The sequence below is a fragment of the Stegodyphus dumicola genome, chromosome 1 (genome assembly GCF_044657685.1).
Source record: "Stegodyphus dumicola isolate Sdum_Otavi_A_Nest chromosome 1, ASM4465768v1".
NCBI lineage: Eukaryota > Metazoa > Arthropoda > Arachnida > Araneae > Eresidae > Stegodyphus > Stegodyphus dumicola.
Genome location: NC_140768.1, coordinates 18,908,712 through 19,832,620, shown reverse-complemented (window position 1 = coordinate 19,832,620; position 923,909 = coordinate 18,908,712). Strand labels below are relative to the sequence as shown.

General features: G+C 33.9%; 6 protein-coding genes, 1 long non-coding RNA gene, 2 other non-coding genes and 1 pseudogene across 39 annotated transcripts; 6 read left to right on the top strand and 4 right to left on the bottom strand.

Moving 5' to 3' along the window:
* The first annotated feature begins 8,815 nt into the window (after positions 1 to 8,815).
* veli (L27 and PDZ_signaling domain-containing protein veli) lies at positions 8,816 to 12,681 on the top strand. The gene has a single exon (XM_035354244.2). It carries the CDS (start codon positions 8,921 to 8,923, stop codon positions 9,512 to 9,514), a length of 594 nt encoding a protein of 197 aa, XP_035210135.1. The 5' UTR covers positions 8,816 to 8,920; the 3' UTR covers positions 9,515 to 12,681.
* A 13,539-nt stretch (positions 12,682 to 26,220) lies between these two features.
* Positions 26,221 to 154,703, top strand: beta-Spec (spectrin beta chain). Of its 8 annotated transcripts, none has more exons than XM_035354237.2 (50): positions 26,221 to 26,507; positions 44,728 to 44,873; positions 46,062 to 46,213; positions 51,744 to 51,917; positions 53,117 to 53,289; positions 54,197 to 54,312; positions 57,502 to 57,614; positions 62,722 to 62,909; positions 63,017 to 63,199; positions 63,337 to 63,594; positions 69,449 to 69,587; positions 69,742 to 69,898; positions 70,327 to 70,571; positions 70,658 to 70,858; positions 70,944 to 71,060; positions 76,640 to 76,717; positions 76,900 to 77,064; positions 78,425 to 78,627; positions 79,335 to 79,431; positions 82,800 to 82,928; positions 85,964 to 86,014; positions 87,879 to 87,944; positions 90,828 to 91,103; positions 92,793 to 92,960; positions 93,108 to 93,280; positions 93,451 to 93,541; positions 95,189 to 95,335; positions 103,220 to 103,492; positions 103,590 to 103,720; positions 105,691 to 105,877; positions 105,989 to 106,189; positions 106,283 to 106,491; positions 108,894 to 109,098; positions 117,277 to 117,540; positions 121,404 to 121,514; positions 121,652 to 121,896; positions 121,991 to 122,129; positions 124,281 to 124,365; positions 124,462 to 124,553; positions 126,180 to 126,284; positions 126,390 to 126,508; positions 129,621 to 129,694; positions 131,406 to 131,468; positions 140,361 to 140,414; positions 141,510 to 141,620; positions 142,921 to 143,026; positions 145,092 to 145,167; positions 145,255 to 145,358; positions 152,340 to 152,382; positions 153,628 to 154,703. In XM_035354237.2, exons 2-50 carry the CDS (start codon positions 44,744 to 44,746, stop codon positions 153,781 to 153,783), a joined length of 7,143 nt encoding a protein of 2,380 aa, XP_035210128.1. In that variant the 5' UTR covers positions 26,221 to 26,507; positions 44,728 to 44,743; the 3' UTR covers positions 153,784 to 154,703. The 8 variants fall into 8 exon arrangements, with proteins under 8 accessions (XP_035210128.1, XP_035210127.1, XP_035210130.1 ...); XM_035354236.2 differs by having other exon boundaries at positions 129,621 to 129,709; XM_035354239.2 differs by lacking the exon at positions 131,406 to 131,468.
* Positions 154,704 to 165,803: 11,100 nt separating this feature from the next.
* LOC118184547 (retinol dehydrogenase 12-like) lies at positions 165,804 to 201,218 on the top strand (annotated as a pseudogene). The gene is made up of 7 exons (XR_015040255.1): positions 165,804 to 166,213; positions 176,895 to 177,141; positions 181,084 to 181,322; positions 188,723 to 188,812; positions 193,914 to 194,099; positions 196,659 to 196,768; positions 200,929 to 201,218. The product of XR_015040255.1 is annotated as a retinol dehydrogenase 12-like (transcript).
* Positions 201,219 to 214,011: 12,793 nt separating this feature from the next.
* LOC146999053 (retinol dehydrogenase 12-like) lies at positions 214,012 to 259,112 on the top strand. The gene is made up of 7 exons (XM_085813259.1): positions 214,012 to 214,151; positions 227,063 to 227,306; positions 236,944 to 237,183; positions 246,134 to 246,223; positions 251,500 to 251,685; positions 258,642 to 258,751; positions 258,834 to 259,112. The coding sequence occupies exons 2-7, from the start codon at positions 227,108 to 227,110 to the stop codon at positions 259,026 to 259,028; spliced, it is 1,020 nt and encodes a 339-aa protein (XP_085669385.1). The 5' UTR covers positions 214,012 to 214,151; positions 227,063 to 227,107; the 3' UTR covers positions 259,029 to 259,112.
* Positions 259,113 to 259,938: 826 nt separating this feature from the next.
* Positions 259,939 to 283,570, bottom strand: LOC118184538 (dual specificity protein phosphatase 10-like). 3 transcript variants are annotated; one of them, XM_035354228.2, is made up of 4 exons: positions 283,241 to 283,570; positions 275,574 to 276,065; positions 262,965 to 263,288; positions 259,939 to 261,455 (listed from the first exon to the last, which is right to left on the bottom strand). In XM_035354228.2, the coding sequence occupies exons 2-4, from the start codon at positions 276,049 to 276,051 to the stop codon at positions 261,223 to 261,225; spliced, it is 1,035 nt and encodes a 344-aa protein (XP_035210119.1). In that variant the 5' UTR covers positions 276,052 to 276,065; positions 283,241 to 283,570; the 3' UTR covers positions 259,939 to 261,222. The 3 variants fall into 3 exon arrangements, with proteins under 3 accessions (XP_035210119.1, XP_035210117.1, XP_035210118.1); XM_035354226.2 differs by lacking the exon at positions 283,241 to 283,570 and adding an exon at positions 283,071 to 283,224; XM_035354227.2 differs by lacking the exon at positions 283,241 to 283,570 and adding an exon at positions 280,304 to 280,796.
* LOC146999052 (uncharacterized) lies at positions 276,507 to 344,831 on the top strand. 14 transcript variants are annotated; one of them, XR_015040272.1, is made up of 4 exons: positions 276,527 to 276,768; positions 321,799 to 321,878; positions 342,864 to 342,966; positions 344,565 to 344,831. It is a non-coding gene; the product is annotated as an uncharacterized LOC146999052 (long non-coding RNA). The 14 variants fall into 14 exon arrangements; XR_015040271.1 differs by lacking the exon at positions 276,527 to 276,768 and adding an exon at positions 280,812 to 280,950; XR_015040277.1 differs by lacking the exon at positions 276,527 to 276,768 and adding an exon at positions 283,607 to 283,664.
* Positions 326,193 to 805,223, bottom strand: Eph (Eph receptor tyrosine kinase). Of its 5 annotated transcripts, none has more exons than XM_035354222.2 (17): positions 805,047 to 805,223; positions 385,269 to 385,348; positions 379,013 to 379,673; positions 375,171 to 375,326; positions 372,032 to 372,334; positions 368,481 to 368,695; positions 361,983 to 362,064; positions 360,000 to 360,108; positions 357,389 to 357,465; positions 353,883 to 353,927; positions 352,001 to 352,144; positions 349,678 to 349,925; positions 348,986 to 349,084; positions 346,231 to 346,341; positions 345,066 to 345,260; positions 338,444 to 338,586; positions 326,193 to 331,382 (listed from the first exon to the last, which is right to left on the bottom strand). In XM_035354222.2, exons 1-17 carry the CDS (start codon positions 805,132 to 805,134, stop codon positions 331,115 to 331,117), a joined length of 3,024 nt encoding a protein of 1,007 aa, XP_035210113.2. In that variant the 5' UTR covers positions 805,135 to 805,223; the 3' UTR covers positions 326,193 to 331,114. The 5 variants fall into 5 exon arrangements, with proteins under 5 accessions (XP_035210113.2, XP_035210112.2, XP_035210111.2 ...); XM_035354221.2 differs by lacking the exon at positions 805,047 to 805,223 and adding an exon at positions 446,994 to 447,221 and having other exon boundaries at positions 357,398 to 357,465; XM_035354220.2 differs by lacking the exon at positions 805,047 to 805,223 and adding an exon at positions 446,994 to 447,220.
* TRNAS-CGA (transfer RNA serine (anticodon CGA)) lies at positions 670,496 to 670,568 on the bottom strand. Its single transcript has one exon. It is a non-coding gene; the product is annotated as a tRNA-Ser (tRNA).
* LOC118184539 (uncharacterized) lies at positions 702,635 to 917,824 on the top strand. 4 transcript variants are annotated; one of them, XM_035354232.2, is made up of 7 exons: positions 702,635 to 702,697; positions 748,649 to 748,732; positions 842,545 to 842,616; positions 897,222 to 897,557; positions 908,446 to 908,593; positions 914,476 to 914,598; positions 917,584 to 917,824. In XM_035354232.2, exons 4-7 carry the CDS (start codon positions 897,223 to 897,225, stop codon positions 917,758 to 917,760), a joined length of 783 nt encoding a protein of 260 aa, XP_035210123.2. In that variant the 5' UTR covers positions 702,635 to 702,697; positions 748,649 to 748,732; positions 842,545 to 842,616; position 897,222; the 3' UTR covers positions 917,761 to 917,824. The 4 variants fall into 4 exon arrangements, with proteins under 4 accessions (XP_035210123.2, XP_035210124.2, XP_035210125.2 ...); XM_035354233.2 differs by lacking the exons at positions 702,635 to 702,697; positions 748,649 to 748,732 and adding an exon at positions 810,073 to 810,195; XM_035354234.2 differs by lacking the exons at positions 702,635 to 702,697; positions 748,649 to 748,732; positions 842,545 to 842,616 and adding an exon at positions 882,587 to 882,720.
* LOC118184548 (U6 spliceosomal RNA) lies at positions 797,509 to 797,615 on the bottom strand. The gene has a single exon (XR_004757445.1). It is a non-coding gene; the product is annotated as a U6 spliceosomal RNA (small nuclear RNA).
* Positions 917,825 to 923,909: the final 6,085 nt, after the last annotated feature.

Genomic DNA, 923,909 nt, shown 5'->3' with positions numbered 1-923,909 from the left:
TTCCTATCCATTTTCCAACTTCATAAGATGCATCCCCCCCTTTTGGTGTAATCCTTCATTCATTTGATACTTTCACTGCTTTCGGGCAGCAGCAGCTTTGAACAATTTATTGACTGACAAATCTAAGTAAGAATTTTGTCAAGCCACTAGGAATTATTTCTAAATTCATAGACAGTTTCTGACATCTGATTTTCACTGAATCAAGTAAATGAAAACATATGGAATCCACCATCAACAATCTTTTTGATTGGAAAAAAGATTTCTTATGACACTATCAAACAACTTTCTGTAGCAATTCATGCATGTTTGTTTCACACATCCATCCATTCTGATTTGTATAAATAATTATGTCATTAGGAAAATCTCCTTTTAGAATAGTTTTTATTTCAAAAATAATCATTGGCTTTAGCTTCTCCCTCTTTGCAGCACAAGCCAACACACATGGAAATGGAGTTTTTTTCATGCCCTGTCATAAGCAGACACTGTTCTTGCAACAGTTTCATCAACAGTATCTGTATGCAGTAAAGTCAAAAGCTAATGATGTTTCATTCATATTTTATTATCTGTGATAAAAGTTTTTTTAATTTAATATTTTTAAAAAGTTTCTTTTTATCCTGCCAGTCCATTGGTAATTGGTGCCTGACTGTTGTTCTAATACACACAGAAATATTTTTTCTTTTCATAAATCTGCTACTCTACCAAGGCCTTCCTTTTAAATCATTTAAGTTCATTTATTGCATCATAAACTTGTGAATTTTTATAGTCAAAATTGCCATTCTCTTTCCTCATTATTCCTTTATCCACTTTGTAAGGTCATCCTCTAGATTCGGTCATCTTACAGTACAACTTCTTTTGGTTGATTTCTTTTCATAAATCTGCTACACTACCAAGGCCCTCTTTTGAAATCATTTATGTTCATTTATTGCATCATAAACTTTGTAAGTGAAGTTTTATAGTCAAAATTGCCATTCTCTTTCCTTATTATTCCTTTATCCACTTTGCAAGGTCATCCTCTAGATTCGGTCATCTTACAGTACCACTTCTTTTGGTTGATTTCTGTTGTGACATATTTTCAAGTTCTTTTTCAGTCCTCCAGTGTCAAATGCATCGCTCATCCACTTCAAATTCTTGTGCTGCTGCTCTATTTCCAGTTTGTTCAGCATGGGAAAGTGCACTAAGCAGTATATCTTCTATGCTGTTTAGGTGTCATTTTCAAAAGTTTTTTGCTTTCTTCTTACTTAAAAACTATCTAACTAGCACTTATACTGAAGCTGAGGGATTTGTAACTGGCAAAATACCAATAAAAATCGATTCGTGTTGAAGGGACGATAAAAGAAATGCATTGGAGTTCATTACTGCAACGCAGGTGGAGTCATGTCCGCATTTGAAAAGAACCGTAGTAGATTTACAATAGAAAAGAGGGGGAAGATGGTGGGTTCCAGACAATTCATCAAGGGACAAAGAATAAAGATTTAAACTGATGTGATTGCTGATTTGAGGAGGAAAGAATGTAAATATTCAAAGATCTTGCTTAGGATGAAAAAGCATGTAGATTTGTTTAAGGAAAAGAATATAAATATAATTAAGTTCACAGAAGGCAACCAGTATTCTGTGTGGGAGCAGCTTCAAGGTAATTCAAGTTATTTACTATGGCATCTTAGAAAATATTCTTTAAGTGCATGTAAGCACTGCTTGAGTTAAAATGCCACAAGCCCTGAAAATTTAAATTTTACACATGTAAACGCTGCACTTGGAAATTGGGGCATAATTTTTTTTGCCCTGCATCATGCAGTAAAATGAGGCAAACTGCATGATGGAAGTTAATAAATTCATAATTTAAATATATAATTATTTACCAAAAAAATTGGAAAGCTGCTTCTAAAAAGTAAAAAGCAGCATCCTCTAAATAATTATTATTACAAATTAAGGGAAACATATTGCTACTTATAGCAAGAAAAACTAATTTGTATTATAAGAATTCAAGTTACAAAGAAAAGGATAATTGGAGCTACTAGAATCATACTACAAGTGTCTGTTACATCTTTAGAATTTGTACTTTCATTGCGAAAATACAATTTTTTACCTTTTAATAAAAATAAGCAGAGTTAAGATATTCAACATCTCGCCTGATGTTGATATGTGTCAGTATTTCAAAATAAATGTGTAAATAAACAATTTCTAAACTGTTTAACAAACATATGCAATAATATCATTAGAATTTATAAATAGTTTTAATAAATTATAGATTACATAAAACAACAGTGTCTTTCTGGACGTACAACTTTTTGAAATACATCTTTTAAAGGTACCTGTTAATGTTCTTAGTAATCACCACATGAATTTTATCATCACAATTATCTGTTATTTTATTTGACAGACAGGCCATATGCAGGGAGGTAAACCATCTTCCTTCAGCAATGCAAAAGTGCCAGGTGCAATGTTATCTTTAGAAAATTGCCATTTAGCCCTTTGTTTTAGGCATATAATATAATCACAGTGCCATCTTTTCCATACTTGTTGAACAATTTTTTTTATTCTCTGCTAGTGTATTAACCTATCATCTGACTTGTGCAAGAAGGTTCTAGACTTGCATTTACTGTCTTGTCTTGATTGGAGTAACCCGTGACCTACTGCTCGAAAGATGGCTGGATAAGGCTTTTCTTTTGAAATACCTTGAAGTTAAACTGCAAAACTCCAGGTTCATGCGCACCTCCTAAGCTATGAGCAAAGATATGAATCGCAATTTTTTATGCATTGCTACTTAACACACATCTCAGAATGCATAGATCTTTCATTACGGAAAGCATTAAAACAGAGTTTGCCATTCAAGAGAACACCAGGAACTTTCAGTTTGAGGTAACCATAATGTTTGCATAAGTATTTTAGCTCTGTTAATGACTGGGCCAGCCAATCCCAGGGGGTCATAAATGCAAGCTATATCTGAAAATATGGCTCATTTGGTTTATGTTCTACTTGGTTCAATGGGCACTTTGAAGGAGAAAGAATTACTATATGTTTTCTGCTGCACTACTAAGGCTTTCACAATCTCTTTGTGGTAGAATAGTGGAAAGGATAATATCCTTACCCTCTTCATTTAACTCAAGCTTATTACCCTGAATGCATTTGTGCAATTTCATTCCACCATGTTTAAGCAACTGGATCAACTCTCTCTGAAGACTTCTGGCTAAAATCAAGTCTGAAGTCCTAACAGGACATCATCCATGTAGAAGTTGGTTAAAACTCTGGATGAGGCTTGAGGAAAGTTATTTCCCCCCCCCCTCTATTGAAAGCTGTCTGCTGAAGTGTCCACTGGGCACATGCTGTTCCATATGTAACTGTTTTAAGAGTGTAGGTATTTATCAGAAAGTCCATACATTTCTTCCAGAGAACTTTAAAGATTGACTTGGGACTTGTCAGTTTTAATATATCAAAACATTTTTTCTATGTCCTTACTAAAGGCATAAATATGTTTTCTAAACTTTAACTTGATAGAAAAGAAGTCTTCTATGAAATATTCCTGCAGAAGGTGGTCATTGAGGGACTGACCACTAGTACTTTTTGTTATAGTGTTGAAGATGTATACTGTTGAGTATACATCTTCTACTGTTGAGTACTGTTGAGTATCATCTATACTTGTCAGATCTGTAGATCCAGTGCTGAGGTAGATAGCGAACTAGCTTCCCTTTCAGTCTCAACCATATGATGGAAACTTTCATATTCTTGCATGAACTTTGTATATAATACTTTCATTGCTGGATTGGTTTCCAGATATCACCAAGGCTGATTTAAGCATTTTGATGCGAGCTCTATAGTACTGCTCCAAAGTTATGTTTTTGCAACATCAGGTTTAAGTGGCATTTGAACAATAAAGTGACCATTGGGGTTTTCAATGCCGAGTCCAAGACATTGAAAATATTTCTCACAATATCATCTCTTCATTTAGGGGTAGACTGTAACCTTCTACATTTTCTATCTCCCAAAATGGCTTAAGTGTTTGGTTTAATGTGTGCATATTCATAGATAAGTTACAATAATTAATAAATGAATAATTTTCTACTTAAATAGAAGTTTCAGTTGAGCTGCACAATAGATTATATTTTCTTGAAACAATTTGTTGTCTTCCATGTGAACCTTTCCACTTTTTATAAACTATAGAAAACAACTTCAAGTAATAAATCAGCTTTCTTAGGATTTGTAAAATTCAGGGTCTGCTAAAACGGTGTTCAGCATTTTTATTTCTGAAATGTTAATTTAGATGGAGTAATAGCAGTTATTTTTGATATGACCAAAAAATCTAAATTCCAAATATAAATGCCCTTTAAAGCGGACAGTGCACCTTTTATTTTTGATTTAACATTTAGAACTGAACCATTAATTCCTGAAATAGGAGCAAAAACATTTGTTTTTTTAATTCCAATAAATTACCACATTTAGCACTTACAAAATTACAGTGAGAGGCAACTGTCAAGGATTGCAATTACAGGTTGCAGATGTTGAAATAAATCTTGAATATGGATAATGACAGTACTCAACAGAACAGTTTTCTTTTCAATAACTATTATTAATGATTGAGTCAATAATATTCCCTTTCACCCTTTCAGTTTCTGATTCATTCAAAGTGGGTAAGGAATCTTTACTCAATTCTCTTTGTAATAAGGTATAATATCAAACAAGTGATCGTTGACCTACATTCAGATATTTTATAAGATAATAAGCAGAGTCTATGTTTCGTGATGACATTTAACCTCTCAGTATGATTGATATCATTGAAGTCAAACATCTGCATATGGTTTGCACTTTCTTGCACACAACACAAGATGATTTTGAAAGGTTATTCGAACTAACTGTGAAACGTTTTCACCGATGAGTAGAATCTGCTGAGGTAGCGAATTTGTTTGCATCCTTAAACGACATATTTCATGATGAGCTTTCTAAATCTGGCTTTGCTTTTTGAAAAAAGGTGCATCAAATTTTAGAACGTTATTTGACGTGAAACTCCTTTCAAATTGTTTTCTAGACTCGACCAAGTTTTTGAATGATAATATTTATTAATAATATATACGAAAGTTTATATCTATCAAAATTTAATGATTTCAATGCCAGCATACGTGATCTAGCATTTCTCGATCTAGCCTTTTTACGTGATCTAGCATTTCCCGAAGCTCTTTAGACAACTATTGAAGTTTGGGATTGTTTATAATATTGTGAATATGTGTATCTATGATTATTCTTTTGTTCTCGTTACGGTCTTCTAATGCTTTAAATATAATGGTCCATACGTGTCGTCAGAGGTTTGAATTGACTTTGCTTAGGATTGGGGTGCAGTGTATAAATGAAAACATTTTTGTGAATCTGTTAAATGAGGATTTTTAAATATTATATCATTAAATATAATTATGAAATTAATCCACTCCTCACACAAACCAGACAGTTCCTGTAGGGGACTTTGCAGAAGAGGGATATTTGGAGTTATCAAGTTTGTGGCACAGGCAGGAATCATCAACTTCAATTTTCGAACTTCTGTTCGAATACTAAGTAATGATGTTTAAAAGACTGATCTCATTTGTCTGATGACTTACTTGCAATTCTTCTAAAGAAACATCAGTTTCTTCTAATTCCTTATCTTTAGCTTTTTCGTAATATTTATTACACAGTGCATTCAAATTTGAAGCAGGGTTTTTAAAGAATCTAGTTTCGAGTGCAGTTCTATTATCGAATTCTTCAGCAGCATCCGAAACAGCTAATGTGAAGCCTTGTTTTGTAGCTTCTATCACTTTTTCTATAAGCTTAGTTTTAAGGGGGCTATCTGCATGTTTAAAATAATGACAACCGTTCTATGGTTTGAGGGAGGACCAGTTGTAACATATTAAGAGGAACACAGTGCTACTAATAGCAAAAAAAATAAATAAAACCTAATTTATTTTATAAGAATTCAAGCTGCAAAGCAGACGATAATTGAAGCTACTAGAATAATAATAATAAACACAGGTAACTATTACATATCCTGGAATCCACTTCGAACTATTAACTAATGATTCTATAAAAATGTATTACGATTTAAACATGAAGAAGACTGTCAAGTATAACTAAATGTTAGCTGAAGAATTAAGAATTCTTTATATTGTGCAAATGAATATTTTTTTTGGGGGGGTAAGCCACATCTTTTTGTGTAAGTCTGTTTGGTATACAACCAACTGGATTTCAAATTTGTAGGTGCCACCACAAATCTTCCAGTTACTTGATCTATAAGAAGATTGATATCAATTCCTGGTAGCCCTTAGTGTCCGGACGAGTTATATGCATTTGTATATTACAGCTGAACATTGCAAACAAAAGCAAGTGTCCATTTGATATCTCTAGAATATGGCATTTTTGAAGTGATCAGAGTTTGAAACGTAGTCTGCAGGTTTCTAGAAAATCACACATCATATTTAAAAAATGAAAGCTTGCTTGGCAAAATTCCAATAGAATTTTACAGTTCTTTGTGTGATATTTATAATAATCACGCATTAAATCGTAGGGAAGTCATCTGTTGAGTTACCTGCAGACTTGAAGAACGTGTCAGACATTAAAAATGACCGAAGGCTAGGAAGACTAACCACATCAACAGGAGAAAGAAATGCGATATTAATAATAAGCTAAACAGAAAGATCATCATCGAGTAACGTGCAAAGAAATATTTCAGACTATAACGATGTCATCAGCATATTGTATTTTGGAAAAAGATTTTCAGGAGGAAAAAAGCTTGCCCCCAAAGCTTTCCATATGATACGACATTGAAACAAGATTTGTTCATAAAGGTGAAAGATTTCTGTGTTGAAAAATCTGACAAAGTGAATTTTAGTGAATCGAGTGCAGAAGTCCATCCATCCCACGGTCTGGTAAAGTCTGAACATGTATACTTATAGATGAAATAAATAATAATATATGCCTATACTTATAGAGGAGACATTTAAAAAGAAGTAGAGCTGGAAAAAGTGGGACTCGTGCAATAGTTTCCAAAAGTTAAGCAACAAATTTTGAAATCGCGATAAATCGGCTAAAAGTATTTTGTAATTTGGATATGTTACAAAAAGCAAGCTACATCGAGTAGAATTATATAAAAGAGCGGCGCTGGCATCGCTTGAGATAAATACGATATAGCTTAAAACAGCTATTTAGGAGGGAATCGCTAGTGAACGAACTACGGTATATCAAACGATTTTGAGATAATCGAAGTCTGAAAATGATTTCGAAGGAACATTTTTCAGCAGAATAGTGTTATAGAGCCATAGGCCAACTAGAAGCAGGTCAACAATAGTCTCATGTTGCAAGACGTCTAAATGCAAGGTCGGTGTAGCTGCATAGACCTGCCAAATTTTTACAATTTAAGGAGGCATCTAGCAGCAGATTTTAGGATCTGCAAATTGCCTAGCGACGGCCCTGAATAAATGTCAACCGTTTCATGGCAAGCTAGTTGCGGAACTATTGGTTCAGCCAGCCAAGACTTAACTCTTCTGCGGATGACTGGTATTTACTATCTAGTACACGTCGCAACAGGACTGTAACTCCATATGAGCTTAGATATATGCTTATTTCTGCTAGAGAAAGGACAGTATTAGCCACAGCAGTACGCAGAAGCCTGCATGAAAGAGGTCCGTATGTCAGGCGACCGGCATTGTGCGTCCCGCTTATTTCCCGCCACCGGAGAAGGCCTTTGAATTAGGCACGTGACTATGTAAACTGGACTAAAAATTAGTGGAGGCCTGTTCCCTCACTTGACACAGTCTGTCATTGCTTTACAGAGTGAGTCTCGACGTGTTCACATATGAAAAGAAGCAAACACGCGATGTGTTCCGTCTAACATTTTCGGGGAGAGGATACCTATACAAGAGGTAGTGTTCTTGTATGGGGAGGAATATCTTTAAGGTGGGTGTTGTAGATCCTTATCTGCTGCCACATGGAGCTCTCAATACTCATAGGTACATAGACGACATACTGGATCCTACTGTTCTTCCGTATGCTGCCACAATTGGTAAACTTTCATTTTACAAGCAGATAACAGCCGTCTCTCACACTGCTCGCCTCGTATACCATTTTCTTGAAGATACTATCATCCTGTCCCGACCTTAATCCAATTCAGCATGTGTGGGATGCTGTCGTGTTGCTGACCTCCAATCTCCCTCCTCAAACCTAGATGGGCTTGAAATTCCTTTACGTGATCAGTGGGTTATTTCTGAACATGTAGCTTTTTGACAACATTATAAACAAAATGAGACATCGCCGTCGAACCTGTATTGTTGTTCGCAGAGTACTGAGAGTTTTAATTAATTTAATTTTTATGTCCTAATTTAGAAGATTCGTATGTTATTAGAAAAGATAAATATTTCCTGTTGCTTAAATTAGGAAATCAATATATTATTGCAAGTAATTTTGAAGAAAAATGCACAAAATCCGCCTGACTTACTTAGGATTAACATGGGAAGGTCATATGCAAATATGAATCAGAAGTTTTACCTCATCCATCATAGATACTACTCATGAGTCCACTAAACCTCAGTATATGAAAGATGTTTATTTCAGCGACTATTTCAAAGACAAAAAATAAAAATATACCTTACAAAGAATAACGAATCTTTCGAAACAGTGATTCGCAGTTATTGAGAAACAAAGTATTTTGCCTTACTTTTTCTTAATTTAGCACATACTTCATTTTAAAATACTGTAAATTAAAAAGGAGACAATTTTTACCTCATCAAAATCGTGCAGTTCCCTCTGCCTATTTCCAGAAATATTTGCAAATATTTAACTGTTTGTTTCCTGGGTAAAAAGACTAGAATGTTTGGTGCACTGTTGTTTCTGGTATTTTATCGTAGTGAATAAGTTTGTGTGTAATTAGTTTTCTTGGCATAGTAATCTCTTTAATTTTGCAATATATTTCATGGCTTCTGTTGCTGAACCTTTGACTCTCGAAAGAGATGTCAAACGAGCGATTGAATTATTGGAAAAGCTGCAAAAAAGTGGTGAATTGCCAAATCAAAAGTTAGCTGCTCTACAGAAAGTGCTGCAGAGTGATTTTTGTACAGCTGTGCGAGAAGTCTATGAACATGTTTATGAAACTGTTGATATATCCGGTAGTCCTGATATCAGAGCCAGTGCGACAGCTAAAGCAACAGTAGCTGCATTTGCTGCTAGTGAGGGCCACGCCCATCCTCGAGTTGTTGAGCTTCCAAAAACAGACGAAGGTTTGGGGTTCAATGTAATGGGGGGTCGCGAGCAGAATTCTCCAATTTACATTTCGAGAATTATTCCTGGCGGAGTTGCTGATCGGCATGGTGGTCTAAAACGGGGCGATCAGTTACTTTCTGTAAATGGTGTAAGCGTTGAAGGTGAAAATCATGAAAAAGCTGTAGAACTCTTAAAAGCAGCCCAAGGAACGGTAAAACTTGTTGTACGTTATACACCAAAAGTCTTGGAAGAAATGGAACTTCGCTTTGACAAGCAGAGAGCTCTTCGTCGTCGTCAAAACCACTAAAATCGTGATCCTTGAATGTATTTTTTAAGCTTTGTGGATAATATTGGTTATTTAGGTGTTATTGGGAAAATGCTTAAGTTATGTAACTCTTAGAGTTTTAAAATTAATATTTAAAGTATATTCATTTATGTTAAATAGAAAGTGTTTGAAGTGAACAATGATTAAGTTCTTGGTATTTGAGAATTTTCATTACACATTCCAGATTAGATGTATTATGTCTAACACTCTAAAGCAGCATGATTGATAAATGTCAAGTATTTAAGACTGATTTTGCATGTTTCAGTATGTTCTTTCAGAGTGTGTTTATTCAGTATGTAAAGTTGTTAAATAAACTAAATTGGAACAATATACTATTTTAAAATCTGTACTGATCAGTATGTGTTTTAAAACATGGAGATGGTAGAAAGTTTAGTTCTTTTAACCTATATTCTGAACAATTAGTATATGAAGTATTTTGGAAGGTTAATATTTCTTATTGATATATATATATATATTATGTATAATCTACGATTTGAAATTGCTTTGAGTAGTCACTCAATTTTGCCTGTTTGAATTAGTTCACATAATGGCTTAAATAATGAGATGGTAAATCATAGATCACTTTTCTTTTTCAGCATTAAACTGTAAAAGAATCACTTAATCGTTGTCATGTGTTATTTTTTAAATAAAGGTTAGCCGTAAATGTGAAATGTACATAAGCAAAGCAAATAATGTATAAAAGGATTTACATTAGACAGTCTCTCCAAAGAAACGCTGGTATTGTTCTGTTATCAAGACTGGATTCAGAAATGTGTGCATGTGTATGTATGCGTATATGTATACACAGTATGTACATATATGTATACATGCATGCATATATATATTTCTGGATCTGCTCCTGAGAACAGAACAATACCAAAACAATCAGAGCTTCCAACACTTAACTTAGAAATAATTCAGTATTAAGAATAGGGTGTAAGTGTACTGAGCTAAATGAAGATAACCACAATATATTAAATATTTCTATCTGAAAATTATCTGTTAGTAGTAGTTGGAAAAACTGATCACCCTAGGAAGAAGGAATTATGCATGCCAAAGAATTATTGCCTGATCATAAATATGTATTTCACTTAGCTTAAGATTACTTAAAAACTAAAGCTGATTTCCTATTGGGAGTAAGAAGAAAATAATTAAATGTAAAATTAAGGAGATGGAATGCAACCTTTATTGTGGATTTTGAATAAATATAATGGTATCGGTTTCATACAAACTTCTTCAGATTTTTCCCCCAAAATTAGAGGACTGAAAACCGCTTTTATATTAAAAGCAGTGGGCGGAGCAAAACAAGTACAGGCATTTTTTTTTTTTTTTTTTTTTTTTAATCTCCAAGCACTTTATTTAATAGCCACTGCTAGGGCCAGAAGTGGTGGCCATTTCATTATGGAAGCACCTAATAGGTAGACAGCATTGTCTCCAGTTAATCTGTAGATTATGGTAACTTGGCAATTTTTTGGTGACCAACCCTGCTACAGCAACCTGCTAGTTTCTGTTTGGATGCCATTTTGTTTTCACGAATTAAAGGCTTTTTTTTTTTTTTTTTTTTAACTCAACATTTTTTTTTCAACAATATGCTAGCCGAATTACGCTTATGCTAGAACTTTTATGGAACAAAAGTGCTTAATCATGACGAAGATTAGGTGTGAAATTGGGAGAAAGTGCAGAATCGCCCACTGCTTGCCGCGTTTTTAAGAATTGCACATACACGGTATCATCCATGTACACATCGACGTATTTTCACTTAAAAAACATCCCAGAATTGCACAAAAATGTCATTGCGCACACTCTTGACTTTATCCATGTGCACTGCTAAAGTCCTAGCTACTAACCTTTATCGCCTTACCAAAATGTCGCCAAACTACTTGTTACCATATTCCAAAGATTAGCCTTGTTTCCTATGACCGGACAGACAGTTACAAGCATACCTTCTCTGCAATTCGAACCTGAGCTCATCGTTACAGCAAGCAGGATCATTAACCACTATAACTGGATGGACGGCACAAGCATAGATATAGCACTGTTTACTGAGGAATTATTCGTAATTAAATGTGTTAGGGAGACCAACTAGTGTGTGAAATTTATTTTATACAGAAAAGGTAATTTTTGCAAATTTCAAAAATTAGAACTTAAATAAGAAATAAATTGCGACATTTTGTGTTTATATTTATTCCTTGTCAATCTCACTCTTATATATGTTCTATTTTTATTAATCAGATATTTGACTATTATTGTTTTGAGGTCTAATTTGCTAAGAATGTTAAGATTAATGTACTAAAATAAAATTCGTTAGCAAAAAATATTTTTAAACATATGTGTCACCTGGTAATAAGCATGTTCAAGATAAAGCAAAATATTCTTTAACATGCATTATCTTACTAGAATCTGTTCGTGACTCTTTGCCACAATATACCAGCAAATAAAACCAATCTGCCGTTTCCTACTAGTTTTCAACTCGGTTAATTTGTGTAATGTTTTAAAAATAAATTGTATTGCCTAAAATGTAATATAAAAGAAGTGGTACTAATAAGTAGTTAATAAATATATATTTATAGCAACAGTACTTAATTTATTAAAAAATCGAATGTATTATACTTGTACATTTATTCTTTATAGTAAGTAACAGATATTCATGGTTATGAATTGGTTGAAATTTTGAATATGGTAGATTTTTTTAATTTAATGATAAATTTTTAAGAATTACTATATCAATTTGTTTGTTTATACTTCTCCCTAATGTTTTAGAATATGCAAGCCCTGATTTTCATGATAATTTAACCATCAGATGTCTAAATTATCAGTTTTTGTCTATTTTCAATGCTTTTCCTATGACATTTCCAATATAAGGTCTATGTCTAGAATAAATTTTGATCTGCCATCTGCAGTTTGATTTTCTGGAATAGAGAATCCTAAAAATTATAGATGTGTGGATATTTTCTTGATTAGCTGTCATAGGTAATTTAAATATCACCATATTTCATTTTATAATGAAGTCACACATGTTAAGGCAGCTCTTGTGTACATTGCCTTTGTTATATATCTAGGTTTTGCTTATTGTATGCATATAAGGTTCCTGAATGGATAAAAAAATTACATGTTTGCATTGGTATAGAATAAAATTTGTATTAACTGAATTTTTATTCTTTTAATATGAAACTATTAAATTTTCTACATTATTAGAAAGATTTTTTTTTATATAATGTTAATGCATCATTATCTGTTTCTCAAAAAAATCGTTCAAAAAGGCATCTTTACAGATTTCAATTAATCATTAAGGAAAATAAGCACGTGTTTTGGGCATCAAGGGAAGGCCACCACTAAAAGGTTCTTAGAATGCCCAAGGGAAGGGGTGCCACAAAATTGTCTCATTGCTGATTTTACCATGGAAAGTATGATGCTGATAAAGAATGAGGGAAATAAATGCACATGGGGGCACCAAAATCTTTTAAATACATAGGGCCTCTAAAAATCTTAATCAGGCCCTGAATTTCTTCCCATGGACAGATGATCCTCATTGGCTTTGTCATAGCTCATTAAACAAATTAACGGATCAGTAATATTCAGATTGCTTTTCAAGGAATATTTCTAAGATTACCATGTAAAATTTAGATTTAAATGGCTATATCATATCATGACATTTTGTGAATGTTTTGTTTTCAGAAATTTTAATAATTACATATTAAATTAATTAATATGTGAAAATTGTATGAATTTTTTTAATAGCTAAGTTGTACTTAAAGTGATGATTCAGTGCTTTTATTGAATCTAGTTGTTTGATATGAGTCATCACAGGACTTTCTGTTTCGTCTCCAAGTCATAAGCCTAATTTGTTGCTTACTCACCAGATTTATTTCTCATATAGATCAAAATGAATAATGCGGAAATTCTTTGCAGAAAAGGAGAAATGAATCAAAAAATAAATGATATGCTGGATGATATGTCCATATTCAAAGAACTGATGCCTGAAATGGCCTAGAACAGAGATTCCCAACCTTTTTCTTGAATGGATCACTTTTAAAAGAATATATTTTTTTAGAACATTTTTCTCTATAATATACAGCATAGAACATAATCATTACAAATAACTGCATATAAATAACTTGAATATAACAAACAAGTAGAGTAAGAATTTGAACAAAAGGTTTGAAAAAAATGGTTTATTAAATTTATGTTTGTTATTTTTATATTTTCATTATTTTGAATTTCACAAATATGTGCACATTTAAAAAAATAAATAACAGATTCTAATTGCACAAAAATTTAATTTTAATTATTGTGATGGTTGCACTTGAGCTATTGATCTAGTGTCGTTTTTTTTAATTTGCCATAAAATTGCTTAACTTAATTCTTGATTCACCACATTCAGAAATATTCAACATGTCTCTTATTTTCCATAGTAAATTACTGACTTGATTAAAAGTTTGCTTTTACTATGTGGAGGAAAAGCCAATAAAATTCAGCAATTGACAATTCAATCAATTTTAAAGCAAAAAATAAAAAAATGCCATCATGTAAGAATAAAAAATGCCTGAGCTGAGCCGTGTGAAAGATTGGGTATATATATAATTACAAAACAATTTTTTTAAAAACAAAAATAAATATGCCTAGTATTTTCGCTCTTCAAGCTGCAGAAAATCGTCATTAAAGCCATAAAGTAAGAAATTTAGAACTAATGTTTCACGGAAATTTTGAAATTCATAATTAATAAATTTCAAATAATCTAATAAATGCAACGGTTTAATCCTAGTATCCGGTGCACAAGGGATTTGGCTACTTTTGTCGACTTTATGATGAGCAGTAAATGAGATATTTACGATGAGTAGTTAAAACGGGTCATTTTGGCGTTGGCCATAATTTTCAAAATCGCACCAAGGCTGCACCGTATACTAGGATTTTACCCCGAAAAGAAAAAAGAATAGAAAAGTAATTCAATCAACTTCAATGCTGCTGCATCAGTGGAAAGGTACATTAAAATCAATTGAAATCTCTCTTCTAAAAAAATACTTGCATTTCTGTATCCAGAATTAGCCGATGAACCATTTCAATGTATTTTAGTTATAATAGTTCAAAAATTCTGGCCCTTCCCCAAAGCAAGGGGAAAAAATTCAATTAGAACTTCTGCTTTAAATGAAAAGAATTCTATTTTGTTTAAAGAATTGAAACCAAAAGTGAATAATTAAAATACTTTAGTGAAAAAAAATTAATCAAAATTTTACCTTTAAACATATATCACTTAATCCAGAGTATTTTAAATTTTAGTTAAATTATAAAACTTAGGTGAAAAAACTTTTTAAAACTCACAAAAAGTAATTAAAAATCTCGAGTATTTTCATCAGACTTCTATGGAAGCAAGTAATATCGCGACTGTAGTGACTTACAGGTTTGCCATTTCGTCTTCATTGGCGAAACATAAAAACCTTGGCGAGAAAGTAATGGTTAAAATTTGGAACATAAGATGGAATTTCGAAACCAAAAGAACTTTTGAATAATTCAGTGAAATTTTTTAAAATTTTGATAAGCAAAAAGATTGCAATATTAATTAAGAGAAATTAAAGTAAATTTTTGAATCTTTGAAAAATGGGAATAAGGAACAAACATCATTCATTTTAAAACTAATTAAATTTAAAAAAACAATTATTCTTTAAAATATTAAACTTAAAAAAAATGCCTAAAAATTGGTCAAAAAGTTTTTATTATTGTACTGAATATTTGAGTAGAAAAATCCAATTTTAGATTTTTTAAATTGTAAATTACAATTACAGAAAAAGGAAGTAAATGAACTATTGTTAGAAAAGTAAAAAGTCTTCACGTCATGGGCTTATCGTGACGACTACTTTAAAAATATATAAGGCCCTTGTTTAGTAACAGAATAGTAATTAAAAGTAAAAATAAAAATTAATTTAAAAAAATAAAAATAAAAACCTATAAACCCTTTAAAACATCCTTCTTTATAATTCTCTTTTGAAGCTTTCATATAAAAAATTCATGCTTTTAAAAAGTATTATAGGGTGTAGAGTCTTCATATCTCTTTAAAAGATTATTAATGAATTTTAAAGGAATTTCATTATCTTTTAAAATTTTTGTGAGAATTAGAATTTCTTCTTTTTATGTTTCTATTTCAGTGAAAACATTTTTAATTCTGCTGATTTGGTTAATAATAGTATTTGCAATAATTTTTTTAGATATGTTGGAGTTCCAGTTTATAAGTTTATTAGTAGAAAAATATGTGTGTATTTACCTTTGGTGCGGCTGATTGCAACCAAAAAGGGAGGTGCACAATTACATGTTATAGCAGTCAGACAAAGTTTCAATGTTCTGAGGCTACTCGTTTTTGAGTTATGCGAGATACATACATAGGTACGTACAGACATTGCAAAAAATTCTTTTTTGTATCATTTTAAATCAGTTTTATAATTCATTTGGGGAAAAAGAGTTCTTCATTCTGTCATTGCGTACAGATGTCATTCAAAAACATCTTTGAATTTCATTCGATAGCGGTCAAAATGGATGTTGGCATTCCATCCATATATTGGGAAGCTGTCCATCCATTCACCCATCCATCCAGCCATACATACATGTGTGTTCAGCAATAATTCTTTAGATTCTTTTTTACGAAATATTTAGAATATTATTTCTGATACTTTTTTATTTTGTAGGTTAATTAATTTCGTTTATATTTTTGTTTGAACAGCTTTTTTACACTTGAACGTTATTACAAAATGCAGTAAATATCGAATAAAGGTTTTGTTTGATTGTTTATCTGTAAAAATAGTGTATAACTTTTAGCAGCTTCATATTTAAAGTTATGAATACCGTTTAACTAGGTTCCTGCGCCAGTTAGAAGAACACCATCCACCCTTGTGACCAATATACAGTATTTTAACTTGCGGTGACTTCTAGCAGCCGAATGGTCGCTAGAAGTCGCTGCCCTTTTGAAGTCCGGTCTGGGGTTCGAATCCCAGCGGATGGGCTGGCTGCATAGGCGTTTTTGTGGTTTTTCTTATGCATAATATGTATACTAGCGTGTTTTTCACAATGACATCCCTTCTTAGACCAGATAGCCCCGAGTGCTTTGCCGTAATCAATTAAACCTAAATTTGACTTCGCAATTTTATTGAAAAGCATGTATTAGAAGGAGCAGGCCTCGTTATGCGTTTTTCTAAGTAGGCTTTGATCTAGGCCATTTAAGAACTGAAATTAAACAAAAGACAATTTAGAACCTAGCATGTTGATATGGTTACTATCCTTCTTTAATTTGAGATACAAAAATCTGGGCCTAATTTGAAATGTCATTCAATGTTAAGCAAACATATAACTAAGATTTTTATGCAGGTAACTAGCCAAATTATTTATAATATTTTAAACTTTGGTTACTATTTGTAAATAAAACAAGTTACATTTAGTTAAAAACCTGTTCATAAAATATGCAGTTTCAGTTTCGGCTGCATCATTTACATTTGATTCTACAGCTATATTAATTCTCGGAAGTGAATATACGAAGATGGTTCTTTGGGCCAGTGGTCTCCAATTTGATCACGTATCCCTAAGACAAAAATATTTATAAGTTGTACCCCATATAATACAATCAGGGCCGGCCCCAGAGCCAGTGCAACAGGTGCGGTTGTACTACGCGGAAACAGTTTTAGAATTTAGAAAAGTAATGAAAAGCAACATTTAGGGATGAAACCATTTTTAGAATTTAGTCTAGGTAAACTAGGCAGTAGAATTTAGAGACAGCAAATTGTTTTGAATTTGGGCAGTGCAAAATCACAGAATATAGGATTCACAGATATTGCACCAGTCGGCAAAAATGCCTAGCACCAGCCCTGAATACATTGTAATGTAATAATAATATAATATAATATTCGTTGCAAAATGCCCAGCCGGGGTGAGATAGTTTTTCCGCAAAGTGGGGTTAGGATTGTCAGGAAGAGGCAGGGTTGTCACATTTGTCACGAAATCACCCATTTGGCGACGAAATTGGCGATATGCCATAGACGGAGCGAGAACATTCTAGAACCCATTCTCAGCGGTTTTCTCGGGAACATTCTCGAAGGTAGATTAAAGCTATATATACCCTGCCTGTTCTGGGAGTGATTAGAATATCGAGGGTAGTAGTAATATCTTGCTTTCAGTACAGTAGTTTGTCCTGAGTTCGGATATTAGCTTGAGAGCGACCGACCGAGTCGGGAGCTGTACTTTAGTGCTATGCCTTGAAGCTGTCTTTATCGTTATATCCTGAAGGCTGTGTTGCTGATTGTTTCAGCGTGTTTAGCGTAGTTTTTCGACGACTGTAAACGTGTCTTTGGAACTGTCCTGTGTAATACTGGCGAATGAATTGTGTTTTGATTCTTCAAATGTTATCATCAATTACTCCAAATCCACGAACCCGTAGAACGCAACAATATAATGTAATATAATATGGTATGGTATAATATGCATGAGTACAATTAGAATGTTGAACCATCTGTGGTTGAACTCCCCAGACACTAGTGAAACCACACACAGCGACCAATGACAGAACTTCGCACTCACGTGATACACGATCATGCAATATCATCATCACGTGAAACTACTTCTTTGGCGTACCCCACTTTGGAAACCAATACTCTCAACAACCATCAGTATTCTAAAGATGAGGTAAAAGCAAGATGATAGGTGACGAGGAAACATTTCGAATTGAAACGGATCATTGAGTTTTGAATCCATGGGAAAAGAATTCAACTTTTGGAATATATTTTACGTAATGAATATTGAACTGATTTTGGCGAAAGATCGGTCAATGAATGTTTATTTTTATGTTTGTAAATTTATTAACTAATGGGACGCTATCAAGGGATTAATTCATTCCCAAAGCAATAACTGAATTATAAACTGAATTCACATAACACAATATAGCAACAACTGTATTCCTGCCACCAGTTGTAATAGGGGAAAAATATTTTTAAACTAATTCATAATTATCCGAGGTCAATCATAGGATTTGAGATCATCAAATACTCGAGGAATTATATAAATTATGCATAGCTATGCAAAGATAAAGGAAAAAATACTAGTTAAAATTTTGTTAAGTTTTTCCCTCAATTGTATGTACGTTTATAAATGCAAATAAATAAGTATAAGAATGTAAGTATTGCTTGTTATGGTATAAGCAATTATTGCTTAGTATGATATCCTGTACGTGAACATTGCCTCCTAAGTAAGTATTGTTCAGTGTAGTATAGCTATAATATAACCGAATAAATAAAATATTGGTGAATAAAATAAAAATGTGCAATGTCAATACTTTTTTAATAAATGTTTTGCGGTGAAAATTATTAAATTAATTAAATGTATTCAAAATTGGATGGCTGTGGGTACCGCTGTTTTATCGCAATGCGAGAAGCATCCGTACATTTATGCAGATTCTTCATTATTTAATTTCTTTAAATATAATACAGGGCGATATTATTTGGTGGCAACAATTTGAAACGAACGCTTATCGTGAATCAAAGCAAAATGCCAAAACGAAATTAATAGTCCTTCTGGGCGAATTGTCCCTTTGGATTAAAGAGAGAGTTCTTTGTGGGCATCCGCTGTCAGAGCAAAACGCAAAACAGATTGTCATGATAAATAATTGACGAAAATGGAAGGAAGTTTTACGCTGGTGGAAGTGGGAGGAAGACGATTATGTTTTTGAAAGCTGGTGTGTGGGATGACAGTTCCTCTAATTGTGTATTCGGTGACTCGGTATTGAAGTAATAAGAGAAATGATTAAATGTGCACTTTTTCTTTTTTCAAAACATGCGGTAGACTGTTTCACTTTGAGTAAGTGAAATATGAAGAGGCGGAACTATTTAAATTTTTTCTGAACTTTTTAGAGCTCGGAATTTGTATACATTGAGACATTTCATTCAAGGCCTTATTTTACGCAGAAGCACCCATTTCACGTGTCGCTTTCACCGGGAACATCCAAACCTTTAACAACAATAAGTATCAACCTTTATTACACCTATTACCGCTTTTTCACATCTTGGCAGAATATTATTGCCTCACGTTTTATTTTATTATATTTATTTATTTTATTTAAGTTACATGTACCATGCATGTTCTACTGTATGTAAAAGTGAAAATTTAAAATTTCATTTTTGTATAGTGTAAAGGTGCATATAAACTTGAGGTTTGCTATAGTTAATAAAAAAATATTATTTATTTTGGAAGTCAGTGAGGTCTGACGTCATCTCAGTTGCCTCCAGCGCAGCGTGAAGAGAAGCGGAGAACATCGTTAGCTGTGGGCGAGGGCAAATATATTTTCTCGAGGCCTAAGCAGACGGCTTATGTGCCTGCAAGACGGATCCCGGCATGGTTGAGTCTTCGACTAATGTTAGAAGATTGTTTGGTTGGTTTATGTGATTACGGCAAAGCCTCAAGGGCTATCTGCCTAAGGGGAGGGATGCCTTCGTGGAGGATTTTCTAAGGGAAAACTCGCTCGAATACACGTTACACATGGGGAAAACCACGAAAACGCCCATGCAGCCAGCCCCTTCGCGGGATTCGAAGCTCAGACCGAACTACCAGTGTTCAGGAACTTTACCGCTCGGCCGCTGCTCGCTGGTGGGCATTGTTAAACGAATCGTAGCCTTCCATTTGTTTCATCATAATTTTAAGACTGTTAGTTCTGCGAGAATAATTCATTGTTATGTGAACTCTGTTTTAGACTAATAATCCGTGTGGTTTACCAGCTATTAAGTAAAAAATTTATTGAACTCTTTTCATTCCATCATAATAGATTAGTAAATAAATTAGATTAGTTTATACTTAGTTTTTAGTGCTCCATAACTCATATAACCCCACATTCGTATGTCATTAAAGTATGAAATTTTGTTATATTTAATAATTACACTTAAGGGTTATTAATAAATTATAATTAAAGATTGCATTGACTTAGTTTTGATTACATGATGCTAAAACTGACTTTTTTTAACACACTTCATATGTCTATTTTAGCTATTTTCCATAAAGTTTTGTTTGTTTGAATCTACCAGTTTGAAGTAGTACCAGTCTACCAGTTTAAAGTAGTGTCTTTAAGATCTGAAATTTCATCCTTCAAAAGGAGGCGAATTCATCATGTCCTAAACTATTTATTCAAAATTTTATGATTTTTTCCAATTCTAGATTTTTAAAAATATGAAATTAGAAACAGAAAAAAATTCTAAATTTTATTTTGGTTTGTTACCCTTTTTCAAAACGAGACACTGCTCCGTTATTTCGCCCTATAGAACGCGAGCGATATTGTATGTAGATTGCCTTTGTGGAAAGGAACTTAATTTGTTACTTCTACATTTAATCCATGCTTTCCAGACGGTTTAGTGGTTAGAAGCCGACGGCGAAACTAAAGGGCCCGGGTTTGAAACCCTGAGAAGGCATGTTTGTATTTGTCCGTCGCCTCATAGGTTTCAAAGATAGCCCATATATCGGGTGCTTTCATAGTAAAATGGCCACCGCCTCTGGCCTCAGTAGTGGTCAACGTCTGTGGACGGTTTGGGCCTGCCATTGGAAAGAGAATTATTCACATTTTTCATTACAAAATGTAGTCATTTTATAGTCTCCCGTTATTAGTCCGAAGGGGCTTTTCCCTGAAGGACTATTGTTTTCGTTTTGCGATTTTGCGTTGAAAACTTTAAAAGGCTGTATCACTTTTCAAATCGTTGCCACCTAATACTACCACCCTGTATTATATTTGAAGAAATTAAATAATGAAGAATCTGCATAAATGTATGCATGTTCCTCGAGTTGTGATAAAACAGCGGTACCTAGAGCCATCCAGTTTTTGATGACGTAATCCTACTGCGAATATGGACATCTGAAAGCCCAAATTTGAAATTTGGAATTTGTTTTATTATCAATTTCATATTTTGTAAAACTTTAACGAATCTTTGATTAACAATTTCAACGATTTGAAAGCGAGCAATGACAATACTCTACGGTGGGAAAAAAGCCTTTTTATCTCCAGCGCGCGGAACTGTGTATCGGAAATTCTAAAGATATGCTCATTTTAAAATTATTTTGTGACATTGCTGTTGAACTGAATTTTATGGCTTAGGTGCAAAGAACATGATATTTAATAAATAAAGGTAGCACGCAAAACGTTAAAAAAACGACCCTTTGGATGTAATTTAAAATCTGAAATCTTTCAGATTTATTTTATTTTTATTTATTTATTTACTCATTTATGTTTTGCGTTTTATTACAGCAGAGAGATTTTAGGGTCATCATTCTGCGGAGTATGTTAATGCTAACCAAAAGATGTCATACCTGTTTTTACATCCATTACTTTAATTAGATTAGAATATATATTAGTTTAGCACATATGTTGAATGATCTAAAATTCAGTTCGAAAACAAGTTTCTCTAATACTTGCGCAATGTGTTCGATGCTTCAGCTAAGGGCTACGCGAGATGAACTATCAGAGATCAGAGTCTAATTCTCCTTCCTACTAGAGAAGGAGAAAGTTGGTTGCCCTATTTTTTGGATCTAGCTGCTACTTAAGGATCCTCCGCAATATTCTGCCCCCTAAGTTCGAGGGTACGAAACAATGTCGCACATAATATGGTGTGGACGCGCACACGTCTTCCTGAGCATGTGAAAGTAGTGGAGTGCTGGGAGAAAGAGGAAGGTCAACTGAAGCAGGATGATCATTGGTCAGACGGATGTAAGGATTTGAAGCCTTGGAGAATGCAGACTTCAGCTCATTGATTCCTAGGATAGTTTTCTAGTCACCTACGAAAACAGTGAAATATTTGTTGCTGTGTGCACAGGCTGGGACCGTGGTATGGAAAAGTAAGAGGAGGTTTTTACCGCGTCGTTATGCACAAAAGCACTAGTGCAAGTACTCAGTGTAGAATGTAAGAACGAGTTTGATGTGTTATGGCATCATTTAGAAGTCAGAGACAGCGTTTTCAGCACGTTTCGGAAAGTCCAGAGCGGTGATGACGCGAACCTATGTTTCGCGTGCCACAGTCGGCATCCTCAGCTGCAAAAGCGCGAAATTTATTTTTGCGCTTTTGCAGCTGAGGAAGCTGGTTCGGTAAAACCATCGAAACTAGTCCTGTGAAAATTTGAAAATATAACGCTGATTTTTGTTGTTTGACTTCTGAATTAGCTATTAATTAATTTTATAATAATTAATTATTTAATTTAAAATTATTAATGAGTTTAATAGTTATTTTATTTATTTATTTAATCTTGTTCCTCTTTGCTGACGGTCTTCCATATGACCGAACTACCATGGTTCAGCGACTTTACCGCTCGGCCGCTGGTGGGCCCCAGATGAATTCGGAAACGGTCAAAATAGATACTTCCGTTGAAATATTATAGCCGAATTTTTTTCTCGATTACGATACTTTCTTTGCTTTGTACAAAGAAATAAAAAAGGAACTTTAAATTTCATCCCAAATCTTTGATTTCAAACAACTGTAGAGACATTGGGTTAATTGGAAAAACTAGAAAAATGAGAAATTAGCAACTGCCTTCGCCGGGGATCGAACCATGGACCTGTGGAATACCGGCCCAGCTTGCAGAACCACTACACCACGAAGGCATGCTAGGAAAGTGGGAAAAATACCTTATATAGAACTCCCTTTTTTAAAGAGCGACTGGGGTTTTTTAGAGGACTCACTCGCCAAATACTGGGTGTGGAGAATTCTCATCCAACACCCTTTTAGTTCAGGCGCCACTGTAGAGACATTAGGTATATTTTTGGAAGCAGGCAAGATGAAAAATTAGCAATCGCCTACCACGGACCTCTGGAATACCGGCCCAGCGTGCAGAACCACTACACCACGAAGGTACGCTAAGAAGGCGGGAGAAATACCTTATACAACTACTACTTAAACAATCAATTAACTCATTTTATGTTGCAGAATTCAAATATTTAACAGCGCTTGAGAGCATTTTTATAACGTCATTCATCACAATGTCATATGATGTCAATAATTTGATATCAGATAAAAAATTCGCTGTATACACTGGTGAAATAAATTAAGAGAATTTTCATATTTGATCTACGATCTCCAGAACTACTGGAAAAATTTTAATAAAATTTAACATAAGTTGATATAATACAAACAAAATATTCAACAGTTATAATAGACACACATGTTCGTGTGTAACACTCATGGGAGTCTGAAGGTCTGAAGCAGTGGTTGACGGCATTCACATTTCATGTCACCGTTCTTGGAGAGGTGGTAAAAACATCTGCCATCAACAAAGGCCCCCAAACCCAGACAGCAGAACGAAGTCAGTTATCAAACACTGTCAGACAGACAGGGCCACCAATCTGGCCTGCTAAAACGAAGTCATGGTATACAGATATTGGCTTTAGGCGCCCACTGGAAACTTCAAGCAGTTTAAAGGCTCGCCGAAATTCGCCAACACCACCGACAGGGTGTTTCGCCCTGGACAATCTTGAATATCTGACTATATAACTCAACCACAACCAAGGGAATGGATTAGAACGCCATATAGTTCCTACCAAGCTTAAAACAGCCGTCGCTAGCGATGACTCCAGTCCCGTGGAGACTGATTTTAAACACCCATGGCTGAGACTGCCTAGGTACAGATCCTAATCAGTAGCTTCCCAGGTTTTATCTGAGTCGACCCCCGGAGGGGAGTTCAAATAAGACAAGAATTTTCGTGTTCATCCAGGCAGCGAGATGAACTGCTTGTTTTGATGATTGACAGACCGCCTTTTTGGCTCGGCGCCGTCGTGCGCCGCACAACCTTGCACCTATTGTCGGCCATATACGAAGCTAACTGCATACTACTGTAAACTATGAAAAATGAATTTAAATACCAGTTAACGCTGTGGTATTCTCTGTTCAAATATATAAATGGAATATCAGAATTGTTATGGACATCGTCATTGATAATGATAGTCTGCGTGCGAAAGACTCTCACAAGTACTTGGGGTACTTACAATCATTGACTGTCGACTAAATTTCATTTGAAACAAAGGAACTAGAGATTACATATCTATTTATTATCCCATGGGAAGAAAGTACAAGCTACATACCAGAATCAAGCGAACTCTGAACCTTACGCTAATTCGCAATGTTTTTATTTGAAGTTGCTCTTTAGACAACTAGCTAACGCTCCCTGATACGTGGGAAATTCTCAGATACACTCCGAACTAAAGGTAAAATCATATTCTGAATACAACGAACAACTTTTTCAGGAAAATGAAGAAGACTGAAAATGGTCAAAAGAACACTATTCGCCATAATACGTAATAGTAATTTTCTATATATTTTGAATTACATCCTCATATACCGCACCATCACAATTCACTTCAGCACGAACAGAGGGCGGCACCATGAATATCATGATCTCACTCTGTGCATCATTTTACGTGACCTTTGTTATTCTTCCGACATTTCTCTTTTCGTGTACTCGGATGATTGTGTGACTGCACATAATTTTTTTAAATACCGTGAAAGGCTCTAGCGCACCGTTACGATGGACTGGTAAATACATCCTAATAGAGAAGCTAGTTGAAGAAAGAAGTTCCAAATTTCAGGCCTTGTAAGAGTTTTTGTTATAAAGCTATGGTATACAGATGTTGGCTTTAGTGTTAACATTTGTGGTACGTACTGAGGTTCTTTTTTCTTAGGTTTAAAAAGAAAAAACAAAACAAAAAACTTTATAATTATTTTCACCACTCTCATCGTGGAAATTTTCATGATTTCAATATGTTTTTATACTATATAAAGCACAGAACAGAATTATTTAATTTCCATCCGAAAGAATGAATCCATAAACAGTTGGCACAGTGGCGTAGCAAGGGGGGAACGCCGCTCGCAGAGGGGCGCCAAATAGTCTCCAAACAAGATTTTCATCATGTCACTGTTTTGGGAGGGGCGCCAAAAGGTATTTTGCCCCGGGCGCCAATTATGCTCGCTACTCCACTGGGTTCGCAGAAACAACTAAATAGCAAACATTGATTGTTTTACTCCAGGATCAACTATCATCAAATAAACACTGGGTTATATGTGCATTTTTGTAATATTTTTCACATTCAAGAATAAGATGAGCCAATTTTTCTCTCGAATATCCTCCGTGGAGACATCTCTTTCAAAGAAGATTTTCCTCGAATACAACAACACAACAGGAAGTTAATATTTTTCCGAATACTGTATCTTAACATTGATTTGGATATTCGGGTATCTTTCTCATTATATTACTATAAACGGAGTTAATTTGTAATATACTCTACTTTAACATGATCTCAGGGCATTTTCACTAGGTTTTCTTCAAATATCCAATCTGTTCCTCTATCGTTCAAATATAAATCAAAATATCTCCAGACCTTTTCTTAACCTTTGCCAAACTCTAACATTGTAATTTCAACTGAAAATTGACATCACACAAGGAAAAAAGATTATTCTGTTTTCTTGTCAGCATAGATTAGCGTCTTGTAATTTTCAGAATGTTGACCCTAAATTACAAAAATTTAAACTGCCGATTGATATAAACAGGCTTCTTTTAAAATATTACAGCATAATTTTTTAAAAATTATATATATATATTCGCACACTGCCATGTTTGCGTACAATACACGTATACATATTAATATTACATTATACGTCATCTCCACTAACTGTACTACAGAAGAAGGCTATAGGTTGAAATCTATTATAAGACGTGACGTCAGTTCTGCTCCAAAATTCTATGCTATAGACTGTGTAGTATATATTAAAAGGAGTAACAAAATTTGACTGAGCTGTTTGTTATTGAACGGCATAACATCTAATATTCGATGGTAATTTCTGAGAGCACTCCAAAAACTATTATTTCCTTCCGTAGGGTGGGGCATAAATATCCTTCCGCAACAGCGGTACGGTTGCACCGCAGTGTTCTGTGATTTGGTGTTGGTGTTGAGAGAGTGACTCTCGCTGAAGTTAATTTCTGTTTAGAGTTGCAGGTGAGACAATTGTTTTTTTTTTCAATGTCTTTTTGTTCTGTTATGTAATATTAAGTTACTGATTCCAAAAGTTTGTCATTTCTGCTGTTTTTCGTGTTAAGCCTAGAAATCAAACTTTCCTCTTCTCACAAAATTTAATGGGTGGGGTCAACACCGGGTTTTAACTCTTAACATCCGGCGAAATCTATATATAAATCTTTAAATGTGCAGTTGTTAAGCTTATGCTATCCATTTCCTTTATTTGAATGGATAATTAATTTAGCTTGTGTTAAAATCCTTAACAAATTCATTGCCAGCGTTATCAGTTTGCCTAGTGATGTTGAATTTTATGTGTGAAATTAATAACTTGAAACAAGAGTTTCTCATCTGTTTGTAATTTTTTACAATTGATTTATTGTATATATATTTAAAAACATTCTTATATGCATCGAATGAATTATTTAGTTCATTAAAGTCTCTTTGATATTGAAAGACTTATCTCCTAAAGCGAAATCAAACCTTTGTAAAACAAAACGTTAAATTGTTAGAACAAATGAGGTATTTAATTTCTGTGGCCACTAAACAAATAATATTGATTCTATTTTATTTCGAGGACGACCAGTTATTAACTGTTTTGCTGCTGGTGTCCTCAATATTCCCTGTTTAAGAACATTTTATTTATTAAGTTCTGACCTAAAAACTCTCGGTTTCAAAGAACTTCTCGGTATAGCAGGAAACTAGTCAACTATAATTGCCTGATTCATCGACGATCATTATTTATTGTGCTTTAAAATTTTGTGAAGAAACTTTAAAAAAAAAAGTACCTTTGTAAGCACTTATTAAGTATTGGTGGTTTGTTCTTAATTTATTGTTTACTTTTGTTAGTATATATAATAATCCACAGTTTTAATGTATATGAATAATAATTTTGAGACCTATTTTTCTACGTAGTTGAGAAATTTTTCATCAGTAGGGTACTTGGTACTTTCCATTATTTGGGTAGGGCTTGTTAAACTTAGATGTAGTGATAGATGTTATATCTTGAATAATATAAAATAGCATATACTAAAATACTGTAGCATAATGTTTTTTAGAGATTAAGAATCATTATAAAATCATAAAATTTTTTTTTTTTTTTGAGGGGAGGAGTTGGAATTACTGTCGTTTACAAACAAACATTAAATTAAATATTGAATTACTATATAAAATAATGTATATTGAGATTTTATTTAAATAATGAAGGAAATAATGAATTTCTGAGTGATTTAAAACAATTTCCGTAATGTTTTCATATTTGTATTGTACTATTACATTTTCATTTGAAATTCGTCTTATTTACTGTATTGGCCTTGATGTAAGGTGGAGTAATTTTTTTAGCATGATTTTTTAAAAACTATTTTCATTTTATATGAGCAACCTAACACTTGAAAATGCGTATAAATCATTTAACATATGTTCTATAACTTTAAAATTAAAGGAAAGCAAGTTTTCATAAATTAATTAGCACTGAGAATGATCACTTTGTTTGGAAACCCATTTATATGTGAATAGTTTATTTTCCCAATTATTTCTATTAAAAGAACTAAATTGAGAATCTAAACTTCAAGATATAGTTTCTAGTAATTTCTGTCCACGATTAGAATTTACATAAAAATATATGTATTTTATCCATATACATATAAATATTATCCATATACAAAGAAAAATTAATAAATAAAAGAGAGTAATATCTTGTCATTATTTATTCTCAAATTTTATCCCACTTAAAATTTTTGCAGTTTTTTATTTAATTTAAATGCAAGTTATTATGTGATTAATTCAGGGTACTTACATATTTATGCAACTGCCTTAGTAGAAGTCGTCAAATTTCCTGAAAGTGCCAAAGTCCGGCAACTATGAACATAAACCGTTGTCCAGCAACCATGTTCTTTACAGTCCTTCATTCAAACAATGCTTGTATTTTCATATGAATTCTATTTTGTTGTATTCCAAGTAGCAGTGCATTTTATGAAGAAATCTTGGTATCTTTTGCCTTAAACTTAATTTTAAAATATGAGCACTTTGCCAGCAATAGAAGAAACCACGGTAAAATTTGTGCAGGAATACAGTGTTTTGCTGGAAATTTTCTAAAGAGAGCAATGAAAATAGCTGCTATGGCTGAGGATTGCATGAAGACGAGTCTCCGCAATTCTGATTTTTTTTTTCCCAAGAGAAAATAGTTGTACACTTAGAGGAGAGAAGTGCAAAAAAATTGTAGAAAGATTTTATTGAATGAAGAATGAGTTTTATTTTTTAATGTGCCATGTAATCCTTATTTAATAATTGAGATTTGTATTTTAATTTGCTAAAGTATATTTTCTTTTCATGTGCTGATAATGTTTCTGACTTACGATAAATATTGTTAGTTGGGGAATTTTTGTTAATCTTTGGATTATGGTAACTGTTATGAATTAGTTCACAAAAAAAGGTAAGTGGACTGTAATATATCACTTGTTTATTTTACATAACACTTTGAAATAGAAGGAATGCCGTCCATGTGACGACACAGCTCACATCACTCCATGCACAGTAGCAATTAAATAAAACAAAAAAGAATAGAATACAAATCACATAAATTATGAGTTGAAAGTTCGTTACCATAGCAACCAGAATTGAATCATCAGGCGGCAACGCCATCTAATGTTGCAAAGACACACTAGTAATTCATTTGGTACGAAAAATACTAAACATAGCCCCCGGCCTTGAAGCCTTCTAAGGGTTCAAAAAGACAAATAGTTAAAGCATACATAATAACATTAACAAAAAAAAAATTAATTGAAAACATAACTAAAATTAAAGTTCAATAATATGAAAAAAGTCAATAGTTCATAGTTCATATTAGTCATGATTGGGGATAAGACACAATTTAGTAACAGCTCGTTTGAAATCACCAGCGGCTGTATGGATTGTAGCCACTCGAACTTTTTTATCACTACCTGGATGAATTAAGGCAATTCTTCCAATTTTCCATTGGTTTGGAGGCAGTTGTTTGTTTTTGATCAGAACTAAATCACCACATTTTAGATTTGGATACGCACGAAACCACTTAGCACATTGTTGAAGTGTTGTTAAATATTCTGCACACCATCGTTTCCAAAAATGTTGCACAGTCTGTTGAACTAGAGACCAACGTTTAAGTCGTGAAGATTCCACATCACTCAAGTCAGATTCCGGAATGGCAAGCAAAGGGGCTCCAATCAGAAAATGACCTGGAGTCAATGCACTAAAGTCGTTTGGATCACTAGACATCGCACAAAGAGGACGGGAATTCATACACGCTTCCACTTGTGTAAGCACTGTTAAAAATTCCTCGTAAGTTAGAAGTTTGGATCCTAATACTCGTTTAAGATGAAATTTCATGGATTTCACATTAGATTCCCACAAGCCACCGTAGTGAGGAGATGTCAGAGGTTTAAATAACCAAGTTATACTTTCTGAGGTAATGTAGTCACATAATTCACTGCTTTTCTCAATGCGAGCTGCATTTTTATAAATCTCCTTCAGTTCCTTACTAGCACCTTTGAAGTTAGTAGCACAGTCACTCGAAATTTTAGATGGTTTGCCTCGTCGGGCGATAAATCTTTTTAGAGCTGCTAAAAACGTTGAAGTTGATAAATCACTGACTATCTCCAAGTGTACAGCTTTTGTTGAGAAACACACAAAAATGGATATGTAACACTTGAAAGTTTTTGTTCTTCTCCCAACTTGGGACTTAAAGAATATGGACCAGCATAGTCAACACCGGTGACTGCAAAAGGTCTTGATGGTTGAACTCTGGGCGAGGGTAAATCACCCATTATCTGGGTCACAGTCTTGCCTCGATTTCTAATACAAGGAATACATCTGTGAATAATCTTTCTCACTACGCTTCTCACCGCAAGAATCCAAAACTGTATTCGTAAAGTGCTTATTAATAACTCTTGACTAGCATGCAAATAATTGACATGGTAATGAGTTACGATGAGATTAGTGACATGTCCTTCCTTTGGAAGCAAAATAGGATGTTTGCTATTTTCAGGAATGTTTGCATTTTTTAAGCGACCACCTACTCGAATGACGCCTTCTTCATCAAGGAAGGGAGTTAATTGTATTACTCGGCTGCTCACACCTTTTAATTGTCTCGATGTTTTTAAATAAGAGAGCTCTTGAGGAAAATATGATTCTTGGACATTTTTTATCACTGTTTTTGTAGCTAATCGAAGCTCATCGGTTGTCAGAAACCTCTCAAACGATTTTCGGAGAAGTTTCGACAGTTGTAAATAAATCTTAGGCATAATGCAACTATACGACGTAATTTTGTCCAAGATGAATACCGTTTAAAAATGTCATTTTCCTTTACCGCACAAGATACTGAAATGCAAATTTTTCTTTCTTCTCTATGAATTCCTTCATAATCTACATCAGAAAGATGTTCACTGTCAGGACATGGTTCGAAATCTTGTGAATATAACCAAGTAGGTCCAATGAACCATTGTTCACACTTCAGAAATTCTGCTGGAAACATTCCTCTTGTACCTGAATCAGCTGGGTTCCGCTTTCCATTGATATGGTTCCGCCTTACATTAGGAATTGTATTCTGTATTTTAGCAACGCGGTTTGCAACAAAGGGAACCCAACAGTATGGTTCTGCAGAAATCCAGGACAGTACAACAGTTGAATCTGTCCAGGCCAAAACTTTACGTATAGGAAACTCTAAATGTTCTAACACTGATTTAAGCAAATTCACTAACAAAACTGCGGCGCATAACTCTAATCGAGGTAATGATTGCACTTTCAGAGGAGCAACTCTTGTTTTTGATGTTAAGAGTGTTACTTTGATGTCCAAATTACGTGACACTGAACGCAAATAAATTGCTGCACAGTAGCCTTTCTCGGAGGCATCACAAAAAGCACAGATATCAATATAGTTCACATCAGGAAACAAAACAAATCTCGGTATTTTTAATTGTTGAATAAGATGTAAATCATTTCGGGAAAGTCTTCCATTTGTTAGCAATCTCATAACTAACAGGTTCATCCCACGATAAATGGAGTTTCCACATCTCTTGTATCAAGATTTTGACATAAATAATACAAGGAGCAAGCCAACCCAATGGGTCAAATATTTTCGCTAAATCAGAAAGGATATCTCTTTTAGAGTATTTAAGCTTTTCACCAGAAATGGATACGGAAAAGTTAAAGTAGTTTTCACGGGGGTTCCAGTTAATTCCTAAAACTTTGATTGAGCTATCGTCTTGAATTTTTATAGCCTCAGAATCATTTCTCAACTCCTGGGGTATATTCTCTAACACTGACAAGTCATTGGATGACCATTTACGCAGAAGAAATCCTCCACGTTCCAACATTTGCAAGAGTTGATTTACTAGATTTTTGCACTCTTCAGTGTTTTGAGCACCTACCAAGCAATCATCTACAAAAAAGTTTTGAAGTACAGCCTTCGAAGCTAAAGGATAGTTATTCTGCTCATTGTAGGCAAGTTGGTATAAAGCACGAGTAGCCAAATATGGAGCCGAGGCAGTGCCGTATGTGACAGTATTAAGTCGAAATTCTTGAATAGGATCACTTGGACGGTCCCGCCAAAATATCCTTTGAAAGTTTCTATCCTCTTCATTAACTAGAATTTGTCTAAACATTTTCATGATATCAGCTGTGACAACTACTGGGTAACATCTGAATTTGACCAAAACTGGAAACAGCTCTTGTTGTATTCTGGGACCTGTCATCAATATGTCGTTAAGAGACAGTCCTGATGAAGACTTACTAGTAGCATTAAATACCACACGTATTTTACTCGTAGAGCTAGATTCCTTAATTACTGCATGATGTGGCATGTAGTATGCCTGACTTGGGGACTCTAAACTACGGACTGGTTCCATGTGCCCGAGATCCAAGTATTCCTTCATGAAATGTTTATACATATCATATGTATCAGGAGATCTTAAGAGATTTCTCTCTAAAGATTTAAATCTTTGTAAAGCAAGATCTTTAGAATTATCCAACCTTGAAAGGTTATCTTTAAATGGAAGTTTCACTACATAACGACCATTTTGATCACGGAAGTGTGTTGTTTTAAAGAACTCTTCACATTTTTTATCTTCACTTGAAATACGTTTGACTTCCGGAATGGAGTCTAAAGACCAAAATCTTTCAACTAATTCATTTGTATTCAACTGAAGATTATTCACCGTAAAAGTGTTAGTTAGATTCGAATCATCAGTAATAGTGTTCCCGGAAATGATCCAACCCAACTGAGAACAAATTGCAAAGGGTAATGATTCTCCTCTCTTTATGATGTCTCCCTTAAGCATAGTAAAAAATACATTTACACCTAACAAAATATCTATTGGTTTTCTTTCATAGAACTTAGGATCAGCTAAGACTAGATCGTCAAAATGATTTGCAATTTTAGAAGGAAGCGACACGTTAGGCACATCTGAAGTTATCCTTGGAATCACGAATGCATATGTTCGAAATTTGGAATTTGACTCAAAGTGCGGGGTAAAGATTAATTCCACTTCTCCACTTGTTACAGTGTTGAACGAACCAAGGCACAATACTTCAATTTTTTTGTTAAATCTGCCTAACTTTAGTTTACTGACACACTCTTCACTTATAAAGCTGGCTTCACTGCCACAGTCTAGTAAAGCCCTGCAAGGGATGGCTTTACCATTGGAATCACTAACTTTAATGAGAGCAGTACACAGTAATACACGTTTTGATTCACCTTTAGAATAACTAAATTGTCCTGTACATGTTGTGGCATTTGTAACGACTTCATTCTTTGGTAAGAACACTTCGGCTTTGGGGGAGAGTGAGGACGTTTGTTTTGGTTTCTCATTTTCACTAGTTTTGATATTTCGATCAAAATGAAGAACAGTATGATGAGGTAACTTGCACGTCATACATTTATGTAAACTACGACAGTTTTTCACTAAATGAGGCTGAGAAGATAAACAATTAAAACAAAGTTTGTGTTTCTTAACAAATTCGATTCTTTTTTGGACACTTAAGTTTAAAAACTTAGCACATTTGTGAAGAGAATGATCTTCCTTGCACATTATACAACTGTTTTTACTCGACACTAAAGAAGTTAATTTGGAATTAGAAAATTTCCTAAAATCTTTAGATTGGTTTCTACTATTCTGCAGGGTTCTAGCGTGGTCTTTTAGAAACTCGAGTAAATTATCTAAAGTACCTAATTCATCTTTTTTCAAAGTTCTTTCCCACCAAAATTTTATGTTTTTATCTAATTTCTCAGTTATCAGAGAAACAAAAAGAACATCAGAAAGATCAGAAACTTCTAGCTTAAGAGTTTTCAAAGAGCGTATACATTCATTCACTACATCAACACAATGTAAAATAGCTTGAGCTGAATCAGAAACATTTGGCAAATTAAACATTTTACTGATTAATGCATTAGTTAATTCTCTTTTATTAGAACAACGTTCCTGTAAAAGTTGCAACGCTATATCATAATTAGCATCAGAAGTAGGAATAGACTCAATAATAGACAGAGCCTTTTTTTTACAAGAAGCTTTTAAATATTGAAACTTCTGACATTTAGAAATATTCGGATTGTTATCTACACTAGCCTTAAAAAGATCATAGAAACTAATCCACTCATCTATATTTTCCCCTGTAAAGGTAGAAAGTTCTAATTTTGGTAATCGAACGTCAGACGAATTTACTTTTGCTGCACTACTTGTTTCGATAACAGAGTCACTGGAAAGTTTCTGTAACTTTTTATTTATAGTTATCCATAATTCATCTAAAGTTTCTTGTATTGTTTGTTGTTCCGTAATGAATGTATCACAATCTTTTTCAGGACACAACAAAAATATTTCCTCATAAATAGAACGAAGCTCACTGTTAAAAGCATTTACTTTCGTTTCGAACAACTTTACCTCTAAAATTTCTGCTTGTTCTAAATTCGAATTTACCTTGCCTTTAAATGTTGTTATATTGCTTTTTAGAACCTTCTTTTTAGTTAAAACTGGTTTCAAATCAGCCATTATGAATAACAATAAATATTATACTAACAACTCTAGCAAAAGAAGATGAAATATTGGAACGTACTCACCCCAATGTTAAGGTTTCTACGCTACACCATGCCACGGGAATATTCCACAAATCGAATCGAAAGAACACTAAGTTTATTAATCCACAAATCGAAATTGATTTAACTTGCTAATATTTGAATAAATCACATCATATCCAAAGATCGCTAACTCTTCTCTCCGGTCGCTAGGACCAGAAATGTTATGAATTAGTTCACAAAAAAAGGTAAGTGGACTGTAATATATCACTTGTTTATTTTACATAACACTTTGAAATAGAAGGAATGCCGTCCATGTGACGACACAGCTCACATCACTCCATGTACAGTAGCAATTAAATAAAACAAAAAAGAATAGAATACAAATCACATAAATTATAAGTTGAAAGTTCGTTACCATAGCAACCAGAATTGAATCATCAGGCGGCAATGCCATCTAATGTTGCAAAGACACACTAGTAATTCATTTGGTACGAAAAATACTAAACAGTAACATTGTGATTTTTTGGCGACCAACCGTGCTACAGCAACCTGCTAGCTTTTTTTTTTTGACACCATTTTGCTTTCACGAAGTAAAGGCATGTTTTTTTTTTTTTTTAACTCGACATTTTTTTCCAACAATCTGCTAGCCAAATTACGCTTATGCTAGAACTTTTATGGAACAAAAGTGCTTAATCATGATGAAGATTAGGTATGAAATTGGGAGAAAGTGCAGAATCGCAAACTGCTTGGCACGTTTTTAAGAATTGCACATACACGGTATCCACGTACACGTCGACCTATTTTCACTTAAAAAAAAATCCCAGAATAACACAAAAGTGGCATTGCGCACACTCTTCACTTTATCCATGTACACTGCTAAAGTCCTAGCTAGTAACCTTTATCGCCTTACCAAAATATCGCCAAACTATCTGTTACCATATTCCAAAGATTAGCCAAAATTTTTCTTTAAAAAAAAGAGTGAGAAAACCACCAACTTACACCCGATAAGCAATTTTTACTCTTTCCATTGTAAAAAATTGCCAAATTGCACTAGGGTGGTTGTGTTAATATGCAAGTATCTATTCAGTATATAGGATTATTCAAAATAAACATCAATCTGAAAATTTCGTACTTAGCGATCAATATATGAATTGTAAAATGTAACCAACAGCTTGCAGATGCTAACTTAGATTTTGGACAGAAAATAAATATAAATTAGAATTTTTTTCTTTTGCATCATTATTTTTACTTTTTATGCATGATGTAATCAGTATTTAATTAATATTGTAGAAGCCAGCTATTATCGAATTGCGAAATCAAGAAGTAACTGATGTCTCTTTATTTAATAAGCAATCGAGACTTGAAACTCTATTTTTGTGTTATAAAATGGCTTTCATAGGTTTCTACTACAATACAAACTCTGTAATTCGGACTCGTCGGAATTTCGGCGAATCCGGATTAGGGTCTTTTCCGGATTATAGATCATCAATTAAAATCTGGTAAGATGGCATGCAGAAATTGTAATTAAAAATATGAAGCCGTGATTTATGAAATAAAGAGCAATTATCTAAAGGGTATAGCTAAAGGTTATCAAATTTTACAAAAAAAAAAAACTTAATATTTATTATTTATTTGTTTACTTTATTAAACATTTCTTTCAACGCGCGCATGCGTAAAGCATAAAAAAAAAAAAAAAAAAAAAAAAGGCTTTGAGGTCCATATTATAGATCATTCTTCATTCCAGATAATGGACATCCAGATTATGGACTTTGTATTGTATTAAGCCCTCTGATTTTACTAAAAGAATGCTTTAGAATGCTACGAGTACAATTTTTTGGCAGATGATTGTTTCAGTCTGTTACTGTTTTGTTGACCATGTTGTGTCCATTGCTACACATGTATTTTTATGGTAGTATCCCATTACTTTGAAAATAATCCACTGCTTACTTACTGTTCTCTAGAAGGCATGTCCTAAATTTTAAACATTTGTTTTTCAGAATGCAGCAAAAAATACAGCAAAAACAGTTAATTTGTATGCTTGTTCAATAATTTGAGTCAGTAATAAAATATATATATATATGTATGAACGTGTGTATATGTGTGTGTATACACGTGCACATATGTATGTGTATTTGTACATGCATATACGAACTTATGCATACATACATTTCTGAATCTGGTCCTGATAACGGAAGATTACCATTAAAACAACACATAGCTTATCCAGAATAAATCAGGGTTACAACAGAAGAAGGCTAAGATGTGAGTATATTGTGACATCATGCTTATCCATAACTGGTGCTGAATCGGATTATCCATAACTGGTGCGTATCCATAACTGTGTGGTGACAGTTTCAGTGTCAACTGGATAGTGCATAATTGCTAAAAAAAAAATCTGTCCATTAGCTCCTTTCAGATCATGCATTCAGTCCAAATGCAGTTGGAGTTCAAGACCACTGCTGTTTGCATTGTGCAGAATTTTTTTCTATTCAAATCCTAGGAGAGAGAAAGAGAGAATTTTTGGGAGTGTGATTGTGTATGTGATTTGTGTTGTGAACAGAAAAGTCGCAAACTATATAGTTTTGAGTACTTTGACTGTGTTTTTTGTTTTTGATATCAAGTGAAGTCTTAAGTCATTCCACAAATAGCAACCAGTGTACAAACACAAATTTTGCAAACACGATTAATAAAAAGCTGGAGATTAGCTTTTTTGTCAATTGTGGATATTTTTGAATAGAATAAAGTATCATATTTTCATATTTATCAGCACAAGTAAAACTGATGTACTTGCCGGACTGATAAACGTCTAAGATGTTGAATTCAGGGAACTCTGAATTTTTAGTAATTCTACAGCTCTTCTTTGCACTGTTTATCTACTTATTGTTTCTTAATTTAAAGAGGTAATATTTTTACAAAATCTTTGTCTATGAAAATCCTGTAGTAGAAGCTTATCCTCTTGTAATTTCGCTGCCTCCTCCTCATCTTTAACTAACTTTTGAGATGTCACAGCTGACACTTAAAGGCTGTTATAGAAACAAATTCTATATATAAAAATACAAAGTACAATTTCCGTGTTATAAAAACAGATTTCGTTTGGAATAAACTGTTAGTTTACAGTCAGCTTTAACATAAGAAGCAAAAATAAACATTGTACTTTTTTATTTAAAGGCAAGCGGCTGATGCTTATAATAACTGACGCTTATAAAGAGATATCTGGTGTTTATGGTATGGATTGCATAACAGAATGCATGTGTCAGAGTTAGCTTAAAAATTTTTTTTCTAGAAAGTTTTAAAGTTGACCAGCATTCTGGCCAATCTTCTCAAGTTGATGATGACAAATTAAAGCCATAATTGAATTAAATCATATAACTGTGTTAGAGATTGCAAAAAGGTTAAATGTATCAAGCACAATTAAAAATTGCATAAGGTGTCTTGGACTTATTAAGAAGCTCGATATCTGGGTTCTGCATAAATTGAAAGAAATTCGTTTTACACAACGAATGTAATGCAGTCACGGCCCGGTTTTTAAATGAATTATGACTAGTGATAAAAAATGGATTGTATACAATAACCTGTCCATTAGCTCCTTTCAGATCATGCATTCAGTCCAAATGCAGTTGGAGTTCAAGACCACTGCTGTTTGCATTGTGCAGAATTTTTTTCTATTCAAATCCTAGGAGAGAGAAAGAGAATTTTTGGGAGTGTGATTGTGTATGTGATTTGTGTTGTGAACAGAAAAGTCGCAAACTATATAGTTTTGAGTACTTTGACTGTGTTTTTTGTTTTTGATATTAAGTGAAGTCTTAAGTCATTCCACAAATAGCAACCAGTGTACAAACACAAATTTTGCAAACACGATTAATAAAAAGCTGGAGATTAGCTTTTTTGTCAATTGTGGATATTTTTGAATAGAATAAAGTATCATATTTTCATATTTATCAGCACAAGTAAAACTGATGTACTTGCCGGACTGATAAACGTCTAAGATGTTGAATTCAGGGAACTCTGAATTTTTAGTAATTCTACAGCTCTTCTTTGCACTGTTTATCTACTTATTGTTTCTTAATTTAAAGAGGTAATATTTTTACAAAATCTTTGTCTATGAAAATCCTGTAGTAGAAGCTTATCCTCTTGTAATTTCGCTGCCTCCTCCTCATCTTTAACTAACTTTTGAGATGTCACAGCTGACACTTAAAGGCTGTTATAGAAACAAATTCTATATATAAAAATACAAAGTACAATTTCCGTGTTATAGAAACAGATTTCGTTTGGAATAAACTGTTAGTTTACAGTCAGCTTTAACATAAGAAGCAAAAATAAACATTGTACTTTTTTATTTAAAGGCAAGCGGCTGATGCTTATAATAACTGACGCTTATAAAGAGATATCTGGTGTTTATGGTATGGATTGCATAACAGAATGCATGTGTCAGAGTTAGCTTAAAAATTTTTTTTCTAGAAAGTTTTAAAGTTGACCAGCATTCTGGCCAATCTTCTCAAGTTGATGATGACAAATTAAAGCCATAATTGAATTAAATCAAGTAGAGATTGCAAAAAGGTTAAATGTATCAAGCACAATTAAAAATTGCATAAGATGTCTTGGACTTATTAAGAAGCTCGATATCTGGGTTCTGCATAAATTGAAAGAAATTCGTTTTACACAACGAATGTAATGCAGTCACGGCCCGGTTTTTAAATGAATTATGACTAGTGATAAAAAATGGATTGTATACAATAACTTTAATAAAAAAAACATCATGATTAAAGCATGATAAATCATATAAATCACATCAAAACCTAAAATACACCAGAAAAAGGTCATGCTGTCAATTAGGTGGGATTACAAAGTTGTTTTGTATTTTGAGCTGTTTCCAAGCAACCAAAGGCTCAACTCGTGTGTTTACTGCCAGCAACTTATAAAATTGAAGGAAGCAATCAAAGAGAAAGGCCAGAATTGGCAAATCACAAAAGAATCATATTCCATCATGACAATTCAAAGCCTTGCTCATCTTAAGCAATATGTACAAAATTACTGGAGCTTGGTTGAGAAAGTGATATTACATCCCCATATAACCCCGACCTTGCACCATCAGATTATCATTTATTTCAAAGTTTACAAAACTTAAGTAGTAAAATTATCATTTATTTCAAAGTTTACAAAACTTCTTAAGTAGTAAAAATTTGAGTAATAATAAATGAAGACCTCAAATTGCTCTTGGTTGAATTTTTTTGCTGATAAAAATTGTATGAGCGTAGAATCATGTTACCAGAAAAATGGCAAAAGATGATGGAACAGAATAGAAGATATTTAGCTGATTATAGAGTTAATTTTTTTATATAGAAAGCCACATTTTTTTTTTAATATAGGAAAAAAAAAACTAGTTTTATTTCGCACTATAAAATCAAATTACTTTCTTCCCAACCCGATATTTACTTGTTAAAGCTTTCATGTTATGAGCCGTTGGTGACATTTGAAGTTTAAAATTGCAGACTGGGTAGTGAAATTTGTCAATTTTGGCAGCTGAGTTCTGTGCATTTTTAACAAGAAAGTATCGATATTAAATATGAAATCTGAAGTAGCCTGTGCCTTTTGTAACTCATTTTAATTAATTTGGCACAATATATATTTAATGATTCTTAAACATATGGTAAAAGGTAAATTCATACGTTTTAAATTTCACTTAATATTAATTATTAACTCCTTACCGGTGTAACCCGAATCTAGTTCAGGGACTTAATCATGCCAAACTGGGTATGCTGGAACTGATTTCAGGCTAGAGAAAAAATGGTGTTTCTATTCCGCGAAACCCGAAATGAGTTGTTTTCATTAATTAGATGCTTAATGTAATATAATTAATTAACTGTTTTGTCAATAAGATGTTGATGCTTGTTCTACATTTATTTGAAAGTTGGGCAGGATTATTGTAAAGTCGTGTATCAGAAGTGAAAAAGTAAATAAAAACAAATTTCATTTTTGACACGTTTTCCTGAAATATTATTCACAGGTAAGGGGTTAAAGTTTGAGTGATGTATATCTTTTGTATGTAACATTTTATAATTTATAAGAATAGTTCTCATCATGGAATTGCATAAACAAATTTTTCCTCTGAAAGAGGAAAATGATTGGAATTCTGTTTGTCTGTCCATCCATACTGAAGGTTACCTAACTTCATGTCTGTAGTTTAAAATTCTGGATAATCTAAAGGGTAATTGATTATCCTGGCTAGCATGTTATTTATGGCAATCCCCCCCCCCCAAGAAGAAACAAAACGGTATTTTAACTCTCCCGCTGCGAATCCTGCGATTTCTGCGGGCAGTGTAGAAGTAGCAGAATTTGCACAACCCGTGATTTCTGCAGGAATGCATTTTTTCTGTCTATTTAACTGTGCAACCTGTTCATAATTTCATTTTGCCTTTTCTTTGATGTTTAATTGTGCTTATTCGGATGTAATAAATAAATAAATAAAAGTTAAAAAATTGAAAGATAAATAAGTCTAATGAAATGTAAATCATTCTTTGAAGAAAAATTAATCTCAGGTTATCTCGGCCACTGTATTGGGATATGTGTACAGTGGTCTGCATTTCAATCTTGGAGTATCTCAGAAGGAAGATTTTAATAGGAGAAAATTGAAAAATGGAATATAGCTAGCATTTCATTTGAGTGAAGAATGTTGTGAATTGAAAAACAGAATTGATAATTTGTTTAAAGCTCTGAAATATTTGAGACATGAATAAGCTATCTGCATATAGACTGGAATTCAAACTATGAATTTTTTTAATAAACTGTCAACTTATGAAGTTTATTATTAAAAAAAAATATAATTTTCTTAGCTGACATGAAGACTAATGTATAGAGGTAAAATATAACCCTAAGCCATTTAATTAACCCTCTGAGTGCCATGGCCGGCTTTATGTGGTCTTGAGATATTTTGTCATTTGGTATATATTAGCTTATAATTTATGATATTTTGCCTTCTTACTTTCTTTAATAGTAAAAATGTCATCTTAACAAATGTAAGTTTATGAAAATAGAGCCTAAAGTATGTAAATATACAAATTTATTTAGTTAATAAAAGCCTTTTGAATACAGATCTTATGACAGATCCAGAAACCTGAGCCGCTCAGAGAAAAAACTGAATCATCAGATTTGTTTTCTTTTTTCCAATTCAAGTTACAACTAAACATATTGTAGTATTATTCAGGAAGATTTAAAGATACATCATTAATGCAACATATTATTTGTGGCTTTGTCTTTTTGATATCCTGATAGTCCAACTATTATTGTATGGTAAATCACTCAGAGAAATGACACAAAGTTTGAAATTGTTAAAAATTGTTGTATGTATGCCAAATTACTTATTGTTAAAAAGCATATTATAGTATGATTGCTGTTTTAATATAGAATATTTTAAAAAAAATGTCTGTTGAAACATGAACCGCAGTGAAGAAGCAAGTTAGCTGTGCTGTTAACTTGCAGTAGAATCTAGTTGAATTTGGTCTTATGTGAAGGTGGTTGTCTAAGAGATAATGACTAATGGTGATGAAGATCATTGTTGGAAAAAGTTCAATATATGAAAGGACATTAGTACTTGTCATTAGAATTTTTCGCTTCCTAAATTTTTTTTTTTTTTTTTTTTTTTTTAAATTTTGGAGAGATCAGTTTTACTGATATGCAATAAGTCATTTTTAATAAAATAAAGGGGGAATACAGTTATTGTAATTCTAGTGTTATCTAAATCGCTGCATAATAGCCTTAATAATATTAACTCATCAAAAGTGTGCTTTTAAGAGCTCTTTTGAGTTTCCTTAATATTCTAAAAAAGCATGCGTGTTTATATTGGTATTAATGCTTGTTAGTTCATCACTAAAATTATTTTCTGAGAAAATTTAATATTTATAATAACAAATTTCTGTATAAACATTTCAAGGAAATCAGATGTGTTAAAATTTAAATTTCATGATTGTAATTCTTATATCAGAGTTGATTTACCTTTTTATTTTATTTACATTATACGTTTTTATTATTCAGTATATGCAGGAACATTTCCCCCCCCTCCCCTAAAGCTTCTTGAGTAGGAAGCAGCTAAAGTTTTTTTTTTAATTTGAAATATGGGTTTAGCCTTGAAGGAAGCTTTATTTTATTCATTACCGCATCTTTTATATTTAATTTTGGAATGGCCCCTGGAAAGTAGAACAATTGCTATGAAAGTAGAGTACCCTAATTGTACTTCTTCCGCATTGAGAGCATTAATTTAATCATGACTCAGAGCAAGAATTAGATGTTAGTCTGGTCTTGAGAATGTCTGTAATATTTATTTTGTGGGTGTTTTCAGAGTTTTAATGTCAGTTCAAAGTGCTGATGTAATTTATGAGAGAAAAATATCCATTTGACAGAAAACAGTTGGCCATCAGTGTAAATAAATATATTTATGAAAGTTTTCAAACTGTTTGAAATTCGTAAATTGTATGTGTAAATTTTGTGTATATTAAAAAATTCGTTTCTTGTATATTGTGTTTTAACGTCTGTTTCTAGTATTTCTGCCACCTTTTATATTAAATAAGTAGTTTTTTTTATTTAAATAATCAAAACCATATGCTTCTGAAAAGGAAACTAATATGAAAATTAGTGTTTGTTTCATGTTGCTGATTGAGGTGATGTACGCAAAATTTGTATTTTAAAAGTTGTTGATTGTCAGTATGCAGCGGTAATTATCAAATTTGCTCAATTCAGAGAGAAATTATAATATTTTTGAATTATATATGAAATTATAATATTTTGGGAAGAGAGTAGGTCTGCTTGCATTTGGATTAAAGTAAATGTTAAAATATTGAAAATTTCACTATAGCATGTACTTTATGCAAAAAATGAAAAATTATTCTTCTCAATAGTATATCTGGTGTACAGATAAAAATTAAAAAGTAACAAAAGATTTAGCTATTATAGATATTGAATTTTATGTTCTGTATCTGTTTTTTTTTGGGGGGGGGGCGGTATAAAGCTATTAGAGAAATTACATGGAATTAGCTGGCAGCCTATGATTACACATTGCATCAAATTTTTTTTTTATATTGTCAAAAACTGATTCATCTATGGTGTCACGTATGGAGACGAGATCCATATGAAATCAAATTGCTAATCCTTGTGTGATGATGTTGATACCATTGTGATTATAGATGCTCATGTTCTGAAGTCGGTAGCTAAAGCAGTTGCTACTTAAATAGTAGTAAAATTTCACTTCTGCAAATGTTTTGTTGAATATCTAAATAGTCTTCTATATGTAACAGATTCTAAATTATCCAACCAATGTACTTATGATGGTTTGATAATTGATGTTATACAATTATTTATAGCTTTTTATTTACAGCAGTTTTGTGCTTTCAGTTGTTTCTTTGTTGGATAGGCTGCATTGAAATAGTAATTGCATACTTTCAGAGGAGCATGTTATCAATATACTGTTAATTATGTGCATAATCTAATTTGATCTATTCATCAGTACTCTGAAATTTGAGTTATGTAATGTAATTTTAAAGCTGTTGGATATGCCTTTTTTTGGCATTGCATTTTCAGTAGCTGGCAATCAGTTTTTTTTTTTTCTTTTTCTTTTTTTTCATTTCTATACTGTTTTAAATTAAAATTAATTTGTGAGCTTAAATTGATTTGTTTGAAAAATTAATTTGTTAGCTGTTTCCTTCTGACACATATTTTCTTAAAATTTGTAACCATGATAATCAGATGCTATTTAAGTAATAAAAGTGTGTTTAACAAATCTTTGTACTATGTAGTATATTCGATTTGATATTAGCTTTTATCACCTGAAGAGTAAAGTGTTTCATTTCATTACATTTTCAGAGTATTGCTGAATTGATCAAATAAAAGTGAGGTTTCAAAACTTAAAAATGTATTTCAGAGCTGTCCAATGTAAGAAATGCAATAAGTAAGAGGTAACTTGTAATTAGTAGTTATGAAAACAAATTTAATAATTATATTATGAATCTTACATCACTGTGTTGTCTGATATTTTGTTATATATTTAATTATATCTGACTTTTTAATTCCTTCTGTATATGTATTAAGTACTTATCATAGAGTAGTTTAAATATGTCAGATATTTAAATATTTGTTTTTGTTATGAAGAATATAATAAATCTTTTCTTTTAAATACAGGGGAGAGCAGTAAGTCATGACAACAGATATATCTGTTGCTGTCCGGTGGGACCAGGTAAATCAGCAGGAATTGGATGATTACGACTACGATGGTGGCAATAGCTCATCTAGATTGTTTGAAAGATCTAGAATAAAAGCCTTAGCAGGTACTAATGTAGAATAATAAATGGATTTTTATATTTTTGGCATACCTGAAATGTGTATTTCTGAGTAGTAACTGTGTCTTTTTGTATGGAAGTAATGCTTTTTGTTGAATAATAAATTGCTTAATATTTTGTGGTTTTCTAAGCTGTTCATTGCTGATATTTGTTCTTTTATTTTGCATGGAATTAAATAAAGCAGTTAATTTCAGTGAACAGTGAAAATGCAGTTGTATCTTCTGTAAAATATATGAGATTTGATTAGAATTTTCATTTTGAATGATCTGTAATAATGAAAGTACAGATTATTAAGAGTAGTGAATGACTCAATTACATATTTATTACAATTCCATAGGCATGAAAGCCATTCCATACCCATACCATTCACTAATAAAACAAAAAACTGTTTTAAGTTTTTCCAGTGAATGGTATATGTGATATTTTGTGTTTAACGAGTGTTAAAAAAAAGTATTTCTTTCTTCAGTAAAACTTCTCCTTTCTTCAGTTCTACTACCTCCGTAGTAGTAAAAATTCTGTCCATCTTAATATTTTCTGACTCAGACTCCTGCCTGGCATTCTCAAAATAAATAAATACACACAAGCTTTTATAGCAAACTAATAAAATAAGTATGAGACATAACAAGTTGATATAGTTATGTTATCAGCAGCCATGCTAACTAGATTTTTCACAACATATATAATATTTCACTTTCAGTTTAACAATTTGTCATTTCCAGTTTTCCATTCACTCTTGTTTATATCGAATAATTGCGATTCTATGAGAATTCATTTATGGCAGATTCTCTGGTATCAGATTAATTCAGATTGATCAATCTTCAGTCTTCGAAAGAGAATTTTAAAATCCAGTATGGTTGCCTAATTTCTGTTTGAAAAAGGCAAAAGTATTAAAAAAAACATTTTCTTAAGACGTGTTGTGTGAAAAAAATTCTCAAATGTGAAGTTAAGTTTTAACATTGAAGATTCATGGGTTATAAATCCACAAAATCACAAAGGCTGATAAATTTTAAGATCTGATAAATGTGCAGATCTAATAGTATTTCAATTTTTTTCTGTAATATTATTAATGAAAGCTGCTTAACATAATTAAGAATCATGTTTTGAAGACTTAAATTTTACATCCAAAAAATAAATAAATAAAATTGGATTAAATTTTGTTCTTGGTTTCTTTCCTAGATGAGAGAGAAGCAGTTCAGAAAAAGACTTTCTGCAAATGGGTTAATTCCCATCTTGTACGTGCCAATTGTAGAATTACAGACTTATACACAGATTTAAGAGATGGAAAAATGTTAATCAAGCTTCTAGAAATCCTGTCTGGTGAAAGACTAGTAAGTATTTCTTCTACTTGAGAATCTGTAATCACTTGAGCATCTGAAATCTAATGCTAGAATGACAGAAATTTGTTTGCACTTAGAATTGCAGCTGTAGTTATTTTGACCACCGTGTAAAAACTTACTTTACCATTTAAAAAAGTGCAAAAATTATTTTTAATGATACTTAAATGATCGACTAAGCAGAAAAATAAAATATTCAGTAATAAAATTTCTTTAAAAATAATGTTTGAAGTTTAAAAAAAAATTTTTTGATGATGTCTATTGTATGCATATACAGTACAAAGTTAAGGAATCCGGACATCTAATATCTGATGTTCCACATAGAGCAGATGTTATAAAAGAGTGGATATTTCCAGAATAATAGTTGTTTCTTCACATGTACATGTCGCCTCCCCCCATTTCCTAATTAAATGTGAGGACTGCTTTTACTTCAGAATTGGATGGAATTTTTTTTAAGTATCTTTTATCTGGTGTTGCAACAAATTCTGCAGAAGGGCGTGATTTACTGTTAATATAAATATGCCATCACATGATGTGGAGGAGCAGTTCTATAAAGCCTTAGTTGAATTGTTAAAGATATTCAGCAAGTTAAAATTCAGTGAATAAGAATGCTCTTGCCATATCAAGAAAGAAATGCTAATTTTGCTGCCTTAAATTTGCTACTTATATTACATTATGATAAATTTTAAGTTCTTTTTATTGTGCTAATTTTTAAATTAGAGTTTTGGAAAAGAATTTCATTTTAAAGGATGTAACTTTGATTACACTGGTCACTATTATTATTATCATAATCACCATGTTACTTGCATAATTTATTACTTTTTTTTGGTTACTTTCATCCCTCAGGCTAGTGATAAACATGCACTGAAAATAAAACGTACGAGAGTTGACTCGGGTGTAATTTGTTAGTTTTTTGATGAATTTAATTTTATGTTTATATGATACATTTTTACATTTGTCTTACATAAAAAGTAAAAGCTGATTTATAAATCAGTTTTTATACATATATTTTGAGGAAAGGAAACTGTATCGCTCGTCCTTCAACTTCATTTTCATTGAAATTGATATGAAAAAAAGTTTGAATTTTTATCAATAATATGTATTTTTTTTATATTTTCTTAGCATCTCTTTGAAGATTTATTCTGTTATTTACAGCATTTATTTTGTTTTCTAATTCCATATTAGTATATTTAAATATTGTTGATAAATATTTTGTGCATTTTATATATTTCTGCAGGAAATCAAAATCTGCTACATACTCTGATATATATTCTGAGTAAGTAATTATGCATTCACTGGCATGGAGTGTCTATAATGCCTTCACTTGCATTTTGAAGGCTGTTTTTTGATTGAGAGTTTATACTGAGTATTTAGATGACCTCCTTTATCCCTAAATAACCTAAATTTCCTATTTGAAGTGTTCAGTAGAGTGTGATTAATCTTTGAATAACTGACACTTTATTAACTTTATAAAGAAAATTTTTTGCGTTTTTGTAACAAAATATTACATTTAATTTGATACAGGAAACAAGGGAATTTTCTTACATTTATTGGTGGATTTTCCTCTCAGTTGCTTAAACATTTGTACTGTGTACAGTCAATAGATTTTGGGAAGCAGAGTCATGCAAAAATGTGCAGTGTTCTCACTGGGACTCGAATCTGGACCTCTTGAATACAGAATTCGTGTGCTTCCATTATGCCATGAAGGCATGCGAAAAGGAGGGAGAAAATATATCTTATATATTCCCTCAGGACTCCCTTTATATACTTAAAGGGTATCGGGATTAGGGGACTCGGTCACTAAATCCTGTTGGTGACAAATTATTGTCCACCACCTTTTAATTCAAGTACCTCTATAGAGTCATTAGGTTTTTTGAAGCAGGAGATATGAAAAATATGCAGTGCCCTTGTCTGGACTCGAACCTGAACCCCTCGAAATATGCGAGTGTGCTGCTGATACATCACAAAGGCATGTCGAAGGGAGGGAAAAAACACTTTATAGCTGTTAAAGGAACTTGCTTCTACTTAGTAGTATTGGATGTAAAACTCTTTCGGCCTAAGGTCGTGTATCGCCTTGGCCGAGGAGCGTACTACTTAAGAGATTACTCAAGGGCAGGAGAGATGATGCTGAAGAAGGCAGTAAAGAGGCCACTGCCTCAGAATAATAATTAAATATGAAATATATACATGATATATAAAAATGAAATGGCAAAACAAATGTATTAAAGCACATTCCTTGAAAATGATTAGCCTGGAATTTGAAGTGACCAAGTGGATGTTAAAATATTTTGACTTAAAGAAGGAAAAATTGTGTAAAATGTTAAAATTGCACAATGTGTTTAATGAAATAGATTTCTTTGTGTGTGATAAATTAATGGTTTAAGATGTAACATTGAATGAAAATTTAAGTTTATAATGCTGCAGTTCATGTTTATTGAGTACTGTATTTGACAGCGTATAAGACGCACTTTTTTTTCCTAAATTTGGTCTCAAAAAAGTTACCTGCGTCTTATACGTGAAGGACACAGGTTAACTTTCAATACTGAATGCTGTTTTTAGCCCGGATAAAGGTCTAGACACATATAACTTTTTCTACATCTGCCATAATTATTTTTCGAACGTGTGAAATATCTGTTGCCAAAAAGCGGCAAAGCTCGAAGCTGATGTCGAAGTTCGAACTGGTTCGATGGTCACATTATGTCTATGGAGCCTTTCCTTCTTTAGATAGACTTTCTTTGACTCAGCCGACATAAGTGTCGGTATTGGTGCTACTCTGTATAAACATGTCGGTATTGGCGCTTAAAACTATTTGTTTTAAAAAAGAAACAAGAGATTAAGCTATACAATTCAGTATAAACTAGGAGTGTTAAACTACGCCAAAGTGCATGGAAACAACAGCAGCAAGGCATTTCGGTCCACCACCTACCGAAAAAATGTTACATACTTGGCGACTGAAGGAAGATCGACTGAAGACTGCTAAAAAACAAAAACATAACCTTCGATGCCCAGCTCCATCTTAGCCTGAACTTGAAAATTCCGTAAAAATGTGGGTAATAGATAAGAGGAAATCTGGGATAAGTGTTTCAACCAAAATGATAATCAATGAGGCCAAAGGATTTGCAGAAAAACATGAGAATCAGAACTTTTCAGGATCTCAGGGCTGGTGCTACAGGTTCATGAAAAGACAAGGCTTATCAATGAGCACAAAAACAACTATTGCACAGAAAATGCCAGCAGATTATGATGAAAAAATACTAGTATTTCATAGGTTTGTTATAAATGTACGCAAGAAAACTTCTTTTGAGCTCGGTCAAATAGGAAATATGGAGGAAATTCCACTCGCATTTGATATACCATCCAACCATTATTCGAAGAAGGTGATACTAGCGATGACGGAAAGAGTAGTGTGATGATGATATTCTCATTTTCGATGATGATAAGTGAAAAGGATTTTTATGGTTTGAAAGTGATTAAAGTCTAATTTCATGATAGGCAACATTTTCCTTGAATCTGTGTTTTTTGTTGTTTCTACTTTATTTTGTATTATGTTTGATTGCTTGCCGTTCATTCATTTATGCATTATTGAAATTTACATATCATGTTCAAAATAGCTTGCCGTTTGTTAATTTTCCTTAATAAAAATATGTTTGGTAATTGCATTCAATGATTGTTTATTTGGCTTTTACGAAACGTAAGAACTAAAAGAAATCACCTTTTAAGTTATTGTGGACATTTTAAATAAGGGTGCGTCTTATATACCGTCAAATACGGTAGTTGCAAACCGTTAGTAGTTACATCCGAGTCTGTCATGGCTTTGTCACAAAAGAAAATGATAGTTTTGTGGGTTACCTTGTTGAAATCTGTTGTCAAGGTTCAACAGAAGCCGAATGTACCAGTTGCTGAAGGGCAGAATGACAAGCTAATTTTAGCTGTTGGAAATAAGCATCATAGCACAGGTACAACCTATAACCCTATATAAGTATCCTACCAATAACAGATATGATGGTAATCTATTAATCAGAATAATAAATTGTATCATAATTTGGTTTATAGTATATCTGAAAACTGGTTAATTTCGTATTTATAATAGATATTGCAATGTTTGTTAAATGTTAGTTTTAGTTTCCCATTGCTTGGAAGTAAAGTAAATTATAATATGTTTTAGAAATAATTATATTAAATTTGTATTTTGCATTTGTGTTTTAGAAAAAACGGGACATAGCAATAAGGAATATTTGAAAATTTTTGTGGAAGGATGCTTTGAATTCATGAAATCATGTTTCAGCAAGGAGAATGTATTTAATCATTAAATGCATGTCATATGATTGGATGTATACTTAAATGCATTAATTGATAATTTTATTAAAATGATTCCCTGATTTGAGAGTGAAATATGTTTTTTAGTATATTATCAAGGGAATTAAAATAACTGCGTCAGTTTCATTTACTGTAACAATTCTTCTATTGAATGAAGTCCTACATAGTTTACTAATTTCATATAGTTACATTTCTTTTTAATGTCTGTAATTAAGAACAGTGTAAAACAAATTTGGGTACTTCTGTTGAAATTGGGTGCTAGTGTCCAAACTCTGTAACCTATTTTGTGTTGTGCCATGAATAGCTTTGTCATGTCTAATGCACAATGCCAAGACTTGTGTGCAATCCAAAATTTGTGCAGTTCTTTAGTTGTTTTTAACCAGAAATAGATCGTTGTGTATATGAAACAATATATATTATATGATATTACCGTTATTGCAAGTTAATTTTTTCATGAAAGTTGACTAATCATAAGGGTTGCTGCCATCTAGTTAGATTTCTCGCCAGCGTTCATATTTGGCGCTGCAGGGCTGTGTTGACAGAAAAATATCCAAATTTGCTTTTAAGCATTTTAGTCAGCATAATTAACTGAAGTTAATAGCTTAACCAAGCTGTTACTGTAAGGTGCAATTGTTGTAATAATTTGCATTGCAATAATTTATAGAAGTGCAAAATTATTATTAAGCTATTTAAAAGCAAAATATTAAAAAATTACTATTATTGCATAATGTGCAGAAAATCTTCCTTAATTTAGTTTTTGGAGTTAAAAGTATTGGCATTTATTGAGAAATAATCGGATTTATTTTCCTTTTATGTAATTTTACTGTAAGATGTGTTTCAGTGAGGAAATGTTTAGCTTATTTTTTAAAAAGACTTTTACATAAGCATTTGCTTCAGAGCTAAAAATATCATGAAATTGATGAATGTTTTTAATAAAAAAGTTTGTATTTTTCAAAGCATGGTGATGATTGAAGCAGTTATTTGAAATATCTCGTTGAATTTCTTTTAGCAGATTTCATTAATAAGTTGTAACTTTACATTCTTCTTTCATAAATATTGCTTTTAATTTTTCTGAATTGATTTCATTTGAAGTCAAATTTTTGTTGTTTCTTAATTGTCTATTTAAGAGGTTTTGCATGACAAGTTTTTTTTTTTATTATTTCTTTATCATTTCGTAAGCATTGCTAATTAATGTATATATTTTCAGCCAAAACCAACAAAAGGAAAAATGAGAATTCACTGTTTAGAAAATGTTGATAAAGCTCTTCAGTTCCTTAAAGATCAAAGAGTTCATTTAGAAAATCTGGGTTCCCATGATATTGTGGATGGAAATCCTCGTCTTACTCTAGGACTTATATGGACTATCATTTTAAGATTTCAGGTAAGCTTTTAAATATTAAAATTATTAAAAATCTGATTAAACTTGCAAAAAATGTGTGGCAAAGTATTTTCTTGAGCAATGCAAGAAAATTGTGTAATTTTTTTATATAAACACTATCAGTTTTTGGAGTTGCTCAGTATCGGTTTTCATCGACTACGCAGCAACGAAATCTAGGTTATTTGATTTATAAGAGATGTTTCTAGCTTTCTAATTTGTTTCAGATAGTTTTAAACATTTTCTGAAACAAATATATATTACGTAATAATCTTAGAAAGTAGATATCCATTTTTCATTTGTTCTAAAAATTAAATATGAAGAGCCTTTTAAAAATCTTAGTCTTTTTGATCAAATGCATCATTACCTCTTTTAAATCAATTTTTTTCTAAGTGAAGCTGCTCTAGCTTGTGTACAAATTATTAGCTTTTACAATGGACACTGTTCTTGCACTGTTTGGGTAAAAAGTAAAAATGTATCCTAAACCAGATATAGTCTCGTTTATAGTCATACAGTGTTTGTAGCTTTGTTTCATCTTTAAATCATACGTCTTTATGAATGTAGTTTGCAAAGTTTAACATTTTTGGTACTTAATTGCAACTTGAGTTAAAGCATTTAGTTTCTTTTTTTGAGATTTTATTCAAAAATTTGTTGCTATGGACATTGCCTACTTGAATTCATGCTTGATTATATACTTAAGAGTTTCATTGCGATTTTGAAAGTATATCTATGAAGAAATGTTTTTGAGTATTTAAACTTGACTTCGCCCCCCCCCCAAAAAAAAATATGAAGGTGTAGTTTGTAAAAATTGAGTGAAAGTCAAAAATATGTTCGACATTACACTAGTTGAAATATAGTGCCCTTTTTTATGCAGATTCATTGTTTTAGTAAAATTTTAACTCCCTGTTATGTTAATTGGATATATATTTCAGATTGTTCACAAAAGAATATATTGCTACTTATCCTCTGCAGTCATGAAAAATTCCAAAACTACCCATTTGGGGATTCATGTAGTTTTAGATAGATTTTAGGAATTATATTTTTAGTATTCCTTTGTAAGTCTGTTTGGGTCTTCGTGGAAACAGGTTATGTCAAATATATGTGTGTTTTGGTAATTGCTTTTGTTGGCAAGTTTTCACAGTATTGAAATTTATTATGTTTCTTTCTTTATTTTGGAATATGTTATTCATTTCTTTATTTTGTAGATTCAAGATATCACCATTGAAGAAGTTGATAACCAAGAAACAAAGTCTGCGAAAGATGCATTGCTACTGTGGTGTCAAATGAAGACTGCTGGCTATCCAAATGTTAATATTCGAAATTTCACAACTAGCTGGAGAGATGGCTTAGCTTTTAATGCCATTATCCATAAGCACAGGTAAATGTTTTAATGCACAATTAAGTTTTAGTATTGTCGTATTTTGTACAGTGCACTCTCATTATCTGAGCTAATGCCAGGAAAGCAGGTTACAGATATCCAAACTATCAATTTTCATGCATATTATATGTGTTTATGTCTTAAAAAATCAGTCATTTTACTTTATCGGTTTTTCAGAACATTTCAACGTTTGTCAAATTTCGTTGCATATTTTTTGAAGTTCTTTTTTGTCATTCCATTATAATTGCTTTTGATCAATGAAGTCCAGCGGTGTTTCAGCAGACGTCATTGCTATCTTCGAACTAATGTAATTGTCAGTATCTTCTTTACTTGCATTTTACTTCGTCTCTTCTGTTCTTGAGACATTTGAAATGATATCTTCGTCATTCAAGCATTGAAAGCCTGGCCCAGCCAAATTGCGATTGAACCTTGATGATTTCCTAGCTATGGTATATGCACTATGTCATGAGGCAAATAAATTATGTTCTTCACAGTTAGATAAATCTCCAATTTCTATATTGGGAAGAATCTTTCTCCATGAACAAACCAGTTTTTGTTTTACTTTCGACTAAGCATCTGCTACCCTGTGTATGTTATCAAATTCCCTGTGTATGTTATGTGTTTTCCCTGTGTATGTTATCAAAGTCCATGCAGAACAAATTAAGTGAGGTAATCATTAAAAGTAAACCTAAAGATAAAATTCAGCAGTTTTTAGAGCATGCACAGATTTGTATGTTTTGGAACATATTCTTGTGTCAACGTGCGTAGTGCTGTGTTTCTGGACATTGTTGCATACTGATAATCCGTACATCGATAATTGAGAGTACACTATATTTAGTATTCTAGTACTTATTTCAATAAAAAGTTTTTGTATTGAATTATTTATATATTTATTTTCTTCTAACAGGCCTGACTTAATACAGTATGACAAATTATCAAAATCAAATGCTATTTACAACTTGAACAATGCCTTCAGTACTGCTGAGCAGAACCTTGGAATTACAAGGTTACTGGATGCTGAAGGTTTGTATTATGATTTAAAATCATTTTGGTAATGCTATCTTGTACATAATAATGCAGAAATATCTTGTGGTTGCATATGTCTCGGACATACTTGAATTTTTATATATGCTTAAATAATTTGTCACTTTGTTAAAAATATTATTTGGTTTGGGTTTTTATTTGAATTTAAGTTATTTCTGTTTGAGCTAAAATGTTTCTTAGTAATCAGATATAAATTGCATGCATAAATTAGACAAAATGCAGATTTTAGGAGTCTGAAATTTAGTGTGGTAGAAATTTGTTGGTGGTAATGGTGAGTGGTTGGTGATTGTGCAAATGAAAAGGGGGATTATCAGTCGTGTTTAAAAAGTTTATTATAGAATGATGAAAAAATTATGATTACAAACCTTTAGATAAAGCAGATTTTCTGTGAGAAATGCAAAGGAGAAGATAATAGCAAATGATGCCGCATAATTCAAAAATTGTTTTTATTCACAACAGTATGCACTTTAATTATATGTAATCAAATTTTTAAATATTGCTATGGAATTATTATTGAAATAAGTAAGGCCAAATCATCTATAAAAGTTAACTTGCTAAATCGTAAAAATTAAGCGTACAGCTATTAATCTTCTGTTTCCCATCGACTCCTATCGAAATATAAGATTAATATAAACATAAACTTTTATTTCCTCCTCGCTACCACTTTAAATTGTGTTCTTGGTTTTGAATGCTTATTTAATTTACCCAATATAACTATTCTCAATATTAAGGCTCCCAAAGAATGCAAGTAAATTGGTAAAAGCATTTTTTGTTAATTATATTGTTACGAAATGCCGCAAGTCAGGTTTAGGTTGTCATAAAATTGCGCGGAGTGGCAGGGTTGCTAGATATACCATAGATGGATACAACAAAATCTTACCGCTTTGACCCAGAATGCTCTCGAATTCAAGTCAAAAGTTATGTAAACTCTCCTTGTACTAGGAGGTCAGTCTAGCGTTGAGTTTCGAGAACGAAAAAACCGAGTTGGGAGCTGTACTGTAGTGCTTTGCTGTGAAGCTGTCTTCACCATTATAGCTTGAAGGCTGTGTTGCTGGTTGTTTCAGCATTGTCAGTTTTTTAACTGTAACATGTTCTGTAAACATGTAACAAACATGTTCTGTAAACATGTTTTGGGGAACTGTCCTAAGTAATATTGGCAAATAAATTGAGTTGTGATGCTTCATCAAATGTTGTTGTCAATCACTCCAAATTCACAAACACGCAGAACGCAACAATATTATAGGTTATTTCTCTTTCTGTGTCTTTTTTAACTGCTATTGGATTATTGTATGATTTGGTGTTAACCATTGGTGTTTTGCCCAGTTAATTGATAGTCAACCATATTGCCACCTAGAACAGTAGGTAGTTTATTTGTGCTTAATCCAGAATGTAGTACTAATAAATCATTGTCAGAATTAAGTTGCTCAATCTTAAGAATAAATCAAATATATAGCCATTAAACTTCCAGTTTACTTTCAATCCTGTTGAAATACAGTATAAATATAAACAAAAACAAATGGTATATGCACGCTAGCAGGAGGGAAAAGCATAAGCAGGGCCAGGAATAAATAGAAAGAGGATAACCTCATTTTCAGCCCTCAAGAGGTAGTGGGAGGAAGGAAAGATTTTTCTTTCTTATATAGTAGCACATCATAAATGAAACCTGAAGACTAACTTTTGTTTGGTGTGGAATGTAGCATTTGCTTTTCTTCTTTATGTGTAACAGAAGAAAGGAGAAAGAATTAAGTTCCAGTTTTACTTTTTCAATTAGCTCAGCAAATTATGATTTTCATTCAATTTTTGATTCCATGCAGCTTCATTCAATTTTTGATTTTTGATTCTGTTCAATCAGCCAGTACATATCAGGATTTGGTGTGCCTTAAAATATACATACAAAGTTATCTTTTTTACAATAAGTGCAGCAGTAAGACCATCCAAAAAATCTTCAAATATTTTAATACGATATTTCTTGTGTGCAAATTTTAATTTGCAAGAGGAAAGAACTGCAAATACTTTTAAAAATGCTTGGCATGATTTAGAGCCAGCTATCATATTTATGATGACGATAACTGTGAATTTGAAGGTTTTCAAGTACTATGAACTAAAAAGTGAATTTTTCTGATTAGTAGAGTGTGTGAAAAAATGCTAATTGAAGATGATATAACTATCTGCCATTGTGATGACAGTGCTGTAATCATCAATCAGATATTTGATGGTAAAATCTATAGTAGGTCGAAATGGCAGAAATTATCACCATTTTGGCTTTGGGTAACAGTTTAATAAGGTAATTATTTAACCACAGTCTTTATTTTATTAAAATATCTTTCATGAAAAATAGAATGGCTGTTTTAATCCCAAAATGTAAAATTATATTTAAAAAAGAAATTTTAATGAAAATGTAATTGTGTCAGAACAGAAGCCAAATGTAATTTTTGATGCCTAGTAAAAAGGAAACACTACACAAAAAGGGTGTAGTGTGGCTTCCACAGGGAGGGGGAAATCTAGTTAATGGAATATGTGAAGAATGATGTAACTGAATTCTTTAACTGTTGGGGCAGTGTCCCAATTAACAGTCAACAATTGGCAAAATCGATAGTACATTTTTTAATTCAGCAAATACAGAACCTTAGTGAAGAAAATGATAAATAGGTGATTGAAAATGAAAAGTAGAATATTTAGTACAAATTCTGAACTAGGCAGTTACAGGACTCGAACAGTGAAACTTTGTAACTGAACAAGAAATTATCAATCTCAATAAAATTAAAGGTAACACAATGAAATTGCTTCAACAGCTTAAGTTGAAAATAATGTTTAAATGAAATAAACGTTAGTAGTGAGCTCTTTTTTTTTGTGTGTGTGTGTGTGATTTTTGTGTTTCTTAAAATCATAAGTGCTTATATTACAAACACCCATTTCATATTTTTAATCTCAAAGTTCTACAGTTCATATTACTAGATTTAAATGAATGATATAAAATCTGAAAATTTCCAGAATTGTCTGGCATTATCAAAGTCCTGAAAATTCCAGATCAGACTTAATATTTTCTATTATTATGAAACAAATTTCTAAAATAAAACTACAAATTGTTTAATTTTGCAGTTGTGCTTCTGTTAAATTTACTGAATTTTTAATTTCATTGCTGATCTTTTTGATTTATGTAACTTTCAGATGTTTATGTTGAAAGCCCGGATGAAAAGTCTATAATAACCTATGTTGTCACATACTATCATTATTTCTCCAAGATGAAAGCAGAGACTGTTCAGGGTAGAAGAATTGGAAAGGTTTGTACTTTTGTATAAGTAGTAATGCAATTTTTAATTCTTTATTGAAGCATTTAAAAAACTGTTTATGCCTATGCAGTATATGTAACTTGCTATTGCATAATTTTTAAAACTTTTTATTGTTTCATAATATAATTTTCTTTACCTTTTTTTTTTTTTAAGTTTATGGGATTGTGAGTATTTAAATTTTGAAAGAAAATAAGCATTATATCATAAAGCAGCATATTTGAATAAAGTAATGGATGTTTGTTTATAATTTTAGAATTAACTACAGTAAAATTTGCTGTGGAGGAGTTTATAGTATTACTTGTGCAATCAGGAAAGAATATATATTTATGAAATTTATAGTTTTTAAATAAGTTTATTTAAGGTATTTTTGTGTGGAGAGGTATATAAGTATTGGAGAGGCTTGTTGCATAGATAGAATAGTGAAACTTGGAGACAAACATAACAGTAGGTTCACCTTGTTTTGTTATTGTATGAAGCAGTTCTTGAGATACATATTCTGATCCACATATCAACATGGGCTTTGTAAGTTTATATCTTCAGACAATGGATGATACAGAGATGTGAGCTGCAACATGTTAGTTGCAAACAAGCAAATGGGAAATATGCAACACATTCAGAAAAAAGCCTGGGAAAGTATCAAAAAAGTTTTGGTTTTGAAAAAACTTCAATTTTAATTAAAATATTATTCACTGATTGGCTAACATATGTGCATTGCAGCATTTGATTCAGATTAATTTAAGATTATATGATAGGTTAATTTGAAATGTTGCAATTTAGATTGATATATTATAAATAATTACTATTTTTAGGATAGAAAGGGAAGATACTGAAATTTAAATTAAGAAAATGCTGTTGCAAATTGTAACCAGAATTTTGCTCAACATATTTGCACTTCAAAGAGAAAATTGCTTAGTGACGAAGTCTTTTTGAGAGAAAAAGCAGTATCGCAGCAAAATAAGAGAAATATAATGTGGAAAATATAAGTCATGAAATTTTGGATTAAATTTTTAAATTATATAGAATGTAAATCTTGAGCCCTATATTTTTTAGAATAAATGAGAGAATAATGAAAATAAATGTATTTTTGAGAATAAGTTTCAGAGTCCCATTTTAAAGTAGTTTTTTAATTTTAAGAAGTCCTTGATTTTGGAAAGTCTACATGATCATGATTATTCTTGGAAGGTTTTCAAAATAGTTTTTGCAAAATATCACAAATATAAAAATTTAACCCCTTGGGTAAGGATTTATTTGAGAAAATATTTGCATGTGAAACTGATATAATTTTTGGTTGCGATTCATCAATAGTTACTTCACTATCAGGAGTATAAAGGTAACAAAATTTATTATTTAGGTAATCCACTATATTTCTAATCTTTCTTATTTTGTCATCTTTATTTTCCTTTTCATTATCCGTAAAATGTAGAAAGCTTGAAATATCAAAAAACCTATCGCGTGGCATAGTGCTGGCAAAAATTGGAGTACTTATTGAATATCTTTTTGACCGATACATATGCATTTTTGACTTCTTCATTTGCGACATCAAGATGCATAATAGAATATAGGCCTTTATTTTATCAGAACTTACAGGAAACCATCTTTTTTTTTTTTTTTTTTTTTGTTGTTGTTGTTACCCGACCTTCTTTTTCTATCACTTGTCTGACATATCTATTCGTCTCTTCTACTATAGTGTTCCAAAAATCTTCATTCAAGACTTGTTAGTTGCATTTCAAAACATCTAAAGGCGTAGGATTATCACCTAGTCTACACATGCTCAAAGGATTAATTCCAGATAAATTTTTTATATCGACTACATTTGCTTCTTCCCAAATCCATTCCTCTGTTACTGGTTCACGAGAAGATTCATTATCACTGCTCGATAGACGTCTTGTGTGTCTTCAAAAGCTTGTTTTTATATTGCAATTGTGTCATCATTTTCTGGTTCACTAGAAGATTCACTATCACTGCTGTCTTGTGCATCTTCGAAACCTTGATATTATATTACAATTGTCATCATTTTCTGGTTCAATATTGTCTTCATCACCTTTGCTTTGTATTTCATTGTAATTGTCAATTTCAGGATCACTAAACAATACTTTAGATTTCTCAAAGTCACTTTCGCTATCACTATCATAAAATATATTCCTTGTTTTTGACATAATGGGGCAGTGTATCGCAAATAATGTTTACCGAAATACTGTAATTGCCTCTTGTATTATGACTGATACAAGCTACAATGAAATGAACAGAATTGTGCCTAACCTCAAGTAACGTTTTAGACACGTCATCTGCTCCTAGGGAAAACAAGTGAAAGACGTCTCTCAGACGTCAAATGTACCCAAGAGTTTCATTTTGGGTTTGACGTCTTAGACACGTCATCCGCTCCTGGGGGGGGGAAGTGAATGACGTCAAATGAACAAAAGAGGTTAATACACCCATTACTTATTTTAAATAACAAATCTTAAAATTTTAGAACACTAATTTTCATATTTATAAAATACATTTTATCATAAATATAGTAACATTCTTAATGAAATTATGCTTTCATTTGTTATTACTTCATTTCTAACTTCCTTACTTTGCACAAAAGTGGAAGGCCCTATAGTACTTAAGAATAAACATTTCCATCTAATTGGGCATAGCTGCTTTAATTGACTATTTATTTATTGAATGAACAGTGGTTAAAGGGTGCTCACTTCCTTACCTAAGGTTACTTGCTTTTAAGATATGTACTAAAACCTACCATTATATATGAAAAAAAAAATTCAATATTAAAAAAAATTTCTCTCAATCATAAAATGAGAGCTTTTAATTCTTTTTATGTATGAAGAGGTAAAAGGAGTTTTTGTACAGCAGTAAGAATAGGCCCATCTTCTGAGCCAGTATTTCGTAAACATACTATGTACCTTACAGTTATTGATTAATTATAATATTCATTTACCATAATTCCAAAGTATTAATTTTATTTAAGTAAATTCTTAAAATTAAGTCAAAAAGGATTTAAAATAAATCAGAAATATAATTATTAATCACAGTAAAAATTTCAGTAACCTTCCTTAAATTAAATTAATTTAAAAACCTTAAATTTTGTTTATTAATTTATTAAACATGATTTTTTAAAACTCTAATTTGTAATACCATAGAATTTTAATCTATCATTCTTATAAAACAGTGTTTTAGTTTTAATATTCAGTATAGTTGGAAAGCAGCGTTATGTGTTCATATTTAAAAATAATAAATTATTACCTATTCTGTGTTCTACAAAACATTATTAGTTATACTGTGATCAAATTGTCTCTTTCGGCCCATGAAAATTTTTAGTTCACACTATGATACTAACATTAAAAAGCAATTAAAATATGTAATGAAATAACATTAAAAATACTCACAAAAATTTATAAATTCAAAACCATTCAAAGGAAATACTGAATTATGCTTTTATAATTTCTAGTAGTAATAAATGCCACATTTTATTTCACTGGATTTTTGAACTTGCAGATGAATAAACACAATTTTGTAGATAAAACTTTTCAGTTAAGTAAGGGTCATTCTCCATGAATGAATTTTCCACTGTTTCACGAGACAGGTGAAAATCATATTAATTTATAATAGATTGGAGAAGTTTATTGCATAGATAGAATGAGAGACGAACATAGCTGTAGGTTCAACACATTTTATTATTGGATAAAACATTAGAGACGCACATTCTGATTTAACATGGACGTCATCTGCACCTAACATTTTTTAAAGTTTACATCTTATGACAACAGATGATGTAAGTGATGATCACAGAGAAGTGAGCCAGGACATTTTGGTTTGAAGCAAGCAAGTGGGAAAGTGCAAAACATTCAGAAGAAAGGATGGAAAAGTATCAAAAGTTTTGATTGAAATATTATATTACTACAATTGAAATATTATTTACTGATTGGTTGAAGCATCTGCATTGCAGCATTTTGTAAGATTATGTGATACAGAATAATTTGAAATTAATTTCTATTAGATTGACACATTACAAATACAGTACAAAGTCCATAATCTGGACTCGTCAGCACTTCAGTAGGGATTTTTCCAGATTATAGATCATGAATTTAAATCTAGTAAGATGGCATGCAGAAATTATACAGTTAAAAATATGAAACCATAATTTATGAAATAAAGAGGAATTATGATGTAAAGAGCATCAAAATTTACAAAAAAAAAAAAAAAAAAAAAAAAAAAAAAAAAAAAAAAACTTAATATTTATTTTTGTACTTTATTAAACATATCTTTCAATGTAAGTTGTTTAAGTTGCTTCATTTTTTGTGCTAATATTTTCTCTTTAATTCTATAAACAGACATAATTTCTTGTTCAGTTACAAAGTTCCACTGTTCAAGTCCTGTAATTGCTGTGTTGAGAACACCGACTAATTTGTCAATCGAAATTTTTTCATTTTCAATAACCTCTCTGTCACTTTCTTCACTATTGGAAGTGCTATTTTCTGGATCTAGAACCATACTACAGATTTCGCTGTCCGTTAACCGATTAATGATTGGGGCATTGTCGTCGTAATGAAAAACTTCTGCTATATCATCTTCATTTATTACCGCTTCTCTAAATTTCTTTACAAAATCCATTAACTGGAAAATTTCACCTTTAGTTTGCAATGTCCGAAAACCTTCAAATTCGCAGCTATCATCTTCATCGTCCTCACGATGAAATATGGTAGCTGTTCATAAATTATGCCAAGCATTTTTTAACATATCTGAAAACACATCCTCCCAACGCGCATGTGTAAAACATACAAAACAAAAAGTTTGTGGTTTTGAGGTCCGGATTATAGATTATTCCGCATAATGGACGTCTGGATTACGGACTTTGTACTGTAGTTATTATTCTTGGATAGAAAGGCGACTATCTAAGTTGAACTGAAGAATAAAAGTGGCTATTGCAAATTAAAATTAGAAGTTTGCTTTGCATATCTATATATGTAAGATAAAAATATTTACTTCTTTTAGTGAAAGGGATTGCAAAAGTTATTTAAATATTTCCAATAACACTTTCAGTTTTTGCCACATAAATATTCAGCTCATAACTTTTATTACATTTTTTATGAAAATTTAGGTAGTTGGGTTAGCTATGGAGAATGATCATCTTGTTGAAGAATACGAAACTCTGACTTCTGATTTACTTCAATGGATTGAGCAAACAATTTTGGCATTATCTGACAGAAAATTTGCCAATTCTTTGACTGGTGTTCAGCAACAGTTATCAGCATTTAACAATTACAGAACTGCAGAAAAGCCTCCAAAGTAAGAATGGTGGTTTTGTTATTTAAATTTGTTACTTCTGTAAGTGTCATAGTTAAAGAAATGACATTTTAATGCATGTAATAATTAGTTTTCCCTTGTCTGACTAGATTCTGTGAAAAAGGCAACCTGGAGGTCCTCCTATTTACCTTGCAGAGCAAGATGCGTGCCAATAATCAAAAACCTTATTTTCCAAAAGAAGGTCAAATGATATCAGATATCAACAAAGCTTGGGAGCGCTTAGAAAAATCTGAACATGAAAGAGAACTGGCATTAAGAGAAGAACTAATTAGGTATTCATATACACTTTTAAATTCCTTTTTGATAAGTTAATAATAATAATATTTGATGGAGCATTTAATTGAAATAAAATCCAGTGACACTTTGAATTTTGTACAGTAGTATATTTCTTTCTTTTTTTTTTTTTAAGGCAGGAGAAATTGGAGCAGTTGGCTGCAAGATTTGATCGTAAAGCTGGCATGAGAGAAACATGGTTGAGTGAAAATCAGCGATTGGTGTCTCAAGATAATTTTGGATTTGACCTTGCATCAGTTGAAGCTGCTGCGAAGAAGCATGAAGCCATTGAAACAGATATCTATGCTTATGAAGAAAGAGTTCAAGCTGTTGTTGCTGTAGCTCAAGAACTAGAAACAGAAAATTACCATGATATTGACAGAATTAATGCCAGGTATGTTTGAAATAGAATTTACATAACCTACCTTAAAATGTTAATTTAAAGTAAATGTTTAACCCTTTGATGTGCAGGGTTTGCTCTCTGAAACCACTAATTTTCAAATTTTTTTCTCTTCTTTCCAAAATTTTTTAGTGAAAATCAATTTATTACTTATCTTTCACCTATAAATAACACAGAATGACTGCAAAATCTTACATGTTTTAGGTCTTAGTGCTTCAAATCGTTTGCCTTTTAAAATTAGTTTCCAAAGAGACAATTGACATTTTTGAGGTTTTCCTCTTATGTAACGTGCATACCAGCCAGTTCCCTTTAAAACATCTTTCATTCAAGCATCCCTCCCTTTCGGTGTAGTGCCTAATATTTTACTGAGAGTCTAAATTAATTTTCGGCATAAGTTTTTTTTTTTTTTTTTAATTTTTTTTTTTAAATTTAAAAATGAAATTGTCATCACTATGGTAAAGTAATAGCAAGAAATGCTATTTTAATAATGTTAATAAGAGCTAAATTTCTGCAGAGGGGACCTGCATAACAACATCAATATTTTGGCAAGATCATTTTCTGTTTATAACACTTAGTCTTTATTTGCATATATCAATAAAAGTGGGAATATTTGGATTACGACCAAGGCACAAAGAAAGCACATCTGCCCAAGGGAAGAAGGGGTTTCATGGAAGGCTTTTTAAGGGAAATTGGTTGGTACTCATTTTTACACATTCAGCCAGCTAGTTCACCAAATGAACCGAACCCAACTCTCAGTGTTCATTGAATTTTCTGCTCGACCTCTAATAGGTCTGTATAAATAAATAAATAAAGTTTATAAATTCACTTGAAATTTTACATTAGTATTAATTTTACCAATTTTTTGTGTCATTAAAAATGTTTTTTTTCCCTTTATATTCCCCTTTTTATTGTAATTTTTGTATTTAATAATGTTGTCTGAAACATGCAAAATGCAATGAAAATATAATCAATAAAATGTGTTTTTATGGTAAAGGAGAATATTTTTAAAAAAACACTCTAAAGGGGGAAAAAAGCTTTTATCAGAAAACTGCAAGAAAGAACAATGAACAATAATATAGTTGAAAGACGAAATACTTATGATAAAATGACCTGAAAAAATCAATAAATTATAAAAAGAAACAATAAGAATACTATTGAAAAAGGTAAATGAAACTAATATAACAAAAATACAATGTGATTTGTTTAATATATAAATATAAGCTGTTACACAATGCTTGGAAACAAATGAAAGAGAACTGCCGATTTATATGAGAAACAAATATTTAAACATCATTTTCGAATATATAAGGGCGAGTCAAATGAAAGTGAGCCTCAGCAAGAATGGTTCGGTCCATCATCTGCGGCGCATGCGCTTAGCACAGAGACAGCCTTCATTTACAAAAGTGGCGCGAAAGTGTGAAGTTAAAGTTCTTTAAGGCGCTCTTACACTGGGTTGAAGACAGTAGCGTGACATAATGGATGCTCCAAAAGAGGAACAGCGTGGTGTGGTCAGGTTTTTGACAGCTGAAGGTGTTTCCCAACATGAAATTAGTCGCCGTATGACTGCTGTGTATGGTGAACATTGCATCGCATTGGCCACTGTGAAGCATTGGAGCAAACGGTTCAGAGAAGGACGTGAAAGTTGCAAAGACGATCCAAGACCGGGCCAAAGCCACCTTGCAATCACCCCCGACACAATTGCACAGGTTGATGAGCTGATTAGACAAGAACGGAGGATAAGCATCGATGAACTGGCAGAGCGTGTGAACATCAGTCACGGTTCGGTTCACACCATAATTCATGATCATCTCGGTTATCGGCTTTTGTGTGCTCAGTGGATGCCCAAGATTTTGAACGACCGCCAGAAGACGGAGAGGTTCGGCGCTGCTTTGACTCATCTCATCCGGTATCACAATGAGGGTGACGACTTCTTGTCTGCAATTGTGACCGGAGACGAATCATGGTGCCACCACTACGAACCTGAAACACGCCGGCAAAGCTTACAGTGGAAACATTTGAATTCACCCCCCCCCCCCCCCGCGAAGAAAGCAAAGGCTGTCATTTCCTCGGGAAAGGTGCTATTGACTTTTTTTTTTTTTTTTTTTTTTTTTTTGATCGTCAGGGGCCATTACTGATTGAATTTGCTAAACGTGGAGAGACTATCAATAGTTTGCGATATTGTGCAACGCTGGATCGGCTGCGTGTCGCAATCAAGAACAAACGACCTGGAAGATTGACGAATGGTGTGATCTTGCTACACGACAATGCTCGTCCCCACGTCGCTGATGTGGTTAAGACACAACTGGCAAAGTTAAAGTAGGACACGCTGCAACATCCTCCATACAGCCCAGATTTGTCGCCATGCGACTTTCACATTTTCGGGAAACTGAAAATACATCTCAAGGGTACCAGATTCGTGTCGGACGCCGCCGTGAAGGAGTCGGTTACAGACTTTTTGAATTGACAGCCGAAGGAGTTTTATGAGACGGGGATCACGCGGCTCATTTGTCAATGGGATAAATGTCTCAGTGTTCGTGGAGACTACCTTTAAATAAAGTACTCTGTTTGTCATATATTCGCATTGGCTCACTTTCATTTGACTCGTCCTTGTAAATTAAAAATGTTAATTAGTACATTAATTCTAAACTAAATTCAGTTTGAAAACAAATAAAAACTTATTAGACTATGTACTGATTTTAGGCGTACGTAGGAGGTATATGCTGCTAAGGCCTATTTTTATTATGATGCAATGTCAAAAGTTAATATTCCAACATACAACAATATATAGCTATGAAATCTCACCATCATATGTTTGCCTAGTTTAGGGAAAAGAAGCAGCAGAAAAGGGAAGAAATTCCTTTATATTTATTCCCTTGTCTCTTATCTGAAAATTAACAAAGGCGACCTTAAGGGAAAGGTTTCAAAAGAGTGGTAGTTTCCCTTTACAATGGCAGCTAAAAGGGGGTGAAAATGCATTTGAATTTCCCGTCTTTTTAAGTGCAACTTTTCCAAACTGTTCAGTCTCTTAAAGGTTAAAAATAGAAATCGCGTAAAAGTTTTATTTAAATTGAAAATATTTTCTAAATATTTTGGGATGAAATGTGAATAAAATAAATATGGGAAATAAATTATCCTTACCAAAGCTAAAAAGACCAAGCCGCCTTCATTAACATAAAAAACCACAAATTTCATGTGCCAGATGAAAAGAAACTAAATAGCACAAGGGAGAAACCTCATAGAACAAGATACGTGTGCAAAATGTGCAATGTGGGCCTGTGCATGTACCAAAAAGACAAAACATGCTTTGAACAGCGTTAGAAGAAAATTTGTTCTTTAAAATAAAAATAATACTGAGTTTTTATCCATTTTTTTAAACGTCTTTTTCATGTAGGTACTTATTATTTCACTGCTATAGAAAAATTACGTAAATGTTTATTTTTAAATTTTTTCTGATGTTTTACTTTGTAAAAAGTTTACATTTAATGCAATTCTTACATACATTTTTTTTTTTTTTTTTTTAAATTTGCAAATTTCGGCATTTATTGGAAACACGCACGGAAAAAGGCAAGTTTTTCTTTCCTACTACCTCAGTAAGTTTTAAAATCCTAGATGCGCGCTGGTTTAACAGTGCGACCACCAACCACAGAACAATGGGCAAGAGTAGATTTTTTTAAAATTCGTATATTACTTATCTGTAGGCTCATAATATTCAATTTCTACAGTATTTAGTTAAAAAAATTATAAAAATAATATTGTGTGCATCAAAGGGTTAATATTAAAATTTGGGTTACATTATACATTTTCAAATGGGTTATATGCATTTTAAATTCATTTAATTATATTTTTCAGGCTAATACTGTAAACTGTATCTCTTTTTTTTTTTTTTTTTTTTTTTTGGTACCTGCATATAAGTGTAACCACCTTTGTATAGTTTCGCAATTTTTTATAGAAGAAAGTCTGATGACTATTAATTGCAAAAAATAATTTTTTACTGTATTAACATATTTTGAGTTTCAATTAGGTATATATCTCCCAAATCTATAAATTATCCTAAGTTTTTTTTTTTTTAATGATTCTGGGAGAAATTTTATGCCAATCACTTCAAGAATAGATTTGAAGCAGTTGTTCATTTTTCAATTTTATGGCAAAATAACTGTATTTCTGCGGAAATCTACTCGTTTTTTTCCCTGCAAACAAATTCCATAAATGCTTACTTTAAAACTGAGTCTGAATCAAGTATTAAGTATGGTTTCTTTATATAAATCATGAGAACTTTAAACACAACAAAAAGAACATATTTGAAAGTGGCAATGTTGCTTGTTAAAACTGAAATTTTTTCTGTATTTCCAAAGTTTGGCACATTTTGAAAATTAAGTGACTTTTACTAAAGCGGTTGCATAATATGCATGTACTGGATTTTAATACTTAACGTATAAAATTTGTTACTTAAAAGATGACCGTTTGAGTGTAATATTCCTATAATTTAAGTAAAATTATTAATGAAATTGAAAATTAATGCTGTGAATGAGTTAATGTAATTGCTATTTGTATTTATATTAAAGTAATATTTGGACATAAATATAATAAAACATGACATTAGCCGAATTATGGTTTCTGAATAGTCTATTAATAAGAGTTAATAAGAAAGGAGATGTTAATTTACTGTGAATTTATGAAAAGTATTCTAAATTGAAAGTCAGTGTGTAACTGAAAAGTTAAGAGTTTAGTAGAAATTGAAATTTAATTGAAAGTCTATGTAAAAAATTGTATTTAATAAAAATTATGCATAGTTTTTTAATACAACTAGCGGTTAAGTATAAATTTTAATAAGAATTGGTGTATTTAAAAGAAATTCTTCTAAGTTTCTAATTTTGAATGTTCAGTGTTTATGGGAAGAAAATCTTCTAGCTGCTCCTCTAGAAATGCATAACTGTAAAAACATAATTGATAAATTGATGTAGATAGCCTCTTAAAAATGTTAAAACATAATAACTAGATATGCAGCCACATTCTTTGATTTTTCAAATTGCTGTTTTCATGCTTCCTGAATCTTGAAAGAAAGATAAAAAAAGAACAATTTACACATAAAGTTTAAGTTTGTAGGTGTCTGTTTATTTACAGGCTTCATGTTATATTTATTACTTCAGGTTATCAAAATATTTTTGTCAGTGTTTTCTCAGTTATAATAAAAGCAGATTTAAAAAAATAACTTCCAATGCAAATTAACTTGATTAGTAGTATAAAAGACTAATTATAGATAAAATGTGGTCAGGATGCAAAGAATTATAAGAGAATGTTTCAGTAGAAAGATTCTTCATATTGCTGCTATGTTACCATTGTGCAAACAAATGCACATTTCATATGACAGTCAATATACTCATTACAGATTAATACATACTAGGGATCCAAGAGTGCCCTTCCCCCCCAAAAAAAAAGTTTCTTGCATTCATATACCTGTACCAAACTGAGTCAAAAGCTTGTGCATCATTTATAGAACTGCAATATGGTATACGACTTCAGCTGTTAAGCATACATATGCACTTGTTAACATATAAATGCAATCGAAATGATTATAAATTTGATGAATTGTTGAAATTTTATCACTGAAGAACAGGCAGTCCAAAGCTTGCTAAATTTTGTCAATTTGTTTTTAGAGATCGTGTATTATTAATAACAGAAATTTTTCTCTTTGAATATATAGAATCAGCTATGTTTTTCATACCAGTTCTGCATTCAGAGTTTGAAGTTCTTTTGTGTATAATCTATAACAAAAGTTATTTACACCCTCTCCATCTTACAGGTTGTAAAACTTCCCTTTAATAGGTTTTTTTTTTTTTTTTTTTTGCAGGAAAGATAATGTATTACGTCTGTGGAACTACTTATTAGAACTTCTTCGGGCTCGCCGATCTCGTCTTGAAAAGTCTATTGCTTTGCAACAAACATTCCAAGAGATGATATTTATTCTCGATTCTATGGAGGAAATAAAGGTCTGTAGTCAAAACTTTACTTCTCAAAAGAAATTAATTCCCTTTTTTTAAGCTAATAGATTATTATCATATGAAGCTGTAGATGCACAGTAATTGGATAATTTTTTTGGCATTTGAAACTTGAAATGCAAGTGTATTTTTATTTATTTTTTAGGCAAGGTTATTGTCTGAAGATTATGGCAAACACTTGATGGGTGTTGAAGATTTGCTACAGAAACATAGCTTAGTTGAAGCAGACATCAATGTTTTGGGTGAAAGAGTGAAAGCTGTTGTTCAGCATTCACAGAAATTCATTTCCGAACAAGAACATGGTAATTATAACTTTTCTATTTTCTCAGAAATGTTTATATACAGTCTACATTTATAACAAAAATTTGATTATAAGTTAAGTATGAAGATTGCTTTCAGAAAAATAATGGCTCCTGGTAATTTAAAAATATAATTCCATATTCAGAAATATGGTAAAAGAAATTTCCATGTTCTGACGTGATTTTAACTAGATTTTATGATTTTAATTTTGAAAATAATCAAGATTGCAAATATAATCGTCTATGAATTAGTGAGAGTCACTGTATTGTATCTTTGTAACTAACAAAGTATATTAAGTGAAGTAACTTGTTGTAGTATTAATTCTGTGTGAAGGAAGTATTATTTTTTAACTGTTCATTGTCAGTTAAATATTCTTTTAATTTTTCTCCTCATCAGAGTATTGAATTAGTATTTAAACTTGCAATTGTAGGTTATCGGCCATGTGATCCTAAGATAGTAACTGAAAGACTAAATCAATTGGAAGCAGCTTACTCTGAACTGGTTCACTTGGCTCTTGAAAGACGAAACAGACTTGACGAATCTCGAAAGTTATGGCAATTTTATTGGGATATGACTGAAGAAGAAACATGGATCAAAGAAAAAGAACAAATTTTGTCTTCCGAAGAAATCGGTCATGATTTGACAACTGTCCATCTTCTTATTAGTAAGAATAAGGTAAGAGGAAATTATATGAATATATATATAGGGAAGGAATAACTTTTAATCCTGCTATAAACGTAATTTTTTCATTTGTTGTGCAGGCAATGGAAGATGAAATTGCTTCTCATGAGCAACAGTTACAAGATGTTGTTCAAGTTGGGGAAGATCTTATTGCTGCAAATCATTTCGGTTCTGATCGTATCAGAGACAGAATAGGAGAAGTTAACACCATGTGGGAAAATCTGAAGCAATTGCAGTCACTTCGTAAACAGAGGCTTTATGATGCTGTTGATTATCATCAGGTGAAATATTTATTTTATAACAGTGTAACATTGCAATTGATTAAGATATTGTAATTATGATTTATTTCGTATTTTCTCCTTTCAGTTCTTTGCAGATGCTGATGATGTTGATACTTGGATGCTTGATGCTCTTAGATTGGTTTCGAGTGAGGATGTTGGTAGGGATGAAGCTAATGTCCAGTCTTTGCTCAAGAAGCATAAGGTGAATATTTCTTTGATTCTTATGCACCAGAAATTTATGCATAATATATATACCGTAATTTCCGGAAGAAAGGCCGCATCAGCATAAACGGCGCACTCGAGAAAAATGGCGGGAAAAAAATTAAAATTACACAGAAACGTCGCAATAGATTAAATTGCGCGTGACAGCGTCGTGGGCCGTATAGATGCAAAAACTCAACCTAAGTCCTGATATATGACATACCAGTTAAGAAAATGCATGAAATGAAACCATAACTCAAAAATAAATTAAAGGTAAGAAATGTATAGCTTCTGTGCCGTTTAGAGACATTTTCAAAAATTTTCCGCTCCCTAATTAAAAACTATCCAACAAGTACTTGTACCCAAATTGATGGGATCTTTATTTGGCAGAATGCCAAGAAAAATCCATTCATGCTGAAGGGGAAATAGGTCAGAGTTCGTTATTTCGAGGCAGGTGGAGTCGTGTCCGCCTTTGAAAAAAATTGCAGAAAAGGCAAGGGTGGGGAGAGGATAGGTCCTGGAAGATTCATCGAATGGCAGAGGAGAGAAACTATTCAAACTGATGAGAATGTTGATTTGAAAGGGGGAAGGATGTTATTGTTCTGAGATCTCGTTTAGGGTGAATAAGGCATGTAGGTCTGTTCAAGGGAAAGAATGTAAACAAAATAACGTTCGCAAAAAGCAACTGAGTGGTCTTTTGTGTGGGAACAGCACCAGTCTATGTACAATGACAAGGCCATCCAAACTATGTACAATGACCATCATAGGAAATGAAATTACTGTACTTAGATAAATATTAGATTAGACATAACGTTAACACGTTGTTGGGTGCTTTGCATCGGTGCATCATGGTGGGAGCAGGCGATTTTTTGAAAAAAACCTTGCGAATTTTGTCGTTATGTAAAATCATTATAAATTAAAAACTACTTTGAATTTTTTTGTGAAACTGATTTTCTCAACTTAGAATCGTTATTATGAAAGATAGGCACTTTTTGTATAAATAAATATAGAATATACAGTACAGAAGTACAAAAAAAGGGAAAATTTTTAATTTTCGTCGATATTATTCATTACCAAAATTTTTCAATAAACAGATAACTTAATGAAGTAAATAATGAGCACTAATAATGTTTTATAGTGTGATAACACTCAAAACATTTAACTCTGTGAAGAGGTACGCCGCAAAATTTACGCATAAAATAAGTTTCACTTCGCACACACTCGACATTGTCTCCATTGACAATGGATCTTTAGGTGCCCTTTTCCTGAAAGTGGATGGTCTTTGCTCTTGATTGTTATCTTAGGTTCGTACTGAATCAGTAACCCAATGCAAAGCTACTTCATATAAAAATTTCTTATATTTTTTGCTTTTTGTTGAGTTTTAGACAACAAAGGAGTTGAACAATGCACAATTTATCATGTACATTGTTACTCATTTTTATTGATTCCGTAGTATTGAATAGTAAGACAAATACTAATCTGCACATGGTCGACACCTTTCATAAAGTTGTTATAATCAATCAATGCTTTTGGTTTAAATATTTTTTGGCATGTTGTTCTGTCAGTATTGTGACTTTAATTTCTGCCGAATGTATAGACAAAATAAGGCCCACTTCTTTCTTTGATTGCCATATTTGAAGTAAAACATCCCCATATATGGCGAAAGTTTGTCTGTCCTTTTCTGAGATTTGTCTTTTTTACCTCTATTTTTTTCTCATGGTTCCACATTCCCCAATTTTTTTTTTTTTTTTTGTTTGCAAAAGGGCTTGAGTATTATCAATACTGTTATAATAATTATCTATATACAGATGGTGCCAGACATTTGTATATGGAGATACAACTGTCTGTATTGTCTCTATCAGCCGTGACCCCTGACCAGAATAAATTGCAAAATTACAGATGTATCCTATATCTCCCTCACATAACATTCTCACTAGTATGCTGTATTTTACGAGTTTTCCTGCATTATAAACTCTGAAAAATAACCGTCCTCTCCAAGGTATAATGCCTTCATCCAAGGATACTTACTGTTTAGGTTTATTCGCAAATATGTTTATAAATTTCAGTAGAAAATAATCAATTATGGGCCTGACTTTGGTCAATTGGTCGATTCATTGTCGATATTCTCGTTATTGTTGTAATGCCAAGCCTTCCATATTTGCCGAAATCTATCTCTAGACATTGTTTTTGTAAAGAATGGCGTTTCTGTGCAAGGATCTGTGTTCCAGTACTCGTCTATTCTATTTTTTCGAACTTGCCACCATGAAAATAATTAGTCCCCAAAATTTCTTCTTTCCCGATATCGTGATATCCTTCCATTTCACACATTTTTGAGATATTTTGAAATTATTTATATTTTGGTAATAATACCTATTCAATTCTTCTACAAAATATGTGAACAAGTCATCTCCAATAAACAAGTTCAACGCATCGGTTATGGATTCGGTAACAGTATCAACGTTTATCCCAGGGCGACCTAAAAACTTAATCTAAGATCAGTGGATTATCAGTCCATGATCATTTTTCTTCATGTTGGTCAGAACTTGATTCAGACTCAGATGGAATAGTTCAACAGATAAATCTTCGAGGTCGTGGAATAATGTCTTCAACGTCACTCTCCTCCTCACTCTGCCTATCAATATCACTATCACATAAATAATCTGACAAATTGTCTGCACAAATTTCCTGGTCGCTTTCATTGTCACTGTATCTCATTTCATCAGTACTTAAAGTACTTATGTTTAAAAAATAAGTATACCAATTCCACAGGATAAACAATGATTAAAAGAGTTTGATAACAAATTCGACTCGCGATAAATATAAAAAATACAAAATATCACTAAAAAACTTGCAATTTTTGGAACTAATGTAGGTTTGCAATGTGGAAAATACTATTCTTCCTAAGGAGACGTCTAAACACCAATAACTGCGCAAATTGCAAGCAATTGCAACCAAAAGCATTGATTGATTATAACAACCTAACCAAATTCGCTAAAAATAAAACAATTCAAAATTTGTAAACTTGCAGGTATAATGTGTTGTGATGAGCTCATTTATCGCTATTATTTATGACCTTACCGTTCCATACCAAATCTATTGTAGGAATGGTTATACCTGCATAGTACTGTGTATAAATAAGCGGCATAACAAACATACAGGTAGTAACTTACATTAGCTACGTTTTTCGCGTTCTACCACCAGTCCATAAAAAAACGTTTTACTTACGTGATCCGCCCTCTTTGCACAGTTGACGTAATTTTACATGTCCCAACTACAATCTGTTAATTAAGGCTTTTGCTTTACAGAAAGGTATATTTGTGGAATTAAAATTTTAAAGAGTTCATTTGCAGTTAATATTGAAATTATAAATTTTATATAATTCAGAATAAATAAGAGGTGACAGAAGTTTTATGCTTTTGAATAAAAGATACTTGAATCTTTTTTTTTTTTTTCTTGGTATTTACCATATGTATTCAACTCTTTGCTAGTAATTTTAACTCCTAGCCAAGGTAAAAAACTGGCAAAAATAACTTATTAAGAAACTAACTTAATCTAAGAAAAATGTACTTGATTTGTAGAAAATATTTGCTAACAGATGGAAGAGGCCCAAGTTTTAACTTCTGTTATTAAATTAGGAAGCATTTGTTCTCTTGTATTACTTTTTATTTTAAAACATTTTTTCCCAGTAAGATAAGAAATTACCCATTTTTAATGTCTTCTGTAGTCTTAAATAGATGCCATTCTATGTCAAAATGTTTGTTGCTATGTTTTTCAACATGATCTAGAAAATTCAAACCAAGTAGCTTTATAATTTAAAAGTCTGATTTTAATATTTGAGAATTGGAACTTAATGAAACTTTGTAACGTAAAATTAACACTGCTGAATGTTATCATTCAGATATTATTATCAAATAGTTGAATTCCCGCCCATTTGTATTAAACAAATTAAATTTTTGTATTCAAAGACCTTTAATTAACAAATTTTTGCATTTTCCTAAAAAAAATTCTATGAAAGTATTGTGTTTCTTATTGCGCTTATATTAAATTGGTAATAAGTTATGTTGCTGTTTTGATGGATTCTCTTCCTCATTGTTTAATGTTATCAAAATAGCTGTGAACAAATGTAGTCACATTAAGCTGTGTGTACTGTATGTACATATTTTGGAGTCTTTGATGATTGACAGCTGTTTTATCAATATATTTGTGGATTTCAAGGTTTTTGTCAGTATCAATCAACATGAAGTAAAATTTATTCAGCATGCTGAAAGTCATTGAAAACTAAAGTTAATTTTTTAATTAGCTTCTAGCTTCATTTTAAAAGTAGATCACTTAGTCTAAATGAGAATTCTTCTGCTAATGAAAAAGAAACCCTGTATTTTATAATATGTTGATTGAAAGTGATGTCATATGCGATCTCCCGCTTGCTGTTTGGAAATGAGTGAAGGGAGGAGTTGTCTTTGCATCATTCTGATGCAGAAAACATCATGAACCAAAGGAACCATGCTAAACGAATGGGAAGACCCTGTACGATAGCAAGTCGAACTGAAAAACTCAAAACACACTTCCATTGTTCATTGAGGAGAAACCGTAAAATTACTACCCGTAATCCAGCGGGAAGTGATACTTAGATTAATTATCATGGAGTTAGCCTTAGCCTTCTGAGTTACAGTTAGCCATAAACCACCAAAAAACTTTGCTAATCCTGGAGGCAGTACTAATACTCAAACAATTCATTGGTGCTGAAGGGATTTTGAAGCTAAAGATCCACAAAACATATGGAGTACCATACCGAAAAGGTTTTCATTTAATCTTGTGGAAGCATAGTGAATATCTGTTAATATAAGTGATTTATTTATTTTTTGTTTGCCATACTGCACAACATTTATAGTGTATATGGCTGAACAACTTATAAAAATGATCTTTTTAAGGGCCGTTCCTGCTTTTAGAAAATTGGAAGAAATATAAATTTAATGAAATTAAAAATTTACTAGATTAGTAATTAATGAAACCATTTTTCTTTTTGTATTAGTATTTATATTTATTTTCATATGTAAAAATATCATTTTAATGATTCCATTTAAGAAATAACTGAAAGCTTATAGAATTCATTCTCCATCATAACAAATAAAATTTCACCCTTGATTGAAATCTCTTGTGTTTAGTAAATATTTTACTGATAAACTACATTAATCCATAAAACTAAACTGTAATTAAAATTGAGTAGTTATAAACCTTTTGTTACAAAGTCCCAACTATATATTGTAATCTGCATCTACACAATCTTTCTTAAATGCAATGGCTATCTTCTTTACCTGTTTTAACAATATTGCAACAGGCATTAAACAAATTTATGAATCCAAATTAACAGCAAAAAATTTTTACTTAATGAAAAAAATTTGGGGTAATTGTTTAATCAGTTGAGTGAACTGAGAAATAGTGTATCATTCCATTCAGTTTCATTAATTAATACAGATTGAAATCATATTAAGTAGGACTTCCATGTTTACATGAATTAGTATTATGTGATGCTTCATGTTAATATAGAATCTTTTTATTTACTATAAACTATGTTTGTTTAAGGATGTCACTGATGAGCTGAAGAATTATGCCAATACTATTGATGCTCTTCATGCCCAAGCTGCAGGTCTGGGTGAGAAGGTATGTTAATTGGCTGTTTTTAAGGCTTTTTTTTTTTTTTTTTATGTGAAATACGACTTAAATATTTAGTTCTTAAAGTACAAATACTATATATATTTAAAAATTTGTGTGCCTGATATATTTAAGTATCATTTAATCCCTTTTATTAAATGTATTTATTATTGTATTAATTATATTTATAGGACCGAGAGGCACCAGAAGTACTGGAACGTTTGCAGAGCATAGATCGTCGTTACAAAGACCTTGTAGAATTGGCAAAATTACGTAAGCAGAGGCTGTTGGATGCGCTTTCTCTGTATAAACTCTTTAATGAAGCTGATGGTGTAGAACAATGGATTGAAGAAAAAGTAATAATTTAGCTCTTTAATATTGCCTAAGTGTTTTTTTTTTTTTTTTTTTTTTTTTTAAATACACTAGTGTGCAACACTTAAACAACAATTTTGGCTGTAATTCCTCAATAAATCAACTGAAAAACTTGAAATTCATACTACAAAGGTTGGCATTTCTTTTGATTAGTAGCAAAATTAATGCTTGTAACCTATACTTATAACCTGAATTCGTTAAAAGTGTCAGGCAAAACTTCACAAAGCCACATTTATTAATATTTAAAATGACAGGTTTCTCTTTCTTTCATTAAATATAAGAAATAGATTAATATATAAATAACTGCATATATTAGAGAAAATATTTCTTTATATTTTATTTAAGGAACTGGTGAAGTTTTTTCCCAGCTTTCAAAAAGTATCACCCATAGGAAAAAAATAAAAAAAAAAAAAAAAAAAAATTCTGTAATATATAAAAGCAAAGTCATCAATCATCCTGAAATGCTTTTGAAGCATGCTAAAAATGTTCTACAAGTATCTGCCCTAAATGCATTAATTTAAAAGGAGTTTCATATCTTTGAAACATAAGAATGCATTTGTAAGGGGAAATTATTGATTTTTTATAGGATGAGCTAATTGTAGATTGAATATCTATTACATCATAGAGAGAGCTTACTTTGAACATCAGTGAAATAAATAAAACTTCAAAGCTTTTCTCTTAAAAATAGTGTATTATAATACTTATAAAAAAGTAGTATTTTATTCATTTTGTGACATTTTTTATGGAGAGATTCAGAATCCTCTAAAGTATCTGTAGCCCATTATGTCTATTTTATAATGATAAAGAATCTGTTTTTAACCATGTATTTACTTATAGCTTATCTTTCCTAAAAACTAATGTTCATTTTATTTATGAGTCCTAAATTCTTTGTTTCCCTCTTTCTTTTTTAAGTGTTTGTTTGGAGAATTATCAATTTTTTATTATTTTGAGATGCTGTTAATAGGTTACAGTGATTTAAGGTCATTATTGAAAAATAATTGTTAAATATGGTTTGAAGTTAAGGTAATATATTTTTAAAGATAAGCTGCATTGTTTCTCTACCAACTTTCCTGTCTGTAGAAATAACTGTGAATTGGTAGATAACACTGTATTAATGTAATATTCTGTTCTGTGTTTCGTTCTACATATTTGAAGATACAATTTTCAAACATTAAGTGTTTGAATTGTTATTTAATTAAATGCATCAACCAGATCTATAAAACTATTATCTGTATTAAAAATTTTTCAGTTATTGGGACTAGTGTCACAATTTTCCTATATTTATAAAAAAAAAAAATATTTCAATCTAAATTACATATATTATTGAAACTTCTGCTCCTTCAGGAAAAAATGATCAAGAGCATGGTTATGAGCCGTGACATGGAAGATATTGAAGTTATGCGACACAGATTTGAAGGGTTTGAACAAGAAATGAATGCAAATGCGAATAGAATGGCTGTTGTTAATCAATTAGCTCGCCAACTGTTGCATGTGGAGCATCCAAACTCTGAAGAAATCTTGAATCGACAGAACCAATTGAATCAAAGGTAATGTGCATGTCACTAAGTTTTTCAGCATTAAGATTATAAGGCTAATGTAAATTGTTTTACTGTATTTAATATGTATGATACCCCTTAATAGAAAGGTGCTAGGTTTTCATACATGAGTAACTAGATTTGGGATTTTTCAGTGGGATATTCCTTTTAAATTTTTAAATTCCTCGCATGTTTTTGCCCTCTGTATTTCATTTTGCTAGAACTTTTATGTTTGAATAATCAGCACAACTGCCTTCCATATGTTGCAGTAGAAAATCTAGATGAGATGAACTTTCAGTCATTGAAAAGCAGTTTTGATGTTTGTTTCCGTTGCTTTCAGTTGTGAACTGAGGTCAGCATTGGCACTTACTGTGCAGTCTATGGCTGTGCTGTATTATTATTAGTAGCAGTTTACTATGACTTTAATTGCATTATCACCTTTATAAGCTGTTACGTACTGTTCTTTCATTTGTTCAGATAAGGTAATAGAATTAACTGGAAAAGCTTATCAGCAAATTTTAGATTGCCCAAGTTTGCTTTCATTATTAGTTTATTTTTCTTATATAGTTGAGCAGACTGATCTAGAGGATTAATTTTATGTAATTATTTTTCTTTTTGAATTATATATTATATTCTTTGTATTTTGAATCATAAAATATTTATAGATCAAAGAATCTGTATTTGTGCGAGATCATTCTAAGTTTGTTTTCTTCTCATAGATGGTCATCTCTTCGGGAAACTGCTGAACAAAAGAAAGAAGAAATTAATTCAGCTCATGGAGTTCAGACATTCCACATTGAATGTAAAGAAACTATCGTAAGTGAATTTTGGAAATTTTCTAGTATATGTACTGTATCTTTTTCACTTTTCACGTAACAAAATACATTTTAATTGTATATGTTATCTTTTTGTGGTCCTTGAAAATTAGAATTGTATATACCAATAATATAAATTTTTTATGTGAAACAATTGCAAATCTTATCATATTTAGTGATTTATGTGTTATGTCTTGTAGAAGTTGCCACGCTACTTGGAAAACCGGAAAAAGTCAGGGACTTTAAATATTTTAGTCAAAATTTGGAAACTTCAGGGAATTTCATACCGTGATTCCCCTCCCCCGAAAAAGCGAGTTTTGCTCCAACGTTGGAAGCGATCACTTTATTGGCGAATCGTGTATCTCGTGAGCGTCGTTTCAGGCAGCTGGCATAGAGCCAATTTTCACAGCTCCAATTAGATTGTCTTTTAGAAAGGCAAAGCAAGTTTCCAGTAACCTCGAGAATCGCATGCACATGTACAGTGCATGTTGAACTAAACAAAATGCTTATTCTCGTATAAAACAAGATTGGTGTAATCCTAGTATACCGTACCATGGAAGTTAGAATCAAAGAATATATATTGTTAAGAAGGAAAACTTCTCTGCAACAGGAGTGGCTTCGTTCGAATATCGGAGCTGCGCATGCGCGAAATATCTGTCGCGAAAGCTTGAATCTGGTGTCGAAGTTAGAAGTCACGTTATCAAGAGTTCATAAAATGAATATCATTTAAAATTTCTTTAAACTTCAAAACAAAAGAAAATATTTTTTCATGCAAGTAAATTGAATTAGCTATTTTGAGGGGAAAAACTATAAAAATCCGTGTTTAAATTATTGTAAAATATCAAAGAAGAAACGTTTTGTCAAAGAATATTTCTTCTTAACACGTGTTCCTCAATTTCCTGTACTCGTCGTTAAGAGGTAAATTCTGGCCGCCAGGTTCCGTCACCAAATTCCTTAATGAATTTTTCCTCCGCTTTCTAGCGGCATAATAGCATTACGTCTATGGAACCTTTCCTTCTTTACGCTCTTTGGTTAGAATAACCTCCATGTACGATACACACGGGATTTGGTGACGGACCTTAGCATATACTAGGATTTTATCGCAAAATCTTTTAAACCTTTTTTTTTTTTTTTTTTAATGTATGGTACACATGGGATTTGACGACGTTATGATTAGCAGTAAACGGGTCATTTTGGTGTTGGCGACAATTTTCAAAATCGTGCCAAGGCCTTAACCGTATACTAAGATTTTACCACAAAATCTCTTAAACCTCTTTTTTTTTTTTTTTTTTTTTTTTTTTTTCTTTTTACTAAATGCTTTATTTGTCATTTTGCAATAAAATGAATATAGTATTCAGTCATCTGGGCTAACCATTAAATATAACTATAATTGCTAAAATATCGTTGATTATTCTAATTCAATCTTTAAGTAATTATTTTTATGTTATTCATATCATTTAATGTTGCTTCTTCCCTCTAAATTTGTTTATTACTAATAAATAATACTTTCAAATTTTAGGAAATTTTCTCTGGCATAATCCTGAAATTAATTCTAGCAGTATGATGACATCACGAAATTTAATGTACATATTTTTTGCTTATGTATGCTGCTGATGAATTTATTTAAAAATGTCATTAAATATATTTCTTTCTTTAGTTTCGCTGCAAAATATCTGAAAAAAAAAAGGAAATTTTTTCATCCAGATTGGGCAGCTTCTAATCCCAATCTTCAGTGGCGAAAACAATTCCTATTATAGTTAAAATAGTAATGCTTTGGGAATTATATATATATATATAAGTCATATGTAATTGACAAATTTTTGTGTTTTCAAGTAATATCATAATTAATTTACCTCTGAGCACAGCCAACATGCATTACGCGGATAGACTGGAATTTTCTTAAAATACACTTGGAAAAGTTCATTCTTCTGTTTGAGTAGAAACCTAATTTTTTATAGTGATGGAAGTTGGCTTAAGTAAATCTTATTTGATAGTCTTGTACTAGATATACTTCCAGTGAATACATTAACTTGTGGAAAATCTCTTATCATCCCTTTAGTTCGAGAAAGTAAACTGTAACACAATTCACCGTTTTTATACTTGGCTACAAACCCTTATACTTGTGGCTCAGTTTCCCTCCTACTTGGCTACAAAATTACAAAAGAAAAATTATTTTTGTGCATATTATATTCTGTAAATGCAGGTTAAATATTGTTTTTATTTCAAAAGTTAGATTTTTTTTTTTTTTTTTAAATATTCTAAATGTACTCATGATAAAATTTTCACTGGAAATTGTGAGTTCAAATGTGTTATTTATATGTCTGCTGTTACGGAATAAGTCATTGAACATTTCTCTAGAAATCTAAAAAAATATCTAAAATCCAATGTGTCCAATAATTTTTGGCTATATTATATAGCTTACTATTGTAAATTTATTCTGTATTTTTTATTCAAAATTATTTTACTAAGTGCTTTACAGAACTGCCAGTCCTCTATAAAAACCATGAGATTTCTAAATTTCAGCACATCTTCTGGTCTCTTAGTAAATATGTGGTTTTTAATTTATCTGACATTAGATCATCTCTTTCAAATTCAGTTCTTGTAGAACTTTTGTTCATTAACTTTTGAAAGAAACGGGGGAAAAAAAAGGTCTGCGAAAAGAATTTTAATAAATTCTTAAAACAAGGTATTATATACAGTAACATTGATATCCATAAATGACTCAAATTCATTTTTCCCCCAAGTTAATTTTTAGCGTAATTTTCAGATTGATTTTCATTCAATCTAAAATATTTTAATCCATTATAGATATACATTTTTAGAGCATTTTTTGAAGACACCTAATGTTTAACATGTAGATATTTGAGTTTGAATCTGCTTTACATTTATAAATGGTACATTATTAAGTTTATCTTTGTCATTTTGAATTTATTATTAATTTTATTTTCATTGCATTAAGTGTTTTGTAATTAAAAGCTTTTTTTGCTATTGAATTTATCATCAATATAAAACCAGATTCAATGGGGGGGGAGTAATTAATCTAAATTTATAATAAATTAATATATTTTATTATAAAATCATGTAATTAGTTTAATGACCTAAATTATGCTATATAAATTGACTAAATCATCAAAATAGTCGTAATGGAGTTTTTTTGAAATAACACTGCTGCGTAGAGCAAAAATCACCTAATTTTTCATGTTTTAAGTTATGGCGGGCTATGGCTTCATAATTTTTGAGATCGTGTTTTATTTTTTTTATCCAAATGTAAATTCAGATTTCAGTAAATTTTTAATGCAGTGATTTATGAAAATATACCTTACTAAGTTCAATTCAGAGAACTTATTTTATATATTTTATTTAAAATAGACATGGATTGAAGAAAAGACTAGGCTTCTGCAAGCTACTGAAGAACTTGGCAATGATTTGACTGGCATCATGACACTACAGAGACGTTTAAGTGGTATGGAGCGAGATTTGGCAGCTATTCAAGCTAAGGTAAAATTGAGCCAATACAAATTCTATATGTTTAAATGAGGAACATAATTATTTTTGTAATATAATTAATATTATCCATTTCTGAAATTACTGATGGCTTCATGATGGAAAAATGCTGAATACCGATAAATTTATGCTCGGTTCTATATCTAGAAGAATAAGGTTCTGTATGCTGATATAAGTTTCTTTGTGTGCATTATAATTTTGAGTCGGTATCTGTTAATCTTTCTCAGAAAGTGCCCAAAGCAAACTGCTTTTATATGTCTTTCCTTAAACAATTTATCTAGAATGGCATGTCAGTTCTTTCTCATAAAGTAGAAAAGTAGATAATAGTCATAAAGTAGATTTTCACTGCCATATCAAATGGCTTGAGTTGTTTAGCAACAAATTGGTCAACAATTGTGTTATGTGAGTGTTTTTGTACTTGCATTTATTATAAAATGGTATCAGATTCAGATGCATGTAACTGGGACTAAATCTTTTAAATCTTATTATATTAATCTTATATCTTAATTATTAATACTATTTGCAGTGTAAATTTTAATCTTTTGCATGTGTGCATTTAAGCACTGAAGAACATGCTGTCGTTTTTAGCATTTTTTCGACTTTATGTAAAATGACATTGTGTTGCAACAATAGTTTACTATTTTATAAGAATTAGAAATATAAATTTTGAAAGATGGTGCAGAGGTAGCAGATACATACAGGAAAGTAAAACATTTTTTAGGCATAATGTACATGAATACTTTTGACACTATTGGCCTTTGAGCATTGGTTTTGGGAAGATGGCCATTAATGATTGCAATACAGTATAATTTATATTTCACAAGATATTAAGGCAGAACACCAAGCCAAGAAAGATGTATGGGAAGTTGTGTAACTGTTGAACTGCAATGTTATGCAAAACCGGAACATGCTTAACCCTTTGCACTCAAGCAGTGTCGCTACCGCACCTAGGAGGTTTGATACATCCACTTGATGTGCAATGTACTGGTGCTGAGGCATTTCCTGTTTATTTATGATGTTCAGTTAGTCTCACCACAGCATTCGTTTGAAATAGTCTTGGCAGTGAGTCTACCAGTTGAAGACTTTTCAAGCCCTAAAAATATAGATCAAGATCAGATCAACTCAAGTGGTAAAATTTTATTATTTGAATACGTTTGTTTGAGTATAAAATTGTCTTAAGTACCTGTAAAATACTTCCTTAATATGGCCAAAATCGTTTCGAGTTGCTGGTTCAGCCCGACCAGAAAAGGCCTCTTGTGCAAAGAGTTAATAAAAATAGAGTCTGAAATAAAATAAATGGATGAATAAATAAAAAAGTAGATATCAGCACAAATAAAACTGAAACTTCTCTGCTTTAGGTGATAGAAGCAAGTAAATATCAGATGTCAATTGAAATAATCTATTAACAGTAAGAAAGAAGTTGAGGGATATGGAAGTGAAGACTTGGAGAACAGGCTTCCAAATAATAATTTTTTTAAAATATTGTCCTCCCCCCAAAAAATATGAAATGAAGTAAAAATCTTTTATATTTTAGTCATAATAAATATTTCTGATGTATGTTTCGTTTGTTATTATACATGCCCAAATGGTATTCCATTTCTGCCCATACATGCTTTAAAATTTCATTACTGATGGTCTCAGAGCTGTCACAATGCAATCCCAGAACTTCTCATATGTTGCTGGCAGTGAAGACACACAAAAATTGTCTTTAGCTTATTGTAAAATAATAATAATAATAATAATAATAATAAATCACTGGGTATAAGGTTAAGAGATACTGATGACTGACTGAACAATGCTAATCTTTTTACCGTATCATTTCATGTAGGTAGCAATCTTGCAACATCAAGGTACAATGTGTCTGTCACAGTGTTCTCAATGATTGAGAAAAAACCCACTTGCTTTACAGCAAAATGGCACAAAGTATATTTGATTTTAGGGAAATCACTTTGTATTCAATGACATCATTAAGTTCCATGCTTTTCGTATTTGGGCATTGTGACGGTATACCATTTTGCACAACTTAAACATTTCATGACTCAGGCATCAGACTTCATCATCATGCAGTACTTTTTTTTAGCATGCAGTTATAAAATTCATATCATTTAATATCATCTGGCTGTTAATGTTGCAGCATTTGCAAGTGGTACAGTTTCATTTGTAAGCACCATTGCAGAATCTTCCAAATGGTTAGCTGTGAAATACCAAATTTGTTGTTAATGGCTATTTATTGATTTTTGTGAGCTACAATAGCTTGATGGATCTGTATCCTGATGCCTTTGAAAAGGACATTGCATGTTAGCAGTGGATAGACATAAAATGCTTTCTTCTGTAAACTAGACATTTTGAGAATGCAACTCAGTATGTCAAGAAAATTTGTATGCATGGAATTTTAGATATTTTTTCCCCTTTATGTTACAATCAAGAACATGTGCAAGCCATTACTTGGAAATTGTATTTTTTCGAAACCTGAGGAATCAATCATTCGTAATAGTGCATAAATTTCTCCGATATGTGAACTTGGTAATGATCTCTTTGCATGAACTGATAATATACTGGGCCAATAGTTTATCCAACTAACATAACTTATCTGAAATAATTAGAGCTATTTATTTTCTATTTAAAATTAGTAGTATGAATACAATTTTCAGTATAATATATACTATCCATAAGTTTGGAACTGAAGTTCTAAAATTCAGAGGTAAATAAATATTTTTGTTAACAATGGAATTCATATGGTTAAAGTGAACTGTTTTCACTATCAACTTAAACATATTTTGTTTAAATGATAAAAAAATAATTATTCCTGAAGATTTTATACATAAGATTAGTAAGCTACTTCTTATCAATAAAATTTATCATAACAGTAGCTATTTTTTCCATTAGCAAAGCGTTATAATTGGTTAATCATCAATTTATATTTTTTTTTAAATTACTTTATTTTTTTATATTCTCTGCATTTATTTGTAAGCAAGTTAAAATATATATAAGACTATGTGACTTCTAATTTTCTTCTTTTTTTATTATAGCTCGATTCTCTAGAAAAAGAAGCAGATAAGATACAAAATGAACATCCTGGGGTACTTTCCTTTAATATTTATAACTTATGGTTATCTTAAACTTGTAGTAATGTAAAATTAGGAAGAGGGGCAATTTCTTTGCTGGTATAAACCTGATGTACCAGTTTTTTATAATTAATTTTTAGAAGCATAGTATTGTTATAGATAAAGCATTTCTGATATTGAAGAATAGTATTCCTGACTTTGAAAAGTTTTAAAATTATAGAATAGCTTTATATTCAGTTTCATGTGGCCAGATATATTAACATAATATCTGCCACATTTTAACTTTTCTTGTATCATATCTTACTTGTTTACCATAAAATAGAAAAAAATTCTGGTTCTAAAAATGGAACAAATCAAATTTATTTTCATGATCTTACTTAGGAGAGGGTTTAAAATATATATTTGAAGTATTTTATGAGGTTTAGTTTAGAAGTATAGGTGTCCACTGTTTTACAAAAAACTTAAATCAATGCTTAAGGAAATTGGAAAGCGATAAAAAAACTATTATATAGAATTCTCGCTTCACCAACAAATCAAATGAGGAAACGCATAAAACTCCAAAAATGCTGCTGTCACTGCTAAATAAAATATCTGCCACTTTTTAACGTTTCTTGTGTCATAATGTTATTTGTTTCAGATATTTTTATTGTGATGTTTAAAGAATGGCAGCATTTTTATAAAAAAAATGCATTGTATTTTAATTAAATAGCAGTTCATAAAGAATTTTTTTTTCTCTCACAAAGACTAGTATAGAATTCCCGAAAGATTAGTATAGAATTTCCGATTCATTAACGAGTCAAATAAGCAAACACATAAAACTCTGAAAATTCTGCTGTCAATGCTAATGCTGCAAATAATAATAACTAAAGTAGACAACTTATGTCTCATATAAGTTTATTCATTTTATAATATTTTAAAACTAACATTAAAATATTTTGCAAAATGCAGATCATAAAATTATGTCAATAATAAGACTTAAAACATCCTTTGATTGCATAGTTAGAAAACTCGCAATTTTAAATATGTAAGAATAATATTTTACCTGTTTCCCAAAATAAGACTCTCAAGGTTTCCATTTTAAATTGCTTTACAAATCATTGCCATTCTCAGCTTTAAAACAAAGAATAATTAAACATTTTAATGTATTGTTGCATTTTCAAATACTGAGTGAGTGTTTTTGTGTATTAACAGTTCATATAAACTCTGTGAATAAACATGTCAGGAAAGCAAAAAAATAAATTAAATAAATTGAGGTTTTTTTTTTTTTTTTTTTACAACTACAAGCAGTGACAGTTTTTACAGGTGAAGATATCTGAAGTAAATTTAAATATCTTTTCAGTTGGCATCCCAAAGATAAATAGCATAACAAATATTAAAGAGTATGGCAGTACTTAACACTCTATAAACATAAACATCAGCTGAGTTAATCCACTGCACACCTCTTTGTCTTTTCTGATATAAGATGCATAACTTAATGTTCTTTCATATAATTACTAATTTTTTAATCTGCAATCTTTATTCAACTTGCTATCCCCATTTAAGAACATATATATAACTCCTTAACATATATAATAAATATTATATATAACTCCTTATTGTAATTTTTGTCACATGTTTAAAATTTTCCATATTGTTTTGAAGACTAGTATTCTTATATTTTCCTCCATCAATTTTTGAATGTGATTTTTCATTTGGAATATAAAATGAAAAGCATTATGTTAAATTTATCTTTTCCCTGTTTCCCCATTTTGTTTAATCATTATTGTTTCTGAGTGTGTGTGTATTCACATTTCCTGATAGTTAGGAAGCAGATTTTAATTTAAATATTTTCATCTTTTGCCCCCTCTCTTTAAAAACTGACATTTTCTTTTTTTTCCAGGAAGCTGAAGCTATACGTGAAAGAATAACTCAGATCAAGGCTGTATGGGAACAACTAACCCAGCTAGTGAGTGATAATTTTTCGTTTTTAATTATTATATGATTGAGTAAATTTCAGTTTATGGAGATAATCAAATTTGTTTTATGATCTCTTTATGAAGCTGTATTAGTTGAAAATTTCAGGACATTAATATTTGATGTATTTTAAGTCAATAAATTTAATTTGAAATTCATATGAATGATGTGGTAGATATAGTATCATATTAGTTTTTAAACAGAGATATTAGATTTAAATTTTAGGAAATTGTTATTTTACTATTTAATTCTGATTTTTAAAATTTATTTATTTATTTTTAAAAAATTTTATATGTTAACATTTTTAGTATCGAAAACTAAACCTTTCAATGCTTACTCTTTTACAAGATTTGTATAATTTAATCAGCTAAGTATGTGCATCTAGGAGTTGTACTTCCAATAATCTCAAAGATTTTTGAAGCTGTTAACTAATAAATTATAATTTTTATCATATTTCCCTATCAGCTGTGAAAATTGGTAGAAATATAAAACTTGCTTCAAACAGTCTGATGGAAGTTTGAAGGAGCAGATCATCTTTTAGTCAGTTAGTTACTCAGTGGATGTAATTTTTGTGCATAGTGTATAAAAAATTAAGTGAATTGAGTCTTATTCATTCTGATGGGAGTATGGAAGGAGTAGATCATTCTTTATTTACCGTAATTTCCGGAAGAAACGCCGCGGCGTTTACGTGTTTAAAATTTAATTTTCAGCGGGTGCGGCGTTTAGGTGCACTAAAAATAAAATATTTCCTATGATGGTCATTGTACATTGTTTGGAGGCCTTGTCATTGTGCATAGACCGGTGCTGTTCCCACACAAAAGACCACTCAGTTGCTTTTTGCGAACGTAATTTTGTTTACATTCTTTCCCTTGAACAGACCTACATGCCTTATTCACCCTAAAGGAGATCTCAGAACAATAACATCCTTCCCCCTTTCAAATCAACATTCTCATCAGTTTGAATAGTTTCTCTCCTCTGCCATTCGATGAATCTTCCAGGACCCATCCTCTCCCCACCCTTGCCTTTTCTGCAATTTTTTTCAAAGGCGGACACGACTCCACCTGCCTCGAAATAACGAACTCTGACGTATTTCCCCTTCAGCATGAATGGATTTTTCTTGGCATTCTGCCAAATAAAGATCCCATCAATTTGGGTACAAGTACTTGTTGGATAGTTTTTAATTAGGGAGCGGAAAATTTTTGAAAATGTCTCTAAACGGCACAGAAGCTATACATTTCTTACTTTTAATTTATTTTTGAGTTATGGCTTCATTTCATGCATTTTTCTTAACTGGTATGTCATATATCAGGACTTATGTTGAGTTTTTGCATCTATACGGCCCACGACGATGTCACGCACAATTTAATCTATTGCGACGTTTCTGTGTAATTTTAATTTTTTTCCCGCCATTTTTCTCGAGTGCGGCGTTTACGCTGATGCGGCCTTTCTTCCGGAAATTACGGTAGTTTGATAAGCAACAGATAAGCCGGCTTATCCAGGCTATGTAAAACCAAGGCAAAAGGGTTATGAATGTATTATGAAGTCATGCCTAACTATAATAGTACTAAATCACATTGTTTATTGACAGTTTTTGTATGTTGAAATAAGCTGACAGGAAGATTTGCCTAAATGTTGTAATTTTATCAACAACACTGAATGTAGGCTTTGCACTCAGCTAAAACTGCAGGAAAATTGTGACTTCAAAGTAACTATTCCAATATGCAAAAAGAGCAAAAGTTCAACTCTTATCTAAATGAATGATTTCCCTTAAAAACTCGCCATTCAAAGCTTTTCTGTAAAATCACTTTTTCGTGAGCATCAATTCTGGTAACATATTATTATTATTCGTAATACTTACAAAAAAATTGTCCTTCCTTAATGGTCTAGATGATTTTAGTTTCTGCCAAACTGGCTGTCTGTCAAAAGTGTTTGTGATCTATGTTGAACACTAATGTCAGTCAGTTAGAAGGCATCCTTGCTAAGGCAGATAATCTCTTTGTGTAAACCAATGATTCTCAGCCGGTGGTACGCAAGAGAAAAGTAGGTGGTACATAAAGAAACAAAGTATTTTAAACTATTAAATCTAAAAATCTTGTGAAGAAAAAGAACAATTGATAGAAATTTCCTGTGATCGATCTCTAAGGGAAGATTTAAAAAAATAACATACCTGTTAACTCTTGGTCGAACCAAAAAAGATAATTTAAAGGCACTTCAAATAAAGCTATTAAATTTGTATTGCCTTTTCGCTCAACCTATTTGTGTGAATAAGGATTTTCTTCCATGTTATATTTGAAAAATACAGAACAAAATAAAAAGTGGAGCTTAATTTACGGTTAAAGCTAAGTAAAATAAGACCAGACATAAAGAAATGTATCTTTTATAACAGGCCCTTATTTCATTAATAAATTTTAGAATCAACGTACTGTAACTTTAATTTTCATAACCAAAATGGTAACCAATTTTTAATCTAATATTTTTTTATGTGTGCATATTTTAATACAAATAGCTATTAGGTTGTGCAAATGACAATATATATATTTTTATATTTCCCGTGAGAAATTGAAAAATAATCATTGTAAATTGTAGTGGTGGTACTAAAGCTTTTCAATTTTTGTTTGGTTGGTACACATTAGTTAAAAGGTTGAGAACCGCTGGTTTAAACCATTTGACCAAATATGTCTGAATTATGCTGATGTCATGTTTAAGTTGAATTAAATATAGATTTTGTGATTATGATTTTGTATAATTATTATAATTTATCTTCATTATTTAAATGTGCATATGATAGGAAACAGAATTTAATATGTTTATATTAAGATTTGGCATATTCCTTATATGTGGATTGAAATTAATTAATTACATTTATCATTTCTAGCTTAAAGACAGAGATGCCAAACTTGAAGAAGCAGGCGATCTCCATCGTTTCTTGCGAGATTTGGATCACTTTCAAGCTTGGCTCACAAAAACACAGACTGATGTGGCCTCTGAAGATATACCATCTAGTTTGTCTGAGGCTGAAAAATTACTCAGTCAACATCAACAGATTAGAGATGAAATTGATAATTATACTGAAGATTACAACAGCATGATGGAATATGGTGAAAAGGTTACCCAGGATCAGACTGATGCCCAGTATATGTTCTTGAGAGAAGTAAGTTATTCTGCTATATGGTTTTCAAGTAATTCTGAAGCTTTTGCATTATTTATAGTTACTGTTGTATTTTAAATTTTGTGCAGTATTTTTCATTAACAGTAATGTCTGGCTTAATGCCCATGATTCATTCCCCCTTCCCCCCCCCCAAAAAAAACATGCCAAACAAAACAGTATTAAAGTGGTTTGTTTAACGCGTAGTAAATAAGGAGTCAGAAATGCATGTATAGGAAACTTAAGGTTTATCTAATTATATACATCTTATACTAAATTAGCTGCTGATGTATGTAATAAGAATTTTTGTGTGGGGGGGGGGTTAATGGAAATTTGTGGTTCTTTTGAAATCATGGATTTGGTAATGACTTTAGTGCAGAGGTCCTCAAGCAGGGAAATATTTTACAGATTCAAGGTGAAGAAGCAGTTAACATAACATCTTATTTATTTAATGATAGTTTATGAACATGAAATACAGCTTTTGTTCAAGTTTTGAATATATCAATATTTTCTATGATTTTTGCCTGATTTATAAAACAAATTTTAAAGTAATCTAAATTTAAATAAATTTATATATGTATCCTTCAAGTTTTGGAAAGGAGAAGTTATCTTTTAGCAATAAAGGGTTCACGAGGCTTAGTGAAATGTATGACAAATACGCTCACCTTTTGCTTTTTTCTCTGAATTCATGTTAATTGGAAATACAGTAGTGATGACTATTCAAACATTAGTCCTGTTTCATAGATGTAAAATATTCTGTTCTTTAAAAGAAAATCATTTAATGTTTCAAACCATTTAGTTCTTTTTAATAACCAAAGTATTGGATAACAGATAATAATACTGACAGCAGTGAGTTATTATAAATTGAGTTCCTCTTTTTATTTGATTATAATGATATCATAAAGAATCATTGTAAATTTAACAATTTGTTTTAAGGTTTGGAAGAAAAAATGTATACATTCAAATCAGTGTTAATCAGAATAGCAATTAACAAAATTTTGCGGTATTTATTTTTTAAGTATGTATTACCGGCTCTATATGAAAGCCAGTATTCTGTGGAATACATATGCATTTTATAGAATACAAAAAACTGACCATCAGTGTATGAAACGATTAGCATTTCATACATTTCCTAGACTTTCTATAGAATGCCAAATGACAAACCAGCAAATATGTAATACATCTCCGATTCGTTTAGATTCATATCATGCATTTGTATATAATCCATACATTGACACAATTAGCTGATTACTTACATTTCATACATTTTCTATAATAAGAAAGGCATAAATTTGATTTTATACAGATTTAATTTCTTTTATATATTTTGAATATTTTTTTTTTAATACCAACCTTTCATTGTTTTCCCCAAAACAACATTTTTATTTTTGAAGAATGCATGGGGTTTAAATAATAGCTTCATAATTACCTTTTTTCATGCTTTGCAGAAATAACATTTGCCATTCTATAGAATACCTAGATGTATTCTATAGACTTTGCCTAAATTAGCAGGCATTTTATATAATGCCTTGGTATTCTAAAGAGGTCCAGCATTTCATACATTTTTAGTAACGTATGTAATCACTCAAAGCTTCCATATGAAAGCTTGCTTTCAGCTTCTTAAATTTAAATGTCATGATTGTTTATTTATTTATTTATTTATTTATTTATTTATTTTTTTTATTATTATTTCAGAGACTGAAATCTTTACAAGACGGTTGGACTGAGCTTCATCAAATGTGGGAAAACAGACAGCAGTTACTCTCTCAAAGTCTGAACTTGCAGATGTTCATGCGAGATGCTAAGCAAGCTGAAGTGATTCTTAATCAACAAGAACACTACTTGTCCAAAGATGAAACTCCAGTTAGTATAAAGTTTTTGACATAATTGTTGCTATCATATTCAACTATAAAATGTCATTTTAAATTCAGTGTATGATAATATTATTAGAGGTACATTTCCTTTTTTGTTTTCAGGAAATTAAAATTTAAAACTAATTTAATTTTTCAGACTAATCTAGAACAAGCTGAGGATTTAATCAAGAGAACTGAAACTTATTTGGCAACAATGGAAGCTAACGATGAAAAAATCAATGCTGTTGTTTTATTTGCTCAACGATTATGTGATGAAGGTAACTTTGAAGCAGATAAAGTACACAAGAAGGCTGAAAACATTACAGAAAGGTATATTTTGAAATTTTATTATAGATATTTTTAAATGGTTGAAATTTTCTGTATTATTGCTATTTTTTTAAATATGAAGTAATATTGGCGTCAGTGTATTTTAGTAAAAGGAAATGTTTAATTGAAACTTTCTGATGCATTTCTGTAATCAACTGTTCATTTTCTTTTAGACGTAATGCTAATCATGCTCGGGCAGCTGAATTAATGGAAAAACTGAAAGATCAACTAATGCTTCATCATTTCCTTCAAGACTGTGAAGAGGTATTTTATGTGTTTATACTTAAAAATCATTAAACACTAAAAATTCATTAGTAACAGTGTTACTTGGAGATCATTGAATGTTAGTTCATCCCCCCCATTGGGATTTGTAAATGAATTTTCAATTTTTACCTTCCTTCAGACATATTAGCTCCTTTTTGTGCAAATTTTTCATGTTTCGTTCATAAAAATTGATTTTTAATGTTACCTTAACTATGAATATTAAGTTGCCACATTGATTGTATTCTAGTCGTGATGCAATTGATGTATGCCCTTAAAGAGGTTTGTCAGCCACATTATGTAAATTCACTGACTAGTTTAAAGTAAGGTAGATATGATTTCTCTAAATGTACTCCTGTAACAAGATTTTCTTGCAACAGATTAAAGCTTTTACGAAAGGAATTATTTAAATGGAGATATCTGGCTAAAATAAAAGACCATCAGAATTCAAAATTAGGATGGAATTTAAATTTTAAGTCTGGTATTGTTTCATTGTTATTAAATTCATGCTGTACCAAGATTTGTAGTCTCCCTTATTTTTTCTTGTGTTAGGTGAAATAATTCATTGCTGAAAGTAATTGGGCATTAATTAGTTAAGGCATAAATTGTAGAAGTGTTATTTGGTATGGCAATGCAAAATGTGTAATGGGCTAGTGGTATATTAATACAAGGGTGTATTCAAAAAAGAAAAAAAAAAGGTTAATAGACAGAAAAAGGAATTAAGAGGTATACTTGCCTATCATTTTTCTACATAATCACCAAATCTGTTCATATCACTGTCTAAAGAGAACCTCATTCCAGATAAATGTTCCTTCGATATTGGAAAAGATTATGCTAAAGCTGGGCTATATGAGAGTGACTCTAGACATCATACTTAAACGTTAGCAGCAATTCTTGAGTTTGGTGAGCAGTAAGGGACCAGGCATTGTCATGTAGAAGGATGGCACTATCGCTCAACATGCTAGGGTGCTTGCATCTGATGGCTCGTTACCTTGTCAGTGTGGCACAATATTGATCAGCAGTAATGTTGACCATGCGGCAGATACTCAATTAGGATAACGAATCACGGCTCACACCTCCAAGCGAGACCACTTTTCTAAACATCGTCATTTCAATAGCTCTGACGCATTTGTGAACTTTCGCTACCTACCTGCACAACAACCTGCTAGGCAATTAATGCCATCTGTGTACACTGTAGGGAAAACGTATTCCTTCCATAATAAATTATTTATCAAATTCTGATGCTTGCAATGAGTTTTCGTTTACTATTAATTTGATTGGGCAAGAGGTATCTGCATTAAAATGTTACGTAAGATAGAAAAATCTGGAACCTGTGAGAAGAGATGAATTTAGGGGCAGACCACCAAAATTAGAATGTTAATTTTGAGGTTGCCAATTATTTTTTTTGAAACTGCTATCATATTTTGTTATATCTTATATATATCATAAAGAGTTAGTAGAGTAAGTGTTAGTTTTAAAAGATGAAAATATTGATATTTTTTCTTAAAGAATTTGAAACAAATTTTCAAATGTTCTAATGCAGAATTTTCTAGAAGGTACAGCATCATTTCTTCAAAATTTAAGATATTGACATGTAGTTTAACTCTCACCATAGTTAAATATTTGATTCCCCCCCTTTTGTTTTCCTAGTTGAATGAATGGATTCAAGAAAAATCTATAATTGCACAAGATGAGACTTACCGTAGTGCAAAAACTATTCATAGCAAATGGATGCGTCATCAAGCCTTTGCTGCCGAAGTAGAATCTAATAAAAACAGGCTTTTCCAAGTGGAACAGGTAATTTTAACAAATTTGGATATTTTATGTTGAAATCTTTTGCTTCACAAAAGTAAATGTTATTAGAAATTCTATTTCAGTTTTGCAAATTTTGAAACTGTAGTTAGTGTAACTTAAAGAAATGTGTTCTCAAAAAGCTTCAACAATGAAAGTTGTCGCTTAAAATTAAATATTTTAAAATTACTCCTTGATTTTGTGTATTTTGTAGAGATTAATTTTACCTGATTGTGTTTTTCATCTGAGGTTTAAATTTTAACATACTTTGTCAAATGTGTAAACAAATGCATTGTATGTGTGTGTATATATATATATATATATATATATATATGTATGTATGTATGTATATGTAGTAGCACAAACTTTTTTGGTGACATAGACTCAGGGCTAAGTGATAAAAAAAAAAAGCTACAAATCAGTAGTACAGTCAAAAGTCTTTAATCCGGACCTCAAAGCTACAACCTTTCTGCGCATGCGTAAACGCATTGCGCATAATACCTTTACGCATGCGCATATGCGTAAACGACATTAAGTGTAAAGGACATTAAACGCGCATGCGTAAACGTTTTATGCATGCTCGTTTAATAAATAATGGAGGGTATAAGCTAAGTTAAAATTAATTATCTATTTCCGTTAATGTTGCAGACTGCATTATTCCTTAATCTTCGAATTGGATCCAGCTTTTTATTTTTTGCAGACTGTTAGAGCAATTTTATAAAAGTAAGCTTGAACTTTCAATTCTGGAGCTGCCAAAGGATCTACAAAGCAAAAGCATGTTTCGATGTACCACTTTCGATAGTGAAGAAAGTGACAGAGAGATTATTGGAAATGAAATAATTTTAATTGACAAATTATTCGGTATTCTCGACACAGCAATTATAGGACTTGAACAGCGGAACTTTGTAACTGAACAAAAGATTATGTCTGTTTATAGAATTAAAGAGAAAGTATTAGCACATAAAACGAAGCAACTTAAACAACTTACATTAAAAGAAATACTTAATAAAATAAACAAATATTAAGCTTCTTTTTTTTTTTTTTTTTTTAATTTGATACCTTTTAGATCATAATTGCTCTTTATTTCATAAATTACGGTTTCATATTTTTAATTTTATAATTTCTGCATGCCATCTTACCAGATTTAAACTGATGCATAGACTCCAACTACTACGGATTCTCCGTAGTTTCTACGGAAATTCATGAAAAACTACGAGCTATGAAAAGTATGGAAAAAACTACGGATTTTACAGAAACAAGAGCAGGAGAACCAGTACGCAAAACGGAACCAACTAATTCATCCGATGATTGGCTGAATACTCGTGTTATCATATATCACGTGTTGAGTGCGTTCCTAGTTTTGAAGAATTAGCCAATCGTAGATCAGTAACTCCAACCGTTAACGACTTATCAATAGTTCCACCCAATTGTCTGTTTCCCAGGTTCCTCGCTGATGCGTGTTTAGGCTGCATTCGGCTGCATTGTGTAGTTTACGGCGAGAGCTTAGCGTGTGTCTTGTGAACTGTGAATCAGGTGAAAGATTTTTAATCATAATGCTGCCTCGAACGAAGAAGCCAAAATTATCAAAGCAGAAGTTTAAAGATTCATATTCTTCAGAATTTCCATGCATTAAAGCGTCCGAAATTTCTGTGAATCACGCACACTGCAGTGTATGCAACAAAGACTTCTCAGTTGCTCATGGCGGAAAAGATGACTGTAAACGGCATGTGTTTTCTCAAAAGCATATAGAACTTGGCACCGTAAAATCTAAAGAAATAACAAATTTCTTAATAAAAGATGATGAAACAGATCCTATAAAAGCCGAATGCTATTTTGTTCGTTTTTTAATTGAACATAATCTACCGCTTTCTGTTTCGGATCATTCCAAAGAGCTTTTCAAAGCAATGTTTCCGGATTCTGCCATAGCAAAAAAATTTAGCTGCGGTCATACCGAAACTGCTGCTATTGTGAAAACGCTTGCAGAAAATACTGTTGCTGATATTATAAAATCAGTGTGCAGTACATCATTTTCTCTAAGTACTGATGGAAGTAATGATAACAATGATAACAAACTGTACCCATTGGTTATAACATACTACAGTAAAGAAAAGGGAGTGATAATTACTTCATTGATTTCTATTTTAGAATGCACGAATAATACAGGAGAAGGTATTTTTAATTGTATAAATGAAAACTTTAAAAACAAAGGTTTAGAATGGAAAAATTGCTTATCATTTTCTTCAGATAATGCTAGTAATATGATTGGAAAGTTTAAAGGTGTAGCATCATTTATCAAAATGCATCAACCAAGTATAATCACCTGAGGTTGTCCGTGCCACCTCTTGCATATAGCTGCAAAAAAAGCTACTGAAAAATTAATTGGCTCAGAAATTGAAATGTTGATAATAGATATATATTTTTACTTGGAGAAAAGTTCGAAACGGAAGCATAGCTTCAAAGTTGCTCAACAAATTTTGGGACAGAATGCAAAATCTCATAAAATTTTGAAATATTGCAGTACGAGATGGTTGTCTCTTTTAGAATCTATAACAAGGATTTTGGAACAGTGGGATGCTGTGATAAATTTTTTTGGAGATAAACCAGATAACAGTGAGAATGAAGGAAAGAGATTGCAAAACATTAAAAAAAATTTACAGTCACCGACCACCAAATTGTACTTGTTATTTTTGAAAAATACTTTGCCTTTGTTTATAACAGTAAATATTAATTTGCAACAACAAGCTCCTTATATGCATAAATTGAGAAGAGAACTTTTTGAACTTTTAATGAATTTATTTGTTAGATTCGTAAAACCATCAGTAATTTCTAAAGAAAATGAAGATGTTACTCTAACGTCTATTCCATTTCAGAAGTATAGTAAACAAAAAGAAAACAAAAATTTAGTGATTGGTGCGGAAACAAGATTATATTTAAAAAATGCCAAATTGAATGAAAGTGAAGTGAAATCATTTTTCAATTCTGTGCGAGCTTTTTTTGTAACTGCATGTTCATATATAATTGATAAATTTCCACTGAGTGATCCATTTCTAAAACATGCTGAAGTTGCTGACATCAACTTGAGAACTGAAGTCTCATTTTCATCTGTTCTTTACTTGATGAATACTTTTCCATCCATTATTGATGAAAAATGTCTTAATCAAGTAGAAATTGAATTTTCCATGTATCAAGTAGATGATTTGAAAGAAATTGTAGATTTGCGTATTGATATAGCATGGGGAGAAATTGCCAAATTAAAAAATATGAATGGGTGTATTAAATACAAAGTATTGCCTTCTGTAATGCTTGCTGTCTTAATAATACCTCATTCAAATGCAGCTTGCGAAAGAATTTTTTCTATTGTTAAAAAAAATCAGACGGAATTTCGACCAAATTTAGGTCTTAAAACTCTTGAAGCAGTTTTGATTGAAAAAATAAATATGCAGGCAAATGAAGAACTGTGTTATAAAAAAACATTCTCAAAATCAGAACTTAAGCTTGCTAAGCATGCTACATATAAATCTTTGCATTCATAAATTATGCGTATTATGTTTAATACTTATATGTATCATTCTTGGTTATTTAAATTTTATTTCCCTGTAGAAATCATATCCAGAATAAAGATATGATTTATAGCTTCTGATTTTTTTCTATGATTAGTAGTGATTTGAAGTACTTTTTATTAGTGAATGCTTGAGGAGTTAAAAGAAAATTTCTAATTAAATGTGCATATAATTTACAAGGTATATTTTTAATTATTCAATTTTAAATGTAATAAAATTGATTACAATTAATTATTAATTTAAAATTAATGAATGATTAATTACAACATACGCTACGCGCACATTTTCAAAGTTGTAAAAATGTCGTTCGCGCGTTGACTACTGACAAGGTTTGCTGAAGGTTGGAGTCTATACTGATGATCTGTAACCCAGAAAAACCGATAATGCGGAATCGCCGAAGTCTGGATGAGTCCGGATTAAAGACTTTTGATTGTATATGTAATTCATGTAGCCTGTTGCCACTTCATTTATACCAGCAGCTATATATATTTGTGAATAAAAAATGAATAAGTATTAAAACATTAGGTATTTGGAATAGTAACATTTTTTAAGACAGGGTTTGTACGGTCTAGATTTTTTGGAATCTATTTTTGGTCCTTAATTTTAAAAAAATCAGCAGAAGGTCCTTAATTTTAATTGTGAAATTTGTGTGTTTTTACAATTGCCATTTTGAGTGTGAATTAATGTTTTGGAGGAAAAAAAATTATTTTTTGCATTTCTCTGACATATATGGTTATCTTATGAATGGGTTCTTGGGTTGTTATTTGTTTCTATTTCTAATATAAATGATGGGATACTCGGTGTTTCTAAGCAACAAGTGAAACATGAGCATTTCAAAATTAATTTTTTCTAATAAAGAGCTATTAAACAGTTGTAAATTTGGCGACTTATGAATATTTTGGCAGTTTTAAGATCAGTTTCTATAGAAAATTTTTAATTCCGAGGTCTGAGAATTTTTTTGATTTTGCTACTACATCATAGCATTGATTAATTTCATTAAAATAATGATAATATATTGAAATTATATTTAAAAAATAAAAGAACGTTTTTATTTTTTGCTGTAATGTTATAAAGTTTCATTTTGGCAACTTATTATACAACATTTTGAATCTAAAAAGCAAAATTAGCTATGTAATTAATTAAAAATGTTTTCCTTTTAATTTTTTTTTCATAGTAAGAGTTTTTCCCGTGTAATTGGCTCAGAGTATTCAGAATTCTTAGAATATGCATCAGTTTTCTCTATAAAATGAATTTTACACTTTTCCCCTTCTTTCCCCCCAGAAAAAAATATTTCTGGCTTTTTGCTGTTACAGAATTGTTAGGGATACAGCTTAGAAAGTTTAGAAGGATTTGAAGGCAAGATTTATAGACCCATGATTTTAGAAGATTCGAGAAATATGTGAGAAAATGAAAAATGTCTTCATAGTATCAACACGTAATGTATGCATTTTACAGAAAGTTTGCGATGAATTTCTTACTTTTGGGAGAACGTCTGGAAGAATAATGAAAACATAATATTTGAATGTTTTACTTCTGATACTAGAATCTTAACATGTTTATCTTCCCTTTATTTTCTCTAGCTTTCACTAAACACAAGTACGGAAAATATCAAAAATGCTTTTAATCTTATCACATGGGGAGGCTTTATTATTCACAAATTGAAAACTTACAATTTAAAAGATTCATCTGATGTGTCTTAATGCATTTGTACACAGAGTTGGCACTAGGCATTTTCCCACCTGATGCGATTTCTGTGGAACCTAAATTCTTCTGCCTAGTGCCTTTCTAAATTCTGCTTCCAATGCCTGCTCTAAATTCTAAAAGTTTTGCCATTCACTAAATTCTAAAAATTCTGCCACGCCAGCACTTTAGCCGGCCTTTACCATATGTATTTCATATTTCTTCTGAATGTTCATATTACTAAAGAGATAAAATTAGCCACTCTTTCTACACATTCTAAATGCATTAATGCTTTTTAAAAATAACAGAAATTCTTAATTAAATCAAAAAATTCTAAAATAAAAAGAAACTGAAAAAACATTTTGAAGAAAGAAACTGAATACATAAAGAAAATTATTCTTCAAAGATATGGTCAGTTATTATTATGTAAATTACCCAATTGTTTATGATTTCAGCCTTTACTATAATTTCCCATTTCTATTTCTTCATATGATAGAGTTACTGAGCCAGGTTAAATTAAATCTTTGACCACTAGTCCAGATTTGACTGTTGTTTAATTATGTCACTGTGAGCTGTAATTAATTTTTTTAGCATCAGAACATGCCTTTATGTTCTAAGTTCTTTTTAAGTAAGAGGCTTATTTAAACCTTTGTCTGATATCGTAGTGACTTTCTGACATAGCGATAATTTGCTTCACGTCTTGCAGGGGTTTTGGACTATTTAACTTTTACCAGATCAAGTAAACCCTCATAAGTACATTGTGGAGAGGTTGACAAGTTAGTAGATAAAGCACGCAGAAACTAGCAAGAGCGTTGGTTTGCATATTCAGACAAATCTCTTAATTGTTAGAAAACATGCTTAAAGAGAAGGACATTGATATAAACTGATACGCAGTCGCATGGACCTCCGACCTAAGGTTCTACACCAATCAGAGTTATACGTCCATGCGATGGAAAAGAATCTACATCGACCGCCAGGGGCATTCACTGAATCAATGATAGTAATATTACAATGCTAAATTGACAGTGTCATCTATACAATAATTGTTACATAATCCATATGAAAATACATATACGATCAATTAATAATTACATTGTCATGGATAGGATCTATGTTGTGGAGAGTGGAACTTGTATATCAACCAGTTTTTAAACCTGTGTCTTCTTCAATACATCATAACTTCATATTCTTATCAGTTACACACCTAATGATGTGTGTCCGTATTATTTTTGCAGTTATCCACAGAGTAAGCAAGTCACATCAGTTCAGGCAATTGATAGTTCTATAGCCCAAAGTATATGATGTTGTGTAGGCTATTCTATGTTCACTTTTGTTAAATTCATCGTTCAAGTAAATACTACTTGTCCACTTTGATACATCATAACTTCGTGTCCTTAACAGTTAGCACACCTCATTATGTGCGTCCATAGCAATTTGCACACTGTGTCGCAATTATCCACAAGACAAACATGAAATTGCAATTGGGAATTTCATTGTAATATGTACACTATTTTAATAAACTAGCCAAAATGTTTGAGAAGGCTTCAAACTAAAATGACGGATAAATATTTTGTTGAGTGTTGTTGTTACAAAGCGTAAATGTTTTCTAGCTTTTAGTGTGTAATTATCCTAATATCGTTTAAGAATAAATGTTGAAGCTACGACACTAACTGCATCAACCAGAGCCTGACTAACTTTCAACACTTGCCAACCATGCCTACATCATGCCTTTCAGGTTTGTTTTAATCAGAAGATCTCTCTCTAGACAAGCAGCTGTGGTGACAACATTCTGTCTTTTGTTATGAATTATGCTGATTATGATCTTGCTTCTTGTTTTAACTTATGTCGTTTGACATAAAATCTACCTGCTATTTACCTCTAGATTAGCCAAGCATGTGACAAAATGAGATCCCCCCCCAAAAAAAAAATCAGTGTAAAGCTAACTGTTAGTAAAATGTAAATGTCACATATCTTCTTTCAAATATGTCCAACTATTATAAGTGTAAAATATTTAATGCTACTTGATAAATTGCATAAAGTTTATTTTATTCTCACACTTATTAATAATTATGTTAATTAATTCATGCTTAGCAATAATGCATACTATTTAGGGATCTATTTTATTTTTAGGATGGCATAAATAATATTTTTAATTGAATTTATTCAGTTCCCATTTGCTCATAGGTCTTTAATTTTTTTCATTAATGGTGCTTAAAAGTACTTAATTTCCGTGTGCAGAAATGTGTATGAACCCTGTAAGAACCTTGAAATGCTTTTCAAATTGAGTATTGATAAATTCTAACTTCTATGAAGTCTAAGCTGATTTCTTACTTTTAAAATTAGTCCGGTATACTTACCAAATGCAATGGCTCTGAGTAAAAGATTGTTTTAAAAATATTATAAAAGCAAACTAAATTCTTTTTAAACCAGTTACACAAAATCAGTATCTCTCCTTCATTTAATATATACATTCATATAGAAACAAAAGTGTAATGATAAGTTAGAAAAGTTACTGTACATTATTTATTAATTTTAAAACATTCTGGCTTTTACTGCTGTTAATGTAGATAATTTACAAACTTCTGCATTTTTTAAAATAAAACCAGCTGTTAGATATAAGATCCTCAAATAAGTTCACTTTTCCTAACAGGCTGGTAAAGATTTAATGGCTGAAAAGCCAGAATTAGCACCTGTAATTGAACCTAAGCTTCAAGAAATTGCTCGTCAGTTTGAAGAGCTGGAAAACACTACTTCTGAAAAGGGTGAAAAGTTGTTTGATGCCAACAGACAAGTTTTGTATGAGCAGACATGTGATGATATTGATGGCTGGATAACAGAGCTAGAAAACCAAGTCTTGACAGCTGAACCTGGACAAGATGTAATTAGCTTGACTGGAGTCAACCTCATCCTTCAGAAACAACAGGTATTTATATTTTTAAATGAAATGTAATTTAAAATAAAAATATGCATTTCAACTTTATTCCATAAGACTTTATTAATTATGAAACTGTTTCTCCCAGATGATTGAAACTCAAATGGCTGTTAAAGCTCAGCAAGTAACTGAACTTGGCAGTCAAGCTGATTACTTAAAGAAAATGGATCCTGAGAAAGAGCAAGAAATTGTTGTTAAAAAGTCTTATGTGGAAGAAAGGTATTTATTATTAATGTTTTATGAGATTTTTTGCATTTCCCTCAGTATTAAAGAGAATTTTCATCATAGTTTTTACTGTAAGCAATAAGTAAAATATCCATAATTATAGAACCTTTGTTGTTAAAACTGATTTAATCCCCTTATCTGTCTGTTTCAAGAAGTCATTAGATTTCAGAGTGTTGAGTGAGACACATAGTAATATGCATAATTTGGAGTGAAGAACAAAATTTTTAATTTCTTATGTTAGCCGTAATAAAATGGATGATGAACGTGCTTATGTAAGCTTCTAAAAACATGGAAAAAAGGTTCATGTAGATCATATCCATGTAGAATACTTTGATAGATGATCATACCAGTAGCTTCCATCAGAGCATTGGTACATAATAGGTACTAGCCGGTACAGCAACTTCACGCTCCAATTACTTGTAGCTGCTAATATCTTCTGCTGCTACCAAGTCGGCATTCTATAACCCCCAACACATAGTTGGGCTTACCCTAGAGATTAAATATGCTTTCTTTTCCTTTTCTGTGCCGTGCAGACTTGAAATAAGGGCATGCCAATTTCCAGGTGAGAGAAAGTAAAAATGAAATTGTTATTTTGTGCTTTCCTGAAACTTAAATTAATTCTTCAACATAGCACAAAAATGACTCTAAGTAGTTTTACGAATAAATCAATATTTAATGAGAAATTTTATTATTTTTTGATCATGTTAAACCAATTAATTTTTATCTAATAGGTCACTTTCATCTTTAGTTTTGGATGCATTTCTTATATGAAGATCTAAATTGCAGATGATATCAGTTCATTTTTGTTAGGAAAAAATAAGTTAGTCTTCATCAAACTGAATCCTAATTATTTATTATCTGCATAGAAATTTAAAATAATAAGCAGTCTAATAGGAAATGCAGCATTGAAAGTTTTTTTCTTTGAAATATTCTTATAAATGGCTAAAAAGTAGAACTAGATCAAAAATCAGAAAACTTCTTTGCATGAAAGTTATTAAAAGGAATGATTACTTTTAAGTTTTCGAAACGCATTTGTAACTGCCTGATCTTCTCATAAATGTTTTTGACCACCCAGTTTTTTTCCTTCTTGTGTATTGAGAAAAATAAAATTTATATTTTCCACGTAAGAATTTTAAATCTGAATATCCCTCCCATATCATATACTTGAAAATGGGATAAATATGATTAAAATATATATATAAGTGAGAGGGCCTTCCAAGTAACATTTTTTAGGGCATGGTAGTTCTGAATAAATAATTTAATAATTTGCACTGAAACCTCAGTTAATAAATTGTTCATTTTAAATTTAAAACTATAAATGTTTGTTGTATAAACACTTTCTAAGATTTAACAGAATGAGCTATCTGTATGTGAGTGCTTATGCCCATTTTTCTGATTATCTAACTTAAATTTGAAGATTCCTGTAGGAATCGTCCATGTTGAATCCTTTCCAGATCATTTTATTTTATCAAAATGTGCTACCCTCCTAAATGATGACTTTCCGGTTCTTTGTGAAGGAGGAGGTTTTTTTTTTTTTTTTCCCCTGTTTTGATTTTAAAATTTATCTCTCTCATAAATTTAACTGCTCTCAAGTTTTTTTCAAAAAGTATAGTTTTTAAGTGCTGTTTTAGAAGCAATTGCTTATTCATAAATCATTTAATAAGTCAAACTTTTTTGGTTCTTTTTTTGCCAATTTAGAAATGAAATGGGGCATTTCTTTGTCCTTTGCATACTAAGTTGCTTTATCCCTCAAAAATGTTTCCAGCCAAGGTAAAGACGCTAAAAGTTTTACATAAATTAATTCACACAACATGGTTGATCTCGAAATGTTTTTGAAATAAAGCATTTAGTTTCAGTTATGATTTTAGATTACTTTTAAAATCATTCTGATTTTTAATTTATATATGTATAGTCTGGACCTTGTGTAAAATTTAGTTGTAGGAGTAATTAATTTAAATTTTAAGGTTCCAGAGGCTCCAGGCCCCATTATTGGAGAGAAAAGCTTTGCTTCTGAAAAAGAAAGAAGCATATCAATTTAGAAGAGATGTTGAAGATGAGAAACTTTGGATTTCTGAAAAAATGCCTTTAACTACATCTACGGACTACGGGAATAGTCTCTTTAGTGTTCAGATGTTGAAGAAGAAAAACCAGGTACTTCTATCAAAATTTTCCGAACTGTTCGTTTGGTACAAAACGTAAATCTGTGCTTTATTAGATTTTTTTAAGTTCTGTTATGTTTCATTATGAAATTCATAATTTTAGTCTCTTCGAACTGAAACTGAAAATCATGAGCCAAGGATCATGAACATCTGTGAAAATGGCCAGAAACTTATTGGTGAAGATCATGAGGATTCTAAAGAGTTCCAGGCTTTAATTGATGATTTGTTAGAACGATGGGGTGATTTGAAGAGAGCTCTTGATGTCAGGGAAGAAAAATTACTGGAATCTGAAAAGGCCCAACAAGTAAATTATCTGTTTTCAATTTCTTGTTGTAGTAGAATTTGAATGGCCTTCTAATGTGTGTGTTTTCATTTTCCTTTATTTTCTGTTTTATAGTACTATTTTGATGCAAGTGAAGCAGAAGCATGGATGAGTGAGCAAGAGTTGTATATGATGGTTGAGGATAGAGGTAAAGATGAAATCAGCACACAGAATTTGAAAAAGAAACATGAAAGTCTTGAAAATGCTGTTGAAGATTATGCAGAGACTGTGAGACAACTTGGAGAAACTGCCAAACAGTTAGCTTCTGAAGGTCATCCTGAAAGGTATTGTGTATGAACTCATTTGTAGCACAAAATTATTGCACAAACAAAAAAAAAAATTATTGCACTTATTTATTATTAAAAATGTTGAAGCATGAAGAAATGTCAATTGTGTAGTAAAGCTTTACTGTCTTTAATACTTCTATTGGTATAATATGCTGTGTAAAATAGAAGAAAGGAATACATCAACATGTAACTTTAATGTAGGACTGTTATTTCTAAATTTTTTAAGTCATGTTACTTAAGAGTTTATTGTTGGCTGACATGCATTTGTTTGTTATAATGACAGATTTAAAATATTATGATTTTCCATGTAATAATTTAATCATCATTGTAGTCAGATATGTAATCTGAAAGTGTAATACAGTGCAAAGTCTGAAATCCGGACTTCAGCGATTTCGGATTTGGGATTTTTCTGGGTATTAGATAATCAGTCAGATGGCAATCTAGTAAGATGGCATGTAGAAATTATAAAATTAAAAATGTGAAATCGTGATTTATGAAATAATGAAGTATTTATGGTCTAAAGGGTATCGGAATTAAAAAAAAAAAAAAATTAAATTTTTTATTTGTTTACCTTATTAAACATTTCTTTCAATGTAAGTTGTTTAAGTTGCTTCGGTTTTTGTGCTAATACTTTCTCTTTAATTCTGTAGACTGACATAATCTCTTGTTCAGTTACATTCATAAAGTCCTGTAACTACTGTAAAATTTCGATTAACAATTCCTGTAACTACTGTTTGGACAACAGTAGTTACAGGAATTGTTAATTGAAATTTTTTCGTTTTCAGTAACTTCTCTGTCACTTTCTTCACTATCGGAAGCAGTACATCGAAATATGCTTTAGCTTTGTAGATTATTATCTGTTTAAATTAGAAAAATCTGTATTAAAATAATCTGTTTTATTACTTTCAAAATGGTGTAAGTATAGAATTGCAGTGTCATGAAGTTTGGCCACCCATGATATACTGAAAGAAAAAAGAATTTTTCTCTTTTCTAATACTCTTAAGTGGGAGATACAGTCAAAAGTCGTTAATTCAGACACCCATAATCTGGAATGATCTATAATACGGACCTCAAAGCTACAAACTTTCTGCGCATGCACGTTTACACATGAGCGTAAGACCTTTAGGGCTGCGTATATGCATGTGCGCAAGCGCATAATACATTTACGCATGCGCGTTTAATGTATAAAATTATATAATTATCTATTTCAGTTAATGTTGCAGATTGCGTTGTTCCTTAATATTTGAATTGGATCCGGCTGATTATTTTTTGCAGACTGTTAGAGCAATTTTATAAAAGTAAGCTTGAACTTTTGATTATGTCAAATAGAATTTTCGATGCTGGAGCTCCCAAAGTATCTACAAAGTGAAAGTATGTTTCGATGTCCATCAAACAAAAAGAATATGGATAAAGGCATGAAGAAAGTGACAGAGAGGTTAGTGAAAACGAAAAAATTTCGATTGACAAGTTGGTATTCTCGGACTTGAACAGCGGAACTTTGTAACTGAACTAGATATTATGCCTGTTTATATAGAATTAAAGAGAAAGTATTAGCACATAAAACAAAGCAACTTAAACAATTTACATTGAAAGAAATGTTTAATAAAGTAAACAAATAAATATTAAGCTTCTTCTTTTTTTTTTTTAATATTGATACTCTTTAGATCATAATTGTTCTTTATTTCATAAATAAATTTTATAATTTCTGCATGCTATCTTATCAGATTTAAACTGATGATCTATAATCCAGAAAAATCGATAATCTGGAATCGCCGAAGTCCCGACGAGTCCGTATTAACAACTTTTGACTGTATTAAAATGTAATATGAAACTCTAATAAGTTGGTTAATGCAAGATTAAATAATATTCTGTGAAGTATGTGCTGGTAATCTTGAAATTTCATAGGATTTATTATTCATGTAAAATCGAGCAGGTTTTAGCAAAAAGTAACTATAGATTTTCCTAATTAAAAACTTTAATTGGTTAGTAACTACAGAAATGAAACCATATTGCAGGAAATTGTCATTTCCAAGATAAATGCAAAATTCAAAAATTTCAGTTAAACGCATGTTATATTACTTACTACCTTTTGAGAAGTTATCTACTATGTGGAAGTAGTTAGCATTGCACACCAGCTTTATCTCATGCTGAATAAAGAATTGCATTTTAAACTGCTTTGGAACACATTAAAAGCATAAAATTTTTAGTGTTTTATTGTAATATTCATTTAAATTACTTGATTTAAGATACATGGTATATTAATTTTTCATATTTTCAAGAATGTGTACATCTGTATTAATTTTTAATGTCATATAATTTTCTCATATGTGTTATAATTTCAGAACGTTATGGTAACTATAATAAAAATATGATAATTTATATATAATGACATCTTTCAGTGACCAGATCATTGTGAGGCAATCCCAGGTAGATAAATTGTATGCAGGCTTGAAAGATTTGGCCCTTGAACGCAGAGCTAAGCTTGATGAAGGTTTGAAACTTTTCTCTCTAAACAGAGAAGTTGATGACATCATGCAATGGATTTCTGAGAGAGAAATGGTAGCTGGTTCACATGAATTAGGACAAGATTATGATCATGTTGTAGTAAGTTCGCATTGTGTTTCATTGTAACATTGATAATTGATAATGTATTTCATTTTTATAGAAATTTTCTAGTTTGTTTTAGTGTTATTTTTACAAGCTTGCCATTGATTTATCTACATGATAAATGCTTTAATTAATATTGTTGTGAATTAAAAATATTTTCACAATTTTTTCAAAATCTTAAATTCCTGTTGTATTTTATGACTAAAGTGAAGTAATAAATTTGATCTTATATAAATTTGTATAGCCAGTCAACTTTCAGGCATATTGTCTTTTGGTGAGATACGGCCTTCAACAGTTACTTAAATCTAATTTGTACTGAACTGTTATAGCAGTAATCTATGAATAAACTGCAGTAATCTATGAATAACATGCTTTTAGTTTGCTTATAGAAACTAAATTGACTTGTAGCTTGATGTAGTTAATCTTTATTAAAATAATTTAAAGTTTTTACCTCAGAAAAATTTGACTTCCTTTTTCAAATATATCAGCTGGGTCAAATCACTAGTAATATTCTATTTGAACAAACTGAGTAGTCTGCAACATTTCACAATAATTATTACATATTACTTATTTCCAGAGTTTGGCTAATAGAATAAAATTAGAATCACTAGGCTAGAAAATCTGTGAGGTTAAACTCTTAACAAAATGTTAAATTTCTTCACAACGATCTTATAACTAATATTAAGTTGAGATAAAAAAATATATACTTGTTTGTTAATCATTTTAAATAAACTTTGTATGCGTGTATTCTTTAATTATTCATTATATCATTAATTTTAACCTTCAGATCATATTTTTAATTTTTTTCTTTTAATAGTTGCATAAAGATATTTATATGCAGCATTTAAGTACTTTTGAATATTTTTAATGGTGAAGCAGCTGCCATACCAATTCGTGGGTTCAAAACCATGGGTAGGCTATGGGTTATGCAGTTTTCTCCCTGTGGGTATAGTTGTGGTCATCTCTCATTAAGTTATCTTACTACTGAGAAGGCAACATTCTCAGTGATATGCTACCTGATTGATGGGTTTGGACATTTCTGATGAATGTTTAGTAGCAAATATTAAATTTAAAAAATTTTAACAGCATCATGTCAAATTATTGTTAAACATTTTTGGCACAGTTACTTGGTTTTGATTGCTCTTTGGTGTCAAGTAATTAAAAAAATATAATAGTATTTGTCAACTGGAATGTGCAAAGTTCTTGGATTTAGGGGTTTTATTTCACTCACCTTTAATTGCACTTTTTAAAGGGAAGTACAGCATACTACTCCTGTGTTAATGTAACAGAGTTGCCAATAGCTTTAGGCAACAGATTTACGATTTTTGACTGTAATCTAATGTACAGCATATTTCTCCCGGATATCTTTTATTTCTTAAATTTCTCATGACTTTTATTAGTTCTATGTAATATTTCATTGTTTCTATGCCACAAATGCAGTTTCCAGTAAGTTAAATCACTTGCTTTGTCTTTTGATCACCCATTTTTCATAAAAAGAAAGTTTTATCAGCTACTGTTATGCATGGGGGAGAAGATAGGTCTGAAAATGTCATGATCCAATGGATTTCGAGCACAGCTGCAGATCTTCTGGTGCACATCAGGGCAGTTGAGCACAAAGCAAGAATGACACCAACCTCTGCATTTCTGGGAATGCTAAATCATTTGAATTTTACTTGCTTTTTGCTGTTGTCTAAGGTTATGTTATTTTTATCAGGTAATAATGCCTTACAAAGCCTTTGTGATTTATACTGATTGTCATTGCAATTTTTCAATTTCTTATAGTGGAAAGGTTTATGTAGTAAAACATATGCATGTAAGAAAAAAAAGGAATATGTAAAAGATTAAATTTCCCTTCTCTATTCTAAAAATAGCAACAACTATTTGCACTGTGTCATTTCGAGAAAAATCTATGTCATCTGACTCTTACATAATTCTGGTGATGTAAATTGAACTAAAATCAAGCAGCCAATAATAATTTTACAGCAATATTAACTATCCAAAATCTTTAATGTCAATGCAAAAATGTATCCAAATATTAGGTTTTTTATTATCCAGTGACTAGTTTTTCAGTATAGTTTACTTCGGGTTCCCATTTTGAAAGAAGATTCTACAGGCTTTAATGTAGAGCAGCTAATTATTAAAATTTTGAAGGAAGGTGTAGTTCCTCTGGGTATATTTTTCTTTTGTGCAGAAAATGTACCAATAATAGTACGCTTTTGAAGATTGGTGTTTCAGGTATCTTGAGAAAAGTAACCCCATATTTTCAGATTATGTGTGCCTGACCAGGGGCAGATTATGTGTCCAGACCAGGGGTCCAGACCCCTGGTCTGGACAACCCCTGGTCTGCTTTCTCTCAACAACTCCTCCGTCATGCACTGCTACAAGAGTGCGATCAGAGAGATAACTTTTGCACACCTGCAGTAGATTATCAGGGATCTGAGCGTCGTGAAGCGCTTCCAGGATTGCTGGCTACCACAGGGAATCGAATGCACTTTTCAGATCCAGACTGAGTACGGCTACATGGTTGTTAGAGTCATACGCGTCATAGATTCCCTTTTGTATGGCACTAAGAGCTTGGATAGTTGAGCGCTGCTCTCGAAAACCATACTGAGAGTCCGTGATCTCACCCTTAATCTCCAAGTAGTGCTTTATTCTCTGAACTAAAAGTTTCTCATAAATTTTCCCTATGGCAGGCAGGAGACAGATGGGCCGGAATGAGGCTGGATCGTTCGGGTCCTTTTCTTTCTTTTGGAAAAGAATAACTTGCCCTGTCTTAAAGAGGGCTTGGGAAAATAACGCAGTTGGAGCAATTTATTGTAAAAATTTTTAAGAAACGTTGGTTTTGCCTGATGCATCGCCTTGACAATGTTGTAGTCTAACGAATCGGGCTCTGGGGCTTTGTTTCTCGGTAGATTTCGCAAAACAGCGCAGACTTCAGGCTGCGTGAATGACACGTCATCTTCTGTTGTGGAGTGTAGAAGATAAGCTGGATGTTCTGGATTGGAAGCATCCAATATATTGTCGTCTTGAAAGACTGCATCAAGAATCTTGGTGAGTGTGGCCGCGATAGTGCTTTTGTGCTCCTCTGTCGGTTGCGGATTATTGGTGCCGTCTATGTAGACCTTGTGAATTGGAGGGGCAAAGACCTTATTCGTTGCGATTTTATGCAATACCCCATAGGGATTTTTATTGTTTGTGCAAAACGCCCTCCAGCTGTACAACTTGGCTTCTAGAATGGCCTTTTTATACTGGGCTTGTGCTTTTTTGTAGATAATACTTAGTTCTTCTCGGCGTTCTAATTTATGCTCCGACTTCATCTTTCTGCGAAGAGCTCGGGTCTTACTCCTTTGTATCCTGAGGCTTTTAGTCCACCAGTTGGCAATATAGTGTACCTTTGGAGATTTTATCTGGAAAGTAGCATCACAAATGGCCTGAAGCTCTTTAATTAGGATACTAGTGAAGTTATCAACATCATCTGTATTGTGACAGTGTTCTAAATCTTGTTCTGCACGTGTGAGTGTACTGCGGGCCTTTTGGCTGAAGAGCTTTAGCGTCCTTCGCTTGAGTTTGTACCTCTTGATTGAGAATTTTTTATTATGGTGTCCTATGCTGTACGTAATGTATTTATGGTCCGAGTTAGACGGGGTATCATCAACCATCCAGGAATGCAATTTTGATGCAAAGGCCGCTGTTGTTAAGGTTAAATCTGGCCAACCCTGTCCGTGAATTGTTTCATATGTGGGTTGACTGCCTGGAACATTATGCAGGACGAGATCATTACAGGCAATGAAGTCCTCTACCTGTCGCCCTCGAGCATCAGTATCTGAGTAACCCCACAGTTCCGAGTGGGCGTTGAAATCGCCCGCTAGTAGATGGTGTGCTTTTGGATACGCTTTCAGGATTTCTTGTTGCTGATCAAGTGAGGCTTGCACGTCTGCTATAGGAGGAATATAAACATTAGTAATTAGTAGGTTCAGTCCTATTGTTTCAATTGCTATAGCGATTATGTCTCTTGAACATCTGATTACATTGGGAGACAATCTTTGGCGGCAGCAAATGGTGGCGACTCTGGGTTCATCAGTAGTATTGACTACTGTCCATGAAAGTGGGAAGTTGATGATTCTATTGCCATGCTGATAAGGTTCCTGAATGAGTATGAAGTCAATTTCATGCTCCATTATGAATTGTGTGAGTTGGGCCGTTGCTGCTTGTGCTCTTTGCAAGTTTATTTGCACAAATTTGACACCAGCAATATCCGTGATCAGCTCATTCAGGTTCCCGTTGCTCAGTGCAGCAGGGTGGGAGTTTTGGAGTGTATCATAACTTGATTGAGGTAAAACGATTTCTTCATCAGGAATGGGTACTCGGCCTGGCCCATTAGTATGCCGTGATGTTACGGATGTAACTTGCAACTCGTTGGTATTCCGGACATTGCGGTGAGTAGGCAGGATGCCTGAAATCATATTTGGAGCCGTGTCTGTGATTTGAGTCACTGCAGTTGATGCAGATAGGGTGCTGTGAGTGACATTCTCGTACACTATGGTTGTCTCCGCAGAAGGAGCAGTAGCTACTTTTGCTTTTACAGACATCTTGGGTATGTCCCAGCTGTTGACATTTGAAACAGCGTCATATTCCGAGGTATTCTGAGATGGTGTGCACATTTCACCCCGTGAACACCTTTTTGACTCTAATGATGGCTGCAAAACTGGAAGGCTCACTTTCAAGGATCCACTTAAGTCTGTTAGACCTTCTCTCCTTGAGCTTAAAGAGTGCTCTAATCGCATTGTGTGAGACGTTTGCTGCGCTGCTGAGTTCAGCGATAATATCCTCTGGCGTGACTGACTCTGGTACGTTGTGAATGGCACATCATGGTTTTCTTCTCTGCCTTCTATGCAGTTGGCATGTTCCAGGTGTTTCTCGAGCCTGTTGACATCCTCTGTGGATTTGCAGAAGACCTCTAGCCCTCCTTTTTTGGTAGGCAATATTCTGGCAACTGTCACCTGAAGTTTCGAAATCGGAGCTTTCTCTTGAAGTTCCTTTTTCAAGTCTGCTTGAGAGATGTTGCCCTTCGGCTGTATAATTAAACTTGGCTTGCTAGACTCTCGTAATACGTCTGCAAAGGTTTTCGGTTGTATGTACTGAGGACAAGGAACGGGAAAAGCTGTTGAAGTGTCCAGGGCGCTCCAGTCGTCGGTGTTATTTGCCACGTGCACAGATGGTTCTGTAACCGTGTTCGTTCCAGCGTCAGCGAAAATCGATTGAACTGTGCAATCTGACCTGTAAAGTGCCAGACTCTTGAGTGCCTCAAGAGTAGACAGAAGTCGTACTCTCTCGTCCTGAGGAATAACAAATTTTCTACTTCTTTTCCGTTTTGCGATAGCAATGCATTCGTTAATCAAAGTTGTAATTTTGCTCTCGTAAGTTATTTCATATGAGTAAGTTGGAGGTGCCCGCGATGCTGACTCCGACACTACTGAGGAGGATGATGAGGCAGGGGCTAAATCCTTTGCATTTGCATTGGCCATTGGTACAAGATAACGAGAAATAAACTGTGGGGTAGGCACATAAAGGAGTCACAGAAGTACAAAACTGAGTATCAAGGGTCTCTGAGTACGATGCTATAGTGAGTGAAACCGCAGGGAAACAGAGAAATATACGGTCAACTTAATAATTGGCAACTTAATTTTAGTTAATAATAACTAAAATGAGATATTACTAAAGCAGTGCGCATAAGGAGCACGTGGAAAACACTACAGAATCAAGTGCGTAAGAAAGCGTTACATACAGAAATACTTTTGGCATTAAAATCTGAATGTGCTGAGAGTTATTTAAAAATGTAAAATGTATTAAAATGTAAAATGTAAAATAATGCTAATTTTTACACCATAACAGTTCTAGGCAATAGTAACAAAGATAATACTCCTAGCCACAAAATCACTGAACGGAAGCATATAAAACAATCGTGAGTGAAGGATATGAGGATAATAAAACAGTTATAAATAGCATATAAAACAATCGTAATTGAAGGAAATGTGGATAATATAACAGATATAATAAAAACAAGTGAAAGTTTTTGCATAACCTTAATACGAAACAGAATTTCAGAGATTAAGAATTATATAACACATTTGTGGGAGTTATTACAAATCATAAACACAGTGCACAATACAAAGGATTTACACACAGAGATATAAAACTAACAGTAATATTAATAGTTATTAATATTATAATAGGTACTCATAAAGCAACGGTAAAATAAAAAAAATAGTAATAATAATAAATAAATAACAATTAACAATTAGAAAAACATCCACGTAACAGTGGGATAGTGGGAATGATAAGTGCGTAGATAAAGTCGCTAGAATGTCAATCGTAAACAACAGAAACGTATCAAAAGGGACACTGGTGGCGAGCTACGCTCAAAACAGCATAGTACTAAACGTAAACAAACACACGTGCAGGGCGACTGTCAACCACAATCCACTAGACTAGATGCGCATGCGCTCTAGAAGGGTGACAAGAAGTCGTCAGACAACCGCGATAAGTGACCTGTCCTGCTGGTCCGACCCTGCGCCCCAACGACTAAAAATCAAGTCAGGTCTGTGGTGCTGGGGAAAGTGCAAGGTCACACAGAAGATATGTAATTAAAACAGATGACACTCAGCTACTAATTGTGCTATTAAGACAAGTGAGGTATCAAATTAAAGACAATTTTATGGCCTACCTTGCTGTCCAGGAAAGGTACCGATATTACAACTCAGGCCGAAGATGCAGGTGTATTAATCCAAAAATTAGCACTAAAACATCACAGAATTAACACACTGTAGTAAATTGCACAAACACCTCACATACACGGCAGTGGTATCGTTGAAAAGAGCAGGTCTTTCACTTTTCGATGGTACTTAGATTGAAGTTGGATGCCTATTAGATCCGGAGATATCGCTTTGGAAGTAAACACTGCAAATCCGCACTTCGCTCCAAAATCCGCATTCCACAATAGGGCTCGGAGGTCGCGAGACAAACAATGACTCCCCTTTTAATATGCTTGATATTAAGGCACTAACAGGCGGATTCTCATAAATTTTATATCAAAATGCACAGCTTGTGAGGAGCTAGCCAATGATATTATTTTCGCTGTGATGCAATTATTATATCCTAGGGAAAAAACAGTAAAAACGGGAGCTCGCAAAAACTCGTCGTCACCCTTTTCACCTCGAGGGGTTCCCTTTAATGGTAAATGTTGGCGAGAATGTGGAATGTTAAGATGGGAAATAAAGAAATAAAAATGCTAGTTTGTTACTAGGTACTGCGGGTGTGTGATTAATTGGCAGAATATAAATTTCCAGTTAAAAGTGAAGTAAATATATGTATTTAAGTTGCAAATGTTCCTATTCTAGCAACTGCATCTTTTTCCCTTTTTTTAATGTAAACTATTTTTGATTAGATTCCAGTTTTGTTTCATCAGGTTTCCCCAAAACAAAGAGGTTAATGTTGCAACAGATAAATGGCAATCACAGTTTTGCAATATACAATTAGAAAACTTGGATGAAGTTATAACATCAACAAGAATTGATACTGAATGGAGTCAGATCACAAAATTGGAAAGTACAGATAGAATTTTAAAGTATAGTGATATACTAATATTGGGCATTTAGCAAGCTTCCATGATAATGCCAAGTATAGGAGGATTTTTCAGTATTATTATTATAATAGACTAAATTTAGAGTCAATGTGAATAATGGTACATTAGTAAAGCTATTATTAGCAAAAACAAGCCTGTGAGACTATGGGTATAAGCAAAAGTATGTTTCTTAATAATGCAAAAACTGTTATTGTTGTTAAGTTATGTGAAAATTGATTAAATTATCATTTTTGTTTAAAAAAAAGTGTTTCAAGTAACGCCTTTAAATATAAGATATTTTTCAACTAATTGTATTGAAAACTTAGAGATTGTGCTTCCTGATATTTGATTTATTAGAATTTATTTATAAAAATTCTTTTTGTAAATTTTTACTGTTTAAATATTATTATTTGCTGAAAAAAAATTGTGTCCTACCCCTTTTTTAAATATCCAATTTTTGAGTTCAGAAGGTTGGCATATCTGATGTACTTTATGCATTATATGTATAATTTGTTAAAAAGCATATTTCTAATTTGATTTTTACACTTTTGTAGATGCTTCAAGAACGCTTCAAAGAATTTGCTCGTGATACAGAAGTAATAGGAACTGAAAGAGTGGCTGAAGTAAATGAGAGTGCTGATCAGTTAATTGCTAGTGGTCATTCTGATAGTGCTGTAATAGCAGAATGGAAAGATACATTGAATGAGGCCTGGGCTGATTTACTGGAGCTCATTGACACAAGAACTCAAATGCTTGCAGCTTCTTGGAAATTACATAGATTCTTCCATGATTGCAAAGATTTGTTAGGAAGAATATTAGTAAGTCTGAAATGTCAGTTACCTAATAATATGTAAAGTAATATAACTAATGTAATATATAAAGTTGTGAAGTTGAATTTTCAAATTCTTATCTAAAAATCTTGAATTACTGTATGCAGTTTCAGAATGTTTGCAAATTTAAAAGTTTCAATACTGAAAAGAAATGCATGTCATAATTACATTTTTTATTGTCATATCCAAATTTATTTTGCTCTTTGTCATTTGAAAGAAATCAGTGTGGACAAATTTTACTATAAAAAAGTTATTGGTATTTAACTGATTTGCCCTTGCACCATATATGCATCTCTTCCGGGACTCGTTTTATTTGTCTCCATTAGAAGAGTTTATGCACTCCAATAATGTTTTGTCATTGATTATTTATGTATTTATTATTTCACAATTTTTGAAGAAATGGCAAAAGCAGTCAATTGAAGTATGATCACTAATCTAATATCCCCTCCCCCTGATTTTGCAGAAATATATAAAGTTCTTGTGAAACAAAGTACAGGAAAAGTTTAGGGAAAGAAATTTCATGCTGTACCAATGCTAATAAATTATGATGTTCTACATATATGTATACACTAGTTTCCAAAAATTAAGGGGAAATCACAAAAATAATTATAAATGGTTCAAAAATAAGCCAATCCATATAAAATAAGTTGTCAAGTAATAGTTCCTGAGTAAAACTGCAGTATGCAAATTAGTGGCACTGCAGCTGGAATGCATCATCTGTTAGGAGCATAAATTTGCATGTTTGAGAGAGAGCCTATAAATTTTGCTGATAAGAAATCTGGGATAGCCAATTCATAGCAATGACCTCCAGGCCTCATTTGGCTGAAGAATCATGATGGAAAGCTATTAGAAGACTAAGAGGCAGGATAAAGTCAGAGACAGAGGTAGCCAGATGGCTAAATGTGAATCTCTCTGTGGTTCATATCTACTTAGTTCATAAAGTTCATACTTAGGCAACGAAGTGGTTCAGGCAAGGACGGTCAACCGCTACAACGATCACCAGTGACTGATATTTGTAATTATACACACAAAAGAAAGAACTGCATCACTGACTCAGCTCGGATCCTTTCTTGCTGCGGCGACCAGAAGGTTGGTGTCAACATCAGCTGTGCATAGGCTTCATGAAGGAGGTCTCTATGCGAGGCGACCAACCATTTGAGTGTTACTATGTCATGTCAAAGAAGGAATGTTTGAGGTTCATTGGAGGGCTGTTCTGTTTACAGATGAATCCAGGTTTAGCCTCCAAAATGTTAGTAGGCATTACTTGATTTGGAGAGAGCATGGAACTCATTATTTGCGAAAAAGATGCATACAAAGGAAACGGTGACCTTGTTTGGGGTGTTATCTCTTTGGATGGATGCAAAGACTCCCCCTATCTTTCCACGGGGTATCATAAATGTTCAGTCCTATAGAGATAACATCCTTGATGCTTATGTACGCCATTATGCCAGGGCAGTTTCCTGCTGCAGGGCGGCACAGCTCGATCATTGGAACTGAATCCTATCAAGCATGTCTGGTGAGATAAATAGCTGCTCTCAATCCTTCTCTTTAGACCCTTGCCATGCTTGCAGCTGCTTTGCAAAAGCAATGGCTCTCAGTTCATAATTGACAGCATCACACATCACTGTATGCACTGTGTTGCTTCTAGGGGATATTAAACTCCGTATTGGAAAGTAATTTTCCTATACAAAACCAGCATATCCAGTTTGTTCATTTTATACATGTGCTAATTTCTATAACATCGTAATTATCTGTTAATTTATTTTCATATGTTACTGCATACTGTGGTTGTTTCATTAAATTCTACATGCAACTTTTTGAGTAATCGTCATTTTTGCAATTTTTTCGTAATTAATGAAAGCCATTGTATTTACAATTATTATTGATGTAGCCATATAGTTATGAAAACAACAAATTAATTTTAAGTAATTAAATGTTTAGAAATTTCATCATAAAAGTTGCTCTAAATGCTTAAATTTGAGAACATTTAGACTGAGGCAAGAGTTGTTGTGAGAGCCTAGTAATAAGAAGAGTCTAATGAAATGAATACCCTTCCTGAAAGGTTTTCAGTCAGGACTGGAAATAAAGCTTACGGAATAAGGATTGTGTGTTTTGTATAATTTAAACAATCCTATTGAGTCCTGTTTTTTTGAAAAGGAGCACTTAATTGTGGTTAAATAAGTAAAGTATGTTCTATACTATTTTATCATTTTTATATTTAAATCAACCAAAGCACTAAAAATACATAAATAAATTAACAGTAAGCTCTTAATTGATCTTTGAATTTTAAAAAAAGGAACGTTATAAGTTTTATATTGTACATTTGCAGATATTTTTGAGGCATTAAGTTATATATTATTTCAAGTTATTCAGGTTTCTAATTAATGTGCAGTCATATTGCAGTAGTCTGTAGTTTCATTCATCCGTAACTTAGCACGACAGAAGAAGGGGGGGAAGGGAAAAAATTGCTGTAAATTCTGCAAGCTTCACAGTTCAAGTGAAGAGTCAACAATACTTAACATAAATGAAATGTAAGTAGATGAAATAACCCAGTATGGCCTTTTCATGCATCTGCCTCCTTTATTAGGTAATAAAATATGAGTAATTGAAATGGTCATTGTGGAACTAAAATGTATTTTCAGATTGCAGGAATTCCTTCAAAAGTTGATCCCTAATTTAATGGTTATAAATAATTAGGGTATATTAGTCGGGAATCAACTATCACTGCTTAGATCATTGCTTCTGTTGCATTTGTCTTTTTAAACTAGTTTTCTTTCTTATGTATAGTATTCGCCTTTTCTCTTTAGTGACATGTTATTGCAGCTGTCCTGCTCTCAAAAATTTTATTTACCATAATAAAAGCTTCAAAACTTAAAAGTAATGATGATGCTATGACTGCTTTGAAAATATTGGTGTACTGTTGGTGGTTAGTGCTTAAAAAATCTTTCTTCCTCCTCCTCTTTTTTTTTTAAGATATTGTGCATCATTGCATATTCATCTTTTGCAAATTAAATTAAACACTAGAATCCCTTACTATTCATTCTTATGAAAAAAAGCCTCATATCTGTATTCTTCGTTTGTAAATAGATTTATATTGTAACCATGCCTATGAGATTTAAATATTTTCATAGCATTAGAAGATTATTATTATTATGGAAAATTCAAAATGCTTGAATATTTCCTTAAACTAAGTAAATTTGACAGAAAAAAAAATTTCTTTAACAAGTTTCTATGGAAGCTGGCTGCCAGTCATTAATTTTGCAAAGATCCAGTGTTATTTACAGATAAACAAATAATTGAAAAACTGAGCTAATCATCGAGATAAGGATTGAATGTACGTCTCCATGTAATATTAATTACTCTTATTGTTTTTCAAAAGCAGCCAAATAATGTAGAATGCAAATCGTTATCTAGAAGACAGTTAGTTTCCTTTCTGCATCTACTGATCTCAGTCTCACACAAATCAGCTTATTTTGGAAATCCTGTAAACCTAGGTTATTTTTAAGTTTTCAAATGGTACATATATAGCAGCACATGTAGCATGAATGAAAGCTTACTAATGACCAAATACATGCTTTGTTTGGCAGTTTGAGGAGATTTTAATGTTTTTTCCCATGTTAGCATGAATATGATACAGGTTCCGTCTTCCGCATTTGCTTTGTCTTAATCATTTGACCATCTTTTTAAATTATATTTTATGGTATGCCATATGTTCATTCTGAATTCATTCTTGTAGATTCATCTTATGATTTTGGAACTATTTATTATATCTGATATGAATTTGTAACTTTTGTTGAATAAATTAAATGGCATTACTTTTTACCTCGTCATTTATGTAATTTTATTTATAGGAAAAACAAAATTCGATGTCTGATGAGTTAGGTAAAGATGGTGTCAGTGTGTCTAGTTTACAGAGAAAGCATGCCAACTTTGAAAATGATCTTCAGACATTGGGCACTGCTGTAAGTTTTAATCTGCTTGAATTTCTTTGTTATAAATGTAAAAATATAACAAAGTTTCAAAAGTATGTTTTTCCCCTTTTTTTCTTCTGTTAATCTCCAAATTAGTTCTTCTTTCAGTATATTTTCTTGTATTTTAGGTGCAGCAAATACAGGAAGAATCCCAGAATTTGCAGAGTGCTTATGCTGGTGATAAAGCAAGAGAAATCACTAACCGTGAAGGAGAAGTGGTAGGAGCATGGCAGAAGCTCCTATCAATGTGTGAAGCAAGACGTTTGAAACTGTCTGATACTAGTGACTTATTCAAATTTTTAAATATGGTGAGAGACTTGATGTTATGGATGGAAGACATAGTTCGTCAAATGAATACATCTGAAAAACCTAGGTTAATATTTCATTCTATTCATTTCCAATTTTTTGTTTGATAAAATGTTCATTTAATGTTATTTTGTTTAAACCTGGTGGTTATAATATTTTAGGGATGTATCTGGTGTTGAACTACTAATGAATAATCATCAGAGTTTAAAAGCAGAAATTGATGCAAGAGAAGATAATATTGCAGTTTGTATTAAGCTGGGAAAAGAGCTTTTGGCCAGAAACCATTATGCATCAAATGAGGTAAAGTTTATCTTTTCGTTCTCTTTGCCCCCTTCAGATGTAAAGGGTTCTCGGAAAAGAGGGGAATATGGGTGTTAAAAATTAAAATGCATGGTGCTGAGGGATTTTCTACAGAAGTTCTAACTAACGAAGGGCTCTCACTTTATTCTTTAAAAACAAAATATCAAATTTTAATGAAAGATTTTACTTAAATGAACTAGAAAACATTTTAAAATCATTAAAATGTGAACAAATTAAAAACACAAAATATTAAATATAATTTCTAAAGGATATTAACCATAAATGTTGGTATTGTAATTGTAATATTCTTTTAAAAGTTTCTAAATTTAGAAGTCAGCTTAAAAAAATTTGTTTTCAACAGATGAAAAATGGTTATATAAAGCTGAATAGCTCCTCCACATAGCAAAAACCACTTGTGACTTACATGCTGCATGTCATAGTCAAAACACACAGCCGATTTTTAATATTTTGATGCCTGTATCTTTATAAATTTAAATAATGCAAAGTACTACCTATAAAACGTCATTTAAAAGAGCCTGCAATTAACGCCATTATAAATGACAAGGTTAAAATATTTTTTCCTCTCTAAAATCATAACTGAAAACTGGAGTGAGGATTTGAAGATTTACCAAATTGCTCTCAAGATAGTACAGTAACTGCATTCTGACTTAGCGGTCCATTTGAACAGGATTGGAATTTTCAGTAGTCCTGAGTCTATGACTCTGGCTTCGTGGATGAACTTCTTTTATTGTCTTCCTTTAACAGAGGGTCTTTTTTGAGTTAAAATAACATGCTGAATAATGAGGGAGTTTGAGCAACAAGAATCACTGTAATCATAAATTTGCAGGACTAGGTTTCAAAGGTCTGTTGCGGCTCAACAAAATGTCACCGTGTGCATAAGATTTTAAAAACACCCTTCGGAGTTAAACTCAGGCTATTTATAATGCAAAACTATTCTTAAGTCGCTATTCCATTCTCGTTATCAGGTATTAAAACTGTCAGATGGTGCCATTTACTCTTTAAGACACTTTAGAACCTTTTAAGCAGAATTTGGGTGAGTTGTCTAGTTTTTCATGTTTATTTGAAAAATGGTGGAAAAAATTGGTCAAAGTGGATGATAATTTTTCGAAAGCTCAATTATGGAGAAAGATATAATTGATAACAAAGCAAGTATCAGCACTTATTAGAATCATTACATGGTGCCATGTTAGTTCTACGCTGTGCTAAAGTTTTATTCGAACTTGGTAAAATTTTGCATAATTCTTCTTAAACCAAAATTAAGAAGAAAATTTATATCTACTTGCCATTTGGGGGGGGGGAGGAAAAAAAAACCAGTTCCTAAATGAAGCCTCTTCACTCTTGGGCAACATCAACTACTTCAGCTAACTAAACCATTGAACTAAAAAGTTCTGATTAGCTTTTGCCCTTTCTGCTGAAGGTAGCTGTTTTAGACAGCTAGATAACTTTTGTTTGACAAGCTGAATAATAGGGGAAAACATTGAAATGGTATAATGCTATCTAATTAGTTTTAGTTGAGTTTTTTTTATCATCGATCTATTTATTTACTTAATTAAAGCAGATTTGAGTTAATTTTCTTTTCGCATTTCAAATTTTCTGTTCTTTCATTTTCTAGTAACTATATTAAAGTTCCTGAAAGTTCTAATATTTTCATAGTTTAAATATAATAGTTAGTTTAAATATTTAAGCCATTTTCTGTTAAATTTGTTAAAAATTGATGATTGAGTAACATGTCCTTTACATTCAACGAATGCATATTTAGCGCTATTTAAAACAGGTGAGGTCTATCCGACTGTTTTTTTAAGCAGTTGGATAGACTGTTCCTGGTTTTCCTGTGAGTCTTGAGTTACTCCTGTGAGTTTGTTTTGGGAAAAAGTGGTCATTAAATCAACTCTTATGAATAAAAAAAAAAAAGAGTAATATGAGATTTATAAAAGTTAGAATAAAAATTACACTTTCTTGTGAGCAAGTGGTGTATTAAAGCTATCTGATATGACAGAATATTCACTCATTAGAAAAACATGTTAAACCAGAATTTTTCTTTGAAATATCTCTTAATCGTCTAGTTTTCATACAGAATTTGAATATGCTAAATGTAAGTTATTCTAGCTCTAACATTTGTGTAATTTTTAGATCAAAGAAAGGCTTCTTTCTTTAACCAATCAGCAATCATCAATGATGAACAGATGGGATGAAAGATGGGAACATTTACAACTGAGTAAGTGGTGCTTGACAAAGAGGACTGTTTATTATTTTTTCCCTTGTGATTTTAAAATTTTGTGATTTATAAATTTATTTATTTATTTTTTTAAAGTTTTGGAAGTTTATCAGTTTGCCCGAGATGCAGCTGTAGCAGAAGCATGGCTTATCGCACAAGAACCATACTTGCTTAGCCAAGAACTTGGTGTAAGTACTTTTTATTAAATTTTTTTCTCCTTTAATTTATAATTTTTTTTTCCAATTTTTTCCTGCTGTTTAAATTAAGTATTTTTAAATGACCTGATAACAAAATTTAGTTGCAACTTAAATTCAGTTTTCATAATGAATATATTACTATCACACCCTCCCAATTTTCCTGTTGCTGTCAGAAACTGGCTGTGAAGAAGAATAAATAATTGATTTGAAACAATGAATTATTTTTTATCTTGTTAAAGTACTGGAAATCTTTGAAAAATAATCCTGACAGAATTATTTTAAAATTCTCTAATAGGTTTAATATTTATCTAGTAAAATAGCTGGTGAATAATAATAAATTATTCATTTGAAACAGTGAAGCTATTTTTTATTTTGTTAAAATACTGGAAATCTTTGAAAAATAATCCCAACAGAATTATTTTAAAATTCTGTAATGGGTTTAATATTTATCTAGTAAAATATGCTAATGATATGAGGCTAGGCAATTGCTTAGAAAAATCAAGGGGTACTGGAAAAGTTTTTTTTATCCTAATATTCATTTAATTCCATTTCTCAAAATTTTAAATTATTTTATTTTTCCTATCATGATAGCATGATTCAAGACAAAATGTTCAGGGAATTTGCATAAGGGAAAAAATAATTAAAATTTATTGTCTGTTTTTTAAACCATTAGCATAATTTAAAAATATTAAAAAATTTAAGAGTATTAAATTAATATAGCAAATTATTCATGTATGTATACTGTGCGTGTAAATTATATGCTTAGTTTTTAATAATTCTTTCACTTATTCAACAGTGAATACATAATATTATTGTAGGTTTTACTGTAATAATTTAGGTTGTAACTATCCATGTTTTATCAGTCGCGAAAAAAGTACTAAATTTGCAGTTACCTGAAAATTGAGCAAAATAACGCATCAAATTAAAAATCTTGCAATGTACTATAAAAATGTTAATTCTGTAAGTAATTTTCCTTCCATTTTAAAGCAAATTTTTTTTACATGTGAAAATAATACTGAAATATCAGCTCAAACTTTCTTAACTTTATGACATACATTTAGGAAATTCTTCATATGTATAATTTTGAAAATTATGTAACCTTAACTACTCAAACGTTCAAGAGAACTTGATTCAAAACAGCTAAAGAAAGCTAATCTGCGAATTTGCTACAATCAACAAATTTCAAATTAATATCACAGTTTTCTAAACAAACTCTTCAAACAACAACAAACTAACTAAAATCATCGAATTGAGAGGTTTTCCTCCTTTTTATAAGATTTTTAAACCGTGCGCGAGAATTTTCTGGAACTTTCTTGAAATCAAAAAGAGATATTTATTAAATGTTGAATGTACGTGCTCTTGTATTTTTAATTTTCTGGCTTAACTTTCCTTTAATATTCATCACGTTCTACACTGCATGGGGAATAAAACAATTTAATTTATAATTCAGCTAACATTAGCTGTTTAAATACCAAATCCGTAACACTATTAACATCATCTTTCAGAAGATGAATGTACATACAAAGGTGAGGAATGTTTTTGAATGAAAAACGTAATGCAGAAATGAACATTACTAATATCCCTGGCCCTAATGGTGTAATCTTAATATTTTTTTAGCATACCATTGATGATGTGGAGCAATTAATTAAAAAGCATGAAGCATTTGAAAAGTCAGCTGCAGCTCAAGAAGAAAGATTTGCTGCCTTGGAACGCATGACAACGGTATAGCACTTTTACACTTCTTTTTTAGTGACTACAGTCTGACGGGCTAGAAATCTTTAAACCTATCTTTCCAGGTTTATTAATCTTTGAATTTATTTTTTTCAGTTTGAATTAAAAGAATTTAGACGAAAAGAGGAAGAGGAAGCAGAGAGAAAACGACAGGAAGAGTTAACGAGGCTTGCAGCTCTAGAACCTCCTCCACAGGAGGCTCCTTCAACAGACAGGTTATTATAGATTTTTATCACATCTTCCCCTTTGTGTGTGGCTGTATGTATATGCCTTTTCAAGTTACATATATTCTCAAAGTATTAAAAGTTGTGTATTATTCCTACGAAGTAAAGATGGCTAGCTTATGATATTAATGTGATTCTTTTTACTGACTTTTAAGTTATAGTTTGAATTGAGCTATATGACGCAATGCAAGGACATTGACGCTTTAAAAGTCACATAATCTGATTAGGGGGTAACAAAATTTTTTAGCAACTGCCTCATCCTATGTACTAGACACATTCTGTTTCAGTATTTGGATGTTTGACTCATTTTTTATTTTACACACTTAAATGCAGCAAAAGTAAAGTATCCATATTTTATTGTGTTGTAATAATTGTGATTTCTTATGTCATGACTGATGTTCTGCAGTGTTCCATTTTAAAATTAAGATGGATATTTTGTTTTCCCCTTGATTTCATGGGGGGGGGTCAGTCTAAATGTTTTATTTGCATCTAAACAAAATATAATTTCCTTTATCATTAAATTGCAAGTGTATCAAGTCGTGAGAAGTAAAAAAAAAAAAATCATGTTGGTAAATTTAGTATGAAAAGTATACTTAAAAAAATACTTAAAAAATATATACTTAAAAAAATTTAGTATGAAAAGTATACTTACTATATAAAAATATTCCTTATATTATAAAAATTCCTGATTCATAAATTATTTGTTTATTAAGTAAATTCTTTTGATGTTAGTATGTATTATTATTTCAAGATTACTTTATTACCTTTTGAAAACTTTTGTTTAATGCATGCAAGTAAATGGGGAATTATTCACTAATGAGATATAGAATTGAAAACTGGCAATGATATCTTGATGCTAAATCTGAAATTAAGATGTAGTATTGAGTAATTTAACTGCTGATCATGAAGATTGAACATGCTAAGTAGTACTGTATGTTTAAATATAAGTTCTGTCGAACTACATAAGCCATTTCTGAAAAAAAGTTTTCCATTTTGCATGATTTATTCTCTGTATTTATGCAAAATAAACTTATTGCTTGTTAATCTGCTGTATTTGCTTCCTTCACATCACTCACCTATGAGATGTTTTTGAGGGAAGTATTTTAACTTTATTTTCATCGTGATAATGTATTTGATGCATACAAAAATTTGGGTCACATAAATGTTGATTACCCACCAGCATTTTAAGATGATGATGAATAGATTATTTTCACTTATCGAGTAACGTTTCAGTGAAGTAAGTTCTTTTAGCTGATACAATAGCAAACTACTAATCTGTGATTAACTAAACCCTTAGGATCTACTGTTACTAGCTATATGTATTCATTTTAATGGATAAGGCAAACTTAAGAGTTCTCTTACATTTTCTTAGGTTTAGCTGCTCTTGAAAAGTCTTCATGTATGGCAGTTTTATGCTTCTAAAACCTCACTAGAAATAGTTTATAAGGATTAATGAAGTAATTTATAAAACTGTGTAATCATCAGTCTGTCAGGATAAAAATTTTGTAGTCTGATTATTTCAGATTTTGAGCATTGAATTGGAGTACTGGCCAGCAAATAGGTAAATTTTGATCCCTGCCTCATATACTAATAATACAAAGAATACCCAACACTGGGATACAGAGCAGAATACATTTTCTTAAATTAACTCCTTTTAGCACCACATGGCGACTCTATTTTAAGGCGACTCTATTTAGCCACTTTGTAATTTTGGAGAAGAAATGGACAGGTACCCCCAACTGCTTCGATGGTGGCTCTTCATTGTGTTACAGAGGCAGCAAAAGTTCTCCTTAGGCAATGACTTTGGTCTTTTTATTCTTAGTTCTATTGTTTGTAACCTCTGTTTATAAGATTTTAGTTCTTTGTAACTTTTTGCTTAGCCATTGGGGAAGGGGGATTAACTCCTTTTGATCCTGGTAGGCATATAATTGTAATCATCTGAGTTTTGTTATGATTTTTCTTGAAATTTTTAAAGCTTTCCTTCTTTGGAAGCCTTTCTTTTGACTAAAATTAAGTGGCATATTTACTTTAAATCTAGAGTATTTCATATGGTGCGTGACATATAATCTAGGTGAATTAATACAAGAATGAAAATTCAGATTAAAAGGCATTTGCTAGAGTGACCAAGTGAGTAAAGCTACTACTGAATACTGGTAGTAGATTGATCCAGTTTCAAATCCCAATGATTGGAGTTGGGTGATATGGTTTCCTTCTTATATTTAACGTAAATATAAGGCAATTTCTCTAAAAACAAAACTTCTCTAAATGCATTGTTTGATTAACCCTTGGATGATTTGCTTTAATCAGTCAAACATAAAACTGAAGCTTTTTAGATGGGTAAGGAACCAAGGAAAATGTAAGTATTTATCTTTTTTGTGTGAAAATATCTCATTTAGAGGAAGATAGCCAGCTATGCTATACTCTTAATTTAAAATAGGCATTTAGGTTGAAACAAACCTTCCCTCATTTACCGAATTGGTAACACATATCATCCTCACTAGTTGCATGAAGTGCCTAGTCTAAAGTAACAGATTATACTCGTTGATGATGAGAAAAATCTGAGTTTTCTGTAACTATATGCAGATATGCTTATTTTCTGTAAAAAGTAAGTTTCTGCAAGACCATGGAGAAAAGATCTTTGGGATCTTCAAAGTGGTATACGATGTTCCCTTGTGTTAAATTGTAAGAAAATTCATATGGATTAGTGGCTTAGTGAATAGTTATTAATAGTTGGAAATTATTTTTGTTTTAAAAAAGTAAGAAATTTGATTCTTGATTTTCATTATGGCATTTTTAAATGTAAAATCAAAGAAACTGTTTTTTAAATGTTGAATCAAAAGAAGCACAAATTAGGTATCGTGCATCAGTAATGCTTTTTCCTTTAAATATGCATTGCCTAATTATTAAAATCGTTATCAACTAATTACTTGAGGATCTAAAAATACATAAAAATGTTTTCATATTTTGTATATAATTATGCATATCTTTTATATCCAGATATTAGTTTAAATTGTTTTGCATATGGTTATTTTTCTGAACAAGTTAAATGTGAGATATGTAAATATTTCTGAGTTATGTTTAGTACGGTATAATTTACTTACAGAGTCGATGGTGAGAAGTCACCTGAAAAAGAGGCACTATTGGCAGCTGAAGGTGAACCAGAAATCACTCAAGAAGGTAGAGTAACAGATGGTATGTTTTTCATTTTAAAGGGTTATTGAAATATTTAATACATAAATGATCTTATTCCATTTCAGAATTTCAAAATGCAAAGTTATTCTGCAGATTGCTCATTATATAAATTATGTTCTCATCAAATGGAAGGTTAAGTGGTAGGGAAAATAAGAGCACAAATATACGTTTAGATTTTTTTTTTTTTTTTTTTTTTTTGTCTACCAGGTGTTTGAAATATTTATCTTAAAAATATTAATCCTTAACTCTTTACTAAGTTATACTCTTAAATTCATTTGGAAATCTTTCTGAGTCATCCGTGCATCTGAAAAAGATTTTGTTCAATAAATTGAGTGAATAAGAACTTCTAAAAATGTTTATAAGTTTAAATTTCTTAAAGAAATTAATTTATTTCTTAAAAAATTTGGTCAGGCTGTTGACTCTTTCGGTGATAATGGGCACCTACGTCTCAGAGTTTATAATTTGCTTTGCTTCTCGGCATGTGTATCTTTGAGGGAGCTTAAATTTTTTATAATGCTGAAAAGTTGTTTTATTGCAGAAAATGAAGTTTAGTAGCTTATATATAGTTTTTTCCTGTGCTTCCACATTCTTACCTATTTCCCAGCCCTTCCACATAAATTCTTTCTTGAACTTATACTATCATACCAGAAGTAAAACAGGAGATAAAATGAATTTTCATATTTTTAGTCTGAAAGCTATGTAGTTTCTTTCCATAATTTGCAATTCCTATTTATAAATTTGGCCAGTTATTAATATAAAAAATTGCTTATAGAAAATTAACATGTCTAAAAGATAAAAGGATTGAATTTTATCAGCATTGAACAGCTGGAAGCAATTTTATTCCTGCTTGAAATAATAAATTCAGTACAGATTCCTAGTGTTTTAAATCATCATGATAAATAAAGGCTACAGTAAAATATATGGCAGAATCAAAATCTGTGTCAAAGCACTCAGATGTAATTTTTAGGGTTCAAAATGTTTCAGAAATCTTACTTTCTACCTATCCTTTTCATAAATACTGTGGTATAACTATGTTTTAAAAATTAAGCGTATGTTCATTGAATATGATTTTGAAACGAATGTTTAATGTTAAGTTAACAAATTTAATAAAGCAGTCAAAAGAAATCGGTAAAAAGGGTGCATATGTTCTTGCATTAATGAGATTTTTAAGAGGAATCATTTTAACCAACAGTTAATTCTTGGGCACATTTAAGCTGTAGCTCACAAAATTGATCCATATATAAATTGCTTTATATTATATTTATTTTTCGTTTTTAGAAGCAGAAATTACTTACGAAAAGTTAAATTTTTTTTATTAAAATAATTAAATACGTTGTCGAGTTGTTTCAGAAAATTGGTTATTAGGCTATGTCAAGATAATATTTTTTATTCTTCTTAATATTGTAACAATGTATTTAAAAATTACATTTGATCAATTTTATAATAATTTTTCCATGACCTTGATATGGGCTTTTATGGAGAAACTAATTTTTCTTATGACAAATTTCATATTTCAGCTTATGTTCTTACAGCATGTTTTATGCATGTTCTGTTATGTTACTGGCCAATAGTACATCTGTTTAAATTTTCTTTTATGATTTTTGGTTTATGGATAAATTTTTCTGCTGTACTCTTTATATCTGCTGCATGTGTTTTATATGCATGTCTGCATGTTCATGTCTTATTTCACACTCAGAGCCAAAGAGAAGTTCTCCTAGTGTAAAGAAGGAAGTTTCTACTGTGCCATCTAAAACAACAGGTAGTTTTCTTTTTATTGGAAAGAAAAATTATTCAGCTGAAACATTTGGTTTACATATTAGACTACTGCATAAAAATTTGACATTGCATTTTTAATATGGCATGTTGAAAACTTGACTGTATACAGTGCCTCCTTGCTGTGATGTTGGAGGTAAAGACATTATTAAATCTTTTTTTTTAATGAGGGGACCTGCTTTATATTTAAAGTAGAAGAGGGTAACCCAATGAAAAAAATAAATATTTACATAATATAAAGTAATTATATGCATTCTTTATTGGTGAAATTTTTATGCATTTTAATCATTAAATGATGCAATTAAAAAGAAATGAAACAAAAAAATAGATTTGCTGTATGCAGCATGCAAAAATAAATTCATACACATATAATGAATAGAATTTGGAACAATGACATAGAAAAGAAGCTGTATGCTTGTATATAAAGGTTGAGATAAAGTTATGACTGTTTGATACTATTCTTTATTATATTTTAGCGTCATTGATATAAACACATACATCTAAATTGAAGCAGTCTTTTATTTCCATAATTGCTAGTGCATGTTCATGTTCACAGTATTACTACTAGTGATAAGCAGCAGTTAGCGTATTAGTTTCATAGCAGCAAAAACAAGAAGAACTAAGATTCCTTTTGATGTTAGTTTTAAAATGGTAACTTACTTTATTTCGCAGCAGAAGGACATACTAGTGCTTACTATTTGTTAAGTTTGGTTTTTATTGCATAAAAAACTTCAGTTTTTTTATGTTATGTAAGTAAATGCATCAACAGCATTACATAATAATCTTATGTAATGCTGTTAATTTTAATTTTTGGATAACCTTAATTTGAATTTTTTGATGACACATTTCAGGAAACTTTAATATAAACATTTTACTATTAAGTTAGGAAGGAGCACCAAATTAAAAAGGAAATATGAGAAGCTGGTTATAGATTAAATAATTGTTCTTACATATACATATGTAAATCAAAAGCCTCCCAAATAGTTTGTGTTAATGCTTTGTTATAAATTTCTAATGGAATCCACATTTTGAGCTTCAATGCATCAGGATCCACTGCATTTTAGTTTGAATGTGCCTTTTTTTCTCCATCCCTATTCTTTGTCATACTTGTCCCTAATTTCATTGGCATATAAATTTCTTGGTACCCCATCAGAATAGCCCAAAACTAAGTAATTCAAACTATGTCTGAAGCAAATGTCCAAGCCTAAATCTAAAAGAGCACAACAGAACAGCTGAAATTTAAATTCTGAATATTAAACATATTTTAAGAAATATGTATACATTATATTAATAGATCAATATGCAAAACTTAATATTATGTGAAATGCGATGAAGAAAATCCATTTGGTCAGTATTTGCATAATTTTTCACTAATGCTTCCAGGCATTGATTAAGTTATACATATTTAGTTATGTTTGCATCAGGGTTGCAGCAGGGCGGGGTACACCGATTTCTGTCATGGCCTGCTCTTTTCCAGAAATGGTCAGTGAGTGTGTAAATGGTGGCAGTCAACAATTTGCTGGAATGCCCTATGCCAGGAGACCATCAATAGAGCGGCCATGCAATTGTTTAGACTTTCAACTTTTATGCTCTGTCGATGCATACTATCTATCACCAGCTCAGCATTTATTAGTGGTCTTGAAATCAAATTGCATGAGCACGCATGCAAGACCTGAAGGCTGGCAGGCCAGAATTTTTTTAACAAAATTTCAAATAACTGAGTAAATTTAACTTAATCTCACTTGCTAAATATTTATCAAAATATACTCGAACAAGAATAATATGTAAATATAAATTTACAAAGTTTGATGACTTATTTAGTAACTATAAATTGTTTAGAAAATTTGCATGAGATGTTATGCAAATTGTGAATGAGAATAAGAAGAATATTGGTATCGAGATATAACAAAGCAAAAAATCATATTGAAAATAGAAATAATAGAAGTAAACTTATAAATTTAAGATGAATTTGGATAATATAAAGAAGATTTGAATAATAATAACTGATTGAAAGTAAACTTAAGGTTTTAAAACGTGGGGAAAAACGCAGAAATGGGAACGATGCCTCTATATACTAATTTCACTGAGAGTGTTTGGAATGTATGTATTTGCTTTATGTGTTTGATTTTTTTAATAACCCCTCCTCTTTTTGGGGGGAGAGATTTTTTTTTTATGTTCGTTTTGTGTGATTGTATGATTTGAACTTATTACCAGGCATTTATTAAGTTTGTTAAATTCTGTTATGTAACTTTTGGGGGGGGGATTGGCCTGCCCCCACACGCCATATGGCAGGCTTTGTCTGTTAGGTGGGCTGGGGGCCAATACTTAGAACTAACTAACCTGAACAAAAATAACAATACAAAGGGAGAAATTCAAATTTATTGTCCTTATTTTCTATCTTAAAAAATTTCTTTTGGTTACATTTCATAATCCAGGTATACCATCAGCTAAATATTAAATTTCTGGACTGACATTTATTTGTCAATTTAGTACGTTGAATTAGCCACTAAGTAACTTGCTTTTAAAGCTTGAAGTAAGCAAATTATGTATGGAAAATAAACAAATTATGAAAACTCGCTAAATTTTCAAAGAAAACTTTCAAAAACAGCTTTTCAGCTAGTGATTTACTCAAGAAAAGTAAAAGTACCAATTCGTTAGGAAAAAGAAACAAACACACCATGATGTAAAAATTCTGCTAGCTGTCAGCTGGTCTGGTATGCAAGCATACAAAATCTGTAATTTTTTCATTTAACTGATGGCATAAATCTATTCATGCTGTTTCTTTTTCATTCAGTAGCAATCGTACATATAAACACAATCTCTGGTATTGCATTTGAATGTCTCTAATTTTGTTTATATTTTAAATTGCCATTCCGTGAGATGTGACAGTTTGATGCCTTTTTTTCCCCCTTAGTTTCATTTATGGGTCTGTCAGTGCACTGTTATATGTGTTACTTATGTACTTTTGGCTAAAATGTTTGCTAGCATGTTTTTATTTTCTTAATGAACACTATATTGCAGTCCACTGTATAAAGAATTTATGCTTTGTTGTAATCTCTAAGCACTGTATTAAAACAAATGCATTACTGGGCCACAGAAAATTGCTTCAGGACCTGTCAGTTTGTGACCACTGCCCTGTGCCACCCTTCTGCCAAATTGTCCTCAGACACATCTCTGACGACGTGCTCTTATGCATCCCATATATGTATTTCATATCTTGGTGATGCTCAGTGATTGTAGTCTTATTGCCTGTAATTGTACTCTTTTAGAATACCTGACATTAATGTATTGTATATCCACCCGAGATAATTATTTTATAATAGTACTTGACATGGACGATTATGACTTATTAATTGTAATAGTAACTATTTTCTCTTTTATAATATCTGAAAGTATTTGATTGATGTATAAAAGTTATAAATAGTCTCATGAATCATTAAACAATAATTATTTATTCTTGAAAGCGTTTTTGATATGAGTTATTCTGTAGGGGCTGTTTTGATGCTTTGTTCATGCAATGCGGGTGTTATTATACAACAACTCCAATTTAACTTTACTTCGCGACAAGCTAACCTGAGAACACATACAAGGCTAGAATGACCTTTTCACCCTGTTCTTCAAGTTATCCATACGCAGTAAACTGCCGGTGGATATTCAATTCCTCCAGTTTGCTACACATTTGGCGACTTCTTGCCAAATTCAGCATTTTTAAATAAAAATCTTTTTATGCAGTGAAGCTGCAGTTGAAATTGATAGTTCATCATAGTGTAAAATGTAGGGCATGTTATTCATTGTCTTATTTTTTGTGAAATATTTCACTATTATCTAAATGCGACAAATACTAAATTGATGATATTTGAAACTTGAAACCGGAAGAGCTAACAATGTATTCCTTGCAGATTTTGTCGAATTTTTTTCCCCAAGACTGTTTGCTTAGTTAAAAGTAAAATATGTAAATTTGGAAAATCTGGTAGTAAGTTATTTTCTGTTAATTTTTAAGAGTTTATGCAGCTTGTTGCTACCAAAACAGTGAACGAGGGGAAAGTTTTTAAATTTATTTTTAAAGACGTTAATTTGATTTTAATTTGCGATTGTTTAAAAACTCTGACAATATTTTATAGGAGATATTATGAAAATTATATCCTGTATTAATTGTCTCCTAAGACACACGTATTTCCAGTCAGTCTCAGAAAATCACCCTCCTACAGTATGTTTTATCCTAGCTTTCTGATTACTGTTTAAAATCAAAAATAAAATGAATAAAAAGACTGAAAATTGAGATCTTCAAATAGCAGTCTACTAAAGAGCTTACCATTAAAAATTTCAAGGTATTAGAAAAATATTAAAGCTTTAAAATTGTGAAACAAACATAAAAATTAAGAATCAAATGATCTTATACCAATTAATTAATCATATACCAATTAATTCCACTAATCAATTAAAATTATAACATTAGAAATGTCTTGTATTAGTTACAACAAAGTGCAAATATTCATAAGAACTAAAAATGTATAAAAAATTAAATTCTTAAGAAGTGCATTTATTGCTTTTAAGACATTTGCCGTATTAAACGACAGTTTGCTTGTATTTTAAAATTAAAATTCTTATCCATTGACAAATGAAACGTCTATGCGTGACGGGGCGTCTTTTGCTTTGCGCAAAGGAATATATTGCTTTTACATCTTTCAATTTATAAAAAGCAAAAAGCAGACTGATTCAGCTCGCTGAGAATCTGCGAATTATATGTGAATGACTGTTTAAGTTAACGTGTATGACTGTATAAGTTAGGCAAAAACCATACATTTCCTTTGAGGTGTAAAAACAACAAGCATATCATATGAAAAAAATCTGGTTATTCCTTTTCTTAGGTGGAATCATCTGCAAATCAAGTGCATTAATGATAAAGTTGCTTAAGCCGTGAAACACTGGTAGTATACAGTGAGTTGGTTGTAATGGCTTTTGTAAGCTTTGAACTGCATAGAAGTCCCTCGGTGTGTTGTATAAAAAAAGGTCCTTTAGTCCTTTACCCTTAGAAATTCCCCATGAAGCCATCCCTTCCTGTCAACAGAAACCTTGTTCCTTCTACCATAGTTAATTTAATTGATCAGTACTTCCATATTGGTTAGGTTAGGTGATTTGAATATAGCAAAGCACACTAGAGATATCTGACTAAGGGGTGAGATGCATTTCGTGGAGGACCTTTGTAAAAGAAACAAGTTCGTATTCACGTTACATATGAGAAAAGCACCAAAACTGTCCATGAATACAGCCCGTTCGCTTGCTCTCAAATGATTCAGCGATTTAAGCACTCGGCTATTCCTGCAACACTTCCATATTATATTTTCTAAGGGACTTGTTAGCTTGTATAACAGTTATAATGTTATTTATAACTGTTTATAGTTCTGCCCCCTTTTTTTTTCCTTGAAAACAGCTCTTGCATTTTAAATTTGTGGCAGAGGAGAGGGCTTTTTTTTTTATCTGAGGTATTCAAGATTTTAACAAGTAACAATATCGTTATCGTATTTATTAGGAAAAATGCCCTCTTAATTGACAAAAACATTCATTACAATAATCTTAGCGGTACTGTTAATTCAGGTTTATGAGGTTGAAAATTATACACGTATGTCGAAGATGAAGCGGATACCATAACAATTGCTTTTTTCTCCTCCCGGTCAGTGAGCGAATGAATGAATGCCCTAATTGCTTTTCTCGTCAAGAGTGGAGTGAGGTCGGGTTTGCTGGAATTTGCAGTTTTGCCAATAATGCCAAAAAAAAAGGGGGATGTCTTCCTGGTGGTCATTGAATGATTGACACGATTTAGAAAATTTATAAACAAAAAGCTGGACCTAACATAATCTATCGTTTCACACATTTTTTTCCTTCTGTTCTCTTTGTTCAACAGTATTCATATATCACATCATAAATTTTACAATATTACTTCTCGAAATGGTAGAACTATATTCTATGGCGGACGCATACACTTTCTACTATATCCAGTGTTCTCAACTTAGGTTAACCTAAAGTATAGATGTGGACTATACTAATTAATATATTTTATTCTAAAACCTTAATCACGTGTGCTATCTTTCAAGCGATGACTTACTACTAACAACAGCAATAAAAAACTGAGCGAGTGTTTACAGGTTTGCTGTAATGAACATCTGCGTCATAGAAGGCGCCAAGAAGAGAAAAAAATGATGCAATCTTAAAGCGAAATAGTCCTAATGACTGAACATGCTTCACAGAACTTTTTTGATGGTCTGACTTGTTTTGTTGTTAGGTGCAATAATGCAGTAAGTTGACAATATCTGCACAATATTTAAAACTGTAGCAAGATAAAGTACTGTTGTTAACTTGATGTAGAGGATAAAGCTGTAACTTAAATGAGATATCATTTCAGCTAGAGATTTGAATGTTGGATCGAATCATCATCATCTGTGACAAACTTAAAGCTTTATTCTTCTTTAATTATACAATTTTTATGCAATGTACAGAAAGGTATTTATGTAGCATCCTGTTTACCGTTGGCGGAATTTTCAGCAACTATCACTAATCATTACTACAGAATTCTAAAGGACAGAATCATCCATAATTGGCACAAAATCGCACTCATTGGTTGTTTGACAAGATAATCGGTGGAAAAGTCCCACAAATTCTGAGTGTAATGTAATTAAATAGGAAATAAATGCATTTGTTAGTTAAAAATTATTTAAAATTTTGTACCCTAGATTTAAATCAATGATGCACTCCTTTGCAAAAAAATCGAAACACCAAGAAGGACTTTTGCGATCATGATGAAATTTGGTATGCAAAATCATCTTGGTCGAACATGCAAATGAACGGGAGTTGCGATCGTAGCACACGTTTCTAGTGTGCAATTTGCAGAGTATATAACCAGTAAAAAAAGCTTTTTTTCTGCCATTGTAATTCTGTAAAGAAGCAACTAAAGATGCCATTATGATGCTATTGAAGACCTTACACACAACTAAATGTCTTCGAACGTGGTTACATTGTATGGCTGCATGAAGCTGGGTGGTCATACTGAGCAATAAGCCGCCACCTGCAGTGTACAGACACTGCTGTGCAAAGATGTTGGCAGTAATGGTTGTTACAAGGAAATTGCCGATGAAATGAAGGCTCTGAAAGGCCAAGGAGCACAAATGCGAGGCAAGATAGGATGATTGTTCGCCAGGCCCAAACCTCCCCAACGGTATCATCGTCGACTATTCAACACATACAGTCATGTGTATACTTCCCATGGTACCGTCCACCATCTCACACGGCTTGTCTGAAGCGGAGTTAGGATCACAGAGGCCTTTAAGATGCTTGCCTTTGACCCACAACATCAGAGTTGTCTGGAGTGCTGCCAATACCGACATCGTATAGTGTTTAGCGATTAATCTCACTTTACTCTTGAAGCAGATGACTTTCGTGTTCAGAGAGGACGGGGCCAGCAGTCCCAATCATCCTTTGTTTTACAAAGGTATACAGCCATAACCCCTGGTGTGGTGGTGTGTGGCACTATTTCTTATAACAGCAGGTCATCTTTAGTCATCCTCCATACATCTTTAACAGCTCAATGATATGTTGATACCATCCTGCAGACTGTTTCATTCCCCTTCATGGCACATCATCCTGGGTCCATTTTCGAACAAGATAATGTCAGGCCACATACCGCTTGCATATCTCTGGACTGTCCCCATGTGGTTGATACTTTTCCTTGGCCAGCAAGGTTATGTCTGGGTCGTAATAGGCCACCAGATTCAGGCACCACAAAATATCACAGATCTGGAGCAACAACTGATGAATGTGTCGCAGGATGACATTAGGAACCTCTACCACTCCTTGCCTTGAGGAAGTCAAACATGCATTGTCGCCAGGGGCGGTTCGACCAACTACTAATTTGAACACTCAATGGGTGATTGTGAGCCATGAACAGGTACTATGACCTTGATTTTTTAATCATTTTATTATCTGAGCTGGACACATATTCAATTTCATCAAAAAAAAAAAACACCCACTCCCTTCATGGTGCTTTGATTGTTTTGCAAAAGAGTGTATCTTATAATTCTGCAGTCAATAATCTGGCCTCATAGGTTGGCCATATTTTTGTGCAATTGTGTATATCTGTTTAGAGCAAGAATGGCATGTCTTTGTAAAAGTCTTGGATATTAATAGCCGTGTGAAGGAGGTGATGTAAAATCATTGAAAGGGTTTCTGTGAGTTGTTGATATGAAAAGAGGGATTTTTGAGACCTCTCAAATAAAAACTGTTCATTCTTTCTATTATAATTACTGTGTTGTAACTATCTCTGAGAATTAGAATGGTGTGACAATTGTATGCATTTGCCATCCAGTATGTACCGTAGATAATTTTTTTTTTTTTACTTATTGGCTCTTTGGAGAGGTTTGCAATAGGTATAGCTAAGCAATAGGTAGCTCAATAACTGTTTTGCCAAAGGTTTTACCAAGCGGATGAATTCAAGTACAGGCAGAGAAAATTCAATGTATTATATTGGTTGGTGCTTTGAGTAGATTGGTTATTTTGGAAGTAAGTTTTCTAGATACTTTGTCTTACTACCAAATTTTCAAGTCAAAAGAATAGATAGCTGAGAGAACTTCTACCTATTGAAACTTAAGCTGAATTTTTAATTAGATATCTGCTTTGTACCATGCTTTTGTCAGATACTGCAAGAAATTATGCTTTTATTATTTGCAAAAATTAAATTTAATAGGAAATATATGTTGATTTAGGTTTTTTAAATGACTAATAGTTTAATAAATAGGGTTTAAATACTATTAACACTTACTTGTAATTGTTCTTAATGTTTATTTAAGCACTAAATTTTACTTTATCCTTTTTATAATTTTTTCTTTAGCTGCTGCAGCATCACATAGTGGGCTTCCACAAGAATCTCAATCAGCACCCAGCAGTAAGTTGTTACATTTTGGCATTTAATTATGCTCTGTATCGTACTGTGGTATCTGGATTTTAATGCATTTGACAAATAAAGCAACTGCACTAGTTGTATCAAAGAACTTTTTAACCAGTTTTACAGTAATTAAATTATTCCAGATTTTCTACTTTTTGTCATAGATAAATTATTTTCCAGGAAATGTTAATCTTTGGGATATCAAATAGTGTTTATTAGCTCTTTTTAAGTATATATTTTGATTAAAATTCAAGTACCAATTACTTTAAGTTTATTACATTGCATATCTAATTATAAATGTTGAGCGACTCATTTATGATTTATCAAGGTACCACTGTAAAATTTATCATCTCTCGTTTAGCAGTACAGGCATACCTCTAGATATTTTGTGCATGTTTCAAGTTTGTCCCAGTTAACTGAATAATGAAATGAAACAAATTATATTTTGCTTTTCTAATGCATATAAAAGTTATATTTATGTGTATTGCAGTAGGAAAAGTAGTATGTGCACTTTCTTATTTGTGTTTTTGTTGGAGTAACACTTTTGATCATCTTCAAAAAATTTTCCAGTGCTTCTTCCATCTCAGATGTTTGAAGCAAAAGGCCTCGTTTTTAGCTTTCTTTCAGATTCCCATTTTAACTTTAACATTTAAAGATAATTGTACAATTGTGAATAATCCTCATTTCAGAATAAATTTTGGTTAAAGTTTAAAATACCTGAAAATCTGTGAAAGATTTATGAGGTAGGCAATTTTAACAGATTTAATAATCTTTTACAAAATTAAGTAATAAAAAAAATTCTTAGTCATTGAAATCAGAAGCCATTATACAGTTATTAATTGGCGTAATTTCAGTGCAGTGATAAAGTTCATAATATTAGGTGAATTGTAAGAGTATAACATAGAAGTAGAAACCAAGCAAATTAAAATGTCAAAATGCCAATTTGATACAGGATTGTCCCTATTCTCTATTTGTAAAAATGTGCAGTATCTGTGAAATTTAGTAAATTGAGGTATGCCTGTGTTTCAGTGTTAATGTTGTCAATCAATAAAGTATTTTATTTTAAATTAACTAATATATTTACGTACCCCTAAGCCCCTTCTCCTGAAAAGGACAAGAAAAAAAGGTCGCGGTCAAAATCTCCATTTAGTAGCTGGCGGAAAAAGAAGTCACCAGCAACAGATGATGAAGAAGGAGGCTTTTTTGGTAAATTGAATTCAGTTCTGGTGATAACAGGTGGTGGTTATGAAGTCTTTGCACTGAGAAAATATATTACTATGCTTTTCATTGGTGAAATGTTATTAACTCAGACAAATAAATTGGAGTGCTAATGATTTAAGATTTTTAAATGTGTCCACTTTGGCCCATATGCCCATACTGCCTCCTTTTTTAGCTTCAATAAAATTGCAAATCTGAAAGAGAAATAGTGTTCAGGAGAGAAATTTTAACTTGATAATCCCCCCCAAGCTTCCGTGATAGCCCAATTTAGAATCGGTGGTATTAATTTTTAGTTTTATTGCTGAAATGGGAGTAATAAAGGTTTACTTGTAAAATAGGGCTGTTACGTTGTTTAAAATGAAACCATTCAATGCAAAAGATTTAACAAAACTGTTTTATTTTTCTTTTTGCAACTAAGGAGCTGAGAAGTATATTTTATTTTATATTTTTTTTTTTTTTTTTTTTTTTTTTTTTTTTTTTTTTTTTTTTAAGAGATCATTAAGGTTGGGTTCCTCCCCCCCCTTTCATTTTAATGGTGAAAACCTTCTGATTCTGAGCTCAGTTTTGAAGTACTTTGATTTCTATGAACTACTTTTTCCAAAATATGTTACTTTAATTTTTGTTTAAGAAATTTTTACTAAAGAGTTTACATGTGAAGTTCTAAATTTTAAAAAGTTTTTTTACATACTAAAATAACAATGGCATGAAATTTTTATGTTAATATTTATACAATAAATTATTTTTGACCTGCTTGCACTAATTGTATTTTTGGAAGTAATGTAATAAATTTATTTCATTACTTTTATTCCATTTACTTCCTTTTTTTAAGGCCATTTTTAGGATAATTTGCTTAAGGTTTTAATTTGACGATGGTGTTGAAATGCTCTATCATATGGGATTTCTCCAGTTTTGTAACCATTTTAAAATAAAACCCTTTGGGACAATCTTTAAATAATTACCTCTATGAATGCAGTAACTATACTCTTAAGGAAGAGATCTAAGTTACAAAGAACAGAAATGGTTTTTATAGTGAACTTTTCCCCTTTGATTTGGTAAAATTTTACCTTTATGATCGTTAAATAATATGAACTCGTTATTTAGTTTTAAAATACCCACTCTTTTGACAATAATTTATTTTCTATGACTGAAATTAAAGAAAAATGGATTTATTGCTAAAGCTTGCTTTTAGAATAACAGATTGACCACTTTATATTAAACAATTTAATATTTATTAAAAAGTATTGTTTTTGTAGTAAATATTTAAATTTATTGCTATATTTTATTTTAGAAAAAGGCAGTCCAACAGCTACCTCCCCTGATGAGGAGGTTCAATGTGAAGGCTTGTTAGGACGTAAGCATGAGTGGGAGTCTACAACCAAGAAGGCTACTAGTCGGTATGTATTTTTAAAAAAACTTTGAAAGGTATTGCAGAATTAATACACTTAATTAAGAAAAAAAAAAATTAAGTGTACTTTAGATTTTCAGCTGAAAATCTTTGATATTTGCTATCATAGGTCTAGTATGCTCTTAATTTAATCTTTTCCCATTCTTATATTTATGTTATAATGCAACTGAGACATTTCCCCCCCTTTTTAAAATGTTCTTTTCAATAAAATATTATTGGAAAGATTTTATGGAATTACTTAATGCATCTGTAAATGTGTGCTCCTCCCATAGGATTAGTTTCTGTTTTGAAATTCTTCCATTAATCCATCAGTTAACCCTTTGCGGCACAAAAAATTTCCTTCTGTATGCACAGAAAAAATGAATGAAAAAGGATTTATAAATAACTATAGGTTACTCTGAACCTTCTTTATGTATAGTAGATGGCAGCTCAACACAAACCAGTCCATACATTTTAGCCATGTTTAGTTTTTTAAGACATTCATTTTTCAAAGAAATCTTCCAGATTTTTTTAAGGTATAAAGGAATTGTTTGAAAAGAAATTTGTTATTTTTTTGGTTGTATGCTAATTTTTTTATTCTATATTAGTTTTAAATTTTTACCTTGAAATCTTGCCTAAAATCAAACGGCGAACCTCAGGTATTCCCAAAACGGGCTCACCAAGACTTTAGGACAACTGGAGAGACTGTATTTGTTTCTCTGTATCTCGTCGGTCAGTTCATTGACTACAGAAAGGTGGGTCCTCATCTGTGTTTCATTTCTTGTTTCTCTCTCTCTCTCTTTTTTTTGGGGGGGGGGACGTTTGGTTTTCAACTAACAAATTGTTGGGGTAATTTTCTGAAGGTTAAGGGTAATTAATTATATCAGATAGCTGTTTGGTTTTTCACTAGAGCAGTTCTCTTTTGCTTTTTTGAGTTGTAGATGTTTATTTAATTTTATTATATATTTTCTAATTGTAGATATTGGTTGTGTTTTTTTTTTTTTTTTTTTTTTAATTTGTTTTTAATTATTTTCCAAACAGATCGGAGAGGGCTGGCCATTTCTGAAGCATTGAAAGTGCTATACGAATTGCTTTCAGATAGTGAATCTGATATGGATCCCAGTACATGTGCAAAACGTGCAATATTGGGTTGTGTTTTTTTAATAGTGGTGTCACTTTCTTTGAAAAGTACTACCATGAAACAAATAGACTAAAGTGTAAATATGAAATGTAAATATCATATACCGAAGTTATCCCCCCCCATTCATATGCATGTAATCATCATATAAGCAAAAAAGAGCTTTTTAAGGATGTGTGGAGAGTAACAGGTCTTCCTGTGGCGCACACCCTGGGGAATACTAAATCTGCTACGGTATTCAGAATCTAGTGTTTTTTAATCATAGGCAAAATCTCTTACTCTTTTACACACTTCCCAGCATTGCTTATTTCAGCACTCTTTTCGAAGCTCTGAATTAAAACAAGAAGTGTTATCTTCAAAAAATTTTACTTGTGTACTCCTCTACGCCTAATTAGACTCAGGATTAGTTTCTATTATGAAGTTTTCCCATTAATTCATTAATATTGTTTTCCAGAGTATGGTTAAAATTATGTTTTCTTTACAACTGTAACTGATTAAGCATTTTAATAGATTTTAAAAAAGTAGTGTATAAAATATATAGATTAATTCCTATAATTCTGAGATTTTGTGCCTTTTTTAAGTTATTTGAAGTACTAAGAATGGGACAGTGCTATTGTGCATAATGTGAAATAATTTTTCCATATTGAATTGTATTTTACTCATCATAAAATGCTTTTTTTTAAACTGGCCATAAAATAAATATCTTAATTTCTTGTATTATAATTAAATTGTGGAAGCTATTAATCTGCCCTCCTCTAAATAAAGGTTAAATGCTTAAGAAAAATCACCATTTTGTACTCTAATAAACATATATAATGTTAGTGAGCAGGGTAATTTTCCTATACAGCCCTCTTAGTTCGTGAAGTATTGTTATTTGACTTGTTTAATTTTTGAATGTGACAAACAATCTTAAAAATATTTTTTCTTTAACTTTCAGATCTTGGGATAAAATATATGTTGTACTTCAAGGCAATAAGCTGTTTGCATACAAAGATCAAAGGCATTACAAGCAGGTTTGTTAACCTGACTGATTTGAAAGCAGTATATGTTTAGAATATTTACTTCAACAAAATACTGAAAATGTTTTATTTTCTCGATAGGAGCCTGAGAACTATTATCGCAATGAATCACCCATTGAGCTTAGGGGTGGCACAGCACAAATTGCATCTGATTACACAAAGAAGAAACATGTTTTCCGTCTAAAGTAAGTTTTCAGTACTTTTCATTTTATATATTAAATTACATTTCTGATATTAAAAAGGTGGTCTTATTTCAAGACTTAAACTATATTTTTAACTTCCTTGCCTGCATCCGGAACATATTATTTTTATTATCTTGTATAATTTTTAGAGTAATAATGTAATATGTAATTTTTCCAGAGTTTATTATTTAAGCAGTGACACATTAAAGGCTGTAAACAGACTGCAACTGGACCTTAAACCATGACTGCACTTTTCGTCAGACAATTAAATATTTCTAATACTGTAGAAAATTTTGCTGATCGAGAAATAACAGAACTAGATATTTTGAAACCATTTATGATGTTTCAGATTTTCAAAATTTTCATGAAGAAGCAGTGGTGCTCTGCAAGTCCCAGATATGCTTAATAAAATTAATTTCTCGTAAGTTAAAAAAGCCAGCACATCGTCATGTTCCTCAGCAACTGTCTGACAATTCCTGCCTTCTGACAAGGAGTGTTATCTTGTTGGAAGCATCATTTTATAGTGGAAAAGGGGGGGAACTAATCAGAAGGTATGTTCAAATAGTTTGCAACTTTAATGTTGTACAATTATCACTGGTCTCAAGAGATACTCTTGGGAACATCTCCCAAAGCCGGCCTATTTATGTCGCACAGTGTTTGCATAAATCAACTGTTCATCTGGGAGATGACATACCCTGACTTTAGCCATAAACATGATGTAAATGAAAATGTGATTCATCTGATCATGTAACTCTATTCCATTGTAACATGATCCAATCATAATATTCGTGGACTCGCGACTGTTGTAACCATTGATTTGGAACCATTTCTTTCTGAAGGATGAGGAAGATCAGATGGAGGTAAAATACAATAATTGTAATATACTGAGAGACAGCAGAAGCAGAAATATTTTCCATATAAGGAATAGAATGAAGAATGGCAATGTCAATTGGAGGAAAGAAAGAAATTGCATAAACAGACTTGTAGCTAACGGTGCGATATCCACATACGACCTGCAGAAGTATCCGCCTTTGAACGTGTCGTAAATATGTATAATTTATCTTCTTGAGCAATATACCCCAGACTTTAGAGCCATACATAATGAAGGGTGCAATTCCTTGTTTATAGTTGAGCGAATGAACATTGTAATTAATACTGTATGTGTTGCGTGCAATACGACTTAAACCACGCTGTTATCTATCACATTTCTCTGATACATAAGTTAGTGTTGCTTCCAAGGAAACTTGCAGTCAAGAAAACCCCCAAGATATTTCATTTGCTTTACCACAGTTAAAGGGGTGCCATCGAGAGATAACTGAAATGCATCATAACAGATGTTTCGCTTTTCACTAATCATAACACTGGTTTTATCAGGATTAAAGTCTAATTTAAAACCTTTTGACCAGTTGGCCAGCAAAACAAGACATCATCCGCAAAGCCTATAGTATCACAATAGGCAAGATTTTCCAGTTTTGATAGGAGATCATTAATAATAATATTCTAAAACGTAGGTCCTGAAAAACTGAGCCTTGAGGGCAACCCCTTTCAAGGTGACGAATTGCAGAAGCCGAGCCCAATTGCAGTTTGGCTGCCCGATCATTTAAAAAATCAGCAGCAAGTGAAAAAATATTCATTGGAAGTTCCACTTTTTTGAGAAGATTGAGAACACAAGGCCACCACGCATAGTCGAGGGCGCCCTTCATATTCAAAAAGACCAAAATAGTGTGCAAGTTTTTCTTTTTTCCTCTCTGAACAATTTCATTCAAGCGTAAAGGAGCGTCTTCAGAACTTTTTTGAGGTGTAAAACCATACTGATTACCAGAAAGGTCTCCATGGCGGAGATACCAGCAAATTCTGTTAATAAAAAGTTTTTCCAAGCACTTACCTAAAACAGGAAGTATAAGCTTATACATCTAAGGTTATCTAGGTGAGGAATCCTAGACTCATTTCCTTTAGGAGTAAGAATTACTTGAGCATGTTTCCAAACACGTGGAAAAATGCCAACATTTAGGCAAACGTTAAAAAGTTTATGGAGAAATTGAGGAAACATTAAATGATTTGAAATAGAATCAGGACCAGGTGATTTATTTAGTTCCTGCATTAAAATAAGTGTATTAATTTCATCACAGGAAAACATAGGATCAACAAAAGAAGAATAAGCAGTACGCGCAGATTGACGATATTCCTTATGTAAATTATCATCATTTTCCTCCAGATTCGAGGGGAAAGATTTCTGAAGCACAGCAGTAATTGTCTCTTCTAAAGAGTGAGTTGTCTCTGCAGTGGGAAGACAAATACCAGTTATTTCAATTTTTTTTTTCCACGAAATCTCTTTTTAACTCCATACGTGTAAATCTTTTTCCATACATTTTGAACATCAATGGTCAAAAGAAATGTTTTCAAAGACTGAGATTTAGCGTCGGCAAGCTTTTGATTGTACACTTGAAGGGCATACCCACCTTGTCTCATGTCATCTATGTCATTCTGGTGAGCACATTCTCAAGGTGAGGGTAATCATAATGTTTAGGCTGAAAAGTGTAAATATAAATTTAAAATGTATGCTTTAGAAATGTATATATAAGATGGTCAGTGTATATTGTGGCTGTTGATAGTCGATATTCCTTCAAAATCTTACTTTTTTAATTTAATTTTTATTAAAGATTAATAATTTTATTTATTATTATTAAATTTAAATTAAAGATTAATAATTTAATTTATTAAAGAGCAAGTGTTGAAGAGAAATTTCAGAACTTGCTAGGGAAAATTATAATTTATGGTGTTCAAGAAGCAAATTAAAAAAAGAAAGAAAACGAAAATCCTAAAATGTTTAGGAAAATTTATGAAGTTTTTGTACACTTGAGAATCTAAAAATGAAGTTTTTGAAACAATCAATACTCTGTTAATCACGGTAACTGTGTTTTTAAATTAAGTGCTATGTGATATTGTGGTAGATACATGCCAAGTAAAGCTTAAAGTAGATCAAATTTAATTTACATTCCAATAAAAAATTGATATTACAAGCTTTTACTGAAACTGATGCCAAATAAGACTACATGTTATGTCTTAAAACATTGGGATTTTATTAAGCATGATAACTGTTAGCGGTTATATCTAGAAATTTTAGAAGAGATTAAGAGACTACTAATCAGTAAGGTCGAAAAACATTTTAAATTCTGAATCAGTCTTGACGTCTCTTATTCTTCTTCTTCTTTTTTTTTTTTTTTTTTTTTTTTTTTTTTTTTTTTGTAACGTTTAAGCATTTAATCGCTGAATAAACTATAATTAAGTTAGATAATAGAGGGTTCAAGAATATTTTAACCCTCCACCTGGACAAGCCGCATATATGTATCTTAGAATATTTTTTGTAATGCTCTTAAGTTTGTGTGTGTGTATAAAAAATATGTCTAAGAAATTGGTGTAAAGTACTAAAAGCATTTTGTTATTATAACTAAACAAATAAGCTCTTTCTCATGGCAGTTTTGAAAAGTTTGGAAAATTGGGTATCAGCTAGTTGGAAGGTTAAACGAGGCTATGAATTTTTTCCTGTTTTGTAATGCAATTTTTGTAGTAATTAAAATCAGCCCCATCTCCTACATTTTTAACCATTTGAGTCCTGGGGATATTGAAAAAACACTGTCAAAGAATCCCAAACAGTGCAACTGCGTGTACGGAAAGACCCAAGTAGCACAATAGCGCTTGTTTTATTTTATGTCGAGAAATATAAAGCGGTGCGATAGCACTTTGTTTATTTTACATCAATGAATCCCAATTGGAGCAATAGCGCTTCTTGTATTCGTTAGGTACCTCAATTCTCGTCTTTTTCTTATCGCTCCATCACGTTTATTGCAGTTTGCAAAGTGATTGGATGTATTCTTGCGTAAAGCTGTGTTCAGACGGCGGCATAAAGAACATAGAGGCATAGTCATAAGGGCATAAAATACAGGAGTTCCGTTAACCCCTTAACTGCCGCGGGCGTATATATACGCCTTGCTCAGCCGATGCGTTAACTGCCCCAGGCGTATATATACATCCTTCCAAACTGCTATCATTTGCTTTGCGCTGCTATACCTAAAATTATTCGCAAAGTTAACGCATCGGCTGCGCATCTGGGGCAGTTAACGCATCGGCTGAGCAAGGCGTATATATACGCCCGCAGCAGTTAAGGGGTTAACACCTGCAAGACGGGAGTCTAAGCTGTGGCCAACGAGAGAAGCTAAATTTTCGCATGCGTGGATGTGTTTCGCTCACTGTTTTGCAGCCCGATTGATTTTCCACGCTCGCTCTACTTGTTTTCGTTATTTTGTGTCATGGTTCAACAGAATGCTCTTTTATCTGCCCTTCTTATAAGCCAAGAGGCAACAGAAGAAGGTAAAAAAAGAAAAAAAAAAAGAAAAAGAACGAAATGGTCTAGAGATGTTTTTTTGGAAAGTGCTTGGTTGGCACATATTTCTGTGTGAAGCAGTATGGAATATTTTTGCATTGCACTGTAGTACTATAAACATGTGCATGCATATTTATATATAAAAAACCTTCTTCAATTTTTATATTTAATTTCTCTTAGGAGAAATACAATATTCTAAATATGCGTGATTAAAAATAAAATCTTGACTATAAGTGACAGATAGCCTGTATATAATATTTTCCCATTTTGCAGGTTTGAAAGCAGTTAAGCGAACCATACATTACTTTTTTTTTTAATTTTCAATCAAAAGGAATATGCTTCTGTGCTTAGCACTCCTTATTCACTGTCACTGTCAATCACTACAGTAGTTGGCTGCACTACCAGTATCAATTATCACTAGTGCTAGTATCCCACAACTGGTCACTATGACCAATAACGACAACCAAACATGTACAGTACTATGAAACGTTCAACCAAAAATATATTTTATGCTCAATCATTAAATACATTTTGCTGTTTAAATACATTTTGCTGTGTCGCCAGCTGTTTGTATGCATCTATTTCTAATCATTAGCATGTATAAGCCGCACCCCTGAATTTCATATGCTTTTCCTGAAAAAACAGGGATTACACTCAAGAGACTACAGTGCAAAATAAATAACAACTTTCAGTAATTTTTGTGGATAATTCTGCAAACTGGTATGTTTATATCACATAAGTAATTCAAATTAAACTCTGCTCTGCTTTGAGATGTCATAGATGTTAAGTTTCATCCACGTCTGGAGCCCACAAGCAGCGGAGTGGTAAAGTCGCTGAACACTAGTAGTTCACTTCGAAGTTCAAATCGCGCGAACGGGCTGGCTGCATGGGCGTTTTCGTGGTTTTTCCCCATGTGTAATGTGTATATGAGCCAGTTTTCCTTAGAATGTCCTCCACGAAGGCAGCCCTCCCTTTAGGCAGATAGCCCTAGTGTGCTTTGCCGTAATCTCAATAAACCAAACCAAAATCATCATCCACGTCTGTTGTCAGAAGTAAGTACTTTTAATGATTTTTCATTTGCTGACCGATTATATATAAACATTCATACCTTATCCAGGAATTTCTACCAGAGAAATAGCATGAATTTAATTATCAAAATTTCACTCAAACGGTAGTAATAATGAGTGGATAATAATAACAAATACTATTCATTAAATTATAGTGTATGTTATGAATTATGTGTGCTATTCAGTTTCATTAAAAGTAAATTCCTTTCATGGAAAACGTAATTAAAAAACAGAATAGAACATCAACAGGATACAAAACTGTCTAGACTGTTGACTGAAGGATATTTCACTACATTTTTTCCTTCTTGGAATTCATAAGAGCATTTTCTCGAAAGATTAATCTTTTATTACTTATACAAAGCTTACACTATTGAATTGACTATTGTGACTATTCTTAAATAAGTGAAAATAAACTTTTTTTAAAGTAATATTTTTGCTGGGGGGGTAAGCAAATTCTTGATATTGATTTCATGTTTTAGTAAAATTAATTCTTGATGTTTGTTTGGAAAGAAAATCACCATATTTCCAGCTTTTTCAATAAACTTATTCTTAAATGCAAAAATAATTAAACAGGAAGAAAATTATAGTAATAATTTATACAAAAATAATAAACAGAAAGAAAGTAATAATAATAATTTGCACAGAAAAAATAAAATTTTTGCAAGCATGCATTTTTTAAAGAATTTTCATAATAAAATGAAAAATAATGGATGGGATCAATCATCTACAGATTCGTACACAGTGTGCATGATCCTGAGCTTAACTTTCACTTTACGAGTTTCATCCGTATTTTTCAATTTATTGTGAAAACTCATTAAAAATGCATGTCATCATTGTAGATTTCTTGAGAGATCAACTCATTATTTTGTTCGGATATGATGTGCTCCATATATATATATATATATATAAAAAAAAAAAAAAAAATGTCGCTTTCGATGTGACAGCGAAATTGTTTAAAGAAAGCCGCTTCGTTTTAGCTCCGCTCTAATTGGTCGATGCTTATTCCAAACTCTGTGTAAAGTTGAAAACTTGGAACTTTGTGCCTGTGAACCTTAAACCAGATTATGTGACGTGGCACAGATTGGTTGCCTTGGCAATGCAGCTCTGCTTTAACCAGTTATGCCCCGTCTGAGCACAGCCTGTTTCTCATTTTGTCGACAATGTTCGAAATGTACTGGGTTTTTCTCGACATAAAATCTCAATAGCGCGATCATGTTGCTTGGGACTCAAATAGTTAAGTAATTTTCTGTTATGCTATGTAGTTTTACAACTGCATAATGGGAAAGTATTGCTTTTAATTTTTAATGTAACCAGAAATGTTTAAGAATATTTACAAAATTATAATTAAGGTTATAACTATTTGTAATTTTAATTTAAATTTTTATTGTGTAATTTTAATTACAATTTTTATTTATAATTTAAACAGCTCTGAAAATAATTATTTCATGTTGTTAAATTTGTTTTATGGTTTGAGCTTTGTAAAGCAAATCTATTAAAACTCGTTCTTCCTCTTATAATCTGCTTTTTCCATAATAGGTTAGCCAATGGTGCTGATTATTTGTTCCAAGCAAAAGATGATGTAAGTACTGTCTCATCATATTTAATAACAAATCTATAAATATTGGCCTTTTTGTATCGTATTATAACTGCTAATAGACATCTAAAACTAATGGTCATTTATTTGTATAATATGTTAAAATACTATACAAAATCTTGTATTCTTATAAGATAACATTTTTATAAGTTTCTTTCTAATATGCAAGTTCACTGGTTAATATTGCATAAGGTTATACTGTATTAGAGAATAATACTATCTGGTAAAAAAATTATTACTTATAAAATATTTAATATCAAGATCCTTTCTCTGAAGGAAAATGTATGCTGAAGTCTTGGAAGGGAGAATGCATGCCATTTCTTTATACTGATCATTAACACATTTTATTTTGAGTAAAAAATTCAGAATAATTTTTTAATTGAAATTAATTAAAATTTAATATTTTTAACTTTAGCAATCTTGACAGGTTTTTGAAAATGTTTAGCAAGTTAATAGCGATGTTCATCTAAAATATATTAAGAAAACTGGTGGGAATCCAGGCAGTAGGGCAGCAGTGGGCAGTGAACAATAATTGAATGATGTATACTACATCATGCAGGCATGCACTGTCCTGTTAAAACTTGGGAGCCTTGACACAAAGACAGTAAATAGGCTCCTATGTTTGTCAGCAATGCATATTAAATGTTGTGCAACCTGATACTAGGGTTCTTAATTTTGCTGTGTGACCCAACATTGCTGTGCATGGCATGTCTGTCTTCTCATTCAGTGGTGTGATAGGACTGCTGCAGCCATTGCTGTTCTCCGTCATTTCACCTGTCCTTTTAGGGGTGATCACTGAATTGGTAATTCCTCTAATCATGATGATTCAGTAGAAATCACTTTGGCTTGTTTTCATCCAGCATGATTAGTCTGTACAAGCCACAATTATTCTTTGTCAAACTCGGATTTGCTCAAATAATTGCTAACCTCATGCAAAAGAAAAGTTAGCAAACACCCAATTACAGTACTTTAAAACAGCATTCTCTTATCCCTTTTTTATAGTGCCGTGCACTGCAATGATGTCTGCATGTGGTCTGAATTTCAAACCTTCTGAATGCTGCCTCCGTGTTGTTGCATTTCGGATGGTCAGCAGTATTAAAATGTATAAGCAGTGTCTTTACTTACATTTGTGGAATTTTTAGAAAAATATTAGCCTTATTTATTGAACATATTTTAAGACTCCTTATTTTTCACGTTGTAATTGCTTTGTGAACAATGTCTTTTTTGTAGGATGAAATGAACCTTTGGCTTCAGAAATTACAAGCAGCTATCGGAAGTGAGGGATCATCTGGGCCATCTCGTTCACAGACTCTTCCTGCCAAAGGTGACAGTGAAAAGAAGGATGAACATAAAAAACGAGGATTTTTTACTCTCAAAAAGAAATAGCCTGCTGCTTTCTCACCGGTGTGATGGACCTCCCCATCGGCCAGAAGACGCTTGAACTACATTCCTTCTAACGACTTCTGCCAAACTGCTTCAATGCAGACAACTTCACCTTCTCTAGGCAGTCTAAATTCTCTGCTGATTTACCACCAGTTATGAGTAGCATGGAGAGAAGACCTGTTGTTAGACAAGACTTCTATTTACAGAGCAACAACTCTTCTCACTTCGTGTATGATAGTCTTCAAATGATTCTTACTTGACTGTCATTCCAATTGCTTATTGCATTTAATCTGTTCACCTCATGTTTGTTGTTGAATCATTACCATTGGAGTTTAGTTGTCTGCACACTGAAGTCATCAGTGCTGAGAAAGTGCTGCTGTAAATGTACATACTTGCAAAGTGAAGATGTGAATTTTTTTTTTTTTTTTTTTTTCCTTTTGAATAGCTTTCTCTCTCATATTCCTTAAGTACTGACACTGAAGTTATTAAGTTAAGAAATTATGAATAGTTAGTGATTTTTGTAGTTTATTCCTTTGATTGTTATTTCCAGTTATAATCTAAACTCGGTGTCCTCGTCTAAGTACCTTTTTTAATATGAATGTTTTAAATCTTGCGTCTTGTATTCCTTAATCATCAAGAGTTTGTAAGAATGTCAAGTTTGGTGGATAGCAAAATTATTTGCTTTTGATTCGCTGTTATTGCTTTTGTTCCCGTAATTTCTTAATGTTTTGCACCAATGTTTTGATGTATTTCATTTTTATTTTCTACCACATTTTTATCTTTATTCTTTTCCCAGTGTTAAGCATTATTTTTTATTTTAAACTATATATATATATAAAAGATAGAGATACTTTAATGCTTTGGCAGCTTACAGTATTTTATTGTATACATTCTTTGAAGAAATAAAAGTTGAATCAAATCTATTTACTTGTGTCAGTTTTCACAATCTGTTATGTAAAATTTTTAAATCTGTTAAAATATAACTTTTAAATCTGTTAAATATAACATAGTTTTTTCAAGTTTGTCAGTTGGAACAAGTTGATCATGATGTTACAATGTAAAACTAACATACAGGTGAATTCTTTAAATATACTTTCCATTAAAAGAATAATTGCTTTAATGGAGAGCATAGGTTTATTTTATTGCTTTAAGAATAGTTACCTTTTTCTTGGATTTTATAGAGCTTTAGCAGTGTTAGATTATAAAGTTGAAGGTTTGAATGAAACCATGATTGTGCATATTATGGTTGAAAAACTTAAAAAAATATACTAGAAGTTTGTGGGAAAGAGAACTGAAAGAAGATGAGCTAGATATTTTAAACTAGTTGTTAGCATTCTTACAAACTCAAGCGCTTACTGTGCAAAATTGTAAATTTAAGGAATCTGAAAGGCATTCTAATGTAAAATTGTTAATGGCGGTACTTCGGTAGGAAAAAAATCATAATATATGTTTTAATTGCTTATCTCCTAATCATCAGGTAAAATTATGTAAGAGGAACTCCTAAGTGTAAATCATGTCAAAAGACACAGTAATCTTTTGCATATTAAAAGACCAAATACTTGTCATGTAAAACAGTTAATCAAGGCACTAGAATGTCAAGCATTATTTCAGCTTTGTCGAGCCCATCTATTCTGAAGATATTAACTAATTCTTCAACTGTTACTTGTAAGGAGCCAGTTAACCATCTTTTTTCTTTAGTTAAGAAAGTTAAGATGAGTTAAGAAACAAAGATTTCCAGTTAAAGATAGCTGTAAGTAAAGAGGTGTTACTTTGTACAATAATAATGAATATTTTGGATTCTGTGGGAAAATATCAGTTATGTTGTGTACTGCTAGGTCCTGGTAGTTAGGCCAGTTTTATTACAGAAGACTAAGCAGCTCATCTTTATTTCCCTAGGGCAAAAATTACAGCTTCATGCCTTAGTTTGTTGGCCACACCTACCAATATCACTGTACTGTAAGACCTTTTCCCGCATATTGAAACGTAATCGAAATTTAACAACTCTGTGTTTGTTGTGCTCAGGATTACAGCACAGAATTTGTTGCACTCGTCAGTTGATCCTAAAATTCATCAGAATCGTAGAGGGAGGTTTGGTTCTCGCGGATCTTTACTTTCACAAAATGGGTCCCATTGATATATTGCTAAGAGTGGGTGTAACTTTGCAGCATTAAAAGGAAAAATGAACAACAAGTGGAAAGGTCTGCCATTACCAGTTTGCTCTGTATTTGGCTGGGTAATTTCAAGAACCTTTGACCTATCAGGATGCACTATTTTTTATGGTAAATAATATGCACTACTGATGAACTTATTAGAAAATCTGCCGATTCTAAAAACATATTTATCTAAGTAAGAAAAGGTAAGTGAATTACATTTTCAGAATATGCATTCAGGAAATACAGATGGCAGATTTATCGTTATTGCATGAGCAGTTAGGAGAATCAAAACAACAAGCAATGAAGAGATTCCACCTTTTATAAAGAACCTTTAGCATTTCCCATGATCGCGCAGCAATACTAATGTGGCTCAGGCATATGAAGAAAATTCTGAAGGAAGAGAGTCAAAAGGATGCAACAAAAGGCTTCTAACTGCCATAACATGTGGTCATTAAGGAGTTGAATGTGATGAAAAATTTGTGGATTGTTTATGAAGCATCAGGTCTTTTTTTTTTTTAGTGATGCATTAATGGTAAATCCAAGAGTCTAACAAGACCTATTTATTCCATGCTGTACTTGAAAAAATGTTTTGGCAAGTGCGTGAATTCCAGCGATGCAAATTGTCAAAGAATCCTTAAAACTATAAGAGAATCTAAAGATGGCCAACTGGAAGAGTACCAATTATATACAGTGACATACAGAAAATAATCAGCATCATTACTCTCTAATAGAGCTATTATGCTCATAGCTGTTGACGAGGAAGGACATTTTCAAAGAGCTTCAGAAATTGCATGAAGAGACTTGTATGTTAATGATCTTTACTGATGTGGCAACAGTAGAATCTGTGAGTCTGACAAAAGAAGTACTGGAAGAAGAAAGGGAAATGGTAAAAACAGCAAATGGAGTCTGTATCTGTCTGGAGTAATGAAACTGTAGCATCTTTAGCAGATATTCATTTTGGATAGGGAAGATGTGTACCATTTCTTGATGTTTGAGGTTTAGAAAAAAATTCCTAAGATCAGAGAAGCATGTGCATGTTAGTAGCATAATTCTCTACTTGTTACCATTCATCGAAAAATGTGGAATTCTGAGAGTAGGTGGCAAACTGTTAAATGTCCAGATTCCCGAGGAGCAGAAGCAGCCAATTTTTATTACTAAAAATTACCTGATTGGTGAAATGCTCGTCAGATGCTATCGTATGTATCCTGGCCCAATGCTTCTGCAAGCTGCATTAAGAGAGATGTGTTGGATTATATCTGTAAGAGATATAGTTAGAATGATTGTAGTTTAGCTTCTTTGAGAAATTTTTGGCACTGATTAGTAGATATGGCAGCGAAGGTGGCTATGTAATTGTGCAAATTGTATGCACTCAACAATGGTAGTCTGACTTGTTCCAACACCTTTTAAAAATCTTTTCTTCTTGTAATGTTGACATGATTTACACTCAGGAGTATTCTTGCATGATTTTACCCAGCAGTTAGGAGATAAGCAATTAAAACAAATGTTGCAATGCTTTATAAAATCATCCCTCCCTCCCTTTTTTTTGGGGGGGGGACACCAACATACTGTTAATCTTAGAGCAGATGATCAAGGTATGATCACAATGAACATTTTTTATTTATCTGCCATTAATAATTTCACATTAAAATGAGTTTTAGATTCTTTAAATTTTCAATTTTGCAAAGTGTATACCTGAGTTAGCAAAAAAGATAACAACTCGTTTAAAATACGTAGCTCATCTCCTTTTAGTTCTCTTTCTCACCAATTTCTAATAGATTCAGATACTTTTCTGTCATGCACCTGCCTAGCACTTTAGCAGCACTGTTATAATAATATATGTGTGTGTTTGTTTAAATATTCTTGTTTACACACAATCCCCAGAGAGTGCTATCGTTGAGTATCGGTATCTGTTTTTTTTTCCCTTTTACAGACACCGAAAAGCATGCAAGTCCATAACAGACAAGTATCTAGATTTGTCTTAATTTTTCATCAAGAATGTGGACAATCATGGCTTCACTTAAACTTTCCTAGTTTATAATCTAACATTACTGAAGATCGCACACATTCATTTGTTACATAAACTAAATTTAACATTTTCTGAAGATATTCATTAATAGTTGGCTGTTTTAATAGAAAGTGTATTCACCAAGGTGTCCTGTTCCCTGTCTGTCTTAAGTAACTTCCAAAGAAATTTCATAATTTGCATTAGAAATGATTATTGAATGTATAATTTTTTATGCATAGCTTTTGCTGCTAACTAAATATTTCAACTTTATAGCAGTAGAAATAGTTTTATTTTCACATACATTTAAAGTAACTAAGTCTTTAAATGTTAATCATTCTTCAGTATTTCCTGAGAAAGCATAGTTAATCGTATCTCTCCAGTATTAGAATTTAATTGGATAAAAGTTGACAATCGGGTGTCCCTAGGTATTTTTTGCGATATCATTGATGCCAGGAAGCAGTGTTTCCAAGATGGCTGTCACCAAAAACAAAAGTACTCGCCTCATTTGTTCTTGGCTGTGTGTCATCATCAGTATCATATGATTGGGGCACATACGATAACAAAGATTCGAAGACAGCATTTTAAAAACTCTCCACAAATTCAAGGGGAAAATTGCATGTGAAAGAAACAATAAGCATAAACATTGCTTTTACAAACAAGTCTGAAAAAAAGGTGCTGCTATCTAGTAGAAAACTGGTTAACTAATGAAATTCGGTAGATCCCTAGTTTGGACAATACCAAAGTACCAATAACAAGTAGTGTCGAGTAATGAAAAAGTGGGTATTGTAAAGATCTATGAAAGCAATAAACAGAGAAACTTCAAAAAAGATGATATGGTGCAAGATTCTGGACTTTTTATGTGCTCTAATTATATTGTTTGGAAAATGCATATAATTGCTCATCTTCGTATTTATAGGAATGCAGCAATTGGCCAGTTTGAGTTACTGTACTTCAAAATATGATAGCCCGCCGTTTTAAATAATAAATAGCATTCCTCTTTAGCCATACAAATAACAAAGTGCATCCCTGCATTTAATTAAATGCAAATTTCAAACAAAACAAGAGACAAATTAAAACTAGGGAAGGTTTACAAAATAATCCAAGCATTAAAGTAAAAATTTTTGAGAAATAAAAGATCAGCACTTCAAAAAAATATTCAATGTAAATTTTCACAAGTTAGTTAACTTATTTTACAACAATAACCAATTACAGGAACATAAAGAAGATTGAAAAATTACGATCGGTATTATGTAAAACTACTAAATAAATTCAAAACAAAATACAAAAAACAAAAAAAAGGTAAAGCCAGTGAAATTTATTCTAAATTTTTACATACAAGTCTGCCAAACAAATACACAATCGAAAAGAAATGATTAAAAATTTGATAAAATAAAAGAGAAAAATGATTCTACAGATTTTAACTGAATTAATTACCTAAAGATATGGCGAAGAAGAATATAAAGGAAATCGATACTTAAAAAATAAATACATAAATCAAACGGCTACAATACAGAAACAAAATTGAATAAGCGTATAATTTGCTGGTATAAAGAATATAAGCAAATGTTTCATAAAGCAATGAAAAAAAACTAATTGAAACAAAATGCAGTGGAATATATGTCAATAAGATTGTTAAATCGCCAAAATGACTCGTTTACTGCTCATCGTAAATAACCCGTTTACTTCTCATCATCATGTCGCCTAATCCCCTATGCACCAAATACTAGGATTAAACCATTAAATCTATTAACATTATATCGCAATCATGTCTTTACTATCAGTATGATTGTTATACAACCAGGGCCGTTCCTAGGCCACTGGCTGCCCGCGTACTAAGATCGCCGCCCTCGATTTTTTTTTTTTTTAGCTCAATGATTAATAAAATTTTTATTTCATACTCACTAAGTACTTACATATGACAAGCTGTATGAAAAGTACTGACATATGACAAGTACTTACAATGAATTTGTTGGCAACTACTCCGGTAAAAGAAAAAGGAGAAGAAAACAGTAATTGATTCGAGCGTTTTGGCAACAGAGAGAAACCTGACAATAACCTTTGAACTAGCATTTTTATTTAGAACTTGAACTCGATTTTTCGAATCGGCTGTAATCGAATATTGTTTAAATGATTATCCTTTTAAACTAAACATGTAAATACTATTATGTCAACATAAAACTAAGAAAAGCTAAGTCATGTCGATGATTATATCTAAGTGATGAATGATTCACAAAAGGAGACATTAGTGTTTTTTTTTTTTTTTTTTTTTTTTTTTTTTTTTTTTCTAGCAGCTATCCAGAATCATCAAAAGGGTTAAAAGTGTTGTAAGGAAATCATCAAAAGGGTAAGTCTTGAGATTAATTGAGTCCTTATATTAATAGATTTATCACAAACTGGAGTATATACATACTATTTTATTTAAAAGACACGCAATTATTTGAAACCTTCTGATATAATGGCCGTAATAACTTTAATGAATTTAAAATATTTAGGCGTTGCATCGCGAGAGTCTGGCCTCCACTTATTGTGGCCGCCCGCGTACTTTTACGGCCATGTATACGACGTCTGTGTAAAAAATAAAATAAAAAAATTTATACGCGAGTACAACTCATGCCCAGGCAAAGAACGTTTATGTACAGAAGGATAGCTTCCATAGGCGTAATTTAAATCAGTTTGACTACATTCGTTCTTTCATAAAACTTTTCGTGATAACTCGAATTTTCGTACATTTTGTTACAATCCATTAATTAACTTCCTTGAGCTGGATGGTTGCCGCAGTAAATTTAAGAGTACTTCCCTCCGTCCTAACGGAACCGCCTCATCTTTTGCGAAGCTTTCGTTCTGCCCTACCCCTAATCGAACAATAACTAATTGAAGCGGGTTTTTTTTTTTTTTTTTTTTTTTTTTTAAGAAGTCCAAAGGGCCAATTTTCCCCCAAAAAGACTATTAATTTCGTTTTGCCATTTTGCGTCGATTCATGATGAGCGTTGTTTCTTTCACTTTTCAACTTGTTGCCACCGAATGTTACCGCCCTGTATTATATTTAAAGAAATTAAATAATGAAGAATCTGCATGTTTCTCGCACTGTGATAAAACAATGGGACCTAGAACCATCAAAATTTGAATAACGTAATCTTCCATAGAATATGGGCATTTGGAAGCCCTAATTTGAATTTGAAATTTGTTTTATTATCGATTTCATATTTTGCTTCAACGAATTTTTGATTAACAAACTCAACGATTTCAAAGTGAGCAATGACAACACTGTATGAGATGGGGGACTAGCGCCCCTCCCTCTCTCGTACAGCGCGTAAGACATGTTGTATATTGGAAATTCTAGATATGCCCATTTTGAAATTATTTTGCGACATTGTTCTTGAACTGAATTTTATGGTTTGAGTACGTAGAACGTGATATTTAATAAATAAAAGTAACACACAAAACGTTAAAAAAACGCCCCCTTTGGACGTAATTTAAAATCCGAAACTTTTCAGATTTTTTTGTTATTTATTTTTAATTTCTGTAACTAATATTCACATATCATATTGTGTAAAGAGCAGTGTTAACTAGCAAGGGAATAGGATATTTTATTTTTATTATTTTTTTATTACGAAACAGAAAGCAGTCTCTTACTGATGAAACAATGTTTGCCATGTGCATCATTATCTACAAAATTGGATTGAACTGCTCATCTCAGCGCTTTTTTTTTTCAAAGCCGTTTTAAGAATATATACTACATATACAGCTTTGATGACTGTGCTACTAGGAGACAAGATTTTAGCTACAGTTGACATAGTTTCCAAAAATCTTGTGGCTATTTCATCAATGTTACAAACGGGAGACGAAAATTTTATGAAAAACAGAAAAGAAAGTTTAATCAGGAAACCTAGTTGTATCCAGGGGCGTACCTAGAGGGGGCATCTGTCCCCGGGCGCAAAATCCAAGGGGCGCCAAACTGATGTTACGACATTTTAGAATTAAATGTTTTCCATCCTTGGCAAGCATTAGGGGGCGCGAAATCTTCAGTTGTCCCTGGGCGCTGAAAACCCTAGCTACGACTGTGGTTATATGTGATATAAATACTATTTTATTGACCTTGATGTTCGCTTTTTTTTTTTTTAGCAAGACCAAAACAATACTGTTGCGTGAATACGGGTTCGTAATGGATTGAATGCACAAGTCGATAAAAAGTTAATAAAATTTTTTCTTATCCCAAGAAACAAAAAAAAAAAAAAAAAAAAAAAAGAAAAGAAAAAAAGAAAGAAAGAAATGCTGAAATTTCCTCAGAGATATTGGTACAATATCGGAATATCTCACAGTAGTTATGTTTTAAACTAATAAAACAATATATAATAGTTCAATAGAACTCAATTCAAAACACAGAGAAAGCGAATCCGATCTCACCGCGAATTGGTTATAATCAATAACAGCGCTAAGTAAACAACTGAAGTGAGATGTTTTAATACGGCTTTTATAAGCTTTTTAATCATGCACGAGAACATTCTGGTTTTTTCCTCGAATTTCTGGATAGCAAAAGATTACATTTACGAGATATCAATTTATTAAAATGTTGAATGCACGTGCCCCAGTATTTCAATTTTTCCGGGGTAGCTTTCTCTTAAAATAAGTCTCGTGCTGTATTGCACGAGAATATAAAACAATTTTAATTACAAATTCTACTAAAAATAGCTAAAATCTAAAAACTGTAACACTGCCCCCTTCCCAAGGACTGCACGTCCCGATCAGTACAATCCCTGAATACGAAGCCAAACTTACAACTAAGGCATAAATGCAATAATAACCATTTCGTTACAATAACCACATAAACAATAATTGCAATAAGTAACTTTAAATAAATCAAATGCTAGCAAATACTAAATACAAATTAAATCAAATGCACATTTAAAAACAAAAAGAGCTATAGTCTTATACTATTTACAATTATATACACTACGTACTATGGCCATAATAAGGAGCTAACCTTTCGTAATGAATGACTTTGGACTTAGAGTTCGATGACTTACGGATAGGAACCACAACGTTGTTCAGCTTGTTTAGGACTGTATACGAACCATCCCAAGGTGACTGCAGTTTCGGACAGATTCCTTTCTATCGAATCGTATTCCATAACCACACCTTGTCTCCTTCGTTGAATCGATGTTCAGTAGCTCTCGTGTCATATCGGGTCTTCATCTTCTCCGTCGTCAAGCTGACTCGCTCTTGCATTACTTGAAACCGGGCCGGAGATCTTGGACGAATTCTTCAGGCGATGAAGGTGCATCCGGAGGGCGACCAAACAAAAGATCACAAGGCAGACGAAGGTCACGACCGAAGAGCATCTGAGATGGAGAATAGCCAGTAGTCTATCGTTTCTCTTCGACCGTAATATGATTTCAGCAGCTTTCTGAGCAGGGTCTTTCAGACAAGACGTCGGCGTTTCCAGGTGAGGATCCCTTCTGATGATGTTCTCTAATGCTGTAGTTTGTTGTTTTTGAAGTCCAAGGAAAAATTGTATTTCCTGAAAAAACCCAGTCCGAGTATATAATCTCTGCTACATATGCCGTGTAATGGTAGGCGGCACTTTGAAACCTTATGTTCACGTTTAACTTCCCATCTATGGCGATTTTATCACCAGACTCAGTCTGGAGGGTAACACAGGATGGCGTTCAATTGAGTTTATCATTAAACTGATGAGCTAAATCTTTGCGAATGATGGTAACTTTAGCTCTTGTGTCGATGATCATATTGCAAGGAAGTCCCTCGATATGTCCATTGATGAATCGATTGGTTGATATGCCCATTGATGCTCCGTCAATATGTCCATTGTATGTGGCCTTCACCACGACATCTCCAACACCTTAGAACGAGTCCGTTCTCCTACTCTGTATCAAAGCGTCGACTTGTCTGGATAAATCATCTATACGAACCATCAATTGATCCACTGGCTCGTGGACTCGCACAACTCTGACTAGGTAGCGATCTCTACGAGTTGCTTGCTAGGCTGCCTCGAATTTCACGGCGTACAACAGAGCGCTTTTCATGTCCTTCACATCCGCCATTCGCAGTGCTTTCTGTATTTCAGGATCCCGGATGCCGTCGATGAATATTGCAGGGACAGGATTTCCCTTGCTTCTGTCGGGCACTCCGAAAAGGCGAAATGGGACAGGCTTTTAACATCCGTGGTGAGCTCCTGAAGTGTTTCTGCTGGCTTCTGTTGACGGGATTTTAATCGAAGCTTACTGTAGGCTTTCAAACATTTCTCCCCAATGCGCAGTTCCAACGATTCGGACAGAAGTCTAATCTTAGGTTTTTCTGGAAAAGTTTGAAAAATATTCGCAGTGTCTGCTCTCAGAGAAGCGGCAAGATGACAGGCCTTAGCTTGGGAATCCCATCCATTCGCTTCCGCCAGTATAGAAAATTGCGTCTTATACACTTGCCAAGAGGACTTCCCATGATATTTGGATAGCTTCAGAAAGGGGCGAGTAGGCATGGATAGAAATTTGAAAACCTTAGAATTGTTTCCTGCTGCCACTATAGTATCTTTAAGGTATCAACTTCTTTGGCGACGGCAGAAGAAACCCTATCATCAATCTGTTGTTGGAGGGCAGAAACACTTCTTGCTATTCGTTGCTTCACAGCAGAAACCTTTCTTCTATTCAATCTTTTACGGCCCACCAGCGGCCGAGCGGTAAAGTCCCTGAACACTGGTAGTTCGGTCCGAGGTTCGAATCCCGCGAACGGGCTGGCTGCATGGGTGTTTTCGTGGTTTTCCCCGTGTGTAACGTGTATACGAGCCAGTTTCCCTTAGAAAGTCCTCCACGAAGGCATCCCTCCCTTTAGGCAGATAGCCCTAGTGTGCTTTGCCATAATTAAATACACACCATCAATCCTTTACAGAAGAAACCCCTATAATCAATTTATTGTTCTACGGCCGAAACTCCCTCTTCTAATTTGTTCTTTGGCAGAAGAAACTTTTACTTCAATTTACCCAACTTTGTTCTTAACTGCGTCTATGCTGCCTTCCATAGCCTCAAATTTATTTTCTGTTATGCTGGTAATTCCTCTTTTCATTTATTCTTGTCCTAATTCAATCTTTTTTCCTCCAGCTGTCATCTCTTCTTTAACAGATTCTTGGCTCTCTTTCATCTCTACTTTTACTGAGTTGACTGCTCCTTCCATCTTTTCTTTGAATGCAGCAAATGCAGTCATCAACTGCCTCATTTGTTCTTCAATCGCTTTGTGATTGGCATTCAAAAATCCCACTTCTGACATCAAAAAGTGTTGCGTGCGTACGGGTTCGTAATGGATTGAATGCACAAGTGGATAAAAAATTAATAAAATTTATTCCTATCCCAAGAAATGAAACAAAATGCTTAAATTTCCTCAAAGATATTCGTACAATATCTCAGTATCTCACAGTAATTATATTTTAAACTACTAAAAGGTTTAATAGAACTTAATTCAAAACACAGAGAAAGCTATTCCGATCTCACCATGAATTCGCTACAATCAGTAACAGCACTAAGTAAACAACTGAACTGAGGTGTTTTAATCCGGCTTTATAAGCTTTTTAATCATTCGAGAACATTCTGGAATTTCTCAACTTTTCTGGCTATCAAAAGAGTACAATTACGAGATATCAATTTATTAAAATGTTAAATGCGCGTGCTCCTGTATTTTAATTTTTCCGGCGTAGCAATCTCTTCAAATAAGTCTCGTCACGGGAATATAAAACAATTTTAATTACAAATTCTTCTAAAAATAGCTAAATAAATACAAAAACTACAACAATACCAAGAAATAATAATTTTCTTAAAGATAATTGTTTTATCTTTTTGTGAATGGCAAATAACCTTTGTGTTTACATTTATCAACTCGATCACGGAATAGGAAAATGCAAGATATTCGCTGGTAGTGTTATCTAAAGCAAGCTATTGTGTGGGAATAAAATGTCATTGGATGGGCTATCATTCAGAAATCTTAACCCATTTAAATGCATCGAAATATTTTACCGCGAATTATATCTTTCAAGTTAAATATATGTTCGCTTTGCCATCACGAAATCGGATAGTAGTGAATAATAATAAGTAAAAATATTTGTTAGAAGTTATATCTGCTTTTCTAATAAATGCAGTTTCTTATCAAATTCAAATGATCTTTGATGTGATTTATTCCGAAAGAGATAACGCTTAGGATCCGAGAATTGAATTTTCATAATCAAATTTATATATGAAACTGGTTTTTACTGAATTTTCTATACAACAGCATTGAAAAGGTACCGAATTTTCTTGCTAACAGCCTTGAAAAGTTTTATAAAAAGAGTATTAAAAATTGTCTAGTAATAGGTATGTAGATATGATGTTATTCCGTAAGATAAGACATTATTTAAGTATTTTAAAGATTTTGCACATTTTAGCTAATAAGTCCGAAGTTTTAATAGTTTATAATTTACTCGTTTTATTTGAGTATGCACCAACTATGGAGATTGAGATTGAGATTATTTTTGCAGGGGCTGATTAATTTGTCTGTAGAATGTGAATACTGAGTAATAATATGAAAATTTTCCATAGTCAAAGCATTTAATTTTTAGGTACTTTTTGTTATCGGGACTGAACTCAGATATGTGTACGTGTATAATTTATTTACTAAAGAAATATTGATTATATTATCTCCTAATATAAATTTATTAGAATGTATCAGAATGAGGGAAGTAGGAAGTTTAAGGAGGCTGCTAACCTTCAGTACAGTAAAGATTTTGTAAAAAAACTTTTAAACTTAAAACTAAGCAGAGATAATATATTGGTGTAATGCCATTAAAAATATATATATTGCTAATAGCTGCTATTTAGCATATCAAGTATTGAATGAACTAAAATTCATTGAAATTGAAAACAAGTTTTTCGGTTAATCTTCGGATTATGGTAACTTGGCGAAATTTTGGCGACCAACCCTGCTAGTTTTTTTTTGGACGACATTTTGTTTTCACGAAGTAAAGGAATTTTTTTTTTTTTTTACTCAACATTTTTTTCCAACCATCTGCTAGCCGAATTACGCTTATGCTAGAACTTTTATGGAACAAAAGTGCTTAATCATGACGAATTTTAGGTGCGAAATTGGGAGAAAATAAATTGGGAGAATCGCGCACTGCTTGCTGCGTTTTTAAGAAATGCACATACACGGTATCATCCATGTACACGTCGACCTATTTTTCACTTAAAAAACATCCCAGAATTGCACAAAAATGGCATTGCGCACACTCTTGACTTTACCCATGTACACTGCTAAAATCCTAGCTAGTAACCTTTATCGCCTTATCAAAATGTTGCCAAACTACCTCTTACCATATTCCAAAGATTAGCCAGTTTTTCTAATACTTGTGCAATAGCTGCAAAGTAATATAATAATAATTTATTTACTAAAGAAATATTGATTATATTATCTCCTAACATAAATTTAGTAGAATGTATCAAAATGAGGGAACCCAGAAGTAGGAAGTTTAAGAAGGCTGCTAACCTTCAGTACAGTAAAGTTTTTGTAGAAAAACTTTTAAAATAAGAAGCGGAGATAATATATTGGTGTAATACATTAAATTAAGGGATAGTGGTGTGGTAGTGGCAGTTTAACAAATAAGTAGCCAATTCACTTCAAATTATTATTATAAAAAATTTTTTGTTTTGTTAGTCATTAATATGTTGATAAATAAGGTAAACTGAATAGACATATTCTGGAAATAGTTGATCCAAATTGTGTTAGGCTCTCATGCTACTGGTATATGAGATTTATATATATGGTTACTCGAAAAGTTTGCAGATTTTGTGTGATAAATACAAATGAGGTAGCACAAAAACATAAGAAAATTTCATGTAATAAAATAAACACCATTTACAACTTTTTCTATCTCTATGGCAGCTGGAAAATTCTTTTTGTCATTCAGTTTTACAATCTTCATATCAGTGAACTCCAGGTCATTTATAGAACTGTAAAATGACTGTAACTGATGACAATCCAAGGGGGCAAGGTCTGGAGAATATGGAGTATAATGTAAAACATCCCAGCCATGCTCAGTATGAATTTGGCATTCATCAAAATGTGGGGCTGGGCATTGTCATGATGGAAGGCAACGCTATGTTGATTCGTCATTTCTGGGCATTTCATTTCAGGATTTCTTTGCTTTAATTTCTGCTTTTAACACTATTTTTCTAAATTCATTTTCTAATTTTGTGACAAGAATTTCTTTGTAGTCTCACCAGAGCTTTTCTTTTTGGGGATGTTCTTCCCACTAAATATTACTAAAGAAAGTTCATTTTGGTTTACTCGACTTTTTTTTTTTTTTTTTTTTTGTAATATTATTGTACAGTAGCCACGTCTCATTTCAAGTAGGGCACACCAGTGGCTGAGCGGTAAAGCAGCTGAGCACTGGTAGCTTGGTCCGAGGTTCGAATCCTACAAATGGGCTGGTGTTTTCATGGTTCTCCCCATGTGTAATGTGTATGCGTGCGAGTTTCCCTTAGAAAGACCTCCATGAAGGCATCCCTCACCTTGAGTCTTTGTTGTAAACACAAAAACCAAACCAAAACCATTTTCAATAATGAGCCATTTCAAAAAAGGGTAAAAATTTACTCTACGATACCCCTTGGTGAATCATCGTTTCTTTTTTGACGCCAAGATTGGTGCCAGGAAGGATCGGCACCAATTTCAAGGTTGTGTGGATACTTCTACACAAAAACAAAATAAGAAGACTTACACAAACTGTGTCCATGTGCACATCAATCTATTTTAACTTTTAAAAAAAATCCGAGAATTGTACAAACTAGGCATTGCACACTGCCTTAACTTTGTCCATGTAGACATCAATCTGTTTTCACTTAAAAAAATAAGGAAGCTAAAACAAAGTTAAAACTGTCCATGTTAACCAGAAAACATTCACTGCTGTCTTAACACACAGAGATGAACTAATAACCAAAAATACACAAAGAAAGATGAATAAATAACCAAAAATACATATTTCCTAACATAAAAACGTTAAGGAACAAATCTTTCAACAAAAATTAACACACAGAGATAAATAAATAAATGAAATGTCAATTTTTTAACATACTTTTTTCATGTGCGTACCTTTATTCTTCCCACCACCATCTTCTCCATCCTCCACATAAGCAGTTCAGTTAAATTTTTCATCGTTTCGGCTCATTCATATCTATCAGCAATTAAACCATCATTATGCAAAAATCATTCAACCCATACAAAAACCTCAAATTCACAATTTCATTATAATCCAGTGTATCAGCATTCATCCTCTTAGTCACCTCAGACATACTCAAATGATAGTACTCACAGCAATATAATAGCAAGTTCAAAATACAAGACCACACCACACACGTGCAACCAAATACAGTAATTGAATGGTAAGAACCATAAAGCCGGATCCATACGAAAGGGTTACTACTTAAAAAAAAATAGCCAAAATCTAAAATTATCACAACACGTTTGGCGATATTTGCAGAAATAACCCCTTTTAATGACAAAAACTTTAAAAATAATTTCCCCAAGGCTAGTTTCACGAACATTATCAACATTACGGTTACCGAAAAACCTATTTCACGCAAAAGACTTCCAGATTTCATGAACAACTAACACAGTCAAAGTCTTTAATCCGGACTCGTCGGGACTTCGGCGATTCCGGATTATCGGTTTTTCCGGATTATAGATCATCAGTTTAAATCTGGTAAGATGGCATGCAGGAATTATACAATTAAAAATATGAAACCGTAATTTATGAAATAAAGAGCAATTATGATCTGAAGGGTATCAAAATTTACAAAAAAAAAAAAAAGCTTAATATTTATTTGTTTACTTTAGTAAACATTTCTTTCAACGTGCGCATGTGTAAAGCATACATTACGCATAGTCGAAATTAGAAAATTGCAACCAGTAAACTATTTGATGTGTATTCATGATATTTATAATGACAAGGAATTTGATTTAAATCATATCAAAGGAGTACATCGTGATGAAATACTACATTTAGTAAGGAATTATAAGCCGAATAAAATAAAAACATCTGCCCTGAAGATAAGGATAGTGCTGACAGATCAACTTCCAGTTCATTGCGCATTGCGACATTCCCCCCCCTTTCCCCCGCAGAGCTGCGTAAAATTGATAAACAGATTTTGGAACTGTTAGAGAAACAAAGGATATGCCTTTATCCATTTTGCAGCAATTCCACTTTTTGTTAGATGGACAACGAAACATGCTTTCGCTTTATAGATCCTTTGGCAGCTCCGGAATCGGAAATTCTTTTTGACATAATCGAAAGTTCAAGCTTTCTTTTATAAAATTGCTCTTAACAGTCTGCAAAAAATAATAAATCGGATCCAATTAGAAGATTAAAGAACAACGCAATCTGCAACATTAACTGAAATGGATAATTAGATAATTTTAGCTTAGCTTATACCGTCCGTTATACATCAAACTCGCATGCGTCAATGCATTATGCGTTCATGCATGCGCAGAAAGTTTGTAGCTGTGAGGTCTGCGTTATAGATCATTCCGGATTAAAGACTTTTGACAGTACCACTTGGCGATTTTTTTCAGACATAAACTGATGGGTACCGTACAGTAAAGATTAGCCCCAAAAAGTAGCTTCTATGTTACTTTTCAGCAAAGAATTATATGCTGAAACTCAAGCAAACGTATTCTGCTCTGTTAAAGTAAAGGATACATGTACATCTTAGGTGCTTATGTAGCTAGTCTTCTTCAAATGATCATGTATTGTACTTTTTGGAATGTATAGTTGGCCTGATAGTTCCTGAACTATATAATGTGGGTTTTCAGCAACAGCTTTTTTTAATGGATGTGTATTTGCCAAAGATGGTCGTTCAAAGCAAGCATCATCTTTCAGGCTGAGATTGCGAAGTGTAAACTTTTCAAACTAAATCATCAGAAACAGCTCTTTGTTCATATATGGCACAAATTTTATAACCAGGCTGCCTAACATTTTTTTTTCCCCTTTTTTAAAATAAAAGAGCATAAAATGATGAAAAGGAATTTTGGGGTTGTCCATTCTTAACCCTATGCCAAAACCATGCTAGAATTATTACTTTTATTACGGTTTCTTCTTATTATCAGTAACAAAATAATTAAAGGAAAATGCATTTCGATTTGAAAGAGCGTAGAACTTTCTGGACAGCTCAGTACTTATGATTTATTAGGCAGAGAGCAAAAGATACTTTACCGCTCGGCCGCTGTTGGGCGGGAAAGTTCTTGAAAGGGTCATTCTAAAATGGTTGCATGAATTTCTTGTTAACACAATATTATCAACAAATAATGTAATTTTTTTAAGTCAATTTCCTACTTAGGTCAACAGTATATAAGACACATCAAAAATTTATTGCTGTTAATGTGATTTTTACAGCGATGATACAGCAGAAGCATCGGCTTGTTTCTTAATTCATCTGGTAAATACGTCTTCGTTTCTGTCAAATAGCATTTTGCGACTTGATTGGGATAGCATCGTTTTGTACAGATTTCGCAAGCTCTATCACAAAATATGTTGATGGCTCTTTCGAATTAGCGATTTGTACATTTACTTTTATCGGTGCTTGTAAATGCTGAATACGTTGTCTTTCTTCTCGAGCTTCATGTTGTTCTTGAGTTTCATTTGCTATTGTCTGTGCGTGTCTACGGCGTAGATCTTGTAATCGTAATTTGTGTTTTTCTTGAGTTTCATATTTTATTGATAGTGCATGCCTTCGATGGTCAACTAATAAGCTAGTTTTGCGCTGCTCTTGAGGCACATCCTGTAATCTTTGATTTCGTTTATCTAAAGCATTGGCGCTTTTCTTTTGTTTCACTTGCAAGCTTTTCTTGGCACTTATTGTTTTCTTTTTCTAATCATCACTTGCGTTGTGTTGAAGTTTCTTTTCGCATTTTCCGTTTGTGAAGCAAGGGACATTTTAAAGGGTTATATTTTAAACATATTGTTACGACATGTACAGGCGCGGTAAGTTGGCTTCCCCGCAAAGTAGTTTTAGGGTTGCCATACAATGGCAAGTGAAGGCAGGGTTGCCACATTTGGCAAGAAATCGTTCATTTGGCGACAGAATTGGCGATATGCTATGGCCGGATAGAGAACCTTCTGGAACGAATTCTTAGTGGTTTAGCCCAGAATGTTCTGAAACACAAGCCAAAAGCTATATTCCCTGCTGGCCTGCAGTCAGTGTCTGTGCCTCGTCAAGTGCGAGATAGTTAGTCTCGAGTGCGAGTCCGTGCGGAGTCGATCGAGTTGACAGCCAGACAGCGAGTGCCGAGTGGGTTGTCGAGTATATCGAAAGCATCTCTTCGTGTATCGTCGAGAAAGTGTGTTGAGCTCCGGGAACGATTGAACCGAAGAGTCGGGAGCTGTGCTCTGTGTGTCGTCGAGTGCATCGCGAGTTGTAGCGTGGAAAGTCTCGAGAGTATGTGGAGTTCCGAAAATGACCGAGCAGAGTCAGGAGCTGTACTCTGGGGATTTGCAGTGAAGCTGTCTCTACCGGTTAGCCTGATAACCTGGAGGCTGTGTTGCTGATTGTTTCAGTCTGGTTTTTTGTAGTTCTTCGACGACTGTGTAAACATGTTTTTGGAGCTGTCCTGATGAATATTGGCTAAATAAAGTGTGTTTTGATACTTCATCAAGTCTCGTCGTTATTCACTCCAAATCTACAAACCCCGTACGAACGTGAAGGAAGAAAATAACGTAACAACTCGTGTCAGGAAATTAACGTAACAATATATTGTTATCACGTTAGCATAGAAATATGGGAAGAATTTTCGCTGCATAATGGGGCATTACATCTGCTTCATCCAACTATAAAATTACAGTTTTTTAATTCCATACACTTTAAAAATCTTTAGAATTATGTCTTACTGTTGCCACCTATTTTTGTTAAATATTACAATCCCATTTATCACAGTCATGTACTATTATTTATTAGTTGTTATAAAATTAATTTTTATAGCATGTGAGAATTCCTAATAAACATTCATTATTGTTAAGTCTTATAATGTATTAAAAAAAATAGCATTATCTTTAGTTTCGACGAACAGGAATAAATAAGGTACTTTTCCGTTTCGCCGGCACAAATCTCGCCAAGCAGACTTTATTGGCGACAACATACAGTATACACATAAAAAATATTTAAAAAATGTTAGTTCTAAGAATTCTTTTTTTGAAGGCATAAACATTTTAATATCGCTTAAAATTTTATAAAAAGCCAATAAATAAAGACAATAAATTTGTAAAAAGACATTAATTTAAGAATTTACTATGCTTTCATGGTTCAACATCCTGATTCGCCTGTTCATATCACGTGAACCCAAACGATCTTATCTCACGTAAACTACTCTACAAAAATCTAATGCTCTCAGTAATTATCTACATTAATTTCAAGTTAAATCTTAATTTGGAAAACAAATTTAAATGCAAGAAATATTTTAATTCGTACGAATAGCTTACACAGAAATTATGTAAAACTGCAGTGCTTTACTTCGTTAATGCATTCTCATTAGAATTGATGAATTTAACCCTTGACTTTACCTTTTCTATATTTTCAGCTTCGGGTAAGCGCTGTGATTGCATCCTGATTGACTTAATTACCGAAAATGGCCTTAGACATAAAACTAAACTAGTATCTGATAAAAATTCTATGTAATTATATGCTAGTATTGAAAGAAACAATCAATCTGATAAGACAAAGTGGCGACTTGTTTTGAAAATGAGGCGTAAAAGGTTACCAGCGAGAATATTCCGTTTGGCATCGGTTGTACCATTATTGGCGACTTCATCGCTTGCGCCGGCAAAACGGAAAAGTACCATAAATAAATAGGATTTGACTTTAATATGTATGGATGAATAAAAAGTATTTTATTAATGATTGAAAATTTGAACAAGATAGGTAGAGGGTGAGCTAATAGTAGAAATTTTTTTGTACAAACTTGTCATGCTCAAGCTACCATCCATCATGATTGAGTTTCTTAAATCCTATCTAAACTGTTGAACATTTCAAGTTGGTGTGGGGGACATTTTATCCAGCAGAAAAATTATACGCTCTCGTGTTCCATAAGAGTCAGTATTTCAACCTCTACTTTTTAATATATACATCAGTGATATGCTGAAATCTCTCAGCAGCAAGATTTGAAAATATGTCAGTGACACCTGACACAGTAGTCAATCAATCCAAATCGCGCAGTAAATCAATCAATCCAAATCATTCTATAGAAAATGTACAACTATGTCTAAATCTCATCTCATATTGATGTAATTTATGGAAATTTAAATTAAATGCAAGTAAATGTAGTATTATATAATTTATGTCGTTATTCACTCCAAATGGAAAACCACCATTTAACCTAAACTGCGAATTGGCAACCAAATTCTCCGATTTGTAAATTCTACAAAATATCTGGGTGTAATCCTAAATAACGAGCTAAATTTTAAAGACCAAGTTAATTATGCCTTAAGCAATGTGGTCTTCATGTCATTGTTTAGCCTCTAGGTTAGGTAACTGAAGCTAAACCTCAGAGTGGAAAGGACTGATTCGTCCATTTCTGTTTTATGCTGTACCGTATACATAACACTTATTCGTCCAATTCTCTTTTATGTACCAGTTTGGGCCACAACACTTAAATCTTACTGCAAGAAACTACATGTTTTTCAAAATAAATTTCTTAGCACATTCGTTCCAAATCAGAATATTCACCACAAGCTTGACATACTTTCTGTTCATGATAACATCCTTGCAAGTTCACATAATTTCTTTGAGAAAACTGCAACCTCTCCTTTTGCCCATATAACCAGCTTAAGGAAATATAATCCCACTGTTAAACATCCATTTAAACATTCTCACACTATTCACCATAATGCTATTTATTAATAGCTAAAGTGTACACATTTTGTCTGTATTACTTGTCACTGTGTTCTTATAGCATCTCTGTTTTTATTACAATATTTATTTCGAATATGTATTTTGCATGTTTTGGACTGTTCAACGCCAATCTTGTTATGTTCCTTAAAGACTTTGCCATCTTATGAAGATTACTGTATTGCAACTTCATTCTAGTTTCAGTTCTGCCTGCCGAGATTTTAACAGCACGAACAGTATTTGTCTCGCCGAATTGACAGCGGCGCTTCACGTTTATTTCTTTGCGCCCACCAAGGGCTTCAGCCATCCAATAACAAGTTAAAACCATTGTGGTTGTATGCCTGTGCTACCATCAGCTATCGGTAACGGTTCTCCTTGTTGGCAGTCAATAATAAACTGGTATATGAGTTATGTCAGAGAACATTAGCACTGGGATTAGGAAGAAATGAGAGGGAGATATATTTTCCTTCTCACATTTCCATATGTACACTATACATTACGGAGTTTCTTGTTGATACACAGTGTTCGCTGACAGGAGAAGTATTGCTTTGTTTAGATTAAATGCAGAATTGTAATAGCATTTCAAATTTGCTGTTTTGGTTTCCATCGGACGCGTTCGGGACTAAAAGTTCTGTGTTTTGGTTAAAACATTGAATAGTTCGAAACGGGTTAGGAATGTTTCAACCTGTGTCCATTAGGAAGTTAGAACTTATTGAACTACTTGTCAAACGTTGTTTGTGTATAGGTATTTCCAGTGGCTTTCGTGTCGTTAAGGTGTAGGTTAATCATAAACGCACCGTATAAGAAAAACAGTTTCATTGCATAAGAACAGTTACACTGTATATAATCCTTCAGCATGCAAAATAACAACATACATAGTACACACAAAATAAATTTTATTGTATCCAACAAATCTTTGAATTAATCAAACTTAGAATAAATATTAGTCAGTGAGAATGAACTTCAATACAGTCATGTTCGCTTAAATAAAGATGGTCGGAAAGTTTTTTACATATTTAAACGCTGTTTTTCACATCTTTAGTTTTCTATAAACCTATACAAATATTATATATTTAGAATCATATTAAGTTCAGCTATTTTGGGGGGTTCAAAATAAAAAAATTGAAAATTTCAACCATTTTATGTTGTTTGTGCCCATAGCAGGATCTAGAAGTTGTCATACACACATGAGTTTATGTTTTCAAAACAAAAAATGTTTACTTGGTCCCAGGGGTGTAGCTAGAGGGGGGCATATGTCCCCAGGTGCAGAATCCAAGGGGTGCCAAATTGATGTTACGACATTTTAGAATTAAATGTTTCCCATCCTTGGCAAGCAGTAGGGGACGCGAAATCTTCAGTTGTCCCTGGGCACTGAAAACCCTAGCTACGACTCTGCTTGGTCTTTTGCAGAAAGAGAAACCTCCATCTTGAGCCTTCAACGATTACTGATTCTAGTCGATCCGAAGTAAAGTTTTTAGTAGTGATGTTCTAACCAAAACTCACCTCACTTCCTTATATGCTGTATTATTCGAAACAAATATTTCAAAACATTGAATCTGTTAAGAGACCTGTTGAACATCTCCTGGGGCACGAATTCCCTAGCATTTACAAAGCACTTGTCTGCTCTGGGGTTTCGTTTGGTTTATTTAATTATGGCAAGCATGGTAGGGCTACCTGCCCAAGGGCAGGGCTGCTTTCGTGGAAGACTTCGAAATGAAACTGTCTGATATCCATGTTATATATGGGGGAAAATTACAAAAACGGTCATGCAGGCATCCCGTTCACCTAGAATCAAACCCAGATCAAACTACCAATGTTCAGCGACTTTATCGCTTGGCTGCTGGTATGTCTCCTCTAGAAATTTACTGACCAGCACGTTCTTCTGTCTGATTGGAACTTGATCCTATCCATTATCAAGCATTACGGATTTGCTTTCAAATAAAATTTGCATTTACACATAAAGAATGAACAATAAAAAAGTTTATTCTGTTAAAAATTGAAAGGTGACTGATTTTTGGAATCACTAATTCATTTATGGTCTTCTTTACTCTTTTTCAGCAATAGGAAATGATCTCTGGACGTAATATATGAAAATACAACAAAAGCATGGAGGCCTTGGGTATTTGCTTGACTACTGTGAAAGAGTTGCCGTACTTGATTATTACTTATTATCCTTATTCATTGATTGCAAGCTTCATCGCTTTCGCCCTTCTTTTGCGACTTTATTGCCGACTAACTCTGGGTATTTGCGACTGCAAGGAAAGTATGGAAGGCAAAACTGTTGTTATAACTGGAGCATCTGCTGGTGAGTATCCCTGTTGGCTATTTTCACCTAGTGACTAAGGCTAATTATAATCTTTATAGTGATAGACTAGTTGTCTGTCTGCAAATATTCATTATAATTCTTTTAAATACTGTCTTTATAAGTTTCATTGTTCGTTGCATAATTAACGTAACATTAACATAGCATGAGAAGATCAAAAAATTGAAATTAAGTTATTATTAACTTTGTTTCGTAAAACATTTAATATGCTGAAAGTGCTTTCATAGCAAATGATGCAACCGTCGGAAATAATAGCTCTGGTATATAATCTAAAATGATTAAACATCGAATTAAAATCTGTAGTCATACATACGGGAGTTGGACAAAGAAACTGAAACACTTGCATCTGAAGATCGATACTTTATTAACGTGACGTAGACTTTGGCCTCTTTTGGAGGCCAGTACTGTAGCGATTGCTCTTGATAATGATTGATGCAAATCTTGTACAATCAACTGAGGTACTTAAGCCTGTTACGTTGTAAAAGAGTGATTATTTCAGATCATGACTGTGGAGGAGGAAGGCGTTTCTAAACTCTGCCCTCTAGCATATCCAGACAGGTTCAATTATGTTGAGATCAAGGAATTGTGAAAAACATGAAAGATGCTGATGCTCATTTTCATTATGTTCTTGGAATGACACTGCTAATAGTTTTGCGGTGGGAATTGGTGTAGTGTCATCCTGATACACAACACCTGCATTGGGACATAATGCTTTTGAACAACTTGGTGGATGTGGTAGTCTAGGACACGATGACAGTCCTTATCACTGTTATATGTGACTATTAAGAAAATTCACGTTCTTCCAAAATATCCATGATACTGCGGCTCAAACTATCAACATTCTGCTTCCATTTTTCACTCAGCGCTAGATCATCCAGATCATATGCCTCTAAAGGAGTTGTTCATACATGAATTGTCTCAGAAATGCCAAAGATATTGATAGTGGATTCATCTTTTAACATTACACATTGTGCATCGTGTGCTTTGTAAGTTTTTCAAAAGCAAACAATTAATTTTAAGTATGAAACTTCAATTGAACAACTAGTTTGTTTAAACAAAAAAAGAGGAAAAAAGAAACAAGAGGAGGGGGGAGGGGAGAAGAAAAGAGAGAGACGGAATTCTGTAACATTGCAATAGATACAATTATGCCTTTAAAGGCTGTGACAAGCAGATTCGTAAAAAGTGAAAAACGCAAAGAAAGAATTTAAAATCTTTAAGAACAATTTTTAACATCAATTTATTAAAAGTTTATCTCTATTAACCTTAAGGAATTGCTTTAAAACTCCGGAAGCACTATTGTCGCATATTAATAAAACTGATACTGATGCCAATGGAATCAAAACTCTTGTCATTTAGGTATGTTAAAACGATTGAGTAAAATTTTAAATGAAATACAGTTAAAATTCATTATAAAAATCTCTGGTATAAGAAATTTTTTATTTTAAAGAAGAAAAAGAAAAATTTGTTTGAAGCATTGTTAAAATACAGGGTGATTTAATGTTTATAAGGAAAGAGGAAAAGGCGGATTTCGCAACTGAATTATACGAGTCATTACTGTCTCATTTCCATTCGGATAAATTTCAAAGCTTGTTTAACTGCAGTAAATGAGTTGGTTATGTTAAATATTTTATGTTCGGTTACGTACTAAAATAATATTGGAAAAGGAGTTCCACCACCTGTTCTGATTTTCCTAAGACAAATAATGTATTTTGGCTGTCCAATCTTACTAAGGACAATAAGATTTCAGAAAAACTATCTTACTGTAATTTAAAACATGCGCATAATTTTGAGCTTATCCCAAACCAGGTGTGCCAATATAGAGTGCGCCTGTTATAAACGTCTATTATGAGACACAAATTTTAAATCTACTTCAACTCTGTTGTGTAGAAAATTAATTTTATGTTGAAATTGGTCTTATATCTTGCATATACAAAGGCTGTTCGCACATTTTTTAGACGATTTTCATTGTAATTATAGAAATATTTTATGTTTTTGAATATTCTGTTTGATAACCCTTATTTTTCACTCACTATCTTTACACACCATAAAATCCAAGACCATAAAGCTTTTTTTTTTTTTTTTTTTTTGTATTATTAGAAGAGGTTTTTTTATCCCATTCCTCTCGAACAGCTTTCCAAAGTCTAAGGAGGTTCGATATTTGGAACCCATTTTTACTTACTTGAACGAAGTAAAAAGGAAGTATTGTAATCGTGAAAAGTTTCAGGTAGCATATTTCAACGAAAATATCCATTTTGACCGCTATCGAATACAATTTAACGATGTTTTTGCGCGACATCTGTATGTAAGGATAGAATAAAAGACTCTTTTTCCTCCAGGAAAACTATAAAACTGCTTTCAAATGAATTCTGAAGAGAATTTTTCATGGTTTTTGTAGGTATGTATGTATCTTGCATAACTCAAAAACGAGTAGCCTCAGAATTTTGAAATTTTGTATATAAGACTGATATAACATGTAGATGTGCACGTCGTATTTTGGTAGCAATCGGCCGCACCAAACGTATATAAATATTTTTTATATATATCCACTCTGTTACCCGGCTCAGTGATCTCAGTTTCTTTACTCTTATATGTTTATAAATTGTGAATTTTTTGTTTTAAAAAATGATTGAATTATACTGTTCTTATCTTCCGGTTAAGGTTTTTATGCCTTTAGGAAATCTGCAAGCAATATTTGTAGAATTGTCAACAATTTAAAAGCTGTTTAAGTGCGGTTAAGCCTAATTTTTAAATAACATGGCGGACAGATTTGTTTATATTTGAAGCAGCAGAATAGTAGATTTGTTGCCAATCTAGAGAGACTAAGCTTCGCAACATCAAAGATAATGCCTTCATTTATTATTGCAAATTAAATCATGCTTAATCCTTTCTCGAATTTTTCGAGGAAATAATAAGTGTTTAAGATTTACTGCAAAAATTTTAATATAGATATTTATGTATCTTAGCCTTTTCGCGAAGTGAGAACTGAATTAATGGAATGAGAAATACTGAATCGTCTGTGAAAAACTGTTTCTTTTTTTGTTTTGTTTGCTTAATTTCTTTTATACATCGTTCCTGATTTATTATAGTATTTGAATAGAACATGTAGCAATGATTAGATAATTCTTCAAATGATATAAAATTTGTGCATTCTGAGTTATAATATGAACGAAATATAACGCTGTTAAGTGAACCTAGCGCCAGAGTGTCGCTATGGCAAACAAATATAGCAAATTTTAAAGAGTGCATTTATTCTATTGTGGTTTATGAGCCATCGACGAAATAGATTTAATTCAATCCAATAAGTTTAAATGAATATATTTAATATTCCGTACGAGGAAGTCATGTGGTGTACACATCAGATCTTTTACACGTCCTAAAGCGCAAAAATACATTGGTGATACATCATTAGATTTAGCAGGGATATAAGTGATATACACTTTCTGGCACTATTTTTTCCCAGAAAATTAACAGTACACTTTGGCGTGTCGCTGCTTGCTTTGTCTTGATGCAGTTCTCCTGATTTATCACGCTGTGTGTAAAGAGAAGTTATTTCATATTTGAAAATTGGGCATAAAATGTGTTTTTAATAATATGTGAAGCTGATTTTTTAACATTTTTCTCTTTATTTTTCATTTGCCATTGTATTAAAAACCAGGAGCAATCATCATAAATCCCATAGAAAAACTTTATTTAGATTCCTTGAGCCATGTTTTAAGTTTTTTCTCCATTTTGATGATAATAAATTAATAAATGGTTCTCTTTCTATCGCAGTCTTTATTACATTGAATAAACTATCAAAATGTTTTTTAAAATATTATTTAATCTTGTGGAAGCTCAAAAATGCCATTCGCCTAAGGCGGCCTGTAACTCTTAGGGCTACCTTGTCTGTAAGAATTTAGAGTATGTTCTATTTCTTTATAAAAGGTATAGGAAAGGCTACTGCATTAGATATGGCTAAACGAGGGGCGCGTGTCCTGCTGGCGTGCCGAAATTTAGATAAAGCTGGAAAAGTGGCCGAAGAAATAAGATCTCAGACGAAGTATCCTAATGTGATTGTGAAGCATTTAAACCTGTGTTCCTTCAAATCTGTCAGAAAATGTGCTGAAGATATTCTGAAGACTGAAGACAGATTAGATGTCCTTATAACAACGCAGGCATTCTAGGTAATTACAACCATTTGCATTCATAATATTTGTCACATTAGTGCTGCAAACTAAAGTAGAATAATTTGAATTCGAATTTTGACATTTAAGAAATAAGGTTTACTTCAAACCGTAAGAATTTTCTTTGAGCACTTTTTTCTTTTTCCAAAGAAGATTTTTAGTTGTAAAACTAGTCCAGTACTTTTTAATTTGAAATTTAGTTAAATGTAAAAATAGGTTTGTTATTTAAATCATATGCTATTTTCAAATTAATGCATTAAAGCAACAAACAAAAAAAGGTTGTGTTTTGCTAAGCAAAAAGAAAGCTTTTTGTCTGATGTCAGATAACTGACTGGGTCAACTACGGCAGGTCTAAATATTGTTCTACACTGACTACCAATAAGTATTTGGACACCTGTGATAGAAAAGAAAAACTAACTTTATTCAAAATCAATAGTTGGTAGAGCCTCCACGAGAGGTAATTACAGCGTGGACCCTCCGGGGCATACTTTCCACAAGTCTTTGTATGACAGCTAGTGGTATTATCTTCCACTTGGCTTGGAGAAGACATAGAAGGTCCTTCCCCAATTTTGCACGGGTAGTGCACCCCTGAATTCAGCGATGCGACTCGTCCCAGAAGTTCTAGATAGTTTTCAGGTCTGGACTCTGGGCAGGCCAGTCCATTTGATGAACTCCATTGGCACCATACCAAGCCTTGGTTAACGTCGAAACATGACAACTGGCAATGTCGCCCATAAAATAACAGGAGTCCAACCCGTAAAACTGCCACAACGTAGGAAACACATTGTCATCCAAAATAGTGCAGTAGGCATTGGAGTTGAGCTTACCATGAATGGGGAGCAAGGGTCCCAGCTCATACCAGGAGAAACACCCCCAGACCATAATTCCACCTCCGCCAAACTTGACTGTTGGCACAATGCATTCTGGCAGGAGACGTTCTCCAGGTAGATGCCAGACCCAGACCCTGCCATCCGAACGGTAAAGGGTGAACCTTGATTCGTCGCTCCAAAGAACCCGTTTCCACTGATCTACGGTCCAATTTCGATGTGCTTTGCATCACATTAACCGAGCAGCGCGGCTGGACTTTGTGATTAAAGGCTTATGGGCAGCAGCATGACCATGAAAACCAAGCAGATGTGCTTCTTTACATATGGTATTCATTGAAACAATACTTCCGGATGCCTGTTGAAACTCCTCGCGGATGAGGGCCATCGGTTGGGTGCGGTTCTTCCGAATTTCTCTCGACAGCACTCGTTGTTCTCTATCTCCCAGTTTCGTTGGTCTGCCGACTCGGGGCACATTCCGACAATCACCGCTCACCTTCCACTTCTTAATCACGTAGGCCACTGTCGATTTTGGGTACTTCAGATCGCTAGATACGTCCCTTAAGGATCAGCCACATTTGTGATATTCGATAATTATACCTTTCTCGAAATCATAGAGCTCCGAACTGCGAGGCATCTTGCATGTGACTAAAGCCGATGCTGTTTCCTACACGATATATACCGGTGGAGTCCGTGACGTACCTTAGGACCGCAGATATCGTCATTTGCATAGGTGTCCAGATACTTATTGGTAGTCAGTGTATAAACATCGTCGATAACATCAAACTTGCAGATAAGAAAAGGTATAATTCTTATTCTCTGTACTTAAAACTGATAATCCCTGGTAAAAATTTTCGCCAGCAAACCAATTTAAAATTATCAGTTTGCCATGTAATATTGTTAAATTATAGGGAAAGTTCTGTTATTTATATTAAATACATCTAATTTTTTGTAAGATTTGTTAAAAATAATTTTAAAAATAAAAAAATAATTTGCCGTTCGTTAGTTTCTTTAAGTTTACTAAAAGAGCTTAGTAATTTCAGGGGAGGGAGTTTTATAATTTCAAATTATCGTAAAATACTTCTCGTAAATTCTAATGAAAATTTTGTATTAAACTTGAATTAGTAATCTCCAACGTTACCAGAGTATCGCTAATTTGTAAACAATGTTCTTCTTCTTCTTCTTCTTTTTTTTTTTTTTTAATGGAGCATGCGATTTTTTTGTAACCTTTTTTTTTTTTTTTTATTATTATTATTTGTGTGGGCCACAAATTATAAAATATGGTTTTAATGCCTCCACTTCAGAGTTATTGCCTCATTCATTAATAAGAATTTTTTAATAATGAACATCTTTAAAAGTTTTTCCCCCCCCCTCATGAAACAACATTGAATTAGGGCTAATTATCTATGCGTAAAGTTATTTTTTCCCCAAAAAATTTTTTTTAATGTACCGAACCTCAAAGGTTTAATGTCAGTTAATAATGGTTTCAGTTTCATAACGGTTTTGAATTTCAGATAAAAGCAGTGGGAAATGGAGTAAAAATTATGTACTTATCTCAGTTTTAAGAAGCTGAAAAGTGAGCATATCTCCTTTATTTACCCGAAACCCAAGAGGAAAATGTCCTGTAAAATTAAATAAAAAAATCACCTCTATTTTTTAAAGATATCGGTATAGATATATATATTGCACAAGAACCTGAATTGGCGCCATATTCGCTTAATGAAAATTTAAATGTAGAAACAATTTGTTACCAGTGTAGCCCTTGGGATATTCTCCTTGCGCTTGAATGCCCCGGTATGCTCCTTGAAATCTTTTAAGGGAACTATGTTTAGCATCATGTGCAAATAAGCCTGACTATTTGTACAAAATGGAAACGGCTGCTCTATATAAGAATTTCAGCCTTAAAAATACCAAAATGTGTCTGGGTGCCTAATCTGACGAGGAAACTTGCATTTCGCTTTCGCCTTCCATTGCTTCCATTCCATTCTTTCTTGATTGAACAACTAGTTTCATTCTTGCACGGGTGAGGTCTTTTGCGGCAGATGTGTTCCTTTTTAACCATACTACATAATACAATAACCTGAAATTATAAGACATGAAGTGGCATATTCTTGATACGCATTGATGAAAAATGTGTCAACATTGTCCTAGTTGTACATCTGGCTTTCTTTCGCTTCTTTGGTCTTGACTTATTTCATTCTGAAGTCTGTCACATCGTCCCATGATTAAAAATCGAACCTGTTTTCATAATTTGAGACAGCGATGCTATAGAGAACGTTTCAAACTGATTTAAGAAAGGTACTAAACAGATTTCAGTTTACATTCTTCTAGGTAGTATTCAAGTCATGATGCAAAACTTGGGATTTGCATATAAGTGCAGATGCGGATTGCTTTGAAGGGTTTGGGGTACGAGATTCAAATCAGATTCAATAAATAATTGACGTTTGCTTTCGATCAACGTATCCTAGTTTTGATATTCTTAATCTTTCTCCCTTTCGTGGGCCATCATGACAATGCCTATGATCGTAAACTGGGTTTCTGCTGGAATGGTTTAATGAAGTTGTTGTTGATAAGTTTGATGGAGTAAGCAAACTGCTGATTTGACTCGGTTAAACATTTTGAGAATAACAGGAGCAAGAGACACTTTACGACTTCTATTTGGGGCATTCAATAAGAATTTCTTTTGAATAAAAAGAAAGTTTTAAATAAAGGTATGCCTTTATTATTATTGTTGTTGATGATGATGGTGATGGTGGTGGTGGTTGTGGTTGTGATGATGATGATGATTAAGAAGAAGCAGAGCGAGAGGGTGGCGGATTTAGTCTTTATTTTGTTCTAGAAATCTGGATATTGAAATTATTGCTGAAACTTATTTTGATTCTGCAGAGTGAAAACTTCTCATTTTCTCTCTTGAAATACATTAAGCATTTTAAGCTGAACTCAGTTCCAAATAAAAGTTAAATCTGACAATATTACTTTTAAAATGATTGGATATCTTGACTAAAAAAAAATGGCAAAATATCCCAAAAAGCAAGGAAACCTGTTCCCGTCACAATATACAGACAATTAGTGGAGAACCGAGTCTGTGTGGTAGAAAATATAACTGTAAAGAGGGAAATCTAACTTTATGTGAATTTTATTTATACATTTGTTTATTTAGAGGAAATAGGTATTTATAAGTGAGTACTTTTAGTTAGTTTTATAGGTGAGCAATGTTAATGATAATGTCCTGGTATATTTCATTAAGTAGTACACTGACTACCAATAAGTATTTGGACACCTGTGATAGAAAAGAAAAACTAACTTTATTCAAAATCAATAGTTGGTAGAGCCTCCACGAGAGGTAATTACAGCGTGGACCCTCCGGGGCATACTTTCCACAAGTCTTTGTATGACAGCTAGTAGTATTATCTTCCACTCAGCTTGGAGAAGACATAGAAGGTCCTTCCCCAATTTTGCACGGGTAGTGCACCCCTGAATTCGGCGATGCGACTCGTCCCACAAGTTCTAGATAGTTTTCAGGTCTGGACTCTGGGCAGGCCAGTCCATTCGATGAACTCCATTGGCACCATACCAAGCCTTGGTTAACGTCGAAACATGACAACTGGCAATGTCGCCCATAAAGTAACAGGGGTCCAACCCGTAAAACTGCCACAACGTAGGAAGCACATTGTCATCCAAAATAGTGCAGTAGGCATTGGAGTTGAGCTTACCATGAATGGGGAGCAAGGGCCCAGCTCATACCAGGAGAAACACCCCTAGACCATAATTCCACCTCCGCCAAACTTGACTGTTGGCACAATGCATTCTGGCAGGAGACGTTCTCCAGGTAGACGCCAGACCCAGACCCTGCCATCCGAACGGTAAAGGGTGAACCTTGATTCGTTGCTCCAAAGAACCCTTTCCCACTGATCTGCGGTCCAATTTCGATGTGCTTTGCACCACATTAACCGAGCAGCGCGGTTGGACTTTGTGATCAAAGGCTTATGGGCAGCAGCATGACCATGAAAACCAAGCAGATGTGCTTCCTTACGGATGGTATTCATTGCAACAATACTCCCAGATGCCTGTTGAAGCTCCTCGCAGATGAGGGCCATCGGTTGGGGGAGGTTCTTCCGAATTTCTCTGGACAGCACTCGTCAGTCTCTATCTCCCAGTTTCGTTGGTCTGCCGACTCGGGGCACATTCCGACAATCACCGCTCACCTTCCACTTCTTAATCACATAGGCCACTGTCGATTTTGGGTACTTCAGATCGCTAGATATGTCCCTTAAGGATCGGCCACATTTGTGATACCCGATAATTATACCTTTCTCGAAATCATAGAGCTCCGAACTGCGAGGCATCTTGCATGCGACTAAAGCTGCTGCTGTTTCCTACATGATATATTCCAGTGAAGTCCGTGAGATACCTTAGGACTGCAGATATCGTCATTTGCATAGGTGTCCAAATACTTATTGGTAGTCAGTGTATATTGCGTGAATGACCAAACTTCAAACAGTAAGAGCCGCATGTTGGAATTCAGGGAAGTTTGAAAGCCACAACTAGATTTCCCACAAGCTACAAGTCCATATTTACATAATTTTAAAAATCCCGAAACTGGTTTCAAATAGAATAATTCGGATTCCAAATAATCATTCAATTTCAGTTTGCCTTCAGCATGTGATGATGCTTCGAAGACGACGCGAAATTTTGTGGTGTCTTTGCTTCCTTTGATTTCAGCTTGATGCTGTAAAAAGTACTGTTTCTCAGTTTTTAAATACTCCAATTCTTCCACAATAATTTTTTACAAATGGTGACAATGGAATCGTCTTAAATCCATGCTACAGAAACTCAAATCGTTTTTCTGCTAACTCAAATCTATCCCATAATTTTCCTGCGTACTTGTTCCACGGTAAGCAAACCGTACATCTGTTGTCCTGGAATTCTGGAAATTTAATACAGGTAGCATCGTCTTCGAGTCTGTGACTCTTATCAGATTTATTGGAAATTCCTGAAATTTCCAATTCTACATATTTTTCATCAATTCGTACGTCGAACCAACTCTTGTTTAGTTATTTTATTTTATGAAATTCTGTATGATATTAAATACTTCTGAGAGTGTTTTCCTTTCTGCTCACAGACCACCTCAGTTCAGTGCCAACCGCTGCTAATGATTTAGAAATTTGGCAGCCTCTTCCTGTAAAGCATCAAGAAGCATCCAACCATCTATTCATAAAGCATTAACAAGCAAATCTAACTTTTAAAGATTTTCTTCACAAAATTGTTTGATCGAATTAGTACAATATTTTTATTTTTTAATATTCTTGGGTAACATTATAAAGTTTCTTATCTAATAAGAAATTAATAAAATAATCGTTTTGATATTGGAGAGTTTAAGTTTACTGAAAACTTTTAAAAGAAATGAAATAAATTAATTGCTTTCTTTTGGACATTGACTATTTTTAGTTTATCATATTTCAAGCATATATTTTATTTGCATGAGAGCCGCGACACTCGCCCGCGACAACCGTGCTATGGCCACCTCTCGGTGTATGGTTACAGCTAAATTAAGAGTTTCAATGTTTCTTTACGTAAAGGTGTAGAGACATTAGGTATATTTTGGAAGCAGACAAGATGAAAAAGGAGCAATCGCCTTCCCCGGGAATCGAACCACGGACCTCTGGATACTGGCCCAGTGTGCAGAATCACTACACCACGATGGCACATTAAGAAGGCGGAAGAAATACCTTATATACTCCCCCTTTTAAAGGACGACTGTTTTTTTTTTAGAGGACCCAATTGCCAAATCCTGGGTGGGTAAAATCATCATCCAACACCCTTTTAGTTCGGGCGCCACTGTAAAGACATTAGGTATTTTTTAAAGGAGTGATGAAAAATTAGCAACGCCTTCGCCGGGAATCGAACCACGGATCTCTGGAATACTGGCCTAGCGTGCAGAACCACTACACCACAAAGGCACGCCAAGAACGCGGGAGAAATACTTTATATACTCCTCCTTTTAAAGGGCTACTGGGGTTTTTAGGGTACCCAATCGCCAAATCCTGGGTGCGGAGAATCATCATCCAACACCCTTTTAGTTCGGGTGCCACTATAGAGATATTATGTATTTTTTGGAAGCAGACAAGATGAAAAATGAGCAATCGCCTTCCCCGGGAATCGAGCCACAGACCTCTGGAAGGCGGGAGAAATACCTTATAAAGGAAAAGAAGCTTGAAATTTTCTTATCTTAGTGCTGATAAATTGCAAGTATCTTCCAAATATGTTTCAGGTAGTGGTCTTCAAAATTTAAATTCAAAATTATGTACAAAGTCTGCAGTATGGTAAAAAGGCTTTGGCTATTTACAAAATTGTATTTGAACATAAATTAGAATTACGAAAAAAATTCTTATTTTGTGCAGCATCTGCAGTATAAATAAATTCTGATAAAAACATGCTTGCTTAACTGAAGTAATAAAGAGCAGATATGTGCTAATTTGTAATAACTTTTCTGTTTTTAAGAAACTTTATTGAATTAAAATGGGAACTGTAAAAGATTAATTTTTAATAATTATTTTATTTATTTATTTATTAAAGGAGAAGGAAAAGAATTAACTGAAGATGGTTACGACAAAATCATGCAAGCCAATTACTTAGGCCACTTTCTCTTCACTTTGCTTTTAATAGGTAAACATGATACCCTTGAAAATTCAAGGGAATTTTTTTTTATCTTTTTATATGTATTATCTTTTTATGACAAAAATAATTTTTCAAAGAGTAATTATTATCTAAAATGCCGAAATTAAGAATTAACATAAAATGTGAATTTTACTGTTATGGTTAGCGAGCTATGTAACACAACTTGGTTAATGATTATTACTTTTTATATTAAAATGTTTAAATGCCTATGACCGATATCAAAAGCAGTGTAAGAAAGTTCCTAAACTAGTTTGTATATTTGTATTATATGTTAATGATAGATGAGAATGCTAAATTACTGGTCTTATAGCCAATAGTCCACATGTGGGATATTTCCATTAATGGGGATTTTAAGAATGTGAGTTGTTTTCTGAACAGTAGGCAAGACCTGAAAGTTAATCATAATATTGTTGCGTTTATGGATTCGTGGATTTGGTGTAACTGATGATCACACTTGGTAAAGAATCTAAACACAATTTTTTCGCCGGTAAACACTGTTAACACAAGACAGTTCGAAAGACCCGTTTACAGTCGTCGAAAAACTACGATAAATACACTATGAAACGATCAGTAACACAATTTTCAAACTATAACTGTGAAGACAGTTTCATGGCAAAGCACTAAAATACAGTTCCCGACTCGGTCTATAGCTCTCAAGCTAATCTTTGAACTCAAGGCACTAACTACTCCGCGTACAAGCTGGGTATATATAGCTTTAATCTACCTTCAAGAATATTCTTGAGAAAACTGCTAAGAATATGTTCTCGCTTTGTCTATGGCAACGATTCTCAGCCGGTGGTACATAAAGAAACAGATTTTTTTAACTATTAAATTCAAAAATCTCGTGAAGGAAAAGAACAATTGATAGAAATTTCTTGTGATCAAACTCTTAGCTGAAAATTTCAAAAATAATCACTTGTTAACTTTCGGCTGAACCGAGAAAAATAATTTAAAGGCATTTCTAATAAAGGTATTAAATTTTTATTGCCTTTTTGCATAACCTATTCATGCGAACAAGGATTTTCTTCCATGTTATATTTGAAAAGTAAATACAGAACAAAACTAACAGTGGATCCTAATTTGTGGCTAAAACTAAGTGAAGTAAGACCAGACATAAAGACATTGGTCTCTTTTAAACAGAGCCAAATTTCACACTAGATTTTAGAATTAATGTATTATGACTTATATTTTGCTAATTAAAATGGTAACCAATTTTTAATCTAATATTTTTTATGTGTGCATATTTAATACAAATATTCAATAGGTTGTGCAAATAGCGAAATATATATATATTTAATATTTCGATTGAGAAATAGAAAAATAATTATTGTAAAATGTAGTGGTGGTACTAAGGTTTTTCAGTTTGTGTTTAGATGGTACGCGCTAGTCAAAAGGTTGAGAACCGCTGGTCTATGGCATATTGCCGATTTTGGCACCAAATATCGACAAGTGGGTGATTTCGCGCCAAATGTGGCAACCCTGCCTTTTAATGCTACTTTATGGCAACCCTAACACCTAAAGCTATCTCACCGCCGCTGGGTATTTCGCAGAAATATTTATAACCTATGGAGTTACCGTAATTTCCGGAAGAAATGCCGCGCCGTTTACGTGTTTAAAACTTAAATTTTCAGCGGGTGAGGCATTTCTACCCATGCGGCGTTTAGGTGCACTAAAAATAAAATATTTCCTATGATGGTCATTGTACATAGTTTGGATGGCCTTGTCATTGTGCATAGACTGGTGCTGTTCCCACACAAAAGACCACTCAGTTGTTTTTTGCGAACGTTATTTTGTTTACATTCTTTCCCTTGAACGGACCTACATGCCTTATTCACCCTAAACGAGATCTCAGAACAATAACATTCTTCCCCTTTTCAAATCAACATTCTCATCAGTTTGAATAGTCTCTCTCCTCTGACATTCGATGAATCTTCCAGGACCCATCCTCTCCCCACCCCTGCCTTTTCTGCAATTTTTTTCAAAGGTGGACACGACTCCACCTGCCTCGAAATAACGAAATCTGACCTATTTCACCTTCAGCATGAATGGATTTTTCTTGGCATTCTGCCAAATACAAATCCATCAGTTTGGGTACAAGTACTTGTTGGATAGTTTTTAATTAGGGAGCGGAAAATTTTTGAAAATGTCTTTAAACGGCACAGAAGCTATACATTTCTTACCTTTAATTTATTTTTGAGTTATGGTTTCATTTCATGCATTTTTTTTAACTGGTATGTCATATATCAGGACTTAGGTTGAGTTTTTGCATCTATACGGCCCACGACGATGTCACGCGCAATTTAATCTATTGCGGCGTTTCTGTGTAATTTTAATTTTTTTTCCCGCCATTTTTCTCGAGTGCGGCGTTTACGCTGATGCGGCCTTTCTTCCGGAAATTACGGTATTAAAAATAAGTTTATGTCTAAATATATTTTTTTAAAATTTAATTAAAGGTTGCTTCTGATTGCTGTATTTGAAGTAAAATAAATCTTATGACTTTCTGGGGATTTATTAATTTCTCCTATTATTTGGAGATATTTTAAATTATGCCGCTGCGTCTACGACTTATAGTAGAATTACGGAAACTTTTCGTAAACTAAGATAATTAAATAAATCCCATTGAAATGATATCTTGAAAGATTTTTTTTTATTTATTAGTAATTTTACAAATGTTTCTTCACCTCTGTCAAGAGTTTTCTTTATACAGTGGTACCTCGATATACGAGTCCCCTAATATACAAGTGTTTTGAGATACAAGCCGCTGAGTGAGCGATATTTTGCTTTGAGATGAGAGTAAGATTTGAGATACGAGGAATCGCACACTACACCGCTGCACACAACCGCAACATGCACGCGCATGTTGGTGTCGTGTGCAGCGGCTAACAGTTTCTCTCACCTCAGACTAGACTTGTTTCTCTGGGAAAATCCATGGGTCTGGAGGTGGATGAGAGAGATGTGAACGAACCCGTTGAGGAACAGTCTCAGGAGCTGACAACTGAGGAGTTACACGATCTACATCCGCAGCAGCATACTGTGGTTCAACGAAAAATTAGTTCTGAAGAGGAGCCAGAGATGGAGGAGGTTATCCCTACAAGAGATATAAAGGAGATCTTGAGAATGTGGGAGAAAGTTGTAGGGTTCGGGGATAAAAATCACCCCAAAAAAGTTTTAACTGGTCTTGCATCGGAGTTGTTCAACGAAACTTGCCTAACTCATTTCCGCAATATCCTGAAAGGGAGGAAGAAACAAACCTCCTTGGAGAGTTTTTTTAAACAATCTGCAGGTGAAAATGAGCACAGCGTGACGAAAGAAGCGAAGACCAGTGACGAAAATTAAACGCTTCCGTAAGCACTTCACTTTTTCTTTTAATTCTGTTTTTATAGAATATGTATTTGTTATTTATAAATAAATGTTTCTTCTTGTAAATACATTTTTCTTATTCAAAAACACTTAACAAAAACAACTGAGGTGGTGTTTTGGGAGCTGGAACGGATTAATGGCATTTCAATAAATTTCAATGGGGAAAATTGCTTTGATACGAGCAATTTGACATACGAGCAAGGTTACAGAATGAATTAAACTCGTATGTCGAGGTACCACTTTATAAAGTATTGGAATAATGTGGCTCTTTATGAAATGAACTTAGAATGCCAAACATGTAGATGAATAGGCATCAGGATTTAAACTATCTGATGTGGACACCACATGACTTTCTTGTACGACGTTCTAAATTATGCACTTTTCTTTTAAACTTATTTCGTCGAATTTCATTAGGGATATAGTTCCCATTCAATCAATTCAATTCTGACTTCGCAACAAGGCAAAAATACATAAAAACTCAATATATTTTCATTAAAATTTGTAAAATACAGAAACACTTAAAACACCAAATACAGTTAAAAAAAGTACAATTAATATTAAAGTTTCTAGGCTAAACAAGCAATTCGGTCAACGGGATGGACGACAAAGTTTTTGGTGCACAAAATTAAAAGTAAACTTTTGACTTCATTGAGCAGAATGACACTGAATTTGGTGTACCAACTTAGTTCTCTACTATACTAAGAATTTCAAATGTAAAGAAATGACGGCTTCGTTAGGCTTAGTACCACTTTAGCAACTTTTAAATTGTTGATGATCTTTGCATGTAGAATAATTAAAGCTATAAAAACCTCAACCGAAAATTCAGAAATTTATGTGGAAATACAAGCATTCTTCCTGCAGAATTTATTGAATTTTGAGTACAGTGGAATTGCAAGGAAAAAAAAAAGCAAAAATTGTTCTCGAATGTCAAGAAAAAAAAAACTTTTTTTTTCAGAAAGGGCAAAAATAATGGTCGTTCTATTGAACTTCATTTTTATTCTTCTTTCTTCATTTTTGCCTTCATTTTTGGCTGATAATATATCTTCTGTTATCCTGTAGTACTGAATAAAACTCAGAATGTTCCTTTAAATAATGCACTATTCAGAGATGTAGAAGATGAAATTACCTTTTAAAGTACTGTATGATTACCACAGCATATGAAACATAATGAATGTTAAGTAAACATATTCGGAGTTTGAATGTGTTTACTTATTTCATAAACTTTGTTTAAAAATTCCATTTTAATATGCTTTGTACAATAACAGTAAATTCCAAATCATAAATTAGTTAATAATGCTAAGTTATATACTTAATTTATCTTTTTCTATTTTTCAATCATGACACGTATTTGTAGGATTTTAAGTCCCCTGAAATTTGTTTAAAATGCTCCATTTTTGCTTTCTTGTGCGGCGCAAAGCAAGTATTGTAAGCACGAAAAATTTCAGGTATCATTATTAAATAAAAATACCCATTTTGATTGCTCTCGAATTCATTTGAAGGATGTTTTTGCGTGACATCTGTACGTACGGAAAGAATAAAGGACTGTCTTTGCCGAAAAGAATTCTAAAATGGAATTAAAAGGATTAAGAAGAGATTTTTTTCGTGACATTGATATATTTTATGCAAATGTAGTTCTTTTTTCAATTATTACTTTTATTTGCTTGTTATTTTTTATTTCCTTTAAGTGGTGTTTTACCCTCTTAAAAGTTAATTTCTTTTTTATTTGAAGGTCTGTTAAAGAAAAGTGCCTTAAGTCGTATTATAAATGTATCATCTGATTCATATTCATATGCCAAGCTTGATCCAGATGACTTAAAGAACAGTAAGAAGCATTCAGATTTCACCGTCTATGCAAACTCTAAACTGGCCAATATTCTTTTCACTCAAGGACTTGCAATCAGGTTATCTGGAAAAGGTAATGCATCTTCCTTAGCTAAATCTATCAATAACATTAATATTTCTTTTTACAGTTAAAAGTCTTTAATATGGACGTCCATAATCCGGACCTCAAAGCTACAAATTTTCTGCGCATGTGTAAATGCATAATACGTTTATGCATGCGCATAATATGTTTACACATGCGCGTTTAATGTATAACAGTATAAGCTAAGTTAAAATTATCTAATTATTTATTTCAGTTAATGTTGCAGATTGCGTTGTTCCTTAATCTTCTAATTGGATCCGACTTATTATTTTTTGCAGACTGTTAGAGCAATTTTATAAAAGTAAGCTTGAACTTTCAATTATGTCAAAAAGAATTTCCGATTCTGGAGCTGCCAAAGGATCTACAAAGTGAAAGCATGTTTGGATGTCCATCAAACAAAAAATGGAATTGCTGCAAAAAATAGATAAATGCATATCCTTTGTTCCTCTAACCATTCTGAAATCTGTTTATCAATTTCACGCTGCTCTGCATTGGGGGAGGGGGTAAACATTGCGGCGTGCAATAAACTGAAAGTTGATCTGTCAGAACTATACTTATCTTCAGGGCAGATGTTTTTATTTTATTCGGCTTATAATTCCTTACTAACAGTAGCATTTCATCTCGATGTACTCCATCTTTCATATGATTTAAATCAAATTCCTCGTCATTATAAATATCACGAATACACATCAAATAGTTTTCTGGTTGCAATTTTATAATTTCGACTATACGTAATGTATGCTTTACGCATGCGCTCATTGAAAGAAATGTTTAATAAAGTAAACAAATAAATATTAAGCTTTTTCTTGTAAATTTTGATACCCTTTAGATCATAATTGCTCTTTATTTCATAAATTATGGTTTCATATTTTTAATTTTATAATTTCTGCATGCCATCTTACCAGATTTAAACTGATGATCTATAATCCGGAAAAAGCGATAATCCGGAATCGCCGAAGTCCTGACCAGTCCAGATTAAAGACTTTTGACTGTATCATGTTTGGCAATCACTGAGAAATTAAAATAAAGAAGCATCGTGAAATTATATTTTTTTTTAACAAATTAAAAATGGGCATTTGAATTTGCTACTAGAAACTATACAAACTCATTACATCAATTTTTAGCAAATAATGTACACTGCGCAAAAAAAGGGGGTGGCACAGTTCTATATCTCTCGTTCTATTGGGCCGATTGACGAAATTCAAGATTTATATATAGCATTAATCTAATATAGGTGTGGGTGTGTGATTATGACAAAGCCTCGAGGGCTATCTGCCTAAGGGGAGGGATGCCTTCGTGGAGGACTTTCTAAGGAAAACTGGCTCGTATACACGTTACACATGGGGAAAACCACGAAAACTCTCATGCAGACAGCCCGTTCGTGGGATTCGAACCTCGGACCGAACTACCAGTGTTCAGTGACTTTACGGCTCGGCCACTGGTGGGCCAATCTAACATAGGTATTCTGACACAAAATTGAAATTTTCTGAAATGACATACCATTTTGTTTTCATATTTCGGTTCTACGACTCGAATTATGTCTAAATATTAAATTTTGTAAAATTTGGGGCGAAATTTACGGAGAAATTAAAAAATTTATCTTGCTGTATTTTTTCAGTTTGCGCCACGAATAATTCACTTGCCGAACTTCTTAATTTATAGCAACCACTTTTCTTTTCCCTTTCTACATTGTGCATGAAGGGAAAAAGACACATCGTTCCTACTTTCAAATAATTTTACAAAGTGCCTAAACCACATTTGATGTTTTATAGTTTTCAACAAATATGCCAAATTTCAAAATGTGCCAGCATATAAATTCATGTATGTCTTCGAAAATTTTGAATAAAAAACTCTATTTTTTTTTTCAGGTAGGCTTAGTAGAAATACATCTATTTTAAAATGATGGTAAACATTTTATCGGTTATAATTCAAAATTGTTTTCGAAAAATTCACAAAAATTATTTTTAAATACAAATTTTAGAAATAAAGCTTAAAAAATGGCCGAAGTTTATTTGGAATGAACCTTAATTTCAAAATGTGGAGAAAGAATCAAATAAGTTTAATACAAAAAGAGAGATTAATAAATATATACCAAATTCAATTAGCATTGAGGAGCTAAACTTTTGAGAGCTAATTTTTTAAAAATTACTCGTGCGATTCTTACAAAACCTTTTGGCAGAATTTGAGTCGTAGAATCGAAATATGGAAAAATAGTGGCATGTCTTTTCAGAATAAGTCTGAATTTTTGTAAAAATACCTATAGTAGAACAATGCTAGACATAAGTCTAATATATGTCGTAAGTCGCGCTTTCGAGACATGAAAACACAATTTAAATTTTGTCAATCGGCCCAGTAGAACGGGAGATATAGAACTGCCCCCCCCCAGTGTGCAAAATTCATAACAATATGCAACTTTCATAGCTGAAACATAAGGATTTCGAATTAAAAAAACTCCGATGGTTTATTAATACTTTTATCTTAGATTGTTTCTTTTTGTGAATTTGTGCAATAAAAAGTATTTCTGCAATATTAATATATCATTGTGTTTAGGTGTTACAGCAAACAGTGCACATCCAGGTGCCGTGAAGACAAGTATTTTTGATGCTGCCAGTGGCTATTTAAGTATCTTGCCCAGGATATTATTTATCGTGGTTGGAAAGGTATATTTATCTTCATTTTATTTCTTAAAATGCAATGCACTTTCCAAACTTTAAAACTGGAAGCATAATAAATCGGAATTTGAAGGAACTGCTTTAGCTCTCTTCTCTCTTTTGTATACCTGTATTTCGTCTTATTGGTAAATTCATAGAGCTTCTAAAATTCATTGTTAAAGTGATCATTACTCTTATTATGTTTTTCTGAACTGCTGCAAAAGTGGATGTCATTTAACGTTTTAAAACAGTGATGACCAATATAATGAGTATGATTTTTATAGTTTGAAAGAGAGCTATGGTCAGTTTACTGATCATGTGTGCCCCTCCGCACTTTTTATAACCGAGACTGTTTATGGACCTTTAATTTTTTGTTTCTTTCAAACAGTCATTAGCTAGTATAGTGGTCAAGCATAGATGTTTGTAAGTGTATAGTATCTCTGCAGCAGGGGGCACTCAGAATACAGTAGAACTCCAATTATCTGAATCAACTGGGACCTGACCCCCATTCGGACAGTTGGACTTTCCCGAAGAAAGGTTCTACGTACACTTTAATTAATTACTGTCTGTACTGTATGTTGAAAATGGGAGAAAAAACTATTTTTAAAGAAAAAGAGATTTTAATTAAAATGAAAAGGCAAAACTTTTACGTACATGTTATATAGAGTATTGTACAGTTCTTAAAAGTGCTGAAAGTCATTGCTTGCTGAACATCTCGGTCAGAGTAAGCTGTTTGATTGTCTTCATCCGTTTTCTGGCAGCCAAGTCACGCATCCGATTAACAACGAGAAATTGCATGTGGTCACACTCGGGTTGACGCTCCATCCACTTCAGTGCAGTTTCAAGGCTGGCAAACGCTTCACTAGCTCATGGTCGTACATGTAAGCATTCTGTACCGCGCCACGCGCACAGAGAAACCTCTGTACTTGTGATTGGACATACTTTCAGATGACATCATTTTCTCTTTGTGTAATGATATTTAGGTGGGCTTCTTACGGTTTTGTTTTTGTTAAATAACGCCATGAGTGACAACGAAGTGTGAAAATTAGCGTTTATTTTCTTTGAAACGAAAAAATTTATCTGCAGCTTTCTGCTGATTGCTTCCTGTTTCATGGAATAGTAAAATTATAAAATCTCTCAAAGATGCTGTTAATATCAGAAGTGCTTAGATTAGCTATTAATATCTGAAGTGCTTAGATTTTATAAATAGCTGAATGAATTCAGTGCAAAAACCGAGGTACGGTGATCTTGATCCAACTGTAAAGGCATTGTGTGCTAGTAAGTGTATTATTATTATTACAATTTTGTTCTATTCCGTTTTTTTCACATTGCAGAAAATATTTCCTTTGTAAATATTACGTTATTTCCATATTAATGTCCATGTCATTCTAATATATCTGTGGCCTCAAATGAAAGAAAAAAGTGCATTCAGTACTTTAGTGGAATTTAATACACGTGTATAAGAAAAGAAAACTTCCTTCTCTGACAAATACTATTTTTATGCAAAGGTACAAAAGATATTACACATTAAAAATGGGCAATAATTATAAAGTAATATTACTCAATTTAAAATGCGTATCTCTATTTCCAAGTTCCAAATCTATATTAGTCTAACTTCAAAAATAAATTTTACTTTTTCAGATTGATTATAAATATTGTGTACTTGTGTAATGTTAGCTCCCAACGTCATTTTTGCTATTTCCGAAAACTGACTTGTCTCATGTTTTCCTAGATTGCATCAGCAGAGAATGGATATATAATGAACATGAAATAATTAATTAATAATCACAACACCTTTAATATGAAAGGTTTTAAATTAAGAATACATTTGTTAAAAACAGCATATCTGCACTTAATACACATTTACAAAGTTAGCAGAAGAAGAAATAGTACTTTTTCTCTCTAGGGGGAGAAAAATACCACTTTTTTAAAATTAAATTCACCACACTACAGTGTTATAAAAAATGTAATCTCTTGGGGGGGGAAGTACGTAATAATCTTTTCGGTACTGCTAATAAAATGTAAACAAATGGTATGTAGATGTACCCTCGAGCCCAAGCAAAGTTAAGGCGTTCCTAAGCGTAGAAGAAATGAAGTCATCGGAAGCCATATAGAATCACGAGGAGGGATTTTTCCCTTTGTGTGTGGCGCGGTATAGAATGCTTATATGCGTCCCGTGTCTGCTTCAACTTCGACATTAAGGTCATCTCCTTCCTTGATATTTCCCTGTCTCACACTTTCAGTAAGTTCATCATCATTTAGAATTTGAAGCCAAGGTCTGACAAATCACACACCATTCATTCTGCTGTGTCCTCAGCACTAACTTTGGAACATCCAGGAATTTTCAAAAGAATGCTTTAAAATTCATCAATTGACACGTCATCCTCATCTTCTCTTATCTCTTCCCTTCCTTTTCTTCAGCTTCTTTTTTCTTTTTCTCCTTTTTTTTTCTCTCTCTCTTATTCAGTTGATTCTGAAAAATTCTGAAAGCGATTCAGATAATCAGCGATTCGGATAGTCGGAACTCAGATAATTGGAGTTGTGCTGTACATGGTGAGCCGAATTTCTCCTCCAGAGATTAATGTTAGCAGAAGGGGTGACCCTCGCACCGCCTCCCAAATGTTTTTCAAAATTGGGTGGAACTGATTCCTGAATTTCCCATCTCTTTGTCAAGTAAATACACCCTTTTGGAGAAGATTCCAGTTGTAAATAAGCGTGATTATTGTAAACAGAAAGTGATTTTTCAAAAGGAGGGAGGTACTATTAGATTACAAGAACTGAATTGTTTTAAGGCCGAAAGGCACGTTAGTCTCAAATGGGATATTAGTCTCGAAATGGCATTTTGCATCAAAACACTTAAATGCGTTGTATCACTTTTCAAATCGTTGCCTCTAAATATTATCGCCCTATATTATGTTTAAAGCAATTAAATAATGAAGAATCTGCATGAATATATGTTTGTTTTTCACACTGTGAAAAATAACAGTATTTAGAACCATCAAAATTTGAATTTTGAATTTTGAAATTTTGAATAACATAGTCCTTCACCCGAATATTGGTACCCTGAATTTTAAGATTCGAATTTGTTTTATTAGCTGTTTTGTATTTTGTAAAACTTTAATGAATTTTTGATTTAAAAAACCCAACGATTTCAAAGCGAGCAGTGGCAACACTGTACAGAATAAAAAAATTTTATCTGCAGTAGGCGAGGCTGTCTGTTGGAAATTCCAAAGATATGCTGTTTTTAAATATTTTGTTATTATGCTGTTAAATCGGATTTTATGTAGTGTAAGCACCAAGAATGTGATATTTAATAAGTAAACACACAAACCATTAATAATAAAAAGACAATAAAATGAAAGTTTTGTAAAGCCATCTTAGTAAGAAAACTGAACATTGGTAAGATAAACTGGGGGGGGGGAAACAGAAAAATATATGCCAACATAATGTTGCATCGGGAATTCTATATGTATGCTGCTATGCTGCTTTTGAAATTTTTGCAAGTTTGCTGTTGAACTACTGTATATGCCGTACGTGCGAAGAAAAGTATGCTTAATAGTAAAGCAAAAAATATTTTACAAAAAAATTGGCTGGTTGGAATGAGTGTAACAGCAGAATTATAGACTATGAGCTCAGCAAGAGCGTAAAATACATTAACAAACTCTTTTGGTCGACCGTTAAAATCGGAAAGCTTTTAGATTTTTTTAAATTATTATTTTTTATTTCTTTTTATTTATTTATTTTTTATTTATCTTAAAGATATCCTGGCACTAGTTAGAAAAGCTTAAAGTAAAACTTAATATGACATAGTCCACATTAGATAACAGATTTGGCAACTAAAAAATATGATTTGGAAATGTTATACATCTTTTTTAAAAATAAAATAGTGGATAATAGCTGTATTTTGAGAAGAGGTTGGTATTGTGTTTCACTCTTCAGTCTGTGAATCTATAACAACAAATATAAATTGCCTTAAATCAACAAAAATTTCACTTATGCTTTTTTGCGCAAAGCAGATAGTATCTTCAAAAAAGACGATGTTGCTAGTAGCTGTTGTTTGGCAGATTCACTGGGATTTTTTGCCTTTGTTTGGTTTTGAAATTTACTTAGACGCATTGTGTTTCTCATTTAATTGAAATATGTTGAATTAAATTATAAATTCCTTTCAGTCACGCGAGGAAGGAGCCCAGACTTCTATCCATTTGGCTGTAGATCCTTGTTTGGAGAAAGTTTCTGGAAAGTACTTTAGGGACTGTAAAGATGTTAAACCTGATGCGAAAGCCATGAACAAAGAACTAGCAGTGCATCTTTTTGAAGTTACAGAAAAGATTGTTGGAACTTCGTTTCCTGAAACATGATTTTAAAATGCTATTGTATTTTTTGATAAAACATTGTTTTGTTTTTGTAATATTTGAGTTTAAACTTAATTAAATTTTTAAGGCAATATTGTAATTAATAATTATAAGTTTGAAGTTTCCTAACATAATGTGAAAGAGAAAGCTTAAACTAAAGCTTCTGTTCTTAACATGACTTTTTATAAAAGTAATGAGTTAAAAAAAAAAAGCAATAATTAAAACAGCCAAAGCTACGTTAACAAGATTTGACAAATATTTCATATTTTAAAGTTATATAAGTTAATGCAAATAAAATGAAGTAATGGAACTAAACTCTTTGGTGAAACTTTTAATCTTTTGACATATTGTTTAAGTTTTACTAACAGTTAGCTCGTCATGTACTCACTCAGTCTAGAGATTTATGCAGTTCTTAAGGGAAGCAGACTGGGTTAAAATAAGAAGTAACCTTAACTGTGATATGATTCATGGTAACAGCCGCTACTACTTGCCTAGTGAAAGGAGAGAGTCGTTGATCACGTAAGATGTAAATAGTACTTGACATCGGCACGCTTTGTAGAGGTGGTTATTTCTTCACCAAAGTGACGAACTCATATTACTCTTATATTGCCAAATTGTCAAAGAATTGAAATTAATAAATATTGGCAACCCACCATTGAGCAGCCATTCAAGAGATCTCGTACGATTTTTCATAATCCATTTTGCTAGTCTATTCAATGAATCCATTACTCCTAGTTTTTCAGTGCTGAAGTTAAAGAAATCCTAGCAAAGCATGAAAAGGACTTTGCATATACTACCACTTCGTACATATTCAGTAAATATGTTAATTTTTATTACTTTTGTATTGTTTTTATCTTTCATCTGTAAATTTATCATTCGGTTTGGTTGCAACACATATCCTCAACCGCCCCTACACTGTAACTTCCACATCAATAGTTCATCTTCTCTGAAATGCTTCAGTTGGCTCCACATAAAGTTGACTTCTTCCATTTTCTTCTTGCACCTTCTATGTTACTCACCAGCTCAAACCAGTCCCATTCCATCTCCGATTAACGGCAGCGTATCTTATTGCTTATTCTCCATACGCCGCCACTTGCCTAGGAGGAAATCCAAAGACAGACAAGTCCACAGTAGCTAACTGACTCCACCACGATTCACAGTGGTAAAGGTGGAAAGATAATTGTGCTTTGTCTGCCCAATCTAGTCAGTGTTACAACTTTGCGTAGCGTTGCTGAAGTTGTAACCCCCAGCTAAAATACATATACTGTAAAGTTCCAGAAAGCAGCTGAATCACTACATGTTATCAATTTGTGTTGCATTATTTTAAGTCTAGTTTTCACTAGCTGTGAGTAACAGAGTTTTACGTTAACTTTTATTTTTCTTGTTGGGGTAGCTTGTGTCCCTGTAAGAATTAAGAAAAGTCAATAACTCATCATACTTATAAGAGTGTATTCTAAGAGTGACAGTTAGTTACAAGTACTTAATTAAGCAGTAGACATAATTATTATAATCCTAAGTATAAAATATAATAATTTAGACTTCTTAAATATTTTCTAGTGTTGTTTAGAATACATGCATTCAAAGGCAATTCTTTATGGTCCTCTCTTTTTTTAATATCCATGTGTAGAATGTTTCATAAAAGTTGCAACAATTATTCAAAAATTGCTAAGACATACACCGAGACAAAAAACATTACTTGATGAAAAGCATCCATCACATAATCTCCCGATAGAAAAGTAATAATCCGGATCTGTGTCTTATTAAGCATTTTGAGACTCAGTGTGCAGATATATAATCCGTTTCTTTATACATTAATTTAATAGATTGATTAATATTAGAATAATAATGACATTAATAAAATGGAAAAAAATAAATTATTATATTAATGGTTGGCCCCTATTTTCTAGTAAAAAGATCCGTTTGTACTCTAAAATCTTGTCCATCTAGGAAATAATGCAGCTTCTGTTTAATATTATCATCTGCATCATTTGTCAAAAGTGGTACTGAGCATTCTTTTTCTGTGGTGCAGTGTCTTTTCATACATCTGCAAATTTCTTACACATAAAAATCTCCTTTGCTGGACAGCTGTATAAGCAAAACTCTCATACCATGATCCTACTGTCACATCTGTTTAGAGAATAAAAGAGCGAATTTAATCAGGTACATACAATACATGGTGGTTAGTTAGTTTCTCTTTCAATACAATGAAAGCATTCTCGCTTACTGTAGTGGAAAGAATGTCCCCTTTTATTGCCTCTACTCTTTTAACAGATCACTCAGTGGAGTGGCTAATACGAAATACATTAGAAATGTAATGCCTGTAGCAGCTTGCTAATCCCAGAAACTCTCTTGTGTCATTCTTAGTTATGGCGTTAGAAAATGTTAATATACAGCTTTAATCTTAATTTGTGACATTTTCCGATAGCAAATAAGCATTCTGTACCGCGCCACGCACATAGGAAACGATCACTCCTCGTGATTGGATATGGCTTCTGATGACATCATTTCCTCCGCTCTCCCTCCCTTTCTTAGTGGTTTGCTTGGGCTCGAGGGTACACCTCCATACCGTTTGCTTACATTTTGATAGCAGTACAAAAAAGATTATTATGTGCGTTGTATTTTTGTTGCTAGAAGATTAAAACACTGTGATAAATTTAATATAAAATATATAGTGATTTTTTTTTCCTAGAGAGAAAAAGTATTATTTCTTCTTGTGTTAAATTCTGTAAATGTGTATTAAGTGCAGAGATTTTTAATAAATGTATTTTTAATTTAAATCCCTTCATATTAAAGTTGTTATGACTATTAATTCGTTATTTCATGTTCATTATATATCCATTCTCTGCAGCTAACATAGTACACAGCAAATTCACAATATTTATAAATTAGTCTAAAAAAGTAAAATTTACTTTTGAATTTAGGCTAATATAGATTTAGAACAGAGAAATAAAGTTAGGTATTTTAAATTGAATAATATTACTTTAAGAATATTGCTCATTTTTAAATGTGTAACGTCTTTTGTAGTTTTGCATAAAGATAGTGTTTGTTAGAGAAGAAAATTTATTTTCTTATACACGTGTAATTCAGCGACAATACTTAATACACTTTTTTCTTTCATTTAAGGCAACAGAATATTATAAATGTAAAGACATGGCATTAACATGGAAATATCGTAACGTTTGCGAGTAAATATTTTCTGCAATGCGAAAGGAACAGAATACAACAAAATTGCAATAATTATAATATACTTAAGATGCTTCTAACATTAACAGCATCTTTGATAAATTTTATAATTTTATTATTCTATGAAGCAGGAAGCCATCTGTAGAAAGCTGCAGCTAATTGTTTTCGTTTCAAAGAAAACAAACGATAATTTTCACGCTTCCGTGTCACTAATGCGTGTCATTCAAGGAAAGCAAAATCCTAAGAATCCTGCTTAAAGTTCATTACGCTGAGAGAAAATGATGTCATTCGAAAGTATGTCCAATCACAATTATAGAGTTTTTCCCTATGCGCGTGGCGCGGTACAGAATGCTTATATGCTTTCCGATAGCCTTGACTTACCACATGGCCCAAGAACGAATAGACATTTAGAAAGTTTAATTGCCAATTTTATTCTAATTATCCACTGCAACAGTTTCCAAGAGCTTGAGATGATATTCTCACGTTTTTATAGCAAATAACAATATCGTCACACTGCAGAACGTAAGAGTCCTTGCATTCTTTTAATATTATCTCTTCCATCATTTTAGAGGAGAAATAGGTAGCATTGATTAAATCCAAACTTTATGATAATAGCGGTTAAGTGCCAAACTTTGTCACAAATGGTACACTCTGCACACACACATACAGACACACGCACAAAGCGAAACCATATAGTGATAGTGAAATAAATAAATCATGTTTACTTGTGATAGTCGAATAAATGTTTATATGTTAGTTTTTCGGCAAAAACAACTGTTAGAAGAGTTGAGGACATTGTGATCAACATCAAAAGTCAATTAAAAGACGAGACAAAAGCTTTCGTGTGGTTTTTGTTGGTTCTTGATGAATTCGACAGGCATTACTGATTCTCTCCAATTGCCGCTATTTATTCGAGGTGTGAATACTGAGTTTGAGGTGACTGAAAAATTAGCTTCATTGAATGGTTTGTATCGAATAACTAACTGCAGGTCTTCAGGAAGTCCCAGAAAACGTTAACATACAGAGGCTGTTTATACATTTTTAAAATGATTTCGATTAAAAAAAATTTTAAAAGCAAAGTTTTTGTAATTAACATTTTCGGAAACAGCTTATTAATTGAAGTAAGAGAAATCATCTGCTAATCTTTAAATTTATTCTTCGTTCAAAATGTTGCACGTAAACAAAGTGTGGATTGAAGGATAAGTTTTTGTGCTTTTTTAAGAGAAATATTCCTCTTTTATCATTCAAAAATGTTGTGAAATGTATCCTATTAAAAATTCTAAATGCAAAATATGTACCATTATTAACTGGAAATGAAAAAACCGTCAACACTGAAAGAAGACTCCAAATGAATACCCGAAAAAAGTGCGTACTGTTTCTATTTCTAAAGTTATAACGTTGGTAACAAGAGAAATTCAGCTAACGCAAAACTTTGTTGGAAAGACATGTTGCTTAGTACCGAACAATGTGTAAAACCTTGTATGAGATCTATACAGCAAGAGATAAATTGAAATACATTATGACCCTTAATGAAACATGGGGTGTATCTAAATGACTTAGGCGGAAAAAGGTCTATTTTATAATCTGAAACGAAGAGGAAAAATTGTACAAATTTGGTTCTATCAATGCAAAGAAAGTTTCGGTAAGGGGTTTATGACTGTTGTCTTGCAGTTAGAAGTTAAGAACATTGGGAGAAACATGTTAAAATCAACTCAATGTACTATCAAGAGAAAGTTTTACTTTTCATATTTAGAGGAGAAGTTCAATTTCTTTATCCCAACGACTTTCAAAGAATGATATTTTGTCAAGACAAAGCAACATGCCATATTTTGCAAAGTATCACTGCAGTCCTTGAAGGAAAGGAAGACTAATACTGGTGTTGCATATGTACGTTTTCAATGTATTCTTGCAAAATCACGTGATGTTTCACCTATGGACTATTGTGTCGTTGGTCTCTTGAAGAGAGCTCTTTTTGAGCGGAAACGTACCACGGTTGATGGACTTTGGAAAGCAGTGCAAGAAGAATGTAAATCAATACCCCTGGAAATGTTACGAAACGTCCTTCTATCATGGAAATCATAATGCAGACTTGTAATCAGATTGAACTTTTAAATTTTAAAGGCTATCAGATCGAACATTTAAAAAATACTCTTTACATTTTAAACATGAAACGACTCCTTAATCGTTCTAAAAATGTGTTAACACCGTCTGTAATAGTTTGCAATGGAATCAGTTAAAATGTATCAGAACTAAAATATGGTAATTCCTTGTATTTATTCATCAGCAGGCTCTTTGTGCGGAGCACCTCAATCTGTAATGTGTTATTGCACCTAATGCATCAGAGAATAATTTATTCGCTTTCGTGAACTTAATCATTATCAGTTTTGTAATTTTTGATTAGAGATCGAAACCAAATACCGTGCCTTTCCATATAACGTTTCGATGGATCAAAGGAAAAGTTTTGCTGAGATTTTTTTAACTCTGAGAAATAACAGAATGTTGGTGCTACTTTGGTAGACGGTTGCACGGATTTTTGGCGATTTACTTTGGCGCAGTTGTTGGCGCGGTTTTTACAATCGTCAGCCATCTTGAAAAACGCTGTTTTTACGTTATTTTGCGCATAGTAAAATATTCAAAACTTGAAAAAAAATAAATATCGTTAAAAACAATGGATTAATTTTTTGTTGAAAACGTTGTTTTTTAAGTTGGCCGGTAAATGTAAATAAATACATTTAAAATAAAAGGTTAAATTATTACTTTCATATAGCACAGAAATAGAATAAAAACATTGCGCCAACGTTTAATTGGATTAAAATATTACGTAAATTGAATATCGAAATAAAAACATCATACCAACGTTTAAAAGAATTAAAATATTACTTAAATACTTTAAAATAGGTAAATAAGAACGCTTCCTACACTAGAGCTAAAATGGCAGCAATTAGTTTATTGCCGGTAAAAAAGGAGAAATGTCTAATACTTTTTTTACCGTTACAGCGGTTATTTCTTCCACCGTGACCACAATACCATATACGGCCGTCCTCAGAATCGGCTCTTCTAACGATCTTCATCTGTGATCCACATTTCTCGCACTTCATTGAAGAAGCAATTAGCCAGGTTTCCTCCAAAAATTTAAAATAAGTTTCCTCTGACCCTTGTAGCAATTTATAAATAAATTTTTGATAAGGAAAGCCAGGTTGGCCAAAATAAGGTTTCAAAGGACAATTTTTTTTATTTCCGATACCAATAATTCTTGGTACTTACCAATAACAACTCTAATCGTTGAAAGGGACATATCCGTTTCCTATGAAATCTAAGGAATTCGAAGAGATGAATAATAAAATTTTAAAATGGCGCGGTAATGCACAAATATTCAGTAACCAATCAGGGAGCTGATTACATCACGCATAGAATTAAAATTATTTAAATAATCACTCATAATAAATCATTTTTAAAAAAATGCAAAATTAAATTGTATTTTAATATTTAACAGCCATAAATAATGTTTAAAACATTAGATTAAATTTATAGATATTAAAACCAATTACTTGTAAAGCAAGGTGACGTCATTGATTACATCATCCTCAACATAAATTATGGAAAATGTCATAATAAAATTTTTATTCCAAATAAAAATGTACAATTAAATTTATTTTTAATATTTAGAAGCCATAAATAATATTTAAAACACGAAATTTATGCATAACAAAACGCATTATTTTTTAAATAAAATGACAACAAAGTATCGGTTACCATAAATAACTTGTCCACGAATGGGTTTACCATAAGTCGTATCGCTCGTGGAGCCGCAATCATCAATAGCTGTATGCTAGAATTTCCCAATTGGACTATTTCCGGTTGTAACTTTCATTATAATCAATGTTTGTAGCGTAAGCTAGAAGAAATGGGTCTAGCAAAGGAACATAAAGAGAACGAAGATATAAGAAATGTCTGCAAATTGATTTCTGCATTAGCTTACTTGCCAATAGAACACATAGATGATGCTTAAAGCATTTTATGGAGAAACTCGTTTTAGCATTGGCAAACGTACCACATCCATTGATTATTTTGTCGAGCAGTGGATGGGCAATCCAAATATGTCTATTAAAATATACACTGACTACCAATAAGTATTTGGACACCTATGCAAATGACGATATCTGCGGTCCTAAGGTACGTCACAGATTCCGCCGGTATATATCGTGTAGGAAACAGCATCGGCTTTAGTGGCATGCAAGATGCCTCCCAGTTTGGAGCTCTCTGATTTCGAGAAAGGTATAATTATCGGGTATCACAAATATGGCCGATCCTTAAGGGACATATCTAGCGATCTGAAGTACCCAAAATCGACAGTGGCCTATGTGATTAAGAAGTGGAAGGTGAGCGGCGACTGTCGGAATGTGCCCCGAGTCGGCAGACCAACGAAACTAGATAGAGACCGACGAGTGCTGTCCAGAGAAATTCGGAAGACCCGTACCCAACCGATGGCCCTCATCCGCGAGGAGTTTCAACAGGCATCCAGGAATATTGTTTTAATGAATACCATCCGTAAGGAAGCACATCTGCTTGGTTTCCATGGTCGTGCTGCCCATAAGCCTTTGATCACAAAGTCCAACCGCGCTGCTCGGTTAATGTGGTGCAAAGCACATCGAAATTGGACCGTAGATCAGTGGAAAAGGGTTCTTTGGTGTGACGAATGAAGGTTCACCCTTTACCGTTCGGATGGCAGGGTCTGGGTCTGGCGTCTACCTGGAGAACGTCTCCTGCCAGAATGCATTGTGACAACAGTCAAGTTCGGCGGAGGTGGAATTATGGTCTGGGGGTGTTTCTCCTGGTATGGGCTGGGACCCTTGGTCCCCATTCATGGTAAGCTCAACTATGCCTACTGCACTATTTTGGATAACAATGTGCTTCCTGCGTTGTGGCAGTTTTACGGGTTGGACCCCTGTTACTTTCAGGACTACAATGCCAGTTGTCACGTTTCGACGTTAACCAAGGCTTGGTATGGTGCCAATGGAGTTCGTCGAATGGACTGGCCTGCCCAGAGTCCAGACCTGAACCCTATCGAGAACCTCTGGGACGAGTTGCATCGCCGAATTCAGGGGTGCACTACTTGTGCAAAATCGGTGAAGGAACTCCTATGTCTTCTCCAAGCCGAGTGGAAGAAAATATCACTAGCTGTCATACAAAGACTTCTGGAAAGTATGCCCCGGAGGGTCCACGCTGTAATTACCTCTCGTGGAGGCTCTACCAACTATTGATTTTGAATAAAGTTAGTTTTTCTTTTCTATCACGGGTGTCCAAATACTTATTGGTAGTCAGTGTACTCGTAGAATGCATATGGACAGCGCCATAGGACAAATAATTCTGCTGGAGGGTGGAATCCCAAATTAAATGCAACCTCTGGCAGAAACCAGCCTAATGTGCACTTATTAGTTAAAATACTGAAAGAAGAAACACAAAAATTGTCTTTTAATTTAAAAGCCAGAGAATTAGGCGACCGTAGAATAAAAAGGAAAAAAGCATATGTAAAATTGGATGAAAGAATTGAAAACATCCTAAAAGAATTCGAAACATTAAAGAATTTAGAAAAATGTCTAAAATCTTCAAGTTTTGTACTAAGGTTGGACTAAATCCAATGGTAAATGATATTTATGCCTTTATAATAAAGGTTAGTTAATATTTATTTACTTGTATTTATTTTTCTTTTATTTACTTGTATCTGTTTTGTATATTTTACTTCTAGTATTTATTTTTACTTACATTAATGAAACTAATTAATTTTATGACAACTGCACCTGTTCTAATATTTATTTGGCTCTAAAATACAGTTTTCTACAAAATCCCTAAAATTTGTTCGTAACCTTCATTATACTGACTATTAATTTTTAAATATTTCTCTAAAAGTTTTTATTTTTATTACATTTCGCTATGTTTAAAATGCATTCGCACTATAATATCATAATTTAAATATAAATAATTAAATTTGATTGGAAAAAATGTATTTATCCTTGTAATTCGATAATCGGAAACAGAAAATCAAAAACAGAAAACAAAACAAAACAGAAAACTTTTCAAAAACAGAAAACTTCGATAAAAATAAAATTGCCCCACTTCAAAGAGATTTTCCATTTAAAATACCGTTTTAAATTATATTTGTGATTTTTAAAAGTATTTACTTACTTATTTATCTGCACCTTTTATCTGTTCTAAGATGGAAAAAGATGTGTCCGCTCTAACCACGATGAATTTCGAAGTGTCCGCTCTGATCACGAAATCGTACGTGTCGTCTCTAACCACGTCCGCTGTAGCCACACCACCGTACAGATGTCACGAAAAAATTCCTTTTGAGTCCACTTTAGATCCATTTTACAATCCGTTTTGAAAAAAACAGTTTTTTATTGATTCCGTATATGCAGACCTGGGAGGGGGGTTAAAAAACATCCGAATAGATCGTGGCCTTCGAGGAACAGTTCTCGAAGGCCATGAATAGATTCGGGAACGGACAAAATGGAAATTTCTGTTGAAATATGATACCCGAAATTTTTCGTAGTTACAATACTTACTTTACTGCATACAACGGAATAAATAAAAAAGTATTTAATGCATTAATATTACATAATTAAATTGTAATAATTATGCATTGTAGTTTTTAGTAGAAAGAGTGATTTTTTTTTTTAATACGACGTCTTTCGATATATTTAAATGTATATGCCTAGTTTTTGTATTTTAGGATAACGATGAACTATTATGATTACTTCAAATCCGTTTTAAAATTAGTAAATTTTCTATGATTACTTATCCGTTTTAAAATTAATAAATTTCCTTTGTGTAATGCACAGAAGAGCTTCAATAATATACACAATGACTTGGTGTTCGTATTAAAAGCTGCTAATCATTAAACAGGATGTCATTTTTTTTAATTTGTAATTTCCTTCTTATCACAAATATATATCAAATTTAGCAATGAAAATGAAAATTTACTTAAATTTAGTAACAAAAATCATACATTCAAACATTCACATGTATCATGGTTTATTTCAGCTCGAGGTAGGTTTGATACTATCAAGGTAGCAGTTATTTCCCCTTCGCCATCTTCTATCCTGTTCTCCTGGACTTACTGTGCTGTGCTCATTCTACTTGAAGCTCCCTTTTATGGGATACGAAGTTCTGACAGCCGGAACATAGCACGAACTTTTCATGTTAATCTCGGCTTACAGCGGAAGTTGGAGTTACTTGATAATATTTAGTCCTTGATTAGATAATTAGGTACTATTCGGTTTCGAGGGCCGTAAAAAATCGCCAAACTATTGTTGATGCCAATGCTGCCAAAAATAATTGCGGCAACCCTAATAGTTGCGGCAAGAAAGGAGGTATATAATAGTAAATAACTATTTAAGATTGATGTTTTAATTTAGATGAAAGGTTAATTTCATATAATACTTTTTATTTTTATGATTTATATGAAAAAGGCTAAACATGACTGAATGGAAGCATAAGAGTAAATAACTATTTCAAATCATTATTATAATTTATATAAAAATTGCTAGACATAACTGAATGGATGCCTGCATCGCTATTTCGCTACCGACTTATCGCTAAAGCATAATTTCATCTCGCTGGTTGTCCAAACATAATTTTCTATAATGAATGATGTCTTTTCTTTGAAAATATTCTCGGTAAAGTGCAGAATCGCGCACTTATTTGTTTGCCGCTTTTTACAAGGGTAAAAACAATTGGATTTTTGTCAATTTTCTTTTACTTTTCAAGTGAAAATAGGTCGATGTGAACATAGATAAAGTCAAGGGTGTGCACAGTGCCATTTTTGTGCAATTTTAGTATTTTTATTTATTTTTTTTTAAGTGAAAATGGGTCGATGTGCACATGGATACCGAGTATGTGCCATTCTTAAAAACGCGTCAAGCAGTGGGTGATTCTGTACTTTACCCAAAATTCTATTGCCGAGTTTTCGTCATGGGCAATTCCCAAATTAATCCATAGGATATCAAAAAAGGATTTAAAATCAAAAAAGGATTTAAAAATTAAACTAGTATTTCAATGGCGTTTTAAGAAATACAGAACTATATAAACTTACGCAATCTGAAATCAGCGCGTACGCTAGATTTGGTGCGCTGTTAAATGGGCGCGTTTGCTAGATTTGGCGCTTTTGCGCGTACATTTTCGCTGCAGTTTTGTTACGGCCCTCGAAACCGAATAGTACCGATAATTAACTTGTTGCAATCGTTTGCGAGGTTGAGACCTTGCGAACCAAAGATGTGCATTTGAATGTTTTCCATCAAAGTCTGAGCTCGAATTAACACTCGAACGCCAAGTTTTCAGTTTTATCCGTTTTGTGCATTCTCTGCGAGTTTTTCACTAAACCGATTGCGCAACTTTTGTTTTCGTTCTTTCGCTTTCCAACACTGTTGGAATATTAGAATTCCGTTCAAGTTGGAATTCTAATATTCCTCTTTTCTGCTTCTCAGAGTGGAATGCGATCCTATGTTCTATGGTAATTATTGCTCATCTGGATGGGTACTATCACCCCTCTTAATTTGTAAAAACAATTTAGAATCATCCTATATATAGATATATATTTGGTGCTGCCAATTACAATTAAAAAGGGATTTGCACAACTAGATGTTATATACAAAATTTCAGTGTTCTATGGCTAATCATTTTTCAGTGATGCAAGATACGTACAAACGTCATGAAAGGATCCCTTTTGGATCCATTTTACAATCCGTTTCGGGGGGTGGGAGAAAAAAAAGTCCTTTATTATGTCCGTATGAAGAAAAGTCATGCAAACCCCCCCCCCAAAAAAAAATCCAAATGGATTCGGGAACGTTCCAAATGGATATTTCCTTTAATATATGATTCTCGAAATTTTTCGCGATTTTAATATTTCCTTTACTTCGTCTAAGGAAATAAAAGATCACAAAGAAATCTGATTGATCACCATTCTATTCAAAATGATATGAATGCAACTTTTTTTGTTGAGTAAATATTCTAGGTCTGGGTTATCCATTAAGAAAGAAAAATAATTTGATTTCCATACGTTATGCAAATAACTAATTTTTGAATTTAAATTTCCTGTCTTCATCAAAACCTCGTGTTCTCTTCGTGATATCAATACTTGCTTGATGATACAAGCATTTTCTTACATACGTTGGAAAGCTTAAGAAAAAAAGAAAACACAAATGAAAATTAATTAACATTGTTAATTAAAATTTAAGCTCCCAAACTGAAATTTTGGGAGTTAATATTCTGCCAAATTTGGCTGAATCATCGCCAGATTTGCTAATTTTGTACATCTAATTAACAATATGATAAGCTGCAAAATCTTTTCTGAGAAATTTATGTAATAAATAAGAGAAAAAGTATGGATTATGAAAAGTATGTGCATGCTAGAAAAATTACAATAAAATGGGGATTTGTAGGAACAAACCTTTAACTTTCCGCAGCTGTAACATAAGTCGCTGAATAAATACATTCCATGGACTTTAATAAAACTTGAGCTAATAGAAAGTTTTTAACCATCATATTCGAATACAACATGTTAATAAAAATTTACTGTTTTTATTTCGATTATCATTTGGTAGTTGCGGTATATTATTCCTCTTTATCTTTCTCAATCACATACATTTGCTCAGAACTTCTGATTTAAACTGTGTGTAGAATAGGAGTTGGTACAGTCCTTCTCTGTGATATTCTATCGCTAGCGATCAGATGATAATTTTCGATTGTCTGTCTTTTTTCGCGTTGTAATCTGCTATAAAAATAGCTCCGCTTTCAGGCGCCGCGGTCAGAGGAGGAAACAAGAGCGCGCTGCAGTCACGAGCTGCGTTTTTGATCAGGTAATTGCTTTCACATGTACTTCTTTTTATCATTATTTATATATCGTTAATGTGTTGGTGGAAGACCTTTTCGCGTTTCTAATATTTTAAACGATACCTGAGTTGCTTATATAGTAGGTTTGACTACTGATGTTCAAACTAAATTATAATATGGAACATGAAAAATTACAAACAAATAGCTAAGTTTACTGCTTTATATTTCAGATATCAAAATGAGTTGCTAGATTAGCATCATTCGAAAACCATGAATCACTTCTCGTTGCCATTCAGCGTAAAAGAAAAAATATAAATATTAATAATTACTTGTTGCCATTCAGCATAAAAGAAATATAAATATAAATATGAATAATTATTTGTTGCCATTCAGCATGAAAGAAATATAAATATTAACAAAACGTTATTTTTAGGAAATAATTAAACACATGCAAAAATATAAAATACTTGAAATTAAAAATAATTATTACTCATGCTATAACTGGGCCACTACAGTCTCCTTGGATTTCTAATCTGATCCTTATTAAAACTTTACACAGTAAATATTGATTAAATATTTACTGTGTAAAGTTTGCTGCTTTATACAGTCAATATTTACTGTGTAAAGTAATAAAAGTACTAATCAATATTACGCAGTAAATATTGATTAAATTAAAACTAAAGAGGCAAAAAAGTAGCAAGTAAAGAAAAAAAAATTACTGATGTAATTTCATTAAAAACTTCTTAAATATAATGGTTATGTAAATTGAAACTGGATTAAGTTAGAAAGAACTGCTTAAAAAAATCAAGTAACATAATGCACTGTGATAAAATACAAAAAGGAAAAAGCTATATTATTGTTTTCACACTTTTTATGCTATCAGTAGGAGGTCAAGTCATCTAACAATAATATTTATTTTTCTTGGCAAAATCTGTTATGTTTATCTGTTACCTTTTCCCTGGCAAAATCTGTCAAGTCCCATTTGTATAATTTTTCGGTTTAATTAGTCTATATCTATATATTATAACTAGAATTCATGATTCAACTGAAATTAATTTGTTGCTTAGAAATGGGTATTTGTGACAAGTCTTTGTGCACAATCTCACCCCTTCAAACAAAGTACAAATTTTTGAGATAAATTTTATTTATAATTCGCTAATTTTATAATAAAAATCAACATAATAAGTTTAAAATCGTCTGCGAAAATATTTAATATATAATAATAGTGGTTGCTTCCGAATCCAACAATCAATTTAGTTTAGTTTAGTCAGCATTTCATTCAGCAATGAATAAATTTCTATAAATATTCAATAGATTTTAAAGAAAAATTTATTAGGTCTAATTCTGTTCATTCTAATCTGCAAACTCAAAAGAATGTTCTTTTTTGCTATTGCTCTTCATTGTTTAAACTGATTGATATATGTATATTTTAAATTTTTTTTTCGTTGCCAGTACAACGAAGTATCTCTTGAGATAGAAGAAACTCCAAAGCAAAATTCTAGCTGTGAATTCTGGGAATCTGCTATTAACAAATGTTGCCCTTTTCTAATGTGGATTGATATAGGATCAAACTCTACACTTTTTAATTTTTTATCCCTTTTCTTTTCTGCTGTCTATCACTTAGAGTAAGATTAATTATTTACGGAAAAATTTCCGAGTCGTATCTGCCTTTAAAAAATGCTTTCCCGGAGAACTTTATCAAGAACAATGACTCACATTTACATTAACGAACCCATCAGCGGTCGAGCAGTTAAAGCCGCTGAACACGAGTAGTTCGATCTGGGTTCGAATCTCGGCGATGGGCTAGCTCTAAGAGTGTTTACGTGGTTTTCTTCATGTGTAAGGCGGATTCGAGCCAATTTCCCTTACAAAGTCCTCCACGGGACATCCCTGCCTTTCCTTGTAGTGCCTAATGGCGGAGCACGTAATAAAATAAAATAAAATAAAATAAATTACATTAATTACAATAGGAAAAAACCGTTAAATTTCATACAGCTTCTCCGTTCAGTCACTAAGCCGAATCCTTGGTGAATTATTAATATTCCCTATTGGTGAAGTGCTATCGTCACAACATTATCTTACCACAAACACAATGACATTTCTTCTTTATCAACCCAGATAAATGAATTCAGTTAAATATTAAGTACCTTATCCTTCATTTGTAATAGTTACATTATCATTTAAAAAAATATCAAATAACTTTTTCTTTCATCCAAAGGTTACATCATAGAATCACAACTATGAGCATGTTATTTAGGCAAGTGTGCAAAAATAGAAAACAGAAATTACGGTCAATTTATAACAAATCTACTATAACCAGGGCTTAATTTCTAAGATTAGAAGTGCCGGAGCCCTATGGAAGACCGTCAGCAAAGAGGAACAAGAGTAAATAAATAAATAAAATGACTATTAAGAGCATTAATAATTTTAAAATTAAATAGTTAATTATTATCAAATTAATTAATAGCTATTTAATTAATGTTTATAAATTGTTATTTAATCAATAATTATTATATAATTAATTAATTACAATTTAATTGATAATTATTAGATAATTATTGTTTATTGAAATAACTAAAGATTGAAGTAATTGAATAATTAAAATTAAATAAAATGTAAAGAGATAAATGGAAATTTAATACGCGATTTTTTATAATTATGAATTTAATAAAATTTTTAATTTATAATAATTTTATAATTATCATTTTTATATTTATAATATAACGCGATTTTATAATTTTATTGTTAAATTAAAACTTTCGAGATAAAATTTCTACCGAAATTGTTATTCAATTACATAAAAGAAGTGCTGCAGCCTTCTTATTCAGAGCTCGTTGCGTTAAGGCTAGAATTATGATTTATTACAAAAATTAAGATGCACCAGAGCCGAGATCCAGTGGGCTCCGCTCCAGTTTAAGCTCTGATCCAAAGGGGGGGGGGAGTTTTTTTTTATCATCGCAAACATTAAATATATTTAAAGTATAGCTGATAAAAATTCTAGGGCGAAACAGAATGAGGGGAATCTCGGTGAGAGAGAACGTTCTTTTTGACCGCGGCTCTCTGCTGATATAATAGTAGCCATCAAGCAGATGTGTGTCAGGGGTAAAATGAGTCCTGAATCTGACTCCTAAGGATGAATGTAAAGTTGCTGGTTACGCTTTCTTCCCCATTAGTGGATACTGTGGGAAGACAATGTATAGGACGCGCTGGAGCAGTTTATCTCAGTATTTTCACTCTTATTGTACTCGCTGTCACTTAACGTACATTTAAGAACACAAATTTTCCATCCTGCGAGGATAGCTAACTGTAAGCATCGATAACAATACACTAGATACGAAGACATGGCGAGAAAATTACGCTTTCCTAAATAACCCCCCCCCCCATATTTATTACTTTTCTTAAAGAGAAAGTCTTCCGCATGTGAGTGAGGAAACTTTACTTGAACGTCTCATGTTCTCATGAGTTCGTATTTCTAGGGAAATAGAGTATTGCAATGTCTGCTTATTGTTAAACTAAAACGTTAAGAATTTTAAATTTTTTTCCCTATAAATTGTGGCTCAATTTTATAAAAAGAAGTACCGGAGCTCATCTTATTTAGGGCTCCGGTGCGCTCCGGCTAAAATTGTAATTTATCCTAAAAATTGAGAAGCACCGGAGCCCGGCGCAATTTAAGCACTGACTATAACGTATTTACGGTTTAGCGAATTTAATTTAAAGTTCTGTGATTTTAACTTAAAAATAACCGTTAGTTTATTTTGTATACTTCTGACTAATGTTTTTTATGTTTTTTTTTTTTTTTTTTTTTTTTTTTTTAGTCCAAAGGGGCTTTGTCCCTGAAGGACTATTGTTTTCGTTTTGCGATTTTGCGTCGGACTCATAAACGTCGGTTCACTTTTCAAACTGTTGCCACAAAATGTTAGAGTCCTGCATTATATTTGAAGAAATTAAATAATGAAAAATCTGCGTAAATGATTGTCTATTTCTCGCATTGTGATAAAACAATGGTACATAGAGCCATCGAATTTTGAATGACGAAATCCTACTGCGAATATGGGCATCTGAAATCCCAAATTTGGAATTTGTTTTATTATAGATTTTATATTTTGTAAAACTTTAACGAATTTTTGATTTACAAACTCAATGCTTTAAAAGCGAGAAATGGCAACGTTATATAGAAAAAAAATACTTTTATCTCCAGCTCGCGAGACTGTGTATATCGGAAATTCTAAAGATATGCTTAATTTAACATTATTTTGCGATATTGCTCTTGAACTGAATTTTATGGTTTAAGTGCAAAGAACATGATATTTAATAAATAAAGGTAACACTCAAAACGTTAAAAAACGCCCCTTTGGACGTAATTTAAAATCTGAAACATTTCAGATTTTTTTTTTTTTTTTTTTTTTTTTTTTTTTTAAGTTTTCTAAGTTGAGCTGGTAGAAAATGGATACAGCACGGCTCTTTACAGAACCCAAATAATAATTTTTCTTCTGTTAATGTTTCCTCTCCGAAGTTTCTTCAAACAGGAAAATTAGTTATTTGTATTTTTTATGTTATTTTATTTATTTACATATTTTTGTAATGAGAAACATATTTGCATATTACCACTTTTTTTTTTTCGTTAAAGAGGAGCAGATTTGCATTGTATTACAAATCTTTCCCTCATTTTAAGGATTGTTTATATGGTCGCATTTACTTAACAATCTGGTTGAAAGGGACAAAGAAACCTCCTGAAACAAAATCGTTAAAATTTACAAAATTAAACATAAGCTTTCATAAAGTTGAGGAATTTGTAATGTTTAAAAGTTTTGTAGAGTTATTAGCCTAAAAGGCGTTAGCCCATAAGAACTATTAAATTTCCTTACGGTATTTTGTGTCGAAACCTTTAAATATTCGTTTCGCTTTTCGAATTATTGCCACCAAATACTATCGCCCTGTGTTATATTTAAAGAAATTAAATAGTGAAGTATCTGCATAAATGTATGTGTGTTTCTCGCATTGTGATAAAACAACGGTACCTAGAGCATCCAGTTTTGAATAACGTAATTCTCCACCGAATATATGTATCTGGATGCCCTGAGTTAGAATTTGGAATTTGTTTTATTATTGATTTTATATTTTGAAAAATTTTAACGAATTTTCGATTAACAGACTCAAGGATTTCAAAGCGAGCTATGGCAACGTTGTACAGAAAAAAAAAAAAAAAAAAAAAATCTTATCTCCTGTGCTCGAGACTGCATCGGAAATTCTAAAGATTTGCTCATTTTGGAGGTGGAAGTCGAGAACGAAGTTTGGACTCCAAATATGCCCATAAATGTTCAATAATATTCAAGTCCGGAGACTGAGGAGGCCAAGCGAGATGTTCAATCGCATCGTCTGCATGCTCTTCAAACCATTCTTGAACACACCTAGCAGTGTGGACGGAGGCGTTGTCGTTTTGAAAAAGCGGTCGCTCCCCAGGGAATACAATCTAGACAAAAAGATGAACATGATCACCTAGAATGCTTAGATAATGATTGGATGTGATCCTCCTATGCAGAATAACAAGTGGCCCAAGACCGCGCCAAGATATCGCACCCCATACCATAATGGCGCCACCTCCATGCTTCACAGTCGGCAAGAGGCAGTCAGGATGAAACTTCTTTGGGCGTTCTCCAGACATAAAACGCGATCGGTCCTCTGAAATAGGCTGAATGACGATTCATCTGACCATATTACCTGTTGCCTCTGCTGTGGGGACCAGCCTTTGTGATCTCTGTACAATTGGCGTCGCTTGAAAGCATTAGTTGCTCTCACCAAAGCTTTACGAATTGCCGCTCTGTCATAAATGTTCGTAGCATGAAGTTCCCTTTTGACAGTTTTTGTTGAAACGGGGTCCTGTAGATGACTATTCATTTAAGATGCTATCTCGGATAACGATTGCTTGTGCTTTCGGGCTACTATGTGCTTCAAGACCCGTCTATCCCTATCAGCCAGCTTTGACTTTCGGCCACTGTTGTGCTTTGAAGACGTCGTCTTACCCTCTTTCGTGTATGCTATCATAACGGCTGACACCCTACTCCTTGCACATCCCACAAGGTTTGCTATTTCCGTAACCCATGCTCCACTTAAACGCGCTCCAACTACCATTCATCTTTGGAACTCTGACAGGTCTGACATTTCAACGTCTCACAGACAGTTCGATCGAAGCATGCAACGCAGGTGACTGCTGTTGAGAGACTGATACCTTCCTCTTCACGCTCAACTAGGTGGCAGACTTTTGTTGCAAATGGCGTGGCTGTACTGCATGTGTGAAATACGTCGTATTTTTTCACAGGTGTTCGCATTATTTTGTCCTCCATCTATGTATATCTCCAGCTTACTGCAGTGTTTCTCCAACTTATTTAGTTGCAGTGTAGGTTACTGCATGGAACAGGAGCAGCTCCTGTCGACTGAACTGGTTGCCTGCGTAAGGTGTTCGTAATTTTTTTCATGTGTAACAAGAATACGAGACAGTTTCCAAGAAATCCCGCGCCACGCAGGTCTCTTGTCTGAAGTAACATCTCTGAGTGTTTTACCGTGTTAAATAAAGTTATCTGGTTTGCGAAAAGGTATGTGAATATGCTTCACCAGTCTTAAGAGAGTTATATTATAATTTCAGTGACCTCCTCCTTCCCCTAGGATGGGATTATATTTTTGTCAATCTACAAGTCTTTTGGTCCAACTTAAAAGCCTACTTTCTGGGCAACTTTTCTTCTCTGCTCTATAGACCTTCATTTTAAAAGCTAGAGGGTTTAGTTCTTCCACCATATTTGCACAGGAGCAGCGTACAGAACAAACCGTATTTAGCAAATTTTTTTTTACATCACAATAAAGTAATTTAATTAATTGTTCTGATGCATTGAACAAACTATGGTAATGTAATTTTTCTTTAAATAAATTTTCACTGGCATTTTCTGTTAAAGTTGCATACCTAGAATTATAAATAATTTATATACTCAGAATCATAAGTAATTGCCTTCTCAATGGCCGAGTGGAAAAGAGCGCTGAATACTAGTACTTCGGATTCAGGCAAACGGGCTGGGTGCATAGATGTTTTTCGTGATTGGTTTCTACATGAGTAACGTGAATGAGCCACTTCACTTAGAAAGACCTTCACCTTCATTCGTTCAAATAGGCTTCGTGTACTCTGTCATATTTAAATAACCTATCCATTTATGAGTGATAAAAACGGTAATTCCAAATGCTATCGATTTAATTAGAGCCTGGTCTTAAGGTAGCGTGAAAACCAGGTGATACTACGAAAGTTTCCAATTCTTCCTCATTACGAGAGGATAAGAGAGCATTCTCACAATGGACCTTCGTGTTGTGCATATTGTTGCGAGCGTACGGGTTCATAATAGATTGACGGCAGAACTCCGATAATAGGTTAATAAAATTAACTTTTCTCAAAAGAAATATTTCAGAACTCTGGAATTTTCCACAGAAATATTAGTACATAGGTTCATAGTAGCACGCAGTATAATCAGTAGTTACACTTCAAACTATTTAGAACGTTAAATACAACGCAGTGCATCTAAAGAGAAAGCTAATCCGATCTCGCAACAATAACAACAGCATAATAACAAAAACTAACTAAACAACTGAGAGAAGATGCTCTCTGTTCCGCCTTAAGTAGTTTTCAACCGGCCGCGATATATTTCTAGTACTTTCTGCTTCTCGAAATTACTGGAAAGCAATAAGAAGAGGATGGAATTACGGTTACAGCTAACGTAGCGGTCAATTACATTTATTTAATTTCAATACAAAGTACCGAGATACCCATTTACTCAATGTAAAGTGCACTTACCCCTGTATCCTTACTTTTCCTCCATATGCCTTAAAATTTGTCTCGTGCTACATTACACAGAAAAATACAACAATTTTAATTGTAACTCTACTAAACTTACCTATCTTAAATACAAAATTTGTAACAATATTCTCGACTGGCGAACTATCTAACCATCACACTGATCAAGGATTTATTTGGACAGCTTGTAAAAGATACCTTCAGACAACTTCTAAAGCGTTGCTCAGAGGCCAATTACTGCTGAGATAGATTAGGTTAGGTTATTTAATTACGACAAAGCCTCGAAGGCTATCTGCCTAAGGGGAGGGATGCCTTCGTAGAGGAGTTTCCCGGCTCGTATACACGTTACACATGGGGAAAACCACGAAAACACCCTTGCAGCTAGCCCGTTCGCGGGATTCGAACCTCGACCGAACTACCAGTGTTCAGCGACTTTACTGCTCGGCCGCTGGTGGGCCTGCTGAGATAGAATCACAAAAATATTGCGCAGTCACTTTAGGTAGCTTTAATGATGATGCCATCATGTGTCTGCATTTATGACGATGATTTGGAGTTAGCGGTTTGACGATAAACCTTCCTCAGCTAATCGACGAAATATTGTCAGCATGGATGAAAAGCTTCACCATCTCTCAAGGTATCCGACTGATTATTGCCAGCTCTAGCTTAAGCTATCACTACTGCCTGCAGCTGGATACATTGATTGCGTTGTGAGGCAAATATTAGCACTCTGGTCTCATTTCGATGGGTTATGTTATCTTCTAACTATTGTCCGTAAATTCGACTTACGTTTCTTAGTTTTTGGGATAAACCTTTCATAACTTAAACAATTTTTAAAGAACTTTCTTTTTAAGAATTACATAATTTTGAAATTTATTTTAAAATGCATATTATTTTAATATTTTTGTATTTAATACTGTTATTATTTTAATACTTCATAATATATTTTTGCGAAAACCCAGCTGCAGTAAGATAGCTTCCCCGCAAAGCGGGTTTAGGATGGCCAGAAAATGGCAAGGAAAGGCAAGGTTGCTAAATTTGGCGCGAAATCGCCCGTTTGGCGACGGAATCGGCGATGTGGTACAGATGGAGCGAGATCTTTCTAGAACGAATTCTTACCGGTCTTCCCAAGAATGTTCTCGAAGGCAGGTCAAAAGCTAAGCATTTTCCGCATAACAAATTTATGCATTTCTGAGAATTTGTCAACATTTAGCTTAACAGACTAACCTTTTCTCTTTTATGACACGTTCAGATGATATTATTTTTTGAATTCATCCTGAAATCTACGCGGGGCTAAAAAAATATGCCTGAAATTCTATTTTCTCTGTGAAGTAATACGTAAATTACTGGTATTGAGCAAATTTCAAGAATAATATACAAAGATTAATATATAGTTTGATTTTTGATAGATTTATTCAACCACAGTCTTCAGAATACCTAGGTTTTACCCTAAATAAAAAGATCTAGAAATGAATAGAATAGTAGACAAATGAAGAAATTATTTTTATCTGTTATATTATGTCAAAGTTATTTCCCTCGTAATAATAATCTTATTGCATAAAATTCCAATTTATGCGCAATTTCTCACTATATCGGCAATATATGCATATTTTTAACACTAGATTTACGGGACTCGCCATTTTCACGGATTTCGAACATCATGCGCAAAATTGCAAAAAGCATTATTTTTATAGTATTCTAATTTATGAGACGATAAGTACCCAAATTTATTTCCCCTTCAGTCTTTTAATTTCAGAATTCTATATGATGTATACCGATCTCTATTGGTAAGCGCCAAAATGGGGCGGGTAAGCTAATTTCATAGTTAATCGTAATAAACCATTTTTTTTTTTTTTTTATGAAATTATTTTTTCTGGTGACAAATGTAAAAGTAGCTAGAACTTAGATGTTAAATAAAAATCATAGTTTTCAACAGAAACATCTTTCGATAACTTCGAAACCAATATCAAATCGCCAAAGCAAGGGATACGTCACGTGGGATTATCTGTCAATCGTATTATTTGTATAAGTGTTAGGTTCAAGATTAAAAAACGATCTACAGTCGATGAGTTCCAGTCAGCGTGTCAAGACGTTTCAGAAAAAGTTTCAGTTAGTGCGAGTAGAGATGATCCTGAAGAAACTATTGCATTATTATTAACGATATCATTATAGAATTAGAAAAAAAAGTACTAGTTTTACTTTATTCTGAAGAATTACCCTTCTTTAGTCATTATGAGTAATTCAAGAAGAGATACTAAACTGCTAGAAAGAATAATTAGTATTAGCGAAGACTGCTCTGGTACAAGCTCTGGTAAGTCTGTTAACTCTGAAAGTAATTTCTACAGCGTTTTTTCTACATCGATAAAAACAACGGGTCGTTAGCGCAGAAGTAATATTAACTTTGTTTTGGCATTTCACTATAAACGGCGTTTCGCTTTTCAGATTGTTGCCGCCAAATATTATCGCCCTGTGTTAAAGAAATTAATTATGAATCTGCGTAAATGTATGTATGTTTCTCGTATTGTGATAAAAACAACGGTACCTAGAGCCATCCAATTTTGAATGACGTACGTCTCCACCCGAATATGGGCATGTGGATACCCAAATTTGAAATGTGTTTTATTATCTATTTCATATTTTATAAAATTTTAACTAGTTTTTGATTAACAAACTCAACGATTTCGAAGGGAGCATTGGCAACACTGTACTGGTAAGTGCAATCTCTCTTAACTGAAGGATAAAATCAAGTGTCTTTTTTTCGATGATTTTGCTATTGCTCATTTATCAGTTATTGTCAACAGGCAATCAACCCTTTAGATTATAACTTCTCGCTTTGTAAGTGGACAAATAAAATTTATTGAATTTTAATTTGTATTGATGGAAGTTGACTGAAGTTAAAACAATAACTCTCCGTCATTTAGAAATCAACTCTTAGGGAAGTACCATTAGGTAAACACATTTTTAAGAATACGTTAAGTATTAAAGTTATAAATTTTCAAAAAATTTTTCGAGAAAAGCGAAACTATTACTACCGTGCATTTTCTTGACCAACAAAATCAATTTAATTTTCATCTGCTTAAGCGCATTTTAGCTGATTGAATTCCACTAAAAACACTTCCCTTATATACAGTGTCTCAAAAAAGTGATGGGACACTTGTGCTTTACAAAAGGAAACTGCAATAAAATAAATTTAAAAAACATGTAAAATTTTTTGTGGGTGTGTTTCATACTTAAATTTAGTAACAATTATTACATAACATACATTTTCTCAAAATGTTAAAATATTAATTTAATAAAAATACAATTGTTTAGAACGGAGCAGAAAATGGCTCACTTAAGTGATGGGACACTTACTTTTCCATCAAATATTTATCAAAAAATTTTACTTTTTAAAAGGTTTTAATATTTTGTTGGATTTTCCTTTTACTTTTAAAACATCTTCTTGGGATGGATTCGACTAATTTTTTTGGGATTTCTGGAGTGATTTTACCTCATTCTTCTTGAAGCACCGATTTTAATTGTTGTTTTGAAGAAATGGTGTGTTTGCGAACTCTTGATTCCAATTCTTCCCAAATATTCTTTATGGGGTTTAATTGTGGAGATTGTGGGGGTGTTTTTATTATTTCAGGGCAGTTATACAGCAGCCAGAGTCTAACGTTCAAAGCACTGTGCTTGGGGTCATTGTCCTGGTAGAATTTAAAATCGTTAGGAAGGTTCAATTTTCGTGCTGAAGATTTCAAATTTTGATTTAAAATGTCAATATACTTGTACTGATCCATTATACTGTCAATAAAAAGAAGATTACTAACTCCAGAGGACGACATACACCCCCATACCATAACTCCTCCTCCACCATGTTTTACTGTTGGCACCAAGTTCTGTTTGCGAAATTTTTCCTTGGGTTTTCTCCACACCAAGATTCTACCGTCAGAACCAAATATATTAGATTTACTCTCATCAGCAAATATAACTTCATTCCAGTAATCAGAATTCTTATTTATGTTGGATTTTGCGAAAGCCAGTCTGAGTTTTCTATTCTTTTCACTTACGAAGAATTTTTTCCGGGCTGCTCTACCGTGATATCCAGTAGATCGAATTACTCTTCTAATAGTCTCAGAATTAACAATTACTCCATATAATGCTTGTAAATCAGCAGCAACTTTAGGAGCACTCATTCTTGGATTTTTTTTTTTTTTTTTTAATATTTCGAACGATAATTCGCTTTATTCCATTGGATAGCTTTGATGGTCGGCCAGGTCTTCTTTTATCCTGAATCATATGATTCTTTTTATATCGTTTAATGATATTGAAAACTGTTGAATGACTGAAGTTAACTGTTTCAGTAGTTTCTCTAATAGATTTTCCACGTTCAATATGCAAATTAATAACTAATTTTCGAATTCCAGGCAAAGTTTCTTTTCGTTTAGCATTCATTGCTGCACAGAGCTAAAAAACACAAAAATTCCAAAACAAACTGGAGAGAAATACTGCAGACGATTTTATAAATTATTGGCAATTGATTTTGAGTAAAAATAAATACTCCAAAAGATATTTTTATTGCTTACTTCAGACGATTTTTGTTGCATAGTACGTAGTGTCCCATCACTTATGTGAGCCATTTTCTGCTCCGTTCTAAACAATTGTATTTTTATTAAATTAATATTTTAATATTTTGAGAAAATGTATGTTATGTAATAATTGTTACTAAATTTAAGTATGAAACACACCTACAAAAAATTTTACATGTTTTTTAAATTTATTTTATTGCAGTTTCCTTTTGTAAAGCACAAGTGTCCCATCACTTTTTTGAGACACTGTATATATATTTACATTAAAATAGAAATAACGAAAATAAAAAGTATTGAAGAAGAGAGCCAGTAAAATTTTTTGTCTAACATCCATATAGCGTGATTTCGAAAAGGGAGTCATTTCGTCTTGAAGTATCTCTTGAACGCTGTTAGGAGGTGATTTATTTCCCTTATGAATTATACATTCACCGCTATAACATGAAATAAGGAAAAACAATGCTTTCTTACAGAGGGGAAGAATACGTCTAATTTTCGGAGTTGATGATTAATTTATAATTCATTGCTTTTCTCTCTTCCTTTTCAGGACTCACAGATGAACTCTGAGCATATAATCTGAAGACACAACAGCATGGAGGCTATGCACATTTGCTTGGCTACGGTTAGAGATTTATCTTATCTGATTATCACCTACTCCCCATACTCACTGGTTGCAGGTTTCGCCGCTTTCATTTTCCTTCTGCGATTTTATTGTTGGCTCACGCTAGGCATTTGTGATTGTAAAGAGAGTATGGAAGGAAAAACTGTTGTGATAACTGGAGCATCCTCAGGTGAGTATTTTTGTTAACTATCACTTTACAGAGCATATGCCCATGGACCTTATAAGAAACAGACCAACCCAAATGGCTTTTCTTCCTCTTCTGACGCATTCCCGGCTATCACCTCGATCACATCCGGAGAAGTAGGGTCGACTTGCAAAAACGTACAATGGTTGGCTATTGCAGTGTGTATAATTGTCAAGTAAGAGTTGGTTGTAGCGCCTCATTTCAAAAATTAGAATTTTTAGATATTTTTATTTTTGAAATTGAGATTGATTTTGAAAAATTTAGCATATTTATCAAGCATAATTAACGTTCCAAATAATTACAAAGGTGTTGTATACTTTCAGGTCTGGCTATTTTTTAGCGTTTCCTATGCTGTAAGGAAATTTGTAACTACTTCTTTTAGAAAATAGTATTTTAAATCTGAATAGAAAATTTCAAACAAAGAATTTTCTCTTATAATTTTCATTGGTGTAAATAAGAAAAAATACTAAAATACCTAAAAATGAATTTTTGAAAGTTTTTTATTAAAATTCTAAGTGGTGCTGCTTTATTAAGATTATAGATGAATATCATAGCTTTTTTATAAAAGAGTTTTATTTCAATTATATTTCACAATACATCATAGTGATAAATAAACCTTAATAATTTTATACATTTAATTCTAATGTCAAAATCGTAAACTGTAATAATTGATTGTGCTAACATTTTATAGTGATTATTTTTTTTAATTTAAATCTAGTTGTGCATAAGATTTTTTTATTTACTGTGAATTTAATTTATTAGTTGAAAGGGGCGGTAGCCCAGAAAGGCTGTTAGTTTCGAAACGGCATTTTGCGCTGTTTCATTATAAACCTCCGTTTCACTTTGCAAATTGTTGCCACCAAATATTATCACCTTGGATTATATTTAAAGAAAATTAATAATGAATAATCTGCATGAATATATGTATGTTTCTCGCACTGTGAAAAAATGGCCGTATCTAGAGCCATCAAATTTTGAATAACGTAATACTCTACCCGAACAGCCGAATTTCGAATTTGTTTTAATATATTTCATATTTTGTAAAACTTTAACGAATTTTTGATTAAGAAACTCAACGAATTCAAAGCGATAAAGATGCTGTTTTCAAATATTTTGTGATACTGCTGTTGAATTGAATTTTGTGTGGTTTTCGTGCGAAGAACGTGATATTCAATAAATAGCGGTAACACACAAATCGCTAAAAAAAAGTCCCTTTGAGCGTAACATAAAATCTGAGTGCTTCCAGATTTTATTTATTTATTTATTTATTTTCATTACACTGAGAAAAGCTTATGCTCCGAATTTTATGAATTATTAAAATAAATAATCATCTTATGATGTTAATAATTAATGATCATATGATCAAATAAATGATCGTCTTGTAATGTTATAGTAATTTTAAAAACCCAGCCTGAAAATCCTCGTAAAAATGTATTTCATCGAAAATATCCATTTTGACCGCTATCGAATGCAATTTAACGATGTTTATGCGTGACATCTGTATGTAAGGACAGAATAAAGAACTCTTTTCCCCAAACGAACTATAAAACTGTTTTAAAATGGATTCAGAAGAGATTTTTTTCGTGGCATCGGTACGTGAAATTCGAGGAAATACGTTTAAATGAAATGCAGCAAAAAATGCGCATAATTTAAAATTCCATACAAGGAAAGCATGTGGTGTACACATCAGGTTTTTAAAAAATTATTATTATAGCATAAGGAATGTAATGTTAATATAGTGCGAAAAGATTTCAGCAAAATAGCTATATATAAAAATAGAGGAAATGTAGTAATTTATCTATGCCGAATTGGACATTAAAATGCATTGCATAATTCATGTTATTATTTCTAAATTTCAAGAAAGAATAGTGTACGAATGAAAATTACGAGTATCAGTAACCTTCAAGTAACCTTCTGTATGGTTTAGAGTAGGGGTTTTCCACCTGTGGCCTGCTGAAGGCATTTTAGTGGCCTCACATTTGAATATGAAGAAACATTGAAGAATTTTAAGAAATTTTGATTTCAAGAAAAATTGCCTTGTTAACTTTTTGTCGGGGGGGGGGACTTTTTCTCTTATTCTTGATATTTAAAGCATTTTATTGATATGCCTGATATTATTTGAGATAAAAGTTTCTGAAAATGATCTCAATGATTTTAACCCTTTAACTGTCAAGTTATTTTGATGATTTGGGTACACAAATTGTCAAATTTTTTTATTGCAAAAACCAAATGTTTAATACAAAAGAAAATATACTTAAGTAGTTAAAAATTGATATTTTGACGTACATGGGTAAAATTTTTAAAGTTTTGTAGCCACTGCATATTTTCTTTGAGGCAGCTGTCACTCAACATGGCAGTTGCAAAGTTCGCTTCTAGTGGAGCATTATTTTCTAAAAATGAAAAAATTAACTATTTTCTAAAACATAAATAAATATAAGTGAATACCTATTAGTAGTTCAGTAATTCAGTCTTGTGTGGTACAACTGGAAACACTTTTCCAAGCACAAACCAACTCCACAATCACTACACCAGAATCGTGATTCCTTCCTTATCTTTTCCCCATTTTTATCCTTTTTCGAACAACACACTTTGCACTATCTTGTAGGCTCACGTTTCGCAGGAATAGGAGGAAAATGGGATATAAAATGTAGTTCAGTAAGACGGGCAGGGTTATCTATTGTAGGTGGTCTGCCAACATTCTTTTGTCCAGAAGTTGCATCATCATATTTATGTAAAAGCTCTTCTACAACTTGGATTCGAAATTCTAAAAATGCAATACGTTTCCCAACTACATTTTTATAGAGCAAATATGAGTTCCAGAGTACCTTGTCTAGTAAATGTAAAAGTATCGTTTTATAATATTTTATCTGACGTTTTCGGATTGTTGGATGAAAGGATATTTCCTGATCACAGCGATCTACACCACCCATAGTTAGACCGTAATTAGAAACAATCTTCGGCTTGAGTATATCTCCATTTTTTATTTTTGAGGCTGACCATGGAAGTATCATGAATACTGCTCATCAAACACACATCCTTCATCTTCGGTTGAAGAATCTAAATCATCTATATAACGTTTCAAAGAACTGGACGCTATTTTACAACAAAAAGATCCCATGCACCTTGAACCAAATAACCTCTAACCTTTGAAATCTTCAGTAAAGTGCTGTCATCTATTGAACTGAGCGCACATTAACTTTTCCCGAGATACAGTCGGGTTTGACAAAGAGATGAAGCCGAAATAAACGTCTCCCGATATATATTCGGGTGTAACAATACGATGCACTCAAAAAAAAAATTACCCCGAATAATACTCGGGCGTGACATTTTCGAACACTAGTGCTGTGCCCGAGATTATCTCTCGGGCATGACAGTTAAAAGGTTAACTACCGCTTACTGGGAAAAGATCTACTTGTTCATAATCTTTATTACTTTATGAAAGCTTTTGAGACAAAATTAATCCTGTCTGTAAGTCAGTTGCTAAATAAGAATTCCATCCTTTTTCGAACAACACACTTTGCACTGTTTGCACTTTTTTTCGAACAACACAAAATAGATGGAGTGTGTGAAGGACTCTACAACATGGAATTCAAATAATTATGTGCAATGCATTTCAAATTTGAAAGAAGAATTCAAAAGCAGATTTTCCGATTTCCGTGAAAATGAAATTTTTATCAGAATGTTATCCTCGCCATTTTCAGTAGACGATGGAAGTGTTCCACCTGAACTTCAATTAGAATTTATAGATTTACAGTGTGACTCTGCAGTAAAATGCAAGTTCTTGAAAATCCTACATTAATTGATTTTTATTCGAAGTCCGTGACCAAAGACAAGTATTCAGGTATTCGTAAACATGCACCCTTCCTGTCTTCTATCTTTGGTAGTACCTAAATACGTGAACAACTTTTTACGGATTGCAACAACGCAGATTAAACCGTATACTGAAGCTAATCAAGAATAAACAATGTCAAATTTTGCATTAAAAATAAAGTAACTACAATCTCCCGCCAGTAATGTAAGGTTTTATTTTTTTCCCCGTAAATGCATTTTGTAACATCGTTCTGTGCAATTATTTTTATACTTTTTCCCCATTGTTAAAAAAAAAAAAAAAAAAAAAAAAAAATGTTGCAAAAAGTTTAAATTCGATTTCCGTATGACGTTTTGGAACCAATTTATATATATACAAATCTGTAACACTAACTCTTCGCTTAGAATGAATTGTAGTCTTGCAAAACAAATCTCCCTTTTTTATATAAATTTTCTGACTATGCTGTTTTTTTTGACAGACATGTGGCCCGCGGATCTTTGTGAATTTATTGGTGTGGCTCTCGGACGTGAAAGGTTGAAGACCCCTAGTTTAGAGTATGATATATGTGTGTATGAAACAATTATAAGGTACCTTCTCCCTCCTTTCCCCATGCCTGTTGTGACTAATCTCACTTGCCTGACTTCATCAGAACAATTCCACGAATTCATCTTAGCAAAGAATACAAGAAAACGCTTGTCGTTGGCAAGAGCTTCGGCTCCATGTAGGTGACAGTACGATTTTGCCCAGTTCCACCCCAATTTTAAGGTAGAGCACTTCGGGAAAAAGGGTTCGAGGGTCTCCCATCCTCTTCTCCTACCACAAAACCACACGAGGGGACTTTCAGCTCGCCATATATTTAGAGTGCCCTCATGCCGCGAAGACACTACACATTTACAAACATCCATGCCTTCTCCGGCATTCGAACCCGGGCCCTTCGGTACGGTAGTCAGACCATTCCGTTCGGGCGACTTTGTGGCGTAAATGAAAGCACATTTGATGCGTATTCGGTCGGTCCGAAGTTCGAATCTCGGCGAGATCATTGGAGATTTCTTCAGTTTCCTGACGTAGAAAATTCTGAGTGACTTTAGAAGTGGCATTTTAAGATCAAAGAGGCTACTGACATTCAATTTAAAGAAAAAATTAATTTACAGAATTTTTAAACTTCTAATTCTGTTGAGAATTCTGCTTTAATTCTTCTTCCAATTAATTAATTAACTGAGCAAATTGGCTCTTAAAATAATTAGACCAACAACTTTAATTAATTAATTAATTAAACAGTTTCTGTTGTGTAGCCGAAATTTATAATAAGATTTAATTAATTTAATGACTCTACAACAGAAAGCATCGGTCGAATATGATCCCAGACCAAGTCACTATGCCCACTGAAATGCTGAAATCAATGTGATGGAATAAAAGAGTGACTGTCAGGGTCGGCGATAGGTTTCTGCGGCCGGCATAGTTTCTGAATTTAAAATTATGCCACCTTACGGAAATTCCTACGGAAATGGACGTCGGCGTTGTATCAGTGAAAAACATTCTGTATGGAAAGATCGAAATTTTGTGCCAAGTTTTTATTCTGAATATTCAAGGCAGAAATAAAGAAATACCACCGAGCTGAATAATATATAGACCTGCTCTCCATGATAAATGCCGATATATATATATATTTTAATTCGTAGCTAGAGTCAGGAGATGAAACATGGCTTCTTGAATGTGATTCAGAAACGAAACAAAAGAATTGGTGTAGAAGCACAACGGATCAATAACGACGCGGTAATTTCAGAAATCTGTCAGGAAGATTAATAAAGAATAAAGAACCATTACTGCTTATTAATTATATCCTAATATCATGATAACAGATGTTTGTTATGCGAGCCTGCCGAGTCAGTTTGAGCAACTCATAAGATAAAAACGCCGTGGCAAACTCGGAAAAAAAAAATGTTTTGCTTTTACATGGCAAGCGTACCAAGTTCAGAGCCTGCCGAGTCAGTTTGAGCAACTCATAAGATAAAAACGCCGTGGCAAACTCGGAAAAAAAAAATGTTTTGCTTTTACATGGCAAGCGTACCAAGTTCAGAACTCCAAAACTACTATTTAGCAGTACGAATTTTAACTTTTCCCCCATCTACCGTATACACTATGCCTGTCCATAAATGACTTCTTTTGGTTAAAAAAAAGCTGATGTACACCACATAATTTCCTTGTAGAGAATATTAAATTATACGCATTTTTTCCTGCATTTAAATTTAAACTTACTTCATCGAATTTCATCACAGATATGTTTCTCATTCAATGAATTCCGTTCTCACTTCGCGGCAAGGCAAAAATACCATAAAACCTCAAAATATCTTTATTAAAAATTGAAAGGTATAGAAAAACATAAAACACCAAATACAGTTAAAACAATTAAAACAACAATTTTTACAAATAAAATTACAGTTTCTAGGCCAAAGCACGGCCAGCAGGCAGGAAGGCAGATTTTTCGGTGCGCAAAACTAAAAGTTTTCTTTTGCTCCCACTCGGCAAAAAGACACTGAAGGTGCAGAAAGACTTAATTCACTATATAAACAAATATGTCTACAATAATAAAAAAAAAAGACTTAAAATAACATTTAAATTACACTGCACTTAAAATAACATTAAAATTTTTGATAATTCTGCAACTATTGCATGCAGATTAATTAAACAACATAATACAATCATTCTTTAAACAAAAAATGTGCAATTTACCAACATATAATCAACATTTCTTTAGTGAATAAATTATTATATATAATATATATATATACTTTTGGTGCGGCCGATTGCAGCCAGAAAGGAAGTTGCACAACTAAATGGTATAGCAGTCCTATATACAAAATTTCAACGTTTTACTACTCCCCATTCTTGAGTTATGCGAGATACATACATACGTACATACAGACGCCACAAAAAAACTCTTCTGAATACTTTTTTAATCATTTTTATAACTCGTTTGGGGCAAAAGAGTCCTTTATTCTGTCCTTACGTATAGATGTCACGCAAAAACAGCGTTAAATTGCATTCGATAGCGGTAAAAATGGATATTTTCGTTGAAATATGTTACGCGGAATTTTTCGTGATTACAATACTTCCTTTACTTCGTACAAGGAAGTAAAAATTATCTCAGAGGATTTCTTATTGTTTCAAAAACTAAAGCATCATTAGCATGATTCACATTACAACGACGGTGATAATTTGAAAGACTCCATTCAGAAAAGTTTGAAGGCTGTAACAAAACATTTTTTTATTTTCATTTATTTTATTTATTTATTTTCTTCTCTAAAATCTGCTGTTAAACGAATCGCGAAAGGTGTGTCGAAGTCAAAGAAACCTGCAAAGAAAATTGAGAAAGTAATTTTAGATACAAGTGCGTTAGATTTAAACCTTATTGAACACCTCCACTCTTCGTAAATGGAAAATTTCATACATCAAAGTAAGACAGCCTTTAATACATTAATGTATTTAATGATATTTTATTTATTGAAAATCATATTAAATTACAGAATTTTGTTTTCCCGAAATTTTTTTTAACACTATGAAATTTCCCGAAATTTTTTTTAACACTATTTTTAACACTATTTTGTAACACCATATATTTGAACATGGGAAAAATAGAGATGATTTATGGGGTACCGTATCAGTGATAACTTAAATTAAGATCCTGTACTGTAATTTGATTATATGTCTTGCATATAAATTGTATAAATTGTGGTTCGAGCCTTTTTTCCACAAATGATTGTGAAAGAGAAGAGCATGCAGTTTGCATTTTTTTTAATGCAATTTACATTATCCTTTGTTTAAATCATTATTCTCTTTGAAATGTATCTGACCCGTGGCAGAAACTTTCTTCAGTTGTATGATTGATATAAAATCCACAGTCTGAAATGATCCTCTTCTTGGTCAATGGGATATTTCGCTCCAGTCTAGTCATAGAAAGTTGTTTAAAGTGTATCGGAGGGTCCCCAGTCTTATAAACTATTTCAGCACTATTCATTTCCTTCTGTTATATTTATTAGTTTTCTCATTCTTTATTGACATTATAGGATAGCTGTATTTTTCCATATTTTTTTTTGCCCAAAGGGCGTTAGCCCAGAAAGGCTATTAATTTCATTTTGGCATTTTGCACTGATTCACTTTATCCTTTGATTCACTTTTCAAACTGTTGCCACCAAATATTATCGCCATGTATTATAGTTAAAGAAACTAAATAATGAAGAATCTGCCTGAATGCATGAATGTTTCATTGTGAAAAAACAACTGTACCTAGAGCCATCCAATTTTGAATATCCTAGTCCTCCAATCGAATATGGATACCTGGAAGTCCGAATTTGGAATTTTTTTATGGTCTATTTCATATTTGGTAAAGCTTTAATGAATTTTTGATTAGAAAACTCAAAGATTTAAAAGCTAGCAATGGCAACACTGTACGGAAAAAAAACATTTATATATCCAGCGCGCGCGAGAGACTGTGTATGAGAAATTCTAAAGTTATGTAGTTTGGCTGTTTTTGAATATTTTGTGATTGTCAAATCGCCGAACCCTTAGAACTATAAGATTTTTAGGGGAACACAGTCCCACCCTTAGAAAAATATATTTAAAAATAATATTTATCATAAATCAACAGGTAATAAGTATTTTATATAAGGACTATTAAGGAAAAGTACTTATTAAAATATTTTAACATAAAATTAATGTAATTTATTCATTAACTCATGATTGAAGTATCACCTACCCTCGCATATATTTAATAACTGGGATGTACTTGCATTTTAAAGGTCATTAAATGCAGATTTATATTTTTTACACTAGTCAGCTAGTGACTAGTGTAAAAAACAGATGTCTCACTAGCTGACTAGTGTAATAAACACTAGTCAGCTAGTGAGAGTGCTTTATAATTTTCTTTACAAATTCTTATTTTGACTCGTCGAACCCCGGGGTTCTGCGGAAGACATTTGAAGATCACTTCTGTAGAACACCTCATAGGGAAAAAAAAGAAAAAGAAACTAAACTCATATATTAACTCATGTTTGGAGACTTCAGAATAAGACATTTCATTTCTTGTATCCTTTCTTGCAAGAGACCTCATAGCAGGGAATTTGATTTGATCGGTTTGTTCCTGTATGGGCCCTGAAAGAAAGACATTTGATTTTATAGATCTATCCTTGTAGAGGATATCAAAAATAAAAGTAATTTTATATGAATCTACTTTTTTAAGGGACTTTAGAAAGCGATATTCGATCTTATGCATCCACTCTTTTAGGAGACCTCACAGCATTTATTTAATGGGTCCATTTTTATAGAGGACAATTAAACAAAACATTTTTTATTGTATGGAAATTATTAAATTATTTTAAAAAGACTGCGAAATGAATGGCCTGATTTGATGGGTATATTCTCTATATAGGACTTAAACGCTGTAAGTTAACTTTTTCCCTCCTTCTAGTATGCCTTCGTAGTGTAACTGTAGCACACTCGGCGCGTATTCGAGAGGTCCAGGTTCGAATCCCGGGGAGAATACTGTTCATTTTTCATGTTTCCTGCTTCAAAATAACATAATGACTCTACAGCCCAAGAAACTGGATTCGATAGACAATTCTGAAACAAAACATTTAATGTATCTACACTTAGAGGAATTCCCCTAGAAAATTTTAAAGATTGCTTGTCTCTATTCCATGTCTTACAAATGCTTCAGAGAAGGTTGGCTTAAAGTATTTCGGGAAATTTCATTTAATACGCTTTGAAATGTTTTATTTTTCTAAAGAATGAGAAATAAACTACATTACCTTCCAACAGGTATAGGAAGAGCTACTGCATTCGATTTAGCTAAACGTGGTGCTCGTGTTCTTTTGGCGTGTCGAGATTTGGAAAAGACCGAGAAAGTAGCCGAGGAAATAAGATCTCAGACAAAGAATCGCAATGTAATTGTGAAGCACTTAGATCTCTGTTCCTTCAAATCTATCAGAAAATGCGCTGAAGATATTCTAAAGACTGAAGAGAGATTAGATGTCCTTATCAATAACGCAGGCGTTACAGGTAACCTTTAAACATATCTATTGATAATATTTGATAATTTAATATGTTCGTTTCTTTATTGTGAGACCAAAACAAAATAATTTCATTTCGAGTAAATTCATTTAATAAAAAGTTATAAGAAGAAAAGGTCCCGCTTGAAATCCAACATCTCTTACAATCTTTCTCAAATATTTTTTTCGTTTGGAAATTTTCCTAGATTGTTTTCAAACTCAGTTTTGAAAACTTATATTGTAATTCAGTTGTGATTAAGGTGTTTAATATGGGTACCATATCTAAATGCTGTATTCAAATCAAACATTAAATCTGTTTTTATGTGTTAAATTGCTAGATGTCGTGCTCTGAAAGGGATAAAAAGCGCTTTTTGATGCAAAATTGCTGATTTAACTAGTATAGGAAATTTTGTAGCTAGAATATGTACTTATGCTGAGATTGGTAATATTTGCTTCAAAAACACGTCTGCGAAGTGTCATATAACTATATATATTTTTTATTATTACTGTTGTTAAAAACTAAGATGAAGAATATAAGATATTTTTATGAATCTTCAAAACTTATTATAATGATCTTTTATTTTAATATGTAATTTTCTGTCTATTAGCTGATATTTCTTTTTAAATTTACTAAATATATATATATATATATATAACAAGTGTTCCGCCCTGTTTCAAATTATGCATTTTTGTGCTATTAAATGAGCTGCAGTTTTAATAACATTCTTTACTAAGTATTTGTTTAAAATGTATTTTTTAAATTCTTTCTTATTCACAGTGATAACATGCTAATAATGACGACAAATGGCGAAATATGGCGAAACGTATTTTGTGAAATATTTTTGTTTTATTGGTTTTTTGTGACAGATTATAAAGTATAATTTTAAGATTTCCATTTTAACTTTATTACATAATTTGGTAGTATAATTTTTTAGTAGTTTGAATATTTCTGGAATCGAGCGTTATAGTGCGTCATGCAGGGAAATAAATAAGTTGGATTATTTGAAGTTAAAGAAATAAAATAAATATGATAAAAACTTGTAGAACAAAAATCTTTCAAAAACTATTCGTTATAAGTGCTTTAATTAACATGTAATAAATGACACAAAATAGGTAACAACAATAAATTATGTATCAGCACCAACAAATTGTAAATTGAATAAATTTCTGTATAGTTAGGTCATCCAAAAACGAAAAGCTATTTTCTAGCTAGTTAAATAAAATATTACAAACACATTTTTAAGTTATTAAATTTGTCAATTTGTGCAACATATAAATGGAAATCTGTCCCTACATCTTTCAATGAAATATGGAAGTAATTTTTCGTAATGTATTGTTCTAATATCAGAATAACAAAGGCAGCTATTAGTTCACTTAGTGTGAGCCCAAAACCAATCAATTCTAAAACAAAGGAAGTAAATATTTAGAATTGCAAATACACTGAATGCCACTTAATTTTACGGACTGCATTTATAGTGAATACTGTGGTTGTTTTTAATCAGTCGTTTCACCTGCCAGTATGGATAATTCTGATTCAGATGCCTTTCATCGCGAACAAATAGTGGAACAAATAATTAAATAGGACATCGAATTTCCGAAATCACCAGAGAACTAGGATTTTCAAGGTCAACAGATTCGAGAGTATACCGAAAATACACGGAATAGTGGGGAAAAACCTAGCGATCGAGGAAACTGCAAAGGACAAATATCCTTGAACAAGCATGGTGCGAGACAACTCAGCCGTATTGTATGCAGCTTTCGAAGCCAAACATTAGCTCAAACTACCACCCATATGAATCAGGGCACTAATTATAAACGGAACGTGTAACGCTTGCTTCACTGTATGGACTACAGAAGCCGTAGACCCACAAGAGTACCAATGATCAATGCACACCATCGGGCTGCATGTTTTGCTTGGGTAAGGAATACAAAGAATGTATTCTAGAGGACTGGAAACGAGTAGCATGGAGTGACGAGTCTCGATTCGAACTATTTAACATCGATGGGAGGATGAGAATATAGCGTCATATAGCGTCAGGCTCATGAAGCCAGGGATCCTGCATACCAGGTTGGAACTGTAAAAGGCTATGGCTGCTCATTCATGACCTGGAGTGTTTCCTCTGGGCAGTGTTTTGGAACTTTGCTACTTGTGACAATCTCTTTCAATGCGATTCCGTACGTAGAATTGCTAGAGGGTCACATATATTCATTTATGTTGTCCTATCATTCACACGGAAATGAAGTACTGCACCTCTCACAGGTTCTGCTTGGCTACTGCCTGGTTGATGAGAATTCCTCTGACATCTCTGTCATGATTTGGCCACCTAGAAGCCCTGACTTAAATTCTATTAAGTATCCATTAAAAAAATAATAACTCAGTTTATTCTATGTTGTTATCATATGTTTCATTCTCCTCAGAAAGATATGATAATACTCCCGATATATTTCAGACAACGGGAATTGAGAGAGCCTTTTACTAGACATCTGGTACGATACAAACCCGATGTAGACAGATGCTCGATGTTGCCCGTTTAATATTTGTCAAACTTCAATCTTTGAGATTGATTTAAGATTTTCTCAAGGTATATTGCGTTTTAAGATACAAAATGAGCAGTTCCGTTTCTACTCTTGCCTCTTGAATATTAAACAAGAAAGCAATAAAAAATAAAAACAATTTTAAAAAATCTGAAAGCTTTCAGATTTTATATTACACAGATTTACAATATTTATTTTATTTATATTAACGTTTTGTGTGTTACCTTTATTCGCTAAATATTATGGTCTTTGGGATGTATTGAGAAAAGTGTCAAAGCACATCACATAACACTAACGACTCTTGCTGAAATATGACACCTCTAGCCGATGTTTGGCAATCCATTCCCGTGGAATGCTTCCGCCTTCAATGATTCTATGCCTTGTTGTGTGGCAGTCGTTATCAAGACCAGAGGAAGCCCAACTCGTTATTGACTTGCTATCCCTAATTCAATGGCACTTCAGTGTAATTCTTTACCGTCTTGGAATCCAACGAATAATTTATTGAAGATTTCTGCATAATTATTGCTCGTCTGGGAAAAAAAAAAAAATGCACCAGCTTTGGTCTTTGATGTTCGGTGGAGGATGACATTATGCTGTTGGGCTAGTTTTCATGATTCGAATCCAGCCTCTAAATTCCAGTGGCAAGCATGCTTAGTTCTGCAGATTGTACAGGCACTTTATCAAATCTTTTCACCAACAATACGGTGAATGAAGTCCTTATTTCCAGCAATATGATATGATTCTAATATTTTAATTAGCATCTTTTCTTGCATCAAGATGTATTGCATATTTTCATACAATAAATAGATCTTTGTAGGGATAATTTTATGAAGAGCATCTGTTGAAGAAATTGATGGAATGTTTAAAGCCTAGATCTCTAACTTAATTGAATAAATTTGGATGCCAGATTAGACGCCAGCTTGGAACACAAAGAATGGAGTAACGTAATTTAAACTGTCTTCCACCAAATGGTTATTAGATGCTCACTCTTATTGATGTTTTTAATTAAATTAGCAAAATTCAATATTTTACCCCAGAGGGCATTAGCCCAGAAGAGCTACTAATTTCTTCCTAAGTAATTTAAACTAATTCATTTTGCGTTGAAAACTTTAAAACTCTGAATCACTTTTCAAATTGTTGCCTCCAAATATTACAGCCCTGTATTACATTTAAAGAAATTAAATAATGAAGATTCTGCAGAAATGCATGTATGTTTCTCGCATTGTGATAAAACAACGGGACCTAGAGCCATCAAATTTTAAATAACGTACGTCTCTCCCTGAATATGGGCATCTGGAAGCACAAATTTGAAATATGGAATTTGTTTTATTATCTATTTCATATTTTGTAAAGCATGTATGACTTTCTGATTAAGAAACTCAACGATTTCAAAGCGAGCAATGGCAACACTGTACGGGAAAAGAAAAAAAAAAATCTCAAGCGCGCGAGACTGTGTATCGAAAATTGTAAAGATATGCTGATTTTAAATTAGTTTGCGATATTGCTGTTGAATTGAATTTTATGGTTTAAGTGCGAAGATCATAATATTTTGTGAATAAAGGTAACACACAAAACGTTAATATAAATAAAATAAATATTGTAAATCTGTGTAATATAAAATCTGAAAGCTTTCGGATTTTTTTTAATTGTTTTTATTTTTTATTGATTTTTTGTTTAATATTCAAGAGGCAAGAGTAGAAACGGAACTGCTCATTTTGTATCTTAAAATGCAATATACCTTGAGAAAATCTTAAATCAGTCTCAAAGATTGAAGTTTGACAAATATTAAACTGGCAACATCGAGCATCTGTGACTGACCTGATATAAAATACCTTTCTAAGAATGGAAACTACGTCGGGTTTGTATCGTACCAGATGTCTATATACGTCTAGTATATAGAACGTCTAGTAAAAGGTTTTCTCAATTCCCGTTGTCTGAAATATATCGGGAGCATTATCATATGTTTCTGAGGAGAATGAAGCATATGATAACAACATAGAATAAACTGAATTATTATTATTTTTTTTTAACCGAGAGGAGTAGATGGCCATGTGTGCGTATACTTTTAATTAAATAATGAGCCATTATATTGTAAGGATCTTAAGTTTTACTAACGTTTATTTTATTTTAAAACTTTACTATTACTTCTTATTTTCCTCTTCCGGCTAGAATTAAATGTGTTTACTTGTTTATGCAAATTATACTTGCTAACGCCCAAGTATTTAAGTTGTGGTTTTTGCCAAGAGTTAGAGAGAGGGGGAGGAGCCTTGCCACTGTATTCCGCACGAGTTTTCAATCAGCTGCTGTCCGCCGTTAATGCCAGAGGTTTAGTCCTCTTGATATTTTAAAATGTATTGTAGTTCCGGCAGTTTACGTACTACATACGTAATAATTTAAAAGGCCAGTCTTAGCGTTAGGCATTTGTAAACTAATTCAAAGTTAGCTCCTTATTTAAAATTTTAGTTAGTAGTTTTATATTTTTACGTTCAGATCACAAGTGGTTGATATTTGTATCCCGAAGTGCGGGAGCACCTGTAATTTTATATAGAATAAAGGGTAAAATCAACCCTTCCTGCTTGTGTTGTCCATTCCACATATGTTTTGAACATAGCTTGAGTAAACTCCCTGTTCCCATTCAGGACACATCATGTTTCCTAAGCAAATTAAAAGACACACAAGTTCTGATAATATTAGTGAAATTTTTAATAAATTCTAATGAAAAAAAAAATCTGATGTGTACACCACATGACTTCCTTGTACGGAATATTAAATTATACGCATTTTTTCTTGCATTTCATTTACACTTATTGGATTGAATTAAATCTACTTCACCGACAGCGCATAAACCACAATAGAATAAATGCATTCTTTAAAATTCACTCTATTTGTTTACCATAGTGACCCTCTGGCGCTAGATTAATTTAACAGTATTATATTTCGTTCATACGTATTATAATTCAGAATGCACAAAATTTATATCATTTAAAGAATTACCTAATCGTTGCCACATGTTCTATTCAAATACTGTAATAAATCTAGAACGATGTATAAAAGAAATTAATCAAACAAAACAAAAAAGAAACAGCTTTTCACAGACGATTCAGTATTTCTCAGTCAATTAATTCAGTTCTCACTTCGCGAAAAGGCAAAAATACATAAAAACTCAAAATATCTATATTAAAAATTACGAAGTAAATCTTAAACACTTATTTCCTCGAAAAAATTCCAGAAACGATTAAGCATGATTTAATTGGCAATAATAAATGAAGTCGTTATCTTTGTTGTTGCGAAGCTAAGTTTCTCTAGATTGGCAACAAATCCACCAGTCTGCTGTTTCAAATGTAAACAAGCAATGGCCGCCATCAAAAAAATTATTAGGCTTAGCGGCACTTAAACAGCTTGGAAATTGTTGATAATTGTCAAAATTTTGCATTTTTAAAGGCATAAAATCCTTAACCTGAAGATAAGAACAACATAATTCAATCATTTTTAAAGCAAAAAATGTACAATTTACAAACATATAAGAGTAAAGAAACTGAGACCCCTGAGCCGGGTAACAAACTGGATATTTATATACATTTGGTGCGACTGATTGCAACCAAAATACGAGATGCACATCTACATGTTATAGCAGTCCTATACACAAAATTTCAACGTCCTGAGGCTACTCGTTTTTGAGTTATGCGAGATACATACGTATGTACGTACGTACATACGTTTGTACAGACACCACGAAAAATTCTCTTCAGAATTCATTTTAAAGCAGTTTTATAATTTTTTTGGAGGAAAAGAGTATTTTATTCTGTCCTTACGTACAGATATCATGCAAAAACATCGTTAAATTGCATTTGATAGCGGTCAAAATGGATATTTTCGTTGAAATATGCTGCCTGAAACTTTTCGCGACTACAATACTTCCTTTTTACTTCGTACAAGGAAGTAAAAAAAACTGAAAATGATTTATAAATTCATTTATGATGAAATTATTATTATTATTTCATTTCATGATGAAATGATAAAACAAACGCAATGATGTTCCTGATGCATTTCGAACAATTGTGTCAAAAATTTAAATTCGAATTAAAAAAAATAATGAATTATAATAAAATATCTTATCAAATATGCTGCATTTTAAACAAATTCATTTTATACCTTTTTGTTTTAGCCCAGGGTTTCTTAAACGTTTTCAGTCGCGACCCCTTTTTATCGCTGAGATTTTTTCGGGACCCCCAGGACCCTATAATATTTACTAAAACTTTGTGGGACCCCACATAAGTATTGCTCAAATCCGACACACGCGTGAGGAAAACCATCAATTTTTTCACTTGTACTGTAATATACTGCTGTAGTTTTAGGTCATTAACTTTGATAATTTCTAATTCTAAGACATAGAACAATGTGAACATTTTAAATAAGTAAAGGACAAAATGACAGCATCACATGCAAAGCAAGAAAAATGAACGTTTATATTATAAAAAGAATGCATCGAAACGTTTTCGTTTTTTTCTTTGTCTGTATTGTCTTATCTTTATCTATTTTCAGATACATTGTTTTAAAATATTTGGTAATTGTAAAATAACTATAATAAGTTAAAGAAATATCAAAACTGCTAAATTTTTTGGTGACCTCCAGTTTAAGAAACCCTGTTTTAGCCCAAAAGAGACGTTATTCCCGAATGGAATATTAGTCTTGAAACAGCATTTTGTGTTGAATCACTATAAACGGCGAATCACTTTTCCAATTTTGCGACCAAATATTAGCGCCCTGTATTATATTCAAAGAAATAAAATAATGAAGAATCTGCCTGAATGTGTGGATCTTTCTCGCATAGTGAAAAAACAACGCACATAGAGCCATCAAATTCTTAATAACGTAGTCCTGCACCCGAACTTGCACCTGGAAGCCCGAATTCTGAATTTTGAATTTGTTCTATTATCTGTTGCATATTTTGTAAAACTTTGATGTACGGTACGGGAAAAAAAATCTTTTTTAATTCCATCGCGCGAGACTGTCTATCGAAAATTCTAAAGATATGCTGTTTTTAAATATTTTGTGAGTTTGCTCTTGAACAGAATTTTTTGTGGCGTACGCGTCAAGACGTGATATTTAATAAATAAAATAAACGCACAAAGCGGTAATAATAAAAAAGACAAAAGAAAGTTATGTAAAGCCATATTAGTAAGAAAACTGAACATAGCTATGATGAACTGAGGAAAGACTGGAAAAAAAAAAAAAAATATGCTAACAGTTAACACATTGGGAAGTCTAAACATATATTGTTATGCTATTTCAAAATTTTTGTAATTTTGCTATTGAATTTTATATGGCGTATGGGCGAGATAATTATGCTTAATAATAAAGCTAAAAAGACAAAAAAAAAAAAAAAAAAAGGATTAGTAGGAATGTGTGTAACAGCAGACTGGTAGACTGCGAGCTCAACGAGAGCGTAAAAATCCTTAACAAACCCTTTTAGGCGACCTTTAAAATCTGAAACTTTTCAGAATTATTTTTTTTTAAACAACCAGCGTAATTTCAGGTATTTAAACTTCTTTGAATAAATCTTTGAAAAAATATAACACAAAGAAAAACATTGGCTACCACAAAATTGTTCAGCAATTAAACTGAAATTTTGTTCCTGTACAGAGCACGGATTATTTAGATTATGGCAAAACGTCCGAGAGCTATCTTCCTAAGAAAAGAAATGCCTTCGCGAAGGACATTTTAAAGTAAGTTTGTAGAGACATTAGGTATATTTTTTAGGAAGCAGGAAAGATGAAAAATTAGCAACGCCTTCGAGTGGGAATCGAACTGCTGACCTTTGAAGTACACGCCCAGCGTGCAGACCACCACACCACGAAGGCAGGCCGAGAAGGCTCGAGAAATACCTTATATACTCCCCCTTTTAAAGGGCGACTGTGGTTTTTAGGGGATCCAGTTGCCAAATCCTGGGTGTGGAGAGTCATCATCCATCACCCTTTTAGTTCGGGCGCCACTGTAGAGCTATTAGGTTAATTAGAAGTAGGAAAGATGAAAAATTAGCAACGCCTTCGCCGGAAAGCGGGCCACGGACATCTGGAATACACGCCCAGCGTGCAGACCACTACACCACGAAGGCGGAAGAAATACCTTATAAATTCACTTATTTTTGTGACACGGCAGAAATTCTTAAATAGCCAGCTCGTTCGACAGGATTCTAAATAACGTTGAGATACTAACATTCAGCCGTTTCACCGCTTGGGGGCATCATACAGAATAAGTGCTGAAAAATTAAAGCATCTGCTTTCTGAATAGCTGCAATCGTGGAATCAATAACTATTTTCTATTTTTTGAGGAAATTTTGACAAGTTAGAATGTAATCCATGAAATGTTATCTTTCCTAATGTTTATGATTTGTTTATTTATTCATTTATTTTCTTGTTACCCAGGGAGACCACCAGAATTAACTGAAGATGGTTGTGAAAAAGTTATGCAATCCAATTACTTTGGACATTTTCTTTTTACACTGCTTTTAATAGGTAAGCACGTTATTTGAATTCTTTTAAGCTAGAATAAATATTGCTATCCGTAGTGTATTGAAAACCGAAATTTTTCTGAATACTTGATCCTTTTATTACTCGTAGAAATACCTCAACTCAGGCAAAGGTTTTAAAAAATCAGTCCTACGAATTTTATTATATATCTATGATAATTTAGAAATGAAAGTTTAAATAACCATACTAAAAAGGAAACTTTAGTGGCTATGAAAATTAAAATTGTGATTTTTTTGTTATATAATCGCAGTTGTGGACTTCCAGGTATATCTTTACTTAAGCCTAATTTACAGAATTAATGAACTTAATGAATCAATACAAACATCAAGAAGGGTGCACAATAATTTCAAAAATGCATTTCATCTACCTACATAAATTTATTTGGCAATAAAAAATAATTTTAAAAAAAGGTTACGGATTATATGCTCATGGCGCAAAAGCTTACATTAGAAGAGGTAAATTATACGATTGAATCAGAAGGTAATCGACCCCGTTCGAAGGGCATGTTTTCAAAATATTTGTTATATTTCTGGGGTTTATGAGATTTTTTTTTTTATTATATGATGACAAAATACAGTCAAAAGTCGTTAATCCGGACTCGTCGGGACTTCGGCGATTCCGGATTATAGATCATCAGTTTAAATCTCGTAAGATGGCATGCAGAAATTCTAAAATTAAAAATATGAAACCGTAATTTATGAAATAAAGAACAATTATGATCTAAAGGGTATCAAAATTTACAGAAAAAAAGCTTAATATTTATTTTTTACTTTATTAAACATTTCTTTCAATGTAAGTTGTTTAAGTTGCTTCGTTTTATGTGATAATACTTTCTCTTTAATTCAATAAACAGACATAATTTCTTGTTCAGTTACAAAGTTCCGCTGTTCAAGTCCCGTTAATTGCTGTGCCGAGAATACCGACTAACTTGTCAATCGAAATTTTTTCGTTTTCACTAACCTCTCTGTCACATTCTTCATGTCTTTATCCATTTTTTGCAGCAATTCCACTTTTTGTTTGTTGGACATCGAAACATACTTTCGTTTTGTAGATCCTTTGGAAGTTCCAGCATCGGAAATTCTATTTGACATAATCGAAAGTTCAAGTTTACTTTTATAAAATTGCTCTTACAGTCTGCAAAAAATAATAAGCGGGATCCAGTTCGAAGATTAAGGAACAACGCAATAATTAACATTAACTGAAATAGATAATTAGATAATTTTAGCTTACACCGTCCGTTATACATTAAACGCACTTGCGCATACGCATATGCGCAGTAGCCAAGGTCTTGCGCGCATGCGTAAAACGCCTGTGCGCATGTGCCAACGCGGCGCATGCGTAGAAAGTTTTTAGCTTTGAGGTCCGGATTATAGATCATTTCGGATTATGGGTGTCCGAATTAACGACTTTTGACTGTAGTGCTGATAAAAACATATTTTTTATTTTATGGTATATATACTAACTATAAGCATACATTGAAGTACGATAATTGGAAAATGACTCAGTTGTAATGTATAGCTAAATATGTTAGTCAACACTCAAAAATTAAAAAAAAAGAAAAAAAAATATATACACTACGGAAGAAAAAAAAATGATATAATTTAAATTCTATAAAGCTAATTTTTTAGTTTTTACTCTACATCATGCATAATAATGTATAAACCTTTTGTGCAAAATTTCAAGTGATTCTGTAAGGAACTTTTGAAGTTATGGTTGCTGTGAATGTAAATGATAAAAAGCAATTAATCTAAAAATCGCACTTAGTTTTCAGATTAACATTACATAACATATATACTCAACTATTCTCGTTGTCTCACGAAAATGAGAAACTACATAATAAAAATACTTAGCCAGATTCTTCAAACATATTTATATGCTTAAAATTATTGTATTAAAAAATAATGTATAAAAGGGGGAAAACTGCCTCTTTAATTTGCCCTTTAAACTTTCGGTTTGGAAGACAGTAACTTCCGGTTTGTCGTCTGTCAGTAAAACTCAAGGAGGTTAGAATAAAAGGAGGGAGGGTTCGCAGTTTCCTCCACTATCGGGGAATGAAACTCCACCGAACAAGCGGCGTCCATGTTTGTGACTTCAAAACATTGCATTACGGCAGTGACATGTACGTGTTTCTAAGCTGTTCCTTGAATTTATTTTCCAGTAAAAATATGTTAAATTTATAATGAAATGCCTCGCTATTGTTGAATTTTTGTTTTAAAGTAATAAAGTGATATCCATAATTTACTATGTACAGCAAATTATTAAGAAATAGTTCGAAATCTAAATGCATGCGCATAACATTAAAGCCTTTAAAAAATGATGTTTCTGCACATTTCACGGATTTGCTTAGGTTAGAAAATAAATCTTAATAAAATAAAACAGATTTATGTGAATTCAATGATTTCAGTTTATGCGCATTTCATATTTATTAATCTCAAAGAAACTGCCTTTAATTAAGTTGAATTACAGAAATACACCTATATAAGTTTTTGGATACATCTTTCCACATGTTCAATTGTGTAAATATTTTACTTACTTTTATCACTATACTGCCCAGAAATTTGTAAGTTTATGCAAAAAAATTTTAACAACAGAACAGTATATCTTAACTTAAATTAATAATAATTAATATATAAAGAAAAGCATTGCTTTATTTAACTCCTTTACAATTAATAAAAATAGTAACAATTGATTTCTTACTTTTCATGAAAGTTATAAAACGAATTAACTAAAACGTTCAAATTATACAATTGAAATCCTACTATATAGCATTGTATCTTAAGGAACGAAGATACCAGCTATAAACCGAAACATTAAAATGTATTTAACATATTTTGATTATAGTTATATTACATAACCTATTTTGATTATTTAAGTTCTTTTTTTTTCACATCTGGAAAGAAAACGACATTACATTGTGATATTTTTTGACATAGTTGTCATATTACATAAAAAAAGAAAATCAATACTTACGTGTGAAAAATAATGCCCGGAATTTTTTTTGAGAATCTATTTGTGCATCCATATGCAACACAAGCTGACATGCTTCAAAAAGAAAAGAAAAAAATGTTGCAATGACAGACTTCCTTGCACAAGTCACGGTGATAACAGGAAGATGGCCACCAAGCTTCACCGTTTGAGTTGAACCTTCCCTCCTTCTATTCTAACCTCCTTGGTAAAACTAGTATATCTCCATTTCTAATCAATATATCAAGAAAAGAAAAATTGTTTTTGATAGCTAAGAATGCGGACTTTAATACCACATTTAATGACTCCTTTTAAAAATGTTTAAAAAAAGACAGTTTAAGGGTTATTATGAAGTTCTTATATAGGTTACAATTTTATCTTATGTAGGAACATTTAAACAAATCTTGTTTTGAATAACAATTATACAAACTGCACTCAGTTAAATACAAAAATAATATTTGAAATCATCTTTTTAGGGATAAGGAATTGGCGAAAAAAATCCCAAGCCCATCTTAACGTCAAAACAAAATGTTGCAGAGTGCAAATCAAAACACAGGCTAGATTTTGTTGCTATGTCCGAATGACAGCATAATTTCTTTTTGCAGGCATTTGCACACATGCCTTTGCAAGCATGTATTGCAAAGCCGCAAAGAAAAAAAGGAGCATAGGATATACACTTTCCCTAACACAAATTGGGCAATAAGTAAGTAAAAGCACACAGATAGGAATGCATCATCCAAGTTAAAGCAGTCTTAAGATCTTAAGCACAGAATGCTTTTTACATCTCCCATTGCCAGCCTTACCAAAAGGGAACTTAACGTGGTCAACCAGCGATGGTAGAGCTTAAAGATTAAAAAGAAACTTGTAAAAGTAATTGTAGAAAGAAAAAGATTAATAAGTATTAGAAATCGAAAGCGCTAAAAAGCCAGGTGAGAACAGCAAGGTGCACCTTCCCTCAATCGTTTTAATTGGTTAACACGTTGAGCGCAGCGCAGAATTTGCTGTCCTTTCCATTCAGCCGGCAGCGAGCTAAGCCGTATTTTTTTTTTTTTTTTTTAGAATGTTTCAATACATTTCATTAAAACTAAATTTGATCACATTTCATTGAGACTATATTTATTTTTTAACTTTAATGCTGTCGGTCCTGCGGACTGATGCCAGCCAAACGAAAATTCCAGTGCTGGTCCCCAGGGACCGACGCCGGCCACACGGAAAGTTCACTGCAAGTCCCCAGGGACCGGCGCTGCTTTCAACATGTTAAAAACGGGTGTCTGCTGTTTTAGAAAGTGAATTTTCGAAAAGGGGATGAAACACGAAATCAGGAGCGACAGCAGAGGGCGAGTGAGTACGGCAAAGAATATGTATTGTTAGACGTTCTTTGAGTACGGTTTCCAATACAAAATGATTTGACATTAAAGCAATATTGTGGCATAGGCGAGAATGAAGCCTTCTGTAACATGGCCTTTTTGTCTAAATATTTTGCGACGTCGGGTTTGTATCTTAAGTCATTGTAAATGTAAATATATTATTTAATATAAAAAAAATTATTTTAAAATTGAAAATATTCTGAAAATGTTTTGTAAGGTTTATGTTAATTTTATTAACAGTTAAATTTTAAGTTCCTTTCCTCTCAAATTCTTAACTTCAATTTACTACTTCCGGCCAGAACGTAGTTTTGGAATCACTCTGAATACTTAATGAGGAGGAGCGGTATTTAAACCGAGAAGTCTACTTTCTGAGTTAGAGAGTTTCTGATTTGCGCGCGTCTGCCTTTTGGCTACTCTTTCTCAAAGCTGTTATTACGCTCGGCCGTACTCAGGCCCTTGATAAGCTTCGTAGTCAAATAGAGTTAAGGGGCCAACTCGATTAAAATCTTGATAGCTTCGGCTATATCTCTTTAGTTAACCTTAGTTTTAGTTTATTTCTTAGTCTCTTAAGTTCAAGCCCAAGTGTCGGCTTTTATTCAACACTCCAAGACGGAGTTTTGTTAAATTTTATTGGAATAATAAACGGTTAGTTACACTTCCATCTTGTTGTTTCTTGTCACACGAACTTAAACAATTATTCGCTAACTAGTTCTTAAGATTCGTCACTTTCTACAGTAACTGAGAAATACACTAGTGAGAATCTTACATTTTTATTAGAAAAAAGAAATTTAGATTCTTTAAAAATGTATTTTTAAATATCCTCCCTTATCTATATCATTTCGTACATATTCACATTTTATGAAATACAGTATTTTTGATTTGATTTTATAGTTTTTTGCCTACCTAAAATTAATTCCTTTTCCTTTGTAGATCTGTTAAAGAAAAGTGCTCCAAGTCGCATTATAAATGTGTCATCTCTTGCACATGCATTCGCAAAACTTAATCTAGAAGACTTAAAGAATGAAAAGCGTCTTTTAGACATGAACGTTTATGCCAACTCAAAGCTAGCCAATATTCTCTTCTCTCAAGAACTCGCATCCAAATTACATGGAACAGGTAGTACACCTTTTTTTAGTTAAGGTCAGCCTTCTAAACTACAACTCTTACGAATTTCGTACGTATATAGATAAGTAAAATTTTGTGTGAAATAGTCGTATTTTTCTGCATAATGTAACATGAAAAGCTGAGACAAACGATGCTATGCCGGAAAAATAAGAATATAGGGGCAAGTCTATTTAACATTGAGTAAATGGCTATCTCGTTAATTTGGTGAGATACCATCAAACTGGCAACGGTTTGAAAGACTAATTTCTGTCGTCAAATCGCCATATTGGGGCTCCACCAAATTTGGGCTCAAAAATCGATCTTCTAAATTTGGCGATATTTGGGAGATCATTTGGCAACATTTGGGTCCGGTTCCTGTATAACTGTAATGGATATTGTATATGAATAACTGTAATTGATGCTCTGTGTAATTGTAACCGTATTCGGCCCTGATATGCCTTCCAATAATTTTGAGGGTTCTACTCTTATATGCACCCTAAGATCACCAAATGTGGCGATATGTGTTCTGCGCTGGTTTTTGGCGCAATTGCATGTTGTATGGCAACCCTTTTGACGTTTAAAATTCTTTTGCTGGAGTGATTTAATTGCTCGTTGGTTCATGTGTGCGTGTTTTGAATTGGCCTATGTTGCAATGAGAGACGTGGTTGCAAGGGGTCTGGGAGATTATTTTTAGTGGCTGTGCATGATAGACGTAAGGAAACGCTGATGCAATGTATTAAAGAGTGGATTGAGCCTTGTACAACTATTTTTTCGGATGGCTGGAAATCTTACAAGGATTTAGGAAAAGAAGGTTTTGAACATTTATTTGTGAACCATAGTATGAATTTTGCGGATAGCGAGTCTGGCTGTCATATAAATACCATAGAGAGTACGTGGCGGCATGTTAAAGCTACGTTCTGCTGTCCGAAAAAACAAATATTATGGTAAGTGCATTTTATTTTATTGTTTTTATTTTGTAGAATCTTATGTTCATTGTTTTTTTACTATGAATTTCTGTTGTTATAGTTTTTTTTAATTATTTGTGATTTATTTTAGTTTATTTTGTTGATTTGTGCGCAATGCCGAGATTGTGCAATTCGTAGATGTTTTTTTTTTTTTTTTTTTTTTTTTTTTTTTAAAGTTTAAACAGAATGTAAACGGGTATTCTTTGAAATTTATCGTAGTTATGTCAATTTATTAAAGCGAGGTGTGCGTATTTCGTAGATTCCTTCGCTGACTAGATTGTGCAATTGGTAAATTTTTTTTAAGTTAAAACATATTGCTGTGTACATGGCTTCTTGTCAAATATTTTTTGTTAGAAATTTTACGTTTTTGCTATCTAAATTTTTTGTTTTTGTTTCAGATTTTTAGCTTAAATTGTGTGTTCAAAACGTGGTTTTTGGAGACATTTTAGGCTTAAAGTTCGAAATGTAGACAAAAAATTTAGATAGTAATATGACACCATAGAGTTTGTCGTCGCATTTGGCGACCTGAGTGCGCATATAAGAGTAGTCATTTCGAGAAGCAGAAGGTGCTAGAAATATTTCGGCGGGCGGGTGAAAACTATATTAGAGAGAGCATCCGTTTTTCTAGTGGTGAGTAGTCAGTTCAGAGTGACTTCGAACTATTGAGAAGATTTAGATACGTTTTGCATTTCATTGTGTTTAACGTTTTTAACAGTTTGAAGTGTAACTACTGATTGTACTGTGTGATACTGTGAATACCTGTAGGAGTATTTCTGTGGAAAGTTCTAGAACTTTAAAGTGTTTCTGTTGATAAAATAAATTTTATCAACCTATCATCGGTCCTGTGTGCATTCAATATATTATGAACAGGTATGCAAGCAAAAGTACTTTTTAAGGGGTTTAAGAAATTAAAAATAAATATGAAAATGTTGTAAAAGAAATATGTGAAATTTTCCTGTTAAAAAAACATGCATCCTAAAAATATATTTGTAGAAAGCAACTGTGAACCGAGAAGTGGACATTATTATTGATTAGAATTACAAGCTTGTTGCTTAAATTTCAAAACTGGCAGCGATTACCCTGAAAACTGAACTAAATTGAGCAAGGAATTTTAATAAGATAAACTGCCTGACAAGAACTAGGGGAAGGAAAAAAACATATTTCGAGAATGTCTTTCACTTTGGATTCTTTCGTGTGCATATACTCTTAGATCGAACACATGGGGAAGAAGACCACAAAAACTCCCATGCAGCCAGCTCGTTCGCCTAGAAGCGAACCCAGGTCAGAGCTACAACATTCAGCAGTTAACCGCTCGGCCACTGGTGAGTATATGGTTATAAAATGAAGTCTGTGACTTAACAGTTACCCGCTATTGTGCAGTGGTTAAGGTAAATATATCGAGAGAAAAAGCTCGAACACAAACAGAGTTAGGACTTTCCTTCCATTCATAATAGCATCACTTAAAATAATAATAATAATAATAATAAAAGAAGAATCGTGTGTCAGATGGTTTATCTGATAACTGCCTTTTTTTCTATGTATTATTTTGCTAAATAATCCTAAGACTTCTTCTATGTTTTATATATCTATGAATATGAAAAATATGTATGCTTTCAATCGTACATTATATGTTGGGTAATCTTTTAAATTGTGCATATACACTGGTGTGCAAAAATTAAGGACAAAGTCGAAAATTAGCATATCAGCTGAACGAAGAGGCAGAGCGGACAGAAAGACCAATCAGGTGATTAAGTAAGGTGATGTACGGTAGCACATGCGCAGATATGCAGGTAGACGTAATGGGGTAGTGTCTGAGTAGTATAAAGCATGTTGTCAGTGTAAGATCAGTATTTCAGTGTAAGATCAGATCTACAGGTGTTATACTGTGGCAAAGAGATTGCACGCCGTATAGCAGTTAAAATCACACCGAGTTGCTGCCTCAGCGAGAAATGGCGAATAATCAATCTGTTAGATGACATCTGGATGCTTTTACCCGAGGTCGAAGTTGGAGGAAGGCCGCAGTGTGACAGGTGTGGCTGCAGAGTTCGGAATTGCTCACAGCATCGTTTCACGACTTTGGAGACAATTTCAAACTACAGGAACAGCTATCCGGGGGTTTAGTAGTGGTCGTCCACGAGAAATCACACCCGCAGATGACCGGTATATTGCCTTACAGACCAGAAGAAACAGGCGGCAGACAGCGGGAGAAATCGCTAGACACACGACACAGGCGACTGGACGACCGATATAGCATTTTACCGTGGCCAGAAGACTGCACTGTGGTGGTCTGTTTGCACGATGCCCTGTACAGTGTGTACCTCTAACACCTGCCCATCGGAGAAGGTGTTCTCTGTGGTGCCGGGAACACTGGAATTGGAGAGACAATGAATGGGGACGAGTACTCTTTACAGATGAGAGTAGATTCAGTCTGAGTAGCGATTCTCATCGCATACTCATCTGGAGAGAGCGGGGAAGCCGCAATCATCCCTCGAACATCATTGAAAGGGACAGGCATGGAGGTGGCGGTGTTCTCGTTTGGGGAGGCATCATGCTTGGTAGTCGTACAGACCTTCACATCTTCGATGCAGGTTCAGTCAACGGGACCCGTTATTGTAACGAGATTCTTCTTCCATATGTGCGTCTTTTTAGAGGCGCTATGGGTCCGCAGTTCCTTTTCATGGACAACAATGCACCATGTCGTCGCACAGTAGCTGCCGAACAGCTCTTAGAGAGTGAGGATATTGAACGTATGGATTGGCCGGTACGATCTCCGGATCTCAATCCCATCGAGCATGTATGGGATTTTCTAGGCAGACGCTTGGCAGCTCGTACCTTACCACCAGTAACGATTCCGGAGCTTCGATTGGCGCTGCAAGATGAATGGGCAGCAATGCCTCAATAACTCATTGACACCCTCATTCTCAGCATGGGCAGACACTGTGAAACCTGCCTAGCAGTCAGGGAAGATCATATCCCCTATTAAAGACCGGATGTTTCTTGCTGGACACCCATCACAGGGATGTTTCGGCCTTCAGTCGCATTGCGCTCCATGCTACTTTTTCAATAAAGCTTCTTTTTATCCCTCTGATTTCTCTTTTAGTAAGTGTTGCTGACATTACTCATGTCCTTACGTATTGGGGATCTTACGGTATTAAATTTGTTGATTTGGAAAGCTTTTGTACAAAGTTATATTGAAAAATCCGTCTCGTCCTTAATTTTTGCACACCAGTGTATTTTATCATTTAAAATGTATTAATTAAAACATAATAATACAGTAGACGAGGCTAACCAAAGTAATACTGGGGATGATGTGCACAGTTAATACAAAATCTCAGTTAATCTGAAGAAAAACTAAAAAACACGTGAATGAGGAATAATATTATGATAAGTAGAGAAATACTATTGAGAATTTACCTATAGTTTTAAATTAATCTCAAGAATAAGTTTACTAAGCTATATAAATCAAATCAATGTTCAAAGCAGAAACAGCACGCTATGAATATCATTAGAAAGGAAGGAACGTGGTAATAGTCTAAATAAGGATTAAAGAATAGCACTTACAAGAAAACTTGTTGCTGTGACTTATTTCATTTCACTAACAGCGGCATCCGGAATATGTATACAAATTTTATCATAATTTAAAGAAGAATTTCCTGAGTATACATATCCAAGGATCTCAAAACCCTCTTGTCCCTGTCAGCAAACTGCTCGAGAAGACTTTATATGACGCGTTTAAGCCAAACTGATCATTGTTTGTTCGTAACCAGAAAATGCAAAAATAAAAGACATTTTCACCATTTGCGAATTTCAGATCGGTGATATGCGTCCTGCCAAACTGCTTGCCAAAATGATTCGTCTTACTGCTGACTATCTTACTGAAACTGTTATGATCATTGTGGCTCAGCTGCTTTCCAATCCTCCTTCAAGCAATCCTTGCTACCAGAATGAGACTCTCTTCCAAGTAGCTCTCTTAGCCTCTGAGATGTATGATCCGGTACTCAACAAATCCAAAAATGGTGCAACAATATAGTACCACTGTTGAGAAATTACAGATACAGATCAAGGAGCTTTCTAAACAAACTGTGACTCTTGGAGCTAGATAGCACAACAGATCAACAGTAGATTTTCATCAAGAAGTATTCACCATGCTGGCTACCTTGATTTGCTGCTAACAATCTAAGTCAAACTATGTAATCTTTATTGTAGTTCAACTGCTTACCAAATCATACTTAGGCAATCCTTGCTGGCAATAGTTTTCTGTCCCATTTAGCTCATATGGCTGACAATATATAAGCATTGTTTAGTACTCAATAAATTCGTGTGATGCAACAAACTCCACTGTTGAGAAGCTACAAATTGAGATCAAGGAACAGTAAGAGTTTTGGATGCGGCTCGGTGTTGGATCTTACAATACGTAACTCCCAGTAATCAACTTTATTAACACAACTTATCCATAAGGACACAGAAGCAACTACAGGATGTTCGAACTTTATAGAACTGATGATAAAGGCAATGTATTGTGAGCTGGCGGCACTCGCAGCTGAACATGATATAAACCACAGAACTTTCTAAACAAATTTCGGTTCTTACAGATAGATGTCATTGATCATCAGGTAGATTCCCCGCGAGAAATTGTTCTCTCAGCCAGTAGCGTAGCAGTTTCAGACGATGTTACAAACAAAATGAACAAAACAATTTTTTTATTATTATTCAAATTTTTGCCTAACACCTGGTACTGTACTCACTCTTGTTTCAAGCACTTCGAGAAATTAGATTTGTGGTTCGTAATAACTAACCGCCAAAGACCATACAGACTTGAGCTGCATAATTCATTTCAAAGGGATATCACAGAAGCTTTTCCACTTTGAAACCAATAACAAGTCAGCGGGATGTTGTGCACTTGTTTGAATGTTTTATAATAATGAGTTTTTTTATTTTAAGATTTAGTATTATTTTAATATGTTATTTCGTCTTGCACGAGTATGAAGTGCTGTTATCTAAAAGGCCAGCAAGCAATCTGTTTTCCATTGGTTTGTTGAATTTTGTTGTGGAATTTTGGTGAGCATATTTTAGCATTTAATTTTACATCTGGCATTTGTTTCAAGTACTTTACATGGTACTATTATATACTGTTTTGTAGTTATAGGTGTGTAAATTTACTTTCCAGTAAATTCAGGTGAGCATATACGTATTGTGAATAATTTGATTGCCCAACAGATGATAGCACTTGTCAAGCTAATTTTTGTTTTGTAATTGCCATGTCTTATAAATTAGCATGCTTGGTCAGTTAGAACCGAAACTGTGCATTACAGTGAATTGCATGTTGTGTAAGTTTGTACTTGGAATGAAGTGCATATAAAATATACATCTTTGTAAATGGAATCTTTTAACTAACGTGACATGCACAGGATGTGTGCAAACTTGAATTAGCTCTTTCATTTAGCATGGCAGTGACTGTGTCAGATGTCCTCCAACAAACAAGAACACCCTCATCTCTGCACTGACAGAGGAGTGGAATCAGTTTCCTCAACGGCTGGTAGATAATATTTTGCACAGCTACGCACTCTACGGTGCTGACCCTTTCTTAAACGTGTCTGCTGTCGTTCGTACACATTTTTCTGTTTCTCCGTACACAGCATTAAAAGAAAACTTTTTTACTTTTGGATGTTTCAAAAACCTTTTGTATTCTCTTAAACTATAAATGTCCTTTACTCTAATATCCAAACAATATTTTATCGTGCTTAGCCTCCACTATCTCTTAATATCATGCTACATTGCAATTTCAGATCTATCCTTAGCAATTGTCCAGCAGTGTATATTATAATGTTTTCTCACTGGTTTCCTTAATATTAAAAAGTTCAAATTAAAAGATTTTATCTGTTAGTTTGAGATAATTTTCAGACTTTGTAAACGTACTAAAATTTTTTACTTAATTTTGCATGAATCATGAAAAGAATTAATTTCATAAAACATTTTAAAATATTTTGATTTCTCATTTTTTAGGTGTTACTGTAAACAGCTTGCATCCAGGTGCAGTAAAGACAAATATTTTGTCAGGTCCCACCACCTTCTTAATTTTGCTCTCTAAGATTTTATTCATCGTTGTTGGAAAGGTATGTTTACTTGTATTTTATTTTTTAATATTTGATTCAATTGCTATCTTTTGGATTTGAGATAAATACGATTTTCTTTCAGTCATGCGAGGAAGGAGCTCAAACTACCATACACTTGGCTGTAGATCCTCGTTTGGAAAAAGTTACTGGAAAATATTTTTCGGACTGCAAAGAAGTTAAACCAAGTGCAAAAGCCTTAGACAAAGAATTGGCAAAACATTTGTTTGAAATTACAGAAAAGATTGTTGGAGTTTCATTTCCTAAAACAAAATTTTAAAATGCTATTTTATATTTTGCTGCAAGATTCTTTTGTTTTTGAGATCTTTATGTTCAAGATACAATTAAATTTTGTTAAACGTAATGTTTTAGTTAATAATTAATAGTTAAATATACGATGTCATTACAGAATGCAAAAGATAACTCTATCTATGCAAATTTCATATTTTACTGTATTTTATGTTTTAAAATTTATAGATAATTAAAATGAGTTAATGGAGCTAAACACCTTCATGGATCTTGTAATCTCAACTAGAAAATATACTTTATTACACAATATTTAAAAATACGAACTCTAAACCTAAACCCTATTTATTACCTAACCTATTTATCTCCCCTAATTTCCACTGAATATTTCATAAAAGGCATAACAGTCTTTCAAAAAAAAAAAAAAAAGATTTAAAAAAATATGTTCTGTTTGCCAGACGAGGATCAAGCCCAGTTTGTTTTATCTCTGTTGCTGTCAAGAGATTTTTATAATATACATTTGTTTAAGATAAATTCTGCAGAAATTCAGTATCTTTCATGATTTTTCAAATGATCCATATGTGAGTACGTTGTGAATTTTAACTGAAAATCCAACTTAAAAGCAGATAAATTAGTAATACGAGTATTTCACTGATTACCAGAAAACAAAAACTCCCTATGACTGTAATTTGATGGGCATTTTTCTAAAACAATCCTCAATAATTCTAGGAATGTATATAACTCCTTCCTTAAAAAAAAAAAAAAAAAAAAAAAGTAATAGCACAAAGCAAATCTTGAATCTTTTAGTCACAAATATATTGATGGATATGTGAATGTTGATGTGGTTTATTTAATAAATCATGAAATTAAATTGTGATTACTATTCTTTTGTAAAATATGAGAGTTGTAGATAGAAATAAACAAAAGATTAAAGTTTTTTCTAATTCAAATTGATAAAAAGCAATTTATTATAAAATAAATATTCAGCATCATCTATTCTACATATGACAAAGGATGAAGGCTTGAGATATATATTTATATAAGGATATAGGCACCATACAATTTGATTCCAAGATGCTGTGGTCCCCTACATACACAGGCAGTTGACACAAGATGAGGCACTTTGGTTTTGACTAGATTTGTTAAGCATAATATTAGGTCACATGGCTGAACTTCCATGATGGCTAGAGGCTTTGATTGTGGTAAATTATCATATAGCATTGTTATATAGACAAAATACTGCAAGAATAACTGCCTAAATACAAAAATACAAATGCTTATTCATACATGAATACGAAAATAGGGTGAATTAGATCTGTGAACACACAAAGGCACCTTTTTGGTGGAGAACACTGACCAGATAAATACAAATGAGTTACAATGAAAATGAAAACAGTTGAAAGAGACCGTTACATCTAACAGACATATCAGCCATATCGCACAACATTAAGTGGGTAATACTTGTTATACATATACATAACACAATATACGAACCTAAACACGTTTTTAAAGAAACAGAACAAAAAAGATGTATTGAAAACAGAAAAGACACTATTGAAAAACGCATAACTATAACCTCAATATATTTTACTAACTCTTAATAATATCATTGAAATAATATGAGGTTTTTCTGAACATCCCACATCAATATACTGCAATCAAGAGCCATTTATACTCATTACATATGAAAATATAGGTAGCTACATGAATTTTTTTAAGTAAAAGACAATTTCCTTTATAATATTCATATGTAATTATAAAAATAACCACTCCATTCATACATTTTAATAATTATTTTCTACTCTACTTAATTAAACAGACTTATACTACTAAAAATAACAAACTGAACTCACAGTCCATTCATACTAGTGTAAAATGATACAATATAATTCACGGTGGCTAAAATACAGTGCTTTATAAAAACATTGCTTAAATAAAAGTAAGTCATATCAAAATTGCATATAAATGTATTCATAAAATGCAAATTTCAATCAACATCTGACCTATATCCTTCTATAACAGCCTAATTTAAAAACACTTGATACACATGAAGTCTATTTTCTTTATAAGTCTATTTTCTTCACAATGTTAACCTTTAAAATATATCTTGTTACTTGAATTACCAAGTGAAGGGTTTCATTCCTTATTCCCATCATGCTTAAGTTGTTTCCAAAAGAAGAGAATCCACAAGCAACTTTCATGAAGAATGAAGGCTACTGTGGGCAACATCAACTGATGCTGCAGTCTTGATTGTTCTGAAGAATCTGTTCCAGTTCTAGCAGCTGCCCCATAAAGTGGAGGTTGGGAGAGATAATGGGTCGCTTGCTCTTGACCATCTGATAGGCTTCCATTGAGGACATGCTCGTGTGGTACATAAGGTAACCAATAACAATTGTGGCAGAACGAGATACACCTGCTTGGCAGTGCACCAAGACGGCACTGTTCCGCTGACGGGCTTCATCTGCAATGCAAACATAAAATCATAAATTAAACGACTTCATAATATATAAAATGTTTATGAAAGAAAAAAAATATTAGTTTATGTTATATATATATATAAATCTACAATGAATAACTACTTAGTCTAAATAAAATGCTGGTTGCTTAGAAAATGTCTAACTGATAATCTACCTTCATCTACTCTGAATTCCTGATTATCGGTACGTCAACCAGTGAAACGTTTATAATCTTTAAAAGCTTATATTTGAATAATAATTTAAGAAATTTTGACCAAAAAAATCATGATTTTTGCCTTTCAATGGTAAGACTTTGAAGTTAAAATACTTGAACGATAATTATGTCTAACCAGGGGAGATATTTCTACTATAGTATAACAGAATTATCAACAACGAAAAGCAGATTTGGAATTTTTTAAAATCATTTTTTATGTTGAACTTATAAATTTTAGCGCAGATGTGCAAATAAAAGTCGCAGCATAAATACAAGAACACTGAAAGGAATTCAAATTCATCAGGTGAAGATGTTCTGAAGACAGTGACTCTAGAAAAGAAAGATGCAACAGCACGTTGGGGGGGGGGGGAACTGCAATGTTAAAGAGGAACAAGAATTAGCCACTGTGCCACACAAGAACGTATATACAAGCTGCTAGTTCAAATTTACCGATTCTATAGTTTTCGGCAATATTCATATATTGTCAAATACAATGTAAAGACGGCACTTTTCTGGGTAACTGAAAATTATACTTTACAATATACAAAACATTCTGGGATTATTCATGCTTCCTGGTTATCTGTACCACGCTTTAATTAGAAAGAATTAATGGAAGTTCACTGTGTGTACATTGCAGAATATCAGGTGTTACTGGGATGGAAGATGAAGCAGTGTGCATTTTTATCACAGCAGACCCTTAATAAAGCTCTTAAAGAAGAAATCACATGCACTATCTATCCATTCTGTTGGACTAACCCAAGCTACTTTTTCATTTACTTCTGCTGTTTTCGATGTCTGATATGCTCTATCAAGAATGTCTACCTTCTTACTTCAAAAGCATTCCAAAATAAAATCTTGGATTTTCAATTTCCTTTGTGAATGGAACAAAAAAATGTATATTTAATTGGACACCTTATATTTCATTTAACTGTACCCTACAAATGATCAGTTAACACAAATTATGTCATTGGAACACTTAACAATTTTATTAATTACAATAAGGATATAAATACATAAAAGTTATCAGTTAGCCAGAAATCAAATGAGTTAGATGTATTGCATACTATTACATTCGTTAGAAATATAATTTAAAAACAGATATAAGTTATTAAAAAGTACTAATAGTATTGTTTTGACCATTTTTATTTGTATAAAGATATTAATACTCCCTTATTTTTCTTTCTGTATCCTCATTGAATACAAAAATTGATTAAAACTTCCTTAATATTTTTAATTCTTCTAATTATTGCTCATGATTTTCTCTCGTATTTTTAATATTAATAAGAAAAAAGAATCTTACCGATAAATGCAAATGCCTTGTTGAAATACTGTTTTATATTTTGCTGATAGGAATCAATAGCTGGTAGTCTTAGGAAGGCAAAACCTTTGTCATCGCAATAACCAGGAACATGATTGGTAACATTGAGCACATAACCAATTCCGAGCTCTTTTAATCCACTCAGATCTTCTGCATCTCTCTCGTTGCCAACATACAGGAAAGGAAGGATGGCTGTTGCACGAGGGCTCTCTATAGCAAATGTAGAAGGCGGACATTCCTCTTCTTCAGGGGTTGGAGGAGAAGAGCAAGAGCTTTGCTGGTTTCTGGAGAATTCTTGCCAGCCACCTGTTATAGATAGGTAGATAATTTTTAATTAACTGTGACACTACTTATGTAAGACAGGTTAATACTGCATAATATTTTATTACTAAAATAAGCATGTAAACATATTTGCTATAAATTTCAATACATACAAAGCATAAAATACAATTTTATCCAAATCCTACGCCAATCACTCCCCTATAAAGACTTACAAATTTTGTAATAAAGTTTCAAAGAAATAAAATGTCAAACAACTTAAATCGATTAATTTTAATCAACTAATTATAAAACTCAGATCAATGAAAATAAAAGAAATAATTAAGTGGTAAATATACGCTGTGGAAAATATGTTAGCCAAATGCCAAATTTTGTCATTCAAGTTCTATTTTGTCTTTGAAGTTCTAATTAAAATTTATAAATGAATGCCATCAAAAGTTTTACGTCTAAGTGAATGCTGAATCAGCATAATTTTTTTTGTGAAATGACACATGAATTCAAACAAAAATGTCAAATATATGATTATCGCGGCAATTTTTATACACTGTAAATTTATAAGTCCTTCGATATTTATCATCCGGAGTTGTTTTAATGTTAAAATTTAGTGAACGTTTTCAAAGCACTACTTTAGTAATTTATTACTGAAAATCATCTGAAAGTTAACTGCCTAAGGAGGGATGCCTTCCAGAAGGAATTTCCGACAGAAAATGTCTTCCAATCGTTTACACACAGAGAAAATTTCTTATTAATTCTTAGAAGAGATTTTTGGAAAATTGAAAATCTATTTTAAAAAATGAAAGTGCCTTTGAAATACATAGGCTTTATGTATTAGTACCATGAAATCAGCAGAACTTTTTTTTATGTTTAAGCTCTTGTTTTAAAGTGAATTTTAAATTATTTGTCATTAAATATTTTTACTTTTTTATTGATGAAATATATTATATATGCCCTTACCAGATTTTCAGTTTTTCTAAGGAGAACTTGTTCAGTGGAAAATAGCCAAAAGGATGTAATATCTGTGAAAATCAGGCTATTCCAAAGACTAGCTATTATGATTATTTTGACTTTAATTTAGTTATTAGTCCAAAGGGATTTGAATCCCGAAGGACTATTAGTTTCGTTTTGGCATTTTGCGTCGGACTCATAAATGTCGGTTCACTTTTCAAACTGTTGCCACAAAATGTTAGAGTCCTGCATTATATTTGAAGAAATTAAATAATGAAAAATCTGCATAAATGTATGTATATTTCTCGTATTGTGATAAAACAACGGTACATAGAGTCATCGAATTTTGAATAACGTAATCCTCCAACGAATATGAGCATGTGGAAGACCCAATTTGAAATTTGAAATTTGTTTTATGACCGATTTCCTATTTTTTAAAACTTTGACGAATTTTTGATTAACAAACTCAAGGATTTCAAAGCGAGCAATGGCAACGTTGTGCAGAAAAAACATTTTTATCTCCAGCGCGTGAGTCTCTGTATCGGAAATTCTAAAGATATGCTCGTTTTAAAACTATTTTGCGATATTGCTGTTGCACTGGATCTTATGGTTTAAGTGCGAGGAACATGATATTTAATAAAGAAAGGTAACACACAAAATGTTAAAAAACGCCCCTTTGGACGTAATTTAAAATCTGAAACATTTCAGTTTTTTTTTTTTTTTTTTTTCCTTTTAATTTCAAAATTTGTATTAATTTTAAATTTTGTATTTATTTTCAAAAGTTTTACTCTTTAAAATTTCTAATAGGTTAAGTTGTTTCCTTCGTATAATAAGTAGTTTTATTTTATACTTACTTTCACGTAATGTCATTTGGTCACTAATGATTATTGTTAGTTTTGTTTTTTGGAAATGGCAACAAAGCAACTTACAGAATTATCAAAAATATGTGTGGATAGTAAGTAGCATTATTAAAAGAATGTTTGTTTTGTTACTTACATAAGTGCTGTATTTAATTAAGATCGAAACTTATTTTCAGCAATAATTAATACTTTAAAATATGTTTATTAGAGTAGGTAATGTACTACTATACGCTGGTAGTGTAATATAAGTTTATTTTGAAGCCTAAGCGAACAGAACTCAATTAGTTACATTATAAGTTTCTGCACGTTTTAAAAGCACCAGAAATCTATTTTTTCTTCATACCGATTCACTATATGGAAAATCTGCAATCATATCAAAAAAAAAAAAAAAAAAAAAAAAAAAGCACTTAGAAATTTTTTAATATCTTAATTACTGCTTGCATGTCACTACGCAAATATTTTGTATGCTTGCTTATATTTATTCTTATTTGTATTAAATAATATAAAGAAATAAGTAGAACTTTGTGTTAAATTAGGCCAAAAGCAAACCTCTCCCCCCCCAAAAAAAAAACGCATTAGCATATTTTGAACTATTTTAATAACCTCCAGTTAAGTTTTAAGAATAAGTCGGAATGTTTATTTCAGGCACGTGACAGCACATGAAGATGAAGTGGGTTCAAAATACAAACAATGATACACTTTTTCCTGAGAGTGAACGAACGGCTGAGAAGTGACATCACCGGGTGACGTCACGCATGTGTGTCACTCACCGTTGACGTTGATTTCCCATTCCCGCGCCTTGTGTCACTCTCTAAATCGAGAGCGGTCCCCTATCTTGGTACTGAGTTGGATTCATGTAACTTGGAAGAGATACCCTATTATACACAACTGAGGGAACAAATGAAATAACTGTTGAATGATTCACAAGCGCCAAGATTAAAGAACTCACGTTTCTTGCTGAATAAACATATGATGAAAACAGATTCCAGCTTCTTCCTAAGAACTTAATCCGTTCTAATTTCTTTCTTTCACACTTACAAAGTTCAAAGCTTAAAAAAAAAAAAAAAAAAAAAAAAAAAAAAATCAGACCGACCTGCACTGCTCCTTTAAAGTTTTTAAAGTTTCTGTTTAATTTCTTTAAATATAACTCAGGGTGATAATATTTGGTGGTAACAATTTGAAAAGTGAAACAGGCACTTATCCTGAACCGACGCAAAATACCGTTCTGTCTAATTTATGTATGCTGTTACAAATAGTAAATTTCGCTTGGTATTTTCCATGTTATATTTAACGTTTGCGTTTTAATTATTCGTTATGAAGAAAAACTTCTAACAAATCATCCCAGAATCAAAATTAAATCTTTGATCTGAATGTGTAAAAATCCTTCAAACTATCCTGCAAAAATAAAAATGATTAAATAAAATAAATGCTCCATATGGCCTCAGTTAGTAGCTTTTTTATTATTATTATTTTCAGCTGAATTACACCGATATTTTATTATTATAACTACGCGATTATTTATTTCAGTTTAATTTTTATTTCCGAGTAACAAAAATAGTTAAATCAAAATAAATTTTTACTACAGCCCATATAATTCCAATTTAATTTTATTAAGGAACATAGCCAACCTCAGTAGGGTAGTACTCCAGTTTCTTTTTTAATGCATGCATTAAATTAACAAAAAAAAGTACAGTTATAAATAATTTAAAATCGCGTAATTTATTTACAATATTCTAAATTATATTAACAGGATAAAAAGAAAATACTAAGATAAAGGAAAACATTAACATTTATCTCAAAAAGATGAAACGCGTTATCTCAATAAAAATAATTTAAGGCGACTTTTTTCTTTCAAAATTTAATTTATAGAATCAGATTTCATATATCAGCGAAATTTTATCAATTGTAGTTTCAATCAAAATATATACAAAGAAAAAAATCGTTCTCTCGTCAACATGTGTTAAGCATGAAATGCTTTTTCAGAAATATATTCTCTAACTCATGTCAAGAGATAAGTGATATTTTTTTTATCTTTTTATCTCAATTTAAATGAATCGTTATACGCTCTTCCATAATGTAACTTTGATAGATTTGATATGTTAAATGGAAATGATGCAAAAATTGCTTAAAGGCATCAGCTTTTTTAGAACATCATCTTTAACTGTATTTAAATTTTAAATGTATCACAGTTTAAAAGGTATCAATTAGCTATACAATCACAATTTTAAGTGTATCAATTAGCTATACAATTAAATTTTGCTATTTAATTGTATAGCTAATTTAGAAATCGTCTCTGGTTTCATGCTAAACGTTATTTATCTAGAATTCAAAGATCCAAAATTAACAATCCAAATTAATCCAAAATTAACTTAAACGATCCAAAATTAATGCAGGTCAGAGTACAAGCCAATGGGGGATATAAAAATTATAAAAACAAGTTTGCAATAAGCGACTAAACTAACAATTAAATAGTTTTAAATTGCTTACATAAATACTAAAATTCCACTTTATATTTCATCGGATAAAAGATATTTTAAGAATCGTTTCCGCCCAATCGGCCAAATTCCTACCACTAAGATAATTTTGTGGACTTCCCCCACAAAGGAAATTAATTTGACAATAGAAAACATTTTTTAATAAAATTTTTCTTCATTTGGGTACATACAAAAATTAAAGCATCACGTATCTTTACTAAAAGGTATCACGGAACGAAAGCTGTCTTAATATGAAGACTTCAGTAAAAAGCTTAATTTCTTAAATTAAAATCATGGCTCTGCGATAAACCATTTCAGAGATAATCAGCTATACAATATTTAAAAATATCCTATGTAAATACTGATGCGGAGTTGTAAATTATTCTTCCTGTAGTCTTAGCTTAAACCCTGTTATAACGTTATTTTGTTATACCGCGGTTTCAAATATTAGAGCAGTGTTGCGTAAAACCACATTTAAATAACGTATTTCCCCCATAATCCATCCAAAAAAAAAAAAAAATTGTTTTCCGCCCGTCAGAATACCTTTCTAAGAATAATAGCTTCTTGAAATGATCACATTTATTTCCGCTTGGGACGACTAAAAAGACCCCCCCCCCCGAAAAAAAAAACTGTTCGTCTGCGCGAAATTTATAATGAACTAATCAGTGTATGAATATAGTAAGTCGCAACAGTGAAGATTTTCGAAAAATATCAATATTTTTACATGGAATTTTTTTTTTAAATTCAATATAGACTTTCTTTTATTTTATATTGAAGCAAGTTTTTACGGGTTTTTTTTTTTTATTTGTGTACACTGCGCAAATGTATTTTCAATAATATGTGGATGATTCGGTTAATTCGGATTTTGTGTTAAAACGAGGCAGCTCTGTACATTTACTTCTTATATTAAAATACACATAAGAAAAGCTTCTAAGTTATACTAGTTTAGAGTACTAATCATACCTGACTAAAAATATAATAGTGAAGATATACCAAGAATAATGGACAAAGCCAAAAAGAAAGAGAAATTTAAATGCATCAAATTCTTGCATATATCATTATTTCTATGTTAGTATTTCCATTATTCCTCAGAGTTCTCTTATTTCCCACTACAGTGATTTTATGAGTATTCCACATTTAAATTTTTAGTCACATAAGAATCCTGTGAGAGCTAAAAAATGTTTTTTTATATTTTAGTGCACTTAAAAATGTTTATTCTTTTTACCCTTTTCAGAGCACGAACGGTGGAAAATAATGATAAAAAAAGGAAATCGCAACTTCTGAACATAAAAAAATTAATGGCAACCAAGCGTATGGTGTCATCGTCATCTACCTTTCGATCTGTGTGATGGTGTTGATAAAATTAAATTGAATTTCTCTTTGAAATATATCTTATATTTTTTCTCAGTCTTAACAAATATAACTGTTGTCAGCTCATCGAATGATTTCATAAAAATCGCACACAAAAAGGGATGAAAAAAAATGACACATTAAATTAGAAATTCGGAAGATTATTTTCTGATCTATCCGATGATAGAAAGACCGAAATTCTACATTATCAGCACAATCGTTAAGCAAGGACAAATGTGAAAAAAAAAGACGTAAAAGCTTGCTTCAATATAAAATAAAAGAAAGTCTATATTGAATTAAAAAAAAAAAAAGCTGAAGAAAATTGCATTGTCATTGCAAATGTATACGCAGTTTGTCAAACACTGCTTTAAAAATTTCACCCCAAAACAAAACAAAACCCTAAAAATTTTCCCGTTACTAGGAGTGAACTCTGTAAAATAGTTTTTACAGCAGCACAATACCAACTCCCAGGTTATCATGAAGAGCACTGCACATTTATCTCCAAAATAACGGCTACCTTTTATTCAAAAGCGCCGTAACGTTAGAAAACATCCGATATTTTCCTTTCGCACCGGGGGAATAGGGAAGGATAGCTTAGTACGTATCCCCGTTATCAAACGTAGAAAGGAAAGGGGGGAAACAGCCTATATTCCCCCCTGGAAATATATGACTGATCTAAGAGCGTGTCTATTAGTCAGCCATTACCGGTGAACTGATTTCGAACAAAGTGCCGACTCAGCGGCCATGACGTCATATTTTAATCGTCCTCTTTCCCTCCCCTTCTACACAGACATCGGTTTCTTACCTCCACCAAGCGATAACAAAAGGCCATGAAAAGCAAAATATCACACGATTGGTTGACGGTGTAAAAATTCATAGAAAATTGCAATATCGTCACCAGTTGCTTGGTAATTACACATTTTTATGCTTTTACTTTTGATTTGATTACTCAAATTTCCGAGTATGCCAACTCATCAGAATTCTGAATGAGATAAAGATCGCGCTAGCCTTTTATAAAGAACCTATTAATAAACTGGAAGATTCTCTGTAGATCCGTTAGAAAAATCAGCTCTCGAGAGATGCCTTTAAAATGCATTCCTTCTTTATTGATTCGACAGCACAACATGGGGCCTAGCCTTATCCAAGAGTCTTCTCCGGGCATCTCTGCTTTTGGCAACTGCTTGGCATCAGTTACGAAGAAGTTAGGTTAAGTTACATGAATATGGTAAATCGACAGCCCAACATGGACCCTAGCCTTATCCAAGAGTCTTCTCCGGGCATCTCTGCTTTTGACAACTGTTTGGCATCAGTTACGAAGAAGTTAGGTTAAGTTACATGAATATGGTAAAGGACACAAGGTAAAGGATGCCTTCATAGAGGGTTTCAAAAGGGAAATTGGCTTCTACTCCCGTTATAACCCGGAGTGGCAGCATGTGGTTATCCACAGAAACTAACCATGCCAGCTCATCTTCCGGTCTCGAATCCAGCAAATTTTTGCACCCTGGCCAAATGGGCAGCCAGCCCATTTTTCAGGTCGAAGTACCAGTTACATACGCGGCCACTGGTGGAGATAACTTGCAGTTAATACTTGTGATCACCATGTTATTTATAACAAATACAGATTTCGTTTTTTGACAATAAAGGATCAACTGAACTACGTATTTCTGAATTTTTTTCTGCATTTAAAAATCTAAACATCTTTTTTTTTATAGACAACAGTTTTTTTAATAAATTTGTATGCCTTTTTAAAAAAATAAGTTTCAGATAAGGCTTCAAATGAGTAAACATAACAGTCCTTACGATTAAACTTCAAAGTATCGCGAAAGGGTTGAAAAACAGCTAAAAACGATCCCTTTTAGCAATTCGCACGACCATTCTGTAACAGCAACCTTTTTTTAATAACATTTATTACCTGCAAACACACATTAAATGTCTGCTGACACTCAGATTAAGAAATTTAAGCCGTAAGGTATTTCTCCCTTTATCTTCATGCCTTCGTAGTGTAACGGTAGCGCACTCGGCGCACATTCGAAAGGTCCAGGTTCGAGTCCAGTGCTCATTTTTCATATCTCCTGCTTCAAAATAATCTAATGACTCAACAAGGTAAATAAAAATTTTTACATAATTACCAATTGGTTTTAAATAATTACCATATGCAAGATTTTCCCTTTGCAAAAATAGTGCGACCTTATGCAAGATTACCAATTTTATGCAAGATTTTCCCTTTGCAAAAATAGTGCGATCTTATGCAAGATTACCAATTTTATGCAAGATTTTGTAGGTTTTATGAATGGAACCAAAATAACACTGGCAAAAAAGGAATTTTCTGCAGTACCTATCCATAAACGACTTCAGCTCTTATATCATTTTCAATTCAGATGAGTGCTGAAAAGATCTGATCACTCAGCACAAGTCACGGTCATCCGTCCCGGCTACGGTTATGTACCACGAGGACCGTTAGTCACCGGCCACCTGCCCTGATTGACAGACAGTACGGTCCCGCGCGCGGGTCTTCTGACGTAATCTGGGGTGTCGTGATTCAGGGACCACTCATGCCATGAATCACACCCCCACCCCGGATATCCATGTCCGCGCCTCCACCACGCAGAACAAGCGATGATGCGACCTGGACAGATTACGCACTACCCCCCGCTTAATGAACTGAAACATGCTAATTGATTGGTCCGACCACTCACTGGAGCTCTCCCGTCATTCACGCAATAACGCTCAAGAATTTGGGAAATTAAAATACCATCCTTCGTATACTACACTTCTGTAGTTATCGAAAGTTAACTGCTTATGACAAATAAATTTTGTTTAATAACTATTTGAGATCTGAATTCTTCTACAGTACAAAAAGATTCAATTATCTGCGTCGCGGTTCCACGGCTTTTAAAAAGTCTATAAGGACTCATGAGTACAACCATAATTTAGTTGAGATTTAAAAACGCAGATTTAAAAATTGCATGGCTTTTCTAAACTATACGTTCTTCAACGATAACTGTACTTTGAAGGTTAAAGACCACTGGCATAGTTGCCAGACTTAATATCCGAAAAAAAGGGGAGATTTCCGGCCAAACACCGGGAGGATTTCACACTTCACAGATGCACAGTTCCAAGAGAACGCATAATTGATTTAAATACGTTTTTATAATGTTATGATTCTGGTTCCTGAATTATTTACAATGTGGCCTGTTTATATTTTTTTGAGTAGTTTTATTTTATTTTGCAATTTTCTTCAAATTATTATGCTGACAAAATCTTGAGCAAGGAAGAAAAGTTTTTACTTATCTTAACAAAATACTTTTAAACACGAAGAAAATAAAATTAATAAGTAATGCCAAATAATAAAATTAATTAGTTAACAACTAACTGCAAATTTAAAACACTATGGCACGTGCGGACGAATGCAGGGGAATTCTCTTCACTTTCATAAACGGTAATGTTATTATAATACCTTCACTTCACTTCACTTTGACTTAAGTATGTACGCGGCTTGGATGTAAGAAACCCGTTTTTGCACTCTTCTTCACTTAATACTTCGAATTGTCATATCGGCTACTACGTTCGTTCTGTAACTTGACGAATGAAAAAACAAAGCCACGCTGGTAGAGGCTGAATGACTGGCTAAAAGTTTTTTTTTTTTTAATGGCGGGCAATAGTCATTTGTAGGCTTTGGCTACTATTAAGGCCAGAAGCGGTGGTATTTATTATGGAGGCATTTAATGAGCAGCCAAGGTTACCTCCTATGAAGGGACAGATGCCTTCTCCGGGATTCGAGCCCAGGCCCTTCGGTATAGCAATCAGAGCCACTAAAGACTTTCCCATCTGGGCGGCAGGCTAAAGGCTAAGAACTGGAAGATTCGATGATCTATTAGGAAACCGAGACATGCGACTGAAAACCAGGACAGTAGACAACTGTACATTGGTTATAATTCTGCATTAACAATATGTTGGGTCCATTTTGGTCAAAAGCTCTTCTTTTCGAGGGATGGTAACTGAAGGTTTCGTACTTCTTTTCCCTTGTGATCTATCTAGTCACACAAAATGAATTCCACTGGAAACTTTTAAGCGTGTCTGCTCCGAATTGACATAAAAATCAATAAAATCGAAGTCCTACTATGAATTCGATTCCACGCCGGCCTTTGTTAATTTTTGTCATTCTTATATATTGTGATGTATCAACAGCGAATAATAATTATTTCCAAAATCAGAATTATCCGGACGAATCTGAAATGACCTAACTGTTATTAACACATTAATTTTGACAATCCACGCACGCAGATAGTGACAGTTTCAACAAAGATTCAAATGAGATACTTGTAGATTGCTTTATTTTATTAATAACAAACCAATACCAACTAAGGCGACGAAAGGATATTTTAAAGAACCATGAGATAATATGCAAACTGTTTATCGTTACTTTTTTTTTTTTTTTTTTTTTTTTTTTTGTCAAACTCTTAAAACAACAACAAACTAACTAAAATCACTGACTGACTGAACTGAGAGGTTTTCCTCCTTTTTATAAGATTTTTAAACCGCGCGCGAGAACTTTCTGGAACTTTCTCGAAATCAAAATGAGATATTTATTTATTTATTAAATGTTAAATGCACGTGCTCTTGTATTTTTAATTTTATGGCTTAGCGTTCCTTTAATATTCGTCACGCGCTGCACTGCGCGGAGAATAAAACAATTTAATTTATAATTCAACTGACATTAGCTATTTAAATACCAAATCCGTAAATCCTTCCATGATAAGCGTTAATATTAAAGTTCAAGTATTTATGAAAATTTCATAGAGATCAGATAAACACACGACACGGAAATTTACTTTTTAGGAAATGTCTTTCCTTCCCTTCCTTCCCTTTTTAGGAGTACAAAAATTTCTTTCTAGTAAATTCAGAAAACACTTTCGAAGCAGTTGACAATATTAAGAAAACAGGTTTAGGAGACAATAATTGAAATACCCAAACGTGATGAATCTGCAGAAATTATAAGCCATTTATTTTGTGTTACAATCAGTTAAGTTACGGGGAGGTATGTCCTCTCCTCAAGATCTTCAGGACTACACCAAAACATGATTAAAATCTGAATTCCAACAACTATAATAATTTATATTTAATAAACCTGAAAGACCGTGTTTCTGTTATTTTCAGACCATTCTTTACTGAAGGATTAGTATCTAATAAACTTCCATTAAATAATTACTGGCAAAGCGGGAAAAAAGTTGTACAAGTGCTATTCCCATTTATAGGCATGGAAAATCAACCAGAGTCATAAGATCCTTGCGGATTTCTCTTCCCATTGAAGGTTTATAAGTAATAGTCATAGTCATCCACCACAAAATTCAATCCGTTCGGCTTGTCACCTATCTTGGCAACAAGAGTACACCCCCGCCGAGACCTAGCTGCGGTCATGTTATAAGGAGGGAGTGCCCATTCTCACCCGGTCCGTTCGGGTTATTCACGCAGCTTACGATGAAGTCTCAGTGTCAAGGTAGGCGCTGGGAAAACGTGGGACATAACCTTGAACCGAAAGCAGTCAGAGACGTGTTGCCCCTCTTCTCGCTGCCCGACCTTGGTGGGAATTCCCTTCTTCCACATTCTTCGAAGATACTGACGCGGATGTGGTTTCTCCAAATGGACGCTTCGCGATTGGATTCGTTTGCATCTCATCAGGACAATCACCAACTCTGGACAGCATAGGGTTTTTTTCTTAATATGAGATTACCATTACGAATCTTCGCTAGCTGCTATCTGCATGAGAAACCAGTTGATATATGATACTCGCAAGCGTTAGATTCGTCTAAGATCAGGAATGCTTGAACAAAAGCTTGTGTGTCCAAGACGAATGTGAGGAAGTCATTTAGAGAAATCAGAACTCTGTAAAATGACTTCTCTTGAACTAAAAGGAGTTATTAACTGAAAACCAAAAAACTTTTCTAAAATAAATTTCCAACCATTTAACACTACTCCCTAATTTAAATTTAACAGTTAACATACAGGAACAATCTACATCTCTCGTCGAAAATTTGAATATACGCTAATCCGTTTTTAATTTTGAAAAACAGGTTGATCCTATTTGTATCAATCGTATATTTTTAGGTTGGTCTCTAGTTCTGAAATTTTAAGTGTTATATGAACCCTAGAACATAAGTTGGTTTTAGAGAAACAAAATGGAATACACGATTTACGATATTATTACTACGATTTTCTACAAAAATTCCAGGTTTGATTTTAAATAATAAAACTTTACTGTATGTCGGAGTTATACGAAACGTAAAGCAAGCATGAATACTGAAATGAAATTCTAAAGAGGGATCAGTTTATAGTTTCTTAAGGATAGAGAAAATAAATACCTAAGAATAATAATTACAATAATCAATTACTACCAACGGCCTTTTAATTGTAATTTTTAATATACAGCATTCAATATTATGCAGATATACCTCAATAATATGGTCTTTCAAAATATTATTTTGGATTAAAGAATTCGAAAGGGACATCTAAGCGTTCTTGAGAAGGAAAAACTGTGGAGAAATTTTCAGAAGAATTTATGTGAAACTTACATTGAATTTGAAATAAATGCTCAAACTTTACACAATCATTTCTAGAAAAACAACTTCTCTGTGAAACTACTATTATTCAGTAAATTTAATGAAAACCAAATTTAAAGTACTTACCTCGTAGCAAGACAGGACGGGCTCCCATCTCCCGGATTGAAGAGATGACAGGAGACAAAGGGTGATCTTCCGTTAGCTGCTCTGCCTCAGACGTCCCATCATCATACAGCACCACCTCAGAGCCCCTACAGGTTTCCAACCTTTCCTTGGCTGTCTGATCTGAGATCAAGTCGCATAAACCCAATCTTCCATGCTGTAGTCGTCTCCGGCTAATACGATCCGAACAGCGGACGGACACAGCACCAGCCACATGCCCCTTTCCAAAGGCAAAGGCTGGCCTGCAATCAAGAACAAGTGGTGAGCCCTGCTTCAAAGCAGAGTCCAGCTCCGAAGGGCTCACCAGCTTCACGTGATCTTTTACCTGACGTCTACGATTTGTGGAACGGGAAGGCAAATAAAGGATCTGAGGACGCCGTCGTCCATGATGCTCTGACAAGATAGGGTCTCCTGGAAGCTGAACATCCACGCCTCCAGACATCCTGGAGGTTGGGACTGAAAGAAAAGGAGGAACAGTTCACAAAAAGAATTCAGCAAAGAGAGATTAATTTAAAGATAAAATTCATGACCACTAAGTATACCCACACGTAATTAAAGAAGTATCATTATTAAAACTTCTAGTTACATCACATCGGTATAAATATCATTTTTCTTTACCATGCATTATGTCAAAATATTTCCTCCTACTTATTTATTATATATAGTATAGGAATTTGACATGAAAAAAACATTTAATCTTCTAGCAAAAATGTAATGCCCATGTAATGCAACATAGAAAATCTTTTGGTTTTAAAAATTTAACGTAAAGAAATAATTTTAATTTTAGTAAATATATTTGTTCAAGGAAAGTAGGCATAGGTAAAAGTTTAAGTAGTCGCCAAATTTTCAGAATCCGCCAAACTTTGGTAACCATGCCCAAATAACTTTTTAGTTTTAACAAGAAGCATAGCCATTTTCGTCTGCGTTTTATTACTTGTTGTGGGTGAAGTTGCAAAGATTTATATCAACAAATCGCGATATTTTTGTCCTGAACTCAATTTTATAATGCGCACTTGAAGTATCTGCCTTCAGTGGACTAAACTACAGTAAAATGTCTGCAGGAATACGGTATTTTGCCGCAAAATTGCTAAAAAGAACAATTACTTTGAATCTTATCTCGCGATTTCCACGAGGACAAGAAATGAAAATGGATATCTTCGTAAGTAGATTTACTGATTGATTTTCAGTATTAAAACGTAAAATATGTATATAGTAGTAAATAGTATAGTAGTATTATGTGTAAAATATGTATGTAGTAAAGTTTCAGTTATATGTCTTTTTTTTTTATTATTATTATTATTCTGTAAGAAGCGCCACACTGGCACGAAGATGGTTGTTGCGCAAATACATAAGAATAAAGTTCTATATAACAGTCATTCTTTGTTACTGCTAAGGGATAAAAATTTTAGGCAAGTTTTTAATACAGATGCCTTTTAATTAAACATTTCGTCGTTCTAGTTCTCTCTGGAAGTATGGACAATTTTGACATATTCTGGAAGATTTATTTTTAGCCAATGTTCTGCGAAATTCCTTTACAGATTTATTACATAATTATGTTACTTATCATGCAATATATTAAGTTTTCATTTATTAAAGTTTCAATAACAGTACATTAAACTGCAGCAAACCATGTATATTATAATATCTTGTCTGTCATGTATAGAATTATATATCATGTATAGAATTATTTATATTCTGTTAGGCATGTATATTATATTAGTTTTGCGGCGGATAAAAAATGAATGATAGAACGCGTATGATACAATCTAGTATTTTATATGATGTTAGTATCTTATCTGTCATGTATATTCTGTTGGTCATGCATATTATGTTAGTCTTGCGGTGGATAAAAAATGAACGATAGAATGTGTATGATACAACATATTTACATTTGGGAAAACACACTCAACTTTTAAACATGCACTTTTTTTTTTTTTTTTTTCCAAATGTCATCAACACGTTGAAGAGATATTATTGCTTTCATTTTGCAATAAAAATCTCATCGCTCATGAATAGATGTTGCTAATCAATAACATACTACAAGAATATGTTACTTAAAAAAGAGTAAATTTATAATTTTTAACAGAAATTTTAACCTAAAGTTTACTAGCTCCTACATGAAAATATTTCAATTTTAAATTTTGTTGAGACGGTAACGCAATTCTGTATTTTGAATCTTTTCTTTTTTTTTACCATATTGTGTTCCCCTCCCAACAATTCAGAACGGAGCTTTTTAAAATTGAAATTAGTTAAGAACTAAATTTTAATTTTACTTGGCAGCAGCGATTTAATTTTGAGTTAACAACAGTTCGTATTATTTAAGAAGAGATGAGAAATATTTGAAATATCAGTGTGGTTTTATGTTTTTTTAATGGTAAACTCTCCTTTTTATTCTAGCTTTTAAACTAAAACTTTCAGATTGCAAAATACTTTTTAAAGAACGAGAAGAAAGACCTATTTTATGGAAAACTAAAGAGGGGGGAGTGAGTTGTTCAAGAAAAAGTGGGGAGGAAGAAGGGGGCTCTGCAGTTGAATAATGAACGTACTCATGAATGAAGCCTGGTGCGCCCGTGAAACGGCTTCCCAACGGTTATCTTTGGGTTCGTTCTACCCTCAAAACAGAGGAAATGAAAAGGGGGGAGAGATTTCCGGTGGCCCACATGGGAACCATCTGCGCTTTCGTCTGATTCAACCTCGCGTAAAGTCTGCTAAGAAAGGGGTCGAAATCTTGATAAGTTTGCGCTCGCAAGTTATCTATCAGCTAACTTTAGACAAATCCGTTTCGCGCGGAGCTGTACAAATTTTATGCCTGCTTTTATTTACAGTTAAGTTTGACTTAACAGATTTTACTTCCGGCAGCAATACTTCAGATTGTTACTGTATTTATGGAAAACACAATTTTTTGTTTTAAAAAATTATCGCTCGGCAGCAGAACTTTTTTTACACTTTAATATGCGAATATCTCGTGCATCAGTGGAGGCCAAGTTCGGTACTTTTGAAGGCTTAGTTTCAGTTGCGTCATGAGCGTGCAGTACAACATTTTCTGTTTAGCAAATACTTAACAATATGTTGTGGAATAATAAATATCCACTTTTCTAAAATTCTTGTGGTTATAGATTCAAAAAATCTCTTGTATGATGATAATTCTCAGATCGTTAATTGCATGAAAATGCACAAAAATTCGGAATGTAGCGGTGGGCCAAAGAGAAAAAATTTCGCGGACAGCCCATCATTTAGTCATCTCTGTCATTTGCTAAGCTCTAAACAGACTTTTAGGTTTTGTCAAAACTACCAATAGAAATATTAGTAATTCTAGTAAATTTTAATTTATTAAATATTTCAGATGACTACAAAATACATGTTTTTGCAGAAGATTAATTAAATTCATAAATCTTATTAGAAAAAGAATTAAAAATATATAAACAAGTAAAATATTTGAAACTTAAAACTTCAGTATGCATTTCGGTTAGAACACATAATGTGTCAGTGCTGTAAGTCTGAAAGAAGATTAGTGAATTTAAATACATACATGGCAACATCTCTCAAAATTCCTTGAAAGTTTAAATATTTTCTCATTTTATCATATCTTGAATTTGTCTCGTCTACTCGTTTATAGAAATTTTGTCGGCAGGGTTTAAAAAAAAAAAAAAAAAAAAAACTTCACGAGATTTCGCGCCGCGAAAGTAACGGTTTTTCTGCGGATGAAATAAACCAGTATGCCAAATTAAATATAACGTTATTATTTATAGAAATAATAATAAACTATTTGATTAATGGCTGTATGAAAGTACAATTTTAATAAAGTTCACGCCTTTTGCAAAAGCAGAAACAGCACAGCAAAAGTTCTATCAACAAATAGATAAATTATTACTAAACGCACTTTAATGTTTCTTTATCCTTTTGAACCAATAATTTATGAGTTTTAAATATAGCAACTTTTTTAGAGACACCTGCAAAGAAAGCGAAATGAAGAAATTACGGTTTCCTGCCTTAAGGAACTAAAATTACACTGTATTATTAGCGCAGAAGTACAATATTTATATTCCTACGAAACGACGTTCAAATTCTTTGAAACCTTACTCACTGCTTCCGCTTTTTAAATCTCACATTTCCTCTTAAATACGAGCCACAGAAAAGTATCATGCAGGAGAAATTAAATAGAAATGTCACATTAAAATTTCAGCTAAAACGCTTTAAACTGATGTTCTTAAATTCTGAATCAGTTATCTTTTCGCAGCGCAACAAATATGATAGAACAAACTCGTTATTACGCGATGAATTTGAAGAAAAATTGAGATGCATTATATCATTTCGATATAATATTAGAAAATCGTGTATAAATTAATAAGTATTACAAACATTGCTTAAAAATCGCTTAGCTTGTAAATAACGTATACAGTTTTTAATTTTAAAGATAAAGAGCTTGTATACCGCATGGAAAAAATACTCTGATTGAGTAATGTAACCTGAAGAAAGGATGGCTACAGATGTTGCTAATGTAATAATCGAAAATAAAAATAGCTAACTTTTGCTCTAATACCTATGTAGAAATAGGGAAAGATTAGTTGTTGAAAAATCTGCTATTGATTGTGCATGCAAAGCTTATAAGCTGATCATTTTGCTCGTATTTTTAAATTTAAAAGACTGACTCGTAAGTATTTATAAATATAATAATACTGTATGCATTTACTCACATGAACTCATTTACAGTTCACTGCTTGACCATTCCTTTGCAAGACAGAGTAAAAAAAAAAGTGCGAGTAAGTTTTTGAAATCTTAAAAAAAAATTCTGGACTTCTTGTACTCCCTTTCACTCCTGTCTACGAATGGGCTTCTGAATGATGACAGCACTGAAATTAATTCATTTCGGTATCAAACACTTCTTGCAGAACCAGACCTCATTTGCACATGGTTATTTTGTAAACAACAATCATCCTTGTAAAGATATCTCCGGATTAATTATCCAACGGGAACTGCTTTTTCCCCGTATCACGGAATACAGCACGACCTCAAACATCACATTCGAGTGAATCGGCTCACTGGTCTACATTCAAACGAGATTTACCTGTTCCCTCCGCCGTCGAATTGCCAAGACCTCGTCGCGTTTGTATATTTGGAGGCTGCTGGCTCTTCGTGAGTCAGCGTGTGGAAGTATTTTGCCAAACGTCCTTGCCTAACTTCCAACTAACATACAGGCAAGGTCCTCTGCCTCCCGTTGGAATTAGAGACGAATAACGGGAGGCAGTTTGGTCACTCAGCAGATTGAATTGCGTGAACTGATGCTGACTCATTCTGACCTCAAAAACCGACAGGCAGGTGGAGATCACAGCGTCAAGCTCTGGTGAGAAAGCTTTTTTCCTCAAGAACATAAAACGAGGAATAACTGTTTCACCTGCCCCCTTCTATCGCTACTCTTGCGAAGGAATGCACCGTTTCGTTCCCGCCCAAACTTACGCACCAAATAGGTTATAACTGGAAAGTCTATAGATCTAATAAAAGCAAATACGTCTACACAAATTCCATCCATCATTAAAATACTTTACTCTAAAAATGTTTTTGATTGAATTCCCTTAAGCTACTGGCATTTTCACACGATTTTAAAATGTATGCCAATGATTTGTATCCTAATAAATATCTAGCAATCGGTAATATAAGCTTTCAAAATCCCCCCCCCAAAAAAATTTTAACTTTCATATGTGTAACTAAATCATTCAGTCTTTTAAATTTATTAAATCAATGCAAGCATAACATCTGCTTAGAATAGCACCTATTATTTTTAAAATACTCATTACTTATATTCCTGTTTTGTTCCTAGTAAAAAATATTTTATTAGGAATTCGCATTTCCCAGAGATATGCCACTAAATAGACTGAAGGTGCTAAGAAGGAGAAAAAAATAAATAAAAGCAATTTTATTTGTTAGGATAACTCCATTACTAATCTATCTGGGATTTTAAGATGTAAGATTACGATTTTTTGTGTTACTTAGTAATTTTATTATGCACATAAATTTTATTGGAGAAATCCCAAAATTTTTGCATTATTCTTGTTGAAGAACTTTTTTTCAAATTTAAATATAATTGAGTAAGATATATATATAGTTAGTTCTTTGTACGCAGTTTTTTCTGTTGTTAAAAATATGCAAATGCGAACCACATCAGTTAGTACTTTCTATTTATTTAGTTTGTTTTAAATCTTTCCGCATAACAAAGGATTTCCCCCCTCTAGATTTCCATCAATGGACATCAAGAGTTCCCTCTTCCTCCCTCCCGACTTTTTTTATGCGTATTTAAATTTCATTTTACAACGCAAAGTAGTTTAAATCATCACTTAGAACACGAAGTGGTTATAAATGGCAACTATTAATTCTATTAAATATAAAGGGATGAGAACTTTCATAAAATTATTTCGCACTCCTTAAAACAGGAACCGAAAATAAGTAGTCACTCAACGGCCGCTGGTGAACTCGCTTTAAATTACGATAAGGGGGGGGGGAATGTTGCTGAAATGGGAAATAACTATATTTCATTATACACACATTATCACCAGGACTTCAGCATAGGATCCTGTAATACAGCACATTATATTTCTCCACGGCATCGTTATTTCCCTCGATTGGGCAATTAGTTGTTTTTCATATGTATTAAGTCATTCAATAAGCAACAAGTTTACGCAGTGATTCACGCAACAATGGCGCAACTGGATCGTTTCGTTCAAGAACCGCAGGAAGTTATTTCGAAATACATAACCAAAAAAAGAGACAAAAATTTTATTAAAAACTTATTTTCCAAGATGTTAAACTACTCAGAGAAATATTACATTTTATTGCAGTAACGGCAATAATGTTATCCATCTACGAAACACATTAGAATTTTCAAAATTAGTATGGTCTGTTTAAATTCCAGTGGTAATTCAGTCAATTTGCGAATAAAAATAAATAAGTAAAAATTTTTATTTGTAAGCGTATACTTTGAAATTATTTTATCACCTGAAATGTTATGTATGTTAAAAGCATTAAAGACAAATAAATACCTATAAAATATAATTAACACTGTAAAATATTTCCAAAAATTCGACACAACTTTCCCATATATTTGAGATTTCATAAGATTTATTACAATAGATACAAAAATTTAAAAATTATAGAATTAAAACAATCTCACCTTAAATCTAAGTTACCGTATTATTATTATGTAAATTCATAAAAAATTAAATTCTGGCTCAATCTCTAATTTAATATTTTATTATGCTTAACATTTTATAAAATTATTTTTCAATGTAAAAAAAAAAAGCGATAATATGCTATATAACACAAGTTACATTTTTAATATCTTAGTTCTTCGTTTAATATAGCAAATTATTTAAACATAATTATATAAAATCAACTGCAATGTAACAAGGAATAAATTGCTAAACGCACAGAAAACTAAAAATTATGGATAAAGTAATAGTTGTATATTACTATTCAGGGATACCCAGTTAACATATTCCAGGAGGCGTTTATTCTTCCTCATTACGTCACCCAACTAAACTCGTACTATTACCTTTCCTCCATATGTAAACATTCAGAGCACAGCGCGACGTGGATGTTAGACATTTTAATACAATTGAAAACTTTTAAATGCATCTTACCCGTTAAATAAGTCTCTTATTCTCGTGTACGAAAAGTACTTTTCTTTGATTGCCCCTGCAGTTTCTTTTCCAACGATTACGCACACACAGCGAACAGATCGCTGAGCAAACTTCTGTATGACGGTTTATGTTTCTCCACCGGTGGCTTGCGTCAACAGCAGCGTGAGTCATCATCCACAGATGACGTCAGCGTTCCATGGAGCATGACGTCACGACCCATGCGGCATTCGGGACAAGTACGCGCGCTCAGCGCCTGATCGACTTTTTTTTCTCTTCTGTAGTTGGGCAAAATACTTAAAATAATGAACATAGTAACTATAAATAAAAAAAAATGCAGAGCTAAAGATACAAGTGAGAACTATACAACCGCTATCTTGTAATGAATTAGGTCAAAGAAGGCGAAAGTGTACTGATGATTCTGTAGGTACGACTCAGCTGTTAAATGGTTTGTTTATCAAAAGGAAAATAAGCGAAATTTTCCGCGTCGTTTTAATCCACATGTGTTTGGAACTGCGTTTCAGCAGGTCTAGTGTCGGATTTTGTTTTCCTACATTTTTATTGATACATTTCATATATATATTTAACATAACAGAGACTTTTTAAAAATATATTTAAAAGGGAAAAAATTCTGAAAGCTTTCAGATTTTATATTACGCCCTGTTTTTAACGTTTTGTGTGTTACCTTTATTTGTTAAATATCATGTTCTTCGCACTTAAACCATGAAATACAATTTAATAGCAATATCACGAAATATTTAAAAGAGCATATCTTTAGAATTTCCGATGCAGTCTCGCGCGCTGGAGATAAAAACTTTTTTTTTTTTCGTGCAGTGTTGCCATTGCTCGCTTTGAAATCGTTGAGTTTCTTAATCAAAAACTCATAAATGTTTTACAAAATTTCAAATTCCGGCTTCCAGACGCCCGTATTCGAGTGTTGACGTACGTTATTCAAAATTTGATAGCTCTTATGTACCGTTGTTTTATCACAATGCGAGAAACATGCATACATTTATGCAGATTTTTCATTATTTAATTTCTTTAAATATAATACTGGCCTCTACTATTTGATTTCAACAATTTAAAAAGTGATTCGTCGTCTATAGAGAATCAACGCAAAATGCCAAAGCGAAATTAATAGCCCTTCTGGGCAAATTGCCCCTTTGGGCTAATTATAAATTCCACATTTGAGCTTTCAGATGCCCGTATTCGAGTGGTGGACTACGTTATTCAAAAATATGATGTATTTAGGTACTGTTTTTTTTTTTTTTTTTTTTTTTTTTCATCATGCGAGAAACATACATACATTCATTCATGCAGTTTGTTCATTATTTCATTTCTTTAAATATAATGCAGGGCTCTAATATTTGGTTTCAACAGTTTGAAAAGTGAAATGCCGTTTATAGCGAACCACGAAAATACCGAAAGGAAATTAATAGCTCTTCTGGGCTAACGCCCTTTGGGCTCAAAAATTGCAGTATGATTCTACAATTCCAGTTTAATACCTGAGAGTTGCCTTAACTAGTATCATCGCAATGCGAAACGTACAGCTATACCACACGAACAATCGGAGACTGCATTATATTAATAAAAATATATGAATCTGATTTTTACTTCCTTGTACGAAGTAAAGGAAGTATTGTAATCGCGAAAAATTTCGGGAACCGCTTTTCCACAAAAATACCCATTCGAATTATTTGACTTATTTTTGAGGGATGACAGCTGTATGTACGGACAGAAGTAAGGACTTTTTTTTTTTTTTTTTTTTTTTCCCCTTTCAAAAACGTATTGTCAAATGTATTTAAAATGGATTCAGGATGGATTTTTTACGTTATGTCTGTACGTACATACGTATGTATCTCGCATAACTGAGAAACGAGCAGTCGTAGAACGCAGAAATTTTGTATGTGGGATTGCTATAACATGTAGTTATGCACCTCCCTTTTTCATTGCAATCGGCCGCATCAAATATGTATATATTACATGTTTGTATCTTATTACACGGTTCGGCGAGCTCAGTATTTTTTTCTTATATGTTGGTAAATTGCGCATTTTTTGCTTTAAAAGTGCTTTAAGTATGTTGTTCTTATGTTCCAATTAAGGTTTTTGTAGCTTTAATTAATCTGCAAGGAATAGTACTAGAATTATGAACAATTTAGAAGTGGCGCTAGGCCTAACGACGCCACAATTTGTTTACATTTGAAACTGTTAGTGAACAGTGAAATAACTCAATTGCTGCTCCAAATTCTGTATATTTTTGCCGAATCGGGCCAAAAGTTAACTTTCAATTTTGTGCACCGAAAATTTGGTCTTCCTGCCTGTTGGTCGAATTGCTTGTTTTGGTTTAGAAACTTTAATTACAAAAGTTTTTTTTATTGTTTTTAACTGTATTTGACGTTTTAGGTTTTTCTGTATTTTAGAATTTTTTATGAAGTGTCTTTAGTTTCATGTATTTTTGCCTTGTTAAATGAGAACTGAATTGATTGAATGAGAAATACATCTCTAATGAAATTCGAAGAATTAAGCTTAAATGATGTGCAGGAAAAAACATATAATAGGCCGTACAAGTAAGTCATGTGGTGTCTACATCAGATATTCTTTTATATATAATGGGAAATATTTTTTTTTTTTTTTTTTGTATTTATGTAGGGTATATAAGCAAAATAGAACTAGTAACGATTCCGGACTATGTAAACCAAACATTAACGAAACAAAACCCACAATAAAGAATAACACTTACTGTTTCCACCTAATAATATCAAATCTTTATATTAAAAAAAAAACTAGGAGAAATGTATTACAATCTATATATTCGTTGAAATTTGTTTTATTAGCATTGTCTTTCATTTTTAATGCAGACGAAAATTTCCAGGTGAAAAAATTAAAGAGAATAATATGTGGCATTAGAAACATCGTTTATTATTTTTACTGATGGTGCAAATATTAAAGGTAATAGTAATCAAATTAATTGCCATTAAAAGTATTAAAATATTTATGTGATTCTTAAATGGCGTGATTTTTTGCCCTAGATGATTTTGCCTACAGTAATGATTTAAAAGATCTTACATAGAGGATTTATTTGAGAAGTTTCCTATTATAATAGAAGATTATTTTCTTCGAAAAGTAAAAATGTCAATACCGTTTTGAGATGTAAAATCAGCGGAAGTTTGGACAAATCAGGATTTCACAGAATTCAAATTTCTGAAAATTTTTGAAGAAGGCAGAATAAAATGTTTCGTCGAACAATCATTTGGTAAGCGAAAATTTCGCTCGGAGCTTTCCTTTGTTTATCTGTTTTTCGCCGAAGTTCATCTCTCTATCGGCTTTCTTAATACAACTATTTCTATAATCATGGAAGAAACCTTGATGAAATATCAAAGAAACTGAACAAGTACTCTTTTTCTTACTCGAATAATAACATAAGCTGTTGGATGTGGAGAATGAATAATAAGTTGATTTGATTATCGCCAGTGCAAGAAAGAATGTGTGAAAGGACAAGCCACCTTGCATTTGTAGTGAAAAAAGATTTTACCGTGCAACTCCATCTCCATAGTCTTAAGTGCCTACTGTGTATAGACTAAAGCAAACAATTTCCTAGTTTGTTCCCTTTCGCTACTTCATCCGACCAGAGCAGCACTAGATCTCGAAGCACAATTTGAACTGAACCCTCTACAACGCAGCCTGGAATACGCAAGCAGTCTTTTTCATTGGCCACCTAATTTTACAGCAGATTTTTAAAGTTGCCAACTCTACCGATTTAGGTATGAGACACCAGGTTTCCGACCATACTCCCGTTAACCCGATTCATAACACATTTCTTCCAACATTCTCTTAATCTTAAAATTTCTCATGATTTTCATATAGCTTGGTTTTAATAGGTCATTACTTGTGGCAACAAGTTCTAGCATCCAGGGCTGTTCTTAGGCCATTGGCTGCCCGCATACTTTCCTAAGATTGCCGCCCCAAATTTAAAATAATGCTCAATGATTAATAAAATTTTTATTTCATGCCCACTTAAGTACTTACGATATACAGATTTTATAAAATGTACATATGACAAGTACTTACGATGAATTTAATGAATTTTAAATGTTTAGGCTTGGTATAGCGAGAGTCCGGCCGCCCGCGTACTTTTACGCACTGCACTTCCACTAGGAACGGCTCTGCTAGCCTCTGAAATTGACTGGTCCTTCGTCCACACCAACTTTAAAGGGAAACGCAGATTTGTCCGAAAACGTCGCTCTTCAGTTCTTGTATGAGCGCCACTGCCAATCATCTAGCATACATTAGCAAATGAGTATAAAGTATGCCACTTTTCTTTGCGTTATTTCCTTAGTAAATCATGTGATTTTCACATGCTCAAAGAGTGCAGTATTTTGTCTTAGTCGTGTCGGTAAATTAACTTTTCGTAGTTCATAAATAATTCTCCTTGTATTATTTCGCCAAGAGAATGTAATACATTTGCTATACGTGCCATTTTTATTATGATTTTTCGATCTATCTCGAACCTACTTTTTTAAGCATATGCATGCACGAAAACGCAGGATAACTTTTATTAACGAAAAGAGAATAAATGAAGAGGGGGAAAGTGTTGTGACAAAAAACTTTGCCATTGTTGTTAGTAGCAATTGCACAAAAATTTGATGAAAGTCCATTTTTCTGTTAAAAAGAAAAATGATGTTTTTTTATGAAAGCAATTTTGTTCTATTTTCATTTAAGAATTATCGACTGCACTTTCAGGTATCAATTAGATACTATTTAAAGATTTTCATCTTTTAAAAATTTCCCACTTCCCCGCCTTTTCATGCACACTTTTTCATTCAAATATTATTTATGTCATTGAAAAGCATTTTTAATTTCTGTAAAAAAAAGTCTTTCGATTTTTTTAGTTTGATAAACGGGTACTCTGGATCTTGAAATTCATCTTGATCTTCATAGGTCTCAAGTGCTCACAACATAAGTTTATCGGGTAGAGTAGACTTTAAGGTACCCCTTGTATTACGGCGAAGTTGTTGTTTCATTATGGTAACCTGAGTAGTTGAATGTTATGGAAACCCTATTGTGACGTAATCGGGTGCATGATTCTGGGAAATTTTGAATCATGGGATGTTTTGTAAACATTTTTGTGTTGTGTGTTGGTTTGATTCGCTAGAAGGTAGAATGGCCGAATGTAGTAATATTAATTTGAAGTTTCTTTACGATTTGGAGCGAAAGGGGAAAAGAGCTTTAATTGACTTGTGTGTAAATGAAGGTTTACTTAGTAGCCATTATAAGTGTCCTGTCTGTAGGAAGTATATGCGTCTAGTCGAACGTAAAAACCGTTTAGATGGATTTGAATGGGTTTGTAGGAAGAAAGGTTCAGATGGTCACTATGTGAAGCGTTCGTGAAAAAAAGTGATTTGAGTATGATTGATATTTTGATTTTTACGTGGCTCTGGGTGTACGAAGCGAACTCGAAAATCATGGTAAGTGAATATTTGCTTTTGGTAGTGCTTAAATGTATAACATGTTTTTCCTTTTTTATGTTATTTTATTGTTTGGTTTAAAATGTATTTATTGATATTATGTATTTTTGTTTGCCTATATTGTAGAATTGGGTGCTCCTTTGACTTTTTAAGTGAAAATATATCGATGTGTACATGGACAAAGTAAAGGGAGGGCGCAATGGAAGTTTGTGCAATTCCGGGATTTTTTTTTTTTTTTTTTTTTTAAGTGAAAATAGGTCAACGTGTACATGGATAAAGTTAAAAGAGTGCGCAGTGCCATTTTTGTGGAATTCGGGGATTTTTTTTAAACTGAAAATTGGTCGACGGGTACATGGATAAAGTTAAAAGAGTGCGCAATGCCATTTTTGTGCAATTCGGGGATTTTTTTAAAGTGACAATAAGTCGATGTGTACATGGATACCGAGTTTGTGCAATTGTTTATCTTGTTATTTTGGCTTTGTGTAGCCGCGATTTTTGCGAACCAATTATTTCTCTAGAATGATCATTTTCTGTTTTCTTCGGTCAAGACAATTCTTCGTAAAGTAGGGATATTAGAAGTCATAGGGTTTTTAGACTTACCTAGCTTGTCAATAAATCAGCAGTTCATTCTTCCTTAGTTCAGTAGGAAATACCATGACAATATTTTTATTGCATGTGCTCACTAGTCCAATTCTCCAACTGGCACTTTTAATAGCAAAACCAGGGCGCAATTAAGGTAATAATCTGCTTGTAGCTCCTCTCAGGCACCAACATCCACTTTTACATCCAATTTCGTCCACATTTTATGAGGAAGAAATGTTGTGAGGTTTATCTATGTAATTTAACTAATAGTTTACTTTAAGTTGCAAGCCTTTCCTATCACTCTCTTTTCACCCACGCTTTTGATGTGAGAATGTAAATGAGATAGCGAGCGTTTATTCAGATTGAGGTAGAATGAAGTGCTATTCAAGCAAGAATTTCAGAAGTTAGTGTAAAAGCGTGTGTGCCGTGATTATTAGCGATTTGATTTTGTGGCGTTGAGTGCTTCTAGCCATTTAGCTTGTCTCGCCGGTTTTTACAAGCCGGAGCCTTTCCTGTGCCTTAAATTATTCTGTGAGTCGTCAAGCTAATCTACCACATTTAATTTAGTGCAACGTCGCTTACTTTGAACTCGTACTTGTTCAACGTTGCGTACTTTGAACTCGTTGCGTAGTCTGGTACAACGTTTTGTTAAACCAGAAGTGCTTGTGTAAACCCAAGTCGGGCAATTGTTAATTTTGTGTTCGAATAAAAAAGCTATTTACACCATTCTTCGAACTGTCTTCAGTTTAAAACAAGAGGATTATTCCGCTGCAGTCTTTTTAGAGTTCACCATTGTATGATACCAAAGAAGGTGAGACTCTACAAGGCTATAATATTCTTGCGTTAAATTAAAAAATTATTATGATTTTAATTTTTACTATACTTTCCGTATTGCTTACTGGAATGCAAATTAGCGTTGAGAGTCTGAGGATTTTGAATCGTAGTGAGAGAGAGTTTCTGGCAATCGTGTCGGGCTATTAGAATTCCTCCCCAGCTGTAGTTAAAAATGATATTCCGGTTTTTGCATTCTCATGCTAGTCAAGACTTTAAACTTACGCACCGGTAAGATATGGAGCCAGCTTATGGTTTATTTGTTGAATGTGTAATTTTAAACTACATTACCCGAGTTTGAATTTGATTGACTGTTGTTGCTTAATTTACATCGCTTCAAATTACGGTTTGTCTGTAGCGCAAATCGCGTCTTTTTATGTTCAAAGCTCAGAATAAATGAAAAGGTTGTTTTAAAACCACCTTCAGTACTTTTTGAGTTTTTAAGAGATAGGGATAACTAGCTAACTTGTCTAATAAGCTCTACAGGAGTTGATCTTGTTCAATAGCAGCCTTACAGCATGATTATGAGGAATTACAGTATGATTTAGAGGCGTGTCCTAAACCTGGATAACTAGGTCCTGTCTGAGTCATCTATGCACCGCAATTTAAGTGGTAGCAGGATTTGCTAACGGGCATTTCGAACGTAAATGCCCATTTTGATGCTAATGATAATAGGCGATTCACTAAGGTAGAGTAATTTCATAAGATGCCTCTGTTTTAGTATGTATTTAATATATGCATTGGTATGGTCCTGAGAACTTTACAATGGAAATCTTTGCTGTGCAACAAACAGCCAATGAAACTGAAATTTTCTCATGGGTGTTAATATCTCTAATGTCTCTAGCTTTCCAGTACACATGTTATACGAGTTCTGTCTTGCCTGACGCGTTGTTCAGACAGAAAACGTCTTGTCAATTGTAGAGAGACTGTCACGACAATATTCCACTGTCCAGTACGACAGATTAACTGCAGCCTAGAATGGAAGCGTGTAAAATGAGTAACTGTCGTCCGAAGTGTGTTCGACTCCATGTTCAATAGTACAACAATTGCTATTGTTTCGACAAGCAGGTGGTCTAGTTACTAATTTCTGCATATTTTGTTCCTCAAAATCACTGGAAATTATAATTATGTCATATTTCTGTTATAATGTGTTTGCAAAATAAATATGATCTTGCTAATTGCTTCCTTTCATGGTGTAGCAGTTTTAAAGGCCAGCAACGTGCATTCATTTTACAGTATATCTAGACTTGCCAGAAGTCCGATTTGACCGGGACAGTCCCGGTTTTCAGACAAAATACCGGTGTTCCAGTTTACTTCTCGTCCCGATAAAAATTAAATTTTATTTTATAGATGACCAAAAATGTCTAAAAATAATTAACTGTGAAGTATTATTTAGGATAATTACTTTGTAAGTTATCTCTGTACTGTATGAAAGGTGAAAACTATAGAAGAGTGATGATCTACCAATAAATACGAGTAATATTGTCACCGTATTGTCTTGTCTCGCCAATCATGACCATGCGCGATGTGACAGGCTTTACGGGCGAGTCCAATATTGGGCACTAAGGGGTGCAGCTTTAGCGCCAGAAGGGATATCCCTGCACGCTACACCTAACGCTAATGCTGAACAGTTTTCTTGAGTCAATCTGACCGAAACAATTGCTGTTAATTGGGAAAACGCCGAAACTTCTGCTGAAATGATTAAAAGCAATCTTCTTGATGTACCCGATATGCAAATAACAATGATCAGCTGTTTGACGAAGTTGTGCTTGCTAAGGAGTATTTGCAGTCAAATTGGGAACAGTGGAAGCAAGAAGAGTCTACCAGAGATGTGATTATTTCAAGTGAAGAAAAATGGCTCAGGTTATTTGATTACTTCAAGGAGAATCACATAGCAGCTTGTTGAGTATGCCTTTTGCTTATTGACTTGTGAAGATTTTTACAACAAAATTAAAACCAAAAAAGACTTTCTAAAAAAAGTCCTAGCCATTGCAAAGTACCTGTAAATATTGTTCAAATTTTTATTCCTCATTTAAAGTATTTCTTCTTATTTAAGTAACTTATAAATGTTAGCATGTAAGAAATAAAATGTTTAAATTTATATGCTTGCGTCATTTATTTATTACCCATGGTTTAGGTTCCTTTTAAGTAACCATTTATTCATAACATTGAGAATAAACGACCCTCTAAAACACAATAAAAACCCGCCAAGGGTCTGTACCCTCGAATGCTCGCGACGCCGGGGGTCCATTCACGTGTCCCGGTTGACCATTTCTGAAATCTGGCAAGCCTAAGTATATCCAACGGCTAACTTTTACAAAGACGTCTAGCACTACTGCAAGATAGATTATGAGAGATTCCTAAGGTCTACCTTGCGTACATCGGTACAGAATTGTTTGCTTTTTACCCTAGTTGAATCTTTGAAATAACATTTATATCTCCGAAAATCCCTACATGTAATTGATATTGTCTTTTCCAGGACCTTGGTTGTGGAGGCGTTACATGATCGATTTATAAGGGCAGTTCGGGGGGGGGCCTATCAATGCTCGGCGAGGGATGATGTCTGACATGTAAATAGTTTATTCACAGTGGCGTGCCGTCAGTGGACTAGAAGACTAAGCTAGTCCCCTAACATTTTATGCATTAAACACTTTGAAACGTATTTTTACCTTCATTCAAAAACATTTAAAGGAACATCATTTAACTTCTTTTGAAATTGCGAGGCATTCGAGAATAGTTAGGGTTTTCGCGGCAGTGGGGAGAGTTTCAGTTTCGCCTGTTACATGCGAGGAAGGACTAGCTGGCTTTCATTTATTTCCCTAATTGCCTTGGATATGCTGTTAAAAACTGGTTATAGGTCAGTAGGTAATAAGAAATTTTAATTTTATCGTGATTCTTACAAGGGAAATTAATTTAACTTTTAGTGCTATGGTATTTTAGTTCGTCTTCGTTAAAGCGATCGTATGGTATGGATGCGAAGTAAAATGTAATGATGAAGTAATTCGAAGTTTAAATTACGGACAGGGAAGCGGTACAAAAAGGTAGTCCTCAAGAAATCATTAAGAAGTATGCCCAAGCAACCTCTAGTGCCTTTTTATGACAACCTGCTCATTAGCTGTTAGTGTTACCACTTTGTGATCTCGGTATTTTGTCTATAAAAGTTTTTTTGGATAATATGTTTTCAAAAGACACAAAAATGGTAACAAAAGTTAAATCTACTCCACCTGTTCTCATTTGAGCAAGTATGAAACATTACACTTACTTATTAAGTGGAATATTGTATAATTTTAAAATGATAAATGAAATACAAAATAAAAGTAATCTGTTTTGCTCCGTTTGTGGTATTTTTGAGATAAAATGTTTTTAATTATTTGTTTATTTTTATGACATCCATGAGATTAAAAAAAAATATTTATTTACTATGGTTAAAATTATGGTATGAAATATACGGTATTTCAAAGTTACATAGCGCGCCCGTCCAAGTTAATACCTGCTACACAAAGCATTGCCTTGTTGATAACCATAGCAAATGCAAGCCGGAGAATAAAAACTGCAATCACTTGAAATCGAAAGGCATATTTCAATCTCTGGGTGTCAATGGAATGCGAGGAATGAATACATCTTCAATTGCGGCATACCTTGTGATGATGTTGGTGTCTATTATGTTCGGCAATTCATTCTTCACATGAGCTTTGCTCCGTTTCACAGCTTTGGAGAGTCGATGTTACATAATAATGTGATAAAAGATTCTCTATATTTACAAATAATATGATAAGAGATATTACATAATAATATGATAAGAAATTCTTTAAGAGGACCATCCCCGCTGCCCGTGAGTTTGAGCTTGTGTGGCAGTATTCCTAGGGCTCAAGTGCATTTATAAATTCTATTTGGCAATGCACAGGTCGCTCTGTATCCGTTACTGAATCGATGGACGAAAGGTGACAAAATTGCCGAGAAGCATTTTCTGGATAAGCTTGTTATGTAATTATGAATTAATATCTATCCGTTGGTCGATTATTTGAAAAACTGATTTATGAGTTATTACCATATGTCTTTTTTCGGAAAATAAACATCCACTTTGTCCAATTTCGTCACGGTTTTTGAAATTTTGAAAATTTTTGAAATGGCACAGGACTGGATTAAATTCTTCTTTAAAGATTGTACACCATACTGAGTAAACGAACACGGCATCATCTAACGAGTTTAGTAAGAACTGAGAGCGGGAACGCAACAATGGGGGGGGGGACTAAGACTGGGGATTTATACGCAAGTTGGATGTCGTGAGTGCACCCTTCTAATATAAACGCCCCGCGTGTAGTCCCCGTGGAATGGTGTTCCGAAATCTTATGTAGACCGTCTCCTACCTTTTGTTTTGAATAAGTGTGACAATTTCATCAAGATCAGAATAAAGTGTCGATTCGTATGAAGACATACATCCAAACAAACAAACGGTTGCTCTTCATTATACATAAATGATTTTAATGAATCCCGCTAGTGTAATTTAATGCTTCGAACAAGTAAATAATGAATCTGTGTTTATCGCGTTTAAATCGCTTAGTCTGTTAATTAATAAAAGAATAATATAAAAGAAAAATTAAATACCTTACGCTTCCCAAAACGATAACACACTTAAAATATTTTAACTTTGACAGTGGCGACACATTTCTCTTAAATCCCTGAGTTTGCTTATCAAGCCAAATAAATATATTGCGTTTTCCGGAGTGGCAACACACTTCTTTTTTATATTTTGGAGTTTTCTGATTAAATTTGAAACATAAATACATTACGCTTTGTAGGATGGTTACACAAAGTTTCTAAATCGCTGGGTTTTTAAGCAAAAGTTTTTTAAATTAACGTAATATATATATATATATAATTTATTTCCTAAACAATATTGATTAATTGATTATATTATCTCCTAAAGAGTATGGACCCTGTAGGGTGATTTTTAAGAAACTTGTGGACAGTAACTTTCCTCTTTTTTGAAGATCAGTTGCACGAAATGTCATCAACATCTGAATAAAACTGTAGGCTCGTATGAAAGGACAAACGGACAGACATTCCTCTTTATTTATATAGATTTGTCTTCGAATTACATATCATTCAAAATACAAAATTAATAATATGCGAATTTTTCACACTTAAAATATAAATAAATATCAGTAAACCTTATAACGATGATCACCTCCTTAAAGAAAACTACTTCTGAAAGTGAATAGTACTTCTGCGAACATAAATAAACACTAGTACCGAATTTCGCCTCTCTGAGACAACCCTTACTTCTGCACGTACGCTGACGTTTTAGAAGTGCTTATTTATTGATTCATTTATTTTTTCATATCTAGTCCTCTTCCGTAAAAACCACAGAATACCACTCACTGCTTATTCATTATTTGGCGATACCCGTCAAAACTTCTCATGGAACTCTGAGGTTCCGGAAACAGTTAAGTTACAGCACTGTTAAGCACATTTTCTTTACTTTACAATATTAGGCATTTTCAAATAAAAATTCGCCCAAGACGGTGAATTATAGCCAAAAGCCGAAATAACGTAGCGGAAGTACAATAAGGCTAGCCTTTATCTTTTCACTGCAAAAACTCATTAGTCATTGTGCAGTTAGTTTCTAAACAATGAAATGCTGCAAGGTGACAGATGTTGAGCAATCTAGCTTATCTGTAAAGTTAGTGTAATGGAGATTTCACTTAAATAAACAAAGATGCACGATAAGGAGCTTTGTATCGCAACCATACGTCAGAAATTAAACTCATTTCGCAGGCTGAGGGAATTAAGTACTAGCGGTGCCCATTAGCAAAAAATTTATCTTCAACATATGTATAATTTATCGCCCCCCCCAAAAAAAAAAAAAATGTTACAAACTCTCTACTTGCCAAGGTACCAGACTTAGATCCTGATGTTTACAAATGATTCTGCAACGACGTCCGCATACGTTGAGATATAGAAACATAATTATTAGATATAATGCTGAATTAGCTCATTAACTGGATGTAATGTATATTAAATGCATTTTAATTACATTAATTAGATATGCTATTAATAAAATAGTATTGGTGTTGGTGTATTTAATTATGGCAAAGCACACTAGGGCTATCTGCCTAAGGGGAGGGATGCCTTCGTGGAAGACTTTCTAAGGGAAACTGGCTCGTATACACGTTACACATGGGGAAAACCACGAAAACACCCATGCAGCCAGCCCGTTCGCGAGATTCGAACCTCGGATCGAACTACCAGTGTTCAGCGACGTTACCGCTCGGCCGCTGGTGAACCCTATTAATAAAATAGAAATAATATTTAAATTATAAAAGAATAGTCTGGTGTAATGGCAGCATTTATCAAGTCATCTAAACCAGTGTTTCTTAAACTGTTTTCAGTCGCGACCCCTTTTCATCACTGAGATTTTTTCGCGACCCTCTGGACCCCATAATATTTACAAAACTTTTGTGGGGCCCCCATAAAAATTGCGCAAATCCGACACACGCGTGAGTGAAATTGTCAATTTTCACTTGTACTGTAATATACTATTGCAGTTTTAGGTCATTAACTTTAATTTCAAGACATACAAAAAGTAACAGACGAAATGACAGAGTCACGTGCAGAGCAAGGAAAATGAACTTTTCTATTATAAAAAGAATGCTTCGAAACGTTTTCGTGTTTTTCTTTGTCTGTATTGTCTTATCTTAATCTATTTTCAGATACATTGTGTAAAAATATTTGGTAATTATAAAACTATTATAATAAGTTAAAGAAATATCAAAAATGCTAAAATTTTTGCCAACCCCCTGCTGCTGGTCCCTCGACCCCCTTTGGGGTCGCGACCCACAGTTTAAAAAACGCTGATCTAAATGATAAATTGATTCCAGTTTGCAGGGGGCCCCGAAATCACTTAAACCAGCTCTATTCATGATTCTATGCAAATGTCTTCACGGAGTTTGAATAATAGTCATAGCTCATTGTTTTTCTATGAAATGGCAATGCTGACATACGTAACCTTTGGACGGCATGTCAAAACGGGCTTTGACGATCACTTGTCTGTTACTTGCCATCTTTGCAGTGACCACCACTGTAATATTGAACCATGGTAGCACAAAATTTAATCACACTGTTGCCGTAGTTTCATAGAGAAGTCTTTCCAAATGGCCACGACAAAAGTCAGTGGAAGAACCGAGTTGGACGTACTGTCTAGAAATCATGCGACGGCAATCTGGCATTGATAAAGATCTGATACCTTATGCTGTGAAAGATGCAGTTTCTCAGAATTAACTTAGTAGATCATCTCATCGAGGTGAAATCTTTTGAGTCTCATCCGCAAGCAGAAGTTACCAGAAGACGTCGGTTGGTTTCGGTGTTGTGTAATTAAGATAAGATGACCATTGGAGGAAAAGGCCTTGTGTTCAGCTTCCACCTGAAGCTTACCGCTTTTTTATTTGCAGCTTCTAACAAGCTAGAATTTTTTTACACGTGATACTTTATTTACTTGAACAGTGGTCTATATTTTAATCCAGAAGCTTCTTATGCATGCGAAAGGCTCTTTTTACTTCCTTGTACGAAGTAAAAAGGAAGTATTGTAATCGCGAAAAGTTTCAGGCAACATATTTCAACGAAAATATCCATTTTGACCGCTATTGAATGCTATTTAATGATGTTTTTGCTTGATATCTGTGCGTAAGGACAGAATAAAAGACACCTTTCCTCCAAAAAAATTATAAAACTGCTTGAAAATTAATTCTGAAGAGAATTTTTCGTGGCTTCTGTACGAACGTATGTACGTACGTGTGTATCTCGCATAACTCAAAAACGAGTAGCCTCAGAACGTTGAAATTTTGTATATAGGACTGCTATAACATGTAGATGTGCACCTCGTATTTTGGTTGCAATCGGCCGCACCAAACGTATATAAATATATTTATAAATATATCCACTCTGTTACCCGGCTCAGTGATCTCAGTTTCTTTACTCTTATATGTTTGTAAATTGTACATTTTTTGCTTTAAAAATGATTGAATTATGTTGTTTTTATCTTCCGGTTGAGTATTTTATGCCTTTAGTAAATCCGTATGCAATATTTTTAGAATTATCAACAATTTAAAAGCTGTTTAAGTGCGGTTAAGTTTTAAATAACATGGCGGACATATTTGTTTACATTTGAAACAGCAGAATTGTAGATTTGTTGCCAATCTAGAGAGACTAAGCTTCGCAACTAGAGAGACTTACAAAAGTAACACCTTCATTTATTATTGCGTATTAAATCATGCTTAATCCTTTCTGGAATTTTTTCGAGGAAATAAGTGTTTAAGATTTACTTCGTAATTTTTAATGCAGATATTTTGAGTTTTTATGTATTTTTGCCTTGTCGCGAAGTGAGAGCTGAATTAATTAAATGAGAAATACTAAATCGTCTGTGAAAAACTGTTTCTTTTCTGTTTTGTTTGCTTAATTTCTCTCATACATCGTTTTAGCTTTATTATAGTATTTGAATAGAACATGTGGCAACGATAATTCTTCAAATGATATAAATTTTTGCATTCAGAGTGTCGTGATAGTAAACAAATATAGTGAATTTTAAAGAGTGCATTTATTCTATTGTGGTTTATGCGCTGTCGACGAAGTAGATTTAATTCAATCCAATCAATTTAAATGAAATTCAAGAAAAAATGCGTATAGTTTAATATTCCGTACAAGAAAGTCATGTGGTGTACACATCAGATTTTTTGTTAATGTGGTCTCAAATCTTCATAAAATTTTAGTAATTTCTAGTACTTTATCGAAATAAATCTGCGTATCAGTAAAGTAGCGTAGTTCAAATCCGCACTGTTTGATAGTAAACTGTAATTATTTTTAAAATAATCAAAGTAATTTCTAAATGATATGTTAGGTTTTTCTGTAAGTTTGATACACAGCAATAGACTTCTTTTGAATATAAAAAACATTTATAACAAAATAAGAGAGAAAAATGTTATGTATTTTGATTGAGTCAAGACACATATTGGTGTTACCGGGAATGAGAGGGCGGATATGCTAGCTAAAGAGGCAGCCCTGGGAGAGGGTGATATTTATGACGATATTAATTCCAGAAGAATTACCTTGAGAAAAATGAAAGCAAGTATAATTGAGAAATGGGCTCGGGAAATGGAATGGTTCAAATAAAAATAAGGGTTACTTGAAAACTTTGACTATAAAAAGAAAAATGGATCTTTTTAATAATATAGATACTATTCAAGTTATCACGGATCATGGTAGATTCCCGGCCTATTTAAAACGTTTTAATCTCCAGGGCAATGACCAATGCTTGGCTTGTGGGAAGTACGGAAATGCAGCTCATTTTATGGAAGAATGTAAACTGACCGAGAGTGTGAGGATGAAATTTGGAAAAATAAATGAAGAGAATGTAATTGAAAAAAGAAAATTCTTGAAGAGCTATGCAACAGAAATTATGAAGATTGTGATTGAAAACAAGACTATCATAAGAATAGGACATTAAATATTTTAGTTTTTCTTTTGTTTACGAGTTTATGTGTTGGGTGAGTGAGTTATGTGTCGTCTTACTATTTTTTGTTTTCTAACCGATTATGCTTATGATTTTCCTTATTTTGTAATGTGTGAGTGTATTTTCAAAGATACACAATCTGTTTAATCTGTGTTTTAATCTTTTGTTTTTATCTTTTAACTGTATTTTTGTTTGTTTGCGTCGAGTGTGCTGCATTAACCATGAGGCCGATTATTATCGGCCAAGAGGGTTGCTGCATACTCGTAAACTAAACTAAACACAGACATAGGATATAACCTTCTTTTTATCATACAAAGTGCTAGATCGCAGAGTCTAGCCAGGCGACTTCTCGCGCAGGCATGAAAAGTAACACAACAGGTGAAGAATGTAGACAGCCCTTTTTTTATTTAACGCAAGTCTTTAACAGGAAGACACGGACTTTGTGTTCACAAAAACACCGATTTATTGCGATGACGACTTAAAGGTAAATTTAACAATAAATTCGAAAGATAAGAAGTATTGCTAGACTTCACAATTTAATTTAACCTAACGGGCTGACTCAGCAATCTACACCGGCGATAGATTAACTAAACGTCCAGAATGCGTATCCGCTACTAAGTTAAGAGCTAGAGGACAAAATCGCAATGTGCTCTATGCTAGCGAAATCACGCTCTGTCTAAACTCAGAGATCACGGCTACTAGCTTCAACTACATTGGGTTTTACTAGTCGATTTAGTTTATTGCCCTAAGGCAAATCACGACAATTTTATGAATTATGGTGCAATTACATCTTACTACCGGGGAGTAGCGCTGTTATTTTGGCAAAGTCATGAGTTTAAAGCTAAGTTCGTAAATTCACGAAGTTCTCATCAGCGCGTAAATTCAGCACTGCCGTTTTAAGTCTTCAGTTTGTAATTCATTTATGCACTATTTACACAGTCTTTCAGATATGCAGAATGTTGAAACTTGCGACTTCTTGGTCACTTGACGTCACAGTTTGCGTAAATGGAGAAATAATTTTGAAAATTGAATTTTAGAATTAAGTCACATGTTGCAGGCCAACGAATGGGAAATGAATGTAAGTAAGGTCACGTGGTGTGATTTAGCTAATGGCGAACGTTCACGCTCAATCTTTAGTAGTAAAATTTTTACAAATGAACATTGAATAATAATGATGATTAAGTAAATGAAGTAAACAATAGTTGATAAGTAAAGTCCTTAACCTACTTTACCAGGCAGCTCAAAGTCTATATCCTGCTTTGTCAGGAGAGATAAAAGTAGAACAGCAAAAAATTTCTATTTACATATGTACAGATTTACACCGACAGCGTGAGTTGTGGTGAATAGTTCTAGATCTTTTAATAGTGTTTTCAACTGTTGGATCATAGTTTACAATTTCTTAAATGACTCGATAAGGAGAATTTTGCATACTTTATAAGAAATTACGTGCTGTGATTAGAATTCGTCATGGATGCATTTCATCTTTAATTCTTCATGGATGTAGGAATTTTGAATAAACCATGGAGCATTTACCATGGCTTCAAGTATTTTGTTGTGCAGGACCCTGATCCTTAATCTTTCCGTTTTCAAACCTGTCGTCCAAGCCGAGACGACGTAGAGCATGATAGGGAGAATTAGAGTTAAATAAAGAGTTCTTGTCACCTGGATGCTTAATTTAGATTTTCTTCCTGTAATGCAATAAATAGTCATAAATGTAGCATCTGCCTTATTCACTGTAGGAGTAATATGTTCTTTGAAGGTCAGGTGTTGATCAATAGCAACCCCGAGATACTTGTAAGAATTTAAAACTGGTAGAATTTCATTTTCAATTTTGCCTTCAGTGTTGACCCTAACATATCTTTTGTATCTTCTATAAAGAACGATGAGCATTTGGAGGTACTGATTTTTATCCGCCAGAGTTGACACCATTTAGCAACCGTATTTACGTGAAGTTTATCAATGGCCACTTGAGGGTGCATAGATTTTGAGAGTACGACGGCATCATCTGCATATTTAAGTATTTTAGAATTTAGCTGGTTAGGTAAATCGTTAATGTACATATTGAAACGTTTTGGGCCTACAGTTGATCCCTGTGGTACACCACTGAAAATGTGACCTGTGGTACACCACTGTATTGTTTCTTTCTTTGATTAGGGATACCGAATGTTTGATTTCTTCATTATGAGAATGATCAAGCGAAGTGTTTGGTTTGAAATACTCAGCGAATTCATTTGCCATGGTATTTGTAATCGTCTTTTCTGAGTGAGCAGTGTGACCCAATTGATTTATAGGGGAAACTCTGTTGGTTCTCTCTTTTTTAATGGAGTTTGCAGTTTTTCAGATTCTGTCTAAACTATCCATTTCAACTGTTTAAATACTCTTTTTCACCCGCTTAATTTGTGTCCTAGCGAGAAAATGCGGAGGGAATAGAATTTAACTAATCATATTAATGCGTTTAATATCTCCTACTCATTACTCAAAAATTTTAAATAGTCAGTCAAAACGAAAAGGAAAATTTGAACTTTTATTTCAGTTTAAGACGATAATGAATTTTGCAGATGAAGGAAAAGAGACAAAAGTAGCTCAAGAACAAAAGAGAAACGAAGCTAAAATTCTCTGTAACATGAGACGAATTTCGTAAATTGCAGAATCGCTAAGTGAAGACTGAAGTCACCGAGTAATTTAAAACAGACTAAGTTTCAGTTTATAACTGACTAGGACTCCTTACAATATTAGATTTATGATGTAACCCTCAAAAGGCAATCTTAGCAGCTTCTTCAATACTTTTAGCTTCGCTGAATGACGCATTTTTCTGCTTAGTCAGTGGAAAGACATATATACACCTCTTGTCAAATCGTTATCAGTACCAAGAGAATAGTCAGAACGTAAGCGACATAAATGTAGAGGTGAATAAAGCGCGCAACTGGCAAGAAACATGCAATGGGTAAGTGTTTAAACATTTAGGATCAATGAGTAAAGTGTACATCGCATAAGAAAGATACACATAAAATGCAATATACCAAATATACAGTAGAGAACAAACAGTGATATATAAATGAAATACAATAATAACTACTGGATTGAGAGAACAGAATTTTCTTTACATTTATAGAAAACTGTACGACTCTTATGGTGCAGATACACACGATACAGGTATACATACATTGCAAAACAATATATACTAATAGAAGACATACATGGAATGGAAGAATGTAAATTACAAGGGCTATTTATAAATTTCACACTAGCTTTATATTCGAAGAGATGCTCTACGAATGACAGTATTTATGTATATTTGCAAATGAAAGCATTTTAGAATCAATATACAAAGCGCACTACATGAAAAGCAAGGTATGAAATTTACAAAACGTAACTGTGAGATGGTGATACAGTATAATAGAATTCATATTACTGTATTTAGGTCACTGGTGCTTTGCGTTTGGTCCAATATTAAAAATGATCGAAATATGTTTAAAAATTGATAAACTTTCATTCTCTTTTGACTGGGCATGAATACCTCAATTCTCATTTCTGGATTTTCTAGAGGCATTTCAATTCATAAAAATCTTTCTGTTCTAGTTAACGATCCTAATTCCAATCCAAATTTGCCTTCGGCTTTTAGAGAAATTATGTTTTAATTCTGGTTTCGCCAACAGATGGCGCAACTTGCTTATTCTTGTACAGGCTTTCTTATCTTATCTAATCATTATTTCCTATCTTGTTCATTTGCGGTTTTGCAGCTGAAGATGGTGGTTCGGTAAAACCATCGAAACTAGTCCTGTGAAAATTTTGTAAATATAACGCTGATTTTTGTTGTTTGACTTCTGAATTAGAAGAATGTAAGTCAAAATACAGTTTCTATTCATTTGATTTGATTGAGAGCTTTTACTTTTTACACATGGTAGAAATCACGGAAATCCAGATCGTTCACCTGATTGTTGTTCTTGGATACAACCAGATCGTTCACCTGATTGTTGTTCTTGGATACAACCAGATCGTTCACCTGATATAATGTCCTGTTCGATCTCTCACTAGTCAGCAGTCCTTACTTACATGGCCGCTGAATAGTGGGAGTAGCGGTCTTTACCACTCGGAGCTACATTAGGGCTTCAAACAAGAGCTATAATCGATCCGTATCGCTAGTGTTGCAACTCGGCCTCTGGTCGGGCTATATTATAATTTCAAACAAGATCGATACCCGATTCGTATCGTTTGTGTTCCAGCAAATGCAAGTATCAAACATGAGTTCCATTGCTTCTTTCTTAAAACGCGAGTCTGGTTGCTAAATAAAAGTGCTGTGAAAGTTAGGATCTGTGGCTGCCCTTTGGCAATTCCTATTGTGCCTCTGTGACCTAACCCATAGAGGCATGTGTGATCTAGTCCACAGGCATTCTAGATCAGGTCTTTTGGTCACTAAAATAATTAACAGAAAGTTTTGAATTGTCGTAACAGAAATTCTTACTATTGTGTCCTTGAACTGCCATCATGACCAGCGCAAGACTTTTTGCTTCCCGGTGCAAACTCCGCTAACTCAAAATTCTGCTGCACAATTATTTTCTAAGTTCTAACAATTTTGCGGCCTGGTGCGAAATGCTGTACATGCTCTTCCACCGGTCCTGGTTGCTGTAAACGGCGTTTCACTTTTCAAACTGTTGCCACCAAATATTATCACCCCGTATCATTTTTAAAGAAATCAAATAACGAAGAATCTGCATGAATGTATATGTATGTTTCTCGCATTGTAAAAAAATAACGGTACCTATAGCCATCAAATTTTGAATAACGTCGTCCTCCAACCAAAGACCGAATGTCGAATTTGTTTTATTATCTGTTTCATTTTCTGTAAAACTTTCATGAATTTTTGATTAACAAATTCAACCATCTGAATGTGAGCAATGGCAAAATTGTACAGAATAAAACATTTTTATCTCCAACTGTCTATCAGAAATTCGAAAGATAAACTTTTATAAGTATTTTGTGATTTTTCTGTTGAATGGAATTTTATGTGGCGTAAATGAGAAAAACGGGTTTTTTAATAAGTTAACATACAAAACATTAATCATAAAAAGTCAAAAAAGTTCTTGCAAGACATCTTACTAAGAAAACTGAACATTGATATGATAAACTGCGAAAAGACTGAAAAAAGTAGAAAAATGTAAGCCAACACTTAACACTGCATCGGGAATTCTAAACATATGCAGCTTTTAAATTTTTTGTAATTGCGCTGTTGAATCGTGGCGATTGTTAAAATCTGAAAACCTTTCAGATTTTTTTTTGGGGGGGGGGCGACTGATATGGAGATCGTGTAAAAAATTCGGGTAGAGGTACTTTAAGGTACGCCTTGTATTATGGCGAAATTGTTGTTTGATTTATCGCCAAGTTGTTGTTTCATTTATGGTAGCCTGAGTAGTTGAATGTTATTGAAACCCTATTGTGACGTAATCGGGTGCATGATTCTGGGAAAATTTGAATCATGGGATGTTTTGTAAGCGTTTTTGTGGTGTGTGTGTGTTTGATTCTTTAGACGGTAGAATGGCCGAATGTAGTAATATTAATTTGAAGTTTCTTTACGATTTGGAGCGAAAGGGAAAAAAGAGCTTTAATTGACTGGTGTGTAAATGAAGGTTTACTTAGTAGCCATTATAAATGTCCTGTATGTAGGAAGGATATGCGTTTAGTCGAACGTAAAAACTGTTTAGATGGATTTGAATGGGTTTGTAGGAAGAAAGGTTCAGATGGTCACTAAGCGAAGCGTTCGATCAGAAAGAGTACCTGGTTTGAAAAAAGTCATTTGAGTATGATTGATATTTTGATTTTTACGTGGCTCTGGGTGTACGAAGTAAACTCGAAAATCATGGTAAGTGAATATTTGCTTTTGGTAGTGCTTAACTGTATAACTTGTTTTTCCTTTTTTATGTTATTTTATTGTTTGGTTTAAAATGTATTTTATTGAGATTGTGTATTTTTTGTTTGCCTATATTGTAAAATTTGGTGCTCCTTTGACTTTTTAAGTGAAAATATATCGATGTGTACATGGACAAAGTAAAGGGAGTGCGCAATGCAAGTTTGTGCAATTCTCGGATTTTTTTTAAGTGAAAATAGGTCGACGTGTACATGGATAAAGTCAAAAGAGTGCACAATGCCATTTTTGTGCAATTCGGGGATTTTTTTTTTTTTTTTAAGTGAAAATAAGTCGATGTGTACGTGGATACCGAGTTTGTGCAATTGTTTGTCTTGTTATTTTGGCTTTGTGTAGCGGCGATTTTTGGCGCAAAAATCGCCGCTTCGCAAGCCAAAATAACGAGTCAAAAAATTGCACAAAATCGGTATCCATGTACCGCCAAAAATCGCCAAGTTTCGCCAAGGGGTACCCTAAACTATACTTTTACCAAAAATTCTGGCTAATTGCAATTTAATTTTTTTTTTAAATTTTGTTTTAATTTAAAATTTTTTTTCAAAACGGCTCCATGTGACTTAATTTTTTCCTGTTTCTTGTTATTTTTGCTTTATTTATAATGTACTACAAACACAACTTAGTATCAATTAGTGAATTGCATAAAATGTTAGTTTTTAATTAATATTTCTTTCACATATACCTAAATTTTAGACTAAATTTCCCACTTTAATACACCTTAATTGGACTTTTTTCCTCTTAATGAATTTGTATTCAAAAATGCATACTAAGTTTTGTTACATGTATAAATAGTAATCTAAGTCACAAATTACAATCATTTTGAACCTAAAATAAAGCGCATGCAGCATTTTGAAAATGTAATAATCGCGAAAATTTCATTATGAGAAAAATACATTTTAATATTTTTACGCTTACCTTTAATATTTACTTCTCAATATGTCCTATATAATTTTATTTAATATAAATTATTTAAAAATTTTTTTACGTATACATAAATAATTTTTGGTACTTTTCCGTTTCGCCGGCGCAAATCTCGCCAAGCAGACTTTATTGGCGACAACATACAGTATACACATAAAAAATATTAAAAAAATGTTAGTTTTAAGAATTCTTTTTTTGAAGGCATAAACATTTTAATATCGCTTAAAATTTTATAAAAAGCCAATAAATAAAGACAATAAATTTGTAAAAAAAACATTAATTTAAGAATTTACTATGCTTTCGTGGTTCACCATCCTGATTCGCCGGTTCATATCACGTGACCCCAAGCGATCTCATCTCACGTAAACTACTCTACAAAATTCTAATGCTCTCAGTAATTATCTACATTAATTTCAAGTTAAATCTTAATTTGGAACACAAGTTTATATGCAAGAAATATTTCAATTCGTACGAATAGCTTACTCAGAAATTATGTAAAACTGCAGTGCTTTACTTCGCTAATGCATTCTCATTAGAATTGAATTTAACCCTTGACTTTACCTTTTCTATATTTTCGGCTTCAGGTAAGCACTGTGATTGCATTCTAATTGACTTAATTACCGAAAATGGCCTTAGACATAAAGCTGAACTATTTGATAAAAATTCTATGCAATTATACGCCAGTATTGAAAAAAACAATCAATCTGATGAGAAAAAGCTGCGACTTGTTTTGAAAATGAGGCGTAAAAGGTTACCAGCGAGAATATTCCGTTTGGCATCGGTTGTACCATTATTGGCAACTTTATCGCTTGCGCCGGCAAAACGGAAAAGTACCTAATTTTTCTACTAATAAAATTTTAGGATGGTAAGAAAAACTTAATATTATTTTAGAATTTTTCTCGAACACTTTCAGTAAATTCAACTAAATACATTTTTTAAAACTAAGAATCACTTTAAAAACTTCCTGCGCCATATGTTTCCTCGTCCTTATTTACATTTTCATTATGTTTAGCTACTTTACACAGTTTTTTTTTTTTTTTTTTTTTTGCAATTCTTCTTTTCTTGTATCCAGAAGATATGATTGTGTACACTATTAATACCAGAACTCATTTATCTCAGAAAGTCCTCTCAAGTGGTTGATGGTAAGAAAAGAGGGGCGGGAGAACCTCGGCCCACCCCCCGGGTGTTCTCCCTCAAAATTGGGGTGGAAAGTTTAACAGTTAGCTAGGTTCAGCAATACCTCAATTACCTGTGGTACTACGGATGTGCTTCTACCTGTACCTGTATCCAGAAGAACACCTCTTTTTGCATTGGTGTATACGATGTGTATCTTGCCTTTGCCCAATAGATATTGAACATGAATTTATATCTTCCTGTTCCATACCTAAAGTATTTAAACACTCAAAATTGAAGTTACTAATTGCTGTGATAACAGCTATTTCGAGTCTGTTTTCAATACAAATGTTTCTCTGGGGCAGTTCTTTCAAATTCACACTATGTAAACTCTCTTTAGTGTTTTGTGTTTCTCCAGATATGCATCTTCCTAAAAGTTTATTACTGGCTAGTCTTTGATACACTGGCAGTATTTTGAATAAAACATCTACTGTTAATTTGGTTTTTATCATTGAATGAGATTTAAGTTTCTTATATTTGGCAATGCTACTTGGGGAGGGGGACATGATATGAAAGGTATTTATAATGTTTGGGTGAGTCATCCGTGGAAGAACAGTGAAACAAACTTGCATAAATTGCGGTCTTCATATCTTACACATTTATATCTTACTAATAGTAAAAAAAGTATTAGTCGCGGAAATTAAAATAACTACTCTCAAATGTTTGTTTACCTTATTGTTTGTCTACCTCAAATGTTGGTAATTGTCCCTTTTAATTTAAATTTAAATGTCCCTTTAAATGTCGCAAAAAAAGGTAAACAAGCGTATTCAAATGCTTATAACATCTTAAAAATTATTTTAAACACAAGCGGTTTTTTGTAGATGATAGAGTTAAAACCGTAGAATATTACCATATGAAATTTTTATTTCCAAATTTTTGGTTGATTTTTGCTAAAATCATCGGCCACTATCCCCTTAAATGAACTGAATACGAAATTTTGCCCTCCAGGTAGATCAAAAAGGGCTTGAAAGTAGATGACATCATGCATTTCGCTCTTATGCTGATAAGTAGGATTATTTTCGTACGTTCAAGAATGACAAATTATCAGTTTTTATTATTTTCCCCTCATTCTACGAAAGAAAAAAAGACATAAAAAGTAACAAAACATATTAAGTGACACAATTGTTAGAAAAATGAACCAAAATGTATAATTTTTTTTAATAACTATTACGATATTTTTTTATCATACTGTTAACAGTGAAAATTCTTGAAAGAAACCATAGTGAGATATTAACAGAATTTCAAGAATCTACAGAAATTATAGCATAGAAATGACATATATAAGAATGATTACGTTCAGCTCTCTTAAATACACTTTAGACCACTTTAATTTAAAAATCGTCATTGTTGGTAACCCTACGATTTTATTTTAAATTTTGTATGACTAAAAATATTGTAATAGCTAGAAAAAAAATTTTTTTTCATTTTTTAATAGTTACATTTAACTAAAATCGGGTAGCTTCAAAATTTTTTAACCTATATCTTTAGTTTATATTATTTTATAATGAATTTGCATAGATTTCATATTTATTTCGTGCCTTGATTGGGGGGGGGTAGATTTCCTCCAATCTGAAAATGTACGATTACCTGTACATTTGTTTACCTTAAAGAGAGCAACTTACAAGAAAAGTAAAATATACTTTTTAATGTTTATTAAAAAAGTAAAAATACTTTTGAATGCTATAAACTAAGCTTTCTACTATGAATTTTTAATTTAAACCATTTTAACCAGATAAACAAACGTTAATTCTACAATTAATGTTTTATCTGCTTTTAAAAATTAATGTTTTTGTGAGCAGATATATTTGCTGTTTTATAATTGTTTACCATATTAAAATAATATTAAATTATATTTAAATTCTATGCTTTAAAATTCATCGTGGCCGCTCTAAGGATTTGGCTGCCTTGCATGCATGAACGCCTAATAGAATCAGGCCGGTGTGTGGATAACTTAAGGTGTAGGAAAGGAGCCATTTTTACTTATCAGAGTAACAAGATTTGGTATGAAAAGAAAAGCAAGCAGTAGCATTTTTTAATGAATTGCAATGCAAAATTTAAATTAATTATGACAGAAATATTATCAGAAGAGCAATGGAAAGGAAGTGAAGAAAGTTGACTGTTTCATTTTTAAAACTTAACTCAATCGGATTCATAAATGATAAAGTATTTTATTTTAAACCATATTTCTTGTCATCAAAAAGTGCGAAGATGTCTTGCAAACTCTTCCTCCTTCTGGAGGTGCGGTGGATAAAATAAAATATTTTTTTAAATATGTCTTAAAAAGTGCGGGCAAATATTAGCAACAGAAGACTTTCTCATATTTTGATTTTCTAAATAATTTTCTAAAAAGTTTAGGAAAAAAAATGTTTTTGCTTTATAGAAATATCTAGGGAGAAACATTAACTCCTCTGTTTTACTGGATGAGAAAGGAAATTTACTGGATGAGAAAGTCGGTTCAAGATATTTAAATGCTGTTCCATTAAGCAGAATATAAGTAAATAATAATTTAATATAAAAAGAAATGTAATATAACTGCGGGGTAAAATATTCTTGACTTACTTATAAATTCAAATAAAAGTTTTAGGCTGTAGGCAGCAATTACGATAACGGAACAAATAATAAGAGATTCTATAGAATTAGCGCTTAGCATGCTGAAAGAAAATCCAAAGGTATTTTACACTCTTTGGGAATGTCATATTTTATTGCATAGGAACATTTATAACTGCCATACACTTTTTTCTTGTTTCGTTTATATATTTCGTTTATATATAAAGAGAGTGAGAAAAAAACATGAATTTTAATTGCTTTCAGTTTAATTTAAGTATATATATATGACATCTAAAGTTACAAGAAGCAGCCTATTCGCTTTCAATTTCCACATTCTTAAGGCTAAAGATCTGTCTGAAATAGTTTCATGTAGTACGACTGAACTGTAAGCTGAATCAATAAATGGAAGTGAATCAGTATATCAACAAATAAATGTGCTTAAATTCGTTATACTATTCTAGTTTTGCAACATCATATGGATTTTCGTAGAAAAGTTTTCAGTAAATTATTTCAATGTTTAAAAATAGACATTACGATAAGGCATATTAGAGAGTTCGAAGTTACATAGAATCTACTGGCATCAGAAAATGCTGCAAAACTGCAGAATATAAACTCTGAAATTTGTGTGAATTCCACTGAAAAGCACATAATTTTCCTATGAAACTTCTCATGAATAAATAAGAAACAAAAAAAAAAAAAAAAAAAATTTTTTTAATGTAATCCGAGATAAGGTTACAAAATGCGTACATCGAGGGGGGAATTATGTATGACACATTACATAACTATTCTGAATTCCTTGTACGAATTTAATTTGAAAAAATAATAAAATATTCACTTAAAATGCTTCTGAAACCAATTTCTACTGAGAGTTGCGTGAGTTCCTGGTAACTATCGAATAAAACTTATGCATAGAAAGAAAATATGCTACTTTTATTTTAATTTGTGGAATTTTTTCAACTGTATTAAGTAATACCATGAAGGTTCTTTTTCAAAGTTATAAAAAAATTATTTAAAATCGATGTATTTGTCTGTATTTACTGATGTTGCTCCCATTTGTATTAATTGAGCAAAAAATATTCAAAGCACAAATTTCTACTGTAGTCTTGAAACCGGCATTTTGCATCAAATCACTAAAAGCGTTGAATCACTTTTGAAATTATTGCCGCCAAATATTATCGCCCTGTATTATATTTGCAGAAATTAAATAGTGAAGAATCTGCATGAACGATATGTGTTTTTCGTATTGCGACAAAACAACGGTACCTAGAGCAATCCAGTTTTGAATAACGTAATCCTCCACCTGAATACGGGCACCTGGAAGCCCGAATTTTAAATTTCGAATTTGTTTTATTATCCATTTCATATTTTGTAAAATTTTAATGAATTTTTAGTCCAAAGGGATTTGAGTCCCAAAGGACTATTACTTTCGTTGTGGCATTTTGCGTCGGACTCCTATAAATGGCGGTTCACTTTTCAAACTGTTGCCACAAAATGTTCCTGTATTATATTTGAAGAAATTAAATAATGAAAAATCTGCATAAATGTATGTATATTTCTGGCATTGTGATAAAACAACGGTATCTAAAGCCATCCAATTTTGAATGACGTAATCCTACTTCGAATATGGGCATCTGGAATCCCAAATTTGAAATTTGGAATTTGTTTCATTATCGATTTCATATTTTGTAAAATTTTACCGAATTTTTGAGTAACAAACTCAACGATTTAAAAGCGATCAATGGCAACACTCTACGCAGGGGAAAAAAAAAAAAAAAATTTCCAGCGCTTCGAACTGTGTATCGGAAATTCTAAAGATATGCTCATTTTAAAATTATTTTGCGACATTTCTATTGGACTCAATTTTATGGTTTTAAGTGCAAAGAACATGATATTTAATAAATAAAGGTAACACACAAAACGTTAAAAAAAAAATGCCCCTTTGGACGTAATTTAAAATCTAAAACATTTCGGATTTTTTTTTATTAATAAACTCGACGATTTTAAAGCGAGCAGTGGCAGCACTATACGGAATAAAACATTTTTATTTCTAGGACGATTCGACCCTTATGTTATAATGCATTATCCTGTTGGTAAACGCCATCCCCGCCGCAAACACTGTTGTCATGAATAGGTGAACCTGGTCCGCAGGGGCGTAGCTAGAGGGGGCAAGGGAGGCATCTGTCCCCGGGCGCAGAATCCATGGGGCGCCAAACTGATGTTACGACATTTTAGAATTAAATGTTTTCCATCCTTGGCAAGCAGTAGGGGGCGCGAAATCTTCAGTTGTACCTGGGCGCTGAAAACCCTAGGTACGACTCTGCTGGTCCGCAACGATGTTCACGTATCGCACAGACGTCAGGGATTTTCTATGGGGATTATACGTCTTAATGTGCTCCATGAAAACATTGTCCACATCATAATATCCTCGCCACCGGCTTGTTTCCGTCCAACCGTGCATCCGAGAGCCAAGGTTTCGTTTGGAAATCGGCGTATTAGCACACGCCCGTCAATGTGATGGACCAGAAAAGGTGATTCGTCGGACGATGCAACTAACTTCCATTCTTCTAAGGTCCAATGCCGATGTTACTTGGCCCACTGCAGACCGCAGCTAGCGATGACGTGCCATCAGTGGAGGAACATGCTTCGCCCTCCGGCTGCGTAGGCCCATACGCAGCAATGTACGCTGCACAGTATGTTGAGAAACACTGTTTGGGTCGCCACTGTTGTAGCTGGTGGTGATTCGGCTGTTGTAGTTTTCTTCGGTCACGGCAAAAGAGTGCCTAGAAATCTTCGCTCTGGAATCAATGCGCCGTCGACGACACACTGCTGGCTAGCGACTTGTCGTTTCACCATCCATACACCACTTTCGATATGTGCTCACAACAATTGCACGTAAACAGCCCACTCAACGCGCCGTTTCTGATACTGATGTTCCTAGTCGCCGAGCCATAACGATTTGACCTTTATCAAAGTCTGATAAATCAGCTGCTTTTCTCATTATGTAGCTGATCGCGTTATGTTTGGAAAGAGTTAAAAGTTCCAATTTATTGCCGCGATTAGCACGCGCTGTGCATACCTTGTTCTGGCTGTCTTTCTTTATGCTGCTTCTATGAGTTCTACTGCTCCAGGTATTGAATGCTTCAAAGTCGGTTCGCAGGATAGATTAGTAGAGGAGAGGGGCGTGACCAGGGCCGGATTTACGTATAAGCTGCACAAGCTATAACTAGATATATATGGTCCCACTTTATTTCCCCAAAATTAACATATAGTATAAATAGTATTAAAATATATTATAACAGACTTATAAAGGGCCCCATATCTCAAATAGCTTAGGGCCTTCTCAAGTCTAAATCTGGCTCTGGGCATGACCAGCAATGTTGCCAGAATGTTTTCAACTAAAATATCAAAAACTGACTCAAAAATTCGCAAATGACGTCAGAGAGATCAGGTGATTTTTGTGACGTCATAGTGATGCATGTTCATATGACATCTGACTCGGACGTCATCACAAATTTACTGTCTACGACAGGGTTTCTTAAACTTTTTGGTGTCGTGACCCCCTAATATTTACGAAAATTATGTGGGACCCCCATAAGCATTGCGCAAATCCGACACATGCGTGAGTGAAACTATCAATTTCTTCACTTGTACTGTAATATACTATTGCGGTTTTAGGCCATCGACTTTTATTTTTACAGTAAAATAAACGTTTCTATTATTAAAAACAATGCGTCGAAACGTTTTCGTTTTTTTCTTTGTCTGTATTGTCTTATCGTTATCTATTTCGGATACATTATGTAAAAATATTTGGTTATTATAAAATTATTATAATAAGTTAAAGAAATATCAAAATTGCAAAATTTTTGGCGACTCCCCACTGCAAGTTCCGTGACCCCGGTCGGTATTTCTTAAACTCTGGTCTATGTGATACATTCCGATGACCTCAAAGATCACGTGTTTTCTGTATAGATAATGATAGCATACTGTGTAGGTTGCCTCAATGACATTGTTTGTTTACATTAGCTGTACTTATGTATAGCGCTAATGTAAACAATGTCATTCTTTCTCTTCTTCTCTCGCGGAATGTATCTCATTGGTTCGGTTAGTCGTTTTAATTACATATCTTAGCTTTAACGAAAATTTTAAAACTATATTGCTCATTTTCAATTGTCTAAATATCCATTCCTTTTGTAATTACTTCTCATTTAATTTAGATTTCTGTTTTTAAATTAATTTGTAAGGTATTCCGCACATTTAGATTGCTAGCGCTTTCGTACTAAACTTTTTGAGTTGGCAGTTAATTTTTTTTTTTAAATCCAGTGTTTTTTTTTTCTTTTTTTTTTTTTTTTTTTTTTCTTCTTAATTGTGAACATTTTAATTGAGGAATGCTTTTCAGTGAGTTTTACGTTTTGGGTGGTGGACTTAATTCAAATTCTGATTAAAAAAGCCTTGTTTGTTCTTTTATTGCTAAATTTGTTTCGGTTTTTATTTAGAAAAATTCAGTTCGTTTGATTTTTGAGTCATTTCTATTCGTTAGTTCTTAGCAGCATTATAATCAAGAGGACAAATTTTATTTATTTCTCTGTTCGGGTACCTAATATATTGTGTGCAAGCTGCAATTTCTTTTGTTCGATTCGTTATCACCATAGAACTGAAGGGGGGGGACTGTCTTAAAAACAAAATTTATAGAGCACTCATCAATCATGAATATTAGTATTAAGGTACATCATTCTGTGTTTTACAAAGCATTTTACGATATATTAAACAAATCTTTGAATTCGCAAAAGTAGCATTAGGATATCATGGACGTCGCAAAGATTTCGTAAATGCTAAAATTTTAGCAGCATAAGTTTGTCAAAAGTCGCAAATTTGCGAAAAGTCGCACGATCTGGCAACACTGATGACCAGTAGTCACGTGGATGCAGGAAGACAGGGTGAGCACTAAAGTACGGTACCACCCGTTTATTGTGGAACGGCTGCAGCCATAGTCATAAAAGTGGTGTCTAGGTATAGTAAGTTGCTATGCGGTACTAGATGAGACCGCTTATAGCTCCACCTGGTTAAAAACGACGGAGTTAGCGTTCCTGTCTCAACGGCAGAAGGTAAGAGGAAAACGTGAATTACAAAGTTATATAGCATCATCGATTTAGTATAGAAAAACACCTCATGGACATGAATGTTAAGAGCAGAACGTTTTAAACGCGCCTTTGTTTGCTCGCGACTTCCTACATTGTGACGTGACGAAACGATCTTAGAAAGTAAAAAGTAACTAGTTATCACAATATACCTTTATTTTCGATGTTCAAACTTGTTTCTGTCAGCTGAAATGCACATCTGGACCCTTGTTAGAACTTCACGTTGTAGGATGGTGGGTAGCATCTGTAATACGTTGTTGAAGGTCCTGCAGTGTTTGCGGAGAAGTCTCAAACACCTGTTGTTTGAGGTATCCCCACAGGGAAAAGTCCGTTGGAGTCAAGTTCGATGAATGTGGAGGTCTCTTTTCGAAACCACCACACCCGATTATTCGTTCTCCTAAAGAGGTTATCACATATGTCTACAGTCCCTGCTAGACGGGATTTTTCTGAGAAACGAGATTCTGGTAGCACTGGTTTAATCGGGAGGATTCCTAGAAAAAAGAGCCCCGCCTAGCTACGGAAACAAATTGCGGCTACGCGGGATTTTTTCAAACCTCACTGAAAATGCCTCGGCTGGACCTCAGTCCCGGGTAAAGACAACCAATCAGGCGAAACTTCTGCTTCTAAAGCCTCACGTGATCCCAATCTGAGCGATAATCGATTAGTGTTTGGCGTTCAAGTCTTTGTAGTAAGTGAAAATGGTAACCGAGCAACATGAGTTTCTTGGAATTGTGCGGGTTCTGAGAATTGTCCCTTTCGACGTCAACAGCCTCGTAGCCGAAACATAATATGATTGGTACTTAATTCCTGCATCAGGTACTGCTTCACTAGTGATGTCTTGTGCGCAGGCGCGAGGTCGTGTTGGAACCATCCATTCCGAAGCTGGAACAACAATAGGTTCTAAATAAAATCGTCTACTATGTCTTGCAGAAGTTTATAAATATAGTACGGCCGTTAACGTACCTTGGTAAAATATTGGGACGATTAGCCCGTTATTGTAAATTCCACACCAAACATTAATCGAAAACTGCATTTGATGTGGAACGTAGACAGAACATGATGGATTTTCCCTAGTGCCCAGTAATGGGTGTTCTGCCTGTACATTTCAATCCGCGAAAAACATGTCACATCCGTCTACAATATATCTACTAAGAATATTGTTTGGATACCTATCTGGTTCATGATGAAGTTGCACGATGAGAAACGTCTCTCGGCATCCCGGTCCATTAATAATGCCTGATGAAGTGTTGGCTGGTATGGATGAGCACCTAATTGATTCGTTTGGGATTTTCCAAACACGATATTTTGAGAGGCCACAGTTTTCACTTATCTCTCTTGTGCCTGCTGGTCGGATATATGAGGGCGTATCGTAACACATATTCCGGATATATTTTCCGCTGTACTTTAGCTGATCTGCCGTATCGAAGGCGGCTAGTCACGCAGCTTGTCTCCGTTAAATGTTTCACAACCTATAGGATGGTTTTACGAGAAGGATGCGGGCCTGCAGGAAAAAGTTGCCGATACAACCGTGCTGCCGATCGCGCCACCAGCTTACATTCACTGTAAAGTAGAATCATCTCACAATAATTATCTTTTGAATGGTCCATGATCATGAGCTTCAACATGCCACCCCGAGGAGATATTTCTGTTATAACGGTCTCAGGAAACAAGTGTGACGTTTCATACACTATTTGCATAATGCACAAATTTCTCACACCAAGCTCATTGCGTTGAATGGATGCGTTTTGCGACACGATTACGCATGATCTGCTTATTGTCTACTCTGTATGTAAAGTCAATCAGTATAAGGATGCACCCCTCGGATATAAACCGCAGCCCTCTCCGATTGTGAATTATAAGAGATACCACTGTGCCACAATGCGAGCTCATTTATCGTCCAACAGATAATCTTTTCTGCTTTCGTTCAAGTTTCGTGACGTCACAGTTTCGGAAATCACGAAGAAAAAGTTTGCATTTTCAGCGTTCGGTTTTTAGTATTCATATTCAATAAGGTTGTAAAGTAACTCACCCTTTTTGGCTAAAGTAAATGTCGAGGAACTGTTGAGTGACTTATCTCTGACTTCAATTAGTAAGTCATAGACTCAAGAAGGGTTAACTACCCTTTATTTCACTCAAAATAAGATGAACAGTTGGCCCCTTTCTCGGGCTTACAACAAAGCCTCCACTTGAGCTTAAACTCAGAATAAGAAATAAGAACTAACTAAAAGAGTTTTCCGAAGATAACATAATTATCTAACATAGTTGGCGCTTAATTTAAACTAGCCGGCGAATATCAAAAGGCCCGTAACATACGGCCGAGCGTACCAGCCTTCAAGAGAGATTTAGCCCGAAGACAGGCCCACCAGCGGCCGAGCGGTAAAGACGCTGAACACTGGTAGTTCGGTCTGAGGTTCGAATCCCGCGAACGGGCTGGCTGCATGGGCGTTTTCGTGGTTTTCCCCATGTGTAACGTGTATACGAGCCAGTTTCCCTTAGAAAGTCCTCCACGAAAGGCATCCCTCCCTTTAGGCAGATAGCCCTCGTGTGCTTTGCCATAATTAAATACACCACCTTAGCCCGAAGACAAACACGCGATACTCAGGATTCCTACCTCTCTCTCACGAACTATGTTCAACCTTCCTTGAATACTCCTAACTAATTTGCAATCGATTTTAAAAACTCATTCTTTTAGGGAGTTGTAAGTGGAAACAAGAATTAACAGGAAAGAACTTTAAAATTAAAATAACTGTTATAAAATTAGAATATACCTTACATTGTAACTTTTCGTACTAAATCGATGATACTCCATAACTCCCAAAGTTATTATTATTATTATTATTATTATTTTGTCATGCTTCCCTACTGCCGAAAACGAAACTTCCCGCGTATTCCTTCCTTAATAATAATATCTACCTATAAGCGTAGTAAGAACAAAAAGCCATTTATAAAGGTTTTTTATTATAGAAATGTGCTATTTCGGAGACGTAAGGTTTTTTTTTCCCTTCCAGCATGCTTTCGTGGTGTAACGGTAGCACCTCGGCGCGTATTTGAGAGGTCCAGGTTCGAGTCCCGGCGAGGACACTGCACATTTTTCACGTCTCTGCTTCAAAATACCTAAAAACTCTGCAATGACGCATAAACTAAAATGTGGTGGACGACAATTCGTCACCACGGGGATTTACCGATCAGGTCTCCTAATTACCATTCGCCCTTTAAAAGGGGGAGTGTATAAGATATTTTCTCCTTCCTTTCAGGATGCCTGTGTCATCATAAATGATTTTCAAAATACGATCGAATCTTTTACGATTCAGCATGCCTTGCCTTATGACTAACAAAATTTTCGCCTTCGGGCGCGGTGCTAATGCAGCCCTGATTTAAATTTATAAAATTAAAAGTGATCACCTACGGGTAAAAGAATGACTGGCAAATACTTTGTAGTAATAACCAGAAGCGAAAAAGATGATTCAGATTAAGGATGCGTTTGTGGTGTAACGGGAGCACACTCGGTGCGTAATCGACAGGTCCAGGTTCAAGTCCAGGAGAGGGCATTGCACATTTTTTACGTCTTCTGCTTCAAAATAACCTAATGACTCTACAGAGTAAGAGGAGAAAAACAGATATATGAATGAGACGGATATGCTTGCACATTTTTTACAAGATATTAATTTCCTGATTGAGTCGAAGAAAGTGCGCAACATAAAGCACTAGCAATACTGAATTTGCTTCTGTACTTCGTTTCTATTGCTATAACTGCTGAAAATGCTCCTTTGCACAAATAAGTGCTTGAAAACGGTAAGTACAGTTGCAATGCTTGCTCTGCTATGCTGGGATAAACGTCGAGATATTTTACCCAAAATAATGGCTTATCCAAAAACATAATTGGAAGCAGAATCATTTTTAATTTCCAAAGCTTGCTCTTGTAGTGTTTCTGGTAGCACATTTTTATCATACGAGTTAGGGAAGTGAAGCTTGAATTCACCAGCGAGGTGCTGCAAATGATTCCATATTCTATTCTTTGTATCAGTATCCTTAAAAATATATCCTTAAAGCTTTCTTCTTCCAGGATTACAAATAATTTGGGAAAACAGAAAAAATTGCAGACCAAAGTTTGACGTTTCCATTAATGCAATGTGATAGCATCACGATGAATCGCTTTATCACGAAGTTCAAATAGTCTTGCAAACATTTTTCCTCTTGACAGCCAGGGTACTTCCCGTATGAAATAACAGTGTTTTATGTTCTGTTCCCAAATCATCACAAAAGGTCGTAAAATGCAGAGTATTTAAAGCACTCTTCTTAACAAGATTGATAATTTTAATGCAGTGGCGTAGCTAGGGTGGGGCAAGGGGGGACTTCTGTCTCGGGGGGGGGCTGCATCCAAGGAGCGCTAAATTGATGCTACGAAATTTTTTGATGAAATGTTTCCCATTCTTGGCACACAGAAAGGGGCGCAAATTTTTCAGTTGTCCCCGAGCGCTGGAAACTCTAGCTACGCTCCTATTTTAATGCATAATTTTAAGACATGGTTGAGTTTGGAAATATCTTAGCTGCCAAGATTTGACGTTGTATAATAAAGTGAATAACACTGGAATTTTTTTCTCTGACCATCTGTACGAATCCTGAGCGAAATCGGAGCATTGTCGGGGCACCATCTGTGCATACGTTTATCAGCTTTTGTCATGACAGTTCATATTTGCAAAAAAATTCAGAATTGCTGTCATTACATGAATTGCTTCTGAAATTGTCATTAATTCTGTAGAAAACAACATCTCCTCTTTGTTTCATTTTGTACGAACCGAGCGAATGCTAACAGTTGACAACATTTTGCAACATCTGTACTCTCGTCCAAGTGTATTGTGAAAAAATCTGTTTCTTTCACGGCTTGAGTTAACTGATTTTTTATGTCTTCAGCCGTATCATTAATGCAATGTTTCATAGTGTTGTCAGAAAGCGATATTTCTGAAAGACTGTTTCTAAGAACAACATCAGCTGCTTTCAACAGGCAAGATTTGACAAGCGTTTCTCCGATAATATGACTTTTCTAGGCCTTTGCGATGAGTAGGGATAACTCATACGAACCTTCGAGCACTTTTTCTAGTGCTGAGCAAAGGATCCAGTGTTATCCAATTTCAGACGTTTCAAATTTGCACATTTTCTAGCAAAAAAATCCTTCGGCTTGTCTTTTAAAGAGCTATGCTTTGACGACAAATGTCGTTCCAGATGAGAAGGTCACATAATTCATTGCTCAATACTTCGTAACAAATAATGCATTGCAGTTGGTCGACACCTTTTTTTTTTTTTTTTTTTTTTTTTTTTTTGTATAACAACAAAACCGTATTATGGTATTTGCATGTATGTAATATAATCATTATGGTATTTCCGTTTTTTCATCGAACTGATGACGAGGGATAAAAACAATTCGACAGTTTATTTTCGCATTAAAAGTACGCGTATGCACATGTAAGTACTAGTGTATCCAGATCTCACGCAAAACTGTATGACAGAACTTTGAACTCTGGTTAAACGTGACCTTCGACACTGGCTCGATTACTATTGCACGCATGCGCAAAAACATATTAAGGGTGGATCTGCTTCAAGAGCTATTCGCCGGCCGGCATCCGTAAAAAAGTATAAAGGCTGGATGGATAGCCCTGTAAAGTATATTTTCTTTATTTATAGCAGTAAATTATGCCCTGTTAAGTATATTTATTGGAGTACATTTTGACTCTGCGGTCTGATGCAGTCACTCCTGATTTTGAAAAGCTTCCGTTCTTAACGTGCACATTCTTTGGTCCAATTAAGACATTAGCCCAGCGGGGTGACTTGAGTGGGATACGAACGGCGACTCCCGCTAACACATTTTCTTTTTGGTCTTTTTAGCTTTAATATTAAGCATCATTTTCTTCGCATGTATGTCATATACAATTCAACAGCAGAATTATGAAAATTTAAAAAGCAGCATAGCAATATACATTTAGAATTCCCGATGCAGCATGAAATGTTAGCATAAAACACACTTTTTTTTTTAGTCTCTTCTCAGTTTTCTTACTAAGATGGATTTACAAAACTTTTTTTTTGTCTTTTTATTATTAATGTTTTGTGTGTTTATTTATTAAGCCCTAGACGGTTAGGGAAATGAGCAGTTTTCATTTTCTTAATTCACGCAGTATTTACGAATAAACAGTAGTTGAAAGTAGCAGCTGTTTCCCCGGCCATTCTTCCGAAAATGTCACCCTTCTCTAGCGATGCTTCACGCATTTTAAAAATTTCTTAAAGTGGGACTCCTCTGTGAACGGTGCTTGCTACACCAGGGGGTCTGGGCTCTATCCCTTGTAGAATAAATTTGGTAGCTTCTAATGTTAATGGGAGATAACCATTCAATTAAGCATTTAGATAATTAGAATTATGATAATGCAGTTTTTTTATATTAATTAATTTCAAGATACTGTCTTGAATAAGTTATTCTAAATTATTAATTATCATTTTAGGTAATTACGGGAAAAACGACAAGCTGTAAGATGGATTGGCACAGAAGCAGTCGAGTTGGTGATGCTGGGATAAATACATGGTAAGTTTTAATGCAGATACTCATTAACCTGAATCCTTGTAAATAATATGTTACAAAATAATATATAACATATGAAATACATACAGTAAGCAAATTTTAAATAACATATATACAAACACAGGATGTAGAAGATATTTAGATACATGAAAATGATGGCACATGTAGACAGTTCGTACTTAACATCAGGGTTTTACATTATAGTGGTGTTCAGTTGGGCTAAGGCTCTATCCATATTATCCAAGTTATCGTAGTCATATGTACAAATTTTAATACTGGAGTTATCAATTGTATTCTGTCTTGCATGAAAATTTTTCGCAATTTTGTAATAATGGGTTCTAAGTAACTCTACACCAAGTTCCTCATGTATATGGTTATTTTGGATGTACCAGTCTGCAATGGTAATTTGCCTGAGTACAATGTTCTGGCAAGCTTGGAGTTTCTGCTTGTTAGTTTTTCTGGTATGAGACCAGACTGGACTTGCATAACATAATAATGGTCTGAGAATGGACTTGTAAATAAGTAACTTGTTGTCTATAGGGATATAATATATTAAGGGATAGAGTTGTGCTTTATGAACCCAGAACTTCTGGATAATGAAGTGATGTGTGGGGACCATGTAAGAGTATTATTGAGGATCACCCCAAGATATAGGACTTGCTTGGCCCATGGAGTACTTTGGTTGTAGAATTGCAGGTTGCTTCGTATTCTGGTCTGTCTTGTGAACAATACTGCCTTTGTTTTGTCTACATTAACTGCAATCTTCCATTTGGCTAGCCAAATTTCTAACGAATGTATGTATGGCGTTGGATGACTGGACCAATAAATGCACTTTGTGCTCGGATGGCTGTGTCATCTGCATGCATAGTACCGTACTTTCGCGCGTATAGTCCGCGGACTATCTGTGTTTAAAATGCGAATTTTTGAAGCTGCGGACTATCCACCAGTGCGGATAATACGCTGGTTGTTCACGGTTAAAATCGTTGAAATTTAAAAAACACGCTGTCGGGAACTGCCGATGATCAAATATAAAAAAAGCGCGAGATTCCAAGAAAACATTCGTATGTATCGTATCGATAGTAAACCATAGAGCATAGTGCAGAATGAATGAGTAGTAGCAAGTAGAAGCTCCTAAAATCCAGGCTGGCGCATCAAGCGATGCCGGGATATGAGCCAAAGAAAGTCTTGTATGAACACTCTCTTAGCGCAACCAGAGTCTTGTATCCCAGTGTCCTTCGCACTGCTTTAGCGCAACTGCCGGGAGGGGGAAAAGTAATTGATGCGTCAGCTCGGTTTTTAGGAGCCATAGTAGCAAGTACCTGGAGTACAAAAAAAAAAAAACGTGATTCGTTTACTCGGTGGTTTGGCAACACCGAGTGAGTGGGGTCGAAGGTCACATTTCATTACCACTTATGACGAGTATAGCACGTTCCATAGTATTTTGTCTTTCATCTTCGATAACGTTGATGAAACATCGCCGGGAAAAAGATGGAAATAGAGAAGCAGGCCGTTATTGGTTTAATCCTAGTATTCGGTGCACACGGGATTTGGCTACTTTTGGCGACTTTATGATGAGCAGTAAAAACGGGACATATACGATGAGTAGTTAACGGGTCATTTAAAAAAAAATATATAGTTTAACATAGTATATACTACATATATAGTATATATACTATGTATATACACACATAGTATATAGTGCATAGTATATATATAGACGTTCTTTGGATCATTTTTGGTGTTGGCGATAATTTTCAAAGTCGCGCCAAGGCTGCACCGTATACTAGGATTTTACCCCATTATTTTGAAGTGGATGAGAAAGCGGTGAGAAATTGGCGCAAACAAAGGATGTGTTTAAAAAGCATGGGAATATTGCCGTATTAAAAAAACGTAATTTCGGATGTATAGTCCGCGGACTATCTGACGATTTTTGAAATTTTTTTTATATAAAATCTTGCGTGCGGACTATACGTGCGAAATTACGGTAAGTGTTGAGTAATGTGTGGTATGAATGTTATTCACGTAAATATTAAAATAAGTAGGTCCAAGCAAAGACCCCTGCGAGGATAGGGTATAAAAAAAGTTCTTAAAGTAATTGTAGTACATAAATAACAGTTTTTACGTACTTTAAAATAATTAATAAATGATAATAATTATTAAATAGTAAATCATAAATGATTATAATCAATTATATAAATAATAATAGTTAATTATAAATGTAAAACATATATTAAATTGAAAGGACTAAATAAATACAACTAATGTAAAACTTTATGAAGCATTTAAATACAGTAATTACCTAAAAACAGCTCGAAGTACTCTAGTGGATCAGAAATATTTGTTACACAAGCTTTCATGCCCACATCACCAGTAAAACTAAATCAGCTAGAAGCGTGATAACTTGAATCTATTTTACACAACTGTCGAACACACGAAAAATCTTTCTCATCGCTTGAATCGTCTTCTGAGCTTGATATACTGGGAACAAAGTCTTCATCAGACTCCAAACTTGATAAGCTTTCTGTATCACAATAATTATCACTGTCATAATTATCTAACTTTCGCTTTTGAGGCATTTTACTTTACAACACCCTAAAAAATGTGCCAAAATACGTATAAAAAGAACAAGGTAAAAAAAAAAAAAATCCCTCTTCATTATGAAAAGAAATTCATGTAACCCGTACTGCCATCTGTAGACGGGAAAACTAATTAAATTTCGCGAGTAGGATTCCTTTGTAACATAATCAATGCAAAATAATTATGGCGAACCAGCTCAGTACGTCAGCGAGCACTGGGGGAAAATTTCACTATGTGACTAGTGCTCATTTCTAACCATTTTGGTTGAAATTTTGCTCCCGAGCAGAACTCGTTTGCGTGCATTATGAAGCACAATGCGATTGTGAGCTGAATTCGTTCATAACCATCATAGGGTTAAAATATAACGGTGTTGGCGCTTACCCCGCATAAAATTGAATTCAACAGCAAAATCACAAAGTATTTGAAAACATGCACTTCTTTAGAATTTCCGACAGAGAGTTTCGAGTATTGGAGATAAAAGTGTTTTATTCTGTACAGTGTTACAGTTCCTGGCTTTGAAATTGTCGAGTTTGTTAATAAAAATTTCATTAACAAAATTTGAAATAGGTAATAAAACAAATTCGAAAATCAGGCTTCCAGGTGCCCATGTTCAGTGCAGGACTATGATATTCAAAATTTGATGGTTATGGATACCACTGTTATTTCACAGTGTGAGAAACATATATTCATGCATATTCTTCATTATTTAATTTTTTTAAATATAATGCAGGGCAACAATCTGAAAAGTCATACAATGCATTTGAGTGTTTCGAAGCAAATTGCCATTCGGGACTAATGGTCTTTTTGGGCTGGGGGGGAAGAAAGGTTTCAGATTTTAAATTATGTCCAAAGAGGCGTTTTTTTAATGTTTTTGTGTTACCTATATTTATTAAATATCATGTTCTACATACTAAAACTATAAAATTCAGTTCAACAGCAATATCGCAAATTAATTTTAAAATGAGGATATCTTTAGAATTTCTGATATAGAGTCTCGCACGCTGGAGATAGAAAAAAATTTTTGTTGTTGTAGTATTGTCGTTTTCAAATCGTTTAGTACTTCATTAAAAATTCGTTGAAGTGTTACATACATTTATGCAGATTCTTCATTATTTATTTTCTTTAAATATAAGATAGGTGATAATATATGGTGGCAACGATAAAAATTTTTGTTGTTGTAGTATTGTCGTTTTCAAATCGTTTAGTACTTCATTAAAAATTCGTTGAAGTGTTACATACATTTATGCAGATTCTTCATTATTTATTTTCTTTAAATATAAGATAGGTGATAATATATGGTGGCAACGATTTGAAAAGTGATACAGTCCTTAAAGTTTTCAATGCAAAATGTCAAAAAGAAATTAATGTAAATGAAAATAAAACAAAATCAGGGTAAGGTGGTTGGCAACAAATTTGTCAGCATCCACAGAGACGACTACATACAATTTTGGAAAACGCCATTTTTCTCGTATTTTAAAAGTTTTGCTTGCATTCTACAAATATAACAAAACTTAAGAGTAATGCAACCTTTTAGTTTAGATATTGGAATAAGATTACTTCATAATATATTTTTGTGGAAATTCTAACAGAAAATATAAAATATTCTTGTTTCGATGAAGCTACTTCCCTACTTATAAGCCAAGTTCAGCTGTGTTATAAGCTTAAAGTATTTGTTATAATTTTCACTTTTTAACTGTTATGTGAATAATTAACAAAAAAGAAGAGACACAAATTCCATACTGTTTTTTAAAAATTAATTTATTATGCATTCAAAGACCTTGTATAACAAGTAGTTGGCTCCAGTCTGTGCTGAAATATACAAGCATAAACAAATGGTGTAGCTATCACTAACTCAGTGTGCAGTTTCTTGAACTATAACTGTATGAAATTCAGATGGCCAAAGAAAATGTTAACAGTGCAGCAATACAAGATTTCAGAAGCAGTGTTCAAGTGCAACGACTAGACAGCCCACTACGGAAATCAAGGTCATTGATATATTTGAGAAGCATGTCCTTTGCCTCTTGGTATTCTAGTGAAATCATTTTATTTTTTTTACAAAAGTTTGTACAGACCTATTATACAATAAACAACACCAGGAAGTGTCTACGGCCTTCCTGAAAATAAATAAGTTGCATTTTGTTCAATGACAAATGCACACATATAAACAAATTTACAATAACACACATACACATTTAAGCTTTTTTTGACAGACCATGCATTTTGTAGACTGTTTACTAAAAACTGCATGGATTTTTCACCTTTGCATAACTATAGCTTCAAGCAAGTAAATATAGTGTAAATTGCATCCGTATTCCAACAAGGTGCTTTTCTGTTGCAATGGCTACACTGGTGCAAAAAAGGAAGGTTGTTATTTTTAAAAACTAAAATTTCATAGCAGAATTTGAATTTAGCCATTCTCCCTGCAATCATTTCATTAAAATAAAAAGCAATTTACAAGATTTTAGGGAATATCTATGGCAAGCATTAATCCTAAAATGCCAGATAGCAATTGCAACTATATATAACTTCAATTATTAGTTTTTACAAAGGCATAAGATTTCTTTTTTGCTTTATCTTGCAAAACTTGCAGCATAAAAAATTAATTTCCAGCTTAAGCAGAAATTCATTAATTTATCCAAAAAATATGCATTATAAAAATAGGAAACATCATGATCCATTATACTTATGTAACATTACTTCATACAATCGTTATGGAAAATTTACTATAGATAAAGTTATTTTTTTTAAACACATGGACATTATAAAACTCAGTTTATCTATCAAAGTATTTATCAACAATTTATTGCTTCATTGAAATAGAAGAGTCACTCTCAAAATGTGAAAATGGCAAACTTCACTCTTATGCAAGATAAAAGCAATTATGAAATTAAATAAAAATTTTAAAAAATCAAGAAAATAAGGTTTCATATCACAAATTCACTGAGCTCATTTTAAACACACATGATTCTATTATGTTACATTGCTGACTTCGTTTTAAATCTCAGTACAACCACAGTATAGAAGTAAAAAGTTCTCTTTAAACAAATACTACATGCTTAGAATTCACTTTGGAAAGGGGAAGGGGGATTATTTTAACTAATTTTCAGATTGTATTCTTTTTATTAATAGCAGATATCTGGAATATAGAAAATACATAACTTTAAATACACATTTTTGTTTTTCTTTTAAAGATTATTCGTATTCACGTATACTGTTTTGTAAATAGGTATCAAAGATAAAATTTGCATGCATTACAAGTTGGGGGGAAAAAAAAAAAAAAAGAGGAGAGAGAGAGAGAAATTTTTTTTTAAAGGATAAAGAAATTGACCCCCCCCAAAAAAAATGAAAAAAATTAATTATTCTAAAATTATTCAAATTCTATTCTGGAGGAGGGAGGGAAACCCTGTATGTAGTAGATGTGTATTTAATACTTAATCATAAATATCTGAGAGTGAATGAGCTACTTGTTATTAGTTGTTCTGTGATTCAAGCTATCACTAAACATTGCACTTGTGGAATAGTTTTAAAAGGAAGCAATGAAAGCAAAAAGAATTAAATAAAGTCAAAAGACATAACTGTATGCCACTCCTAAAGCATTTTGATTTGCAATAAAAAGTGTATATTGCATGTACATAGTAACAAGTGCACAAAATTATGGCATTAGAATATATACAAAGTGGAATAATAAAGTGGCCACTGATTTATTTAAATATACATGTGAAAGTATTTCGTTTATGCAGTAAATATACATTTCAAAGTTTTCATAAGCAGTGCAAATATATATAGTGAAATTCCAGCATTTTCCAATACATATAATTTTCTATTATTTGCAGCAATAAGTTTAAAATATGGTGACTCTCTATATCTGAAAACAGTTATTCGATGCAGCAATATAAAGAGAGATATGTATTGAAATTACTCTAAGGGGTTAAAAATTTAATTATCCTTAACATAATTAATTATCCTAATACAGGTGACACATTTTAACAGTAAAGAAAGCAAATCTAAATATTATGATTCACAAAACTGCATTAATTTTGCCTGCTTATTTACCTATCCTGACTAGATGATAGATGAAGGAAGCTATTACTGTTTCAAGATTAATTCTTAAAAACTTACGGCATTAAGTACATAACACTTATCATTATTATTCATCAAAATTTAGTATTTCCTAAATGAAAAGAAAAAATATTATTTTACAAATTTAAAAACGTTTAGCATCAGTCACATAAAAACATGTCAACAAAAATCTATGGAACTACTTTTGAAAAACAAATCGATTAAAAACTTTAAATATTCAAACTATTTAAAATGATTTAAATGTACATTAACATGTCAGTTACTAAGAAAACTTTGAGATAGAGACGTCATGCTTCATTAATTAAAAAAATTAAAACAAGGCAGTGGAATTGGAGCGCATGCAACTTTTCATTAGTAATGCATAGTTAGACTGACAAATGTAAAACTGGTCACAAACTTTGGCACTAAAACTCTATATAAAACAATAATAATAAGAGTGTACAGTTTTTAGATTTAAATTGCCCCCCATCTGAAACATACATATATATACAAACAATTAATTACATGCAAATTTCTATTCAACAAAGGGAAAACAGTTGTGCAATACATAAATTTAAACACGGATGACAGAACATTGTCCCTCTCCTGCTTACATTTCATTCACGTATGTACGAAATATTGCATTTTTCATAGTAAAATTACCTAATTTAAAGTTTTACTGAATTTATATCACACAAAAACATGAAAGGAATCATGTAATGTGAACATGCAAACATCTAAAACAAAACAAAAAACAGATTAATATTACTAAAGTAAAATAACTTTACAATTCCCCTTTGCTTAAAGTTGCATAGCTTATATGTTCTCAAAAAAGTTTTGGATTGGCATTATCTTTTTATTACATAACATCATATATTTTTACAAAATAAGCAGAAAAAGCATATCAAATGCTTTATATTATGCATCAGCAAAAATGTTAACCTTTTATAATGTATAGCATTTGTAAAAAATATAAGTCATTCTTTTTTCTGTCTTTTTGCAATTTTATAGTGCAAAACACATCAACTATTATTGCTCCGATTCTTTCATTCAAATATCAACCATATTTACTCTAATAGGCATATGTTTATACATCTCATAATTTAAATATTTACTGGCTTCAGTATTAAAATTAGGCAGTTAAGTCTTTTTTTTGCTTTCAAATGCAATTTTTTTTTCAACTCAGTTAATTCAATTTTAGATTATATTAAGGGTTATAAATATAAAAATAGAAGTATAGGCCTCTGGATGATTTGCTATTGTTAGACATTATTTCACTTCCATTATTAAAGTAAAACCTTGCATAATTGATAAGGAACTACTTCTAGGTACTATATAATTCTAGTTCCAAATCTTCCCTTTCATACTTATTTGGTAATGTTAAAGTATGTTAACATGAATTCTACATCTTGCATCTTAGTGAGCTTTGTTCCATATACTTGATTGCATAGTAAATATATAAACAACAGCACCATTATTACTCAAATAACTTCTGATTGCTTTCATAGGAACAAAGCAATGAAATGAAAGCTTAATGATTTAAAATAAACTTAGCAGATTATGTAGGCAATAACGCAAATAAATGAACAACAATCACTTCTTTAAAAAAAAAAAAAAATACACTAATAACACTTCAATGCTGTAGTTCAACTTACTTAACTATATAACAGAATGCAAAAAATAATCATTACATATTTAGTATTGCCATTGCGAGTTACCTTACATTTGCAAATAAAGTGACACTATGACTATTAAAATTACATTTAAATCACTATCGGTGTATTTTGCCAGTACATAACATGAGCAACTTCTTTATTCTACCTTTTGCAAGTCACAAATATTGCTTCTAAGCACATGCATCACAGAAATATGCCCAGCTACTGAAATAAAAAGTATTTAACAAATCTTTACCATTTTTCTCGTTTTGAAACAAGGACGGGAGCAATGGGCTAAGACTCAAAATGTGACATAACTGAATATATTAATGTACCTACAGTCAAAATAACAAATGATAAGCACCATCTTTCCACAAACAGAATAAAGAAAAACATACATGACACACAAACACTCTGTTGCATATTTACATAATGTTGCAGATCACAGATGAATAAAGAAAGAGATGAGCAGCACAAGAACAAATATACAGCTGCAATTCAAAATTAAGTACACCAACAGTTTTTACTGGAAATGATATGCTGCTCTTTCCACCTCTTACAGTTCCTTCCTGGAATCTTGCCACTGGAAAATTGGGCAAATATTGTCACAATTTCATTTCCAAGATCTGATATGTTATATGTACAGAAGAAACCTTTTTCTTTTTGACTGGCCTGGTTGCCCAGGAGGAACAGATGCCATCAATGAGCAAAGAGGGCAAGCAAGCTACTGGGGCTCGCAGCACCATATCTCGAAAAAACGGTCTTCGCCCTTTGCCACTTCGGAGGCATATCACATCGTGCCAATGAGACTTCAAACCAGAAGTTTTTTTTTTTTTTTTTTTTTTGTTTGTTTTGTGTGGCAGCAATGGCACCTGTTAGAAAAAGAAGTCACGGTGCTAGACCCAACTATCTTATTTTACATGTCTGACCGAGTTCATTTGAGCTTTGCTATACTAAAAATCCTTCCGACATATTTGCATTCAATTGTGCTCTCATTGTTTGAATGCTGTTAATTATCTTCTTCTGATGGCCAACTAAAGTAACTCCTAGAGCAGTAAGATCTTTCAGAGTGATTCTGGTCACAGCATCCATCGTTGTGATACCAGCCTGCTGGAAATTTTCTTGATAACGTGCCATTTTGATCCCATCGAGCCACTCATCAACTGTTTTAAACTGAGTCATGTCTGGTGCATTTGGATCCAAAGGATTTTGATGTCTAGAAAATATAAAAAATATACAATAAAAACCAAGTATTACTAAATAACTATTATTCTCTTTTTATTGTACATTAGTGTACTGCTTCATTTTTATTTTCTTTATACAGTCAAAAGTCTTTAATCCGAAATGATCTATAATCCAGACCTCAAAGCTACAAACTTTCGGCGCATGCGTAAACGCAATTGCGCAAAGGTATTATGCGCATATACGTTTACATATGCGCGTTTAATGTATAACAGACGGTATAAGCTAAGCTAAAATTATCAAATTATCTATTTCAGTTAATGTTGCAGATTGCGTTGTTCCTTAATCTTCTGATTGGATCCGGCTTATTATTTTTTGCAGACTGTTAGAGCAATTTTATAAAACTAAGCTTGAACTTTCGATTATGTCAAATAGAATTTCCGATTCTGGAGCTGCCAAAGGATCTACAAAGCGAAAGCATGTTTCGATGTCCATTAAACAAAAAGTGGAATTGCCGTCGCGGTGGCGCAACGAACTGGAAGTTGATCTGTCAGCACTATCCTTATCTTCAAGGCAGATGTTTTTATTTTATTCGGCTTATAATTCCTTACTAAATGTAGTATTTCATCTCGATGTACTCCGTCTTTGATATGATTTAAATCAAATTCCTTGTCATTATAAATATCACGAATACACATCAAATAGTTTTCTGGTTGCAATTTTCTAATTTCGACAATGCGTAATGTATATGCTTTAGGCATGCGCGCGTTGAAAGAAATGTTTAATAAAGTAAACAAATAGAAATTAAACTTTTTTTTTTTGTAAATTTTGATACCCTTTAGATCATAATTGCTCTTTATTTCATAAATTACGGTTTCATATTTTTAATTTTATAATTTCTGCATGCCATCTTACCAGATTTAAACTGATGATATATAATCCGGATTCGCCGAAGTCCTGACGAGTCCGGATTAAAGACTTTTGACTGTATACTGAATATTATGCAAATTTCATGAAATTTTATTTATAAACTTAAAGGAGAGTGTTAAAAGAAATATTGGGTCATCCCAATAAATATTATCTGTTTTCTTTTCTTTTCTTTTTTTTTTTTTTTTTCTCCCAATGGCAGATTGTGAACAATTACAAATGTAACCCAGCCCATTAATCTATAAAATGCCGGATGTGGTGGTCTCTTTATTATGGAGGCACCTAATAGGTGGGCCACCATCGCCTTTCCTATGAAGGGACGGACAGTTACAACCATGCCTTCTTCGGGATTCGAACCCAGGCCCTTCGACATCGCAGTCAGCTTCCCCGACCGCTATACCGACTGTTGTGTGTTTTCTGATAAAGCGAAAAATCTAATTTTATGACAGATTATATCTGAGTAGCTCTTAATATGCCTTTTCTACCATCCATTCATTAGCATTTAAAGAGCTGAAGAAAACTTTTAAAACACAGCATATTCCAGATAATCTGTTGAATAAGAAAAGCATATTCCTCTAGCAAACAGTCTCATATGAAAAAAAAGGGGGGGAGGAGGTGAATCCTTTGCAAAACTATAAAAGGTGAAAAGATAGCCCTTTCCCCTAGAACACAAGCAACATTAAAAGGAAGAGAGAAAGAATATAACTCTATATGTATGTACGATGGGAATGATAGGAAGTATGTTTAGAGCTGTTTCTTGAAATATAAGGAGAACAATTACATGTTAAAATAAAAGACCTGCAGTAAGTAATAGAAAGGATGCATTTTTTCAGCATAACAATGCAAGAACTTGCATGACACAAGAAACATAATTAAAACTATGAATATTTGAAACAAGGTTTCCGTTGGTGAACCTGCAGAAGGATCATTACCGATGGTCAGATTCATCTGGCAAAAAAAGATTGGTTAAACTCGGAGGCTTCGCCTTCCTTCCCTGTGCTGCGCGCCACAGAGCGGCATGGAAGCACAGAAAAAACTTTGAATGCTTTTTTTGAAATCCCAAGTGGTGAGAAATAGTGTCTAACACATCTTATACTTCTGGTATGACACCATTAGTTCCTTTTGGAGCTTTCAAAATGATGTTAAAAGAAATTTTTTATTTTGAAATCTAGTAAAAACCAATGCTGCATATTATTGAATACTTTGCAAATGATATTACATTAAAGCATAATGAATTTTTGTTTTGTAATATTTTTAAATTTATACTAAAACCTAGCAATATTTAAAGGTGATCCAACAGTAACATACTTGCCAACCTTATGACACTAAAAATTCAGATTTAAAAAAATTGTTCACAATGTTAAAAAGACTTTTTAAGATAAAAATATAGTTTTTTAATAATGAATTAACTTTAAATAGTTACTAATACTTAAATGCAAGCAACACAAAAATACCTTACACATAAAAAGCATTTTTATTACTTGCATTGTTTAAGAAAACAAAACAACACAAAAAAGACATTTTAATCAGTTTTTGTACAAATGTTATAAACAGTGGCAGATTCGTACTTAGATAAACTTACAGTAATCGGAAAATGTTTCGTGTGTCGAGCAATTTTTTTTTTTTTTTTTTTTTTTTTTTTTTTTTTTTTTTTTTTTTAACTTTGAGAACTGTTAGTTGAATTGCTGAATGGTGCAGAAATTACTTCAAACCTATTTTTAACAATGGAAGTTGTAACTACATCTCCATTTACTTTAGGTATTTAAACTTTTAATACCGCCTTTTATTTTAACTTTCGAAGCATTTACTTCTTTAAAAAATGCAAGATGTGGGTTCCATTGATTGAGGATTCTAGATAAGCATTTCTTTAAAGACAGCCAGCATGTACACATGTTTCAAAATTTTTCTCATTTCAGTATTATGCAGCTGTTGGAACTGTTTCAATTTTTCCTTCCTTTTTTAGAACTCCTTTCAGGATAATAATAAATATCAACAATGTGTTCATCCACATTTATTGGTAAAGAAGCTGCCCCTTTTTCAGCTGCTAAATTTAAGATATGACAGGTGCACTTCATAATCTGCAAATCTGAATTTTCCTTTCTTATGCCTGCAACACCAGTCTTCAAGCCTACCATTACTGGTGCATTACCGGCATCAAGTGCTAAGCAATTATCCAGAGGGACTGCATTTTCTTTTAAAGTTTTAATAATTAGCTGTGCTATATTAAAGCCTGTCGAATGTACTTCTAAAGTGGGGACAGAAAGTAAACTGCACTCAATTTCTGAAGCGTGATCCGATGCATTCAGTGACAAGTTGTGCTCCAGTAAAAAGGCAACGAACAGACATTCAGCATTAATAACTATTTGGTCCTTTGTTTCCGAAGAAAAATTTAATTTTTCAATTTTTTCGAAACAACTCATGTTGTTCTTGTGTTTTTGTGTATGTACATGATTGAGAACATCCACCCGTCCACCATGCAAAATTGAAAAATCCCAACGGCAGACGGTACACATCGCAAATTTATTAAATTTCCTTGAGGAAATAATGGAAGGAAAGTCAACTGTGTACGATTTTTGAAACGTACAGGTGTATTTCACCTTTTTCGCAGATATAACAAAAGATGATAATTTCTAAAACTAATTCCCGAAGGCACGTGTACTCACACAACTCAGGACAAGATGAACGAAATAACACTAAAGGGCATCCAAATAACCGCTTTAAATCACTTTTTTCTGTTCATATAACGAAGTATTAAGCCAAGTTCCATAAAAATCGTGAGAAATTTTAAGAATAAGAAAAAGTCGGGAGAAATAGATTGTAATTCGGGTTGGCGGGAAAGAGGTCAAAAATCGGGAGTTTCCCGCCTAAATCGGGAGAGTTGGCAACTCTGCAGTAATATTAATAACCTACAAGGATATTCAAAGGTATTACAGTGAAGCACTGTTCATTTATAATTCTTTTATACATACATCATCATTTATACATAGTTTCATCTTGGTCTTGATTCATGTTTATTTTAATTCTAAAATATTTCTTTTATACCGGGTGATCAAAAAGTCAGTATAAATTTGAAAACTTAATAAATCACAGAATAATGTAGATAGAGAGGTAAAAATTGACACACATACTTAGAATGACATGGGGTTTTATTAGAAAAGCAATAATCTGATCAGAAAAGCAATAATTAGCATAACAAATTAAGACAAAGCAAAGATGATGTTCTTTACAGGAAATGCTCAATATGTTCAACATCATTCCTCAACAATAGCTGTAGTCGAGGAATAATGTTGTGAACAACATTGTAAAGCATGTCCAGAGTTATGTCGAGGCATTGGCGTCGGATGTTGTCTTTGACAACATCCCTAGATATGTCAGTCGATCACAATACACTTGCGACTTCAGGTAACCCCAAAGCCAATAATCGCACGGACTGAGGTCTGGGGACCTGGGAGGCCAAGCATGACAAAAGTGGCTGCTGAGCACACGATCATCACCAAACGACGAGCGCAAGAGATCTTTCAAGCGTCTAGCAATATGGGGTGGAGCGCCATCCTGCATAAAAACGTACGTTCCAGCAGGTGTTTATCAGCCAGGCTGGAGACGATGCGATTCTGTAACACATCGGCATACCCGTCACTCGTCACGGTAGCAGTTACAAAACCAGAATCACGCATTTCCTCGAAGAAAAAAGGCCCGATAACAGTAATCTGTCGGACATTTTTTTAACTTTTGTTTTTGGTTCTAATAAAACCCCAAGTCATTCTAAGTATGTGTGTCAATTTTTACCTCTCTATCTACATTATTCCGTGATTTATTAAGTTTTCAAATTTATACTGACTTTTTGATCACCCTGTACATTGTATAACTTCGGTTATGCGTCGCTTTTGCTTGACTTATTGTACTGGTTTTGCATTTTGCAGTTCCACCATTCAAGTACTTTCTCCAGAAATGGGTACAAGAGAAGGAAACAAGGAAGTTGAAAATCAGTTCATGAAGAGCAGATACTTGTAAGGAAAAACAAATATGTTTGTTTTTCTTTTGAACAGGACACTGCGTTAGGTGTGAACTAGGCAGAACTGATACAAAATGTCACAAAAGCAAAAGGCACTTTCACTAAAATTTAAATCATAAAAGAATCTGATTAAAATATTGGTTTGAGATGAAAGTTGAATTAGCAAAGAAACTGGATATGAAAGTTATCTGAGGTCAAAACCATTTTGCATTCAGTGTCTTGCATCCAATATTCCAGTGAATGGCCCCTCGGATGTTAATCGAGAAGTCAAAAAAAACAGCACTTTGACAAATATGAAGGAAGATAGCTTGCATTTTCAACTGGATGGTTACTTAAATTTAAACTGTGGCATGGAACCCCATGTCATATGAAAAATGGAGAACCAAAAAGCATTCCCGCTGAGTCTGTTGAAGAGTGGTTCAAGAATTTACGCATCAAAATAGATGGATATCAATTAGAAGACATTTCTCTAATGTTCGTGAAATTCCTCTTTTCTTTTAACTTATGCCTGTGAGAATCCTAGCTTTCAAAAGTGACCAGTGTAATGGAGCTAAGCAAAATAAAGAACATCTCAATGTTTTACTTTGTACAAATGCTGATGGTACGAAAAATATGCCTCATTTAGTTAGAGGAAAGTCACAAAAGCCAAGCTACTTCAAAGATGTAAAACTATGTCATTAAAATACAAAAAAGTTACGGAAGACAAAACTGCAAATTTTTACTTTTAATGGATCAGTGTACTGGCAGTCCTCAAATGACAAATTTCTTGCAAAATGTGAAAGTTGTTTTCTCCTGCCAAATTCCACTAGTGTAGTACAATCTTAGATCTGGGTGTCATAAAGAATTTTAAAATGTTCTACAGGCAAAAAAGGTTCATTCAAACAGCCCTCCAAAATATAACTAATACACAGAAAATTTAAATATTTTTGAGGCTATGAATATGATTTCACTTCTCTGGATTCAAGTAAAGACACAAACAATTAAAAATTGTTTCATTAAAGGTGTATTTTCAAACCCAAACTCAGGTGAGCAATTGGCAATGAAAATGATAAACTGTGATTATGAATGAAGAAGCCTCGAAACTACTGGCATTAGACATTACAACTGAAGTCTACATAAACTGTGATGCTATTGTAATGACGTTAGATTTATACACAATTGAGGGAACTAATTGAAAACATCTTACCAGTTGAACACTAAAATAGCAGGGATGAAGATGAAAATAAATAATCTCACCCTCTATTCAAAATGCTGTTTACTGCATGGACAACATGAGAAATTTGAAATGAAATTGATTCATAGCACTTCGCTTAAGATTCAGAACACACAGACATATCGAACAACAATTAAAGACTTTTTCTTTAAAAAAGTTAAAATCCGTTTTAAAATGTTCATTGAAAAAAAAAAAGGTTACATATTCAGGATGGTAATTCAAGAAAAGGTACTACTCCCCCCCCCCAAATTTACATAACTACAAACAGAAATTTGCATTCTTATGCTTTTAAAAATATTAAATTTTTATTAATATCATTTTTTAGCTATTATTTTAAATGTTAAAAATATTAATTAAATATTTATTTAAAATATTAATTTTAAATTTGTTTGAATATAGCTAATATTTTAAACAAATTGTGGTGTATCAGTAGTTAAGTAAGTATCAAAGTTGTGCACCTAAATAAATTTAAATTTTGTTTATACATCTTTCTCATTTATACAGTGTTGGTGAAATGGTCCCTTGAAAGATTTATACACAGTGCCCCATTGTACTTTTAAATGTTTCAGCAAATGGAGAATTATAAAAGCAAATAACATTACGTTTCTGCTGCATTATTATTGCTTTCTAAATTTCCTCGGTCTTTAAAACATTCATAAAATTCAATCTCAATTTTGCATTAGTCCATTTCAGTAGCTAATCTAACATGGACCTTTTTTCATTTGCAGAGAAAAACATCTTCACTTCCACTCTACTTTAAAAAGCTTTACATAATGAGTACAAAACGCCAGTTATTCACAAAATCAAATGGGTAGGGATGGAGGAAAAAATCAATTTCAAAAATGAGATGTGTACTCATAATTAATATCAAAATATTTTACATATGTTAAATCGTAACACTTTCCTCCAGAAAAGTGTTCAGGAGCTGAAGTGAAGGGTTTACCTGTTTTGGGCTATCTTTTTCAAGCTTTCAGGACATCTCATTAACTTATCTAAAGTTTTGACAATAATCGCAAATGTTGGTCTGTGAGCACGTTCTTTCTGCCAGCAATCCAGCATTAGTTGGTGTAAAGCTTCTGGACAATCCTGGAAAGAAACATATATTTTTGTTTTGCTTTCAGTTGTTACAAAGATTTTTTAGTTAAAAGTGATGAAAAGTTTAAAGGAACATAATTTAAAATGGCACATAAAAATTATTACAATTACCATGAAGGCCTATATTTATAGTTTCAGTTAGAGATCTACCATGGCACCCCCCAAAAAAAAATTAAATAGGGAAATAGCTTTATTAGATATTTTATATATCAAGCAAAATGGTTATTTATAAAGGTAGAAAAACAGCAATCCCAAATGTACTGTCATCAGTAAAAACCCAACCATGTGTATTTTTCAATGAACTATTGTTTTTTTAATAATTAGGCTTAAAAATTCAGAATCCTTTATATTCATACATACAAGAATGAGAAGGTACATTATAAAATACAGTGCAGTGACTTTACTATTAAATTATGAATTAATAAGTAAAGCTATTAATTATATTAATTCAGCTATTAATTCTAATTATCATTAATTCATGAATTAATAGAATAGCTCATATACTGCTGCTACATATTAATTTCTTCATAATACTTTAATATATATTACATAAATTTCACATTACATGAAGAATTTGCTCTTACCTGTTGTAGATTTTGGTGTGTATTATGATGGGTATGGAGTTACGTTGTAATTAGTATTATGTATATAGTAAGAATATTTTTAAAATATGCTTCCAAATAAAATAAATCCTCACTTATCAGTAATAATAAAAACATTTTGAACACAATATTAAGCATAAGTATTGGCTATGTGTAATTTAAAAATATATACAATTAATTTTGCATTGTAAAATTTAAGACTAAATTTAATTAACTTTAACTATCCCAAACATTCATCTTGAAAATTTAAGATTAGAGTGTAACATTTCAGAACACATTTTATCATTAAATAAACAAAATGTTTTTCGCTGCCAACTCATAAAACTATAAAATCACTATTGGAAGCCCATCCAACGGTACATTCAGCCCTTAGGTGAAATATAGATTTAATCCTTATCGGACACTGCTGATGGAGAGTTGATAGTGCTCAGGGTACAATGATCATATAAAGGATATAAAATTTATATGATACATACAAACAATGTTGTCATCAAAAGAAATGTAATATTCAATGAAAACAAAAAGGAAGCACTACCTAATCAAGTAAATGATTAGAATGAGGAAATACAATGGTCTTTTAATCCATTCATGACCAACATCCTGTAGGCCAGGCACAACGATTCCATTCTCGCCAGCCCAGCATTGCTTTGATGTAAACAGCACCAACCAGTCTCTTTGGCCTAGCATCACGTATGCATACTTTGAAAACTGAATAATTTATTTGAATTTTTAAATGGCAGTAGATGGGGCTAAATGGTAACAGTTTCCACATCGGTTGAATGATATGCCTGTAGTCCTTCATGTATGGGCATCGATTTCTGTTCTGGTTTTGACAGATTTATTGGTGTCAACAAACTGGGAATCACAGCTCTTTATATTAAAGGGAACCCAGCATTTTTGTTTATTTTGTTAGGATTTTTTTTTTTTTTTCTTTTTTCTTCTCATTAGTAGAATGTGGGGAAGTGCATCCAGCTCAAAGTGTTCATTTGTTATTTGCTTTTTTTTTTTGGTAAGAGAATATGGGAAAACACATCTAGCTGTCTATAGCAGGTGTAATGTGGCCGAACTTCTGCGATGAAATAAATCAGACCAATTTTTTTTTATATTTGTTTTAAAACTTAATTATAGACTTTCTTGGTTAATTAAAAAGTAACATTACAGCATTATTACAAAAGGAGAAAGACATCAGCTTTTGTGATGCGCCTTACTTGCTTGGCTTTTCTGAGAAAAAAAGCCATCCTTGCCCTGTGTGTCGATCCTCATTTTAAATTATTCCACATACTGCAGAATTTTTAAATCAAAATTTAATTTCCTCACATAATTATTGCTAATTATTGCTTAATTTACTTTTAAATTTTGTATTTGTAACTTTGTTTTCATGGCCATAGTTATAATTTTAGTATTTCACGTGTTTCATTTACTTCTATTAGTGTGATATTGTTTATATTACTGCATATAGAGAATTAGTATATTAAATACGTAACTTTAAAAATTGAGGTCATTATATTTAAATGCTGATTTTATATGGTTTGTAAAATTAGGCTTAACTGCTGAAAATGCATGGGCCAATGGTGACGTTCCATTTCAGGGGGTTTGGTCCCGTGACTGTGCTTCATTCCCTGTGTGCTGGTCCTCAAAGGGTTAAAGACATTTAATCAACAGAGTCATGTCCAGGTGCTACAACAGATGGAGGAATCGGAACAGAAAAAGTTCTCCTATTACTAAGAAGCAGAGTCTGTAAATTAAAGAAAGTATCTATGGACTAAAACAGGCAGCTCAAAATTGGAATTGCAAAATAATTGAAATCCTGTGCAAACGAGAATATATCCAAGGAAGGGCTGATCCATGTTCCTTCATATTTAAATGAGGAAAATACATAACTTGCTAACAAGATTAATAGTACCATTGAGAAATTCCATGGAGAATCAGAAAAGAAACTAAGCTATACACCCATGACTATGAAATACATGGAAGCAGTGGAAGCACTTTTATATTTAGGAAAAAATATTCAAGACCTGACATAGAAAATTCTGCTTGAATATTTAGCAGAAAACCAGAAAATCCAGCACACTGGACTGGGATGGTATATAATTAATGTTAAACGATATTTGAGAGCTACAATCAATTATATATTACATCTAAAATCAAATGGTGAACCAGTCGTCAAAGCTTACAGCAATGCTGATTGAGCAAGAGACAACTCTGACAGAACATCTACATCAGGATACATATTTCAAATAGAAAACAGTACAGTATCATGGGCAAGTAAGAAATAAAATTGTGTTGCCTTATCTTCAGCAGAATCTGAATACAATAACTCTAGCTTCAACTTTGCAGGAACTACAATGGATGAGACTACTAATGGAAGCCTCAGGTTTCATTCAACAGGAAGCTAACATTATATTCGAAGACAACATAACTTGTATAAATCTGTCCAGAAAAGAAAAAGGGAGCAGTTACACTAAATATATTGATGTAAAATATCACTGTGTGTGTATGATTTACACCACCAAAAGATCTTAAAATTACAACACTGCAACAACAAAATGATGCATGGAGACATGTTAAAAAACTTTTCCCTAGACCACAACTGAAATTTTAGTTCAAAAGAATTGGGCCCACAAGTGGCCGAGCGTTAAAGTCGCTGAACACTGGTAGTTCGGTCCGAGGTTCGAATCCCGCGAACGGGCTGGCTGCATGGGCGTTTTCGTAGATTTCCTCAAGTGTAACGTGTATACGAGCCAGTTTCCCTTAAAAAGTCCTCCACGAAGGCATTCCTCCTCTTAGGCAGATAACCCTTGAGGCTTTGCCATAATCACACACACACACACAAAAGAATTGGTCTCATTTTGGATGGCACAGTTCATCAAGTGACAGACTGCAGAATCACCACTGGAAGTGGAAGTGAGGAAGCTGCCCATCCGACATTACTTTCACTTTTTATGAAATATAGACTTGATCCTATTAAAAATCTCTCTTACATAACTTATTACATTTCACTGACAGACAGCTGATAGTGCTTGTACCGCCATGCAATATTTTCAGCTAATAATAAATACGTTTTTAATACATTCTGCTGATAGACAGTTGATAGTGCTTGTACCCCCATGCAATATTTTCAGCTAATAATAAATATGTTTTTAAATACAAATTGTGTTTCTCATGTTCACAGTTTGGATTATCCCTTAATGAGCTAAGAAACTTTGATTCTACTTTAATATTTGCTTAGAGCCAGTTAACCGCATTTAGATGACAATACATGAACTTATGTTCCCTTAGAAACTAAGTTATAAATAATAAACCGAAAACACAAAAAATTGACAGGATGCAATGCAGGCATGCAACTTCGAAAGGATGCCAAATTAAAAATATGATTTCGGGAGGCCTATTATTACCTTGTTTATTTAAATCTTTAATTATACATATATTAAGAAAGTTTAACATTTTCTACTAGTTACTTTAAAATGAACATTTTAAGTTATTGAGAAAATACAACATGATTTTGATGTCATATACATTAATGATTAATTATTTATTAAATTACTACCACTATATTAGATTAATTATATTAGTTATTAAATTAAGCATAAAATATTAAATTTTATTATATTATGTTTTGAACTATATATAATTTGATTTTGCAACTTCTTTAATACTGATGAATAGGGAAGGAAAACCTGGCAGTATGTTTGAGTTACACAAGTGTGCACACTAGATCCAAAAAAGACCTGGCTCATGTTTTTTGAAGAAAAAAATTCTAAATCTTCAGGTAAAGTGTTTTATCTATGCCAATAAGAAATTTTAAAATGCATGCACATTAAAATTTTTCATTTCTCTGCTTATGAATCTTGTGTTTACGATGACGTTTATCAAAATACTGATCATGAATCACATTTTTTAATTAGCACTACAGACACAGAGAAAAATGCAATAACAAATGTTGAGCACATTGAACAAAGTGTTGTAATAAGTTCCAAACACAATATTTTTCACATTTGGCATAGTGCATTTTAATTTGTCTGTTGCTGGGTATGTACTGCATCTCCCCCATTTTCGATATTTTTCTCCCAAGAAACAAATTTATGCCATTTTCATTCTTGTTTTCTGAATCAGTTATCATATGAACTAAAAATTCATTATCACTTCTATCCTCGTTTCCTTCAATAGATTCTTCACCAGCTGATAGATCATCTAATAATTTTTGCAACATTTCTTCCTTGTATGACAAATTATGCAACATGTTTGTCACTTTCTACACAATCACATAACAGCAATGTGAATAGGTGCGCTGGGTCTAAAAGGTCCTATTTTATTAAAATAAGAATCAAAACCCAGGTGAACAATTTTGGAAACAAAGACAGGTAATGCTGAACGCCCTGGACCTCAACAACTTATGGGTGAAATAGACCATGCTTTGTGAAAGGTTTGTTTAATCAGGCGGGTCCACTGGACTCAGCATGCATAATTTTTCTAATAAGCATAGTATAATTTTTCGAATAAAATAAAAATTTATTAGAAAAATTATGCTGGAATCATATGGGAAAATAATGCATAATTTAATTTTGCTAAGATATGACAAGATTGTTGCTTTAATTTTTCTTTAAAAAATTGCCATCAAAGTTTTCTTAATAATATTTCATTTTGACACTTCAAAATCAACAATTCTTTTTTAACTGTATCTGAAAGAGACGATCTAAATTCAAGATGACAAAAATTGATAAAAATTACAATTTCTCTTAGTTTTAACTAAATAGTTGGGAGCTCTGCTAAATCTTTACCATTAATTAAAATTAAATCTCAACTAAAATAATATCATTTCAGTTCTGAAAATTTTGGAGCTTATCCTGCATTCTATGTTTGAAAATGTAAAATGGTATAAATAAATATCAAAGCATCCAGAAATACACTATTATTTGAAAAAAAGCAAAACTTCACTTGAAACAAAATTATAAACAAAAAATATATAGACTCTATATATTACCACAAAAATTTGGTCATTTGGATCATAAGAATTAGGACAAGAAATTTTGAAATCTACATCATTATTATAGTGTTTGATTATTTTTTTAACACTTGCTGCAGAGTGTTTTTAAGAAATACAGATAAAATTATATTTTAATTAATTCCTTTGTTATGTCGACAAATAAAAACATCCTTTTGTAACATGACAGATAAAATGAAAGATCTCAGGTTTTGGTGATTAGCAAGAATTTCTGATTTTTATTTTGTAGTAACAAAAACTGCTACATGAAAAAATTGTATTTTTAAGATATTCATAAAATATATAAATACCCAAAGCAAATAGTAATTCAAATTTGGTTAAAAGTCATATGTGGATTAAAATATCACTCTATTCTTATATTTCAGATTTTTCCTCTTGCAACTTATGGGACTTCAAAGCCCCAAATCAAACATGTTTAAATATAAATGTCGACTCACGATCAAACTCCATGAGAGTTAAGTTTCTCTGTTATGGAATGGCAATGAGGGAGAGATTGTTGTTCGAAAAGATAGATGGTCGAATTCCATTGTAACATTATATTGTGGATGTTGCATCTTGTAAAATGAACCTACTACACACTGTGTTAAATACTATTAAAATGCTATAATATTAAAGATCTTTCATCTAATCTATTTTCTTAACAAACCACTCATTATTTTCACTTAAACTAAGAATGATGTTCATGACAATAAATGTTTCTGAAACTCATTTTAACATTCAATCAATTCATTTAATAATATGGTTTTATAAAACATTATTTTAACTCCTTCACACACTGGTCTTGAAAGAATAAAGCTGGAATAAAAGTGCAATGTTGAACATCAGTAATATGAAATAAAGAGATTTTATTTATTTATCTTTCTTACCATTGGAGCAGGAAGCCTATAACCTTTTTCTATACTTTTTATAACATCTTGATTTGACCAGTTCCAATATGGTCTTTCCCCATATGACATCACTTCCCAAAACACAATTCCAAAACTCCAGACATCACTTGCAGAAGTGAATTTGCGATATGCAATGGCTTCTGGGGCAGTCCACCTGACTGGTATTTTTCCACCCTGATATAACACAGTAATTTACATTAAGAACCAATCTTTAAAATATGTACTATATAAAGTTATACTTTTGTTAAGAATGCAATATTGAAAACTTAAATAAAAATGCACACCATTTCTTAAACTGAACTAAAGATAAAATGCATACCACATCAAATAAATGTATCTTTTCTTATAATAAAATTTATTAAAGGGGCCAACCCTCCCCACTTTTTTTCATGTAATTAGGTTGGATTTTACAAATAAAACAAACATAAACAGCATTAGCAGATGCAAAGATACAAATTTTTTTAACGTTACACATAAATTTGTGTAAGTGTTTATTGATCTGAAAAAAAAAAGTTATATAAAATTAGCTTTTATAATAATAATTTGAAGGTATGAAGTATATTCCTTTTTCTATTCCCCCCCCCCAAACACATGCAAAATATACTGCATCTAACAGAAAACATAATATGAAAACAGAACATCTATATTTTTTTCTTTCTCCCCCCTTTTTAAAGGGGAGAACTTTCTGCCTGTTTAAAATTTATTTATAGAAATAGATAATTTTAATAATTATCAAAACTTCTGATATAAATTTGCAGACTAATATATACAGTCTCCATAATATGAGTATTATGATGCTATCAGCTCTTTTATACTGACAGCTAAAGTATATATAGCTTAATTTTTCAGAAATCCAATTCTTAGCTTTCATAAGATGTTTAGATAAACACACCAAATTTAACTGATATTGATCCAAAGGGATATTTTGATAGAGTATAAATATATCAAAAAATGTCTCACAATTTTGCATGCTTTTTATTAAAACATTGAAGGTATCTACAGAGTAATTTCTGTAAGGTACTTTTATAACTATACATATTTACAAAATTTAAATTAATACTTATATAATTTCAAAGTATGGCTTTGTGCCTATGCATTTCAATTTCAGGAAATTAAAATTTTTGTATTAAAAAAAAGTTCATACCCTTGTTGTATATGCACCTTCTGTAGCACTTTCTATTTCCCTCGACAGACCAAAATCAGCTATTTTACAAATCAAGTTTCCATTCACAAGAACATTGCGTGCTGCAAGGTCCTGAAATAATAATGAAATGATAAGCATTTATTAATCAAATTCAAAACAAGGATAACAATAAAATAAGGATACTGAAATAAAATGATACTGTAATTTATTAGTTAATTTACTGTATTATTATGACATTTATTATAAGCATATGTAATTTATAATTATTATCATTTGAAATTATGATTTGTGTATATCAATCCATTATATATAAGAGAAAGACACATAAAAGAAAATCCCATATACAGTAGTTACAAAAAATCCATAATAATCACTTAATGTGCACTTCAAATAAACGAGAAGTGTAATAATGATTAATAATTACTATTAATAACTTTTTAGGAACTATACTTTTTTTAGGAAACTGTACCTACTATTATTATTATAATAATAGTAAGTTATTATTATTATAATGATAATAATAATTATTACAGTTTCCTAAAAAAAATTTCATGATTCTTCGTAGACAGAAAAAATACAAAAATCAAATGAAACATTCAAATGGAGTAACAATCATCCATCTTGAACCATCCAAACTTGGTTTATTTTCCATTTTTAAGCACAACTGCCAATCTTGAAATATGAGAAAAGCATCCAATAGTATTGAGTTTAGCACCATGCTATAGGCCTTGAAAAGAGGTGCGAATTATTCGTGTTGCAGTGCATATGCAAATCATGCATCAGTATGCCACTTAGAAACACCATTAAAGGAAAAAAAAAAGTACACTGCTTTAAGTACTGAAATTGTGCATTTCTCTGTTGTTCCTTTACATCTCAGCTTTAGTATGTCTTGCCCCCCCCCCAAAAAAAATAATAATAGCCATTCGAGAAAGTTTCTAAATTTGATAAGGAAAGAATTTGGGTTTAGAGAGACTGCAGATTATCCTCGCAAGAAATTGATGCTTGTGCTGAATGAAATCAAGCCACAATGACACAATTGTGGAATTGGTAGGTTCAGGAAAAGACTGGCTGAAAGAAAAAGATTACACTAGGTTTATCACACCCCTAACAAAGAGAACAAAGATGATATGTGAAAAACTATATGACTCACACATCAATATTAAGAATTCTAGTGTAAGCATTACAGTCTGTTGCACAGCATTTTAGCACACATTTGCCACCACACTCAGAAGCCTATTGTTCTCTCTTTCAAGGCTTATTAGCAGCTAAGTTTCAACAAAACCATGTGTGACCAGATGTAGCATGCAACATTCAACAATTCTTCATTGCCCACCATCCTGCACTGCTGCCTTGCCCTACTTTTTCTCCTGCTATGTTGCCTACTAAATCTATCTGGTTGACAAGTAGCAAATTAGTGGTTCAGTATACACCACTTGCAGCTTTGCCAGAAGAATTGTGGCAGCACGCTTGAACAGCTAAGATTCTACCCCAAGGACACATTTCAGTGTCAAGGCATGCTGCAGCAACTATCACCATCCATGGCAACTGCACAAAATACTAGTTTCTTCATATTCCACAATTTAAACAAGATTCATCTTAATCAATTAACTCTCTACCTTATATTATTTGTCCAGTAAATGTGAGTTAGAAATTTCTTGTTTCTCTTGGTTATATAGATAGTCAGTAGTGTATTTATTAATAAAATCTAAGATTTTAAATGTTCTCATCACTGATTTAGATTATGTCTATATTTCCAAGAAAATGCCTGAATGAAATTCAAATAGCTCTTTAAATGGAAACATAAAAATCATAAGAAGGTTGAACATCTGCAATTATAATATTTTTAACAAAATTACAGATCTTAGAAATGAATTGTTTTGTACATCTTAATGCAATATTTTATTTCTAAAGCATGGCCAACAACAGCATATAAATATTAAGATTTTTCGAAAAAATTATCTTTTTTCATTTAAATTGACTTTCGGTTTTTAAATCAACTTTTTTTTTGTGTAAGTTTATACAGCTTAAGACTCAAATAATCAGAGTATTAGCTTCTAATTAAGTCCAAAATCTAATTAATACCAAATTAAATATATACTCAAGTCTTTCTGGATCATTGACAAGTAACATGTTTATAAAATAGGCTGTAAAGAAATAAAGGCAAAAAAATCACCTACAACAAACCTATAGAACAATATAAAAATACCCTTGGGACCCTACTCTAGTTTTTAGTTGGATATAAAATACTAATAACTGACATTTTCCTTTAGAGTCTTAAAAAAAAAATAGGAGAATTGAAATTTTTTCAAGTTGTTTTCACTATATGTTATGCATCAGATCAAAATTTAAGAATATACTTTTAATGTTGTCTTAGCAATGAGTAATGTTTCATTAACACTTACTCCTAGCAACTCTTTTGATGCAACTTTGAATTTCCAGCATTTTATTGCAATTATTGCTTAGCTTTTTTACCTAATAAAAAAACCACTGAAGGGTAGTAGGCAAGATGGTAAATAATGCAACTTAATAAATTAGTATCTCCACACTTTTCTTAGAAAATTTTTTATATATTATCCATTTTTAGTCCTTCAAAAAAAACAATTTTGATCATTATCAGTTCCTTTTTTAAAAAACATCTGTTGCTTATAATAATAATTTAACTCAAAGATTTAAATCATCTAAATAAAATCATAAACATTATGCTGCAAATTCTATGACAAAAATTATATCAGAAAAGTAGTAGTAAATGACTTACCCTATGAACATAATTCATTTCTGCTAAATACTGCATTCCAGCTGCAATACCTCTCAACATTCCAACAAGTTGAATGACTTGAAACTTTCCATCATTGGCCTGTATAATGTAAATACATTGTACTTATTTGTAAAAGAAATGAAACATATATACATGAGAATTATTTTGAATATAAAAATTTAAATACTTCTTTCATTACATAAAAGATTTATTAGAACAATAAATTATACTTGCAAACATTTTCTACATAAGTGAAATATTTTCCTCAAAAAGTAAAAATTAGTTACAATATTATTTAAAAAAATAAATTAACCAGAATTACATGAGGTATTCAATTATATTAACTGCTTGTAACTGTGCCAAATATTTTAAAATTTATTTATCATGCTGTTTGCAGGGAATATTAGTGAAATTTATTCAACAATTCATTAACAGAAAGAATAGCAGAATAATGTGTTAAAATTCAATCCATTACAATGAAACTAATCTATTAATTCTGCAACCAAAAATGGACATTATCATTTACAAATCTGAATGTATCAATACACAAACTTAAAGAAACTATAATCTACATACACATAATTACCCTTTGTGATTATTAAAATAATTTTATTCCTACTTTACATTTAATATAGGTAAATATATTTTAGCAGCATTAACTTCATGCAAGTTACAATATTATATATACTCACTCTTAAAAATGTATCCAAGGATCCATTCTCCATAAATTCAGTAATGATCATAACAGGATTACTTTTTGTTACAACTCCTTGGAGATAAATAACGTTAGGATGATCAAATTGGCCCATAATACTCGCTTCTGTCAAGAAATCCATTCGTGCTTTGTCAGAAGAACTTGGTTTCAAGGTTTTGATGGCAACAGTAACTTCTGTTTGGCATGGAAGTTTCAAACGACCTTTGCAAACATCTCCAAATTCACCTATATAATTGTTTTTTTATGTGAATAATTATATAAGAAATATAGTTAGATATTACAGGAAAATGAAAACATTCATCACAATTTAGATTCAGAATTAGGATTATCTGACCTTATTTCTTCTCTGGGTCAGACATTTCAATGGAGATTAGAAAAAATAAAGAAAATGGTCAAAAGTTTTGACTAAATGATTATTTTTTAAGTAAGCTTTCATACTCTAAGTGAAAAACTGAAATGACAATAACAGGTGTAATAACAACTGCAACATTTTATGTTATTATTATAAAACAAAAGGTAAATGCCATGACAGTTTTGCAAATGAAGTCAATAAGACAAGAAGTTTAGTATAGATTCCATTATAATGAAATAGATAATAACCATTATACACCAGTGCTTAAATAATTAACATTAATTAAGTAAATTTTTTAGAGAATATAAAAATTACTTAAAAATACTATGTATGACATGCATTAAATTTATTAAACATATAAATTCCACGGTTTTATTTCCTACATAGCTGGCTTTTTAAGTTTTCAGCAAAACTGCATTTTAGTTATTTTAAAAATCTCCTCAAAATACTTCTGTTTCAAAATAGCTGTCATGAAGTACAGATTATAATTTTCATAGAGAAACATATTTTATTTATTAAAGAATAACTTAATGCAACCTTCTAGTGATGTTAATTTTAAAAAAAATGGCAGAGGAATATAAGCAGAGAAAAATATGGCCCTTCCTTGATAGGAACAATATTTACTTAATTCTCTTCTTAATTACTAATTAAAATTCTCTTTCAGACATCATTTGCATTGTATTTATTATACCAGATGTTTTTCCCGTTTAATGTAGCTTTTAATATGGAAAACTGGAAAGAGTCACGAAAAGCAAGACATAGATGAGTATGGGGACTAAGGGCTTCTGAAATACCTTTTTTTTTTTTGGCCAAAATGTTTTCATACTTAATTGCATGACATGCAGTGTTGTTATGGTATATAGTCCAATTTCTTAAGGTCCTCTTTTCTGGCATTTTTCATGAACAACATTCCAAAAGTATAAGAGAACATTTTTGCAAAACATTTTACTTACAATTTGACCCAAAGAACATCAAAATAATCAGCAGCAAAATTTTCATGTGGAAACACACTTGCTCTTTAGTTATGGAGGCAAGCATGCCTTCCACTGTGATGATAATTAAGTTTATTTTAAGATTACAAGTTTCTTCTCATAGTTGCATCCAGACTCATGACATAGAATGAGGTTTAAAAATATGGGAACTTTGGCTACAATTTTCCAAAGTTTCGAGCAAATGGTCAAACAGCTGTGGCTCTGGTCTTCAAGAAACCAACGAACAAGTACTGATCATAATGAACAAGTACTGATCATACATGCTTTTCATTCCTAAATTTTCCTGCAAAATCTGGTGACATGAGCCAATTGAAATGATTGTTTCTGCAACAATTCCTTGGAAAGTCAATCAGACCAAACCAAAGTATTGATTCCAGCTACGTTTCTCTTGTTCTAACTGATGGAAGAGAGGCTGAGATGAAAAGGATCCTTCAAACACTCTCGATTCATTTTTAAAGTTTGAATAGTATCTGAAAATTATCATGCAGCATGCTGCATTCTATTTTCAACATGTTTAAGTGCCTACGATTGATTTCTTCAGCCAAAAACAAAAACTAACACAAGTTTGTTATTCCTTTAAAATATGTTATTTTACATTACAATAAGTCTCCTAATATGACTTGAATACTATTGCACCTTCAGCAACAGTAACTGAGTCTAACTAAGTAAAACTGCAGTGGTTTCATGCAGAAAGTGCTATTTGCTCAAGAAATATGCCAGTATACACTATCATTTCTAAGATTTGGGTTCTTTTAGTATGAATTATATGTTTTAACTCTGCTTTTTAAATACTAATAAATTAAAAAAAAATTTTTTTTCACTTTTCAGATGTGATGAGATAAAAGAACTCATGATTTTTTAAAGGAAAGACTTATATAAAATATAAGTTTATTATAAGTTCTTAAATAAAAAAAATCTATTTATCTGAAATAAAGCTAAAAATTAAGTTTCAGTACCTCCTCCTATAATTGATTCAATTGTAATGTGAGATGCATCAATTTCTTTAGTAAACTCTCGTACTGCTTGATTAGGGTCTTCATACGTATGTGGATCAATATAGGCTCTTGAAGCTCCACATTGTGTAAACAAGGGAGTGGTCACTGAAAGAAAAAAAATCTTCTATCAAAAATATATGTTAAAAAAATCCAGTTTTTATGTAAAATGTTTTACAAAGCTAAGATTATAGAAACAACTTGACTATGAAAAGGAATAAATTATTAAAAATTATAATCCTCAATGTTTTTCAAAACGCATAACAGTGTATTTGCCTTTTTTTTTTTCTGCAGTTATAATCAAGTAAAAAGTACATGCCACTATTTTATTCAATTTTTGCCACCAAATTTTAGATGCCAACAGAGAAATTTTATTCATGCAAGTGTTTTTCCAGCAAGAAATTTTTTTGAATTGTACAATAAAATTGTTCATCTGAAAATGCAAATAGAATTGCTTAAATAAATATCCTGTAAACAAAAAAGCAATTCTTATTTGCTGTTTATTATCAATTTTATTTAATTTAAACAAATAGGTAATAAATTTATAATGTAATACAATTCCTAAATGCCATATGCAAATTTATAAAAGTGTGATAAATAAAATACATCATTGATAGTAAAATCCATTAATTATACAAAACATATGAAGTCAGAGCAGCCTAATATCTACTATTAAGTATTACTGAAACTCTATTCTAATAAATTAAGTTCAAAGATAAATATTTTTTGATTAAAACAAAAATATAAACAGATACATAAGAAAAGCAAGTTTTCTTTTTGTTTTGTTTTCTATTTTGCACTTACTCTATTTAATAAATAAGGTAGATTTTTCCTCTAAAACACAAAACTAATTTTCTAAAAACAAATTTCTTTTCACTTTATTTTCATGCAGTATGCAGGCTATGTTTATCAAATTTACATATCCTCTCTGTATGGGTTATCTATTTTCATGATGTAAATGATTAGCTAATTAAAAATGATATAATACTAATACAATAGTAGATTATATTTATCAAGTTTGCATATTCTTAGTGTTTATAAGCAAAGAAATTTACTGCCCAAAAGTTTCTACTGTTTATATGTTTTCATTACATTGTCAGTTAATAATTAATAATCACAAATTTAGGCTTCCCAAATGGTTTTAATGATAGAATGTTAGCTAATTTTTCTGCAAAATTTTGCATTCCCTTCCATAATATGGAAACAACATGCAGTTTATTCATTAATTTTTATCAATGCATTATGAAGTATTTATATTGATTAACTACTTTTTTTAATCTAAAATTAAAAAAAAATAATAAATAAATAAATAAATAATTTCTTCTGCAACAAAGAAAAAAAAGAGGGGGGGGGGCAATATTGCTTTCATTTAACTAAAATCTAGCAGAAAGGTTGTGAGTGAAATTATTTGCAAATTAATTGTAATTGATTTTTGATATATACTGCAAATGAAATAGGCACAAGTGCTCAAATTTCACCAAACATTTATAGATAGTCAATTTATGTCTAAGTCTAATGAGTCATATTTTTTCATTGCTTACTTAAAACTAACAGCAAAATTTAAACAATATCTCTATAAAATATATATATTCTAATACCTTCAAAATATTATTTCAATAAATATCATATATCCTTTAAGAATATTTAAACAAGTTATAAACTAGGTAAAACTTTTTAAGACACTTTTTTTAATCTGCTTCAATATATCAAGTAGTATTTATTACAGTTCATTTTTTTTTTCAATTCTATGCAATTTAATAAATTTTTAACATCCATAATTACACACACAGACAGGGAACATATGGAAAGCGCTGATATTATGAGAGACAGCAAAACAGCTACTTACACCATGCAGTGGGAACAATAGGTGGGTGAACAAGTGCTGGCACTACTGTTAGGGGAAAAGGCAGATATGTAAGTTGATAGTTCATACTACAAACAGAAAGAAATATATGCAGTCTGATGGGTAGCTTTAAAACATTCAAGCCCCATGAAACCACAAAAGAAAATTTAATCTCAGAAATGACTGACTCCTTTAGAATCACTTGCCTATAACATCCTGAACATTTATGAATTTTTGAAAAAAATAAACAAATAAATGAACAAAAACAAATAAAGCTTTAAATGGTTATGCATTAAAATTATGCTTATTCATTATGCAGCTGAAAAGTTATGCACATTTTTTTTTCAGCACATATGACATTAATTGTTAAAAACTGCCTAATTTGAGGCAAGCAAGTTTTTAATAATTTTTAAGTTTTAATACTGAAAAAACTGATGAGCAGTAGTATGTTCTAGGCATGTGACTGAAGTCAGTATATTAAAGCAAAGAAACTATGCGCTCAGAACAAATGAGTCAACATGCAGACATGGTTATGACAAAACATACAAGAGGTAAATAAGCAAATCTAAGCCAGCCATCAACCTCCACCACATACTAAGCACAGCCCAAACAATCAAGCCCAACAAAACAAAACACACACATAATACAGAAAAAATTAGTACTGAAAATGTGTTAAATCATTGCAAATATAGAATTGCCTTTTTTTTTTTTAAATATATATACAGATGATAGGTTGATGGCAGCTATAATTCTCATTTAATATATGAAAAATTATCATCTCACACTATCTGAAAAAAAGTTAAATGAATTTGAATAATACCTAATAATGATAAATTAAGCAATTTTAACCCCTTAACTGCCGCGGGCGTATATATACGCCTTGTTCAGCCGATGCGTTAACTGCCCCAGATGTGCAGCCGATGCGTTAACTTTGCGAATAATTTTAGGTGTAGCAGCGCAAAGCAAATGATAGCAGTTTGGAAGGACGTATATATACGCCTGGGGCAGTTAACGCATCGGCTGAGCAAGGCGTATATATACGCCCGCGGCAGTTAAGGGGTTAATTAAGAGAATAGCTTTACTGTAGATACAATGTTTTACTTAATTGTATGGGAAAATGTGGCAGAGTTAACTTAGAAATGTACTTTTAATTTCATTAATATATACATATAACTAAGTGATTAGACACAGCAATGTCATTTACAGCAGGTTTTATGAATTCAATTAGCTTTTATGATTCTTATTAATTGAACAATTTATCAAAAAATCAATATAAACTATGTAAATGACATAAAATACAAACATCTCAAAACTGCGAAACAGTAATGCTTTTCTAAATTAACTGATTTTTCTTGGAGTTTTTACATTAATAAAAATGAATACATTAAATTATCCAATTTTTTTCTGATAAAGCTAATTGTTTCCTGATACTACTTTACTTATTGATCTATAGTTTTTTAAATCTTAAAACCATTTTCTTAAAAATGAATATTTAAAAGCAAATTATTGTTCGTAAGAAGTTAATAATAAAATTGTAATCAAAACAAACAACTTCAAATAAATCCTGCAATATTGAAATATGATACAAAATAGAATATAAACGCCTATGCGGAATACTACTGAGATAACTACAATTGATGACAAAATATTTCACGTGCACTTTAAAACTGACCACATTTTCAAATGTAAATAAAATAATAAATTAAAAATGGAATTATATTAATATTAACAGCCTTGATATTTTCAAACCAGAAATGTTTGAAAATTTTCTTGAGCTGATAAATCTTCTAAAATCTAAATGTAATACCACTTTTCCTTAAAAAAATTCCTTTTATATTTGTCGATAAATACATTTTTGGAAAATTGTACGATATATTTTAGTAACCTTTTAGCAATATATATATTGTGATTTCAAATAAAAATACAACAGACATTATACGAAATAAGTGATATTTTAAAACAAAATATTGAAATAATACTTTACACTAATAGTTAATTATTCTTTGATAGAAGAATTTTCATTAATAGTTCAGCAACACTGGCTCATTCATTAGATAATATTCTGAATTTCACTATATGAATGCAATATAAAACTGTTTCATATGCATACATTATTGCACGTTTTCAGAATGATATAAAAGGATGCAGATGACAAAAACAGCAAAATCAATTGATAGATATTTTGAATGATATCAGTAGTATGTTCTAGGCAGCTTTTAAAAACATTAATCAATATATACAGGAATTTCAAGAAAAGTAATGTCAGCACATATTTGCCTAGTTCATCAATTCCATTTGCATGTCAACTATACTTGAGAAGCACAGCAAGTTAAAAATGTAGTATGAATATTTATTAAGCTATCCAGAAAATGCATTCAGATTTTCATTAAAATAAAATGCAGTATTCAATTAAAAAAAAGGATAATTTGATTTGATAACCATTTGTCATCTTCTATAGAATTTCATGATTCTTAAAAAGAAATTTTGGATTTTTTTCAGCAAAAAAACTTTTCCAAGTGAAATGGAACCCCTGTACTTATATTGTATATACCTAATACTTATATTGTCATGATAGAATACAATATTGTGATTTACCATTTCTTGCACTTGTGTTGCAAAGCATTTTTCAGTTTTGTTGGTTGTAGACAGCATGCATTTGGAATTAATCATTTCATTCTTTGGTAAAAATTCAAAATAAATAAATTTATTTACCATCCTACCAGTGATAACATGACCCATTTTGAGAATGTTTGAGCTGGCTTAACAGGCTCGAATCACAATCCTTCACATTCAGTATTACTGTAAATATTCTATTTTTCATTAGCAGTTATAAATGATTCAAAAAATCGTTCATTTTGTCTACATTTCAAACGCAAATCACTGGTTTTTCACAGATAACTGATTCTCAGCAAGTTCACTTCCAGTTATGTGATGATCCATTTTAATCAGTACTTTACCATCATTTGCAATTGATCTAACAGAACATTACGAAACCTGAACTGAAAAAATCCCCTAAATGAAATTTTGTAAAATAATTCTGGCATATGTTTTTTGTTGGTGCATCATTACCATTCCCAGAAAAAAATCCATTACCATTCCCAGAAAAAAATCACTTTAGTGCATTAAAAGTGCTCATGGCCTGCAATGGAAAAAATGAAAGTATTTTTCAGACAACCCATAAATACCTTTATTTCGATTCTGCTTTGAAAATGTGAAAACTTAGTGTTTTTCTTTTATGGTGATTAGGCCAGTACATATTTATTTTTTTTATTCAGAGTTTAAATATAACTTGTTTTATTTCTGTATAATTCAACAACAGCAGATTACAAAGAATTTATATTACCATTTTTCATTCCCCAAAACCACTGCTGCCGAATACGTTTTTTAATACTAGTGTATGATACTCTTGTTTTATTTTTTCTTTAAAATCATACTCTAAAATTAATTTTTTGAAAAGAAACACAGTTTAAAAAATAAAGAAAAATAATAATAATAAAAAAAATCCTTACATTTCTTACCTTCCCCATTACGGTATTCTAATGTATCACAATCACTTGGTTGTTTTTTATTGCATTCATCAGAGCTTCTAAAACAAAAATACATGGAACTGAGAACATTACAAAGATACAAAAATATAACAAAGGGAATATAAAATCAAAGCTGTAATCCTAAATTTACAGTGCAGAGATTTAAAACATCTTTACATTATATTTATTCATGTGCTATATTAACAGAAATGTAGTCAAGAAAAACATTTACTAGAAAAATAAGGAACAAAGTTCAAAGCGATTATTAACTTCAGTTTTTAAAACAAAATAAAACAACATAAAAATATGAAGAACATAAACCTGCCATGTCGTTAAAAAAATCTCCCAATTTACAATTTGTTTTGAAGATCGACTAAAGGTAAAAGCACACAATTCTAATGCAGTTAATAAGAAAAAAATCTGCTGCCCAACCGGAATAGCTGCCAACCATCATCACAATTATGAATTTAAAGATATAACCAACAGCATATGATGAAACAATAAATTAATGCCTTGAACAGTGATTGTAAGTTGATTCTGTAACATATGGTATGATTTCATGCACAATTACTGTAGAGACATAAATGCAAGACAGCCCCGCAATAAGATGACATTGCATTCTTGAAAAATTTTACCCAAAAGCCTGGTCATACTGTAATTTCACATGTATGGGCTTAACAGATACATGTTTAATAAAAATATCTACTTGAAGTAAAAATCTATAAATAACCTAAAAATATATCTTGCAGTAGAGGTAAGAACTTTAACTTTTTTGAAGAAACTATTATAAACATTTCTGCCAGAGCTGATGCTATCAACACAGCCTTACTAGGCAGCAAAAGTTTATAAGCACTGGGTAGCAGCAGAATTTAGGAATGACACAGATTTTTCTAAGTGCCAAAATACTTAGCACATGCCATAATTATGGGATAAGTATTGTAATGTGTGTTTTTAATTTTAGACTGTGTAAATTCAGACATATAATGACTTTTAAAAGTTGGTGTCAAAGGAAGAAAAATCAACATTCAATCTAATAGTAATGACAATATTGATTTCTTACAATAGAATAACATTTCACACACACACCACAATAAAAACAAAAAAAAAACAATTATCATTTCAAATGCATACAGCTTGACTACTTCTCTTATTTCAGCTGTAATGGAATTTTAATTTAATGGATTTGCTGTTTTCGCTGAATAATTTACATGAGATCATTCTACTAAATTCTGACAAGTGTACACTTTCAGATTTTATAATGCACAAAATTAATTTTAGTACTTTTAGGATCGCTCACAATAAGGCACAATAAGGCTTACTAGGCAGCAAAAGTTTATAAGCACTGGGTAGCAGCAGAATTTAGGAATGACACAGATTTTTCTAAGTGCCAAAATACTTAGCACATGCCATAATTATGGGATAAGTATTGTAATGTGTTTTAGTATTAAGTATTGTAATGATCATTCTACTAAATTCTGACAAGTGTACACTTTCAGATTTTATAATGCACAAAATTAATTTTAGTACTTTTAGGATCGCTCACAATAAGGAAAGGAATTCCTTCACAAATGAATTTTTCTACAGAAAACTGGACCACCTGTATTGTACCAAAATTTGTCTTACATATTGACTTATGACATTATTACATCCTTTATGATGTGGTATGAATTAGTTAAAACTATTTCTCCTTACATTTTATGAAATTCCCAAATATTAAATATCAGTTAGACTTTCATATCATCATCTATAATGTATGTGCATATGTATATTACATGTAATATTTTTCAAAGAAAAATACTTCACATGAAAAACATTACTTACAATATGATGTCTACAACATTCTTCCTTTCTAATATATATATATACTATACATATACACACACACTGAAAATGTACGACAGAAAAACTGAATTGCCTTTATTGATTCAGCTGAAAAATTGTCTCTCTAATTATTGATATAAAAATTAAACTTTTAAATTACCTGACTTAGAACAGAGCCATTTAAATATATATGTATAAAATATAATAAAAGCAAGCTAGCCCAAATCTTTATATTATAACGTTATCTGAATGGTATGCATATGGATAAAAGGGAAAATACACTAAACACATTATAACTATGTCCCCTTATATGGTTAACCTCATTTTTGAACATGACTTTAAACTTAACTGCATTCTGTACTGCTTGCTATCTATCACTAGAAAAATGAAAATCAAATCAAAACCACTTGAAAAACATACATATATGTATAAAACGAGAAAATTATGCTAATATCTAATGAAAAACTGAACACAATGAAATATCCTGACCTTCTAAATCTTTCATTAATTTTTTAGCTTTTAGTATTTTCATTTGTCTACTACTGTTAACTAATAATTAAAAAAATACATAAATTTTTCAGCCAGTTCATACACTAATGTTGAAACATTAATAAAACTTTTCAAAAATAGAACTACATTAATATGTTTATTACATTTTTCTCCACAAAAATAAATTGTTAAAATTTTTACACAGAGAAAAGACTATTGAAATTTAGATTTACCACAAATTATGAGTAATCTTATATTTTAAAAAATATGCTATGCAACTCACTTTCGTATGTATACGACTATTATCACAATTACAACAACAACTAGAACAAGAACAGTTACAGCAACTCCAACAATCATTGGCACTTGAACTTGGTCATCAGTGACAAGCTCTATAAAAGATAATAGGAAATAGTTAAAAAATTAATTTATAAAGCTAATATGAACATAAACATTTTTAAACAGTTTCACATAACTATAAAAGCATTAAACCATTTGAAAATTGTGAGCGAACATAAAACAAACCCTAAGAGAGAGAATTTATTTACAAAGATAAGTTCTGAGGTCTTGAATATGAGAAAGACATACTACAATAATTTTTAGTCAAATCAAATGATGAAGAAAGCATTGTTGATTCGCATATGGATTTCATATAAAATATGTGGATGACATAACATAAAAAAAAATGACAGTGTTTTATAATTTTACTTCAAAAATAACTCAAACTTGCCAAAAATCTATCAGGTGTATCAAAGAATTTGAGTGGATTAAAGTAAGTTTCATCACCATAATTTTATAAAATAAAATAAAATTACTTCAATTTCTAAATACATTTTCTCTTAAACTAATGTCTTGAATATACGTTTGCTTTATTATTAATTAGAAAAATAATGTGATTCAATTTCTATCTCTATATATGCATCACTTTTCTTTAGATTCCAGGTCAACACTTGATTTAATACTAAACATTTAAACAAACATATATAACAAATTGACAATTAATTACACAAAACTCACAATTGTGTGCCGTATGCAATTCAAATTCTTAAGCTTGTAAAATATTTATATTTCTACAATTATTATTAATATTAGAATACATAAATTCAAAATTTGTAATTGTTGTAAATACAGTCAAAAGTCGTTAATTCGGACACCCATAATCCGGAATGATCTATAATCCGGACCTCAAAGCTAAAAACTTTCTGCGCATGCGCATAGGCGTTTAAGCGTGTGCATAAGACCTTTATGACTGCTCATTTGCATGTGCACAAGCGCAGAATACGTTTTCGCTGCGCGTTTAATGTATAACGGACGGTATAAGCTAAAATTATCTAATTGTCTATTTCAGTTAATGTTGATGATTGCGTTGTTCCTTAATCTTCGAATTGGATCTGGCTTATTATTTTTTGCAGACTGTAAGAGCAATTTTATAAAAGTAAGCTTGAACTTTCGATTATGTCAAATAGAATTTCCGATGATGGAGCTCCCAAAGGATCTACGAAAATGAAAGTATGTTTCGATGTCCATCAAACAAAAAGTGGAATTGCTCCAAGAAATCGATAAAGGCATATCCTTTGTTTATCTAATCATTCCGAAATCTGTTTATCAATTTCACGCTGCTCTGGGGGGGGGATGTGGCGGTGCGCAATGAACTGGAAGTTGAACTATCAACACTATCGTTATCTTCAGGGCAGATGTTTTTATTTTATTCGCTTATAATTCCTTAATAAATGTAGTATTTTATCTCGATGTACTTCGTCTTTGATATGATTTAAATCAAATTCCTCGTCATTATAAATATCACGAATACAAATAAAATAGTTTTCTGGTTGCAATTTTCTAATTTCGGCTATGCATAATGTATGCTTTACGCATGCGCGCGTTGAAAGAAATGTTTAATAAAGTAAACAAATAAATATTAAGCTTTTTTTTTTTGTAAATTTTAATACCCTTTAGATCATAATTGCTCATTATTTTATAAATTACGGTTTCATATTTTTAATTTTATAATTTCTGCATGCCATCTTACCAGATTTAAACTGATGATCTATAATCCGGAAAAATCGATAATCCGGAATCACCAAAGTCCCGACGAGTCCGGATTAAAGACTTTTGACTGTAATAATTTGTAATAAAAAATTCAGATTTAATAATTTGTTGCTTATTTACTCAGCCTCCCCCAAAAAAAGTCACATGTAAAACCCATTTTCTTAAACAGCTATTTTCAATATATTATAACAGTATAAAAAAACCTTGAAATTTTTACCTCGAGTTGCTAGTTTTGCTCCTGTCATCTTGTATATTACTTTACTATAATCTCCCCAGCCATGCGTGGTTTTCGCACGAACCTGGAAGATGAATCAAAATTGCTCATATTTTATTTCTTATCATTACAACTGCAGCAATAGAGGTAGTAAGACAATTAATAGCAAAGCTAATAAAATGTTTAAAATTAGAACAAAGCAGAAACCTTAGTTTGTTCAGATTTTGAAGGTGATCAGACACAGGATCTTCTTCAAGAACAAAACACCAATGCTGCTTTTTTTGCTGACTTTTAAATTTTACAGTAATGTGTTTCTCATTCAATTAAAACATTATTTACAACTTGACCACAATGTGCACAATTACTTTAACACTAGCACAGCGGGAAAATCTTACCTACTGGAACGGTGGTAAGGGGTCATTTTAACCTTTCGATGAAAGTACTGAAATAACAACGGTAAAACAATTTTAAATCCCACACACTGGCACAAATATGTACTTATTTGTATTTCATAATTTATATGTCATATCACATGATAATTTATTGACTTTTTAAAATATTGTAATTGCTCGAGTACATGGCGATCAATTGAATCATACTACAATTACTCAAATAACTCATTAATATGATATAAGAATTGATTTCAAATAAATGGTTTCACAAATTAACACTAATGTTAAACTAAAATAAAACACAATTTATATAGTTATATTTTTTTATGTACTTACTTACTCGGAAGATGATTCACTCTCTAAATCCAGAAATGAGAAATGTTCTCTGATGTTTCAATTATATCATTATATGTGTAGCTGAATGGAATATGTAAAGCATTTCCTTTCAATTCTATTTAACCTCTTCGCGCCGACTGTCACGTATACGTGCCAGCAACGAACACACTTATCTACTGGCCGACACGCAGGCATGCCAGAGCATTGTTGCGTTTTCTACCGACTGTCACGTATTTGTGCCAGTACCTTGGAACGTTTTTCAAACTATAATTTCTGCCACAAGATGGCACTGTATGTCCATATGGTTTCAGATACATGTACATTAGACCTTCTACTCGAAATGAGAGAAGCATGACTCACATACACATGTTTTTGATTATATAAACAAACGGGGAACTAAATGTTTCCGAATGGCGTGATTTATGACGTCTCTTTAAATCGCACTTGTGGTAGTTGTTTATTGTAAGTAGAAGTTTTATATGCGTTCACATTCCCGGAAAAATCCTCCAAAACGGCAAATGAGTTATTACGAGTTCAAGGAATGTAATGTAGGACTGTGTGTAGATCCCCGTTTTAAAATTTTTCATACGAAAAGAGAATTTTAAGTAATATATTTAGTTTTCAGATGTATAATGTTAAAAGTCATAAAATATTGAGTAATTAAAATAAAATGTGTAAAATATGCATTTAAACAAGAAATAAGGTAATTAAAGTATATATATAAATATATCTATAAAGCAAAAGCCGTTTAAATACTCTATAGAGCATTATTAAACAATGCGTTGATACTTCGGAAATTTCATGGATTTAGGCTTAGTAGCAAAAAAAGCCCCCGGCCCTGGAGAGACGCTCGCGGAAGACACTGTCGGCCTCCGCGATAAGCGCGCGTTTTTGCTACCCGGCTCGAAGGGGTTAATGTGTAAAATATTAGAGATTACACATACGTATTAAGAATTAATGTAGTTGATACAAAAATAATTTTTAACAATTTTTCCAGTGCATTTTCCGCATACAACTTTGGAACACGATGCACAATATTCTTGAGATTTGTTTCCATTGCATCTCTGTACTTGACACTTTTTTCTCTTTATATCCATTTTCATTTCATCTGATTTTTTTTTGGGGGGAGGGGGAAGACTCAAGAAGGATTTTTTGGAGTTTTGAAGTTATGTACCACTCTTAACTCCTCTCCTAATTTCAGTAGTAAATCTCTTCTGTTAACAGTGTTTCCTGTTATACTTTTATAAATTATCCAGGCATTCAAAGCTGTGTGATCCAAAATATTAAAAAAGATATGTACAGGCCATCGTCTAGTAGCCGATTTAACTGAATATATTTGGCACATCTGATCACGAATATCCACACTATACTTTATTGCGTTGTAAAATGCTATTGAATCGGGCAGCTTCTTGAGACTGTCTTCAGTTTTTACAGTAGAATGTAATGAGCTCAGTAGAAAAAGGCTTTTGTTTCTTTTGCCTTGATAGATAAGTGTGATATTATCATGTTCCACTATTGTCGATGAATAATGATTACTACGCACGGTTTTCAAAGATATAGGAATTTCTCTTCTGTTCTTTTTTACTGTGCCGGCCATAGTTGTATTTTTTGATTTTAGCATTTCTGCTAATTTAATGCTAGTAAAATAGTTATCCATGGTAATAGTTCTCTCTTTGTTTAGATGTGGCTCCATTAATTTTATGACAATATTTTCAGACAAACGTAATTGAGGATTTGCTGTTTCATCTTTTCCTAGATAAGGAAATCCATTCAAGATGTATTTAGTATTAATGTCTACAGATAACCAAAATTTTATTCCAAATTTTTCAGGTTTATTAGGCATATATTGTGTAAATCTACAACTAGCTTTAGATGGGAACAATTGCTCATCAACTATAATATTTTGTCCTGGCTGGTAGCACATTTTGCAGTTTTCAATAAATTTGTTCCACATCTCTGATGCAAATCAAATTTATCAGTCTGTAATCGAGTAGATCTTTTTGTCTTTTCATCGAACCTTAAGAATCGTTTTATTTCTTTGAATCTATCTCTTGATATAGTTTCTTTGCAAAATGGTATTCCCCCACACTTCGGACCACAAAGAATATAAACCTGAGCCATTTGCTCCTATTACTCCTCGAACATACATTATAGTGACAAAAACATCTAACTCAGCCAGAGATAACTTCCAGTTTTTATTTCCAAGTTGCCAATGCGCTTTGGATTCTGTATATCTCTTTATATGCAGCAAGATATCATCATCAATAAAAAGCTTGAAAGCACTAGACACTTTGCCCTCAGAAACATGACTCTTTGCAAAAGATGTTGGTCCTGCTGGTTTCTTTTAGAACATTATGAGCAGGAACACGGCCCCAGACTTAATTTTTGGAATTGATTTCATTCCATATAGTGTTATCAGGCGCTGTAAACAGTTTTGCAAATACCCTAATCCGTTTTTGCCAATTTATTTCTGCTGAGTTCTTTTTTGTTTACTTCGCTGTCCTGGGATTCACTAAAAGTTTGTGTCTGGAATTCATCTTCAGTTTCTACAGAAAAATTATCAATTTCACCTCCGTCGACTCATTTTCAGATAGCCCCTGCAACAATTTTTTAATTTCTTCATCCGTAAGTCCTCTTTTCCACTTATTAGACATATTTTGTAAAAGTTTAAAAAAGAAGAAAAATATCAGACCATCAGAAAACGATACGAATATATTTTACCATATGATTCTCACAGTATAAAGGAAAGGTGATAATGAACTGACCCCAGATTTCATATATACTGAAGTACTAATTTGGGATTACCAAGAAAACATCTGTCCTACCTATATTCACCTGCAGTAAGTAAGCTGAACTAACAAATGGGAAAATACATCTGTAAAATAAACTATTTCTGAAAAGAAATGTAAGCATAAAATACCCTGCAGCTACCTTCCTTGCAGTATTTTCTTCAAACGAATAGATAATTGCAAACAAAGGAACAACAACTTTTGTAGACATTACAAAGTAGTGTGACCACTCAGGTTTTATCCCTCTGGGAGATAGTATGAATGCAATCGAAAAATCCTTATCAGTGAATTTTTTTCATGGGTTTATTTGACAATGCCTCGAGAAGAAAGAGGGATAAAAGTAAAAAGTCAAAATTACCCCCATTTGCCGTTCTAGGAATGCATGCCAATATTTCAAAAACTAACAAACCTAGAATGCTGAAATTTTTTTTTGCAAATATTTGTTATCTATTTAGGAAAAGTCAAAAAATTCCAAATGATTTCTCCCAATAAAACAAAAGTAATCAATGATCAAAAGTGTTCAGGCCATTCTAGTGTTAAATAATACATTACTAGCATAACAATAAAATATTCCATTACATAATTAACTGAGCATATTTTAAAATCTTTTACAGGTATAAAATTATAATTTTAAGTGAAATCAAAACGTTTTTAAAAGAATTTTCCTATGAAAGGTTTGTAGTTTGTTTTCTTATGTATGCATGCTTTTACAAAGTGGTATTATAAAATTACAGTTTCAGTCTCACTTCTTAGAAAGTAAATTTCAAAGGACTTAATTTTACCTGAAACCCACCAAAGCTGGGATCCAGTACTTTTAATTTTTACAGTGAAATTGTAATTTACCTGATGGCCTTTTACAGAGCTCCACACTTCTAATTTTAGAAATTAAGGTATGAAGTTCCCTATATGGGCAGCTTCTTGAATGAATGCACACAAAATACTGTTTAAATTGCTAGTTTTAATTAGATTCACAATTTGCCAAACAATTTTGTTGCTTATATGGTAATGGCAAAGCATGCAAAAGCTATCTAAGGTAGAGATGCTTTAAAATTTTTTGAGGTAAAGTGGTTTATATTTACATTACATACAAAGGAAACCTTGAAATTACTCGGGTGTTCAACTGTCAGGATAAAATCAGATAGTCTTAAAATTTTAAGCAGCTGGATACAGCTAACCCTAATTCATATAATATCACAGTGAACAAGTAGCTTACATTCAACTAAAACTAGAAATTTCTAAACACAGAATTATATGTGCTCAATTAAAGCATCTATTAAATAAAGGAATCTTGAGTACAATTCTATTAAGAGCATATGATATAATGTTTACTTCAACAAAATGTTGAAGTAAACATTTTAATTGGAATATTAGAAATGAGATGAACCTCAGGTATTTCGATTCTCTGATTAATTTGACATTCTTTTCAGAAATAATTTGACATATATTCTATATTTCAAACTAAGACATTTGCAAAATACAATAAAATTTATAAAACCAAGCTACCGAATAATATTTATGGATATCTAACATTTTATAGGTATTATTAGCAATGCAATGCTAATTAAAATTTTTTAAAGCAAATACACACTATTTATCAAAAATATGTTATACGTCAAACATCACATCATAAAAATGAAAATGATCACATACGAGGGCCATCCAGGAAGTAGATTACGTTTCCGTCTGTGTCCGCTAGGGGCGGGGCTAGCGCGGCCATCTTGGGGTCAGAGCGTTGCGCAGCTCAGTCTGCATCTAGCCGTGCTAGTGAGAGGTTCGTGCTGTGCTCCGTTCAGATACTGTGACGGTTTGAAATGTCTGCGTTAATTGAAAATCCCGCGAGCTGCGAGGTGCGCTCAGTAATAAGGTTTCTGACTGCAAAAAACTGTAAACCGATAGAAATCTATCGGCAGCTTCGTGAAGTGTATGGGGACAACATTATCACTGAAGGTGGAGTGCGTCAATGGGTCATAAGATTTCAAAATGGCCGAACCAATGTTCACGACGAAGATCAAAGTGGGAGACCCAGCATAGTGACCGCCGAACTTCTCGAAAAAGTCGATGCTAAAGTCCGTGAAAATCGAAATTTCACAATAACGGAACTTTCTTTGAGTTTTCCACAAATTTCGCGAAGTTTGTTGCACGAAATCATCAGCGAAAAGCTTGGTTACCACAAGTTTTGTGCAAGATGGAAGGCAAGAAGAGGTAACGAAGTGGTTGAAGGCACAGGCGGCCGAATTTTTCGACGAAGGAATTTCCAAGCTCGTACATCGCTACGATAAATGCCTTAATTTGTATGGTGACTATGTAGAAAAGTAGTATTTGAGTGTGGCTTTCATCTGTATATAATAAAATTTGTTTCCTATACTTTGTTTATTTTTTTATTCCAAAACGTAATCTACTTTCTGGATAGCCCTCGTACATTTTCTTGCATAGTCTCTTAGGTGTTTTTCAATTATTGTTTGTGCCAAAAATTTTCAACATTCAGATGTCAGATTATTATTGCCACAAACAGTCTTATAATTGCAAGTCAACCATATAAGATAGGCAGATAATGTCATGTTAGCATTTATTAAAGACATATTTCCCTGATGTAGTTATTTTAGTAATTCCAATTAAACTTCTCACTTTTGCTTTGCTCCTTGTTTCTTGTTTTAGTTTTTAGAAACACTTTTTTAAAAGACAAAATCTACAAAGGCTACCTGCTTCTGAAGTTATTCTTTATAGTAACCTTCCCCCCCCCCCATAATAGTACATATTAAACACAGGTAAAATCCAAAAATCTCAAGCAGCCAATTTCTGGCACGGTAATTAATAGCATATAAGTAACCAAGTAGATGTGTAATCTCATAAAAAAATCACAACTTATAAGAGCTATGCTTAATTATTACTGTCCCATAAAAAGGTACAAAAATGAAAATAAACTATTTGCAGTGAAAAGGGTCTGCTCTGCAAAAATTTCATTATTTTGATATGAAAGTCATTACCTGGAATCCATAAAGAGTTTCTTCCTTCAAATTTCGAATTACAGCTTCTAATTTTGTGGTTGTCAGAGTGGACCCATTTCTTTCATGACCCTTTGGAAAGTACCTCAACTCATAATTCTCGGTGTCAGAAAATGGATCATCTGGAGCATCCCATTCTAGTAACATTTCGGAACTTTTGAGAGGTTTTATTCGCACATTTGAAACAACAGAAGGAACTAAAATATAGAAATTAGATATCATGAGAAATGAAATTGTTGAAAGATATAATACTGCACATTTTTACTCATGCTCTCAGAATTTAAATGATATTGGAGATTAGTTTGCACCAATAATTAATCATTTATTTGTAATTCAATTTCATTTAAAATTTAATTAATTTTAAATTTGCTTTTTACAAATAGAGAATGTTTGCTAAATTTAAAATTTACATTATGCATCTAATTCATAAACACTATTTCTTATAAACTAGACTCTAAATCCCCTTTAGATCTACCCTCTTGAATATGTACATTCACAACACAAAGTGGCAATAAAAAATAAATAATAATTTCAAAAAAATAATGTAAGCACTTCCATTTTGGGGGGGGGAGTGCTTATATTAATGCAAAAAGATCATGTTTCAAGTACACTCACTAAGTTTTAGGAACTGCCTGTGTTATTACTTTTTCTGAAAAATGCTGTCTATTTAGCTGTCACTACAAAATTTAGACCAGTCAGAAACATGACTACAAATTACTGTTACAAGACTTTCGAAAACAACATCAACAAATTTATAGTTAAAGCAAGCTATCAACTGAATTTACCCATAGATACCTTCTTAAAATGGAAAGCTAAAATTCTTCAACGCATATCCACCGAAATCAGTCACCTCAAGTTTCAAAGTACACTGAATTGGTCGCAACTTACATCAGATATTAATAAATTAAAACAGCTTTTTACTATCACAAAAATAGATAAAGCAACTAATAACTTTAGCATTATGTGAAAACAATTCTACGCTGAAATTATTCATAAAGAACTTCTCAACGCAACTACTTATCAATTGGCCAACCTTACAGAAACATCTATAATAAACAGGATTAAAACTTTTCATAAGAAACTCAATATTACTTTCAATGCAAACTACAACAGATTTACTAATCTTTATGCGATTCCCAAATTCCATAAAACACCATTAAAATTCAGATTTATAGCTAATGGAACTAATAATTACAAGAAAAATGTAGACTATTATTTTTCAATTCAACTTAATAAAATCTGTAAATTTATTTTCAATGATTGTAACACTAATCATAACTATTGCTGGATCATTCATAATAACACTCCTGTTATTAATATTATTCAAACCAATAACATCAAAAACATTAACTGCTATGACTTTGAAAACTTATATACCTCACTTCCTCTAGAAGAAATCTATACCAGTCTACTTGATCTACCTAAACTCTTCCCTGATATGCTCAATATCATGACTCTTGACAAATGGAAAACCTACCTAAAATGCACACTTTTTCATAACTACATCAAGTTTCAAAATCAACTTTTTAAACAAGTCAGAGGATTGCCAATGGGCTTACATTCCAGCACCTCGATCTGTAATATCTTTTTATTTGTCAAAGAATTTAACTTCCAAAAAAATCTACAACCACAAGAGTTAAATTACTACAAACACACCTACAAATATATTGATGACCTTATTACAATTAATAATTTTGGTAAAATTGAACACTCCGAGATTTATCCGAATTGTCTTACACTTAATAAAACTAAAAATTCACAAAATAGCATAGACTTTCTAGATCTTCAAATCATTAACTACAAAAAAATTTTACTTTTTGACAAAACAAGAAACTTCAATTTTTTACTAACAAATTAATAAATTGGAACTCCTACATATCCAAAAAAGTAATTAACAAATACAACGAATTAAAATTATATGCACAGATACAATAGATTTACAACACGAAATTTTGCTCCTTATTAAAACTCTCAAAAATAATCTAATTCCCATTCAATTTATCAACCATTACCTTAAAAGAGCAGGCGTTAAATACTCACTCTAAATCATTTAACTGATAGGAATATAATAATTTGTTCCTAAACCTGAGAAGGCGGTATAAGTTGGATGACTGTCAGTTGAAGGATTTGTATATAGTGTAATTACTCAATTGTATATATTGTAAAAAGCTAACTGTCTTCAGACTTATACTGTTACTAAAAAAATGGGCCTATTTCATGACTTTAGTCTGTCTAATAGCTCTTGGACAGTCAAAATTCCTTTTTCCTTTCTTAAATTCTTAATCATAGCGACATGACAATTGGCCAGAAATTAATTAATTTCCATTCACTAGTATTTTCAAAAAAATCTTAACAGACAGTCTCACTCAAATAAGAACTCCACATAATACATCCCTCAAGAATTCCAAGTCCCACCCACTGCCATAAATTACTTCACCCAAGTCTTACCGACTGATATTATTCAAAGCCCCCACTGCCGCTAAGAATTTTCGGACACCCTACACTTATGAGTCAGACACGAAGAGAACACTTTGCCAACTCCCCCACTAGAAAAAATGTAAGTTACTTAATACCTTTCCTGGCCTTTATATCTTCATGTACATTCACTGTTCTTATTATATATTATTTTTTATGTTATTTTTATATTGTCGTTGATTTGTTTTTACAAAGTTTGCATTATTTATCTTATTTTGTAATCTTCTATGTTTATTTCAACTTTACTTTGAATTTCATTTCATAATGATAATTTCCAATGTTTAATTTTACAAATAATATAGAACTCAAATGCATAAACATGAAAGTGTCGGGGACGGTTACTCGGGTTCATTAGGATTTCTCTACAGTAATTGCTTTTTACTCCAAATTGAATTGACTAACATGCTTCATAAGAATAAGTTCTTTGAGTATCAGCATTGGTTCATAATCTCTTCTATTCATGGAAATATTTGGCCTGACTAGAATTGCCGGTTTGGCTTTAACTTATAACTCGAGTAAAGACGAAACACTTTCATATTTACGTATTTTTATCAATTATTGTTCAGTGAACGGGAGTTGGTTTGTTCCCCTTGAAAAGTCAACTAATTTCCGATCAATGACAATGATTACATGTTTTTAATTTTTCCTTTGAATTTTATTCTTCATGATGAATTAACTTCAGTCCCCATTAAAACATTATTAACATTTTGATTCACTCTTTTAAAATAATTCTACTTTAATTTAACTTAGGACATATTATAATCAATTAATCAATACTGTTTAGGAAATAAATTATATATATATATTGACTATGCTGCAATTTAGAATGATCTACGTAATCTAATCTCGTTATTATTTATATTATTTATGTATACTTTATTACAAACATAAAAATCAAAGTAAAATTTTTAAAACAAAATTAGATACATATAACTTTTTTTCAAATGGCTTATAAATAAAGATATAAAAACATGTAACTTTTTTAAAAGGCTTATAAATAAAGATATAAAAACATTTTTATTTTCAAAAGGCTTAAAAAAATAAAGATATAAAAATACCTGATGCTTCAGTGGTGATGGTAATTTCAGCAAACATACTCTTGGTGAAGCTTGATACCCCATTTTCAGCATAGACTTTAAAATTATAAGATGTTACAGGACTGAGACCTGTTACAGTCACCTTAGTGTCACTGAAACCTTGCTGAGATGGAATGTATGCAACAGTACTTCCACACTTATCACATACAACTCGGTAAAATGTATCATTACGACCTCCCAAGAACTTTGGTGGCAGCCAGGAAAGGAGCACGGAAGACTGATCCACAAAAGTTTCAGATAAATTCAGAGGCTGGGAAGGTGGTTCTGCAACAAAAAAATAACGTTACAACTGACAATTTAAAGTAAAACAACTGAATAAAATATAATTGTGAGAAAGAAGTTTAAGAGACTAAGAAAAATATGACAAAATTACAATTTTAAATTAAAATTACGATTTTTTAACTTAATTTCATCCTATCTGCAAGACATTTTTAGCATATTTTTCTAGTATATGTACTTAAACAGAGTTTAATGAAGTTGCACTGTGTATAGCATACATACAAGACACGCAGCACAATACTGAATACAAATATTAAAAATAAAAGATAAAAGTTTTCAGTAATAATGATAAGAAGACAATGAATAATGATGTAATCTGTAGAAGACTGTGAAAAAAGTTATCTTTATAATGCTCTAAAATTAATATTTGTTTGCTAATTTGTAACTGTATTGCAGAGGTGAAACAGAGGAATGAAAATCAAATTTGCATTTTTTGTATAATGGAAATTTACAATGCTAATGATTATAAAATATCATCTTTCATAATAACTGAAACTACAGGTATCCCTCCTATAACACAATAAATAGGTTCCTAGAAAACACTGTATTGTGTGAAACTACATTATACGAGACTAACAACCAATACAAAATAGAGGGATGAATTCTGAAACTTTTTAAAGAGAAATTTTTCAATTTATTAATTTTTATTAAAAATATAAACATGTGTAAAACAGAAAACATAAGTAAATAAAAAATTTCTATTCTCATTTAATTCAAGCTCATTTTATTAAATTTCTTTTTTATCACTGTTCAGCACAATGAGGCAAGAGTAGCTCTAAGAGTAGAGATATCGTCACTTTCTAAATCAATTTCTTCATTACAATTTTCTGCATCATCTGCACTCTTTAAAAATCTATTATTAAACTTGTCTGCTAGCTGGCCCTTTCAAGTTTGTAGAAAATCTTGTTGGTTGAGATAGATAAACTTCGAGCTCCCTTTTGAATTTTCAGCTTATTCTGGCACAAGGGTCTTCAGTCAAGAAAAATTCACCAAGGTAAGTCTTTCCTGCAACATTTTTAGAGTAAAAATTAAGAACTTCACAGTTTTCATCAGAGCAGTTGTCTTCAGAATTGATTTGATTATCCAGCTCCCTTTCGAAATTTTGGCTTAGTCTGGCACAGGTCTTCAGTCAAGAAAAATAATTCAAGATCTTTCACCAAGGTAAATCCTTCCTCTAACCTTTTAAACATTAATAATTAAATTAAGAACTTCACAATTTTCATCAGAGCTGTTGTCTTTGATAAAAAAACTTCTTGTGACATTACCACTAAATCCACTTTGCTGATTTCTTCTTCCACTAATAATTTTTTGATGTTTTCAATCCTTGTATCTAATATCTCCGTAATCTCATTTTCTGGGGTTCAAGCAAGTTTCTGCTGGCATTGGTCATATCTTCTTCCAACATGTATTTAAAAATGTTTTTTTTTTTAGTTCTTTTACCAAATGCAATACGATTTTAATACACTATTTAATCGAAAATGCCTTCCAAGCTTTCATTACACCAACTGATTTTGAATCAATTATGTCTAACTACAAAGAAAGAGCATTCAATGATAAAAACTCTGCTGTGACATTGGGATGGGTTAAATTCATTCAGTAACCAAAGCATTACCCAGAAGTATTAGCACCTTGAGGCTCTTATATTTTTGCTTTAAGTAAGTTTCAACCTCCTGCACAAAACAGTTGAAAAATCAAAATTTCCTGTCACCCAAACTTTTGAGTTTTCTTTTTAGTGGATTGGTAAGGTGTTTCCATTCACCTTACCAATTCTTTCGGGCATTTTTTCCCACTACAGCCCAGTCTCATAGGCATTAAAAACTTGATGTGGTGTAATCCTTGCTCTTCTATTACCTTTGAATTTTGGGGGGATGTACGTTTTGGTTGTTTCATGATCATGAGTTCTTATGTTATGAACTGCAAAACTTTTTTTTAAAAACGTTTGGGTTTACAGAAGATTCTCCGTGTTCTTTCAGATGTTTATGGTGAGTATATTTTCTCGAATGATATTAGCACCAAGTGGAATCCTTTTTATACAAAAATCTTCAATCCTAATGGCTGAGTACCTTTTTCCATTTTCTCAATAACATGTGTTCAGGAAAGAGTTGCATATATCGAAGATCATGTGGTCACTGCACCTCTATTTTCTTTTCCATTTTTTTGTAATGGTTCTCGCTGTTGCCTCATTTAAATTCAGACTTTTTGCAATGTGAAATGATTTTTCTCCTTTTTACAAATGATACAGAATTTGTGATTTCATTTCCACAGAAACAAATTTGCTTTTAAAAATTGTTTTCTTAATGGACTGAAAAATTGTATCAAAATAAATGGTTATTATATAATTTTAATTAAACTGATACATAACAATGCTGAAATCACAGAAAATACATTACAGATGAAAGTACTGTATCTGATACTTACAAATACATTTACTCTGTTAACTTCTCAATTTCATATGTCTTTTGTGATCTTAATATTTGTTATTATTTTGAAATTTTATTTGTATATTTCAAAATCATTGTTTAGAATCCCTTGTATTAGATTTTGCATTAAAAATTAATTTCAGGTTAGTAAAAAAAAAACTTGTTTGTTTTAGAATACAGCAAAGGATTTGATATGAAACTAATTTAAATTGAATTATCAGGGGGAGTAAGTAAATTATGTAATTTTTCTAAATATTAAAATAATAAGTTAAAATGAACTCAACAATTTTATACAATTAAATAACTTTGAAATTTAGAAAATTAATATAGTATCCTAAAAGGATTAATATACATTTTATCAATTATCTTTATCAACAGCAATAAAATAAATTGGATCGTACCTGTACAAGGCCAAGATTTTGGATCTTTTGGTGCTCTGTAGAAATTATTGTCACACTGGCAATCAACAGAACCACTAAATGATGCAGAACTATGTAATGGGCATGGCATACATAGTTCATCTCCAACTTTTTCTTTATACATACCAGGGGAACATACTGGAATATTAAACATTTTCATTACATATTTATAAAAAAGAATAAAAATAAAAACACCAAAAAAACCATATTAAAAAAATAGTGGTTAAGTGAGATGTATAAATAGTGAGATGTATAGATTTAAAATGCTCTAACATACAAATATTTTAACAGAAAGGCCTTTATGAAATTTTTCATTTCTCAAGTAACATCTTGTACACAATAAAACTGTGTTCTAATATTCCAAATAGTTTTGCCATTGTCCATTCATTATACAGGGTTGTAAATTAAATAGTGGCAACTTAACCTTGAAACTCGCAAAAGGGCGGCCACGTGCAAATAGGATATGGGAGCGGTGAGGTGGCGACGTCGATGTGTAGAATGTAAAAAACAGTCGATCTGCTTATAAGGGTAGTTGTTGTGTGGCATTAAAGTGAGGAGTTTCGTTTCCATCACTCTAAAGCATGTTTTCAAAAGGTGATCAGTGGTCGTGGCTTAAAATCGAGGTTGCCCATGGCAAAAATGCAACAGAATGCTATCGAGGATTAGTGGAAGCCTGTGGCACAAATGCTTTACCATATAGGACAGTAGCACGATGGGTTCAAGCATTTCGTTCGGGTCAGAATGAGACTGTGGATTTGCAACGCACAGGTCGGCCCTCCATTCCTCAAGATCAGATCAACATACTGAGCGGTCTCCTTACCATAGACTGGCGATGGACTGTCCGAGAATTATCCTTAGAGGTTGGTTCGAGTCATCAAATGGTGTGGCGCATAATGAAGAAATCTCTCAACATGAGGAAAATTGTTTCCCGCTGGTTCCACATCGACTAACCGAAGTACAGAAATGGCAACGGTATGCACTGGCTGGCACCCACTTGGAGAGATACTGCAATGAAGGAGATGCATTTCTGCAGCATATTGTCGCCATTGATGAGACATGGGCATGAGCCTATGAGCCTGAATTAAAGCATCAATCAAATGAATGGTGTCACCAAGGCTCGCCACGTCCACAGAAATTTCGACAGGAACCCAGTCGGGTGAATGTTATGCTGATTATGGCATACAACTGGGATGGTGTGATTCTTACACATGATGTACCTGAAGGACAAACTGTCAAAGCAGATTACTATTCCCGATTTCTACAGCACCATCTGCGTCCGGCTATGCGGCGCAAAAGTCCACGTTTATTGCACAACAATCTCCTTATCATATTGCATGACAACGCTTGTTGTCATATCGCAAACAATGTCCCTGTCCTTTTGCAACGGTGGCAGTGGGGAATCCGGTCACATATCCGCATTACAGTTGTTTGGTTTCATTCAACACGATTACTGATTTCCCTGAAAGATAATCCACACTCTCGGTAGGCCACTATCCTTCATCTGTCGAACTCGGATCCTTGATCAAACGATGATCGCTGTTTACTACGCGGCATAATTGATCGTTTTTTTGAAAAAAAACCACAAGAAAAACACAATTGCTAAACTTGAAATCGTCGAAGACTGCAAGCCTTAATAAATAGTGCTTTGAAGTGGCGCCACAGGCGCGTGATGTGCGTCTGTGCTGACATTCTAATCATTTGCATATCGCATCTCTGCTAATGCATGTTGTAAATTTCATGTTATTTGCATTCTTCCTTCAGCGTGTTCATTTACGGTGGCCAGCAGTGTATTTATATTAAATCAAAGCTGGTATTAAAATATCGGATTTTCTTTCCATTAGAGGATAGGTACATGCTATATAAGTTTTTAAACAGAGATATATGTGCCAGTATCACTGCTCATTACCCATTAAAAAAAAGGTTTTTCTTAACTCTTTTTTACAGTGTTCTTATTTTCTAAATCTGTAAACAACACAAATATGTGATGGACATCAAGAACAAGGGCCGTGAAAGAATTGTAGCTAAAATAACCAAAATACATCAGTATTAAAAGATATGGTACCAAATTAAAACACATTATTCCACTGGGATGAAAACAACAATATTAATTATTAAGTTATTAAGTTGAATTAATTAAAAAGTTTTATAATATTCTGAAGTCAATTAATTAAAATTTTTTATGTACATTATGTGCATGGAATTCAATACTAATAGAAACAGAATACAACCTTGCAATCAAGTTTTAAATGTTTATAAATCCACACTCTTAATAGAGGATTAAATCTTTCTTTACAAGCAATGAGATGAAATATTCTTGAGAAATAAAAATGTAATCAACAGAAACAAAACAAACAAACAAAAAAAAAGTTAATAAATCAGATTATCAAGAATCAACAGAGAACAAAACAAATTGTTCAGAAAAATTAATTTTTTTTTTTCACATAGAAATTAAAGATGAGTTAAATATTTTAAACTTGCTACTAAAACGGAAATACAAAAAATTAAGGAAAATATGTGAAAATTCTTGTTTTCTAATTGGTGAAAAATCCATACCATCATATATAAGTAATTTTAAAATAACAGCTTAGCCCCCAAATATCCAACATGATATAAATGAAGCAGAAATACCTAGTTTTAAAAACTGTGCTATTTCAGTAATTCTGAACACTAAAAGTAGCTACACGTTTAGATCTTTTAAAAATAATTATGAATATAGTTCAGTTCAATCATATCTGAGCATTAAGAAAAACTTTCGAATATTGCCATTCTCTCTACTAAACACAAATTAAGTAATCAAAAGTGTTTGAAAACACAGTGCAATAACTTCTATGTTAGTTACATTACAGTTTATATTATTTCAGTGAAATAATGTTATTAATCAAAAGGGAAATATTTAAACTTCAAAATTGTAATTTACTGTGTGCGTAATTTTCTGAATTATATAAAGCTATGATTAAATTTATTATGATATTATGTTTTGAAAAACACTGATTAAATTTAATTGTATGTGCATTTCCTCTCCAACCCCCTTTTTGTTGTCTTCAAATGGCTGGATACCTTACACTGTATATGGGGGCATGCATTTACCTCTTTGCTTCAGGTGAACACATATGTATGCACGACTATGAAATAATACATTCTTATATAAGCCATTTCTATGTTACCACTTTAACTGTTTCTTGAAATTCCATCAATGTCGCGACACAATTTTAACATCCAATACAGCTGGATACTGAAATTTTAAAATAATAGGTGTGAAATGATAAAAAAATTGAATGAAAAATCAATTTAAAATTGGTATATTATGTTAGAGATTATTAATAAACTACACGTAAAAGATTTTTCCAACTGTGTTTTGTGGTGTGAATTCTGAAATTATTAATTTTTTATTGTGCAAATAATCCACAAAAAAATCTTAATATTGCATAAAAAAAAACTTAATTTAATTTGAAAGAACTAGTTTAAGATGAACTTCTTCACCATTCAAATAATATGTGTGCCAGATTTCAAAGTTCTGAATATATATATATCAGTGTACCACAACAGTAGAAAACATCATAAGAGAAGACTAAGGACAAGTAGATGACAATGAGACAGCTAGACACACATATACACACACACACATGCAAACAAATTAGTTTTTATTACAGATAATCAAATTTTACTTCGGAATTTATTTTTAATTATATGATAATCCTGCTTCCTGAATAATTTTTTGCTAAATGAATATGAACTATTTGACAGAAAAAAAAAGGGAAGACCATAATACCTAATTAATTATGAATAAAAACATACTCATGAATTGAATAAAAAATATGACTTACATTGACATGACTGATCTACTGGTTCATAGCCAGGATTACATTTGCAGCCACCAGAAGGCAAAGTCCAGTTTCCATCACCTTTGCATAGAAGGCGGGGAGTATCCACAACAGCAGTGTTAGCCACACACTGCCCCTCTGCAGATACAATTGCAGGAAGTTCATGTCCTGTAGGAGTTTCAGGGAAGTATGCAAAATTGAGTGTCACTGATGGACAAGTAATGTAAAAGACCTTGATTGCTATAAGAGACAAGCAGGCACCTTGATCTCGAAATGCAAAATAGACACCTTTCTTGGTGATGGGAACACTTCTTACTTCAGTGTTTATAATCACCTCACTGGTTGAAGTGAAACGGCCTTCATCTGCAGCTATTCGATCGATGAGCTTATAAGAGTCAGGCTCCCATGGTGGTGGTTCTTTCGTAGCAGCATCAAACTCATAATATAGAAGAGAGAATGTTTCTTTGCATGATAGTGCCATGCCTGGGAACAGATTGCAGTCCCTCATGCTAAATTTCACTTCAATATACATTCGATTGGCCTCTCTTCGTTCGATGAAAGGTGTCCACAGCCAGTTATTCACACTGTTATAAGCTACATCACAAACTACATATGACCGCCAATTAATTCCTTGTTCAAAGTTTGTAAAGCTTTCTTCAACCCACTAGAAGGAAAAGGAAGGAGATTTTAATAAAAAATAACACAGAATATGTTGCATGAGCTTACATTGTTACATTACCAAAAACAAGAAGAAATAACAATAAAAGCAGCCATAGTAAGCCATGCCTAGTGGTTTTAATTTTTTCCTTAGTTTAATATATATAAACTTGCAGGCATGGGCAAATTCAATTATTTCCTTTTTATTTATGATTGACACATATTTTTCATTAAGCCAACATAAATTTAATGGGCATTATAATACCTTGTTCTTAAAAAATATTTTACATCTTCAGCCATAAACTTGTGAAATATATTTTTTGAAGGCAGTGGCAAACTGCAAAGAGAAAAGAGGGAAACAAAAATGATACATTTAAAAGAAAGAGTAGGAGAGAAGAGCCAAAACACGTTCAAAAAAAAAAAAAAAAAAAAAAAAGTTCTTTACGTTCTTAGAGTGATTGGCTGTAACATACCTGCATTGCAGGCATTAAACAGATTAATTTAGAATGAGGCAGTTTAGACTGACACATTACAAACAGTTACTAATTTTAGGACAGAACAGGGAAGTAACTAAATTAAAATGAAGGATAAAAGAGGCTATTGCCAATTAAAAATCAGAAGTTCACATATTTTTATTTTACATACATATATGCATATATAAATGAATAAATACAAATATGGTAGTTATAAAAGTGATAAACTATACAATACGGTAACTTGCTTCAATACTAAATGAGGAAATTTCTAATTAATATCCAGAAGTACAGTCTCTAATTTTTTAATGCAAAGAGTAAAATATACTTGCATAAAATTGTGGCTTGTTATTTATATCTTTTAATAAAAAATATTACTTTAGTCAGTGTCTGTATAAATACTACTAACAATAGTTTGAAAAGTACAAGAGTATTTTATTTTTTCTTGCAGAAATAACTAAGATAAAAGTTTGCAAATTCTTAAATCATTTCTCAGAGATCATAGTTGTTACATCAGTGGATGACAGAGAAGTTCCCTTGTGTTTACTGGATAATACAGACAGGATGATGATTAGTATTACCACTTGTTGCTCTTTCGAGAACTGGAACATGTTTTCAGATATGTGTGCTTTCACACCCATAGTGGTAGAGCACCTTAATATCTCACTGAGGAAACAAATTGTAAATCTTAGTTTATTAGTTTATTTACTGTTGCCACAGATGTATGTAAAGACTTTGAAATTGATTTTTACATCAGTAAATTTTCTCTGGTTTACCAGTGATCCAACTTTAGAAATATTAGAAACAGTACAGACCCTTTTTGGACATTCATTCAAAATCTTCTTTCCATGTAGAAGTAATGACTGGTGAGTTTTCCCTTTCTAACTAGCGATGCTGCTTATTTTGCACTTTTAATGCCATGCTTTTTACAATGTTTTTGAATTATGAAATAGTTATATTTCTCTTTGGAAAGCACAAAAACAGATCCTTCAATCGAAAGCTTGTTTACATGTGACGTTTTGAAAGAAAATAAATTTAAAAGTAGTAGACAATATTTCTCATTTCAAATTATAAGTTGTAACAAATTTTTATTCCAAAATATTTTTTAAAAAAATTCTTTGTGGAGATCATTCTAAAAATGTGTAACTCCCTTGTATAACATATTTTGTTCACTTTAATTGGTCAGAATTATGCACCATAATTACATTACACAACTTGATACAATTTTCTGACTCCCAAGATTACTGCTATAGATGCTTTCTACAGTAACTAAAATAACTACATTTTCTATAGACCTTGTACAGAAATATACATTATACTGCAGTCAGTATTTATTACTACTGATATATTTTAAATATGTAATATTGACTGATCTTTGGAATATGGTAACTGGTAGTTTGGCGACATTTTGGAGGCGATAAAGGTTACTACCTAGGACTTTGGTAATAATGTGAGAAGTACTCAGTTCCGATTATGCATTATTTCGTGTGAGGGAAATGAGAGATCATGAGATATGTCATGTGACATTAATGGACGAATTACAGTTCTTTAATCGGAAAAGGGGGGAAATCTGGAAAAAATCTGGAAATTTTGTATTTAGCATTATTCTGTGTTGTGTGAAACAGTGTTGGTTAATTTTTGGATCCCATGGCCCTATCTAAAGTGAATTCGAAATGGGTATTTAGTGGGATTGAAAGGGGTAGTAATAAGTGTTTTTTTAAAGTTGTGCGAGATAGAAGTAAAGATTGCTTATTAAGTTTTATTAAGTCTGTTTGGAGGATGAAGGTTTTCAACATCTTGCTGTGAACTATAAATATGATTTTAAAGATCCTGAAACAGGCGCACATACGATTGCTTTTTATTTAGCAGAGGAAATAAGAAAAGTATATCCGCCACGTAATCAAGATTCTGAAGAAGATTAGGTAAGTTAGTATTTTTAATTATTTGAGGATATTATTCTTATGCATTGTTCTAAATGTAAGGAGTAAATAAAGTAATATGGTATTATTGGAAAATTGTTATTAGCAATGATTTAGTTTAAAGTAATTAGGATTGTAAGCTAATAAGCTAATTTTTATTAATTTAATGTATGTGCTTATTTGTATTTTAAGTAGTGTTTTTGAATTTAATTATATTTTAATTAAATGATAGTTATTTTGTGAATTATATGTTTGTAAGAATTTGGTATACGTTTGAGTGGAAGTAAACGTGCATGGAAATAATTTAAATATTTGACACTAAGTATTTGTACCATTTGTAATGTTTGCGGTATGAATTCGTTGGTGACGTTTATAATATAATAGATAATTTAGAGGTAAAAGTTTTTGGATATTTTATTTATTTTATATGTGGAAATGTTCATCTTTGGAAAGGGTATATACTTTTTCGCGATGAGGTAATTTCATATATGTTCTTTTTACCGGATTTAAAGATTCACAAAATTTTCATGCATTTTCGTGATATTTTTCTAATTTATGAGAAAAAAGCAGTGTACATGGATATAGTCAAGAGTGTGCGCAATGCCATTTTTGTGCAATTCTGGGATGTGTTTTTAAGTAAAAATAAGTCGACGTGTACATGGTTTATGTGTATGTGCTATTCTGAAAAATGCGCAAGGAGTTTGCGATTGTGCACTTTTCCCCATTTTTGCAGTTAATATTTGTCATGATTACGCAGTTTTGTTACATAAAATTTTTAGCATAAGTGTAATTCGGCTAGTAGATTGTTGGAAAAAGTGTTCAGTAAATAAAAATAAAAGAAACATGTCTTTACTTCATGAAGACAAAATGGCGGCGAAAAAAAAATAGAGGGTTGCTGTAGCAGAATTTGTCGCCAAATTTTCGCCAAAAAATCGCCAAGTTACCATAATCCAAAGATCAACCGTAATATTATTAGCAAGTGTCTGAATACAGCATTACATACATACAACATCATAAAGTAAGTACACCAAAATATAATTCTTTATACGAGGGCTATCCAGAAAGTAGATTACGTTTTGGAATAAAAAAATAAACAAAGTATAGGAAACAAATTTTATTATATACAGATGAAAGCCACACTCAAATACTACTTTTCTACATAGTCACCATACAAATTAAGGCATTTATCGTAGCGATGTACGAGCTTGGAAATTCCTTCGTCGAAAAATTCGGCCGCCTGTGCCTTCAACCACTTCGTTACCTCTTCTTGCAGCTGTGCGTCGTCATCAAAATGCTGCATAGCCAGCCACTTCTTCATTGCTGGGAATAGGTGGAAGTCGCTCGGTGCCAGGTCGGGACTGTACGGCGGATGAGGAAACAACTCCCACTTAAAAGATTCAAGAACTTTACGAGTGACATTTGCCGTGTGGGGCCGGGCGTTGTCGTGAATCAACAAGATCTTAGAGCTCAACATTCCTCTGCGCTTGTTTTGAATTGCTCTTCTGAGTTTTTGGAGAGTTTGGCAATACCTTTGAGAGTTTATTGTAGTGCCTCTTTCCAGGAAGTCCACCAAAATTACACCTTTTCTGTCCCAAAAAACAGTCGCCATCATCTTCCTTGCTGACATTGTTTGCATGCATTTCTTGGGTTTTTGGGGAGAACTTGTGTGCCCCCACTGCATTGATTGCAATTTCGTTTCACAGTTCACATGTTTCACCCATGTTTCGTCACCAGTAACGATGCGATCGAGTAAAGAGTCACCATCCTTATGGTAAGCGTCCAAAAAGTTCAACGCTGCAGCCATTCGCTGATTTTTGTGGTCCTCTGTCAAGATTTTTGGAATCCATCTTGCACAAAACTTGTGGTAACCAAGCTTTTCGCTGATGATTTCGTGCAACAAACTTCGCGAAATTTGTGGAAAACTCAAAGAAAGTTCCGTTATTGTGAAATTTCGATTTTCACGGACTTTAGCATCGACTTTTTCGAGAAGTTCGGCGGTCACTATGCTGGGTCTCCCACTTCGATCTTCGTCGTGAACATTGGTTCGGCCATTTTGAAATCTTATGACCCACTGACGCACTCCACCTTCAGTGATAATGTTGTCCCCATACACTTCACGAAGCTGCCGATAGATTTCTATCGGTTTACAGTTTTTTGCAGTCAGAAACCTTATTACTGAGCGCACCTCGCAGCTCGCGGGATTTTCAATTAACGCAGACATTTCAAACCGTCACAGTATCTGAACAGAGCACAGCACGAACCTCTCACTAGCACGGCTAGATGCAGACTGAGCTGCGCAACGCTCTGACCCCAAGATGGCCGCGCTAGCCCCGCCCCTAGCGGACACAGACGGAAACATAATCTACTTCCTGGATGGCCCTCGTATATCTCTCAAACATATACAGTATTTAGTATGAAATATAGATGATTATTTCACACCATGATGCAATCTTAATATCTCCCTCTCTTTCCTGGTTTCAAGCAATACATATGAACTATTATGATTTAAATGTATCATATACACATAAAAACAGAAACTTAAATATTTGTTTCTCTTGTGCTTTGAAACTTATATTTTAATTCTATGTGCATCAAAACATATATTTTGGTTCTCTTATGTATTTTCAAATACATTCACTTTACACCTAAATTAGTTAGTTTTATTTTTTACAATTAGTTTATTCAACAAATTGGTACTTTTGGATTTCGCCAGCGCAAATCTCGCCAAGCAGACTTTTCGTACGAATAGCTTACTGAGAAATTATGTAAAACAGCAGTGCTTTACTTCGCTAGTGCATTCTCATTAAAATTGATGACTAATTGATTTAATTACCGCGTATGGCCTTACGGCATAAATTTGAACTATCTGATAAAATTTCTATGTAATTGTGTGCCAATATTGAAAGAAACAATCAATCTGATGAGAAATGGCTGCAACTTGTTTTGAAAATGAGGCATTAAATGTTACCATAGAGGATATTCTGTTTGGCATCAGTTGTACCATTATTGGCGAGATTATCGGCTGCGCCGGCAAAACGGAAAAGTACCAGCAAATTTAAATACTACAATCAGTGAATAGAAATATTCATTCAGATAAAGCTATGTGTAACAGAAAACAGTTAATGATAGTACATGTTTATTCTTGCATGCAAGCAAAAATAATATACGATTAATAAACCCTGCATAAAATTATTCTAAAATTCTACTTACTCCAGGGGTTCTTGACTGGGGGCCATATGGATACCTTGTCCATTCTAAGGAACTTTCAAGTGTTGTGTCGAGAAGAACCACTGAAAGGAAAATTTTATACATTATATTCCACTATAATACTTATTTTTAACAATTAAAAGCGAAATGCATGGTATCACATTTCTTCATTTATTTTAGTATATTCAAAACTAATAACAAAACAATTTAAAAAATTTCAATAACTTGTTTTTAGAAAGCAATTTTAAGTTAGCATACTAACAAATTTTACTCTCCAGTACTTAAAATTAATAATCCATTGTACATTATGAAGAGAACATTAGCTACTCTGCTATTATTGGGACCGGATTCAGAAATGTATGTATGTATGCATATCTGTAGGTGTGTATACATATATACATGCATAAATATGAACACACACATTCATACAATTTTCGAATCCAGTCCCAATAACAGAAAAGTATATATATATATATTAAAATAATTAAAAAAATGTGCAAACATATAAAAGATTTAATTTTCGAATATACATATATATATAAAGTTACATAAGATGACAAAAGGGTAATTTTTTTCCCTCTGTTCCAATATAGATGGGGGACGTCATGTGAAAGTTGTATTTGCACATAATTTATCAGTTCAAGTAAGGAATATCATCATTCCCCCAGGAATAGAACTTAAAAGACAAAACAAACTGAGAACATGCATCTGATTGTTGCCCCCCCCAAAAAAAAAATTAATGCACAAATCCACATTTCAGTTATTTGCCGATTTTATTAGTACTTAATTAACAGCGCACAGTAAAACATACAAAATAGCAAATCACAAACCAAATCTTTGTCCTAAGCGACTAACTAACGAGCAGCTGGTACGGAAAAAAAAAAAAAAAAAAAAAAAAAAAAAAGGCAACTCTTCAAGAAATTCATTACCGCAAATGAGCAGTCTTTTTCATTGAAATCGTCATGCAGTTAATGAAAGGGCTTTTCGATCTTATTTATTTTGAAGTAGTCGTGGAGTTTTAAGTGGAAATAATTTATCGTTGTTTGACGCCACACGCTTCTTCCCATCTAGACATCAAACAACGATGGCAGGGGGGAAGGGAGATGCAAGGTCTGGTACAGCAAATTCTATCCGCTAATAACCAACCCGTCGCTTCTTAAATGACACGTTTACGTGACATTCATGCGAGAGTTCCAGATGAGTAAAATGTTTAGGTTTTCATTTGGACTTCAAGAAGACATATAAAAGGAGTTGATACATGACATCAACTCCTTAGCTCTTCGAAATCAGTTACTATAGTTAAAAATAAGTCTCAAACAATTAAAAAAAAAAAAAAAAAGTTTTAAGATTTTAAATTACGTTCAAAGGAAATTTCTTTTTTTCTTTTTAAAGTTTTGTGTGTTACTTTTATTTATTAAATATCATGTTCTTTGCACTTAAACCATAAAGTTCAGCTCAATAGCAATGTCGCAAAATAATTTTAAAATGAGCAATCTTTAGAACTTCTGATACACAGTTCCGCGCGCTAGAGATAAAAATGTCCCCCCCCCCGGGTAGAGTGTTGCCATTTCTCACTTTGAAACCCTTGAGTTTGTTAATCAAAAATTCGTTAAAGTTTTACAAAATATGAAATCGATAACAAAACGAATTCCAAATTTAAAATTTGGTCTTCCACATGCCCATATTCGTAGGAGGATTACGTCATTCAAAATTCGATGGCTCTAGGTACCGTTGTTTTATCACACTGCGAGAAATATACATACATTTATGCAGATTTTTCATTATTCAATTTCTTCAAATATAATGCAGGACTATAACATTTGGTGGCAACAGTTTGAAAAGTGAAACGGACATTTATAGTGATTCAACGCAAAATCACTATAAATAAGATAAACAATTTCACACTAAGAATTCCGAAGTTCGGTCGTTTACTCGCCAATTGCTTTTAACTTACCAAGCCTCACGGACTGGAGGAAACGACGTTCGCCAAAGTCCTCATTTCCTTTTTTCTTGCTCAAAAGCAAGATTGCTTAAAAAAAAAAAAAAAAAAAAAAAAAAAAATTGCTACAACGCAAAATCGCGAAACGAAAACAATATTCCTTCAGGGACAAAGCCCCTTTGGACTAAAAAGAATGTTAGCTGCATCACATACTGTGTTCAAAATGGTGGCTATAGATATTGATACCTTAAAATACTGATCCTACGTGTCTCCAATCGTAACATTTCTTGGAATGGCAAATTAATGTAACCTGTTAAGAATCGTTTTATTATTTCAAATTATAATGTTTAACTTTTAGATTTTGGCATCGTCTTCTTAAGTTATGTTTGAACTGGGTTCTAAAGTTTATGAAATATTTAATGTACGTAAGACTAAGCCTGTTTCTTCCTAAACATACATATTGTAATAATTATGTTTTAGTTATCGGATTACGTTTTGTATATTAAATTTGTATTCAAATATAACCATTTTTATAAAGGTACAGAACTTCTTGAAATTGGTTTCTACATGTTGATTTAAATTCAACAAATTTAAACATATTTGAAGGAAAAAATACATTTCACTTTTATACGTGTTTAGTTTTTATGGTTTCAGTTTATTATGTGTTTTGTAAAATATAACTTTATATATTTTAAACCAGGATCTAGTCCCCCCTTCCCCGAAAAAAGATGATGCGATGAACACTATAAACTAAGGAATGTTTTCGAAAGCTGGGATAATAAAATAAACAAAATCTTCAAAAAGTCACCCCAAAATATTTTAATTTATTTTGCGTTTAAAGCAAAACGCAGCATAAATTTTCCCACTCAGAAGAGATTAAAGAAATATTATGCTATAGATAAAAGAATAAAACAGACAGCGCAGGATTTCAGAAACCGAAAAATTTCCATTCCAAAATGTTTAGAATTGTTAAACTGCATAATAAAATTTTAAAAACTTAACAATCAACTTCGATATTAAGCTATGTTAGGAAATTTTAGAAATGAATTTCAGTATAATATATGCTGCGAAAGTATTCCTTAACGTATTAAAATGACAGTGTAGTCAGTATTTTAGCTATTTTTTTTTTATTATTTTCCCAAATTCTTTTCTCTAAACACTTAAAAAACAGTTGATACTGAGCAAACTAGAGTTGAATTAAATTTGAAACTGTAGCATAAATATACTGATGTACAGAAATATTGAAATAACGTTTGTTTAATATTACAAGGTATTTCTCCCGCCTTCTTAGCATGCCTTCGTGGTGCAATGGTCAGCAGCTCGGCGCGTATTCGAGAGGTCCGTGGTTCGAGTTCCAGAGAGGGCATTGCTCATTTTTCATCTCTTCTGCTTTCAAAAAATACCTAATGTCTCTACAATGTTGTATGTTAATTTATAAGCATTTCCAAAAGCTAATAAACCTTTTATCGCATTTAATATTAATTATATTATAATATCGCTATTATTCAAAAAAATGTAGACCGATGTTATGCGGGATGAGATGGGAAATCATTAACATTTCGAGAGATTAAACCATTATAATTAAAAAAAAAAAAAAAAAAAAAAACTATTTTACATGTATCATCTTCTTTTCATAAAGTATCCAGTTTAATTTTTTAAAAAAGGCTCCTTAAATAGTTTTGTTTTTGAGATAAATAATTATGTTGTGACATGTTCCTAGTTCGTGACATGGCATGACAACCTAATTCATGATATGGCATGATTTATTAATTATAATAATAGCACAACATACCGAAATAACATTTGTTATCTGTAAACGGAATAAACACTATTAAGTACACTATTTTTTAAATTGCTCCATCTGCTAAAAGGGTTGTTCTATCATATATCTTGAAAAATAAATTAAAAATCTTATTTCGCACAGAATGGCAACATCTGAAAAAGTTGGACGGCTTTTTTAAATTAAACCAAAATCTGCTGCACTATAATATGATTCTTTTTCCATTACTTTTATTTTAATTTTAAAATGAGCATTACTTAAAATATCAGAGTTATAGGAAATCCTATATGAATCCCTATTAAATTAAATTATGTATTTGTCGTTCTTAAATGCAATAACATTTCGTTTGAAAGTTTTACATGTTTGTACTCAGTACATAACAGTCAGATGTTTTATTAAATAACGCATATAAGAGATACATCTATTTGAACTTTTTTTTTTTAAGCAAACTTTATGTGGACTTGTAATATTGAAATATCCTCCAAACTGGGCATTTTAATTTGGAAAACGATTAAATTATCATAATATTTTATAGCTTAAACAAAAACAAACAAACAAAAAATAACATTTTTAAGAGACAATTAAAAATTGCCTTAATTATTTATGTAGCACTGTTTTTATATATAATCATATAAAGACAAAATTAAAACACACGGTTTAAAAAAAATTATATTATTAAAAAGTATTGAATTTGTTTTATTTATAAAAGGCGAATGTAAAAACACAAACCGTGTTGTAATGAAATCAGAAGATATTTCCCGATTGGGGTGAACTGGGAATAAAATTAATACATTGTCTCTTCTAAGGATCAAATGGGTAACTATGTTAAAGGCTGAACTGGGAACAGGCTCAATCGGCATTAAGCCATTCTAGCAATGAGTTTAGAACTCAGAAAATAAAATACAAAACGACATAACAGGATATGCCTAACTAACAAACAGGAGGATAAACCTATGATTCATTGCTCCTAAGAATATACAGACAAAACAAAGGAAACATTCATCGCTGCCGCGACAATTTCATGTGCTGGAAAATATCTCTCAGAAGATTTCACACGGCCTCGTTCAAACCAAATAGACCGTTCATAACAGTCTTCCATCAACCACAGACATGGGGAAACTCAAATTTCCTTTTACATTCCGCTTCTCGGAATCTTATTCCTTTTAGATTTCGCTTGTAAGAGGTACACGATTAGAACAACCAAAGGTCCGCCATTTATATGCAATATTTCGGATCGTGTAAATAGTGTCAGATTTTGTAAAAAGATTTAATCGATATGAATTTTACCAACTGGAATCAAAACATTATATATATATATATATATATATACATGGGTTGGACAAAAATAAGGAAACACCTTTAAAAAAACATGTTTCTGTGCTTAATATGGTGTAGGAAGCCCGTTGGCATCCAAAACAGCCTGCAGTCTTCTCGAAATGGATAAATACAGTTCCTGTATGTTTGCCAAGGGTATATTATATCATTCTTCCTGCAAAACAGTGGAAAGTTCAGATAACGATGGTGGCGGTGGATAACGAGAACGCAGTTTCCGTTCCAATGTAGATCACAAAGGTTCGATAATATTCAGGTCTGGTGACTGTGGTGGCCAGGGGAGATGTGGCAACTCATCCTCGTGCTCAGAAAACCAGTCCTGGACAATGTGAGCTGTGTGAACAGGGGCTTTGTCGTCTTGGAAGACACCATCACCATCGGGGAACAAAGTTTGTACCATGGGATGAACTTGATCGGCCAAAATGTTCACATAAGTCTTGGCAGTCATGTGCCCTGACACAGTTATCATGGGGCTAGCAGAGAACCACGATATGGCTGCACAAACCATAACAGAACCCCCGCCATGTTTCACTCTTGGCAACAAGCAATCTGTATTATAGGCTTGAGATGGCGTTCTCCAGACGTAAACTCGGCCAGAAGTGGGAAACAATGTGAAAGAAGACTCGTCAGACCATATTACTCGCTTCCACTGCTCTATAGTCCAGGCTTTATGACTTAAACACCACATTTTCCTGTTGCAAGCATTAGCATCACTGATGAGTGGCTTCTCAATTGCAGCACGGCCAGCAATTCCCTGTTTATGAAGCTTCCTTCTAATTGTTTTGATACTCACAGGGTTCGGTAACACAACATTCATTTCAACAGTAACTTGTGCAGCTGTGGTCTTCTTATTTTTCGTCACAATTGCCCTTAATGATCATCTGTCACGATCACTCCGGACACACTTTCGTCCGCGCTGTGATTTAGCAGATGATGTTTTCCGCTTTTCAAATATGCGGAATAAATCTTCGATACAGTACCTCTTGAAACACTAAACACCTCGGCTACCTTGCTTACGGAAGCACCTACCATACGTCTCCAACAATTTGCCCACGTTCGAAGTCTGTTAACTCTGACATAATGCAATGACAACCTCACATAACAGTACTCCGACAACAACTGAACTGTTTAGCACATTTACGAAGTTGTATAGGTGGCGTCAGTAGTCAAAAACGCCAGCGCCACCTACATATTTCATTAAAATCAATCTTTCTTTTCAAACATGCATTTCACAAGGTGTTTCCATATTTTTGTCCATCCACTGTATGTTCTATAATAATGGATAATCGTGCAACACCATACGAATATCTTTCGCTGAATTTGTGGGATCCACAAGATGAATGGTTAAAGAAAATATTTTTAATGTTCTACTCCAAATTCGGCCAAACGGCTACAGAACAACAATGAAACAAATCTGCGGGTGCAATAAATACACATTTTGCCTAGAGACAAGACACGATTATTTGGATTCTTTAAATATCCACATGAGCTGCGGATCCATATGGTCTACGTGTTCGGAATTCTGTTGTTGCTACCGATCTCAGTTGCATGACAATCGTCAGCCCAAGCCCACAGTATTCATCCTGGAAAGGAGTCAAATGCACCTGTCGTTTGCATGCCCCTAGAGCCCCATATAGGTGACAGCAGGACTTTAGATCAGTTCCGCCCACAATTTTAAGCAAGAGCACCCTGGGGGAATGGATCCCGAGGGTCTCCCACCCGCTTTCTTCCCTACCACAAGCCCACGATAGTCAGCACAAGGCCAGACATTCATCATGGGAAGGAGTCAAATGCACTTTGGCGTGAGCCTTGAACCCCATATGTGTGACAGCACGATTTTAGTTCAGTCCCCCCCCAATTTTGAGGAAAAGTACCTTTTGGGGGGACGGGTCCGAGGATCCCCCTAATCTTTCCCTACCACCAACCTCTCGATAGGATTTTTGGCTCGATGCATTTTTAGAGTGCGCCCATGCCGCACAGATACTATACATTTATAAACATCCATGCCTTCTCCGGGATTCGAACACGGGCCTTCGGTACGGCAGTTAGAGCAACTAATTACTATCTCGATTGGGCAGCGTTTAGCATTCTATTGCTTTTAATTACAATTAGCACATTCATGAGAAAACTATTTTCCCGCTTAGCATTAAAATGATGTTATCTTCTGCTTCTTAGTTATTTTTTCCGCGACGGTACTCTGCTTACGACTCGAAATACAAATTCATAAAACGACACACGTATATGTACGAACAAAGACTACGGTTGTACAGGCTGGACAGAGCATTACGAGTTTATAAAACAGTTCAACTGCATGCGGAATCGTTTGTTTGCAGCAGTCGAAAATTGATTCATCCACTCATGCAGGGTTACCTAGATGTCGTTAAGATTCATTTTTTGTCAAACGTTTATAATTGACAATTCGTACAATTCTCAAAATGGCCCACAGAACTTCGCTCCCCCCTACATACGTCATACGACTGAAGTACACAGAAAGGAATTTCAACCACATTTCAACTAGTTTTAAGAGGGAGAGCTTTACATCGCCACAGATCAGTTTTTTGTTTCTTTTGTTACAACTTTTTCTTGGTCTTAGCAAGACCCACTTAGTTTGTTATCATCTTAATTTTCTTTTATTTTAATTACAGATTTTCATTACAGATTTCTAAAATATATAAAAAATTAAATTGTTAATCTTTAAGCTTGCAGGCCCAGCCCGAATGTTTTTTTGTATATTTAGGACTAATAGCTGACCGCTATTTATTTTCGTTTTTATTTTATTTTATTTTTAATTTTGATTTTAGTCTAGATTTAGGATGTTTCGGTATAGTTTAACATATTTTAACACCTTAATGTGTCATTTTGTGCGGACGCGTCGGGAAATTGGAAAGAGAATTGAGACTATTACAATTTCCAAGACACTTTGTCTAAATTTTTAAAAAAATTTTTGTAGCGAAAAAGTTTCAATTGTCTGTTTCGGCGAAACGCGTAATGGGGTTAGCTTGATTCGACGTTCAAATAAATTAAATTTCCCTTGAAAAGCCAGTTTGGAAGTCGAGTTGGGCTAATTTACCATTTTCCGCTTACTTTTTTATCCAATTCTGTTTTTTTGAATGTTTTACATGTTTAATGGTTTGATTTTCATATGTGTTAATTTTTTAAAACGTGTTGAACTTTTTGGAGCAGCAGCTCTTGGTGATTTTTAGGCGAGCTTACTACAATTTTTATATTTTACTTATTTTGCAGCATATTGCGCAAGATGTTTTCTAGACCAAAATTAGTTTTTCAAAATTGTAATTACTACCTTACTTTATATATATATATATATATATATGAAAGGTTTCAGATTTTAAATTACGTCCAAAGGGGCCTTTTTTAATATTTTGTGTGTTACCTTTATTTATTAAATATCATGTTCTTTGCACTTGAACCATAAAATTCAATTCAACAGCAATATCACAAAATAATTTTAAAATGAGAATATCTTTAGAATTTCCGACACAAAGTCTCGCGTGCTGGAGATAATTTCCCCCCCCCTCCCTGTACAACGTTGCCATTGCTTGCTTTGAAATCCTTGAGTATGATAATCAAAAAATTCGCTAAAGTTTTACAAAATATAAAATCGATAATAAAACAAATTCCAAATTTGGGCTTCCAGACGCCCATATTCGCAGGAGGATTACGTTATTCAAAATTGGATGACTCTAGGTACCATTGTTTTATGAAAATGCGAGAAACATACATACAATTATTCAGATTTTTCATTATTAATTTCTTTAAATATAATACAGGGCGATAATACTTGGTGGCAACAACTTGAAAAGTGAAACAACGCTTGTGGTGAATCAACGCAAAATGCCAAAACGAAATTAACAGTCCTTCTGGGAAAATTGGCCGTTTGGGCTAAAAATTTACTAAAACTACTCATTACAATTATGAATGATTGTCCAAAAATCTGAATTTTTTAATTTACTCGTAGATATTTGAAAAAGTGGCACTTGAAAATCGCTTCGGCGGCACGGCGTTGTCGACCCCACCCCCAAAAATTGATGAAACGCAATAAAGCCATTACATTGTTCAAACATTTCATAAAAGTAATAATGAGAATTATATAATTGATATGTATGATATGTAACGGAACAAAAATAGTAAGGATGGCAATTGTTGAATCTATTATCACAACACAAATCGGCAGGAAATCATATAACTATAACAACACAACGCTGGACGTCCTTAAGTAACATAAAGCAAGAAACTAATGAATAAAATAAAAGAATTCTAATGAAACTGACTTTCTCTAGTAATAAAATTTTCAAGAAACGTTTAATTCTGTTTTAGAATTTATTCAGATAATTTTGTTTAAATTAATATTGTACATCTCATGCTTTACAACATTTCCACATCAAGTAGTTTTTATTTTGCAAAGACACGAAATCCGCCTAGTGAAAACAATAAACACCTTTTTGAAATATTATTAATAAAATCGATACTAGTAAGATACAGATCGGTTTAAATCGTGTAGCCCAATCTGCATACTCCAGAAGTCATAGCATAAAAATGACACATTTAACAGTGATTACAATCATTTTTCCTTACATTTCTACTCAAGATTTTGATTTAAAATACGTAGCAAATCGATTTTATTTTAAATAATAAATGATCAAGAATTTTGCGATAATTACACAAATAACTTCTATACTTTAGTACATTTATCTAAAATAATGTAATACGATAAAATAAATAGTATGTATTTTTATTATATTTTAGCTTTCCATTTTTGCTCCTGGTATTTTGAAGGATATGTCCAATATTTTTAAAGAAAGAGATTTCTCTTTTGTCCCCCTTGCGAAAAAATATTCGGTCTTGCTAGAGAACAGAAAGAAAAGGAAGGCAGAATAAACCAAATTAATAATTAAGCAAACTCAATAAATCTTTAAATAATCAGAGTCTGAATGACTTTTATATGCTTTTTATTACAATCCTGTTCTTTGATGGAAAGAAAAAAAAAAAAAAAAAAAGCAAAGGAAGCCTTTTTACGAAGAAGTGTGATACGGTGGTGTAGCGAAAGATAAACGCAAAACATAATACTCCACACAAAAAAAGGTAGCCTCTCATCAAAAGAGTAACCGCTTCTTCATCTGCAACAGACCGAATTAAGGAGGTAGGAGCTTCCAGTTACAAGCACACGGTTCCCTGTTTATCTTCGTGCCTTCAATTAAAAACCGCACATTGAGGTGACGTTTCAGATGGTAAAAAAGGTCCAGCTTCCGGAGTCGTCTTAATAGCTTCATCATGAACCGTTACCACACTCATCATGCACACACACAGGAGCTTCTTTCACGCCCGAGAGCGTTTTTTGGCTCGCAGTGGGGACTCGCAAAAATAACTTTTCACGCTTTCCCCGCGACAGAAGGAGTGTCAGGTTCCAGAGTTCGTAAATGTTCCACAACGAATGAAACAACCATCCATCCTATTTCCCACCCACTCTCCGTCCCTGCTTGCCTCATTTATACCCTACGCACAGGTTTACCAGATGCATCTTTCTTGCAGAGGAGATCGCCAACTCTTTTTATCTGAAGACCAGCAGTTGGATTTTCACTCTCACAACTTCGGACTGGTTACAAATTAATGACATTAGAGTTTCATAGAAGTTCTGACGGAAGATTGTAGCTTGATGAAAAACTCACTTTCTACATAACATACTGAGTATTTACCGGTGATGGAATGTTACCCCAGATTAAGTTAGGAGATCAAATATGATATACATACCTCCCCTCCACCAATAAAGTCGATAATGCTGTCTTTAAGCTGCAGCTGCATGGAAGACGTTAGGAAAGTATCTTTCAGATGTTTCAAAACACAAAAGCGAAAAAAACCTTAATTCGGCATCATTCTCTTGTTACTGTACTGTTTGCTGGCAAGGAAAAAACACAGCAAAACTTATGCGAAATTAAATACATTCAAAAACGGGAAAAAAAAAAAAAAAAAAAAAAAAAAAGAAGACTAACACTTGAAACAAAAGCATAATTTTAGCTACATATGCAAGACTGCAGATTCGTTAAACTTTCCTTTTCAAAAAGAACGCGCATTAAAGATTTAAACACTGTTCCTCATCTATAATAGCTAAATACGAATATTAAAGTGTATATGGCTTGTTAACAGCCAACGCTATTCACGTCGAATGAAAACATCGAATGTATTCGGAATGCTTTAGAACAAAGCCCCGTCCTAAAGGAACCCGCCTCCTTATGTACTAAGTCGACCGCAATTCGTAGACAGAAATATGTTTAAAGAATTTTTTTAACCAATGGCGGACCCTTAGGAAACTTCGGCTTGACCATTACTAAGGCCAGAAATGGTGGTCGCTTTATTATGAAGGAACCTAATAGGCGGGCCACATTTGCCTCCTATGAAGGGATGGACAGCTGCAACCATGCCTTTTCCTGGATTCAAACCACACGCCCTTTGATATCGCAGTCTGCTTCCCTAACTACTATACAGTCTGGGCGGCAATCTGTTCATACCCGGCATAAAGGTGTGCGACCTTCATATAAAGCAACCTCCACAACGGTGCATCTGCATAAAGGTGCCTGAACTTTTATAAATGTTGCTGTTTCAAGTTAGAATTTGATGTTCATAAGGATACACGTACCTTTGTGTTCAGCATCCTTACGAAACTATTCCCTGTACTCACAATGCAATCAGCTTATTGCATTATCTAAACCCTATCTGAATTCCGACAGTTACAGTTTGGATTTAACATGGAACTCTGCTGACTACAATGAATTAGTCTAGCAAACTTACAGGCCACGAAGAACCATCTTTTATTTGGCACTACTTAACGTTTACACTTTCAAAGATCTCGCTTGGAAAGCTTAAATTTTTTTTTACAAAGGAAAAGATGCTTTTTTACATGCAGAAGATGGGACAGATCTATAAGTATAAATTTTAATCTTATTCGTGTTCTGTATGCTAAAAAATAAAAGTTCATTATGCTTTAATAACCTAAATACAAATATTCCTCATTTTTAAGCACGAATTTAAGCAGACACATTCGAAAAAAGAACAAGAGCCTTTTTCAATAAATATTACAATTCGATTTCGAGCGGATTTTTTACAGATTTAAAGAAGAACGACAAAACAAAAGCTGCTTGTTTTGACAATAAATTGCTATGCCCTGGGTAAGGTAGTACTCATTATTACTTCGTAATCATCTACGAAATAATAATGAATACTACCTTACCCATGAAGATACTTATTATTACTATCTCCACTGATTTTGCACATTAATGTGTGAAATGTTTGTATCAGCTTTCTAAAGCAAAATGAACACCTAAGTGGACATCTTGCTCCGAAGAGCCCATAAAAAAGAAAACTTAAACTTACAGGAGCTCTTTGTCCCAGAGATGAAATTGCTTTTTAAATTCTCCACCTTACGCTGAAAAACGCTTAGTATGAAGTTCGCGTCTAAGATCAATGTTCGTAAAAATAGATACTGCGGACACTTTTATCGAGCTTCCTGTAAATCAGTGGGTCCCCTAATACCCATTCGTCCTTTAAAACGAGGAGTATACATAAGGTATTCCTTCCTCCTTTCGGTATGCCTTCGTGGGGGTTAGCACACTCGGCGCGTATTTGAGAGGTTCAGGTTCGAGTCCCGGCGAGGACACTGCTCTTTTTTCATGTACTCTTGCTTCAAAAACACCTAATGTCTCTACATACTTTAATATAATGGGATTTTGTTGATTCGAGGCTTAGGTTAGATGTAGATGATCTTACAAATACATGAAACTTTATATCAGCATAATTAGCATTCCATATACGCTTAAAAAACAATACTTTAAAATACATTTAAGCCTGAAGGCGAATAAACAATTTTGTATCGTTAAATCCACTTCAAAACCAACTAAGTCTTGGCCCACGTGTAGTGATGGGCAACTTCGGTACTTTCTTGTACCCGGTACTAGAGTAACGGGTACAGACAAGTACCCGGTACAAAATACCCGTTACTCAAGTAACCGTTACTTTGAAAAGTACCGAAAACCAATTTCAACTACCGAGTACCGAAGTAACGAAATACCGAAGTAACGGTTTGCTGTACCGGAGTACCCTAGTAACGGTTTGCTGTACCGGAATACCCTAGTAACGGTTTGCTGTACCGGAATACCCTAGTAACGGTTTGCTGTACCGTAGTAACGATTTGGAGTACCAAAGTACCTAGTAACGATTTGGAGTACCGAAATACGCAGCTAAAGATTTTGCGCACTGAAGGAACTCTGCCACGTCACCACGTGTTTGATTTTATCTGTACGAAGTAGATTTTGAATATCAGAAAACATGTCAACTACGGAAGTGTCTGAGGAGCAGGCCATTCATGGACACAAGGAGCGCATATCACCATTTCGCAAATACAACCATATACTACTGTCCTCGTACCAAAACCGAAGTGAGCTGAACCCTAATCGATCCTCCAGTAACGAATACCGAAATACCGAGAAGAGACGCATATTTTCGTTACAAAGTAGCGAATACCGAAAAGCACCCGTTTCGGTACAGAAGTAACGAATACCGAAAAGTACCCGTTTCGGTACAGAAGTAACGAATACCGAAAAGTACCGATTTCGGTACTGAAGTAACGGGTACTTGGATGTACCGATTTTCAGTACCCGTTACAACTAAGTACCCGTTACAAAATACCCGGTTCGGTAGTACCGACTCATCACTACCCACGTGCCTCTGCAAACGTAATTTTAGGTTACGATCATTCAGAAGAATACTCTAATGGAAATTTCAATTTTAAGAAAGCATAAAAAATGAAGATCCAAAAGTAGGTGGGTCGATGGATAAAAGACGAGAAATTTGCACTGACGAGGTAGCACAGATGGCGGTTGACGAGGCGCGGGCGCAAGAATTTTCCCCAACCCAATATCGGATGGCGGGAGAAAGAGAAAAGGATAGCTTTTATGTTCCGAGCTGACGACGGCAAGGCAATGACTCGTCAAAATTATTTACGCGCAGCAAGTGTTATGGGGGGCTGTGAAGGGAAGAACTGCAAGCTTTTCTGAAAAGAAAGCCGCCTGCATGTGTGAAAGGGAAATACCACAGCCAGATACATCGACGTTGCTCAACTCTCCAAAGGAAAGGCATTTCCTCTAGAGGACTACTTTTACGAAGACAGAGAAGGCATACATAAGCTCCTTGATTCATTCTGCGAATAAACGAGTGTTTGTTTAAAATAACAGACGAAGAATGCATTCTAGTTCAAAATGGCATATATATATCAATAACACAAGCCTGAAAAGGCATACATATCAATAACAGAAGCTTGAAGCAAATATGCGCGTTAGAGAAAATGGCTGACAGAAATTTACTTATAAACGAAGGAAACATTCAAATGCCGGTATTTTCTTTACCGACGACGTTGCTTGTCTTGAAGCTGGTTACAAAGATGTGTAGGTCCAATAGCAAATGACCTCAAAAATGCCGAAATCTCCAAATGAAGAGAAACAAGTGAGTTAACTTGTTGTTGAAAAACCGAGAACTAACTACTTTTATTTTATGTGTTTATAAAATTACGTATAAGGCATAAGTAATTTTCCAAAGCTGTAAATAACTCGTTCTTTTCTTCGAATTTACATAATAGAATGCTGTATCAGTTGAGGCCTTGATTATTGCCAAGGTCCAACACGAGGTTCGAGCCACCCGCCTCAGCCTTTTTGATGGCTCTAAAAGCAACCTAATTACGTAATTTTACAAAAACAAAGAAAGTCGGCATTGGTGCTACTCATTTTGTAAATCATTGTCCTTTTAACATAAAGTTCAAGAAAGGAACTACACGAAAATCGTCTGGATAAAAAAAAGTCAAGAATGAGAGTAAGTGAGGAAGTCCAGGCTTATCCACATTGTGTTTTTTATACTTTTTTCATATGCTATTTTACCACGCTGTTCCATAAGGGCTATTCCGAAGTTTGGCTATACACAGAGTTCCGGTAAAAGAAGACAAAAATTACTCTCACTGCTGTTAGAAGGAAATATATGTCACAACTTTCTTACTGTGATGTCAGATTCTCACTAGTGTAATTCTCAGTTGCTGTAGAAAATGACGAATCTTAAGAACTAGTTAGCGAATAATCGCTTAAGATTGAGAAACAGGAAACAACAAGATGGAAGGGTAACTAACCCTTTATTATTCCAATAAGATTTAACAAAACTCCGTCTTAGAGTGTACAATCAAAGCCGACACTTGGGCTTGAACTTAAGAGACTAAAAATTAAACTAAAACTAAGATTAACTAAAGAAATATAGCCGAAGCTATCAAGATTCTAATTGAATTGGCCCCTTAACTCTATTTGATTACGAAGCTTATCAAGGGTCTGAGTACGGCCGAGCGTAATAACAGCTTTGAGAGAGAGCAGTCAAAAGGCAGACGCGCAAATCAGAAATTCTGATTCTCTCTCACTCTGCAAGTAACTTCGCGGTTTAAATACTGCTCCTTCTCATAAGTATTCAGAATGATTCCAAAACTACGTTCTCGCCGGAAGTAGTAAGTTGAAGTTAAGAATTTGACAGGAAAGGAACTTAAAATTTAACTGTTAATAAAATTAACATAATTCTTACAAAGTACAGATATTATATGTCAGTGCCAAATATAATTTTTGAATACCTAGAGGGATTTTTGGGGGATCCCAAGAAAGCTAAATCCTACACTGCCAATCAGGGAAGTTGCTCGTCGGTTCTTATATCAGGTTGGCATAAATTTGATTAATTAAAAAATTATATAAAATTCAGTACATATTCAGTACGCATTATCGCAACTAACCACCTGAGTAGAATTTGTCCAGTTTTCATAATGTGCCAAACTCTGACAACCATTAACTAAAACATTCTTCAGACAAGAATGATCCTAACAACCCTTCATTCAAACAACGTCGCCATTTTCGTATACGTTCTTTTTGTTGTATTCCAAGTTTCTCAACTATTTTTTCATATACGAATCGTGATATATTTGCCTTCAACTCAATTTTAAAATATCGCTTGTGGAATTTACCAACAATAGAAATAACTGAGGCAAAAGTTCTGCAGGAATACAGTATTTTGTCGCAAAATCGCTATAGAGAACAAACATGAGATGCATTTGGTAGGTAGCTAGTGTGGCAATGACGAATTTCTACAGTTCTCTGATATTTTTACAGCAAAAACTTATCTTTGTGTGCATGGGGACAGGAATAAGAATAAAAAAAATAGAGAAGGATTTCGCGAAACGTGTTTTATTATTTTAAGGTATCATATAATCCTTATTTAATAATTTAAATTTTTATAGGCAAATTTTTAAAGTGATCTGTTGATAATATTTACCGACAAACAAATATAATATCACGATAAATATCAATAGTTTGGGAATAAAAAAAATTACGAATATCGCCAATTCGATAAGTAGTTTTTACTTTTTCATCTATAAAAAACCGCCAATTTGCGCTAGTGGTGGTTACGTTAATACGCAAGTACCCAAAATTCTTCGATCAGTTTCTGTGACCCAGCGAGGTCTAGTTGTCTAGCAAAGAAGCTCTTGTGTGCCTTGATATAATTATGTTACCGTGAAAGACCGAAATTGGAGAATGTCGACTTTCACCGGAGAATGTCAACATTCACCAAATACGTCGGTGAAAGATCGAATATTGCATTACATTCTTGTACATTCGGACCCTCACCGGTATATGTCGACAATCACAGATATGGATCTGGTGTAGGTCGAAAAGAGAGGTCATAAAGTGCATAATAGTTTAAGTTGTTGCAATAAATAAGACTTGAATCACATAATTTAGTAAGCTTTTTATTACTATTATTTTATTTTGTCATTTAGAACGTATTGTATAATTAAGTAAGTTTTTAATTTCTATTATTTTCCTTTCTCATTTTGAATGTATTGTGTGTTTTAAGTTCTTATGTTCTTAAGTTCTTATTTTAAGTCTCAAGTGCGTTTTTTCGCGACTGAATGACGGAGAAGAAAATATAATACAGTTATATGTTCAACATTCACCATTAGTAAGTACATGGTGAATGTAGACATTGACCGGTGTAAGTCAGAAATAAGAGTATTTGGAAAATATTTCGGACATACACCAAGCGACTATGTGAATGTTGACATTCACCAGTGAAAGTCGATGTTCTCCAGATTTCAGTGTTTCACCGTAACGACTACACAAAAGAGAACTTCGAGAATCCACACTGAAGAGGTATAAAAAATTCGAGTATCAAAATAAAGTTGACTTACACTTCAAATTATACAATCGATAGTAATTTGGACTTAGCGAACATTTCGAATCATCGAAACTCAAGTTTTACAATAATTTAAAGCCAACTCATATTCCTTATCCGACTATTCATGATTCCTTATCCGACTAACTGGACAAAAAATAAATCAAGACAAGAAAATTCGGTTTTCTACAGGACACTTGAGTACGCGATAAAACAGTTTCATATAATTTTTAAATTAAACAAGTCCTACTTACAAAGCATCGGTAAACCCATGGATATTTTTAGCTATTTTTTTCCGACCACTCAAATTTATTATGAGTGGTCGGAAAAAAAAAAAAAAAAAAGCATTAAAGATTATCTCTAACTGGAATGAAATAACTATGTCAGTGCTTGCTTGTAGTCATTCTGCAAACATTTTCAGGTGAAAATGCTCTAATTTTTAATGCAAACATCAAGCGTTTTTGGTAGCAGAATAAGAAGGCAGATATCTAGTTGGTCTAAACATCATTTTTCCCCAAAAAAAGTTTTTTAAAAAAAAAAAAAAAAAGCACACATAATAAAAACTTCTTCAAACACTAATTTTTTATAGGACTTCTTGAAATACTACGATTTTTCTTTCGAGCTTTCTTCCCCCCCCCCGAAAAAAAAAAGAGAGAGAAAGAATTCGGTGCATCAGGAATTCCAACTCGAATTTTCTTAGAATCTAAAATATAAACATTAGCAGAAATTCGGTATATTTTTTTAGATCGTTGATTCTATTAAGGATAAATAAAAAGTTTCATTAAATACAAAATTTTATTTACTTATTTTTATTTTATTTATTTATTTATTTATTTATTATTTTTTTAATTTTTAATTTCTGATTTACCATTCACTTTAAAATTTTTATTCTTACTGAATTTAGTATTTCAGTATCGCTTAAAAAGCTGTTAAAAAAAATCTGAAAGCTTTCAGATTTTATATTACTCCCAAAGGAACTTTTTTTTTTTTTTTTTTTTTTTTTTTTTTAACGTTTTGTGTGTTACCTTTATTTATTAAATATCGTGTTCTTCGTACTTAAATCATAAAGTTCAGTTTAAGAGCAATATCGCAAAATATTTTTTAAATTAGCATACCTTCAGAATTTCCTACACACAGAGTCGCGCGCTGGAGATAAAAATGTTCTTTTTTTCATACACTGTTGCCATTGCTCACTTTGAAATCGATGAGTTTGTTAATCAAAAATTCGCCAGTGTTACAAAATATGAAATTCATCATTATTTAATTTCCTTAATATAATACAGGGCTCTAATATTTGGTGGCAACAATTTGAAAATGGACCGACATTTAAAGTTTTCAACGCGAAATGTAAAAATAGCCCAGAAGGGCTATTAAAAAACGAAATTAATAGCCCTTCTGGGCTACGTTAGGGCTAAAAAAAAAATTCTCGTGAAATATTTTCAAGCCACAGATAAAAGATTTCTTTTTTTTTACTGTTATACTTTTTAGAAATCCAGCATAACAAAAGTCGGCAAAAGTCTAAGCTGGTTATATGTCGGTCGTCCCCCTATTCCTCACCCATTTGCGGAAAAATAAGAACATAATTCACACATTAAAATAATATCAAACAGGTATTAAATGGCATCATCAAATTCCCAATGGATGTTGACAGAAAGACAACACACGTCATCCATCAGTCATTTCTTACACCAGACAACTCAGAAAAATATTTCGCGAATTGAAATTATTAAACAAAAACCAAATGGTTGGGAAGGGGACGGGGTGACTTTAGCTACCCGCCCAAGGACGGAGGCCAGCGGAACTCCATAAAGAAGGGGTGGGGAGAGTTCAATGGCGAAGCCGACAGAATATTAACCGGATCCAGAGGAATTCATCCTTCATGGTAACCGTGGCCCGTCCAAGCGACGGGCGGGCGATCCGTCTGCCGGAGTGGAAAAGAAGAGTTGCGTGTTTGCGTAACCTTTACACCGAGGGCGGGGCCCGGGCCGGGCGGCAGGACATGACGAACATGCAGAAACAGAGGGCCTCCCTCTATAATTAGGTAGGTGGCGCGACAAACTGCTGTGGTCCACAGTGGTTTCACTCGGTATTCTTCTGGTGCCAGTGCCAGGACATGCATACAACCGAAAAGAAGAAAGTCGAAAGGACCACATGAAGGGTATCTGGAATATTTTAACATTCGAGAGAATTAAGTTAACGATTCATTCAAGTTGCAAGTTAGCAGCAACTGTCAAAAGACATGAGCTAGAAGCTTAAAATTAAAATCTGCAATTCCAAAAAATTTTTTGAAGGATCAAGAATTCAGGAGGAAATGATTCATGGGCCGGCTTAGCCACCACAGCTCATGGCCTTTCGATTTTGACAAAAGCTCTTAATCTTGAAAAAATACTAGGAACTATCTTGAGCATGAATTACAGATGCTCATCAGACGATCTCGACCCCCCCCCTTCGTTATCAATTTCCATCAGAAGGGGGGGAAAAAATGAATAAAAAAAATGTTCTCTTATAAATGTACTGCCAAATAGAGTGATTATTCTTATAGCAAAGGTTCGAAACTGGGGTTACATATCTTTTAATAAAAATGTTAAAATTTAATCATATCTGTATCTTCAAATGTTAAGATTTATATTACAATATAAATTAATTAGCTCCATTTATAGACTTTCTGGGGCGTTACTAAGTTCGTTCTTAAAAATATAAGGTATTTCTCCCGCCATCTTAGCGCGTTTTCGTGGTGTAGCGGACTGTACGCTGGGCGCGTACTCCAGAGGGTCGTGGTTCGATTCTCGGCGAAGGCATTGCTCATTTTTCAAATCTCTTATTTCCGTACAATAACATGTCTCTACAATAATAATAATGTAAAATGGGACTTCAAATCATTAAAATCTTCAATCTTTTTCTTCAAATTTTTGTCGTAAGAATGCTAATTAATTTACAGGAAATTTATTCACAAGCCATGTTAAAACCACGGCCGCCAGTTTGAGACCACAGTCCTACGGCACTTGGAATATATTGCTGTTATTTTCAGGTAAAACAAAAGAAACGTTTTGGCAACAACTCGAAGTGCAACGGGCTGTAGGCCAAATGGTCTTTCGTATAATTGTTTGACAGGATTTAAATGATATAGGAACTTGCTTAAAAATATTAATTATTGCTACACGGGGGAAAGCTATTAATCCTTTATTGCTACTCTTTCGAACTACTTAACGTATTACTTATTAATTGAAGTGGACGATCTATCACATCGTGGTTCCATCTTCGAAGCAATATATTCGCCATTTTGTAAAATCGCCAAAGCAATTTTTTTTTATTCTCTGAAAAATACTTTTTTTTGGGGGGGAAGGGGCAAAACCGTGAAACATAAAACCAGTGCTTAACTAAACAGCTGCGGGGTACCGGACGATACCCGATTTGTCATAAAAAGCCGCCCGGGTGTCCGGGCCTGAATTCTCCTGTTTCTGTTAGGGCAAATTTCCTGTTCACATAGTATAAAACAGAGAACCTGTACAGTCATTAGGCTATTTTGAAGCAGGAGAGATGATAAAGGAGAAATGTCCTCACCGGTACTCTAACCCAAATCTTTTGAATACGCGCAGAGTTTGGAGAAAACATCTTATAAACCATGGATCATTTGGGAGTTATCATATAAAGGGAAAACTAGTTCTGCACTACAAACCAAGGAGACCTCCTTGCTACAAACACAGAGACTACCAACAAAGAACTAAAATTCAAATTCTTTGATTCGATGCTAACTGAGTGAAAACGTACCATCTACAGCTTTTTGAGGAAGAGAAGAAGAAAATCCAACGTTTTTCTTTCAATATGATAAAGTTAGCAGAAAAGTTGTCTGAAGTAGCTGTTCGTCTGAAATAGACACAGGTGGGATACCGCTTTTAAGACTGGCAGCAACATTAATTGGTTGCTTACGTAAAGTAATTAGCATTTCAGTTCATGACAGAACTATGTAAAACAATATGTAAAGCAAGAAATGTATAAGGAATAAGAAGAATACGTACAACAAAAAATGCGATGTTAAATTTTTATGGCAGTTTTACATTTCTATTCGCTTTTTCATATAAGCAAACGAATATACCTTGAGGCTGAAGAGAGATTCGAAAAGAATTCTTGACTTGAATTCCGAAACAGAAAAAACAGCCAAGAAACAGGGGGAAAAAAAAAATAACCTGAGAGGTTTTAGATTTTAAATTACGACTAAAGGCGCGTTTTTTTAAAAATTTTGTGCGTTACTTTTATTTATTAAATACCATGTTCTTCGCACTTAAACCATAAAATTCAGTTCAACAGAAATATCGCAAAATAATTTTAAATTGAGCATATCTTTAGAATTTACAATAAGCAGCATCACGCGCTGGAGATAAAAGCGTTTTTTTATTTAAAACATTGCCATTCTCCCTTTGAAATCGTTTAGTTTTTTATCAAAAATTCGTTGAAGTGTTACAAAATATGAAATCGATAATAAAACAAATTTCAAATTCAAATTAGGGATTCCACATGCCCATATTTTATGGAAATGACATGCCCATATTCTATGTACATTTTGATGGCTCTAGGTACCGTTGCTTTATCACAGTGCACGAAACATATATACATTTAGGAAGACTCTTCATTATTTAATGTCTTCAGATATAATACAGAACAATAACATTTGGTGGCAACGATTTGAAAAGTGACACAGCCTTTTAAAAGTTTCAACGCAAAATCGCTGAACGGAAACAATAGTCCTTCAGGACAAATTGCCGCTTTGGACTAAAAATAGTTTAGAAATCATTTTCCACAGATTTAACAAAACTGGTGGAGGAAATATGCACGAAATAACTCAGTGACATGCAAGAATTACTTAAAAAATTTATAAAATTAACAAAACTAGTTCAGCGTAGGGGGTAACAAACTAACAAATCCCCCGTAAAACATGAAATGAAAACGTGCAAGCTCTTAAAGCAGGAATGGTAAATTCCCTTTTTCGCAAAGAAAGAGAATGGACTGTCTGTGACTTTTGAGGCTACACGCTGGTTTTTGGAGATTCATCCATACCATAACGGCAATCGGAACACACCAGGGGGCGTCTCTGGGCATTCGTTAAGCAAGCCCCAACCGACAGAAAATCCGCAGGAAACTTGCGTGAAGGATATTCGTTGTCTGGCAGGAGTTCTCTTAAAACATGCACTCCCTGCAGACGAAATGTGTAAAGTGACTTAATGAAGACGCCCCATTTGGAATTCCTGGAGATTGCAGACAGTGCGGAGGATAATGAAAGTACACGCTTTTATTTTTTTTCCATGAATTTCTTTTCTGGCGAGGCTTAGTGCCGAACAAATCCGCTCCAAAAAACTGCCTTAACAATTTTGTTCTCATTTGTGCCTTAGAGGGGAAGATTCAGTAATTTGTTTCCAATTCAGCCAAATCCGGAAATATCTCCTCATTTCATTTGTAACACAGTCTGTATTGCTATGAATTTTGTACATACACGAATCATTTTGTGAGACTCCTGTATTTCTTTTGCATAATGCAACATAAAAATCTAAAGGAGCAAAGCTTTCAGGAAAAATAAGAATACAGGAGCGAGTCTTTTAACACTGAGTAAATGGCTTGGCGAGATATCGCCAAGTTGACAAAGGCTTCGGTGACTAATTTTTGTCGCCAAAGTCAAAAGTCAGCAGACTTTGCGACCATTTCGCGATATTTTGGTGCGGTCTCTCTATCACTGTAATAAGCATAATAATTGAGTAACTATAATTGATGATCTGTGTAGCTGTAACCGTAATTCGGCCCTCGTATGCAGTAATTTGCAGTAATTTTGAGAAGCAAAAAATACTAGAAATATCTCGGCAGCCGGGTGAAAACTATATGAGGTTGGAGAAAGCATCTGTTCTCAGTTATTGCGAGTTGTTAGTTCAGACAGACTTTGGAGTACTGAAAGCTTCGCCTTTGCTTGCGTCGTGTTTAATGTTCTTAGTAGTTTGAAGTGTAACTACTGATTGTACTACTTTGTTACTGTGAACACCTGTACGAGTATTTCTATGGAATGTTCTAGAACTCTTAAGCATTTCTTTTCATAAAATGAATTTTAATCAACCTATTCAATCTATTACGAACCCATATGCATTCAACAGTAATTTTACACCCCCTTCTGTAAACAATGAGAAAGTAAAGTCAGTATTTTCAACAGCATAATACTTTTAAGTTTTCTTATCATGATTTACCTTCTTGGAATACAATTATATATGAAAATAAATTCCATTCTATTCAGTATACGTTTTGTACGTCTATTCAGAATACTTTTTAAGACATAAACAGAACTTTTAGCAAACTAACAGGTTTCAAGATAATAAAAGTACGTTTTAAAAATATTAATACTCATGGTATAAATTTAGTAATAACAAATATCATTTCGATACATATTATGCCATTATTATAATTAATACATGATGTGCAGAATCACACATTGTTTTATATCCGGTACAAAATTCTTTTAAATAGCATAAAACTCAATGAGTTACGAAATGAGGCTTAAAATGACATTTACATATAAATTACTACTCCATTTTTCTAAGATGTCGCAAAAGACCACCTAGCGTAATCAGTGCAGTATAGTGTTACAAGCTAACAAAAGAAAGAAAAAAAGGAATAAACTACTACTAGAAATTGGACTTAAGGGTAAACGCGAAACATGTGATTGTGTCGAAGTCACCCTCCTTTGCGTTTGTTTTGGTTTGCTTATACAAGATGGTGAAAAACGAAAGATAATATATGGGAATGATCATCAAAAATTATTTCCGGTTCAGGGTAAATCGGGAATAAAATCGTCAAGGCTGTTTTGGGAAAACGATTATTTGGAACATTAATCTTTTCTTTAACACGTGGCTTACAAACTGTTGAGTCGTATATGAAAATATGTTGGAAGAGAATAGAATAAGCAGACACTAATTTCCAATTGTTGTATGGTTATAAATTATTGTTCAATAGCCCCATCAGTGGTAGGCAAGAAAATCATCCAAGGCTGTTTTCAGAAAAGGCTCATTTGAAACATCACACTTTTTTTTCAACCCAATGCTTACAAACTATTCGGTCACATATGCAAAGAATGATGGAAGAGAACAGAACAAACAGAAAAATTGATTTCCCCCCCTTTTTTTATGTATGGTTGTAAGGATCTTAAGTTTTACTAACGTTTATTTTATTTTAAATCTTTACTATCACTTCTTATTTTCTACTTCCGGCCAGAATTAAAAGCTTTAACTTATTTATGCAAATTTGTTGGCGAATGCCAAGTACTTAAGTTGTGGCTTTTTGCCAAGCTAGAGAGAGGAAGGAGTTAGTCGAAGCAGGCCGCTTGCCTTATCAGTTTTACTCGGTTGCTGGTTGCCTTCCAGGCCAGAGGTTTAATCCTCTTGATAATTTTAAACGTATTGTAGTGTTAACAGTTCTCTGTACTACATATGGCTTCCTGTTAATATACAGCCAATCTTCCACGTAGGCCCTTGTTTGTTATTCCAAAGTTAAGTTAGAGTTTAGTTAATATTTTTATATTCTTACGTTCAGACCACAAGTGGTTGGTCTCTGTATTCCGAAGTCCGGAAATTATTGTAAAGAGTGAAAAATAAAGGGTTTCGTATACCCTTCCTGTGTATCTTGTCTACTTCCCACATTTATTGAACATAGCTTTAGTAAGCTCCCTGTTCCGAATCAGATTCTTGAATGTTCCCAAAGAAAGTAAGGCGGAACACTGAACCTGATATGCTTACAAACTATTCGGTCACATATGCAAAGAATGATGGAAGAGAACAGAACAAACAGAAAAAATTATTCCCCCCTTTTTTTATGTATGGTTATAAATTATTGTCCAGCTGTCCCACCAGTGCCACATATGCAAAGAATCATGGAAAAGCAGAAATTGATCTCCAATTGTTGTATGGCCATAAATTATTGTCCAATTGTCCGACCAGTGCTAGGTAAGAATATCATCAAGGATGTTTTGGGAAAAGGTTCATTTGGAGCATTACACTTTTTTTTCATGGTTTAAGACGTGACTTACAAAGTATTTGACCGTATATGCAAAGAATGAGAGAAAAGATTTTAGAAAGGAGAAATTCAGGCCTTAAAAAAATCATCCACGAATGTAACTCACTCCTCAGCCAGAGAAACCTCGTGTGCAACCAACCAACCAAACAAACATTCCATGCCTCATTTAGCAGTAGGAATTGTCATGTTAATTATAATTTGTGGTAATTATTACAACACTGTGAATGCCTTTAGTGCATCGTTACGAATATTCGCTTTTTGTTCAAATTTGTATGTGAATATTCTTTTGCATAGAATTACGATTATCCCATTTGCGTATAATAATTGTTTTATATATTTGATTACGTTATACACTCGTTTATAAAATAAACGAATATAAAAAAGAAACATTATATACGTATAAATTTTGTTTGCCGTCTACGTTATACACATTTTAATTTTTATCCACTTAATGACGTATCAAAATTCTAAATATGATGCAAAGTAAATAATGAAAAGTAAAACAATACGCTATTAATAATTATTACAAAAATTAACACAAATTTTAATCAGACCACCCCTTTAATTCCCATCAGTAAGTATTAATTATAAACGTAAAACATGTTTAGTTTTGTTTTTGACACGAGGCGTAATACGAAATAATAAGAAATCGCTTATTGCTGGCTATGATTTTATCTCCAGGAAAAACAAATTAACACCGAAACAGAAAAAAGTTACTTAGACTGTAAAGTAAAATGAAACTTCTCATATGATTTAAAATGCCGCCCAGTAGGGAAAGTGGTTAGTGACTGACTGCCGCACCTAAGGGTCCGGGCTCGAATCCCGTAGAAAGGTTATCTTCAAATTATGGTAACTTGGCGATTTTCTGGCGAAAATTTGGCGACCAACCCTGCTACCGGAGCTTGCTATTTTTTTTTTTTTTGTTGTTGTTGTTTTGGACGCCATTTTGTTTTCACGAAGTAAAATTTTTTTTTTTTTTTTTTTTTTAAACTCAACATTTTTTTTCCAACAATCTGCTAGCCGAATTACGCTTATGCTAGAACTTTTATGGAACAAAAGTCCATAATCGTGACGAAGATTAGGTTTTAAGAATTGCACATACACGGTGTCCATGTACACGTCGACCTATTTTCATTTAAAAAAACATCCCAGAATTGCACAAAAATGGCATTGCGCACACTCTTGACTTTATCCATGTACATTGCTAAAGTCCTAGCTAGTAACCTTTATCGCCTTACCAAAATGTCGCCAAACTACCTGTTACCATATTCCAAAGATTAGCCCGTAGAAGTCCTGATTGTAAATCTCCGCAGTAGAATTTTTTTTTTTCCCCTTAAATTGCAATTTAAAATATCATTTTATGCATTTAGTTTTATATTTTTTATTTTAATTTATCAGCACTTTGAACATAGAGTTTCGAAGACCACACATGAGGGCCAACCAATGAAATATAATGCATGTAGAAGTATGCGCATATACACTGCAACAACAGATGCGCACTTGCGCTGCTGATTTCGATAATTTGCGTACAAAATCAAGTACGAAGGAGATGAAAATGTCGTTGCCCAGATTTCATAGCGGAATAGATTAAACAATTAAAAAGGCCGCATTCGTTCCACGAGTCGGCTTTTGTCCACCTCTGCACGGGCGAGATCTAATGGAGATACCATACGTTTGTATCCACACAGAGCTTCCCTACTGGGACATGCCGGATTATATGTCGTTGCTGTTTCCAATGCATGTCGTTAGTCAACAAAGACATATACATAGAGGGAGCTCCAATTCAGTCTACACAGCATCTAATTTTTAGCGTGTTACAACCAATAGAAGGAACAGTCTCATGCAGTACAATCCACAGCAGCCGAAATTTATATTTTGGTTACACAGAGTTTATGAACGTATGTTTATGACGATTACATCTATCGTCATGGATCTATCAAAATCAAGTACGAAAGAGATGAAAATGTAGTTGCTAGGATTTAAGATCTATTGCAGTGGAAACTGTTGGGATTCTCTATCCTCAAAATGAGTGGTTGCGTGTCTACACTGATGGCTCTATATTAGAGAGAACGCGCGGTGCTGGAAGCAGGTGTCCATAGCCAGCTTGAGCTTTTTAGTTTCTACTTCCCAATGGGTCCTCTTACTACAGCCTTTGATGCTAAAATCGAAGCCATTGCTGTGGCTACTCGATAACTGTCGATTCGTAGCCACTCTTTTGTAAAGGCAATCATACTGTCAGATTCCAAAAGTACGGTTCCAGCTCTTCTGAATAATCAAAATAGTTCCCAAAAAATCTTAGACTGTAGGCCTTTGCTTAAGGCAATGGGCACACAAAACCCCCCAAAAAGATCGTAGAACATTATCTTTTCAATGGCTTTAATAGATTGGTTCGAAAGATAAAAAGAGTGATATAATCTTATAAATGAGTTCATTGAGTTCACTATCTTTAAAAAAATAAATAAATAAATAAAATAATATAAACAGCTTCTAGAAATAAAGGAAGACCATCGACATATTTTTAAAAATTTTCCTATTAGACACAAAAATAGGTATTTTAGAAAATAGTGTGCAGTTTTCTCCCCTGCTTTGTACAGGAAAGCAAGCTATCACCAAAATTCCGATACGATCTATTTTCACTTAACCCTAAGGTTGGATAACTCCGCGCAACACCAGAAGATAATTGAAAATGTTCCTATTAGAAACCCGCTGGATGCAAGCAACAGAGTGGAATTTCAGACACAGAACGAACTCCACCCCCAAAAGTGATTTCTGAGAATGGCAAAACTTAACACAGGTTATGTAGGAGGCCAGTTGAAAGGTTAAAAACGAGCCCCATTCTGACCGAAAACTATTTTCGCAGAACACGCAGGGCGATTTTAATAAGGCGGGCATAAATAAAACGATGCGGCAGCAGATAGGGGAGGGTTTAGAACAAAATAAAACAAATAAATTTCTGAAAAAAAAAAAAAAAAAGAATAAAAACGAAAAGAACATGGCGGCGGTTCAGTGGCCTGCGGGTTATGTACGAAGCGCATCCCATTCAAACAGCGTGACGTCCCAGGATCAGGTTTGGCTTCTCCGACTGGTTTTTGCTGGGAGAGCGCCCCTTCAACAAGCATTTCGTTCCAAAGATTTCCTTCCCCCCTCCGATGATGCCCAGATCGGGCCGAAACCGTTCCACGATGCAATTATAGAGTGTGCCGAAGGGAAGGGAATGATGATTTTCTTTTCAGCAGATTAGTAATCTAAACCATCTTGACAGCAAAAGACAAAACGACCGACTATTAAGAAAACCATTGCCGTTAACCTTGACCCAGAGGAAAGAGTTCAGACATAGGTTGTGGGCCTTTCCTAAAATGCTAATGCGGCCAGGTTGCGTTGCGACAGCAAATGAAAGTAATGGAGTACGCGACATGAAAAGTATGTCATCATGCAAAACACGACGTTCGGTTTGGTTTTACGGCAGATAAAATTTTATTTCAATTCATTCCCTACAGGAAGAATACAATATAAAAAAATATGCTAGTTTTTATATGCTGTTCGTTAATAATTTTTAGCCAAAGCGGCGTTTAGAACCAAAGGCCTATTAGTTTCTAAACGCCATTTTGCATCGTTTCACTTTCTGCGTTTAAACATTTTCAAACTGTTGCCACCAAATATTATCGCCATGCATTATATTTAATGAAACTAAATAATGAAGAATCTGCATGAACGCATGAACGTTGCAAAGAATAGAAATCAATGCAAAGGGGTATTTAGTTTCTAAACGGCATTTTGCGTCGTTTCACTTTATGCGTTGATTCACTTTTCAAACTGTTGCTACCAAATATTATCGCCATGCATTATATTTAAGGAAACTGAATAATGAAAAATTTGCATGAATGTTTCTAGCACTGTGAAAAAACGACGTTACCTAGAGTCATCAAATTCTGAATTACATAATCCTCCACCCGAACATGGCAGCCCACCAGCGGCCGAGCGGTAAAGACGCTGAACACTGGTCGTTCGGTCTGAGGTTCGAATCCCGCGAACGGGCTGGCTGCATGGGAGTTTTCGTGGTTTTCCCCATGTGTAACGTGTATACGAGCCAGTTTCCCTTAGAAAGTCCTCCACGAAGGCATCCCTCCCTTTAGGCAGATAGCCCTCATGTGCTTTGCCATAATTGAATAATCCCAATCCCACCCAAACATGGCACTTCAAAGGCCGAATGTTGAATTTAGCATTTGTTTTATTATCTATTTCATATTTTGTAGAACTTTAACGAATTTTTGATTAACAAACTCAATGATTACAAAGTGAGCAATGGCAACACTGTACGGGGGGGGGAGTGATCTTCAGCACGCTAGACTATATATCGGAAAGTCTAAAGATACGCTGTTTTTAAATATTTTGTTTGACTTCTGTTGAATTGAATTTTATGTAGTTTAAACGCGAAGAGTCTGACATTTAATATATAAAGATAACACACAAAACGTTAAAAAAAAAAAAAGTCTTTTTGGGCGTAATATAAAATCTGAAATAGTAATTAAATCATAGATTGCTTTCCCTCTGCAATTTCAAATACATGTTTTTAAAAATGCAAGTCCTTGTCCTTGATATTAAATTAAAAAAAAAAAAAAAAAATCTGAAAGCTTTTAGACTTTATATTACACCCAAACGGTTATTTATTTTTTTTACGCTTTGTGTGTTACTTTTATTTATTAAATATCATATTCTTCGTACTTAAACCACATAAAATTCGATTCAACAGCAATATCACAAAATATTTAAAAACAGCGTATCTGTAAAATAGAGTCTCAGAGTCTTACGGGTTAGAGACAAATTTTTTTTCCCCCCCATACAGTGTTGAGTTTGTTAATCAAAAACTCATAAATGCTGTACAAAATATGAATTAGAAAATAAAACAAATTCGAAATTCAAAATTCGGGCGTTCAGGTGCCTATTTTCGGGTGGAGGATTGCGTTATTCAAAATCAGATGGCTCCAGGTACCGTCGTTTTTTCACAGTGCGAAAAACGTACACACAATCCATGCAGATTCTTCATTATCTAATTTCTTTAAATATAATACAGGGCGATAATATTTGGTGGCAACAATTTAGATAGTGATTCGCTGTTTATAGTGAAACGCCGCAAAATATCGTTTTGAGACTAATAGCCCTTCTGAGCTAAAAATAATAATAATAATAATAATAATATTTTTATATGAGTAAAACAAACCCCCCGTAATATATTTCTATTCAACTATCATTGAACTAAAACATTATTTCTTTATTAATATAAAATAACAGTCTCTAAATAAATAACAGAAACTAATGTTTTTAAGCATAATCACAGTTCTCCTACTGTATAATTTTTACAACAGTTCTGTGATTTAGAGGGCAACGGTTGTAGAAGTTGACTAATCTCCAAACCCATAAGCCCTGAGCTTAAGACTCCCTATTTTAAAGCGATTCAACATCATTTATAGTTCTTCATAACTCTGTTTTTTTTTCGAACAAAACGAAGTTCTGAAGACCTCTGAAAGAACAGATGACTCTGTTGCAGAGCTGCGGAGCTTGCAGAGTTGCAGAACAGATGACTCTGTTTCAGCGGCTGGGGACAACTAAAGATCTCGTGCCCCTCTTGTTGCCAAGAATGGAAAAACATTTCCTTCTTAACATTCCTAACATCAGTTTGGCGCCCTCTGGATGCTGCGATCGGGGACAGATGTTCCCCCTTTCCCCCCTCTAGCTACGCCCCTGCTCTGTTGCCCCAGGCTCTCTTAAACGGGACCTACTGACAATTCACTAAAAATCGGCCGGCTATGAAAGGAAGGTACAGTGTAACCTTCGGTAAAGCCAGATGGCAACACAAATTGGCAATATCCAATCTAAGAGCAGCAAGGAAAACAGACGAATTTATTCCCTGCTCACGTGATCTACATTCCTCGAAGACGGGAAGCGCGGGACGCTGTGAACGATTTGTCACAGAAGCCGCTGGGGTAACGAAAATCCCGATTCCAGGGGTTGCCTTAGAGACGGGCTCAAGCCCATTCGTTACGAATAAAAGCGGTCTTTGGCAAAGCCGACCCAACCCTATCTAGCGCAAAATGGGGAAGCGGGCTTTAATACGGAATTGACAAACGACGCGGCGGTCCTATCGACTGCCAATGGGCGCAATGGCGTGTGAAAGTGGAGGTGGCTTGGGCGAATACTCTTTTGAAGGTCGCATTCGAGAATTCTAAAAGGACGACGCGGAGAGTGGCGGTCGTTTTTATCCCTGCCCGGAAGGATAGTTGTGGCACTTCATTAGAAAAGCCGTGAAGCGGGAATGATTAAACGACCACCCTAAAAAGTTGGTAAGAGAAACTGGATTTAACCGAAAAGGAAACTTTTCTTTCCGGACTCGGGTGGGGTGGATGGAATTTATGTTTCCCGACAGTTAACGACGAGGTACAAAAACTAACTTTGATATCCCTATTTCTGAAAGAAAGGCCAAGCTTTGGTAAACTGGTATTTTAAGCTTCTTCATATGAGGGGGGGGGGAGACCTCGAATACCATTTGTGAAGGTTTTACTCACCACTTTTAGTATTTCTTTTTGAAAGATTATCTCAGATATTAATTGTAATAACTTCGATAGCCATCAACGCACAAAAATCCCAGCTTATAATCATAGGAAAAAGGCACTCTAGAAGTCCATTTGTAAACAAACTTAAAATCTTTAATGTCGAAGTTCCGCTTGTGAACAAAGCTACTTACCTTGGTGTTGTATTAAACAATAAATTCACATGGAAAGAACACATCCAAAAAGTAAGAGGCAAAAAAGTTGCGGCTATCAGAGATCTTATTCCATTAATCGGAAAAAATTCAAAACTTGACCTACGAAGAAAAAGACATATTTATACTGCCATTATTCGGCCTATCTTTTCTTACGCGTCTCCAGCCTGGGCGACTTATTCGAAAAATGAAATCAAGAAATTACAGATCACTCAAAACAAATTTTTAAGGCAAATCACGAATGCTCATTTTTATGTTTCCAATGAAACTCTACATAGAGATTTAAAAATAGAGAATATCGAGAATTTCCTCCATAATGCAAATCGGAAATTTTTTGATAAGGCGAGAAATTGCTCGTACATGAATTACTTTAAAGTTTTCGACTACACCGTGTTTCCTGAAGATATCAAAATCAGACCATTAGCGGCCTTCCTTACCAGGGACACTAATTTTCCTACTTAATCAGTCTTTCATGCAACATCATCTTTTTTGTATATATTGTACATAAATTTTCGTATTATAACTCGTATTCTTTTGTATTTTGTATTGTATATGCTCACTTATTGTATTTATCTTATGTAATAAAATTGTATTTTGCTAATATATCATGTTTTTTTGTAGCATACCTATCATGAACAACTTTTAACTCTGACACTCCACACATTGCTGCCTCTCCTGGTCTTGGGCTTTAAGTTCGATTCTCTGCTTGTGGTGTCCTGTGGCCACCCCCTCTTTATTTCATTTCCTATTGCCTCCTATCACTCGGTCCAGACACTTTTATGTCATGTGCCCTTTGGGCGTACTTGTCATGAGCCGGACACGTTGCATCAAATGCAATATTTCGGCATAATTTGTAATGAATGAATGAATGAATAACTTCGCCCTTTTAAGTTGCTTTTTGCAAATTAATTCAACCACTTATACTTTTGAAATTCACGTTTTTTTTGCTGCTTTAAGCAACACTACGATACTTAGCTTTCAATAGCAGCTAAGAAATTTGCCGCGTCCCTTAGTAACAAAAAGCATTCTTAATTTTTTCCGGGGGGGGGGGGGGCTAAGAATAGTATTTTAAGCATTCATAAACACGTTTTTTGCTGATTTGAACACATTTTAACTTTCAGAATAGGACAGCAATTTAAATTCCTAATAATTAATTTTGGTCTACTGCATATTTCTTTGCAAAATTTGAAGTGATTAATTTGTTAATCTACAGTTTTTTATTTTAAAATTTTTTTAACCTGAATGCAGTAAATCTGCTTTCACTTTTTTTAATACACAATATATATAAATATAAATTTTACAGTTTAATTTTTTTAGGCTTGAATTCGCATATTATTGACTTTTTGAGAATAGGGTGTAAAAAATTTTGCTTTTTTTTTTTTTTTTTATTTGTTGGTAGATGTTTATTTAGTTCTCTCAAATAATCAAGAAAAACGAAAGCATTTTCATAATTTTTTATTTATTTCAGTTTAATTTTTGAGATAATTATGACCTTATGAGTCTATCTCAAACATTAAATTATGAATAATTAAATTTGCAGTTTGTCATAAAATAAGGCCTACTCAAGCTGGTGTCTGACTTATAGCGTATTCTGCCGTTCGGCTATTTTGTTTCACTGATTTAAGTTTGCTATTTTACGGCCGTGCATATTAATTTGCCGGCTTACGTACGTCGGTGGTAGGCCTAAGAGCCAACTCGGTATTAATTACCTCTGTGCTGCTTCGGCTGATTAGTTTTAATTTCATATTTCTATTCTGAGTTTCAGCCAAAAGTACTGGCAAAGTTTGTAAGCACCACAAGCGCCATCTATGTCCTATTTTGAGTTGAATAAAAGGGTCTTTTCACCCTTAGTAAGCTTTGTCATTGATACGGTTTGAATTTAACGAACAGTCGCTTCAGAGTTCAAGTAAAGATCTAGCCAGCAAAGTAACTTTAATTTAACTAGAATATTAACAGTATATTAATAAAGTGTAAATGGAACTAAAACTCAACCAGCCAATACCAATTTTACAGCAATATTAACTGACCAATCAGAATGCTTTGAGAACCAAAACTAACTCAGTTTGACTTCAGATTTCAACTTGAACATTACGCACTTTCTTTCTACGCTTTTTCTTGCACTTTCTACACTGCTGTCTATCTGCTGCTGCTTTCTTGCTACAAAGTTATCAAAAATGTAAGCCTTTGGGAATAGGCACATTTGATGCGCTTACTTGTGTGTAGCCGCAACTTGTTGCTGAAAATAAAACTGAAGATTTAATCTGCATTCGCCTCCAGTTTCGTCATTATGAATCAACACTTCTACGCCATCAAAATTTCTGTTCCTGAATATATCACATATATGTTTTCAAGTTTTGGAAAGCAGGGGGCTGAATGATCTTCTATCGATGGTGAAACGTCTGAATGGGACAATACAGATTGAAAACCACTGCTATTCTTTACTTACCCATTAGGTCGTTAGTTTCAAAATGAAAGGGCGTTTTCAAGTCACAAAGTTGCCTTAACTCCAAAGACATACCTTAAATCAAGAAGCTTTTCAAAATTTATATTTATATAAGTCCCTTTTCCCACTTACCAAACACACAGACAAAACGGTAGAATAGTTCTTGCAGGCGCCCAAAAAGCAATGAAATAAAGCGAAACGTAACAAAAAGATAAATCAACCGTAATTCCACCACTCAAGTCCAAGGGAAAAACAGGACACGACGTCTGCTAACGACGTGAACGTTTCCTGGCGTGACGCTGAACCGGGCGTTTTAACCTGGGAAGCCAAGAGAGGTTCCCGCACAAGGACAGCTAGCCCAAGTGTTTTTAAAGGTCAGATGCGGTAACAACAAGAGGTTGCCATGACTTTCCCACCCACTCCACGCACGCGAGGGAGAAGGTCTGAGCCCACTTTATTGATTGGCGAGATTTTGTCAACCTTCGATGCTTATCGGCAACGAAAAAAAGAAAGAGGAAAAACGGCAGCATCACGTAATTCCTGCGCATGCACGCTGGAAGTCCCCTTCCACCATGGATCGATATTCTCAGTGAGGGTGGAGGTGAAGTTAATCGGAAGAATGAGAGTCCGACAGAGGCAGGTTCTTCCATTTTTCTAATCAACCCGTGGATGCGAATCACGTGCGAAGAGTTTATTGTTAACAGCGTCGAAAATTTTGAGACGCTGATGGATGATATTCCATTTACCATTAACAACCCTCCAGATATAACTTCATCTTGGAAGTTTGTGAAAGACGAGTATTATTTGCCATTCGCCATCGCTTTGATACCCACCGTTGTTTATCGGTATGTATGTACAAGTACCTAACAGGGTCACGTAAGGGGTCAATAAAGAAATGGCGCAAGGCTGCAAAGCCCATGGCGCAAAGTGAAAAGACGGTGAGACGATATGTGATAACTAAAAAACTGAGATGAGAATATGGTATCAGGGCGGGAGAAAAAAAAAAAAAAAAAAAAAAGATCTAGCTGTGAGAATTCAAAACGAAATTCAGACAAGAATAAAGTATAATTGCTGCTGAAAGGTTATGTAGTAAAACGACTATACGTTGCACAATACAAATGCAAAAACATGTTCTTCCTAAAAAGGTGTTCTCCTCGAACAAGTTTTATGGGTAAACATCCAGGCGCAATATATTACTTCTACGTTCGTAGAGATGTAATTCATTCGGACCAAAATATTAAAACCACTTATGTCTTAATTAAGAAGCTTAACCAAAATTTATTCTCTAAAATCGAATAGCTTGGTTAATCGTGCACTCCAAATCCGAACTCTCTGCAGATGATCCAGCAATTCCTAGTTCAGACAAAACGCTTTGATCCATGATCGGTGAGAATCAGCACATTCCCTCCCCTCAACTCTAATACAGGTATCTGCTACCAATGCACGCCGCAAATGCAGCACCTTAGAAATACTTAAAATTCCAATAGGAAAACTTAACCAACTTACAGTACTTCACCTTTTAACCTTACACTTGCAATCTCACTTAGTATTGCAAGGTTCTCACCTTACAATACTTCTTCACTGAAAAGACTTTCATGCATTATTATTATTATTAATCTATTCAACATCAAATTTACTTCAGTTTCTGTAGATTAATTTTTGCCAGAGATATTGCTTCAAAATTTGACAGACTGGAAGGAAAATGCTGAAACGTTGATAGCAACAGTCAGTCATTTACTGTAAGGTCCAATCACATTGTGTTTACGCGAAACTGTAGGTCGAAAGGGACAATTCTCAGAACCCGCACATTTCCAGGAAACCCACGTAGCTAGATTACCATTTTCCCTTGCTACAAAGACTTGAACGCCAAATAGTAATCGATTATCGCTCAGACGTGATCCTTCAGAAGTACAACTTTCGTCTGATTGGTTGACTCTACTCGGGACAGAGCTCTAGCCGAGACATTTTCGGTGAGGTTTGAAAAAATCCCGCGTAGACGCAACATCGTTTCCGTAGCTAGGCGGGACTTCGCTTCCAGCGAGGCTCTTTTTTCTAAGAATCCTCCCGTTTAAACAAATGCTACCAGAAATCTCGTTTCTCAGAAAAGTCCCGTCTAGCAGGGACTGTTGCCAGATGTGATAGCAGTTTATAACAGTCAATCAAAACATAATTTCATACTCTGAGCTGGTAAAAAGAAACAATAAGACTTTTTTTTTGGGGGGGGGGACTTACTGTTAGTTCACTGCATGTCTCAGCTAGTCCAGAAATAACTTCATTTTACATTAGTTGAAAAGGATGCCAATAGTATTTCGTTTACTGTAATAGTCTGTAGCAATATAATTTCATTTTAAACAATAAAATCAAATGATCTGAGAATAACATAAGTTCATCAACGAAGAAATACCCAAACATCTTACTGCAGAAAGAATAAAAAATCTTATCAGAAACTAATTGTTTCATATTTGGTAAAAATTCTCTGGGATTATTTTGTTGTTATTTTATTGGCGGGAAAAGAGTTGGACTTGCTATCATTCTTGCTGTTCGATGGTAGGGGAAAAAAAAAGTTAGTGCAGTTCGTACATATGAAGAAAATATATAAAAAGAAAGAAAATAAATATAAAGAAATATTAGATATATTTTTGCTTTATTTTAGTTTGCGTGTGTCTGGACATCACATTCGCAAATAAGACAATGTTGCTACATTAATCAATCAGTATAAACGGGCTCCCTATAATTTAAACATATTGTTGCGTTTCTGTACAGGTTCGTGGATTTGGAGTGACTGACGACAGCACTTGATGAAGAATGAAAACACAGTTTATTAGGCAGAATTATTCAGGTCAGCTCCAAAAACACGTTTACAGTCATCGAGAAAAAGCACGCTGAAACAATCAGCAACACAGCCTTCAGGCTATAACGATGAAGAAAGCTTCACAATAAAGCACCAGAGTACAAGCTCCCGACTCGGTTCGGTTGTTCTCGAAGCTCTACGTACTCTCGAGTCTCTCCACGCTACAGCTCGCGATGCACCCGACGACCAACTCGATAGACTGGACACTGACTATTAACTGACTGCTAAACCGCGTACAGGATTTATATAGCTTTTTAGGCTGCCTTCGAGAACATTCTGGTCCAAAGCGGTAAGAATTCGTTCTAGAAATTTTTGCGTTCATCTATGGTATATAGCCAATTTTGTCGCCAAATGGGCGATTTCTCGCCAAATATGGCAACCATGCATTCTCTTGTCATTTTCTGGAAACCCTAAACCCGCCTTGTGGGAAAGCTATCTTACCGAAGCTGGACATTTCGTAACAATATCAACAATTCATATCATTTGTTTGTTGACTGTGAGGGCAACTTAGCTGGTGTCTTACAAAAATCGGCGCCCCAGCAGTACTTTTTACTATATCATCACATTATTTTACGAAATTCTATAATTAGCAGTACATACTGAGAATCAATATTTCAGAAACCAAAAGACTGCAGGCACTTTTTCAAACTAACCCCCTGCAACATTAAACTCGAACATATCAGGCAAATACGATCAGCTAACAAAAGTTCCTTCATCAACTTGGTATGCGACATGCACAAACGCACTGTTTCACATAATCATATAATTATAACAGCGTTTTAAAAAGAAACAAAAAGCATTATCATTTGGAAAACGCTTGCTGTAATTTCAATACAAACGTATTCTTTCTTCTCAGTGACATAATATTTATAGCAACTCTACTTCAGCGCGAAGAAGAGCAACGTAACAACATTATTGGTCACTGGAATGTTATACAAAATAACTTTTATTTAATATTTAAAGTGATCCCACCACAGTGCGGTCAAAATTACCCACCAAATAAAGCACGAAGAGAAACAACAACCTTGACGGTTTACATAATAAAGTAATCCCACAAAGAGGTCTAAATTACCCACCAAATAAATAGTCCAAAAGAAGTTTACGATATAATAAAGACATATTTCAGACCCACAATTCCAGAATGAGGGGAGGGAAGGCTGGAGAAGGAAAAGGAACACCTGATCGTTACAGACTTTTCCGCGTCAGAAGACAGATTCGCTACGCAGCCCACAGCTGCCCCATCTGCTTCTCCTATCAGGATACACTTTACGATATGTCGTCTTAACTTGCCATGTAAAATTTGCTACTGTTCAACAAAAGACAGGCTACGTTTTTCTACCCCGGCGTATTGTATGCGATAAGCACAAACCCACCGTTTCGAACAAAAACGTCATTCCACACAATACAGCTATCCAAGTATGAAAGAGGTCTTCAGCGGGGCGATGCGAAAAATGATCCGTCCAGGATTTCGTGCGGTGGGCACAGTGGAAAGATCTAGTAAAAATGAGGGAAGTTATATTAAAAAAAAATTGGCATTCAGACGGAAAATTGCTTATGCGTCAGATGTTTGGCAAGAGGTTTCTCTTTCTAAAATATTTTGTTTTGATCTGCACCCCGGATTTCTATTGTATTGTTTCATTAAATCAATCGAATACGATATTTGTACACTGTACTAAGCTTATAATTCTGATTTTACTTACGAATTATCTTGGTGAGAAAAGAAATAATTAAAAATGATCCAAAATGTGTACCTATATGCATACTGACTTTCATCACATTTATCTCCAGAGGACATGTCTACCTTAGGTACAATACCCAAGTAACTCAAAATCCGTTACTTTGGTTATTAATTTTCATCTACATTTTTCTCTTATGATACGTACGCTTCAAACGCAAAGCAATGTACAGTAAGACCCCGCTTAACGCTGTTTCGTTTAGCGCTGTTTCGGTTTAGCGCTCTTTTATTTCAACCCGGGAATTCCACGAAATCGCTCGCAGCATACGGGGATTCCCCGAAATATTATGCAGCGATAGGTTTCAAATACATATCCGAAAGAGTGTACTTGTATTTCTTGTTTGGTGCGGTATTGTACAGACATATTTTGAACGGGTAAATGTGGAAGATGTCGAAGAAATAATTCAAGAAGCAGCGGCTAGTCTTTCTAATGATGAGCTCAAGGAATTAACTGAACAAGAAGAAAACAAAAATGTTGACAGCAGTGATTCAGAAAAAGAGCAAAAAGAACTTTCGATGGCGTTTGTAAAAAGGAGTTTGTCTACCATAACTGAAATAATGGATCAATTCATTGAAAATGATCCGAATTTTGACAGGAGCTCAAAAGTAAGGCGTGGTGTTAGAGATGCTCTATCCGTTTATGAAGAACTTTTAAGAGAACAACGCAAAAGAAAAAGGCAAACAACATTAGATGCTTTTGTCACAAAAAGGCAGAACACTGAAAACGCGGAAGGCTAACTAAATATGACTGACTTAGAATTTTATTTGTTTTTTTTTTAAGAATATTCATTTTGTTATTTATATTTTGTTTTTATTTTTGCAAGAAATAATAATGTGGTATTAATTTGGGCTTTAAGAAATAAATGTTTGGTTTTATTTTTATTAAAAAAACATACTTTTTAAATTTAATACCTAACCAATTTCTTAGCCATCTTCCCCTAACCCCAATATTTACATGTAAAGATAGCCTCGTTTAGCGCTGTTTCGCATTACGCTCTACTTTGATGAAACGTATCCCCCGCGTTAAGCGGGGTCTTACTGTATACATATTTATATCTAGAGTACATAATAGCGTTAGTGAATCTGTTGCAATGTTAGACTGACAGAACTCGCTTCATCTGATGACAGAACCCAATTACTTAAAAAAATTTAATTTAATTTGAGATCGCGCAAACTTCATATAAGAAAAGTTGATTCAAAGGGAAAAAAAAGTGCTACCTTATACACTCTTAACTGGGAATATTTTGCTTATAATCGATGTAAATTTTTGAGTTTTAAATACAAGTATGCATATTTACAGTAACAACAAAAGATGTACGAAAAAATAACTACATACGAATTCAGTTTTCTACTAAGCGTGAAAGAGCTGTATTGCTAAACTACGTCAAAGCACAAGATGGATGTCTGTCTTAGAAGAGGACAGGATTTAATATATCGTATTCAAATCAGATGTGTTTGTTCTCCATGTACTTTAATGCCATCCTTTTTCAAATTGCAAGCATACTATATTCCAAGGTTTGCTTTTATGTGACGTCACTGACTCCAAGTTTGCTAGAAAGTATCTGCACAACCCGTCGCTTATTAAACTTACTAATTAATAAACTTAATCTTTTATTAGATTTAGAGTTCCAAGAACTAAAATAAATACATGCTAATCAACAGAAAACCGCCTTTATTAAAACTTATCTCCGCCGCTTATAGAACTTAAGAGTGGCAAAAGACTGATTCTTCAGTACCACAATAACTGACTTAATACCTATTAAAGCCCAGCAGCGGCCGAGCGGTAAAAGCCGCTGAACACTGGTAGTTCGGTCAGCGCTTCCGAGCAGCGAGAATGAGCTTGCTGCATGGGCATTTTCATGGTTAAAGACCTCCACTGGGTATCCCTCCCTTTCCGCGCAGTGCCTAAGGGCGGAGGAGCACGTAATAAGTAAAAAATGCATATTAAAGCTTTTTGCAATTCACTCATAGTGTTTATTTTCGTAGTAGTGGCTCTTTCCGTAGATACCGCTTCAAACATTCACCCTTTAGACCAGGGTATTAAAAAAGCTTTCAAAAATAATTCCAAAAAAGACGCTCAGAAAAAGTGATGAATATGATTGAATATCGTGAAAATATTTCGAAGAAGATTAGTAAGTCGGTGTCTTAGATTAGTAAGTCGGCCACAGGTGTGGTGTGGTGTTTTTTAATTATGGCAAAGCACACTAGGGCTATCTAAGGGGAGGGATGCCTTTCGTGGAGGACTTTCTAAGGGAAACTGGCTCGTATACACGTTACACATGGGGAAAACCACGAAAACGCCCATGCAGCCAGCCCGTTCGCGGGATTCGAACCTCGGACCGAACTACCAGTGTTCAGCGACTTTACCGCTCGGCCGCTGGTGGGCAAGTCGGCCACAGGCTATGCATATTATAGTCAGTGCAAGGGGTTAATATCTTAAACACTATTTAAAATTTGCTTTCGAAAATGCGTATTTTACGTAGAAAAAGCCTCTGAGGAATTGCAAACTACAGTTAATGTTTCAGGCATCAGATGAGGTAAATTATAAAGATTAATTTTTAGAGAATGTGGCAACAGACAAAAACTATTGTTGAACAATATGAAGCAAACAAGAAATACAATACTTGTTGTAAGAGATGGAATTTAGAAAGAACGTAATTATAAAAATATTTCGCAAAAAATTAAAACATGATTTTCAAAACTGCGTAAATGGTTTAATTTTAGCATTAATTTTAAACTATTATTTTAGGATTAATTTTTGAATTAGTTGTTAGCTATTATTTTACTTGAAAAATTTAAAACTGGTATAACGATTTGCAATTTACAAATCGCCGCATATTAAACTCAGCCGCTTAATAATCTCATATGTTAGAAACGGAAATGATTTTGTTAAGCGGCAGGAACTGCCAACACCTTCTAGATCTTTCGAGACGGGTTTAGTACTGCACGCCCTTTGTGATCCCCCCCCCCTCAATTTCTGTTAAGTAAGTGACGTCAGCGCTGGGAAGAGCCTAATCTTGTTCGGCCATTGACCTTGGCTTTATGTATTCTATCTCACAACCAAAAAAAAAAAAAAAAAAAAAGAGAGAATTTTACTTTTGTGTTTTCTCTTAATAATGTAAACACTGAAAGTTCTTTTCGTTTATAAACATTCATTGGAGCAAGAAGAGGTATGCAAGTAAGGAGGAGTCACTGAAGGTTCTAGTACTCATACAAAACAGTTTTAAACTACGATTTACCTTGATTTTTATATTTACTTCTTAAAAGACGAAAATCTCAAAATAAATAAATAAAAATAAATTTAGATTTTCAGATTTTATATCATGCCCAAAAAGGTTTTTTTTAACGTTTTGTGTGCTACCTTCATTTATTAAATCTCATCTTCTTCGCACTCAAAACACATAAAATTCAATTCAACAGCAATATGACAAAATATTTAAAAACAACATATCTTTAGAATTGCCGATACACAGTCTCGCGCGCTGGAAATCCCCCCCGCATAGTGTTGCCACTGCTCGCTTTGAAATCGTCGAATTTGTTAATTAAAAACTGTTAAAACTGGTTAAAGTTTTAGAAAATTTGAAATAGACAATAAAACAAATTCGAAATTCATAATTCGAGCTTTCAAAAGCGCATTTTCGGTTGGAGGACAACGTTATTCATAATTTGATGGCTCTAGGTACCGCTGTTTCTTCACAATGCGAGAAACAATCATGCAGATTCTTCGTTATTTAGTTTCTTTACATAAAGCATACAATAATATTTGGTGGCAACAGTTTGAAAAGTGAATTGACGCAAAATACCGTTTTGAAATTAATAGCTGTTCTGGGCTAACGTCTTTTGGGCTAAAAGGGTACTTGGACAAATAGCGTCACCCCATTATATACATATTTTAATGCAAATGTTAGATGTTTTACTTTATACTAAAAGTTTTATAAGATTATATTAATACTGATGTTAAGACTTTCTTCCTGAACAAAAATTTCATCACGATATTTTAACACTGATATAATTGCTTCATAATAAAACACAGTTATAAAATTATTTTATAATTAATCTGAACCTTTTGTTTCATAAATAATAAAATACATGATATTGATATTTATTTTATTTGAAATGTCTTCTTTCATTTTCGCCTCTGTTAACCCTAGAAGAAAAATGCCTCTATAGAAGACTTTTTAGAAAATCTGCATCCAAGAATAACTTTGTTATCTGCCCATCTTCATAAATCATAAGACATAAAAGAGTCCGATGGCATCCTGGACTAATCATGGAAATAAAGAGTCCCGATAATATCACCATCCACACATATGCCTAGACTTTTGCACTGGTATAACAAAGCAATAATTAGCCTCAAATAGCTATATTCAGTCTTATATACTTAGTATTAATATTTATAAAAATATAATTTGTATATATCTTCTCAAAGAGTCTTCCATGAGAACGTCTTAGTCCTTATGTGCTTTCTCTTATTCAATCAAAATAAACAAACTGGAAATCGTATGGTGTACCTGTAGAGCTTTGACAAATTCAACTGTATGTGCATATGCAATGTCCATGCTTTTGTGGCAATATCAAAGCAATTACTAATCAAACACAGCTGTATTGTCTTTTATACCAATATTTACAGAAATACCATTTTAAAATACGAGTATGTGCTCTTAACATTACAATCTTCGGAAGACCTAATTTTAGTCTCCTAGCCAACACTGTTGTGTTGATAAATTTGTAGTGGAATAAAAATGTGCTGACGATAGAAGGATTAAAACAGGACTATTGAGGGTAGCAGGTTCTGATACCTTTAAACTGGGGGCAGTCTACATTGAAAAACACCGCAAACGAAGGATATACCTCATGTATTGTTATTATGGTATTACGGCAGACAAGCAACCGATAGCGGGGAATACCTCCATTCAACCTCGACCCCAGTGAATATACCACAAAGGTTCAAAAATAACAAATCAGAGATCCAGGTGAGTGAAGGGCCCTTTTCTTCCCCTCATCGAACAACAGCTGCTGTTGCCAGATGAAAAGGAATTTTGCAGAAAGAGAGGCGACAAGGGGGGGGGGAACCTTCCTTCGCATTCTTCTCGGATTAGAGATTGGGAGGTTTAAAACTAGAATTTGGATTAAGGAGCAGGGATTAGAGGACTGTATGAGAAGATGTATGTTTGAAAAATTGTTTACGTTCGTCTCTTCCATCTTTCGGTGAAAGAAAACTAAAAATGGCAAATCCGAAGTTCCCATGGTAGCCCTCTAGAGAAAATACTGAAAACAGCACATGAGTAAACATATCATGAGTAAACAACAGAACAAAATCTGCCCACATTACATTCCAAATAACAACATTTCGATAGTGCTTCCAGCATAGCAATACATCCAACAAGAATTTATAACGAAAAGAAGAATGGGCATAAATAAAATAGTTACATAAATACATCAATTGAACGAGAAATTTCGATGAAAACCATGTCTTTTAGTCTCTAATTGAGATGGGCCGTTTTATGTTTTCATTAGATATATACAATGAATCTATACCAAAGCTTGGGATCTGAATTCTTTCAATACGAGGTAAAGCTGCCAAAAGGTAACAAGTGGCAGTATTTATTAACTCCAAATAGCTTTCTTTAAAATATCATCTGCTTATGGAAGGATTTATAATAGAATACTCCATTGGATTTCTTATTGTTGTAAATATAAGTATAGGCTTTTGTATTTTACTCTCGTTAACAGATAGCAGTAGTGTTTTATTTATATGTTTAAACTGTGCCAGTATGTTTTGTTTATGTGTGATTGAGCTGCTTTTGATGTTAGAGAATAAATGTTGCATTGAAAACGCTCTCTGTTTATTATTACTTCTGGCCCAGTCTGATTTTACAAATTATTATACATTTTCTTACACATGTAGGCGGTATCTGCTATCACGATTCGATAACTGAACAGCGATTCGAAACACAATTTCTTTGCACTATCAAGCTACTGTCAAGCAGTTCATTCCAAAGAATTTTTTGCAAAAATACTTATACATAATTTTAGCAAAAATTCTCTTCACTTACCCGCGTCATTTTACGGGGCGTTCGGTCAAAAATTAGAGACCATTTTAAAGGTATTTATAGAAAATAATTCGACAGTGAAAGGGTTAAAAAGTACGTCTTTCGTTACATCTGTTTCTGCTAAAATTCTGCAATGTACAATGTACAGGGTATCCCACAAAGGACTCATTTTTTTAAATTAAATAACTTGAAAACAAAGATCGATAGTAGAAAGAAACAAAAGGTATGTTTATTGGGACAGCTGTAAAAATCTGATACAAAAGTTTCGAAACCTTCTTTTAAGGGCTACTGTTTTGAAAGAGTATGAAAAAAAAAGTTACGAGAAAAATGAAAGAGAGTTGAAAAATTGGTTTCACGAAAGCATCAATAAGCTATGAATGAGCTAAAAGATGGACAGCATTAGGAGAAATGATGCATATGGAAGACTAAACAACGATACCACTGTTTCTCAAAAATCTCTATAAAACTTTTGACAATCAATCAAATGGAAGTTTATAGATGAATTAAAGGTCAACATTAGATACTGAATAACAACATTTTTAGAAAATGTCCCTCCAAAATAAGCTTCCATCTGGGGAATTCCATAAAAATGAAAGCCTAAAATGGGGCCCTATGAATAATAAAATTAAATACAAGACTTAAAATAGAAAAGGGGAGACAAATTTTACTTGCTTGCAGATTTACAGTTTTACGAACTGTAATCATCTGACAAGGAAACGAAGAACGATTATTTTCATGTTTAACTTTGAGTTCCATAAGTTATTTGAATACAGATGATCCGCTCACCGCTGGGATTCTTTGAGCAATTCCGCGCCCCCCCCCCCGAAATTCCTCAAAGATAATGTGCACCGCCCACGCCGCTGATCACTAAAACTTCGGCAGTTAATTTTTGCAACACTGTACCCACGATTGTTGCGTAGTTAGAAAATACGTGACACGAATATAAACAGAACCATTATAATATGAAATTGATTATTACATTAATATATGTGAATTATCATAGATATCAGCATAGAATGTCTAACATGATAAACTATGATCTTTTGCCTATTATTAAGTATGATATATCTGTTTTGGAAGCACATTTCTGTATTTTTTAATATTAAATTTTAAGCAAATTATTTTTAAATGATAGTATAATAATTGCCATAATAGTTTTTTTTTTTTTTTTTTTTTCAGGAAAAAATATACATAATAATTTGCATTTTAAAAACGGAAGCAGGAACATAAGCTTATTTAGCCAAAACAATAAATTATAACAGATACCATAATTAGTATTACAAAGCTAATTTTCAGGCAATTTTTGCATAATATAAGATTTACTAAGCTATAAAAAAATAAACTTAATATGACCAATGGGATGTAAACTGGTCGTCCCCCTTTCCCCCGCGAAACGTTGAAGAGTTCATTCTACTATTTTCAGCAATCCAAGGTAAAATCGATCCACTTTACGTTGGATACCGAAATATTAATAAACCAGACTGCATGAGTATAAAGTAGTTGTAAGTTATGTACTAACACAAACTAATTAATAAATGTTTAATAGTTTCTTGCTGATTAGATTTTGCGCAAAGCCTACGTCTTCTTCTAGGCCCCTCAAGCGAATATCTTAAGCTTCCTTTACATGGTGGTTTAAAAATCATATGTGGTCTAACCCAAGCTTCGTTGCTAGGTTACCAGACATTGCTATGTCAGAAAGACTGGTTTAAGGATTTTGTTTAAATGTTCTAACTTTTCAACTTTATGCCACTTGGTATAACAGCCGACCGATCATAAAGAAGCAAACATCGATGGTTTCGCCGATTCAGCTAGACATTTAAATATGCGCAACTTCCCCTTTTCTGATTGGCTATTACTTAAACCCTGCTAAACAAGTCTGAATGGTCTTACTGACTTTTACGCCTTAAACGATAAAGCTTTATGACAACAAAACCATCGTCTGAATGAAGCTTTATTAAAGCTTTATTATTATTATTTTTATTTTAAGCAAACTCTTAGGCACTTCAATCAGAACTATGGAACAAAGAGGGTACATGTGAGTAAAAATTAACAATAGTAACGTAAATATGAAAATTAATAAGACACTGCGAAGCTGCCATGTTTAAGAATTCTAGACTACAGAAGGAATAATTTTAAGCCTTCATCATAACACGCATACAAGAGATCTACTTAGAAAACTTTGTGAGATTGACAGCTGTTCCTAAGCTTTTCATCGTTGTTTTAGTTATTACTGAAATAAAACCAAAGAAAAGCTATTTATATTTGCAATTAGTCTTTGCCTGACATGCAACACTTAAGTCTATCTTTAAAAAGTACTAACGGTTTTACGTTCATTTCTTCTTCGTTCGAGCTGTATCTTAATATTCAGTCTGGCATTTTTCGATGTTAGGTTTAAAATCATAGTTTAGATTGGTATTGGGATTAAAAAAATTCATTGTTTTGTTCAATTAAAAGCAGAATGAAAGAATATGTTTATCCGTCCTTCGATAGTAATACCATCTATGCGAAAATGGTATATACGTACTATTAATGTACCAACTTCACTCTGGAAAGGAACTCATATTTTTATCATTAGCTGACATTTAAAGATAAGTAAATAAATAAAAATAAAAAAAAATAATTAATAAATACTCCACGAAATTAAGTTACATTTTCTTTTTAAAGAAAACCCAATTCTAAATCGGATTATGATTAAGGTTTTTTAAACCAGCTCTAGGACGAAACGCCCGCCACAAGCAACGAAGTCATTTGTCAAGGGGACCAAAAACAAATGGGGAGGAGAAAAGGGGGGCCAGAAACTAGGATTAGCATTAGCGGCTGTTTTCTTGGAGGAACAATGGAATGGCATTCGCCCAAAAATGTTCTTTATGGCAGGCAGCAATACGTGTTTTCTGCCAGGCCTCCCTATGAACTGAACAGAAGAATTTTTTATGGAATTCAAAAGCGAAAGAGTTTTAACAAAAGATTTTTTTCTTTAAGTAAAATGCAGATATAATCGCGTTTCTTAAACACTTTCTCTGAAAAGCTTGATGGAAACTGGCTAAAAGTGCATGAATTTTCTCTGCTGAAAGTACTTATCCCCTGTTAGCTAGTGTAATATATACTAACTGATTATCAACTACTGAGTGAATATAATAAACCTAGTCAAATTAGCTATTTATCAATATGAATATGGAAAATATTCATCTTGAAATCATTCGTTATGAAAAATAATGAAATCATTCGTTTGGTTTTAAAATTAGTTTTTAAATATATATTTCTTGCGATTTTGAAAATCCCCAACTGTTCTTTATATGTTGTTAAATATAAAAACATATTCTGAAAATTCCTAATTAACTAAGGATCTTCTCTTACATATACTAGCCCAAATGGCGTTAGCCCACAAGGGTTATTAATTTCGTTTCGGCATTTTGAGCCGTTTCGCTATAAACGGCATTTGACTTTTCAAATCGTTGCCACCTGTATTATATTTAAAGAAATTAAATAATGAAGAATCTGCATAAATATACGTATCTTTCTCAGCCTGTGATAAAGCGACTGAACCTAGAACCGTCAAATTTTGAATAGCGTAATCGTGAACCCAAATATGGGCATATGGAAGCCCAAATTTGGAATTTTATTATCTATTTCATATTTTGCAAAGCATTTATGAGTTTTTGATTAAGAAACTCAACGATTTCAAAGCCAGCAATGGCAACACTGTACGGGGAGGGGGGGGGGACATTTTTATCTTCAGCGCGTGAGGCTGCGTATCGGAAATTCCAAAGATATGCTCTTTTTAAATTATTTTGCAATATTGCTGTTGAATTGAATTTTATGGTTTAAGTGCGAAGAACGTGATATTTCATAAATAAAGGTAACACAAAAGGTTTTAAAAAAAAAAAAACTTTAGGCGTAATATAAGATGTGAAAGATTTCAGATTGTTTTTTAAATTATTTATTTTTTTTTTATTTACTATTAAGGGAGGGACAAGCACTTCCATTATTAAAAACATGTATTTGTCTTGCAGAGGAAAAGCAATCCCGACGATATCGATTATTTGTTGGGTGACTAGAAAATCTTAATGAATGGCAGCAAAACCTCTGATCTGCATCATCCGAAAGAAATGTTGCGATACATTTGCTATCATACTGATCCTGATACTATTTAATCTGTGTATAACTCTAGAGTGGCAACATGGCTGCATCTCTGCATTGTAAACAAAGGGGAATATTTTGAAAAAATCCTACATAATTTTCTAATTAGACTACGTTATTTTTATTAAGGCGACTCGAAGGCTATATGCCTTCTTGGAGGGCGCTTTCCCCCCCCCCCAAGGGAACAGGTTTGTTTCCATGTTACACATGGGGGAAATCACAAAAACTCCCATGTTGCCAGCCCGTTCGCCGGGATTCGAGCCCCGATCAAACTACCAGCGTTCAGGAACTTTCGCACGGACGGTGGTGTGGGCTAGGTCATTCTGTACTTTTGCTGATTACTGTACTTCATTCCGCAACTTCCTTTCAGAAGATACATTTTCAGGGATACATCAACACCGTTAACTGAGAGATTACACAGTTCAGTTTGGCAGCAATCCATAAAAAATTCAGCATATGGATTATCGGATTTGTTACCTACGTTACTTCTTTTTTTTAACTTAACAGGAACTATCATACATCTACCCCCCTCCTCCAAAAAAGTTTCCAATTCATTAATTCTTCTTTTGCCTCATCATGACGTTGATGATTTTTTTTCCATACGGCGTTCAGGTCAAATTACCACATTAGTCAGAAAATAAGATAAGATAGCATCTTTTTACTTAAAACACACATCTAAAAACGGCTGCCTTGTATCTGCAGCCTAGGGTAAAAAAATATATTAAAAATATACAAAGCGCTTATTCCTTAAAATTAATATTAAAAGAAAATATGCTTAATTTCAATTCAAGGTGTAATACAAATATAACTTATCTTCCTGTTAGAACAACTTCAAACTGTCAAGATCCATATGCAGAGAAGGCTTATCTGCAAACCCCTTTCTTTTTCTAGGGGAAAGGGATACCTTGAAAGATGTGGCTTGTCTACATGAGGAGGGTCGCTTCATATTTCCGGCTAATACGAAGTGTATAAAATGTTTGAATCGATATACAGTGAAACCTCTCCAAACGCCCCTCTCCCTAACGGCGCACCCGCGGCCGAGCAGTAAAATCGCTGAACACTGGTAGTTCGGTCCCAGTCTCATGAACGGACTGGCTGCAGGGCGTTTTCGTGGTTTTCTCCATGTGTAGTATGTATACGGGCCAATGTCTCTTAGCAAAGTCCTACACGAAGGCATCCCTCTTCAAGTGCTTTGTCATAATCAAATAAACCAAATCTCTCTCTTAGATCACCACTTTTGAAAATTCACACTACTTCAAACAGCATAAACTTCGGTACTAAACCTTTCTAAAATGACCACTTACGCAGAAGTCCAAATCACTTGGAACCAAAGGTGGTCTTTTTCGAGAGGGCTCACTCTATATACAATATTTTCAAACGAAAATGTATACTTGTTAGAGGTTCATTACAGATCTTGCATTTGTTCGCTACAATCTAATATATTGCAATCCAAAATTACAATACCAAAAAGTGCTTGTCCGATTACTATTTTAAACATATTTTTCGGGACCCAACTAAAAATGGTTAAATCACGTTTTTGTTGAACTGGCAATACAGCTACTCCCGAAATAATTTTTAAATCAACACATCTGGAGATATTTCTCCATTACCCTATTCCTGAAGCACTTTACGTGGCATCCATATGCGTTTAAGAAGAAAATGGAATGCCACAGAGTCATGTTTAAAACAGCGATCTCCATCCTGAAGTCTTATTACGCCATTACCATGTCTGGTCTTAAATAAACAAACTAACTAAAACACGAGAGAAAGGTTCTCAAAATCTAAAAAAATTATCTAACAGGGCAATCGCCCGCGTTTAAAATTACACATAACTCGTGATTCCGCCGTCGCTGTGTGCGCTACGTGATCTCGTCTTCATCGGGGTCTTTTGTTTTATCGACATAACCCATCGCAAGGATGGGTTGGAATGCTTGCTTTTACCCGGGCAGAGACACGCGCTGGCATCGGTGTAATTGCGCCGTAATAAGACCGCCGTGAGAACCGACAAGCCCATCCGGTGAAGGATACACGTTGTCTAACTTTATGGCATCAAAGGAAAAAAAAAATTTAACGTGTGTACACAATGTTAATGGTTTTCGATACCGCAACGTAGGTGAACTTAGTTAGTTATCTGAATGGCGTAAAAATTATTTAAAAAAAAAAAAAAAAAAAAAAGAACTTTCAGATTTTAAATTACGCCCAAAGGGACTTTTTTTTAATGTTTTGCTTGTTACCTTTATTTGTTGAATATCCTGTTCTTCGCACTTGAACTATGAAATTCATTTCAACATTAATATCGCAAAATAATTTAAAAAGAGCATGTCTTTAGAATTTCCGATACATAGTCTGGCGTGCTGGAGATAAAAATGTTTTCCCTCCCCGTACAAGTGTTGCCACTGCTCGCTTTGAAATCGTTGAGTTTCTTAATTTAAAATTCGTTAACGTTTTACAAAATATGATATAGATAATAAAACAAATTCCAAATTTGGGCAATATAATACAGGGTGATAATATTTGGTGGCAACAATTTGAAATGTGACACGCCACAAAATACCAAAACAAAATTAATAGCCCTTCTGGGCAAACGCCCTTTAAGCTTTAAAATAAATAAATAAAACTGAGAGCTTTCAGATTTTATATTACGTCCAAAGAGTCCCCCCCCTTTTTTTTCATGTTTCGTGTGTTACTTTTACTTACTAAATATCATGTTCTTTGGATTTGAACTATAAAATTCAATTCAACAGCAACATCACAAAATATTTAGCTTTTCGGATATCCAGTCTATTATATTAAATTAGTTCACAATATTTTATCCAGAAAACTGGACAATGGGATTGACCACATATTGCAGCAAAGTCCAGCCTGAAAAGGTTTACCCATTTTCCATGATTCAACAAGATCGCAAGTTCGATATAGATTATTGCTCCGCAACCTTTTCTCACCTGCGACGCACAAAAAATCTTTCTGGAATTTCGTGGCACACCAAAAGCTAATGTATATATGTATTGATTTATACACAAAATTTACAATAAATTTTTGTTTTTAATTTGAAAAATATACAATTATAAAACCATAACATATTTATTTATATGCAATCATAATAATTATCAATGTGATACCTGCGCTTGCTTCAATGAACACAAAAGTTTTATATTCGGCTCAATATCTGACAACGCAACACGAAGTTCTTGGTCAAGATCTTTTAAGCATGACCGCTTATCATTTTTAATTAATAATAGAGTTGAAAAACTTTTAAAATAGACATTATTAAGGAAAAAAATTGTCATTGTGTATTAAATACATGATAAAAAATTGCAAAATGTCAAATACATGTATTTGATTGCGGCACATCTATATCCTACTCATGGCACACCGGTTGAGGAGCACTGATATAGATGCACTCAAAAAGCAGCTTATGTTAAGAAGTGAATTTCAGAACTTATAAGTACAGTAAGACCCCACTTAACGCTGTTTCGTTTAGCACTGTTTCGGTTTAGCGCTCTTTTATTTCAACCCGGGGATTCCACGAAATCGCTTGCAGCATACGGGGATTCCCCGAAATATTATGCAGCGATAGGTTTCAAATACATATCCGAACGAGTGTACTTGTATTTCTTGTTTGGTGCGGTATTGTACAGACATATTTTGAAGGGGTAAATGTGGAAGATGTCGAAGAAATAATTCAAGAAGCAGCGGCTAGTCTTTCTAATGATGAGCTCAAGGAATTAACTGAACAAGAAGAAAACAAAAATGTTGACAGCAGTGATTCAGAAGAAGAGCAAAAAGAACTTTCGATGGCGTTTGTAAAAAGGAGTTTGTCTACCATAACTGAAATAATGGATCAATTCATTGAAAATGATCCGAATTTTGACAGGAGCTCAAAAGTAAGGCGTGGTGTTAGAGATGCTCTATCCGTTTATGAAGAACTTTTAAGAGAACGCAAAAGAAAAAGGCAAACAACATTAGATGCTTTTGTCACAAAAAGGCAGAACACTGAAAACGCGGAAGGCTAACTAAATATGACTGACTGAGAATTTTATTTATTTATTTATTTATTTTTTTTAAGAATATTCGTTTTGTTATTTATATTTTGTTTTTATTTTTGCAAGAAATAATAATGTGGTATTAATTTGGGCTTTAAGAAATAAATGTTTGGTTTTATTTTTATTAAAAAAACATACTTTTTAAATTTAATACCTAACCAATTTCCTAGCCATCTTCCCCTAACCCCAATATTTACATGTAAAGATAGCCTCGTTTAGCGCTGTTTCGCATTACGCTCTACTTTGATGGAACGTATCCCCCGCGTTAAGCGGGGTCTTACTGTACTCTTAAACTTTTAGAAACCTTTAAGTACCTTTAGAAAAGGAGTTTAGTGGGTTACAATAGGATCCAGATCGTATATCGAAAAGTTTACCTTTTTATTACTAAAATTAAAACGGATACAAGAAATGTTGCGAATACCAAAAGAAAGCTCCCATTTTAAAAAGTAACAAAACCTCATAAAAACTTAAATTCCGTTAAATTCAAAGTTGTTTCGCACGATTTTCTGTTTCAAAAAAAAAAAAAATACCTCCCGGATGCTGAAAGAAGCTGCAGATACCAACTGATGAACTTGTGTTCCACCATTTCTAACCCCCCCCCCCAACTGTCTCGCTGTTACACTTGCTAGGGAAAAGGTCGTCACCGCTTTGTATCTAGGGCAGGGGTCTCGTCGCCAGGTGTTGATGCCTTCAGGGATCGATTAAACAAAAAACCAGCCTTTTCGTATACCGTCAAGGAATGACGTATCGAACAAAAGTATCAAACAATGAAGCTTAAAGACTAAAACTTAACACGCCAAGGCCAAAAATTTCTGTTTAATTTAGATGCTAATTCTGGCAAAACTGCGTTAGAGAAGCTGATGTTCACATTGTTATTAAGTATTTACTAACAACTACCTACTGTTCGGCGTGAATTTTACCTGAAACTCTATCAATTTCGAAGGCGAATAGTTACAGGTTTCGCTTCGTCAGGAGCAAAACAGATTCTGCAAAGAAGGGAGCAACCATGACGGTATTTAAATATCAAACACAATGGGTGCAGCAAAGTTCGCTAGTCAAAGAGATGAATGATTTTTAACCATTCCCTTTTCATGAAGTCTCAACAAATAGAATGTTAAGAACTATTATTTTGTCATTCACTTGTAGTTGAATTACTTATGTATTGGAACTATTTTGACTTTAGAGAATTTTAAATTACTGCACAAAATTAATGACATTATGGTTCCTCATAAGAATAATACCTAAAGTTGACTAAATGATACATACATTATATTTTACAGAATACTGACAACACACTTGTATAAAAAATAACGAAGTTAACAACCGAAAACGCACACTTATTTCGGCACACCAACCACAACACTGGTAGTTCGATTCAGTCTCAAACAGAATGTTAAAAACTATTGTTTTGCAACCCGGCGAACGGACTGGCTGCATGCGAACTTTTGTGATCTTCCCCAAGTGCAATGGAAGTAAGAGCCACTTGCTTTTAAAAAATTCGACGATTATCAGTTATTATCATTATTATTTCACTTAATATGTGCTCCGCCCTTTGGCACTACACAGAAAGGGAGGGATGCCCCGTGGAGATCTTTTAAAAGGAAGCTGGCTCGTATCCACGTCACACATGGAGAACACCACGTCACACCACGAGAACGCCCATGCAGCCAGCCCGTTCGCCGAACCCCGGACAGAACTACCAGTGTTCAGCGGCTTTTACCGCCTAGTGGCTTATCAGTTATTTCAGCTCCCATTTTCTTTTTATCGTTAAAACATTTCCAATGTCATTTTGATAACCCTTACTACTGTTACATTAAATATTCTTTCCCAAACTACATTATCTAAAAAAATCTTAAGCATCCAGTCACCAATTTATATTTTAAGCAACAAAGAGCTTTAAGAAAAGTTAGGTTATTTAATTACGGCAAAGCCTCGAGGGCTATCTGCCTAAGGGGAGGGATGCCTTCGTGGAGGACTTTCTAAGGGTAACTGGATAGTATACACGTTACACATGGAGAAAACCACGAAAACAACCATGCAGCCAGCCCGTTTGCGGGATTCGAACCTCGGACGGAACTACCAGTGTTCAGCGACTTGACCGCTCGGCCGCTGGTGGGCTCCCTTTAAGAAAAGTATCATTTCCGGTTGATCATTTGCAAACAAAATCCAATTTGTTGTTCCAATAAACAAAAAAATCTTTAATACGAAATTTTAGGTTATATTTTATTACGTTTAACTGGCATCTGTAAAAACTAATTTTACGCCAGCAATTTTTGTCAAACGTATATCTTTTCAATGCCATTTATGTTTTTTTAAATGCGCTGATCAATTTGCGCAGGAAACAGTGGATGTTGCTATTCGAAAATTAAGAAATGTTTTCACTGTAAGCATAACCGTAAAAATTCTACTGTTTTTAATTATCACCATCTCGAGAGCATACTTTCAAATAACAATATCTGAAATTTTATTTCGATTGGTTGAAGGGGCAGGCCGCTAAGGGTTTATATATCAGGGAAATTTTTTATGACTACCTTGTATATCCCTGCGATAATTAGGTATCAGTAAACAATGCTCGTCCATTTGCAACAATATGTTATAATTTATACATGCTATGCATATGTTATATGTTGATTGTTGGAAAACTATTATGGGTTCCGAAGTAAAGATCAACTTTACTTGTTGATTAGATATTGGGGATCAGTATCACCCAATATCTAATCAACACTTTATACGAATGCAAAAAGCTTAAAGACGAAAAAGAGATTTTTGGATTTCTTGGAATTTTGACGTGGACGAAAAAATCATAACACGCATATGTATTGACATGATTGTAAAAAATAGTAAAAACGCCTTGTGGAAATCACAATTCGAGAAACCTCGCTACTGAATTTTTTTTGGGACGGAAAACATCAGCTACCTTATCTACAGACTGGCGGAAGGTTAAAAAGAGTACTTGTTTCGCGCCAAATTCCGGTGGCAATCGATAGTTCAGACAATAAATTATCTTGCCTGAATATACGAACTTATATTAGCTTTTTGTTTTTCTCGTTCATTTTGTACAACCACGTGCAATGTCAAAAATGTAAATTCAACCCCCCTTTTTTTTTTGTACAGCGTACATACCTTTTCTAGTAAATTATGAATTTTATGAGTTACTTTGTTGTCGATTTTTAACTTATTCTGAACGAACTTCTTAGTGAAAAAAAAGTCGCCAAGAAAATGTGAGCCGGGATAACCGATAAGTATCAAAAATCTTCCACGAAGGCCCTCTCTCCCTTTTGGCAGACGCCCCTCGCGAGGTATGCCATAATGCTTGTATATTCTACACAATTATTTCAAAGAAAATGGCATTAGCTATAAATTCTTCTTCCAGAAACGCAACTGAAAATGAGTAAGCCAAAAAACACAAACTTCGTTTTTAGGAAACTGGTATCATGCTACATGTTCTTCCTATTCCTCATGAAAAGTGGTCCATAACAGATGTGTAATGTTTTGGAAGTTAACCAAAGTATTTGATGTTTGTTATCTGTAGAAGAAGTCTGAAAGCTGGTGGGTTTAGAACAAATAGAAAGAAAAATTCATTTGTTTATTACAAAATTTATACTGCTATACTAGGGTTTAAAAATTTGAAATAGTGCCAAAATCAACACTGTTATCACTGTAAATCAGCACTTGGTTTATGACTGTAAAAACTCCCAAATCAATGTTCTCAGCAGCTTTTGTTGGCCCTTTCTCGTTGGCAAAACCCCTAAAGCAATTCCGATTACTACATAGAAATTACAACTTCCTATCAAAATACATTACCAAGACCTCGATCAAGAAATATTACCAACATAGACTATACTGAATGACACAATGATGCCACCTTGATTTCGACAGCATAGAGGCAGCGTCCATGACGGCGGTATGACGATGCTTGTTACGAGTCCAAATGTAAGTTTTAAGCCAAGAGTGAAATTAATATTCTTACAAGTAGCCAATGTAGATTTAATATTCCACTACCACCCTAATTTTTCGAAGTTCCATGGACAAGAAATGTACTTCTAGATTCTAAAACGAGCTTATATGAATCATGAAATGTATAGTAACTTCAAATCAGCTTCCATAAAATTAAAAGAAATGGCGAAACTTCTTTTGACTCTCCGAAAAAGTATCACTTCGAAGTAACGTTCGGCTGCATTTCTTCTAAACTTCACCTACCATTCGTCAAAATTATCGTCAGGTGGATGCACGCGTACCACATCGAACAACCATTTGAAGTCATTAAGTGTAGCAGCAAAAAGAAAGAAAGAAAGAAAAGGATATTAAAGTTTCCTGCAAAATAATTTTGTTTCTTTCCTCTACCATTAGATGGCAGTGCTGTTCGTTCCCATTACCGTAAAACTGAGTACCCAGTTTCCTATTAATGACCATTAAAGAACCGGCCTTATATTATCATATTTTCCGTACGCTTAATTCAAGCGTGTAGGGAAGCACTGTTGGCGGGGGGGGGCAAGTATAACGAGGTCCGGAACTTGGAATTTTTACGGCTACTCGAAGATACGCCAGGGGTAATATAATCGGACGCTGTCTGTTCCTTCTTACCTTTTACCTCTAATTTTAAGAACACTGAGAGATAGTTGGGGTGGGGGATGAAAATTAGAGGAGACTTAAATTCTAAAAGAGAGCAGAATTTCCTTTATGAGAAGAGCTAATGTTCCAAATGATTGGCAGCTTTATTAATGACAGCATGAGATCCTTTAAAATTAAGTTTACTGCACACTAGGCTAGAAGTTTTATTCACAATGTGTTCCATCTTCGTAGCCTTTAAGGAGAATTTTTTCCCTCCTTCTTTTCCCCAAACACTAAAATCACGCCATTTTGCAAAAGAAATTTATTCTGGATTAAGCATTTTATACCATTAAAGGAGTTACCAGTATAACATATAAATATATACAATAAAATAAAATGCAATAAAAAGGGAGATCATTTCAATGGTTACCCTTCTCGAATGCCCGAAATTTCAAGTTTAAAAATAAATTAAGACCTTTTGCTGTGTAACCTTTACAAATCATATATAATGTTTTCTTTTGTACAAATTTATGTAGACTGTGAGTGGCAACAGCAGAAACAAAAATAGTTGTAGAATAATGTTTAAAAAAGATCATCTTTAAAAAGTGAATAGTAAATTGTTTTCTTAAAAAGACTATAGTTATGATATTTTATACAAGACTTGCTTTGGTTTTACATTATATTTTCCAACACTGCAATGTAAAATCTGAATAATAATGACAAATATACACAACTTCTAGTTTCTTAAAACACTTCTATGGATATAACGTCTGTTCCTAACAACATAATCATCAGTGAAATATTTTAATAACTTGATTTTAAAATACTGGATTCAAAATGCAGAGGTTACAACTCTGTATATTTTGCTGGGGTCTAAATTGTGTTTTTTTACACAATTCTGCACTATGAATGCATATATTTGCCAGGTTTAATTACTTATGCACAAAATTAGCAATGTATTATTCTTTATATTCATACTGAATATAAATTGAATTTTCAGAATTCCCAGTGTTTCTTAAAGATTGGTTTTCTTCAAATCTATTTTGACATTTAGATATTAATAACTAAGTTAGTATATAATTACAGCAAGCATACACATTTTCCTGCATGAGCATGAATTATGCAAATTTAAGCAAACATTGATTGGAAAAATTAATAAACACAATATATGAAACCGATAAATTAACAGATGTATTCAAATTAAGATTCTGCATAATTGTTTATTATTTTACACTTTCGTCTGGATATCTATCATATGGGGATTTCAGCAATATTTTGAAATTTCAGAAAATCCCAAAATAATAAATACTGCATTGCCAAATGTAGCTGTTTTCTTATTTCTTAAACTGACTACTTACAACATTTCAGAAGCTAACTGCGAAAAACAGATATGCAAAAGGGAAAATATACAAATAAAAAATTAATCTCCTTTTATTGAGATTAATTTTTTATTTGTATAATTTTGTATATTTTCCCTTTCACCATTTTTATTTTTCGATGTTATTCTACTATAAATACCCTCTTTATTTCTATTAGTTCTGATATTATGCTATAACTCTTATACATGGTTAAAATTATTATATTATAGAGGAATTGTTTTGCTTTTATTCCAATTTATTTATTAATTTCGATGCTTTAAGTTTATTCTACTTCAATTAAAAAAAAATTTTATTCGAATTTTTAGCCTATTTATATAAATTCATTTTAGTGCATTATCTTTATCAGTAACTAAAGTAACAGTATAAACTAAGCATATATATATTCACAATTTTTTTTTAACTGGTTTGACTTTTACGACCAAAGTATTTTTCTGTCATAAGCATCTTTCCTTCGCTTTTGTTGCCCTAAATTTTATTTTCTTATCTCTGTTGATACATTTACTGCTGCCTTATGCATGGTTATATCAGTACACTTTTCTTTATCTTCTTTAATTATTTTATAAACAAATCGATATGTTTATTAAATTATAATAATATCTATAGATAGTGATCAGATTTCAAGTACTGCTTTTTTATCCACGACTACTTCACTCAGCAAACTATTTTTACATAATAATGATATGTTTAAGAAGAGTTTAAACTCAATTCACAAATTTTTCATGGCCACAGCTGCATTATCTGTTTGTTCCTGCAGCAAATCAAATGTTATACTCTCTTCGATGTTTACATTGAAAACTTGTTATCAGTCTTCCTGCCAAACAAATAAGTAAAATGCTTAAGAAAACAAGAATTAGCAACAGAAATTGAAATTGCATAAATATGCAATAGTAAAACTCAACAGAAATTGAAATTGTATAAATACGCAGTTGTAAAACCTCGAAGGTCATTTTCGCATTCATAGCTGAAGATTATGTTTGAACTCTGAAACTAAATTACTACACATTTCATTACTTTATACTAATTTCAGAGGTGCCGTTGGTCTTGATTTTCACTTTTTTTTTTTTTTTTTGGTCTGTGTCACTTTCAGATAAAAGAATATTGCCACCAAATGTTATCGCCATATATTTTTTTTAAAAAAATAGTATAGCGAATATAAAAAATAATGTATGGCAAGACAAAAACAGGATGCTGCCACCAAATGTTATCCTGATGCATTATTTTTAAAGCCATAAATACAGCAAATCTAAAAAAAAAAAGTATAACACTTGGCATTCTTTCCGGAATTCTAAAGACATTTTTAAATATTTTGCAATTTTACTGGTGAATTTGATGTGCCATAAGTGTGATGAAGTAATGTTAAATAAATAAATAAATGCAAAAAAATAATAAAAAATAAAAAACTGTAAATCATCTTTTTTACGGTTTAGTTTATTACAGCAAAGCACTGGAGAGGTATCTGCCAGAAGCATGGATGTAGTCTACCCAGACAAAGTCTGTAACGTGATTCATTTTTAGGTCTGTCAAATTAATAGAACTTAAAAATAAATAAATAAACAATAATAAAAAAAAATTGCATCTTGGTGATTCCGTTAGGATGAAAAATGAATTACAACACAGTATTTGTGAAATTACATGGAGTAAATTTTCAAAGCACTCAGATGGTTTGTATGTTTACATTCTGCAGCATCTTATTAATATTTAATAAAGCAAACACTGAAAAATGACCTCTTACTAGATTTATAATGGATACAATTAATAATATATTACTGAATATAATTTTAGTTATAATACATACTTTGTTTTATTTAACACTTTAAGGAGCTGCTAAAATTAAAACATTAACATAGCTATTAATATTTTCTGTATTTAAAATATGCTTCTAGCAGTGAATGTATGTATTACATTCACAGTAATATTCCAGTTCAAAGGAATTCCAACAATCAGCATCATCATTCCAAGGATACAGTGCTAAATCCAACTTTGCAAAGAGCTTAAGTAACTAACTACGGTAAAATAGATACCCGATTCTTCTCTTTTACATTTCAAGTTGCAATCTTTCAAACTGCGATACCACTCTCCATTACACAGATGAAGAATAATGCTTTACAGTTAACATTACGTTACATTACATATACATAATATTATATGGAAACAAACCATGCTCATTACAAACTTAAAACTAGGGAAAATTCCACATTAGATTAACGGCGGTTTTATATAAGTAACTAAGCAGAATATTTTTGCTCGTTAAAGATGGTCGATTTCTAGCAAGTTTCCGTCGTGGGGGGAACCAAAGGCTTAATTTTTTCTTAACTTTAAAAATCATAATATTCTTCTCGCGTTTCGTAAGAATGCACAACTCAGTCAATATAGAACTTCCGATGAACCTATTTCCGCTGATAATTAACCAATGTAAACAAAATACATCCGACTTACCCTTATTTCCTTCGTATCGCGGCTCGCCATCGGTTAATCCAATAGAAATATCCGAAATAAGCACACAGTATACCCACAGATAAAAACCCCTCCACCGTTGATGACACATAATCGGGGAGAGTGGAACACGACAAGCCGATACACTCTGCAGCTGCGGCCACACCAACGTCCCGCAAGAGAACAACTCGCTAGCTACGACTGCACTTCTCCATCGCTACGGCTGTTGTGGCAGCAGATAGCTGTTCTTCCCTCCACCACGTGGGAAGGCCACCCACCTCGCATCGCTACCTCCCTCCCTCCCTTCGGCATAAGTCACTCATCGGTTTCTAAGACTGGGGATGCATTCGCCGTTGATTACTTTATGGTCGTCCCCCAAACGCTTTGGGCGACATACGCTCGGCACGGATGGACAGGCTATATATATGAGTCATGCCGCGTGTTACAACAATGCGTGGTTCGGTGCTTAATTCTATGCAGGCACAGAAGTCGACCAGGGATGATGTCGATTTAAATCCCCGTCGCAAAACAGGAAACGCCAGATCAGCCATTCCCCTTATCACTCCATTATCATCACCAAAGGCTGGGTCAATTTTGGGCAGAGGCAGCAAGCCGTCGTCAAAACTGAAAGAATAAAAAACCGGGACGAGAATTGCGGAGATTTCTAATTGTACAGGATCCAAACTAACAAGTTCAGCTCATTCCTTATATCGCCGACAGAAAAAAAAAAAAAAAAAAAAAAACACTTTTCCGAAGGAGGGGTTAAGATTTAAGACAAAAAAGTTACATTGATAAATTTTTAGCCCAGAAGGGCTATTAGTCTCTAAGCAGCATTTTACGTCGAATCACTTTTCAAATTGTTGTTACCAAATATTATCGCCCTATATTATATGTATTTAAAGAAATTAAAAGTAATCTTCGGATTATGGAACTTCGCGAAAATTTGGCGACCAACCCTGCTATAGCAACTTGCTAGTTTTTTTTTTTTTTTTTTTTTTTTTTTTACGCCATTTTGTTTTCACGAAGTAAAGGCATGTTCCCCCCCCCTCAACAATCTGCTAGCCAAATTACGCTTATGCTAGAACTTTTATGGAACAAAAGTGCTTAATCATGACGAAGATTAGGTGCGAAATTGGGAGAAAGTGCAGAATCGCCCACTGCTTGCCGCGTTTTTAAGAATTGCACATACACGGTATCCATGTACACGTCGACCTATTTTCACTTAAAAAAACATCCCAGAATTGCACCAAAATGGCCCTTTCGCACACTCTTGACTTTATCCATGTACACTGCTAAAGTCCTAGCTAGTAACCTTTATCGCCTTACCAAACTACCTGTTACCATATTCCAAAGATTAGCCAAATTAAATAATGAAGAATCTGCATGAATGTATGTATGTTACTCGCAATGTGAAAAAACAACAGTATTTACAGCCATCAAATTTTGAATAACATAGTTCTCCACCGGAACATGGGACCTAGAAGCCCGAATTTCGAATTTTTTATTATCTGATTCATATTTTGTAAAACTTTAACGAATTTTTGATTAACAAACTCAACGATTTCAAAGCCAGCAATGCGGCAACACTGAACGGAATAAAATATTTTTATCTCCAGCTCGCGAGACTGTCTATCGGAAATTCTGAAAATAAGATTTTAAATATTTTTAGGCCAAAGTGGCGTTAGCCCAAATTTTCTCGAAACGGCTCTCAAAATTGTGTATGTGTGTGTAATTGCGGGGAGGAAAAAAAAAAAAAAAACTGAAAGATTTCAGATTTTTTAAAATTTAACTGTTTAATATACGGGGTCATATATAAATTATAAATATACAATAGTGCATTACTACCAAAATAAATGCATGAATTTAAAAACACACTTTATAACTGATACCAGAAATAAACAACTGCCTGCTCAAAACGTGCATAATTCCAAGTACACCTAAATAAAACACACATTACACAAAACTGCATTTCTGAAAATTTTTGTATAGAATAAAGCTTAGAATAATTTTTCAGTTATCACAGAACCCCTGTATAAAAAAGATATTATGCTTACAGCTATAAAGGTGTAGCATATCGGCAGCCGGATCAATAGTTTCGCAATCATTAGCAGCAAATTACAATTTTACTTCAGAGAATATTTTTCTATGCATTAGTTTATTTCCGTCTAACATATCTCATTTTATACATACTTTTTTACATATGATAATAATTACGTATAATATACGACACGGGAAGAAAATGCACAGAGACTTGATATTAAATTTTAACCCTATGCCAGAAAACTAAGGTAAACCTGTTTTCTTCTGCTTCTGTGCGAAATTTCCAGTCGATTAAAAACCTGATTTCAAGACGAAATCTATTCGTACATAATATGAAAACAATCTCTTCCCCCACTTTCCCGCTCCATGTGAGAAATATTTATTCATGCCATATACACGATTGTTATAAGATCTGATAGGATGGTTAGTCGTTAATTTGTGATTACCTTCCATTCTGCAGTTTATTACTACACTAAACATGTACATATAGTTTAGGAAAAATCGTCACTTCGCTCACATTCTCTCGACTCCCGATTAAAATCGTGCGCCCTCTATTGGCGGCTTTTCCACAATGTCATCTATCGACTGTTTACACGATATGTTACCAAATTTTTCTGAAGTATAAACCATTGAAAAAGTACAAAATCTTGCATTTTGAATCGTTATACCCACTGGCCTCTCAGAGAGACTACTAGGTATACCATCCAATGTTACTACGTATATGCCATCCAATGATCCCTTTAAGGATTAAAAACATTAAGTCCTCATAATTGAGGCCCGAATTCAAGACCCTAGTTTCATATCCTACGGAGAAACCTTGCAGATACTATGCTTCTGCTTCTAAACAAAAATAACATCTACCGTCACTAAATTTTTACCATAAAAAAAAAAAAAAAAAAAAAAAAAAAAAATCTGAAATGTTTCAGATTTTAAATTACGTCCAAAGGGGCGTTTTTTAACATTTTGTGTGTTACCTTTCTTTATTAAATATCATGTTCCTCGCACTTAAACCATAAGATCCAGTGCAACAGCAATATCGCAAAATAGTTTTAAAACGAGCCTATCTTTAGAATTTCCGATACAGAGACTCACGCGCTGGAGATAAAAATGTTTTTTCTGCACAACGTTGCCATTGCTCGCTTTGAAATCCTTGAGTTTGTTAATCAAAAATTCGTCAAAGTTTTAAAAAATAGGAAATCGATCATAAAACAAATTTCAAATTTCAAATTGGGTCTTCCACATGCTCATATTCGTTGGAGGATTACGTTATTCAAAATTCGATGACTCTATGTACCGTTGTTTTATCACAATACGAGAAATATACATACATTTATGCAGATTTTTCATTATTTAATTTCTTCAAATATAATGCAGGACTCTAACATTTTGTGGCAACAGTTTGAAAAGTGAACCGACATTTATGAGTCCGACGCAAAATGCCAAAACGAAACTAATAGTCCTTCGGGATTCAAATCCCTTTGGACTAAAAAAAGAGGAAATATTTTAACTTTATACGCTCGATAGTAAAAACTTTATATAAAGAGAAAAGTATTATTTAAAATACATTACAATTTAAATAATAATAATAATTTCTTTTTTAAACAAAAAAAAAAAAAAAAATCTGAACGTTTTCAGATTTTATAATATGCCCAATAAGAGGTTTTCTTAACGTTTTTACCTTCTTATATTAAATACCATGTTCTTCGCACTTAAACTACATAAAATTCAATTCAACACAGCATTTAAAAACAGCAAAATAGCCATACCTTTAGGATTTCCGATATACAGTCTTCGCGTTGGAGATAAAAATGTTTTTTTCCGTGTTGTGTTGCCATTGTTCGCTTTGAAATCGTTAAGTTTGTTAATCGAAAATTCGTTAAAGTTTTACAAAATTTTAAATAGATAATAAAACAAATTCAAAATTCGGGCTTTCAAGTGCCCACTTTTGGTTGGAGGACTACGTTATTCAAATCTGATGGCTCTAGGTACCTTTGTTTTTTCACGATGCGATAAACATTCATGTATTCATGCAGATTCTTCATTATTCAGTTTCTTTATATAAAATGCATGGCGATAATATTTTGTGGCAACAGTTTGAATAGTGAACAAACGCAGAAAGTGAAATGCCGTTTTGAGACTAATAGCGATTTGGGGTCTAACGCTCTTCTGGGGTTTAAAAAAAAAAAAAAAAAAAAAAAAAAAAGATATTTTGACGATTTCAATCTATACGTTACCAGAGAATTTTATCATTTGCATTAATTACACTTTAAAATTAAGCAAATCAGGCATAGGCGTGTTTCTCTTCCATTTGATAATCACATTTCATTTTTAGTATAGACATCGACGTACGGAGGAAGTACTCAAAAATCTTGCAACAGATAAAACTAAGATATTAATAACATTAGTTGTAAATGTTAGTAAGAAGTACAACTTGTTACCAAATGACTCGCTTTGTTAGGCTGATAAGTAACTTCCGTAATATGAATGAAAAGTGAAGGATTTTACACCTCCTCGACTGGCAACAGTTTCCAAAAGCGAACATTATCTTTCAGACTGTAAAAATAATAACAATTTTAGCTTAATTTTTCAAATCAAATTTTTCAAGTGTTGGAATATAAAAAGATGCGTTAAAAAATTTAACACTGATTTCTTTAACTAAGAGGAATATTTACCGCACATTATATAACACACAAACGAATGGTTTCGTAACACATGTTATGCACATGAGTTAACAACTACAAGTATTATATACTAACTGACGATTGGCCAGTTAAGAAAACTCCCATCACAAATATAATATACCTAAAACGACACGATTTTCTCTGAATGTGAAAACAATAACACATTATTTTTTGCGGTTAGAAACTCCGGAGAGTTTTATTATGTTTGGCTTACTTCATTACATATTTGAAGGTAAGGCCTTTAAGGGGTCAGCTTTATACCTCATGATGATAATTAAGAGTCAATTAACTTCCATCCGATTCCATTCATGATTTGCTGAACTCCGCCACGTGAGTTGACACTATCGTTCAATTATACATCTCGATTCCTGACTCTTGACATCTGAAATCACTTCAACTCATCTGGCAAATAAGAAATTGCACAGAATATAGACGTACAGATCTGTCTAAGTATAATTCATTTCACGGGGTGGGGAATCCTAGTAACAGCTTGTTTCCTACAGATCTGGGAAAATGTAGGAGACATATGGAGGCATTTTGCTTGATAGCTATCCCATGCAAATTGTGGACTGATGATATTCGATTCCCACCCCGCCCCTTACACGTGTCCTCTTGAACTGAAGCACAAATGGAGTGAGGGTGGAGTCGGGGCTGGGGGGGACTGATAAATGCATCCCTTATTGCCCCTAATAACTCACGGCGGACAGAGTACGAGGCTAATTATGGGGCCATCTATCATGGACGAATGGTTGGACAGCATAAAGGGATAGGAAGCAGTCCACTTATGAAAGTGAACGCTCTGGGTTCGGAGGAATTCACGAAGCAAGACTCTTTCCTCTCTGCACATGACCTCCGCTTTGCAATTACTACAATAGCAAGCAAAAACGTGACAAGGGACATGAAATACAATGCGCCCAGAAAACAAATACCTTCACCAGTCTGTTTAGGTCCAACATGCATTCAATGAGTAATGGATAAAGAAGAACGCCCTTGCTATTTACGAATATTCCACAAATATACACGATCATAAATAAATTTTTACCAAAGAAGACACATCTTACTGAAGGATCTCATATCATTAAGTTGGCAGAAGTATTATCCTAGTCTTTTGTTTGATGCTACAACGCAGATAACTTAGATACGTAGCATTTTCTCTCGAATGGATTTATAGGCAGGTTTTTATCACAGAGTGGTTATTATACGTATACAAGTACAGATCCTTAGAAGTCACTCACCAGACAAAGCTGTATTATATTCTACAGGTGCAAAACCTTACAAATGACTCCAAAATACTTTACGGAGACTTACCTGAAAGAGAAATAAAAAATAAATTAGATATTAATGGCAGGGAAAAAATTATTATGAAATACTAAAATGTCAATAAGTACAGAAGCTAAAGTACTAACACAAGAGGAAATTTGTACCTAAAGAAGGAGAAATACACATTTCACTACACTGCCCTGCAAAAAAACGTATACTAAACGGATAACACTCAAGTCAGGGAAAAGGGGGGGGAGTCTAATCAAGATACCCATAGCACGAAACTAAAGAACAATATCCAACATTTCAATTCCTGTTTAGCAGAAAAAGGGGATTCCAATAACAGAAATGCTTAAAAAACTAAAAGCAATACAATTTTACTTTATTTATTTATCAGAGCCCAAAGGGGAAATTTGCCCAGAAGGGCTATTAATTTCGTTTTGGCATTTTGCTTTGGTTTACTATAAACGGCGTTTTATTTTTCAAATTCTTGCCACCAAATATTAGAACTGTGCATTGTATTTCAACAAATTAAATAATGAAGAATCTGCGTGAATGTATGTATGTTTCTCGCACTGTGAAAAAACAACGGTACCTAGAGACATCCAGTCTTGAATAACGTAGTCCTCCACTCGAATATGGGCATCTCTGGAAGCCCGAATTTTGAACTTGTTTCATTACCTATTTCATATTTCGTAAAACTTTAACGAATTTTTGATTAACTTGATTTTTTGATTCAAAGGTTTCAAAGCGAGCAACGGCAACACTGTACGAAAAAAAAAAAAAAAAAAAAAAAAATCTCCAGCGCGCGCGACTGTCATCTACTGAAAATTCTAAAGATATGCTCTTTTTAAATTATTTTGTGATACTGCTGTTGAATTGAATTTTTAAGTTTTAAGTACGAAGAACATGATATTTAATAAGTAAGGGTAGCACACAACACTCTTAAAAAAAAAAAAAAAAAAAAAAAAAAACTTTGGACGTAATATAAAATCTGAAGGCCTTTTCAGATTTTTAGTCCAAAGGGATTTCAGTCCCGAAGGACTATTGCTTTCGTTTTGGCATTTTGCGTCGGACTCATAAACGTCGGTTCACTTTTCAAACTGTTGCCACCAAATGTTAGAGTCCTGCATTATATTTGAAGAAATTAAATAATGAAAAATCTGCATAAATGATTGTCTATTTTTTGCATTGCCATAAAACAATGGTACATAGAGCCATCGAATTTTGAATGACGAAATCCTACTGCGAATATGGGCATCTGAAATCCCAAATTTGGAATTTGTTTTATTATAGATTTTATATTTTGTAAAACTTTAACGAATTTTTGATTTACAAACTCAATGCCTTAAAAGCGAGAAATGGCAATGTTATATAGAAAAAAAAAATACTTTTATCTCCAGCTCGCGAGACTGTGTATATCGGAAATTCTAAAGATATGCTTAATTTAACATTATTTTGCGATATTGCTCTTGAACTGAATTTTATGGTTTAAGTGCAAAGAACATGATATTTAATAAATAAAGGTAACACTCAAAACGTTAAAAAAACGCCCCTTTGGACGTAATTTAAAATCTGAAACATTTCAAATTTTTTTTTTTTTTTTTTTTAATATTTTAAAAGTCTGAATTCTCAAAAATAACGCAGTTATTATGAAAACATATTTATCCGTATAATTTGAGACTGACATTCCTTATTTTCATCTTTCGGATACTATGCAAATTTTGCAGAAAAAAAAAAAAATTTAACGAAAATTTGGTATGTGCAAGAGTAAAAATGAATTTATATTAAAGATTATATTATACATTTATGATGCTTAAAAGAACCATAAATCAAAACTTGTCATTAAAATAATTATTAATCCAAGTTTGCTATATCATTCACGGATTCAAAATCTCGCTATACGAATATTCAAGTCGTAGTTTTTAGATACTCTATTAGATTAAATTACGACAAATCTCATACCACCCGCTGCATAAGCGCAGGGATGCCTTCGTTTAAGACCTTTCAAGGAAACAGCCTCAATTTTACGTTACAGGAGGAAAAAACCATGAATACTCTCATGCTGCCAACTCATTCGCCGCGATCTGAATCCAAGTCGAGCTACCACTTGCTCATTGGTCGTACCGCTAGACAATTAGTGAGCTTTTAACCTTTATCAATCATTGGGGTGTAGAGACATTACGTATATTTTTGGAAGCAGGAAAGATGAAAAATGAGCAATCGCCTTCGCCTGGAATCGAACCACGGACCTCTGAAATACCGACTCAGCGTGCTGACCACTACACCACGAAGGCACGCTCGGAAAGTGGGAGAAAAATATTATATACTCCTCCTTTTAAAGGGTGACTGGGGTTTTTAGGGGACACAATCGCCAAATCCTGGGTGTGGAGAATCATCATCCATCACCCTTTTAGTTCGGGCGCCACTGTAGAGACATTAGGTATATTTTTTGGAAGCGGGAAAGATGAAAAAAGAGCAATCGCCTTCGCTGGGAATGGAACCACGGACCTCTGAAATACCGGCTTAGTGTGCTGACCACTACTTCACGAAGGCACACTAGGAAAGCGGGAGAAATACCTTATATACTCCCCCTTTTAAAGGGCGACTGGGGTTTTTAGGGAAACCAATCGCCAAGTCACGGGTGTGGAGAGTCATCATCCAACACCCTTTTAATTCGGGCGCCACTGTAGAGGCATTAGATATATTTTTGGAAGACGGAGAGATGAAATATTAGCAACTGCCTTCGCCGGGAATCGAACCACGGACCTCTGAAATACCGGCTCAGTGTGCTGACCACTACACCACGAAGGCATGCTAGGAAGGCGGGAGAAATACCTTATAGGAAATTGATGGATTTATACATATACACCATACCAATTAATGTAACCTATTAAAATCCCATTATTGACAGGTTAATTGTATAGGTGGATACAGAAAGAGTTATAGTTTGTTAAACAGTTTCAAATTCACAGTATTAATGATGGTATAATAGATGACTTATAAAGCTGCTATTTACTTTTTTCCCTTTCCTTCCTCTCTCCTTGATGTTATTTTAAAATTATTTAACTTCGTTACAGCTTCAATATAAAAATTGACATTAAAAAGTCTTTCGCTGGATTTTTCAATTTTTTTTTCATACATTTATATATTGTTTTAACTTTTTTTTTTTTTTTTTTTTTTTTTATGTTATGTTAAAGTGTTATTATCCGCGGAAATTGGAGAATATTGCCACTGCGCATTACCTACGGTCTTCAGTTTATTTCCTACGTGGGTGAACTTTTTGTTTCCCCCGGGTGGTGTCAGTTACTGTTTACAAACTTACATGTTTAACAAACTGCACTGTAGCTCTGATCGAATGGGAATTCAGCAATGTATCTTTGAGCTTGGTTTTAAATCCCAAAACAGACATAGATATTTATAAATGTATAACATCTTTGCGGCAAGAAGGTACTTATAATACCGTCCGGCCAAAGGTTCCATTGGGAAGTGGATAGTAGGAAAAGACGGGTCAATTACTTTTCCATCCATCTTCCGAGGCGTTTTCTGTCAAAATTAAATGGAACTGGGCAAAAACAAACTATCAACATAAAATTTTCAAGGATAAAGATATTTAGCACAAAATTTACATTTTAAACTTTTTATCGATATAAGACAGCAAAGTTAAGATCTACGGATCAGCTCCGATCAATACAATCATAGATATAACTTACTAAAGTAATTTTACCTACTTAAAAATTAAGGAAACGAAAATTAATTTATCGATGAAAATTAATTTATTCAAAAATGATCGCACCCTAGTTTTATAATTAAACAGCACTAATTATTTTAAAACATTATTTACAGCGCATTCTAATTATTTTAAAACATTATTTACAGCGCAACAGTTATTGAGCTGTATGAAAGAAACACTTGATAACGCTTGAACCATTGGCAAGATTTCAGTTAAAACTTGGCGGTTGGATGAAAGGCATGTTAGAAATTTGTTTGAGCATGCTCACTTGTATTGTTGCTGTTAATTTTTCGTTGAAAATACCAAAATATAACATTTTTGGGAGTACATTCATCGTCAAGGTTTACTATTCGAACAATACAGCCCGACTGAAGATCAAAGGAAATTTTCAACCGAGTACAACTTGGTAGACAACTGGTCCAAGTGTTATCACAATCAAAAATCCGATTAAAAATGTTCGAGAGAACTGGTAGTGTTTGTGATGACAGTGTGGCAATGGTGGTCGTCGAGCAAGTGTGATAACACCTGAAAATATTCTGAAAACACAGGCTGTGTTTCCAAACAGCCCAAGGATATCAATCACACAATCCTCATAACAGGTCGGAATCAACCGGAAGACTTGGTGACAAATTGTTGTTCAAGACCTTCAGCTCTCTTCGTACAAAATTCAAACTGATCAGCCACTGAGAGCCATTGTCACTGAAAAGCATCTGTGTTCCGCCAACACTATTGTCGATATGGCTGACAAACAAGAATTTCATGTGAATATCGTTTGGTTTAGCGGCGAAGCCCACTTTCACTTGGATAGGTACGTCAATAAGCAGAACTGCTGCATTTGGGGGACTGAAAACCACCATTTTGCCATCCAGAAGTCCATCCACACCAAACGGGTAACTGTATGGTGTGCAGTCGCAGAATAATCGGTGCGATATTCAATACAGACACAGTGAGTGCTGAACGTTATGTCAAAAATTTTAGAAAATGATGCCACACCTCTTATCCTAAGTGACCGAGATTTACAAAAAAAGTGGTTCATGAGGGATAGAGCAAGAACCCATCGGACCGAAAGTATGTTTGAAGTCCTGGAACAGCACTTTGAAGAACGCTTTCTGGCTTGGATGTACGCAGAGACCAATGGAATGGGAATCGCTTGGCCGCCATATTCTCCTGTTCTCACGTGACCAATTTTGGGGGGAGGGGGCAATATTAAATAAAATTTACGCAAATAACCCCGAAACTATCGCTGAGTTCAAAAAGCCATTCAGGAGGTCATCAAAAGAATAGCTGTCTCGACATTTCAGCGAGTTTTGCAGAATTTTGCTCTTCGTCTGAGGCACGTCATAGCCATTGCTGGGAAGCATATCGAACATGTCATAAACTAAATCCGAATATATGCAGTTACTTTTCAAATTTGAATAAAATTTTTGAATTCAGTAGTTTTTGAAAACATGATTTTTTTATTTCATATAACTCAATTATTGTCACCTTATACGAGCATCTTTAGTGAACAGATTGCTTATATAGGCTACCATTTTCCCGTCTTTCACATCAATGAATAAAATATTGTACATTTATAAGTTAAATATATATTACTACTCGTTTTATTGCTGATCATATCAAAGCTCTATAAACTTTTTTATATGAAACATACCCCTGCTACACCGAAAGCAAGGTAAAAAAATACTACGGATAATACAAAGTAAGTACTCGAAGAATTTTTTGTCTAGAAATTTAAGGGGGGAGGTATGAAACTAAACTGAAATTAATTTGAACTAGCTTTTATTCATTCATTTAATTTCAACACTTAACGTCACCTACAATTCTGACTTTCGATATCTGTAAATGTTAAATACGACGATAAATTCCACAATTTACTAATCTTGGAACATTTATGTCTCTACTTATGGAACTGATATGCGTTTAATATTTAGAAAAACTAACTCTAACCAAGAGAAAACTTATTGAGTTGCTTTCTTTACGTCATTCTTCAAAGACTCAATCAAAATCCTCAATCTGCAGTACGTATATTTATAAATAAGAACTCAACCTTACGCTTAGCGCTGAGTTCTTATTTTAGAATATACATTTACCTTAGTTAGTAGGTCATAATCTTAAAGCTACGAACTAATTCTAGCATGAAACCAGCTAAAATTATTAACAATAACTCCACATTTATAAAAATTAAAACAAAAACATGCCACGCTATCAGGACCACAAAAGCTTCCTTCACATGGTGGTTTTAAAATCAAAAGTGATCTAAGCCGAGCTTCGTTGTTAGGCAACCAGACCTTGCTACGTTAAAACTGGCTTAAGGATTTTGCCTAAATGTTCCAACTTTTCAACTTTATGCAACTTGGCATAAAATCCGGCCAATCACAGCGAAGCAAACGTCGGTCGATGGTTTCACTGAGTCAACTACATATTTACGCAAGTGCAACTCTCCCTTGCGTGATTGGCTACGGCTTTAACGCTTTTTAACATGTGTGAATGGACTTAATGACTTTTATGCTTTTAACTACTATGCTTTATGACGACAAAACCATCGTCTGAACGAAGCTTTAGGTCACAAAGTCACGGTCTACGGCATTACATTTCGGGGGACCTAAATTCCTTCTGCGAATACATGTGTAACATGTATACCAGCCAGTTACCCTTTATAAAGTTTTCCACGAAGACATCCCAATCTTAGGGAGATAAACCCTCGGGTTCTTTGCCATAGTTAAATAAAGCAAACCAAACCAAATATCCCGCGAATACTCGTAAGTCAAGCATACAAACACTGAAATTATGTGAAGATATCTCTGGAAGGACGCGGTTTCGGTCTTTGATTGCTTAAATTGGGCCCATAAAGTCGTGCTAGATCACACCCCGTCATAAAAAGGAATTCTACGACTCTTACTACATTAGCACCCAATTAAATGTGACTCATTTTAAGTGCACCACAGATTCCGAGTCTCCAGTAACAGAGATACAAAATGCTACCTGCATTAGAGTTCCTTTAAGTGGTCTTGCGTTAAGAATTTCAAAAACAATTTTAAACGAAAGCTTCACCTTATCAACAAAAGAAGCATTTCCAAAGATTAAGTCCCGATATATGGGAACTTAATGGATTTTAGGGGCAGCGAACACGGTTATCTTGGGGTGGGAGTGGAGATAAGACGTGTGGTTGGTTGGTCGACAGGCCTAAAACTGAATTGTTTTCGTTGAAAAGTGACTCCGGGGATAGGAATTTCTAAACAAAGCAAGTGCGGAGATACCACTATCGGACAATTAAGACAGACGGGAATAGATCAAGAGAGTAACAACGTGTCCTAACTCGCCTATTACTTATTTTCGAAAGTAAAACGTGAAAATAACATGGAATGCGCCACTGGCTTGTGATTCAATCAATTACTTTAGAAACATACTTGAGCTTTCAAGGCTTTTTCATGAATTTATTTGTTGTTCACATTCTTGCTGCTATATTCATTCCTATGTCCGAGGAGAGAAATTCAGTGGCCACGTTTTCATCTTTAAGACTATTATTTTATTGTTGTTAACTGAAATTTTTCAGATTTTAAATTACGACTAAAGGGGCGTTTTTTTAACGTTTTGAGTGTTACCTTTATTTATTAAATATCATGTTCTTTGCACTTAAACCACAAAATTCAGTTCAAGAGCAATATCGCAAAAAAATGTTAAATTAAGCATATCTTTAGAATTTCCGATATACACAGTCTCGCGAGCTGGAGATAAAAGTTTTTTTTTTTTTTTTTTTTTTAATATATATATATATATATATATATATAACGTTGCCATTTCTCGCTTTTCAAGCATTGAGTTTGTAAATCAAAAATTCGTTAAAGTTTTACAAAATAGGAAATCGATCATAAAACAAATTTCAAATTTGGTCTTCCACATGCTCATATTCGTTGGAGGATTACGTTATTCAAAATTCGATGACTCTATGTACCGTTATTTTATGACAATGTGAGAAATATACGTACATTTACGCAGATTTTCATTATTTAATTTCTTCAAATATAATGCAGGACTCTAACATTTTGTGGCAACAGTTTGAAAAGTGAACCGACGTTTATGAGTCCGACGCAAAATGCCAAAACGAAAGCAATAGTCCTTCGGGACTGAAATCCCTTTGGACTAAAGACTTGCATTTTATAAATTTCAGATGACAATCTAACACATCACAGGTGATTTCACCATTAAATAAATGAAAAAAATATATCCATTGTCCAAACCAATAAAAGTGCATTTTTATTGTTAAATTAAATTAGAACTCTAGGAGACTAGCCGCCCAGACGGTATAGTGGTTAGGGGATTCTACTGCGGTACCAAAGGCCCGAGTTCGAATCCCAAAGAAGGCATGGATATTTGTAAATGTACAGTATCCGTGCGGCAAGGGGGCATCACTCTAAATATGCGGCAAGTCGAAAGTCCTCTCGACAGCTTGATGGTAGGGAAAAACAGGTGGGAGACCCTCGGAACTTTCCCCCCCCCCGAGCTAATCTCTCCATCAAAATTGGGGGCAGAACTAGCGAAGTCGTATTGTACCCTGTACGGTGCTCAAGACTCTTGACAACGACAGGCTCAATCTTGCACGCTTTGCCTGGATGAATTTCGTAGGCTTGTTCTGATGTTACTTTCAGACAAGTGAGATAAGTCACAGCACAACACTAGGAAAATATAACGTAGCTGTCTGAGTAAAGTTAAATACTATATTGTATATATCACAATTTTTGTTGCAGAATGTTATCAACAAACAATATACTTTTTAAATGATTCACTCGTTACGCAAATTTGCAAATGCATATACGGATGATATATGAAACACTTTCAGGGCTCAGCAAATGGTAACAAGTTCTGATCTTTATTTGTTGCGCACAAAAACCGCTTTCGAGGTATTAAAAAGAAACTGCAAAGAAAAAGCCCCTAATAGCCATCATTCTGAGGAAGAGGAATCCTAATTAAATCAATTAACTGTTTTATAAAACGTTTTTTTAAATGAATAACCATGTATCCTATTTTGGACAACCATCCCCCCCCCCCCAAAAAAAAGTAGCATTTCCAAAACGGTGAAGGAACCAGGATCCAAACGATTCCTAATCAAAAGCGCCATTCATATGCACATGCGGAATGAAGATGGTAATTAAAAGGGCAGCAACACTTTTTATTACTTCCGATATTGCTAACTCTTTCGGTGCCCCCCTTTTTTTGTCTTACGCGCGGTTTTAGAAAGTTGCCGTAGGGCAATAATGTGGCAAGCATAAAAAAAAAAAAAAAAAAAAAAAAAAACCCATTACATATTTATTATGCTTTATTTATTCATATATAAATATTGTGCTTTTCAGTGCTTAAAAGCAACCCAGGAGAAGTTAAACATGTGAAAAATTATTTAATTTTAAAATCAATAATTAAAAGAAAAGAAAATCTGAAAGGTTTCAGATTTTAAATTACGTCTAAAAGAGCTTTTTTTTATATATATTTTTGTTAACTTTATTTATTAAACATCATGTTCTTCGCACTTAAACCATAAAATTCAGTTCAAGAGCAATGTGGGAAAATAATTTTAAACTGAGCATTCTTTAAAATTTCTGATACAGAGTCTCGCACGCTGGAGATAAAAATGTTTTTTCTGTACAACGTTGCCATTGCTCGCTTTGAAATCCTTGAGTTTTTTAATCAAAAATTCGTTAAAGTTTTACAAAATAGGAAATCGATAATAAAATACATTCCAAATTTCAAATTTGGTCTTCCACAAGCCCATATTCGTAGGAGGATTACGTCATTCAAAATTCGATGGCTCTATGTACCGTTGTTTTATCACAATGCGAGAAACATACATACATTGATGCAGATTCTTCATTATTTATTTTTTTCAAATATAATACAGGGCGATAATATTTAGTGGCAACAGTTTGAAAACGGAAACGGACATTCAGAGTGATTTACATCGACAAAACATTTCAGAAGTAACTAAGGTTGAAACGTAATCAAAGACAAATAAATTACGCACTTTATGAGACGTGAAATAATCAGATTTATAAAACTGTGGTTAGTGCACATACTGTTGTTCCTTCTATTGGCAGTATACTGTGGGCCCCACACAACGTCACTTTTCAGAACATGTCGTCATTTTTAAGGATTAAATTAAGGTCTAGGAGAAATTACGAAAATTAACACGAACGTCGGAAAGTAGATCCATGGATTTTAATTATCAAAAATATTTGTGTTTTAAAGAATGGAAACTAAAGATGTGTCTCAAGGCAGATAGAAAGAAGGTTTGGAAGAGGAGAACAAAAATTCTCAAAATGCTATCGAAAATATATACAGAGGTTGCTTAGAGCAGTGTTTTCAAACTGGAGGCCTTCGATTTATTACCAGAGTTATGTGGAATCCACTTTATTTAAGACAATCATTGTGTAGAATACGATTTCTTGCAAAATGTTGGTAAGAAGTCCAGATAAAACCATTTTAAAAATGTTTAATGTAATGCTTTATTCAGGAACGCATTTTCTAAATATCGAAGTTAAAGATCTTATGAATCGTTGCTTGACAACAACATCTATTTGTATCAGATGCAAATTTATCGGAATAAAAATAACACATACTCAAACTGTATAATAAACTATACACAAACCCACTTACTCGTGGTTATATTTAAGCTACTATAAATTTTTACTAATATTTAAAAATATTGAATAGTTGAATGAACTTATTGTTGTTTCACGAACAAGCCATAACTATCTGTCTCAAGCTAGAAAAAAGAGGAATGGCAAAATGACAACTATTGTGATAAATGTTGGTCAAACTTCCCTGAAAGAAAAGAACCAAATAGACCTGAGAACAACAATACCAGAGACTCTGCACGTTCCAATCAGATGTCATCGTCTTGAGTTAGTGATAAAAAAGGATCTTTCTTCTCCACGATAACGTCCGCCCACTCGCGGCCGGCCAGTTCGATTCGGGGACTCTTGCGAAATTTCCATTAGGAGATTCAGGATAGTTACGACTGGCGCCAATGTGAGTTTCTCTTCTTCCGATCTCTTTAAAGAATAACAGGTGGTCAGAGATTTTCCGAGCGATGAAGATGTCAAAATGCGCAGGACAGAAAATCTCAGTGTTCAAAGATTACACTTTACGAAATGGCAATGGAATAACTTATCCCACGCTTATAGAAATGTCGTCACGATGGCTGTGTGGCATAAAACACAGCTACTGCATGTTCTGTTTAATTGTATTTTCCTGCTAATGTAATAGTTCTTATAAACTTACTTCTTTGACACAATTTTGTAAAAGATTCACAGAAATGGATTCTGCACTGAAAAGAACATTTACATTTATACTTGATGAATTTCGCAAAGAACTATGAGTTTAAATGTTACGGGGGGGGGAGAAGATTTGAAAGAATTACTTTAAGTTGAGAGTTGAGTTGAGTTGAGTTGAGAGCAGAATCTGGACACCCGTGCGGCTTACTAAGACTATTCGGGTCTAGTCCAGGTTCCGCAACTATCCGGGGCAACACCTCATGGGGCTTATAAGGGCATACATTGGTCCTGTATACATGCTTATATAGTTCATAACATATGCTTATAGTTACATAGTTCATAATATATGCTTATATAGTTACATAGTTCATAGTACATGCTTATATACAAGTAGTTCATAATACATAGATCTTTCATAATACTTGCTTACATAGTTCATACATATACATGCTTACATAGTACATAGTGGCTTACATAGTTCATACTTGCTTACATAGTTCGTAATATATTGAGCCTGTTACATAATACATACATCGTTCGTAATAATTTTCATTGGTCATAGTACATACATGTTTCATAATATATACAGTGGGCCGTAATACATACATGTTTCATAATATATACAATAAAAATAAAAATAAATAAAATAATAAAAAAAAGATAGAAGAGAGAGAGAGAAGAGAGATTGACAGGAACTACTCCACACTGCACAAATCTGTTCCCAATTCCTCCAGTTTCTGCATTATCTTGCATATTTTGATGCTTATGCAAGATAGAAAACATCAAATAGCAAGATCAAAATATCAGCATCAAATATGCAAGATCAAAATATGCAAGAACTTTAAGTTGAGAGAAAAAAGTGCTCTGACGAACACACCACTTCAACACAAGATGTTGACAGCAGCAAAAATTAAATATACAGAAAAAAATTCTGTTAGCCTTTTATTTTTTCTTCCAGGCGAACGCCAGCAAAGAACCAAGAACAGTAAACCAAAGAAAGGCAAAATGTAAGAACGCCTATAATCAAGCACCTGGCGTACAATACGTAAATAATCACTCTACATTAAAGAAAGAGGCAACCTTTCCTTCATGAGGATTTGCTTCAGCAACTTTCGTTGATATTCACCACGTCTGCGACATGAGGATACAGAACAAATGTTTAGAACTAGACAGAAGAATATCCCAAGTGGGCGTGTCGCTCCCATTAAGCTTTATTTTCCATTATTCATTTACTTTTCATTTTTAAAGAGCGACATCCTTTACGCGAATGAGTATTATTAAACCCAAAGTCTATTGTAAAATCCTGGTATCCAAAGATTTACAATCCCGTCCGCCTTTTACAACAATAATGACACTAAGAACTTCCACCAGAGAAGGGTCCTCCGACACCACACACAAGAAAATTCTTCTACCCCTCATTCCAAAATGCGTGTGATGATGGAGGGATTTAAGAAGAAGGAAAGGTCAGACAGAATTCCGCGGCCAGTCAAAATCGGAGCAAAACTTTTCAAGAAACGTCCAGACAAAAGCAGATTTGAGAACGGAAAAGGGCAACGAAGAAGCGCGGAAAAAGGTTTTGATTGAAAACGTTCAAGAAAGATAAAAAAACATTCCGCACAATATTTTAGACAAAGAATTACTGGTCGGAGGGCCTTTCTACTTCTTTGAACTGAAAAAGAAGGCTCCCCGTTGAGTGGCTCAATCACTTTTCTTTTCAACAAGAACAATACATAAGGATTACGGAGTAATTTACAAATTTTAAGCTGAATATTTCGACCGCGACGTAAATCCATTTAGACATATTCAACAGAGAAACTTCTTCTTCTAAGTGCCCCTTTAACCTTGTAAAGGGTCTTCAGCCCCTAAGATTAAGAAGAAAATTGAAGCAGTTAGCTAGCATCTGTGCGGTCTACATGGGGGGGGGGGGGGGGGGAAATCTGCACGACTTCATCTTGAAAATCGAGCAAATATTTCTTCATGGTGGATGAAGATAGAGCACATCAGTGATATTTGCAATAGGTTTTATGCAATACTTTAAGATTATATGCTACTTTTTCTTTCTTCCTTCCTCTTTCTTTCCTCCCCCCCCATTTAAATCTAGATTTCTTTTTTGCCGTATCATTTTATAACATTTTTATCAATTCAAAGGGCTGGGCTTTTAATTTCAAAATGGCATTTTGCGTCGATTCACTTTTCAAAGTGTTCCCACCAAATATTACCGAGACGTATTATATTTAAAGAAACTAAATAAATGAAGAATATGCATGAATGTTTCTCGCACTGTGAAGAAACAGCGGTACCATCACATTTTTAAAAAACGTACTCCTCCAACCGACCATGGGCCCCTGGAAGCCCGAAATTTGAATTTCGAATTTGTTTTATTTATCTATTTAAAATTTCGTGAAACTTTAACGAATTTTTGATTAACCAACTAAAAGATTTCAAAAGCCAGCAATGGCAACACTGTACGGGAAAAAAACATTTTTATCTCCAGCGTGCGAGAATGTGTATCGGAAATTCTAAAGATATGCAATTTTTAAATATTTGACATTGCTGTTGAATTGAATTTTATGTGTTTTAAGTGCGAAGAACAGGATAGTTAATCAATAAAGATAACACACAAAACGTTAAATACGTTAATAAATATAAAATCTGAAAGCATTCAGATTTCTTTTTATTTAATTTTTTTTAATATTAAAGTTGAATGAGTTAAAGGAAAAAAAATTAAAGCTGCAATCTGAAAACTTCAAATTACTGTGTAACAGATAGACGAGTTTACCGTTACGAATTAAAATATAGAAAAATTTTTAAAAACTTATTATTAAAAAGAATCTGCTTTTGGTACGCTGCTTTCCATTTAATAACTGAAACAATACGAAAAGCTGCTATGAAAAGCATGCTAGTTTAAGAATTAGTTTCCCTAAAATTAAAAAATGTACAGAAGACTATTTTCTGGTTTCCCAACCTATTTTTTTAGTCCCAAGGGGCTTTGTCTTTGAAGGACTATTTTTGTTTTGTGATTTTGCGTTGATTCACTAAAAATGCCCGTTTTACTTTTCAAACTGTTGCCACCAAATGTTAGAGTCCTGCATTATATTTGAAGAAATTAAATAATGGAAAATCTGCATAAATGTATGTCTATTTCTCGCATTGTGATAAAACAACGGTACATAGAGCCATCGAATTTTGAATAACGTAATCCTTTTACGAATATGGGCATGTGGAAGACCCAATTTGAAATTTGGAATTAGTTTTATTATCGATTTCATATTTTGTAAAACTTTAACGAATTTTTGATTAACAAACTCAAGAATTTCAAAAGAGAACCATGGCAACACCGTACCGAAAAAACATTTTTTATCTTCAGCGCGTGAGCCTCTGTATTGGAAATTCTAAAGATATGCTCAATTTAAAACTATTTTGCGATGTTGCTCTTGAACTGCATTTTATGGCTTAAGCGCGAAGAACGTGATATTTAATAAATAAAGGTAACAAACAAAATGTTACGCAATGTTAAAAAAAAACGCCCCTTTGGACGTAATTTAAAAACTAAAACCTTTCAGATTTTTTTTATGTCTACATTTTCTTGTTTTATTTATTTCTATCATAACCATCAAATAAACATTATTCATTTATTTAATTATTATTTATTATAACGTAATCCTTTTGATTTTTTCTTTTCTTCTATTTCAACAACTTTACCAAAACACATCACGATCAGTATTCTTTAGTCTTAGCTTTTAACTTAAAAAATATTATAGTTTTCATATTTAGTCCTTTCTATTTCAAATCATGGCACGCTAGTGTTTACAAGCTTATGTAAACTATTACAATATTCTCAAAACTTTCGAATATTTTGATCTGCTGGCTCATTTTAACCGGTTGCTACCAACGTATATTTTGAAGTTCATATCCGTTACCGAAAACACTCCTTTAACAGCAATCACATGGTGTTAAAAAATAAGCGCAGATTCTGACAAATTCGCGTGCTAAGAAATTTCACAAACAGCTAACCAAAAAACAGAAATCTCGAATTCGCTCAACGTTTAAAATAAAAACGCCGACAGGGATTAAATCGTGACGTTCATCTTCAAACGTCTGAAGGTACCGCCCTATCCTCCATTCTTCCGAAACCAATTGGAGTTCTAGAAATAAACATCTGTAAATGACGAGACAACAGTTATAAGAAACTTCTGATATTCCAAAATTCTGTCTCCACCTCCTCTAAGAGCGAAAGGGAGCAGCGCAAAACACCTGTTCTGAGATGTTAGGGACGGGTATCATTGAAATGATTAATTAGGCAAAAATAAAAGAGAGAATTCCGTTGTTTCGTCTTCGAAATCTCGTGCCGAAACAGAAAATTACAGATGCGGGAGCAGCACACGGGGGAGGGGTGACAAAAAAAAAAAAGAGGGATTCTACAGCTTTTACAACAGATTCCTGGTTACAGGAACGGGAATGGGAGTGAGCGAGAGTGACATCATAGGGCGAGATAATAACCAGTTTCTGTTTTTCCTCCATACTCAAAACTACTACTCTAGATTTTTCTTCTCTTTTTCTTTTACCGAAGGGGCTGTTAACATCTCAATGTAAAAATGGTGCACCGTTTGCGATTCCAAAAAATATTTACTTTCATAAACAATGGGAGTCGGTGAACAGCCAGCAGGGAAAAAAAAAGGGAAAAAACTAAGTTGATGACTGATTACAAACTTTGGGAGTACATTTCCCGACGAGAAAGAACTACAAGGTCAGGTAATACTTGTTTCGATGAGGAATGAAACCGACTTAATAGCACAACGATTACCACAGGCTACTTTGAGCAAACAATTACTTACGGTTTCGCTATCAAATTACTCCCAATTTCTGAAAATCATTCTTGAACAGGGGTGAGCTTTTGCTTCTGTAAATAAATACGGTAGCTCTATTACCACAGAAAAATGCAGGCTAGCTATGTATCACACAGAGAAGGGAAAAAAAAAAAAAAAACACTAGTCGCTTGGCAGAGTACTCATCTATGTAATGATCATGGTTTCCAGATTAAATTTTTGATTTAAAAACCTAACATCCTAATAAAAAAGCTATGACAAAAGCAAAACAAATTTAGATGTACATTCCCTAGTATGATGTCAAAAGCTCTAGATCTGGTAATTACTGTCATCTCCTCTGAAATGAAGGGAATCATAAATCAAGTCATGTATATAGTTTATTTATTTATTTATTAGTCCAAAGGGACTTGAGTCCCGAAGGACTATTACTTTCGTTTTGGCATTTTGCGTCGGACGGATAAATGTCGGTTCACTTTTCAAACTGTTGCCACAAAATGTTAGAGTCCTGCATTATATTTGAAGAAATTAAATAATGAAAATCTGCGTAAATGTACGTATATTTCTCACATTGTCATAAAATAACGGTACATAGAGTCATCGAATTTTGAATAACGTAATCCTCCAACGAATATGAGCATGTGGAAGACCAAATTTGAAATATGAAATTTGTTTTATGATCGATTTCCTATTTTTTAAAACTTTGACGAATTTTTGATTAACAAACTCAAGGATTTCAAAGCGAGCAATGGCAACGTTGTGCAGAAAAAACATTTTTATCTCCAGCGCGTGAGTCTCTGTATCGGAAATTCTAAAGATAGGCTCGTTTTAAAACTATTTTGCGATATTGCTGTTGCACTGGATCTTATGGTTTAAGTGCGAGGAACATGATATTTAATAAAGAAAGGTAACACACAAAATGTTAAAAAACGCCCCTTTGGACGTAATTTAAAATCTGAAACATTTCAGATTTTTTTTTTTTTTTTAATAGTTTTTTAAGATATAACGGAATCCTTAAAACCAACACTACAGGAAAATAGTTGGACCTGAATTCTCCAATCACCACCAAGAAAGACCAGAATCTATACTATTAAAATATGTACGCGTCTGTCTGTTTATTTGTTAGTTTGTTTGTGGCATCATCTCCTCCAGAATATCCGGGAGTTGAGTTTCGAGGGAGGATTCTAAAAATTCGCGGATTCCAAAAACTCGCGGAAAGACATTTCAACCATTCTTATCTTCGTACGACTGTAATCAGCCAAGATATTAATTAAAAACTCTACAAAACTAATTAAAAACTAGTGAACTAAACTAAGTTTAATTCGGTTAACGAGAACTGAGAGATTTAAAAACGCAAAACAGCACATTTTCTTAAGAAAACAGAAGCTTCTGTCATAACGCTTTATTTTAGCATACCCAATACTTACCTCACTCCCTTAACGCCCAGAGAAAAAAAAAAAAAAAAAAAAAAAAAAAACAATACACGGAACAAAATGTGAATAACAAGCGAAGATTGAAAATTTCGAGTCAAAAGGTATTGTCTTCAGAAATAAAACATTACAAAATAAATGATGTGGAGAAAAAACGGAAATACTAGACACATAAATTTCACGGTTAAACAATGTGCAAACAACGCAAACCGCAAATTAGGGAGAATAATGGAGGGATTGTTTCCAGCTCATAACCCTCAACAATGAAAGACGCCGCAAAATAACTTTAACCGCAACATGTTGGAAACGATTCCTTAAAACGTTGCATAAGGCTTAGAATCCAGAATCCAATCTTGTTAACTACTAGGATTACACTCACCGTAACCGCCACAGTTTCACTTAAATAAAAATGCCTAAATTAGCCGAAGCTTGTTTTGTCCTCCCCCCTTTTTTTAAAGAAACCAAAAATATAAATTCAGTTTAATATTGCAAAGCTATATAATATTTAGAATTTTGGGTGCTTAGAGATAAAAAATTTTGTTGACACAAGAGCTTTCACTATACCCTTATACCAGTTATTCCCAAACTGAAATAGGTCCACTAGCGGCCGAGCGGTAAAGTCACTGAGCATTGGTAGTTTGGCTCAGGGTTCGAAAAGGGCTGCTGGCTGCATGGGCGTTTTCGTGACAAAATAACACTTTGTAGTACGTACAGGATTTGGCGTAGTCCACTATTAAAGACGAAGTACGCTTCAAACTGTTGCCATCAAATACTATAGCCTAGCCTTTATTATCCTTAAAGGTATTAAATAATGAAGCATCTGCAAATATGTATGTATCCTTGCATTGTGAAGTTAACGGTACCTACAGATATTGAATTTTGAATAGCATTGTCTTCCTCCCCAGCATGGGCACCTGGAATCCCAAATTGTGAACTTCGAATTTTATATTTCCTATTTTCTGAAACTTTTATAATTTTCTAATTAGTGAATTCAATGATTTGAAAACGAGCAGTGGCATCACTGGACGAAATAAAATATTTTTTATCGTGAGACTATCTTGTCTGTCGGAAATTCTAAAGGTACGTTGTTTTTAAATATTTTATGATTTCGCTCTTGAATAGAATTTTATGCTGCTGAAATGCGAAGAACGTGATATTTAATCAATAGAGTTGACACAAATCCGTTAATAATAAAAAGGCAAAACAGTGTTTTCCAGATATTTGACTGAAAAAAGTGAACATTGAAATAATGTATATTCTTTTTGAAGTACGGCGTATTTTTGCTTTGCCGCAAAGTGATAACTAAATTGATTCAATGAGAAATATATTGAAATGAAGTGCAGCAAGAAATGTGTATAATTTAATAAGCCGTACAAGTTAGCCAGCCATGTGGAGTCCACATCAGATATTTTTAATCTAAGAGCAAACTCATTTCAGTTCTATAATTTTAAAAGCTAACTATTAGCATCTTGTACTTTTATTATCAAACATTTCCAAGGAACATTTTAAAAATAATGTACGCAATTAGTTGATAATAATTTTAAATAAATAAAAAAAAAAAAAAAACAAAGAAGCAGTATAGCATTTGACGGTAACATGATCTTGCCATCACATACGACTAATTCGAAAGTCCTTTTCTGGACCTTTTGCCCGCGGTTATAAAATGACCAATCTCTCATTAACTGCCGTTTCTTTTAAATGGAAGAAATGTTTTACTGCTTATGAACTGCCTGTTCATTTTGATAATGGATAAACATGAAGATAACCTCTCTGCTATACAAAAGATACCTACCACCAACCAACCACATTATTACTTAGGAACTATTTTACCTTTCTAAACAAGAACCTCGCAAGAGATAATAACAAAGCACGACATATAAAGCAGCAATCCCAGAAAGACAGAGGGAGAATAAACAAATAAAGGAACAAAATACCCAATTCCACCTGCTAATTAAAATGTTGTTCGTGAGGCGTGTCTCTGTAAAACACAGAAAAGCTAAGAGAAAACAAATGGTGGAAAAAATCGTACTCGGTTGTTATTTTTTCCTCTCTCTCTCTCTCTACTTTTCTTGTTCAATCTTGAATGGAGACGAACAACGGTGTATTAATCTTTTCAAGCAGGTTTACCACCAGGGGCATTTGTGTCCTCATTAAAGCTCTTTAATTACGTAGACAGGGAAAAGTTTTGTGAAGAAAAGTTCATGCAAAACAAAGTTCGAGTGCCACAGGTAAAAAAAATAAAATTAACGTAGTGTCACTGCTTACATTTAAGCAGCGCTTTCAGATGCATAGTTAAGTTTCTTTATTTAATTTATTTACGCATATTTTGTTGCTGTTATTTTAATTGGGTAACAATCTGCAGGAAAAATTTATTCGTCGCACAATAACATTCAAACATTCAACAGTAAAACTTGGCATAGCAGACCGTTTATTCCCCAAATTAAGTTACAGATGAAAAGTTCGGAATTTTTTTTTTTTTTTTTTCTAATTCTTTGCCACTTAATTTAAGGGGAATATAACTATTGTGAGCTGAGAAAACCTCTTATACAATTCCTATCACATTTCCCAATTCGAAAGCGTTTCATTCAGTTCAGATTAAATTTTACTTCTTTGTACGAAGTAAAGGAAGAATTGTAACCGCGAAAAATTTCGGGTATCACATTTCAACGAAATTATCCATTTCGACCGGTAACGAATCCATTTGAATGATTTATTTCCGTGATATCTGTACGTACGGACAGAATAAATAATTCCTCTTTTAAAAAAAAAAAAAATCTAAAACGGATGGTAAAATGGACTCAGAAGAGAATTTTTTGTGACGTTTGTACGTATGCGTCTCGCGTAACTCATAAACGAGTGGACGTAGAACGTAGAGATTTTGCATATAGAACTGCTATAACATGTAATTGTGCACCTCCCTTTTTCGGTGCAATCGGCTGCACTCGATATTCTCACCTTGTTCTCAGTATTACTAATAGAAGCGTTTCCTAGATAATGATCCAACAAAAATTTGCCTTTGCTAGAATTTCATTTTTTTTTAATCATGTGGTTTTTTTCGTGCCGCTAGTGAAGCCTCACAGCATCACTATATTATAGTGTTCGGTACTGAAGACTACAAATGACAGACTATGCATCTTCTGCTTGTGTTATTAAAATACGCATCCTTTGTTGGATTTCTAAGGTCTTTTGTTGTCTCTGCCACTTCCATTTCAAACTGAGCCATCTTGCCGGATAAGAGCTAACAGACAACTAGTTTCAAGGGTCAGTTTCCAACACCAGCATTCCGAAATCTTCAAGCGTTGCTCATAGTATAAAGTCGCTGCAAATGTGGCATCCAATCCGAGTTGCCGACCAAAGACCGTAACTTGCAGAATTAAAACTGCTACAGCCGATACGGTGTTTCGGCAACTTTGGCTCAATCTGCCAGCAGTTTTACGCTGAAATGTGAGTACATCCTAACAATACACATTCCGACTGGCGAATGAAGACTCGAAGGTAGAAAAGAACACAAAAAATACAATAAATTAATTATAAAACATGAATTACAACAGAGAAATTCAGGTCACATAAGATACATAATTAACACGCGAATGATTTAAAATTTTCTAAATTTTTAAATTTAAAGAAAAAGCGAGTGAAAACAAAATTATGACCCCCTCATGTCCTACGGATGTGAAAATTCCATATATGATCCTACTCTACATTAATTCTTCGACTAAGTGAAAGGGGAAGGGTTGTCAGAAGTTTACACGCCTCTATGAAAAACCATTCATGGACAATACCGGACAATAACATCCACCTGCATCGGCGCTTTCCGTTTCCGGTTAGAAATCACATTTTCTCTTTTTCCTCCCTTAAAAAGGGAATTCCCGTTTCTGCGTGCACGTCAGTATTCCGTTTCCTGGGTGGGGCGTCGCGTGCTATACACAGAAGGGGGGAGTAGAAAAGAACAGCGTTCTCTGCGGCCAGACGATTACGACGTCGTCCTCACGCAGCTCAGCCGATTGCGTGTCTAGGCTCATTTGAGTCCAGTTACACAAGTCGCCGGTGTCAAACGAGAGCGTTTAGGCGGATCCCACGCCAAAACCGGAGGATTTTTGCTTCCCCTCTCAGCGACTATTGCTTTAAAACTAGCAGCATATTTAGAATTGCAGCGCCCAAGTTAATCAGCCGATTTCAGAGATGTGCAATAAGAGTAATTACCAACCCTCTTTAACACTTTTAACAGAAAGCGGCCAGATGTTTTCGGTTTGTTCAAATGTGGAGCATATTACGAAGAGGGAGGGGCACAATCTGAAAATTTTAAATTATTCTTTGATACACTGGAGAACAATTTACCATTAGAAAAATAATAAAATAAATCTTTGGTGTTGGAACAAAATAATAATAATAAAAAATTAATTTTATAAACACTAGCGCCAATTCATTTTTGAATGTAAAATGGTTAAGATAGAAAAATATCGAAATATTAAAGACTCCCGTTTTTCTTTGCTTGGCAAGTTAGGTCATAGTGAACTATGAAAAAGTGCCTCCAAAAAACTATTTGATAACACGGCAACATAACGCCAGATGCATTTTATTAGTAAATTTCAATAGGGTAAGGCTACCGCCTCGCTATATAAATTAGGTTTAATGAAAAACTCTATTATGGCAATAGACAAGTTTTGCATACATCAGAATCGGTTTCCAAAACTTAGTGACGTGAAAATAAAAGAGGGAATATTCGTCAGCCCCTAAATTAAGAGATCTTACAACACACACACACACACAAAATAAAATAAAATAAACTGAATGGTTTCATATCATGTTCTTTGCACTTAAACCATAAAATTCAGTTCAATAGCAATGTCGCAAAATAATTTTAAAAAATGAGCTTACCTTTAGAATTTTAGATACACAGTTACGCGTGCTAGAGATAAAAAGGTCCCCCCCCCCCGTAGAATGTTGCCATTGCTCGCTTTGAAATCGTTGAGTTTGTTACTCATAAATTCGTTAAAGTTTTACAAAATATGAAATCGATAATAAAACAAATTCCAAATTTCAAATTTGGTCTTCCACATGCCCACATTCGCAGGAGGATTACGTCATTCAAAATTTGATTGCTCTATGTACCGTTGTTTTATCACAATGCGAGAAATAAACATACATTTATGCAGATTTTTCATTATTTAATTTATTCAAATATAATGTAGGACTCTAACATTGGGTGGCAACCGTTTGAAAAGTGAAACGGACATTTATAGTGATTCAACGCAAAATCGCAAAACGTAAACAATAGTCCTTCAGGGATAAAGCTCCTTTGGACTTAGAAAAAAGAAGGAAGTTAAACAATTAAACAAACTTAATTAAGTTTATAAGGTATCTTCTTCCTCCTTTCCGCATGCTTTTGTGGTGTAACAAGAAGCATACTCGACGTATATTCAAGAGGTCCAGGGTTCGAGTTCCGGCGATGACATTGCATAATTTTCACTTCTCCTGCTTCCATGTAACTTACGTCTCTACAAGTTAAACTACCGGTTTGCAATGTCTTCGGGAAAAAAAGAGGCACACGTATTTCTGAATACTACAATTAGTTCACAAAATTATCCAGATTTACTGTAAACTCGGATGTAGACTGTTTCGGAAAAATAAATAAATAAATCACTTTCTTAAGAGATGGGAATGCATTCCATCACATGTGAACTAATATTTGTACTGTTATTTCATTAGAATATTCAGATAATACAGCAGAAATATTGAGACAACTTGGAGCTTGATAACACGATAGGCAACTAAAGCTAGTTTCTAATTACAAACAGAGTGACAAGTGAAATAAATAAACGATATGTGTTTTTTAGAATACTTCCTATATTAACCTGGTTATTTTAGCTCCGCATCGGTATAAATAGTACACATTATTAATTCTGGCATTATTTTATAATGTAAACCTACAATTCCATTTGTTATTACGTTTGATGAATGAGGCTTAAATACGTGCAACTCTGAGATTTAAAACATAGCATTGGGATAAAACGCCACGGAAAACGCCTATGAAAATACAAATCCTCCGAAAGAATACTACAATAAAACATATTTCATGTTAACAATATTGTTAATAGGGAAAATGACGACATGGAAAAGGAAAAAGACTTAAGAAAGTCGAAGAAACATAGACCCCACCCAAGAAACCCAGGAGCTCATAAATTCATAAAAAAGATTCTGAAAATATATCTGGAGCCTTTGCAGACTTCTTAAGGTCATAAATAAGACAGAGAATTATTGCACAGAAATAAACAACATTTTTTAGGACTACTCAGTAGTGGATTTTTATTAAAATTACCTGCTGGACAAATAAATGTTGGACATGCAAAACGCTCCAACTCCGTTTGACAAATTATTTAAACTTTTCAACAATTTCGAAGATATTTTCGACTCCCATGAAATGACCCTTACGACTCCTATGAAACTATTAATTAATTTTCTTTATACGTAGGTCGGTCATTCGCATACTTTTTGTAAATTGCTGTACTTCTGTTTGTTTGGTGTTTAATTTGCTTGTACCTTTCAAAGTAAGTTTTCGCTTATTCATTTCATGTTTTGCATTTTCGTATACTGTCATACTCTTCTGGAATCATTTATTAAGTAAATCGCCTTTAATCATCATTCTACATTTATTTTTCATGTCTGTTAACTAGCTTGACAAACAGCCTCTTTTTTTTAGTCCAAAGGGATTTGAATCCCGAAGGACTATTAGTTTCGTTTTGGCATTTTGCGTCGGACGGATAAATGTCGGTTCACTTTTCAAACTGTTGCCATAAAATGTTAGAGTCCTGCATTATATTTGAAGAAATTAAATAATGAAAATCTGCGTAAATGTATGTATATTTCTCACATTGTCATAAAAGAACGGTACATAGAGTCATCGAATTTTTAATAACGTAATCCTCCAACGAATATGAGCATGTGAAAGACCAAATTTGAAATTTGAAATTTGTTTTATGATCGATTTCCTATTTTTTAAAACTTTGACGAATTTTTGATTAACAAACTCAAGGATTTCAAAGCGAGCAATGGCAACGTTGTGCAGAAAAAACATTTTTATCTCCAGCGCGTGAGTCTCTGTATCGGAAATTCTAAAGATAGGCTCGTTTTAAAACTATTTTGCGATATTGCTGTTGCACTGGATCTTATGGTTTAAGTGCGAGGAACATGATATTTAATAAAGAAAGGTAATACACAAAATGTTGAAAAACGCCCCTTTGGACGTAATTTAAAATCTGAAACATTTTAGATTTTTTTTTTTTTTTTTTTTTTTTTTTTTTAAAAAGCATAAAGGGTGTTAGCCCAGAAGGGCTATTAATTTCGTTTTGGCATTTTGCGTTGATTCACTTTTCAGACTGTTGCCACAAAATATTTCAGCCATTTAAAGAAATTAAATAATGAAGAATTTACATACATGTATCTATGTTTCTCGCAATGTGATAAAACAACGGTACCTACAGCCATCAAACTATTATCGATTTCATATTTTGTCAGACATTAAAGAATTTTTGATTAAGAAACTCAACGGTTTCAAAGCAAGGAATGGCAACACTGTACGGAAAAAAAAGAACATTTTTATCTCCAGCGCGCGAGACTGTGTATCGGAAATTCTAAAGATATGCTTATTTTAAAATTATTTTGCGATATTGCTGTTGAACTGAACTTTATGATTTAAGTGCGAAGAACATGAGATTTAATAAAGGTAACACAAAAAACGTTAAAAAAAAAAAAAAAGCCCCTTTGGTCGTAATATAAAATCTGAAAGCTTTAATTTGTTTCCCTTTCTTTCTCGGGTTCCTTTTTTGGAGACTACTACAGCTCGTGACCCGAGATGGTTAATTTCCTCAAGTTTATCAAAGGACTTTCTCATTGCTACAAAGAGGATATTTCGTTGTGATACATTAAAGAACAGTCCTTTGACTGAGGTACCGAACTATGGACTCCGGTGTTGCAAAAGTTGGATGGACACATAATTATGCGAAGCGCTTTGTTTTGAAGTATTTAGAAATCTTGCTTTTAAGCAAGAAGAAAGGAGATGAGGACTTTGGTGAACGCCATTCCCTTCAGTCCGTGAGGCTTGGTAAGTTAGAAGCGAAAGAATCGTCTTTTGGAGCATTTGCAGAGGCTTTCTTTTCGCCTTGCTGTTGCTATCAACCTGGATAGACGTATACATAAAAACCGTTTAATCATGTGTTTTGGTTTTACTTTCCAACTCTTCTGCCGATGAGTGAATAAACGCTTATGGCCGCTTTTTGTGTTAAAATCTGGTAAGGACACAGATACAGCGGAAACAGAGAAAAGCCAGAGCAATGAGCAATCACTAGAGATGCAATATTCCTTGGGTATCGGACACAGAAAAAAGAAACAACGAACGCAATTCACGTAATGTTCAGAGAAAGTGTCGGCGGAAAAATGATTAACTCGGGCCTTGAAAAATGACCAAAGGTTCAAATGGGGGGAAAGGATTCTTCCTTTAAAAAACAAAGGCTGCGTTTATTTGCAGACAACTCTGAATGGGCGTGGCCGAGAGACTTAATTATTAGAAGGACCGCCTCTGGCAGCAAGTCGAGCATCTAAACTGGTTTGTCTGTTGAATTTTTGCGCAGCTGATTAGATACTTCCGACTGGAAGAAGTTGGTAGATACCTAAAGGCTCATTTTTCTGGTAAAATATGATGAAGAATAAGCGGCTTTGGTTTTTGATCTATGATGTCTCGCTCACTGATTACTTAGATACTTGCGAAATCAGATGTTCTTACTTTTGCACCTAGCTTACAATTCATTGGCATGGAAGGGGAGGACAGAGTGAAGGAAATATAATACCGGCATACCTCGGGATAATTGCAAGATCGGTTACAGTGTACTGCACTACAATTTCACAGTGAAACGTATTACCTAAAGCTGAACAAAATGTATGAAAGCTACATTTATGCTATACGATGGAACTCCTATTATTCTTGAATGCGCAATAGAAATTCCTTCCACCTTCGGATATGGGAAGTCGATAGTATTGATAAATTTTTAGCATACTGCATTATAATACACACACACACACACACAAAAAAAAAAAAAAAAAATAAATAAATAAATAAATAAATAAATAAATAAATAAAATAATAATAATAATAATAAAATAAAAAATAATAAAAATAAAATCAAGATTAAATTTGGAAAATTATTCATATTATTGGTTTTCACATTTTTTTATTGATTCTGTTTATTGGACTGTCTCAACGACCGTTGGGTAAAACATATGACTATTAAAACAGCAACGGATATTTCAATTTTCACTACGCATCGTCTGGTTTACGAAGCAACTTACACTTTCTTATTATTAATATGTTGAGTGCAGAAACATCTTTAATTTTCTTCAAATTTTCTTTTTCCATCAACAATAACGGCAATGATATTCCTCTGAATAACGGCCGTTCACAAAGAGCCCTAGATTTCTGCTGGTCTTGGTATTCAAGAATGAATCTTAGAAAAGTCATTTTACCTAAAATAACAGATATTCTACTCTTGTTTTCAGCTGATTATTTATTTCATTACTTGGTTAATTAATTAAGGCAAAGCAACGGATATTTGCTTAATAAATCAAACAATTAATTTTAGTTCTCCTACCCGCTTGTTGAAGAAACAGTACAATTTCAGCCACATGCTGGAAGATCGTAGCCAAAACGCTATAGTTTGCTGAGACTTCAGATTCGAATTCTAGAACTGGAAGAAGTTTCGTCTTCGCAATGGATTCTCGGACTTTTGGAGTCTTCTCAGCTACTAAGGGAGAGTTCACACGATGGAACGTTCATCACAACTGTCATAACCGTAATCCATAAAAGTCGTCAACAAGAGAATAGCGGTACTCAATCAAAGAAGGCAAATTTGCTCGTCCGTGAATATGACTGCAGGATTTCAACTTTCTTGCTTCACTATTCGACATCCTGGCGTAAAGTCGAAAATTTACAACAAAATCCTTATAACAGTTTCCATGATGCAGCAAGGTCTTGTCGCTTAAAAGCGAAGTCCCGCGCATGCCAGTTACGACTGTTAAATCAATTGTGGAAAACCAATTCTCTAAATAATAAGTATAGCTCTGCCAACATATGGGCTCTTATTTTTGCCGGACCCGTGAACAATGCTCGTACGTAGCACCAACTAGAAGACTTTGTCAATAGGATGCAAATGGCCCTTTATTATCATAGCAAAGCTATGCAGAGAACATATACAACACAAAATCCAGAATCATGAAACTCATAGTATTTACAGATGATGCAAGGCTTATGGATAAACAAAAATTTTAAATATGTTTTGAATTTGCCTATAGGAAATGATCTTTTCGAGGAAGACTTTATGAGACGCTAGCTCGGCGACATATCGTAGAGAAAGACGTTGCACATTACGTTTTTTCGCCTTTTTAAATTCAAATCAGCATTAATCACTTTGTTTGCGGTTGACGCTGAGCATGCTAATGATTTTCTTTTAACATTAAAGACAACTTTGCAACATTGAAACATTCCGCTTTTTTGTTGGATACCTACCGTAAGACCCCGCTTAACGCTGTTTCGGTTTAGCGCTCTTTTATTTCAACCCGGGGATTCCACGAAAGCGCTCGCAGCATACGGGGATTCCCCGAAATATTATGCAGCGATAGGTTTCAAATACATATCCGAAAGAGTGTACTTGTATTTCTTGTTTGGTGCGGTATTGTACAGACATATTTTGAAGGGGTAAATGTGGAAGATGTCGAAGAAATAATTCAAGAAGCAGCGGCTAGTCTTTCTAATGATGAGCTCAAGGAATTAACTGAACAAGAAGAAAACAAAAATGTCGACAGCAGTGATTCAGAAGAAGAGCAAAAAGAACTTTCGATGGCGTTTGTAAAAAGGAGTTTGTCTACCATAACTGAAATAATGGATCAATTCATTGAAAATGATCCGAATTTTGACAGGAGCTCAAAAGTAAGGCGTAGTTTTAGAGATGCTCTATCCGTTTATGAAGAACTTTTAAGAGAACAACGCAAAAGAAAAAGGCAAACAACATTAGATGCTTTTGTCACAAAAAGGCAGAACACTGAAAACGCGGAAGGCTAACTAAATATGACTGACTGAGAATTTATTTATTTTATTTTTTTTTTAAGAATATTCGTTTTGTTATTTATATTTTGTTTTTATTTTTGCAAGAAATAATAATGTGGTATTAATTTGGGCTTTAAGAAATAAATGTTTGGTTTTATTTTTATTAAAAAAACATACTTTTTAAATTTAATACCTAACCAATTTCCTAGCCATCTTCCCCTAACCCCAATATTTACATGTAAAGATAGCCTCGTTTAGCGCTGTTTCGCATTACGCTCTACTTTGATGGAACGTATCCCCCGCGTTAAGCGGGGTCTTACTGTATTTGGAACAATTTTTCTTCAGAAAGAACACAAACATAGCCTTCCATCCATTGTCTTTTTAAAAACGACATTTTGCATGAAAACAATACTGCCAAGTAGCAGACGATAATTTATACTTTCACAAACATAGTTGCAGTTAAAATTCCAAGGAGGGTTCCTCTTAGGAAGCCCTCGACAATGGCTTCCCTCTCCTTAGGCAGATAGCCTTTGAGGCTTTGCCAAGGCAAACAAAACCATAAACCAAAGTTTATTTTGAAGCAGAAGACGTAAAAAACGAGCAATCCTCTCGACGGGACTGGAACTTGGACCTCTCGAATACGCACCGTGCGCTACCGTTACACCACGAGGGTCTGCTGTTACACCACGAAAGCATGCTGGAAGGAGGGAAACAATACCTTACAACATTTAAAAAAAAAAAAAAAAAATACTATTTCGAAATATTTAATTACCTGGAAAAATCATGAATTCTAAGACATTACTGATTCTAAGATGCACCTTATTTTTAGCAACATTTATATAAGAAAAATAGTTCATTTAAGAAGCGAAGAAATATACGAAATCTCTGATTCAGAAAGAAAATACCTCATAGCAGTTCGCCACGCGATATATTGAGGTCATTTGTGTTTTAATGTTAAAAATGCATTTATTTCCAAAAAACGAAAATATAGGGGAAAAAAAATGATGATGAAAAAGTGTTTTCTAATTCACTGATTTAATAATCTGAATTAGAGTTTTAATTGAAATTCGGTTAAGAAAGTACTAGAAATGGATATTTTCTGAACCGTACGTCCTTAATAATAAAATCTACGAACAAAATTAAATAATAAATAAAAAATATATCTAGAATTCGTTCATTTGTAAACAGAAAATGGTTAGGATCAAGTGCTTAAAATAACTTAAATACATTCTTCTCATCGAAATAAAATAAACAAATACAGTCTGCCCCATAAATAAAACATTACCAACACGACATAATGATCGATTAAGCACTTTCCTTTTCACTGATTTATTTTTGCCACGTAAAAGAGGCCGAATGGCATCAGTAACAGGAGACATCCAATAAAGCCAACAAACAGTCCATCCAAGCCATTCCTAGTCAAAAAACGAGTTGGATGACAGTATTTATGGTCGAGATCGCATGCAATCTCTTCGAGGGTTGGATCGGATTCCGAGATTAGTTGATTTGCGAAACGAACTCCAGATGTTATCGGTTGAAGGTCAAAGTTCCCGAAAACAAACACATATGTCTCTACCTTAATCCCAGCCAAAAAAAAAATGTTTCACCACTGGAGTGGGTTCAATGACGAGGTCAATCGAGTTTACACATTTTTCTTTGGAATTAAATACAAATAGTAACACATTTTTATTTGCTTTTCTTATTTCTTGCATTATACTGCAGATGAAGACATTCTAGATGAGCGCTATCCAATGAAAATATTATATAATAATCTCTCACTTCTCAGACAAGAACGTCAGAACATCATCACAGGCAAAAGCGTTATAAAAACCGGCGAGATAATGATTTGGGTACCGTAATTCCCAAGTTCATAAAAGCTTTGGGAATTTGTTTCCCACTAACATAAATCAAAGAAAAACACTGAAAATGTTTGCACTTACTGTCAAGTCTTAGCTTATGTGTGGTTGCTTTGAAAACTTTCATAACATCACGGATTCTCCATGCTTTCATCCACATCTTCGCAGAAAACTTGGCCACTGAATCGAAACCTGCACTGAAATTTTAGCTTTCCACATTCACAAGTACTGAACGGGCCAATAGGTCGTCGTTACGAGAGCTAAAAACGAATGTGAAAAAGCTCAAGAAAGAAAGAGTACCATAAATGCTTCTTCTCTGTTAGCGCATGGAGAAAAACTGTTTTTCCCCAATATATAATTTCTTTCTTTGGTTACAGTTTGAGGGGGGGGGAGTGATGTAAACGGTTCCCTCTCAAGCGTCTTAATCTATTTTCAAAGAAAACTATTAGAAATAAAGTAAGCTAAATTACAACTGTAACTATATTATTTTGTAACACAGAATCCTTTGGGTCTGCGATGGTTAATATAATAACCATGCTGTAACTTAAAAAGATAGCTATGTTCAGTGTATTGGCCACATTTTTTTCCCAAGGTGACCCTAGAAGAGTCTCTTGTTTCGTCACAGAGTACATCCCCCCCCAGTCTTCTCAGTGCAGCTGGTTAAAAAAGTACATCTCTTTCGAAATGAATCCACTCATGAACTTAAAAGTTGCATATAGGGCAAACAGAAATAAATGATTGAAAGATAACAGAAGATAAGAAAATCAGTCCTTTTAAGCATATTAACATTCTCAGAGCCCCCCCCCCCAGGATCCAAAGGATAAAAGTGAACTTCCGCAGACGCGAAACTGAACTTCGAATGCAATTCGGCGCAAATGGAACACAATTTTTACAGCACAAAATTTCAAATGAATATAAAGCACCTGCTATTTTCATAGATTTGATTAAATGATATAAAATAAATAAATAAATAAAATAAAAACCACCTCTCTACCGCAATGCGAAATAGCCACGTTTTAGGTGTTCATTTGCTTGTGAGTCTATTAGCACCTTATTGGATATTATATCTAAAAAATGAAATTCATTCCTTCATTCAAAAAAAAAAAAAAAAAAAAGTGGGGGGGGGGGGGTTAGGGAAGACTGTTCATTGTTTAATACAGAAAGCACAGCCTGCTATTTCTAGACGTATGAGGATGGATACAACTTTCGATGAATTGGAAAACTTAAACAGTTCCGGATTTAAGATTTAAAATAATGTACATGCAGTATTTCGGCAATCCATGTAATAACTAAGCTTCGTTTTGTAGCTTAATAAATTTAATAAAATATTATATAAAAAAATTCATACACACGTTTTGATATTTTATTTGTAACACAGTACACACTGAACAGCACTTTACAGTTACAGCTGCATTTTAACATGAATAGTTTCTCTTAACATACAGGTTAAAATAAAATGACAAACGGTAACAAAAACACTTTTTCAAGTTCTTAAAAGTACCCTTTATAGTTCTTTTTTATTTATTTTGATTACTTGGACTAATTTTAAAGTAAAGCCAGTTTCAAAACATTTTCAAAGTAATTTAGCACTGAATTCAGAGCTTTTCGCATGTTTAAAATACCAGATTTTGTTGTTGCGACCAATATCGCTTGTTTGACATGAGAACAAACCCCCGAAATTCACAGGATTGCGCTTGTCGTTGGCTACAGCCTTGGGCAACATGCAGGTGACAGTATGATTTTGCCCAGTTCCATCCCAATTTTGAGAGACAGTACATAACTTGGAGTGTAGGTTCGAGGGTCTCCCTTCTCCCTCTGTCACCAATCCATGAAGGTTAGAATAACTTCTTCCTTACTTCTTACCTCGATGCACCAATCCACAAGAGAGGACTTTTGGCTCGCCATAAAGTACCCCATGATGCAAAAACACTATAAATTTAAAACTCAGGGATTCGAACCCGGGCCCCTCGGTACAGTCACAGTCACCACTATCCCATTTGGGCGGTCAGCTGTATTTTAAAAGTAAGGACAAAAATTATTGGTAAAAAGACGAACAGGATGACTCCCAAACTGTAGACACAAATGAAATTGAAATAATAAAAAGCCGATTATAGGTTACAATTATAATGTTTATGTGTTATGTGTGTTTATGTGTTACCATCTGTAAATAGATACCACGGAACATAGGAAGATTTCCAGTGTCCTTGTAACGATTTTCAGGTCTAACCTTTTATTTGCTTTAAATTTCAAATGAAATTCGAAATTGTCAGATTCCATTACAAAATGCCCATGAAGATGTTTTAAACAGATTATAATTTTATTTCTGAAGGTAGTACAAATGCATACAATAAAAGAGGCGTTTTTAATGTCCATTCTTTGCTTCACTTAACGAAACTGAATATCCGGTTCTAAAACGACTGAACATTGCTCTAAAAGTGCATTCACTTCTTAGTTGTTTTATGTTCATCAGAATCAAGATCTCTGGTACCGTATCTAATTGGATCCTGGTACTGTATGATGGATGGCTGAATAAAAAATGCCTTCAGTTCTAAACATGCCTGATTTAAATAAATTTAAACAAACACAGTAATAAAATAATGCTGTTTGTCTTCCCAAATACTTTATATAATTCTTGAATTTGGCGAATTCATTAACATTAATTATGGCGGTCGATTTATAGGACCACCACAAAATACTTTCCTAAAATAAAGCAGGGCTTAAAGAGGCCAGTTATCTCAGACGTGATCTGAAAAGGCAACTTTCCAGATTTCAGCTCCATTTTCTGACAGACGATTAACATTACTCAATTGGGAAATACAGTAGAACACAGATTATCAGAACTCCGACTATCTGAATCGCTTTCAGAATTTAAGAAATCAATTAAGACGGAAATGTAGTGTTGGACAATCAAACGATTTTAGACATTAAAAGGAGGAAACCTACACTTTTAAACTTTGCGTTACTGCTTGAAAACGAAGATTGGAGTTTCAACGCAGCTTCAAGAAAAACAATGCAGCAGCAAACAAAAATTTAGAAGATGTCTTTCTCAAGTGGTTTTTACAGCAAGTATGGGAACTTTACTATGGGAAACCCAATTTCGGGTCTGATCCTTTGTAAGAAAGCTAAGATCTTAACTCAGAAGCTTGATTATTCATATTCATCCTTTAAAGCAGCGGTTTTCAGCCTTTTTGACTAATGCGTACCAAGTAAACAAAAATTGAAAACCTTTAGTACCACCACTACAAAGTACTACTACCATCACCACTCTTGAACAAAGCTCAGATCGCATAAATTTACGAGTGTTAGAGAAAAAAACCTTCAATCAAGATGTTGGGGTTTTAATAGTTAAAAATACTTTGCTTCTTTGAGTACCACCGGTTGAGACCCTTGCTTTAAAGTAAAGAACGTCTGGCTAAGAAATTTAAGTGCAGATATGGTGTCCGTCAAACATCTTACTTTGACCGAGACTTTCAGCAAACAGTGACTTTCAGACTTGTAAATACTTGTAAATACTGTATAGTATGCTATATAACATGTATGCAAAAGTGTTGCCTTTTCATTTTAATTCATTAAAGCCGCTTTTTCTTTAAAAATAGTTCTTTTTTCTTCCCATTTTCAACATACCGTACATACAGTAATTATTTAAAGTTTACGCAGACCCTTTCTTCGGAAAAAAATCCGATTATCCGAATTTTTGATTATCCGAATTGGGTCCGGTCCCAATTGATTCGGATAATTGGAATTCTACTGTACTTCGGATGCTGTCCGTAATGTATTTGTGTTACCTCGGCAATGGCGAAATTTTTCACACAGTCGTACAATTTAAATCATCGACCTCCTTATAAAGTATCCATTTCTAAGTTTGGAAACAACACGTAACGGTCAGAGCAATTTGAAATGTTCGTGAGAACTCAATCCCAGAAAACACTGACACAGTAACGCTAACACGAAACGGTCTAGAAAGGAAGAAAATAACATGCAAATCGAATAACCCATAAGGAATTGATATGACAACTCTAGCCCAGAATTCGTAAACAACACAAAAATAGTTCACCAAATGGCGGTAAAACTGACGCTGATAATCGCGGACGATTGTTTCGACAGCGACATTTTCCCACGAAATTATTTCCCGAAAATCGAGGAAATAATATCGTTTTTTACTGACATAATAAAAAAGCGATACAAGGAAAAAACCCCGCTTCAGCAGATGGTAGGTAAATTGACCTTGTAGAAAATTGCCTTTGTTACGGCTCACTTGCGGAATATGACTGAACCTCACCTCCTCCCCTTAAATAATCTGGATCTTAGGTGAGCATATGCAAGGCTCGTACCTGCACATTCTCCGCGTGGCTATTTTGATGCTAATTGCGGTACCAGATGGGGAGCGAAAGAATACACTTTCCGATGCTACCGCAGGAGGAACCTACTGCGGGGGGGGGGGGGAAATAAGAATACCTACTTGCGGGCTGTTGCAGAAAACTCCCTTCTTGGGATACTTTAACAAAAAAGATGAAAAGAAAGACTTGATGGTACAGAAGATCTTTTGTACATAATATTACGCGAGCTAATCGTTTCGAACAAAAGACTACCAGTTTACATACAAAGCTTTCGGTTCTGGTACAGCAAAAATTTTATCGCAATGTTCTATCTATATAGCAGTGGTTCCCAAACTTACTATGCCCACAGAACCCCTTCCTATAGCAAAAACCTGACTATGAACCCTTAAGTGAAATAACTGTACACTGCATAATCGAAAAATTACAATTTTAAATTTGATGTCTTGAATGACAAATGGTGACGTAAAAATAAAATAGTGTAAATAAAACATTTTTTTATTTAAAGTAGTATTTATCGAAATTATAACTTTTGCTTTAAAATGCAAAATATTCCCCCCTCCCAAATGAGATTGGTTGATAAGAGATTACTTTCGTTCCGCTCTAAGTTTGTAAGTAACATTCGTAACTCTTCCTACGCACTAACTGCAAGTCGGATTTCTCTTATTTACTGCTTAGTTTAATTAATTCACCTTATATGCTCTAGCGCGAAGTGCTCCTAACCCCATCGGAGCCTCAGGGATAAATCACCATTCTAGCTGGAGCCCTAAATAAGACGGCCTCGCACTTTTTATTTTATTTAAACAATAATTTCAATAGAAATTTTATTTTTAATAATAAAATTATATTAAAAATCAATTCTACCTTCTGAATGCACGTCTCTCTTTCTTTGGGAAACAAACCCTTGAACGGAAGTTGAGATTTCTAAAAAAAAAAAGAAAAGCCTCATCCCCCACCTACACATCAGAAGCTTATTCTCCAGAGAAAGTACAATGACTTTACGACAGTGGGTAAATTCTTTCCGACACTAGTATCTTCCAGGGAAAAAAAAAGCACCTACAGACTTTTTGGAGCGATGTAACCAAAGACGGGGGATGAAAATTCTCACTTGTTACTTCGTTCGCAGCTAAACCTCACATTTTCTGAAAATTTCCTTCCCTGTCTTATTCCGCTTGACAGTTAGAATTAGATTGACAGGAGATTGTAGTCAGAAAATGTTGGAATCTTACCTTTTTGTTTTCATACCTATATAACATCCTTAAATTTTCCCTATATTTTATTACTGTTTATAGCATTCAATCTAATCTCATGACTGATGCTTTAACCATTTTAGCACTGTTCATTGATGCGCTGAGTCTTTATTTCTATCATCCCCCTCCCCATATTCAAAGATTAAATTCAACCGGATACCGGCTGAAACTATTTCTTAGTTTTTGTGCTCTAGCTGAAACCTCAAATAAGTCAAGATCCAGTACTTTGCTTTATTATTTATCGTTTATTTTTAATAACTTGGTATTTTCTCCCTCCTTTCTGCATGCCTTCGTGGCGTAATGGTTGGCGCACTCGGCGCGTGTTCGAGAGGTCCAGGTTCGAGTCCCGGCCACTGCATTGGTCATTTTTAAAGTCTCCTGCTTTAAAATAACATAACGACTCTACAATGGCGCCCGAACTAAAAGGTGGTGGATGATGATTCTTCACCACCAGAATTTGGCAATTGGATCCCCTAATCCCCAGTCGCCCTTTAAAAGGGGGAGTATATAAGGTACCAGAAGTGGGCGCACCCCGACTCAAGGTCGCAACAGGTCGCGCTAGAGCATATAAGGTATTTTCTCCCTCCTTTCTGCATACCCTCGTGGTGTAATGGTTAGCACACTAGGCGCGTATTCGAGAGGTCCAGGTTCGAGTCCCGGTCAGGGTATTGCACATTTTTCACGTGTCATGCTTTAGGCGGGCGGTGCCCGTACCTGAGGACGAATATCCGGAACCGACCGCTGGCGGAAGGAGACCCGGTGTTTGCTCCAAGGGTGCGGGTGCCGAGGGAGGGGGTTCGCCTCGTCTCCCTCAGTTCAGCATCGGCCTCCTCGCGGCTAGATATAGGCTGGCTGGTATAGGCTAACAACTTTCTGGACAACTAACTATGTGGTCCGACTGGGTGGAATTGCCGGAACCGACCATTTATGGGAGGATTCTTCCAGATCACTGGGTAGACTTGTGTCTACATAGCTTCGGCCTGCAGAGCAAATAATCAGTCTTCACATAGATTAGAACCATCGTTTACCGTATTTGACGGCATATAAGACGCACTTTTTTTCCTAAATTTTGTCTCAAAAATGTTACCTGCGTCTTATACGTTAAGGACACAGGTTAGCTTTCAAAACTGAATGCTATTTTTAGCCCGGATAAAGATCTAGACACACATAACTTTTTCTACATCTACATGTGTGTGGCCTTCTAAATAAGGGTGCGTCTTATATGCCGTCAAATACGGTATTCGGTGATTGGTTCTGGCTTGGTAGAGACCATATGGTATTGTCACGTCTGCCCCAAAACTGTGGGGACGTTACATCGTAGATACGTCGGTTGTTCGAGAAGGTTGGGCTCCTCTCGGTCGATGCTGAGGTTTGTTTCTTGCAAAAATTTCTACTTGTCTAGAATTGTCAGGATCAACCTCGTCTACACGGAGCTGGCCCTTTCGTCCTTGCCATAGTGCCGTGGATGTTGTCAGCTCCCACTCTATTTCGCAATGGGCTTTCGTCCCTCTGCACCGATCCGGGGGGAGGGGGTAGCGTCCCCTCGAGCGGCTTCTAGCGGTAGAGACGATTGACCGTGGATGGGCCGCATTTTTGCATATGACCTAGGATAGAGAGTCTCTATCAGTTGGTGTTCTGTCATGCTTTAAAATAACCTAATGACTCTACAATCGCTTTACACTTTATGCAATTTTAATTATTTAATTTTTTCCAAATTTACGATTTAATTATATTAGTCATTTTATTTATTTATTCTTATTCCTCTTTACTAATAGTCTTCCATACGGCTCCGGCACTTCTAATTTAAAAAATTAAGCCCTGATGAGGCGCATAATTACATTAAATCTACATTTCTCTCTTTAGATAGAAAGTTACAGGAAAGCGTTCAACAGCTTTACCACGTTGATATATGATGCACAATATAAAATTCGTATCTGTTTTTGTAAACAGAATTAGCGTATCCTTGTTCAAATATTGGTTTCCACTCCTCATGCATGGATAATTCGATAAACTTCTCCTCTATTAGTATGGATTCATCTGAGTTTGTGCGTCTGCTTGGAAGAGGTCCAATACCCAATCGGGAACAACCAAGTGAAGAATGTCTTCAAATCTTTGGCTGAGATCAGAATGTACATCAGCTAAGTGATGACAAAAAGCAAGCAAACCTTTGTCTTGTTTTTGCAAATTTGAAAGATTTGGAACTTGAGAGCATTCTCCTCTTCTCAGTTTTGCTTATACAGAAAGTTTTGGAATAAACGTAGATATTATACTTTTAGTTTCGATTAAATTTATTTAATCGACTTCTAGTTTCAAACTGACTTTGCTAAGTTTGGCAAATGAGTTAGTCATATAAGCTATGCCGTCTCTTGAATTAATTAAGCTGAGCGGTAAATAACTGTCTTCAATTTCCAGGAATTCCAACACCGAATGAAACAGCGCATAAAATCGATCCAAATGTGCACTTTTTTTAACGAACCCAACGAAGTCCCGTGTTAAGTAGTAAAGAATTATCAACTTCATCATTTTCTAAAAAAAGATGAACAAATAAGCCATTTAAGGCATTTGTTTTGATTTTATTAACTGTTCTAATAACATAATCTAGGGAACCATGTTGTTATTCACTAACATTTTTGGCGACTAAATATTGTCGATGAATGACACAATATACAGATAATACTTTCAGTATAGCTTGTTTACTCAAGAATAAAATTTTTATTAACAAAAGTCTTTTTAATTCATCAAGTATTATTTCACCTTTCGTGTCAGTTTCCGAAAATATTGTTACTATGGGCTTTTGTAAAATGTTCTTTAAGTTTCAACGATTACTCTAACAGTTTCTTTTTTACTTCCTCGTACGAAGTAAAGGAAGTATTGCAATCACGAAAAATTCCAGGTACCATATTTCAACGAAAATATCCATTTTGCCCGCTATCGAACGTAATTTAACGATGTTTTTGCGTGACATCTGTACGTATGGGCAGAATAAAGGACTCTTTTCCCCCCAAAAAAATTTTTAAACTGATTTAAAATGGATTCAGAAGAGATTTTTTTCGTGGCGTCTGTACGTACGTGTGTATGTATGTACGCATAACTCAAAAACGTGTAGCCTCAGAGCGTTGAAATTTTGTACATAGAACAGATACAGGATATAGTTGTGTACCTCCCTTTTTTGGTGGCAATCGGCCGTACCAAAAGTAAATAAATACATATACCCACTCTGTTACTCAGTTCCTTGAGCTCAGTTTTTTTTAAATTATTATTCTTATATGTTAGTAAATTGTGCATTTTTTTTGCTTTAAAAATGATTGAATTATGTTATTACTATCTTCCCGTTACGGTTTTTATGCCTTTAGTAACCTACAAGGAATATTTGTAGACTTATCAACAATTCAAAAATTTTTAAAGTGCTGCTAATCCTAAGGTTTTAACCATAGCAGCCATATTTATTTACATTTGAAACTTCTGAGTTATAAAATGAATGAGATGTAACTCTGTTAAGTGAACCTAGCGCGCCAGAGTGTCGCTATGGTAAACAAGTATAGTGAATTTTAAAGAGTGCATTTGTTCTATTCTGGTTTATGCGTTATCGACGAAGTAGACTTAATTCAATAAGTTTAAATGAAATACAGGAAAAAATGCGTATAATTTAATATTCCGAGCAAGGAAGTCGTGTGGTGTACACATCAGTTTTTTTTTTTTTTTTTTTTTTTTTTTTTTTTTTTTTGGACACGATAGTTTTTCGCTTTTAAAGGCATTTACTAAAACAAACAATAACGTACACCTACCCGTCAGTTTCCTGTAAAAGAACAGCCCCCAATTCCTTCATTACAGTTGTAGAGAAATATGTCATACAGCGATAGCAGCGCCCTCACCTGAAGTAGAAGTTAGTTAGATGTTAGATGGTAGACGGGAATGGCGCATTAAGCCATATCCTTTAGTAGAATTTAGAATAGTAGAATTTTTCATATGTTGATTAAGCAACTAAGTAACTTTACATATTGTAAAATAAATATTTAACTTAACCTTGTCGAATATTAGATCAATTATAGATATAGATATGATGTTCTTCATTTTGAAAGATTGATTTTAGATACGGTAGAAGTTTCGCCTTAGAATTAAAAGCACCCTTTCGCGACAACTGTGGCATAGAAAGTCCTTTACGAAAGCATCCCTTCCTCTCAGACAGATAGCTTTGATGTTCTTTGCCATGTTCCAATAACCTAAGCTAACGTAATATTCATTACTGGCGTCTGGGTCGAAGTCATGGAAATCATATCCAGGTTGGAGATACGTTAGCTTATCGTCAAATCGTCTTTTAGAGCTTTAAATACTTATCACTCATCATTTCATGAAAAGTTATGCCTTGCTTCTGTTAGACGATGTAAAACCAAACCTAAAATTCTAAAATTAAACCAAAACCTTAAACTGAATTTTGCATAATTTTAAAGCCAGCAGCTTTGCTTCCATCTCTTACAGTTATTTTTAATTTCTGATTCCTTTATTTTTTCCAGTGTTTCATGATTTTTTATCCACTTTTCGATCTGCTGTGAAAATCTGCAATATATTTTTCGATTCTATACTGCAGTACGTAGGTTAGAAGATCCAATAATAGTACAGGATTCGAATATTTTGCCTGGCGTAATAAACTAAATAGAGAGGGAGGGCATAATGAAAATTCGCTGAGGTGTAGCATTTCTAATCTGCTCATCATCAGATCTTTGTCATACCGGGTAATGTATGAGTCCAAGGACACATTACTCTAGCGGCACTACGCGCGAATGAGTGCACCGGCAAAATAAAATTACAGGCAGAACATGTTGCCTACAATTAAATAACGGTTAATCTCCAAAAAATAATGAAATTCTCAACTTAATCCGCAATTATCACCACGATTCCGACATCCAACGCTAAACCTGCGTGATTCCTTACCGGTCAAAACTTTGCGTCTTATTTCTAAAGGAATTTCTAGGAATGTCTCAGCAAATACCGTTTCCTACGACTTGTTTTATTATTGATTTAATATTTTGTAAAACTTTAACGAATTTTTGATTAACAAACTCAAGAATTTCAAAGCGAGCAATGGCAACGTTGTGCAGAAAATAACATTTTTATCTCCAGCGCGTGAGATTCTGTATCGGAAATTCTAAATATATCCTCCTTTAAAAATTATCTCGAACTGAATTTTATGGTTTAAATGCGAAGAACATGATATTTAATAAATAAAGGTAACACACAAAATGTTAAAAAAACGCCCCTTTGGACGTAATTTAAAATTTTTGTTTGTTTTGTTTTGTTTTATAATTTTATTTCACTTTTTCGTAGTTTCAAGTTACATCTATCCATTTGCCATTACTCTATTTTAATTTAATAAGCCTTTACATTTTATTTAATTTTAATATTAATTGTTAATTGTTTCAGTTTATTTTTATTTACTTTTTAAAAGCATTTCGGTGTGGTGGGGGTGAACTACAATATACTATTTCTACATCGCCTCAGTTTCTTAAGGAAAACATAATTTTAATTTAAAAGCAAAGCTGATTAATTTTAGTTTGAGAACAAAAAGAACTTACGTTGAAAGGTAACAGCGCTGAAAAATGATAATTTGCCAAGTGTCTTGAGTGATAAATGTTCTGATAACGCAACGCAACGTAAAATCTCTGTCTCAAGAGTTGCATATTTTATTTCCTAATCTCTAATAAAAATCTGAATATAAAACTATGCACATCTGCTATGAAAATTCTGTAGATTCTTTCACTTTGCACATGCTGATACTTGCAGAAGACGATACTTCGACACTTGTGAAAGATACGAAAGCACCAACCAGCAAGGTTCTCTACACATCAGTCACTGCAGACACATTTTTCAATGGATCACTTCAGAAAAAGATATCAAGGTAATACCATCAACGATAATGGGAAGCAGTTACAAATAAAAGCATGGGAACAAGAAAACGATGTCTACGCACCCAGATAGGTATTAGATAGATTGCCGCTCAACGAGAGACGGGAAGATAAAAGGCCGTTATTATAGGCACGGTCCAACGATACTTAACAAGATTTCTTCCTATTCAAGGCCATCGGCTAAACGAGCTGCTGCATTTAAAAAAGCGGGATTAGAAAGCTCTTGGGATCAACTCTTAACGGCGGATGGCCATTCTTTGGAGGCCAAGCCTGTCCACCTTTGCACGCTAAACGCATTGGAGCGTTGCCCCCGCAATTGTGCGCCACCTGTCATTTTGTGCCCTGATTAGAACATGCTTCGAAGCATTGGTTCATAATGCGGAGAAGATTTGTTTGTTTGCTGGTTGTGGCCACGTACAAAGAGACGCAATAAATAATGACAGGAAATAACAGAAGTATTTTCACTCTTCTTTTGAGGAAGCGGCACCCAAAATGGAATCTACAGAGCTCCAAATTTTATGCAAAGAGTTCGAAAATTCCGCTTTGATTAAACAAACGTTTTTAGCAAAGTTTCTGCAAAATTTTTGTCGTTACATCACCCTTCTATAGATTTATCATCCACACTATTGTAGTTGGCCACTGCGAAAAACATAAGATTTTTAATTGTATTTATTTATCTTCGGCGCGGCCAGTTCTCAGAATACTCTCATGCGGGAAAGCAAAATATCTTTAATTTATCTTTGAAATCTAATTAGTGCGTTGTAACTATTTAATAACTCAGTGACTTAAAAGCAATTCTTAACTGTCACAATCTTTATTTTTCTTATTTTATTTAGCTTTATTTTCCCTACTTAGTCCCCTCCCGGGGGTCGACGTAGAGTACTCTGCGCAGTACCGGCTAGGATCTGTACCTAGGCAGTCTCGGCCACGGGGGTATAATATTTCGAGCTTGGCGGTTCCCGAAGACCCATGGGGTAAGTTTATACTTGCCTTTCATGGGTTGGGTGGTGTATGTCCCTTCCACCAGGGTATTGGTAGCCAAATAGCAAACTGGACCACTGAGAGTCTGGCCACTGCTGTCCTTGGTATTCCACGCAAAGCCTAAGGAGAGGGGCATCCCCAGGCGGGTAGCATTTCAACGTCTGGTCAAAGCGCCAAGTTTATAAGCCCACCCCATCGTGGTCTCTGATCGCTGGGACGGTGGTCTTGGTTGACCAGTGTAGCGGTGGGCCAGTTTCACTGGTAGAGAAGCTGTTGTCCTGGTGATGTGGGCACTGGGACCTCAGTTGGAGTGTTCTACCATCTCTATAGTGGCTTAGCTGGTTTGCCCGCCCCGTGCCTGATATCGGGGTATCTCAGTTGGGCTATATCCAGATACCGTAGTGTTCTTAATTGAAAGAGGCGGGAATAAAATATAGTTAGTAGTTCCCTACTTAGCAAATGATTAAACACAAATTTCTTTTAAAACCTTCCATAATTTCATTCTTTTTTCTCCGCCCCCCTTTTTTTTGAGGTGTGGTGTGGTGAGGATAGCTCACCAGTAGTCAAGAGACTAAATCACTGAACACTGCTGCTCTTCTGGTTTTGAGTTCAGTTCACGGCTTTGAATTTTATGAGGTATCTTTGCTTCTCCTTATGTACACTGCGGGTGGGGGGAAGGGGGGAGTTTTATCTCCCGTTTTACTGGGCCTATTGACGAAATTTAACTTGCGTTTTTCATGTCTCGAAACCGCGACTTAGGATATATATTATATTTATACATAACATTGTTTTAATATAGTTATTTTGACATAAAATCGCACTTTTTCTGAAATGACATGCCTTTTTTTTTTCATATTTCGATTCTGCGTCTCAAATTATGCCTAAATATTAAATTTTGTAAAACTTGGTGCGAAACTTACGAAGAAATTCAAACATTTATCTTAGCGCATTTTTTCAGTTTGCGTCAAGAATAATTTACATGGCGAACTTCTTAATATATGGCAAAGTCACATCGTTCCTACTTTCAAATAGTTTTAACAAAGTGCCTAAATCCCATTTTATGCTTTATCGTTTACAACAAAAATGCCAAATTTCAAAACGCGCCAATATATAAATTCACGTATATCTTCGGAAATTTTGAATAAAAACTGTTATTTGTTACAAGTATGCTTAGAAATACGTCTGCTTTAAGATGACGGTAAAAATTTCATAGATTAGAATTCAAAGATTTTTTTTTTTTTAAATTTATAAAAATTATTTAAAAATACAAATTTTAAAAATAAATCACAAAAAATGGGTGAAATTTATTTGAAATGAGCCTAAATTTCGAACTGTGTAGGAAGGAATCAAATAAGTTTCATAAAAAAAAAAAAAAAAAAAAAAAAAAACAGATATTAACAAATACATACCAAACTGAATTAACATTGAGGAGCTAAAATTTTGAGAGCTAATTTTTTAAAAACTACTCGTGCGATTTTTACAAAACTTGGCACTTTGGCATAATTTGAGTCGTAGAATCGGAATATGGAAAAACATTGGCATGTCACTTCAGAAAAAGTCCGATTTTATGTCAAAAATACCTATATTAGAACAATGCTATGTATAAATCTAATACACATCTTAAGTCGCACTTTCGAAACATGAAAAACGCAAGTTGAATTTCGTCAATCGGCCCAGTAGAACGGAAGATATAGAATGGCCCCCCTCCCTTGATTAACAAACTCAACGATTTCAAAGCGAGCAATAGCAAAACCGTACGGGGGGGGATTATCTTCAGCGCGCGAGACTGTGTATCGGAAATTCTAAAGATAAGCTTCATTTTAAAATTATTTTGCGATATTGCTGTTAAACTGAATTTTATGTTTTAGGTGCGAAGAACATGATATTTAATAAATAAAGGCAACACCCAAAATGTAAAAAAAAGTCCCTTATATACATATATATATATTTTCTTTTTTAAAGTCTATTTTAATGCATTGCTATGTTAAAGTATGCGCCCTAAGAAAACTAGTCTTTATACATCACAGCACAAAAAATATTCAAAAACATTTCATTTAAAGGGGGAGGGGACGGGCAAACCCGATATTCTTGCCACAAGCTAAAAAGACAGGAAAAAATTTAACAAAATATTTGTTGCGAGTGTAGTTCTAAGTGCTACTATAATCTCTCTCGTTTCAAACAAGCACCCAGAAACTAACAAGTAAAGAGAAGTAAATACATAAACCATCTGGAATAAGATGTACTTCTTCGAAAAACCTCCCCACTTAAATGATTTACTCGGTGAAGAAAATCCATTATTATAGCAAAACTTTCAAGTGTATAACGAAGGGAAAATCAATCGATACAAATATGAAGTAGCAGCATAATTATTAATCAAATAGGTTCTATTACATTACATGATATTTTGCTCACCCATTTACGAATATTATTTTATCGGGTCTTGAAGTACTCTGCTTTCAGCAGCTTTTAAAGCTCTTGAATTTGGCAAATTTTTTACGATATGTCGAACACTAATTTTTAAAGCATTTATCAAAAGCACGTTTAAGATTGATTTTCATGAGTCCTGTAGATTTTTTTACGCGAAATTCATAGTTTTGTTTTAAAATTTTATAGTTTTCATCAATTTAAAATTTTTATGATCTTATTTTACAATCATACAAAGTTTTAAAACTGCACAATACTTTTTTAGATATGAGGGTATAAAGATAAAATACACATTATTATCGCAATGATATGAATATAAGACGATGCTTTGTTTTAAAATGACTTTCAGAAAGTCATAACCCTCTTGTATGCACAGCCCTAACATTTAAAAGCATATTAGGATTTAATAGATATACTTTAAAAGCTTATGAAGCTATACATTCCTACTTCTATGAATGTAAAATATAAGACTGACATGGAGCCACCAAAGCTCAGTGGTTAGAGCACTGGTCTTGTAAGACTGACATGCAAAAATACTAGTTACGTTTTATGAATTTTTAAATATTGTAGGAGGATTTGGATGCCCTCCCGACAGTCGTAACCCAGGGCTGCGTAAATCAAACTCACCTATTTGTTACATTGAAAAGAGATCAAACACAGTGGCGCCCATAGATTGAGATAAAAAAACATGGTTTTCATCAATAAATGCATAATATACATGCAGCAGATTTTCCCTCGCACTATTGGATTCGTATGAATATTGCAATACTGGATTCTTATGATGTACTTTAATATATACCCAGTTAATACCATTCAGTATAATGCATCAGAATAACTTCTTATATCCAAGTTACCACTGACTTCTAGAGTAAACAGTCTCTGTAAACTCAGAATCGCAATACATAAAACAATACTAATATCCTCATTCAGCGCAGCCAAAGTCTTGATAGGGTCTCTTTAACAACCACAGGTCACAAATACCCATCTTCCCAAGTAACTTTATAAATTCCGCTACAAATTTTAACATTCTATAGAGATTTTTGGCTAGGCTTATCGACAAAAGAATGCTCAAGAATTGAGTTACAAATGCTGATAGTCATACAACAGACGTTACAGCAACTCAGCTGGTGGTAAGTAAGTAAAACTGGAATCTATAATCTATTTGTCTACCTGCGAAACTAAATAATCAAAGAAAAATTTATGTCTATCTACGAGAAGAACAGCTCCTATGGTCGCTATAGCAACAGGGTTAGACTATTTCAAAAAGGGGCGAACCTTTCGTTTCTGTCAACTGTTGGCCGAGGGGAAAAAAGGCTTCAAGACATCCCTACGGAAAATGGATCAAGTCTCGTTTCTACGGCAACAGACAACTGCAGACTAACTGGAGAGAGCTTTTCTTATGATAGACAGAAACAACCCCGCCACAGTGTCTGTCGGGTGGCGGTCGCTATAGCTACAGGGCTAGTATATTTCAAATAGGGACGAGCCAAGAGTTGCTTTATTGTTATTTTCTAATCAAGCGACGCAGTCGCAGAGCAGGTACCTAGGCTACAGCCTTACCCTGTGTATAACATGTGAGGAGTGAGCATATCTTTTTCTGTAATAGCATAAACATGGCAATATTTGATGTGAAGCATACAGGTGCTCTAAAAAGAGCAGTGATGACGAGGAAAACGAAAAGATAGTACAAAGTTCATGATGTAGCAATTGCAGTTAATAGGCATAAGTAGTATTGGATAGCTGACTGAAGATTTGTCTTGCCGAATTCCGCATGTACATTTCAGATGCCACTAGGAGCGTAGTTCCTTCTAGAATTCGACCGCTGCTGTACTGATGTAGCTGCTGCAATCGCCATAGAGGCGGTAGAAGAGTCAGGTGACTTGGAGGTGCTAGAGCTGCTGTGATTGGAGGAGAGTAAGGTAAGTACAACATTAACTATCGGCAGGCAGGAGAAAGGGGGAGGGGCTAGGGAAGGGTTTTCAAGGCCATACATAATTTAGAGATAAGTTGAGCCAAAAAGAGGGGGAGGGGCTAAGGGGAAATACAATTTTTTGCACAGTTTAATTACGTATCAAGTCATTACTTCCAAAGAAATTAATTTAAAGGTAGTAATTAAGTATTAAAGCAGCAAATAATAAGATTTTAAGTTTTTGATGCATAGAATATACAATTCTTTAATTGAGAGCATGTAGTGACGCGCCAGGCCTTCTGGTGTTGTTAATATCATTGAAATCCTAGTTCACTTCAGGGATACTTTGGTTTTGAACACTGCTAATCTTTCTGTAGAATTTCTTAGCTATTTTAGCCATATACCATTGTAACTGAAAAATTCTAAATTCCTCGTGAATTCCAGAGTTTCTGATAAACCATCGGCATCTGGTAATTTGCCGTAAAGTTACGTTTTGCAGTATTTGTAATTTTTTAATATGTGTCTGACTGGCAAAACCCCAAACGAGACAGGCATAAGTAATTATGGAACGCAAAATGACTTTATACAAGAGTAATTTATTACCTATAGACAAAACTGAATTCCGAGAAATTAGGGGGTAGAGTTTAGCTTTAGCAACTCGGAATTTTTGAGTTAACTGTGTAATGTGGGGGAGCCATGTTAATCGTTTATCTAAGGTAATTCCTAGGTATTTAACAGTCCTGGCCCACGGGATATCAGTGTCATACATAGTGATTTTTTGAGTAATGACTCTCTTTCTGGTGAAGAGTATGGCTTCAGATTTGTCGACATTGATCAGAATTTTCCATTTTTGGAGCCAGTATTGTTATTTTGTTTTTGGTGACTGTTGGCTGAGGGGAAAAGAGTTATCATTCATCTTCAAGACACCCCTATGGAAAATGGATCAAGACTCGTTTCTACGGCGACAGACAGCTGTAGACTAACTGGCGAGAGGTTTTGTTATGATAGACAGACTGTAGTTAGCTGTCTTCAACCTCAGCCCACTTCTTTCTCACAGGAAATTTTGCAGAGATCCACAGGTCTTAGCTTTAGAAAACAGGTCTTAGCTTAATACAATATTGCTTGCAATGGTTGGAATGCTAATTATGAACAACCTTGTTAACACTGCACAGTGCTCATGTTACAACTCTTTAAAGATTCGACACCTTGAAAATTATGGCACTGATGGTACGTCCTCATCAAGTATTTAGTCTTAAAAGAATATCTGACGTATCTAACAAAAGTAGTTTACTGGTCTTGGTTTTACCATCAGCTGCACCAGCAAGAATCAAAGATATCAGCAAAGCTTACTCATCGACAAGATGTTATCATTAGGTTCAAATATAGTAATATTTTCATGTAAGGTTTCGTTGCAATCTGAAAAATAACTTCAGGGCTTCCTTCAGAGCTAGAAGTTTCGCAGACGTCGATCTGACAGAATAAAACGGGAATTTGGAAGACAGATGACCATTCACTCTTGTCCACAACAAAATCAAAACATATCTAGAACATCTTATCTCCTGCTTCTTCGAACGTTTAATGGAAGCCAGAAGAGACAGCGGAAAAAATTATATTAAAAAAAATTGAGGGGAGAAATTCGGTGGAGACTCCTTGACGAATCCAGAAACGGCAAGGAGGAGAAGGGGACATGGCTGCAAGGCTAGCGAATACTAGCAATTCAGTCATTCGACCAGACACACGAATCCGGTTCCAGCAGCGAAGCGAAGAAAGCAGGGGGAAACACATCAAAAGAAATGAGAGAGAAATGGTGAAAAAGGAAAGAAAGAAATCGGGTTGTCCAGCTGCGAAGATGTTATCAATGGAGACCCGCAAGAAAAGACAGCCTCCCCCCTTTTTTCAGAGACGGGATGCATGGGGAGCTTGAGATTATTCTTTCGGCTGCGCACTTTTTTACACGGGAAGGAACATTGTGGGTTCGCGACACACACCGGCGAATAGAAGGCGTGACGAGGAAAATAAAATCACAACCTGACAGACAATACCGCCTTCAAATAATCTGCAGACAAGTGTGATGCTAAACGTAGAATAAAGAAACCAAGTAACTGCTAAATACTTACGAGATCAGAGTTAAGATAATTAAGTCTAACGCTAGTTAAGTACAATGGAATTTTAATTACCTTCAGGCCTTCTTGAACTGCCTACTCTGGAGGTCTACTGTCAGCGGTCTTTTCGGTGTTGGTATTTTCTGTGCATTTGGCAATTCTGTTTAGTTTGTTCATCTAGTAATTGAAAGGCTTGCAGCAGGAAGGGTCCAGCTCCAGTTTGAAAGATTTTGTGTTCATGGGTCTCTTTTGTTAAAAAAATCGTTCTTTGCATTGGAGTAAAAAGCCACTGGAGTATCCGTAAAATGTTCATTTTTAATAGTACTTTTAATGAGGACAAACGTTTAAAATATAACTTAAAACATTTAAAAAAAAATTAATGTGGAGCTGGGCTCTTCTTGCTACAAATTCTTCAATTCTGTTTATCCTTTCCACAAAAGATACAGTTCTAACGTTATTAATTACGCGAAATAAAAAGAGAAAAGTTCAATTCGTTTTTTTCGAAACGACTTCATAGTGGTATCCCTTTAAAAAAGTTGTGGTCATCACTGTGACTACGGTTTTAGATTTTTTAGGCCCTCCCCCCTCCAATATATATCGAAGAAATATGTTCAAAAATCACCTTCTTTATTTAATTGGCGATTAATTTTTTTTGTGGAGACAAAGCTCTACATTTAAATACAAAAGGGAAATGCATATTTAATATGTCATCAGTGGTCAAGCGGATAAGACCACTGAATACTGGTAATTTGACCTGAGCTCAAATACAGACTGCCCAGGTGTAAGCTAAAAATAAGGCGATTTTCCTTAGAATGCCTTTCAGGAAAAAATCCATCTTTCAGATAAATAACCGTAACATACTTTACTATACACATTACATAAATTAAACAAACATATCAGATACGGCTAGTTTGTCAGCGTTGCTATTACGTTGTGAGGTATTTATTTCATCTGATCAGTTATTTTATGTTCATTATCTATCATTTTTCACTTTCCGTTTTCCTGCCAGAATGCTAATTTTAGTTTGCGCGTATTCAAATGAGGTAGAAAGAGATAGCATTTAAAGGGGTGTTTTAGATCGCTTAGACAAAGCGTGTTCGGCCCCCTGAAAGCCACGTTACTAGTTGAAATTCGACGATAGTAGTTTGTCTTCGGTGTTGCTATGTTTTGGTTATAGTACTTGTCACGCCGGTACAGGTTTCAGCCAACTTGCAAGTTAATCATCTCTGTGTAGCCTTTTGGCTATCTTAGGATTTAACTTAGTTTAATTTGCAATGCCTTATTTTTGAGTTACGCCATAAATGCTGGTTGGTTTAAGCATAAGAAGAGTCTTCTGTTCTGTCATTTGAGTTCTTAATAAAAGAATGTCTTGCACCGTTCTCTCGTTTCTGTTCGATGAGCAAGACACAACCACAATTCGTTTAGTTCTTCCAGAGTACGTGACTTAGTATGTGCCTCCCAAGAGACTGAGACTCTATAACGTAACACACACGTAAAGATTCACAAAAGATTTTGATTCACTGAAAAACAAATACCGTTCAGGCTATGGTATCAAGGTCTCCTCTAGCTATGGTATCAACAGAATGCTATGGAGAAGCCCGAACAAGATGAAAATTAGTTTGCTGGCTGATAATGATACTACGGTAGGGTACTAACTGCGCCAAATTTGATCGAAGATCCTCGTCCCCCTATTTTCTAATCTACGAACTGCGCGACGTTTCCTGTTCCCAATTTCTTTCCCAAGAAGTTTGGGTGCTACAAAAAGTCATTTATCGCCATAATGGGACATTCTATTGACACTGCAAGCCTTTATTTTCGTTTATCAATATTGCAAAAATTGAGCATGCAAAATAAATATTAATTTAAAGTCTGGCGTGTGCTAAAGTAAAAATAAATTTCTTTTACACTCATTTTAAAGTTTTATGATGCTTAAAGGAATGATGAGCCAGATTTTTTTATTCTCTGTAAGAATTAAAAACTTTCCAAGTTGTAGATTTTAATCGCTTTTTGAATAGTAAAAACGATAGATTAATGACATACACAAAACTGATACATAATCAACGTATCAAATATCGGATTTGTAGGTCACCTTAAATAAGTTTCTTGTCTAGATAAATATTAACAAATCTTCTTAGATAGCAGAATGGTTTTAGCTTTTAAATTTACCATTTTAGGTAAACAGTTCTAATTTAATTTAAAAAATTCTCTTTATTAAATCTAAAAATTGGATTCTCAAGTCGTTCTAAATTCACACTAATATTATTGCAATATATTCCCGTATTAAGCTTTCCATTTTTAATCATTGAAGTTATTTTAAGGTTATTTAACTTTGTTACAAATTCCATATTTTAATACTAGAAATGTTTAAATATTTATTCTGTTTACCACCTGATGTACTTTGGCATACATTTAATTTCTAATACACATTTAATTAATAAATTAATAATTATGAGCGTCAGCAGAATTTTCATGATTAACCCCCCCCCCAAAAAAAATCAAACTCCCTTATATTCATATCCTGGGATTTTCAGTTCCCTTTTAATCCATTCCTTTTTCACATATTGTTGCACTGTACTCAAGTTTTCATGTATGTAGAATTTATATACTTTGTATTGTATTTATGCCAATTTATATTTAAATGATAATTTTTACAAATTCTTGCATCACAACTCTAGTTAATAGAAGATGTTTCTAACACCTTGGCAAAGCTTAATCTTCAGCATGTAGCTTATTTTCCAACCTAGTTTCAGGCTGAATTATTTGTAAAATTAATTACTTGAAATTGAATGAAGTAAAAATACTTTTTAAATTTATTCTTTAAAAATATTGCAAAAATTTTCACCTTTACCTTAGCATATCTTTTTACAAATCACACTAATAAGAAAAAAGAAGGAAAGAAATTAACTCGGTTTCGATGATTGATACCTCGATGCAAATTATATGTAACATTTTTCCAAAAGCATAGAATTTATATGGATATCAATAAATTAAGGATTATTTCTCCATCTAATTTTCTTAACATGTTTATTCCAGAATTTTCTTTTCACACTATAGCGCTTAACTTTATGAGTTTTCTATAATCATTCAATTTCTCTAGCCATGGCAACTTTGCATACAAGTAGTTATATTTTTAACCACTGTATTTTAATTCCTGTTGACTATCAGTACATTATTCACTTGTTTCACAACTGCAACTTTTATTTTATACTCAAATCTACGTAAAATAGCATTAAAACTTCAGTTATGCGGAGCTCCTGATCGATTGCTTGTTTTAGATTGAATAAAATTAAGCTTTGTTACAGTTAATTAGCTTGTTATTAATTCAATTATACTTTTCTAATTAATTATATGTTCAGATATTTCCAAGTACATTACTCAAACTTTTGCATCCCAATTTTTAATTTTTGGTTAAAAAATAAACTTTTATTTATTGAGAGGCCTGATTGATTATATTAATTTGCAGTATTGTTTATCTACTTCCTTTTTTCTAGATAAATTTTAGAAAAAAACTTCTTAGCATAATAATTTACATTTATTTACAATTTATACGTCAATGTTCCAAATGCATAATAATGTTGTTATAATAGATTTCATGCTAAGCTTTTTTTAAATTTAACTAAATTTAATTTCTGCAAACATTTACATGATTACTTTAATTAACAAAAAATATTCTTAGCACACTTTGATATGGAATGCTTTATAATTATTTAATTTATGATATTATTATAATAAATGAAAGATGTTTGTAATGCTAATATGTATGTTTACCAATACCTTTTATTTTCTTTGTTAGCTCCCGCATTTATTACTGTTATTCAAGTAATTAGCCTGCTTGTTAGATATTTTTTACTTGTTCTTGTGATATGTAATTCTATTTATTTATTTTTATTTTCCTCTTGGCTGCAATTGGCTTCGAAAAGTTAAATTGTAACCCTGTAGGCAGCAGGGGGAAGAAATTTTGGTTGGCGCAGTTGGACTATAGCTCGACCCGAGAGGCGTAATGGCAGACCGCACATTGAGTTGAACATTGTTAAACGAATGTCGCATACTGCGCATGCCCAGAAAACAATTTGGCGTAATTACTATGTTCGCGCGATTTTGAAAAGAAGATAAATACGGTATATGGTAGATGTACCGCCATCTGTTTGTAAACAAATCTCGCGTTTAAATCTTCGTACAGTATAATGTAAATGTAAATTAATTACTGTGTTAAAATACTATTTTTTGCTGTACTGCTCAAACAACTAGAAAGCTGAAATTATTGCGAAGTAATGTGAAGCAGTGTTTGCATTCAAAATGTAAAATATAATACCTATGAAATTCTGCACATTCCTTTGGAACTGTACAAATTTTCGTTCAGAAAAAGACTGAAATTTAGGATATATTAGTTGAAAATTTATTCATTATACTTTTAAGCAATAAAAGCAATTCAGGATTTACCATACGTTCCATTCGTACATACATAAAGAAACACTGAGGAATATAACAAGTGCTTGCAAATAACACTGAAGAAATTTTACAATTCCTTAATGCTAGTTATTAAATTCTTTGAAATGAGAAAATAAAAGCGCGAATATACGCTAACAAACTAAGCGAGATACTCCAGTTTACAATTACTGAATTATAACATTTAAACAAATTACATTTAAATAACGAATTATTACGAACATATGTTAACAAATATTAAATGCACTGTTATTGGACAAATTACAATGAAATATATATTAGAAAAATAAGCAAGTGCAATCGGTATGGACGTTAAAATAACTAATAAGCAAAGTTCCACAACATTACAGTTGTAAACATCATTCGAACACACTCGACAGCCATGGTGATCATGAATAAGCTAGCGTAGGGTTGCTTAGTCGCCAATGATTCTCCCCGCGCCAAAGGTACACCATCAAGCATGCGCAGTAAGTGAAATTTGCTTAACATTGTTCAACTCAATGTGCGGTCTGCCATTACGCACCCGGAGAGGGGATTTTCATTAGCGCAGCTGGAGTACACCCGATACTACAACACATTCTTAAACAAACTTCTTAAAAACTTGTTTGAGAAGGTTTTGTCACTACTCAAGAGACTTTTGTTTATGTTCTGAGTAATTTTGTAATTTACGATATTCGTCTTGTGTTAAGGAGAATTTCAGCATTAATTTACCGTTTCTTTATGAATTAAATTTAGCTGATCTTCATTTTACAAAAAATACTATCACCAGAAGCTACAATAAATGATAAGAGTTTTCCTCTTCACCTGGCTGGTAATTTGAAATTCTGATGAACCCACATTATCTCTACCATTTTTTGGAAAACATTTACATAATTTTATTAGATTTTTCTACAGACATTTGTATATTATTACATCGAAGATTAACCATTCCAGTTACAATGGGAAACCATGAAGTGCATAAATAAATTAATTTCATGCCCAGAAATATTTTTTTATGCCTTGCATTCAAATCTATGAGAGCTCTAATACTTAAATTTAAAGCTGTAACTCAGAAAACATACCTGTTAAAATTTCGCATAGGAACTAAGATCTGCTATCGTTTCATAACATCGCGATCAACACGGAAGTGATATGAACACCTGACATTATTTGACATGCACGGACAAGATTTGTTGTCGAAAATGACTTTACCGCAGCAAAAGTTTTGCAAATCTTCTTTATTTCCTTGTAAATTTAGGCTGGATTTCATTAATATGCATTATCAAGTTATAAAGTTTGGTATGCTTCGCAATTATCAAATACTCTTGAGAGATATTACGCGAATCATCGCTAAGTCTAACAACTGAACCTTGAATAGGGTGCAAAAGACCCTCTATTAAAATTAAAGAAAAACAGAAGGCATACTTGGTGCTTACAACTCAACTAGCACTTATGTTGAGCTAACTTATCAGCAAATTTGAAGGTACAAATTTTAAAGCTAGTAGCCCAAATGCTACACAGATCAAATTAACGCGAAGTTGGCTCACAACCTAACCGGCGTGGATATTCAAATATCAGCAACTATACTGCAAGGCCAAAACTACACATCTTAACTGAGATAGTAGCAACAACTTAGTAACGTGGCATCGAGAAGCAGAACACGCTCTGTCTTACTACCTAAAAAACTCAGTTTAAACACATGTGAACTAATTTGTATTCTGGCGTGGAAACGGAAGGAAGAAGTGACAGTAAAGGTCTAAATCATAAAATAACTGGTTAATGTATATAAAATTATACTTAATATATATTATTATTTACCGGTAATTCCGATTAAGTAAAATACGAATTTTACAACATTTTGAAACTGCAAAAATTACTCTCAAGGGCTGTAGAAAATCATATGGTGAAATGTAATTTGTCATCTGGTTTCACACTATTATAATTGTACTGTGATAACTCTACAGCAGGAACTACACATTTGTTTTTCGTCAGCAGATATGGGAAGTATGCAACAGTCCATCTTATCAGCAAAGATTTACATTAAATGATAAGCTTCTTGAAAGATGAATAAATACTCAAAATTGTAGGAATTTCCAAATAAACAGATGCCCAGCTGAAAGGAAAAATAAAATGCATTTGCGATGACGGAGGAAAAAAAAAACGCTTCATGTTACAATAAAGAACAAAACCGAAAATATTCCATCTTCGTCATAAAAAGTGAAGATGGAATGGAAAAAAAGAGATGTTTATGACGCTTTCTGAAATTGAAGTCTCTCAAACCCTTTCCACTCTTCCACTCTCGGAACCAACCAAAGAAAGCATCTAAAGAATCGAATTTGTAACTGGACGGGTAGAGATGGAAGTGGAAATTGGAACATACCCGAAAAGGAATGCTTCATATCGCAATATGTCTAAGTGCAACTGACAAATTGAATTTTAAAAAATAAAGTGGAAAAGAAATACAGATATTGCTGCATTAAACACCTGGACATAGAAAAATTCTAAAGGCAGAGTTTGACGACTGTTACAGTTAAGACTACGATATCGTAGAAAGAAATTGAGCGTGGTTGTCATTGTTAAAGCGGGACAGGCTAAGAATACTATAGAAGAAGTTACTAAGCAGGAGTTTTGACAAGCAAACATTTTTAGTTTTAATCCGAAACAGAATTATTGGTTTTTAAAATATTTTTTGCATTTTCGCGTCTTCCGTTCAAAATAGTTAAGTCCGACAATGTAGCCGCTATCATAAACGAAATCCAAAAAACACAATTAAAAAGAATGTGCAGCTTTAATTCCATGATGAATTTATGCACATCAATTTATAACCCCTTTCCATGAAGTTTAACAACGACCTAACCTTTAAAAAGTACAAAATTCAACTAAACCTTTTTTTGTATTACGACTCTAGTAACCACAAAAGGCCCTGTTGGATGACATCTATTTCAGCATTATATTACGTACCTGAAATCTTTTAATCTGAATGAATAATTCTTTTTTAAATTTATCTTTTTTCTTCAGCTTTCGGTTAGATAACTAACATTTCTTTCGCAAAAAAGCAGGAAAGATGTCTTTTAAACGTTCAGTAATTAAGTATCAATTACATTGACTTTTTCACTGTTACTTCGGATAAGATAATGAATCTAGTTTTCGTGTTTTTCCTCGTGCGTAATATGAATAGGATCAGTTTTTGTCAGAAGCGTAGCTAGGGTTATCAGCGCTCGGGGACAACTGAAGATTTTGCATCCCTTTCGATGTGCCACGTATGGAAAACACTTCATTCTAAAATTCCGTACCATCAATTTGGCGCCTCATAGATGCTGCGCCCGGGGACAGATGTCTCCCTTGCCCCACCCTAGCTACGCTACTGGTTTTTGTTATAAAAGTTCTTGACAAAGATATAGAATCAATTTTTCTTATTGATTTATAAAATCAATAAGAAAAATAATTCAATTTAGATACAGAATCAATTATTCTTATTAAAGTTCTTTACAAAAACATCTCTCCTTGATAGCCTTAACTTGGCTGATGTAGAAAGTCCGTAATTAAAACAAAACTGATGCTCTCTCCAGTTTTATATAGTTTTCCCCGTCCGCCGATTTCAGTATCTTCGATTTCTTGGAAACGGCTGGAAGGCATACACAGTTACAGTTACATAGGGATCGAGGCAGTTGCTGTAACATAGGTATAGGATCCAAAATGTTGCTAAGTAGTCACCAAATTTGGTGACTTTTAGCGGTTTCTTGGGACATTTCGCGACCAAAATTTAGTCACCAAAACCATCGCCAACTTGGCGCTATTTCGCCAATTAATTCAATGTTAAATGGACTTACTGTAACCCTGTTCTAGTGACGTCACTTCACACTCTTAAGACCTTTCATGTTACATTAAACAACATATACTATAATTTGCAAATAATTTCAGTAAAATTATTTACCTATATATAAAATTCGTAACAGAACGTTTCATTAGAAACAAAACAATTAATTACTATATAAGGTATTTCTTCCCTGCATTCTGCATGCCTTCGTGATGTAATGGTAGCACACTCGGCGTTTATTCCAGAGATCCAGGTTCGAGTACTGGCGGAGGCATTGCTCAATTTTCACTTCTCCTGAATAAATATACCAAATAAAATTATAGTGGCTCCTGAGCTGAATTGATGATTCGTCACCAGCAGGATTTGGGGATTGGGTCCCCTAATCCCCAGTCGCTCTTTCGAATTAGAGTATATAAGGTATTTCCTCCCTCCTTTCTGCATGCCTTCGGGGTGTAACGGTTAGCACACTCGGCGCGTATTCGAGAGGTCTGTGGTTCGAGTCCTGGCGAAGGCACTGCTTATTTTTTATGTCTCTTCTTTTAAAATAACCTAATGACTCTACAATTATTTGCGATATTTGATGCAGACGGCACACAATTATTTAATTTTCATTAGCAATATGTCAGGGTGCATGAAATTTCAGTGGCATACCATAAAAAGAAGGGCACACCTATTTTCAAGCATGAGGCAAAACCCTTGTTACCGAGTATGATAAAAGCAAACACAGAATTCTTTCAATAAACATTTCACACGACAATTTTGGAATTCTATGAACTACACAGGACACCTGCATGGCACAAACACACACACATACCCCCCCAACCCCCCCCCCCAAAAATCAAGAACATCGAAAAAGTCATCTAAGTACGCCAAAATGGAACAACGAGGCCGAAAATTCACATTTCTGCGGAAACGGAAACTCTTCGCATGTACTGGAGGGAAGTATCGGCCAGAAAATGAAGTCGTAACGTAATGATCGAGGAATAGGAAACGTCAAATATTACATCCATTTCACGCGTGGACATCCTTTTCTAAGGAAATCGAAATTATCGCAAGTGGCCATAGAGAACACTGAACTAGTCATGCTCAACATCTTGCCCAGGACTTATGGCCAATCATAAATCATAGCAAGCATGTAAGGAAAGATCACGCGATGGCAAAAATACGGCCACACGCAATATTAAAAGACCTAATCATTTCAACCAGAACAGGATAACATCCCTTAATGAAGGGAGTTTATACGGATCACATCACGCCAAGATGCATGTTAAAACTTTTATTGTAAATAACAGATTTAAATGTGTTTAAAAGTAATCTTTTCCAACATTGCAGTAGAGTCAGCTCCCGATTAGCCCAGCCTTGTGTATAAACAAAAAAAAAAAAAAACGGTTAAATTTATTTATAGAAAGAACACAAAAATTACTGTCACGAGCTATCAATGTACGCAAATTTTCTAAGGAATATGGGGGAGAGGGGGGACGAAATAACACAAAATATTAGCCTAAAATGTAAAGCAGAATAAATAATATCTAAATTAAAAACGGCACTATCCTTAAAACTGAGAAAATTTTAAATAAAACCGAATAAATTATTTTTAAAAAATTAATTTGGAAAGAAGATTAAAAAGAAATTAAAGCCTGAATGACCTGTTACATCCACGTTGCGTTTCTGTTTAACAGCTAAGAATGCTGTTCAGAAAAAAGAGTTGAGTTGAGTGGTATGTAGTAGTATGACACAAGAAAATAATAAATAGCCAGAACTGAGTTGAGGTGCAAAGAGATTGTAAACGTATTGTAAAATTGAATAGAAATAAATTTCGTTTTAATAAATTACATAAAATTAAACCTTTAAAAATTAAATTGTGTGTGGAAAAGTTAAAAAAATTTCTTAAATTATAAGTTCACATCTCTTGCTTCCCCCCCCAAAAAAAACACTAATGACTCTACAATGGCGCCTGAAATAAGAATACGAATAAATAATAATAAAAAGTGATGGGCAATAATTCGTTAACACCAGGATTTGGTAATTGGGACCCCTAATTCCCAGTCGCTCTTTAAAATGGGGAGTATATTAGGTATTTTCACCCTCCTAACTAACATGCCTTTGCGGCATAACGGTAGCACACGCGGCGCATATTCGAAAGGTCCAGGTTCGAGTCTCTCGAATATGCACTGAAATACGCACTGAACATTTTCTGTGCAAGGGCACGTCTCACGCTTTAAAAAAAAAAAAAAAAAAAAAAAAAAAAAAAAAAAAAAAAAAACTTTCAGAGTTTACATTACTTCCAAAGAGCCATTTTTTTAACGTTTTGTATGTCACCTTTATTTATTAAATATCATGTTCTAAGAACTTAAACCATAAAATTCAATTCAACAGCAATATCGCAAAATAATTTTAAAATGAGCAGACCTTTAGAATTTCCGATGCACAGTCTCGCGCATTGGAGATAATTCCCCCCTTACCCCGTCCCCGTATAGTGCTGCCATTGCTGTCTTTGAAATCTTTCAGTTTTTTAATAAAAAATTCCTTAAAGTGTTACAAAATGTGCAACCGATAATAAAACAAATTCCGAATTTGGGCTTCCAGATGCCCATATTCTGCGAAGGATTACATTATTCAAAATTTGATGTCTCTAGGTACCGTTGTTTTATTACAATGCGAGAAACATACACACATTTATGCAGATTCTTCATTATTTAATTTCTTTAAATATAACACCGGGCGAAAATATTTGGTGGCAACAATGAAACGGGCATTTAAAGTTTTCCACGCAAAATGCCAAAACGAAACTAATAGCCCTTCTGGGCTAACGCCCTTTCGGCTAATAACAAACTTAATATGTATCTTTATAACACATTAGAATTTAATAAGAAAATCGATCTTAACCTTTAAATATCATTTGAAAAATATCCTTTAAATCACAAAAAGAGGGAAAATGACACTTTGAAACATGCTGAGAAAAGTGCAATATGGCTTCAAAACCACTGTTGTAAGAAATAAGCACATTAAAAGACAACATAAAAATTGCGATATCTCTGCGCTATTTCGCAAGCCACCAAGCACTGGCCCTCAAAAACTGCAGTCAAACATTCCACCGGGAAAGCCACTTTCCGCAAAGCTATCATTTCTCGCATTCGTTCTCGCATTGATTTGATTACCTTAACTTGCAGCTGTTTCTGCGCCACTAACAAGGGTCAAGTACGAAGCTACAAACAGGTTACAAAGGAAACCAGATAATGAGACAAAATATTTGCGAAGGTTCCAACAACGAAAAGGAAAAAGACTGCTAATCTAAATGGGCGTTCACGGTCACAGGGTTATTTAACCATTATCGGTAGGAATAGATAATACGAGTTACTGGAAGCCGTATTAAATACGCTTGCTCCTTTTCTGTTTTACCTACAAGAGACATAGTATTTTCGTATTAAAATTAACCGAAAATAGCAATCAGCGTGTTTATGGCGTTGTGAACAAACACAGTAGACTTGTCGACGCATAGTAAGTTTTAATATTGAAAATTCTACAACAAAACTCTTAATCAAAATACAAATTGAATTCATGATTTTAATTCATACACCCCCAGGAACCGAAGAACTCATTCTTAGCATTATCAAAAATCAATTTCTAAAGCTTTACTTTTCTTAACATACATGAAAGCTTTGCCCTGAACACTGTTTTGATAGCGCTGATATTTCCCACAAGATTTCTCATGCACACGCTATCGAAACAGCATTTTTGCATATTGAACATTAGGAAAATGCCGGATCTGCTGACATTTTGGATGCTTAAGCGGAAAATCGCTATTTCGGAGCAAATTAGAAAGCATTAAAAAAAAAAAAAAAAAATTATAACCATTATGTATATCACAAAATGAGTTGTTTTCGCAATCTTTTATCAATTTAAGGGGTGATGGAACCCCAAAATCTTCAAAAAAATTGTGATTTGGGAATTTTGCATTTTCAAATTCTCTACACTTTTATCTTTCTAAAAATACCATTCTTTAATCTCTATGAAAATTAGAACTGTAAAAAATCTAGTTTTAATTTTTCATCGACTTCTTTGATCAATGAGGATTTTTACATTAAAACGCGTTTTTCTCCAAATGTGATTTTTTTTATACTCGATGTACCTTTTCTCAGGAACTGCTGCTCACAGGTATCTAAAAGTTTTATGGCTTATTTATTAGGTTTCCTAATATTTACTGAAATGAGCATTTTGCGATAAATTAAGAAAAATATTTTTTTTTTTTTTTTTTTTTTTTTTTTTGTGTGTGTGTGTGTGTGTGAGAAAAGTGTTAAATTTTACTGTGCCTAACAAAATATTCTGTAAATTTCTCTAAAATTCAAAATTTTTCAAAAGCTTATTTCAATATAATCAGATAGGTATACTTTAATTACACAAAACATTTCAAGCGTGTATTTACAGAAGATTTTGAGAAAAGGTACATCGAAAATGGCCAATTTAACATTGTCGGTATAGGGGTTGCTAATACCCCTTAATTTTAGTTTCCAGATTTAAAATAAATAAATAAATAAAAATCTGAAAGCTTTCAGATTTTATATTACGCCCAAAGGGGCGTTTTTGTAACGTTTTGTGTGTTATCTTTACTTATCAAATACCATATTCTTCGCACTTAAACCATAAAATTCAGTTCAGCAATATCACAAAATATTTAAAAGTGCATATCTTTAGAATTTCCGATACACAGTCTCGCGCGCTGGAGATTTAAAAAAAAAAAAAAAAAAAATTTTGTTGCTTTCCCATACAGTGTTGCCAATGCTCGCTTTGAAATCATTGAGTTTGCTAATGAAAAAGTCTTTAATGTTTTACAAAATATGAAACAGATAATAAAACAAATTCCAAATTATGGCTTCCAGATGCCCATATTCGAATGAAAGACTATATAAGACCATAGAATGAAAGATTCGAATGAAAGACTATATAAGACCATATTCGAATGAAAGACTATATAAAGAAATTGGACGTCTCTAGGTAGCGTTGTTTTTTCACAATGCGAGAAACATACATACATTCCTGCAGATTATTCATTATTTAATTTCTTTAAATGTAATACAAGGCGATAATATTTGGTGGCAACAATTTGAAAATTTGAAACAACGCTTGCAGTGAATCAGAGCAAAATGCCAAAACGAAATTAATAGCCCCTTTGGACTAAAAAAAAAAAGCGAAGCAAACATTCGGAGAGAAAAGCTAAAAATAATATTAGTCATTGTATCTATATACATAATTCATGAAAAAAAAATCGATTTTATTTCCTTATGAATGCGGTAAGCGAACATCTATTACTACAACAAAAGTACACAATCTGAGCCCTTTTACCATCCATCAATCCCCGACGATTCGCAAATTACCTTTACACCAGATAAAACTATCAATGGATGAGATCTCAGGTGGTAAAGTTGTCCAAATGAGAACTCGGGAGGGGGGAGAAGATTATAGATTTCGTTCCCCTCTCTTTTTTTTTACTTCCTTGTACGAAGTAAAAAGGGAGTATTGTAATCGCGAAAAGTTTCAGGCAGCATATTTCAACGAAAATATCCATTTTGACCGTTATCGAATGCAATTTAAGGATGTTTTTGCGTGATATCTGTACGTAAGGACAGAATAAAATACTATTTTCCTTCAAAAAAATTATAAAACTGCTTTAAAATTAATCTGAAGAGAATTTTTCGTGGCGTCTGTACGAACGTATGTACATACGTGCGTATCTCGCATAACTCAAAAACGAGTAGCCTCAGAAGGTTGAAATTTTGTATATAGGGACTGCTATAACATGTAGATGTGCACCTCGTATTTTGGTTGCAATCGGCCGCACCAAACGTATATAAATATATTTATATATATATCCACTCTGTTACCCGGCTCAGTGATCTCAGTTTCTTTACACTTATATGTTTGTAAATTGTACATTTTTTGCTTTAAAAATGATTGAATTATGTTGTTTTTATCTTCCGGTTAAGGATTTTATGCCTTTAGTAAATCCGTGTGCAATATTTTTAGAATTATCAGCAATTTTAAAGTTGTTTAATGGCCGCTAAGCCTTTTTTAATGGCGGTCATTGATGTTTACATTTAAAACAGGAGACTAGTGGATTTGTTGCCAATCTAGAGAAACTTAGCTTCCCAACAACAAAGATAACGCCTTCATTTATTATTGCCAATTAAATCATGCTTAATTCTTTCTGGAATTTTTTCGAGGAAATAAATGTTTGAGATTTACTTCGTAATTTTTAATATAGATATTTTGAGTTTTTATGTATTTTTGCCTTCTCGCGAAGTGAGAACTGAATTAATTAAATGAGAAATACTCAATCCAATCGTCTGTGAAAAATTGTTTCTTTTTTGTTTTGTTTTCTTAATTTCTTTTATACATCATTCTACCTTTATTATAGTATTTGAATAGAACATGTGGCAACGATTAGGTATTTCTATTCTTTAAATGATATAAATTTTGTGCATTATGAGTTATAATATAAACGAAATATATACGTTAACTGTTATATAATTATTGGATTATATAACAGTTTACTTAATTTCCGTTATATAATTATTATATAAGTTAATTGTTATATAATTATTAATACTGTTAAGTGAATCTAGCACCAGAGTGTCGCTATGGTAAACAAATACTAGAGTGAATTTTAATAGAATGCATTTATTCTATTGTGGTTTATGCGCTGTCGGCGAAGTAGATTTAATTCAATCCAATAAGTTTAAATGAAATGCAAGAAAAAATGAGTATAATTTAATATTCCAATACAAGGAAGTCATGTGGTGTACACATCAGATTTTTTCAACTACTTAACAGGCGAACGTGGTGAGGCCCAATTTCAAATTTTGCTTGCATGTGTTGTCCCAGACGAAAAGAAAAAAAAAAAATCAAGATAAATTAATATTTAAAGTTTAATTTGAGCAATGCATTGCATAAAAATGACTATAAGTATATTTCTAAAATTTAAAATATTTAAAAAAAAATGAAATTTTTTAGAGATTAATCTGCGATTACAAATGCGATCGTAAGCAAAAATGCCTGTCCGTTTCAAGTTTTATGTTATTCAACCTCTTCGTTTTGTAACCTAATTAATGTTTTTACATAAAAAAGTTGAATTATTTCAAATATGGACTATTAGTCTGTTATATTCATGATAAAAATTAATTGCAGAAGTTTTTTTCGTTAAAACTGTCTTCCATCATGTCCAAGTTCGTTACCCTAAGATTATTTTTACCCACAATTACTTAGTAGATCTGCCTAAAGGTGGCAGTACAACTAGCCAAGCTAAGCTTGACTGCTTTGAATATGTACTGCACGCTTTAGGCAGTTTGCTAACTAATTGTGGGTAAAACAATCTAACCTTTATTACTCAAAATAGTTAACTAAACCCGTTTTCACGTAAGGATGCTTTAGCATAGAAGTACTGGCACTTCCCTCCCCCATGAAAATTACATTTCTCAGATTAGAAACTGAGTTCATAAAATGCCAGTACGTTGATGCCACGGCACTTTTATAAGGTTTTTGAGCTAATCAATATTGCCCAACCTCTTTAAAAGCATGCCAACGCCCTCAGGACAGAGCACACTCGTAAAGGCATCCCCAAAATGCAATGTCTTCTACCTCTTTGTAACCAAATTTACACTCGAGGATTTCCTTGGGTTATACAGACTACTATAAATTCCAATACATTAATGGTTAGCGATAATATAATCCTGAATAAAAAAGCCTTACATTTTCCCCAACCTCCTCAGACCATCTTCTCCTCAACTGAAATTTGTAGATATTCTTAAAAATGCATTCATACTGATGCTTTTATATGAAAATGTTGATGCTTTTAGACTGAGGTATCATTCTACAGGTACAGGTAGAAGCTAGGCCAGCACCTCCGTAGTACCACAGGTAATTGAAGTATTGCTGAACCTAGCTAACTGTTAAACTTTCCACCCCAATTTTGAGAGAGAACAACCCGGGGGGTGGTCCGAGGTTCTCCCGCCCCTCTTTTTTTTTTTACCATCAACCACTTGAGAGGACTTTCTGAGATAACTGAGTTCTGGTATTAATAGTGTACACAAATCATATTGAGAAAAGACTGTCCTTGAAAAGTTCAACAACTGATGCTTCCAAAAGCATAAATGTAAGAATAAATGTCCTTTCTAAGGCGGAAGTTGTAATAAGCAAGTCTTTGGAGCTCCCGTCCATCAGCATTGGGTAGATAAATGAAACTGTTGGAACATCATTCTTAAATGAAACTGTTGGAACATCATTCTTAAATGAAACTGTTGGAACATCATTCTTAAATGAAACTGTTGGTATCATTCTACAAAAGCATTTGCTTTTCTGATTTATGGAATGGTGGGCGAAATAAAACCATTTTATGCGAAATTTTTTCACTTGCATAACAATATCGGCACCGTTATGCAAAAAATCTGCGCTTGTAAAATACTAGACTACTATTAGGAATGAATTTTACAACGCTATCTGCAACTAGTCGAATTTAAGAGTTCGACACCATTAGGAAAGGATTCTGTACGGCTAAATCTGCAATTAATTAGCAATAAGATTTAGACTACCACTAGAAAAGGATTCCATGCGGCTATCTGCAACTAGTCGGAAATAAGAGACTACCACAAAGAATGGATTATATAAAGGCTGTCTGCAACTAGCCGCAATTAAGAGTTACACTACTACTAGGAAAGGATTCTGTAAGGCTACCTGCAACTAGTCGAAAATAAGAGTTAAGACACTGCTAGGAAAGTATTCTATAAGGCTAGATCTGCAATTACTCGATAATAAGATTTACACTATCACTAGGAAAGGATTCGATAAAATTCGATCTGGTATAGTCATCAATAAGTTTTAGAAATGGATTCCACTAGAAATGGATTCTACTATATAGCTATCTGCAACTAGTCGGAGGTAAGATTTAGACTACCACTAAAAAAGGATTCCATACGGCTATCTGCAACTAGTCGGAAATAAGAAACTACTACTAGGAATGGACTATATAAGGCTATCAGCAACCAGTCGAAATTGAGAGTTAGACTACTACTAAGAAAGGATTCTGCAAGGCTACCTGCAGTTAATCGAAAATGTTAAGACATTGCTAGGAAAGGATTCTATAAGGCTAGATCTGCAACAACTCGACAGTAAGATTTAAACTATCACTAAGAAAGGATTCTATCAGGTTAGATCTGCAATAGTCAGCAACAAGATTTAGACTACCACTAGAGAAGGATTGTATATGGTTATCTGCAACTAGTTGGAGATAAGATGTAGACTACCACTTGAAAAGGATTCTATATGATTATTTGCAGTTACTCGAAAATAAGAGTTACACTACAACTAGGAATGGATTCTATAAGGCTATCTGCAACTATTCCCAAAAGAGTAAGTCTGTCTATAATAAGTGGCACAAGACAACATGAAATTGTTGAAATTTATGATTACAAGTTGGCAACCTGGTTCAAAACGTGAATTCCCCATAATGAAAAAATTGGTTACACAACTGGAAGGGACCTTAAACACTCTACTGACATTCATCGTGACAGAATAACTATTCCTCCAATCATCCATAATTCAGTGCACAAAGTCATGTTTATAGCGAACAGTTAGAATTGTTTCCAACAGCTCTACGCGTAAAGACGAAAGCATGTAGTCGTAAAAGTTACTATTTTGGGGAAGGGAATATTATGTTAAGTCATTTCAATTTCAATTAACTATTTTTCTGAAATAAAGACAATTCTGGCGATTCTTCTAAAGCTACCTTGTGTTACTGAGATCATTAATAAAAGGAAGAAAAAAAATGAAGATTAAATCCTTACTTACCAAACAAAAAATCAGTTATTATCCACACGAATAAAACCTTCCAAAATGATCACAGATATTATACAGGAACTTACCTAAAAATGAAAACGAGAAATTAATGAGCAACATATAATAAATGAATAAATACACTGCTAACTGCAAAAGAAAGACGTCAAAAGTACAACAGACTAGCTGGACAAGAACCAGAGTAGTGGTTATAATGAGGAATCTCATTAACTCCATTATCGGCTCATTAAAAGCTCCCACTCCTCATCACAAATAAACAGATTGCAGATGATTCGCAGGGGGATCTGATCACGGGAACTGATTTATGAGATGCCATGAAGAAGGGGGGGGGAAATACTGTCGCCGTCTTCAGAACTCGCAAGCGTCCCCTAGTTCGCTCACGGGTCACGCTTGTCGAGTTTATCTGAGATCGAGTTTCTATGATCGGACAAAATATACGGCCAACGTTCGAGGTTTTTACGAGCGGCCATTGAGAGAACCAATAAATTGAGCAGATGTTCTCGACAGATTCCAAGATCACGCAAGCGAGATAAAAATAAAATGTCATGTCTAATAACGTTACACATCACGAAAATATTTGCGATCGTATATATCAGGAATGTTTCCCATATCGCAGGGATTTGCTCAGGGAAATTCGGGATTGTTCAGATTAACGAAACACAACGTAAAGCAACTATAACGCAAATAACCGAACTGCCCTGAGAATTAATTTCACGATTTTCCCCAGATTCTTACTTCCAGATTAAAGATGGAGATAAAAAACGAAAGCAGGGTAAATAAGAATGATAAAATTAAAATCCAAACTGCTTGCGAATAATGTTTAAGCGTATCACTTCCTTGTACGAAGTAAAAAGGAAGTATTGTAATCGCGAAAAGTTTCAGGCAGCATATTTCAACGAAAATATCCATTTTGACCGCTATCGAATGCAATTTAACGATGTTTTTGCGTGATATCTGTACGTAAGAACAGAATAAAAGACTCTTTTCCTCCAAAAAAATTATAAAACTGCTTTAAAATGAATTTTGAAGAGAATTTTTCGTGGCGTCTGTACGAAAGTATGTACGTACGTATCTCGCATAACTCAAAAACGAGTAGCCTCAGAACGTTGAAATTTTGTATATAGGACTGCTATGACATGTAGATGTGCACCTCGTATTTTGGTTGCAATCGGCCGCACCAAACGTATATAAATATATTTATATGTATATCCACTCTGTTACCCGGCTCAGTGATCTCAGTTTCTTTACTCTCATATGTTTGTAAATTGTACATTTTTTCCTTTAAAAATGACTGAATTATGTTGTTTTTATCTTCTGGTTAAGGTTTTTATGCCTTTAGTAAATCTGTATGCAATATTTTTAGAATTATCAGCAATTTTAAAGTTGTTTATTTGCCGCTAAGCCTGTTTTTAATGGCGGCCATTGATTGTTTACATTTGAAACAGCAGACTAGTGGATTTGTTGCCAATCTAGAGAAACTTAGCTTCGCAACAACAAAGATAATGCCTTCATTTATTATTTAAATCATGCTTAATCCTTTCTGGAATTTTTTCGAGGAAATAAGTGTTACAGATTTACTTTGTAATTTTTAATATAGATATTCTGAATTTTTATGTATTTTTGCCTTCTCGGGAAGTGAGAACTGAATGAATTGAATGAGAAATACTCAATAGTCTGTGAAAAACTGTTTCTTTTTTGTTTTGTTTCCTTAATTTCTTTTATACATTATTCTAGCTTTATTATAGTATTTGAATAGAACATGTGGCAACGATTAGATAATGCTATTCTTTAAATGATATAAATTTTGTGCATTATGAGTTATAATATGAACGAAATATATAAGTTAACTGTGAGTTAACTTAATTTCCGTTATATAATTATTATATAAGTTAACTGTTATATATATTATTAATACTGTGAAGTGAATCTAGCGCCAGAGTGTTGCTAAAGCGAATTTTAAAGAATGCATTTTTTCTATTGTGGTTTATGCGCTGTCGGCGAAGTAGATTTAATTCAATCCAAAAAGTTTAAATGAAACGGAAAAAAAAAAAAAAAAAAAAAAAAAAAAAAAAAAAAAAAAAAAAAAAAACGTATAATTTAATATTCCGTACAAGGAAGTCATGTGGTGTACACATCAGATTTTTTTTTTAATGATATTCCGGCGTATACTGAAGTTCAGATTTAAGATGAAACAGAAATGACGACGACGTTGACAGTTTAGTCTTTGAGGGGTCTGAAAGAGTTCAGATTTTAACGGTCGCCCAAAAGGATTTTTAAACTTTTTTTAATGCTATAGCTGAGCTCGCAGTCTACCAATCTGCTGTTGCACTCACTCCTGCTAAACCCATTTCTTTTTGTCTTTTTAGCTTTATTATTAAGCATCATTTTCTTCGTACTTACGCCGTATGCAATTCAGCAGCAAAATTATAAATATATTAAAAACAGCACGGTAGCGTAAAAAGTTTTTTATTTTTAGTTCAAGGGGCTTTGTGACTGAGGGACTATTGTTTTCGTTTTGCGATTTTGCGTCGAATCACTCTGAACGCCCGTTTCACTTTTCAAACTGTTGCCACCAAATATTATCGCCTTGTATTATATTTGAAGAAATTAAATAATGAAGAATCTGCATAAATGTATGTATGTTTCTCGCATTGTGATAAAACAACGGTACCTAGAGCCAGCCAATTTTCAATAACGTAATCTTCCTGCGAACATGTGTATCGGAAGACCAAATTTGAAATTTGAAATTTGTTTTTTATCGATTTCATATTTTGTAAACCTTTAGCGAATTTCTGATTAACAATATGAAGGATTTCAAAGAGAGCAATGGCAACGTTGTACATTTTTATCTCCAGCGCGTGAGACTGTGTAACGGAAATTCTAAAGATATGCTCATTTAAAAAATACTTTACGATATTGCTCATGAAGGCTCAGGTGCGAAGCACTTCAGCAGGCTTTTAGGCTAGGAAAGGCACATCCTGTGTGTAGCGTAGCGACATGTGGTAAAGCATATCTTTCCTGGCATAACGTTGAATAGTTCTTAGCTGAGAAATAACTCGTTATAAGCGATGAATGAGCCTTACGCATATACAAAACGTAGAGTCAGTCCTACCATAAGCTGGGGATGTCATGAAGCAATAATTGCTCTTGAACTGAATTTTATGGTTTAAGTGCGAAGAACATGATATTTCATAAATAAAGGTAACATAGAAAATCTTAAAAAAAAAAAACGCCCCTTTGGCCGTAATTTAAAATCTGAAACCTTTCAGATTTTCTTTTTAGAATTTATTATTTAATTATTTTCATTCTCCATATCAGATAAAATTTTTATTTATTTATTTTTAGGAGCGGCCACTTTTACCTCCTATGAAGGGATGGACTAAATAACAACCATGCCTTCGCCTGGATTCGAACCCGCCATCTATGGGCGGCTGATCCAAGCCTAAAACAATATCTGAGAGTCATTATCGCGTTAATTTGGAAAATTGCTTTTTGTACAAATTACCAAAATTCAATATAATTTGGATCACCTGCATTTGAAAAAAGTTCCTTGTACGAGGGCAATCCCACCAAAAAAAAGGTCTCCTATTTTTTGGGGACGTAGAGAAAGTTTTAATACGGTTGTTGGCAACACTGTTGTGAGTGGTGCCTTCTCCACTACCACATAAGCAGGCAGGCGCTTCGCTAGGATGCTCAGTCTTGGCTTGGCAGCCATTCGAAATGGAGCTCCCGATAAACGTTACCGCCAAGTGCGAAGTCGTGCGTGGATGTCAAAAACATTCGCAAGTGGTATAGAGAGTTTACAGGCGGTCATACTCAAATTCATGACGAAGAAAGGAGCGGGAGGCCGTCAATTGCCGACGAGACAATCACGAAAGTTGAGGAACTCGTGCGTAAAGATCGGAGGATCACTCTGGATGCTCTCTGCATTTTGGTTCCTGAGGTTTCCAGAAGCACCATCCACAGGATTTTAACGGAAAAGTTGCAATATCGGAAGGCGTGTGCAGGATGGGTGCCGCATATGCTGACAGAAGACCACAAACGGCAACGGGTTGACATTTGTCTGGACGGCGGTTCTGCTCCAATGATGAGATGAAAGATGTGGTTCAACGCTTCCTGAAGGGCATGGCGGCAAGCTGGTATGACATGGGCATTGTAAAACTGCCACAGCGTCTACAAAAATACATCGACCGAAATGGCGATTATGTTGAAAAATAAAGCATTCATCAATCTTTAAAGTGATGTAGCAATTATAGAAAATAAACGGTTCTTTGTATATCTAAAAATATAGGAGACCTTTTTTTTGGGGGATTGCCCTCGTAATTGCTTTTCAGTGTAGTATGCTGCTGTAGGTCAGTAATTTCAATTTGGACTTCAACTGAATAACTGTCTTGCAAAGGAATTGAATTATTATATTTGTTCTAATGTTTTTATGTGTGTATCTATCGACATAGTTGTTACAGACAGTATTATTATTTTTCTCAAATTTTTAATAATTTAAAAAATTAAATTTAAGTTTTGGATTGGCAATCCCTGCTTTAATAAATCACTTAGATAACTTTTGTAGATTTCTCTTTTACTTTGCAAACTATAATAAAAAAATGCGTTTATCATTTATGCTTGTATGATCTTATTAACAAGTACAGTAAGACCTCGCTTAACGCTGTTTCGGTTTAGCGCTCTTTTATTTCAACCCGGGGATTCCACGAAATCGCTCGCAGCATACGGGGATTCCCCGAAATATTATGCAGCGAGAGGTTTCAAATACATATCCGAACGAGTGTACTTGTATTTCTTGTTTGGTGCGGTATTGTACAGACATATTTTGAAGGGGTAAATGTGGAAGATGTCGAAGAAATAATTCAAGAAGCAGCGGCTAGTCTTTCTAATGATGAGCTCAAGGAATTAACTGAACAAGAAGAAAACAAAAATGTTGACAGCAGTGATTCAGAAGAAGAGCAAAAAGAACTTTCGATGGCGTTTGTAAAAAGGAGTTTGTCTACCATAACTGAAATAATGGATCAATTCATTGAAAATGATCCGAATTTTGACAGGAGCTCAAAAGTAAGGCGTGGTGTTAGAGATGCTCTATCCGTTTATGAAGAACTTTTAAGAGAACAACGCAAAAGAAAAAGGCAAACAACATTAGATGCTTTTGTCACAAAAAGGCAGAACACTGAAAACGCGGAAGGCTAACTAAATATGACTGACTGAGAATTTTTTTTTTTTATTATTTTTTTTAAAGAATATTCGTTTTGTTATTTATATTTTGTTTTTATTTTTGCGAGAAATAATAATGTGGTATTAATTTGGGCTTTAAGAAATAAATGTTTGGTTTTATTTTTATTAAAAAAAACATACTTTTTAAATTTAATACCTAACCAATTTCCTAGCCATCTTTCCCTAACCCCAATATTTACATGTAAAGATAGCCTCGTTTAGCGCTGTTTCGCATTACGCTCTACTTTGATGGAACGTATCCCCAGCATTAAGCGGGGTCTTACTGTATTCACTTAATCAGTGAAACGTTCAGGAAGAGGCACATTAATACATATCCACATTAAGCATACCCTATGACCTTCTAGTAACCTCATTGGTCACGGAAAGAAATTGATTTAAAAAGTATAACCTCTGAACAAATCATTACTAGCTCCCCTCCCCGTAAATTAATGGGCAATGAACTCGCGGGCTGGAAGTAATCCCGGTTCATTTCTATCCAGTAGTGCGTAAATTATTAAAACTCATTTTCGTTGAGGTTTCGCTCGTAAATCAATGAGAAAAGTCGGACGACAGTTTTGGGTCAGTCAGCTAGCTCAGCTGGAAAAGATAAATTCATTCTGTGGGGGAAAAAAATTTCATAAACTCCTCACCCACTTGATTCTTAGTGTGAGGGCGCGATTTGCGCATTCCATCACAAGGAATAAGGAAGGAACAGAAGAATGAATATTCCCTGTTCTAAACATTTAATTATTCATTCTACATCATTTTGAGGTTATCTTATTCAGTCGAAATGTGTTCAGTCGAAACGATCTTTTCATTTTTTATTCACCCGTAAAAAATATGTAAGAGAGGGAGTGGTCTAATATATGTTTCCGGGGAAATATACGAGCAAATATTTTAACAAAAATAAATTAAACAGAAATGCAATCAGCTTTCAAGAGCGGCTTTATCTTTACTGTCCCTTCTATATCTACTTGTACGTTCAAAACATCTATCTACCTACCTTGTCTCTCTCTATATACTGGGGTGACACAAAAAACGGGAACTTTTTAACAATACAATAAAACCAAGAGTTGTACAATCATTAGGTATTTTTTGGAAGCAGAAGTGAAAAATAAGCAACGCCTTCGCCGGGAATCGAACCGAGGACCTCTGGAATACGCGCCCAGTGTGCAGACCACCACACCACGAAGGCATGCTAGGAAGGCGGGAGAAATACCTTATATAGTCCCCCTTTTAAAGGAAGACTAATGTTTTTAGGAGACTCAATCGCCAAATCCTGGGCGTGGAGAATCATCATCCACCACCCTTTTAGTTCGGGCGTCACTGTAAAGTCATTAGGCAGTTTTTGGAAGCAAGAGAAGTGAAAAAATGAGCAACGCCTTTGCCGGGAATCGAACCACAGACCTCTGGAATACGCGCCCAGAGTGCAGATCACCACACCACGAAGGCATGCTAGGAAGGCGGGAGAAATACCTTATATAGTCCCCCTTTTAAAGGAAGACTAATGTTTTTAGGGGACTCAATCGCCAAATCCTGGGCGTGGAGAATCATCATCCACCACCCTTTTAGTTCGGGCGTCACTGTAAAGTCATTAGGTAGTTTTTTGAAGCAAGAGAAGTGAAAAAATGAGCAACGACTTTGCCGGGAATCGAACCACAGACCTCTGGAATACGCGCCCAGCGTGCACACCACCACACCACGAAGGCATGCCAGGAAGGCGGGAGAAACACCTTATAGCGTGACGGAAGAAAAAACATTTTATACATAGTAATTAAAACCTTAAAACTTCCCATTTAAGAAACATCAATGGATTTTAGCATTTTTTAAAAAATTACGTCCTATAGATGGCGTCTTTCTGTACGAATGCATTCTTGAAATCTGCTATTGAGATTCCTCATTAACTGTTCCAACATCTCAGCTGGGATTTCATCCTGAATTCTCTGTTTTAACTCATCCAGAGTTCTTGGTCGAGTCGTGCACATGTTACTCTTGAGATAGTAGCCTCACAAGAAAAAATCACAAATGGAAAAATCTGGCGATCTAAGGGACCAGAGAACGTTACCGAATCTTGAGATCACACGGTTATCGAACAATTCTCACACAGCTTCCGCTGACAGCCGTACAGTGTGTGATGTTGCTCCATCTTGTTGAAACCAAGTTTCTTGAACGTGTGGAAAATTGTCAGTTCAGGTGTAACGAAAGATTGTAACATCTCGACGTAACGATCCGCATTGACAATTACTGTGATCAGAGGCGTAGCTAGGGTTTTCAGCGCCCGGGGACAACTGAAGAATTTTCGCCCCTTTCTGTGTGCTAAGATTGGAAAACATTTCATTTTAAAATTTCGTAACATCAACTTTGCGCCCTCTGGATGCTGCGCCCGGAGAAAAAAGCCTCCCCCTTGCCCCACCCTAGCTACGCCACTGACTGTGATGCCCTGTTCATTAAAAAAAAAAATAAGGTCCGATGATCCCATATAATGAGACAGCACACCTTACTAGCATTCATTAGGATTTGTGTCCGTTTCACTGATCCATGGTTACTAAAATGGCGGTGTGTTTGCTTGCTCAAGGTCACTGTCCCGCACTGCTGCCACCACGCATTTAAAAAATTCCCGTTATTCTGTGTCACCCTGTACATACACAGAGGTTATTCGCATATTTTTACATGCTTTTCATTGTATTTGCAGGCCCACCAGCGGCCGAGCGGTAAAGACGCTGAACACTGGTAGTTCGGTCCGAGGTTCGAATCCCGCCAACGGGCTGGCTGCATGGGCGTTTTCGTGGTTTTCCCCATGTGTAACGTGTATACGAGCCAGTTTCCCTTAGAAAGTCCTCCACGAAAGGCATCCCTCCCTTTAGGCAGATAGCCCTCGTGTGCTTTGCCATAAATGAATAATCCATCCAATCCATCCATTGTATTCGCAGAAATATTTTACTTAACAATTTTGTGTTATAAATGTTTTAATTGATAACCCTTATTCTTCACTACCTTTCTAACACCGTCTTTCCAAGCCTTTTGTAGCATCCGAAGAGGTATTTTATCCTATTCCTCTTGAAACAGCTTTCCGAAGTCCAAGGAGGGTTGTAGGTGGACCTTTGGACAGTTCGCTTTTTAAAAGTCCAAAAGCGCAAAATCCATGGGGGGGGGGGATATGAGTGATGAGTACAACCTTGATACACGTTTCTTGCTCCATTTTTTCCAGGAAACTAACAGTGGATTTTGACGTGTGGTTGTTTGCTTTGTCTTGATGCAGTTCTACTGATTCTAAGGGTAAAACGAAGGTTTTTCATATTTATAGAAACTTAACATTTTTCTCCACTTTCTTTAATTTGCCGTTATAGGGAAAATCAGCAACGAACATAAAACCCTTTGAAAAACTTTCTTTACATTCTTTGAACCATATTTTAAGAATTTCCCCCTTCCTCTTTGAGATGATTTAAATTGCAATCATTTAAATACACCCAAGATTCATCTACTGTGATAACATTTTTCTATTTTTGTTTGGATAAATGTTTCTAACAATGAATTCTGCAGCGCGTTCTGCTATTGGTGATATGTCGTGGAGAAAGAAGACGCACATCATGTTTTTTCGCTTTTTTAAGATTCAAATCAGCATTAATCACTATTTTTACAGTTGACATTGAGTATTTTAAAAATTGTATAGTTCCTGACTTTGTAAAGGTTAAGTTATACTTGAACGTTTAGAATCTTAAGCGCAATGTGGCGTTAGCCCAAATGCTCTTGAAATGTGTACGTGTCTGTAAACGGGGGGGGGGGGAGAGGAAGCCTGTTTGGGCCTTAAATAAAATCCAAAAAGCTTTCAGATTTTCTTGTATTTTTTTTTTTTTTTTTTTTGTTTATTTATTTATTTTTACACATTTTGAGCCAAGCCGATGAATATTACAAGAATAATATTATAAACAAAATGACTCTTCTTTTACGTTCTTTTTTCGTTTTAAATGCTGATTTAATTTACATTTCCAAATGAACTTCTTCCCCAAATTAAATTAAACTGATTAAAATACAAATAAATTGTTAAGAGAACTTTTGAGTTAATTATATAATGGGTTAATGAATATTACAAGAGTAATATTATAAACAAAATTACTCTTCTTTTACGTTCTTTTTTTCGTTTTAAATGCTGATTTGATTTACATTTCCAATTTACAATTTCTTCTCCAATTTAAACTGATTAAAATACAAATAATTGTTAAAAGAACTCTCTTACAAATATTGTTAAGAGAACTTTTGAGTTAATTATATAATGGGTTATTTCTGCTTCTTGTATTTCGTTTAACCGCCGCCGGATTAATCGTGATTTTGGGTTACTCGAGGACAACGTTCTGGGTATTAGCCCACTCGAAAATACAGAAAGTACAAGAACAGATACACTCAACGAAAACAGAAACTAAGTTTACATTTAAAAGCATGAAGGCCGAATTAAGCAGCCAATGTTTCAAACAACGTAAGACAGCCAATAAATCATTTATACATACAGAGAGAGAAACAGAATTACTTCGTCGAGAAAATCTGCGTCAGAATTTGATCGAAGGTTATTCAAGACGAGAGGAAAAAAAATATTAAAATCTTTATAAAACATCCGCACTCGTATCTCGTTTTGGCGGCGAGGATAGCAGCAGCAAGGAGCGGAAGAAAAAATAAAATGGCACGTGGGGGTCAAACAACTAAAAGGGAAGGAAAGTTACGGAAGGGGGGGCAATGCTAAGTCCAGAATGAATATGCAGAAACATCACCGACGAATACAAAAAGGGGAAAGAGAATTGACTCGTCTTTGGCGAGTTGGCTTGTCACGCCTTTCTCCGGAGAAAATCTGAATATTAAAACGTGTTTCTAGTATAGGAGCCCCACTGACGTTTCTGCGCCCCCCTTCTCCGGGCATGAAGTGAAAGTGTGTGTGTCATGTTTTGAAATGGCGATGACAGGAGGCGAAATATTGCTGCCGCCAACCTTTCCATCCTTTCTCTCTCTTCTTTTTTCCCTCTCCCCCCACTTCAATTAATTTCGAGATAGAATGAAATGAATTATTCATTCCCACAGCGTGATTTATATCAGTTTGCTTGCGCTTTTGTTTGCTTCTTATAAAGTAAAGAGATAGCGTAAAGATGCGGATGGAACAGTATACCCATTAATAAGTCAAATAAGACGCCGTATACGTAGTGCGAAGTGAGATGGAGTATTTTATGGGAACTCTATTATTCACGTCAAATACTGATTATGATGTGAGTAGTCGAAGACTTGAAATTATTCTGGGGGAAAACACCTTAACTTCCAAGCTGCCCAGTTTTTTACTTCCTTGTACGAAGTAAAGGAAGTATTGTAATCGCGAAAAATTTCGGGTATAATATTTCAACGAAAATATCCGTTTCAACCGATCTCGAAACCATTGCAATGATGTTTTAGCGTGACATCTGTTCGTACGGATAGAAAAAAGGGTCGTTTTTGCCAAAAAGAATTGTAAAGGATTCAGCAGTTTTTTTTCCCCTTGACGTCTATACGTGCGTACGTACGTACGTATGTATGTATCTAACATAACTCAAGAATGAATAGCCGCCATAGAACGTTTAAATTTTGTGTATGGGACTGCTATAACATGTAGCTGAGCACCTCCCTCTTTCCTTGCAATCAGTATATATATATTTGAATTTACAAATATTCTCTCATTCATATAAAGCTGATTAAAATTTTAAATTATGAAAATTCAGTTGTATACAAATAAAATATTAATTACTGCTGCGAACTAATTTGCAAGAGCATTCAAATTCAGAAACATATGTAAGTGCAAATATCTAAAAAACACGAAAAAATATTTAATAATCCAAAAAATTAATCCTAAAAATTTTAAAGAAGAATTTTTTAAGACTAAATTAATTTGCATAAATATATTCCTACTTTTTTACCTGGACCGGTGAGCTTAGTTTTTGTATTCTTTTATGTTGTTAAATTGTCCATTTTTATGCTTTAAAAGTGATTGAATTATGCAGTTTTTATGTTCCGGTTAAGGTTTTTATGCCGTTAGTTAATCTGTATATAATTGTTGTAGATTTATAAACAATTTAAAACTTTAAGTTCCGAGTTAAGCCTAACGAACCGCCATTTGTTTACACTTGAAATTTAGTAGAACAGTGAATTAAGTTTGTCCCTGAACCTTCAATGTCTTTTTGCCGAATGGGACGAAAAGTAAACTTTTAGTTCCGTGCACCGAAGAATCTTGTTTTTGCGTAGAAACTCTTAATTTTAATCGTAAAAATTGTTATTTTTTCCCTCTTTTAACTGTAGTTGGTGTTTTATGTTTTTCTGTATTTTACAATTTTTAATGAAAATGCTTTGAGTTTACACGTATTTTTACTTCACTTCGCCGCAAAGTAAGAACTGAATTAATTGAGTTCGAAACACATCACTCTTCGAAGAAATAAGTTTAAATGAAATTCAGCAAAAAAATGTGTATAATTTAATAGACGAAGGTCATGTGGTGCGCACATTAGACTGGACTTTTTTTTAAAAAAAATTCCTCAAATTTGCCTGAATTCCAAACAAACAAGACTTTAAAAGCGCATTAACGGAAGCCTAGTGCTTTCCTCTGAGATAATGCCAAGAATTCGAGTAGAAAATTTTAAGCAACATACACACAGATTCAGATTGACTGATCAAAAATGACTGAATCTGGCGTATCGTTCAATCGAGGAACTGTCTTAATAAAATTTTAAAAGTGATATATATATATATAAAAACGCCTAATATTATATTTTTTATTATTTATTTATTTTTGTGCTTTGAGCCAAAATAAAATGCCTAAAAAACATTTAATTTTACAGTACTTTTTTCTCCCTTTTTTATTTTATTTACTTATTTTTTTACTTTTACACATTTTGAGCCAAGCCGATGAAAACCAGAGGGTTAAACTGAGGTTGAACTTATTACTTCAATTTGACAGTTGTCGAATAGCTTTGTGATGAAGCGCCAACTAAGATGATGAAAGATCCAAGGTTCTAATCTCGGCGTGTAGAACTTTTTTTATTTAGCGGGAAAATTTTTTCGTACAAAATATTTTTAATGGAATAACATGAAAAATTAAATTAAATCTCTACCCCCGTTTAATGTTTCTTTAACCCAGACGTGTGATGATATAAAACACAATTCAGAAAAAGGTATTTATATAATAAGCTTTTATTTAAAATGGATATGATAATTAATGCACTCAAAACAGACGCATTCTACGGGTTCGAGGATCTGGAGTGATTGATGAAAACACATGACGAAGAATCAAAACACAATTTATTCGTCAGCATTACACAAGGCAGTTCCAAAGAGCGTACAGTCGTCGAAAACTTTACAACAAACACGTTGAAACAATTAGCAACACAGCCTTCAGGCTATAACTTTGAAGACAGCTTCAGAGCAAAGCACTAAAGTACAGCTCCCGACTCGGTCGATCGCTCTCGGAACTCAAGACACTACTACTGAACTGAAGATGCTCTCCTGTGTGGCACAGCCACCCGCCAGACACTGTGATGGGAGCTGTTCTTCTCCTAGACAGACAGCATATATAGCCCCCGAGAACATTCTCAGGAAAACCGGTAAGAATTCGTTCTAGAGTGTTCTAGCTGCGTCTATGGCATATAGCCAAATTTTGTAGCCATCTGGACAATTTCGCGCCAAATCTGGCCTCTCTCTTGCCTTTTTTTGCCACTTTCTGGCAACCCTAATCCCGCTTTGAGAGGAAACTATCTTCCGGTAGCTGGGCATTTCGTAATAATATAGTTTAATGGGAATAATAAATTAAATAATTCCGTTTACAAAATTCATCTACAATTTTATATTGCGAATAAGACGCTCATGATATCATGGTATCTTAAGGCGCTCATGATAAAATTGAAAAAGATAATAACTTACAAATTTGACAGTGCAATTAAAATTCACAGAATTCGTTATTTAAACGCCTCACGTTTTTAATAATCGCGATATAAAATTGCAGATGAATTCTGTAAACAGAATTATTTAATCTATTATTCCCATTAAACTATATGATAAATTATTTTTCTCTTTTTAGTGCATTAATTATCATATCCATTTTAAATAACAGTTTACAGAATAAAAACCTTTTTTTAATTGCCTTTCATTTTTTGTTTTTTAGTCTCAATTACAAGTTATCAATGATACAATTTTCAGTCATTATGAAAGCACAAGCAATAAATTATAAGAAAATTACGAAATAGAGAAAAATATTAGAACATCATTCAGAGAAAGAAGAAATCAGTTTGAATATTTAGTTTCGGAAACTGGATGTAATAACAATGTTAGCATTACTCGAAGCTAAAATGCGAAAATGAATATCGCCAATTCGTCCCTAACTGCGCCAAGATAGAAAACTTCGTTATTAAATGCGCAAACATGGCAAACTCAAAAAGAATTTTTATTCCAGAAACACTTTTTTCCCCCGCATCTGCTTCAGAATGCAACGCATTTTAAAAATAAATGTTGAAAATTGCTCAATAAATATTTTTTATCATACATGTGGCGATCGGCCATTTATAGCATTTTGGAGTTATATGGCAACTTTTTTTTTGTAACTGATCTCTATTTCCGCTCAGTAGCAAACTCAGTTTTTAATGCCATTTATTTAACTTGATTAAAAAAATTAAATGCAATCGCATCCCTATTGAAACTGCCAAATTCCTTTTAAACCAAATTACTCGTATTTTGTAAAAGAAAGTGTTTGTTCCTAATGTTGGTTGGCTCAAATCCATCTAAAATGCATAAACATTCCGATAGTCTACAACAGAATAATAAATTAAGTACAATGAAGGCAAAATCTGGGAAACAACACTTTATTTCTTGAATAAAAACCTGGCAGATATAGACAAATAACAATGAGAGGACAAGTTAAAAAAAAAAAAAAAAATTCCCCCTCCTCCAATACGTTTCAAAGTAAAATTTTATCACTTTTGTTCCCTCTAATACCTCCCCTCCATCTTTGCCCCAAATCCTCTGTCTAAGACACGACTGTCTGTAACTATCGCTTGCATAAAATTAATGGCGTGTTTACTTTTATAGGCCGAGCAGTCCTCGCGCAATGATACTGATCAGAAGGGGCTAGGTTTTAATTCTATTTTATACTAGCCATCTTCTCATCCCAAATACCAAGCAAGAAAATCTTCGGCGTATAAATTCGAAGAGCACGCTTTTTTTTCTTTTTATTTCTGTCGTAAAAAGACGAAAAGTCGATATACGACTCGCTCGCAGAAGAGGAATAAATTATTTACTATCTACACATCTCGTCGCAAAGTTACGTTTTCGGATTGTGAAACATGAAAAAAGGACTATCTATTTCTTTTCTTTTCCGTCCTTCCCCCCCCTTTATTCCAAGTGCTCACAACGAGTAGGAATTCTATTTCAGGACTGTCACTGGAGGTTTTTTTATTTCACGATGAAACTCTCGCATTTATATTCATGTGACATTTATATCAGCTGATTTACATTTTTCGACGTCGATATCTTGATTTTTAGATTTGCAATAGTACCTTACGTATTTGAATACCGCAAATGAAAGATAATCCTTAAGCTAATAAAAATGAAACACAAACCGAAATTTTTCATTCGATGCAAAAAACAGATAAAACAGAATACGCAAAAAATCTGGACTCATTAGTGCTAGCAAAAGATAGGTTTAGGTCAGTAATATAGCGGTAAAGTCGCTAAACAATGGAGTTTGAATCCCGGGGAACGGACTGGCTGCATGTGCGCTTTCGTGGTTTTTCCCCATGTATAACGTGTTACGAGGCAGTTTCCCGTAGAAGGTCCTTCATGAAGGCATCCATCCCCTTAGGTAGATAGCCCTCGAGTGCTTTGCCATAACTAAATAAACTAAAACAAACCAAAGACCAGCAGTGTTCTCATTTCCGCTAACTCAGTATCCGCGATTTCAAATATTCGCTTTCATAGCAGATCAAACCCACCAGCGGCCGAGCGGTAAAGTCGCTGAACATTGGTAGTTCGGTCCGGTGTTGGAATTCTGACGAATGGTCTGCCCTTTTCGTAGTTTTCCCCACGTAAAACTCATGACGATATATAACCCATGAAGCTATGTATGTATAGAGCCAGTTCTTTTAGAAAGTACTCCACGAAAGCATCCCTTCGCTTACGCAGATAGTTCTCGAGTGTTTTGCCGTAATAAATAAACCAAACCGCAGCACCTCAAGCGTGACTACTTTTCGCCACTGATACAGGCTTCCAACCTAAGGTAATTGCGAGAATTGCCAAAACGGAATTAGTGCCTGGTCAATGGAAATATTCAACCTCTCCATCAGCGTGCTCCACGTGCCAGCGGCATTTAAATTCAAAATTCAACAGTTACAGAATCACAGCAATTTAAGGTATGCATGATCATCTGTGCCAATGACTACGAATACGTTCATTAATTGTATACATTAGATATAATAGCATAATAATAGACATATTGTATCCACACAAGATTCACATCAACTTCAACCATTTTTGCAAAGAGTATAATGTGAAGACGTAATAGAAATTAAAGGGATCTCTTTTTAAAACAATAACAAGATGATATAATAGTTTAAGTACAGGAAAAATAGTTTGCTCTATTTCTACATGACGAAAGGTACTGTGCTATTTACAGTTTATAGATCATTCATATTTAGTGTGCAAGATATGTACAAAGTATAACCAATACATTTTAAACAGTACTGGAATGAAATTGCAATAGAGATGCAATAAGTACAATACAGTATGGACATAACAGATTTTGGCAAAGATAGATCACAAATATAACAGTGATTTACAAATTGCCATCACAGTATATATTGATTTGCTTACTGGGGTAGTAAAATAAGAACTATATATGGTATTGTCAGAATCACCAAGGGATACAAAGCTATATATTATACTGTCAAGGTCATCAGAGAATACCAAACTCTCTTTAATTGAATGTTCACGAAAATTCCTGTATCCTGGAAGGATAATCGACCTCGAGGATATCCTCGGAGGAAAATCGGTCTCGCCGACTTGTGCGTGACCAAAAATTGAAATTGATAACCAATTACTTTAAAAAATCCCATAATGTACAAAAGAATTTAACATGTTAAAAGTAAAATCCTTCAAATAAAACCTTTCTTGTTATTATCAAATTAAAAAATAATAATAATAATAATAATGACCCCCCCCCCGAAAAAAAAAAAAAAAAAAAAGAGAAGAGGAATCCAGTCAATTTCAATGCCACGTCATCAGGAGGAGGAAACATTGAAACAATTAAAATCTTTCTTCCATAAAAAAATCCTTGCTTTTCTGTATACAGAATTAGCTTTCATTCTTGCTCTGGCAGCTATTACCAAAGAAGTTGCGAAGGGCACCTTTTTTAGCAGCTAAGGTTTGATTCGATTTGTTTGATTATGGTAAAGCACTCGAGGGCTACCTGTCTAAAGAAAGGGATGCCTTTATGGAGGACTTTCTACGGGAAACTGGCTGGTACACATGGGGAAAACCATGAAAACACCCATGCAGCCAGCCCGTTCGTTGCGATTAGAATTCCGGCCCGAACTACCAGTGTTTAGGGACTTTACAGCTCGGCCGCTGATGCGTACCTTTAGTAGCTAAGGCGGCATGCCGTGCGTTGATTTTTATTTCAGTCTGGCAAGTGCCAGGACAAGAATCCACAGCTAAAGAAGTACAAAAAATTATTCGAATGGCGGAAACCTTGTCACAGCTTTTTCTGGAAACTGGTTCCAATATTGAATCCCAAACCTTACACAGTTTGACAAATTACAAAGAATGCAATTTGTTGTTAAAAAGACGAGAAATGAGCATGTTTTAAAGTTATTTCTAATAAAGACATTTAACAATCGCGATTTATTTATTGGAAAACAAGGAAAACGTTTTTTGGGTGCAGAGGAAGTGACTAAAATCCAATTATCACCACTTTCAATATGTATTTCTTTTCTGGATTAGTCCAGTTTTAAATAGTTCAGGATATTGGTAGAACCGATTAACCGATATACGAGGTATTTCTAAAACGAAAAATGAAAAACGGCTCATGATAAGTTTAGAAGAAAATTTCAGTTGTTGAAACTGTATCGGATATGATGTGGGTAAAATGCATTTTGCACAGAAAAGAAACATTATACTAATTCTTTGTTTGTTTCTTTTTAAAAAGCGTATTATTATTATCATCATCACAGCGTATTATTATTATTTAAAAATTAAAATTTTTATCAATTGAGAGGATTTATTTGCACCTTTTTTCTAAACTTCCCTAGCACTTGGGGAATGACCCCTATCTTCCCTAACCTTTTTGAGAAATGTCTAGCCTTTAATTTGATTTTCATCAACCATTTTTCCCTTTTCCTCACTTTCGATGAGTTTCAAGAATTTTCCACCGTGAGTAAAAATCCTCTAGTAATAGCTTTCAATCATTTTTCACACGTGTAAATAAAATAAATCAGGTATGATTCAGTTAGTTACCTTTCAGGAAGTTTTCCAAACCAAAAATCTTCCCGGGAGCAATGCAGATGGGGAATGATCCCTATCTTCCCTAACCTTTTTGAAAAATGTCTACCTTTTCTTTGACTTTCCCTCACTTTCGAAGAGTTTCCAGAATTTTCCACGAGAGTAAAAATCCTGTAGTAGTAGCTTTCCATCGTTTTCACACGTGTAAATAAAATAAATCAATTCTAATTCAGTTACATTACAGGAAGTTTTCCAAAAAAAAAAAAAAAAAAAAAATCTTCCCGGAGGCAATGCGGAAATTAATACAAGAACAGCTAAATTCTGCAAGACTAAATCGGCTACATCATTGAACTCGACGAAAAGCATCAGTAAATCAAAGAAGGCTCGAAGCCTCATCAAACAAATCCTCCACCACAAATGAACGGTCAATCCCACTCGCATTTCGATCTCGTGCAAACAGGGAGGAAGATATCCGATATGTAGATAAAGGGGCACAACACACTACACCACCAACGAAGGCGGTGGCAGAATGCTCTAATAGAAACGTAACTAGAACCGACGAAAAGTGAGAGCAGCCAAAGAGTGGGAGATACAGGGGAAGAAATCCGGGACTTGGGATCGAAGATCTGCCGCTAATGATATGCCAGGACTCATGATTAATGGTCGAATCCCAGAGTGGTTCAGGATAGCCAGTCACGATCCTGGACTGTGGTTTTTATCGGCCACCTCATCTCCGACAGATAAAGGATTGACGAAAGGAGGCAAGGGGGGAGATTCTCTTTTAAGTGGGCGGGTTCGACATCCAGACGGTAGAGTTCTCCCCCTGACTCCCGCACGATTGCCTTTAATTTCGTTTAATACAGCCTGAGGTTCGTGACACTAGATGGCTTAGAAGACGTACAGAGCCTCTTACAAGTGGATACGGCACTCCTATTAAACTCATTACAGGAAAGACGCAGACAGAACATACGATATGAAATTAACAAAAAGGGTTGTAGACGTGAGGAGCAGAAGAACAGCTTACACGAGTTTTTCCGATTCTTTCCGAGCAATCATTTTCGGTGATGTTGGTTTAGAATTTTAGGTACACACTTGGGTTTACTATATAAAGTAACTACATAAAGTAATCGAGATCTGAGGTATGTCAAAAAATTTGAGTAATCTACGCAAATCTCACAGCTGCGATTCTTAATACATTTTTGTAATCAACTTCTTATAAAGGGACAATTTGCCCAGAAGGGCTATTAATTTCGTTTTGGCATTATGCGCTAATTCACTATAAACGGCGAATCACTTTTTAAACTGTTACCACCAAATATTAAAGCCCTGTATTATATTTAAAGAAATTAAGTAATAAATATATGTACGTTTCTCGCATTGTGATTGTAATGTCTGATACCTCTCTCCCCCTGGTATTCGAGGTAAATAGTTTGTACAACTCCCTCTGGCGATTGATTGCCGCAGGGAAGAGTCAGTTAGGGTTTGGACAGCGTCGGAGGTGACTGCACGGTTATCGCAGGGGTGCATTCGCCGTATGTCTTAATAGGACTACACGATAATATGCAGGCGTGTACTTTCCAATTAACTTTAATTAATGTTAATCTTATGTTAATATTTTGTAATCTACTTAATACCTCTTATATATAGAACATTATATTGTATATTCAAGGCTAAAATCCCCCAGATACTGAGCCATTTCTTAGTTTTTGAGTGAAATTGTAATTGCAAACAGAGCCGCAAATATATATATAATGTGTGAGAAGAAAGAAGTCCCATTATTGAATTAACACCACGGATGACAGCAAATTAAAGAACCTTTCAAAATCAATCATCACAGTGATAAAACAACGATATCTAAAGCCATCAAATTTTTAATAACGTACGTCTCCACTCGAATCTGGAAGCCCAAATTTGAAATTCGGAATTTATTTTATTACCTGTTTCATACTTTGTAAAACATTTATGAAGTTTTTATTAAGGAACTCAACGATTTCAAAGCGAGGAGTGACAACACTGTACGAGAGGGAAAAAAAAAAAAAAAAAATCTGAAATGTTTCAGATTTTAAATTACGTCCAAAGGGGCGTTTTTTAACATTTTGTGTGTTACCTTTCTTTATTAAATATCATGTTCCTCGCACTTAAACCATAAGATCCAGTGCAACAGCAATATCGCAAAATAGTTTTAAAACGAGCATATCTTTAGAATTTCCGATACAGAGACTCACGCGCTGGAGATAAAAATGTTTTTTCTGCACAACGTTGCCATTGCTCGCTTTGAAATCCTCGAGTTTGTTAATCAAAAATTCGTCAAAGTTTTAAAAAATAGGAAATCGATCATAAAACAAATTTCAAATTTCAAATATGGTCTTCCACATGCTCATATTCGTTGGAGGATTACGTTATTCAAAATTCGATGACTCTATGTACCGTTGTTTTATCACAATACGAGAAATATACATACATTTATGCAGATTTTTCATTATTTAATTTCTTCAAATATAATGCAGGACTCTAACATTTTGTGGCAACAGTTTGAAAAGTGAACCGACATTTATGAGTCCGACGCAAAATGGCAAAACGAAACTAATAGTCCTTCGGGATTCAAATCCCTTTGGACTAAAAATTATCTCCAGCGCACAAGACTGTGTATCGGAAATTCTAAAGATATCCTTGTGATATTGCTGTTGAATAGAATTTTATAGCTTAAGTGCGAAGAACATGATATTTAATTAATAAAGGTAATACACAAAACGTTAAAAAAACCCGCCGCTTTGGGCGTAATTATAAAATCTGAAAGTTCTCAGATTCCCCCCTTCCCTTCCTGAGACAAGTGCCGACTCGTCCTACACTAAAATTAGAAGTTCCAAAACCCTACGTAAAGCCGTCAGGAAAGATGAGGAAAAAAATAATAAATAAAATAATTTAATTGAAATTAAACTGCAATAAAATATACGCACATAAATAAAAATTTAATAAATTATTAAATTAATGATAAATAGTGTAATATAATACGCCGATTTATTTGCGGCTCCGTTTGCAATTACAATTTCACTCAAAAACTAAGAAATGGTTGAGCATCTGGGGGAATTTAGCCTTGAATATACAATATAATGTTCTATTTCAAGGGATGATGGATGCGAAAATCTTTCTTTTTTCAGCACACGCATACACACAGAGGGGGAGGGAACTGTTAATGCGTCACTAGTGAAAATAGAATGAGAGGGATACTATGAGGGTATGGAATGAATTTTACCGGAATAGTGCAGCTTCGAAAACAAAGAAAGAACAAACTGTTTTTGACTGCGATGTTGTGTCGATATAATTCTAGCTTGCAAGTAGAATGTGAGGGGGGAATTTCCCCCGAGCTCGGTCCGATAACAATGTGAGAACAAACGTAAGGTTCTATAGAAATGATCATTTTCATCCGCCATATTGGATTTCGTCATTCTTTACCGAGTTGCATTGTACATTATAGTGTAGGTGAAGTGGGAAGTCACTACAGTTGAACGTAAACGACCAGAGCAATCACTTTTAATACTTTCGGGAACACAAAATTTACATGCTTTTAAGTTAATTGTATATCCTGGAGAATAAGCCTTTTACATGTGGGCGAGGGCTTTTCTTTCCTTAAGAGTCTCAACCTCCTTCAAAGGGTTTTTTTTCCCCATGGAAAGCGAGGCATGCATTCAGAAGCTAGAATCGATTTTTTAAGGTTTATTTATTATCAAAATAAAACTTTTCTGCTGAAATTAAACTTCTGACTCTCTTATACTGCTATACTACATGAGATATGGCATCAGCAGGGTATTTTTTTAAATAAGAGAAGAAGAGTTTAAGAAATTAAACTTGATAAACCTTCGAAATATTCTATTTCATTAAAAGGTATGTCAAATTTGTGTTTTCCTATTTATATTTATAAATACATCTTTTAGTTCACACATACTTGGGAGCACACCTTTTACATTGAATATATTCTTTACATGTCAATCTAACTTCAATCGAAAGGACGCTTTAATTCTCCCCCCCCTTGCGTGTGTAGGAAATGCATTAGAGGCTCAATAACTTGATAAGCATATTAAAAAGACACCAAAAATGTTTACTTTAAGAACTTATTTACTCAAACGTTTATGTAAGCCAAATTTGATTAACCTGATTTGTGCTACGATAGCGTTAAGGTGAAGACAGTAAGTAGTGTAGATACAGTTTTGGAGTCTTAAGTTCAAATCCCGAACACTTTTTCTTCCCGCTCTGTTTGCAACTTTCTCTGCTTTGTGTGTCAACTTGATGTATATTTTTGTGTCTTAATAACTTATTTATATTACGATGTGTGTTAGACCTAATAATTCATTTATATATTTTTTTTTTATTTACATTAATTTTCCCAGTAAGAATTTATTAATTTTTTGAGACTCGCAGACAGCAGGACTTAAAGCATACTGCCTATTCATTTTGCTTTTATGTGAATGTATGTGCAATAACTTTGGGATATTTTATTTATATCGCAGAAACGGGATTTTTAAATCCTTGCAAAAACACCGATGAAAATTTATATGCACAGATGTTTGTTTTAAAAACACGAGGGAAAAAAAAGTTTCTTTATAATTTTTCCTATAACAAAGGTTACGAATTTAAAATTTATAAATTACAAATAATATTTTAGATGTTATGCATAAAACATAACTGCGCGCAATGCATTTTAAAAGAAAACGAAACTTCTAGTAAAATATTAGGCATTAAAACTCTAATAAATTTTTATAGGTAGCATTACAATTCCGGTTTCTTAAAAACTTAATTAAGGAGAAAACATTATGAGAATTTTCTGTTTCAGAAAAATATTAAATTAACCCCGCGGGAAGGCGCGTGGGGTGTATCATACCCCAACCCTACATAAAAGTGGAATATTCCTAACTTGAGAAAGGCCCACCAGCGGCCGAGCGGTAAAGACGCTGAACACTGGTAGTTCGGTCCGAGGTTCGAATCCCGCGAACGGACTGGCTGCATGGGCGTTTTCGTGGTTTTCCCCACGTGTAACGTGTATACGAGCCAGTTTCCCTTAGAAAGTCCTCCACGAAAGGCATCCCTTCCCTTAGGCAGATAGCCCTAGTGTGCTTTGCCATAATTAAATACACCACACCTAACTTGTGAAAGTGAAATTCTGTGCTGCTTTCAGTAGCTGAGTTTCTAGTTGTGCTTGACGTTCAGAACCACTTTTTCTTTGCCAGTGTGTTTCAGAAAAAGATTTATCGGTATTTTGTTGGAACTGGGGTATGACACACCCCACGCGCCTGTCCGTGTAGGTGTTTTTCTGACTGAATATTTAGTTCAGAAATTTATTTCTAGAGTGTAACAGTAAATATTTCTACTCGCAAGTGATTTTAAAGTACTTGACATTAAATTCTAAAAAAATTTCTAACTGCATTATGGTAAAAAAAAAAAAAAAAAATGAGTCCCTATGAACTGGAGATGCAACGCATGCGAGATTTATTAGAAATATTTGAAAGCGATGAAGATTGCATTTCGGAAACTGAAGATGAAACTAAGAATATTTTCTACAATGTTTTGGTTTCGAAAAAGATAAAACATTAATTCCTGATGTTCCTAAAAAAGGAAAAACTGTTCTTATGATTTCAATATTATATAACTATCATACTATAGATGATATTAGTGGAGAAAATAAAACGTCAGGAATTATATGTTTTAATAATATGACTAAAGGAACAGCGGATATGGGGGATGAAATGACAGCCAATTATTCAATTGCCAGAATAACAAGAAGGTGGCCAATGGTAATTTTCTTTCCTTCACTGAATGTTGCTGTAATAAATGCTTGAATTATATTACATTCAACTGCTAATCCACCAACAAGAAACAGAAGTCTGTTTTTGAAGGACTTAGCATTACAATTAATGAAAAAAGTATTGAACAAAGATCAGAGATTAATACTTTTCCAAGAAATTGACGTACTGCATGCAAAACAAAGGCAGAAGTTTCGACGAAGAATTAAAACGAATATATGAAATTCGAAACAACTAAGTATGAAAGATGTGTTAAATTTTTTGCACTCGCGCCATGGACGAACGTGAATGCAATGTTTAAAATGTGAAAACATTCTGTGCCAAGAACACATGAATGTATTTCGTTCAAAGTGTGAAGAAATAAAAAAAGCATGGTGTATTAGAGATGCAATGAAACTTAGAGGCATGATGTTTATTATTTTCATTTATCTTGATTTTAACTCTAAGATTATTTCGGAAATTAATTTTTTGAAACCCAATTATTATTCACTTATTTATAATACACGAGAACAAAAAAAAAAAAAAAAAAGTTTTCAAACTAAATAATACAATTTTTTTTATTGTATTTTAAATATTGGGATATGTGATACCCCACGCGCGCACTCTAGTAACTTTTCTTGGTGCGACTTCCGCCGGGTTAAAATCTCCTATCTCTAAATACAATTTAAACTTAGCAGACTCCAGAACTTACACAATCCCACTCCATCATTAATACAAATTATCAAAGCAGTAATTTTGTTACCGGTTATTAAATTTTAAAATAAATAATAATCATAATCATAATAAAGCGGAAGCGAGGCAAGATACCACGTGAGGACGGGGGGTGAAGCTTTGTCCAATAACTCAGCCGGCTGCTTTTGAAGTAGGGCATCGGCGACATTGCCGGAAAAACGTGTCTCATTCAAAGAGGGGTCGTCGGAAAGCTTTTGACAGGGACAAGACCAGCCACACACGAAGGATTTCATAATTGGAGAGGTACAAAAATAACTCTCATCCATCCAAAAGACGCGACGACACAAGGGTTCACATGAAAACTCATTCGGATAACCAGCTACGCCTTTTCATCTGGTATAGCAGGAGGGCGGGGGGGGGGGGGTAATAGAGTGAGTACACACATTAAAAAAAAAGTGTTAGGGGAGAATAAAGCTTGAATGCCATCCAAGCTCACGGTAGCAGGAGTGAATGACGTGAAACAGAGATCGGAATTAACGATATGATAAGAAATTCCTATGCAGATTCGCACTTAAATTACGCAGACGAAAACATAACACAAACTAACAAATTATCTTTTTGTTATATTCAAAGATAAACCGATGATTACTGCTAGTGATAAGCCACAATTCCATTTCACCTCCATGAAGCTGAAATATCCGAATTAGCAGACAAGTAAAATCAAGAAAAAGTACTGTAAAGTCAGAAAGGTTTTTAAAAGCAGGAGACATGAAATACGCGCGGTGGCCTCGAACCCTGGACCTCTCGAATACCTGTCGAGCATGCTTCCAACTACACCATGAAGGCATGCGGAAAGGAAAGAAAAAATATTAGCAAGCATATTTTGGAATTTTAAAAGTTCAGTTAAATGGCCCTCAAATTTTATGAATATGTATTTTTCTTCTCGTGTATAAAATTTGCTGCAATGTCCTCTGAAAAACTTGGCTTAAAATTGTTCGACTTAGAGAGGTCCATTCTTTCCTCGTTTTGAGGCAGGAAAATCAGAGCTTAAATTGCGCCAGAGCCCGGCTCCTGTACACCTCTTAGTTTTGGGTACATATTCTAGTTCTAGCCACACCCATCGGAGTAAGAAAAATAAGTAATAAGAAGTAATAAAGCAAAAAATCCCTTTTGAATTCATTTAAACCCACTTTACAATTTATTTTAGAAAAAAAAGAGTTCTTTTCTTTGTGCGTACGCACAGACGTCGTGCAAAAAAATCATATAAATGGATTCGGGAACGATCAAAATGGATATTCTCGTTGAAATATGATACTCGAAATTTTTCAGTTTGACATAAGAAGTGTTTATTATAACACTTCCTTTAGTTCGTACCAGGACGTAAAAATGCAGGTCATTCTTAAATTAAGAGGCAAATACGACGATTACTTTTTCATTTACCATTACTATTATTTATAAAGAAAGAAAAACATCTTTTATTATTGAATTATTTTTATTTATTATTGAATTATTTACCATTACTATTATTTATAAAGAAAGAAAAACATCTTTTATTATTGAATTATTTTTATTTATTATTGAATTATTTACCATTACTATTATTTATAAAGGAAAAAAAATCTTTTATTATTGAATTATTTTTATTTATTATTTTATAAAGAAAGAAAAACATCTTTTATTATTGAATTATTTTTATTTATTATTTTATAAAGAAAGAAAAACATCTTTTATTGAATTTCGGAACTGTGACTTTCTCCATATGATCCACTGCTGCACTGAAAAGCAACTTTTTCTTTTCTTTTAACTTTCTCCTATTCTTAGGGAACCGGTTACACTTCCAAATTGTTGACTACCGTATTAAATGCTTCAGCCTTCAAAGGAGAAAAATTCCTACTTTGCAAAACATATACTTAGGCACGAAACAAAACATGCAGTCCCTGTCACTCATATAATGAAAATAAAAGCCGAGAAAAATGTTGCTTCAATTATGCTATATATTTTCCTGAAGATTTATACCACAGGGAATAAATACATCTTTGCCATTGAGAGCAAGCGGATTCCTCATAAGGGTGGTCCACCTACATAACCCCCACAAAGGATGTGTAGATAAACGAACAAACAGATATACAACAGCCTTCATCAATAACTCAATTTTAAAAACGCCTTCCGCAAGACAAAATGAGTTTTTGCCGTGCGGGAAACACTTTCGCGTACACAATGAGATATCCCTGTCCACGCCAATAGAGGTCACAGTAATTATCTCTGTTCTCTCCCTCACCCCGTTTCTCTTTGTCTGTTATCTCAACTCCATCATCTTCCTTTTCCTGCTTGGAATGCTTTTCTGTTTTGATATGAGAATGTAGACAAATTAGTTTAGAGAATTAAATTAGCCAAATTATTAATAAGGCAAATGTTCAACCGTGACAACAAATTTCGGAAAGATTTAAGCATTCGATGTCTAAGGTGCTACACTTGAATTAAATTTCAAGAAATGATAAAATATCCAGGAATTCTTATAACGAACTAAGGCGCCGCTGGGTCTCCAATACATAGCCGTTGTTGTTGTTGTCTTGTCCATGGATTTCGTGGTAAAATGGTTGTCAGAGACTCAAGGAGGTTGGACTTCCACTTCTATACCAATTTCGAGGGAGAGCACTCCGCGAGGACGGGGGGTGCGAGCATATCCCATCCTTCCCCTCTACCGCCAAACCATACGAGAGCACTTACGACTCGCCATATATTTAGAGTGCCCCATGCTGTAAAGACACTAAGCATTTACACACATCCATGCCTACTTCGGGATTCGAACCGATACCGCAATTGTTCCCCTAACCATTACACTTTCTGGGCGGCCCACGAGACAAGTATTCACACAAATCGAGCTATCAGGACGACCAAATTCGTACCATTTTGATCTTCTCTGATCGCACATTTCATAGTCTTATAAATTCCTGAATACGATTACAACTCAGAAAAGCTAAATCCTCGACAAAGTCCGTATTATAAGTTTCACACATTCACATAACAGCTAAGAAGTTCCCAAAACCTAAAGATTTCCTTATTCCTAACGAAATATCTCCTTCTCTACTAATTAAACCAGCGGCAGCAGGCTCTGTCTGAGCTTAGGAGGTCTGGCTGAAAAACCATAACACAGCAATTTGCTGATGTATCTCATTCTGAGGATCTCATAAATGATCGGTATCAAATCCCAGTGGTCTATGAGGCGTTTTTGGCAATCGAAAATAATAAATATGTACATAAACCAAAGTCCAGCAAAAATTTAACATAAGCAACAGTTAATTGCACTAAATTAATGCGTTCTTTAAGCATAACTCTATAATAGTGACAATTCTACAACAACTGAATAAAATTGCATTCATGCAACCTGCTATTAATATTAAGTTCAGTGTATCATTCTTATACAGAGACAAGTTCAAACTGCCCACCAGCAGCTGAGCGGTAAAAACGGTGAAGTCGTTTTCGTGGTTTTTCCATGTGAAACGTGTATACGAGCCAGTTCGCTTAGAAAGTCTTCCACGAAGGTATCTCTCTCATCTTAGACAGATAGCCCTCGTGCGTTTTGCCACAATCAAATAAATCAAACCGTAAAGACGCGGTAAATTATTCGCGTATTTTTACAGAGTAATGTATATATCTTTGTCATTATTCTTTTTACTACACCAAAATCATTCAAATCACGATTAAACAACGTCACCCGTCGCCCAGACGGTATAGTGGTTACAGAAGCCTGCTGCGGTACCTAAGGGCCTCGGTACGAGTCCCGGAGAAATCATGGATGTTCGTAAATGTATAGTGTCTTTGCGGCATGGGGACACTCTATGGAGAGGCGAAAGTCCACTCGTGAGGTTTGGTGGGAGGGGAGAAGTGTGGAAGACCCTCGGACGACCCCTCCCGAGATGCTCTCTTTGAAATTGGGGTGGAAGTAGGAGACCAATAACAATTTAAAGTCAAACAACAACATTACTGATGAACACTTGTTCCATTCTGATTTATATCTTTTAATAAAAGGTGCCATGATGCAAAATCGATATAAACTTCTGTAAAAATTTTAATCGATTTTTGCATAATTTGGGATTAACAAATATCCAATAGATTTCCGTGGCAGATTACCGAACATTCTGTCTAGGGTTATTCATAAATGCTGTTTAAGCAAAGCACTCGAGAGTTATCGATCCTAGGAAGTACGCATTTATGACGTACTTTTAGAGAAGCTAGTTTGTATGTACGCTGTAGTTGAGATAGAACACGGAAATACCACAAATTCAGCTTTTTCAGCCCTGGATACCGAACTAGTAAGAATCTCCAACCATTGTTTATTGGTTTTACCCACCACTGAACCTATTTCATCGATAACTTCGGAAACTATGTTATTGTTACATATCTCACTTGTATGACAGTAACATCAGAACAAGCCCACGAAATTCATTGTGGCAAGGAATGCAAGATTGCGCCTGTCGTTGTCAAGAACCTTGAGCACCATACAGGTGACAATACGACTTTGCTCAGTTCTGCCCCCCCCAATTTTAATGGAGAGAACCCCGGGTGGGTGGGTCAGAGGGCCTCCCACCCCTTGTCTCTTATCACCAACCTCTAAAACGGAATTTCGGCACCCCGCATATTTAGTGTGTCCCCAAGCCGCAGAGACACTATACATTTACAAACATCCATGCTTTCTTCAGGATTCGAACCCGGCTGTCAGAGTTACTAACCACTATATGGCAGCAGCTATTTTGTACTTTCTATTTATTAACAAAGTATTAGAAATAAAAAAATCAAGTTTACGAAAAGGAAAAAAATACAGGCTGCTAGAACACGAGGACTAAAATTTAGCAAACTAAAACTGTCTTTGTAGGCGAAAGAAAATTTAAAAGTCAGTTATTAACATCTATAATACTGTCTCCCAAACTCAAAACGACTTTAATTGATTTAGTATAGCATCATTTTCGTGGTAATATACATTAACTATCACTTTTTTATAATTCTTTATTACATAATAATTTATTATATTTATACTTTAATGGCAATTTGCGAGACACATGATACAATCACATTTATAGAGCGGAAACTTTACAGACCTCTCTAACTAGCATCAGAATGATTTCTAATGAGAAATATTTGAAATTCTAATGAGGTACTTGGTGTTGTCGGCCGTTTTAGGAGATCGTTGCTTTAAAGCCACAGCAACAAATTTATGAGTAGTGAGCATGATTGCTGCTTGTTTCAAGAGTATATCATCTAAGACATCTACGATTATCTGCATTATTTAGGAATGCTCACAGAAAATATATGAGCATTTTTATCTACCAGTTTCAAGTAACTTAATTGTTCGTATACATGCATGAATTGATGAACGCCCTTGAGTCTGACACTGTTAACACGCAACACTTCCTGGCAATTTTACAACAATGTGCTATTTATACAAAGAATATAGGTAGTGAAAACAAAGATAATTCATGCCTTGATAAAGTATTTTATTGAAAAAAAAAAAAAAAATCTTTTGTGGACACCCCCATTGCTTCTTTGCATGGTCTATTAAATTAGACATTTTTCCTGCACTTCATTTACACTTATTTCCTCGAATCATTCTAGCTTAATTAACCGAACCCTCGAGGCAAGTTGAAAATGACATCAAAAATGGCAAATTTTGAAATTAAGTATTCCTGTCAATTTTGTTCATAAGGAAGACAAATTTCTTATATTTTTACTTTTCCAAAACGAATATCACACTTTCCCAAATATAAGTAAGTAAAGACCGCATTAACCGAAAGACCATTAACCGAAAGATTGGATTTACTGTTCAAAATTGTTATCATAGTAGAACTCCAAATATCCGGATCAATTGGGACAGGACCCTATTCGGATAATTGGATCTTTTCCGAAGAAAGGGCCTACGTTCACTTTAATTAATTACTATATGTTTGTTTTATATGTTGAAAATGGGACAAAAAACTGTTTTTAAAGAAAAAATGGGTTTAATTAATTAAAAAGCACTTTTAGGTACATGCTATATAACACTGGTGCTTACAAGTGCTGAAAGTCTTTGCTTGTTGAACATCTCGGTTAACGTAAGCCGTTTGTTTGACTGTCTTTATCCATTTTCGGGCAGCCAAGTTGCACACTCGCTTGACAATAAGAAGCTGCATATGGCCACAATCTTAATTTTTTTACTTAAATCTTGAAAGCGATTCGGAGTGTCGTAGTTCAGATAATTGGAGTTGTACTGTACTTTTTAATTTGACTATGAGGTATTTTCTCCCTCTTTCAGCATGTCTCCGTGGTGTAACGGTAGCATACTCGGCGCGTATTCGAGAGGTCCACGTTCGAGTTTCGGCGAGGGTACTGCTATTTCTCACGTCTCGCCGCATATATATATATATAATTGAAAAAGAAATTGTATGTGTGTGTATATATATATATATGTCATAATAAAAGCACAAGGAAAAGATGGAGCAGTGTAGATGCGTGATTAGATCCATATTGAAGAAGAATTTTGATTGCGTAGTATTTAAAGAACTTGGCAGTCGAGGCAGTTTTAATTCCATTTTTATTTCCAATTGATATTTGTGGCCACAATCACTTGGCACTCTAGTCGTTCCGGTAAAATCCTAGTATACGGTGCGGCCTAGGCGCAATTTTGAAAATTATCGCCAACACCCAAAAATGACTCAAAGAACGTCTATATATATATATATACACTAAAAAATTTTACGTATATACAATTTCAGTGTACTTTAAGTATATATATATATATATAGACTCAAAGAACGTCGATATATATACTTAAAGTACACTATATACTATCACTATATACATAGTATATACTATGTATAACTATATATATTCTTTGAATACCCGTTTCTACTTGTGGTATATGTTCCGTTTTTACTGCTTATCATAAAAGTCGCCAGAAGTAGTCAAATCCCGTGTGCACCGGATACTAGGATTAAACCGTCGTACCTTTCCACAGAAGATTTACATTTTTGATATTGTTGGGATAGAAAGCAAGCCAGCGAAATTACATCTTAGGACAGTAGAGAGCAAAAGCTGAAGTGCGTAGTTATGCAAGATGGAGGCACGCGAAGAGAAAAGTTTTGGTTTACAAGGACAGTTTCAGTTCCCAATGATTACGTCATCAAAGCTGCGCCGATCATAGAGTGATCTAGAAATGACGCAATGCAAAGAAGTTATTACGATTTTAGAATAGAGAGGAAGAATTAATGTTTATAGTTTAATCTATAATTTTGATTCATATATTTTTATCTTACATATATATATAACCTAACAACTCCACATGACACTGCCAAAACATGGATATTTTTTCCATTTATAATATTTCTGTAACTGAAAATACATAACTGCCAGCTGTTAACATACTAACAACGATTGCGAAAATAAAGGCCGGGAAGGATTTGGGGACGGGATCTTTGGTACAGCCGATTGCAATAAAAAAGGGAGGTGCATAAATAGATGTTATAGCAGTCTCATATACGAAATTTTACTGCTCTATGGTTATCGTTTTTTAGTTATACATACATATATACGAACGCATAAACGTCCGAAAAAACTCTTTTTGAATCCATTTAACAATCCGTTTTGGAGAAAATACTCCTTTATTCTGTCCTTACGTACAGATGTCATGTAAAAAAACTGACCAAATGAATACGGGAACGGTCAAAATGGATAATCCATTGAATTATGGTACCTGAAATTTTTCGTGATTACAGTTGTTGTCGTCTTGTCCATATTACATGGAACAATAGTTGCCAGAGCTTCTCCGAAGAGAGGTTGGACTTCTATTTTCCACCTCCCACCCCTCTCCCCTTCCACCAATCCACACCAGAGTACTTTCGGCTCGCCGCTTATTTAGAGTGCGGCCATGCCGCACCGACCTATACATTTACAAACATCCATGTCTTCTCCGGGATTTGAACCGGAACCCTTTGGTATCGTAGTACGCTCCCCTAACCACTATACCGTCTGGGCGACTCGTGATTATTTTCTTTAATTCGTACAAGGAAATTGTAAAGACCTTATTATATTCTAAGCAACCATTTTTCATTTGTGAAACTTTTCTTTTCCTTCTGATTTCAGTTTCATGCCAGAGGGTAAATTTTAATGACGTAGTATGCAAATCTAAGTGAGTTCGGAATCAATATTTATGCCGCAGTTTTAAGAGTAGTACAGTACAAAGTCTTTAATCCGGAATGATCTATAATCCGGACCTACAAACTTTCTGCGCATGCGTAGCGTTTACGCATAATAACTTTACGCATGCGCGTTTAATCCTGAACGGTATAATAACGGACGGTATAATAATTATCTATTTCAGTTAATGTTGCAAAATGCGTTGTTCCTTAATCTTCTAATTGGATCCGGCTTATTATTTTTTTGCAGACTGTTAGAGCAATTTTATAAAAAGTAAGCTTGAACTTTCGATTATGTCAAAAAGAGTTTCCGATTCTGGAGCTGCCAAAGGATCTACAAAGCGAAAGCATGTTTCGATGTCCATCAAACAAAAAGTGGAATTGCTGCAAAAAATGGATAAAGGTATGACGAAAGTGACAGAGAGGTTAGTGAAAACGAAAAAATTTCGATTGACAAGTTAGTCGGTATTCTCGGCACAGCAATTACAGGACTTGAACAGCGAACTTTGTAACTGAACAAGAAATTATGTCTGTTTATAGAATTAAAGAGAAAGTATTAGTACATAAAACGAAGCAACTTAAACAGCTTACATTGAAAGAAATGTTTAATAAAGTAAACAAATAAATATTAAGCTTTTTTTTTTTTTTTTTTTTTTTTTTTTTTTGTTTTTGCAAATTTTGATACCCTTTAGATCATAATTGCTCTTTATTTCATAAATTGCGGTTTCATATTTTTAATTTTATAATTTCTGCATCCCCTCTTACCAGATTTAAATTGATCTGTAATCCGGAAAAACCCCTAATCCGGAATCGCCGAAGTCCCGACGAGTCCGGATTAAAGACTTTGTACTTTAGTAGGGGAATTAGTTCCGAGTTTATGCTGCGTGTTTGACATAGTCTGTACGCGAATAGTTGGCCACCGTCTTCATATTAAACAGATATTCTAGGTTCGGCTTTGCTGTATGCAGCCGATTTAGCGGTTTAGGTAAATAAGGAGCCAGTCGTGTAGCCCATCTTAATTTATCGTGATTTTACATTTTAAATTTTTGTTCGAGTTACTTAGCAATAATTGGTGGTAAACTGTGAGCGCCGAGTGAGTGGAATCTTTGTTAGTTTAGCTCAAATAAAAAGGTTATTTAAACCTTCTTCTGCAGTAACTGTTCTTCAAAGACATAGCGATAATTCGCTACTCAGTCTACCTTTGGATAATCCCGAAGCAAACACGAAAGCTTTACTAAGTAAAAATACGCAACATTTAATAGAACGGATTAAATTCTCTAACAAAAAATAACTTGAGCAAAGCACGTCTCACAATGAGAATATCTCAGGTTAAGTGCAGCTTCTTGCACGGACTGACCTCACCAGTTAGACGTCTAAGCCACTTTCAGTTTCCACACTTTTGTTGAGGATGTTCACCTCAAAAAAGAAATGTTTCCCCATCTATCATTTCTCGCATCCGATGACGGGTCAGTGGTTACAACGTTGCTGGCCCGACCTACATATTAAGAAGAACCTATTATCGGCACTTAGTGAAACGAGTTTGCAGTCCTTAATGCCCAAGACCATTGTTCCTTCACCAACAAATGAGGAGAAAGGACGCAATAAATTGATTTCTCTCTCGGACCCTCATTTCACCTTTCATAAACCGAACAGCGATTTTGTTCCTAAAAAGCACTTTCCCCCTTCATTATGACAGTCGGTGTTTGACCACAAGAAATTATAAATAGATGGTTAATGGAAGGGAGGAAAAGGTCAGTTCCTTACTGAACCCAGAAGCTGACCGTTTTTGGAGGCATCCTTAAGGGTAGCATTATTTATCTTTATTGACATAGTAAATTTATTCTGGGTTTACATATGATGACAGAGGATACGGAAAACAGACATATAAATATTTTAATAAACTCATTTTAATATTAGGCGAATACACACACGAAAAATAGGCGTTTTTTTAACGTTTTGTGTGTTAACATTATTTATTAAATATCATGTTCTTCGTACTTAAACCATAACATTCAATTCAACAGCTATATCGCAAAATAATTTAAAAAGAGCATATCTTTAGAATTTCCGATACACAGTCCCACGCGTTTGAGTTCCCCCCCCCTCCCGTTCAGTGTTGCCATTGCTCGCTTTGAAATCGTTGAGATTCTTAATCAAATACTAATAAATGCTTTACAAAATATGAAACAGATAATAAAACAAATTCCAAATTTGGGGTTCCAGATGCCCATACTCGGGTGGAGACGTCCATTATTCAAAATTTGATGGCTGTAGGTACCGTTGTTTTATCACAGTGTGAGAAACATACATACATTCATTCATGCAGATTCCCAAAGGGCGTCAGTCCAGAAGGGCTGGTAATTTCCTTTTGGCATTTTGCGTTGAAAACTTTAAATGTCGGTTCACATTTCAAACTGTTGCCACAAAATATTACAGCCCTGTATTATACTTAAAAGAAATTAAATAATGAAGACTAGGCATAAATGTATGTCTGTTTCTCGCATTGTGATAAAACGACGGTACCCAGAGCCATCAGATTCTGAATAACGTACGTTTCCACCCGAATATGGGCATCTGGAAGCCCTAATTTGGAATTTGTTTTATTACCTATTTCATACTTTGAAAACATTAACTTATTTTTGATTAACAAACTCGGCAATTTAAAAGCGAGCAATGGCAACACTGTAAGGGGGGAAGAAATATTTTTATGTCCAGCGCGCGAGTCTGTATATCGGAAATTCTAAAGATATGCTTGCTCATTTTAAAATTATTTTGCGATATTGCTGTTGAACTGAATTTTATGGTTTAAGTGCGAAGAACATGATATTTAATATATAAAGGTAACATACACAACGTTAAAAAAAAACGCCCGTTTGGACGTAATTTAAAATCTGAAAGCTTTCAGATTATTTTAAAATTATTACAGGATTTTAGATTATTTTAAAATTATTTATATTTATTACAGGGCTCTAATATTTGGTGGCAGCAATTTGATAAGTGATTCAGACTTTTATAAAGTTTTCGACGCAAAATGCCAAAACGAAATAGCCTTTCTGGGTTAACGGCTTTTGGGCTAATAATCTGCTGAAATATGTTTTGATACCAGTTCTCTTTTTTGACTAGTAGATGGAAAGGAACAATTAGTTCCAGCCATCGTTTCAACGGCATGATTTGTGCGATCACAGCCGGCCATAATAACTTTAAATGACGAAGGTACCATGTCACTAAGATCATCAAATCAAAGAGAAGAATACAAGTTCTCTTACCTGACCGACATGATTTGTTCATAGTTACCGTATTAGCGATAAGAACCAGGCAATCTTATTGCTGACATGATTTATGCTTGTAACTGATAAGATTTATCGAGACTTTAATGAAGAACATATTATGACAATAATATGATCAAACAAGGAAAATAAGTACACATTTCAGTATTATTTTACTGATGTGATCTTTTCCTTTTAGCATTTAACTGGTAAGATTGTCATTAATTCCAGTAGTCGTCCGTATTACTGACACGATTTGTGTCTTACTGACATGATTTGTTCAGCCTTCAGTGATGGATATTGTCAGCATGATGATCAATTAGTGAGAAGAAGATGACTTTTATCTAGTGCACGTGATTTACTTACATGAAAAACCAAGTAATCGTAATGTTGACAGACTGTTGCGTTCTACGGGTTCCTGGATTTGAAGTGATTGATGACAACACTTGATGAAGAATCAAAACACAATATATTCCTCAGGACAGTTCCAAAGACGCATTACAGTGGTCGAAAAACTCTGGAAAACACAAAACTCTGGAAAACACGTGAAACAATCAGCTTCATAGCCTTCAGGGTATAACTGTGAAGACAGCTTCACAAAGCATTTAAGTCCAGCTTCCCAACTCGGTCGATCGCTCTCGAGCTGATCTCAAAACTCAACATACAACTAAAGATGCACTGCTACTCCACGTACAGGCAGGAAATTTATAGCTTTTGACCTGCCTTGGAGAATATTCTCTGAAAAACGGTAAGAATTCGTTCTAGAATGTTACAATGTTCTCGATCGGTCTATGGCATATCGTCAGTTTTGTCGCCAAATGGGAGATTTCATACCTAATCTGGTAACCCTGCCTCTCCTTGCCACTTCCTGGCAACCCTAGTCCCGCTTTTTAATCTTTTTCATCGATGAATTCTTAGTTTTACTACTTATTTAACCAAGATTTTTACTATTTCGTATCGTGTGTTTTAAAATCAAAGTTCGTGGTAACACCAAGTGCTTAAGCCGTTATCACATTAGCTGTTTGTTGCCGGGACAAAACGTTTGTAGCAACAGTTCTGAGAAACGGCCTTTGGCGAAATAGGGTTACCATCTTCACTTGGCAAACAGGCTGAAAGCCAAACAAGAATCAGTTATCGCTCAGATTGGCGAAAGTGACGTTTCCTTTCAAGTGACATTCGCTTCTTCGTGTTGTTTTGTATCGCTCACACGCTTTTCGTTTTAAACTTTATTGTTAATAATGGAAGATAATAGAAAGGTGATTGCTATCAAGTTAATCACTTTGATCAGCACTCTGGCACTTCATGTAACAGATAAACACACTTCTGGTTATAGCAATCAATTACATCAGTAATAGCCAAATTCTGTATACACTCTAAGAATAGTTTAAAAACATGTGCTGGATAAGTCTATTTATCACACATCGCTTATGTGTATTTTCTGTTGTCTGTATTTCAATGAAAATTTGATGGCTCACTGGAAAATTTGTGACCTGGTGAAAGCATTTTCTGACTAACTTTATGGCTCATAATTACTGTTCTGTCCATTCAAATGACAAAAATCTATATGGCTGATATTTACCTCCTCACAGCCAGCAGATACTATTCAGCAAAATGAAGATTAAATAAAGCATATGAATACATGAGCAATCAAAACATGTGCGAGTTGTTTACTATCCCATAGAACACTCGGTAATATACCTAAAACACATTAATTATACCAACTCTAGAAATTAGGTGTTCACATCATGAGTTTGTTTTATGGTTTGGTTTATTGAGATTACAGCAAAGCACATTAGGGCTATCTGCCTAAGGGAAGGGATGCCTTCGGGGAGGACTTTCTAAAGGAAACTGGCTCGTATACACGTTACACATGGGGAAAACCACGAAAGCGTCCATGCAGCCAGCCCGTTCGCGGGATTCGAACCTCGGACCGAACTACCAGTGTTCAGCGACTTTACCGCTCGGCCGCTGGTGGGCTCAGTTGGTTTTATGTGATTACCGCAAAGCCTCGAGGGATAACAACAGGAGGGATCCCTTTGTAGAAGATTTTTTAAAACTGGCTCGTATACCAGTTACAAATGGGGCAAACCAAGGAAACGTCATGTAGCCAGCCCGTTCGCGGCATTCTAACTGAGACAGAACTACCAGTGTTCAACGACGCTTCGGCCACTAGTAGGCCCGTGCACTTAATTGGAAAGTGCAATTCATTATGTAAACAGACATGAAGGTGATAATCAGTTGTGCGGTATTTTAAGTAATCAAATGTTATAAATGCACAGCTGTTACATTTCTTATTATTTATTAGTCATGTTTTTATTACGTAGATCATACGTATGATATAATTATGAATTAACCGAATAACAAAATGTGTACACTCTTTAGTACTCAAATACTCATCAATTATTTTTCAACTGATTATTACATACCCATAATAATTTGCAAAGAACTGATAACTATAGTTGCTGCCAATTACATAACCGTTATCTGAATTAAAAGTAACTTCAAATAAACTTCTTGGCAATGTTCATTTTTGTATTCATACATACATATATATATACACATCTAATAAGTCATATATTTATATACAGATAGAGAGATGCGATGTTTTAGAAGTTGTTAATATATATTTATTAGTATTAATGTAATGAATAAGATTTATATTAATGAATGTATATACAAATGTTTTTCATCATGCATAATAATAAATCCATAAATTTCCAATGTTTCAATATGTAGCATTTACAATAAAAGTATAGTTTCTAATGTATTTATAATCCAAAAAGTATTTCATTAATAACATGAAAATAATAGACAAATTTAATGAGCATTCTCATTATTACATAAGCTATGCTTTTCTTTTTTATGCATCTTTTATGCTGTTTAAAATGTGTCACTGATTATGCAGTTAACAATTTAAAAGATAAGTAATTAGGAGAAAAGCCGCGCATATACAAACGGATTTTAAAAAATTATTCAACTTAAATTTAAGAAATAAAATTCTATTATATAACTGTTATATACACGATCAGCACGAAATACGACAAATTTGGCGAACTTTTGGCTACAAACAATTTGTAAACAAATCCGAAATGCAAGAACGTCGTAAAATATTGTCAACTCTGAAATTTCCACGATTATATATTTAATGAATATATACACATTTAAAAAATGACTCAGGCAGTTGTATTACAACAAAACAGCAATAATTAAATCGGCCTCTATTTCCACCGTCCATCACTTCACAGTGAGAGCCATCGCCATATTGAAAGTTACCCGTGATCCTTCAGAAGCTGACCTTTCGTCTGATTGGTTGAACGTTCGAGGAACACGTCTCCAGCCGGAACATTTTGGGAAAAGTTTTAAAATGTTGCTCGTAGCCGGGACACGTTCCTCCTAGCTAGACGAAACATTTCTCGGAAGCCTGCCGCTTAAAGCCGTGCTACTAGAATTTCGTTTCTCGGAATTGTCCCGGGTAAGCGCGCGCGTTTATAGATGTGATAACAGCCTTACTCTCACTCATTAGCCCTAGTGAGCTACATGACCTCATTTTCGCCTTTTACAGTTTCCTATTCACTTAATCGCAAGTTTAGAAGATTTTCAAGTGTTTCAAAAGACATAGGACTCTTAAATTTACAGATATGTTGCTTTTACTATGTTCGAACTTTATTTATTTCCAAAAACTATTACAAAAAACTTCATTTTTCGAACTCTGACTACTCGACCAATCTAAATGCCGGACGCTGATCACGTATTTCCGCTCTTCTAGACTCACCCAGAAGCTTAGACTTTCATTTTGCCTCTCGCCGCCATTAATATAATCACCCATGCTATGCCATGATATGCAATTTAGCAAAACTTATTTTATGAGTTCTCTCATTTATTGATCTCGCCTTCGGGCGCGGTGTATTTTTAAATACACCTCTTAAATTTTTAACTTTATGGCCTATGGTATAATGATAATATACTGGTAAGAGCTCCTAGTAGCTAAAGCCAGCAGTAAAGATATGATCCAAGATCCAAGTAAATGGGCATTTGGTAACAATGCGATGTATTGGGGGCGGGTTTTTTTTTTTCCCATTAAATATCAACAGAAATTAAGAGATCCTGAAAGCAACGAATGACACTCTTACCACAGTATCTCCCCCCCTACGTCTTTTTGTTAAACGCTTATTATTTTGAATGTACAAATGACAGTAAATTGAATATAAAAGCTGGTATGCTTGTTATGAACTATGCTTATGCTTCGAAGTGTCATGGTTTTTGAGAGACGTAATTGAAGATATGCAAATCAATAATAATGGATTCAGCCTTTAATTTCTAAAATTAGAAGTGCCGGAGCCCTGTGAAAGGCCACCAGTAAACAGAAACAAAAACAAATAAATAAAATATCCAATGAAATATTAACTTAATTAATAATTAAAATAATTATAATTACAATTCAATAAAATGTAAAGCTATAAATAAAAATTTAGTAAATCATTCATATAAAAACAAAGAATAATTTTCTCAGCAAACCAATGAAAAATGGCAAAACGCTTAAAACACCATTAATGAGAATATAGAGAATGCTAAAAACAGTACGAGAATATGGAAGGCAATTTTAATGGGGTTATATAAGTACGAAAATAAAGAGCGATGATGCCACCTCTTGGCCACGGTCCCTTGCTGATATAATTCTAGCTATCAAGCAGAATGTGAAGGGAAAAAAAAAAAAAAATCACAAAATCTGAAATGTTTCAGATTTTAAATTACGTCCAAAGGGGCGTTTTTTTAACATTTTGTGTGTTACCTTTCTTTATTAAATATCATGTTCCCCGCACTTAAACCATAAGATCCAGTGCAACAGCAATATCGCAAAATAGTTTTAAAACGAGCATATCTTTAGAATTTCCGATACAGAGACTCACGCGCTGGAGATAAAAATGTTTTTTCTGCACAACGTTGCCATTGCTCGCTTTGAAATCCTTGAGTTTGTTAATCAAAAATTCGTCAAAGTTTTAAAAAATAGGAAATCGATCCTAAAACAAATTTCAAATTTCAAATTTGGTCTTCTACATGCTCATATTCGTTGGAGGATTACGTTATTCAAAATTCGATGACTCTATGTACCGTTGTTTTATCACAATACGAGAAATAGACAATCATTTATGCAGATTTTTCATTATTTAATTTCTTCAAATATAATGCAGGACTCTAACATTTTGTGGCAACAGTTTGAAAAGTGAACCGACGTTTATGAGTCCGACGCAAAATCGCAAAACGAAAACAATAGTCCTTCAGGGACAAAGCCCCTTTGGACTAAAAAAGATGAGAGCAGATCTGCATGCTGAGAATAAAGTTCTTAACAAGTGTCAGTTTTTGTGCCCGTGTTTAGTTATATAGTTCCAAAAGGTCTGCAGGTTTCTTTTGCATGGGATGTTTATCAGCAAATTTACGCTCTGTCGTAAATTCATTGCAGTTTTCGGATAATAAATCTTTAGTATTTGGGTAGGAGCTTTTCTTTCATTAAAAGTCTGACACTCCATTAAAAGGTTTATTTCCCAGGAAAACAAAGGTATGCATTCAGATGTCAGAATTGATACTTAAATAACATTTTGGAGACTGAAAGTATTTTCTGCTGAAACTGCGGTTCAATTACACAAAAGAAGTCCCGAAGCTTTCTTATTTAGGGCTCCGGTGCGCTCTGACTAAAATCAAAATTTATTTCAGAAACTCTTGTGCTCTGGTAATCTCCGGTGCAATCTGGGTGGATCCGTTTAACCTAACCTGACATCATTACACTATTTTCACGAGGTCATATTAAAGTATTTGTTTACTCATAATCCAAAACCTCAAGACGAACTCAAGGCGAATTTAAACTTGCAATCTATGAAATTTGCTGAATTGTAACTAAAAATTGTTTTTAAGCACTAAATTAAAGCCCCGTTCCACCAAACTTCGTTTAACTGAAACGGCTAAGAGAAGTTACAAAGGAACAGAGAATTCGAAAAAAGGAATCCCAAATTTTTTTAAATTAACTTTTTCTTTGACTCAAATTTAGAAGTATATGCATATTTTATCATGTAAATAACTGCTTTTAATATACTCTAGACTAAAACAGTAGACCACGAAATCTGTGTCTAGTATATGACCTCTGAGTGTAACTGATCTTTGATGAATGTATCAATTAAAATCTATGTCGCACTTAAGTCCTCTGAGAATGAGTAAATTACATATAATGGCAGTAGCAGAGGCTTTTAATTGTGTAATATATCTGAAGTGAAACTTTATGAGGAAAATATTTGGCGGAATACAACAGATGTTGGTAATCTTATATTAGAAAAGCGAAGAGAAAAATGTGTGTATGCCGTGGACACACTCAGCTGACTAATGTTTATTAATGCTTAGCAATGTTTTACTCGAAACACTGTGTGCACTAGTGATTACAGTGAATTGTTTATTAATTTGTAGAGTCATTAGGTTATTTCGGAGCAGGAGACGTGAAAAATGTGCAATGTCCTCGCCGGGACTCGAACCTGGACCTCTTGAACACACGCACGCCGAATGTGCTACTATTCCATCACGACGGCATGCTGGAAGGACAGAGAGAATACCTTATATACTCCCCCTCTTAAAAGGCCACTGGGGGTTAGGGGATCAAGTCAACAAATACTGGTGGCGACAAATTATTGTTCACCACCTTTTTTAGTTCGGGCGCCATTGAACAGACATTTCATTTTATGTCGGGAAACTGAATAATTCCGCAGTGCCCTCGCCGAGACTCGAACCCTGGACCTCTCGACAACGCGCCAAGTGTGCTACCATTCCACCACGAAATCAAGCTGGAAGGAGAAAAAAAATACTTTATAAATTTCATTTTTTACTTTGCCGCTCATTGTTGCATAAAGTTTGAGTTATGTATAATAAAACAATAAAATAATTTATTCATCTTTGTTTAATCTGTATTTAGTATTATTTATTTATTATTTAATTTCGTTTAATCATATGCCCAACCTCAAAACGTGTATGCAGCTTTAAAGTTGGATTTATTCTCTACTTTTTAATTCTATTCTTTTTTAGCCCCCTACAGGGATAGTGGTTAGCGATGTAATAATTGCCGTGCCAAAGAGAGGGGGGGAGGAAAAAAAAAAGAGGAAGAAGATACAGATTCATATAATAAACTTTATCTCAAGGAATTTATTATTATGAACTATTATAAATTGTGACTGTTAGCCTACTATTATTATACCTATTATAACTACTATAATTATATCTAATAGATATGATATAAATCAAAATTTCGATATACTATTTATACCGTTATTTTGAATATTAACTTTAAAAATAAACCGAAGTGTAGTGGAATTATACCTAGATTACTTATAGTAAACATTGGGTGTCCCACTACATTTCCACCTGAACCTGAACTTGCCGTGCCGAAGGGCCCGGGTTTGAATCCCGGAGAAGGCATGAATGTTTAATAATGCATAATGTCTCTGTAGCATGGGAACACTCTAAATATGCGGCGAGCAGAAAGTCCTCTCGAGAGGTTGGTCACCCTCTGACTTCGAACCCGTTTCCCCGGGATGCTCTGCTATAAAACTGGGGCGTGAGCAAAGTCTGCTGTCACATGCATCTTGATAAAGGCTATTTATTGCCAACGACAGCAATCTTGCATTCCTTACCACGATGGATTCCGTGAGCTTGTTCTGATGTCACTGTTAGACAAGTGAGATAAGTCACAGAACACACATGAATTTGGTGGAGGGAAAAAAATGGGCAAAGCGTGAAGATACTATGTGTTAACTTGTTGGATAAATTGTAGTTAAGCTACATATAAAAACAGTTTTGTTTTCTTGAAATCTAAACGTCCCTGTAGATCCTTTGTTGCGCCAGCCCTCCTTGGATAATGGATGGTATTGTTCCCTTTGAAAAAGACTGCTGCAAGCTTTGTTTGCAATTTAGAGCGCATTCATGCGTACATCTTCCAAAGATTCAGCGCCGCGCAATGATTTCACAAACACTCTGCGTTCCGCGACTGAGAATCTTGATGATTCCATGTAACTTGGTACAAGTACTACAGCAAACGCGCGATCACGAAAACAGAGTAACGCAAAGCAGTTCATCACCCAAAGACAAAAGTTTTGATTATTAATCTACCTTTCCCGTAACGTTATTTCGAAGCGAGACGTTTGAAGATAGATACACCATGCCAACAAAACTGAAAGGGGAGAGGATAAGCCAGGAATTTATAAGCCAGCGGCAGGAAGCGGAAAGTATAAAATAGTCCATTGGGCAGATATTTCCTCCCTTCGGCCGTTTCGCTTTTGGGGAAGCGATTCGTTTATGTTTGGAATGGATCATTAATTTCCAATGAAAAACCCCGGCCGCGCGCTTTCCACTCAAACAGCCAATAAGTCGCTTGGAGATCTATCGATCCATCGGGCACTCGCTTCATCTCTGAAGCGTGGCAAATAGGAACAGACTTTTGATCTCTCGGCTTCCCGTCATCCTCTATTTTAATTGCTTGCCTGAATCGTAGCATGCCAAGGCTTGGAGGTAATGCCAGGTACCCAGAAAATGTACTCATTTTAGTTATTAACATAAAAGAATGATGAATCTAGTGCTACGATTACTACAATGGGATACCCTTCCTTATACTTTTAACCCTTAACATACTAAGCGGGGTCCTCGAAAATACCCCAGAGAGTGATTTTCGATGATTCTGCCTAGCTTATAAAAACTTATTTATTCTTGATTTTTATAGAATCCACGATCCAGTTTTCCAGGATCCTTTTATGATAAATATTACATAATTAGACCTACAATACGTTTGTTCAAAAATATTTAACAAGGTAAAAACACACTTGGGAGTCCAGGAAGAACACCGCTTGGTTATACAACGTTACCTATTTGCATTGATTTATTTCTTGTTGAATTCATTGGCATTTATTGCATGCCATAAATATCTGCTGAAGTTGGGCAAGGAACTGATCAAATCCAACATTCTGCGGAGAGCAAGCAATCCAAATAGCCTTCATCTTCTAACTGACAGAGCTATAGAATTTGCGGGAGTTTTTGTTTCGCGTTGTTAAATCCAAAATATCGCCACTTGTAGGAAATATTGGTTGCAATCCACAGAAAAAAAGTATAACTACATCTTCAACAACTAAGTCTTTTTTTTTTTTAATTAAATTAAATAAGTGCAGAAGTCTCTAAATGGCGATAAATTACAACGAAATAATATCAGAGCAAGTGTTTTCTGGCTAATATTTCCTAGTATATTTTTATCAATTTGTTCAAAATACGTTATTTTATGTTCTACATAATCTTGGGGTTTAATTATTATTAAACTAGTAAGCTGATTGCAACTATCTAGTTTAAAATTGTTTTAAGCGTTAAATAGAATCAACAGATACGACTGCTATTTTCACGTGTAATTAATTATATTTGAAACATTAAGTAAATTCTTCGACGCGTTGGATTTTAATCTGAAAATTTTATACTGAAATTTAACTTTTTATTAATTAATCTGCATAGTTTTAAGTCAACGAGAGATATGAAAAAGCCAGACAGGACAGCCCCCTTTTTTAATTATAAGTTATTTCAGCATGCCTTCGTGGTGTAATGGTTAACACACTCGGCACGTATCCGAAAGGTCCAGGTTCCCGGCAGGAGCACATTTCTTATGTCTCCTGCTTCAAAAATCCTTATGACTCTACAGTGCCGCCCGAACTAAAAGGTGGTGGATGATGATTCTTCACCACCAGGATTTGGCGATTGGGTCCCCTAATTCCCAGCCGCTCTTTAAAAGCAGGAGTATATAAGGTATTTTCTCTCCAATTTCAGCATAGTCAAAGAGTGATACGAAAAGGACAGACTTTGGTTTTTTTTTTTTTTTTTTTTTTTTTTTTTTTTTAAATAATTATAAGGTATTTTCTTCCTCCTTTCAGCATGCCTTCGTGGTGTAATGGTTAACACACTCGGGCACGCATTCGAAAGGTCGAGGTACCCGGCACGGGCATTGCACATTTTTCATGTCTTCTGCTTCAAAAATTCTTAGGACTCTACAGTGGCGCGCAAACTCAAAAGTGGTGGGGGTGATGATTCTTCACCGAGGGAACTGCCCATTTTTCACATCTCTTGCTTTAAAAAAAAATCCTAATGACTTAAAAATTAAAAGCTTTTTACGTTGTTTGAAAAACAAAAAATGTTCAAATTATTATCCCGAAGGCCTATTGGACTCAAAAAGGCATTTTGCATCGTTTCACTTTCTGCGTTAGTTCATTTTACAAACTGTTGCTACTAAATATTATCGCCATGTATTATATTTAAAGAAACTAAATAATGAAAAATTTGCATGAATGCATAAATGTTCTCGCACTGCCAAAAAACAACGGTGCCTAGAGCCATCAAATTTTGAATAACGTAGTTCTCCAACTCAGCATGGAAGCCCGAATTTTGAATTTGTTTTATTATCTATTTCAAATTCTGTAAAACTTTAACGAATTTTTGATTAACAAACTCAACGATTTCAAAGCGAGCAATGGCAACACTATACGAAAAATTTTTTTTGTTTGTTTATCTCCAGCGCGCGAGACTGTGCATCGAAAATTCTAAAATTTTTAAATATTTTGTGATGTTTCTGTTGAACTGAATTTTATGCAAAGAACATGATATTTAATAAATAACGGTAACACACAAAACGTTTAATAATAATAATAATAATAATAATAATAATAATAATAATAAAAACCGCTCTTTTGGGCGTAATATAAAATCTGAAAGTTTTCAGATTTTCCTTTTCCTTTAAATATTTTAGTCAGAATTGTGATTGGGCAAAGGTCTACGTATGTATAAAAATTGGGAGAATATCTCGTTTTGAAGCTGCTTGATTATGCATTTTTGAAAGAACTCTCCCATAATTATCAAAACGTTGCGTGGCGATACTGACTATGATTGATTACAAAAAATGAGGGGGGTTAGAAAGGGGGAGATACTCTCTTCGACATAGGCATTTTTCAGGAAATTCCGTTTCCTGGGTTCGTGGCCAGAAAAATCTTTCTTCTGAATCTAATTGCAGCACAGAAATAACTCGCGTGCCACAAGAGGTAGTTTTTTATTCCCCTTCATACTGTTAAACCAGGGCTGAGGCGAATTTTAAAGTATAAACAGTTTCCTCTCCAGGCCACGCATATTCGTGCAATTTTCTTTGATTCTCTTTTTCTTTTTTACGGTTTTCTTTTACCTGCGGTCAACATATTTTGAAATAACGCATGCTAGTTATTGTTTCAAGAAGTTCAGAAGGCAAAAATTCAAGAGTCAACATTTTTCTATTCGAATGCCAATTGTTAAACGTTTAAAGAAAAGAAAATTTCGAAATGTAAAACAAATCCTTAATCGAAAAGGAAATTTGGCGTGAGCATACGAAATGGGAAAACAACTGAAGCTAAAAATGCTGAGTTCTACACGGAATGTATGCAGAACGTTAAAAAAGGAAAAGAAGATGGAACTATTTCCATTCGAAGTCACAAGTAATGAACTGAAATGAAACCATTTAAGTTGATATCAAAGTAAACAGTTCCAAGTTACTTTTCTACTTGAGTGATTGAACTGAATTAAAAGTTTTTTTGTAAGATTGAAGCATATCTTGCCTTATTTGTTTTAAAATGAAAGGATAAAATATTACATAGGGATTTTTAATGACCTCCCGATTCTCTTGAATATCTTCTTTTGGCAAAAGACCTAAAAAAGGCTCTAGTTTAAATAAATAAATAAATAAAATAACACATGCTTTCAGACTACTTGGGCCATGTGATATATTTTGATAAAAAGTGCACGAAACTTAAAATTTTCACACATGTCCTCTACCGTAGTTTCTCATCTCAATAAACATAATCTTTACCCCCTTTCTTAGAGGGAAGCATTTTGAAACCTTGCAAAAGAAATCCCGAAATTTTAGGCAAAATATATTATTGCGTTCTACTGGTTCGTGGATTTAGAGTGATTGATGACAAACAACACTTGATAAAGAATCGTCAGTATTACACAGGACAGTCGTCGCTGACTGCCGTGCCGAAGGGTCCGGTTTCGAATCCCGGAATCTCAGAACACAATTTAGAGCTCAATAAATTGGAAAGGCCCCCTCAACTCATTTAACAGCATCCACCAAGCACATGCTTGGTGCAGCAATACAATTAGCCAACGATCATAACGTACAGATTCTAGAACAGCATCCACCAAGCTGAATTATGTGCAATTAAAGCAGCAATACAATTAGCCAATCGTCATAATGCACAGACTGTAAATATGAAATCAGACAGCTAAGCTGTCGTATTCTCCAAATTAAGTCCAGATAATCCATCCGCCATAGAATTTGAAATCAATCAATCATCCAAAAGCTTACCAAACCCCAACATTTCCATCTCTTGGATCAAAAGGCCACAGTGATGATGTGGGTAACGACCAGGCAGACAAACTGGCCAAGAAAGCCGCCCAAAACGAAGAAGGAACGCCCTTATCAGTCAAAATCTCATCTTCGAAATGTTATTAATAAAACAATACACGATATCTGGCAGCAGAAATAGAGAAATGTCATCACAGGATGCAGAGTCTACACCATTTACGCAACAGTCAATTCCACTTCACTCAGTGTCCAATTCCACTTCACTCAGTAATAACAGGACAAGACCGTTTCCTGAATATTTCCTGAGAAGAGGAATAACAACAACAGATACATGGAGACGCCAATCATTAAGCATTCAGCAATCAACTAACACAAGACCGTCACCCACGCCATACGTCATCAATCATCCCAGCATTCAAACGTCTCCTAACTGCACAACGCAACTTAACGCAAACATAAGATTAAAAATAAATAAATAAAATAAAATTAGCTCATATGGAACAGAAATTTGTCAAACTTCTCTCGATACCATCCAGTAATGTGACATCTCCTAGCAAAGTAACAAGAATAGAACCTACGTACCTCAATAAACAATCGGGTTCAATTATGGGCTCAACGAAGAGTTACGAACTGATGAACTCAACCGATTAATGAACTTGAAAACTGATGAACAATAAACTAACAACCCGAGAGCTCTATAACAAGACTAACTAATACCGAGCAATTCAGATCACTGTACACCTCCAAACCACGACAGGGCATTTCTACAAAACAGAAACACCAATCCCTGTAATTACCAACTCCACTTAACGCGCTTCTGAAATCACCAAGACCAAATCCTAATGAGGAAATTGTATTCCATCATTTTGCATATAGTTATAATTTCAGGTACCTTATTTTAATTTACATGTATTTCAATTTTTTTAACTACATTCTGATTAATGTAAAATGTATTATCTTATGACTTATCTGTATTATATGTATAATAGGTAAATTCAATAAAATAATTGCTCAGTCTATTACTGCAACATTAACCCTGTGAAATGAACATAACTGCAAATGTATTTACAGCATACGCAATAGTTTCAATGTTACATCAAAAAGTTATGTTAATGCTTATACAAGACTGACCCATTAACGCCAATGGAGGTTTTTTCTGTAAACCAGTGTACTCAGAGCAATAATCAAATCTAACAGCCCTCCAACCCATAAAAATAACAGACGAGCGGAATGCGGTCTCATCCGATAAATCACCAGTTTAAGCATTCACTACAGCATGACTACAAGTTTCGCCCAATAAGGCGCTTGCGACACCCCTTGGAAGACCCCCTTCCTAGAGAAAAGACCCTTCAGGTCTCTTTTCTTTAGTGAGGGGACAATATCTGTAAAATCTCATTTTGAAGTTCTGGTATTCCCTCAGCTGCAGACCATGAAACTCGGATTCCAGTGGGCAGTATATAGCTCACGTGAGAGTTGTGCAGGCTGCAGCAGTTCTGTGTCGCCGAGATAAAAGTGCCAAATAACGGTGCTGATTTGCCGTTGTGGATTTTGCTCGACCTTGTCCAGGTCTTCTCAGTTTGGATCCAGTGTTCTGAAACTGTTTCCACAAACTGCAGACAACCACTGTGCGTTACACTGAGCTTCTGTAGGCATCTGCGCTTGTGATTGGCCTGCCTCCAATCTACCACAATTCTCTATCTCGTTCCATCATTCGTACATTCAATGACTATTCATTTTACTTCATACCTTAAACGTACCCTATTCTTCCAAGAAACACAGAGAATGTCATGAAGGAGAATCAGCTTATAAATCGCCGAAAACCCGTGCTGTTGGATCCGCTCCACAATCACAGTTCTGCATAGAAGCACGCGTTAAGCTCACGTACTTGAAGCTGAATATTTACATAATTTTTCGGCCGCACTATTAGCACACCTTTGGTTCAATACTTTTTTTTTGTAAAATTAGACACTATTTGCAAATTCTTTTGATTTTGCACACTGGTGTGTGTGTCTATATATATTACATTGATTCTATCAAGCGAACAATATATTTCAACATGAAATGAAAGTAGGCCCATTAACTATTTGCATCTAAGATTACTTATGAAGATCGGTATGTCTCGGCAAGTTTTAAATCTGTTATCCCACTTTTCAGCCTCATCAGAATCCAATTTTTAGGCAAGATGTTTTTCGTCTCACGCTCAACGTATTTAACACTGATTTGAACACTATAATGGAACTCCCGAAGCGAAAGCTCAAAAGCTACCTAAATAATTAGATTAAAACTAATTAATGAGTTGTCCACAAAAGAAATGAAATCGACCGAAATAGTTCCTTTCCGCATTTAACCAGCTCTTACCGAAGTAAAATAGTGCAGCAGCAAAGGAGAGTTCATCGAATTTTCATCTTTATTTTGAGAAAAACGAGGACTAAACGACATGAAATATGGCTCTGAGGAAAAATCGGCCAAGCAGCTACTCTATACCATCAAATAAAACTTTTTTTTGGGGGGGGGAGAGGGGGGTATTTTCTATCATTAATCAAGCAGGAACGCGAGTCTCTTGTTTCTGCCTATTTCTGGGATGACCGTAGACGACCATTTTCAAATGAAATTGGCCAGGCGCCAAAAGTGGATGGACTGCATGAAAGTTGTCATCCATCCTTGACCATTTTTTGCAAACTGCACACTTAGATTTTACTTCAAAAATAAATAAATTTTAAAAAAACAGCATTTTTCAATATGTTTTTTAGTTCTTAGCAGTGCATTATTGAACAACGACTCTATGTATTTAGCAGCACTTAAGGTATAGCAGCAATATTAAGCGATACATTTGGAGATAGCAGTATTAAGTGATAACATTTGGAGATCTGTCAGGAGAAAGGAATCAGGCGTATCATTTGTTCGTCGTTGTTAGAGCCTTGCCTCTTTTTATTCACTTTTTAAATCTTGAAAAAGAATGTAACATTGAAATTTCAGAAGTTTAACAAATTGTCACTCAAAATTGGGTTCCAGCAGCCAATGGGTTAAAGTTATTGAGCCGAAAGAATTACGTGACGACATATTCTTATAGAAAATTGTTCAGAACAGAGATAGGCAGAGCACGAATTTTCGACACTTTCTCCCTCCTTCCAGCATGCCTTCGTGGTGTAACGGTAGCACACTCGGCAAGTATTCGAGAGGTTCGAGTCCCGGCGAGGGAAGTGCACAATTTTCACGTCTCCTGCTTCAAAATAACGTAATCATTCTACAGTGACCCCAATGTGGTGGACAATAAATTCGTCATCTCCAGAATTTGGCAAATGGGAGTCATAATCCCCAGTCGCTCTTTAAAAAGGGTTGTATTGTTACGAAATGTACAGGCGCGGTAAGATGGCTTCCCCGCAAAGTAGTTTTAGGTTTGCCATAAAATGGCAAGGGAAGGCAGGGTTTCCACATTTGGCGAAAATTCGCTCATTTAGTGACATTTGGCGACAAAGTTGGCGCTATATCATGGATGGTTGGAGAACCTTCTGGAACGAATTCTTACCGGTCTAGCCCAGAATATTCTCGAACACAAGCCGAAAGCTATATAAACCCTGCTGGCCCGCAGTCAGCGAGTGAGTGTGCCTCGTCTAGACGGCGAGATAGTTAGTATCGAGTGTGTGTTTCATCGAGAGGGCGAATCAGTGTGCGTGCCTCGTCTAGCGAGTCATTGAGCGAGTGTCTCGAAGTCTAGCGCCGAGCTGGTCGTCGAGTGCATCGTCGAGTTTTGTTTGTCGAGAGCTATACTCTTGTGTATCGTCGAGTGCATTGCGTGGAGAGACTCGAGAGTACGTGGAGTTCCGAGAACGACCAAGCAGAATTGGGAGCTGTACTCGGGTGCTTTGCAGTGAAGCTGTCTCCACCGTTATTGCCTGACAGTGTGAAGGCTGTGTCGCTTGTAATGACCTCACGGATGAATAAGGCACCATAAGGAAAACAAAACAAACATTTATTAAAAATTAACGTTCAAAGAATAATGGTAAAAAAAAAATTAACGTTCACAGAATAATGGTTAACTCGGAGCACTACCTCGCTTCTACAACATAGTTAATCTACCACCTGCCTCCTCTGAGGCTAACATGCAACTGTCGTCTCTCTCACTTCCTGGGCTCTACCAGGCAGCTGATTGGCTCACCGAAGCCAGATACATGACATCGCTGATCGTGTCAGCGTGTTTATAACAGTTCGACGACTATAAAAGTGATATTGAAGCTATCTGATTAATACTGGTAAATAAAGTGTGTTTCGATACTTGATCAAGTGTCGTCGTTATTCGCTCCAAATCAACGAACCCCGCACGAACGTGAAGGAAGAAAATAACGTAACAACTGATGTCAGGAGAGGAAAACGTAACAATATATAAGGTATTTTTTCCCTCCCGCTAGCATGCCTTCGTCGTGTAACGGTAGCACACTCGGCGGGTATTCCGTAAGTCCAGGTTCGAGTTCTGGAGACCGCACTACTTACTTTTCACGCCTCCTGCTTCAAAATAACCCAATGACTGTACACTGCATCCAGTAAAACTTATGTTTCACAAGAATCATTAGTTTGACGTTAACATTTGAAGCAACACTGATATTTAAAAAAATCTGATGGGTACACCACATGACTTCCTTGTACGGAATATTAAATTATACGCATTTTTTCTTGCACTTTATTTAAACTTATTAGATTGAATTAAACCTACTTCGCCGACAGCGCATAAACCACAATAGAATAAATGCATTCTTTAAAATTCACTTTGTTTACCATAGCGACACTCTGGCGCTAGGTTGACTTAACAGTATTATATTTCGTTCATATTATAACTCAGAATGCACAAAATTTATATCATTTAAAGAATTATCTAATCGTTGCCACATGTTCTATTCAAGTACTATAATAAAGCTAGAACGATGTATAAAAGAAATTAAGCAAACAAAACAAAAAAGGAACAGTTTTTCACAGACGATTGAGTATTTCTCATTCAATTAATTCAGTTCTCACTTCGCGAGAAGGCAAAAATACATAACTCAAAATATCTATATTAAAAATTACGAAGTAAATCTCAAACGCTTATTTCCTCGGAAAAAATTCCAGAAAGAATTAAGCATGATTTAATTGGCAATAAAAAATGAATGCGTTATCTTTGTTGTTTCGAAGCTAAGTTTCTCTAGATTGGCAATAAATCCACTAGTCTCCTGTTTCAAATGTAAACATCAATGGCCGCCATTAAAAACAGGCTTATCGGCAATTAAACAACTTTAAAATTGCTGATAATTCTAAAAACATTGCACACAGATTTATTAAAGCAATAAAATCCTTAACCGGAACATAAAAACAGCATAATTCAATAATTTTTAAAGCAAAACATGTACAATTTACAAACATATAAGAGTAATGAAACTGAGATCACTAAGCCGGGTAATAAAGTAGATATATATATAAATATATTTATATACGTTTCGTGCGGCCGATTGCAACCAAAATACGAGGTGCACATCTACATGTTATAGCAGTCCTATATACAAAATTTCAACGTTCTGAGGCTACTCGTTTTTGAGTTATGCGAGATACGTACGTACGCACGTACGTACATACGTTTGTACAGACGCCACGAAAAATTCTCTTCAGAATCTATTTTAAAGCAGTTTATAATTTTTTTGAAGGAAAAGAGTATTTTATTCTGTCCTTACGTACAGATATCACGCAAAAAGCAGTTTATAATTTTTTTGAAGGAAAAGAGTCTTTTATTCTGTCCTTACGTACAGATACCACGCAAAAACATCGTTAAATTGCATTCGATAGCGGTCAAAATGGATATTTTCCTTGAAATATGCTTCCTGAAACTTTTCGCGATTACAATACTTCCTTTTTACTTCGTACAAGGAAGTAAAAATGCTGAAATTCTTTGGGAAACTCTCTTCTACGTGATTCATTAAGTACGTTCTGGACCTGGGAATTACTTTTAAAATAAGTTTCAGTGGTTAAAAATGCTGAAACTGCATGTTTATATCAGAGCTGAACTGGTAGATGCCTGTCTTATGATTTTAGAGGTCTCCCTAAGTTTGTTATTACTATTACAATAATTTTTAAGGCACTTATTTTAGTCCAATACAAATAATCATAATCTCGCCTGATATTAAAAATTAACATATTTCTTGCCTGTTAAAATTCTGTTAGAAAATTATCACCAACCAGTTAGGCAAACACTTACAAATGAGTTTTTAATCTTTAATGATTGACGACTAAAAAAAAACTTTACAGCAGAATAGGACAGCAATCTATATTTGATTCATCTTCAATAAGTTAAAAACCAGCTTTAAGTAAAATTACTGCAATACGAAAGGAAACTCTTAATGAACTTTAAATGAAACGGAATTCATGTGTAGAAAATATCTAATTGGGATGTGGTTGAAAATTTATATAACGGAGAAAAACATCTAATTCGAATTAGAGCCTGACTGAAAACTTTTCTACAGATTTCAATTTTGAACATTTGAAATCAGTTCAGAAAGCAAAGACAATTCCATATCTCTACATAAAAGAAAGAATTTGCGTGTCTTTCGTTCGTGCTGCGCGTAAGCTAATAGACCCAGGGCTAAGAACTTTGGTATATAAGTGCATCTAGACAAGAGCCAGCGTACCTCGAAGCGATTTTTTCAAAATTCAAATAAGATTTTTTTTTTAATTTTATCTTCTCGATTTTATCGCATCATTTTGAATAGTTTCATTCTTTTAGAAATGTGGTTTTGGCAACAGTGTTTCATTCAATTGAATACTGGACTGCTGAATGTTGAAAATCAATACTGTTGCCACTTGGAAAAATGATGGCGATAATTCTGTGCAGTTTTTAAATTTAATGTTTCTCTTAGATACTGGATGTTTGTCGAGAGAAGGCAGCGGGAAGTTGGTTAATTTATTTATTAGGATAATTAACATTTGTATTAAAGGATATTGCTTATTTCATTGTTATATGTAATACATTAAATTTTTTTTAATGAAATTGTTTTGCAGAGTAAAATTCTGCCGCAGTTTTTAAATTTAACGTTTGGTGTTTCCCTTCAGGCATTTTCCCGGTACATTTAAAAGCCATACAAAGGCTGGCCGCGTAACTGCTAGTGAAACATAAAAATTCCCCTTTTGAAAAAAATTTAGCAAAAAATTCAAAACTTTAAACCAATTCAAAATATTAGCATTACTCTGAAAATTATGACAAAAAGTTAACGTTTGAGAAACATAATCTTTTGCACCAACTTATACGCACAGCAAACTAAAAAATCAATTTCTGCCTTGCAGGATATACCACGTCTTTGGCCGACTTAGGTGGCTGCCATCATCCGTCATTCGTGGTGGACAAAACGGAATGACGCACCCCCTCCAATTCATTAGAATGATTAATACCGCTCAGAGAACAGGAAATTATCTCTCGCCTCCTTCCCAGCGACCTAGCCTATATGTTCTGATTAGTTGAATCAACCTAGGATTATTATTATTTGATATCACAAATCGATCATTCGGCTGAGATTACGTAAATCGATCGAAATTCACATTACTTTTCTAAAAGAAGTCGGAGTTCATTTATTCATTCAGTTCACCATACAATGACAAAATGGCGATATCGAAAAAATGTTTTAACAAATATCCAATCCTATAAAAGAAACTACATTTAAGCAATTATTTCGTTAAGTTCCTTGAATTTTGTAGCGTAGAAACATAACAAATGTGTTCTGCTTTTATGAACGATAAAAGCAAATATCATAATTTATTACATGCAGGTATTTTACGTGTAGGTTATTAAATGACGGAAAATCTTTGCTTACATCAATACTTCAAAATGAGTCCAGGGGAATGTCCGACGAGTAATTTACCTTACTACAGGCTACCTTTTGGCAAGGTCAAGCGATGTTTGTTCTATCTCGTAGGAAAATCGTTCTTTCAAGAAAAAATTACGGCACATCTTATTCTTTCAACATATCCAAGCACGTTCGTGCAATCAGCTTCTTCAACTTGTTGGAAAACTGCTTCTTCAGAAAACTGAAGCACGGAATACTTCTGTGACATATCCAGTAACAATGGCCTATCTTGTTAAATACTGTTCGTTCAAGAAGTTGAGATGCAGCATATTCCTGTAACCATTCAATTATGTTAGGCCAGTTACCATGGCTTATCTTGCAGAAAAATTATTCTTTCTAAAAGTTTAAATCACTGAATACTAGGAATCCGAGCCATGTTCAATCATAGGCGAAGGGACCTGGCTACATGGTCGGTTTTCATGGTTTCCCCATGTGTATCCTGAACACCAGCTAGTTTCTCTCAGTCCTCAATCAGTCGAAGACATTTCCCCTTAGGCAGACAGCTCTCGTGAGCTTTGTCACTTATATGCAGGTTGTGTATATTTTGAAAACGCTGTCCATTTTGCAACAGCAATCAACAGAGGTACGTCGACAGAAATCAGTTTTACTGAATACGCTAAATACATGTTGTTGAAAGTGTTCAGTAGCTATTTATTACGAATAATTCCGAAACTAGAATCAAAACTGAAGCTAAACAGTGATCGTGACACTGAAATTAACTGCTTTCAGAATGTCTTTGAATGTCATAGGCTTTAATGATGCCCTTGATTTCTTTTATCTATTATCTGTGGTTGAGACTAAACAGAGATTTATTTTCAAAGAGCAACATCATTATTTTTAAAGAAAATTCAAATAATGATTCTTCATTAGCAGGACTGGATTTAGATTTGACGAGATACTAAGCTATTTGAGATATGGGGCCCTTTATGAGGGATATGAGTCGATTTTTTTATATGGGATATGGTACAATTTTTGGGGGTGGTCCCAAGAAAGTGGGGCCTTAAGCTACAGCTTGTGTAGCTGATACATAAATCCGGCACTTCATTAGTAAGAGTAAAGGTGAGGGTTCATTGAGAAAAGGTCTTCTAAATTCCTCCACTGCTGAAAGGTAGAAAGAGAACTACCGAAGTTGTTTCTCATTATCCGTTATACAAAAGATTTCCTAATTTTCTTGAGAATTTAGAGTAACATAAAAGGGGAAAAAAGTAACTTCTACAACATTAAAACAATTGCATAAGAACAATATTATTTTTCTGCACTTTTTTATTCCTTTAAACCAGGCAATGTACAACTTTGACTGGATTGCTTCAGAATTTATTTATATATGCATTTACTAACACATGTGTATTAAGAGAATTCAAGCGTATAATTTTTTATTGAGCTAAGAATAACTGGAAGTGTTACAATGAATCTAGTACTTTTTCATCTCAATGTTTGCATTCCTTTGATTTTGAAATTGTAAGATTCAAGATATAGTATACTGTGAATGATCTGATTATGCTTATTAAAAGTTATATATGAATAAATTAAATATATTCGTCGTGAACAAGATAAATTTGAAAACAATTTGAAAAGTATTTCTTGTGCAGGCAATATGAGTAAACAGTTATTAATGTGAAATTTAACACGCTAAATGTGCAGGAATGCAAATTAGGAAAATTCACTTTGAATAAAACTTTGCATTGGCTATTATTATAGAACAACTTTTTCATATAGACTGAAATAAAAAATGCTAAGACTTCTACTATTTACATATAAAATTATGCTTATATTTGATCTAATTTCGCACAGAAAAATACGAGGCAAAGATTTTCAACCATCTTGCTTAACGTACGGCCATGTCACGTAAAATGATACATATATTACTGAACACTCATTGGTCCATTCTAAAAGCCCGTTTAAGGTTTTGATGCCTTTAGTTAATCTGCACGCAATAGTTGTAGAATTATCAACAATTTAAAAGTTGTTTAAGTCCGGCTAAGCCTATTCTTTTTACCTAGCAGCGGTATTTGTTTACATTTGAAACTTAGCAGAATTGTAAATTCAGTTTCTGCACCTTCAGTGACTTTTTGCCGAGTGGGACGAAAACTAAACTTTTAGTTTTGTGCACTGAAAAATAAGCCTTCTTGCTTGCTGGCCGATTTGCTTGTTTTTTTGCATAGAAACTGCAATTGTAATTGTAAAAATTGTTTTTTTAGTTGTTTTTACTGTATCTGGTGTTTTATGTCTTTCTACATCTTTCAATTTTTGATTAAGATATTTTGAGTTTTTACGTATTTTTGCCTTGCTGCGAAGTGAGAATTAATTAATAGAATGAGAAATATATCTCTAATTAAATTCGAGGAAATAAGTGTTTCGTATCAGCAAGTATTGTCGCTACTCTGTCTCGGACGGAGAAGAATGTTTACGAGTAGCGCATGCTCATTAGGTAAGCAGAGCTGAATCGTCTGTGAAAAACTGTTTATTTTGTATTTGTTTATTTTATTTATTTATTTATTTATTATTTTTTTTTCATACATCGTTTTAGATTTATTATAGTATTTGAATAGAACATGTGGCAACGATTCGATAATTCTTCAGATGATATAATATTTTTTGCATTCTGAGTTATAACACTGTTAAGTGAATCTAGCGCCAGGGTGTCTCTATGGTAAATAAATGTAGTGAATTTTAAAGAGTATAATTTTATTGTGGTTCATGCGATATCGACGAAATAGATTTAATTCAATTCAATAATTTAAATGTAATGCATGAAAAATGCGTATAATTTAATATTCCGTACAAGGAAGTCATGTGGTGTACACATCAGATTTTCTTTCTTTTAGATTCAGACAAACAATAGAGATTATTCGTAAACCTTTCAAGAACAAGTTAACAGACAGCTGAGACTTTCTGAAAAACACTTCCTTTAATAGCTTTATGTTTGCCATTTTTACTAATTTGACAAATCTGTCAATAATGAATAGGCTAATAAAGAGCAAAGGTATGCAAATTAAAAGAACAATTTCGCCCACAACTGGATATGCCAATTTCTCGATCGGCAAGCTTGTTGCTGAGGATGTGAGGCGCCGTTAATGTACCCTTTCTTTAATAGTCAAGGGACCTTGGTTGGTTGAGACGTTGACAGAAAACTGCCCTTGATTGATTGCGGTCGACCGTCAATAATCTTTCACTCAATTATTGATACATGAATGCTATTCGGGGGACGCACCCGTTTTGCCCTACATTTCACAGCTACTGCCCGACAGATTCCATACCTTCCCAGGGTCAGAAAGGATGAAAAATGAAATTCGGAGACTTTCCATGGAAAAATAACTTCAGGAAAAACAGGACAAACCAAATTTAGTCAAAGAAAAACACCAAGAAGCAGTTGCTGACTGTTGAATCAACGACAAGTCAGGTTCTTAATTAATAAACCATCAGAGTTCAATTAAAACCACAGTGTCAGTTCACATATAAAACCAACACATCACTGTTGAATTGTCCTTCACTGGAGAAAGTTAGGACAGCTGAATTTGATTAATTTACAAAGTTTATGGAATAACGATTAATCAAAACATTAATTAATGTGCATTCAGTTTATGCAAGACATGTATTACTCAAAGCAACGCTGCTGCTAAATAATAGGAGAAAAAGGTAACGGTTTAAACTTGCCATTATCTGTAACATTCTCTGAAAAATATAAATAGTAGTGAAGATAATGAAACACAAAATTCAGTTTTAATTCGAAATTAATGTCACAGGATACTCGCTTAATGCATTTCGACCTGTTCCAGAAGCAAACCGTTCCCTTTGCCTACGGAAACGCCTTAACCATATTTTTCATTAAAATAAATATAAAAAATTAGCTACATTATAAGCAAATTATACGTGTACATGACCGTGATTTATATAATTTATGTCACAAAGCTCTCTACGTAAACACATATAGCCTTTTTAAATGAAGTCATCAAAATTACTTGATTTTTGCATAAATTTTTTCTTCCTTTTTTGAAAATTATGTATACATAACATGAAATCCAATTTACCACATTTTATAAACAAATTATATATAAAAAACAGGATTTATATAAGTTGCCAAAAATCTGCCAGAAAAAAGATTTATAGCTTTTTAAAACAAAATAATAAAAATGAATTAACCTTTGTCTTATCTAAGTGACATCAACTATACGAATTATATGAACTACAGTTTTAGAGACATTAGGATTTTTTTGAAGCAGGAGGCATGAAGCAATGTGCAATACCCTAGCCGGGACTCCAACCTCGGACCTCTTGAATACGCGCCAAGTGTGCTGCCCATTACACTATGAAGGCATGCTAAGAAGATGCGAGAAATACCTTATATACCTTCCCCTTTTAAAGGGCGACTGTGACGAATCATCTGTGTAAATATTAATTGTCATCTCTCGCAATGATGCACAGGCATTACACTCAGTGCAACATTTCTGTCAACTTACAGGTGCATAAAATGTCTTATTTCTACTCATGTACGCATAGCGCAGTAGGATAATACATGATTATGTGTTATCATTACTTGTCATCTTTCGTATTAATGTGAAAATATCATTGTCAGTGTACCATTTCTATTAATGTATAAATGCATCATTTACCATGTTATAAATGTATATTAATGTATAAGTGTAAGTATAGCCTATTACTGTAAGTATAGCCACTTAGGATGATACACGATTACGTGTTACCATTATTCTTCATCTATCGTATAATGTATAAGTGCCAGTTTCAGTATTTCACTTCCATTAATGTATAAGTGTTTAAGTGTATCATTTGTACTAATATATATATGTATAGCCAAGTAAGGTAATACACGAATATGTGTAACCTTTAATTGTCATCGTTCACACTGATACACAATTTTCATTCTCAGTGTATCATTTCTGTCAACGTATAGGTGTGTATGTATCATTTTTATTGATGTGTGTATAGTCCAGTAGAATAATGTATGATTATGTGTTTTCATTTATCGCCATCATTTGTATGTGTTTATGCATATCATTTCTAGTAGTTTATGTATAGTCATATAGGATGACACACGATTACGTGTATTCATTAATTGTCAGCTTCTGCATTATTGCGCCAGTTGCGTCAGTGTTTCATTTCTTTTAATGTATAAGTGTTTATTGTTTGCCTATCTCATTAACCCCTTAGACCAATATATATATGTATCCAATGTACCTATACCACCAATGTACCTATGTATGAAACTTTGTATGTATATTATTGTAAACTATGTATATTATTAATTGTATACTGAAGCATATATATGCACACGCCCTTGTTTGGCCACGTCAATACCACATATTCTCCATTAATATATTTCCGATGCAGCCCTTTCAGGAAGTCGCCAGGGTTGTGTTGTTCTAAATAGGTGCGGGTACCGGACGACACCCGATTTGTCATATTAAGCCGTCCGGGCCCTGCATTCACCTGTCACATGTGACGAATCATCATTTACCACCTTTTAGTTCGGGGATTACTGTAGAGACTTTACGGATTTTTGATGCTCTAGAAGTGAAATATGTGCAATGCCTTCACCGGGACTCGAACCTCTTGAATACGCGCTGAGTGTGCTGACCATTACACCACGAAGGCATGCTAAGAAGGAAGGAGAAGTACCTTATGCAGTCATTCTAACTGCCGTTTTTACTACAGCCTGGAAAGAGGGAGGGGTTTTCATAAATTTCCTCTTGGATACAAAAGTCAGTTTTAAACCTATGGTACCTGTATATTACCTGGCAGTTTTTATAACTACAAATGCTTCCTTATTTGTTTTTTTTTTTTTTTTTTTTTCCCAGAGCTGTTCCCTCTTTTGAAAGCAGATAACTTTTAATCAATTATTTTCTGCACCAAAGTACAATGCCATACCCTTACCCACCCCCCGGAACACCTCGACATTCCTCCTCAAAATATCACAGAAGTTTTACACGTGCAAAGCAACACTTAATGAGTCAGGAAAACATCGTCTCCCCCCCCCCCATAGCAAGCAGAAACAAGCTGCAGCGATCGGATGATCGAACAAGGCAAAGAAAACATACACACAAAACCGCCCTTCCCATTCAGTTGCAAAGAACAAACCCACCCTCAGAACAAGTTACAGAAAACATCAAAGAGAAGATGTACCCAAAGCTAGGAGGGGGAGGAAGTAAGGCGGCTAGAAATATCGATGGCAGACGCCCAGACCCAAAAATCGATGATCTTCAGAGAATGGCCCCTGGGTAGACGATCGCTAATACGAGACAGCAAGGGAGGGTGGAAGGAACATCTCAGAACGATGTGGCTTTGTTTGTTCCATAACACAAAGAAAAAAAAAAAAAAAATTACGAAAACAAAACATGGAAAACTTTAAACCAGAACAAAGGAAAACATTTCTTTACTTTAGAATGGTGGGATCTCACAAGGGAAAGGAAGAGCACACTTCAAGTCGAAGCGAATGACAAATGTAGATAAAACCTTCCCAAGTGTCAGAGGTTTTTGTTAATCATACAGAACACTTTTTAAGCGCAAGTCGATTTCAGTTCATTAAGGAAGCTGATTTCACCATTTTTTTGCCTTTTGTCTGCCTGTGTCACCTAGATAGTTAGGTAGCCATGTCAAATTTCGATTATTAAGGAAATTATCATAAATTGAATCAAGTGTATATTCATTTTTATTTCAACGAATCCACAAATCATTTTATTTTGATGATTTTCTCTTTTTAAATTCAGGCCAATAGTTTCTGTCGATACCTCATTTTTGTTATAATAACAAAATGAGGCAAATTTTTCCTCCTATGCAACATGGACAAGCGATGTGCAATGAATCTCATGTGATGATCACCTCCTGATGGTGACTACCTCTGAAAGTGACCAGCGTCTTTGTGAAGATATATAAACATCGGTGATGAACATCACTTTCTTCAGATGCCCACTTTCACAAAAGATCAAAATCGTTTGAAACCATAGGTGGTCATATTAGAGTGGGTTCACTGTCTTTTTAAAATTTTAAAGATGATTCTGAAAAGAGGATGTAAGCCTGTTTTTCCTTACTTCACTCCAAAGCCTTTACAATCACAGTTCCAACATTTCAAATTCATTCTTCCATAAGCTATAAGGTGATAGGAGATATGCTATTAAAACTGCCAACAGAAAAATTAATCTTATTTGAAGCATCTACTTGTTAACATCACTTTAACAGATATGGCGTGTAATCTTTTAAAAATTATAAAAAAAAAGGCAAAGAAAGATATTGAATTCTAGAAATCATTGGAAGAAAAATGGTGATGGAAGATAATTCCATATTCTATAACAGGCTTCAGCAACCTATGACACACGGGTCACTGGGTGACCCATTTCATAATTATCAGTCACCCATTTGAGTTCGGAAAATAAAGTATAATATATAAAAATACATTAAAACATAGATATAAAACAAGCACTTGAAATATTTTCACATATGAAATTCATTTTAAGCAAGAACAGAAGCAGCTTAATTATTGAAAATTCAGATGTCCGATTTCGTCTTAAGACAACTAGATAACTATAAGCCGGCGTTGACTAAACTGACGTCACAAATTCAGCATCAGGGAAACCTTCGATATCTCGGGGGAGGGAATTATTCAATTATGTTTATTTTGTGATAATAATAATTTTAATTTTTACGTTTAAAGCGTATCGCAATTATTTTCTCAATAAAATTTATCTTATTATTCTCCGAGAAAGATTTTCTTTGCCCCGACGGTGGGCAGGTGTCCCCGCTGAAGGAATTATCTTTCCTATAAAGTTCCAGGCATTTGTTTGACCGAGGGGCAGGTAAAATGTTGTGTTTCAAACATTTCCAGAAGTCCAGAAAACACTTTGGAAGGTTTTTTGCAAGACGAGTGCTGAGAGGTGAAGAAAAGAATGCCGGACCAGTCATTGGCTCAGGGATGGAAGAATGATGAATGAGGTTAAGTACACTCATGTCCATAAATTAAGGATAATGCAAAATTGGGCAAAGGAAGAGTTAGAAGCAAAACAAATTTGACTCATTTGTAAAGCTTATTTATTAAACAAAAGGTAAAGAGCAAAAAACGATGCTATATATTTGATATTATTACAAAAATTTGCGAATTTTTCTCCCTGGAGCAAATTACAAAAAAAAAAAAAAAAAAACCTATTTACAAAAAAATAATATTACATGATTGGTATGATTGTTAAAACATTGTATGTCTCCCAGACGATGCAATACAGTCCGTACAACGCCTAGGCATGCCGAGTATCAAATTATCGATCTGATCTTGGGGGATATTACACCACTCAAAAAGAAGTGCTCTCCGAAGTTCCGGTAGACATGTAGGAGGAGGTTGACGGGCTGCAACTCGTCGGCCAAGCATGTCCCACACGTGCTCTACTGGATTCAAATCCGGTGAGAATTCTGGCCAGTCCATACGGGTGATATCCTCCGATCGAAGGCATTCGCTTACGATGTTTGCATGGTGAGGACGGGCGTTGTCATCCATAAACACAAATTGTGCGCCCATGGCGCCCCGAAACAAACGTACATGTTGTTCCAGAATGACGTCCCGATAGATTTGGCTTGTCATGGTTCCAATTTGAACATACAGGTCAGTTCTGGAACCCAGAATAATTCCACCCCAAACGAGCACTCCTGCACCACCGTAACGGTGTCGTTCAATGATGTTTTCTTGGTGGTAACGGGTACCTGGAGCTCTCCATATGAACGTCCGGCGAGAATCAGACTACAAGCTAAACCTGGACTCGTCGGAAAACATCACACAAGGCCACTGTTGCGTTGTCCACAATGCCTGCTCTCTACTCCAGGCTAAGGGCCCACCAACGGCCGAGCGGTAAAGTCGCTGAACACTGGTAGTTCGGTCCGAGGTTCGAATCCCGCGAACGGGCTGGCTGCATGGGCGTTTTCGTGGTTTTCCCCATGTGTAACGTGTATACGAGCCAGTTTCCCTTAGAAAGTCCTCCACGAAGGCATCCCTCCTCTTAGGCAGATAGCCCTCGAGGCTTTGCCATACTCACACACACACTACTCCAGGCTAACCGCAGGCGACGGTGAGTTGCAGTAAGTGGAACGCATCTGACAGGTCTACGAGCATACAGACCAATCTGCCCTAAGCGTCTGTACACGGTCTGCCTTGAAACTGTCGTACCAGTGGCTGAAGAGAGCTGACGAGAAGGTCTGAGGCTGTGCTCCGCCTGTTTCTTTTGGTAGTAACTGCCAAATACCGGTCCTCATTCGGCGTTGTAACTCTGGGGCGACCTGTGCTGTAACGTCTACTCACATTACCATCATCTTGGAATCGTTGCCAAAGCCTGGAGATGACACTCTGAGCAATTCCAAGTTCGTCTGATACTTCCAGTTGGGTAAGCCCACATTTCAGACGGCCGATAATTCTACCCCGTAAAAAATCATCCAAATGCGTCCTTTGTGTCATAACTATTCGGTTATTGCACTGAAATGCTTATAAAGCACCTGCGAACAATTTTACTTCTTTGCCTGTATTTCTTATATATCACTCTCTCACACTCTCGTCATTGTGACGTACCATCGGTGTCATCTGGTTATTTCCTGAAATTTGCATATGATTCTTGAAGATGTGTGCAGTGATTTTACAGGTAATATATTTATTTTAAAGTTCGATTTCCTCGTGACTCCGAATTATCCTTAATTTATGGACATGAGTGTAAAACAATTTCAGTGTCCACACGTACCGAGCTAGAGATGAATAGATACAACTTACATACTGTTAAATGGGCTTCCACAATGTGAACAATTAATGTGTTCTGTAGATAAATGCAATACAGGTGAAGATATGATTGAGTTGCATGAATATAAGCGTTTCATATTAGCAGAAAATACTTTAGCCAGTTTGTTTTGGGTAGAGGAGAATATTTACGAGTAGCGCATGCGCATTTTTCATACATCGTTTTAGATTTATTCTAGTATTTGAATAGAACATGTGGCAACGATTAGATAATTATTCTGATGATACAATGTTTTTTTGCATTCTGAGTTATAAAATGAATGAGATGTTAATGAACCTAACGCAAGAGTATCGCTATGGTAAATAAATATAGTTAATTTTAAAAAGCGCATTTATTCTATTGTGGTTTATGCGCTATCGACTAAGTACATTTAATTCGATTCAATAAGTTTAAATGAAATGCGGGAAAAAATGAGTATAATTTAATATTCCGTACAAGGAAAGCATCGTATTTCTACGAAAATATCCATTTTGACCACTATAGTACGCAATTTAACGATGATTTTGCGTGACATCTGTACGTAAGGATAAAATAAAAACTCTTTTTCCCACCAAAAATTATAAAATTGATTTTAAATGAATTCTGAAGATATTTTTTCGTGGCGTCTGTACGTACGTATGTATGTATCTCGCATAACTCAAAAACGAGTAGTCTAGCTGTGTAAACCGCTGAGTGTGACTACAAACTGATATAAGATAATAAAATAATACATTAACGAAGACAATAGGCAATTTACAGAATTATTGAAGGCTAAATTAGAGTGCATGACATCAATTAAAAGATAATTAATGTATATATATAAATATTCGCACACGTATTAAATTAAAAAATATATGTGGTCATGATATAACTTCCTTGTACGTCTTATTAAATTATACATATATTTTGTTCCACTTCATTAAATTTATTTCCTCGAATTTTATTACAGATATATTTCTCATTCAATCAAATCAAATCTCATTTCACTGCAAAGTAAAAATACATAAAGCTCAAAACACCTTAATTAAAAATTGTAATACACAGAAAAATCTGAAATACCAAATACAGTTAAAAACAATTAAAAAACAATTTTTACAATTAAAATTAGAGTTTCTAGAGACATTAGGTTAATTTTGAAAAAATTTTGAAGAGATGAAAAAAAAGCAACTGCCTTCGCCGGGAATCGAACCACGGACCTGAAGGCACGCTAGGGAAATGGGAGAAATAAGTTTATACGCAAAAACAAGCAATTCGGCCAATGGATACAAATACAAGATTTTTGGTGCACAAAACTGAAAGTTAACTGTTGGTCCTACTGGGCAAAAAAAGATTGAAGTTGGTGCACCAACTGACTTAATTCACTAAGAGTTTCAAATGCAAACGAATAGCAATATTTTTTTTTAAAATTGTTGATCATTCTACAACTATTTCATGCAGATTAATTAAAGACATAAAAACCTTAACCGGAACATAAGAACAACATAATTCAACCACTTTTAAAGCAAAAATGCACGATTTATCAACATTTAAAAATAAAAATACTGAGCTCAGCAAGCCCGGTAATACGATTGGGATATAATGCCATTCCAATGAAAATTGCAGGTGCACAATAAGATGTTATAGTAGTCCGATATATAACATTTCAACGCTCTACAGATACTCGTTCTTGAGTTACGCGAGATATATACGTACGTACAGACATGAAGAAAAAAATTTCTTCTGAACCCATTTTAAAACCATTTTACAATCCTTTTTTTTTGGGGGGGGGCAAGGTTTATTCTGTCCGTTCATACAGATGTCGCGCAAAAAAATCATTCAAATGGATCGGGAACGGTCAAAATGGATATTTTCGTTGAAACAGATACCCGGAAATTTTCGTGGTTACTATACTTCTTTCATACACGGAAGTAAAAATATCACATTTTACAGTTAAAAGCAATTAAAAAAAACAATTTTTACAACTGAAATTAGAGTTTCTACGCAAAAATAAGCAATTCGGCCAACGGACAAAAAGACTAATGGTTAACTAAAAAGACAACGGACAAAAGACTTGGTTCTACTGGACAAAAAGACACTGAAGTTGATGCACACCGACTTCATTCACTATTCTACTAAGAGTTTCAAATGCAAACAAATGGCGGTCACGTTTTTGGTATTTTTGACATAAAACAGTAGTTTATTAAAAAAAAAAAAAAAAAAAAAAAAAAAACAGAGAGAGAGAGAGAGAGAGAGAACACTAAAATTGTTATGCTTTAATATCAGAGAAAAATTTAAGTTTAACGAAAAATATTTGCACCCCCCCCAGGTAATGAGGGAAAAAAAAAAAAACATTCAGAGTATTCTAGGAACATATTTAATTCCTCGATAGTCACTGAACCTAATACTGGTAAGAAATATTTCTAAACAGGTTTATAAAATCACACTTTAGAGTGGCGTTTCTTTGAACTGCCTATTATTAATCACACGACCTACGACATGTTGAAAGAAAATTGAGATTAATCAATCAAAAACCTAAATAAGTTTAAAACTTATTAATAAAAAATGACTAACAAAATAATACTTGCTTTCATAATTATAAAAACAGAGAAAACTGGCAACATGATAAAAGGGTCAAGCGAATCAATCATTCTCTCCAAGACAAACTAAAAACATTAATTAAAATTCTAAGATGTTTGTATCGATTTCTGAAACATGAACCAATTACCGGATGCTTTTGAGAAAAGTTTGTCTCGCTACGCATTAAAAAATAAATAAATAGTAAATAAACCTGATATCTACATAAAGTACAAAACGGCTTTTGAATCACTTAAGGTACAGTCCATTCTTTTCGCCTGCCGACCTCATTTTAAATTCAATTTAAGGCAAATGCTTACTACATATTTGCCTTACCCCCCCCCGCCCGCCCATCATTCCTGCTAGTCCGGCAACAAAAGCAGGGATCAACCCAATCAAAGTAGATGAGTGCATTGCAGCGTTGAAAGTTGAAGTCTTAAAATGCTAAGGTCAATGTTTTGAAGGCAGCAAGCATTTCATTTGGACCTTGAGGAATGAGGTTAATAGCAGTGCATTTAATGGGCGTTAAACGAGTCCATTTGTCAACACAGAATTTATCTCCAAAGAATGCGTCATGCGTCTTCTCCTAGCCTTGCACATTATAATAGCTTAAACTGTTAAATTGCCTTATGCAGAGCTATTACAGGGTAAAACCTTCTAACTCACCTGTTCTGATACAAATTTGCAGCAAATGGTTTTATGGAAAGTGAAATGGTACTACTGCTTGCTTAAGCAACTAGTGTCAAAAGTAAGCACCATTTTAAATCGACGACCTTCGCCAAAGGTCTGAAAAGGAATCTCAGCTCTACCAGACTTTCACCATTTTTAATTTTGTCTTTCAATATCCACGGATCTAAATTCTTTTATTACTTTAAGTTCCATTTTCAGAAAATACGTTCCTTGGAGTGTACTAATTATTCTTGTAATGTCAGTGAAGATCAAACATAAGAAGGACCCTTTCCAGTAGGGACTTACGTGTTAGTTTTATCGAATCTAAAGTGTGATCTCAATTCAAACTCAATCATCAAAATAAATGGAACTCAGCGATTAAGTTCAATTATAAATCGCAGTTGAGGCAATATAGGGAAGCTGACTTACTAAGTCAGTTCAAATATTGGTCTATGCCGAAAACAGTGGTATTATTGCCCGAACCTCTCCGGTTCTCAAACAGGCATTTATGGCATTGGAACAACGTGCTGAAAGAATTAATTTACCGGTAAACGAAAATAAAACTTAATATTTACCTTGCTTAAAGTCTGACTTACAATTTAGTCACTTAGAAATTGACAATTATAAATTTGAAAAAGTTAATTTTTTTTTTTTTATTTAAGAACGGAGATAAATAATAAAAATGTGTTGGCCGCAGAAATATATAAAATAACCATTTCTGCAAATACATGTTTTTATGTCCTGAAGAGTTATTTAAAATCCAGCTTTCTCAAATTAAGAACTAAATTGCTTCTTCATAACTTATAAAATTCGAATTATAAAATTAGAATATTATTCAACACTTATAAAATCTGTCTTGACTTATGCATCAGAGACTTGGGCATTCATTGCCTTTACGCGATGATGAAGCTCTGGGAATTTTTGAGCGAAAGATCTTACGTTGCATTCTTGGTGGGGTCCAAGTGAATGGATTGTGGAGAAGAAGATCTAATTTAGAACTCTATAAAATTTACACACAACCTGATATTGTAAAATTCGTCAAATTAGAGAAACCTAAATGATCTGACCCTCTGGCTAGAATGAATGAAGATTGCTGCTACAAGAAACCCTTTTTGGCAAAGCCCGTGGGAAATAGAACTCGGGGCAGACCCCCGCTCAGATGGATTGATTGTGCCGAAAAAGATCTTCATATTTTAAAAGTTAAAAACTGGTAAACAGTTCCCAAAAGTAGAGATGCCTGGAGAAGGCCAGGGCCTACCCAGCGCTGTCCACTCATTGAAAAGGAAGAAGGGAAGCTGACAGTGTAAGCTTCCCTATGACGAAGACCAAAACTAAGATCTCCAATAACGAAGACCAAAACTAAGATCCCCAATAACGAAGACCAAACCGGTTGAATATCATATATGACCGAATGAATGTCTGTGTGATCAAAGCGCACAACGAGCTATTATGCGAAAGAAGAGGAAGCTTCATTTCCAAAGACTTTCGCAGATTTCATTATAAACAAAAGGGTGTATATTTTAAAGCAAAATCCTTAAGCACAAATAATTTCTCAATGGGTAGAAAGTACAAAACTACAAGAATTTAAAGGCATCCATTTAACCACCATCAAGGATTTGTGGTAAAGAAACTCTTTTAGGAAACGTAAGTCGTTATAGGTTGGTATCTCCAATACACCCCTTCTATCGGTTTTCGAAGAAAAGTCTCGGGTAAACGATTATGAAAAGACTGCCGCCCACAAAGTTTAAATCGGTCTTACAATTAGGAAGGAAACGGCGACGATGAGTTCGATAACAATCCCAATTAACGTTCGATATCTTTGCACTGAAAATGGCGTTTAAAGCTCCTGTCAGACAGCAAGCACCATTATGAGTCCTTCCCACTTCTCCTTTAGCTCCGCTGCACAGACCAAAGCGCTCAATAAGTTATCATTGATTAGCGTCAAGGAAGAAGCCATGATGCAGACACGGAAGCGAAACTCTCTTTTGGAAGTCATCTTCTCCTATTCTGTTATTTTTTTTTTTTGGGAGGGATTTTGGAAAATTAGCTGAGGACTCAAATCAGAAAACAAATACAAGCATCCCACAAGAATTGATTACGCAATAAATGAAGAGAGATGGGATGAAGTAACAATCCTCTCATGGGTTATGCACAACTGAGTTTAAAAAGATAAATCGGGAAGGTAACAATAAAAAATAAAAAGTGGAAGCTTTTAAAAAACAGGAGTGCATCATAGATGAATACAGCCGTTACGCAGTGCTTTCAAGGCAATTCATTTATTACCCGAATAATATGGATTGGGTGTTATATAGTCTTTATGACGTAGGTGTTGTATACCTTTGGATATCGGCACAATATCTGCAAGGATAATTAATGTATTTAGGTGTTTTAAAACGAAATCAAAGCATTTAAATATTATATTTTAATAACAATAAACCAAAGGCAGTCGTATGATAACCAAAAGACCACATACAGAGAAACACATAAAGCTCTTCATGGGTTCTACGCATTATGTATACGACTGACATCAGATAACATTTTAAGACAATAATGAAAGTCTCCTCCCTCTCCAAAGTAAAATGATCGGCAGATTAGGAAACTGCTTAAAAGGAAAATGTGATTCACTATTGTTTACATTGTAAGGTAAATTTTAATTTTGAAACCCTTTCCGTTCAATTTTTGTTTCCACTTACCACTCCATACCATATTTTTTTAGAATTGCGTTGAATGCAAATGAGTTAGAAGAAATATTTAAGGATGGTTCAGCTTACTTCGACAGGAAAGTGCTAGAAGTCCTTAGTAATGCGTGTTTGCCTTCTGGCTAAATCACTCTTAAAGCTGTTATGCTCGGCCGTATTATATGTCCGTATTTATATTCGTCGGCTAGTGTAATTTAAAGGCCAACTATGTTAGTTAAGCTTCGGGTCTAGCTTCAGCTAAATCTCGTTTAGTTAATTTTCGTTTCGTTTTTTTATTTCTTATTGAATTAAAGCCCGAGTACAAGCTTTCCTGTAAGCCCGAGAAGGGGCCAACTGTTATTCTTGTTTGAGTGAATAAAAGGGTATTTTAAACTCTCTCGAGACTACGTCTTAGTTGCTTTGAACTCAGCGATAAGTCGCTACATATTTCATCAGGTTCCTCGACGTTCTGTCATAGACAAAGGGCGAGGAACACTACAATGTCTTCAAAAACAGCTATTTAATAAATCTTTCTCTTCCCCTTTCTAAAAATTTTCTCTTCGTCATTTGAGTGCAGAAAACATTGATTAAAACTTTGATTCCTTCTCTCGATGTTTCAATTTCGGGACATACTCGAGTACGGATTAAAATTATTCGCATAATAATATACAAATAAGTAAGTGTTTTATGTACAATGAACATCATCCAAGACTGAAACTCTCTCTGTTTGTCTACAGTTAAATGCTAACTCGGAAATCAAAAAAAGTTGACTCTAGAACGAATCTAAACGAAGATATAAGATGGCTGGAGAAATAAAGATTTCTGCTCGGCTTTGAAGTCAAGCTACCGATTGAAGACGATAACTAAGTTGCACAACCAAAAATTCCGCAGAAACTGGATCTAGCTTCAAGTTGTTGAAAATTATTGTTGAATGTGATAGGCCAGCTCTTGCTTCCCGCCCTTTTTATGGGGATGCAGGATGGGGTGTTTTTATTCCACTTTAATGAGCAGTACGCAGAGGAATGAGGGAACTAGTACCGATGTTCTCTGCAAAGAATAATTACCTCGTTAGTTTTAAAACAAGTTTTGCGTTTGGTGACAGAAACACTGTTGTGTTGAGTAAAGGAAAAATTCGAAGTCTTTTACAAAAACTTTTAATCGCCGTATTCTATGTTAAAATTTCGCTCCTCGTAGTTTATGTGAAAACACGGGACACATTTTCCTTTCGGTAAATTAAATTATTGCTACATTTTAGTAGCCTAAAAAGTATTTTATAGTTACTTCTCCTACTACTGCAACATAATTAATGACTTATATTACGCTACCGCAGTATTTATTAATAATGCAAGCGTCCTGACAGACTGCCAATTTTTGCTGCTGTCAGCTTTACGGAAAAAGCTCTTCAATTTATCTTTCTACACAGCGTTCAAATTTAAGGACTATTGCTAAACTTCGGGGCCGAAGATTCAAATTATAAAAGCACATTGCACATAATGAGGTAAACTGTGTAATTTAAAAACAACACACGCACTTCTTAAACATTTTCATATTTAATTGGTTAATGATATACTACAATGTTCACTTCCTTGTACGAAATAAAGGAAGAATTGCAATCGCGATAAATTTCGGGGATCACTATTTCATGGAAAATAGATATTCTAACCGATCTCGAAATCATTTGAATGATTTTTTTTTTTTTTTTTTTTTTTTTTTTCCGCCTGACATCTGTATGTACAGACAGAATACAGGAATCTCTTTTCCAAAACGGTTTTAACTAAAATGGATTCATTTCCTAACGACATTACATGCGTACATATGTACTATCTCGCATAACTCAAAAACAAGTTGTTATAAAAGTTGAAATTTTGTATATGGGACTGTTAAAAACATGTAGTGGTGCAACTCCCTGTTTCGCTGCAATCAGTCGAAAGAAACATTTTGTGAGCTCATTTTTATTCTTATATGTTGGTAAATGGTTGAATTATGTTGTTCTTATGTTCCAATTAAAGTTTTTATGCCTTTAGTTAATCTGCATGTAATAGTTGTAGAATTATCAATTATTTAAAAGTGGCGCTAAGCCTAGCTAAGCCGCCATTTGTTTACATTTGAAACTCTTAGTAGGATAGTATATTAAGTCAGTTGGTGCATTATCTTCGGTAGCTTTCTTCCCAATGGGATTAAAAGTTAACTTTCAATTCTGGGCAAATTTCGGTCTTTCTGCCTGTTGGTTGAGTTGCTTGTTTTTGCGTAGAAATTCTAATTTTAATTACAAAAACCGTTTTTTTAACTGCATCCGGTGTTTTATGAATTTCTGTATTTTACAACTTTTAATGAAGATACATTGAGTTTTCATGTATTTTCGCCTTGCCGCGAAGTGAGAACTGAATTGATTGAATAAGAAATATATCTCTAATGAAATTCGAGGAACTAAGTTTAAAAGAAATGCAGCAAAAATTTTGCATAAGTTTAATTGGCTGTATAAAGGAAGTCATGTGGTGTCCACATTATTTTAAATTAAGCAACACGTAACTTTTGCAAACATTTATTCCGTAAATGTTACAGGTAAAAGATATTTCTGACGCCACGAAATAAAAATTTTGAGTGATAGTTTTTTATTCATTTAAATTTAAAACTAATAGACACTTAATTTTAAATTTCATTTTCATTTTAAAATGATTTTTCTAACAAGTATTAACTACAAGCAGTGAAAAATTACGTTAACAGATATTACTGCGCGCACAAAGTGGTTGAAGACAATAGCAATGGTATGCTAAGCATAAACTTTGTCCGACTGGAGTTTCCTTGATGAAAGGATCCGCATATTAATCACACGTCGAAACAGTGAACAGAAACAGTTTTAAAATTCTGGATGTACATACCTGGATGAACATCCTGAATAGCAGTGCTGGAATTGTAGTTACATTATCTACATCCTTGCTCAATGTATTTATAACAAATCACCCGATATACCGAATTTGTTATCATGAACGGATAATCTCTCGACTGAAGCCATCCATCCAGTAATAAAGAGTTTTAATACGCCTTGTTGGCGAAGCGATGAACCACAATGAATGATAAAAAGATCCGTGAGACTTCGAAAAAGGCGATACACCCGATACGGTAACAAGATTGCACAAAGGTAGTTTCCCGTAATCTCCGTTAAGGTCGAGTGTATTTGCAACTGGTTCAGATTTAATAGAAAGTTCATTTATATTGCACCGTTACGGATGAAGCTGAGTGTGGTTTGGACCCGGGCTCTAATTCCAGATAAAACATGAATATTTGTGGTTGCAGCGTACTTACAAAAGACGCACTTAAAATCCAACAATCCAGAAACAGGTGATTATGGATAAAGAATAGTCAGATTTCGTGGATTCATTCCATTCTTTGAAGTAATCTCGCTCATAATTTGGATGGAACTTAGGCGGATCCCCTAGCATTCTTGCCTTAACCCTCTCCGGCACGCTACCTTTTAAAGCTGGAAAGGTAGGCAGTCTTATTAGGCCTAGAGGAGTACACGAGTAAAATTTTGTGAAGATAGCACTTATCGTTTTAATTCTGTGGGTGTGATCAAAGTGGGCACATTGATTGGAATTGAACTTCGAAAAGAGTGCTGAAACGAGCATTGTTGGCAATGAACACTGACCGATGAGATGCGGAGAAACAAAGAAAATCTCAGTTGTCCTAGATGATCGGTAAGCCCGGACTGTGCACACCTAGGGTTCGTCGTTTGATTTTAGGCAAGATTTCAAGGTAAAAATTTAAAACTAATATAGAATAAGGAGATTAGCATACAGCCAAAAAATAACATAGAAATTTCTTTTCAAACAATTAATTTTATACCCTAAAATAGATCTGGAAGATTTCTTTTAAAAATGAGAGTCTTAAAAAACTAAACATGGCTAAAATATATGGAGTGGTTTGTGTGAGCTGCCATCTACTATAAATAAAAAAGGTTCAGAGTAACCTATAAATCCTTTTTCATTCAATTTTTCTGTGCGTACAGAAGGGAATTTTTAGGTGCGTCCAGACCGGACACACTGTGCCGCAAAGGGTTAATCGAATAAATTTAAGCATACATCTATTTATAATACCAGAAGAATTTTGAAACTGGGACTTTCTTCGTAGAAGGACGGTAAAAAAATTCAATTTCCTAACTTTTTTACTAAAATTTCTCATATGATGAAAAATTAGCATAAATCTAAAAACCGACCTCATTTTATTCACATCTTAAGCTTCTACGACCAAAGTATTAGTCACGCATTAAGACAAGAAAACATTCACCCGCGCAATTAAGACTTAAATTAAGATATTGTTACGAATTTCGTATGCATGTAAACAATTTTAGTGAAATTCTACGTGAAATTGCAGTTTTTTTGTTTTTTTTTTTAAATGAAACACGGAATATTTGAAAGAGACGATGCTCTGCTGGAAAAATACGACTACAGGGGCAAGTCTCACAAGGTATTTTCTCTCTCCTTCAAGCATGCCTTCGTGGTATAATGGTTGCACATTCGGCGCGTATGGATATGTCCAGGTTCGAGTACTGGAGAGAGCATTGTACATTTTCCAAATCTCCTGCTTTAAAAAAAAAATAAAATAAAAAACTCTACAGTGGCACCCGAACTAAAAGGTAGTGGACAACAATTCGTCACCATCAGCATTTGGCGATTGGGTTCCCTAATCCCCAGTCGAACTTTAAAAGGGGAAGTATATAAGGTCAGTTTGAAAGAGTCTAGCAAGCACCAGACCACGGAGTATATAAGGTATTTTCTCCTTCTTTCCAGCATGCCTTCGTGGTATAACGGTAGTTCACTCGGCGCGTATCGACATGTCCAGGTTCAAGTCCCGACGAGGGCACTGCACATTTTCACCCCTCCTCCTTAAAAAAAAAAAAAAAAAAAAAAAAAAAAAAAAAAAAAAAAAGTGGTGCAGTTTACCTAATGCTCTACTAAAATAAACTGATGCTCTACAGTCTACTTAACATTGAGGAAATGGCTGTCTCACTAAACTGACGAGATATCGTCAAGTTGGCAATGGTTTTGACAACTAATATTTGTCGCCAAATTTGGCGAGAAATATGCAAACTTGGAGATCATATGGCGACATTTTGGTCCGGCCCCTTTATAACTGTAATTGGTATTGTGACTGAATAAATGTAAATAATTCCTATTTGCAACTGTAACCACATCCGGCCCTCATATACCTTTCAGTAATTTCGAGGAGTGGAAGATACTAGAAATTTCTCGGCGGCCGGGAGAAAATTATATAAGAATGTATAAAGCAACAGTTTCTCGGTTATTTAGTTTAGCGTGAATTCGGAGTATTGAAAGATCTCCGTAGAAGCTTCGCCTTTTTAGATGCGCTTTGCACTGCGTTGTATTTAATGTTCTTAGCAGTTTGAAGTGTAACTACTGACTGTGCTATGTGATACTGAGAAGAGCTGTAGGAGTGTTTTTGTGCAAAGTTCCAGAACAGTAAAGTGATCCTTTCTACTCTGAACCCGCAAACACGCAACAATTAGACAGCTTTCCTTTTTTCCCCTTGCTTCACTCCCTCCCACCCGAAAAGAAAACGATTCACGGCTCCGGCTGGAAATAATAAACAAAATTCCATAGCAAGCAGCGCTATCTATTTTTTTACGGGGGAAGGGGGTCACGGTTTCCCCATAAACCGATCTACGACGTAAAAATAGCATGACAATAACTCCTATTTAAAGTAAAAAAGACGAAAAATAAAGTAAAGACACGCAGAACTGCTCTTGAGCAAAAGAATAATTACGATTAAAAATAAGTCAGAGATATTTCGGTTTGTAGGAAATATCTAAAAAAAATCTATTTCACCGGTTAAATATATTTTTTAAATTAATTTCAATATACATGAAAATTTAATACACAGATGAAATTTCAATGATAACGAAAGGTTACGTATCACGAATTTTAATTAAATTTAGACATGTTAAACATAGGCAAGCAGCTGTTGGGAAAATACGAAATCAATTATAATTTCTTTAAACAGTGCATTTATCTTCCGTGAAGGTGGGAAGGGAAAGAATATCGAATTAGTTTCCTAGTTTTTACATTAAACTTCCTTTAACTTTTCTCATATTGATAATATTTTCTCAACATCAGTGAATGATTTAAATTTCAAGTTAAAAAAATTAATAGTCAAGGCTTTATCTTCTTTATTTTTTATATCTTACAGTCAAGGCTTTATTAGTATTTATTGTTCAGCATCTATTACCTTAATAATTATAGTTATGAGTAAAATTATTCAGAAAGGGTTAAAAAAATTTACTTATTTATTTCCTTATGTTAATACTGAAAAACACATAAGAAAATGGCAAATTTTTATCGAAAATAATTTCTTCTCATGCTAAAAATATTCACACTGTGTAATATAAAAGCATCTATGATTAAACGCAATGATGTGAAAACTCGAGTAATCTTCCTATTATCAGGTATGGGATAGAAACGAGTTATCGGTAAGAAGAGGAAAAAATATAATAATAATAAAAAAAAATCTGACAGGTTTCACATTTTAAATTACGTCCAAAAGGGCGTTTTTTTAATAATTTGTGCGATACCTTTATTTATTATATATAATGTTCTTCGCACTTAAACCATAAAATTCAGTTCAACAGCAATATCGCAAAGTAATTTTAAAATAAGCGTATCTTTAAAATCTCTGATACAGAGTCTCGCGCGCTGGAGATAAAAACGTTTTTTCTGTACAGCGTTGCCATTGCTTGCTTTGAAATTCTTGAGTTTGTTCATCAAATATCCGTTCAAGTTTTACAAAATATGAAATCGATAATAAAATAAATTAAAAATTTCAAATTTCGGCTAGTTCATCTTTTAAGCTAAGAAATGGCTTCTTCATGGACCTCGCTTGCATTTTTCTTTGTAACATACAGTATACAACATAATCATAATACAAATGTCCACAAATAACTTAGAGATAACAATAAGATTAAGAATACAAACAAAAGTTCTGAAAAAAGGTTTATTAGATTTATAATTATTTTTTGTATTATTATTTTTAACTTTACAAATATAAAGAAGGTTTCAAAAATAAAAATCACAGATTACAAAGTTCGATATTAATCACTGTGATGGCCGCGCTTGATATACTGATGTAATTTTCATAATATTTCGCATAAAAGTGCTTTAATGAATTTTTAAATCCCTGCGTTTAAAAAGATTCAACCTATTTCTTGTTTACCCTTCTAGTTTGGGGTTCTTCATATTTTTTTAATGTATTTTCGGGTTTTATTTTTTTATATTGCATTTATTGTATAAAAATTTATATATTTTCAAAATAATATTATTGACTTTAAACTATATTAAATAATTTTCATGCATATTTGTCCTTATATTATTTCATTTGATTATCTTCCTAATTACATGATAGAAATTGAGACTAAAGTTTTTTATCTAGGTTATTTTATCAGTTAAATATAATAAAAAAGTTTCGTGTACAGTCTCGATTTTCTGTTTTGACGAAACGCGATATGGAATTAGCTGAATTCGAAAACCATTATGCATTTCCCCTGAAGAGTCAATAATGAGATTCAAATTGGGTTAATTTATCATTTACCGCTTTTTTGTATTTTTGCTTTTGTCTTATATAAATAATCATTGTATTTCTATTCAAATGTTTTACGCGTCTTAACTTTAATAAACATATTACTTTTTACAATTTTATTTGAGGTTTAAAGTTCGCTTATTATTTGTAAGTATTCCAGTGATAATTTCATTTATCTTGTATTTACACTTTTCATTGCACTTGTGTCACTTGTGTTAAAATTATTCACCGGAACCACAGTATCACAACGACTTTTAATCAAAAGCATGAAGAATTTTCTTTTTTCCTTGTTTTCTAATTTTTGCAGCTCAGTGCGCAAAATTCTTGACCACAAAGGTCTTTTTTAGTTTGTTCTCCTTTCTTAAACATAATGTTGTATGATCTTAAATTAATTTAGTGTGAAAACAAGTTACCACTACTTGCGCAATTGCTGCAAAGTAAGTTAATAATAATTTATTTCCCAAACAATATTGATTAATTGATTATATTATCTCCTAAGTTTAATTAAAGTAGAATTATTTTAAAAGAGTGAATCCATACTAGTAAGTTATATATTGAAAGATGTTTTGAAGTAACTTGAAAGTAAAATGTTAATAATGTTTTAACGGGGATTGGAATTAAATCATGAAGAACAAAATTTCAATTGTAAAAGGAAAAATTAAATTAAAAGCATGTAATCATTGTCATTGATCGGAAATTAGTCGACTTTTCAAGGGGAACAAACCAACTCCAGTTCAATGAACAATAATTAATAAATAAATACGTAAATACGAAGGTGTTTCGTCTTTACTCGAGTAATAAAGTTAAGCCAAACCGGCAATTCTAGTCAAGCCAAATATTTCCGCGAATAGAAATTATGTCGATGAATTTCCAGTGCATATTCGGCTATGGATTTCCAGTCGACATCATAATCATCATTGACTCACTTCAAAATTTCATCGACCTCCCCCAGGTGTTCTATACAGACCCGTTGGGAACCTCTGGTTAAAACAGTATTTTTTAAACGTTTTAGCCTCGTAACCAACGTGCCTATCACTGCGATTTACCTCGGTTCACATACATATAGCTTTACTAAAAAGGAGATTTCTGGAAGAAAACAATGCAGTAAACATTAAAAACAAACTAACACACGTACCAATTAACAATTAATTAATCACAGGAAAAAAGATAGTACTTTGGAACTACCCGATCCACCGAAAATGGCTCTGGTCCCACGGGTTGGTTCTCAGTCTTCATTTTAGGAACCACTGGTCATCTAGCGGGTTCATTTACATATTGGAAGTTCCATACAGTTTAAACAAAAAGCAGTCAGGATTTTGGAAACTCCAGATCACATACATTAAACGTGAGATATGTATTGCCACGTCCAATGCTTTTTCACTAAGTAAAACAATAAATATATAAAGCAGCCACAGTAACAAATGTTTTACTTCCCATATTTTTGCAGGTCTTGTAACAAACCATAAGACAAGTACGTGGTTTTTCATTACTTAGTTATCATCAGATATTGTGTTTTTATTTCGCAGCATACACCGAAGGATTCAAGCCAACAGCTAAGGAGGTATGTTAACACTGGGGCAGGAAACGCTCCAAATTCGGGCGCCCGGGGTGCAATCGCGGGAGGGAGGGAGGTACCATTTGGAGTTGTATTAAGGGCACATTAGGAGTGCCGCTTGAAATTCCATCTCGTTACTCGATCCTGCGGCGGGTACGCAGAAAAACCCTTTATTAATTCAGAAGGGATGTCCGGATCGATATCACGTGCTGCAGCCACTTATTGGAGGGGGGGCGAGGTAAGAAGGGGAGAGCGCCCTCTTGATAAATCGTATCCCAGTGGAAGCGGAACTCGAACCGCGGCATTCCGAATTTACATAATTCATTCTTTCCTTAATGAAAGTGGCACACCGATCGCACCTAATTACTATGAAAGCCGTGACGTCATCTCCGGTTAAGCATGGGAAAAAAATTTGGCAATGCACTTTTTATACCCCCCGATTCCTCTCCTTTTTTCCTTTCTTTCAAACGAGTGGAATTGGATAATATCTTCACACTTTAAGTTGACTAGAATTATCTTATTTAACATACAGGGTATTAAAGAAGAATTAAAAAAGGGAGGCAGTTATTTTATTAAAGCAACTCTTTAAATAAGGAAAGTAGTATATTTTTTCCAGGATCAAGTTAGAATAAAAATAAAAAATTTGCCATATTTGTTCTAACTGGGGGTTTTGGCCTTTCTTTCCCCCTTTACAAACGAAGCGAAATTAATTTTTTTTAATAATGTCGCTTTTGAATTTATAAACTTTGCACAGGTAATATACAGAAAGGAAAACGTATTAATCTGAAATCCAAAATTAAATAATCTTTTAAAGAAAACACTTAAGGTGTGGCTGGTATGGGTCCTTTTTCTTTAAAAAGCAAAATGCTCTACAAGTAAAACTGGAAATTTATGATTTACTTAAAAAGCATGTGAGAAATGAAAAATTACATCTACATTAAAAGATGCTACGAAAATTATTTCATTTGAGGAATATGCTAATTGGCTTTCTGATTTTATATTATGCCCAAAGGGGCGTTTCCCCTCCACTCACACACTACACATACACATTTCGAAAGCATTTGAACTAAAAATATATTAAAAAACGAAATATTTGTAGACTTTCCGGTCGATAGTCCCGCGCGCTGGAGATAAAAATGTTTTATTCCTTACAGTGTTGCCACTGTTCCTTTTGAAATTACTGTGTTATTTAATCAAAAATTTGTTAAAGTTTTACAAAATATGAACTAGATAATAAAACAAATTCGGAATTCGAAATCCGGCCTTTAAGGTGTCCATATTCGGGTGGAGGGCTACGCCATTCAAAATTTGATGGCTATCGTTGTTTTTTCACAATGCCAGAAACGCATGCATTCATGCAGATTCTTCATTATTTAATTTCTTTAAACATAATACAGGGTGATAATATTTGGTAACAGCAATCTGAAAAACGCTTTTAGTTATTCGACACAAAATGTCCTTTTGAGACTAATATCCTTTCTAGGCTAACATTCTTTTGGGCTAAAAACTTCGCATGGAAAATGCATGAAGTCATGCGCTTCGTCGCTGTTGAATATTCGCTTCCATATTTTCCTTCCCCCTTCGTTTTTGAAACTTTTAGAAATAGAGCTAATTTCTACCTCCCATGCGATGAAGCGGTGTATTGGTAATATGAATTATTATTTGGAAAGTTCTGCTTCTTCAAAATTTAGCAGAATGTTTTTTACTCCACGAACAGTAAGTATTTGCGAAAGTTCACCTCAAAATACATACTGTTGCGTTTACATACTACGGGTTCGTGGATTTGGAGTGATTGATGACAACACTTGATGAAGAATCAAAACACACTTTATTTGTCCGTATCATACAAGACTTACTTAGACGCGTTACTAAAGACGCGTTATAACTACTAAAGACACGTTACTAAAGACGCGTAACTAATGACGCGTTACTAAAAACGCGTTATAATCGTCGAAAAAATACGACAAACATGATGAAACAATCGGCAACACAGCCTTCAGAGTACAACGGTAAAGACAGCTTCACCGCACAGCACTAAAGTACAGCTCCCGACTCGGTTCGGTCGCTCTCAAGCTAATCCCTGACGTCAAAACACTACTACTGAACTCAACCAAATGGACAATTTTACGCCAAGTCTGACAACCCTGCCTTTCCTTGCCGCTTTCTAGCAACCCTAATACCACTTTGCGGGGAAGCTATCTTACCGTAATTGGGCATTTCGTAACAATACTTTTACTACAAAAATCACACCATCGAATTGAATTTAACATGATTTGAAATCAATTAACTCGTTAATTAATGTACTGATACTGGAGCGACAATGTTCATAACTTCTAGGCAATTAACCTTTCAAAGAAAGAAAGAAAAAAATAAATAAATAAATAAATAAATAACCGGTATCTTAAAAATATTTCTGTGAAATTACAGATTTTTAGAACTCACCTCGTACTTAATACTTTGCTGATACAAAAACAAATTTCTACAACATACTCTTGATATGTATTCTTTAAAAAAATATAATTTATTTCTGTATGTGTAAACAGTTCTCACACTCACTTTAAAACCATATCGGTTTGGAAATATCTGTAAGCAGTTAATGACATGCAAATACTAAAGCTAGTTTTCCCAAAACAGTAATCTTGACTTACTAATTACACCATCACATGTAAATTCCGCTCGGAAAAAAAATGCACTGCTCGAACTTACCTAGAAGAAAAAGAATGTAAATTAGTGACTCAGAGCATAGAAGGAATGTAATTAGTAACTATTTATATACACTAATAAAAGTGATCGATGACACACAAGTAAATTAATGATTGAAACTTTTCAGAAGAACAGAAAGATTAAGGTTCAACGGCAATGTTAAAAAGTTCCCTGAAAACAGGTTTTTTTTTTCGCACGTGAACGAAATCATGATCAGTACATTACAACATTAACGCAATAATTTAAGTAATGAAATACTTTTAAAAAAAATGTTATTTTTGCATTTGAAAATATTAAAAGACACTGGAAATATAATAGCCTGAGAAGCTAGATCCTGCAGTTTCCCGATGATAAAGGTACATACTTATACTATCATTACGTAACAGCAAGAAGAAAATTTAAATATTATTTGACTGTAACCAACCATTTTGAAGATCCACCTGAAATGATCGATTAGACAGAAGAGTAAAGCATTCCAATAGGAAGAATATTTAAATTATCTCATCTTTCAATGTTAATAATAAAATTACACATGCAAGCAAACATTGAAAGCTCATCCACCCCAGACCCCATAAGAATATCATGCAATTTCATCGCAGAAATGTACGCAAATTATTCATCATTCTGAGTTTGCATGACGAGTTAGGAATTATTTATATTATTGATTTGGTTAATTAGCTATGGTAAAGCATGTCTGTCTGCTTAAAGGCATAAATGCCTTAGAAGTCTTATTTAGAGGAACTGCGTTAGACTTAGAAAATATCTGATGTAGACACCACGTGACTTCCTTGTACGATGATACAAATTTTTTGCTGCACTTCATTTAAACATATTTCTTCGAATTTGATTTCAGATATATTTCTCACTCAATCAATTCAGTTCTCACTTCGCGAGAAGGCAAAAATACATAAGAACTCAAAACATCTTCATTACAAATTGTAAAATACGTAAAATTATTACGTAACACGTCAATAATAAATACGTAAATACGTCACTAAAAATTGCACCATCTATCAAAATACTAAAACCAAATGCACCAAATACTAAAACACCAAATACAATTGAAACAGTTAAAAAATCATTTTTAAAATTAAAATTAGAGTTTCTATGTCAAAAAAAAAAAAAAAAAAAAAACAATTCGAACAACGGGTAGGAAAACCAAATTTTTGATGCTCTAAATCAGGGTTTCTTAGACTGTGGGTCACGAACCCCAACTGGGTCGCTGGACCTGCAGCAGGGGAATCGCCAAAAATTTTAGCAGGTTTGATATTTCTTTAACTTATTATAATAATTTTACAATTGACACATATATTTACACAATGTATCTAAAAATAGATAAAGATAAGACAATACACACAAAGAAAAGAACGAAAACGTTTCGACGCATTCTTTTTATAATATAAACGTTCGTTTTCCTTGCTTTGCACGTGACGTTGTCATTTCGTCTGTTACTTATTTAAAATCTTCACATTATTCTATGTCTTACAATTAGAAATTAAAGTTAATGACCTAAAACTGCAACAGTATATATTACAGTACAAGTGAAAAAAATTGACAGTTTCACTCACGCGTGTGTCGGATTTGCGCAATGCTTATGGGGGTCCCACAAAATCTTTGTAAATATTATGGGGTCCTGGAGGTCGCGAAAAAGTGTCAGTAATAAAAAGGGGTCGCGACTGAAAAAAGTTTAAGAAACCCTGCCTTAAACTGAAAATTTACTTTTGGCCACATTGGGCAGAAAGACACTGAAGTTGGGCCTCCATGACTTAATTCACTATTCTACTGAGCGTTTAAAATGTCAACAAATTGTAGACTCGTTAAGCTTAGTTCCACTTAAACTTTTAAATTATTGATAATTCTATTTGTATGTAGATTAACTAAAAACAAAAAACTTTAACCGGAACGTAAGAATAACATAATTTAACTAATATTAAAGCAAAAATTTCACAATTTACAAATATATAAGAATAAAAATATTGAGCTCACTGAGTCGGGTATATAGTATATGTATATTTATAGACGTTTGGTGCGACCGATTGCAACGAAAAAGTGAGTGGAAAAACTACATATTATGGCAGTTTTCAGTTTTCTGAGGCTACTCGTTTCTGAGGTATGCGAGATACATGCCCTAAACTGTACGTACGTACAGACCCCGTCTGTACATGCCCCGTCTGTACGGGTGTCACAAAAAAAATTCTTCTGAATCTATTTTAAATCCATTTCATAATCCGTTTTTGAAAAAAGATTCCTTCACCCTGTCCGTCCGTACAGATGTCACGCAAAAACATCGTTCTGATGGATTCGAGTACGATCAAAATGGATATTTTCGTTGAAATACGACACCCGAAATTTTTCGCGATTACAATACTTCCTTTACTTTGTACGTCAGTCCAGTCGTCGGGAGCTTGGGATGGATTACCATTGTTACTTAACTTCAGTCATTCAACTCTGTTTGGCATTTCTTATATAACATATGAATTTCTTTCAATTTGTTTGCTTATGCTTAACTAAAAAATTATGATTTAGTGCAGTGAATTAGGGGGCTCGTCAACATGTCCCGAGTGCTTCGTTTACACATCTATATCTATAGAAAATTACATTATACATGGTGGCAGAGCCGGGACAAGGTTGAGAGGCAAGTGAGGCACTTGTCTCAGGCGAATCACTAGAAGGGACGCCAAATGGGCCATACGAATTCAAAAATTACTTTAATTATGTTTTTAAATCTATCAGTTATTATTAGAGGAAATAAACTTCAGCGAACGTAAATTAAATAATAGGAAGAATTGCAAGAAAATCTGGAAATTAATGCAATGTGCATTTCGATGTTATTTCTTATTTATCAAAAAAGAATTTTTTAACATTTTCATTTGAAAGTTCTAAATAATTGGCTATATTATTTTCTGAATTTATAAAGCTACGATTAAAAATGCTTTAAGAATTATGGTATAATTATGCCATAAGAATTATGATATTTTGATTTAATACAATTACTTTTGTTTAATATAAACATAGCTATTTTATTGCATATATGTATACAGGGGGGCGCATTTACCTTTTTGCCTCAGGTGAAAAAATATCTTGGCACGGCTCTTCATAGTCGTACATAAATATTACTTCTAACCACAGATTGAATATGGTAGTTACAAATTTGTTGCATATTGTTAAATCACATGACTTACAATTGTTTTCACATGTTTATATGATTCAGTATTTTGTAAGTTGAAGTTCTAGAGTACTTTCAGCCAGTTCCGTGGTGCTTACATTTCTTACAAGGAATTCTTTTTACATATATCATTACACAGTATTCGTATTTGCATTCATTTTGTTGCAATCGCTTACTTTGCAAAAGTCCATATCATAAAAATTATACCGTATTAATTCTATTTAACATATCACTGTTATGAATAAACATGCTGTAGTGCAGTTACATTAATTTGAATTTTTAATTTATGTTATGACTGTAAAAGTACTCAGTTATTAAATACAAAGTTCTGTGGACGATTTGCGCTATCGTACTTTTTGTTAGTTATAGTATAGCTAGTTGTGAGAAAAACTGAGAAGGATTAAATTACATGGAGGACATAATTCTTGTCCTTTTGCTGCTAAGAAATCGATTATTTTTTGTATTTTCATTCGAATGTGCTTATTTACTGTTGCATATCTTAAAAACGAAGCCCTGCGGCGCAGTGGCTAGCGCGTTTCGCAGCAGCTCCAGATTCCGGGGGCTTGATCTCCGGGTTGGACAAGGTCGACTCAGTCTATCATCCCTTGAGTGGGTCGATAAAATGAGCACCAAGTTCGCTTGGGGACTAAACACTGGAGGTCATGAGACAAGCTGACCATTTGTTCAGATCATATGCTCATGCACCCAAGGCCCACGGTCAAGAAAGCAGATTTCTGGGCACTGCAGGCCTTGGCCTACTAGGGCTGTTGCGCCACTGAGTTTAGTTTATCTTAAAATGGATCCAAGTTCTAAGTCGGCTTTTAAAGTAGTTCCCTGTTATGGGACGGTAAAAAATGTAGTGCTATGGATCCCCAATATCTCCACATACACAGGTGTCACTTTCAGAGATATTTCTTTCATAGAAATATGTGGGCAAGGGGCCATATACCAATTTAAGGGTTGTAAGGGTTAATGCTATTGTTCTTCTCTTTGACGCCTTGGGATAAATCTAAATGCTCTTCTGCCTTGCTGTGCGTTTTGCCGCTAGTGTTCCCATCTTTTTTAATCATTATCTCATTTAATGACTTTTTAATTTGGGATTTAGGGAATGGGATGGTAGTTGGAACAGAGTTTTCATTGCTTGCTGCTTCTTTAGCATATTTGTCATTCCTTAATGTCCCTGCATCTGCTTTCGGCAGTTCTGTTTTTGTATTGTGGTTTATAAGGTATTTCTCCCGCTTTCCTAGTGTGCCTTCGTGGTGTAGCGGTTCTGAACGCTGGGCCGGTATTCCAGAGGTCTGTGGTTCGATTCTCGGCGAAGGCGTTTGCTCATTTTTCATCTTGCCTGCTTCCAAAAAGTACCTAATGTCTCTACAGGTTTCTTAATGAAGAGTTAATTAATTGTCCGGTAATAGATTTGTGTGCCTTCTTTGCAATTTCGTGTATGCTTGATAAGGAATCTGCTTTGATTTTCACCTAAGGCAATGCTATTTACTAACGCTATATAGCTTTTTTGGATGGCCACAGCTTGAAAAAATGTGTTATTGCTATTTAGATGATATTTCAGAATTGTTGGTTGTTGATGTATAACTATGGCCCATCTAACTCCTTCTTAATTTTTAGAGCCATGTGTAAATATTTCCGTATTGAGCATTTCTTCGGCGTTGCCGTTATGGTTGAATCTAAGACGAATATTTAGTTCTTATAGTGGGATGAATTTCGTAAGCGTGTTCTGGTTGCTCATAGTTCATGGCTTCGAATTGGATGTCCTCACCTGTGGAGTCTTTCTTTACTTTTAGAACTTTATCTGTGGTTGCAATTTTTTCCGCTGCAAGGAAAAAACAGCAGTCCTCTTCTGCAGCGCACAACAACAACTTTCTCCCTCCTTTCAGCATGCTTTCGTGGTGCAACTGGAAGCATAGACTTGTATTCCAGAGTTAAGTGTGTGTGATTATGGCAAAGCCTCGGGGGCTATCTGCTTAGAGGAGGGATGCCTTCGTGGAGGACTTCCTAAGGGGAACTGGCTCGTACCAGAGTTAAGAGTCCCGGCGAGGGCATTGCACGTTTTTTACGTCCCCTGCTTCAAAAAATCCTAATGACTGTACAAATCTGAAGAATGACTGTTAAAATCTGAAGAATCCTAATGACTGTTAAAATCTGAAGGACGAATCCGTAGTTTCTGGCAGAAAACTTTGTTTTAGATAACGGAATGAATTCATTCCCAGAATAATTTTTTGAGATTTTAATTATGTTTGACTGTTTTATTTTAGGCTAGTAGATTCATCAGCTCTCCAAAAATTAAATTTAACAAAACACTACAATGGCAAGTAGTCCGAAAGTATCTGAGAAATCTACAGTCTACACTGGAGAACTTCTCTTCCTTGTGAACTTCAATTGGAAAAAAAAAAAAAAAAAAGTATAAAAAAAATCTGAAATGTTTCAGATTTTAATTTACGTCCAAAGGGGCGTTTTTTAACATTTTGTGTGTTACCTTTCTTTATTAAATATCATGTTCCTCGCACTTAAACCATAAGATCCAGTGCAACAGCAATATCGCAAAATAGTTTTAAAACGAGCATATCTTTAGAATTTCCGATACAGAGACTCCAGCGCTGGAGATAAAAATGTTTTTTCTGCACAACGTTGCCATTGCTCGCTTTGAAATCCTTGAGTTTGTTAATCAAAAATTCGTCAAAGTTTTAAAAAATAGGAAATCGATCATAAAACAAATTTCAAATTTCAAATTCGGTCTTCCACATGCTCATATTCGTTGGAGGATTACGTTATTCAAAATTCGATGACTCTATGTACCGTTATTTTATCACAATGTGAGAAATATACATACATTTACGCAGATTTTCATTATTTAATTTCTTCAAATATAATGCAGGACTCTAACATTTTGTGGCAACAGTTTGAAAAGTGAACCGACATTTATGAGTCCGACGCAAAATGCCAAAACGAAACTAATAGTCCTTCGGGATTCAAATCCCTTTGGACTAAAAAAAAAAAAAAAAAACAGTGACATTCACGAATTCAAATCTCAGGAAATTCTGATGAAGCACTTCCGTGTTAATGCGGTCCACTGGTCAGGATACGAAGAATATCAGCAAAAGAAATCTAACTTGTGTCATTGGTCATCCACGGATAATCCGACTGTTCATTGCACAAGAGGTGGAAGGAATAGAGGAAAAGAAAGCAGTCATTTGTCGGCATGAATGACACACCAGTTGGCATCCAGTAGTTTCTCAACGAAAGGCATCCAGCAGTTAGTACCATGCCATTAAATCTCACGCACTTCTCGACAGCTCGGAAAACTTTCAGTTTCGCGCGAGTGGCATTCCTTGGAGGAAAATGCGCACCTTTCCGGAACGAAACCAACCCTCGGAAACGAAGCGGCTTCTTCTCCCAAAGAAAAGGAAGCCGCTCCACAAAGAACAATAGTCCTATAACGAGGCGTTAAGAAAATCATCAGATCTGACAACCCATCAGCTCCCCACCATGACAAGTGACCGTTCCGCCATCAGATTTATTTGTCAAAGAACCATACGACAGTAAAATTACTTACGGTACAGATGGTTAAAATCTGAATCAATATTTTCTAAAGGAGGTAGATCAGACCTAACTGAACCCATTCTCCCTTGGAACATCACTGCGTGCCTGTCAATCCAGAATTAGGTGATGAACCATTCTAAATTATTCAAAGTTCACAAGAAAATTCTGAATTTCTCCTCAAAGCAATTGATCCCCCAAATGGTATTTGCGACAGTTTGTTTTAAAATTAAAAAATTCGTCATACTGTTATATTATATACATGGACAAAAAAGAGAAGCAGACGTAAAAATGTTGTTAGGCGTAGAACGTAGATCCATATTGAACAGAAAAATATACTGATTGCGTTGTATACTGAAAATGCCGATTGACAATGAATAACGGCAGTTGAAATGGTAGTCGAGGTAGTTTTAATTCTATTTTCATTTAAATTCACATTTAGAGCCACAGTTCATTTGGCATTCTAATCGTGCCTATTTTCAGATTTTTTTTAATACAATTGCGACAGGAATAGAGCAAAGGAAATTCTAAAAATACGGAAAGAAATTCAGTACAAACAGCATAAAAAAAGCAGTTTCTTGGGATCTCTTTCATTTCCAGCTAAAGCAAGTCAACTATAAGAACCTTCATCTACAATGTCTCAGCCAATTTGTGTTGCAATTAGCATCAAAACCAGATGCTCATTACTTCGTAAAAATAATATGCACTCATAAAAACCACTTGAATGCCACTTAAATGGGCCATTAGTTACAAAACTGCACGTCAGTTTTATTCTTTCTTCTCCCACATATAAATATGGAATAAATTCGCTGCAGAATGGGCGCTTGTGGAACTCTTTACCATCCGAAAGGAACGCACATGAGCTCCTGAATAAACTAGGCTTCCTGCATAATTGTTCACAAGTCAAAGAGTGAAAAACGTTTTAATTCTGATGATAACTTACTAGTAATTATTCATAATTATGCAATGTTAGAAAATCGCATTAAATTAGTATCAGTTATGAAATTACTCCGTTCTCATAAAATTTCCTTTAACACTGTTACGAAAAGCCCAGCTGCGGGAAGATAGCTTCCCCGCAAAGCGCGGTTAGGGTTGCCAGAAAGTTGCAGGGAAAAGCAGGGTTGCCAGATTTGTCGCAGAATTGCCCATACGGCGCCAAAATTGACAATATGCCATTAGCTGGAGAGAGAACACTCTAGAACACGTTCTTGGCGGTTTTTCTCGAGAATGTTCTGGAAGGTGTCAAAAGCTATATATACCCTGCCTGTATGCGGATTAGGAGTATATCTTGAGTAGTATGTTGAGTTTAATAGCAGTGTCTTGAGCTCGATAGCGATCGACCGAGTCGGGAGCTGTACTTTAGTGCTTTGCAGTGAAGCTGCCTTCACGGTTATGGCCTGAAGGCTGTGTTTCTGATTGTTTCAACGTGTTTATCATGAGTTTTTCGACGATTATAAGGCGTCTTTGGAACTGTCCCGTGTAATACTGAAGAATAAATTGTGTTTTGATTCTTCATCAAATGTTGTCATCCATCACTCCAAATACACGAACCCGTAGAACGCAACATTACTTTTATTTACGCGAAAAAAATCTTTCAAGAAATGAGCAGAAATCGAAATGTTTTGAAAATGTATGAAAACCCGATTCCGTTCGGCTGGATACCGTATTGTTAATAAGGGCGTAATAAGAATCAGATCGTGAGGTTCTGAAATATAATATCTTTCAGCTCCATGTTTTACCGATTCAAGCGATTTTCATTGCTCTAGTGCATAGGGGTTGCATGATCCTTTAACTGCGACTCGTTTTACACGCAGTAGTTTTAATTTTGAATTATAATTTGAAATATCGCGCTATGATAAATCAGCTAATTTTAGATCCTCTTAAATCATGATTACATGATTTAAAACTACGCGGCAAAAAATAAACTTTAAAAAAAAAAAAATCTCAAGGAATTTATTTAAAAATAATTTATCTGCAATGCGCATCGTGCTATTAAGTTACTGTCGTCATTTATTTGGAGTGCTGATCAATAACTGATCGAATAAGACCGATCAGTTTCGGTCGTGTTTCACGCAACCCTGTCGTTTCATGAGTCAAACCCTGGGCTTCCACGAATCAGAAAGAAAACTGGACAAGAAGATTATATATAAAACACTCACGCTAGTTTATTAGTGTTTATTAACTAAACAAATATTAGCTATTTTTGACTCAATTAATTATTTTTGAAAATTAATCAGAAGCTTCGGGTGTGGGCTTTCGACGTCAGCAATGACGACAGCAACTCCGTTTTGTTCGATTGTTCAGTCGATGTGGATGAAAAAATGTTTCTCACACATCTATAAACACTTTAACGCCCTTCAGAACAACATACTCAAGTCAAAAATTTCTCTCAACGTATATAACAGCAAAGAAACAAGACATAGAAACTAATGCCACCCAACCGGTAAAGCTGCTAGCGTCGCTGACTGCCGTGCCTTAGGGCCCGGGCTCGAATCCCGCAGATGGCATGGATGTTTGCAAATGTATAGTGTCCGTGTGGCATGGGGGCACTCTAAATATGCGGCGAGCCGAAAGTTCTCTCGAGAGGTTGTTGGTAGGGGAAGAGGGGTGGGAGACCCTCAGACAGGTCCTTCCCCGGGGGTGCTCTTCATCAAAATTTGGGGCGGAATTGAGCTAAAGTGTGTTAAGCTCAAATGTTATCATCGGTTACTGCAAATCCACGAACTCGTAGAGCGTAACAATAATTATGCATTTCTAATACACAACATCTTTCTTAAGGGGGGGTACAACTGCAAGAAAATTAGATATATCCTCAGAATTCCTTCTCATTTTTACAACTCCCATTTTATGATAACTTAATTTTTGAGGATTTCCTGATTCTGTTAATAAGAGCATCATATGCTCATACTTCGCAAAAATCATATGTCACGGATGCGATAAATACAAAACACGTGCAACAGTTATTTGCATTATTAACAATTCATCTACGAAGGAAGTAGCTTGCTTTATTTGCCCAGTTTTTCAGGATTTCTTTTGGAAGCCGGGTTAAAGGTCTGCATACTTACTTAATAACTTATTCCTTCTTAATTCAATCCACTGCGTACACGCAAAATTTAGAATCCATTTGTCTCAGCTAGTTTTGCGTGACCCAGAAACATACACACACAAGTAAGTATTTGAGTGTTACATGCTGCTAAAGATACACATTCGTTGGAAAAATATTTCAATATAGATGTAAAAGACTTTTCACTGCTAAGTACAGTTAAATTAAACGGAAACTTTCTGAAAATATAATTTTAATCTTTTTAGCCCAAAGATACGTTAGCACAGAAGGGCTATAAGTCTCGAAACGACATTTTGCGTCGGTTCATTATAAATGTCCGTCGTTTCACTTTTCTAACTGTTGCTACCAAATATTATCGCCCTATATTACATTTAAAGAAATTAAATAATGAAGAATGATGAATATACAGGATATGAGTCAAGCATCGTGGAAAAACGACGGCACCTAGGACCATCAAATTCTGAATAACGTAGTCCTCTACCCGAACATAGGCACCTGGAAGCCCGAATTTGGAATTTGTTTTATTATTCGAATTTGGAATATTGTATTATTTTTTTAATTATACTACATATTTTGTACACCTTTAATGAATTTTTGATTTAAACTCAACGATTTCAAACAGAGCAATAAACTGTCAATACATCCGATTGCGGTCAGGGTTAAATCGTGCCATTACTGCAGAAATATCAAGTCGAAATTATGCCACGAGTAGCTTCATTTGATGAAGGGTATTTTCGACATGTGCAAGCCACTCGTTAAAGTCTCCGGACCCAAGCAGATGAGAAGCGATAAGCAGAATGCTCTCTTGAGGAGGGTTGAGCAAAAAGTTACTTCTCATTCCGCAGCAGGTTATGGAAAGGAACGCTAGAATCAGACAAGGAAAGCACATAAAAAGAAACACGGGGGAGAGGGTATAACAAGAGGGGGGAAGTTATGAAGATGTGTATTTTTATTATTGGTATAAGAAGCGATTAGAGAAGCAGTTATCAGGAAAATTAGTCCTGGTTTATACTCTCGATGAGACGCCGACCATTTGGAAATAACACGAAGGTAGGAAGGACAGGCACATTTTCATTTTGACTCATTCTTTAGTTATCCATCGCTTACTTCCCCCTCTCCCATAACCTGTTTTCAATGGGGAATCATATACTGAGGGCCGTTCACAAATTGCATTTAAAATTATCAAAGCATTATCATTCCACTACCAAAAGTGATAATTAATTTTTTATTCTGTTTGTATTAGTGTTGCATATAATTTGTAAGTAATTTTTTTTTTTTTTTTTTTTTTTTAAATTCTCACGGAGCAAGATAATATAAGCGCAAATTATAAAGTCTATTCTGACGGAGCAAGATAACGTAAGCGCAAATTATAAAGTCTAGCAAAACCGAAACTTAGTAAGTATAATAAATTAAAAAAGAAAAATTTGAAGGCTTTCAGATTTTATATAATGCCCAAAAAGAGCGTTTTTCAATATTTTGTGTGTTATCTTTATTTATTGAATCACGTTCTTCGCACTAGAACCACATAAAATTCAATTCAACAGCAATATCACAAAATATTTCAAAACAGCATATTTTCAGAATTTGCGATACAGTCTCGTGCGCTAGAAATAACCCCCCCCCGTACAGTGTTGCCATTACTCGCTTTGAAGTTTGTTAATCAAAAATTCGTTTTACAAAATATGAAACAGACTATAAAACAAATTCCAAATGCTAAATTCGGGCTTCCAAGTGCCCATGTTCGGTTGAAGGACTACGTTTTTCTAAATTTGATGGCTCTAGGTACCGTTGTTCTTTCACAATGCGAGAAACATTCATGCAGATACTTCATTATTAATTTTTTTAATATAATACATGGCGATAATATTTGGTGGCAACAGGTAGATAAGTGAATAAACGCAGAAAGCGAAACGACACAAAATGGCCATTTTGAGACTAACAGCCCTTTGGGATAAAAAGAAAGAATGCTAGTTTAAAATTATGCAAAATTTCAACTACACATTCTTGTTTGACACTCAATGAGATTTTGCAATAATTTTTTTAAAAATTTACTTCCCTAGAAATTCACCCATTTAAATGCAATTAAAATGCCTGGATTTGATGCTCTCTAGCCTCTCTAAGAAGCCCTGCAATTTTCTCTAACGAAATTTACGACTCATTACTCTTCTGACCGCATCTCGGTGATCCGCATTTTAGATGCACAACCCAAAATCATACATAGTTTAATGAGAAGAATATAAATATTATTCAATTGTCTCATGTTTATGCACTTGTAGAGTACCTCACTTTGGAATTCTAAGTTAATGTTGGAAGTGAGGAATCTAAGAACTCATAAGCGAATAATCGCTTGCGTTCGGTGACAACAAACAACAAGATAGAAGGGTAACTAACCCTTTATTATTTCAATAAGATTTAACAAAACTCCGCCTGGGAGTGTACAAGCAAAGCCAGCACTTGGACTTGAACTTAAAAGACTAAGAATTAAACTAAAACTAAAATTAACTAAACAAGTATAGCCGAAGCTATCAAGGTTCAATTTGAGTTGGCCCCTTAACTCTAGACTAGGAAGCTTAGCAAGGGCCTGAGTACGGCCGAGCGTAATAACAGCTTTGAGAGAGAGAGTGGCCAAAAAGGCAGACGCGCGTAAATCAGAAACTCTGATTCTCTCTAACTCAGTAACTTCGTGGTTTAAATACCGCTCCTCCTCATTAAATATTCAGCAATTTCCAAAACTACGTTCTGGCCGGAAGTTGTAAGTTGAAGTTAAGAATTTGACAGGAAAGGAACTTAAAATTTAACTGTTAATAAAATTAACATAATCCTTACACACTCATTAAAAACAGCACATACAGAAGTGAATACCGTAGCGTTTTTAGCAGTCAACCGAGGAATTACTCTTTAGCATTCTATTATTATTAACTGCGTAGTAATTATTCTGTTAGTACACTCTATTAGCACCGGTTTATTAACTTTTACTTCCTTCTATGAAGTAAAGGAAATATTGTAATCGGGAAAAATTTCCGGTATCATATTTCAACGACAATATACATTTTGACCGCTCTGGTATCCATTTGAACAATGCTTTGCGTGATAGTTGTACATACGAACAGAATAAAGGGCTCTTTTGTTCAAAAAGCGTTGTACAAGTAGAATGAATTTAAAACAGATACAGAAGAGACATTTTCGTGACGTACGTACGTATGTATGTATCTCTCATAACTCAAAGACGAGTAGTTGTAGAACGTTTAAATATTGTATATGGGACTGTTAACCAGGGAAGAGGGGCTCCATTACCTAGCCTATTATAACATGCAGTTGCGCAACTCCTCTTTTTAGTTGCAATTGGCCGCACCAAACATACATATATATCCACTCTCTTATCCGGCTCCGTGAGCTCTGTGTTTTTATTCTTATACGTCGTTTTTTTTTTTTTTTAAGTGATTGAATTATGTGCTTTTTATGTTACAATTAAGGTTTTTATGCCTTTAGTTAATCTGCATGCAATAGTTGTAGAATTATCAACAATTAATATGTGTTTAAGTGGCAAGTTAAGCTTAACGAACGCCATTTGTTTGCACTGAAGCTGATCAGAATAGTGAATTAAGTCACTTTCTGCACTTTTTTCTTTTTGCAGCGTGGGATCAAAAGCAAATTTTCAGTTTTGTGCCCCGAAAAATATGCCTTCTCGCCCGCTGGCCGAATTGCTCTTTTTTGCGTAGAAACTAATTTTAATTGTAAAAATTGTTTTTTAACCGTTTTAACAGCATTTGGTAATTTAGGTTTTTCTGTATTTTACAATTATTAATGAAGACGTTTTGAGTTTTATGTATTTTTGCTTTGCCGCGAAGTGAGAACTGAACTATTGAACGAGAAGTACATCTGTTATGCAATTCGAGGAAATAAGTTTAAATGAAATGCAGCAAAAAAGCATCTATAATTTAATAGGCTGTACAAGGAAGTTATGTGGTGTTCACATAAGATATTTTTCTTTTAGTTTCCAGTTTCACTTGCTTTTAAATTTTAAATATAAAGCTGTTTGCGTACGTATAGATTGTTATTAAAAATTATAGCGTTAACAATTTCAAACATTCTATAAAAGTTTTAAGAATTATTATTGTTGCAGTTAAGGTCATATATAAGACTCAATCAAAATTATACATAAATTTAAAAAAAAAAAAAAAATCTGAAAGCTTTCAGATTTTATATTACGCCCAAAGGGGCGTTCTTTTAACGTTTCGTGTGTTACCTTTATTTATTAATTATTATGCTCTTCGCACTTAAACCATAAAATTTAATTCAACGGCAGTATCGCAAAATATTAAAAAAGAGCATATCTTTAGAAATACCGATACACAACCATGCACGCTGGAGGACTTTTTTTTTTCTTTTTCTTTCTTTTTTTTTTGGGGGGGGGAGGGGGGTACAGTGTTGCCATTGCTCGCTTTGAAATCGCTGAGGTTGTTAATCAAAAAGTCAAACAAATTCTAAAATTTGAAACTTTCGCTTCCAGATGCCCATATTCGAGTGGAGGACTACGTTATTCAAAACTTGATTTCTACAGGTACCGGTGTTTTCTCACAGTGCGAGAAATATAGATACATTCTGGGCAAATTGGCCCTTTGGTACAATAACAACTAAAAGAAAATTCATTCCTGTTATTACATCTCGCACAAAAAGACCATTCAGACCACAACAATCCATTTCTCTTATTCCGAAGATGGCAGTGTTTTGTAACTAATCTAAAATGACAAATTTAAGAATCTTCCACTTTCTCTCCATTATGAATGTCATGTTTTTAAACCAAATCTCATCGATCAGAATAAGTTTGACTAATGAGTAGATGGTTAGCTGACACTTAATACACACACAAACTACACACCAACTGTCGCATTGCGTTTTGAGTGACATCCAGTCATTTATCATACAAACACAAACACACGCTACGAAAATATTTCTCTTTCGCTTGGCCAACGAAATCAGGGGATAGCGAACAGCGGAGAATATTTTCACAGAGAACCGCGGGATGATACCCGCTTTATTCAACCGGTGGAGGCGAACCGGTTATGTTAATCAGGTTACCCCTGTTCAAACGACGGGCGGGTCTTAGGGAAAGGAATCGTGAAAGTGATCGTCTAGCCGAACGTAAAAAATAAATAAAAAAACAAACAAAACAGCGCTTGTCTGAGCAGTTGCGTGTCACTCTTTAAATCATAATCAGCCTCTTCTCGGTGAAAACACAGGAACAATGATTCGTACTCGTTTTTAGAGCTTGGTTAAGCAAGCCACACGCATCATGTTGTAATATGTCTCTCTTTCAAAATGGTAAAAATTACAAATGATCCTAGGTCGGTTGAGTGGTGATTATTCACCAGGGTACCTGGGTTCGAGGACTCTATCCCTTGTAGAATATGTACGCAACTTTGAAATTGTAGGGGAAATAATAGTTATATTCAAAATTTATAAAGCAAAAATTAAGTTTTCTTTCTTTCTTTCTTTCTTTTTTACTTCCTTGTACGAAGTAAAAAGGAAGTATTGTAATCGCGAAAAGTTTCAGGCAGCATATTTCAACGAAAATATCCATTCTGACCGCTATCGAATGCAATTTAACGATGTTTTTGCGTGATATCTGCACGTAAGAACAGAATAACAGACTCGCTTCCTTCAAAAAAATTATAAAACTGCTTTAAAATTAATTCTGAAGAGAATTTTTCGTGGCGTCTGTACGAACGTGTGAACGTACGTATCTCGCATAACTCGAAAACGAGTAGCCTCAGAATGTTGAAATTTTGTATATAGGACTGCTATAACATGTAGATGTGCACCTCGTATTTTGGTTGTAATCGGCCGCACCAAACGTATATAAATATATATATATATCCACTCTATTACCCGGCTCAGTGATCTCAGTTTCTTTACTCTTATATGTTTGTAAATTGTACATTTTTTTTCTTTAAAAATGATTGAATTATATTGTTTTTATCTTCCGGTTAAGGTTTTTATGCCTTTAGTAAATCTGTGTGCAATATTTTTAGAATTATCAGCAATTTTAATAATTGCCGCTAAGTCTGTTTTAATGGCGGCCATTGAAGTTTACATTTGAAACAGGAGACTAGTGGATTTGTTGCCAATCTAGAGAAACTTAGCTTCGCAACAACAAAGATAACGCATTCATTTATTATTGCCAATTAAATCATGCTTAATTCTTTCTGGAATTTTTTCGAGGAAATAAGTGTTTAAGATTTACTTCATAATTTTTAATACAGATATTTTGAGTTTTTATGTATTTTTGCCTTGTCGCGAAGTGAGAACTGAATGAATTAAAATAAATTGAGAAATACTCAATCGTCTGTGAAAAACTGTTTCTTTTTTGTTTTGTTTGCTTAATTTCTTTTATACATCGTTCTAGCTTTGTTATAGTATTTGAATAGAACATGTGGCAACCATTAGATAATTCTTTAAATGATATAAATTTTGTGCATTCTGAGTTATAATATGAACGAAATATAATACTGTTCAGTGAACCTAGCGCCAGAGTGTCGCTCTGATAAGCAAATAGAGTGAATTTTAAAGATTGCATTTATTCTATTGTGGTTTATGCGCTGTCGGCGAAGTAGATTTAATTCAATCCAATAAGTTTAAACGAAATGCAAGAAAAAATGCTTATAATTTAATATTCCGTCCAAGGAAGTCATGTAGTGTACACATAAGATTTTTTTTTTTTAAATAATAGCATTTAGGCAATTTGCAAAGCGAGATTACTGAATTAGAGAAAAGGTATACCTAGAAAATCGACAAGACATGAAAATACTTCTGAGACATCAATAAGTAGTTCGAACTGGTCACATGAAGAGTAAGTGGTGGCAATCAAGTTACACACATGTCACATATTAAGTCACGTGAAATTTCTGCGTAAACTTTTAATTACTTTTAAGGATGCATTTGCTGCCTGTATTAATAGTTAAGTTGTCTCAGTTCAAAAGCGGGTTAGCGAAAGCTAACGGCCACACCATCGGCTCCTGGTTCGGAGCTTTGTGCTCGAATCTCAGACTAAACACTTGCGGAATGGGGGCACTCAAAAGTCTTCGATCTCTACGTTTCTTTGAAAAACTGATGGCAGGGGAAGAAGGGTAAGAGATCATCTGATTCTATACTAACCCTTTCACTATGAATTAAAAATAAAATTAAAATCTGAAGGGTTTCAGATTTTAAATTACGTCCAAATGGGCGCTTTTTTAACATTTTCTGTGTTACCTTTATTGATTAAATATGCTATTTGCAATTTAACCATAAAATTTAGTTCAGGAGCAATATCGCAAAATAATTTTTAAATCAGCATATCTTTAGAATTTCGGATACACAGTCTCGCGAGCTGGAGATAAAAAAACTTTTCCCTGTACAACGTAGCCATTGCTCGCTTTGAAATCCTTGTGTTTGTTAATGAAAAATTCGTTAAAGTTTTACAAAATATAAAATCAATAATAAAACAAACTCCAAATTTCAAACTTGGGCTTCCAGATGCTCATATTCGCAAGAGATATGTTATTTTAAAACGTTTATACGTATTATACGTTATTATACGTTAAAACGTTTATACGTATTATACGTTAAAACGTATTATACGTTATTATACGTTAAAACGTTTATACGTATTATACGTTAAAACGTTTATACGTATTATACGTTATTTTAAAACTGGGTGGCTCTAGGTACCGTTGTTTTATCACAATACGAGAAACATATATACATTTATCCAGATTCTTCATTATTTAATTTCTTTAAATATAACACAGGGCGATAATATTTGTTGGCAACAATTTGAAAAGGGAAACAACGCTTGTAGTGAATCAACGCAAAATGCCAAAACGAAATTAATAGTTATTCTGGGCAAATTGCCCTTTGGACTAAAAATTACCTCGTTCTCTATCCAAGTGAGCAAAATATGTCATAAATAAGGTACATTTAGCATTTTTGGATTTTTTTTTTTGACAAACTGTTTTCAAGCGAAAGGCTGGGACACATATGTCTCAGCCGTAGTTAATGGTGGAATACCTATGTCCCACACGTAGGGATCGAGTTACTATAAGCACATCTATTATTCTGGAAAACTTTATAAAGCGAGATAGATTTTACATCGTATGGTACAGGGTAAAGCATTGTTTACATAACATAACATTAAACATTGGGCAACTCCTATTTGTTCTTTTCTCTATGTTTGTGTACGACGAGCACAGCGGCATCTTGATTTTCCAACTATTGGAAAATGATCTCCAACATTCAGGAGATTCTAAGTACCTTTTAAACTTTTATGACAACATTTATGACAAAATGCTTGAATGACGGTTGCACAAACGATAACGTACGGAAGCATTAACAAGACATTGTCATTGCTACCCCCTTTTCCCCTGAACTGTGTATGCCAATAGTAGGCTAACAGAAAGTGATTAATCACTTTACTTACTCGCCTACTGCCAAATACTGTAATAGGGAGTCAACCTTCCAGCCTATAAATATTTCACTTAACCAAAGTAGGAAAATGATGTGCAGTACTTACTAAGATTGTAAATGGCAATCAATCGATATTGAATGTGCAGAAGACAATTACTAGGGTCAAAGCAGGTGGCCAGGACAACGAAAAAGATTAACAGCAGAGGCGTGGTTGAATTCTCTTCCTCCACCTCTTTTGAAAAATGCAAAAAGTGCAGGTAGCACCTTCCGCTCCCCTGTGCATGAGGAGTAAAATTTTGCAATATAGCAGGAATTTCTCCTTCGCATGAAAGAGAATATGAAAGACTACTTTTGTATTAAAAAAACGGAAGCAGAAAATGTAGTTTCAAAAGCATATTTTTTGCACATAGCCGAAGAAGACCGTTCAGACGAAATCTGGCTTAACCGAAGTAGTAAGAAAATAACACTGAATCGCTAAAAATCTCGTCTCTTTAAAACCAAATGCTCTTCATTTTTTTCTTCAAAAGTTGATTGTTTTTTTTCAAACACTACGCTTTAATAGGTGAATATACATTTTTATAATGCAAATCAACAACTACTCGACTTCTAATTACCGCCTAGAGCCACTAATTTGTGTATCATAATTTTGGGAGTCTTCCAAAACATTTTCCTTGCATTTGATTCCATTTTGTTCCAGGTATTGGAAAAAAAGAAAAGAAGGCATTGGGAAGATTTTAAAATGAACTGCTGTGCCTAGGGTTCTTTCGTGTCTTAATCAGGTCCTAAGATCGCAGTCAGGCGAAAAGTTAAAACATACTCCAAAATTATATTAGAGACTTTTTTTGTTTATTGGAACAACAAAATAGATTTTGTTTGCGAATAATTCAACCGGAAGTGATATTTTTCTTAAAGCTCACTGCTGTTTAAAATATAAATTAGCGACTGACTGCTTAAGATTCTTTTTTAGATAATGTAGTTTGGAAAGAATATTTAACTTAACATTAGGTAAGGGTAACCAAAATAACACTGGAAATATTTTACCGATAAAAAATTGTGAGCCGGAATAATTGATGAGCCACCAGCCGGTAAAAGCCGCTGAACACTCGTAGTTCGTTCCGGGGTTCGAATCGCGGCGAAGGGCTGGCTGCATGGGCGTTTTCGTGGTTTTCCCCATACGTAAGGTCCCAATCACATTATGTTTCGGTTACGCGGGACTTGACGTCAAAAGGGACAATTCTCAGAACCCGCACAATTCCGGGAAACACATGTAACTAGATTACCATTCTAACTTACTACAAAGACTTGAACGCCAAACAGTAATCGATTATCGCTCAAATTGGGATCACTTGATCCTTCCGAAGCAGAACTTTCGTCTGATTGGTTGTCTCTACCCGGGACCCGAGACATTTTCAGTGAGGTCTGAAAAAATCCCGCGTAGCCGCAACATTATTTCCGTAGCTAAGCGGGACTTCGCTTCCAGCGGGGCTCTTTTTTCTAGGAATTCTTCCATTTAAACCAGTGCTACCAGAATCTCGTCTCTCGGAAAAGTCCCGTCTAGCAGGGACTGCAGCCATATGTGATAATCTCTTAACGTGTATATTAGCCAGCTTCCCTTGAGAAAGTCCTTCACGAAGGCATCCCTTCCCTTAGGCAGATAGGACACATGTGTTTATCCCATAATCAAATAAACCAAACCAAACCAAACCAGGTCCTGCGTATGCACACTGCATACACAAACAGAAGACTGCTAATAAACGTTTTTTCAAGAAATGATTTCAAGTTTCAGCATTGATTAACAAATTAGACCAATTAAAATCGGGATGTATTAAAAGAAATATTCGAAAGTAGCCACGCTACCATAAAGAAAGACACCAAAGATTTTTATTCCATAAAAACGTTTGCAACACCAATTAAATATTTTGCATCTATATGAAGAAATGTCAGCGCCTCAAAAATCGGATCTCGTACAGTGGTGTTTTACTAAATGCCTGGCGAACTAATTTCATTAATTAACTAACTATTCTAATTATTTTGGATTAACAACTGGGATGAAAAAGCACTGATCACCAGCAGTTTCTTCCTAAACTCGATTACTTGCGAATAAAAAGTGATTAAGATAGTACAGTCATTAGGTTGCATCGATGCAGGAATGTTAAAAATAGGCAATGCCTAGCGGGTATTCGAACTCCGGACCTCCTGAATAGGCGTCGATTGTGCTTCAGGTTGCACCACGAAAGCAAGCGAAAAGGAGACAAAAAATACTTTATACATATTCCCCAAAGGGGGACTGGTGATAAACGCACCCAAATCGCGAAATCCCGGCGGTGACGAATTGTCGTCCACCACCTTTTTTTCATATCAGGCGCCACTGTAGAGTCATTAAAGTCACATCGATGCAGGAGTGTGCAAAATATCCGGGATTCGAAATCAGGACCTTCCGAATACGCGTCGAGTATGCTTCCAGTTCTCCACGAAGGTATGCGGAAAGAAGAGAGAAAATACCTTATAAGGTACATAATAAGATCGGAGTACGTATAAGTTATCAGCCTTCCGAAAAAAGCATCATTTCCTAAGACATATATCCCAAATACTATGCTGCAATTAATCAAACAATAGTCACCATAACTTTGCTCGTGGCAGACACAAAGTCATGTAGGTTAGGTTAACCATCAAGAATAGCTATTTATTGCCTTGCAACGGTAACTAAGACAAACCTGATTCAAGAGAATAATACAGATATAAATAGAAAACATTAAGAATATGATAATGCTGACTATAATATAGTGGTATCCAAATTTCTTGTAATACGATTCATTTATGAAAACATAAGTGTCGGAGCAGATTTATTGTTGAATATAATTGATAATAAACATAAACACTTAAGAAAACATTTAAAAATCACTGTTTACGGCGTTAGAAATGAAATAAACATAAACACTTAAGAAAACATTTAAAAATCACTGTTTACGGCGTTAGAAATGAAGTTAAATCTAACATTATTTCTTAGAATATATTATAAATATTTATGCTGATGTTACCATAATGTTTTTTCTTCCTCCTTGCAGCATGGCTTCGTGGTGTTAAGGTTAGCACACTCGGCGTATTCCAGAGGTCCAGGTTCGAGTCCTAGGAGGGCATAGCTCATTTTTCCCGTCTCCAACATCAAGAAACCTAATATCTCTACAGTGGCGCCCAAACTAAAAGGTGGTGGACGATGATTCTTCACCACAAAGATTTGGAGACTGAGTCCCCCAATCCTCAGTCGCCTTTTACTTTTTCCCTCCTTTCAGCACGCCTTCGTGGTGTAACGATTAGCACACTCGGCGCGTATTCGAGAAGTCCAGATTCGAGTCCCGGCGAGGTCATTGCTGATTTTTCACGTCTCCCACGTAAAAAAAACTAATGTCTCTACAGTGGCGCCCAAAATAAAAGGTGGTGGATGATGATTCTTCACCACCAGGACGCCTATTCTATGATCACTGGATCTGTCTACAACTTGAGCGAACAATATTGACTCAAAAGAACCGGTATGGACAGCCATCACAACTTATCGGAGAAAGCCATTCTGTGGTCCTCAGTTGGAGGGCGGGTGGGTCCATTTAACTTTACTGGAAGGGGACAAGGCTTCAAGGAGCTTTAGACCAATCGCAGTACAGACGAGTGACGAAATTTGTAGCGCGCGCTGGCTGAAGTTAAAGAATATTCTCCCATTATTTCACTAACTCACAAGCTGCATTTGTAGTTCGAAAAAAAAATTGCACAAAACAGTATCATGACCAACACGCAGTAGAATATGCTGCTGTGTTATCTGAAAGAAAATCTCGTTTTTTAATGGGAAAGTTAACGCAGGAATTTAGAGGTAAGAAATAAAGAGTGATATGGGATACCATGAAAGTAATGGTAAATAGATAAGAGTAAATGAATTAAGCTTACTTCAAATCCTTTTAGAAATAAACAATTTTAATTATTTAAATTTATAATATGATTAATTTGCATTACAATCTAATAGCAAACTAAGTTTTTTTTTTTTTTTTTTTTTTTTTTCCCCCATGTTTACATTAAAACTGTTTTCCCGCAATTTATTTTACAGTTACTATTCGAAAAATATTTCTTTAAATAAGAAATTAGAAAGAAAATATTTCTTTCTTAATATTTCTTCCCTTTTTTTATTTTCTTTTTCTATGAAAATTATTTCTTTCAGGAAAAGAAATAAAATTCATTCGCTATTACAGTATGGCCAATTGCTGCTGCATTCAATTATCACACACGCATCAAAATGCTTTATTTTAAATAATTTATTCTATAATTAACATGAAAGAAAATATTTTTTCAATATAAAATATATAACCAAAATTAAACTAATCTATCCTGTATGTGTGATTAATTCGTTTTGCAATTTTTGTCACACAATTAATTACTAATACCTTTTTTTCAATATTACATTGCTGTTATTTTAATTTTGTATATAAGAACTGCTCAGTTTAAATATTCTTCCTTCTCAAAAGATTTTGTTCTTTGAAAATAATTAAAAGATAGTAATATTTTCACAATGGAAGTACTAAAGTAAAAATAATCAGTGTAGGTCTCCTGCAGTTCAAGTCCTTATCAAACCAGCGTTTCGACACATTTTAAATAGAAAACTAATAATAATCAATATCTCTTTTACAATATAAAAATGAGAATGCTATGAACAGTATTTTTATTTATTTATTTATTTATTTATTTTTAAGTTTGCAAAGGAACAATGATTTTTTAATACTATAATAGGTTACAAAAGTACTATTCCATGAACAAACCCTCAGTCTTATAGCATTGTTATTTTATAGCATAATACAATAATAATACAATATAATTCTGCTAACAAGCCCACCAGCCGCCGAGCGGTAGAGTCGCTGAACGCAGGTAGTTTGGTCCGAGATTCGAATCCCGCGAACGAGCTGGACGGCGTTTTCGTGGCTTTCCCCATGTGTAACGTGTATACGAGCCAGTTTCCCTTAGAAAGTCCTCACTTAGAAACCAGTTTTAAAACGTATTAAAATTACACACACACACACACACCAAAAAAAAAAAAAAAAAAAAAAAAAAAATTCTGAAAGCTTTCAGATTTTATATTACTCCCAAAGGGCCATTTTTTTAACGTTTTGCGTGTTACCTTTATTTATTAAATATCATGTTTTTCGCACTTAAACCATAAAATTCAATTCAACAGCAATATCATATCATTTTAAAAAAGCATATTTTTAGAGTTTCCGATACATAGTCTCGCGCGCTAGAGATGAAAGTGTTTTTTGCCATTGCTCGCTTTGAAATCGTTGGGTTTCTTAATCAAAAACTCATAAATGCTTTACAAAATATGATATATGAAATGGATAGTAATACAAATTCCCAGTTCCAAATTTGGGCCTCCAGATGCCTATATTAGGATGGAGGATTACGTTATTCCGAATTTCATGGCTCTAGGTACCGTTGTTTTATCACAGTGCGAGAAACATTCATACATTCTGCAGATTCCTCATTATTTAATTTCTTTAAATATAATAGAGTGCGATAATACTTGGTGGCAACGATTTGAAAAGTGAAACGCCATTTATCGTGAAACGCCACAAAATGGCAAAACGAAATTAATAGCCCCTCTGGGCTAAAACTTATTTTTAAAAGTATCACACTAGTAGTAGTACAACTACTGAAAAAAATATTATAAATCTATTTTATAATAATAATTATTATTATTATTTTAAATTTTTATTTTAGTGTGAATTTCGCGTAATAATGAACGACATTTTTTGTGTTCACAGTATTATTCGTAAGGTATTCAACTGTTAGATTTTAAAGTAAACGTAATTCTTGCTGTACATAAATCGAGTAGAAGCTTATCGGATGTCTATATTTGTATTAAATGAAGAAGGTTTATGTGCTTGATAAACTTATTATCTTCTACATTTTTAAAGCGTACAATTACAATTTATATCTATAATTTCAGGAATAGTACAACCTTTCTTTCAGTAGAAATTGCGTTCTTGTTTTCTGAATGTGGCTCCAAATACTCTCTCAGTTCATCCCAAATTAAAATAACTATAAATTTTGGCAATCTGAAATACGCAATGAAAACATCTTTTGGCAGAGCAAAAGCATCAACATATTTTCTATAAATTCGCCATCGATTCAGAGATCTACGACGGTATTCTTCGTTAAAATATGAAAAAAATCAGCGGCGAAAACACATACAAAGCCATTGTCTACTTAGTACGTCAACTGGACAACCCTGATTGACGACGCGGCAACACTTTTTCACGCGCTTTCGACAACTTCCGTACTCAGAGAATATAGGATGTTGGGCAGACCTGTTTTTTACTAGCAGCGACATCTGGCGGCCCACAACTTGCTGTCGACTCTCGTAGCGTAGAATAACCGTCCTCAGGATTTGGTGATTGGGTCCCACAATCCCCAGTCGCCTTTTAAAAGGATAAATATGTAAAGTACTGTCTTCCTCCTTTAAGCATGCATTCTTGATGTAACGGTTAACGTATTCGAGAGATCCAGACTCGAGTCCCGGCGAAGGCACAGCTCATTTTCCATGTCTCGACTTTGATGCTGGAGTTATAATTCCGGATATTTCCGCTCTTGAACAATCTTCAATTTGCTCATTACAGTTCGAGATTTGTTCTTTGATTTCATATATTCATCATCGAAAATAACGACTCACACAAATAACCGGAATCAAAACCTTAAATTATTTTGTATGCTGTGATTATTTAAGACCATAAATTTTACTCTGCAACTTCAAAAATCCAGATTTGTATTATATATTTTTAATACCATGCATATTTGTAAAATCTCCAGTTTCATCACTTTTGCCCATATGTTCCACATTGGAATCAATTATTTTTGTTGATATTTCACAGAAAAGGTGATCGATTACAAAATATGTGACCATTGGATTCATACTGCTAAATTGCTTAGGTCTCTAATAAAAGTTTTCTTGGAGCACTTGAAGGATAATGAATGATGGCAATCGTAGTTACCAATAAGTTATTTTTTTGGATTGTTCGGAAAGTTATTTCGTATTCCCCCCAAACAGAGTTTAATTGTATTTTTTTCACAGCCAACTTGACACTTACGCCGCATAGCCATAATATATTTTGACAGCTGATATAGCAAGGCTGGTTTGTGAAGAAATTCGATTGATTCTACTTAGTAGTTTTTAATTGGCGCCCTTTCAAATATATTTGATTGGCGCCAATCAAGTGAACAGCAGCATTTTTAGCATATTTTAGTTTTTTACGATCTAAAAGGCAAAAATGCTGTTCAAGCAAGGAAAAAAAAAATATTATCCGATGTGTATGGAGAAAATGTATTGACAGAATGCCAGTGCCAAAACTCGTTTGCAAGATTTCGATCTGGCAGTTTTGATCTTGAAGATGTACCACGTTCTGGAAGGGGCAAGCTGAAGCTGATGAAGGCACAATAAAGGCATTAATTGACGTAAACCGGCGAAGGACGACTCGTGAGATAGCTGAGAGATAATATTTATGGAATTCGACCGTTCATGGTCATTTGAATCCTCTAAGTTTAATCTCAAAATTTCCACATATGTGTTCCTCATGTTCTCAAGCTTTCCAACTGGCCCTCCAGAAAGTGATGCATCTTCAAGACCAAAGTTGCCATATCGAAATTTTGGCACTGGCGTTCTGTACGATACGTCTCCTCCATACACAGCGGATAATATTTTTTCTTCCTTCAACAGCGTTTTTACCTTTTCGATAGTAAAAACGTAAAATATGGCGAAAATGCTGCTTTTTACTCTCCATATTTGAAAGGCCACAAACCAAAAACTACTACGTAGAATTATCAATCGAACCTTTTCACAAACCAGCCTTGCTACATTAGCTGTCAAAATACATTACGATTATGCGGCTACAATGTGAAGTTGGCTGTGAAAAAATACCATTAAGCCCTCTGTTGGGAAAAAACGAAATTACTTTCCGGGCAACCCAATATATTCAGGAGTGGTCAACATACTTGCAATAACAAGTACACAAGCCAGGCACACGTTAAAATTTTCAGCAGTGCCCTACAGAAAATGACGTTTGGAGACAACACTAATAGAGATTCACATATCCTCCAACAACAACCTTCAAATGATTTTAATCGATCTCGCAACCGAAGAACAAATTTCATGAAAAATTTCTTCAGGACATGTTTTCTATAGTTCCACTACTAATTTAGGTTACTGGCCCCACTTATATTAACAGACACGTTGTTCATTCTTGACATAAAAAAGAGAGTCGAATTACAAAACGATACCAGAGAACAGCAGGTGAGAGAGATAGGAACCAGCCAGATTACGAATAGCGCATTCCTGCCCAGCACAGGGCACTGCCACCCCTCACTTCATGATGGCAGAAACATTATTAAACAATGCCATTCAATTATTCCTTCTCTCCGGCCATCGATCGGGCTTGAGACACTGCCCTGGTGACGAGTTTGGAAACACGACAAGTATTTTGGGAGAGAATGTAAGCCCGTTTCCCGGCACCCAGCATCCATCGAAGGGAGGGGGAGAGTTGGGGAAGAAATCGATTTCCATCCCTGTGTGATTTGGAGGCAGGTCGTCGGTACTGCCAGTTGGTAGAAGTTTCTTTCCTCCAATACATGGTAGATATCGTCGAATTGCTACATTTGCGTAACATCACAAGCTCCAGAAACCAGTTTTTCGAGCATTTTCAATGCTATATTTTCTATAAGGATATATTAAATAACTTCCTAAAACAAAATTCCGAATTGTAATAATTCCACGATGTGAACAACAGCAATACTGGCGACCTCTCCCTTAATCGCGTGAGAAACCTAGGGTTTTTCTAATACAAAAACAGCAATTCAAAGTTGTTAAGAAACATGCTCCACTCCTTTCTCGTTTACGAATTTTCCTTCTAGACTGCTAAATTATAGTAAAACATTTGTGCGAATAATTATGAGATACGACATTCTGTCAAGAAGACTAGAAAGTATAATAAAGTGGCAATAAATTTAAAAAAAAAAAAAAAATCTGAAAGGTTTCATACTTTAAATTACGTCCAAAGGGGCGTTTTTTAACGTTTTGTGTGTTACTTTTATTTATTAAATATCATGTTCTTCGCATTTAAACCATAAAATTCACTTCAATAGCAATGTCGCAAATAATTTTAAAATGAGCCTATCTTTAGAATTTCTGATACACAGTTCGACGCGCTGGAGATAAAAGGTCCGCCCCCCCCCCCTCCGTAGAGTGTTGCCATGGCTCGCTTTTAAATCGTTGAGTTTGTTACTCAAAAATTCCTTAAAAGTTTTACAAAATATGAAACCGATCATACAACAAATTCCAAATTTCAAATTGCGTCTCCCACATGCCCATATTCGTAAAAACCTTAACCGGAAGATAAGAACAACATAATGCAATCATTTTTAAAGCAACAAATTCACAATTTACCAATATATATGAATAAAAAAGAAAAGAAAAGCTGAAGGGTTTCAGATTTTAAATTACGTCCAAAGGGGCGTTTTTTAAATATTTTTTCTGTTACCTTTATTTATTAAATATCACATTATTCGCACTTAAACCATAAAATTCAGTTCAAGCGCAATATCGCAGAATAGTTTTAAATTGAGCCTATCTTTAGAATTTCCGATACAGAGTCTCGTGCGCTGGAGATAAAAATATTTTTTCTGTACAACGTTGCCATTGCTCTCCTTGAAATTCTTGAGTTTGTTAATCAAAAATTCGCTGAAGTGTTACAAAATCTGAAATCGATAATAAAAAAAATTTCAAATTCAAATGAGGGCTTCCACATTCCCATATTCTATGGAAGATTACGTCATTCAAAATTCGATGGCTCTATGTACTGTTGTTTTATCACAATGCGAGAAATGTACATACATTTATGCAGATTTTTCACTATTTAATTTCTTCAAATATAACGCAGGACTCTAACATTGGTGGCAACAGTTTGAGAAGTGAAAAGGACATTTATAGTGATTCAACGCAAAATCGCAAAACGAAAAAAATATGAATATTTAATCCGCAACAGCTGCCGAGCCAGTATAGTGATTGCAGTATCGAAGGGCCCGGGTTCGAATCCAGGAGAAGGCATGGTTTAACTTTCCGTCCCTTCCCAGGAGGCAACGGAGGGCACCTATTAGGTGTTTCCATAATGAAATAGCGACCACTTCTGGTCCTTGTAGTGGCTCAAGGGTAATGGCTATTAAATAAAAGTGCTCGGCTATTAAAAGAATGTGTCTAATGGCAAACAAAATCGACAATTTTATAATTCTGCTCGTTTGAGAAAATAGCTACACATAAATCAATATCTTGTAACATAAAATATTCGCATTACGCTCCCTCACTTTTGTTCCATTTACAAGTTTTTCTTCTGCAACGATTCTTTTACCTCCCCCTTCGGCATCTTTGAGGTTTGTACGCCAAAAAATGATTATTTCTGTATTTTTTTTTTTTTTTTTTAAATAGAGTCTTTTATTCTTCTTTTTCTTGGAGGGGCGCTGAATGTCACGCATTAATTATTACAATCTCGTTTCATTTGTACATTCACTCAAAACAGACTTTTATAGCAATAGATAACATAAACTAGAATAAAAATTTTCATTAATAATACATAAATACTTGGTGATAATATAAAATGACTGGAAATAACGTGGTTTTGGATATTACACTAGTGTTGTTTAAAGCCACAAGCGTTATAAGGTATTTCTCCCGCTTTCCTAGTGTGCCTTTGTGGTGTAGTGGTTCTGCACGCTGGACCGGTATTCCAGAGGTCCGTAGTTCGATTCCCGGCGAAGGCGGTTGCTATTTTTCATCTTGCCGTCTTCAAAAAAAAAAAAAAAAAAAAAAAAAAAAAAAAAATGTACCTAATGTCTTTACAGTGTTTAACAGTGAATCCTAGCAATAAAACAAATAAATAAAATGCCGCCCAAATGGAACAGTGGTTAAAGACGCTGACTCCCGTGATCTCGGAGAAGGCATGGATGCTTGTGACTGCATAGTGTCTGTGCAGCATGGGGCACTCTAAATATGCCGGTTAGCCGAAAGTCCTCTCGAGAGGTTGGTGGCAGGGGAAGAAAGGTGGGAGGCTCTAGGCGTGGCCTTCGAGATGACATGGCCTGGTTAGCTACGAGTGACGTCACGAAAGGCGTCCGATTCTTCCGTGACTTTCTTTGCTTCAGATTTGAATGCAAGCGTTTCGTTCGATGTTTAGAGTGTTTTGTTTTTAATAATGCACAATAATTAAATTTCCAGAGACTTGAAAACGTATATAAAAGGTCGTATATTCATTTGCAGTTAAGATTAATAACTTAATAAATATTATTTTTTAAGAAATATTCACGAAATTTTCTATGCCATGTTTTAGGTTATCTTGTGCCTTTTTTTTACACTGTATTGTAATAATTTGTTAGGATACACTCAAAAAAGAAAGTATTGAAATAAGTAAATAAAAAGGCTGTTATTTATTAACATAAAAATGTCTTTACAGTTTGAAAAGGAGAGGAATGAAAGGAATGAAAAGATTTAGAAATATAAATAATTCACTAACAAAAGTAAATATAATTTAGTAAATTAAAAGACATAAGAAATAATTTTTCCTTAAAACTATAAATATTTCAGAGCTTCCAAACATTATGCAAATGTATTTTTAATTCATTTAAATTACTATCTAATAAAATGAACAGAAAAGCCACAGAAAAAATTTAAATCTCAAAACTTTGTAAATTAAATAAATTACACAATTTTGCTGCAACATTACAGAAAACGAATAATTTTCATATATTCTATAGCAATAATTATTAAGAATATTTACATCATTTAATAATATTTACATTATTAGTTATATGTAGATGCATAATAAATAATATATTTACAAATAAAAGCCATCCATATAATGTTTCACAAAAGCGTAAAATCAATAAATTTGCCAACGAAAACCTCAAAACAACTATACATAGAACAAACCATCATTTCTGTCTAATTAGGAAATACTGTGCAAGTTGTACTAGTATACTGAAGCCATAATTAATCGCAATTGATAATTTATTTTGAAAAATTATGAAGTATTATCAAATAATAAGGAAACAGCAAAAGGATTAATAAATTTAAATGTAAAAGATACATTATTGAAAGTATATTTGAACTGCATCATATTTAATACACTATTTTTAAAAAAATAAAACAATGTCATTTACATACTCATAATCTTTTCATCACGTATTCTTGATTTTTTTAAGTTTCCTTTCATCGATTTTTGTACGCATATTATTTTGAAGAACTTAAGTATAATTGTTTAAACAAATATTTGAAACGGTGCTCATTATTTTTTTTAATCTGCTACAAAAGGGAATTCCACACATTAAACAAGTTTCATGAACATCAAACCTGTTAATGTTTTGTATATATATATCGGTAAGTTTGACCAGTAAAGAATGCTGTTCAACTTCTTTACTGGTTCTTCTTTACTTTCAACTGGAACAACTTTATCTCCTAGATAAACTGCTATATCTATATGAAGCGATACAAAGATACTTTTTTCAATTTTAGGATATGGATGAAAACTGAGCAATAAAATATAAATGCCAGCAACAGATTTGTGTAAAATAATATTTGAAGTATCTGAAATATTTAGTTTATTTGGTAACATAGAAGAAAAGTCCTCAAATGATGCTATTTTGTCCTTTCTCAAAAATTCATTAAAAATATGCTTCTCCATCTTAGCTCTTTTTTCCTCCCTGCTCATCCTCTGAGGGGTTGGACTTTCAGATAAGTATTTTGGACAACCAGAAAAAATGTATGGGTAAGCATCGTTATTTAATTTAGGATGCCCTCTACACATCTGAATAAAAGTACCTTCGTTTGTTGGTAAATAATCATAGCGAATAATATCATATTTTCGAATTGTTTTTCACATTGAATAATGTTTTTCACATTGAATTCATCTGCGATCACTCGAAATAAAATTTTTCCTTGGAATTTTTTTGATCCATAAATCCCGTTTTACTGTATCTTTTGGAAATTTGAATACTGATACATATTCATTAGTGCCATCGTAATTGGATTTGCTTGCTGGAACGCAACATCGTGCAGGCATGATGAAGACAGCTCTACGTAGACGTCGATCGTCATTCTTGTTAACAAATAAGTTAACTAGTAATCTCAATTTAAAAACGAAAATATCCTTAACAACATTACTTAAATTTAGCAATAAAAAAGACACGGATAATAAAAATATACAGCATGCAATCAACGTAATAAGAAGTCTTAGCTTGCAGTGTCCACACAATGCAGTGCGCAGGGTGAAAGTTCAGACGCCTTACGTGACGTCAAATCACGTGATTCTGCAGCTGACCAGGCCATCTAATCTTGAAGGCCACGCTCTAGGACACTACCCCCCCCCGGGGTGCTCTTCATCGAAATTGGGGAAGAAACTGACCAAAATCGTACCGTCAAGGATTTTCCAACGACAGGCGCAATTTAGCACTGCTTACCGCGATGAATTTCGTGAGCTTGTTCTGATGTTACTTTCAGACAAGTAAAATAAGTCGAAACTACAACAAATAAATAAAATAATCGTCAAAAAAATTTTACAAGGAATTGAGGTGGAAGACACAGTAAAAATGGACCACTTCAAACCAATAGGCGTTAAAAGGTCTGGATATGCCGATGAAGAGTCTTAAGATCAAAATCTGGATTCCATAAAGACCGCGCAATTAATTGGTCAATCTTTATTTAAAAAACGACGAAACGATTGTTAAAAAGTTCTTTGTAAAAGAATTATAAAATACACATACATAAAGTAACTTTGATCTGCATACGCATGTATGATTTACCATGACCACACCACATATAAATGCATTTCGTGTAATATGTACTGTACTGTGTATGATACTGCTCTTTTTTTTTTCCTTCCTCCATTTCGAAGTACTTATAAAATTTATTGACTTATATGCATTAAAGCAGTTTAAAAGAATTCACTCTTACATGAAAAAAATAAAATAAAATAAATAAATAAATAAAATAAAATAAAAATAAAAATAAACAAATAATAATAATAATAATAATAATAATAATAATAATAAATAAAAATAAAAATAAAAATAAATAAATAAATAAATTCTTCTACTTGGCTAATTTTTTTCATTGGTAAACCCGTCTTTTTAAAATAGTTCAGACTTAATTTTGACCGCACCTCCCACAGAGCAGTGTATGTGCATAAAGTGCATATTCAATTAGCCTCTAGAATAAAAATTTCGAAAAAACACTACTTACAAAAACCAAAATAAAATTGAATTCATTAATTTTTGAGCACAATGAAATCATTTTCCGTTTTACTCGTTTGAAAGCAGACATCATAAATTACAAGCAGAAGGAAAGAAGAGTAAGACTCAAAAACAAAACCTTGAGGCCTCCACAGCGCTAACGAGAAAACAAAAAAATTTCTCAACCTCTGATAAAAAGAAAGCAGAAAGGGAAACATTTCTTCATATTTAGACGGGAAATAAAAAAACGCAAAAAGAATGTCAGAGGCAACGTCATTAAGGTTTTCGCATAAGAGCTTGCAGACGCCCACACCTGTTCTGGGGTAATTGTCTTTGTGTCAAGTTCACCTCCGTGCCCTTAGCCATCTGAGCGTATCAGAAACAGCCCCAGATGGGACTTCTGGGTTTCGGGCGAAAGGGAATTTAAAAGGAGGAGGGTGGAATTTTTTATTTTGATAGGCCTTTTCCCCTTATCTCCGGTTCACAGAGGAACCAGTTTCCTGTCTATACGGAGAACCCCAACAGGGTGCGAGACAAGCAGCTTTCTAGCTGAATTTATATAACCATTAGCCAGCATTGAAGCACACGCTGGGTAAATTGGTATGTATATAGAAAGTGTGTTATGCTAAGAGATTCACGATTTTCTTACAGGAATTTTTAAGATTTCGTTAAATGTCTAATGCATCAATCCCACTCTAGAGATGCTAACAAAAAGTTACACGTCACAAATTACAGAAATCCCATAAGTTAAAGATCCCATTCTTACCTTACCGGTACATGGATTTACTTTTAATAATCTATCCTTTAATATAAACTCTGATACTAATATAAACTGTTGGACTAACTGTATTAACGAGAGTGCCCTCTGGTGAGTAGCCAGAGAAATACTTCAGCGTTCTTAAAGTATATATATGTAATAGATTCTGTAGTACAACACAGGCGTTTGAATTCGTAATGAACAGCCAGAATTTTGATGTCGTAGAATGCTGAAACGCCCATTCACTATGAGTAAGAAATCTGGCAGTCAAGGTACATTTAATTCAACTTTTATTTCAGCAAACATGTTGCGGCCACAAACAAGCTGGCGCATTAATTGTGCCTATTCCAAAAAGCTTACATTTTTGATAACTTTGCAGGAAGAAGGAAGCAGCAACAGAGAGCAGTCTAGCTAGCGTCTAAAGCGAAGTCCGTTATATTCAGGTAATTCAGACTGAGTTAGTTTTGGTTGTCAGTGCATTTTGATTAGATATTTAATACTTCTGTAAAATTATTATTGGCTGCTTGAGTTTTAGTTACATTTACATCATCAGAATTATGTAAGAGTCGTATGACATAGACTTTTCTCGAAATGACGCAGTGCAAATAAAGTTACTATTTTTAGAATACGGAAGGGAATTAATTTTCGCTGCTAATTTAATCTTTTATATATTTTTTATTTTTTTTACACACATACACACACACTATATATATATATATTCCTTTTTATGAATATTATGGCATTTTGAAATGACTGAGAAATTCTTTGACTTTGCCTACACATAATGCGTGCACGAGAACAGTATAATCATAATATTCATTTTTGTTTCGAAATAATAAATATGGTAAAAATAAATATGTGTAATATATTCAAAGTGAGACATTTTAAGAGTAAAATTCCGTATTAGAAATTATTAGATTTAAAGTAGCATAAGATTCTCTCTGGTCAATGTTAGTTTTCTTTTTTAAGGAAAAGAGTTTTTTTTTTTTCCGCCCACCCTCCACATTAACTAACTTTAGTGTAGATGTTACCATGAAAGACCGAAATTGGAGAATGTCGACTTTCACCGGAGAATGTCAACATTCACCAAATACGTCGGTGAAAGCTCGAATATTGAATTAAATTCTTGTACATTCGGACCCTCACCGGTGTATGTCAACAATCACAGATCTGCTCTGGTGTAGGTCGAAAAGAGAGGAGTATATGTACACGCTGTCATTGCAAAAGGAAGTGTTCCACAAATAAATGCAGTTGTAAAAGCAAGGGCCTGTTGTGCAATTCAAAGTGTCATAATAGTTTAAGTTGTTGCAATAAATAAGATTTGAATCACATAATTTAGTAAGTTTTTAACTTCTATTATTTTCCTTTCTCATTTTGAATGTACTGTGTGTTTTAAGTTCTTATATTCTTAAGTTCTTATTTTAAGGCTCAAGTGTGTTTTTTCGCGACTGAATTACGGAGAAGAAAATATAATATTCTTATATGTTCAACATTCATCATTATTACATGGTGAATGTTGACATTGACCGGTGTAAGTCAGAAATAAGAGTATTTGGAAAATATTTCGGACATACAACAAGCGACTATGTGAATGTTGACATTCACCGGTGAAAGTCGACATTCTCCAGATTTCGGTGTTTCACCGTAACGACTACACACACAAAAGAGAACTTCGAGAATCCACACTGAAGAGGTATAAAAAATTTGCGGTTTTGCAGCTGAAGATGATGGTTCGGTAAAACCATCGAAACTAGTCCTGTGAAAATTTTGTAGGTATAACGCTGATTTTTGTTGTTTGACTTCTGAATTAGTATTTATTCGGCGTGTTATTGTGTCTTAATTATAGTCACAATGTTATGAGGGGGGTCGTTTTGGATCGGGTCATAAAAGAGTCCTTTATAGTGTAACAATACTTTTTTTAACAAGTTTTTAAATTACACGTGGACATTAACTTTAAGAAAATTACAGAGCCAAGAGTCTAACACAACCTATTAATTTCATCTCTTGGTTTTTACTAAAGTATTTTCTGGCTACTCACCAGAGGACACCCTCCTTGCTACAGGTAGTCCAACAGTTTACATAAGTAGCAGAGTTTATATTAAGTGATTGGTTACAACATTAAATAAATAAACTGTGAACTTTGCAGAATTAAACTTAAAATGTTCAAGGCATTTACACATGTATGCAAGATGAATTAAGCTAAATTTAGCCAATATTTTAGAGCCCAATTTGTAAGAAGACAAATGGGGCTGAAGAGAGCAAACCAAACTTGGCTTATTCCATTTGTTAGCGAAAATTCCTTTGAAAAGACAGGTCTTACAGATTCTACAAGGGAAAATTGGATTTCGTTCAATTATATCTTTTATTATATCCAAGATTGATGACTTAAAGGAAGAAATAATAAAACTAAATAATGTTTAAGATAATAATCAGGTCCCAAAAAATTTATTAAATTCTATATTAAAAAAGGCAGGCATTAACTTTTCTTTTTAATTTGTTAACTCTTTATGGTATGATAATATTACCTTAAACCTTAACTGGAGGGTAATGGAGGATTTTGAAGAGTTAAGGGATTACTTGTAAATATATTTTAAATGTAAGGCCAACTCTTTTCAAAAGTCTCAATTATAGCCCGAATTGAGTGAAGATATTTATTTAATTTTTCTAATTTCCTAACCTTTGGCCAATATTTAGTTAAAGTTTTGATTAAATTTGTAGCTTCAGTTTTAAATAATGCAGTCTAGTACAAAAAAATTACCTACAAAAAATTTCTTACAATAATTCTCTTTTTTAATTCGTAATTTTCTATTCCAATTCTAATTCAATTTAAATTTATATTTATTCAATTAAATTAAATTATTTATTCGAATTTTTATTTTTACAAAGAATTTTTTTTTCAAAATTTTTAGTCATTAGCTGTTTGCAATATCTATTTTTACAAGCAGTAGCAGTACATTTTTTTACTTTTTACACTTTTTAACAATAACTCAAAGTTAGCAACATTTTTGCACACAAACAAGCATTTTACATTTTACATTTTTAAAATTTACAACTTAGGTTTTTACAATAGCTCTCACACGTAGCAGATTTACATTCAAATTTACACTGTATTAGAGAATTCTATTTTTACAATTAGCAGTACAAACTACTCAACTCAACTAGTTTAGCAAATGCTAATACAACTTAGAAATTCAAATGTAGAACTAAGTAAGTTTATTAAAACTTGCTTTTTATTATTATTTTATTTTTATATTTTGATTGATGTATATAGTTTATTTTAGGTTTACATGCATAATTCGTGTTGAGGAAGTTACCTGTAGGCAAGAGTTTCTAAATTACTTCGGTTTTCTAAAAAATTTTTGTCTTTCTACACTTAATTGAATTTTAATAATTTAATTAATTTTAACTCTAGTCATTTACTTGCTATTTTCTCAAAATTCCACTGCTTAAATTTCTTTTCTTTTCTTTTTTTTTTCTTTTCTTTTTTTTTTTTTTTTTGTATTCACATTTGATTTTACTTTTGGTTTTGAATTTTACTTTTACCCTTACCTATTTGGATGACAATACACAAATTCAGTAATTGAAGTGTTAGGTTTTGGGGGCAACTTCCCCTTGATAAGTCTGTCTTCTGCTTGCTCAACAATTATTCACTTATGCAATTTTTAGGAATAATAATTTAATATTTTGGAATAATATATTTTTTCCTGGTTTTAGATAAGTGCTATTAATTTACATATGCTCTTAGAATAATTTAATTAATTTTAACTCTAGTCATTTACTTGCTATTTTCTCAAAATTCCACTGCTTAAATTTCTTTTTTTTGTATTCACATTTGATTTTGTAAAATCAAATGATATTGTTAATTAGTTCACAGCAATAATAATTATTTTTATTTCTTTGCAATTAAAATTTATTACTTAAATTTTTAATTTAAATTTTAATTTTATATTTGCTTTATCCGAATAGAGAATTTTATATTTACTTTATACGAATAGAGAATAGTTGTTAAATTTTTATTATATCCATATATCCATCCAAGGGACCGCCCCTTTTTCATATTTTTGATCACCTCTAGAATTTCATCATTCAACTAGTTATCAGTCCGTAAATCTGCAGAATTTACGAACTTCACTCTGCTCATGACTGTCAGTCAAACTGACATCATCTGGAATGTGAGCTGACATTATCCGGAAAGTGAGTTGACATCATCTGGAAAGTGAAAGGGGATAATTAACGGGCTGTATAACTGTACTGTAATTAATATCGTTCTCGTTTTTCGTTCTTTCTTGCGTAACGGAGGAAATACCTTCATTTTCTAACAGAAAACGTATTCTTATTCATGCTACACACAGGAAAATTTACGAAACTACCCTTGCGGCCCCAACGTTAGCGGCGATCAGAAATCAGGTCGAAATACAAGTCCTGGCAAAATATTGGGGGGGGGGGGAGTGTAAATCTCGATCGTAGGTATTTTGATTAATTAAGTATATTGCGTTCTAATTATATTTAATATGTAATATAGATTTCAAAAGTTGACGAAATTGGGAATACAAATCAAATGAGTCATCCAATATATAACTTTACGCTTTACAAAAATGTTATTCTGCGCAATTTTCTACAGTTTTGTAAAGTCATTAGGATTTTTTGGAAGCGGGAGATGTGAAAAATCGGCAATGCCCTCGTTGGGACTCCAACTTGGACCGCCCGAATACGCGCCGAGTGTGCAACCGCTACACCACGAAAGCATGCGCGAAGGAGGGAGGAAATACCTTATAGTTTATTTTTTAACTGGAAGTTCCTTATTCTTTAAGTTGTCAAGATGCCCTGCATTTTTAAATAAATATACATTTCTGTTGCAGATAGTTGAAAAACGGATAAAACTAAGATACATTTGCAATTTTTCCTCGGTTCAATTCTTAGCGAAAAAGACTGCCAGCAAATAATTTTTTTTCTTTAAAAGTAACGGTCGATTCCCATTACGAAAGGTCTTCCGAAAAGAGCTGTAGAGCACAGTAAATATTTTCGAAGACACTAGAAATAAATTTTGCTTTTATTTTTTATGAAAACAGCAACTTTTTTTTTACAACTGCTTAAATTATTTCAAAAAAAAAAAAAAAAAATTAGTTTACACGTAACAATAAATTAAAATTTTTTGTTCAATTCAAACGATACGGGGAATTGGAATCTGAGTTCAGATATTACTGTTGATAAAGCTTCGTAATTCCATTTCACACAAGAAGCACTTCTGTAGTTAGATCTCATAGAAAAGAACCGCGAACTGCACAATTCCAAAATGAATTCCACTGCTTGAGGTTGAGGCACTTAGAAGATTAGGGATGGGGTGCTGGTTCTACTTGTTTACATCTTATATAATGATTTTTTTTCTTTAGAATTCGGTAGAATGCTTTCGATATAAATCAACAAAACTGAAGCGACTGGCATACATTTGCTAAGCTATGCAAGTAAGGAGTACAATTCTATTTCTCCACAAGCAGAACAGCCCCTTAGGCTCCGTTCAGCGGTGGTATAAATGTCAAAGAATCATAGTCATAAGGCATAAAATGCTGGAGTTCCATTCACACCTGCACGACAGGGTACAAGCCGAAGCCAATTACAGAAGTTAAATGTGCGCATGTGTGGATGTGTTTACAGCTTTCCCGCTGTGTCTTCCCGCTCAATAAGTTTCGCGCTTTCGCTACGATTGGTCGACTCTTATACCAAGTCAGCATAACGTTGAAAACTCCAAACTTCAGGCCAGAATTCCTAAACCAGTTTTTGTGACGTAGCAAGGTTTGGTTACCTAACAACCAAACTCGGCTTAAACCACTTAAGACATTTAAACCACCGTCCGAACGGAGTCTTGTCCAAAGAACGTCTATGTAAAGAAGGAAAGGCTCCATAGAAGTAATGTAAACCAGTTTGTCTTCTACGCCGTTAGAAAGAAGAGGTAAAATTCGCCAAGGGATTTGGCGAGAGAACCTGTTGGCGAGAATTTCCCCTTTTGTGATGTACTGGACCTAGCCGACATATACCTCCTCCGCGACGCGACGTGTAAGGAAATTGAGGAACACGGGTAAGATGAATAAGAAAATTAGGTGAAGTTTCACTTTCACTGGCTGTTGAACTTGCATTATCCATATCGCAGTTTGATGTCTGATTTTATATCAGACATATATATTCCGTCAAATACAGAGGGGAAAAAATGGAGTCACACAGCTTTAAACTCTTGATAAACGTGACCGTCGAACTTCGACATCATCTTCGATGCTTTGGCGCTTTTTGGCGACTCCGTTCACACCTGCGGGACAGGTTCTAAGCCGTAGCCAATTACATTTGCTAAATTTGTGCATGCGTGTATTGTGTCTACAGTTTTCCTGCTCTGTTTTCCGGCTCAATAGCCTTCGCTCTGATTGGTCAACTCTTATACCAAATCGGCATAAGGTTGAAAACTTGGAACTTTATGCCAAAATCCCTAAATCAGTTTTTGCGACATAGCAAGGTCTGGTTACCCAGCAACGAAGCTCGGCTTAAACTACTTATGACATTTATACCACCGTCCGAAAGGAGCCTTCCAGACCTTAGCTACCTAAACCACGCGTTCCTTTCAGCGTCATGTATCTGCAGCGACTTCTCTCCGATTGTTAATTTTCAAATCTTTTTAAATGTCATCTAACCATTTAGCCAGTGGTCTAAAAGCCACACAATTTAGATAGAATAAATGTCAATGTTAGAGTGATAGAGAAGTATTCAAGAAATCGAAATCTAATTTTCTAGATTTGTTTGTTCTCATATGTTAAAATTTATCGACACTATCTTATTCACTTCATTTACTTCTAACGAACAAAGGATTTGGACAATTAATTATTTACTGATTAATTAATGTGAATTTCAGCTAAATGAACTATCGGCTCTCGATTTTTCACCTACAGCTAACTCACTTAACACCTTAAACGAAGCCATCACCTGAAAATCGCGGTTTTCTGCGTAAGTCCCCCACGCTCTAAGGATAATGGGGCAACACTTAGCCATTATATACTATGAAAACCGAAATAATAAATGTAACTCATCAACTGTGCTTAGACATCCTGCTTTCGACGTCAAAAGTCAGGTCACTGCAGGCCAAACCATTAGTATATTAAATAACAATGTTCCGTCCTCTGCCATTTTTATAGCTGTTTTTAATATAAAAGCAGAGCTGGGAATTCAGAAGACAGTTAAAAAGGTAAACATGCCAGCAAATATAAGCAAGGAAAAAAGAAGGGAGGACACACAATGCATGAGATGGCAAGGGTCATTGCCTCACCCCCGCCATTGCATTCTGGGATTTAAAAAGAGGGGTGGGGAAGCCATCACTCAAGTAAGAGGAGGATATGACCAGTCAATTCGCTTTCCCAAGCTGCATTCAACACCCAAAGACGAAAGGCAAACACTGGAGCTGTAATCTTCGTCATACTTTGAAAGAAATAGTGTGGGGAGATGGGGGCAGGCACACCTAAAAAGATGCCCCCAATCAAAAACATCACTGGAGATCTGCAGGAATCAAATCGGCTTTGCACGTGGAGTGCAACAACTACAAAACAAGCGCAAATATGGTTTGTAACATCATTACAGCTAGTGCCGTTCTCAGAATAATAAACAAACCATTAATTTTATTTTTCCCATCACGATTTAACTAAATCAACATACATTTTTAAGACTAAAAAACTTTTAAAAAAACATGGTACATTTTTTTTCAAAACAAATAAAGCTAATGCTTAAACAGTGAGTCTAAAATTCAGGCGTAATTACAGGATCTGCTAGCCTACTTTGCTCGGAAACCTTACCCATAACACAAACAGCAAATGAGCACGTATTTCGCATATATTTGCCATGTAAACTATGTAATTTCGTTTTATAGTTGATGAGGGGACAGAATTCAATGACGTGTATCTACGCTAATAATGTTGATTAAAAGTGAGAAAGCAATGTATAAATTTTGATAAACAAATTATAAGGTATTTTCCCCCTCCTTTCACGATGCCTTCGTAGCTCACTCGGCGCGCATTCGAAAGGCCCTGCACATTATTCACATCTCGTGCTTCAAAAATGTCTCTATGTCTACAGTGGCGACTGTGGTGGATGATGATACTTCAGAGGGATTTGGTGACTGGGTACTCTAATCCACAGTCGCCCTTTATAAGGGGGAGTATATAAGGAAGGTATATTCTCCCTCCTTTCAGCATGCCTTCGTGGTGTAACGGTAGCACACTGGGCGCGTATTCGAGAGGCCCAGGTTCGAGTCCCGGCTAGGGCACTGAACTTTTTTCATGTCTCCTGCATCAAAAATCCTAATGTCTCTACAAAATCATTGAGTCATGATAGACGTTAGCAAGCCGTTTATTTTTCAATACGATTCCATCCATTCAAAAAAAAAAAAAAAAAAAAATCTGAAATGTTTCAGATTTTAAATTACGTCCAAAGGGGCATTTTTTAACATTTTGCGTGTTACCTTTCTTTATTAAATATCATGTTCCTCGCACTTAAACCATAAGATCCAGTGCAACAGCAATATCGCAAAATAGTTTTAAAACGAGCATATCTTTAGAATTTCCGATACAGAGACTCACGCGCTGGAGATAAAAATGTTTTTTCTGCACAACGTTGCCATTGCTCGCTTTGAAATCCTTGAGTTTGTTAATCAAAAATTCGTCAAAGTTTTAAAAAATAGGAAATCGATCATAAAACAAATTTCAAATTTCAAATTGGGTCTTCCACATGCTCATATTCGTTGGAGGATTACGTTATTCAAAATTCGATGACTCTATGTACCGTTGTTTTATCACAATACGAGAAATATACATACATTTATGCAGATTTTTCATTATTTAATTTCTTCAAATATAATGCAGGACTCTAACATTTTGTGGCAACAGTTTGAAAAGTGAACCGACATTTATGAGTCCGACGCAAAATGCCAAAACGAAACTAATAGTCCTTCGGGATTCAAATCCCTTTGGACTAAAAAAAAAAAAAACCCACATGAATCGCAACTTGCATTCATATTAGACTTTTATGTAATGTATTTTCAAATACGCACCTCTGTAAAAAACCACTACAGTGAACAGCAATTTACCTAGCAATAATTGGTTTTTACATTACACATGAAGCGACTGCAGACTCATGCTGACTTTATTTCCAACCTCACTTGCCCGAAACACACGTAAGCAATGTTTATTCAGCGAATCTCTCACTTGATGAACAAGCAAAGACGTTCCCCACCTTCACATATGGGATGAAATAATTATTACCATTCCTCCGGTACTTTATTGACAGAAATTTCATCGCAACATAAGCAAACAAAGCCGGTTTTGGACCACGGACTAGCGTGTAGTTGAGACACCAACCTGCCTGCGAGCTACAAAAGCGAGTGCAAACCTTTCTCTCATTACATAACCGACTGAAACGAGAAGCAGGATGAAAGGGGGACAATGAGGAGTGGAAATCGAAACTCAAACAGTGTATTACACGATGACAGAAGCCTGAGGCCATCCGCTCCCATCCCATGCCCTTACTAAGACTGTCACCACCACAGCCTTCCGCCCTTCACCAAGACCCTCCTCCTCGAAAAGATGAGATGCACATTAAGCACTACGCCACTACGTACAGAGAAGATTAATAAAGACTAATTTGGTTTAGTACAGGATAACTAACAAAAGGAGCAAGTTCGGTAAAAAGTCTTCAGACACTGGCCTTTAATTTCAAATACAGGGCCGATCCTACCTTGCCCCCTTTACAGGTTTTTCCTCTTCTACCCTCCCCTCGATTCTAATAAATAAAATGTTTGTCACCAGAGGGTATTCCTGTGGACAACCATGTTATTATGTAATCTCGAAGGTTTGCGATCCACTCAACGAACACCGTCTCTCGCTGTTTAAAGACTCGGCAAGGAAGAAGGGAGGAAAAGAATGTCTTGGAACATCGATATGATAGATGACATATTCAAATCTGCATAACGCCCAAGGACATCTTTAAAACCCATATTCGGTGGAATTAATCGCGAAAAGGACATCGCGATAAATCTTCATGTAATTTGTCCAGTTCGGGCATAATTAGGGTTTCTTTTTCATACCAGCATCTATCTACCTTTCTGGAAGTCTCATTAAATTTGAAAGGGGAGTATAAAGGGGTAACTTCAAAGCGCCTATGTTAACAAACTTAATGAAAATTAATGCTGCCCTTGTAAAAGATGCTTTCCTTTCTCAGAAATAAAGAGTACTACGAAAATAAAAATGGGATTAAAAAAAAAAAATCATAAATCTGTGATTCCGTCGTATAATGCATATTCAAGAAGAATGATGCCAGCGTAGGTTGAGGTGTTTTCCACCAATATTCAGAAAGAAAAAGGGATGTGATTACGCCACAAAATTCTTTATCGTTCCAAGCAACGGAATTTTTCAGGAAAGATGCTTTTATGGAAAAAAGTGAAGCGAATTTTTAATTATAATAACTCAATAAAGAGGAAGGGAATTATGATAAAATTGGTAATCAAGTTTATGCTTCACTTCATTGACAACATGAATTTTGAAATTCATTCCATGAAGAAAAGTCAGCAATCAGAAAAATCATACAATACTTAAATAATAATGACTAATAACAAAAACTAATATAATGATGATTCATAACAAATTAACTGTAAAAAAAGAATGCAACACTGGCCTAATGATGATTATACAAAATATTTAGATGAATAGAAAATATAATATTTAAAGCCTTTCATGCGCAACAGAATTGCAAAATTGGAACTTGCTTCATCAATAAACATCACCGCAGAAAATAACAAGATATTTCATCCTGAAATCAATGTTTATACATTTCTTGTGAAATGTTACCACAGTTGTTCCACCGTTTGTATGCAAATTAAAAATAACAAATATAAAAGTAATATGTAGTATTTATTTTTGTCTTATACCATATATTTCACGCCTACACTTTCATATTTCAACGTATTTTGGATTTATTAGCCCAAAGGGCGTTAGCCCAGAAGGGCTATTAATTTCGTTTTAGCATTTTGCGTTGGTTCACTATAAATGTCGGTTCACTTTTAAAATTGTTGACACCAAATGTTAGAGCCCTGTGTTATATTTAAAGAAATTAAATGATGAAGAATCTGCATAAATGCATGTATGTTTCTCGTATTTTGATAAAACAACGTTACCTAGAGCCACCAAATTTTGAATAACGTACCTCCATGCACGAATATGGGCATCTGGAAGCCAGACTTTGGAATTTGTTTTATTATCGATTTCATATTTTGTAACAGTTTAACAAATTTTTGATTAACAAACTTAAAGATTTCAAAGCGAGCAATGGCAACACTGTACGGGAGGGGGAGAATTAACTCCAGCGCGTGAGAAAATTCTAAAGGTATGCCATTTTAAAATTATTTTGCGATATTGCTGTTGAATTGATTTTTATGGTCTAAGTGCGAAGAACACGATATTTAATAAATAAAGGTAACACACAAACGTTAAAAAAATGCCCTTTGGGCGTAATGTAAATTTTATTTATTATTATTATTATTTTAAATTTTACCAATCTTGACATTCAAATGTTGATATATTCAAATGTTGACACACTGAATGCAATATTTCACGTTCGTTTAATTAACTCAAAAGAACAAATCAGCCAAAAGGAAGGGATGCCTTCAGAAACGTTTTCAGGGAAACTCACTCGTATTGTTCTAGCCAACCCCCCTTCGAGGGGCAGAAAAAACTAGCAGCCCGTGGACTGTACTTTTTCCTCCCCCTTGAATAAGGCCTTCAAGAGGCCCTTTTATTTCCCCCTTGAAGAGGCTCAATAAAGAAACAAACATATATATAATTACTGTTAAGCATAACGTTGACGTTGTAATAAAATACAAAAGCAGTAATTCTTGACACGCTGTGACAGACTGAAAAATCACAGGTTGAAAAAATAGCACAAGTCTGATGAAGATTATTAATTCTTCACGTTTTAATATATTTTTATTCTGATTGTCAAAGTTCAAACAAAATAAGTTTTTAACATATTCCTTACTTTGTTTGACAAAGTTAAATATTTTTAACGCGTTTCCTATTTTGTTTGACAAAGTTAAATATTTTAACATGTTTCGTATTTTGTTTGACATACCTTTCTTAAATTTACATTTACTCATAATTCTTCTTGAAGTAGAACACGAATAGAACCGTTTCTAGAAACATTATAAAGCACTAAAATTTTCAGGACATTTACCCATACGGATATTCGGAATATTATTGCAAAGTAAGAATAAATACATGAAGTAACAACTGTCGAACAGAAATGTCTAATATACCCGTAGAAATGATAAGAAGCATAAATCATTTACAAAACTATGATTGAATGTTCTCGGAATTTTCTACTTACAGGTTAAACGGAGTCGTTTTGGATTATGAGAATGCAACATCAGCACTTACCTAAGAAAGAGAGATAAAAAAAATAAAAAAAAAAAAAAATTAATATGACGAGCATGTATTCAGTAAAAAACGTTACAGAAAAATCATTCCGTTTTTCCACACAAAACAAGACAAAATTTTAACCTGAAATCGGAAATTTTTGATCAGGTTATGAAACACTTTCAAACATTTTTAATATTAATTAACCTTCAGTAAGTACTTTTTTAACATAAATAATAACATAGAATCCAAATACCCTGGAATTTGAGAAGCATGCGGGTATACACACAGACACACACATATAAAAATATATATTTGGCCTATTAGATGGAGAAAAAAAAAAAAAAAAAAAAAAAACCCAATGTTTTTTTAATTTTTATTTGTATTGTTTAATTTCATTTGCATCTTAGTTTTTATTTCATTTTACATATATTTTTCATTTATTCTTGTTTTTAAGTATTATTCTCTATCAATATTATAATTATTTTTATTTATTTTTGAAATTAATTATAAGCATGCTTTCGTGGTGTAGTGGTAGCACACTCGGTGCGTATTCGACAAGTCCAGGTTCGAGCTCGAACGAGGATATAGCAGATTTTTACATCTCCAGCAAGGAAACCTAATGACTCTACAATGGCGCCCGATCAAAAAAGTGGGGTGTAGACAATAATTCGTCACCACCAAGATTTGGCGATTAGGTCCCCTAATCCCAGTCGCCCTCTAAAAGGTTTAGTATATAAGGTATTATATCCCTCCTTCCAGCATGCCTTTGTGATGTAATGGTAGCACGTATTCGAGAGGTCTAGGTTCGAGACCCGGCGAGGGAATTGCTCATTTTTCATGTCTCCTGCTTCGAAAAAAACTTCATGCCCGTACAAGCTAATAGTAAACAAATTTTGCATTTTTTAGTTTTACGTGCTTCGAGGACTACTTAGGTAATATGAAAAGTATCCGGTTTCCCAATTACAAAAATTCGTTTAGTTATAATTCTCCCTTACACACATTTGAATGAATCAATTTTAAAGTTTCGTTAGTGTAACCATTTTAGTCCTTTTGTGGCAGTTAATTGTTTCGCAGAATTTTTTTTTTAAATATTTAAAACTTGAGTACCGTACATGTTATATTAATGAAACTCTAAATCCAGATGAAATATAATAACAATTGTATGGTGATTATGATGATTTCTCTCGTTCATATTCTACAGCGAAAGACTTGGAAAAAAAAAAAAAATTGCACAGGAGGATAATCTATTGCAGATGATTCTAATCGGAATCGGCCACTGTAAGCATTGACATCGGAAAAGGATGCTTTCGTTAAGGAAAAAAAAATTAGTGACAGAAGGTTAGAAACCAAGAACATTATAAGGTACTTTTTCTCCCTTTTTTCCACATGCCTTCGTGGTGTAACTGGAAGCACACTCGACAGGTGCAAGGTTCGAGTCCCGACGAGGGTATTACATATTTTCACATCTCCTGTTTCCTTCCTCCAAAAAAAAAAAAAAAATCCTGCAAATGGCGCCCGAACTAAAAAAGAGTGCTGGACGATAATTCTCATCACTAGGATTTGGCAATAGGGTTTCCTAATTACTGGTCGCTTTTAAAGAGGGTGGAGTATGTAAGGTATTTTCTCCCTTCTTTCCACATGCCTTCGAGGTGTAATTGGAAGCATACTCGACGCGTATTCGAAAGGTCCAGGGTTCGAGTACCAGCGAGGGCACAGCACATTTTTCACGTCTCCTACTTCCAAAAATACTTACTGATTCTACAGCATGACTGCGTCTGCCGAAAAATCTATGGGTATACATCCATTCTACATGAGCACGGTCTCTGCAACACCCGAGCCCGATGAGTTTTGTCAGCGATTCAAAAACAACTAATAGCATGTCAATAGCTGTAAGAAGTTGTTGCAATTCTGCATTGCAAATCAGAAAACTATTTTACAAAAGGTGTGGAATGCTGAGACCAGGAGTTCATTTTATCCTTGAATAATGCTGCAGTCCATATAGTAAAGCAAAAACGCATTACAGTAATGCAGGTTTCAGAAAATCGACGACCCCGCTTTACAGCTCGCCCAGATCTAGTTTCAAGTGATCATTAACTCCAACCTGAGCTTCGTGGAAGAAGGTTTAAGACGATAGAATAGGCAAGATACGCATACATACAATAATTTACTAACAAATCTTACTTAATCTTAACTTAAATTTTACAGATTTAAAGATATGATGAGAGTCGAACTTCAAGGCAACTGAAAGTACAATAAACAAGAATGTACTGAAAAATAAGCAACTCGGGATTTCTCTAATTTTTTGGAAGTACATTAAAGCGGAAACTTTAGGATTTTAACCCATACATATCAAATAGCAGTGTTCAATTGTGTAAACGAGGATTAAGATTCTAAACACTGGTAGTTCATCCCGCGTTGGATTCCCGAAAAATGAAGTGACTGCAGAGGGTTTTTATCCATGCATAATGTAAATATGAGCCACTTTACCTCAGAAAGTGCTCCATGAAGGCTTCATGCCTAAGATAAGTAGGCTTTTCTTCGTTACAGTCAATTAGCCTTCAAATACAGAGGCTGTTCGCATTGTTATTTAAAAAAAAACTGCCTCTAATTTTTAGTCCAAAGGGGCTTTGTCCCTGAAGGTCTATTGTTTTCGTTTTGCAATTTTGCGTTGGTTCACTATAAATGTCCGTTTCACTTTTCAAACTTTTGCCACCCAATGTTAGAGTCCTGCATTATATTTGAAGAAATTAAATAATGAAAAATCTGCATAAATGTATGTCTATTTCTCGCAGTGAGATAAAACAACGGTATATACAGCCACCGAATTTTGAATGACGTAATCCTCCTACGAATATGGGCATATGAAAGACCAAATTTGGAATTTGTTTTATTACCGATTTCATATTTTGTTAAACCTGAACGAATTTTTGATTAACAAACTCAAGGATTTCAAAGCGAGCCATGGCAACGTTATACACAAAAAATATTTTTATCTCCAGCGCGTGAGACTCTATCCGAAATTCTAAAGATATGCTTAATTTAAAACTATTTTGCGATATTGCTCTTGAACTGAATTTTATGGTTTAAGTGCAAAGAACATGACATTTAATAAATGAAGGTAACACACAAAACGTTAAAAAAACGCCCCTTTGGATATAATTTAAATCTGAAACCTTTATTTTATTTATTTATTTATTTATTTATTTATTTATTTATTTATTTTTTTTTTTACGTCAGCTATATTCTTGAAAGTATAAATTATTATTTGCTACTTGGCATTTTGTTTCCATGCTAAATAGCAATTTAAAGAAGCAATGTATGGAAGGCTATATTTGTGCCTTTTCCGAAGAAAATTATTCGTATGTCGTATTAAAAAATGCTGTGAAAGCCATCATTTTTCGATATCTAAAACAACGATGGATAATATTGTCAATAAGAATGGGGAAAAAACGTCAAAGATTGGCTTAAACCAGAAAAATTGTTCAAAATACATATCCAAGGAATATTTCGAATGTTGCAAAGGTAGGAACTTCAATGTTAACAGAAAATCTTCGAAGTCAAAGGAAAGTTGCATAATCATTAAAACGCAAATGTGTCAACTGCAAACAAAGTGATTAATGCAGATTTGAATCTTAAAAAGGCGAAAAAACATAATGTGCATCTCCTTTCTCCGCGACATATTGCCGAAAACAGACAGCACTGCAGAATTCTCTATGAGAAACAATTGTTCGGACAAAAATGGAAAAAGGTTGTCACGATAGATGAAGCTTGGATACATTTAAACGAACGCAATAAAAAGAAATCCATTTAATATGATCAAAGAACAGAAAAAAAAATCTTAGAACGTGGCTTAAAGAATCTAAAGAAAGTTTTTCAAAGGGATTTATGATTGTTGTTAGTTTTTGATATAACGATAAATAAAAATAAAAGAAAGTGCGGAAAACTCTTAAGGTCAACTCTACATATCATCAGGAACATATTATTACGAAATGTAAAGGTGCGGTAAGATAGCTTCCCCGCAAAGCAGTTTTAGGGTTGTCATAAAACGGTAGAAGAAGGCAGGGCTGCCACACTGGGCGAGAAATCGCCCATTTGGCGACAAAATTAGCGATATGCAATGGACGGATGAAGAACCTCCTGGAACGAATTCTTACCGGTTTAGCCCAGAATGTTCTCGAACACAAGCCGAAAGCTATATAAACCCTGCTGGTCCGCAGTCAGTGAGAGTGCCTCGTCTAGCGAGCTGATAGTCAGTCATTGAGCGAGTGTCTCGAAGTCTAGCGCCGAGTTGGTCGTCGAGTGCATCGAGAGTCTTTTAGTGCATCGTCGAGTTTTGTCTTAGAGTGTGCTGAATCGAGAGCTATACTCTTGTGTATCGTCGAGTGCATCGCGTGGAGCGTCTTGAGAGTACATGGAGTTCCGAGAACGACCAAACAGAGTCGGCACGCTGGTGCTTTGCAGTGAAGCTGTCTCAACCGTTATTGCCTGACAGTGTGAAGGCTGTGTCGCTGAACGTGTCAGCGTTCGACGACTGTAAAAGTGATCTTGGGCTGTCCTGAGAATATTGGTAAATAAAGTGTGTTTCGATACTTCATAAAGTGTCGTCGTTATTCACTCCAAATCTACGAACCCCGTACGAACGTGAAGGAAGAAAATAACGTAACAGTATTTTACAACCAATTTTCAAATATGAAATACCTTCTCTTTACCCACAGTGCCATCAATCAGTACAACTGCATCAAGACAAAGCAAGCAGCCACAAGACAAAATCTACTGTTAATTTCCTGGAAAAAATGGAACAAAAAACGGTTATCAAGGTCGTAACCCTTCACTTATATCCCTGCTGAATCTCCTGATGTAGTATCATACACGGATTTTTGCGCTTTTTGACATAAACAGCGGATTGTCCAAACATCGACCTACAGGACTTCGGAAAGTTGTTCAAGACGGATGGGATAAAATACCTCTTCCGCTACTAAAAAAAAAAAGTTTTATTGTCTTGAAAATAACGTGCAGGAAAAAAGTGAAGAATAAGGGTTATCAAATGGAACATTTAAAACGCAAAAATTTTAAGACAAAATATTTCTGTAAATACAATAAAAATCGTCTAGAAAATGTGCGAACAGACTTAGCATTATGCAAATCCAAAACTAGGTGGGGCAATAAATGGTAATTTCGGGTTTACTGGGGAGTTCTAAAGCTACCGGTAGCTCTGCAAATGTTTCATAAGAAATTTGACTTGAATATAAAGTTCATGTATAAAGTACTTTTAATGTAGGTATTTCTTCAAAACTCATCGTTAACGGGGGGATGGAGTTATTCAGGAAAAATAAAAACATTTGGAGCCAATGAGTTCAGACACTTAACTAAGAACAAAAATTCCTAGTATATATGCAAAATATTCTTCCCGAATTCAAATTTGTACGTAACTTATAATAAATAAAAGCGGCTCCCAAGAACGGGTACATTAGAACAAAGAAATAACTGAAAAAATAAATGTAAATGCACCAATGAATTTATATGCAACCAAAAAATACCTGAAGAATATACATCCGTTCTACTGGCGGTGTTGCGAAACACACAAAATTTTATCAGCACTTAAAAAACTTGCTAGATCTTATTTCACAGTCGGCTAATAGTGGAGGACTGTTGAAGTCTTCGGACCCAGACGACTAGTTTTATCTTAGACCTTGAAGCGGAAGACTGAAAAAGTAAAGTATCAATTGGTTGTTAATTGAAGGTTTGTTTCTAATCTCCCCCGAGAGCAGACGGATTTTTGATATTACTAGGTGGTTACAAGTATTTAGCTCCACTACTTCGGATCTCTAACTATGCAACGAGAAAATGTTTAAGCATAATTATGCATAAATACCTTCAAGAAATAGCATTTAAAAATGATAAATAGTACACTGAAAGACAAATAGCCACAAAAAATTTTAAAAGCGTATACTGACATAGAAACATTGTGCAAAAACTGACGGGTACTGCATATGCATTTATTTATTTATTTATTTATTTTTAATGCTCTAACACCATTTCCTAATATTTAAAATTATTTGGATTATTTCCCACATTCATTGTGTCTGCCATTTTTCGAAGTCGAATCGAAACGCTCTACGGGAAAACAAACAAACAAACAAAAGAACTTAAAGCTTTCAGATTTTATATTACGCCCAAACACCCCCTTACTTTAAAGACACAGTTAGGCTAACGCTAAATTGGGCTGAAAATATTTAAAAACTGCATATCTTCAAAATTCTCGATAGACGCTTGCTGGAGACAAAAATGTTTTATTCCCTCCGGTGTTGCCACTGCTCGCTTTGAAATTGTTGAGTTCTTAATTCAAAAATTCTTTGAAAGTTTTACAAAATATGATATAGACAATAAAACAAATTCCAAATTCGGACTTCGAAATGCCCATGTTCAGGTGGAGGACTATGTTATTCAAAATTTGAAGACTCTAGGTACTGTTGTTTTCTCGCATCATACATTCATGTAGATTCTTCATTATTTAGTATCGTTTAAATATAATACAAGGCGATAATATTTGGTGGCAACAATTTGAAAAGAGGTAAAGTCTTTTGTAGTGACTCGATGCAATATGCCGTTTTCAGACTAATCGCCTATTTGCGCTTTAAAAAGAAAAGAAAAGAAGACATAAGCCTGCAAGAATTCAGATTTTAAAGTTGCAGAGGCTTTGTTAATGCTCTTTATGCTCTCGCAAGATACTAATTTGATCTTGAACTTACTTCAGTTAACAACACTTTTTTTTTCGGTCGTTTTCATTTTTAAGCATCGCTTCTTTTAGCCGCTCAAATGACCACCCGCCTAAAATAGTTATCATTAAAAAAAAAGGGGGGGGAGAGAGAGAGAAAGGTATATAATGATTTTAATAAGTACAGCTAGTGTCATTTCATAAAAATATTTAATATTTCTAATTAGACATCTCAGGATTTAAATGCATTTTTATTTGAATAAATCAGATTAAAAAGTAGAATAAATACTTCTAAGAAATGCGATTGTTGCTTTAGAATCACTTGGTTTGCTACTGGGTAACAGACAGATTAAATTTGGAAGTTAAACATCTTACGTTCTACTGAATGGTAAAACGCTGGTGCGTGGAGATGATAAACATTCTATGTGAGGTAGTGGCAACACACTGCTCTCAAATAATCGAATTTGTGGATTAAAACTGAAAAATGAATAATTTACATTTTACGGAATGGCAACGTTATGGAGCGGCGGATGAACAGTGTTGACATTTCTCACTTTCAAATCCCTGAATCTGTTAAATAACAGTTCGTTACATTTGTATAAAATAGGAAATAAATAAAAACCTAGTTCGAAATTTAAAATTCGGGCTTCGAGTTATCCATGTTCCGTTGGAAGATAATGTGTATTATAAATTTAGTGGCTCTAGGTTCCGTCGTTTTTTCACATTGCGAAGAATATACATACATACATATAAATTATTCATTACTTAATTTTTTTTAAATAGCCCATCGCTACAGCTTTTGGTGGCAACAGTTTAGAAGGCGATTCGGACAGAAAAGTCACACGGACAAATGGTTAGTTTCGAGCGTCTAATGCTAAAAATAAATAAATAAAGTCTTGAAAAAAGTGAACCTTATATTATTTTGGGTCCTATTGTAATAACAATTAACAGTTTGGAAACAAACGGTCGGCTTATCAATACACCAAGGCAGTTAGTTATTTGAGCCAAAATATGCAAAGAGAAAGTTTTTTTAGAGGAAGTATTTCTTTGAGTTTTTCAGCATAAACGTTCTGAAGGAAACTGGCAGTACAAATGGATAACTCTCAAGTTGTCCTCTTTGCTGAAATTCAAATATTTAACGGAACTGTTAAAGTTCATTTGTTTTTAACAATTCGACTAGCAGTAAGCTTGAATCATCAAATTTATCGCTTACTTTTTCCAACTTCCGTCATTCCACATAAAAACACCCTCTAAATTTGATACATTAAAAAAAAAAGGAGAGTCATTTATGCAAAAAGATTATTATTTAGCCAAAATATTCCACAATTATATCCCAATAACACTCGTTAAACGTATTTCAAATACTATTTGCAAATGTCACCCATTAAAACAAGTTCTTGGGCATAAGTTCGTTAACTGAAGCTTCAACTGTTTAAAAAAAAAGTGCAGAGGGAAAAAATTCGAAAATACATGCGAGGTATTTTCATAAAAACTAAAGACATTGATATCACAGGTGGTCAGAATTAACAATTGGAAAGACGCGCTCTACTTCCTCGTAAAAGTGTATTCGACACACCTCCTTTTCCTTCCCTTCATTTTTTCGATTACCCAGATTTCCACTTGTCACAGGCTATTTACCGCATGGGCCCGAATCTAGGCAGGTCTTATATATAAAACGACCATACATTTTCCCACGTGTAAAAGCAACAAATAAAGCTTAAATATAAGAGCTCAATGTGCTGAAGATGCCTACGATAATTTAACAAAAACATAATTGAGGTAAAAAATAAGTACATAAATTTTCCTTTAAGCGTTAGGTAAAATATATTAAATAAAATATACCTAAATATATGTATAAATAAAATATATAAAGTAAAATATATCTTAAAATATTTTTATTTAACAAATATTCTCTATTCGTATAAAGCTAATTTAAATTAAAATTTTAAACTATGAAATTTTAATTGAATACAAATAAAAGACTAATTATTGCTGCAAACTAATTTACAATATCATTTAAATTCTGAGACCATACGTAAATTAAAAGCAAATATCTAAAAGGATGAAAAAATATATTTAAGAATCCAAAATATTAATCCCAAAAATTTTTTAAAGAATTTTTAAGACTAAATTAATTTGCATAAAGTGAACAATTGTTGAGCAGGCAGGAGACATACCTTATCAAGGGGAAGTTGTCTCCAAAAACTAACTCTTCAATTACTCAATTCATGTTTCGTCATCCATATAGGCATGGGTATGGTAATATTTAAAACCAAAAGTAAAACTAAATGTAGTGAATTGCTTAAAAAAGAAATCTAAACTATAAGCAAATTGACTAGAAATCAAAATATTAATTAAAAGTAAATTGCCAATGTAATTAAGAGTAGAAAACCAAAATAATTTTAAAAAAAAACCCATGCCTGCTGAAAACTTCCCCGACACGAATTATGTATGTAATCCATATTATATATAATATATTTAATAACTGTTAATATATTTTTAAATATTTAATATTGCTAATATATTTTTAAATACTAGGCTGCAAACATAAGACGGGAGGAAGAAGAGAAGAGAGAATTTGCTCCCATATTGATGATTCTATAAGTTAACATTAAAATATTTATTTCAGAAATATAATATAGAACTATTACAGAGAATATAAAATTACTGCTGGGGTAGATTACACATCTGTATGCGATGGTAGTCTGTAAGTCACAGCGCAGTTAGCTGCCCCCTTTTTTGCTTATTGCTGTAGAGTCATTAGATTTTTTGTTTTAAGCAGGAGACTTCAAAAATGAGCAATGCCCTCGCTGGAACTCGGACCCTGGACCTCTCGAAGACGCGCCGAGTGTGCTACCGTTACACCCGGAAGGCATGCTGGAAGCAGGGGAAAAATACCTTATACTGGCAACAAGCGACAGAGTTCAAGTTCAAAACTTCAGAGGAGGACAAAGAATTCCCATCGACTACTCCAACTTAAGGAAGAAAATTTTTTGTTTTGTTACCTCAGTTATATCCTTATGCTTAAGCAGAACGTACCTGAGACAACACCCACGAGTCGAGACAATACTGAGCTTGTATAGACGGCTGAGTGTCGTTTCATCCTCTGCTTAAAATTGTGCTGATTTGTTCGCTATCATCCCCCACCAATTCTCGCTTCCTCCATTTATCCTCTTTTTGAAAAGTCATTTTCTGAGACAGCGAATATCCGTTTTCATTAGTTAAAATAGCTTAGGGAAGGTGGGCTTTACTGACTTCTGATTTCTTATATTTGTTTTCCATTTTCTTTCGAAAATTTATTTTACAGATTTGTTTTTAATGTATATGACCTAACCTTCGAATATTAGCCCTGGATGGCCGAGTTTACTCATGATTATGTTTTAGACAAACATTCATGAAAATTTCAAGCGGCAAATTTAAAATAATGACAAGTGATTAAAAAACTAATGCATGTCACGCTTGTGCATCGTTCTGAAATCATAATATACTGATCAAATTACTGGTACTGATTGTAAATAATGTTGTAGTGATTATAATGGTACGGGTGTGCTGGTATAATATATAACGGCACTTGTACCAATAATTATTACGGCATTGGTATTGAAGATAACGGTAATTATAATGGTTTTAATTCTGATGATAATATTTATTCTGATATACCATTCCCATGCCTAAATGGATGATAATGATAATGGTACTGTTTAATGGTGTACAGATTACAATGGTACTGGTGTACTGATTGGTAATAATGGTGTACTGATTATAATGTTTGCGTTGTACTGATTGTTAAATATAGCAAACCAATGGACATTTATAAGGCAATGTTCCCGACCCAAGAATTACTTTTTGAACAGAGATTGAAACGAGAAAGATTCCGTCAGACGGGGATGTGATAAGGGCGATAAGTAAGAAAGGACGAATCGGGAAATAACCGTGTGATGATAATTACCTTACGCAGCGAGAAGTTGCACTGTATTTGTAAATTTCACCTTTTTTTTTTTTTTTTTTTTTTTTTTTTTTGCCATCCAGCTTTATTTGAAATTGTATACTTTTAATGTGCCTTACAGTATACCTTTATCACATATTAATTAAGAAATTAATTAGTTATAATTTTTTAGTATTGTAAATTCACTTGCCATTTTTTTACAGTTTGGCTATAAAATTAATCATAACTTAATTTTCCACGAAATAGATTGAGATTGAAAATGGCACAGTTTGTAATTTAAGTCGGAATACAACCAAAAGCAATTTACTTCATAAAAATGCAAAATGAAACTGTTTCGTTATAACTATTTACCTAAAACGTAAACGCGTGAAAAACAGCGACATTGGAAAAGATGACATAGCTTCTGTGGAGAAGTCTCGGATCCAATGCATCACTTTTTAAAAAAAATTTAATAAATAAAAAATTTAAAATATAAATAAATGAGATTTGAAGGGAGAATTCATGTATGTGACACATTACGAAGAATAATCTTATTGAATTGGATCGGATTATTTAATGATGGCAAAGGAGACTTCTTGTAGGCAACCTGCCTTACAGGTAGAGATTCCTTCGTGGAGAAATTAAGGAAAACTTGTCCATACTCGCGAGTTACACAAGGACAGAAGCAATGAAATTTTTTGGCAACTAGTTTGTACAATCAATAGGCTTGTTTTGAAACAGAACATGAAAAACATGCCATGCCTTCGCAGGAGTCTAGGCTCCGAATCTTCCGATTGCTAACTAACCAGACATGCTTCTAACTTCTAATTACATCACGGAAACTCGCGGTAAGGAGAGAGAGAGAGAACGGAGGACGTGGGCACTATCCCTTTATTAAACGGTTAATTAGTATAGCACCACGTCCACCACTATCTATAGCACCCCTTCAAAATACATAATGCCACCTGAAAGGTATTCAACGTGCACGACAAGACATACAATATAATATGTTACAGAGTTACAGATTAATATTCAAGATACATTACTGGTACATTACTGATACAAACATGACAGATGCTGAACTGATAAAAGGCTGATATAATGCTAATAATAACACTGATTAATACTGCTACAGTACTGATACATTGATATAACACTGAATATTATTACTGATTAAATGGGAATGATTTTGCATAAGTCGGTAAATAAATCCACGAAATTATACGTTACAGAGATCCCCCCCCCCAAAAAAAAGAAAAATGAGAATTAAAATATCATAGATCAATGTTCTACTGTTACATTACTTGTACATTACTGATGAAATATAACTGATACACTACTGATACAAGGCTGATATATTAGTGATACAATACTTTACTGATTGTAAGACTGTTTTTATTGCTCATGCGATATATGCATGAGCAAATATGCATATACAATACTTTACTAGTATTAATACTCATACAATACTTAACTGATATTAATACTCATACAATACATTACTGATATTGATACTCATACAACACTTTTATTGGTATTAATACTCATTCAATACTGACTAATAGTGATTAACTGTAAATGGGAAATACTGATACTGATACAATACTTTGCTCAATTACGATAGTTACATTACTGATACAAATGTGGATATATAATATTTAAATGTTACAATACTGATACAATACTTTACTGGTATTAATACTGACACAATACTGATTAGTACCGGTACTATACTTTGCTGGTGTAAAGGGAGAAAATGCCTTACAAGCTCGTTCCACCACTAGGAATAAAAGCCAAGACGAACTCTTCCGTTTGTCTGCTTCAATCGTGCGGCGGCTACTCATCAGCAGAAAGATGAACTAAAACTCTGAAGCTAACAACAAAGCCGGAAAGATTTTAAAAGGACAATAACATTTGACAAGCAAACACAATTAAGAAGAAAGTCTTAATGAAAGCGAATTACGGCATGGTGCAAAATCTTAATTAATTACTTAACGCTAAAATACAAGAGCCAGTCACAACACTACAACACTAGGGCCATCTGCCAAAGAGCTAATCATCTCCTTCAGGAAAATTCCAGTTAACAGAAAAGCACCTGCGTATCAGAATTTACGACGAAGAGACATGGATTATAATAACGAAAGCCTTATCTGGAATTCAGAATAATAGTAACCGATGTAACAACTACCTTCTGTAACCACAATACTAATCACTGGCCAAGAATTCCTACTGAAAAATTGCTTTGAAATTGTACCTTCCGCTCTGAAGTTTCTTTTCCTCACTTAACTAACACATAAAACTCGAGACTTACATAACTAGTATATACAGGGGTTGGACAAAAATATGGAAACACCTTTGAAAAAACATGTTTCTTTGCATAATGTGGTGTAGGAAACCCGTTGGCATTCAAAACAGTTTGCAGTCTTCTCGGAATGGATAAATACAGTTCCTGTATGTTTGACAAGGGAATATTATACCATTCTTCCTGCAAAACGGTGGCAAGTTCAGATAACGATGTTGGCGGTGGATAACGAGAACGCACTTTCCGTTCCAATGTAGACCACAAAGGTTCGATAATATTCAGTGTTGTAAAGAGAGAAGTAGAGGGCGCTGCTTGGCAGTAGCGCAACGCATGTAAGTAGAAACGAAATGTCGTTTGATTAGGCAACATGATTTCTGTGAAGGTAGTCCACCTAACAATAGGACAGTTGTAAATATGTAAATATAACGAATAATAAATAGCATTAGAAAACTGAACCATCGGATGTTTTGTGCTTGCTCTACGGGCCGCCATAGATAAATGCAGGTTCGTCACATTCAGGTCTGGTGACTGTGGTGGCCAGGGGAGACGGGACAACTCATCCTCGTGCTCAGAGAACCAGTCCTGGACAATGTGAGCTGTGTGAACAGGGGCTTTGTCGTCTTGGAAGACACCATCACCATCGGGGAACAAAGTTTGTACCATGGGATGAACTTGATCGGCCAAAATGTTCACATAAGTCTTGGCAGTCATGTGCCCTGACACAGTTATCATGGGGCTAGTAGAGAAACACGATATGGCTGCCCAAACCACAACAGAACCCCCGCCATGTTTCACTCTTGGCAACAAGCAGTCTGTATTATAGGCTTGAGATGGCGTTCTCCAGACGTAAACTCGGCCAGAAGTGGGAAACAATGTGAAAGAAGACTCGTCAGACCATATTACTCGCTTCCACTGCTCTATAGTTCAGGCTTTATGACTTAAACACCACCTTTTCCTGTTACGGGCATTAGCATCACTGATGAGTGGCTTCTCAATTGCAGCACGGCCAGCAATTCCTTGTTTATGAAGCTCCCTTCTAATTGTTTTGGTACTCACAGGGTTCAGTAACACAACATTCATTTCAGCAGTAACTTTTGCAGCTGTGGTCTTCTTATTTTTCGTCACAATTGCCCTTAATGATCGTCTGTCACGATCACTCCGGACACACTTTCGTCCGCGCTGTGATTTAGCAGATGATGTTTTTCCGCTTTTCAAATATGCGGAATAAATCTTCGATACAGTACCTCTTGAAACACTAAACACCTCGGCTACCTTGCTTACGGAAGCACCTACCATACGTGCTCAAACAATTTGCCCACGTTCGAAGTCTGTTAACTCTGACATAATGCAATGACAACCTCACATAACAGTACTCCGACAATAACTGAACTGTTTAGCACATTTACGAAGTTGTATAGGTGGCGTCAGTAGTCAAAAACGCCAGCGCCACTTACATATTTCATTAAAATCAATCTTTCTTTTCAAACATGCATTTCACAAGGTGTTTCCTTATTTTTGTCCATCCACTGTATGTTATCGTGAAAGACCGAAATTGGAGAATGTCGACTTTCACCGGAGAATACCAACATTCACCAAATACGTCCGTGAAAGACCAAATATTTCACTACATTCTTGTATATTCGGACCCTCACCGGTGTATTTCGACAATCACAGATATGCTCTGGTGAAAGTCGAAAAGAGAGGTTATAAAGTGCCAGATTAGTTTAAGTTGTTGCAATAAATAAGATTTGAATCACATTAGCAAGTTTTTTTTATAATTGTTATTTTATTTTCTCATTTAGAACGTACTGTATAATTAAGTAAGTTTTTAACTTCTATTATTTTCCTTTCTCATTTTGAATGTATTGTGTGTTTTAGGTTCTCATGTTAAGTTCTTATTTCAAGTTTCAAGTGCGTTTATTCGCGACTGAATGACGGAGAAGAAAATATAATATTGTTATATGTTCAACATTCACCATTAGTACATGGTGAATGGCGACATTGACCGGTAAGAGTATTTGGAAAATATTTCGGACATACATCAAGAGACTATGTGAATGTTGACATTCACCGGTGAAAATCGACATTCTCCAGATTTCGGTGTTTCACAGTAACATATACAATGTTCAGTATTAAATTATAAATACATAAAAAATAGATACTAACACAGTACATTTTTATCACGGGTTCGCTAACATAATGATCACTAGAACAAGAACGTCCCCCGGCATAGTATGTCACATGAACCATTTAGTTTATTCATTAGGTACTGTTAACCCATTGCGCATGATGTGGTCATGAATATTTGATTCGCCCTCCATCACGAAGGATTACTTGACAATGCCCCGCAGTTTAAACAGTACCTCGAAAATATCCTCCTTCCCATTATACATATAAGGGTGGGGGGCAAAGCGTCCCACTGCCTTCCCCAAGGAATGAACAACAGCGACAAATATGATATGGAAGGAGCCGGACAGTCCAGTGTTTCTACATAATCGTGTGACTCACATTTTAATCTCGTGATCTGGTTACGTCAGATGCGTACTCCCTCCCCCTTCTCCAATGATCTCCCAGACGATAAATGGAGAAGTCCGGATGAAGATCATCTGCCTCTGATCCCTTTAAACCAGAGGAGGGTGGGAGGGAAGAACACTGAATGTGCAATCAGAGTTATGTGCACAAATCTGGAAAATTCAGTGAAATATTTACACCGAGAAGGGACTCGACAAAACGTGGCGAAATCGCAGTCACAGGATTTAATGGGATTAGGGGGGGAGTATGACTATGCACATTTGAGTAATCGAGTATCGGTATCTTCCTCGTTGCAACCGAATGCACTTTCTTGAGTCCCCCCTACACCCTTTTATGAAATTAGTTAGGACTTTCACTGCTCCAAACCGAATTTTTGTCTTAACGGATGCGAATTTGAATCGCACAGAAACAGGTAAAAATTTCAACCTATAAAATCTTTTCTTTAAAAAAAGTCTTTTCTATAGAGTTCTTTTCTATTAAAAAAAAGTCTTTTCTATAGAAAAAGTAAACGAAGCCTGCGGTTACACAAACTAGAGCCACGGTGACATGAAAGCTATACAAACTAAAAGCTATGCAATCAGCTTTAAAAAGTTATATAATAATGACTTACAATAACCCCTACCAACCGCCCAACTGGGTTAGCGACGCTGACTGCCGTACCTAAAGGCCCGGGTTCGAACCCTCGAGAAGGCATGAATGTTTTTAAATGTACAGCGTCGGTGCGGCATGGGGGCACTCTAAATTCGCGGCGAGCCGAAAGGCCTCTCAAGAGATTGTTGGTAGGGGAAGAGAGGTGGGAGGCCATCGGACCTATCTCCCTGGAGTGCTTTCCGTCAAAATTGGAAGCAGAACTGAGCAAAATCGTACTGTCACTTATTATGGTACTTATCTCGTTGCTCAAAGCAACGACCGGCGCAATCTTCACCCCTCCCCAGAACGAATTTCGTGGACTTGTTCTGATACCAGAGACCTGACCTTAGAAGGTATTTTCTCCCTCTTTTCTGCATGCCTTCGTGGTATAACGGTAGCACAATCGGCGCATATTCGAGAGGTCTAGGTTCGAATCCCGGCGAAGACATTGCACATTTTTCACATCTTCTGCTTCAAAAATACCCAATGATTATACACTGGCACCCAACATTGCCAGGATTTGCCGAATGGCTTCCCTAATCCCCAGCTGTCCTTTAAAAGGGGAACTATAAAAAGGTATTTTTCCCCTCCTTCCAGCATGTCTTTGTGGTATAACGGTAGCACACTCGGCGCATATTCGAGAGGTTCAGGTTCGAGTCCTGGCAAAAGTATTGCTCATTTTTCATGTCTCCTACTTCAAAATAACCTACTGAATCTACAGTATGAGAGTTTAACTGAAACCGCAACCGACAAGAAAAAATTAATATAAAACCTTATAATGTCAGGAAGCAGAACTCGCACTAAAATTACCTTTGATATATCCATCAGTAGAGGAAATTACAAATGTAATTGTTGAATTAAGGACCCTTAAGTATTACATGTAAACATCAAGTCTTCAAACGGAAATCAAATATTTAATATTTAAATAAAATTACACATTAAATATTAATTTCAGCCATTAATAACTGATGATTCGCGATTTTATTTAGCGCTCTTCAAATTTATATATATATATAAATGTTCAGTTGAAATATTTCGCCCAAACTTTGTTAATATGATACCATCTAATAAAACAAGTTTGCAAATTGCATTACATTTCGAGAATAATTTTGAAAGAAAATAACAAAAATTAGGTTACTTAAATTTCCAGAATTCTGCGAAGAGCAGAAATAAAAGCATTCCCACGAGAAAAAAACACAGGCAAATGCATTTGTGAAAGAAATGCTTTGTTACCCTATAATTCATCTTAACTTTAATGGAACAAAAAAATAATACCATCATATCTTCATATATAATTGCAAAAGATTTTATGCGTATTATCTTTGTATTTGGGCATTATGCCTTGCATATTGCAGAGATAAATAGGCGCAGAACTACAAAATATGGAACACATGCTCTGCAGACGACGACAATGTGCAATTCAAAGTGATTTTTTTTTTTTTTCAAACTATATTAGATCTTTTTTCATGTAAAGATGAACGAATTTCTTTTTCCTTTTTAAATTTTCATATATATACCCTTGCTTAACGAGCAAATAATAATCTTCGAATTTTACTATTTCCACCTTCAGAGAGAGCAGGGAAAAAAAAAAAAAAAAAAAAAAAAAAAAAAACTCTTTCAAACGAAGTTTGTTTTAAAACTCTTTACACAATTTGCTAGTTTGGGGCAATTTATCAAACAAGGCGCTAATTTTTTTCGTTAATTATACTATACTTAAAGTTTTACATCTAAAACTATACGTTTCGTGGCCTTTTAAAATTTAACAGGTAACATTAATCTTCTACCAACTTTTACAAGAAAAATAATAAATTAAAAAAAAAAAAAAAAAAACTGAAATGTTTCAGATTTTAAATTACGTCCAAAGGGGCGTTTTTTAACATTTTGTGTGTTACCTTTCTTTATTAAATATCATGTTCCTCGCACTTAAACCATAAGATCCAGTGCAACAGCAATATCGCAAAATAGTTTTAAAACGAGCATATCTTTAGAATTTCCGATACAGAGACTCACGCGCTGGAGATAAAAATGTTTTTTCTGCACAACGTTGCCATTGCTCGCTTTGAAATCCTTGAGTTTGTTAATCAAAAATTCGTCAAAGTTTTAAAAAATAGGAAATCGATCATAAAACAAATTTCAAATTTCAAATTGGGTCTTCCACATGCTCATATTCGTTGGAGGATTACGTTATTCAAAATTCGATGACTCTATGTACCGTTGTTTTATCACAATACGAGAATTATACATACATTTATGCAGATTTTTCATTATTTAATTTCTTCAAATATAATGCAGGACTCTAACATTTTGTGGCAACAGTTTGAAAACTGAACCGACATTTATGAGTCCGATGCAAAATGCCAAAACGAAACTAATAGTCCTTCGGGATTCAAATCCCTTTGGACTAACAAAAAAAAAAAAAATAAAAAAATAAAAAAAAAAAAATAAATAAATAAATAAATAAATAAAATAAAAATCTGAAAGCTTTCAGATTTTATATTACGCTCCAACGGAACCCCCCTTTTTTAAGCGTTTTGTGGGTTAACTTGATTTACCTGTTCTTCACACTTAAACCATAAAATTCAATTCAGCAGTCCTATCTCAAAATATTTAAAAATGAGCACATCTTTAGAATTTCCGACCTCGTGCCGCTGGTGATAATTCCCCTCCCTCCCTCCGCACAGTGTTTGCCATTGCTCGCTTTGAAATTGTTCAGTTTGTTAATCAAAACTTCGTTAAGGTTTTACAAAATATGAAATCGATAATAAAACAAATTCCAAATTAGGGCTTCTAGATACCCATATTCGATGAATGATTACGTTATTCAAAATTTGATGCCCCTGGGTACCGTTGTTTTTCAACAGTGCGAGAGAAACATACGTATATTCAAGCGGAATCTTCAGTATTTAATTTCTTTAAATATAATGCACGACTCTAGTGGCAACAATTTGTAACGTGCAACGCCGTTTAATAGTGGAGAACGTAAAATGCCAAAAGGAAATTAATAGCCCTTCAGAGCAAATTGCTCCTTTCGTCTAAAAATATTAGATAGCCAGGTTTCTAGGTTTTATATATATATGTAAGATAACGAATATGTAAAAAAAAAAACTGTAACTTTCTTTGCAAAACCCATTAAGTCTCAAATATACATATACGGAGAGAGATACGTAGATAAATAACCGTTAAACATACATATGTATTACATTTTATGCAAAAGAAATATTTAAATTTAATTTTTAACTTAAATTTGATACATGCTTTTAATTTCGTTATTTCTGCTTTCCATTCTAAAAAATTCTGATGTGTACACCACATGACTTCCTTGTACGGAATATTAAATTATACGCATTTTTTCTTGCATTTCATTTAAACTTATTGGATTGAATTAAATCTACTTGGCCGACAGAGCATAAACCACAATAGAATAAATGCATTCTTTAAAATTCACTCTAGTATTTGTTTAGCGACACTGTGGCGCTAGATTCACTTAACAGTATTAATAATTATATAACAGTTAACTTATATAATAATTATATAACGGAAACTAAGTTAACTGTTATATAATCCAATAATTATATAACAGTTAACTTACATATTTCGTTCATATTATAACTCATAATGCACAAAATTTATATCATTTAAAGAATAGAATTGCCACATGTTCTATTCAAATACTATATTAAAGCTAATCGTTGCCACATGTTCTATTCAAATACTATCTTAAAGCTAGAATGATGTATAAAAGAAATTAAGAAAACAAAACAAAAAAGAAACAGTTTTTTACAGACGACTGAGTATTTCTCATTCAATTAATTCAGTTCTCACTTCGCGACAAGGCAAAAATACATAAAAACTCAAAATATCTATATTAAAAGTTACGAAGTAAATCTTAAACACTTATTTCCTCGAAAAAAATTCCAGAAAGGATTAAGCATGATTTAACTGGCAATAATAAATGAATGCGTTATCTTTGTTGTTGGGAAGCTAAGTTTCTCTAGATTGGCAACAAATTCACTAGTCTCCTGTTTCAAATGTAAACATCAATGGCCGCCATTAAAAAAGGCTTAGCGGCACTTAGACAATTTTAAAATTGTTGATAATTCTAAAAATATTGCATACAGATTTACTAAAGGCATAAAAACCTTAACCGGAAGATAAAAACAACATAATACAATCATTTTTAAAGCAAAAAATGTACAATTTACAAACACATGAGAGTAAAGAAACTGAGATCACTGAGCCGGGTAACAGAGTGGATATATATATAAATATATTCATATACGTTTGGTGCAGCCGATTGCAACCAAAATACGAGGTGCACATCTACACGTTATAGCTGTCCTATATACAAAATTTCAACGTTCTGAGGCTACTCGTTTTTGAGTTATGCGAGATACGTACGTACGTACATACGTTCGTACAGACGCCACGAAAAATTCTCTTCAGAATTAATTTTAAAGCAGTTTTATAATTTTTTTGAAAGAAAAAGAGTATTTTATTCTGTCCTTACGTACAGATATCACGCAAAATCATCGTTAAATTGCTTTCGATAGCGGTCAAAATGGATACTTTCGTTGAAATATGCTGCCTGAAACATTTCGCGATTACAATACTTCCTTTTTACTTCGTACAAGAAAGTAAGAAAAATAACTGCTTATAATAAATCTTTCTAAACTGCATCACCTGAAAAATTATCCTTGTTATAAAATTATTATACAACATCTGTGATTCAGATACGTACATCGAGTAAAAAATCTTTCAGTCAATTAAAATTGGCATATAAAAACCTTAGTTAGCCAATAGGAATGAAATTAAAGCCTAACTATACTATTCTTAATCTTTATATTGTAATCTACGCATTTCTCCTCAGCGTCTATGCCCTATTGGCATTATTTACTCTGCTTCTCTTTCTTGCTTCAGATTGTTAAAATGAGAAAAACTACAAATGTAATTGTTGACGATTGGGCGAATGCCTTGTGTCAGTTTAGAGGTATGTGTCTGCTTTAAGAATATGTTGACAAAAATAAAACAGGTATTGAACCGCTTAAGGCTGTTAATACGTATTAATGAATCAACAACATCACATCCTTCAAAAAGTCAAATCAGCCTAACAAAAAGTGAATCTTCCTTTAATGAATTGTACAGACATTAGGTTATTTCAAAGCAAGAGATGAGAAAAATGAGCAATGCCCTCGCCGAGACTCGAACTACGGTCCTCTCGAATTCGCGTCGAGTGTGCTGACCACTACACCACGAAGGCATGCTAAGAAGGCGGAAGAAATACCTTATAAAATGCATTACTTTTTTTACCCTACCCAACATTTTTTCATTGACACTTCTATGGAGCCAATTTAAAAAGAATAATAACAATAATTATGAAAAAAAAGCAAAATATGAAAGGGTTCAGATTATAACGGTCGCCCAAACGGGTTTATTAAGGTTGCCTACAAGTCTGCTGTTACACTTACTTCCGCTAACCCACTTCTACTTACCTGCTTTAATATTAAGCACCAGTATTCCCAGTATTAAGTGCTGGCACACATTTTTACATATTTTTCAATCTTTTCTCAGTTCATCAGATCAATGTTAATTTTTCTTACTAAGATAATTTGCAAAACTTTATTTTTATTATTAACGTTCTGTATGTTAAATTTATTAGTTATATCACGTTCTTCGCACTTACCTGACATACAGTTGAACAACAAAATCACAAAATATTTAAAAACACCATATCTTTAGAATTTCAGATAAATTCCGTACAGTGTTGCCACTGCTCACTTTGAAATCGTTGAGTTTGTTAATCAAAATTCGTTAAAGTTTTACAAAATAAGAAGTAGATAATAAAATAAATTCGAAATTCAAAATTCGGTAATACAGATGCCCATGTTCGCGTACTTAAGTATAAAAAGGCACTTGTTTATAAAAATGTGTTATATATTGCAGGTATAAAAAGTGATGATGCTCCATAAAACTGGAGAAATGCTTTATATTAACTGTAATTTGCTTTTTCAGCTGCCCAGTCGGTATTGTGGTCAAGGAAGCTGACTGTGATGCCGAAGGACCTGGGTTCGAATCCCGAAGAAGGCATGGTTGTAACTGTCCGTCCCTTCATAGGAAAGGCGATGGTGGCCCACCTATTAGGTGCCTCCATAATAAGAGACCACCACATCCAACCTTGTATAGATTAATGGACTGGGTTACATTTGTAATTGTTCACAATCTGCCATTGGGGGGGGATTTGCTTTTCCAAAGTCAGGGGGACCATTCACCCGATACGACTTTTTTCAGTTATGTGATGTAGGGTCGATTCTGTATTGTCTTGAGTAATCTGGATATTAGTGTATTCTAACAGTTATTATTAATAATTATCTTTCAAAGACTATAAATACCAAAAAGTTAATGCTATACTAGAATGTTAATATTTTCGATTTAAAAATAAATACTTTCTGAATTATATAGAAAGCAGTAACTTATACGACAAATGTGTACAATAATTTAATTTAAAAAATACACTTTAGAAAAGATAACTTACACATTGAGGGAAAATTTTAAAATATTTTAATCAACAATTTAAATTGGAATCTGTGTTTCAGTTTGCAACTTCGTCAGGTTTCATAGTTTCTTTGCTTACCGTTTCTCTGCTTGTTTCAACACAATATACCAAAATTTGCCATTCTAAGAAAAAGGGGGCAGGGGATTTCTTCCCCCATTTTAGCACTTAACTATATATTTGTCCTTAATAGATTGCCCTTACTTAGGAGCTCAATTATTTAAATGAGGTTGCCACTAACAACGAGTCCTCTTTTTGTTTTGCATAAAGCTTTAAAAGCAAATTTCTTTTTATCAAATATCCAAAATGACGAGAGACTCTTCCAAAAAACAATTACAATAATTTTCTTCCCATTATATTTCTCTTACTGCTATTCTAGTTCTCAAGAAAATTACTCTTTTCAAATTTAGTTTTTCGTCTTCATAAGTGCGAAGTTGCAAGTCTTTCCTTACCTAATTAAATTCGTACTTCAGTCTTTAAGGATTCTGCTTAAGATAAGAAATTCCTGGATACCTTGTACAGGTACAGGTAGAAGCTAGGCCAGTACCTCCGTAGTACCACAGGTAACTGAGGTATTGCTGAGCCTAGCTGTTAAACTTTCTACCCCAATTTTGAGGAAGAACAGCCCGGGAGGTGGTCCGAGGATATCCTGCCCCTCTTTTTTACCATCAACTCCTTGAAAGGACTTTCTGAGATAACAGATTTCTGGATCCGAGGATATCCTGCCCCTCTTTTTTACCATCAACTCCTTGAGAGAACTTTCTGAGATAACAGATTTCTGGTATTAATAGTGTACACATATCATACTAAGAAAAGAATGTCCTTGAAAAGTTCAACAACTGATGCTTCCAAAAGTCTAAATGTATGAACAAATGTCCTTTCTAAGGCGGAAGCTGTAATAAGCAAGTCTTTGGAGATCCCGTCCATCAGCATTGCATACAAAAATGAAATTACAGGAACAATAAATTAAAAAAAAATTAAATAAATATGTTTTAGTAATATATGGAGATGAATAAGCATTAGATATGACAAATATCCAGTCCGAGTCCTTGCATATGTATAAGAACGTCTCTGATTTTGGCCCTAAGGTGTCTGTTCTTTATTGCGTATTTCTTAAATGGTATTAGATTGCTGTTAGGCTTAATCAGATGTTTACGTCTGTTAAATTACAGTCAAAAATGTAATGATCAGGGTCATCCCTTTCACAACATATGCAGAGATCAGTGGGGTACATGCCTCTCTCATGGAAGTAGGTGGGGAAAGGACCGTGCCCTTACTGATACCGGGGAAAGGACCGTGCCCTTACTGATACCTTGTGGTATCAGTATATGGCCTAACGTACACCACGGATCAAAAATAAAAAACTTCGTATTAAACGTAAATAAAACTTTTATACACGTTTAATAAGGAGCTGATAAAAAAACTGCGTATTAAACGTATAAAAACTATTAATATTATTAGCTTTATCCGCACACCATTGAAAAAAAATCTTATGGATGCTGAACTACACTCCGAAATCCACGATACGAGACGAGGACATTTTTGATACAAATAGGTTTTTTAAGGTACACTTATGAAATTTTAGGAGTGTTTAAAGTTGTCTTTTCCAGCATCAGTGCACTTCTGTACGCGAATTTTCCAATGCCTCAAACCATTCATTTCTTGGAATCGATGAAATAAATGCATTTATAGCCTCATCAATCTCATCATCGGTATAAAAAAGACGTCCACGTAAGTTCTTTTATAGATTAAAAAATAGCCAAGAGTCACACATAGCTAGATCGGATGAATAGGATGGATGTTCTATCACTCTGAAGTGTTTTTGTTCAAAAAACTATACTGTCACTCTTGCTTAATGAGACGATGCACTGTCATGGTGGAGCATGAGCCCTCTAACATTCACTTCTTGAAAAACTTTTGGAAGACACTTTGTGGTGTACCAGTTAACTGAGACTGTCTTCTTTCTTCCAGCTTGATGGCTTTGACCAGTCTTGTACTTCTGAAGAAAACAGCTTACATTAATTTTTTCGTTTGGAACGTTGTTTTTTCACCATTGTGTGCGTGGGACCATCTTCAAAGACCCATATTTTATTTTCTTGACGTTCTGGAACGCCAAAAAAAAATGTCTGTATGTTTCAACACCAGTTACAAATTTAGAAATAATGCGGTGGCCACCATTTTAAGTAATTTAAGGGTTTCTTTACTGATTCTGACACGCTTCTCTTTTTGGTGGTCAGTTAAATTATAGGAAATCCAATGGCAAACCAATTTTTTCATGTAAAATTCTTCATGAATAATTTTATCTATGGCAGCGGATCCAATATTAAAGTTCCTTCTGTATCATTTGGCTGCTGCAGCGATTATCATTGATTAACATTTTTCGTACGGCAGACACATTATCCAGGATTACTGCTGATAACGACATCACTGTGTGTTCTTCATCCTGAATAGAGTTGCGGCCTCTGTGAAATTCTATAAACCATCTGAATACAGTAGCCCGAGATGGATCTTCATATCTAAATACTAATTATAGACGCTAAATACATTATCTTTGATTTAAACTCCACTTTAAAGTCATAGAAAATCAAAACACGATAATGTTCTCCAATAATTCCATTTTTCCTTCTGTCTAAAATTTATTCTACGCTAAAGTACTCGCAATTGGCCAATAAAAAATCTTCTGCTAGACTAAAAATAGTTCATGTTTTCAAATCTAACCGTTAATTACTTTTTGCCACTTATCGTCTGCGCGTATCTAAAAAATTTCAGAGTGACCTATATATTCATTTATGTCAACCATTTCGTAGATTTGTTAGAAAACGAGATTTTTATTTTATTAAAGTAGTTTCATAAAACGACAGAAAGATTCTACGCCGGAAGAATTTTGTAAGTACAAAATTTAATTTCTCATAGGTTCCCTGCAGAGAAAAAGTTCAATTAGTAAAATACGCACAATTTTTTAGACTAGTCTTCTGATAGCAATATTTTATATTAGTTCCCTTAATCAATTTTGATTGGGCAACACTAGTTTCACTAGTTTTATTGACCATCAGAAAAGCTAGATGCCACATGTGATCAGATATGTACAAGCTTTTAAATTGGTGCCCTAATCGATAAGAACAGGAAGACCGATTACCGATTTTTAAGCTGAAAATTTGGAAAACCAATTCTAAAGAATCTGTTTCTTCTTTTTTCTTAAATATTAACAATGTGTTTTCAAACATCTGTGAACAATGACAGAATTAAGTCAGCGTTCCCATAGTTTTAGTCTATTGTTTGTTCGGTTGGATACAGCAAAGCACATAAGGGATATCTGGCTAATGGATGAATGCCTTCGTGGACGACTTTCTAAAAAAAAAAAAAAAAAAAAAAAAAAACTGGCTCGTATTTACATTACATCTGGGCAAAAACAGTATGCAGGCAGCCTGGTTACCGGGATTCGATTTACTACACTCGGTCACGTTACTGGCTTTTGGACAAATGTTTTTTTGGTTTGGGCAGACTAATTTTTAATGCAAATATTTATTAACGGAGCAGCAGTATGTAAATGCGCAGGCTAACAATGTTAAAAAGAATCAGTGATTTTGTTTTACCTCAGACAGTCTGCTTTCTAATGCTAAACAGATTAAGATACATTCCTAAGTGTAGCAGTCGGCTAAAAAAATTTTGGTTATTTGTTGCGTAAGAATGTTTCAAACGGTTGCTGAGATAGGTTAACCGAAGAATACCAAATTCCTTCGAAAGAATAAACTGAAGAGGGGATGCGACCTCTAGCTAAAGACTATTAGGCGAAATTCCCAGTCATCCCGTTGATGGTATAGAAATCACCGAATCTCTCTTTTTAGTAGAGGGGGGGGGAGAGCAGTTCAAACTTTCTCTCTCTCTCTGTCTCTGTCTTCTAACTCTCGCGATGAAACCGGTTTGAACTTGTACATCACATAGAAGTAGGAATAGCGCCTCCTCCTCCGTGGTACATCATTAAATGGGTACGAAACAGAGCGTCTCGTGTTTGGTTTGCAAACACCATCGGGCTTTGGGCTTGTAAAATGCCAGCCTTGTGTGCTGCTCGACGGACAGCAAGAGAGTTATGGGACACTAGGAAGAGCAAAAACTAACATTTGCCAGAAGCAAGCCACAGTCATTAGTCTCCCGATAGTAGCCTCTAGAAAGAAAAGGGATGTAAATCAGACTGATAGAACATCTCCTTGCAAAACTGGGCTCTTCATCACAGCACAGAGGAAGCAGTTCTGTTGAAGAGAGAGGGGGGGTTCTTGAATCTGCAACTGCATTTTATCGTAAGGAATATAAAAAAATATATATAAATCTGTAGAATCGGCGTTTACTGTCTAGGAATATGATGTTCGTAAACTTACTTCCGATGTGGCTGTCTAGGGGCTAATAAACTAGTCCAATTTACAAATAACTTGAATATTTAATGAAACATGAATAGTTGCTACAAACTAGAAAGTAATTACATACATAGAAGGAAATAGATGAGATTATTTACAAACGAAGAGAAGGAATCGTATTTCACAAGCAAACATCTTTGAATCGCGTCATCGTCTTCATGGCGGAATCGCCTGCCTGCCTGCGTCATCGGCCAAGTGAAAGATTTCCCCCCACAGCTTGCCGCGTCATCCGATTATATATGAACGATGCCAACCCACAACTGCTCGTCCATCCTGATGGAATGCGGCCTCGCATTCCCGCAGCACCACTGTCTACATCTAGGGATCTGAAAAATAAAATTAAAAAAAACAAAAAAAAAAAAAGAGATTTTTAGTTACTATTGATGGAAAAGTCGTCTTAAATGGTCTATTTCAGCCATCTTTTCTCATCCTCTTAACATCCTCAGAAATAATATTTATCTCTTCTTCAAAGCTCTTTCAGTGTTCGTTCATCTTTAACAGTCTATCTGAATACATGTATTTTACAAACACGTCTTCCTTTGATGTTGCCTGGAACAATTCATCTAGATTCGTCTTCGTATTTCCGTCTTCTTAAACATCATATGGATACGTCTTCTGAATGCGTCTTCTTAGATACCGTCTGGATACGTCTTCTGAATGCGTCTTAGATATCTTCAAGATCCGTCATTCGAATGCGTCTTCTCAAAATCATCTTCTTTAAGCCGTATTTCTTCATACATTTCATCCTTAGACATCATCTTCAGTCTTCTTAAATTAGTTCACGTCTTTAAAATAATAGTCCATAGTCAAATCGGGAGAAATTTGTCTAGTCGGGAAAAACGTCTAAATCAGGAATCATCAAAATTGGTATTTCATTATCAAAGATCGTCTGTCCATGGTTTCAGGTATTCAGCACAGGTACTAGTCTTGAAAGGTCCTTCGGTAAAACCAACCTTCTCCACGTCGTATGTGTCATTAGGTTTCACCTTGGTGATTTTGTATGGACCTAAAAACTTGGATTTTAGCTTTATACCTGGCCCTAGTTGAGTGCGTTTAATAGCTACCATATCATTGATCTTGTATTTACGAGGGAGTTTTCGACTTCGATTGTAAGTCTTTCGATTCTCTTCCTGGATCTTCCGAATCTGCTCTTTCGCCTCTTTACGTAGATTTTCTCTAGACTCGATAAAGTCCCTCTGAATTTCAGCTTCTATTAGTTCTTTAATCTTCCTGTCCTTATTCGTCTTTATCTTCGTACCAAACAAAAGCTCGAAAGGTGTCGAATTGATACTCCTCTGAAAAGTCGAATTAATTATTTGCTGGACATCATTTACGTGTTTGTACCATTTCGTAGGGTCATCTATAGCCAACTTAGAAATGACTGATATGATAATGGAATTCAACCGCTCTACTTGTCCATTAGCTGTTGGTAATCCTGTTGTGATTAAGGATAGATGAATATTTTCCTTAGTACAATAATCAGCAAATTCTTGAGAAGTAAATGCAGTACCTCTGTCAGCTACTATATTGCAGGGATTTCCAAATAATGATTTTTGAATTTCAAGTTTAGCTATTACTTCTTTACTAGAGGTGGTTTTAGTTGGATGTAACCAAACAAATTTTGTAAACGAATCAATAACCGCGAAAATGTATTTATAATTCTTGTTAGAACTCTCCAAAGGTCCTAAATGGTCTATGTGGTAAGTGTTTAGAGGAATATCTTCTTTAGGTAAAGGATGTAATAATCCTTCCTTCTTTCCAGATTTCCGGTTGGCCAGTATACAGGTAATACAATTTGCGATACATTTTTCAATTTTCTCTTTCAATTTAGGGATATAAAAATGTTGTCTCACATGTTCTTCAGTACGTTTGGCAGCAAAATGACCTCGTTCATGTGCGTCTTTAATTACTTCAATTTGCATAATCTCAGGTACTACTAGTGCTTCAATTCCATTCACCATTTTGTAAAGCACGTCATTCCGCAAACAATAATCTTCATATGGCTTAGACTTCAAAACTTCTTTTATAACTTTTATATTTTCGTCAGTTTCTTGAGCTTGAATTATTTTAAATGTTATACCATCTTGAATTACAATACATACAGGATTTCGACTAAGAGCATCCACATGTCCCATACGGGTGCCAGATCTGTGTTCGATTGTGTAATCATAATCTTGTAACATTAATGCCCATCTAGATATTTTAGTACAAATGTCTTTCTTGCTCATAGTTTGTTTGAATGCATTACAATCTGTCACGATTTTAAATGGTATGCCTAATACGTACACCCTGAATTTTTTAAGAGCTTCTACTACTGCTTTAACCTCTAATTCGTAGCTCGAATATTTACGTTCAATGTCTGTCGTTTTCCTACTCATATAATAAACCGGATGCACCTGATTATCAATTAAGGATTTCTGTAACAGAACCGCACCATAACCGTCAGCACTAGCATCAGTGTGTATTTCGGTTTCTGCTTTCGGATTATAAATACACAAAACAGGTTCTGATGTCAATATGCGTTTCAATTCGTTAAAAGCATAAAGTTCTTTAGTTTCGAATTTAAATTTAGAATCTTTCTTCAGTAAATCACTAAGCGGTTTTGCAATTAATGAATAATTAGGTATAAATTTTCTGAAGTAACCAGTTAAACCTAAATAACTTTGAACATCTTTTAAACATCTAGGTTCTGGAAAGTTAATTACTGCTTTCGTTTTAGAAGAAGAGGGATATAATTTCCCATCTTTAATTTTGTGTCCTAAAAATTCGATTTCGCGCTTCAAAAATTGACATTTCTTAATGTTTAGTTCTAGTCCATATTCCGATGCAGTCTGTAAATACGCGTTTCAATTTTTGAATTCCCTGAGCTTCATTTTCGGAAGGAATAATGATGTCGTCCATATAGATTACAACAATATTCTCCTTTAAAAGATCACGAAATATATCGTAGATGTATCTTTGGAAAACACTTGGGCTGTTGGCAAGACCGAACGGAACCCTCAGAAATTCATACTGTCCGTTTTGTGTCACGAAAGATGTGTATTTTCTACTTTCTTCGTCCACTTCAACATGAAAATATCCGTTCTTTAAATCTAGTGTTGTAAATACCATTGCTGCTTGTAATTTATCAATAACATCATCAATTAATGGCAGAGGAAAGCGATCGCGAATTATTTTTTTATTCAGGCGCCGATAATCCACACAAAGTCTCCATGAGCCACATTTTTTCCTACTTAGCACGATATTACTTGCGTAATCAGAACAGCTTTGTTTAATGATTTGTCTCTCCAACCACTCCGAAATCTGTTTATCAATTTCACGCTGCTCAGCTGGGGGAAAGCGTCGCGGCGAGCAATAAACTGGAAGTTGATCTGTCAGCACTATTCGCATCTTCAGGCCTGATGTTTTTATTTTATTCGGCTCATAATTCCTTACTAAGTGTAGTATTTCATTTCTATGTACTCCGTCTTTGATATGGCTTAAATCAATTTCCTCGTCATTATAAATATCACGAATGCACATCAAATAGTTTTCAGGTTGCAATTTTCTAATTTCGACTCCTTTTTTATTTACAGTTAATTCCCCTTGCCTTATAATATCAGTACCAATGATCGCTTGTAAAAACATTTCGTTTTCTGCGATAACACAAATATTTGATCGAAATGAAGAACCATCAATTTCGAATTCACCTTCAAATCTTCCTATAGGCTTAATTTTTCCATTAGCAAACCCCGTTAACTGTAGATCTGCCGACTTAAGTTCAGGAGAACCTATCTTCTTATGTATATCTTCTCGGATTAACGTTACCTGACTACCAGTATCTATTAAAGCATCAATTTGAAAATTACCCAAATTAACAATTTTATGCATTTCTTTCTGACAAGTCTGAGTTATCGGAGTAACAGCTTTGGCATCTTGGATATTTTTAGATGATGTTTTCGAACAATCTATGGCCTTGTGTCCGAACAAATTGCATTTAAAACACTTAAATCCTTTACTCTTATTGTTACAAAAATTAGACTTATGACCTAAACTTCCGCAATTATAACACCTTGGCTCTTTAATCTTACTAGGTACAGCGCGTGTTTTATTTTGTGTGTTAGTACTTGAATAACCCTTATTCTTCGTATCTGGAACGCGAATTTTCTCATAAATTTTTAATTTCTCTTTGAATTCAGAAATAGTTTTACAACCGTACAAAACAATTTTGTTACTACTCTGATCTGGTATCCCATTGATTACATAATCAAGAATTGATGAATCATCAACAGAACCGCGACTGGCTATTTCACGCATGGCAATTAAATATTCGGAAAGTGATTCACCAGGTTTTAAGTGTCGTTTCTGTAACAAATTATGAAGTTGTGCACTGTTTATTTTAGAACCAAATTCAGATAAAAGATTTTCTTTTAATTTTTCCCATGATATTATACCTTTCAAAGACCTAATAAACACTTTAGCAGAACCAGTAAGCAATTTTTTAGCAAACACAATTTTCTGTAATTCCGATAACTTAAATAATTTAAAAGATTCTTCTAAATCACCAATGAAGGATTCAACTGGATATGTATCAGTGCCATTAAATTCAGAAACAGTTTCTAGAATATCACGAAAATGTAAGGAAATATTGCTAGGCATTATAATGTTTTCATTCACTGAGTTATTTATGGGAGGTGATTCTGACCGAACAGAATTAATATCATCATTTTTATCAGAATCATAAACACTTTCGTTTTCAGATAACTCATCATCGTCATCACTTTCGGATTTTAAAAGCTTAAAATCACAAAGACTATTCAATATTAAATCACAGTTTTTATCAGGATTTGAATCATAATTAAGATGTAACAAATTACACACAGAAATAAAATCATTTGCAGTAAGAGTTTTAAGTAATTTTTGTTTTGTTTCTTTAATATTAAAATCAGATGGAAAACCGCAAAAGTTACGCAATCTAGCTCTATTTTTTCGATCACCCAAAGTTCCAAACACAATTTGATGTAAAAGTTTAATTGACTTAGTAGGCCCAGTCTTTAAAGAATTTGAAATTCTAGGAATAGAATTCAAGGTAGTCATCTTAATTCACAGTATCATAGAACACTATTCTTAGAAGTAACAATGTGGAAATAATCGAAACAAAACTTACTTATTTTGTAATATTCATAATGCTTCTTCCTAGGCTCATCCCGGCCGAGCCCCCAAATCTGTAGAATCGGCGTTTACTGTCTAGGAATATGATGTTCGTAAACTTACTTCCGATGTGGCTGTCTAGGGGCTAATAAACTAGTCCAATTTACAAATAACTTGAATATTTAATGAAACATGAATAGTTGCTACAAACTAGAAAGTAATTACATACATAGAAGGAAATAGATGAGATTATTTACAAACGAAGAGAAGGAATCGTATTTCACAAGCAAACATCTTTGAATCGCGTCATCGTCTTCATGGCGGAATCGCCTGCCTGCCTGCGTCATCGGCCAAGTGAAAGATTTCCCCCCACAGCTTGCCGCGTCATCCGATTATATATGAACGATGCCAACCCACATATATAAAAGAGATATAATAGTGTACACTAATAATTTTCATTCTCAGTTTATTGAAGAAAAAACAGAAAATACTCAAACCATTGATACTAACTACTACAGAATGGTATCAGCATTCAAAATGTATGGACACCAAAAATAGCGGTAATTGGTTCATAGGTCGACAAGCGTTGTGTGCATTAGATTGTTCTTTTATGTCATAAAGTTAACTATACAAACTGAAAATGCAAGCAATTATGCAGAAATTAAAGCGCGGCTATTGGAGTACGTAGGCGCGCAGCTTAGAGGGGGGGGGAACTGGCCATTTTTATTATAAAATGAACGAGAAAGATGTTGATTCTATATCAACATCATTTCCGCCAAAACTGAAATTTAACTGACATTAATTATTAAGTGTTACTCTTCCTAATTCCTTCGAGAAGAGAGGGCGAGTGAGTATTTGTACACGCTGCTGAACAAATACTCACTCGCCCTCTCTTCTTATTTATCTATAAATCATAATTAAACTATAGGGATTTAACCCATTAAGGACCGGCAAAAGGACAATGAAGCACTCCCATAAATCATTAAAAACACATGCTCAAATCCCCTTGAATCAATCTCCCCCTTAAAAAAAATCCCTCATATGTGATACCGTGGGCCATGAAGGAAGAAACTCGTGGCCACGGTCCTGATCGGATTAATGATTGCAAAGAAGAGGAAACATCGTCTGAGTCAAAAACCACAATTGAGCTTCACTGCTGTTTCTTCAAAATCAAAATTTAATCAATATTAATATTTAGCCTTGTTGCTACTTGTTCTCCTTACAATCATTAGTGCAACAGCCAGTCAACGCATTCGTCTTAAGCGCATTCAGTGCTCTTCTTTACAGGCTTAAACACTAGACAATGATGCCTTAAACAAGAGGAAGGAAATAAGCGATTAACAAGAGCTACTGAACCTGCCTCAATGCATGCCAAGGAAAAGTACCTTTACAACAATGTTCTGCCATAACTACGCTGACTCTATTATTGAGATCAGCTTTCGCCTTCAGCGGGCTGCCAACATGGTGGTCCTTCTTAACTCCATGGAGACCTCATGATCCATGCATTTTAGTAAACAGGATTATTATTGTTATTAATATTATTATTGATTTTTAAACAATGGATGAATTGAAATCATGGCATGTTTATGTAAAATCAGTTTATTTGCATACCGGTGCTGGTAATGTTGCACGAAACATAGAGACTAACAACTAGTGATGTTTTGAATAACAAAGAGGCTACGGGGTTCGATTCTGCTGCACAAGATCCCAGTGAAATGTTCCAGAAAAAGATTACATCCAAAGAAAACAAAGAAGATGAAAAATATGCAGACACCGTATTGAACCGATCCTTCCCAGTTCATGAGAAGTTCCTCCCAGTTCACTCTGGACAGTCACATCTTCATAGACATAGATTATTTCGAGGCCAATTCATCAATGCCTTTTTGACAGATTCATACATAATGAATTCATCAGAAGTCTACATAGTGAATTTGTTCGCCAAGGAGAAATATATGATCTAAAAGAGACACCAGTGTCTTTTAATTGGAAAGTTATAATTGCTCAAATTAGTGAATTTTCGAAATTTTATACATAAAGGATGTTAAAATGGCTGACATCAGCTGATCAGATCATCCTTCACATGCTGTAGTACCACAATCAGAAGGTCGGCAGAAATTACTTGGTCACTACTACTACGGTGAGTGGGCTTTTTTTCATGAGAAATCGTGATCGTGTAACGATTTTACAACCACTAGCCAAGGTCGTTCGTGCTCGCTTGACTAATATTTTAATTAGTTTGCATCGAGATAAGCGTCCGAGAAATTTGCTTGGGAAAACGTCCTCGAAAAAATTTTCTTCCAGTCTCCAAAAAAGAATATGGGCCATTACGCCGAAAAGCAATTAAAGGATCAAATTAAACAAGCAGACCGGGACAAGAGGGGACGGAGGGGTATTTCCATCTCGGAATTGTTCCTCGAGTATGTGGAGAGGTTTTCGTGCACCTGGTTTTCGGAAAGATTAATGACAGAACTGGAAGACAGCGGTGGAGAATCGAGGGCAACAAGGTGCTTTCTTGCTTGGCTACAAGAAACAAAAGTTCTCGCCGCAACAGAACAATCCCTGTTCCCTCTCCACTCGTTCCCAGAATGTTATCTGATAAGGCAAGAAACAACAAAGTTCGAATGGGAACCGCGTGGGCTGCCTAACGCCTCAAAGACGAAGGAGGAGAGTGGGGACGACAGAGAAGACAAATAGTCGAATCACGGAAGGATCAACCCAAGACTCGGCATAAAGCCTCTCCAATTATGCTCGCAGAGTTATTATGCTTTTTTTTCAACGTAGTCTAATCACCGTAGAAAGAAATCTAGCCATCTAGTTCAACATATTAGCGGAAGTTTGACTAATTTATGTTATGAATAAGTAGGTAGCTGTTCTTTGAAACTGTGGGAGGAGGGGGGGAAACCGAGTTCAGTTTTGTGGTGGAGCTTAGTATTTAGAACCAAACCCAAGGGCACGCGATATTGTCAGAATGTGGTTTGCTATCCAGCATTCACGATAATCGTCAATAAATAGTAGATGGAAGTATTCAGAATTTTTAATTGGAACATTTTGACGCTGATCTTAAGATCTAAATAATAATTAACTGTACACATTACATCAAAAAATAGCACTTGTTTCATATTGCCTTACTGGCTTAACTTAGTGTAATGATAATCATTAGTATCTTTATTTTAAAAAGAATAACTGACGAGTTAAGTAGAAAATATTTACGGAATTTATTCAAACTAGCGATATACTGAGACGACATAACAAAAACATATGTTGAATATAAGTTCTGGAAAAATATACCGCCAAATGATTAATTTATATCTGATTATGAGAATTATGCTTCAGCATCTGTGTTATCGTTTATATTCTAAATTTAAAAAAAAAAAAAAAAAAAAACCGCTTTGGTATTTTTTAACATATGGATAAAAAAAATAAAACTTATTCCCCCCCCCTCTTTGCTTCTATAAACTTCCATTGTTGTGAAGTTTGCGTTGATTGTTCATTTCAGGAAATTCCGAATGTCCATGCTGTCTTACAGGCACTGCTATTATTGTGGGAGCAATAAGATAAGCAACAGTAAGTAAACAGCTTTTGAAAAAGTATATAATTTCTATGGCCAAAAATGTGAGATACTTTTTTGTTTGTTTGTTTGTTTATCTTGACATTACTATACAATCTATAGGCTATTTAAGTTGCATCATAGTTTGATGCAAATTCACTTCACCAAACTACGACAGAGTCCAATTGCATTTCTTTTAACCGGGAGCTGTTACCAATCTCACTTGCCGGACAATGGTGAGCACAAGCCCACGACATTGGCATGAGCCTGGCATTGGCATGAGCATTGAGCACTATATAGGTGACAGGCCGACTTATAACTCAGTTCCGCTCCCAATTTTGCGGGGAAAGCACGTCGGGGAGACGGGTCCGAAAGTCTCCCACCTTTCTTTCCCTATCACCAACCTCTCGAGAGGACTTTCGGCTAACCGGCCTATTTAGAGTGACTCTATGCCGCACAGACACTATACATTTACAAACAAAACATCCTCCGAAATTCGAACCCAGGCCCTTCGGTACGGCAGTCAGAGTCACTAACCATTATCCCGGCTGGGCTGAACACCATCATAGTTTAACCCTTTGCGGCACAGTGTGTCCGGTCTGGACACACCTAAAAATTTCCTTTTGTACGCACAGAAAAATTGAATGAAAAAGGATTTATAGGTTACTATAGGTTACTCTGAACCTTCTTTACTTATAGTAGATGGCAGCTCAACACAAACCAGTCCATATATGTTTAGTTTTTTAAGACCCTCATTTTTCAAAGAAATCTTCCAGATTTTTTTAGGGTATAAAAGGAATTGTTTGAAAAGAAATTTGTATGTTATTTTTTGGCTGTATGCTAATCTCCTTATTCTATATTAGTTTTAAATTTTTACCTTGAAATGTTGTCTAAAATCAAACGGCGAACCCTAAGTGTGCCCAGACCGGGCTCACCGATCATCTAGGACAACTGAGAGTCTGTATTCTTTGTTTCTCCGCATCTCATCGGTCAGTTCATTGACAACAATGCTCGTTTCAGCACTCTGTTCGAAGCTTTATTCAATCAATGTGCCCAAAGTGGGCACATTGATTAAAAAACACCTACAGAATTAAAAGAATAAGTGCTATCTTCACAAAATTTTACTTGTGTAGGCCTTAATTAGACTGCCTACCTTTTTTTTTTTTTTTTTTTTTAAATCAAAACTCCGATTTTAAAAGGTAGCGAGCGTGCCGGAAAGGGTTAAGGATAACTGTAACGGTGTATTATGATTATGCAGAAAATAATGCTCTTTTCACATTTCTTCTTTTCTTCCTTCAAATACCGAATTACAGTGAGAGTATTCAAAATTTTATCTCGCTGAAAGAAACAATCACTGCAGCAACTGAAAGCACTGACTCTGGAAATTCTTCGCTACCGTCGATCGAAGTTTATTATTCTGAAGTATGGCCATGCTGACACACAGAAACAATCCAATATTATTAGGCTCTATGTTAGCAGTGAACTGCAATAAAAATACCTCGAAGTATGTTGCATAGTGTTTCTTATAACACTAAAAGCAAATACTAACAATGCGTTTTCGAACATTACCTATTAAAACTATAACATCAGAGGAACTTGAATTTCACAATCACAATCGCTTATTTGCTATTTCTTATAAAAATTCTCATAAGCTAATGACTACGAATTATTATCAAAAGTTAGTTAATTTCCACTAAGTATTAGTCCAAATCACAAAAACACAGACAAGGTATCAACTTATGAGCTTTTTTAATGTAGGTAGAGTGCTTCTCAACATCAGCACTGATTTATATAATATAAACTGCTCTGTAATTTTCCAAAGAATTATGGCATTTCTTCCCGCCTGCCCTTGAATTAGGAAATGGAAGACTGTGGTCCAAATCCCGGCGAAGATGCAGTTGATTTTTCACGTGTTCAGTCAAGTAACAGCCCTTACACGCCTATACAGAAACAAGCCGCCCAACCGGTATAGTGGTTGGCGTCGCTGACTGCCGTGCCTAAGGGACCGGGTTCGAATCCCAGAGAAGGCATGGATGTTTGTAAATGTATAGCGTCGGTGCGGCATTCTAAATATGCGGCGAGCTAAATGTGCTCTCGTGTAGCCTGGTGGAAGGGGAGTGGGGTGAAAGACCCTCGGACCCGTCCCCCCCGGTCTCCACATGGAGGTAGGAAAGGGAGAAGGGCCAACCCGCGCTAAACGTGAAGCACTGCTTTGAAGCTTCGGTCACCAGATGGGGTCTTCTTTGTTTACATTCAGAAGCTCGCTTGACAAGATTCTGATAGTATTTCGACACACGACAGTTCCATAGAAATCGAAAAAGGGACACTTTCGCATGAAAGAAACATTCATAGTGTGATGGATAATAGCAATTTGTATAGTTTACTGACATTTACGCAAAAATCACATCTTGGTTATTTTTCGATAACTAACAACAGCGATTTTGATTATGAATTTGTTTTATAAAATTCTAAGCTGTTGCACTACAAAAATATAGATTTTAAGAAAAATGTTATGCTTAAAGAATGAAAAATACCTTACGGTACATTTAAAATTGTATACGTCTTTCGATACCCTTGATAGAGTATTCGCTACTTTTATTTTATTTTCCAAACGTCAAAATTTTTTAAATAAAACAAATTTTTTTCACATCCATATATTATTGTAACATGTACATTTTAAAATTTTTTAGAGGAGAGGCTTTACTGCTGCTCATTTTAAACCCATCGTTTTAATTTTATATATCTGAAAAATAATCACTTTGGGCTTACACGTTTTATAAATATAAAATTATGCATGTTAAAATATTTGTAATTAGGCACATAGGTCAGATTAAGTTTTTATTAAATAGAGTAACGCATGCAAGGGCTATCTGCCTAAAGAGAGAGATGCCATCGTTGAGGAATTTTGAAGAAAAATTGACCTTTGAGTGGGTATTAAAAATAATACTTATAATTTTCATTCAAATTATATTCATATATATTTTTTTTGTAAAACTTTCGGGTGTATGCTAAATTAGTGTAAATTACTTTACACGAAAAATATAGTGAATGCACAGAAATTAAAGATTTGCACATGCCGGAAACGAAAAATAGAAAATATGTATGGGTATTTTTGTAAAGGTAATTCGATTAAGGTAAAATCGAATTACTTTAATTTTTTTTTCTAATGTAATTAACGAAAACTTGTGAAAATATTTCATTCAAATTAAACCATTTTGAGAAAACTGTCCTGTGAAAAGTATAGCATTTAATTCCGTTCAGAATGAAATGTTGTTTAAAAATATGTTGTTTTCACATACTTAGGACTCTGAAGTGTTGTAGGAAAAGAAAATATATACATTTATATGTGTATTTACGACGTAATTACAAAATATTTACATCCGAACGCGTCAAATCCCATAGAACTCAATGGTAAATGACCCAATGTTTTGGTCACCACGTAGGGATCGCCGGTGCTTCAGAGCAGGGTACGGGAGAAACTTGTTTAGGGCGACTCCATCTTACTTCCTACCTCCATGGGTCTCAACATGGAGGTAGGAAGTAAGACTACCTCCATGGGTATTTCCTACCTCCATAGGTCTCCATCACAAGTTGTAGGAGGGGAAGTGAGCCAAATCGCACTGTCACCTGTTAGATTACGTCAGACAAGTGAGCATAAGTAACAACACCAACACCAACAAGTAGCCCACCTCTCTCCCATGCTGATAACTCACAATGGCACGCGGGCTTATATGTGAAGCAATGATTTGGTTTGAGGCTAATCGCGGTATCGCAGGTAACCCTGTTTCGGAACGCTGCCTTTGCTGTGTGGCTTTAAACATTTATGCTATACTTAAATATGTTACTTCGCATATTAGTCTGATGAGAACATCTAAGAAAACATAGGACAACAGAATAAACAGCAACTCAGAAAAAAAAAAAAAAAAAAAAAAAAAAAAAAAATCTGATGTGTACACCACATGTCTTCCTTGTACGAAATATTAAATTATACGCATTTTTTCTTGCATTTCATTTAAACTTATTGGACTGAATTAAATCTACTTCGCCGACAGCGCATAAACCACAATAGAATAAATGCATTCTTTAAAATTCACTCTAGTATTTGTTTACCATAGCGACACTCTGGCGCTAGATTCACTTAACAGTATTAATGATTATATGACAGTTAACTTATATAATAATTATATAACGGAAACTAAGTTAACTGTTATATAATCCAATAATTATATAACAGTTAACTTATATATTTCGTTCATATTATAACTCATAATGCACAAAATTTATATCATTTAAAGAATAGAATTATCTAATCGTTGCCACATGTTCTATTCAAATACTATAATAAAGATAGAAGGATGTATAAAAGAAATTAAGCGAACAAAACAAAAAAGAACAGTTTTTCACAGACGATTGAGTATTTCTCATTTAATTAAATCAGTTCTCACTTTGCGAGAAGGCAAAAATGCATAAAAACTCAAAATATCTATATTAAAAATTACGAAGTAAATCTTAAACACTTATTTCCTCGAAAAAATTCCAGAAAGAATTAAGCATGATTTAATTGGCAATAATAAATGAATGTGTTATCTTTGTTCTTGCGAAGCTAAGTTTCTCTAGATTGGCAACAAATCCACTAGTCTCCTGTTTCAAATGTAAACATCAATGGCCGCCATATAAAAAAGGGTTAGCGGCACTTAGACAACTTTAAAATTGTTGATAATTCTCAAAATATTGCATACCGATTTACTAAAAGCATAAAAACCTTAACCGAAAGATAAAAACAACATAATACAATCATTTTTAAAGCAAAAAATGCACAATTTACAAACATATAAGAGTAAAGAAACTGAGATCACTGAGTCGGGTAACAGAGTGGATATATATATAAATATATTTATATACGTTTGGTGCGGCCGATTGCAACCAAAATACGAGGTGCACATCTACATGTTATAGCAGTCCTATATACAAAATTTCAACGTTCTGAGGCTACTTGTTCTTGAGGTATGCGAGATACGTACGTACGTACGTACGCACATACGTTCGTACAGACGCCACGAAAAATTCTCTTCAGAATTAATTTTAAAGCAGTTTTATAATTTTTTTGAAGGAAAAGAGTATTTTATTCTGTCCTTACCTACAGATATCACGCAAAAACATCGTTAAATTGCATTCGATAGCGGTCAAAATGGATATTTTCGTTGAAATATGATGCCTGAAACTTTTCGCGATTACAATACTTCCTTTTTACTTCGTACAAGGAAGTAAAAAGAGGGTGAAGAGAATTGGAACCTTACAAAGTCACTAACACAAGAACAGGCTTCACATGCACAAACACACAAGAACAGGCTTCACATGCACACACACACAAGAACAGGCTTCACATGCACAAACGTCGATGATGGAGCACAAAAAAAAATCAAACCAACTAAAATACACAGAAATATTATTATTCGCTAAGAGCTCAAATTATTATTTGATGACCTCAGCTTGATTCTCTCAGACTACTTAAGATTACTCAAGCGAGCTCAATACGTCTTGGACAAAAAGAAGCAATCTTCGAGACAGCCATCCAAAATTGCTGACGGATGCTATAAAAATGTGTAGAAACAAAAGACACGCATGTTTGAGTTGCCTCTAGAAGAGTGGTCGGAAGTACAAACGGGAGGAAAAAATGGGCAGGGATGGAAAAGAGGAGGGTGGAAAAGCACACCGTCGTCTGTTATTGTTTCCAATCCGTCCACTCACCAATGCCTTTTTAAACGCATTTAGGCCAGGAAGGATAGAATAAAAGGAAGAGGAAAAAAATTCTCCCAGAGAAAACAAAATTCAGGAATCTGGCAGACAGTTGTCAGCCTCCACTCTCAATAATGGAGAAGATAACGATGGTCTCCTAATGAATAAAATGAATGGAATGTGTATCGGTAGATGAGTTTTCTTTTTACATCCCAAATTCGAATCCTGTAGAGCATGCAGGGACAAGGACGCGCTGAACTAACTCATCCCTTCGACCAGAAAGAGGGGAAAAGAAAAAAAAAGTAAAGTTTCAAAAAGGTTTAAAAAAAAAGTGGAACAGAGACAGAGAAAAAGTCTCTACTTTTTGGCACTTATTTGCTCAGAGGTCTGGGCATCCGATTTCAATACATTTTAGTTTCTTCTCAGCGGCGGTTGGTTTCTGTTTCTTCCCTCCCTCTCCAGTTCCTCACTCAAGGAAGGATACAGTTTAAGGGTAAGGGAGAGCATGTGATACCGTTTACTCGACAGTTCCTCTTATTTTACTTCTGTTGCTTTCTGGAAAAGAGTAAACATGCGTAACGTGTTTCCAGAACAAACAGACACGGCCCATTTGGACGAAGAGAAAGCGGTACCAGCTTCACATTATTACCGTACATGATATTGCACTCGAGAATCTTCTTCGCCCCCTCCTCCCACCCACATAACACAGACGACCGCTTCTGATGTGTGGTTGTGCGCTCATTGTCACATAGCTTTCTAAGGAATCGGATCGATAAAATCTTCCTCCTTGAGAAAGATATTGCTTTGGGTAAAAGCTAAGAAGTAGCTGAAGTTTTCGAATAACCAGACATCTAGGCGCACTATTAACTCATTTAGCTTTTCTTTAACAACCGAAATGGCCAATATATATATAGGAAGAGTCAATTTATCTATTACAGTCGACTTTCATAGATTAGCATTGCCTACCTTTGAGATCCTACATGCGGTTGTCCTAGATGGGTTTACGGGAGGTAAATATACAGATATAGTAAACTATGTTATTGAAGGGGGAAAAACTATAGAGGTCCTTGGAAGTGATAAGAGAAAAAGTGAAAGACGCGAAATCCAGTCGCTCGTTTTACTTGTGTTTTAAAAGAACAGTTTGCAAAGGGAGGAAAAGAGGAGATTTTAAAAAATCTGTTCACGTATTCTTTTACCCATTGAAAAATCGGACAAAAATAGTTCGCAGTGCGAAAATACGAATTCAGATGCAGGTTTATGTTATTTTAAAGATTATGATAATATTTTACAATGCATGTTCTTATAAAATTTTTTGATTAAGTTCAGTTACAGAAAAACAAACCACTGTTGTTACGAATTTTGTACATATGTAAACAATTTTAGTGAAATTATACGTGAAATTGTAGTACCTCAAAAGTCTGATGAGATGAAGCTTTATACGGAAAAATAAGATTAGCGGAGTAAATCTATTTAACACTGAGGCAAATGGCTAGCTCGTTAAATTGACGAGATATTGCCAAGCTGGTGATGGTTCTGGCAACTAATTTCTGTTACCGAATTCGGCGAGAAATCTCAAAATGTCCCCAAACTTGGAGACAATTTGGTCCGGTCCCTGTATAACTGTAATTGATGCCTACATGTAACTGTAACCGTATACGGCCTTTAGATGTTACTTTATATGCCTTCTAGTGATTTTGAGAAATGGAAGGTACTAGAGTTTTCTCGACGGCCGGGTGATAACTAAATAAGATCGAAGAGAGCACCTGCTCTAAGTTGTTAGTTCAAAGCTCACTCAGGAGTACTGAGATCTCCGTGAGAGCTTCGCCGATGCGCTTTGCATTGCCTTGTGTTTAATGTTCTCAGTAGTTTGAAGCGTAGCTACTAATTGTGTGCTCTGTGATACTGAGCAGAGCTGTTCGAGTGCTTCTGTGGAAAGTTCCGCACCGTACGCATGCAGCAATTTGTTAATTTTTAAGTGAAAATATTTTTAGATGAATATCAGTTTAATTACATGTTCTTTTACTTAACTGAATTGTCTGATATAATAACCTGCATTTTCCATCAAAACAGTTATTATAAATATCCCCCAAACTCTGAAGAAATTTTAAACTAGCAATACGATAATGAGAATTATACATCTTAGAAGCTTATCACTATGCTTACGACATGCTTCGCATGTAATTTCTAAAATGAACATATCCCATACCATCTGTAATATTCTGCGATTCTTTATAGATAGAAATTATACATAGAATGAAGACGCCTTGTATTCATTTGATACGAGCTGGAGGTAACGCTTTGTTCAAATTTTAATCTGTGATTGGATAAAAGGTATCCACAATGCAACGCGTTAGATTAGGTGGCATGATAAGGATTAATTTTGAGAAGATGTACTTTAGATCATATATTATAAACACTTAAAAGTTTTAAAACAGGAAGGGGAAATAGCCAAATTAAAATAAAGAATATAAAAGGGACTATTGCCAAATTAAGGTTAAAAGTTTGTTTTCAAATTTTATATCTTACATATACATGTGCGTGTGTGACGATTTATTTTGCTGTAGATAACTTGATATTAGATGACAGCTTGATTAGGGAAGGCAAAAACGTGACGATCATTGTCTATTTGTGTTCTATTTCTTGACTTCTGCTGTACAAAGCATAATAAACATGCTTTCTCACCTTCTTCATGTTCGTCCTTTCTTGTTTTTTGTGTTGTCACTATCGCGCCTGGAAGAGCCTTTTCGACCATTTATTGCTACGTGATTTTCTATAATCTAAGTGTACTCTATCTCTCCTGAAAGTCTGTAACCGATTTGCTGACACATTCTGTATATGTGTGCTTTAAAACTAGAATTAGAAAATAAATAAAACTAGATCCTACAGCTCAACAGCTTCAAATAATGTTATCGCTTCGCAGCAGAACTTAGCTCCAATCAAACGCACCCGCTCTGACGATAACCATAAATTAGGTTTGAAAAGTGAATAAAGTCTCTTCTCCATAGAGACTAAGAAAATTATATTACAATAAAATAAATGTGATAACAATATGGTAACCAAATTACCCAAATAAAAAATGGAAGAATATAAATAGATGTACTAAACAAATACCATGATAAAAATAGGTATTAAAAAATCTGAAAGCCTTCAGATTTTATATTACGCCCAAAGGGGTGTTTTTTTACGTTCTGTGTGTTACCTTTACTGATTAAATATCATGTTCTTCGCACTTAAACCATAAAATTCAATCCAACAGCAATATCACAAAATAATTTTAAAATGAGCTTTTCTTAAAAATTTTTGATACACGGTGCAGCGCGCTGAAGATAAAAGCATTTTTTTCCGTACACTGTTGCCACTGTTCGCTTTAAAATTGTTGAGTTTGTTAATCAGAATGCTTTACAAAATATGAAATAGATAATAAAACAAATTCCAAATTATAAATTTGGGCTTTTCACGTGCCCATATTCGGATGGAGACGTACGTTATTAAAAATTGGATGGCTCTAGGTACCGTTGTTTTATCGCAATGCGAGAAACATACATACATTTCCGCAGATTCTTCAATATTTAATTTCTTTAAATGCAATACAGGGTGATAATATTTGCTGACAACAATTTAAAAAGTGATTCACCGCTTATACTGAATCTACACAAAATGCCAAAACGAAATTAATAGCCTTTCTGGGCAAATTGCCTCTTTGGGCTCATAAAAATACGTAATTATTTTAATTAAAATTTATTATATACTATAATAAAAATACGAAATAAGTAGGTAAATATTGTAATAAAACCAAGGGCGTCCCAAGATGTAAAACAGAAATAAAACCAAGTAAATACATAGCAAATAAAAATCACGTACACAGCACTGTACAAGTACTTAATTTTCGTGCAGTGATTTTGTTACGATGCTTTCATGCGTTCATTTTATTGTAATAAGATGACATACTTTTATATTCTTAATCTCTGCGGGAAAGAAATTATTAATTCTCTTTATTAATTTCCTAATTTTTAGCTAAATATATTATCAATTGCACCATCTATAAGGGAGCTTTCAACTGAATTTTTGACGTCCGATTTCTCTTCCATTTCTAATGATATTCGATATGTCAATTTTTGCCGAGAGAAGCTAAATATGCTTATATGTTCCGAAAACCATGCTAGACAACCTCTAAACATTACAATTTGGAAATATGTAAAATGTGAAGTAAAATTACCAATGCCGATTTATGAATTACTATCTTTCGAATTCGAATTAACTGAACATTATATTTTTCAGAACTTTTCACTCCATTTCAAATGACAAAAAAATTCAGTCATTGGGGTAGGAAATTCCATTTTCATTCTGGCATCAATGCTTAAAATTATGGGTGGGAAGAATTTAATATTTTTATTCGGAAAATGCTCACTTGGCTTTTCGAATTCCTCCAGAAAACTATTTGAGGACAATGAATTGGCAGTCGTTACGAGCAGCGCTTATGATCTTGGTCCTTTTTGCCCGTTTTCCCCCCACAGAAAGAACAATGTATCTACGCTATAGCTACGTGTGAAATGTGAAGTAACAAAATCAAGGAGGAGGGAAAGGAGAAAAAGATTTGCTCGCACACCGACTCATCAATCGGTCATTTCCAACACATTCTCAGTCTTAAACGATCCATTTGCGCATTTAACCGACGATGCGAATCACAATAGATCTATCCCCATATAGAACAGGAAATCGGAAGTACGCCCTCTTCACCATTTCCCATTCCCCATGCCGGAGTAACAATCATAATAAATAAATAATAATAACAAAAAAAAAAAAAAAAAGAGCGAAGACATATTCTCTGAAAACATATCCTCACTCGGCTACTATATACCATTTACAACTGCTTCTGCTGCTGGCTGCTTGTGAAGAAGACTTAAAACTGGTCATTAAGAATCCATTTAAAGTTGAAAGTGCTAAATGGAATTCGGGAAGAAGGGGGAAGCGACTCAACACCCACTAACAGCGTGTTGGATTTTCTCCCTCGCTAATTTATGTTTTTTTGCCTCACACCTTTAAAAAAAAAAAAAAAAAAAAAAAAAAAACTTTTAAGGCTTCGAAGGTCTAGAGTTGCAAAAGGATAAGTAGCTTACTTCCTCCCCCCATAAGCCCTTGTTTTTTGATTGTACGACATAATACATTCCGCCAATCTGTAGTCAGAAAATTAAAATAAATAAATAAATAAAATAAAATAAAAAATAAAAAAATAAAAATAAAGAAAGAAAGAAAGAAAGAAAAGAAATCTTGAAAATTTCAGAATATAGACTTATAACCTCAGAAGAGAGATTATTAGCCCAGAAGGTCTATTAAGTTCGTTTTGGCATTTTGTGGCGTTTCACTTTTCAAATTGTTGCCACCAAATATTACAGCCCTGTATTATAGTTAAAGAACTTAAATAATGGAGAATCTGCATAAATGTATGCATTTTTCTCGCACTGTGATACAACAACGGTACCTAGAGCCATCAAATTTTGAATAACGTACATCTCCACCCGAATATGGGCATCTGGAGGCCCAAATTTGGAAGTTGTTTTATTATCTATTTCATATTTTGCAAAGTATTTACGAGATTTTGATTAACAAACTCAACGATTTCAAAGCGAGCAATGGCAACACTGTATGGAAAAAACACTTTTATCTCCAGCGCGCGAGACTGTGTTTCGGAAATTCGAAAGATATGCTCTTTTTAAATTATTTTGTCATACTGCTGTTGAATTGAATTTTAAGTGCGAAGAGCATGATATTCAATAAACAAAGGTAACACACAAAACGTTACCCTTTCCTCCCTCCCCCAAAAACACCCTTTGGACGTAAAATAAAATCTGAAAACTTTCAGATTTTTTTTAATTAAAAATATTTTAAAAAAGCAAGAAAAGTTTAAAAGACTGCAATCTAGTCTTTGTACTACACGATTACGACAAGTACATTAGTTTGGGAAAGAACAATCCCTGAAATTTAACAGAAACTCATATACCTAAAACCCGCTTTTCAAATTAGTGATGCAAAACAACAGTAGAAAAAAAATACTTGCTATCATATTACTTATCATAAATTAACACAATGTCAAAAACTTATTTAAGAAGGAAAAAACTAAATTATTCAAAGATGTATGATATGCACGTTTTCGCTGGATCACTTGCGCACAAGGTTTGTTGCATCATCAAATATCTACCGCAAGTGAAGTGGCAACAATTTTTATATTTTTACGGAATTTGCGTAACAAGGGCAAAGACTTTTTTTTTTTTTTCTTTCCCCGATGCAACACGTTTATATTATTTTTACCTAGTACGCATACAGAAGACTTCAAGATTTAAAAATAAAATAGCGTGAACTCCATAGAAAATTTCCACAGCGACATTAAACAAAATAATCATAATAATCATAAATGTGAATACAATTGTGTCCCTCGTACCCGACGGAAATCCGATCTGCGATTTACTATAGCCAAAAATAAATATATAAATACATAAAATATGAAAGGTTTCAGATTTTTAACAATCGCTCAAAAGGGTTTGTTAGGGGTTTTTACGCTCTGAGTTCCCGGTCTAGCAGTCTGCTGTTTCGCTCGCTCCTAACACCCCCTCCTTTTTCCTTTTCTTTTTAGCTAACCATTTTCTTCTCACTTACGCCATATAAATTCAACAGCAAAATTAAAAATAAATAAATAAATAAAAGCAGTACAGCAGGATATGTTTAAAATTCCGATACAGCACGAGCCAGTTTTCCTTAGAAAGTCCTTTACGAAGGCTCCCTCCCCTTAGGCAGATAGCCCTAGTGTGCTTTGCCATAATTAAATACACTAATTCCGATGCAGCGTTTAAGTGTTGGCATATATTTTTCTGTTTTTTTTTTTTCAATCTTTTCACAGTTTATCATATCATTGTTCGGTTTCCTTACAAATATGGCTTTCCTTTTTTTTTTTTTTTTTTTGATTTTTATTAGTAACATTTTTTGTGTTTATTAATAACTATTACGTTCTTGATGCTTACACCACGTTAAAATTCGATTCAACACAAAATATTTTAAAATAGCATATCTTAAGAATTTCCGATAGACAATCTGAAGATAAAAGAAATATTTTAATCCGTACAGTGCTGGCTTTGAAATCGTCGAGTCTGTTAACCAAAAACTCGTTTAAAAATTTTACAAAATATGAAACAGATAATAACACAAATTAGAAATTCAAAATTCAGCCTTCCCGCTACCCATGTTCGATTATTTAATTTCTTTAAATACAGGGCGGCAATATTTGGTGGCAACAAAAAGTGGCGCAACATATTTAAGTGTTTCGACGCAAAATGCTGTTTCGAGATTAATATTCCGTTCGGGACTAAAGTCCCTTTTGGATTAATAAATAGAACTAACTATAAGTAAGAAAACGCATGCCCAATAAGAACAGGTTGCTAGACCATGAAAATACACATAAACACACCAAATACACATCAAAATACAGAAAACAAGCATGGCCTGACCTGCCTTTCCTTTCAATTCCCGACCATCAGCACACATATATTATATAAATGATTATAACTAACATTTCATTGGTTATAATTTTTATTTTGTTTTTAACTTTAACGGTACACGATACTGTACAGGTACATTCAATTTTTCTTCCTCTGTAGGTTTTTATTATTGATGGGCAACTTCGGTACTTTCTTGTACCCGGTACGAGAGTAACGGGTACAGACAAGTACCCGGTACAAAATACCCGTTACTCAAGTAACCGTTACTTTGAAAAGTATCGAAAACCGATTTCAAGTACCGAGTACCCAAGTAAAGATTTGGAGTACCGAAGTAACGAAATACCGGAGTAACGGTTTGCTGTACCGGAGTACCCTAGTAACGATTTGGAGTACCGAAATACGCAGCTAACGATTTTGCGCACTGAAGGAACTCTGCCACGTCACCACGTGTTTGATTTTATCTGTACGGAGTAAGATTTTGAATATCAGAAAACATGTCAACTACGGAAACATGTCAACTGTCTGAGGAGCAGACCATTTATAGACACAAGGAGCGCATATCACCATTTCGCAAATACAACCAGATACTACTGTCCTCGTACCAAAACCGAAGTGAGCTGAACCCTCATCGATCCTCCAGTAACGAATACCGAAATACCGAGAAGAGACGCATATTTTCGTTACAAAGTAGCGAATACCGAAAAGCATCCGTTTCAGTACAGGAGTAACGAATACCGAAAAGTACCCGTTTCGGTACAGAAGTAACGAATACCGAAAAGTACCCGTTTCGGTACAGAAGTAACGAATACCGAAAAGTACCGATTTCGGTACTGAAGTAACGGGTACTTGGACGTACCGATTTTCAGTACCCATTACAACTAAGTACCCGTTACAAAATACCCGGTTCGGTAGTACCGACTCATCACTAGTTTTTATGGATTAGTCTTAAAAAAAGAGCGTTCTCCCACGGAATGCTGGAAACGGTATTTCAAACTAAAATTTGATTCGTTACTTTGTTTTAATAGAAAGACAGTAAACATATAGTACAAACCACGGTTAGGCATGCGTGAAAATGCACGTCATATCAAAGGGACCTAAGAACTCTCGTTCCATTAGACTGAAAAACCAAAATCCCTTACTTTTATACGTGATAAAGATAGGGAAGATGCACTATAAATATTCAAAGAATTATACTGCACATTTTGCATCAATTAAAATTTTATTGTATTAAGCGTTACATGCAGTGTGCAATATCGGAACATATGAATCGCAAACAAAGACACTGTCCTTACATCACCCCCCCCCAACTGTTGCTTAGTACCTTGTTTGAATTGAACGACTCACAACAGGAGCAAGAACATTAATACCTGAAGTCCTTAGGAAAAGAAAATTTTGGCGCCCTTATATGTTGTCTATATATGTATTGTTGTATTCTTCTCTGTAACGTAACGGGAAACTTTTAAGAGAAAGCTATGCCGGAAAAGTAACAATACAGGGGCAAGTGTATTTAATATGGAGTAAATAGGTATCTCGGTAATCTGGCGAGATATCGATAAGTTGACAACGGTTTTGGAAATTTATTTTGTAGCCAAATTTGGCGAGAAATTTCCAAAAATCGCCAAATTTGGCGACATTTGGGTCCTGTCCCTGCATTACCGTAATATGTATTGAAATTGAATAAATGTTAATTGACCACTATACTAGCTTACTAGGAAATCATAATACTAGAATAGTGAAAATTCTCTAAGATGATCGTCACGGTTCTAAAGAATTTTTGTTTTCAGTGGAGGTAAGGTTTATTACTTATGTTTATCCATGTTTGAAGAAGTACAGATCACTTTGGAGGTGGTCATTTATGGCAGATGGTTGCCATCAACGACCTGAGCTCTGAATGTATTTTAATATTAAATTTTAAAATATTTTGCTTGAATTAAGAAACTGAAAAAGATTTTAATGTTCTATCTTTGTTAATAAGACAGGGAATTAATTACCTTCACATAATGACGCCCCACAGCAACTTCCCTAATGTTGAAATTGGCAATGAAATTACCAAACTCAATTGATTTAACCCATCACTCAATCGTGTACCCATTATGCCAATAGTACAAGAGTTGTAACGATTCGGCTGTACAGTTCAAATGGTTAAAAGATGCACCCTATTTCATTATCTTTTCTAAACGTTATAAATAATCTTAAAAACCTGTTGCCGTCGAAAACTGACAAACTATTACTAAGACGTGCATATATATTTTCATTTTTTTAAATTCATGCTATTATTCTCGGATTTTTATTAAATGTTAAAAAGTAATTAAAAATATCATTTAACTTCAAGTATTTTCAGTATTTTCAACAATCAGCTGTAAAATAATTCGCTGATAACACATCGTGGAAGGTACAGAAGGTCTTTTGCCGTTTCGTCAAGATAATATACACTGTAAAAAATTTCAGATCAGTATTGCACCATTTCATACTTCAAAGTCAGAGGTAGCACCAAAACATGGTTCACTTGCTCTTTTCAGTGCACTGAAGTTTGGTATAATCACCGCAGACCTCCTGTGGAGGAGTGCCCGTACCAAAATTTGAGCTGTTCTTAATTACGCAAACATAACAAATTAATTAAAATCTGAAAAGGTGTTAAAAATTTAGATAAGTTCAGAAACCAAAAATAATTTAGAGGTAAGTACTTAAGAGAATGTGAGTTGTGCATCTGGGAAAGCATTCGAGCTGGTGACTGAGTGCGTAACTTATGGTGACTCAAAAAAATAAACGGTGAATCTTCGGATTATGGTAACTTGGCGTTTTTTTGGCGACCAACCCTGCTACAGCAACCTGCTAGTTCTTTTTTTTTTTTTTTTTTTTTTTTTTTTAAATTTTTTGACGCAACCTACTCAACACTTTTCCAACAATCTGCTAGCCGAATTACGCTTATGCTAGAACTTTTATGGAACAAAAGTGCTTAATCATGACGAAGATTAGGTACGAAATTGGAAAAAAGTGCAGAATTGGTAACTTGGCGTTTTTTGGCGACCAACCCTGCTACAGCAACCTGCTAGTTTTTTTTTTTTTTTTTTTTAAATTTTTTGACGCAATTTTGTTTTCAGGAAGTAAAGGCATTTCCCCCCCCCCTACTCAACACTTTTTCCAACAATCTGCTAGTCGAAATACGCTTATGCTAGAATTTTTATGGAGCAAAAGTGCTTAATCATGACGAAGATTAGGTTCGAAATTGGAAAAAAGTGCAGAATTGGTAACTTGGCATTTTTTGGCGACCAACCCTGCTACAGCAACCTGCTAGTTTTTTTTTTTTTTTTTTTAAATTTTTTGACGCAATTTTGTTTTCAGGAAGTAAAGGCATGTTTTTTTTTTTTTTTTTTTCCCCCTACTCAACACTTTTTCCAACAATCTGCTAGTCGAATTACGCTTATGCTAGAACTTTTATGGAACAAAAGTGCTTAATCATGACGAAGATTAGGTGCGAAATTGGAAAAAAGTGCAGAATCGCCCACTTCGCGCGTTTTTAAGAATTGCCCATACGCGGTATCCATGTACACGTCGACCTATTTTCACTTAAAAAAACATCCCAGAATTGCACAAAAATGGCATTGCGCACACTCTTGACTTTATCCATGTACACATCGACCTATTTTCACTTAAAAAGTTAAAGAAAATTGACAAAAATCTAATTCTCACGATCGGAATTTTCCGGAAAATGTCACATGACATGCCTCATGATCTCTCATTTCTCTGAGACAAAATAATCTGTGATTCGAACTGTGTACTTCTCAGATTATTGCTAAAGTCCTAGCTAGTAACCTTTATCGCCTTACCAAAATGTCGCCAAACTACCTGTTACTTAATTCCAAAGATTAGCCGTTAAAACTTTGCTTATATTCATGTGTGTTTCGTTTAAGTATTTTATAGTGAGCATTTAATTTGCAAGAAAGACAGATCTCAATTCATACTTGCTTAAACGCAAGAAAATTGTAAATTCTGATACGGAGCATTAAGTGCATAATAGTTAAGTAATGAATATTGTTTCTGTTGTGCATGGTTTTATGTCTTAAAAGACTATGATATGAAATTCTGTTTAAAGATGGGCTAGAAATCAAGGAAAGGTGTGAGTGTCTTTATTCTTGTACATGTTTAACTGAAAAATCATCCCAGAATTGCACAAAAATGGCATTGCGCACACTCTCGACTTTATCCATGTACACTGCTAAAGTCCTACCTAGTAACTTTTATCGCTTTATTAAAATGTTGCCAAACTACCTGTTACCATATTCCAAAGATTAGGCAAATAAACAATTAACAGAGTTACTTGGACACTGGTAAATAAGAACACAATGATTGAAATAACAACATAAGAGTTACTGCAGACCTTTGTTTCACCACTTTAAGTTAATGGCAGCCAATCAAAGCAAAGCCTTCAGCGCATGCCTGATCTTCCCGTGATTCCATGTTTTGAAAGTTTAATGGCGCCTGTTTGCATGTGTTGGTGGATAGTCGATGGTGTATTCGGATAATTACAAGGTTTGTATATTTTTGGTTTTATTTCTGTTTTGATTTACGTATGTGCATTAAAATCTGTGTATTAATTGAATGTAAGATACAAAATGGTGTTAAAACGCATTCGCAGTAAAATTTTAATGATTTTATTGGGGTAAATCGCGCTAGTGCTAAAACCCATTTTAACCAATTGGTTATTACCACTATATTTAACGTAGGTGAATAGAACTCTTTAAAGAGATTCTCGAATATTCCTAGGTAAAAACATTGTTCATAACATAATACGTATTTCTGCGAAGATTACATAATGTGTATTTCTGTAAAATACATCAGTATATTCATTCTGTAGGAAATACGTTTGCAATGCTTTTTCTATATGAATTGTCCCTAGGATATACCCAGAGATCCTTTTTACGGGCAACGATCAAAATGTCTGTGTAAATTTCTATATTAATTCTTTATAAACATTGAATGTATTGGGGATGTAAACAGTGACTGATGGAATAGAAATTATACCCACTCTTATGACACTGGGTAAGTAGACTTGATACATTTGAATTATGTGTGTGTATGTACACTGCGCGAAAAAAAAAATGGGACAGTTCTATTGGTCCGATTGACGAAATTCAACTAGCGTTTTTCATGTCTCGAAAGCGCGATTTAAGATATGTATTAGATTTATACATAGCATTCTTCTAATGTGGGTAATTTGACACAAAAATCGGACTTTTTCTGAAATGACATGCCAATTTTTTTCCATATTTTGATTCTTAAGACTCAAATTATGCCAAACTGCCAAGTTTTGTAAAAATCGCACGAGGAGTTTTTAAAAAAATTAGCTCTCAAAATTTTAGCTCCTCAATGTTAATTAAATTTGGTATATATTTATTAATCTCTCTGTTTTTATTAAACTTACCTGATTCTTTCTATCACATATCGAAATTAAGTGCATTCCAAATAAAATTCGCCCATTTTTTATTATTTGTTTTTAAAATTTGTATTTTTAAATCATATAATAAATAAAATTTTCGAAAAATTTTTTTAAGTATAATCTATAAAATATAAGAAAAAAAGCTATATATAAATCTAATACATATCCTAAGTCGAGCTTTCGAGACATGAAAAAGGCAAGTTGAATTTTGTCAATCGGCCCAGCAGAAGGGAAGATATAGAACTGTACTACTTCCCCCCCCCCTCTTGCAATATACGCCCACCAGCGGCCGAGCGGTAAAGTCGCTGAACACTGGTAGTTTGGTCCGAGGTTCGAATCCCGTGAACGGGCTTGCTGCATGGGTGTTTTCGTGGTTTTCCCCATGTGAAACGTGTATACGAGGCACTTTCCCTTAGAAAGTCCTCCACGAAGGCATCCCTTAGGCAGATAGCCCCAGTGTGCTTTGCCATAATTAAATACACACCTGTAGCAATGTACGTGTATTTTATATATATAGTTATCGATTTTGAGTTTATAGTGAAAGAACTGGGAAAATTTGCAAGGTAATGATTATAAAGTAATAATTATAAAGTAATAATAAAACTTTTTTTCGTTAATTTAACTTTTAAAAAGTGTTCTATAAGAATGCAAATGATAAAGAGAAGCCCATGTAATTAAGGGTGAAGTGCAGAATCGCCCACTTATTTGTTTGGCGCTTTTTACGAGTAAGAAGAATTGGATTTTTGTCAATTTTCTTCGACTTTTTACAAGAGTAAGAAGAATTGGATTTTTGTCAATTTTCTTCGACTTTTTACAAGAGTAAGAAGAATTGGATTTTTGTCAATTTTCTTCGACTTTTTACAAGAGTAAGAAGAATTGGATTTTTGTCAATTTTCTTCGACTTTTTACAAGAGTAAGAAGAATTGGATTTTTGTCAATTTTCTTCGACTTTTTACAAGAGTAAGAAGAATTGGATTTTTGTCAATTTTCTTCGACTTTTTAAGTGAAAATAAGTGAAGGAAGTGCGCAATGCCATTTTTGTGCAATTCTGGGATGTTTTTTTAAGTGAAAATAGGTCGATGTGTACATGGACACCGAGTATGTGCAATTCTTAAAAACGCGCCAAGCAGTGGGTGATTCTGCACTTTCCCCAAATAATCCATGCAGTTCAGTTCCAAGTAAAATTTCTGTCAGCATCAATATTGGAATGTAATTGTTGTTCCGTTTGTAAACATGAGAAATAAGAAACACATAATCTAAAACGTTTAAAAGAACGCCACGCAGCAAGAACGTATACGTTCTTTGCTGCGTAAAAACAACAATTCTTCTTTTAGACGTTAGGGCAGATAGCGAAAAATTTCATTGCGAGCGGAGGGGGATTCCTCCCTCGTAAATTAGTAAATAAATAAGGCTATACTGAGGTAAATAATAAAATTAAGTTTTCAGTAAGAAATTTTTCTTCGGGTTGTGTGTGTATGTAGGAGGGAAGTATCTGGTCACTTCCCTGCTCATCATTTCGCTAACAAGCACTAAAGAAGGAAAACAAGTCTAGCGCAAATCGTAGATCTTGAAATGCATCTAAGTTCTAGACGGAATAACACAACACACATCAGCGGGAAGGGGGGGAAGAACTGAAGTTGAGCTTTAGATTTCACTTCCTTCATTAAACAGGCGCATTCTTAACATATCATCTAAAGGAAAATTCCAGCTAAATGAACAGGAAAGTAAAAAGAGTCGGCAAGTTCGGAAAACAAGAATGTATTTGCGGAATAGGAATAAAACACATCTTCTTCAAAAACAAGTGAAAAAGGAATGACTTTACAGCATTTGCTCATACAGAAGACAATCTGACCGTTATCGTACAGAAATATTCAGACCTTACTGTACGCACATAAAATTGTATTCCATTTCAAAATAAGGAAAGAAAAGGGAGAATACAAGGTCTATAAATAACTAGGCATGATTAAAGAGCGCTCATAATTGATACTCATAACTACTGTAAAGTGGCTAGCTAAGCAGAACTTCCTTGCTATGCACAGAGGCCTAAACCATGGAGTTTGGGATAAGGTACTCAGTTTAAAAGTTCTACTTCAAGCCAGCTAATGTGCCCACGAGCGGTAAAATCCCCGAACACTGGTAGTTCGGTCCAAGGTTCAAATACCGCGAACGAGCTGGCTGCATGGGCGTTTTCGTGGTTTTCCCCATGTGTAACGTGTACAGTTGGTACAAAAAGTATTTGCACACATACATTTTTGTTCACAATTTATAAGAAAATGCATTAATAAATACAAAAATTGGCATTTAAAAAATAGAATAAGCCTATTCATTTAAATTAATTACAAAAAATAAAATAATATTAATAAAAAACATTTTTTGCAACAATATTAAAATAGCTTATGTCAAAAAAGTATTTGCACACTCAACTCAACTCTAGCAAATTTGCATTTTATGCTATTATTTGACAGTCATCCCGCAGTAAATAATATATGTAAGACGACTATAAAAGGAGGTGTTGTCGAAACGTTATCAGTTGATTGCCGATTCAAATTGTAATGGCACCTAAGAAATCTGAAATGTCGATTTCATTGCGAGAAAATTTTTTTTTCTCTCTACGTGAAAATGGCCTAAGTTATCAAGAAATAGGTAAAAAAGTAAATGTTTGCTTCTCTACTATTTGGTATGTTATAAAGAAAGAGGATCTACATCAAATAACTTGCGCTCTGGACGCCCAAAGAAACTTTCACTGCGAATGAAGCGAAAAATCATAACAGAAGCATCAAAAAATCCATTCGTTAGTGCAATTACTTTAGCCAATGATGTCGCTTCAACATCTGGAGTTCAAATCTGTGCCCAAAGTGTTCGAAATGTCCTGCACGATGCACACATTTATGGGAGATCACCAAGGAAAAAACCTCTCCTAACTGAACGAAACAGACTGAAGAGACTTGAATTCGCTAAGGAATATATCAATAAGCCAATCGATTGCTGGAAAAATGTCATATTCTCCGACGAGAGTGAGTTCAATATCTTTAAATCAGATGGCAGAAAATTAGTTTGGAGAAAACCTTGTGCTGCTTTTCTTACCAAAATTGTGTTACTTACAGTTAAACATGGAGGAGGTTCTGTTGTGATTTGGGGGTGCATGGCTAGCAAAGGAATTGGTAATTTGTGTTTCATTGATGGGAATATGACAGCTCGAACCTATATTGATGTGTTGCGAGATAACTTGCCACAAAGTGCAATAAAATTGGGTATCAGTAATTCGTACTATTTTCAGCAAGACAACGATCCCAAGCACACTGCCGGTATAACTCGTATGTGGTTGCTTTATAATGTACCCAGAAAACTTGCCGCTCCACCACAATCACCAGACTTAAATCCTTTGGAAAATCTGTGGAATTCTTTGGATTTAAAAATAAGAAAAAGGAAGATTTCAAGCAAATCTGCCCTTAAACAAGCCCTTATTGAAGGGTGACCGAATACTGAGCCTACTGTTACAGAAAATTTAATTAAATCAATGCCAGCAAGATTAAAAGCAGTAATGGATGCTAAAGGCGTGCATACTAAATATTAGTTATTTGAAATTTGCTTATATATTTTATTTCTTTTGTATTCGTGCAGGTGTGCAAATACTTTTTTGATACGAGATATTTTAATTTTGTTACAAAAAAGCATTGTTATTTATATTATTGTAATTTTTCTGTTTGTTTTGGATGATTAAACTTATTCTGATTTGGCAATACCAATTTTTTTATTTCTTAATGCTTCTTTTTATGAATTGCAAACAAAAATTTAGGTGTGCAAATACTTTTTTTACCCACTGTATATGAGCCAGTTTCCTTTAGAAAGTCCTCCACGAAGGCATCCCTCTTCTTACGCATATAGCCCTCGAGGCTCTGCCCGTAATCACATAAACCAAACTAATGATAATACCACTTATATTTCAGCTGCAGTGTAAATACAACTTAAATTTATTTCGGTAAATCTTCGGTTTATGGTAACTTAGCGATTTTTTGGCGACCAACGCCCTGCTACAGCAGCCTGCTAGTTTTTTTTTTTTTTTTTTTGACGCCATTTTGTTTTTACGAAGGCACCTTTTATTTTTTTTATTTTTATTTATTTATTTATTTATTTATTTTTTTACTCAACATTTTTTCCAACAATTTGCTAGCCGAATTACGCTTATGCTAAAACTTTTATACTTATGCTAGAACGTATCTGTAATATCCTTCCCTTCACACAATCTCATTTCATTCCCACATGTTGGACATTCATACTTATCTGCAATTAATCCTACACTCATACACCATTAAAGCAACTCTTTTGGATGATGACATAAATGCAATAAAAATTTGGAACTTACTTTAGAGAGGGCCATGGGATCCAAATATTAGGCAACACTGTTTCACACAAGATACAAGATGGAATGAAGCTGAACATACAAAATGGTATGAAGTACTGCAGACATTTTTACAAATTTCCCTCCCTTTTTGGATTAAAGAACTCTGATTCGTCCATAAATGTCACATGACATGTCTCATGATCTCTCATTTCTCCGAGACAAAATAATTTGTGATTGGAACTGTGTACTTCTCAGATTATTGCTAAAGTGCTAGCTAGTAACCTTTATCGCCTTACCAAAATGTCGCCAAACCACCTGTTACCATATTCATAAAATAAAGTGATCAACATTTAAAAAGGACTATTGGGGCCCATTAGGGACCAAGCGGCAAAGTCGCTGAACACTGGTAGTTCGCTCCGAGGTTCGAATACCGCGAACGTGCTCCCTGCATAGGCGTTTCGTGGCTTTCCCCACGTGTAACGTGTACACAAGCCAGTTTCCCATAGAACGTCCTCCACGAAGGCATCCCTTCTCTCAAGCATATAGCCCTGGACTGCAATCAGAAAAATCTTATTTTTAAACATTTTTCGTGTTTCGGAAAAAAAAAAAAAAAAAGAAGAGGGAATGAGTATTCTCTTATGAAATTCGAACTTTTCGGTTCTCAAGCCTAGAGAGAAGAAATAACACCAAATACGCTCTCTATCAAACCGCTTCCACCCACTCCTTTTTCAACTTCATATTTTTATTGCGCTGAGTTTTCCTTCAAAAGAAGTCTTAATAATATGAATATCAAATTCACCTACAAAATACTGGTCATTAACTCGAAGTGCGAAAAAAAAACAACAAAATTCTCTTCATTCTCGCTTCCGTGTTCCCGATTTGAGGGCAAAAGCCTATTTATGACACTGAGAAAACAAAAAGGAAACAAGCATAATATCCCCCAAATTATTCAGCGGCGGCCATTTGTTGCATTTTTAAGTTTTACCTAACGAAACCCGGAAATTGAAACAACTAAGAATAACATTTATTTATTACAGACGATAAGCACTTAAGATTGCATGTTCGAAAATATACACTTTTACTGCGTAACAATTGACCTTTCTTTTTAAATTTTCTTTAACCTTATCATAACGGGCGCACTTTATTCGCGTCCAATCAGCTTTCCCTCCGCCGATTCCAGAAATTCATTGGCGTTTTTATTTCCAGTACTGACTCACCTGGTCGCTGCCACGAATAAATTATTTCATTATTCTGTCTTAGGATGAAGTAAACAAAAACAGGGGCAGTTGCAAATGCCATAATTCGGTGACGGGGGTGTATGGTGGAGGTTTGCTTTCGTGCGCTAGGAATTGTGGGGTCGTAAATACGACTTAAGGGGGTTTTTGCAAGGATGGATTTATGCGAGCAAGAGCTTGAACGCGCTTCGCGGTGTTTGTTTGACCTCGTCTTCACATGCAATTTACGACACTTTCACATCTTCTTTCTCCGTCTGATATTTACTAGAATGTATCTGCGATAAATATCTTTTCCTTTTCTCAGGTACTTAACTTTTAGAAAAAGATCTTCCCTAAAGCAAACGGAGGTGATTAAAAATAGAATACGTGAAGAGTTAGATAAAAGCGCACACCACCAAAGAGCCATTTAGTTATTTGCCCTAAGGTGGTTTTTGGATACTAAGAAACAAAACGGAGTCATATTAAACAAGCCTTTTTTTTATCGACCTTTTAACGAAACAAATGTTCAAAAAATTAGTTTCTCAGAATTAAATTCTTTTGTGAAAATTAGTGTGTCTACAGTTCTTTATATTCTACAGTCTACACCAGGGGTTCTCAACCGGTGGTACGCAAGAGAAAAATAGGTGGTACGCAAAGGAGCAAAATATTTTTAAATATAAAATTGAAAAATTAAAGCCCCAACATCATGATTGAGTTTTTTCTCTAACACTCGTAAATTTATGCGATCTGAGCTTTATTCAAGAGTGGTGGTGGTGGTGGTGGTAGCAGTGGTACTAATGGTTTTCAATTTTTGTTTAGATGGTACGCGTTATTCAAAAGGTTGAGAACCGCTGATTCAATAGTTTGTCTTCCGAGTTCTCCTTTACGAATATTTGGTCTAATCATCGGCAGCGCTACCTTCGTCGGCTCTTTTCCTTTTCCAAATCAGATTCCAGGACGTATATCAGCTGGAAAAGTAGATTTTGAGGGGGTATCTGAGAACAGAATGCTAAAACGATTTTTCCACAGTCTCTGACTCTGTACTTAAAGTAATTTAAAATACATTCTACAGCATCAATGCGACGCAGACATTCTATAGCATGAAATGCGACGCACAAAGGAGTTATCCAAACGGGACAAAATTGCGTAGGTCCTTACGAGAGAATATGCATATACCTTATATATACCTTACGAGAGAATATGCAAACGATTCACTTTTGGAGCCCAATGGAACTTTTGGTTGGAGGAACTACTAACCGTAGTCCCAGCGCATTGACAGAGGCGCATTCGGATGGTATATAAAACACAGATTATTTCGAAGCTAAGGCATAACTTCCATGCGAATGTGGTTCCGTCGACCCACGTGGACTTTACCAATGCCTCGCAGACGGTTCGCGAACAATATAATCAGGTGTCACCATTTAGAGAGGACGTGCAGCTGGACTAAAGGAAGCAAAGTGGTCAAATCGCAGGATCGCGAGACATCTGAGTCGGAGAGATGCTACCATTAGATGATGTTGGCAAAAGTGGGAAAATTATGGTAGAAGAAGATGAGCGACGACAGAACGGCGAGGACACAGCGAACGTCCGATAGGTGCTCACAACTTGCGTCTTCATCAACGATCTGACGTGAAACCGAGACACCAGTGACTGCAGTGACCTTTGATATGGCGATTCACGTCGGGGGCTGAGGTCACGAAGACCACTGCTCCGACTACATCTCACCGTTGCACACCGCGAGGCACGACTGGAAGTGGTACCCAGGCGCATGCGATCGGACTGCAGTCGAATTGTTTTCAGCGATGAATCCAGCTTCGAACTTAGCCCCGATGATCAGCAAAGACGCGTCTGGAGACGCCCAGGACAGCAGTTGGTTACCCACCTGACTGTCGTCCGCCACACAGCTCCAAAACCAGGAATTACGGTGTGGGGTGCCATTTTCACTTGATAGACGGACCCCTTTGGTTGTCATCACACGGTGGTACGTCAGTGAGATTCAGCACCTCGTACTGTTACGCTTCCTATCACGGACCCTCGGCTTTCATTTCAATAGGATAATGCCCGTCTGTATACGGCATGCCTGTCTACTGCTCGTTCCCTAACAGAACACGTTAGGGCTCGGATCAGCAGCAGTCTCCGACCATCCCTAGATGGCAGTGATCTAGCTCACCAATTAAAGCGTGTATGGGAAGCAACCTTGCAGGAGGACATGCGCCAAATTTACAAGTCAATACCCAGGCGGACAACAGCTTGCATCATGGCCAGGGGTGGGCCAACCATTAGTGATTTTTTTCCCTTTTGTAGTTGTATTCCTATGATATCGTTAGCATTTCATTTTTCGACCCATTACTCCTTTTACGGATAACATTCTCCCCCCTCTTCATTCTGTACTTCTTCAAAACTATTCAAAATCAACAAGGAGATGGCAGAAACTTACGCTTCGTGGCGTTTCCCTCGTCGACCTGTTGACTAAGATTATTCTGATCGCTATTTTTGAACTATTCGTAGAGCCAACTTCTTCTCTTTGCAAAAAGCTGTAAGGTTTTTATCCCTGGAGTCTTCCACAATTTCTTTCTTGCACTCGACGGAATAGCTATTTCTGTTTGCACTCATTTTATCTGAGCATCAAAATCTATTGGCCTTTAAATTTATTATTAAATCCAGAACCAAAAGTTCACTGCAAACCCGATGTATTGAACACACCAGATTCTAATTTGTCGCAACCACGTCCGTTTGTTTCAAATGCGCATGTGTGTTGCGTCTGCACTTGGTCGTTCGGCAATGAGGCTACCATTTGACTGACGATCTTAATAAAGGCTTAGTTTAGGGGCAGGCATACATTAGGAGTGCACTGAAAAATGATGCTAGATCTTATTTTCGGGAAAACACGCGACTTCAAGGAAAAGTAGGGGAAAAAATCATTCCTTTTTTCAACGAAGGACTCGAAAAATACAGTTAATGTGACACTGTTAACATTATGAAGATGTTAAAAAACGAATACAGATACATGTAACAAAGATATGTGGACACTGAATAAAGAAAGAGTTAAACATTCTTTGATCACCGATAATCTCCACGATACGATAAATGCGATAGAGAGGCCAATATATTTATAGCTTCTAAGCAGAATGTTCTGGAAAGAAACGTGCGTATCTGAGAACATCTGAGCTTCCGATGTGACCATTTGCCTTCTCTGTATTTGGTTACATTGGTCCAAAGCCAGCATGCAGGTTGTCATGGTTGCGATTGCTGTGAGATGATGGTAATATTGAGCAGGTATTAACTATTGTACTTCCCTTTTGTTTACTTGACATACATAATGGAGCTCTCTCTTCCTTTGCCAAGATACAAACCATTGTCACTAAATCAGCGGATAAGGTAAAACGAATATACCGGCTGTATGTTATAACGCATCTAATTCAAAGTATTTCCTGCCGTTATTTTAATTCGTAAAAATATTCCAAATGCAATGCAGTAGGAACCTGTGTTTGTGTGCTGGCTAACAATGAGCTTTTAATTAAGAGGGTGATAAATATACGCTCAGCAGAATTCTATCACATAAGAAAAAAAAAAAAAAAAAAAAAGTTTTCTAGCCTTCCTTCTTCCCTGACCCCTCAAAAAAAAATTCACAACTGCGTAAGCAAGCAAGCTTGTTAAAAAAAAAAAAAGAAAGAAAGAAAGAAAAAGCAATATCTCGTATCAGATTTAAAAGGCAGCCACTTAAAAGTGATGTCTGAAACAGGATTAAAATTCCAGAGAGCAGTTCGCACCTGGGGTCGAATGCGATCACATATATGGATAGAGTAAGCACTCGCCAATCACAAGAGGGCTAATGCGCGAGATTTAGTTTGAGAATAACACTAAACAGGGGTCTTGAGGGATTTACTTTTGTCGGGAACAATCTCCCGCCCACTTGGAAAATGTTATCGATTACTGGAGAGGCACAGTGTGTGGCTATATATCAATGCTTAAATCTGGAGTTTATTTTATCTGGAGCTTAAGCCCATTTTGTCTATCATGTGTAGTGCAAAAGCAAACATATTAAATTCTCCATTAACAATCTACTTTTAGGTATAATTCAGTCTTAGAATAAAATTAATTTTACAAAAGAAAAAAAAAAAAAAAAAAAAAAAAAAAATCCTCGCATTTTGACAGAACCATAGATACAATTTTTTTTTTTTTGGACAAATAAAGTTATTCTGAGCCTTTCTGCCAAAATTTCATATGATTTATACACATGCACGCACACACCCACATTATAAATATACAGACAGACAGACCGAGTAAATACGTATCACGAAAATAATTTACTTTCGCGTAAATGTGATGAATTTGGAATTTGGAAAACACAGTTTCGCTCTAACATACAAATTAAGAAAAATCTAATATAAATAGGAAGAAAACGACGACATAAACAGGAAGAAAATGACACTCAAAGTATGATGAATAAGTCCCTCACTAGCGTCTACATTCCAAAACGGCAGCCTATGAGAGACGCGATTCTATTATTTTCATCGGGGAGTAGGGAATTTACGAGTAGAATGGTTTTCTGAGGAACGCCAGCGGCAGTGCGCGATGTTTGCTTACATTACGAAGTTCAGAAAATTGCAAAGGTGGATTGCCTTTGTTTCTGCGGTTACTTTCAGGGAAATATTAGGCAGTTTTTTTGGTTTGCTGATAGATGGCAAATAGATAATTTACCTTTATAAATCCGCGTTTATCTATTTAAACTTCAGAAGATTTAAGATGAAGTGAATATATTTAACACAACAGAACCAAGCTTAAGACTTGTAAATCTTTTAAAAAAACAATACATCGATAATTAAAAATATTATTTATAGTTCATCACTAAAAACTTTTTATAAATGCATAGTTATCATATAAATAACAACTCATCCATGCATTATCTCATTATTTATTATAATTAAAAGAGAAGATATTTTTTACAGTAATGTTTAAAAATTTGCTGTTGTCTTTTAAAAGATTTACAAGTCTTAAGATTGCGTTCTGTTGTGTTAAATATATTCTCTTCATCTTAAATCTTCTGAAGTTTAAATAGATAAAAGTGGATTATAAACGAAAATTGTTTACTTGCCCTCTATCAGCAAACCGAAAAAACTGCCTAATATTTCCCTGTAAGTAACCGTAGAAACTAAGACAATCCAGTTTAGCAATTATTTGAACTTCCAAATGTAAGCAAACATATAGTCCACTGCCGTCGCATTCCTCAGAAAACCATTCTTACTCCCTTACTCCCCGATGAAAATAATAGAATCGCCTCTCTCATAGGCTGCCGTTTTGGGATGTAGACGCTAGTTAAGTACCTCAAATATACCACACCGGTGGCTCAGCGGTTAAAACCGCTAAATGCTGGAAGTTCGACAAAAAAAAAAAAAAAAAAAAAAGGCTTGGCTACGCGGCAGTCCAGAGGACAAGAGCATATAGATATTTACACTTAATTTTCTAAAAATTCCATGTTTTATGATACCCAAAAATATATATAGTAAGACATAAACAGATACCAATTATATTTAGTAAACAAATATGTTATAGAATAATATAACAAAAATCTAAATTTCTGTAAACAATTGCACAGTCTGGTTTGAATATTGCTAATGTAGACTTGGAAGTAAATATGCTCATAAAAAATGTTTAAAAACTTGTATCTGTTTTATTAATTTAAATTATGAAATAGAATATATATGCTATAAAATGATATAATAAAAAAAAAAACTAAATTTTTGCTAAAGATTTTCGGAGTTGTTTGTTTGAATATCATTCTTATAAGTGAAGTTTAAATACATTCATGGGATCTTTTAGATCATCTTTTCTATTACTTACTATTTTATATCGTATTTTCTTTTTCTTTTCTTTAAATCTAAGATGTATCCTTTTTACTCCCACGTAAGTACCGCTAAAAAAGAGGGAGATCTTAGAATCGGAGATTTTTGCGACTTACTAATTTAAATAGGAGCTACTGCTGCTAATAACTCGAAACCCATTTTTCGTAAATAAGTATTTGCTAAATGTATTTTAAAATTTTATTTCTTTTATTTCACTTTCTTAGAATCTATATTATTAAAATCTGTGCGCATGCGTGCGTCTGTCTGTTTTTGGCATTATCTCCTTCGGAAAGTGGAGTTGAGTTTCGAGACGGGTACCCCGGATTCCAAAAATTCGTGGAAAGCAATTTCAACCATTTTCATCTGTGTACGACTTTAACTAGTGGAGATATTAATTAAAAACTCCGAAAACGCTAATTTTCGCTCTCATTTTTCCGAGTGGCAACAGTCTCACATGTTGGAGATAAAAATTTGCTTATTTCGAGAAGTGTTGCCATTGTTCGCTTTCAAAATGTAGAGTTTGTTAAAGTTTCTAAACAAACAAACACGTTAACAAAAAGTTTATAAGTTTTACAAAATATGAAATAAAAATAACACTGCCAAACATTAAATATATTATTCCCGTTTCCAAAAATTCATAGAAAGCCATTTCGACTGTTCCGTACGACTTTTTAATCAGCCGAGATATTAATTAAAAACCCTGAAAACACTCATTTTCGCACTCATTTTTCCGAGTGGCAACAGTCTCGCGAGTTGGAAATAAAAATGCTTTATTTCGAAAAGTGTCGCTACTGCTCGTTTTTAAATCTGTTAATCAAAAATTTCGCGAACCGGAAGTTTTATAAAATATGAAGTGAAAATAATATTGCCAAACATTAAACATATTATTATTATATAAGGTTATAATCGGATGTTGAAAAAAAAGCACGCGATCGAATGTGACGTCACTGTATGTCGCAAATTGTTCCTTAATGTCAGCATTTTAAATTTAACATTTTATTTTTATGTTCCTGTTGGCAACTTTTTTGTTTCAGGTCAGGTTAACTTACACAATATATTATTGCCACTTAATTCTTTGAATACTGGGAAAATGTCGTTATATTACATTAAGTTTAAATCATGACGTCATACGTATTAAGCTGACGTGTCAAAAGTGTTTGTTTCCCGGTTCGCCAATAATAAAAAAAAAAAAAAAAAAAAATTACGAATTTGTTGTTGGTTGATCGCGTGGAAAGAATGAACTAATTTCTTTCATACTGAAATGTTTTCATAAATTTGCTTTTCAGGGGTACAATAAAGTGTTTCTCCCGCCTTCTTAGCATGCCTTCGTAGTGTAGTGGTCTGCACGCTGGGCGCGTATTCCAGAGGTCCGTGGTTCGAGTCCCGGCGAAGGCGTTGCTCATTTTTCATTCCTCCTGCTATAAAAATAACCTAATATCTCTACAAATTATAGAATTTACAAATTTTGTTATGGCTGCAGCCCTGTAAAAGCCTTTATTTTGTTGTTGTTGTTGGGGTGGAAAAGTAAGGAATGCGTGTTACAATCGATGCCCGTTTATAAATAAAAAATATAGTAAATATGTTATAAAATGATGTAACCAAAAAATAGTAACTCCCGACGCTCAGTTTAAGCATTAGTAATGTCAATTTACCAACAGCAAAACCTAGCCAAAAGTTAACAAAATTACGTTCTGATTTTATGACCGACTGAAATAGTGAAGGGGTACATCAATGGAAATCTTGATTTTCCTACAATTTCTCCGCAACTCGTGAAAGTAAGACGAATGACAGCCTTTTCACAACATTTAAACAGCTGTTAACGATTCCTCAGAGTCTTGCTAACATATTAGAGCACCTGTCTGACCTATTAGACTCAACTTCCCCGTTTCCTTCAGAGGCAGAATAAATAGTCTACACATCACGAGGTAATGATTGGGCGTTTGCTAACAGAAATACAATCGGTCATTAAGAAACAACCGCTAAAGTAACCGATCATTAAAAAATACATAATAAAATATCTCTATGTCAGCAAAAGGCAGGAAATTCTCTCATTTCTGACATAAGAAAACAAGTTTACACAGATGAGATATACGAATAAGTCATAGCAAAGTATGTAAATAAATGGCTTTCATAACCAGCGCAAAGGGAAAAAGAAAGTAACAAGAAATTGAGGACACTATATAAACCTGTGATGGCGATATTTTCGTCTCGCATCGATGTTAGTAAATTACTTTGTTTTCAGTGTACTAAGCTTACTACCAGACGATGCAAGTTTGTTTTTTATCCTCCGAATATATGTATTAAAAATTAATTAAGAAATTAAAATATCTGAAAGGTGTCAGATTTTAATGGTTGTCCAAAAGGGCTTATTAAGGTTTTTCGCGCTCTCGCTGAGTTCGCAGTCTACCGATACTTGACATATAGTCCAGAGATCCAGCATTCGAGTCCCGGCGAAGGCATTGAAAATTTTTTAATTCTCTTGCTTCCTCACCCCCCACCAAAAAAAAAAAAAAAATCTAATGACTCTGCAAACTTTATTATTAAGCATCATTTTCTGTGTACTTATACCATATACAACTCAACAGCAAAATAAAAATAAATAAATAAATAAATAAATAAAGCAGCGGGGTATTTTTATACGTTTCGAATTCCTGATGCAACGTTAAATGTTGGCATACATTTTTCTGATCTCCCCAGTCTTTTATCAGTTTATCAAATGGTGTTGGTGTATTTAATTATGGCAAAGCACGCTAGGGCTATCTGCCTAAGAGGAGGGATGCCTTTCGTGGAGGACTTTCTAAGGGAAACTGGCTCGTATACACGTTACACATGGGGAAAACCACGAAAACGCCCATGCAGCCAGCCCATTCGCGGGATTCGAACCTCGGACCGAACTACCAGTGTTCAGCGTCTTTACCGCTCGGCCGCTGGTGGGCCCAGTTTATCAAATGAACGTTCAGTTTTCTTACTAAAATGGCTATACAAAACACTAACGTTTTGTTTGTTTACTTTATTCATTAAATAGCACGTTCTTGGCGCTTACGCGCATAAAACTCAATTCAACAGCAGAATCGTAAAAATTTAAAAACAGCATATCTTTATAACTTCCTATAGATATTCTCGCTCGCTCGAGATAAAATTGTTTTATTCCGTACAGTGTTGCCATTGCTCGTTTTGAAATCGTTGAGTTTTTTAATCAAAAATTCATTAACGTGTTACGACTTATGAAACAAGTAATAAAACAGATTCGAAATTTGGGCTTCCAAATGCACTTTTTGGGTGGAGGACTATGTTATTCAAAGTTTGATGGCTATATGTATTGAAAATTTGATCGCTCTTTTTTCACAATGCGAGAAACATTCATGCGTTCATGCAAATTCTTCATTATTTAATTTCTTTAAATATAATACAGGACAATAATATCTGGTGGCAAGAAATTAAAAAGCGATAATCCCATTCACGACTAACGTTCCTTTTGGGCTAAAATGTTACATGAATTTTTTAGCCTTCCATTGCCTATAAAAGTTGCATTTACACTTAATGTATGCTACCTATAAAGGAATATGTTTCTTAGTCTTTTTTGTCATTTGTATATTGCTGCGCATAACATTTTTGATTTCTTCCAGAAGGTTTTTTTTTTTTTTTTTTTTTTTTTTTTTTTTTTTTGTTTGTTTCAGAACTCAGATAACTGCTCGACACGGGAGGTTTCAGTTTTGGCTTTTGATATATCTTCCTCTATAAGAATCATGATTTAAAGCTCTTCAGAGATGTCGGGATTATCTCTTTACTTGAGTTAAATGCATGATTACTAACAGCTCTAACCATGATATACAATACGAGAAAAAACTTTTTAATATTGTCAGGATTTACAAGCTGCGAATGTCTCCAGAAAATAAAGACCGTTGAGTTATACAAAATGAAAGGCACAATATTCATTGCAAAAAAACAGTTCTATTAGATAACCAAATCACTTTTCTACACAATCACTTCCTACTTTTAAACATTTGTCGTACCTGGTCACGAGCTTCAGAATTCGCATGTTATACTCTTCTGCCGCTATGACATTAAGCTTGGTGGCCACTGCATTCTCCGTTCTTCATCCGCCGACCAGCGGCCGAGGAGTTAAAGTCGCTGAAAACTGGTAGTTCGGTCCGAGATTCGAATCCAGCGAACGGGCTGACTGCATTGGCGTTTTCGTGGTTTTCCCCATGTGTAACGTGTATACGAGCCAGTTTCACTTAGAAAGTCCTCCACGAAGGCATCCCTCCCCTTACGCAGATAGCCCTCGTATGCTTTGCCATAATTAAATACACCACACACACACCGTTCTTCATCATTTCCAAAACGGTTCCCGTATAGGAAGTTTTTTATCTTAGACAAAAGGTAGAACTCACTAGGAACAAGGTCCGGACTATAGGGTGGATGATCTAGTAATTCTTCTAAAACGTTTCAAAGATTTCCCATTCGAACTGACCTACCAATTCATCCAAAACGTTTCCCTCCCAGAAATTCTTTCAACTCAGGCAAAAGATGGAAATCACTAGGAGCAAAGTCCGAACTACAAGCTGGATTAGCAAAGATTCCCCATCCGAACTGATCTAGCAATTCTTGAGTTGCAGCGGCAGTAAGAGGCGAGCACTGTCGCGAAGAAGCACAGTTCCCCAAGAAAGCACTTTTCGACTCCTCTTTTGAATGACTCGCCAAAGTTTTCTTACAGCCTCACAATAACGGATTTGCATTGATCGCAGTGCCCTTTGTAATGAAATCCAGCAAAAGAACATCTTTACGATCCGAAAACGCGGTCCATGATTCTTAGTGTTGAGACAGTCTGTTAGAATTTTCTCGATTTTTTGGGTGGAGAAGAATGATGATGCCACTGAAGTGACTGGCGCTTGCTCTCTGGTGTGATGTGTCACACCCAGTTCTCATCACTAGTCACAATCCGATCAAGAAAGGCGTCTCAATCTGTGTGATACCGTGTCAAGAATGTCAATGATGAGCCCATTCTCTGAGATTTGTGTTGGTCACTCAGCTACCATGGAACCCATCGTGCAGAAATTTATTGTACCTGAGATGTTGCGACACAATTTCACCAAGCAAAGAACGAGAAATGTCCGGAAACAGAAGGTGGCAATTCGTCAATAGCGGAAGGATTTGTGTTTACTGCTGTCTTCAGGTCCGGCGGCAGAAGAGTATAACATAGGAATACTGAAGCTTCGTCAACACACGACAAATGTTTAAATAAAGGTGGTTGACTATACAGAGAAGAAGCTTCAGGTATGTAACAGGAATTGTTTTTCGCAATAAATATTGTGTTTATCATTTTGTATAACTAAGCAGTCTTTATTTTCTTGATGACCCTCGTATATAATTGTAAAGGTCTTTAATTTATGACAGTTAGCTGCATTAGTAAAAAAGGTAAAGATTTGAATTATTAAGAAGAAGAAGACGTTTAATTCTTTGTCACAGGAGAAAAAAAATTTCATTACTAAGATTAAATTGACAAATACACGAATAACCACTGACCACTTAGAAACCATCTTACAGGTACAGGTAGAAGATAGGTACAGCACATCCGTAGTACCACAGGTAATAGAGGTATTGCTGAACCTAGCTAACTGTTAAACTTTCCACTCCAATTTTGAGGGAGAACACCCGGGGGGGGGGTCCTAGGATCTCCTGCCCCTCTTTTTTACTATCAACGCCTTGAGAGGACTTTCTGAGATAACTAATTTCTGGTATTAATAGTGTACACAAATCACACTGAGATAAGACTGTCTTTGAAAAGTTCAACAACTGATGCTTCCAAAAGTCTAAATGTACGAACAAATGTCCTTTCTAAGGCGGAAGGTTGTAATAAGCAAGTCTTTGGAGATCCCGTCCATCAGCATTGCATAGAAAAATGAAATTATTGGAACAATAAATTAAAAAAATTAAATAAATATATTTTAGTAATGTATGGAGATGAAGCCATCTTGCCAGAAGACCATTACTATACTGCCAAATTTGTAAGGAAAAATAACGAAAAATTTTAAAATAAGCTAGTGAATGTGTCTGACAAAATGGTGCAGACTAAATGCTTATTGCAGAACTTCCACAAACTTTATTGGAACAATAAATTAAAAAAATTCAATAAATATATTTTAGTAATATATGGAGATGAAACCATCTTACAAGAAATCAATTACTATATTGCAAAATTTGTAAGGAAAAATAACGAAAAAGTTTAACATAAGCTAGCGAATGTGTCTAACAAAATGGCGCAGACTAAATGCTTATTGCAGAACTTCCACAAACTTTATTGGAACAATAAATTAAAAAAATTCAATAAATATATTTTAGTAATATATGGAGATGAAACCATCTTACAAGAAGTCAATTACTATATTGCCAAATTTGTAAGGAAAAATAACGAAAAATTTTAAAATAAGCTAGTGAATGTGTCTGACAAAATGGCGCAGACTAAATGCTTATTGCAGAACTTCCACAAACTTTTCTTTCACAAAAAAGTGCAATTCCACGAAATGCAGCAAAACAAAATCAAGTTTGTGATGCTCAATTGTAGAAAGCAAGTAAACTGTTCAGCGACACATTCTTCCCCCCCCCCGTCCATCTGGATGAACGATTTTTGTGTTTCTATGCATTCCAAATGGCTTCATGTAGGAATATTTCCGCAAAGCCGCCGATACAGGTCCAGACCGATTTCGGAAAAATCACTCGCTGCATCTTCCACATGCCCTCCTGCAGAGATAAATGGAAAAGGAAAGGTCTTTTCCGAATGACCCTTCTTGGACCACTTAGTGGGACATTAAGGCGGAGAGCGAGGAAATCCGGCCAACCGCCAAGTAAACAGAAGTCAATGCTTCGATGAGTGCTTTTAGGAAATCTCTCCCCCCCCCCCCAAAAAAACGAAAATATAAACTGGCAAAGAAAACGCTCTGAAACAAATAAAGAAATAAAACTCCAGACTACTAAGATCTACCAGACACGGTAGCCTAATCACTATCATGGTAATTTCTGCTTTTAAAATAACACGCTAATGGCATCGGCTTTTAGCATGCACCGACTAAATTCTTACAACCGATTCCCGGGAAGCAAAACATACATCTACTGAAACAAATTATTCAGAATTTTAAAACGCATTTTAGAAACATGAACTACATGATGAAAACGAAGACAGAAAAGTAAACGTTTTTTTTCTCTAAACTATGCAAGAAATCTTTACAAAGAACTATTGCTTCCTGGTTATATTTTTCTAAGCCATGTCATTTCTAGACGCAGATGAGCTATTAAATACTAAAAAAAAAAGTAGGAGGGAGAAATATTTTGATGTATATGATACGCTATTTTTCATTGTGGAGTATACAAACGAAAAGGAAAATTTCATTAATTTACATTAATTGAGCAGGAAGTAAATATCACAGTAATATCCATTTCAACTGAAGGAAATGAATGTTAAGTTTCTTTGCATCATATTAAACAGTATACGTTCAACAAACGGATCGGATGTGCTGAAGGATGCGATATATCTTTACTGAAATGGCCCTCAGAGTAATTCAAAACCATGCTACTTGTCCTTAAAAGGGTATTCCTTAAAAGGGTACTTAAATGTCTATGTTCTATTGTATAGCTATGACAAGTTACTAACAGCAGAATTGCAACGATCATCATATATAGAGTTTAAATTGCATCGCAGTCCACCGGAGCCCTAAATAAGAAGGCTCTTGCACTTTTTTATGTAACTGAACAACAATTTCAGTAGAAATTTATAGTATTATACTATGTCAAAAAGTTTATTTTAAGTAAAATTATGTTAAAAATAACTTATTAAATTTTAATTTATCTATTTATATTTTAATAAATTTAAATTATTAATCACTTAATTTTTTTTTTTTTTTTTTTTTTTTTTTAAGCCCAAAGGGCGTTAGCATAGAAGGTCTATTAATTTCGTTTCGGCATTCTGTGGAGCTTCACTTTTCAAATTGCTGCCACCAAATATTAGAGCCCTGCAATATATTTAAAGAAACTAAATGAAAAATCTGCATGAATGCATAAATGTTTCTCGCACTGTGAAGAAACAACAAAGAGAGTTATCAAATTTGGAACAACGTAGTCCTCCAACGAACATGGGCATTGCGAATTTTGAATTTGTTTTATTATCTATTTCATATTTTTTTGTAAAACTTTAAAGAATTTTTGACTAACAAACTCAACGATTTGAAAGCAAGCGATGGCAACACTGTACGAGGAAAAAAAAAATTATCTCCAGCGCGAGAGACTGTGTATCGGAAATTCTAAAGATATGCTGTTTTTAAATATTTTGTGATACTGCTGTTGAAATGAATTTTATATGTTTTAAGCGCGAAGAACATGATATTTAACAAATAAAGGTAACACACTAAACGTTAAAAAAAAAAAAAAAAACTGTTAGGCGTAATGTAAAATCTAAAAGCTTTCAGTTTATTTATTTACTCTTTTTCATCTTTTCTGACGGTCTTCCATAGGGCTCCAGCACTTCTAATTCTAGTAATTAGTATGCCCTGCACATATACATACGAAGAATGAAGAGGTAGTGCTAAGTAAAAAACGGCGCGAATGACATAGACATGGACATATTAATCAAATCATATACAATTCCTATACTGATGTTCGTGAAGTTGATTTGGTGCAGAAATTGCATATGTATTTTTTTAAACTACTCGGCCACTTGCAATCTAGGAGTGAGTAGGTCTCTGAAATGTTTTGCGTTTCGTATTATAAACTGTTCCTACCTACTGCAAACTCGTATCCTTTACGTCTTCAATTATGCAAAACTACTGACGAAAAACCACGGTGCCCGAGGCTGATAATGTAGATTTATTTAGCGAAGACAAGAGTTTTTAACAAAAAGGGACTTAGTCCCGATTTACTCTCAAAACGGCAATCTGGGTCGAAACACTTAAATGCATCGTATCATTTTTCAAACTGTTGCCATCAAATATTATCGCAATATGTTATATTTAAAGAAATTAAATACTGAAGAATCTGCATAAATGTTTCACGCACAGCGAAAAAACAACGGTACCAAGAGCCAACCATCCAATTTTGATTAGCGTAAACCTCCACCGAACATGCGCACCTGGAAGCCCAAATTTTCAATTTCGAATTATATTTCATATTTCGTAAAACTTTTAACGAACTTTGATTAACAAACTCAACGATTTCAAAGAGACCAGTGGCAACAATGTATGGAATAAAATATTTTTATCTCCAGATTGTCTATCGAAAGTTCTAAAGATATGCTGTTTTTGAATATTTTATGATTTTCTGTTAAATCGAATTTTATGTGGCGCAAGCGTCAAAAAGTGATATTTAATAAATAAAATAAACACACAAAACGTTAATAATAAAAAGAAAAAAAAAAGTTTTGTAAAGCCATCTTAATAAGAAAACTCAACGCTGATATGATGAACGGTGAAAAAAAATACAAAAATGTATGCCGACAATTAACATTGCACCGGAAATTCTAAATTTCGTTAAATTAAATAAAAATTTTGTGACTTTGCTTCGAACTGTATATGACGAAAGAAAGTAGAAAATGATACTTAATAATGACGTTAAAAACGCAAAACAAATGGGTTAGAAAGAGAGTGTGCAGTAGCAGACTAAGTAGACTGCCAGCCCAGCAAGAGCGTAAAAAACCTTAACAAACCCTTCTGGGCGACCCTTAAAATCTGAAACCTTTCAGATACCCCCCCCCCAATTTTATTCACACCACAGTACTTGATTAACAGATAAACTACACATAACTATATACAGTTTCACTAAATTCAAATCAAAATTACTCATTTCTCAATTCACTACACTTATTGATAAGAGTAGTAAGTTTCTCTCCTGTAGAAATCAAATAATTACTCATTGATTTTTTTTTTATTCCTTTAAACGCACTACATATAATTTATACAGGAAGGCATTCTAAGCCATGTTGCACTTAAAAGTTTTCTAGAACTTACTTTTCAGCCAGGAATATTCATGAAATGAAGTTGCCATATATAGCGTATTCATCACTGCATACCATAACCATAAAAATTCAAAAACTGTTTCCAACTTACCTAAAACAAATTAAAACTTAAAATTAGCGGTTTGATATAAAAGCACTTTTAAAAATATCACATATAAATGAAATAATCTAGATCCACAGCTATTTAAAGTTACTTTCATCGACTTAAAAACTAAAGAATTTAAGAACAAAGTAATAATTATCTTCTAATTATACTTTGAAAATAATTTCAAACTGAAGAATCACAAAGTGAATTTACTTATTACGTTTACATATCATTGTCTTTGTCTGTTTCAGGAGATTATTTTTAAGGGAAGGTGTCTTGCAATTTCATTGAAGCAAAATATCTGAAGGGACACCACGACATCTTTGTACAGCCTACTAAATTAAACATATTTTTTGCTACACTTCATTTAAACTTATATCTTCGAATTCCACTAAAAATATATTTCTCATTCACTTAATTCAGTTATCACTTCGCGGCAAGGCAAAAATACATAAAAACACAAAATATCTTCATTAAAATTTGTAAAATATAAAAAAATCTAAAATACCAAATACACATAAAAACAGTTAAAAAACGATTTTTAGTTTAAAAAATTAGAGTTCCTACACCAAAACATGCAATTCGACCAACATAATTTAATAACTTTAAAAAATGCACAAATTAACAACATATAAGAATATATATTTATATATGTTTCGTGGAGCCGACTGCTACAAAAACGGACAGTGCACAACCAGATGTTACGGTAGTCTTATATACAAAATTTCAAAGTTCTACCGCAACTCGTTTTTGAGTTATGCGTGATACATATATATTACTAACAGCAGAATTGCAACGATCATCATATATAGAGTTTAAATTGCATCGCAGTCCACCGGAGCGCTAAATAAGAAGGCTCTTGCACTTTTTTATGTAACTGAACAACAATTTCAGTAGAAATTTATATTATTATACTATGTCAAAAATTTTATTTTTAGTAAAATTATGTTAAAAATAACTTATTAAATTTTAATTTATCTATTTATATTTTAATAAATTTTAATTATTAATTACTTAATTTTTTTAGCCCAAAGGGCGTTAGCATAGAACAGTGGTCGGCAAACTTATTAGCCAAAGAACCAAATATCGCAATCCGTTCAGACATGACAAAAAAAAAGTCTCTCCTGAATTCATTTTGCAATCCGTTTTCGGGAGGGGGGGGAAGAGTCCTTTATTTCGTCTGCGTGTACAGATGTCATGCAAAAAAATCGTACAAATGGATTCGATAGCGGTCAAAATGGATATTTTTGTTTTTCGCGATTGCAGTATTTCGTTTACTTCGTATAAGGAAATAAAAACATAAAAATTCACGAGGACCTACAAAGGTAAATAAATCTTAAGTGTCTTAGAGTAATAAATAACCTAAATTAGGCTAGTTTAGTTGCCGTGAAATGACGTCGGGTTGAATTTACTGGTACATTTGAAAGTACTTTCAAGTATTGAAAAGGCAAACGCATTTTAAATTAAAATGATTAAACATACTTTGTAGCGTCATTATAATTTTTAAGCAGGAAAAGTGAAAAATGTGCAATGGCTTCGGCGGGACTCGAACCCTGGATCTCTCGAATATGCGTCGAATATGCTTCTAATTGCACGACGAAGGCGTGCGAAAAGGAGAGAGAAAATATACCTTTATTATTGCGAAATAAGGGGTTAGGAAACACAGAATACTGATTACCACCTCTACTATTCTGATTTTGAGTGATGTTCCGAAAAGAGCAGAGACAGTCGAAGTCGCCAAAGCGATTAAAAAGTTCACAAGGAATTACTTCAACTTTCCGAAACATCAAAATCAAATTGTCTGCTATTAAGCGATGCAACAAATGCTGAAAGAAATGGTTCATCGATAAATTAATTATCTTCTTTTACGCGTGATAACACTCATTTTTCAACAGATTTAAAGAAAATAAAAGTATGGATTTTTATTTCTCTTTTGTGATGATGTTATGAAAAGGAGGATAATTAAATCATGGCCATGTTCTTATAATATTGATATGGTGTGACAGTTTTGAATACCATCAATCAAAAATACAATGTATTAAATATTAATTGCAAATTTATAAAGCATTCAGTAGGAAGAGAAAAAAAACTGCTCGTAATTCAAACGTTGTTTATTGAATGAACTTCATTTTGCAATGAACTTCATTCCACGCAGTAAAGTGGACTAAACAAGAAAGCATGCGTTTCTATACAACAAAATGGCGTCAAACCAATATTCGATGCACAAAATCTGCAGCATGAGAAGCATTCAGTTTCGATGCTTAACTGAACACGAATCTATTCATTCATTTTATATTGGTAGAACATAAGTAATAATATAATTACGTTGGAATTTTGTTTTAGTGTAACATTACTGAATTGTTGTTGTTACCAATTTCACTTGTCTGACAATGTTAACACAAGCCCGCGACATTCAGCGTGGCAAGAAGTCAAATGCGCCAGTCGTTGGGAAAAGCCTTGAGCACCATATCGGTGGCAGCCCGACTTTAAATTAGTTCCGCCCCCAGTTTTGGAGGGAGAGAACGGATCCGAAAGTTTCCCACCTCTCTTTCCCTACTACAGGCTTCTTGAGAGGGCTTTCGGTCCACCGCATATTTAGAGTGCCCCCATGCCGCACAGACACTATACATTTACAAACACCCATGCCTTCTCCGCGATTCGAACCCAGGTCCATCGCTACGCCAGTCAGGGTCACTGACCACTATACCGACTGGACAAAACAGCCCTTTAAAAAAAAAAAAAAAAAAAAAAAAAAAACCCTAAAGGTGAGCACTTGCCTATTCAGCACTAGCCACTCCTAGGGCCAGAAGTAGGGGCCATTTTATTGCGGAGGCACCTAATAGGTGGTCACCGTTGCCTCCTATGAAGGGACGAGCAGTTACAACCCTGCCCTCACCGGGATTCGAACCCAGACCCTTCGGTACCACAGTAGGCTTCCCTAACCACAACAACGTCTAGGCGGCTAACAGAAGGTTTAAAATTAATCTTTTGGTAAAATCCTAGGAGAGCCCACACCCTTGGCGACAAATTGGGAAAGTGCAGAATCACCCACTGCTTCGCGCGTTTCTCAAAATCGCCAACTTGAAAATAACAAGTCAAAGAATTGCACAAACTCGGTACCCATGTACACACTGACCTATTTTCACTTAAAAAAACATCAGAGAATTGCACAAACTTGGTACTGCACACTTCTTTGACTTCGTCCATGTACACATCGATACGCATCGCCAATCAAAATCATTCTCGCCAAAGGTGTGGGCTCTGCTAGGATCCAACCAATCTTTGTAATAGTTTGCCACTCTTGTGAAGATTAGTCCCAGTGTAACGGATGCATGTCGTTAAGAGGCGACTGAAATGGGTACCCAGCGTCTGGGGGTATAGCCGGGCATCTTGCCCCTGGATCTTCTTATATTAGGGGACTGCTACTCCAGATTGGGGGTTGGGAGTCGGGCTAACTACCTCAACCTGTAAAAAATTCCCGGTTCAGAAATCTCAAAAGCCAAATCATGATCGGATGCCACCCACACGGCATAGAATATCTAGTGACTTGTATATTTGCACTTGGAATGTGCGCACACTCTCTGCAAGAGTGGAACACTTAAAAATCTTCTTGTTGTGTTTGAGAATTATGGATAGAATGTGTGGTGGCACAATCTTCAAACTTTAAAAATCAATCGTTGGCGGATCGTTAGCGACTGATCGAATCCGCTACAGGACCCTTGAGACGGCCTTGGCCTATAATAGGCTGCAGTACAATTGAAGATGAAGAATAGTTCGTCAATATAACACATCTTGTGTAACAAAAGAAATAGTCTCTGCTACTTGCATGAATAACAGAAATAAGATTAAATTTAATGAGAGTTTATCAAAATACACTCACATTCCCAACAAATTGCCTTGCAAATAAACTCAGAAATATAACAGAGAATTTGTTGTGTGGTTAAAAAAACATACAACATAAAGAGTTCCATAACTAAACAGGAAAATCCAGACATAAAGCAGCTGCACTGATCTTACTACTACTCCATATTTAGGTTAGATTTTATTAATAAAGAATACCAATTTTTCTGAAAGTTCTTAAAAATTTCACCGGACTTTATTCTTTAAGAGATAATATTACCTTAGCAGAAACTACTGCGCTCATGTTTAGTCGCCCTTGCGTCCATAAACGGCTTCTAACGCCATTCTTTATTTCGATCATGCCCTGAAGCAGCCTGTTGATCTTTCAACTCTGCATTGAACAAGAAGCAAACGAAATCGTCGAGTTCATGAACTACAGCCGATTTGGAGGCCCTTAACCATTCCGGTCACGACGGAAAGGAAAACCGGGATAAATCCCAGAGAGTGAGCAAGCCTCATAAATCGCGCTTGATGTACTACTGCGGCTTGCCAGATAGACAGGAACAGAATCCAACTGTCAGGAAAGAAAAGGTTATTCGAACGGAGGGGGTTTTGATAATTACACGGCACGGCTCGCAAACCAACGCCAACTCAGCACCGGCTGCATCGTTAACGCATGGAAAAAGAGTTGAGAGGCATTCTTTCTACACATCGAAGGAGTGGTTCCATTGCACGATAAATACACTCTGGTGCGATAAGAATCGCATCCACTGTTCTTGACATTCGCTAAAGGGTCCATCACGGTAAACTAGTATTCGATTGCCCACCTCAAAGACGTGAAACATTTTCTCACTGCCAAGGCTTAAAAAAGAATAAAGAAAACTAATTAAAGGGATTTTGTAATCTTTTTTTAATGTAAAAAGACAAGGCTGGATATTTGTGCCCTCCGTATAAAACAGGTAAAATTAAAGTAGTCGATACTATTAAGGAGACACACTGAAGAAGGATTGATGATTATTATCTGTTTTAATATGATTCTCAAACTACGCTCGCCTGTTAAAGGATGTAGTACACGTTTTTGCTTTATGACAAACATCAATCATATCAATCAATTCGAGACATAGACTTTTCTCGGATGTACATCTAAATTCAATTCAAGCCCATAAATCAAAGGCGAAGTTAAAATGTGTTCTATTTTATAAATTAAATATTCCTCAATCTTAGCAATTTTCCTTGATATTTTATTACATTTTTTTATTTCCATCTTTTTTATTATATAGTGGGCATTAGCCATTTTTAGGCTTTCGCCATTACTAAGGTCAGAAGTGGTGGTCAATTTATTATGGAGGCACCTAACAGGCAGCCACCGTTTCTTCCTATAAGGGGACATAAAAATTTACATCCATGCCTTCTCCGGGATTCAAACCCGGGCCCTTATGTATCGCAGTGGGCTCCCCTAACCACTGTATCATCTGGGTGGAGAGGATAATAATACAATTTTCGCGTAACATCGTAAATTAAATCGTGATTTTTTTTTTTAACAATTGTTATTGGGAACAAAATACAGAAATGCGAAAATCGCTTTAAAGGTAATGTAACGATCTACATATGAGAATAGTATAGAGGACGCTTATATGAAGTTGCAGAACTTCATATAAGAGAAACTGAGATTCAAACGCAAATCATCGAAAATTCAAAAATTAGATTGAACTTCAAATTTATTTAAATTTGCACATGTAAACATGTACAGTGCGCTCTATACTGGCGACCAGCTGTTTAAGCTCAATAATGTATGAAAGTGAAAAATGTTTTTACTTCCTTGTAAAGGAAGTATTGTAATCACGAAAAATTTCGGGCCTCATATTTCAACGAAAATATCCATTTTGACCGCTATCGAATGCAATTTAAAGATGCCTTTGCATCACATCTCTATGTAAGCACAGAATAAAAGACTCTTTTTCTCCCGAAACGAGTTGCAAAAAGGATTTAAACTGGATTCAGAAGAGATTTTTCTCGTAAAGTCTGTACGTACGTAAGTACGTACGTATGTATGTACCTTGCATAACTCAAAAACGAGTAGCATCGGAACGTTGCAATTTTATTATATATATTATATTATAGACATAAAGTAAGAAATTTAGAACTAATTTTTTACTGAAACCAAAAACTGAAATTCATAATTAATAAATTTAAAAAAAATGTTTTGTAACTATATTATTTTATATATGTATAGATACTCGGCTCCATGAGCTCGGATTTTTTAATTCTTATATGTTGGTAAATTGTGCATTTTTTGCTTTAAAAGTGATTGAATAATGTTATTCTTATCTTTCGGTTTATGCCTTTAGTTAATCTGTATACAATAGTCGTAGAGTTATCAACAATTTAAAAATCGGCTAGCCTGTCAGTTTCTGCGCCTTCAGTGTCTTTTTGCCGAGTGGGACCAAAAGTAAGTTCTCAGGTTTGTGCACCGAAAAATCTGCCTTCTTGCCTGTTGGCCGAATTGCTTGTTTTTGCATAGAAACTCTAATTTTAATTGTAAAAATTGCTTTTTTAAATTATAGTACCTGTATTTGGGGTTTGATATTTTTCTATATTTTTCAATTTTTAATAAAGGTATTTTGAGGTTTTATGTATTTTTGCCTTGTCGCGAAGTGGAAAGTGAATTAACTGAATGAGAAATTTATCTCTAATGAAATTCGAGGAAATAAGTTTAAATGAAGTACAGCAAAAAAAATGAGTGTAATTTAATATACCGTATCAGGAAGTCATATGGTGTACAGATGAGATATTTAAAAATATAAATAAGCATCCTTAAAACGATTCTCTCCGCAGAAAATTAATGAAGGGAATCAAAGAAAGTTCATTGTTTTGAACAACAATAACAATGAGTTCATTGTATTTTCTTCACGTACAAATACTTGTAAGCGTAATTTGAACATCCTCGCAAATATTTCGTTGTAAACAATCCTAATCTAGCCTGATAATCAAGTTAATATATTTCTGTCTTTCGATATATGATTAGATACTTAGATCTACCAGCCACTTGACTACAACATTTAATATTCATTCACTGATTAAGAAAAAGATAAAACTAATATTAAAAGAAAAACCTTTTACAATTTCTCAGATAAACTAAAGAGGGGAAAATCATTCATGTTTAGATGGCTAAAAATCAATTTTAAATAAATTTACAGGAATCCGAAAAGAAGTGTCGAGAACTAAAAAATAGAAAGTACGTTTAAGATTCTTGGTAAAACATGAATTTTGAGCATTTAAAAAAAAAGCCAACCATTCGAAGTTTCAAAAATGGTACAATGACTCATCAAGGACACAATCTCAACAGTGTCTACCTTTCTATTCGTAATCTTTCTAACACTGGTTAGCTTTTGTGTTTGTAGATCTTCTCAGCGCATTTGTAAGACCATTCTTTCTGTTTTATATTGCAAATTTATGAAATGGTAAGAACTGCGCTCTTAGATTTCATTTTATGGAACAGAAAGTGCGTCAGATCCTATATCTGGCGAAAAGTCATAAAAATTATATTTTTCTTAGGAATCAGGCATTAGAAGATAATTAAGGAAGTAAACACTTCCATAACATGAGCTAGCCTTTTTTAGCTGACACGATATATTCTTTTCGGAAAATGAGAAAAGAGCTTATGGTTTCTTTGTAAATAGAAGAATATGGAAACTTAAGAGATTTAATACACACACTCACTGTATACCCCCCCGGGAACAAGTCTCTACTGAAGAGTCCAAGTTTCTCTACTTGAGGTGAGTTTTCTTTTACTCACGCAGATGACTTTCTACTTGTCTACAGATTGTAAAATAAACTTTATTTACAGTTTCAGTTAAATCCTTACTGCTTTCCATTTTTTAGCCTTCGAATCCAGTCTTGATATTTGAATCCAATCTTGAACAGCAGATATCGTCGACCGAAATTCAAAGAAAATATCCAATTTAAATTATTTTAATTGGATATTTTCTTTGAATTTCGGTCTTTATTTTTAATTATTTTCTTTAAAAGAATATTTTTAAGGAGAAGGAGAGTGAAGGCATTTTTTGTAAACATTACCAATATTGATTTGGTTGATCCACGGAAATTGATCGAGGAGAAAAATTAATCCTTGTAAACGCCATTATGCTTTTTTATGTACGTATTGTTTCTGAGCACAACTTCCGATTCTCAAATTGTGCTATTCCTTATGAGGGATTCTAAGCCATTTTTCAAACCAGGTGAAAACTTTTATGAACGCACCTAAATAAAGAGAAAGCTAATGAAATAGAATTAACTAACTCAGCTATACTATCTTCGATCAGCTATATGAAATGAAACAGAATGCATGAAAAACATAATTAAATTAATGTAGACAAAATAAAAACTATCGCATTTAAATTTTTTTTAAAAATCCGATTTTCTTTTTTAGCCTAAAGGGCGTTAGCCCAGAAGGACTATTAATTTCTTTTGGCATTTTTGCGGTGAAAACTTTTAAATGTCCGTTTCACTTTTCAAATTGTTGCCACCAAATATTATCGCCCTGTGTTATATTTAAAAAAGTTAAATAATGAAGAATCTGCATAAATGTATGTACGTTTTCGCAATGTGGTAAAACAATGGTACCTAGAGCCATCCAATCTTGAATAACGTAATCCTCCACCGAATATGGGTATCTGGAAGCCCTAATTTGGAATTTGGTTTATTATCGATTTCATATTTTGTAACACTTGGTTTTTATCGATTTCATAACGGTTTGGTTTATTATCGATTTCATAACGAATTTTTTACTAACAAACTCCACTATTTCAAAGCCAGCAATGGCAACACTGTAGGGGGGGGAAGAAATATTTTATCTCCAGTGCGCAAGACTGTATATCAGAAATTCTAAAGATATGCTCATTTTAAAATTATTTTGCGACACAGCCGTTGAATTTAATTTTATGGTTTAAGTGCGAAGAACACGATGTTTAATAAATAAAGGTAACACACAAAACGTTAAAAAACGCCCCTTTGAAGTAATGTAAAATCTGAAAGCTTTCAGAATTTTTTTTTAGTATTTACTTACTTTTCCCCCCCCTACTCAATGAGGTAAGATCCGCGTTTTGTTAGGACGAAGGAATGTATTTCCATTTTTTAGCCTTCGAATCCAGTCTTGATATTTGAATCCAATCTTGAACAGCAGATATCGTCGACCGAAATTCAAAGAAAATATCCAATTTAAATTATTTTAATTGGATATTTTCTTTGAATTTCGGTCTTTATTTTTAATTATTTTCTTTAAAAGAATATTTTTAAGGAGAAGGAGAGTGAAGGCATTTTTTGTAAACATTACCAATATTGATTTGGTTGATCCACGGAAATTGATCGAGGAGAAAAATTAATCCTTGTAAACGCCATTATGCTTTTTTATGTACGTATTGTTTCTGAGCACAACTTCCGATTCTCAAATTGTGCTATTCCTTATGAGGGATTCTAAGCCATTTTTCAAACCAGGTGAAAACTTTTATGAACGCACCTAAATAAAGAGAAAGCTAATGAAATAGAATTAACTAACTCAGCTATACTATCTTCGATCAGCTATATGAAATGAAACAGAATGCATGAAAAACATAATTAAATTAATGTAGACAAAATAAAAACTATCGCATTTAAATTTTTTTAAAAAATCCGATTTTCTTTTTTAGCCTAAAGGGCGTTAGCCCAGAAGGACTATTAATTTCTTTTGGCATTTTTGCGGTGAAAACTTTTAAATGTCCGTTTCACTTTTCAAATTGTTGCCACCAAATATTATCGCCCTGTGTTATATTTAAAAAAGTTAAATAATGAAGAATCTGCATAAATGTATGTACGTTTTCGCAATGTGGTAAAACAATGGTACCTAGAGCCATCCAATCTTGAATAACGTAATCCTCCACCGAATATGGGTATCTGGAAGCCCTAATTTGGAATTTGGTTTATTATCGATTTCATATTTTGTAACACTTGGTTTTTATCGATTTCATAACGGTTTGGTTTATTATCGATTTCATAACGAATTTTTTACTAACAAACTCCACTATTTCAAAGCCAGCAATGGCAACACTGTAGGGGGGGGAAGAAATATTTTATCTCCAGTGCGCAAGACTGTATATCAGAAATTCTAAAGATATGCTCATTTTAAAATTATTTTGCGACACAGCCGTTGAATTTAATTTTATGGTTTAAGTGCGAAGAACACGATGTTTAATAAATAAAGGTAACACACAAAACGTTAAAAAACGCCCCTTTGAAGTAATGTAAAATCTGAAAGCTTTCAGAATTTTTTTTTAGTATTTACTTACTTTTCCCCCCCTACTCAATGAGGTAAGATCCGCGTTTTGTTAGGACGAAGGAATGTATTCAATTCGTCTAAGCCAATGGTCTCGAAAGTGGGGTATGCAAAGTGATAATTGGGGGTACTAAGTTCACGATTCAGTGTATGATTGCGTATATTATATTACATGAAGTACAATTTACAATTATTTCCGTCTTAAGGGTGTGCGATTAAAAAGGTTTGGAGATAGTTGGTCTAATTATTACTCTGGAAAATCAATGTTAGACCAAACCAATGCACAGACAACATTCGCGCCATGATTAGACTTCCCTCAAACACCATTAAGACAATTTTGAAATAAATCTAGTCCCCCCCCATAAAATCTGAGGTCATAAGGCTGGGCTTGTGGGCCTTCGTAATAATCATGGCCTACCCAATAACATCTCTGCAAACTGCGGTAACATTCTCTTCAGGTAAAAATACTCCAGGGAAACAAAAACACTCCAGCACGTCCTGGTATTTGTTGTTATTGTGGACTGTAGTCCCAAACCTAAACATTACTTTTCAAATACCCTACCTCATAGGAAGGGAACAAAATTAAACTCCAAAATGAACAATCGTTAGCCAGAAAAATAAAAATTAATAGAACTCGCCATGCATTACACTTCCAATGCCTGCGGCAACCAAAACACCATGGGTAATTCTAAGTATTAAATAATATCTGTCGACGTGAATTGAAACACAAGCATTCTTGTTGTCGATTATTACCATTTAAAAAAGCATTCCTTCAGCGAATCCGACAGCACTTTACGAGCAAAAGGAATGGAAAAAATGGACGCCCCCTTCCCGAATTATCTCAGTGCAATGTCATCATCGATATCCCATCCGAATAAATATCATTCTTTGCACGATAATGAATCATAGTTTTTAAACAGAAAGCCCGGGGGTCGCCTGCTTCTTTTCTACGTTACAACAACGTAATCTGACGCCGTTTTGTGTTCTCGAGAATGATGGAGTACGATTAAATAACCACTTTTAACCAGAAAATGCCGTGATATGAGACTGGGTGGTCTTCAGTGATTACTGGATGCGAAAAAAAAAGATATGCATCTTGAATTAATTCAGATGTCTACGCGTCTGTAAACTGCTTTTCAGAATAATGTTTTTGGTATACCTAAGGACATTAAAAAAAATGCCTAACTGAAATCTATGTGGATTTTAGCAAAATTAACGCGTATAATGGTCAAAGGGGGAAAAAGGAATATACCCTATGGACTCGTAAAATCTTACAGAGGCTGCAGTTAATGGAAAAGAGATTAATAGTTACAGTTTCATGCAATGGTATCGATGTCTTCTTCAGAAGAGATCGTTGATTAAAACTAAACAAGATAACGCATTTCCCTTTTCATTTAATAGCAAATGTTAGGCTAGAATAACATGAAAAAGGCAACAGCAAAAAGGCAGTTTATTAACGCTGTGGGAAACAATTCAAGGCAATCTGTATCATGGTAAATGACAATTACAGGCTAACAATTAATTAAATTTAACATGCTGTTGAATCACGCAAAATTTATGCAGTGGCTTTTATTTCCCACTTTTTATATGATTTTGGAATCAGACTTCGCTTAAAAAGTTTGTTCAATAAATACTACTGTGAAAATATTTATTAAACACATGATTAAAATGAAAGTATAATTTTCGAAAAAAAATTATATATATTTTTAACAGTATTACATTAGCTGAAAAGCTACAGAAAATAGATATTCAGTACAAAGTTAATCTGTAAGACAGTAATTAATAAGGTAAGACATTTTCATTTTAATTTAGTCCAAATGGGCATAAGGGCTACTAATTTCGTTTTAGCATTTTGCGTTGGTTCACTATAGAAGTCTGAATCACTTTTTCAAATTGTTGCTATATAAGTGGATAAGTGGAAAGCGTGTGAAATCTTCCGAATTTTTGTCAGATCACATGACTATAATTGTTCACATCATATCATAATATCGACAACCCGATGGCTGAATTGTTAGAGACAGATGAATGAATTAGAACTTTAAAACCTTTTGAATGAAATATTTGTACACGTATCTTTAAACTTACTGAACTATTAAGACCTCATAAAAATAAAGACTTCCGTATCTTAGAATTACTCTTCGTAGGAAGAATAAAATAATAAACAGGGAATTTATCTTACTCTGGCTCCTGAACGTTGGGGACCATCTTTCAATAGTTGGAAAATGAAGACGCCGCTGTGCTCGTTGTACTCAAATGAACATACAGAAAAGAACAAATATGAGTTGCTCAATGTGTGCAAAGTTGGGTTATGCAAAGAAATGCTTTTCCCTGTACCATACGATGTAAAATCTATTTCATATAATAAAGTTTTCCAAAATAATACGTGTGCTTACAGTAAGTCGATTGCTAGGTGTGAGACATATTGCATATCCCACTATTCACTATGGCCGAGCGGTGAAAGTCGCTGAACACTGATAGTTCGGTCCGAGGTTCGAATCCCGCGAACGGGCAGGCTGCATGAGCGTTTTCGTTGTTTACCCTATGTGTAACGATACGAGTCAGTTTCCCTTAGAAATTCCTCCACGAAGGCCTCCTTTCCCTTAGGCAGATAGCCCTAGTGAGCTTTGCCATAATTAAATAAACCAAACGAATTATTCACTATGGCTGGGACATATGTGTCCCAGTCTTTGGCTTGAAAACCGTTTGTCAAAAACATTCCAAATGCTAAATTAACCTTATTTATGATATATTTTGTGCTCTTGGATAGAAAACGGGGTAAAAAAAAAAAATGTTTTTAAATTCGTAATCAAAGGGTTAAACGTCAGGCCTTGGTGCAGGAAAAGGCATTTACCTTTTTCAGCACAACTCTTGTTTTATTATATTGTAAGGATCTTAAGTTTTACTAACGTTTATTTTATTTTAAATCTTTACTATCACTTTTGTTTTCTACTTCCGGCCAGAATTAAAAGCTTTAACTTATTTATGCAAATTTGTTGGCGAACGCCAAGTATTTAAGTTGTGGCTTTTTGCCAAGCGAGAGAGAAGAAGGAGTTAGTAGAAGCAGGCCGCTTGCCTTAGCAGTTTTACTCGGTTGCTGGTTGCCTTCCAGGCCAGAGGTTTAATCCTCTTAATAATTTTAAACGTATTGTAGTGTTAACAGTTCTCTGTACTACATACGGCTTCCTGTTAATATACGGCCAATCTTCCACGTAGGCCCTTGTTTGTTATTCCAAAGTTAAGTTAAAGTTTAGTTAATATTTTTATATTCTTACGTTCAGACCACAAGTGGTTGGTCTCTGTATTCCGAAGTCCGGAAATTATTGTAAAGAGTGAAAAATAAAGGGTTTCGTATACCCTTCCTGTGTATCTTGTCTACTTCCCATATTTATTGAACATAGCTTTAGTAAACTCCCTGTTCCGAGTCAGGTCTTTGCACGTTCCCAAAGCAAGTAAGGCGGAACACTGAACCTGATAATATCATGTGTTATAATGAAGTTATTTGCGACAATTACACATATTTTGTCCAAGACGCGTGAAAAAAAATGACCACTTCTGGTGGTTAGTGTAAGTGACCAGTGCGCACAGAACACATCCCTACAAATCAGTCTCTATGGTGCTCATGGAAACAGTTTTTCTTTTTGAAGTAGAGCGCAACTTTGCATGTGCTGCATTTCCCACACTGTTCTTACAGGCTTTTTCTGGGTGCTGCAGAGTTCACATCGACGTGATATTATCTTCGATGGCTGATGCTTATTTTCTTGAAGACGAATTGGTGCATCAACTACTGGCTTATGTTCCTTGATTGCCATCTAGTGAACTACAAGGGAACTTCAAGAAAGGGTCGATCTTGAAAACCACTCACACGAGTGAGTATAAGATGTTCAATAGAAAAGGTGGTTACTGTAGGTAACCACCGCTCTTCAACGAGTTAAAGGAGAAAATTGACCCGTATTCTATTTGTATTTTCAGATGGCCTCAAATTAACGGTACTGTACTGTGATTCTAAACTAATAAGTGGACTGTATAGCAAAAGAACTAACTAATTTATTTACAGTAATTAACTATTCAGATCTAATACATACTCTGGCATGTTGCTTAGCCGAATCCAGATGGCCAAGTGAGAGTTTCTCTCCCTATCCAATAGGTGGCGCTGTATTCTAACTTAACAGGTACTATAAGAGTAACAAATTTAAATGTTATTTTAAGCTAACTATAGAACAGTTATAATTTACACTTCGTCAAGTTTGGAGACAAAGTTCTGAAACTTCTAGTAAGCATGTAATTTGAAATCATTTAAAAACATAAAGCTAATTCCAAACAAAATAAATAACATAACATTCTTCAAGACAATTTTATAAAGAATTCAAATATCTTTACAGATTTAGCAGATCAGCATTGCTCATGAAGTTACGACAAAATTACATGAATTCTGAGAATCGCAGGCAGGCGGTTGTAATTAACAAAGGATTTTAATAAGCCATAGATGTTCTCCTTGCGTATAAAGATGCCATAAAAATTTTTAAAAAAATAAAAAAATAACAATAATAAATTCTAAACCTATATAGTAGAATAACCTCGATTAACCATAATCTGAGCAATTGAGAGCAAAAAAAGTTCTCATTGTTCTTTAAAAAGAAATCACATCAAAGAGAAAATCACAAATAGTTAACTACACAGTTAGTAATATGCAATGGCTAGTTTTATAAGCAATCTGAAAACTAAGGCTTGCCATTTTATAGTCTCGCAATAAAATGTACGCACTTTAAGGGTTCTTAAAAAGAAAATAAAGATTAAATTACTTTTACATGGGCAGAGGATACTTTATAATACTTACCGCAGTTCTTCTATTCTCATGACCTTTCATTCAGTATATTTGTTTGTCTTTTAATCACAATGGAAAAAGAACGAAAAACAGTAAAAAAAAAAAAGGGGGAGAAAGTGTATTTAGGTTAAAAAGGAGATTATTTAATCGGGAATTCCATTTTGATTAAAAACAATTTTAATCAGTATAACAGCCTTAATTTTTTATTGTTTAAAATAATATACAACTGAAATTATGTTCGCGCTTCATTTAAAAAATTAAAATTTATTTACTTTTGTTTAGTGTAAAAATACAATAAATATATATGCACGTGACTTTATATGATACTATAACAAAGTCATTATTATAGGATATTTACATTTTAACCATATAAATTAGACTTCCATAGAATAAACTGGTATTAGTACTTCCCAGTTTAATTAAAAGCTTGCACACTATAACCACTAAATTTCATATTAAAATATATATATGCATACATATAGGAAAGATAAAAAAAAATTAATATAAATTATAATTTAAATAAGCAATATCCCCTTAATGCTTAATTTTAATTTTTTTCCCCTCTATATTCGAAAACAGTTAAACCTTTTTCTGCGCTGCATCATTTCGAGGCTAATCCATGTCACATGACTCTTTCATAACGCTGGTGATGAAAATGGAGCTAAAATTCAAACAGCCAATAATAATGTTACAGCAATATTAATTATCCAATCAAATGCACTGAGAACCGAAACTAAATCGTTCTGAATTAATATTTCATCCAAGACACAACTTACTTGCTTTCTGCACTTCGGCCCTACACAGACCGCTGCTTTCAGCTTCCATTCTTACCACAAAGCTATCAAAAATGTAAACGTTTAGAAACACGCATGAATTAGAATGCTAAGCTGTTTGTGGTCGCAACATGTTTTTTTTTTTTTTTTTTTTTTTTTTGGGGGGGGGGGAAATAAAGATGTATATTCAATCTATCTCAGCTGCCAAGACTTTCTTTATAATGAATCCACATTTTCAGCATCTACGAAAGACAATATTTCTACATCTATGCTATCAATGTATCTTCTACATCATTACATCAAAGTCTGCTTTCATTAGATTAATATTTGCGATGTTTCTAGATGTTGAAGATGATTCTTTCTCAACAATAGCACAATTCATTAATTACTAGATACCCTAGTCGTTAATGGATTGTGCCATTGTTCAAATAGAACCACAGACCCTAGTAATCGATAACCTTAGAAATGAATTAATCTAGTATCGATATCCCTAGTAATTAATCACTTGTACTATTCAATAATTATTAGATAACCTTCGCAATTTATGAAATGTGCAAAAGTTAACAAGCGCTGCCGCCTCTCAGACTACCTGAATAAAGTCTTTATAATTTTATTTAAGATTTGTTAAATTCTTTACCGTTACTTTTTGTGTTTATCCATATATGCAATTTATGAATCCGTGTATTATATATAAAATAATTTAGGGATTGATGGCGTAGTTGTTAGCGATGATTCTTGAAGAACTTGATGCAATGGTAGCAGCTTTAACACTCATTTCTTTGGAAAACAATGCTTTTGTTTTTAGATGAATATTTTAAATTCATAACTGATAAACTGGAGCTGAACGCGTTCGTTCTTGAATGAATTCTGCAATTTTAAGAATTTGGGTAAGAAATGCAACGACAATAGTCTAGTTATACAAAGAAGCACAATGCGAATGCTACATGTCCACGATGAAAGGTCGGTGCAGAGTTATTAAGTTTTAGTATAATTGGTTAATATTAAGTTTCGATTGGCAAATCTGGAACTATTATTGATTGAAGCGTCATAAGCACTGTGTAAGAATCCCGCGGGTACGATTAATTTTGAAATAACGCAGTTTAGAGAAATTTATTAAAAGCAGTTACTACTTTTACGATTGAAAGAAAAAGTAAGCAATAAGTTTAAAACGAAAATTAAGGGATTATTTCAAAAAGTTATATTTTTAGTTAGATTACATAAAAGTTTTTACATTACGTAAAATTTAATATGCATACACGTGTTTAACGTATACGGTATTTTCTCCCTTCTTCCAGCATGACTTAGTGGTGTAACGGTAAGCACAATCGGCGAGTATTCGAGAGGTCCAGGTACGAGTTTCGGCCACGGCATTGCTCAATTTTCACGTCTCCTGCATCAGGCCCCCCCCCAAAACCTAATGACTCTACAATGGCCCCCGACTAAAAGTTGATGGACAATAATTCGTAACCACCAGGGTTTGGCGATTGGGTCCTCTAATCCCGGTCCCAAATAATCATGTCGAAAACCACTGTTTAAAACTGAAATATGAAACCGACGGTAGCGATAGAGAAGCCGTATTAAGGAGATTGATGTTTCAAAGTGTATTCCAAAAATTTCTACCCAACGGCTACGTATTCCCAACGATGTTGAAAAAGACTGCATCTCATATGGAAGCAAATACGAGGCGACACTATTTAACAAAAGCAAATTTATGAGAGGGTGAAACTAATTTCTGCACACCTCATTAAGAAGACGCCAGAATCATCAACGTACGAAAAAGAAGCATTCAAGGCAAGCCGTAGGTGGTTCAAAACGTTTGACAGAAGAGTCGCCATCTACAGCGTTGTGAGTCATGGAGAAGCAGCAAACTCAGACATAAAAGGAAGTCGAGAACATCATCGGCATATTTAAGAAGCCTGTGAATTCTGAGGCTTATCTGCCGCAGCAATTTTTCAATTGTGATAATTCGGAGCTCTTCTGAAAAAAGATACCGAAGCAAACTTGAAGGCAGGAGCAACATTGCAGCAAAGGAGAAGGTACTGCCGAGCCACAAGCCAATAAAAGACTATTTCACGCTGTTGTTTTGGGCAAAAACAAGTGGTGACTGAAAATTAAACCGCTGCATTTGGTCCGTCTACAGAAAAATCTGCTTGAATATCCGTCTGCTATCTGCCTGTAGAGAAATCTGCTTGTTATGGACAACGCTCCTGCCCATCCTCCAATGAAGCTGCCACACAAGAAACCCCAAAGATGTCCTGCTCGAAGAATTTAAATTTTTCAAAATCCATTTCCTGCCACCCAGCACCACTCATTTACTCAAGCTCATGGACCAGTAGGTCACTTCAAATTCAAAAAAAGGTCTACACTAAAGCACTCATCTGAAAACGTGACTGAAAATGGTGACAAGTGGTGACTGAAAATTAAACCGCTGCATTTGGTCCGTCTACAGAAAAATCTGCTTGAATATCCGTCTGCTATCTGCCTGTAGAGAAATTATTATGGACAACGCTCCTGCCTGTTTTTATACTTTTGTATTTACTTGTTTTTTTTTTTTTTTTTTTTTTTTTTTTTCCCTTGTTATGATTTCATTGTATTGTTTAAAACTGATGATATTACTTACTATTCTGCCTTTTTCACTTACGATTTGTAAGTCTCGTGCGATACTTTGTGGTGCACGAGGATTTCTTTTTCTTTAAATAAATAAATAATAAAAAAAAAAAAAAATAAAAAAACCGCTCCTGCCCATCCTCTAATGAAGCTGCCACGCAAGAAACCCCAAAGATGTTCTCCTCGAAGAATTTAAATTTTTCAAAATCCATTTCCTGCCACCCAGCACCACTCATTTACTCAAGCTCATGGACCAGTAGGTCACTTCAAATTCAAAAAAAGTTCTACACTAAAGCACTCATCTGAACGTACCATCTCCCTTTCAGGAGTTTTGGAAAGGCCATTTTTACATCCTGCTTCAACATGATCGACAAGGCACGGGAAGAGCTCATTCAGAGAACCCTAATTTCTGGCGGCAAGAAGCTTTGATGGATAGCTAGGACTCGTAGCTAGATTCGACCGGACTTGACTACTCCAAGGGGTTTAGCAAGCAAGGGCCTGTGGAGCGTGTAATCGACGAGACTGTGTCTCTGGCCAAGATTATGAGGCTTCAGGTGAATAACAATGACATCGATCAGCTAGTGGAAGAGCAAAACCAGAAACTGACACACACACACATCGTGTTGTACATTAAAAAACAACACCCCAATAAGGCAGTATATATGCGACCTAAGATTTTATTTAACGATAATGTTGTCCCTCATTTTCGGCAAATTTTGAGACGTAGGCAAAAACAAGTTTCTCAGAAAACTTTCTCGTGAACAGAATGTATTACAATTAATGAACTACATTATTTTAACTTTGACTGAGCATCCCCCCCCCAGAATAAAAAGATTATCCCATTTTACTTTGATTCTGATGGGGGGGATGTTTCGTTTGAAGAGTGATCCGCACTGAAAGTAAAAATTCTGGATCAAATTATGCTCTTTATTTAGTACCTGTACAGCATGCATCATTTAATCCAGGGGTGTAGCGGGGAGATAGCAAGCTAATGAAGAGCTACCAGTCGATCGCAGTAAGCTTTTACTAACCACTAGCTTTCCATTTATTATATTATTGTTTTAAACGTTTCTTGAGTATTATTATTTAACGAAATCACTAGCTAATAAAAAAAAAAGAGAAAGAGAAAATGCTCATCAAAAAAATGACAGCTCTTTTACATAGCATTACCAGGGTCTTGCTATCGCGTAGCCCCCATCCATACTTACCCCCAAATAGCGCCTACATCCTGTAGTGGGACACTCATATTATCTGCGGATTCTTCAAAATCTCTTATAAAGGCTAAGAAAAAAAAATAGTTTAAGACCCCTAAAAGCGCAATGGGCGTAGGTATAAAATGTTAAAAAGAAAGGCATTTCCTCAGCTGCGGCAGCACTGATGCGATTTGTGTAAATTTAACGACATAATTATTAACCCTTTGACTATTAACGGTACATGTGTTTCACATAAAAGTTTAAAAAGACTGGTGGGTTAAAAAGTACTTGGAATCTCCTGAATGTTTGGGGATCATCTTCCAGTAGTTGGAAAATCAAGACGCCGCTATGCTCGTTGCACACAAATGAACGTTAAAATAGATATACTGAGTTGCCCAATGGAATGTTGGGTTATGCAAAGTATGCTTTGCTCTGTACCATACAATGCAAATCTATTCCACTTAATAAAATTTTCCGGAATAACAGATAAGCTTATCGTAAGTCGATCGCTACGCGTGGAATATATGTATCCCACCATTAACAACGGCTGGGACACTAGCTTGAAAACCATTTGTCAAAAAAAATCCCAAATGCTAAACTTACCTTATTTATGACATATTTTGTTTACTAGGATAGGAAACAAGGTAATATATATATAAGATAACAATGTATGAATCAGAATTATAATATAATTATAAACATTAATTCTTCCTCTCTATTCTAAAATCGTAATAACTTGTCTGCATTGCGTCATTCAAATTAATTATGCGATCTTACGTAACCGTTAATACCAGATGCCTCTTGACAACCAATCACCGAATTGTAAACCAAAACTTTTCTCTTCGCGTGCTTTCATCTTTCATAACTACGCACTTCAGCTTTTGCTCTCTACTGTGCTAAGATGTAATTTCGCTGGCTTGCTTTCTATCTCAATAATATCAAAAATGTAAATCTTCTGTGGAAAGGCACGACTAGAGTGCCAAGTGATTGTGGCCACAAATATCAATTGGAAATAAAAATGGAAGTAGAACTGCCTCGACTGCCAAGTTCTTTAAATACTACGCAATCAAAATTCTTCTTCAATATGGATCTAATCACGCATCTACACTGCTCCGTCTTTTTTCCTTTGCTCTTATTATGACATATATATATATATTTTATTTGTAGTTAAAGGGTTAAAAGAAGTTATTCAATATGAAAGTACTTCTTTGCTGTTAAGACTCTTTACCGAAAATGCCTCGTAAGAAAAATGTACGTAGAACATTTTACAAATCTTGAGTAATAATTAAGAGAAAATAGCAGTTCCAATATGGAAGAGCATAACAAAAACCATAAAACGAAAAGTTTCGAACGGTGAAAGAAACAACGTTGGTAAAACAGCACATAATCGCAAAAATTCTGAGATGTAGTTACTTATATGCTTCTTGCAGCTGTGGAGAGTATCAAGAAGAACGTACAGGCGTTTAGTTTCTTTGCTTTCTTACAAGGAGTCCCATTGCGGCCCTCGCAAAAGCGGCATAAAAACCCATTAAGGCAGAAGAAAGTAAAATAAAAACGTCAATAATTATGCGATTATAAAACAAACATAAAACTCGTTTCTCCATCCGAGCCGCAGGCGTGGTAAACGCAAGATGAAAAGAAAATGGCGCCTTTTTCCAGCCAAAGAAGGGGAAACATGTATTTATGAGCACGGAGGGGGGGGGGGTGAATTTGGCGGAAAGGAAAGAAAGCAATTTGATTGGAGTCCCCGAAATAAAAAAAATATCGATAGCCTGACCTCTTCTCAATAAACTCATTGTTTGGTATATACCAGATAAATTATAACTGTTTGGTAAATGTTTAGCGTAAATCAAGCGCGAGCGATTGAATTCCCAAGATACCCTCCTCTCGCCTACTCAAATTTCACCTCTCTCAAAAATTCTAATAACGTTCAAACAAAATAATAAACAGGAAAACTAAGGCATAGATATTTTTATTGCGACTATTTCCTTTCTTCGTTAACTAAAAAACGATAAGGCACATACTTTGCACTCATGATTAAGTAATTTAGTTACGAATTTTGCAGATATGTACATAATTTAAACGAGATTACGTATGAAATTGTAGTATTTTTTGTATAATGTAACATGAAATGCTTGAAAGAAATGAAGCTCTGCCGGAAAGATAAGGATACAGGGAAAAGTCTATTTAAACACTGAGGTAAATGGTTATCTTACTAAATTGGCGAGATATCGCCAAGCTGGCGATGGCTTTGTCGTTTAAATTTTGTCGCCAAGTTTGACCAGAAATTACCAAAAGTCGCCAACCCTGGCGATAATTTACTCCGGTCCCTGTAAAACTGTAATTAGTATCGTAATTAAATAACATTGATTGGTGCCTATATGCTACTGTAATAGTATCCAACCTCAAATGGCTTTCAATAATTTCGAGAAATGGAAGGTGCTAGAGATTTCTCGCTGGCCGGGATAAAACGATATAACCACGGAGAGCGTATCAGTTTAGTTCAGCGTATGGAATACGCCGTATGGAACGCCGTTCAAGTATGGAATATTGAGAAATCTCCGTGTGAGTTTCTCGTTTTAAATCAGCTTTGTGTTACGCCGTGTTTAACGTTTTTAGTACTTAAGAATAACTACGGATTGTATTATTGAGTTTCTGCACCATTTTCAATGTCTTTTTGCCGAGTGGTATCAAAAGTAAGCTTCCAGTTTTGTGCACCGAAAAATCCGTCTTTCTGCCTAATTTTAATTAATTTAAATTCTAATTTTAATTGTAAAAAATGTTTTTTTAACTGTAATTGGTATTTTATGCTTTTTTGTATTTTATGTTTTGAGATTTATGTATTTTTTTCTTTGCCGCAAAGAGAGAACCGAAAGAGAAGGAAGTCATGTCGTGCCCACATCGGATTTTTTTCATAACATACATAAAATAAAAAAATAATAATAATAATAAATAAATAAAAATTTGAAAGCCTTCAGATTTTATATTATGCTCAAAGGGTCGTTTTTTAATGTTTTGTGTGTTTCTTTTGTAGAGACATTAGACCTTAAGCGCATTTTTGGAAGCAGGCAAGATGAAAAATTAGCAACGCCTTCTCCGGGAATCGAACCGCGGACCTCTGGAATACGCGCCCAGCGTGCAGACCACCACACCATGAAGGCATGCCAAGAAGGCGGGAGAAATACCTTGTACTAGCGGTTCTCAACCTTTTGACTAACGCGTACCATATAAGCAAAAATTGAAAACCTTTAGTACCACCAAAGTACTACTCCTACCTCTTGAACAACCACTACAAAGTACTACTACTACCTCCACTCTTGAACAAAGCTCAGATCGCATAAATTTACGAGTGTTATAGAAAAAAACTTAATCAGAATGTGAGGTTTTAATTTTTGAATTTAATAATTAAATATCATGTTCTTCGCACTTAAACCATAAAATTCAATTAATAGCAATATCACAAAATATTTTTAAAAAGTATGTTTTAAAATTTCCGATATACAGGCTCGCGCGTCAGTGATTTTCCCCCCCCCCCGTTACAATTTTGCCAATGCTCGCTTTGAAATCGTTGAGTTTCTTAATCAAAAATTCTTTAAAGTTTTACAAAATATGAAATAGATAATGAAACAAATTCGAAATTCAAAATTTGGGCTTTCAGGTGGAATATTAGAGTGGAGGACTACGTTATTCAAAACTGGATGTCTCTAGGTACCGACGTTTTTTCACAGTGCGAGAAACATACATACACATTCATGCAGGTTCTTCATTTTTTATTTTTTTAAATATAATGCAGGGCTCTAATATTTGGTGGCAACAATTTGAAAAGTGATTCGCCGTTTACAGTGAACCAACGCAAAATCCCAAAACGAAATTAATAGCCCTTCTGGGCAAACTGCGCCTTAGGGCTAAAAAACTTTACAAATTGGATGACTGTGCAGTACAACTCTGATCTCTTTTTGAAAAGCATTAGTGTTCCTACCTGCAAATACACTTTCTAATATTCAACCTTTAATTTTAGGTCTTACAAAAAGCTTATTACAACAGAAAGATGTTCAGTAAATGATGAACATACGGAACTTGTTGAAAATGCACTTCGAAAGAGGTAAGTTAAGCCAATATCTCCTACAGTCCATGTATAGTATAGAAAATACATAGGATTAATATCTTAAAATAATTTAGAAACTGTTTCCGAAAATGTGGCTTTTACGCAGAAACCTCAGGCGAATTGCAAACTATAGCTAATATTTCAGACATCAGTGAGGGAAGTTATAGAGATTATTTTTTAGAATATGTGTATATATTTAGATTTCTAGAATATTTATTTATACTTTAGAGATATTCACAATAATATTGAGGCAGGTGACGGAGAACTGCCGCACCTGACGTCTACCAGAGGTAAGCAGGATATTGAGGCAACGAATATAAAAACTAATTATGAAAGTATAAGGTATTTTCATCCTTCCAGCATGCCTCTCGTGATGTAACGTTAGCACACTCGGCGCGTCTTCGAGAAGTCCAGGCTCCAGTCCCGGTGAGGGTATTACATATTTTTCACGTCTTCAGCATCGAAAAACTAATGACTGCTACAGTAGCGTCCGAACTGAAAGGTGGCGAACAATAATTCGTCCCCACCAAGATTTGGAGATTGGTCCCCAAATCTTCAGTCGCCCTTTAAAAGGAGGAGTATATAAGGTATTTTCTTCCTCCTTCCAGCATGCCTTCGTGGTGTAACGGTATCACACTCGGCGCGTATTTGAGAGGTCCAGGTTCGAGTCCCGCCAACGGTATTGCTCATTTTTCACATCTCCTTGTCCAAAATAACGTAATGACTCTCCAAAAGTGTTAAGAGAACTGCAGAAACCTAAAATGTTAGCATGCCATCATCAGTTAAACACAGATGACTTGAATCTAGAAAAACACTGTGGATTCTGAGGAAAATTCTTGATCTAAAAGGTGCTGATCAAAAAAAGCTACCAGCACTTTTACGTAAATCAGAATACAATCGAAAAACGGTTGTAAAACAGTTAAAATATATGTTTAATATATGTTTCAATATATGTACGCTAAATACAAGGTTGTTATTGCGATTTTGATTGTCACATTGGCGTGTTTCTCTTCTATACTTTTTGTAAAACTGTTTGAAGCAGAGATAGAACAGTTACTCGTAAGAGAGAAAATTTCAACAAGAACGTAATTATAAAGAAACTTCTTTTAAAATTAAAAATGCGTAAACAGTTTAATTTGGGTATTAACCTTTAATATTATTTTTGCATTAATTAATAAATTAGTTGTCAGTTATTATTTTACTTGGAAATTTCAAAACTGATATCATGGTTTGATATACAGAAATCACCGTCTTTTAAACTTAGCCGTTTTATAAACTGTGAACATATACAGGTTAAGAAGCGAGGTTAATTTAAAAGGAACGAAAGTGATTTTAAATAAGCGGCATGTATTCTACCTAATAACATATATCATTACTTTACTTTCCAGTAATAGCTCTCTATTTAATGAAATTATTACAGAAATAATCCATGACTTATGAATCCACTTCACTGATAATTTTTATAAAAAACAGCACCAACACTGTAACCAATACACATCGCAATTTTTTATTAAAAATACTTTCCGTTAATTTTATTAACAGCGTGCTGCGTCACGCCAGTAATAACTAAAGAGTTTGAAGTCTAGCTCGCCATTTTTTCGAGTACAAAGGGTTAAAGTACCATTGCCAGCTGGAAGATATAAATTTTACAATACAAATAATGCTTGCACTGAAGCATACCTGTTTGCTGGAACATGATGTTTAAGATTCAGTCATGAATGGCATGACGCTAATAGACCTCGGACACCTGTTTTCAATTCTAATTTTATCAGGAAAGGGTTGAGGGCGGTCCGTCTGATACACAAAGCAAATTACCCTAAGGAAAAATACTGCCGCGTAAGCTGTAAACCAATAGAGGACCAATAAATGAATGAATAGCGCCTTTGTACCTACCTCCTTCCGAGTAAGAAACGCTTGATTAAGTACCCATTCATCCCGAAGAGCCATTTCAGGGATAGGGGTTTGGGACTGTCAACTCTTTGATGACAACAAAATGACCAGGTGTTTGTTCCCTTTTATTGGATTACATGGGAGGGAAAAGGGAGTGTAAGTCTTTATTGCGAGGGGAAAGTGAGAGGTGTAGAGAAATGCGGGCTCAATTCTGATGACTGTCATAAATCGTCCCCAATCTCGTCTCATACAAATGAAAGGATCCATCTGGATAGGAAATGGGCATGCTGGGGGAACACAGCATCACTTCACCTTCCAGAAAGACCGAAAGGATTACCCAAACTGACCCTTCTGAAAGCGTCCAGTCATTAATTAGCGGCGAAAGCAATCACCCGACTAATTGGGAAGGTCGAGGCCTCAAGAGATAACGTGGAATAACGGCGTTATTTTATTAAAAAGAGGACTCCAGTAATAAGGGAAGTACCAAATAAGATTGGTAAGTTACCTCAGACGCATATACGTCTTCCCCGTTAGAAGTTTAGAAAAAAGATAAATATACACAGGTTAATAACCGAGGTTAATTTACAAGCGAAATACATTCTTACTGGCATAAACCGCACACATATACTATTCAGTAGCGCAGCTAGGGTGGGGCAACTAACTAACTAACTAAGATTTCTACCGCAGCTCGTGAATTTAATCACATTCTGGGAACGGGAAAAATCCCGAAAGCGTCACCCACCGGTGGGAGATGGAAACTTAGGGTCGATGACCGGCCGTTAATTGGGCTACCTGCCAGTTCTACACGGGATGCCCCTCTCCTTAGGCTTTTACATGGAATACCAAAGACAGCAGGGACCAGACGCTCAATGGCCCAGTTTGCTATTTGGCTACCAATACCCTGGTGGAAGGGACTTACACCTCCCGGCCCATGAAGATCAAGTATAAACCTACCTTATGGACCATCGGGAACCGCCAAGTTCATAAATTATATACCCCCGTGGCCGAGACTGCCTAGGTACAGATCCTAGCCAGTAGCTTCGCAGAGTTCTCTACGTCGACCCCAGGGGGGGGAGGGGGGAAAGGGGGCACAGCTTTCAGGGGGCGCCAAATTGATGTTACGAAATTTTAGAATGAAGTGTTTTCCTTTCTTGGCACAGAGAAAGGGGAGCAAAATCTTCAATTGTCCCCAGTTGCTGAAAACCCTAGCTACGCTTCTGATACTATTACTTACACATTGTTTTACTGACATACACTATTACAAGAGTTCGACTGGTGCCGCGGCAAATTTTATTAATAAGGTGTTGTGTCACGCCTGGCAATAAATAAAGAGTCTGAAGTTTAGCCCGCCGTGTCTTCGAATACAAAGGGTTAAAATACCATTGCAGCTGGAAGACATAAATTTTACAATACAAATAATGCTTGCACTGAAGCATACCTGTTTGCTGGAACATGATGTTTAAAATTCAGCGAAGAACGGCATGACGCTAATAGAGATTAGATACCTGTTCTCAATTCGTATTTTTTTGACAGGATAATACAATGGACCTTCTTGCATTGTAACTCAGGTACAGCGTGCAGAACTTCAATAGCACATCAGAAATTGTTGAGTCTGACACAAGTTTCTCAGAGTAGCCTGCAAGTAATTTTCAACAAAATGCCACAAAAAACTGTAAGAAGGAATTAGATCTTGTGATCTGAGGATCTCATAAGTGAATAGAGACCCTCTTTTACAGTCCATCCTTACATTGAAGCGGTCAGCCAAAAATGCACGGAAATCGTCGCCAAAAATAAAGAGAACTTCTAACGTGCGTGTTGGGTTTATAGTATACGTCGTATTTACAAAAGTCCTTACCCGGTCTTTAGTTTCGCAGCCGTTGGTTCGTATCTACAAAAGTCCTTACATGATCTTTAGTTTCGCAACCGTTGTTTCGTATCTACGAAAGTCCTTACCCGGGTTTTAGTTTCGCAAGTGTTGGTCGTATCTATAAAAGTCCTTACACGATCTTTAGTTTCGCAACCGTTGTTTCGTATCTACGAAAGTCCTTACCCGGGTTTTAGTTTCGCAACTGTTGGTCGTATCTATAAAAGTCCTTACCGGATCTTTGGTTTCGCAACCGTTAATCGTATCTACAAACGTTCTTACCGATCTTTAGTTTCGCAATCGTTGGCCATATCTACAAAAGTCCTTACCCGGTCTTTAGTTTTGCAACCATTGGGTGTATCCACAAAAGTCCTTACAATGTCTTTAGTTTTGCAACCATTGGGTGTATCTACAGAAGTCCTTACAAGGTCTTTAGTTTCGCACCGTTGGTCGCAGACATACTTCCTGTTACAACAATGTTTTAAATGATGTACTACATAACATTTTCGATGCAAGTAATATTTCTCAAAATAAGAAAAAAACTGATTCTGAGCTTTTAAGAGAATGGCAGATTTCACATTGTAATTAACGAAACTAACCAAACGTTAAAATTAAATCTCTGGGATCAGAATAGATTTTTTTTTTTTTTTTCCCGAAAAGGAAAACAGGCATAAAAAGAACAATTTTCTATGCACAGCGAAATACTAAATCCACCCTCTTCGCATAATTCAAACGACCCTTCCTATCGAGAAATTATGTCCAAACCTAAAAAGATACTAGAAACTAAAAGCTAAACAGGGAATCTAATTGATTTATAAAATGTACGCGATAAACACACCTGCAACGTCAACGCTCACTGTCGCTCTTTGTCCACACTGCGGCTCAATAAACAATAATTAACACTCATTAGAAGGAAGATCCGACGCATTAAAATAGAGCTGATCTGTAGCAGCGCGAGTGTCAAACTTAATTACATTCATTAACTCTAATGATCTTTTCGCGACAACACCGGAGGCGAGATTTCGTTCTTCTTTTTTCTGTTCTACAGAGTATTTTCAGTGTAATAATAAGGGAATGAAAGCGACATATAAATCTTTCTTGTCAGCTGTGATGAAAGCTTTCGCAAATAAACACTAAAAGCTCTTTCTTTGGAATGCTTATATTGAAAGTAGCAAATACGCGCGAGCGGATGATAAGGTAATCTTATATTAGTATTTTGTTGAAAATCTCTGAAATGATGCTATTTAATATTTTTAAAGGAAAAAATATCGAAGAATATTACCGAAATATAACTAAAAGATCAAACGATTCAAGTTTTTTCTTTTTCGGCTTTTGAGAATCTCGCGTCTGAAAGCTAACTTTCTCAGCAAAGCAATTTTTTTCCGTTTCTAAATAACGCAATAATGGATAGAAACAAACAACTGAAACTTTCATTTACTGGTGCATTAGTGTAGCTTTTAATTTCTCAACAAAACTAGAGAAAAATGCCTTTCTATGAGATCTTTTATTGTCGCAAACGGAAAATGTTATTAGATACAATAAGATATTCATATTATAAGGAACTTTTTCCCTCCTTTCTGCATGTCTTCTTGGTGTCATTGGAAGCACACTCGACGCCTATTCGAGAGGTCCAGAATTCCAGTTCCGGCGAGGGCACTGCACATTTTTCACCTCTGCAGCTTCAAATAAATAAATTAACGACTCTACAATGGCGCCCGAACTAAAAGGTATAGGGAATTTAATTCGTCACCACCAATACTTGGCTTTTGGGTCCTCTAGGTGCTTGTTACTATTTTGAAATTTGAATATATTTCAAATTTTAAATTAGTAACAAGTACCTAAGGTATATAAATATAATTTTTATATTTATTTTTATACCTAATATAAGGGTTTAGAATTCCTTATATAAGGTATAGCTGCTAGATTCAGCAGATTCAATTTGGTAAATGCACTATTCGCGTAGCCCAAAATGGCTTTAGCCCAGAAGGGCTATTCGTATCGAAACAGCATTTTGCGTCGAATCACTAAAAACTTTGTATCATTTTTCAAATTGTGGCCAGCAAATATTATCGCCCAGTACTATATTCAAAAAAATTAAATAATAAAGAATCTGCATGAATGTATGTATGTTTCTCGCTTACTGAAAAAATGACAGTACCTAGAGCCATCAAATTTTGAATAACGTAGTCCTCCACCCGAAAATGAGCACCTGGAAGCTCGAATTTGTTTTATTAGCCCATAAGCGCAATTCGCCCAGAAGGGCTATTAATTCGTGATAAATTCGTTTCTAATACCTGTAATGCATCCATTGCAAAATCTTTAATCTTTTTATTTATTTTTTTCAAATTTTAGTCCAAAAGTTTATGAATTTCGTTTTGGCATTTTGCGTTGTCCACTATAAAACGGGATTTCACTTTTCAAACTGTTGCTACCAAATATTAGAACACTGTATTATATTTAGAGAAATTACATAATGAAGAAGCTGCCTGAATGTATGTATATTGTGAAAACACAACGGTACCTAAAGACATCAAATTTTGAATAACGTAGTCATCCACTCGAATAAGGGCATCTGGATGCCCAAATTTGGAATTTATTTTATTATCTATTTCAAATTTTGTAAAACTTTAACGAATTTTCGATTAACAAACTCAAAGATTTCAAAGCGAGCCATGGCAACATTTTACGAAAAAAAAAAAAAAATTATCTCCAGCTCACGAGAGTGTGTATAGGAAATTCTTAAGATATGCTCTTTTTAAATATTTTTTGATACTGCTGTTGGTAAATTGAATTTTATGGTTTAAGAGCAAAGAACATGATATTTAATAAATAAAGGTAACACACAAAAAGTTTTAAAAAAACGCTCCTTCGGGCGTAATATAAAACCTGAAAGCTTTCAGTTTTTTTCCCAGGGCGGGGACCTGTTTCATATTTTGTAAAACTTTAACGACTTTTTAATTAAAAAAATCAACGATTTCAAAGCGAATGGTAGCAACACTATACAGAAAATATCTATATAACGCGCGTGACTGTTTATCGGAATTCTAAAGATATGCTGTTTTTACATATTTTTAGCCCAAACGGATATTTGCCCAAATGCTTTCGAAACGTGTAAATGAAAAAACGCTCCTTTTGGCTAATGAAAATCTGAAAGTTTTCGGATTTTATATAGTTTTCGGATTTATTCTCTAAGACTATTTGTACGAAATTTATTCAACCGATATCACTAATTTGAAATGATAAAATATATTTAACGTTCAACTCCCATGGTCGATATACCAGAGTTATTTTTAAATTATTTAGAAAATTTAACACTTCTTAGGATTAATATATTCCGTTAGGTTTAGAGTAAACAGAAATATGCTAAATTTCTTTATCATAAATTTGAATCCGTAATTTAAAATGGAACTACAGGAAGCTAAAAATATCCTTACCCGCACAGATCATTCAAAATCATCAATCCGAGGGTGGAGGGAGGGATGTACCAAGAGGGTAAGCAGAGATAAAAAAGCAAAGGAAATTACGCGAGTGTCTCTTTTCTAAATGATTGGAGCTATCTTAACGCATACCGTCAAAAATGAAAGTAAATAAAGCAATGAATTCACGCGTATCAGACCAATTTTCTCTGTCGCATCACTCACTCCTCCAAAACCAGAGACCCGCTGACATCATCACGATAAAAATCCCCGGGCCCCTCTCTGAAATAATTGAAACGGCGTCAAAAGCTTCCCTTCCACCGCTGACTGCGGGGGCCCAAATCTGGAGATGGTAAAATCTGCGCTCGAAGCTGCAGCTGCCATCGACATTGGTGACGAGACGGCACCAGCTGAAAAGGCAAGAATAGTGAAATTAAAAGCAATAATGACATTGAATTCCATAGCACGACGTCCCCCCCTTACCCAGTCACGCCATATCTCATATTTATACGAACTTATCAACGGTTTAGAAAACGGAAAAAAGAAATCAACTCTCTGTAATATTATACGATGCCATAAATCCTTACAGAAGGGGAATGTCACTCAAAAATGTGAATTATGATTTTCTAAACATCATACACGATTCTTAGTTTATATATTTTATAAAGAAGCCATTCCTTTTCAGAGGAAGTGTTCGTTACGCTTAGAACAAAATCCTTAATTCTGCTTTCCACCCTTCGAAATGGATATCAAATTGCTAAACTAGTTTAAGAAGGGGTGGGGGAAAAACTATATTACCATCCTTCGGATTTCAGGCTATCACATGAAAAAAAAAAAAAAAAAAAATCTTCCAAAGTTACATTTAACATTAAACTTACGTACGTTTTTATTTTCTTCTACTATTATATTTTTAAGTTGTGCCATATAGAGTAAACCCTCTCTGTGACGACTGCCAACAGTTTAGTTCGATTTTGGTCATCTGTGCAGCAGGTGGTCACTTTATAGAGGTGATATTACTTATATTTTCAGAAACACACTAAACCAAATATTTAATTCCGATCCACATCCTTTAAAATGGACATTAAATTATCAAACTGGCATAACAAAGAAAAATAATCATCCTTCAGATTTCAATTCTGATACAAGTGTTCTTCTTAGAAAGACGGTCTCTACAAGAGAATTCTCTGAAAAGAACTATGATAGTTACACATATCCCTAGGCACATATCCTAGGTATAAGGTTCATTGTATAAATGTAACCCCTAGTGACGTCGTGGATGCTTCAGTTGTAAGGGAATAAACACTGGTATTGGTGATGCATCACTTTTTATTCGCAGCACATACCACAGATACAACATTTAATTAATACATTTAGAAAACTTTAGTAGATATCCGAGCTGGTGACACGATCAGAGACGTTAACGAAGATGGCACCCGTCATCACTCGACGAATAAAGTTTCCACACCTTAGCTCGCTGGCGGAGCTTCCCAATTCTCTTTTCGACAGGCATAGAGTTGGCTGTGGGTTAGCTACTAGTGACGTCACGAAAGGCGTCCGATTCTTCCGTGACTTTCTTTGCTTCAGATTTGAATGCGAGCGTTTAGTTCGATGTTTAGAGTGTTTTGTTTTTAATAATGCATAATAATTAAATTTCCAGAGACTTGAAAACGTATATAAAAGGTCGTATATTCATTTGCAGTTAAAATTAATAACTTAATGAATATTTTTTTAAAGAAATATTCACGAAATTTTCTATGCCATGTTTTAGGTTATCTTGTGCATTTTTTTTATACTGTATTGTAATAATTTGTTAGGATACACTCAAAAAAGAAAGTATTGAAATAAGTAAATAAAAAGGCTGTTATTTATTAACATAAAAAATGTCTTTACAGTTTGAGAAGGAGAGGAATGAAAAGATTTAGAAATATAAATAATTCACTAACAAATGTAAATATAATTTAGCAAATTAAAAGACATAAGAAATAATTTTTCCTTAAAACTATAAATATTTCAGAGCTTCCAAACATTATGCAAATGTATTTTTAATTCATTTAAATTACTATCTAATAAAATGAACAGAAAAGCCACAGAAAAAATTTAAATCTCAAAACTTCGTAAATTAAATAAATTACAATTTTGCTGCAACATTAAAGAAAACGAATAATTTTTACATATTTATATGATATCTATAGCAATAATTATAAGAATATTTACATTATTAGTTATATGTAGATGCATAATAAATAATACATTTACAAATAAAAGCCATCCATATAATGTTTCACAAAAGCGTAAAATCAATAAATTTGCCAACGAAAACCTCAAAACAACTATACATAGAACAGACCATCATTTCTGTCTAATTAGGAAATACTGTGCAAGTTGTACTAGTATACTGAAGCAATAATTAATCGCAATTGATAATTTATTTTGAAAAATTATGAAGTATTATCAAATAATAAGGAAACAGCAAAAGGATTAATAAATTTAAATGTAAAAGATACATTATTGAAAATATATTTGAACTGCATCATATTTAGTACACTATTTTTAAAAAATAAAACAATGTCATTTACATACGCATATCTTTTCATCACGTATTCTTGATTTTTTAAAGTTTCCTTTCATCGATTTTTGTATGCATATTATTTTGAAGAACTTTAGTATAATTGTTTAAACAAATATTTGAAACGGTGCTCATTATTTTTTTTAATCTGCTAGAAAAGGGAATTCCACACATTAAACAAGTTTCATGAACATCAAACATGTTAACGTTTTGTACATATATCTCGGTAAGTTTGACCAGTAAAAAATGCTGCTCAACTTCTTTACTGGTTCTTCTTTACTTTCAACTGGAACAACTTTATCTCCTAGATAATCTGCTACATCTATATGAAGCGATACAAAGATACTTTTTTAATTTTAGGATATGGATGAAAACTGAGCAATAAAATATAAATACCAGCAACAGATTTGTGTAGAATAATATTTGAAGTATTTGAAATATTTAATTTATTTGGTAACGTAGAAGAAAAATCCTCAAATGATGCTATGTTGTCCTTTCTCAAAAATTCATTAAAAATATGCTTCTCCATCTTAGCTCTTTTTTCCTCCCTGCTCATCCTCTGAGGGGTTGGACTTTCAGATAAGTATTTTGGACAACCAGAAAAAAATGCATGGGTAAGCATCGTTATTTAATTTAGGATGCCCTCTACACATCTAAATAAAAGTACCTTCGTTTGTTGGTAAATAATCATAGCTAATAATATCTTCTTTTCGAAATGTTTTTCACATTGAATAATGTTTTTCACATTGAATTCATCTGCGATCACTTGAAATAAAATTTTTCCTTGGAATTTTTTTGATCCATAAATCCCGTTTTCCTGTATCTTTTGGAAATTTGAATACTGATACATATTCATTAGTGCCATCGTAATTGGATTTGCTTGCTGGAACGCAACATCGTGCAGGCATGATGAAGACAGCTCTACGTAGACGTCGATCGTCATTCTTGTTAACAAATAAGTTAACTAGTAATCTCAATTTAAAAACGAAAATATCCTTAACAACATTACTTAAATTTAGCAATAAAAAAGACACGAATAATAAAAATATACAGCACGCAATCAACGTAATAAGAAGTCTTCGCTTGCAGTGTCCACACAATGCAGTGCGAAGGGTGAAAGTTCAGACGCCTTACGTGACGTCAAATCACGTGATTCTGCAGCTGACCAAGCCATCTAATCTCGAAGGCCACGCCAGAAGTCTCATCTCTCTACGCATGCGCATTAACCAGTTACGTCGTTGCCATTCACAGTTCTTTAAAATAGGTATTCAAAATTAATTATAGTCCTCGTAGTGTGAGAAGTCTGCTAACGAAGTTCTCTCTAGTCGAGAGCATCATAGGTCTTTCTAGTAGAGAGTTTAGGAGCGTTCTTTACACCCTCATAAAAGTGCAGGCCAACCAGTGTTCGTCAAAACAGAAATCTCCACATAGGCGACCAAATCTAAGTACGTTATCATCTATATGAAGATTTTTAACCTGAAAAAGCAGCCTTCGTAAAGGTACTAAGAGCATCTTTATGCAAGATGCAGCATTAGCAGATGAGCATCTTTATGCAAACAGAATTTTCGCCTGGTCTTTTTAATAAAACAGCAAACTAAAATTCAACTGGTGTAAGACATCCCCGATATATAGCATTGACATCTTTAAACTTTTTGCCCGATCCAAGTTAGAAATTGATAATAAAAAAAAAGTGCTCCGATTTTATGCCGAAGAACTCTTCTAAAGGCTTTCTTAGTTGGTGAATTAATAGCTAACCTGCAATGGATGCCTGCACCTTTATGACAATACGATCTGTTCTTGAACTTTAAAATGCAAACTGTCATCAACAGACGTACTGTCTTTGGTAGCGCAAAATAATTTAAAATTATTTTGCAATTCCACTTACGTTTCAGTTATCTGTGTAAAAGACACTGCAAAAATTGCAACCGAATTAGACCACTTGAAAACAGCAATGATTGGCACGTGTTGTTCACAAAATCTATATAATCAAATCAGCGATATTAGTAATTATATGTGCTGAGCATAGTCAGTTCAGTAGAACACTTTTTATTTGCATATTTATTTGTTTTCATCCGCGACTATGTGTTTTGAAATGCTTTTATTTTACAGACTTTTATTTTTCCAGTTTCGTATCCTACATTCTTCGCATTCAACGTATAACAACTTCCATGGCATAAATTTATGTGCGCTTTTTGCCGAAGTTTAGTAACTTGATAAGTTCTTTCACAGTATCTGTTAACTGCTTGCACACTACATAATGAACTCTGATTAGCTTACCACGTTCGTTTTCCAAGCAATTTTGTTTTTGGATCAGCCTTACTGCATTCTTTAGCCAGCTCAGTTATTATATAAACTCATCGTTACTGTTTGTTGCTATTGTTACTTATGCTCATTTGTCTGACAATAACACAGTTCTCCGGGATTCGAACTCGAGCCCTTCTACACAGCAGTCAGCGACGATAATCACAATTCCGGTTGAGTGGAACGTCACTATCTTCTTAATAATAAATAGTTTTACTATCTTTTTTCGGCCTTAAAGCCATTGAAATTCTTCACATTACAGGAAATTTCTGCCTGAAATTGCTATGTCTAAATCTAACAGTACACATAGTAACTGGTATACATAGAACAATATAAAAGACATTTGCATTTCTGTTTTGATTCTTTTTAAATTAAATCTGTACGTCTGTTTATTTTGCCATTTACGTATTTGAGACACTTAATCGTTTCGCTAACGATGGCCATATTCTTTATTCTTTAGTTCGAATCAAAGGAATAATTAGTTTATTTTAGTTAAATGAGCCCTGTATCAACAAAGTACACAACATATTGAATCCCGGTTTGCAATTCAATCGTAAAAAGAACATATTTACAACACGAAATATTCTAACGACTCGACCGGACATCTCCATTCACAATCTCGAATCTTTACAGCATAATATACACATTTTTAAACGTTCATGAAGTTTAATAATATTTTTATTAATTTAAAATATTTTAAATTAATTTGAAATGTATGAACAATAAAATGATACAATAAACAAGCAATTTAATTAAATAATTTAATTTTAAATAATTTGGAAAAACGACGGAAAGAGGGGAAAATACACTGTAATTCTTAAACCGAAATTGCTTTACTAATTGGTATTTTCTTTTTTCGTTTATTTAAACCACTAAATATTAGCTTCGTTTATTTTAACCACTAAATATTACTGCACTAAATATTAGAACCAGTATAGTGGTTAGCGTTGTTGACTGCCGTGTCGAACTGCCCGGGTTCGAATCCCGAAGGAGACATGGATGTCTGTAAATGCATAGTACCATAATTGCTAAAATACGGCGAGCCGAAAGGCCTCTCAAGAGGTTGTTGGTAGGGTAAGAGAGGTGAAAGACTGTCGGACTAGTCCCCCCGGGGGGTTCTCCATCAAAACTAGGGGTGGAACTGAGGTAAATCGCACTGCCACCTGTATGGTACTCAAGGCTGTTGCCAACGAAAGGCGTAAACGTGCGCTCCATGCCACGAGGAATTTCGTTGGCTGACTATAGGTCAGACAAGTGAGTATTAACCCCTTCGCGCCGACTGTCACGTATACGTGCCAGCAACGAACACACTTATCTACCGGCCGACACGCAGGCGTGCCAGAGCATTGTTGCATTCTCTACCGACTGTCACGTATTTGTGCCAGTACCTTGGAACGTTTTTCAAACTATAATTTCTGCCACAAGATGGCACTGTATGTCCATATGGTTTCAGATACATGTGCATTAGACCTTCTACTCGAAATGAGAGAAGCATGACTCACATACACGTGTTTTTGATTATATAAACAAACGGGGAACTAAATGTTTCCGAATGGCGTGATTTATGACGTCTCTTTAAATCGCACTTTATTCGCACGTGGTAGTTGTTTATTGTAAGTAGAAGTTTTATATGCGCTAAAGCGTTGAGTATTTCCGTTTACAGTTCAGTTTTTAGAAAATAATTAGATCTTATTAGACATGAATTCTTTTTGTTTTTACCGTTTCAATGTCGAAGCGTCGAAAATGTTTAACAGAGCATGAAATAGCAGAAATGATGCAAAATATTTCACATATTGATTCTGAAATTCTGATATTGATTCTGAAAGATTAACTGAAAGACATTTTCCAAAACTTTGTTCAGAAGAGACTGATAAGAAAATGAGACGACGATGCTTCGTTTGTTCACATTCCCGGAAAAATCCTCCAAAACGGCAAATGAGTTATTACGAGTTCAAGGAATGTAACGTAGGACTGTGTGTAGATCCCTGTTTTAAAATTTTTCATACGAAAAGAGAATTTTAAGTAATATATTTAGTTTTCAGATTATAATGTTAAAAGTCATAAAATGGTGAGTAATTAAAATAAAATGTGTAAAATATGCATTTAAACAAGAAATAAGGTAATTAAAGTATATATATAAAAATATCTATAAAGCATAAGCCGTTTAAATACTCTATAGAGCATTATTAAACAATGCGTTGATACTTCGGAAATTTCATGGATTTAGGCTTAGTAGCAAAAAAGCCCCCGGCCCTGGAGAGACGCTCGCGGAAGACACTGCTGGCCTCCGCGATGAGCGCGCGTTTTCGCTACCCGGCTCGAAGGGCTTAAGCAACTAAATGTCGTCAGCATCAAGCCAAGAACTCGAATCTGCAGCTTTTGCCGTATTTGGTTACTTTTTAGTCCAAAGGGATTTGAATCCCGAAGGACTATTAGTTTCGTTTTGGCATTTTGCGTCGGACTCATAAATGTCGGTTCACTTTTCAAACTGTTGCCACAAAATGTTAGAGTCCTGCATTATATTTGAAGAAATTAAATAATGAAAATCTGCGTAAATGTATGTATATTTCTCACATTGTCATAAAATAACGGTACATAGAGTCATCGAATTTTGAATAACGTAATCCTCCAACGAATATGAGCATGTGGAAGACCAAATTTGAAATTTGTTTTATGATCGATTTCCTATTTTTTAAAACTTTGATGAATTTTTGATTAACAAACTCAAGGATTTCAAAGCGAGCAATGGCAACGTTGTGCAGAAAAAACATTTTTATCTCCAGCGCGTGAGTCTCTGTATCGGAAATTCTAAAGATATGCTCGTTTTAAAACTATTTTGCGATATTGCTGTTGCACTGGATCTTATGGTTTAAGTGCGAGGAACATGATATTTAATAAAGAAAGGTAACACAAAAAATGTTAAAAAACGCCCCTTTGGACGTAATTTAAAATCTGAAACATTTCAGATTTTTTTTTTTTTTTTTTTTTTTTTTTTTACGTTTTACGTACGCTATATTTAACAGAGACGTGCACATTCTATGCGATAAATACATGAGAAATATTATGTAAAAGTTGCAGTTCGTTTTCCTTAAAGCCAAATGACAGAAACATTTCAATAGACTCTTCTCGAAGCAGCGATTTTGTTAATTCGTGGTTTTGGTGTGGTGTCGACAATAACGCCATGGTAAAAGACCAGTGCTGCTACACCAGTTGGAGCGCTGGCGAAGAAAAATCTATCCTCTGATAGAGAAAAAAGGTGAAAATGCATCTCTTCGAGAGAGAAATTTTTTTTTTTTTCTTTTAACGATAAAATAGTGCTATACAGGATGCAGAGACTATAAATGAACATCATGGACCCAAACTTTGCATAACTCATTTTTTAAGATGATGCAATCAAAATGCAGGAAAGTTCTTTGATGGCGAAAGCAACCAAAAACTATTCTTGGTACGCTGAAACAAACTTGCCATGGAATCAACTTAAAAGCGTGGACTACAGCAAAACCAGAAAACCGGAAGACAATGAAAAGACCCAATTTGAGACGAGTTCGGAGCCCGCGCTCCCGGTTACAAGTACACCCCCGCTCTATCTAATCAGCGTCACAGATTAAATTAGAGACGAAGAGAACGCGGATCGGAATCGAATCCACTCTCTTTGCTTGCTTCCAATAGGAAGACAAGATCGTGATCCGCATACTAGAAGACGGAGACACAATGAGGAAGATGAAAATTCCATTTGCATCCTTCCGCGGGCGGTAATAGAACATGCTGAAATTCGAAATACGACTTCGAATGGAACGTGCAACTGACGGGGAGATGAAAAGAATACAATTGAAACTCTAAAAACGAAATAGAACCGGATTGAGGTTTTACAATAACTTGAAAATTTGGGGATGGCAGCAAAAGATGCATTTTTACTTGTATACTATATACCCTCACCATAATGTGGAGGTTAGACCCAGAACTGAATCCATTGCAAGACTACCTGCAGGTTCATACACTGGTGAACGCTTCACATTCAACATGTAAATGCATAATAAATTCAGAGAAGTAATTTTATCATGAACATAAAAGGCAAAATTCGCAGGGTTGTAAATCGCGTAATTTTGCAAAATTTTTTAGGCCACCAATTTATGGTAAGAATTTCCTGAAACATTTTGCGGCTGCCAAAGATTTATACTAATATTTCACCTCAGCTCTGCCCCCGAGTGGTCTACTAAATGCATAGCAGTAATAGAAATAATTAATACATAACTTTTAACATCAGGTATTCTTAGCTATCAAAAATCTGACGTTGAAGGGTGTTTAGTGAATCATCACCAGCTCTTTTAGAGTACTACAGAGTCAGGAGATGGATGTATTATTTATTTAAATTACTTAAATTGCTTTATTTACTTAAAGTCTAATAGTCGGCACCATCTTGTGACTAAAGCCAACACTTTTGGCTTAAATAAAAAAGTAATGAGTAACTTACAAATTGATTAATAATTCAACGCCGCAGAATTCTAATCGCTAGAGAATAAATATCGAGAAGTTAGCAACGTGGCCTTCAAACGGGTAGAACACGCTCTGATTTCACCCTCCAAAACCCTTTAAATAGTTCCTTCTTCCTAGCTAACTTGAATATAACGCAGGCTGGAAATTTGCATTCTGGCAGGTAAATAAAGGAGGTTTAATAGGAAAGGTACTTTAACTTAAAATAACGGGTTAGAAAATTAAATGACTTAGGTGAGCAGATCACATGTTACAGGTACCACGACATAGTCCGATCCTAAGTGTAATAGGTGAGAAAGTTGACATCAATTATGGCTAACATTTCGAGGGTGATAATTTGGAGTACAATAAGCACTACAGATGCAGAAGAAAAACCGTAAACGAAATCAAGACACTTCCGATGAGTTAGATGTTGAATATTCGGCGTATAACCGCTAAGGAAGCCAGGTGTAAGGAGCTGTGCGAACGTAGAAGTGACGTCAGGAGCAGAAAGTCTGTAATAGGCTGAAAGTACGCAGTGCACAAAAAGAATACCTCTGGATTAGCAGGAGGGGGGGGAAATTGTACAGAATTGCGTGTTATATTAAATTTAGAAAAATGTAGTAAGTATTAAGCCAAATAATAGAGAAAATAGGGGGTAAAGTTAAAAACAGAGATCACAAAGTAAGCTATTTAAGCAACAAAAACAAACGTAAATTAATCTAGATGAAGGAGCACAGCTCCGGGTCTTTTTACTTCCTTATACGAAGAAAAAGGAAGTATTGTAATCGCGAAAAGTTTCAGGCAGCATATTTCAAAGAAAATGTCCATTTTGACCGCTATCGAATGCAATTTAACGATGTTTTTGCGTGACATCTGTACGTAAGGACAGAATAAAATACACTTTTCTTTCAAAAAAATATAAAACTGCTTTAAAATTAATTCTGAAGAGAATTTTTCGTGGCGTCTGTACGAACGTATGTACGTACGTATCTCGCATAACTCAAAAACGAGTAGCCTCAGAACGTTGAAATTTTGTATATAGGACTGCTATAACATGTAGATGTGCACCCCGTATTTTGGTTGCAATCGGCCGCACCAAACGTATATAAATATATTTATATATATATCCACTCTGTTACCCGGCTCAGTGATCTCAGTTTCTTTACTCTTATATGTTTATAAATTGTAAATTTTTTGCTTTAAAAATGATTGAATTATGTTGTTTTTATCTTCCGGTTAAGGATTTTATGCCTTTAGTAAATCTGTGTGCAATATTTTTAGAATTATCAGCAATTTTAAAGTTGTTTAATTGCCGCTAAGCCTGTTTTTAATGGCGGCCATTGATGTTTACATTTGGAACAGGAGACTAGTGGATTTGTTGCCAATCTAGAGAAACTTAGCTTCGCAACAACAAAGATAACGCATTCATTTATTATTGCCAATTAAATCATGCTTAATTCTTTCTGGAATTTTTTCGAGGAAATAAGTATTTGAAATTTACTTTGTAATTTTTAATGCAGATATTTTGAGTTTTTATGTATTTTTGCCTTCTCGCGAAGTGAGAACTGAATTAATTAAATGAGAAATACTAAATCGTCTGTGAAAAACTGTTCCTTTTTTGTTTTGTTTGTTTAATTTCTTTTATACATCATTCTAGCTTTATTATAGTATTTGAATAGAACATGTGGCAACGATTAGATAATTCTATTCTTTAAATGATATAGATTTTGTGCATTATGAGTTATAATATGAACGAAATATATAATTATTGGATATATATAATTATTGTTATATAATTATTGGATTATATTGTTCATTAATTTCCGTTATATAATTATTATATAAGTTAACTGTTATATAATTATTAATACTGTTAAGTGAATCTAGCGCCAGAGTGTCGCTATGGTAAACAAATACTAGAGTGAATTTTAAAGAATGCATTTATTCTATTGTGGTTTATGCGCTGTCGGCGAAGTAGATTTAATTCAATCCAATAAGTTTAAATGAAATGCAAGAAAAAATGCGTATAATTTAATTTTCTAATTTAATATTCCAATACAAGGAAGTCATGTGGCGTACACATCAGATTTTTTTTTTATTTTACTATCGTGAATGTTATAATTTTGTTGTGGTATATTTTCGTTGTTTACATTTTCAATATTACTGAAAATTTTCTTTGCACATTTTGCCATGTATTTCGCTAGAATTTAAATTTTATGTTCGTCGTGGATTACACTATTTCTTATAAACCATCTACTAGCAGTTATTTGTCTCAGTGTTGTGCTTTGAAGCAACTGTACTAAGCAACAAGAATTGCATGTGAAAAAATAGTTTGCCGTTGGGGTGTCCATAATGTAACTGAGCACCAAAAAGAAGAGCGTGACAGAATCAGTAAAGAAACCCTATTCTATTTGGTTTAAGTATAAAACTCAAAAATGGAAATTAGAAACAAAACTGAAGTGCCACCTTATATAGTGTGGAGAAAAAGAATTCCCTCTAAGCTGTACAATAAGCGAGTCGGCAGAAAAATATTTTTCAAAATTAAAAAAAAAAAAAAAAAAAAAAAAAAGTAAAATTATCTTTGTATTACAGTCTACCATAAATACAGTAGACTACCGTTACGATAATTTTATGCTGTGGATGCCTAAAAGCGGAAGATAATTTCAAGAGTTCCTTCACAACAGAAAGGTCCAGAAAATGTCACATACGGGTTCGAGACGCTTTGAAAACGACAGTGTCAAAAATTCAGATTTCTTTCATCCTTCGTTTACAGGCCAAATAAGATGCTTCAATTTTCTGCTGAGAAATCTTTCGAAACTAGCTCTACCGTGACCGGGGAAAGCAATCTAAGAGTCTGTATTTAGTCTAGGCGTGCTCGTGATGATGATGATGTGTATGCAATGGATGTTTCGGCATTTTCTGGACTCAAAATGCCGTTTCCGCGTCGTTTAACTCGAGATAGCAAGGTCGGGGCCAGCGCTGGTGCTGAACTCCTTGAGACACAGGTGCCTTGAACCGTTCAAAGCTCTCTAATTTCCATTCTTCTGACCCTCCTGGCCGCCCTTTACTTCTTAAATCATGGTACCATGCCCCTCTCTTTTTCTTTGCCTTCTTACAATCGCTCATCTACTTCTTGAAGTAGACAATTACTCCTCCGCTAGGAAAGGCAGCTTTCCACATAGTACCGTATTAAGGAAAGGAATTTGATGCAATCAAACATGATTTAACCATTGCCCTCTTATAATTCATCGCGGACTAATTATACCTTAGATTGGATATAATGCGGATCACATACGATCCTTTGCTTTCATATTGGATTCCTAACCCCTCCCACATCCATTAATCACCTAAAGCAGACAATTCAAGCAGTTGTTGAGATTTACTACATTACTTACAAGTGTTTCTTGAAGCATTTTGTTCAGATGGAACATTTGAAATCCTTAAGATAGAGCAGAATTTTAATATAAAAATACTATATCTATATATTAAGGTTCTTCGTTTTTGTATCCTTGTTAAAAAAAGTACCTTTTACATTAAAATTTATAAAATTTATTTTTTCAGAATGCACATTTGGTATAATTTTCACACCACACGGAAACATTACCTAAAATTACTACTTCGACATCTTTCTGCATATTAAACTTTTCATAGAAATTAAAAAGGAAAAGTCGGAACTAAAATGAAAAAACATAATTTCTTCTTTATGAAGCCCCTAACCAATTTCTTCTCCAGGAAAGGAGTAACCAAAAGTAAAACATTTAAAATTAAAACAAACTTTAAATGCTTAAACTAAACTGAAAATAATACAAAATAAAACAAAGTATTAATCTCCTCTGTTTAACGCTTCAAACAGAACTTGTCAAGGTAAAAGTGTTTTGAAGCCTTAAACCTAGTTGATTAATGAGTTCCGAATACAAGTTTCGTTCTTTTGAATCACTTGAGACTCGAAACCGCTTTATTAGAATCAAATCGTCACTTTAAAGCAACATTTCAGTGGTTCTCAAATGCTCAGATCTTTTCCCTACATGTATTCGCAACCAAATGCCACCCAAAAGAAAATTCAAAAAACAAAAAATTAAACGAGGGGAAAAAAAATTGGGGAGGGCAAAAACTAGAAAATTCAAAATGCTTAACCTAAATAGTAATCGAACAATAATTAATGACAATGCCAGTCTGAGCGAAGGGCAGCTTCTTTCGGGATGTGCCCCCCCCCCGTGTGTCCACCTGTTTGTCTTCTCCAATATATTCTCTAGTTAAGTTTAACGTACTATTTCTTTTTTGCAACGGTCAGTACTTACTTATCTTTCAGCTCAAACGAAGTCATAAGCAATGCGTCCATTGAGTACACAACTAAATCCCGTTTAGTGACAGAATTAGAAAAATTATTATATCTTCGAAAGCTAGCACTCTAACGACATCATTCATACTCATGTCACAAAAAAAAAAAAAGGATCCCAGCATCTACAATACATATTAAATATTTATATGTCCTCGTAAATTCTTCTCAGGTGATTTTCCAAATATTTATGAAATTAACCTTTCATTTCGTAACTATTAGTCATATAGCGCAGGTCCCTGTCCAACAGCTATCTTATGAATCTTTCTTGACCAATAACATGACCAAATGCTGGATGCCTCATGTTATTAGAGCAAACTCTTCGAAACTACTAGAAATAATTGCCAAAATACCTTCAAGGAAACATACCTTGATGGAGAACTTCCTAAGCAAAACTGATTCGTGACCCGGTTGTTGAAATCCACGAAAACTCAGTAAGGCCAGCGCTTTTAGAATGTCAAGATGGAAACCCGTAAGAATGCATGCGTTCAGTAAACTTAACACTCTATGACAGAAGCATACTTGTGTGTAAAATTAAATAAATTAGGGCTTTGTTCCGGAGGGACTATTGTTTTCATTTTGCGATTTTGAGTCGAATCGCTCTGAATGTCCGTTTCACTTTTCAAACTGTTGCCACACCAAATATTATCGCCCTGTGTTATATTTGAAGAAATTAAATAATGAAGAATTTGCATAAATGTATGTATGTATGTATGTTTCTCGCATTGTAATAAAACAACGGTACCTAGAGACATCATATTTTAAATAATATACTCCTGCACTTGCATATGGGCAACTGGAAGCACAAATTTAGAATTTATTTTATTATCGATTTTATATTTTGTAAAACTTTAAAGAATTTTTTATTAACAAACTTAATGATTTCAAAGCGAGCAATGGCAACACGATGCACTCTTATCTCCAGCGCGCGAGACTGTGTATCGGAAATTCTAAAGATATGCTCAATCTAAAAATATTTTGCGATATTTCTCTTGAAATGAATTTATGGTTAAGTGCGAAGAACACGATATTTAATAAATAAAAGTAACACACAAAATGGAAGAAAACATACATTTTATTCTCCTTTTAAAGAATAATAATGCAACATAATGTAAAAATGCAGCATTATTGGATTATTAATCCTCGGACTCCTAGAGGTCCGTGAGATAGTAAAGCAGAGGCCGGACAACAATTTTTCATACTAAATTTTAATTAATTATTTAATTCCAATATGAAAAATGTAATAAAATACCAAACAAAATAAAGCTAGGGATCCAGCAAAATGCACATCCTATGATACTCTCATATACATCCTATGATACTGTATACTATGTACTCCAAAGTAGAGCCCATTCACATTATCTCAGATTTTGTTTGCAAAATCCGGGCTCTATCGCAAATACCCGTATTTTTTATTACGAAAGTTGGTAAGAATGATACACCAAACGGAACAAAAAAAAAAAGTCATTAAACCTGAGCCCCCCCCAAGTGACATTAAAATTCGAACCTGCAATATCTTTAAGTGCAATACTCTAGCTACACCCCCCCCGTTACATTTTTCAACGGTACAGAATGTTTTGAATGTTACGCATATTACGAAGACAAACCAGAAGAAAAGTTTTCGTGTAAGACAAAAATTACTTCGAAAATGTTCTCACAATAAAACTCGAGACTGTGCCAGACGATAACACTTTTAAGCCCACGATCCTCCCGAGACACGGCTATTCGTACAGAAACAAAAACAATTTCTGTAGTCAATGAGACCGTTCCCACTCCTTCTCCTCACAGGAGAGAATCATGGAGGTAGGAAGTAAGACCCTTTCCTACCTCCATGGAGAGAATCAACCAACAATTCCCCCTTCCCATTTCCAAGCATTCTCTTCCTCATCTAACGCCCCTACCTCACTCCTCGGAATCGATTGCCAAGGGATATATCCGCAGCATTCTCCTCTTCCAATGCTCAGACACGCCCCCTCGTTTCGATAAGGTGTCACTTTCACGCAGACACATTCTAACAATCCTATTTTGACGTACATAGAGTGAAATTTTTTCGCACTTTTTTTGCAGAAGTTTTCGTCTTTGGGTGAAAAATGCTACACAATATACTTCTAAAAGCACGCAAAATTTAGGGCGAGAGACCAATGACTCTTTCCCACCCAACTTTTATTATAATCAAAGTTTTGATTTCAATTGAAAACAATAATGCATGAACACGAAATGTTTTTTTTTTTACCTTTCTAAAAGTTAATATATGTTTTGAAATTTAAGAGAATTAACTTAGAATTGCTAATTTTTAATTATAATTAATTATTTTTCGGCACTAATGAATTACTCGTTATCTAGCATGTTTAAAGCAAATTTTTGTTTCAGAAAATGTAATTTTAAATGTACTTCGAAAGCAATTTTTACTTACTTGTACGAAATAAAGGAATTATTGTAACCACGAATTTTCAACGAAAATATGCATTTTGGCCGCTATCGAATGCAATTTAATGATATTTTTGCTTGACATCTGTACGTAAGGACAGAATAAATGACTACTTTTCCCAAAACGAATTATAAAACTGATTTAAAATGGCCTCAGAAGAGATATTTCCGTGGCATCTATCTGTACGTACGTACGTATGTATCTCGCATAACTCAAAAACGAGTAGCCTCAGAACGCTGAAATTTCGTATACAGGACTGCTATAATATGTAGTTGTGCACCTCCCTTTTTTTGCTTGAAATCGGTAGCACCAATAAATATGTACATTATACCCACTCTGTTACTCGACTTAGTGAAATCACATTTTTTTATTCTTGTATGTTGGTAAATAGTGCAATTTTGCTTTAAAAATGATTCAAATATGTTTTTCTTATCTTCCGGTTAAGGTTTTGGTGCCTTCAGTTAATCTCCATGTAATATTTGTAGAATTAGCAACAACTTAAAAGTTGTTTAAGTGCGGCTAAGCCTAATTTTTTTTTTTTTTTTAAACCATAGCAGCCACGTTTGTTTACATTTTAAATTTAGCAGAATAGTGAATCAATTCTTTCTGCCCCTTCAGTGTCTTTTTGCCGAGTGGGACTAAAAGGAAACTTAGTTTTGTGCACAGAAAAAAATCTGGCTTCTTGCTTGCTGGTCGAATTGCTTGTTTTTTCGTAGAAATTGTAATTTTAATTGTAAAATTGTTTTCTTAGTTTTAACTGTATTTGGTGTTTTATGTTTTTTCTATATCTTTCAATTTTTAAGAAAAATTTTTAATTTTTATGTATTTTTGCCTTGCCGCGAAGTGAGAACTGAATTAATTGAATGAGAAATATATCTCTAATGAAATTCGAGGAAATACGTTTAAATAAAATGCAAGAAAAATTGCGTATAATTTAATATTCCGTACAACGAAGTCATGTGGTGTACACATCAGTCTTTTTTTTTTTTTTTTTCTTAAAAATACTTAAGAATTTTTTGGCAAGCTTAGTTTTCTTCTAAAACTATAATATTTTTTGACAAAAGTTCCCACAATTTTATGTTCGACTCTAGTATACATTTTTAATATATATCATTTGCAAGACATAAAAAATTACTCAAAGCATTTCATTACTTACAAATATATGAAGCAATGAAGCACACAGTACTAAGAAAACTCTCATGGAAGAGCATTCAAATTAACCAAACACTCAGCAAAAACATTTCTAATTTTGTAATCGATGATATTTGTTTATTAATATATTAATAACACTTTGACTTAAAACTCGTCACATCTAACTTCCAATTCAATCTAAATTCTTCCTTTAAGAAATTCCAATAAAAATGTGATGTAGTCAGCACATAAATAGCAATCAGCTTTAAAGTAAACTATCACTTCTTGTTACCGCTTGTAAATAAAATCTAATTTACTTATTAACTCGGTATTAATTAGTAGCAAAGGAAGTATTGTAATCGCGAAAAATTTCGGGTAGCATATTTCAATGAAAATATAAATTTTGACTACTCTTGAATACATTTGAACGATTTTTTTTTTTTTTTTTTCCCGTGACGTACGAACAAAATTAAGGAATATTTTTTTTTTTTCCCAAACAGAATTGTAAAATGGAATGAAAATAGATTCAGAATGATTTTTTTTTTCATGACGTCTGTATGCAGTATACACGCACCGCCCTCTCATGCGGCTCGGTGAGCTCTGTTTTTTAATTCTTATATATTGTTAAATTGTTGCTTTAGAAATGATTGCATTATGTTGTTCGTATGTTTCGCTTAAGGATTTTATGCCTTCTGTTAATCTGCATGCAATAGTTGTAAAATTATCAACAATTTAAAAGTGTAAGTTTAAAATGTAAGGCTTAACGAGGTAGTAATTGTTTATATTTGAAACTCTTAGCAGTATAGTGAATTCAGTCAATAGGTGCACCAACTTCAGTGTGTTTTGACCCACTGGAACCGTAAATTACCTTTAAATATTATTGCACCAAAAATTTTCGCCTTTCTGCCCGTTGGGCGAATTGCTCGTTTTCCTACAGAAACTCTAATTGCAAAAACTGTATTTCAACTTTTTTAATTGGAATTATTGTTTTAGGTTTTTCTGTGTTTTACAGTTTTAATTAATTTAGAGTTTGTAAGTATTTTTGCCTTGAAACGAATTAAGAGCTGTATTGACTGAATGAGAAATATATCTTATCAAAAATTCCTTAATGTTTGACAAAATATGAAATAGCTAATAAAACAAATTCCAAATTTGGGCTTCCATATGCCCATATTCGAATGGAGGACTACGTTTTTCAAAATTCGATGTCTCAAGGTACCGACATTTTTCACAGCGCGAGAAACATGTAATATATATTCATGCAGATTCTTTCTTATTTAACTTCTTTAAATATAGTGCAGGGCTCTAATATTTGGTAGCAACAATTTAAAAAGTAAACCGACGCAAAATGCCAAAAAGAAATTAAGAGCCCTTCTGGGCAAATTGCCCATATGGACTTGGGGGGGGGGAATCGCAAAACTTTTAAAATAAACGTCACTTTAGACAAGAAATTAAATAATGAGGAATCCGCATAAATGTATACATGTTTCTGGCACTATGATAAAACAACGGTACTTAGAGATCCAATTTTGAATAACGTACGTCTCCACCCGAATATGGGCATCTGGAAGCCCAAATTTGGAATTTGTTTTATTATCTATTTCATATTTTGTAAAGCATTTATAAGTTTTTGATTTATAAGAAACGCAATGATTTGAAAGTGTTAAAAAAAAATCTTCAGCGCGCGAGACTGTATCAGGAATCCTAAAGATATGCTCTTTTAAATATTTTGGTATATTGCTGTTGAATTGAATTTTATGGTTTAAATGTGAAGAACTTTATTTATTTAATAAAGGCAACATACAAAACGTTAAAAAAACGCCCCTTTGGGCGTAATATAAAATCTGAAAGCTTATAAGGTATTTCTCCCGCTTCCCTAGCGTGCCTTCGTGGTGTAACGGTAGCACGCTGGGCCGGTATTCTAGAGGTCCGTGGTTCGATTCCCGGCGAAGGCGGTTGCATATTTTTTTATTATTATTTTACTTCTTTGCTTATCATTCTCCAGACCACAGGGAAAGCACGGATGAAAGACGATTGCAGTTATTGACAGTTCAGCACTATGTCTCAAAATAAAATTACTTAACGATTCCCTGAGAAATAAACATTTAGATTTTGCCTAAAGCGTTTCTTAACCGTACCATTTAAATTCCTACTTGAGAATGTTGGCACAGAAATACTGCATAACGGAAAATTACGAACAGAAATTTTTCGAGTTACAGGATTTCTCATAAGAATATAATAATTAACTTGGTCACAAATTTTAAATTTAAAATGACCAGTATCTGAAAACACAAGATAAACCCGCTCAAACTCCCCCCCCCCTCCCCCGAAAAAAATGAGTGGGCTCATTCCCTAACGGCCTTTAATTACGAAATTAAATTCATAGCTAAAGTGAACTGGATGATGAAAAGAAATCACACGTAAGCCACTAAAATCCCTAAAAGAGAGACGGAAGAGCTACGAGGAGGGGGACTAACCGATTGTGTGGGGGGAAGGAAAGAGGGGAACGGTTGGGTGATAATGCGACTGCCTGCTGCTGAGTCACGCGCGAGGCAGATTTTAATATCAGGACACCTTCTCGTTGACTGGCAAGGAGGAGAAAAGACAATGACAACGAAGGAGAACCATCCAACTGCAGATTGAGATGAGGGCGGGAGCAGAAAGGGGGAAAAAAAATTCGAATTCGTTACAGCACTGGGTTTTAGGGAAGAAAAAGGGAGAAAATATGCAAAGTTAAGCAAAGATTAAAACAACAGTAGAAAAGTGCAAATTTGGCGCAAAAAGGTATCCTTCCAATTTTTTGAACTCTTTTACATTCACTCAATGAGAACTAATAGATGTAGTGAGTATATGTGATAGATTTGGGCTGAAAGGCCCGCTGAGAAGCAGAAGTTACAGGTATACCAAAATCACTATTGCCTATGCAACAAATATTTTCCAAACAATTTCCACGTTATCGAAATGCCCAGAACACCGATTATTCAGCATAGATATAGCTCCCTAGCACCAACCCCTCTTTTGTTCGAAGATTATTGATATTGCTGTGGCTTTTTTGGATACTTTTCGGTCCTATTTGACTCCTCTGCACTTACTCCGCGGACAAGACAACAAAAACCGATTATTCAACATTAGTGAACCAATGCGTTAACTTAAGTTTGCCGAAAACTCTGGAAACAGATAACCAAAGTCACTTTGAATACAAATCTAAGGGCCACCCAGACGAAATAGTAGTTAGGACAGTAAACCGCTGAGTTGGCTTCCGACCCAGGTATAGCTATATCCATGCAGAATTGGTTACCAACTCGGCGGAAGTCAAGCACTAGCTGCCAGGCCGCAGCCCTGGACAGCCCCGGCTGAGCAGACGACATTCATAAAATGCAAAAAAGAAATATACATATGCATACAAGGCACTTGAAGAAGAGTACAATCAAAATTTATGTATATACATATAAATATCAACTCGGATATATTCCGAAACAAATAAAAGTATACATGCTCTCGCTCATATTCATATATACTCGTACATCTATACATATACGTTAAAGTTTACATGAAGCATGCCATTGAGGTACGGCATGATCCTTAGTATAAATTAGGTACCATAAATAACAGATATAAACATTTACAGATACAATACAGCATTCAGATACAGTACAAACTTTGTGTATGAAAACCTGGCACTGCATAAATACAAAATTATATATTGAACATACATATCACATACTCTGTTGCTGACATATTGAACTAGCATATATAGTTCCAACATGCATACTGCTATACTTTGCAGAGCAAGTAATCTGTCTTCAGATTAATAAATGTGCCAGTTCAAGAAGAGTTAATGTCATACTGAAGGTACGATGTCTATTTCTAAGAGAAGTGTGCTTAGAAATGGCGTTGTTAGAGCCTAATGTGTGCTAGATGCGACTCAAGTTTGTACTTTATGGCTACTATCTTCCAGCGTCAGAAGAGTCATTGTTAGTACAGTAGTCAATTATTTCTTTCAGCCTGCTGCGATACCGAAGGTCCTGGGTTCGAACCCCGAAGAAGGCATAGATTTTTGTAAATGCGTAGTGTCTTTGAGGCATAGGGGCCTTCTAAATACATGGCAAGCCGAAAGTCCTCTCGACAGGTTGTGGTAGGAGACCCTCGGACTCGTTCCTTCGGACTGCTCACAAGCAAAATTGGGGTGGAAATGACCGAAGTCGTACTGTCACCTAAGGCCAACCAGCGGAGAGCGGTAAAGTCGCTGAACACTGGTAGTTCGGTCCGAGGTTCGAATCCCGCGAACGGGCTGGCTGCATGGGCGTTTTCGTGGTTTTCCCCATGTGTAACGTGTATACGAGCCAGTTTCCCTTAGAAAGTCCTCCCCGAAGGCATTCCTACCCTTAGGCAGATAGCCCTCGAGGCTTTGCCGTAATTAAATAACCTAACCTAATCTAACCTAACGTACTGTCACCTGTATAGTGCCCGGGGTATCGCAGCGCCAATGACAATCTTGCCCTCCTTGCCCCGATGACTTTCGTGGGTTTGTTCTGACGTTACACATCCAGACAAGTGACATAACTGTCACAAAACAACACAGAGCTAAGGATATGGAGAGGGAAGAAAATTGTTTACATCGTGTTCAAAAGTGCGGTCTTTACTTTCGCAGCCATTGACTGTAGACATTTTACTTTCAGTTACAAAAATGTTTTAAATAAGGCAAATACTTATATTTTAGAACTTTTAAAATTTTTTAAAAAAATCAGTTTTGTAAAAATTAAGAAATCGAAATTTTCATACGTTCTTCAGGTCCCTATAGTTATATTTAGTAAAAGTTAATACTCGTTCTAAAAAACACAAGACAGAAAGTTTGATTGTCACGCGACAAAATTTGACCAAGTAGTTACTTAATTTTAAATCTAGAGTATATGTTTTTTGAAAATTCTAGGATCGCATATAAACTGAAAGGTGAACTATTTAAATTTGCATGCAACGGAAAATGTGATAGAATGGATAATGATTTCACTTTCGCCGTTATGTAAGTAATCACCTATATTATATAAGCATATTTTAACATTTAAAGACAATGATACACAATGATAAATTTCAATGACGACGATGAATTATTAAATATTTTATGGTATGGCGCATTTCAAAAGGATTAAAAATTAATAGAAAGGCGATTAACCAAATTAAAAAAGAGATTTTAGGGACAAAGTAAAGTTTAAATTTTATGTTACACATCCTTTTCACTTCAAAAAGAAAAAAAGGCTTTCAATATACAAGAGACAATTTTACACACACACACACACACACACACACACACACACACACACACACACACACGCACACGCACGCGCGCACGCACGCACGCACGCACGCACAGACACAGACACACATATATATACTAAAGTAAGATTACACACAGACACAGACACACATATATATACTAAAGTAAGATTGCTTATATTATCTCCTAATATAAATTTAGTACAATGTATCGAAATGAAGTAATCTAGAAGTATGGAATTTAATCCCGAAAATAATATTTTTAAAGGAACTTGAATTTAAATCATGAAAAATGGAAATACAAACTTTTAATATGAAAATTAATGAACCAAGTAATTATCGTCATTGATCGGAAATTGGTTGACTTTAAAAGTATCTAAATCAGTTTTATAATTTAATTTAGTAATAGTTTCTTAATTCTTCGAATTTAATTCCGGTATTTCCTCTCTGTGTGCTAAACGTAATAATAACTTTTCTGGACTGAGCAGTTTCTAGATCAATCTACGTCACACGGTTTGTATAAAGCTGATGACGTAGCTTAATTGGAACTCCAAATTTTGACAATTGAAACCTTTCAAACCTAAATGCTTATACACTGACTACCAATAAGTATTTGGACACCTATGCAAGTGACGATATCTGCCGTCCTAAGGTACGTCACGGACTCCGCCGGTGTATATCGTGTAGGAAACAGCATCGGCTTTAGTGGTACGCAAGATGCCTCACAGTTCGGAGCTCTCTGATTTCGAGAAAGCTATAATTATCGGGTATCACAAATGTGGCCGATCCTTAAGGGACATATCTAGAGATCTGAAGTACCCAAAATCGACAGTGGCCTATGTGATTAAGAAGTGGAAGGTGAGCGGTGATTGTCGGAATGTGCCCCGAGTCGGCAGACCAACGAAACTGGGAGATAAAGACCGGCAAGCGCTGTCCAGAGAAATTCGGAAGAACCGCACCCAACGGATGGCCCTCATCCGCGAGAAGATTCAACAGGAATCCGGGAGTATTGTTTCAATGAATACCATCTGTAAGGAAGCACATCTGCTTGGGTTTCATGGTCGTGCTGCTTCCCGTAAGCCTTTGATCACAAAGTCCAACCGCGCTGCTCGGTTAATGTGATGCAGAGCACATCGAAATTGGACCGTAGATCAGTGGAAACGGGTTCTTTGTAGTGACGAATCAAGGTTCACCCTTTACCGTTCGGATGGCAGGGTCTGGGTCTGGCGTCTACCTGGAGAACGTCTCCTGTCAGAATGCATTGTGCCAACAGTCAAGTTCGGAGGAGGTGGAATTATGGTCTGGGGGTGTTTCTTCTGGTATGGGCTGGGATCCTTGGTCCCCATTCACGGTAAGCTCAACTCCGATGCCTACTGCACTATTTTGGATGACAATGTGCTTCCTACGTTGTGGCAGTTTTACGGGTTGGACCCCTGTTACTTTCAGGACAACAATGCCAGTTATCATGTTTCGATGTTAACCAAGGCTTGGTATGGTGTCAATGGAGTTCATCGAATGGACTAGCCTGCCCAGAGTCCAGACCTGAACCCTATCGAGAACCTCAGGACGAGTTGCATCGCCGAATTCAGGGGTGCACTCACTACCCGTGCAAAATTGGTGAAGGAACTTCTATGTCTTCTCCAAGCCGAGTGGAAGAAAATACCACTAGCTGTCATACAGAGACTTGTGGAAAGTATGCCCCGGAGGGTCCACGTTGTAATTACCTCTCGTGGAGGCTCGACCAACTATTGATTTTAAATATAGTTTTTCTTTTCTATCACAGGTGTCCAAATACTTATTGGTAGTCAGTGTATTGGATAACTGCACTCTTTTGCTTCTAACTCTGCGCCGCTTGGACGCTATTTCGCAGTGCTCTTCTCCTATCGCAACAATGTCAAAAATGTTAATGTTCTTGAATGGGCACGATTAGATAGACCAAGTAAATATATTGTGGCTATAAATGTCAACTGAAATCAAAATGAATATTTAATCTTACTCCGCTGCCAAATTTCCTCTTCAATATGGATCTACGTTCCATGGTATCTACGGGTATTTCTGCGTTTCTACGTCTCAGTATTCCAGCATCAATACTTCTAAATTTGTTTTTATTACGTATATGTATTTGAAAAGAAATCTATATTTTGAGTTCCAAAATTAAGAACTCAACACACTCACAGCTATCAGCGATTACGTTTGTTTGCTTAAAAGATCTTTTTTTTTTCTCCTACATCATCTTGCTATTCCTTTCTTTGACAGTAATTTGACATGTTTTGTTGTAAAGCAGGCCATTTCGCGATCGTATCATCTTTATAAGAAACCTAATGCTATAACCACGTAATATCCGCAGTATTCGGCGGGTCCGTGTTTCGAGTCCCGCCGAGGGCATTGCTCATTTTTCACATCTCCTGCTCCACACTTAGTCTCTCTATAGTAGTGGCGCCCGAACTAAAAAAAAGTGGTAAATGATGATTCTTCACCACCAGGATTTGGCGACTGAGTTCCGTAAACCCCAGTCGCTCTTTTAAAAGGGGAGTATATAAGGTATTTCTTCTGCCTTCTTAGCATGCCTTCGTGGTGTAGTGGTCAGCACGCTCGACGCGTATTCGAGAGGTCCGTGGTTCGAGTCCCGGGGATGCAATTACTCATTTTTCCTCTCTCCTGCTTTGAAATAACCTATTGTGTATAGAAGCCTGTAGAGACAGGCTTTTATATCAGGTCACATTATAACTGTACACTTAAAAGTTCGCCTCGTAGAATGTTGAATTTCGTTAAATCGGGGCTCTCTTATATTCATCACTTAAGAAATCTTAAATTTAATGATTAATATTAAATTTGTGATACTCACAATAACTACAGTAACCACTACTAAAGAATATATATATATATATATATATATATATATATATTTTTTTTTTTTTTTTTTTTTTTTTTAGTGAAAGAAAAACAGCCACAGGTTAAAAACAAACATTTCATTTTTAACAAAATATGGCAGAAAAACGGAGAAAAACAACTCTTTTCAAAAGATGTCAGATCCTTGCAAAACAAGATTGCTCGGAGCAACTACAGTGTATTTTAGTCTCGCAGGAGGAATAGTTTGGATTCACAAAAGAGGATTTAAGGGAAGCGAAAGACCTTCAATAAAACGAAGCTGGGGAAAATAAAGTAAATAAATAATAATAATATAAAAAAAAAAAAAAACATATCCAATTTCCGGCTGCGGCGTGAACGACGCGATACGCAGGAAAGGAAAATGTATAATTCCAGTATTAGATTCCGAAAAGCTGGCCGTCAAAAATGGCAATTGCGATGTGACAGACGACCAGAATGGGCCCAATTTGTCATAGAGGAGCAGGATTCGCTCTCCAGAATGGGGAGGCTCGTCTCGTTCCCGCGGCTTTTCAGACGATAAGAAAAGGCCGGGAGGGAGGGCGAGAATAACAGAACATCATCGTCACAGAAGGGGGAGGTTGAAATACACCTCTTTCTATCCCTACAGTACGTTTTCGGATTATTTATCCGTTGGCCAGCAAAGATTAACCTGAGGGGGAAATTTTGCAGCGACATGGGTTAAAGGAAAAATGAAGGTAGTTTTTAAAATGAAGCAGGGGATGTTAAAGGGGAACGGGAAGAATGCTGCCCTGTCTGAAAAGAGATGCTGTGGACACATTTTCAAAGCTTGTGGATCTTCAAGCATATTGTGATTACGTAATTATTTCTCCTAACAAATGAGAAAATTTATCACATTTTATTCCCACTTCAGACTTAAAGGGAAAGATATAGTGATTTTATTCCCAAATCAGCCAGATCGGGAAATATCCCCTCATCTCATTGACGATACAAATTGCGCTTTTGCAACCTCTTTTATGAGTAAGAGAAATTAAAATTAGTGTACCTCAATTTTTTTTCTTTATTCCTTACACATGTATAACTTTTCTAATCTAATTAATACTTTATAAGGTATTTCTCCCGCCTTTTTTTGCATGCCTTCGTAGAGTAGTTGTTAGCACGCTGGGCGCGTATTCCAGAGGTCCATGTTTCGATTCCCGGCGACGGCGTTGCTCATTTTTCACATCTCCTGCTCCATACCTAATTTCTCTATAGTAGTGGCCCCCGAACTAAAACAGGTGGTGAATGATGAATTCACCACCAGAATTTTGACGACTGAGTTCCCTAAACCCCACTCGCTCTTTTAAAGGGGGAGTATATAAGGTATTTCTCATCTCTTCTGCGTCAGAAAAATACCTAATGTCTCTACAACTTTGTCGGCTGTACTAAAGAAATTACTTCCATTCCATTGTTACCCGTTGCTTATTTCCACTTTTATAAATATATTTCAACCTAAAAGATCTGCCCTAGGGCTTTTAGGCCCATTACATCACTGTTCGAAGACAGTGGTGTAGAGTCATTAGGATTTTTTGGAAGCCAGAGAAATGAAAAATATGCAACCGCCTTCGCCGGGAATCGAACCACGGACCTCTGGAATACCGGCCCAGCGTGCAGAACTACTACACCACGAATGACGCTTGGAAAGCGGGAGAAATACCTTATATACTCCCCTTTTTAAAGGGCGACTAGGGTTTTAGGGGGCCTAGTCGCCAAATCCTGGGTTCGAAGAATCATCATCCACAACCCTTTTAGTTCGGGCGCCACTTATCATTAGGAATAATTGGAAGCAGAAAAGATGAAAAATTAGCAACTGCCTTCGCCGGGAATCGAACCATGGTCCTCTGAAATACCGGCTCAGTGTGCAAAACCACTACACCACGAAAGCACGCTAGGGAAGTGGGAGAAATACCTTATATACTCCCCTTTTTAAAGGGCAACTAGGGTTTTTTTTAGGGGACCTAGTCGCCAAATCCTGGGTATGGAGAATCATCATCATCCAAACACCCTTTTAGTTCAGGGCCACTGTAGAGACATTAGGATTTTTTGGAAGCCAGAGAGAGAAAAAATATGCAACCGCCTTCGCCGGGAATCGAACCACGGACCTCTGGAATACCGGCCCAGCGTGCAGAACCACTACACCACGAAGGACGCTAGGAAAGTGGGAGAAACACCTTATAGTGGAACTAACTGTATAGAAACTAACGTAACTAGTGCAATACAGTGCCACAAGCTAGAAAAGTAGAAGGAAAAAAAACTATTAAAAACTGCAAGGTCAAATGAAAAGATAGAGTACTATGAAGCATGGAACTTTTGTTTTAGTTGAACGAATGGAGGGTGAAAAGTCATAAAATCAACCTTGTACTGTTACTCTGTAAGGTAGAAACGTTCAATAAGTGTAAACCTCGACGTACAAATCTCATAGAGATAGAATTAATGCTTACGTAATAGCTAACGTAATGCTAGTTATAAATTTAACATAATCACTTGTTGCCAAAAGAGAAACACTTTTTGTACCAGGGACACGCAAAAAAGACCAAAGTCAATAAATTCCTTCTTGAGTACCCTCATGAATTTTTTCATGTAAAAGTTATACGAATTTTCTTTTTTAACTCAATAATGTTAAACCGAATAAACCGATATATGGAACATTAAAAACAAAATGAATTCTTATAGAAGATTAAAGTTACGAAGACAGAAGAGGGATAAGGAATTTAAAGTATTAAAAGTTATTCTTTATTTATTTATTTATTTATTTGCTTATCAAACTCTTCGGAAATCACTGATGACAGTGGTATTTAAAATGGAAAAAAACGTATCTCGGAACATTAATATTTAATTGCCTTTTAACATGCATTTAAAAATTACTGATCAAAATTAAATATATAAAAACATTGTCTTAAAATTAATGAAAAAATATATCCTTATTCGTAATTGAGCACCTTTAATATCTATTTATATTTTTGAACACTGGTTAATACTTCAAACAACACAATTAAATAAAAAAAAAAAAAAAAAAAAAAAAAACACCTCTTCTAAAAAAAAACTTTTTGTTAACTCAAGACACTTTCCGGCGTGTTGTAAGTCAATAAACCATAATTTAAGAAAAAAGAAGAGTTGAAGAGAGCACGGCGAACGTGTCAAAAATTCCATCTTAAACAATGACACATTTCAGTCATGGAACGTTTCAAAAGACTGAACATGAGTAACTCAAACCAAGTCTAAACAACCAGTGTTTGAACTACAAAAAAAAAAAAAAAAAAAAAAAAAAAGCTTAAAAAATATCGGATTTTGAGGTTTTCGCTTTCTTAACTTTCAGCAACTCTATCTCCAGCAACTTTTAAAAGACAGACATCAGTGACATAAATGACACCCGGTTCTACGTTCACTGCGCATTATAGAAAGCAATTAAAGCCACTCTTGCCTTAAAGCCAACAACGGAAAAGAGATACAAATTTCTGTCTCTTTAACCAACACTTGCTCACAGAAAACACAAATTTATAACCTACGGCTTTAACATTTAACCATTACCTACACGCTTAATTCTTTCGAGTGAGAATTTAACATCTTAGAAGAGTAATCCCTCCTGGTTTGGAAATTTGGTAGCCTTAAATTCGAGTAGCTGCCAAGAGAGGAAAGTAGTTAGTGACTCTGCCTTCCGTTCCGAAAGGACAGGGTTCGAATCCGGGAGAACGCATGGATATAATTTGTTTGCCCCTTCATAGGAGGCAGCGGTGGTCCACCTATTAGGTGCCTCCATTATAAAAAGACCACCACTTCCGGCTTTAGTAGTGTTACGGGTTTTTTTCCCTGACACCAGTTGTTGCGTTTTTCTCTTCCTTCACGTTCGTACGGGGTTCGTAGATTTGGAGTGAATAACGACGACACTTGATGAAGTATCGAAACACACTTTCTTTACCAATATTAATCAGGACAGCTCCAAAACACTTTTACAGTCATCGAAGAACTACTATAAACACGCTGACACGATCAGTGACACAGCCTCCAGGTTATCAGGCTACAGCTTCACGGCAAAGCACTAGACTACAGCTCACGACTCCGCTTGGTCGTTCTCGGAACTCCACGTACTCTCGAGACTCTCCACGCTACAACTCGCGATGCACTCGACGATACAAAAGAGTATAGCTCTCGACTCAGCACTGTCTGAGACAAAACTCGACGACCAACTCGGCGCTAGACTTCGAGACACTCGCTGAATGACTGACTATCAGCTTGCTAGACGAAGCACATACACACTAACTGACTGCGGACCAGCAGGGTTTATATAGCTTTCGGCTTGTGTTCGAGAACGTTCTGGCCTAATTCGGTAAGAATTCGTTTCAGAAGGGGGCCAACCAGCGGCCGAGCGGTAAAGTCGCTGAACACTGGTAGTTCGATCCGAGGTTCGAATCCCGCGAACGGGCTGGCTGCGTGGGCGTTTTCGTGGTTTTCCCCATGTGTAACGTGTATACGAGCCAGTTTCCCTTAGAAAGTCCTCCACGAAGGCATCCCTCCCCTTAGGCAGATAGCCCTCGAGGCTTTGCCATAATCACACACACATACACACACACGTTTTAGAAGGTTCTCCATCCATCCATGATATATCGACAATTTTGTCGCCAAATGTGGCAACCCTGCCTTCCCTTGCCATTTTATGGCAACCCTAAAAACTGCTTTGCGGGGAAGCCATCTTACCGCGCCTGCACATTTCGTAACAGTAGTGATGACCAAAGCCTATAAATGGCTAAAGCGCCCCTTTCGGAGAGCGGGGGGAATTAAAAGGTATGTAAGAAGTAGGTTCTGTGGTTTCATTCGAATATCGGGTGATATCCTTCACTCTCGAGAACGGCGACCGAAAAGGAGTCACCGCGTTTTCCGGATGAGATGGGACCATCTTTAACTAGAGTGAAAAGTCGCTCTGGGGGTTAGTGCCATTTTGCCCCTAGAGCGAGGTCGCATGTCCTTGGCGCTAAAGACAAAATGTTTTTTTTTTTTTTTTTTTTTTTTTTTTTCGTACAATATTGCCATTGCTTGCTTTGAAATCGTTGAATTTATTATTCAAAAATTCGTTAAAGTGTTGATATGAAACCGATAATAAAACAAATTCCAAATTTGGGCTTCCAGATGCTCATATTCGAATGGAGGACTAGGTTATTCAAAATTTGATGTCACTAGATACCGTTATTTTTTACATTTGCAGAAACATACATACATTTATGCAGATTCTTCATTACTTAATTTCTTTAAATATAATGTAGGCCTCTAATATTAGGTGGCAACAATTTAAAAAGTTAAACGCCGTTTATGGTGAACCAACGCAAAACGCCAAAACGAAATTAACCGCTCTTCTGAGCTAATACTCCTTTGGTCTAATACTACCGATAAAGATGTATTAATTCTTTCTAACTTTTATTTTATTTATTTACTTATTTATTTTTTTTTAACTTACAGACTCACAAAAATTTTTCTAGCACGTCTTCTTATAAATGATGTCTGCACGAAATTTTCAAGACAGCTTAATTAAAATTAGAATAATTTGACTCAAAATTTTAAAAAACTGACTTAATTTTTTTAAATCAAAATTCAGTAGTCTATACCTTTACTAACACAAGCATTTATTATTCGATAGCAATTATATAAATAATTACCACAGCAGTATCAGCACACACTTCACAAAGTCAGCTAGTTAAAGCCAGATATGCCCTTTCCTAACTGACGTTTTCATAAGAAAAATATGTATTAACTTTTTCTTATTAACGTAATTAATACTAACGATAAGTATAGACCAGGAGTTCTCAACGGGGGGGGGGATTTCATAGTTTCCGGGGAGAATACGGTTAGCCTTTTATTTATCTGTTAAGTATTTTATGAATATAAAAAAAATACATTTTATCAGGTTTTGGTATTCATTAACATTTTCTATGTTTTTTCTTGTTTAATTTATGAAATTTATTAAAAAAATAATCTAAATTTAAATACATGTTTGTGTATTTTACGAGTTTTGGAATGGGGGGGGGGGAATGATCCTCTAGCAGTGGTAGGGTGTTCATGGAGGAAAAAACTTTGAGAATCCCTGGTAATGACCATAAAGATTTCTCAGTTATTCATTGCCTGTAAGCTTTTACAGACAAACATTACATTTTCCTGAACTATTATAATTAAATGTTTCCACAATATTTTATACACACAGTTCGACTGTATAAGACAGATATCAACTTACAATTTGAAAATTTCAGATTACAGTCTATAAACTGTATTTATTATTATTATTATTATTATTATTATTAGGAATATTCTAAAAAGAAATCTTAAAACCATTCAGAAGTTACATAAAAAAACTCATACAAAAGTCATATATAAAATTATACAAAAAAATCTTAAAATCCTACAAGAATGTCCTTTCTTTTCTTAAAAATAATATCAAATATGTTAACTCAAGCAACTAAATGTTTGTTGATGAATCAAATTAAAAGTTTTAATTTTAAAAGCGACTGCTTTTTTCTACATTTATTTTCTGTTTCTAAAATTCTTTTTCGAACGTAAAATAGGTGCTAAAAATATTGAAGGAAAAAAAAAATATATTAATTTCCTCGTCACAATTCGATTTTATTTTGGACGTTAAAAAATAAATAAATGAAAATCTGAGAGCTTTCCGATTTTACATTAAAAACGTTTTGTATTACCTTTATTTATTACATATCATATTCTTCGCACTTAAACCATAAAATTGAATTCAACGGCAATATCACAGAACATTTAAAACAGCATATCGTTAGAATTTCCGATACACAGTCTCGGGCGCTGAAGATAATTCCCCTCCCACGTACAGTGTTGCCATCGCTCGCTTTGAAATCGTTGAGTTTCTTAATCAAAAACTCATAAATGCTTTACAAAATATGGCATATAAAATAAAACAAATTCCAAATTTGGGCTTTCAGATGCTCATATTCAGGTGAAGACATACGTTATTCAAAATTCGTTGGCTCTAGGTACCGTTGTTTTATCACAATGCAAGAAACATACATACATGTACGAAAAATAAAGAATATGTAAAAGGTTAAATTAGCAATGTAAATTTCCCTTCTCTATTCTAAAAATAGTAACCTCATTGCTTCTAAGTTTGAATTTATGCAAATTCTTCACAATTTAATTTCTTTAAATATAATACAGGGCTCTAATATTTGGTGGCAACAATTTAAAAAGTGATTTGCCGTTTATAGTGAATCAATGCAAAATGCCTAAACGAAATTAATAGCCTTTCTGAGCAAATTGCCCCTTTTGGGGAAAAGAATTAAAAATAATAATAATAAATAAATAAAAAGATTAGAAATTTTGTAATGAATGCATTATAGTTATCAGAAACGAGTTTTTTCCGGATTGTTTATCACATTTATGATATAAAATAACACTTGTCCCGAAAGGTTATTAAAAATTCAATAAAATAACTTTTTTTTTAACTGATTCTCTTTCTTTACGCTAACGAGTATACTCTTCTGTAATATCGACGATAAACAAAAAGTTTTATATATCATCGACTAGCAACAACATGCTCGTGTATCTTTTAGCTTTATTTCTAATACACAGTATTTTACTGCTAACTAAAAATAACAATGGAAAAAAAATTAGTATCTAAATCTGCCTTTCTCAGCTAAATAGAAAAAGAAAAATAGATCCCACTACAATAAATTGACCTGCCAATAAGCATGATTTTTACACAACAACAGAGAGGAATAACCTAAAAGAGAATAATAAGGCAGATCGTTTGGTATAAGGCGGAACTTTTTTACACGGGTCTTGCTTGGCCTGTAAGTCAACGTCAACCCTTTCACGAACAGACCACACCCAGTGTCATTCTCAGCGTTGACGAGTTGATGCTCATTGCTGGCCGAAAATACGTTTGGAATCGCTTGCACTGCATGATCAGATTGTTATTATATAGAACCCAAAGGGAAATAAGAAATGAATTCTAAAGCAACTTGTGGTAACAAAAGCAAAAAAACAGGTACGGATAGCATTAAAAATACTTTCCATTAAATGAACAAGTTTTTTTAACATTGTTTTTGCGTATCTGGCGAATGAGAAAGGAACGACCCAAAAACCATTTCAAAAGGAATCGTCAAGCGAAACATTGATTCTAGAACTAAAAAATACACACGGGTCGTTATAGTACATTGATTCGACAGAAAATATTACAATAAACAAGTCGAAATTTTTTTTTTTGCATTTGAACTTACACAAATGTGTCTGAATTATTATTTTTTTTCTTTTTTTAGCGCAATTTGCCCAGAAAGGCCATTAATTTCGTTTTGGAATTTTGCGTTGGTTCACTATAAACAGCGTTTCACTTTTCAAATCGTTGCCACCAAATATTGCAGCCTTGTATTATATTTAAAGTAATTAAATAATGAAAAATCTGCATGAATGTACAATGTCTCAAAAAAGTGATGGGACACTTGTGCTTTACAAAAGGAAACTGCAATAAAATAAATTTAAAAAACATGTAAAATTTTTTGTGGGTGTGTTTCATACTTAAATTTAGTAACAATACATAATTAACATACATTTTCTCAAAATATTAAAATATTAATTTAATAAAAATATAATTGTTTAGAACGGAGCAGAAAATGGCTCACTTAAGTGATGGGACACTACGTACTATGCAACAAAAATCGTCCGAAGTAAGCAATAAAAATATCTTTTGGGGTATTTATTTTTACTCAAAAGCAATTGACAATAATTTATAAAATCGTCTGCAGTATTTCTCTCCAGTTTGTTTTGGAATTTTTGTGTTTTTTAGCTCTGTGCAGCCATGAATGCTAAACGAAAAGAAACTTTGCCTGGAATTCGAAAATTAGTTAATATTTGCATATTGAACGTGGAAAATCTATTAGAGAAACTACTGAAACAGTTAACTTAAGTCATTCAACAATTTTCAATATCATTAAACGATATAAAAAGAATCATATGATTCAGGATAAAAGAAGACCTGGCCGACCATCAAAGCTATCCAATGGAATAAAACGAATTATCGTTCGAAATATTTAAAAAAAATCCAAGAATGAGTGCTCCTAAAGTTGCTGCTGATTTACAAGCATTATATGGAGTAATTGTTAATTCTGAGACTATTGGAAGAGTAATTCGATCTGCTGGATATCACGGTAGAGCAGACAGGAAAAAATTCTTCGTAAGTGAAAAGAATAGAAAACTCAGACTGGCTTTCGCAAAATCCAACATAAATAAGAACTCTGATTACTGGAATGAAGTTGTATTTGCTGATGAGAGTAAATTTAATATATTTGGTTCTGACTGTAGAATCTTGGTGTGGAGAAAACCCAGGGAAGAATTTCGCAAACAGAACTTGGTGCCAACAGTAAAACATGGTGGAGGAGGAGTTATGGTATGGGGGTGTATGTCGTCCGCTGGAGTTGGTAATCTTGTTTTTACTGACAGTATAATGGATCAGTACAAGTATATTGACTTTTAAATCAAAATTTGAAATTTTCCGCACGAAAATTGAACCTTCCTAACGATTTTAAATTCTACCAGGACAATGACCCCAAGCACAGTGCTTTGAACGTTAGACTCTGGCTGCTGTATAACTGTCCTGAAATAATAAAAACACCCCCACAATCTCCACAATTAAATCCCATAGAGAATATTTGACAAGAATTGGAATCAAGAATTCGCAAACACACCATTTCTTCAAAACAACAATTAAAATCGTAGCTTCAAGAAGAATGGGGTAAAATCACTCCAGAAATCACAAAAAAATTAGTCGAATCCATCCCAAGAAGATTAAATCATGTTTTAAAAGTAAAAGGAAATCCAACAAAATATTAAAACCTTTTAAAAAGTAAAACTTTTGGATAAATATTTGATGGAAAAGTAAGTGTCCCATCACTTAAGTGAGCCATTTTCTGCTCCGTTCTATACAATTGTATTTTTATTAAATTAATATTTTAATATTTTGAGAAAATGTATGTTATGTAATAATTGTTGCTAAATTTAAGTATGAAACACACCCACAAAAAATTTTACATGTTTTTGAAATTTATTTTATTGCAGTTTCCTTTTGTAAAGCACAAGTGTCCCATCACTTTTTTGAGACACTGTATGCATGTTTCTCGCACGATGAAAAAAACAACGGTATCAAGAGACATGAAATTTTGAATAATGCAGTCCTTCACTTGCATACGGGCATTTGGAATTTGTTTTATTACCCATTTCATATTTTGTAAAACTTTAGCGAATTTCTTACTAACAAACTTAACGATTTCATAGCGAGCAATGGCAACACTATACATTTTTACGCGAGACTATGTATCGGAAATTTTAAAGATATGCTCTTTTTAACTTATTTTGTAATATTACTGTTGAATTGAATTTTATGGTTTAGGTACGAAGACTATGATATTTAATACATATAGATAACAAACAAAACGTTAAAAAATCGCCGCTTTGGATGTAATATAGAATCTTAAAGCTTTCAGATTTTTTTTCTTCCCTTTCCTTCTTTTTTGGAGCCCATAGAAGCATTAGACCAGAAGTGCTATTAGTCTCAAAAAGGGATTTTGCGTTGAATCGCTATAAAATTCTGAATCATTTTTCAAATTGTTGCCACCAAATATTATCGCCCTGCATTATGTTTAAAGAAATTAAATAATGAATTTGCATGAATGTATGCATGTTTTTCGCACTGTGAAAAAACAACGGTGTCTAGAGACACATCAAATTTTGAATAACGTAATCCTCCATTCGATAAAATAAAAAAAAAAATATATTTTTATCTTATTTTACTACTTCACACGCAGGATCTTACTCTCTGGGTCTCCTGTTTACGATATAAGGTTAAACTGGAACAGATCTTCAGGCTTGAAATAATTTTTGTAAATAGAATATGAAATCTTTAACTTAGTATTGGTAAATGCAAGAAGACAGAACAAATGTGGTTTCAGAAATTTAAACCAAAAGCCTGCCAAGGTTATTCCTGGATTACATGTAGAAACTAGCATTGTTGGTTTCTGCATGTATGCTAAAATGTATGTAAAAAAGCACTGTCATTCGCAAATCACGTAATTCTTCGTGTCAAAAGTTAAAACAAAAGTTAGTTGCTTCTTAAACGTGGCCAGCAATGCAAAAAGTACAATAATTACAATGCAAAGTTTTGTAACAGTTGAAGCAAAAAGTAGGTTCTTTTTAAGCTATTCCTGAGTGGTTAGGAAGAATTAAAAAAGACGACGTATTTCTTTTTATCCAACAGCAATTAGATGAGCAAAGTAACGCATGCACGCGCTTCGAAGCAAACGATAAAACATCCTTGCTAATGCATTCCGGAGGGCAACAACAACAACAAATCTGAAAGAAATAAAATAAATGCCTAAGAGAGATACGCATGTTAAACGGTCTAGTATTTTTATTCCATCAAAGAGGAGTTGGAAGAGGGCGCTTTTTTTTTTTTTTTCTTCCCTTTTTGAGTTGAGGCATAGGAATGAAATCTAAAAAGTCATTCAGCTAAATTTGTTGTCAGTTAATCTTCTTGTCACGATAGCAATGCACTCCCTTTTTAAGTGCGAACAAAAGTTCTCGTCGCCGCAAAATCCCTAGACAAAAATGTCTTCAGCTGACATTGACATGAACTTCCTGGATGCATTTTACATAACTAGTGACCAGACTACATGCTGGATGCCCTAAAATGTACAAGCATTAGCATACAATTCACTGATAAAATCAGTGAATGGAGAATTTTTTATTTTTATGACCATAATACAACGCACACTTTTTTTAAACGGATATATATATTTAGCACAAAGGACAGTTAGCCCAGAACGGATATTATTCTCAAAACGCGATTTTGCGTTGAATCACTATAAAAGTCTGAATCATTTTTCAAATTGCTGCCACCAAATATTATCGCCCTGTATTATGTTTAAAAAAATTAAATAATGAAGAATTTGCATGAATGAATGCATGTTTCTCGCACTGTGAAAGAACAACGGTACCTAGAGCCGTCCAGTTTTGAATAACTGACCACTACACCACAAAGGTCTTCCACCCGAATATAAACCACCCGAATTTGTAGTCTTCCACCCGAATATAAACACATAGAAAGCCGATTTTTTAATTTCGAATTAGTTTTATTGTCTATTTCCTATTTTGTAAAACGTTCACAAACTTTTGATTATGTAATTCAACGATTTCAAAGTGAGCAATGGCAACACTGTACAGGGAAGGAAAAAAAAATTTTCCCCCCTCTCCAGCGCGTGAGACTGTGTATCGGAAATTTTAAAGATATGCTGCTTTTAAATATTTTGTGATATTGCTGTTGAGTTGAATTTTATGAGGTTGAAGTGCGAAAAACATGATATTCAATAAATAATGGTAGCACACAGAACTTTTTTTTAGGCGTTTTTGGGCGTAATGTAAAAACTGAAAGCTTTTTTTTCTTTTCCGGACTAGAAGAATTTAAAATAGCATGGCAGCGCTATTTTTCTAATCCATAAGTTATTTGTGAATTAATTTACTTTTAGAATATGAAATTTAAATTGCCAAGATTGTTTTGCATTTTATAGACGAAGTAAAATTAAGACTTGTTACTTTATTTGTTTTTTTCATTTTTCTTATGAAATTCATTTCTCTTTTCATTTATCTTACGCGTTTTTCATCTTATTTCATCATTTTTCTTTCATTATTTCTTTTCTTTCATTATTTTCGAACTTTTCTTTCATAATTCTCTTTTCATTTTTCTTACGTTATAAGGTATTTCTCCCTCCTTCTTAGCATGCCTTTGTGGTGTAGTGGTCAGCAAGCTCGACGCTAATTCAAGAGGCCCGTGGTTCGAGTTTCGGCCAAGGAGTTGCTCATTTTTCACCTCTCCTTCGAAATAACTTAATGTCCCTACAAGGTGTTTTTCATTTTTCTTATATCCAGTGTGGTCTCGATTATCCAGGTGCGGATTATCCGTGCAAGGCTGTGCCATCGCACGTACATTTAACGTTTTATGAATGTACATTCAACGTTAAACGTGAGAGACGTGTAAAAAGCAAACACGCGTGAGACGCACATGCTCTGAATTGCGTCTGCACATTTAGTTCCAATGATTACCTCGTACTCTTCGAAGTTCCGGAAAAGTACAGAATTTAACGAAATTCAAGAAAAAGTTAAATACATATTGGGTATTGAATCAGTGTTATAGATTTTACTTTCGACCAAGCTTTTGCTACTCTGCATAGTTAACTATATTGGGTGGTAAAACCTATAACCCTGATTCAATGATAGAAAAAGATTATTACAGACATTGGAGATTATCTAACTAAAAAAGGTCGAAGCAATAATTGATGGCGAAAACTGAAAATTCAAAATTCTTCGAAAATGTTGATCGGGAAAATATAGAATGATTCGATGGCATGAACCGGGGTTTTATATTTGAATGATGCGGATATCGTTTCTAATGCCATAAAAACAGAAGAAGCGGAGAGTAATACTGAAAATTTCGAACGAAGAATATACTGACAATTAATTGCATTAATTCTGAGACAGCAAGGACTTCTGCTGTAACTCTATTGGACTTCGTCGAGCGAAAAGGGATTCTAATTCAATAATAACACATTTCGAAAAATGCGCAGTAAAATTCAAAAAATATTTGTATGTTGTTAAAAACAACGTAAATTGACTGATTAAGAAATAAACACATGCAATATATATGAAAATTGATAGAAATCTCACGTAGTCTTACACTCTAATATGGGCATCTTAAAGCCCAAATTTGGAATTTGTTTTATTAACTATTTCATATTTTGTAAAACTTTCACGAATTTTTGATTAACAAACTCAACGATTACAACGAGAGCAAAGGCAACAGTGTACAGAAAAAGAGGGAAAAAAAAAAAAAAAAAAAAAAAAAACCCTCCAGCGGGCGAGACTGCGTATGGAAATTCCAAAGATATGCTGTTCTTAAATATTTTAATAACTGAATTTTATGGTTTATGTGCGAAGAACATGTTATTTAATAAATAAAGGTAACGTACAAAACGTTAAAAAAAGAAATATATTTTAAAAAACTAATAAGCTAAATATGATACATAAATTAGAAAACTCAAAACTTTTTAATGTGAATCTTTGAATCAGCCGAATTCGTAACGATTAGCAACAATAAAATTAAAGAGAAGACTGAGAATGCCACAGACTTTCTTTAATAGTCTCATTTTAATTATTAAAATAATAATTTAAATGCTTTACTTAAAAAAAAAAAAAAAAAACAGTATGCTTTGTTTGACAGAAATAAAAATCTTTTTTCTTAATTGTTGTTGTATCTTAAGTCTTTTCTCTCAAAATAAACGAAAAAAAAAAAAAAAAACTCAAATATTTTCCTTCAATGTATGATGAAAAATAATTTAAATTTGAAAACTTTTTTTTTTATTCTTCCAGTTTCAAACTCCGATCATGTCTCTGTTAATTTCATACATAATACATGTTTTGCTAATTTCACTGTTAATTTCATACATAATACATATTTTGCTAATTTCACACTTAAAACATAGTTTGCTGATTTCACATGTTTTTCCATACATTTTGACACGTACTTAAAATATTTTTACATGACTTCTCTTATCATACGTACCACTTCTAACACCAAACACTCTGAGGAGATTTCTTTCAACATACGCTAAATCATACAAAGATTACGAGCACGGTCAATGTTTGCAGAATATTCATTATATAAACAAATACAAAAGTTCAACATCATTGGCCACTTCAAATCGTCCATAAAAAATTTATTAAAAAAGACCTGGTTGTTCTCCTCTCTTGATAATGCAAGAATATCAGCCAAATCAAGCTCTACTCTTATCTCGGAAAACATCCATTTTATACAAGTTAATTTTTATTTATTCATTTATTAGAGCGAAAAAGAGAAGCGCCTGGTGAACGTTCCCCTTCAAAAAATTAAAAGAAAATTAGCCTAGCCCCCAAAGAATTAAAATACGATTTTAAACTTATTCTCGTACGTATATAGATATATGCGAGTAAAAATTATTTGAAAAAAGATTTAATTATCTAATTATTTATAACGGCGGTCTCAAACTTGCGGCAATAATTAATAAATAAATAAGTGAGCAATATTACAAAATATTAAAATTTAATAAAAGAGTTTGAAATGATGTATAAATTGGAAACAATTTATTATTCGCACTAGATTTCACTTTTTTTTTTTCGGGGGGTGGAGGAACTAGAAACTACTTACAGCGGCGCAAACACAAAATTGGGTATTCTGGATCGATCTCACATCGCTTCCAAAAGTAACCACACCTCTTAAAACTGACATGGTTAATGTATGTGTACCATTTTCATAACACTGTTCCATATGTAAAAGCATTCTTCATATTAAGTAAATGTTTATACAGGTCTCGGAATGTAGCTGCGGACAGTTACAAATGCAATTTCAAATAACATTTCTGGCATCCACCAATTTTGTTTCGTAACAAACGAAGCTCAACAGCAAAATGTGCTGTTACTTCTGCCCTGCTCACTTCAGCCCAGGTACATCCTGGAATGTATTGTAACGTCAGTACACCCGTGACGGGTGAAAGAAAGACAGGTTGTCTTTTAAATTATTTATTTATTATTATTAAAACATAAAAATAAACTGATCATTACAGCCCTAAATGATACAATATCCGCTAACGCAGATTGGACGCAAAAAAAGCGTCCTTTTTACTGTAGTTACAGCATAAAAAAAAACTATTGTTCTACAGAAACCACTGGCGTGGTTTAGAACGTAAAAGATGCGTCCTGTCACCTCAAAATCACACGAAGAACTCTTACACAAAGATTTCACTCGTTTTGTTATCTGCGAAGAGAAACATAATTAGTTCCTTGTGTCCGGAAACTCCCAGGGGGTTTTATCTGCAGTCCTGCTTTTTGCAGGTACCGTCCATTTCGTCCGCGAACAAACAGGAAGTTATAATTCAGCACCTGTGCCCGCGGGGGTGCTAGTAGCTGTATCGTCACAGTATAAAACGAATAAACTGTTACCCCGGAATATATGAAACCTCAGTCAACAAGTCGACGAGGGAAATGCCAAAAAGCATAAGCTTGGATCAGGTCGGCAACCATTATTTCCTAAATTAGAAAACATCATTTGTGAATGGATTGCTGACAGAAGAGCAAGTGTTTGGTTGTTCGCCGGGCTGATATTCAAGTATCTGCCCTACCAATAGCACCACAGCTAGATTATATCACCTTTGCGTGTCATCCTTGCGCAGAGGCCATGCTAATCTTCTCTGTATCGTTCAAATTTTAGTATATGTACTGCCAAAGCAAGTACAGACGAATTCAAAGCATCATAACAGTAGATGAATGGCTTCCTCCAGCGATGGGAACTATCTCTACGACGATAAGCAACACTATTCAAACTGGAAGATACTGAAGAGATTAAACGGGCACTTATATTTTTGGTTTCGTTGATTAAACCGACGACTTCTCTAAGTACCAGCGCTCGAAAATGATTGCTATGGATGAAACTGCAATGCTTATGTGTCAAGTGTCTCAAACTACCATTGATCAGAGGGTTGCCTCTGCGATATACATTCCCTCCACTGTTTACGAAAGTGCACGCATTGCATATATTTTTTTTTTATTTCCTCTCGATGGAAAGACCCTCCCCGGCAAAAAAGAGGAAAGCGAAAGTGTTTCAGGTATTTATGTTCTTGAGACTGAAAAAGCTTGGTGCACACAAGCAGCAATACAAAGTAGGTCGATTTATTTCTACCACTTGCTTTTGCGAGGTGGTCAAAGAGCCATGCCAATGTAGGATTTTATCAGCACTCACTGCGCTAAAATCCACGAAGAACTTCAGTGGAGAAAGAATTGATCAAATAATGATTTTCGCCGGAAGGACTGCATATAATGACTGTAAACTCTTGATATTGCAACAAACACTTCATTTAAAGCCCATCTACGCACAGAAATCAATGACTACATTAAAAATAGAATACGGATAAATCAATAAGCAAACTTTATGAAGCCTAAGTTACAAAATATTGTTACATGGGTGAAGAATGCATGGGATAAAATAACGGACAGCTATGTTTGCCATGCCCTACGAGCAGCCTACAAGGGGAACTCATTTCAGAAGAACTCTGTTACTCAACGTGACAGTCTAAGGCCAATGGTCTTAGAGGAAATGAAGTCGCAAAAAATTAAAGACGGAATTCGTGATTTGTAGCTTTATGACGATGTTCCAAAAGAAGACGATATGGCTGTTTTAGAATAAATGATTTTGTTCATTTCTTAATGTTTCTTGAACGTGAATAAATGCCTTTCTTGAAAATGAGTAAATGCCTTTCTTGAAAATGAGTAAATGTCCTTCTTGAACATGAACAAATGTTAATTATTGTACATGAAAAATAAAACATCCCTTGAAAATAAGTTCTAGCCTGTCTTTCACAGAAAAAAGAAAAAAAAAAAAAAAAATTAATTTAAAACCGGGTCTTATTTTCGGGAATACACTGTATATATACTGACGGATAAGTAAAAGACAATGGCGCTGCAGCTAGCATTCAAAGCAAACCTTTTCCAAAGCAGTTGGTGCCAATACCACTAGTCTTTATGGTGAATTGGAATTAATTCATATGGCCTTGTGACAACTTTGTTGTCATAAGATATCCTTCTTCAAAACCGTCGATTTATGTTTCATAGTTTCAGGTTCTTGTAGGCAAAAATTTTTGACTGAAAATGTATTTATTAGTGCCGACATCTTTTGAATACTCTTACCGACTCAACAGTATTGCAGTGGATGCCAGCTCATTGTGGATCACAGGAAAATGGCAAAGAAAGGAAAGACTGTTCTTCCCAAAACTAAAAATTCTTATGAACTTTCATTCTGCTATCAGACTGATGAATATGGAATTCATTAGGATTCATGTCTCAGATGTGGGTATAAAAGCTAGAGAAAAGGCTTAGGCTTCTTGGAAAAGAGATATGATATTCAGATTCTCTTCGTGCTATGGCTGTGGCATTATTCCATCTTTTGAGAAAACATAATTACCTTAATGCCCGTTTCTTTTACAACAGACTCAGAAGTTCTCGATGCGTTCTCTTCGTGATTCTGGACAATCCATGGACACTTAAATACGTGTTCCAGATTTGATAGTTTGATTCTGTCATTCAAAAACATTGGGCTAGAGGCTTAAGTGCTAAAAGCCAGGCATTGTAACTAAATAATACAGAATAGTTTTCCTCAATCATCCAGTTATTACTGAATTGCTCACAGACTGAGTCATGAGCCGTATAGTTGTTTAAAATATCAACTGAGCTTATGGAGTAATTCAACTTTTCTGAATTGCGACATGTATTATTATTTAGCTCAGCCATTCAGCTGTTTCTGAACTTCACATTACGAGACACCTCATTTTTTCTGAAGAGTCCATATGCCTTCCAGAATTATTCAGCCATACATGAACAAACCCAAAGACTTTCAGTTATGGGCTCATGAACTACCCATATACTTTCAGCTACTATTACTGAAATTCACATAAACCTTTCTCACTCAGACACTTATTCCTGAACTGCTTATACACCCTTTTGAGTTATCTTGCTACTCTCGAAGTATCCACAATTCTTTCTGCGTCATTCAGCCGCTCCATTGCTCCATAGGTTTTGAAAAGTCTAAGCACAGTTCAGGATTGGACGGAACCTATAGTACCGCTATATAAAAATGTCTTTTCAGTCCATGGTAGCTTTTTTCAAGGCATGTAAGAGATTTCGTTTTCTAAATAAGTCATATATAACTGATCCAAACCAAAATGGAGTAAAACTTGACCATATTGATTCCCATACCGTTTTCTAATGGATAGGATCGTCTCGCTCGAGAAAGTCACGAACAATTGACTTATCCACTGAAAAAATGCATCGATGATAAAGACAGCCGATAAGTAATGAATAACAAATTTCCAGAAAATTTTCTAAATTTTTCGGTGGAAATTTTACGGGCTTTCTGATTTCCCACCCCTATAGCACTAGGAGTAGGACACAGATAAAACAAGTATGTTATTTTCTGTATTACATTTGGTATCTGGAAGTGTGGTGTTTATTATATCAGTCAGAATGAATTATTACGCGAAAAAGAAATATCATGAATATAGTTCGACCGTCTCAAGCGCAACCCTGGTTGGCATTCTGCCAAAGCACATAGACTCGCCAAAAGGGGCGGTATTACTTGCTGCGACGTGAAAGGTCTTCTCTTCTCCGGAAAGAGGTATGCTGGAGGGAGAGAAAGTCCTCATCTTTCCACCCTATTTTGATAATAATTCGGTCCGAATGGCGTATGTGTGTTTGCGCTCATGGTCGCGGATGACGCTGTTGAATTATACTAATACTGCTTTCAAACGGTAACTACTTTGTAATATTTTAGAATTAAAAAAAAAAAAAGAAGGATGCTATTAGTGTACCACAAATAATCAATATTTATAATTAAAAATTAAATAATAAATTAAATAATTACTAAATGAAAAATTAAAAAACTTCACATGTTAAATAATAAAAAAATTTCTTATATAATATGCATTAGTTAAAAATATTTAAAAACTGCCCTTTAAATTTATATAATCTTATGTTAAACGCAAAAATGATCTAAATTTCTTATTACTAAAATGCAGTAAAACACAAAAAGCACCCGGATAAGCACTAATATGATAAAAGTCACATGTACAGCATTCACCTACTATCAATATCTCTATTAAAATCAAGTCTTAATTACAAGCTTGCACAAATCATATAAAAGGAAACTTACAAATTTTATAAAAGGAAACTTACATAAGCATTCTAGACCATTAGCAAAATATGAAAAACCTGCCAAATAATTCTCCATTTAGCACATAATGGTAGTTTTAATTTTCTTAAAAATAGTTTTCAGTGATTTTTTTTTTTTTTTTTTTTTTTTTTTTTTTTTTAAATTTTACATCATTTTACAAAAGATAATAAATTTCATACACTACTGTTGGCTTATTTATTTTTAATCCCTGCTTATATTTAATAGTTTTTGGGATTAAGACCTTTTTTTAAGGGAAAGCAACATAGTTATAAACTACTTGTATTTTGGAGTACAGGAAAAAAATCTTAAGAATCTGCAACAGTTATAGTGCCCCAAAGTCACTGTGTTTTTAAAGTTTCATGTTATTTAATTAGTATTAACTGTTTTTATAGCTAATATTTAAATTATTTAAAATTAAGCAGTTAAAATACTAAAAATATTAATTAATTCAATGATTTAAATAATTCTTTTAACTGGCTTTATTTTATTATCAAATCAATTAAGTGTTCAACAGTAAATGCTTTGGTAAAATCAATACACTTCAGTCATATATTGGATTTTGAATCTTCATTTAAAAAATTAATAAATAAATTTTCCTTTTATTTTCATGGCAGTGTTTTTTAATCAAAAAATTTTCATTCTATCATATTTATGTTACTCAGTCTTAAGTCTTAAAATTTTAGTTTTTCTTATTAAATGAGTGTTCACAATCTTATTAAATGAGTTTTCCCATCATAACAAAAGACAAATAAGTTGTTATAGCATCTTTAAAGGCTATAGCGATTTGAAACAACAATTTGTACTGTAATAAAGAATCACTACAAAATTATTCATATTATATTTTCATATTTATGTTGCATTTTCATATTTAATATAAACAGCCTAAAATTTGAAAGATGCAAAGAACATTTCCCTAAAAATATTAATAGACATCAGGCTGATTGCTTCGTTTTATTTTAGACTTGATTAAAATTTGCATCCTCTACTCAAAAATGCACTAATTTCACTCTTGCAGTGTGAAATGTGCGAGTCCATAAATAAAGAGAAATTTATTTGTTTTTTTAAAAAGAAATGGTTACCAGTGATTCTAAGTGCCATGGCATGCAAGATATATTTCCCTTACACTGAATTCTGATTTTGGATTTGATTCTTAAATACATAAATTACAATAGCCAGCTGACACCACAGCTAAAATGAAATGAAATATATGAAAAGACACAGAATGGCAACAACTTTCTATTTTTACAAGGTATAGTTTCCAGCGAATATAAATTCTTTGCCTATTGAAAACATTAATGTATATTTTCAGGCATTAAAAAGAGAAGTCTGTATATTTTATATTAGAATGATATTCTTCAGAAAAATTCAACATTTAAAAAAATATTCATGAGAAACAAATCTTAAGATTTCCTCACCAGTATTATTTTTCCTTTCCAAAAAATACTCAACATAAGATACATACATTTATAGCTAAAAAAAAGAAAAGACTTCTCTTGGAATATAAAAAAATTGTCCTCTGGCAATATAGATAATATAAAATGGTTACAATTTCATGCACCATCAGCTTATTATACAGTTCATTAGAATAGTAAAATGTCATATAAACAACTTTCAGAATTTATTTCACTGCATTTAATTAATTCATGCTGTAGTGACCAAAATATTAGAGGCTTTTTTTATATATTTCATGTTTTGCCTAAAAATGTCCTTCGTGAAGGCATGTTTCTCCTCAGGCTGATAACTGTGACATGTTTCGCCATGACAAAGTATATAACACAATCTGCTTTAATCTAACTTAGAAAGTCTTCCATGAAGGCATCCCTCCTCTTAAGTACTTCTCCACTTCAATCTCAGGTATAATAAACAACTTTATATATGACAACGTTTTTTATAAAAAACTAGCACATAATGAATAGTAAGTTATTATTTCCTTGAAGGTTAGCTTGCTGAAAAATGGGCTGCATGCATAAGGAATTTTACTGAAGTAGTATAATATTAACAATTATTGCATTATTATGCTTTTTCTTTGAGAATTCCAGTCATTATCATGTTTTTAAATTGAAACTCAATTATTCTTATCTCCAAATATATTATGTCAAGTCTTTCAACTATAGAATTCCAAATTCATAATGTTCCCCAAGATATTTTATCAACATTTAATTTTCAATATTACTCATTATAATCTTTAAAGAAAAATTCTGTGCAGTTTAAACAATTTCATTCATGATTATTGCTTGACAGGATTGGCTGAACATTTACTGATAAATAATACTAATTGCAAAAAAATCCATAATACCAGACCTTTGGAATTTTTAAAAGAATACAACATTATTTCACACAAACCTTTACTGTAATTTATATTTGATTTTGCAAGATATCAAATTATGAACACAGCAACAAAACTTATATTTATGTATGTTTAAGTTAAAATAAATTTTAGGGCAGACTCATCAACATTCACATATATACAATTAGGCAAAACAACCTTGTGTTTCGCATAGATTTTAACCAAACCTCAAGAGTTAAAATCTTGAGTCTGGGATAAAATCTATGCCAAATACAATGTGTCTTTGCTTAATTGAATGTTTTACATTGCCATGTTTCTCTTCTCTCTTGTTTCACAAACTACTCTCAATTTGCAAGTGGGGTAGTCATCTACTAATAAAATGCTTAAAAGAAAAATTGTTAATTTGGGGAATAATTTTCATAGTAATTAATGTAATTAATAATCATTTAAATTAAATTACCACTAAATGCAGAATGATGTAGTCATTTAAGTACTACTTTTTATGGTAGTTAGACTAGCATTTTAAATTTAGCGCACGAATCTCTTAAAAAATTCTAAGAAATTCATAAACAAATGTAAAATGCTGAATCTAAAAACCTAAACACATTTTTTAATTACTCTAGAGAAATGAAACTTGAAAAACAAAAATAAAAATATATGTTCCATGTTCCAAAATTTTGTTCTAAAAATATGCTTTTTATTTTACATTACAACAAAAAGTTTACATATTAAACATGTTATCGAATTTTGCAAAATATTACATAAACATTACATTTACATACAGGACTACATGATTGTAGTATGAGTAAATATTTGTAATTATATATATATATATATATATATATATTATCAAGTAATACAACCATTCCCTTTATTTTTTAAACAATATTTAATGATGGAATAAGCAAATTCATGAATGCATTTTCTTCAATTTATATTTATTTATTTATTATAGTTATCTGACAGACTAACAACTCAATTTAGAAATAAATATTGCATTAACTTATAATCTTCCTATTGATTATTAAAAGACTTGAAGAAAATAGGAAAGAATTTTCGAAGAAGCTTGCTGAAATAGTACATCCAAGTTTCTATAAGATTTTGTACGTCACATAAATACTACCTCTTCAACACATTACGAAGCAACAACAAAAATTCTAGTTAAAAATACGAATGTTGACATTATAAAAGATGAAAGCAAATTTTTATCATGATTTCGAAACCTTCTTGCTCGGTATTTGTTTCGTTTTTGAAATTCGATCAAGATAAAGGCCGGCCGCAACTACTTTTGTTATCTGTCTAATGAAGCGTATTGGCATTTTGCATGTGTCAGGTGCATCACAGAATCATCGAATGTGCTTTCGATTTCGAATTCATAAAGTTTGCATCTTTTTCACGGCATTGATCATGTTCATTAAAGGTGTAAAATAAATGCTCTAAATCACACATATTTCAAAAATTCTGAAGAACAAATTATTCTTTTAAAAAACCTGATGTTCCGTAGTTTACGATGCCGACAACTAGAGTGCGCCCTGGAACATGACGCCATGCACAGCACAGTGAACCCGACTGCAGCCATTATAGCGAACTGCAACCGTAGCTACTACTTTACGTATGCCAGTTGACCAGTGTTTTCAGAATTTCAAGATAAATCTTACCTTGTTTGCAAGATCCAGGGCCGAAACAGGTGAAACAAAGAATGAGCACAGTAAATATCTGTATACATTCCTTACAGTCTTTCGCCATATTCCGCTCGACACAAAGTAAACTATCAACACACGTCAGTCACACATGAGATTCGTCCCTTTCTGTCGAAACCGACGGCACCCTGCGTTCGCGGGGACACGCCTCTCTTATGACGTCATTGTTGCGTCTGCCATTGGCGGAGTAATCTGTCCATCAAGTTTCGGGTTCGTTTTTATTTTTTTTTTTTTTCCTCCAGTATATTTACAGGTATTATTATTATTATTATTGCATGTCGGATTGCAGAGCTTAACTACTTGATGTTGTGTGAAAAAATTCTAGAAATTACTTTTAATAATTTCATTACGATCTTAAAATTTGGCTGTATTCTTATCAAAATATTAACGATATTATTTGAAATTAAAATTAAACCTAAACCTGAGTATTTCACTAACTGATCAGACACTGATATTTTTCATAAAACTCCGTTAAAAAATCGTAATACACACGAACTGATTTTTGACTTTTAAATTTTATATAATTCAAAATTTTATATACATATGTTGCATAAAAAATGTAAATTAAATTTAAATGATGCAAACTGGCCAAACTTTAAATTTTTCGGTGGCTTACAAGTGCACTTAATGAAAATAATTTATGAAATAATTTCTTAATTCAATAATTTTCATTCAAAATGATAGAAAATTTCACATTTTTTACCAATTTTGATTTCATAGTCTCAGTTTAGTATATGTCATATAAAATAAAAGAAATTAACATCTTGTTAGTCCAAATGGGGAATTTGCCCTGAAGGACTATTAACTTCATTTTGGAATTTTGCGTCGAAAAATTTAAAACGCTGTATCACTTTTCAAATCGTTGCCACCATATATTATCGCTCTGTCTTATATTTAAAGAAATTAAATAATGAAGAATCTGCATAAATGTATCTATGTTTCTCTCATTGTTATAAAACATCCATACCTAGAGCCATCAAAATTTGAATAACGCAATCTTCCTTAGAATATGGGCACGTGGAAGCCTTAATTTGAATTTGAAATTTGTTTTATTATTGATTTCAGATTTTGTAACACTTCAACGAATTTTTGATGAAAAAAATCCTCATGTATACACAACACATGACTTCCTTGTACGGAATATTAAATTATAGGCATATTTTCTTGCATTTCATTTAAATTTATTGGATTGAATTAAATCTACTTCGTCGATAGCGCATAAACCACAATAGAATAAATGCACTCTTTAAAATTCACTATATTTTTTTACCATAGTGACACATTGACGCCAGGTTCACTTAACAGCGTTATATTTCGTTCATGTTATAACTCAGAATGAACAAAATTTATATCATTTGAAGAATTATCTAATCGTTGCCACATGTTCTAGTCAAATACTATAATATATCTAAAACGATGTATAAAAGAAATTAAGCAAACAAAAAAGAAACAGTTTTTCACAGACGATTCAGTGTTTTTCAGTCAGTTCTCCCTTCCCGACAAGGCAAAAATACATAAAAAGACAAAATATCTATATTAAAATTTACGAAGTAAATCTTAAACACTTATTTCCTCAAATGAATTCCAGAATGGATTAAGCATGATTAAATTCGCAATAATAAAAGAAGGCGTTATCTTTGTTGTTGCGAAGCTTAGTTTCTCTAGATTGGCAACAAATTCGTTGTTTTGCCCAAGTTTCAAATGTAAATAAACTTGGCTGCCGTCGCAAAAATAATTTGGCTTAGCCGCACTTAAACAACTTTTAAATTGTTGATAACTCTAAAAATATTGCACGCAGATCTTAACCTGAAGATAAGAACAACATAATTTAATCATTTTTAAAGCAAAAAAATGCACAATTTACAAACATATAAGAGTAAAGAAACTGAGATCACTGAGCCGGGTAACAGAGTGGAGATATATATACATATATTTATATACGTTTGGTGCGGCCGATTGGCACCAAAACACGAGGTGCACATTTACATGTTATAGCAGTCCTATGTACAAAGTTTCAACGTTCTGAGCCTACTCGTTTTTGAGTTATGCGACATACGTACGTACGTACAGACGCCACGAAAAATTCTCTTCAGAATTCATTTTGAATAAGTTTTATTTTTTTGGAGGAAAAGAATCTTTTATTCGGTGCTTACCTACAGATGTCACGCAAAAACATCGTTATATTGCATTCGATAGCGGTCAAAATGGATATTTTCGTTAAAATATGATGCCTGAAATTTTTTGCGATTACAATACTTCCTTTTTACTTCATACAAGGAAGTAAAAAACTAAACGATTTCAAAGCGAGCAGTAGCAACACTGTATGAAAAAAAAAAAAAAAAAAAAAAAAAAAAAATCTCCAGCGCGCGAGACTCTGTATTCACAATTCTAAAGATATGCTCATTTTAAAATTAATTTGCAATATTACTGTTGAACTGAATTTCATGGTTTGAGTGCGAAGAATACGATATTTAATAAATAAAGATAACACACAAAACATACGCTCCTTTGGACGTAATTTAGAACCCGAAAAGTTTCAAATTTGGGGGGGGGGACCAGAAAATGGAATTCTTGTTGATTTGATTACAACCTTAATTAAATTATAGAAATACGAGCTACTTAACACAACGGAATTGTTTATGAATGCAGCAAATATTCATTTGAATTAAACACGGAAATAAATCTACAGTGTCTTCCAAAAATAGAAGAATATTTTTTTATTATTATTTTTCCTTAAAATTTATTTTAGAATTGTTTGAAAAATTATATACTTTTCCTCTTAATAAATTAAAATTTAATAATATATAATTTTGAAAAAAAAAAAATACTGCAGTTCTTTTTCTATATTGTGTTCCCAAGTAATTTCAAGGTTAAAGGAAGATACGAGCTGAAATAAAGAGTTATGCTTCAAATTTGATGTTTTTAAAACCTAAAATTAAAAAAAGTACGTATTTTAAATACTGTAGGAGGATTTAGATGTTCTCTAAAAGTGAAAGCCCACTTTACTCCATTTAAAGTGGACATGTGCCCACTTTACTCCTGCTAAAATCAGGTCCTTACTTTAGCAAGAGTAAAGTGTGCTAAAATCAGGTCCTGATCATGATAGATACAATCAGGTCGTTGATACAACAATCAGGTCCTGATTTTAGCAGGACCTGACAAAATTCTGTACCTAAACATTTATCCTCACTTGTTAATTTAAAGTCTGTGCTTTGTGCTCGAAGACTCTTCTTCTGTTTGTTGTTGCTGTTACTTAACTCACTTTGTCTAACAGCATCATCAGAGCAAGTCCACGAAATTCATCGTGTCGAGGAGGGCAAGATTGCACCTGTCGTTGGCAAGACCTTTGAGCACCATACAGGTAAACGACGCAGGTGACAATACAGCTTTACTCAGTTCCGCTCCCGATTTTGATAGAAAGCACCCCGGAGCGGAGGGGTCAAAGGATCTCCCACCCCTCTTTCCCTACCATCAACCTCTCGAGTAGAGTTTCGGTTCGATGCATGCATATTTGGAGTACCCCATGTCGCAGAGACACTATACATTTACAAAAACAACCACGCCTTTTCCGGGATCCATATCCGGGCTCTTCGGTAAGATAGCCAGAGTCACTTACCGCTAGCTCGGTTGAGCGGCTGAACTTTTGTTTGATAGAACAATACGCAAATCATCTTAAAGTTGCACAAGTACGACTCTGTGTACTACTGCTTTTCAATGTGGAAAGCTGTGATTCGCGTACGACATGTAATAAAAGAGAGGCAAATATTTAAATTTTAAATTAAAACGCTAAAATTTAACACCGCATCCATTGGACTTCACGACACCCTGTATGGGAAGTATTACTTTATAGAACCTCAGAAGGATTAAAGACAGTTTTCATTTAAATTGTCTGTCGTAAAATAAAGGTGATCTGGGAAAAACATGTTAAGATTGACTTAAATAATTTTTTTAAGACAAAGTACACGTGCGATATATTACACCTTACGAAGGATGACAAAATGTGCACCCGCTAACTGTCATGCATTAAGGAAAATCAACAAGTGGCAGATTTTCAGGAAATGACAAAATAGTAAGATATATTTTATTATAGGCGAAATAATTATCTCTGGCTACAGAAATCTGGATGACGAGTGTATAGCATAAAGTAAACTAAGACATTTGGAAATATGAAAGAAATTGTAAGAAAGAATGAAAAAGAGAAACTCTTGAAAATGCCCTTTGTTCTGTTGGACTGGTTATTAGCAATCTTAAAGAACGAGCAAAGCAATCAATCGTACACTAGCGATTGGAGTAGAAAACTGTGCACCTGTTGTTCTATGATCTCAAGACTGCCAGATACCAACTTCTATTTAAACCTAAATAGAGTGTTTTTGTTTGTTTGTTTATTTATTTATTTATTATAAACTAGCAGTTATGCTGCCAGCCTTCGTCTGGTTTTTAAATGTACCGGAAAAATGCCTGAAGGGAACACCAAACATTAAATTTAAAAATTGCACAGAATTATCGCCCTCAGTTTTCCAAGTGGCAACAGTGCTGATTTTCAACAGTCGGCAGCTACGCGGCTACAAAGCATCGAATGAAGAACTGTTGCCAAAACCATATTTCTAAAAGAATGAAACAATTCAAAATGATGCGATTTCATCAAAAAGGATAAAAAATAATAATAATTAAAAAACCTGATTCGAATTTTCAAAAAATCGCTTCGAGGTGCACTGGCTCTTTGTCTAGATGCACCTATGTACCAAATTTCGTAGCCCTGGGTCTATTAGCTTACGCACAGCACGAGCGAAAGACACACAGACTCGTTCTTTTATTTATATGTACAGATTAATTTTAGTAGATAGATTAAAAAATTTTATAAAGTCGGAGAAAGTAGCAAAAGAAAAATGATGGAATGGGAAAAATTTAGCAAAATCGCATACGCAAAAATTTTAGTCACACAGGTTTGTCAGAAGTAACACATTTGCGAAAAATCGCGCGATCTGGCAACACTAGGGAGTAGCAAATAACGAGGGAAAACAGGTGCAGGTGGAAAAGAGATCCCCATTTTGAAATGCGATTCCTTCATGAAGTAAGAGTATTCATTAGCTGTTGTCATTCGATTAAGGTGAGCTTTAAATTTATCACAAGTGAAAATAAATTTGTAGTTTCATCTATCTAATCATGAAGAATATTGTTCAAAATGTTTTCTTTTTGTTTATGTATGTCTTGCGGTCATTATTCGTCTTTCATTTGTTTTATTATTTCATTAGTTAATTATTAAAAATATTTTTTGTTTGTGATTTTACGTTTACTTTAATTTCAGTTATTTATTTTGGCTCTATTGTAGAACTCGGTGCCTCTTCGATTAACGACGAATTTTGTTCAATTTTGGCGATGAAACCCTATTTCTGGTTACCATGATAGATAGTTTTAGTTTTGTTTTAGCTGCCTTTTTTTTTTTTTTTTTAAGTGAAAATAGATTGATGTGCATATATATGAGCATCGAGATTATGCAATTCTTTGACTTCTTATTTTGGTTTGGAGTAGCGGCCACCTTGAAATTGTACCTTCCTGGCGCCGATCTTGGCGTCAAAAAAGAATCGTCAAAAAAAACAAGGAGCACCCAATTGTAAACTTTTACCTTTATTTTTTATTACTTTATTTATTATTATTACTATTGCATTTATTTGTGTTTGTTCACTGGGCCTGGCAATCTTACATAAAGTTCTGGTTTTTCTAAATTTAGAAATTAAGCATTACTTCTAACAGCTTAATTCTGTGTGCATTTAAAAGAGCTCAGATATGACGCTTCATCTATCCTAATATTCACAGTAGACTTCCGTGAAAGGTACGCCATTGATATTTGCGTTACGTGCTTTAATATGCAGAGAGTATATCGTATTCATCTTAGTACAGCTAGAATTTATAAATGATGTTATGCAAAGTTTTAAATTCATCTCCACAAAAAGAAATAGAATCTTAAACAAAAGAACCATAAATGTTTTATATTTTTGTCCACATATACTTTCAATATTTATTTTTTTTTTTAGCCCAAAGTGGTGGTAGCCCAGAAGAGTTATTAGTCACAAAAAGGCATTTTATGACGTTACACTATAAACGGCGAATCACCTTTTTAAATTTTTGCCACCAAATATTATCGCCCTATATTTTATTTAAAGAAATTATATAATGAAGAATCTGCATAAATGTATATATTTCTAGCACGGTGAAAAAAACGACGGTACCTAGAGCCATCAAATTCTAAATAACGTAATCCTCCACCCGATAAATTTGGAATTTGTTTTATTATCTATTTAATATTTTTTAAAACTTCAACGAATTTTTGATTAACAAATTCAACGATTTCAAAGCGAGCAATGTCAACACAGTACGGAAAAAAAAAAAATTTAGCTTCAGTGCTCGAGATTACCTACCGGAAATTCTGAAGATAGGCTGTTTTTAAATATTTTATTGTGTATTTCAAATTTTGTAAAACTTTAACGAATTTTGATTAACAAGCTCAAGAATTTCAAAGCGAGCAATGGCAAGACACACACACACACACACACAATTTTTTTTTTTTTTTTTTTTTTTATCTCCAGTGCGCCAGACTTTGTATCGGAAATTTTAAAGATGGGCTGTTTTTAAGTATTTTTATCCCAAACAAACATTAACCCAAATGATCTCGAAATCTCGAAACGTGTACGTAAATGAAAAAATCCCCTTTGGGCGTAATATGAAGCTTTCAGTTTTTTTTTTTTTTTTTTTTTTTAAGCATAATTCTTGAAAGTACTTCGGTAATTTCTTCAAATTATAGAAGAAATAGAACGAAAAAAAAAAAAAAACCCACTAGAATAATATACGTTACTTTGTATATTTGTAAGATTTGTGTCTATTAATCCATTATCTTGTTCTTAGCTTGACTGTCATTTCAACATTCATCAGCTTTCGATGAAAATTAATTAACGTACCCAATAACGCAATTCTTGAAATTAAGGGAGGTCTTTTAGCAGTGACCGCTTACTTTCTGCGAACCATTTTCGTCCAACGTTACCTGAAATTAGACTTAGCGAACCGTGTTTTGCTCGCGTGATTAGAGAGCCTAACTCAAATCTTACAATAGATACATTGCCTTGTAAATTGCATGCTTAAGTTTTGCGTTAAATTTTTTCTTCTGTTCCGCAAGAAGTGTGTTCTGTTAACTACACGGGGCATGTAAGTTGCTAAGTTTTAATAAAAAGATTTATTTTAAACCTTCTTCTGTGTTTGGAGCTATTTTCACTGGAAGATTAAGATAAGACTGTTAAAGTCACCTGACTGTCTACAAGGAGCCAGAATTTAGCTTTGAGGTATATAGCTTTAGTACATGTTGACGCTTCAATGTTTATTATTCCAATACTTCCTAATTATAACAGAAATAGAATGAAGTAGTACTAGTAATAACATAATAATGAATATATAAAGAATAATATATTCTTAATGATGTGGCATTAAGTAAACGTTCCTTCCATCAGTACAGTACCGTTTAGAGCAGGGATTTTCAACCGGAGGTATACGCAGCAGAAAAATAAAGTATTTTTAACTATTAAATTCAAAAATCTTGTGGAGATTTTTGAATGTAATAGTTAAAAATACTTTATTATAGATATTACTATTTATTATAGATTTATGACAGAAATTTCCTGTGATCGAACTGTAACTGAAAATTTTAAAAATAACAAACTGGTTAACTTTTGGCTGAAGCGAAAACAACAATCAAATATCTTAGTAATTTTTATTAAGTGTTAAATTTTTATTGCCTTTTTGCAAAAGCTATTTGTGTGAATAAGGATTTTCTTCCATGCTGTATTTGAAAAATAAATGCAGAACAAAATTAAAAGTGGATCCTAATTTACGGTTAAAACTAAGTGAAATAAAACCAGTCTCGAAGAAATTGATCTCTCTTGAACAGACCCAAATTTCGCACTAAATTTTAGAATTAAAGTGTTATAACTTAAATTTTGATAATTAAAATGGTAACCTAGTTTTAATCGAATATTTTTTATGCTTGCATATTTAATACAAATAGCCAACATGTTCTGCAAATGGCAAAATATACTTTTTTTTTTTTTATATCTGAGAAATTGAAAAGTAATCGTTGTAAAATGTAATGGTGATACTTAAGTTTTTCAATTTTTGTTTAGATGTAACGCGTAAGTCGAAAGGTTGAGAGCCGCTGGTTTAGAGTATCAGGCTGGCAGTGGAGAGATCCGTGGTTCGATTCTCGGAGAAGGCAAAACTGTTAATTCTTATTTCCTGCTCTTTAAAAAACCTAGAACAATTTCTAACATTAAAATAGCTGACATGGACCTCACATGACTTCCTTTTACGGCCTATTAAATTATACATATTTTTTGCTGCACTTATTTCCTCGAATTTCATTAGTTATACATTTCGGTACTATTCTGTTTTGAGGTTCGTAAGAAAATTGCAGCGAAAATGTATGCGCAAAAGCGCCAAATCTAGCATACGCGCCCATTTAACAGCGCGCCAAATCTAGCGTACGCGTTGATTTCAGATTGCGCAAGTTTATATAGTTCTATATTTCTTAAGACGTCATTCAAATACTAGTTTAATTTTTAAATCCTTTTTTGATATCCCATGGATTTAACAATTTGGGAATTGCCCATGACGAAAAGTCGGCAATAGAATTTTTGGTAAAGTGCAGAATCACCTACTGCTTGACGCGTTTTTAAGAATTGCACATACTCGGTATCCATGTGCACATCGACCTATTTTCACTTGAAAAAAAATCCTAGAATTGCACAAAAATGGCACTGCGCACACCCTTGACTATATCCATGTACACATCGACCTATTTTCACTTAAAAAGTAAAAGAAAATTGACAAAAATCCAATTGTTTTTACACTTGTAAAAAGCGGCAAACAAATGAGTGAGCGATTCTGCACTTTACCGAGAATATTTTCAAAGAAAAGGCATCATTCGTTATAGAAAATTACGTTTGAACAACCAACGAGATGAAATTATGCTTTAGCGATAAGTCGGTAGCGAAATAGCGATGCAGGCATCCATTCAGTTATGTTTAGCAATTTTTATATAAATTATAATAATGATCTGAAATAGTTATTTACTCTTATGCTTCCATTCAGTCAAGTTTAGCCTTTTCATATAAATTATAATAATAAAAAAGTATTATATGAAATCAACCTTTCATCCTAAATTTAAAACATCAATCTTAGATATAGTTTTTTTTTTACTATTATACTTCCTTTCTTGCCGCACGTGTATACGAGCCAGTTTCCCTTAGAAAGTCCTCCACGAAAGGCATCCCTCCCCTTAGGCAGATAGCCCTAGTGTGCTTTGCCATAATTAAATACACCAACACCAACCTTTCTTGCCGCAATTCGTTTTGACAGCATTGGCATCAACGATAATTTGGCGATTTTTTATGGCCCTCGAAAGCGAATAGTACCTGTATTTCTTATTCAGTCAATTCAGTTCTCCCTTCGCGGCAAGGCAAAAATACATAAAAATTCAAAACATCTTCATTTAAAATTGCAAAAATAGAAAATTCTAAAACGCCAAATACAGGTAAACACAGTTTAAAAAAGATTTTTTTTTTTTTTTTTTTTTTTTTTTTTTTTACAATTCAAATTTGAGTTTCTACGCAAAAACAATTCGGAAAACTGGCAGGAAGAAAAAATTTTCGGTGCACACAATTTAAAGTTAACTTTCGGTTCTACTGTCAAAAAGACAATGAAGTTGGTCCACTAACTGACTTTATTCACTGTTCTAAGAATTTCAAATGTAAACAAATGGCGGCTTCGTTAGGCCTTGCGCCCCAAATTTTTAAATTTTGATAATTTGACACTACTACATGCAGAATAACTAAAGTCATAAAAACCTTAATCTAAGCGTAAGAACAACATAATCCAGTCCCTTTTAAAGCAGAAATGCAAAACTTACCAACATATAAGAATACAAAAACTGAGCTCCCCAATCAGGGTAACAGAGTGGGAATATACATATATATTTATATATGTTTGGTGCTGCCGACTGCAACGAAAAAGGGAGGTGCACAACTAGATGTTAAAGCAGTCCCATATAACAAAATTTCTACTTTCTACAACTACTTGTCTTTGAGCTATGCGAGATACATACAGACGTCAAGGAAAAAATCTCTTTTGAATCCATTTAAATTCTATTTTACAATCCGTTTTAGAAAATGAGTTCTTTATTCTGTCAGTATGCCCAGATGTCACGAAAAGTATGGTCTAAATGGATTCGAGAGCAGATAAAACGGATATTTTCATTGAAATATGATACCCGAAAATTTTCGCGATTACAATACCTTTTCTTGGTACATGGAGGGAAAATGAATATAATCCATTCAACATATTTTACGGTTATCAAGTTGTGTAACGTTACACTAGCAAGGTTATTTTCTTATTCTATATTTTAAAATTTGTGTGCTCAATATCTCATAGTTAAAAGTAAGAATTATAGAAATAAAATATTCTCAATTTGTTATTTCGTAGGTTTTTTAATTTTTTTTTAAACCAAAAAACCGCAGAGGGGGTTAAAAACTGAAAACAATAAAACTGGTTAATTCACATTGACTTTTATTGAACCTCGTTTCTATGTCAGTGGTTCTCAAACCCTTTATTCTTCAATTCTCGTGCCCAAATTATTTTATTTTATTTTATTTAAGTGATTCATTCCACAAACCGTCGTCACCAAATTATGTTTAAAAGTATAGAAATTTTCAAAACGTCTGACGCATACAATTTTTTTTTTTTTAAAGCAGGAACATTTTAAAAAAATCTGATGTGTACACCACATGAATTCTTGTACGGAATATTGAATTATACGCAATTATACACAATTTTTATGCATTTTATTTAAACATATTGAATTAACAGTTAATGAATTTTGAATTAAATCTAATTCGTCGATAGCGCATAAACCACAATAGAATACATGCGCTCTTTAAAGTTCACTATATTTATTTACCATAGCGACACTTCGGCGCTAGGCTCACTTAACAGTGTTACATCTCATTCATTTTATAACTCAGAGTTCACAAAAATTACTCGTATATCATCTGAAGAATTACCACATGTTCTATTCAAATACTAATAAATCTAAATGTATAAAAGAAAGTGATCAAATAAAAAGGATACAGTTTTTCGCAGACGATTCAGCGCCGGTTACCTAATGCGCAACTAGTTAATTCAATTCTCACTTCGTGGCAAGGTATAAATACACAAAAATTCAAAATATTTTCATCAAAAATTGAAAGTTATAGAAAAACGTAATACATCAACTACAGTTAAAACAATTAAAGAAACAATTTTTACAATTAAAATTACAGTTTCTACGCAAAAAACAAGCTAATAACTTAAATGATAATTCCAGAATGAATTAAGCATAATAAAAGAAGACCTTATTTTGTTGTTGCGAAGCTTAGTTTCTTTAGATTGGCAACAAATCCACTATTCTGCTAAAGTTCAAATGTAAACAAATATGGCTGCCATGCTAGTAAAAAAATAAACTTAGCCGCTCGTAAAAAACTTTTAAATTGTTGATAATTCCACATTTATTGCATGCAGGTTAAGTAAAGGCATAGGGTGTAGATGCAACGAAAGAAGTGAATTCATAAGACAGCCTGTTTCTGAGCCGGTAAAAACACAAATTAAAGTTTGCTTAAAAATTTAAAATAGTTTTAGAAATACAATAAAAGTAATCTCTGGCTTTATCAGTCGAACCCCTACAAGCCGAAGTAAGCTTAAAAAATAGCCAAGTTATAGCATCAAAAACATAGATAAATTAAAAAAGATTGCTAAAATGTTGACAAATTCATAAAATTAGCTTGAGTAGATAAGAGTCCAAAAATGTAACTTGCAAAAATAATAAACCAATACTTGAAAACAAAACCATACGCAATTTTTCAATCCAATTTTTGATAAAACAAAATTATGTGCATCAATCACCGAGTAAAAAAAGTTGCATAAATCATAAACGAGCAATAAAGATTTTTAAAAAATTTCAATTTTAGAGAACCGAGTTTTTTTACTTTATTAATTCATTTATATGTATATAATATATACATATGTTTTATTTTAATGTTATTTTTAAAATATAATTTCAATATATTACCATTATTTTAATGAAGTTTATCAATGTTACGATGTTTCAAAAAAAAATCGTTGACAAATTCTCAGATATCGGAATTGAAAAGTTTCTATAGAAACTGATCTTAAAATCGCCAAAATATTGAAAAGTCGCCAAATTTAGAACCAACCGTTTAATAAAAGAATTCAGATTCCTCAAAGTGAAAAGTTTTTAAGAGCTCTTTGTTAGAAAAAAATGAATTTTGAAATGCTTATGTTTTACTTCTTGCTTAGAAACTTGAGTATCCCATCACTTATATTAGAAATCATTCAAAAGATAACCATATATACGTCAGTGAATCGCCAAAAATATTCCTCCAAAATGCTAATTCACACTCAAAATGGCAGTCGTAAAAACGAACAGAAATTTCAGATGATTAAAATTAAGGACCTTGCGCTGATTTTGGCCAAAATTAAGGACTTTTAAGGAGCAAAAATCGATTCCAAAAAATCTAAGGGCTTTTAAGGACCATACGAACCCTGTATATCTAGTATATACATAGAAATAAAAATATAATCACCTTCGTAATTCTTAGATATCCCAGAATTTTCTCTTTCAGCTCGTTATCTAAAAAAAATTAGCATTGGGAAGTTTAGTTTGATTGCTCGCCGGTTAAAGAATATTTCAAAAGTAAGAGGGGAATTAGATTTGGCATAGGTTCTGACTAGTTTTTGTTGCATTAAATCATCTCTCAGTTTCATTTATACCAATGAAAGTAACAAACGAAACAAAATTTGCTTTTCGATTAAGCAAACAACATAATTTTCAGTTATTTTGTAATAAAAATTTATTGTCTTTTATACCTTCTTCTGATTAGATTTCTTAAATGAGTGTAATTTCTTGAAACTTTAGAAATTCGTTCAAGCATATCTCTTCCTATTACAGGTTTTTAAATTATCCACTAATTTTACATTCGTTTTGCTTACATTGGCTGAATCCCAGAATAAAGTATTATAAAGTTAAAACTGTGAATCTTCGGATTATGGTAACTTGGCGATTTTTTGGCGAAAATTTGGCGACTAACCCTGCTACAACAAACTGCTAGTTTTTTTTTTTTTTTTTTTTTTTTTTTTTTTTTTTTTTTTTGGGGGGGGGGGGCGCCATTTTGTTTTCAGGAAGTAAAGGCATTTTTAGTCCAAAGGGATTTGAATCCCGAAGGACTATTAGTTTCGTTTTGGCATTTTGCGTCGGACTCATAAATGTCGGTTCACTTTTCAAACTGTTGCCACAAAATGTTAGAGTCCTGCATTATATTTGAAGAAATTAAATAATGAAAAATCTGCATAAATGTATGTATATTTCTCGTATTGTGATAAAACAACGGTACATAGAGTCATCGAATTTTGAATAACGTAATCCTCCAACGAATATGAGCATGTGGAAGACCAAATTTGAAATTTGTTTTATGATCGATTTCCTATTTTTTAAAACTTTGACGAATTTTTGATTAACAAACTCGAGGATTTCAAAGCGAGCAATGGCAACGTTGTGCAGAAAAAACATTTTTATCTCCAGCGCGTGAGTCTCTGTATCGGAAATTCTAAAGATATGCTCATTTTAAAACTATTTTGCGATATTGCTGTTGCACTGGATCTTATGGTTTAAGTGCGAGGAACATGATATTTAATAAAGAAAGGTAACACACAAAATGTTAAAAAACGCCCCTTTGGACGTAATTTAAAATCTGAAACATTTCAGATTTTTTTTTTTTTTTTTTTTTTTTTTTTTTTTTTTCAACATTTTTTTCCAACAATCTGCTAGCCGAATTACGCTTATGCTAGAACTTTTATGAAACAAAAGTGTTTAATCATGACGAAGATTAGGTGCGAAATTGTTTCTAAGTGCTTATTAGCTAAAATCACGATCGGAATTTTCCGGAAAGTAGTGGAACAAACGTGCACAGAATTTTTTTTTTACAGAGCAAATTTATATAAGAAACATGTAAATAATTTTTCTCATAAATTAGAAAAAAATTGCACGAAAATGCAGGAAAATTTTGTGAATCTTTGAAGTCGGTAAAAAGGACATATATGTAATTACCTGATCGCTAAAAAGTATGTATACTATGCAAGCTTTTAGTATGTGTTCAGCTTGCATATACCCTTTCCAAGGATGAACATTTGCAAGTATAAAATAAATAAAATATGCAAGAAATTACATTAATTTTCTTTTCCCTCTAAATTATCTATTATAAAAGTCACCACAAAATAATCTGTGATTGGAACTGTGTACTTCTCAGATTATTGCTTCTCAGATTAAGTCCTAGCTAAACCTTTATCGCCTTACCAAAATGTCGCCAAACTACCTGTTACCATGTTCCAAAGATTAGCCGTTGAAACTTTGCTTACATTTATGTGTGTTTCGTTTTAGTATTTTATACTGAGCATTTATTTGCAAGAAAGACAGATCTCAGTTCATACTTGCTTAAACGCAAGAAAATTGTAAATTCTGATACGGAGCATTAAGTGCATAATAATTAAGTAATGAATATTGTTTCTGTTGTGCATGGTTTTATGTCTTAAAAGACGAAGATATGAAATTCTGTTTAAAGATGGGCTGGAAATCAAGGAAAGGGGTGAGCGCCTTTATTCTTGTACATGTCACCATGGTTCAAGCACGCAAATTAAATTTCAGGCGCACAAATTAAAAGGATTATTATAAAGTTTATGCGCTTCTTAATGCAACCAATAAAATCTTCATAATTTAAAGAAGAGCTAAAATATCATCTATATAATAAAGAAATTTTTAACGTCGCTAAAAACTCCTAAAAAACGTCTCATAAAATTTACATCTAATTTGTAATAAATTTCGGCATTATAACTCTCTATGAAAGTAATCTTCCACAAGCCATGAGTAATTTCTGATATATTGTATATTTCACACAGTTAAAGCGTTTGAGTACACTATCCTCTATTTAGCACAGTTTTATTAAAGAATCATAAGTTAGAACAACTGCGAAATCTTTATTTAACAAGTTAGAGAGTTTGGTTAGCTTAGATAGAACACAAATCAAAGTTAACAGTCTTTAAAAGCATTTAAATCGAAGTATTGAAATACAGAATTTACAAAAGATTCATTTATAAGTTTTAAATAGCATCAGGCTTACCTATTAGTAAATATTATCAGAAATTTATTCCATAATAAAAGGTAACACGCTGAAAAAAATGAGACACAAATACAGCGTTAGCACAAAATCTTTTTAAGACTTTTTTTTTTTTTTATCTGAACATAAATAAAATCCGCTCTCGCCAATATATATCGTTTGGCGTTCGCTTGTTTTTTAGCCTAGAAGCTCTATTAATTTCGCTTTCGCATTTTGCGTCGAAAACTTTAAATATCCGTTTCACTTTTCAGATTGATGCCACCAAATATTATCGCCCGGAATTATATTTAAAGAAATTAAATAATAATAAAGAATCTCCATAAATCTATGTATGTATTTTTTTACGCATTGTGATAGAACAACGATACCTAGAGCCATCCAATTTTGAATAACGTAATCTTACACCGAGTATGGGCATCTAGAAGCCCTAATTTAGAATTTGGAATTTGTTTTATTATCGGTTTTATATTTCATAACGCTTTATGGAATTTTTGATTAACAAACTCAACGATTTCAAAGCGAGAAGTGGCAATATTGTACGAAAAAAAAAAAAAAAAAAATTCTCCAGCTCGCAAAACTGTGTATCGGAAGTTCTAAAGATGTGTTCATTTTAAAATTATCTTGTGATATTGCTGTTGAATTGAATTTTATGGTTTAAGTGGGAAGAGCATGATATTTAATAAATAAAGGTAACATATAAAAAGACAAAAAAAGCCCCTTTGGGCTCAATATAAAATCTGAAAGCTTACAGAATTTTTTTTTTCTTTTTTAGTTATTTTATTTTTTTATGTTGCCGAGTTTTATTATGCAAAAATGACACTAATTTATCCTGACAATTTCTAATCTTAACTTCTTATATCAAAGTTACCACTGACTTCTAGACTAAACATTCTGTGTAAACTCAGAATCACAATGCATAAAACATTGCTAAAATCCTCATTCAGCGCAGTCAACGTCTTGACAGGATCTCTTTAATAAATACAGGGCACAAATACCCATCTTTCGAAGCAACTTTATAAATTTCGTTACAAATTTTAATATTCTGTAGAGATTTTTGGTTAGGCCTAGCGACAACAGAATGCTTCACCGATTGAGTTACAAATGCTGATAGTCATATAACAGGCCCTACAGCAACTCAGCTGGTGGTAGGTAAGTAAGTAAGTAAGTAAATCTGGATTAGCAAAACTCGCATAAAATTTGTATCAATTTCTATTATAATTTTCGACATTATAACTTTACATCGAAGTAATCTTACAGGCTATGTGCCAAACTGCGTTATCGAATAACAAATGTAGTGAAACGCATCAGCTTTAGAATTATCCAAAATTCTACTCGAGAATGGAATTCATTCTAAAGAAATTTTCTATGTGTTTCGAAAGAATGTCACAAAAGTCTTTCTCCTTTTGGTCGCTATAAATTAACCTTTTATTGAAAACTTCATGGTAAAGTCAAGATCATTCTAAAAATTTAGTAAATTACACCAACAGACAGAGTCGTTCCTAGCGGGGTGCAGCGCCTAAAAGTACGCGGACGGCGAAAATCAGGGAAGGTCGGGTTCTTGCAATAACAAGACTAAATATTTTTAATTCATTTAAGTATTTGTAAATTTAGTACTTATTATACAATTTGTCATTTGTAAGTACTTGGTGAGTATGAAATAAAATTTTTATTAATCACTACGCCTTTTTTTCTTTTTTACTTCCGTACTTTTTTTACTTTTCGTACAAACAAAGTAAAAAGGAAGTATTGTAATCGCGAAAAGTTTCAGGCAGCATATTTCAACGAAAATATCCATTTTGACCGCTATCGAATGCAATTTAACGATGTTTTTGGGTGATATATGTACGTAAAGTCAGAATAAAAGACTCTTTTCCTCCAAAAAAATTATAAAACTGCTTTAAAATGAATTCTAAAGAGAATTTTTCGTGGCGTCTGTACGAACGTATGTCGCATAACTCAAAAACGAGTAGCCGTAGAACGTTGAAATTTTGTATATAGGACTGCTATAGCATGTAGATGTGCACCTCGTATTTTGGTTGCAATCGGCCGCACCAAACGTATATAAATATATTTATATATATATCCACTCTGTTACCCGGCTCCGTGATCTCAGTTTCTTTACTCTTATATGTTTGTGAATTGTATATTTTTTGCTTTAAAAATGATTGAATTATGTTGTTCTTATCTTCCGGTTAAGATTTTTATGCCTTTACTAAATCTGTATGCAATATTTTTAGAATTATCGACAATTTTAAAGTTTTTCAAGTTTCGCTAAGCCTAATAATTTTTTTGATGACGGCCATTACTTTTTTACATTTGAAACAGCAGAATAGTGGATTTGTTGCCAATCTAGAGAAACTTAGCTTCGCAACAACAAAGATAACGCTTTCTTTTATATTATTGCGAATTAAATCATGCTTTATCCTTTCTGGAATGTTTTCGAGGAAATAAGTGTTTAAAATTTACTTCGTAGTTTTTAATACCGATATTTTGAGTTTTTATGTATTTTTGCCTTGTCGCGAAGTGAGAACTGAATTATTTGAATGAGAAATACTCAATAGTCTGTGAAAAACTGTTTCTTTTTTTTTTTCTTTTTTTTGTTTGCTCCATTTCTTTTATACATCGTTCTAGCTTTATTATAGTATTTGAATAGAACATGTGACAAGGATTAGATAATTCTTTAAATGATATAAATTTTGTGCATTGTGAGTTATAATATGAACGAAATAAGTATAATACTGTTAAGTGAACTTAGCGCCAGAGTGTCGCTATGGTAAACAAATAGAGTGAGTTTTAAAGAATGCATTTATTCTATTGTGGTTTATGCGCTGTCGGCGAAGTAGATTTAATTCAATCCAATAAGTTTAAATGAAATGGAAGAACAAATGAGTATAATTTAATATTCCGTACAAGGAAGTCATGTGGTGTACACACCAGATTTTTCAATGTGGGGGTGGCAATCCTAGGAAAGTACGCAGGCAGCCAATTGCCTAGGAATGGCCCTGCCAACAGATTAGCTTTAATATTAAAGAAGTGATGAATGCAGGTAGAACTCTGATCTCTCCGCTTTAAGCCAAGCAGAGATCTCTTTTTTCCGGGAAAAAGAGGAGACATTCTCTTTAGATCTCCGATGTGTAACATGTAGACGAGCCAGTTTCCCTTAGAAAGTCGTACACGAAAGCTTCCTTTCCCTTAGGCAGATAGCACTCGAGTGCTTTGCCGTCATCAAATGAACTATTAAACCATTTTTAGGTCTCCTTTTTCTTCCCGACAAATTATAGTATTCCGTCTTCGGTTCCAATCTCAATGATTGAAATATCTGGTTGCGTGAGTTTCCCAGGATTTTCTTCATAAGCGACGTATGTGTATGGTTGCCGTTTTGCCTAATTTTAATTGTATTACCTGAGTTTCGCGTAAAATTACACATAAGAATACAGACATTAGGTTATTTGGAAGCAGGAGAAGTGAAAAATGAGCAATGCCCTCACCAGGACTCGAACCTCGGACCTGGGCGTTTTCGTGGTTTTCCCCTTATGTAACGTGTATACGAGCCAGTTTCCCTCAAACAGTCCTCCACGGAGCCCCCCCCCCCGGGGTTGACTCAGGCGAACGCCTGATAACTACTGGTTAGGATCAGTATCAGGAGCTATATGATACATTTGTCGACTGGGTTCCCGGGAGTTTGACCCCATACAGTTTTCGTGGCGGGGACTGACAAAGCGGACAGAGCACCTATCTACAATGTGGTTTTGCCGATGAAGTGATGCCCGGAGGCAAGGTGACAGAGTATCAAACTAGCAACGTTTTCGTTCTGCCCAATGCTTAGTAAAAGCCGGGCGGGGACTGCGGGGGTTGCGTCCGCGCGAACGAGGTCCCACGGGCGTTGGATATCTCTAACTCTGAATGGGTCCCGTATATTGAGGACTTGGGACGGAGGACCCTCACCTGGTGTGTCAATCCTCCACGGAGGTATCCTTCATCTTAGGCAGAAAGCTTTCGAGGCTATGCTGTAATCACATAAACCAAACCAATCAACCATTTACAAATACCAACGCATTCTCCGGGATTCGAACCCGCCCTTTCGGTACGGTATTCTGAGTCACTAACCACTATCGCGGTTGGACGGCAATAATAACTCTACACTGTTCTTTTTTATCAGTGAAACAGAGTTAGCCAATTGTATGTCCCAATTCTTTCAGCTCCCTGCAACAGAAATATACTGTGGGTCATTCATCTATTGCAAAAGCGCACGATGGGCTGTGTAAAATTGCGTTCATACTGATATGAGTGAAGAAATATTTGGATCCCTATTTGTCATGCATATAACCACATTTCTCTGATTCTCATAGTATTGAAAGAATTAATAATATTTTAATATTTTTCAACCACAAAAGGTCTTAACGTAGTATTTGTTGCTTATGCGTTTTAGCTTTCGTGCAATGATTTCGTTGTTATTTCTATATAGAACGTTGAATTATTTTACTAGCATATATAACATAACTGTACGAAATAAATCTGGACGAAAACTATTTAAAGCTTTCCCAATTTTTCAGTTGTTGAAAGATTTTTACTAATTTTGTTTTCAAATTTAAAGAAGCGCAGCGCCAAATTATAGCGTGAACGATGACAGCGCGCTGTAGGTCAATCATAACTGAATCAGTACAATAGCAGCAATAGCATGATAACGCATATTTCTGAAGTTTCCGTTTTTAAGTTGCTTTTAATGTGAAAACATATTAATATTTTCGTTCTTAATTAAGATAAAAAATAAAACAATGATTTCACTATTATAACATTGCTACGGAATTTTGTACATTTGTAAATAGTTAGTGAAATTATACGTGAAATTGTAGTATTTCTTGTATAATCTAACCTGAAATGCTTGAAAGAGACGAAGCTCTGTTGGAAAAATAAGGTTACAGGGGGCAGCAAGTCTATTTAACTTGCTCTAACTGAGTAAATAACTATCTCTCTTAATTAGTGAAATATCGCCAAGATGGCGATGGTTTAGGCAACTAATTTTTGTCACCAAATTTGACGAGAAATCGCCAAAAGTCGCCACACGTAGCACATTTTGGTCCAGCCGCTGTATAACTATGATTGTTACTGTAATTAATAACCTGTGTGTAATTGTAATTGTAACTGTATTCAGTCTGTATATACAACTTTAACCGTAAATGCCTTCCAGTAATTTCGAGAAATGGAAGGTACTAGAGATTTCTGGGCAGCCGGAGGAATACTATATAAGCCCGAAGACAGCACCGGTTGCTGAGTTGTTAGAGTACTGAGTTTGGAGTACTGAGATATTCGTAAGAACTTCGCATTGCGTCGTGTTTAACGTTCTTAGCAGTATGAAGAGTAACTACTGTTGTGTTCTGTGATACTGAAAAGAGCCTGTACGAGTATCTTTGTGAAAAGTTCCAGAATTGCAAAGTGTTTCTTTTGGTAAAATAAATTTTACCAAGCTATCATCGGTTCCGTGTGGATTCAGTGCATTCGCAACAATATATTAAATTAAAAAGATGGAAAAAGCTATATTAAAGAGATATTTTACTCCTAGTTGAGGCTATATATTTCAACTGTAACATACAGTGAACTCTTGCTGAACGCTGGGTTGCGTCACTAATACGTTCTGAAGAAGAAAAACCCGTTTCGCCAAGTTAGCTTTCTATGAGAAACATTTGTTTAATTTAATCACACCTAAATATCGTTAAAATCAAAAGGAAAAAGGAAATAAATGTTAATAATTTTTATTAATGCTTAAAAACGATATATTAAAATTATTTCTTAAAAATGTTGGTGACTTTTGCCTGAGACAATGAGTAAAGAAATTTTTAGAAGTTTCGCGCCAAGTAGTGCAACATTTTTTAATACTCTTCATAAAGTGCCCTCAGCCACCTTCATTTGGGTCTATCCCCAAATTCATTTGGGATCTATCTATATTCATTTGGGTTTATGTAAAATGAGACAGGTTCCTGCGCCTTTCTAGCTTTTTTTTTTTTTTTTTTTTTTTTATTAATTTCAAGGCAACTTGTAAGTTAAAGGCGCTTTTATCTGTTTCGTCATCAACTCTGCTTGCCGTTATAAGATCATGTACTTCTTCATTTTGCATATGTCAATTAATTCTTTGACTTCTTCTTCTTCCATACTTGAAAATCTTTCGCCGCCAGTTGCTTTTGCAATTTGTACGATTTCTTTGCTCTCATTTTCACTCGATAGAGATACTTTGAAATTTTTTAGAACTTCTGGCCGGAATTGATACCAGCAAGCATTCGGTGTTGGTGAATGAATGTTAAATCGCGTATAAATGAAATTCTAGCATTGGAAAAATTAAATATAAACAATTAAGACGCATATGCGAAACCGCGTTCTGCAAATCCGCATTCGGCAAGGGTAATACTGCATGTTTTTCCTCTCCTTCCAGCAGACACTTTACCACTCTTTAATTAGGGACAATGCTAACTTCAATGGCACGTTGCCCAAACAATTAAGAATTAATATCCAGTGGAGGGTAAGGCAGAAAAGCTTTCATCTGAGAGGATTCAAGAACATACTGCTATTAGCTAGTTTTGCGAGATATATGGTGATACCCACACTGGTACCCAAAATTCAAGCAACAAATTGAAAAACCGTAGTAAGTCTAAAGGTAGTTCAAAATTCTTGAAATTTGGGTATGTTACAAATAAAAGCAAGCTGCATAGGGTAGCATTATGCGAAAGAATGGCACTGTCGTCGCTTTACATAAATAAGCTAAAGCTTAAAACGAGGTATTTAGGACGAAATCACAATTTCAGTGAGCGAAAGCATATTAAACAATTTCGAAGTTATCCAAAGTGTAAAAATGAGCTCAAATCGACATTTTCCAGCAAAATTGCATTATAGAACCCAGACAACAAAGCATGCCGACCGTTCTGTGTTATGGAACCAGTAGTTAGAAATTGGTTGTGGAACGAAATTCTAACTATTAGTTCAGCCTCTGGTGATCCCTGAGTTGACCTTTAATGACCCTGAATTTGTAACAAGTGACCAACAGTTTTGAGGTGCACCTTTGTTCTTCGATATTTGATTTTAATTTTAAAATCTCTTTAAATTTACTTTATTGTCTCACATCACTGACCTATGGCTTCACCTTCAGTGATTAGCAACTTGTAGTGACCAGTAACCTTGACAGCAGAGCTAAACCTATGTGACTTTTCATTTGGTGGTGGGGAGACCAATAAATTTGATGGCCTACGTAATTTTCCACCAGACGCAAAGAGTTAAATGCGCTCGTCTATATACAATGCAAGGTGTTCAGCCAAAGAATGATAATGAAAGCAGCAACAAAACTTTTAAATCTGAAAGCTTTTAGACTTTATATTATGTCCAAAGGGGCGTTTTTTCTTCATTTACATGCAGAGTCGTAGCTAGGGTTTTCAGCGCCCAGGGACAACTGATGATTTCGCGCCACCTACTGCTTGCCAAGGATGGGAAAACGTTTAATTCTAAAATGTCGTAACATCAGTTTGGCGTCCTTTGGATGCGCCCGGAGACAGATGCCCCCTCTTGCCCCCCCTCTAGCTACGCCCCTGTTTACATGCACGTTTCAACGCATTTAGGTAATGTTCCTTTGGGCTAAAAATATTAAAAAACAGCCTGTCCCTAGAATTCCCGACAGACAGTCTCGCGCGCTGGAGACTGTCTATCGGGAATTTTAAAGGGATTTTTCTCGTACAGCGTTGCCATTGCTCTCTTTGAAATAATTGAGTTTGTTAATCAAAAATTCGTTAAAGTTTTACAAAATATGAAATACACAATAGAAAAAATTCAAAATTCGGGCTTCTAGGTGTCCATATTCGCGGGTGAAGGACTATGTTATTCAAAATTCCATGACTCTAGATACCGTTGTTTTTTCATAATGCGAAAAAACATGCATACATTTATACAGATTCTTAATTCTTTAATTTCTTTAAATATAATACGGGGGCGATAATATTTGGTGGCAACAATTTGAAAAGTGATTCAGACTTTTATAGTGATTCAACGTAAATCTCGTTTTGAAAGAAATAGCCCTTCTGGGCTAACGCTTCTTTCGGCTAATAACAATAAATGAATAAAGATTACTTCATTTAGATACATGCTACTAAATTTATATTAGAAGATAATATAATCAATGTTACTTTAGTAAATATATATACAAACAGAATACAAGTTAACTATATCTGTGCAATTGTATATTAATTAAAAATAACTACAGTGAAAATCGTTTCACACGAAACTTAGGGGACTGAAATATTTTTTCGTGTTAAAAGAATTTCGTGTTAAAGAATATTAAAACAAAAAAACATATATTCAACATAATTAAGTTTATTAGAGTAATTATATTTACATAGATACGTATAAATGCATGTATTTAATAAAAATCAATGAAACAAAAACATCCCCAAAGAACTTAAATGAAATTTAATACAAAATTTTAAAGTTTTTTGAAAAACAAAACATTTATTGAGTTTTTGAAAATAATCTATCTGATATTTTTCTTTGCATTATCTTTTTTAGCATCAAATTGTTCAATGTCGTCCATTTTGTTATTCATTTTATCAAAAGTGTGTGTCTAAATAACTGCGCATACGTTTTATGATGCTCCTCATTTCGAATGATGTGCGAACGGAAGCTGCATTATTCATTTCATTTTCGGGCCCACCAGCGGCCGAGCGGTAAAGTCGCTGAACACTGGTAGTTAGGTCCGAGGTTCGAATCCCGCGAACGGGCTGGCTGCATGGGTGTTTTCGTGGTTTTCCCCATGTGTAACGTGTATACGAGCCAGTTTCCCTTAGAAAGTCCTCCACGAAGGCATCCCTCCCCTTAGGCAGATAGCCCTTGAGGTTTTGCCATAATCGCACACACACACACACATTTCATTTTCGCCATCGGAATCTGCATCAATGACATTTTTTGAACTTTGAACAAACTCCAAAATGTCTTTGTCTGCCATAATTGGAGCTGTACACACATTATCATTAACTACTGCAGCGAATTCTTTCGATAATACAGAAGACAGAAGACCATCAATGGAGCAGCCGCATCATAATAACAACTTTCAGCAATACATGCTCCATCGATGGATACCATCTACTATCTGCTACACCAAGTCAAGGAGGCGGCTATACCTTATATACTCCCCCTTTTAAAGGGCGACTGGGGTTTTAGGGGACACAATCGCCAAATCTTGGTGTTGAAGAATCAATCACCACCTATTTAGTTTTGGCGTCACTAAAGAGTCATTAGTTTTTTTTTCCATGCTGGAGACGTGAAAATGAGCAATGCCCTCGCCAGGAATCGAACCACGGACCTCTCGAATACGCGTCGAGCATGCTAACCACTACACCTTGCTAAGAAGGCGGGGAAAATGCCTTATAATATGTTAAGCACAAGTGATAATTAATCCGTAGGTAAATTTTGACCAATGCGTTTACTACTTTAACCCTTCCCGGCACGCTACCTTTTAAAATTGGAGTTTTGATTTTAAAAAAAAAAAAAAAAGAAAAGAAAAAGAAAAAAAAAAAAAAAGAAAGGTAGGCAGTCTAATTAGGCCTAGAGGAGTACACAAGTCAAATTTTGTGAACTTATCGTTTAATTCTGTGGGTGTGTCCAAAGTGGGCACACTGATTGAATAGAGCTTCGAAAGCAGTGCTGAAACGAGAATTGTTGTCAATGAACTGATCGATGAGATGCGGAGAAACAAAGAATACAGACTCTCAGTTGTCCTAGATTATCGGTGAGCACGTTCTGGGCACACCTAGGGTTCGCCGTTTGATTTTATGCAAGATTTCAAGGTAAAAATTTAAAACTAATATAGAATAAGGAGATTAGCATACAGCCAAAAAATAACATAGAAATTTCTTTTCAAACAATTGCTTTTATACCCTAAAAAAATCTGGAAGATTTCTTTGAAAAATGAGGGTCTTAAAAAACTGAACATGGCTAAAATATATGGATTGGTTTGTGTTGAGCTGCCATCTACTATAAATAAAGAAGGTTCAGAGTAACCTATAAATTCTTTTTCATTGAATTTTTCTGTGCGTACAGAAGGAAATTTTTAGGTGTGTCTAAACCGGACACCCTGTGCCGCAAAGGGTTAAACAAATTACCGTGTTTACTCGATTAATAGTCGCACATTTTTTTTTTTTTTTTTTTTTTTTTTTTTTTTTCCAATTTTCCGTTGTGAAAGTCTAGGAGCGGCTATCATACGGGGAAATCTAAGACAGAATATTGTTCATTTTTGACAATTTTTTCTGCTTCAAAACCGGAGCGCGAGTAAGTACGATATATAATTTTAAATGCATAGAATTTATAGCATAACTGGCAGATAATTTTTTTTTACATTCGCAGCATTATTTTAATTAATAAAAGATTATTTTTACCTAATACAGAATCGTTTGGTTTTCATTAACAGTTTTTTTTTTATATTATTAGTGGTATTTTTTGTATTAACGGTATTTTTTGTTGTTTGTTTTAATGGAATAGCATGTTGTTTTCTTGATGCAATGCTGGCGCCAGAGCATGTGCAACAGGTGCAGCCGCATCGGGCGCCAGAATTTAAGGGCGGCAAAATTTGTAAAATTTAGGGAGTTACTAGGCGGCAGATTCTGCAAATCGAACGTGCGACGAAAAGCCTAGAGCTTGCACTATCTTGATGTGATATAAATTAAGAAAAGTAAGTTTGTTAGAGAAAGTTTAATGATTATTTTATTCTAAACTAGCCGCTACGCGGCCAGCCTCCGTCTGGCTTTTAAATATACCAGAAAACTGCCTAAAGGTAACAACAGCAAACATTAAATTTTAAAACTGCACAGAATTTTACTCTGCAGAACAACATTATTAAAAAAATTAATAAAAATGTATTATATATAAAAAATCAATGAAATAAGCAATATCTCTTAACACAAATATAATTAATCCTAATAAATAAATTAACCAACTTCCCGTTGCAAAATCTTAAGAATGCAAACGGTATAAAGGAAGTTAAGAACTTTGTTTCCTAAAAAAAATCATGCAAAACTTTTTACATATTTAACACATAATATAAAAAAAAAAAAAAAAAATACAATGAAATAAGCAATAAATTACAGATTTTCAAGAGAAAACAGGCAGCAGTCCAGCATCCGAAGCAATGAATGAAAAAGCTGTTGCCAAAACCATATTTCTAAAAGAATGAAACTATCATCAGAAAGCAATAACCAATTAAAATCGTGCTTTGTGAATGACATAGTGCAAAATATATAAACCTCTTTGCCATTAGCTAATAAAGAGAGAGAGAGTAAAAAAGGAAATTCTTTCAGTTGTGCCTCACGCGTCAGAATAAGAAGATTGCGATGTGCGTGTTGCGTGTATAATTAATAATATTTTATCTCATATTTTCAACAGTCAGCAGTGCAGTATGCAAAGCATTGAATGAAAAGCTGTTGCCAAAATCACATTTCTAAAAGAATGAAACTATTCAAAATGATGCGATTTCATAAAAAATAAATAAATAAATAAAAATAAAATTAAAAAAATCTGATTCGAATTTTGAAAAAAATCGCTTCAAGGTGCACTTATGTACCAAATTTCGTAGCCCTGGGTTTATTAGCTTATGCGCAGCACTAACGAAAGACACGCGGACAGACTCTTTCTTTTATTATATGTAGAGATGTATTGGAAAATAACGTTATTGACGAAAAATAATATGAAACATTCTTTATCCCTTGAAAACAAATCCGATTAGGGTTACCGGAGACGAAGGACCGGTCTTCAGAGGTCACCCTATTACATCCAGATACCCCCCCCCAGAGGTATTTTTTGTGTGGAAGTTCGCGTTTGTCCACCTTGAAGCACACTTTTGTTTTTCCATATTGATCATCGATCCGTATATTTGAAAGCTATCCATCCTAGTCGCGTCATTAGACTAAGTTTTCCTCTATTGAAAAAAGAATTTCGAAGATTTGACGCATGGAGTATTTTCATGACATGGATGGTCTGCTAAAATGTGAATAAACAGTGTAACATTGAACGAATAGCTTGCTTTGACTTCCAAAGAGTATGGTAATTTTCATCAAATGGAAGAATTATTTGCAATCCCCTCCCTTTTGTTTTACTGCAAAGTAAGCAACGTGACCCATAGGTTGTGACACATTTTAACAGTGCAAGCGTGTTTAAGAGGCAACGAAATTTTAATGCAATTATTTTACAGTATTTATTCGCCTAGTGTTACTTCTAGCTTTTTATCACAAGGTTCCGAAAATGTTTACAAGCATTCGTATAACTTCCCCCTTCCTCAAGACGTTCAGAAAGCGAGCTGTCCTAAATTTAAAACGGATTCGTCCATGTAATGATTGCTTTCGTCTTGCTTAATTGATTTGCTCATGGAATTAGAGTGCATGGGCTGCTCTGACTGATGAAGCAGTGGTAGCGAGCAGGTTCAAGAGAATGGAGATATCTCATGTTTTTGATGATTTTGAAGATCATTGGACGGCAAACTGAAAGATGATGGTGACAACGGTGACGATGACGATGATTTGTAGAAAGCAACGCAAATAGCACTTACAGCAATATTTAACTATTTGAAGCCTAGCGATTAGAAGCGGACAAAAATGAGAGTGGGAAAGATTCAATATACGAAGATATAATTTACGAAGCTATCTTATTAGTTAGTGCGATATTACTATTCCTGTATATTCTTATTAGAAAGAAGGCCGCTCGGCAGTTTGTTCATGAATACTTTGCAATTGCTTTGTTATTATTTTGAATTATTCGCATAATTATCCCTGTCGATTTTTGTAAGACAAAATTGGTAAAATAAATACCCTCCCCCCCCAAAAAAAAAATGTAAAAAAAGTCTGAAAGCTTTCATATTTTATATTACGGCCAAAGGGGAGATTTTTAACGTTTTTTGTGTTACCTTTATTTATTAAATATTATGTTCTTCGTCCTTAAACTATAAAATTCAATTCAACATACCAATACCGTAAAATATTTTAAAAAGAACATATCTTCAAGATTTCCGATACACAATCTCGCGCGTTGGAGGTAAAAATTTTTTTTTTTCTTTTTTCCCGAACTGTGTTGCCATTGTTCGCTTTGAAATCGTTGAGTTTCTTAATCAAAAATTCGTTAAACTTTTACGAAATATGAAGTAGATAATAAAACAAATCCCAAATTCGAGCTTCTAGATTCCCCATATTCGGGTGGAGACGTATGTGATTCAAAATTTTATGGCTATACGAACCGTTACTTTATCACAATGCGAGAAACATACATATATTTATGAAGTTTTTTTCATTATTTTATTTCTTTAAATATAATACAAGACGATAATATTTGGTGGCAAAAAATTGAAAAGTGATTTAGACATTTAAAGTTTTCGATGCAAAATGCCAAAACGAAAGTAATAACCCTTCTAACGCCTTTTAAGGAGAAAAAAAAAAAAAAATACGCCACTAAATACTGTATTTAATTATTTATTTATTTATTTAATTTTCCTTTGCTGTAGTTATTTTAGAAACATTAGCATATTACGAAACTTTTAGTAGTGAAACTGGGTGACATTTTTAATTACTAAAGGTAATTAATTAATATGGGCTAACATAAAAATATATAAAAACGTATACAAAATATAATTTAAATAACTTTTTAAAAATATTAATTTCATTATAAAGTTGTATATTTTATTTCATTTGCGTGATGCCTTGGGAGCTCAGTAAAATTCAATCAGGTTCTAGTCATTAAAAGCTTACCTACTTTACAAAATTCTGAAGTTTCATTTCAGTGCTTTAAAAACGACTTATTTTGAATGTGGGAGTTTTTAACTGATGAATTTCTTGAATAAATAAATCACTACATAAGGAGTTATGGCATTGGGATCTATGGCACATTCCGGTGTTGGTAATATAGAGTTTGCAGATGGTATAATGGATCAGTATAAATACCTTGACATTTTGAAGCGAAATTTGGCATCGTCAGCGCAAACACTTAACGTACAAAATAGTTTTAAATTCTACCATGACAATGAACCAAAGCGTACTGCGCACAGAGTCCGACTCTGCCTGTTATATAAGTGTTCAGAAGCAATTAAGGTACCACCCCAATCGCCAAATCTTAATCTTATTAAACATATTTGGTAGGAACTAGAATCGAAAATTCGAAACCAGAGCGGCAGCAACTGAAAGCAGTGATTCAAGAGATGTGGCGTAAAAAAAAAAAAAAAACTTGCGAAGTCAATGCCGAAAAGATTAAATGAAATGAACAAGTATAAAGGTTATCATACAAACTATGAAAAAGGAAAAGCAATGTAAGTTTTTTGTCATTTTTGGCTGTTACTAAAACTGTTCGAATATTTTTGTGAGAATATTTTCCCCCATTAAACGAATGATATTGATTTTTAAATTTAATTTTCATCTTTTCGAAAATGTATTTACTATAAAAAAATGCTGAATTTATATATAATTAAAATAAAAGCCTTTTTTTTTTTTGTTTTAATTTATATTAGTTTTTATGTTCATTAAAGAATGCAAAAAATCAAAGTGCCCGATCCTTTTTGTGAACCACTGTATTTAAATCTCCAAATTCAAAACTCTGTCTTCCACGCGCACATGTGTCGGGTGGAGGACAACGTTATTCAGAATTCAATGGCTCTAGTTAAAGTCGTTTTTTCATAATGCGAGGAACATACATATAGATTCTTCTTTATTTAATTTCTTTAAATATAATATAGTGCGATAGTATTTGGCGGGAACAATTGGAAAAGTTATTTATGGTTTATAGTGGACGATTCCAAATCCCGTTTCTAGACCATTTAGGATAGCGCGCTTTTGGACTAATACGCCGAGAGAGTTATACGTGTGAGTTTATAACATCTTATGAGTGTAGAAAAAGTTTGTATTTAACAGTCAAATGTAATAGATAGTATTTAACAAGTTTAACTGCATTACAAACCCTCAATAATGTTATATTTCCTATTATTCATATTCACTCTATAAATAAGAGTAATTTAAGTTATTACTTTTGGTTAAATATCCCCTTGAAGTAGAGAATTTGAAAATGAAAAAGATTATAAAATATTTTGTGAAATCATAATAAGTTGTAAATAACACCAAATAAAAAGATAAATTCAAATGAGAATGTTCAGGTTTTAGATATAGAAATTGTATATGTAAAGGCGAAGAGGAAGCTCTTTCGAAATGAGCTTAAATGAGAGTTAAGCTCTAGAGATATTGATAAAATACTCTTGCATCTGTATTGAGTTCCCAAACAAGTTTTTAAATGAATAAATTAAATAAAATCTTGCAGTTTAAAATATGCAAATCAAATTGTTCTTACCTTAAGGTGGAATTAGGTTTTAATTTTCTAAATCCTACCGAAGAAAACAACTATGAACATATTGATAAAAATGGATCTAATTACCTGTTATTATAATTTATGTAGAACAAGAATTTACATATGTAAAACCATAAAGGATCAGTTCGTGTTTTATGCAACAAAATATTTGAAGTTAAAAATGCTATACGAAAAGCTATTTCCTAATTCGACAATATTAGTTAGAGTAGTACTATGTTTCACTCATTCGTCAGTACGAACTGAAAGAGTACTTACAGTACTGATAACGAATGTACTTAAACGACTGCAATAAATGAACTATGGATTTTTTCCCTTTTTGAACTTTAAAAAGAGGCAAAACCGAACTTTGACCAATAACCCTTCTTGGACTTTGGAAAGCTGTTCAAGAGGAATGGGATAAAGTACCTCTTTCGATACTACAGAAGAGTTTATTGTCATGGAAATTACGGTGTAGAAAGATAGGGAAGAATAAGGGTTATCAAAAAGGACATTTAAAACACAAAAATGTAGGTAAAATATTTCTGTAATTACAATGAAAACGTCTAAAAAATGTTTGAACTGCCTTCTGTTATCGTTGCGAAATCATATATGGATGACATGCTGATGCGTCTGATACTTTGGGTTCAGAAAAGCATAAAAATCTATAAAAACTCGCAACTTTTATTTTTTTTGACTGCTGCAAATATCTGCCATTATAATAGTTAAATAAAAGAAACCTAACACTTACATTCCTTAAGATCATTTCATGCATTGACTTAGCAGAATTTTAAAAATGCTCTATCTTTTTGAAACATACCACCAGTTCTTTCTTCATGATATTCATTTGTTTTTATTTCTTCTGTGAAAGTGTGCTTAAGGGAAAAACTAGGCAGAGGGAAAAAAAAAAAAAAAAACGAATACTCATTAACCGTGTCCAGATTCATCCGAATGCATCAAAGTACATCGATTCTGCATTGCCAAAATATAATAGATTACCCTTTGATACGATTTTGTTCAAATACTGTTTTCGTAGAAAAAGTAAATGATATTGAAGTCATTGAAAAGCCTGCTCAAAATAACTGGAAAAGTCGACGACGCAATACAAAACTTGTCTCTTGTGATGGTTTTATACATCAAAAGAACTTTTCATGAGTGACGGACAGAAACGTCGTTAAGATTACGGCCCATTAACTCGCTGATGTTACCGGAGATGCAAACATATTTTACCAGAATTTCGAAAATACCTTGGTTCAGATTTCACCTTTCAACTGAAGAAATGCCTCTGCTATTATGAAGAAAACTAATACTATATATTTTATTGACAGGATAATCAAAACAAAGAAGTTGATATTTTCGTTAGGAATTCACAGTAATGGATTCGTTGCAGATCTTTGGCCTGCTTGCTATTGTAATTGCCAGAACGTAACAGATGATTCGCGGAAAAATAATTCCCCTTATTAAGAATTTAAAACATTTCCACAACACGAGGCGACATAAAAAATAAGAGTTGTGTTAAGGCTAATACGTGTTTTGGATGTCTGAAACCATTTATTTTCCAAAAAGTGAGAACATAAAAAAATCAAGAATTTTATTCAAGATCGAGAGCCTTTGCACTTTCCGGTGGTGTAGGATATTTTTCATGTTTGGTTTCAAGCATAACAGAGTTGAATGAAATCAATCCATTTCTGAACCATAAGACTATTGGAATGTGCCTTTTTCCTGCCTTTCACAGCCATCAGAAAATAAGCTTACACTGCCATATTTCTTTTTTACTTCCTTATACGAAGTAAAGGAAGTATATTGTAATCGCGAAAAATTTCGGTTATCATATTTCGAAGAAAATATACATTTTGACAGCTCTTGAATCCATTTAAACGATGTTTCTGGGTAACGCCTGTACGTACGGACAGAATAAAAGACTTTTTTTTTTTTTTTTTTTTCAAAACGCTTTGTAAAATGTACTTAAAGTGGATTCAGAAGGCATTTTTGGTAACGTTTGCACGTACACGCGTACGTACGTATGTCTCTCGCATAACTCAGAGTAACGTCAGAACGTTGCAATTTTGTGCATTTATATCTGCTATAACATGTAGTTGGGCATCTTCCTTTTTGATTTGGATTTCAGTTGGTTAACAATTAACGTCTTGCAGAGAAACGAAATTCTAATTTGTTTTGCTTGAATTATTGGGCTCGAATGATTATCGATAGCACACTGCGAGGTTGAATATTGCAGCAGCATTGTTAAACGAAATAAGACACGAAGACGTCGGTTTCAAATGTGTTTAATCGTTTCTAAACCGTGTTACAAAGCAGGTTCAGTTCGGCGTCCACCATTTTCCGAAAGCAAGATAAATCGTATTACTGCATTCTCAACAGCAGCTCGTAGCATATCAGAAAGAATGTTACGGACATGTCGGTATATCGCATCTTTCAATTCCACCAAATTGTTCAGATTATCACCATAAATAGTGCTTCTGAGATAACCCCATATTCAAAAGTCTCAGGAGTTGAGGTCTGGTGACCGGAGTGACCAAGAAGTAGGGAGGTGTCGGCCTATAATCCGTTCGTTTGTGAAATATTGCCTAAAAAACTGTGTGACATATGTACCAATGTGCGGTGGGGTCCTGCCCTACATAAATATCGGGGTGTCTGAAATACCACGTTGCTCCAGTTCAGGTATCACGAAACGTTTTAAAATTGGCGCTAAGCGGACTGCAGTCACAGTCCATGGAACAGGTCCTTTGGGCTCTTTTAGAATTACTGGAAAAATATATTTATGTTAAAATTAGAAATCTTGCATTTTACAAGTAATCCGTAATTTCAAGATGTTTCAGAAGGAAATCCTAGAGATTGAAAAAGAGGAGAATATAGGTAAGAAATATAGATGTCGTGAAATAATTAAATCTCTTTATATTTGCAAAAGCGACAGAGCCTTTTTCTTTTCAGACAAAGCCAAGCTTTCCAACACGAATGTTTACGCTAAATCACAAATTGGAATTTAATTATGAACCCGCTTTTTTAAAACCTCACCTTGACACAATTCCTTTGAATAAAAACACGCGAAAATTATTGTCTCATGAAGTTAGAAAGAACCTGTGATTATTTCGGCCTGAAAGATCTAGAACTCGTTTTACACGACCGAAATCAAAGGAAAAATGCGTAATCAGAACCAGGAGAGTGTAATGCAGGCATTGTCACTAAACATGAATAAAAGTGAGATTCTACGAATATCTGGTATTGTCAGAAAATATATTTCTTTTCAATCGTTGAAATGTAATTTTAAACGAAAGCTTAGAAAAAAGTAAATAAATAAATGCTGTAGGCCTAGTAAAGTTGAGAACACAACAAAAGCAGTAAAAGTATATTTTATTCCAGTTCATTATATTCTATAGTAGCATCTAATGGGAAAATGCTTTTGTTAAAGAACTTAACGGAGAAAGTTATCTCCAGAGTTGTATAAACCCAAATAGAATTCAGCAGCTGTTTCGGACTCCTTTTGTAAATATAATTATTAGTTCAAAAGGTCTATTCGACTCGAAACGGCATTTTGCGTCGAATCACTATAAAATTACGTCGTATCACTATAAAATTAAAAATACGTCGTATCTCTTTCAAATTGTTGCCACCAAAATATTATCGTCCTGTATTGTATTTAAATAAATTAAATAATGAAGAATCTGCGTAAATGTATGTGTCTTTCTCGCATTGTGTAAAAACAACGATATTGAGAGTCATCACGTTTTGAGTAACGTAGTCCTCCACTCGAACATGGTCACCTGAAGCCCGAATTTTTAATTTCGAATTTGTTTGTTTCATATTTTTTAAAACTTTAATGAATTTTTGATTAAAAACTCAACGATTTCAGAGGGAGTAATGGCAACACTATACAGAAAAAAAATCATTTTTATTTCCAGGGCGTCAGACTGTCTATCGGTAATTCTAAAATATGCTGCTTTTAAATATTTTTAGCCCAAATGCTTTCGAAACGTATATGTATGAGTGAATTGAAAAAAAGTGTTCCTTTGTAAACTTACTTTTTCAATTTTTTATTTTTGCTAGGATATTTGCTTCTTATCTGTGTAATTCCTCATTCATATCTGTGCAATTCATCGTCTCAATTTCATTCCTGTAACGATGGTAATAAAGGAAGATACCATATTTCTACTTCAGTATTTTTCTTAAACAGACCAAAAAGCCTTGGATAAGGTAAAATCATTATGCAAATTGATATAACCACCATCATTAAATCTCAGCTTCTTTAAGACGACCACCTTAACTGAAGATCAAAATTATCTGAATTAAACCTTGGGTGTTAAAGAGAATAAATTTATTATACTGCCCTTTTTAATCCCATATTCCAAAATCCATGATTTCAGTTTAAAATTCGAATTAAATAATACGTGCTTCTAAACTAAGACAATTTTGATTACACGGTAGAGTTTAGTTAAAAAGTACTCGAATGATAAATTTTTACACGAAACAAATTTACCGCGAAAGGCATTTTTTACAGCCAAAATCATCGGAGAAAATTGTCATCATAAGATAAAATAACCCATGATAGCACTAATTAAAGTATGCAGAAATTGTGATGAAAAAAATTATGCATGTAATTCTAAAATGGAAACGTACGAAGGTGAATTCATTGCATTAGATTATTACTGGATATGATTGCCTATTATTGCATAGAGGCGTAAGAATATAAGCATAGGTTTCAAATTTCTATCCACAAATGTGCTACTTTTCGAAATTTTTATCAGTTAAATTCAGTTTTGACTTGACCAGAGTTAAATTAAGAAAAATAAGCACGAGCTTAGGATATCAAAGGTATGGGGAACCACAAAAGGGTCCTTGGAATTGAAGGAAAGGGAGTACCTCCAAAAATTCTCATTGCTGGTTTTATTAGGGAATGTATTGTAAATGTATTATGTGGGGACACCAAAATCTTTTAAGTGCTTAAGACCTCTGAAAGTCTTAATCTGGCCCTGGATATATTTGACCCTTGAAACAGATACTTTCGCATTCTCTTTCCACTAACTGAAAGTGATTTAAGTCACATAATTTTTGTAATTACTTTTGAGGACAATATTCGTATTTTAAATAGTGAGAGCTTTTAACGAAAATAACTGGATTGAGATCAACTTAATAAATATAATTTTCTTCTCAATGATCCTGCATAAAAAATTGAATTGTCTATATTGTTTCTAAAAGGTGTCTCTTGATAATAATGTTTACGGTTAACAAAATTTTAAAATTTAAAAGCAACATACACAGAGTGTCCCATAAATATTGGTACAAACTTTAACGGCAGATAGGGCACTTCAAAAAGATCAAGAATTGTATAGTAACTTATGACCGCAAACGTCATCATACGCTGTTAGGTGGCGCTCTTCACAATACTTGGGCTGGCTTGGTCGGCGATTGCTTAGTCAGGGTTTACCTGTTGCCATCGCCAGAAAATTATCTCATATTTTCAGTTGTATTAGGCTTATTCCACCTTGTGCCACCAAATATGAAACGCAATATATGGTTTCAACATGACAGGATATCTCGCCATTATGGAAGATGTATGAGTGTGCCGTTTGCTCAAAGGTGGACTGGGCGTGGTTGATCTGTGGCCTAACCCCCGCACTGTCTGGATTTCATTCTTTGGTGAACATTTAAAGCTGCTGTGTATGAAATTGTCTTGGGTCCTCCTTGAAAGCTATGATCGCTCGTCACGTTTTGCGAACTTGTCCGATTGGATTGTCTTGCTCCTTTTGGTACTTCTCTTCTTCCCCTTTTCTCCGTTTTCTCATCTGAGATTTTCTCCACGTCCGGAATTCTTTATATCAAGTGCCCTTGGGCTTTAATTCTGGAACCAGCGACATTGCTCTTCGCAATAACTCGATCAATTATAGAGTCTAAGTCATCTGTGGAACCTGAAATTGATCTGGTTGCAAGAACTGTCTGCGCTGTTGCAGATATCCAAACAAATCCAGGTGTTTTTGGCCTGCCCTCCAATCCGTGGTTCCGTCGGTGCAATGTATGCAACACTTTTAATAGTAGCAACTTTGATCATCTTTTGTAGCATTTTGAAATGGTATCATCTCCTACAATATTACGCGATATTTATGAGCAATAAGCACTTCTGGTAATTTCTGTCTTGTGTCTTTTCGTTTCTTGTACCTCTGGATACCACTTTAACGTGACGTTTCCGGTCATGGCTTGTTATACAATTCTCAATCCTTTTAACGTACTCTGTCTGCTCTTAAAGTTTGTACCAATATTTATGGGAGACGCTGTAGATAGTTTGATAACTACAGTCTGTATAATGATGAATTTCATTACAATCATGATGTTTTATTTTTCATATTTCAGGCTTTGTAAATGGCATTTATAAATTTCACTTGAATGTCAATAATACAATGTTTGCCATAAAAAGTGTAATTGCTAATAAAAGCATATTATTTATAAACAGTTTATTTTATTACATTGATAAATCAGGTGTTATAATAACTAGCAAGGTAAATGAATTTAGTGTGGTTTAGGAATAGCTTCTGTTTTGCGAAAGCATACATTTTCATCTCAAACCGTAAACACCACACAGTGTTTTAAAATATATTGAAACTCTTACATGAATAAATTTCACATGAAGTTAAGTAACTATCAGTTATATAATAACTGAAATAGTTTAACATTTTTTACAAATTAATGTCATACGAAATTTAAGAGGCTCATTTTTTCCTGCTATTTAAATGTAATAATTAGAACCAAATGTAAAAACCTTACGCTGTATTTTGAATGCTTGATAATTAAAAAAAAATTCAGAAAATGAATAGTTACAAGGAAGAAAAAAATCTTTACAAATACGTTTTACCTTTCAGGTTCCTTCTTCATTCCTTACACCTCTATCCTTTTATTATTGCGCAACCGTTCAAGTGATATGCATTTCCCAGGTAAGCCCTATACAAGATTATTCTCTCTCTCTCTCTATATATATATACATAATAAATGAATAGGCAGGTCCAGGGGAGCAAAATAAGCAAATTTTATAATGAAATGGGTATGCGAAACTGGTGCGTGAAACCGCTGGCTCATAAGGAAGATGCGGACAACTGGTCCATACAGCAAGTAAGAAAGACTGGCAAAGTCTAAAGGAGGGGAGAACATTTTAATGATTCAAACCTTGTTAATAGGTGCTCAAAAATATGATCACACCCACAGGTCATTAGGTTTTCTGATGCTGGAGTCATTAGGTTCTAGAGTCATTAGGTTTTCTGATGCTGGAGTCATTTGGTTCTAGAGTCATTAGGTTTTTTGATGCTGGAGTCATTAGGTTCTAGAGTCATTAGGTTTTCTGATCCTAGAGTCATTAGGTTCTAGAGTTATTAGGTTTTCTGATGCTGGAGTCATTAGGTTTTTGGATGCTGGAGTCATTAGGTTCTAGAGTCATTAGGTTCTGGAGTCATTAGGTTCTAGAGTCATTAGTTTTTCTGATGCTGGAGTCATTAGGTTCTAGAGTTATTAGGTCTTCTGATGCTGGAGTCATTAGGTTCTAGAGTCATTAGGTTTTTGGATGCTGGAGTCATTAGGTTCTAGAGTCATTAGGTTTTCTGATGCTGGAGTCATTAGGTTTTCTGATGCTGGGGTCATTAGGTTTTCTGATGCTGGAGTCATTAGGTTCTAGAGTCATTAGGTTTTCTGATGCTGGAGTCATTAGGTTCTAGAGTCATTTGGTTTTCTGATGCTGGAGTCATTAGGTTTTCTGATGCTGGAGTTATTAGGTTTTCTGATGTTGGAGTCATTAGGTTCTAGAGTCATTAGGTTTTCTGATGCTGGAGACGTTAAAAATGACCATTGTTCTTGTCGGTATTCGACTCTGGACGTCTCAATTACGCGCCGAATGTGCTACTACGAAGGCATGCTGAAAGGAGGTGGGAAATACCTTTTATACGCCCCATTTTAAAGGGCGACTGGGGATTAGGAGACCAATCATGACATCCTCCTTGTGGTGACAAATTATTTTCCACCACCTTTTAGTTCGAGCCCCACTGTAGATTCATTAGGTTATTTTGAAAGAGGAAACATGAAATATGAGCAATGTCCTCGCCAGGACTCGAACCTGGACCTCTCGAATAGGCAGCGAATGTGCTACCATTACACCACAAAGGCATGCTCGAAGGAGGCAGAAAATACCTTATAAATTTTAAGCCAGGTCAACACTTGTGCATCCGTGTAGACACGTAAAGTACCGCCGACTTTGCTCACTGTTAAACTTTTGTCCCGGATGAAATTCCGAATGAATCCCTGGGTTGTGGTGGTGGTGGTGCGCTGCAGAAGAGGACCTTTTATGATGTTACCCTGTAGAGAAATAAGTTTAATTGGAAAAACTAGAGAGATGAAAAATTAGCAACCGCCTTCGCCGGGAATCGAACCACGGACCTCTGGAATACCGGCCTTGCGTGCAGAACCACTACACCACGAAAGCACGCTAGGAAGGCGGGAGAAATAATTTACTCCCCCTTTTAAAGGGTGACTGGGGTTTGGGGGGGACGCAATCTCCAAATCCGGAGTGTGGAGAGTCCTCATCCACAACCCTTTTAGTTCAGGCGCCACTGTAGAGACATTTATAGGAAAAGCCAGAGAGATGAAAAATTATCAACCGCTTTCGCCGGGAATCGAACCACGAACCGTTGGAATACCAACCCAGCGTGAAAAACCACTACACCACGAAGGCACGCTAGGAAGGAGGGAGAAATAAGCCTTACAGCATTAAAATCCAGTGTGCAGAAGCTATCTGCTACTGCTACACCGCCGCATGCGGTGGGTGGGCGAAGGGCTGTTCAAGTGTCTCCCACCCCTCTACTCCTACCACACTACTTTGGCTCCGTGTATTTTGAATGCCTCTTTGCCGCACAGACACTGCACGCTTATAAACATCCATACCTTCTCCAGGAATCGAACGCGGGTTTTTCGGTACGGCAATAAATGTCGCTAATCATCATCCCGCTTGGACGGCAGATCACATACACAAGTATAGAGGCAATGTACGTTAGCAAAGGTATCAGGTATTTCACGCGTATTTCCCGCAGCTCCTGAGTCTGGCCACCAGATCTCCATCGGACTCTATGGGGATTTTTGGAGATCACACGCACAAGAAATCCGTGCATTTAAAAATCTGGTGATTGTAGTGGCCAAGAAACAGATGTCTTCTCTCTGTTTCAACTGATACAACAGAGGTCGTTCGAACATCGACGTAATTTCTCGCACAGTTCCTCGTTAAGATTCTAGAACGGTCGGCGTTCTCGGAGATCGTTCTCTATGTATCCTTAGAATAACTTCCCCATTTCTGTCTGCAACCACAGAGCACGTCGGCGATCTCGCATTCGAATAGAGAGGCACACTGCTAAAAATCCATGCAGAGAAGGATGATTTACGCCAGCACATAGCTTACCGATCTCAACAACTTTATCTACCCCCTCAACCAGCCATTTTCGCACACACATTTCCATACAAAATCTGCTTATTTCTGTCTCACTAGCTACCTTTATATATTTGCCAGATATTTCAGAAGCATTCTACAGGGTGGTTATAATTAAAGTTCCACTTTGAAAATGGTCATAAGAGGAAAACTACTGGACCAAATGTTATCAAACTTGGTAATCGTTTAAAGGAAATCATGGAAATTTATTCTTCGCGTAAAAAAAAAAAAAAAAAAAAAAAAAATCAAAAACTCACCACCGAAGGGGGATGGCTCTACATGCATTATTGTCAAATGAAATAAGGGTTAGAATCTAACTTAACCTTTTGCTACACGTTTTAACATGTTACATACCCTTAAGAAACCCTTAAGTTGGCTTAAACAAAATTACCATTTAAAGGCGATGAAAGTGGAGTGCGCCATCAGTGTAACGGAGAAATCTGTCAGTGAAAGCCACAAAATAGCGATTAGAAAATGCAAGATCATACAAATCGCTAATCTGTGATTTTTGAAGTCTGAATTCAGCCCTAAGACATGAAGATATCGGTTTAAAACGTTTTTAATCGTTTCTAAAACGAAACTGTTTGTGGCGTTATGCAAAATCGCATTGGCTTGTAATTGGCTTACAGCAGCACGGTTTATGTTGGTAATCTAAACAATTTGGCGGAACTGAAAAATGCGATCCACCGACATGTCTGTAACATTCCTTCTGATATGCTGAAAGCTTTTGTCTTCGTGTCTTATTTTATTTAACAATATTGCATACAGCGCCATTACCAATTATAACCATCCTGTTATAATTGGTAAATTCATTATATATCAAAGTCAGTATTTTTCCCCCTCTTTTATAAAGTTCTGTATGAGTTATAAGCTACATAAAAGTTCCTTACAAATTTTTATGAAAGTTTTAAGGAAAGAAAATAATATATTTTGGGAGAAAGCTTAGTTTAATCAAAAAAGGAATTCCGTTTTTCGGTTAGGTAATTGATAATAAGAAGAGGGAAAAGTGAAATAAAACTATAGTTTCAAAAGCAATCAAACGGGTGTTAATCTTCACACAGAGAACTAACTGATTTACATCTGTAAATACACACGGTAGGTCACGATTCAGTAACGGATCGTGAGACAAGTTTGGTGGACCTCGAAAGGTTTTGAAGTCTTTTATTTTGTTATGAAATTATACTTATTCATTTCAAAATTTTGAATTAATTTGCATCATTGATTAAATCATATTTGTTAGACATTTGTTTATTATTGGCTCGTAATACATATGTTTTTCATTTCTTTGAGAGTAGTTATGTGTATATGGGTCAAGCCGGAACTATATGCTCATGTGGGTGGCGATGAATAAAATTTCGGCACATAATGGTGTAACAACACATACAAAGAGAACGAAAGCAGATAATGGCTGTAACAAATTTAATCATTCACTGACAATGTTGAAAAAAGAAACGTCCTTATTAAATCAAAAACCGGTAAAGGTATAGTGACCGAAACTGACTTAACAAAAACTTACAGTAAATTATTCGCTAGTACAGAAATTAGATGCCTGGGAAAATTTCGTTTTTGCTAAAGTTTTCGCAGGTATGGAAGTACAGAGCATTCTTTATATATATGACAGTGATTTAAATTTTTCCTGACTATTTCGATTAGCAAAGCAAATTTTAAAAACCTTTTTGAAAAACGAGCTCCTCGATTCTCTTTTGAAACACTTGAGCAGAAGCTAGCTTCAGTTATAAGTTTTTGATCCACCAAATCAAAGCCTTCTATTGAGATTCCAGTGGTAATTTTCTTGCGATAATTTCCTCATTCATCATCATTTTCCCATTCCCGTGGGAGATGAGTGGGTTTCTATCGCATTCTTCTTCTCATGTAACTCGAATATGAGTTGAAGCTAAAGGCATACACATACATCTAAAGTCAGATGCCAATAGAAAGCCTATTCGTTAATTCCGGCAGTCTCGTGTTTAATAGCGAATTAACGTATCTTTTAATTAAGGCATCTAACAGGATCTAGAAATACCTTCTTGTGCATTCTGGACGCCATGATGCATAAAAAATTTAAATCATTTAAAGAAATTATAAAATTTTAAAATCGATCTTAGTCTCTTGTTCTCAAAGGGTTACAAGTAAAGAACACATTATTAAAAATTATTGGTGTGATTTGAAATGGACTTTATATTTGACAGAGATTTTATTTGCCAGAGCTTTTACTTCCTTGTACGAAGTAAAGGAACTATTGTAATCGCGGGAAAATTTCGAGTATCATATTTCAAAGAAAATATCTATTTTGACCGCTTTCGGGTCCATCTAAACGATATCTTTCCGTGTCATCGGTATATACGGACAGAATAAAGAAATCTTTTATTTCAAAAATGAGTCTTTAATATGTCCATTAATTCAGAAGAAATTTTTTTCATTACGTCTGTACATTCGTAAGTAAGTATGTATCTTGCATAACTCAAAAACGAGTAGCCGTAAAACGTTGGGGATCGTTACAGAGGCTGTTCACACATTTTTTAGACGATGTATATTGTACTCACAAAACTAAATTACATAAAATTCTTGTATTTTAAATGTTCTTTTGACATCCCTTATTCTGAACTATCTTTCGACACCGCAATTTCCAGGATAATAATGCCTTTTGAGGTGGCAGAAGAGATATTCTATCCCATTCCTCCCGAACAGCTTTCCAGAGTCCTGTTAGGGTTTTGGGACAACGTATGGATAATGCAGTTTTTAAAAGCCCGAAAGCACAAAAATCCATAGGTGACACATCAGTAGATTTAGTAGGGATATCAGTGAAGGGTATGGCCTTGATACCAGTTTTTTGTTCCATTTCTTTTAGGAAATTTACAGTGGATTTGGATGTGTGACTGCTAGCTTTGTTCTGATGGATTCTCACAGATGGATGTCACTGTGGGTAAAGCGATGGCATTTCATTCAGAAAAATTGGCGATAAAATATGTTCCGATAGTATTTGGAGTTAATCTTGACATTTTTTTGCACTCTCTTTATTTTTAACTTGCCATTATAAGAAAAACCAGCAACCATCACGAATCCCTTAGAAAAACTTTCTTTCGATTCTTTGAACCATGTACTTAAATTTTTTCACCCCTTTTATGATAATAAATGGCTCTTTTTTTGTTACAATCATTTAAATACACCCATGCTTCATCTATTGTGACAATTGTTTTCCATTTTTCTTTGGATAAGTGTTTCTCATATAGAACTCTGCAGCGTGTCCTGCGTTGAGCGATATGCTTTGGAAGAAGACGATGCACATTGCGTTTTTTCGCTTTCTTAAGATTTAAATCAACATTTATCATTTTGTTTACAATGGACACCGAGCATTTTAATGATTTTTCAACTGTCCTTTGACTATGGGGATTTTCTTTTAACATTAAACAACGTACCTTTGCAATAGTCGAATATGTCCGTTTTTTTCTTGGATACTTGTTTGGAATTTTTGTTCCACCTGAGGCTCCAATTTGAATTTTGTTTCGTTTCTTGTTGATGATATTACCAATCGACGCTTTAGATATCACAAAACCATGACTCTAACATTAATTTTGGATAACGGAGTATGCATATTTCTCTTCGGAAAGAGCGTCAATGTAGCCTTCGAACCACTGCTTTGTTAAATTCGCCATTTTGAATAAAAACAAAACTTTCAAGCCGCAGACGATAATTTTGACTTTTAAAAACATAGTACAATTGCAATTACTTCTTTTGCTGCAAACGATTTTTTATTACCGCTTACCAAAATCGTCTAAAAAATGTGCGAACAGCCTCTGTATAACATGTAATCGTTATAACATGTAATTGTGCGTCCCCCTTTTTCGTTGCAATATGTATATATTTCGGAGTCATGTGGTGGGTTCTGTTTCTCGGCGGCACCAAGTGTACATAAATTTATATAAGATATAACAAAATACGATAGTTGCTTTAAAGTTAATTTGCGACCTCAAAATTAACGGTTCTAGATTTGGTGCTCTTCCCCTAAATGCATCTGTTCTCCTAAATTCGAGATCTTTCGATGATTATATAACAACCTCAAATTAAGCAATCATAGCTTGTCTCCACAATTGCATCAGATTTAATATAAATATAACTGGCGAATTAATTACGCCATTCGTCCCTTCCCTAGCTACTGCTCTGCCAACATCGCGTCCTAACGATATATATATCCCATATCATTTTCTTAACTGCCTACGTCACTTCATTTTTAAAGCGAATATACATAGAAATTTATTACATTTCATTATGACTGAATCAATGAAATGGATCGAATTTCATTACGGCTGGTTAAGAATCTACTGAGATGATTTTATATGCCTGAAAATACAGATTGGGGATTCGTCTAATTCGTTGTGTTGGCGTCATCTGTTCGTCTTCCCAGCCTGCCACTATGCCATCACGACAACGCTTCAAAAACATTACACACACACACACACACACATATGTATATATTTATATATATATATACAGGGTGATTCTAAATTGTTTTTACAAATTAAGAGGGGTGATAGTACTCATCCAGGTGGCGTAATGGCAAACTGCACATTCAGTTGATCAATGTTAAACGAATTTCGCTTACTGCGCATGCCCAGAAGAGAATTTGGCGCAATTACTACTTTGGTACAATTTTAAAAGAAGATAAATACGGCTTATGGTTGATATTATGTTATCTGGGCGTGTAAACAGTTCAGGATTTTAAAACTTGTTAGGTTGTAAGTTGCTTCACTACTTAGAATGTAAATATCGATTGTAAATTACGCAAATTTTCCTTTAAGAACAATTACAAAACAGAAAACATAAAATGCATTAGCTGAGTCTTTATTGATTATACTTGTGAAGAATAAAAGCCAATTGCGTTCTTATCACACATTCCATTCATATATACTTTAACAAATTAAAGAATAAATCCAGTTTAAATTACTGAATTAAAGTCAAGGAAATTATCTTAAATAATTGATATTAAATATAACATTAATGGACAAAATAAACCAAAAGGAAATGAAACAGAAGCAAATGCATTAAGCACAAAACAAATTTGGGTAGTATTACAATTGTAAACTGTCGACAAGACCTACATGACGAACAGGCTTGTGTAGAGTTGCTTATGCTTAGTGGCCGGTATTTCCTCCCACGTCAACGGTACACCACTGAGCATGCGCAGTAATCGAAATTCGTTAACATTGATCAACTCAATGTGCGGTTTGCCATTACGCATCCAGGTGAGCAATAATTACCATAGAACATAGAGTCGCATTCCACTCTGAGAAGCAGAAATGAGGAATATTAGAATCCCAACCTGAATTTACAACAGTGTTGGGAAAGCGAATGAACGAGACCAAAAGTTGCGCGATCGGTTTAGTGAAAAACTCACAGAGAGTGCACAAAATGGATAAAACCGAAAACTTGCCGTTCGAATATTAATTCGGGCTCAGAGTTTGATGGCAAACACTGAAATGCACATCTTTGGTTCGCAAGGTCTCAACCTCGCAAACGATCGCAACAAGTTAATTATCTAAATAAAGGGCTGAATATACATATAACAGTGAATCAAGTCAGCCAACTTCAGTGTCTTTTTGTGCAGTATGAGCAAAAGTTAACTTTCAGTTTTTTGCGCCGAAAATTTTTAAATCTTCATTAAAAATTGTGAAATACAAAAAATCTTAAAACACAAAATATTTAAAAAAAAATTACAATTAAAATTTCTACGCAAAAGCAAGGAATTTGACCAGCGGGCAGGAAGACAAAATTTTTGTTACACAAAATTGAAAGTTTACTTTTGGTCCCACTGGACAGAAAAGTACTGAGCTTGGTGCACCAACTGACTTAATTCACTATTCTATTCTGAGTTCAAATGTAAACAAATAGCGGCTTCGTTAGGCTTAGCAAGACTTAACCTTAATTTGTTGATAATTCAACAACTCCTGCGTGCAGATTAACTTGTAGAGTCATTAGGTTATTTTGAAGCAGGAGATGGGGAAAATGTGCTGTGCCCCCCGCCGGGACTCGAACGTGGACTTGTGGAATACCCGCCGAGTGTGCTACCGTTACACTACGAAGGCATGCTGGAAGGATGGAGAAAATAATCTTATATACTCCGCCTTTTTAAGGGCGACTTGGGATTAGGGGATTTAATCGCCAAATCCTTGTAGTGATGACTTATCGTTCACCACCTTTTAGTTCGGACGCCACTGTAGACAAATTAGGATTTTTTTTTCGAAGCAGGAGACATGGAAAATGTGCAAGGCCTTCACTGGGACTCGAACATGGAACTCTCGAATACGCGCCGAGTGTGCTATCGTTACACCACGAAAGCATGCTGCAAGGAGGACGAAAATACCTTATAAACTAAAGGCATAAAAACCTTAGCTAGAACATAAAAACAGCATAGTTCAATCACTTTTAAAGCAAAAAAGGCACAGTTTATGCGTTTGGTGCAGCCGATTGCAACCAAACAGGGAGATGCTCATAATTATAGCAGTTCCATACACAAAATTTCAACGTTCTATGGCTGCTTATTTTTTAATTATGAACAGATGTACAGATGTCAGGAGAAAAACTCTTCTGAAGCCATTTAATTCCATTTTAGAATCTCTTCTTTGCGTCCTTACGTACGCAATTTCAGTACTTCATTTATGTCGTACAAGGAAGTAAAAAAAGGAAGAGAGATGAGCTGAAATTTAAAATTTACTGGCGAAGTATGTTTGACAAGAATCAGAAACCAGAAATGTTTCCCGCAGTATAAGTCTTCCATGGCCGATTGGGTTTAGTTTAGATCGCAAATCCCTAGAAATTTTCGGTATAAACACTCTTATGATACTTAGGACATCAATCTATGATATAAGGATGATTTAAAGTGAAATAAATCAAATGCAGAACTTTTGAAAATAATCTCTGGTGGGAAGCAAAAATAATTTGGCATAAGATCCAATGACCCAGGAAAACCAGACTTGGTGGAACAGAAAGACGTTGCATGATCTATGACTTGCCCAATACGCGTTAAGGGTCAGAATTATTTATGCAGTAACATTCTAAATAAAACCTGAAACCAAGAACTTTTGTTTTCTCATTTTATGCGTATCGAATGAGTACTGTGGAATAGACACATGGAAAGCGACGTAGAGAATTCGATTTCGGCATTTAATGGTCCATATCGACAGTTTTCATCCAGATTCAATGTAAAGCATCCAGCAGAACAAGTATTTTATGCAAAATCTTCAACAACAATTCTTTGGAATAATACATACCGAACATGCATGATGGTACTGCTTGATTGCTTATCCGTTTTGCCATCATACAAAATGTCTAGACCTCAGAGTGCAACCTGAGTGTCTTCTCGCACAGGCGTGAAAATGAATACAGCAAGAAAAAGATGAAAATAGCCCTTTTTATTTATCACCTTAATTTTTAACAGATGTGCACGAACTTTGTGCTCACAAAACACCCGAATACTTGCGGTAAGAAATTCGATAGATAAGAAGTTAGTGCTAGGCTTCCCAATTTAGTTTAACCTAACAGGCTGACTCAGAAACCGACACCGGCGATAGACTAACTAAACGGCCTCTACTTAGTTTAACAACTGGAGGACAAAGTAGCAAACGTGCGATATATCAGCGAAATCACGCTCTGTCTAACCTATTCATTCCACCTGTTTAAATACTCTCTTTCGCTTACTTAATTTGCATCCTGGAGAGGAAATGTTGTTGCTGTTGCCGTGCTGTCCAGGAATTTCATGGAAGAAGGGTTGCCAGAATCTCAAGGAGGTTCGACTTCTATTTCCACCCCACTTTTGAGGAAGAGCACCCCGCGGGACAGTCAAGGGTCACCCACCCCTTTTCCCTACTACCAATCCACACGAGAGGACCGGCTCACCATATATTTAGAGTATCTCCATGCCGCAAAGACACTGTACATTAACAAACATCATGTCTTCTCCAGGATTCGAACCCGGGCCCTTCGGTACTTCAGTAGGCTCCCCTAACCATTTAACCAATTCTGCATGGATATATCTATACCTGGGTTGGAAGCCAACTCAGCGGTTTACCTCCCCTAACCGTTAGCATATTTCACAAGTGCACATCTGTGTAGCCACCGAGGGAGTGGCTTCTAGGATGGACCAATGAGCATCCAGCGATGTTTCTGTCATGTCACATGACCTTTCGCGTGCTTTAAGATTTAAGCAAGATGGTCGAAAATATTCTGCCACGCAATTTTCTGTACAAAATAATTAAAGCATCGTCGATTGCTTCTGAAACTTTTCATTGCGAAGTTAGATCAAATATAGGCAATTATGAAGATTTCACTACCTGGTTGAAATAAATACAAACACATATGTTGGATACTTCGCAAAAATATCGATGTGAAATATTACTTAATAAGTGGTAAATAAGATGAAGAAAGAAATATGTGATAAACATCCGAGCCCAAATGCAATCTTTACATAAAACTATGTGTATGAGAAAAATATTTACACCAGTTATATATGTAAATAGAAGTCAGCACTTTTTATTGCAGTCTATATGAAAAAGATGTTCTATAATAATAACCAATGCAGAATTTTATTTAAAGTTAACTTTACTAATTTGCATTCGTATACATTTAGTGTGTTAAATTTCTCATTTAATAACTGACTATTAAATGTACTGTCTACACAAGAAATGCTACTCATCAAACAGAGTGAATTTATCTTACTCGCAACGAATATATTGAATTTATTTACATATAATTTTTAATATTAGCATTGGATATAATCAGATCATATGTATTCTGAATCTTACAGTTCAGTAAAAATAAAAAGAATGCAAGCACTGAAATAAGAAAACACTAGATTCATTGCAACCCCAGTCATTCTCAGCTCAATTAAAAAAATATATGCACTTGAATTCTCTTAATCCACATAATATGCCGTGAACATCAATCCAAATATTAATGCGTGATAAAAATCGCTAAAGGGAAATGCCAGAGATTATTTAAACTCAAAAAACGAAAGCACTACAAGATTTCTACTATTACGTCATATATTTGTAACTGCGAAACAAATGGAAATTAAAACGTAAACAACATATGCTCACATGCACGAAGATTTAGCGTCACAAGAACAATGGCAGCTCATTGGTCCATTTTCGAAACTCCTCCCTCAGTGGCTACGCTGATGTGCACTTGTGAAATATGCTAACCGTTATACCTTCTGGGCGGCTAGCGAGGAAATGCAAGGGAAAATAGAGAATTGAGAAAAGATACAAAAATTAAAACAACTGGTTGGTGAACTAAGGCAAACCCTATAGTACTTTATGTTTAAACAAAACATTTCCTCAAAATTCTGATTTTGTTTTAAGAAAACTGAACTTGAAAATGTTAAAGACACCAAATGTCTATTATATAAAAGTTACCAAACAATATTGTTAAAGAGAGAGAAAGAAGCGGAAAATCTTCAGCAAAATAATGTTTTACCACTAAATACAATATATATGTAATAATAAAATTCCATAGTCAAAAATACACTTAAAATTCTAACTGTATGTTCTTTTCATTTTTAATGGCGACGGTCTATTATTTGAAAGTACGTGGAATTAAATCCACAGCCCCGTAGTCAAGTTGCTTTTCCCGCCTTTTCTACACGTGCAGTTATAGAATGTTCTGGAGATATTTAAAGCGAACTGGAATGGCTGACGAGGCTGACGTCATTTCTTGGAAGCTCCGCCTTTCCAGAGGCTATAAAAGGACTCGCAAAGGAATATCGTCGGGAGTATATTTCTCCGGAATAATAATAAATGGATCTTGTTTTTTAAACTTATCGTCTGATACTTTTGAGCTACGACTACATCTATGATTCTTCATCAATCTATTTATTCCAGACAAAAGCTGGTACATCACATATATATATATATATAAACTTAAACAATTTCGATTTAAAGAAGAGGAAATTGAATATAAATATACCGAGAGCTAGTCATAAATTAAAAGTTACTATTGTCAGCTTCAGTTATAAAGAGCATGAAGAACGAAAAGTCACACGGATTTAGTTTGATTTCTTATACACACCTGATTCTCCTCAGATGCAGCAGGTATAAGTGAAAATGGGTTGAAAAAAATTCAAGATGCATAAATACTTGCTATAACAAAGTTTCGGTTATTTCATCAAGGGTGCGTTCCCCGCTGTTCGGAAATCATCATTCCTTCACGCTTCAGTATTAGCGACACGCTTTTTTGTTCCCAGAACTGTTCCACCAAGTATTAGTTATTCTCCAGTACGGTTATTCTGGAGAATAAAAGTGAATGTATTGTTATTCTCCGAAATAAAAGTTAATTTGCTCTTTTATTCGAGAAAAGTATCTACCAATTTTATCTCCTTACATGTTGATCGCCAAAACGTAATTTTATTAAAATCATCTCGCTCCCCTAAGTAGGTGAGTCTGTAAACACAGAGTGTTATAAGAGTGTTTTCTTTTTTACAATAGTGTTTTTATAAAGCCCTTGCAGAGTAAAAATTCTACTTAAGAATATATTTATTACCATATTTCCTCAATATTTTGTGCTTTGCACCTCCTTTTTTGGTTACAATCGGCCGCACCAAAAGTATATATATATATGTAAGTAAAGACAAAGTAAGAAATTTAGAACTAATTTTTCACAAAGGCCAAAAATTGAAATTCATAATTAATAAATTTCAAATAATCCTATAAATGCAAAAAAAGAATTTAAAAAAGTTAAAACCAAAACTTTTCAAACAAGCCCAATTAAAAAAATTAAACAAATTTAAAGAAAAACGAACATAATAGAAGAGGAATTCAATCGACTTCAATGCCACTTCGTCAGGAGGAGGAACACTGAAATCAATTGAAATCTCTTCTGTCACAAAAATTCTTGCGTTTCTGCATCCAGAATTACCCGATGAACCATTTTAATGTATTTTAAATATTAGAATTCACCCGAAAAATCTGGCCCCAAACCAAAGCAAGGGTAAAAACAAAGTAAATCTTGCACCTTGAATAAAGAGAATTCTAGTTAAAGAATGAAAGCGTAAGTGAAATAATAAAATACTTCAGTGAAAAATTCAAATCAAAATTTTTTACCTTTAAACAAATAGCATATAACCCAAAGAATTTAAAACATAAGTGAAATTATAAAACTTTAGTGAAAATACTTAATTAAAACCCACAAGAAGCAATTAAAAACTTCGAGCTCTTTCATAAGAACAAAATCTAAAGTATCTATATCGTTACAGTAGTGACGTATAGTTTTTCCATTTTGGCTTCATTGGCAAAACTAAATCCCTTGGCTAGAAAGTAATCGCTCAGAAGGCTTGAAATTGGAGCAAAAGATGGAATTTTGAAACCAAAATAAAAACTTTTAAATACTTCTATGAAAATTTTAATTTTGACAAAGAAAAAGATAACTTGACTAATTAAAATGAAATTTAAGTGAATTCTGACTCTTTAAAAACTAAAATGGTAACAAAGAATATCCGATGTAAAACTTTAAATAAATTTTAAAGTAAAATATTCTTTAAAAATAGTAGCCTTAAAAAGGTGCCCAAAAAGTAGTTAGAAAGTTTAATAATTATTTTGTAGGTGTGAGTAGAAAAATCTATAAAGTTGAATTTTAGATTTTTTAGTTTTGTTATTTAAAATTACAGAAAAAGTTGAAAAAGGAAGTACAGGAACTATTGTTAGAAAAGTAAAAAGTCTTCACGTAATGGTCTTATCATGACGACTTTGAATATATAAGGCCTTTGATTAATAATAGAACAGTAATTAAGATAAAATTTTTAAATCCTATAAACCCTTTAAAACACCCTTCTTTATCCTTCTCTTTTAGATAAAAAATTCATACTTTTAAAAATTATTATAGAGTTTAGACTACTCCTGATTTCTTTAATAGACTATTTATTAATTTTAAAGGAATTTAATTTTCATTTAAAATTTTGGTGAGAATTAGAATTTCTTCTTGTGTTTCTGTTTCAGTGTAAAGTTTTTAATTCTACTAATTTGGTTAATAATAGTGTTTGCAATAACTTCTTCAGATATGTTGGAGTTCGAATCTATTAGTAGAAAAATCAAAATCTTTTCTTTTATCAAAAAGTTTTTTAATTTCTGTTAGATTATGAATACTTGGATCAAGATAAACTATTTCTGTTTGGTTTTTATTTGTCTTATTTAGTTTTGCACAGTTTGGGTAGATGTTGCTGTTTTCGATGAGATTATAATTGTTGAAAGTATAAAAAAATGTTTTATAATTATATATATATAATAAGAAAACATTCCATATACCATCTCCGAGGAATACAAATTCAATTTAAAACCATGAATGAAAAAAATGTAGAATTTTAATTAGTATTTTAAATTAGTTTTCTTCAAGACCTTATTGTTTAAAAACATAAAAATCTGCTAAGAAAAATCTTTAATCGCAAAAATACCAAAACCAAAAGTAAACATTTTAAGCATTGACAAAGTAGCTGCTATCACTGATCGCAGGTTAATCGACTTATCAAGGGGATAAACTAATCTACCATCAATTGACAACAACTAAATTTGATGGTAGATTTGATGGTAGAACCATACTCGAGAGCTCCGGGCTTCGAGTCCAGCAAGGGTACTGCACATTATTAAAGTCTCCAGCATTAAAAAACTTAATCACTCTAAACCATTAAAATGCCCAAGAAACAACAAAGCAGTTAGAACAATGCAAAATGCTCTTCAAGATAAATTTTGAATGAATGAATTCAATGAATTTAGCTCTTCAAGATAAATTTTGATGTTTTATTTCTTCACTTCAGTTTAGTGTATCAATTTTTCATCGCATATTAAGATTAGAGACTACTGTTTAATTTACAACAACGGCTTTCATCCACAAATTCGTGTAGTGTTAACTTTATTCAGAAAGCATCCCCATGCAAGTATCTGAATTCTCGTGAACAGAATCGCGCGAAAAGGAAAGTTGTTTTTACAAGCGGAATCGTTTGCTGGAAATAAGGAAAACGAAATTTACATTATGCATTGGTGAAATTCTTGTTCTTCAGTAGAAACACACATTAAATAACACTGCGAAACTAACCATAAACTATTTATTCTTCTAATACCATACTTCGGTTCGCTTTTACGTAACAAAATTATCGCCATCTGGTTTTAGTTTTTTTTTTTTTTTTTTTTGGCAACGTTATAGAAAGTGGAATAAACAAACAGAATATGATTGTTTCACGCTTCGATGCCATCGTAGCAAATATTTTACTTCCTTGTAAGTCAACAACAACGGAAATTACTCTCTAATGTATGTATATTTTGGATTCTTTTCTTTTTTTTTTTTTTTTTTTTTTCCAAAGTTACCGCAGTGACTAAAAGCTACAAAAAGGGGGAAAAAAAGTAAAAAAGTTATGTACATAATGAAGCATGCACGTGCTTTGCGTTTTCTTATGCAAGGTTCGTGGAATACATATTTGATTGATATTGTTTCGAAAGTAAATAATCGAAATTCCCAACGAATAGTGATGGGAAAAAAATTCTGGAATTCTCTACTATTTTTATTGTGTAAAAAAAAAAAAAAAAAAAAAAAAAGTGAAATAGATCGATCGCGATCATTCTTAGTAAAACCTTATGCTTTTTTCACACTTTATTTTTCAATTTCTTAAGATTTTTAGTTTTCATGAGTGTGCTTTTGGTGCACGGGTATGACCACCTGTAAAATTATTTGATTTTTGACATCCAAACCACCACGTATATAAAGCAAAGAAGCAAAAATTTTAATTATGTACTTCCAATTTTGCAGGTATGACCACCTGTAAAATTATTTTATTTTTGACATCCAAACGATCACGTATATAAAGCAAAGAAGTAAAACTTTTAATTATGTACTTCCAATTACTTACATAATTTGAATTGTTAACTGTAAGGTTTCATATTAATTAATTAGCTGCTGTCTTACTATTTTTACCTTTTAAATACTTCTACCTTCGTCAACTTCTACTAGAATGCAAAATGATTTAAAGTATTAAAAACAAACTTTGAAATGTTTCAGATTTTAACGTTTCCAAAAGGGTCTGTTAAGGTTTTTTTACACTCTCTATGAACATTCAATCTAACAGTCTGCTATTACACTCCCTCCTATTAACCATTATCTTTTCTTTATTATTATTATTATTATTATTATTATTTTTTTTCGTTTTTTTTTTTCAGCTTTACTGTTAAACATAATTTTTTCGTACTTATACAATTCCGCAGCAAAATTTCAAAAATTTTAAAAGCAGAATAGCCGTAATACGTTTAGAATTCCTGACGCAGTGTTTTTCTTTTTCTTTTCTTTCTTTTTTCCCTCCTTTTTTTTTTTTTTTCTTTGGTGTGTGTGTGTGTGTGTGTGTGTGTCTTTTCTCAGTTTATGATATCAACATTCAATTTTCTTACTAAGATGACTTTACAAAACTTTTTTTTTTTTTTTTTTTCTTTTCTGAGTTTATGATATCAACATTCAATTTTCTTACTAAGATGACTTTACAAAACTTTTTTTTTTTTTTTTTTTTTTTTCTTTTCTGAGTTTATGATATAAACATTCAATTTTCTTACTAAGATGACTTTACAAAACTTTTTTTTAACCTTTGTATAATTAACATTTTCCGTGTTTACTTAATTTATTAAATATCAGGCTCTTGGCGCTTACGCCGCAAAAAGTTCGATTCAATAGCAAAAAAACAAAATATTTAAAAACAGCATACCTTTAGAATTCCCAAAAGACAGTCAGTGCGAGAAACATACATACGTTCATGCAGATTCTTTATTATTTAATTTCTTTAAATATAATATTGGACGATATTATTTAGTGACAACGGTTTGAAAAGCGATACACCATATTTAAGTGTGTTGACGAAAAATGCCGTTTCAAGACTTATATCCCGTTAGGAATGTTCCTTTTGGCCTAATAGTTTAAATAATATTCTTTAAAAATAATCGAATAATATTATCTTAAAAAATAACATTTTTTTTTTTTTTTTTTTTTTTTTTTTTAATTTGAGAATGTAAAATCGACTAGTATTTAACATAAAATTAAATGGAATTTCTTAAAGTTTTTATGCGAAAAATGTAATAATTAGCTGTTTTAAACCCAAGAAAGATATAATTACTTTCAAATCTTGCAAGTGCGTATTATTTTCTTAATGTCGGAAAAGAAATATAAAATTATATTTACCAGTTAAAACATATGAGTATGTAAAATTGTATATTTAAATAATACTGCTTACATAGTTATAATAATTTTATTTGAGACAATGAAAATTTCAGAGGATATTTTATATCATTTACGATAACAAAACTTTTCTATGATTTGAATCTCAACTATCACTTCTCGTTTTCGTCAGCTCTTACCAGGATGTGAGTGAGTTACGACTATTTGACTCAAGAGTTTTTGAAAGTTTTAAATGTAAAGCTTTGTTAGCTGAGCTAGTAGTACTTTTCTTTCGCCCAGGCTGTTACGTTAGTTATCCAGCCGTTAGCCATTTTACTAGACGAAGTTCAGTTGCTCATTTAGAATTTGAGCCAACCTTAGGCATTAGATTTAGGCAACATTTGTATTTTAATCTTCTGACGGAATAGCGTTCGAATCCTGGAGAAGGAATGGATGTATAATGTTTGTGCGGCAAGGAGGGAATCAAAATACTGACAAACCGAATGCTCTGTCGAGTGGTTTGGTGGTAAGGGAAGAGAGATGGGGGACGTGGAATTGTCACCGGCATAATCGATTGTTATTTGCAGGTGAAGGCACCAGTGCTTTATCGTGGGGTCAACAGGTGCTGTCCATCCACCAACTTATGTAAGTTAGAATTTTTTTCAAGGTTCAGTACTTCTGTAGCACTAATGTTTAAACAAATCTGTGATTTTATAGTATAAGTGTGAGTCTACGATCATGGGACAAAATTGGTGGGGTGGTTGAGGGTACTAAAACATGTATTTTTTTGTCCTTGGAATGTAGGGTCTACAGTGATGTGTTAAGACACGAACGCAAAAACTGACACGGGAGGAGAAATGTGTTTATTTCTAAAATCAACGCAAAATGTCTCTTTGCAGCAAGCAGTACAATATTCACAAGAAACGTTCGAAATTGCGACCACCAGCAGTAAAACATGCTTGGTAACATCGTAGAAGGCATCAGCAAAAACACTCTGAAAAATGGCTGGCATTTTGCGTTCGCTTGTAATCGCAATGGATAGTCATGCAAAGAGGTCCTCCAGTGAGTCAACCGGAGTCTCGTAAAGGATGCCCTTCAGATGCCCTCACAAAAAAGAAATCCATTCTGGATAAATGTAGCGAACAGGGTGACCATCGGACTGGTCCGCGATTCCCAAGCCATCGCCACATAAAATTCGCATCCAAGTAATTTCAGACCACCAGGTCATAATGGGCTAGCGCTACATCATGCTGGAACCACATGTGTTCACGAACGACATCCTGAAATATTTCCGAAAAACCTCTTGCAGAAAAATCCAATAATGTGAGCCATTGAGACGTGCAGTGCACATCTGCAGAGAGTCTAAGCCTTGCAAGCGACAGATTACCCTCTGCTCGTTAACTTCTGTTGTTGATTCTTGTAACAGTGTACTGCGCAGGCGGATTTCCCATCGAATATTCTATTCACGGATGAGGCAGGAAGGCATCTTCAATATGCACAACAGTCACATATGGGCAACTGATAATCCACACGCCAGACGTCCACATGCATTCCAAATCCGCTTCTGTGTGAATGTACCTGTACAACTAATATTGAAATTATAGTGTCCCGCCACTTGTTTTTGCACTGTTATCTGATATTCCGCAAGTAGTGAAGAGTCAAATTTGAAGCCCAAATTGCACATTTTGCGTCATTTAAAAGTTTTTATTAAAAGCGCTGTTTAAACCTCCTTAAGACTCGAGTGTTGTTTCACAGACGATGCGACTTGAAATTTTCATATGATTTCAAATTTAATGATAGCTCTAAAAGTTCTCACTTCAGAAGCACAATAATTGGACATTTTAATCAGATAGAGTATTCACATAATTAAGCTAATTTCTTGAAATTCTAATCAGCCATTTCAGAGAAATAATGTACTCAAGCTGGAAAACCCAATTTATATGAAATCTCACCTTGTGTCCTGGTGAGACTACAAGGGAATTTCCTATTTATTACTTTTTATTTTCTTAAAAAGACGGAAAAGTGGTTAGTAACTGTGACTGCCTATCGAAGAGCCCAGGTTCGAATCCCGGGGAAGGAAGGGATGCAATTCGTCTGTTCCTTCATAGGAGGCAACGGTAGCCCACCTATTAGGTTCCTCCACAATAAACAAACTACCGCTCCCGGCATTAGTAGTGGCCAATGCCTACAAAAGGCTAGAACCCGCCATTGGAACAAACAATTTTTTTCCCTTAAAATTCATTGATTTCTGCTTTCTTAAAATTAATAATATACAGGTAAATATGCTAATAACTTAGCTTTTTAGTCATGCATAATTATATATTTGTATTAAATTGCATACAGAAGTATTTTTCGTATGGAAAATTCAGTGTTTATTTAATAAGAGAAATTTGCTGAAATGCAAATGCAAACAAACCATCTGCCCATTTAATTTGCAAAAGTCTAAAACTATTTTTTACCCTAACGTTGCTTCTAAATTGAATTATTACATGCAGTTTGTGTGTTAATATGCTTGTGAAAATTTTCATTTTTATTACAAAAGCATAACATATAAAAATATTTCGATTTCTTAAAATTATTTAGAGGTATCTGACTCATTAAATTTGTAATGATTATTACTAATACATCTAATTCAGATATATTACTAGCGACAAAATTTAATTGCGAGAGTTAACAGTTTACTCATTAAATGCATGAAATCTCTAGAAATAATACCCTCAAAGAGAAGTTCGTGAGATTTATAATTTTAACAATATATAATAGTAATTAAATATTAAATTTTAACAAACATGTATATACGTAAAAAGAAAATTTAAAGTTAAAATAATTAAAAAATGTGCAAACATATAAAAGATTTAATTTTCGAACTAATCTACAATATCATTTAAATTCAGATAGCATAAGTAAATAAAGTGCAAAACCAAACGATGAAAATAAATTCACCAATTTAGCAAATTAAAATTAATAAAAGAAATTTTTTTTTTAATGCATAACTGAATGACTGTTGAGCAGGCAGGAGACAGACTTATCAAGGGGAAGTTGCTTCCAAACCTAACTCTACAATCATTCAATTCGTGTTTCGTCATTTCGTCATTCATGCAGGCAAGGGTAAAAGTCAAAACCAAAATTAAATACCTAGTGAAGAATGTCCAAAAAGAAATACCAATAAAGTGGTACCTTGAGAAATAAGCAATTAAAATAAAGGTAAATACCAATAATGAAGTATTTTGAGAATTAAGCAAGGTAAATTCTAGCATTAAATTAAATTTAAAAAAATTTTTTTAATTTTTCAGAAAAATTAATTTAGAAACCAATGCATTGTAGAAACACTTGTCTACAGAAACCTCCCCGACACGAATATGCATATCAATCAAAAAGAAACTAAAAAGGAACTAGACATAATTTATATAAACCAATAAGAAACTAAAAAGAACTAATTCATAATTTATAAAAAACAAATAAATAAATACTTAAAAATATAATTACATATTTAGAAAATACTTAAATACTACATAAAAAATACTTAAAAGTAAGTAAATAGTAAGTTTTAATTCTAACTTACCTACCATATTAGCGTTGGGGTCTGTAAAAGTATTTCCTAAGTGATGTAAGTGTGTTCTGCAAATTATATAGATGGCGCTGATGTAAGTAAAGTTGAGTGCCAAGCTGCTATCTTTGTTTTATTAAAAATTTTGTAAACTTTAATACTAAAATATTTAAATAATATAAAGCTAGAAAAAATCAAAGAATATCCTAAAAGTATGTAATTCAAGTTTTAATTGACCATTTATTTATGGTAGGGCATTTAGTAGCTGAGCCAATCAAGAGATGTAAGTTTGCTCTGCAAATATCATAAAAAGAGTACTCTAACTGAAGTAAAGTAAAGTGGTTATTGTGAATTAATAAATGTAAACTGTTTGTAATGTTAAATGTGTGTTGCAAAATTGCGTAAATAATGCAAATAAAAAACGTTAAGTGAAAAAATTATTTTTTAGTGAAAATTGCAAATTAAAAAGGAATAATTAAAAAGCTATTAAATAAACCTGAATTGTTTAAAATTTAAAAATGTTTTAAAGTAAAATTTAAATTTAAAAAAATCTTAAAATGTCTTAAAAAATTCCCCAAATTTAAGTAAAATTTAAATTTTGAAATGAATTCCTAAAAATTTTTTATTTATTAAATTGAATTCCTTAAATAAATTCCTTAATTTCCTTTCTAAAATGCATTGGTTTCTAAATTAATTTTTCTAAAAAATTTAATTAAAAAAATTTTTTTGTAAATTAAATTTAATACTAGAATTTACCTTGCTTAGTTCTCAAAATACTTCATTGGCATTTACCTTTATTTTAATTGCTTATTTCTCAAGGTACCACTTTATTGGTATTTCTTTTTGGACATTCTTCACTATGTATTTCTTTTGGTTTTGACCCTTGCCTGCATGAATGACGAAACACGAATTGAATGATTGTAGAGTTAGGTTTGGAGGCAACTTCCCCTTGATAAGTCTGTCTCCTGCCTACTCAACAGTCATTCACTTATGCATTTAAAAAAAAAAGTTTTAGATTAATTTTAATTTGCTAAATTGGTGAATTTATTTTCAAGGTTTGGTTTTGCACTTTATTTACTTATGCTATCTGAATTTAAATGATATTGTAGATTAGTTCCAAAATTAAATCTTTTATATGTTTGCACATTTTTTAATTATTTTAACTTTAAATTTTCTTTTTACGTATATACATGTTTGTTAAAATTTAAATTTCATTCCTTGCAGCAATGGCGCAAAGAATTAATTAAATTTGTATTTAAATTCAATTTATTCTTTTGAAACAATAATAATTAAATAGTAATTTTTTGGAAGACCTGAGTTCTAAACACAGTACTGCACTGAAAGGTAAAACGATATCGCACTTGTAAACCTTATGTAATAACCTAATTTCAATATAATAATGAAGAAAAGATTGAAATAAAGAAGTAAAAAAATCTGATGTGTACACCACATGACTTCCTTGTACGGAATATTAAATTATATGCACTTTTTCTTGCATTTCATTTAAACTTATTGAATTGAATTAAATTTACTTCTTCGACAGCGCATAAACCACAATAGAATAAATGCATTCTTTAAAATTCACTCTAGTATTTGTTTACCATAGCGACACTCTGGCGCTAGATTCACTTAACAGTATTACATTTCGTTCATATTATAACTCATAATGCACAAAATTTATGTCATTTAAAGAATAGAATTATCTAATCGTTGCCACATGTTCTATTCAAATACTATAATAAAGCTAGAATGATGTATAAAAGAAATTAAGCAAATAAAACAAAAAAGAAACGGTTTTTCACAGACGATTGAGTATTTCTCATTCAATTAATCCAGTTCTCACTTCGCGAGAAGGCAAAAATACATAACTCAAAATATCTATATTAAAATTTACGAAGTAAATCTTAAACACTTAATTCCTCGAAAAAATTCCAGAAAGGATTAACCATGATTTAATTGGCAATAATAAATGAAGGCGTTATCTTTGTTGTTGCGAAGCTAAGTTTCTCTAGATTGGCAACAAATCCACTATCCTGCTGTTTCATATGTATACAGACAATGGCCGCCATCAAGAGAAGTATTAGGCTTAGCGGCACTTAAACAACTTTAAAATTGTTGATAATTCTAAAAATATTGCATACAGATTTACTAAAGACATAAAAATTTTAACCGGAAGATAAAAACAACATAATTCAATCATTTTCAAAGCAAAAAATGTACAATTTACAAACATATACGAGTAAAGAAACTGAGATCACTGAGACGGGTAACAGAGTGGGTATATATATAAATATATTTATAAACGGTTGGTGCGGCCGATTGCAACCAAAATACGAGGTGCCCATCTACATGTTATAGCAGTCTTACATACAAAATTTCAACGTTCTGAGGCTATTCGTTTTTGAGTTATGCGAGATAAGTTCGTACAGACGCCACGAAAAATTCTCTTCAGAATTCATTTTAAAGCAGTTTTATAATTTTTTGGGGGTAAAAGAGTCTTTTATACTGTCCTTAAGTACAGATATCAAGCAAAAACCTTGTTAAATTGCATTCGATAGCGGTCAAAATGGATATTTTCGTTGAAATATGCTGCCTGAAATTTTTCGCGATTACAATACTTCCTTTTTACTTCGTACAAGGAAGTAAAAATGGGACATGTAGTGAGAAAATGGATGGTTGGTAAATGCTAGCTGATCGACTTGTATAATATAGCACTATTGTAAATTTCCGATTTCTAAACAAAGTGCAATTGAACGAAGTACAAACTGCGTTTGTTCGAAGTTTGTATGTCTGTTAAAAGATATAAGTTTTCTCAAATACCTTTCTTTTGACTTTTCAATCAATTACAGGTTATACTCAAAATTGTGTAAATATGTTTCCTTTTTTAACATTTGTTTTACATTCGTTTAAAAAAAATGATTTAAATGCTGGGTGTCTGCACATCCAGCATACAAACTGGAGGTTTAACCAGTAGTTTGACTGTTGTCTACTAAAATACCAGTGGTTTGATTCTCGGCTACTAAAATATCGTGAATTCTCGAGGCCCACCAGCGGCCGAGCGGTAAAGTCGCTGAACACTGGTAGTTCGGTCCGAGGTTCGAATCCCGCGAACGGGCTGGCTGCATGGGCGTTTTCGTGGTTTTCCCCATGTGTAACGTGTATACGAGCCAGTTTCCCTTAGAAAGTCTTCCACGAAGGCATCCCTCCCCTTAGGCAGATAGCCCTCGAGGCTTTGCCATACTCACACACACACACACACGTGAATTCTCGACTACCAAAATACCAATGGTTTGATTGTTGCCTACTGAAATACCAGTGGTTGATTCTCGGCTACCAAAATACCAAGAGTTGATTCTCGGCTACTAAAATACCAGTGGTTTAGTTCTCGGTACTAAAATATTAGTGGTTTAATTCTCGGCTACTAAAATACCGTAGATTCTCGACTATCAAAATACCAATGGTTTGATTCTTGCCCATTAAAATACCATTGGTTTAATTCTCGGCTACTAAAATACCAGTGGTTTGATTATTCGCTACTAAAGTACCAGTGGTTTCATTCTTGGCTACTAAAATACCAGTGGTTTGATTCCCGGCTACAGCATAGCTGATTTTTTATGCGATCCCTTCGAAATTCTAACATTTTCTACAATATAAGGTGCATCTTTCACATAAAACTATCGTCATCTCTGATAAGTAGCGCTCGGCTTGTGCAGAACTGATTTTTTGTGCGAGTGTCGGAATTCTAACATTTTGTGCAATATAAGGTGCAAATTTCACACAAAATTATTGCCGTGTTTGATAAGCAGCGCTGCGCTTCATTGTCTCGGTTGTCTTTACCCAATGTCATCTTAGACATTACGAAAACAGCTGCATTAAGTTCAAAGAAACTGATTTCCGATTTCCTTATTATGCAAACTCTGTATAAATTTTCGGAGAATTGAAGACTGAAGATTTTAATAATTTATTAAAGTAAGTAAATAAATAAGCACCTCGGGGGATGTGCAGAAATTTAGAAGTCGAAGAAGGGAAATATTCATGCGTGTGCTTCTAATGCTGTCAGAAGTTAAAAACGCAAATTTGGATAGCTCTCCCCCAGATGAGCAGCGATAAGCAGCATGATTGGGCCTTCTTTGCTGATCCATCACTTTAAATAAGATACTATACGTTTAATCACCCCACAGTTCCGCAGACTTGACTCATTTTCATGATTCTGCTTTTCCCATTAGCGGAAATAAGCAACCATCAAATTATCTGCTAAAAATGTAAATGAAGTTTGTATTTTAGAACTACACAAAACTCACCAATTTCTTGATGGTTCCTCATCCGTCACAATCAATGTAAACTGAAATAAACGAATAATAATCCGAAATAAAAATGCGATGTATCAAAAATACGATGTTTTAAGTTCGTAAAAAAAAAAAAAAAAAAAAAAAAAAAAAAAGATAGCATTCAGTGACTTTAATAGTAATCTAAAAGCATACAAACAGGCAGGAGGTAAGTTGATGGGGGGGGGGCAGGTTAGAATTACGCATCTGCCTTATTATTATATACCATTTTTGGCCTTCCCGGTCCACATCTTACTTTTTCCATAGAAGTGGCTCTGACTTCTTCAGTCAGAAAGGCGGTCTCTTTACTTAGGACAGCTATCTCAGGCAAATGGTGCATAAATTATTCATGGAAGGGTTCTCGATTTTCTCTTTGCACAAGAGTCACGTCGCCTTACCCACCCTTTTTTCTGTTCCTTCCCCCCAAGCAGATTTTTTTTTCCTCCTTCGGCTTTCAAGTTAAAAATGTAAGAGTGTTTTGTTTTAAGGATAGCTCCTGTGGCGAGTCCGTGTCTAAGCAATTGCTTATTTTTCCCTTTCGTTTTCATTTCAATCCAGGGAGAATAAAAACAACGAGTTTGTGTTTACGTCTGTGTGTGGTTTTGTACATGGGACCAAATATATTAAGTAGCGGTAGCTTATCGTTAAGTATTCAGTAGCTCTTATCTTCTACCGACTTTATTTTCTTTTATTCTCAAAGCAGCTGATATTCCATCCACCCCCCCCTGACCGTATTACTCATATGTGAATTTCAAGTGAAGAAAAGTGTCTATGCCGCTTCTCTCTGTCTTATAAAGTGAAGTTTTAAGCATTTGTGCAACTGTAAAGCGGTTATAAACTCTGAATATGCTCCTATTCATTCTCTGGCATCTTCTTTTCCAAGCATTTCCTACTAACGGTTTCTATGCATTTATTACATGTTTCATTCTTTCATTCTGAAAACAAAATGCCAGTGCCTGAGATTAAGGCATGTGGTTTTTCATCAGGAATTTACCTACTATAAGTAATTTTATTTATTTTATGAGTAAGATAGATGAAAACAATAAGAATCACTTTGCAAAATTTAGCTGTTTACGATATTAATCACTAAAGTGAAATCCTTAAAAATCTGTGAGTGTCTGTTTGATTGTAACATCATCTCCTCCGGAACGGCGAGGAGTTGAGTTTCGAGAGAGGTACTTCCGGATTCCAAAAATTCGTGGGAAACCATTTCGACCAATTCTCATCTTCGTACGACTTTAATCAGCCGACATATTAATTAAAAACTCTAATTTTCGCACTTATTTTCCCCAGTGATAACAGTCTCACGCGCTGTAGATAAAAATCTGCTTTATTTCGAAAAGTGTTGCCACTGCTCGCTTTCAAACCTTTTTGTTAATAAAAAATTCGTAAGTTTTACAAACTATGAAATAAAAATAACGATTTTATGTGACGTCATTGTATGTCGAAAACATTCCGTGAATGTCAGCATTTTAAATTATTAGCTGCTATTGGCAACTTTTTTGTTTCAGGTTACGATAAAAGACACGGTTATGTTATTGCCAAGTTAATTCTTTCATCGATATTAACAAAAAATTGTTATATTACATTAAATTTAAATCACGACGTCATTCGCACCTGAAGTGTCAAAATTTTTGCTTTCTGGTTTGGCAACAAAAAAAAAAAAAAAAAAAATTATGAATTGGTTGTTGCTTGAAAGAATGAACCGATTCCATTCATATTGAAATGTTTTTATGCATTTTTCTTTCACGCTCTCACAGAACTTATAAATTTCGCTTTGGCCACAGCCCACTATATGGCTAGTGTGCCCTAGTAATTTTTAAAATCTGCTTTATTTGCGATATAGCTGAGACTGAAAAGGGAATTTCATTCTTTTGCGTTCATTTTATGCTTTTACGTGCTTCCAAAAATACTTGACATACAGTGGTGGCCAAAATTGTGGACACTTTTGGAAATTTTTATGTTTTTGAACTTTGTATGCTTATAGAAAATGTTACGTTTCGCAAAATACAAACTTGTATATATCATTTTAAAGAGAATTTATTACTGAATTCAATACAAAACCCAAAATTCAATTATTTGCAATACAAAAAATGATATATGTACTTTAATATAAATAAAAAACACAGTTATGAAGTGGTTTGTAATGTCAAGCTTTCCTGGCCAATCACTGTTCTTGTTCTGAGAACCAATCAAATGTTAGTAACTGCCAGTAGAAGCTGACATCATGTTTACACTTGAAACAATTCATTATTTTGCTTTGTTCTGTAGAAGGAGGACCTGTTTCTTATACACTGCAATTACAAGTAGGAATTTTTGTAAAAGTTTTTAATATTTAGTCAAGAAGCAATGACATCAAATAAAAGAGTAGATTGGACGCCTAGAAAGAGATGTAATATTATTGTCTAACGAGAAAGTGGTCTTTCCTATGCTGAAATTGCAAGACAGGTGGGTGGTTCAGTGACTATATCTGGAGTCCGAAAGTTTTGTTTACGATATCAGGAGACAAATTCAATAAAAAACAAAGAAGGAAAATGCCGAAAAAGGTGCACAACATCTATTGATGACAGAAGAATAAAAGGACTATGTCTCCAGGATAGAAAAGTGTCATCAGCGGCCATCAGAAGTGATCTGAATGATGCTGGTGTTTGTGTCAGTTCAAGAACAATCAGGAGAAGATTAACAGATATTGGACTGAGAGGTAGAATTCCACGAAAAAAGCCTTATCTTAATTTTCAGCAACGAAAAAAAAGACTACTTTCGGCAAAGGAACACATTAATTGGACAGATGATCAGTGGTCACAAGTTATATGGAGTGATGAAACTAGGATATCGTTATTCGGTAGTGATGGGCGAAAATATGTAAGACGTAAAATAGGAGAAGAGCTACATCCTGACTGCATTCAAGCAACTGTGAAGAACACAGTTAGTCTTATGATTTGGTCATGCATGTCAGCAGATGGTATTGGTCGCCTTCATGTCATCGATGGGACACTGAACGCCAGAAAATACATTGACACTATTCTACAACCAAAACTTCTACCTTCCATCAGAGATCTCTTTTCCAACAATGCTTTGTTTATTTTTCAGCAGGATTCTGCTCCTTGCCATAACGAAAGAAAAGCTTAAAACTCTTGTCAGCTCAATGAAACGTCGATGTGAAGCTGTAATCAAAAATAAAGGGTACCCTAATAAGTACTGATAACTCACTGCAATCATCACTCTATAATGTATATCGATAACTATTATCGTTTAACTTTTTTTTTTTGTATTGCAAATAATTGAATTTTGTGTTTTGTATTGAATTCAGTAATAAATTCTCTTCCAAATGATATGTACAAGTTTGCATTTTGTGAAATGTAACGTTTTCTATAAGCATACAAAGTTCAAAAACATAAAAATTTCCAAAAGTGTCCACAATTTTGGCCACCACTGTAATTATCTTGACTAATTAGAGTATCCGTCAAGCTGATATGTATAAAAAACTAGTACACAGTTATCATGGCATATCTCAAGCTCACAAGCTTTATCCTTACCCAGTTCTGATACAATTAGAGAAACTGGTAGTTAATATATAAGGTATTTCTCCCGCCTTCTTAGCATGCCTTCGTGGTGTAATGGCCAGCACACTCGGCGGGTATTCGAGAGGTCCGTGGTTCGAGTCCCGGCGAGGGCATTGCTCATTTTTCATGTCTCCTGCTTCGAAATAATCTAATGTCCTGTACAAATAAAAAGAAAGAAAGGGGAGAAAGAGCACTGTACGTTATTTGCTGTACAAAATTTCAACATTTAGAAGTTGTGTAAAATCCCTTTAAAAATGAATGTAGATCGCCTTAATTACTTTAAATTGAAAAAATATACTGCGACATTTTAAAGAAAAGCTAACGAATCACATTTCGATGGAGGAAACTGAAAAGACTGGGTATTACTGATACGATAAAAGGCAGATATCAGAGGATGAAATGACACGATTTTGAGCTGAGGATAAAATGGGAAAATATGAATGGGGATAACATCAGTATTGCACATAAATGTACTATTTATATGCTTTTACTGCAACACATTTTATGCGTCTAATCTTCAAAATGACTACTGCCTTTCCGTTTCTTGCACATTGGAAATATTTCTCAGTTGCTAGCTGTATTAATGTTTGATTTCGTAATGCCGATGTTCGTAAGTCAATGACGTTCAGCCATTTAAGTTTTACTTCCCCATACGAAGTCAAAATATCCATTTTGACCGCTTTCAAATCCATTTGAATTTTTTTGACATCTATACGTACATCTATCCATTTGAATTTTTTTTGACATCTATACGTACGAACAGAATAAAGGACTGTTTTCCAAAACGGATCGCAAAACGGATTTAAAATAGATACAGAAGAGATTTTTTTCGTGACGTCTATTAGTACGTACGTACGTGCGTACGTATGCGTCTCGTATAACTCAAAAACGAGTAACCGTAGAACATCGAAATTTTGCCCGTTAATTCAGTTCGTACTTTTTGCCCGTTCATTCAGTTAACACAACTGAATTGGTGAATCACCATCCTAATTTTTAGGCACATCAAAAGTTATTTATTTGGCAGACGAATTACTTTTCGATCATAGTTGAAAACAAATAATTTTTAAAAAAGAGATAAAAAAGATAAAAAAGAGAACAGATAAAAAAGGGATGCGACGTCATTTAAGAAAGTGGGCATAGCGGCGTGCAGATATTGGAAATCGAAAGCTAGGGAAAGCTATGACGTAGTTCTTGTGCCATCATACTAAGTATGATGCTAAAGTACAGCTAATCTGTGATTGGTTAATTTTAGGTTGTTATGTAACATGGAAAGATCTCGAATTTGGGAAAACAGATGAATTTAAGGGGAGAGCATAAAATCTAGAATAGTTAATTTTGCGGTCCTAATTACTCTTAAAGCAACCATCGTATTTTGTTATATTTTACCATAAATATATACATGCTCCCCCCTTGTTACCTGGCTCCGTGAGCTCAGTATTTTTATTCTTATATGTTGGTAAATTGTGCATTTGTTGGTTTAAAAGTGGTTGAATTATGTTGTTCTTATGCTCTGGTTAATTTTTTATGCCTTTAGTTAATCTGCATGAAATAGTTATAGAATTATCAAAAATTTAAAAGTGGTGCTAGATATAACGAGGCTGCCATTTATTTATATTTGAAGCTCTTAGTATAGACTAGTGAATTGAATCAGGAGTTCAGGAGTTTCAGTTTTGTGCAAGGAAAATATTATCTTTTTGCCCGTTGGCCGAATTGCTTGGTTTGGTGAAGAACTTTGATTTCAAATGTGAAAAATTGTTTTTTTTAAGTATTTTAGCTGTATTTGGTATTTTATGTTTTTCTGTGTTTTACAATTTTTAATGGAGATATTTTAAGTTTTTATGTATTTTTTCCTTTGCCGCGAAGTGAGAACCGAATTAATTGAGGGATAAATAAATATATCTCTAATGAGATTCCAGGAAACAAGTTTAAATGAAATGCAGCAAAAAATGTGTATAATTTAATACTCCATACAAAGAAGTCATGTGGTGTCAACATCAGATTTTTTCCCAAAGGTGTAATTATTGCTATATGATTGCTTCCATTTCCTTCGATAAATTTTGCTAATCAGTTTTTCATAAATATAACTAAACAAGACTAGGAAATGAAAACGAAGTAGCGAAACAGAATTTGGAGATTCAGAATGGCTTACGATGAAATGAATTTCAGAATGGCTCTTTTACACATTTTCCCGTATCACAGACTATAAAATATAGTTTATATAGACTATTTTTTTATAATGGAAAAAAAAAAAAAAAAAAAAAAAAAAAAAAAAACAGTCTCATGTTTTTCACCGATTCTTATTTTCCTGTTAAAGTATGTTTCAAAATATTTGTATTAATTTGAACTCGCTATTTGCTGATAAGTTTAGAGCAAATAATTCATTCAAAATTAAAAAAAAAAAAAAAAAAAATTTAGCAAGAAATTGGATAATTTGATTTTTCTGAAATTTTAGCTAAGTTTTATTTAATTAAAATAAATTTATATGCCATTTTACAACCTGTTAAAATAGAGTATTTAAATGTCTTCATAATTAGATTTTCATAAAATCTTTGAAGAATTTTAGGGACAGAAAAATGTTTAGAAAAGGGCAGAATGAGATTCTAACATACAAGGGGAGACTATTTTGAAAAAAAGTTGAGAAACGCTATTCTGGAGTACACTGCTGGCCATTAAATTGCGGCACCATGAAGGAATGCAAATACAAAAAAGATATATATTGCACGTAAACAGTATGGCGTGAAGTCAAAATGATTAAATTTGTTTTGGAAGTTTACAGGGGTGCGAAATTAGTCGAAACAGCTGCCACTCCTTACAGCTATGACGGCCCTTTTCCAGCTGGGCATGGAGTCAAACTGAGTTTGGATCATAAAAGCGGGCAACTCATTCCATGTTGTTTCAAGTCTATGCCACACTCCATCAAATGTATTATTAGCTGGAGAGGGATGGCTAACCAGTCTCTTAGCTACCCATGACTAGATGTTTTCAATGAGTGACACATCTGGAGACAGTGCAGGCCACCGCAGCAATCCAATACTCTGTGTGTCGAGTAGCAGATTGGCGCAGTGGAAGCGTGACCCTGTGTATCGAGGAAGGTCAGAACACGACGTGTAACGTGTGGGTCCTGCATTATCTTGTTGGAACACGGGGTTTGGGGACGTCGAAGATAGGGCACAACCACTGTACGTGTCCCAATCCCATTATGTTCTAGCTACGAGGGACTTGACGTCGAAAGGAACAATTCTCAGAACCCTCACATTTCCAGGAAACCCACGTAGCTAGTTTACCACTTTCACTTGCTACAAAGACTTGAACTCCAAACAGTAATCGATTATCGCTCAGATTGGGATCACGTTATCCTTCAGAAGCAGAACTTTCGTCTGATTGGTTGATCTCTACGTGGGGCAGAGCTCCAGCCGAAACATTTTCGGCTAGTTTTCAAAAAGTCCCGTGTAGCCACCGTTTCCGTAGCTAGGCGGGACTTTGTTTCCAGCGAAACTCTTCTTTCTGGGAATCCTCACGTTTAAACCAGTACTACTAGAATGTCGTTTCCCAGAAAAGTCCCGTGTAGCATGGACCGTCGCTAGATGTCATAACCTCTTAAGATGTCAAAAATGTACCTGGTGTTGCATTCAAATTACCGTCGTTAAGAAATAGAGATGTGCATGTCGCGTACCTAGTGGCTGCCAAAACCATCACACCAAGTGCAGGGCTGATATCGAATCCAAGTGCCGATATCGAATGCAAGCAGGCGACGTGCGTTCTCCTCGGACACTCCAGACATGTATACGCCCATCAGAATACTGCACGTAGAAGCGGGACTCGTTTGAAAAGGCCATATTGTGCCACTCCTGTATCCAGCTTTGTAGTTCTGCGCACCAGAGTCGCTCTGTTTCTCTGTGCTGCATTGTCAAGAGAAGCCGAAGTAATGGTCACCCTGCTGATAATCCACGCTGCTGCAAACATCAACACACTTTACGAGTTGATACGCATGGGGGGGCGTTGAGATCCTTCATGCCGTTCAGTATGACCCTCAGCAATCCATTGATTCCATATTTCACATGACAGTGGTTGGATGTCGACGTGTGCGACCAGAGATGCTACGGAACAATAATCTACACTTTCGATAGGCAACGATCCTGCCTCTATTGAATTTCGAAACTTGCTGGTAAGCATTTCCTCTTCTTATCCGTGGCATAACGCGATATTTTGAGCAAACTCCAACCTTACAAAGTACTTTCCGAACGAGAAATCCACTACACAGCTTTTTTTTTATGCAGTGCTTCAGATGTCGTTTTTACCTCCTGCGTCTTCTAAATACGCTGAAATTCTAATCATTTGCATATCTCAATTTCTTCCTCTCATATGATTTTTGACGTTCGTCAGATCATTCCTTTTCCTAGTTTTGCAATTTTGATGACTAGCAGTGTATTAGCTAACTAAGCTCCTTAACAAATTTTTTAAATGGAATTTTTTTTTACTTCCTTGTAAGAATTAAGAAGATATTTTAATCGCGAAATATTTCGGGTGTCATATTTCAATGAAAATATTCATGTTGACAGCTACCGAATCCATTTGGACGATTTTTTAGTCTGTACATGTGGGAAGAATAAAGGATTTTTTTTTTTTTTTCAAAAATGGATTGCAAAGTGGGTTTTTTTTTTTCGTGATGTCTGTACGTGCATAAGAACATACATATCTCGCATAATTCAAAAACGATTAGATCTAGAACGTTGAAAATTTCTTCTAGCTGTGCGTCTCCCTTTTGTATTGCGATCGGCGGTATCAAACGTATATTATATATACATACCAGTCCTTTAACCGGCTGAAAATACTTTACCGGACCTTTATTTTCGCAATCGTTGGTAGTAGATATACACTCCCAATTACATGTGCTTCAAACGACGAAAATATTCCTTTTTGAGCTATTTCAAATAAAATAAAAAAATAAAAAAAAATTCGGCAAACAGCGAAATCCAGCTTTTAATTCTGTCTCCCGGTTCTCATATTTTGAAAGTTTTATACTTGTTATTAAAAATATAAAATTAGAAATTTGACTCCCGTACGACAAACATTTAATTTTAAAATTTGCAATTTTTGCTTTGCTTGCTCTTTCAGCTTACTCTCAGGAATCGATTAATTAAGTTATATTAATTCGAGGAAATTAGTTTAAATGAAGTGCAACAAACATAAATGTGTATAATTTAACAGCCCGTACACAAGGAAGTCACGCGGTCTCCTTCTCAGATTTTTTTTAAGTTTCTCGTTTAACTCGTTAGTGCAAGAAACATAACCTATTCGGTGACCTTTACCGCTGATACTTTATATACAAATAAGTAACCAGGATTGCGTTGAGTTACGACTGGTAACCAGTAATTTACTGAGTTAAGTCAGTAGCAGTTGACGCATAGACAGATTTTTATAATTATATAAGTTTTAAATCGTAAATAAGTCTCACACACCCGACTTGATCCTGCTAGTTTTTATATGATATTAAATTTTTTTTATTCGTACAGTTTCTGAAATGTATAGGTGAGATTGGAATAAATCTTGCATCTGAACATTTGTGTCGTTTTCCATTGTTACGATCAGAATTATAACTTGTTCATAACTAGAATCGATTCTGTGTCACTATTAACCGAAATTTCAAAATCTGTGAGATGAAAGAGTAATATAATATTCTTCCCTCCCGCTCATGCATGCCTTCGTGATGTAACGGTTATCCCACTCGGCGCGTATTTGAGAGATCCAGGTTCGTGTTCCGGCGAGGGCATTGCTCATTTTTCATGTCTCCTGCTTCAAAATAACGTAATGACTCCACGTTCTATAATATTCTATTCTGTGCCGAGCATATGTAAATTTACAAAAGATTTCCCAGTTGCGTCACTGCAATAGGATTCCAGTATACCAAATGAGAGAAAAACACAACGTTATCGAATATTTAATCCGTATATACACGTCTAACGGGAAGAATAGAATTAGAAGGAATCTAATTCGTCTAGGAGATTTAGAAAGCAAGTAAAAACATCAGATTATCTCTTTCTCTCTTGTTGTCTTGATCAGTACAGCGGTTAGCGATGCTGGCTCCGTTATATTTGGACCAGGGTTCGAATCCCGGCGAAGGCTTGGCTGTTTGTTAGTGAATAGTGTCCTTGGACATGCCACACTTAAAATACTGGCAATCCGGAAGTCTTGTTGAGTGGTTTACTGGTGAGGAGACTCTCTGGTCTATCTCTTAGGATGTTGTCCATCAAAATTGGACCAACAATAAGTGCCATGTGTAGAGTCATTAGGTGCTCTTGAAACAGAAGACGAGAAAAACGTGCAGAGCCCTTGCCGGGACTTGAATCCTGGACCTCTCCAATATACGTCTACGTCGTGTGTGTTTCTAATTACATCACGAAGGCATGCGTAAAGGAACGAGACAGTATCTTATATACTTCCCCTTATATAGTCATTGATAATGTATCTATGATAGACCATCTTTTAGCAAGGTAATGCCTGTCCGTTCATAGTGAACTTCCACAGGGAAAATACTAAAATTCTCCCTCATATTAAATTAATGTCTATCGATATTAATTTAACAACTCGTTACGCAAGTATTCCATGAATATTGACTAACACATTCTCATATCTGTCCACTGTACAGGGCATAATTTCTAAAATCAGAAGTCCTGAGCTTTATGGAATGCTATTGGAAGTGATGAAGAGAAATAAATAAAGGCAATTATAATAAATAAATCACTTTATTATTAACCCAAAGTTAAATAAAATGTAAGAATAAATCAGTAAACAGATACAAATATTTATAAATTAGCATAAATTAATGAGAAGTTGAGAAATAATAAGCCCAGATGCTAATGCAAAATAAAAATGAAAAGGTGACTAAGTTCATAACAGGGCATCATTCACAGACGGTGCGAAAAACAGCTTTCGAAAGAAATCTTCGCTATCAGATAAAATTACTTCCTTCTTTTTTTTTTTTTTTTTTTTTTCATTTAAAGTTTTGAGGGGATGAATGGAGTCTATAAATAGTATTTTGGAAATGCAGGTAAATTTTCTTTAGGTGCTCAAGTTTTCCCGCGTGTTTTACTCTTCTGAAATGAAGTGATGCTCAGCTGCATGTTCAGCAGCTAATGTAAATATCAGTTTTACTATTGTTAAAAGAAATGTTGCGCTAGTTAATAGAGTTTTAGGCTTATATTAAGTTATATATAAAGGACTGGAGCTCAAATTACATGGAGCTCCGCCTATAAGAACTACCAAAGTTGGGCTCTTGTAAGTTTTGGCTGAATTTAAGCGCTAATGATATAATATCATTATAAATAAACAGAAAGATACTGGGAATAATCTCTACAAAGATTAAAATTTGTTCCTCATCGCGCATCTGCATCAGTAAAAAATGTCATTTAACAGAATTATAAAAAGGTAAATTTAATGGAGATGAAATAGCAACTTCATCTCAATTTATCTTTAGGTGTACTGGTACTGCCATCTATTGGCGTTGTTTAAATTTTAAAGGTCTTCAGGAAAATACAGAGGCTGAAAGCGATCGTTATTTTCTACACAGCTAAGGTTTTCCCATGAATTTTCAGTCTCTGTCCCGATTTTTTACAAATCGTTTTTTGGTACCGAATTTATAGCATTTGTTCCGAGAAACAGTAGTGCTAGAACGTAAAAGTTTAAATGCATATACTTATTTAAGTACTAAATGCATATATTAATTAAATACTAGCATATATTAATACTAAATGCGTATATTAATTAAATACTTTTTCATGCCTTTAAGAGCTTAGCACGATGATCAGGAAAAATGTTCGTTTGCTTCATTTCAGTATTAACCGATGCGTCCAATTACAAGGAAATAAAACTTATTCCAATACTTATTAGATTTATAGATTGGAATTATGGAGTTAGAGAAAAAAATTAGAATTTAAATTCTTTCCTGGTAAACATCCGATATTGTTGGCAATTATTTAACTACCTGTCTTGAAGGGCCAGAATGTTCGGATGAACTATTATATTTATAATTTAAATACATTGAAATGGTTCATCGACTAATTCTGGATTGAGAAAAGCAAGGATTTTTGTGGAGGAGGGACTTAAATTAATTTCAAGGTTCCTCCCCCCGATGAAGTGACATTTAGATTGATTGAATTCTCTTCTGTTTTTGTTCATTTTTCTTTTAATTTCATAATTTAATAGACCTCAATCCATGCGATTTTTGGCTCTGGGGGACATTTGAAACATCTGGTAAGTCGTGACAATCCAAGAATATCTGAAAGCCAGCATTTCACGCCACGTGCTGAACATTTCCCAGCACACACTTCGGTCAACTGTCGAACATGCCATTTTGCGATTTCAGTTGGTTGCTGAAATGATGGCCATCACGTGGAACATGTTTTTTTTTTTTGTAACAAAATTTATAAAATTTAAAACTGTTGTGAAGGTGTGGCTAAATGTATAATTTGTTAATATAATACCTTCTGGTGATTCTATTTGTATTTGTATTTTTTTTTTTTTTTTTTTTTTTTTTTTTCCTGAAAGAAATTCACATTCTTAAGTTCACCACAAAATTTCAAAATTTTCTGATCACTGGTTTCTCTTGTAGGCAGCTTTGAAATAGGGTTCTTTAATTACAGACAGCCTGTATAGGTTGTAATATCTTGTTATTTAACAAAAAACTATATTAATTATTGAAGTGGCAACGCCATATTTGTATGATGTAACTGTTGCTCAGCAACAGAAGAAATTGTTTAAAAATTGTTGTTCTGAAGTTTGACCAGCTAGTAGATGTATGAAAATTTTGCCACTTAAGAATTGTATACAGATTATCTATCAACGTAAACTAAAAATAAAATTTATGTTTTACTAAGAAGATTATCGGTTTTGTCAACTACTGCAAAATACATTACAATATATATATTGACCTACATACTAGCTTCACCACAATAACATTAATAATAAAATAATTTATTCGTAAAAGAATATTCAAAAAATTATATATATAAACATATAGCGTTCCGAATTTCGAACTTTGAAATCTGGTCACCTTATAAAAGGTCTTAACTCATACAAATTTTATTAACCCTCCTTATTCGTGAGTTCTTATTTTCAAAAGCTATTCTACTTTTTTTCTCATCACATCGCGAACAAATTATTATTAAACTATGAATATATAATATTGTTTGAAAATTTTTCTTTTCAGAATTTTTAATTCTTTAAAAAACGAAATAGCTCAAAATTTGTATTTGGAGTTAAGAAAACATTAACAATTAACAAAAATTAAATTTGTGTTAAACGAACCAGTTTAATGTTAATTCACGAATGTTTCATTAATAACATTTATTAGCTTCTTTAATTTTAAAATAAATAAAATGCGCTGGAATGAATCTTTCAACATTTAGTTTTAGTGTTTTTAATTTGTACATACATTTCATTGTTTACTTTTAATTTATTTAAAAAATTACTTTAAAAGAAGTAATAATGGTTATTAATAAATTATTACAGAAATAAAATAATTATGATTCAATTACACAGCGTTAATTGAGGAATATATTTTAGTTTTGTCATTCCATGATGTAAGCAACGAAGAAAACTGATAAAAATTCTAAAGTTTTATCTTCCGGTGTTCTCATTGGCTGCGCAAATAAATCTCGAAAGTATAAGGCCTTTTTAGAATTTTAACATTCACTATTTTCGCCACATTAAAATTACATCAATAAGGTGTTTAGTGTCTTAAACACAATTTCTATACCTAGTTCTATTATTCTGCGCTTCAATTTGTAGAACAGCTAAGAAAGATTTTCTTATCAAAAATTTTCATAGCAGTTCTTAATTCTGCTTCTATGTATAGGAAAGAAATAAGCTGGAGCCATTTTAATGTTATCATTCTGTTCTGTTTCATACATTTTTATTTCCATGTACGAAGTATTCCCCAATTTAAATTCTTTGCCTGGTCATAAACTCTAGGTAAGAAATCGTAAAAAACTGTTTTTCATCAATGTGCTGCCATCTAGTATCTTTTCTGAGAAACAGATAAACAGAATGCCCAAGCATTTGCAGAAAAAAGCCACCTAACCGAAGGGGTAAAAATATTAACGGAGGAGGAGGAGGGGGGGGGGCACTAATTTTTTTTGGTGATGATATGCCGTGGCATATTTTCATGCAAAATTAGGGGGGATGCGAAATGAAATCTTTGTCTTGCAGATGACAAATGCTAATTAACGGAGTACGTCAAATAAAATTTGAGCTAATTAAAAGCCTTCTAAATAAAAAATTTTGCAAATTTGTAACTTATTCAAAAGTTCGTTTAACAATTCTTATAGTCCAGCCTAGAAAATATACATACGAATTTTATTCCTTCGGGCTCATATTGCTTTATTTTCAATTAGAATCAATTTTTATTTATTTATTTATTAATTTTTTTTTTTTTTAAATGTCGATTTGCTGTTTCTAACAGCAGGTATTTTGTCTTCTTGTTACTTTGTATTCCTTACTTTTCTACGCTATTTGAGAATATCGTCCTTTGATTTTAAAGAACTCTTATTATACTGTGCATTTAAATATTTGTGAAAAAATAATGAAACAAACGTAGATTTTCAAAATGGAAAAATGATTGACTACGCGGAAAAGGGATGATTCACAGGTGATGAATCCAGCACAATCTACTAGCACTGAGACTATTGAAAAGAAAAGAAAAATTGTTTGTAGAAAAAAATAATGAAAGTTATTTTATCATTTGGGTTTTCTTGGAATGGATGTGAAATGGACCCTCAACCACAATGTGCTGTTTGCGGTTAACTATTATCCAATCAAAGTACGAAACCATCGTTTCCTAAAAGGCACTTTGAATATAAGCATGCCAATTTAAAGGATAAATCTGAGGAATGTTTTAAGAGGAAATTAACAGAGTTCAAAAATGTAAACAATAATGAAAGGTTTTGCTACTTCAAGTGAAAACTTTGGAAGCTAATTACCTAGTAAGTGGCGGGTTTAGAATATTTAGCTTATATTTTTGGAAAGTTAAATAAATTAAATTTAGGATTACAAGGAGAAACTGTTAAATTATTTACCATTAGAGACGAAATAAATGCAATAAAAAAAACTCGAGCTAATAATCAGAGAATTGGATAATAATATTTTAAGTTTTTTACCACTTTTAGAAAGTTTTCTAACCGAAAATAATTTAAATATAAAAGAATTAGCGCCCAACATTAAAAATCACTGTTTTCATTGTTAAATAATTTTAACATGTATTTTTTCGAGGGGTATGAAAAAGAATATTGGATTAGAAATCCATTTTGTTCACATGTACCCGAAATTTTATCTCGTGAAGAAAAGGAATAATTGATAGAAATTTCCTGTGATCGAACCTTAACTAAATATTTTAAAAAGAACACGCTTGTTAACTTTTGGCTGAACCGAATAAAAGAATTTAATTGCATTTCAAATAAAGGTATTAAATTTTAATTGTCTTTTTGTACAACCTGTTTGTGTGAACAAGGATTTTTCTTCCAAGTTATATTTGAAAAATAAATATAGAACAAAATTAAAAGTAGATCTTAATTTACATTTAAAACCTATTGAAACAAAACCAAACATATAAAGAAATTGGTATTCCTTTTAAACAGGCCCAAATTTCACACTAAATTTTAGAATTAAAGTATTATAACTTAAATTTTGATAATTAAAATGCTAATCAATTTTTAATCTAATATTTTTATGTGTGCATATTTAATACAAATAGCCAATTGGTTGTGCAAATAGCAAAATATATATATATAATAATAAAATTCCATAGTCAAAATTACACTTAAAATTCTAACTGTATGTTTTTTTCATTTTTAATGGCGACGGTCTCTTATTTGAAAGTACGTGGAATTAAATCCACAGCCCCGTAGTCAAGTTGTTTTTCCCGCCTTTTCTACACGTACAGTTATAGAATATTCTGGGGATATTTAAAGCGAATTGGAATGGCTGACGACGCTGACGTCATTTCTTGGAAGCTCCGCCTTTCCAGAGGCTATAAAAGGACTCGCAAAAGAATATCGGAGTCTTTTCTTTAATGTAACGATGCAGTAAACTTCATAAAAAAAGTTATTAGTTATTCTTTTTTATTTACTCCGGAAATATGATTTTTGTAATTGCTATTTCTCCTGACCAATAATAAATGGATCCTGTTTTTTAAACTTATCATCTGATAATTTAAGTTACGACTACATCTATATTTCTTCACCAATCTATTTATTCCAGACAAAAGCTGGTACATCACATACATATATGTTTATTTTAATATTTCTATTGAGAAATTGCAAAATAATCATTGTAAAATGTTATGGTGGAACTAAAGTTTTTCAGTTTTCGTTTAGATGGTATGCATTAGTGAAAAGGCTGAGAACCTGTGCAATAGAGGATACACAGATTTTGGCAATTTACATCCCATGTATCCACTAACAATTAAAATATTGAGGATTTGTTATGCTTAAGAAAATAATAGGAAAAGTGTTTAGAAATATTATTATTATTAATAGTAATATTATTAAAGATATTAATTGCAAGCAATAAAATAAAGGAAATGTTAAAGTTAACTAGATCAGTGGTGTACCTAGAATTTAATTTTGGGAGAAAGTCAGACACCATCATAACGCCAAAAATACCATTGTGCAAGTTTTCTTATTTACAGTTTTGAATTTGATCTAAAACTCATATCTGTATTCATATTAAGTTAATCAAATACAATCCACGCCTTTCCATTGTATTTGTAGCATTATGTTGTTAATAATAAGTTTATTAAAATACTAGTCAATAATACAAAAGTACTTGTGTTATTTTATCAGGTCAAAGATATTAATAAGAGCAGACTTTTAATTTACACCAATTAATTTTAATTACATTAATGTTCCTTCTACTTTATTTACTTTTCTTACAAATAAATTTTTATCTAAACCATGTGCATACATATTGTTTCCGATATATATATGATGCATGCATATAGTATATATACTGTTTAGCAGTTTCTCACAAATTTTCACTAAAAGAACATCGTTCTTTATGTATTCGAACCTGCCCTGTTTTGTACCTTGTAATTCCACAGTTGACATGTTTGTCATTTTACTTGTTTAAATTACTAGAAGCCTTAATTGCTTAATTAATTTTTGTCCATTTGGATTTTGTTTTATAATTTTGTTTTGCAATTTTTAAGCTTCAATTTTACATTTGTATTTACTACTGTTTCTTTTTATGTGTATTTGTTTACTTTGTGTACGAATGTATGTAGGGGAAAGACTCATATGAGACTCATTTGAAATAAGATTTTAAAATTTATGATTAAAGAATTTCAGAAGCGGTTTAGAGTCTCAAACGGTTAGAGGAACGAAGCATTGTATTCGGAACTCATTAATTAACCGAGTTTAAGGCTTCAAAATACTTTTCCCTTGACAAGTTCTGTTTGAAGCGTTTAAACAAAGGAGATTAATTTTTTCGTGCCTTTGTATAGCACTCTGTTTTTTTTTTTTTCAAGGCTTTTACGTTGTAGCTTTTCACATTTTCTTTGGATCATTTATGTTTTAAACATGTACCCTTCAACAGACGTTACTCGGTTTTGTTACCAATTTTACGGAGTTTAATAAAAAAAAAAAAAAAAAAAAAAAAGAGAGAGAGAGAGAGAGAGAGTAGGCATTTATTTTTTTTCCGGAGGGGGGGAGAAGGAAGACTAAATTTTTATTTAATTTGTCTTCCAACGTTTTTACTTTACTTTGAAATTATGCATACATATTTATAGATTTGTATTCAGTTAAACGCTTTTCACATGTCTTGTTTCGTAAATAATTTTTTAGATATTTTAGCGTAAGGAACGACCTTTCTGCAATATACGTGTTCAATTCTAATCTTGTTAAAATTTTTAAAATGTTTGTAATTACTAGGAAAAACTCCTTTATACTAGGTCTTTAAACCTTCTATTGCAGATGAACCATTTTTGTTCGTTGCAATTTCCTTCGCCAAATTTGATATACAGCTTTTGGAACATCAATATTATAATTCCACAAATCAGAATATATATTTAAACGCATTCCGAAGTTTCTTTCAAATTCAGATTGGAGAGGGAGTTTATTCTTTTCGAATATTAAAATATTAAAAGAATTCAGTATTTTTTTATGTTTAGTAAAAACGTTTTAACTCCACCATCCAACTGCAAAATCCCATCCTCCAAGAATTGATTAAAAATTAATATTTGAAAATAGGATTCGAGGGATTTATTTATAACATTAAAATGACACGTTTGCTTGCTTGCCAATCACGGGAAAGAAATTTCAAACTGTTCTTCATGTTGTTGTGCTGTGACTTATCTCACTTGTCTGACTGTAACATCAAAACAAGCTCACGAAATTCATCGTAGCAAGGACTGCAAGACTGAGGATGTCGTTGGCAAGTGCCTTGAGGTGACAGTATGACTTCACTCGGTCCCGCCTGAGGATCTCCCACCTCTTTTCCCCTACCACCAACCTCTGGAAGGACTTTCGTCTCGCCGTATATTTAGAGTGCCCCCCCCCATGCCGCGCAGACACTATTCATTTACAAACTTCCATGCCTTCTCCGAAATTCGAACCCAGGGCAGCTATTTCTTATCATTTAAAGTAAGCTGAATAACAATTATTAGGGGGGGGGAGGAGGTATTCAAACAAAAGCAGCCACCACTTGTTTACAAAAATTAACGCTAAATGCTGTTGTTTGAACATAAATAGCTATTTGATCTTGTTAAGAAATGTATGTCGTTTTATCAGTTATAATTCAATAGCATTTGCTTGCATTCACTTTTGCAAGGAAAATAATTTTATTCCAGACATTTATGATTTCATTTTGTATTTCTGGCGAAATGTATGTTGCGTTATTGCTACATTATTCTGAAACGATTTTTCAATATGTCATCCTCTGCATCTATTCGAAATCTGAATAACTGCTAAAAGTTTCCATCATTCTGATGCGATTCAACATCATCATCATAAATATTCATTTACTAAGAATTTCGATGATCTATCTCTTCACGGAAATCCATTTATTCTACTGAAGATCATTATTTTTATTTTTGAATAAACCTTTTTCGATTTTCTTTAGCTTGATGAGCGCTGTCAACATTAATTTTATCACCTATGGATTGCTTTAGCCAAGAATAATATTTTTTAAAATTTCAGCAGATAACAAGGAATGCTTAAGGTATTTTTCTATTGGTAGTCACAGAATTTTTCTTCAATTGTAGCTTTAAATTTTCTCCAATTGTGGAAAAGTTTGTTTATTGATTGTCCTAAAGTTTGACTATTTGATTGGTCTACATATTCTTGGCGAATATTATGCAATATTGACAATGCACTCCACCTCTAATTTTAAAACAAGCCAGCCAAGGATATTCAAAAACTGATATATATTTAAACTAGAATGTCTGGAGGTCATAGGAAATGACTGCTGTTCTAAATATTATAAACTGTAATTAAAATGATTTGTGCAAAGGTGTCTGCTAATTCAAACTGAATTACCCAGGATAGGCGGCGAGGGTGCCCATTTGCTTACTCCCCCACGGGGTTGCCCCTTCTACTTGCTTAATTGCTTAAAGTAGAGTGCAATGAAGGAAACCATTGGCATTTCTTAAGAGCCACCGCTAGCTCAATAAATAATGGTGATTTAAATAATAAAATGTTAATTCCCATGTCAAAGATCTCTTTGTACACAACATTTCTTGTGTAGATCTTTCAATCATTTCTAAGCTCGCCTTGCAGAGGGCCATCCATTATTTTTGATTTTACGTCCGTTCTTTCACGAACTCTTGAACAGGCAACATAAAGTTGACCGTGTCCAAATGCAGGCTCAGGTAAAAAAATGCCAACACGCTTAAGCGTTTGGCCCTGAGACTTACGGATGGTCATAGCAAAGGGAAAGAAAAGTTACAGAAAGTTGTCTACGTCCCAATTGAAACGGCAACCCTGTGCCGTGGCAACTTCACCCTGTTGGCTAGTACAGGTACGCAAGCAACCAATAAACTATCGGCGACAGACAGACACTTCAGCCGCATATAATAAAGATACTTATTTATTTCATTTTATTTGTTTTTTCATCGTTGCTGGTTGCATAGTTCCGAATTCTATTATATACAGATGTTAAATTTATTTATTAAATGTTAAATGCACGTGCTCTTGTTTTTTTAATTTTTCCGGCTTAGCTTTCTCATAATATTCGTTACGCACTGCACTGCACGGGGAATAAAACAATTTACAGTTACGCAAGCAACCAATAAACTATCGGCGACAAACACTTAAGCCGCATATATATGAGATTTTCTGTTTACATTTTTATTGCCAATTGAAGAACTTGGAAACATGTACTTTGCTGTTGGACCCAAGCATTTCCAAGGCAATCAAATTTCTCTTTGTCAGTTTATAAGGTATTTTCTCCCTCCTTTCGGCATGCGTTCGTGGTGTAACAGTTAGCACACTCGGCGCGTATTCGAGAAGTCCACGGAATTCGAGTCCTGGCGAGGACACTGCTCATTTTTCATGTCTCCTGTTTTACCCCAAAAAAGTCTCTACACTGGCACCCGAACTAAAAGGTGGTGGATGATGATTCTTCACCTCCAGGATTTGTCGACTGGGTGCCCTAATCCCCAGAAGTCTTAACTTTAGAGCTTAATATACGATAATTATTTGCTTGCATTTTATTTTTTAACCCAGCTTCGCGACACTTTTTGGAAGAATTTAGAGGAAATGTTTTCTTTACTCCGAGATTTTCAAATTAGTAGATCGTGCCTACTTCTTTACTATATCACTGTCTGGGTTGCTCTATCTTAAAATTAATAATTATTAGTATTTTTTAATCGTGTAACTCTTAACTAACGCTACAAATTAAGAATAGTTTGAGTCTGGAGTCTAAGTCTAAAGATAAGACGAAACAAATGTACTCGTTTTACCAAACTACCACGTGAAGCAAACATATTCAGAAATGTTGCAAAACGAATGGCAGGAAAGAATGCTAAAGAAATAACAATATCTTTTATCTAGTATAGTGAAAATTATTTGTAATTTTTTTGTTGGTGTTTGTTTGTAAAGAATATTTCAGCAATTGAGTTCTCAGCTGGGTTTTGGGTTCGACTCGGGGGTTAGAAGCATAGCCTTAACTGGCTGTCTGTGGTCCTTCAATATACACTCATGTCCATAAATTAAGGATAATGCAAAATCAGGCAAAGGAAGAGTTAGAAGCAAAACAAATTTGACTTATTTGTAAAGCTTATTTATTAAACAAAAGGTAAAGAGCAAAAAAAGATGCTATATGTCTGATATTATTAAAAAAATTAGCGATTTTTTTTCCCTGGAGCAAATTGCAAAAAAAAAAAACCTATTTACAAAAAAACAATATTACATAGTTGGTATGATTGTTATTACATTGTATGTCTCCCAGACGATGCAATACAGTCCGTACAACGCCTAGGCATGCTGAGTATCAAATTATCGATCTGATCTTGGGGGATATTACACCACTCAAAAAGCAATGCTCTCCGAAGTTCCGGTAGACATGTAGGAGGAGGTTGACGGGCTGCAACTCGTCGGCCAAGCATATCCCACACGTGCTCTACTGGATTCAAGTCCGTGAGGATGCTGGCCAGTCCATACGGGTGATATCCTCCGATTGAAGGCATTCGCTTACGATGTTTGCACGGTGAGGACGGGCGTTGTCATCCATAAACACAAATTGTGCGCCCTTGGCGCCCCAAAACAAACGTACATGTTGTTCCAGAATTACGTCCCGATAGATTTGGGTTGTCATGGTTCCAATTTGAACATGCAGGTCACTTTTGGAATCCAGAATAATTCCACCCCAAACGAGCACTCCTGCACCACCGTAACGGTGTCGTTCAGTGATGTTTTCTTGGTAGTAGCGGATACCTGGAGCTCTCCATAAGAAAGTCCGGCGAGAATCAGACTGCAAGCTAAACCTGGACTCGTCGAAAAACATTACACAAGCTCACTGTTGCGGTGTTCACAATGCATGCTCTCTACTCCAGGCTAACCGCAGGCGACAGTGAGTTGCAGTAAGTGGAACGCATGTGACAGGTCTACGAGCATGTAGACCAATCTGCCCTAAGCGTCTGTACACGGTCTGCCTTGAAATTGTCGTACCAGTGGCTGAAGAGAGCTGACGAGACAGGTCTGAGGCTGTGCTCCGCCTGTTTTTTTTTGGCAGTAACTGCCAAATACCGGTCCTCATTCGGCGTTGTAACTCTGGGGCGACCTGTGCTGTAACGTCTACTCACATTACCATCATCTTGGAATCGCTGCCGAAGCCTGGAGATGACACTCAGGGCAATTCCAAGTTCGTCTGATACTTCCAGTTGGGTACGCCCACATTCCAGACGGCCGATAATTCTACCACGTAAAAAATCATCCAAATAGCGTCCTTTGTGTCATAACTATTCGGTTATTGCACTGAAATGCTTATAAAGCGCCTGCGAACAATTTTACGTCTTTGCCTGTATTCCTTATATATCACTCTCTTACACTCTCGTCACTGTGACGTACCATCGGTGTCATCTGGTTACTTCCTGAAATTTGCATATAATTCTTAAAGATGTGTGTAGTGATTTTACAGGTGATATATTTATTTTAGAGTTCGATTTCCGCGTGACTCCGAATTATCCTTAATTTATGGACATGAGTATATTATTGCCTTCTACGAGTTCATGAATTTGGAGTAATTGACGATAACACTTGACGAAGAATCAAAACACGATTTATTCGTCAACTATCACTCAGGACAGCTCCCAAAACCCGTTTACAGTCGTCGAAAAGACTACGATATGCACGCTGAATAGTCAGCGACGCAGCCTTCAGGCTATAACGGTGAAGACTACTTCACAGCAAAGCTTTAAAGTACAGCTCTCAACTCGGTCGATCACTCTCAACCTAATCTCTGAACTTAGGACACTTTTACTACGCTACACTACTACAGTACAACTCCAATCGGATTACTGGAATTTTTCCGAAGAAAGGGTCTATGTACACTTTTATTAATTACTGTATGCACTGCATGTTGAAAATGAGAGAAAAAAATATTTTTTTAAAGGGTGTTTAATTAATTAAAGTGAAAAAGAAACACTTTTACATACATGTTAGATAGCGTACTGTACAGTACTTAAAAGTGCTGAAAGTCATTGCTTCCTGAACATCTCGGTCTAAGCAAGCTGCTTGCGGACACCGTGCCTGTACTTGAAATTTCTTAACTAGCCATTACATAGTTTAAAGGATGACTAGCTGAACTTCTGAACTAAGATCTTAGCTTTGTCACAAAGAATCGGAACCGAAATTGGGTGTTCCATAGAATGTTGATTAAAAACCACTTGAAAAACGGCATCTTCTACATTTTTGTTTGTTGCTGCCTTCATCGATTTTCTTGAAGAATTTCCATCTTCGTTTCTAAGCAGTTACACGAAGTTTAAAAGTGTAGGTTTGCTCTTTTTAATGTCTGGAATCGTAAATTGCCCAACACTACGCTTTCGTCTTATTTTTTTACTTCCTTATACGAAGTAAAAAGGAAGTATTGTAATCACCAAAAGTTCAGGCAACATACTTCAAAAAAAAATATCCATTTTGACCGCTATGGAATGCAATTTAACGATGTTTTTGCGTGATATCTGTACGTAAGGACAGAATAAAAGACTCTTTTCCTCCAAAAAAATTATAAAACTGCTTTAAAATGAATTCTGAAGAGAATTTTCGTGGCGTCTGTACGAACGTATGTACGTACGTACATATCTCGCATAACTCCAAAACGAGTAGCCTCAGAACGTTGAAATTTTGTATATAGGACTGCTATAACATGTAGATGTGCACCTCGTATTTTGGTTGCCATCGGCCGCACCGAACGTATATAAATATATTTTTATATATATCCACGCTGTTACCCGGCTCAGTGATCTCAGTTTCTTTACTCTTATATGTTTGTAAAATTGTATATTTTTTGCTTTAAAAATGATTGAATTATGTTGTTTTTATCTTCCGGTTAAGGTTTATATGCCTTTCGTAATTTTGGAAGCAATATTTGTACAATTATCAACAATTTAAAAGCTGTTTAAGTGCGGTTAAGTTTTAGATAACATGGCGGACATATTTGTTTACATTTGAAACAGAAGAATTGTAGATTTGTTGCCAATCTAGAAAGACTAAGCTTCGCAACAAAAAAATAACGCCTTCATTTTATATTGCGAATTAAATCATGCTTAATCCTTTATGGAATTTTTTCGAGGAAATAAGTGTTTGAGATTTACTTCGTAATTTTTAATGCAGATATTTCGAGTTTTTATGCATTTTTGCCTTGTCGCGAAGTGAGAACTGAATGAATTGAATGAGAAATACTCAATCGTCTGTGAAAAACTGTTTCTTTTCTGTTTTGTTTGCTTAATTTCTTTCATACATCGTTTTAGCTTTATTATAGTATTTGAATAGAACATGTAGCAACGATAATCCTTCAAATGAAATAAATTTTGTGCATTCAGAGTGTCGTTATAGTAAACAAATATAGAGAATTTTAAAGATGCATTTATTCTATTGTGGTTTATGCGCTGTCGACGAAGTAGATTTAATTCAATCCAATCAATTTAAATGAAATTCAAGAAAAAAAAATGCGTATAATTTAATATTCCGTACAAGGAAGTCATGTGGTGTACACATCAGGTTTTCTTAAATTCTGAAAGCGATTCGGATAATTGAAGTTCGGATAATTGGAGTTGTACTGTACTCAAGATACTTCTTTATCCGCGTACAGGCAGGGTATGTATAGCTTTAACCTACGTTCGAGAACACTCTCGTGGAAAACCGCTAAGAATGCGTTCTAGAATGTTCTCTCTAATTTTGACGCTAAATATCACCAAAAGGGTAATTTCGCACCAAGTCTGGCAATCCTGCCTTTCCCTGCCACTTTCTGGCAACATTAACCTCGCTTATCTTACCGCCAGATGGGCAATTCGTAACAATATGTAAAATGTGGATCATTTGATTAATTTGTTCATTTGATGATCACTCTCATCGCTACAGCATCACGCTTTTAATAAATGTGAACAATAACTATTCACTAGCTTGATCATATAATAAATATTCTTCCACTGTTTAGTGAATAATAGTGATAAACGCTGAAATCACAGAAATAGGCATATCACAGAATAAGCATGTGTAGTTTCTTCTGTTTAGAGAGAAATAAAATTCTGTTTAGAGAGAAATAGGCCAAAAAGGGAGTTGCAGACAGCAGTGATATAATATTTTCAATTGGAATTTTCATATTTTTGTTAATTCGCGTTTATGATGTGTTGATATTAAAGTTTGTGGTAAAATCCTAGTATACGATATGGCCTTGGCGTGATTTTTTGAAAATTGTCGCCAACACCAAAATGACTCGTTTACTGCTCATTATAAATACCACATTTACTGCTCATCATAATGTCGGCGGATAAGGAAATCCAAAAAGACCTCCTTCACTAAAAAATTAACAAAATAATCCCAAATAATTGGCATAACTAATTCTACAGCTATTGTATGCAGATTAACTAAACGCGCAAGTATTTTAACACAGATATAAGAACAACAGAATTCAATCACTTTGAAAGCAAAAAACGCTCACTTTACCAAAGTATAAGAATAAAAAAGGTGAGCTCAACAAGCCGGGTAACGGAGTGGGTATACTTTTGGTACGGCCGATTGCAACCAAAAAGGGAGGTGCACAACTGCATGTTATAGCAGTCGCATATACAAAATTTCAACGTACTAAGGCTACTGGTTTTTGAGTTATGCGAAGTATATACACACGTACGTACAGATGTCACGAAAAAATACCTTCTGAACTCATTTTGAATCCATTTTACAATCTGTTTTGAAAAAAAAAAAAAAAAAAAAAAAAAAAAAAAAAAAAAAAAAAAAAAAGAGCCCTTCATTCTGTACGTGCGTACAGACGTCACGCAAAAAAATTTTTCAAATGAATTCGAGAGCGATCAAAATAGATATTTTCGTTAAAATACTGTTATGATATCCAAAATTTTTCACGATTATTATACTTCCTTCACCTCGTACAAGAAAGTAAAAATAAATAATGTTGCTTTCTTTGGTTTTAAAAAAAAATGTATAAAGTATAGCATTGTTCATATATATTCAACCAGTCTAGTATTATTTTCCCTTTACTTTTGCTTTGAGTGGCAACAGTTGTATAATGTTATATTTTGGTAGAATAAACTTGTTTGTTTGTGTTTAAAATTTTACAGAGATTATTTAGGTAGAAATGAGTTTATTAATGGACAAAATGGTGAACATTTACTGTCGTATCTAACAAATTAAACTTTAAGTACAAACAGCAATGACTAAAAAAAAAGAAGTGCAACATGCTGCACATAATAACTTTGTAGAAAACATACTTTAATTCCATTTCATACACGAAAATTTCAACATGATTGCTTCACAAAATATGCAAGTTCTTGGCAAATATAATCTGTAAATTTTTTATTTTTCTAAAGTAACACACCACGGAACAGCTAAATCAAATATTGAAGAAATCTCGCTTTCCCCCCCCCCCCCTATTAGCTGTAACACGTACTTTTTTATGTGAATAAATGATATGTTACAAAACACATAACAAAATATTACCATAAATGAATTCAAATTAAATCTGGCAATACTAATGACGTAATAAAATCACTGAATTCTCATAGCAGTAGTAACAGAACAATTAAACCCATCTTAAATATTTTTATTTCTTAAAATTTAGCCGCATATTAACTATAAATGTAAATTAATTTTAATGAAGAATAAGGTTTCTTAACCCAAATAGGGCAAACTAATGCTCTATCAGCAGGTTAAATATTGTTAACCTCCAGGGAAACTCAATTTTTTAAGATTTAAATTGCAAAATATTTTCAAAAGGTAAGTTTGAAATCTTTTCAGATATATTCATTGTGCTATCAAAATATTAAGGTATTTTTATAGGTGTGGCCTACAGTTTAAACATTTAAACTTGTATTTTTTTCCCCCCTTAGTAGTAATTTTGCCAGTATAATCACGCGAACGTATTCTACTAAGCCGTTGAAGTTGGTAGTCGTTGAAGCTGCATACTGCAGTGATATAATATTTCCAAATGGAATTTTCATATTTTTGTTAATTCGCGTTTATGATGTATTGATATTAACGTTTGTGGTAAAATCCTAGTATACGGTATGGCCTTGGCGTGATTTTTTGAAATTTGTCGCCAACACCAAAATGACACTTTTACTGCTCATTATAAATACCGCATTTACTGTTCATCACAACGTCGCCAAATCCAGTGTGTACCATATATAAAGATTAAACCAAGTTCGTTTATTTGTTAAAGCTTTATCCTTTGAGAATCTTTATTTTAAAGTGCTTGTTGCAGTCTTATAAGGCTGAATTTATAGTTAATCTTGGTACTTTTCCGTTTCGCCGGCGCAAATCTCGCCAAGCTGGCGACAACATACAGTATACACATAAAAAATATTAAAAAAATTTTAGCTCTAAGAATTCTTTTTTTAAAGGCATAAACATTTTAATATCGCTTAAAATTTTATAAAAATCCAATAAATAAAAACAATAAATTTGTAAAAAGACATTAATTTAAGAATTTACTATGCTTTCATGGTTCAACATCCTGATTCGCCGGTTCATATCACGTGACCCCAAGCGATCTCATCTTACGTAAACTACTCTACAAAAATTTAATGCTCTCAGTAATTATCTACATTAATTTCAAGTTAAATCTTAATTTTGGAATAGAAGTTTAAATGCAAGCAATATTTCAATGCGTACGAATAGCTTACTCAGAAATTATGTAAAACTGCAGTGCTTTACTTCGCTAATGAATTCTCATTAGAATTGATGAATTTAACCCTTGACTTTACCTTTTCTATATTTTCGGCTTCGGGTAAGCGCTGTGATTGCATCCTAATTGACCTAATTACCGAAAATGGCCTTAGACATAAAACTGAACTATCTGATAAAAATTCTATGTAATTATATGCCAGTATTGAAAGAAACAATCAATCTAATAAGAAAAAGCTGCGACTTGTTTTGAAAATGAGGCGTAAAAGGTTACCAGCGAGAATATTCCGTTTGGCATCGATTGTACTATTATTGGCGACTTTATCGCTTGCGCAGGCAAAAGGGAAAAGTACCTTAATCTTCAATTGAGTACGAGGTACAAAAGTGTACGAGGTTGGCAGTTTTAGGCAAAGATTTGTTGGTACTTTATTTCGCCGGCGCAGGCGATAAAGTCGCCAACGGTATATCCTGGCTGGTAACCTTTCGTGACGTGACTGATACCGTCAAAAATGGAAGAAAAACCACTGAAAATTTGGGATTTGCCCAGAACAGAGGAAAACTCTGTCAAATTCTTTCAAGCGAAAGGCTTTTTGGCCTAAGATTGCTATTTGTGATAATAATCATGAAGTAAAATTGTATTTGGGAGACGAAATGCAGTGGCGCTGCAACCTTTCAGTTTGTCGCAGTAAAATAAGTATTCGGAAGGGCACATGGTTTGAGTCATCGAAATGGAGTTTCTTGAAGTGTGCGAGGCTTATTTATGGTTGAAGCGAAGAATTAACTTTCGCTAAATGGCTTGAAAATCAGTCACGGAACAGTTGTGGACTGTAATAACTATATCCGCGAGGTTTTGTGCATTCTTTGAGAATTATCGTCGAAATGGATGAAAGTGTAATTCACGAATCGCAAAAACAGTGCGGGATGGATTTTACCACAACACTGGATCTTGCCATGAAGGAATCGAATGTTTCCTTGTGAAGCTGCCAAATCGATACATGAGCATTATATTAGAAACAATTAAAGAAAATATTGAAAATGAAACTATAATATATTCGGATTCGTGGAAACCATGCTGCACTGAAAAACTAGAAGAGGAATGTTTCGAACATTTCAAAGTATAAATACAATTTTGTCAATACGGAAACTGGAACGCACACACAAAAGATAGACTATGGGGAAGTGCCAAAATGGCGAAATAAGGAACACAGAGGTATGACAGGTCATCATCTGAATAGCTATCTAGCGGAATGTACATGGAAGAAGGGAAATAAAAGATCCATTAAAGAAATTGAAACGATATTAAAATGTTCATGCCTCTAAAGTAAAAAATTCTTAGAACTAACATTCTGTTAACATATTTTCATGTGTATTGCATGTGTTGTCGCCAATTAAGCTGCTTGGCGACATTTGAGCCGGCGAAATGGAAAAATACCGATTTGTTTGAAAGCAATTATAAAAGTGATATTCGGACAACTAATGGGAATTGCGTCAATACCAAAACAGCGGACTTGTAGTCAGTATTGTTCAAATACTTAAAAGTTCCCCAATGTCAACTTCGTATCTCTAATTAAAAATTAACCGAATTTTTTAAATGATTAATATTTTATTGGCATTTATTTCTATTTGCATTTCAGTATGGCTGACTTTATTGAAGAGACTGAGCGGCATTACGAGGGCAGAAGGCGCTTGCCTCACTGTAGGACATGCGTCTGCCCGCAGCAAGAAGTGAAGATGAGAAGCAAAGTTTTCGTATCCACTCACAGCAAGCCAAAGCCTCCCGTGTCGCCTTTTGGGGTTGAACCACGTGGGCAGAAATGCATATGCGGATGCCGTCGATCCACAGATGGTGAATGGGAATGCAGGAATAAGGCGAAGGCTTATTATCACCAAAGCGTGGTTTCGCCAAACAGAGTAGAACGAAAAATCCACGCTGAACATAAATACACTTTATTGGAAAACTGGTTTAATAGGTATGTTCTTAATTTTGTGAATAAGGTCGGTGTACATATATCAGTATATTTAATAAAGAGCCTGTGGTTAATCTTCGAATTATGGTAACTTGGCGATTTTTTGGCGAAAATTTGGCGACCGACCCTGCTACAGCAACCTGCTAGTTTTTTTTGGACGCCATTTTGTTTTCACGAAGTAAAGGCTTTTTTTTTTTTTTTTTACTCTGCATTTTTTTCCCAACAATCTGCTAGCCGAATTACGCTTATGCTAGAACTTTTATGGAACAAAAGTGCTTAATCATGACGAAGATTAGGTGCGAAATTGGGAGAAAGTGCAGAATCGTCCACTGCTTGCCGCATTTTTAAGAATTTTACATACACGGAATCATCCATGTACACGTCAACCTATTTTCACTTAAAAAAACATCATAGAATTGCACAAAAATGGCATTACGCACACTCTTGTCTTTATCCATGTACACTGCTAAAGTCCTAAATAGTAACCTTTATCGCCTTACCAAAATCTCGCCAAACTACCTGTTACCATATTCCAAAGATTAGCCGAGCCTGTTTCTGTGAACAGTTTTCAGAGACAATGATATGATTGAGGCTGATCGTTTGTTAGGAAGAAGATTCATAAACTATTAAGGCAGCTGTGATAATCTGGCTAGTCTCTTACATAAGTGGAAGATTTAAAGCAATATTTTTCTTATAAGTATTGATATTCTGAAATTCTGTCAATACTGTAAAGCAGGTATAAATATGTTTTGAAGGTTAGTTCAAGTTCAGTATCAGAAAATTTCTTCAAATGGAGTGTGTTCTTATGCCATATGACAAAAGGACATCCTCCAAATACAGAAACCGTTTCAATGCATCACTCCCAACGCTCAACTATTTCCAATTTACTCGATATGAGGTTTAATTAAATCGAAATTTGACTTAAAATGCAATCATATCATTGTTCGTTAAATGCAATAAACCTAATTGGCCACGGCAGTAAGCATAGTCAACCATCTAAGGAATTAATGTTCTAATGTTTACACCTCTTTCCTCAATGGGTATTTGTCCATCTTTCAAACATTTTTAAGGTGGTTACAATCCCATGTGCTAGTGATCAGACATTTTTCATGTACCTTTCAACGCACCAAAATGAAAATCAAATCTCTACATATAATAAAAGAAAGCCGTGTGTCTTTCGTTTGTGCTGCGCGTAAGCTAATAGACCCAGGGCTACGAAATTTGCTGTATAGGTGCATCTAGACAAAAGCCAGTGCACCTCGAAGCGAATTTTTCAAAATTCGAATCAGATTTTTTTTTTTTTTTATTTTATGTTTTTTGATGAAGTCGCATCATTCTGAATAGTTTCATCTTTTAGAAATGTGGTTTTTGGCAACAGTTTTTTATTCAATTGTATACTGGACTGCTGACTGTTGAAAATCTGCGTTGTTGCCACTTAAAAAAATGGGGGTGATAATTCTGTGCAGTTTTTAAATTTAACGTTTCTCTTGGATACTGGACGTTTGTTGAGAGAAGGGAACGGGAGGTTGGTTAATTTATTTATTAGGATAATTAATATTTTTATTAAAGGATATTGCTTATTTCATAGTAATTATGTTATATGTAATCCATTTTTTAAAAAAATTGTGTGTGTTTATGAAGTTGTTCTGAATAGTAAAATTCTGCGCAATTTTTAAATTTAACGTTTGGTGTTCCCTTCAGGCACTTTTTCAGGTACATTTAAAAGCCCGACGAAGGGCTGGCAGCGTAGCTGCTAGTAATATTAATAAAACTAAAAAGATAAATGTTCCCTAACTAACGGCAATCACATTTCCATTCGTAAGTAGTTTATTTTTCAGGGATCGCACTGTTTAGTAAGCTAAGTGAGTTATAATGAGTCTGAGGGTGTTTCTTCTACAGGGGCTGTTCACACATTTTTTAGACAATGCATATTGTATTTACAAAACTAAATTACATAAAATTCTTGTGTTTTAAATGTTCTATTTGGCGTCCCTTATTCTGAATTGTCTTTCAACACCCCAATTTCCAGGATAATAATGCCTTTTAAAGTGGCAGAAGAGGTATTCTATCCCATTCCTCCCGAACAGCTTTTCAGAGTCCTGATAGGGTTTTGGGACAACGTTTGGATAATGCAGTTTTTAAAAGTCCGAAAGCACAAAAATCCATAGGTGACACATCGGGAGATTTAGTAGGGATATCAGTGAAGGGTTTTGTTCCATTTCTTCTAGGAAATTTACAGTGGATTTTGATGTGTGACTGCTAGCTTTGTTCTGATAGAGTCTCACAAATTGATGGCACTGTGGGTAAAGCGATGGTATTTCATTCAGAAAAATTTGCGATAAAATATATTCCTGATAGTATTTGGAGTTAATCTTGACATTTTTTTGCACTCTCTTTACTTTTAACTTGCCATTATAAGAAAAACCAGCAACCACCATGAATCCCTTAGAAAATTTTTCTTTTGATTCTTTGAACAATGTACTTAAATTTTTTTCTCCCCTTTTATGGTAATAAACGGCTTTTTTTTTTGTCACAATCATTTAAATACACCCTGCTTCATCTATTGTGATGATTGTTTTCCATTTTTCTTTGGATAAGTGTTTCTCATATAGAATTCTGCAGCGTGTCCTGCGTTGAGCGATATGCTTTGGAAGAAGACGACGCACATTGCGTTTTTTCGCTTTCTTAAGATTTAAATATTTCTCTTCGGAAAGAGCGTAAATGTAGCCTTCTAACCACTGCTTTGTTCAATTCGCCATTTTGAATAAAAACAAAACTTTCAAGCCACAGACGATCATTTTGACTTTTAAAAACATAGTGCAATTGCAATTACTTCTTTTGCAGCAAACGATTTTTTATTACTGCTTACGAAAATCGTCTAAAAAATATGCGAACAGCCTCTGTAGTTTCGACGGGACACTTGGTCCAAATTCATGGTAAGCTCAACGCCGACATTTTCTGCATTATTTTGGATGACAATATGCTTCCGTGTGGGTTAGACGTACTTTCTGGACGACAAACGTTCATGTTCATGTTACGTATCATGTTACGAGGTGCACGATGGATTGGTATGGTGACAATAGGGTTACCCGAATGAACTGGCCTGCTCACAACTCAGACCTGAACCTTATCTAGAACCTCTGAAACGAGTTGGACGCCGAATTAAGGGGTGCAACAACCGTCCAATATCGGTGAAGGAACTTGCATCTCTTCTCCGAGACGAGTGGAAGTAAACACCGATAGCCATCAGGTCTTACGAAAAGTATGCCCTGGAGGGAAAAGTATGCCCTTTATATTTAGGGGTACATTAGTGTGAGACTGTAACCGCCTCTCGTGGAAGCTTTACTATCTATTGAATATGAATAAATTTTGTTTTTCGTTTCATCACAGGTGTCCAAATACTTAGTGTATTGTAAGCGTTACTTTGGCTGTAAATTTTTCCATTCTGTTACATAAAATAGTTCAATGAGCAAGCAATAAAAGAACAAGTTAAGAAACAGAAACAGGCAAAAAGTTTCATTAAAAAGCTATATATATATATATATATATATATATATATAAATAATTTAATTTATGCTCGTATCTTATTGAATGATATTAAGATATTGATTGCTGCTAAATAATATTAATTAGTCTAAGAAAGTTACACTAATATACGTTTCGTTTTCCTCTCTATTCTCTACGGAATACCTTCCTGATTATCTTGAGTCTTATCTCAAAAATGTTGAATTACTTGAAAGCAGACAAGAGCGCCGTTTGCATATAACACAACAAAGTGTGTACCACTGATATGTACACAGTGGCGTAGCTAGAGTGGGGCAAAAGGGGACATCTGTCCCAGGGCGCAATATCCAGGGGGCGCCAAATTGACGGTAAGAAATTTTAGAATGAAGTGTTTTCCATTCGTGCCACACAGAAAGGGGCGCAAAATCTTCAGTTGTCTCCGGGCGCTGGAAACCCTAGCTACGCCTCTGTATGTACAACAGCTTTATGGCCTTAAAATTATGTTTTGGATATCCCCGGATTAGGGGAACAACAAACAGAGAGACATACATAGATACGACTTTTGCTTTCTTTGAATATGTGTATAGTATACCGTGATCATTAAGTATGGAATAAAAAATGGTTTTTAAGAATAATTTATTCAAACTTATTATAAAATTTTAGATGGACATAATTCTTTATTCATCCACTATTCTTTAATTTGATATTCTTCATATGAAAAAGGAAGTCATTCAGTTTTGTAACGTCAATAAAATGCTGTCGTAAAATGTCATACATTTTTAACGATGTAGTTCCTTCTGTATTTGGCCTTTCTTAGATGAGTGATTAGTGAGTGAGATTTCTTAGATTTAAGGAGTGATTTTCTGCTCCGTAATTGGTCTCTTAACTGACGACATTTTACGCCACACAGCTTTTACATTTAGGGGTACATTAAACGATAAACGGTGATGATGATGATGTCGTGTCTATGACAAAGTGCAATTATATAGCTTCGAAGCTGTCAAAGACAGCTTCTGCAACCTCGGCAGCTCTGTCAGTATAATGTAGGTCCACTGGGTCTTCAATGGCGATGTTAAACAGTCTGGCCTGGATTGCTGGGCAGCTGAAGATGTGATGGCGAGACAGTGGGATGTCATCTGGGCAATGAGGACAAATGTTGGTGTAACTACGCTGTCCGTCTGCAGAAATCCTCATCCCTTTTAAGTGATTTGTCCTAAGTCTGGTTATGATAGTCGATATGGCTCTGTCACAGTTCAATTCCGGGATGGAGTTTCCCTTAACTTGACCGATTAGTCTTTGGCTGGCAACTGCATTGGCATCAACGAGGGTTAGGCAGTTGGATGGCTGAGGAGGATCACGGGATGCCTTTGCAAGCTCATCGGCCTTCTCATTACCAAAAATATTTACATGAGCCGGTATCCATTGTAAGATGCAGGATCTTTGGTCAGCAATGATTTTGTTTGTGAGCTACGATAAACGGTGCTCTATTTAAATAGTATTTCCCTGTTCAAATAAAGTACCTCTTTCCTTTCATCTCAAACCCATATGGTTACTATTATGAAAAGAATAAACAATCTGATCTTCTAAGCAAAAATTTGATTACCCTCTTTGCTGGCATATCTCAAGAAAGCAACGTATAGTACGTGAAATGGGGGGGGGGGAAGTCTGAAAGGTTTCATATTTTTAGCATTCCAAAATGTTTTTTTAAGGTTTTTTATCTCGCTGAGTTCGCAGCTTACCAGTCTGCTATTACATTCTCTCTTGCTAATACATTTTATTTTTGTCTTTTTAGCTTTATTGTTAAGCACCGTATTCTTTGCATTTACGCCATATACAATTCGACAGCAAGATGAGAAAAATGTTTAAAAGCAGCATACGTTTAGAATCCCCGATGTAGTGGTATTAAGTGTTGGCACACGTTTTGATATTTTTTCTCAGTTTTATCTTAGTTTATTATATCAATATTCAGTTTTCTTAGTAAGATGACTTACAAAACTTTTTTTGGTACTTTTCCGTTTTGCCGGCGCAAGCGATAAAGTCGCCAATAATGGTACAACCGATGCCAAACGGAATATTCTTGCTGGTAACCTTTTTTAAGCCTCATTTTCAAAACATGTCGCAGCTTTTTCTTATCAGATTGATTGTTTCTTTCAATACTGGCATATAAATTACATAGAATTTTTATCAGATAGTTCAGATTTATGTCTGAGGCCATTTTCGGTAATTAAGTCAATTAGGATGCAATCACAGCGCTTACCCGAAGCCAAAAATATAGAAAAGGTAAAGTCAAGGGTTAAATTCATCAATTCTAACGAGAATGCATTAGCGAAGTAAAGCACTGCAGTTTTACATAATTTCTGAGTAAGCTATTCGTACGAATTGAAATATTTCTTGCATTTAAACTTGTGTTCCAAATTAAGATTTAACTTGACATTAATGTAGATAATTACTGAGAGCATTAGATTTTTGTAGAGTAGTTTACGTGAGATGAGATCGTTTGGGGTCACGTGATATGAACCGGCGAATCAGGATGTTGAACCATGAAAGCATAGTAAATTCTTAAATTAATGTCTTTTTACAAATTTATTGTCTTTATTTATTGGCTTTTTATAAAATTTTAAGCGATATTAAAATGTTTATGCCTTCAAAAAAAGAATTCTTAGAACTAACATTTTTTAAATATTTTTTATGTGTATACTATAGTATTATGAGGGTACACTTTTAGCTTTAAGAAACTATTTATTTACAATCTTAGAATGTATAATCACAGAGAACTGCAATACCAGCATAGTTCTATTTTCATATCTATCTCCAAAGTGTTGCCAATTACAAGTTACTAAATATTAAATGTTGCTATTTACAAATTATTAAATATTACATATACTGTATGTTGTCGCCAATAAAGTCTGCTTGGCGAGATTTGCGCCGGCGAAACGGAAAAGTACCCTTTTTTTCAGTCTTTTTATTATTTACGTTTTGTGTTTTATCTTTATTTATTAAATATCACGTTCTTGGCTCTTACGCAGTATAAAATTCGATTCAACGGCAAAACCACAAAATGTTTAAAAGCAGCATATCTTTAGAATTTCCGATAGACAATTTCATGCACTAGAGATAAAAATGTTTTTATTCCCAACAGTGTTGCCATTGCTCGCTTTCCAGATTGTTAATCAAAAATTCAATTAAAGTTTTACAAAATAGGAAATAAATAATAATAATAATAATAAAAAAAAAAAACATATAACGCCCTTCTCTGAAAATACCGAATATTTTTAATTAGGTCGATCATAAATTAAATGCATTTTTACTACTATAAAAATCAACTCGATTCAAAAGTAAGATAGGAATATTTTTAAGAACTGCAATCTGTTGCTTTCAAATTGCGTAGTTTGTTAATTCACAACAGACAAATCAGTTTGAAAGATATGTGTCCTACATTTTGCCGAATGGACGGACAAACTATAGTTATTCGTTGCAAAATCCCACTTTGAGATTAACAGCCGCTTTTGCGCTTCACTTCCTGTATTCTTCTTAGAGATTTGAAAAATTAGGCAGTTTTCTTTTCATTTTTCTTGTTACTCTATTTAAAATAAAACAAAATAAAATAAAATTAAAAAAAAAAAAAAAATAAAGAAATCGAAGTAAATATTCTGAGAAATTTTGTACACTCATGTCCATAAATTAAGGATAATGCAAAATCAGGCAAAGGAAGAGTTAAAAGCATAACAAATTTGACTTATTTGTAAAGCTTATTTATTAAACAAAAGGTAAAGAGCAAAAAAAAGATGCTATATGTTTGATATTATTAAAAAAATTAGCGATTTTTTCTCCCTGGAGCAAATTACAAAAAAAAAAAAACCTATTTACAAAAAACCAATATTACATGGTCGGTATGATTGTTAATACATTGTATGTCTCCCAGACGATGCAATACAGTCCATACAACGCCTAGGCATGCTGAGTATCAAATTATCGATCTGATCTTGGGGGATATTACACCACTCAAAAAGCAATGCTCTCCGAAGTTCCGGTAGACATGTAGGAGGAGGTTGACGAGCTGCAACTCGTCGGCCAAGCATGTCCCACAAGTGCTCTACTGGATTCAAGTCTGGTGAGAATTCTGACCAGTCCATACGGGTGATATCCTCCGATTGAAGGCATTCGCTTACGATGTTTGCACGGTGAGGACGGGCGTTGTCATCCATAAACACTAATTGTGCGCCAATGGCGTCCCGAAACAAACGGACATATTGTTCCAGAATGACGTCCCGATAGATTTGGTTTGTCATGGTTCCAATTTGAACATGCAGGTCAGTTCTGGAACCCAGAATAATTCCACCCCAAACGAGCACTCCTGAACCACCGTAACGGTGTCGTTCAATGATGGGTAACTGGAGCTCTCCATATGAAAGTCCGGTGAGAATCAGACTGCAAGCTAAACCTGGACTCGTCGGAAAACATCACACGAGCCCACTGTTGCGGTGTCCACAATGCATGCTCTCCACTCCAAGCTAACCGCAGGCGACAGTGAGTTGCAGTAAGTGGAACGCATCTGACAGGTCTACGAGCATATAGACCAATCTGCCCTAAGCGTCTGTACACGGTCTGACTTGAAATTGTCGTACCAGTGGCTCAAGAGAGCTGACGAGACAGGTCTGAGGCTGTGCTCCGCCTGTTTCTTTTGGCAGTAACTGCCAAATGCCGGTCCTCATTCGGCGTTGTAACAGTGGGGCGACCTGTGCTGTAACGTCTACTCATATTACTATCATCTTGGGATGGTTGCCAAAGCCTGGAGATGACACTCTGGGCAATTCCAAGTTCGTGTGATACTTCCAGTTGGGTACGCCCACATTCCAGACGGCCGATAATTCTACCACGTAAAAAATCATCCACATGCGTCCTTTGTGTCATAACTATTAGGTTATTGCACTGAAATGCTTATAAAGCGCCTGCGAACAGCTTTACTTCTTTTCCTGTATTCCTTATATATCACTCTCTTACACTCTCGTCATTGTGACGTACCATCGGTGTCATCTGGTTACTTCCTGAAATTTGCATATGATTCTTGAAGATGTGTGTAGTGATTTTACAGGTGATATATTTATTTTAGAGTTCGATGATTTCCGCGTTACTCCGAATTATCCTTAATTTATGGACATGAGTTTATTTTGATGAGCTGATGTTTAGAACTATCATCATTACCTCTTCCCGTCACAGCTCACCCAAAGAAATCTCCTCTTCAAGCATTTCCTCGTGTTTGGAAAACAGCAGAATGGTTTACTAGCAAGAATTAAAAACAAAACTCTTTAATTTATTTCAAACAACCATAGAAATTAAAATATTTTAATAATGTATAGTAACTACAACATTCCTTTTCTTTCAAACAGTACACTAGAATCTAAATTAGACAACAGTAACAACAACAACAACAACAACAACAACAAAAAAAAAAAAAAAAAAAAAAAAAAAAAAAAAAAAAAAAAAACAACTCAAATGTTTCAGATTTTAAATTACGTCCAAAGGGGCGTTTTTTTAACGTTTTGAGTGTTACCTTTATTTATTAAATATCATGTTCTTTGCACTTAAACCATAAAATTCAGTCAAGAGCAATATCGCAAAATAATGTTAAATTAAGCATATCTTTAGAATTTCCGATATACACAATCTCGCGAGCTGGAGATAAAAGTATTTTTTTTCTATATAACGTTGCCATTTCTCGCTTTTAAAGCATTGAGTTTGTAAATCAAAAATTCGTTAAAGTTTTACAAAATATAAAATCTATAATAAAACAAATTCCAAATTTGGGATTTCAGATGCCCATATTCGCAGTAGGATTTCGTCATTCAAAATTCGATGGCTCTATGTACCATTGTTTTATCACAATGCGAGAAATAGACAATCATTTATGCAGATTTTTCATTATTTAATTTCTTCAATTATAATGCAGGACTCTAACATTTTGTGGCAACAGTTTGAAAAGTGAACCGACGTTTATGAGTCCGACGCAAAATCGCAAAACGAAAACAATAGTCCTTCAGGGACAAAGCCCCTTTGGACTAAAAATTATGGTATACTTCTTAATTGTGTTGGGTTTTTCTCTTACTCTCTCTCTTTTAGAATTTTTCTCTTACATTTATATCCACTATGTGTACGTTTTTACGTCCTTGCACGAAATAAAGGAAGCATTGTAATCACGAAAAATTCCGGGTGTCAAATTTCACCGAAATTATCCATTTCGACCGCTATGGAATGCAATTTAACGATGTTTTTTGGTGACATCTGTACGCAAGGATAGAATAAAGGACTCTTTTACCCTAAACAAATTACAAAATAGATTTGAAATGGATACACAAGAGATTTTTTCCGTGGCGTCTGTACGTAAATACGTATGTATCTCGCATAACTCAAAAACGAGTAGTTTCAAAACGTTAAAATTTTGTATATAGGATTGCTATAACATGTAGTTTTGCACCTCCTATTTTGGTTAACAAAATTTGTCGCTAATCGAAGAGGCACCCAATTCTACACTAGAGCCCAATTGGCCGCACCAAAAGTATATAAATATATATACCCACTATGGTATTCGGCTCAGTGAGCTCAGATTTTTATTCTTATATGTTAGTAAACTGTGCATTTTTTTGCTTTAAAAATGATTAAATTATGTTGTTCTTATCTTCCGGTTAAGGTTTTGATGCCTTTAGTTAATCTGCATGCAATAGTTGTAGATTTATCAACAATTTAAAAGTTAAGTGTGCTAAGCCTAATTTTTTTTTTACCATAGCAGCCATATTTGTTTACCTTTGAAACTTATTTAGTTTTGTGCACCGAAAAATTTGCCTTCTTGCCGGCTGGGTGAATTTCTTGTGTTTTTGCGTAGAAAATGTAATTTCAATTGTAAAAATTGTTCTTTTAATTGTTTTAACTGTATTTGGTCTTTTATGTTTTTCAATATCTTTCAATTTTTAATGAAGATATATTGGGTTTTTATGTATTTTTACCTTGCCGCGAAATGAGAACTGAGTTAATTGAATGAAAAATATCTCTAATGAAATTCCAGGAAATAAGTTTAAACGAAATGCAGGAAAAAAGTGCGTATCATTTAATATCCCGTACAAGGAAATCATGTTGTCTACCCATCAGAGTTTTTGAGTTGTTTATCGGGACAGAAATTCACAACCAACAACATCAAAATACTTAAGTCTGTTGTATTTTTAAAAATGCTTGAGTAGTTAATATCATCTATTGCCATGATTATATTCTATCTCGCTTTAGCTTTCATTATTACAAATGCTTTGAATAGTCATGACGCCATCTGGCGGCAAACTGTGGAAATTGCTAACAATAGCATATTTTTTGCACTTGGATTATAATCTTATTTGTCTTCCAGGTTTGATCTGGATTGCAATGGGCTCCTCGATGTATTTGAACTAAAATCTTTGTTCAATTTCCTTGGAGTCAACGTACCCAATGATTATGTCAGCAGACTACTAGAGCGAGCTGACAGAGACAGGGATGGTTGTCTTTCTTTCCCGGAGGTAAGACTCGAATTTCTAATACAGTATATCGAATTTCTAATACAGTACTAATAGTGGAATAGGAATACATGAGTACAAAGATATGTGTTTGAAAGATAATTTAATGTAGTTTGGTTTAATGCAACAAACAGACTTTTTGTTTTTATAGTGAAATTGTAATATTTGGGAATACCCAGATTAATGTGTAAGCATATAGGGGGAAGTTGCGCAAATCGTACTACTGCTGAAAATATACCTTTTAAATATTAGGGATAATATCATGCCAACTGCCTGCTTCGGTAATAGTCAACCATAGTGCTTCACATCGTATTGGTCTTCCTATAATATTTTTGAAGAAGACCGCGAAAAGAACATGATTCAGTGTCTAAAATGCAAAGTATGGTGTACGACTTATGCGCTGGAGTTGATAAGAAAATGAAAAAAAAAAAAAAAAAAAAATCTTTGTGATCATTATTGTACATAATTGTATAAATATTGCTGCGTGCGTATGGGTTCGTAATAGATTGAATGCACAAGTCCGATAAAAGGTTAATAAAATTTATTTTTATCAAAAGAAAGAACGCTGGAATTTCCCTCGGAGATATTCTTACAAGTGTTCACAATATCAGGCACTAATGATCAATAGAAAGCAAATACGTTAAATAGAACGCAATACAACCAGCAGGTATACTTTAAACTACTACGCCTATTTTGTTGATAGTCAAAGAGAAAGAGAAAGCGAATTCCTTTTGCGTGGAACTCAAAACAAATTGCAATAATAGTAAGTAAGCAACTGAGTTGAGATGTTTCTCTTTGGCTTTTTAAAGCTTTCAATCGGTCGCGAGAGAGTTCTAGTGATTTCTTTGCTTCTCAAAATTTCTGGGGAAAAAAAAAAAAAAAAAAAAAGTAGAATTACGGTTACAGCTAACACAGTAGTCAATTACATTTATTCAATTTAAATACGAGGGTTGGAACTTTAATAGTGGCAACTATTTATTTACAAGGAATACAAAAGTGATTCATGTCACCATGTTTTACAGCCCTTCAATATAGTTGCCAGCATTGTGTACAACCCGCTTCCAACGATGTGGAAGTCGCAGAATACCTGTAGCAGCGCCTGTTTTGTTGATAGTTTGAATGGACCGGTCTACTGCCGCAAGAATCTCAGGAACAGTTTGGAAGCGAGTGCCACGAAGTGGTTCCTTCATCTTAGGAATAAAGTCATAGTCACAAGGGCTTAGATCTGGGGAGTATGGTGGATGGTAAAGAAGAACTTCCCAGCCCCATCGCTTGAAGAAATCAGTCACAGCTTGCGCTGCATGCGGCCGAGCATTGTCATGCAAAATGAGAGGAGCGTTCTGCATAAAGTTTCGCCGTTTTTTTCTCAAAGCTGGTCAGAGATTGTGCTCCAAAAATGAGCAGTAATACTGCGCAGTGACAGTCTTTAGTGGGGGAACGGTATGCGTTAAAATGTCACAGTCGTACACGAGAATCACCATACCTTTCACATTGCTGGGGTTCTGACGAAATTTCGAACGTCGTGGTGACCCGTGATGACGCCATTCGTTGACTGGCGTTTCAGTTCTGGCTGGTACGATCGGGCCCAAATCTCATCCAGCGTAATGATACGGCGTAAAAAAGCATCTCCTTCGCGCTCATAGCTGAAGAAGAATGAAGCCCTTGATGACACTGTTGTGCTGTACGACCTCTGGCACATTCAATTTTCATCCAACATCGTTGTTCTTGTTTTGAAAACATCCTGACAACACTTACTTTAGACCGCGAGCTAATACAAGGATTCGTTCTTCGCATCACTCCGCATGCGCGTGACGTAGGCAGGACGAGTCTTTTTGCTGAGAGGTAAGGTAGGTATGTAGTTTACGTGTGGTATACGCGATATTCTTTGGTTTTGTTGCGCAGCGTTTTTTCAGCTGTGTTGCCACTATTAAAGTTCCAACCCTCGTATAAACTACGAGATATCTATTTATTAAAATGCACGTGCTCCTGTATTTTTACTTTTTCGGCTTAGCTTTCTTTTAAAATATGTCTCGTGCTGCATTGCACAAGGAAATAAAACAATTTTAATTATAAATCTACTAACATTAGCTATCTAAATACAAAATTCGTAGCAATATATTAATTGGGAAAAAGGAAGTTTTATAATTGTCCAATTTTAAACGTAATACGACTTGAGCTATAGCTGGTGTGACTGAGAATACTCGTTGTCTAAGTCGTATTAAGTTCCTATTAATATACATTTTAGTAATTTTATCGGAAAGAGTACACGGTGTGGAATTTAATGAAGGGCAAACTGAGCGGCCGCAAACAACTTGGCACACTACTCGCGTTTATTTCAAAATGTTTACATTGTAACGAAATGTACAGGCGCAGTAAGATGGCTTCCCCGCAAAGAATTTTTAGGGTTGCCATATTTGGCGAGAAATCGCCCATTTGGCGACAAAATTGGCGATATACCATGGACGGATGGAAAACCTTCTGGAATGAATTCTTACCGGTTTAGCCCAGAATGTTCTTGAACATAAGCCGAAAGCTATATAAACGCTGCTGGTCCCCAGTCAGTTAGTGAGTGTGCCTCGTCTAGCGAGCTGATAGTCAGTCATTGAGCGAGTGTCTCGAAGACTAGAGCCGAGATGGTCGTCGAGTGCATAGTGTATCGCGGGTAGTGCGTTGTCGAGAGAGTGTGTTAAGCTCCGGGAACGACTGAACCGAAGAGTCGGGAGCTATACTCTGTGTGTCGTTGAGTGCATCGCGAGTTGTAGCGTGGAGAGTCTCGAGAGTACGTGGAGTTCTGAGAACGACCGAGCAGAGTCGGGAGTTGTACTCTGGTGTTTCGCAGTGAAGCTGTCTCCACCGTTATTGTCTGACAGTGCGAAGGCTGTGTTGCTGATTGTTCCAGCGTGTTTATAGTAGATCTTTAACGACTGTAAAAGTGTTTTGGAGCTGTCCTGATTAATATTGGTAAACAATAAAATGTGTTTTGATACTTCATCAAGTGTCGTCGTTATTCACTCCAAATCTACAAACCTCGTACGAATGTGAAGGAAGAAAATAACGCGACAACTGGTGTCAGAAAAGAAAAACGTAAGAATATTTTTAATAGCTTTGCAGTTGGAAGAGAGCAGCAGTCCAGCTAGGCTAAAGTGCAGAAAGCAAGAAAGTTAAGTTCAGGATGAAATTTTAATTCGTAATGAATTAGTTTGGATTTTCAATGCATTTGATTGGATAACTAATATTGCTGTAAAATTATTATTGGCCGTTTGAGCTTTAGTTTCAGTTATTTCACCAGCGTTAAGTAAGAATCAAATGACATGGATTAGTCTCGAAATGACGCAGTGGAGAGAAATATTACTATTTTTAGAATAGAGAGGAAAATAACCCAAACTGAAATTAATCATTAAGGGGCTACTGCTAATTTAAATTGTATTATATATTTTTAAGGGGGATTGTAATTGAGTCTGATGTATCCTTCTCTTGATAACATTACGTCAGATTTAACTGAGTTCCTCTTTCTTTATTTTTATGGTTTTGGTATATATTATCAGATTTTTTACAATTTTTAGATTTTAATTTCACATTTCTTTAATTCTTCTTTTGTATATTTATAGTATACGAGTATTTTGAAATTTATTGGTATTGCATTTCATTTTTTTTTTTTTTTTTTTTTTGTGGGAGTTTGTGTAGGTAATAAATTTCTTATTTAAACATATGTTACCGTGAAAGACCGAAATTGGAGAATGGCGACTTTCACCGGAGAATGTCAACATTCACCAAATATGTCGGTGAAAGATCGAATATTGCATTACATTCTTGTATTTTCGGACCCTCACCGCTGTATGTCGACAATCACAGATATGCTCTGGTGTAGGTCGAAGAGAGAGGAGTATATGTACACGCTGTCATTGCAAAAGGAAATGTTCCACAAGTAAATACAGTTGTAAAAGCAAGGGCCTCTTGTGCAATTCAAAGTGTCATAATAGTTTAAGTTGTTGCAATAAATAAGATTTGAATCACATAATTTAGTAAGTTTTTAACTTCTATTATATCCCTTTCTCATTTTGAATGTACTGTGTGTTTTAAATTCTTATCTTCTTAAGTTCTTATTTAAAGTCTCAAGTGCGCTTTTTCGTGACTGAATTATGGAGAAGAAAATATGGTATTCTTATTGTTCAACATTAATCATTAGTACATGGTGAATGTCGACATTTACCGGTTTAAGTCAGAAATAAGAGTATTTGGAAAATATTTCGGATGTACACCAAGCGACTATGTGAATGTTGACATTCTCCAGAGTTCGATGTTTCATCATAACATATATACACCGAAGAGACATTACATTATGACCACCTCCATCTATAATAATGGGTTGAACAAAACCACTGCACATGCGCGGCTGATGTTGGAGTGCATAATGCGGTTATACATTGTCTTTTCAAAAATCCCCCGGGGGTTGACTGAGGCGAACGCCTGAGAAGTACTGGTTAGGATCTGTACCTAGGCAGTCTCAAATACGGGGGCATAATAACAGACTTCACAGAGGGCCTGAGGGCTCTTGGGATAGAGTAAGGCAGGGCAGGGACTGTACTGGTACTGCCTTGTGTGCCCTTGCTCTGTGGGGCCGTAACATTGTGGATCGATCAAGTGGCGCGGCGGCACTTAATTCCGATTAGCGCCTATTAGGCCGCATTAGGACGGAAGCTGTCCCGTTCCATCAGCGTTGTCTTTCCAAACATAGCACGATCAACGGCATTATAGGAAAAGCAGCTGATTTATCGGATTTCGATAAAGGTCAAATCGTTATGGCTCGGTGACTGAAAACATCAATATCAGAAACGACGCGTTTAGTGGGTTATTCACGTCCAGTTGTTGCAAGCATATATCGAAAGTGGTGTATGGACGATGATACGACAAGTCGCCGGCCAGCAGCGTGTCGTCGATGGCGCATTGATTCCAGAGAAGAAAGGAGATTGCTACTCATTGTTCGCCGTGACCGAAGAGTTACAACAGCCGAAATCACCACCAGCCAAGAAATATTGGAATAGGACATTAAAAGAATGGAAGAAAGTTGCATGATCCGACGAGTCACGTTTTTTGGTCTATCACATCGACGGGCGTGTGTTAACACGCCGATTTCCAAACGAAACCACGTCTCCCGGATGCATAGTTGGACGGAGACAAGCCGGTGGCGGGGGTATTATGGTGTGGGCAATGTTTTCATGTAGCACATTAGTACCCATAATCTCCATAGAACAATTCCTGACGTCTGTCCGCTACGTGAACATCAAAATGCAAACCAGGTTCATCCATTCATGGCAACAGTATTTCTGGCGGGGGATGGTGTTAACCAACAGGATAATGCACTATGCCATAAGGGTCGAATTGTCGGAGTGGTTCGAGGAACATTCAAGTGACTTTCAAGTCATGTCTTAACTTCCAAATTTACCTGACATTAATCCAATAGAGCATATATGGTCCCACCTGGAAAGCCAAATTTGTGCTGCCATGCTATCTCCTCGGAATGTGCGGGAATTTCAGCACCAGTAGGTGAGCGCTTGGTACCAGATACCTCAGACTACGTATCAGCACCTCCTGGTGTCAATGCCACGCTGGGTGCTGCCTGTTTTTGAGGGCTGAAGGTAATCTTTCATGTTATTAACAGGGTGACCATAGTGTATTGGCTCTTCGGTGTATATATGCATATATATTTTGAGAATAAAGTGCAATATTTTTAAATATAATTTATATGGTAAATAAGAAAACAAAAAAAATAGAACATAATTCAGTTATACTATCTTTGGAATATGTGGATGGATTGTGTCCCAGTTAGTCCAAAAACTTGGATTCTACTCTACAATCCTAATTTTATGTTTTATTTTTCTCTTTAGTTTATGCATATGTGGCGGCAAATCCAATATGAAGATGAGTTCTATGACATCATACGAGAACACGATCTTTTTCCGGACGTCCTGCCATTGGACCGTTGTCCGACTCTTTATCCAAGACACCAGGTATCTAGATTTCAGATTCATTGTAAATTAATGCGCGTAAACCAGGTACACATTTTTGCCATTATTGTTAGAAATGGATACTGAGAAGTTAAATTAGGCCCTGGTATATACTATTCATTTATCTTTCAGTTAACACAATTTCTATATGTAACTTCCATGCAAATGGCGTGTAGCCATTGCTTTAAATGAATGTTGGGAAACAACATTTTCAACAATTTCATCTGAGTCTGGATTGCTAAATCTAATAAAAAATCTAATTACCTTAAGAATGTTTGGTAGAAATTTTGCTGGTACTTTAGAAACTAAATTTAGAAACTTAACTTCTATGAAAATTAACATTTTCAATTAAATGTTGGTCATATAATTCTTCACACAAATTATCTAAATTTACTTATATCATAAGGACTGAATATTTCATCTACTTTTTAAAAACTTTTATTGGTTATTTCGTTACACAAAGAAAACTATTTCAATGAGAAATATTTATTATTTTAAATAAAATTGCATTTAATTTCTAGAAAATTTAAAGTGCTATTATAAAACATATTTTCTTTATAATTTTGATCTAGGAATACTTAGGTGATGATTTAAATTTCTGTTTCATCAGGTTGCCGAATATATGCATCATTAAGGCTTTGCGCAATTTTATCTTTTATAGAAACCCTTATTTAAACGATTTTAATTTGCTTAAATATTTTACCCTTTAAATTTGTGCACCAAAAGCCGAATGGTGACATCGCTGAATACTGACAGTTCGACCCGGTTTCGAATAAGGCAAATGGGCTACCAGCATGAGAATTTTTTCAGTTTCTTTCGTGTGCAACCCAAGCATCAGTCAGTTTCCTTTAAAAAGTCTTCCACGAAGGCACTGCTATAATATGAATCATATACTTCTGTCCTGAAATTCTAACAGATATATCCATTTGCTGCCTAAGAATGTGAAAAAAGTGCGAATGCATTAATATATTTTCGTTAGGATAAATTTTAGGTTTGGTTTGTTTTATTTAATTATGGCAAAGCACATGAGGGATATCTGCCTAAGGGGAGAGATGCCTTTTTAGAGGATTGTTTTAGGTAAACTGATTTGTATATGCGTGACACATAGAGGAAACTACGAAAGCGTCCATGCAGCCAACCCACTTGCCGGAATTCTAACCCCCTGGGACAGAACTACCAATATTCAGTGACTTTGCCGCTCAGCCGCTGGTAGGCACAGACGAATTTAGGATAATCTTCAAGGCTTTAGAAAGAGCCGATAACAACAATTTCATTTTCTATCAGCCAAGTTTAGGTTGGAGTTAAAGAGAGTAGAAAGTCATCTATTCTGAATTTACAATTTTTGAAAAAAACAAAGGGCGTGGTTGAAATTGTCGCCTTTTCTCTAGAGTTATTGAAAAGTGGTCATATATCTTTAACATTATAGTTTCAATATCCATATCTAGATTTTTTTCGAAGTAAATTTTAGAGCATTTTGTAACATGTGATTTGAATAACTGGCTCTGACAGTTTTATCGTTTTTGTTAATTAAAAATACTCGTAGACTGAATGCTTCTTCCCAGTTCTGAATGTTTCTTCTAGGCACATTTGGATTACCAGCACTAAAAGATGAAATACTATATCTAAAATCTTGTGAATGGTTTTGCACACTTTGCATCAATGTATTAGAGATTGCTGCTGCACTTTCATCAGAGCTTTCTAAAAATGCGGTAATCTGATAAAGAAATATCAGGAAAATATGCTTGGTGACAAAGGACATATCCAGCAAGTCATGCTGTATTCCTGAAAAGATACAAAATGCCTTTTCGTCCAGGTCTCGCCACATATGTTGGTGGGGAGAACCATTTGTTTACAGAAAACTTATTGTTCTTAGTGTATGCCAAGAGTTATCACCATGAGTTACTGTTTATTGGTTGCTCTGCTACTGCTAAATTTTAAAAGTTTTGTCTCTCGGTGCGATCGCAATGATTGCACCAGCTCCGGAGCTGGCCCTGCTAATGGTTTGGTTAGGTTATTTAATTACGGCAAAGCCTCGAGGGCTATCTGCCTAAGGGGAAGGATGCCTTCGTGGAGGACTTTCTAAGCCCTGCTTATGGATGTTGTTGCTCGGGCACTGCTCGAATCCTGTTTGCTGTAAAGCGCATTTTTTTCTGATTGATACTTGCAGAATATTTCTCGTCGAGATAGAAAAGCTAGCTCCATTTCTTATCTTTCTTCATTGTTCATTTGTTGATAAATTATGGTTGGTAACGATAGTAAATTATGGTAAGTCTAGCACCGATGGTAAGCTCCGTCTACTTTGACAGAGCTTGACTTTCAACTGGACACAGATGTGATGGGAGTGTCTGTGATAAGTCTCGTACTGTTTGGCAGGTATTGAAACTCAGTCGTGCTCATAACTTGTTTAGATAACAAGATCACTAACAAAGGGAAACTCGATTAAGCAAATTGTATGGGATGACTACTTGACTGCATCAGTCACAACGATTAACAGAGCCAAGATTGTGGAGGCATTCACGAACACAGAATTTTGATGATAAATACTATACTAGTTGATGGAAATTGACTTTCAGTTGCTCAGTTTCTACTGGTGGAATGTTACATCCAATGTTCTTCACTTTTTCATGGCAAAATCTCCAAAAGTTTTGTGAAATGTATTGTCTGTTACAGCCTTATACCCTGTAAACATAATGAATTTATATGCAGCTTGCGTTTCTTTGAGACTAAGGTAAAAGAAAGGCAAACATTGTCATCTCCCTACAACTACTACTGTTTTTTCCTCCAACATCAAATGAATTGACTTCTCATATACCTGCTTCATCTAAGTGTAATGACAAACCACCAATAGCAAATTATCCAAATCCGCCACGTAATACTTTCTAAGCAACGAAACAACTAGACCAGAATTTAAGTTGTGTAAAGTATGACGTTTTAAAAGATGCCAAAAGGATATCAAAATTTTTGCTTATGATTTCTTTGCATTTCTAGGTGACAGAAACTGTTCGAAGAAAGTTCGGCCGCGTGCGTCAATGTGGTTGCGAAGGAACAATAACAAAAACATATCGAAGGAGCCCCAAAGATCACACCATGGAGCTTAAAACGAAGATATCCCATTCACCTGCGCCACGGGAAGAAAAGTTCCCAGTGTTTTCTTGTTATCGCTAATTAATGTGAAGAAAAAGTTTGTAATGGAAGAAAAATGAGAAATAAATACATATTTGGCTACTTATTTATGGGAAAGCAATTGAGAGTTATGATCCTAAAGGAAGGATCATGGAGTATGATGAAGGGATCATGGAATGATCGTGCCACCATGGAGTATTCTCTAAATGAGATTGCGTCATATTCACGCTACAAATGGGTAAGCAATCGGCGCCAGTGGGGTTAAAAAAACCAGCCCTAGGGATAAGTTTGTAATCGTCTTCTATAAATCAAACATATTAATCCTTCAAAGCGGATAATACTTTTGTGTAGATATCGCTTTTGAGAACAGGGTGCATTCCCTAGAAAAAGAAAAAGGCACCAAATTTATATAAATGTATGTATATATATTCCCACTCTGTTACCCAGCTCAGTGAGCTTAGTTCTTTTTTTTTTTAATTCTTGAATGTTGGTAAATTGTCCATTTTTTTGCTTTAAAAGTAATTAAATTGTGTTGTTCTTATGTTCCAGTTAAGGCTTTTATGCCTTTAATCAATCTGTATGCAATAGTTGTAGAATTATCACGATTTTAAAAGTTTAACTGGCACTAGACCTGATGAGGCTACCATTTGCAATACTCTTCTGTTATCAAGATTGGATTCAGAAACATATGAATGTAAAAAGGTGTATGTTATATGTATGTGTGTGCATGGACACACATATACACATGCATAGATGAACACATACATCCATACATACATGCTTATACACATACATTTCTGAATCCTGCCCTGATAACAGAAAAGTACCCCATTTGCTTACCTTCGAAACTCTTAGTAAAATAGTGAATTAAGTCAATTGGTGCAACTTCAGTCTCATTTTGCTCAGTGGGGTCAAAAGTTAACTTTCAGTTTTGTGCACAGAAAATCTAATCTTCCTACCCATTGGCCGAATTGCTTGTTTTGGCGTAGAAACTCTAATTTTAATTGCAAAACTAGTTTTCTTTTTTTCTTTTAACTAACTGTATTTACTATAAACTGTGTGCTGAACTATGAACTTATAAACTGAGTACCTTGTAACCGAAAACCAAGCAAACAGCAAACCACGTACCATAATCCCCCCCCCCCAACAAAGCTCCAGAAGCAAAAAAGAAATATGTATGCAACTAACTTATTGTATTTATCCATGCAACAAATTATCAACTAACAAATTAATAAATACTAACAAATTAATAAATTGGACTCCCAACATTTCCAAGAACGTTATTAGTAATAACTATATTAAATCAGACACAGCATATTAAAAGTATTTGTACAGATAAAAACACTAAATCTACAACACAAAATTCTACTACTAATTAAAATTCTTAAAAATAATCAAGTACGAAATAATTGTATTAAAATTTGTCTTAAAAGAGCAGGCATTAAGTACTCATTCTAAATCATTTGGCTAATAGGGATATAACAATTTATACCTAAACTTTAAAAGTTGGTATATGTTGGATGACTCTCAGTTAAAAGATTTGTGAATAGTACTGTAGTTACTGTATATAATGTAAAAACCATACTTCTGGCATTTTCTTTACTGTTACTAAAAAATTCTGATGTGTACACCACATAACTTCCTTGTACGGAATATAAAATTATACGCATTTCTTCCTGCATTTCATTTACACTTATTGAATTGAATTAAATCTACTTTGTCAATAGCACATAAACCACAATAGAATAAATGCTCTCATTAAAATTCACTATATTATTTCCCATAGCGACACTCTTAGGTTCACTTAACAGCGTTACATATGATTCATTTTATAACTCAGAATGCACAAAAATTATATCATCCGAAGAATTATCTAATCATTGTCACATGTTCTATTCAAATTTTCTATTAAATTTAAAACGATGTATAAAAGAAATTAAACAAATAAAAAAGAAACAGTTTTTAACACATGATTCAGCACCGTTTACCTAATACACATGCGCTACTCGTAAACATTCTGCTGTGTCTGAGACAGACTGACGACAATATTTGCTGCTAATACGAAACACTTATTTCCTTGCTTTTCACTAGAGATACATTTCTCATTCAATTCAGTTTTTACTTCACAGCAAGGCAAAAATAATAAACACTCAAAATATCTTCATTAAAAATTGAAAGATATAGAAAAACATAAAACACCAAATACAGCTAAAACAATTAACAACATAAAAAAGCATAAAACGCCAAATACAGTTAAACAATTAAAAACAATTTTTGCAAATAAAATTAGAGTTTTTGCACAAAAATAAGCAATTCGGCCAGCAGGCAAGAAGGCAGATTTTTTGGTGAACAAACCTAAAAATTTCCTTTTGGTGTTTCTCAGCAAAAAAAGACACTGAAAATGCAGAATGACTTAATTCACTACTAAGTTCCAAATGTAAACAAATATGGCTGCTTTCATAAGAAGAATTAGGCTTAGCCGCATTTAAACAACTTAAGATCATACAACATATATATATACACTTGTGGTGTGGCTGATTGCAACCAAAAACGGAGGTGCACAGTTACATGTTATAGCAATCCTATACACAAAATTTCAATGTTCTGAGGCTATTCGTTATTGAGTTATGCGTAATACATACATGCATACGTATACAGATGCCACGAAAATGTCTCTTCTAAATCCATTTAAATCAATTTTATAATTCGCTTGGGGAAAGAGAGTCCTTCATTCTGTCCTTACGTACAGATGTCACGTAAAAACATCATTAAATTGCATTTGATAGCAGTCAAAATCTATATTTTCATTTAAATATGATAGCCGGAATTTTTCGTGATTAGAATACTTCCTTTACTTTGTACAAGGAAGTAAAAATGGGCCTATATCAAACCTAAGCCTGCTTAACAGCTCTTGAGCAGTGAAGATTAGTAGTACTTTATCTCTCTTTCTGGCATGACAATTAGAAATTAATTAACTTCTTTTGTTTGCTCAGTTTAAAGTCAATATTTCAACAGACAAATCTTACACTTAGAAGTTTTCCAAAGTTGCACGACCACTTCTTTCGCGCATTCTAAAAATAGGTTCCAACAAGTCCACGCCTACCCCGACTCATTTTCTCTACTCCTCCATTCTCCATCCTGATTCGAATTCCAAATTTCACTCTCAGTATAAAGAAAGTAACAGACCTGTATCACATTAAAAGCTAACAAACATGTAAGTTAATTAATAATTCATCTTCTGGCCATTTATGTATATTATGCAAATTTCGTTTTCATACATTTTTAATTTTACTTTTTTGTCTTATGTGAATATAATTTTATTTGCCTTTTCTTACTTGTTTAATTGTTTTTACAAAGATTGCATTGTGTTCAGTATTTTTACAAAGTTCACATTGAGTTAACATGATTAAAGGTGAAAATGTCGGGGCATTTTTCTCAAGCAGAAAAATAAAACTTACTCTTACAAAAATATATCACGATTTTAAAACTTGATGGAAGTCAGTTAAATACTGAATTCTCAAACAGCACTTTTACTTTAACTCATATCACTTAAATTCAACTTACTAATAGCTTCTGTCATAATAATTCTTATTTGAGAAAAGGATAAAATACTTTCTCATTTATTAATTATTGTTAATTGATCGGTAGTTAGTCTGTTCTCCTTGAAAAGTCAACTAATTTCCGGTCAGTGACGATAATTACTTAGTTTATTGAATACATTTTCACTTATAATTATACCTTTATAAAGTTTCCATTTTAAATTTGTTAAAGATTCATTTTTGATGTTTCCATTTCAAATTTATTCAAGATTAAATTTTTAAATGCTAATGAGTTACTTCATTTCAATAGAATTCTAATTACTTTTGTCAAAGGAAATAATATACTAAGTAATCTACTAAAAAATAAATTATTATTACATTACTTTGCAGCTTTTGTGCAAGTATTAGGCAATTTATGACGATCAATTAAATTGTTTATATATGTATAAACACATTTTAATTTTTAGTCAATTATAAGAACAAAAGGAAATATTTATATACAAGTAGCCCCAAAATTTATGATGATTCAGAATAGTAAAAATTTTGAAACCAGGAAGTCAAAATGTGCAAAAATATGTTCATTTTACTTAAATGTGCTTTTAATATTTTTATAAATACATTATAATGCATTTCAGAAAGACTGGACTACTATACACTGTGCCATTAAAAATAATTACGAGGCTTTTATTTTTGCAAACATTGCTCATACTTCCAGTCAGAAAAATGCTTTAAGGAAGATATTCAGGTTATGGCATCTTAAAATAAAATAAATAAATAAATAAATAAATAAATAAATAAAAAAAAAATTGTAAAAATTACAAAATCTACTCTTTATATGGTTCTCAATCCCTATAGTTAAATTTAGTAAAACTCTAATAATCTAATAAATCTTTAGTACACTCTAATAAATCACAAATGAATATTATTGAATGACATTTAAACAAAAGAAAAATCAACCTTGAATTATACTAATTTATCTTTTAACTGATCTCTTAAGAAAAGTTAAAAAAGGTGGAAAAAGTTCCACATTTCGAAATTAAATATCTTAATCAATTTCTATGAAACTTTTTATAAGCTTTTAGAATTAATACAAAGTTTTATTATTAAATATAACAGACTATAAAGACCATATAGAAAGATATTTTTTATGAAATTCATTTTTTAAAAAATTGCAAATAATGAATATTTGTATTATTTAAAGCATTTTTGCATTTGGAATTCGAATTATTATGTCTGTGAATAATAGTTGTGAATATAAAGTAACATAATATGGATTTTTATGCACATGGGCAAAATAAGACAGGCTTTCAAACTACAGAAATTTTAGCCAAGACATAGTTTAGGAAAAAAAAAAAATTAGTTAATTAATTAAAATTTTAATGCAAAGTTTATGCTGAAATATTTTTATACATGAAAAAGGTCCTTACATGCTCATAATTTCTTTTATTAACATTTGATTGAAAATTATAAATATCAACTAATGTTTTGACAGACTAAAAACTGTATAACTACCTCTAGCTACCTTACTGTGGAAGATTTTGTAGAAGATAGTTTGTAGTTACATCAGATGCAATGAAAAATCCTAAGAACATTCATGCACTCAGCCAAGAGGTGATCCCGCCACGAACCTAGTAGTTTCTCTTTAGCTCTTCAATAAGAGGACATATAAAAAATAAACTGATGAGCTCATGTATAAAATTGAGTTCAATAGTCATCTCCCATGTAAGGCTTAGGAAAATTTTCACAAAAAGTTACAGGAGATGAGATACTCACTTTTAATGAGGGATACACTGAAGACCTCAAACATCATGAACACCTACTCAATAACGTGTTACATGACCATTGGTCTGTTAAATAGCTGCAACTCACCTTGGCATCGATACTATAAGTTCTTGGTAGATGATTGGAAACAGGTTGTACCAAATGTCTAAGCAGCGGTCATCCAAAGTCGAGATATTCCGATTCCAACATGGTGGCGTTTGAGCTCCGAGATGTTTCTCCAAGATATCCTAAATGTGCTCTATCAAGTTAAGATCCAGCGAGTTAGGTGACCAGGTCATTAAATTGGAATTCAACCTTATGCTCCTGGAACTACTCCAACACAATTCGAGCCTTGTGACTTGCGGCGTTGTCCTGCTGGAAGATTCCATTTTCAGTTGGTAAGACAGACGGCATGTAAGGGTGCAAATGATCTAAAAATTACATTCAGAGGGTCCGCAGATTTCAGGGTCTGTTCTACCGCAACTAAGGGTCTCAAAGTCACACATGAAAACATCCCCCAAAGCATAATACCAGCAGCAAGCAGCCTCTGTGTGACCTGCTGTATAGAGGGAACAAATGTTCGCCTGGATGATGGTTACCCTGATATGACCATCAATATGATGAATGAGAAACTGTGATTCATCCACTTATCCATGGTCCAGTCTTGATGTTCCCGAGCCTACCATAGGCCCAGTTCACAATGAAGCTTGATCAACAAAGGCACAGGAGTGGAATGTCTGGTGAGCAGTTCCATATCCAACAGTGTCTGCTGAACTGTGTGTTCCAAAATGCTTGCACTTCGACCTACACTGTATTTAGCTATCAGCAACTAACTAGTGTCGATTTTGCTGTACCAAGCGGGACAGTCTCCGATGTCCTTTTTCTTTGATG

Coding starts and splice junctions, on each gene's coding strand:
- LOC118184539 (XM_035354232.2), top strand. CDS start 897,223: ATGGCTGACTTTATTGAAGAGACTGAGCGGCATTACGAGGGCAGAAGG. Junction 897,558..908,445: donor TTGGAAAACTGGTTTAATAG/GTATGTTCTTAA, acceptor TTTGTCTTCCAG/GTTTGATCTGGATTGCAATG. Junction 914,599..917,583: donor CTCTTTATCCAAGACACCAG/GTATCTAGATTT, acceptor TTGCATTTCTAG/GTGACAGAAACTGTTCGAAG.
- LOC146999053 (XM_085813259.1), top strand. CDS start 227,108: ATGGAGGCTATGCACATTTGCTTGGCTACGGTTAGAGATTTATCTTAT. Junction 227,307..236,943: donor GATAACTGGAGCATCCTCAG/GTGAGTATTTTT, acceptor ACCTTCCAACAG/GTATAGGAAGAGCTACTGCA. Junction 251,686..258,641: donor ATCCAAATTACATGGAACAG/GTAGTACACCTT, acceptor CTCATTTTTTAG/GTGTTACTGTAAACAGCTTG.
- beta-Spec (XM_035354236.2), top strand. CDS start 44,744: ATGACAACAGATATATCTGTTGCTGTCCGGTGGGACCAGGTAAATCAG. Junction 121,897..121,990: donor AATACATCTGAAAAACCTAG/GTTAATATTTCA, acceptor ATAATATTTTAG/GGATGTATCTGGTGTTGAAC. Junction 152,383..153,627: donor TGTTCCAAGCAAAAGATGAT/GTAAGTACTGTC, acceptor TCTTTTTTGTAG/GATGAAATGAACCTTTGGCT.
- Eph (XM_035354220.2), bottom strand. CDS start 447,102: ATGTGTCATCAACGGTGGAGGGGTTTTTATCTGTGGGTATACTGTGTG. Junction 375,327..379,012: donor AGTAGATCAGTCATGTCAAT/GTAAGTCATATT, acceptor TTAATATTCCAG/TATGTTCCCCTGGTATGTAT. Junction 357,466..359,999: donor ATAGTCGTATACATACGAAA/GTGAGTTGCATA, acceptor TTTTTGTTTTAG/AAGCTCTGATGAATGCAATA.
- LOC118184538 (XM_035354226.2), bottom strand. CDS start 283,122: ATGAGGAAGAATAAACGCCTCCTGGAATATGTTAACTGGGTATCCCTG. Junction 276,066..283,070: donor TAACTGGGTATCCCTGAATA/GTAATATACAAC, acceptor CTTTTCTTTCAG/TCCCAACCTCCAGGATGTCT. Junction 263,289..275,573: donor CCGTCCTGTCTTGCTACGAG/GTAAGTACTTTA, acceptor TATCTATAACAG/GTGGCTGGCAAGAATTCTCC.
- veli (XM_035354244.2), top strand. CDS start 8,921: ATGGCTTCTGTTGCTGAACCTTTGACTCTCGAAAGAGATGTCAAACGA.